Source organism: Barbatula barbatula, assembly GCF_947034865.1.
Source record: "Barbatula barbatula genome assembly, chromosome: 5".
Lineage (NCBI taxonomy): Eukaryota > Metazoa > Chordata > Actinopteri > Cypriniformes > Nemacheilidae > Barbatula > Barbatula barbatula.
Genome location: NC_136769.1, coordinates 24,196,185 through 25,349,617, shown reverse-complemented (window position 1 = coordinate 25,349,617; position 1,153,433 = coordinate 24,196,185). Strand labels below are relative to the sequence as shown.

At 37.1% G+C, this 1,153,433-nt stretch overlaps 1 long non-coding RNA gene across 1 annotated transcript in view; it reads right to left on the bottom strand.

Moving 5' to 3' along the window:
* LOC306893760 overlaps positions 1 to 56,460 on the bottom strand; it is a 90,895-nt gene extending 34,435 nt beyond the window's left edge. Inside the window, exons 1-2 of the long non-coding RNA XR_013786621.1 lie at positions 55,974 to 56,460; positions 4,896 to 5,294 (exon numbers count right to left, since the gene is read on the bottom strand). This is a non-coding gene — a long non-coding RNA (uncharacterized lncRNA). The remainder of the gene's footprint in view (positions 1 to 4,895; positions 5,295 to 55,973) is intronic.
* Positions 56,461 to 1,153,433: the final 1,096,973 nt, after the last annotated feature.

Below are 1,153,433 nucleotides of genomic sequence, written 5' to 3'. Positions count from 1 at the left end.
AGGATGGGAACAAAGACGAGACCGGAGAGAGTGTACGGAAGACTATAACAATAATTGCCTCTCTCCACATTAAACATGAGGTTCTGTCATGATCCTGCCACTAAACCAAGAGAAACATGACATGATGCGGCAGAATCATGACAGCAGATTCACGGACTGAGCTTGTTTATGCAAATGACTAAACTTGTGCACATGGCCGCTCATTTACAATACTTCAAAAAATTCACTAACATTAGAACGAGGTTAAGAAGTTCAAATGTCCGTATAAATACGAATAATCGACGCAAATATTAGTGACTGAGACCCATTATTTTGAAGGGTGGTAAAATCAACCAATGAAACTTAAGTGTATAAGCTATAAGTAAAATTGATAAATTAGTACATTGCTTCTATTCGTTAGCAGTGAAACTGACCACATCAAAAATATGTAAAATAATTGTAATCCAAAAATGTTTTGCACAATTAAGTGCACATGTGTCGATGGCCAGGCAGAAATTAAAGGACTCAAATCATTGTCTTTCGTTGTACTGGTGTGGTGGGGTGCGAAAGTTTACAGGTGTTATTACAGGTGACCACATGTTATTATCATCATCAATGCAAATGTTCACTCATTTTACTGCGATAGCTAGCAAAAGATTTGTGATTGGCAGGCTACTGTGTTGTCTTGTTGACGCCTCAGCCCGGTGTGAAGATGACAAGACAAGGGACAGAGGATCTGTTAAATGGATGTTACAATATCCTAGGTTCTGTGATTGGACCCCATTATAGAAGGTATATTATCAATTATCATAGCATAATATGCATTGCTTTTGTGTTTTCTAGGACAAAGCAAAGAACCTTGGCATCCTATCTTGGGAAAGAGACTCAATGTATGCCACAGAAGGCAGCCGAACTGAGCAAAAAGATCTTGAGAGCAAGTAATTATTAGCTCACTGTTGCTTGCCTTGAGCCTTTTTTAGGATGGAATGGCTATGCCCAATTTTTGTGTCCTATATCTATAAGCTAGGTTAAGGGTGTTTCTTCAGTTAACTTGACCATTTTCTTTGTGTTCTTGTTTGGATTGTGTAATAATGAATCTTTTTACACTTGAAGCAACATATGGCTCTATGAAAGGTGCAATGTTAATGTTGTTATTAATAATAATTTTCTTTATCTTACAGGTGATCGTCAAAGAGCCTTTGTCTCTTGTTGAGGGTGAAGCCTTCATAGACATGATCGACTATGCCTGCCCAGGCTTCAGATGTCCCTCCAGGTGGTGGTTCACAAAGCAGTTGGAGATGGTATATCAACAAACTCTTGAAGAGCTGAAAAAAGACCTAAAGAAGAGGTCCTCAAAAATCACACTCACCACCGATGCCGGGGTAAGTATTGCCACAGAGGCATACCTCGGAGTGACCTTCCACTACATCAACGACAACTGGGAGATGGTCTCATTCATTTTGTATAACAGTAAAATAATTGTATTTATATTATTTTGTGTATAGCAGAATATGTTTTGCTGTGCAAAACTGTTGTTATAAGGAATATTATTATTAATCATTTGTGAGTATTTATTTGAGATCCATTATGTTTTTTATTAAGCGAGCAACAGAAAAATAATCGCTAGATTAATCGCTCTATTAGTCATTAGATTAGTTGACTAATCGTTAAATTAATCGCCGGATTAATTGTTTAATAAATAATTGTTTACCCCAGCCCTAGAAAGTCTTATCATAAATTTGGTAATGTTGAATGAACAAAGTAGGGATTTAGAAGTGTCCATTTTTGGTTTTGTTGCAAATTAATTAATTTGTACTTTTCTCCACTGTTCTTCACCCTGTATACGAATGAGTAGAATGCTGAAAATCCAGATGACACCCCAGGCTGGCGAAGAGTCTGCTTCTACAGAGAAGGTACTACTATTCATGTGCAAAAAGAAAACATGGTAGTTTTAAGACAGCATCTGTTTGCTAATAAAGCTCTGGGCTTTTATGAGCTGTTAAACTGCCGACACATGTAGCTTAGCTAAGAAGTTTTTTTAACAGAGCTTATTTCAGTTTCCAGACAGAAGTTCTCAACTTACTAAAAGTTGGTGACTGTTACAAGAGGAATGCCAGTCTGTCTCTCACAGCACAGGCAGAAAAAAGGGATCAGTGGAAGGCCGGGATGTGGAGGGTGCAAGACATGATCAAACAGAGTACATAGGTATGCCAGGACTACTCTCTTCCCCCATCCCAGTGTAAGAATGAGAGCAGCCTTGTCTTTACAGATAATCCCTGTACATTTTCTTAAAGTGTCTTCATAAAAAGCATGCCAACATGACACCTCCCTTATATCAACAAGCACAGACACACACCTTAAAGCTATGAAACACATTTGTGTGTGAAATAGACCTGCTAACAATTAGAAGCTTTCATATCAGAGCAAAGCAGAAGTGATGTTGGAACATCCTTGTTCTTTAAGTTCTCAGAGAGGATCTCTGCCTATAGTACAAACCTTGAACATAGAATACGGAACTCGCCCCCATATTTAATGCCATTTCTTCAAAGAGATATTGACAATTGTACATTCAAGTTTACAGCAAACGGTATGTATCCTGGAAATGCGCAAAACTACTGAAGGTGTCTGAACGTGAGGGGTCATCCCAGATGAAGTCATCAGGTGAAAGGTCATCACGTGGGTCATTTTATTTAGGGCTAAATCATTATTCTTTCATTTGACTAATAGTTTGATTTTTTTTGCTTTGACAAAAGGGCACTTCGAGGTGCTCAAGCACGTTCCTGCCTGCCAGTTTAGAACATTCATCTGTTGTTTGATATCTGTCACAAAATGAGACAACATTTTACCTAAACAGTTTCAACAACTGAAATATCCTAAATCCCAATTGATAAGCTCTCCCTGTTCATCATTTACTAAGTAACTGAGTCACTGAGTGCAGCTGTGACACTTCAGAAAGGATCTGGCCTCCCTGACTGCTTTCTCCCGAGGTCTAGCTGTGGCTTATACCATGGTCATTAGCCAAGTTAAAGCTTTATTGATGTTTACAGTGTAATTTTAGATCAAATAGGTGAAAATGACCGTTATTTTTTAAGGAAATTTCAAATGTAATCAAACTGACTGGAGCTACTCTTGCTTTAAAGGGTTTTATTGCACACCTTCCAGCCAATCAGAACCCAGTATTCAAACAGACCATGGTATAAAATATACATAACTGTGTATAAAGACCAAACATACTGAAGCGTTATGTTTTTTTGGCCTTAGATTGAGCTATTTCTATCGACATTAGCAGGAAAGAAGCAAAAACATGATGACTAGGGCTGCCCCCTTACAGTCAGCTATTCGTTATTCGATTAGAAGACACTTATTAGAACACAGTCGATTGTCTGTTACTCACAAAGTCACTTAACATATCAGTTCGTTCTAACACAACGTTAACTTGGATAAAAGCAAGGTATTATAAGTTTAAATGTTTATATGTCCAAGAGTATAAGACATAACATGGTGGCAAACATGAGAAATTCAAGCCTACGTTTGCCGGATATGCTAAGCACATGGCTGCATCCCTTCCATAGCTCTGACACAGAGCCGATCCTTCCTATACGCAGACTACACAGGTTGAGTAGGGCCTCTGCACCACTAGGTGCCCCTTTGAGTACCGAATCAAAAACACTATAATGTAAAAAAGACGCTATTTTTATACTTTGCGGATTCAACGTAACAGGAATCATTTGTACATTTCCTTTGTGATACTTGGACTTTATTCGGTCTCGAACATCATGTAGGCAGGTGATGACATGCGCGTGATGAGATGATGTGTCTACATATGGCCATGGCTTTAAAACGGACCTATCCGTCTGTGCGCCACAATGCGAAGCAAATAATCAATGTGGCATGTTTTGTACGTTGAATGGCTGTAGTCTGAATTTAGGGACCGTCTCCAAAGTTACATAGGCTACACATCTTACTAGTTCATAAGCATGCGTCTCGGCTATAATGCACACCAATGCAATCTACTGTATTTCGTTTGCCCATGATAATATATCATTTTTGTGTCATCACATTCAAAGAATTATTGATATTCGTATGCTTAGCTTTACTGAGTAAACTATATTTACCATTCTTATTTTTGACAATCACTATTTGGTTGGTAAAAAAAAACATTTTGACAGCTGTGTTAATTGATTTATTATTTTTCATAGTTTAGATTAGATTAGATTCAACTTTATTGTTATTACACATATACAAGTACAGTGTAACGAAATGTAGTTAAGGTCTAACCAGAAGTGATTGGACAGCTTTTATGATATATATTTAAAACAGAACTTACCGGACATCCAAAACAATGCTGTGTACATGGTCAGTGTATGCCTGCGCATATGAGGGCATTTTTAGCATCCGGTAACTTGCAAAGACCTCATGAAGTGTTTAAAGCAGTCAAAACAGCACCAGGAATTCCTCCGTTTTATACGCAAGCACAAATCTAATAAACACTCACTTGATTGCTGGTGATATATTGATATCACTTCCGTTTTTGGTTCGGTTGAAAGCGGACCGAGACCCATCTTTTCAGCTAAATTGGTCAGCCTCTTTGGTGTGCACCGGGGTTCGGGTGGCAGCGTTTACACTTACCGTACATAAATAAACAGCACTAACAGAGCAATCGCACCAGAATTCGTTTTAAACTAACCCAATATGGCATATGTGAACACCCTTAAAGAATAAACAAATCCACATTCCAAGTGGTGACAGATCCGAACTTAAGCAGGCAGGCAATATTTCAGCCCCCTCCACTATCTGACACAGGGCTAACCAGCATATTCAAACATAAAGACCCTCAACATATTTAAAGATTTCTTTAAGCAGAGATTTGAAGAGGAAGTGACCCTTTGACCCCGGAGGATGGCTACTGTACTCACCTAATAACACAAGACAGCCTTTAGAGGGTAACAGCCACCTTTGGAGACCGGACACGGGAACTTCCATTTCCAGTTGACAAAAAAACACATGGTTTGGATTAAGCTCCATGTTGTAATGGGAGGAGAAGTGCGAGTGGCAGCAAGAACCCTCCAACTGTCATTTCCTACTTCTGAAGAAAGCTTATCCTTCCTCACAAATCCTACTGTTGCATTTCCCCATCTCTCCTCATCTCCTGAGTCTAGCACTCAAGATGATATCCAACCAGCTCGTCATCGGGCTGAAACAGAGAGACCATTGAGCGACTGGACAGGAATCCATCATGCAGCCTTGTCGTCCTCTCAGTTGATCGGGTATTTTTCTTTCTCTAGGAAGCACGGTACAAAGCCAGGGTGGACCCACTGCGGTAGAGAAGAAACAGAAGGGATATGTTACTAACTCTTCAAGGAATCTAATCTGGAAGGGTGAAAAAGAAAGCATTTACCAAACTTTTGAGGTAGGTAAACGACAATCTACTGTGGCGATTCAACACTATTGCAGGCCGTTCATTTTAATAAGCCTGCCCAGAACAACACAATATGGCTCCATATAGCATCCAGATTCTTGAACGTGTTAGATGACACAACAATACAAACATCTATAGACAGTCTCAATTTAGCAATATACTGCTTTCTTTCATCTTAGAAACATTGCCAAAATAACTGCAGTTAATGTATTACAGCAAAATGCAGCAGATAGAGTTCTTATCGGGTCTAGAAATAACATTCAAACCCAATTTTATCATCTTCACACTGGCTGCCCACTAAGTCCATACTAACTATAAAGTTCTTCTAATCACTTATAAAGCCTTGAAGGGTTTAGCTTCTGCTAATCTAACAGAGCTTTCAACCCATTATGCTCTTTAAGATCAGAAAACTCCATTATCACCAACCAAGAGCAAAGATGCACTGCTTGTTACTACTTTAAAGCTAAAAAGTATTCACAAAATGTAGTATTTAATGCTCGAACTCTGATGCTTAATTAACACTGGCTAACCCTTCTGTTATCTATAGCAGGAGTTTAAAGTTATAGCTGCACTCAGTTACATGATGTTTCCATTATTTATTTTTTTACCTGCGGAACTCAACAAAATCAGACCCAAAGGGGTAATATATTCACTAAAAATAAGCTCTCCCTGTGCATCATAAATATTTACTCAGTAACTTTTTCTCATAGTTATTGAGTGCAGCTGTAATGCATCAGAGGACACTGGCCCTCCCAGCTAAGCCTGGTTTCTACCACGTTTTATCTCTCCATTTATCATCATTGGAGTTTTGGTTCCTTGCTGATATTAGTACCTGCTGTGGCACAACTCTGCACTGGGCAGTTACTAAAATGCTTAATAAGATAGCCCACGCCCATTTCTCTATGATGTTCTGATGCACAGATATAGGATTTGCTAAATGGTTGCTATGGTACTGTATTTGGTTGTTATAGAGTGGCTTGGCCGCTGCTAGTGATAACCACCTCCAAGTCTCTATGACACTGTACGCCCTCAAATTTGTCGGCCTGGGATAAGTGACAAAACAGGGTTGGCAAGATAAGACCATAATCATGCTTCAGATATTTTAAAATGTACTTAGAGTATTTATGTCGATTTTGTGTAACATTTCCATCATTTTTATAAAGGTTAAGGTTGAAGGTACCTAAAAATGTCTACTGGTGTAACTGCCAAAGAACGTGAAATATTACATTTTTACCCACCAAGCGGGAATGTAAACATATTCATAAAAATAAATAATTTATTGTAAAATATCACACAAAAAACAAACTGTATTTTAACTATCTCAAATATACATTTGAATGTGTTGGTTGTAAATATATGAATGAATGAAAAATATTGGTTACGTCAACCAGGTACACCACTGATAGCAAGAAATTTAACTACAGTTAAATGGTTAGTTCAGTGTTAGAATAAAAAATATTGTCATGAATTACTAATCCTCAAGTCGTTTCACAACTGTGAGAACTTTGTTCATCTTCAGAACACAAACTAATATAGGTTTGATGAGATCTTCCCACATAGACAGCGAAGCAACATACACCTTAAACTCACATAAAGTTAAGAATAAAGACATTAAAATAGTCCATGTGACCACAGTGGTTCAATCTTCATTTTATGAAGCGAGTAGAATCAGTTTTTGTGCACAATAAAACAAAAACAACAACTTTATTCAACAATTTCCTGACCACTCTTCAACACCCGTCCACAGGAGAACCCAACGCATGCACATAGTCTTATACCATATTAATTATAAAATATCAGAAATGTATTCATTTCTTTTAGCACTGAATGTATGTTCAAATGTAGACACCCATTTAATTCTGCTACATTATTAAATCATGTATGTAGTGAGGAAGGCGGGACGAGAGCCGTGAGGCGGGGCCGGTGGCGTGAGTGATAGTGGCAATCAATTGTGCGCACACCGGTCCTGCATATCTTACGGAGGAGAACGGGAGCTTAAGAGGACGAGCGGCAGGACTGTTGACGAGAGAGGACCGGCTGGGAAGCCCGAGGAGTGAAAGCGAAACTTCTCCTGCAAGACGACGTCAAGCAGCGTATTGAAAGACGATCAGTCATTATACTATTAGTCTGTGTTATTGTTTATTAAGAGCGCAGACCAAGAAAGTTATAAATAAAACGTGAGGTGCTTCCCAGCCTACGCCGACCCCGTCTCCTTTCTTCCTCACCACAACTATGTTTTCTGATATTATAAAAACCTGAAGAAAATAAATGAAATAGAAATACGCATTAAAGCTTAATATTTCAACTAATGTTGATCAACTTGATCTATTATTTTTTATCTCTGACTTTCAAAGCTGTAATAAAAAAATAAAACATTGAACACTTGAAAATAGTTCCAAATAGTAGTTTAGTTGACTTACATTTTTAATTAGCATTATAAACTACTGATATTTGACTAAATTGGCCGCTAACAGAAAGGCTTATGATACAACACACTGTTTGACATACATTTACACGTACATAAGCAAATATGGCCTCCAAATACTCCTTTTGAGAATAATTATGAATTATCAATATATTCCTGGGGTCAGAGGCGTCATGCCCATTCAAACTGATTTTTGAAAAGTCAGTTTTGCATGCAACCTCCAAATGTCGAGTTAGAATCAGTTGCACGATTCTATAGAAAGAAACTGTTTCAGTTATGAGCTGCACCCATGTCCTCTTTTGGAGATTTGATCACATACAAGAGGAGCTTAACATTTATCAATCCGTCGACAGAAGCAATAGCGCTGGCTAATGATGTCATCAGCTTCTGCGTGCAGTCGGGAGCTCGGCTCACCGAAACACCTGCGTCCCTGAAACAAGACTTTCAGACTCATTCTATGCTAGTATGTGCTTTTGTTTAGGCAAAGCATTTGTCACCAGCTTTCGTTTAGACCCCACAATCAAACGGGGTTGAACTGGGTTTAAAAGTGGCCCAGACCGATCCCAGTTTGTCACAAACTACTGTGAGAACAGACTGCTCCAGATGCTTTCAAATGGCTCATGTGATACGTTTGTTTAGTCTCTGTAGTCAAACACACCAATTGGCAATTGGCATACAGGCAGCATCATTTAAAGTGAATAACTTTTATATTACAGTTTAATTTCAGGGTGCAAACTTATTTCATAACTGAAGAAATTTCGTAACGGATAATAAATCTGTATTATACAGCTGTTTAACAAAGGGTAACCATTTTGCTTCATTTTTATTTGCTTTTTCTTTTGTGCTCTATGTTCATTTGTATTCATGTATCAACCAGAAAGTGTTTTAAATTGAATTCTCGCACTGATTTGTGTAATGTTTTGAATACGCTTAAGAGATATTCTCTATAATATTGCTTTAAATGTATGTGTGTTGTGTACACTGTGCCCCCTTAGAAATAAATGGGTGCATGACGCCCCAGCCTGGGGTCATACCATTCGACATGTGTACCTAAGAATACTTGACACACCCTAAAATGTCAAATGATCTCACATTTAAAAAGAGTTTATAACCTTTGCATGCAGAAGTTAGCGTCAGCAGGGGTTCTTCTCTGTGATAACATTTCCTTGTACAAAATTGCTCCTCGAATAGTGGTTATATGTTTGATCAATTTAACTTGACTCAAATTCCAAATGAATTATGATATTTAGAACAAAGGTGTTCCATGTACTTTTATTATACATTATACTAATGTGACATTATGTCGAGCTAGCTTATTTTGGTGAGAAATTCACCTTTTTTGAACAAGTTTTTACAGTTACATCGCATAGACATTTCAGCAATCACGAGTACTCTAGTTAAGAGATTGGATAGTGACAAAGAATGTGTGTGTGTTTGTGCGCATGTTAGTTTGTGTTTGTTTATTTGTTTCTCTCTCTCTCTCTATTAACATATATTAGGGTAGTTAACAAGTTGGAACTCCAGGTTGGTGGAGAGTTCCTTCCTCAAGTGGAGGAGTTTAAGTATCTCGGGGTCTTGTTCACGAGCGAGGGAAGGATGGAACGGGAGATTGACAGACGGATCGGTGCAGCTTCTGCAGTAATGCGGTCGATGTACCGGTCCGTCGTGGTGAAGAAAGAGCTGAGCCGCAAGGCGAAGCTCTCAATTTACCGGTCAATCTACATTCCTACTCTCACCTATGGTCATGAGCTTTGGGTCATGACCGAAAAGGACAAGATCCCGGATACAGGCGGCTGAAATGAGCTTCCTCCGCAGGGTGGCTGGGCGATCCCTTAGAGATAGGGTGAGAAGCTCGGTCACCCTGGAGGAGCTCGGAGTAGAGCCGCTGCTCCTCCACATCGAGAGGGGTCAGCTGAGGTGGCTTGGGCATCTGTTACGGATGCCTACTGGACGCCTTCCCAGGAAGGTGCTCCGGGCCCGTCCGACCGGGAGGAGACCCCGGGGAAGACCTAGGACACGCTGGTGGGACTATGTCTCCCGGCTGGCCTGGGAACGCCTCGGTGTCCCCCCGGAAGAGCTGGAGGAAGTGTCTAGCGTGAGGGATGTCTGGGCATCTCTGCTTAGACTGCTGCCCCCGCGACCCGGCCCCGGATAAGCGGTAGAAAATGGATGGATGGATGGAGGGTAGTTAACAAATAAACCATACAATTGACAGCAACAAATCTGAAAATAAACTGGAGGTGAAGTAATCCTCAGACATTTATTTTACAGAATCTTGTTAAATGACTCAATGGTGATATTCAGTATGAGGTTGGTGGTCAACTTGAAGAGTAGCTATAGCATTCCAAAGTAATTAAAGGTAATTTTGGTCTTATGACATTGAGAAAATCTCTTGTTCCTTGACCTTTATTTATTTATGTAATTCAATTGTTTTCTATTTAGTGAACTCCTCTGTGAGAACATCAGGTTTTACCAGAAATGCCACTTTCACAAAGTTTACAGGGTCTTTCTCAAGGGCACCACAGTGGCATTGAAGACGGAGGGGGCAAATGCTGTTTTTTTACGAATCCAACATATATTGTATGTCACAATCTAGACTCTAAATAGTAGATGATCCAAAATGCTAATAAATGCAAAATTAAACAATATATGTTATATTTAAGGACAGTGGAGAACAGTCAGGAAAGCATTGGATAGAGACAGGGGAGACACTCGAGACGGGAATTGAATTTAGGTGGGCCCACAAGTGCACTGGCATTACTGTATATGTCAGCACACTAACCACAGGGATATTGGCGCCATCACAAACTCACTGTATTGAGGGACAGGCACTACAATGGTTCTGGGACCCGTGCTGTTCTCCATATACATGCTGCCTAGGGATGGGCCGGTATGAGATTTTGATGGTATGATAACCTTGCACAAACCTATCACGGTTTCACAGTATTACTATAACATCTCTTAAATGTGTTATTTTTTCAATAAAAACAACTTTTCCACTGAATATAATAAATTTTATTTTGAAGAAACCTATACACCATTTTGGAACAGTAAACATGTCAGATTAAATAATTTAAATGAATATGTGAGTTCTTCTCAATTAAATTTGTCATCAAAATAATGCTCTGAAATCCATTATTGTTATTTCAGTGTTGATTCGCACACACACATATAGCTGTAAACACACAGTAGGAGAGAAAGAGTGCAAGATTTGCATACACACAAACGGGCTCTTTCTGTACATTACCGGCAGTTTGCGTTTTTAAATTTGGTTATTGTTAACAGATGTAACGTTACACAAATTACGGGAGCCTTAAAAGTAAAAAAGTGAACGGGACATCAGCTAAATTGATTTATTAGACTCGTCCGCACTCTGTGAAGTAACGTGAGGGAGGAAACTAGTTCATGTTCGGCTAGTTGATTAGCCATGCTATGTGTGTAACCTAGGGTGGCCATACGTATGGCTTCTGGCCGGACAGTCCGGATTTTAAACCCCTTGTCCGGCGCAGCCTCAAGCCGGACACTCATTTGTCCTCCTTTTCGGAGTTGTGCTGAATCGGCCTTTAAAAAAGCGCTGTAAAACCTTTATTGGGACGCAGCAGCATAGCGTCTGATGCCATAAGATCTCCGGTCAAACAAATGATTGGCTGAAAGAGCTGTCAAATAAATATCTGATTGATATCATTGGTTAAAAATGTAAACAAGCCTCCACGAATTGAGGTGGAGTCCACGTACTGGCTACGTCACATCATAACGTTAACATGCCGAAACGTCGGACATCATTTAATCCGGAATGGACAAAAGAGCACGAATTCATATCAAAAAAGCATGCTTTCCATGGATTTTGCACACTATATCGCTGTGAAGTGGACGTTAGTTGTAAAGGGAAAGCCGCCATTGACCGACATGCCAGCACTGAAAAACATAAAGGTAACCGACGAGCTGCTGGTACGTCTTCCCTTAGGTCTTATTTTCGAAAGGCAACATCACCTCAGGATGACAAAATCTGCGCAGCAGAGCTTTATAAAGTCTATCATGCAGTCAAGCATCACCAGTCATACAGGAGTGTCTTGAATAAATACAAATACTGTGAACAAACACTTTTTTGCCTCTTCTGTTACACATAGGTCTACATCAAGATATGTTGTTGATCAAATTGTCTGGTAATGAATAGAGTAGGCTATTTCAGAATCATTGTATCATGATACCATAGATATGATAGACAAAATTGTATTGTATTTGCGAGTACACCAGATGCAGTTATTCTTGCCTCACTAAATGCCGCAAAGTGTCCTCCTTTTTGGTGTTATGGAAATGGCCACCCTAGTGTAACCGGTCCAACTTCTATGATGGCATTACAATGCCGAATGGGAGACGGACGCTCTTACGAGGAGGCTAAAGACCGCAGTCTCGTCTCTGTTGGTCGGGGTGTGAGGTTTTACACACTGCACAGCTCTTCACCAGCTGGCCTCCGTTACATTTGCTTGGGGTAGAAAGCAGAATAGTATTTATATTAACAGTGCTAAACACGCAAACTCTCTTAGATGGTTGCAAATGTTTATTTAAAGACAGCATTGCCTTGAATTTAGCGAAGAGTGATTGGTGGCGCTCCCGTAGATGGGCTGTCATATTTGATGTATTGCCTCCCCGAGCAGCCACAAACATTTTTTACAAGTTAGATGTCCTTTCTCCTCCAAGCCGCTGCTGTATGAACTTTTTCGGTACCCAAAAAATTCCCACACGGCAGACTTCGTCTTTTTTGAGGGGGGAAAAAGTTCTTAAGATTCACCTCCTTCGGCCATCCTCCATACACGTGACTCTCTCCCTCTGACTGCGTGTACCAACCAGAGAGGGAGGGGCCATGTGACTGGTTACGTTCGCACACAACCTGAGGGATTCCTGTAACTTACTTTTCGTCTATGACGACGAGAAAAAGCTGCGCATTCCGCAGTGACGGTATAGCGGACATTTTTTGTGGTTTTGAAACCGCGGGAATATTAAACCGCTGTAAACCTTGAAACCGGTTATCGGCCCATGCCTAATGCTGCCCCTCTGAAACATTATTAAAAAACATGGAATTAGCTTCCATTGCTATGCAGATGATACTCAGCTATATATCTCATCAAGACCAGATGATTCCTTTGGCAGAGTGCATTGAAGATATAAAACATTGGATGACCTGTAATTTCCTTCTTTTAAATTCTAATAAAACAGAAATATTACTTATCGGATCAAAGACACGCAAACCAAATATTTCTGATTGTAACATGCAGGTAGAAGGATGTACTGTTACTTCAACTAATACTGTAAAAGATCTAGGCGTTATATTAGACAGCAACCTGTCATTTCAAAATCACATCTCAAATGTCACAAAAACAGCCTTTTTCCACCTAAGAAATGTTGCCAAGTTACGAAATATTCTGTGTGTTGCTGACGCGGAGAAGCTTATTCATGCATTTATGACCTCAAGACTTGACTACTGTAATAATGCACTACTTAGTGTTTGTCCTGCATCATCAATAAACAAACTACAGTTAGTTCAGAACGCAGCTGCCAGAGTTCTAACCAGGTCCAGAAAATACCATCACATAACCCCAATGTTATCAACCCTTCACTGGCTAAATATGCTAAATAAACCATCAGGATGTGCTGACATTAGATATTATTTACTAGGTGTTTTTAAAACAAGTTCAACTATTCATGTTCTGTGTTTTACCTTTTTTTGTGTGTTTTTCGTTTTTCCCCTGTAAAGCTGCTTTGGAACAATGCAAATTGTGAAAAGCGCTAATATAAATAAAATTGAAATGAATTAGGGCTGGGCGATCTTTCAAATTTTTTCGATAAATTCGAGTTTACGTTTTAACACGATTAAATTTTTGTTAAATCGAGACATCAAGATTTAAAAAAAATAGTTTATCATGCACATCCAATTAGATACGTTGGAAATACTTGTCAATACCACTTGATGGCACGCTTGAACGCGTCTCAACCGCTCACTCAGTGAGAAATCAGTAACGTAGAAGTTAACGGCTAACATCATGGAGACGGCTGGCTCTTCGCATCAGGATGATCTTGTATCAAAGAAAGGTAGTAATGTTACTTCAGTGGGGCAGTCGTGGCCTAATGGTTAGAGAGTCGGACTCATGACCAGAAGGTTGCCAGTTCGATCCTCAGGGCCGGCAGGTAACGACTGAGGTGCCCTTGAGCAAGGCACCATACCCCTACTTGCTCCCCGGGCGCTGCAGTGATAGCTGCCCACTGCTCCGGGTGTACGTGTGTTCACCACTTGCTGTACGTGTGTTCACTACTCTCTGGATGGGTTAAATGCAGAGGGCAAATTTCAGGTATGGTTCACCATAACTGACAAATAGGTCACTTTCACTTTCACTTTCACTGATTTGGAAATGGTTTGGATTTGAGAGGGCAGACGTCAAACAAACTTTCGTCAAATGCAAGATATGTCGAAAGTCAGTTGCAACCGGCAGTGGCAGCACAACTAATTTGTTTCAGCATTTGTGACCAGTGTTGCCAACTTAGCGCCTTTGTCGCTATATTTAGCGAGTATTCAGACCCCTCTAGCGACACATTTTCAAAAAAGCGACTAGCGACAAATCTAACGACTTTTTCTGATGTTATTGGAGACTTTTGGAGACTCTGAAGTGAAAGCACATATCGTTCTTATTCTTCACAACGAGCAGCGGGTGCTGCCGTGAGCCGCACGCCCGCACCAAAGCACTCACAGGCGGCTCAGTCCTCGCGAAGCAGCCCCTCCCTCGGCTGCAGTCAGAGCAGGAGATGTTCACTCCTCCGCGTCCAGACTGCAAATGATCGCGCGCATGTGCAGAAAGCCGCCGCCGGCTGATCCTGCCCGGGTTTACAATTCAGCATGAAATATAAAATGTTCTTTGTCTAAACCAGGGGTGTCAAACTCATTTTAGGGTAAGGGCCGGATGGAGAGAAAAGTGACAATGTGCGTGCCGAATCACCTTTTTTAAACCATATTGCACCAAATTACAAATGAATTAGCAAAAAAACTAGAAAGACATACTGTTCTGTAAAAGGTGCATTTAATAAATCCTCAGAACGGTTCAATAACACTCTTATTCCTCTTTGAAAAAACTATTTTGTTTAGGTAAAGGCAATCAAAACCCTTTCCTTTGAATATGAATATTTTTTGTCAGATACTTTTTAAACTAGTAATGAAAAAAATGCAACAGACTCTATTTGTGTACAGAAGGTCACATTAAATATGAACCATACAAGCTATACAATATAATTCACTAATAGGAAAAACTGCCTTAACATATTTAACAATTAGTACAGTAGTACAACTTCACTTTGGATATGAACATTAAATATATACTAGAAATTTCCTTTAACAACAAAAGATCTAGATCGCATCTGCATTATGATTTTAATTCCTGACATCTCTTTTCTTCAACCACATCAAACTCATGATGTCATTTAGCTGTCTGTTTGTGAGTCGAGAGCGCAGGTTGGACTTGTTAATGTTCATTACCGATTCTTGATGAATTCTCCCTCTGAAAACGGCTTTGATCCCGCTGCGATTTCGTTGGCAATCAAATAGCGTTACAGCTTCATCAGTCTCTGTTCTTTTTGTGATCATTGACTGCTTTTTTCCGAGGCTAAAGTTAAATTATTGACTTTTCGAAGTTGTCCAGTGTATTTATCATATTTCTCTGCGTATATCTCATAGTGCCGTTTAATATTGTACTCGTTTTGCACAGCCACGGCTTGTGAGCAGATTAAACATACCGGCCTACCATTGAACTCACAGAAGAAATACGTCTTCTTCCGTCAGTTTTCTTTATTTGGACATTTTAAAATCACTAGTCCTTGCCGCACAACTTAGCCGACTTTGTTTTCGAAATGTAGGCGGCGCTTCAGAATGCGCATGCTTGTTAGGGGTTCCGGCAGAAGCCCAATTAAATGATCAATGATAAAATAAAAAATGTAATAAAACAAAACATAATATGGCAGCGAAAACCTGATTGTATTAATAAACTTTAAATTAATTAAAATAATAATAAACTTTTATTTCATATTTGTATTATTTTTCAAATCTTCCCTCGGGCCGTATTGGACGCCTTATCGGGCCGGATACGGCCCGCGGGGCGTATGTTTGACACCCCTGGTCTAAACTAATTAAATCACCGCAGAGAAATAAATCCTCTCACAACCTCAGTCACTTTACTCTCGTCCACTGTGTGTGTGCCTCTCTGTGACATAAGATCAATTAGCTTGCTAGCTCATCATGTCTCAGTCTAAATTTTGTTAATCTAGATTGTGTAAGCATTTAGTTTTTAAATGTTATGGTTAAAAATTTTCATATTTTACTGTGACTTGTTGTAGGCTCCTAAGTAAACCATAAGGTTAAAAACCAAACATAAGAAAAAAAATGTATGGTTAAAAATGTTCATGTTTTACTATGTCTTGTTGTAGGTTAAAAACCAACCCAAAATTTAAAACAATGTCTCTTTTGTGTCACTTTTGCCGGTCCCAAGCCCGGATAAAGTTGGAAAAATCCTCTCTCCTACAGCGTCCATCACAATTACATGCACAATGCACATGGTCAATTATGCAAAGTATGTGATGACATCATTTGGCGACTTCTAGCGACTTTTAGGACTGCCAATAGCTACTTTCCTTACTGAGGAGTTGGCAACACTGTTTGCGACAGAGACATTAGGCTGAATGGTTCGAATGCACAAAATTAAGAGATGAAAACAACACAGTCAGCCATCCAAAGACGACAGATACACCTCGAAATGCACAACGCCAGGTTTCATTAGCGGCATCATTTTCCAACGCCATTCCATATGATAGAAAGTCACAGCGATGGCAAGAAATAACAAATGCTGTGGCATTTCATATTGCAAAGGACATGGTTCCCATGCACACCGTGGAAAAGCAAGGGTTCATAAATATGCTACACGCCGTTGATCCAAGATACAAGTTACCAAGCCGCAAACATTTTACAGAAGCCGCAATTCCCCGAATGTACACTGAAACACGCGAAAAAGTGTCGGAACAGCTTTATAGCGCATCTTTTTTTTCCACGACGACTGACCTGTGGAGTAGTCGTACTCTTCTGCCATACATGAGCCTCACTTTTTTTAATTAAACTATAATTGCTTTTATTATTCAATCATATATTTTGCAAAGTTGTACTTCTACACCTTCTTGACCACTGTAAAGTACACTGAAAAAACTGTTTTTTTTTTAAATTACTAATAAAGAGAATGTTATTTCAGTACTTTATTGTTGTAGTTATGTTTTAAGTTGACTAGTTAAGCAAAAACGAAAAAATCGAAATCGTGAATCGGTCAAATGTTCAGAAAAAATCTAGATTAGATTTTTTTGCTAAATCGCCCAGCCCTAAATTGATTTGAACAAACAACATGTCTTATTTGAAATTGGTGAGGAATATTGTCAGTAGTTCACAGTACGATTTCCCCCCCTAAACCACATAATTAGAAATAGTACATTTTATAATCTGAAATGGTCTCTCAATTTCTTTTCTGGGGCTGTATATTAAAGTACATATATATTTCTTAACACATTAACAGACAGAGCTTCTATAAAGATTGCAAAAATGATGAATAGACTAAGTGTTATTTCACTCTCTTAAATAAAACAATATTCTTCTGGCTCCGTGTTTGTTTCAAAGTCAGAGACGTCTCTGCTGGGGACTTTGGAGGCTGTGTCCTTTGAAGACAGAGTCCTCGTTTTTAAAGGTCGCAGTTTTCAGATTGGGACACATCTAAGATGGCTGCTATTAAGGTCAAAGGTTATTCACTATGACCATGTTAAAGACATGCATAGAATGGCACCACCTAGTGGACCTAAAAATACACTACACTGAGAACAGCATACCAAAGGACCAGGCTGTATATAATGACCAATGATTTAAATTGCATTAAAAGCAGCAGTATGTGTTTTGCAGATATAGTTGGACAAACATTCTTTCAGTGCAGAACACATAAAAACAGACAATGTGTCGATGTGCATCTCAGAGACTTGCTACACAAAATGAGGCCCTGTCCACGCCATGCACACAACAACGATTGCTGTGTGCATCCACATGCTTGTGAAATGCATTAACATAGTATAAAAAGTACAAACTTGAATTCTTTATGTATATGGCATCTTTCCTCTCAGTGTGTGGTTAATGATGTAAGGAAGCGTGATGTTTGAGGCCACTTTATAAACTACATGATGTATATTAAGGAAAAGAAATAAGACAGCAAGATAAAGCAGCACTGCCTTTAAATTGAGCATTACATTGATGGCAGGTTGTTAGGGACTAGCTTAATAAACTGTTTGAAAATATAACACATATGAACACACATGCATACTTGAGGTCACCATCAGGGCCAAGCTAACCCCATTCCTTGCCTGATCCCTAAACCAGGTTAAACTGGATCCTGGCACAGTATTACTTCTGATCTTCGTCTCTCTGTAAATGCCTTACTAGTCTGAACAAGACAGAACTTGCCCCTACGATGGCTATGGGTGGAGATATTAACTTTATTTTTAAATTCCTTTTCCGAAATATGGCTAATATCCCCCTCTTCTCACTCGCATCAAACCTGCTCTGAAGACATGAAATATTTGTTTTGTGCATTTATACTTATTCTCCAAAGTTCCTAAACCTCACAGCAGAAAAGCCATACCCGTTTCTGACTACTCCAAAAAAAATGTAACCTCGGATTCAGGAAATGGAAAAACACTATTTTTAAATGAAAAGAAGCTCATAGCGTGCACAAAACAGAGTACAGTACAGTACAGTACAGTACATGTACTGTAAATTAGACCTTTGGAAGCCAATCTAGATGTCACTCTGCGAGCAAGCCAACACCGCAACAGTGGCAAGGAACCCAAACTCCAATGCTGAAAAGATTAAGAAAAGATCTTGGGCTCTTTTATATATGGTTGCACCCGGCCCCAATTGAAATCTGATTGGCCACCACAGGTGCCCCTTAACCAAATGTCTTGTGATTGGCTTCTATAACAGCCATTGGTTTCTCGTTTCTGTGGAGTTCAAAAATGAAATGTGCAGCGCGGCCCGCCGCTGAAATAACACCAAACTAACCGGTAGGTAAACTTTCTGTGTGGTTTAATATGTTTGCAAGTTTCTTGTTCAGATCAGATCAGTGTGTTTACCCTGCCAGCCCTGTTCGCGTTGGCCGTTGTTTGTGTGTTTCAGCGTTGAATAAAAGACAAAGTACAATCTGCCAGTCGCTATCAATCAATGAACACTGACAGGGTGGTTTAGGGTGTTATGGGGTTTATTCTGCGACAGTAACCACAGTGTCTCATGATGCTGGTGTGCGTCATCAGCGTCATCACTGTGCTTGTTTGATGTACATTATGTGCACGGCACGGACGTTGTTTACAATGTCATTGCTTATTTGGTTTATATTTTTGTTTTATAGCTGTGCAAGCAAATGTGTGACTGTATTTTAATTTCAACACACTTTTAATGTACAAGCTGTGTTGTAATAAAGCAAGATTTCTGACATAATGTATTCACAATTTGGGTTCAGATTGAGAATAACAGACGTCCAGTGTTTCAATAACAGTGTTTCTTTTAAAGGCAGGGTAAAGAGATGTAAAGATATAGGGAGTAAAATCAAGTGAATCAAGTTGATGCAGAAGCAGCAGAAGAAGGTATCAGGCAGCAAGACAAAAATGTCACTGGAACAGAAGCAGCAAGCAAAGAATCAACAGCCAATGTTTTCAATGGACCAAGCCAATTCCTGCAACTTCAAGTATTGGAAGGGAAACGTGAGGGAATTGTAGGGAGATTTTGTTAGGGAAACGTTGTTTCTTTTGTAGGAAGCAAACTAAAACAGCTGAAATCAGGGTGAACAAACAGTGAACATATTCTGGTGTACAACAAAGAATGATGTTATTTTCCTTTGTCATTGATTCAATATTTAAAATATTTGATAATATTTTCCAGGATCAGTTTTTGGTGATGATTAAAAAGCACCCCAAACCCCACCAGAATACAGAGCTATGTAGTTCTAAGTGTTGTAGTTGAGCCCTGAATGCTCTTCTCCTTGCTTATGTTCAGCACCTAAAAGTAATTCAAAACTGTTGTATACTATTTAACTTCTCTGGTCACTGGCAGCCACCCTCTTCTTAAGCAGTACCCTAGCATGGCCCCCCACTAAAAATGCTCTAGACACGCCCCTGTATATAAACATATATATATATATATATATGTGTGTATACATATATACAGCAGAGCTCGTGTTAAAAGAAAGTTCTCCATCAATGACAGATTTGTTTTACCAGTGACGGAAAAATCTGAAGGCTGTCCGTCAGACTTATAAAGCGATAGCGACTAGCGTCATTTTGGGAAAACCTTAACTTTAAGTAAGTGGAAATATGTCTCTCTGCATCTTTTTTCCGTTCAGTGAGCGGCAGAAGCAGCACATCATAACCAAAAAGCAGCTTAAAGTTACCTGTAAGTGAATGAATGAATGAGAACAAAACAGCGTTTACCAGCCCCTGTCATTGTTACTCACTGGACAAATGATTATAGACATTAGCCTGTAATTATTATTTATGTCTGACAACACAAACAATAAATATGTAAACGACTTCAACCTGGATGAATTGGGTATTCGGTTCAGTAAGTTCAGATAGTAAACACATGTGTCACAAACATGCTATTTAGCACGGAACATCACCTTGCACCATAGTGATGGGTATAAAAAGATTTTGACAGATTTTTGCCTGTCTGTCAATTTTGAACGTCCCAACGAACACAAACATTTTATTGCTTTTACTCTCACATCTGTAAGGTATAAAGTGAAGAAAGGAAACGCGCACACACATATCAGATGCGCGCACTAAATAAATAGAAACACATTTTTTTTTGTTTAAACTCCAAAAAAGCTTTGTCTTTTACGCCTAATAGAGCGTTCACACAAAACACGGTGAATCACACTATTGGCATGTAGTTGGACGCTTGAACATTTAGAGTTTTCTTGCTTCATTCGCTCGTGAAATTTCCCTCTTTCGCGAGTAAAATTTACTACACAAGCGACGCCAGTCTCGTTGTGAAATGGCTGAAATGGATTTTGTTGAAAGAGTAGCTGCGCTTTATGTGCTATAGAAAGCTGAAACACGGTGTAGACTCGTTGGGTGCTGTGTCTGGGTCCATCAGATCCTTCGGAGGTGCAGTCTTCCATTGTTGTTTCGGATTTCTGCCTCAGCTCGCTAGGTCATAATCACGTCACTACTAGAGCAAGCTCCTGATTGGTTAACACGGCGCGAATATTCACCAAAGTTCAAAATGTTAAACTCCTCATTCATGCAAATCACGCCGCAGAATGTCTATCGCGTCTTTGAATTGACCTAACATGTAAATCTTCCGCGCTTTACGTTTCATTCGCGTCTGGTGTGAACGCACAGTAAACCTCTAAACTCTTGCCTGTCTGCTGAGTGAGGCAATGAGCTTACCGCGTCACCTCTCACTGAGTAAAGATCTGTGAATAGACTGCCACTCAACAGTAATAAAAGAGTCAACACACATTAATGAAGTAGGAGACGGCGGAGACGGCAACAGATGCTGGATCATTCTTGTTGAGTACCTACTGTAGCTGTGAAAAAAATTATTTATGGCATTCGTCTTTACATTATTACACATTTTACTCTGATCATACATTTTCCATATAATAACATAATAAATAGAAATGACCAGATTCATCAACAAATGACCAGTGTCCAGGTTATCTGGAGACCAGTATACCACGTCGCTACAACGTTCTCAATGGGATTCATTCACTACGTTATTTAAGGAAGTGGATACAACGTTTCTGGAACTTTAGCAAGAATTCTAAGAAATAAAACGTTGCCAAGACGTCCTTAGAACGTGGTCACCAGGGGCCTTACTAGACCTAAAGCTCTATTAGGGCACAGGCCCCCATTACTTTTTCTATCACCTTTTAGTTTTTGAACCAGCTGTGTGCAATAAGTATGCAACAACATGCACTATACAAATTTTCCTTTATAAACCAATATTCCTACAGTGCAGGGCTGCAACGATTAGTCGACAAAACAATGTTTATTGTCGAGTAGTCGTCTGATTTCACATGATGTATTTTAAGGGCCCGCAATAACCTTGTTTGACATGTGGGGCGCTGTAGTGCCACTACCCTTCAAGAGGCAACGCAATAGAAGAACATGCCGTTGCGCAGCGCTTGCCAATGCTAGCTGAACTAGCTGAGCAGTCTGTGACGATTGCCATGGAGAGATTTTTGCATCTTACACCTATTTCATATAAACACATTGAAAGGCACGTGAGTAATGTAATGTGACAGGAGTGCATTATTACTGTGGGTTACATTTTCCTGCTTTGCACAAACAAATTCTGATGTCCATCTACAGGGGCTATTAATGATCGAGACGAAATAAGATGATCGGTATTATTTAGATCATTCTTTAAGTTTCGTCAGGTTTTCATAGCCTACATCAGTCGCGTGTTGAATTTGCCTGTTGCGATAGGAACTTTTTGTTTGGCAATAAATTGCATCAGAAATGATTGCGAAATTATAAATATTTGATGCCACTGATTAAGTAATGATAATATAATAATGCAAGTACACCCTTTTAAGAACAAATTTAATATTTAATATTAAATACTAATATCTGGACATTTAAACTGGAGTGTAAATATTAAAAATGATAATAATAATTGCCATAATTAACAAGCAGAGCCCTTGATATGGGAACTCTGCAGAGGTCAGCACGTTTGTGTAAAGGTAGTCAACCAGAATGCTCTCTACCGCCGCGTGGAGTGCCGCTGTTGGGGAAGTTAAAAAACATTATGTGAAACTAGTTCGCGAAATTTCCGCCAGGAAGCGCAAAGGGAGAGTTTGCACTTTCAGTTCTTAACCACATGTTGTGAAACTCAATGTGATAAATGAATTATTGACAGGAGGCAACACATTAAAGATTAAAACAAGAGTTATTCACGTTTATAATATAACAAAAAAGCGATATAGTTGTCTTAATGACAAATGGGCAAAACCTAGGATAGTGGAAAGTTTTAAAAAATGTAAACTAATTAGCATTTTATATGTCATAAATATGCCTGACAAGATTGTTTGACATTGAATGACATGAAATGTATGATATTTATTTTTTGCTCAGAAAAACTAAAATGTAATTAAATAGAAAAACAACAATTTAAAGCAGCATTACACTTATTGTTTTATGCTTTAAACCTTTTTCCTCTTTGACCCCAACACAAATCTTTTTACATCCCTTATTAGCCTCCTTCTTAAGCCAAGTAACAACAACAGACACTTTACAATAATTGCCACATTTTTCCACTTATGCAAGCTTACAGGACCCACAGCTAAACAGTAAAAACTTACCAAAATAATATACAGTAGGTTAGCCGAATGCTCACGTGCTGAAACATTACAGCTTTTAAACGAATATTATCGACATCCTTTATCATGAATCGGTAATAAATAAGGTTAATAATTAATAACTGGTTCATCACTCCAATACCTACAAATACCTTCCAACGGCAATTTATTGTTTGATTTTCCATTTCCAGGTGTCATCGTTTTATATCAGATCGACATCATATTTGATTAGTTTCATATTAAGGCCTTTGTGAAGCTACAATGTGAAAATCCTGACTTTTTGTTGAAGGCCATGTCTGTGGCAGCCTTCAAAAGTTTAGTGTCTCGCCATGAAACAACTTAAAGTTGACAATGTTTAATGTGCCACAAACTTAACATGTTTGACAAAAGTCTTGACCTGAAGGCATTTTCAATGTCAATATTTACCTATAGTCATAACACCACCAGCTGGAAGCAGAAGTCTGGCGCATATATTCATTCTGATGGTTGACCAAAAGAGTAGCTCCTTTAATGTGCATTTTTTTTTTATTTCGCGCAAATCTCACTTGTTGTGTAAATAATTCAATATGGGGGACCAGTGGCATTGCTAGCTCCCTTTTAGGGGGGCTAAAGCCCCCCTTAAGTTCTAGCTTAGCCCCCCTTAAATATTGTAAGTACAAGTCTGTACAAGTATTCGAGATCGCTTTATAGTCCCCTTTAAAACTCTTATTATGAAAATGTTATTAAGCGCATTCTTCAGTTCATAGCAGCATAAAGCAGAGTACAAGGTGACATCTGCATCTTTGCCATTATTTGTTATGAATGAAGTTTACATAATATGATGCAGGAGCAATACAAGACCCTTTCTCATCCACTGTAAAACGTTTTGTCTGCGTTCACCCCATTTTTGTTATTCATTTAAAATATATTGTGGATGTAATGCATGAACACGCAGTCATGCACAGTAGTGACAGCGCTCGTACTAATCAGAATGAATGGCAGGGAAAACATATCAAAATCATATCAAGTTATTTCTTTCAGCAATTGATTGTGACATTTATTATATGGATTTGTGACATGTCACTTTGAATTATAAATGTTGCAGATCGATCGATTAATGTGATATTAGTTGAAATAACTTGTCTTTAATCTGCATATTCTTTCTGAATTATTTATTTTAGTAATGTAAACAGTATGTGGTGGTAAGAGAGGGGCTATGTATTATTTATTTATATATATCCTCATTGGAGGCTGAGCCCCCCCTAACATTGAAAACCTAGAATCGCCCCGTGGGGGACAAAGTATGGTTGAATATGACAAGATCGATATCAAAGTACCCGGCTTGAGCCACAAAATATACTAATGTAAATCAAATTATATTATTATAACTTTTTCACATTATAAGCATTTTAAAAACATTCTTATATCTCTTGACCACTAAGGGGCGCTGGCCTATAACTTTACAGGTCTATAAAAAAGTTGATCATGAAGAACCATACCAAGTTTCGCAGAAATTTGCCATTGCGCTCGTAAGATACAGCATTTTACAACAAAATTACAAATGGGCGGACCGAAGAACATAAAGAAACAGATATCTAAGCTTAAAAAGAAGAAGAAAATAATACCTAATGTACTATTGCTCTTTTATGACATATCGCTTATTGATGATGATTTTAGACCAAACTTTTCAAAAGTTATACGTAATAAAGTAAGTAAAGTGGTTTTTAATATCTCTATACCACTAGGGCTGGACTAGGACAAAAAAAGGGCCCTGGCATTTTTACTCAGACCGGCCCACCCCAATGGGTCGGACACAACCAACCAGTAAACCATCCTTGCGGTCCCTGTAGATATGCATATCTACTGTTCCATTCCCCCAAAACCCTACAAAGCTGAGAACTAAGTGCCATGGACCAGTGTACTCACTCTCTCTTGACTGACTCCCTGGTGATAGACCTATACCTACTTGTGGTGTGATTCGCGCAAATTGAGCGTTAGTAAGGGAAGCCAAACAAGCCAATAGTGGGATGAGACAGCGGGGGTATTACAGAGCTCGCGCCGCGCTGACATGTCATCTGCGCGATTCAATTTCCAATCGCCAACCGATGGGCAGTGTGGCACCAACCAATCCGCTGCACTGACCAATTAAAACATATACAATGTTCATTTGGACACTCATTTACATTTTACCCATAAACCTCTGCTATTATTAACATAAATAGTTGAGGTAAAATGGCTAGGCGCAAAACATACTACAATGATAAAATTAATTACCTGAACATGTAAACTGTCCTATATAATTTCCAGGAGGTTGGCGTGCTCCTCACGACTAGGATATTGGAAGTCATTGAAGTTTCTGCTTTGTACAGGTCTTTCCGTAGCCTCTATAGTATAGAGTCTATACATTTGTGCAGTTCTTCAAAGTATCGATGCAAAACACTACCGTTTACTTGTACACTATTAAAGATAATAATAAAAAAATATTAATGCATTTCATCCTGATTTCCTTTGTCTTCTGTAGGGAAAAACTGTTAGACTTGTGTAAATGTAAACAAATGTAAATGTTTTTAAGGAATGAGGGGTTTCTTTATTGTACATTTGAGTGTACGGTTTGCGCTGTTTAAATAACGTGTGTGCTGACGAGGAGTCGGCTGGCTGAGCGATTGAATCGCGCAGATGACATGTCAGCGCGGCACGAGCTCTGTACTACCCGCTGTCTCGTCCCACTTTTTGATTATTAGGCAGGATTATTACGCTGCCTGACAGAAGCCCCTCCATGACGCGAATGAAGCGAGTAAAAGCAAAATATTCAAGCGTCCAACTAGACGCTAATAGCGCGATTTACTGTGTTTGGTGTGAACACTCTATAAGACACTGAATGCATCTGACACGAGAAACTGGGGGGGGTGGAGTCTGTTAAGAGATGATTGGGCCAGCCCAGTGTCAGTATGGAAAATTAACCAATGGGCCGCTGTCCCTGCTTTATGGGCCGGTCGTTGGCCGATTAAAAAAATATAATATTATATTATATCGGCCCCCAAGTGCGTCGGCCCACCGGGCATTTACCCGGTATGCCAGATTACCAGTCCAGCACTGCCTCAGGTCATGACTGCGATGACATGTGCCAAGTTTCGTGTCAATACATGAAAGTTTGGTGAAGATATCGAATCAAATCTGCTTTATTGCTCCCTGGACTCTCTGAAAGTTGCTTTGGATAAAAGCATTTGCTAAATGACTAAATGTAAATTGTCGTGCTCACCATCAAATTCACAGGCTATACAAGAATCAATTAAACAATCGAGAATCTTTTAATAAGTTTAAAAGTCTGTCTCTAGATGCTGCATACCAAATTCGTGGAAATCGGGCAAACAGTCTAGGAAGAATGTAAAACTACTCAATATGAATAACGAATAAGTAATAAATAATGTTTGTACTTGCGTGGGTATAGCAGATCAGGTTCATATCTCCTTAGCTAGGACACATTTATGTGGCCTCTTTGGATATTAATCCCAACTGGTGAAAATCAAATGAAACGTTATGTCTGCATTCCCGGGACATGTGTGCCCCCTGAAAGCGTGTTTTCTGCGGGTCTGTCCATAGGCTCCTGACACAACACGTAAGCCTGTTACTTTGCTATAAAGCTTTAGATCGAGGTAGGCCTGCAATTTGTAGTTGACGGAAAACTTTCAGACAGAAAACGTTGCCAGTCCTTCTGGGTTTTTATTTTGTCATAATTAGTTTATTACTTGGGTTAAATTTTTTGTGCTTTTTATTTATATTATTTTCGATTTTCGCCATTGTCCAAAACGCGACCTCCAAAGGACGCACTTTGAAATGAGACGGAGCATGTATTTTTATTTAATGCCAATTAACAGTTTTTTACGATTGCTATGACAATTTTTCCAATACTTTTAACAATTTCCCCAAACAGTTATCACAACATCTGGCTGTATAAGCTATACAATTAACACATTTCTTGTTGCTTTGACACAAAATGCATACATTTAACACGTTTAAAATGCTTTAACTTCTTTAACACACAGATTTCATCTGTTTTTTATTCCATTGCTAATGATGATGTTTATTTTCGGTTAATGGTTAAATGGGCAGTATGAACATCCCTGGTCTAAACATCTAACAAACTGCACATTTAAGGGGCTTCTCTTTATGGTCTTTAAGACAGCTTTTAGAATGGACTTCAGTACACATGGACAACCATATCCATAGTGTGTAATGGTCTGATTGACTTCAAATGACAGAAGGTATGTGATAAAAAACACATCAATTGGATAAGCCATCAGGTAGGATAATAACTCATTTTTTCTTTTTATAATCTAAGTTTAAAGATGGTAGTGTGCTTAGTACTTGAGCTTAATAAATACGCTTATGTTGAGATGAAATAAGGGTCAGTAAATGAGACTTTTTTCGCATTTAGCTGAGATGATTAGGTCAAAATTAAGTGCCAACTCCAGTTCCAGGGAAACTCCAAAGTTTTTGGTGGGAAATTAATCCAACCACAACACGTAATTCAACACATTGTTTTTTTTGGTTCATGCCCTTCATGTGCACATATCATATTCGGAATCACAAGCACCAGACGAAAGCCATCTTCCATTCACAACGATGACAGAACTGTTCTGAACAGTCCTTTTTGTAATTCAAAGGCGAGGGAGGTGTTCTATGGGAGGTGGGAGTGAGGAAGGTGAAAAAAGGATGTAATTTGCCATTCTCTTTCTTTCCCTTCCAGCACAGAGAACACATGCATACTGTGAGATCTGAGTCACAACGGCCAAACACCTGTGTTGAGCAGATAATATCATTTTAAAATTCACTCATTTTTCAGATATCTACATTTGTGGCCATGAAGAATTTAAATAAATGTGTTGTGCTTCAAGTAATACCCACCAGATGGTGCATGGAACAACATACTTTATCCACAGTCCAGACCAGATTGCTCTTAAACACTATTATTTGCTATTAATTGTATTCAGATGACCGTTAATTATGCTTATCATTATGTTAAGCATATTTAAAAAATAGATAAATTGTCATTTTCAGTGTCTTATAACTTATGTACTGTCAACTGCACTTGCGATTGTGAGAGAATCCACAAGAAAATATAAATGAAAGTAATATAAGACAAATATGAAATATGGTAATATTTACCATAAGGTTGTAAAGCAACAAGTCAATATTTGATGAGTTTTGTAAACTGTAGACCGAGGCTGGGAGGGAATGTACTGCATTCATACACAAGTCTTTTAATTGTTTTGAGTTGATTTTCACTAGATCAGTGGCACAATGGGATGAAGTGAACCAGACATTGTGGGTTTGATTCTCATGTGATACAACTTCAGATGATTGTGTAATATTCTGCCTTTAACAACAGAAATCTCCATAAAATTAAAACAAACCACTGTGTGTGACTGGCATGCTGTGTTAAAAAGACTATAGCTTTGAAGGTTTTCTAATAATTCAATATGTAGCAACTGTTTAACAATGGGAATTTTACAAAGTTTAATAAGTTTCCAAATTAAATCCAAATATGTCAAACATGGCAAAAAGGGGCTTGGCCCCGGTTATCGCTGCTCGCAGCTATATTAATTATTGTTGTTGTTGGTTTATGTTTGAATGGTTTTCTTCTTTCAAATAAAAATGACTTCATGACATTTAATTCATGTCATGCACTTGTATAAGCGTTACAGTAAATTCCATAAATTCCATCATTATCAGTTTATACGTTCATTAATATGTTCATTGACATACCACAACTCTTTACGTCTACGTTCCTGTCTGGCTTTCTATTGTCATATAAAATAGAAAAAGGCTCAAAGTTAAATATAACTACAAATGCAGTTATGAGCAGCAGGCTGTGTAATATGAGATTTGTTTATTTTAGTTTTCACTTAGATTATGACTTTTTTACGAATAGCAGTGTCTGCCAACAAACATAAACCAAAAGCAAAGCACACTTCAGAACACAGAACATAGAAGAGAAGGTGCTTTTGAGCAGTGTATGAATTAGACTGCTATCTTGTACCCTGCAATAAACACTCAATCTTTCTCAATCAAGTGCACTGATTTGAAGAGACATGTCTTCAACAAATGTTCAATTTAAGCAATATTCAGTATTAATACAATTTTATGAGATGATGGTGGAAAAAACGGCCAAACATAGCAGCCAAAAAAGTCCCTCATGTATAGATTTCTAAAAATCGAATCGGCCAGACAAAAACCCATATCGGTCGACCACTAGTCTGGATCCTCTTCCTTTTATTGGCCATTCTCCCGGAAAAGCATGGCCACGCGTCATCCACCGAGCAAAAGGAAAAAAGAGCACGCCAACTGTCTGTTTGCTCACTGCATTTCAGTGATGAATGTTATACAAATTGTGGATAAAACGCTAGATTTGGAGATGCTTTGAAACTGATAGATGGAGGCGTCTCAGGGCTTAAAGGTGCCGGATATGACCCGCACGTGGTAAGTAGGCCTGTAGCGATGCGTCGATGACGTCGACATCAGAATTACGTAGACGTCAAATTTTTGCGTCGACGCTTCGCCACACACACGTGGGAGACCAAAACATTGAACAGACACGGAACAGCAACCTCCTTACATATTATCGGACAAAGCCCCAATGAAAGAAAAAAGTCTAAAAAACAGCTCGCCCTAAATCTTAGAAGGTATGGGAATACTCTCAATTTAGTCTTAAACGTAAAGGTGTCGTTATTTGGGCTCTTTGCCAAATGGAGTTTACATACCACACCAGCACAACGGCAATGTTGGAGCATCTGAAACGGAGGCACCCCATTGTCACTCGCGAAAGAGACAATAACAAGAAATTAATTTAGCCAACGTTATTACTTACATGTTTGTGTAGTGTGTTGATTTGCTTGAGCTCTGCGCACTTCGGTGGTGCTAGCTAACTATCTTAGCTCTCCGTGCAGTTTTTTCGTGCTAGGTAGCTACTGGTATCTAATGTGTTTAGCTATCTAATGTCGGCTTGAATGGAAGCTAGCTTACGGCTGCATCTATAGTAGCTGACGTTAGCTAAAGTGAACGTTAGCTACTAACCTAGCACGAAAAAATTGCACAGAGAACTAAAATGAGTTGGTGGTTACTTGGTTAGCCTAGCACCACCAAAGTGCACAGCTGCTAAACAGGCTGGCCTTTAATTTTGTATTACAGTTAAATTATTTTATTTAGTTTAAAGCAGAATATTTAAACTGTTTAATAAAGTATATTTTTGTATTTATTTGAGATACATTATGGTTTTTATTAATCGAGCAGTAGAAAATAATCGATAGATGAATCGACAAATTTGTCGTTAGACTAGGTGACTAATCGTTAAAATAATCGCCTGATTAATCGTTTAATAAATAATCGTTTGCCCCCAGCCCTAGTGGTAAGTCAAACAAAGTTATAAGTCTTTGTTTTGTTGGCAATCGGCGTGAACGTGCATAATGTAAGCAACACAAAGCGATAATGTGGTGATGTATTGTGGGCTCGTGCTGTAGTTCTGTCCCCCCTGCACGCATCCAGCAGCTCGTCTTTTTCCGGAAATAATCGTGCAGCTGTATCTCTCTTTTTTCATTTTGATAAAACTAAATAGTCTTCGAAGATACGAATAATGCAATACTATTGTATAGGTACTCAAGATTCATCTGATATTTGCAGAAACTGCGTGTGTTACCCCATCTTTAAATAATTTCTTCACAAATTAACGGGTTAAATGTCTGGAGTGTGGTCTACACTTGTGGTGTAGCACAAAGTATAAAACGTCAGTTATCATCTTTAAAAAAAATATAAATGCAGATCATCACATAAATAGATTGGTTAACGACAAATGACATAAATGGATCAATTAGGACCATACAATTTTTAGTTTACCCATTTTTGTATTGTTACGTTGTCTATTTTTTGCTATATAACAGCAATGTATTTGTCCACATAAAAATTATGTAGTATACTTCAGTATTTCATATGCCTATAATAAACTGCAGTAAAATTCTTATAAAATTTCCAGTTTATCAATTTACTAGAATACCACAATTTGCTATAGTACTACAGTATTTTTTCAATCGCCCTGATGCAACTCTGGACATGATGTTAATGTGTTTATGTCCTGTGAGAGACATACAGATCCATGAGCGTCACCCGTGTAGCACGTTAAACTGTTCCAACACATTTACTCATACATGACGAACCGGCAGATGACAGCTTTAAATAGCAGGGTTCTGCACCTGCATCACGGGAATTAGGGCTCTAGATATGGGCTATATGAACTCAATGCAGCCGGCAAACGTGTTTCAAAGCAGTGGCCATCGATTAACAATGACAAACAAGGATAAAAAAGCTGCTTTGTCTAATCAATTGCAAAACTGTAGAGGGGCGAGAGTGATTTGAACGCATACAGAGCTCTCTGCTCTCACAGTGCTTCAATGTCATAGGCCAATGGGTCTGTGCAGCGCTGAATGATGCCGAACACACCTCTTGTTTTAGACGACAGACAAAATCATGATCCTTGCGATTCCGTTGAAAAGTGGATTGAGGACGACTTCAAGATCGATCGCGATTTAAGCTCGTCAGAGTTACTGGTCGCAAACATTGAGCCGACTTTAATCCCAGCATAATGCTTGCATTTCCTCAACAAGAACATGTAATATAATCTTAACATCACAATCACGCCAGTGTTTAGCCTGTTTAGTCTGCATTATTAGCTGCTTTTTCATTCACTCAAATGCGTTCTTCTGTATGGCTGCATAACCATTTTTATTTAAAACACATGATATAATGGCCATGTAAACATTGTAATTTAGTATTTTTATTAGTTTTACATTTTACAACAGAAACAAAAAACTAAACTAAACAAACTTAACATGAATGCTCTGATTCTCGTTTAAATGCGTCATTAACAGCTAGTTACAAAATTTGGCCGCTCTTAATGTTCCTGGGATCCTTTTGATGGATTTGTTGTGTTTTTCAAATCTTACTATGGTCTGTTTCACTTGCATAGAGATCTTCCTGAACCGCATGATGTGGGTTTACAGCAATAGCTTCCAAATGCAAACACATTAAAACATACTAAAGCAACAAATTAAAAAGCTGTAATTCCTAAACCCGTCAGCTATTCTGGATGTGAATGTGCGCTTTGAGAAAAATAGCCATTATATAATTGAATCTTGAATATATTTTGGTACACATCTACAATAACAAAAAATGTGCCTCTGTCCAAATGTTTAAGGATCTAACTGTCCATTTTGCGAATTGCGACCAACCGCTAACTCCACCACTCCCCCCTCCCTTTTGAAACACTACAACGGCTGACAGAACATGCAAGGGGACCTGCGGTGTATGTAGATAGAAATAGCTCTTTCTAAGGTCATAAAAACATAACGCTTTACTGTGTAAGCTCTTTATACACCTCTGAAAGCATAGCTATGTTTGCATTTCTATCAATAGATCATCCCAACAATTACACACTGGACCTTTAATAACTGACCGATGGTGTGAACAGTTAAATAACACATAGCTGCAATTGAGAATGCCTCTAACAAGTACTGAGTCAATATGTGTTTGATTGTCCATGTTGTGTACAAAAACTTTAAAGCACATTTACCACACAAACCATTATAAAAGATCTACACAATTCATGTTGGATACAGATACATTTACTTTAGGCTAACTCAAGAGTCTGCTTACAAGAGGCCGTTTTTAACTGGAAACAGAAAACTTATAACTTATCTATATGTTTTTGTCATGATACCGCCATCATGTCATGTTTATTCTTGGTCTTGCAGCGGAGTCATGGCATAGCTTTAGGTTTTGTGTGAGAAATACATGGCTTTGTTTTGATTCTGACTTGCCTTGTGCTTTCTCGTGTCTCGTCAGTGTTTCCCGCCCTTTTGTCTCGTTAACCTTCCCTGAGTGTTTCAGTACCCACACCTGCCCATTGTTATCTCCTTTGTTAGTTTTCCTATAACATGCCCTAATGTCTATTGTCTTGTGCTCGTGTGTTGTACCTGTATGCTGTACCTGGTCCCTGTTCATGTTTCCTGTCAAGTTCCCTGGTAAAGTTTATGGTCTTGTACCCTGTTTGTTTAGTTCTTAGTTGTTTCTTTTTGCCCCCCTTGTGGGAAGTCTTTGTTTTCAGTTTTGGATTTTAGTTTTGTCAGCGTTTTCCCCATCGAGGGTGTTTTGGTTTGTTCTTGTTATTTATAATTAAAGTATCTGTTAACCCCTTCATCCGTGTCTGCCTGCACTTGGGTTCTCCCCTCACAAATCACGACATGTTTGAGCTGTTTGTTTACATGTGAAGAGTTTGATTCCAAAATGAGACAACTCTGTTTTTTGAATTTCAATGGTTTTATTGTGTTAGTTAGCTATATTTTGTTGTTATTATGGCTTAAATCAAAACAAACCTACTGCAGTTTGTTTGATATTAATTGGACTGCACAATAAAAGAAAACATGATTTTTGAAAACTTTTGTTGAAAACAGAGTTTCTCATGTCCTTTTGGAATCAAACTCTTCATTTGTTTGGGGGACTGAAGTTTTTGAAAACGGCACCACTATTGCAGCAAAACGCAGCTTTGAGAAAACACTGACGTCATGTGCATACATATTACGTGTTCGGTCACAGGAGCATAACCAAAACAATAATGCTGGCCGTCTTGTACTTGTGCTACACAACATACTTATTAACTAATTCACTGTTTTACCATATTAAATGATTGTGCCTAATACATTTGTTTTGTACATTATATTAAAGATATTACAAACAGATTTACTTTGTATAAAGTAAATGGAAATGAAGTGAAAAGTAGTGTGTACATGAGATTTTGAGAGAAAAATGTGCCAATGGCTTAACCATTAACTAACAGTATGGAGAACAAGATCTTTGACCTACAGTACTATAACCACACCTAGTCCCACACAAACAATCTGTAGCGACTTGTCCAAACCAGATAAAGACGGTGCATAATCAAATGCACAACCACTGAAGTTTCAGTTGGCAAAACATGCAGTCTGCTAAGAAATGTTGCCTCTTTTTCCTCGTTCGCATTATTCGTGAATGAATGAAACTGGAGTAAAAAAAGAAATGTATCGCACCAAATTTGGATGATGTTCAAGTATGCAGAGCTCCAAGCCTCTTGTGTGTTTACTTGCAACAATTTCCTGAACTGAACAACATGAGCACATCTCTATATGACAGTTCGGATTGAGTTTAAAACGCAAAACATATATAGCAACAGATTGCATTTATTTTTGCTATATTGAAAAGGGTGCAAATTTGTGTATAAAAAAGTGTATTCTAGACTAAAACACAGAAAACCACACCGGTAGTATGCATTATTTTATTTCTTCAAATCAGATCTATTTTCATTAAGACTGCTTGATTCCAGAGAGCTGTCTAATCATTTGTTGTCATTTCATAATTTTAAATAATACAACCTGTAGAGTATACATACAAGTATAAAGCCGTATTCTAATATGCCATTTCAAAAACAGCCACTGTAGGACATACAAAAACACCAGGTACAAATAAAGCAAAAGTCTGTGTGAACCAGAGGATGGATTTACATCAATACTACTACTGTCACCCAATCACAATCCAGCCCACCTGCATGTAGACCGTGTCACCTGCAGATCTGTCGGCATTTCACATCTAAAACAGATCTGGCAACAGGCCAAATGAAAGTGTAATATTTGCCAAGTTTCAGTCTCCTGATTCCAGGACATGAACAATGTAACCTGGATTTCATCAAAACCGGTTGCCTTCAGACTACTGTTAAGCCAAATAAATGCATGTCTAGAACGTTCAACTGTAAGTTAACGTTGATAAGAGTGGCACCAACATTTCTTAACATTAATAAAATAACCTGGCTAACACAACACCTTGATAAAAGCAAAGCAGATGGTGTTCACGTAGATGTTATCTCTGGCGGTACTGTAAGATCCAGGCGGGTCCTTTGATCTTCAAAGGAATATTTCCAGTACAACAGGCAATAAGAAAACAGTATAATCTAGCACTATTACGATGTTGAAGGTAAGTCTCAGACACTTCCCTATAGTGCTCTTGAGCACACTGGCATTCCAGTGGAGCCACTGCACCATCTAGTGCTCATGGGTGAAGCAGGTTTGAATCTGAAGAATTTTCTGCTGAATGGCCCAGTGGCCGATCTTTCATATGATGCAAAACATTAGGCCTAAATCCCACAATTTGACATACCGTTAGATTCAAAGAAATGTTTTCCAATTGAAAGGTAGGCTAAGCATTACAATGTTCTAAATACAAAGTTACAATGCATTTCATTGTATTCCAAATTGCTTAAACATCATGGCCCGGTTTAAAAGACAAGGCTTAAGGCTATAGTCCCAGACTAAAATTAATGTGTGAACTGTCTTAACTCAATATAACTTGCCCAGAAATATCTTCAAATATATCAGTGACATTGTTTTGATTTAAGATGCACACCAGTAATGTATTCTTGCAAGGCATTTTTATAAAAGCGGCATACACTGCACATCATAATTCAGGCATAGTCCTGGTTTAAGATAAGCAGTGTCTGTGAAACCGGGCCTTAAAGTTACTATTCACTGATGTGACTAATCTTCTGACCAAGATTGCAAAAGTACAAAAGTACTCATACCCCTACATTTTTTGTTATGTTGCTGCGCTGTGTTAAACTACTTTAAGTGTTTTTTTACATGAATCTTCACTCCATATATCAAAATGACAAAACAAAACAAAAATATTTTTGCCAATTCTGAAAATTTAATTGAATTCAGAAGCATTCCAGTTTTGCCTGTTGTAGTGGAGTTCATCTGTGGCAAATTCAATTGAATACATATAACTGTAACGAATGCTTATCAGAGCAAAAACCAAGCCATAAGGCCAAAAGAACTGCCAGTAAAGCTCTGAGACAGGATTTTATCAAGATACAGACCTGGGGAAGACTACAAATATAATTATTATTTATTGAAGGTTCATAGAAGCATGTAACCTATGGAGGGATTATTGGGTCAGATTTTAAACTAAAAGTCTAAAACTAAAAGTCTTAAACCAAAACTAACAGTCTAAATTTAATACAAAGTCCAAGTCGAAAATTAATTTGGTATATAGGATTGTGCATTTGGTATATAGGATGGGGCATTTAATCATTTAGCCATTTAGGATTGAGGATTTGAGGATTTGGGGATTTAGGATTGGGAATTTGAGGATTGGGCATTTAATCATTTAGCCATTTTGGAAGGCAAATTAGAAGGCGTGGCCCAAATACTGGAGGATGGGTTTGAAATGGCTGGTGTGCAGAGGCACCTTATGGACAGCAGAGGGAGGTCCCAGTGCTAAGGAGCACACTGTAATGAAACCAAACAGAGCGAGTGAGTGGCTGGAGCGACGATATGAGGCGCCATATAGGGTTTATATCAAACTGCGCTTATGAATACATATATAAAAGCGTGCATACACACATATACATTGCTCATATATACATGTATAGTATTGGATGTTCAAGCAAACACATATAAAAAACATGTGCGCACTAATGTGAAATCCATTCCAATACATATTATGTAAGTAATGCATACATGTACACTTTTTCTCGCATACATTTACACTCGATGCGTGTAAACAAACCTAAACAACACTTGCACATACATACAAACTCTGCACGCACACATCTATAAAACACTCGCACATACATACAAACTCTGCACACACACACATCTATAAAACACTCGCACATACATACATACAAACTCTGCACACACATCTATAAAACACTCGCACATACATACAAACTCTGCACACACACATCTATAAAACACTCGCACATACATACAAACTCTGCACACACACACATCTATAAAACACTCGCACATACATACAAACTCTGCACACACACATCTATAAAACACTCGCACATACAAACAAACTCTGCACACACACATCTATAAAACACTCGCACATACATACAAACTCTGCACACACACGTCTATAAAACACTCGCACATACATACAAACTCTGCACACACACGTCTATAAAACACTCGCACATACATACAAACTCTGCACACACACATCAATAAAACACTCGCACATACATACAAACTCTGCACACACACATCTATAAAACACTCGCACATACATACAAACTCTGCACACACACATCTATAAAACACTCGCACATACATACAAACTCTGCTCACACACACATCTATAAAACACTCGCACATACATACAAACTCTGCACACACACATCTATAAAACACTCGCACATACATACAAACTCTGCACACACACGTCTATAAAACACTCGCACATACATACAAACTCTGCACACACACATCTATAAAACACTCGCACATACATACAAACTCTGCACACACACGTCTATAAAACACTCGCACATACATATAAAAAACTCTGCACACACACACATCTATAAAACACTCGCACATACATACAAACTCTGCACACACACATCTATAAAACACTCGCACATACATACAAACTCTGCACACACACATCAATAAAACACTCGCACATACATACAAACTCTGCACACACACATCTATAAAACACTCGCACATACATACAAACTCTGCACACACACATCTATAAAACACTCGCACATACATACAAACTCTGCACACACACATCTATAAAACACTCGCACATACATACAAACTCTGCACACACACATCTATAAAACACTCGCACATACATACAAACTCTGCACACACACACATCTATAGAATAAACAAATACATAACAAACTCTGTTCACACACATCTATAAAACACTCGCACATCCATACAAACTCTGCACACACACATCTATAAAACACTCGCACATACATACAAACTCTGAACACACACACATCTATAAAACACTCGCACATACATACAAACTCTGCACGCACACGTCTATAAAACACTCGCACATACATACAAACTCTGCACACACACATCTATAAAACACTCGCACATACATACAAACTCTGCACACACACGTCTATAAAACACTCGCACATACATACAAACTCTGCTCACACACACATCTATAAAACACTCGCACATACATACAAACTCTGCACACACATATCTATAAAACACTCGCACATACATACAAACTCTGCACACACACATCTATAAAACACTCGCACATCCATACAAACTCTGCACACACACATCTATAAAACACTCGCACATACATACAAACTCTGCACACACACGTCTATAAAACACTCGCACATACATACAAACTCTGCACACACACGTCTATAAAACACTCGCACATACATACAAACTCTGCACACACACACATCTATAAAACACTCGCACATACATACAAACTCTGCACACACACATCTATAAAACACTCGCACATACATACAAACTCTGAACACAGACATCTATAAAACACTCGCACATACATACAAACTCTGCACACACACACATCTACAAAACACTCGCACATACATACAAACTCTGAACACAGACATCTATAAAACACTCGCACATACATACAAACTCTGCACACACACACATCTACAAAACACTCGCACATACATACAAACTCTGCACACACACACATCTACAAAACACTCGCACATACATACAAACTCTGCGCACACACATCTATAAAACACTCGCACATCCATACAAACTCTGCGCACACACATCTATAAAACACTCGCACATACATACAAACTCTGCACACACACATCAATAAAACACTCGCACATACATACAAACTCTGCACACACACATCTATAAAACACTCGCACATACATACAAACTCTGCACACACACACATCTACAAAACACTCGCACATACATACAAACTCTGCACACACACACATCTACAAAACACTCGCACATACATACAAACTCTGCACACACACACATCTATAAAACACTCGCACATACATACAAACTCTGCACACACACGTCTATAAAACACTCGCACATACATACAAACTCTGCACACACACATCTATAAAACACTCGCACATACAAACAAACTCTGCACACACACACATCTATAAAACACTCGCACATACATACAAACTCTGCACACACACATCTATAAAACACTCGCACATACATACAAACTCGATGCGCGCAAAACACATCTATAAAACACTCGCACATACATACAAACTCTGCACACACACATCTACAAAGCACTCGCACATACATACAAACTCTGCGCACACACGTCTATAAAACACTCGCACATACATACAAACTCTGCACACACACATCTATAAAACACTCGCACATACATACAAACTTTGCACACACACATCTATAAAACACTTGCACATACATACAAACTCTGCACACACACACATCTATAAAACACTCGCACATACATACAAACTCTGCACACACACATCTATAAAACACTCGCACATACATACAAACTTTGCACACACACACATCTACAAAGCACTCGCACATACATACAAACTCTGCACACACACATCTATAAAACACTCGCACATACATACAAACTCTGCACACACACATCTATAAAACACTCGCACATACATACAAACTCTGCACACACACATCTATAAAACACTCGCACATACATACAAACTCTGCACACACACATCTATAAAACACTCGCACATACATACAAACTCTGCACACACACATCTATAAAACACTCGCACATACATACAAACTTTGCACACACACACATCTACAAAGCACTCGCACATACATACAAACTCTGCACACACACATCTATAAAACACTCGCACATACATACAAACTCTGCACACACACATCTATAAAACACTCGCACATACATACAAACTCTGCACACACACATCTATAAAACACTCGCACATACATACAAACTCCGCACACACACATCTATAAAACACTCGCACATACATACAAACTCTGCACACACACATCAACAAAACACTCGCACATACATACAAACTCTGCTCACACACATCTATAAAACACTCGCACATACATACAAACTTTGCACACACACATCTATAAAACACTTGCACATACATACAAACTCTGCACACACACACATCTATAAAACACTCGCACATACATACAAACTCTGCACACACACGTCTATAAAACACTCGCACATACATACAAACTCTGCACACACACATCTATAAAACACTCGAACATTCATACAAACTCTGCACACACACGTCTATAAAACACTCGCACATACATACAAACTCTGCACACACACATCTATAAAACACTCGCACATACATACAAACTCCGCACACACACATCTATAAAACACTCGCACATACATACAAACTCTGCACACACACGTCTATAAAACACTCGCACATACATACAAACTCTGAACACACACATCTATAAAACACTCGCACATACATACAAACTCTGCTCACACACATCTATAAAACACTCGCACATACATACAAACTCTGCACACACACGTCTATAAAACACACGCACATACATACAAACTCTGCACACACACGTCTATAAAACCCTCGCACATACATACAAACTCTGCACACACACATCTATAAAACACACGCACATACATACAAACTCTGCACACACACGTCTATAAAACCCTCGCACATACATACAAACTCTGCACACACACGTCTATAAAACACTCGCACATACATACAAACTCTGCACACACACGTCTATAAAACACTCGCACATACATACAAACTCTGCACACACACGTCTATAAAACACTCGCACATACATACAAACTCTGCACACACACATCTATAAAACACTCGCACATACATACAAACTCTGCACACACACGTCTATAAAACCCTCGCACATACATACAAACTCTGCACACACACGTCTATAAAACACTCGCACATACATACAAACTCTGCACACACACATCTATAAAACACTCGCACATACATACAAACTCTGCACACACACATCTATAAAACACTCGCACATACATACAAACTCTGCACACACACATCTATAAAACACTCGCACATACATACAAACTCCGCACACACACATCTATAAAACACTCGCACATACATACAAACTCTGCACACACACATCAATAAAACACTCGCACATACATACAAACTCTGCTCACACACATCTATAAAACACTCGCACATACATACAAACTTTGCACACACACATCTATAAAACACTCGCACATACATACAAACTCTGCACACACACACATCTATAAAACACTCGCACATACATACAAACTCTGCACACACACGTCTATAAAACACTCGCACATACATACAAACTCTGCACACACACGTCTAGAAAACACTCGCACATTCATACAAACTCTGCACACACACGTCTATAAAACACTCGCACATACATACAAACTCTGCACACACACATCTATAAAACACTCGCACATACATACAAACTCCGCACACACACATCTATAAAACACTCGCACATTCATACAAACTCCGCACACACACATCTATAAAACACTCGCACATACATACAAACTCCGCACAGACACACATCTATAAAACACTCGCACATACATACAAACTCTGCACACACACGTCTATAAAACACTCGCACATACATACAAACTCTGCACACACACGTCTATAAAACACTCGCACATACATACAAACTCTGCACACACACATCTATAAAACACTCGCACATACATACAAACTCTGCACACACACACATCTATAAAACACTCGCACATACATACAAACTCTGCACACACACACATCTATAAAACACTCGCACATTCATACAAACTCTGCACACACACGTCTATAAAACACTCGCACATACATACAAACTCTGCACACACACGTCTATAAAACACTCGCACATACATACAAACTCTGCACACACACGTCTATAAAACACTCGCACATACATACAAACTCTGAACACACACGTCTATAAAACACTCGCACATACATACAAACTCTGCACACACACGTCTATAAAACACTCGCACATACATACAAACTCTGCACACACACGTCTATAAAACACTCGCACATACATACAAACTCTGCACACACACGTCTATAAAACACTCGCACATACATACAAACTCTGCACACACACGTCTATAAAACACTCGCACATACATACAAACTCTGCACACACACGTCTATAAAACACTCGCACATACATACAAACTCTGCACACACACGTCTATAAAACACTCGCACATACATACAAACTCTGCACACACACGTCTATAAAACACTCGCACATACATACAAACTCTGCACACACACGTCTATAAAACACTCGCACATACATACAAACTCTGCACACACACGTCTATAAAACACTCGCACATACATACAAACTCCGCACACACACGTCTATAAAACACTCGCACATACATACAAACTCTGAACACACACATCTATAAAACACTCGCACATACATACAAACTCTGCTCACACACATCTATAAAACACTCGCACATACATACAAACTCTGCACACACACGTCTATAAAACACTCGCACATACATACAAACTCTGCTCACACACATCTATAAAACACTCGCACATACATACAAACTCTGCACACACACATCTATAAAACACACGCACATACATACAAACTCTGCACACACACGTCTATAAAACCCTCGCACATACATACAAACTCTGCACACACACATCTATAAAACACACGCACATACATACAAACTCTGCACACACACGTCTATAAAACCCTCGCACATACATACAAACTCTGCACACACACGTCTATAAAACACTCGCACATACATACAAACTCTGAACACACACATCTATAAAACACTCGCACATACATACAAACTCTGCACACACACACATCTATAAAACACTCGCACATACATACAAACTCTGCACACACACACATCTATAAAACACTCGCACATACATACAAACTCTGCACACACACATCTATAAAACACTCGCACATACATACAAACTCTGCTCACACACATCTACAAAACACTCGCACATACATACAAACTCTGCACACACACATCTATAAAACACTCGCACATACATACAAACTCTGCACACACACGTCTATAAAACACTCGCACATACATACAAACTCTGCACACACACGTCTATAAAACACTCGCACATACATACAAACTCTGCACACACACATCTATAAAACACTCGCACATACAAACAAACTCTGAACGCACACATCTATAAAACACTCGCACATACATACAAACTCTGCTCACACACATCTATAAAACACTCGCACATACATACAAACTTTGCACACACACATCTATAAAACACTCGCACATACATACAAACTCTGCACACACACACATCTATAAAACACTCGCACATACATACAAACTCTGCACACACACGTCTATAAAACACTCGCACATACATACAAACTCTGCACACACACGTCTATAAAACACTCGCACATTCATACAAACTCTGCACACACACGTCTATAAAACACTCGCACATACATACAAACTCTGCACACACACATCTATAAAACACTCGCACATACATACAAACTCCGCACACACACATCTATAAAACACTCGCACATTCATACAAACTCCGCACACACACATCTATAAAACACTCGCACATACATACAAACTCCGCACAGACACACATCTATAAAACACTCGCACATACATACAAACTCTGCACACACACGTCTATAAAACACTCGCACATACATACAAACTCTGCACACACACGTCTATAAAACACTCGCACATACATACAAACTCTGCACACACACATCTATAAAACACTCGCACATACATACAAACTCTGCACACACACACATCTATAAAACACTCGCACATACATACAAACTCTGCACACACACACATCTATAAAACACTCGCACATTCATACAAACTCTGCACACACACGTCTATAAAACACTCGCACATACATACAAACTCTGCACACACACGTCTATAAAACACTCGCACATACATACAAACTCTGCACACACACGTCTATAAAACACTCGCACATACATACAAACTCTGAACACACACATCTATAAAACACTCGCACATACATACAAACTCTGCACACACACGTCTATAAAACACTCGCACATACATACAAACTCTGCACACACACGTCTATAAAACACTCGCACATACATACAAACTCTGCACACACACGTCTATAAAACACTCGCACATACATACAAACTCTGCACACACACGTCTATAAAACACTCGCACATACATACAAACTCTGCACACACACGTCTATAAAACACTCGCACATACATACAAACTCTGCACACACACGTCTATAAAACACTCGCACATACATACAAACTCTGCACACACACGTCTATAAAACACTCGCACATACATACAAACTCTGCACACACACGTCTATAAAACACTCGCACATACATACAAACTCTGCACACACACGTCTATAAAACACTCGCACATACATACAAACTCCGCACACACACGTCTATAAAACACTCGCACATACATACAAACTCTGAACACACACATCTATAAAACACTCGCACATACATACAAACTCTGCTCACACACATCTATAAAACACTCGCACATACATACAAACTCTGCACACACACGTCTATAAAACACTCGCACATACATACAAACTCTGCTCACACACATCTATAAAACACTCGCACATACATACAAACTCTGCACACACACATCTATAAAACACACGCACATACATACAAACTCTGCACACACACGTCTATAAAACCCTCGCACATACATACAAACTCTGCACACACACATCTATAAAACACACGCACATACATACAAACTCTGCACACACACGTCTATAAAACCCTCGCACATACATACAAACTCTGCACACACACGTCTATAAAACACTCGCACATACATACAAACTCTGAACACACACATCTATAAAACACTCGCACATACATACAAACTCTGCACACACACACATCTATAAAACACTCGCACATACATACAAACTCTGCACACACACACATCTATAAAACACTCGCACATACATACAAACTCTGCACACACACATCTATAAAACACTCGCACATACATACAAACTCTGCTCACACACATCTACAAAACACTCGCACATACATACAAACTCTGCACACACACATCTATAAAACACTCGCACATACATACAAACTCTGCACACACACGTCTATAAAACACTCGCACATACATACAAACTCTGCACACACACGTCTATAAAACACTCGCACATACATACAAACTCTGCACACACACATCTATAAAACACTCGCACATACAAACAAACTCTGAACGCACACATCTATAAAACACTCGCACATACATACAAACTCTGCACACACACATCTATAAAACACTCGCACATACATACAAACTCTGCACACACACATCTATAAAACACTCGCACATACATACAAACTCTGCACACACACATCTATAAAACACTCGCACATACATACAAACTCTGCACACACACACATCTATAAAACACTCGCACATACATACAAACTCTGCACACACACATCAATAAAACACTCGCACATACATACAAACTCTGCACGCACACACATCTATAAAACCCTCGCACATACATACAAACTCTGCACACACACATCTATAAAACACTCGCACATACATACAAACTCTGCACACACACACACACATCTATAAAACACTCGCACATGCATACAAACTCGATGCGCGCAAAACACATCTATAAAACACTCGCACATACATACAAACTCTGCACACACACACATCTATAAAACACTCGCACATACATACAAACTCGATGCGTGCAAAACACATCTATAAAACACTCGCACATACATACAAACTCTGCACACACACACATCTATAAAACACTAGCACATTCATACAAACTCTGCTCACACACATCTATAAAACACTCGCACATACATACAAACTCTGCACACACACACATCTATAAAACACTCGCACATACATACAAACTCTGCACACACACGTCTATAAAACACTAGCACATACATACAAACTCTGCACACACACGTCTATAAAACACTTGCACATACATACAAACTCTGCACACACACATCTATAAAACACTCGCACATACATACAAACTCTGCGCACACACATCTATAAAACACTCGCACATACATACAAACTCTGCACACACACATCTATAAAACACTCGCACATTCATACAAACTCTGCTCACACACATCTATAAAACACTCGCACATACATACAAACTCTGCACACACACGTCTATAAAACCCTCGCACATACATACAAACTCTGCACACACACGTCTATAAAACACTCGCACATACATACAAACTCTGCACACACACGTCTATAAAACACTAGCACATACATACAAACTCTGCACACACACATCTATAAAACACTCGCACATTCATACAAACTCTGCACACACACGTCTATAAAACACTCGCACATACATACAAACTCTGCACACACACACATCTATAAAACACTCGCACATACATACAAACTCTGCACACACACATCTATAAAACACTCGCACATTCATACAAACTCTGCACACACACATCTATAAAACACTCGCACATACATACAAACTCTGCACACACACATCTATAAAACACTCGCACATTCATACAAACTCTGCACACACACATCTATAAAACACTCGCACATACATACAAACTCTGCACACACACATCTATAAAACACTCGCACATTCATACAAACTCTGCACACACACGTCTATAAAACACTCGCACATACATACAAACTCTGCACACACACACACATCTATAAAACACTCGCACATACATACAAACTCTGCACACACACACATCTATAAAACACTCGCACATACATACAAACTCTGCACACACACATCTATAAAACACTCGCACATTCATACAAACTCTGCACACACACATCTATAAAACACTCGCACATACATACAAACTCTGCACACACACATCTATAAAACACTCGCACATTCATACAAACTCTGCACACACCCATCTATAAAACACTCGCACATACATACAAACTCTGCACACACACATCTATAAAACACTCGCACATACAAACAAACTCTGAACGCACACATCTATAAAACACTCGCACATACATACAAACTCTGCACACACACATCTATAAAACACTCGCACATACATACAAACTCTGCACACACACATCTATAAAACACTCGCACATACATACAAACTCTGCACACACACATCTATAAAACACTCGCACATACATACAAACTCTGCACACACACATCAATAAAACACTCGCACATACATACAAACTCTGCACGCACACACATCTATAAAACCCTCGCACATACATACAAACTCTGCACACACACATCTATAAAACACTCGCACATACATACAAACTCTGCACACACACACACATCTATAAAACACTCGCACATGCATACAAACTCGATGCGCGCAAAACACATCTATAAAACACTCGCACATACATACAAACTCTGCACACACACACATCTATAAAACACTCGCACATACATACAAACTCGATGCGTGCAAAACACATCTATAAAACACTCGCACATACATACAAACTCTGCACACACACACATCTATAAAACACTCGCACATTCATACAAACTCTGCTCACACACATCTATAAAACACTCGCACATACATACAAACTCTGCACACACACACATCTATAAAACACTCGCACATACATACAAACTCTGCACACACACGTCTATAAAACACTAGCACATACATACAAACTCTGCACACACACGTCTATAAAACACTCGCACATACATACAAACTCTGCACACACACATCTATAAAACACTCGCACATACATACAAACTCTGCGCACACACATCTATAAAACACTCGCACATACATACAAACTCTGCACACACACATCTATAAAACACTCGCACATTCATACAAACTCTGCTCACACACATCTATAAAACACTCGCACATCCATACAAACTCTGCACACACACGTCTATAAAACACTCGCACATACATACAAACTCTGCACACACACGTCTATAAAACACTCGCACATACATACAAACTCTGCACACACACATCTATAAAACACTCGCACATCCATACAAACTCTGCACACACACACATCTATAAAACACTCGCACATACATACAAACTCTGCACACACACACATCTATAAAACACTCGCACATACATACAAACTCTGCACACACACATCTATAAAACACTCGCACATACATACAAACTCTGCACACACACATCTATAAAACACTCGCACATTCATACAAACTCTGCACACACACATCTATAAAACACTCGCACATACATACAAACTCTGCACACACACATCTATAAAACACTCGCACATACATACAAACTCTGCACACACACATCTATAAAACACTCGCACATACATACAAACTCTGCACACACACATCTATAAAACACTCGCACATACATACAAACTCTGCACACACACACATCTATAAAACACTCGCACATACATACAAACTCTGCACACACACACACATCTATAAAACACTCGCACATACATACAAACTCGATGCGCGCAAAACACATCTATAAAACACTCGCACATACATACAAACTCGATGCGTGCAAAACACATCTATAAAACACTGAAAGCGATAATAGCATAGACGTTCATTAGTCCTTAACTTGCCTGTGCAAGTTGCAATGAAGATGATATAAGCCGATTTCTTCAATAGCGTTTACACTGCCTAACACGTATACAGTGTCCAAATCCTAAATCCCCTAAATCCCCGAATTATCCTCAAACATAAATGGCTAAATGATTAAATGCCCAATAATTAATACCAAATTCCCAATAATATATACCAAATTCATTTTCGACTTCGACTTTTAGTTTCAAATAGGGATGCTCCGAAATGAAAATTCTTGGCCAAAACCGAAAAAGTGCAAACCAAGGCCGAAACCCGAAATACGGAAAAAAATTATGCGAATTATTAGTACCATGGAATTTATAGCTATTACCTTGTACTAACTTTACTAAAATCAAGGCATTGCAATTGCATAAATTAATATTAAAGTTTCAAATAATAAATCAATTACAAATTATGCAAATATTTATTTAGCACATTGCAACAATGCACAGTATAAAATTAAATTCAAACTTAAATGTTTAACTTGACCCTACTCATATTAAATAATAATGTACAGCACTTCTGGGGACTTCAGAAAGATAACTATCTAGCGGTTGAGCTTGTCATCTGCATGACATTTTTGAAAGATTTGAGCTACTGTATTTAAATAGGGCCAGTGCATAATTTTTTTTATCAAAAAATATATATCTAGCAGAAATATGGCTACAATCTTATATATAGAATACATATATATAAGCCTAAGAACAAAGTAGACTTCCTTTTATTTGAGTCATTTTCTTGCAGGATTTCACTGAACATATCAAACAACGAGGATGCATGTCCCTCATCTGGTGCAAAGAGACGAGTCTTTTTTTCTCCGCTATGATCTCCTTCTGCGCTTTGCGCTTCTCCGTCTGCACGCGGGTTCTCCACGTACATCGCAGCCCGGATCGCGATGACCTACCCTTGAAAATTTGTGCCGCATTAACCAATCAGGACCTCCCATGACGCGAATTCAAGAATCTCACGCGCGAATGATGCGAGTAAACACAAAGTGTACAAGCGTCCATTTAAAGCGTTTGGTGTGAACACTCTATAAGAGTATATACGAGATTTACTGAAATACGTGCAGGTCGCGTTTTCTGTTTTGAAAACTGTTTGGTGTTGTTTATTTTAGCATGAAAGCAGAAGATTTGTTTCTTGAACAGCATCCAAAACCACTTGTGGTGATGGAGGTGCAGTGGCCAGAGTGTATAAGGGAAAAATTTAATTCACAATGTGACTTCAAATTGTTTTAACTGAATGAAATGTTGCAATTTTGTAGACGTTTTATACTAAAAGATCAAAAGGAAAAACAATGCAGATTTATTTTTACAGCTTTCTTTGCTCATATATACCAAGGGTGCCAATATTATTGGAGGGCACTGTATATATCGTCGCCTTAGAATTATAAGGTTGAATCTGACATTTTGATCAAAATTGAGTTATTCACATATTCTTATACTGTGACAACTTATTACATCATGCCATGTTTGTTTTTTTAAATGTGTACATTTTGCGACTTAAAAACGATTATATCTACAAAATCAAATTATAATTAGGTTCTATAAGGTTCTATTTGCAAGCCAATTAACATTTTGAATGCACACAAGAGAACCAATCAGGATCAGCTTTCTTTATCATGTGACCGGACTCCTCATTGACAGTGAGAAATATCTGAGGTAACAGTGTCAAACAAAATAATGTTTAAAAGAAACCTCAATGTTGACTCTTGTTTTATTTTAGGTTCAAGTTGAGAAGGTTCTTTTTTATATTTATAGACACAACACTTGCCAGCAGTGCTATCTTTTAGCAATGGGACAGCGCAACCTATCAGTTTCAAACGATCTCCAAATCCAGCATTATAGCCACAGTTTAAATAACATTCATGACTGAAAAACTATTGACTTTCCTCACTATCAAAAGAGTAACAGGTTGCAGCTGCAGGACACAGCACAGCCAATCTTGACATTTACATTTATGCATTTGGCAGATGCTTTTATCCAAAGCGACTTACATTGCATTATCCTGTACATGTTACATAGTTATCTACAATCGCCTGGGATCCAACCCACAACCTTGCATTGTTAACACAATGCTCTTACCACTGAGCTACAGGAAACCACTTATCTTGATCAGCACGTTTTACAGTCTAAAGAAGTAAGAAAGCATGAACTAGCATGATCCACAAAGGAAAATTCTGTCATCATTTACTCACCCTTATGTTATGTCATACCTGTATAAATTATTTTGTTCTGAAGAACACCGAGAAAGATATTTGGAAGACTGTTGCTCAAGGGCACTTCAGTAATGACCAGCTGGCACTGAGATTTGAACCTGCAACCTTCTGATCACAAGCCCAACGCTCTAACCATCAGGCCACAGCAGTTATATTGACACTGTAATATCCTTTTGAAAACAAATAATATTATTATTATCATTATCAACAATATATTAATAAGAATTGAGCCTAATATTGACTAATAGGAAAACGAGCAAACTATTCTCTTAACATTGTTCCACATCTGCAATTTTCAGACTCTGACTATCAATTCACAATCATCATTGTCTATATCGTCAAGACCCTGGCATATAACATTTAGAAAATACATATGTGTGGATAGTATCCCAAAAACAAAAAGCACTAAAAAAAGGGACTTGTAATATTTGAGGTGGTTTTCAATATTTAAAAGGGCCAAACCCTATTTAGCTATAAATTTCTAATCATTCAGTTTATTTTCTGTTTGTGGGGATTTCGGGTTAAATAAATGTATTTGTTAACCCCTTGAGTTCATTAGGCCTCTGATATGTAATGCAGCTTTTACTGTTTTGACACTTACTGTCCACTAGGTGGCATCCCAACCCACATATTGAATTAAGTACTTCTCAATCCACTTAAATTCAGTGTACAGTATTATTTACAAACTCTCTGATAAAGCTTTTAAATCGTTAGTGAATCGTCATTTAAAACATTAAGCAAACAATATTTATCGATGTTTTCCTGTTAATAGAGAAAGGCAACATTCAAAACATTCAAAAGTGTGTACACAACTGTATGAAAGAAATCAAGAAAACAAAACCGGAAAACATGATGGTAGTGGTCAGCTGTGGTCATCAGTGCAGTGCGTCTAATCAAAAACATGCTGGCATTATAGCTAAAAGCCTAAAATGAAAAACCCCTTTTTTTAAAACAAAAACTAACTGTAGAACAACACTTTCCCTGACCTTCCATCTGTTTACACTGAGACACATTCCCACTCAGAGCAGCTCAAATACACACACAAACACACACACCTCTAAACAAAGGTACCATTTTCCTAAGGAAGGGTCAGCACTTTTCTCCATCAGACAGATGCTTGTTCTTGGTCAAAGGCAAATCCCCTCCTTCCAGCATCACCAGACCAGAGACAAGCTGCCCATTGTTTGTTCTCCAATAACAAATGACAAACTGTGGAGTCACACTAAATACACACTGAGAGGCTGTGAATACAGACAAACACTAATATTGGCACCCTTGGTAAATATGAGCAAAGAAGGCTGTTAAAATAAATCTGCATTGTTCCTAGTTATGAACTTTTATTTGAAAACATCTACAACATTTTCATCCAGCATTTCATTCAAGTAAAACAATTTGAAGTGGGGGGGGGCATCGCATTGTGAAAAAAAGTTTTTCTCCAATACACACTGGCCGCAATTATTGCCCAGTCATGACTTCTTGTTTCACAAGAGAATAATACGAGAGTAACACAAATCCCAAACCCCCTTAACCATTCATCACAATGGGTACAACCAAAGAATGTGGTTCTGCAAATAGAAAGTGGATTTAATAGAAAAAATACCCATTTCCAACATCAATGCAATAATGAAGAAGTTGAAATGGACTGGAGATGTCGCTAATCTGCCTGAAAGATAATGCATTTACATTTATGCATTTGGCAGATGCTTTTATCCAATGCGACTTACATTGCATTATCCTGTACATGTTACATAGTTATCTGCAATCCCCTGGAATCCAACACACAACCTTGCGTTGTTAACACAATGCTCTTACCACTGAGCTACAGGAAAGTGGATAATGTGTGTCTATATTGTCTTAATGCACAGCAAAAGGAATATTCTGAGTGGTCAAAGACTTTTAAAAGATCACAGATGAAGAATTGCATACATAAAAACTGCACCTCCATCACCACAAGTTGTTTGGGACGCTGTTCACGAAACAAATCTTCTGCTTTCATGCAAAAATAAACTCCACCATATTAATCTGCCATACTGGAACTTCAACCAGGACTGGGGTCTACGGCCTTATGAAATGAAAGAGTTTTATTTGGCAGCAATTACACAAGATGTGTCCCATGTCCACAGTTAAATATACCACCAGATCTTCATTGTTGTGGACCTACTTTTAGTAGGTTCTGGACATCTTGTTCAGATACATGGCATCATGTATTATATCAAAAACCAACAGATAAAAAAATCTAAACCTAATGGGTCGTGGTTAGATCTGCACATTGGTTCAAAACAAACATCCAAACCAACAAAAAGTTGGTCACTGAACACAAAATCAAGATCATTGGCCATTGCCATCCCAGTTCCCTGACCTGAATGGACTCTCTATGTATTCTCAAACCTCATTAGACTGAAAAGAGAAGACTCAGAGCTGTTTTCCTTATAAACTGAGGTTGCAAAATGTGTTAAATACTAGGGTGCCAATGATTTTGGCCAACATCTATGGGAGAAAAACTTTTTTTACAGTGTGATATTCCCCCTACTTCAAATAGTCTTCCTTCAATGAAATGTTAGAATTTTGTAGGTTAAGCTTTTTAAAAAGGTTTGCGCTCATGGGTGCTCAAATGAAGCATGCACAATGCACATTTTATAATAAGATGCAATACTGCAAAAAAAATAAGACGGACGACCACTGGCCTTTTTTGGGATAATACATGGAAATAATACGTGACACCACATTAAACTCCCTCAATGCACCGCCATACAACCACACACCATGCCTTGTTTTTGGAGTGTTCCAACACTGGATTCTATTGATGTGATGTAATCTGGCAGTTGGGAACCAATAGATTGGGGATGTCCCCATAGACAAATTATTAATAGGCTGGGATAAAGTACATGACAGGGTTATTCTGCAGTGCACATAATTCTCTTTACAAATCCCTGATGGGGACGAGTGTGCGTACATCTATCTACACCCCGGTAAAACATATATGGAGCTTACAACGCCTAGTTTAACTATGCATAATGTCATCTTCATATAATTTCCATATGCATATTTCCATTCACGTGACGGTGCTAGACATATGGAAAATGAGAGCCAATGGACCACTCCACAACTGGATCGCACAGTGTCCATAACAATATCAAAGTGTGCACTGTTGATCATTGTTCTCAATAGAAATGTTTTATGGGTCAGTGACAAAACAGGTTTGGCAAGATAAGAACCTTTTTTAACAGTGTATAAAGTTAATTTGTGTAGATTTTGTGTAATTACAAATATCATTTTTCATAAAAGTTATGACTGAAGGTATACCTGAAAATGTAAAATGGTGTAACTGGCAAAGAATGAGAAATATAAATATTTTATCCACCAAGATGGAATGTTAACATACTCATAAAAATAAAAACCATATTAATACACTAAACTAGATGGTTCTCTTTTATTGCACATCATTTTTCCTGTATATAATTATATTTTTATGAAAAATACTGCTTATGCTTATTGACACAAACAAGTTACACCGTTTGACCATGTTGCTTCTACAGCCAAATACTGTCATATATCTGATATGGTGTTTTATTGGATTTCATCGTTTTTAAACAAGGTGAATTTTTTGGTGTCAAGTATTTACAGTTACGTTTAGAAATTGTAACCCTTTTAAATGTAATGAAATCACAAGGACATATATATGTACATGCCTACATCAATTATTTTACAAGACACCTAAGAAATCTGTATTCTAGAGTCTTCGACCTTTCCAATGATATATAGGCTACTGTAGTTTGTCATGATCCAATTCGAGATTTCATGAATTGAAGCACAGGCAGGTGCCGCGTACACTAGAGGGTAACACTGCTGGATTTAATCTTCACCATAACAGGGCTCTAGCGTGAAATGAAATGTGTGTGAGGAAGTCATTCTTTTAACATTATCTTCTGCAAACTGACTTGAGTTCACAAACTTGCCATCCAGGTCGCCAATTCCCCTCGTCTCCAGAATGTGTGTACGCATGACTGAGTTTACTGACAGGTGCGCACGTTCCCCCCTCGAGTTTAGTTTTTATAGATCACAACCTTTAAAGTGTCCTACGCACGTTTACTGTATACAGTCCCGTTCTGGGCAAACACAATGTTTATAAACGCGAGCCCTGGTGTTCAGTCTGTCGGGGTCAGATAGAAATGCAATCCTGTGCATCTGGGAATGTTTTTGACACTTCAGCCCCTTTTGTAAAGCAAGCATCCCGTTGTCAATGGCCACCAAGAGAGCCGCTTGCTGATAGACATAGGGTCCCTCTCCAGAGGAGAAAGGGGGTCTTGTTTGGAGAGGGTGTGTTTGAGTGGATGGGAAGAAGTAAGTGAATGTCTGTTCCGAATTCTGTTAAGAAAAAGAGCTGCTGGCTTTAAAACACACATTCCCCATATATCTTCAATTGAACATAATAGCAGCACGCAAAAAAAGTATGCTACAGATGAGAGAAGCAGACGTAAAACCACGCTGCACGTCCCATGCCATTAGAAAGCATCCGTATGTGTCAGATGGTGAAGGAGCTCAACCCAGAGTCCAGAGCTCTCATCTGAGCCCTTTCACCACTCAGTGTGAATAAACGTGTATGAAGACCAGCATATACACAATTCAACATTTTTCACACAGCTGCACACAGACACAATATACCCTTCAGCGGTATAAATTCATTCATGATAAATCTATATTTACTGATCAGTTTATGTACACTCAAATATCAGAAAATTATTGTGTCGTGTGGTAGGCTACATAAAGCGAAGTATATATTACCATAACAAAAAGACAACTTCATAATAACTTACAAAGTGATGATGATGATGATGATGATAGCATTCCTGTCAACGTCGTATGAGTGAGTTTATTCCACAGAAGCATCTTCGGTGAGCAATAGTGACAATGTTTCCAAACAGCGTTGAACATTACATCCCACGAAAAGCCAACTCAAGTTTATCCCCATGATTTTTTGAGTAATGTTAAAATCCAAACGTGAAAAGGCTCTTTCGTATCCTTTTAAAGTAGGCTCCTGCATTTGAGTGAGTATCCCAGCACGCCTTGAGGGTGTCGACTCGGCGGACTGAAGACTGAAGAGCTCAGACACATTACAACACAAAGCACTGAAGCCTGGGTAATGTAGTCTCTCGCCGCTCACGTTTACGCAGCACTTTATCCAAACTTGGCAAATACTTTTGCTCCTGGCTGAGTTATGAGCATTGCGTGTGAGCAGTAAGATAACATCTGCTGTCCTCGTTAGGTGAATCGTGGTGTCATGAGCTTCCCTGACGCGCTTTCCGTTAAACACATTAGAAATGAACTAGTAAAATGATGCGTGGATTCGGGATTGGGATCAGTTATAGTACTTACGGTGTAAATTCGATTTTGTGTGACTTAGTAACAGTAGAAACATCACACATTCTAATGAATTGGTATGGTCTATGTATAGCCTTTGCATGGGCTACGAATTTGATTTGATACATTCTATTAATGCAAAACTGGCCAAATGCTTTACGTGAATATGCGTTTATTAAATAACAGTGCAGTTGTGTCTGTAACAAAGAAACCCTTCCCTGATTCAGCACTTGCATTTGTATAAACACCTCTCCTGGCATCTGTCCAGCATGATCCAGGGGTACCTGAGCTGCACGCGATTCACAGAAGAGTTGCGTGACAAGAGCTCTGCAGAGAACACAAAGACATTGTTTTCAGTCAAACCCCCTTTATGGTAACTCAACAGCATTCCTGACTTGCATTCCCGAGTCACTGGTGCTCAGAAGGTTGTTTTTTTAGCAGGAGAGTGAGACACATTTAACAATGCATTAGAAGCAATGCATGGTTTCTTTATTATGCTCTCACTTCACCAAATAATAATGTAATTTTTTTCAGGCAAACCAGACTGCATTGTGATATATTTCCATGGAATGGAAGCAGCAGCCTGGCAGTTGGAGGGAAGAGTCACCAGATGTTCTGAACAAACCAACTTACATCATGAGAGAAGGATCACCACCCCAAAGTGGAAATACTGTTTTAAAAATGTTTTAGATTTTGATTAGAGTTTACAAAGACAATTTATTTGTTATTTTTATTATTTACATTTATTCTTGTTATGTTCACATCTTCACATTTCTGACAACTTCATCATCACTTTCAAAATGCTCCTCCCTACCCTCTCTGCTAAAGTGACATCCTGTCTTCCCTCCAACTTTGCATCTCTAAATGCTGACCCTGCCACCGACACCTTATGCTCTACACTTACATCCTGTCTACATAATCTCTGTCCTATGTCCTCCAGACCAGCTTGTGCCACCCCCTCCTGCCCTTGGCTGTCTGACATCCATGGTGGAACATTCTTCCCAATACAGTCCGGTCGACCACATCTCTCACAACCTTCAAAAAACTACTTAAAACACACCTCTTCGGCGAATACCTGACAGACAAATGGAAAAAAAGAAATCTTAAATTAACCTTCTCTCAACAGGTAGTGGTCTATCTTTTGTTGAAACTAGTAACTTTGTATTGGCACCTATTGTACTATTGCTCTTTGTTTGACATATTGCTCATTGCTCCCCGAACTCTTTGTAAGTCGCTTTGGATAAAAGCGTCTAAATTGACTAAATATAAAATGTAAATGTAAACCTATCCCAGAACAATCTACTGTATAACAAGCAGTCTGGTTTCAAAATAAACCACTCCACTGAGACTACACTGCTATCAGTCACAGAAGCATTGCGGCTAGCCAAGGCGGAATCCAAATCCTCGGTCCTGATTCTGCTAGACCTATCTGCAGTGTTTGACATGGTCAATCACCAGATACTGCTAGCAACCCTGTCATCCTTAGGAATCTCATTCTCCCCTCTCCGCTGGTTCCAATCCAACCTCTCCGGCAGATCATTCAAGGTGTCATGGACGGCCTCGCTGTCCAATGCTCACCACATGATCACTGGGGTCCCTCAGGGAACGGTGCTTGGACCACTGATTTTTTGTATTTACATCCTTAGGACCCATCATACGGGCACACAGCTTCTCGGATCTCTTTTATGCTGACACCCCACGGTGCAACACAATCTTGGCAATTACACTTTCACTCCCTCAGAATCAGCCAGGAACCTCTGAGTCTTATTTGATGAACAGCTGTCCTTCAATGATTACATTGCAGAGACAACGCAATCCTGCCGATATGACTTATTCAACATTAAAAATGTTAGACCCTACCTCACTAAGCATGCGGCACAACTCCTTGTCCAGGCCCTGGTAATCTCAAGGTTGGACTACTGCAATGCTCTCCTTGCTGGTCTTTCTGCAAAAGCTATCAATCTACTTCAGCTGGTTCAAAACGCAGCAGCACGCCTCATGCCCAAGATGGCTCATGTGACACCCCTTTTCATCTCTCTCCACTGGCTACTGGTTGAATCCCGGATCAGATTCAAGTCACTGATGATTGCCTACAGGCAGGCCCGTCGCGACAAGGCAAGCAAACCAAGCAATTGCTTGGGGCCCCGAGCTGGCCTGGGGCCCAAAGACAACAACTGGTTAAGAATAAAATGCAACGACAAACTGAGCGCCCCTTTGACAGTCAATGCAGTAAAGTGCAATGACACTTTTATTGGGATCCCCCTCAAGGGGCCCCTTTCGTGATCTCTGCTGCCGGCAAAAACAAAACCTCCGTCGGCAGTCATGAAGCGGAATTATGCTTCAGGATCCCAAAAAAGAAAGAAGAGAAAGGAAGAGGAGGATAAGAATAAACAAGATAGTGGTAAGTGATAAATTACACTGGATAAAATAGCTCTTCTTGTCTTGGTGTCATTTTGCAGCAGGTAGGCTTGCAAAAATATGTTAGCTAACGTTACCTGTAACCTGCCTGACGGCAAATGCTGCTTGTAACGAACAGTTAGTGCAACTTCGGACGGAATATGGTTACATACTACTGTAATATGTTTTTTAACGGGATAAGGAAGATGCAGATCTGTTCCAGAATCACTGTTTATCGTATTTAATGACATGACATTGCTATAGCTTTGTAATAGGTTTTGATGAAAGTGGCATAACGTTAGCATGCTATACTAACTATTCCACCGTGATGATCTATTTACCAAATGGGGGGGTTAGGAAAACCACACAATAAATGCATTGCCTTTGCAGAAAACAAGGCTCGCAAACAGCAGTTTTAGATAATTTGCACGTTTGTGAGAACTGAAAAATGTTAGTGTGTGTGTGTTTTTAAGTATGTTGGATTTAGTTATTGTGCACTTTTTTAATGTATATTTGATTTTATGGTACAGTGGTGTTTTTTGCAAATGGTCAATTGTTGAAAATGTTAAAATGTTATGCACATTATATGCAACAGCAGTATTTGCACTGTAATTTTATTTTATTTATGCACAGTATATGCAACATGAGTATTTGAACTTTAAACATGTTTTATTTATGCACTGTTTATGCAACAGCAGTTTATGCACTGTAAACCTTTTTTTATTTATATAAAGTGTGGTTGAACTTAAACTTTATGGCTATGCTGTGGTTCCTGTAGGCTTTGCGTGTGTGCGGGCGGGGCGGGGCGGGGGGTTGGGGGGGCCTCCATGTCCATTTTGCTTGGGGCCCCCAAATTCCTTCAAACGGCCCTGCCTACAGGACTATCACTGGATCTGCGCCGGCATACTTTCACACCCTACTAGACTCCTACACCCCATCAAGAACCCCGGATTAAGCAAATGAGCGGCGCCTTGTAATGCCTTCTGTTATGACCTGGAGAAATTTGTGCATTATACTTTATTGTGTTGCCTATGTTTCGCTTTTTCTATTGTTTGTGTGTGAAGACTCGTTACTGCTCCAGATGGGCATGCTTCCACGCCAGGTGCCCTGTGTTTATAAGGACAGCCCCAAACACTCATGAGATGCCATGGGTTCTTTGTGTGCCTCGTGTGCCATTGAGCTCTCGTGCCTTGTTCTTGATGTTTCATCTGGTGTCTGTCATTTGATGTGATTTTGTCATTCTTGTTAATGTGTAGATTTAGACTTCATGTTATTTTTAAGTATACTTGCACCCTGTAAATACCTTTTACATATTTCACCAAGTTTCAGGAGGTAGGGGAGTTAGACGCCATTTTGATTTACATGCCAGTTTTTACTTTGTTTATCCTCAGGGAGTCAGGGAAGATACTCTGTGTTTTGTTTTCTATTGTTTTTCCTCCTAAGCTAGTTAGCACTCTTATGGAAGATGGTTTTGTTTATTATGTTGGCCTTGTTTACCCCTGAAGAGAATCCCATATGGTATCAATAAACTTGATTTACTTACCTTCTTGTTTTACAAGTGTGAATTTCCTTTCCTGTTTCGGCTGACCATTACATCCGAAACACCTTTGCATAAGGGCATTAAATTTCCAGCTCATTCTTTTTCACAACTCCTTCCTGGTGGAACATTCTTCCTAATGCGGTCCGGTCAACCACATCTCTCACAACCTCTCACAATTAAATTTAAATGTTATGTTATTTATTTTCATATATTCTTTGTGGCTAGAGGTGCATAGATTTTCGAAACACAACTTAAATTTACATGTTCACTTCTTTTACGTGGCTTCAAACTAAAATATGCATGATCTTGAAGCGGCACTTGTCTCTGTTTTAGTGTTCAACCATCGCTGGTGCTGATTAAATGTTAATATTTCAAGAATATGTCCTGCTGGTTTCAATGTGAACTTTTCAGTGTGATTTCAGTGTGTATATCAGTAAAGATTTCCAGCATCATTTATCTTCCATGAAATAACTCTCTCTAAAATGCACATTTCAACCACATTGAATTTTAGTTCATTTCTATAAGTTCATTTCAGTAAAAATTTAATTCAGTATGTCCTGGACCTAGCATCAAAACTCCACACTCTGGGGCAGCTGTCCATGGATAATTTGTTATAGGCTCAGGACAAGAATAGCCGGTGTGACGAGCAGGCCAGTGGCAAATCAACGTCGTCATGGCGCCGTAACACCTGCGAATCGTCACCACCTGGTCCCCATCAAGCTAACCCTTTATAAAGAGAGGAAGAAGAGGAAAGTGCGCTTGTTCTCCACCGAGAGTCTTATGATTAACATGTGGCAGTTTCCTCTTTGCAGAGACCAGTGGCTGACGATTCACAGGCACCTCTCAGCGAGCACCACCCCTTCACCACTTCCACGACTGAGGCACAAGCACCCCACTATCTGGAAGGACAGAGAGGAGCTAATTTCCCCATGACGCCACTTACCTGAATCCACTCGTTGTGCTTCAATAAATCACCCTACGGGGCTAAAACTTTGAAGTACTGTGTCTGTCTCATTTTCTGCATGCCACACCGGCTGTACACAACAGGGGAACTGATTTGCTAAAATTTGCACCGGGAGATAAAGTGCATACATTGCTCCCAACTTCGAGTTCCATATTACTCGCGAAGTGGCAAGACTATTTGAGGTCAAAGGGCAAATTGGAGTTCTCAAATATTTGTAATTTATAACCTCAACCTCCTAAAGAAATGGAGCGAGACTGAGTCAGTGGTGCTGGCTACGGTAGTGAGTGGAGAGGAAAGATCTAGGGCCAGAAGGAAATGCCAAAACACGATCTTTCGCTTTGGCCCTGGGGGGAGATCATCTCCCGGCCTCCCAGCTCACTGATGTTGCCAAATTGCAGGCAGAACCTGCGGACGCATTCTCGCCCCACCTGTTTGAACGAATCTCATTCAGCACCATATTGAGACCGAGCCAGGCGTAGTACGATTGCGTAGTACGCAATCTGCCATATCATTTACCCAAGCACAAGAAAAAAGTGGTTCAGAAGGATTTACAGGCGATGCTCAAAATGGGAGTAATAGAAGAATCCAACAGTGACTGGGCGAGCCCAATAGTTTTGGTTTCTGAAATGGCCAGGTTCTGTGTGGATTGTAATGCTGTGCCAAAGTTTCTGATGTGTATCGAATTGCTTGATCGGCTGGGCACGGCTTATTTTTACTCAACACTGGATTTAACAAAAGAGTATTGGCAGATCCCCTTATCACCTGTATCTAAAGAAAAAACACCTTCACAATGGCGTTCAGGTTGCACCAATTCATGACACCTCCGTTTGGTTTGTTCGGGGCGCTGCCCACGTTTCAGCGACTCATGGACTGTGTCCTTCACCCCATGCTACATATGCCGCTGCATCCCTGGATGACATCATTATCTGTAACAGTCATCCTCAATTGGCGAACCAATAGCCTAATAAACCATTTAACACTTTTGACTATTTTGGTTGTTTAAATTGAGCCATGCATCTACACAACGGAGAATCACATTGCAAGCCCACTCTGGCACATTTATTTAATTGATTTTTTGCAGCTATATCCTCTAATAACTTTTTTTTCGCGCCAAACGTGCTTCCTTTTAACCCTTTCCGCCCCACGCGCATGGCTTGTCTTCTGCCATAGACCCACCGCACGAAGAGCAGCAAACACGTGCTTAATTCAACAACACTATTTCAGACACGCAGAGCAGGTACACACAACAGTAAACAAAATACAGCAGATATTAAAGCATTTTTATCCGTCAGTCTGTTAACTGTTTGCTATATGTCTCCAACCTTCAAGATTTGTGACATTTTATTAACCCTGACGTTTTAATCTACATTTAGCATTAGCATTATTGATCAGCATGTAAACATTTCTGGACCTGTAAAAATGTAGGGTAAAGTTTCATAATCAAATTGATTATTAAATAACAACCATCAAATATAATTTGTATTTTCAAAGAATATTCTGTTTCCCTATAGCTGCATTTCAAGTGCGAGAACATTCTTTTTCGATAGGTTGTGAAGCATGTGTGTCAAAAACGCCAAGAATTGGCTTTAAATAACCTCAGAAGATGATGTGGCTAATTACCCTCCCACCTGCGGGTTATAAATATATGTCTTCAGGTTTTTTTGTCTACAAGGATCGCTTTGTGTGTGCATGTGTGTCTTGCATTTGTGCAAAAGATTCACCAAATAATTTAACCAAAGAAGTCTATATAGATATATAAAGTGTCTAAGCAGTAACTTAGCCTTATATAAATATATTAAGATAAGTTAAAAAAAATAAAATAAAATAGGCATGTTTAATTCAGAGCGGAGATGTGTGCCTCCCTGTGAGAGGTTCCTCTCTGAACTGGATAAACACAAGTTTAGCTTTGAGTGCTTGGGGGAGATGTTGTGCCTCACGTTGCACTGTAGGCGTGCCGTTATTTTGCCTTGTTGTACAAGCACTGTCGAGCTTGTGCAGAGGCTGCAGCTTTTGCCAGAGCGGAACTGGAATCCCCTGGTAAGGCCTGGTTTCCCTCTCGGTTTTCTTTTTCTCCACCGGTTGCATACTGTTTTGCATTGTTTGCCTGGCCGGGGGGCTGCAAGAAATTTTGACTTGCATAACCTTATATGTTTTGCTTATAGTCAAGGTTTTCAATGAAAATTGTCAAAAGCGCTATATAAATAAAGCTGACTTGACTTGACTAAGCAACCCGAGACAGACTTTTGCCTGGTTTTCACAAGCAGGGTCACATTTTGTTATGAACAACGTTTTAATTGGGAAATTATTTCAAGATAGAAGTAGTTCTGGTATGAATTGCATGGAAATACTTTTAAGTAAGTAACTCTGTTTTCTGTTTATGACATTTACATTTATTCATTTGGTAGACGCTTTTATCCAAAGCAACTTACAAGTAGTTTTTTTTACAGTGGCACATTACTGCAGAGCAATCACATTACTGCACAGCAACCATGGTGAAGTGTTAATGACAAAGATTTGGACGTAGAATGCATTTTGTGTATTCTCCACTTAAAGGCGTACAGCCGCCTCGTGGCCGGGGCCCTTGCCTGTGTAATGGTCTCTACCACCGCAGGGGGGAGACCACTCAGGGTCTCCTCGTCCCATCCAGAAGCCAGACATGGAGGTCCCAGAGGTCTGGTCTTGGATGCCACAACGTGCCCTTCCCCTGCAACGTCAGAGGAATCGCGCAGGGGGGAGTTGTCGTCAAGAACATTAGCTGGGGGGAAGGCGTACTTCCGCTTGTCCCGCGGCCAGCTGTGCGCTAGGGTATCCATGCCGAGGGGGCCCTCGGTCAGGGAGTACCAAAGCGGGCAATGGGTGGTGTCCAGGGATGCAAACAGGTCCACCTGTGCCTGCCCGAACCGCACCCAAATGAGCTGAACTGCGCGGGGGTGGAATCGCCACTCTCTCCGAGGCGTCGACTGACTGGTTCAGGTCGCCTGGGATGTGTGTGGCACCCAGGGACTTCGTCACCTGTTGACTCCACAGGAGGAGGCGTCGGGCGAGTTGTGTTAACTGCCGTGAGCGAACGCCACCCTGGTAGACCTACACAAGGGGCGCAAGTAGAACAGGTAACAATTCTTGGCAATTGAATGCCAGCGCAGGCGGGGGCCCGTCCACCAACCCGATACTGCGTGCCCGTTGCACACCCCAACCCTGCGAGGAGGCGTCTGTTGACACCATGACTCGCCTCGAGACCTGCCCGAGAGGGACTCCGGCCCGTAAAAAAGGTCATTGAAGAACAGGGGGTTAGGATGCGATGGCAGAGAGGTGTGATGACGATACGCCTGCTGCCTGTGTGCCACGCTCTCCAGGGAACTCGTCTCTGTAGCCAGTGCTGGAGCGGTCTCATGTGCATCAACCCGAGGGGGACCACCATGTGCCCCAGGAGCCTCTGAAATAATTTCAGGGGGACTGCTGGTTGCGGTCTGAGAAGGCTCAAACAGTTCAGCACTGACTCTAGGGTGAGTCGTGCCGTCATGGAGACAGAGTCGAGTTCCATACCGAGAAAAACGGGAGCTCTGCGCCGGGGAGAGCTGGCTCTTCTCTTGGTTGACCCGTAATCCCAATCGGTCGAGGTGCCGGAGCACCAACTCCCTGTGTGTACACAACAGATCTCGCGAGTGTGCCAAGATAGCCAGTCATCGAGATAGTTGAGTACCCGCACACCGCTCTCCCTGAGGGGAGCAAGGGCGGCTTCCACGACCTTCGTAAAGGCCCGTGGAGACAGGGTCAGGCTGAATGGGAGGACCCTGTACTGATATGCCCGTCCCTTGAAAGCGAACTGTAGGAACGGCCGATGACGATGGTGAATCGAGACATGAAAGTATGCGTCCTTCAGGTCGATGGCTATGAACCAATCCTGAGGTCTGCCAGACGTCAAGATGCGTCTCTCCGTGAGTATCCTGAACGGCAGCTTCTGCAGGTGCCTCGAGAATGAGAATAGAGCGCAACCCTCCGCCTTTCTTGGGGACGAAGAATTATGGGCTGTAAAACCAGCTGGACATCTCGGCCGGGGGGACGGGCAATCTCGGCCTGTAGTACAGGAGCATCTCTGCCTCTGCTGAGGTGAAGAGGATGCCCCGAAACCTGGGCGGAGGCCTGGCGAATTAGATCGCATAGCCGAGACGGACCGTATCCTGCAGCCACCGTGATGGCTTGGAAAGTGCTACCCAAGCACCCAAAGACCTGCTTCATGGGGGTGACCCCCACGGGAAAGGGACCAGCTCCGCTGTGTTTCCTGCCTGGCGATGGCGCAGCTCAACGCACCGTCGAGGTGAGAGTGCTGAGGGCTGGCTATGTTTATGGTCCGCGGCACTGCAAGCTCCCGACACCGGGGTGCCGAGAACCCACAAGCCGTGGACGGGAGTCTAGATCGGCCCCCCCAGGTGGCCGGCGTCTGCGGCACAAGTGCACCGCGACGGCACGCGCCACCTGGGGTAAGTCGACGTAGCCCCTAGCTGACCCCCCATCGAGGGAAGAGGAAGTGACAGAGTCAGTCTGACGGAAAACGCACCTAAAAGGGGGCGTTCCCAGTCTCACCGAGCTCCTCATGCACCTCAAGGACAAAAAAAGGCAGGAGCCACCGCGGTCACAGGACGGGAAGCAAACGAGGTGGTGGCAGGCTCTTAAAAGAACACGGCCACCCGTGACTGCAAAGTCTGAATAGCCACCTGCCCGTGCAGTGCGGGCAGGACTTATCCACGACGGCTGCCTCAGCGTGTTGGACCCCCAAACACGCGAGGCAGACATCGTGTCCATCCCCCTCCTCAATGAGTGTGTTGCACCCGTGAGAACAGCGAGACATGCTGCGCTGTAGAAATTTGCTCTTTTAGAGAGAAAAACACCTCCGGAACCGCTGAGACGCCAGGGGAAGTCACTGATGAGGGACAGTCCGCTGCACCACGTCGAGAAATCATCTCTTTTGAATGCAGCACGCCGTCTCCCTTTTATACCCGGATACCCAGGGGGGAGTCCGGCATGCAAATTTCATTCGCAAATTTCACTGGTCTTTTCAAAATAGGTTCTCAATTCAAACCCCATCTGTCGGTTCGACACAACGTCGAGAGACCGACAGAAAGGGAACTTCTAGATCGCTTGCACAATTATACCGGTATTCAGGGACAGGCACTACAATGGTTCAGATCTTACTTGTCAGACAGACCAATTAGTCCATTTAAATGGTGAATTAAGTAAATTATGGATTACCTCAGGGATCGGATTTAGGACCCTTCTTTTCTCCATATAGAAAAGTTAAGAGTCTTTAAAAGCCATTTCTAAAGCATCTGTATCGTTATCTACATGAATGTTAAAAAAATGTTTTTGCCTCTTGTGGTTTTTATACTTTGTTTATAGCCAATCAAATCTTCACTGCATGTGGATCCGCTTCCCTGCCTGGTTAAAACTGTTAACCAAAATTAGCATTTTTCAATTTTATCCTGAAATTACAATATTTAGCCTACCATTTTTTGAGGACTTTCCAATTCCAATGCTGCTGGAGGTGGCTTCACCAACAATTGCTGATCCTTCTGTTGCAAAGGAAGAAGTTACTTATTGACATCCAACTATGGGTACTGGGAGTAATGAGAATACATGCAAGTAAGTGTGAAAAAGTACACACATTTTCATTCCTCTGCACTATTTTTTATTTTATTTTGTATGTAAACAAGCACTAGACGGATGTGTTTGGCCTTACATTTTTTGCAGCGTTTGGCCGTTTTTGTTATTTCCGTATCATGTCATGTCTCAAAAGCACTTCCACAGATCATAGTGTTCTGCGCTGTGCTCAGCTTCGGGCACAGCTTTCTCTGCCCCGGGGGTTTTCTGAATGGTCCATTTGAAGACCACTCTGTTATCGTTTTGGCCTCCACTTTGGGAACACTGTAAGCACTGTTCATCATTGAATACTTTTTTTTACCTAGGTCAGATTTTTTGGGTTTAATTCATTTAAATAAAGTGTATTCTGTTTTATTTTTACTTAATTAAACCAGGCAGGCAAAGGAAAGAATGAACGGGAGAGTGCACTCTCTCTGTGTTCAACGTCATTCTCTGTTGCGAAGAATGATCAGCATGTGATGTGAAGTTGCTGTGGAAGCAGATGGCATTGTATGCTTTTAAACGCTCTCACAGAAGTTTGATATCATATGCCCATCGGTCTGCGCAGCGCCGAATAAAGCAAAACATGCCAGTTTCTGAACTATCCCTCTCCCGCGCACATCATTCAAAAGCAATACAATAAACATTTTCCTGTTTAACCAAAGTATAACGAATGACACATAACTTACGTATGAAATTGGATATGAAAACATAATTTGGATATGAAAAATATGATTCTTAAATTTTGATATATTACATATATTGGTTCTTCAACCGTAACTATATTCTTAACAAGAACAATTTCATCTCTAACTTGTATGCAGTTATCTCCTTCATCTGTGGATAATGTAACTTTTCTATATTGTTCAGCTAAGCTTAGTTAATGGGCTATCAAAATATAGGCCATGTAAAATGCAGTCTTTAAATGGCACTGGCATCTGCAAATTGCAGATATTCAGATATTCTCACTACTTGCTACAATGGTAAATGTGGCTTACGCAAAAGATGCTTAATTTTACCAAAATAATTCTCAAAAGGGAAACCAGACACATTATCCAGAGGTGCAAAAAGTTTCAGCAAGGTTTATTACTTTGTGTACGTTGAACACAATTTCTTTAGAGCCATACAGTTCAAGCCAAAATGCCTTACAAATGAGATAAGCATTATATGAGCCAAGTCAACCATGCCATCATAGATTCCAGGAATGAGAAGCGAACACATGCCAATAGAAAACAACACGAAATTATCATAAAGCTTATGGAAAAAAAATATGGAATGCTGTCCCAGAGCACAATGGGCCCTGTATATAACTAAAATAAACATAGCTCTGAGGCTTTCCAGCCATACTTTTCTCTCAGTGGCCTGGGCTTACGATTAAACTCAACCGGTGTGTGAGCACAGAGCATCATCAGTTTTGTGGAAATTTATTTTATGGCTTGAGTGGACAATCGCGTGGCCAGCGAACGTCCTCTTTTCCGTAAATACAGTAGAACCTTAAAAGTAAATGCATGCATATATCATTTATTGGGAACATTGAGACCATTTTTACTATGGCCCTTAAAGGAGAAGGCATCTGTCCCAAGTGAGATTCATCATCAAGCATTGCATTAAAGTCTACATCAATTCATGGTTTTATATTTGTTTTAGGGTATGTCATCTTGTTTTCCACTAAACTGCTTAGCAGCATTTGTCGCACCCTGAATAATAATGATGTACAGTATATGAACATCAACTGGACTACTAAGCACCGTTCTTGCATCTTTGGGAAGTGGGGTTATGAAATACCCTCAGCATACCCAAAAGTGCCATTAATGCAACACGTGACTCTTAGAAAGTTGTGGCCCCATATCTTGTTGAATGAAACTACATTAATAAAATAGAAATAATAAAAAATGTATACTCTCACTCCCCAATCAGTGCTCTAGTGATGAGTATGAGACGTTATGGTGTGTAGGACACTTGTTAGGGTGTCAGACTCTCATGTCAAAATCAGACTGATCATCGGTACGAACCCTGCTCAGAGCAAATTTGGTTAGGTATGGCTACATGTTTGTGACTCTCCAGGAGAGCTTACGACTGATGTACAGCACAGGCCACTCCTCACCCTCTAACTCCTGGGACAGGACCGCCCAGATACCTTACCTCCACATGCCCAACTGCACACTTCTTACATTTACATTTATGCATTTGGCAGATGCTTTTATCCAAAGTGACTTACACTGCATTATCCTATACATTTATACATAGGTATCTGCAATCCCCTGGGATCGAACCCACAACCTTCTTCAGGTTAGCCATCAGCCCGGCTCCTCTCAGCGAGCCCTGAATTTCCCTCAGATGCTGCATATGCCACTGCCAATAATTACTGTAGATGATATCATCTAAGTAAGCAGCGGCATATGCTGCGTGTGGGCCGAAGTAGGCGGGTAGTAAACTCTGGATCAGCTGAACAGAAGTGTGACAAATTGGTGTAAACCAAACAGCGTGGTGAAAGCTGTTTTTTACATTTACATTTACTCATTTGGCAGACACTTTTACTTCCCCACTGCGCGGACACAGCACGCAGGTGCAGACCCGTACGGTTGACCTGTCACCAGCTCTTCCGTCTCCTCCAGGTACTGACCAGGCCGATCCTGTGTGCGGCCAGAGTTGCCTCCATGGCATGTCCTCTGCCGGCTATCCAGCTTGTCACTTAGTCCCAGAATGGCTTGATGGTGCTCCTGGTGAAGACTGGCGAGTGACTGGATCACCTCCGCAAACAGCGTGGAGTCTGCATGGCGGCGGCTTTCTCCCTACCGGGTCTTTTGGCACCAGTGTAACAAAGGTAAATAAAGAAAGGAAGGAGTGGCTGGAACCGGGAGGCTTTAATGTTGAAAAGAACATACAATACGCCACTGCGCATATTTTCGGCAAACTCAAAATTTCTTAGATGTGAGCTTCCTTGCTTTCCTCTGGATCAACCGAGTTTCCAGCCATCCTCTCTCTCTTTCTTTCGTCTCTTCTAGGTGGCTTTTACAGTCTCCCCACCAATCACTGGAAAGAGACACAGGTCAATCTTTCTGCTCCCGGCCAGGAGTGTAATTTACTATGGTTACTGACTCCGAGTATACTCCGACCACTTTCTCGGGTTTGACACAGAGTTTCCCTCAATTTTAAGGTTTTCACTAAACCTCCTTTCTGAAACGGACCCCTGGGCTGTTACGTTTTGCTTTATTGATGTACTGTCCTTACTTCTTGTCCTTGTTCAAGAATGCCTTGTCCTGTCCAGTTCCTGCATAGTGTCAAGTTTTGTTAATCCACAAGTCCTTGTTTTCAAGTTTTCTTTGTTCAATTACCGTTTTACCCCATCGTGGGCATTTTGTTTGTTTAATAAAGTTTGAGTATTTGTACCTGCTGCCTGCACTTTTTTGTCCTTACTAGCGATTTCCTGACAACGATGAATTTAAAAAAGTTTTTTTGTGGCTGAAAAACTCATGCCTCATCGATGTTTCGATGTTTTTTACAAATCTTTATAAAATACAAAATTGCGCTAAGATCTTAATTGGTGGACAAATCATTTCAAATTCAGAACAGGTAAAATATTTAGGTGTCATATTGGAACCAAATTTAGGCTTTAAAAAGCACATAAAAAAGTTATCAAATACAATCACATTTATGTGGCAGTTCAGATACATTCGAAATTCCCTTAGAGTGCTGTCCTCAGGGGCCTATCTAAATGCAATGATTGTTTCACAGCACGCTCTCCAGTGGTAAAACTATGAAATGTCACGACTACGCCACCCCAGCATTGAATCAGCTGGGGAAATACCCCTACTAGAGCACACAAGTTCGTTCCTCTCTCCAAATCACAAGACCATGAGACGTGAATAGATATAGAAAACTAGAATTCTTTATTTAACAATCATAAATACTTTAGGAGTTAGCGTAACAATGGTGCAGGCCACTGGCTGGGATATGAGCAACAAAGCTCAATCAGTACACAGACATGCAGGATCTCGTGACGGAGCTGGGGTGCACCATTAGCTGGACAGGCTAAGCGGTGGGCCTCAAATTAGCCCGCAATGAGGACACCGTGCCACAACTTCATAAGCACACACACACACACACAGGTGAGATACACTACAAGAAAACCTCTACCACACACTGAAAGGAGAATTTTCGTCACCCGGCCTATGATGGCTAGCCTGCCCGCCTTTGGGTCACCCCGCTGCTAAGAACGAGAAGAACCCCCGATCAGCAGGACTTCCGTTCAAACATCCGGCAAACCATTCATTCCTCCCATTTACAAGCAGAAGAGCAGCAGTCACTCCCAACACGCAATTTTACACGCGTGATCAGATCTCACTTACAAAACCGGAACTTCAGCAGCGATTTAGTGGGAAACCCTTGACGGGTACGCTCTGTAGCTCCCGACAGACACCAGCGGACACTCACGCACCAGCAGTAGAGCGTCAGTCACTCGCAGCACCACGTATAGTGTGTGCGCGATCGGTTCGCTTTTCTACCCTGGAACTCAAGCAGCAAGGTAAAGGGAAAAGCCTCAAGCAGTACGATTCGTACCTCCAGACAGACACCAGCTGTACAGAAAAGTCAGTAAACACCCCCACCATCTAGACGCCAACCCATGCTAATGACAAACAAACACATACCTCGCACCTGAGCAAACGAGCACCGGCAACCAACACCCTGATGACGCAATGATGACGCAATATCCTACCACTCTGGGGATGCCCCTTATATAGTCCAAATATGGCCCGCAACCTAATCATGGGGCGGGGACAAGCTTAAAGGGGCACTTCACCACATAAAGATTCACGATAAGAAAGGCAGACGATTCCATCACTTTCATATTCCTGTAAAATAAAAATTTCTCAGTTGATCTGATAATTCTTACAAAAATCTGCACTGTAGCCTCCTCTGTAACTGCCCTTTGCATCCAATTTCTGATGATTGCTGAACGAGACTCACATGCTAAATTGATACTCTTGTCAATGAGAGCAGCTCAGACGACAGTATTTTTTGTTTTATAGACACAACACTAGCCAGCAGCGCTAGTACCTGTCTTTACATAGACTCTTATAATACAATACAATTTTATTTATATAGCACATTTAAAAACAACTTGCGTTGACCAAAGTGCTTAACAAGGCCAAAAGATATAGAATAGAAGCACATAAGTAACATATTACATACAAATAAAACATCACGATAATTTATAAGCTAACGAAAACAAATGCGTTTTCAAAGAGGATTTAAAAAGTGACAGAGTTTGTGCTGATCTAATGTAAAGGGGTATGTTACGAACGACTCAAGAGTCAAATGCAGGAGAATGGAGACTTTACTAGACCAGCACAGAAAGCCCACACAGTGAATAATTGACCCAGACAGTAATGGTGAATGTCAAAAATAGCAACAGTCAAATAAGGCTCGAGCGCTCGGCCAGGAGAATCAGGGGACTGCACCAAGAGGTGCGTATTCCAGTAGGGGGGAAAATAATCAGAGTTGACTCTAAAAATAAATAATTCCACCCAGCGTGGGCCAAGACAAAATCCTCCTGCTGAATGCAGGTAAACGCAAAGTCCGCCTAGCGTGGTCAAAGGAAAATCCACCTGCTGAAAGAAAGGCAAAGCAAAGTAATTCCACCCAGCGAGGGCCACGGACAAATCCACTTGAGGGCGGCGTATCTACTGGTGTGATTCTGTGTGGCAAACCAGCAGATCCCACAGGCATCAGAAGGTAGCAATGAGGTCCCTTGAGCAGAGATATGGCAGTTGGGAACTCCAGATTTAACAGGGAGCAAGGCAGAGATAGATATCTGGTGTAGATTAACAGCTCTGGAGCCTGGACAAGACAAGATGAGGTGAGGTCAAGAGACATGTACTCACAAGACAAGACTGGAGAGGACAACCTTCAGGTGATTAAACCAAACGGACTGACCCAGACAAGAGGAAACATGAGGAATATAAAGGAAAGTGAGCTGAGAGAAAACAAGGATCAGCTGGAGAAAGAGCGGGAAAATCAGAAAACCCCAGGTGAAGAGTGTAAACTAATAATGGAGCAAACAAGGTAACAAGGTGCGTGAATGGCAGAAAAAAACATCAAGACATAAGTGGAAAAAAAAACCCACAGGCGCTAGACCCGAGACCTGACAGGGTAAACTATTCCAAAGCTTGGGTCCATAGGCTGAAAAAGCACGGTCACCCCTATTTTTCAGTCGAGTTCTGGGGACGGCTAGGGAATTTGAGTCCCCCGATCTCAGTGATCTTGACTGAGATACAGGGTGAAGCAATTCAGATAAGTATTGTGGAGTTTGATTTTGTAGTGACTTAAAAACAAATAGTAAAACTTTAAAATCAATTCTATATTTGACCGGTAACCAATGGAGCGAGATCAGAACTGGTGTGATGTTTTCAAATTTTCGCTTCCCTTTGAGGAGGCGAGCAGCTGCATTTTGGACTAATTGTAGACGGGTGATGCATTTCTGTGAGGCACCAATGTATAGTGAATTACAGTAGTCCAATCTGGATGTTACGAATGCATGCATGGCAATCTCAAAGTGCTTAGCGGACAAGAATGGCTTAACCTTAGCTAAGAGACGGAGGTGAAAGAAACAGGATTTAACCACAGCACTTATTTGCTTATCAAATTTAAGGTTGTAGTCAATCCAGACCCCCAAATTCCGAACACAGGTGGTGCTGTAAGGTAATAACGTTTGGAGGTCAAGATGATGGGTACTACGATCATTTGGGCCAAACAAGATAACTTCCGTCTTTTCCTCATTTAGACTCAAGAAATTACCAGAGAGCCAGAGTTTCAGTTCGTCAAGGCAGTCCATTAGTGGTTTTAAAGCAGAAGTGTCTTTTCGCTTCAGAGGCAAATAAATTTGAGTGTCTTCGGCATACAGATGGAAAGAAACCCCATGTCTAGATAAATGGATCCCAGGGGTAGCAAGTACAAATTAAACAGTTCCGGGCCAAGAATAGAACCCTGCGGGACACCGGACCACAGTTTCATTTTAGATGAACCCTGTTGCCCAATGCGAACAGAGTAGCTTCTATTTGACAAGTAAGAGCGAAACCATTTTAGCACTGTACCCCGAAAACCCAAGCACACTTCAAGACGGGAGATTAAAATATTATGATCAACCAGATCAAAAGCAGAGCTGAGATCTAACAGGACCAAAGCCACAGATCGCCCGGTGTCAGTGGAAAGCATTATATCATTCATGACTCTTAAAAGTGCAGTTTCTGTACTGTGACGTGATTTAAAACCAGACTGAAATTTTTCATGAATCTGACTATCTGTTAAAAAAAGACTGAAGTTGACTCAAAACCACTTTTTCTAGAATTTTTGAGATGAATGGTAAATGAGAAATAGGACGATAGTTACTCAGAACTGACAAATCCAAATTAGATTTTTTAAGTTTAGGCAAAACAGAGGCATGTTTCAGGCTGTTAGGAACAACCCCAGTAAGAAGACATTTGTTGATAATAGACAACAAGTCATGACCGAGAGCACCAAAAACGTGCTTAAAAAATCTAGTAGGAATCACATCCTGAAAGCAGCTAGTAGGTTTCAAGGCTGAAACAATCTTAGTCAGCAAGTCAAGGGAAACAGGCTCAAAAACAGACCATGTAGAAGAGCATAAGGGTATTTCCAATGGCATATAGGTTGACACCGGCATTTGAGATTTAGTCAGTGAGATCTTATCTTTAAAATATATTGCAAAATCTTCACAGAGAGAGTCAGTCATCTCAGGGAGTTGATTAGCAGTAGGATTAAGAGCAGAGTCAATTACTGAAAATAAAACGTTGGGCCTATTACTATGGAGTTGAATTAACTCAGAAAAGTATTGATTTTTAGCAGATTTAGCAGCTCGCTGAAATACAGCAAGCGAGTTCTTTAAGATTTCATAGGAAACATGTAGTCTGTCCTTATTCCACTTGCGTTCAGCCCTTCTGCAAATCAGTCTGAGAGAACGAACATTGTCAGTTAACCATGGTTTAGAAGTATGATTAAGGTGATTTTTCTTTTCCCTGATTGGAGCAACAGTATTTTAAACATTAGAGCAGATAGAATTAAACAAGTTCAAATGTTAATCAGCATCTAAGAGGCCTAATGATGGAACCATGGGTTGATTCTCAATTAAACCAGGATATAGAGCTATAAAATCCTCCTTAGCAGATTCTTTAAAAAATCGAGTTTTCCATGGACAAGTATGAAGTTTGTGTGTGGAAGCATTAAGAGGCAGAGAGAACAGAATCGGAAAATGATCCGACAAGCCAGTATTACTAATGCTAATGTCTGTTACATGTAAACCACGTGATAAAATTAAATCTAGAGTATGACCCTGAATATGAGTGTGACCAGACACCCATTGGTCCAGGTCAAGGGAGGCAATAAGGTTCAGAAACTCTTTAGAGAGTGGCTTAGTATCACAACAAACATGAATGTTGAAGTCACCCAAGATTCAAATTTTATCATATCTCATAACAAGATCCCCCACAAACTCAGCAAATTCCTTTAAAAAATCCTTGTTCAGCAGAGGCGGACGATAGATCAAGGCAAATACCTGAGAGATTATTGATGTAGGTTGCACCAATTGTACTTCAAAAGTACGACAAGTGCTAGTTGTTTGACCGCGGCATGGAAATTATTTTTTAAACAGTGACACTAGTCCCCCTCCACGGCCAGATAGCCGCGGTGAATTAAGGAATAAACAATCCTGCGGGACTAGTTCAGTGAAAGGGCTTAAATCATCCGGCTTAATCCATGTCTCAGTAATAAATAAGATGTCCAAGTCCTGCATCGTGAAATAATTGTTTATTAAAAATGTCTTGTTTGCCACTGACCGGGCGTTGATCAAGGCTACTTTGAGCGGCGGTACTGCTTCCTCCTGCTGTCTTGTTTGAGTTAGTGAGCGAAGATTGCGATGGTTCACTCCACGACGTCGAAAGCTGGGGGAGATGGTGCGCGAAAATACGGACGAGGGGCATCCAGCTACAGGTTGAAGCCACCGATGGGAAGGGAAAGACCATGCAAAGACACCGGCAAGATGGCGCTCGCAGGTTAGCGCAGGACCAACACACATAGGCGAAATGGACCGCGCACAAGACTTTAAACGAGCAGCAATACCACCCCGCTTGCCACGCTTCCTCCAGCGTCGTCGTCTCCATGGAAGATCAGCGGAAAACCAGCGCTGTTGTGCAGGGAGGTGCTGGTACTCAGGTGGGGGAAACCGGCAAAAATCCTCAATGTCACCCTTGATTGAGTCCATAGCCATGCGGATGTTTAAAAGTGTTTGACGATCATAGACAATTGTCATATTACAGTCCGTAGTTAGTAGTGATAAACATAAAAACAGACATAAAATCACAGGATTTAAGAGCGACGAGGGGAGCAGTAGACGGCAAGCCACATACAACGGCGCCATCATAATGCAGTTAATGCCAAATAATCAACAACGTCAAGAGTTTTGATTTACAACAATAAACATTATTATGTTTTTCAGCCATACTCATCTCTAAAAAGTAATTTGATCCGTCCTAACTTCTGTGGATAAAACATTGATACAACAATTACCAGGAGCTTTACTTCACTGCGGCTAGCAGGCTTTCTGTTTACACTGCTAAATATCATATTACCTTCTAGTTGTCTTGTGTGCTAACAGTTTCTCTCTTAAGCGTATATACTAAGATTCATCAAGCAACCTTGGTAAATTGGAATTACTCTTCAAACCCGGTGAGTTATGGCTTCTTCTCTTATTATTGTTACTTGCACCTCATGTCAAATGTTTAGCTTAGCCTTCTCTGTCAGCGGCGAGGGCTTTACATGCGGGAAATAGCTAGGCTGACAGAGAAGATCTCAGAATTAGAGTCCAATCTTTATCTGAGGATAGTATGAATGTAAGGAGCTTAGAAAACACTTTGGATGCGAACAATATTAGCGAGCACAGTTCGGTTCCGGTTGAACAACCCCCGCAGCTGGGAAGCTTTGCGACTGTGAGACGGTGTAGTCGCAGCTCAAAACACCACTCAACCGTTCCGACTACAGTCTCGATCAGGTTTGCCCCGCTCAGTGACGCACCGACTGAGAAACCTGCTGAAAGTGCCCTAGTTATCTGTAATTCTATTGTTCGGAACGTAAACATAGAGGCACCAGCCACCATAGTCAAATGTTTACTGGGAGCCAGAGCGCCTGACATCAAGTCTAATTCAAATGTGCTGGCTAAGGCTAATCGTAAATTTAGTAAGATTGTTATTCACGTCGGCACAAATGATGTTCGACTCCTTCAATCGGAGATCACAAAAGATAATATTAAAGAGGTGTGTGAGCTCGCAAGCACGATGTCAGAGAGTTTTGAGGGCAGACCTGACCTGTTAAAAAGTGATGGTCTCCACCCTTCCTGGGCTGGAGCTTTTCTACTGTCTAGAAATATGGCACATAGTCTTAATGCTAAAACTTGACTCACTGGGGCCCAGGTCAGGGAGCAGACAGAATGGCTTAACCAACGGTCTGCTTGCCGTCTCACGTCGCAGAAAACACTAAATACACAACATGCGTTAATACTTTTTTCCCAAACATCATAAAATAGAGACTGTGTCTGTCCCCCGGATTAGTAAACATAAAATAAAGCGTAAACCTCTCAAAGGTAATTTAATTAACGTTAAACTAACTAAACCTTAACAAAATACAGATAACCAACTATTACAACTCGGATTGCTAAATATTAGATCTCTCTCTAATAAAGCACTTCTTGTTAACGATATGATAACAGATCGTAAAATAGACATGCTCTGTCTGACAGAAGCATGGCTAAAGCCAGGTGATTATATTGCTTTAAATGAGTCTGTCCCCCAAGATTATTAATATAAACACGAGCCTCGCCTAAAAGGCAGAGGGGGAGGTGTTGCTGCACTTTACCGTAACTCTTTTAGCATTTCTCAGAAGTCTAATCCTAAATACAATTCTTTTGAGTCATGGTACTTGATGCATCAATACCTAAAACTAAGGATAAAACATCTTTAAAATGTATTCTGGCTATTGTATATAGACCTCCAGGGCACCACACAGATTTTATTAAAGAATTTGGTGGGTTCTTATCAGAACTAGTACTGGCTGCAGACAGAGTCCTTGTTTTTGGTGACTTTAACATTCATTTAGAGAATGATAGAGAAGCTTTAGGAATGGCTTTTAAAGGCACTCTTAACTCCATGGGCGTTAGTCAACATGTGTCAGGACCCACTCACCTTCGTAATCATACTTTAGATTTAATATTGTCTTAAGGTATAATATAAATATTGTAGAACAATAACTTCGACTACAAAAGGTGCGTTTCTTGATAATTTGCCTGAATTGACGGAGAAATTACGTTTATTTTCTACTATAGATAAGGATGAACTCTCTAAAATCATTAGATCATCTAAATCAACTTCATGCATGTTAGACCCTATACCTAGAAATCTACTGAAAGAGATGCTCCCAGAAATTATAGATCCTCTACTAAGCATTATTAACTCATCTCTGACATTAGGACATATGCCTAAAGCATATAAGGTGGCTGTTATAAGGCCCCTTGTCAAAAAACCCCATCTGGACCCTGAAGAACTAGTTAACTACAGACCTATTTCGAATCTACCTTTCTTATCTAAAGTCCTGGAAAAAGTAGTCTCAACTCAAATGTTCCTTCCTCCAAAGGAATGAGATTAATGAAGATTTCCAGTCTGGATTTAGAGCACGTCACAGTACAGAGACTGCACTGATTAGTGTTACAAATGATCTGCTTATGGCGTCTGACCGAGGTTGTATCTCCTTATTGGTGCTGCTAAATCTTAGTGCTGCATTCGACACCATTGACCACGGCATGCTCCTACATAGACTCGAAAATTATGTTGGTATTAAGGAAATAGCTTTGAAATGGCTTAGATCTTATTTATGCGACCGTTTTCAATATGTAGCAATAAACAATGAGGTATCACGCAAATCGCAAATCCAGTACGGTGTACCACAGGGCTCAGTCTTAGGGTCTATGCTCTTCGCATTACACATGCTTGTGGTGAGGAAGGCGGGACGAGAGCCGTGACGCGGGGCCGGTGGCGTGAGTAAGTGCAAGCAGCTGTGCGCGCTCTGGTCCCGCATCTTATCACGGAGGAGATTGGGAGCTTAAAAGGATGTTCGGCAAGACTGTTGACGAGAGAGGACCGGGCCCGGACATATGTTTAGTTTGTGTATGTTTTATGGCCGGCAGTCTACCGTGAGGTGGCTGCCGGTTACTTCCGTGTTTATTGTTTATTTAATTAAAGTTTTATTGTTGGAATGTTTGCCGGTTCCCGCCTCCTTCCTTCCCTTCTATGGATCTTTATTACATTGGTGCCGAAACCCGGGAGGAAGGAGGGGAATGCTTTCGAAGAGCCCTCGCTGCCGAGGGGCATCGTGGTGCGGGAGCAAGAAGAATCGGCTGGGACGGAGAGCCCGCTGCCGTGCTCCTGGGCCGAGGTGGGATGGCGGCCTTAAGGAGGGAGCAGAGGGGTCGTCGCCGTTGGCCGTGGGCCAGAATCCTGTGTCCAACAACCATGAGGGTGAGGAACATGAAACGGGGGACCCGCTGCTGGCTGCCCTCACGCCATCGCCAACCGCCAGGAGGCGGAGGAGGATCGGGCCGTCCCCCCGACGTCCAGCACTACCGCATTGCACCGCGAGGAAGAGCCTCTCGGCTGGGCTGAGGGCCGAGCGACAGCGTGTCAGGGAACCGGACAATTTTTTTTCTCTTCCTCTCTCCCCTCTCTCGTCCCTGTCGCTCCGGGGGCTCCCGTCTCTGTTCTTTTGTCTCGCCGGTGCATACCCCCAGGGGGGAGTAGGTACAGTCTCGGTGGTGCCCCCCGGCCTGTAAGGGGTGATGGGGGTATGTGGTGAGGAAGGCGGGACGAGAGCCATGACGCGGGGCCGGTGGCGTGAGTGATAAGTGCAAGCAGCTGTGCGCGCACCGGTCCCGCATCTTATCACGGAGGAGATTGGGAGCTTAAAAGGATGTTCGGCAGGACTGTTGACGAGAGAGGACCGGGCCCGGACATATGTTTAGTTTGTGTATGTTTTATGGCCGGCAGTATACAGTGAGGTGGCTGCCGGTTACCTCCGTGTTTATTGTTTATTTAATTAAAGTTTTAGTGTTTGAATGTTCGCCGGTTCCCGCCTCCTTCCTTCCCTTCTAACGAACTTTATTACAATGCTACCTCTAGGAGATATAATAAAGTGACACGGAGTAAGCTTTCACTGTTATGCTGATGATATGCAACTTTATATTTCCTCGAAGCCTCATGAAACACAGCAATTCCATCGAATAGTGGAATGCATAGTCGATATAAAAAAGTGGATGAGTAGCAATTTTTTATTACTGAACTCGGACAAAACTGAAGTGTTACTTATCGGACCGAAAACCGCCCTACGTAACAACCAAGAATACTGCTTAACTATTGATGGATGTTCCATAAAACCCTCATCTTCAGCTAAGAATCTTGGCTTTATATTCGATAGTACTCTGTCATTTGAGAACCAGGTCGCCAACACCTGTAAAATTGCGTTTTTCCATCTTAGAAATATATCTAAACTACGTCATATGCTGTCACCATCAGATGCAGAGACGCTTATACATGCCTTTATGACATCAAGACTAGATTACTGTAATGCACTATTAGGTGGTTGCCCTGCAGGCCTATTACAAAAACTCCAACTGGTCCAAAATGCGGCAGCTCGAGTTCTTACACGTACAAAAAAGTATGTGCATATTAGCCCGGTTCTGTCAACCTTGCACTTGTTACCTATAAAGCATCGCATAAACTTTAAAATCTTGCTTATTACATATAAAGCCTTACATGGTTTAGCTCCTCACTACTTGAGAGAACTTCTAACGTATTATAGTCCATCACGTGCACTACGCTCTCAGGTGTCAGGTCAGTTGGTAATACCTAGAATTTCAAAATCAAGTGCAGGCGGCAGATACTTTTCCTATCTAGCGCCTAAACTTTGGAACAGTCTTCCCTGCACTGTCCGGGAGGCAGACACACTCCGTCAGTTTAAATCTACACTAAAGATGCATCTTTTTAATCTTGCATACACTACACTATCATAATATATATATTTCAAAGATCTAGGCTGCACTAGTTAGATCAACCGGAACCAGGGACACATTTCAATAACAACTGATGCATTTGTTGCATCAAAGAGTGCAGAACAGTACTCTACTCTCAGCCAGTCTTGTTTCATTGTTCCAAGGTTACTAGAGCGGGCAGGATGCAGTCCAAGGCTACCGGAGCGGGCAGGGCGCAATCCATTCCCAGACCTGACAAATGCTGGACGAAGGACGTGGCGACTCTACAAAACTTGAGTCGCTATTAGATTATTAATGATAATTTTAAATCTAACTTTTTTTATTTTGCCTTGTTGTGCAAGCACTGTCGAGCTTGTGCAGAGGCAGCAGTTTTTGCCAGAGGGGAACTGGAATCCCCTGGTTAGGCCTGGTTTCCCTCTGAGGTTTTTTTTCTCCTCCAATGGAGTTTTGGGTTCCTCGCCACCGTTTGCATACTGTTTTGCACTGTTTGCCTGGCCGGGGGGGCTGCTAGAATTTGATAGTCTTATTTAATTAACACTGCATATAGGAATTTATTGTGTGTCTGATATTTGACCTGAGTTTTGACTTGCATAACCTTTTATGTTTTACTTATACTCAATGTTTTCTTGTACAGCTGCTTTGTAACAATGAAAATTGTAAAAAGCGCTATATAAATAAAGCTGACTTGACTTGACTTCTAAAAACCTGCAGCACTCGGACAGGCAAAAGTGAGTACGACTGCTCAGACCCTGACATGGCACTTACCACGTTTTAAATTTAAACAGTGTCAAAAAGAAATAAATAACAACGTTTATCCAGAAATAATTGAAATACATTAGATTTATTTGTTTATTCACTAATATTCATTAAAAACATGAATGACTTAACTGTAAAAGGTATGCCACCTAACGTTATTGCATTCGTTAGTGAAGGTCGAGAGTCACGAGCGGTTTTGGTGTCCAAATGGCGCATAAACTAAGACTTTTGTACTGGCAGTTTGGACATTAATGCCCTAATGCAGGACTTCATCAGCGTCAACCCTGAAAGAGAAAGGCAATGTTTGTAGTTTTGCATGCACGCCAACAGAAAGACAATTATATAGATTTTTTATTTTAAGATTGTGGCTGAAATGTCTACAGTTAGCATTCGGGTTAATTTCGATGTACTTTCACACTGCAGCGTGCAGTTGTGTTTAATCACATGAATGGTTTGCCCATGGTTTATTACAGATTAATGTTAAGATTCCGCTGTGCAGCTTGTACAGCAGATTGTGCTTTGACTATAGACATACATATGACATTTATTTGTTTTGTATGGTGTACCTTGATCGCACCACATCTACATCTCGCTTCACAGGTATTGCGTACCGGCACTTGGTGTTATTACTTGAAAAACATGTGGCCTTTGAATCTAAATCAGTAAATAGGCTCTTTGGCTCACTTTGGTAGATTCCGGTTCGGGGTGTGACGAGATCAGTGCGCAGCACGAGACAGACCACACTGACCGCAAGAAACACAGAGATGCTCAAGAGGGCTCAGCGATCTCAAGTGAAAATGTATTTTGTAAACATGGTCAGAGGGGACCGGTGCAGCACTGACTGTGGAAATTGTAGAATAAAGACAAACTGTTTCGCGTTTTGATTTCATTTTGTTTGTGTCAGTGGGTTCATTTCATTATTTGATCAGCATGCAAATTCAAACGATGCGGATATTTCCCACATTATTAAAAGATTTGTGGGGATTACTGTATATAAATTATGCACAACACCACACTAAAACTCAAATCCAAAATACAGCAACCCTTACTCAAAAAGCATTCCCGTGGCTATGTTTCTTTAAGTCTGTCTGTTTTCACTAAGATTGACTATAGGTTAAAAACTATTTTTTTCCAAATGCAGAGCAATTGAAGATTTAACATGTGGGATGCTGAGGATCAAGCTATATATTTGGCACTGTGGCTATGCGTGACTAGCCGAGATACACCTGTCTCTTTGCTCAGGTAGGGGAGGGTATAAGCACGCAGAGGCCTGCCTTCTGAACAATGACTGCCATTGTGACAAACTGTTCTACTGTAGAAGTAAAACTTGCATAGAACAGGAGAGTCCAACCCAGCCCTTCTCATGCACACGAACACGTTTGGACACACTTACACACCCTGACAGCACACAAGCTTTATTTGTAGTTATTGTCATTCATCTGAGCCTCTGTGGAAAATAAACAAAAAAATTGATGAATGTTGCACAAGTAACCCAGCTACCTTAAATATTTGGTTAATTCAACTTAGTTGAACAATTTTGCATCAAATTGACATAATAACTCATATATTAAGTTGAATTAACTAAAAATTTTAATGCAGCCAGGTAACTGACTTTTTTAGTTTGAAACAACAAATACATTTTTTGTGTGTAAAACAGTTGTTAGCACATGCGAACACTCAGCAGCCTCTGTGATGACCTAAACTTTTATATTAAATAATATTTACAAACTTAAAATAAAAATACTATTTTCTTTTATATATGTATAGTTGACTTCCTGGATAGATGGGTGCGCTATTTTTTGCTATTTTTGAGGCAATTTCTGCCTATTGCGGCATTGTTCGAAGGCAGACTCGTAAAGTGGAAAAAGCACCAGACGTTAGTTTGCCAATTGCCATAGAACTTCAAAAGAAGAAGAAATGCAGAAAACTTAATTTAAAACCGCATTTGGATGAACTTTGTAATAAAATCTAGGGAAAAAAGCGAAAAGCTGATAAACAGGAAGAATACTTTCTAAATTTTTTATGTACATCAATCATACTTTGTATTTGATCATCGAATTGTAAGTATTTAAGACATGTTAGGCCGCCGTGCCTCATTTCATTATGGTTGCTGATGTGCACTGTTGTTTAGACGAGTGATTTTGACTATGGTCAGTCTCAAATTTACCAGAGATTATTGTGCACATTTGCTGTTATTCTGCATAACAGTGAAATTTTATCAGATAAGCGGTAAATTTACTACGGTCAGTTCCATATGTTTAGTTCACTGTACCAGTTTAAAATTAAGATTTATTATATCCATCCATCCATTTTCTACCGCTTATCCGGGGCCGGGTCGCGGGGGCAGCAGTCTAAGCAGAGATGCCCAGACATCCCTCACCCTAGACACTTCCTCCAGCTCTTCCGGGGGGACACCGAGGCGTTAAGGCCCGGAGCACCTTCCGGGGAAGGTGTCCAGTAGGCATCCGTAACAGATGCCCAAGCCACCTCAGCTGACCCCTCTCGATGTGGAGGAGCAGCGGCTCTACTCCGAGCTCCTCCCGGGTGACTGAGCTTCTCACCCTGGATTTATTATAATCATAGTTTATTCGCTGCTGAATCTTTGTTTACTGTCTGCAAGTGTAGTCGGCGCTCTCATGGGGTTTCACTTTTTGAATCTGGTATTATGTATGTTAGACTGTGCTGGTTTTATGATCAGACTGGGAGGCAGTGTCTGTTTTGTGTGTGCAACCCGGTCAATTGTTCCGCTTAAGAATCATAATGCATTTGTGTAATAATGATTTGTATTTGTATTGATAACTCTCTTGCTGTGCTGTTAGGCTTGTTGAGTGTATCGTGTGAGTGTATCGTGGTAAGCGTGATGGTATAATGATGTATGGGCACTTCTATAGAAAAGCACGATGAGGTAAAATTCCTGTGTGTGTAAATAAAAAGTGTGTGTGTTGTGGGGGTTTACTTTAAATAAATATCCCCTTGCATACATTATGATCTAACTTTTATTTTTTGCAATTGCAATTTTTGTGTAACTTGTGTATAAGGCCACATTTTGAAAACCCAGTTCAAAACTTTGCATATAATTTCTTAATACTAACTGGCAATACTGGCACTTTCACTGACCCTTAAGAAATGAGCACACTATATTAAAAGGTAGGAATATGTTAACAATTTCATACTTATTATGTGTTAATTGTTGTTATTAATCTTTTTCAATGATCTTCAGAAGCAACATGTTTACATGGTTTCCAGCAACAAAATGATTTACATTAGTGAAAACTCAGCCTTGACTTTAATGTGAAACCTTTCTTTTTGGGTGATGAAACAACTTTCCAACTTAAATAGCCATTTCTTTATTTATGAAAACAGAAACAACTTCATATTTTAATCAAGATTTGTTTTGGTTATGTTTCCAATCAAGTTATTTTGACCAAATTACCCTGTAATTAAATCTGTGTACTGGTTTGGTGGACTGTGTGACCTCTGCTTTGGAATTAGAGACTACAAGATAATACTACCACTGAAATTCCACTGACATGAAACCCTGGACGTCTTCCTGCAGTAGTGTGCGTGTATAAGTGTGTGTATGGTCTCTTCATAAAAGGTAGTATTGTTATGTTGCGTGCGAAGCTCATGCTGGAGGCTCTGTTTCTCCTCCCACTCCTGTAAACCACAACCATTTCTTCACTCATCTCCTCCCCCTTTCTCAATCTTACAGGTAAACATTTGATGTCTGCACGCAATCCCTGGTGAATCTCCACCCCTTTCTCCCGAGATCATTCTCAGACTTACACACATACGTTTCTTCCCCATTCCTCCGGCATTCCTGTTGTGTCTGACTCAGCAGGTGCTCTCATGAGCTGTCTCAGAGTAATCTCATCTGCTTTATTCGGTCATGATGATTCACATATTTGCTTATATTATCGATGTTGATGTGAAACTTAGGGATTTGTCGTGGGGGGATAGGATTGGTTGGGGGGGCTCAATAGGTATACAGACGTGCTCAAATTTGTCGGTACCATTACAGCTCATTGAAATAATGCTTCTCTCCTCCTAAAGAGTGATGAAATTAAAAGCTTTTGTAGCATGTATAATTGCATGTTTGTCATATAATTAAGCAAAGAAGCTGTGGAAAGAGATTAATTATTGCATATTCTACATATATATTTATATATACCATACAACGATTGGATTCGACCGCAATACTCTGAGCCGAGGTACAAAGCATGGGTCCTATAACGCTAAGTAGGCCGTCGGGATATTTTCCGAACTATGTTTCCCGACTCTGAAATCGCTCGTACATTTGCTTGCGGTGAAGACAGAACTTCATATATTGCCAGATTTGGACTTGGTCTCTTACATAAACAACCTCCTCATTGCAGATGTTAACAGGGAAATGTTTGTTTTAATGTTTGATGAGAGCCTTAATGAAACGTAAAAAAAACAATTAGACTTGCATGTCCGATATTGGGGACAAGATCACGTCCAGTCAATATACCTAGGGTAGCAATTCATGGGACAGCTCAGGATTTGCTTCACCATTTCAAAGTACCAACTACCACTACTCTTTTTCTTAAGTATTCTAGCAAGCAATTCTTTTTTTCTGATATGTAATGTGTGTGTGTGTGTGTTTATATGTATACACTCCAGGTAGGTAGGTAGGTAGCTGTTCTTATTTTTGTTGGATTCAATAACCATAATGCATCATTTATATTGTTGCTAGAACGTTTGTTTGCTGTCTAAGATCAATGTTAATAGAATGATAAATGTTAATCAGTTGAGAAAATACTATAAGAAAATCCCTAACATTGCACATACACATAAATGCAAGGTAATGTTATATCAATTGATACCAATATTGTCATACCAATTTGCCAAACCTTGATCTCATAATTGTAAATACTTTTGTTTTGCAGGAATGTGCACTGCAGCTAGACTTGCAAAAGCTTCTATGTGTTTCTATGGATGGAATCGAATGTCAATTGGAAGTTTTTTAAACAACGCTATAATGAGTTATGGAGCTTTTGCAAGAACTATTCTGAAGTGGCATTCTATGAGTCCTGATCTGAATCCTATGGAACATCTATGGAAAGAGCTGAAACTTGCAGTCTGGAGAAGGCATCCATCAAACCTAAAACCGCTGGAGAAGTTTGCTCAGGAAGAGTGGGCCAAACTACCTGTTAACAGCTGCAGAAATCTCATTGAAAGCTACAGAAAACCTTTGCTTCCAGTGATCGCCTATAGAGGTTGTGCAATTTAATATTAGGTTAGGGGCCCATCATTTTTGTCCATGACATTTTAATTTGTTTTATTATTTATAATATTATGTTGAATATAGAAATCATATTTTGCCTTGATTTTCTTAACACTGAACAAAATTATAAATGCAACACTTTTGTTTTTGCCCCCATTTTTCATGAGCTTAACTCAAAGATCAAATAGTTTTTCTCTTTATACAGAAGGCCTATTTCTCTCAAATATCCCTGACAAATCTGTCTAAATCTGTTTTAGTAAGCACCCCTCCTTTGCCGAGATAATGGATCTACTGCCAAATTCTCTGAAACGCCTTTGTGGATAGCTTATGGTAGAGAACTGAACATTCAATTAACGGGCAACAGCTCTGGTGGACATTTCTGCAGGCAGCATGCAAATTGCATGCTCCCTAAAAACTTGCGAAATCTGTGGCATTGTGCTGTGTGATAAAACTGCACATTTTAGAGTGGCCTTTTATTGGCACACCTGCGCAATAATCATACTGTCTAATCAGCGTCTTGATATGCCACACCTGTGAGGTGGATGGATTATCTCCGCAAAGGAGAACTGCTCACTAACACAGATTTAGACAGATTTGAAACAATGTTTGAGAGAAATAGGCCTTTTGTGTACATTGAACAAAATTATAAACGCACCACTTTTGTCTTTGCCCCCTTTTTTCATGAGTTTAACTCAAAGTTCTAAAATTGTATTGCTTAAATATGGATTAAACAATGGTGGATGTCCATTAATTTAGTCAGTTTCAAGTTATTTCATAGAAAATTGTGCATTCTTCGTTTTTTGTGGAGGGTCACCAACAAATTTGAGCATGTCTGTACACTGTAAAAAAGATTCCACAAAAAAACTGATGAAGTACTGGCAGAAATTTACCAGTACATTTTCCGGTAACACTTTAGTATAGGGGCAATTCTCACTATTAACTAGTTATTTTTTGCATGTGTGGCGGGTGACACGAGGGCAGGAAGGGGGGGTTTCTTAAATAATTATAATTAATAAGATTGTACCATTTACACTCCGACTACGCCTCTGGGAATTTCACCCCAAAGAATTAGAATAAACCACAACAAAAAGGCATACACAGGTTCGTATCACCCAGTAGTGTCAGAGACATGGGTCACTGTACAAAAATAACTTTTATTGACAATTCTTAAAAAAGAACAGTATTAGAAGGATAAGAGGGACCTTGTTCAAATTCAACGAACCCCTACAGGTTTAGGACCAGGTCAAGGCAGGGACGAGAGGCACAGAAGCAGAGAGTCATGGCGTGCTGCCAGCATATGCAGGACCACTGCACTTCACTGTGCACACACACACTCAGGTGTTAATACCAACTACCCAATAAGAATCCTCTGCCCCTGGTGCTCAGGCCCTGCTAACACACACACAAAAGATATACATCAAATGCAGAAAGTCACTTTGATTTTTAGAGCATTAATAATCCTCCCAGCTATCAAAGTAACCAATATAATATAATATAATAAATTAAAAATAAACAGTTGGTTGAGACTAAACTCGAATGTCAACGACAACAAAATATATAAAGAAATCAATAAAGTAAACAAACAAACTCCAGTCAAAATTATTAATCAAACAAACCAGTTAAGCAATTTGGAACAAGATAAAGCAAGTTAAAGAAATTAACTATTCTCGCAAAATAAGTAGAGAACAGATAATTCAACTTTTTGAAACCAAAATCAAATACAAATGAAAGAGCAAATAGGAAGAAATCAAAATAAATTAGAATGAGAAGAGTGAAGATTGCAGTTCAGATGTAGCACCAATCTTTGTAGCTAATCTCAGTTCAACGAAAAATGAAAACAACATAAAAAACCAAAAATAAACAAGAAAAGGGGTCCCAAGCAGCAGTTGACGGTTAATACAGTTGAAGCAGGACCGAAACGAAACAGGACAGCATTGCGGCCGTAAATGAACACAGAGCACCCCAACTGGAATACAGTTATAGCCCCTTACGGACCGATCGTCGAGGAAAATAAAACGTAGCTTTCTCTGGAGGGGGAACTGAGGTTCTCACAACTTCTCCAGTGTCCACATCCAGTGCACGCCAACAATAATAATAGTAATGAGCTTTTGCAGCGGAAGACAAATGCACACTCTGCAAAGCAAAGTGGTGTCTCAGCTGGGGTGCTCGCATCCGGTTTCCAGGAAGCAGTGACGGAGCGCATTAACGACGCAGCGATTCAAAACGTGAAGCCTGATGAGCCATCAAATCGTCCTCGGCTGTCCCTTCGTACTCATCAGGGTCATCCGGAGTTTCTACAACACCAGTAGGCTGATTGACAGATGAAACGTCTTTCTGGACACAAGCCTTCGGCATAGAACGATGTGTCCAAATCTGAAACCGGTGCAATAGCATACACGCCACCTCCCTCCTCCGGGGACCGAATCACCTGATAAGTAACTGAACTCCACAAGTCTTGTATCTTGTGGCGACCCCGCACTGCATGATCTCGTAAGTAAACTAACTGACCCTCTGACAAGGGTAGATCCCGAACATGTTGGTTGTGCTGCCTCTTGCGGCAGTCCGCCACAGCTTTTAGTCGCTCACATGCTCCCTCAAAGGCAACTTGCAACCGCCTACAATGTTTTATTACCCAGCTGTATACGTTTCCGGCAACCGGTTCAGGCACTCTACCAAGCAAAAAGTCTACCGGCAACTGAGGTTCTTGACCAAACATTAAATAGTTTGGAGACTCTCCTGTCACTTGATGGGGGGTGGTGTTATAACAAAAAATGACAAACAAGACACCCAGTCCCTCTTCCTAGAGCCCGGCAATGTTCGCTGCAAATTGTACAAAGTCCGATAAAATCACTCACATTGCCCATTACCGGCCGGGTGATATGGAGTGTTACAAGATTTCCTTTTCTGATAAAGCTCACAAAGCTGCCGAATAAGAGTGGATTCAAAGTTCCGGCCCTGGGGCCTCATTTATAAAACCGTGCGTAGGAACCTTACTAAAAGTGTACTTACGCACAAAAGCCAAAAATGGCGTACGGAAAAAAAAAATCTGATTTATAAAACCGTGCGTACGCGCACCTGCACGCAATTTTCACTTTATAAATCACAGCCTGCCTGATAATTTGCGCACGGAAAAAAAAAAAATTTACCGCCCTTTCTCCGCCCACATTCAACCATATATAGACAATGCAAATTACCTCATTAGCCATGCATATATTAAAGGAGCATGGAAATTTGTGTTTTTTAAAAACAAAATCATGGCAGCAATGGAGAGTAAGGGCAAGAAGCGAAATTTCTCTGAGGCAGAAATAGAAGTTCTTGTGAGTGAGGTGGATGAAAGGAAGGCTATTTTGTTTGGTGGCCACAGCAGTGGAATTACCAATAAAAAAAAATGTTTAGAGTGGCAACACATCACTGCTGCGGTAAACGCAGTTGCTTCGGCAAACAGGACGGTTCCAGAAGTAAAAAAGAAGTGGTCCGATCTTAAGGTGGGAGCAAAGAAACGGCTTGCCTCTCACCGACAGAGTGTGTGTGCGACTGGTGGGGGCAAAGGTGCCCCCGATTTGTCCCCAATGGAGACCCGAATGGCCTCGATTCTCGGCCAAACCAGTGTGTATGGCATTTTGTCTGAAAGGGAGGGAGACACCGATGTGCTGGATACAGGGGAACCAGGTAAAGAACTTTATTGCTTGTGTACTCAATTAAACAAAATAAATTACACAATTGGTTTAGTCCTTATTCTTGCAGAGTCTGCGGGAGCCCAGTGTGACGAAACTCCCAGCGCAGAGTCTGCAGGGGCTATGGAGTTTCCCGAGGTCCCCAGCACAAGTGCGTCCCGACCATATGGCACGGCTGGAAGTGGCCGGGTGCTGACTGAGGCTGTTCTGCAGACACAGAGAGACACCATTAATGCAATTACTGTAATCGCAGATGAGCTTATGCAAATAAGGGCAGTGCTGGGTGACATTGCATCTACATTAAAAGATCTTGTTAAAAAATGAACCTTTGCACTGTTGTTCTTCACAAATGGCGCATTACTTCCTGACGGAGCCTTGCTCCCTGATGATGTCCTTGTTGGGGAGGGGGGTGTGGGTCAGGCTCTTCATGCTGGTGTTGTGGTAGGTCGGGAGGAACAGGGATACCATTCATCAGTGCAATGTTGTGTAAAATAGCGCACACCATGATGATCTGGCATACTTTTTTGGGTTGATATAAAAGTCTACCACCCGAAGCATCAAGGCAACGCCATCTACACTTGAGGAGGCCAATGGCTCTCTCAACTACTGAGCGCGCATGAGCATGGGTATCATTAAAGCGCACTTCTTCTGCGCTCTGAGGGTTTGAGAACGGGGTGAGTAGCCAGCGCCTGAGCGGGTAACCGCTGTCACCTGTAAAGTATAACAGATTATTTGTACAATAGGCTTTAACCGTTATGTAAAAACAATTATATGCATTTACTTACCCAGAAGCCAGCCATCGCGAACGGCACCTGCCGTAAGTCGATTCCCTACACTGCTGTGCGCTAGAATAAAAGAGTCATGTGTAGAACCAGGCCATCGTGCCACAACATTCATTAGAGTCAAGTTGGCGTCACATATAATTTGCACATTTATTGAATGCACATGTTTGCGATTCACATAAATGAATTCATCTACATATGGAGCCCTTATAGCAATATGAGTGCAGTCGATTGCGCCGATTACATTTGGGAAACCGGACATTGCTGCAAATTGCCTTTTGATATTGGCCTGTTCTCCAACAGTGTAAGGAAACTTTATGTATCGATTGGTCATTTGAATAATCCCTTTCAAAACTGCAGGCATTAATGAGCTTAGGGATGGCTGTGAAATCCCAGACCTATGACAAAGTAATAGGAATGGTAAAATCACTAAGGTTTTGCTTAAAAAAAGGTACACTTAGTTACCTGTCGCCTATTTCCCGCTGATATGTCCCGGTTGCCAAAAATCCTAAAACTGAAAGTACTTGGGTTGGTACCGGGATGGCGCGGTTCCGTGTTGTTGGTCTTTGTAATGCTGGGCCAAGTTCAGCACACAGATCCAAGATCATGGCTCTAGGAAATCTAAAGCGGCTTATTAGCCAGTCATCGTTATGGGCTAGGAAATCCTCACGGTCCCTGAATACTCTTTCCCTCCGAAGTCTGCCATTGGCATAGTCTTCCAGCAGTGCCAGTGCATCCATCATACAATATGCACTAAAGTGTTGCTGCAGTAGGAAATTTATGTTTTCAGCGATCAGATTTAATCATTTACACCTTATCACATTAATCACATAATGAGTGATAGGCCTGCATCCATTTAAGAATGGAAGTGAAAAATTAAATTTACGTACTTTCAGCATATAGTTCCTTTTATGTCTTTAAACTAAACATGCATGTATGTATCTTTAGGACCCATAATGTATCTTTCTAACTTATATATCTTTCTTTCTTACTAATCTATCTATCTATCAAACTTTAACCTACTTTAAACATCAAACTACTTTAAACTTCTTCAAACTCTCTTGTCCGGCTTTCTCAAGCCAACTTAAAGGTTTTCTCAACAAACTTTATTTTCTAGTTTGTATTTTTTGTTGTAACCGGGACCTATGAGAAACTATTATTGTAAATATTGAATTATGTCAAACTTATTTTTGCCATTTTGCAAAGGGTTAATTCCCTTTATCCGCAGTCAGTTCCTCAACTCACCATCAGTGTCGCCAAACTGCTTTGTCTTCAAAATGTGCGTACGCATGGGTCAGAGTTTGCGTGGAGGTGCGCATATTTTCACGTCAAGTTTTTCTTTATAAATCCCACCTTTTGCGCAGGAACTGGCGTACGCATGTTTTCAGCCCCGTTTTGTGCGTACGCAAGCTTTATAAATGAGGCCCCTGGTCTGAATGAATTCTGCCCGGAACACCAAATTTGTAGAACCACTCTTCAACCAAAACTTGGGCTACGGTCTCAGCTCTTTGGTCTCGTGTAGGCACCGCCATAGAAAATTTACTAAACACATCAGTCATCACCAATATGTTCTCTGGTCCTAAATGTGAGGGTTCAAGCACAGTAAAGTCAATCGCAAGGACTTAATTATGCCTCAAAGCTAGTAAATGGCCCATAAAAGCCAGTGCTACTGGCAGATTATCTTTGGCGAGCTGACAACGTTGACATTCTTGCCACCAAAGGGTAATATCGACCAACATATTTGGCCAATAGCACCGCTGCCGAATCAACTCACTGGTGCGTTCCACCCCTTGATGCCCATGTTGTTGGTGGAGCTGCATCAAAACCTCTTCCCTCAAAATATCAGGCAACACTAATTGGTAACATTTTTCACCTCCGTCAGGTCGAAAAATTTTCTGATACAACACTCCTTCCTTCGCCTCTAATCGATTCCATTGCTGGAGGAGAGTCAAACATGGTTTAATTAACTGATGCTGCTCCTCAGGTCCTGGACGCTGGCCCTGAACTTTTTTACCGGCCCGATAATGGGATCAGCCTCCTGCATAGATCGCAGGTCAGGGGCAGAATAGCCTGGCAACGCACTCACTGCCCTCACATCTGCCTGTGCTGCACATCCTATGCCAATGGCCTGCTGTAACAACTCAGGGACCACAACACCTGCAGCCAAACCCTCAACCTCGAACACCTGGGTTCTGGCGAGAGAGAACATCTGCGTTACCATTGCTCCTTCCTGACCTATATCTTATCTCAAAATCAAAAGCAGCTAACTCTGCAGCCCAGCGGTGCTCCATAGCTCCAAGCTTCGCTGTAGCTAAATTACTTAAGGGATTATTATCCGTGAGCGCGATACACTTGTACCCTAGAAGATATTCCCTTAATTTTTCAACCATGGCCCACTTGAGCGCTACAAAATCTAGTTTCATTGAGCTGTAATTGGTCATATTACGCTCCGTGTGCCTTAGGCTACGACTGGCATATGCGATGGGTCGGGTTTTCCCTTCAAAGTCTTGGGACAAAACTGCCCCAGCCCCCCATGACTAGCGTCTACTTCTAGAATGAAGCGTGTTGTGAATTATTTATATCACATGTTCATGGTTTGGGTTTGTATATTGTGGGAGCTTTATTATGTAAATATGCACTACGCAACTTCTAGCTTGATACGCGTTTGGCGTAAATGACGCGTTATTGGTTGCATATACAGAGCTGATCGATGTGAAGCATCTTCCACCTGTGCAGGATCTCTATGTGCAGGGAAAAGTTATTGACCAAGTAAGTTTGCTCCATGGTTGGGTCATACTGGATGTTTAAACGGCTAATCTGTTTGTACATTAAGCTTGTGAATTTATTGGTGCTTCGTGAGCTTTATGATGCTTAATTTCTTACGTAAAACGCACGTGGAAGTGACGCTAGCATCGCGGCTAATCCTGCTACCGTTGCTAACATCTAATGTAATATGTTTACAATATATTTTCCACATTTGTTATGTTTCTCATATCTTAATGAGGATGTTGTGTAATGTGCCTCAATTTGTTTATATGCACCTTTTGTTTGCATCCAGTAATCACTGGCTCCATATGGCACGCTAATTGAGTTGTTATCGCTTCACTTGACATGCGCTGTTTTAATGGAATAGTATGCGAATGTTTATGTTAGACATTTAGTTATTTACTTTGTTTATTGTTCATTGCAGAAACTATCTCTAATGCATATCAGCATGTGTATATGCTACATGGTGAAACCCTGTGCATAAATAAAAGATTCAAAGACATTTGATGACTCCGACTCCCTGATCAGAGTGCTGAAGTGGTTGAGAACTTTAAGAAATCGGCATTAGGTGGTCAATCCACAACAAAGGGTTTGGAAAAGTCAGCGTAAGCCAGTACTGGGGCGGATATTAACCTTATTTTTAGGGCCTTAAATGCTGTCTGGAGTGCTCGGTCCAAACAGGAATCAAACTCTGCCCTCGTCGCTTGCTTGATCTACCGTCCTTCTTTTTGACTTGCACAATTGGCGATGCATAAGGGTTACAACTTTCGCAAACTATTCCAGCCTCCAACAACTGATGAATATGAGTTTTCAGAAGGGGGGATCCGTCTGCATCGTTGACGCACTGGGACATCATTCAGTAAAGGAATGTCATGGGACAACCTAAATTGTTCTCATGACCTAAAAATACTGCCTTATATTTCTGCACCAGAGCTCTAACCTAAGCCTGTTCAGAGACTCCATCTGTTATGACAAGGAGGGACTCCCCTGCAAACTATGGGACTGGACAGTGGCAATTACTGGCTTTACTTCAACAACTCCTGTTGGCAAACTGACTACATACACCTCCCTAAGGTTACCCACCACCGTTGTAGGGCGAAGCGTCATGTCCACTGTGCTGACGTTCACTACCGGCACGTAGACAGTCCCTTGAATTACCCTTACCAAAGCAGGTGATTCTAAAAGCCCAGCTGGAAGGCCTGACTCAGGGGGCTCAAATAAAACAGTACTGCCAAAATATTGAGCTGAACAGGTTGCCGCCACTAGCTTAATTGTGCTACCTGGTATGCGACACACCCCACGTTCACGCACCCGTACACACCCAGTTGATCTAAGCACTTTCTAGCACTTACTTGCTGACAATATTGCAGTGCACTCGACACACTTGGTAATTGTGTATCTACAGGTAGGTCAAAGAGGGAGGTGCCGTGTCGCCCGAAAACCTCCTTATAACACGGGCCGAGAATGTTAATCCCCAGTCCCCCAGGGACATCCATGCTCATGCCTCCAGGAGGATCCCGAAGAACCAGGACACCACAACCAACGACAAGCCTGCCACAAATCTCCACATCTATCTCCAAATATCCCATGTACGGGATAGTAAGCCCATTGGCTGCTCGAAGCTGTAGCCACTGACAATTTTGAAGACGATCTTGACCCCATGGTTCAAAGTGTTGTCGAAAGCAACTTTCAGTGATTGCTGTTACCATTGAACCAGTATCCACTAACCAGGACACTAAAACACTCCCCACAAGGGCAACCTCATGTGGACAAGAGGAGATTAACTGGGGAACTGAACTACGTACACCTATCCTACTTGAGTCAATTACTTCAGCACCCAGGTGGTGACTCTACGACCTGGTGGGAACTAGTTGTCCTATGGCCGGGAAGAATGTAGCCGTCCATTCTCAGCTGTAGCGGGACCTGCCACCTAATGGGAGGGATTTGGGAAATTTCGCTGCCCGGTCTTTGACACCGCCTACATATAACTGGACCGGAACGAAGGGAGTGACTACGCACATGTGACGCCAAACTCTGACTGCTGTGGCAACCTCAGTTTTGACAAAGAACACTGTTCATTACTGAAATGCTCTAATTGAGCTGTTAGAATGTCAGAAACAAGCTTTCTGAGCTGAGAACTGCATTTTGTGACAAAGTGAATCAGTGGATGATGAGAATGTCAGTTTTGACAAAGAAAACTGTTCATTACTAAAATGCTCTAATTGAGCTGTTAGAATGTCAGAAACAAGCTTGCTGAGCTGAGAACTGCATTTTGTGACAAAGTGAATCAGTGGATGATGAGAATGTCACTTTTGACAAAGAACACTGATCATTACTAAAATGCTCTAATTGAGCTGTTAGAATGTCAGAAACAAGCTTTCTGAGCAGAAAACTGCATTTTGTGACAAAGTGAATCAGTGGATGATGAGAAACTCAGTTTTGACAAAGAACACTGTTCATTACTAAAATGCTCTAATTGAGCTGTTAGAATGTCAGAAACAAGCTTGCTGAGCTGAGAACTGCATTTTGTGACAAAGTGAATCAGTGGATGATGAGAATGTCAGTTTTGACAAAGAATACTGTTCATTACCGAAATGCTACAATTGAGCTGTTAGAATGTCAGAAACAAGCTTTCTGAGCTGAGAACTGCATTTTGTGACAAAGTGCATCAGTGGATGATGAGAATGTCAGTTTTGACAAAGAACACTGTTCATTACCGAAATGCTCCAATTGAGCTGTTAGAATGTCAGAAACAAGCTTTCTGAGCTGAGAACTGCATTTTGTGACAAAGTGAATCAGTGGATGATGAGAATGTCAGTTTTGACAAAGAACACTGGTCATTACTGAAATGCTCCAATTGAGCTGTTAGAATGTCAGAAACAAGCGTGCTCAGCAGAAAACTGGATTTTGTGACATAGTGCATCAGTGGATGATGAGAAAGTTCAGTTTTGACAAAGTCAAGTCAAGTCAAGTCAGCTTTATTTATATAGCGCTTTTTACAATTTTCATTGTTACAAAGCAGCTGTACAAGAAAAAATGACTATAAGTAAAACATAAAAGGTTATGGAATTCAAAACACAGGTCAAATATCAGACACACAATAAATTACTATATGCAGAGTTAATTAAATAAGACTATCAAATTCTAGCAGCCCCCCCGGCCAGGCAAAACAGTGCAAAACAGTATGCAAACGGTGGCGAGGAACCCAAAACTCCATTGGAGGAGAAAAAAAACCTCGGAGGGAAACCAGGCCTAACCAGGGGATTCCAGTTCCCCTCTGGCAAAAACTGCAGCCTCTGCACAAGCTCAACAGTGCTTGCACAACAAGGCGAAAATAAAAAAAAATTAGATTTAAAATTATCATTAATAATCTAATAGTGGCTGAAGTTTTGTAGGGACGTCACTTCCTTCGTCCAGCATTTGTCAGGTCTAGGAATGGATTGCGCCCTGCCCGCTCCGCTCTTGTAACCTTGGAACAATGAGACAAGACTGGCTGAGAGTAGAGTACTGTTCTGCACTCTTTGATGCAACAAATGCATCAGTTGTTATTGGAAGTGTCCCTGGTTCCGGTTGATCTAACTAGTGCAGCCTAGATCTTTGAAATACATATATTATGATAATCTAGTGTATGCAAGATTAAAAAGATGCGTCTTTAGTCTAGATTTAAACTGACAGAGTGTGTCCGCCTCCCGGACATTGCAGGGAAGACTGTTCCAAAGTTTAGGCGCTAGATAGGAAAAGGATCTGCCGCCTGCACTTGATTTTGAAATTCTAGGTATTACCAACTGACCTGACGCCTGAGAGCGTAGTGCACGTGATGGACTGTAATACGTAAGAAGTTCTCTCAAGTAGTGAGGAGCTAAACCATGCAAGGCTTTATAGGTAATAAGCAAGATTTTAAAATTTATGCGATGCTTTATAGGTAACCAGAACACTGTTCAAAGAACACTGTTCATTACTGAAATGCTCTAACTGAGCTGTTAGAATGTCAGAAACAAGCTTTCTGAGCTGAGAACTGCATTTTGTGACAAAGTGCATCAGTGGATGATGAGAATGTCAGTTTTGTCAAAGAACACTGATCATTGCTAAAATGCTCTTATTGAGCTGTTATAATGTCAGAAACAAGCTTTCTGAGCTGAAAACATCTCGGTTACTTCTGTAACCTCGGTTCCCTGATGGAGGGAACGAGACGTTGTGAGAGACTGACTGGGGTTTGATCTTGAGAACCTACCTTCTCCGAGATAATTAATTATAAAACGCCAATGGGCTTGGCGAATGGCACGCGCACGCCAGTCTCCGCCCCGTGCATACGGGTATAAAGGAAGATGGCGGCGGTCATTCACTCACCCTTTGTACTGAGGAACCTGGAACGTTCACTGCAGTGATTCTGTGCAGCGTTGTGGCATGAAGTCACAACGTCTCGTTCCCTCCATCAGGGAACCGAGGTTACAGACGTAACCGAGACGTTCCCCTTCAGTCGGTCTCTCGACGTTGTGAGAGACTGACTGGGGATCAATCTTAAACGCCACAGCGCTTACACCGACATCACAACCTCTAGCGGAGCGACCCTGACTGGGCTAGCGAGTCACAAGAGTGCTACCGCGAGACGTAATCTTCCAGCCACATAGTATTGGTCATAATGAGAAGCCTCTACTGACGGCCTCACGGACAGTGGCGTACGCCTCTAGTAGCGAGGAGCTGTCCGGAGCCGAACACTGGGGAAACACTGCTCTCCTCTTAGAAGAGTGTGTTACGGAGGCCACATCCTACCTGGAGGGGAGGTTACATGTGGAGATACTAACATGGTCTCCCCGGCGGGGAGAACATCATGCAGAAAGGTGTTAGCCCGAAAAGGGGACAATCCAGGTGGGAGACCACCGGCAGTGAGGTCACAGATTCACCAATCGGGAAATCCTAAGTGAGGAATTCAACACACGGGACGACCCAGAGGGGAGTCACTACGTATGGGGCACTAGTCCTAATACAGGGGTCTGCCTGAGCAGGGAAGACTCTACCTATAATGGACCTGGTTCTAACAGACGGCTCGGCTTAGTCTGTTACCAAGTGCAATGCTTAGTGATGGATGGAATGCCTATACTTCGCCCGAGAGGGGAAAGTAGGGAGGTTAAATAACGCACTAGTCTCACCTGGCCAGGGGAGAAGGCGCTTTCGCAGGTGTACGCCCAGAACAGGAGTCCGTCCTACACGCCGGGGCGTTGAGAACATGGGCTGCTACTGGTTCCACGCGAAGATTGTAAAACCTTGCGAAGGTACTGGGCGCAGCCCAACCCGCAGCACTGCAGATGTCTGCCAGAGAGGCGCCTTGTGCCAGTGCCCACGAGGAGGCCACACTCCGAGTGCACTCCGAGTTCCACTATGTGCACGCTCGCTGGTGAGACGTGCTGTCTTACGGACAGAGTCTAGTTCCAGCCCCAGGTAAGAGGTGCTCTGCGCGGGGGAGAGCTTGCTCTTCTCCTGGTTGACCCGGAGGCCTAGACGGTCTAGGTGCCGAAGCACAAGGTCCCTGTGCGTGCACATCTCGCGAGTGTGCCAAGATAAGCCAGTCGTCGAGATAGTTTAGCACTCGCACGCCTTGCTCCCTGACAGGAGCTAAGGCAGCCTCCACTAGTTTGGAAAAAACCCGTGGAGACAGGGCCAGACCGAATGGCAGGACCCTGTACTGATACGCCCTTCCCTCGAACGCGAACCATAGGAACGGCCGGTGTCGGGGGAGAATAGAGACGTGAAAGTACGCATCCTTCAGGTCGATTGCCACGAACCAATCCTGGTGACGTACCGAGCCCAGGATGCGTTTCTGCATCAGCATTCTGAACGGCAGCCTGTGCAGGTGCTTGTTCAGGCGACGCAGATCCAAAATGGGCCGCAGCCCCCCGCCCTTTTTGGGAACGATGAAGTAAGGGCTGTAAAACCCGGACGACATCGCGGTTATAGGGACGGGTTCGACCGCACCCTTCGCCAGAAGGGCGGCGACCTCCTCCCGAAGCACGGAAGCATTCTCTCCTCGCACCGAGGTGTACAGAATGCCCCGAAACTTGGGGGGGCGCCTGGCGAATTGGATCGAGTAACCGAGACGGACTGTCCTCTCTATCCAGTGTGACGGGCTGGTGCGCTGCCAAGCGCCCAAGAACCGCGACAACGGGACCAGAGGGACAATCTGCTTCACCGTGCCGGGGAAGGCTGTTTCGGTGGCTGACAGTGCGGTCACCTCGCACAGGGGGGACCCCCCGGGAGGCTGACGGCTCTGTATGTTTACCTGCTTCAGGCGGCCTGACGCAACGTCCGGGGGAGATTGCGGTCGGCGGCCCGATCCATCCAAGACACCGTCTGGACGAGAGTGCTGTGGAGGAAAACACAGGGGAAATATCTCTCTTTGTGAGTAAGTGGGTGCCGGGCCCTGAAAAGGGCCCGGACTTGATGTAGACGCGGCAGGCAGCGTCCTTCCCCGATCCAGCGTTGGAAAGGCCGGGATCGGACCCAATGAAACTTCCCCCAGGTTCGTCCCGTCAGGGCCGCTTAGCAGCGCTCTTGGCGGACTGCTGACGGGGGACAGATGCCTTCTTCCGCGGGGCTCGACGTCTCTGGCGGGTCGTCCTATGGGAGGGTCCTGGAACCGGAGGTGCCACCGCGGGAGGGCGGGGCTGTTGGGAAGCAGACTGCGGCCGAGATCGCGGCGCGGCAGGATCTGTTTAATCGCCTCGGTCTGCTTCTGAACCGCGGAGATCTGCTGCGCTATGTCCTCCACGGTATCACCAAACAGCCCGGCTTGCGAGATGGGCGCGTCTAGAAGGCGAGCCTTCTGGGCGTCGCTCATCTGCGCAAGGTTAAGCCACAGATGCCTTTCCTGGACCACCATTGTGGACATCGACCGACCCAGGGCGCCCGCCGTGGCCTTCGTCGCCCGTAGCGCGAGGTCTGTGGCAGTGCGCAACTCACTCATGCGAGTTGGGTCGGGCTTCCCGCCATCCAAATCCTTCTGGACTTTCGCCTGAAAGACCTGGAGGACTGCCATAGCATGGAGAGCAGAAGCGGCTTGTCCAGCAGCACTGTAAGCCTTCGACACGAGTGTCGAAGAGAGTTTACATGCTCTGGACGGGAGTCTAGGTCGACCCCTCCAAGTGGCAGCTGTCTGCGGGCACAAGTGGTCCGCGACCGCACACTCCACCCGGGGAACGTCGACGTAGCCTCTAGCCGCTCCTCCATCCAGGGAAGCCACAGCCGCCGAACCCTCCTGCCTGATACGCGCCGAAAAGGGCGCATTCCAGGACTTGGAGAGCTCTTCATGCACTTCCGGGAAGAACGGCACCGGGGCGGGGCGCGGCTTTTGACCACGCCCCGACCCCAGAAACCATGCATCCAGCCGCGAGTGTTTCGGGGAGGGTGGAGCCACACACTGCAACCCGATGCACGCGGCTGCCCGAGAGAGCATGGCCGACATCTCCGCGTCCGTCTCCTCTGGCACTCGACTGCCTGACGACAGGAGATCAAAGGAGTCTTCCGCATCAGATGCCAGCAGGCAGCTGTCCGATGCAGCGACAGAAATGGAGTCATCATCCCTATACGCAGTCTTTCCACTATGAGACGGCTGTCTGCCGCTCATAGGGGACAAACCAGGTGAGCGTGCAGGGGTATGGATGGTCCGCGAGCATGTAGCTGACGGAGCGACATCCATAGGAATCCCCGAATCACCCCCGCCGCTCGCCAAAGCGATCAACCGCGCCGAAACAGCGCCTGAAGACGCCTGGGAAGCAGACGGGGTGGTGGCAGCGCTCGAAAAGAACGTTGCCAACCGTGACCGCAACACCCTGATTGCCATGTCCGCACACACGGGACATGCCGAATCAGTGAAACCTGCCTCAGCATGCTTGAGACCCAAGCAAGTGACGCAGGAATCATGGCCGTCAGACTCCGGGATGAGTCTGCCGCATCCGAGGACACAGCTACGAGACATATTCGTAGCCGGAGGGACTTACCTCTAAGGGTCTGTAGCCTTCTGCCGAAACGCCCAGGGGAAGTCCACGAAAGGAGAAGTCCGCTGCTCCGCGTCGTAAATCCAGCAGGAAAAAGTTTCTCGAAGTCGAGTGAGGTGCGTTGCATAACAAAGCACACAGGTTCCGAAGAACAAAGGATAAGTGAATGACCGCCGCCATCTTCCTTTATACCCGTATGCGGAGTCTGGCGTGCGCGTGCCATTCGCCAAGCCCATTGGCGTTTTATAATTAATTATCTCGGAGAAGGTAGGTTCTCAAGATCAAACCCCAGTCAGTCTCTCACAACGTCGAGAGACCGACTGAAGGGGAACTGCATTTTGTGACAAGGTACATCAGTGGATGATGAGAATGTCAGTTTTGACAAAGAACACTGTTCATTACTGAAATGCTCCAATTGAGCTGTTAGAATGTCAGAAACAAGCTTGCTGAGCTTTAAACTGCATTTTGTGACAAAGTGCATCAGTGGATGATGAGAATGTCAGTTTTGACAAAGAACACTGTTCATTGCTAAAATGCTCCAATTGAGCTGTTAGAATGTCAGAAACAAGCTTTCTGAGCTGAGAACTGCATTTTGTGACAAAGTGAATCAGTGGATGATGAGAATGTCAGTTTTAACAAAGAACACTGATCATAACTAAAATGCTCCAATTGAGCTGTTAGAATGTCAGAAACAAGCTTGCTGAGCTGAAAACTGCATTTTGTGACAAAGTTCATCAGTGGATGATGAGAATGTCAGTTTTGACAAAGAAAACTGATCATTACTAAAATGCTCTAATTGAGCTGTTAGAATGTCAGAAACAAGCTTGCTGAGCTGAAAACTGCATTTTGTGACAAAGTGCATCAGTGGATGATGAGAATATCAGTTTTGACAAAGAACACTGATAATTACTAAAAAGCTCTAATTGAGCTGTTAGAATGTCAGAAACAAGCTTGCTGAGCTGAAAACTGCATTTTGTGACAAAGTTCATCAGTGGATGATGAGAATGTCAGTTTTGACAAAGAACACTGTTTATTACTAAAATGCTCTAATTGAGCTGTTAGAATGTCAGAAACAAGCTTGCTGAGCTTTAAACTGCATTTTGTGACAAAGTGCATCAGTGGATGATGAGAATGTCAGTTTTGACAAAGAACACTGTTCATTACTGAAATGCTCCAATTGAGCTGTTAGAATGTCAGAAACAAGCTTTCTGAGCTGAAAACTGTATTTTGTGACAAACTGCATCAGTGGATGATGAGAATGTCAGTTTTGACAAAGAACACTGATAATTACTAAAATGCTCTAACTGAGCTGTTAGAATGTCAGAAACAAGCGTTCTGAGCTGAAAACTGCATTTTGTGACAAAGTGAATCAGTGGATGATGAGAATGTCAGTTTTGACAAAGAACACTGATCATTACTAAAATGCTCTAATTGAGCTGTTAGAATGTCAGAAACAAGCTTGTTGAGCTGAGAACTGCATTTTGTGACAAAGTTCATCAGTGGATGATGAGAATATCAGTTTTGACAAAGAACACTGATCATTACTGAAATGCTCTAATTGAGCTGTTAGAATGTCAGAAACAAGCTTGCTGAGCTGAGAACTGCATTTTGTGACAAAGTGAATCAGTGGATGATGAGAATGTCAGTTTTGACAAAGAACACTGTTCATTACTAAAATGCTCTAATTGAGCTGTTAGAATGTCAGAAACAAGCTTTCTGAGCTGAAAACTGCATTTTGTGACAAAGTGAATCAGTGGATGATGAGAATGTCAGTTTTGACAAAGAACACTGTTCATTACTAAAATGCTCTAATTGAGCTGTTAGAATGTCAGAAACAAGCTTTCTAAGCTAAAAACTGCATTTTGTGACAAAGTGCATCAGTGGATGATGATAATATCAGTTTTGACAAAGAACACTGATAATTACTAAAATGCTCTAATTGAGCTGTTAGAATGTCAGAAACAAGCTTGCTGAGCTGAGAACTGCATTTTGTGACAAAGTGAATCAGTGGATGATGAGAATGTCAGTTTTGACAAAGAACACTGTTCATTACTAAAATGCTCTAATTGAGCTGTTAGAATGTCAGAAACAAGCTTTCTGAGCTGAAAACTGCATTTTGTGACAAAGTGAATCAGTGGATGATGAGAATGTCAGTTTTGACAAAGAACACTGTTCATTACTAAAATGCTCTAATTGAGCTGTTAGAATGTCAGAAACAAGCTTTCTAAGCTAAAAACTGCATTTTGTGACAAAGTGCATCAGTGGATGATGATAATATCAGTTTTGACAAAGAACACTGATAATTACTAAAATGCTCTAATTGAGCTGTTAGAATGTCAGAAACAAGCTTTCTGAGCATAAAACTGCATTTTGTGACAAAGTGCATCAGTGGATGATGAGAATATCAGTTTTGACAAAGAACACTGATAATTACTAAAATGCTCCAATTGAGCTGTTAGAATGTCAGAAACAAGCTTTCTGAGCTGAAAACTGCATTTTGTGACAAGGTACATCAGTGGATGATGAGAATGTCAGTTTTGACAAAGAACACTGTTCATTACTGAAATGCTCCAATTGAGCTGTTAGAATGTCAGAAACAAGCTTTCTGAGCAGAAAACTGCATTTTGTGACAAAGTGAATCAGTGGATGATGAGAATATCAGTTTTGACAAAGAACACTGATAATTACTAAAATGCTCTAATTGAGCTGTTAGAATGTCAGAAACAAGCTTTCTGAGCTGAAAACTGCATTTTGTGACAAAGTGCATCAGTGGATGATGAGAATGTCAGTTTTGACAAAGAACACTGTTTATTACTAAAATGCTCTAATTGAGCTGTTAGAATGTCAGAAACAAGCTTGCTGAGCTTTAAACTGCATTTTGTGACAAAGTGCATCAGTGGATGATGAGAATGTCAGTTTTGACAAAGAACACTGTTCATTACTGAAATGCTCCAATTGAGCTGTTAGAATGTCAGAAACAAGCTTTCTGAGCTGAAAACTGCATTTTGTGACAAAGTTAATCAGTGGATGATGACAATGTCAGTTTTAACAAAGAACACTGTTCATTACTAAAATGCTCTAATTGAGCTGTTAGAATGTCAGAAACAAGCTTTCTGAGCTGAAAACTGTATTTTGTGACAAACTGCATCAGTGGATGATGAGAATGTCAGTTTTGACAAAGAACACTGATAATTACTAAAATGCTCTAACTGAGCTGTTAGAATGTCAGAAACAAGCGTTCTGAGCTGAAAACTGCATTTTGTGACAAAGTGAATCAGTGGATGATGAGAATGTCGGTTTTGACAAAGAACACTGATAATTACTAAAATGCTCTAATTGAGCTGTTAGAATGTCAGAAACAAGCTTTCTGAGCATAAAACGGCATTTTGTGACAAAGTGAATCAGTGGATGATGAGAATGTCAGTTTTGACAAAGAACACTGATCATTACTGAAATGCTCTAATTGAGCTGTTAGAATGTCAGAAACAAGCTTGCTGAGCATAAAACTGCATTTTGTGACAAAGTGAATCAGTGGATGATGAGAATGTCAGTTTTGACAGAGAACACTGTTCATTACTAAAATGCTCTAATTGAACTGTTAGAATGTCAGAAACAAGCTTGCTGAGCATAAAACTGCATTTTGTGACAAAGTGAATCAGTGGATGATGAGAATGTCAGTTTTGACAAAGAACACTGTTCATTACTAAAATGCTCTAATTGAGCTGTTAGAATGTCAGAAACAAGCTTTCTAAGCTAAAAACTGCATTTTGTGACAAAGTGCATCAGTGGATGATGATAATATCAGTTTTGACAAAGAACACTGATAATTACTAAAATGCTCTAATTGAGCTGTTAGAATGTCAGAAACAAGCTTTCTGAGCATAAAACTGCATTTTGTGACAAAGTGCATCAGTGGATGATGAGAATATCAGTTTTGACAAAGAACACTGATAATTACTAAAATGCTCCAATTGAGCTGTTAGAATGTCAGACACAAGCTTTCTGAGCTGAAAACTGCATTTTGTGACAAGGTACATCAGTGGATGATGAGAATGTCAGTTTTGACAAAGAACACTGTTCATTACTGAAATGCTCCAATTGAGCTGTTAGAATGTCAGAAACAAGCTTTCTGAGCAGAAAACTGCATTTTGTGACAAAGTGCATCAGTGGATGATGAGAATATCAGTTTTGACAAAGAACACTGATAATTACTAAAATGCTCTAACTGAGCTGTTAGAATGTCAGAAACAAGCTTTCTGAGCTGAAAACTGCATTTTGTGACAAGGTACATCAGTGGATGATGAGAATGTCAGTTTTGACAAAGAACACTGATAATTACAAAAATGCTCTAACTGAGCTGTTAGAATGTCAGAAACAAGCTTTCTGAGCTGAAAACGTCTCGGTTACGTATGTAACCTCCGTTCCCTGATGGAGGGAACGAGACGTTGTGTCGACAGAAAGGGGTTTGACTTGAGAACCTACCTTCTCTGACTGACTTGAACAGGCCAATGAAAATTGGCGAATTAAATTTGCAAGCCGGACTCCGCCCCCGGATATCCGGGTATAAAAGGGAGCCGGCGTGCCGCATTCATTCACCTTTTCTGCTGAGGAGCCTGAGGATCTTGCCCCGACTGCTGCAGCGGGCGGCCAGTGTTGTGGCATGAAGGACACACCATCTCGTTCCCTCCATCAGGGAACGGAGGTTACATACGTAACCGAGACGTTCCCTTTCTGTCGGTCTCTCGACGTTGTGTCGACAGAATGGGGTTCCTCGGAAAACGCCACAGCGCTGTGCCGCGTCAAAATTCCTCGCGAAGCGACGTTGACTGGCCTGGGCGTGTCAAACGTGGGCGCTAGCATGAATTGCAACCTTCCAGTGGAAGGGAAGGGGTCCAGAGCTTTCCTAAAGATGGGAGCCCCTTCCACCGGCTGTCACGGACGGCGGCCTAGTTCTCTTAACAGCGAGAAGCCGCCCGGCACCGTAAGGGCCACTGGGAAGCGTCATTCCCCCCTGAGGGAACGCGCTACGGAGACCACTTCCTACCGCAGGGAGGAGTTTATTGGAGATCCACACACGGTCTCACCAGATAGGGGAGAGCACGTGGGAACATGCAGACACGAGAGGGTGTCGCGAGCAGGTGAAGTACACCTGGGAGAGGTCATGGGCCATCGATTGAGAGCCATTCATGAGAAGACAACAGACGGAACCGCCCTGTGGGGGGGTTATTACGTGTGGAGCACTAGGCCTTGTTTGAGTCACTGCTAGGGCTCAGAAACAGGCCAAGGGGGGCAGGGCTGCTCCGCCGAGCCCGCCGCCGAGGAGTGCTTAGTGATGGCACGCACAGTCAGTGCTGAGCTGCTTGAACTATCAGGCAGCAGCCAGCGGTCCCCTGAAATCAGTTTCAGAGGCTCCTGGGCATGGTGTCCTCGGGGGTGGCCTGTCCCCCTCGGGTTGATGCACATGGGACCGCGACAGCACTGACTACAGAGATGAGTTCCCTGGAGAGCGTGGCGCACTGGCAGTAGGCGTATCGTCATTACGCCTGCTGCCGTCGCATCCTAAACCCCGCGCAGGTCCTGAGGCTGGTCGTCGTAACGACAGACGCCTCCCTACGGGGTGCGGGTGCGGTGTGCAACAGGCGCGCAGTGTCGGGTCGGTGGACGGGCCCCCGCCTGCGTTGGCAGATCACTGCCTGAAGTTGCTAGCTGTCCTGCTTGCACTGACGAGGCTCCGGCATCTCGTGCAGAGCCAGCATACTGGCCCGGACAGCACGACCGGCGTAGCGTACTAAACCCCAGTGTGGCATTCGCTCGCTGCAGTCATCGCAACTCGCCCAAGAACGCCTCCTCCCGTGGAGACAGCTGGTGGCAAAGCCCCTGTATGTCACACGCCCACCGGGTGTCCTGAACCAGACAGCCAAGCGCTCTCTCGTCAGTTGACACCCCGTGGGAAGTGATGACTCCACCCCTGCGGGCTGGCCTGGGTGTGGTTTGGGCGGGCACAGGGGGACCTGTTGCCTCCCTGAACACCACCCAGTACCGCTGGGCATTCCTTGGACGAGGACCCCCTCGACACGGAGGCCCTAGCGCGCAGCCTCCAGTGGAGACAGCAGGTGGAAAAGCCCCGGCATGTCACACGCCCACCGGGTGTCCTGAACCAGACAGCCAAGCGCTCTCTCGTCAGTTGACGCCTCGTGGGAAGTGACGACTCCACCCCTGGTGGAGACAGCAGGTGGCAAGGCCCCTGCATATCACACGCCCACCGGGTGTCCTGAACCAGACAGCCAAGCGCTCTCTCGTCAGTTGACACCTCGTGGGTAGTGACGACTCCACCACTGCGGCCGGCTTGGGTGTGGTTTGGGCGGGCACAGGTGGACCTGTTGCCTCCCTGAACACCACCCAGTGCCGCTGGGCACTCCCTGGTCGAGGCCCCCCCTCGACACGGAGGCCCTAGCGCGCAGCTGGCCGCGGGACAAGCGAACTACGTTTCCCCCAGTGAGCTTCATTGCGCAGGTCCTGTGCAAGGTCTGGGTAGGGAGTATCAAGTGCTGCTAGTTGCGCCTTACGGGCCCAACTACACTTGGTCCTCGGAGCTAATAATCCTGACGACAACTCCCCCTGGCCAAATCCCCTGGCGAAGGGCCTACTCGCAGGGGATGGACACGTTGTGGCATTCGAGCCGGACCTCTGGGTCTGGCTCCTGGATGGGACAAGGAGTTCCTGGATGACCTACCCCCCTCAGTGGTGGAGACTGTCACTCAGGCAAGGGCCATGCCCACAAGGCTGGATGCCTTTAAGTGGCGCCCCTTCTCGTCCTGCAGCTCTTCTCGAGGAGAAGACCCGCGGAATTGCTCGCTCAGGAACGTGCTGTCCTATTGCAGGAGAGGCTGGTGAGTAATCTCCCCTTCCACATTGGAACGTGGGTACCCGCTGTCGCGGTTATCACGTACCAGTTGCTGGTGAGCCTCTGGGGCGGCATGACCTGATTATTAGGTTCCTCTAGGGCGCGAGGGGCTAAGGCCTCGTCCGCGCCCCGTACCCTCTGGGGACCTTAAGGTGGACCTTTGGGTCCCCTTTTTTCGGGCCCTGCCGAGAGCCCCTTCCTTGTTCGGCTCTCCTGCTGGGGCTCGAGTCCATCCAGAGGGTGAGGCACCTGCAAGCATTCCGTGTCCATCGATTGCCAAAATTCAGGCCCGGTGACTCTCACGTGATCCTGAGACCCCGGCCGACTTACGTGCCCAAAGTTCCACCGCCCCCCTTTGGGACTAGGTGGTGAACTTGCAGGCGCTCCCACACCGGGAGAAAGACCCAACCTGTACATGGGGTGTCCAGTAAGCGCATTGCGCCTCTACTCGAACCCCACGGAGGGCTTCAAGGCCCTGAGCAGCTCCTGTCTGTTATGGAGGTCAGCAACGGGAGTGCTGTCTCCGAGGAGAGTTGTCGCGCTGGGTCGCACACGCCGTCACTACGGCGTGCCGATCCTAGCCCGTGCCCATTTGAGTGACTGTACACTCCGCTCGGGGTGTGACCTCCTCATGGGCATCGGCTTAGTGCGCCTCTCTGGCAGACATCTGTAGAGTTGCAGGTTGGGCTACGCTATACCTCGCAGAGGCTTGCAACCTCCGTGGGGAGTCGGCAGCTCGAGTCTTGCCAACAGGTGAGACCAGCAGTCGTGGGGCGTACGCCTGCGCATAGCGCCATTCCCCTTCTTAGGTGGATCAGTGCGCTATGGGGTGCCTCCCTTCTTTCCCCAAGGGTGAAGAATAGGCAGTCCATCCATCCATCAATAGCACTCAGGGCGGCGGGCTCGGCGGAGCAGCCCTGCCGCCTATGGCCGGGTATCAAGCTGAGTTATTACATATAGCTCTAACCGGACCTAGTGCCCCACACGTAGTAACCCCCCACTAGGGTGGTTCCGTCTGAGATGTCGTCATGAGATGGTTCCCCGCGTGGCAACCCATGACCTCCCCCAGGTGGACATCCACCTTGCGGCATTCCGCACATACCTCCCATGAGTTCTCCCCTATTTGGTGAGACCATGTTGGTGTCTCCACTGTATTCCCCCCTAGGGTGGGAAGTGGTCTCCGTAGCGCACGTCCACATTGAGGGAACAGCGCTTACCCAGTGGTCCTACGACTGGATGGCCCTCGCCAATGGGGCCGTCTGAGTTGGCAGAGGGCAGGGGCTACTCATCTTTGCCAAAAGCTCTGGGAGCCCCTGCCTGCCCACTGGAAGGTTACAATTTCGCGAGAGCGCTTACGTCTGACTCGCCTAGGCCAGTCAACGTCGCTTCGCTGGAGATTGTGACGCGGCTAGTGCCGTGGCGTTTTCAATAGGAACCCCATCTGTCGGTTTCGACACAACGTCGAGAGACCGACAGAAAGGGAACGTCTCGGTTACGTATGTAACCTCTGTTCCCTGATTCCCAGCCGTCTGCTGCAGCAGTCACGAGATGCTCTCAGGCTCCTCAGCACAAAAGGTGAATGAATGAGCACGCCGGCTCCCCTTTTATACCCGGATATCCGGGGCGGAGCCCGGCATGCAAATTTCATTCGCCAATTTCATTGGCCTTTTCAAAATAGTCAGAGATGATTGGTTCTCAAGGGCGAACCCCATATGTCGGCTTCGACACAACGTCTTGTTCCCTCCATCAGGGAACAGAGGTTACATACGTAACCGAGACGTTTTGACAAAGAACACTGTTCATTACTGAAATGCTCTAATTGAGCTGTTAGAATGTCAGAAACAAGCTTTCTGAGCTGAAAACTGCATTTTTGTGACAAAGTTCATCAGTGGATGATGAGAAAGTCAGTTTTAACAAAGAACACTGTTCATTACTAAAATGCTCTAATTGAGCTGTTAGAATGTCAGAAACAAGCTTTCTGAGCTGAAAACTGCATTTTGTGACAAAGTGCATCAGTGGATGATGAGAAAGTCAGTTTTGACAAAGAACACTGTTCATTACTGAAATGCTCTAATTGAGCTGTTATATTGTCAGAAACAAGCTTTCTGAGCTGAAATCTGCATTTTGTGACAAAGTGCATTAGAGGAAGATGAGAAAAACTCAGTTTTGACAAAGAACACTGTTCATTACTAAAATGCTCTAATTGAGCTGTTAGAATGTCAGAAACAAGCTTTCTGAGCTGAGAACTGCATTTTGTGACAAAGTGAATCAGTGGATGGATGAGAATGTCAGTTTTGACAAAGAACACTGATCATTACTAAAATGCTCCAATTGAGCTGTTAGAATGTCAGAAACAAGCTTTCTGAGCTGAGAACTGCATTTTGTGACAAAGTGAACACTGTTCATTACTGAAATGCTCTAATTGAGCTGTTAGAATGTCAGAAACAAGCTTTCTGAGCTGAAAACCACATTTTGTGACAAAGTGCATCAGAGGATGATGAGAAACTCAGTTTTGACAAAGAACAATTGTTCTTTACTGAAATGCTCGAATTGAGCTGTTAGAATGTCAGAAACAAGCTTTCTGAGCTGAAAACTGCATTTTGTGACAAAGTGCATCAGAGGATGATGAGAAACTCAGTTTTGCCAAAGAACACTGTTCATTACTGAAATGATCTAATTGAGCTGTTAGAATGTCAGAAACAAGCTTTCTGAGCTGAAAACCACATTTTGTGACAAAGTGAATCAGAGGATGATGAGAAACTCAGTTTTGACAAAGAACACTGTTCTTTACTGAAATGCTCGAATTGAGCTGTTAGAATGTCAGAAACAAGCTTTCTGAGCTGAAAACTGCATTTTGTGACAAAGTGCATCAGAGGATGATGAGAAACTCAGTTTTGCCAAAGAACACTGTTCATTACTGAAATGATCTAATTGAGCTGTTAGAATGTCAGAAACAAGCTTTCTGAGCTGAAAACCACATTTTGTGACAAAGTGCATCAGAGGATGATGAGAAACTCAGTTTTGCCAAAGAACACTGTTCATTACTGAAATGATCTAATTGAGCTGTTAGAATGTCAGAAACAAGCTTTCTGAGCTGAAAACCACATTTTGTGACAAAGTGCATCAGAGGATGATGAGAAACTCAGTTTTGACAAAGAACACTGTTCATTACTAAAATGCTCTAATTGAGCTGTTAGAATGTCAGAAACAAGCTTGCTGAGCTGAAAACTGCATTTTGTGACAAATTGCATCAGAGGATGATGAGAAACTCAGTTTTGCCAAAGAACAGAGTTCATCAATGAAATGCTCTAATTGAGCTGTTATAATGTCAGAAACAAGCTTTCTGAGCTGAAAACCACATTTTGTGACAAAGTGCATCAGAGGATGATGAGAATGTCAGTTTTGACAAAGAACAATTGTTCTTTACTGAAATGCTCGAATTGAGCTGTTAGAATGTCAGAAATAAGCTTTCTGAGCTGAAAACTGCATTTTGTGACAAAGTGCATCAGAGGATGATGAGAAACTCAGTTTTGACAAAGAACACAGTTCATCAATGGAATGATCTAATTGAGCTGTTAGAATGTCAGAAACAAGCTTTCTGAGCTGAAATCTGCATTTTGTGACAAAGTGCATCAGAGGATGATGAGAATGTCAGTTTTGACAAAGAACAATTGTTCTTTACTGAAATGCTCGAATTGAGCTGTTAGAATGTCAGAAACAAGCTTTCTGAGCTGAAAACTGCATTTTGTGACAAAGTGCATCAGAGGATGATGAGAATGTCAGTTTTGACAAAGAACAATTGTTCTTTACTGAAATGCTCTAATTGAGCTGTTAGAATGTCAGAAACAAGCTTTCTGAGCTGAAAACTGCATTTTGTGACAAAGTGCATCAGAAACTTAGTTTTGACAAAGAACAGAGTTTATCAATGAAATGCTCTAATTGAGCTGTTAGAATGTCAGAAACAAGCTTTCTGAGCTGAAAACTGCATTTTGTGACAAAGTGCATCGGAGGATGATGAGAAACTTAGTTTTGACAAAGAACACTGTTCATTACTGAAATTCTCTAATTGAGCTGTTAGAATGTCAGAAACAAGCTTTCTGATCTGAAAACTGCATTTTGTGACAAAGTGCATCGGAGGATGATGAGAAACTCAGTTTTGACAAAGAACACTGTTCATTACTAAAATGCTCCAATTGAGGTGTTAGAATGTCAGAAACAAGCTTTCTGAGCTGAAAACTGCATTTTGTGACAAAGTGCATCAGAGGATGATGAGAATGTCAGTTTTGACAAAGAACACTGATCATTACTAAAATGCTCCTATTGAGCTGTTAGAATGTCAGAAACAAGCTTTCTGAGCTGAGAACTGCATTTTTTGACAAAGTGAATCAGTGGATGATGAGAATGTCAGTTTTGACAAAGAACACTGATCATTACTAAAATGCTCCAATTGAGCTGTTAGAATGTCAGAAACAAGCTTTCTGAGCTGAGAACTGCATTTTGTGACAAAGTTCATCAGTGGATGATGAGAATGTCAGTTTTGACAAAGAACACTGTTCATTACTGAAATGCTCCAATTGAGCTGTTAGAATGTCAGAAACAAGCTTTCTGAGCTGAGAACTGCATTTTGTAACAAAGTGAATCAGTGGATGACGAGAATGTCAATATTGACAAAGAACACTGTTCATTACTAAAATGCTCTAATTGAGCTGTTAGAATGTCAGAAACAAGCTTTCTGAGCTGAGAACTGCATTTTGTGACAAAGTTCATCAGTGGATGATGAGAATGTCAGTTTTGACAAAGAACACTGATCATTACTAAAATGCTCCAATTGAGCTGTTAGAATGTCAGAAACAAGCTTTCTGAGCTGAAAACCACATTTTGTGACAAAGTGAACACTGTTCATTACTGAAATTCTCTAATTGGGCTGTTAGAATGTCAGAAACAAGCTTTCTGAGCTGAAAACTGCATTTTGTGACAAAGTGCATCAGAGGATGATGAGAATGTCAGTTTTGACAAAGAACACTGATCATTACTAAAATGCTCCAATTGAGCTGTTAGAATGTCAGAAACAAGCTTGCTGAGCTGAAAACTGCATTTTGTGACAAAGTGCATCAGAGGATGATGAGAAACTCAGTTTTGCCAAAGAACACTGTTCATTACTAAAATGCTCCAATTGAGCTGTTAGAATGTCAGAAACAAGCTTGCTGAGCTGAAAACTGCATTTTGTGACAAAGTGCATCAGAGGATGATGAGAAACTCAGTTTTGCCAAAGAACACTGTTCATTACTAAAATGCTCTAACTGAGCTGTTAGAATGTCAGAAACAAGTTTTCTGAGCTGAGAACTGCATTTTGTGACAAAAAGCATCAGTGGATGATGAGAATGTCAGTTTTGACAAAGAACACTGATCATTACTAAAATGCTCCAATTGAGCTGTTAGAATGTCAGAAACAAGCTTTCTGAGCTGAAAACTGCATTTTGTGACAAAGTGCATCGGAGGATGATGAGAAACTCAGTTTTGACAAAGAACACTGTTCATTTCTGAAATGCTCTAACTGAGCTGTTAGAATGTCAGAAACAAGCTTTCTGAGCTGAAAACTGCATTTTGTGACAAAGTGCATCGGAGGATGATGAGAAACTCAGTTTTGACAAAGAACACTGTTCATTTCTGAAATGATCTAATTGAGCTGTTAGAATTTCAGAAACAAGCTTTCTGAGCTGAAAACCACATTTTGTGACAAAGTGCATCAGAGGATGATGAGAAACTCAGTTTTGACAAAGAACAATTGTTCTTTACTGAAATGCTCGAATTGAGCTGTTAGAATGTCAGAAACAAGCTTTCTGAGCTGAAAACCACATTTTGTGACAAAGTGCATCAGAGGATGATGAGAAACTCAGTTTTGACAAAGAACAATTGTTCTTTACTGAAATGCTCGAATTGAGCTGTTAGAATGTCAGAAACAAGCTTTCTGAGCTGAAAACCACATTTTGTGACAAAGTGCATCAGAGGATGATGAGAAACTCAGTTTTGACAAAGAACACTGTTCATTACTGAAATGCTCCAATTGAGCTGTTAGAATGTCAGAAACAAGCTTTCTGAGCTGAAAACCACATTTTGTGACAAAGTGCATCAGAGGATGATGAGAATGTCAGTTTTGACAAAGAACAATTGTTCTTTACTGAAATGCTCGAATTGAGCTGTTAGAATGTCAGAAATAAGCTTTCTGAGCTGAAATCTGCATTTTGTGACAAAGTGCATCAGAGGATGATGAGAATGTCAGTTTTGACAAAGAACAATTGTTCTTTACTGAAATGCTCGAATTGAGCTGTTAGAATGTCAGAAACAAGCTTTCTGAGCTGAAAACTGCATTTTGTGACAAAGTGCAGCTTTCTGAGCAGAAAACTGCATTTTGTGACAAAGTGCATCAGAAACTTAATTTTGACAAAGAACAGAGTTTATCAATGAAATGCTCTAATTGAGCTGTTAGAATGTCAGAAACAAGCTTTCTGAGCTGAAAACTGCATTTTGTGACAAAGTGCATCAGTGGATGATGAGAAACTCAGTTTTGACAAAGAACACTGTTCATTACTGAAATGCTCCAATTGAGCTGTTAGAATGTCAGAAACAAGCTTTCTGAGCAGAAAACTGCATTTTGTGACAAAGTTCATCAGTGGATGATGAGAATGTCAGTTTTAACAAAGAACACTGTTCATTACTGAAATTCTCTAATTGAGCTGTTAGAATGTCAGAAACAAGCTTTCTGAGCTGAAAACTGCATTTTGTGACAAAGTGCATCAGAGGATGATGAGAAACTCAGTTTTGACAAAGAACAATTGTTCTTTACTGAAATGCTCTAATTGAGCTGTTAGAATGTCAGAAACAAGCTTTCTGAGCTGAAAACTGCATTTTGTGACAAAGTTCATCAGAGGATGATGAGAAACTCAGTTTTGACAAAGAACACAGTTCATCAATGGAATGCTCTAATTGAGCTGTTAGAATGTCAGGAACAACCTTTCTGAGCTGAAAACTGCATTTTGTGACAAAGTGCATCGGAGGATGATGAGAAACTCGGTTTTGACAAAGAACACTGATCATTACTAAAATGATCAAATTGAGCTGTTAGAATGTCAGAAACAAGCTTTCTGATCTGAAAACTGCATTTTGTGACAAAGTGCATCGGAGGATGATGAGAAACTCAGTTTTGACAAAGAACACTGTTCATTACTGAAATTCTCTAATTGAGCTGTTAGAATGTCAGAAACAAGCTTTCTGAGCTGAGAACTGCATTTTGTGACAAAGTGAATCAGTGGATGGATGAGAATGTCAGTCTTAACAAAGAACACTGATAATTACTAAAATGCTCCAAATGAGCTGTTAGAATGTCAGAAACAAGCTTGCTGAGCTGAAAACTGCATTTTGTGACAAGGTACATCAGTGGATGATGAGAATGTCAGTTTTGACAAAGAACACTGATCATAACTGAAATGCTCCAATTGAGCTGTTAGAATGTCAGAAACAAGCTTTCTGAGCTGAGAACTGCATTTTGTGACAAAGTGAATCAGTGGATGGATGAGAATGTCACTTTTGACAAAGAACACTGATCATTACTAAAATGCTCTAATTGAGCTGTTAGAATGTCAGAAACAAGCTTTCTGAGCTGAAAACTGCATTTTGTGACAAAGTTCATCAGTGGATGATGAGAATGTCAGTTTTGACAAAGAACATTGCTCATTACTGAAATGCTCTAATTGAGCTGTTAGAATGTCAGAAACAAGCTTTCTGAGCTGAAAACTGCATTTTGTGACAAAGTACATCAGTGGATGATGAGAATGTCAGTTTTGACAAAGAACACTGATAATTACTAAAATGCTCTAACTGAGCTGTTAGAATGTCAGAAACAAGCTTTCTGAGCTGAAAACTGCATTTTGTGACAAAGTGAATCAGTGGATGATGAAAATGTCAGTTTTGACAAAGAACACTGATCATTACTAAAATGCTCTAATTGAGCTGTTAGAATGTCAGAAACAAGCTTTCTGAGCAGAAAACTGCATTTTGTGACAAAGTGAATCAGTGGATGATGAGAATGTCAGTTTTGACAAAGAACACTGATCATTACTAAAATGCTCTAATTGAGCTGTTAGAATGTCAGAAACAAGCTTTCTGAGCTGAAAACTGCATTTTGTGACAAAGTGCATCAGTGGATGATGAGAATGTCAGTTTTGATAAAGAACACTGTTTATTACTAAAATGCTCTAATTGAGCTTTTAGAATGTAAGAAACAAGCTTTCTGAGCTCAAAATTGCATTTTGTTACAAAAAGCATCAGTGGATGATGAGAATGTCAGTTTTGACAAAGAACACTGTTCATTACTAAAATGCTCTAATTGAGCTGTTAGAATGTCAGAAACAAGCTTGCTGAGCTGAAAACTACATTTTGTGACAAAGTGAATCAGTGGATGATGAGAATGTCAGTTTTGACAAAGAACACTGATCATTACTAAAATGCTCTAACTGAGCTGTTAGAATGTCAGAAACAAGCTTTCTGAGCTGAAAACTGCATTTTGTGACAAAAGGCATCAGTGGATGATGAGAATGTCAGTTTTGACAAAGAACAATGATCATTACTAAAATGCTCCAATTGAGCTGTTAGAATGTCAGAAACAAGCTTTCTGAGCTGAGAACTGCATTTTGTGACAAAGTGAATCAGTGGATGGATGAGAATGTCACTTTTGACAAAGAACACTGATCATTACTAAAATGCTCCAATTGAGCTGTTAGAATGTCAGAAACAAGCTTTCTGAGCTGAAAACTGCATTTTGTGACAAAGTGAATCAGTGGATGATGAGAATGTCAGTTTTGACAAAGAACACTGTTCATTACTGAAATGCTCTAACTGAGCTGTTAGAATGTCAGAAACAAGCTTTCTGAGCTGAGAACTGCATTTTGTGACAAAGTGAATCAGTGGATGGATGAGAATGTCACTTTTGACAAAGAACACTGATCATTACTAAAATGCTCTAATTGAGCTGTTTGAATGTCAGAAACAAGCTTTCTGAGCAGAAAACTGCATTTTGTGACAAAGTGATTCAGTGTATGATCAGAATGTCACTTTTGACAAAGAACACTGATCATTACTAAAATGCTCTAATTGAGCTGTTAGAATGTCAGAAACAAGCTTTCTGAGCAGAAAACTGCATTTTTTGACAAAATGCATCAGTGGATGATGAGAATGTCAGTTTTGACAAAGAGCACTGTTCATTACTGAAATGCTCCAATTGAGCTGTTAGAATGTCAGAAACAAGCTTTCTGAGCTGAGAACTGCATTTTGTGACAAAGTGAATCAGTGGATGGATGAGAATGTCACTTTTGACAAAGAACACTGATCATTACTAAAATGCTCTAATTGAGCTGTTTGAATGTCAGAAACAAGCTTTCTGAGCAGAAAACTGCATTTTGTGACAAAATGCATCAGTGGATGATGAGAATGTCAGTTTTGACAAAGAACACTGTTCATTACTGAAATGCTCTAACTGAGCTGTTAGAATGTCAGAAACAAGCTTTCAGAGCGGAGAACTGCATTTTGTGACGAAGTGAATCAGTGGATGGATGAGAATGTCACTTTTGACAAAGAACACTGATCATTACTAAAATGCTCTAATTGAGCTGTTTGAATGTCAGAAACAAGCTTTCTGAGCTGAAAACTGCATTTTGTGACAAAGTGCATCAGTGGATGATGAGAATGTCAGTTTTGATAAAGAACACTGTTTATTACTAAAATGCTCTAATTGAGCTTTTAGAATGTAAGAAACAAGCTTTCTGAGCTCAAAATTGCATTTTGTTACAAAAAGCATCAGTGGATGATGAGAATGTCAGTTTTGACAAAGAACACTGATCATTACTAAAATGCTCTAACTGAGCTGTTAGAATGTCAGAAACAAGCTTTCTGAGCTGAAAACTGCATTTTGTGACAAAAGGCATCAGTGGATGATGAGAATGTCAGTTTTGACAAAGAACAATGATCATTACTAAATGCTCCAATTGAGCTGTTAGAATGTCAGAAACAAGCTTGCTGAGCTGAAAACTGCATTTTGTGACAAAGTGAATCAGTGGATGATGAGAATGTCAGTTTTGACAAAGAACACTGATCATTACTGAAATGCTCTAACTGAGCTGTTAGAATGTCAGAAACAAGCTTTCTGAGCTGAAAACTGCATTTTGTGACAAAAGGCATCAGTGGATGATGAGAATGTCAGTTTTGACAAAGAACAATGATCATTACTAAATGCTCCAATTGAGCTGTTAGAATGTCAGAAACAAGCTTTCTGAGCTGAGAAATGCATTTTGTGACAAAGTGAATCAGTGGATGATCAGAATGTCACTTTTGACAAAGAACACTGATCATAACTAAAATGCTCTAATTGAGCTGTTAGAATGTCAGAAACAAGCTTTCTGAGCATAAAACTGCATTTTGTGACAAAGTGCATCAGTGGATGATGAGAATATCAGTTTTGACAAAGAACACTGATAATTACTAAAATGCTCCAATTGAGCTGTTAGAATGTCAGAAACAAGCTTTCTGAGCTGAAAACTGCATTTTGTGACAAGGTACATCAGTGGATGATGAGAATGTCAGTTTTGACAAAGAACACTGTTCATTACTGAAATGCTCTAATTGAGCTGTTAGAATGTCAGAAACAAGCTTTCTGAGCTGAGAACTGCATTTTGTGACAAAGTGAATCAGTGTATGGATGAGAATGTCACTTTTGACAAAGAACACTGATCATTACTAAAATGCTTTAATTGAGCTGTTAGAATGTCAGAAACAAGCTTGCTGAGCTGAACTCTGCATTTTGTGACAAGGTACATCAGTGGATGATGAGAATGTCAGTTTTGACAAAGAACACTGTTCATTACTGAAATGCTCCAATTGAGCTGTTAGAATGTCAGAAACAAGCTTTCTGAGCTGAGAACTGCATTTTGTGACAAAGTGAATCAGTGGATGGATGAGAATGTCACTTTTGACAAAGAACACTGATCATTACTAAAATGCTCTAATTGAGCTGTTAGAATGTCAGAAACAAGCTTTCTGAGCTGAAAACTGCATTTTGTGACAAAGTTCATCAGTGGATGATGAGAATGTCAGTTTTGACAAAGAACATTGCTCATTACTGAAATGCTCTAATTGAGCTGTTAGAATGTCAGAAACAAGCTTTCTGAGCTGAAAACTGCATTTTGTGACGAAGTGCATCAGTGGATGATGAGAATGTCAGTTTTGACAAAGAACACTGATAATTACTAAAATGCTCTAACTGAGCTGTTAGAATGTCAGAAACAAGCTTGCTGAGCTGAAAACTGCATTTTGTGACAAAAAGCATCAGTGGATGATGAGAATGTCAGTTTTGACAAAGAACACTGTTCATTACTAAAATGCTCTAATTGAGCTGTTAGAATGTCAGAAACAAGCTTGCTGAGCTGAAAACTGCATTTTGTGACGAAGTGCATCAGTGGATGATGAGAATGTCAGTTTTGACAAAGAACACTGTTTATTACTAAAATGCTCTAATTGAGCTGTTAGAATGTAAGAAACAAGCTTTCTGAGCTCAAAACTGCATTTTGTGACAAAGTGAATCAGTGGATGATGAGAATGTCAGTTTTGACAAAGAACACCGTTTATTACTAAAATGCTCTAATTGAGCTGTTAGAATGTCAGAAACAAGCTTGCTGAGCTAAAACTGCATTTTGTGACAAAGTGAATCAGTGGATGATGAGAATGTCAGTTTTGACAAAGAACACTGTTCATTACTGAAATGCTCTAATTGAGCTGTTAGAATGTCAGAAACGAGCTTGCTGAGCTGAAAACTGCATTTTGTGACAAAAGGCATCAGTGGATGATGAGAATGTCAGTTTTGACAAAGAACACTGTTCATTACTGAAATGCTCTAACTGAGCTGTTAGAATGTCAGAAACAAGCTTTCTGAGCTGAAAACTGCATTTTGTGACAAAAGGCATCAGTGGATGATTAGAATGTCAGTTTTGACAAAGAACAATGATCATTACTAAAATGCTCCAATTGAGCTGTTAGAATGTCAGAAACAAGCTTTCTGAGCTGAGAACTGCATTTTGTGACAAAGTGAATCAGTGGATGGATGAGAATGTCACTTTTGACAAAGAACACTGATCATTACTAAAATGCTCTAATTGAGCTGTTTGAATGTCAGAAACAAGCTTTCTGAGCAGAAAACTGCATTTTGTGACAAAGTGATTCAGTGGATGATCAGAATGTCACTTTTGACAAAGAACACTGATCATTACTAAAATGCTCTAACTGAGCTGTTAGAATGTCAGAAACAAGCTTTCTGAGCTGAGAACTGCATTTTGTGAAAAAGTGAATCAGTGGATGGATGAGAATGTCACTTTTGACAAAGAACACTGATCATTACTAAAATGCTCTAATTGAGCTGTTAGAATGTCAGAAACAAGCTTTCTGAGCAGAAAACTGCATTTTTTGACAAAATGCATCAGTGGATGATGAGAATGTCAGTTTTGACAAAGAGCACTGTTCATTACTGAAATGCTCTAACTGAGCTGTTAGAATGTCAGAAACAAGCTTTCTGAGCTGAAAACTGCATTTTGTGACAAAATGCATCAGTGGATGATGAGAATGTCAGTTTTAACAAAGAACACTGATCATAACTAAAATGCTCTAATTGAGCTGTTAGAATGTCAGAAACAAGCTTTCTGAGCATAAAACTGCATTTTGTGACAAAGTGCATCAGTGGATGATGAGAATATCAGTTTTGACAAAGAACACTGATAATTACTAAAATGCTCCAATTGAGCTGTTAGAATGTCAGAAACAAGCTTTCTGAGCTGAAAACTGCATTTTGTGACAAGGTACATCAGTGGATGATGAGAATGTCAGTTTTGACAAAGAACACTGTTCATTACTGAAATGCTCCAATTGAGCTGTTAGAATGTCAGAAACAAGCTTTCTGAGCTGAAAACTGCATTTTGTGACAAAGTTCATCAGTGGATGATGAGAATGTCAGTTTTGACAAAGAACATTGCTCATTACTGAAATGCTCTAATTGAGCTGTTAGAATGTCAGAAACAAGCTTTCTGAGCTGAAAACTGCATTTTGTGACAAGGTACATCAGTGGATGATGAGAATGTCAGTTTTGACAAAGAACACTGATAATTACTAAAATGCTCTAACTGAGCTGTTAGAATGTCAGAAACAAGCTTGCTGAGCTGAAAACTGCATTTTGTGACAAAAAGCATCAGTGGATGATAATGTCAGTTTTGACAAAGAACACTGTTCATTACTAAAATGCTCTAACTGAGCTGTTAGAATGTCAGAAACAAGCTTTCTGAGCTGAAAACTGCATTTTGTGACAAAAAGCATCAGTGGATGATGAGAATGTCAGTTTTGACAAAGAACACTGATAATTACTAAAATGCTCTAACTGAGCTGTTAGAATGTCAGAAACAAGCTTTCTGAGCTGAAAACTGCATTTTGTGACAAAGTGCATCAGTGGATGATGAGAATGTCAGTTTTGACAAAGAACACTGTTCATTACTAAAATGCTCTAATTGAGCTGTTAGAATGTCAGAAACAAGCTTTCTGAGCTGAAAACTGCATTTTGTGACAAAAAGCATCAGTGGATGATGAGAATGTCAGTTTTGACAAAGAACACTGTTTATTACTAAAATGCTCTAATTGAGCTGTTAGAATGTCAGAAACAAGCTTGCTGAGCTAAAACTGCATTTTGTGACAAAGTGAATCAGTGGATGATGAGAATGTCAGTTTTGACAAAGAACACTGATCATTACTGAAATGCTCCAATTGAGCAGTTAGAATGTCAGAAACAAGCTTTCTGAGCTGAGAACTGCATTTTGTGACAAAGTGAATCAGTGGATGGATGAGAATGTCACTTTTGACAAAGAACACTGATCATTACTAAAATGCTCCAATTGAGCTGTTTGAATGTCAGAAACAAGCTTTCTGAGCTGAAAACTGCATTTTGTGACAAAGTTCATCAGTGGATGATGAGAATGTCAGTTTTGACAAAGAACATTGCTCATTACTGAAATGCTCTAATTGAGCTGTTAGAATGTCAGAAACAAGCTTTCTGAGCTGAAAACTGCATTTTGTGACAAGGTACATCAGTGGATGATGAGAATGTCAGTTTTGACAAAGAACACTGATAATTACTAAAATGCTCTAACTGAGCTGTTAGAATGTCAGAAACAAGCTTTCTGAGCTGAAAACTGCATTTTGTGACAAAGTGCATCAGTGGATGATGAGAATGTCAGTTTTGACAAAGAACACTGATAATTACTAAAATGCTCTAACTGAGCTGTTAGAATGTCAGAAACAAGCTTGCTGAGCTGAAAACTGCATTTTGTGACAAAAAGCATCAGTGGATGATGAGAATGTCAGTTTTGACAAAGAACACTGTTCATTACTAAAATGCTCTAATTGAGCTGTTAGAATGTCAGAAACAAGCTTTCTGAGCTGAAAACTGCATTTTGTGACAAAGTGCATCAGTGGATGATGAGAATGTCAGTTTTGACAAAGAACACTGTTCATTACTAAAATGCTCTAATTGAGCTGTTAGAATGTCAGAAACAAGCTTTCTGAGCTGAAAACTGCATTTTGTGACAAAAAGCATCAGTGGATGATGAGAATGTCAGTTTTGACAAAGAACACTGTTTATTACTAAAATGCTCTAATTGAGCTGTTAGAATGTCAGAAACAAGCTTGCTGAGCTAAAACTGCATTTTGTGACAAAGTGAATCAGTGGATGATGAGAATGTCAGTTTTGACAAAGAACACTGATCATTACTGAAATGCTCCAATTGAGCTGTTAGAATGTCAGAAACAAGCTTTCTGAGCTGAGAACTGCATTTTGTGACAAAGTGAATCAGTGGATGGATGAGAATGTCACTTTTGACAAAGAACACTGATCATTACTAAAATGCTCTAATTGAGCTGTTAGAATGTCAGAAACAAGCTTTCTGAGCTGAAAACTGCATTTTGTGACAAAGTTCATCAGTGGATGATGAGAATGTCAGTTTTGACAAAGAACACTGATAATTACTAAAATGCTCCAATTGAGCTGTTAGAATGTCAGAAACAAGCTTTCTGAGCTGAAAACTGCATTTTGTGAAAAGTGAATCAGTGGATGGATGAGAATGTCACTTTTGACAAAGAACACTGATCATAACTAAAATGCTCTAATTGAGCTGTTAGAATGTCAGAAACAAGCTTTCTGAGCAGAAAACTGCATTTAGTGACAAAGTGAATCAGTGGATGATGAGAATGTCAGTTTTGACAAAGAACACTGATCATTACTAAAATGCTCTAATTGAGCTGTTAGAATGTCAGAAACAAGCTTTCTGAGCAGAAAACTGCATTTTGTGACAAAGTAATTCAGTGGATGATCAGAATGTCACTTTTGACAAAGAACACTGATCATTACTAAAATGCTCTAATTGAGCTGTTAGAATTTCAGAAACAAGCTTTCTGAGCAGAAAACTGCATTTTTTGACAAAATGCATCAGTGGATGATGAGAATGTCAGTTTTGACAAAGAACACTGATCATTACTGAAATGCTCTAACTGAGCTGTTAGAATGTCAGAAACAAGCTTTCTGAGCTGAAAACTGCATTTTGTGACAAAGTTCATCAGTGGATGATGAGAATGTCAGTTTTAACAAAGAACACTGATCATAACTAAAATGCTCTAATTGAGCTGTTAGAATGTAAGAAACAAGCTTTCTGAGCATAAAACTGCATTTTGTGACAAAGTGCATCAGTGGATGATGAGAATATAAGTTTTGACAAAGAACACTGATAATTACCAAAAATGCTCCAATTGAGCTGTTAGAATGTCAGAAACAAGCTTTCTGAGCTGAGAACTGCATTTTGTGACAAAGTGAATCAGTGGATGGATGAGAATGTCACTTTTGACAAAGAACACTGATCATTACTAAAATGCTCTAATTGAGCTGTTAGAATGTCAGAAACAAGCTTTCTGAGCTGAACTCTGCATTTTGTGACAAGGTACATCAGTGGATGATGAGAATGTCAGTTTTGACAAAGAACACTGTTCATTACTGAAATGCTCCAATTGAGCTGTTAGAATGTCAGAAACAAGCTTTCTGAGCTGAGAACTGCATTTTGTGACAAAGTGAATCAGTGGATGGATGAGAATGTCACTTTTGACAAAGAACACTGATCATTACTAAAATGCTCTAATTGAGCTGTTAGAATGTCAGAAACAAGCTTTCTGAGCTGAACTCTGCATTTTGTGACAAGGTACATCAGTGGATGATGAGAATGTCAGTTTTGACAAAGAACACTGTTCATTACTGAAATGCTCCAATTGAGCTGTTAGAATGTCAGAAACAAGCTTTCTGAGCTGAGAACTGCATTTTGTGACAAAGTAAATCAGTGGATGGATGAGAATGTCACTTTTGACAAAGAACACTGATCATTACTAAAATGCTCTAATTGAGCTGTTAGAATGTCAGAAACAAGCTTTCTGAGCTGAAAACTGCATTTTGTGACAAAGTTCATCAGTGGATGATGAGAATGTCAGTTTTGACAAAGAACATTGTTCATTACTGAAATGCTCTAATTGAGCTGTTAGAATGTTAGAAACAAGCTTTCTGAGCTGAAAACTGCATTTTGTGACAAAGTGCATCAGTGGATGATGAGAATATCAGTTTTGACAAAGAACACTGATAATTACTAAAATGCTCCAATTGAGCTGTTAGAATGTCAGAAACAAGCTTTCTGAGCTGAAAACTGCATTTTGTGACAAGGTACATCAGTGGATGATTAGAATGTCAGTTTTGATAAAGAACACTGTTCATTACTAAAATGCTCCAATTGAGCTGTTAGAATGTCAGAAACAAGCTTGCTGAGCTGAGAACTGCATTTTGTGACAAAGTGAATCAGTGGATGATGAGAATGTCAGTTTTGACAAAGAACACTGATCATTACTAAAATGCTCTAATTGAGCTGTTAGAATGTCAGAAACAAGCTTTCTGAGCTGAAAACTGCATTTTGTGACAAAGTGCATCAGTGGATGATTAGAATGTCAGTTTTGACAAAGAACACTGTTCATTACTAAAATGCTCCAATTGAGCTGTTAGAATGTCAGAAACAAGCTTGCTGAGCTGAGAACTGCATTTTGTGACAAAGTGAATCAGTGGATGATGAGAATGTCAGTTTTGACAAAGAACACTGATCATTACTGAAATGCTCTAATTGAGCTGTTAGAATGTCAGAAACAAGCTTTCTGAGCTGAAAACTGCATTTTGTGACGAAGTGCATCAGTGGATGATTAGAATGTCAGTTTTGACAAAGAACACTGTTCATTACTAAAATGCTCCAATTGAGCTGTTAGAATGTCAGAAACAAGCTTGCTGAGCTGAGAACTGCATTTTGTGACAAAGTGAATCAGTGGATGGATGAGAATGTCACTTTTGACAAAGAACACTGATCATTACTAAAATGCTCTAATTGAGCTGTTAGAATGTCAGAAACAAGCTTTCTGAGCAGAAAACTGCATTTTGTGACAAAGTGAATCAGTGGATGATGAGAATGTCAGTTTTGACAAAGAACACTGATCATTACTAAAATGCTCTAATTGAGCTGTTAGAATGTCAGAAACAAGCTTTCTGAGCAGAAAACTGCATTTTGTGACAAAGTGATTCAGTGGATGATCAGAATGACAGTTTTGACAAAGAACACTGATCATTACTAAAATGCTCTAATTGAGCTGTTAGAATTTCAGAAACAAGCTTTCTGAGCAGAAAACTGCATTTTTTGACAAAATGCATCAGTGGATGATGAGAATGTCAGTTTTGACAAAGAGCACTGTTCATTACTGAAATGCTCTAACTGAGCTGTTAGAATGTCAGAAACAAGCTTTCTGAGCTGAAAACTGCATTTTGTGACAAAATGCATCAGTGGATGATGAGAATGTCAGTTTTAACAAAGAACACTGATCATAACTAAAATGCTCTAATTGAGCTGTTAGAATTTCAGAAACAAGCTTTCTGAGCTGAAAACTGCATTTTGTGACAAGGTACATCAGTGGATAATGAGAATGTCAGTTTTGACAAAGAACACTGTTCATAACTGAAATGCTCCAATTGAGCTGTTAGAATGTCAGAAACAAGCTTTCTGAGCTGAGAACTGCATTTTGTGACAAAGTGAATCAGTGGATGGATGAGAATGTCACTTTTGACAAAGAACACTGATCATTACTAAAATGCTCTAATTGAGCTGTTAGAATGTCAGAAACAAGCTTTCTGAGCTGAAAACTGCATTTTGTGACAAAGTGAATCAGTGGATGATGAGAATGTCAGTTTTGACAAAGAACACTGATCATTACTAAAATGCTCTAATTGAGCTGTTAGAATGTCAGAAACAAGCTTTCTGAGCTGAAAACTGCATTTTGTGACAAAGTTCATCAGTGGATGATGAGAATGTCAGTTTTGACAAAGAACATTGTTCATTACTGAAATGCTCTAATTGAGCTGTTAGAATGTCAGAAACAAGCTTTCTGAGCTGAAAACTGCATTTTGTGACAAAGTGCATCAGTGGATGATGAGAATATCAGTTTTGACAAAGAACACTGATAATTACTAAAATGCTCCAATTGAGCTGTTAGAATGTCAGAAACAAGCTTTCTGAGCTGAGAACTGCATTTTGTGACAAAGTGAATCAGTGGATGATGAGAATATCAGTTTTGACAAAGAACACTGATAATTACTAAAATGCTCCAATTGAGCTGTTAGAATGTCAGAAACAAGCTTTCTGAGCTGAGAACTGCATTTTGTGACAAAGTGAATCAGTGGATGGATGAGAATGTCACTTTTGACAAAGAACACTGATCATTACTAAAATGCTCTAATTGAGTTGTTAGAATGTCAGAAACAAGCTTTCTGAGCAGAAAACTGCATTTTGTGACAAAGTGAATCAGTGGATGATGAGAATGTCAGTTTTGACAAAGAACACTGATAATTACTAAAATGCTCTAACTGAGCTGTTAGAATGTCAGAAACAAGCTTTCTGAGCTGAAAACTGCATTTTGTGACAAAATGCATCAGTGGATGATGAGAATGTCAGTTTTGACAAAGAACACTGTTCATTACTGAAATGCTCTAACTGAGCTGTTAGAATGTCAGAAACAAGCTTGCTGAGCTGAAAACTGCATTTTGTGACAAAAAGCATCAGTGGATGATGAGAATGTCAGTTTTGACAAAGAACACTGTTCATTACTAAAATGCTCTAATTGAGCTGTTAGAATGTCAGAAACAAGCTTTCTGAGCTGAAAACTGCATTTTGTTACAAAAATCATCAGTGGATGATGAGAATGTCAGTTTTGACAAAGAACATTGTTCATTACTAAAATGCTCTAATTGAGCTGTTAGAATGTCAGAAACAAGCTTTCTGAGCTGAGAAATGCATTTTGTGACAAAGTGAATCAGTGGATGATGAGAATGTCAGTTTTGACAAAGAACACTGATCATTACTAAAATGCTCCAATTGAGCTGTTAGAATGTCAGAAACAAGCTTTCTGAGCTGAGAAATGCATTTTGTGACAAAGTGCTTCAGTGGATGATGAGAATGTCAGTTTTGACAAAGAACACTGTTCATTACTAAAATGCTCTAATTGAGCTGTTAGAATGTCAGAAACAAGCTTTCTGAGCTGAGAAATGCATTTTGTGACAAAGTGCTTCAGTGGATGATGAGAATGTCAGTTTTGACAAAGAACACTGTTCATTACTGAAATGCTCTAATTGAGCTGTTAGAATGTTAGAAACAAGCTTTCTGAGCTGAGAACTGCATTTTGTGACATAGTTCATCAGTGGATGATGAGAATGTCGGTTTTGACAAAGAACACTGTTCACTACTGAAATGCTCTAATTGAGCTGTTAGAATGTCAGAAACAAGCTTTCTGAGCTGAGAACTGCATTTTGTGACATAGTTCATCAGTGGATGATGAGAATGTCAGTTTTGACAAAGAACACTGTTCATTACTAAAATGCTCTAATTGAGCTGTTAGAATGTCAGAAACAAGCTTTCTGAGCTGAGAAATGCATTTTGTGACAAAGTGCTTCAGTGGATGATGAGAATGTCAGTTTTGACAAAGAACACTGTTCATTACTAAAATGCTCTAATTGAGCTGTTAGAATGTCAGAAACAAGCTTTCTGAGCTGAGAAATGCATTTTGTGACAAAGTGCTTCAGTGGATGATGAGAATGTCAGTTTTGACAAAGAACACTGTTCATTACTAAAATGCTCTAATTGAGCTGTTAGAATGTCAGAAACAAGCTTTCTGAGCTGAGAAATGCATTTTGTGACAAAGTGCATCAGTGGATGATGAGAATGTCACTTTTGACAAAGAACACTGTTCATTACTAAAATGCTCTAATTGAGCTGTTAGAATGTCAGAAACAAGCTTTCTGAGCTGAGAACTGCATTTTGTGACAAAAAGCATCAGTGGATGATGAGAATGTCAGTTTTGACAAAGAACACTGATCATTACTAAAATGCTCCAATTGAGCTGTTAGAATGTCAGAAACAAGCTTTCTGAGCTGAGAAATGCATTTTGTGACAAAGTGAATTAGTGGATGGATGAGAATGTCACTTTTGACAAAGAACACTGATCATTACTAAAATGCTCCAATTGAGCTGTTAGAATGTCAGAAACAAGCTTTCTGAGCTGAGAAATGCATTTTGTGACAAAGTGCTTCAGTGGATGATGAGAATGTCAGTTTTGACAAAGAACACTGTTCATTACTGAAATGCTCCAATTGAGCTGTTAGAATGTCAGAAACAAGCTTTCTGAGCTAAGAAATGCATTTTGTGACAAAGTGCATCAGTGAATGATGAGAATGTCACTTTTGACAAAGAACACTGTTCATTACTGAAATGCTCTAATTGAGCTGTTAGAATGTCAGAAACAAGCTTTCTGAGCTGAGAACTGCATTTTGTGACATAGTTCATCAGTGGATGATGAGAATGTCAGTTTTGACAAAGAACACTGTTCATTACTGAAATGCTCTAATTGAGCTGTTAGAATGTCAGAAACAAGCTTTCTGAGCTGAGAAATGCATTTTGTGACAAAGTGCATCAGTGGATGATGAGAATGTCACTTTTGACAAAGAACACTGTTCATTACTAAAATGCTCTAATTGAGCTGTTAGAATGTCAGAAACAAGCTTTCTGAGCTGAGAAATGCATTTTGTGACAAAGTGCATCAGTGGATGATGAGAATGTCACTTTTGACAAAGAACACTGTTCATTACTAAAATGCTCTAATTGAGCTGTTAGAATGTCAGAAACAAGCTTTCTGAGCTGAGAACTGCATTTTGTGACAAAAAGCATCAGTGGATGATGAGAATGTCAGTTTTGACAAAGAACACTGATCATTACTAAAATGCTCCAATTGAGCTTTTAGAATGTCAGAAACAAGCTTTCTGAGCTGAGAAATTCATTTTGTGACAAAGTGCTTCAGTGGATGATGAGAATGTCAGTTTTGACAAAGAACACTGTTCATTACTAAAATGCTCTAATTGAGCTGTTAGAATGTCAGAAACAAGCTTTCTGAGCTGAGAACTGCATTTTGTGACAAAGTGCTTCAGTGGATGATGAGAATGTCAGTTTTGACAAAGAACACTGTTCATTACTGAAATGCTCCAATTGAGCTGTTAGAATGTCAGAAACAAGCTTTCTGAGCTGAGAAATGCATTTTGTGACAAAGTGCATCAGTGGATGATGAGAATGTCACTTTTGACAAAGAACACTGTTCATTACTAAAATGCTCTAATTGAGCTGTTAGAATGTCAGAAACAAGCTTTCTGAGCTGAGAACTGCATTTTGTGACAAAAAGCATCAGTGGATGATGAGAATGTCAGTTTTGACAAAGAACACTGATCATTACTAAAATGCTCTAATTGAGCTGTTAGAATGTCAGAAACAAGCTTTCTGAGCTGAGAAATGCATTTTGTGACAAAGTGCTTCAGTGGATGATGAGAATGTCAGTTTTGACAAAGAACACTGTTCATTACTGAAATGCTCCAATTGAGCTGTTAGAATGTCAGAAACAAGCTTTCTGAGCTGAGAAATGCATTTTGTGACAAAGTGCATCAGTGGATGATGAGAATGTCACTTTTGACAAAGAACACTGTTCATTACTGAAATGCTCTAATTGAGCTGTTAGAATGTCAGAAACAAGCTTTCTGAGCTGAGAACTGCATTTTGTGACATAGTTCATCAGTGGATGATGAGAATGTCAGTTTTGACAAAGAACACTGTTCATTACTGAAATGCTCTAATTGAGCTGTTAGAATGTCAGAAACAAGCTTTCTGAGCTGAGAAATGCATTTTGTGACAAAGTGCATCAGTGGATGATGAGAATGTCACTTTTGACAAAGAACACTGTTCATTACTAAAATGCTCTAATTGAGCTGTTAGAATGTCAGAAACAAGCTTTCTGAGCTGAGAACTGCATTTTGTGACAAAAAGCATCAGTGGATGATGAGAATGTCAGTTTTGACAAAGAACACTGATCATTACTAAAATGCTCCAATTGAGCTTTTAGAATGTCAGAAACAAGCTTTCTGAGCTGAGAAATTCATTTTGTGACAAAGTGCTTCAGTGGATGATGAGAATGTCAGTTTTGACAAAGAACACTGTTCATTACTAAAATACTCTAATTGAGCTGTTAGAATGTCAGAAACAAGCTTTCTGAGCTGAGAACTGCATTTTGTGACATAGTTCATCAGTGGATGATGAGAATGTCACTTTTGACAAAGAACACTGTTCATTACTAAAATGCTCTAATTGAGCTGTTAGAATGTCAGAAACAAGCTTTCTGACTGATCATTACTAAAATGCTCCAATTGAGCTGTTAGAATGTCAGAAACAAGCTTTCTGAGCTGAGAAATGCATTTTGTGACAAAGTGCTTCAGTGGATGATGAGAATGTCAGTTTTGACAAAGAACACTGTTCATTACTGAAATGCTCCAATTGAGCTGTTAGAATGTCAGAAACAAGCTTTCTGAGCTGAGAACTGCATTTTGTGACATAGTTCATCAGTGGATGATGAGAATGTCACTTTTGACAAAGAACACTGTTCATTACTAAAATGCTCTAATTGAGCTGTTAGAATGTTAGAAACAAGCTTTCTGAGCTGAGAACTGCATTTTGTGACATAGTTCATCAGTGGATGATGAGAATGTCAGTTTTGACAAAGAACACTGTTCATTACTAAAATGCTCCAATTGAGCTGTTAGAATGTCAGAAACAAGCTTTCTGAGCTGAGAACTGCATTTTGTGACAAAAAGCATCAGTGGATGATGAGAATGTCAGTTTTGACAAAGAACACTGATCATTACTAAAATGCTCCAATTGAGCTGTTAGAATGTCAGAAACAAGCTTTCTGAGCTGAGAAATGCATTTTGTGACAAAGTGCTTCAGTGGATGATGAGAATGTCAGTTTTGACAAAGAACACTGTTCATTACTAAAATGCTCTAATTGAGCTGTTAGAATGTCAGAAACAAGCTTTCTGAGCTGAGAAATGCATTTTGTGACATAGTTCATCAGTGGATGATGAGAATGTCAGTTTTGACAAAGAACACTGTTCATTACTGAAATGCTCTAATTGAGCTGTTAGAATGTCAGAAACAAGCTTTCTGAGCTGAGAAATGCATTTTGTGACAAAGTGCATCAGTGGATGATGAGAATGTCACTTTTGACAAAGAACACTGTTCATTACTAAAATGCTCTAATTGAGCTGTTAGAATGTCAGAAACAAGCTTTCTGAGCTGAGAACTGCATTTTGTGACAAAAAGCATCGGTGGATGATTAGAATGTCAGTTTTGACAAAGAACACTGATCATTACTAAAATGCTCCAATTGAGCTGTTAGAATGTCAGAAACAAGCTTTCTGAGCTGAGAAATGCATTTTGTGACAAAGTGCTTCAGTGGATGATGAGAATGTCAGTTTTGACAAAGAACACTGTTCATTACTAAAATGCTCTAATTGAGCTGTTAGAATGTCAGAAACAAGCTTTCTGAGCTGAGAACTGCATTTTGTGACATAGTTCATCAGTGGATGATGAGAATGTCAGTTTTGACAAAGAAAACTGTTCATTACTAAAATGCTCTAATTGAGCTGTTAGAATGTTAGAAACAAGCTTTCTGAGCTGAGAACTGCATTTTGTGACATAGTTCATCAGTGGATGATGAGAATGTCAGTTTTGACAAAGAACACTGATCATTACTAAAATGCTCCAATTTGAGCTGTTAGAATGTCAGAAACAAGCTTTCTGAGCTGAGAAATGCATTTTGTGACAAAGTGCATCAGTGGATGATGAGAATGTCACTTTTGACAAAGAACACTGTTCATTACTGAAATGCTCTAATTGAACTGTTAGAATGTCAGAAACAAGCTTTCTGAGCTGAGAACTGCATTTTGTGACATAGTTCATCAGTGGATGATGAGAATGTCAGTTCTGACAAAGAACACTGTTCATTACTAAAATGCTCTAATTGAGCTGTTAGAATGTCAGAAACAAGCTTTCTGAGCTGAGAACTGCATTTTGTGACAAAAAGCATCAGTGGATGATGAGAATGTCAGTTTTGACAAAGAACACTGATCATTACTAAAATGCTCCAATTGAGCTGTTAGAATGTCAGAAACAAGCTTTCTGAGCTGAGAAATGCATTTTGTGACAAAGTGCTTCAGTGGATGATGAGAATGTCAGTTTTGACAAAGAACACTGTTCATTACTAAAATGCTCTAATTGAGCTGTTAGAATGTCAGAAACAAGCTTTCTGAGCTGAGAAATGCATTTTGTGACAAAGTGCTTCAGTGGATGATGAGAATGTCAGTTTTGACAAAGAAAACTGTTCATTACTAAAATGCTCTAATTGAGCTGTTAGAATGTTAGAAACAAGCTTTCTGAGCTGAGAACTGCATTTTGTGACATAGTTCATCAGTGGATGATGAGAATGTCGGTTTTGACAAAGAACACTGTTCATTACTGAAATGCTCTAATTGAGCTGTTAGAATGTCAGAAACAAGCTTTCTGAGCTGAGAACTGCATTTTGTGACATAGTTCATCAGTGGATGATGAGAATGTCAGTTTTGACAAAGAACACTGTTCATTACTAAAATGCTCTAATTGAGCTGTTAGAATGTCAGAAACAAGCTTTCTGAGCTGAGAAATGCATTTTGTGACAAAGTGCTTCAGTGGATGATGAGAATGTCAGTTTTGACAAAGAACACTGTTCATTACTAAAATGCTCTAATTGAGCTGTTAGAATGTCAGAAACAAGCTTTCTGAGCTGAGAAATGCATTTTGTGACAAAGTGCATCAGTGGATGATGAGAATGTCACTTTTGACAAAGAACACTGTTCATTACTAAAATGCTCTAATTGAGCTGTTAGAATGTCAGAAACAAGCTTTCTGAGCTGAGAACTGCATTTTGTGACAAAAAGCATCAGTGGATGATGAGAATGTCAGTTTTGACAAAGAACACTGATCATTACTAAAATGCTCCAATTGAGCTGTTAGAATGTCAGAAACAAGCTTTCTGAGCTGAGAAATGCATTTTGTGACAAAGTGAATTAGTGGATGGATGAGAATGTCACTTTTGACAAAGAACACTGATCATTACTAAAATGCTCCAATTGAGCTGTTAGAATGTCAGAAACAAGCTTTCTGAGCTGAGAAATGCATTTTGTGACAAAGTGCTTCAGTGGATGATGAGAATGTCAGTTTTGACAAAGAACACTGTTCATTACTGAAATGCTCCAATTGAGCTGTTAGAATGTCAGAAACAAGCTTTCTGAGCTAAGAAATGCATTTTGTGACAAAGTGCATCAGTGAATGATGAGAATGTCACTTTTGACAAAGAACACTGTTCATTACTGAAATGCTCTAATTGAGCTGTTAGAATGTCAGAAACAAGCTTTCTGAGCTGAGAACTGCATTTTGTGACATAGTTCATCAGTGGATGATGAGAATGTCAGTTTTGACAAAGAACACTGTTCATTACTGAAATGCTCTAATTGAGCTGTTAGAATGTCAGAAACAAGCTTTCTGAGCTGAGAAATGCATTTTGTGACAAAGTGCATCAGTGGATGATGAGAATGTCACTTTTGACAAAGAACACTGTTCATTACTAAAATGCTCTAATTGAGCTGTTAGAATGTCAGAAACAAGCTTTCTGAGCTGAGAACTGCATTTTGTGACAAAAAGCATCAGTGGATGATGAGAATGTCAGTTTTGACAAAGAACACTGATCATTACTAAAATGCTCCAATTGAGCTTTTAGAATGTCAGAAACAAGCTTTCTGAGCTGAGAAATTCATTTTGTGACAAAGTGCTTCAGTGGATGATGAGAATGTCAGTTTTGACAAAGAACACTGTTCATTACTAAAATGCTCTAATTGAGCTGTTAGAATGTCAGAAACAAGCTTTCTGAGCTGAGAACTGCATTTTTTGACAAAGTGCTTAAGTGGATGATGAGAATGTCAGTTTTGACAAAGAACACTGTTCATTACTGAAATGCTCCAATTGAGCTGTTAGAATGTCAGAAACAAGCTTTCTGAGCTGAGAAATGCATTTTGTGACAAAGTGCATCAGTGGATGATGAGAATGTCACTTTTGACAAAGAACACTGTTCATTACTAAAATGCTCTAATTGAGCTGTTAGAATGTCAGAAACAAGCTTTCTGAGCTGAGAACTGCATTTTGTGACAAAAAGCATCAGTGGATGATGAGAATGTCAGTTTTGACAAAGAACACTGATCATTACTAAAATGCTCCAATTGAGCTGTTAGAATGTCAGAAACAAGCTTTCTGAGCTGAGAAATGCATTTTGTGACAAAGTGCTTCAGTGGATGATGAGAATGTCAGTTTTGACAAAGAACACTGTTCATTACTAAAATGCTCTAATTGAGCTGTTAGAATGTCAGAAACAAGCTTTCTGAGCTGAGAAATGCATTTTGTGACAAAGTGCTTCAGTGGATGATGAGAATGTCAGTTTTGACAAAGAACACTGTTCATTACTGAAATGCTCCAATTGAGCTGTTAGAATGTCAGAAACAAGCTTTCTGAGCTGAGAAATGCATTTTGTGACAAAGTGCATCAGTGGATGATGAGAATGTCACTTTTGACAAAGAACACTGTTCATTACTGAAATGCTCTAATTGAGCTGTTAGAATGTCAGAAACAAGCTTTCTGAGCTGAGAACTGCATTTTGTGACATAGTTCATCAGTGGATGATGAGAATGTCAGTTTTGACAAAGAACACTGTTCATTACTGAAATGCTCTAATTGAGCTGTTAGAATGTCAGAAACAAGCTTTCTGAGCTGAGAAATGCATTTTGTGACAAAGTGCATCAGTGGATGATGAGAATGTCACTTTTGACAAAGAACACTGTTCATTACTAAAATGCTCTAATTGAGCTGTTAGAATGTCAGAAACAAGCTTTCTGAGCTGAGAACTGCATTTTGTGACAAAAAGCATCAGTGGATGATGAGAATGTCAGTTTTGACAAAGAACACTGATCATTACTAAAATGCTCCAATTGAGCTTTTAGAATGTCAGAAACAAGCTTTCTGAGCTGAGAAATTCATTTTGTGACAAAGTGCTTCAGTGGATGATGAGAATGTCAGTTTTGACAAAGAACACTGTTCATTACTAAAATGCTCTAATTGAGCTGTTAGAATGTCAGAAACAAGCTTTCTGAGCTGAGAACTGCATTTTGTGACAAAGTGCTTCAGTGGATGATGAGAATGTCAGTTTTGACAAAGAACACTGTTCATTACTGAAATGCTCCAATTGAGCTGTTAGAATGTCAGAAACAAGCTTTCTGAGCTGAGAAATGCATTTTGTGACAAAGTGCATCAGTGGATGATGAGAATGTCACTTTTGACAAAGAACACTGTTCATTACTAAAATGCTCTAATTGAGCTGTTAGAATGTCAGAAACAAGCTTTCTGAGCTGAGAACTGCATTTTGTGACAAAAAGCATCAGTGGATGATGAGAATGTCAGTTTTGACAAAGAACACTGATCATTACTAAAATGCTCCAATTGAGCTGTTAGAATGTCAGAAACAAGCTTTCTGAGCTGAGAAATGCATTTTGTGACAAAGTGCTTCAGTGGATGATGAGAATGTCAGTTTTGACAAAGAACACTGTTCATTACTAAAATGCTCTAATTGAGCTGTTAGAATGTCAGAAACAAGCTTTCTGAGCTGAGAACTGCATTTTGTGACAAAGTGCTTCAGTGGATGATGAGAATGTCAGTTTTGACAAAGAACACTGTTCATTACTTAAATGCTCCAATTGAGCTGTTAGAATGTCAGAAACAAGCTTTCTGAGCTGAGAAATGCATTTTGTGACAAAGTGCATCAGTGGATGATGAGAATGTCACTTTTGACAAAGAACACTGTTCATTACTAAAATGCTCTAATTGAGCTGTTAGAATGTCAGAAACAAGCTTTCTGAGCTGAGAAATGCATTTTGTGACAAAGTGAATTAGTGGATGATGAGAATGTCACTTTTGACAAAGAACACTGATCATTACTAAAATGCTCCAATTGAGCTGTTAGAATGTCAGAAACAAGCTTTCTGAGCTGAGAAATGCATTTTGTGACAAAAAGCATCAGTGGATGATGAGAATGTCAGTTTTGAAAAAGAACACTGATCATTACTAAAATGCTCCAATTGAGCTGTTAGAATGTCAGAAACAAGCTTTCTGAGCTGAGAAATGCATTTTGTGACAAAGTGAATTAGTGGATGGATGAGAATGTCACTTTTGACAAAGAACACTGATCATTACTAAAATGCTCCAATTGAGCTGTTAGAATGTCAGAAACAAGCTTTCTGAGCTGAGAAATGCATTTTGTGACAAAGTGCTTCAGTGGATGATGAGAATGTCAGTTTTGACAAAGAACACTGTTCATTACTGAAATGCTCCAATTGAGCTGTTAGAATGTCAGAAACAAGCTTTCTGAGCTGAGAAATGCATTTTGTGACATAGTTCATCAGTGGATGATGAGAATGTCAGTTTTGACAAAGAACACTGTTCATTACTGAAATGCTCCAATTGAGCTGTTAGAATGTCAGAAACAAGCTTTCTGAGCTGAGAAATGCATTTTGTGACAAAGTGCATCAGTGGATGATGAGAATGTCACTTTTGACAAAGAACACTGTTCATTACTGAAATGCTCTAATTGAGCTGTTAGAATGTCAGAAACAAGCTTTCTGAGCTGAGAACTGCATTTTGTGACATAGTTCATCAGTGGATGATGAGAATGTCAGTTTTGACAAAGAACACTGTTCATTACTGAATTGCTCTAATTGAGCTGTTAGAATGTCAGAAACAAGCTTTCTGAGCTGAGAAATGCATTTTGTGACAAAGTGCATCAGTGGATGATGAGGATGTCACTTTTGACAAAGAACACTGTTCATTACTAAAATGCTCTAATTGAGCTGTTAGAATGTCAGAAACAAGCTTTCTGAGCTGAGAACTGCATTTTGTGACAAAAAGCATCAGTGGATGATGAGAATGTCAGTTTTGACAAAGAACACTGATCATTACTAAAATGCTCCAATTGAGCTTTTAGAATGTCAGAAACAAGCTTTCTGAGCTGAGAAATTCATTTTGTGACAAAGTGCTTCAGTGGATGATGAGAATGTCAGTTTTGACAAAGAACACTGTTCATTACTAAAATGCTCTAATTGAGCTGTTAGAATGTCAGAAACAAGCTTTCTGAGCTGAGAACTGCATTTTGTGACAAAGTGCTTCATTGGATGATGAGAATGTCAGTTTTGACAAAGAACACTGTTCATTACTAAAATGCTCTAATTGAGCTGTTAGAATGTCAGAAACAAGCTTTCTGAGCTGAGAACTGCATTTTGTGACAAAGTGCTTCATTGGATGATGAGAATGTCAGTTTTGACAAAGAACACTGTTCATTACTGAAATGCTCCAATTGAGCTGTTAGAATGTCAGAAACAAGCTTTCTGAGCTGAGAACTGCATTTTGTGACAAAAAGCATCAGTGGATGATGAGAATGTCAGTTTTGACAAAGAACACTGATCATTACTAAAATGCTCCAATTGAGCTGTTAGAATGTCAGAAACAAGCTTTCTGAGCTGAGAAATGCATTTTGTGACAAAGTGCTTCAGTGGATGATGAGAATGTCAGTTTTGACAAAGAACACTGTTCATTACTAAAATGCTCTAATTGAGCTGTTAGAATGTCAGAAACAAGCTTTCTGAGCTGAGAACTGCATTTTGTGACATAGTTCATCAGTGGATGATGAGAATGTCACTTTTGACAAAGAACACTGTTCATTACTAAAATGCTCTAATTGAGCTGTTAGAATGTCAGAAACAAGCTTTCTGAGCTGAGAACTGCATTTTGTGACAAAAAGCATCAGTGGATGATGAGAATGTCAGTTTTGACAAAGAACACTGATCATTACTAAAATGCTCCAATTGAGCTGTTAGAATGTCAGAAACAAGCTTTCTGAGCTGAGAACTGCATTTTGTGACAAAGTGCTTCAGTGGATGATGAGAATGTCACTTTTGACAAAGAACACTGTTCATTACTAAAATGCTCTAATTGAGCTGTTAGAATGTCAGAAACAAGCTTTCTGACTGATCATTACTAAAATGCTCCAATTGAGCTGTTAGAATGTCAGAAACAAGCTTTCTGAGCTGAGAAATGCATTTTGTGACAAAGTGCTTCAGTGGATGATGAGAATGTCAGTTTTGACAAAGAACACTGTTCATAACTGAAATGCTCCAATTGAGCTGTTAGAATGTCAGAAACAAGCTTTCTGAGCTGAGAACTGCATTTTGTGACATAGTTCATCAGTGGATGATGAGAATGTCAGTTTTGACAAAGAACACTGATCATTACTAAAATGCTCCAATTTGAGCTGTTAGAATGTCAGAAACAAGCTTTCTGAGCTGAGAAATGCATTTTGTGACAAAGTGCTTCAGTGGATGATGAGAATGTCAGTTTTGACAAAGAACACTGTTCATTACTAAAATGCTCTAATTGAGCTGTTAGAATGTCAGAAACAAGCTTTCTGAGCTGAGAACTGCATTTTGTGACATAGTTCATCAGTGGATGATGAGAATGTCACTTTTGACAAAGAACACTGTTCATTACTAAAATGCTCTAATTGAGCTGTTAGAATGTCAGAAACAAGCTTTCTGACTGATCATTACTAAAATGCTCCAATTGAGCTGTTAGAATGTCAGAAACAAGCTTTCTGAGCTGAGAAATGCATTTTGTGACAAAGTGCTTCAGTGGATGATGAGAATGTCAGTTTTGACAAAGAACACTGTTCATTACTGAAATGCTCCAATTGAGCTGTTAGAATGTCAGAAACAAGCTTTCTGAGCTGAGAAATGCATTTTGTGACAAAGTGCTTCAGTGGATGATGAGAATGTCAGTTTTGACAAAGAACACTGTTCATTACTAAAATGCTCTAATTGAGCTGTTAGAATGTCAGAAACAAGCTTTCTGAGCTGAGAACTGCATTTTGTGACAAAGTGCTTCAGTGGATGATGAGAATGTCAGTTTTGACAAAGAACACTGTTCATTACTTAAATGCTCCAATTGAGCTGTTAGAATGTCAGAAACAAGCTTTCTGAGCTGAGAAATGCATTTTGTGACAAAGTGCATCAGTGGATGATGAGAATGTCACTTTTGACAAAGAACACTGTTCATTACTAAAATGCTCTAATTGAGCTGTTAGAATGTCAGAAACAAGCTTTCTGAGCTGAGAACTGCATTTTGTGACAAAAAGCATCAGTGGATGATGAGAATGTCAGTTTTGACAAAGAACACTGATCATTACTAAAATGCTCCAATTGAGCTGTTAGAATGTCAGAAACAAGCTTTCTGAGCTGAGAAATGCATTTTGTGACATAGTTCATCAGTGGATGATGAGAATGTCACTTTTGACAAAGAACACTGTTCATTACTAAAATGCTCTAATTGAGCTGTTAGAATGTCAGAAACAAGCTTTCTGACTGATCATTACTAAAATGCTCCAATTGAGCTGTTAGAATGTCAGAAACAAGCTTTCTGAGCTGAGAAATGCATTTTGTGACAAAGTGCTTCAGTGGATGATGAGAATGTCAGTTTTGACAAAGAACACTGTTCATTACTGAAATGCTCCAATTGAGCTGTTAGAATGTCAGAAACAAGCTTTCTGAGCTGAGAAATGCATTTTGTGACAAAGTGCTTCAGTGGATGATGAGAATGTCAGTTTTGACAAAGAACACTGTTCATTACTAAAATGCTCTAATTGAGCTGTTAGAATGTCAGAAACAAGCTTTCTGAGCTGAGAACTGCATTTTGTGACAAAGTGCTTCAGTGGATGATGAGAATGTCAGTTTTGACAAAGAACACTGTTCATTACTTAAATGCTCCAATTGAGCTGTTAGAATGTCAGAAACAAGCTTTCTGAGCTGAGAAATGCATTTTGTGACAAAGTGCATCAGTGGATGATGAGAATGTCACTTTTGACAAAGAACACTGTTCATTACTAAAATGCTCTAATTGAGCTGTTAGAATGTCAGAAACAAGCTTTCTGAGCTGAGAACTGCATTTTGTGACAAAAAGCATCAGTGGATGATGAGAATGTCAGTTTTGACAAAGAACACTGATCATTACTAAAATGCTCCAATTGAGCTGTTAGAATGTCAGAAACAAGCTTTCTGAGCTGAGAAATGCATTTTGTGACAAAGTGAATTAGTGGATGGATGAGAATGTCACTTTTGACAAAGAACACTGATCATTACTAAAATGCTCCAATTGAGCTGTTAGAATGTCAGAAACAAGCTTTCTGAGCTGAGAAATGCATTTTGTGACAAAGTGCTTCAGTGGATGATGAGAATGTCAGTTTTGACAAAGAACACTGTTCATTACTGAAATGCTCCAATTGAGCTGTTAGAATGTCAGAAACAAGCTTTCTGAGCTGAGAAATGCATTTTGTGACAAAGTGCATCAGTGGATGATGAGAATGTCAGTTTTGACAAAGAACACTGTTCATTACTGAAATGCTCTAATTGAGCTGTTAGAATGTCAGAAACAAGCTTTCTGAGCTGAGAAATCCATTTTGTGACAAAGTGCATCAGTGGATGATGAGAATGTCACTTTTGACAAAGAACACTGTTCATTACTAAAATGCTCTAATTGAGCTGTTAGAATGTCAGAAACAAGCTTTCTGAGCTGAGAACTGCATTTTGTGACAAAAAGCATCAGTGGTTGATGAGAATGTCACTTTTGACAAAGAACACTGATCATTACTAAAATGCTCCAATTGAGCTTTTAGAATGTCAGAAACAAGCTTTCTGAGCTGAGAAATGCATTTTGTGACAAAGTGCTTCAGTGGATGATGAGAATGTCAGTTTTGACAAAGAACACTGTTCATTACTAAAATGCTCTAATTGAGCTGTTAGAATGTCAGAAACAAGCTTTCTGAGCTGAGAACTGCATTTTGTGACAAAGTGCTTCAGTGGATGATGAGAATGTCAGTTTTGACAAAGAACACTGTTCATTACTGAAATGCTCCAATTGAGCTGTTAGAATGTCAGAAACAAGCTTTCTGGGCTGAGAAATGCATTTTGTGACAAAGTGCATCAGTGGATGATGAGAATGTCACTTTTGACAAAGAACACTGTTCATTACTAAAATGCTCTAATTGAGCTGTTAGAATGTCAGAAACAAGCTTTCTGAGCTGAGAACTGCATTTTGTGACAAAAAGCATCAGTGGATGATGAGAATGTCAGTTTTGACAAAGAACACTGATCATTACTAAAATGCTCCAATTGAGCTGTTAGAATGTCAGAAACAAGCTTTCTGAGCTGAGAAATGCATTTTGTGACAAAGTGCTTCAGTGGATGATGAGAATGTCAGTTTTGACAAAGAACACTGTTCATTACTAAAATGCTCTAATTGAGCTGTTAGAATGTCAGAAACAAGCTTTCTGAGCTGAGAACTGCATTTTGTGACATAGTTCATCAGTGGATGATGAGAATGTCAGTTTTGACAAAGAAAACTGTTCATTACTAAAATGCTCTAATTGAGCTGTTAGAATGTTAGAAACAAGCTTTCTGAGCTGAGAACTGCATTTTGTGACATAGTTCATCAGTGGATGATGAGAATGTCAGTTTTGACAAAGAACACTGATCATTACTAAAATGCTCCAATTGAGCTGTAAGAATGTCAGAAACAAGCTTTCTGAGCTGAGAACTGCATTTTGTGACATAGTTCATCAGTGGATGATGAGAATGTCAGTTTTGACAAAGAACACTGTTCATTACTGAAATGCTCCAATTGAGCTGTTAGAATGTCAGAAACAAGCTTTCTGAGCTGAGAAATGCATTTTGTGACAAAGTGCATCAGTGGATGATGAGAATGTCACTTTTGACAAAGAACACTGTTCATTACTAAAATGCTCTAATTGAGCTGTTAGAATGTCAGAAACAAGCTTTCTGAGCTGAGAACTGCATTTTGTGACAAAAAGCATCAGTGGATGATGAGAATGTCAGTTTTGACAAAGAACACTGATCATTACTAAAATGCTCCAATTGAGCTGTTAGAATGTCAGAAACAAGCTTTCTGAGCTGAGAAATGCATTTTGTGACAAAGTGCTTCAGTGGATGATGAGAATGTCAGTTTTGACAAAGAACACTGTTCATTACTAAAATGCTCTAATTGAGCTGTTAGAATGTCAGAAACAAGCTTTCTGAGCTGAGAACTGCATTTTGTGACATAGTTCATCAGTGGATGATGAGAATGTCAGTTTTGACAAAGAAAACTGTTCATTACTAAAATGCTCTAATTGAGCTGTTAGAATGTCAGAAACAAGCTTTCTGAGCTGAGAAATGCATTTTGTGACAAAGTGCTTCAGTGGATGATGAGAATGTCAGTTTTGACAAAGAACACTGTTCATTACTAAAATGCTCTAATTGAGCTGTTAGAATGTCAGAAACAAGCTTTCTGAGCTGAGAACTGCATTTTGTGACATAGTTCATCAGTGGATGATGAGAATGTCACTTTTGACAAAGAACACCGTTCATTACTAAAATGCTCTAATTGAGCTGTTAGAATGTCAGAAACAAGCTTTCTGACTGATCATTACTAAAATGCTCCAATTGAGCTGTTAGAATGTCAGAAACAAGCTTTCTGAGCTGAGAAATGCATTTTGTGACAAAGTGCTTCAGTGGATGATGAGAATGTCAGTTTTGACAAAGAACACTGTTCATTACTAAAATGCTCTAATTGAGCTGTTAGAATGTCAGAAACAAGCTTTCTGAGCTGAGAACTGCATTTTGTGACATAGTTCATCAGTGGATGATGAGAATGTCAGTTTTGACAAAGAAAACTGTTCATTACTAAAATGCTCTAATTGAGCTGTTAGAATGTCAGAAACAAGCTTTCTGAGCTGAGAAATGCATTTTGTGACAAAGTGCTTCAGTGGATGATGAGAATGTCAGTTTTGACAAAGAACACTGTTCATTACTAAAATGCTCTAATTGAGCTGTTAGAATGTCAGAAACAAGCTTTCTGAGCTGAGAACTGCATTTTGTGACATAGTTCATCAGTGGATGATGAGAATGTCACTTTTGACAAAGAACACTGTTCATTACTAAAATGCTCTAATTGAGCTGTTAGAATGTCAGAAACAAGCTTTCTGTCTGATCATTACTAAAATGCTCCAATTGAGCTGTTAGAATGTCAGAAACAAGCTTTCTGAGCTGAGAAATGCATTTTGTGACAAAGTGCTTCAGTGGATGATGAGAATGTCAGTTTTGACAAAGAACACTGTTCATTACTGAAATGCTCCAATTGAGCTGTTAGAATGTCAGAAACAAGCTTTCTGAGCTGAGAAATGCATTTTGTGACAAAGTGCATCAGTGGATGATGAGAATGTCACTTTTGACAAAGAACACTGTTCATTACTAAAATGCTCTAATTGAGCTGTTAGAATGTCAGAAACAAGCTTTCTGAGCTGAGAACTGCATTTTGTGACAAAAAGCATCAGTGGATGATGAGAATGTCAGTTTTGACAAAGAACACTGATCATTACTAAAATGCTCCAATTGAGCTGTTAGAATGTCAGAAACAAGCTTTCTGAGCTGAGAAATGCATTTTGTGACAAAGTGCTTCAGTGGATGATGAGAATGTCAGTTTTGACAAAGAACACTGTTCATTACTAAAATGCTCTAATTGAGCTGTTAGAATGTCAGAAACAAGCTTTCTGAGCTGAGAACTGCATTTTGTGACATAGTTCATCAGTGGATGATGAGAATGTCAGTTTTGACAAAGAAAACTGTTCATTACTAAAATGCTCTAATTGAGCTGTTAGAATGTCAGAAACAAGCTTTCTGAGCTGAGAACTGCATTTTGTGACATAGTTCATCAGTGGATGATGAGAATGTCAGTTTTGCCAAAGAACACTGTTCATTACTGAAATGCTCCAATTGAGCTGTTAGAATGTCAGAAACAAGCTTTCTGAGCTGAGAAATGCATTTTGTGACAAAGTGCATCAGTGGATGATGAGAATGTCACTTTTGACAAAGAACACTGTTCATTACTAAAATGCTCTAATTGAGCTGTTAGAATGTCAGAAACAAGCTTTCTGAGCTGAGAACTGCATTTTGTGACAAAAAGCATCAGTGGATGATGAGAATGTCAGTTTTGACAAAGAACACTGATCATTACTAAAATGCTCCAATTGAGCTGTTAGAATGTCAGAAACAAGCTTTCTGAGCTGAGAAATGCATTTTGTGACAAAGTGCTTCAGTGGATGATGAGAATGTCAGTTTTGACAAAGAACACTGTTCATTACTAAAATGCTCTAATTGAGCTGTTAGAATGTCAGAAACAAGCTTTCTGAGCTGAGAACTGCATTTTGTGACAAAGTGCTTCAGTGGATGATGAGAATGTCAGTTTTGACAAAGAACACTGTTCATTACTTAAATGCTCCAATTGAGCTGTTAGAATGTCAGAAACAAGCTTTCTGAGCTGAGAAATGCATTTTGTGACAAAGTGCATCAGTGGATGATGAGAATGTCACTTTTGACAAAGAACACTGTTCATTACTAAAATGCTCTAATTGAGCTGTTAGAATGTCAGAAACAAGCTTTCTGAGCTGAGAACTGCATTTTGTGACAAAAAGCATCAGTGGATGATGAGAATGTCAGTTTTGACAAAGAACACTGATCATTACTAAAATGCTCCAATTGAGCTGTTAGAATGTCAGAAACAAGCTTTCTGAGCTGAGAACTGCATTTTGTGACAAAAAGCATCAGTGGATGATGAGAATGTCAGTTTTGACAAAGAACACTGATCATTACTAAAATGCTCCAATTGAGCTGTTAGAATGTCAGAAACAAGCTTTCTGAGCTGAGAAATGCATTTTGTGACAAAGTGAATTAGTGGATGGATGAGAATGTCACTTTTGACAAAGAACACTGATCATTACTAAAATGCTCCAATTGAGCTGTTAGAATGTCAGAAACAAGCTTTCTGAGCTGAGAAATGCATTTTGTGACAAAGTGCATCAGTGGATGATGAGAATGTCACTTTTGACAAAGAACACTGTTCATTACTAAAATGCTCTAATTGAGCTGTTAGAATGTCAGAAACAAGCTTTCTGAGCTGAGAACTGCATTTTGTGACAAAAAGCATCAGTGGATGATGAGAATGTCAGTTTTGACAAAGAACACTGATCATTACTAAAATGCTCCAATTGAGCTTTTAGAATGTCAGAAACAAGCTTTCTGAGCTGAGAAATTCATTTTGTGACAAAGTGCTTCAGTGGATGATGAGAATGTCAGTTTTGACAAAGAACACTGTTCATTACTAAAATGCTCTAATTGAGCCTTTAGAATGTCAGAAACAAGCTTTCTGAGCTGAGAACTGCATTTTGTGACAAAGTGCTTCAGTGGATGATGAGAATGTCAGTTTTGACAAAGAACACTGTTCATTACTGAAATGCTCCAATTGAGCTGTTAGAATGTCAGAAACAAGCTTTCTGAGCTGAGAAATGCATTTTGTGACAAAGTGCATCAGTGGATGATGAGAATGTCACTTTTGACAAAGAACACTGTTCATTACTAAAATGCTCTAATTGAGCTGTTAGAATGTCAGAAACAAGCTTTCTGAGCTGAGAACTGCATTTTGTGACAAAAAGCATCAGTGGATGATGAGAATGTCAGTTTTGACAAAGAACACTGATCATTACTAAAATGCTCCAATTGAGCTGTTAGAATGTCAGAAACAAGCTTTCTGAGCTGAGAAATGCATTTTGTGACAAAGTGCTTCAGTGGATTATGAGAATGTCAGTTTTGACAAAGAACACTGTTCATTACTAAAATGCTCTAATTGAGCTGTTAGAATGTCAGAAACAAGCTTTCTGAGCTGAGAACTGCATTTTGTGACATAGTTCATCAGTGGATTATGAGAATGTCACTTTTGACAAAGAACACTGTTCATTACTAAAATGCTCTAATTGAGCTGTTAGAATGTCAGAAACAAGCTTTCTGACTGATCATTACTAAAATGCTCCAATTGAGCTGTTAGAATGTCAGAAACAAGCTTTCTGAGCTGAGAAATGCATTTTGTGACAAAGTGCTTCAGTGGATGATGAGAATGTCAGTTTTGACAAAGAACACTGTTCATTACTGAAATGCTCCAATTGAGCTGTTAGAATGTCAGAAACAAGCTTTCTGAGCTGAGAACTGCATTTTGTGACATAGTTCATCAGTGGATGATGAGAATGTCAGTTTTGACAAAGAACACTGATCATTACTAAAATGCTCCAATTTGAGCTGTTAGAATGTCAGAAACAAGCTTTCTGAGCTGAGAAATGCATTTTGTGACAAAGTGCTTCAGTGGATGATGAGAATGTCAGTTTTGACAAAGAACACTGTTCATTACTAAAATGCTCTAATTGAGCTGTTAGAATGTCAGAAACAAGCTTTCTGAGCTGAGAACTGCATTTTGTGACATAGTTCATCAGTGGATGATGAGAATGTCACTTTTGACAAAGAACACTGTTCATTACTAAAATGCTCTAATTGAGCTGTTAGAATGTCAGAAACAAGCTTTCTGACTGATCATTACTAAAATGCTCCAATTGAGCTGTTAGAATGTCAGAAACAAGCTTTCTGAGCTGAGAAATGCATTTTGTGACAAAGTGATTCAGTGGATGATGAGAATGTCAGTTTTGACAAAGAACACTGTTCATTACTGAAATGCTCCAATTGAGCTGTTAGAATGTCAGAAACAAGCTTTCTGAGCTGAGAAATGCATTTTGTGACAAAGTGCTTCAGTGGATGATGAGAATGTCAGTTTTGACAAAGAACACTGTTCATTACTAAAATGCTCTAATTGAGCTGTTAGAATGTCAGAAACAAGCTTTCTGAGCTGAGAACTGCATTTTGTGACAAAGTGCTTCAGTGGATGATGAGAATGTCAGTTTTGACAAAGAACACTGTTCATTACTTAAATGCTCCAATTGAGCTGTTAGAATGTCAGAAACAAGCTTTCTGAGCTGAGAAATGCATTTTGTGACAAAGTGCATCAGTGGATGATGAGAATGTCACTTTTGACAAAGAACACTGTTCATTACTAAAATGCTCTAATTGAGCTGTTAGAATGTCAGAAACAAGCTTTCTGAGCTGAGAACTGCATTTTGTGACAAAAAGCATCAGTGGATGATGAGAATGTCAGTTTTGACAAAGAACACTGATCATTACTAAAATGCTCCAATTTGAGCTGTTAGAATGTCAGAAACAAGCTTTCTGAGCTGAGAAATGCATTTTGTGACAAAGTGCTTCAGTGGATGATGAGAATGTCAGTTTTGACAAAGAACACTGTTCATTACTGAAATGCTCCAATTGAGCTGTTAGAATGTCAGAAACAAGCTTTCTGAGCTGAGAAATGCATTTTGTGACAAAGTGCATCAGTGGATGATGAGAATGTCACTTTTGACAAAGAACACTGTTCATTACTGAAATGCTCTAATTGAGCTGTTAGAATGTCAGAAACAAGCTTTCTGAGCTGAGAACTGCATTTTGTGACATAGTTCATCAGTGGATGATGAGAATGTCAGTTTTGACAAAGAACACTGTTCATTACTGAAATGCTCTAATTGAGCTGTTAGAATGTCAGAAACAAGCTTTCTGAGCTGAGAAATGCATTTTGTGACAAAGTGCATCAGTGGATGATGAGAATGTCACTTTTGACAAAGAACACTGTTCATTACTAAAATGCTCTAATTGAGCTGTTAGAATGTCAGAAACAAGCTTTCTGAGCTGAGAACTGCATTTTGTGACAAAAAGCATCAGTGGATGATGAGAATGTCACTTTTGACAAAGAACACTGATCATTACTAAAATGCTCCAATTGAGCTTTTAGAATGTCAGAAACAAGCTTTCTGAGCTGAGAAATGCATTTTGTGACAAAGTGCTTCAGTGGATGATGAGAATGTCAGTTTTGACAAAGAACACTGTTCATTACTGAAATGCTCCAATTGAGCTGTTAGAATGTCAGAAACAAGCTTTCTGAGCTGAGAACTGCATTTTGTGACAAAGTGCTTCAGTGGATGATGAGAATGTCAGTTTTGACAAAGAACACTGTTCATTACTAAAATGCTCTAATTGAGCTGTTAGAATGTCAGAAACAAGCTTTCTGAGCTGAGAACTGCATTTTGTGACAAAGTGCTTCAGTGGATGATGAGAATGTCAGTTTTGACAAAGAACACTGTTCATTACTAAAATGCTCTAATTGAGCTGTTAGAATGTCAGAAACAAGCTTTCTGAGCTGAGAACTGCATTTTGTGACATAGTTCATCAGTGGATGATGAGAATGTCAGTTTTGACAAAGAAAACTGTTCATTACTAAAATGCTCTAATTGAGCTGTTAGAATGTTAGAAACAAGCTTTCTGAGCTGAGAACTGCATTTTGTGACATAGTTCATCAGTGGATGATGAGAATGTCACTTTTGACAAAGAACACTGTTCATTACTAAAATGCTCTAATTGAGCTGTTAGAATGTCAGAAACAAGCTTTCTGAGCTGAGAACTGCATTTTGTGACATAGTTCATCAGTGGATGATGAGAATGTCAGTTTTGACAAAGAACACTGATCATTACTAAAATGCTCCAATTGAGCTGTTAGAATGTCAGAAACAAGCTTTCTGAGCTGAGAAATGCATTTTGTGACAAAGTGCTTCAGTGGATGATGAGAATGTCAGTTTTGACAAAGAACACTGTTCATTACTGAAATGCTCCAATTGAGCTGTTAGAATGTCAGAAACAAGCTTTCTGAGCTGAGAAATGCATTTTGTGACAAAGTGCATCAGTGGATGATGAGAATGTCACTTTTGACAAAGAACACTGTTCATTACTAAAATGCTCTAATTGAGCTGTTAGAATGTCAGAAACAAGCTTTCTGAGCTGAGAACTGCATTTTGTGACAAAAAGCATCAGTGGATGATGAGAATGTCAGTTTTGACAAAGAACACTGATCATTACTAAAATGCTCCAATTGAGCTGTTAGAATGTCAGAAACAAGCTTTCTGAGCTGAGAAATGCATTTTGTGACAAAGTGCTTCAGTGGATGATGAGAATGTCAGTTTTGACAAAGAACACTGTTCATTACTAAAATGCTCTAATTGAGCTGTTAGAATGTCAGAAACAAGCTTTCTGAGCTGAGAACTGCATTTTGTGACATAGTTCATCAGTGGATGATGAGAATGTCAGTTTTGACAAAGAAAACTGTTCATTACTAAAATGCTCTAATTGAGCTGTTAGAATGTTAGAAACAAGCTTTCTGAGCTGAGAACTGCATTTTGTGACATAGTTCATCAGTTGATGATGAGAATGTCAGTTTTGACAAAGAACACTGATCATTACTAAAATGCTCCAATTGAGCTGTTAGAATGTCAGAAACAAGCTTTCTGAGCTGAGAACTGCATTTTGTGACATAGTTCATCAGTGGATGATGAGAATGTCAGTTTTGACAAAGAACACTGTTCATTACTGAAATGCTCCAATTGAGCTGTTAGAATGTCAGAAACAAGCTTTCTGAGCTGAGAAATGCATTTTGTGACAAAGTGCATCAGTGGATGATGAGAATGTCACTTTTGACAAAGAACACTGTTCATTACTAAAATGCTCTAATTGAGCTGTTAGAATGTCAGAAACAAGCTTTCTGAGCTGAGAACTGCATTTTGTGACAAAAAGCATCAGTGGATGATGAGAATGTCAGTTTTGACAAAGAACACTGTTCATTACTGAAATGCTCTAATTGAGCTGTTAGAATGTCAGAAACAAGCTTTCTGAGCTGAGAAATGCATTTTGTGACAAAGTGCATCAGTGGATGATGAGAATGTCAGTTTTGACAAAGAACACTGTTCATTACTAAAATGCTCTAATTGAGCTGTTAGAATGTCAGAAACAAGCTTTCTGAGCTGAGATCTGCATTTTGTGACAAAAAGCATCAGTGGATGATGAGAATGTCAGTTTTGACAAAGAACACTGATCATTACTAAAATGCTCCAATTGAGCTGTTAGAATGTCAGAAACAAGCTTTCTGAGCTGAGAAATGCATTTTGTGACAAAGTGCTTCAGTGGATGATGAGAATGTCAGTTTTGACAAAGAACACTGTTCATTACTAAAATGCTCTAATTGAGCTGTTAGAATGTCAGAAACAAGCTTTCTGAGCTGAGAACTGCATTTTGTGACATAGTTCATCAGTGGATGATGAGAATGTCAGTTTTGACAAAGAAAACTGTTCATTACTAAAATGCTCTAATTGAGCTGTTAGAATGTTAGAAACAAGCTTTCTGAGCTGAGAACTGCATTTTGTGACATAGTTCATCAGTGGATGATGAGAATGTCAGTTTTGACAAAGAACACTGATCATTACTAAAATGCTCCAATTGAGCTGTAAGAATGTCAGAAACAAGCTTTCTGAGCTGAGAACTGCATTTTGTGACATAGTTCATCAGTGGATGATGAGAATGTCAGTTTTGACAAAGAACACTGTTCATTACTGAAATGCTCCAATTGAGCTGTTAGAATGTCAGAAACAAGCTTTCTGAGCTGAGAAATGCATTTTGTGACAAAGTGCATCAGTGGATGATGAGAATGTCACTTTTGACAAAGAACACTGTTCATTACTAAAATGCTCTAATTGAGCTGTTAGAATGTCAGAAACAAGCTTTCTGAGCTGAGAACTGCATTTTGTGACATAGTTCATCAGTGGATGATGAGAATGTCAGTTTTGACAAAGAAAACTGTTCATTACTAAAATGCTCTAATTGAGCTGTTAGAATGTCAGAAACAAGCTTTCTGAGCTGAGAACTGCATTTTGTGACAAAAAGCATCAGTGGATGATGAGAATGTCAGTTTTGACAAAGAACACTGATCATTACTAAAATGCTCCAATTGAGCTGTTAGAATGTCAGAAACAAGCTTTCTGAGCTGAGAAATGCATTTTGTGACAAAGTGCTTCAGTGGATGATGAGAATGTCAGTTTTGACAAAGAACACTGTTCATTACTAAAATGCTCTAATTGAGCTGTTAGAATGTCAGAAACAAGCTTTCTGAGCTGAGAACTGCATTTTGTGACATAGTTCATCAGTGGATGATGAGAATGTCAGTTTTGACAAAGAAAACTGTTCATTACTAAAATGCTCTAATTGAGCTGTTAGAATGTCAGAAACAAGCTTTCTGAGCTGAGAAATGCATTTTGTGACAAAGTGCTTCAGTGGATGATGAGAATGTCAGTTTTGACAAAGAACACTGTTCATTACTAAAATGCTCTAATTGAGCTGTTAGAATGTCAGAAACAAGCTTTCTGAGCTGAGAACTGCATTTTGTGACATAGTTCATCAGTGGATGATGAGAATGTCACTTTTGACAAAGAACACTGTTCATTACTAAAATGCTCTAATTGAGCTGTTAGAATGTCAGAAACAAGCTTTCTGACTGATCATTACTAAAATGCTCCAATTGAGCTGTTAGAATGTCAGAAACAAGCTTTCTGAGCTGAGAAATGCATTTTGTGACAAAGTGCTTCAGTGGATGATGAGAATGTCAGTTTTGACAAAGAACACTGTTCATTACTGAAATGCTCCAATTGAGCTGTTAGAATGTCAGAAACAAGCTTTCTGAGCTGAGAAATGCATTTTGTGACAAAGTGCATCAGTGGATGATGAGAATGTCACTTTTGACAAAGAACACTGTTCATTACTAAAATGCTCTAATTGAGCTGTTAGAATGTCAGAAACAAGCTTTCTGAGCTGAGAACTGCATTTTGTGACAAAAAGCATCAGTGGATGATGAGAATGTCAGTTTTGACAAAGAACACTGATCATTACTAAAATGCTCCAATTGAGCTGTTAGAATGTCAGAAACAAGCTTTCTGAGCTGAGAAATGCATTTTGTGACAAAGTGCTTCAGTGGATGATGAGAATGTCAGTTTTGACAAAGAACACTGTTCATTACTAAAATGCTCTAATTGAGCTGTTAGAATGTCAGAAACAAGCTTTCTGAGCTGAGAACTGCATTTTGTGACATAGTTCATCAGTGGATGATGAGAATGTCAGTTTTGACAAAGAAAACTGTTCATTACTAAAATGCTCTAATTGAGCTGTTAGAATGTCAGAAACAAGCTTTCTGAGCTGAGAACTGCATTTTGTGACATAGTTCATCAGTGGATGATGAGAATGTCAGTTTTGCCAAAGAACACTGTTCATTACTGAAATGCTCCAATTGAGCTGTTAGAATGTCAGAAACAAGCTTTCTGAGCTGAGAAATGCATTTTGTGACAAAGTGCATCAGTGGATGATGAGAATGTCACTTTTGACAAAGAACACTGTTCATTACTAAAATGCTCTAATTGAGCTGTTAGAATGTCAGAAACAAGCTTTCTGAGCTGAGAACTGCATTTTGTGACAAAAAGCATCAGTGGATGATGAGAATGTCAGTTTTGACAAAGAACACTGATCATTACTAAAATGCTCCAATTGAGCTGTTAGAATGTCAGAAACAAGCTTTCTGAGCTGAGAAATGCATTTTGTGACAAAGTGCTTCAGTGGATGATGAGAATGTCAGTTTTGACAAAGAACACTGTTCATTACTAAAATGCTCTAATTGAGCTGTTAGAATGTCAGAAACAAGCTTTCTGAGCTGAGAACTGCATTTTGTGACAAAGTGCTTCAGTGGATGATGAGAATGTCAGTTTTGACAAAGAACACTGTTCATTACTTAAATGCTCCAATTGAGCTGTTAGAATGTCAGAAACAAGCTTTCTGAGCTGAGAAATGCATTTTGTGACAAAGTGCATCAGTGGATGATGAGAATGTCACTTTTGACAAAGAACACTGTTCATTACTAAAATGCTCTAATTGAGCTGTTAGAATGTCAGAAACAAGCTTTCTGAGCTGAGAACTGCATTTTGTGACAAAAAGCATCAGTGGATGATGAGAATGTCAGTTTTGACAAAGAACACTGATCATTACTAAAATGCTCCAATTGAGCTGTTAGAATGTCAGAAACAAGCTTTCTGAGCTGAGAACTGCATTTTGTGACAAAAAGCATCAGTGGATGATGAGAATGTCAGTTTTGACAAAGAACACTGATCATTACTAAAATGCTCCAATTGAGCTGTTAGAATGTCAGAAACAAGCTTTCTGAGCTGAGAAATGCATTTTGTGACAAAGTGAATTAGTGGATGGATGAGAATGTCACTTTTGACAAAGAACACTGATCATTACTAAAATGCTCCAATTGAGCTGTTAGAATGTCAGAAACAAGCTTTCTGAGCTGAGAAATGCATTTTGTGACAAAGTGCATCAGTGGATGATGAGAATGTCACTTTTGACAAAGAACACTGTTCATTACTAAAATGCTCTAATTGAGCTGTTAGAATGTCAGAAACAAGCTTTCTGAGCTGAGAACTGCATTTTGTGACAAAAAGCATCAGTGGATGATGAGAATGTCAGTTTTGACAAAGAACACTGATCATTACTAAAATGCTCCAATTGAGCTTTTAGAATGTCAGAAACAAGCTTTCTGAGCTGAGAAATTCATTTTGTGACAAAGTGCTTCAGTGGATGATGAGAATGTCAGTTTTGACAAAGAACACTGTTCATTACTAAAATGCTCTAATTGAGCCTTTAGAATGTCAGAAACAAGCTTTCTGAGCTGAGAACTGCATTTTGTGACAAAGTGCTTCAGTGGATGATGAGAATGTCAGTTTTGACAAAGAACACTGTTCATTACTGAAATGCTCCAATTGAGCTGTTAGAATGTCAGAAACAAGCTTTCTGAGCTGAGAAATGCATTTTGTGACAAAGTGCATCAGTGGATGATGAGAATGTCACTTTTGACAAAGAACACTGTTCATTACTAAAATGCTCTAATTGAGCTGTTAGAATGTCAGAAACAAGCTTTCTGAGCTGAGAACTGCATTTTGTGACAAAAAGCATCAGTGGATGATGAGAATGTCAGTTTTGACAAAGAACACTGATCATTACTAAAATGCTCCAATTGAGCTGTTAGAATGTCAGAAACAAGCTTTCTGAGCTGAGAAATGCATTTTGTGACAAAGTGCTTCAGTGGATTATGAGAATGTCAGTTTTGACAAAGAACACTGTTCATTACTAAAATGCTCTAATTGAGCTGTTAGAATGTCAGAAACAAGCTTTCTGAGCTGAGAACTGCATTTTGTGACATAGTTCATCAGTGGATTATGAGAATGTCACTTTTGACAAAGAACACTGTTCATTACTAAAATGCTCTAATTGAGCTGTTAGAATGTCAGAAACAAGCTTTCTGACTGATCATTACTAAAATGCTCCAATTGAGCTGTTAGAATGTCAGAAACAAGCTTTCTGAGCTGAGAAATGCATTTTGTGACAAAGTGCTTCAGTGGATGATGAGAATGTCAGTTTTGACAAAGAACACTGTTCATTACTGAAATGCTCCAATTGAGCTGTTAGAATGTCAGAAACAAGCTTTCTGAGCTGAGAACTGCATTTTGTGACATAGTTCATCAGTGGATGATGAGAATGTCAGTTTTGACAAAGAACACTGATCATTACTAAAATGCTCCAATTTGAGCTGTTAGAATGTCAGAAACAAGCTTTCTGAGCTGAGAAATGCATTTTGTGACAAAGTGCTTCAGTGGATGATGAGAATGTCAGTTTTGACAAAGAACACTGTTCATTACTAAAATGCTCTAATTGAGCTGTTAGAATGTCAGAAACAAGCTTTCTGAGCTGAGAACTGCATTTTGTGACATAGTTCATCAGTGGATGATGAGAATGTCACTTTTGACAAAGAACACTGTTCATTACTAAAATGCTCTAATTGAGCTGTTAGAATGTCAGAAACAAGCTTTCTGACTGATCATTACTAAAATGCTCCAATTGAGCTGTTAGAATGTCAGAAACAAGCTTTCTGAGCTGAGAAATGCATTTTGTGACAAAGTGATTCAGTGGATGATGAGAATGTCAGTTTTGACAAAGAACACTGTTCATTACTGAAATGCTCCAATTGAGCTGTTAGAATGTCAGAAACAAGCTTTCTGAGCTGAGAAATGCATTTTGTGACAAAGTGCTTCAGTGGATGATGAGAATGTCAGTTTTGACAAAGAACACTGTTCATTACTGAAATGCTCTAATTGAGCTGTTAGAATGTCAGAAACAAGCTTTCTGACTGATCATTACTAAAATGCTCTAATTGAGCTGTTAGAATGTCAGAAACAAGCTTTCTGAGCTGAGAACTGCATTTTGTGACAAAGTGCTTCAGTGGATGATGAGAATGTCAGTTTTGACAAAGAACACTGTTCATTACTTAAATGCTCCAATTGAGCTGTTAGAATGTCAGAAACAAGCTTTCTGAGCTGAGAAATGCATTTTGTGACAAAGTGCATCAGTGGATGATGAGAATGTCACTTTTGACAAAGAACACTGTTCATTACTAAAATGCTCTAATTGAGCTGTTAGAATGTCAGAAACAAGCTTTCTGAGCTGAGAACTGCATTTTGTGACAAAAAGCATCAGTGGATGATGAGAATGTCAGTTTTGACAAAGAACACTGATCATTACTAAAATGCTCCAATTTGAGCTGTTAGAATGTCAGAAACAAGCTTTCTGAGCTGAGAAATGCATTTTGTGACAAAGTGCTTCAGTGGATGATGAGAATGTCAGTTTTGACAAAGAACACTGTTCATTACTGAAATGCTCCAATTGAGCTGTTAGAATGTCAGAAACAAGCTTTCTGAGCTGAGAAATGCATTTTGTGACAAAGTGCATCAGTGGATGATGAGAATGTCACTTTTGACAAAGAACACTGTTCATTACTGAAATGCTCTAATTGAGCTGTTAGAATGTCAGAAACAAGCTTTCTGAGCTGAGAACTGCATTTTGTGACATAGTTCATCAGTGGATGATGAGAATGTCAGTTTTGACAAAGAACACTGTTCATTACTGAAATGCTCTAATTGAGCTGTTAGAATGTCAGAAACAAGCTTTCTGAGCTGAGAAATGCATTTTGTGACAAAGTGCATCAGTGGATGATGAGAATGTCACTTTTGACAAAGAACACTGTTCATTACTAAAATGCTCTAATTGAGCTGTTAGAATGTCAGAAACAAGCTTTCTGAGCTGAGAACTGCATTTTGTGACAAAAAGCATCAGTGGATGATGAGAATGTCACTTTTGACAAAGAACACTGATCATTACTAAAATGCTCCAATTGAGCTTTTAGAATGTCAGAAACAAGCTTTCTGAGCTGAGAAATGCATTTTGTGACAAAGTGCTTCAGTGGATGATGAGAATGTCAGTTTTGACAAAGAACACTGTTCATTACTGAAATGCTCCAATTGAGCTGTTAGAATGTCAGAAACAAGCTTTCTGAGCTGAGAACTGCATTTTGTGACAAAGTGCTTCAGTGGATGATGAGAATGTCAGTTTTGACAAAGAACACTGTTCATTACTAAAATGCTCTAATTGAGCTGTTAGAATGTCAGAAACAAGCTTTCTGAGCTGAGAACTGCATTTTGTGACAAAGTGCTTCAGTGGATGATGAGAATGTCAGTTTTGACAAAGAACACTGTTCATTACTAAAATGCTCTAATTGAGCTGTTAGAATGTCAGAAACAAGCTTTCTGAGCTGAGAACTGCATTTTGTGACATAGTTCATCAGTGGATGATGAGAATGTCAGTTTTGACAAAGAAAACTGTTCATTACTAAAATGCTCTAATTGAGCTGTTAGAATGTTAGAAACAAGCTTTCTGAGCTGAGAACTGCATTTTGTGACATAGTTCATCAGTGGATGATGAGAATGTCACTTTTGACAAAGAACACTGTTCATTACTAAAATGCTCTAATTGAGCTGTTAGAATGTCAGAAACAAGCTTTCTGAGCTGAGAACTGCATTTTGTGACATAGTTCATCAGTGGATGATGAGAATGTCAGTTTTGACAAAGAACACTGATCATTACTAAAATGCTCCAATTGAGCTGTTAGAATGTCAGAAACAAGCTTTCTGAGCTGAGAAATGCATTTTGTGACAAAGTGCTTCAGTGGATGATGAGAATGTCAGTTTTGACAAAGAACACTGTTCATTACTGAAATGCTCCAATTGAGCTGTTAGAATGTCAGAAACAAGCTTTCTGAGCTGAGAAATGCATTTTGTGACAAAGTGCATCAGTGGATGATGAGAATGTCACTTTTGACAAAGAACACTGTTCATTACTAAAATGCTCTAATTGAGCTGTTAGAATGTCAGAAACAAGCTTTCTGAGCTGAGAACTGCATTTTGTGACAAAAAGCATCAGTGGATGATGAGAATGTCAGTTTTGACAAAGAACACTGATCATTACTAAAATGCTCCAATTGAGCTGTTAGAATGTCAGAAACAAGCTTTCTGAGCTGAGAAATGCATTTTGTGACAAAGTGCTTCAGTGGATGATGAGAATGTCAGTTTTGACAAAGAACACTGTTCATTACTAAAATGCTCTAATTGAGCTGTTAGAATGTCAGAAACAAGCTTTCTGAGCTGAGAACTGCATTTTGTGACATAGTTCATCAGTGGATGATGAGAATGTCAGTTTTGACAAAGAAAACTGTTCATTACTAAAATGCTCTAATTGAGCTGTTAGAATGTTAGAAACAAGCTTTCTGAGCTGAGAACTGCATTTTGTGACATAGTTCATCAGTTGATGATGAGAATGTCAGTTTTGACAAAGAACACTGTTCATTACTGAAATGCTCCAATTGAGCTGTTAGAATGTCAGAAACAAGCTTTCTGAGCTGAGAAATGCATTTTGTGACAAAGTGCATCAGTGGATGATGAGAATGTCACTTTTGACAAAGAACACTGTTCATTACTAAAATGCTCTAATTGAGCTGTTAGAATGTCAGAAACAAGCTTTCTGAGCTGAGAACTGCATTTTGTGACAAAAAGCATCAGTGGATGATGAGAATGTCAGTTTTGACAAAGAACACTGATCATTACTAAAATGCTCCAATTGAGCTGTTAGAATGTCAGAAACAAGCTTTCTGAGCTGAGAAATGCATTTTGTGACAAAGTGCTTCAGTGGATGATGAGAATGTCAGTTTTGAAAAAGAACACTGTTCATTACTAAAATGCTCTAATTGAGCTGTTAGAATGTCAGAAACAAGCTTTCTGAGCTGAGAACTGCATTTTGTGACATAGTTCATCAGTGGATGATGAGAATGTCAGTTTTGACAAAGAAAACTGTTCATTACTAAAATGCTCTAATTGAGCTGTTAGAATGTCAGAAACAAGCTTTCTGAGCTGAGAAATGCATTTTGTGACAAAGTGCTTCAGTGGATGATGATAATGTCAGTTTTGACAAAGAACACTGTTCATTAATAAAATGCTCTAATTGAGCTGTTAGAATGTCAGAAACAAGCTTTCTGAGCTGAGAACTGCATTTTGTGACATAGTTAATCAGTGGATGATGAGAATGTCACTTTTGACAAAGAACACTGTTCATTACTAAAATTCTCTAATTGAGCTGTTAGAATGTCAGAAACAAGCTTTCTGACTGATCATTACTAAAATGCTCCAATTGAGCTGTTAGAATGTCAGAAACAAGCTTTCTGAGCTGAGAAATGCATTTTGTGACAAAGTGCTTCAGTGGATGATGAGAATGTCAGTTTTGACAAAGAACACTGTTCATTACTGAAATGCTCCAATTGAGCTGTTAGAATGTCAGAAACAAGCTTTCTGAGCTGAGAAATGCATTTTGTGACAAAGTGCATCAGTGGATGATGAGAATGTCACTTTTGACAAAGAACACTGTTCATTACTAAAATGCTCTAATTGAGCTGTTAGAATGTCAGAAACAAGCTTTCTGAGCTGAGAACTGCATTTTGTGACAAAAAGCATCAGTGGATGATGAGAATGTCAGTTTTGACAAAGAACACTGATCATTACTAAAATGCTCCAATTGAGCTGTTAGAATGTCAGAAACAAGCTTTCTGAGCTGAGAAATGCATTTTGTGACAAAGTGCTTCAGTGGATGATGAGAATGTCAGTTTTGACAAAGAACACTGTTCATTACTAAAATGCTCTAATTGAGCTGTTAGAATGTCAGAAACAAGCTTTCTGAGCTGAGAACTGCATTTTGTGACATAGTTCATCAGTGGATGATGAGAATGTCAGTTTTGACAAAGAAAACTGTTCATTACTAAAATGCTCTAATTGAGCTGTTAGAATGTTAGAAACAAGCTTTCTGAGCTGAGAACTGCATTTTGTGACATAGTTCATCAGTGGATGATGAGAATGTCAGTTTTGACAAAGAACACTGATCATTACTAAAATGCTCCAATTGAGCTGTTAGAATGTCAGAAACAAGCTTTCTGAGCTGAGAAATGCATTTTGTGACAAAGTGCTTCAGTGGATGATGAGAATGTCAGTTTTGACAAAGAAAACTGTTCATTACTAAAATGCTCTAATTGAGCTGTTAGAATGTCAGAAACAAGCTTTCTGAGCTGAGAACTGCATTTTGTGACATAGTTCATCAGTGGATGATGAGAATGTCGGTTTTGACAAAGAACACTGTTCATTACTGAAATGCTCTAATTGAGCTGTTAGAATGTCAGAAACAAGCTTTCTGAGCTGAGAACTGCATTTTGTGACATAGTTCATCAGTGGATGATGAGAATGTCAGTTTTGACAAAGAACACTGTTCATTACTGAAATGCTCCAATTGAGCTGTTAGAATGTCAGAAACAAGCTTTCTGAGCTGAGAAATGCATTTTGTGACAAAGTGCATCAGTGGATGATGAGAATGTCACTTTTGACAAAGAACACTGTTCATTACTAAAATGCTCTAATTGAGCTGTTAGAATGTCAGAAACAAGCTTTCTGAGCTGAGAACTGCATTTTGTGACAAAAAGCATCAGTGGATGATGAGAATGTCAGTTTTGACAAAGAACACTGATCATTACTAAAATGCTCCAATTGAGCTGTTAGAATGTCAGAAACAAGCTTTCTGAGCTGAGAAATGCATTTTGTGACAAAGTGCATCAGTGGATGATGAGAATGTCACTTTTGACAAAGAACACTGTTCATTACTAAAATGCTCTAATTGAGCTGTTAGAATGTCAGAAACAAGCTTTCTGAGCTGAGAACTGCATTTTGTGACAAAAAGCATCAGTGGATGATGAGAATGTCAGTTTTGACAAAGAACACTGATCATTACTAAAATGCTCCAATTGAGCTGTTAGAATGTCAGAAACAAGCTTTCTGAGCTGAGAAATGCATTTTGTGACAAAGTGAATTAGTGGATGGATGAGAATGTCACTTTTGACAAAGAACACTGATCATTACTAAAATGCTCCAATTGAGCTGTTAGAATGTCAGAAACAAGCTTTCTGAGCTGAGAAATGCATTTTGTGACAAAGTGCTTCAGTGGATGATGAGAATGTCAGTTTTGACAAAGAACACTGTTCATTACTGAAATGCTCCAATTGAGCTGTTAGAATGTCAGAAACAAGCTTTCTCAGCTGAGAAATGCATTTTGTGACAAAGTGCATCAGTGGATGATGAGAATGTCACTTTTGACAAAGAACACTGTTCATTACTGAAATGCTCTAATTGAGCTGTTAGAATGTCAGAAACAAGCTTTCTGAGCTGAGAACTGCATTTTGTGACATAGTTCATCAGTGGATGATGAGAATGTCAGTTTTGACAAAGAACACTGTTCATTACTGAAATGCTCCAATTGAGCTGTTAGAATGTCAGAAACAAGCTTTCTGAGCTGAGAAATGCATTTTGTGACAAAGTGCATCAGTGGATGATGAGAATGTCACTTTTGACAAAGAACACTGTTCATTACTGAAATGCTCCAATTAAGCTGTTAGAATGTCAGAAACAAGCTTTCTGAGCTGAGAAATGCATTTTGTGACAAAGTGCATCAGTGGATGATGAGAATGTCAGTTTTGACAAAGAACACTGTTCATTACTAAAATGCTCTAATTGAGCTGTTAGAATGTCAGAAACAAGCTTTCTGAGCTGAGAAATGCATTTTGTGACAAAGTGCTTCAGTGGATGATTAGAATGTCAGTTTTGACAAAGAACACTGTTCATTACTGAAATGCTCCAATTAAGCTGTTAGAATGTCAGAAACAAGCTTTCTGAGCTGAGAAATGCATTTTGTGACAAAGTGCTTCAGTGGATGATGAGAATGTCAGTTTTGACAAAGAACACTGTTCATTACTAAAATGCTCCAATTGAGCTGTTAGAATGTCAGAAACAAGCTTTCTGAGCTGAGAAATGCATTTTGTGACAAAGTGCTTCAGTGGATGATTAGAATGTCAGTTTTGACAAAGAACACTGTTCATTACTGAAATGCTCCAATTAAGCTGTTAGAATGTCAGAAACAAGCTTTCTGAGCTGCGAAATGCATTTTGTGACAAAGTGCTTCAGTGGATGATGAGAATGTCAGTTTTGACAAAGAACACTGTTCATTACTAAAATGCTCTAATTGAGCTGTTAGAATGTCAGAAACAAGCTTTCTGAGCTGAGAAATGCATTTTGTGACATAGTTCATCAGTGGATGATGAGAATGTCAGTTTTGACAAAGAAAACTGTTCATTACTGAAATGCTCTAATTGAGCTGTTAGAATGTCAGAAACAAGCTTTCTGAGCTGAGAAATGCATTTTGTGACAAAGTGAATTAGTGGATGGATGAGAATGTCAGTTTTGACAAAGAACACTGTTCATTACTAAAATGCTCTAATTGAGCTGTTAGAATGTCAGAAACAAGCTTTCTGAGCTGAGAACTGCATTTTGTGACATAGTTCATCAGTGGATGATGAGAATGTCACTTTTGACAAAGAACACTGTTCATTACTAAAATTCTCTAATTGAGCTGTTAGAATGTCAGAAACAAGCTTTCTGACTGATCATTACTAAAATGCTCCAATTGAGCTGTTAGAATATCAGAAACAAGCTTTCTGAGCTGAGAAATGCATTTTGTGACAAAGTGCTTCAGTGGATGATGAGAATGTCAGTTTTGACAAAGAACACTGTTCATTACTGAAATGCTCCAATTGAGCTGTTAGAATGTCAGAAACAAGCTTTCTGAGCTGAGAAATGCATTTTGTGACAAAGTGCATCAGTGGATGATGAGAATGTCACTTTTGACAAAGAACACTGTTCATTACTAAAATGCTCTAATTGAGCTGTTAGAATGTCAGAAACAAGCTTTCTGAGCTGAGAACTGCATTTTGTGACAAAAAGCATCAGTGGATGATGAGAATGTCAGTTTTGACAAAGAACACTGATCATTACTAAAATGCTCCAATTGAGCTGTTAGAATGTCAGAAACAAGCTTTCTGAGCTGAGAAATGCATTTTGTGACAAAGTGCTTCAGTGGATGATGAGAATGTCAGTTTTGACAAAGAACACTGTTCATTACTAAAATGCTCTAATTGAGCTGTTAGAATGTCAGAAACAAGCTTTCTGAGCTGAGAACTGCATTTTGTGACATAGTTCATCAGTGGATGATGAGAATGTCAGTTTTGACAAAGAAAACTGTTCATTACTAAAATGCTCTAATTGAGCTGTTAGAATGTTAGAAACAAGCTTTCTGAGCTGAGAACTGCATTTTGTGACATAGTTCATCAGTGGATGATGAGAATGTCAGTTTTGACAAAGAACACTGATCATTACTAAAATGCTCCAATTGAGCTGTTAGAATGTCAGAAACAAGCTTTCTGAGCTGAGAAATGCATTTTGTGACAAAGTGCTTCAGTGGATGATGAGAATGTCAGTTTTGACAAAGAAAACTGTTCATTACTAAAATGCTCTAATTGAGCTGTTAGAATGTCAGAAACAAGCTTTCTGAGCTGAGAACTGCATTTTGTGACATAGTTCATCAGTGGATGATGAGAATGTCGGTTTTGACAAAGAACACTGTTCATTACTGAAATGCTCTAATTGAGCTGTTAGAATGTCAGAAACAAGCTTTCTGAGCTGAGAACTGCATTTTGTGACATAGTTCATCAGTGGATGATGAGAATGTCAGTTTTGACAAAGAACACTGTTCATTACTGAAATGCTCCAATTGAGCTGTTAGAATGTCAGAAACAAGCTTTCTGAGCTGAGAAATGCATTTTGTGACAAAGTGCATCAGTGGATGATGAGAATGTCACTTTTGACAAAGAACACTGTTCATTACTAAAATGCTCTAATTGAGCTGTTAGAATGTCAGAAACAAGCTTTCTGAGCTGAGAACTGCATTTTGTGACAAAAAGCATCAGTGGATGATGAGAATGTCAGTTTTGAAAAAGAACACTGATCATTACTAAAATGCTCCAATTGAGCTGTTAGAATGTCAGAAACAAGCTTTCTGAGCTGAGAAATGCATTTTGTGACAAAGTGCTTCAGTGGATGATGAGAATGTCAGTTTTGACAAAGAAAACTGTTCATTACTAAAATGCTCTAATTGAGCTGTTAGAATGTCAGAAACAAGCTTTCTGAGCTGAGAACTGCATTTTGTGACATAGTTCATCAGTGGATGATGAGAATGTCAGTTTTGACAAAGAACACTGTTCATTACTGAAATGCTCTAATTGAGCTGTTAGAATGTCAGAAACAAGCTTTCTGAGCTGAGAAATGCATTTTGTGACAAAGTGCTTCAGTGGATGATGATAATGTCAGTTTTGACAAAGAACACTGTTCATTAATAAAATGCTCTAATTGAGCTGTTAGAATGTCAGAAACAAGCTTTCTGAGCTGAGAACTGCATTTTGTGACATAGTTCATCAGTGGATGATGAGAATGTCACTTTTGACAAAGAACACTGTTCATTACTAAAATTCTCTAATTGAGCTGTTAGAATGTCAGAAACAAGCTTTCTGACTGATCATTACTAAAATGCTCCAATTGAGCTGTTAGAATGTCAGAAACAAGCTTTCTGAGCTGAGAAATGCATTTTGTGACAAAGTGCTTCAGTGGATGATGAGAATGTCAGTTTTGACAAAGAACACTGTTCATTACTGAAATGCTCCAATTGAGCTGTTAGAATGTCAGAAACAAGCTTTCTGAGCTGAGAAATGCATTTTGTGACAAAGTGCATCAGTGGATGATGAGAATGTCACTTTTGACAAAGAACACTGTTCATTACTAAAATGCTCTAATTGAGCTGTTAGAATGTCAGAAACAAGCTTTCTGAGCTGAGAACTGCATTTTGTGACAAAAAGCATCAGTGGATGATGAGAATGTCAGTTTTGACAAAGAACACTGATCATTACTAAAATGCTCAAATTGAGCTGTTAGAATGTCAGAAACAAGCTTTCTGAGCTGAGAAATGCATTTTGTGACAAAGTGCTTCAGTGGATGATGAGAATGTCAGTTTTGACAAAGAACACTGTTCATTACTAAAATGCTCTAATTGAGCTGTTAGAATGTCAGAAACAAGCTTTCTGAGCTGAGAACTGCATTTTGTGACATAGTTCATCAGTGGATGATGAGAATGTCAGTTTTGACAAAGAAAACTGTTCATTACTAAAATGCTCTAATTGAGCTGTTAGAATGTTAGAAACAAGCTTTCTGAGCTGAGAACTGCATTTTGTGACATAGTTCATCAGTGGATGATGAGAATGTCAGTTTTGACAAAGAACACTGATCATTACTAAAATGCTCCAATTGAGCTGTTAGAATGTCAGAAACAAGCTTTCTGAGCTGAGAAATGCATTTTGTGACAAAGTGCTTCAGTGGATGATGAGAATGTCTGTTTTGACAAAGAAAACTGTTCATTACTAAAATGCTCTAATTGAGCTGTTAGAATGTCAGAAACAAGCTTTCTGAGCTGAGAACTGCATTTTGTGACATAGTTCATCAGTGGATGATGAGAATGTCGGTTTTGACAAAGAACACTGTTCATTACTGAAATGCTCTAATTGAGCTGTTAGAATGTCAGAAACAAGCTTTCTGAGCTGAGAACTGCATTTTGTGACATAGTTCATCAGTGGATGATGAGAATGTCAGTTTTGACAAAGAACACTGTTCATTACTGAAATGCTCCAATTGAGCTGTTAGAATGTCAGAAACAAGCTTTCTGAGCTGAGAAATGCATTTTGTGACAAAGTGCATCAGTGGATGATGAGAATGTCACTTTTGACAAAGAACACTGTTCATTACTAAAATGCTCTAATTGAGCTGTTAGAATGTCAGAAACAAGCTTTCTGAGCTGAGAACTGCATTTTGTGACAAAAAGCATCAGTGGATGATGAGAATGTCAGTTTTGACAAAGAACACTGATCATTACTAAAATGCTCCAATTGAGCTGTTAGAATGTCAGAAACAAGCTTTCTGAGCTGAGAAATGCATTTTGTGACAAAGTGCATCAGTGGATGATGAGAATGTCACTTTTGACAAAGAACACTGTTCATTACTAAAATGCTCTAATTGAGCTGTTAGAATGTCAGAAACAAGCTTTCTGAGCTGAGAAATGCATTTTGTGACAAAGTGCTTCAGTGGATGATGAGAATGTCACTTTTGACAAAGAACACTGTTCATTACTAAAATGCTCTAATTGAGCTGTTAGAATGTCAGAAACAAGCTTTCTGAGCTGAGAAATGCATTTTGTGACAAAGTGCTTCAGTGGATGATTAGAATGTCAGTTTTGACAAAGAACACTGTTCATTACTGAAATGCTCCAATTAAGCTGTTAGAATGTCAGAAACAAGCTTTCTGAGCTGAGAAATGCATTTTGTGACAAAGTGCTTCAGTGGATGATGAGAATGTCAGTTTTGACAAAGAACACTGTTCATTACTAAAATGCTCCAATTGAGCTGTTAGAATGTCAGAAACAAGCTTTCTGAGCTGAGAAATGCATTTTGTGACAAAGTGCTTCAGTGGATGATTAGAATGTCAGTTTTGACAAAGAACACTGTTCATTACTGAAATGCTCCAATTAAGCTGTTAGAATGTCAGAAACAAGCTTTCTGAGCTGAGAAATGCATTTTGTGACAAAGTGCTTCAGTGGATGATGAGAATGTCAGTTTTGACAAAGAACACTGTTCATTACTAAAATGCTCTAATTGAGCTGTTAGAATGTCAGAAACAAGCTTTCTGAGCTGAGAAATGCATTTTGTGACATAGTTCATCAGTGGATGATGAGAATGTCAGTTTTGACAAAGAAAACTGTTCATTACTGAAATGCTCTAATTGAGCTGTTAGAATGTCAGAAACAAGCTTTCTGAGCTGAGAAATGCATTTTGTGACAAAGTGAATTAGTGGATGGATGAGAATGTCAGTTTTGACAAAGAACACTGTTCATTACTAAAATGCTCTAATTGAGCTGTTAGAATGTCAGAAACAAGCTTTCTGAGCTGAGAACTGCATTTTGTGACATAGTTCATCAGTGGATGATGAGAATGTCACTTTTGACAAAGAACACTGTTCATTACTAAAATTCTCTAATTGAGCTGTTAGAATGTCAGAAACAAGCTTTCTGACTGATCATTACTAAAATGCTCCAATTGAGCTGTTAGAATATCAGAAACAAGCTTTCTGAGCTGAGAAATGCATTTTGTGACAAAGTGCTTCAGTGGATGATGAGAATGTCAGTTTTGACAAAGAACACTGTTCATTACTGAAATGCTCCAATTGAGCTGTTAGAATGTCAGAAACAAGCTTTCTGAGCTGAGAAATGCATTTTGTGACAAAGTGCATCAGTGGATGATGAGAATGTCACTTTTGACAAAGAACACTGTTCATTACTAAAATGCTCTAATTGAGCTGTTAGAATGTCAGAAACAAGCTTTCTGAGCTGAGAACTGCATTTTGTGACATAGTTCATCAGTGGATGATGAGAATGTCAGTTTTGACAAAGAACACTGATCATTACTAAAATGCTCCAATTGAGCTGTTAGAATGTCAGAAACAAGCTTTCTGAGCTGAGAAATGCATTTTGTGACAAAGTGCTTCAGTGGATGATGAGAATGTCAGTTTTGACAAAGAAAACTGTTCATTACTAAAATGCTCTAATTGAGCTGTTAGAATGTCAGAAACAAGCTTTCTGAGCTGAGAACTGCATTTTGTGACATAGTTCATCAGTGGATGATGAGAATGTCGGTTTTGACAAAGAACACTGTTCATTACTGAAATGCTCTAATTGAGCTGTTAGAATGTCAGAAACAAGCTTTCTGAGCTGAGAACTGCATTTTGTGACATAGTTCATCAGTGGATGATGAGAATGTCAGTTTTGACAAAGAACACTGTTCATTACTGAAATGCTCCAATTGAGCTGTTAGAATGTCAGAAACAAGCTTTCTGAGCTGAGAAATGCATTTTGTGACAAAGTGCATCAGTGGATGATGAGAATGTCACTTTTGACAAAGAACACTGTTCATTACTAAAATGCTCTAATTGAGCTGTTAGAATGTCAGAAACAAGCTTTCTGAGCTGAGAACTGCATTTTGTGACAAAAAGCATCAGTGGATGATGAGAATGTCAGTTTTGAAAAAGAACACTGATCATTACTAAAATGCTCCAATTGAGCTGTTAGAATGTCAGAAACAAGCTTTCTGAGCTGAGAAATGCATTTTGTGACAAAGTGCTTCAGTGGATGATGAGAATGTCAGTTTTGACAAAGAAAACTGTTCATTACTAAAATGCTCTAATTGAGCTGTTAGAATGTCAGAAACAAGCTTTCTGAGCTGAGAACTGCATTTTGTGACATAGTTCATCAGTGGATGATGAGAATGTCGGTTTTGACAAAGAACACTGTTCATTACTGAAATGCTCTAATTGAGCTGTTAGAATGTCAGAAACAAGCTTTCTGAGCTGAGAACTGCATTTTGTGACATAGTTCATCAGTGGATGATGAGAATGTCAGTTTTGACAAAGAACACTGTTCATTACTGAAATGCTCCAATTGAGCTGTTAGAATGTCAGAAACAAGCTTTCTGAGCTGAGAAATGCATTTTGTGACAAAGTGCATCAGTGGATGATGAGAATGTCACTTTTGACAAAGAACACTGTTCATTACTAAAATGCTCTAATTGAGCTGTTAGAATGTCAGAAACAAGCTTTCTGAGCTGAGAACTGCATTTTGTGACAAAAAGCATCAGTGGATGATGAGAATGTCAGTTTTGACAAAGAACACTGATCATTACTAAAATGCTCCAATTGAGCTGTTAGAATGTCAGAAACAAGCTTTCTGAGCTGAGAAATGCATTTTGTGACAAAGTGCTTCAGTGGATGATGAGAATGTCAGTTTTGACAAAGAACACTGTTCATTACTAAAATGCTCTAATTGAGCTGTTTAGAATGTCAGAAACAAGCTTTCTGAGCTGAGAACTGCATTTTGTGACAAAGTGCTTCAGTGGATGATGAGAATGTCAGTTTTGACAAAGAACACTGTTCATTACTTAAATGCTCCAATTGAGCTGTTAGAATGTCAGAAACAAGCTTTCTGAGCTGAGAAATGCATTTTGTGACAAAGTGCATCAGTGGATGATGAGAATGTCACTTTTGACAAAGAACACTGTTCATTACTAAAATGCTCTAATTGAGCTGTTAGAATGTCAGAAACAAGCTTTCTGAGCTGAGAACTGCATTTTGTGACAAAAAGCATCAGTGGATGATGAGAATGTCAGTTTTGACAAAGAACACTGATCATTACTAAAATGCTCCAATTGAGCTGTTAGAATGTCAGAAACAAGCTTTCTGAGCTGAGAAATGCATTTTGTGACAAAGTGAATTAGTGGATGGATGAGAATGTCACTTTTGACAAAGAACACTGATCATTACTAAAATGCTCCAATTGAGCTGTTAGAATGTCAGAAACAAGCTTTCTGAGCTGAGAAATGCATTTTGTGACAAAGTGCTTCAGTGGATGATGAGAATGTCAGTTTTGACAAAGAACACTGTTCATTACTGAAATGCTCCAATTGAGCTGTTAGAATGTCAGAAACAAGCTTTCTGAGCTGAGAAATGCATTTTGTGACAAAGTGCATCAGTGGATGATGAGAATGTCACTTTTGACAAAGAACACTGTTCATTACTGAAATGCTCTAATTGAGCTGTTAGAATGTCAGAAACAAGCTTTCTGAGCTGAGAACTGCATTTTGTGACATAGTTCATCAGTGGATGATGAGAATGTCAGTTTTGACAAAGAACACTGTTCATTACTGAAATGCTCCAATTGAGCTGTTAGAATGTCAGAAACAAGCTTTCTGAGCTGAGAAATGCATTTTGTGACAAAGTGCATCAGTGGATGATGAGAATGTCACTTTTGACAAAGAACACTGTTCATTACTAAAATGCTCTAATTGAGCTGTTAGAATGTCAGAAACAAGCTTTCTGAGCTGAGAAATGCATTTTGTGACAAAGTGCTTCAGTGGATGATTAGAATGTCAGTTTTGACAAAGAACACTGTTCATTACTGAAATGCTCCAATTAAGCTGTTAGAATGTCAGAAACAAGCTTTCTGAGCTGAGAAATGCATTTTGTGACAAAGTGCTTCAGTGGATGATGAGAATGTCAGTTTTGACAAAGAACACTGTTCATTACTAAAATGCTCTAATTGAGCTGTTAGAATGTCAGAAACAAGCTTTCTGAGCTGAGAAATGCATTTTGTGACATAGTTCATCAGTGGATGATGAGAATGTCAGTTTTGACAAAGAAAACTGTTCATTACTGAAATGCTCTAATTGAGCTGTTAGAATGTCAGAAACAAGCTTTCTGAGCTGAGAAATGCATTTTGTGACAAAGTGAATTAGTGGATGGATGAGAATGTCAGTTTTGACAAAGAACACTGTTCATTACTAAAATGCTCTAATTGAGCTGTTAGAATGTCAGAAACAAGCTTTCTGAGCTGAGAACTGCATTTTGTGACATAGTTCATCAGTGGATGATGAGAATGTCACTTTTGACAAAGAACACTGTTCATTACTAAAATTCTCTAATTGAGCTGTTAGAATGTCAGAAACAAGCTTTCTGACTGATCATTACTAAAATGCTCCAATTGAGCTGTTAGAATATCAGAAACAAGCTTTCTGAGCTGAGAAATGCATTTTGTGACAAAGTGCTTCAGTGGATGATGAGAATGTCAGTTTTGACAAAGAACACTGTTCATTACTGAAATGCTCCAATTGAGCTGTTAGAATGTCAGAAACAAGCTTTCTGAGCTGAGAAATGCATTTTGTGACAAAGTGCATCAGTGGATGATGAGAATGTCACTTTTGACAAAGAACACTGTTCATTACTAAAATGCTCTAATTGAGCTGTTAGAATGTCAGAAACAAGCTTTCTGAGCTGAGAACTGCATTTTGTGACAAAAAGCATCAGTGGATGATGAGAATGTCAGTTTTGACAAAGAACACTGATCATTACTAAAATGCTCCAATTGAGCTGTTAGAATGTCAGAAACAAGCTTTCTGAGCTGAGAAATGCATTTTGTGACAAAGTGCTTCAGTGGATGATGAGAATGTCAGTTTTGACAAAGAACACTGTTCATTACTAAAATGCTCTAATTGAGCTGTTAGAATGTCAGAAACAAGCTTTCTGAGCTGAGAACTGCATTTTGTGACATAGTTCATCAGTGGATGATGAGAATGTCAGTTTTGACAAAGAAAACTGTTCATTACTAAAATGCTCTAATTGAGCTGTTAGAATGTTAGAAACAAGCTTTCTGAGCTGAGAACTGCATTTTGTGACATAGTTCATCAGTGGATGATGAGAATGTCAGTTTTGACAAAGAACACTGATCATTACTAAAATGCTCCAATTGAGCTGTTAGAATGTCAGAAACAAGCTTTCTGAGCTGAGAAATGCATTTTGTGACAAAGTGCTTCAGTGGATGATGAGAATGTCAGTTTTGACAAAGAAAACTGTTCATTACTAAAATGCTCTAATTGAGCTGTTAGAATGTCAGAAACAAGCTTTCTGAGCTGAGAACTGCATTTTGTGACATAGTTCATCAGTGGATGATGAGAATGTCGGTTTTGACAAAGAACACTGTTCATTACTGAAATGCTCTAATTGAGCTGTTAGAATGTCAGAAACAAGCTTTCTGAGCTGAGAACTGCATTTTGTGACATAGTTCATCAGTGGATGATGAGAATGTCAGTTTTGACAAAGAACACTGTTCATTACTGAAATGCTCCAATTGAGCTGTTAGAATGTCAGAAACAAGCTTTCTGAGCTGAGAAATGCATTTTGTGACAAAGTGCATCAGTGGATGATGAGAATGTCACTTTTGACAAAGAAAACTGTTCATTACTAAAATGCTCTAATTGAGCTGTTAGAATGTCAGAAACAAGCTTTCTGAGCTGAGAACTGCATTTTGTGACATAGTTCATCAGTGGATGATGAGAATGTCGGTTTTGACAAAGAACACTGTTCATTACTGAAATGCTCTAATTGAGCTGTTAGAATGTCAGAAACAAGCTTTCTGAGCTGAGAACTGCATTTTGTGACATAGTTCATCAGTGGATGATGAGAATGTCAGTTTTGACAAAGAACACTGTTCATTACTGAAATGCTCCAATTGAGCTGTTAGAATGTCAGAAACAAGCTTTCTGAGCTGAGAAATGCATTTTGTGACAAAGTGCATCAGTGGATGATGAGAATGTCACTTTTGACAAAGAACACTGTTCATTACTAAAATGCTCTAATTGAGCTGTTAGAATGTCAGAAACAAGCTTTCTGAGCTGAGAACTGCATTTTGTGACAAAAAGCATCAGTGGATGATGAGAATGTCAGTTTTGACAAAGAACACTGATCATTACTAAAATGCTCCAATTGAGCTGTTAGAATGTCAGAAACAAGCTTTCTGAGCTGAGAAATGCATTTTGTGACAAAGTGCTTCAGTGGATGATGAGAATGTCAGTTTTGACAAAGAACACTGTTCATTACTAAAATGCTCTAATTGAGCTGTTAGAATGTCAGAAACAAGCTTTCTGAGCTGAGAACTGCATTTTGTGACAAAGTGCTTCAGTGGATGATGAGAATGTCAGTTTTGACAAAGAACACTGTTCATTACTTAAATGCTCCAATTGAGCTGTTAGAATGTCAGAAACAAGCTTTCTGAGCTGAGAAATGCATTTTGTGACAAAGTGCATCAGTGGATGATGAGAATGTCACTTTTGACAAAGAACACTGTTCATTACTAAAATGCTCTAATTGAGCTGTTAGAATGTCAGAAACAAGCTTTCTGAGCTGAGAACTGCATTTTGTGACAAAAAGCATCAGTGGATGATGAGAATGTCAGTTTTGACAAAGAACACTGATCATTACTAAAATGCTCCAATTGAGCTGTTAGAATGTCAGAAACAAGCTTTCTGAGCTGAGAAATGCATTTTGTGACAAAGTGAATTAGTGGATGGATGAGAATGTCACTTTTGACAAAAAACACTGATCATTACTAAAATGCTCCAATTGAGCTGTTAGAATGTCAGAAACAAGCTTTCTGAGCTGAGAAATGCATTTTGTGACAAAGTGCTTCAGTGGATGATGAGAATGTCAGTTTTGACAAAGAACACTGTTCATTACTGAAATGCTCCAATTGAGCTGTTAGAATGTCAGAAACAAGCTTTCTGAGCAGAGAAATGCATTTTGTGACAAAGTGCATCAGTGGATGATGAGAATGTCAGTTTTGACAAAGAACACTGTTCATTACTGAAATGCTCCAATTGAGCTGTTAGAATGTCAGAAACAAGCTTTCTGAGCAGAGAAATGCATTTTGTGACATAGTTCATCAGTGGATGATGAGAATGTCAGTTTTGACAAAGAACACTGTTCATTACTAAAATGCTCTAATTGAGCTGTTAGAATGTCAGAAACAAGCTTTCTGAGCTGAGAACTGCATTTTGTGACATAGTTCATCAGTGGATGATGAGAATGTCAGTTTTGACAAAGAACACTGTTCATTACTGAAATGCTCCAATTGAGCTGTTAGAATGTCAGAAACAAGCTTTCTGAGCTGAGAAATGCATTTTGTGACAAAGTGCATCAGTGGATGATGAGAATGTCACTTTTGACAAAGAACACTGTTCATTACTGAAATGCTCCAATTAAGCTGTTAGAATGTCAGAAACAAGCTTTCTGAGCTGAGAAATGCATTTTGTGACAAAGTGCATCAGTGGATGATGAGAATGTCACTTTTGACAAAGAACACTGTTCATTACTAAAATGCTCTAATTGAGCTGTTAGAATGTCAGAAACAAGCTTTCTGAGCTGAGAACTGCATTTTGTGACAAAAAGCATCAGTGGATGATGAGAATGTCAGTTTTGACAAAGAACACTGATCATTACTAAAATGCTCCAATTGAGCTGTTAGAATGTCAGAAACAAGCTTTCTGAGCTGAGAAATGCATTTTGTGACAAAGTGCTTCAGTGGATGATTAGAATGTCAGTTTTGACAAAGAACACTGTTCATTACTGAAATGCTCCAATTAAGCTGTTAGAATGTCAGAAACAAGCTTTCTGAGCTGAGAAATGCATTTTGTGACAAAGTGCTTCAGTGGATGATGAGAATGTCAGTTTTGACAAAGAACACTGTTCATTACTAAAATGCTCTAATTGAGCTGTTAGAATGTCAGAAACAAGCTTTCTGAGCTGAGAAATGCATTTTGTGACAAAGTAAATTAGTGGATGGATGAGAATGTCAGTTTTGACAAAGAACACTGTTCATTACTAAAATGCTCTAATTGAGCTGTTAGAATGTCAGAAACAAGCTTTCTGAGCTGAGAACTGCATTTTGTGACATAGTTCATCAGTGGATGATGAGAATGTCACTTTTGACAAAGAACACTGTTCATTACTAAAATTCTCTAATTGAGCTGTTAGAATGTCAGAAACAAGCTTTCTGACTGATCATTACTAAAATGCTCCAATTGAGCTGTTAGAATGTCAGAAACAAGCTTTCTGAGCTGAGAAATGCATTTTGTGACAAAGTGCTTCAGTGGATGATGAGAATGTCAGTTTTGACAAAGAACACTGTTCATTACTGAAATGCTCCAATTGAGCTGTTAGAATGTCAGAAACAAGCTTTCTGAGCTGAGAAATGCATTTTGTGACAAAGTGCATCAGTGGATGATGAGAATGTCACTTTTGACAAAGAACACTTTTCATTACTAAAATGCTCTAATTGAGCTGTTAGAATGTCAGAAACAAGCTTTCTGAGCTGAGAACTGCATTTTGTGACAAAAAGCATCAGTGGATGATGAGAATGTCAGTTTTGACAAAGAACACTGATCATTACTAAAATGCTCCAATTGAGCTGTTAGAATGTCAGAAACAAGCTTTCTGAGCTGAGAAATGCATTTTGTGACAAAGTGCTTCAGTGGATGATGAGAATGTCAGTTTTGACAAAGAACACTGTTCATTACTAAAATGCTCTAATTGAGCTGTTAGAATGTCAGAAACAAGCTTTCTGAGCTGAGAACTGCATTTTGTGACAAAGTGCTTCAGTGGATGATGAGAATGTCAGTTTTGACAAAGAAAACTGTTCATTACTAAAATGCTCTAATTGAGCTGTTAGAATGTTAGAAACAAGCTTTCTGAGCTGAGAACTGCATTTTGTGACATAGTTCATCAGTGGATGATGAGAATGTCAGTTTTGACAAAGAACACTGATCATTACAAAAATGCTCCAATTGAGCTGTTAGAATGTCAGAAACAAGCTTTCTGAGCTGAGAAATGCATTTTGTGACAAAGTGCTTCAGTGGATGATGAGAATGTCAGTTTTGACAAAGAAAACTGTTCATTACTAAAATGCTCTAATTGAGCTGTTAGAATGTTAGAAACAAGCTTTCTGAGCTGAGAACTGCATTTTGTGACATAGTTCATCAGTGGATGATGAGAATGTCGGTTTTGACAAAGAACACTGTTCATTACTGAAATGCTCTAATTGAGCTGTTAGAATGTCAGAAACAAGCTTTCTGAGCTGAGAACTGCATTTTGTGACATAGTTCATCAGTGGATGATGAGAATGTCAGTTTTGACAAAGAACACTGTTCATTACTGAAATGCTCCAATTGAGCTGTTAGAATGTCAGAAACAAGCTTTCTGAGCTGAGAAATGCATTTTGTGACAAAGTGCATCAGTGGATGATGAGAATGTCACTTTTGACAAAGAACACTGTTCATTACTAAAATGCTCTAATTGAGCTGTTAGAATGTCAGAAACAAGCTTTCTGAGCTGAGAACTGCATTTTGTGACAAAAAGCATCAGTGGATGATGAGAATGTCAGTTTTGACAAAGAACACTGATCATTACTAAAATGCTCCAATTGAGCTGTTAGAATGTCAGAAACAAGCTTTCTGAGCTGAGAAATGCATTTTGTGACAAAGTGCTTCAGTGGATGATGAGAATGTCAGTTTTGACAAAGAACACTGTTCATTACTAAAATGCTCTAATTGAGCTGTTAGAATGTCAGAAACAAGCTTTCTGAGCTGAGAACTGCATTTTGTGACAAAGTGCTTCAGTGGATGATGAGAATGTCAGTTTTGACAAAGAACACTGTTCATTACTTAAATGCTCCAATTGAGCTGTTAGAATGTCAGAAACAAGCTTTCTGAGCTGAGAACTGCATTTTGTGACAAAGTGCATCAGTGGATGATGAGAATGTCACTTTTGACAAAGAACACTGTTCATTACTAAAATGCTCTAATTGAGCTGTTAGAATGTCAGAAACAAGCTTTCTGAGCTGAGAACTGCATTTTGTGACAAAAAGCATCAGTGGATGATGAGAATGTCAGTTTTGACAAAGAACACTGATCATTACTAAAATGCTCCAATTGAGCTGTTAGAATGTCAGAAACAAGCTTTCTGAGCTGAGAAATGCATTTTGTGACAAAGTGAATTAGTGGATGGATGAGAATGTCACTTTTGACAAAGAACACTGATCATTACTAAAATGCTCCAATTGAGCTGTTAGAATGTCAGAAACAAGCTTTCTGAGCTGAGAAATGCATTTTGTGACAAAGTGCTTCAGTGGATGATGAGAATGTCAGTTTTGACAAAGAACACTGTTCATTACTGAAATGCTCCAATTGAGCTGTTAGAATGTCAGAAACAAGCTTTCTGAGCTGAGAAATGCATTTTGTGACAAAGTGCATCAGTGGATGATGAGAATGTCACTTTTGACAAAGAACACTGTTCATACTAAAATGCTCTAATTGAGCTGTTAGAATGTCAGAAACAAGCTTTCTGAGCTGAGAACTGCATTTTGTGACATAGTTCATCAGTGGATGATGAGAATGTCAGTTTTGACAAAGAACACTGTTCATTACTGAAATGCTCCAATTGAGCTGTTAGAATGTCAGAAACAAGCTTTCTGAGCTGAGAAATGCATTTTGTGACAAAGTGCATCAGTGGATGATGAGAATGTCACTTTTGACAAAGAACACTGTTCATTACTAAAATGCTCTAATTGAGCTGTTAGAATGTCAGAAACAAGCTTTCTGAGCTGAGAACTGCATTTTGTGACAAAAAGCATCAGTGGATGATGAGAATGTCAGTTTTGACAAAGAAAACTGTTCATTACTAAAATGCTCTAATTGAGCTGTTAGAATGTTAGAAACAAGCTTTCTGAGCTGAGAACTGCATTTTGTGACATAGTTCATCAGTGGATGATGAGAATGTCAGTTTTGACAAAGAACACTGTTCATTACTGAAATGCTCCAATTGAGCTGTTAGAATGTCAGAAACAAGCTTTCTGAGCTGAGAAATGCATTTTGTGACAAAGTGCATCAGTGGATGATGAGAATGTCACTTTTGACAAAGAACACTGTTCATTACTAAAATGCTCTAATTGAGCTGTTAGAATGTCAGAAACAAGCTTTCTGAGCTGAGAACTGCATTTTGTGACAAAAAGCATCAGTGGATGATGAGAATGTCAGTTTTGACAAAGAAAACTGTTCATTACTAAAATGCTCTAATTGAGCTGTTAGAATGTTAGAAACAAGCTTTCTGAGCTGAGAACTGCATTTTGTGACATAGTTCATCAGTGGATGATGAGAATGTCAGTTTTGACAAAGAACACTGTTCATTACTGAAATGCTCCAATTGAGCTGTTAGAATGTCAGAAACAAGCTTTCTGAGCTGAGAAATGCATTTTGTGACAAAGTGCATCAGTGGATGATGAGAATGTCACTTTTGACAAAGAACACTGTTCATTACTGAAATGCTCTAATTGAGCTGTTAGAATGTCAGAAACAAGCTTTCTGAGCTGAGAAATGCATTTTGTGACAAAGTGCATCAGTGGATGATGAGAATGTCACTTTTGACAAAGAACACTGTTCATTACTAAAATGCTCTAATTGAGCTGTTAGAATGTCAGAAACAAGCTTTCTGAGCTGAGAACTGCATTTTGTGACAAAAAGCATCAGTGGATGATGAGAATGTCAGTTTTGACAAAGAACACTGATCATTACTAAAATGCTCCAATTGAGCTGTTAGAATGTCAGAAACAAGCTTTCTGAGCTGAGAAATGCATTTTGTGACAAAGTGCTTCAGTGGATGATTAGAATGTCAGTTTTGACAAAGAACACTGTTCATTACTGAAATGCTCCAATTAAGCTGTTAGAATGTCAGAAACAAGCTTTCTGAGCTGAGAAATGCATTTTGTGACAAAGTGCTTCAGTGGATGATGAGAATGTCAGTTTTGACAAAGAACACTGTTCATTACTAAAATGCTCTAATTGAGCTGTTAGAATGTCAGAAACAAGCTTTCTGAGCTGAGAAATGCATTTTGTGACATAGTTCATCAGTGGATGATGAGAATGTCAGTTTTGACAAAGAAAACTGTTCATTACTGAAATGCTCTAATTGAGCTGTTAGAATGTCAGAAACAAGCTTTCTGAGCTGAGAAATGCATTTTGTGACAAAGTAAATTAGTGGATGGATGAGAATGTCAGTTTTGACAAAGAACACTGTTCATTACTAAAATGCTCTAATTGAGCTGTTAGAATGTCAGAAACAAGCTTTCTGAGCTGAGAACTGCATTTTGTGACATAGTTCATCAGTGGATGATGAGAATGTCACTTTTGACAAAGAACACTGTTCATTACTAAAATTCTCTAATTGAGCTGTTAGAATGTCAGAAACAAGCTTTCTGACTGATCATTACTAAAATGCTCCAATTGAGCTGTTAGAATGTCAGAAACAAGCTTTCTGAGCTGAGAAATGCATTTTGTGACAAAGTGCTTCAGTGGATGATGAGAATGTCAGTTTTGACAAAGAACACTGTTCATTACTAAAATGCTCTAATTGAGCTGTTAGAATGTCAGAAACAAGCTTTCTGAGCTGAGAACTGCATTTTGTGACAAAAAGCATCAGTGGATGATGAGAATGTCAGTTTTGACAAAGAACACTGATCATTACTAAAATGCTCCAATTGAGCTGTTAGAATGTCAGAAACAAGCTTTCTGAGCTGAGAAATGCATTTTGTGACAAAGTGAATTAGTGGATGGATGAGAATGTCACTTTTGACAAAAAACACTGATCATTACTAAAATGCTCCAATTGAGCTGTTAGAATGTCAGAAACAAGCTTTCTGAGCTGAGAAATGCATTTTGTGACAAAGTGCTTCAGTGGATGATGAGAATGTCAGTTTTGACAAAGAACACTGTTCATTACTGAAATGCTCCAATTGAGCTGTTAGAATGTCAGAAACAAGCTTTCTGAGCTGAGAAATGCATTTTGTGACAAAGTGCATCAGTGGATGATGAGAATGTCACTTTTGACAAAGAACACTGTTCATTACTGAAATGCTCTAATTGAGCTGTTAGAATGTCAGAAACAAGCTTTCTGAGCTGAGAACTGCATTTTGTGACATAGTTCATCAGTGGATGATGAGAATGTCAGTTTTGACAAAGAACACTGTTCATTACTGAAATGCTCCAATTGAGCTGTTAGAATGTCAGAAACAAGCTTTCTGAGCTGAGAAATGCATTTTGTGACAAAGTGCATCAGTGGATGATGAGAATGTCACTTTTGACAAAGAACACTGTTCATTACTGAAATGCTCCAATTAAGCTGTTAGAATGTCAGAAACAAGCTTTCTGAGCTGAGAAATGCATTTTGTGACAAAGTGCATCAGTGGATGATGAGAATGTCACTTTTGACAAAGAACACTGTTCATTACTAAAATGCTCTAATTGAGCTGTTAGAATGTCAGAAACAAGCTTTCTGAGCTGAGAACTGCATTTTGTGACAAAAAGCATCAGTGGATGATGAGAATGTCAGTTTTGACAAAGAACACTGATCATTACTAAAATGCTCCAATTGAGCTGTTAGAATGTCAGAAACAAGCTTTCTGAGCTGAGAAATGCATTTTGTGACAAAGTGCTTCAGTGGATGATTAGAATGTCAGTTTTGACAAAGAACACTGTTCATTACTGAAATGCTCCAATTAAGCTGTTAGAATGTCAGAAACAAGCTTTCTGAGCTGAGAAATGCATTTTGTGACAAAGTGCTTCAGTGGATGATGAGAATGTCAGTTTTGACAAAGAACACTGTTCATTACTAAAATGCTCTAATTGAGCTGTTAGAATGTCAGAAACAAGCTTTCTGAGCTGAGAAATGCATTTTGTGACATAGTTCATCAGTGGATGATGAGAATGTCAGTTTTGACAAAGAAAACTGTTCATTACTGAAATGCTCTAATTGAGCTGTTAGAATGTCAGAAACAAGCTTTCTGAGCTGAGAAATGCATTTTGTGACAAAGTAAATTAGTGGATGGATGAGAATGTCAGTTTTGACAAAGAACACTGTTCATTACTAAAATGCTCTAATTGAGCTGTTAGAATGTCAGAAACAAGCTTTCTGAGCTGAGAACTGCATTTTGTGACATAGTTCATCAGTGGATGATGAGAATGTCACTTTTGACAAAGAACACTGTTCATTACTAAAATTCTCTAATTGAGCTGTTAGAATGTCAGAAACAAGCTTTCTGACTGATCATTACTAAAATGCTCCAATTGAGCTGTTAGAATGTCAGAAACAAGCTTTCTGAGCTGAGAAATGCATTTTGTGACAAAGTGCTTCAGTGGATGATGAGAATGTCAGTTTTGACAAAGAACACTGTTCATTACTGAAATGCTCCAATTGAGCTGTTAGAATGTCAGAAACAAGCTTTCTGAGCTGAGAAATGCATTTTGTGACAAAGTGCATCAGTGGATGATGAGAATGTCACTTTTGACAAAGAACACTGTTCATTACTGAAATGCTCCAATTGAGCTGTTAGAATGTCAGAAACAAGCTTTCTGAGCTGAGAACTGCATTTTGTGACAAAAAGCATCAGTGGATGATGAGAATGTCAGTTTTGACAAAGAACACTGATCATTACTAAAATGCTCCAATTGAGCTGTTAGAATGTCAGAAACAAGCTTTCTGAGCTGAGAAATGCATTTTGTGACAAAGTGCTTCAGTGGATGATGAGAATGTCAGTTTTGACAAAGAACACTGTTCATTACTAAAATGCTCTAATTGAGCTGTTAGAATGTCAGAAACAAGCTTTCTGAGCTGAGAACTGCATTTTGTGACATAGTTCATCAGTGGATGATGAGAATGTCAGTTTTGACAAAGAAAACTGTTCATTACTAAAATGCTCTAATTGAGCTGTTAGAATGTTAGAAACAAGCTTTCTGAGCTGAGAACTGCATTTTGTGACATAGTTCATCAGTGGATGATGAGAATGTCAGTTTTGACAAAGAACACTGATCATTACTAAAATGCTCCAATTGAGCTGTTAGAATGTCAGAAACAAGCTTTCTGAGCTGAGAAATGCATTTTGTGACAAAGTGCTTCAGTGGATGATGAGAATGTCAGTTTTGACAAAGAAAACTGTTCATTACTAAAATGCTCTAATTGAGCTGTTAGAATGTCAGAAACAAGCTTTCTGAGCTGAGAACTGCATTTTGTGACATAGTTCATCAGTGGATGATGAGAATGTCGGTTTTGACAAAGAACACTGTTCATTACTGAAATGCTCTAATTGAGCTGTTAGAATGTCAGAAACAAGCTTTCTGAGCTGAGAACTGCATTTTGTGACATAGTTCATCAGTGGATGATGAGAATGTCAGTTTTGACAAAGAACACTGTTCATTACTGAAATGCTCCAATTGAGCTGTTAGAATGTCAGAAACAAGCTTTCTGAGCTGAGAAATGCATTTTGTGACAAAGTGCATCAGTGGATGATGAGAATGTCACTTTTGACAAAGAACACTGTTCATTACTAAAATGCTCTAATTGAGCTGTTAGAATGTCAGAAACAAGCTTTCTGAGCTGAGAACTGCATTTTGTGACAAAAAGCATCAGTGGATGATGAGAATGTCAGTTTTGACAAAGAACACTGATCATTACTAAAATGCTCCAATTGAGCTGTTAGAATGTCAGAAACAAGCTTTCTGAGCTGAGAACTGCATTTTGTGACAAAGTGCTTCAGTGGATGATGAGAATGTCAGTTTTGACAAAGAACACTGTTCATTACTAAAATGCTCTAATTGAGCTGTTAGAATGTCAGAAACAAGCTTTCTGAGCTGAGAACTGCATTTTGTGACAAAGTGCTTCAGTGGATGATGAGAATGTCAGTTTTGACAAAGAACACTGTTCATTACTTAAATGCTCCAATTGAGCTGTTAGAATGTCAGAAACAAGCTTTCTGAGCTGAGAACTGCATTTTGTGACAAAGTGCATCAGTGGATGATGAGAATGTCACTTTTGACAAAGAACACTGTTCATTACTAAAATGCTCTAATTGAGCTGTTAGAATGTCAGAAACAAGCTTTCTGAGCTGAGAACTGCATTTTGTGACAAAAAGCATCAGTGGATGATGAGAATGTCAGTTTTGACAAAGAACACTGATCATTACTAAAATGCTCCAATTGAGCTGTTAGAATGTCAGAAACAAGCTTTCTGAGCTGAGAAATGCATTTTGTGACAAAGTGAATTAGTGGATGGATGAGAATGTCACTTTTGACAAAGAACACTGATCATTACTAAAATGCTCCAATTGAGCTGTTAGAATGTCAGAAACAAGCTTTCTGAGCTGAGAAATGCATTTTGTGACAAAGTGCTTCAGTGGATGATGAGAATGTCAGTTTTGACAAAGAACACTGTTCATTACTGAAATGCTCCAATTGAGCTGTTAGAATGTCAGAAACAAGCTTTCTGAGCTGAGAAATGCATTTTGTGACAAAGTGCATCAGTGGATGATGAGAATGTCACTTTTGACAAAGAACACTGTTCATTACTAAAATGCTCTAATTGAGCTGTTAGAATGTCAGAAACAAGCTTTCTGAGCTGAGAACTGCATTTTGTGACATAGTTCATCAGTGGATGATGAGAATGTCAGTTTTGACAAAGAACACTGTTCATTACTGAAATGCTCCAATTGAGCTGTTAGAATGTCAGAAACAAGCTTTCTGAGCTGAGAAATGCATTTTGTGACAAAGTGCATCAGTGGATGATGAGAATGTCACTTTTGACAAAGAACACTGTTCATTACTAAAATGCTCTAATTGAGCTGTTAGAATGTCAGAAACAAGCTTTCTGAGCTGAGAACTGCATTTTGTGACAAAAAGCATCAGTGGATGATGAGAATGTCAGTTTTGACAAAGAAAACTGTTCATTACTAAAATGCTCTAATTGAGCTGTTAGAATGTTAGAAACAAGCTTTCTGAGCTGAGAACTGCATTTTGTGACATAGTTCATCAGTGGATGATGAGAATGTCAGTTTTGACAAAGAACACTGTTCATTACTGAAATGCTCCAATTGAGCTGTTAGAATGTCAGAAACAAGCTTTCTGAGCTGAGAAATGCATTTTGTGACAAAGTGCATCAGTGGATGATGAGAATGTCACTTTTGACAAAGAACACTGTTCATTACTGAAATGCTCCAATTAAGCTGTTAGAATGTCAGAAACAAGCTTTCTGAGCTGAGAAATGCATTTTGTGACAAAGTGCATCAGTGGATGATGAGAATGTCACTTTTGACAAAGAACACTGTTCATTACTAAAATGCTCTAATTGAGCTGTTAGAATGTCAGAAACAAGCTTTCTGAGCTGAGAACTGCATTTTGTGACAAAAAGCATCAGTGGATGATGAGAATGTCAGTTTTGACAAAGAACACTGATCATTACTAAAATGCTCCAATTGAGCTGTTAGAATGTCAGAAACAAGCTTTCTGAGCTGAGAAATGCATTTTGTGACAAAGTGCTTCAGTGGATGATTAGAATGTCAGTTTTGACAAAGAACACTGTTCATTACTGAAATGCTCCAATTAAGCTGTTAGAATGTCAGAAACAAGCTTTCTGAGCTGAGAAATGCATTTTGTGACAAAGTGCTTCAGTGGATGATGAGAATGTCAGTTTTGACAAAGAACACTGTTCATTACTAAAATGCTCTAATTGAGCTGTTAGAATGTCAGAAACAAGCTTTCTGAGCTGAGAAATGCATTTTGTGACATAGTTCATCAGTGGATGATGAGAATGTCAGTTTTGACAAAGAAAACTGTTCATTACTGAAATGCTCTAATTGAGCTGTTAGAATGTCAGAAACAAGCTTTCTGAGCTGAGAAATGCATTTTGTGACAAAGTAAATTAGTGGATGGATGAGAATGTCAGTTTTGACAAAGAACACTGTTCATTACTAAAATGCTCTAATTGAGCTGTTAGAATGTCAGAAACAAGCTTTCTGAGCTGAGAACTGCATTTTGTGACATAGTTCATCAGTGGATAATGAGAATGTCACTTTTGACAAAGAACACTGTTCATTACTAAAATTCTCTAATTGAGCTGTTAGAATGTCAGAAACAAGCTTTCTGACTGATCATTACTAAAATGCTCCAATTGAGCTGTTAGAATGTCAGAAACAAGCTTTCTGAGCTGAGAAATGCATTTTGTGACAAAGTGCTTCAGTGGATGATGAGAATGTCAGTTTTGACAAAGAAAACTGTTCATTACTAAAATGCTCTAATTGAGCTGTTAGAATGTCAGAAACAAGCTTTCTGAGCTGAGAACTGCATTTTGTGACATAGTTCATCAGTGGATGATGAGAATGTCGGTTTTGACAAAGAACACTGTTCATTACTGAAATGCTCTAATTGAGCTGTTAGAATGTCAGAAACAAGCTTTCTGAGCTGAGAACTGCATTTTGTGACATAGTTCATCAGTGGATGATGAGAATGTCAGTTTTGACAAAGAACACTGTTCATTACTGAAATGCTCCAATTGAGCTGTTAGAATGTCAGAAACAAGCTTTCTGAGCTGAGAACTGCATTTTGTGACAAAGTGCATCAGTGGATGATGAGAATGTCACTTTTGACAAAGAACACTGTTCATTACTAAAATGCTCTAATTGAGCTGTTAGAATGTCAGAAACAAGCTTTCTGAGCTGAGAACTGCATTTTGTGACAAAAAGCATCAGTGGATGATGAGAATGTCAGTTTTGACAAAGAAAACTGTTCATTACTAAAATGCTCTAATTGAGCTGTTAGAATGTTAGAAACAAGCTTTCTGAGCTGAGAACTGCATTTTGTGACATAGTTCATCAGTGGATGATGAGAATGTCAGTTTTGACAAAGAACACTGATCATTACTAAAATGCTCCAATTTGAGCTGTTAGAATGTCAGAAACAAGCTTTCTGAGCTGAGAAATGCATTTTGTGACAAAGTGCTTCAGTGGATGATGAGAATGTCAGTTTTGACAAAGAACACTGTTCATTACTAAAATGCTCTAATTGAGCTGTTAGAATGTCAGAAACAAGCTTTCTGAGCTGAGAACTGCATTTTGTGACATAGTTCATCATTGGATGATGAGAATGTCACTTTTGACAAAGAACACTGTTCATTACTAAAATGCTCTAATTGAGCTGTTAGAATGTCAGAAACAAGCTTTCTGAGCTGAGAACTGCATTTTGTGACATAGTTCATCAGTGGATGATGAGAATGTCAGTTTTGACAAAGAAAACTGTTCATTACTAAAATGCTCTAATTGAGCTGTTAGAATGTTAGAAACAAGCTTTCTGAGCTGAGAACTGCATTTTGTGACATAGTTCATCAGTGGATGATGAGAATGTCACTTTTGACAAAGAACACTGTTCATTACTAAAATGCTCTAATTGAGCTGTTAGAATGTCAGAAACAAGCTTTCTGAGCTGAGAACTGCATTTTGTGACAAAAAGCATCAGTGGATGATGAGAATGTCAGTTTTGACAAAGAACACTGATCATTACTAAAATGCTCCAATTGAGCTGTTAGAATGTCAGAAACAAGCTTTCTGAGCTGAGAAATGCATTTTGTGACAAAGTGCTTCAGTGGATGATGAGAATGTCAGTTTTGACAAAGAACACTGTTCATTACTAAAATGCTCTAATTGAGCTGTTAGAATGTCAGAAACAAGCTTTCTGAGCTGAGAAATGCATTTTGTGACATAGTACATCAGTGGATGATGAGAATGTCAGTTTTGACAAAGAAAACTGTTCATTACTAAAATGCTCTAATTGAGCTGTTAGAATGTTAGAAACAAGCTTTCTGAGCTGAGAACTGCATTTTGTGACATAGTTCATCAGTGGATGATGAGAATGTCAGTTTTGACAAAGAACACTGATCATTACTAAAATGCTCCAATTGAGCTGTTAGAATGTCAGAAACAAGCTTTCTGAGCTGAGAAATGCATTTTGTGACAAAGTGCTTCAGTGGATGATGAGAATGTCAGTTTTGACAAAGAACACTGTTCATTACTAAAATGCTCTAATTGAGCTGTTAGAATGTCAGAAACAAGCTTTCTGAGCTGAGAACTGCATTTTGTGACATAGTTCATCAGTGGATGATGAGAATGTCGGTTTTGACAAAGAACACTGTTCATTACTGAAATGCTCTAATTGAGCTGTTAGAATGTCAGAAACAAGCTTTCTGAGCTGAGAAATGCATTTTGTGACAAAGTGAATTAGTGGATGGATGAGAATGTCACTTTTGACAAAGAACACTGATCATTACTAAAATGCTCCAATTGAGCTGTTAGAATGTCAGAAACAAGCTTTCTGAGCTGAGAAATGCATTTTGTGACAAAGTGCTTCAGTGGATGATGAGAATGTCAGTTTTGACAAAGAACACTGTTCATTACTGAAATGCTCCAATTGAGCTGTTAGAATGTCAGAAACAAGCTTTCTGAGCTGAGAAATGCATTTTGTGACAAAGTGCATCAGTGGATGATGAGAATGTCACTTTTGACAAAGAACACTGTTCATTACTGAAATGCTCTAATTGAGCTGTTAGAATGTCAGAAACAAGCTTTCTGAGCTGAGAACTGCATTTTGTGACATAGTTCATCAGTGGATGATGAGAATGTCAGTTTTGACAAAGAACACTGTTCATTACTGAAATGCTCCAATTGAGCTGTTAGAATGTCAGAAACAAGCTTTCTGAGCTGAGAAATGCATTTTGTGACAAAGTGCATCAGTGGATGATGAGAATGTCACTTTTGACAAAGAACTCTGTTCATTACTAAAATGCTCTAATTGAGCTGTTAGAATGTCAGAAACAAGCTTTCTGAGCTGAGAACTGCATTTTGTGACAAAAAGCATCAGTGGATGATGAGAATGTCAGTTTTGACAAAGAAAACTGTTCATTACTAAAATGCTCTAATTGAGCTGTTAGAATGTCAGAAACAAGCTTTCTGAGCTGAGAACTGCATTTTGTGACATAGTTCATCAGTGGATGATGATAATGTCACTTTTGACAAAGAACACTATTCATTACTAAAATGCTCTAATTGAGCTGTTAGAATGTCAGAAACAAGCTTTCTGAGCTGAGAACTGCATTTTGTGACATAGTTCATCAGTGGATGATGAGAATGTCAGTTTTGACAAAGAACACTGATCATTACTAAAATGCTCCAATTGAGCTGTTAGAATGTCAGAAACAAGCTTTCTGAGCTGAGAAATGCATTTTGTGACAAAGTGCTTCAGTGGATGATTAGAATGTCAGTTTTGACAAAGAACACTGTTCATTACTGAAATGCTCCAATTAAGCTGTTAGAATGTCAGAAACAAGCTTTCTGAGCTGAGAAATGCATTTTGTGACAAAGTGCATCAGTGGATGATGAGAATGTCACTTTTGACATAGAACACTGTTCATTACTAAAATGCTCTAATTGAGCTGTTAGAATGTCAGAAACAAGCTTTCTGAGCTGAGAACTGCATTTTGTGACAAAAAGCATCAGTGGATGATGAGAATGTCAGTTTTGACAAAGAACACTGTTCATTACTAAAATGCTCCAATTGAGCTGTTAGAATGTCAGAAACAAGCTTTCTGAGCTGAGAAATGCATTTTGTGACAAAGTGCATCAGTGGATGATGAGAATGTCACTTTTGACAAAGAACACTGTTCATTACTGAAATGCGCTAATTGAGCTGTTAGAATGTCAGAAACAAGCTTTCTGAGCTGAGAACTGCATTTTGTGACAAAAAGCATCAGTGGATGATGAGAATGTCAGTTTTGACAAAGAACACTGATCATTACTAAAATGCTCCAATTGAGCTGTTAGAATGTCAGAAACAAGCTTTCTGAGCTGAGAAATGCATTTTGTGACAAAGTGCTTCAGTGGATGATGAGAATGTCAGTTTTGACAAAGAACACTGTTCATTACTGAAATGCTCCAATTGAGCTGTTAGAATGTCAGAAACAAGCTTTCTGAGCTGAGAAATGCATTTTGTGACAAAGTGCATCAGTGGATGATGAGAATGTCACTTTTGACAAAGAACACTGTTCATTACTGAAATGCGCTAATTGAGCTGTTAGAATGTCAGAAACAAGCTTTCTGAGCTGAGAACTGCATTTTGTGACAAAAAGCATCAGTGGATGATGAGAATGTCAGTTTTGACAAAGAACACTGTTCATTACTAAAATGCTCTAATTGAGCTGTTAGAATGTCAGAAACAAGCTTTCTGAGCTGAGAACTGCATTTTGTGACAAAAAGCATCAGTGGATGATGAGAATGTCAGTTTTGACAAAGAACACTGATCATTACTAAAATGCTCCAATTGAGCTGTTAGAATGTCAGAAACAAGCTTTCTGAGCTGAGAAATGCATTTTGTGACAAAGTGCTTCAGTGGATGATGAGAATGTCAGTTTTGACAAAGAACACTGTTCATTACTAAAATGCTCTAATTGAGCTGTTAGAATGTCAGAAACAAGCTTTCTGAGCTGAGAACTGCATTTTGTGACATAGTTCATCAGTGGATGATGAGAATGTCGGTTTTGACAAAGAACACTGTTCATTACTGAAATGCTCTAATTGAGCTGTTAGAATGTCAGAAACAAGCTTTCTGAGCTGAGAAATGCATTTTGTGACAAAGTGAATTAGTGGATGGATGAGAATGTCACTTTTGACAAAGAACACTGATCATTACTAAAATGCTCCAATTGAGCTGTTAGAATGTCAGAAACAAGCTTTCTGAGCTGAGAAATGCATTTTGTGACAAAGTGCTTCAGTGGATGATGAGAATGTCAGTTTTGACAAAGAACACTGTTCATTACTGAAATGCTCCAATTGAGCTGTTAGAATGTCAGAAACAAGCTTTCTGAGCTGAAAAATGCATTTTGTGACAAAGTGCTTCAGTGGATGATGAGAATGTCAGTTTTGACAAAGAACACTGTTCATTACTAAAATGCTCTAATTGAGCTGTTAGAATGTCAGAAACAAGCTTTCTGAGCTGAGAAATGCATTTTGTGACATAGTTCATCAGTGGATGATGAGAATGTCAGTTTTGACAAAGAAAACTGTTCATTACTAAAATGCTCTAATTGAGCTGTTAGAATGTTAGAAACAAGCTTTCTGAGCTGAGAACTGCATTTTGTGACATAGTTCATCAGTGGATGATGAGAATGTCAGTTTTCACAAAGAACACTGATCATTACTAAAATGCTCCAATTGAGCTGTTAGAATGTCAGAAACAAGCTTTCTGAGCTGAGAAATGCATTTTGTGACAAAGTGCTTCAGTGGATGATGAGAATGTCAGTTTTGACAAAGAACACTGTTCATTACTAAAATGCTCTAATTGAGCTGTTAGAATGTCAGAAACAAGCTTTCTGAGCTGAGAACTGCATTTTGTGACATAGTTCATCAGTGGATGATGAGAATGTCAGTTTTGACAAAGAACACTGTTCATTACTGAAATGCTCCAATTAAGCTGTTAGAATGTCAGAAACAAGCTTTCTGAGCTGAGAACTGCATTTTGTGACAAAAAGCATCAGTGGATGATGAGAATGTCAGTTTTGACAAAGAACACTGATCATTACTAAAATGCTCCAATTGAGCTGTTAGAATGTCAGAAACAAGCTTTCTGAGCTGAGAAATGCATTTTGTGACAAAGTGCTTCAGTGGATGATGAGAATGTCAGTTTTGACAAAGAACACTGTTCATTACTAAAATGCTCTAATTGAGCTGTTAGAATGTCAGAAACAAGCTTTCTGAGCTGAGAACTGCATTTTGTGACATAGTTCATCAGTGGATGATGAGAATGTCAGTTTTGACAAAGAACACTGATCATTACTAAAATGCTCCAATTGAGCTGTTAGAATGTCAGAAACAAGCTTTCTGAGCTGAGAAATGCATTTTGTGACAAAGTGCTTCAGTGGATGATTAGAATGTCAGTTTTGACAAAGAACACTGTTCATTACTGAAATGCTCCAATTAAGCTGTTAGAATGTCAGAAACAAGCTTTCTGAGCTGAGAAATGCATTTTGTGACAAAGTGCATCAGTGGATGATGAGAATGTCACTTTTGACAAAGAACACTGTTCATTACTAAAATGCTCTAATTGAGCTGTTAGAATGTCAGAAACAAGCTTTCTGAGCTGAGAACTGCATTTTGTGACAAAAAGCATCAGTGGATGATGAGAATGTCAGTTTTGACAAAGTACACTGATCATTACTAAAATGCTCCAATTGAGCTGTTAGAATGTCAGAAACAAGCTTTCTGAGCTGAGAAATGCATTTTGTGACAAAGTGCTTCAGTGGATGATGAGAATGTCAGTTTTGACAAAGAACACTGTTCATTACTAAAATGCTCTAATTGAGCTGTTAGAATGTCAGAAACAAGCTTTCTGAGCTGAGAAATGCATTTTGTGACATAGTTCATCAGTGGATGATGAGAATGTCAGTTTTGACAAAGAACACTGATCATTACTAAAATGCTCCAATTGAGCTGTTAGAATGTCAGAAACAAGCTTTCTGAGCTGAGAAATGCATTTTGTGACAAAGTGCTTCAGTGGATGATTAGAATGTCAGTTTTGACAAAGAACACTGTTCATTACTGAAATGCTCCAATTAAGCTGTTAGAATGTCAGAAACAAGCTTTCTGAGCTGAGAAATTTATTTTGTGACAAAGTGCATCAGTGGATGATGAGAATGTCACTTTTGACAAAGAACACTGTTCATTACTAAAATGCTCTAATTGAGCTGTTAGAATGTCAGAAACAAGCTTTCTGAGCTGAGAACTGCATTTTGTGACAAAAAGCATCAGTGGATGATGAGAATGTCAGTTTTGACAAAGAACACTGATCATTACTAAAATGCTCCAATTGAGCTGTTAGAATGTCAGAAACAAGCTTTCTGAGCTGAGAAATGCATTTTGTGACAAAGTGCTTCAGTGGATGATGAGAATGTCAGTTTTGACAAAGAACACTGTTCATTACTAAAATGCTCTAATTGAGCTGTTAGAATGTCAGAAACAAGCTTTCTGAGCTGAGAACTGCATTTTGTGACATAGTTCATCAGTGGATGATGAGAATGTCAGTTTTGACAAAGAACACTGATCATTACTAAAATGCTCCAATTGAGCTGTTAGAATGTCAGAAACAAGCTTTCTGAGCTGAGAAATGCATTTTGTGACAAAGTGCTTCAGTGGATGATTAGAATGTCAGTTTTGACAAAGAACACTGTTCATTACTGAAATGCTCCAATTAAGCTGTTAGAATGTCAGAAACAAGCTTTCTGAGCTGAGAAATGCATTTTGTGACAAAGTGCATCAGTGGATGATGAGAATGTCACTTTTGACAAAGAACACTGTTCATTACTAAAATGCTCTAATTGAGCTGTTAGAATGTCAGAAACAAGCTTTCTGAGCTGAGAACTGCATTTTGTGACAAAAAGCATCAGTGGATGATGAGAATGTCAGTTTTGACAAAGAACACTGATCATTACTAAAATGCTCCAATTGAGCTGTTAGAATGTCAGAAACAAGCTTTCTGAGCTGAGAAATGCATTTTGTGACAAAGTGCTTCAGTGGATGATGAGAATGTCAGTTTTGACAAAGAACACTGTTCATTACTAAAATGCTCTAATTGAGCTGTTAGAATGTCAGAAACAAGCTTTCTGAGCTGAGAAATGCATTTTGTGACATAGTTCATCAGTGGATGATGAGAATGTCAGTTTTGACAAAGAAAACTGTTCATTACTAAAATGCTCTAATTGAGCTGTTAGAATGTTAGAAACAAGCTTTCTGAGCTGAGAACTGCATTTTGTGACAAAGTGCATCAGTGGATGATGAGAATGTCACTTTTGACAAAGAACACTGTTCATTACTAAAATGCTCTAATTGAGCTGTTAGAATGTCAGAAACAAGCTTTCTGAGCTGAGAACTGCATTTTGTGACAAAAAGCATCAGTGGATGATGAGAATGTCAGTTTTGACAAAGAACACTGATCATTACTAAAATGCTCCAATTGAGCTGTTAGAATGTCAGAAACAAGCTTTCTGAGCTGAGAAATGCATTTTGTGACAAAGTGAATTAGTGGATGAATGAGAATGTCACTTTTGACAAAGAACACTGATCATTACTAAAATGCTCCAATTGAGCTGTTAGAATGTCAGAAACAAGCTTTCTGAGCTGAGAAATGCATTTTGTGACAAAGTGCTTCAGTGGATGATGAGAATGTCAGTTTTGACAAAGAACACTGATCATTACTAAAATGCTCCAATTTGAGCTGTTAGAATGTCAGAAACAAGCTTTCTGAGCTGAGAAATGCATTTTGTGACAAAGTGCTTCAGTGGATGATGAGAATGTCAGTTTTGACAAAGAACACTGTTCATTACTAAAATGCTCTAATTGAGCTGTTAGAATGTCAGAAACAAGCTTTCTGAGCTGAGAACTGCATTTTGTGACATAGTTCATCAGTGGATGATGAGAATGTCACTTTTGACAAAGAACACTGATCATTACTAAAATGCTCCAATTGAGCTGTTAGAATGTCAGAAACAAGCTTTCTGAGCTGAGAAATGCATTTTGTGACAAAGTGCTTCAGTGGATGATTAGAATGTCAGTTTTGACAAAGAACACTGTTCATTACTGAAATGCTCCAATTAAGCTGTTAGAATGTCAGAAACAAGCTTTCTGAGCTGAGAAATGCATTTTGTGACAAAGTGCTTCAGTGGATGATGAGAATGTCAGTTTTGACAAAGAACACTGTTCATTACTAAAATGCTCTAATTGAGCTGTTAGAATGTCAGAAACAAGCTTTCTGAGCTGAGAACTGCATTTTGTGACATAGTTCATCAGTGGATGATGAGAATGTCAGTTTTGACAAAGAACACTGATCATTACTAAAATGCTCCAATTGAGCTGTTAGAATGTCAGAAACAAGCTTTCTGAGCTGAGAAATGCATTTTGTGACAAAGTGCTTCAGTGGATGATTAGAATGTCAGTTTTGACAAAGAACACTGTTCATTACTGAAATGCTCCAATTAAGCTGTTAGAATGTCAGAAACAAGCTTTCTGAGCTGAGAACTGCATTTTGTGACATAGTTCATCAGTGGATGATGAGAATGTCACTTTTGACAAAGAACACTGATCATTACTAAAATGCTCCAATTGAGCTGTTAGAATGTCAGAAACAAGCTTTCTGAGCTGAGAAATGCATTTTGTGACAAAGTGCTTCAGTGGATGATGAGAATGTCAGTTTTGACAAAGAACACTGTTCATTACTAAAATGCTCTAATTGAGCTGTTAGAATGTCAGAAACAAGCTTTCTGAGCTGAGAAATGCATTTTGTGACATAGTTCATCAGTGGATGATGAGAATGTCAGTTTTGACAAAGAACACTGATCATTACTAAAATGCTCCAATTGAGCTGTTAGAATGTCAGAAACAAGCTTTCTGAGCTGAGAAATGCATTTTGTGACAAAGTGCTTCAGTGGATGATTAGAATGTCAGTTTTGACAAAGAACACTGTTCATTACTGAAATGCTCCAATTAAGCTGTTAGAATGTCAGAAACAAGCTTTCTGAGCTGAGAACTGCATTTTGTGACATAGTTCATCAGTGGATGATGAGAATGTCACTTTTGACAAAGAACACTGATCATTACTAAAATGCTCCAATTGAGCTGTTAGAATGTCAGAAACAAGCTTTCTGAGCTGAGAAATGCATTTTGTGACAAAGTGCTTCAGTGGATGATTAGAATGTCAGTTTTGACAAAGAACACTGTTCATTACTGAAATGCTCCAATTAAGCTGTTAGAATGTCAGAAACAAGCTTTCTGAGCTGAGAAATGCATTTTGTGACAAAGTGCATCAGTGGATGATGAGAATGTCACTTTTGACAAAGAACACTGTTCATTACTAAAATGCTCTAATTGAGCTGTTAGAATGTCAGAAACAAGCTTTCTGAGCTGAGAAATGCATTTTGTGACAAAGTTCATCAGTGGATGATGAGAATGTCAGTTTTGACAAAGAACACTGATCATTACTAAAATGCTCCAATTGAGCTGTTAGAATGTCAGAAACAAGCTTTCTGAGCTGAGAAATGCATTTTGTGACAAAGTGCTTCAGTGGATGATGAGAATGTCAGTTTTGACAAAGAACACTGTTCATTACTAAAATGCTCTAATTGAGCTGTTAGAATGTCAGAAACAAGCTTTCTGAGCTGAGAAATGCATTTTGTGACAAAGTTCATCAGTGGATGATGAGAATGTCAGTTTTGACAAAGAAAACTGTTCATTACTAAAATGCTCTAATTGAGCTGTTAGAATGTTAGAAACAAGCTTTCTGAGCTGAGAACTGCATTTTGTGACATAGTTTATCAGTGGATGATGAGAATGTCAGTTTTGACAAAGAACACTGATCATTACTAAAATGCTCCAATTGAGCTGTTAGAATGTCAGAAACAAGCTTTCTGAGCTGAGAAATGCATTTTGTGACAAAGTGCTTCAGTGGATGATGAGAATGTCAGTTTTGACAAAGAACACTGTTCATTACTAAAATGCTCTAATTGAGCTGTTAGAATGTCAGAAACAAGCTTTCTGAGCTGAGAACTGCATTTTGTGACATAGTTCATCAGTGGATGATGAGAATGTCAGTTTTGACAAAGAACACTGATCATTACTAAAATGCTCCAATTGAGCTGTTAGAATGTCAGAAACAAGCTTTCTGAGCTGAGAAATGCATTTTGTGACAAAGTGCTTCAGTGGATGATGAGAATGTCAGTTTTGACAAAGAACACTGTTCATTACTGAAATGCTCCAATTGAGCTGTTAGAATGTCAGAAACAAGCTTTCTGAGCTGAGAAATGCATTTTGTGACAAAGTGCTTCAGTGGATGATGAGAATGTCAGTTTTGACAAAGAACACTGTTCATTACTGAAATGCTCCAATTGAGCTGTTAGAATGTCAGAAACAAGCTTTCTGAGCTGAGAAATGCATTTTGTGACAAAAAGCATCAGTGGATGATGAGAATGTCAGTTTTGACAAAGAACACTGATCATTACTAAAATGCTCCAATTGAGCTGTTAGAATGTCAGAAACAAGCTTTCTGAGCTGAGAAATGCATTTTGTGACAAAGTGCTTCAGTGGATGATGAGAATGTCAGTTTTGACAAAGAACACTGTTCATTACTAAAATGCTCTAATTGAGCTGTTAGAATGTCAGAAACAAGCTTTCTGAGCTGAGAACTGCATTTTGTGACAAAGTGCTTCAGTGGATGATGAGAATGTCAGTTTTGACAAAGAACACTGTTCATTACTTAAATGCTCCAATTGAGCTGTTAGAATGTCAGAAACAAGCTTTCTGAGCTGAGAAATGCATTTTGTGACAAAGTGCATCAGTGGATGATGAGAATGTCACTTTTGACAAAGAACACTGTTCATTACTAAAATGCTCTAATTGAGCTGTTAGAATGTCAGAAACAAGCTTTCTGAGCTGAGAACTGCATTTTGTGACAAAAAGCATCAGTGGATGATGAGAATGTCAGTTTTGACAAAGAACACTGTTCATTACTAAAATGCTCTAATTGAGCTGTTAGAATGTCAGAAACAAGCTTTCTGAGCTGAGAACTGCATTTTGTGACATAGTTCATCAGTGGATGATGAGAATGTCACTTTTGACAAAGAACACTGTTCATTACTAAAATGCTCTAATTGAGCTGTTAGAATGTCAGAAACAAGCTTTCTGAGCTGAGAACTGCATTTTGTGACATAGTTCATCAGTGGATGATGAGAATGTCAGTTTTGACAAAGAACACTGATCATTACTAAAATGCTCCAATTTGAGCTGTTAGAATGTCAGAAACAAGCTTTCTGAGCTGAGAAATGCATTTTGTGACAAAGTGCTTCAGTGGATGATGAGAATGTCAGTTTTGACAAAGAACACTGTTCATTACTAAAATGCTCTAATTGAGCTGTTAGAATGTCAGAAACAAGCTTTCTGAGCTGAGAACTGCATTTTGTGACATAGTTCATCAGTGGATGATGAGAATGTCACTTTTGACAAAGAACACTGTTCATTACTAAAATGCTCTAATTGAGCTGTTAGAATGTCAGAAACAAGCTTTCTGAGCTGAGAACTGCATTTTGTGACATAGTTCATCAGTGGATGATGAGAATGTCAGTTTTGACAAAGAACACTGATCATTACTAAAATGCTCCAATTGAGCTGTTAGAATGTCAGAAACAAGCTTTCTGAGCTGAGAAATGCATTTTGTGACAAAGTGCTTCAGTGGATGATTAGAATGTCAGTTTTGACAAAGAACACTGTTCATTACTGAAATGCTCCAATTAAGCTGTTAGAATGTCAGAAACAAGCTTTCTGAGCTGAGAAATGCATTTTGTGACAAAGTGCATCAGTGGATGATGAGAATGTCACTTTTGACAAAGAACACTGTTCATTACTAAAATGCTCTAATTGAGCTGTTAGAATGTCAGAAACAAGCTTTCTGAGCTGAGAACTGCATTTTGTGACAAAAAGCATCAGTGGATGATGAGAATGTCAGTTTTGACAAAGAACACTGATCATTACTAAAATGCTCCAATTGAGCTGTTAGAATGTCAGAAACAAGCTTTCTGAGCTGAGAAATGCATTTTGTGACAAAGTGCTTCAGTGGATGATGAGAATGTCAGTTTTGACAAAGAACACTGTTCATTACTAAAATGCTCTAATTGAGCTGTTAGAATGTCAGAAACAAGCTTTCTGAGCTGAGAACTGCATTTTGTGACAAAAAGCATCAGTGGATGATGAGAATGTCAGTTTTGACAAAGAACACTGATCATTACTAAAATGCTCCAATTGAGCTGTTAGAATGTCAGAAACAAGCTTTCTGAGCTGAGAAATGCATTTTGTGACAAAGTGCTTCAGTGGATGATGAGAATGTCAGTTTTGACAAAGAACACTGTTCATTACTAAAATGCTCTAATTGAGCTGTTAGAATGTCAGAAACAAGCTTTCTGAGCTGAGAAATGCATTTTGTGACATAGTTCATCAGTGGATGATGAGAATGTCAGTTTTGACAAAGAACACTGATCATTACTAAAATGCTCCAATTGAGCTGTTAGAATGTCAGAAACAAGCTTTCTGAGCTGAGAAATGCATTTTGTGACAAAGTGCTTCAGTGGATGATTAGAATGTCAGTTTTGACAAAGAACACTGTTCATTACTGAAATGCTCCAATTAAGCTGTTAGAATGTCAGAAACAAGCTTTCTGAGCTGAGAAATGCATTTTGTGACAAAGTGCATCAGTGGATGATGAGAATGTCACTTTTGACAAAGAACACTGTTCATTACTAAAATGCTCTAATTGAGCTGTTAGAATGTCAGAAACAAGCTTTCTGAGCTGAGAACTGCATTTTGTGACAAAAAGCATCAGTGGATGATGAGAATGTCAGTTTTGACAAAGAACACTGATCATTACTAAAATGCTCCAATTGAGCTGTTAGAATGTCAGAAACAAGCTTTCTGAGCTGAGAAATGCATTTTGTGACAAAGTGCTTCAGTGGATGATGAGAATGTCAGTTTTGACAAAGAACACTGTTCATTACTAAAATGCTCTAATTGAGCTGTTAGAATGTCAGAAACAAGCTTTCTGAGCTGAGAACTGCATTTTGTGACATAGTTCATCAGTGGATGATGAGAATGTCAGTTTTGACAAAGAACACTGATCATTACTAAAATGCTCCAATTGAGCTGTTAGAATGTCAGAAACAAGCTTTCTGAGCTGAGAAATGCATTTTGTGACAAAGTGCTTCAGTGGATGATTAGAATGTCAGTTTTGACAAAGAACACTGTTCATTACTGAAATGCTCCAATTAAGCTGTTAGAATGTCAGAAACAAGCTTTCTGAGCTGAGAACTGCATTTTGTGACAAAGTGCATCAGTGGATGATGAGAATGTCACTTTTGACAAAGAACACTGTTCATTACTAAAATGCTCTAATTGAGCTGTTAGAATGTCAGAAACAAGCTTTCTGAGCTGAGAACTGCATTTTGTGACAAAAAGCATCAGTGGATGATGAGAATGTCAGTTTTGACAAAGAACACTGATCATTACTAAAATGCTCCAATTGAGCTGTTAGAATGTCAGAAACAAGCTTTCTGAGCTGAGAAATGCATTTTGTGACAAAGTGCTTCAGTGGATGATGAGAATGTCAGTTTTGACAAAGAACACTGTTCATTACTAAAATGCTCTAATTGAGCTGTTAGAATGTCAGAAACAAGCTTTCTGAGCTGAGAAATGCATTTTGTGACATAGTTCATCAGTGGATGATGAGAATGTCAGTTTTGACAAAGAACACTGATCATTACTAAAATGCTCTAATTGAGCTGTTAGAATGTCAGAAACAAGCTTTCTGAGCTGAGAAATGCATTTTGTGACATAGTTCATCAGTGGATGATGAGAATGTCAGTTTTGACAAAGAACACTGTTCATTACTAAAATGCTCTAATTGAGCTGTTAGAATGTCAGAAACAAGCTTTCTGAGCTGAGAAATGCATTTTGTGACATAGTTCATCAGTGGATGATGAGAATGTCAGTTTTGACAAAGAACACTGATCATTACTAAAATGCTCCAATTGAGCTGTTAGAATGTCAGAAACAAGCTTTCTGAGCTGAGAAATGCATTTTGTGACAAAGTGCTTCAGTGGATGATTAGAATGTCAGTTTTGACAAAGAACACTGTTCATTACTGAAATGCTCCAATTAAGCTGTTAGAATGTCAGAAACAAGCTTTCTGAGCTGAGAAATGCATTTTGTGACAAAGTGCATCAGTGGATGATGAGAATGTCACTTTTGACAAAGAACACTGTTCATTACTAAAATGCTCTAATTGAGCTGTTAGAATGTCAGAAACAAGCTTTCTGAGCTGAGAACTGCATTTTGTGACAAAAAGCATCAGTGGATGATGAGAATGTCAGTTTTGACAAAGAACACTGATCATTACTAAAATGCTCCAATTGAGCTGTTAGAATGTCAGAAACAAGCTTTCTGAGCTGAGAAATGCATTTTGTGACAAAGTGCTTCAGTGGATGATGAGAATGTCAGTTTTGACAAAGAACACTGTTCATTACTAAAATGCTCTAATTGAGCTGTTAGAATGTCAGAAACAAGCTTTCTGAGCTGAGAACTGCATTTTGTGACATAGTTCATCAGTGGATGATGAGAATGTCAGTTTTGACAAAGAACACTGTTCATTACTAAAATGCTCTAATTGAGCTGTTAGAATGTCAGAAACAAGCTTTCTGAGCTGAGAAATGCATTTTGTGACAAAGTGCTTCAGTGGATGATTAGAATGTCAGTTTTGACAAAGAACACTGTTCATTACTGAAATGCTCCAATTAAGCTGTTAGAATGTCAGAAACAAGCTTTCTGAGCTGAGAAATGCATTTTGTGACAAAGTGCATCAGTGGATGATGAGAATGTCACTTTTGACAAAGAACACTGTTCATTACTAAAATGCTCTAATTGAGCTGTTAGAATGTCAGAAACAAGCTTTCTGAGCTGAGAACTGCATTTTGTGACAAAAAGCATCAGTGGATGATGAGAATGTCAGTTTTGACAAAGAACACTGATCATTACTAAAATGCTCCAATTGAGCTGTTAGAATGTCAGAAACAAGCTTTCTGAGCTGAGAAATGCATTTTGTGACAAAGTGCTTCAGTGGATGATGAGAATGTCAGTTTTGACAAAGAACACTGTTCATTACTAAAATGCTCTAATTGAGCTGTTAGAATGTCAGAAACAAGCTTTCTGAGCTGAGAAATGCATTTTGTGACATAGTTCATCAGTGGATGATGAGAATGTCAGTTTTGACAAAGAAAACTGTTCATTACTAAAATGCTCTAATTGAGCTGTTAGAATGTTAGAAACAAGCTTTCTGAGCTGAGAACTGCATTTTGTGACATAGTTCATCAGTGGATGATGAGAATGTCAGTTTTGACAAAGAACACTGATCATTACTAAAATGCTCCAATTGAGCTGTTAGAATGTCAGAAACAAGCTTTCTGAGCTGAGAAATGCATTTTGTGACAAAGTGCTTCAGTGGATGATGAGAATGTCAGTTTTGACAAAGAACACTGTTCATTAGTAAAATGCTCTAATTGAGCTGTTAGAATGTCAGAAACAAGCTTTCTGAGCTGAGAACTGCATTTTGTGACATAGTTCATCAGTGGATGATGAGAATGTCGGTTTTGACAAAGAACACTGTTCATTACTGAAATGCTCTAATTGAGCTGTTAGAATGTCAGAAACAAGCTTTCTGAGCTGAGAAATGCATTTTGTGACAAAGTGAATTAGTGGATGGATGAGAATGTCACTTTTGACAAAGAACACTGATCATTACTAAAATGCTCCAATTGAGCTGTTAGAATGTCAGAAACAAGCTTTCTGAGCTGAGAAATGCATTTTGTGACAAAGTGCTTCAGTGGATGATGAGAATGTCAGTTTTGACAAAGAACACTGTTCATTACTGAAATGCTCCAATTGAGCTGTTAGAATGTCAGAAACAAGCTTTCTGAGCTGAGAAATGCATTTTGTGACAAAGTGCATCAGTGGATGATGAGAATGTCACTTTTGACAAAGAACACTGTTCATTACTGAAATGCTCTAATTGAGCTGTTAGAATGTCAGAAACAAGCTTTCTGAGCTGAGAACTGCATTTTGTGACATAGTTCATCAGTGGATGATGAGAATGTCAGTTTTGACAAAGAACACTGTTCATTACTTAAATGCTCCAATTAAGCTGTTAGAATGTCAGAAACAAGCTTTCTGAGCTGAGAAATGCATTTTGTGACAAAGTGCATCAGTGGATGATGAGAATGTCACTTTTGACAAAGAACACTGTTCATTACTAAAATGCTCTAATTGAGCTGTTAGAATGTCAGAAACAAGCTTTCTGAGCTGAGAACTGCATTTTGTGACAAAAAGCATCAGTGGATGATGAGAATGTCAGTTTTGACAAAGAACACTGATCATTACTAAAATGCTCCAATTGAGCTGTTAGAATGTCAGAAACAAGCTTTCTGAGCTGAGAAATGCATTTTGTGACAAAGTGAATTAGTGGATGGATGAGAATGTCACTTTTGACAAAGAACACTGATCATTACTAAAATGCTCCAATTGAGCTGTTAGAATGTCAGAAACAAGCTTTCTGAGCTGAGAAATGCATTTTGTGACAAAGTGCTTCAGTGGATGATGAGAATGTCAGTTTTGACAAAGAACACTGTTCATTACTGAAATGCTCCAATTGAGCTGTTAGAATGTCAGAAACAAGCTTTCTGAGCTGAGAAATGCATTTTGTGACAAAGTGCATCAGTGGATGATGAGAATGTCACTTTTGACAAAGAACACTGTTCATTACTGAAATGCTCTAATTGAGCTGTTAGAATGTCAGAAACAAGCTTTCTGAGCTGAGAACTGCATTTTGTGACATAGTTCATCAGTGGATGATGAGAATGTCAGTTTTGACAAAGAACACTGTTCATTACTAAAATGCTCTAATTGAGCTGTTAGAATGTCAGAAACAAGCTTTCTGAGCTGAGAAATGCATTTTGTGACATAGTTCATCAGTGGATGATGAGAATGTCAGTTTTGACAAAGAAAACTGTTCATTACTAAAATGCTCTAATTGAGCTGTTAGAATGTTAGAAACAAGCTTTCTGAGCTGAGAACTGCATTTTGTGACAAAGTGCATCAGTGGATGATGAGAATGTCACTTTTGACAAAGAACACTGTTCATTACTAAAATGCTCTAATTGAGCTGTTAGAATGTCAGAAACAAGCTTTCTGAGCTGAGAACTGCATTTTGTGACAAAAAGCATCAGTGGATGATGAGAATGTCAGTTTTGACAAAGAACACTGATCATTACTAAAATGCTCCAATTGAGCTGTTAGAATGTCAGAAACAAGCTTTCTGAGCTGAGAAATGCATTTTGTGACAAAGTGAATTAGTGGATGAATGAGAATGTCACTTTTGACAAAGAACACTGATCATTACTAAAATGCTCCAATTGAGCTGTTAGAATGTCAGAAACAAGCTTTCTGAGCTGAGAAATGCATTTTGTGACAAAGTGCTTCAGTGGATGATGAGAATGTCAGTTTTGACAAAGAACACTGTTCATTACTGAAATTCTCCAATTGAGCTGTTAGAATGTCAGAAACAAGCTTTCTGAGCTGAGAAATGCATTTTGTGACAAAGTGCATCAGTGGATGATGAGAATGTCACTTTTGACAAAGAACACTGTTCATTACTGAAATGCGCTAATTGAGCTGTTAGAATGTCAGAAACAAGCTTTCTGAGCTGAGAACTGCATTTTGTGACATAGTTCATCAGTGGATGATGAGAATGTCAGTTTTGACAAAGAACACTGTTCATTACTGAAATGCTCCAATTGAGCTGTTAGAATGTCAGAAACAAGCTTTCTGAGCTGAGAAATGCATTTTGTGAAAAAGTGCATCAGTGGATGATGAGAATGTCACTTTTGACAAAGAACACTGTTCATTACTAAAATGCTCTAATTGAGCTGTTAGAATGTCAGAAACAAGCTTTCTGAGCTGAGAACTGCATTTTGTGACAAAAAGCATCAGTGGATGATGAGAATGTCAGTTTTGACAAAGAAAACTGTTCATTTCTAAAATGCTCTAATTGAGCTGTTAGAATGTTAGAAACAAGCTTTCTGAGCTGAGAACTGCATTTTGTGACATAGTTCATCAGTGGATGATGAGAATGTCAGTTTTGACAAAGAACACTGATCATTACTAAAATGCTCCAATTTGAGCTGTTAGAATGTCAGAAACAAGCTTTCTGAGCTGAGAAATGCATTTTGTGACAAAGTGCTTCAGTGGATGATGAGAATGTCAGTTTTGACAAAGAACACTGTTCATTACTAAAATGCTCTAATTGAGCTGTTAGAATGTCAGAAACAAGCTTTCTGAGCTGAGAACTGCATTTTGTGACATAGTTCATCAGTGGATGATGAGAATGTCACTTTTGACAAAGAACACTGATCATTACTAAAATGCTCCAATTGAGCTGTTAGAATGTCAGAAACAAGCTTTCTGAGCTGAGAAATGCATTTTGTGACAAAGTGCTTCAGTGGATGATTAGAATGTCAGTTTTGACAAAGAACACTGTTCATTACTGAAATGCTCCAATTAAGCTGTTAGAATGTCAGAAACAAGCTTTCTGAGCTGAGAAATGCATTTTGTGACAAAGTGCATCAGTGGATGATGAGAATGTCACTTTTGACAAAGAACACTGTTCATTACTAAAATGCTCTAATTGAGCTGTTAGAATGTCAGAAACAAGCTTTCTGAGCTGAGAACTGCATTTTGTGACAAAAAGCATCAGTGGATGATGAGAATGTCAGTTTTGACAAAGAACACTGATCATTACTAAAATGCTCCAATTGAGCTGTTAGAATGTCAGAAACAAGCTTTCTGAGCTGAGAAATGCATTTTGTGACAAAGTGCTTCAGTGGATGATGAGAATGTCAGTTTTGACAAAGAACACTGTTCATTACTAAAATGCTCTAATTGAGCTGTTAGAATGTCAGAAACAAGCTTTCTGAGCTGAGAAATGCATTTTGTGACAAAGTTCATCAGTGGATGATGAGAATGTCAGTTTTGACAAAGAAAACTGTTCATTACTAAAATGCTCTAATTGAGCTGTTAGAATGTTAGAAACAAGCTTTCTGAGCTGAGAACTGCATTTTGTGACATAGTTTATCAGTGGATGATGAGAATGTCAGTTTTGACAAAGAACACTGATCATTACTAAAATGCTCCAATTGAGCTGTTAGAATGTCAGAAACAAGCTTTCTGAGCTGAGAAATGCATTTTGTGACAAAGTGCTTCAGTGGATGATGAGAATGTCAGTTTTGACAAAGAACACTGTTCATTACTGAAATGCTCTAATTGAGCTGTTAGAATGTCAGAAACAAGCTTTCTGAGCTGAGAACTGCATTTTGTGACATAGTTCATCAGTGGATGATGAGAATGTCACTTTTGACAAAGAACACTGTTCATTACTGAAATGCTCCAATTGAGCTGTTAGAATGTCAGAAACAAGCTTTCTGAGCTGAGAAATGCATTTTGTGACAAAGTGCTTCAGTGGATGATGAGAATGTCAGTTTTGACAAAGAACACTGTTCATTACTGAAATGCTCCAATTGAGCTGTTAGAATGTCAGAAACAAGCTTTCTGAGCTGAGAAATGCATTTTGTGACAAAAAGCATCAGTGGATGATGAGAATGTCAGTTTTGACAAAGAACACTGATCATTACTAAAATGCTCCAATTGAGCTGTTAGAATGTCAGAAACAAGCTTTCTGAGCTGAGAAATGCATTTTGTGACAAAGTGCTTCAGTGGATGATGAGAATGTCAGTTTTGACAAAGAACACTGTTCATTACTAAAATGCTCTAATTGAGCTGTTAGAATGTCAGAAACAAGCTTTCTGAGCTGAGAACTGCATTTTGTGACAAAGTGCTTCAGTGGATGATGAGAATGTCAGTTTTGACAAAGAACACTGTTCATTACTTAAATGCTCCAATTGAGCTGTTAGAATGTCAGAAACAAGCTTTCTGAGCTGAGAAATGCATTTTGTGACAAAGTGCATCAGTGGATGATGAGAATGTCACTTTTGACAAAAAACACTTTTCATTACTAAAATGCTCTAATTGAGCTGTTAGAATGTCAGAAACAAGCTTTCTGAGCTGAGAACTGCATTTTGTGACAAAAAGCATCAGTGGATGATGAGAATGTCAGTTTTGACAAAGAACACTGTTCATTACTAAAATGCTCTAATTGAGCTGTTAGAATGTCAGAAACAAGCTTTCTGAGCTGAGAACTGCATTTTGTGACATAGTTCATCAGTGGATGATGAGAATGTCACTTTTGACAAAGAACACTGTTCATTACTAAAATGCTCTAATTGAGCTGTTAGAATGTCAGAAACAAGCTTTCTGAGCTGAGAACTGCATTTTGTGACATAGTTCATCAGTGGATGATGAGAATGTCAGTTTTGACAAAGAACACTGATCATTACTAAAATGCTCCAATTTGAGCTGTTAGAATGTCAGAAACAAGCTTTCTGAGCTGAGAAATGCATTTTGTGACAAAGTGCTTCAGTGGATGATGAGAATGTCAGTTTTGACAAAGAACACTGTTCATTACTAAAATGCTCTAATTGAGCTGTTAGAATGTCAGAAACAAGCTTTCTGAGCTGAGAACTGCATTTTGTGACATAGTTCATCAGTGGATGATGAGAATGTCACTTTTGACAAAGAACACTGTTCATTACTAAAATGCTCTAATTGAGCTGTTAGAATGTCAGAAACAAGCTTTCTGAGCTGAGAACTGCATTTTGTGACATAGTTCATCAGTGGATGATGAGAATGTCAGTTTTGACAAAGAACACTGATCATTACTAAAATGCTCCAATTGAGCTGTTAGAATGTCAGAAACAAGCTTTCTGAGCTGAGAAATGCATTTTGTGACAAAGTGCTTCAGTGGATGATTAGAATGTCAGTTTTGACAAAGAACACTGTTCATTACTGAAATGCTCCAATTAAGCTGTTAGAATGTCAGAAACAAGCTTTCTGAGCTGAGAAATGCATTTTGTGACAAAGTGCATCAGTGGATGATGAGAATGTCACTTTTGACAAAGAACACTGTTCATTACTAAAATGCTCTAATTGAGCTGTTAGAATGTCAGAAACAAGCTTTCTGAGCTGAGAACTGCATTTTGTGACAAAAAGCATCAGTGGATGATGAGAATGTCAGTTTTGACAAAGAACACTGATCATTACTAAAATGCTCCAATTGAGCTGTTAGAATGTCAGAAACAAGCTTTCTGAGCTGAGAAATGCATTTTGTGACAAAGTGCTTCAGTGGATGATGAGAATGTCAGTTTTGACAAAGAACACTGTTCATTACTAAAATGCTCTAATTGAGCTGTTAGAATGTCAGAAACAAGCTTTCTGAGCTGAGAACTGCATTTTGTGACATAGTTCATCAGTGGATGATGAGAATGTCAGTTTTGACAAAGAACACTGATCATTACTAAAATGCTCCAATTTGAGCTGTTAGAATGTCAGAAACAAGCTTTCTGAGCTGAGAAATGCATTTTGTGACAAAGTGCTTCAGTGGATGATGAGAATGTCAGTTTTGACAAAGAACACTGTTCATTACTAAAATGCTCTAATTGAGCTGTTAGAATGTCAGAAACAAGCTTTCTGAGCTGAGAACTGCATTTTGTGACATAGTTCATCAGTGGATGATGAGAATGTCAGTTTTGACAAAGAACACTGATCATTACTAAAATGCTCCAATTGAGCTGTTAGAATGTCAGAAACAAGCTTTCTGAGCTGAGAAATGCATTTTGTGACAAAGTGCATCAGTGGATGATGAGAATGTCACTTTTGACAAAGAACACTGTTCATTACTAAAATGCTCTAATTGAGCTGTTAGAATGTCAGAAACAAGCTTTCTGAGCTGAGAACTGCATTTTGTGACAAAAAGCATCAGTGGATGATGAGAATGTCAGTTTTGACAAAGAACACTGATCATTACTAAAATGCTCCAATTGAGCTGTTAGAATGTCAGAAACAAGCTTTCTGAGCTGAGAAATGCATTTTGTGACAAAGTGCTTCAGTGGATGATGAGAATGTCAGTTTTGACAAAGAACACTGTTCATTACTAAAATGCTCTAATTGAGCTGTTAGAATGTCAGAAACAAGCTTTCTGAGCTGAGAACTGCATTTTGTGACATAGTTCATCAGTGGATGATGAGAATGTCAGTTTTGACAAAGAACACTGATCATTACTAAAATGCTCCAATTGAGCTGTTAGAATGTCAGAAACAAGCTTTCTGAGCTGAGAAATGCATTTTGTGACAAAGTGCTTCAGTGGATGATTAGAATGTCAGTTTTGACAAAGAACACTGTTCATTACTGAAATGCTCCAATTAAGCTGTTAGAATGTCAGAAACAAGCTTTCTGAGCTGAGAACTGCATTTTGTGACAAAGTGCATCAGTGGATGATGAGAATGTCACTTTTGACAAAGAACACTGTTCATTACTAAAATGCTCTAATTGAGCTGTTAGAATGTCAGAAACAAGCTTTCTGAGCTGAGAACTGCATTTTGTGACAAAAAGCATCAGTGGATGATGAGAATGTCAGTTTTGACAAAGAACACTGATCATTACTAAAATGCTCCAATTGAGCTGTTAGAATGTCAGAAACAAGCTTTCTGAGCTGAGAAATGCATTTTGTGACAAAGTGCTTCAGTGGATGATGAGAATGTCAGTTTTGACAAAGAACACTGTTCATTACTAAAATGCTCTAATTGAGCTGTTAGAATGTCAGAAACAAGCTTTCTGAGCTGAGAAATGCATTTTGTGACATAGTTCATCAGTGGATGATGAGAATGTCAGTTTTGACAAAGAACACTGATCATTACTAAAATGCTCCAATTGAGCTGTTAGAATGTCAGAAACAAGCTTTCTGAGCTGAGAAATGCATTTTGTGACAAAGTGCTTCAGTGGATGATTAGAATGTCAGTTTTGACAAAGAACACTGTTCATTACTGAAATGCTCCAATTAAGCTGTTAGAATGTCAAAAACAAGCTTTCTGAGCTGAGAAATGCATTTTGTGACAAAGTGCATCAGTGGATGATGAGAATGTCACTTTTGACAAAGAACACTGTTCATTACTAAAATTCTCTAATTGAGCTGTTAGAATGTCAGAAACAAGCTTTCTGAGCTGAGAACTGCATTTTGTGACAAAAAGCATCAGTGGATGATGAGAATGTCAGTTTTGACAAAGAACACTGATCATTACTAAAATGCTCCAATTGAGCTGTTAGAATGTCAGAAACAAGCTTTCTGAGCTGAGAAATGCATTTTGTGACAAAGTGCTTCAGTGGATGATGAGAATGTCAGTTTTGACAAAGAACACTGTTCATTACTAAAATGCTCTAATTGAGCTGTTAGAATGTCAGAAACAAGCTTTCTGAGCTGAGAACTGCATTTTGTGACATAGTTCATCAGTGGATGATGAGAATGTCAGTTTTGACAAAGAACACTGATCATTACTAAAATGCTCCAATTGAGCTGTTAGAATGTCAGAAACAAGCTTTCTGAGCTGAGAAATGCATTTTGTGACAAAGTGCTTCAGTGGATGATTAGAATGTCAGTTTTGACAAAGAACACTGTTCATTACTGAAATGCTCCAATTAAGCTGTTAGAATGTCAGAAACAAGCTTTCTGAGCTGAGAAATGCATTTTGTGACAAAGTGCATCAGTGGATGATGAGAATGTCACTTTTGACAAAGAACACTGTTCATTACTAAAATGCTCTAATTGAGCTGTTAGAATGTCAGAAACAAGCTTTCTGAGCTGAGAACTGCATTTTGTGACAAAAAGCATCAGTGGATGATGAGAATGTCAGTTTTGACAAAGAACACTGATCATTACTAAAATGCTCCAATTGAGCTGTTAGAATGTCAGAAACAAGCTTTCTGAGCTGAGAAATGCATTTTGTGACAAAGTGCTTCAGTGGATGATGAGAATGTCAGTTTTGACAAAGAACACTGTTCATTACTAAAATGCTCTAATTGAGCTGTTAGAATGTCAGAAACAAGCTTTCTGAGCTGAGAAATGCATTTTGTGACATAGTTCATCAGTGGATGATGAGAATGTCAGTTTTGACAAAGAAAACTGTTCATTACTAAAATGCTCTAATTGAGCTGTTAGAATGTTAGAAACAAGCTTTCTGAGCTGAGAACTGCATTTTGTGACATAGTTCATCAGTGGATGATGAGAATGTCAGTTTTGACAAAGAACACTGATCATTACTAAAATGCTCCAATTGAGCTGTTAGAATGTCAGAAACAAGCTTTCTGAGCTGAGAAATGCATTTTGTGACAAAGTGCTTCAGTGGATGATGAGAATGTCAGTTTTGACAAAGAACACTGTTCATTAGTAAAATGCTCTAATTGAGCTGTTAGAATGTCAGAAACAAGCTTTCTGAGCTGAGAACTGCATTTTGTGACATAGTTCATCAGTGGATGATGAGAATGTCGGTTTTGACAAAGAACACTGTTCATTACTGAAATGCTCTAATTGAGCTGTTAGAATGTCAGAAACAAGCTTTCTGAGCTGAGAAATGCATTTTGTGACAAAGTGAATTAGTGGATGGATGAGAATGTCACTTTTGACAAAGAACACTGATCATTACTAAAATGCTCCAATTGAGCTGTTAGAATGTCAGAAACAAGCTTTCTGAGCTGAGAAATGCATTTTGTGACAAAGTGCTTCAGTGGATGATGAGAATGTCAGTTTTGACAAAGAACACTGTTCATTACTGAAATGCTCCAATTGAGCTGTTAGAATGTCAGAAACAAGCTTTCTGAGCTGAGAAATGCATTTTGTGACAAAGTGCATCAGTGGATGATGAGAATGTCACTTTTGACAAAGAACACTGTTCATTACTGAAATGCTCTAATTGAGCTGTTAGAATGTCAGAAACAAGCTTTCTGAGCTGAGAACTGCATTTTGTGACATAGTTCATCAGTGGATGATGAGAATGTCAGTTTTGACAAAGAACACTGTTCATTACTTAAATGCTCCAATTGAGCTGTTAGAATGTCAGAAACAAGCTTTCTGAGCTGAGAAATGCATTTTGTGACAAAGTGCATCAGTGGATGATGAGAATGTCACTTTTGACAAAGAACACTGTTCATTACTAAAATGCTCTAATTGAGCTGTTAGAATGTCAGAAACAAGCTTTCTGAGCTGAGAACTGCATTTTGTGACAAAAAGCATCAGTGGATGATGAGAATGTCAGTTTTGACAAAGAACACTGATCATTACTAAAATGCTCCAATTGAGCTGTTAGAATGTCAGAAACAAGCTTTCTGAGCTGAGAAATGCATTTTGTGACAAAGTGAATTAGTGGATGGATGAGAATGTCACTTTTGACAAAGAACACTGATCATTACTAAAATGCTCCAATTGAGCTGTTAGAATGTCAGAAACAAGCTTTCTGAGCTGAGAAATGCATTTTGTGACAAAGTGCTTCAGTGGATGATGAGAATGTCAGTTTTGACAAAGAACACTGTTCATTACTGAAATGCTCCAATTGAGCTGTTAGAATGTCAGAAACAAGCTTTCTGAGCTGAGAAATGCATTTTGTGACAAAGTGCATCAGTGGATGATGAGAATGTCACTTTTGACAAAGAACACTGTTCATTACTGAAATGCTCTAATTGAGCTGTTAGAATGTCAGAAACAAGCTTTCTGAGCTGAGAACTGCATTTTGTGACAAAGTGCTTCAGTGGATGATGAGAATGTCAGTTTTGACAAAGAACACTGTTCATTACTGAAATGCTCCAATTGAGCTGTTAGAATGTCAGAAACAAGCTTTCTGAGCTGAGAAATGCATTTTGTGACAAAGTGCATCAGTGGATGATGAGAATGTCACTTTTGACAAAGAACACTGTTCATTACTAAAATGCTCTAATTGAGCTGTTAGAATGTCAGAAACAAGCTTTCTGAGCTGAGAACTGCATTTTGTGACAAAAAGCATCAGTGGATGATGAGAATGTCAGTTTTGACAAAGAAAACTGTTCATTACTAAAATGCTCTAATTGAGCTGTTAGAATGTTAGAAACAAGCTTTCTGAGCTGAGAACTGCATTTTGTGACATAGTTCATCAGTGGATGATGAGAATGTCAGTTTTGACAAAGAACACTGATCATTACTAAAATGCTCCAATTTGAGCTGTTAGAATGTCAGAAACAAGCTTTCTGAGCTGAGAAATGCATTTTGTGACAAAGTGCTTCAGTGGATGATGAGAATGTCAGTTTTGACAAAGAACACTGTTCATTACTAAAATGCTCTAATTGAGCTGTTAGAATGTCAGAAACAAGCTTTCTGAGCTGAGAACTGCATTTTGTGACATAGTTCATCAGTGGATGATGAGAATGTCACTTTTGACAAAGAACACTGTTCATTACTAAAATGCTCTAATTGAGCTGTTAGAATGTCAGAAACAAGCTTTCTGAGCTGAGAACTGCATTTTGTGACATAGTTCATCAGTGGATGATGAGAATGTCAGTTTTGACAAAGAACACTGATCATTACTAAAATGCTACAATTGAGCTGTTAGAATGTCAGAAACAAGCTTTCTGAGCTGAGAAATGCATTTTGTGACAAAGTGCTTCAGTGGATGATTAGAATGTCAGTTTTGACAAAGAACACTGTTCATTACTGAAATGCTCCAATTAAGCTGTTAGAATGTCAGAAACAAGCTTTCTGAGCTGAGAAATGCATTTTGTGACAAAGTGCATCAGTGGATGATGAGAATGTCACTTTTGACAAAGAACACTGTTCATTACTAAAATGCTCTAATTGAGCTGTTAGAATGTCAGAAACAAGCTTTCTGAGCTGAGAACTGCATTTTGTGACAAAAAGCATCAGTGGATGATGAGAATGTCAGTTTTGACAAAGAACACTGATCATTACTAAAATGCTCCAATTTGAGCTGTTAGAATGTCAGAAACAAGCTTTCTGAGCTGAGAAATGCATTTTGTGACAAAGTGCTTCAGTGGATGATGAGAATGTCAGTTTTGACAAAGAACACTGTTCATTACTAAAATGCTCTAATTGAGCTGTTAGAATGTCAGAAACAAGCTTTCTGAGCTGAGAACTGCATTTTGTGACATAGTTCATCAGTGGATGATGAGAATGTCACTTTTGACAAAGAACACTGTTCATTACTAAAATGCTCTAATTGAGCTGTTAGAATGTCAGAAACAAGCTTTCTGAGCTGAGAACTGCATTTTGTGACATAGTTCATCAGTGGATGATGAGAATGTCAGTTTTGACAAAGAACACTGATCATTACTAAAATGCTCCAATTGAGCTGTTAGAATGTCAGAAACAAGCTTTCTGAGCTGAGAACTGCATTTTGTGACAAAGTGCTTCAGTGGATGATTAGAATGTCAGTTTTGACAAAGAACACTGTTCATTACTGAAATGCTCCAATTAAGCTGTTAGAATGTCAGAAACAAGCTTTCTGAGCTGAGAAATGCATTTTGTGACAAAGTGCATCAGTGGATGATGAGAATGTCACTTTTGACAAAGAACACTGTTCATTACTAAAATGCTCTAATTGAGCTGTTAGAATGTCAGAAACAAGCTTTCTGAGCTGAGAACTGCATTTTGTGACAAAAAGCATCAGTGGATGATGAGAATGTCAGTTTTGACAAAGAACACTGATCATTACTAAAATGCTCCAATTGAGCTGTTAGAATGTCAGAAACAAGCTTTCTGAGCTGAGAAATGCATTTTGTGACAAAGTGCTTCAGTGGATGATGAGAATGTCAGTTTTGACAAAGAACACTGTTCATTACTAAAATGCTCTAATTGAGCTGTTAGAATGTCAGAAACAAGCTTTCTGAGCTGAGAAATGCATTTTGTGACATAGTTCATCAGTGGATGATGAGAATGTCAGTTTTGACAAAGAAAACTGTTCATTACTAAAATGCTCTAATTGAGCTGTTAGAATGTTAGAAACAAGCTTTCTGAGCTGAGAACTGCATTTTGTGACATAGTTCATCAGTGGATGATGAGAATGTCAGTTTTGACAAAGAACACTGATCATTACTAAAATGCTCCAATTGAGCTGTTAGAATGTCAGAAACAAGCTTTCTGAGCTGAGAAATGCATTTTGTGACAAAGTGCTTCAGTGGATGATGAGAATGTCAGTTTTGACAAAGAACACTGTTCATTAGTAAAATGCTCTAATTGAGCTGTTAGAATGTCAGAAACAAGCTTTCTGAGCTGAGAACTGCATTTTGTGACATAGTTCATCAGTGGATGATGAGAATGTCGGTTTTGACAAAGTACACTGTTCATTACTGAAATGCTCTAATTGAGCTGTTAGAATGTCAGAAACAAGCTTTCTGAGCTGAGAAATGCATTTTGTGACAAAGTGAATTAGTGGATGGATGAGAATGTCACTTTTGACAAAGAACACTGATCATTACTAAAATGCTCCAATTGAGCTGTTAGAATGTCAGAAACAAGCTTTCTGAGCTGAGAAATGCATTTTGTGACAAAGTGCTTCAGTGGATGATGAGAATGTCAGTTTTGACAAAGAACACTGTTCATTACTGAAATGCTCCAATTGAGCTGTTAGAATGTCAGAAACAAGCTTTCTGAGCTGAGAAATGCATTTTGTGACAAAGTGCATCAGTGGATGATGAGAATGTCACTTTTGACAAAGAACACTGTTCATTACTGAAATGCTCTAATTGAGCTGTTAGAATGTCAGAAACAAGCTTTCTGAGCTGAGAACTGCATTTTGTGACATAGTTCATCAGTGGATGATGAGAATGTCAGTTTTGACAAAGAACACTGTTCATTACTGAAATGCTCCAATTGAGCTGTTAGAATGTCAGAAACAAGCTTTCTGAGCTGAGAAATGCATTTTGTGACAAAGTGCATCAGTGGATGATGAGAATGTCACTTTTGACAAAGAACACTGTTCATTACTAAAATGCTCTAATTGAGCTGTTAGAATGTCAGAAACAAGCTTTCTGAGCTGAGAACTGCATTTTGTGACAAAAAGCATCAGTGGATGATGAGAATGTCAGTTTTGACAAAGAAAACTGTTCATTTCTAAAATGCTCTAATTGAGCTGTTAGAATGTCAGAAACAAGCTTTCTGAGCTGAGAAATGCATTTTGTGACAAAGTGCTTCAGTGGATGATGAGAATGTCAGTTTTGACAAAGAACACTGTTCATTACTAAAATGCTCTAATTGAGCTGTTAGAATGTCAGAAACAAGCTTTCTGAGCTGAGAACTGCATTTTGTGACATAGTTCATCAGTGGATGATGAGAATGTCACTTTTGACAAAGAACACTGTTCATTACTAAAATGCTCTAATTGAGCTGTTAGAATGTCAGAAACAAGCTTTCTGAGCTGAGAACTGCATTTTGTGACATAGTTCATCAGTGGATGATGAGAATGTCAGTTTTGACAAAGAACACTGATCATTACTAAAATGCTCCAATTGAGCTGTTAGAATGTCAGAAACAAGCTTTCTGAGCTGAGAAATGCATTTTGTGACAAAGTGCTTCAGTGGATGATTAGAATGTCAGTTTTGACAAAGAACACTGTTCATTACTGAAATGCTCCAATTAAGCTGTTAGAATGTCAGAAACAAGCTTTCTGAGCTGAGAAATGCATTTTGTGACAAAGTGCATCAGTGGATGATGAGAATGTCACTTTTGACAAAGAACACTGTTCATTACTAAAATGCTCTAATTGAGCTGTTAGAATGTCAGAAACAAGCTTTCTGAGCTGAGAACTGCATTTTGTGACAAAAAGCATCAGTGGATGATGAGAATGTCAGTTTTGACAAAGAACACTGATCATTACTAAAATGCTCCAATTGAGCTGTTAGAATGTCAGAAACAAGCTTTCTGAGCTGAGAAATGCATTTTGTGACAAAGTGCTTCAGTGGATGATGAGAATGTCAGTTTTGACAAAGAACACTGTTCATTACTAAAATGCTCTAATTGAGCTGTTAGAATGTCAGAAACAAGCTTTCTGAGCTGAGAAATGCATTTTGTGACAAAGTGAATTAGTGGATGGATGAGAATGTCACTTTTGACAAAGAACACTGATCATTACTAAAATGCTCCAATTGAGCTGTTAGAATGTCAGAAACAAGCTTTCTGAGCTGAGAAATGCATTTTGTGACAAAGTGCTTCAGTGGATGATGAGAATGTCAGTTTTGACAAAGAACACTGTTCATTACTGAAATGCTCCAATTGAGCTGTTAGAATGTCAGAAACAAGCTTTCTGAGCTGAGAAATGCATTTTGTGACAAAGTGCATCAGTGGATGATGAGAATGTCACTTTTGACAAAGAACACTGTTCATTACTGAAATGCTCTAATTGAGCTGTTAGAATGTCAGAAACAAGCTTTCTGAGCTGAGAACTGCATTTTGTGACATAGTTCATCAGTGGATGATGAGAATGTCAGTTTTGACAAAGAACACTGTTCATTACTTAAATGCTCCAATTGAGCTGTTAGAATGTCAGAAACAAGCTTTCTGAGCTGAGAAATGCATTTTGTGACAAAGTGCATCAGTGGATGATGAGAATGTCACTTTTGACAAAGAACACTGTTCATTACTAAAATGCTCTAATTGAGCTGTTAGAATGTCAGAAACAAGCTTTCTGAGCTGAGAACTGCATTTTGTGACAAAAAGCATCAGTGGATGATGAGAATGTCAGTTTTGACAAAGAACACTGATCATTACTAAAATGCTCCAATTGAGCTGTTAGAATGTCAGAAACAAGCTTTCTGAGCTGAGAAATGCATTTTGTGACAAAGTGAATTAGTGGATGGATGAGAATGTCACTTTTGACAAAGAACACTGATCATTACTAAAATGCTCCAATTGAGCTGTTAGAATGTCAGAAACAAGCTTTCTGAGCTGAGAAATGCATTTTGTGACAAAGTGCTTCAGTGGATGATGAGAATGTCAGTTTTGACAAAGAACACTGTTCATTACTGAAATGCTCCAATTGAGCTGTTAGAATGTCAGAAACAAGCTTTCTGAGCTGAGAAATGCATTTTGTGACAAAGTGCATCAGTGGATGATGAGAATGTCACTTTTGACAAAGAACACTGTTCATTACTGAAATGCTCTAATTGAGCTGTTAGAATGTCAGAAACAAGCTTTCTGAGCTGAGAACTGCATTTTGTGACATAGTTCATCAGTGGATGATGAGAATGTCAGTTTTGACAAAGAACACTGTTCATTACTGAAATGCTCCAATTGAGCTGTTAGAATGTCAGAAACAAGCTTTCTGAGCTGAGAAATGCATTTTGTGACAAAGTGCATCAGTGCATCAGATGATGAGAATGTCACTTTTGACAAAGAACACTGTTCATTACTAAAATGCTCTAATTGAGCTGTTAGAATGTCAGAAACAAGCTTTCTGAGCTGAGAACTGCATTTTGTGACAAAAAGCATCAGTGGATGATGAGAATGTCAGTTTTGACAAAGAAAACTGTTCATTACTAAAATGCTCTAATTGAGCTGTTAGAATGTTAGAAACAAGCTTTCTGAGCTGAGAACTGCATTTTGTGACATAGTTCATCAGTGGATGATGAGAATGTCAGTTTTGACAAAGAACACTGATCATTACTAAAATGCTCCAATTTGAGCTGTTAGAATGTCAGAAACAAGCTTTCTGAGCTGAGAAATGCATTTTGTGACAAAGTGCTTCAGTGGATGATGAGAATGTCAGTTTTGACAAAGAACACTGTTCATTACTAAAATGCTCTAATTGAGCTGTTAGAATGTCAGAAACAAGCTTTCTGAGCTGAGAACTGCATTTTGTGACATAGTTCATCAGTGGATGATGAGAATGTCACTTTTGACAAAGAACACTGTTCATTACTAAAATGCTCTAATTGAGCTGTTAGAATGTCAGAAACAAGCTTTCTGAGCTGAGAACTGCATTTTGTGACATAGTTCATCAGTGGATGATGAGAATGTCAGTTTTGACAAAGAACACTGATCATTACTAAAATGCTACAATTGAGCTGTTAGAATGTCAGAAACAAGCTTTCTGAGCTGAGAAATGCATTTTGTGACAAAGTGCTTCAGTGGATGATTAGAATGTCAGTTTTGACAAAGAACACTGTTCATTACTGAAATGCTCCAATTAAGCTGTTAGAATGTCAGAAACAAGCTTTCTGAGCTGAGAAATGCATTTTGTGACAAAGTGCATCAGTGGATGATGAGAATGTCACTTTTGACAAAGAACACTGTTCATTACTAAAATGCTCTAATTGAGCTGTTAGAATGTCAGAAACAAGCTTTCTGAGCTGAGAACTGCATTTTGTGACAAAAAGCATCAGTGGATGATGAGAATGTCAGTTTTGACAAAGAACACTGATCATTACTAAAATGCTCCAATTTGAGCTGTTAGAATGTCAGAAACAAGCTTTCTGAGCTGAGAAATGCATTTTGTGACAAAGTGCTTCAGTGGATGATGAGAATGTCAGTTTTGACAAAGAACACTGTTCATTACTAAAATGCTCTAATTGAGCTGTTAGAATGTCAGAAACAAGCTTTCTGAGCTGAGAACTGCATTTTGTGACATAGTTCATCAGTGGATGATGAGAATGTCACTTTTGACAAAGAACACTGTTCATTACTAAAATGCTCTAATTGAGCTGTTAGAATGTCAGAAACAAGCTTTCTGAGCTGAGAACTGCATTTTGTGACATAGTTCATCAGTGGATGATGAGAATGTCAGTTTTGACAAAGAACACTGATCATTACTAAAATGCTCCAATTGAGCTGTTAGAATGTCAGAAACAAGCTTTCTGAGCTGAGAACTGCATTTTGTGACAAAGTGCTTCAGTGGATGATTAGAATGTCAGTTTTGACAAAGAACACTGTTCATTACTGAAATGCTCCAATTAAGCTGTTAGAATGTCAGAAACAAGCTTTCTGAGCTGAGAAATGCATTTTGTGACAAAGTGCATCAGTGGATGATGAGAATGTCACTTTTGACAAAGAACACTGTTCATTACTAAAATGCTCTAATTGAGCTGTTAGAATGTCAGAAACAAGCTTTCTGAGCTGAGAACTGCATTTTGTGACAAAAAGCATCAGTGGATGATGAGAATGTCAGTTTTGACAAAGAACACTGATCATTAATAAAATGCTCCAATTGAGCTGTTAGAATGTCAGAAACAAGCTTTCTGAGCTGAGAAATGCATTTTGTGACAAAGTGCTTCAGTGGATGATGAGAATGTCAGTTTTGACAAAGAACACTGTTCATTACTAAAATGCTCTAATTGAGCTGTTAGAATGTCAGAAACAAGCTTTCTGAGCTGAGAAATGCATTTTGTGACATAGTTCATCAGTGGATGATGAGAATGTCAGTTTTGACAAAGAAAACTGTTCATTACTAAAATGCTCTAATTGAGCTGTTAGAATGTTAGAAACAAGCTTTCTGAGCTGAGAACTGCATTTTGTGACATAGTTCATCAGTGGATGATGAGAATGTCAGTTTTGACAAAGAACACTGATCATTACTAAAATGCTCCAATTGAGCTGTTAGAATGTCAGAAACAAGCTTTCTGAGCTGAGAAATGCATTTTGTGACAAAGTGCTTCAGTGGATGATGAGAATGTCAGTTTTGACAAAGAACACTGTTCATTAGTAAAATGCTCTAATTGAGCTGTTAGAATGTCAGAAACAAGCTTTCTGAGCTGAGAACTGCATTTTGTGACATAGTTCATCAGTGGATGATGAGAATGTCGGTTTTGACAAAGAACACTGTTCATTACTGAAATGCTCTAATTGAGCTGTTAGAATGTCAGAAACAAGCTTTCTGAGCTGAGAAATGCATTTTGTGACAAAGTGAATTAGTGGATGGATGAGAATGTCACTTTTGACAAAGAACACTGATCATTACTAAAATGCTCCAATTGAGCTGTTAGAATGTCAGAAACAAGCTTTCTGAGCTGAGAAATGCATTTTGTGACAAAGTGCTTCAGTGGATGATGAGAATGTCAGTTTTGACAAAGAACACTGTTCATTACTGAAATGCTCCAATTGAGCTGTTAGAATGTCAGAAACAAGCTTTCTGAGCTGAGAAATGCATTTTGTGACAAAGTGCATCAGTGGATGATGAGAATGTCACTTTTGACAAAGAACACTGTTCATTACTGAAATGCTCTAATTGAGCTGTTAGAATGTCAGAAACAAGCTTTCTGAGCTGAGAACTGCATTTTGTGACATAGTTCATCAGTGGATGATGAGAATGTCAGTTTTGACAAAGAACACTGTTCATTACTTAAATGCTCCAATTGAGCTGTTAGAATGTCAGAAACAAGCTTTCTGAGCTGAGAAATGCATTTTGTGACAAAGTGCATCAGTGGATGATGAGAATGTCACTTTTGACAAAGAACACTGTTCATTACTAAAATGCTCTAATTGAGCTGTTAGAATGTCAGAAACAAGCTTTCTGAGCTGAGAACTGCATTTTGTGACATAGTTCATCAGTGGATGATGAGAATGTCAGTTTTGACAAAGAACACTGTTCATTACTGAAATGCTCCAATTGAGCTGTTAGAATGTCAGAAACAAGCTTTCTGAGCTGAGAAATGCATTTTGTGACAAAGTGCATCAGTGGATGATGAGAATGTCACTTTTGACAAAGAACACTGTTCATTACTAAAATGCTCCAATTGAGCTGTTAGAATGTCAGAAACAAGCTTTCTGAGCTGAGAACTGCATTTTGTGACAAAAAGCATCAGTGGATGATGAGAATGTCAGTTTTGACAAAGAAAACTGTTCATTTCTAAAATGCTCTAATTGAGCTGTTAGAATGTTAGAAACAAGCTTTCTGAGCTGAGAACTGCATTTTGTGACATAGTTCATCAGTGGATGATGAGAATGTCAGTTTTGACAAAGAACACTGATCATTACTAAAATGCTCCAATTTGAGCTGTTAGAATGTCAGAAACAAGCTTTCTGAGCTGAGAAATGCATTTTGTGACAAAGTGCTTCAGTGGATGATGAGAATGTCAGTTTTGACAAAGAACACTGTTCATTACTAAAATGCTCTAATTGAGCTGTTAGAATGTCAGAAACAAGCTTTCTGAGCTGAGAACTGCATTTTGTGACATAGTTCATCAGTGGATGATGAGAATGTCACTTTTGACAAAGAACACTGTTCATTACTAAAATGCTCTAATTGAGCTGTTAGAATGTCAGAAACAAGCTTTCTGAGCTGAGAACTGCATTTTGTGACATAGTTCATCAGTGGATGATGAGAATGTCAGTTTTGACAAAGAACACTGATCATTACTAAAATGCTCCAATTGAGCTGTTAGAATGTCAGAAACAAGCTTTCTGAGCTGAGAAATGCATTTTGTGACAAAGTGCTTCAGTGGATGATTAGAATGTCAGTTTTGACAAAGAACACTGTTCATTACTGAAATGCTCCAATTAAGCTGTTAGAATGTCAGAAACAAGCTTTCTGAGCTGAGAAATGCATTTTGTGACAAAGTGCATCAGTGGATGATGAGAATGTCACTTTTGACAAAGAACACTGTTCATTACTAAAATGCTCTAATTGAGCTGTTAGAATGTCAGAAACAAGCTTTCTGAGCTGAGAACTGCATTTTGTGACAAAAAGCATCAGTGGATGATGAGAATGTCAGTTTTGACAAAGAACACTGATCATTACTAAAATGCTCCAATTGAGCTGTTAGAATGTCAGAAACAAGCTTTCTGAGCTGAGAAATGCATTTTGTGACAAAGTGCTTCAGTGGATGATGAGAATGTCAGTTTTGACAAAGAACACTGTTCATTACTAAAATGCTCTAATTGAGCTGTTAGAATGTCAGAAACAAGCTTTCTGAGCTGAGAAATGCATTTTGTGACATAGTTCATCAGTGGATGATGAGAATGTCAGTTTTGACAAAGAACACTGATCATTACTAAAATGCTCCAATTGAGCTGTTAGAATGTCAGAAACAAGCTTTCTGAGCTGAGAAATGCATTTTGTGACAAAGTGCTTCAGTGGATGATTAGAATGTCAGTTTTGACAAAGAACACTGTTCATTACTGAAATGCTCCAATTAAGCTGTTAGAATGTCAGAAACAAGCTTTCTGAGCTGAGAAATGCATTTTGTGACAAAGTGCATCAGTGGATGATGAGAATGTCACTTTTGACAAAGAACACTGTTCATTACTAAAATGCTCTAATTGAGCTGTTAGAATGTCAGAAACAAGCTTTCTGAGCTGAGAACTGCATTTTGTGACAAAAAGCATCAGTGGATGATGAGAATGTCAGTTTTGACAAAGAACACTGATCATTACTAAAATGCTCCAATTGAGCTGTTAGAATGTCAGAAACAAGCTTTCTGAGCTGAGAAATGCATTTTGTGACAAAGTGCTTCAGTGGATGATGAGAATGTCAGTTTTGACAAAGAACACTGTTCATTACTAAAATGCTCTAATTGAGCTGTTAGAATGTCAGAAACAAGCTTTCTGAGCTGAGAAATGCATTTTGTGACATAGTTCATCAGTGGATGATGAGAATGTCAGTTTTGACAAAGAACACTGATCATTACTAAAATGCTCCAATTGAGCTGTTAGAATGTCAGAAACAAGCTTTCTGAGCTGAGAAATGCATTTTGTGACAAAGTGCTTCAGTGGATGATTAGAATGTCAGTTTTGACAAAGAACACTGTTCATTACTGAAATGCTCCAATTAAGCTGTTAGAATGTCAGAAACAAGCTTTCTGAGCTGAGAAATGCATTTTGTGACAAAGTGCATCAGTGGATGATGAGAATGTCACTTTTGACAAAGAACACTGTTCATTACTAAAATGCTCTAATTGAGCTGTTAGAATGTCAGAAACAAGCTTTCTGAGCTGAGAACTGCATTTTGTGACAAAAAGCATCAGTGGATGATGAGAATGTCAGTTTTGACAAAGAACACTGATCATTACTAAAATGCTCCAATTGAGCTGTTAGAATGTCAGAAACAAGCTTTCTGAGCTGAGAAATGCATTTTGTGACAAAGTGCTTCAGTGGATGATGAGAATGTCAGTTTTGACAAAGAACACTGTTCATTACTAAAATGCTCTAATTGAGCTGTTAGAATGTCAGAAACAAGGTTTCTGAGCTGAGAAATGCATTTTGTGACATAGTTCATCAGTGGATGATGAGAATGTCAGTTTTGACAAAGAAAACTGTTCATTACTAAAATGCTCTAATTGAGCTGTTAGAATGTTAGAAACAAGCTTTCTGAGCTGAGAACTGCATTTTGTGACAAAAAGCATCAGTGGATGATGAGAATGTCAGTTTTGACAAAGAACACTGATCATTACTAAAATGCTCCAATTGAGCTGTTAGAATGTCAGAAACAAGCTTTCTGAGCTGAGAAATGCATTTTGTGACAAAGTGAATTAGTGGATGAATGAGAATGTCACTTTTGACAAAGAACACTGATCATTACTAAAATGCTCCAATTGAGCTGTTAGAATGTCAGAAACAAGCTTTCTGAGCTGAGAAATGCATTTTGTGACAAAGTGCTTCAGTGGATGATGAGAATGTCAGTTTTGACAAAGAACACTGTTCATTACTGAAATTCTCCAATTGAGCTGTTAGAATGTCAGAAACAAGCTTTCTGAGCTGAGAAATGCATTTTGTGACAAAGTGCATCAGTGGATGATGAGAATGTCACTTTTGACAAAGAACACTGTTCATTACTGAAATGCGCTAATTGAGCTGTTAGAATGTCAGAAACAAGCTTTCTGAGCTGAGAACTGCATTTTGTGACATAGTTCATCAGTGGATGATGAGAATGTCAGTTTTGACAAGAACACTGTTCATTACTGAAATGCTCCAATTGAGCTGTTAGAATGTCAGAAACAAGCTTTCTGAGCTGAGAAATGCATTTTGTGACAAAGTGCATCAGTGGATGATGAGAATGTCACTTTTGACAAAGAACACTGTTCATTACTAAAATGCTCTAATTGAGCTGTTAGAATGTCAGAAACAAGCTTTCTGAGCTGAGAACTGCATTTTGTGACAAAAAGCATCAGTGGATGATGAGAATGTCAGTTTTGACAAAGAAAACTGTTCATTTCTAAAATGCTCTAATTGAGCTGTTAGAATGTTAGAAACAAGCTTTCTGAGCTGAGAACTGCATTTTGTGACATAGTTCATCAGTGGATGATGAGAATGTCAGTTTTGACAAAGAACACTGATCATTACTAAAATGCTCCAATTTGAGCTGTTAGAATGTCAGAAACAAGCTTTCTGAGCTGAGAAATGCATTTTGTGACAAAGTGCTTCAGTGGATGATGAGAATGTCAGTTTTGACAAAGAACACTGTTCATTACTAAAATGCTCTAATTGAGCTGTTAGAATGTCAGAAACAAGCTTTCTGAGCTGAGAACTGCATTTTGTGACATAGTTCATCAGTGGATGATGAGAATGTCACTTTTGACAAAGAACACTGTTCATTACTAAAATGCTCTAATTGAGCTGTTAGAATGTCAGAAACAAGCTTTCTGAGCTGAGAACTGCATTTTGTGACATAGTTCATCAGTGGATGATGAGAATGTCAGTTTTGACAAAGAACACTGATCATTACTAAAATGCTCCAATTGAGCTGTTAGAATGTCAGAAACAAGCTTTCTGAGCTGAGAAATGCATTTTGTGACAAAGTGCTTCAGTGGATGATTAGAATGTCAGTTTTGACAAAGAACACTGTTCATTACTGAAATGCTCCAATTAAGCTGTTAGAATGTCAGAAACAAGCTTTCTGAGCTGAGAAATGCATTTTGTGACAAAGTGCATCAGTGGATGATGAGAATGTCACTTTTGAGAAAAAACACTGTTCATTACTAAAATGCTCTAATTGAGCTGTTAGAATGTCAGAAACAAGCTTTCTGAGCTGAGAACTGCATTTTGTGACAAAAAGCATCAGTGGATGATGAGAATGTCAGTTTTGACAAAGAACACTGATCATTACTAAAATGCTCCAATTGAGCTGTTAGAATGTCAGAAACAAGCTTTCTGAGCTGAGAAATGCATTTTGTGACAAAGTGCTTCAGTGGATGATGAGAATGTCAGTTTTGACAAAGAACACTGTTCATTACTAAAATGCTCTAATTGAGCTGTTAGAATGTCAGAAACAAGCTTTCTGAGCTGAGAAATGCATTTTGTGACATAGTTCATCAGTGGATGATGAGAATGTCAGTTTTGACAAAGAAAACTGTTCATTACTAAAATGCTCTAATTGAGCTGTTAGAATGTTAGAAACAAGCTTTCTGAGCTGAGAACTGCATTTTGTGACATAGTTTATCAGTGGATGATGAGAATGTCAGTTTTGACAAAGAACACTGATCATTACTAAAATGCTCCAATTGAGCTGTTAGAATGTCAGAAACAAGCTTTCTGAGCTGAGAAATGCATTTGGTGACAAAGTGCTTCAGTGGATGATGAGAATGTCAGTTTTGACAAAGAACACTGTTCATTACTAAAATGCTCTAATTGAGCTGTTAGAATGTCAGAAACAAGCTTTCTGAGCTGAGAACTGCATTTTGTGACATAGTTCATCAGTGGATGATGAGAATGTCGGTTTTGACAAAGAACACTGTTCATTACTGAAATGCTCTAATTGAGCTGTTAGAATGTCAGAAACAAGCTTTCTGAGCTGAGAACTGCATTTTGTGACATAGTTCATCAGTGGATGATGAGAATGTCACTTTTGACAAAGAACACTGTTCATTACTGAAATGCTCCAATTGAGCTGTTAGAATGTCAGAAACAAGCTTTCTGAGCTGAGAAATGCATTTTGTGACAAAGTGCTTCAGTGGATGATGAGAATGTCAGTTTTGACAAAGAACACTGTTCATTACTGAAATGCTCCAATTGAGCTGTTAGAATGTCAGAAACAAGCTTTCTGAGCTGAGAAATGCATTTTGTGACAAAAAGCATCAGTGGATGATGAGAATGTCAGTTTTGACAAAGAACACTGATCATTACTAAAATGCTCCAATTGAGCTGTTAGAATGTCAGAAACAAGCTTTCTGAGCTGAGAAATGCATTTTGTGACAAAGTGCTTCAGTGGATGATGAGAATGTCAGTTTTGACAAAGAACACTGTTCATTACTAAAATGCTCTAATTGAGCTGTTAGAATGTCAGAAACAAGCTTTCTGAGCTGAGAACTGCATTTTGTGACAAAGTGCTTCAGTGGATGATGAGAATGTCAGTTTTGACAAAGAACACTGTTCATTACTTAAATGCTCCAATTGAGCTGTTAGAATGTCAGAAACAAGCTTTCTGAGCTGAGAAATGCATTTTGTGACAAAGTGCATCAGTGGATGATGAGAATGTCACTTTTGACAAAGAACACTGTTCATTACTAAAATGCTCTAATTGAGCTGTTAGAATGTCAGAAACAAGCTTTCTGAGCTGAGAACTGCATTTTGTGACAAAAAGCATCAGTGGATGATGAGAATGTCAGTTTTGACAAAGAACACTGTTCATTACTAAAATGCTCTAATTGAGCTGTTAGAATGTCAGAAACAAGCTTTCTGAGCTGAGAACTGCATTTTGTGACATAGTTCATCAGTGGATGATGAGAATGTCACTTTTGACAAAGAACACTGTTCATTACTAAAATGCTCTAATTGAGCTGTTAGAATGTCAGAAACAAGCTTTCTGAGCTGAGAACTGCATTTTGTGACATAGTTCATCAGTGGATGATGAGAATGTCAGTTTTGACAAAGAACACTGATCATTACTAAAATGCTCCAATTTGAGCTGTTAGAATGTCAGAAACAAGCTTTCTGAGCTGAGAAATGCATTTTGTGACAAAAAGCATCAGTGGATGATGAGAATGTCAGTTTTGACAAAGAACACTGATCATTACTAAAATGCTCCAATTTGAGCTGTTAGAATGTCAGAAACAAGCTTTCTGAGCTGAGAAATGCATTTTGTGACAAAGTGCTTCAGTGGATGATGAGAATGTCAGTTTTGACAAAGAACACTGTTCATTACTAAAATGCTCTAATTGAGCTGTTAGAATGTCAGAAACAAGCTTTCTGAGCTGAGAACTGCATTTTGTGACATAGTTCATCAGTGGATGATGAGAATGTCACTTTTGACAAAGAACACTGTTCATTACTAAAATGCTCTAATTGAGCTGTTAGAATGTCAGAAACAAGCTTTCTGAGCTGAGAACTGCATTTTGTGACATAGTTCATCAGTGGATGATGAGAATGTCAGTTTTGACAAAGAACACTGATCATTACTAAAATGCTCCAATTGAGCTGTTAGAATGTCAGAAACAAGCTTTCTGAGCTGAGAAATGCATTTTGTGACAAAGTGCTTCAGTGGATGATTAGAATGTCAGTTTTGACAAAGAACACTGTTCATTACTGAAATGCTCCAATTAAGCTGTTAGAATGTCAGAAACAAGCTTTCTGAGCTGAGAAATGCATTTTGTGACAAAGTGCATCAGTGGATGATGAGAATGTCACTTTTGACAAAGAACACTGATCATTACTAAAATGCTCTAATTGAGCTGTTAGAATGTCAGAAACAAGCTTTCTGAGCTGAGAACTGCATTTTGTGACAAAAAGCATCAGTGGATGATGAGAATGTCAGTTTTGACAAAGAACACTGATCATTACTAAAATGCTCCAATTGAGCTGTTAGAATGTCAGAAACAAGCTTTCTGAGCTGAGAAATGCATTTTGTGACAAAGTGCTTCAGTGGATGATGAGAATGTCAGTTTTGACAAAGAACACTGTTCATTACTAAAATGCTCTAATTGAGCTGTTAGAATGTCAGAAACAAGCTTTCTGAGCTGAGAAATGCATTTTGTGACATAGTTCATCAGTGGATGATGAGAATGTCAGTTTTGACAAAGAACACTGATCATTACTAAAATGCTCCAATTGAGCTGTTAGAATGTCAGAAACAAGCTTTCTGAGCTGAGAAATGCATTTTGTGACAAAGTGCTTCAGTGGATGATTAGAATGTCAGTTTTGACAAAGAACACTGTTCATTACTGAAATGCTCCAATTAAGCTGTTAGAATGTCAGAAACAAGCTTTCTGAGCTGAGAAATGCATTTTGTGACAAAGTGCATCAGTGGATGATGAGAATGTCACTTTTGACAAAGAACACTGTTCATTACTAAAATGCTCTAATTGAGCTGTTAGAATGTCAGAAACAAGCTTTCTGAGCTGAGAACTGCATTTTGTGACAAAAAGCATCAGTGGATGATGAGAATGTCAGTTTTGACAAAGAACACTGATCATTACTAAAATGCTCCAATTGAGCTGTTAGAATGTCAGAAACAAGCTTTCTGAGCTGAGAAATGCATTTTGTGACAAAGTGCTTCAGTGGATGATGAGAATGTCAGTTTTGACAAAGAACACTGTTCATTACTAAAATGCTCTAATTGAGCTGTTAGAATGTCAGAAACAAGCTTTCTGAGCTGAGAACTGCATTTTGTGACATAGTTCATCAGTGGATGATGAGAATGTCAGTTTTGACAAAGAACACTGATCATTACTAAAATGCTCCAATTGAGCTGTTAGAATGTCAGAAACAAGCTTTCTGAGCTGAGAAATGCATTTTGTGACAAAGTGCTTCAGTGGATGATTAGAATGTCAGTTTTGACAAAGAACACTGTTCATTACTGAAATGCTCCAATTAAGCTGTTAGAATGTCAGAAACAAGCTTTCTGAGCTGAGAAATGCATTTTGTGACAAAGTGCATCAGTGGATGATGAGAATGTCACTTTTGACAAAGAACACTGTTCATTACTAAAATGCTCTAATTGAGCTGTTAGAATGTCAGAAACAAGCTTTCTGAGCTGAGAACTGCATTTTGTGACAAAAAGCATCAGTGGATGATGAGAATGTCAGTTTTGACAAAGAACACTGTTCATTACTAAAATGCTCTAATTGAGCTGTTAGAATGTCAGAAACAAGCTTTCTGAGCTGAGAAATGCATTTTGTGACATAGTTCATCAGTGGATGATGAGAATGTCAGTTTTGACAAAGAAAACTGTTCATTACTAAAATGCTCTAATTGAGCTGTTAGAATGTTAGAAACAAGCTTTCTGAGCTGAGAACTGCATTTTGTGACAAAGTGCATCAGTGGATGATGAGAATGTCACTTTTGACAAAGAACACTGTTCATTACTAAAATGCTCTAATTGAGCTGTTAGAATGTCAGAAACAAGCTTTCTGAGCTGAGAACTGCATTTTGTGACAAAAAGCATCAGTGGATGATGAGAATGTCAGTTTTGACAAAGAACACTGATCATTACTAAAATGCTCCAATTGAGCTGTTAGAATGTCAGAAACAAGCTTTCTGAGCTGAGAAATGCATTTTGTGACAAAGTGAATTAGTGGATGAATGAGAATGTCACTTTTGACAAAGAACACTGATCATTACTAAAATGCTCCAATTGAGCTGTTAGAATGTCAGAAACAAGCTTTCTGAGCTGAGAAATGCATTTTGTGACAAAGTACTTCAGTGGATGATGAGAATGTCAGTTTTGACACAGAACACTGTTCATTACTGAAATTCTCCAATTGAGCTGTTAGAATGTCAGAAACAAGCTTTCTGAGCTGAGAAATGCATTTTGTGACAAAGTGCATCAGTGGATGATGAGAATGTCACTTTTGACAAAGAACACTGTTCATTACTGAAATGCGCTAATTGAGCTGTTAGAATGTCAGAAACAAGCTTTCTGAGCTGAGAACTGCATTTTGTGACATAGTTCATCAGTGGATGATGAGAATGTCAGTTTTGACAAAGAACACTGTTCATTACTGAAATGCTCCAATTGAGCTGTTAGAATGTCAGAAACAAGCTTTCTGAGCTGAGAAATGCATTTTGTGACAAAAAGCATCAGTGGATGATGAGAATGTCAGTTTTGACAAAGAACACTGATCATTACTAAAATGCTCCAATTGAGCTGTTAGAATGTCAGAAACAAGCTTTCTGAGCTGAGAAATGCATTTTGTGACAAAGTGCTTCAGTGGATGATGAGAATGTCAGTTTTGACAAAGAACACTGTTCATTACTAAAATGCTCTAATTGAGCTGTTAGAATGTCAGAAACAAGCTTTCTGAGCTGAGAACTGCATTTTGTGACAAAAAGCATCAGTGGATGATGAGAATGTCAGTTTTGACAAAGAACACTGATCATTACTAAAATGCTCCAATTGAGCTGTTAGAATGTCAGAAACAAGCTTTCTGAGCTGAGAAATGCATTTTGTGACAAAGTGCTTCAGTGGATGATGAGAATGTCAGTTTTGACAAAGAACACTGTTCATTACTAAAATGCTCTAATTGAGCTGTTAGAATGTCAGAAACAAGCTTTCTGAGCTGAGAACTGCATTTTGTGACATAGTTCATCAGTGGATGATGAGAATGTCACTTTTGACAAAGAACACTGATCATTACTAAAATGCTCCAATTGAGCTGTTAGAATGTCAGAAACAAGCTTTCTGAGCTGAGAAATGCATTTTGTGACAAAGTGAATTATTGGATGAATGAGAATGTCACCTTTGACAAAGAACACTGATCATTACTAAAATGCTCCAATTGAGCTGTTAGAATGTCAGAAACAAGCTTTCTGAGCTGAGAACTGCATTTTGTGACATAGTTCATCAGTGGATGATGAGAATGTCAGTTTTGACAAAGAACACTGATCATTACTAAAATGCTCCAATTGAGCTGTTAGAATGTCAGAAACAAGCTTTCTGATCTGAGAAATGCATTTTGTGACAAAGTGCTTCAGTGGATGATGAGAATGTCAGTTTTGACAAAGAACACTGTTCATTAGTAAAATGCTTTAATTGAGCTGTTAGAATGTCAGAAACAAGCTTTCTGAGCTGAGAACTGCATTTTGTGACATAGTTCATCAGTGGATGATGAGAATGTCGGTTTTGACAAAGAACACTGTTCATTACTGAAATGCTCTAATTGAGCTGTTAGAATGTCAGAAACAAGCTTTCTGAGCTGAGAAATGCATTTTGTGACAAAGTGAATTAGTGGATGGATGAGAATGTCACTTTTGACAAAGAACACTGATCATTACTAAAATGCTCCAATTGAGCTGTTAGAATGTCAGAAACAAGCTTTCTGAGCTGAGAAATGCATTTTGTGACAAAGTGCTTCAGTGGATGATGAGAATGTCAGTTTTGACAAAGAACACTGTTCATTACTGAAATGCTCCAATTGAGCTGTTAGAATGTCAGAAACAAGCTTTCTGAGCTGAGAAATGCATTTTGTGACAAAGTGCATCAGTGGATGATGAGAATGTCACTTTTGACAAAGAACACTGTTCATTACTGAAATGCTCTAATTGAGCTGTTAGAATGTCAGAAACAAGCTTTCTGAGCTGAGAACTGCATTTTGTGACATAGTTCATCAGTGGATGATGAGAATGTCAGTTTTGACAAAGAACACTGTTCATTACTTAAATGCTCCAATTGAGCTGTTAGAATGTCAGAAACAAGCTTTCTGAGCTGAGAAATGCATTTTGTGACAAAGTGCATCAGTGGATGATGAGAATGTCACTTTTGACAAAGAACACTGTTCATTACTAAAATGCTCTAATTGAGCTGTTAGAATGTCAGAAACAAGCTTTCTGAGCTGAGAACTGCATTTTGTGACAAAAAGCATCAGTGGATGATGAGAATGTCAGTTTTGACAAAGAACACTGATCATTACTAAAATGCTCCAATTGAGCTGTTAGAATGTCAGAAACAAGCTTTCTGAGCTGAGAAATGCATTTTGTGACAAAGTGCATCAGTGGATGATGAGAATGTCACTTTTGACAAAGAACACTGTTCATTACTGAAATGCTCTAATTGAGCTGTTAGAATGTCAGAAACAAGCTTTCTGAGCTGAGAACTGCATTTTGTGACATAGTTCATCAGTGGATGATGAGAATGTCAGTTTTGACAAAGAACACTGTTCATTACTGAAATGCTCCAATTGAGCTGTTAGAATGTCAGAAACAAGCTTTCTGAGCTGAGAAATGCATTTTGTGACAAAGTGCATCAGTGGATGATGAGAATGTCACTTTTGACAAAGAACACTGTTCATTACTAAAATGCTCTAATTGAGCTGTTAGAATGTCAGAAACAAGCTTTCTGAGCTGAGAACTGCATTTTGTGACAAAAAGCATCAGTGGATGATGAGAATGTCAGTTTTGACAAAGAAAACTGTTCATTACTAAAATGCTCTAATTGAGCTGTTAGAATGTTAGAAACAAGCTTTCTGAGCTGAGAACTGCATTTTGTGACATAGTTCATCAGTGGATGATGAGAATGTCAGTTTTGACAAAGAACACTGATCATTACTAAAATGCTCCAATTTGAGCTGTTAGAATGTCAGAAACAAGCTTTCTGAGCTGAGAAATGCATTTTGTGACAAAGTGCTTCAGTGGATGATGAGAATGTCAGTTTTGACAAAGAACACTGTTCATTACTAAAATGCTCTAATTGAGCTGTTAGAATGTCAGAAACAAGCTTTCTGAGCTGAGAACTGCATTTTGTGACATAGTTCATCAGTGGATGATGAGAATGTCACTTTTGACAAAGAACACTGTTCATTACTAAAATGCTCTAATTGAGCTGTTAGAATGTCAGAAACAAGCTTTCTGAGCTGAGAACTGCATTTTGTGACATAGTTCATCAGTGGATGATGAGAATGTCAGTTTTGACAAAGAACACTGATCATTACTAAAATGCTACAATTGAGCTGTTAGAATGTCAGAAACAAGCTTTCTGAGCTGAGAAATGCATTTTGTGACAAAGTGCTTCAGTGGATGATTAGAATGTCAGTTTTGACAAAGAACACTGTTCATTACTGAAATGCTCCAATTAAGCTGTTAGAATGTCAGAAACAAGCTTTCTGAGCTGAGAAATGCATTTTGTGACAAAGTGCTTCAGTGGATGATGAGAATGTCAGTTTTGACAAAGAACACTGTTCATTACTAAAATGCTCTAATTGAGCTGTTAGAATGTCAGAAACAAGCTTTCTGAGCTGAGAACTGCATTTTGTGACATAGTTCATCAGTGGATGATGAGAATGTCACTTTTGACAAAGAACACTGTTCATTACTAAAATGCTCTAATTGAGCTGTTAGAATGTCAGAAACAAGCTTTCTGAGCTGAGAAATGCATTTTGTGACAAAGTGCATCAGTGGATGATGAGAATGTCAGTTTTGACAAAGAACACTGATCATTACTAAAATGCTCCAATTGAGCTGTTAGAATGTCAGAAACAAGCTTTCTGATCTGAGAAATGCATTTTGTGACAAAGTGCTTCAGTGGATGATGAGAATGTCAGTTTTGACAAAGAACACTGTTCATTAGTAAAATGCTTTAATTGAGCTGTTAGAATGTCAGAAACAAGCTTTCTGAGCTGAGAACTGCATTTTGTGACATAGTTCATCAGTGGATGATGAGAATGTCGGTTTTGACAAAGAACACTGTTCATTACTGAAATGCTCTAATTGAGCTGTTAGAATGTCAGAAACAAGCTTTCTGAGCTGAGAAATGCATTTTGTGACAAAGTGAATTAGTGGATGGATGAGAATGTCACTTTTGACAAAGAACACTGATCATTACTAAAATGCTCCAATTGAGCTGTTAGAATGTCAGAAACAAGCTTTCTGAGCTGAGAAATGCATTTTGTGACAAAGTGCTTCAGTGGATGATGAGAATGTCAGTTTTGACAAAGAACACTGTTCATTACTGAAATGCTCCAATTGAGCTGTTAGAATGTCAGAAACAAGCTTTCTGAGCTGAGAAATGCATTTTGTGACAAAGTGCATCAGTGGATGATGAGAATGTCACTTTTGACAAAGAACACTGTTCATTACTGAAATGCTCTAATTGAGCTGTTAGAATGTCAGAAACAAGCTTTCTGAGCTGAGAACTGCATTTTGTGACATAGTTCATCAGTGGATGATGAGAATGTCAGTTTTGACAAAGAACACTGTTCATTACTTAAATGCTCCAATTGAGCTGTTAGAATGTCAGAAACAAGCTTTCTGAGCTGAGAAATGCATTTTGTGACAAAGTGCATCAGTGGATGATGAGAATGTCACTTTTGACAAAGAACACTGTTCATTACTAAAATGCTCTAATTGAGCTGTTAGAATGTCAGAAACAAGCTTTCTGAGCTGAGAACTGCATTTTGTGACAAAAAGCATCAGTGGATGATGAGAATGTCAGTTTTGACAAAGAACACTGATCATTACTAAAATGCTCCAATTGAGCTGTTAGAATGTCAGAAACAAGCTTTCTGAGCTGAGAAATGCATTTTGTGACAAAGTGCATCAGTGGATGATGAGAATGTCACTTTTGACAAAGAACACTGTTCATTACTGAAATGCTCTAATTGAGCTGTTAGAATGTCAGAAACAAGCTTTCTGAGCTGAGAACTGCATTTTGTGACATAGTTCATCAGTGGATGATGAGAATGTCAGTTTTGACAAAGAACACTGTTCATTACTGAAATGCTCCAATTGAGCTGTTAGAATGTCAGAAACAAGCTTTCTGAGCTGAGAAATGCATTTTGTGACAAAGTGCATCAGTGGATGATGAGAATGTCACTTTTGACAAAGAACACTGTTCATTACTAAAATGCTCTAATTGAGCTGTTAGAATGTCAGAAACAAGCTTTCTGAGCTGAGAACTGCATTTTGTGACAAAAAGCATCAGTGGATGATGAGAATGTCAGTTTTGACAAAGAAAACTGTTCATTACTAAAATGCTCTAATTGAGCTGTTAGAATGTTAGAAACAAGCTTTCTGAGCTGAGAACTGCATTTTGTGACATAGTTCATCAGTGGATGATGAGAATGTCAGTTTTGACAAAGAACACTGATCATTACTAAAATGCTCCAATTTGAGCTGTTAGAATGTCAGAAACAAGCTTTCTGAGCTGAGAAATGCATTTTGTGACAAAGTGCTTCAGTGGATGATGAGAATGTCAGTTTTGACAAAGAACACTGTTCATTACTAAAATGCTCTAATTGAGCTGTTAGAATGTCAGAAACAAGCTTTCTGAGCTGAGAACTGCATTTTGTGACATAGTTCATCAGTGGATGATGAGAATGTCACTTTTGACAAAGAACACTGTTCATTACTAAAATGCTCTAATTGAGCTGTTAGAATGTCAGAAACAAGCTTTCTGAGCTGAGAACTGCATTTTGTGACATAGTTCATCAGTGGATGATGAGAATGTCAGTTTTGACAAAGAACACTGATCATTACTAAAATGCTACAATTGAGCTGTTAGAATGTCAGAAACAAGCTTTCTGAGCTGAGAAATGCATTTTGTGACAAAGTGCTTCAGTGGATGATTAGAATGTCAGTTTTGACAAAGAACACTGTTCATTACTGAAATGCTCCAATTAAGCTGTTAGAATGTCAGAAACAAGCTTTCTGAGCTGAGAAATGCATTTTGTGACAAAGTGCTTCAGTGGATGATGAGAATGTCAGTTTTGACAAAGAACACTGTTCATTACTAAAATGCTCTAATTGAGCTGTTAGAATGTCAGAAACAAGCTTTCTGAGCTGAGAACTGCATTTTGTGACATAGTTCATCAGTGGATGATGAGAATGTCACTTTTGACAAAGAACACTGTTCATTACTAAAATGCTCTAATTGAGCTGTTAGAATGTCAGAAACAAGCTTTCTGAGCTGAGAACTGCATTTTGTGACATAGTTCATCAGTGGATGATGAGAATGTCAGTTTTGACAAAGAACACTGATCATTACTAAAATGCTCCAATTGAGCTGTTAGAATGTCAGAAACAAGCTTTCTGAGCTGAGAAATGCATTTTGTGACAAAGTGCTTCAGTGGATGATTAGAATGTCAGTTTTGACAAAGAACACTGTTCATTACTGAAATGCTCCAATTAAGCTGTTAGAATGTCAGAAACAAGCTTTCTGAGCTGAGAAATGCATTTTGTGACAAAGTGCATCAGTGGATGATGAGAATGTCACTTTTGACAAAGAACACTGTTCATAACTAAAATGCTCTAATTGAGCTGTTAGAATGTCAGAAACAAGCTTTCTGAGCTGAGAACTGCATTTTGTGACAAAAAGCATCAGTGGATGATGAGAATGTCAGTTTTGACAAAGAACACTGATCATTACTAAAATGCTCCAATTGAGCTGTTAGAATGTCAGAAACAAGCTTTCTGAGCTGAGAAATGCATTTTGTGACAAAGTGCTTCAGTGGATGATGAGAATGTCAGTTTTGACAAAGAACACTGTTCATTACTAAAATGCTCTAATTGAGCTGTTAGAATGTCAGAAACAAGCTTTCTGAGCTGAGAAATGCATTTTGTGACATAGTTCATCAGTGGATGATGAGAATGTCAGTTTTGACAAAGAAAACTGTTCATTACTAAAATGCTCTAATTGAGCTGTTAGAATGTTAGAAACAAGCTTTCTGAGCTGAGAACTGCATTTTGTGACATAGTTCATCAGTGGATGATGAGAATGTCAGTTTTGACAAAGAACACTGATCATTACTAAAATGCTCCAATTGAGCTGTTAGAATGTCAGAAACAAGCTTTCTGAGCTGAGAAATGCATTTTGTGACAAAGTGCTTCAGTGGATGATGAGAATGTCAGTTTTGACAAAGAACACTGTTCATTACTGAAATGCTCCAATTGAGCTGTTAGAATGTCAGAAACAAGCTTTCTGAGCTGAGAAATGCATTTTGTGACAAAGTGCATCAGTGGATGATGAGAATGTCACTTTTGACAAAGAACACTGTTCATTACTGAAATGCTCTAATTGAGCTGTTAGAATGTCAGAAACAAGCTTTCTGAGCTGAGAACTGCATTTTGTGACATAGTTCATCAGTGGATGATGAGAATGTCAGTTTTGACAAAGAACACTGTTCATTACTTAAATGCTCCAATTGAGCTGTTAGAATGTCAGAAACAAGCTTTCTGAGCTGAGAAATGCATTTTGTGACAAAGTGCATCAGTGGATGATGAGAATGTCACTTTTGACAAAGAACACTGTTCATTACTAAAATGCTCTAATTGAGCTGTTAGAATGTCAGAAACAAGCTTTCTGAGCTGAGAACTGCATTTTGTGACAAAAAGCATCAGTGGATGATGAGAATGTCAGTTTTGACAAAGAACACTGATCATTACTAAAATGCTCCAATTGAGCTGTTAGAATGTCAGAAACAAGCTTTCTGAGCTGAGAAATGCATTTTGTGACAAAGTGAATTAGTGGATGGATGAGAATGTCACTTTTGACAAAGAACACTGATCATTACTAAAATGCTCCAATTGAGCTGTTAGAATGTCAGAAACAAGCTTTCTGAGCTGAGAAATGCATTTTGTGACAAAGTGCTTCAGTGGATGATGAGAATGTCAGTTTTGACAAAGAACACTGTTCATTACTGAAATGCTCCAATTGAGCTGTTAGAATGTCAGAAACAAGCTTTCTGAGCTGAGAAATGCATTTTGTGACAAAGTGCATCAGTGGATGATGAGAATGTCACTTTTGACAAAGAACACTGTTCATTACTGAAATGCTCTAATTGAGCTGTTAGAATGTCAGAAACAAGCTTTCTGAGCTGAGAACTAAATTTTGTGACATAGTTCATCAGTGGATGATGAGAATGTCAGTTTTGACAAAGAAAACTGTTCATTACTAAAATGCTCTAATTGAGCTGTTAGAATGTTAGAAACAAGCTTTCTGAGCTGAGAACTGCATTTTGTGACATAGTTTATCAGTGGATGATGAGAATGTCAGTTTTGACAAAGAACACTGATCATTACTAAAATGCTCCAATTGAGCTGTTAGAATGTCAGAAACAAGCTTTCTGAGCTGAGAAATGCATTTTGTGACAAAGTGCTTCAGTGGATGATGAGAATGTCAGTTTTGACAAAGAACACTGTTCATTACTAAAATGCTCTAATTGAGCTGTTAGAATGTCAGAAACAAGCTTTCTGAGCTGAGAACTGCATTTTGTGACATAGTTCATCAGTGGATGATGAGAATGTCGGTTTTGACAAAGAACACTGTTCATTACTGAAATGCTCTAATTGAGCTGTTAGAATGTCAGAAACAAGCTTTCTGAGCTGAGAACTGCATTTTGTGACATAGTTCATCAGTGGATGATGAGAATGTCAGTTTTGACAAAGAACACTGTTCATTACTGAAATGCTCCAATTGAGCTGTTAGAATGTCAGAAACAAGCTTTCTGAGCTGAGAAATGCATTTTGTGACAAAGTGCTTCAGTGGATGATGAGAATGTCAGTTTTGACAAAGAACACTGTTCATTACTGAAATGCTCCAATTGAGCTGTTAGAATGTCAGAAACAAGCTTTCTGAGCTGAGAAATGCATTTTGTGACAAAAAGCATCAGTGGATGATGAGAATGTCAGTTTTGACAAAGAACACTGATCATTACTAAAATGCTCCAATTGAGCTGTTAGAATGTCAGAAACAAGCTTTCTGAGCTGAGAAATGCATTTTGTGACAAAGTGCTTCAGTGGATGATGAGAATGTCAGTTTTGACAAAGAACACTGTTCATTACTAAAATGCTCTAATTGAGCTGTTAGAATGTCAGAAACAAGCTTTCTGAGCTGAGAACTGCATTTTGTGACGAAGTGCTTCAGTGGATGATGAGAATGTCAGTTTTGACAAAGAACACTGTTCATTACTTAAATGCTCCAATTGAGCTGTTAGAATGTCAGAAACAAGCTTTCTGAGCTGAGAAATGCATTTTGTGACAAAGTGCATCAGTGGATGATGAGAATGTCACTTTTGACAAAGAACACTGTTCATTACTAAAATGCTCTAATTGAGCTGTTAGAATGTCAGAAACAAGCTTTCTGAGCTGAGAACTGCATTTTGTGACAAAAAGCATCAGTGGATGATGAGAATGTCAGTTTTGACAAAGAACACTGTTCATTACTAAAATGCTCTAATTGAGCTGTTAGAATGTCAGAAACAAGCTTTCTGAGCTGAGAACTGCATTTTGTGACAAAAAGCATCAGTGGATGATGAGAATGTCAGTTTTGACAAAGAACACTGATCATTACTAAAATGCTCCAATTGAGCTGTTAGAATGTCAGAAACAAGCTTTCTGAGCTGAGAAATGCATTTTGTGACAAAGTGCTTCAGTGGATGATGAGAATGTCAGTTTTGACAAAGAACACTGTTCATTACTAAAATGCTCTAATTGAGCTGTTAGAATGTCAGAAACAAGCTTTCTGAGCTGAGAACTGCATTTTGTGACAAAGTGCTTCAGTGGATGATGAGAATGTCAGTTTTGACAAAGAACACTGTTCATTACTTAAATGCTCCAATTGAGCTGTTAGAATGTCAGAAACAAGCTTTCTGAGCTGAGAAATGCATTTTGTGACAAAGTGCATCAGTGGATGATGAGAATGTCACTTTTGACAAAGAACACTGTTCATTACTAAAATGCTCTAATTGAGCTGTTAGAATGGCAGAAACAAGCTTTCTGAGCTGAGAACTGCATTTTGTGACAAAAAGCATCAGTGGATGATGAGAATGTCAGTTTTGACAAAGAACACTGATCATTACTAAAATGCTCCAATTGAGCTGTTAGAATGTCAGAAACAAGCTTTCTGAGCTGAGAAATGCATTTTGTGACAAAGTGAATTAGTGGATGGATGAGAATGTCACTTTTGACAAAGAACACTGATCATTACTAAAATGCTCCAATTGAGCTGTTAGAATGTCAGAAACAAGCTTTCTGAGCTGAGAAATGCATTTTGTGACAAAGTGCTTCAGTGGATGATGAGAATGTCAGTTTTGACAAAGAACACTGTTCATTACTGAAATGCTCCAATTGAGCTGTTAGAATGTCAGAAACAAGCTTTCTGAGCTGAGAAATGCATTTTGTGACAAAGTGCATCAGTGGATGATGAGAATGTCACTTTTGACAAAGAACACTGTTCATTACTGAAATGCTCTAATTGAGCTGTTAGAATGTCAGAAACAAGCTTTCTGAGCTGAGAACTGCATTTTGTGACATAGTTCATCAGTGGATGATGAGAATGTCAGTTTTGACAAAGAACACTGTTCATTACTGAAATGCTCCAATTGAGCTGTTAGAATGTCAGAAACAAGCTTTCTGAGCTGAGAAATGCATTTTGTGACAAAGTGCATCAGTGGATGATGAGAATGTCACTTTTGACAAAGAACACTGTTCATTACTAAAATGCTCTAATTGAGCTGTTAGAATGTCAGAAACAAGCTTTCTGAGCTGAGAACTGCATTTTGTGACAAAAAGCATCAGTGGATGATGAGAATGTCAGTTTTGACAAAGAAAACTGTTCATTAACTAAAATGCTCTAATTGAGCTGTTAGAATGTTAGAAACAAGCTTTCTGAGCTGAGAACTGCATTTTGTGACATAGTTCATCAGTGGATGATGAGAATGTCAGTTTTGACAAAGAACACTGATCATTACTAAAATGCTCCAATTTGAGCTGTTAGAATGTCAGAAACAAGCTTTCTGAGCTGAGAACTGCATTTTGTGACATAGTTCATCAGTGGATGATGAGAATGTCAGTTTTGACAAAGAACACTGTTCATTACTAAAATGCTCTAATTGAGCTGTTAGAATGTCAGAAACAAGCTTTCTGAGCTGAGAACTGCATTTTGTGACATAGTTCATCAGTGGATGATGAGAATGTCACTTTTGACAAAGAACACTGTTCATTACTAAAATGCTCTAATTGAGCTGTTAGAATGTCAGAAACAAGCTTTCTGAGCTGAGAACTGCATTTTGTGACATAGTTCATCAGTGGATGATGAGAATGTCAGTTTTGACAAAGAACACTGATCATTACTAAAATGCTCCAATTGAGCTGTTAGAATGTCAGAAACAAGCTTTCTGAGCTGAGAAATGCATTTTGTGACAAAGTGCTTCAGTGGATGATTAGAATGTCAGTTTTGACAAAGAACACTGTTCATTACTGAAATGCTCCAATTAAGCTGTTAGAATGTCAGAAACAAGCTTTCTGAGCTGAGAAATGCATTTTGTGACAAAGTGCATCAGTGGATGATGAGAATGTCACTTTTGACAAAGAACACTGTTCATTACTAAAATGCTCTAATTGAGCTGTTAGAATGTCAGAAACAAGCTTTCTGAGCTGAGAACTGCATTTTGTGACAAAAAGCATCAGTGGATGATGAGAATGTCAGTTTTGACAAAGAACACTGATCATTACTAAAATGCTCCAATTGAGCTGTTAGAATGTCAGAAACAAGCTTTCTGAGCTGAGAAATGCATTTTGTGACAAAGTGCTTCAGTGGATGATGAGAATGTCAGTTTTGACAAAGAACACTGTTCATTACTAAAATGCTCTAATTGAGCTGTTAGAATGTCAGAAACAAGCTTTCTGAGCTGAGAAATGCATTTTGTGACATAGTTAATCAGTGGATGATGAGAATGTCAGTTTTGACAAAGAAAACTGTTCATTACTAAAATGCTCTAATTGAGCTGTTAGAATGTTAGAAACAAGCTTTCTGAGCTGAGAACTGCATTTTGTGACATAGTTCATCAGTGGATGATGAGAATGTCAGTTTTGACAAAGAACACTGATCATTACTAAAATGCTCCAATTGAGCTGTTAGAATGTCAGAAACAAGCTTTCTGAGCTGAGAAATGCATTTTGTGACAAAGTGCTTCAGTGGATGATGAGAATGTCAGTTTTGACAAAGAACACTGTTCATTAGTAAAATGCTCTAATTGAGCTGTTAGAATGTCAGAAACAAGCTTTCTGAGCTGAGAACTGCATTTTGTGACATAGTTCATCAGTGGATGATGAGAATGTCGGTTTTGACAAAGAACACTGTTCATTACTGAAATGCTCTAATTGAGCTGTTAGAATGTCAGAAACAAGCTTTCTGAGCTGAGAAATGCATTTTGTGACAAAGTGAATTAGTGGATGGATGAGAATGTCACTTTTGACAAAGAACACTGATCATTACTAAAATGCTCCAATTGAGCTGTTAGAATGTCAGAAACAAGCTTTCTGAGCTGAGAAATGCATTTTGTGACAAAGTGCTTCAGTGGATGATGAGAATGTCAGTTTTGACAAAGAACACTGTTCATTACTGAAATGCTCCAATTGAGCTGTTAGAATGTCAGAAACAAGCTTTCTGAGCTGAGAAATGCATTTTGTGACAAAGTGCATCAGTGGATGATGAGAATGTCACTTTTGACAAAGAACACTGTTCATTACTGAAATGCTCTAATTGAGCTGTTAGAATGTCAGAAACAAGCTTTCTGAGCTGAGAACTGCATTTTGTGACATAGTTCATCAGTGGATGATGAGAATGTCAGTTTTGACAAAGAACACTGTTCATTACTTAAATGCTCCAATTGAGCTGTTAGAATGTCAGAAACAAGCTTTCTGAGCTGAGAAATGCATTTTGTGACAAAGTGCATCAGTGGATGATGAGAATGTCACTTTTGACAAAGAACACTGTTCATTACTAAAATGCTCTAATTGAGCTGTTAGAATGTCAGAAACAAGCTTTCTGAGCTGAGAACTGCATTTTGTGACAAAAAGCATCAGTGGATGATGAGAATGTCAGTTTTGACAAAGAACACTGATCATTACTAAAATGCTCCAATTGAGCTGTTAGAATGTCAGAAACAAGCTTTCTGAGCTGAGAAATGCATTTTGTGACAAAGTGAATTAGTGGATGGATGAGAATGTCACTTTTGACAAAGAACACTGATCATTACTAAAATGCTCCAATTGAGCTGTTAGAATGTCAGAAACAAGCTTTCTGAGCTGAGAAATGCATTTTGTGACAAAGTGCTTCAGTGGATGATGAGAATGTCAGTTTTGACAAAGAACACTGTTCATTACTGAAATGCTCTAATTGAGCTGTTAGAATGTCAGAAACAAGCTTTCTGAGCTGAGAACTGCATTTTGTGACATAGTTCATCAGTGGATGATGAGAATGTCAGTTTTGACAAAGAACACTGTTCATTACTGAAATGCTCCAATTGAGCTGTTAGAATGTCAGAAACAAGCTTTCTGAGCTGAGAAATGCATTTTGTGACAAAGTGCATCAGTGGATGATGAGAATGTCACTTTTGACAAAGAACACTGTTCATTACTAAAATGCTCTAATTGAGCTGTTAGAATGTCAGAAACAAGCTTTCTGAGCTGAGAACTGCATTTTGTGACAAAAAGCATCAGTGGATGATGAGAATGTCAGTTTTGACAAAGAAAACTGTTCATTACTAAAATGCTCTAATTGAGCTGTTAGAATGTTAGAAACAAGCTTTCTGAGCTGAGAACTGCATTTTGTGACATAGTTCATCAGTGGATGATGAGAATGTCAGTTTTGACAAAGAACACTGATCATTACTAAAATGCTCCAATTTGAGCTGTTAGAATGTCAGAAACAAGCTTTCTGAGCTGAGAAATGCATTTTGTGACAAAGTGCTTCAGTGGATGATGAGAATGTCAGTTTTGACAAAGAACACTGTTCATTACTAAAATGCTCTAATTGAGCTGTTAGAATGTCAGAAACAAGCTTTCTGAGCTGAGAACTGCATTTTGTGACATAGTTCATCAGTGGATGATGAGAATGTCACTTTTGACAAAGAACACTGTTCATTACTAAAATGCTCTAATTGAGCTGTTAGAATGTCAGAAACAAGCTTTCTGAGCTGAGAACTGCATTTTGTGACATAGTTCATCAGTGGATGATGAGAATGTCAGTTTTGACAAAGAACACTGATCATTACTAAAATGCTACAATTGAGCTGTTAGAATGTCAGAAACAAGCTTTCTGAGCTGAGAAATGCATTTTGTGACAAAGTGCTTCAGTGGATGATTAGAATGTCAGTTTTGACAAAGAACACTGTTCATTACTGAAATGCTCCAATTAAGCTGTTAGAATGTCAGAAACAAGCTTTCTGAGCTGAGAAATGCATTTTGTGACAAAGTGCATCAGTGGATGATGAGAATGTCACTTTTGACAAAGAACACTGTTCATTACTAAAATGCTCTAATTGAGCTGTTAGAATGTCAGAAACAAGCTTTCTGAGCTGAGAACTGCATTTTGTGACAAAAAGCATCAGTGGATGATGAGAATGTCAGTTTTGACAAAGAACACTGATCATTACTAAAATGCTCCAATTTGAGCTGTTAGAATGTCAGAAACAAGCTTTCTGAGCTGAGAAATGCATTTTGTGACAAAGTGCTTCAGTGGATGATGAGAATGTCAGTTTTGACAAAGAACACTGTTCATTACTAAAATGCTCTAATTGAGCTGTTAGAATGTCAGAAACAAGCTTTCTGAGCTGAGAACTGCATTTTGTGACATAGTTCATCAGTGGATGATGAGAATGTCACTTTTGACAAAGAACACTGTTCATTACTAAAATGCTCTAATTGAGCTGTTAGAATGTCAGAAACAAGCTTTCTGAGCTGAGAACTGCATTTTGTGACATAGTTCATCAGTGGATGATGAGAATGTCAGTTTTGACAAAGAACACTGATCATTACTAAAATGCTCCAATTGAGCTGTTAGAATGTCAGAAACAAGCTTTCTGAGCTGAGAAATGCATTTTGTGACAAAGTGCTTCAGTGGATGATGAGAATGTCAGTTTTGACAAAGAACACTGTTCATTACTGAAATGCTCCAATTAAGCTGTTAGAATGTCAGAAACAAGCTTTCTGAGCTGAGAAATGCATTTTGTGACAAAGTGCATCAGTGGATGATGAGAATGTCACTTTTGACAAAGAACACTGTTCATTACTAAAATGCTCTAATTGAGCTGTTAGAATGTCAGAAACAAGCTTTCTGAGCTGAGAACTGCATTTTGTGACAAAAAGCATCAGTGGATGATGAGAATGTCAGTTTTGACAAAGAACACTGATCATTACTAAAATGCTCCAATTGAGCTGTTAGAATGTCAGAAACAAGCTTTCTGAGCTGAGAAATGCATTTTGTGACAAAGTGCTTCAGTGGATGATGAGAATGTCAGTTTTGACAAAGAACACTGTTCATTACTAAAATGCTCTAATTGAGCTGTTAGAATGTCAGAAACAAGCTTTCTGAGCTGAGAACTGCATTTTGTGACATAGTTCATCAGTGGATGATGAGAATGTCACTTTTGACAAAGAACACTGTTCATTACTAAAATGCTCTAATTGAGCTGTTAGAATGTCAGAAACAAGCTTTCTGAGCTGAGAACTGCATTTTGTGACATAGTTCATCAGTGGATGATGAGAATGTCAGTTTTGACAAAGAACACTGATCATTACTAAAATGCTCCAATTGAGCTGTTAGAATGTCAGAAACAAGCTTTCTGAGCTGAGAAATGCATTTTGTGACAAAGTGCTTCAGTGGATGATTAGAATGTCAGTTTTGACAAAGAACACTGTTCATTACTGAAATGCTCCAATTAAGCTGTTAGAATGTCAGAAACAAGCTTTCTGAGCTGAGAAATGCATTTTGTGACAAAGTGCATCAGTGGATGATGAGAATGTCACTTTTGACAAAGAACACTGTTCATTACTAAAATGCTCTAATTGAGCTGTTAGAATGTCAGAAACAAGCTTTCTGAGCTGAGAACTGCATTTTGTGACAAAAAGCATCAGTGGATGATGAGAATGTCAGTTTTGACAAAGAACACTGATCATTACTAAAATGCTCCAATTGAGCTGTTAGAATGTCAGAAACAAGCTTTCTGAGCTGAGAAATGCATTTTGTGACAAAGTGCTTCAGTGGATGATGAGAATGTCAGTTTTGACAAAGAACACTGTTCATTACTAAAATGCTCTAATTGAGCTGTTAGAATGTCAGAAACAAGCTTTCTGAGCTGAGAAATGCATTTTGTGACATAGTTCATCAGTGGATGATGAGAATGTCAGTTTTGACAAAGAAAACTGTTCATTACTAAAATGCTCTAATTGAGCTGTTAGAATGTTAGAAACAAGCTTTCTGAGCTGAGAACTGCATTTTGTGACATAGTTCATCAGTGGATGATGAGAATGTCAGTTTTGACAAAGAACACTGATCATTACTAAAATGCTCCAATTGAGCTGTTAGAATGTCAGAAACAAGCTTTCTGAGCTGAGAAATGCATTTTGTGACAAAGTGCTTCAGTGGATGATGAGAATGTCAGTTTTGACAAAGAACACTGTTCATTAGTAAAATGCTCTAATTGAGCTGTTAGAATGTCAGAAACAAGCTTTCTGAGCTGAGAACTGCATTTTGTGACATAGTTCATCAGTGGATGATGAGAATGTCGGTTTTGACAAAGAACACTGTTCATTACTGAAATGCTCTAATTGAGCTGTTAGAATGTCAGAAACAAGCTTTCTGAGCTGAGAAATGCATTTTGTGACAAAGTGAATTAGTGGATGGATGAGAATGTCACTTTTGACAAAGAACACTGATCATTACTAAAATGCTCCAATTGAGCTGTTAGAATGTCAGAAACAAGCTTTCTGAGCTGAGAAATGCATTTTGTGACAAAGTGCTTCAGTGGATGATGAGAATGTCAGTTTTGACAAAGAACACTGTTCATTACTGAAATGCTCCAATTGAGCTGTTAGAATGTCAGAAACAAGCTTTCTGAGCTGAGAAATGCATTTTGTGACAAAGTGCATCAGTGGATGATGAGAATGTCACTTTTGACAAAGAACACTGTTGATTACTGAAATGCTCTAATTGAGCTGTTAGAATGTCAGAAACAAGCTTTCTGAGCTGAGAACTGCATTTTGTGACATAGTTCATCAGTGGATGATGAGAATGTCACTTTTGACAAAGAACACTGTTCATTACTAAAATGCTCTAATTGAGCTGTTAGAATGTCAGAAACAAGCTTTCTGAGCTGAGAACTGCATTTTGTGACAAAAAGCATCAGTGGATGATGAGAATGTCAGTTTTGACAAAGAACACTGATCATTACTAAAATGCTCCAATTGAGCTGTTAGAATGTCAGAAACAAGCTTTCTGAGCTGAGAAATGCATTTTGTGACAAAGTGAATTAGTGGATGGATGAGAATGTCACTTTTGACAAAGAACACTGATCATTACTAAAATGCTCCAATTGAGCTGTTAGAATGTCAGAAACAAGCTTTCTGAGCTGAGAAATGCATTTTGTGACAAAGTGCTTCAGTGGATGATGAGAATGTCAGTTTTGACAAAGAACACTGTTCATTACTGAAATGCTCCAATTGAGCTGTTAGAATGTCAGAAACAAGCTTTCTGAGCTGAGAAATGCATTTTGTGACAAAGTGCATCAGTGGATGATGAGAATGTCACTTTTGACAAAGAACACTGTTCATTACTGAAATGCTCTAATTGAGCTGTTAGAATGTCAGAAACAAGCTTTCTGAGCTGAGAACTGCATTTTGTGACATAGTTCATCAGTGGATGATGAGAATGTCAGTTTTGACAAAGAACACTGTTCATTACTGAAATGCTCCAATTGAGCTGTTAGAATGTCAGAAACAAGCTTTCTGAGCTGAGAAATGCATTTTGTGACAAAGTGCATCAGTGGATGATGAGAATGTCACTTTTGACAAAGAACACTGTTCATTACTAAAATGCTCTAATTGAGCTGTTAGAATGTCAGAAACAAGCTTTCTGAGCTGAGAACTGCTTTTTGTGACAAAAAGCATCAGTGGATGATGAGAATGTCAGTTTTGACAAAGAAAACTGTTCATTACTAAAATGCTCCAATTTGAGCTGTTAGAATGTCAGAAACAAGCTTTCTGAGCTGAGAAATGCATTTTGTGACAAAGTGCTTCAGTGGATGATGAGAATGTCAGTTTTGACAAAGAACACTGTTCATTACTAAAATGCTCTAATTGAGCTGTTAGAATGTCAGAAACAAGCTTTCTGAGCTGAGAACTGCATTTTGTGACATAGTTCATCAGTGGATGATGAGAATGTCACTTTTGACAAAGAACACTGTTCATTACTAAAATGCTCTAATTGAGCTGTTAGAATGTCAGAAACAAGCTTTCTGAGCTGAGAACTGCATTTTGTGACATAGTTCATCAGTGGATGATGAGAATGTCACTTTTGACAAAGAACACTGTTCATTACTAAAATGCTCTAATTGAGCTGTTAGAATGTCAGAAACAAGCTTTCTGAGCTGAGAAATGCATTTTGTGACAAAGTGCTTCAGTGGATGATTAGAATGTCAGTTTTGACAAAGAACACTGTTCATTACTGAAATGCTCCAATTAAGCTGTTAGAATGTCAGAAACAAGCTTTCTGAGCTGAGAAATGCATTTTGTGACAAAGTGCATCAGTGGATGATGAGAATGTCACTTTTGACAAAGAACACTGTTCATTACTAAAATGCTCTAATTGAGCTGTTAGAATGTCAGAAACAAGCTTTCTGAGCTGAGAACTGCATTTTGTGACAAAAAGCATCAGTGGATGATGAGAATGTCAGTTTTGACAAAGAACACTGATCATTACTAAAATGCTCCAATTGAGCTGTTAGAATTTTTAGAAACAAGCTTTCTGAGCTGAGAAATGCATTTTGTGACAAAGTGCTTCAGTGGATGATGAGAATGTCAGTTTTGACAAAGAACACTGTTCATTACTAAAATGCTCTAATTGAGCTGTTAGAATGTCAGAAACAAGCTTTCTGAGCTGAGAAATGCATTTTGTGACATAGTTCATCAGTGGATGATGAGAATGTCAGTTTTGACAAAGAAAACTGTTCATTACTGAAATGCTCTAATTGAGCTGTTAGAATGTTAGAAACAAGCTTTCTGAGCTGAGAACTGCATTTTGTGACATAGTTCATCAGTGGATGATGAGAATGTCAGTTTTGACAAAGAACACTGTTCATTACTAAAATGCTCTAATTGAGCTGTTAGAATGTCAGAAACAAGCTTTCTGAGCTGAGAACTGCATTTTGTGACAAAAAGCATCAGTGGATGATGAGAATGTCAGTTTTGACAAAGAAAACTGTTCATTACTGAAATGCTCTAATTGAGCTGTTAGAATGTCAGAAACAAGCTTTCTGAGCTGAGAACTGCATTTTGTGACAAAAAGCATCAGTGGATGATGAGAATGTCAGTTTTGACAAAGAACACTGATCATTACTAAAATGCTCCAATTGAGCTGTTAGAATGTCAGAAACAAGCTTTCTGAGCTGAGAAATGCATTTTGTGACAAAGTGAATTAGTGGATGGATGAGAATGTCACTTTTGACAAAGAACACTGATCATTACTAAAATGCTCCAATTGAGCTGTTAGAATGTCAGAAACAAGCTTTCTGAGCTGAGAAATGCATTTTGTGACAAAGTGCTTCAGTGGATGATGAGAATGTCAGTTTTGACAAAGAACACTGTTCATTACTGAAATGCTCCAATTGAGCTGTTAGAATGTCAGAAACAAGCTTTCTGAGCTGAGAAATGCATTTTGTGACAAAGTGCATCAGTGGATGATGAGAATGTCACTTTTGACAAAGAACACTGTTCATTACTGAAATGCTCTAATTGAGCTGTTAGAATGTCAGAAACAAGCTTTCTGAGCTGAGAACTGCATTTTGTGACATAGTTCATCAGTGGATGATGAGAATGTCAGTTTTGACAAAGAACACTGTTCATTACTGAAATGCTCCAATTGAGCTGTTAGAATGTCAGAAACAAGCTTTCTGAGCTGAGAAATGCATTTTGTGACAAAGTGCATCAGTGGATGATGAGAATGTCACTTTTGACAAAGAACACTGTTCATTACTAAAATGCTCTAATTGAGCTGTTAGAATGTCAGAAACAAGCTTTCTGAGCTGAGAACTGCTTTTTGTGACAAAAAGCATCAGTGGATGATGAGAATGTCAGTTTTGACAAAGAAAACTGTTCATTACTAAAATGCTCTAATTGAGCTGTTAGAATGTTAGAAACAAGCTTTCTGAGCTGAGAACTGCATTTTGTGACATAGTTCATCAGTGGATGATGAGAATGTCAGTTTTGACAAAGAACACTGATCATTACTAAAATGCTCCAATTTGAGCTGTTAGAATGTCAGAAACAAGCTTTCTGAGCTGAGAAATGCATTTTGTGACAAAGTGCTTCAGTGGATGATGAGAATGTCAGTTTTGACAAAGAACACTGTTCATTACTAAAATGCTCTAATTGAGCTGTTAGAATGTCAGAAACAAGCTTTCTGAGCTGAGAACTGCATTTTGTGACATAGTTCATCAGTGGATGATGAGAATGTCACTTTTGACAAAGAACACTGTTCATTACTAAAATGCTCTAATTGAGCTGTTAGAATGTCAGAAACAAGCTTTCTGAGCTGAGAACTGCATTTTGTGACATAGTTCATCAGTGGATGATGAGAATGTCACTTTTGACAAAGAACACTGTTCATTACTAAAATGCTCTAATTGAGCTGTTAGAATGTCAGAAACAAGCTTTCTGAGCTGAGAAATGCATTTTGTGACAAAGTGCTTCAGTGGATGATTAGAATGTCAGTTTTGAAAAAGAACACTGTTCATTACTGAAATGCTCCAATTAAGCTGTTAGAATGTCAGAAACAAGCTTTCTGAGCTGAGAAATGCATTTTGTGACAAAGTGCATCAGTGGATGATGAGAATGTCACTTTTGACAAAGAACACTGTTCATTACTAAAATGCTCTAATTGAGCTGTTAGAATGTCAGAAACAAGCTTTCTGAGCTGAGAACTGCATTTTGTGACAAAAAGCATCAGTGGATGATGAGAATGTCAGTTTTGACAAAGAACACTGATCATTACTAAAATGCTCCAATTGAGCTGTTAGAATTTTTAGAAACAAGCTTTCTGAGCTGAGAAATGCATTTTGTGACAAAGTGCTTCAGTGGATGATGAGAATGTCAGTTTTGACAAAGAACACTGTTCATTACTAAAATGCTCTAATTGAGCTGTTAGAATGTCAGAAACAAGCTTTCTGAGCTGAGAAATGCATTTTGTGACATAGTTCATCAGTGGATGATGAGAATGTCAGTTTTGACAAAGAAAACTGTTCATTACTGAAATGCTCTAATTGAGCTGTTAGAATGTTAGAAACAAGCTTTCTGAGCTGAGAACTGCATTTTGTGACATAGTTCATCAGTGGATGATGAGAATGTCAGTTTTGACAAAGAACACTGTTCATTACTTAAATGCTCCAATTGAGCTGTTAGAATGTCAGAAACAAGCTTTCTGAGCTGAGAAATGCATTTTGTGACAAAGTGCATCAGTGGATGATGAGAATGTCACTTTTGACAAAGAACACTGTTCATTACTAAAATGCTCTAATTGAGCTGTTAGAATGTCAGAAACAAGCTTTCTGAGCTGAGAACTGCATTTTGTGACAAAAAGCATCAGTGGATGATGAGAATGTCAGTTTTGACAAAGAAAACTGTTCATTACTAAAATGCTCCAATTGAGCTGTTAGAATGTCAGAAACAAGCTTTCTGAGCTGAGAACTGCATTTTGTGACAAAAAGCATCAGTGGATGATGAGAATGTCAGTTTTGACAAAGAACACTGATCATTACTAAAATGCTCCAATTGAGCTGTTAGAATGTCAGAAACAAGCTTTCTGAGCTGAGAAATGCATTTTGTGACAAAAAGCATCAGTGGATGATGAGAATGTCAGTTTTGACAAAGAACACTGATCATTACTAAAATGCTCCAATTGAGCTGTTAGAATGTCAGAAACAAGCTTTCTGAGCTGAGAAATGCATTTTGTGACAAAGTGCTTCAGTATATGATGAGAATGTCAGTTTTGACAAAGAACACTGTTCATTACTAAAATGCTCTAATTGAGCTGTTAGAATGTCAGAAACAAGCTTTCTGAGCTGAGAACTGCATTTTGTGACAAAGTGCTTCAGTGGATGATGAGAATGTCAGTTTTGACAAAGAACACTGTTCATTACTTAAATGCTCCAATTGAGCTGTTAGAATGTCAGAAACAAGCTTTCTGAGCTGAGAAATGCATTTTGTGACAAAGTGCATCAGTGGATGATGAGAATGTCACTTTTGACAAAGAACACTGTTCATTACTAAAATGCTCTAATTGAGCTGTTAGAATGTCAGAAACAAGCTTTCTGAGCTGAGAACTGCATTTTGTGACAAAAAGCATCAGTGGATGATGAGAATGTCAGTTTTGACAAAGAACACTGATCATTACTAAAATGCTACAATTGAGCTGTTAGAATGTCAGAAACAAGCTTTCTGAGCTGAGAAATGCATTTTGTGACAAAGTGAATTAGTGGATGGATGAGAATGTCACTTTTGACAAAGAACACTGATCATTACTAAAATGCTCCAATTGAGCTGTTAGAATGTCAGAAACAAGCTTTCTGAGCTGAGAAATGCATTTTGTGACAAAGTGCTTCAGTGGATGATGAGAATGTCAGTTTTGACAAAGAACACTGTTCATTACTGAAATGCTCCAATTGAGCTGTTAGAATGTCAGAAACAAGCTTTCTGAGCTGAGAACTGCATTTTGTGACATAGTTCATCAGTGGATGATGAGAATGTCAGTTTTGACAAAGAACACTGTTCATTACTGAAATGCTCCAATTGAGCTGTTAGAATGTCAGAAACAAGCTTTCTGAGCTGAGAAATGCATTTTGTGACAAAGTGCATCAGTGGATGATGAGAATGTCACTTTTGACAAAGAACACTGTTCATTACTAAAATGCTCTAATTGAGCTGTTAGAATGTCAGAAACAAGCTTTCTGAGCTGAGAACTGCATTTTGTGACATAGTTCATCAGTGGATGATGAGAATGTCACTTTTGACAAAGAACACTGTTCATTACTAAAATGCTCTAATTGAGCTGTTAGAATGTCAGAAACAAGCTTTCTGAGCTGAGAACTGCATTTTGTGACATAGTTCATCAGTGGATGATGAGAATGTCAGTTTTGACAAAGAACACTGATCATTACTAAAATGCTCCAATTGAGCTGTTAGAATGTCAGAAACAAGCTTTCTGAGCTGAGAAATGCATTTTGTGACAAAGTGCTTCAGTGGATGATTAGAATGTCAGTTTTGACAAAGAACACTGTTCATTACTGAAATGCTCCAATTAAGCTGTTAGAATGTCAGAAACAAGCTTTCTGAGCTGAGAAATGCATTTTGTGACAAAGTGCATCAGTGGATGATGAGAATGTCACTTTTGACAAAGAACACTGTTCATTACTAAAATGCTCTAATTGAGCTGTTAGAATGTCAGAAACAAGCTTTCTGAGCTGAGAACTGCATTTTGTGACAAAAAGCATCAGTGGATGATGAGAATGTCAGTTTTGACAAAGAACACTGATCATTACTAAAATGCTCCAATTGAGCTGTTAGAATGTCAGAAACAAGCTTTCTGAGCTGAGAAATGCATTTTGTGACAAAGTGCTTCAGTGGATGATGAGAATGTCAGTTTTGACAAAGAACACTGTTCATTACTAAAATGCTCTAATTGAGCTGTTAGAATGTCAGAAACAAGCTTTCTGAGCTGAGAAATGCATTTTGTGACATAGTTCATCAGTGGATGATGAGAATGTCAGTTTTGACAAAGAAAACTGTTCATTACTAAAATGCTCTAATTGAGCTGTTAGAATGTTAGAAACAAGCTTTCTGAGCTGAGAACTGCATTTTGTGACATAGTTCATCAGTGGATGATGAGAATGTCAGTTTTGACAAAGAACACTGATCATTACTAAAATGCTCCAATTGAGCTGTTAGAATGTCAGAAACAAGCTTTCTGAGCTGAGAAATGCATTTTGTGACAAAGTGCTTCAGTGGATGATTAGAATGTCAGTTTTGACAAAGAACACTGTTCATTACTGAAATGCTCCAATTAAGCTGTTAGAATGTCAGAAACAAGCTTTCTGAGCTGAGAAATGCATTTTGTGACAAAGTGCATCAGTGGATGATGAGAATGTCACTTTTGACAAAGAACACTGTTCATTACTAAAATGCTCTAATTGAGCTGTTAGAATGTCAGAAACAAGCTTTCTGAGCTGAGAACTGCATTTTGTGACAAAAAGCATCAGTGGATGATGAGAATGTCAGTTTTGACAAAGAACACTGATCATTACTAAAATGCTCCAATTGAGCTGTTAGAATGTCAGAAACAAGCTTTCTGAGCTGAGAAATGCATTTTGTGACAAAGTGCTTCAGTGGATGATGAGAATGTCAGTTTTGACAAAGAACACTGTTCATTACTAAAATGCTCTAATTGAGCTGTTAGAATGTCAGAAACAAGCTTTCTGAGCTGAGAAATGCATTTTGTGACATAGTTCATCAGTGGATGATGAGAATGTCAGTTTTGACAAAGAAAACTGTTCATTACTAAAATGCTCTAATTGAGCTGTTAGAATGTTAGAAACAAGCTTTCTGAGCTGAGAACTGCATTTTGTGACATAGTTCATCAGTGGATGATGAGAATGTCAGTTTTGACAAAGAACACTGATCATTACTAAAATGCTCCAATTGAGCTGTTAGAATGTCAGAAACAAGCTTTCTGAGCTGAGAAATGCATTTTGTGACAAAGTGCTTCAGTGGATGATGAGAATGTCAGTTTTGACAAAGAACACTGTTCATTAGTAAAATGCTCTAATTGAGCTGTTAGAATGTCAGAAACAAGCTTTCTGAGCTGAGAACTGCATTTTGTGACATAGTTCATCAGTGGATGATGAGAATGTCGGTTTTGACAAAGAACACTGTTCATTACTGAAATGCTCTAATTGAGCTGTTAGAATGTCAGAAACAAGCTTTCTGAGCTGAGAAATGCATTTTGTGACAAAGTGAATTAGTGGATGGATGAGAATGTCACTTTTGACAAAGAACACTGATCATTACTAAAATGCTCCAATTGAGCTGTTAGAATGTCAGAAACAAGCTTTCTGAGCTGAGAAATGCATTTTGTGACAAAGTGCTTCAGTGGATGATGAGAATGTCAGTTTTGACAAAGAACACTGTTCATTACTGAAATGCTCCAATTGAGCTGTTAGAATGTCAGAAACAAGCTTTCTGAGCTGAGAAATGCATTTTGTGACAAAGTGCATCAGTGGATGATGAGAATGTCACTTTTGACAAAGAACACTGTTCATTACTGAAATGCTCTAATTGAGCTGTTAGAATGTCAGAAACAAGCTTTCTGAGCTGAGAACTGCATTTTGTGACATAGTTCATCAGTGGATGATGAGAATGTCAGTTTTGACAAAGAACACTGTTCATTACTTAAATGCTCCAATTGAGCTGTTAGAATGTCAGAAACAAGCTTTCTGAGCTGAGAAATGCATTTTGTGACAAAGTGCATCAGTGGATGATGAGAATGTCACTTTTGACAAAGAACACTGTTCATTACTAAAATGCTCTAATTGAGCTGTTAGAATGTCAGAAACAAGCTTTCTGAGCTGAGAACTGCATTTTGTGACAAAAAGCATCAGTGGATGATGAGAATGTCAGTTTTGACAAAGAACACTGATCATTACTAAAATGCTCCAATTGAGCTGTTAGAATGTCAGAAACAAGCTTTCTGAGCTGAGAAATGCATTTTGTGACAAAGTGAATTAGTGGATGGATGAGAATGTCACTTTTGACAAAGAACACTGATCATTACTAAAATGCTCTAATTGAGCTGTTAGAATGTCAGAAACAAGCTTTCTGAGCTGAGAACTGCATTTTGTGACAAAAAGCATCAGTGGATGATGAGAATGTCAGTTTTGACAAAGAAAACTGTTCATTACTAAAATGCTCTAATTGAGCTGTTAGAATGTTAGAAACAAGCTTTCTGAGCTGAGAACTGCATTTTGTGACATAGTTCATCAGTGGATGATGAGAATGTCAGTTTTGACAAAGAACACTGATCATTACTAAAATGCTCCAATTTGAGCTGTTAGAATGTCAGAAACAAGCTTTCTGAGCTGAGAAATGCATTTTGTGACAAAGTGCTTCAGTGGATGATGAGAATGTCAGTTTTGACAAAGAACACTGTTCATTACTAAAATGCTCTAATTGAGCTGTTAGAATGTCAGAAACAAGCTTTCTGAGCTGAGAACTGCATTTTGTGACATAGTTCATCAGTGGATGATGAGAATGTCACTTTTGACAAAGAACACTGTTCATTACTAAAATGCTCTAATTGAGCTGTTAGAATGTCAGAAACAAGCTTTCTGAGCTGAGAACTGCATTTTGTGACATAGTTCATCAGTGGATGATGAGAATGTCAGTTTTGACAAAGAACACTGATCATTACTAAAATGCTACAATTGAGCTGTTAGAATGTCAGAAACAAGCTTTCTGAGCTGAGAAATGCATTTTGTGACAAAGTGCTTCAGTGGATGATTAGAATGTCAGTTTTGACAAAGAACACTGTTCATTACTGAAATGCTCCAATTAAGCTGTTAGAATGTCAGAAACAAGCTTTCTGAGCTGAGAAATGCATTTTGTGACAAAGTGCATCAGTGGATGATGAGAATGTCACTTTTGACAAAGAACACTGTTCATTACTAAAATGCTCTAATTGAGCTGTTAGAATGTCAGAAACAAGCTTTCTGAGCTGAGAACTGCATTTTGTGACAAAAAGCATCAGTGGATGATGAGAATGTCAGTTTTGACAAAGAACACTGATCATTACTAAAATGCTCCAATTTGAGCTGTTAGAATGTCAGAAACAAGCTTTCTGAGCTGAGAAATGCATTTTGTGACAAAGTGCTTCAGTGGATGATGAGAATGTCAGTTTTGACAAAGAACACTGTTCATTACTAAAATGCTCTAATTGAGCTGTTAGAATGTCAGAAACAAGCTTTCTGAGCTGAGAACTGCATTTTGTGACATAGTTCATCAGTGGATGATGAGAATGTCACTTTTGACAAAGAACACTGTTCATTACTAAAATGCTCTAATTGAGCTGTTAGAATGTCAGAAACAAGCTTTCTGAGCTGAGAACTGCATTTTGTGACATAGTTCATCAGTGGATGATGAGAATGTCAGTTTTGACAAAGAACACTGATCATTACTAAAATGCTCCAATTGAGCTGTTAGAATGTCAGAAACAAGCTTTCTGAGCTGAGAAATGCATTTTGTGACAAAGTGCTTCAGTGGATGATTAGAATGTCAGTTTTGACAAAGAACACTGTTCATTACTGAAATGCTCCAATTAAGCTGTTAGAATGTCAGAAACAAGCTTTCTGAGCTGAGAAATGCATTTTGTGACAAAGTGCATCAGTGGATGATGAGAATGTCACTTTTGACAAAGAACACTGTTCATTACTAAAATGCTCTAATTGAGCTGTTAGAATGTCAGAAACAAGCTTTCTGAGCTGAGAACTGCATTTTGTGACAAAAAGCATCAGTGGATGATGAGAATGTCAGTTTTGACAAAGAACACTGATCATTACTAAAATGCTCCAATTGAGCTGTTAGAATGTCAGAAACAAGCTTTCTGAGCTGAGAAATGCATTTTGTGACAAAGTGCTTCAGTGGATGATGAGAATGTCAGTTTTGACAAAGAACACTGTTCATTACTAAAATGCTCTAATTGAGCTGTTAGAATGTCAGAAACAAGCTTTCTGAGCTGAGAAATGCATTTTGTGACATAGTTCATCAGTGGATGATGAGAATGTCAGTTTTGACAAAGAACACTGTTCATTACTAAAATGCTCTAATTGAGCTGTTAGAATGTTAGAAACAAGCTTTCTGAGCTGAGAACTGCATTTTGTGACATAGTTCATCAGTGGATGATGAGAATGTCAGTTTTGACAAAGAACACTGATCATTACTAAAATGCTCCAATTGAGCTGTTAGAATGTCAGAAACAAGCTTTCTGAGCTGAGAAATGCATTTTGTGACAAAGTGCTTCAGTGGATGATGAGAATGTCAGTTTTGACAAAGAACACTGTTCATTAGTAAAATGCTCTAATTGAGCTGTTAGAATGTCAGAAACAAGCTTTCTGAGCTGAGAACTGCATTTTGTGACATAGTTCATCAGTGGATGATGAGAATGTCGGTTTTGACAAAGAACACTGATCATTACTAAAATGCTCCAATTGAGCTGTTAGAATGTCAGAAACAAGATTTCTGAGCTGAGAAATGCATTTTGTGACAAAGTGAATTAGTGGATGGATGAGAATGTCACTTTTGACAAAGAACACTGATCATTACTAAAATGCTCCAATTGAGCTGTTAGAATGTCAGAAACAAGCTTTCTGAGCTGAGAAATGCATTTTGTGACAAAGTGCTTCAGTGGATGATGAGAATGTCAGTTTTGACAAAGAACACTGTTCATTACTGAAATGCTCCAATTGAGCTGTTAGAATGTCAGAAACAAGCTTTCTGAGCTGAGAAATGCATTTTGTGACAAAGTGCATCAGTGGATGATGAGAATGTCACTTTTGACAAAGAACACTGTTCATTACTGAAATGCTCTAATTGAGCTGTTAGAATGTCAGAAACAAGCTTTCTGAGCTGAGAACTGCATTTTGTGACATAGTTCATCAGTGGATGATGAGAATGTCAGTTTTGACAAAGAACACTGTTCATTACTTAAATGCTCCAATTGAGCTGTTAGAATGTCAGAAACAAGCTTTCTGAGCTGAGAAATGCATTTTGTGACAAAGTGCATCAGTGGATGATGAGAATGTCACTTTTGACAAAGAACACTGTTCATTACTAAAATGCTCTAATTGAGCTGTTAGAATGTCAGAAACAAGCTTTCTGAGCTGAGAACTGCATTTTGTGACAAAAAGCATCAGTGGATGATGAGAATGTCAGTTTTGACAAAGAAAACTGTTCATTACTAAAATGCTCTAATTGAGCTGTTAGAATGTTAGAAACAAGCTTTCTGAGCTGAGAACTGCATTTTGTGACATAGTTCATCAGTGGATGATGAGAATGTCAGTTTTGACAAAGAACACTGATCATTACTAAAATGCTCCAATTTGAGCTGTTAGAATGTCAGAAACAAGCTTTCTGAGCTGAGAAATGCATTTTGTGACAAAGTGCTTCAGTGGATGATGAGAATGTCAGTTTTGACAAAGAACACTGTTCATTACTAAAATGCTCTAATTGAGCTGTTAGAATGTCAGAAACAAGCTTTCTGAGCTGAGAACTGCATTTTGTGACATAGTTCATCAGTGGATGATGAGAATGTCACTTTTGACAAAGAACACTGTTCATTACTAAAATGCTCTAATTGAGCTGTTAGAATGTCAGAAACAAGCTTTCTGAGCTGAGAACTGCATTTTGTGACATAGTTCATCAGTGGATGATGAGAATGTCAGTTTTGACAAAGAACACTGATCATTACTAAAATGCTACAATTGAGCTGTTAGAATGTCAGAAACAAGCTTTCTGAGCTGAGAAATGCATTTTGTGACAAAGTGCTTCAGTGGATGATTAGAATGTCAGTTTTGACAAAGAACACTGTTCATCACTGAAATGCTCCAATTAAGCTGTTAGAATGTCAGAAACAAGCTTTCTGAGCTGAGAAATGCATTTTGTGACAAAGTGCATCAGTGGATGATGAGAATGTCACTTTTGACAAAGAACACTGTTCATTACTAAAATGCTCTAATTGAGCTGTTAGAATGTCAGAAACAAGCTTTCTGAGCTGAGAACTGCATTTTGTGACAAAAAGCATCAGTGGATGATGAGAATGTCAGTTTTGACAAAGAACACTGATCATTACTAAAATGCTCCAATTGAGCTGTTAGAATGTCAGAAACAAGCTTTCTGAGCTGAGAAATGCATTTTGTGACAAAGTGCTTCAGTGGATGATGAGAATGTCAGTTTTGACAAAGAACACTGTTCATTACTAAAATGCTCTAATTGAGCTGTTAGAATGTCAGAAACAAGCTTTCTGAGCTGAGAAATGCATTTTGTGACATAGTTCATCAGTGGATGATGAGAATGTCAGTTTTGACAAAGAAAACTGTTCATTACTGAAATGCTCTAATTGAGCTGTTAGAATGTTAGAAACAAGCTTTCTGAGCTGAGAACTGCATTTTGTGACATAGTTCATCAGTGGATGATGAGAATGTCAGTTTTGACAAAGAACACTGTTCATTACTTAAATGCTCCAATTGAGCTGTTAGAATGTCAGAAACAAGCTTTCTGAGCTGAGAAATGCATTTTGTGACAAAGTGCATCAGTGGATGATGAGAATGTCACTTTTGACAAAGAACACTGTTCATTACTAAAATGCTCTAATTGAGCTGTTAGAATGTCAGAAACAAGCTTTCTGAGCTGAGAACTGCATTTTGTGACAAAAAGCATCAGTGGATGATGAGAATGTCAGTTTTGACAAAGAACACTGATCATTACTAAAATGCTCCAATTGAGCTGTTAGAATGTCAGAAACAAGCTTTCTGAGCTGAGAAATATATTTTGTGACAAAGTGAATTAGTGGATGGATGAGAATGTCACTTTTGACAAAGAACACTGATCATTACTAAAATGCTCCAATTGAGCTGTTAGAATGTCAGAAACAAGCTTTCTGAGCTGAGAAATGCATTTTGTGACAAAGTGCTTCAGTGGATGATGAGAATGTCAGTTTTGACAAAGAACACTGTTCATTACTGAAATGCTCCAATTGAGCTGTTAGAATGTCAGAAACAAGCTTTCTGAGCTGAGAAATGCATTTTGTGACAAAGTGCATCAGTGGATGATGAGAATGTCACTTTTGACAAAGAACACTGTTCATTACTGAAATGCTCTAATTGAGCTGTTAGAATGTCAGAAACAAGCTTTCTGAGCTGAGAACTGCATTTTGTGACATAGTTCATCAGTGGATGATGAGAATGTCAGTTTTGACAAAGAACACTGTTCATTACTGAAATGCTCCAATTGAGCTGTTAGAATGTCAGAAACAAGCTTTCTGAGCTGAGAAATGCATTTTGTGACAAAGTGCATCAGTGGATGATGAGAATGTCACTTTTGACAAAGAACACTGTTCATTACTAAAATGCTCTAATTGAGCTGTTAGAATGTCAGAAACAAGCTTTCTGAGCTGAGAACTGCATTTTGTGACAAAAAGCATCAGTGGATGATGAGAATGTCAGTTTTGACAAAGAAAACTGTTCATTACTAAAATGCTCTAATTGAGCTGTTAGAATGTTAGAAACAAGCTTTCTGAGCTGAGAACTGCATTTTGTGACATAGTTCATCAGTGGATGATGAGAATGTCAGTTTTGACAAAGAACACTGATCATTACTAAAATGCTCCAATTTGAGCTGTTAGAATGTCAGAAACAAGCTTTCTGAGCTGAGAAATGCATTTTGTGACAAAGTGCTTCAGTGGATGATGAGAATGTCAGTTTTGACAAAGAACACTGTTCATTACTAAAATGCTCTAATTGAGCTGTTAGAATGTCAGAAACAAGCTTTCTGAGCTGAGAACTGCATTTTGTGACATAGTTCATCAGTGGATGATGAGAATGTCACTTTTGACAAAGAACACTGTTCATTACTAAAATGCTCTAATTGAGCTGTTAGAATGTCAGAAACAAGCTTTCTGAGCTGAGAACTGCATTTTGTGACATAGTTCATCAGTGGATGATGAGAATGTCAGTTTTGACAAAGAACACTGATCATTACTAAAATGCTACAATTGAGCTGTTAGAATGTCAGAAACAAGCTTTCTGAGCTGAGAAATGCATTTTGTGACAAAGTGCTTCAGTGGATGATTAGAATGTCAGTTTTGACAAAGAACACTGTTCATCACTGAAATGCTCCAATTAAGCTGTTAGAATGTCAGAAACAAGCTTTCTGAGCTGAGAAATGCATTTTGTGACAAAGTGCATCAGTGGATGATGAGAATGTCACTTTTGACAAAGAACACTGTTCATTACTAAAATGCTCTAATTGAGCTGTTAGAATGTCAGAAACAAGCTTTCTGAGCTGAGAACTGCATTTTGTGACAAAAAGCATCAGTGGATGATGAGAATGTCAGTTTTGACAAAGAACACTGATCATTACTAAAATGCTCCAATTGAGCTGTTAGAATGTCAGAAACAAGCTTTCTGAGCTGAGAAATGCATTTTGTGACAAAGTGCTTCAGTGGATGATGAGAATGTCAGTTTTGACAAAGAACACTGTTCATTACTAAAATGCTCTAATTGAGCTGTTAGAATGTCAGAAACAAGCTTTCTGAGCTGAGAAATGCATTTTGTGACATAGTTCATCAGTGGATGATGAGAATGTCAGTTTTGACAAAGAAAACTGTTCATTACTGAAATGCTCTAATTGAGCTGTTAGAATGTTAGAAACAAGCTTTCTGAGCTGAGAACTGCATTTTGTGACATAGTTCATCAGTGGATGATGAGAATGTCAGTTTTGACAAAGAACACTGTTCATTACTTAAATGCTCCAATTGAGCTGTTAGAATGTCAGAAACAAGCTTTCTGAGCTGAGAAATGCATTTTGTGACAAAGTGCATCAGTGGATGATGAGAATGTCACTTTTGACAAAGAACACTGTTCATTACTAAAATGCTCTAATTGAGCTGTTAGAATGTCAGAAACAAGCTTTCTGAGCTGAGAACTGCATTTTGTGACAAAAAGCATCAGTGGATGATGAGAATGTCAGTTTTGACAAAGAACACTGATCATTACTAAAATGCTCCAATTGAGCTGTTAGAATGTCAGAAACAAGCTTTCTGAGCTGAGAAATATATTTTGTGACAAAGTGAATTAGTGGATGGATGAGAATGTCACTTTTGACAAAGAACACTGATCATTACTAAAATGCTCCAATTGAGCTGTTAGAATGTCAGAAACAAGCTTTCTGAGCTGAGAAATGCATTTAGTGACAAAGTGCTTCAGTGGATGATGAGAATGTCAGTTTTGACAAAGAACACTGTTCATTACTGAAATGCTCCAATTGAGCTGTTAGAATGTCAGAAACAAGCTTTCTGAGCTGAGAAATGCATTTTGTGACAAAGTGCATCAGTGGATGATGAGAATGTCACTTTTGACAAAGAACACTGTTCATTACTGAAATGCTCTAATTGAGCTGTTAGAATGTCAGAAACAAGCTTTCTGAGCTGAGAACTGCATTTTGTGACATAGTTCATCAGTGGATGATGAGAATGTCAGTTTTGACAAAGAACACTGTTCATTACTGAAATGCTCCAATTGAGCTGTTAGAATGTCAGAAACAAGCTTTCTGAGCTGAGAAATGCATTTTGTGACAAAGTGCATCAGTGGATGATGAGAATGTCACTTTTGACAAAGAACACTGTTCATTACTAAAATGCTCTAATTGAGCTGTTAGAATGTCAGAAACAAGCTTTCTGAGCTGAGAACTGCATTTTGTGACAAAAAGCATCAGTGGATGATGAGAATGTCAGTTTTGACAAAGAAAACTGTTCATTACTAAAATGCTCTAATTGAGCTGTTAGAATGTTAGAAACAAGCTTTCTGAGCTGAGAACTGCATTTTGTGACATAGTTCATCAGTGGATGATGAGAATGTCAGTTTTGACAAAGAACACTGATCATTACTAAAATGCTCCAATTTGAGCTGTTAGAATGTCAGAAACAAGCTTTCTGAGCTGAGAAATGCATTTTGTGACAAAGTGCTTCAGTGGATGATGAGAATGTCAGTTTTGACAAAGAACACTGTTCATTACTAAAATGCTCTAATTGAGCTGTTAGAATGTCAGAAACAAGCTTTCTGAGCTGAGAACTGCATTTTGTGACATAGTTCATCAGTGGATGATGAGAATGTCACTTTTGACAAAGAACACTGTTCATTACTAAAATGCTCTAATTGAGCTGTTAGAATGTCAGAAACAAGCTTTCTGAGCTGAGAACTGCATTTTGTGACATAGTTCATCAGTGGATGATGAGAATGTCAGTTTTGACAAAGAACACTGATCATTACTAAAATGCTACAATTGAGCTGTTAGAATGTCAGAAACAAGCTTTCTGAGCTGAGAAATGCATTTTGTGACAAAGTGCTTCAGTGGATGATTAGAATGTCACTTTTGACAAAGAACACTGTTCATTACTAAAATGCTCTAATTGAGCTGTTAGAATGTCAGAAACAAGCTTTCTGAGCTGAGAACTGCATTTTGTGACAAAAAGCATCAGTGGATGATGAGAATGTCAGTTTTGACAAAGAACACTGATCATTACTAAAATGCTCCAATTGAGCTGTTAGAATGTCAGAAACAAGCTTTCTGAGCTGAGAAATGCATTTTGTGACAAAGTGCTTCAGTGGATGATGAGAATGTCAGTTTTGACAAAGAACACTGTTCATTACTAAAATGCTCTAATTGAGCTGTTAGAATGTCAGAAACAAGCTTTCTGAGCTGAGAAATGCATTTTGTGACATAGTTCATCAGTGGATGATCTGAAGGTCAGTTTTGACAAAGAAAACTGTTCATTACTGAAATGCTCTAATTGAGCTGTTAGAATGTTAGAAACAAGCTTTCTGAGCTGAGAACTGCATTTTGTGACATAGTTCATCAGTGGATGATGAGAATGTCGGTTTTGACAAAGAACAATGTTCATTACTGAAATGCTCCAATTGAGCTGTTAGAATGTCAGAAACAAGCTTTCTGAGCTGAGAAATGCATTTTGTGACAAAAAGCATCAGTGGATGATGAGAATGTCAGTTTTGACAAAGAAAACTGTTCATTACTAAAATGCTCTAATTGAGCTGTTAGAATGTCAGAAACAAGCTTTCTGAGCTGAGAAATGCATTTTGTGACAAAGTGCTTCAGTGGATGATTAGAATGTCAGTTTTGACAAAGAACACTGTTCATTACTGAAATGCTCCAATTAAGCTGTTAGAATGTCAGAAACAAGCTTTCTGAGCTGAGAAATGCATTTTGTGACAAAGTGCATCAGTGGATGATGAGAATGTCACTTTTGACAAAGAACACTGTTCATTACTAAAATGCTCTAATTGAGCTGTTAGAATGTCAGAAACAAGCTTTCTGAGCTGAGAACTGCATTTTGTGACAAAAAGCATCAGTGGATGATGAGAATGTCAGTTTTGACAAAGAACACTGATCATTACTAAAATGCTCCAATTGAGCTGTTAGAATGTCAGAAACAAGCTTTCTGAGCTGAGAAATGCATTTTGTGACAAAGTGCTTCAGTGGATGATGAGAATGTCAGTTTTGACAAAGAACACTGTTCATTACTAAAATGCTCTAATTGAGCTGTTAGAATGTCAGAAACAAGCTTTCTGAGCTGAGAACTGCATTTTGTGACATAGTTCATCAGTGGATGATGAGAATGTCGGTTTTGACAAAGAACACTGTTCATTACTGAAATGCTCTAATTGAGCTGTTAGAATGTCGGAAACAAGCTTTCTGAGCTGAGAAATGCATTTTGTGACAAAGTGCATCAGTGGATGATGAGAATGTCACTTTTGACAAAGAACACTGTTCATTACTAAAATGCTCTAATTGAGCTGTTAGAATGTCAGAAACAAGCTTTCTGAGCTGAGAACTGCATTTTGTGACAAAAAGCATCAGTGGATGATGAGAATGTCAGTTTTGACAAAGAACACTGATCATTACTAAAATGCTCCAATTGAGCTGTTAGAATGTCAGAAACAAGCTTTCTGAGCTGAGAAATGCATTTTGTGACAAAGTGAATTAGTGGATGAATGAGAATGTCACTTTTGACAAAGAACACTGATCATTACTAAAATGCTCCAATTGAGCTGTTAGAATGTCAGAAACAAGCTTTCTGAGCTGAGAAATGCATTTTGTGACAAAGTGCTTCAGTGGATGATGAGAATGTCAGTTTTGACAAAGAACACTGTTCATTACTGAAATGCTCCAATTGAGCTGTTAGAATGTCAGAAACAAGCTTTCTGAGCTGAGAAATGCATTTTGTGACAAAGTGCATCAGTGGATGATGAGAATGTCACTTTTGACAAAGAACACTGTTCATTACTGAAATGCGCTAATTGAGCTGTTAGAATGTCAGAAACAAGCTTTCTGAGCTGAGAACTGCATTTTGTGACATAGTTCATCAGTGGATGATGAGAATGTCAGTTTTGACAAAGAACACTGTTCATTACTGAAATGCTCCAATTGAGCTGTTAGAATGTCAGAAACAAGCTTTCTGAGCTGAGAAATGCATTTTGTGACAAAGTGCATAAGTGGATGATGAGAATGTCACTTTTGACAAAGAACACTGTTCATTACTAAAATGCTCTAATTGAGCTGTTAGAATGTTAGAAACATGCTTTCTGAGCTGAGAACTGCATTTTGTGACAAAGTGCATCAGTGGATGATGAGAATGTCACTTTTGACAAAGAACACTGTTCATTACCAAAATGCTCTAATTGAGCTGTTAGAATGTCAGAAACAAGCTTTCTGAGCTGAGAACTGCATTTTGTGACAAAAAGCATCAGTGGATGATGAGAATGTCAGTTTTGACAAAGAACACTGATCATTACTAAAATGCTCCAATTGAGCTGTTAGAATGTCAGAAACAAGCTTTCTGAGCTGAGAAATGCATTTTGTGACAAAGTGAATTAGTGGATGAATGAGAATGTCACTTTTGACAAAGAACACTGATCATTACTAAAATGCTCCAATTGAGCTGTTAGAATGTCAGAAACAAGCTTTCTGAGCTGAGAAATGCATTTTGTGACAAAGTGCTTCAGTGGATGATGAGAATGTCAGTTTTGACAAAGAACACTGTTCATTACTGAAATGCTCCAATTGAGCTGTTAGAATGTCAGAAACAAGCTTTCTGAGCTGAGAAATGCATTTTGTGACAAAGTGCATCAGTGGATGATGAGAATGTCACTTTTGACAAAGAACACTGTTCATTACTGAAATGCGCTAATTGAGCTGTTAGAATGTCAGAAACAAGCTTTCTGAGCTGAGAAATGCATTTTGTGACAAAGTGCATCAGTGGATGATGAGAATGTCACTTTTGACAAAGAACACTGTTCATTACTAAAATGCTCTAATTGAGCTGTTAGAATGTCAGAAACAAGCTTTCTGAGCTGAGAACTGCATTTTGTGACAAAAAGCATCAGTGGATGATGAGAATGTCAGTTTTGACAAAGAACACTGATCATTACTAAAATGCTCCAATTGAGCTGTTAGAATGTCAGAAACAAGCTTTCTGAGCTGAGAAATGCATTTTGTGACAAAGTGCTTCAGTGGATGATGAGAATGTCAGTTTTGACAAAGAACACTGTTCATTACTAAAATGCTCTAATTGAGCCGTTAGAATGTCAGAAACAAGCTTTCTGAGCTGAGAAATGCATTTTGTGACATAGTTCATCAGTGGATGATGAGAATGTCAGTTTTGACAAAGAAAACTGTTCATTACTAAAATGCTCTAATTGAGCTGTTAGAATGTTAGAAACAAGCTTTCTGAGCTGAGAACTGCATTTTGTGACATAGTTCATCAGTGGATGATGAGAATGTCAGTTTTGAGAAAGAACACTGATCATTACTAAAATGCTCCAATTGAGCTGTTAGAATGTCAGAAACAAGCTTTCTGAGCTGAGAAATGCATTTTGTGACAAAGTGCTTCAGTGGATGATGAGAATGTCAGTTTTGACAAAGAACACTGTTCATTACTAAAATGCTCTAATTGAGCTGTTAGAATGTCAGAAACAAGCTTTCTGAGCTGAGAACTGCATTTTGTGACATAGTTCATCAGTGGATGATGAGAATGTCGGTTTTGACAAAGAACACTGTTCATTACTGAAATGCTCTAATTGAGCTGTTAGAATGTCGGAAACAAGCTTTCTGAGCTGAGAAATGCATTTTGTGACAAAGTGCATCAGTGGATGATGAGAATGTCACTTTTGACAAAGAACACTGTTCATTACTAAAATGCTCTAATTGAGCTGTTAGAATGTCAGAAACAAGCTTTCTGAGCTGAGAACTGCATTTTGTGACAAAAAGCATCAGTGGATGATGAGAATGTCAGTTTTGACAAAGAACACTGATCATTACTAAAATGCTCCAATTGAGCTGTTAGAATGTCAGAAACAAGCTTTCTGAGCTGAGAAATGCATTTTGTGACAAAGTGAATTAGTGGATGAATGAGAATGTCACTTTTGACAAAGAACACTGATCATTACTAAAATGCTCCAATTGAGCTGTTAGAATGTCAGAAACAAGCTTTCTGAGCTGAGAAATGCATTTTGTGACAAAGTGCTTCAGTGGATGATGAGAATGTCAGTTTTGACAAAGAACACTGTTCATTACTGAAATGCTCCAATTGAGCTGTTAGAATGTCAGAAACAAGCTTTCTGAGCTGAGAAATGCATTTTGTGACAAAGTGCATCAGTGGATGATGAGAATGTCACTTTTGACAAAGAACACTGTTCATTACTGAAATGCGCTAATTGAGCTGTTAGAATGTCAGAAACAAGCTTTCTGAGCTGAGAACTGCATTTTGTGACATAGTTCATCAGTGGATGATGAGAATGTCAGTTTTGACAAAGAACACTGTTCATTACTGAAATGCTCCAATTGAGCTGTTAGAATGTCAGAAACAAGCTTTCTGAGCTGAGAAATGCATTTTGTGACAAAGTGCATCAGTGGATGATGAGAATGTCACTTTTGACAAAGAACACTGTTCATTACTAAAATGCTCTAATTGAGCTGTTAGAATGTTAGAAACAAGCTTTCTGAGCTGAGAACTGCATTTTGTGACAAAGTGCATCAGTGGATGATGAGAATGTCACTTTTGACAAAGAACACTGTTCATTACTAAAATGCTCTAATTGAGCTGTTAGAATGTCAGAAACAAGCTTTCTGAGCTGAGAACTGCATTTTGTGACAAAAAGCATCAGTGGATGATGAGAATGTCAGTTTTGACAAAGAACACTGATCATTACTAAAATGCTCCAATTGAGCTGTTAGAATGTCAGAAACAAGCTTTCTGAGCTGAGAAATGCATTTTGTGACAAAGTGAATTATTGGATGAATGAGAATGTCACCTTTGACAAAGAACACTGATCATTACTAAAATGCTCCAATTGAGCTGTTAGAATGTCAGAAACAAGCTTTCTGAGCTGAGAAATGCATTTTGTGACAAAGTGCTTCAGTGGATGATGAGAATGTCAGTTTTGACAAAGAACACTGTTCATTACTGAAATGCTCCAATTGAGCTGTTAGAATGTCAGAAACAAGCTTTCTGAGCTGAGAAATGCATTTTGTGACAAAGTGCATCAGTGGATGATGAGAATGTCACTTTTGACAAAGAACACTGTTCATTACTGAAATGCGCTAATTGAGCTGTTAGAATGTCAGAAACAAGCTTTCTGAGCTGAGAACTGCATTTTGTGACATAGTTCATCAGTGGATGATGAGAATGTCAGTTTTGACAAAGAACACTGTTCATTACTGAAATGCTCCAATTGAGCTGTTAGAATGTCAGAAACAAGCTTTCTGAGCTGAGAAATGCATTTTGTGACAAAGTGCATCAGTGGATGATGAGAATGTCACTTTTGACAAAGAACACTGTTCATTACTAAAATGCTCTAATTGAGCTGTTAGAATGTCAGAAACAAGCTTTCTGAGCTGAGAACTGCATTTTGTGACAAAAAGCATCAGTGGATGATGAGAATGTCACTTTTGACAAAGAACACTGTTCATTACTGAAATGCTCTAATTGAGCTGTTAGAATGTTAGAAACAAGCTTTCTGAGCTGAGAACTGCATTTTGTGACATAGTTCATCAGTGGATGATGAGAATGTCAGTTTTGACAAAGAACACTGATCATTACTAAAATGCTCCAATTTGAGCTGTTAGAATGTCAGAAACAAGCTTTCTGAGCTGAGAAATGCATTTTGTGACAAAGTGCTTCAGTGGATGATGAGAATGTCAGTTTTGACAAAGAACACTGTTCATTACTAAAATGCTCTAATTGAGCTGTTAGAATGTCAGAAACAAGCTTTCTGAGCTGAGAACTGCATTTTGTGACATAGTTCATCAGTGGATGATGAGAATGTCACTTTTGACAAAGAACACTGATCATCACTAAAATGCTCTAATTGAGCTGTTAGAATGTCAGAAACAAGCTTTCTGAGCTGAGAACTGCATTTTGTGACATAGTTCATCAGTGGATGATGAGAATGTCGGTTTTGACAAAGAACACTGTTCATTACTGAAATGCTCTAATTGAGCTGTTAGAATGTCAGAAACAAGCTTTCTGAGCTGAGAACTGCATTTTGTGACATAGTTCATCAGTGGATGATGAGAATGTCAGTTTTGACAAAGAACACTGTTCATTACTGAAATGCTCCAATTGAGCTGTTAGAATGTCAGAAACAAGCTTTCTGAGCTGAGAAATGCATTTTGTGACAAAGTGCTTCAGTGGATGATGAGAATGTCAGTTTTGACAAAGAACACTGTTCATTACTAAAATGCTCTAATTGAGCTGTTAGAATGTCAGAAACAAGCTTTCTGAGCTGAGAACTGCATTTTGTGACATAGTTCATCAGTGGATGATGAGAATGTCACTTTTGACAAAGAACACTGTTCATTACTAAAATGCTCTAATTGAGCTGTTAGAATGTCAGAAACAAGCTTTCTGAGCTGAGAACTGCATTTTGTGACATAGTTCATCAGTGGATGATGAGAATGTCAGTTTTGACAAAGAACACTGATCATTACTAAAATGCTACAATTGAGCTGTTAGAATGTCAGAAACAAGCTTTCTGAGCTGAGAAATGCATTTTGTGACAAAGTGCTTCAGTGGATGATGAGAATGTCAGTTTTGACAAAGAACACTGATCATTACTAAAATGCTCCAATTGAGCTGTTAGAATGTCAGAAACAAGCTTTCTGAGCTGAGAAATGCATTTTGTGACAAAGTGCTTCAGTGGATGATGAGAATGTCACTTTTGACAAAGAACACTGTTCATTACTAAAATGCTCTAATTGAGCTGTTAGAATGTCAGAAACAAGCTTTCTGAGCTGAGAACTGCATTTTGTGACATAGTTCATCAGTGGATGATGAGAATGTCAGTTTTGACAAAGAAAACTGTTCATTACTAAAATGCTCTAATTGAGCTGTTAGAATGTTAGAAACAAGCTTTCTGAGCTGAGAACTGCATTTTGTGACATAGTTCATCAGTGGATGATGAGAATGTCAGTTTTGACAAAGAACACTGATCATTACTAAAATGCTCCAATTTGAGCTGTTAGAATGTCAGAAACAAGCTTTCTGAGCTGAGAAATGCATTTTGTGACAAAGTGCTTCAGTGGATGATGAGAATGTCAGTTTTGACAAAGAACACTGTTCATTACTAAAATGCTCTAATTGAGCTGTTAGAATGTCAGAAACAAGCTTTCTGAGCTGAGAACTGCATTTTGTGACATAGTTCATCAGTGGATGATGAGAATGTCACTTTTGACAAAGAACACTGTTCATTACTAAAATGCTCTAATTGAGCTGTTAGAATGTAAGAAACAAGCTTTCTGACTGATCATTACTAAAATGCTCCAATTGAGCTGTTAGAATGTCAGAAACAAGCTTTCTGAGCTGAGAAATGCATTTTGTGACAAAGTGCTTCAGTGGATGATGAGAATGTCAGTTTTGACAAAGAACACTGTTCATTACTGAAATGCTCCAATTGAGCTGTTAGAATGTCAGAAACAAGCTTTCTGAGCTGAGAAATGCATTTTGTGACAAAGTGCATCAGTGGATGATGAGAATGTCACTTTTGACAAAGAACACTGTTCATTACTAAAATGCTCTAATTGAGCTGTTAGAATGTCAGAAACAAGCTTTCTGAGCTGAGAACTGCATTTTGTGACAAAAAGCATCAGTGGATGATGAGAATGTCAGTTTTGACAAAGAACACTGATCATTACTAAAATGCTCCAATTGAGCTGTTAGAATGTCAGAAACAAGCTTTCTGAGCTGAGAAATGCATTTTGTGACAAAGTGCTTCAGTGGATGATGAGAATGTCAGTTTTGACAAAGAACACTGTTCATTACTAAAATCCTCTAATTGAGCTGTTAGAATGTCAGAAACAAGCTTTCTGAGCTGAGAACTGAATTTTGTGACATAGTTCATCAGTGGATGATGAGAATGTCAGTTTTGACAAAGAAAACTGTTCATTACTAAAATGCTCTAATTGAGCTGTTAGAATGTTAGAAACAAGCTTTCTGAGCTGAGAACTGCCTTTTGTGACATAGTTCATCAGTGGATGATGAGAATGTCAGTTTTGACAAAGAACACTGATCATTACTAAAATGCTCCAATTGAGCTGTTAGAATGTCAGAAACAAGCTTTCTGAGCTGAGAAATGCATTTTGTGACAAAGTGCTTCAGTGGATGATGAGAATGTCAGTTTTGACAAAGAACACTGTTCATTACTAAAATGCTCTAATTGAGCTGTTAGAATGTCAGAAACAAGCTTTCTGAGCTGAGAACTGCATTTTGTGACATAGTTCATCAGTGGATGATGAGAATGTCGGTTTTGACAAAGAACACTGTTCATTACTGAAATGCTCTAATTGAGCTGTTAGAATGTCAGAAACAAGCTTTCTGAGCTGAGAACTGCATTTTGTGACATAGTTCATCAGTGGATGATGAGAATGTCAGTTTTGACAAAGAACACTGTTCATTACTGAAATGCTCCAATTGAGCTGTTAGAATGTCAGAAACAAGCTTTCTGAGCTGAGAAATGCATTTTGTGACAAAGTGCATCAGTGGATGATGAGAATGTCACTTTTGACAAAGAACACTGTTCATTACTAAAATGCTCTAATTGAGCTGTTAGAATGTCAGAAACAAGCTTTCTGAGCTGAGAACTGCATTTTGTGACATAGTTCATCAGTGGATGATGAGAATGTCAGTTTTGACAAAGAACACTGATCATTACTAAAATGCTCCAATTGAGCTGTTAGAATGTCAGAAACAAGCTTTCTGAGCTGAGAAATGCATTTTGTGACAAAGTGCTTCAGTGGATGATGAGAATGTCAGTTTTGACAAAGAACACTGTTCATTTCTAAAATGCTCTAATTGAGCTGTTAGAATGTCAGAAACAAGCTTTCTGAGCTGAGAACTGCATTTTGTGACAAAGTGCTTCAGTGGATGATGAGAATGTCAGTTTTGACGAAGAACACTGTTCATTACTTAAATGCTCCAATTGAGCTGTTAGAATGTCAGAAACAAGCTTTCTGAGCTGAGAAATGCATTTTGTGACAAAGTGCATCAGTGGATGATGAGAATGTCACTTTTGACAAAGAACACTGTTCATTACTAAAATGCTCTAATTGAGCTGTTAGAATGTCAGAAACAAGCTTTCTGAGCTGAGAACTGCATTTTGTGACAAAAAGCATCAGTGGATGATGAGAATGTCAGTTTTGACAAAGAACACTGATCATTACTAAAATGCTCCAATTGAGCTGTTAGAATGTCAGAAACAAGCTTTCTGAGCTGAGAAATGCATTTTGTGACAAAGTGAATTAGTGGATGGATGAGAATGTCACTTTTGACAAAGAACACTGATCATTACTAAAATGCTCCAATTGAGCTGTTAGAATGTCAGAAACAAGCTTTCTGAGCTGAGAAATGCATTTTGTGACAAAGTGCTTCAGTGGATGATGAGAATGTCAGTTTTGACAAAGAACACTGTTCAATACTGAAATGCTCCAATTGAGCTGTTAGAATGTCAGAAACAAGCTTTCTGAGCTGAGAAATGCATTTTGTGACAAAGTGCATCAGTGGATGATGAGAATGTCACTTTTGACAAAGAACACTGTTCATTACTGAAATGCTCTAATTGAGCTGTTAGAATGTCAGAAACAAGCTTTCTGAGCTGAGAACTGCATTTTGTGACATAGTTCATCAGTGGATGATGAGAATGTCAGTTTTGACAAAGAACACTGTTCATTACTGAAATGCTCCAATTGAGCTGTTAGAATGTCAGAAACAAGCTTTCTGAGCTGAGAAATGCATTTTGTGACAAAGTGCATCAGTGGATGATGAGAATGTCACTTTTGACAAAGAACACTGTTCATTACTAAAATGCTCTAATTGAGCTGTTAGAATGTCAGAAACAAGCTTTCTGAGCTGAGAACTGCATTTTGTGACAAAAAGCATCAGTGGATGATGAGAATGTCAGTTTTGACAAAGAAAACTGTTCATTACTAAAATGCTCTAATTGAGCTGTTAGAATGTTAGAAACAAGCTTTCTGAGCTGAGAACTGCATTTTGTGACATAGTTCATCAGTGGATGATGAGAATGTCAGTTTTGACAAAGAACACTGATCATTACTAAAATGCTCCAATTTGAGCTGTTAGAATGTCAGAAACAAGCTTTCTGAGCTGAGAAATGCATTTTGTGACAAAGTGCTTCAGTGGATGATGAGAATGTCAGTTTTGACAAAGAACACTGTTCATTACTAAAATGCTCTAATTGAGCTGTTAGAATGTCAGAAACAAGCTTTCTGAGCTGAGAACTGCATTTTGTGACATAGTTCATCAGTGGATGATGAGAATGTCACTTTTGACAAAGAACACTGATCATCACTAAAATGCTCTAATTGAGCTGTTAGAATGTCAGAAACAAGCTTTCTGAGCTGAGAACTGCATTTTGTGACATAGTTCATCAGTGGATGATGAGAATGTCAGTTTTGACAAAGAACACTGATCATTACTAAAATGCTCCAATTGAGCTGTTAGAATGTCAGAAACAAGCTTTCTGAGCTGAGAAATGCATTTTGTGACAAAGTGCTTCAGTGGATGATTAGAATGTCAGTTTTGACAAAGAACACTGTTCATTACTGAAATGCTCCAATTAAGCTGTTAGAATGTCAGAAACAAGCTTTCTGAGCTGAGAAATGCATTTTGTGACAAAGTGCATCAGTGGATGATGAGAATGTCACTTTTGACAAAGAACACTGTTCATTACTAAAATGCTCTAATTGAGCTGTTAGAATGTCAGAAACAAGCTTTCTGAGCTGAGAACTGCATTTTGTGACAAAAAGCATCAGTGGATGATGAGAATGTCAGTTTTGACAAAGAACACTGATCATTACTAAAATGCTCTAATTGAGCTGTTAGAATGTTAGAAACAAGCTTTCTGAGCTGAGAACTGCATTTTGTGACATAGTTCATCAGTGGATGATGAGAATGTCAGTTTTGACAAAGAACACTGATCATTACTAAAATGCTCCAATTGAGCTGTTAGAATGTCAGAAACAAGCTTTCTGAGCTGAGAAATGCATTTTGTGACAAAGTGCTTCAGTGGATGATGAGAATGTCAGTTTTGACAAAGAACACTGTTCATTACTAAAATGCTCTAATTGAGCTGTTAGAATGTCAGAAACAAGCTTTCTGAGCTGAGAACTGCATTTTGTGACATAGTTCATCAGTGGATGATGAGAATGTCGGTTTTGACAAAGAACACTGTTCATTACTGAAATGCTCTAATTGAGCTGTTAGAATGTCAGAAACAAGCTTTCTGAGCTGAGAACTGCATTTTGTGACATAGTTCATCAGTGGATGATGAGAATGTCAGTTTTGACAAAGAACACTGTTCATTAATGAAATGCTCCAATTGAGCTGTTAGAATGTCAGAAACAAGCTTTCTGAGCTGAGAAATGCATTTTGTGACAAAGTGCTTCAGTGGATGATGAGAATGTCAGTTTTGACAAAGAACACTGTTCATTACTAAAATGCTCTAATTGAGCTGTTAGAATGTCAGAAACAAGCTTTCTGAGCTGAGAACTGCATTTTGTGACAAAGTGCTTCAGTGGATGATGAGAATGTCAGTTTTGACAAAGAACACTGTTCATTACTTAAATGCTCCAATTGAGCTGTTAGAATGTCAGAAACAAGCTTTCTGAGCTGAGAAATGCATTTTGTGACAAAGTGCATCAGTGGATGATGAGAATGTCACTTTTGACAAAGAACACTGTTCATTACTAAAATGCTCTAATTGAGCTGTTAGAATGTCAGAAACAAGCTTTCTGAGCTGAGAACTGCATTTTGTGACAAAAAGCATCAGTGGATGATGAGAATGTCAGTTTTGACAAAGAACACTGATCATTACTAAAATGCTCCAATTGAGCTGTTAGAATGTCAGAAACAAGCTTTCTGAGCTGAGAAATGCATTTTGTGACAAAGTGAATTAGTGGATGGATGAGAATGTCACTTTTGACAAAGAACACTGATCATTACTAAAATGCTCCAATTGAGCTGTTAGAATGTCAGAAACAAGCTTTCTGAGCTGAGAAATGCATTTTGTGACAAAGTGCTTCAGTGGATGATGAGAATGTCAGTTTTGACAAAGAACACTGTTCATTACTGAAATGCTCCAATTGAGCTGTTAGAATGTCAGAAACAAGCTTTCTGAGCTGAGAAATGCATTTTGTGACAAAGTGCATCAGTGGATGATGAGAATGTCACTTTTGACAAAGAACACTGTTCATTACTGAAATGCTCTAATTGAGCTGTTAGAATGTCAGAAACAAGCTTTCTGAGCTGAGAACTGCATTTTGTGACATAGTTCATCAGTGGATGATGAGAATGTCAGTTTTGACAAAGAACACTGTTCATTACTAAAATGCTCTAATTGAGCTGTTAGAATGTCAGAAACAAGCTTTCTGAGCTGAGAACTGCATTTTGTGACAAAAAGCATCAGTGGATGATGAGAATGTCAGTTTTGACAAAGAACACTGATCATTACTAAAATGCTCCAATTGAGCTGTTAGAATGTCAGAAACAAGCTTTCTGAGCTGAGAAATGCATTTTGTGACAAAGTGCTTCAGTGGATGATGAGAATGTCAGTTTTGACAAAGAACACTGTTCATTACTAAAATGCTCTAATTGAGCTGTTAGAATGTCAGAAACAAGCTTTCTGAGCTGAGAACTGCATTTTGTGACAAAAAGCATCAGTGGATGATGAGAATGTCAGTTTTGACAAAGAACACTGTTCATTACTAAAATGCTCTAATTGAGCTGTTAGAATGTCAGAAACAAGCTTTCTGAGCTGAGAAATGCATTTTGTGACAAAGTGCTTCAGTGGATGATGAGAATGTCAGTTTTGACAAAGAAAACTGTTCATTACTAAAATGCTCCAATTGAGCTGTTAGAATGTCAGAAACAAGCTTTCTGAGCTGAGAAATGCATTTTGTGACAAAGTGCTTCAGTGGATGATGAGAATGTCAGTTTTGACAAAGAACACTGTTCATTACTAAAATGCTCTAATTGAGCTGTTAGAATGTCAGAAACAAGCTTTCTGAGCTGAGAACTGCATTTTGTGACATAGTTCATCAGTGGATGATGAGAATGTCGGTTTTGACAAAGAACACTGTTCATTACTGAAATGCTCTAATTGAGCTGTTAGAATGTCAGAAACAAGCTTTCTGAGCTGAGAACTGCATTTTGTGACATAGTTCATCAGTGGATGATGAGAATGTCAGTTTTGACAAAGAACACTGTTCATTACTGAAATGCTCCAATTGAGCTGTTAGAATGTCAGAAACAAGCTTTCTGAGCTGAGAAATGCATTTTGTGACAAAGTGCATCAGTGGATGATGAGAATGTCACTTTTGACAAAGAACACTGTTCATTACTAAAATGCTCTAATTGAGCTGTTAGAATGTCAGAAACAAGCTTTCTGAGCTGAGAACTGCATTTTGTGACAAAAAGCATCAGTGGATGATGAGAATGTCAGTTTTGACAAAGAACACTGATCATTACTAAAATGCTCCAATTGAGCTGTTAGAATGTCAGAAACAAGCTTTCTGAGCTGAGAAATGCATTTTGTGACAAAGTGCTTCAGTGGATGATGAGAATGTCAGTTTTGACAAAGAACACTGTTCATTTCTAAAATGCTCTAATTGAGCTGTTAGAATGTCAGAAACAAGCTTTCTGAGCTGAGAACTGCATTTTGTGACAAAGTGCTTCAGTGGATGATGAGAATGTCAGTTTTGACGAAGAACACTGTTCATTACTTAAATGCTCCAATTGAGCTGTTAGAATGTCAGAAACAAGCTTTCTGAGCTGAGAAATGCATTTTGTGACAAAGTGCATCAGTGGATGATGAGAATGTCACTTTTGACAAAGAACACTGTTCATTACTAAAATGCTCTAATTGAGCTGTTAGAATGTCAGAAACAAGCTTTCTGAGCTGAGAACTGCATTTTGTGACAAAAAGCATCAGTGGATGATGAGAATGTCAGTTTTGACAAAGAACACTGATCATTACTAAAATGCTCCAATTGAGCTGTTAGAATGTCAGAAACAAGCTTTCTGAGCTGAGAAATGCATTTTGTGACAAAGTGAATTAGTGGATGGATGAGAATGTCACTTTTGACAAAGAACACTGATCATTACTAAAATGCTCCAATTGAGCTGTTAGAATGTCAGAAACAAGCTTTCTGAGCTGAGAAATGCATTTTGTGACAAAGTGCTTCAGTGGATGATGAGAATGTCAGTTTTGACAAAGAACACTGTTCATTACTGAAATGCTCCAATTGAGCTGTTAGAATGTCAGAAACAAGCTTTCTGAGCTGAGAAATGCATTTTGTGACAAAGTGCATCAGTGGATGATGAGAATGTCACTTTTGACAAAGAACACTGTTCATTACTGAAATGCTCTAATTGAGCTGTTAGAATGTCAGAAACAAGCTTTCTGAGCTGAGAACTGCATTTTGTGACATAGTTCATCAGTGGATGATGAGAATGTCAGTTTTGACAAAGAACACTGTTCATTACTGAAATGCTCCAATTGAGCTGTTAGAATGTCAGAAACAAGCTTTCTGAGCTGAGAAATGCATTTTGTGACAAAGTGCATCAGTGGATGATGAGAATGTCACTTTTGACAAAGAACACTGTTCATTACTAAAATGCTCTAATTGAGCTGTTAGAATGTCAGAAACAAGCTTTCTGAGCTGAGAACTGCATTTTGTGACAAAAAGCATCAGTGGATGATGAGAATGTCAGTTTTGACAAAGAAAACTGTTCATTACTAAAATGCTCTAATTGAGCTGTTAGAATGTTAGAAACAAGCTTTCTGAGCTGAGAACTGCATTTTGTGACATAGTTCATCAGTGGATGATGAGAATGTCAGTTTTGACAAAGAACACTGATCATTACTAAAATGCTCCAATTTGAGCTGTTAGAATGTCAGAAACAAGCTTTCTGAGCTGAGAAATGCATTTTGTGACAAAGTGCTTCAGTGGATGATGAGAATGTCAGTTTTGACAAAGAACACTGTTCATTACTAAAATGCTCTAATTGAGCTGTTAGAATGTCAGAAACAAGCTTTCTGAGCTGAGAACTGCATTTTGTGACATAGTTCATCAGTGGATGATGAGAATGTCACTTTTGACAAAGAACACTGATCATTACTGAAATGCTCCAATTAAGCTGTTAGAATGTCAGAAACAAGCTTTCTGAGCTGAGAAATGCATTTTGTGACAAAGTGCATCAGTGGATGATGAGAATGTCACTTTTGACAAAGAACACTGTTCATTACTAAAATGCTCTAATTGAGCTGTTAGAATGTCAGAAACAAGCTTTCTGAGCTGAGAACTGCATTTTGTGACAAAAAGCATCAGTGGATGATGAGAATGTCAGTTTTGACAAAGAACACTGATCATTACTAAAATGCTCTAATTGAGCTGTTAGAATGTTAGAAACAAGCTTTCTGAGCTGAGAACTGCATTTTGTGACATAGTTCATCAGTGGATGATGAGAATGTCAGTTTTGACAAAGAACACTGATCATTACTAAAATGCTCCAATTGAGCTGTTAGAATGTCAGAAACAAGCTTTCTGAGCTGAGAAATGCATTTTGTGACAAAGTGCTTCAGTGGATGATGAGAATGTCAGTTTTGACAAAGAACACTGTTCATTACTAAAATGCTCTAATTGAGCTGTTAGAATGTCAGAAACAAGCTTTCTGAGCTGAGAACTGCATTTTGTGACATAGTTCATCAGTGGATGATGAGAATGTCGGTTTTGACAAAGAACACTGTTCATTACTGAAATGCTCTAATTGAGCTGTTAGAATGTCAGAAACAAGCTTTCTGAGCTGAGAACTGCATTTTGTGACATAGTTCATCAGTGGATGATGAGAATGTCAGTTTTGACAAAGAACACTGTTCATTAATGAAATGCTCCAATTGAGCTGTTAGAATGTCAGAAACAAGCTTTCTGAGCTGAGAAATGCATTTTGTGACAAAGTACTTCAGTGGATGATGAGAATGTCAGTTTTGACAAAGAACACTGTTCATTACTAAAATGCTCTAATTGAGCTGTTAGAATGTCAGAAACAAGCTTTCTGAGCTGAGAACTGCATTTTGTGACAAAGTGCTTCAGTGGATGATGAGAATGTCAGTTTTGACAAAGAACACTGTTCATTACTTAAATGCTCCAATTGAGCTGTTAGAATGTCAGAAACAAGCTTTCTGAGCTGAGAAATGCATTTTGTGACAAAGTGCATCAGTGGATGATGAGAATGTCACTTTTGACAAAGAACACTGTTCATTACTAAAATGCTCTAATTGAGCTGTTAGAATGTCAGAAACAAGCTTTCTGAGCTGAGAACTGCATTTTGTGACAAAAAGCATCAGTGGATGATGAGAATGTCAGTTTTGACAAAGAACACTGATCATTACTAAAATGCTCCAATTGAGCTGTTAGAATGTCAGAAACAAGCTTTCTGAGCTGAGAAATGCATTTTGTGACAAAGTGAATTAGTGGATGGATGAGAATGTCACTTTTGACAAAGAACACTGATCATTACTAAAATGCTCCAATTGAGCTGTTAGAATGTCAGAAACAAGCTTTCTGAGCTGAGAAATGCATTTTGTGACAAAGTGCTTCAGTGGATGATGAGAATGTCAGTTTTGACAAAGAACACTGTTCATTACTGAAATGCTCCAATTGAGCTGTTAGAATGTCAGAAACAAGCTTTCTGAGCTGAGAAATGCATTTTGTGACAAAGTGCATCAGTGGATGATGAGAATGTCACTTTTGACAAAGAACACTGTTCATTACTGAAATGCTCTAATTGAGCTGTTAGAATGTCAGAAACAAGCTTTCTGAGCTGAGAACTGCATTTTGTGACATAGTTCATCAGTGGATGATGAGAATGTCAGTTTTGACAAAGAACACTGTTCATTACTAAAATGCTCTAATTGAGCTGTTAGAATGTCAGAAACAAGCTTTCTGAGCTGAGAACTGCATTTTGTGACAAAAAGCATCAGTGGATGATGAGAATGTCAGTTTTGACAAAGAACACTGATCATTACTAAAATGCTCCAATTGAGCTGTTAGAATGTCAGAAACAAGCTTTCTGAGCTGAGAAATGCATTTTGTGACAAAGTGCTTCAGTGGATGATGAGAATGTCAGTTTTGACAAAGAACACTGTTCATTACTAAAATGCTCTAATTGAGCTGTTAGAATGTCAGAAACAAGCTTTCTGAGCTGAGAAATGCATTTTGTGACAAAGTGCTTCAGTGGATGATGAGAATGTCAGTTTTGACAAAGAAAACTGTTCATTACTAAAATGCTCTAATTGAGCTGTTAGAATGTTAGAAACAAGCTTTCTGAGCTGAGAACTGCATTTTGTGACATAGTTCATCAGTGGATGATGAGAATGTCAGTTTTGACAAAGAACACTGATCATTACTAAAATGCTCCAATTGAGCTGTTAGAATGTCAGAAACAAGCTTTCTGAGCTGAGAAATGCATTTTGTGACAAAGTGCTTCAGTGGATGATGAGAATGTCAGTTTTGACAAAGAACACTGTTCATTACTAAAATGCTCTAATTGAGCTGTTAGAATGTCAGAAACAAGCTTTCTGAGCTGAGAACTGCATTTTGTGACATAGTTCATCAGTGGATGATGAGAATGTCGGTTTTGACAAAGAACACTGTTCATTACTGAAATGCTCTAATTGAGCTGTTAGAATGTCAGAAACAAGCTTTCTGAGCTGAGAACTGCATTTTGTGACATAGTTCATCAGTGGATGATGAGAATGTCAGTTTTGACAAAGAACACTGTTCATTACTGAAATGCTCCAATTGAGCTGTTAGAATGTCAGAAACAAGCTTTCTGAGCTGAGAAATGCATTTTGTGACAAAGTGCTTCAGTGGATGATGAGAATGTCAGTTTTGACAAAGAACACTGTTCATTACTGAAATGCTCCAATTGAGCTGTTAGAATGTCAGAAACAAGCTTTCTGAGCTGAGAAATGCATTTTGTGACAAAAAGCATCAGTGGATGATGAGAATGTCAGTTTTGACAAAGAACACTGATCATTACTAAAATGCTCCAATTGAGCTGTTAGAATGTCAGAAACAAGCTTTCTGAGCTGAGAAATGCATTTTGTGACAAAGTGAATTAGTGGATGGATGAGAATGTCACTTTTGACAAAGAACACTGATCATTACTAAAATGCTCCAATTGAGCTGTTAGAATGTCAGAAACAAGCTTTCTGAGCTGAGAAATGCATTTTGTGACAAAGTGCTTCAGTGGATGATGAGAATGTCAGTTTTGACAAAGAACACTGTTCATTACTGAAATGCTCCAATTGAGCTGTTAGAATGTCAGAAACAAGCTTTCTGAGCTGAGAAATGCATTTTGTGACAAAGTGCATCAGTGGATGATGAGAATGTCACTTTTGACAAAGAACACTGTTCATTACTGAAATGCTCTAATTGAGCTGTTAGAATGTCAGAAACAAGCTTTCTGAGCTGAGAACTGCATTTTGTGACATAGTTCATCAGTGGATGATGAGAATGTCAGTTTTGACAAAGAACACTGTTCATTACTGAAATGCTCTAATTGAACTGTTAGAATGTCAGAAACAAGCTTTCTGAGCTGAGAAATGCATTTTGTGACAAAGTGCATCAGTGGATGATGAGAATGTCAGTTTTGACAAAGAACACTGATCATTACTAAAATGCTCCAATTGAGCTGTTAGAATGTCAGAAACAAGCTTTCTGAGCTGAGAAATGCATTTTGTGACAAAGTGAATTAGTGGATGGATGAGAATGTCACTTTTGACAAAGAACACTGATCATTACTAAAATGCTCCAATTGAGCTGTTAGAATGTCAGAAACAAGCTTTCTGAGCTGAGAAATGCATTTTGTGACAAAGTGCTTCAGTGGATGATGAGAATGTCAGTTTTGACAAAGAACACTGTTCATTACTGAAATGCTCCAATTGAGCTGTTAGAATGTCAGAAACAAGCTTTCTGAGCTGAGAAATGCATTTTGTGACAAAGTGCATCAGTGGATGATGAGAATGTCACTTTTGACAAAGAACACTGTTCATTACTGAAATGCTCTAATTGAGCTGTTAGAATGTCAGAAACAAGCTTTCTGAGCTGAGAACTGCATTTTGTGACATAGTTCATCAGTGGATGATGAGAATGTCAGTTTTGACAAAGAACACTGTTCATTACTAAAATGCTCTAATTGAGCTGTTAGAATGTCAGAAACAAGCTTTCTGAGCTGAGAACTGCATTTTGTGACAAAAAGCATCAGTGGATGATGAGAATGTCAGTTTTGACAAAGAACACTGATCATTACTAAAATGCTCCAATTGAGCTGTTAGAATGTCAGAAACAAGCTTTCTGAGCTGAGAACTGCATTTTGTGACATAGTTCATCAGTGGATGATGAGAATGTCAGTTTTGACAAAGAACACTGTTCATTACTGAAATGCTCTAATTGAACTGTTAGAATGTCAGAAACAAGCTTTCTGAGCTGAGAAATGCATTTTGTGACAAAGTGCATCAGTGGATGATGAGAATGTCACTTTTGACAAAGAACACTGTTCATTACTAAAATGCTCTAATTGAGCTGTTAGAATGTCAGAAACAAGCTTTCTGAGCTGAGAACTGCATTTTGTGACAAAAAGCATCAGTGGATGATGAGAATGTCAGTTTTGACAAAGAACACTGATCATTACTAAAATGCTCCAATTGAGCTTTTAGAATGTCAGAAACAAGCTTTCTGAGCTGAGAAATTCATTTTGTGACAAAGTGCTTCAGTGGATGATGAGAATGTCAGTTTTGACAAAGAACACTGTTCATTACTAAAATGCTCTAATTGAGCTGTTAGAATGTCAGAAACAAGCTTTCTGAGCTGAGAACTGCATTTTGTGACAAAGTTCATCAGTGGATGATGAGAATGTCAGTTTTGACAAAGAACACTGTTCATTACTAAAATACTCTAATTGAGCCGTTAGAATGTCAGAAACAAGCTTTCTGAGCTGAGAACTGCATTTTGTGACATAGTTCATCAGTGGATGATGAGAATGTCAGTTTTGACAAAGAAAACTGTTCATTACTAAAATGCTCTAATTGAGCTGTTAGAATGTTAGAAACAAGCTTTCTGAGCTGAGAACTGCATTTTGTGACATAGTTCATCAGTGGATGATGAGAATGTCAGTTTTGACAAAGAACACTGTTCATTACTAAAATGCTCCAATTGAGCTGTTAGAATGTCAGAAACAAGCTTTCTGAGCTGAGAACTGCATTTTGTGACAAAAAGCATCAGTGGATGATGAGAATGTCAGTTTTGACAAAGAACACTGATCATTACTAAAATGCTCCAATTGAGCTGTTAGAATGTCAGAAACAAGCTTTCTGAGCTGAGAAATGCATTTTGTGACAAAGTGCTTCAGTGGATGATGAGAATGTCAGTTTTGACAAAGAACACTGTTCATTACTAAAATGCTCTAATTGAGCTGTTAGAATGTCAGAAACAAGCTTTCTGAGCTGAGAAATGCATTTTGTGACATAGTTCATCAGTGGATGATGAGAATGTCAGTTTTGACAAAGAACACTGTTCATTACTGAAATGCTCTAATTGAGCTGTTAGAATGTCAGAAACAAGCTTTCTGAGCTGAGAAATGCATTTTGTGACAAAGTGCATCAGTGGATGATGAGAATGTCACTTTTGACAAAGAACACTGTTCATTACTAAAATGCTCTAATTGAGCTGTTAGAATGTCAGAAACAAGCTTTCTGAGCTGAGAACTGCATTTTGTGACAAAAAGCATCAGTGGATGATGAGAATGTCAGTTTTGACAAAGAACACTGATCATTACTAAAATGCTCCAATTGAGCTGTTAGAATGTCAGAAACAAGCTTTCTGAGCTGAGAAATGCATTTTGTGACAAAGTGCTTCAGTGGATGATGAGAATGTCAGTTTTGACAAAGAACACTGATCATTACTAAAATGCTCCAATTGAGCTGTTAGAATGTCAGAAACAAGCTTTCTGAGCTGAGAAATGCATTTTGTGACAAAGTGCTTCAGTGGATGATGAGAATGTCAGTTTTGACAAAGAACACTGTTCATTACTAAAATGCTCTAATTGAGCTGTTAGAATGTCAGAAACAAGCTTTCTGAGCTGAGAACTAAATTTTGTGACATAGTTCATCAGTGGATGATGAGAATGTCAGTTTTGACAAAGAAAACTGTTCATTACTAAAATGCTCTAATTGAGCTGTTAGAATGTTAGAAACAAGCTTTCTGAGCTGAGAACTGCATTTTGTGACATAGTTCATCAGTGGATGATGAGAATGTCAGTTTTGACAAAGAACACTGATCATTACTAAAATGCTCCAATTGAGCTGTTAGAATGTCAGAAACAAGCTTTCTGAGCTGAGAAATGCATTTTGTGACAAAGTGCTTCAGTGGATGATTAGAATGTCAGTTTTGACAAAGAACACTGTTCATTACTGAAATGCTCCAATTAAGCTGTTAGAATGTCAGAAACAAGCTTTCTGAGCTGAGAAATGCATTTTGTGACAAAGTGCATCAGTGGATGATGAGAATGTCACTTTTGACAAAGAACACTGTTCATTACTAAAATGCTCTAATTGAGCTGTTAGAATGTCAGAAACAAGCTTTCTGAGCTGAGAACTGCATTTTGTGACAAAAAGCATCAGTGGATGATGAGAATGTCAGTTTTGACAAAGAACACTGATCATTACTAAAATGCTCCAATTGAGCTGTTAGAATGTCAGAAACAAGCTTTCTGAGCTGAGAAATGCATTTTGTGACAAAGTGCTTCAGTGGATGATGAGAATGTCAGTTTTGACAAAGAACACTGTTCATTACTAAAATGCTCTAATTGAGCTGTTAGAATGTCAGAAACAAGCTTTCTGAGCTGAGAAATGCATTTTGTGACATAGTTCATCAGTGGATGATGAGAATGTCAGTTTTGACAAAGAAAACTGTTCATTACTAAAATGCTCTAATTGAGCTGTTAGAATGTTAGAAACAAGCTTTCTGAGCTGAGAACTGCATTTTGTGACATAGTTCATCAGTGGATGATGAGAATGTCAGTTTTGACAAAGAACACTGATCATTACTAAAATGCTCCAATTGAGCTGTTAGAATGTCAGAAACAAGCTTTCTGAGCTGAGAAATGCATTTTGTGACAAAGTGCTTCAGTGGATGATGAGAATGTCAGTTTTGACAAAGAACACTGTTCATTAGTAAAATGCTCTAATTGAGCTGTTAGAATGTCAGAAACAAGCTTTCTGAGCTGAGAACTGCATTTTGTGACATAGTTCATCAGTGGATGATGAGAATGTCGGTTTTGACAAAGAACACTGTTCATTACTGAAATGCTCTAATTGAGCTGTTAGAATGTCAGAAACAAGCTTTCTGAGCTGAGAAATGCATTTTGTGACAAAGTGAATTAGTGGATGGATGAGAATGTCACTTTTGACAAAGAACACTGTTCATTACTAAAATGCTCTAATTGAGCTGTTAGAATGTCAGAAACAAGCTTTCTGAGCTGAGAACTGCATTTTGTGACAAAAAGCATCAGTGGATGATGAGAATGTCAGTTTTGACAAAGAACACTGATCATTACTAAAATGCTCCAATTGAGCTGTTAGAATGTCAGAAACAAGCTTTCTGAGCTGAGAAATGCATTTTGTGACAAAGTGCTTCAGTGGATGATGAGAATGTCAGTTTTGACAAAGAACACTGTTCATTACTAAAATGCTCTAATTGAGCTGTTAGAATGTCAGAAACAAGCTTTCTGAGCTGAGAAATGCATTTTGTGACATAGTTCATCAGTGGATGATGAGAATGTCAGTTTTGACAAAGAAAACTGTTCATTACTAAAATGCTCTAATTGAGCTGTTAGAATGTTAGAAACAAGCTTTCTGAGCTGAGAACTGCATTTTGTGACATAGTTCATCAGTGGATGATGAGAATGTCAGTTTTGACAAAGAACACTGATCATTACTAAAATGCTCCAATTGAGCTGTTAGAATGTCAGAAACAAGCTTTCTGAGCTGAGAAATGCATTTTGTGACAAAGTGCTTCAGTGGATGATGAGAATGTCAGTTTTGACAAAGAACACTGTTCATTAGTAAAATGCTCTAATTGAGCTGTTAGAATGTCAGAAACAAGCTTTCTGAGCTGAGAACTGCATTTTGTGACATAGTTCATCAGTGGATGATGAGAATGTCGGTTTTGACAAAGAACACTGTTCATTACTGAAATGCTCTAATTGAGCTGTTAGAATGTCAGAAACAAGCTTTCTGAGCTGAGAAATGCATTTTGTGACAAAGTGAATTAGTGGATGGATGAGAATGTCACTTTTGACAAAGAACACTGATCATTACTAAAATGCTCCAATTGAGCTGTTAGAATGTCAGAAACAAGCTTTCTGAGCTGAGAAATGCATTTTGTGACAAAGTGCTTCAGTGGATGATGAGAATGTCAGTTTTGACAAAGAACACTGTTCATTACTGAAATGCTCCAATTGAGCTGTTAGAATGTCAGAAACAAGCTTTCTGAGCTGAGAAATGCATTTTGTGACAAAGTGCATCAGTGGATGATGAGAATGTCACTTTTGACAAAGAACACTGTTCATTACTGAAATGCTCTAATTGAGCTGTTAGAATGTCAGAAACAAGCTTTCTGAGCTGAGAACTGCATTTTGTGACATAGTTCATCAGTGGATGATGAGAATGTCAGTTTTGACAAAGAACACTGTTCATTACTTAAATGCTCCAATTGAGCTGTTAGAATGTCAGAAACAAGCTTTCTGAGCTGAGAAATGCATTTTGTGACAAAGTGCATCAGTGGATGATGAGAATGTCACTTTTGACAAAGAACACTGTTCATTACTAAAATGCTCTAATTGAGCTGTTAGAATGTCAGAAACAAGCTTTCTGAGCTGAGAACTGCATTTTGTGACAAAAAGCATCAGTGGATGATGAGAATGTCAGTTTTGACAAAGAAAACTGTTCATTACTAAAATGCTCTAATTGAGCTGTTAGAATGTTAGAAACAAGCTTTCTGAGCTGAGAACTGCATTTTGTGACATAGTTCATCAGTGGATGATGAGAATGTCAGTTTTGACAAAGAACACTGATCATTACTAAAATGCTCCAATTTGAGCTGTTAGAATGTCAGAAACAAGCTTTCTGAGCTGAGAAATGCATTTTGTGACAAAGTGCTTCAGTGGATGATGAGAATGTCAGTTTTGACAAAGAACACTGTTCATTACTAAAATGCTCTAATTGAGCTGTTAGAATGTCAGAAACAAGCTTTCTGAGCTGAGAACTGCATTTTGTGACATAGTTCATCAGTGGATGATGAGAATGTCACTTTTGACAAAGAACACTGTTCATTACTAAAATGCTCTAATTGAGCTGTTAGAATGTCAGAAACAAGCTTTCTGAGCTGAGAACTGCATTTTGTGACATAGTTCATCAGTGGATGATGAGAATGTCAGTTTTGACAAAGAACACTGATCATTACTAAAATGCTACAATTGAGCTGTTAGAATGTCAGAAACAAGCTTTCTGAGCTGAGAAATGCATTTTGTGACAAAGTGCTTCAGTGGATGATTAGAATGTCAGTTTTGACAAAGAACACTGTTCATCACTGAAATGCTCCAATTAAGCTGTTAGAATGTCAGAAACAAGCTTTCTGAGCTGAGAAATGCATTTTGTGACAAAGTGCATCAGTGGATGATGAGAATGTCACTTTTGACAAAGAACACTGTTCATTACTAAAATGCTCTAATTGAGCTGTTAGAATGTCAGAAACAAGCTTTCTGAGCTGAGAACTGCATTTTGTGACAAAAAGCATCAGTGGATGATGAGAATGTCAGTTTTGACAAAGAACACTGATCATTACTAAAATGCTCCAATTGAGCTGTTAGAATGTCAGAAACAAGCTTTCTGAGCTGAGAAATGCATTTTGTGACAAAGTGCTTCAGTGGATGATGAGAATGTCAGTTTTGACAAAGAACACTGTTCATTAGTAAAATGCTCTAATTGAGCTGTTAGAATGTCAGAAACAAGCTTTCTGAGCTGAGAACTGCATTTTGTGACATAGTTCATCAGTGGATGATGAGAATGTCGGTTTTGACAAAGAACACTGTTCATTACTGAAATGCTCTAATTGAGCTGTTAGAATGTCAGAAACAAGCTTTCTGAGCTGAGAAATGCATTTTGTGACAAAGTGAATTAGTGGATGGATGAGAATGTCACTTTTGACAAAGAACACTGATCATTACTAAAATGCTCCAATTGAGCTGTTAGAATGTCAGAAACAAGCTTTCTGAGCTGAGAAATGCATTTTGTGACAAAGTGCTTCAGTGGATGATGAGAATGTCAGTTTTGACAAAGAACACTGTTCATTACTGAAATGCTCCAATTGAGCTGTTAGAATGTCAGAAACAAGCTTTCTGAGCTGAGAAATGCATTTTTTGACAAAGTGCATCAGTGGATGATGAGAATGTCACTTTTGACAAAGAACACTGTTCATTACTGAAATGCTCTAATTGAGCTGTTAGAATGTCAGAAACAAGCTTTCTGAGCTGAGAACTGCATTTTGTGACATAGTTCATCAGTGGATGATGAGAATGTCAGTTTTGACAAAGAACACTGTTCATTACTTAAATGCTCCAATTGAGCTGTTAGAATGTCAGAAACAAGCTTTCTGAGCTGAGAAATGCATTTTGTGACAAAGTGCATCAGTGGATGATGAGAATGTCACTTTTGACAAAGAACACTGTTCATTACTAAAATGCTCTAATTGAGCTGTTAGAATGTCAGAAACAAGCTTTCTGAGCTGAGAACTGCATTTTGTGACAAAAAGCATCAGTGGATGATGAGAATGTCAGTTTTGACAAAGAAAACTGTTCATTACTAAAATGCTCTAATTGAGCTGTTAGAATGTTAGAAACAAGCTTTCTGAGCTGAGAACTGCATTTTGTGACATAGTTCATCAGTGGATGATGAGAATGTCAGTTTTGACAAAGAACACTGATCATTACTAAAATGCTCCAATTTGAGCTGTTAGAATGTCAGAAACAAGCTTTCTGAGCTGAGAAATGCATTTTGTGACAAAGTGCTTCAGTGGATGATGAGAATGTCAGTTTTGACAAAGAACACTGTTCATTACTAAAATGCTCTAATTGAGCTGTTAGAATGTCAGAAACAAGCTTTCTGAGCTGAGAACTGCATTTTGTGACATAGTTCATCAGTGGATGATGAGAATGTCACTTTTGACAAAGAACACTGTTCATTACTAAAATGCTCTAATTGAGCTGTTAGAATGTCAGAAACAAGCTTTCTGAGCTGAGAACTGCATTTTGTGACATAGTTCATCAGTGGATGATGAGAATGTCAGTTTTGACAAAGAACACTGATCATTACTAAAATGCTACAATTGAGCTGTTAGAATGTCAGAAACAAGCTTTCTGAGCTGAGAAATGCATTTTGTGACAAAGTGCTTCAGTGGATGATTAGAATGTCAGTTTTGACAAAGAACACTGTTCATCACTGAAATGCTCCAATTAAGCTGTTAGAATGTCAGAAACAAGCTTTCTGAGCTGAGAAATGCATTTTGTGACAAAGTGCATCAGTGGATGATGAGAATGTCACTTTTGACAAAGAACACTGTTCATTACTAAAATGCTCTAATTGAGCTGTTAGAATGTCAGAAACAAGCTTTCTGAGCTGAGAACTGCATTTTGTGACAAAAAGCATCAGTGGATGATGAGAATGTCAGTTTTGACAAAGAACACTGATCATTACTAAAATGCTCCAATTGAGCTGTTAGAATGTCAGAAACAAGCTTTCTGAGCTGAGAAATGCATTTTGTGACAAAGTGCTTCAGTGGATGATGAGAATGTCAGTTTTGACAAAGAACACTGTTCATTACTAAAATGCTCTAATTGAGCTGTTAGAATGTCAGAAACAAGCTTTCTGAGCTGAGAAATGCATTTTGTGACATAGTTCATCAGTGGATGATGAGAATGTCAGTTTTGACAAAGAAAACTGTTCATTACTGAAATGCTCTAATTGAGCTGTTAGAATGTTAGAAACAAGCTCTCTGAGCTGAGAACTGCATTTTGTGACATAGTTCATCAGTGGATGATGAGAATGTCAGTTTTGACAAAGAACACTGTTCATTACTTAAATGCTCCAATTGAGCTGTTAGAATGTCAGAAACAAGCTTTCTGAGCTGAGAAATGCATTTTGTGACAAAGTGCATCAGTGGATGATGAGAATGTCACTTTTGACAAAGAACACTGTTCATTACTAAAATGCTCTAATTGAGCTGTTAGAATGTCAGAAACAAGCTTTCTGAGCTGAGAACTGCATTTTGTGACAAAAAGCATCAGTGGATGATGAGAATGTCAGTTTTGACAAAGAACACTGATCATTACTAAAATGCTCCAATTGAGCTGTTAGAATGTCAGAAACAAGCTTTCTGAGCTGAGAAATATATTTTGTGACAAAGTGAATTAGTGGATGGATGAGAATGTCACTTTTGACAAAGAACACTGATCATTACTAAAATGCTCCAATTGAGCTGTTAGAATGTCAGAAACAAGCTTTCTGAGCTGAGAAATGCATTTTGTGACAAAGTGCTTCAGTGGATGATGAGAATGTCAGTTTTGACAAAGAACACTGTTCATTACTGAAATGCTCCAATTGAGCTGTTAGAATGTCAGAAACAAGCTTTCTGAGCTGAGAAATGCATTTTGTGACAAAGTGCATCAGTGGATGATGAGAATGTCACTTTTGACAAAGAACACTGTTCATTACTGAAATGCTCTAATTGAGCTGTTAGAATGTCAGAAACAAGCTTTCTGAGCTGAGAACTGCATTTTGTGACATAGTTCATCAGTGGATGATGAGAATGTCAGTTTTGACAAAGAACACTGTTCATTACTGAAATGCTCCAATTGAGCTGTTAGAATGTCAGAAACAAGCTTTCTGAGCTGAGAAATGCATTTTGTGACAAAGTGCATCAGTGGATGATGAGAATGTCAGTTTTGACAAAGAACACTGTTCATTACTGAAATGCTCCAATTGAGCTGTTAGAATGTCAGAAACAAGCTTTCTGAGCTGAGAAATGCATTTTGTGACAAAGTGCATCAGTGGATGATGAGAATGTCACTTTTGACAAAGAACACTGTTCATTACTGAAATGCTCTAATTGAGCTGTTAGAATGTCAGAAACAAGCTTTCTGAGCTGAGAAATGCATTTTGTGACATAGTTCATCAGTGGATGATGAGAATGTCAGTTTTGACAAAGAAAACTGTTCATTACTGAAATGCTCTAATTGAGCTGTTAGAATGTCAGAAACAAGCTTTCTGAGCTGAGAAATGCATTTTGTGACAAAGTAAATTAGTGGATGGATGAGAATGTCAGTTTTGACAAAGAACACTGTTCATTACTAAAATGCTCTAATTGAGCTGTTAGAATGTCAGAAACAAGCTTTCTGAGCTGAGAACTGCATTTTGTGACATAGTTCATCAGTGGATGATGAGAATGTCAGTTTTGACAAAGAACACTGTTCATTACTAAAATGCTCTAATTGAGCTGTTAGAATGTCAGAAACAAGCTTTCTGAGCTGAGAACTGCATTTTGTGACATAGTTCATCAGTGGATGATGAGAATGTCACTTTTGACAAAGAACACTGTTCATTACTAAAATTCTCTAATTGAGCTGTTAGAATGTCAGAAACAAGCTTTCTGACTGATCATTACTAAAATGCTCCAATTGAGCTGTTAGAATGTCAGAAACAAGCTTTCTGAGCTGAGAAATGCATTTTGTGACAAAGTGCTTCAGTGGATGATGAGAATGTCAGTTTTGACAAAGAACACTGTTCATTACTAAAATGCTCTAATTGAGCTGTTAGAATGTCAGAAACAAGCTTTCTGAGCTGAGAACTGCATTTTGTGACAAAAAGCATCAGTGGATGATGAGAATGTCAGTTTTGACAAAGAAAACTGTTCATTACTAAAATGCTCTAATTGAGCTGTTAGAATGTTAGAAACAAGCTTTCTGAGCTGAGAACTGCATTTTGTGACATAGTTCATCAGTGGATGATGAGAATGTCAGTTTTGACAAAGAACACTGATCATTACTAAAATGCTCCAATTTGAGCTGTTAGAATGTCAGAAACAAGCTTTCTGAGCTGAGAAATGCATTTTGTGACAAAGTGCTTCAGTGGATGATGAGAATGTCAGTTTTGACAAAGAACACTGTTCATTACTAAAATGCTCTAATTGAGCTGTTAGAATGTCAGAAACAAGCTTTCTGAGCTGAGAACTGCATTTTGTGACATAGTTCATCAGTGGATGATGAGAATGTCACTTTTGACAAAGAACACTGTTCATTACTAAAATGCTCTAATTGAGCTGTTAGAATGTCAGAAACAAGCTTTCTGAGCTGAGAACTGCATTTTGTGACATAGTTCATCAGTGGATGATGAGAATGTCAGTTTTGACAAAGAACACTGATCATTACTAAAATGCTACAATTGAGCTGTTAGAATGTCAGAAACAAGCTTTCTGAGCTGAGAAATGCATTTTGTGACAAAGTGCTTCAGTGGATGATTAGAATGTCAGTTTTGACAAAGAACACTGTTCATTACTGAAATGCTCCAATTAAGCTGTTAGAATGTCAGAAACAAGCTTTCTGAGCTGAGAAATGCATTTTGTGACAAAGTGCATCAGTGGATGATGAGAATGTCACTTTTGACAAAGAACACTGTTCATTACTAAAATGCTCTAATTGAGCTGTTAGAATGTCAGAAACAAGCTTTCTGAGCTGAGAAATGCATTTTGTGACAAAAAGCATCAGTGGATGATGAGAATGTCAGTTTTGACAAAGAACACTGATCATTACTAAAATGCTCCAATTGAGCTGTTAGAATGTCAGAAACAAGCTTTCTGAGCTGAGAAATGCATTTTGTGACAAAGTGCTTCAGTGGATGATGAGAATGTCAGTTTTGACAAAGAACACTGTTCATTACTAAAATGCTCTAATTGAGCTGTTAGAATGTCAGAAACAAGCTTTCTGAGCTGAGAAATGCATTTTGTGACATAGTTCATCAGTGGATGATGAGAAGGTCAGTTTTGAAAAAGAAAACTGTTCATTACTGAAATGCTCTAATTGAGCTGTTAGAATGTTAGAAACAAGCTTTCTGAGCTGAGAACTGCATTTTGTGACATAGTTCATCAGTGGATGATGAGAATGTCGGTTTTGACAAAGAACACTGTTCATTACTGAAATGCTCCAATTGAGCTGTTAGAATGTCAGAAACAAGCTTTCTGAGCTGAGAAATGCATTTTGTGACAAAAAGCATCAGTGGATGATGAGAATGTCAGTTTTGACAAAGAAAACTGTTCATTACTAAAATGCTCTAATTGAGCTGTTAGAATGTCAGAAACAAGCTTTCTGAGCTGAGAAATGCATTTTGTGACAAAGTGCTTCAGTGGATGATTAGAATGTCAGTTTTGACAAAGAACACTGTTCATTACTGAAATGCTCCAATTAAGCTGTTAGAATGTCAGAAACAAGCTTTCTGAGCTGAGAAATGCATTTTGTGACAAAGTGCATCAGTGGATGATGAGAATGTCACTTTTGACAAAGAACACTGTTCATTACTAAAATGCTCTAATTGAGCTGTTAGAATGTCAGAAACAAGCTTTCTGAGCTGAGAACTGCATTTTGTGACAAAAAGCATCAGTGGATGATGAGAATGTCAGTTTTGACAAAGAACACTGATCATTACTAAAATGCTCCAATTGAGCTGTTAGAATGTCAGAAACAAGCTTTCTGAGCTGAGAAATGCATTTTGTGACAAAGTGCTTCAGTGGATGATGAGAATGTCAGTTTTGACAAAGAACACTGTTCATTACTAAAATGCTCTAATTGAGCTGTTAGAATGTCAGAAACAAGCTTTCTGAGCTGAGAAATGCATTTTGTGACATAGTTCATCAGTGGATGATGAGAATGTCAGTTTTGACAAAGAAAACTGTTCATTACTAAAATGCTCTAATTGAGCTGTTAGAATGTTAGAAACAAGCTTTCTGAGCTGAGAACTGCATTTTGTGACATAGTTCATCAGTGGATGATGAGAATGTCAGTTTTGACAAAGAACACTGATCATTACTAAAATGCTCCAATTGAGCTGTTAGAATGTCAGAAACAAGCTTTCTGAGCTGAGAAATGCATTTTGTGACAAAGTGCTTCAGTGGATGATGAGAATGTCAGTTTTGACAAAGAACACTGTTCATTACTAAAATGCTCTAATTGAGCTGTTAGAATGTCAGAAACAAGCTTTCTGAGCTGAGAACTGCATTTTGTGACATAGTTCATCAGTGGATGATGAGAATGTCGGTTTTGACAAAGAACACTGTTCATTACTGAAATGCTCTAATTGAGCTGTTAGAATGTCGGAAACAAGCTTTCTGAGCTGAGAAATGCATTTTGTGACAAAGTGCATCAGTGGATGATGAGAATGTCACTTTTGACAAAGAACACTGTTCATTACTAAAATGCTCTAATTGAGCTGTTAGAATGTCAGAAACAAGCTTTCTGAGCTGAGAACTGCATTTTGTGACAAAAAGCATCAGTGGATGATGAGAATGTCAGTTTTGACAAAGAACACTGATCATTACTAAAATGCTCCAATTGAGCTGTTAGAATGTCAGAAACAAGCTTTCTGAGCTGAGAAATGCATTTTGTGACAAAGTGCATCAGTGGATGATGAGAATGTCACTTTTGACAAAGAACACTGTTCATTACTGAAATGCGCTAATTGAGCTGTTAGAATGTCAGAAACAAGCTTTCTGAGCTGAGAACTGCATTTTGTGACATAGTTCATCAGTGGATGATGAGAATGTCAGTTTTGACAAAGAACACTGTTCATTACTGAAATGCTCCAATTGAGCTGTTAGAATGTCAGAAACAAGCTTTCTGAGCTGAGAAATGCATTTTGTGACAAAGTGCATCAGTGGATGATGAGAATGTCACTTTTGACAAAGAACACTGTTCATTACTAAAATGCTCTAATTGAGCTGTTAGAATGTTAGAAACAAGCTTTCTGAGCTGAGAACTGCATTTTGTGACAAAGTGCATCAGTGGATGATGAGAATGTCACTTTTGACAAAGAACACTGTTCATTACTAAAATGCTCTAATTGAGCTGTTAGAATGTCAGAAACAAGCTTTCTGAGCTGAGAACTGCATTTTGTGACAAAAAGCATCAGTGGATGATGAGAATGTCAGTTTTGACAAAGAACACTGTTCATTACTAAAATGCTCTAATTGAGCTGTTAGAATGTTAGAAACAAGCTTTCTGAGCTGAGAACTGCATTTTGTGACAAAGTGCATCAGTGGATGATGAGAATGTCACTTTTGACAAAGAACACTGTTCATTACTAAAATGCTCCAATTGAGCTGTTAGAATGTCAGAAACAAGCTTTCTGAGCTGAGAAATGCATTTTGTGACAAAGTGAATTAGTGGATGAATGAGAATGTCACTTTTGACAAAGAACACTGATCATTACTAAAATGCTCCAATTGAGCTGTTAGAATGTCAGAAACAAGCTTTCTGAGCTGAGAAATGCATTTTGTGACAAAGTGCTTCAGTGGATGATGAGAATGTCAGTTTTGACAAAGAACACTGTTCATTACTGAAATGCTCCAATTGAGCTGTTAGAATGTCAGAAACAAGCTTTCTGAGCTGAGAAATGCATTTTGTGACAAAGTGCATCAGTGGATGATGAGAATGTCACTTTTGACAAAGAACACTGTTCATTACTGAAATGCGCTAATTGAGCTGTTAGAATGTCAGAAACAAGCTTTCTGAGCTGAGAACTGCATTTTGTGACATAGTTCATCAGTGGATGATGAGAATGTCAGTTTTGACAAAGAACACTGTTCATTACTGAAATGCTCCAATTGAGCTGTTAGAATGTCAGAAACAAGCTTTCTGAGCTGAGAAATGCATTTTGTGACAAAGTGCATCAGTGGATGATGAGAATGTCACTTTTGACAAAGAACACTGTTCATTACTAAAATGCTCTAATTGAGCTGTTAGAATGTCAGAAACAAGCTTTCTGAGCTGAGAACTGCATTTTGTGACAAAAAGCATCAGTGGATGATGAGAATGTCAGTTTTGACAAAGAACACTGATCATTACTAAAATGCTCCAATTGAGCTGTTAGAATGTCAGAAACAAGCTTTCTGAGCTGAGAAATGCATTTTGTGACAAAGTGCTTCAGTGGATGATGAGAATGTCAGTTTTGACAAAGAACACTGTTCATTACTAAAATGCTCTAATTGAGCTGTTAGAATGTCAGAAACAAGCTTTCTGAGCTGAGAAATGCATTTTGTGACATAGTTCATCAGTGGATGATGAGAATGTCAGTTTTGACAAAGAAAACTGTTCATTACTAAAATGCTCTAATTGAGCTGTTAGAATGTTAGAAACAAGCTTTCTGAGCTGAGAACTGCATTTTGTGACATAGTTCATCAGTGGATGATGAGAATGTCAGTTTTGACAAAGAACACTGATCATTACTAAAATGCTCCAATTGAGCTGTTAGAATGTCAGAAACAAGCTTTCTGAGCTGAGAAATGCATTTTGTGACAAAGTGCTTCAGTGGATGATGAGAATGTCAGTTTTGACAAAGAACACTGTTCATTACTAAAATGCTCTAATTGAGCTGTTAGAATGTCAGAAACAAGCTTTCTGAGCTGAGAACTGCATTTTGTGACATAGTTCATCAGTGGATGATGAGAATGTCGGTTTTGACAAAGAACACTGTTCATTACTGAAATGCTCTAATTGAGCTGTTAGAATGTCGGAAACAAGCTTTCTGAGCTGAGAAATGCATTTTGTGACAAAGTGCATCAGTGGATGATGAGAATGTCACTTTTGACAAAGAACACTGTTCATTACTAAAATGCTCTAATTGAGCTGTTAGAATGTCAGAAACAAGCTTTCTGAGCTGAGAACTGCATTTTGTGACAAAAAGCATCAGTGGATGATGAGAATGTCAGTTTTGACAAAGAACACTGATCATTACTAAAATGCTCCAATTGAGCTGTTAGAATGTCAGAAACAAGCTTTCTGAGCTGAGAAATGCATTTTGTGACAAAGTGAATTAGTGGATGAATGAGAATGTCACTTTTGACAAAGAACACTGATCATTACTAAAATGCTCCAATTGAGCTGTTAGAATGTCAGAAACAAGCTTTCTGAGCTGAGAAATGCATTTTGTGACAAAGTGCTTCAGTGGATGATGAGAATGTCAGTTTTGACAAAGAACACTGTTCATTACTGAAATGCTCCAATTGAGCTGTTAGAATGTCAGAAACAAGCTTTCTGAGCTGAGAAATGCATTTTGTGACAAAGTGCATCAGTGGATGATGAGAATGTCACTTTTGACAAAGAACACTGTTCATTACTGAAATGCGCTAATTGAGCTGTTAGAATGTCAGAAACAAGCTTTCTGAGCTGAGAACTGCATTTTGTGACATAGTTCATCAGTGGATGATGAGAATGTCAGTTTTGACAAAGAACACTGTTCATTACTGAAATGCTCCAATTGAGCTGTTAGAATGTCAGAAACAAGCTTTCTGAGCTGAGAAATGCATTTTGTGACAAAGTGCATCAGTGGATGATGAGAATGTCACTTTTGACAAAGAACACTGTTCATTACTAAAATGCTCTAATTGAGCTGTTAGAATGTTAGAAACAAGCTTTCTGAGCTGAGAACTGCATTTTGTGACAAAGTGCATCAGTGGATGATGAGAATGTCACTTTTGACAAAGAACACTGTTCATTACTAAAATGCTCTAATTGAGCTGTTAGAATGTCAGAAACAAGCTTTCTGAGCTGAGAACTGCATTTTGTGACAAAAAGCATCAGTGGATGATGAGAATGTCAGTTTTGACAAAGAACACTGATCATTACTAAAATGCTCCAATTGAGCTGTTAGAATGTCAGAAACAAGCTTTCTGAGCTGAGAAATGCATTTTGTGACAAAGTGAATTAGTGGATGAATGAGAATGTCACTTTTGACAAAGAACACTGATCATTACTAAAATGCTCCAATTGAGCTGTTAGAATGTCAGAAACAAGCTTTCTGAGCTGAGAAATGCATTTTGTGACAAAGTGCTTCAGTGGATGATGAGAATGTCAGTTTTGACAAAGAACACTGTTCATTACTGAAATGCTCCAATTGAGCTGTTAGAATGTCAGAAACAAGCTTTCTGAGCTGAGAAATGCATTTTGTGACAAAGTGCATCAGTGGATGATGAGAATGTCACTTTTGACAAAGAACACTGTTCATTACTGAAATGCGCTAATTGAGCTGTTAGAATGTCAGAAACAAGCTTTCTGAGCTGAGAACTGCATTTTGTGACATAGTTCATCAGTGGATGATGAGAATGTCAGTTTTGACAAAGAACACTGTTCATTACTGAAATGCTCCAATTGAGCTGTTAGAATGTCAGAAACAAGCTTTCTGAGCTGAGAAATGCATTTTGTGACAAAGTGCATCAGTGGATGATGAGAATGTCACTTTTGACAAAGAACACTGTTCATTACTAAAATGCTCTAATTGAGCTGTTAGAATGTCAGAAACAAGCTTTCTGAGCTGAGAACTGCATTTTGTGACAAAAAGCATCAGTGGATGATGAGAATGTCAGTTTTGACAAAGAAAACTGTTCATTTCTAAAATGCTCTAATTGAGCTGTTAGAATGTTAGAAACAAGCTTTCTGAGCTGAGAACTGCATTTTGTGACATAGTTCATCAGTGGATGATGAGAATGTCAGTTTTGACAAAGAACACTGATCATTACTAAAATGCTCCAATTTGAGCTGTTAGAATGTCAGAAACAAGCTTTCTGAGCTGAGAAATGCATTTTGTGACAAAGTGCTTCAGTGGATGATGAGAATGTCAGTTTTGACAAAGAACACTGTTCATTACTAAAATGCTCTAATTGAGCTGTTAGAATGTCAGAAACAAGCTTTCTGAGCTGAGAACTGCATTTTGTGACATAGTTCATCAGTGGATGATGAGAATGTCACTTTTGACAAAGAACACTGATCATCACTAAAATGCTCTAATTGAGCTGTTAGAATGTCAGAAACAAGCTTTCTGAGCTGAGAACTGCATTTTGTGACATAGTTCATCAGTGGATGATGAGAATGTCGGTTTTGACAAAGAACACTGTTCATTACTGAAATGCTCTAATTGAGCTGTTAGAATGTCAGAAACAAGCTTTCTGAGCTGAGAACTGCATTTTGTGACATAGTTCATCAGTGGATGATGAGAATGTCAGTTTTGACAAAGAACACTGTTCATTACTGAAATGCTCCAATTGAGCTGTTAGAATGTCAGAAACAAGCTTTCTGAGCTGAGAAATGCATTTTGTGACAAAGTGCTTCAGTGGATGATGAGAATGTCAGTTTTGACAAAGAACACTGTTCATTACTGAAATGCTCCAATTGAGCTGTTAGAATGTCAGAAACAAGCTTTCTGAGCTGAGAAATGCATTTTGTGACATAGTTCATCAGTGGATGATGAGAATGTCAGTTTTGACAAAGAAAACTGTTCATTACTAAAATGCTCTAATTGAGCTGTTAGAATGTCAGAAACAAGCTTTCTGAGCTGAGAACTGCATTTTGTGACATAGTTCATCAGTGGATGATGAGAATGTCAGTTTTGACAAAGAACACTGATCATTACTAAAATGCTCCAATTGAGCTGTTAGAATGTCAGAAACAAGCTTTCTGAGCTGAGAAATGCATTTTGTGACAAAGTGCTTCAGTGGATGATGAGAATGTCACTTTTGACAAAGAACACTGTTCATTACTAAAATGCTCTAATTGAGCTGTTAGAATGTCAGAAACAAGCTTTCTGAGCTGAGAACTGCATTTTGTGACATAGTTCATCAGTGGATGATGAGAATGTCAGTTTTGACAAAGAAAACTGTTCATTACTAAAATGCTCTAATTGAGCTGTTAGAATGTTAGAAACAAGCTTTCTGAGCTGAGAACTGCATTTTGTGACATAGTTCATCAGTGGATGATGAGAATGTCAGTTTTGACAAAGAACACTGATCATTACTAAAATGCTCCAATTTGAGCTGTTAGAATGTCAGAAACAAGCTTTCTGAGCTGAGAAATGCATTTTGTGACAAAGTGCTTCAGTGGATGATGAGAATGTCAGTTTTGACAAAGAACACTGTTCATTACTAAAATGCTCTAATTGAGCTGTTAGAATGTCAGAAACAAGCTTTCTGAGCTGAGAACTGCATTTTGTGACAAAGTGCTTCAGTGGATGATGAGAATGTCACTTTTGACAAAGAACACTGTTCATTACTAAAATGCTCTAATTGAGCTGTTAGAATGTCAGAAACAAGCTTTCTGACTGATCATTACTAAAATGCTCCAATTGAGCTGTTAGAATGTCAGAAACAAGCTTTCTGAGCTGAGAAATGCATTTTGTGACAAAGTGCTTCAGTGGATGATGAGAATGTCAGTTTTGACAAAGAACACTGTTCATTACTGAAATGCTCCAATTGAGCTGTTAGAATGTCAGAAACAAGCTTTCTGAGCTGAGAAATGCATTTTGTGACAAAGTGCATCAGTGGATGATGAGAATGTCACTTTTGACAAAGAACACTGTTCATTACTAAAATGCTCTAATTGAGCTGTTAGAATGTCAGAAACAAGCTTTCTGAGCTGAGAACTGCATTTTGTGACAAAAAGCATCAGTGGATGATGAGAATGTCAGTTTTGACAAAGAACACTGATCATTACTAAAATGCTCCAATTGAGCTGTTAGAATGTCAGAAACAAGCTTTCTGAGCTGAGAAATGCATTTTGTGACAAAGTGCTTCAGTGGATGATGAGAATGTCAGTTTTGACAAAGAACACTGTTCATTACTAAAATCCTCTAATTGAGCTGTTAGAATGTCAGAAACAAGCTTTCTGAGCTGAGAACTGAATTTTGTGACATAGTTCATCAGTGGATGATGAGAATGTCAGTTTTGACAAAGAAAACTGTTCATTACTAAAATGCTCTAATTGAGCTGTTAGAATGTTAGAAACAAGCTTTCTGAGCTGAGAACTGCCTTTTGTGACATAGTTCATCAGTGGATGATGAGAATGTCAGTTTTGACAAAGAACACTGATCATTACTAAAATGCTCCAATTGAGCTGTTAGAATGTCAGAAACAAGCTTTCTGAGCTGAGAAATGCATTTTGTGACAAAGTGCTTCAGTGGATGATGAGAATGTCAGTTTTGACAAAGAACACTGTTCATTACTAAAATGCTCTAATTGAGCTGTTAGAATGTCAGAAACAAGCTTTCTGAGCTGAGAACTGCATTTTGTGACATAGTTCATCAGTGGATGATGAGAATGTCGGTTTTGACAAAGAACACTGTTCATTACTGAAATGCTCTAATTGAGCTGTTAGAATGTCAGAAACAAGCTTTCTGAGCTGAGAACTGCATTTTGTGACATAGTTCATCAGTGGATGATGAGAATGTCAGTTTTGACAAAGAACACTGTTCATTACTGAAATGCTCCAATTGAGCTGTTAGAATGTCAGAAACAAGCTTTCTGAGCTGAGAAATGCATTTTGTGACAAAGTGCATCAGTGGATGATGAGAATGTCACTTTTGACAAAGAACACTGTTCATTACTAAAATGCTCTAATTGAGCTGTTAGAATGTCAGAAACAAGCTTTCTGAGCTGAGAACTGCATTTTGTGACAAAAAGCATCAGTGGATGATGAGAATGTCAGTTTTGACAAAGAACACTGATCATTACTAAAATGCTCCAATTGAGCTGTTAGAATGTCAGAAACAAGCTTTCTGAGCTGAGAAATGCATTTTGTGACAAAGTGCTTCAGTGGATGATGAGAATGTCAGTTTTGACAAAGAACACTGTTCATTTCTAAAATGCTATAATTGAGCTGTTAGAATGTCAGAAACAAGCTTTCTGAGCTGAGAACTGCATTTTGTGACAAAGTGCTTCAGTGGATGATGAGAATGTCAGTTTTGACGAAGAACACTGTTCATTACTTAAATGCTCCAATTGAGCTGTTAGAATGTCAGAAACAAGCTTTCTGAGCTGAGAAATGCATTTTGTGACAAAGTGCATCAGTGGATGATGAGAATGTCACTTTTGACAAAGAACACTGTTCATTACTAAAATGCTCTAATTGAGCTGTTAGAATGTCAGAAACAAGCTTTCTGAGCTGAGAACTGCATTTTGTGACAAAAAGCATCAGTGGATGATGAGAATGTCAGTTTTGACAAAGAACACTGATCATTACTAAAATGCTCCAATTGAGCTGTTAGAATGTCAGAAACAAGCTTTCTGAGCTGAGAAATGCATTTTGTGACAAAGTGAATTAGTGGATGGATGAGAATGTCACTTTTGACAAAGAACACTGATCATTACTAAAATGCTCCAATTGAGCTGTTAGAATGTCAGAAACAAGCTTTCTGAGCTGAGAAATGCATTTTGTGACAAAGTGCTTCAGTGGATGATGAGAATGTCAGTTTTGACAAAGAACACTGTTCATTACTGAAATGCTCCAATTGAGCTGTTAGAATGTCAGAAACAAGCTTTCTGAGCTGAGAAATGCATTTTGTGACAAAGTGCATCAGTGGATGATGAGAATGTCACTTTTGACAAAGAACACTGTTCATTACTGAAATGCTCTAATTGAGCTGTTAGAATGTCAGAAACAAGCTTTCTGAGCTGAGAACTGCATTTTGTGACATAGTTCATCAGTGGATGATGAGAATGTCAGTTTTGACAAAGAACACTGTTCATTACTGAAATGCTCCAATTGAGCTGTTAGAATGTCAGAAACAAGCTTTCTGAGCTGAGAAATGCATTTTGTGACAAAGTGCATCAGTGGATGATGAGAATGTCACTTTTGACAAAGAACACTGTTCATTACTAAAATGCTCTAATTGAGCTGTTAGAATGTCAGAAACAAGCTTTCTGAGCTGAGAACTGCATTTTGTGACAAAAAGCATCAGTGGATGATGAGAATGTCAGTTTTGACAAAGAACACTGTTCATTACTAAAATGCTCTAATTGAGCTGTTAGAATGTTAGAAACAAGCTTTCTGAGCTGAGAACTGCATTTTGTGACATAGTTCATCAGTGGATGATGAGAATGTCAGTTTTGACAAAGAACACTGATCATTACTAAAATGCTCCAATTTGAGCTGTTAGAATGTCAGAAACAAGCTTTCTGAGCTGAGAAATGCATTTTGTGACAAAGTGCTTCAGTGGATGATGAGAATGTCAGTTTTGACAAAGAACACTGTTCATTACTAAAATGCTCTAATTGAGCTGTTAGAATGTCAGAAACAAGCTTTCTGAGCTGAGAACTGCATTTTGTGACATAGTTCATCAGTGGATGATGAGAATGTCACTTTTGACAAAGAACACTGATCATCACTAAAATGCTCTAATTGAGCTGTTAGAATGTCAGAAACAAGCTTTCTGAGCTGAGAACTGCATTTTGTGACATAGTTCATCAGTGGATGATGAGAATGTCAGTTTTGACAAAGAACACTGATCATTACTAAAATGCTCCAATTGAGCTGTTAGAATGTCAGAAACAAGCTTTCTGAGCTGAGAAATGCATTTTGTGACAAAGTGCTTCAGTGGATGATTAGAATGTCAGTTTTGACAAAGAACACTGTTCATTACTGAAATGCTCCAATTAAGCTGTTAGAATGTCAGAAACAAGCTTTCTGAGCTGAGAAATGCATTTTGTGACAAAGTGCATCAGTGGATGATGAGAATGTCACTTTTGACAAAGAACACTGTTCATTACTAAAATGCTCTAATTGAGCTGTTAGAATGTCAGAAACAAGCTTTCTGAGCTGAGAACTGCATTTTGTGACAAAAAGCATCAGTGGATGATGAGAATGTCAGTTTTGACAAAGAACACTGATCATTACTAAAATGCTCTAATTGAGCTGTTAGAATGTTAGAAACAAGCTTTCTGAGCTGAGAACTGCATTTTGTGACATAGTTCATCAGTGGATGATGAGAATGTCAGTTTTGACAAAGAACACTGATCATTACTAAAATGCTCCAATTGAGCTGTTAGAATGTCAGAAACAAGCTTTCTGAGCTGAGAACTGCATTTTGTGACAAAGTGCATCAGTGGATGATGAGAATGTCAGTTTTGACAAAGAACACTGTTCATTACTTAAATGCTCCAATTGAGCTGTTAGAATGTCAGAAACAAGCTTTCTGAGCTGAGAAATGCATTTTGTGACAAAGTGCATCAGTGGATGATGAGAATGTCACTTTTGACAAAGAACACTGTTCATTACTAAAATGCTCTAATTGAGCTGTTAGAATGTCAGAAACAAGCTTTCTGAGCTGAGAACTGCATTTTGTGACAAAAAGCATCAGTGGATGATGAGAATGTCAGTTTTGACAAAGAACACTGATCATTACTAAAATGCTCCAATTGAGCTGTTAGAATGTCAGAAACAAGCTTTCTGAGCTGAGAAATGCATTTTGTGACAAAGTGAATTAGTGGATGGATGAGAATGTCACTTTTGACAAAGAACACTGATCATTACTAAAATGCTCCAATTGAGCTGTTAGAATGTCAGAAACAAGCTTTCTGAGCTGAGAAATGCATTTTGTGACAAAGTGCTTCAGTGGATGATGAGAATGTCAGTTTTGACAAAGAACACTGTTCATTACTGAAATGCTCCAATTGAGCTGTTAGAATGTCAGAAACAAGCTTTCTGAGCTGAGAAATGCATTTTGTGACAAAGTGCATCAGTGGATGATGAGAATGTCACTTTTGACAAAGAACACTGTTCATTACTGAAATGCTCTAATTGAGCTGTTAGAATGTCAGAAACAAGCTTTCTGAGCTGAGAACTGCATTTTGTGACATAGTTCATCAGTGGATGATGAGAATGTCAGTTTTGACAAAGAACACTGTTCATTACTGAAATGCTCCAATTGAGCTGTTAGAATGTCAGAAACAAGCTTTCTGAGCTGAGAAATGCATTTTGTGACAAAGTGCTTCAGTGGATGATGAGAATGTCAGTTTTGACAAAGAACACTGTTCATTACTAAAATGCTCTAATTGAGCTGTTAGAATGTCAGAAACAAGCTTTCTGAGCTGAGAACTGCATTTTGTGACAAAGTGCTTCAGTGGATGATGAGAATGTCAGTTTTGACAAAGAACACTCTTCATTACTTAAATGCTCCAATTGAGCTGTTAGAATGTCAGAAACAAGCTTTCTGAGCTGAGAAATGCATTTTGTGACAAAGTGTATCAGTGGATGATGAGAATGTCACTTTTGACAAAGAACACTGTTCATTACTAAAATGCTCAAATTGAGCTGTTAGAATGTCAGAAACAAGCTTTCTGAGCTGAGAACTGCATTTTGTGACAAAAAGCATCAGTGGATGATGAGAATGTCAGTTTTGACAAAGAACACTGATCATTACTAAAATGCTCCAATTGAGCTGTTAGAATGTCAGAAACAAGCTTTCTGAGCTGAGAAATGCATTTTGTGACAAAGTGAATTAGTGGATGGATGAGAATGTCACTTTTGACAAAGAACACTGATCATTACTAAAATGCTCCAATTGAGCTGTTAGAATGTCAGAAACAAGCTTTCTGAGCTGAGAAATGCATTTTGTGACAAAGTGCTTCAGTGGATGATGAGAATGTCAGTTTTGACAAAGAACACTGTTCATTACTGAAATGCTCCAATTGAGCTGTTAGAATGTCAGAAACAAGCTTTCTGAGCTGAGAAATGCATTTTGTGACAAAGTGCATCAGTGGATGATGAGAATGTCACTTTTGACAAAGAACACTGTTCATTACTGAAATGCTCCAATTGAGCTGTTAGAATGTCAGAAACAAGCTTTCTGAGCTGAGAACTGCATTTTGTGACATAGTTCATCAGTGGATGATGAGAATGTCAGTTTTGACAAAGAACACTGTTCATTACTGAAATGCTCTAATTGAGCTGTTAGAATGTCAGAAACAAGCTTTCTGAGCTGAGAACTGCATTTTGTGACATAGTTCATCAGTGGATGATGAGAATGTCAGTTTTGACAAAGAACACTGTTCATTAATGAAATGCTCCAATTGAGCTGTTAGAATGTCAGAAACAAGCTTTCTGAGCTGAGAAATGCATTTTGTGACAAAGTGCTTCAGTGGATGATGAGAATGTCAGTTTTGACAAAGAACACTGTTCATTACTAAAATGCTCTAATTGAGCTGTTAGAATGTCAGAAACAAGCTTTCTGAGCTGAGAACTGCATTTTGTGACAAAGTGCTTCAGTGGATGATGAGAATGTCAGTTTTGACAAAGAACACTGTTCATTACTAAAATGCTCTAATTGAGCTGTTAGAATGTCAGAAACAAGCTTTCTGAGCTGAGAACTGCATTTTGTGACAAAGTGCTTCAGTGGATGATGAGAATGTCAGTTTTGACAAAGAACACTGTTCATTACTAAAATGCTCTAATTGAGCTGTTAGAATGTCAGAAACAAGCTTTCTGAGCTGAGAACTGCATTTTGTGACAAAGTGCTTCAGTGGATGATGAGAATGTCAGTTTTGACAAAGAACACTGTTCATTACTTAAATGCTCCAATTGAGCTGTTAGAATGTCAGAAACAAGCTTTCTGAGCTGAGAAATGCATTTTGTGACAAAGTGCATCAGTGGATGATGAGAATGTCACTTTTGACAAAGAACACTGTTCATTACTAAAATGCTCTAATTGAGCTGTTAGAATGTCAGAAACAAGCTTTCTGAGCTGAGAACTGCATTTTGTGACAAAAAGCATCAGTGGATGATGAGAATGTCAGTTTTGACAAAGAACACTGATCATTACTAAAATGCTCCAATTGAGCTGTTAGAATGTCAGAAACAAGCTTTCTGAGCTGAGAAATGCATTTTGTGACAAAGTGAATTAGTGGATGGATGAGAATGTCACTTTTGACAAAGAACACTGATCATTACTAAAATGCTCCAATTGAGCTGTTAGAATGTCAGAAACAAGCTTTCTGAGCTGAGAAATGCATTTTGTGACAAAGTGCTTCAGTGGATGATGAGAATGTCAGTTTTGACAAAGAACACTGTTCATTACTGAAATGCTCCAATTGAGCTGTTAGAATGTCAGAAACAAGCTTTCTGAGCTGAGAAATGCATTTTGTGACAAAGTGCATCAGTGGATGATGAGAATGTCACTTTTGACAAAGAACACTGTTCATTACTGAAATGCTCTAATTGAGCTGTTAGAATGTCAGAAACAAGCTTTCTGAGCTGAGAAATGCATTTTGTGACAAAGTGCATCAGTGGATGATGAGAATGTCACTTTTGACAAAGAACACTGTTCGTTACTGAAATGCTCTAATTGAGCTGTTAGAATGTCAGAAACAAGCTTTCTGAGCTGAGAAATGCATTTTGTGACAAAGTGCTTCAGTGGATGATGAGAATGTCAGTTTTGACAAAGAACACTGTTCATTACTAAAATGCTCTAATTGAGCTGTTAGAATGTCAGAAACAAGCTTTCTGAGCTGAGAAATGCATTTTGTGACAAAGTGCTTCAGTGGATGATGAGAATGTCAGTTTTGACAAAGAAAACTGTTCATTACTAAAATGCTCTAATTGAGCTGTTAGAATGTTAGAAACAAGCTTTCTGAGCTGAGAACTGCATTTTGTGACATAGTTCATCAGTGGATGATGAGAATGTCAGTTTTGACAAAGAACACTGATCATTACTAAAATGCTCCAATTGAGCTGTTAGAATGTCAGAAACAAGCTTTCTGAGCTGAGAAATGCATTTTGTGACAAAGTGCTTCAGTGGATGATGAGAATGTCAGTTTTGACAAAGAACACTGTTCATTACTAAAATGCTCTAATTGAGCTGTTAGAATGTCAGAAACAAGCTTTCTGAGCTGAGAACTGCATTTTGTGACATAGTTCATCAGTGGATGATGAGAATGTCGGTTTTGACAAAGAACACTGTTCATTACTGAAATGCTCTAATTGAGCTGTTAGAATGTCAGAAACAAGCTTTCTGAGCTGAGAACTGCATTTTGTGACATAGTTCATCAGTGGATGATGAGAATGTCAGTTTTGACAAAGAACACTGTTCATTACTGAAATGCTCCAATTGAGCTGTTAGAATGTCAGAAACAAGCTTTCTGAGCTGAGAAATGCATTTTGTGACAAAGTGCTTCAGTGGATGATGAGAATGTCAGTTTTGACAAAGAACACTGTTCATTACTGAAATGCTCCAATTGAGCTGTTAGAATGTCAGAAACAAGCTTTCTGAGCTGAGAAATGCATTTTGTGACAAAAAGCATCAGTGGATGATGAGAATGTCAGTTTTGACAAAGAACACTGATCATTACTAAAATGCTCCAATTGAGCTGTTAGAATGTCAGAAACAAGCTTTCTGAGCTGAGAAATGCATTTTGTGACAAAGTGCTTGAGTGGATGATGAGAATGTCAGTTTTGACAAAGAACACTGTTCATTACTAAAATGCTCTAATTGAGCTGTTAGAATGTCAGAAACAAGCTTTCTGAGCTGAGAACTGCATTTTGTGACAAAGTGCTTCAGTGGATGATGAGAATGTCAGTTTTGACAAAGAACACTCTTCATTACTTAAATGCTCCAATTGAGCTGTTAGAATGTCAGAAACAAGCTTTCTGAGCTGAGAAATGCATTTTGTGACAAAGTGCATCAGTGGATGATGAGAATGTCACTTTTGACAAAGAACACTGTTCATTACTAAAATGCTCAAATTGAGCTGTTAGAATGTCAGAAACAAGCTTTCTGAGCTGAGAACTGCATTTTGTGACAAAAAGCATCAGTGGATGATGAGAATGTCAGTTTTGACAAAGAACACTGATCATTACTAAAATGCTCCAATTGAGCTGTTAGAATGTCAGAAACAAGCTTTCTGAGCTGAGAAATGCATTTTGTGACAAAGTGAATTAGTGGATGGATGAGAATGTCACTTTTGACAAAGAACACTGATCATTACTAAAATGCTCCAATTGAGCTGTTAGAATGTCAGAAACAAGCTTTCTGAGCTGAGAAATGCATTTTGTGACAAAGTGCTTCAGTGGATGATGAGAATGTCAGTTTTGACAAAGAACACTGTTCATTACTGAAATGCTCCAATTGAGCTGTTAGAATGTCAGAAACAAGCTTTCTGAGCTGAGAAATGCATTTTGTGACAAAGTGCATCAGTGGATGATGAGAATGTCACTTTTGACAAAGAACACTGTTCATTACTAAAATGCTCTAATTGAGCTGTTAGAATGTCAGAAACAAGCTTTCTGAGCTGAGAACTGCATTTTGTGACAAAAAGCATCAGTGGATGATGAGAATGTCAGTTTTGACAAAGAACACTGATCATTACTAAAATGCTCCAATTGAGCTTTTAGAATGTCAGAAACAAGCTTTCTGAGCTGAGAAATTCATTTTGTGACAAAGTGCTTCAGTGGATGATGAGAATGTCAGTTTTGACAAAGAACACTGTTCATTACTAAAATGCTCTAATTGAGCTGTTAGAATGTCAGAAACAAGCTTTCTGAGCTGAGAACTGCATTTTGTGACAAAGTGCTTCAGTGGATGATGAGAATGTCAGTTTTGACAAAGAACACTGTTCATTACTAAAATACTCTAATTGAGCCGTTAGAATGTCAGAAACAAGCTTTCTGAGCTGAGAACTGCATTTTGTGACATAGTTCATCAGCGGATGATGAGAATGTCAGTTTTGACAAAGAAAACTGTTCATTACTAAAATGCTCTAATTGAGCTGTTAGAATGTTAGAAACAAGCTTTCTGAGCTGAGAACTGCATTTTGTGACATAGTTCATCAGTGGATGATGAGAATGTCAGTTTTGACAAAGAACACTGTTCATTACTAAAATGCTCCAATTGAGCTGTTAGAATGTCAGAAACAAGCTTTCTGAGCTGAGAACTGCATTTTGTGACAAAAAGCATCAGTGGATGATGAGAATGTCAGTTTTGACAAAGAACACTGATCATTACTAAAATGCTCCAATTGAGCTGTTAGAATGTCAGAAACAAGCTTTCTGAGCTGAGAAATGCATTTTGTGACAAAGTGCTTCAGTGGATGATGAGAATGTCAGTTTTGACAAAGAACACTGTTCATTACTAAAATGCTCTAATTGAGCTGTTAGAATGTCAGAAACAAGCTTTCTGAGCTGAGAAATGCATTTTGTGACATAGTTCATCAGTGGATGATGAGAATGTCAGTTTTGACAAAGAACACTGTTCATTACTGAAATGCTCTAATTGAGCTGTTAGAATGTCAGAAACAAGCTTTCTGAGCTGAGAAATGCATTTTGTGACAAAGTGCATCAGTGGATGATGAGAATGTCACTTTTGACAAAGAACACTGTTCATTACTAAAATGCTCTAATTGAGCTGTTAGAATGTCAGAAACAAGCTTTCTGAGCTGAGAACTGCATTTTGTGACAAAAAGCATCAGTGGATGATGAGAATGTCAGTTTTGACAAAGAACACTGATCATTACTAAAATGCTCCAATTGAGCTGTTAGAATGTCAGAAACAAGCTTTCTGAGCTGAGAAATGCATTTTGTGACAAAGTGCTTCAGTGGATGATGAGAATGTCAGTTTTGACAAAGAACACTGTTCATTACTAAAATGCTCTAATTGAGCTGTTAGAATGTCAGAAACAAGCTTTCTGAGCTGAGAACTAAATTTTGTGACATAGTTCATCAGTGGATGATGAGAATGTCAGTTTTGACAAAGAAAACTGTTCATTACTAAAATGCTCTAATTGAGCTGTTAGAATGTTAGAAACAAGCTTTCTGAGCTGAGAACTGCATTTTGTGACATAGTTCATCAGTGGATGATGAGAATGTCAGTTTTGACAAAGAACACTGATCATTACTAAAATGCTCCAATTTGAGCTGTTAGAATGTCAGAAACAAGCTTTCTGAGCTGAGAAATGCATTTTGTGACAAAGTGCATCAGTGGATGATGAGAATGTCACTTTTGACAAAGAACACTGTTCATTACTGAAATGCTCTAATTGAACTGTTAGAATGTCAGAAACAAGCTTTCTGAGCTGAGAACTGCATTTTGTGACATAGTTCATCAGTGGATGATGAGAATGTCAGTTTTGACAAAGAACACTGTTCATTACTAAAATGCTCTAATTGAGCTGTTAGAATGTCAGAAACAAGCTTTCTGAGCTGAGAACTGCATTTTGTGACAAAAAGCATCAGTGGATGATGAGAATGTCAGTTTTGACAAAGAACACTGATCATTACTAAAATGCTCCAATTGAGCTGTTAGAATGTCAGAAACAAGCTTTCTGAGCTGAGAAATGCATTTTGTGACAAAGTGCTTCAGTGGATGATGAGAATGTCAGTTTTGACAAAGAACACTGTTCATTACTAAAATGCTCTAATTGAGCTGTTAGAATGTCAGAAACAAGCTTTCTGAGCTGAGAAATGCATTTTGTGACAAAGTGCTTCAGTGGATGATGAGAATGTCAGTTTTGACAAAGAAAACTGTTCATTACTAAAATGCTCTAATTGAGCTGTTAGAATGTTAGAAACAAGCTTTCTGAGCTGAGAACTGCATTTTGTGACATAGTTCATCAGTGGATGATGAGAATGTCGGTTTTGACAAAGAACACTGTTCTTTACTGAAATGCTCTAATTGAGCTGTTAGAATGTCAGAAACAAGCTTTCTGAGCTGAGAACTGCATTTTGTGACATAGTTCATCAGTGGATGATGAGAATGTCAGTTTTGACAAAGAACACTGTTCATTACTGAAATGCTCCAATTGAGCTGTTAGAATGTCAGAAACAAGCTTTCTGAGCTGAGAAATGCATTTTGTGACAAAGTGCTTCAGTGGATGATGAGAATGTCAGTTTTGACAAAGAACACTGTTCATTACTGAAATGCTCCAATTGAGCTGTTAGAATGTCAGAAACAAGCTTTCTGAGCTGAGAAATGCATTTTGTGACAAAAAGCATCAGTGGATGAAGAGAATGTCAGTTTTGACAAAGAACACTGATCATTACTAAAATGCTCCAATTGAGCTGTTAGAATGTCAGAAACAAGCTTTCTGAGCTGAGAAATGCATTTTGTGACAAAGTGCTTCAGTGGATGATGAGAATGTCAGTTTTGACAAAGAACACTGTTCATTACTAAAATGCTCTAATTGAGCTGTTAGAATGTCAGAAACAAGCTTTCTGAGCTGAGAAATGCATTTTGTGACAAAGTGCATCAGTGGATGATGAGAATGTCAGTTTTGACAAAGAACACTGTTCATTACTAAAATGCTCTAATTGAGCTGTTAGAATGTCAGAAACAAGCTTTCTGAGCTGAGAACTGCATTTTGTGACAAAAAGCATCAGTGGATGATGAGAATGTCAGTTTTGACAAAGAACACTGATCATTACTAAAATGCTCCAATTGAGCTGTTAGAATGTCAGAAACAAGCTTTCTGAGCTGAGAAATGCATTTTGTGACAAAGTGAATTAGTGGATGGATGAGAATGTCACTTTTGACAAAGAACACTGATCATTACTAAAATGCTCCAATTGAGCTGTTAGAATGTCAGAAACAAGCTTTCTGAGCTGAGAAATGCATTTTGTGACAAAGTGCTTCAGTGGATGATGAGAATGTCAGTTTTGACAAAGAACACTGTTCATTACTGAAATGCTCCAATTGAGCTGTTAGAATGTCAGAAACAAGCTTTCTGAGCTGAGAAATGCATTTTGTGACAAAGTGCATCAGTGGATGATGAGAATGTCACTTTTGACAAAGAACACTGTTCATTACTGAAATGCTCTAATTGAGCTGTTAGAATGTCAGAAACAAGCTTTCTGAGCTGAGAACTGCATTTTGTGACATAGTTCATCAGTGGATGATGAGAATGTCAGTTTTGACAAAGAACACTGTTCATTACTGAAATGCTCTAATTGAGCTGTTAGAATGTCAGAAACAAGCTTTCTGAGCTGAGAAATGCATTTTGTGACAAAGTGCATCAGTGGATGATGAGAATGTCACTTTTGACAAAGAACACTGTTCATTACTAAAATGCTCTAATTGAGCTGTTAGAATGTCAGAAACAAGCTTTCTGAGCTGAGAACTGCATTTTGTGACAAAAAGCATCAGTGGATGATGAGAATGTCAGTTTTGACAAAGAACACTGATCATTACTAAAATGCTCCAATTGAGCTTTTAGAATGTCAGAAACAAGCTTTCTGAGCTGAGAAATTCATTTTGTGACAAAGTGCTTCAGTGGATGATGAGAATGTCAGTTTTGACAAAGAACACTGTTCATTACTAAAATGCTCTAATTGAGCTGTTAGAATGTCAGAAACAAGCTTTCTGAGCTGAGAACTGCATTTTGTGACAAAGTGCTTCAGTGGATGATGAGAATGTCAGTTTTGACAAAGAACACTGTTCATTACTGAAATGCTCCAATTGAGCTGTTAGAATGTCAGAAACAAGCTTTCTGAGCTGAGAAATGCATTTTGTGACAAAGTGCATCAGTGGATGATGAGAATGTCACTTTTGACAAAGAACACTGTTCATTACTAAAATGCTCTAATTGAGCTGTTAGAATGTCAGAAACAAGCTTTCTGAGCTGAGAACTGCATTTTGTGACAAAAAGCATCAGTGGATGATGAGAATGTCAGTTTTGACAAAGAACACTGATCATTACTAAAATGCTCCAATTGAGCTGTTAGAATGTCAGAAACAAGCTTTCTGAGCTGAGAAATGCATTTTGTGACAAAGTGCTTAAATGGATGATGAGAATGTCAGTTTTGACAAAGAACACTGTTCATTACTAAAATGCTCTAATTGAGCTGTTAGAATGTCAGAAACAAGCTTTCTGAGCTGAGAACTGCATTTTGTGACATAGTTCATCAGTGGATGATGAGAATGTCACTTTTGACAAAGAACACTGTTCATTACTAAAATGCTCTAATTGAGCTGTTAGAATGTCAGAAACAAGCTTTCTGACTGATCATTACTAAAATGCTCCAATTGAGCTGTTAGAATGTCAGAAACAAGCTTTCTGAGCTGAGAAATGCATTTTGTGACAAAGTGCTTCAGTGGATGATGAGAATGTCAGTTTTGACAAAGAACACTGTTCATTACTGAAATGCTCCAATTGAGCTGTTAGAATGTCAGAAACAAGCTTTCTGAGCTGAGAACTGCATTTTGTGACATAGTTCATCAGTGGATGATGAGAATGTCAGTTTTGACAAAGAACACTGATCATTACTAAAATGCTCCAATTTGAGCTGTTAGAATGTCAGAAACAAGCTTTCTGAGCTGAGAAATGCATTTTGTGACAAAGTGCTTCAGTGGATGATGAGAATGTCAGTTTTGACAAAGAACACTGTTCATTACTAAAATGCTCTAATTGAGCTGTTAGAATGTCAGAAACAAGCTTTCTGAGCTGAGAACTGCATTTTGTGACATAGTTCATCAGTGGATGATGAGAATGTCACTTTTGACAAAGAACACTGTTCATTACTAAAATGCTCTAATTGAGCTGTTAGAATGTCAGAAACAAGCTTTCTGACTGATCATTACTAAAATGCTCCAATTGAGCTGTTAGAATGTCAGAAACAAGCTTTCTGAGCTGAGAAATGCATTTTGTGACAAAGTGCTTCAGTGGATGATGAGAATGTCAGTTTTGACAAAGAACACTGTTCATTACTGAAATGCTCCAATTGAGCTGTTAGAATGTCAGAAACAAGCTTTCTGAGCTGAGAAATGCATTTTGTGACAAAGTGCTTCAGTGGATGATGAGAATGTCAGTTTTGACAAAGAACACTGTTCATTACTAAAATGCTCTAATTGAGCTGTTAGAATGTCAGAAACAAGCTTTCTGAGCTGAGAACTGCATTTTGTGACAAAGTGCTTCAGTGGATGATGAGAATGTCAGTTTTGACAAAGAACACTGTTCATTACTTAAATGCTCCAATTGAGCTGTTAGAATGTCAGAAACAAGCTTTCTGAGCTGAGAAATGCATTTTGTGACAAAGTGCATCAGTGGATGATGAGAATGTCACTTTTGACAAAGAACACTGTTCATTACTAAAATGCTCTAATTGAGCTGTTAGAATGTCAGAAACAAGCTTTCTGAGCTGAGAACTAGATTTTGTGACAAAAAGCATCAGTGGATGATGAGAATGTCAGTTTTGACAAAGAACACTGATCATTACTAAAATGCTCCAATTTGAGCTGTTAGAATGTCAGAAACAAGCTTTCTGAGCTGAGAAATGCATTTTGTGACAAAGTGAATTAGTGGATGGATGAGAATGTCACTTTTGACAAAGAACACTGATCATTACTAAAATGCTCCAATTGAGCTGTTAGAATGTCAGAAACAAGCTTTCTGAGCTGAGAAATGCATTTTGTGACAAAGTGCTTCAGTGGATGATGAGAATGTCAGTTTTGACAAAGAACACTGTTCATTACTGAAATGCTCCAATTGAGCTGTTAGAATGTCAGAAACAAGCTTTCTGAGCTGAGAAATGCATTTTGTGACAAAGTGCATCAGTGGATGATGAGAATGTCAGTTTTGACAAAGAACACTGTTCATTACTGAAATGCTCTAATTGAGCTGTTAGAATGTCAGAAACAAGCTTTCTGAGCTGAGAACTGCATTTTGTGACATAGTTCATCAGTGGATGATGAGAATGTCAGTTTTGACAAAGAACACTGTTCATTACTGAAATGCTCTAATTGAGCTGTTAGAATGTCAGAAACAAGCTTTCTGAGCTGAGAAATGCATTTTGTGACAAAGTGCATCAGTGGATGATGAGAATGTCACTTTTGACAAAGAACACTGTTCATTACTAAAATGCTCTAATTGAGCTGTTAGAATGTCAGAAACAAGCTTTCTGAGCTGAGAACTGCATTTTGTGACAAAAAGCATCAGTGGATGATGAGAATGTCACTTTTGACAAAGAACACTGATCATTACTAAAATGCTCCAATTGAGCTTTTAGAATGTCAGAAACAAGCTTTCTGAGCTGAGAAATGCATTTTGTGACAAAGTGCTTCAGTGGATGATGAGAATGTCAGTTTTGACAAAGAACACTGTTCATTACTAAAATGCTCTAATTGAGCTGTTAGAATGTCAGAAACAAGCTTTCTGAGCTGAGAACTGCATTTTGTGACAAAGTGCTTCAGTGGATGATGAGAATGTCAGTTTTGACAAAGAACACTGTTCATTACTAAAATGCTCTAATTGAGCTGTTAGAATGTCAGAAACAAGCTTTCTGAGCTGAGAACTGCATTTTGTGACATAGTTCATCAGTGGATGATGAGAATGTCAGTTTTGACAAAGAAAACTGTTCATTACTAAAATGCTCTAATTGAGCTGTTAGAATGTTAGAAACAAGCTTTCTGAGCTGAGAACTGCATTTTGTGACATAGTTCATCAGTGGATGATGAGAATGTCAGTTTTGACAAAGAACACTGATCATTACTAAAATGCTCCAATTGAGCTGTTAGAATGTCAGAAACAAGCTTTCTGAGCTGAGAACTGCATTTTGTGACATAGTTCATCAGTGGATGATGAGAATGTCAGTTTTGACAAAGAATACTGTTCATTACTGAAATGCTCCAATTGAGCTGTTAGAATGTCAGAAACAAGCTTTCTGAGCTGAGAAATGCATTTTGTGACAAAGTGCATCAGTGGATGATGAGAATGTCACTTTTGACAAAGAACACTGTTCATTACTAAAATGCTCTAATTGAGCTGTTAGAATGTCAGAAACAAGCTTTCTGAGCTGAGAACTGCATTTTGTGACAAAAAGCATCAGTGGATGATGAGAATGTCAGTTTTGACAAAGAACACTGATCATTACTAAAATGCTCCAATTGAGCTGTTAGAATGTCAGAAACAAGCTTTCTGAGCTGAGAAATGCATTTTGTGACAAAGTGCTTCAGTGGATGATGAGAATGTCAGTTTTGACAAAGAACACTGTTCATTACTAAAATGCTCTAATTGAGCTGTTAGAATGTCAGAAACAAGCTTTCTGAGCTGAGAACTGCATTTTGTGACATAGTTCATCAGTGGATGATGAGAATGTCAGTTTTGACAAAGAAAACTGTTCATTACTAAAATGCTCTAATTGAGCTGTTAGAATGTCAGAAACAAGCTTTCTGAGCTGAGAAATGCATTTTGTGACAAAGTGCTTCAGTGGATGATGAGAATGTCAGTTTTGACAAAGAACACTGTTCATTACTAAAATGCTCTAATTGAGCTGTTAGAATGTCAGAAACAAGCTTTCTGAGCTGAGAACTGCATTTTGTGACATAGTTCATCAGTGGATGATGAGAATGTCACTTTTGACAAAGAACACTGTTCATTACTAAAATGCTCTAATTGAGCTGTTAGAATGTCAGAAACAAGCTTTCTGACTGATCATTACTAAAATGCTCCAATTGAGCTGTTAGAATGTCAGAAACAAGCTTTCTGAGCTGAGAAATGCATTTTGTGACAAAGTGCTTCAGTGGATGATGAGAATGTCAGTTTTGAAAAAGAACACTGTTCATTACTGAAATGCTCCAATTGAGCTGTTAGAATGTCAGAAACAAGCTTTCTGAGCTGAGAAATGCATTTTGTGACAAAGTGCATCAGTGGATGATGAGAATGTCACTTTTGACAAAGAACACTGTTCATTACTAAAATGCTCTAATTGAGCTGTTAGAATGTCAGAAACAAGCTTTCTGATCTGAGAACTGCATTTTGTGACAAAAAGCATCAGTGGATGATGAGAATGTCAGTTTTGACAAAGAACACTGATCATTACTAAAATGCTCCAATTGAGCTTTTAGAATGTCAGAAACAAGCTTTCTGAGCTGAGAAATTCATTTTGTGACAAAGTGCTTCAGTGGATGATGAGAATGTCAGTTTTGACAAAGAACACTGTTCATTACTAAAATGCTCTAATTGAGCTGTTAGAATGTCAGAAACAAGCTTTCTGAGCTGAGAACTGCATTTTGTGACAAAGTGCTTCAGTGGATGATGAGAATGTCAGTTTTGACAAAGAACACTGTTCATTACTGAAATGCTCCAATTGAGCTGTTAGAATGTCAGAAACAAGCTTTCTGAGCTGAGAAATGCATTTTGTGACAAAGTGCATCAGTGGATGATGAGAATGTCAGTTTTGACAAAGAACACTGTTCATTACTAAAATGCTCTAATTGAGCTGTTAGAATGTCAGAAACAAGCTTTCTGAGCTGAGAACTGCATTTTGTGACAAAGTGCTTCAGTGGATGATGAGAATGTCAGTTTTGACAAAGAACACTGTTCATTACTGAAATGCTCCAATTGAGCTGTTAGAATGTCAGAAACAAGCTTTCTGAGCTGAGAAATGCATTTTGTGACAAAGTGAATTAGTGGATGGATGAGAATGTCACTTTTGACAAAGAACACTGATCATTACTAAAATGCTCCAATTGAGCTGTTAGAATGTCAGAAACAAGCTTTCTGAGCTGAGAAATGCATTTTGTGACAAAGTGCTTCAGTGGATGATGAGAATGTCAGTTTTGACAAAGAACACTGTTCATTACTGAAATGCTCCAATTGAGCTGTTAGAATGTCAGAAACAAGCTTTCTGAGCTGAGAAATGCATTTTGTGACAAAGTGCATCAGTGGATGATGAGAATGTCACTTTTGACAAAGAACACTGTTCATTACTGAAATGCTCTAATTGAGCTGTTAGAATGTCAGAAACAAGCTTTCTGAGCTGAGAACTGCATTTTGTGACATAGTTCATCAGTGGATGATGAGAATGTCAGTTTTGACAAAGAACACTGTTCATTACTGAAATGCTCTAATTGAGCTGTTAGAATGTCAGAAACAAGCTTTCTGAGCTGAGAAATGCATTTTGTGACAAAGTGCATCAGTGGATGATGAGAATGTCACTTTTGACAAAGAACACTGTTCATTACTAAAATGCTCTAATTGAGCTGTTAGAATGTCAGAAACAAGCTTTCTGAGCTGAGAACTGCATTTTGTGACAAAAAGCATCAGTGGATGATGAGAATGTCACTTTTGACAAAGAACACTGATCATTACTAAAATGCTCCAATTGAGCTTTTAGAATGTCAGAAACAAGCTTTCTGAGCTGAGAAATGCATTTTGTGACAAAGTGCTTCAGTGGATGATGAGAATGTCAGTTTTGACAAAGAACACTGTTCATTACTAAAATGCTCTAATTGAGCTGTTAGAATGTCAGAAACAAGCTTTCTGAGCTGAGAACTGCATTTTGTGACAAAGTGCTTCAGTGGATGATGAGAATGTCAGTTTTGACAAAGAACACTGTTCATTACTGAAATGCTCCAATTGAGCTGTTAGAATGTCAGAAACAAGCTTTCTGGGCTGAGAAATGCATTTTGTGACAAAGTGCATCAGTGGATGATGAGAATGTCACTTTTGACAAAGAACACTGTTCATTACTAAAATGCTCTAATTGAGCTGTTAGAATGTCAGAAACAAGCTTTCTGAGCTGAGAACTGCATTTTGTGACAAAAAGCATCAGTGGATGATGAGAATGTCAGTTTTGACAAAGAACACTGATCATTACTAAAATGCTCCAATTGAGCTGTTAGAATGTCAGAAACAAGCTTTCTGAGCTGAGAAATGCATTTTGTGACAAAGTGCTTCAGTGGATGATGAGAATGTCAGTTTTGACAAAGAACACTGTTCATTACTAAAATGCTCTAATTGAGCTGTTAGAATGTCAGAAACAAGCTTTCTGAGCTGAGAACTGCATTTTGTGACATAGTTCATCAGTGGATGATGAGAATGTCAGTTTTGACAAAGAAAACTGTTCATTACTAAAATGCTCTAATTGAGCTGTTAGAATGTTAGAAACAAGCTTTCTGAGCTGAGAACTGCATTTTGTGACATAGTTCATCAGTGGATGATGAGAATGTCAGTTTTGACAAAGAACACTGATCATTACTAAAATGCTCCAATTGAGCTGTAAGAATGTCAGAAACAAGCTTTCTGAGCTGAGAACTGCGTTTTGTGACATAGTTCATCAGTGGATGATGAGAATGTCAGTTTTGACAAAGAACACTGTTCATTACTGAAATGCTCCAATTGAGCTGTTAGAATGTCAGAAACAAGCTTTCTGAGCTGAGAAATGCATTTTGTGACAAAGTGCATCAGTGGATGATGAGAATGTCACTTTTGACAAAGAACACTGTTCATTACTAAAATGCTCTAATTGAGCTGTTAGAATGTCAGAAACAAGCTTTCTGAGCTGAGAACTGCATTTTGTGACAAAAAGCATCAGTGGATGATGAGAATGTCAGTTTTGACAAAGAACACTGATCATTACTAAAATGCTCCAATTGAGCTGTTAGAATGTCAGAAACAAGCTTTCTGAGCTGAGAAATGCATTTTGTGACAAAGTGCTTCAGTGGATGATGAGAATGTCAGTTTTGACAAAGAACACTGTTCATTACTAAAATGCTCTAATTGAGCTGTTAGAATGTCAGAAACAAGCTTTCTGAGCTGAGAACTGCATTTTGTGACATAGTTCATCAGTGGATGATGAGAATGTCAGTTTTGACAAAGAAAACTGTTCATTACTAAAATGCTCTAATTGAGCTGTTAGAATGTCAGAAACAAGCTTTCTGAGCTGAGAAATGCATTTTGTGACAAAGTGCTTCAGTGGATGATGAGGATGTCAGTTTTGACAAAGAACACTGTTCATTACTAAAATGCTCTAATTGAGCTGTTAGAATGTCAGAAACAAGCTTTCTGAGCTGAGAACTGCATTTTGTGACATAGTTCATCAGTGGATGATGAGAATGTCACTTTTGACAAAGAACACTGTTCATTACTAAAATGCTCTAATTGAGCTGTTAGAATGTCAGAAACAAGCTTTCTGACTGATCATTACTAAAATGCTCCAATTGAGCTGTTAGAATGTCAGAAACAAGCTTTCTGAGCTGAGAAATGCATTTTGTGACAAAGTGCTTCAGTGGATGATGAGAATGTCAGTTTTGACAAAGAACACTGTTCATTACTGAAATGCTCCAATTGAGCTGTTAGAATGTCAGAAACAAGCTTTCTGAGCTGAGAAATGCATTTTGTGACAAAGTGCTTCAGTGGATGATGAGAATGTCAGTTTTGACAAAGAACACTGTTCATTACTAAAATGCTCTAATTGAGCTGTTAGAATGTCAGAAACAAGCTTTCTGAGCTGAGAACTGCATTTTGTGACAAAGTGCTTCAGTGGATGATGAGAATGTCAGTTTTGACAAAGAACACTGTTCATTACTTAAATGCTCCAATTGAGCTGTTAGAATGTCAGAAACAAGCTTTCTGAGCTGAGAAATGCATTTTGTGACAAAGTGCATCAGTGGATGATGAGAATGTCACTTTTGACAAAGAACACTGTTCATTACTAAAATGCTCTAATTGAGCTGTTAGAATGTCAGAAACAAGCTTTCTGAGCTGAGAACTGCATTTTGTGACAAAAAGCATCAGTGGATGATGAGAATGTCAGTTTTGACAAAGAACACTGATCATTACTAAAATGCTCCAATTGAGCTGTTAGAATGTCAGAAACAAGCTTTCTGAGCTGAGAAATGCATTTTGTGACAAAGTGAATTAGTGGATGGATGAGAATGTCACTTTTGACAAAGAACACTGATCATTACTAAAATGCTCCAATTGAGCTGTTAGAATGTCAGAAACAAGCTTTCTGAGCTGAGAAATGCATTTTGTGACAAAGTGCTTCAGTGGATGATGAGAATGTCAGTTTTGACAAAGAACACTGTTCATTACTGAAATGCTCCAATTGAGCTGTTAGAATGTCAGAAACAAGCTTTCTGAGCTGAGAAATGCATTTTGTGACAAAGTGCATCAGTGGATGATGAGAATGTCACTTTTGACAAAGAACACTGTTCATTACTGAAATGCTCTAATTGAGCTGTTAGAATGTCAGAAACAAGCTTTCTGAGCTGAGAACTGCATTTTGTGACATAGTTCATCAGTGGATGATGAGAATGTCAGTTTTGACAAAGAACACTGTTCATTACTGAAATGCTCTAATTGAGCTGTTAGAATGTCAGAAACAAGCTTTCTGAGCTGAGAAATGCATTTTGTGACAAAGTGCATCAGTGGATGATGAGAATGTCACTTTTGACAAAGAACACTGTTCATTACTAAAATGCTCTAATTGAGCTGTTAGAATGTCAGAAACAAGCTTTCTGAGCTGAGAAATGCATTTTGTGACAAAGTGCATCAGTGGATGATGAGAATGTCACTTTTGACAAAGAACACTGATCATTACTAAAATGCTCCAATTGAGCTTTTAGAATGTCAGAAACAAGCTTTCTGAGCTGAGAAATGCATTTTGTGACAAAGTGCTTCAGTGGATGATGAGAATGTCAGTTTTGACAAAGAACACTGTTCATTACTAAAATGCTCTAATTGAGCTGTTAGAATGTCAGAAACAAGCTTTCTGAGCTGAGAACTGCATTTTGTGACAAAGTGCTTCAGTGGATGATGAGAATGTCAGTTTTGACAAAGAACACTGTTCATTACTGAAATGCTCCAATTGAGGTGTTAGAATGTCAGAAACAAGCTTTCTGGGCTGAGAAATGCATTTTGTGACAAAGTGCATCAGTGGATGATGAGAATGTCACTTTTGACAAAGAACACTGTTCATTACTAAAATGCTCTAATTGAGCTGTTAGAATGTCAGAAACAAGCTTTCTGAGCTGAGAACTGCATTTTGTGACAAAAAGCATCAGTGGATGATGAGAATGTCAGTTTTGACAAAGAACACTGATCATTACTAAAATGCTCCAATTGAGCTGTTAGAATGTCAGAAACAAGCTTTCTGAGCTGAGAAATGCATTTTGTGACAAAGTGCTTCAGTGGATGATGAGAATGTCAGTTTTGACAAAGAACACTGTTCATTACTAAAATGCTCTAATTGAGCTGTTAGAATGTCAGAAACAAGCTTTCTGAGCTGAGAACTGCATTTTGTGACATAGTTCATCAGTGGATGATGAGAATGTCAGTTTTGACAAAGAAAACTGTTCATTACTAAAATGCTCTAATTGAGCTGTTAGAATGTTAGAAACAAGCTTTCTGAGCTGAGAACTGCATTTTGTGACATAGTTCATCAGTGGATGATGAGAATGTCAGTTTTGACAAAGAACACTGATCATTACTAAAATGCTCCAATTGAGCTGTAAGAATGTCAGAAACAAGCTTTCTGAGCTGAGAACTGCATTTTGTGACATAGTTCATCAGTGGATGATGAGAATGTCAGTTTTGACAAAGAACACTGTTCATTACTGAAATGCTCCAATTGAGCTGTTAGAATGTCAGAAACAAGCTTTCTGAGCTGAGAAATGCATTTTGTGACAAAGTGCATCAGTGGATGATGAGAATGTCACTTTTGACAAAGAACACTGTTCATTACTAAAATGCTCTAATTGAGCTGTTAGAATGTCAGAAACAAGCTTTCTGAGCTGAGAACTGCATTTTGTGACAAAAAGCATCAGTGGATGATGAGAATGTCAGTTTTGACAAAGAACACTGATCATTACTGAAATGCTCCAATTGAGCTGTTAGAATGTCAGAAACAAGCTTTCTGAGCTGAGAAATGCATTTTGTGACAAAGTGCTTCAGTGGATGATGAGAATGTCAGTTTTGACAAAGAACACTGTTCATTACTAAAATGCTCTAATTGAGCTGTTAGAATGTCAGAAACAAGCTTTCTGAGCTGAGAACTGCATTTTGTGACATAGTTCATCAGTGGATGATGAGAATGTCAGTTTTGACAAAGAAAACTGTTCATTACTAAAATGCTCTAATTGAGCTGTTAGAATGTCAGAAACAAGCTTTCTGAGCTGAGAAATGCATTTTGTGACAAAGTGCTTCAGTGGATGATGAGAATGTCAGTTTTGACAAAGAACACTGTTCATTACTAAAATGCTCTAATTGAGCTGTTAGAATGTCAGAAACAAGCTTTCTGAGCTGAGAACTGCATTTTGTGACATAGTTCATCAGTGGATGATGAGAATGTCACTTTTGACAAAGAACACTGTTCATTACTAAAATGCTCTAATTGAGCTGTTAGAATGTCAGAAACAAGCTTTCTGACTGATCATTACTAAAATGCTCCAATTGAGCTGTTAGAATGTCAGAAACAAGCTTTCTGAGCTGAGAAATGCATTTTGTGACAAAGTGCTTCAGTGGATGATGAGAATGTCAGTTTTGACAAAGAACACTGTTCATTACTGAAATGCTCCAATTGAGCTGTTAGAATGTCAGAAACAAGCTTTCTGAGCTGAGAAATGCATTTTGTGACAAAGTGCATCAGTGGATGATGAGAATGTCACTTTTGACAAAGAACACTGTTCATTACTAAAATGCTCTAATTGAGCTGTTAGAATGTCAGAAACAAGCTTTCTGAGCTGAGAACTGCATTTTGTGACAAAAAGCATCAGTGGATGATGAGAATGTCAGTTTTGACAAAGAACACTGATCATTACTAAAATGCTCCAATTGAGCTGTTAGAATGTCAGAAACAAGCTTTCTGAGCTGAGAAATGCATTTTGTGACAAAGTGCTTCAGTGGATGATGAGAATGTCAGTTTTGACAAAGAACACTGTTCATTACTAAAATGCTCTAATTGAGCTGTTAGAATGTCAGAAACAAGCTTTCTGAGCTGAGAACTGCATTTTGTGACATAGTTCATCAGTGGATGATGAGAATGTCAGTTTTGACAAAGAAAACTGTTCATTACTAAAATGCTCTAATTGAGCTGTTAGAATGTTAGAAACAAGCTTTCTGAGCTGAGAACTGCATTTTGTGACATAGTTCATCAGTGGATGATGAGAATGTCAGTTTTGACAAAGAACACTGATCATTACTAAAATGCTCCAATTGAGCTGTTAGAATGTCAGAAACAAGCTTTCTGAGCTGAGAAATGCATTTTGTGACAAAGTGCTTCAGTGGATGATGAGAATGTCAGTTTTGACAAAGAAAACTGTTCATTACTAAAATGCTCTAATTGAGCTGTTAGAATGTCAGAAACAAGCTTTCTGAGCTGAGAACTGCATTTTGTGACATAGTTCATCAGTGGATGATGAGAATGTCGGTTTTGACAAAGAACACTGTTCATTACTGAAATGCTCTAATTGAGCTGTTAGAATGTCAGAAACAAGCTTTCTGAGCTGAGAACTGCATTTTGTGACATAGTTCATCAGTGGATGATGAGAATGTCAGTTTTGCCAAAGAACACTGTTCATTACTGAAATGCTCCAATTGAGCTGTTAGAATGTCAGAAACAAGCTTTCTGAGCTGAGAAATGCATTTTGTGACAAAGTGCATCAGTGGATGATGAGAATGTCACTTTTGACAAAGAACACTGTTCATTACTAAAATGCTCTAATTGAGCTGTTAGAATGTCAGAAACAAGCTTTCTGAGCTGAGAACTGCATTTTGTGACAAAAAGCATCAGTGGATGATGAGAATGTCAGTTTTGACAAAGAACACTGATCATTACTAAAATGCTCCAATTGAGCTGTTAGAATGTCAGAAACAAGCTTTCTGAGCTGAGAAATGCATTTTGTGACAAAGTGCTTCAGTGGATGATGAGAATGTCAGTTTTGACAAAGAACACTGTTCATTACTAAAATGCTCTAATTGAGCTGTTAGAATGTCAGAAACAAGCTTTCTGAGCTGAGAACTGCATTTTGTGACAAAGTGCTTCAGTGGATGATGAGAATGTCAGTTTTGACAAAGAACACTGTTCATTACTTAAATGCTCCAATTGAGCTGTTAGAATGTCAGAAACAAGCTTTCTGAGCTGAGAAATGCATTTTGTGACAAAGTGCATCAGTGGATGATGAGAATGTCACTTTTGACAAAGAACACTGTTCATTACTAAAATGCTCTAATTGAGCTGTTAGAATGTCAGAAACAAGCTTTCTGAGCTGAGAACTGCATTTTGTGACAAAAAGCATCAGTGGATGATGAGAATGTCAGTTTTGACAAAGAACACTGATCATTACTAAAATGCTCCAATTGAGCTGTTAGAATGTCAGAAACAAGCTTTCTGAGCTGAGAAATGCATTTTGTGACAAAGTGAATTAGTGGATGGATGAGAATGTCACTTTTGACAAAGAACACTGATCATTACTAAAATGCTCCAATTGAGCTGTTAGAATGTCAGAAACAAGCTTTCTGAGCTGAGAAATGCATTTTGTGACAAAGTGCATCAGTGGATGATGAGAATGTCACTTTTGACAAAGAACACTGTTCATTACTGAAATGCTCTAATTGAGCTGTTAGAATGTCAGAAACAAGCTTTCTGAGCTGAGAACTGCATTTTGTGACATAGTTCATCAGTGGATGATGAGAATGTCAGTTTTGACAAAGAACACTGTTCATTACTGAATTGCTCTAATTGAGCTGTTAGAATGTCAGAAACAAGCTTTCTGAGCTGAGAAATGCATTTTGTGACAAAGTGCATCAGTGGATGATGAGAATGTCACTTTTGACAAAGAACACTGTTCATTACTAAAATGCTCTAATTGAGCTGTTAGAATGTCAGAAACAAGCTTTCTGAGCTGAGAACTGCATTTTGTGACAAAGTGCTTCAGTGGATGATGAGAATGTCAGTTTTGACAAAGAACACTGTTCATTACTGAAATGCTCCAATTGAGCTGTTAGAATGTCAGAAACAAGCTTTCTGAGCTGAGAAATGCATTTTGTGACAAAGTGCATCAGTGGATGATGAGAATGTCACTTTTGACAAAGAACACTGTTCATTACTAAAATGCTCTAATTGAGCTGTTAGAATGTCAGAAACAAGCTTTCTGAGCTGAGAACTGCATTTTGTGACAAAAAGCATCAGTGGATGATGAGAATGTCAGTTTTGACAAAGAACACTGATCATTACTAAAATGCTCCAATTGAGCTGTTAGAATGTCAGAAACAAGCTTTCTGAGCTGAGAAATGCATTTTGTGACAAAGTGCTTCAGTGGATGATGAGAATGTCAGTTTTGACAAAGAACACTGTTCATTACTAAAATGCTCTAATTGAGCTGTTAGAATGTCAGAAACAAGCTTTCTGAGCTGAGAACTGCATTTTGTGACATAGTTCATCAGTGGATTATGAGAATGTCACTTTTGACAAAGAACACTGTTCATTACTAAAATGCTCTAATTGAGCTGTTAGAATGTCAGAAACAAGCTTTCTGACTGATCATTACTAAAATGCTCCAATTGAGCTGTTAGAATGTCAGAAACAAGCTTTCTGAGCTGAGAAATGCATTTTGTGACAAAGTGCTTCAGTGGATGATGAGAATGTCAGTTTTGACAAAGAACACTGTTCATTACTGAAATGCTCCAATTGAGCTGTTAGAATGTCAGAAACAAGCTTTCTGAGCTGAGAACTGCATTTTGTGACATAGTTCATCAGTGGATGATGAGAATGTCAGTTTTGACAAAGAACACTGATCATTACTAAAATGCTCCAATTTGAGCTGTTAGAATGTCAGAAACAAGCTTTCTGAGCTGAGAAATGCATTTTGTGACAAAGTGCTTCAGTGGATGATGAGAATGTCAGTTTTGACAAAGAACACTGTTCATTACTAAAATGCTCTAATTGAGCTGTTAGAATGTCAGAAACAAGCTTTCTGAGCTGAGAACTGCATTTTGTGACATAGTTCATCAGTGGATGATGAGAATGTCACTTTTGACAAAGAACACTGTTCATTACTAAAATGCTCTAATTGAGCTGTTAGAATGTCAGAAACAAGCTTTCTGACTGATCATTACTAAAATGCTCCAATTGAGCTGTTAGAATGTCAGAAACAAGCTTTCTGAGCTGAGAAATGCATTTTGTGACAAAGTGCTTCAGTGGATGATGAGAATGTCAGTTTTGACAAAGAACACTGTTCATTACTGAAATGCTCCAATTGAGCTGTTAGAATGTCAGAAACAAGCTTTCTGAGCTGAGAAATGCATTTTGTGACAAAGTGCTTCAGTGGATGATGAGAATGTCAGTTTTGACAAAGAACACTGTTCATTACTAAAATGCTCTAATTGAGCTGTTAGAATGTCAGAAACAAGCTTTCTGAGCTGAGAACTGCATTTTGTGACAAAGTGCTTCAGTGGATGATGAGAATGTCAGTTTTGACAAAGAACACTGTTCATTACTTAAATGCTCCAATTGAGCTGTTAGAATGTCAGAAACAAGCTTTCTGAGCTGAGAAATGCATTTTGTGACAAAGTGCATCAGTGGATGATGAGAATGTCACTTTTGACAAAGAACACTGTTCATTACTAAAATGCTCTAATTGAGCTGTTAGAATGTCAGAAACAAGCTTTCTGAGCTGAGAACTGCATTTTGTGACAAAAAGCATCAGTGGATGATGAGAATGTCAGTTTTGACAAAGAACACTGATCATTACTAAAATGCTCCAATTGAGCTGTTAGAATGTCAGAAACAAGCTTTCTGAGCTGAGAAATGCATTTTGTGACAAAGTGAATTAGTGGATGGATGAGAATGTCACTTTTGACAAAGAACACTGATCATTACTAAAATGCTCCAATTGAGCTGTTAGAATGTCAGAAACAAGCTTTCTGAGCTGAGAAATGCATTTTGTGACAAATTGCTTCAGTGGATGATGAGAATGTCAGTTTTGACAAAGAACACTGTTCATTACTGAAATGCTCCAATTGAGCTGTTAGAATGTCAGAAACAAGCTTTCTGAGCTGAGAAATGCATTTTGTGACAAAGTGCATCAGTGGATGATGAGAATGTCACTTTTGACAAAGAACACTGTTCATTACTGAAATGCTCTAATTGAGCTGTTAGAATGTCAGAAACAAGCTTTCTGAGCTGAGAACTGCATTTTGTGACATAGTTCATCAGTGGATGATGAGAATGTCAGTTTTGACAAAGAACACTGTTCATTACTGAAATGCTCTAATTGAGCTGTTAGAATGTCAGAAACAAGCTTTCTGAGCTGAGAAATGCATTTTGTGACAAAGTGCATCAGTGGATGATGAGAATGTCACTTTTGACAAAGAACACTGATCATTACTAAAATGCTCCAATTGAGCTTTTAGAATGTCAGAAACAAGCTTTCTGAGCTGAGAAATGCATTTTGTGACAAAGTGCTTCAGTGGATGATGAGAATGTCAGTTTTGACAAAGAACACTGTTCATTACTGAAATGCTCCAATTGAGCTGTTAGAATGTCAGAAACAAGCTTTCTGAGCTGAGAACTGCATTTTGTGACAAAGTGCTTCAGTGGATGATGAGAATGTCAGTTTTGACAAAGAACACTGTTCATTACTAAAATGCTCTAATTGAGCTGTTAGAATGTCAGAAACAAGCTTTCTGAGCTGAGAACTGCATTTTGTGACAAAGTGCTTCAGTGGATGATGAGAATGTCAGTTTTGACAAAGAACACTGTTCATTACTAAAATGCTCTAATTGAGCTGTTAGAATGTCAGAAACAAGCTTTCTGAGCTGAGAACTGCATTTTGTGACATAGTTCATCAGTGGATGATGAGAATGTCAGTTTTGACAAAGAAAACTGTTCATTACTAAAATAATCTAATTGAGCTGTTAGAATGTTAGAAACAAGCTTTCTGAGCTGAGAACTGCATTTTGTGACATAGTTCATCAGTGGATGATGAGAATGTCACTTTTGACAAAGAACACTGTTCATTACTAAAATGCTCTAATTGAGCTGTTAGAATGTCAGAAACAAGCTTTCTGAGCTGAGAACTGCATTTTGTGACATAGTTCATCAGTGGATGATGAGAATGTCAGTTTTGACAAAGAACACTGATCATTACTAAAATGCTCCAATTGAGCTGTTAGAATGTCAGAAACAAGCTTTCTGAGCTGAGAAATGCATTTTGTGACAAAGTGCTTCAGTGGATGATGAGAATGTCAGTTTTGACAAAGAACACTGTTCATTACTGAAATGCTCCAATTGAGCTGTTAGAATGTCAGAAACAAGCTTTCTGAGCTGAGAAATGCATTTTGTGACAAAGTGCATCAGTGGATGATGAGAATGTCACTTTTGACAAAGAACACTGTTCGTTACTAAAATGCTCTAATTGAGCTGTTAGAATGTCAGAAACAAGCTTTCTGAGCTGAGAACTGCATTTTGTGACAAAAAGCATCAGTGGATGATGAGAATGTCAGTTTTGACAAAGAACACTGATCATTACTAAAATGCTCCAATTGAGCTGTTAGAATGTCAGAAACAAGCTTTCTGAGCTGAGAAATGCATTTTGTGACAAAGTGCTTCAGTGGATGATGAGAATGTCAGTTTTGACAAAGAACACTGTTCATTACTAAAATGCTCTAATTGAGCTGTTAGAATGTCAGAAACAAGCTTTCTGAGCTGAGAACTGCATTTTGTGACATAGTTCATCAGTGGATGATGAGAATGTCAGTTTTGACAAAGAAAACTGTTCATTACTAAAATGCTCTAATTGAGCTGTTAGAATGTTAGAAACAAGCTTTCTGAGCTGAGAACTGCATTTTGTGACATAGTTCATCAGTTGATGATGAGAATGTCAGTTTTGACAAAGAACACTGATCATTACTAAAATGCTCCAATTGAGCTGTTAGAATGTCAGAAACAAGCTTTCTGAGCTGAGAACTGCATTTTGTGACATAGTTCATCAGTGGATGATGAGAATGTCAGTTTTGACAAAGAACACTGTTCATTACTGAAATGCTCCAATTGAGCTGTTAGAATGTCAGAAACAAGCTTTCTGAGCTGAGAAATGCATTTTGTGACAAAGTGCATCAGTGGATGATGAGAATGTCACTTTTGACAAAGAACACTGTTCATTACTAAAATGCTCTAATTGAGCTGTTAGAATGTCAGAAACAAGCTTTCTGAGCTGAGAACTGCATTTTGTGACAAAAAGCATCAGTGGATGATGAGAATGTCAGTTTTGACAAAGAACACTGATCATTACTAAAATGCTCCAATTGAGCTGTTAGAATGTCAGAAACAAGCTTTCTGAGCTGAGAAATGCATTTTGTGACAAAGTGCTTCAGTGGATGATGAGAATGTCAGTTTTGAAAAAGAACACTGTTCATTACTAAAATGCTCTAATTGAGCTGTTAGAATGTCAGAAACAAGCTTTCTGAGCTGAGAACTGCATTTTGTGACAAAAAGCATCAGTGGATGATGAGAATGTCAGTTTTGACAAAGAAAACTGTTCATTTCTAAAATGCTCTAATTGAGCTGTTAGAATGTCAGAAACAAGCTTTCTGAGCTGAGAAATGCATTTTGTGACAAAGTGCTTCAGTGGATGATGATAATGTCAGTTTTGACAAAGAACACTGTTCATTAATAAAATGCTCTAATTGAGCTGTTAGAATGTCAGAAACAAGCTTTCTGAGCTGAGAACTGCATTTTGTGACATAGTTCATCAGTGGATGATGAGAATGTCACTTTTGACAAAGAACACTGTTCATTACTAAAATTCTCTAATTGAGCTGTTAGAATGTCAGAAACAAGCTTTCTGACTGATCATTACTAAAATGCTCCAATTGAGCTGTTAGAATGTCAGAAACAAGCTTTCTGAGCTGAGAAATGCATTTTGTGACAAAGTGCTTCAGTGGATGATGAGAATGTCAGTTTTGACAAAGAACACTGTTCATTACTGAAATGCTCCAATTGAGCTGTTAGAATGTCAGAAACAAGCTTTCTGAGCTGAGAAATGCATTTTGTGACAAAGTGCATCAGTGGATGATGAGAATGTCACTTTTGACAAAGAACACTGTTCATTACTAAAATGCTCTAATTGAGCTGTTAGAATGTCAGAAACAAGCTTTCTGAGCTGAGAACTGCATTTTGTGACAAAAAGCATCAGTGGATGATGAGAATGTCAGTTTTGACAAAGAACACTGATCATTACTAAAATGCTCCAATTGAGCTGTTAGAATGTCAGAAACAAGCTTTCTGAGCTGAGAAATGCATTTTGTGACAAAGTGCTTCAGTGGATGATGAGAATGTCAGTTTTGACAAAGAACACTGTTCATTACTAAAATGCTCTAATTGAGCTGTTAGAATGTCAGAAACAAGCTTTCTGAGCTGAGAACTGCATTTTGTGACATAGTTCATCAGTGGATGATGAGAATGTCAGTTTTGACAAAGAAAACTGTTCATTACTAAAATGCTCTAATTGAGCTGTTAGAATGTTAGAAACAAGCTTTCTGAGCTGAGAACTGCATTTTGTGACATAGTTCATCAGTGGATGATGAGAATGTCAGTTTTGACAAAGAACACTGATCATTACTAAAATGCTCCAATTGAGCTGTTAGAATGTCAGAAACAAGCTTTCTGAGCTGAGAAATGCATTTTGTGACAAAGTGCTTCAGTGGATGATGAGAATGTCAGTTTTGACAAAGAAAACTGTTCATTACTAAAATGCTCTAATTGAGCTGTTAGAATGTCAGAAACAAGCTTTCTGAGCTGAGAACTGCATTTTGTGACATAGTTCATCAGTGGATGATGAGAATGTCGGTTTTGACAAAGAACACTGTTCATTACTGAAATGCTCTAATTGAGCTGTTAGAATGTCAGAAACAAGCTTTCTGAGCTGAGAACTGCATTTTGTGACAAAGTGCTTCAGTGGATGATGAGAATGTCAGTTTTGACAAAGAACACTGTTCATTACTTAAATGCTCCAATTGAGCTGTTAGAATGTCAGAAACAAGCTTTCTGAGCTGAGAAATGCATTTTGTGACATAGTTCATCAGTGGATGATGAGAATGTCAGTTTTGACAAAGAAAACTGTTCATTACTAAAATGCTCTAATTGAGCTGTTAGAATGTCAGAAACAAGCTTTCTGAGCTGAGAACTGCATTTTGTGACAAAAAGCATCAGTGGATGATGAGAATGTCAGTTTTGACAAAGAACACTGATCATTACTAAAATGCTCCAATTGAGCTGTTAGAATGTCAGAAACAAGCTTTCTGAGCTGAGAAATGCATTTTGTGACAAAGTGCTTCAGTGGATGATGAGAATGTCAGTTTTGACAAAGAACACTGTTCATTACTAAAATGCTCTAATTGAGCTGTTAGAATGTCAGAAACAAGCTTTCTGAGCTGAGAACTGCATTTTGTGACATAGTTCATCAGTGGATGATGAGAATGTCAGTTTTGACAAAGAAAACTGTTCATTACTAAAATGCTCTAATTGAGCTGTTAGAATGTTAGAAACAAGCTTTCTGAGCTGAGAACTGCATTTTGTGACATAGTTCATCAGTGGATGATGAGAATGTCAGTTTTGACAAAGAACACTGATCATTACTAAAATGCTCCAATTGAGCTGTTAGAATGTCAGAAACAAGCTTTCTGAGCTGAGAAATGCATTTTGTGACAAAGTGCTTCAGTGGATGATGAGAATGTCAGTTTTGACAAAGAAAACTGTTCATTACTAAAATGCTCTAATTGAGCTGTTAGAATGTCAGAAACAAGCTTTCTGAGCTGAGAACTGCATTTTGTGACATAGTTCATCAGTGGATGATGAGAATGTCGGTTTTGACAAAGAACACTGTTCATTACTGAAATGCTCTAATTGAGCTGTTAGAATGTCAGAAACAAGCTTTCTGAGCTGAGAACTGCATTTTGTGACAAAGTGCTTCAGTGGATGATGAGAATGTCAGTTTTGACAAAGAACACTGTTCATTACTTAAATGCTCCAATTGAGCTGTTAGAATGTCAGAAACAAGCTTTCTGAGCTGAGAAATGCATTTTGTGACAAAGTGCATCAGTGGATGATGAGAATGTCACTTTTGACAAAGAACACTGTTCATTACTAAAATGCTCTAATTGAGCTGTTAGAATGTCAGAAACAAGCTTTCTGAGCTGAGAACTGCATTTTGTGACAAAAAGCATCAGTGGATGATGAGAATGTCAGTTTTGACAAAGAACACTGATCATTACTAAAATGCTCCAATTGAGCTGTTAGAATGTCAGAAACAAGCTTTCTGAGCTGAGAAATGCATTTTGTGACAAAGTGAATTAGTGGATGGATGAGAATGTCACTTTTGACAAAGAACACTGATCATTACTAAAATGCTCCAATTGAGCTGTTAGAATGTCAGAAACAAGCTTTCTGAGCTGAGAAATGCATTTTGTGACAAAGTGCTTCAGTGGATGATGAGAATGTCAGTTTTGACAAAGAACACTGTTCATTACTGAAATGCTCCAATTGAGCTGTTAGAATGTCAGAAACAAGCTTTCTGAGCTGAGAAATGCATTTTGTGACAAAGTGCATCAGTGGATGATGAGAATGTCACTTTTGACAAAGAACACTGTTCATTACTGAAATGCTCTAATTGAGCTGTTAGAATGTCAGAAACAAGCTTTCTGAGCTGAGAACTGCATTTTGTGACATAGTTCATCAGTGGATGATGAGAATGTCAGTTTTGACAAAGAACACTGTTCATTACTGAAATGCTCCAATTGAGCTGTTAGAATGTCAGAAACAAGCTTTCTGAGCTGAGAAATGCATTTTGTGACAAAGTGCATCAGTGGATGATGAGAATGTCACTTTTGACAAAGAACACTGTTCATTACTGAAATGCTCCAATTAAGCTGTTAGAATGTCAGAAACAAGCTTTCTGAGCTGAGAAATGCATTTTGTGACAAAGTGCATCAGTGGATGATGAGAATGTCACTTTTGACAAAGAACACTGTTCATTACTAAAATGCTCTAATTGAGCTGTTAGAATGTCAGAAACAAGCTTTCTGAGCTGAGAAATGCATTTTGTGACAAAGTGCTTCAGTGGATGATTAGAATGTCAGTTTTGACAAAGAACACTGTTCATTACTGAAATGCTCCAATTAAGCTGTTAGAATGTCAGAAACAAGCTTTCTGAGCTGAGAAATGCATTTTGTGACAAAGTGCTTCAGTGGATGATGAGAATGTCAGTTTTGACAAAGAACACTGTTCATTACTAAAATGCTCCAATTGAGCTGTTAGAATGTCAGAAACAAGCTTTCTGAGCTGAGAAATGCATTTTGTGACAAAGTGCTTCAGTGGATGATGAGAATGTCAGTTTTGACAAAGAACACTGTTCATTACTAAAATGCTCTAATTGAGCTGTTAGAATGTCAGAAACAAGCTTTCTGAGCTGAGAAATGCATTTTGTGACATAGTTCATCAGTGGATGATGAGAATGTCAGTTTTGACAAAGAAAACTGTTCATTACTGAAATGCTCTAATTGAGCTGTTAGAATGTCAGAAACAAGCTTTCTGAGCTGAGAAATGCATTTTGTGACAAAGTGAATTAGTGGATGGATGAGAATGTCAGTTTTGACAAAGAACACTGTTCATTACTAAAATGCTCTAATTGAGCTGTTAGAATGTCAGAAACAAGCTTTCTGAGCTGAGAACTGCATTTTGTGACATAGTTCATCAGTGGATGATGAGAATGTCACTTTTGACAAAGAACACTGTTCATTACTAAAATTCTCTAATTGAGCTGTTAGAATGTCAGAAACAAGCTTTCTGACTGATCATTACTAAAATGTTCCAATTGAGCTGTTAGAATATCAGAAACAAGCTTTCTGAGCTGAGAAATGCATTTTGTGACAAAGTGCTTCAGTGGATGATGAGAATGTCAGTTTTGACAAAGAACACTGTTCATTACTGAAATGCTCCAATTGAGCTGTTAGAATGTCAGAAACAAGCTTTCTGAGCTGAGAAATGCATTTTGTGACAAAGTGCATCAGTGGATGATGAGAATGTCACTTTTGACAAAGAACACTGTTCATTACTAAAATGCTCTAATTGAGCTGTTAGAATGTCAGAAACAAGCTTTCTGAGCTGAGAACTGCATTTTGTGACAAAAAGCATCAGTGGATGATGAGAATGTCAGTTTTGACAAAGAACACTGATCATTACTAAAATGCTCCAATTGAGCTGTTAGAATGTCAGAAACAAGCTTTCTGAGCTGAGAAATGCATTTTGTGACAAAGTGCTTCAGTGGATGATGAGAATGTCAGTTTTGACAAAGAACACTGTTCATTACTAAAATGCTCTAATTGAGCTGTTAGAATGTCAGAAACAAGCTTTCTGAGCTGAGAACTGCATTTTGTGACATAGTTCATCAGTGGATGATGAGAATGTCAGTTTTGACAAAGAAAACTGTTCATTACTAAAATGCTCTAATTGAGCTGTTAGAATGTTAGAAACAAGCTTTCTGAGCTGAGAACTGCATTTTGTGACATAGTTCATCAGTGGATGATGAGAATGTCAGTTTTGACAAAGAACACTGATCATTACTAAAATGCTCCAATTGAGCTGTTAGAATGTCAGAAACAAGCTTTCTGAGCTGAGAAATGCATTTTGTGACAAAGTGCTTCAGTGGATGATGAGAATGTCAGTTTTGACAAAGAAAACTGTTCATTACTAAAATGCTCTAATTGAGCTGTTAGAATGTCAGAAACAAGCTTTCTGAGCTGAGAACTGCATTTTGTGACATAGTTCATCAGTGGATGATGAGAATGTCGGTTTTGACAAAGAACACTGTTCATTACTGAAATGCTCTAATTGAGCTGTTAGAATGTCAGAAACAAGCTTTCTGAGCTGAGAACTGCATTTTGTGACATAGTTCATCAGTGGATGATGAGAATGTCAGTTTTGACAAAGAACACTGTTCATTACTGAAATGCTCCAATTGAGCTGTTAGAATGTCAGAAACAAGCTTTCTGAGCTGAGAAATGCATTTTGTGACAAAGTGCATCAGTGGATGATGAGAATGTCAGTTTTGACAAAGAACACTGTTCATTACTAAAATGCTCTAATTGAGCTGTTAGAATGTCAGAAACAAGCTTTCTGAGCTGAGAACTGCATTTTGTGACAAAAAGCATCAGTGGATGATGAGAATGTCAGTTTTGACAAAGAACACTGATCATTACTAAAATGCTCCAATTGAGCTGTTAGAATGTCAGAAACAAGCTTTCTGAGCTGAGAAATGCATTTTGTGACAAAGTGCTTCAGTGGATGATGAGAATGTCAGTTTTGACAAAGAACACTGTTCATTACTAAAATGCTCTAATTGAGCTGTTAGAATGTCAGAAACAAGCTTTCTGAGCTGAGAACTGCATTTTGTGACAAAGTGCTTCAGTGGATGATGAGAATGTCAGTTTTGACAAAGAACACTGTTCATTACTTAAATGCTCCAATTGAGCTGTTAGAATGTCAGAAACAAGCTTTCTGAGCTGAGAAATGCATTTTGTGACAAAGTGCATCAGTGGATGATGAGAATGTCACTTTTGACAAAGAACACTGTTCATTACTAAAATGCTCTAATTGAGCTGTTAGAATGTCAGAAACAAGCTTTCTGAGCTGAGAACTGCATTTTGTGACAAAAAGCATCAGTGGATGATGAGAATGTCAGTTTTGACAAAGAACACTGATCATTACTAAAATGCTCCAATTGAGCTGTTAGAATGTCAGAAACAAGCTTTCTGAGCTGAGAAATGCATTTTGTGACAAAGTGAATTAGTGGATGGATGAGAATGTCACTTTTGACAAAAAACACTGATCATTACTAAAATGCTCCAATTGAGCTGTTAGAATGTCAGAAACAAGCTTTCTGAGCTGAGAAATGCATTTTGTGACAAAGTGCTTCAGTGGATGATGAGAATGTCAGTTTTGACAAAGAACACTGTTCATTACTGAAATGCTCCAATTGAGCTGTTAGAATGTCAGAAACAAGCTTTCTGAGCTGAGAAATGCATTTTGTGACAAAGTGCATCAGTGGATGATGAGAATGTCACTTTTGACAAAGAACACTGTTCATTACTGAAATGCTCTAATTGAGCTGTTAGAATGTCAGAAACAAGCTTTCTGAGCTGAGAACTGCATTTTGTGACATAGTTCATCAGTGGATGATGAGAATGTCAGTTTTGACAAAGAACACTGTTCATTACTGAAATGCTCCAATTGAGCTGTTAGAATGTCAGAAACAAGCTTTCTGAGCTGAGAAATGCATTTTGTGACAAAGTGCATCAGTGGATGATGAGAATGTCACTTTTGACAAAGAACACTGTTCATTACTGAAATGCTCCAATTAAGCTGTTAGAATGTCAGAAACAAGCTTTCTGAGCTGAGAAATGCATTTTGTGACAAAGTGCATCAGTGGATGATGAGAATGTCAGTTTTGACAAAGAACACTGTTCATTACTGAAATGCTCCAATTGAGCTGTTAGAATGTCAGAAACAAGCTTTCTGAGCTGAGAAATGCATTTTGTGACAAAGTGCATCAGTGGATGATGAGAATGTCACTTTTGACAAAGAACACTGTTCATTACTAAAATGCTCTAATTGAGCTGTTAGAATGTCAGAAACAAGCTTTCTGAGCTGAGAACTGCATTTTGTGACAAAAAGCATCAGTGGATGATGAGAATGTCAGTTTTGACAAAGAACACTGATCATTACTAAAATGCTCCAATTGAGCTGTTAGAATGTCAGAAACAAGCTTTCTGAGCTGAGAAATGCATTTTGTGACAAAGTGCTTCAGTGGATGATTAGAATGTCAGTTTTGACAAAGAACACTGTTCATTACTGAAATGCTCCAATTAAGCTGTTAGAATGTCAGAAACAAGCTTTCTGAGCTGAGAAATGCATTTTGTGACAAAGTGCTTCAGTGGATGATGAGAATGTCAGTTTTGACAAAGAACACTGTTCATTACTAAAATGCTCTAATTGAGCTGTTAGAATGTCAGAAACAAGCTTTCTGAGCTGAGAAATGCATTTTGTGACATAGTTCATCAGTGGATGATGAGAATGTCAGTTTTGACAAAGAAAACTGTTCATTACTGAAATGCTCTAATTGAGCTGTTAGAATGTCAGAAACAAGCTTTCTGAGCTGAGAAATGCATTTTGTGACAAAGTAAATTAGTGGATGGATGAGAATGTCAGTTTTGACAAAGAACACTGTTCATTACTAAAATGCTCTAATTGAGCTGTTAGAATGTCAGAAACAAGCTTTCTGAGCTGAGAACTGCATTTTGTGACATAGTTCATCAGTGGATGATGAGAATGTCACTTTTGACAAAGAACACTGTTCATTACTAAAATTCTCTAATTGAGCTGTTAGAATGTCAGAAACAAGCTTTCTGACTGATCATTACTAAAATGCTCAAATTGAGCTGTTAGAATGTCAGAAACAAGCTTTCTGAGCTGAGAAATGCATTTTGTGACAAAGTGCTTCAGTGGATGATGAGAATGTCAGTTTTGACAAAGAACACTGTTCATTACTGAAATGCTCCAATTGAGCTGTTAGAATGTCAGAAACAAGCTTTCTGAGCTGAGAAATGCATTTTGTGACAAAGTGCATCAGTGGATGATGAGAATGTCACTTTTGACAAAGAACACTGTTCATTACTAAAATGCTCTAATTGAGCTGTTAGAATGTCAGAAACAAGCTTTCTGAGCTGAGAACTGCATTTTGTGACAAAAAGCATCAGTGGATGATGAGAATGTCAGTTTTGACAAAGAACACTGATCATTACTAAAATGCTCCAATTGAGCTGTTAGAATGTCAGAAACAAGCTTTCTGAGCTGAGAAATGCATTTTGTGACAAAGTGCTTCAGTGGATGATGAGAATGTCAGTTTTGACAAAGAACACTGTTCATTACTAAAATGCTCTAATTGAGCTGTTAGAATGTCAGAAACAAGCTTTCTGAGCTGAGAACTGCATTTTGTGACATAGTTCATCAGTGGATGATGAGAATGTCAGTTTTGACAAAGAAAACTGTTCATTACTAAAATGCTCTAATTGAGCTGTTAGAATGTTAGAAACAAGCTTTCTGAGCTGAGAACTGCATTTTGTGACATAGTTCATCAGTGGATGATGAGAATGTCAGTTTTGACAAAGAACACTGATCATTACTAAAATGCTTCAATTGAGCTGTTAGAATGTCAGAAACAAGCTTTCTGAGCTGAGAAATGCATTTTGTGACAAAGTGCTTCAGTGGATGATGAGAATGTCAGTTTTGACAAAGAAAACTGTTCATTACTAAAATGCTCTAATTGAGCTGTTAGAATGTCAGAAACAAGCTTTCTGAGCTGAGAACTGCATTTTGTGACATAGTTCATCAGTGGATGATGAGAATGTCGGTTTTGACAAAGAACACTGTTCATTACTGAAATGCTCTAATTGAGCTGTTAGAATGTCAGAAACAAGCTTTCTGAGCTGAGAACTGCATTTTGTGACATAGTTCATCAGTGGATGATGAGAATGTCAGTTTTGACAAAGAACACTGTTCATTACTGAAATGCTCCAATTGAGCTGTTAGAATGTCAGAAACAAGCTTTCTGAGCTGAGAAATGCATTTTGTGACAAAGTGCATCAGTGGATGATGAGAATGTCACTTTTGACAAAGAACACTGTTCATTACTAAAATGCTCTAATTGAGCTGTTAGAATGTCAGAAACAAGCTTTCTGAGCTGAGAACTGCATTTTGTGACAAAAAGCATCAGTGGATGATGAGAATGTCAGTTTTGACAAAGAACACTGATCATTACTAAAATGCTCCAATTGAGCTGTTAGAATGTCAGAAACAAGCTTTCTGAGCTGAGAAATGCATTTTGTGACAAAGTGCTTCAGTGGATGATGAGAATGTCAGTTTTGACAAAGAACACTGTTCATTACTAAAATGCTCTAATTGAGCTGTTAGAATGTCAGAAACAAGCTTTCTGAGCTGAGAACTGCATTTTGTGACAAAGTGCTTCAGTGGATGATGAGAATGTCAGTTTTGACAAAGAACACTGTTCATTACTTAAATGCTCCAATTGAGCTGTTAGAATGTCAGAAACAAGCTTTCTGAGCTGAGAACTGCATTTTGTGACAAAGTGCATCAGTGGATGATGAGAATGTCACTTTTGACAAAGAACACTGTTCATTACTAAAATGCTCTAATTGAGCTGTTAGAATGTCAGAAACAAGCTTTCTGAGCTGAGAACTGCATTTTGTGACAAAAAGCATCAGTGGATGATGAGAATGTCAGTTTTGACAAAGAACACTGATCATTACTAAAATGCTCCAATTGAGCTGTTAGAATGTCAGAAACAAGCTTTCTGAGCTGAGAAATGCATTTTGTGACAAAGTGAATTAGTGGATGGATGAGAATGTCACTTTTGACAAAGAACACTGATCATTACTAAAATGCTCCAATTGAGCTGTTAGAATGTCAGAAACAAGCTTTCTGAGCTGAGAAATGCATTTTGTGACAAAGTGCTTCAGTGGATGATGAGAATGTCAGTTTTGACAAAGAACACTGTTCATTACTGAAATGCTCCAATTGAGCTGTTAGAATGTCAGAAACAAGCTTTCTGAGCTGAGAAATGCATTTTGTGACAAAGTGCATCAGTGGATGATGAGAATGTCACTTTTGACAAAGAACACTGTTCATTACTAAAATGCTCTAATTGAGCTGTTAGAATGTCAGAAACAAGCTTTCTGAGCTGAGAACTGCATTTTGTGACATAGTTCATCAGTGGATGATGAGAATGTCAGTTTTGACAAAGAACACTGTTCATTACTGAAATGCTCCAATTGAGCTGTTAGAATGTCAGAAACAAGCTTTCTGAGCTGAGAAATGCATTTTGTGACAAAGTGCATCAGTGGATGATGAGAATGTCACTTTTGACAAAGAACACTGTTCATTACTAAAATGCTCTAATTGAGCTGTTAGAATGTCAGAAACAAGCTTTCTGAGCTGAGAACTGCATTTTGTGACAAAAAGCATCAGTGGATGATGAGAATGTCAGTTTTGACAAAGAAAACTGTTCATTACTAAAATGCTCTAATTGAGCTGTTAGAATGTTAGAAACAAGCTTTCTGAGCTGAGAACTGCATTTTGTGACATAGTTCATCAGTGGATGATGAGAATGTCAGTTTTGACAAAGAACACTGTTCATTACTGAAATGCTCCAATTGAGCTGTTAGAATGTCAGAAACAAGCTTTCTGAGCTGAGAAATGCATTTTGTGACAAAGTGCATCAGTGGATGATGAGAATGTCACTTTTGACAAAGAACACTGTTCATTACTAAAATGCTCTAATTGAGCTGTTAGAATGTCAGAAACAAGCTTTCTGAGCTGAGAACTGCATTTTGTGACAAAAAGCATCAGTGGATGATGAGAATGTCAGTTTTGACAAAGAAAACTGTTCATTACTAAAATGCTCTAATTGAGCTGTTAGAATGTTAGAAACAAGCTTTCTGAGCTGAGAACTGCATTTTGTGACATAGTTCATCAGTGGATGATGAGAATGTCAGTTTTGACAAAGAACACTGTTCATTACTGAAATGCTCCAATTGAGCTGTTAGAATGTCAGAAACAAGCTTTCTGAGCTGAGAAATGCATTTTGTGACAAAGTGCATCAGTGGATGATGAGAATGTCACTTTTGACAAAGAACACTGTTCATTACTGAAATGCTCCAATTAAGCTGTTAGAATGTCAGAAACAAGCTTTCTGAGCTGAGAAATGCATTTTGTGACAAAGTGCATCAGTGGATGATGAGAATGTCACTTTTGACAAAGAACACTGTTCATTACTAAAATGCTCTAATTGAGCTGTTAGAATGTCAGAAACAAGCTTTCTGAGCTGAGAACTGCATTTTGTGACAAAAAGCATCAGTGGATGATGAGAATGTCAGTTTTGACAAAGAACACTGATCATTACTAAAATGCTCCAATTGAGCTGTTAGAATGTCAGAAACAAGCTTTCTGAGCTGAGAAATGCATTTTGTGACAAAGTGCTTCAGTGGATGATTAGAATGTCAGTTTTGACAAAGAACACTGTTCATTACTGAAATGCTCCAATTAAGCTGTTAGAATGTCAGAAACAAGCTTTCTGAGCTGAGAAATGCATTTTGTGACAAAGTGCTTCAGTGGATGATGAGAATGTCAGTTTTGACAAAGAACACTGTTCATTACTAAAATGCTCTAATTGAGCTGTTAGAATGTCAGAAACAAGCTTTCTGAGCTGAGAAATGCATTTTGTGACATAGTTCATCAGTGGATGATGAGAATGTCAGTTTTGACAAAGAAAACTGTTCATTACTGAAATGCTCTAATTGAGCTGTTAGAATGTCAGAAACAAGCTTTCTGAGCTGAGAAATGCATTTTGTGACAAAGTAAATTAGTGGATGGATGAGAATGTCAGTTTTGACAAAGAACACTGTTCATTACTAAAATGCTCTAATTGAGCTGTTAGAATGTCAGAAACAAGCTTTCTGAGCTGAGAACTGCATTTTGTGACATAGTTCATCAGTGGATGATGAGAATGTCACTTTTGACAAAGAACACTGTTCATTACTAAAATTCTCTAATTGAGCTGTTAGAATGTCAGAAACAAGCTTTCTGACTGATCATTACTAAAATGCTCCAATTGAGCTGTTAGAATGTCAGAAACAAGCTTTCTGAGCTGAGAAATGCATTTTGTGACAAAGTGCTTCAGTGGATGATGAGAATGTCAGTTTTGACAAAGAACACTGTTCATTACTAAAATGCTCTAATTGAGCTGTTAGAATGTCAGAAACAAGCTTTCTGAGCTGAGAACTGCATTTTGTGACAAAAAGCATCAGTGGATGATGAGAATGTCAGTTTTGACAAAGAACACTGATCATTACTAAAATGCTCCAATTGAGCTGTTAGAATGTCAGAAACAAGCTTTCTGAGCTGAGAAATGCATTTTGTGACAAAGTGAATTAGTGGATGGATGAGAATGTCACTTTTGACAAAAAACACTGATCATTACTAAAATGCTCCAATTGAGCTGTTAGAATGTCAGAAACAAGCTTTCTGAGCTAAGAAATGCATTTTGTGACAAAGTGCTTCAGTGGATGATGAGAATGTCAGTTTTGACAAAGAACACTGTTCATTACTAAAATGCTCTAATTGAGCTGTTAGAATGTCAGAAACAAGCTTTCTGAGCTGAGAACTGCATTTTGTGACATAGTTCATCAGTGGATGATGAGAATGTCACTTTTGACAAAGAACACTGTTCATTACTAAAATTCTCTAATTGAGCTGTTAGAATGTCAGAAACAAGCTTTCTGACTGATCATTACTAAAATGCTCCAATTGAGCTGTTAGAATGTCAGAAACAAGCTTTCTGAGCTGAGAAATGCATTTTGTGACAAAGTGCTTCAGTGGATGATGAGAATGTCAGTTTTGACAAAGAACACTGTTCATTACTGAAATGCTCCAATTGAGCTGTTAGAATGTCAGAAACAAGCTTTCTGAGCTGAGAAATGCATTTTGTGACAAAGTGCATCAGTGGATGATGAGAATGTCACTTTTGACAAAGAACACTGTTCATTACTAAAATGCTCTAATTGAGCTGTTAGAATGTCAGAAACAAGCTTTCTGAGCTGAGAACTGCATTTTGTGACAAAAAGCATCAGTGGATGATGAGAATGTCAGTTTTGACAAAGAACACTGATCATTACTAAAATGCTCCAATTGAGCTGTTAGAATGTCAGAAACAAGCTTTCTGAGCTGAGAAATGCATTTTGTGACAAAGTGCTTCAGTGGATGATGAGAATGTCAGTTTTGACAAAGAAAACTGTTCATTACTAAAATGCTCTAATTGAGCTGTTAGAATGTTAGAAACAAGCTTTCTGAGCTGAGAACTGCATTTTGTGACATAGTTCATCAGTGGATGATGAGAATGTCAGTTTTGACAAAGAACACTGATCATTACTAAAATGCTCCAATTGAGCTGTTAGAATGTCAGAAACAAGCTTTCTGAGCTGAGAAATGCATTTTGTGACAAAGTGCTTCAGTGGATGATGAGAATGTCAGTTTTGACAAAGAAAACTGTTCATTACTAAAATGCTCTAATTGAGCTGTTAGAATGTCAGAAACAAGCTTTCTGAGCTGAGAACTGCATTTTGTGACATAGTTCATCAGTGGATGATGAGAATGTCGGTTTTGACAAAGAACACTGTTCATTACTGAAATGCTCTAATTGAGCTGTTAGAATGTCAGAAACAAGCTTTCTGAGCTGAGAACTGCATTTTGTGACATAGTTCATCAGTGGATGATGAGAATGTCAGTTTTGACAAAGAACACTGTTCATTACTGAAATGCTCCAATTGAGCTGTTAGAATGTCAGAAACAAGCTTTCTGAGCTGAGAAATGCATTTTGTGACAAAGTGCATCAGTGGATGATGAGAATGTCACTTTTGACAAAGAACACTGTTCATTACTAAAATGCTCTAATTGAGCTGTTAGAATGTCAGAAACAAGCTTTCTGAGCTGAGAACTGCATTTTGTGACAAAAAGCATCAGTGGATGATGAGAATGTCAGTTTTGACAAAGAACACTGATCATTACTAAAATGCTCCAATTGAGCTGTTAGAATGTCAGAAACAAGCTTTCTGAGCTGAGAAATGCATTTTGTGACAAAGTGCTTCAGTGGATGAGAATGTCAGTTTTGACAAAGAACACTGTTCATTACTAAAATGCTCTAATTGAGCTGTTAGAATGTCAGAAACAAGCTTTCTGAGCTGAGAACTGCATTTTGTGACAAAGTGCTTCAGTGGATGATGAGAATGTCAGTTTTGACAAAGAACACTGTTCATTACTTAAATGCTCCAATTGAGCTGTTAGAATGTCAGAAACAAGCTTTCTGAGCTGAGAACTGCATTTTGTGACAAAGTGCATCAGTGGATGATGAGAATGTCACTTTTGACAAAGAACACTGTTCATTACTAAAATGCTCTAATTGAGCTGTTAGAATGTCAGAAACAAGCTTTCTGAGCTGAGAAATGCATTTTGTGACAAAGTGCATCAGTGGATGATGAGAATGTCACTTTTGACAAAGAACACTGTTCATTACTGAAATGCTCTAATTGAGCTGTTAGAATGTCAGAAACAAGCTTTCTGAGCTGAGAACTGCATTTTGTGACATAGTTCATCAGTGGATGATGAGAATGTCAGTTTTGACAAAGAACACTGTTCATTACTGAAATGCTCCAATTGAGCTGTTAGAATGTCAGAAACAAGCTTTCTGAGCTGAGAACTGCATTTTGTGACATAGTTCATCAGTGGATGATGAGAATGTCAGTTTTGACAAAGAACACTGTTCATTACTGAAATGCTCTAATTGAGCTGTTAGAATGTCAGAAACAAGCTTTCTGAGCTGAGAACTGCATTTTGTGACATAGTTCATCAGTGGATGATGAGAATGTCAGTTTTGACAAAGAACACTGTTCATTACTGAAATGCTCCAATTGAGCTGTTAGAATGTCAGAAACAAGCTTTCTGAGCTGAGAAATGCATTTTGTGACAAAGTGCATCAGTGGATGATGAGAATGTCACTTTTGACAAAGAACACTGTTCATTACTAAAATGCTCTAATTGAGCTGTTAGAATGTCAGAAACAAGCTTTCTGAGCTGAGAACTGCATTTTGTGACAAAAAGCATCAGTGGATGATGAGAATGTCAGTTTTGACAAAGAACACTGATCATTACTAAAATGCTCCAATTGAGCTGTTAGAATGTCAGAAACAAGCTTTCTGAGCTGAGAAATGCATTTTGTGACAAAGTGCTTCAGTGGATGATGAGAATGTCACTTTTGACAAAGAACACTGTTCATTACTAAAATGCTCTAATTGAGCTGTTAGAATGTCAGAAACAAGCTTTCTGAGCTGAGAACTGCATTTTGTGACATAGTTCATCAGTGGATGATGAGAATGTCAGTTTTGACAAAGAACACTGTTCATTACTGAAATGCTCCAATTGAGCTGTTAGAATGTCAGAAACAAGCTTTCTGAGCTGAGAAATGCATTTTGTGACAAAGTGCATCAGTGGATGATGAGAATGTCACTTTTGACAAAGAACACTGTTCATTACTAAAATGCTCTAATTGAGCTGTTAGAATGTCAGAAACAAGCTTTCTGAGCTGAGAACTGCATTTTGTGACAAAAAGCATCAGTGGATGATGAGAATGTCAGTTTTGACAAAGAAAACTGTTCATTACTAAAATGCTCTAATTGAGCTGTTAGAATGTTAGAAACAAGCTTTCTGAGCTGAGAACTGCATTTTGTGACATAGTTCATCAGTGGATGATGAGAATGTCAGTTTTGACAAAGAACACTGATCATTACTAAAATGCTCCAATTTGAGCTGTTAGAATGTCAGAAACAAGCTTTCTGAGCTGAGAAATGCATTTTGTGACAAAGTGCTTCAGTGGATGATGAGAATGTCAGTTTTGACAAAGAACACTGTTCATTACTAAAATGCTCTAATTGAGCTGTTAGAATGTCAGAAACAAGCTTTCTGAGCTGAGAACTGCATTTTGTGACATAGTTCATCAGTGGATGATGAGAATGTCACTTTTGACAAAGAACACTGTTCATTACTAAAATGCTCTAATTGAGCTGTTAGAATGTCAGAAACAAGCTTTCTGAGCTGAGAACTGCATTTTGTGACATAGTTCATCAGTGGATGATGAGAATGTCAGTTTTGACAAAGAACACTGATCATTACTAAAATGCTACAATTGAGCTGTTAGAATGTCAGAAACAAGCTTTCTGAGCTGAGAAATGCATTTTGTGACAAAGTGCTTCAGTGGATGATTAGAATGTCAGTTTTGACAAAGAACACTGTTCATTACTGAAATGCTCCAATTAAGCTGTTAGAATGTCAGAAACAAGCTTTCTGAGCTGAGAAATGCATTTTGTGACAAAGTGCATCAGTGGATGATGAGAATGTCACTTTTGACAAAGAACACTGTTCATTACTAAAATGCTCTAATTGAGCTGTTAGAATGTCAGAAACAAGCTTTCTGAGCTGAGAACTGCATTTTGTGACAAAAAGCATCAGTGGATGATGAGAATGTCAGTTTTGACAAAGAACACTGATCATTACTAAAATGCTCCAATTGAGCTGTTAGAATGTCAGAAACAAGCTTTCTGAGCTGAGAAATGCATTTTGTGACAAAGTGCTTCAGTGGATGATGAGAATGTCAGTTTTGACAAAGAACACTGTTCATTACTAAAATGCTCTAATTGAGCTGTTAGAATGTCAGAAACAAGCTTTCTGAGCTGAGAAATGCATTTTGTGACATAGTACATCAGTGGATGATGAGAATGTCAGTTTTGACAAAGAAAACTGTTCATTACTAAAATGCTCTAATTGAGCTGTTAGAATGTTAGAAACAAGCTTTCTGAGCTGAGAACTGCATTTTGTGACATAGTTCATCAGTGGATGATGAGAATGTCAGTTTTGACAAAGAACACTGATCATTACTAAAATGCTCTAATTGAGCTGTTAGAATGTCAGAAACAAGCTTTCTGAGCTGAGAACTGCATTTTGTGACATAGTTCATCAGTGGATGATGAGAATGTCGGTTTTGACAAAGAACACTGTTCATTACTGAAATGCTCTAATTGAGCTGTTAGAATGTCAGAAACAAGCTTTCTGAGCTGAGAAATGCATTTTGTGACAAAGTGAATTAGTGGATGGATGAGAATGTCACTTTTGACAAAGAACACTGATCATTACTAAAATGCTCCAATTGAGCTGTTAGAATGTCAGAAACAAGCTTTCTGAGCTGAGAAATGCATTTTGTGACAAAGTGCTTCAGTGGATGATGAGAATGTCAGTTTTGACAAAGAACACTGTTCATTACTGAAATGCTCCAATTGAGCTGTTAGAATGTCAGAAACAAGCTTTCTGAGCTGAGAAATGCATTTTGTGACAAAGTGCATCAGTGGATGATGAGAATGTCAGTTTTGACAAAGAACACTGTTCATTACTGAAATGCTCTAATTGAGCTGTTAGAATGTCAGAAACAAGCTTTCTGAGCTGAGAACTGCATTTTGTGACATAGTTCATCAGTGGATGATGAGAATGTCAGTTTTGACAAAGAACACTGTTCATTACTGAAATGCTCCAATTGAGCTGTTAGAATGTCAGAAACAAGCTTTCTGAGCTGAGAAATGCATTTTGTGACAAAGTGCATCAGTGGATGATGAGAATGTCACTTTTGACAAAGAACACTGTTCATTACTAAAATGCTCTAATTGAGCTGTTAGAATGTCAGAAACAAGCTTTCTGAGCTGAGAACTGCATTTTGTGACAAAAAGCATCAGTGGATGATGAGAATGTCAGTTTTGACAAAGAAAACTGTTCATTACTAAAATGCTCTAATTGAGCTGTTAGAATGTCAGAAACAAGCTTTCTGAGCTGAGAACTGCATTTTGTGACATAGTTCATCAGTGGATGATGATAATGTCACTTTTGACAAAGAACACTATTCATTACTAAAATGCTCTAATTGAGCTGTTAGAATGTCAGAAACAAGCTTTCTGAGCTGAGAACTGCATTTTGTGACATAGTTCATCAGTGGATGATGAGAATGTCAGTTTTGACAAAGAACACTGATCATTACTAAAATGCTCCAATTGAGCTGTTAGAATGTCAGAAACAAGCTTTCTGAGCTGAGAAATGCATTTTGTGACAAAGTGCTTCAGTGGATGATTAGAATGTCAGTTTTGACAAAGAACACTGTTCATTACTGAAATGCTCCAATTAAGCTGTTAGAATGTCAGAAACAAGCTTTCTGAGCTGAGAAATGCATTTTGTGACAAAGTGCATCAGTGGATGATGAGAATGTCACTTTTGACATAGAACACTGTTCATTACTAAAATGCTCTAATTGAGCTGTTAGAATGTCAGAAACAAGCTTTCTGAGCTGAGAACTGCATTTTGTGACAAAAAGCATCAGTGGATGATGAGAATGTCAGTTTTGACAAAGAACACTGTGATCAGTGTTCTTTGTCAAAACTGACATTCTCATCATCCACTGATGCTCCAATTGAGCTGTTAGAATGTCAGAAACAAGCTTTCTGAGCTGAGAAATGCATTTTGTGACAAAGTGCTTCAGTGGATGATGAGAATGTCAGTTTTGACAAAGAACACTGTTCATTACTAAAATGCTCTAATTGAGCTGTTAGAATGTCAGAAACAAGCTTTCTGAGCTGAGAACTGCATTTTGTGACATAGTTCATCAGTGGATGATGAGAATGTCGGTTTTGACAAAGAACACTGTTCATTACTGAAATGCTTTAATTGAGCTGTTAGAATGTCGGAAACAAGCTTTCTGAGCTGAGAAATGCATTTTGTGCCAAAGTGCATCAGTGGATGATGAGAATGTCACTTTTGACAAAGAACACTGTTCATTACTAAAATGCTCTAATTGAGCTGTTAGAATGTCAGAAACAAGCTTTCTGAGCTGAGAACTGCATTTTGTGACAAAAAGCATCAGTGGATGATGAGAATGTCAGTTTTGACAAAGAACACTGATCATTACTAAAATGCTCCAATTGAGCTGTTAGAATGTCAGAAACAAGCTTTCTGAGCTGAGAAATGCATTTTGTGACAAAGTGAATTAGTGGATGAATGAGAATGTCACTTTTGACAAAGAACACTGATCATTACTAAAATGCTCCAATTGAGCTGTTAGAATGTCAGAAACAAGCTTTCTGAGCTGAGAAATGCATTTTGTGACAAAGTGCTTCAGTGGATGATGAGAATGTCAGTTTTGACAAAGAACACTGTTCATTACTGAAATGCTCCAATTGAGCTGTTAGAATGTCAGAAACAAGCTTTCTGAGCTGAGAAATGCATTTTGTGACAAAGTGCATCAGTGGATGATGAGAATGTCACTTTTGACAAAGAACACTGTTCATTACTGAAATGCGCTAATTGAGCTGTTAGAATGTCAGAAACAAGCTTTCTGAGCTGAGAACTGCATTTTGTGACATAGTTCATCAGTGGATGATGAGAATGTCAGTTTTGACAAAGAACACTGTTCATTACTGAAATGCTCCAATTGAGCTGTTAGAATGTCAGAAACAAGCTTTCTGAGCTGAGAAATGCATTTTGTGACAAAGTGCATCAGTGGATGATGAGAATGTCACTTTTGACAAAGAACACTGTTCATTACTAAAATGCTCTAATTGAGCTGTTAGAATGTCAGAAACAAGCTTTCTGAGCTGAGAACTGCATTTTGTGACAAAAAGCATCAGTGGATGATGAGAATGTCAGTTTTGACAAAGAAAACTGTTCATTTCTAAAATGCTCTAATTGAGCTGTTAGAATGTTAGAAACAAGCTTTCTGAGCTGAGAACTGCATTTTGTGACATAGTTCATCAGTGGATGATGAGAATGTCAGTTTTGACAAAGAACACTGATCATTACTAAAATGCTCCAATTTGAGCTGTTAGAATGTCAGAAACAAGCTTTCTGAGCTGAGAAATGCATTTTGTGACAAAGTGCTTCAGTGGATGATGAGAATGTCAGTTTTGACAAAGAACACTGTTCATTACTAAAATGCTCTAATTGAGCTGTTAGAATGTCAGAAACAAGCTTTCTGAGCTGAGAACTGCATTTTGTGACATAGTTCATCAGTGGATGATGAGAATGTCCATCCATCCATCCATCCATTTTCTTCCGCTTATCCGGGACCGGGTCGCGGGGGCAGCAGTCTAAGCAGAGATGCCCAGACATCCCTCACCCTAGACACTTCCTCCAGCTCTTCCGGGGGGACACCGAGGCGTTCCCAGGCCAGCCGGGAGACATAGTCCCACCAGCGTGTCCTAGGTCTTCCCCGGGGTCTCCTCCCGGTCGGACGGGCCCGGAACACCTTCCGAGGAAGGCGTCCAGTAGGCATCCGTAACAGATGCCCAAGCCACCTCAGCTGACCCCTCTCGATGTGGAGGAGCAGCGGCTCTACTCCGAGCTCCTCGCGGGTGACCGAGCTTCTCACCCTATCTCTAAGGGATCGCCCAGCCACCCTGCGGAGGAAGCTCATTTCAGCCGCCTGTATCCGGGATCTTGTCCTTTCGGTCATGACCCAAAGCTCATGACCATAGGTGAGAGTAGGAACGTAGATTGACCGGTAAATTGAGAGCTTCGCCTTGCGGCTCAGCTCTTTCTTCACCACGACGGACCGGTACATCGACCGCATTACTGCAGAAGCTGCACCGATCCGTCTGTCAATCTCCCGTTCCCTCCTCCCCTCACTCGTGAACACGACCCCGAGATACTTAAACTCCTCCACTTGAGGAAGGAACTCTCCACCAACCTGAAGTGGGCAAGCCACCCTTTTCCGACTGAGGACCATGGCCTCGGATTTGGAGGTACTGATTTTCATTCCAGCCGCTTCACACTCTGCTGTAAACCGTCCCAGTGCATGCTGAAGGTCCTGGTTTGAAGGGGCCAACACGACGACATCATCCGCAAATAGCAGAGACGAGATCGTGTGGTCCCCAAACCTGACACCCTCCGGCCCTTGGCTGCGCCTAGAAATTCTGTCCATAAAAATTACGAACAGAACCGGTGACAAAGGGCAGCCCTGCCGGAGTCCGACATGCACTGGGAACAGGTCCGACTTACTGCCGGCAATGCGAACCAAGCTCCTGCTTCGGTCGTACAGGGACCTGACAGCCCTTAGCAAAGGACCACAGACCCCATACTCCCGAAGCACCCTCCACAGGATGCCGCGAGGGACACAGTCGAATGCTTTCTCCAAATCCACAAAACACATGTGGATTGGTTGAGCAAACTCCCATGCACCCTCCAGCACCCTGTAGAGGGTGTAGAGCTGGTCCAGCGTTCCACGGCCTGGACGAAAACCACACTGTTCCTCCTGAATCCGAGGTTCTACTATCGGCCGTATTCTCATCTCCAGTACCCTGGCATAGACTTTCCCGGGAAGGCTGAGAAGTGTGATCCCCCTGTAGTTGGAACACACCCTCCGGTCCCCCTTCTTAAAAAGAGGGACCACCACCCCGGTCTGCCATCCCAGAGGCACTGTCCCCGACCGCCACGCGATGCTGCAGAGGCGTGTCAGCCAAGACAGCCCCACAACATCCAGAGACTTGAGGTACTCAGGGCGAATCTCATCCACCCCCGGTGCCCTGCCACTGAGGAGTTTCTTGACTACCTCAGTGACTTCGGCTTGGGTGATGGACGAGTCCACCTCTGAGCCCTCAGCCTCTGCTTCCTCAATGGAGGACGTGACGGTGGGATTGAGGAGATCCTCGAAGTACTCCTTCCACCGACCGACGACATCCCCAGTTGAGGTCAACAGCCTCCCACCTCCACTGTAAACAGCGTTGGTAGGGCACTGTTTCCCTCTCCTGAGGCGCCGGACGGTTTGCCAGAATCTCTTCGAGGCCAGTCGATAGTCCTTCTCCATGGCCTCACCAAACTCCTCCCAGGCCCGAGTTTTTGCCTCCACAACCACCCGGGCAGCAGTCCGCTTGGCCTGCCGGTACCTGTCAGCTGCCTCAGGAGTCCCACAAGCCAACCAGGCCCGATAAGACTCCTTCTTCAGCTTGACGGTTTCCCTTACTTCCGGTGTCCACCACCGGGTTCGGGGATTCCCGCCTCGACAGGCACCGGAGACCTTACGGCCACAGCTCCGAGTGGCCGCTTCGACAATGGAGGCGGAGAACATGGTCCACTCGGACTCAATGTCTCCAGCCTCCCTCGGGATCTGGTTGAAGCTCTGCCGGAGGTGGGAGTTAAAGATCTCTCTGACAGGAGACTCGGCAAGGCGTTCCCAGCAGACCCTTACGGTACGTTTGGGTCTGCCGAGTCTGTCCAGCTTCCTCTCCTGCCATCGGATCCAACTCACCACCAGGTGGTGATCAGTTGACAGCTCCGCCCCTCTCTTAACCCGAGTGTCCAAAACATATGGTCGCAGGTCAGATGAAACGACCACAAAGTCGATCATCGACCTGCGGCCTAGGGTGTCCTGGTGCCACGTGCACTGATGGACACCCTTATGCTTGAACATGGTGTTCGTTATAGACAAACTGTGACTAGCACAGAAGTCCAATAACTGAACACCGCTCGGGTTCAGATCAGGGGGGCCGTTCCTCCCAATCACGCCCCTCCAGGTGTCACTGTCGTTGCCGACATGGGCGTTGAAGTCCCCCAGTAGGACGACGGAGTCCCCTACTTTTGACAAAGAACACTGTTCATTACTAAAATGCTCTAATTGAGCTGTTAGAATGTCAGAAACAAGCTTTCTGAGCTGAGAACTGCATTTTGTGACATAGTTCATCAGTGGATGATGAGAATGTCAGTTTTGACAAAGAACACTGATCATTACTAAAATGCTCCAATTGAGCTGTTAGAATGTCAGAAACAAGCTTTCTGAGCTGAGAAATGCATTTTGTGACAAAGTGCTTCAGTGGATGATTAGAATGTCAGTTTTGACAAAGAACACTGTTCATTACTGAAATGCTCCAATTAAGCTGTTAGAATGTCAGAAACAAGCTTTCTGAGCTGAGAAATGCATTTTGTGACAAAGTGCAACAGTGGATGATGAGAATGTCACTTTTGACAAAGAACACTGTTCATTACTAAAATGCTCCAATTGAGCTGTTAGAATGTCAGAAACAAGCTTTCTGAGCTGAGAACTGCATTTTGTGACAAAAAGCATCAGTGGATGATGAGAATGTCAGTTTTGACAAAGAACACTGATCATTACTAAAATGCTCCAATTGAGCTGTTAGAATGTCAGAAACAAGCTTTCTGAGCTGAGAAATGCATTTTGTGACAAAGTGCTTCAGTGGATGATGAGAATGTCAGTTTTGACAAAGAACACTGTTCATTACTAAAATGCTCTAATTGAGCTGTTAGAATGTCAGAAACAAGCTTTCTGAGCTGAGAACTGCATTTTGTGACATAGTTCATCAGTGGATGATGAGAATGTCAGTTTTGACAAAGAACACTGATCATTACTAAAATGCTCCAATTGAGCTGTTAGAATGTCAGAAACAAGCTTTCTGAGCTGAGAAATGCATTTTGTGACAAAGTGCTTCAGTGGATGATTAGAATGTCAGTTTTGACAAAGAACACTGTTCATTACTGAAATGCTCCATTTAAGCTGTTAGAATGTCAGAAACAAGCTTTCTGAGCTGAGAAATGCATTTTGTGACAAAGTGCATCAGTGGATGATGAGAATGTCACTTTTGACAAAGAACACTGTTCATTACTAAAATGCTCTAATTGAGCTGTTAGAATGTCAGAAACAAGCTTTCTGAGCTGAGAACTGCATTTTGTGACAAAAAGCATCAGTGGATGATGAGAATGTCAGTTTTGACAAAGAACACTGATCATTACTAAAATGCTCCAATTGAGCTGTTAGAATGTCAGAAACAAGCTTTCTGAGCTGAGAAATGCATTTTGTGACAAAGTGCTTCAGTGGATGATGAGAATGTCAGTTTTGACAAAGAACACTGTTCATTACTAAAATGCTCTAATTGAGCTGTTAGAATGTCAGAAACAAGCTTTCTGAGCTGAGAACTGCATTTTGTGACATAGTTCATCAGTGGATGATGAGAATGTCAGTTTTGACAAAGAACACTGATCATTACTAAAATGCTCCAATTGAGCTGTTAGAATGTCAGAAACAAGCTTTCTGAGCTGAGAAATGCATTTTGTGACAAAGTGCTTCAGTGGATGATTAGAATGTCAGTTTTGACAAAGAACACTGTTCATTACTGAAATGCTCCAATTAAGCTGTTAGAATGTCAGAAACAAGCTTTCTGAGCTGAGAAATGCATTTTGTGACAAAGTGCATCAGTGGATGATGAGAATGTCACTTTTGACAAAGAACACTGTTCATTACTAAAATGCTCTAATTGAGCTGTTAGAATGTCAGAAACAAGCTTTCTGAGCTGAGAACTGCATTTTGTGACAAAAAGCATCAGTGGATGATGAGAATGTCAGTTTTGACAAAGAACACTGATCATTACTAAAATGCTCCAATTGAGCTGTTAGAATGTCAGAAACAAGCTTTCTGAGCTGAGAAATGCATTTTGTGACAAAGTGCTTCAGTGGATGATGAGAATGTCAGTTTTGACAAAGAACACTGTTCATTACTAAAATGCTCTAATTGAGCTGTTAGAATGTCAGAAACAAGCTTTCTGAGCTGAGAAATGCATTTTGTGACATAGTTCATCAGTGGATGATGAGAATGTCAGTTTTGACAAAGAAAACTGTTCATTACTAAAATGCTCTAATTGAGCTGTTAGAATGTTAGAAACAAGCTTTCTGAGCTGAGAACTGCATTTTGTGACAAAGTGCATCAGTGGATGATGAGAATGTCACTTTTGACAAAGAACACTGTTCATTACTAAAATGCTCTAATTGAGCTGTTAGAATGTCAGAAACAAGCTTTCTGAGCTGAGAACTGCATTTTGTGACAAAAAGCATCAGTGGATGATGAGAATGTCAGTTTTGACAAAGAACACTGATCATTACTAAAATGCTCCAATTGAGCTGTTAGAATGTCAGAAACAAGCTTTCTGAGCTGAGAAATGCATTTTGTGACAAAGTGAATTAGTGGATGAATGAGAATGTCACTTTTGACAAAGAACACTGATCATTACTAAAATGCTCCAATTGAGCTGTTAGAATGTCAGAAACAAGCTTTCTGAGCTGAGAAATGCATTTTGTGACAAAGTGCTTCAGTGGATGATGAGAATGTCAGTTTTGACAAAGAACACTGTTCATTACTGAAATTCTCCAATTGAGCTGTTAGAATGTCAGAAACAAGCTTTCTGAGCTGAGAAATGCATTTTGTGACAAAGTGCATCAGTGGATGATGAGAATGTCACTTTTGACAAAGAACACTGTTCATTACTGAAATGCGCTAATTGAGCTGTTAGAATGTCAGAAACAAGCTTTCTGAGCTGAGAACTGCATTTTGTGACAAAGTGCATCAGTGGATGATGAGAATGTCAGTTTTGACAAAGAACACTGTTCATTACTGAAATGCTCCAATTGAGCTGTTAGAATGTCAGAAACAAGCTTTCTGAGCTGAGAAATGCATTTTGTGACAAAGTGCATCAGTGGATGATGAGAATGTCACTTTTGTCAAAGAACACTGTTCATTACTAAAATGCTCTAATTGAGCTGTTAGAATGTCAGAAACAAGCTTTCTGAGCTGAGAACTGCATTTTGTGACAAAAAGCATCAGTGGATGATGAGAATGTCAGTTTTGACAAAGAAAACTGTTCATTTCTAAAATGCTCTAATTGAGCTGTTAGAATGTTAGAAACAAGCTTTCTGAGCTGAGAACTGCATTTTGTGACATAGTTCATCAGTGGATGATGAGAATGTCAGTTTTGACAAAGAACACTGATCATTACTAAAATGCTCCAATTTGAGCTGTTAGAATGTCAGAAACAAGCTTTCTGAGCTGAGAAATGCATTTTGTGACAAAGTGCTTCAGTGGATGATGAGAATGTCAGTTTTGACAAAGAACACTGTTCATTACTAAAATGCTCTAATTGAGCTGTTAGAATGTCAGAAACAAGCTTTCTGAGCTGAGAACTGCATTTTGTGACATAGTTCATCAGTGGATGATGAGAATGTCACTTTTGACAAAGAACACTGTTCATTACTAAAATGCTCTAATTGAGCTGTTAGAATGTCAGAAACAAGCTTTCTGAGCTGAGAACTGCATTTTGTGACATAGTTCATCAGTGGATGATGAGAATGTCAGTTTTGACAAAGAACACTGATCATTACTAAAATGCTCCAATTGAGCTGTTAGAATGTCAGAAACAAGCTTTCTGAGCTGAGAAATGCATTTTGTGACAAAGTGCTTCAGTGGATGATTAGAATGTCAGTTTTGACAAAGAACACTGTTCATTACTGAAATGCTCCAATTAAGCTGTTAGAATGTCAGAAACAAGCTTTCTGAGCTGAGAAATGCATTTTGTGACAAAGTGCATCAGTGGATGATGAGAATGTCACTTTTGACAAAGAACACTGTTCATTACTAAAATGCTCTAATTGAGCTGTTAGAATGTCAGAAACAAGCTTTCTGAGCTGAGAACTGCATTTTGTGACAAAAAGCATCAGTGGATGATGAGAATGTCAGTTTTGACAAAGAACACTGATCATTACTAAAATGCTCCAATTGAGCTGTTAGAATGTCAGAAACAAGCTTTCTGAGCTGAGAAATGCATTTTGTGACAAAGTGCTTCAGTGGATGATGAGAATGTCAGTTTTGACAAAGAACACTGTTCATTACTAAAATGCTCTAATTGAGCTGTTAGAATGTCAGAAACAAGCTTTCTGAGCTGAGAAATGCATTTTGTGACATAGTTCATCAGTGGATGATGAGAATGTCAGTTTTGACAAAGAAAACTGTTCATTACTAAAATGCTCTAATTGAGCTGTTAGAATGTTAGAAACAAGCTTTCTGAGCTGAGAACTGCATTTTGTGACATAGTTTATCAGTGGATGATGAGAATGTCAGTTTTGACAAAGAACACTGATCATTACTAAAATGCTCCAATTGAGCTGTTAGAATGTCAGAAACAAGCTTTCTGAGCTGAGAAATGCATTTTGTGACAAAGTGCTTCAGTGGATGATGAGAATGTCAGTTTTGACAAAGAACACTGTTCATTACTAAAATGCTCTAATTGAGCTGTTAGAATGTCAGAAACAAGCTTTCTGAGCTGAGAACTGCATTTTGTGACATAGTTCATCAGTGGATGATGAGAATGTCGGTTTTGACAAAGAACACTGTTCATTACTGAAATGCTCTAATTGAGCTGTTAGAATGTCAGAAACAAGCTTTCTGAGCTGAGAACTGCATTTTGTGACATAGTTCATCAGTGGATGATGAGAATGTCAGTTTTGACAAAGAACACTGTTCATTACTGAAATGCTCCAATTGAGCTGTTAGAATGTCAGAAACAAGCTTTCTGAGCTGAGAAATGCATTTTGTGACAAAGTGCTTCAGTGGATGATGAGAATGTCAGTTTTGACAAAGAACACTGTTCATTACTGAAATGCTCCAATTGAGCTGTTAGAATGTCAGAAACAAGCTTTCTGAGCTGAGAAATGCATTTTGTGACAAAAAGCATCAGTGGATGATGAGAATGTCAGTTTTGACAAAGAACACTGATCATTACTAAAATGCTCCAATTGAGCTGTTAGAATGTCAGAAACAAGCTTTCTGAGCTGAGAAATGCATTTTGTGACAAAGTGCTTCAGTGGATGATGAGAATGTCAGTTTTGACAAAGAACACTGTTCATTACTAAAATGCTCTAATTGAGCTGTTAGAATGTCAGAAACAAGCTTTCTGAGCTGAGAACTGCATTTTGTGACGAAGTGCTTCAGTGGATGATGAGAATGTCAGTTTTGACAAAGAACACTGTTCATTACTGAAATTCTCCAATTGAGCTGTTAGAATGTCAGAAACAAGCTTTCTGAGCTGAGAAATGCATTTTGTGACAAAGTGCATCAGTGGATGATGAGAATGTCACTTTTGACAAAGAACACTGTTCATTACTGAAATGCGCTAATTGAGCTGTTAGAATGTCAGAAACAAGCTTTCTGAGCTGAGAACTGCATTTTGTGACATAGTTCATCAGTGGATGATGAGAATGTCAGTTTTGACAAAGAACACTGTTCATTACTGAAATGCTCCAATTGAGCTGTTAGAATGTCAGAAACAAGCTTTCTGAGCTGAGAAATGCATTTTGTGACAAAGTGCATCAGTGGATGATGAGAATGTCACTTTTGTCAAAGAACACTGTTCATTACTAAAATGCTCTAATTGAGCTGTTAGAATGTCAGAAACAAGCTTTCTGAGCTGAGAACTGCATTTTGTGACAAAAAGCATCAGTGGATGATGAGAATGTCAGTTTTGACAAAGAAAACTGTTCATTTCTAAAATGCTCTAATTGAGCTGTTAGAATGTTAGAAACAAGCTTTCTGAGCTGAGAACTGCATTTTGTGACATAGTTCATCAGTGGATGATGAGAATGTCAGTTTTGACAAAGAACACTGATCATTACTAAAATGCTCCAATTTGAGCTGTTAGAATGTCAGAAACAAGCTTTCTGAGCTGAGAAATGCATTTTGTGACAAAGTGCTTCAGTGGATGATGAGAATGTCAGTTTTGACAAAGAACACTGTTCATTACTAAAATGCTCTAATTGAGCTGTTAGAATGTCAGAAACAAGCTTTCTGAGCTGAGAACTGCATTTTGTGACATAGTTCATCAGTGGATGATGAGAATGTCACTTTTGACAAAGAACACTGTTCATTACTAAAATGCTCTAATTGAGCTGTTAGAATGTCAGAAACAAGCTTTCTGAGCTGAGAACTGCATTTTGTGACATAGTTCATCAGTGGATGATGAGAATGTCAGTTTTGACAAAGAACACTGATCATTACTAAAATGCTCCAATTGAGCTGTTAGAATGTCAGAAACAAGCTTTCTGAGCTGAGAAATGCATTTTGTGACAAAGTGCTTCAGTGGATGATTAGAATGTCAGTTTTGACAAAGAACACTGTTCATTACTGAAATGCTCCAATTAAGCTGTTAGAATGTCAGAAACAAGCTTTCTGAGCTGAGAAATGCATTTTGTGACAAAGTGCATCAGTGGATGATGAGAATGTCACTTTTGACAAAGAACACTGTTCATTACTAAAATGCTCTAATTGAGCTGTTAGAATGTCAGAAACAAGCTTTCTGAGCTGAGAACTGCATTTTGTGACAAAAAGCATCAGTGGATGATGAGAATGTCAGTTTTGACAAAGAACACTGATCATTACTAAAATGCTCCAATTGAGCTGTTAGAATGTCAGAAACAAGCTTTCTGAGCTGAGAAATGCATTTTGTGACAAAGTGCTTCAGTGGATGATGAGAATGTCAGTTTTGACAAAGAACACTGTTCATTACTAAAATGCTCTAATTGAGCTGTTAGAATGTCAGAAACAAGCTTTCTGAGCTGAGAAATGCATTTTGTGACATAGTTCATCAGTGGATGATGAGAATGTCAGTTTTGACAAAGAAAACTGTTCATTACTAAAATGCTCTAATTGAGCTGTTAGAATGTCAGAAACAAGCTTTCTGAGCTGAGAAATGCATTTTGTGACAAAGTGCTTCAGTGGATGATGAGAATGTCAGTTTTGACAAAGAACACTGTTCATTACTAAAATGCTCTAATTGAGCTGTTAGAATGTCAGAAACAAGCTTTCTGAGCTGAGAACTGCATTTTGTGACATAGTTCATCAGTGGATGATGAGAATGTCGGTTTTGACAAAGAACACTGTTCATTACTGAAATGCTCTAATTGAGCTGTTAGAATGTCAGAAACAAGCTTTCTGAGCTGAGAACTGCATTTTGTGACATAGTTCATCAGTGGATGATGAGAATGTCAGTTTTGACAAAGAACACTGTTCATTACTGAAATGCTCCAATTGAGCTGTTAGAATGTCAGAAACAAGCTTTCTGAGCTGAGAAATGCATTTTGTGACAAAGTGCTTCAGTGGATGATGAGAATGTCAGTTTTGACAAAGAACACTGTTCATTACTGAAATGCTCCAATTGAGCTGTTAGAATGTCAGAAACAAGCTTTCTGAGCTGAGAAATGCATTTTGTGACAAAAAGCATCAGTGGATGATGAGAATGTCAGTTTTGACAAAGAACACTGATCATTACTAAAATGCTCCAATTGAGCTGTTAGAATGTCAGAAACAAGCTTTCTGAGCTGAGAAATGCATTTTGTGACAAAGTGCTTCAGTGGATGATGAGAATGTCAGTTTTGACAAAGAACACTGTTCATTACTAAAATGCTCTAATTGAGCTGTTAGAATGTCAGAAACAAGCTTTCTGAGCTGAGAACTGCATTTTGTGACGAAGTGCTTCAGTGGATGATGAGAATGTCAGTTTTGACAAAGAACACTGTTCATTACTTAAATGCTCCAATTGAGCTGTTAGAATGTCAGAAACAAGCTTTCTGAGCTGAGAAATGCATTTTGTGACAAAGTGCATCAGTGGATGATGAGAATGTCACTTTTGACAAAGAACACTGTTCATTACTAAAATGCTCTAATTGAGCTGTTAGAATGTCAGAAACAAGCTTTCTGAGCTGAGAACTGCATTTTGTGACAAAAAGCATCAGTGGATGATGAGAATGTCAGTTTTGACAAAGAACACTGTTCATTACTAAAATGCTCTAATTGAGCTGTTAGAATGTCAGAAACAAGCTTTCTGAGCTGAGAACTGCATTTTGTGACAAAAAGCATCAGTGGATGATGAGAATGTCAGTTTTGACAAAGAACACTGATCATTACTAAAATGCTCCAATTGAGCTGTTAGAATGTCAGAAACAAGCTTTCTGAGCTGAGAAATGCATTTTGTGACAAAGTGCTTCAGTGGATGATGAGAATGTCAGTTTTGACAAAGAACACTGTTCATTACTAAAATGCTCTAATTGAGCTGTTAGAATGTCAGAAACAAGCTTTCTGAGCTGAGAACTGCATTTTGTGACAAAGTGCTTCAGTGGATGATGAGAATGTCAGTTTTGACAAAGAACACTGTTCATTACTTAAATGCTCCAATTGAGCTGTTAGAATGTCAGAAACAAGCTTTCTGAGCTGAGAAATGCATTTTGTGACAAAGTGCATCAGTGGATGATGAGAATGTCACTTTTGACAAAGAACACTGTTCATTACTAAAATGCTCTAATTGAGCTGTTAGAATGTCAGAAACAAGCTTTCTGAGCTGAGAACTGCATTTTGTGACAAAAAGCATCAGTGGATGATGAGAATGTCAGTTTTGACAAAGAACACTGATCATTACTAAAATGCTCCAATTGAGCTGTTAGAATGTCAGAAACAAGCTTTCTGAGCTGAGAAATGCATTTTGTGACAAAGTGAATTAGTGGATGGATGAGAATGTCACTTTTGACAAAGAACACTGATCATTACTAAAATGCTCCAATTGAGCTGTTAGAATGTCAGAAACAAGCTTTCTGAGCTGAGAAATGCATTTTGTGACAAAGTGCTTCAGTGGATGATGAGAATGTCAGTTTTGACAAAGAACACTGTTCATTACTGAAATGCTCCAATTGAGCTGTTAGAATGTCAGAAACAAGCTTTCTGAGCTGAGAAATGCATTTTGTGACAAAGTGCATCAGTGGATGATGAGAATGTCACTTTTGACAAAGAACACTGTTCATTACTGAAATGCTCTAATTGAGCTGTTAGAATGTCAGAAACAAGCTTTCTGAGCTGAGAACTGCATTTTGTGACATAGTTCATCAGTGGATGATGAGAATGTCAGTTTTGACAAAGAACACTGTTCATTACTGAAATGCTCCAATTGAGCTGTTAGAATGTCAGAAACAAGCTTTCTGAGCTGAGAAATGCATTTTGTGACAAAGTGCATCAGTGGATGATGAGAATGTCACTTTTGACAAAGAACACTGTTCATTACTAAAATGCTCTAATTGAGCTGTTAGAATGTCAGAAACAAGCTTTCTGAGCTGAGAACTGCATTTTGTGACAAAAAGCATCAGTGGATGATGAGAATGTCAGTTTTGACAAAGAAAACTGTTCATTACTAAAATGCTCTAATTGAGCTGTTAGAATGTTAGAAACAAGCTTTCTGAGCTGAGAACTGCATTTTGTGACATAGTTCATCAGTGGATGATGAGAATGTCAGTTTTGACAAAGAACACTGATCATTACTAAAATGCTCCAATTTGAGCTGTTAGAATGTCAGAAACAAGCTTTCTGAGCTGAGAAATGCATTTTGTGACAAAGTGCTTCAGTGGATGATGAGAATGTCAGTTTTGACAAAGAACACTGTTCATTACTAAAATGCTCTAATTGAGCTGTTAGAATGTCAGAAACAAGCTTTCTGAGCTGAGAACTGCATTTTGTGACATAGTTCATCAGTGGATGATGAGAATGTCACTTTTGACAAAGAACACTGTTCATTACTAAAATGCTCTAATTGAGCTGTTAGAATGTCAGAAACAAGCTTTCTGAGCTGAGAACTGCATTTTGTGACATAGTTCATCAGTGGATGATGAGAATGTCAGTTTTGACAAAGAACACTGATCATTACTAAAATGCTCCAATTGAGCTGTTAGAATGTCAGAAACAAGCTTTCTGAGCTGAGAAATGCATTTTGTGACAAAGTGCTTCAGTGGATGATTAGAATGTCAGTTTTGACAAAGAACACTGTTCATTACTGAAATGCTCCAATTAAGCTGTTAGAATGTCAGAAACAAGCTTTCTGAGCTGAGAAATGCATTTTGTGACAAAGTGCATCAGTGGATGATGAGAATGTCACTTTTGACAAAGAACACTGTTCATTACTAAAATGCTCTAATTGAGCTGTTAGAATGTCAGAAACAAGCTTTCTGAGCTGAGAACTGCATTTTGTGACAAAAAGCATCAGTGGATGATGAGAATGTCAGTTTTGACAAAGAACACTGATCATTACTAAAATGCTCCAATTGAGCTGTTAGAATGTCAGAAACAAGCTTTCTGAGCTGAGAAATGCATTTTGTGACAAAGTGCTTCAGTGGATGATGAGAATGTCAGTTTTGACAAAGAACACTGTTCATTACTAAAATGCTCTAATTGAGCTGTTAGAATGTCAGAAACAAGCTTTCTGAGCTGAGAAATGCATTTTGTGACATAGTTCATCAGTGGATGATGAGAATGTCAGTTTTGACAAAGAAAACTGTTCATTACTAAAATGCTCTAATTGAGCTGTTAGAATGTTAGAAACAAGCTTTCTGAGCTGAGAACTGCATTTTGTGACATAGTTCATCAGTGGATGATGAGAATGTCAGTTTTGACAAAGAACACTGATCATTACTAAAATGCTCCAATTGAGCTGTTAGAATGTCAGAAACAAGCTTTCTGAGCTGAGAAATGCATTTTGTGACAAAGTGCTTCAGTGGATGATGAGAATGTCAGTTTTGACAAAGAACACTGTTCATTAGTAAAATGCTCTAATTGAGCTGTTAGAATGTCAGAAACAAGCTTTCTGAGCTGAGAACTGCATTTTGTGACATAGTTCATCAGTGGATGATGAGAATGTCGGTTTTGACAAAGAACACTGTTCATTACTGAAATGCTCTAATTGAGCTGTTAGAATGTCAGAAACAAGCTTTCTGAGCTGAGAAATGCATTTTGTGACAAAGTGAATTAGTGGATGGATGAGAATGTCACTTTTGACAAAGAACACTGATCATTACTAAAATGCTCCAATTGAGCTGTTAGAATGTCAGAAACAAGCTTTCTGAGCTGAGAAATGCATTTTGTTACAAAGTGCTTCAGTGGATGATGAGAATGTCAGTTTTGACAAAGAACACTGTTCATTACTGAAATGCTCCAATTGAGCTGTTAGAATGTCAGAAACAAGCTTTCTGAGCTGAGAACTGCATTTTGTGACATAGTTCATCAGTGGATGATGAGAATGTCAGTTTTGACAAAGAACACTGTTCATTACTTAAATGCTCCAATTGAGCTGTTAGAATGTCAGAAACAAGCTTTCTGAGCTGAGAAATGCATTTTGTGACAAAAAGCATCAGTGGATGATGAGAATGTCAGTTTTGACAAAGAACACTGATCATTACTAAAATGCTCCAATTGAGCTGTTAGAATGTCAGAAACAAGCTTTCTGAGCTGAGAAATGCATTTTGTGACAAAGTGAATTAGTGGATGGATGAGAATGTCACTTTTGACAAAGAACACTGATCATTACTAAAATGCTCCAATTGAGCTGTTAGAATGTCAGAAACAAGCTTTCTGAGCTGAGAAATGCATTTTGTGACAAAGTGCTTCAGTGGATGATGAGAATGTCAGTTTTGACAAAGAACACTGTTCATTACTGAAATGCTCCAATTGAGCTGTTAGAATGTCAGAAACAAGCTTTCTGAGCTGAGAAATGCATTTTGTGACAAAGTGCATCAGTGGATGATGAGAATGTCACTTTTGACAAAGAACACTGTTCATTACTGAAATGCTCTAATTGAGCTGTTAGAATGTCAGAAACAAGCTTTCTGAGCTGAGAACTGCATTTTGTGACATAGTTCATCAGTGGATGATGAGAATGTCAGTTTTGACAAAGAACACTGTTCATTACTGAAATGCTCCAATTGAGCTGTTAGAATGTCAGAAACAAGCTTTCTGAGCTGAGAAATGCATTTTGTGACAAAGTGCATCAGTGGATGATGAGAATGTCACTTTTGACAAAGAACACTGTTCATTACTAAAATGCTCTAATTGAGCTGTTAGAATGTCAGAAACAAGCTTTCTGAGCTGAGAACTGCATTTTGTGACAAAAAGCATCAGTGGATGATGAGAATGTCAGTTTTGACAAAGAAAACTGTTCATTACTAAAATGCTCTAATTGAGCTGTTAGAATGTTAGAAACAAGCTTTCTGAGCTGAGAACTGCATTTTGTGACATAGTTCATCAGTGGATGATGAGAATGTCAGTTTTGACAAAGAACACTGATCATTACTAAAATGCTCCAATTTGAGCTGTTAGAATGTCAGAAACAAGCTTTCTGAGCTGAGAAATGCATTTTGTGACAAAGTGCTTCAGTGGATGATGAGAATGTCAGTTTTGACAAAGAACACTGTTCATTACTAAAATGCTCTAATTGAGCTGTTAGAATGTCAGAAACAAGCTTTCTGAGCTGAGAACTGCATTTTGTGACATAGTTCATCAGTGGATGATGAGAATGTCACTTTTGACAAAGAACACTGTTCATTACTAAAATGCTCTAATTGAGCTGTTAGAATGTCAGAAACAAGCTTTCTGAGCTGAGAACTGCATTTTGTGACATAGTTCATCAGTGGATGATGAGAATGTCAGTTTTGACAAAGAACACTGATCATTACTAAAATGCTCCAATTGAGCTGTTAGAATGTCAGAAACAAGCTTTCTGAGCTGAGAAATGCATTTTGTGACAAAGTGCTTCAGTGGATGATGAGAATGTCAGTTTTGACAAAGAACACTGTTCATTACTGAAATGCTCCAATTGAGCTGTTAGAATGTCAGAAACAAGCTTTCTGAGCTGAGAAATGCATTTTGTGACAAAGTGCATCAGTGGATGATGAGAATGTCACTTTTGACAAAGAACACTGTTCATTACTGAAATGCTCTAATTGAGCTGTTAGAATGTCAGAAACAAGCTTTCTGAGCTGAGAACTGCATTTTGTGACATAGTTCATCAGTGGATGATGAGAATGTCAGTTTTGACAAAGAACACTGTTCATTACTTAAATGCTCCAATTGAGCTGTTAGAATGTCAGAAACAAGCTTTCTGAGCTGAGAAATGCATTTTGTGACAAAAAGCATCAGTGGATGATGAGAATGTCAGTTTTGACAAAGAACACTGATCATTACTAAAATGCTCCAATTGAGCTGTTAGAATGTCAGAAACAAGCTTTCTGAGCTGAGAAATGCATTTTGTGACAAAGTGAATTAGTGGATGGATGAGAATGTCACTTTTGACAAAGAACACTGATCATTACTAAAATGCTCCAATTGAGCTGTTAGAATGTCAGAAACAAGCTTTCTGAGCTGAGAAATGCATTTTGTGACAAAGTGCTTCAGTGGATGATGAGAATGTCAGTTTTGACAAAGAACACTGTTCATTACTGAAATGCTCCAATTGAGCTGTTAGAATGTCAGAAACAAGCTTTCTGAGCTGAGAAATGCATTTTGTGACAAAGTGCATCAGTGGATGATGAGAATGTCACTTTTGACAAAGAACACTGTTCATTACTGAAATGCTCTAATTGAGCTGTTAGAATGTCAGAAACAAGCTTTCTGAGCTGAGAACTGCATTTTGTGACATAGTTCATCAGTGGATGATGAGAATGTCAGTTTTGACAAAGAACACTGTTCATTACTGAAATGCTCCAATTGAGCTGTTAGAATGTCAGAAACAAGCTTTCTGAGCTGAGAAATGCATTTTGTGACAAAGTGCATCAGTGGATGATGAGAATGTCACTTTTGACAAAGAACACTGTTCATTACTAAAATGCTCTAATTGAGCTGTTAGAATGTCAGAAACAAGCTTTCTGAGCTGAGAACTGCATTTTGTGACAAAAAGCATCAGTGGATGATGAGAATGTCAGTTTTGACAAAGAAAACTGTTCATTACTAAAATGCTCTAATTGAGCTGTTAGAATGTTAGAAACAAGCTTTCTGAGCTGAGAACTGCATTTTGTGACATAGTTCATCAGTGGATGATGAGAATGTCAGTTTTGACAAAGAACACTGATCATTACTAAAATGCTCCAATTTGAGCTGTTAGAATGTCAGAAACAAGCTTTCTGAGCTGAGAAATGCATTTTGTGACAAAGTGCTTCAGTGGATGATGAGAATGTCAGTTTTGACAAAGAACACTGTTCATTACTAAAATGCTCTAATTGAGCTGTTAGAATGTCAGAAACAAGCTTTCTGAGCTGAGAACTGCATTTTGTGACATAGTTCATCAGTGGATGATGAGAATGTCACTTTTGACAAAGAACACTGTTCATTACTAAAATGCTCTAATTGAGCTGTTAGAATGTCAGAAACAAGCTTTCTGAGCTGAGAAATGCATTTTGTGACAAAGTGCTTCAGTGGATGATTAGAATGTCAGTTTTGACAAAGAACACTGTTCATTACTGAAATGCTCCAATTAAGCTGTTAGAATGTCAGAAACAAGCTTTCTGAGCTGAGAAATGCATTTTGTGACAAAGTGCATCAGTGGATGATGAGAATGTCACTTTTGACAAAGAACACTGTTCATTACTAAAATGCACTAATTGAGCTGTTAGAATGTCAGAAACAAGCTTTCTGAGCTGAGAACTGCATTTTGTGACAAAAAGCATCAGTGGATGATGAGAATGTCAGTTTTGACAAAGAACACTGATCATTACTAAAATGCTCCAATTTGAGCTGTTTAGAATGTCAGAAACAAGCTTTCTGAGCTGAGAAATGCATTTTGTGACAAAGTGCTTCAGTGGATGATGAGAATGTCAGTTTTGACAAAGAACACTGTTCATTACTAAAATGCTCTAATTGAGCTGTTAGAATGTCAGAAACAAGCTTTCTGAGCTGAGAACTGCATTTTGTGACATAGTTCATCAGTGGATGATGAGAATGTCACTTTTGACAAAGAACACTGTTCATTACTAAAATGCTCTAATTGAGCTGTTAGAATGTCAGAAACAAGCTTTCTGAGCTGAGAAATGCATTTTGTGACAAAGTGCATCAGTGGATGATGAGAATGTCACTTTTGACAAAGAACACTGTTCATTACTAAAATGCTCTAATTGAGCTGTTAGAATGTCAGAAACAAGCTTTCTGAGCTGAGAACTAAATTTTGTGACAAAAAGCATCAGTGGATGATGAGAATGTCAGTTTTGACAAAGAACACTGTTCATTACTAAAATGCTCTAATTGAGCTGTTAGAATGTCAGAAACAAGCTTTCTGAGCTGAGAACTGCATTTTGTGACAAAAAGCATCAGTGGATGATGAGAATGTCAGTTTTGACAAAGAACACTGATCATTACTAAAATGCTCCAATTGAGCTGTTAGAATGTCAGAAACAAGCTTTCTGAGCTGAGAAATGCATTTTGTGACAAAGTGCTTCAGTGGATGATGAGAATGTCAGTTTTGACAAAGAACACTGTTCATTACTAAAATGCTCTAATTGAGCTGTTAGAATGTCAGAAACAAGCTTTCTGAGCTGAGAACTGCATTTTGTGACATAGTTCATCAGTGGATGATGAGAATGTCACTTTTGACAAAGAACACTGTTCATTACTAAAATGCTCTAATTGAGCTGTTAGAATGTCAGAAACAAGCTTTCTGAGCTGAGAACTGCATTTTGTGACATAGTTCATCAGTGGATGATGAGAATGTCAGTTTTGACAAAGAACACTGATCATTACTAAAATGCTACAATTGAGCTGTTAGAATGTCAGAAACAAGCTTTCTGAGCTGAGAAATGCATTTTGTGACAAAGTGCTTCAGTGGATGATTAGAATGTCAGTTTTGACAAAGAACACTGTTCATTACTGAAATGCTCCAATTAAGCTGTTAGAATGTCAGAAACAAGCTTTCTGAGCTGAGAAATGCATTTTGTGACAAAGTGCATCAGTGGATGATGAGAATGTCACTTTTGACAAAGAACACTGTTCATTACTAAAATGCTCTAATTGAGCTGTTAGAATGTCAGAAACAAGCTTTCTGAGCTGAGAACTGCATTTTGTGACATAGTTCATCAGTGGATGATGAGAATGTCAGTTTTGACAAAGAACACTGATCATTACTAAAATGCTACAATTGAGCTGTTAGAATGTCAGAAACAAGCTTTCTGAGCTGAGAAATGCATTTTGTGACAAAGTGCTTCAGTGGATGATGAGAATGTCAGTTTTGACAAAGAACACTGATCATTACTAAAATGCTCCAATTTGAGCTGTTAGAATGTCAGAAACAAGCTTTCTGAGCTGAGAAATGCATTTTGTGACAAAGTGCTTCAGTGGATGATGAGAATGTCAGTTTTGACAAAGAACACTGTTCATTACTAAAATGCTCTAATTGAGCTGTTAGAATGTCAGAAACAAGCTTTCTGAGCTGAGAACTGCATTTTGTGACATAGTTCATCAGTGGATGATGAGAATGTCACTTTTGACAAAGAACACTGTTCATTACTAAAATGCTCTAATTGAGCTGTTAGAATGTCAGAAACAAGCTTTCTGAGCTGAGAACTGCATTTTGTGACATAGTTCATCAGTGGATGATGAGAATGTCAGTTTTGACAAAGAACACTGATCATTACTAAAATGCTCCAATTGAGCTGTTAGAATGTCAGAAACAAGCTTTCTGAGCTGAGAAATGCATTTTGTGACAAAGTGCTTCAGTGGATGATTAGAATGTCAGTTTTGACAAAGAACACTGTTCATTACTGAAATGCTCCAATTAAGCTGTTAGAATGTCAGAAACAAGCTTTCTGAGCTGAGAAATGCATTTTGTGACAAAGTGCATCAGTGGATGATGAGAATGTCACTTTTGACAAAGAACACTGTTCATTACTAAAATGCTCTAATTGAGCTGTTAGAATGTCAGAAACAAGCTTTCTGAGCTGAGAACTGCATTTTGTGACAAAAAGCATCAGTGGATGATGAGAATGTCAGTTTTGACAAAGAACACTGATCATTACTAAAATGCTCCAATTGAGCTGTTAGAATGTCAGAAACAAGCTTTCTGAGCTGAGAAATGCATTTTGTGACAAAGTGCTTCAGTGGATGATGAGAATGTCAGTTTTGACAAAGAACACTGTTCATTACTAAAATGCTCTAATTGAGCTGTTAGAATGTCAGAAACAAGCTTTCTGAGCTGAGAAATGCATTTTGTGACATAGTTCATCAGTGGATGATGAGAATGTCAGTTTTGACAAAGAAAACTGTTCATTACTAAAATGCTCTAATTGAGCTGTTAGAATGTTAGAAACAAGCTTTCTGAGCTGAGAACTGCATTTTGTGACATAGTTCATCAGTGGATGATGAGAATGTCAGTTTTGACAAAGAACACTGATCATTACTAAAATGCTCCAATTGAGCTGTTAGAATGTCAGAAACAAGCTTTCTGAGCTGAGAAATGCATTTTGTGACAAAGTGCTTCAGTGGATGATGAGAATGTCAGTTTTGACAAAGAACACTGTTCATTAGTAAAATGCTCTAATTGAGCTGTTAGAATGTCAGAAACAAGCTTTCTGAGCTGAGAACTGCATTTTGTGACATAGTTCATCAGTGGATGATGAGAATGTCGGTTTTGACAAAGAACACTGTTCATTACTGAAATGCTCTAATTGAGCTGTTAGAATGTCAGAAACAAGCTTTCTGAGCTGAGAAATGCATTTTGTGACAAAGTGAATTAGTGGATGGATGAGAATGTCACTTTTGACAAAGAACACTGATCATTACTAAAATGCTCCAATTGAGCTGTTAGAATGTCAGAAACAAGCTTTCTGAGCTGAGAAATGCATTTTGTGACAAAGTGCTTCAGTGGATGATGAGAATGTCAGTTTTGACAAAGAACACTGTTCATTACTGAAATGCTCCAATTGAGCTGTTAGAATGTCAGAAACAAGCTTTCTGAGCTGAGAAATGCATTTTGTGACAAAGTGCATCAGTGGATGATGAGAATGTCACTTTTGACAAAGAACACTGTTCATTACTGAAATGCTCTAATTGAGCTGTTAGAATGTCAGAAACAAGCTTTCTGAGCTGAGAACTGCATTTTGTGACATAGTTCATCAGTGGATGATGAGAATGTCAGTTTTGACAAAGAACACTGTTCATTACTTAAATGCTCCAATTGAGCTGTTAGAATGTCAGAAACAAGCTTTCTGAGCTGAGAAATGCATTTTGTGACAAAGTGCATCAGTGGATGATGAGAATGTCACTTTTGACAAAGAACACTGTTCATTACTAAAATGCTCTAATTGAGCTGTTAGAATGTCAGAAACAAGCTTTCTGAGCTGAGAACTGCATTTTGTGACATAGTTCATCAGTGGATGATGAGAATGTCAGTTTTGACAAAGAACACTGTTCATTACTGAAATGCTCCAATTGAGCTGTTAGAATGTCAGAAACAAGCTTTCTGAGCTGAGAAATGCATTTTGTGACAAAGTGCATCAGTGGATGATGAGAATGTCACTTTTGACAAAGAACACTGTTCATTACTAAAATGCTCTAATTGAGCTGTTAGAATGTCAGAAACAAGCTTTCTGAGCTGAGAACTGCATTTTGTGACAAAAAGCATCAGTGGATGATGAGAATGTCAGTTTTGACAAAGAAAACTGTTCATTTCTAAAATGCTCTAATTGAGCTGTTAGAATGTTAGAAACAAGCTTTCTGAGCTGAGAACTGCATTTTGTGACATAGTTCATCAGTGGATGATGAGAATGTCAGTTTTGACAAAGAACACTGATCATTACTAAAATGCTCCAATTTGAGCTGTTAGAATGTCAGAAACAAGCTTTCTGAGCTGAGAAATGCATTTTGTGACAAAGTGCTTCAGTGGATGATGAGAATGTCAGTTTTGACAAAGAACACTGTTCATTACTAAAATGCTCTAATTGAGCTGTTAGAATGTCAGAAACAAGCTTTCTGAGCTGAGAACTGCATTTTGTGACATAGTTCATCAGTGGATGATGAGAATGTCACTTTTGACAAAGAACACTGTTCATTACTAAAATGCTCTAATTGAGCTGTTAGAATGTCAGAAACAAGCTTTCTGAGCTGAGAACTGCATTTTGTGACATAGTTCATCAGTGGATGATGAGAATGTCAGTTTTGACAAAGAACACTGATCATTACTAAAATGCTCCAATTGAGCTGTTAGAATGTCAGAAACAAGCTTTCTGAGCTGAGAAATGCATTTTGTGACAAAGTGCTTCAGTGGATGATTAGAATGTCAGTTTTGACAAAGAACACTGTTCATTACTGAAATGCTCCAATTAAGCTGTTAGAATGTCAGAAACAAGCTTTCTGAGCTGAGAAATGCATTTTGTGACAAAGTGCATCAGTGGATGATGAGAATGTCACTTTTGACAAAGAACACTGTTCATTACTAAAATGCTCTAATTGAGCTGTTAGAATGTCAGAAGCAAGCTTTCTGAGCTGAGAACTGCATTTTGTGACAAAAAGCATCAGTGGATGATGAGAATGTCAGTTTTGACAAAGAACACTGATCATTACTAAAATGCTCCAATTGAGCTGTTAGAATGTCAGAAACAAGCTTTCTGAGCTGAGAAATGCATTTTGTGACAAAGTGCTTCAGTGGATGATGAGAATGTCAGTTTTGACAAAGAACACTGTTCATTACTAAAATGCTCTAATTGAGCTGTTAGAATGTCAGAAACAAGCTTTCTGAGCTGAGAACTGCATTTTGTGACATAGTTCATCAGTGGATGATGAGAATGTCAGTTTTGACAAAGAACACTGATCATTACTAAAATGCTCCAATTGAGCTGTTAGAATGTCAGAAACAAGCTTTCTGAGCTGAGAAATGCATTTTGTGACAAAGTGCTTCAGTGGATGATTAGAATGTCAGTTTTGACAAAGAACACTGTTCATTACTGAAATGCTCCAATTAAGCTGTTAGAATGTCAGAAACAAGCTTTCTGAGCTGAGAAATGCATTTTGTGACAAAGTGCATCAGTGGATGATGAGAATGTCACTTTTGACAAAGAACACTGTTCATTACTAAAATGCTCTAATTGAGCTGTTAGAATGTCAGAAACAAGCTTTCTGAGCTGAGAACTGCATTTTGTGACAAAAAGCATCAGTGGATGATGAGAATGTCAGTTTTGACAAAGAACACTGATCATTACTAAAATGCTCCAATTGAGCTGTTAGAATGTCAGAAACAAGCTTTCTGAGCTGAGAAATGCATTTTGTGACAAAGTGCTTCAGTGGATGATGAGAATGTCAGTTTTGACAAAGAACACTGTTCATTACTAAAATGCTCTAATTGAGCTGTTAGAATGTCAGAAACAAGCTTTCTGAGCTGAGAAATGCATTTTGTGACATAGTTCATCAGTGGATGATGAGAATGTCAGTTTTGACAAAGAACACTGATCATTACTAAAATGCTCCAATTGAGCTGTTAGAATGTCAGAAACAAGCTTTCTGAGCTGAGAAATGCATTTTGTGACAAAGTGCTTCAGTGGATGATTAGAATGTCAGTTTTGACAAAGAACACTGTTCATTACTGAAATGCTCCAATTAAGCTGTTAGAATGTCAGAAACAAGCTTTCTGAGCTGAGAAATGCATTTTGTGACAAAGTGCATCAGTGGATGATGAGAATGTCACTTTTGACAAAGAACACTGTTCATTACTAAAATGCTCTAATTGAGCTGTTAGAATGTCAGAAACAAGCTTTCTGAGCTGAGAACTGCATTTTGTGACAAAAAGCATCAGTGGATGATGAGAATGTCAGTTTTGACAAAGAACACTGATCATTACTAAAATGCTCCAATTGAGCTGTTAGAATGTCAGAAACAAGCTTTCTGAGCTGAGAAATGCATTTTGTGACAAAGTGCTTCAGTGGATGATGAGAATGTCAGTTTTGACAAAGAACACTGTTCATTACTAAAATGCTCTAATTGAGCTGTTAGAATGTCAGAAACAAGCTTTCTGAGCTGAGAAATGCATTTTGTGACATAGTTCATCAGTGGATGATGAGAATGTCAGTTTTGACAAAGAACACTGATCATTACTAAAATGCTCCAATTGAGCTGTTAGAATGTCAGAAACAAGCTTTCTGAGCTGAGAAATGCATTTTGTGACAAAGTGCTTCAGTGGATGATTAGAATGTCAGTTTTGACAAAGAACACTGTTCATTACTGAAATGCTCCAATTAAGCTGTTAGAATGTCAGAAACAAGCTTTCTGAGCTGAGAAATGCATTTTGTGACAAAGTGCATCAGTGGATGATGAGAATGTCACTTTTGACAAAGAACACTGTTCATTACTAAAATGCTCTAATTGAGCTGTTAGAATGTCAGAAACAAGCTTTCTGAGCTGAGAACTGCATTTTGTGACAAAAAGCATCAGTGGATGATGAGAATGTCAGTTTTGACAAAGAACACTGATCATTACTAAAATGCTCCAATTGAGCTGTTAGAATGTCAGAAACAAGCTTTCTGAGCTGAGAAATGCATTTTGTGACAAAGTGCTTCAGTGGATGATGAGAATGTCAGTTTTGACAAAGAACACTGTTCATTACTAAAATGCTCTAATTGAGCTGTTAGAATGTCAGAAACAAGCTTTCTGAGCTGAGAAATGCATTTTGTGACATAGTTCATCAGTGGATGATGAGAATGTCAGTTTTGAAAAAAGAAAACTGTTCATTACTAAAATGCTCTAATTGAGCTGTTAGAATGTTAGAAACAAGCTTTCTGAGCTGAGAACTGCATTTTGTGACAAAGTGCATCAGTGGATGATGAGAATGTCACTTTTGACAAAGAACACTGTTCATTACTAAAATGCTCTAATTGAGCTGTTAGAATGTCAGAAACAAGCTTTCTGAGCTGAGAACTGCATTTTGTGACAAAAAGCATCAGTGGATGATGAGAATGTCAGTTTTGACAAAGAACACTGATCATTACTAAAATGCTCCAATTGAGCTGTTAGAATGTCAGAAACAAGCTTTCTGAGCTGAGAAATGAATTTTGTGACAAAGTGAATTAGTGGATGAATGAGAATGTCACTTTTGACAAAGAACACTGATCATTACTAAAATGCTCCAATTGAGCTGTTAGAATGTCAGAAACAAGCTTTCTGAGCTGAGAAATGAATTTTGTGACAAAGTGCTTCAGTGGATGATGAGAATGTCAGTTTTGACAAAGAACACTGTTCATTACTGAAATGCTCCAATTGAGCTGTTAGAATGTCAGAAACAAGCTTTCTGAGCTGAGAAATGCATTTTGTGACAAAGTGCTTCAGTGGATGATGAGAATGTCAGTTTTGACAAAGAACACTGTTCATTACTGAAATTCTCCAATTGAGCTGTTAGAATGTCAGAAACAAGCTTTCTGAGCTGAGAAATGCATTTTGTGACAAAGTGCATCAGTGGATGATGAGAATGTCACTTTTGACAAAGAACACTGTTCATTACTGAAATGCGCTAATTGAGCTGTTAGAATGTCAGAAACAAGCTTTCTGAGCTGAGAACTGCATTTTGTGACATAGTTCATCAGTGGATGATGAGAATGTCAGTTTTGACAAAGAACACTGTTCATTACTGAAATGCTCCAATTGAGCTGTTAGAATGTCAGAAACAAGCTTTCTGAGCTGAGAAATGCATTTTGTGACAAAGTGCATCAGTGGATGATGAGAATGTCACTTTTGACAAAGAACACTGTTCATTACTAAAATGCTCTAATTGAGCTGTTAGAATGTCAGAAACAAGCTTTCTGAGCTGAGAACTGCATTTTGTGACAAAAAGCATCAGTGGATGATGAGAATGTCAGTTTTGACAAAGAAAACTGTTCATTTCTAAAATGCTCTAATTGAGCTGTTAGAATGTTAGAAACAAGCTTTCTGAGCTGAGAACTGCATTTTGTGACATAGTTCATCAGTGGATGATGAGAATGTCAGTTTTGACAAAGAACACTGATCATTACTAAAATGCTCCAATTGAGCTGTTAGAATGTCAGAAACAAGCTTTCTGAGCTGAGAAATGCATTTTGTGACAAAGTGCTTCAGTGGATGATGAGAATGTCAGTTTTGACAAAGAACACTGTTCATTACTAAAATGCTCTAATTGAGCTGTTAGAATGTCAGAAACAAGCTTTCTGAGCTGAGAACTGCATTTTGTGACAAAGTGCTTCAGTGGATGATGAGAATGTCAGTTTTGACAAAGAACACTGTTCATTACTTAAATGCTCCAATTGAGCTGTTAGAATGTCAGAAACAAGCTTTCTGAGCTGAGAAATGCATTTTGTGACAAAGTGCATCAGTGGATGATGAGAATGTCACTTTTGACAAAGAACACTGTTCATTACTAAAATGCTCTAATTGAGCTGTTAGAATGTCAGAAACAAGCTTTCTGAGCTGAGAACTGCATTTTGTGACATAGTTCATCAGTGGATGATGAGAATGTCACTTTTGACAAAGAACACTGTTCATTACTAAAATGCTCTAATTGAGCTGTTAGAATGTCAGAAACAAGCTTTCTGAGCTGAGAACTGCATTTTGTGACATAGTTCATCAGTGGATGATGAGAATGTCAGTTTTGACAAAGAACACTGATCATTACTAAAATGCTCCAATTTGAGCTGTTAGAATGTCAGAAACAAGCTTTCTGAGCTGAGAAATGCATTTTGTGACAAAGTGCTTCAGTGGATGATGAGAATGTCAGTTTTGACAAAGAACACTGTTCATTACTAAAATGCTCTAATTGAGCTGTTAGAATGTCAGAAACAAGCTTTCTGAGCTGAGAACTGCATTTTGTGACAAAGTGCTTCAGTGGATGATGAGAATGTCAGTTTTGACAAAGAACACTGTTCATTACTTAAATGCTCCAATTGAGCTGTTAGAATGTCAGAAACAAGCTTTCTGAGCTGAGAAATGCATTTTGTGACAAAGTGCATCAGTGGATGATGAGAATGTCACTTTTGACAAAGAACACTGTTCATTACTAAAATGCTCTAATTGAGCTGTTAGAATGTCAGAAACAAGCTTTCTGAGCTGAGAACTGCATTTTGTGACAAAAAGCATCAGTGGATGATGAGAATGTCAGTTTTGACAAAGAACACTGTTCATTACTAAAATGCTCTAATTGAGCTGTTAGAATGTCAGAAACAAGCTTTCTGAGCTGAGAACTGCATTTTGTGACATAGTTTATCAGTGGATGATGAGAATGTCACTTTTGACAAAGAACACTGTTCATTACTAAAATGCTCTAATTGAGCTGTTAGAATGTCAGAAACAAGCTTTCTGAGCTGAGAACTGCATTTTGTGACATAGTTCATCAGTGGATGATGAGAATGTCAGTTTTGACAAAGAACACTGATCATTACTAAAATGCTCCAATTTGAGCTGTTAGAATGTCAGAAACAAGCTTTCTGAGCTGAGAAATGCATTTTGTGACAAAGTGCTTCAGTGGATGATGAGAATGTCAGTTTTGACAAAGAACACTGTTCATTACTAAAATGCTCTAATTGAGCTGTTAGAATGTCAGAAACAAGCTTTCTGAGCTGAGAACTGCATTTTGTGACATAGTTCATCAGTGGATGATGAGAATGTCACTTTTGACAAAGAACACTGTTCATTACTAAAATGCTCTAATTGAGCTGTTAGAATGTCAGAAACAAGCTTTCTGAGCTGAGAACTGCATTTTGTGACATAGTTCATCAGTGGATGATGAGAATGTCAGTTTTGACAAAGAACACTGATCATTACTAAAATGCTCCAATTGAGCTGTTAGAATGTCAGAAACAAGCTTTCTGAGCTGAGAAATGCATTTTGTGACAAAGTGCTTCAGTGGATGATTAGAATGTCAGTTTTGACAAAGAACACTGTTCATTACTGAAATGCTCCAATTAAGCTGTTAGAATGTCAGAAACAAGCTTTCTGAGCTGAGAAATGCATTTTGTGACAAAGTGCATCAGTGGATGATGAGAATGTCACTTTTGACAAAGAACACTGTTCATTACTAAAATGCTCTAATTGAGCTGTTAGAATGTCAGAAACAAGCTTTCTGAGCTGAGAACTGCATTTTGTGACAAAAAGCATCAGTGGATGATGAGAATGTCAGTTTTGACAAAGAACACTGATCATTACTAAAATGCTCCAATTGAGCTGTTAGAATGTCAGAAACAAGCTTTCTGAGCTGAGAAATGCATTTTGTGACAAAGTGCTTCAGTGGATGATGAGAATGTCAGTTTTGACAAAGAACACTGTTCATTACTAAAATGCTCTAATTGAGCTGTTAGAATGTCAGAAACAAGCTTTCTGAGCTGAGAACTGCATTTTGTGACATAGTTCATCAGTGGATGATGAGAATGTCAGTTTTGACAAAGAACACTGATCATTACTAAAATGCTCCAATTGAGCTGTTAGAATGTCAGAAACAAGCTTTCTGAGCTGAGAAATGCATTTTGTGACAAAGTGCTTCAGTGGATGATTAGAATGTCAGTTTTGACAAAGAACACTGTTCATTACTGAAATGCTCCAATTAAGCTGTTAGAATGTCAGAAACAAGCTTTCTGAGCTGAGAAATGCATTTTGTGACAAAGTGCATCAGTGGATGATGAGAATGTCACTTTTGACAAAGAACACTGTTCATTACTAAAATGCTCTAATTGAGCTGTTAGAATGTCAGAAACAAGCTTTCTGAGCTGAGAACTGCATTTTGTGACAAAAAGCATCAGTGGATGATGAGAATGTCAGTTTTGACAAAGAACACTGATCATTACTAAAATGCTCCAATTGAGCTGTTAGAATGTCAGAAACAAGCTTTCTGAGCTGAGAAATGCATTTTGTGACAAAGTGCTTCAGTGGATGATGAGAATGTCAGTTTTGACAAAGAACACTGTTCATTACTAAAATGCTCTAATTGAGCTGTTAGAATGTCAGAAACAAGCTTTCTGAGCTGAGAAATGCATTTTGTGACATAGTTCATCAGTGGATGATGAGAATGTCAGTTTTGACAAAGAACACTGATCATTACTAAAATGCTCCAATTGAGCTGTTAGAATGTCAGAAACAAGCTTTCTGAGCTGAGAAATGCATTTTGTGACAAAGTGCTTCAGTGGATGATGAGAATGTCAGTTTTGACAAAGAACACTGTTCATTACTAAAATGCTCTAATTGAGCTGTTAGAATGTCAGAAACAAGCTTTCTGAGCTGAGAACTGCATTTTGTGACAAAAAGCATCAGTGGATGATGAGAATGTCAGTTTTGACAAAGAACACTGATCATTACTAAAATGCTCCAATTGAGCTGTTAGAATGTCAGAAACAAGCTTTCTGAGCTGAGAAATGCATTTTGTGACAAAGTGCTTCAGTGGATGATTAGAATGTCAGTTTTGACAAAGAACACTGATCATTACTAAAATGCTCCAATTGAGCTGTTAGAATGTCAGAAACAAGCTTTCTGAGCTGAGAAATGCATTTTGTGACAAAGTGCTTCAGTGGATGATGAGAATGTCAGTTTTGACAAAGAACACTGTTCATTACTAAAATGCTCTAATTGAGCTGTTAGAATGTCAGAAACAAGCTTTCTGAGCTGAGAACTGCATTTTGTGACATAGTTCATCAGTGGATGATGAGAATGTCAGTTTTGACAAAGAACACTGATCATTACTAAAATGCTCCAATTGAGCTGTTAGAATGTCAGAAACAAGCTTTCTGAGCTGAGAAATGCATTTTGTGACAAAGTGCTTCAGTGGATGATTAGAATGTCAGTTTTGACAAAGAACACTGTTCATTACTGAAATGCTCCAATTAAGCTGTTAGAATGTCAGAAACAAGCTTTCTGAGCTGAGAAATGCATTTTGTGACAAAGTGCATCAGTGGATGATGAGAATGTCACTTTTGACAAAGAACACTGTTCATTACTAAAATGCTCTAATTGAGCTGTTAGAATGTCAGAAACAAGCTTTCTGAGCTGAGAACTGCATTTTGTGAAAAAAAGCATCAGTGGATGATGAGAATGTCAGTTTTGACAAAGAACACTGATCATTACTAAAATGCTCCAATTGAGCTGTTAGAATGTCAGAAACAAGCTTTCTGAGCTGAGAAATGCATTTTGTGACAAAGTGCTTCAGTGGATGATGAGAATGTCAGTTTTGACAAAGAACACTGTTCATTACTAAAATGCTCTAATTGAGCTGTTAGAATGTCAGAAACAAGCTTTCTGAGCTGAGAAATGCATTTTGTGACATAGTTCATCAGTGGATGATGAGAATGTCAGTTTTGACAAAGAAAACTGTTCATTACTAAAATGCTCTAATTGAGCTGTTAGAATGTTAGAAACAAGCTTTCTGAGCTGAGAACTGCATTTTGTGACAAAGTGCATCAGTGGATGATGAGAATGTCACTTTTGACAAAGAACACTGTTCATTACTAAAATGCTCTAATTGAGCTGTTAGAATGTCAGAAACAAGCTTTCTGAGCTGAGAACTGCATTTTGTGACAAAAAGCATCAGTGGATGATGAGAATGTCAGTTTTGACAAAGAACACTGATCATTACTAAAATGCTCCAATTGAGCTGTTAGAATGTCAGAAACAAGCTTTCTGAGCTGAGAAATGCATTTTGTGACAAAGTGAATTAGTGGATGAATGAGAATGTCACTTTTGACAAAGAACACTGATCATTACTAAAATGCTCCAATTGAGCTGTTAGAATGTCAGAAACAAGCTTTCTGAGCTGAGAAATGCATTTTGTGACAAAGTGCTTCAGTGGATGATGAGAATGTCAGTTTTGACAAAGAACACTGTTCATTACTGAAATTCTCCAATTGAGCTGTTAGAATGTCAGAAACAAGCTTTCTGAGCTGAGAAATGCATTTTGTGACAAAGTGCATCAGTGGATGATGAGAATGTCACTTTTGACAAAGAACACTGTTCATTACTGAAATGCGCTAATTGAGCTGTTAGAATGTCAGAAACAAGCTTTCTGAGCTGAGAACTGCATTTTGTGACATAGTTCATCAGTGGATGATGAGAATGTCAGTTTTGACAAAGAACACTGTTCATTACTGAAATGCTCCAATTGAGCTGTTAGAATGTCAGAAACAAGCTTTCTGAGCTGAGAAATGCATTTTGTGACAAAGTGCATCAGTGGATGATGAGAATGTCACTTTTGTCAAAGAACACTGTTCATTACTAAAATGCTCTAATTGAGCTGTTAGAATGTCAGAAACAAGCTTTCTGAGCTGAGAACTGCATTTTGTGACAAAAAGCATCAGTGGATGATGAGAATGTCAGTTTTGACAAAGAAAACTGTTCATTTCTAAAATGCTCTAATTGAGCTGTTAGAATGTTAGAAACAAGCTTTCTGAGCTGAGAACTGCATTTTGTGACATAGTTCATCAGTGGATGATGAGAATGTCAGTTTTGACAAAGAACACTGATCATTACTAAAATGCTCCAATTTGAGCTGTTAGAATGTCAGAAACAAGCTTTCTGAGCTGAGAACTGCATTTTGTGACATAGTTCATCAGTGGATGATGAGAATGTCACTTTTGACAAAGAACACTGTTCATTACTAAAATGCTCTAATTGAGCTGTTAGAATGTCAGAAACAAGCTTTCTGAGCTGAGAACTGCATTTTGTGACATAGTTCATCAGTGGATGATGAGAATGTCAGTTTTGACAAAGAACACTGATCATTACTAAAATGCTCCAATTGAGCTGTTAGAATGTCAGAAACAAGCTTTCTGAGCTGAGAAATGCATTTTGTGACAAAGTGCTTCAGTGGATGATTAGAATGTCAGTTTTGACAAAGAACACTGTTCATTACTGAAATGCTCCAATTAAGCTGTTAGAATGTCAGAAACAAGCTTTCTGAGCTGAGAAATGCATTTTGTGACAAAGTGCATCAGTGGATGATGAGAATGTCACTTTTGACAAAGAACACTGTTCATTACTGAAATGCTCTAATTGAGCTGTTAGAATGTCAGAAACAAGCTTTCTGAGCTGAGAAATGCATTTTGTGACAAAGTGCATCAGTGGATGATGAGAATGTCACTTTTGTCAAAGAACACTGTTCATTACTAAAATGCTCTAATTGAGCTGTTAGAATGTCAGAAACAAGCTTTCTGAGCTGAGAACTGCATTTTGTGACAAAAAGCATCAGTGGATGATGAGAATGTCAGTTTTGACAAAGAAAACTGTTCATTTCTAAAATGCTCTAATTGAGCTGTTAGAATGTTAGAAACAAGCTTTCTGAGCTGAGAACTGCATTTTGTGACATAGTTCATCAGTGGATGATGAGAATGTCAGTTTTGACAAAGAACACTGATCATTACTAAAATGCTCCAATTTGAGCTGTTAGAATGTCAGAAACAAGCTTTCTGAGCTGAGAAATGCATTTTGTGACAAAGTGCTTCAGTGGATGATGAGAATGTCAGTTTTGACAAAGAACACTGTTCATTACTAAAATGCTCTAATTGAGCTGTTAGAATGTCAGAAACAAGCTTTCTGAGCTGAGAACTGCATTTTGTGACATAGTTCATCAGTGGATGATGAGAATGTCACTTTTGACAAAGAACACTGTTCATTACTAAAATGCTCTAATTGAGCTGTTAGAATGTCAGAAACAAGCTTTCTGAGCTGAGAACTGCATTTTGTGACATAGTTCATCAGTGGATGATGAGAATGTCAGTTTTGACAAAGAACACTGATCATTACTAAAATGCTCCAATTGAGCTGTTAGAATGTCAGAAACAAGCTTTCTGAGCTGAGAAATGCATTTTGTGACAAAGTGCTTCAGTGGATGATTAGAATGTCAGTTTTGACAAAGAACACTGTTCATTACTGAAATGCTCCAATTAAGCTGTTAGAATGTCAGAAACAAGCTTTCTGAGCTGAGAAATGCATTTTGTGACAAAGTGCATCAGTGGATGATGAGAATGTCACTTTTGACAAAGAACACTGTTCATTACTAAAATGCTCTAATTGAGCTGTTAGAATGTCAGAAACAAGCTTTCTGAGCTGAGAAATGCATTTTGTGACATAGTTCATCAGTGGATGATGAGAATGTCACTTTTGACAAAGAACACTGTTCATTACTAAAATGCTCTAATTGAGCTGTTAGAATGTCAGAAACAAGCTTTCTGAGCTGAGAACTGCATTTTGTGACATAGTTCATCAGTGGATGATGAGAATGTCAGTTTTGACAAAGAACACTGATCATTACTAAAATGCTCCAATTGAGCTGTTAGAATGTCAGAAACAAGCTTTCTGAGCTGAGAAATGCATTTTGTGACAAAGTGCTTCAGTGGATGATTAGAATGTCAGTTTTGACAAAGAACACTGTTCATTACTGAAATGCTCCAATTAAGCTGTTAGAATGTCAGAAACAAGCTTTCTGAGCTGAGAAATGCATTTTGTGACAAAGTGCTTCAGTGGATGATTAGAATGTCAGTTTTGACAAAGAACACTGTTCATTACTGAAATGCTCCAATTAAGCTGTTAGAATGTCAGAAACAAGCTTTCTGAGCTGAGAAATGCATTTTGTGACAAAGTGCATCAGTGGATGATGAGAATGTCACTTTTGACAAAGAAAACTGTTCATTTCTAAAATGCTCTAATTGAGCTGTTAGAATGTTAGAAACAAGCTTTCTGAGCTGAGAACTGCATTTTGTGACATAGTTCATCAGTGGATGATGAGAATGTCAGTTTTGACAAAGAACACTGATCATTACTAAAATGCTCCAATTTGAGCTGTTAGAATGTCAGAAACAAGCTTTCTGAGCTGAGAAATGCATTTTGTGACAAAGTGCTTCAGTGGATGATGAGAATGTCAGTTTTGACAAAGAACACTGTTCATTACTAAAATGCTCTAATTGAGCTGTTAGAATGTCAGAAACAAGCTTTCTGAGCTGAGAACTGCATTTTGTGACATAGTTCATCAGTGGATGATGAGAATGTCACTTTTGACAAAGAACACTGTTCATTACTAAAATGCTCTAATTGAGCTGTTAGAATGTCAGAAACAAGCTTTCTGAGCTGAGAACTGCATTTTGTGACATAGTTCATCAGTGGATGATGAGAATGTCAGTTTTGACAAAGAACACTGATCATTACTAAAATGCTCCAATTGAGCTGTTAGAATGTCAGAAACAAGCTTTCTGAGCTGAGAAATGCATTTTGTGACAAAGTGCTTCAGTGGATGATTAGAATGTCAGTTTTGACAAAGAACACTGTTCATTACTGAAATGCTCCAATTAAGCTGTTAGAATGTCAGAAACAAGCTTTCTGAGCTGAGAAATGCATTTTGTGACAAAGTGCATCAGTGGATGATGAGAATGTCACTTTTGACAAAGAACACTGTTCATTACTAAAATGCTCTAATTGAGCTGTTAGAATGTCAGAAACAAGCTTTCTGAGCTGAGAACTGCATTTTGTGACAAAAAGCATCAGTGGATGATGAGAATGTCAGTTTTGACAAAGAACACTGATCATTACTAAAATGCTCCAATTGAGCTGTTAGAATGTCAGAAACAAGCTTTCTGAGCTGAGAAATGCATTTTGTGACAAAGTGCTTCAGTGGATGATGAGAATGTCAGTTTTGACAAAGAACACTGTTCATTACTAAAATGCTCTAATTGAGCTGTTAGAATGTCAGAAACAAGCTTTCTGAGCTGAGAAATGCATTTTGTGACATAGTTCATCAGTGGATGATGAGAATGTCAGTTTTGACAAAGAAAACTGTTCATTACTAAAATGCTCTAATTGAGCTGTTAGAATGTCAGAAACAAGCTTTCTGAGCTGAGAAATGCATTTTGTGACAAAATGCTTCAGTGGATGATGAGAATGTCAGTTTTGACAAAGAACACTGTTCATTACTAAAATGCTCTAATTGAGCTGTTAGAATGTCAGAAACAAGCTTTCTGAGCTGAGAACTGCATTTTGTGACATAGTTCATCAGTGGATGATGAGAATGTCAGTTTTGACAAAGAACACTGTTCATTACTGAAATGCTCCAATTGAGCTGTTAGAATGTCAGAAACAAGCTTTCTGAGCTGAGAAATGCATTTTGTGACAAAGTGCTTCAGTGGATGATGAGAATGTCAGTTTTGACAAAGAACACTGTTCATTACTGAAATGCTCCAATTGAGCTGTTAGAATGTCAGAAACAAGCTTTCTGAGCTGAGAAATGCATTTTGTGACAAAAAGCATCAGTGGATGATGAGAATGTCAGTTTTGACAAAGAACACTGATCATTACTAAAATGCTCCAATTGAGCTGTTAGAATGTCAGAAACAAGCTTTCTGAGCTGAGAAATGCATTTTGTGACAAAGTGCTTCAGTGGATGATGAGAATGTCAGTTTTGACAAAGAACACTGTTCATTACTAAAATGCTCTAATTGAGCTGTTAGAATGTCAGAAACAAGCTTTCTGAGCTGAGAACTGCATTTTGTGACGAAGTGCTTCAGTGGATGATGAGAATGTCAGTTTTGACAAAGAACACTGTTCATTACTTAAATGCTCCAATTGAGCTGTTAGAATGTCAGAAACAAGCTTTCTGAGCTGAGAAATGCATTTTGTGACAAAGTGCATCAGTGGATGATGAGAATGTCACTTTTGACAAAGAACACTGTTCATTACTAAAATGCTCTAATTGAGCTGTTAGAATGTCAGAAACAAGCTTTCTGAGCTGAGAACTGCATTTTGTGACAAAAAGCATCAGTGGATGATGAGAATGTCAGTTTTGACAAAGAACACTGTTCATTACTAAAATGCTCTAATTGAGCTGTTAGAATGTCAGAAACAAGCTTTCTGAGCTGAGAACTGCATTTTGTGACAAAAAGCATCAGTGGATGATGAGAATGTCAGTTTTGACAAAGAACACTGATCATTACTAAAATGCTCCAATTGAGCTGTTAGAATGTCAGAAACAAGCTTTCTGAGCTGAGAAATGCATTTTGTGACAAAGTGCTTCAGTGGATGATGAGAATGTCAGTTTTGACAAAGAACACTGTTCATTACTAAAATGCTCTAATTGAGCTGTTAGAATGTCAGAAACAAGCTTTCTGAGCTGAGAACTGCATTTTGTGACAAAGTGCTTCAGTGGATGATGAGAATGTCAGTTTTGACAAAGAACACTGTTCATTACTTAAATGCTCCAATTGAGCTGTTAGAATGTCAGAAACAAGCTTTCTGAGCTGAGAAATGCATTTTGTGACAAAGTGCATCAGTGGATGATGAGAATGTCACTTTTGACAAAGAACACTGTTCATTACTAAAATGCTCTAATTGAGCTGTTAGAATGTCAGAAACAAGCTTTCTGAGCTGAGAACTGCATTTTGTGACAAAAAGCATCAGTGGATGATGAGAATGTCAGTTTTGACAAAGAACACTGATCATTACTAAAATGCTCCAATTGAGCTGTTAGAATGTCAGAAACAAGCTTTCTGAGCTGAGAAATGCATTTTGTGACAAAGTGAATTAGTGGATGGATGAGAATGTCACTTTTGACAAAGAACACTGATCATTACTAAAATGCTCCAATTGAGCTGTTAGAATGTCAGAAACAAGCTTTCTGAGCTGAGAAATGCATTTTGTGACAAAGTGCTTCAGTGGATGATGAGAATGTCAGTTTTGACAAAGAACACTGTTCATTACTGAAATGCTCCAATTGAGCTGTTAGAATGTCAGAAACAAGCTTTCTGAGCTGAGAAATGCATTTTGTGACAAAGTGCATCAGTGGATGATGAGAATGTCACTTTTGACAAAGAACACTGTTCATTACTGAAATGCTCTAATTGAGCTGTTAGAATGTCAGAAACAAGCTTTCTGAGCTGAGAACTGCATTTTGTGACATAGTTCATCAGTGGATGATGAGAATGTCAGTTTTGACAAAGAACACTGTTCATTACTGAAATGCTCCAATTGAGCTGTTAGAATGTCAGAAACAAGCTTTCTGAGCTGAGAAATGCATTTTGTGACAAAGTGCATCAGTGGATGATGAGAATGTCACTTTTGACAAAGAACACTGTTCATTACTAAAATGCTCTAATTGAGCTGTTAGAATGTCAGAAACAAGCTTTCTGAGCTGAGAACTGCATTTTGTGACAAAAAGCATCAGTGGATGATGAGAATGTCAGTTTTGACAAAGAAAACTGTTCATTACTAAAATGCTCTAATTGAGCTGTTAGAATGTTAGAAACAAGCTTTCTGAGCTGAGAACTGCATTTTGTGACATAGTTCATCAGTGGATGATGAGAATGTCAGTTTTGACAAAGAACACTGATCATTACTAAAATGCTCCAATTTGAGCTGTTAGAATGTCAGAAACAAGCTTTCTGAGCTGAGAAATGCATTTTGTGACAAAGTGCTTCAGTGGATGATGAGAATGTCAGTTTTGACAAAGAACACTGTTCATTACTAAAATGCTCTAATTGAGCTGTTAGAATGTCAGAAACAAGCTTTCTGAGCTGAGAACTGCATTTTGTGACATAGTTCATCAGTGGATGATGAGAATGTCACTTTTGACAAAGAACACTGTTCATTACTAAAATGCTCTAATTGAGCTGTTAGAATGTCAGAAACAAGCTTTCTGAGCTGAGAACTGCATTTTGTGACATAGTTCATCAGTGGATGATGAGAATGTCAGTTTTGACAAAGAACACTGATCATTACTAAAATGCTCCAATTGAGCTGTTAGAATGTCAGAAACAAGCTTTCTGAGCTGAGAAATGCATTTTGTGACAAAGTGCTTCAGTGGATGATTAGAATGTCAGTTTTGACAAAGAACACTGTTCATTACTGAAATGCTCCAATTAAGCTGTTAGAATGTCAGAAACAAGCTTTCTGAGCTGAGAAATGCATTTTGTGACAAAGTGCATCAGTGGATGATGAGAATGTCACTTTTGACAAAGAACACTGTTCATTACTAAAATGCTCTAATTGAGCTGTTAGAATGTCAGAAACAAGCTTTCTGAGCTGAGAACTGCATTTTGTGACAAAAAGCATCAGTGGATGATGAGAATGTCAGTTTTGACAAAGAACACTGATCATTACTAAAATGCTCCAATTGAGCTGTTAGAATGTCAGAAACAAGCTTTCTGAGCTGAGAAATGCATTTTGTGACAAAGTGCTTCAGTGGATGATGAGAATGTCAGTTTTGACAAAGAACACTGTTCATTACTAAAATGCTCTAATTGAGCTGTTAGAATGTCAGAAACAAGCTTTCTGAGCTGAGAAATGCATTTTGTGACATAGTTCATCAGTGGATGATGAGAATGTCAGTTTTGACAAAGAAAACTGTTCATTACTAAAATGCTCTAATTGAGCTGTTAGAATGTTAGAAACAAGCTTTCTGAGCTGAGAACTGCATTTTGTGACATAGTTCATCAGTGGATGATGAGAATGTCAGTTTTGACAAAGAACACTGATCATTACTAAAATGCTCCAATTGAGCTGTTAGAATGTCAGAAACAAGCTTTCTGAGCTGAGAAATGCATTTTGTGACAAAGTGCTTCAGTGGATGATGAGAATGTCAGTTTTGACAAAGAACACTGTTCATTAGTAAAATGCTCTAATTGAGCTGTTAGAATGTCAGAAACAAGCTTTCTGAGCTGAGAACTGCATTTTGTGACATAGTTCATCAGTGGATGATGAGAATGTCGGTTTTGACAAAGAACACTGTTCATTACTGAAATGCTCTAATTGAGCTGTTAGAATGTCAGAAACAAGCTTTCTGAGCTGAGAAATGCATTTTGTGACAAAGTGAATTAGTGGATGGATGAGAATGTCACTTTTGACAAAGAACACTGATCATTACTAAAATGCTCCAATTGAGCTGTTAGAATGTCAGAAACAAGCTTTCTGAGCTGAGAAATGCATTTTGTGACAAAGTGCTTCAGTGGATGATGAGAATGTCAGTTTTGACAAAGAACACTGTTCATTACTGAAATGCTCCAATTGAGCTGTTAGAATGTCAGAAACAAGCTTTCTGAGCTGAGAACTGCATTTTGTGACATAGTTCATCAGTGGATGATGAGAATGTCAGTTTTGACAAAGAACACTGTTCATTACTTAAATGCTCCAATTGAGCTGTTAGAATGTCAGAAACAAGCTTTCTGAGCTGAGAAATGCATTTTGTGACAAAAAGCATCAGTGGATGATGAGAATGTCAGTTTTGACAAAGAACACTGATCATTACTAAAATGCTCCAATTGAGCTGTTAGAATGTCAGAAACAAGCTTTCTGAGCTGAGAAATGCATTTTGTGACAAAGTGAATTAGTGGATGGATGAGAATGTCACTTTTGACAAAGAACACTGATCATTACTAAAATGCTCCAATTGAGCTGTTAGAATGTCAGAAACAAGCTTTCTGAGCTGAGAAATGCATTTTGTGACAAAGTGCTTCAGTGGATGATGAGAATGTCAGTTTTGACAAAGAACACTGTTCATTACTGAAATGCTCCAATTGAGCTGTTAGAATGTCAGAAACAAGCTTTCTGAGCTGAGAAATGCATTTTGTGACAAAGTGCATCAGTGGATGATGAGAATGTCACTTTTGACAAAGAACACTGTTCATTACTGAAATGCTCTAATTGAGCTGTTAGAATGTCAGAAACAAGCTTTCTGAGCTGAGAACTGCATTTTGTGACATAGTTCATCAGTGGATGATGAGAATGTCACTTTTGACAAAGAACACTGTTCATTACTGAAATGCTCTAATTGAGCTGTTAGAATGTCAGAAACAAGCTTTCTGAGCTGAGAAATGCATTTTGTGACAAAGTGCATCAGTGGATGATGAGAATGTCAGTTTTGACAAAGAACACTGTTCATTACTGAAATGCTCCAATTGAGCTGTTAGAATGTCAGAAACAAGCTTTCTGAGCTGAGAAATGCATTTTGTGACAAAGTGCATCAGTGGATGATGAGAATGTCACTTTTGACAAAGAACACTGTTCATTACTGAAATGCTCCAATTGAGCTGTTAGAATGTCAGAAACAAGCTTTCTGAGCTGAGAAATGCATTTTGTGACAAAGTGCATCAGTGGATGATGAGAATGTCAGTTTTGACAAAGAACACTGTTCATTACTGAAATGCTCCAATTGAGCTGTTAGAATGTCAGAAACAAGCTTTCTGAGCTGAGAAATGCATTTTGTGACAAAGTGCATCAGTGGATGATGAGAATGTCACTTTTGACAAAGAACACTGTTCATTACTAAAATGCTCTAATTGAGCTGTTAGAATGTCAGAAACAAGCTTTCTGAGCTGAGAACTGCATTTTGTGACAAAAAGCATCAGTGGATGATGAGAATGTCAGTTTTGACAAAGAAAACTGTTCATTACTAAAATGCTCTAATTGAGCTGTTAGAATGTTAGAAACAAGCTTTCTGAGCTGAGAACTGCATTTTGTGACATAGTTCATCAGTGGATGATGAGAATGTCAGTTTTGACAAAGAACACTGATCATTACTAAAATGCTCCAATTTGAGCTGTTAGAATGTCAGAAACAAGCTTTCTGAGCTGAGAAATGCATTTTGTGACAAAGTGCTTCAGTGGATGATGAGAATGTCAGTTTTGACAAAGAACACTGTTCATTACTAAAATGCTCTAATTGAGCTGTTAGAATGTCAGAAACAAGCTTTCTGAGCTGAGAACTGCATTTTGTGACATAGTTCATCAGTGGATGATGAGAATGTCACTTTTGACAAAGAACACTGTTCATTACTAAAATGCTCTAATTGAGCTGTTAGAATGTCAGAAACAAGCTTTCTGAGCTGAGAACTGCATTTTGTGACATAGTTCATCAGTGGATGATGAGAATGTCAGTTTTGACAAAGAACACTGATCATTACTAAAATGCTCCAATTGAGCTGTTAGAATGTCAGAAACAAGCTTTCTGAGCTGAGAAATGCATTTTGTGACAAAGTGCTTCAGTGGATGATGAGAATGTCAGTTTTGACAAAGAACACTGTTCATTACTGAAATGCTCCAATTGAGCTGTTAGAATGTCAGAAACAAGCTTTCTGAGCTGAGAAATGCATTTTGTGACAAAGTGCATCAGTGGATGATGAGAATGTCACTTTTGACAAAGAACACTGTTCATTACTGAAATGCTCTAATTGAGCTGTTAGAATGTCAGAAACAAGCTTTCTGAGCTGAGAACTGCATTTTGTGACATAGTTCATCAGTGGATGATGAGAATGTCAGTTTTGACAAAGAACACTGTTCATTACTTAAATGCTCCAATTGAGCTGTTAGAATGTCAGAAACAAGCTTTCTGAGCTGAGAAATGCATTTTGTGACAAAAAGCATCAGTGGATGATGAGAATGTCAGTTTTGACAAAGAACACTGATCATTACTAAAATGCTCCAATTGAGCTGTTAGAATGTCAGAAACAAGCTTTCTGAGCTGAGAAATGCATTTTGTGACAAAGTGAATTAGTGGATGGATGAGAATGTCACTTTTGACAAAGAACACTGATCATTACTAAAATGCTCCAATTGAGCTGTTAGAATGTCAGAAACAAGCTTTCTGAGCTGAGAAATGCATTTTGTGACAAAGTGCTTCAGTGGATGATGAGAATGTCAGTTTTGACAAAGAACACTGTTCATTACTGAAATGCTCCAATTGAGCTGTTAGAATGTCAGAAACAAGCTTTCTGAGCTGAGAAATGCATTTTGTGACAAAGTGCATCAGTGGATGATGAGAATGTCACTTTTGACAAAGAACACTGTTCATTACTGAAATGCTCTAATTGAGCTGTTAGAATGTCAGAAACAAGCTTTCTGAGCTGAGAACTGCATTTTGTGACATAGTTCATCAGTGGATGATGAGAATGTCAGTTTTGACAAAGAACACTGTTCATTACTGAAATGCTCCAATTGAGCTGTTAGAATGTCAGAAACAAGCTTTCTGAGCTGAGAAATGCATTTTGTGACAAAGTGCATCAGTGGATGATGAGAATGTCACTTTTGACAAAGAACACTGTTCATTACTAAAATGCTCTAATTGAGCTGTTAGAATGTCAGAAACAAGCTTTCTGAGCTGAGAACTGCATTTTGTGACAAAAAGCATCAGTGGATGATGAGAATGTCAGTTTTGACAAAGAAAACTGTTCATTACTAAAATGCTCTAATTGAGCTGTTAGAATGTTAGAAACAAGCTTTCTGAGCTGAGAACTGCATTTTGTGACATAGTTCATCAGTGGATGATGAGAATGTCAGTTTTGACAAAGAACACTGATCATTACTAAAATGCTCCAATTTGAGCTGTTAGAATGTCAGAAACAAGCTTTCTGAGCTGAGAAATGCATTTTGTGACAAAGTGCTTCAGTGGATGATGAGAATGTCAGTTTTGACAAAGAACACTGTTCATTACTAAAATGCTCTAATTGAGCTGTTAGAATGTCAGAAACAAGCTTTCTGAGCTGAGAACTGCATTTTGTGACATAGTTCATCAGTGGATGATGAGAATGTCACTTTTGACAAAGAACACTGTTCATTACTAAAATGCTCTAATTGAGCTGTTAGAATGTCAGAAACAAGCTTTCTGAGCTGAGAACTGCATTTTGTGACATAGTTCATCAGTGGATGATGAGAATGTCAGTTTTGACAAAGAACACTGATCATTACTAAAATGCTACAATTGAGCTGTTAGAATGTCAGAAACAAGCTTTCTGAGCTGAGAAATGCATTTTGTGACAAAGTGCTTCAGTGGATGATTAGAATGTCAGTTTTGACAAAGAACACTGTTCATTACTGAAATGCTCCAATTAAGCTGTTAGAATGTCAGAAACAAGCTTTCTGAGCTGAGAAATGCATTTTGTGACAAAGTGCATCAGTGGATGATGAGAATGTCACTTTTGACAAAGAACACTGTTCATTACTAAAATGCACTAATTGAGCTGTTAGAATGTCAGAAACAAGCTTTCTGAGCTGAGAACTGCATTTTGTGACAAAAAGCATCAGTGGATGATGAGAATGTCAGTTTTGACAAAGAACACTGATCATTACTAAAATGCTCCAATTTGAGCTGTTTAGAATGTCAGAAACAAGCTTTCTGAGCTGAGAAATGCATTTTGTGACAAAGTGCTTCAGTGGATGATGAGAATGTCAGTTTTGACAAAGAACACTGTTCATTACTAAAATGCTCTAATTGAGCTGTTAGAATGTCAGAAACAAGCTTTCTGAGCTGAGAACTGCATTTTGTGACATAGTTCATCAGTGGATGATGAGAATGTCACTTTTGACAAAGAACACTGTTCATTACTAAAATGCTCTAATTGAGCTGTTAGAATGTCAGAAACAAGCTTTCTGAGCTGAGAAATGCATTTTGTGACAAAGTGCATCAGTGGATGATGAGAATGTCACTTTTGACAAAGAACACTGTTCATTACTAAAATGCTCTAATTGAGCTGTTAGAATGTCAGAAACAAGCTTTCTGAGCTGAGAACTAAATTTTGTGACAAAAAGCATCAGTGGATGATGAGAATGTCAGTTTTGACAAAGAACACTGTTCATTACTAAAATGCTCTAATTGAGCTGTTAGAATGTCAGAAACAAGCTTTCTGAGCTGAGAACTGCATTTTGTGACAAAAAGCATCAGTGGATGATGAGAATGTCAGTTTTGACAAAGAACACTGATCATTACTAAAATGCTCCAATTGAGCTGTTAGAATGTCAGAAACAAGCTTTCTGAGCTGAGAAATGCATTTTGTGACAAAGTGCTTCAGTGGATGATGAGAATGTCAGTTTTGACAAAGAACACTGTTCATTACTAAAATGCTCTAATTGAGCTGTTAGAATGTCAGAAACAAGCTTTCTGAGCTGAGAACTGCATTTTGTGACATAGTTCATCAGTGGATGATGAGAATGTCACTTTTGACAAAGAACACTGTTCATTACTAAAATGCTCTAATTGAGCTGTTAGAATGTCAGAAACAAGCTTTCTGAGCTGAGAACTGCATTTTGTGACATAGTTCATCAGTGGATGATGAGAATGTCAGTTTTGACAAAGAACACTGATCATTACTAAAATGCTACAATTGAGCTGTTAGAATGTCAGAAACAAGCTTTCTGAGCTGAGAAATGCATTTTGTGACAAAGTGCTTCAGTGGATGATTAGAATGTCAGTTTTGACAAAGAACACTGTTCATTACTGAAATGCTCCAATTAAGCTGTTAGAATGTCAGAAACAAGCTTTCTGAGCTGAGAAATGCATTTTGTGACAAAGTGCATCAGTGGATGATGAGAATGTCACTTTTGACAAAGAACACTGTTCCTTACTAAAATGCTCTAATTGAGCTGTTAGAATGTCAGAAACAAGCTTTCTGAGCTGAGAACTGCATTTTGTGACAAAAAGCATCAGTGGATGATGAGAATGTCAGTTTTGACAAAGAACACTGATCATTACTAAAATGCTCCAATTTGAGCTGTTAGAATGTCAGAAACAAGCTTTCTGAGCTGAGAAATGCATTTTGTGACAAAGTGCTTCAGTGGATGATGAGAATGTCAGTTTTGACAAAGAATTCTGTTCATTACTAAAATGCTCTAATTGAGCTGTTAGAATGTCAGAAACAAGCTTTCTGAGCTGAGAACTGCATTTTGTGACATAGTTCATCAGTGGATGATGAGAATGTCACTTTTGACAAAGAACACTGTTCATTACTAAAATGCTCTAATTGAGCTGTTAGAATGTCAGAAACAAGCTTTCTGAGCTGAGAACTGCATTTTGTGACATAGTTCATCAGTGGATGATGAGAATGTCAGTTTTGACAAAGAACACTGATCATTACTAAAATGCTCCAATTGAGCTGTTAGAATGTCAGAAACAAGCTTTCTGAGCTGAGAAATGCATTTTGTGACAAAGTGCTTCAGTGGATGATTAGAATGTCAGTTTTGACAAAGAACACTGTTCATTACTGAAATGCTCCAATTAAGCTGTTAGAATGTCAGAAACAAGCTTTCTGAGCTGAGAAATGCATTTTGTGACAAAGTGCATCAGTGGATGATGAGAATGTCACTTTTGACAAAGAACACTGTTCATTACTAAAATGCTCTAATTGAGCTGTTAGAATGTCAGAAACAAGCTTTCTGAGCTGAGAACTGCATTTTGTGACAAAAAGCATCAGTGGATGATGAGAATGTCAGTTTTGACAAAGAACACTGATCATTACTAAAATGCTCCAATTGAGCTGTTAGAATGTCAGAAACAAGCTTTCTGAGCTGAGAAATGCATTTTGTGACAAAGTGCTTCAGTGGATGATGAGAATGTCAGTTTTGACAAAGAACACTGTTCATTACTAAAATGCTCTAATTGAGCTGTTAGAATGTCAGAAACAAGCTTTCTGAGCTGAGAAATGCATTTTGTGACATAGTTCATCAGTGGATGATGAGAATGTCAGTTTTGACAAAGAAAACTGTTCATTACTAAAATGCTCTAATTGAGCTGTTAGAATGTTAGAAACAAGCTTTCTGAGCTGAGAACTGCATTTTGTGACATAGTTCATCAGTGGATGATGAGAATGTCAGTTTTGACAAAGAACACTGATCATTACTAAAATGCTCCAATTGAGCTGTTAGAATGTCAGAAACAAGCTTTCTGAGCTGAGAAATGCATTTTGTGACAAAGTGCTTCAGTGGATGATGAGAATGTCAGTTTTGACAAAGAACACTGTTCATTAGTAAAATGCTCTAATTGAGCTGTTAGAATGTCAGAAACAAGCTTTCTGAGCTGAGAACTGCATTTTGTGACATAGTTCATCAGTGGATGATGAGAATGTCGGTTTTGACAAAGAACACTGTTCATTACTGAAATGCTCTAATTGAGCTGTTAGAATGTCAGAAACAAGCTTTCTGAGCTGAGAAATGCATTTTGTGACAAAGTGAATTAGTGGATGGATGAGAATGTCACTTTTGACAAAGAACACTGATCATTACTAAAATGCTCCAATTGAGCTGTTAGAATGTCAGAAACAAGCTTTCTGAGCTGAGAAATGCATTTTGTGACAAAGTGCTTCAGTGGATGATGAGAATGTCAGTTTTGACAAAGAACACTGTTCATTACTGAAATGCTCCAATTGAGCTGTTAGAATGTCAGAAACAAGCTTTCTGAGCTGAGAAATGCATTTTGTGACAAAGTGCATCAGTGGATGATGAGAATGTCACTTTTGACAAAGAACACTGTTCATTACTGAAATGCTCTAATTGAGCTGTTAGAATGTCAGAAACAAGCTTTCTGAGCTGAGAACTGCATTTTGTGACATAGTTCATCAGTGGATGATGAGAATGTCAGTTTTGACAAAGAACACTGTTCATTACTTAAATGCTCCAATTGAGCTGTTAGAATGTCAGAAACAAGCTTTCTGAGCTGAGAAATGCATTTTGTGACAAAGTGCATCAGTGGATGATGAGAATGTCACTTTTGACAAAGAACACTGTTCATTACTAAAATGCTCTAATTGAGCTGTTAGAATGTCAGAAACAAGCTTTCTGAGCTGAGAACTGCATTTTGTGACATAGTTCATCAGTGGATGATGAGAATGTCAGTTTTGACAAAGAACACTGTTCATTACTGAAATGCTCCAATTGAGCTGTTAGAATGTCAGAAACAAGCTTTCTGAGCTGAGAAATGCATTTTGTGACAAAGTGCATCAGTGGATGATGAGAATGTCACTTTTGACAAAGAACACTGTTCATTACTAAAATGCTCTAATTGAGCTGTTAGAATGTCAGAAACAAGCTTTCTGAGCTGAGAACTGCATTTTGTGACAAAAAGCATCAGTGGATGATGAGAATGTCAGTTTTGACAAAGAAAACTGTTCATTTCTAAAATGCTCTAATTGAGCTGTTAGAATGTTAGAAACAAGCTTTCTGAGCTGAGAACTGCATTTTGTGACATAGTTCATCAGTGGATGATGAGAATGTCAGTTTTGACAAAGAACACTGATCATTACTAAAATGCTCCAATTTGAGCTGTTAGAATGTCAGAAACAAGCTTTCTGAGCTGAGAAATGCATTTTGTGACAAAGTGCTTCAGTGGATGATGAGAATGTCAGTTTTGACAAAGAACACTGTTCATTACTAAAATGCTCTAATTGAGCTGTTAGAATGTCAGAAACAAGCTTTCTGAGCTGAGAACTGCATTTTGTGACATAGTTCATCAGTGGATGATGAGAATGTCACTTTTGACAAAGAACACTGTTCATTACTAAAATGCTCTAATTGAGCTGTTAGAATGTCAGAAACAAGCTTTCTGAGCTGAGAACTGCATTTTGTGACATAGTTCATCAGTGGATGATGAGAATGTCAGTTTTGACAAAGAACACTGATCATTACTAAAATGCTCCAATTGAGCTGTTAGAATGTCAGAAACAAGCTTTCTGAGCTGAGAAATGCATTTTGTGACAAAGTGCTTCAGTGGATGATTAGAATGTCAGTTTTGACAAAGAACACTGTTCATTACTGAAATGCTCCAATTAAGCTGTTAGAATGTCAGAAACAAGCTTTCTGAGCTGAGAAATGCATTTTGTGACAAAGTGCATCAGTGGATGATGAGAATGTCACTTTTGACAAAGAACACTGTTCATTACTAAAATGCTCTAATTGAGCTGTTAGAATGTCAGAAACAAGCTTTCTGAGCTGAGAACTGCATTTTGTGACAAAAAGCATCAGTGGATGATGAGAATGTCAGTTTTGACAAAGAACACTGATCATTACTAAAATGCTCCAATTGAGCTGTTAGAATGTCAGAAACAAGCTTTCTGAGCTGAGAAATGCATTTTGTGACAAAGTGCTTCAGTGGATGATGAGAATGTCAGTTTTGACAAAGAACACTGTTCATTACTAAAATGCTCTAATTGAGCTGTTAGAATGTCAGAAACAAGCTTTCTGAGCTGAGAACTGCATTTTGTGACATAGTTCATCAGTGGATGATGAGAATGTCAGTTTTGACAAAGAACACTGATCATTACTAAAATGCTCCAATTGAGCTGTTAGAATGTCAGAAACAAGCTTTCTGAGCTGAGAAATGCATTTTGTGACAAAGTGCTTCAGTGGATGATTAGAATGTCAGTTTTGACAAAGAACACTGTTCATTACTGAAATGCTCCAATTAAGCTGTTAGAATGTCAGAAACAAGCTTTCTGAGCTGAGAAATGCATTTTGTGACAAAGTGCATCAGTGGATGATGAGAATGTCACTTTTGACAAAGAACACTGTTCATTACTAAAATGCTCTAATTGAGCTGTTAGAATGTCAGAAACAAGCTTTCTGAGCTGAGAACTGCATTTTGTGACAAAAAGCATCAGTGGATGATGAGAATGTCAGTTTTGACAAAGAACACTGATCATTACTAAAATGCTCCAATTGAGCTGTTAGAATGTCAGAAACAAGCTTTCTGAGCTGAGAAATGCATTTTGTGACAAAGTGCTTCAGTGGATGATGAGAATGTCAGTTTTGACAAAGAACACTGTTCATTACTAAAATGCTCTAATTGAGCTGTTAGAATGTCAGAAACAAGCTTTCTGAGCTGAGAAATGCATTTTGTGACATAGTTCATCAGTGGATGATGAGAATGTCAGTTTTGACAAAGAACACTGATCATTACTAAAATGCTCCAATTGAGCTGTTAGAATGTCAGAAACAAGCTTTCTGAGCTGAGAAATGCATTTTGTGACAAAGTGCTTCAGTGGATGATTAGAATGTCAGTTTTGACAAAGAACACTGTTCATTACTGAAATGCTCCAATTAAGCTGTTAGAATGTCAGAAACAAGCTTTCTGAGCTGAGAAATGCATTTTGTGACAAAGTGCATCAGTGGATGATGAGAATGTCACTTTTGACAAAGAACACTGTTCATTACTAAAATGCTCTAATTGAGCTGTTAGAATGTCAGAAACAAGCTTTCTGAGCTGAGAACTGCATTTTGTGACAAAAAGCATCAGTGGATGATGAGAATGTCAGTTTTGACAAAGAACACTGATCATTACTAAAATGCTCCAATTGAGCTGTTAGAATGTCAGAAACAAGCTTTCTGAGCTGAGAAATGCATTTTGTGACAAAGTGCTTCAGTGGATGATGAGAATGTCAGTTTTGACAAAGAACACTGTTCATTACTAAAATGCTCTAATTGAGCTGTTAGAATGTCAGAAACAAGCTTTCTGAGCTGAGAAATGCATTTTGTGACATAGTTCATCAGTGGATGATGAGAATGTCAGTTTTGACAAAGAACACTGATCATTACTAAAATGCTCCAATTGAGCTGTTAGAATGTCAGAAACAAGCTTTCTGAGCTGAGAAATGCATTTTGTGACAAAGTGCTTCAGTGGATGATTAGAATGTCAGTTTTGACAAAGAACACTGTTCATTACTGAAATGCTCCAATTAAGCTGTTAGAATGTCAGAAACAAGCTTTCTGAGCTGAGAAATGCATTTTGTGACAAAGTGCATCAGTGGATGATGAGAATGTCACTTTTGACAAAGAACACTGTTCATTACTAAAATGCTCTAATTGAGCTGTTAGAATGTCAGAAACAAGCTTTCTGAGCTGAGAACTGCATTTTGTGACAAAAAGCATCAGTGGATGATGAGAATGTCAGTTTTGACAAAGAACACTGATCATTACTAAAATGCTCCAATTGAGCTGTTAGAATGTCAGAAACAAGCTTTCTGAGCTGAGAAATGCATTTTGTGACAAAGTGCTTCAGTGGATGATGAGAATGTCAGTTTTGACAAAGAACACTGTTCATTACTAAAATGCTCTAATTGAGCTGTTAGAATGTCAGAAACAAGCTTTCTGAGCTGAGAAATGCATTTTGTGACATAGTTCATCAGTGGATGATGAGAATGTCAGTTTTGACAAAGAAAACTGTTCATTACTAAAATGCTCTAATTGAGCTGTTAGAATGTTAGAAACAAGCTTTCTGAGCTGAGAACTGCATTTTGTGACAAAGTGCATCAGTGGATGATGAGAATGTCACTTTTGACAAAGAACACTGTTCATTACTAAAATGCTCTAATTGAGCTGTTAGAATGTCAGAAACAAGCTTTCTGAGCTGAGAACTGCATTTTGTGACAAAAAGCATCAGTGGATGATGAGAATGTCAGTTTTGACAAAGAACACTGATCATTACTAAAATGCTCCAATTGAGCTGTTAGAATGTCAGAAACAAGCTTTCTGAGCTGAGAAATGAATTTTGTGACAAAGTGAATTAGTGGATGAATGAGAATGTCACTTTTGACAAAGAACACTGATCATTACTAAAATGCTCCAATTGAGCTGTTAGAATGTCAGAAACAAGCTTTCTGAGCTGAGAAATGAATTTTGTGACAAAGTGCTTCAGTGGATGATGAGAATGTCAGTTTTGACAAAGAACACTGTTCATTACTGAAATGCTCCAATTGAGCTGTTAGAATGTCAGAAACAAGCTTTCTGAGCTGAGAAATGCATTTTGTGACAAAGTGCTTCAGTGGATGATGAGAATGTCAGTTTTGACAAAGAACACTGTTCATTACTGAAATTCTCCAATTGAGCTGTTAGAATGTCAGAAACAAGCTTTCTGAGCTGAGAAATGCATTTTGTGACAAAGTGCATCAGTGGATGATGAGAATGTCACTTTTGACAAAGAACACTGTTCATTACTGAAATGCGCTAATTGAGCTGTTAGAATGTCAGAAACAAGCTTTCTGAGCTGAGAACTGCATTTTGTGACATAGTTCATCAGTGGATGATGAGAATGTCAGTTTTGACAAAGAACACTGTTCATTACTGAAATGCTCCAATTGAGCTGTTAGAATGTCAGAAACAAGCTTTCTGAGCTGAGAAATGCATTTTGTGACAAAGTGCATCAGTGGATGATGAGAATGTCACTTTTGACAAAGAACACTGTTCATTACTAAAATGCTCTAATTGAGCTGTTAGAATGTCAGAAACAAGCTTTCTGAGCTGAGAACTGCATTTTGTGACAAAAAGCATCAGTGGATGATGAGAATGTCAGTTTTGACAAAGAAAACTGTTCATTTCTAAAATGCTCTAATTGAGCTGTTAGAATGTTAGAAACAAGCTTTCTGAGCTGAGAACTGCATTTTGTGACATAGTTCATCAGTGGATGATGAGAATGTCAGTTTTGACAAAGAACACTGATCATTACTAAAATGCTCCAATTGAGCTGTTAGAATGTCAGAAACAAGCTTTCTGAGCTGAGAAATGCATTTTGTGACAAAGTGCTTCAGTGGATGATGAGAATGTCAGTTTTGACAAAGAACACTGTTCATTACTAAAATGCTCTAATTGAGCTGTTAGAATGTCAGAAACAAGCTTTCTGAGCTGAGAACTGCATTTTGTGACAAAGTGCTTCAGTGGATGATGAGAATGTCAGTTTTGACAAAGAACACTGTTCATTACTTAAATGCTCCAATTGAGCTGTTAGAATGTCAGAAACAAGCTTTCTGAGCTGAGAAATGCATTTTGTGACAAAGTGCATCAGTGGATGATGAGAATGTCACTTTTGACAAAGAACACTGTTCATTACTAAAATGCTCTAATTGAGCTGTTAGAATGTCAGAAACAAGCTTTCTGAGCTGAGAACTGCATTTTGTGACATAGTTCATCAGTGGATGATGAGAATGTCAGTTTTGACAAAGAACACTGTTCATTACTAAAATGCTCTAATTGAGCTGTTAGAATGTCAGAAACAAGCTTTCTGAGCTGAGAACTGCATTTTGTGACATAGTTCATCAGTGGATGATGAGAATGTCAGTTTTGACAAAGAACACTGATCATTACTAAAATGCTCCAATTTGAGCTGTTAGAATGTCAGAAACAAGCTTTCTGAGCTGAGAAATGCATTTTGTGACAAAGTGCTTCAGTGGATGATGAGAATGTCAGTTTTGACAAAGAACACTGTTCATTACTAAAATGCTCTAATTGAGCTGTTAGAATGTCAGAAACAAGCTTTCTGAGCTGAGAACTGCATTTTGTGACAAAGTGCTTCAGTGGATGATGAGAATGTCAGTTTTGACAAAGAACACTGTTCATTACTTAAATGCTCCAATTGAGCTGTTAGAATGTCAGAAACAAGCTTTCTGAGCTGAGAAATGCATTTTGTGACAAAGTGCATCAGTGGATGATGAGAATGTCACTTTTGACAAAGAACACTGTTCATTACTAAAATGCTCTAATTGAGCTGTTAGAATGTCAGAAACAAGCTTTCTGAGCTGAGAACTGCATTTTGTGACAAAAAGCATCAGTGGATGATGAGAATGTCAGTTTTGACAAAGAACACTGTTCATTACTAAAATGCTCTAATTGAGCTGTTAGAATGTCAGAAACAAGCTTTCTGAGCTGAGAACTGCATTTTGTGACATAGTTTATCAGTGGATGATGAGAATGTCACTTTTGACAAAGAACACTGTTCATTACTAAAATGCTCTAATTGAGCTGTTAGAATGTCAGAAACAAGCTTTCTGAGCTGAGAACTGCATTTTGTGACATAGTTCATCAGTGGATGATGAGAATGTCAGTTTTGACAAAGAACACTGATCATTACTAAAATGCTCCAATTTGAGCTGTTAGAATGTCAGAAACAAGCTTTCTGAGCTGAGAAATGCATTTTGTGACAAAGTGCTTCAGTGGATGATGAGAATGTCAGTTTTGACAAAGAACACTGTTCATTACTAAAATGCTCTAATTGAGCTGTTAGAATGTCAGAAACAAGCTTTCTGAGCTGAGAACTGCATTTTGTGACATAGTTCATCAGTGGATGATGAGAATGTCACTTTTGACAAAGAACACTGTTCATTACTAAAATGCTCTAATTGAGCTGTTAGAATGTCAGAAACAAGCTTTCTGAGCTGAGAACTGCATTTTGTGACATAGTTCATCAGTGGATGATGAGAATGTCAGTTTTGACAAAGAACACTGATCATTACTAAAATGCTCCAATTGAGCTGTTAGAATGTCAGAAACAAGCTTTCTGAGCTGAGAAATGCATTTTGTGACAAAGTGCTTCAGTGGATGATTAGAATGTCAGTTTTGACAAAGAACACTGTTCATTACTGAAATGCTCCAATTAAGCTGTTAGAATGTCAGAAACAAGCTTTCTGAGCTGAGAAATGCATTTTGTGACAAAGTGCATCAGTGGATGATGAGAATGTCACTTTTGACAAAGAACACTGTTCATTACTAAAATGCTCTAATTGAGCTGTTAGAATGTCAGAAACAAGCTTTCTGAGCTGAGAACTGCATTTTGTGACAAAAAGCATCAGTGGATGATGAGAATGTCAGTTTTGACAAAGAACACTGATCATTACTAAAATGCTCCAATTGAGCTGTTAGAATGTCAGAAACAAGCTTTCTGAGCTGAGAAATGCATTTTGTGACAAAGTGCTTCAGTGGATGATGAGAATGTCAGTTTTGACAAAGAACACTGTTCATTACTAAAATGCTCTAATTGAGCTGTTAGAATGTCAGAAACAAGCTTTCTGAGCTGAGAACTGCATTTTGTGACATAGTTCATCAGTGGATGATGAGAATGTCAGTTTTGACAAAGAACACTGATCATTACTAAAATGCTCCAATTGAGCTGTTAGAATGTCAGAAACAAGCTTTCTGAGCTGAGAAATGCATTTTGTGACAAAGTGCTTCAGTGGATGATTAGAATGTCAGTTTTGACAAAGAACACTGTTCATTACTGAAATGCTCCAATTAAGCTGTTAGAATGTCAGAAACAAGCTTTCTGAGCTGAGAAATGCATTTTGTGACAAAGTGCATCAGTGGATGATGAGAATGTCACTTTTGACAAAGAACACTGTTCATTACTAAAATGCTCTAATTGAGCTGTTAGAATGTCAGAAACAAGCTTTCTGAGCTGAGAACTGCATTTTGTGACAAAAAGCATCAGTGGATGATGAGAATGTCAGTTTTGACAAAGAACACTGATCATTACTAAAATGCTCCAATTGAGCTGTTAGAATGTCAGAAACAAGCTTTCTGAGCTGAGAAATGCATTTTGTGACAAAGTGCTTCAGTGGATGATGAGAATGTCAGTTTTGACAAAGAACACTGTTCATTACTAAAATGCTCTAATTGAGCTGTTAGAATGTCAGAAACAAGCTTTCTGAGCTGAGAAATGCATTTTGTGACATAGTTCATCAGTGGATGATGAGAATGTCAGTTTTGACAAAGAACACTGATCATTACTAAAATGCTCCAATTGAGCTGTTAGAATGTCAGAAACAAGCTTTCTGAGCTGAGAAATGCATTTTGTGACAAAGTGCTTCAGTGGATGATGAGAATGTCAGTTTTGACAAAGAACACTGTTCATTACTAAAATGCTCTAATTGAGCTGTTAGAATGTCAGAAACAAGCTTTCTGAGCTGAGAACTGCATTTTGTGACAAAAAGCATCAGTGGATGATGAGAATGTCAGTTTTGACAAAGAACACTGATCATTACTAAAATGCTCCAATTGAGCTGTTAGAATGTCAGAAACAAGCTTTCTGAGCTGAGAAATGCATTTTGTGACAAAGTGCTTCAGTGGATGATTAGAATGTCAGTTTTGACAAAGAACACTGATCATTACTAAAATGCTCCAATTGAGCTGTTAGAATGTCAGAAACAAGCTTTCTGAGCTGAGAAATGCATTTTGTGACAAAGTGCTTCAGTGGATGATGAGAATGTCAGTTTTGACAAAGAACACTGTTCATTACTAAAATGCTCTAATTGAGCTGTTAGAATGTCAGAAACAAGCTTTCTGAGCTGAGAACTGCATTTTGTGACATAGTTCATCAGTGGATGATGAGAATGTCAGTTTTGACAAAGAACACTGATCATTACTAAAATGCTCCAATTGAGCTGTTAGAATGTCAGAAACAAGCTTTCTGAGCTGAGAAATGCATTTTGTGACAAAGTGCTTCAGTGGATGATTAGAATGTCAGTTTTGACAAAGAACACTGTTCATTACTGAAATGCTCCAATTAAGCTGTTAGAATGTCAGAAACAAGCTTTCTGAGCTGAGAAATGCATTTTGTGACAAAGTGCATCAGTGGATGATGAGAATGTCACTTTTGACAAAGAACACTGTTCATTACTAAAATGCTCTAATTGAGCTGTTAGAATGTCAGAAACAAGCTTTCTGAGCTGAGAACTGCATTTTGTGAAAAAAAGCATCAGTGGATGATGAGAATGTCAGTTTTGACAAAGAACACTGATCATTACTAAAATGCTCCAATTGAGCTGTTAGAATGTCAGAAACAAGCTTTCTGAGCTGAGAAATGCATTTTGTGACAAAGTGCTTCAGTGGATGATGAGAATGTCAGTTTTGACAAAGAACACTGTTCATTACTAAAATGCTCTAATTGAGCTGTTAGAATGTCAGAAACAAGCTTTCTGAGCTGAGAAATGCATTTTGTGACATAGTTCATCAGTGGATGATGAGAATGTCAGTTTTGACAAAGAAAACTGTTCATTACTAAAATGCTCTAATTGAGCTGTTAGAATGTTAGAAACAAGCTTTCTGAGCTGAGAACTGCATTTTGTGACAAAGTGCATCAGTGGATGATGAGAATGTCACTTTTGACAAAGAACACTGTTCATTACTAAAATGCTCTAATTGAGCTGTTAGAATGTCAGAAACAAGCTTTCTGAGCTGAGAAAAGCATTTTGTGACAAAGTGCTTCAGTGGATGATTAGAATGTCAGTTTTGACAAAGAACACTGTTCATTACTGAAATGCTCCAATTAAGCTGTTAGAATGTCAGAAACAAGCTTTCTGAGCTGAGAAATGCATTTTGTGACAAAGTGCATCAGTGGATGATGAGAATGTCACTTTTGACAAAGAACACTGTTCATTACTAAAATGCTCTAATTGAGCTGTTAGAATGTCAGAAACAAGCTTTCTGAGCTGAGAACTGCATTTTGTGAAAAAAAGCATCAGTGGATGATGAGAATGTCAGTTTTGACAAAGAACACTGATCATTACTAAAATGCTCCAATTGAGCTGTTAGAATGTCAGAAACAAGCTTTCTGAGCTGAGAAATGCATTTTGTGACAAAGTGCTTCAGTGGATGATGAGAATGTCAGTTTTGACAAAGAACACTGTTCATTACTAAAATGCTCTAATTGAGCTGTTAGAATGTCAGAAACAAGCTTTCTGAGCTGAGAAATGCATTTTGTGACATAGTTCATCAGTGGATGATGAGAATGTCAGTTTTGACAAAGAAAACTGTTCATTACTAAAATGCTCTAATTGAGCTGTTAGAATGTTAGAAACAAGCTTTCTGAGCTGAGAACTGCATTTTGTGACAAAGTGCATCAGTGGATGATGAGAATGTCACTTTTGACAAAGAACACTGTTCATTACTAAAATGCTCTAATTGAGCTGTTAGAATGTCAGAAACAAGCTTTCTGAGCTGAGAACTGCATTTTGTGACAAAAAGCATCAGTGGATGATGAGAATGTCAGTTTTGACAAAGAACACTGATCATTACTAAAATGCTCCAATTGAGCTGTTAGAATGTCAGAAACAAGCTTTCTGAGCTGAGAAATGCATTTTGTGACAAAGTGAATTAGTGGATGAATGAGAATGTCACTTTTGACAAAGAACACTGATCATTACTAAAATGCTCCAATTGAGCTGTTAGAATGTCAGAAACAAGCTTTCTGAGCTGAGAAATGCATTTTGTGACAAAGTGCTTCAGTGGATGATGAGAATGTCAGTTTTGACAAAGAACACTGTTCATTACTGAAATTCTCCAATTGAGCTGTTAGAATGTCAGAAACAAGCTTTCTGAGCTGAGAAATGCATTTTGTGACAAAGTGCATCAGTGGATGATGAGAATGTCACTTTTGACAAAGAACACTGTTCATTACTGAAATGCGCTAATTGAGCTGTTAGAATGTCAGAAACAAGCTTTCTGAGCTGAGAACTGCATTTTGTGACATAGTTCATCAGTGGATGATGAGAATGTCAGTTTTGACAAAGAACACTGTTCATTACTGAAATGCTCCAATTGAGCTGTTAGAATGTCAGAAACAAGCTTTCTGAGCTGAGAAATGCATTTTGTGACAAAGTGCATCAGTGGATGATGAGAATGTCACTTTTGTCAAAGAACACTGTTCATTACTAAAATGCTCTAATTGAGCTGTTAGAATGTCAGAAACAAGCTTTCTGAGCTGAGAACTGCATTTTGTGACAAAAAGCATCAGTGGATGATGAGAATGTCAGTTTTGACAAAGAAAACTGTTCATTTCTAAAATGCTCTAATTGAGCTGTTAGAATGTTAGAAACAAGCTTTCTGAGCTGAGAACTGCATTTTGTGACATAGTTCATCAGTGGATGATGAGAATGTCAGTTTTGACAAAGAACACTGATCATTACTAAAATGCTCCAATTTGAGCTGTTAGAATGTCAGAAACAAGCTTTCTGAGCTGAGAAATGCATTTTGTGACAAAGTGCTTCAGTGGATGATGAGAATGTCAGTTTTGACAAAGAACACTGTTCATTACTAAAATGCTCTAATTGAGCTGTTAGAATGTCAGAAACAAGCTTTCTGAGCTGAGAAATGCATTTTGTGACATAGTTCATCAGTGGATGATGAGAATGTCACTTTTGACAAAGAACACTGTTCATTACTAAAATGCTCTAATTGAGCTGTTAGAATGTCAGAAACAAGCTTTCTGAGCTGAGAACTGCATTTTGTGACATAGTTCATCAGTGGATGATGAGAATGTCAGTTTTGACAAAGAACACTGATCATTACTAAAATGCTCCAATTGAGCTGTTAGAATGTCAGAAACAAGCTTTCTGAGCTGAGAAATGCATTTTGTGACAAAGTGCTTCAGTGGATGATTAGAATGTCAGTTTTGACAAAGAACACTGTTCATTACTGAAATGCTCCAATTAAGCTGTTAGAATGTCAGAAACAAGCTTTCTGAGCTGAGAAATGCATTTTGTGACAAAGTGCATCAGTGGATGATGAGAATGTCACTTTTGACAAAGAACACTGTTCATTACTGAAATGCTCTAATTGAGCTGTTAGAATGTCAGAAACAAGCTTTCTGAGCTGAGAAATGCATTTTGTGACAAAGTGCATCAGTGGATGATGAGAATGTCACTTTTGTCAAAGAACACTGTTCATTACTAAAATGCTCTAATTGAGCTGTTAGAATGTTAGAAACAAGCTTTCTGAGCTGAGAACTGCATTTTGTGACAAAAAGCATCAGTGGATGATGAGAATGTCAGTTTTGACAAAGAAAACTGTTCATTTCTAAAATGCTCTAATTGAGCTGTTAGAATGTTAGAAACAAGCTTTCTGAGCTGAGAACTGCATTTTGTGACATAGTTCATCAGTGGATGATGAGAATGTCAGTTTTGACAAAGAACACTGATCATTACTAAAATGCTCCAATTTGAGCTGTTAGAATGTCAGAAACAAGCTTTCTGAGCTGAGAAATGCATTTTGTGACAAAGTGCTTCAGTGGATGATGAGAATGTCAGTTTTGACAAAGAACACTGTTCATTACTAAAATGCTCTAATTGAGCTGTTAGAATGTCAGAAACAAGCTTTCTGAGCTGAGAACTGCATTTTGTGACATAGTTCATCAGTGGATGATGAGAATGTCACTTTTGACAAAGAACACTGTTCATTACTAAAATGCTCTAATTGAGCTGTTAGAATGTCAGAAACAAGCTTTCTGAGCTGAGAACTGCATTTTGTGACATAGTTCATCAGTGGATGATGAGAATGTCAGTTTTGACAAAGAACACTGATCATTACTAAAATGCTCCAATTGAGCTGTTAGAATGTCAGAAACAAGCTTTCTGAGCTGAGAAATGCATTTTGTGACAAAGTGCTTCAGTGGATGATTAGAATGTCAGTTTTGACAAAGAACACTGTTCATTACTGAAATGCTCCAATTAAGCTGTTAGAATGTCAGAAACAAGCTTTCTGAGCTGAGAAATGCATTTTGTGACAAAGTGCATCAGTGGATGATGAGAATGTCACTTTTGACAAAGAACACTGTTCATTACTAAAATGCTCTAATTGAGCTGTTAGAATGTCAGAAACAAGCTTTCTGAGCTGAGAACTGCATTTTGTGACAAAAAGCATCAGTGGATGATGAGAATGTCAGTTTTGACAAAGAACACTGATCATTACTAAAATGCTCCAATTGAGCTGTTAGAATGTCAGAAACAAGCTTTCTGAGCTGAGAAATGCATTTTGTGACAAAGTGCTTCAGTGGATGATGAGAATGTCAGTTTTGACAAAGAACACTGTTCATTACTAAAATGCTCTAATTGAGCTGTTAGAATGTCAGAAACAAGCTTTCTGAGCTGAGAAATGCATTTTGTGACATAGTTCATCAGTGGATGATGAGAATGTCAGTTTTGACAAAGAAAACTGTTCATTACTAAAATGCTCTAATTGAGCTGTTAGAATGTTAGAAACAAGCTTTCTGAGCTGAGAACTGCATTTTGTGACATAGTTTATCAGTGGATGATGAGAATGTCAGTTTTGACAAAGAACACTGATCATTACTAAAATGCTCCAATTGAGCTGTTAGAATGTCAGAAACAAGCTTTCTGAGCTGAGAAATGCATTTTGTGACAAAGTGCTTCAGTGGATGATGAGAATGTCAGTTTTGACAAAGAACACTGTTCATTACTAAAATGCTCTAATTGAGCTGTTAGAATGTCAGAAACAAGCTTTCTGAGCTGAGAACTGCATTTTGTGACATAGTTCATCAGTGGATGATGAGAATGTCGGTTTTGACAAAGAACACTGTTCATTACTGAAATGCTCTAATTGAGCTGTTAGAATGTCAGAAACAAGCTTTCTGAGCTGAGAACTGCATTTTGTGACATAGTTCATCAGTGGATGATGAGAATGTCAGTTTTGACAAAGAACACTGTTCATTACTGAAATGCTCCAATTGAGCTGTTAGAATGTCAGAAACAAGCTTTCTGAGCTGAGAAATGCATTTTGTGACAAAGTGCTTCAGTGGATGATGAGAATGTCAGTTTTGACAAAGAACACTGTTCATTACTGAAATGCTCCAATTGAGCTGTTAGAATGTCAGAAACAAGCTTTCTGAGCTGAGAAATGCATTTTGTGACAAAAAGCATCAGTGGATGATGAGAATGTCAGTTTTGACAAAGAACACTGATCATTACTAAAATGCTCCAATTGAGCTGTTAGAATGTCAGAAACAAGCTTTCTGAGCTGAGAAATGCATTTTGTGACAAAGTGCTTCAGTGGATGATGAGAATGTCAGTTTTGACAAAGAACACTGTTCATTACTAAAATGCTCTAATTGAGCTGTTAGAATGTCAGAAACAAGCTTTCTGAGCTGAGAACTGCATTTTGTGACGAAGTGCTTCAGTGGATGATGAGAATGTCAGTTTTGACAAAGAACACTGTTCATTACTGAAATTCTCCAATTGAGCTGTTAGAATGTCAGAAACAAGCTTTCTGAGCTGAGAAATGCATTTTGTGACAAAGTGCATCAGTGGATGATGAGAATGTCACTTTTGACAAAGAACACTGTTCATTACTGAAATGCGCTAATTGAGCTGTTAGAATGTCAGAAACAAGCTTTCTGAGCTGAGAACTGCATTTTGTGACATAGTTCATCAGTGGATGATGAGAATGTCAGTTTTGACAAAGAACACTGTTCATTACTGAAATGCTCCAATTGAGCTGTTAGAATGTCAGAAACAAGCTTTCTGAGCTGAGAAATGCATTTTGTGACAAAGTGCATCAGTGGATGATGAGAATGTCACTTTTGTCAAAGAACACTGTTCATTACTAAAATGCTCTAATTGAGCTGTTAGAATGTCAGAAACAAGCTTTCTGAGCTGAGAACTGCATTTTGTGACAAAAAGCATCAGTGGATGATGAGAATGTCAGTTTTGACAAAGAAAACTGTTCATTTCTAAAATGCTCTAATTGAGCTGTTAGAATGTTAGAAACAAGCTTTCTGAGCTGAGAACTGCATTTTGTGACATAGTTCATCAGTGGATGATGAGAATGTCAGTTTTGACAAAGAACACTGATCATTACTAAAATGCTCCAATTTGAGCTGTTAGAATGTCAGAAACAAGCTTTCTGAGCTGAGAAATGCATTTTGTGACAAAGTGCTTCAGTGGATGATGAGAATGTCAGTTTTGACAAAGAACACTGTTCATTACTAAAATGCTCTAATTGAGCTGTTAGAATGTCAGAAAAAAGCTTTCTGAGCTGAGAACTGCATTTTGTGACATAGTTCATCAGTGGATGATGAGAATGTCACTTTTGACAAAGAACACTGTTCATTACTAAAATGCTCTAATTGAGCTGTTAGAATGTCAGAAACAAGCTTTCTGAGCTGAGAACTGCATTTTGTGACATAGTTCATCAGTGGATGATGAGAATGTCAGTTTTGACAAAGAACACTGATCATTACTAAAATGCTCCAATTGAGCTGTTAGAATGTCAGAAACAAGCTTTCTGAGCTGAGAAATGCATTTTGTGACAAAGTGCTTCAGTGGATGATTAGAATGTCAGTTTTGACAAAGAACACTGTTCATTACTGAAATGCTCCAATTAAGCTGTTAGAATGTCAGAAACAAGCTTTCTGAGCTGAGAAATGCATTTTGTGACAAAGTGCATCAGTGGATGATGAGAATGTCACTTTTGACAAAGAACACTGTTCATTACTAAAATGCTCTAATTGAGCTGTTAGAATGTCAGAAACAAGCTTTCTGAGCTGAGAACTGCATTTTGTGACAAAAAGCATCAGTGGATGATGAGAATGTCAGTTTTGACAAAGAACACTGATCATTACTAAAATGCTCCAATTGAGCTGTTAGAATGTCAGAAACAAGCTTTCTGAGCTGAGAAATGCATTTTGTGACAAAGTGCTTCAGTGGATGATGAGAATGTCAGTTTTGACAAAGAACACTGTTCATTACTAAAATGCTCTAATTGAGCTGTTAGAATGTCAGAAACAAGCTTTCTGAGCTGAGAAATGCATTTTGTGACATAGTTCATCAGTGGATGATGAGAATGTCAGTTTTGACAAAGAAAACTGTTCATTACTAAAATGCTCTAATTGAGCTGTTAGAATGTTAGAAACAAGCTTTCTGAGCTGAGAACTGCATTTTGTGACATAGTTTATCAGTGGATGATGAGAATGTCAGTTTTGACAAAGAACACTGATCATTACTAAAATGCTCCAATTGAGCTGTTAGAATGTCAGAAACAAGCTTTCTGAGCTGAGAAATGCATTTTGTGACAAAGTGCTTCAGTGGATGATGAGAATGTCAGTTTTGACAAAGAACACTGTTCATTACTAAAATGCTCTAATTGAGCTGTTAGAATGTCAGAAACAAGCTTTCTGAGCTGAGAACTGCATTTTGTGACATAGTTCATCAGTGGATGATGAGAATGTCGGTTTTGACAAAGAACACTGTTCATTACTGAAATGCTCTAATTGAGCTGTTAGAATGTCAGAAACAAGCTTTCTGAGCTGAGAACTGCATTTTGTGACATAGTTCATCAGTGGATGATGAGAATGTCAGTTTTGACAAAGAACACTGTTCATTACTGAAATGCTCCAATTGAGCTGTTAGAATGTCAGAAACAAGCTTTCTGAGCTGAGAAATGCATTTTGTGACAAAGTGCTTCAGTGGATGATGAGAATGTCAGTTTTGACAAAGAACACTGTTCATTACTGAAATGCTCCAATTGAGCTGTTAGAATGTCAGAAACAAGCTTTCTGAGCTGAGAAATGCATTTTGTGACAAAAAGCATCAGTGGATGATGAGAATGTCAGTTTTGACAAAGAACACTGATCATTACTAAAATGCTCCAATTGAGCTGTTAGAATGTCAGAAACAAGCTTTCTGAGCTGAGAAATGCATTTTGTGACAAAGTGCTTCAGTGGATGATGAGAATGTCAGTTTTGACAAAGAACACTGTTCATTACTAAAATGCTCTAATTGAGCTGTTAGAATGTCAGAAACAAGCTTTCTGAGCTGAGAACTGCATTTTGTGACGAAGTGCTTCAGTGGATGATGAGAATGTCAGTTTTGACAAAGAACACTGTTCATTACTTAAATGCTCCAATTGAGCTGTTAGAATGTCAGAAACAAGCTTTCTGAGCTGAGAAATGCATTTTGTGACAAAGTGCATCAGTGGATGATGAGAATGTCACTTTTGACAAAGAACACTGTTCATTACTAAAATGCTCTAATTGAGCTGTTAGAATGTCAGAAACAAGCTTTCTGAGCTGAGAACTGCATTTTGTGACAAAAAGCATCAGTGGATGATGAGAATGTCAGTTTTGACAAAGAACACTGTTCATTACTAAAATGCTCCAATTGAGCTGTTAGAATGTCAGAAACAAGCTTTCTGAGCTGAGAAATGCATTTTGTGACAAAGTGCTTCAGTGGATGATGAGAATGTCAGTTTTGACAAAGAACACTGTTCATTACTAAAATGCTCTAATTGAGCTGTTAGAATGTCAGAAACAAGCTTTCTGAGCTGAGAACTGCATTTTGTGACAAAGTGCTTCAGTGGATGATGAGAATGTCAGTTTTGACAAAGAACACTGTTCATTACTTAAATGCTCCAATTGAGCTGTTAGAATGTCAGAAACAAGCTTTCTGAGCTGAGAAATGCATTTTGTGACAAAGTGCATCAGTGGATGATGAGAATGTCACTTTTGACAAAGAACACTGTTCATTACTAAAATGCTCTAATTGAGCTGTTAGAATGTCAGAAACAAGCTTTCTGAGCTGAGAACTGCATTTTGTGACAAAAAGCATCAGTGGATGATGAGAATGTCAGTTTTGACAAAGAACACTGATCATTACTAAAATGCTCCAATTGAGCTGTTAGAATGTCAGAAACAAGCTTTCTGAGCTGAGAAATGCATTTTGTGACAAAGTGAATTAGTGGATGGATGAGAATGTCACTTTTGACAAAGAACACTGATCATTACTAAAATGCTCCAATTGAGCTGTTAGAATGTCAGAAACAAGCTTTCTGAGCTGAGAAATGCATTTTGTGACAAAGTGCTTCAGTGGATGATGAGAATGTCAGTTTTGACAAAGAACACTGTTCATTACTGAAATGCTCCAATTGAGCTGTTAGAATGTCAGAAACAAGCTTTCTGAGCTGAGAAATGCATTTTGTGACAAAGTGCATCAGTGGATGATGAGAATGTCACTTTTGACAAAGAACACTGTTCATTACTGAAATGCTCTAATTGAGCTGTTAGAATGTCAGAAACAAGCTTTCTGAGCTGAGAACTGCATTTTGTGACATAGTTCATCAGTGGATGATGAGAATGTCAGTTTTGACAAAGAACACTGTTCATTACTGAAATGCTCCAATTGAGCTGTTAGAATGTCAGAAACAAGCTTTCTGAGCTGAGAAATGCATTTTGTGACAAAGTGCATCAGTGGATGATGAGAATGTCACTTTTGACAAAGAACACTGTTCATTACTAAAATGCTCTAATTGAGCTGTTAGAATGTCAGAAACAAGCTTTCTGAGCTGAGAACTGCATTTTGTGACAAAAAGCATCAGTGGATGATGAGAATGTCAGTTTTGACAAAGAAAACTGTTCATTACTAAAATGCTCTAATTGAGCTGTTAGAATGTTAGAAACAAGCTTTCTGAGCTGAGAACTGCATTTTGTGACATAGTTCATCAGTGGATGATGAGAATGTCAGTTTTGACAAAGAACACTGATCATTACTAAAATGCTCCAATTTGAGCTGTTAGAATGTCAGAAACAAGCTTTCTGAGCTGAGAAATGCATTTTGTGACAAAGTGCTTCAGTGGATGATGAGAATGTCAGTTTTGACAAAGAACACTGTTCATTACTAAAATGCTCTAATTGAGCTGTTAGAATGTCAGAAACAAGCTTTCTGAGCTGAGAACTGCATTTTGTGACATAGTTCATCAGTGGATGATGAGAATGTCACTTTTGACAAAGAACACTGTTCATTACTAAAATGCTCTAATTGAGCTGTTAGAATGTCAGAAACAAGCTTTCTGAGCTGAGAACTGCATTTTGTGACATAGTTCATCAGTGGATGATGAGAATGTCAGTTTTGACAAAGAACACTGATCATTACTAAAATGCTCCAATTGAGCTGTTAGAATGTCAGAAACAAGCTTTCTGAGCTGAGAAATGCATTTTGTGACAAAGTGCTTCAGTGGATGATTAGAATGTCAGTTTTGACAAAGAACACTGTTCATTACTGAAATGCTCCAATTAAGCTGTTAGAATGTCAGAAACAAGCTTTCTGAGCTGAGAAATGCATTTTGTGACAAAGTGCATCAGTGGATGATGAGAATGTCACTTTTGACAAAGAACACTGTTCATTACTAAAATGCTCTAATTGAGCTGTTAGAATGTCAGAAACAAGCTTTCTGAGCTGAGAACTGCATTTTGTGACAAAAAGCATCAGTGGATGATGAGAATGTCAGTTTTGACAAAGAACACTGATCATTACTAAAATGCTCCAATTGAGCTGTTAGAATGTCAGAAACAAGCTTTCTGAGCTGAGAAATGCATTTTGTGACAAAGTGCTTCAGTGGATGATGAGAATGTCAGTTTTGACAAAGAACACTGTTCATTACTAAAATGCTCTAATTGAGCTGTTAGAATGTCAGAAACAAGCTTTCTGAGCTGAGAAATGCATTTTGTGACATAGTTCATCAGTGGATGATGAGAATGTCAGTTTTGACAAAGAAAACTGTTCATTACTAAAATGCTCTAATTGAGCTGTTAGAATGTTAGAAACAAGCTTTCTGAGCTGAGAACTGCATTTTGTGACATAGTTCATCAGTGGATGATGAGAATGTCAGTTTTGACAAAGAACACTGATCATTACTAAAATGCTCCAATTGAGCTGTTAGAATGTCAGAAACAAGCTTTCTGAGCTGAGAAATGCATTTTGTGACAAAGTGCTTCAGTGGATGATGAGAATGTCAGTTTTGACAAAGAACACTGTTCATTAGTAAAATGCTCTAATTGAGCTGTTAGAATGTCAGAAACAAGCTTTCTGAGCTGAGAACTGCATTTTGTGACATAGTTCATCAGTGGATGATGAGAATGTCGGTTTTGACAAAGAACACTGTTCATTACTGAAATGCTCTAATTGAGCTGTTAGAATGTCAGAAACAAGCTTTCTGAGCTGAGAAATGCATTTTGTGACAAAGTGAATTAGTGGATGGATGAGAATGTCACTTTTGACAAAGAACACTGATCATTACTAAAATGCTCCAATTGAGCTGTTAGAATGTCAGAAACAAGCTTTCTGAGCTGAGAAATGCATTTTGTGACAAAGTGCTTCAGTGGATGATGAGAATGTCAGTTTTGACAAAGAACACTGTTCATTACTGAAATGCTCCAATTGAGCTGTTAGAATGTCAGAAACAAGCTTTCTGAGCTGAGAAATGCATTTTGTGACAAAGTGCATCAGTGGATGATGAGAATGTCACTTTTGACAAAGAACACTGTTCATTACTGAAATGCTCTAATTGAGCTGTTAGAATTTCAGAAACAAGCTTTCTGAGCTGAGAACTGCATTTTGTGACATAGTTCATCAGTGGATGATGAGAATGTCAGTTTTGACAAAGAACACTGTTCATTACTTAAATGCTCCAATTGAGCTGTTAGAATGTCAGAAACAAGCTTTCTGAGCTGAGAAATGCATTTTGTGACAAAGTGCATCAGTGGATCATGAGAATGTCACTTTTGACAAAGAACACTGTTCATTACTAAAATGCTCTAATTGAGCTGTTAGAATGTCAGAAACAAGCTTTCTGAGCTGAGAACTGCATTTTGTGACAAAAAGCATCAGTGGATGATGAGAATGTCAGTTTTGACAAAGAACACTGATCATTACTAAAATGCTCCAATTGAGCTGTTAGAATGTCAGAAACAAGCTTTCTGAGCTGAGAAATGCATTTTGTGACAAAGTGAATTAGTGGATGGATGAGAATGTCACTTTTGACAAAGAACACTGATCATTACTAAAATGCTCCAATTGAGCTGTTAGAATGTCAGAAACAAGCTTTCTGAGCTGAGAAATGCATTTTGTGACAAAGTGCTTCAGTGGATGATGAGAATGTCACTTTTGACAAAGAACACTGTTCATTACTGAAATGCTCTAATTGAGCTGTTAGAATGTCAGAAACAAGCTTTCTGAGCTGAGAACTGCATTTTGTGACATAGTTCATCAGTGGATGATGAGAATGTCAGTTTTGACAAAGAACACTGTTCATTACTGAAATGCTCCAATTGAGCTGTTAGAATGTCAGAAACAAGCTTTCTGAGCTGAGAAATGCATTTTGTGACAAAGTGCATCAGTGGATGATGAGAATGTCACTTTTGACAAAGAACACTGTTCATTACTAAAATGCTCTAATTGAGCTGTTAGAATGTCAGAAACAAGCTTTCTGAGCTGAGAACTGCATTTTGTGACAAAAAGCATCAGTGGATGATGAGAATGTCAGTTTTGACAAAGAAAACTGTTCATTACTAAAATGCTCTAATTGAGCTGTTAGAATGTTAGAAACAAGCTTTCTGAGCTGAGAACTGCATTTTGTGACATAGTTCATCAGTGGATGATGAGAATGTCAGTTTTGACAAAGAACACTGATCATTACTAAAATGCTCCAATTTGAGCTGTTAGAATGTCAGAAACAAGCTTTCTGAGCTGAGAAATGCATTTTGTGACAAAGTGCTTCAGTGGATGATGAGAATGTCAGTTTTGACAAAGAACGCTGTTCATTACTAAAATGCTCTAATTGAGCTGTTAGAATGTCAGAAACAAGCTTTCTGAGCTGAGAACTGCATTTTGTGACATAGTTCATCAGTGGATGATGAGAATGTCACTTTTGACAAAGAACACTGTTCATTACTAAAATGCTCTAATTGAGCTGTTAGAATGTCAGAAACAAGCTTTCTGAGCTGAGAACTGCATTTTGTGACATAGTTCATCAGTGGATGATGAGAATGTCAGTTTTGACAAAGAACACTGATCATTACTAAAATGCTACAATTGAGCTGTTAGAATGTCAGAAACAAGCTTTCTGAGCTGAGAAATGCATTTTGTGACAAAGTGCTTCAGTGGATGATTAGAATGTCAGTTTTGACAAAGAACACTGTTCATTACTGAAATGCTCCAATTAAGCTGTTAGAATGTCAGAAACAAGCTTTCTGAGCTGAGAAATGCATTTTGTGACAAAGTGCATCAGTGGATGATGAGAATGTCACTTTTGACAAAGAACACTGTTCATTACTAAAATGCTCTAATTGAGCTGTTAGAATGTCAGAAACAAGCTTTCTGAGCTGAGAACTGCATTTTGTGACAAAAAGCATCAGTGGATGATGAGAATGTCAGTTTTGACAAAGAACACTGATCATTACTAAAATGCTCCAATTTGAGCTGTTAGAATGTCAGAAACAAGCTTTCTGAGCTGAGAAATGCATTTTGTGACAAAGTGCTTCAGTGGATGATGAGAATGTCAGTTTTGACAAAGAACACTGTTCATTACTAAAATGCTCTAATTGAGCTGTTAGAATGTCAGAAACAAGCTTTCTGAGCTGAGAACTGCATTTTGTGACATAGTTCATCAGTGGATGATGAGAATGTCACTTTTGACAAAGAACACTGTTCATTACTAAAATGCTCTAATTGAGCTGTTAGAATGTCAGAAACAAGCTTTCTGAGCTGAGAAATGCATTTTGTGACAAAGTGCATCAGTGGATGATGAGAATGTCACTTTTGACAAAGAACACTGTTCATTACTAAAATGCTCTAATTGAGCTGTTAGAATGTCAGAAACAAGCTTTCTGAGCTGAGAACTGCATTTTGTGACAAAAAGCATCAGTGGATGATGAGAATGTCAGTTTTGACAAAGAACACTGTTCATTACTAAAATGCTCTAATTGAGCTGTTAGAATGTCAGAAACAAGCTTTCTGAGCTGAGAACTGCATTTTGTGACAAAAAGCATCAGTGGATGATGAGAATGTCAGTTTTGACAAAGAACACTGATCATTACTAAAATGCTCCAATTGAGCTGTTAGAATGTCAGAAACAAGCTTTCTGAGCTGAGAAATGCATTTTGTGACAAAGTGCTTCAGTGGATGATGAGAATGTCAGTTTTGACAAAGAACACTGTTCATTACTAAAATGCTCTAATTGAGCTGTTAGAATGTCAGAAACAAGCTTTCTGAGCTGAGAACTGCATTTTGTGACATAGTTCATCAGTGGATGATGAGAATGTCACTTTTGACAAAGAACACTGTTCATTACTAAAATGCTCTAATTGAGCTGTTAGAATGTCAGAAACAAGCTTTCTGAGCTGAGAACTGCATTTTGTGACATAGTTCATCAGTGGATGATGAGAATGTCAGTTTTGACAAAGAACACTGATCATTACTAAAATGCTACAATTGAGCTGTTAGAATGTCAGAAACAAGCTTTCTGAGCTGAGAAATGCATTTTGTGACAAAGTGCTTCAGTGGATGATTAGAATGTCAGTTTTGACAAAGAACACTGTTCATTACTGAAATGCTCCAATTAAGCTGTTAGAATGTCAGAAACAAGCTTTCTGAGCTGAGAAATGCATTTTGTGACAAAGTGCATCAGTGGATGATGAGAATGTCACTTTTGACAAAGAACACTGTTCATTACTAAAATGCTCTAATTGAGCTGTTAGAATGTCAGAAACAAGCTTTCTGAGCTGAGAACTGCATTTTGTGACAAAAAGCATCAGTGGATGATGAGAATGTCAGTTTTGACAAAGAACACTGATCATTACTAAAATGCTCCAATTTGAGCTGTTAGAATGTCAGAAACAAGCTTTCTGAGCTGAGAAATGCATTTTGTGACAAAGTGCTTCAGTGGATGATGAGAATGTCAGTTTTGACAAAGAACACTGTTCATTACTAAAATGCTCTAATTGAGCTGTTAGAATGTCAGAAACAAGCTTTCTGAGCTGAGAACTGCATTTTGTGACATAGTTCATCAGTGGATGATGAGAATGTCACTTTTGACAAAGAACACTGTTCATTACTAAAATGCTCTAATTGAGCTGTTAGAATGTCAGAAACAAGCTTTCTGAGCTGAGAACTGCATTTTGTGACATAGTTCATCAGTGGATGATGAGAATGTCAGTTTTGACAAAGAACACTGATCATTACTAAAATGCTCCAATTGAGCTGTTAGAATGTCAGAAACAAGCTTTCTGAGCTGAGAAATGCATTTTGTGACAAAGTGCTTCAGTGGATGATTAGAATGTCAGTTTTGACAAAGAACACTGTTCATTACTAAAATGCTCTAATTGAGCTGTTAGAATGTCAGAAACAAGCTTTCTGAGCTGAGAACTGCATTTTGTGACAAAAAGCATCAGTGGATGATGAGAATGTCAGTTTTGACAAAGAACACTGATCATTACTAAAATGCTCCAATTGAGCTGTTAGAATGTCAGAAACAAGCTTTCTGAGCTGAGAAATGCATTTTGTGACAAAGTGCTTCAGTGGATGATGAGAATGTCAGTTTTGACAAAGAACACTGTTCATTACTAAAATGCTCTAATTGAGCTGTTAGAATGTCAGAAACAAGCTTTCTGAGCTGAGAAATGCATTTTGTGACATAGTTCATCAGTGGATGATGAGAATGTCAGTTTTGACAAAGAAAACTGTTCATTACTAAAATGCTCTAATTGAGCTGTTAGAATGTTAGAAACAAGCTTTCTGAGCTGAGAACTGCATTTTGTGACATAGTTCATCAGTGGATGATGAGAATGTCAGTTTTGACAAAGAACACTGATCATTACTAAAATGCTCCAATTGAGCTGTTAGAATGTCAGAAACAAGCTTTCTGAGCTGAGAAATGCATTTTGTGACAAAGTGCTTCAGTGGATGATGAGAATGTCAGTTTTGACAAAGAACACGGTTCATTAGTAAAATGCTCTAATTGAGCTGTTAGAATGTCAGAAACAAGCTTTCTGAGCTGAGAACTGCATTTTGTGACATAGTTCATCAGTGGATGATGAGAATGTCACTTTTGACAAAGAACACTGTTCATTACTGAAATGCTCTAATTGAGCTGTTAGAATGTCAGAAACAAGCTTTCTGAGCTGAGAAATGCATTTTGTGACAAAGTGAATTAGTGGATGGATGAGAATGTCACTTTTGACAAAGAACACTGATCATTACTAAAATGCTCCAATTGAGCTGTTAGAATGTCAGAAACAAGCTTTCTGAGCTGAGAAATGCATTTTGTGACAAAGTGCTTCAGTGGATGATGAGAATGTCAGTTTTGACAAAGAACACTGTTCATTACTGAAATGCTCCAATTGAGCTGTTAGAATGTCAGAAACAAGCTTTCTGAGCTGAGAAATGCATTTTGTGACAAAGTGCATCAGTGGATGATGAGAATGTCACTTTTGACAAAGAACACTGTTCATTACTGAAATGCTCTAATTGAGCTGTTAGAATGTCAGAAACAAGCTTTCTGAGCTGAGAACTGCATTTTGTGACATAGTTCATCAGTGGATGATGAGAATGTCAGTTTTGACAAAGAACACTGTTCATTACTTAAATGCTCCAATTGAGCTGTTAGAATGTCAGAAACAAGCTTTCTGAGCTGAGAAATGCATTTTGTGACAAAGTGCATCAGTGGATGATGAGAATGTCACTTTTGACAAAGAACACTGTTCATTACTAAAATGCTCTAATTGAGCTGTTAGAATGTCAGAAACAAGCTTTCTGAGCTGAGAACTGCATTTTGTGACATAGTTCATCAGTGGATGATGAGAATGTCAGTTTTGACAAAGAACACTGTTCATTACTGAAATGCTCCAATTGAGCTGTTAGAATGTCAGAAACAAGCTTTCTGAGCTGAGAAATGCATTTTGTGACAAAGTGCATCAGTGGATGATGAGAATGTCACTTTTGACAAAGAACACTGTTCATTACTAAAATGCTCTAATTGAGCTGTTAGAATGTCAGAAACAAGCTTTCTGAGCTGAGAACTGCATTTTGTGACAAAAAGCATCAGTGGATGATGAGAATGTCAGTTTTGACAAAGAACACTGATCATTACTAAAATGCTCCAATTGAGCTGTTAGAATGTCAGAAACAAGCTTTCTGAGCTGAGAAATGCATTTTGTGACAAAGTGCTTCAGTGGATGATTAGAATGTCAGTTTTGACAAAGAACACTGTTCATTACTGAAATGCTCCAATTAAGCTGTTAGAATGTCAGAAACAAGCTTTCTGAGCTGAGAAATGCATTTTGTGACAAAGTGCATCAGTGGATGATGAGAATGTCACTTTTGACAAAGAACACTGTTCATTACTAAAATGCTCTAATTGAGCTGTTAGAATGTCAGAAACAAGCTTTCTGAGCTGAGAACTGCATTTTGTGACAAAAAGCATCAGTGGATGATGAGAATGTCAGTTTTGACAAAGAACACTGATCATTACTAAAATGCTCCAATTGAGCTGTTAGAATGTCAGAAACAAGCTTTCTGAGCTGAGAAATGCATTTTGTGACAAAGTGCTTCAGTGGATGATGAGAACGTCAGTTTTGACAAAGAACACTGTTCATTACTAAAATGCTCTAATTGAGCTGTTAGAATGTCAGAAACAAGCTTTCTGAGCTGAGAAATGCATTTTGTGACATAGTTCATCAGTGGATGATAAGAATGTCAGTTTTGACAAAGAACACTGATCATTACTAAAATGCTCCAATTGAGCTGTTAGAATGTCAGAAACAAGCTTTCTGAGCTGAGAAATGCATTTTGTGACAAAGTGCTTCAGTGGATGATTAGAATGTCAGTTTTGACAAAGAACACTGTTCATTACTGAAATGCTCCAATTAAGCTGTTAGAATGTCAGAAACAAGCTTTCTGAGCTGAGAAATGCATTTTGTGACAAAGTGCATCAGTGGATGATGAGAATGTCACTTTTGACAAAGAACACTGATCATTACTAAAATGCTCCAATTGAGCTGTTAGAATGTCAGAAACAAGCTTTCTGAGCTGAGAAATGCATTTTGTGACAAAGTGCTTCAGTGGATGATGAGAATGTCAGTTTTGACAAAGAACACTGTTCATTACTAAAATGCTCTAATTGAGCTGTTAGAATGTCAGAAACAAGCTTTCTGAGCTGAGAACTGCATTTTGTGACAAAAAGCATCAGTGGATGATGAGAATGTCAGTTTTGACAAAGAACACTGATCATTACTAAAATGCTCCAATTGAGCTGTTAGAATGTCAGAAACAAGCTTTCTGAGCTGAGAAATGCATTTTGTGACAAAGTGCTTCAGTGGATGATGAGAATGTCAGTTTTGACAAAGAACACTGTTCATTACTAAAATGCTCTAATTGAGCTGTTAGAATGTCAGAAACAAGCTTTCTGAGCTGAGAAATGCATTTTGTGACATAGTTCATCAGTGGATGATGAGAATGTCAGTTTTGACAAAGAAAACTGTTCATTACTAAAATGCTCTAATTGAGCTGTTAGAATGTTAGAAACAAGCTTTCTGAGCTGAGAACTGCATTTTGTGACAAAGTGCATCAGTGGATGATGAGAATGTCACTTTTGACAAAGAACACTGTTCATTACTAAAATGCTCTAATTGAGCTGTTAGAATGTCAGAAACAAGCTTTCTGAGCTGAGAACTGCATTTTGTGACAAAAAGCATCAGTGGATGATGAGAATGTCAGTTTTGACAAAGAACACTGATCATTACTAAAATGCTCCAATTGAGCTGTTAGAATGTCAGAAACAAGCTTTCTGAGCTGAGAAATGCATTTTGTGACAAAGTGAATTAGTGGATGAATGAGAATGTCACTTTTGACAAAGAACACTGATCATTACTAAAATGCTCCAATTGAGCTGTTAGAATGTCAGAAACAAGCTTTCTGAGCTGAGAAATGCATTTTGTGACAAAGTGCTTCAGTGGATGATGAGAATGTCAGTTTTGACAAAGAACACTGTTCATTACTGAAATTCTCCAATTGAGCTGTTAGAATGTCAGAAACAAGCTTTCTGAGCTGAGAAATGCATTTTGTGACAAAGTGCATCAGTGGATGATGAGAATGTCACTTTTGACAAAGAACACTGTTCATTACTGAAATGCGCTAATTGAGCTGTTAGAATGTCAGAAACAAGCTTTCTGAGCTGAGAACTGCATTTTGTGACATAGTTCATCAGTGGATGATGAGAATGTCAGTTTTGACAAAGAACACCGTTCATTACTGAAATGCTCCAATTGAGCTGTTAGAATGTCAGAAACAAGCTTTCTGAGCTGAGAAATGCATTTTGTGACAAAGTGCATCAGTGGATGATGAGAATGTCACTTTTGACAAAGAACACTGTTCATTACTAAAATGCTCTAATTGAGCTGTTAGAATGTCAGAAACAAGCTTTCTGAGCTGAGAACTGCATTTTGTGACAAAAAGCATCAGTGGATGATGAGAATGTCAGTTTTGACAAAGAAAACTGTTCATTTCTAAAATGCTCTAATTGAGCTGTTAGAATGTTAGAAACAAGCTTTCTGAGCTGAGAACTGCATTTTGTGACATAGTTCATCAGTGGATGATGAGAATGTCAGTTTTGACAAAGAACACTGATCATTACTAAAATGCTCCAATTTGAGCTGTTAGAATGTCAGAAACAAGCTTTCTGAGCTGAGAAATGCATTTTGTGACAAAGTGCTTCAGTGGATGATGAGAATGTCAGTTTTGACAAAGAACACTGTTCATTACTAAAATGCTCTAATTGAGCTGTTAGAATGTCAGAAACAAGCTTTCTGAGCTGAGAACTGCATTTTGTGACATAGTTCATCAGTGGATGATGAGAATGTCACTTTTGACAAAGAACACTGTTCATTACTAAAATGCTCTAATTGAGCTGTTAGAATGTCAGAAACAAGCTTTCTGAGCTGAGAACTGCATTTTGTGACATAGTTCATCAGTGGATGATGAGAATGTCAGTTTTGACAAAGAACACTGATCATTACTAAAATGCTCCAATTGAGCTGTTAGAATGTCAGAAACAAGCTTTCTGAGCTGAGAAATGCATTTTGTGACAAAGTGCTTCAGTGGATGATTAGAATGTCAGTTTTGACAAAGAACACTGTTCATTACTGAAATGCTCCAATTAAGCTGTTAGAATGTCAGAAACAAGCTTTCTGAGCTGAGAAATGCATTTTGTGACAAAGTGCATCAGTGGATGATTAGAATGTCAGTTTTGACAAAGAACACTGTTCATTACTGAAATGCTCCAATTAAGCTGTTAGAATGTCAGAAACAAGCTTTCTGAGCTGAGAAATGCATTTTGTGACAAAGTGCATCAGTGGATGATGAGAATGTCACTTTTGACAAAGAACACTGTTCATTACTAAAATGCTCTAATTGAGCTGTTAGAATGTCAGAAACAAGCTTTCTGAGCTGAGAACTGCATTTTGTGACAAAAAGCATCAGTGGATGATGAGAATGTCAGTTTTGACAAAGAACACTGATCATTACTAAAATGCTCCAATTGAGCTGTTAGAATGTCAGAAACAAGCTTTCTGAGCTGAGAAATGCATTTTGTGACAAAGTGCTTCAGTGGATGATGAGAATGTCAGTTTTGACAAAGAACACTGTTCATTACTAAAATGCTCTAATTGAGCTGTTAGAATGTCAGAAACAAGCTTTCTGAGCTGAGAAATGCATTTTGTGACATAGTTCATCAGTGGATGATGAGAATGTCAGTTTTGACAAAGAACACTGATCATTACTAAAATGCTCCAATTGAGCTGTTAGAATGTCAGAAACAAGCTTTCTGAGCTGAGAAATGCATTTTGTGACAAAGTGCTTCAGTGGATGATTAGAATGTCAGTTTTGACAAAGAACACTGTTCATTACTGAAATGCTCCAATTAAGCTGTTAGAATGTCAGAAACAAGCTTTCTGAGCTGAGAAATGCATTTTGTGACAAAGTGCATCAGTGGATGATGAGAATGTCACTTTTGACAAAGAACACTGTTCATTACTAAAATGCTCTAATTGAGCTGTTAGAATGTCAGAAACAAGCTTTCTGAGCTGAGAACTGCATTTTGTGACAAAAAGCATCAGTGGATGATGAGAATGTCAGTTTTGACAAAGAACACTGATCATTACTAAATGCTCCAATTGAGCTGTTAGAATGTCAGAAACAAGCTTTCTGAGCTGAGAAATGCATTTTGTGACAAAGTGCTTCAGTGGATGATGAGAATGTCAGTTTTGACAAAGAACACTGTTCATTACTAAAATGCTCTAATTGAGCTGTTAGAATGTCAGAAACAAGCTTTCTGAGCTGAGAAATGCATTTTGTGACATAGTTCATCAGTGGATGATGAGAATGTCAGTTTTGACAAAGAACACTGATCATTACTAAAATGCTCCAATTGAGCTGTTAGAATGTCAGAAACAAGCTTTCTGAGCTGAGAAATGCATTTTGTGACAAAGTGCTTCAGTGGATGATTAGAATGCCAGTTTTGACAAAGAACACTGTTCATTACTGAAATGCTCCAATTAAGCTGTTAGAATGTCAGAAACAAGCTTTCTGAGCTGAGAAATGCATTTTGTGACAAAGTGCATCAGTGGATGATGAGAATGTCACTTTTGACAAAGAACACTGTTCATTACTAAAATGCTCTAATTGAGCTGTTAGAATGTCAGAAACAAGCTTTCTGAGCTGAGAACTGCATTTTGTGACAAAAAGCATCAGTGGATGATGAGAATGTCAGTTTTGACAAAGAACACTGATCATTACTAAAATGCTCCAATTGAGCTGTTAGAATGTCAGAAACAAGCTTTCTGAGCTGAGAAATGCATTTTGGGACAAAGTGCTTCAGTGGATGATGAGAATGTCAGTTTTGACAAAGAACACTGTTCATTACTAAAATGCTCTAATTGAGCTGTTAGAATGTCAGAAACAAGCTTTCTGAGCTGAGAAATGCATTTTGTGACATAGTTCATCAGTGGATGATGAGAATGTCAGTTTTGACAAAGAAAACTGTTCATTACTAAAATGCTCTAATTGAGCTGTTAGAATGTTAGAAACAAGCTTTCTGAGCTGAGAACTGCATTTTGTTACAAAGTGCATCAGTGGATGATGAGAATGTCACTTTTGACAAAGAACACTGTTCATTACTAAAATGCTCTAATTGAGCTGTTAGAATGTCAGAAACAAGCTTTCTGAGCTGAGAACTGCATTTTGTGACAAAAAGCATCAGTGGATGATGAGAATGTCAGTTTTGACAAAGAACACTGATCATTACTAAAATGCTCCAATTGAGCTGTTAGAATGTCAGAAACAAGCTTTCTGAGCTGAGAAATGCATTTTGTGACAAAGTGAATTAGTGGATGAATGAGAATGTCACTTTTGACAAAGAACACTGATCATTACTAAAATGCTCCAATTGAGCTGTTAGAATGTCAGAAACAAGCTTTCTGAGCTGAGAAATGCATTTTGTGACAAAGTGCTTCAGTGGATGATGAGAATGTCAGTTTTGACAAAGAACACTGTTCATTACTGAAATTCTCCAATTGAGCTGTTAGAATGTCAGAAACAAGCTTTCTGAGCTGAGAAATGCATTTTGTGACAAAGTGCATCAGTGGATGATGAGAATGTCACTTTTGACAAAGAACACTGTTCATTACTGAAATGCGCTAATTGAGCTGTTAGAATGTCAGAAACAAGCTTTCTGAGCTGAGAACTGCATTTTGTGACATAGTTCATCAGTGGATGATGAGAATGTCAGTTTTGACAAAGAACACTGTTCATTACTGAAATGCTCCAATTGAGCTGTTAGAATGTCAGAAACAAGCTTTCTGAGCTGAGAAATGCATTTTGTGACAAAGTGCATCAGTGGATGATGAGAATGTCACTTTTGACAAAGAACACTGTTCATTACTAAAATGCTCTAATTGAGCTGTTAGAATGTCAGAAACAAGCTTTCTGAGCTGAGAACTGCATTTTGTGACAAAAAGCATCAGTGGATGATGAGAATGTCAGTTTTGACAAAGAAAACTGTTCATTTCTAAAATGCTCTAATTGAGCTGTTAGAATGTTAGAAACAAGCTTTCTGAGCTGAGAACTGCATTTTGTGACATAGTTCATCAGTGGATGATGAGAATGTCAGTTTTGACAAAGAACACTGATCATTACTAAAATGCTCCAATTTGAGCTGTTAGAATGTCAGAAACAAGCTTTCTGAGCTGAGAAATGCATTTTGTGACAAAGTGCTTCAGTGGATGATGAGAATGTCAGTTTTGACAAAGAACACTGTTCATTACTAAAATGCTCTAATTGAGCTGTTAGAATGTCAGAAACAAGCTTTCTGAGCTGAGAACTGCATTTTGTGACATAGTTCATCAGTGGATGATGAGAATGTCACTTTTGACAAAGAACACTGTTCATTACTAAAATGCTCTAATTGAGCTGTTAGAATGTCAGAAACAAGCTTTCTGAGCTGAGAACTGCATTTTGTGACATAGTTCATCAGTGGATGATGAGAATGTCAGTTTTGACAAAGAACACTGATCATTACTAAAATGCTCCAATTGAGCTGTTAGAATGTCAGAAACAAGCTTTCTGAGCTGAGAAATGCATTTTGTGACAAAGTGCTTCAGTGGATGATTAGAATGTCAGTTTTGACAAAGAACACTGTTCATTACTGAAATGCTCCAATTAAGCTGTTAGAATGTCAGAAACAAGCTTTCTGAGCTGAGAAATGCATTTTGTGACAAAGTGCATCAGTGGATGATGAGAATGTCACTTTTGACAAAGAACACTGTTCATTACTAAAATGCTCTAATTGAGCTGTTAGAATGTCAGAAACAAGCTTTCTGAGCTGAGAACTGCATTTTGTGACAAAAAGCATCAGTGGATGATGAGAATGTCAGTTTTGACAAAGAACACTGATCATTACTAAAATGCTCCAATTGAGCTGTTAGAATGTCAGAAACAAGCTTTCTGAGCTGAGAAATGCATTTTGTGACAAAGTGCTTCAGTGGATGATGAGAATGTCAGTTTTGACAAAGAACACTGTTCATTACTAAAATGCTCTAATTGAGCTGTTAGAATGTCAGAAACAAGCTTTCTGAGCTGAGAAATGCATTTTGTGACATAGTTCATCAGTGGATGATGAGAATGTCAGTTTTGACAAAGAAAACTGTTCATTACTAAAATGCTCTAATTGAGCTGTTAGAATGTTAGAAACAAGCTTTCTGAGCTGAGAACTGCATTTTGTGACATAGTTTATCAGTGGATGATGAGAATGTCAGTTTTGACAAAGAACACTGATCATTACTAAAATGCTCCAATTGAGCTGTTAGAATGTCAGAAACAAGCTTTCTGAGCTGAGAAATGCATTTTGTGACAAAGTGCTTCAGTGGATGATGAGAATGTCAGTTTTGACAAAGAACACTGTTCATTACTAAAATGCTCTAATTGAGCTGTTAGAATGTCAGAAACAAGCTTTCTGAGCTGAGAACTGCATTTTGTGACATAGTTCATCAGTGGATGATGAGAATGTCGGTTTTGACAAAGAACACTGTTCATTACTGAAATGCTCTAATTGAGCTGTTAGAATGTCAGAAACAAGCTTTCTGAGCTGAGAACTGCATTTGGTGACATAGTTCATCAGTGGATGATGAGAATGTCACTTTTGACAAAGAACACTGTTCATTACTGAAATGCTCCAATTGAGCTGTTAGAATGTCAGAAACAAGCTTTCTTTTTTTTTTTTTTTTTTTTTTGACTTATTTTTTATTAACATTTTTATATTTTGTTTACAAACATGCCCAAGAACCTCCCAAGATGACAGTTATACATACATTTCAAGATATTATAGGTATGTACAAGTAAATAAAGAGAAAATAATACATAACCATAAAATAATGATAAATAAAAAATGGAAAACTAAACAAAAATAAATCAGAATACAAATACACATTGGAAGGCAGAAAAACAAAATCATTAATTTAGCTTTTATTGTTTTTCTGATAGATTGTCAATGAGGTCCCTCCAAAACTGTATCGTCTTCCCAGAGGCACCAAGAATCCTTGCAGTAGTACCTTCCAGACGAGCAATGTCCAAAAGATACGATCTCCATGTGCACATAACCGGTATGGAAGGCTCAAACCATAATTTTAGGATTACTTTTTTAGCTGCAGTAAGGGCAGTGGACAGAATCCTCCTTTGATTAAGAGACAGTGACAACGAAGAATCATCAAGCAGCAGGAAAAGTAATGGTTCTCTCTGGATCTCAATGTCCATCAAGACAGATAGTTCGGTCTGCACCAGTGACCAAAACATTGTAACACAAGGACAATACCAAAACATATGCATATAAGTGCCCATATTAGAACCCTCACATAGGTGGCAAAAAGGATTTTGCTTTCTTTTCATTTTACACAATAGCCATGGAGTCGTATAAGCCTTATGAATGAGTTTAAAATGAATCATTTGGTGAGCTGGATTTTTAGAGCAGGCAAAACAGTTTTTCCAAACATTGTCCCAATCAATTGTCACATTCAGTTCCCTTTCCCAGAAGTTCTCAATCGGCATTTTTATATATTGGTGTACCACCATCTGTTCATTAATCCTACTTACACTTCCTTTAGAGCCCATACTGGAATCTATCCAATTTATCATGGGATGAGGACCCAATTTAGCCGACCAAGGCACCCCATAGGCTTTCAATACCGATCTTAACCTTAGATATAATGAAAAGGAGGACCTTGGAATAGAAAACTCATCTTGTAGGATCTGAAAGGGCTTAAGCCCATCATCATTGTATATATCTTTAAGGGTGAATATGCCGGATTCTGTCCAAGGTGTAAAAATAAATACATTTTTTGCCATACAAAGATTGGTATTATGCCAAATAGGTGTGGATTTGCAATATTTAGCTGAAGCTCCCATAGTCTTTTCTGCTGCTTTCCAAATTTTGATAGATTGCCTAATAATTGGGCCAAATTGTGATAACATTGTTTTAGATAATCCTGTAAAGGGTAAATCCTGTAGACGCAATGGATAAATAATATTATTTTCTATTGCCCGCCAAGGTATAAGTGATTCAGTATCCATCCATGTCCTGAGTGGTCTCATTTGGTATGCTAAATAATAGGATTGGAAATCTGGTAACGATAGTCCACCATGTAATCTAAATCTGTGCATAAATTTCAATCGAATTCTAGGACGTTTATTATTCCATATGAATTTTGTCACTATCGAATTAAGTACTTTAAAATAGTCAGTAGGTGGCGCCAGAGGCAAGGTTGAAAATAAAAAGCCTAGTCTTGGGAGTATATTCATTTTGATTGTAGCAATACGGCCATGAACAGCTAAACAGAGAGGGGCCCAACATTGAAGATCCTTTTTTATGTTATCCAGAAGGGATTGATAATTCCATTTAGCAATGCGAGGTAATGATGGAAAGATTTGAATTCCAAGATAAGTAAACTGGTCAGCAATTGGTATTGAGGTATCAAGAGTCTGAATCTCTGATTTAGCTGTTGTGTTAAGGGGCATAAAGACAGACTTATTCCAATTAATTTTATAGCCGGATAATTTGCCGAAAGTATTGAATAGCTGCAGGCATTCCTTAATTGACTCTTTAATATTTGACACATACAACAAACTATCATCTGCATAGAGTGAAATTTTATGAGAGGTGTTCACACAGGTAATAGGAGATATTAAAGCACATTGTCTGATTGCTTGAGCTAAAGGCTCTAATGATAAATTAAAAAGCAGTGGTGATAATGGGCAACCTTGTCGAGTACCTCTACCAAGATAAAACGGAGCGGAGATATGAAAACCGGTCAGTACTTTAGCTGAACATTCCGAATAAATGGTTTTAACGGCTCGTTGAAAGAAAGGGCCAAAACCGAAATGCTCCAGAACTGACCACAAGAAATTCCACTCAATTCGATCGAAAGCTTTCTCTGCATCCAGAGAGAGGATTGCAGAGGAAGTCGGGTAATTATCTGTTTGTTCAATGACATGAAGCAGTCTACGTATGTTATCTGCTGCGAATCTCCCCAACATAAAACCGGTTTGATCACCCCCAATCAAATCTCTAACGCAGCTGTTTAATCTTAGAGCTAGCACTTTTGCCATCAATTTCGAGTCGGTGGATAGAAGACTTATTGGTCTGTAACTGGAACATTCTAGTGGGTCCTTCTCCTTCTTCAGTATTAAAGTTATTAAAGCCGTGGTTTGGTCCCTATGCAAAGCTCCCTTCTCCAAAGCAAAATTGAATGAATCCAGAATCAAGGGTGCAACTAAATCCCAAATTGTTTTCAATAGTTCTGGGGGAATTCCATCTAATCCCGGAGCCTTATTATTGTTTAAAGAATCTAGAGCGGATTTTAATTCCTCAATTGTCAGAGGGCTGTCTAGTATTTCCCGCTGAGTGTCATTTAGTTGCGGGAGAGTTACTTGTTTAAGGAACAAATTAATATGTGCTGGTGTGGTTCTGGATTCTGAAGTATATAGCTGTTGGTAATATTGTTCAAATACGCTGTTCACCTTTTCAGGTTGGGTGTATACCGAGCCTTCTTGTCTAATAGCTGATATATTGGCCTTAGCTTCGTTCCCTTTCAACCTCCAGGCCAACAATTTTGATGAACGTTCTCCGTGGAAATAATAAGATTGTTTAGTACGGTGTATGATGAATTCAGCTCTATGAGAATAAATAGATTGTAATTCCGCTTTGTAAACTTTTATTTCCTTAGCTCTAGACTCACAAAACTTTACCTTTAATTCCTTCTCTATTATATCAATCTGTTCTTCCAGTTCTGATTTGCGGTTCTCTCTACATTTTTTGATATAGGCAGAAAAGCTTATACATTTACCCCTTATAAAACATTTAGTGGTTTCCCACAGTATTTGAGGATCTGAGGCTGAATCTCTATTTATTTGTAGGAAATTCACCAAGGAGTTACGTAGATCAGTCACAAATGCATCGTTTTGTAGCAGTGAAGTGTTAAATCTCCATCGATTATTTGTGGCTCTCCGTGAAATTGGGGTTAGTGATGTCATCAAAGGAGAATGATCTGATATGACGATAGGGAGAATATTAACTTTCGCTATATGAGGGGTAAGAGATGGGGATGTAAGGAGATAATCGATTCTAGAATAACTTTTGTGACGTGCTGAGAAAAATGTATAATCTTTGATGCCGTCATTTTGTAGCCGCCAGGCATCATTTAAATTAGCCTGAAGCAAAAAGTCTTTAAAACATTGAGAAATGGGTGCATCGTATTTAGAAAAATGGGATCTATCCAATTGAGTATCCAGCACAGTATTAAAGTCCCCTCCAATCACTAATTGACATTCTTCCAAACTCATTACCAGACATAATAATTCCTGAAAAAATGAGGTGTCCCACTCTGTAGGTGCGTATACGGACATAAAGGCATATTTAACATTATTTAGGGTCCCAACTGCATAAGTAATTCGGCCTGCTGAGTCTCCTCCCGAATTTAAAATTTTGAAAGTCGCATTGCGCCTGGAAATGATCAGTACCCCTTTAGTTTTGTTAGCAGCAGAAGAAGAGGAGATCAGTTTAAAATATTTATTTTGAAAGCGATGTACGTCTACTGCTTTTAAATGAGATTCTTGTATTAAAGCGATAGTTATATTTTTGCATCTAAGATAATCTAAACATTTAGTTCGTTTAATAGGGCTATTTAAACCGTTAACGTTCCAAGACATAATGTTTATAGCCATATGCTTTTTAAAAGATTGATTCCAAATCTAAACTGAGAAGGGACGGGAAGACCATAGTATAATCCCCCGGAACAATAAGTGTAGAAATTATAGAAGTTAACATACCTATAATCTAACAAAGTATTGATGCACGTAGAAATAAGTAACTGAAATATACATAACTTACTTGGGCATTCTTGGGCAAAGAACATGATAACAACAACAACAACAAGAAAAATAACAAAAGTAAAATGGGCAGCCAGCAAAGAGTTAGAACAAACTCTTCTATCCACCCTCATAGTCCTTATTCTGGGGTACAAGACCACCGTTGCAGCACGGTTCGTTCTTCCATGCCCGACCCGAACTGGATACGGATGTAAGAGAATCAAATATTCCCGGGGATCTCCATGGGGTTTGCAGGGACGTCCTCGTCCGACTCAGATTCCGGGATTAAGATCGCTGTGGTTTTCAGGGGAACACTTTCAGCGGAATCCAGTTCGGTGATGAATTTCTCGATCTCCTCTGGCGTCTGGAAAAGGGAGGACTTTCCTCCGTGAATGACTTTAACCATCGCAGGGTAGAGGAGGAAGGATGAAATCCCTTTTTGGATTAGTTTCTTTCTCGCCGAAGTCATCTCTCTTCTTTTAGTCGCGGTGTATGTACTGTAGTCCGGGAAAAAAAGCAGCGGTGTTCCTTGATGGAGAATTTGACCAGCCCGACGAGCTCCGTTAAGAATCGCATTTCGATCTGTATAGCGTAGCATCTTGAAGATGATTGTGCGATGGGATGATGTTTTATGTGTTCCGTTGTAGATACGATGAGCTCTCTCAATCTCAAATTCCTTACCAGCAAGAGAAGGGATCCATTTTGGGAGGTGGTTTTGGATGAATCGTATAGGGTCATCTCCTTCCGTGCCTTCTTTTAATCCCACCAAGCGGACGTTTGACTGACGATTTTTGTCCTCCAGTCTTGCCAGCTTCTCTTGTAGAGCACCGACCGCCATCTTAGCCTCACTCGTCTCTTTTTTCGCGTGACGGAGAGCGGTTTGCATATTGTCAAATTTGTTTTTTATTCGACGGACGTCCTCTTCCAAAGTACCGAGTCTGTCAATAATGGGCGCGAGTTCTTCCTTAAGCAACTCTCTGATAAGCCCGAATTGTGTCTTCAACTCCTCGACGACAATGGCGCGGATATCTTCCCCCTGCGCGTCCTGTAGATCCTTAATTCGCTTTTTAACCGGAGAAAACTCCGAAGTTTGACGTTTTGACATGTTTTATAACTTCCCCTTCGATGGTACGATTAAAATTCGATCAAATGTTGTTAATATCCCTGGGAAATTGTTAAATAACGGATGTCGAGTCGGAGAGCAGTCGAACTACACCGCCATACCTTCAGTGGGTCACGTGACCTCCAGAAACAAGCTTTCTGAGCTGAGAAATGCATTTTGTGACAAAGTGCTTCAGTGGATGATGAGAATGTCAGTTTTGACAAAGAACACTGTTCATTACTGAAATGCTCCAATTGAGCTGTTAGAATGTCAGAAACAAGCTTTCTGAGCTGAGAAATGCATTTTGTGACAAAAAGCATCAGTGGATGATGAGAATGTCAGTTTTGACAAAGAACACTGATCATTACTAAAATGCTCCAATTGAGCTGTTAGAATGTCAGAAACAAGCTTTCTGAGCTGAGAAATGCATTTTGTGACAAAGTGCTTCAGTGGATGGATGAGAATGTCAGTTTTGACAAAGAACACTGTTCATTACTAAAATGCTCTAATTGAGCTGTTAGAATGTCAGAAACAAGCTTTCTGAGCTGAGAACTGCATTTTGTGACAAAGTGCTTCAGTGGATGATGAGAATGTCAGTTTTGACAAAGAACACTGTTCATTACTTAAATGCTCCAATTGAGCTGTTAGAATGTCAGAAACAAGCTTTCTGAGCTGAGAAATGCATTTTGTGACAAAGTGCATCAGTGGATGATGAGAATGTCACTTTTGACAAAGAACACTGTTCATTACTAAAATGCTCTAATTGAGCTGTTAGAATGTCAGAAACAAGCTTTCTGAGCTGAGAACTGCATTTTGTGACATAGTTCATCAGTGGATGATGAGAATGTCACTTTTGACAAAGAACACTGTTCATTACTAAAATGCTCTAATTGAGCTGTTAGAATGTCAGAAACAAGCTTTCTGAGCTGAGAACTGCATTTTGTGACATAGTTCATCAGTGGATGATGAGAATGTCAGTTTTGACAAAGAACACTGATCATTACTAAAATGCTCCAATTTGAGCTGTTAGAATGTCAGAAACAAGCTTTCTGAGCTGAGAAATGCATTTTGTGACAAAGTGCTTCAGTGGATGATGAGAATGTCAGTTTTGACAAAGAACACTGTTCATTACTAAAATGCTCTAATTGAGCTGTTAGAATGTCAGAAACAAGCTTTCTGAGCTGAGAACTGCATTTTGTGACATAGTTCATCAGTGGATGATGAGAATGTCACTTTTGACAAAGAACACTGTTCATTACTAAAATGCTCTAATTGAGCTGTTAGAATGTCAGAAACAAGCTTTCTGAGCTGAGAACTGCATTTTGTGACATAGTTCATCAGTGGATGATGAGAATGTCAGTTTTGACAAAGAACACTGATCATTACTAAAATGCTCCAATTGAGCTGTTAGAATGTCAGAAACAAGCTTTCTGAGCTGAGAAATGCATTTTGTGACAAAGTGCTTCAGTGGATGATTAGAATGTCACTTTTGACAAAGAACACTGTTCATTACTAAAATGCTCTAATTGAGCTGTTAGAATGTCAGAAACAAGCTTTCTGAGCTGAGAACTGCATTTTGTGACATAGTTCATCAGTGGATGATGAGAATGTCAGTTTTGACAAAGAACACTGATCATTACTAAAATGCTCCAATTAAGCTGTTAGAATGTCAGAAACAAGCTTTCTGAGCTGAGAAATGCATTTTGTGACAAAGTGCATCAGTGGATGATGAGAATGTCACTTTTGACAAAGAACACTGTTCATTACTAAAATGCTCTAATTGAGCTGTTAGAATGTCAGAAACAAGCTTTCTGAGCTGAGAACTGCATTTTGTGACAAAAAGCATCAGTGGATGATGAGAATGTCAGTTTTGACAAAGAACACTGATCATTACTAAAATGCTCCAATTGAGCTGTTAGAATGTCAGAAACAAGCTTTCTGAGCTGAGAAATGCATTTTGTGACAAAGTGCTTCAGTGGATGATGAGAATGTCAGTTTTGACAAAGAACACTGTTCATTACTAAAATGCTCTAATTGAGCTGTTAGAATGTCAGAAACAAGCTTTCTGAGCTGAGAACTGCATTTTGTGACATAGTTCATCAGTGGATGATGAGAATGTCAGTTTTGACAAAGAACACTGATCATTACTAAAATGCTCCAATTGAGCTGTTAGAATGTCAGAAACAAGCTTTCTGAGCTGAGAAATGCATTTTGTGACAAAGTGCTTCAGTGGATGATTAGAATGTCAGTTTTGACAAAGAACACTGTTCATTACTGAAATGCTCCAATTAAGCTGTTAGAATGTCAGAAACAAGCTTTCTGAGCTGAGAAATGCATTTTGTGACAAAGTGCATCAGTGGATGATGAGAATGTCACTTTTGACAAAGAACACTGTTCATTACTAAAATGCTCTAATTGAGCTGTTAGAATGTCAGAAACAAGCTTTCTGAGCTGAGAACTGCATTTTGTGACAAAAAGCATCAGTGGATGATGAGAATGTCAGTTTTGACAAAGAACACTGATCATTACTAAAATGCTCCAATTGAGCTGTTAGAATGTCAGAAACAAGCTTTCTGAGCTGAGAAATGCATTTTGTGACAAAGTGCTTCAGTGGATGATGAGAATGTCAGTTTTGACAAAGAACACTGTTCATTACTAAAATGCTCTAATTGAGCTGTTAGAATGTCAGAAACAAGCTTTCTGAGCTGAGAAATGCATTTTGTGACATAGTTCATCAGTGGATGATGAGAATGTCAGTTTTGACAAAGAACACTGATCATTACTAAAATGCTCCAATTGAGCTGTTAGAATGTCAGAAACAAGCTTTCTGAGCTGAGAAATGCATTTTGTGACAAAGTGCTTCAGTGGATGATTAGAATGTCAGTTTTGACAAAGAACACTGTTCATTACTGAAATGCTCCAATTAAGCTGTTAGAATGTCAGAAACAAGCTTTCTGAGCTGAGAAATGCATTTTGTGACAAAGTGCATCAGTGGATGATGAGAATGTCACTTTTGACAAAGAACACTGTTCATTACTAAAATGCTCTAATTGAGCTGTTAGAATGTCAGAAACAAGCTTTCTGAGCTGAGAACTGCATTTTGTGACAAAAAGCATCAGTGGATGATGAGAATGTCAGTTTTGACAAAGAACACTGTTCATTACTAAAATGCTCTAATTGAGCTGTTAGAATGTCAGAAACAAGCTTTCTGAGCTGAGAACTGCATTTTGTGACATAGTTCATCAGTGGATGATGAGAATGTCAGTTTTGACAAAGAACACTGATCATTACTAAAATGCTCCAATTGAGCTGTTAGAATGTCAGAAACAAGCTTTCTGAGCTGAGAAATGCATTTTGTGACAAAGTGCTTCAGTGGATGATTAGAATGTCAGTTTTGACAAAGAACACTGTTCATTACTGAAATGCTCCAATTAAGCTGTTAGAATGTCAGAAACAAGCTTTCTGAGCTGAGAAATGCATTTTGTGACAAAGTGCATCAGTGGATGATGAGAATGTCACTTTTGACAAAGAACACTGTTCATTACTAAAATGCTCTAATTGAGCTGTTAGAATGTCAGAAACAAGCTTTCTGAGCTGAGAACTGCATTTTGTGACAAAAAGCATCAGTGGATGATGAGAATGTCAGTTTTGACAAAGAACACTGTTCATTACTAAAATGCTCTAATTGAGCTGTTAGAATGTCAGAAACAAGCTTTCTGAGCTGAGAAATGCATTTTGTGACATAGTTCATCAGTGGATGATGAGAATGTCAGTTTTGACAAAGAAAACTGTTCATTACTAAAATGCTCTAATTGAGCTGTTAGAATGTTAGAAACAAGCTTTCTGAGCTGAGAACTGCATTTTGTGACAAAGTGCATCAGTGGATGATGAGAATGTCACTTTTGACAAAGAACACTGTTCATTACTAAAATGCTCTAATTGAGCTGTTAGAATGTCAGAAACAAGCTTTCTGAGCTGAGAACTGCATTTTGTGACAAAAAGCATCAGTGGATGATGAGAATGTCAGTTTTGACAAAGAACACTGATCATTACTAAAATGCTCCAATTGAGCTGTTAGAATGTCAGAAACAAGCTTTCTGAGCTGAGAAATGCATTTTGTGACAAAGTGCTTCAGTGGATGATGAGAATGTCAGTTTTGACACAGAACACTGTTCATTACTGAAATTCTCCAATTGAGCTGTTAGAATGTCAGAAACAAGCTTTCTGAGCTGAGAAATGCATTTTGTGACAAAGTGCATCAGTGGATGATGAGAATGTCACTTTTGACAAAGAACACTGTTCATTACTGAAATGCGCTAATTGAGCTGTTAGAATGTCAGAAACAAGCTTTCTGAGCTGAGAACTGCATTTTGTGACATAGTTCATCAGTGGATGATGAGAATGTCAGTTTTGACAAAGAACACTGTTCATTACTGAAATGCTCCAATTGAGCTGTTAGAATGTCAGAAACAAGCTTTCTGAGCTGAGAAATGCATTTTGTGACAAAGTGCATCAGTGGATGATGAGAATGTCACTTTTGACAAAGAACACTGTTCATTACTAAAATGCTCTAATTGAGCTGTTAGAATGTCAGAAACAAGCTTTCTGAGCTGAGAACTGCATTTTGTGACAAAAAGCATCAGTGGATGATGAGAATGTCAGTTTTGACAAAGAAAACTGTTCATTTCTAAAATGCTCTAATTGAGCTGTTAGAATGTTAGAAACAAGCTTTCTGAGCTGAGAACTGCATTTTGTGACATAGTTCATCAGTGGATGATGAGAATGTCAGTTTTGACAAAGAACACTGATCATTACTAAAATGCTCCAATTTGAGCTGTTAGAATGTCAGAAACAAGCTTTCTGAGCTGAGAAATGCATTTTGTGACAAAGTGCTTCAGTGGATGATGAGAATGTCAGTTTTGACAAAGAACACTGTTCATTACTAAAATGCTCTAATTGAGCTGTTAGAATGTCAGAAACAAGCTTTCTGAGCTGAGAACTGCATTTTGTGACATAGTTCATCAGTGGATGATGAGAATGTCACTTTTGACAAAGAACACTGTTCATTACTAAAATGCTCTAATTGAGCTGTTAGAATGTCAGAAACAAGCTTTCTGAGCTGAGAACTGCATTTTGTGACATAGTTCATCAGTGGATGATGAGAATGTCAGTTTTGACAAAGAACACTGATCATTACTAAAATGCTCCAATTGAGCTGTTAGAATGTCAGAAACAAGCTTTCTGAGCTGAGAAATGCATTTTGTGACAAAGTGCTTCAGTGGATGATTAGAATGTCAGTTTTGACAAAGAACACTGTTCATTACTGAAATGCTCCAATTAAGCTGTTAGAATGTCAGAAACAAGCTTTCTGAGCTGAGAAATGCATTTTGTGACAAAGTGCATCAGTGGATGATGAGAATGTCACTTTTGACAAAGAACACTGTTCATTACTAAAATGCTCTAATTGAGCTGTTAGAATGTCAGAAACAAGCTTTCTGAGCTGAGAACTGCATTTTGTGACAAAAAGCATCAGTGGATGATGAGAATGTCAGTTTTGACAAAGAACACTGATCATTACTAAAATGCTCCAATTGAGCTGTTAGAATGTCAGAAACAAGCTTTCTGAGCTGAGAACTGCATTTTGTGACAAAGTGCTTCAGTGGATGATGAGAATGTCAGTTTTGACAAAGAACACTGTTCATTACTAAAATGCTCTAATTGAGCTGTTAGAATGTCAGAAACAAGCTTTCTGAGCTGAGAAATGCATTTTGTGACATAGTTCATCAGTGGATGATGAGAATGTCAGTTTTGACAAAGAAAACTGTTCATTACTAAAATGCTCTAATTGAGCTGTTAGAATGTTAGAAACAAGCTTTCTGAGCTGAGAACTGCATTTTGTGACATAGTTTATCAGTGGATGATGAGAATGTCAGTTTTGACAAAGAACACTGATCATTACTAAAATGCTCCAATTGAGCTGTTAGAATGTCAGAAACAAGCTTTCTGAGCTGAGAAATGCATTTTGTGACAAAGTGCTTCAGTGGATGATGAGAATGTCAGTTTTGACAAAGAACACTGTTCATTACTAAAATGCTCTAATTGAGCTGTTAGAATGTCAGAAACAAGCTTTCTGAGCTGAGAACTGCATTTTGTGACATAGTTCATCAGTGGATGATGAGAATGTCGGTTTTGACAAAGAACACTGTTCATTACTGAAATGCTCTAATTGAGCTGTTAGAATGTCAGAAACAAGCTTTCTGAGCTGAGAACTGCATTTTGTGACATAGTTCATCAGTGGATGATGAGAATGTCAGTTTTGACAAAGAACACTGTTCATTACTGAAATGCTCCAATTGAGCTGTTAGAATGTCAGAAACAAGCTTTCTGAGCTGAGAAATGCATTTTGTGACAAAGTGCTTCAGTGGATGATGAGAATGTCAGTTTTGACAAAGAACACTGTTCATTACTGAAATGCTCCAATTGAGCTGTTAGAATGTCAGAAACAAGCTTTCTGAGCTGAGAAATGCATTTTGTGACAAAAAGCATCAGTGGATGATGAGAATGTCAGTTTTGACAAAGAACACTGATCATTACTAAAATGCTCCAATTGAGCTGTTAGAATGTCAGAAACAAGCTTTCTGAGCTGAGAAATGCATTTTGTGACAAAGTGCTTCAGTGGATGATGAGAATGTCAGTTTTGACAAAGAACACTGTTCATTACTAAAATGCTCTAATTGAGCTGTTAGAATGTCAGAAACAAGCTTTCTGAGCTGAGAACTGCATTTTGTGACGAAGTGCTTCAGTGGATGATGAGAATGTCAGTTTTGACAAAGAACACTGTTCATTACTTAAATGCTCCAATTGAGCTGTTAGAATGTCAGAAACAAGCTTTCTGAGCTGAGAAATGCATTTTGTGACAAAGTGCATCAGTGGATGATGAGAATGTCACTTTTGACAAAGAACACTGTTCATTACTAAAATGCTCTAATTGAGCTGTTAGAATGTCAGAAACAAGCTTTCTGAGCTGAGAACTGCATTTTGTGACAAAAAGCATCAGTGGATGATGAGAATGTCAGTTTTGACAAAGAACACTGTTCATTACTAAAATGCTCTAATTGAGCTGTTAGAATGTCAGAAACAAGCTTTCTGAGCTGAGAACTGCATTTTGTGACAAAAAGCATCAGTGGATGATGAGAATGTCAGTTTTGACAAAGAACACTGATCATTACTAAAATGCTCCAATTGAGCTGTTAGAATGTCAGAAACAAGCTTTCTGAGCTGAGAAATGCATTTTGTGACAAAGTGCTTCAGTGGATGATGAGAATGTCAGTTTTGACAAAGAACACTGTTCATTACTAAAATGCTCTAATTGAGCTGTTAGAATGTCAGAAACAAGCTTTCTGAGCTGAGAACTGCATTTTGTGACAAAGTGCTTCAGTGGATGATGAGAATGTCAGTTTTGACAAAGAACACTGTTCATTACTTAAATGCTCCAATTGAGCTGTTAGAATGTCAGAAACAAGCTTTCTGAGCTGAGAAATGCATTTTGTGACAAAGTGCATCAGTGGATGATGAGAATGTCACTTTTGACAAAGAACACTGTTCATTACTAAAATGCTCTAATTGAGCTGTTAGAATGTCAGAAACAAGCTTTCTGAGCTGAGAACTGCATTTTGTGACAAAAAGCATCAGTGGATGATGAGAATGTCAGTTTTGACAAAGAACACTGATCATTACTAAAATGCTCCAATTGAGCTGTTAGAATGTCAGAAACAAGCTTTCTGAGCTGAGAAATGCATTTTGTGACAAAGTGAATTAGTGGATGGATGAGAATGTCACTTTTGACAAAGAACACTGATCATTACTAAAATGCTCCAATTGAGCTGTTAGAATGTCAGAAACAAGCTTTCTGAGCTGAGAAATGCATTTTGTGACAAAGTGCTTCAGTGGATGATGAGAATGTCAGTTTTGACAAAGAACACTGTTCATTACTGAAATGCTCCAATTGAGCTGTTAGAATGTCAGAAACAAGCTTTCTGAGCTGAGAAATGCATTTTGTGACATAGTTCATCAGTGGATGATGAGAATGTCAGTTTTGACAAAGAAAACTGTTCATTACTAAAATGCTCTAATTGAGCTGTTAGAATGTCAGAAACAAGCTTTCTGAGCTGAGAAATGCATTTTGTGACAAAGTGCATCAGTGGATGATGAGAATGTCACTTTTGACAAAGAACACTGTTCATTACTAAAATGCTCTAATTGAGCTGTTAGAATGTCAGAAACAAGCTTTCTGAGCTGAGAACTGCATTTTGTGACAAAAAGCATCAGTGGATGATGAGAATGTCAGTTTTGACAAAGAAAACTGTTCATTACTAAAATGCTCTAATTGAGCTGTTAGAATGTTAGAAACAAGCTTTCTGAGCTGAGAACTGCATTTTGTGACATAGTTCATCAGTGGATGATGAGAATGTCAGTTTTGACAAAGAACACTGATCATTACTAAAATGCTCCAATTTGAGCTGTTAGAATGTCAGAAACAAGCTTTCTGAGCTGAGAAATGCATTTTGTGACAAAGTGCTTCAGTGGATGATGAGAATGTCAGTTTTGACAAAGAACACTGTTCATTACTAAAATGCTCTAATTGAGCTGTTAGAATGTCAGAAACAAGCTTTCTGAGCTGAGAACTGCATTTTGTGACATAGTTCATCAGTGGATGATGAGAATGTCACTTTTGACAAAGAACACTGTTCATTACTAAAATGCTCTAATTGAGCTGTTAGAATGTCAGAAACAAGCTTTCTGAGCTGAGAACTGCATTTTGTGACATAGTTCATCAGTGGATGATGAGAATGTCAGTTTTGACAAAGAACACTGATCATTACTAAAATGCTCCAATTGAGCTGTTAGAATGTCAGAAACAAGCTTTCTGAGCTGAGAAATGCATTTTGTGACAAAGTGCTTCAGTGGATGATTAGAATGTCAGTTTTGACAAAGAACACTGTTCATTACTGAAATGCTCCAATTAAGCTGTTAGAATGTCAGAAACAAGCTTTCTGAGCTGAGAAATGCATTTTGTGACAAAGTGCATCAGTGGATGATGAGAATGTCACTTTTGACAAAGAACACTGTTCATTACTAAAATGCTCTAATTGAGCTGTTAGAATGTCAGAAACAAGCTTTCTGAGCTGAGAACTGCATTTTGTGACAAAAAGCATCAGTGGATGATGAGAATGTCAGTTTTGACAAAGAACACTGATCATTACTAAAATGCTCCAATTGAGCTGTTAGAATGTCAGAAACAAGCTTTCTGAGCTGAGAAATGCATTTTGTGACAAAGTGCTTCAGTGGATGATGAGAATGTCAGTTTTGACAAAGAACACTGTTCATTACTAAAATGCTCTAATTGAGCTGTTAGAATGTCAGAAACAAGCTTTCTGAGCTGAGAAATGCATTTTGTGACATAGTTCATCAGTGGATGATGAGAATGTCAGTTTTGACAAAGAAAACTGTTCATTACTAAAATGCTCTAATTGAGCTGTTAGAATGTTAGAAACAAGCTTTCTGAGCTGAGAACTGCATTTTGTGACATAGTTCATCAGTGGATGATGAGAATGTCAGTTTTGACAAAGAACACTGATCATTACTAAAATGCTCCAATTGAGCTGTTAGAATGTCAGAAACAAGCTTTCTGATCTGAGAAATGCATTTTGTGACAAAGTGCTTCAGTGGATGATGAGAATGTCAGTTTTGACAAAGAACACTGTTCATTAGTAAAATGCTCTAATTGAGCTGTTAGAATGTCAGAAACAAGCTTTCTGAGCTGAGAACTGCATTTTGTGACATAGTTCATCAGTGGATGATGAGAATGTCGGTTTTGACAAAGAACACTGTTCATTACTGAAATGCTCTAATTGAGCTGTTAGAATGTCAGAAACAAGCTTTCTGAGCTGAGAAATGCATTTTGTGACAAAGTGAATTAGTGGATGGATGAGAATGTCACTTTTGACAAAGAACACTGATCATTACTAAAATGCTCCAATTGAGCTGTTAGAATGTCAGAAACAAGCTTTCTGAGCTGAGAAATGCATTTTGTGACAAAGTGCTTCAGTGGATGATGAGAATGTCAGTTTTGACAAAGAACACTGTTCATTACTGAAATGCTCCAATTGAGCTGTTAGAATGTCAGAAACAAGCTTTCTGAGCTGAGAAATGCATTTTGTGACAAAGTGCATCAGTGGATGATGAGAATGTCACTTTTGACAAAGAACACTGTTCATTACTGAAATGCTCTAATTGAGCTGTTAGAATGTCAGAAACAAGCTTTCTGAGCTGAGAACTGCATTTTGTGACATAGTTCATCAGTGGATGATGAGAATGTCAGTTTTGACAAAGAACACTGTTCATTACTTAAATGCTCCAATTGAGCTGTTAGAATGTCAGAAACAAGCTTTCTGAGCTGAGAAATGCATTTTGTGACAAAGTGCATCAGTGGATGATGAGAATGTCACTTTTGACAAAGAACACTGTTCATTACTAAAATGCTCTAATTGAGCTGTTAGAATGTCAGAAACAAGCTTTCTGAGCTGAGAACTGCATTTTGTGACAAAAAGCATCAGTGGATGATGAGAATGTCAGTTTTGACAAAGAACACTGATCATTACTAAAATGCTCCAATTGAGCTGTTAGAATGTCAGAAACAAGCTTTCTGAGCTGAGAAATGCATTTTGTGACAAAGTGAATTAGTGGATGGATGAGAATGTCACTTTTGACAAAGAACACTGATCATTACTAAAATGCTCCAATTGAGCTGTTAGAATGTCAGAAACAAGCTTTCTGAGCTGAGAAATGCATTTTGTGACAAAGTGCTTCAGTGGATGATGAGAATGTCAGTTTTGACAAAGAACACTGTTCATTACTGAAATGCTCCAATTGAGCTGTTAGAATGTCAGAAACAAGCTTTCTGAGCTGAGAAATGCATTTTGTGACAAAGTGCATCAGTGGATGATGAGAATGTCACTTTTGACAAAGAACACTGTTCATTACTGAAATGCTCTAATTGAGCTGTTAGAATGTCAGAAACAAGCTTTCTGAGCTGAGAACTGCATTTTGTGACATAGTTCATCAGTGGATGATGAGAATGTCAGTTTTGACAAAGAACACTGTTCATTACTGAAATGCTCCAATTGAGCTGTTAGAATGTCAGAAACAAGCTTTCTGAGCTGAGAAATGCATTTTGTGACAAAGTGCATCAGTGGATGATGAGAATGTCACTTTTGACAAAGAACACTGTTCATTACTAAAATGCTCTAATTGAGCTGTTAGAATGTCAGAAACAAGCTTTCTGAGCTGAGAACTGCATTTTGTGACAAAAAGCATCAGTGGATGATGAGAATGTCAGTTTTGACAAAGAAAACTGTTCATTACTAAAATGCTCTAATTGAGCTGTTAGAATGTCAGAAACAAGCTTTCTGAGCTGAGAACTGCATTTTGTGACATAGTTCATCAGTGGATGATGAGAATGTCACTTTTGACAAAGAACACTGTTCATTACTAAAATGCTCTAATTGAGCTGTTAGAATGTCAGAAACAAGCTTTCTGAGCTGAGAACTGCATTTTGTGACATAGTTCATCAGTGGATGATGAGAATGTCAGTTTTGACAAAGAACACTGATCATTACTAAAATGCTACAATTGAGCTGTTAGAATGTCAGAAACAAGCTTTCTGAGCTGAGAAATGCATTTTGTGACAAAGTGCTTCAGTGGATGATTAGAATGTCAGTTTTGACAAAGAACACTGTTCATTACTGAAATGCTCCAATTAAGCTGTTAGAATGTCAGAAACAAGCTTTCTGAGCTGAGAAATGCATTTTGTGACAAAGTGCATCAGTGGATGATGAGAATGTCACTTTTGACAAAGAACACTGTTCATTACTAAAATGCTCTAATTGAGCTGTTAGAATGTCAGAAACAAGCTTTCTGAGCTGAGAACTGCATTTTGTGACAAAAAGCATCAGTGGATGATGAGAATGTCAGTTTTGACAAAGAACACTGATCATTACTAAAATGCTCCAATTTGAGCTGTTAGAATGTCAGAAACAAGCTTTCTGAGCTGAGAAATGCATTTTGTGACAAAGTGCTTCAGTGGATGATGAGAATGTCAGTTTTGACAAAGAACACTGTTCATTACTAAAATGCTCTAATTGAGCTGTTAGAATGTCAGAAACAAGCTTTCTGAGCTGAGAACTGCATTTTGTGACATAGTTCATCAGTGGATGATGAGAATGTCACTTTTGACAAAGAACACTGTTCATTACTAAAATGCTCTAATTGAGCTGTTAGAATGTCAGAAACAAGCTTTCTGAGCTGAGAACTGCATTTTGTGACATAGTTCATCAGTGGATGATGAGAATGTCAGTTTTGACAAAGAACACTGATCATTACTAAAATGCTCCAATTGAGCTGTTAGAATGTCAGAAACAAGCTTTCTGAGCTGAGAAATGCATTTTGTGACAAAGTGCTTCAGTGGATGATTAGAATGTCAGTTTTGACAAAGAACACTGATCATTACTAAAATGCTCCAATTGAGCTGTTAGAATGTCAGAAACAAGCTTTCTGAGCTGAGAAATGCATTTTGTGACAAAGTGCTTCAGTGGATGATTAGAATGTCAGTTTTGACAAAGAACACTGTTCATTACTGAAATGCTCCAATTAAGCTGTTAGAATGTCAGAAACAAGCTTTCTGAGCTGAGAAATGCATTTTGTGACAAAGTGCATCAGTGGATGATGAGAATGTCACTTTTGACAAAGAACACTGTTCATTACTAAAATGCTCTAATTGAGCTGTTAGAATGTCAGAAACAAGCTTTCTGAGCTGAGAACTGCATTTTGTGACAAAAAGCATCAGTGGATGATGAGAATGTCAGTTTTGACAAAGAACACTGATCATTACTAAAATGCTCCAATTGAGCTGTTAGAATGTCAGAAACAAGCTTTCTGAGCTGAGAAATGCATTTTGTGACAAAGTGCTTCAGTGGATGATGAGAATGTCAGTTTTGACAAAGAACACTGTTCATTACTAAAATGCTCTAATTGAGCTGTTAGAATGTCAGAAACAAGCTTTCTGAGCTGAGAAATGCATTTTGTGACATAGTTCATCAGTGGATGATGAGAATGTCAGTTTTGACAAAGAAAACTGTTCATTACTAAAATGCTCTAATTGAGCTGTTAGAATGTTAGAAACAAGCTTTCTGAGCTGAGAACTGCATTTTGTGACATAGTTCATCAGTGGATGATGAGAATGTCAGTTTTGACAAAGAACACTGATCATTACTAAAATGCTCCAATTGAGCTGTTAGAATGTCAGAAACAAGCTTTCTGATCTGAGAAATGCATTTTGTGACAAAGTGCTTCAGTGGATGATGATAATGTCAGTTTTGACAAAGAACACTGTTCATTAGTAAAATGCTCTAATTGAGCTGTTAGAATGTCAGAAACAAGCTTTCTGAGCTGAGAACTGCATTTTGTGACATAGTTCATCAGTGGATGATGAGAATGTCGGTTTTGACAAAGAACACTGTTCATTACTGAAATGCTCTAATTGAGCTGTTAGAATGTCAGAAACAAGCTTTCTGAGCTGAGAAATGCATTTTGTGACAAAGTGAATTAGTGGATGGATGAGAATGTCACTTTTGACAAAGAACACTGATCATTACTAAAATGCTCCAATTGAGCTGTTAGAATGTCAGAAACAAGCTTTCTGAGCTGAGAAATGCATTTTGTGACAAAGTGCTTCAGTGGATGATGAGAATGTCAGTTTTGACAAAGAACACTGTTCATTACTAAAATGCTCTAATTGAGCTGTTAGAATGTTAGAAACAAGCTTTCTGAGCTGAGAACTGCATTTTGTGACATAGTTTATCAGTGGATGATGAGAATGTCACTTTTGACAAAGAACACTGTTCATTACTAAAATGCTCTAATTGAGCTGTTAGAATGTCAGAAACAAGCTTTCTGAGCTGAGAACTGCATTTTGTGACATAGTTCATCAGTGGATGATGAGAATGTCAGTTTTGACAAAGAACACTGATCATTACTAAAATGCTCCAATTGAGCTGTTAGAATGTCAGAAACAAGCTTTCTGAGCTGAGAAATGCATTTTGTGACAAAGTGCTTCAGTGGATGATTAGAATGTCAGTTTTGACAAAGAACACTGTTCATTACTGAAATGCTCCAATTAAGCTGTTAGAATGTCAGAAACAAGCTTTCTGAGCTGAGAAATGCATTTTGTGACAAAGTGCATCAGTGGATGATGAGAATGTCACTTTTGACAAAGAACACTGTTCATTACTAAAATGCTCTAATTGAGCTGTTAGAATGTCAGAAACAAGCTTTCTGAGCTGAGAACTGCATTTTGTGACAAAAAGCATCAGTGGATGATGAGAATGTCAGTTTTGACAAAGAACACTGATCATTACTAAAATGCTCCAATTGAGCTGTTAGAATGTCAGAAACAAGCTTTCTGAGCTGAGAAATGCATTTTGTGACAAAGTGCTTCAGTGGATGATGAGAATGTCAGTTTTGACAAAGAACACTGTTCATTACTAAAATGCTCTAATTGAGCTGTTAGAATGTCAGAAACAAGCTTTCTGAGCTGAGAACTGCATTTTGTGACATAGTTCATCAGTGGATGATGAGAATGTCAGTTTTGACAAAGAACACTGATCATTACTAAAATGCTCCAATTGAGCTGTTAGAATGTCAGAAACAAGCTTTCTGAGCTGAGAAATGCATTTTGTGACAAAGTGCTTCAGTGGATGATTAGAATGTCAGTTTTGACAAAGAACACTGTTCATTACTGAAATGCTCCAATTAAGCTGTTAGAATGTCAGAAACAAGCTTTCTGAGCTGAGAAATGCATTTTGTGACAAAGTGCATCAGTGGATGATGAGAATGTCACTTTTGACAAAGAACACTGTTCATTACTAAAATGCTCTAATTGAGCTGTTAGAATGTCAGAAACAAGCTTTCTGAGCTGAGAACTGCATTTTGTGACAAAAAGCATCAGTGGATGATGAGAATGTCAGTTTTGACAAAGAACACTGATCATTACTAAAATGCTCCAATTGAGCTGTTAGAATGTCAGAAACAAGCTTTCTGAGCTGAGAAATGCATTTTGTGACAAAGTGCTTCAGTGGATGATGAGAATGTCAGTTTTGACAAAGAACACTGTTCATTACTAAAATGCTCTAATTGAGCTGTTAGAATGTCAGAAACAAGCTTTCTGAGCTGAGAAATGCATTTTGTGACATAGTTCATCAGTGGATGATGAGAATGTCAGTTTTGACAAAGAACACTGATCATTACTAAAATGCTCCAATTGAGCTGTTAGAATGTCAGAAACAAGCTTTCTGAGCTGAGAAATGCATTTTGTGACAAAGTGCTTCAGTGGATGATTAGAATGTCAGTTTTGACAAAGAACACTGTTCATTACTGAAATGCTCCAATTAAGCTGTTAGAATGTCAGAAACAAGCTTTCTGAGCTGAGAAATGCATTTTGTGACAAAGTGCATCAGTGGATGATGAGAATGTCACTTTTGACAAAGAACACTGTTCATTACTAAAATGCTCTAATTGAGCTGTTAGAATGTCAGAAACAAGCTTTCTGAGCTGAGAACTGCATTTTGTGACAAAAAGCATCAGTGGATGATGAGAATGTCAGTTTTGACAAAGAACACTGATCATTACTAAAATGCTCCAATTGAGCTGTTAGAATGTCAGAAACAAGCTTTCTGAGCTGAGAAATGCATTTTGTGACAAAGTGCTTCAGTGGATGATGAGAATGTCAGTTTTGACAAAGAACACTGTTCATTACTAAAATGCTCTAATTGAGCTGTTAGAATGTCAGAAACAAGCTTTCTGAGCTGAGAACTGCATTTTGTGACATAGTTCATCAGTGGATGATGAGAATGTCAGTTTTGACAAAGAACACTGATCATTACTAAAATGCTCCAATTGAGCTGTTAGAATGTCAGAAACAAGCTTTCTGAGCTGAGAAATGCATTTTGTGACAAAGTGCTTCAGTGGATGATTAGAATGTCAGTTTTGACAAAGAACACTGTTCATTACTGAAATGCTCCAATTAAGCTGTTAGAATGTCAGAAACAAGCTTTCTGAGCTGAGAAATGCATTTTGTGACAAAGTGCATCAGTGGATGATGAGAATGTCACTTTTGACAAAGAACACTGTTCATTACTAAAATGCTCTAATTGAGCTTTTAGAATGTCAGAAACAAGCTTTCTGAGCTGAGAACTGCATTTTGTGACAAAAAGCATCAGTGGATGATGAGAATGTCAGTTTTGACAAAGAACACTGTTCATTACTAAAATGCTCTAATTGAGCTGTTAGAATGTCAGAAACAAGCTTTCTGAGCTGAGAAATGCATTTTGTGACATAGTTCATCAGTGGATGATGAGAATGTCAGTTTTGACAAAGAAAACTGTTCATTACTAAAATGCTCTAATTGAGCTGTTAGAATGTTAGAAACAAGCTTTCTGAGCTGAGAACTGCATTTTGTGACAAAGTGCATCAGTGGATGATGAGAATGTCACTTTTGACAAAGAACACTGTTCATTACTAAAATGCTCTAATTGAGCTGTTAGAATGTCAGAAACAAGCTTTCTGAGCTGAGAACTGCATTTTGTGACAAAAAGCATCAGTGGATGATGAGAATGTCAGTTTTGACAAAGAACACTGATCATTACTAAAATGCTCCAATTGAGCTGTTAGAATGTCAGAAACAAGCTTTCTGAGCTGAGAAATGCATTTTGTGACAAAGTGAATTAGTGGATGAATGAGAATGTCACTTTTGACAAAGAACACTGATCATTACTAAAATGCTCCAATTGAGCTGTTAGAATGTCAGAAACAAGCTTTCTGAGCTGAGAAATGCATTTTGTGACAAAGTGCTTCAGTGGATGATGAGAATGTCAGTTTTGACACAGAACACTGTTCATTACTGAAATTCTCCAATTGAGCTGTTAGAATGTCAGAAACAAGCTTTCTGAGCTGAGAAATGCATTTTGTGACAAAGTGCATCAGTGGATGATGAGAATGTCACTTTTGACAAAGAACACTGTTCATTACTGAAATGCGCTAATTGAGCTGTTAGAATGTCAGAAACAAGCTTTCTGAGCTGAGAACTGCATTTTGTGACATAGTTCATCAGTGGATGATGAGAATGTCAGTTTTGACAAAGAACACTGTTCATTACTGAAATGCTCCAATTGAGCTGTTAGAATGTCAGAAACAAGCTTTCTGAGCTGAGAAATGCATTTTGTGACAAAGTGCATCAGTGGATGATGAGAATGTCACTTTTGACAAAGAACACTGTTCATTACTAAAATGCTCTAATTGAGCTGTTAGAATGTCAGAAACAAGCTTTCTGAGCTGAGAACTGCATTTTGTGACAAAAAGCATCAGTGGATGATGAGAATGTCAGTTTTGACAAAGAAAACTGTTCATTTCTAAAATGCTCTAATTGAGCTGTTAGAATGTTAGAAACAAGCTTTCTGAGCTGAGAACTGCATTTTGTGACATAGTTCATCAGTGGATGATGAGAATGTCAGTTTTGACAAAGAACACTGATCATTACTAAAATGCTCCAATTTGAGCTGTTAGAATGTCAGAAACAAGCTTTCTGAGCTGAGAAATGCATTTTGTGACAAAGTGCTTCAGTGGATGATGAGAATGTCAGTTTTGACAAAGAACACTGTTCATTACTAAAATGCTCTAATTGAGCTGTTAGAATGTCAGAAACAAGCTTTCTGAGCTGAGAACTGCATTTTGTGACATAGTTCATCAGTGGATGATGAGAATGTCACTTTTGACAAAGAACACTGTTCATTACTAAAATGCTCTAATTGAGCTGTTAGAATGTCAGAAACAAGCTTTCTGAGCTGAGAAATGCATTTTGTGACATAGTTCATCAGTGGATGATGAGAATGTCAGTTTTGACAAAGAAAACTGTTCATTACTAAAATGCTCTAATTGAGCTGTTAGAATGTTAGAAACAAGCTTTCTGAGCTGAGAACTGCATTTTGTGACATAGTTTATCAGTGGATGATGAGAATGTCAGTTTTGACAAAGAACACTGATCATTACTAAAATGCTCCAATTGAGCTGTTAGAATGTCAGAAACAAGCTTTCTGAGCTGAGAAATGCATTTTGTGACAAAGTGCTTCAGTGGATGATGAGAATGTCAGTTTTGACAAAGAACACTGTTCATTACTAAAATGCTCTAATTGAGCTGTTAGAATGTCAGAAACAAGCTTTCTGAGCTGAGAACTGCATTTTGTGACATAGTTCATCAGTGGATGATGAGAATGTCGGTTTTGACAAAGAACACTGTTCATTACTGAAATGCTCTAATTGAGCTGTTAGAATGTCAGAAACAAGCTTTCTGAGCTGAGAACTGCATTTTGTGACATAGTTCATCAGTGGATGATGAGAATGTCAGTTTTGACAAAGAACACTGTTCATTACTGAAATGCTCCAATTGAGCTGTTAGAATGTCAGAAACAAGCTTCCTGAGCTGAGAAATGCATTTTGTGACAAAGTGCTTCAGTGGATGATGAGAATGTCAGTTTTGACAAAGAACACTGTTCATTACTGAAATGCTCCAATTGAGCTGTTAGAATGTCAGAAACAAGCTTTCTGAGCTGAGAAATGCATTTTGTGACAAAAAGCATCAGTGGATGATGAGAATGTCAGTTTTGACAAAGAACACTGATCATTACTAAAATGCTCCAATTGAGCTGTTAGAATGTCAGAAACAAGCTTTCTGAGCTGAGAAATGCATTTTGTGACAAAGTGCTTCAGTGGATGATGAGAATGTCAGTTTTGACAAAGAACACTGTTCATTACTAAAATGCTCCAATTGAGCTGTTAGAATGTCAGAAACAAGCTTTCTGAGCTGAGAAATGCATTTTGTGACAAAGTGCATCAGTGGATGATGAGAATGTCACTTTTGACAAAGAACACTGTTCATTACTAAAATGCTCTAATTGAGCTGTTAGAATGTCAGAAACAAGCTTTCTGAGCTGAGAACTGCATTTTGTGACAAAAAGCATCAGTGGATGATGAGAATGTCAGTTTTGACAAAGAACACTGTTCATTACTAAAATGCTCTAATTGAGCTGTTAGAATGTCAGAAACAAGCTTTCTGAGCTGAGAACTGCATTTTGTGACAAAAAGCATCAGTGGATGATGAGAATGTCAGTTTTGACAAAGAACACTGATCATTACTAAAATGCTCCAATTGAGCTGTTAGAATGTCAGAAACAAGCTTTCTGAGCTGAGAAATGCATTTTGTGACAAAGTGCTTCAGTGGATGATGAGAATGTCAGTTTTGACAAAGAACACTGTTCATTACTAAAATGCTCTAATTGAGCTGTTAGAATGTCAGAAACAAGCTTTCTGAGCTGAGAACTGCATTTTGTGACAAAGTGCTTCAGTGGATGATGAGAATGTCAGTTTTGACAAAGAACACTGTTCATTACTTAAATGCTCCAATTGAGCTGTTAGAATGTCAGAAACAAGCTTTCTGAGCTGAGAAATGCATTTTGTGACAAAGTGCATCAGTGGATGATGAGAATGTCACTTTTGACAAAGAACACTGTTCATTACTAAAATGCTCTAATTGAGCTGTTAGAATGTCAGAAACAAGCTTTCTGAGCTGAGAACTGCATTTTGTGACAAAAAGCATCAGTGGATGATGAGAATGTCAGTTTTGACAAAGAACACTGATCATTACTAAAATGCTCCAATTGAGCTGTTAGAATGTCAGAAACAAGCTTTCTGAGCTGAGAAATGCATTTTGTGACAAAGTGAATTAGTGGATGGATGAGAATGTCACTTTTGACAAAGAACACTGATCATTACTAAAATGCTCCAATTGAGCTGTTAGAATGTCAGAAACAAGCTTTCTGAGCTGAGAAATGCATTTTGTGACAAAGTGCTTCAGTGGATGATGAGAATGTCAGTTTTGACAAAGAACACTGTTCATTACTGAAATGCTCCAATTGAGCTGTTAGAATGTCAGAAACAAGCTTTCTGAGCTGAGAAATGCATTTTGTGACAAAGTGCATCAGTGGATGATGAGAATGTCACTTTTGACAAAGAACACTGTTCATTACTGAAATGCTCTAATTGAGCTGTTAGAATGTCAGAAACAAGCTTTCTGAGCTGAGAACTGCATTTTGTGACATAGTTCATCAGTGGATGATGAGAATGTCAGTTTTGACAAAGAACACTGTTCATTACTGAAATGCTCCAATTGAGCTGTTAGAATGTCAGAAACAAGCTTTCTGAGCTGAGAAATGCATTTTGTGACAAAGTGCATCAGTGGATGATGAGAATGTCACTTTTGACAAAGAACACTGTTCATTACTAAAATGCTCTAATTGAGCTGTTAGAATGTCAGAAACAAGCTTTCTGAGCTGAGAACTGCATTTTGTGACAAAAAGCATCAGTGGATGATGAGAATGTCAGTTTTGACAAAGAAAACTGTTCATTACTAAAATGCTCTAATTGAGCTGTTAGAATGTTAGAAACAAGCTTTCTGAGCTGAGAACTGCATTTTGTGACATAGTTCATCAGTGGATGATGAGAATGTCAGTTTTGACAAAGAACACTGATCATTACTAAAATGCTCCAATTTGAGCTGTTAGAATGTCAGAAACAAGCTTTCTGAGCTGAGAAATGCATTTTGTGACAAAGTGCTTCAGTGGATGATGAGAATGTCAGTTTTGACAAAGAACACTGTTCATTACTAAAATGCTCTAATTGAGCTGTTAGAATGTCAGAAACAAGCTTTCTGAGCTGAGAACTGCATTTTGTGACATAGTTCATCAGTGGATGATGAGAATGTCAGTTTTGACAAAGAACACTGATCATTACTAAAATGCTCCAATTGAGCTGTTAGAATGTCAGAAACAAGCTTTCTGAGCTGAGAAATGCATTTTGTGACAAAGTGCTTCAGTGGATGATTAGAATGTCAGTTTTGACAAAGAACACTGTTCATTACTGAAATGCTCCAATTAAGCTGTTAGAATGTCAGAAACAAGCTTTCTGAGCTGAGAAATGCATTTTGTGACAAAGTGCATCAGTGGATGATGAGAATGTCACTTTTGACAAAGAACACTGTTCATTACTAAAATGCTCTAATTGAGCTGTTAGAATGTCAGAAACAAGCTTTCTGAGCTGAGAACTGCATTTTGTGACAAAAAGCATCAGTGGATGATGAGAATGTCAGTTTTGACAAAGAACACTGATCATTACTAAAATGCTCCAATTGAGCTGTTAGAATGTCAGAAACAAGCTTTCTGAGCTGAGAAATGCATTTTGTGACAAAGTGCTTCAGTGGATGATGAGAATGTCAGTTTTGACAAAGAACACTGTTCATTACTAAAATGCTCTAATTGAGCTGTTAGAATGTCAGAAACAAGCTTTCTGAGCTGAGAAATGCATTTTGTGACATAGTTCATCAGTGGATGATGAGAATGTCAGTTTTGACAAAGAAAACTGTTCATTACTAAAATGCTCTAATTGAGCTGTTAGAATGTTAGAAACAAGCTTTCTGAGCTGAGAACTGCATTTTGTGACATAGTTCATCAGTGGATGATGAGAATGTCAGTTTTGACAAAGAACACTGATCATTACTAAAATGCTCCAATTGAGCTGTTAGAATGTCAGAAACAAGCTTTCTGATCTGAGAAATGCATTTTGTGACAAAGTGCTTCAGTGGATGATGAGAATGTCAGTTTTGACAAAGAACACTGTTCATTAGTAAAATGCTCTAATTGAGCTGTTAGAATGTCAGAAACAAGCTTTCTGAGCTGAGAACTGCATTTTGTGACATAGTTCATCAGTGGATGATGAGAATGTCGGTTTTGACAAAGAACACTGTTCATTACTGAAATGCTCTAATTGAGCTGTTAGAATGTCAGAAACAAGCTTTCTGAGCTGAGAAATGCATTTTGTGACAAAGTGAATTAGTGGATGGATGAGAATGTCACTTTTGACAAAGAACACTGATCATTACTAAAATGCTCCAATTGAGCTGTTAGAATGTCAGAAACAAGCTTTCTGAGCTGAGAAATGCATTTTGTGACAAAGTGCTTCAGTGGATGATGAGAATGTCAGTTTTGACAAAGAACACTGTTCATTACTGAAATGCTCCAATTGAGCTGTTAGAATGTCAGAAACAAGCTTTCTGAGCTGAGAAATGCATTTTGTGACAAAGTGCATCAGTGGATGATGAGAATGTCACTTTTGACAAAGAACACTGTTCATTACTGAAATGCTCTAATTGAGCTGTTAGAATGTCAGAAACAAGCTTTCTGAGCTGAGAACTGCATTTTGTGACATAGTTCATCAGTGGATGATGAGAATGTCAGTTTTGACAAAGAACACTGTTCATTACTTAAATGCTCCAATTGAGCTGTTAGAATGTCAGAAACAAGCTTTCTGAGCTGAGAAATGCATTTTGTGACAAAGTGCATCAGTGGATGATGAGAATGTCACTTTTGACAAAGAACACTGTTCATTACTAAAATGCTCTAATTGAGCTGTTAGAATGTCAGAAACAAGCTTTCTGAGCTGAGAACTGCATTTTGTGACAAAAAGCATCAGTGGATGATGAGAATGTCAGTTTTGACAAAGAACACTGATCATTACTAAAATGCTCCAATTGAGCTGTTAGAATGTCAGAAACAAGCTTTCTGAGCTGAGAAATGCATTTTGTGACAAAGTGAATTAGTGGATGGATGAGAATGTCACTTTTGACAAAGAACACTGATCATTACTAAAATGCTCCAATTGAGCTGTTAGAATGTCAGAAACAAGCTTTCTGAGCTGAGAAATGCATTTTGTGACAAAGTGCTTCAGTGGATGATGAGAATGTCAGTTTTGACAAAGAACACTGTTCATTACTGAAATGCTCCAATTGAGCTGTTAGAATGTCAGAAACAAGCTTTCTGAGCTGAGAAATGCATTTTGTGACAAAGTGCATCAGTGGATGATGAGAATGTCACTTTTGACAAAGAACACTGTTCATTACTGAAATGCTCTAATTGAGCTGTTAGAATGTCAGAAACAAGCTTTCTGAGCTGAGAACTGCATTTTGTGACATAGTTCATCAGTGGATGATGAGAATGTCAGTTTTGACAAAGAACACTGTTCATTACTGAAATGCTCCAATTGAGCTGTTAGAATGTCAGAAACAAGCTTTCTGAGCTGAGAAATGCATTTTGTGACAAAGTGCATCAGTGGATGATGAGAATGTCACTTTTGACAAAGAACACTGTTCATTACTAAAATGCTCTAATTGAGCTGTTAGAATGTCAGAAACAAGCTTTCTGAGCTGAGAACTGCATTTTGTGACAAAAAGCATCAGTGGATGATGAGAATGTCAGTTTTGACAAAGAAAACTGTTCATTACTAAAATGCTCTAATTGAGCTGTTAGAATGTCAGAAACAAGCTTTCTGAGCTGAGAACTGCATTTTGTGACATAGTTCATCAGTGGATGATGAGAATGTCACTTTTGACAAAGAACACTGTTCATTACTAAAATGCTCTAATTGAGCTGTTAGAATGTCAGAAACAAGCTTTCTGAGCTGAGAACTGCATTTTGTGACATAGTTCATCAGTGGATGATGAGAATGTCAGTTTTGACAAAGAACACTGATCATTACTAAAATGCTACAATTGAGCTGTTAGAATGTCAGAAACAAGCTTTCTGAGCTGAGAAATGCATTTTGTGACAAAGTGCTTCAGTGGATGATTAGAATGTCAGTTTTGACAAAGAACACTGTTCATTACTGAAATGCTCCAATTAAGCTGTTAGAATGTCAGAAACAAGCTTTCTGAGCTGAGAAATGCATTTTGTGACAAAGTGCATCAGTGGATGATGAGAATGTCACTTTTGACAAAGAACACTGTTCATTACTAAAATGCTCTAATTGAGCTGTTAGAATGTCAGAAACAAGCTTTCTGAGCTGAGAACTGCATTTTGTGACAAAAAGCATCAGTGGATGATGAGAATGTCAGTTTTGACAAAGAACACTGATCATTACTAAAATGCTCCAATTTGAGCTGTTAGAATGTCAGAAACAAGCTTTCTGAGCTGAGAAATGCATTTTGTGACAAAGTGCTTCAGTGGATGATGAGAATGTCAGTTTTGACAAAGAACACTGTTCATTACTAAAATGCTCTAATTGAGCTGTTAGAATGTCAGAAACAAGCTTTCTGAGCTGAGAACTGCATTTTGTGACATAGTTCATCAGTGGATGATGAGAATGTCAGTTTTGACAAAGAACACTGATCATTACTAAAATGCTCCAATTGAGCTGTTAGAATGTCAGAAACAAGCTTTCTGAGCTGAGAAATGCATTTTGTGACAAAGTGCTTCAGTGGATGATTAGAATGTCAGTTTTGACAAAGAACACTGTTCATTACTGAAATGCTCCAATTAAGCTGTTAGAATGTCAGAAACAAGCTTTCTGAGCTGAGAAATGCATTTTGTGACAAAGTGCATCAGTGGATGATGAGAATGTCACTTTTGACAAAGAACACTGTTCATAACTAAAATGCTCTAATTGAGCTGTTAGAATGTCAAAAACAAGCTTTCTGAGCTGAGAAATGCATTTTGTGACAAAGTGCTTCAGTGGATGATGAGAATGTCAGTTTTGACAAAGAACACTGTTCATTACTGAAATGCTCCAATTGAGCTGTTAGAATGTCAGAAACAAGCTTTCTGAGCTGAGAAATGCATTTTGTGACAAAAAGCATCAGTGGATGATGAGAATGTCAGTTTTGACAAAGAACACTGATCATTACTAAAATGCTCCAATTGAGCTGTTAGAATGTCAGAAACAAGCTTTCTGAGCTGAGAAATGCATTTTGTGACAAAGTGCTTCAGTGGATGATGAGAATGTCAGTTTTGACAAAGAACACTGTTCATTACTAAAATGCTCTAATTGAGCTGTTAGAATGTCAGAAACAAGCTTTCTGAGCTGAGAACTGCATTTTGTGACAAAAAGCATCAGTGGATGATGAGAATGTCAGTTTTGACAAAGAACACTGATCATTACTAAAATGCTCCAATTGAGCTGTTAGAATGTCAGAAACAAGCTTTCTGAGCTGAGAAATGCATTTTGTGACAAAGTGCTTCAGTGGATGATGAGAATGTCAGTTTTGACAAAGAACACTGTTCATTACTAAAATGCTCTAATTGAGCTGTTAGAATGTCAGAAACAAGCTTTCTGAGCTGAGAACTGCATTTTGTGACAAAGTGCTTCAGTGGATGATGAGAATGTCAGTTTTGACAAAGAACACTGTTCATTACTTAAATGCTCCAATTGAGCTGTTAGAATGTCAGAAACAAGCTTTCTGAGCTGAGAAATGCATTTTGTGACAAAGTGCATCAGTGGATGATGAGAATGTCACTTTTGACAAAGAACACTGTTCATTACTAAAATGCTCTAATTGAGCTGTTAGAATGTCAGAAACAAGCTTTCTGAGCTGAGAACTGCATTTTGTGACAAAAAGCATCAGTGGATGATGAGAATGTCAGTTTTGACAAAGAACACTGATCATTACTAAAATGCTCCAATTGAGCTGTTAGAATGTCAGAAACAAGCTTTCTGAGCTGAGAAATGCATTTTGTGACAAAGTGCTTCAGTGGATGATGAGAATGTCAGTTTTGACAAAGAACACTGTTCATTACTGAAATGCTCCAATTGAGCTGTTAGAATGTCAGAAACAAGCTTTCTGAGCTGAGAAATGCATTTTGTGACAAAGTGCATCAGTGGATGATGAGAATGTCACTTTTGACAAAGAACACTGTTCATTACTGAAATGCTCTAATTGAGCTGTTAGAATGTCAGAAACAAGCTTTCTGAGCTGAGAACTGCATTTTGTGACATAGTTCATCAGTGGATGATGAGAATGTCAGTTTTGACAAAGAACACTGTTCATTACTGAAATGCTCCAATTGAGCTGTTAGAATGTCAGAAACAAGCTTTCTGAGCTGAGAAATGCATTTTGTGACAAAGTGCATCAGTGGATGATGAGAATGTCACTTTTGACAAAGAACACTGTTCATTACTAAAATGCTCTAATTGAGCTGTTAGAATGTCAGAAACAAGCTTTCTGAGCTGAGAACTGCATTTTGTGACAAAAAGCATCAGTGGATGATGAGAATGTCAGTTTTGACAAAGAAAACTGTTCATTACTAAAATGCTCTAATTGAGCTGTTAGAATGTTAGAAACAAGCTTTCTGAGCTGAGAACTGCATTTTGTGACATAGTTCATCAGTGGATGATGAGAATGTCAGTTTTGACAAAGAACACTGATCATTACTAAAATGCTCCAATTTGAGCTGTTAGAATGTCAGAAACAAGCTTTCTGAGCTGAGAAATGCATTTTGTGACAAAGTGCTTCAGTGGATGATGAGAATGTCAGTTTTGACAAAGAACACTGTTCATTACTAAAATGCTCTAATTGAGCTGTTAGAATGTCAGAAACAAGCTTTCTGAGCTGAGAACTGCATTTTGTGACATAGTTCATCAGTGGATGATGAGAATGTCACTTTTGACAAAGAACACTGTTCATTACTAAAATGCTCTAATTGAGCTGTTAGAATGTCAGAAACAAGCTTTCTGAGCTGAGAACTGCATTTTGTGACATAGTTCATCAGTGGATGATGAGAATGTCAGTTTTGACAAAGAACACTGATCATTACTAAAATGCTCCAATTGAGCTGTTAGAATGTCAGAAACAAGCTTTCTGAGCTGAGAAATGCATTTTGTGACAAAGTGCTTCAGTGGATGATTAGAATGTCAGTTTTGACAAAGAACACTGTTCATTACTGAAATGCTCCAATTAAGCTGTTAGAATGTCAGAAACAAGCTTTCTGAGCTGAGAAATGCATTTTGTGACAAAGTGCATCAGTGGATGATGAGAATGTCACTTTTGACAAAGAACACTGTTCATTACTAAAATGCTCTAATTGAGCTGTTAGAATGTCAGAAACAAGCTTTCTGAGCTGAGAACTGCATTTTGTGACAAAAAGCATCAGTGGATGATGAGAATGTCAGTTTTGACAAAGAACACTGATCATTACTAAAATGCTCCAATTGAGCTGTTAGAATGTCAGAAACAAGCTTTCTGAGCTGAGAAATGCATTTTGTGACAAAGTGCTTCAGTGGATGATGAGAATGTCAGTTTTGACAAAGAACACTGTTCATTACTAAAATGCTCTAATTGAGCTGTTAGAATGTCAGAAACAAGCTTTCTGAGCTGAGAAATGCATTTTGTGACATAGTTCATCAGTGGATGATGAGAATGTCAGTTTTGACAAAGAAAACTGTTCATTACTAAAATGCTCTAATTGAGCTGTTAGAATGTTAGAAACAAGCTTTCTGAGCTGAGAACTGCATTTTGTGACATAGTTCATCAGTGGATGATGAGAATGTCAGTTTTGACAAAGAACACTGATCATTACTAAAATGCTCCAATTGAGCTGTTAGAATGTCAGAAACAAGCTTTCTGATCTGAGAAATGCATTTTGTGACAAAGTGCTTCAGTGGATGATGAGAATGTCAGTTTTGACAAAGAACACTGTTCATTAGTAAAATGCTCTAATTGAGCTGTTAGAATGTCAGAAACAAGCTTTCTGAGCTGAGAACTGCATTTTGTGACATAGTTCATCAGTGGATGATGAGAATGTCGGTTTTGACAAAGAACACTGTTCATTACTGAAATGCTCTAATTGAGCTGTTAGAATGTCAGAAACAAGCTTTCTGAGCTGAGAAATGCATTTTGTGACAAAGTGAATTAGTGGATGGATGAGAATGTCACTTTTGACAAAGAACACTGATCATTACTAAAATGCTCCAATTGAGCTGTTAGAATGTCAGAAACAAGCTTTCTGAGCTGAGAAATGCATTTTGTGACAAAGTGCTTCAGTGGATGATGAGAATGTCAGTTTTGACAAAGAACACTGTTCATTACTGAAATGCTCCAATTGAGCTGTTAGAATGTCAGAAACAAGCTTTCTGAGCTGAGAAATGCATTTTGTGACAATGTGCATCAGTGGATGATGAGAATGTCACTTTTGACAAAGAACACTGTTCATTACTGAAATGCTCTAATTGAGCTGTTAGAATGTCAGAAACAAGCTTTCTGAGCTGAGAACTGCATTTTGTGACATAGTTCATCAGTGGATGATGAGAATGTCAGTTTTGACAAAGAACACTGTTCATTACTTAAATGCTCCAATTGAGCTGTTAGAATGTCAGAAACAAGCTTTCTGAGCTGAGAAATGCATTTTGTGACAAAGTGCATCAGTGGATGATGAGAATGTCACTTTTGACAAAGAACACTGTTCATTACTAAAATGCTCTAATTGAGCTGTTAGAATGTCAGAAACAAGCTTTCTGAGCTGAGAACTGCATTTTGTGACAAAAAGCATCAGTGGATGATGAGAATGTCAGTTTTGACAAAGAACACTGATCATTACTAAAATGATCCAATTGAGCTGTTAGAATGTCAGAAATAAGCTTTCTGAGCTGAGAAATGCATTTTGTGACAAAGTGAATTAGTGGATGGATGAGAATGTCACTTTTGACAAAGAACACTGATCATTACTAAAATGCTCCAATTGAGCTGTTAGAATGTCAGAAACAAGCTTTCTGAGCTGAGAAATGCATTTTGTGACAAAGTGCTTCAGTGGATGATGAGAATGTCAGTTTTGACAAAGAACACTGTTCATTACTGAAATGCTCCAATTGAGCTGTTAGAATGTCAGAAACAAGCTTTCTGAGCTGAGAAATGCATTTTGTGACAAAGTGCATCAGTGGATGATGAGAATGTCACTTTTGACAAAGAACACTGTTCATTACTGAAATGCTCTAATTGAGCTGTTAGAATGTCAGAAACAAGCTTTCTGAGCTGAGAACTGCATTTTGTGACATAGTTCATCAGTGGATGATGAGAATGTCAGTTTTGACAAAGAACACTGTTCATTACTGAAATGCTCCAATTGAGCTGTTAGAATGTCAGAAACAAGCTTTCTGAGCTGAGAAATGCATTTTGTGACAAAGTGCATCAGTGGATGATGAGAATGTCACTTTTGACAAAGAACACTGTTCATTACTAAAATGCTCTAATTGAGCTGTTAGAATGTCAGAAACAAGCTTTCTGAGCTGAGAACTGCATTTTGTGACAAAAAGCATCAGTGGATGATGAGAATGTCAGTTTTGACAAAGAAAACTGTTCATTACTAAAATGCTCTAATTGAGCTGTTAGAATGTTAGAAACAAGCTTTCTGAGCTGAGAACTGCATTTTGTGACATAGTTCATCAGTGGATGATGAGAATGTCAGTTTTGACAAAGAACACTGATCATTACTAAAATGCTCCAATTTGAGCTGTTAGAATGTCAGAAACAAGCTTTCTGAGCTGAGAAATGCATTTTGTGACAAAGTGCTTCAGTGGATGATGAGAATGTCAGTTTTGACAAAGAACACTGTTCATTACTAAAATGCTCTAATTGAGCTGTTAGAATGTCAGAAACAAGCTTTCTGAGCTGAGAACTGCATTTTGTGACATAGTTCATCAGTGGATGATGAGAATGTCACTTTTGACAAAGAACACTGTTCATTACTAAAATGCTCTAATTGAGCTGTTAGAATGTCAGAAACAAGCTTTCTGAGCTGAGAACTGCATTTTGTGACATAGTTCATCAGTGGATGATGAGAATGTCAGTTTTGACAAAGAACACTGATCATTACTAAAATGCTACAATTGAGCTGTTAGAATGTCAGAAACAAGCTTTCTGAGCTGAGAAATGCATTTTGTGACAAAGTGCTTCAGTGGATGATTAGAATGTCAGTTTTGACAAAGAACACTGTTCATTACTGAAATGCTCCAATTAAGCTGTTAGAATGTCAGAAACAAGCTTTCTGAGCTGAGAAATGCATTTTGTGACAAAGTGCATCAGTGGATGATGAGAATGTCACTTTTGACAAAGAACACTGTTCATTACTAAAATGCTCTAATTGAGCTGTTAGAATGTCAGAAACAAGCTTTCTGAGCTGAGAACTGCATTTTGTGACAAAAAAGCATCAGTGGATGATGAGAATGTCAGTTTTGACAAAGAACACTGATCATTACTAAAATGCTCCAATTTGAGCTGTTAGAATGTCAGAAACAAGCTTTCTGAGCTGAGAAATGCATTTTGTGACAAAGTGCTTCAGTGGATGATGAGAATGTCAGTTTTGACAAAGAACACTGTTCATTACTAAAATGCTCTAATTGAGCTGTTAGAATGTCAGAAACAAGCTTTCTGAGCTGAGAACTGCATTTTGTGACATAGTTCATCAGTGGATGATGAGAATGTCACTTTTGACAAAGAACACTGTTCATTACTAAAATGCTCTAATTGAGCTGTTAGAATGTCAGAAACAAGCTTTCTGAGCTGAGAACTGCATTTTGTGACATAGTTCATCAGTGGATGATGAGAATGTCAGTTTTGATAAAGAACACTGATCATTACTAAAATGCTCCAATTGAGCTGTTAGAATGTCAGAAACAAGCTTTCTGAGCTGAGAAATGCATTTTGTGACAAAGTGCTTCAGTGGATGATTAGAATGTCAGTTTTGACAAAGAACACTGTTCATTACTGAAATGCTCCAATTAAGCTGTTAGAATGTCAGAAACAAGCTTTCTGAGCTGAGAAATGCATTTTGTGACAAAGTGCATCAGTGGATGATGAGAATGTCACTTTTGACAAAGAACACTGTTCATAACTAAAATGCTCTAATTGAGCTGTTAGAATGTCAGAAACAAGCTTTCTGAGCTGAGAACTGCATTTTGTGACAAAAAGCATCAGTGGATGATGAGAATGTCAGTTTTGACAAAGAACACTGATCATTACTAAAATGCTCCAATTGAGCTGTTAGAATGTCAGAAACAAGCTTTCTGAGCTGAGAAATGCATTTTGTGACAAAGTGCTTCAGTGGATGATGAGAATGTCAGTTTTGACAAAGAACACTGTTCATTACTAAAATGCTCTAATTGAGCTGTTAGAATGTCAGAAACAAGCTTTCTGAGCTGAGAAATGCATTTTGTGACATAGTTCATCAGTGGATGATGAGAATGTCAGTTTTGACAAAGAAAACTGTTCATTACTAAAATGCTCTAATTGAGCTGTTAGAATGTTAGAAACAAGCTTTCTGAGCTGAGAACTGCATTTTGTGACATAGTTCATCAGTGGATGATGAGAATGTCAGTTTTGACAAAGAACACTGATCATTACTAAAATGCTCCAATTGAGCTGTTAGAATGTCAGAAACAAGCTTTCTGAGCTGAGAAATGCATTTTGTGACAAAGTGCTTCAGTGGATGATGAGAATGTCAGTTTTGACAAAGAACACTGTTCATTAGTAAAATGCTCTAATTGAGCTGTTAGAATGTCAGAAACAAGCTTTCTGAGCTGAGAACTGCATTTTGTGACATAGTTCATCAGTGGATGATGAGAATGTCAGTTTTGACAAAGAACACTGTTCATTACTGAAATGCTCTAATTGAGCTGTTAGAATGTCAGAAACAAGCTTTCTGAGCTGAGAAATGCATTTTGTGACAAAGTGAATTAGTGGATGGATGAGAATGTCACTTTTGACAAAGAACACTGATCATTACTAAAATGCTCCAATTGAGCTGTTAGAATGTCAGAAACAAGCTTTCTGAGCTGAGAAATGCATTTTGTGACAAAGTGCTTCAGTGGATGATGAGAATGTCAGTTTTGACAAAGAACACTGTTCATTACTGAAATGCTCCAATTGAGCTGTTAGAATGTCAGAAACAAGCTTTCTGAGCTGAGAAATGCATTTTGTGACAAAGTGCATCAGTGGATGATGAGAATGTCACTTTTGACAAAGAACACTGTTCATTACTGAAATGCTCTAATTGAGCTGTTAGAATGTCAGAAACAAGCTTTCTGAGCTGAGAACTGCATTTTGTGACATAGTTCATCAGTGGATGATGAGAATGTCAGTTTTGACAAAGAACACTGTTCATTACTTAAATGCTCCAATTGAGCTGTTAGAATGTCAGAAACAAGCTTTCTGAGCTGAGAAATGCATTTTGTGACAAAGTGCATCAGTGGATGATGAGAATGTCACTTTTGACAAAGAACACTGTTCATTACTAAAATGCTCTAATTGAGCTGTTAGAATGTCAGAAACAAGCTTTCTGAGCTGAGAACTGCATTTTGTGACAAAAAGCATCAGTGGATGATGAGAATGTCAGTTTTGACAAAGAACACTGATCATTACTAAAATGCTCCAATTGAGCTGTTAGAATGTCAGAAACAAGCTTTCTGAGCTGAGAAATGCATTTTGTGACAAAGTGAATTAGTGGATGGATGAGAATGTCACTTTTGACAAAGAACACTGATCATTACTAAAATGCTCCAATTGAGCTGTTAGAATGTCAGAAACAAGCTTTCTGAGCTGAGAAATGCATTTTGTGACAAAGTGCTTCAGTGGATGATGAGAATGTCAGTTTTGACAAAGAACACTGTTCATTACTGAAATGCTCCAATTGAGCTGTTAGAATGTCAGAAACAAGCTTTCTGAGCTGAGAAATGCATTTTGTGACAAAGTGCATCAGTGGATGATGAGAATGTCACTTTTGACAAAGAACACTGTTCATTACTGAAATGCTCTAATTGAGCTGTTAGAATGTCAGAAACAAGCTTTCTGAGCTGAGAACTGCATTTTGTGACATAGTTCATCAGTGGATGATGAGAATGTCAGTTTTGACAAAGAAAACTGTTCATTACTAAAATGCTCTAATTGAGCTGTTAGAATGTTAGAAACAAGCTTTCTGAGCTGAGAACTGCATTTTGTGACATAGTTTATCAGTGGATGATGAGAATGTCAGTTTTGACAAAGAACACTGATCATTACTAAAATGCTCCAATTGAGCTGTTAGAATGTCAGAAACAAGCTTTCTGAGCTGAGAAATGCATTTTGTGACAAAGTGCTTCAGTGGATGATGAGAATGTCAGTTTTGACAAAGAACACTGTTCATTACTAAAATGCTCTAATTGAGCTGTTAGAATGTCAGAAACAAGCTTTCTGAGCTGAGAACTGCATTTTGTGACATAGTTCATCAGTGGATGATGAGAATGTCGGTTTTGACAAAGAACACTGTTCATTACTGAAATGCTCTAATTGAGCTGTTAGAATGTCAGAAACAAGCTTTCTGAGCTGAGAACTGCATTTTGTGACATAGTTCATCAGTGGATGATGAGAATGTCAGTTTTGACAAAGAACACTGTTCATTACTGAAATGCTCCAATTGAGCTGTTAGAATGTCAGAAACAAGCTTTCTGAGCTGAGAAATGCATTTTGTGACAAAGTGCTTCAGTGGATGATGAGAATGTCAGTTTTGACAAAGAACACTGTTCATTACTGAAATGCTCCAATTGAGCTGTTAGAATGTCAGAAACAAGCTTTCTGAGCTGAGAAATGCATTTTGTGACAAAAAGCATCAGTGGATGATGAGAATGTCAGTTTTGACAAAGAACACTGATCATTACTAAAATGCTCCAATTGAGCTGTTAGAATGTCAGAAACAAGCTTTCTGAGCTGAGAAATGCATTTTGTGACAAAGTGCTTCAGTGGATGATGAGAATGTCAGTTTTGACAAAGAACACTGTTCATTACTAAAATGCTCTAATTGAGCTGTTAGAATGTCAGAAACAAGCTTTCTGAGCTGAGAACTGCATTTTGTGACGAAGTGCTTCAGTGGATGATGAGAATGTCAGTTTTGACAAAGAACACTGTTCATTACTTAAATGCTCCAATTGAGCTGTTAGAATGTCAGAAACAAGCTTTCTGAGCTGAGAAATGCATTTTGTGACAAAGTGCATCAGTGGATGATGAGAATGTCACTTTTGACAAAGAACACTGTTCATTACTAAAATGCTCTAATTGAGCTGTTAGAATGTCAGAAACAAGCTTTCTGAGCTGAGAACTGCATTTTGTGACAAAAAGCATCAGTGGATGATGAGAATGTCAGTTTTGACAAAGAACACTGTTCATTACTAAAATGCTCTAATTGAGCTGTTAGAATGTCAGAAACAAGCTTTCTGAGCTGAGAACTGCATTTTGTGACAAAAGGCATCAGTGGATGATGAGAATGTCAGTTTTGACAAAGAACACTGATCATTACTAAAATGCTCCAATTGAGCTGTTAGAATGTCAGAAACAAGCTTTCTGAGCTGAGAAATGCATTTTGTGACAAAGTGCTTCAGTGGATGATGAGAATGTCAGTTTTGACAAAGAACACTGTTCATTACTAAAATGCTCTAATTGAGCTGTTAGAATGTCAGAAACAAGCTTTCTGAGCTGAGAACTGCATTTTGTGACAAAGTGCTTCAGTGGATGATGAGAATGTCAGTTTTGACAAAGAACACTGTTCATTACTTAAATGCTCCAATTGAGCTGTTAGAATGTCAGAAACAAGCTTTCTGAGCTGAGAAATGCATTTTGTGACAAAGTGCATCAGTGGATGATGAGAATGTCACTTTTGACAAAGAACACTGTTCATTACTAAAATGCTCTAATTGAGCTGTTAGAATGTCAGAAACAAGCTTTCTGAGCTGAGAACTGCATTTTGTGACAAAAAGCATCAGTGGATGATGAGAATGTCAGTTTTGACAAAGAACACTGATCATTACTAAAATGCTCCAATTGAGCTGTTAGAATGTCAGAAACAAGCTTTCTGAGCTGAGAAATGCATTTTGTGACAAAGTGAATTAGTGGATGGATGAGAATGTCACTTTTGACAAAGAACACTGATCATTACTAAAATGCTCCAATTGAGCTGTTAGAATGTCAGAAACAAGCTTTCTGAGCTGAGAAATGCATTTTGTGACAAAGTGCTTCAGTGGATGATGAGAATGTCAGTTTTGACAAAGAACACTGTTCATTACTGAAATGCTCCAATTGAGCTGTTAGAATGTCAGAAACAAGCTTTCTGAGCTGAGAAATGCATTTTGTGACAAAGTGCATCAGTGGATGATGAGAATGTCACTTTTGACAAAGAACACTGTTCATTACTGAAATGCTCTAATTGAGCTGTTAGAATGTCAGAAACAAGCTTTCTGAGCTGAGAACTGCATTTTGTGACATAGTTCATCAGTGGATGATGAGAATGTCAGTTTTGACAAAGAACACTGTTCATTACTGAAATGCTCCAATTGAGCTGTTAGAATGTCAGAAACAAGCTTTCTGAGCTGAGAAATGCATTTTGTGACAAAGTGCATCAGTGGATGATGAGAATGTCACTTTTGACAAAGAACACTGTTCATTACTAAAATGCTCTAATTGAGCTGTTAGAATGTCAGAAACAAGCTTTCTGAGCTGAGAACTGCATTTTGTGACAAAAAGCATCAGTGGATGATGAGAATGTCAGTTTTGACAAAGAAAACTGTTCATTAACTAAAATGCTCTAATTGAGCTGTTAGAATGTTAGAAACAAGCTTTCTGAGCTGAGAACTGCATTTTGTGACATAGTTCATCAGTGGATGATGAGAATGTCAGTTTTGACAAAGAACACTGATCATTACTAAAATGCTCCAATTTGAGCTGTTAGAATGTCAGAAACAAGCTTTCTGAGCTGAGAAATGCATTTTGTGACAAAGTGCTTCAGTGGATGATGAGAATGTCAGTTTTGACAAAGAACACTGTTCATTACTAAAATGCTCTAATTGAGCTGTTAGAATGTCAGAAACAAGCTTTCTGAGCTGAGAACTGCATTTTGTGACATAGTTCATCAGTGGATGATGAGAATGTCACTTTTGACAAAGAACACTGTTCATTACTAAAATGCTCTAATTGAGCTGTTAGAATGTCAGAAACAAGCTTTCTGAGCTGAGAACTGCATTTTGTGACATAGTTCATCAGTGGATGATGAGAATGTCAGTTTTGACAAAGAACACTGATCATTACTAAAATGCTCCAATTGAGCTGTTAGAATGTCAGAAACAAGCTTTCTGAGCTGAGAAATGCATTTTGTGACAAAGTGCTTCAGTGGATGATTAGAATGTCAGTTTTGACAAAGAACACTGTTCATTACTGAAATGCTCCAATTAAGCTGTTAGAATGTCAGAAACAAGCTTTCTGAGCTGAGAAATGCATTTTGTGACAAAGTGCATCAGTGGATGATGAGAATGTCACTTTTGACAAAGAACACTGTTCATTACTAAAATGCTCTAATTGAGCTGTTAGAATGTCAGAAACAAGCTTTCTGAGCTGAGAACTGCATTTTGTGACAAAAAGCATCAGTGGATGATGAGAATGTCAGTTTTGACAAAGAACACTGATCATTACTAAAATGCTCCAATTGAGCTGTTAGAATGTCAGAAACAAGCTTTCTGAGCTGAGAACTGCATTTTGTGACAAAGTGCTTCAGTGGATGATGAGAATGTCAGTTTTGACAAAGAACACTGTTCATTACTAAAATGCTCTAATTGAGCTGTTAGAATGTCAGAAACAAGCTTTCTGAGCTGAGAAATGCATTTTGTGACATAGTTCATCAGTGGATGATGAGAATGTCAGTTTTGACAAAGAAAACTGTTCATTACTAAAATGCTCTAATTGAGCTGTTAGAATGTTAGAAACAAGCTTTCTGAGCTGAGAACTGCATTTTGTGACATAGTTCATCAGTGGATGATGAGAATGTCAGTTTTGACAAAGAACACTGATCATTACTAAAATGCTCCAATTGAGCTGTTAGAATGTCAGAAACAAGCTTTCTGAGCTGAGAAATGCATTTTGTGAGAAAGTGCTTCAGTGGATGATGAGAATGTCAGTTTTGACAAAGAACACTGTTCATTAGTAAAATGCTCTAATTGAGCTGTTAGAATGTCAGAAACAAGCTTTCTGAGCTGAGAACTGCATTTTGTGACATAGTTCATCAGTGGATGATGAGAATGTCGGTTTTGACAAAGAACACTGTTCATTACTGAAATGCTCTAATTGAGCTGTTAGAATGTCAGAAACAAGCTTTCTGAGCTGAGAAATGCATTTTGTGACAAAGTGAATTAGTGGATGGATGAGAATGTCACTTTTGACAAAGAACACTGATCATTACTAAAATGCTCCAATTGAGCTGTTAGAATGTCAGAAACAAGCTTTCTGAGCTGAGAAATGCATTTTGTGACAAAGTGCTTCAGTGGATGATGAGAATGTCAGTTTTGACAAAGAACACTGTTCATTACTGAAATGCTCCAATTGAGCTGTTAGAATGTCAGAAACAAGCTTTCTGAGCTGAGAAATGCATTTTGTGACAAAGTGCATCAGTGGATGATGAGAATGTCACTTTTGACAAAGAACACTGTTCATTACTGAAATGCTCTAATTGAGCTGTTAGAATGTCAGAAACAAGCTTTCTGAGCTGAGAACTGCATTTTGTGACATAGTTCATCAGTGGATGATGAGAATGTCAGTTTTGACAAAGAACACTGTTCATTACTTAAATGCTCCAATTGAGCTGTTAGAATGTCAGAAACAAGCTTTCTGAGCTGAGAAATGCATTTTGTGACAAAGTGCATCAGTGGATGATGAGAATGTCACTTTTGACAAAGAACACTGTTCATTACTAAAATGCTCTAATTGAGCTGTTAGAATGTCAGAAACAAGCTTTCTGAGCTGAGAACTGCATTTTGTGACAAAAAGCATCAGTGGATGATGAGAATGTCAGTTTTGACAAAGAACACTGATCATTACTAAAATGCTCCAATTGAGCTGTTAGAATGTCAGAAACAAGCTTTCTGAGCTGAGAAATGCATTTTGTGACAAAGTGAATTAGTGGATGGATGAGAATGTCACTTTTGACAAAGAACACTGATCATTACTAAAATGCTCCAATTGAGCTGTTAGAATGTCAGAAACAAGCTTTCTGAGCTGAGAAATGCATTTTGTGACAAAGTGCTTCAGTGGATGATGAGAATGTCAGTTTTGACAAAGAACACTGTTCATTACTGAAATGCTCCAATTGAGCTGTTAGAATGTCAGAAACAAGCTTTCTGAGCTGAGAAATGCATTTTGTGACAAAGTGCATCAGTGGATGATGAGAATGTCACTTTTGACAAAGAACACTGTTCATTACTGAAATGCTCTAATTGAGCTGTTAGAATGTCAGAAACAAGCTTTCTGAGCTGAGAACTGCATTTTGTGACATAGTTCATCAGTGGATGATGAGAATGTCAGTTTTGACAAAGAACACTGTTCATTACTGAAATGCTCCAATTGAGCTGTTAGAATGTCAGAAACAAGCTTTCTGAGCTGAGAAATGCATTTTGTGACAAAGTGCATCAGTGGATGATGAGAATGTCACTTTTGACAAAGAACACTGTTCATTACTAAAATGCTCTAATTGAGCTGTTAGAATGTTAGAAACAAGCTTTCTGAGCTGAGAACTGCATTTTGTGACATAGTTCATCAGTGGATGATGAGAATGTCAGTTTTGACAAAGAACACTGATCATTACTAAAATGCTCCAATTTGAGCTGTTAGAATGTCAGAAACAAGCTTTCTGAGCTGAGAAATGCATTTTGTGACAAAGTACTTCAGTGGATGATGAGAATGTCAGTTTTGACAAAGAACACTGTTCATTACTAAAATGCTCTAATTGAGCTGTTAGAATGTCAGAAACAAGCTTTCTGAGCTGAGAACTGCATTTTGTGACATAGTTCATCAGTGGATGATGAGAATGTCACTTTTGACAAAGAACACTGTTCATTACTAAAATGCTCTAATTGAGCTGTTAGAATGTCAGAAACAAGCTTTCTGAGCTGAGAACTGCATTTTGTGACATAGTTCATCAGTGGATGATGAGAATGTCAGTTTTGACAAAGAACACTGATCATTACTAAAATGCTCTAATTGAGCTGTTAGAATGTCAGAAACAAGCTTTCTGAGCTGAGAACTGCATTTTGTGACATAGTTCATCAGTGGATGATGAGAATGTCACTTTTGACAAAGAACACTGTTCATTACTAAAATGCTCTAATTGAGCTGTTAGAATGTCAGAAACAAGCTTTCTGAGCTGAGAACTGCATTTTGTGACATAGTTCATCAGTGGATGATGAGAATGTCAGTTTTGACAAAGAACACTGATCATTACTAAAATGCTACAATTGAGCTGTTAGAATGTCAGAAACAAGCTTTCTGAGCTGAGAAATGCATTTTGTGACAAAGTGCTTCAGTGGATGATTAGAATGTCAGTTTTGACAAAGAACACTGTTCATTACTGAAATGCTCCAATTAAGCTGTTAGAATGTCAGAAACAAGCTTTCTGAGCTGAGAAATGCATTTTGTGACAAAGTGCATCAGTGGATGATGAGAATGTCACTTTTGACAAAGAACACTGTTCATTACTAAAATGCTCTAATTGAGCTGTTAGAATGTCAGAAACAAGCTTTCTGAGCTGAGAACTGCATTTTGTGACAAAAAAGCATCAGTGGATGATGAGAATGTCAGTTTTGACAAAGAACACTGATCATTACTAAAATGCTCCAATTTGAGCTGTTAGAATGTCAGAAACAAGCTTTCTGAGCTGAGAAATGCATTTTGTGACAAAGTGCTTCAGTGGATGATGAGAATGTCAGTTTTGACAAAGAACACTGTTCATTACTAAAATGCTCTAATTGAGCTGTTAGAATGTCAGAAACAAGCTTTCTGAGCTGAGAACTGCATTTTGTGACATAGTTCATCAGTGGATGATGAGAATGTCACTTTTGACAAAGAACACTGTTCATTACTAAAATGCTCTAATTGAGCTGTTAGAATGTCAGAAACAAGCTTTCTGAGCTGAGAACTGCATTTTGTGACATAGTTCATCAGTGGATGATGAGAATGTCAGTTTTGACAAAGAACACTGATCATTACTAAAATGCTCCAATTGAGCTGTTAGAATGTCAGAAACAAGCTTTCTGAGCTGAGAAATGCATTTTGTGACAAAGTGCTTCAGTGGATGATTAGAATGTCAGTTTTGACAAAGAACACTGTTCATTACTGAAATGCTCCAATTAAGCTGTTAGAATGTCAGAAACAAGCTTTCTGAGCTGAGAAATGCATTTTGTGACAAAGTGCATCAGTGGATGATGAGAATGTCACTTTTGACAAAGAACACTGTTCATAACTAAAATGCTCTAATTGAGCTGTTAGAATGTCAGAAACAAGCTTTCTGAGCTGAGAACTGCATTTTGTGACAAAAAGCATCAGTGGATGATGAGAATGTCAGTTTTGACAAAGAACACTGATCATTACTAAAATGCTCCAATTGAGCTGTTAGAATGTCAGAAACAAGCTTTCTGAGCTGAGAAATGCATTTTGTGACAAAGTGCTTCAGTGGATGATGAGAATGTCAGTTTTGACAAAGAACACTGTTCATTACTAAAATGCTCTAATTGAGCTGTTAGAATGTCAGAAACAAGCTTTCTGAGCTGAGAAATGCATTTTGTGACATAGTTCATCAGTGGATGATGAGAATGTCAGTTTTGACAAAGAAAACTGTTCATTACTAAAATGCTCTAATTGAGCTGTTAGAATGTTAGAAACAAGCTTTCTGAGCTGAGAACTGCATTTTGTGACATAGTTCATCAGTGGATGATGAGAATGTCAGTTTTGACAAAGAACACTGATCATTACTAAAATGCTCCAATTGAGCTGTTAGAATGTCAGAAACAAGCTTTCTGAGCTGAGAAATGCATTTTGTGACAAAGTGCTTCAGTGGATGATGAGAATGTCAGTTTTGACAAAGAACACTGTTCATTAGTAAAATGCTCTAATTGAGCTGTTAGAATGTCAGAAACAAGCTTTCTGAGCTGAGAACTGCATTTTGTGACATAGTTCATCAGTGGATGATGAGAATGTCAGTTTTGACAAAGAACACTGTTCATTACTGAAATGCTCTAATTGAGCTGTTAGAATGTCAGAAACAAGCTTTCTGAGCTGAGAAATGCATTTTGTGACAAAGTGAATTAGTGGATGGATGAGAATGTCACTTTTGACAAAGAACACTGATCATTACTAAAATGCTCCAATTGAGCTGTTAGAATGTCAGAAACAAGCTTTCTGAGCTGAGAAATGCATTTTGTGACAAAGTGCTTCAGTGGATGATGAGAATGTCAGTTTTGACAAAGAACACTGTTCATTACTGAAATGCTCCAATTGAGCTGTTAGAATGTCAGAAACAAGCTTTCTGAGCTGAGAAATGCATTTTGTGACAAAGTGCATCAGTGGATGATGAGAATGTCACTTTTGACAAAGAACACTGTTCATTACTGAAATGCTCTAATTGAGCTGTTAGAATGTCAGAAACAAGCTTTCTGAGCTGAGAACTGCATTTTGTGACATAGTTCATCAGTGGATGATGAGAATGTCAGTTTTGACAAAGAACACTGTTCATTACTTAAATGCTCCAATTGAGCTGTTAGAATGTCAGAAACAAGCTTTCTGAGCTGAGAAATGCATTTTGTGACAAAGTGCATCAGTGGATGATGAGAATGTCACTTTTGACAAAGAACACTGTTCATTACTAAAATGCTCTAATTGAGCTGTTAGAATGTCAGAAACAAGCTTTCTGAGCTGAGAACTGCATTTTGTGACAAAAAGCATCAGTGGATGATGAGAATGTCAGTTTTGACAAAGAACACTGATCATTACTAAAATGCTCCAATTGAGCTGTTAGAATGTCAGAAACAAGCTTTCTGAGCTGAGAAATGCATTTTGTGACAAAGTGAATTAGTGGATGGATGAGAATGTCACTTTTGACAAAGAACACTGATCATTACTAAAATGCTCCAATTGAGCTGTTAGAATGTCAGAAACAAGCTTTCTGAGCTGAGAAATGCATTTTGTGACAAAGTGCTTCAGTGGATGATGAGAATGTCAGTTTTGACAAAGAACACTGTTCATTACTGAAATGCTCCAATTGAGCTGTTAGAATGTCAGAAACAAGCTTTCTGAGCTGAGAAATGCATTTTGTGACAAAGTGCATCAGTGGATGATGAGAATGTCACTTTTGACAAAGAACACTGTTCATTACTGAAATGCTCTAATTGAGCTGTTAGAATGTCAGAAACAAGCTTTCTGAGCTGAGAACTGCATTTTGTGACATAGTTCATCAGTGGATGATGAGAATGTCAGTTTTGACAAAGAAAACTGTTCATTACTAAAATGCTCTAATTGAGCTGTTAGAATGTTAGAAACAAGCTTTCTGAGCTGAGAACTGCATTTTGTGACATAGTTTATCAGTGGATGATGAGAATGTCAGTTTTGACAAAGAACACTGATCATTACTAAAATGCTCCAATTGAGCTGTTAGAATGTCAGAAACAAGCTTTCTGAGCTGAGAACTGCATTTTGTGACATAGTTCATCAGTGGATGATGAGAATGTCAGTTTTGACAAAGAACACTGTTCATTACTGAAATGCTCTAATTGAGCTGTTAGAATGTCAGAAACAAGCTTTCTGAGCTGAGAACTGCATTTTGTGACATAGTTCATCAGTGGATGATGAGAATGTCAGTTTTGACAAAGAACACTGTTCATTACTGAAATGCTCTAATTGAGCTGTTAGAATGTCAGAAACAAGCTTTCTGAGCTGAGAAATGCATTTTGTGACAAAGTGCATCAGTGGATGATGAGAATGTCACTTTTGACAAAGAACACTGTTCATTACTAAAATGCTCTAATTGAGCTGTTAGAATGTCAGAAACAAGCTTTCTGAGCTGAGAACTGCATTTTGTGACAAAAAGCATCAGTGGATGATGAGAATGTCACTTTTGACAAAGAACACTGATCATTACTAAAATGCTCCAATTGAGCTTTTAGAATGTCAGAAACAAGCTTTCTGAGCTGAGAAATGCATTTTGTGACAAAGTGCTTCAGTGGATGATGAGAATGTCAGTTTTGACAAAGAACACTGTTCATTACTGAAATGCTCCAATTGAGCTGTTAGAATGTCAGAAACAAGCTTTCTGAGCTGAGAACTGCATTTTGTGACAAAGTGCTTCAGTGGATGATGAGAATGTCAGTTTTGACAAAGAACACTGTTCATTACTAAAATGCTCTAATTGAGCTGTTAGAATGTCAGAAACAAGCTTTCTGAGCTGAGAACTGCATTTTGTGACAAAGTGCTTCAGTGGATGATGAGAATGTCAGTTTTGACAAAGAACACTGTTCATTACTAAAATGCTCTAATTGAGCTGTTAGAATGTCAGAAACAAGCTTTCTGAGCTGAGAACTGCATTTTGTGACATAGTTCATCAGTGGATGATGAGAATGTCAGTTTTGACAAAGAAAACTGTTCATTACTAAAATGCTCTAATTGAGCTGTTAGAATGTTAGAAACAAGCTTTCTGAGCTGAGAACTGCATTTTGTGACATAGTTCATCAGTGGATGATGAGAATGTCACTTTTGACAAAGAACACTGTTCATTACTAAAATGCTCTAATTGAGCTGTTAGAATGTCAGAAACAAGCTTTCTGAGCTGAGAACTGCATTTTGTGACATAGTTCATCAGTGGATGATGAGAATGTCAGTTTTGACAAAGAACACTGATCATTACTAAAATGCTCCAATTGAGCTGTTAGAATGTCAGAAACAAGCTTTCTGAGCTGAGAAATGCATTTTGTGACAAAGTGCTTCAGTGGATGATGAGAATGTCAGTTTTGACAAAGAACACTGTTCATTACTGAAATGCTCCAATTGAGCTGTTAGAATGTCAGAAACAAGCTTTCTGAGCTGAGAAATGCATTTTGTGACAAAGTGCATCAGTGGATGATGAGAATGTCACTTTTGACAAAGAACACTGTTCATTACTAAAATGCTCTAATTGAGCTGTTAGAATGTCAGAAACAAGCTTTCTGAGCTGAGAACTGCATTTTGTGACAAAAAGCATCAGTGGATGATGAGAATGTCAGTTTTGACAAAGAACACTGATCATTACTAAAATGCTCCAATTGAGCTGTTAGAATGTCAGAAACAAGCTTTCTGAGCTGAGAAATGCATTTTGTGACAAAGTGCTTCAGTGGATGATGAGAATGTCAGTTTTGACAAAGAACACTGTTCATTACTAAAATGCTCTAATTGAGCTGTTAGAATGTCAGAAACAAGCTTTCTGAGCTGAGAACTGCATTTTGTGACATAGTTCATCAGTGGATGATGAGAATGTCAGTTTTGACAAAGAAAACTGTTCATTACTAAAATGCTCTAATTGAGCTGTTAGAATGTTAGAAACAAGCTTTCTGAGCTGAGAACTGCATTTTGTGACATAGTTCATCAGTTGATGATGAGAATGTCAGTTTTGACAAAGAACACTGATCATTACTAAAATGCTCCAATTGAGCTGTTAGAATGTCAGAAACAAGCTTTCTGAGCTGAGAACTGCATTTTGTGACATAGTTCATCAGTGGATGATGAGAATGTCAGTTTTGACAAAGAACACTGTTCATTACTGAAATGCTCCAATTGAGCTGTTAGAATGTCAGAAACAAGCTTTCTGAGCTGAGAAATGCATTTTGTGACAAAGTGCATCAGTGGATGATGAGAATGTCACTTTTGACAAAGAACACTGTTCATTACTAAAATGCTCTAATTGAGCTGTTAGAATGTCAGAAACAAGCTTTCTGAGCTGAGAACTGCATTTTGTGACAAAAAGCATCAGTGGATGATGAGAATGTCAGTTTTGACAAAGAACACTGATCATTACTAAAATGCTCCAATTGAGCTGTTAGAATGTCAGAAACAAGCTTTCTGAGCTGAGAAATGCATTTTGTGACAAAGTGCTTCAGTGGATGATGAGAATGTCAGTTTTGAAAAAGAACACTGTTCATTACTAAAATGCTCTAATTGAGCTGTTAGAATGTCAGAAACAAGCTTTCTGAGCTGAGAACTGCATTTTGTGACATAGTTCATCAGTGGATGATGAGAATGTCAGTTTTGACAAAGAAAACTGTTCATTACTAAAATGCTCTAATTGAGCTGTTAGAATGTCAGAAACAAGCTTTCTGAGCTGAGAAATGCATTTTGTGACAAAGTGCTTCAGTGGATGATGATAATGTCAGTTTTGACAAAGAACACTGTTCATTAATAAAATGCTCTAATTGAGCTGTTAGAATGTCAGAAACAAGCTTTCTGAGCTGAGAACTGCATTTTGTGACATAGTTAATCAGTGGATGATGAGAATGTCACTTTTGACAAAGAACACTGTTCATTACTAAAATTCTCTAATTGAGCTGTTAGAATGTCAGAAACAAGCTTTCTGACTGATCATTACTAAAATGCTCCAATTGAGCTGTTAGAATGTCAGAAACAAGCTTTCTGAGCTGAGAAATGCATTTTGTGACAAAGTGCTTCAGTGGATGATGAGAATGTCAGTTTTGACAAAGAACACTGTTCATTACTGAAATGCTCCAATTGAGCTGTTAGAATGTCAGAAACAAGCTTTCTGAGCTGAGAAATGCATTTTGTGACAAAGTGCATCAGTGGATGATGAGAATGTCACTTTTGACAAAGAACACTGTTCATTACTAAAATGCTCTAATTGAGCTGTTAGAATGTCAGAAACAAGCTTTCTGAGCTGAGAACTGCATTTTGTGACAAAAAGCATCAGTGGATGATGAGAATGTCAGTTTTGACAAAGAACACTGATCATTACTAAAATGCTCCAATTGAGCTGTTAGAATGTCAGAAACAAGCTTTCTGAGCTGAGAAATGCATTTTGTGACAAAGTGCTTCAGTGGATGATGAGAATGTCAGTTTTGACAAAGAACACTGTTCATTACTAAAATGCTCTAATTGAGCTGTTAGAATGTCAGAAACAAGCTTTCTGAGCTGAGAACTGCATTTTGTGACATAGTTCATCAGTGGATGATGAGAATGTCAGTTTTGACAAAGAAAACTGTTCATTACTAAAATGCTCTAATTGAGCTGTTAGAATGTTAGAAACAAGCTTTCTGAGCTGAGAACTGCATTTTGTGACATAGTTCATCAGTGGATGATGAGAATGTCAGTTTTGACAAAGAACACTGATCATTACTAAAATGCTCCAATTGAGCTGTTAGAATGTCAGAAACAAGCTTTCTGAGCTGAGAAATGCATTTTGTGACAAAGTGCTTCAGTGGATGATGAGAATGTCAGTTTTGACAAAGAAAACTGTTCATTACTAAAATGCTCTAATTGAGCTGTTAGAATGTCAGAAACAAGCTTTCTGAGCTGAGAACTGCATTTTGTGACATAGTTCATCAGTGGATGATGAGAATGTCGGTTTTGACAAAGAACACTGTTCATTACTGAAATGCTCTAATTGAGCTGTTAGAATGTCAGAAACAAGCTTTCTGAGCTGAGAACTGCATTTTGTGACATAGTTCATCAGTGGATGATGAGAATGTCAGTTTTGACAAAGAACACTGTTCATTACTGAAATGCTCCAATTGAGCTGTTAGAATGTCAGAAACAAGCTTTCTGAGCTGAGAAATGCATTTTGTGACAAAGTGCATCAGTGGATGATGAGAATGTCACTTTTGACAAAGAACACTGTTCATTACTAAAATGCTCTAATTGAGCTGTTAGAATGTCAGAAACAAGCTTTCTGAGCTGAGAACTGCATTTTGTGACAAAAAGCATCAGTGGATGATGAGAATGTCAGTTTTGACAAAGAACACTGATCATTACTAAAATGCTCCAATTGAGCTGTTAGAATGTCAGAAACAAGCTTTCTGAGCTGAGAAATGCATTTTGTGACAAAGTGCATCAGTGGATGATGAGAATGTCACTTTTGACAAAGAACACTGTTCATTACTAAAATGCTCTAATTGAGCTGTTAGAATGTCAGAAACAAGCTTTCTGAGCTGAGAACTGCATTTTGTGACAAAAAGCATCAGTGGATGATGAGAATGTCAGTTTTGACAAAGAACACTGATCATTACTAAAATGCTCCAATTGAGCTGTTAGAATGTCAGAAACAAGCTTTCTGAGCTGAGAAATGCATTTTGTGACAAAGTGAATTAGTGGATGGATGAGAATGTCACTTTTGACAAAGAACACTGATCATTACTAAAATGCTCCAATTGAGCTGTTAGAATGTCAGAAACAAGCTTTCTGAGCTGAGAAATGCATTTTGTGACAAAGTGCTTCAGTGGATGATGAGAATGTCAGTTTTGACAAAGAACACTGTTCATTACTGAAATGCTCCAATTGAGCTGTTAGAATGTCAGAAACAAGCTTTCTCAGCTGAGAAATGCATTTTGTGACAAAGTGCATCAGTGGATGATGAGAATGTCACTTTTGACAAAGAACACTGTTCATTACTGAAATGCTCTAATTGAGCTGTTAGAATGTCAGAAACAAGCTTTCTGAGCTGAGAACTGCATTTTGTGACATAGTTCATCAGTGGATGATGAGAATGTCAGTTTTGACAAAGAACACTGTTCATTACTGAAATGCTCCAATTGAGCTGTTAGAATGTCAGAAACAAGCTTTCTGAGCTGAGAAATGCATTTTGTGACAAAGTGCATCAGTGGATGATGAGAATGTCACTTTTGACAAAGAACACTGTTCATTACTGAAATGCTCCAATTAAGCTGTTAGAATGTCAGAAACAAGCTTTCTGAGCTGAGAAATGCATTTTGTGACAAAGTGCATCAGTGGATGATGAGAATGTCAGTTTTGACAAAGAACACTGTTCATTACTAAAATGCTCTAATTGAGCTGTTAGAATGTCAGAAACAAGCTTTCTGAGCTGAGAAATGCATTTTGTGACAAAGTGCTTCAGTGGATGATTAGAATGTCAGTTTTGACAAAGAACACTGTTCATTACTGAAATGCTCCAATTAAGCTGTTAGAATGTCAGAAACAAGCTTTCTGAGCTGAGAAATGCATTTTGTGACAAAGTGCTTCAGTGGATGATGAGAATGTCAGTTTTGACAAAGAACACTGTTCATTACTAAAATGCTCCAATTGAGCTGTTAGAATGTCAGAAACAAGCTTTCTGAGCTGAGAAATGCATTTTGTGACAAAGTGCTTCAGTGGATGATTAGAATGTCAGTTTTGACAAAGAACACTGTTCATTACTGAAATGCTCCAATTAAGCTGTTAGAATGTCAGAAACAAGCTTTCTGAGCTGAGAAATGCATTTTGTGACAAAGTGCTTCAGTGGATGATGAGAATGTCAGTTTTGACAAAGAACACTGTTCATTACTAAAATGCTCTAATTGAGCTGTTAGAATGTCAGAAACAAGCTTTCTGAGCTGAGAAATGCATTTTGTGACATAGTTCATCAGTGGATGATGAGAATGTCAGTTTTGACAAAGAAAACTGTTCATTACTGAAATGCTCTAATTGAGCTGTTAGAATGTCAGAAACAAGCTTTCTGAGCTGAGAAATGCATTTTGTGACAAAGTGAATTAGTGGATGGATGAGAATGTCAGTTTTGACAAAGAACACTGTTCATTACTAAAATGCTCTAATTGAGCTGTTAGAATGTCAGAAACAAGCTTTCTGAGCTGAGAACTGCATTTTGTGACATAGTTCATCAGTGGATGATGAGAATGTCACTTTTGACAAAGAACACTGTTCATTACTAAAATTCTCTAATTGAGCTGTTAGAATGTCAGAAACAAGCTTTCTGACTGATCATTACTAAAATGCTCCAATTGAGCTGTTAGAATATCAGAAACAAGCTTTCTGAGCTGAGAAATGCATTTTGTGACAAAGTGCTTCAGTGGATGATGAGAATGTCAGTTTTGACAAAGAACACTGTTCATTACTGAAATGCTCCAATTGAGCTGTTAGAATGTCAGAAACAAGCTTTCTGAGCTGAGAAATGCATTTTGTGACAAAGTGCATCAGTGGATGATGAGAATGTCACTTTTGACAAAGAACACTGTTCATTACTAAAATGCTCTAATTGAGCTGTTAGAATGTCAGAAACAAGCTTTCTGAGCTGAGAACTGCATTTTGTGACAAAAAGCATCAGTGGATGATGAGAATGTCAGTTTTGACAAAGAACACTGATCATTACTAAAATGCTCCAATTGAGCTGTTAGAATGTCAGAAACAAGCTTTCTGAGCTGAGAAATGCATTTTGTGACAAAGTGCTTCAGTGGATGATGAGAATGTCAGTTTTGACAAAGAACACTGTTCATTACTAAAATGCTCTAATTGAGCTGTTAGAATGTCAGAAACAAGCTTTCTGAGCTGAGAACTGCATTTTGTGACATAGTTCATCAGTGGATGATGAGAATGTCAGTTTTGACAAAGAAAACTGTTCATTACTAAAATGCTCTAATTGAGCTGTTAGAATGTTAGAAACAAGCTTTCTGAGCTGAGAACTGCATTTTGTGACATAGTTCATCAGTGGATGATGAGAATGTCAGTTTTGACAAAGAACACTGATCATTACTAAAATGCTCCAATTGAGCTGTTAGAATGTCAGAAACAAGCTTTCTGAGCTGAGAAATGCATTTTGTGACAAAGTGCTTCAGTGGATGATGAGAATGTCAGTTTTGACAAAGAAAACTGTTCATTACTAAAATGCTCTAATTGAGCTGTTAGAATGTCAGAAACAAGCTTTCTGAGCTGAGAACTGCATTTTGTGACATAGTTCATCAGTGGATGATGAGAATGTCGGTTTTGACAAAGAACACTGTTCATTACTGAAATGCTCTAATTGAGCTGTTAGAATGTCAGAAACAAGCTTTCTGAGCTGAGAACTGCATTTTGTGACATAGTTCATCAGTGGATGATGAGAATGTCAGTTTTGACAAAGAACACTGTTCATTACTGAAATGCTCCAATTGAGCTGTTAGAATGTCAGAAACAAGCTTTCTGAGCTGAGAAATGCATTTTGTGACAAAGTGCATCAGTGGATGATGAGAATGTCACTTTTGACAAAGAACACTGTTCATTACTAAAATGCTCTAATTGAGCTGTTAGAATGTCAGAAACAAGCTTTCTGAGCTGAGAACTGCATTTTGTGACAAAAAGCATCAGTGGATGATGAGAATGTCAGTTTTGAAAAAGAACACTGATCATTACTAAAATGCTCCAATTGAGCTGTTAGAATGTCAGAAACAAGCTTTCTGAGCTGAGAAATGCATTTTGTGACAAAGTGCTTCAGTGGATGATGAGAATGTCAGTTTTGACAAAGAAAACTGTTCATTACTAAAATGCTCTAATTGAGCTGTTAGAATGTCAGAAACAAGCTTTCTGAGCTGAGAACTGCATTTTGTGACATAGTTCATCAGTGGATGATGAGAATGTCAGTTTTGACAAAGAACACTGTTCATTACTGAAATGCTCTAATTGAGCTGTTAGAATGTCAGAAACAAGCTTTCTGAGCTGAGAAATGCATTTTGTGACAAAGTGCTTCAGTGGATGATGATAATGTCAGTTTTGACAAAGAACACTGTTCATTAATAAAATGCTCTAATTGAGCTGTTAGAATGTCAGAAACAAGCTTTCTGAGCTGAGAACTGCATTTTGTGACATAGTTCATCAGTGGATGATGAGAATGTCACTTTTGACAAAGAACACTGTTCATTACTAAAATTCTCTAATTGAGCTGTTAGAATGTCAGAAACAAGCTTTCTGACTGATCATTACTAAAATGCTCCAATTGAGCTGTTAGAATGTCAGAAACAAGCTTTCTGAGCTGAGAAATGCATTTTGTGACAAAGTGCTTCAGTGGATGATGAGAATGTCAGTTTTGACAAAGAACACTGTTCATTACTGAAATGCTCCAATTGAGCTGTTAGAATGTCAGAAACAAGCTTTCTGAGCTGAGAAATGCATTTTGTGACAAAGTGCATCAGTGGATGATGAGAATGTCACTTTTGACAAAGAACACTGTTCATTACTAAAATGCTCTAATTGAGCTGTTAGAATGTCAGAAACAAGCTTTCTGAGCTGAGAACTGCATTTTGTGACAAAAAGCATCAGTGGATGATGAGAATGTCAGTTTTGACAAAGAACACTGATCATTACTAAAATGCTCAAATTGAGCTGTTAGAATGTCAGAAACAAGCTTTCTGAGCTGAGAAATGCATTTTGTGACAAAGTGCTTCAGTGGATGATGAGAATGTCAGTTTTGACAAAGAACACTGTTCATTACTAAAATGCTCTAATTGAGCTGTTAGAATGTCAGAAACAAGCTTTCTGAGCTGAGAACTGCATTTTGTGACATAGTTCATCAGTGGATGATGAGAATGTCAGTTTTGACAAAGAAAACTGTTCATTACTAAAATGCTCTAATTGAGCTGTTAGAATGTTAGAAACAAGCTTTCTGAGCTGAGAACTGCATTTTGTGACATAGTTCATCAGTGGATGATGAGAATGTCAGTTTTGACAAAGAACACTGATCATTACTAAAATGCTCCAATTGAGCTGTTAGAATGTCAGAAACAAGCTTTCTGAGCTGAGAAATGCATTTTGTGACAAAGTGCTTCAGTGGATGATGAGAATGTCAGTTTTGACAAAGAAAACTGTTCATTACTAAAATGCTCTAATTGAGCTGTTAGAATGTCAGAAACAAGCTTTCTGAGCTGAGAACTGCATTTTGTGACATAGTTCATCAGTGGATGATGAGAATGTCGGTTTTGACAAAGAACACTGTTCATTACTGAAATGCTCTAATTGAGCTGTTAGAATGTCAGAAACAAGCTTTCTGAGCTGAGAACTGCATTTTGTGACATAGTTCATCAGTGGATGATGAGAATGTCAGTTTTGACAAAGAACACTGTTCATTACTGAAATGCTCCAATTGAGCTGTTAGAATGTCAGAAACAAGCTTTCTGAGCTGAGAAATGCATTTTGTGACAAAGTGCATCAGTGGATGATGAGAATGTCACTTTTGACAAAGAACACTGTTCATTACTAAAATGCTCTAATTGAGCTGTTAGAATGTCAGAAACAAGCTTTCTGAGCTGAGAACTGCATTTTGTGACAAAAAGCATCAGTGGATGATGAGAATGTCAGTTTTGACAAAAAACACTGATCATTACTAAAATGCTCCAATTGAGCTGTTAGAATGTCAGAAACAAGCTTTCTGAGCTGAGAAATGCATTTTGTGACAAAGTGCTTCAGTGGATGATGATAATGTCAGTTTTGACAAAGAACACTGTTCATTAATAAAATGCTCTAATTGAGCTGTTAGAATGTCAGAAACAAGCTTTCTGAGCTGAGAACTGCATTTTGTGACATAGTTCATCAGTGGATGATGAGAATGTCACTTTTGACAAAGAACACTGTTCATTACTAAAATTCTCTAATTGAGCTGTTAGAATGTCAGAAACAAGCTTTCTGACTGATCATTACTAAAATGCTCCAATTGAGCTGTTAGAATGTCAGAAACAAGCTTTCTGAGCTGAGAAATGCATTTTGTGACAAAGTGCTTCAGTGGATGATGAGAATGTCAGTTTTGACAAAGAACACTGTTCATTACTGAAATGCTCCAATTTAGCTGTTAGAATGTCAGAAACAAGCTTTCTGAGCTGAGAAATGCATTTTGTGACAAAGTGCATCAGTGGATGATGAGAATGTCACTTTTGACAAAGAACACTGTTCATTACTAAAATGCTCTAATTGAGCTGTTAGAATGTCAGAAACAAGCTTTCTGAGCTGAGAACTGCATTTTGTGACAAAAAGCATCAGTGGATGATGAGAATGTCAGTTTTGACAAAGAACACTGATCATTACTAAAATGCTCCAATTGAGCTGTTAGAATGTCAGAAACAAGCTTTCTGAGCTGAGAAATGCATTTTGTGACAAAGTGCTTCAGTGGATGATGAGAATGTCAGTTTTGACAAAGAACACTGTTCATTACTAAAATGCTCTAATTGAGCTGTTAGAATGTCAGAAACAAGCTTTCTGAGCTGAGAACTGCATTTTGTGACATAGTTCATCAGTGGATGATGAGAATGTCAGTTTTGACAAAGAAAACTGTTCATTACTAAAATGCTCTAATTGAGCTGTTAGAATGTTAGAAACAAGCTTTCTGAGCTGAGAACTGCATTTTGTGACATAGTTCATCAGTGGATGATGAGAATGTCAGTTTTGACAAAGAACACTGATCATTACTAAAATGCTCCAATTGAGCTGTTAGAATGTCAGAAACAAGCTTTCTGAGCTGAGAAATGCATTTTGTGACAAAGTGCTTCAGTGGATGATGAGAATGTCAGTTTTGACAAAGAAAACTGTTCATTACTAAAATGCTCTAATTGAGCTGTTAGAATGTCAGAAACAAGCTTTCTGAGCTGAGAACTGCATTTTGTGACATAGTTCATCAGTGGATGATGAGAATGTCGGTTTTGACAAAGAACACTGTTCATTACTGAAATGCTCTAATTGAGCTGTTAGAATGTCAGAAACAAGCTTTCTGAGCTGAGAACTGCATTTTGTGACATAGTTCATCAGTGGATGATGAGAATGTCAGTTTTGACAAAGAACACTGTTCATTACTGAAATGCTCCAATTGAGCTGTTAGAATGTCAGAAACAAGCTTTCTGAGCTGAGAAATGCATTTTGTGACAAAGTGCATCAGTGGATGATGAGAATGTCACTTTTGACAAAGAACACTGTTCATTACTAAAATGCTCTAATTGAGCTGTTAGAATGTCAGAAACAAGCTTTCTGAGCTGAGAACTGCATTTTGTGACAAAAAGCATCAGTGGATGATGAGAATGTCAGTTTTGACAAAGAACACTGATCATTACTAAAATGCTCCAATTGAGCTGTTAGAATGTCAGAAACAAGCTTTCTGAGCTGAGAAATGCATTTTGTGACAAAGTGCATCAGTGGATGATGAGAATGTCACTTTTGACAAAGAACACTGTTCATTACTAAAATGCTCTAATTGAGCTGTTAGAATGTCAGAAACAAGCTTTCTGAGCTGAGAAATGCATTTTGTGACAAAGTGCTTCAGTGGATGATGAGAATGTCACTTTTGACAAAGAACACTGTTCATTACTAAAATGCTCTAATTGAGCTGTTAGAATGTCAGAAACAAGCTTTCTGAGCTGAGAAATGCATTTTGTGACAAAGTGCTTCAGTGGATGATTAGAATGTCAGTTTTGACAAAGAACACTGTTCATTACTGAAATGCTCCAATTAAGCTGTTAGAATGTCAGAAACAAGCTTTCTGAGCTGAGAAATGCATTTTGTGACAAAGTGCTTCAGTGGATGATGAGAATGTCAGTTTTGACAAAGAACACTGTTCATTACTAAAATGCTCCAATTGAGCTGTTAGAATGTCAGAAACAAGCTTTCTGAGCTGAGAAATGCATTTTGTGACAAAGTGCTTCAGTGGATGATTAGAATGTCAGTTTTGACAAAGAACACTGTTCATTACTGAAATGCTCCAATTAAGCTGTTAGAATGTCAGAAACAAGCTTTCTGAGCTGAGAAATGCATTTTGTGACAAAGTGCTTCAGTGGATGATGAGAATGTCAGTTTTGACAAAGAACACTGTTCATTACTAAAATGCTCTAATTGAGCTGTTAGAATGTCAGAAACAAGCTTTCTGAGCTGAGAAATGCATTTTGTGACATAGTTCATCAGTGGATGATGAGAATGTCAGTTTTGACAAAGAAAACTGTTCATTACTGAAATGCTCTAATTGAGCTGTTAGAATGTCAGAAACAAGCTTTCTGAGCTGAGAAATGCATTTTGTGACAAAGTGAATTAGTGGATGGATGAGAATGTCAGTTTTGACAAAGAACACTGTTCATTACTAAAATGCTCTAATTGAGCTGTTAGAATGTCAGAAACAAGCTTTCTGAGCTGAGAACTGCATTTTGTGACATAGTTCATCAGTGGATGATGAGAATGTCACTTTTGACAAAGAACACTGTTCATTACTAAAATTCTCTAATTGAGCTGTTAGAATGTCAGAAACAAGCTTTCTGACTGATCATTACTAAAATGCTCCAATTGAGCTGTTAGAATATCAGAAACAAGCTTTCTGAGCTGAGAAATGCATTTTGTGACAAAGTGCTTCAGTGGATGATGAGAATGTCAGTTTTGACAAAGAACACTGTTCATTACTGAAATGCTCCAATTGAGCTGTTAGAATGTCAGAAACAAGCTTTCTGAGCTGAGAAATGCATTTTGTGACAAAGTGCATCAGTGGATGATGAGAATGTCACTTTTGACAAAGAACACTGTTCATTACTAAAATGCTCTAATTGAGCTGTTAGAATGTCAGAAACAAGCTTTCTGAGCTGAGAACTGCATTTTGTGACATAGTTCATCAGTGGATGATGAGAATGTCAGTTTTGACAAAGAACACTGATCATTACTAAAATGCTCCAATTGAGCTGTTAGAATGTCAGAAACAAGCTTTCTGAGCTGAGAAATGCATTTTGTGACAAAGTGCTTCAGTGGATGATGAGAATGTCAGTTTTGACAAAGAAAACTGTTCATTACTAAAATGCTCTAATTGAGCTGTTAGAATGTCAGAAACAAGCTTTCTGAGCTGAGAACTGCATTTTGTGACATAGTTCATCAGTGGATGATGAGAATGTCGGTTTTGACAAAGAACACTGTTCATTACTGAAATGCTCTAATTGAGCTGTTAGAATGTCAGAAACAAGCTTTCTGAGCTGAGAACTGCATTTTGTGACATAGTTCATCAGTGGATGATGAGAATGTCAGTTTTGACAAAGAACACTGTTCATTACTGAAATGCTCCAATTGAGCTGTTAGAATGTCAGAAACAAGCTTTCTGAGCTGAGAAATGCATTTTGTGACAAAGTGCATCAGTGGATGATGAGAATGTCACTTTTGACAAAGAACACTGTTCATTACTAAAATGCTCTAATTGAGCTGTTAGAATGTCAGAAACAAGCTTTCTGAGCTGAGAACTGCATTTTGTGACAAAAAGCATCAGTGGATGATGAGAATGTCAGTTTTGAAAAAGAACACTGATCATTACTAAAATGCTCCAATTGAGCTGTTAGAATGTCAGAAACAAGCTTTCTGAGCTGAGAAATGCATTTTGTGACAAAGTGCTTCAGTGGATGATGAGAATGTCAGTTTTGACAAAGAAAACTGTTCATTACTAAAATGCTCTAATTGAGCTGTTAGAATGTCAGAAACAAGCTTTCTGAGCTGAGAACTGCATTTTGTGACATAGTTCATCAGTGGATGATGAGAATGTCGGTTTTGACAAAGAACACTGTTCATTACTGAAATGCTCTAATTGAGCTGTTAGAATGTCAGAAACAAGCTTTCTGAGCTGAGAACTGCATTTTGTGACATAGTTCATCAGTGGATGATGAGAATGTCAGTTTTGACAAAGAACACTGTTCATTACTGAAATGCTCCAATTGAGCTGTTAGAATGTCAGAAACAAGCTTTCTGAGCTGAGAAATGCATTTTGTGACAAAGTGCATCAGTGGATGATGAGAATGTCACTTTTGACAAAGAACACTGTTCATTACTAAAATGCTCTAATTGAGCTGTTAGAATGTCAGAAACAAGCTTTCTGAGCTGAGAACTGCATTTTGTGACAAAAAGCATCAGTGGATGATGAGAATGTCAGTTTTGACAAAGAACACTGATCATTACTAAAATGCTCCAATTGAGCTGTTAGAATGTCAGAAACAAGCTTTCTGAGCTGAGAAATGCATTTTGTGACAAAGTGCTTCAGTGGATGATGAGAATGTCAGTTTTGACAAAGAACACTGTTCATTACTAAAATGCTCTAATTGAGCTGTTTAGAATGTCAGAAACAAGCTTTCTGAGCTGAGAACTGCATTTTGTGACAAAGTGCTTCAGTGGATGATGAGAATGTCAGTTTTGACAAAGAACACTGTTCATTACTTAAATGCTCCAATTGAGCTGTTAGAATGTCAGAAACAAGCTTTCTGAGCTGAGAAATGCATTTTGTGACAAAGTGCATCAGTGGATGATGAGAATGTCACTTTTGACAAAGAACACTGTTCATTACTAAAATGCTCTAATTGAGCTGTTAGAATGTCAGAAACAAGCTTTCTGAGCTGAGAACTGCATTTTGTGACAAAAAGCATCAGTGGATGATGAGAATGTCAGTTTTGACAAAGAACACTGATCATTACTAAAATGCTCCAATTGAGCTGTTAGAATGTCAGAAACAAGCTTTCTGAGCTGAGAAATGCATTTTGTGACAAAGTGAATTAGTGGATGGATGAGAATGTCACTTTTGACAAAGAACACTGATCATTACTAAAATGCTCCAATTGAGCTGTTAGAATGTCAGAAACAAGCTTTCTGAGCTGAGAAATGCATTTTGTGACAAAGTGCTTCAGTGGATGATGAGAATGTCAGTTTTGACAAAGAACACTGTTCATTACTGAAATGCTCCAATTGAGCTGTTAGAATGTCAGAAACAAGCTTTCTGAGCTGAGAAATGCATTTTGTGACAAAGTGCATCAGTGGATGATGAGAATGTCACTTTTGACAAAGAACACTGTTCATTACTGAAATGCTCTAATTGAGCTGTTAGAATGTCAGAAACAAGCTTTCTGAGCTGAGAACTGCATTTTGTGACATAGTTCATCAGTGGATGATGAGAATGTCAGTTTTGACAAAGAACACTGTTCATTACTGAAATGCTCCAATTGAGCTGTTAGAATGTCAGAAACAAGCTTTCTGAGCTGAGAAATGCATTTTGTGACAAAGTGCATCAGTGGATGATGAGAATGTCACTTTTGACAAAGAACACTGTTCATTACTAAAATGCTCTAATTGAGCTGTTAGAATGTCAGAAACAAGCTTTCTGAGCTGAGAAATGCATTTTGTGACAAAGTGCTTCAGTGGATGATTAGAATGTCAGTTTTGACAAAGAACACTGTTCATTACTGAAATGCTCCAATTAAGCTGTTAGAATGTCAGAAACAAGCTTTCTGAGCTGAGAAATGCATTTTGTGACAAAGTGCTTCAGTGGATGATGAGAATGTCAGTTTTGACAAAGAACACTGTTCATTACTAAAATGCTCCAATTGAGCTGTTAGAATGTCAGAAACAAGCTTTCTGAGCTGAGAAATGCATTTTGTGACAAAGTGCTTCAGTGGATGATTAGAATGTCAGTTTTGACAAAGAACACTGTTCATTACTGAAATGCTCCAATTAAGCTGTTAGAATGTCAGAAACAAGCTTTCTGAGCTGAGAAATGCATTTTGTGACAAAGTGCTTCAGTGGATGATGAGAATGTCAGTTTTGACAAAGAACACTGTTCATTACTAAAATGCTCTAATTGAGCTGTTAGAATGTCAGAAACAAGCTTTCTGAGCTGAGAAATGCATTTTGTGACATAGTTCATCAGTGGATGATGAGAATGTCAGTTTTGACAAAGAAAACTGTTCATTACTGAAATGCTCTAATTGAGCTGTTAGAATGTCAGAAACAAGCTTTCTGAGCTGAGAAATGCATTTTGTGACAAAGTGAATTAGTGGATGGATGAGAATGTCAGTTTTGACAAAGAACACTGTTCATTACTAAAATGCTCTAATTGAGCTGTTAGAATGTCAGAAACAAGCTTTCTGAGCTGAGAACTGCATTTTGTGACATAGTTCATCAGTGGATGATGAGAATGTCACTTTTGACAAAGAACACTGTTCATTACTAAAATTCTCTAATTGAGCTGTTAGAATGTCAGAAACAAGCTTTCTGACTGATCATTACTAAAATGCTCCAATTGAGCTGTTAGAATATCAGAAACAAGCTTTCTGAGCTGAGAAATGCATTTTGTGACAAAGTGCTTCAGTGGATGATGAGAATGTCAGTTTTGACAAAGAACACTGTTCATTACTGAAATGCTCCAATTGAGCTGTTAGAATGTCAGAAACAAGCTTTCTGAGCTGAGAAATGCATTTTGTGACAAAGTGCATCAGTGGATGATGAGAATGTCACTTTTGACAAAGAACACTGTTCATTACTAAAATGCTCTAATTGAGCTGTTAGAATGTCAGAAACAAGCTTTCTGAGCTGAGAACTGCATTTTGTGACAAAAAGCATCAGTGGATGATGAGAATGTCAGTTTTGACAAAGAACACTGATCATTACTAAAATGCTCCAATTGAGCTGTTAGAATGTCAGAAACAAGCTTTCTGAGCTGAGAAATGCATTTTGTGACAAAGTGCTTCAGTGGATGATGAGAATGTCAGTTTTGACAAAGAACACTGTTCATTACTAAAATGCTCTAATTGAGCTGTTAGAATGTCAGAAACAAGCTTTCTGAGCTGAGAACTGCATTTTGTGACATAGTTCATCAGTGGATGATGAGAATGTCAGTTTTGACAAAGAAAACTGTTCATTACTAAAATGCTCTAATTGAGCTGTTAGAATGTTAGAAACAAGCTTTCTGAGCTGAGAACTGCATTTTGTGACATAGTTCATCAGTGGATGATGAGAATGTCAGTTTTGACAAAGAACACTGATCATTACTAAAATGCTCCAATTGAGCTGTTAGAATGTCAGAAACAAGCTTTCTGAGCTGAGAAATGCATTTTGTGACAAAGTGCTTCAGTGGATGATGAGAATGTCAGTTTTGACAAAGAAAACTGTTCATTACTAAAATGCTCTAATTGAGCTGTTAGAATGTCAGAAACAAGCTTTCTGAGCTGAGAACTGCATTTTGTGACATAGTTCATCAGTGGATGATGAGAATGTCGGTTTTGACAAAGAACACTGTTCATTACTGAAATGCTCTAATTGAGCTGTTAGAATGTCAGAAACAAGCTTTCTGAGCTGAGAACTGCATTTTGTGACATAGTTCATCAGTGGATGATGAGAATGTCAGTTTTGACAAAGAACACTGTTCATTACTGAAATGCTCCAATTGAGCTGTTAGAATGTCAGAAACAAGCTTTCTGAGCTGAGAAATGCATTTTGTGACAAAGTGCATCAGTGGATGATGAGAATGTCACTTTTGACAAAGAACACTGTTCATTACTAAAATGCTCTAATTGAGCTGTTAGAATGTCAGAAACAAGCTTTCTGAGCTGAGAACTGCATTTTGTGACAAAAAGCATCAGTGGATGATGAGAATGTCAGTTTTGACAAAGAACACTGATCATTACTAAAATGCTCCAATTGAGCTGTTAGAATGTCAGAAACAAGCTTTCTGAGCTGAGAAATGCATTTTGTGACAAAGTGCTTCAGTGGATGATGAGAATGTCAGTTTTGACAAAGAACACTGTTCATTACTAAAATGCTCTAATTGAGCTGTTAGAATGTCAGAAACAAGCTTTCTGAGCTGAGAACTGCATTTTGTGACAAAGTGCTTCAGTGGATGATGAGAATGTCAGTTTTGACAAAGAACACTGTTCATTACTTAAATGCTCCAATTGAGCTGTTAGAATGTCAGAAACAAGCTTTCTGAGCTGAGAAATGCATTTTGTGACAAAGTGCATCAGTGGATGATGAGAATGTCACTTTTGACAAAGAACACTGTTCATTACTAAAATGCTCTAATTGAGCTGTTAGAATGTCAGAAACAAGCTTTCTGAGCTGAGAACTGCATTTTGTGACAAAAAGCATCAGTGGATGATGAGAATGTCAGTTTTGACAAAGAACACTGATCATTACTAAAATGCTCCAATTGAGCTGTTAGAATGTCAGAAACAAGCTTTCTGAGCTGAGAAATGCATTTTGTGACAAAGTGAATTAGTGGATGGATGAGAATGTCACTTTTGACAAAAAACACTGATCATTACTAAAATGCTCCAATTGAGCTGTTAGAATGTCAGAAACAAGCTTTCTGAGCTGAGAAATGCATTTTGTGACAAAGTGCTTCAGTGGATGATGAGAATGTCAGTTTTGACAAAGAACACTGTTCATTACTGAAATGCTCCAATTGAGCTGTTAGAATGTCAGAAACAAGCTTTCTGAGCAGAGAAATGCATTTTGTGACAAAGTGCATCAGTGGATGATGAGAATGTCACTTTTGACAAAGAACACTGTTCATTACTAAAATGCTCTAATTGAGCTGTTAGAATGTCAGAAACAAGCTTTCTGAGCTGAGAACTGCATTTTGTGACATAGTTCATCAGTGGATGATGAGAATGTCAGTTTTGACAAAGAACACTGTTCATTACTGAAATGCTCCAATTGAGCTGTTAGAATGTCAGAAACAAGCTTTCTGAGCTGAGAAATGCATTTTGTGACAAAGTGCATCAGTGGATGATGAGAATGTCACTTTTGACAAAGAACACTGTTCATTACTGAAATGCTCCAATTAAGCTGTTAGAATGTCAGAAACAAGCTTTCTGAGCTGAGAAATGCATTTTGTGACAAAGTGCATCAGTGGATGATGAGAATGTCACTTTTGACAAAGAACACTGTTCATTACTAAAATGCTCTAATTGAGCTGTTAGAATGTCAGAAACAAGCTTTCTGAGCTGAGAACTGCATTTTGTGACAAAAAGCATCAGTGGATGATGAGAATGTCAGTTTTGACAAAGAACACTGATCATTACTAAAATGCTCCAATTGAGCTGTTAGAATGTCAGAAACAAGCTTTCTGAGCTGAGAAATGCATTTTGTGACAAAGTGCTTCAGTGGATGATTAGAATGTCAGTTTTGACAAAGAACACTGTTCATTACTGAAATGCTCCAATTAAGCTGTTAGAATGTCAGAAACAAGCTTTCTGAGCTGAGAAATGCATTTTGTGACAAAGTGCTTCAGTGGATGATGAGAATGTCAGTTTTGACAAAGAACACTGTTCATTACTAAAATGCTCTAATTGAGCTGTTAGAATGTCAGAAACAAGCTTTCTGAGCTGAGAAATGCATTTTGTGACAAAGTAAATTAGTGGATGGATGAGAATGTCAGTTTTGACAAAGAACACTGTTCATTACTAAAATGCTCTAATTGAGCTGTTAGAATGTCAGAAACAAGCTTTCTGAGCTGAGAACTGCATTTTGTGACATAGTTCATCAGTGGATGATGAGAATGTCACTTTTGACAAAGAACACTGTTCATTACTAAAATTCTCTAATTGAGCTGTTAGAATGTCAGAAACAAGCTTTCTGACTGATCATTACTAAAATGCTCCAATTGAGCTGTTAGAATGTCAGAAACAAGCTTTCTGAGCTGAGAAATGCATTTTGTGACAAAGTGCTTCAGTGGATGATGAGAATGTCAGTTTTGACAAAGAACACTGTTCATTACTGAAATGCTCCAATTGAGCTGTTAGAATGTCAGAAACAAGCTTTCTGAGCTGAGAAATGCATTTTGTGACAAAGTGCATCAGTGGATGATGAGAATGTCACTTTTGACAAAGAACACTGTTCATTACTAAAATGCTCTAATTGAGCTGTTAGAATGTCAGAAACAAGCTTTCTGAGCTGAGAACTGCATTTTGTGACATAGTTCATCAGTGGATGATGAGAATGTCAGTTTTGACAAAGAACACTGTTCATTACTGAAATGCTCCAATTGAGCTGTTAGAATGTCAGAAACAAGCTTTCTGAGCTGAGAAATGCATTTTGTGACAAAGTGCATCAGTGGATGATGAGAATGTCACTTTTGACAAAGAACACTGTTCATTACTAAAATGCTCTAATTGAGCTGTTAGAATGTCAGAAACAAGCTTTCTGAGCTGAGAACTGCATTTTGTGACAAAAAGCATCAGTGGATGATGAGAATGTCAGTTTTGACAAAGAAAACTGTTCATTACTAAAATGCTCTAATTGAGCTGTTAGAATGTTAGAAACAAGCTTTCTGAGCTGAGAACTGCATTTTGTGACATAGTTCATCAGTGGATGATGAGAATGTCAGTTTTGACAAAGAACACTGTTCATTACTGAAATGCTCCAATTGAGCTGTTAGAATGTCAGAAACAAGCTTTCTGAGCTGAGAAATGCATTTTGTGACAAAGTGCATCAGTGGATGATGAGAATGTCACTTTTGACAAAGAACACTGTTCATTACTAAAATGCTCTAATTGAGCTGTTAGAATGTCAGAAACAAGCTTTCTGAGCTGAGAACTGCATTTTGTGACAAAAAGCATCAGTGGATGATGAGAATGTCAGTTTTGACAAAGAAAACTGTTCATTACTAAAATGCTCTAATTGAGCTGTTAGAATGTTAGAAACAAGCTTTCTGAGCTGAGAACTGCATTTTGTGACATAGTTCATCAGTGGATGATGAGAATGTCAGTTTTGACAAAGAACACTGTTCATTACTGAAATGCTCCAATTGAGCTGTTAGAATGTCAGAAACAAGCTTTCTGAGCTGAGAAATGCATTTTGTGACAAAGTGCATCAGTGGATGATGAGAATGTCACTTTTGACAAAGAACACTGTTCATTACTGAAATGCTCTAATTGAGCTGTTAGAATGTCAGAAACAAGCTTTCTGAGCTGAGAAATGCATTTTGTGACAAAGTGCATCAGTGGATGATGAGAATGTCACTTTTGACAAAGAACACTGTTCATTACTAAAATGCTCTAATTGAGCTGTTAGAATGTCAGAAACAAGCTTTCTGAGCTGAGAACTGCATTTTGTGACAAAAAGCATCAGTGGATGATGAGAATGTCAGTTTTGACAAAGAACACTGATCATTACTAAAATGCTCCAATTGAGCTGTTAGAATGTCAGAAACAAGCTTTCTGAGCTGAGAAATGCATTTTGTGACAAAGTGCTTCAGTGGATGATTAGAATGTCAGTTTTGACAAAGAACACTGTTCATTACTGAAATGCTCCAATTAAGCTGTTAGAATGTCAGAAACAAGCTTTCTGAGCTGAGAAATGCATTTTGTGACAAAGTGCTTCAGTGGATGATGAGAATGTCAGTTTTGACAAAGAACACTGTTCATTACTAAAATGCTCTAATTGAGCTGTTAGAATGTCAGAAACAAGCTTTCTGAGCTGAGAAATGCATTTTGTGACATAGTTCATCAGTGGATGATGAGAATGTCAGTTTTGACAAAGAAAACTGTTCATTACTGAAATGCTCTAATTGAGCTGTTAGAATGTCAGAAACAAGCTTTCTGAGCTGAGAAATGCATTTTGTGACAAAGTAAATTAGTGGATGGATGAGAATGTCAGTTTTGACAAAGAACACTGTTCATTACTAAAATGCTCTAATTGAGCTGTTAGAATGTCAGAAACAAGCTTTCTGAGCTGAGAACTGCATTTTGTGACATAGTTCATCAGTGGATGATGAGAATGTCACTTTTGACAAAGAACACTGTTCATTACTAAAATTCTCTAATTGAGCTGTTAGAATGTCAGAAACAAGCTTTCTGACTGATCATTACTAAAATGCTCCAATTGAGCTGTTAGAATGTCAGAAACAAGCTTTCTGAGCTGAGAAATGCATTTTGTGACAAAGTGCTTCAGTGGATGATGAGAATGTCAGTTTTGAAAAAGAACACTGTTCATTACTAAAATGCTCTAATTGAGCTGTTAGAATGTCAGAAACAAGCTTTCTGAGCTGAGAACTGCATTTTGTGACAAAAAGCATCAGTGGATGATGAGAATGTCAGTTTTGACAAAGAACACTGATCATTACTAAAATGCTCCAATTGAGCTGTTAGAATGTCAGAAACAAGCTTTCTGAGCTGAGAAATGCATTTTGTGACAAAGTGAATTAGTGGATGGATGAGAATGTCACTTTTGACAAAAAACACTGATCATTACTAAAATGCTCCAATTGAGCTGTTAGAATGTCAGAAACAAGCTTTCTGAGCTGAGAAATGCATTTTGTGACAAAGTGCTTCAGTGGATGATGAGAATGTCAGTTTTGACAAAGAACACTGTTCATTACTGAAATGCTCCAATTGAGCTGTTAGAATGTCAGAAACAAGCTTTCTGAGCTGAGAAATGCATTTTGTGACAAAGTGCATCAGTGGATGATGAGAATGTCACTTTTGACAAAGAACACTGTTCATTACTGAAATGCTCTAATTGAGCTGTTAGAATGTCAGAAACAAGCTTTCTGAGCTGAGAACTGCATTTTGTGACATAGTTCATCAGTGGATGATGAGAATGTCAGTTTTGACAAAGAACACTGTTCATTACTGAAATGCTCCAATTGAGCTGTTAGAATGTCAGAAACAAGCTTTCTGAGCTGAGAAATGCATTTTGTGACAAAGTGCATCAGTGGATGATGAGAATGTCACTTTTGACAAAGAACACTGTTCATTACTGAAATGCTCCAATTAAGCTGTTAGAATGTCAGAAACAAGCTTTCTGAGCTGAGAAATGCATTTTGTGACAAAGTGCATCAGTGGATGATGAGAATGTCACTTTTGACAAAGAACACTGTTCATTACTAAAATGCTCTAATTGAGCTGTTAGAATGTCAGAAACAAGCTTTCTGAGCTGAGAACTGCATTTTGTGACAAAAAGCATCAGTGGATGATGAGAATGTCAGTTTTGACAAAGAACACTGATCATTACTAAAATGCTCCAATTGAGCTGTTAGAATGTCAGAAACAAGCTTTCTGAGCTGAGAAATGCATTTTGTGACAAAGTGCTTCAGTGGATGATTAGAATGTCAGTTTTGACAAAGAACACTGTTCATTACTGAAATGCTCCAATTAAGCTGTTAGAATGTCAGAAACAAGCTTTCTGAGCTGAGAAATGCATTTTGTGACAAAGTGCTTCAGTGGATGATGAGAATGTCAGTTTTGACAAAGAACACTGTTCATTACTAAAATGCTCTAATTGAGCTGTTAGAATGTCAGAAACAAGCTTTCTGAGCTGAGAAATGCATTTTGTGACATAGTTCATCAGTGGATGATGAGAATGTCAGTTTTGACAAAGAAAACTGTTCATTACTGAAATGCTCTAATTGAGCTGTTAGAATGTCAGAAACAAGCTTTCTGAGCTGAGAAATGCATTTTGTGACAAAGTAAATTAGTGGATGGATGAGAATGTCAGTTTTGACAAAGAACACTGTTCATTACTAAAATGCTCTAATTGAGCTGTTAGAATGTCAGAAACAAGCTTTCTGAGCTGAGAACTGCATTTTGTGACATAGTTCATCAGTGGATGATGAGAATGTCACTTTTGACAAAGAACACTGTTCATTACTAAAATTCTCTAATTGAGCTGTTAGAATGTCAGAAACAAGCTTTCTGACTGATCATTACTAAAATGCTCCAATTGAGCTGTTAGAATGTCAGAAACAAGCTTTCTGAGCTGAGAAATGCATTTTGTGACAAAGTGCTTCAGTGGATGATGAGAATGTCAGTTTTGACAAAGAACACTGTTCATTACTGAAATGCTCCAATTGAGCTGTTAGAATGTCAGAAACAAGCTTTCTGAGCTGAGAAATGCATTTTGTGACAAAGTGCATCAGTGGATGATGAGAATGTCACTTTTGACAAAGAACACTGTTCATTACTGAAATGCTCCAATTGAGCTGTTAGAATGTCAGAAACAAGCTTTCTGAGCTGAGAACTGCATTTTGTGACAAAAAGCATCAGTGGATGATGAGAATGTCAGTTTTGACAAAGAACACTGATCATTACTAAAATGCTCCAATTGAGCTGTTAGAATGTCAGAAACAAGCTTTCTGAGCTGAGAAATGCATTTTGTGACAAAGTGCTTCAGTGGATGATGAGAATGTCAGTTTTGACAAAGAACACTGTTCATTACTAAAATGCTCTAATTGAGCTGTTAGAATGTCAGAAACAAGCTTTCTGAGCTGAGAACTGCATTTTGTGACATAGTTCATCAGTGGATGATGAGAATGTCAGTTTTGACAAAGAAAACTGTTCATTACTAAAATGCTCTAATTGAGCTGTTAGAATGTTAGAAACAAGCTTTCTGAGCTGAGAACTGCATTTTGTGACATAGTTCATCAGTGGATGATGAGAATGTCAGTTTTGACAAAGAACACTGATCATTACTAAAATGCTCCAATTGAGCTGTTAGAATGTCAGAAACAAGCTTTCTGAGCTGAGAAATGCATTTTGTGACAAAGTGCTTCAGTGGATGATGAGAATGTCAGTTTTGACAAAGAAAACTGTTCATTACTAAAATGCTCTAATTGAGCTGTTAGAATGTCAGAAACAAGCTTTCTGAGCTGAGAACTGCATTTTGTGACATAGTTCATCAGTGGATGATGAGAATGTCGGTTTTGACAAAGAACACTGTTCATTACTGAAATGCTCTAATTGAGCTGTTAGAATGTCAGAAACAAGCTTTCTGAGCTGAGAACTGCATTTTGTGACATAGTTCATCAGTGGATGATGAGAATGTCAGTTTTGACAAAGAACACTGTTCATTACTGAAATGCTCCAATTGAGCTGTTAGAATGTCAGAAACAAGCTTTCTGAGCTGAGAAATGCATTTTGTGACAAAGTGCATCAGTGGATGATGAGAATGTCACTTTTGACAAAGAACACTGTTCATTACTAAAATGCTCTAATTGAGCTGTTAGAATGTCAGAAACAAGCTTTCTGAGCTGAGAACTGCATTTTGTGACAAAAAGCATCAGTGGATGATGAGAATGTCAGTTTTGACAAAGAACACTGATCATTACTAAAATGCTCCAATTGAGCTGTTAGAATGTCAGAAACAAGCTTTCTGAGCTGAGAACTGCATTTTGTGACAAAGTGCTTCAGTGGATGATGAGAATGTCAGTTTTGACAAAGAACACTGTTCATTACTAAAATGCTCTAATTGAGCTGTTAGAATGTCAGAAACAAGCTTTCTGAGCTGAGAACTGCATTTTGTGACAAAGTGCTTCAGTGGATGATGAGAATGTCAGTTTTGACAAAGAACACTGTTCATTACTTAAATGCTCCAATTGAGCTGTTAGAATGTCAGAAACAAGCTTTCTGAGCTGAGAACTGCATTTTGTGACAAAGTGCATCAGTGGATGATGAGAATGTCACTTTTGACAAAGAACACTGTTCATTACTAAAATGCTCTAATTGAGCTGTTAGAATGTCAGAAACAAGCTTTCTGAGCTGAGAACTGCATTTTGTGACAAAAAGCATCAGTGGATGATGAGAATGTCAGTTTTGACAAAGAACACTGATCATTACTAAAATGCTCCAATTGAGCTGTTAGAATGTCAGAAACAAGCTTTCTGAGCTGAGAAATGCATTTTGTGACAAAGTGAATTAGTGGATGGATGAGAATGTCACTTTTGACAAAGAACACTGATCATTACTAAAATGCTCCAATTGAGCTGTTAGAATGTCAGAAACAAGCTTTCTGAGCTGAGAAATGCATTTTGTGACAAAGTGCTTCAGTGGATGATGAGAATGTCAGTTTTGACAAAGAACACTGTTCATTACTGAAATGCTCCAATTGAGCTGTTAGAATGTCAGAAACAAGCTTTCTGAGCTGAGAAATGCATTTTGTGACAAAGTGCATCAGTGGATGATGAGAATGTCACTTTTGACAAAGAACACTGTTCATTACTAAAATGCTCTAATTGAGCTGTTAGAATGTCAGAAACAAGCTTTCTGAGCTGAGAACTGCATTTTGTGACATAGTTCATCAGTGGATGATGAGAATGTCAGTTTTGACAAAGAACACTGTTCATTACTGAAATGCTCCAATTGAGCTGTTAGAATGTCAGAAACAAGCTTTCTGAGCTGAGAAATGCATTTTGTGACAAAGTGCATCAGTGGATGATGAGAATGTCACTTTTGACAAAGAACACTGTTCATTACTAAAATGCTCTAATTGAGCTGTTAGAATGTCAGAAACAAGCTTTCTGAGCTGAGAACTGCATTTTGTGACAAAAAGCATCAGTGGATGATGAGAATGTCAGTTTTGACAAAGAAAACTGTTCATTACTAAAATGCTCTAATTGAGCTGTTAGAATGTTAGAAACAAGCTTTCTGAGCTGAGAACTGCATTTTGTGACATAGTTCATCAGTGGATGATGAGAATGTCAGTTTTGACAAAGAACACTGTTCATTACTGAAATGCTCCAATTGAGCTGTTAGAATGTCAGAAACAAGCTTTCTGAGCTGAGAAATGCATTTTGTGACAAAGTGCATCAGTGGATGATGAGAATGTCACTTTTGACAAAGAACACTGTTCATTACTGAAATGCTCCAATTAAGCTGTTAGAATGTCAGAAACAAGCTTTCTGAGCTGAGAAATGCATTTTGTGACAAAGTGCATCAGTGGATGATGAGAATGTCACTTTTGACAAAGAACACTGTTCATTACTAAAATGCTCTAATTGAGCTGTTAGAATGTCAGAAACAAGCTTTCTGAGCTGAGAACTGCATTTTGTGACAAAAAGCATCAGTGGATGATGAGAATGTCAGTTTTGACAAAGAACACTGATCATTACTAAAATGCTCCAATTGAGCTGTTAGAATGTCAGAAACAAGCTTTCTGAGCTGAGAAATGCATTTTGTGACAAAGTGCTTCAGTGGATGATTAGAATGTCAGTTTTGACAAAGAACACTGTTCATTACTGAAATGCTCCAATTAAGCTGTTAGAATGTCAGAAACAAGCTTTCTGAGCTGAGAAATGCATTTTGTGACAAAGTGCTTCAGTGGATGATGAGAATGTCAGTTTTGACAAAGAACACTGTTCATTACTAAAATGCTCTAATTGAGCTGTTAGAATGTCAGAAACAAGCTTTCTGAGCTGAGAAATGCATTTTGTGACATAGTTCATCAGTGGATGATGAGAATGTCAGTTTTGACAAAGAAAACTGTTCATTACTGAAATGCTCTAATTGAGCTGTTAGAATGTCAGAAACAAGCTTTCTGAGCTGAGAAATGCATTTTGTGACAAAGTAAATTAGTGGATGGATGAGAATGTCAGTTTTGACAAAGAACACTGTTCATTACTAAAATGCTCTAATTGAGCTGTTAGAATGTCAGAAACAAGCTTTCTGAGCTGAGAACTGCATTTTGTGACATAGTTCATCAGTGGATAATGAGAATGTCACTTTTGACAAAGAACACTGTTCATTACTAAAATTCTCTAATTGAGCTGTTAGAATGTCAGAAACAAGCTTTCTGACTGATCATTACTAAAATGCTCCAATTGAGCTGTTAGAATGTCAGAAACAAGCTTTCTGAGCTGAGAAATGCATTTTGTGACAAAGTGCTTCAGTGGATGATGAGAATGTCAGTTTTGACAAAGAAAACTGTTCATTACTAAAATGCTCTAATTGAGCTGTTAGAATGTCAGAAACAAGCTTTCTGAGCTGAGAACTGCATTTTGTGACATAGTTCATCAGTGGATGATGAGAATGTCGGTTTTGACAAAGAACACTGTTCATTACTGAAATGCTCTAATTGAGCTGTTAGAATGTCAGAAACAAGCTTTCTGAGCTGAGAACTGCATTTTGTGACATAGTTCATCAGTGGATGATGAGAATGTCAGTTTTGACAAAGAACACTGTTCATTACTGAAATGCTCCAATTGAGCTGTTAGAATGTCAGAAACAAGCTTTCTGAGCTGAGAAATGCATTTTGTGACAAAGTGCATCAGTGGATGATGAGAATGTCACTTTTGACAAAGAACACTGTTCATTACTAAAATGCTCTAATTGAGCTGTTAGAATGTCAGAAACAAGCTTTCTGAGCTGAGAACTGCATTTTGTGACAAAAAGCATCAGTGGATGATGAGAATGTCAGTTTTGACAAAGAACACTGATCATTACTAAAATGCTCCAATTGAGCTGTTAGAATGTCAGAAACAAGCTTTCTGAGCTGAGAAATGCATTTTGTGACAAAGTGCTTCAGTGGATGATGAGAATGTCAGTTTTGACAAAGAACACTGTTCATTACTAAAATGCTCTAATTGAGCTGTTAGAATGTCAGAAACAAGCTTTTTGAGCTGAGAACTGCATTTTGTGACAAAGTGCTTCAGTGGATGATGAGAATGTCAGTTTTGACAAAGAACACTGTTCATTACTTAAATGCTCCAATTGAGCTGTTAGAATGTCAGAAACAAGCTTTCTGAGCTGAGAACTGCATTTTGTGACAAAGTGCATCAGTGGATGATGAGAATGTCACTTTTGACAAAGAACACTGTTCATTACTAAAATGCTCTAATTGAGCTGTTAGAATGTCAGAAACAAGCTTTCTGAGCTGAGAACTGCATTTTGTGACATAGTTCATCAGTGGATGATGAGAATGTCAGTTTTGACAAAGAAAACTGTTCATTACTAAAATGCTCTAATTGAGCTGTTAGAATGTTAGAAACAAGCTTTCTGAGCTGAGAACTGCATTTTGTGACATAGTTCATCAGTGGATGATGAGAATGTCAGTTTTGACAAAGAACACTGATCATTACTAAAATGCTCCAATTGAGCTGTTAGAATGTCAGAAACAAGCTTTCTGAGCTGAGAAATGCATTTTGTGACAAAGTGAATTAGTGGATGGATGAGAATGTCACTTTTGACAAAGAACACTGATCATTACTAAAATGCTCCAATTGAGCTGTTAGAATGTCAGAAACAAGCTTTCTGAGCTGAGAAATGCATTTTGTGACAAAGTGCTTCAGTGGATGATGAGAATGTCAGTTTTGACAAAGAACACTGTTCATTACTGAAATGCTCCAATTGAGCTGTTAGAATGTCAGAAACAAGCTTTCTGAGCTGAGAAATGCATTTTGTGACAAAGTGCATCAGTGGATGATGAGAATGTCACTTTTGACAAAGAACACTGTTCATTACTAAAATGCTCTAATTGAGCTGTTAGAATGTCAGAAACAAGCTTTCTGAGCTGAGAACTGCATTTTGTGACATAGTTCATCAGTGGATGATGAGAATGTCAGTTTTGACAAAGAACACTGTTCATTACTGAAATGCTCCAATTGAGCTGTTAGAATGTCAGAAACAAGCTTTCTGAGCTGAGAAATGCATTTTGTGACAAAGTGCATCAGTGGATGATGAGAATGTCACTTTTGACAAAGAACACTGTTCATTACTAAAATGCTCTAATTGAGCTGTTAGAATGTCAGAAACAAGCTTTCTGAGCTGAGAACTGCATTTTGTGACAAAAAGCATCAGTGGATGATGAGAATGTCAGTTTTGACAAAGAAAACTGTTCATTACTAAAATGCTCTAATTGAGCTGTTAGAATGTTAGAAACAAGCTTTCTGAGCTGAGAACTGCATTTTGTGACATAGTTCATCAGTGGATGATGAGAATGTCAGTTTTGACAAAGAACACTGATCATTACTAAAATGCTCCAATTTGAGCTGTTAGAATGTCAGAAACAAGCTTTCTGAGCTGAGAAATGCATTTTGTGACAAAGTGCTTCAGTGGATGATGAGAATGTCAGTTTTGACAAAGAACACTGTTCATTACTAAAATGCTCTAATTGAGCTGTTAGAATGTCAGAAACAAGCTTTCTGAGCTGAGAACTGCATTTTGTGACATAGTTCATCATTGGATGATGAGAATGTCACTTTTGACAAAGAACACTGTTCATTACTAAAATGCTCTAATTGAGCTGTTAGAATGTTAGAAACAAGCTTTCTGAGCTGAGAACTGCATTTTGTGACATAGTTCATCAGTGGATGATGAGAATGTCACTTTTGACAAAGAACACTGTTCATTACTAAAATGCTCTAATTGAGCTGTTAGAATGTCAGAAACAAGCTTTCTGAGCTGAGAACTGCATTTTGTGACAAAAAGCATCAGTGGATGATGAGAATGTCAGTTTTGACAAAGAACACTGATCATTACTAAAATGCTCCAATTGAGCTGTTAGAATGTCAGAAACAAGCTTTCTGAGCTGAGAAATGCATTTTGTGACAAAGTGCTTCAGTGGATGATGAGAATGTCAGTTTTGACAAAGAACACTGTTCATTACTAAAATGCTCTAATTGAGCTGTTAGAATGTCAGAAACAAGCTTTCTGAGCTGAGAAATGCATTTTGTGACATAGTACATCAGTGGATGATGAGAATGTCAGTTTTGACAAAGAAAACTGTTCATTACTAAAATGCTCTAATTGAGCTGTTAGAATGTTAGAAACAAGCTTTCTGAGCTGAGAACTGCATTTTGTGACATAGTTCATCAGTGGATGATGAGAATGTCAGTTTTGACAAAGAACACTGATCATTACTAAAATGCTCCAATTGAGCTGTTAGAATGTCAGAAACAAGCTTTCTGAGCTGAGAAATGCATTTTGTGACAAAGTGCTTCAGTGGATGATGAGAATGTCAGTTTTGACAAAGAACACTGTTCATTACTAAAATGCTCTAATTGAGCTGTTAGAATGTCAGAAACAAGCTTTCTGAGCTGAGAACTGCATTTTGTGACATAGTTCATCAGTGGATGATGAGAATGTCGGTTTTGACAAAGAACACTGTTCATTACTGAAATGCTCTAATTGAGCTGTTAGAATGTCAGAAACAAGCTTTCTGAGCTGAGAAATGCATTTTGTGACAAAGTGAATTAGTGGATGGATGAGAATGTCACTTTTGACAAAGAACACTGATCATTACTAAAATGCTCCAATTGAGCTGTTAGAATGTCAGAAACAAGCTTTCTGAGCTGAGAAATGCATTTTGTGACAAAGTGCTTCAGTGGATGATGAGAATGTCAGTTTTGACAAAGAACACTGTTCATTACTGAAATGCTCCAATTGAGCTGTTAGAATGTCAGAAACAAGCTTTCTGAGCTGAGAAATGCATTTTGTGACAAAGTGCATCAGTGGATGATGAGAATGTCACTTTTGACAAAGAACACTGTTCATTACTGAAATGCTCTAATTGAGCTGTTAGAATGTCAGAAACAAGCTTTCTGAGCTGAGAACTGCATTTTGTGACATAGTTCATCAGTGGATGATGAGAATGTCAGTTTTGACAAAGAACACTGTTCATTACTGAAATGCTCCAATTGAGCTGTTAGAATGTCAGAAACAAGCTTTCTGAGCTGAGAAATGCATTTTGTGACAAAGTGCATCAGTGGATGATGAGAATGTCACTTTTGACAAAGAACTCTGTTCATTACTAAAATGCTCTAATTGAGCTGTTAGAATGTCAGAAACAAGCTTTCTGAGCTGAGAACTGCATTTTGTGACAAAAAGCATCAGTGGATGATGAGAATGTCAGTTTTGACAAAGAAAACTGTTCATTACTAAAATGCTCTAATTGAGCTGTTAGAATGTCAGAAACAAGCTTTCTGAGCTGAGAACTGCATTTTGTGACATAGTTCATCAGTGGATGATGATAATGTCACTTTTGACAAAGAACACTATTCATTACTAAAATGCTCTAATTGAGCTGTTAGAATGTCAGAAACAAGCTTTCTGAGCTGAGAACTGCATTTTGTGACATAGTTCATCAGTGGATGATGAGAATGTCAGTTTTGACAAAGAACACTGATCATTACTAAAATGCTCCAATTGAGCTGTTAGAATGTCAGAAACAAGCTTTCTGAGCTGAGAAATGCATTTTGTGACAAAGTGCTTCAGTGGATGATTAGAATGTCAGTTTTGACAAAGAACACTGTTCATTACTGAAATGCTCCAATTAAGCTGTTAGAATGTCAGAAACAAGCTTTCTGAGCTGAGAAATGCATTTTGTGACAAAGTGCATCAGTGGATGATGAGAATGTCACTTTTGACATAGAACACTGTTCATTACTAAAATGCTCTAATTGAGCTGTTAGAATGTCAGAAACAAGCTTTCTGAGCTGAGAACTGCATTTTGTGACAAAAAGCATCAGTGGATGATGAGAATGTCAGTTTTGACAAAGAACACTGTTCATTACTAAAATGCTCCAATTGAGCTGTTAGAATGTCAGAAACAAGCTTTCTGAGCTGAGAAATGCATTTTGTGACAAAGTGCATCAGTGGATGATGAGAATGTCACTTTTGACAAAGAACACTGTTCATTACTGAAATGCGCTAATTGAGCTGTTAGAATGTCAGAAACAAGCTTTCTGAGCTGAGAACTGCATTTTGTGACAAAAAGCATCAGTGGATGATGAGAATGTCAGTTTTGACAAAGAACACTGATCATTACTAAAATGCTCCAATTGAGCTGTTAGAATGTCAGAAACAAGCTTTCTGAGCTGAGAAATGCATTTTGTGACAAAGTGCTTCAGTGGATGATGAGAATGTCAGTTTTGACAAAGAACACTGTTCATTACTGAAATGCTCCAATTGAGCTGTTAGAATGTCAGAAACAAGCTTTCTGAGCTGAGAAATGCATTTTGTGACAAAGTGCATCAGTGGATGATGAGAATGTCACTTTTGACAAAGAACACTGTTCATTACTGAAATGCGCTAATTGAGCTGTTAGAATGTCAGAAACAAGCTTTCTGAGCTGAGAACTGCATTTTGTGACAAAAAGCATCAGTGGATGATGAGAATGTCAGTTTTGACAAAGAACACTGTTCATTACTAAAATGCTCTAATTGAGCTGTTAGAATGTCAGAAACAAGCTTTCTGAGCTGAGAACTGCATTTTGTGACAAAAAGCATCAGTGGATGATGAGAATGTCAGTTTTGACAAAGAACACTGATCATTACTAAAATGCTCCAATTGAGCTGTTAGAATGTCAGAAACAAGCTTTCTGAGCTGAGAAATGCATTTTGTGACAAAGTGCTTCAGTGGATGATGAGAATGTCAGTTTTGACAAAGAACACTGTTCATTACTAAAATGCTCTAATTGAGCTGTTAGAATGTCAGAAACAAGCTTTCTGAGCTGAGAACTGCATTTTGTGACATAGTTCATCAGTGGATGATGAGAATGTCGGTTTTGACAAAGAACACTGTTCATTACTGAAATGCTCTAATTGAGCTGTTAGAATGTCAGAAACAAGCTTTCTGAGCTGAGAAATGCATTTTGTGACAAAGTGAATTAGTGGATGGATGAGAATGTCACTTTTGACAAAGAACACTGATCATTACTAAAATGCTCCAATTGAGCTGTTAGAATGTCAGAAACAAGCTTTCTGAGCTGAGAAATGCATTTTGTGACAAAGTGCTTCAGTGGATGATGAGAATGTCAGTTTTGACAAAGAACACTGTTCATTACTGAAATGCTCCAATTGAGCTGTTAGAATGTCAGAAACAAGCTTTCTGAGCTGAAAAATGCATTTTGTGACAAAGTGCTTCAGTGGATGATGAGAATGTCAGTTTTGACAAAGAACACTGTTCATTACTAAAATGCTCTAATTGAGCTGTTAGAATGTCAGAAACAAGCTTTCTGAGCTGAGAAATGCATTTTGTGACATAGTTCATCAGTGGATGATGAGAATGTCAGTTTTGACAAAGAAAACTGTTCATTACTAAAATGCTCTAATTGAGCTGTTAGAATGTTAGAAACAAGCTTTCTGAGCTGAGAACTGCATTTTGTGACATAGTTCATCAGTGGATGATGAGAATGTCAGTTTTGACAAAGAACACTGATCATTACTAAAATGCTCCAATTGAGCTGTTAGAATGTCAGAAACAAGCTTTCTGAGCTGAGAAATGCATTTTGTGACAAAGTGCTTCAGTGGATGATGAGAATGTCAGTTTTGACAAAGAACACTGTTCATTACTAAAATGCTCTAATTGAGCTGTTAGAATGTCAGAAACAAGCTTTCTGAGCTGAGAACTGCATTTTGTGACATAGTTCATCAGTGGATGATGAGAATGTCAGTTTTGACAAAGAACACTGTTCATTACTGAAATGCTCCAATTAAGCTGTTAGAATGTCAGAAACAAGCTTTCTGAGCTGAGAAATGCATTTTGTGACAAAGTGCAACAGTGGATGATGAGAATGTCACTTTTGACAAAGAACACTGTTCATTACTAAAATGCTCTAATTGAGCTGTTAGAATGTCAGAAACAAGCTTTCTGAGCTGAGAACTGCATTTTGTGACAAAAAGCATCAGTGGATGATGAGAATGTCAGTTTTGACAAAGAACACTGATCATTACTAAAATGCTCCAATTGAGCTGTTAGAATGTCAGAAACAAGCTTTCTGAGCTGAGAAATGCATTTTGTGACAAAGTGCTTCAGTGGATGATGAGAATGTCAGTTTTGACAAAGAACACTGTTCATTACTAAAATGCTCTAATTGAGCTGTTAGAATGTCAGAAACAAGCTTTCTGAGCTGAGAACTGCATTTTGTGACATAGTTCATCAGTGGATGATGAGAATGTCAGTTTTGACAAAGAACACTGATCATTACTAAAATGCTCCAATTGAGCTGTTAGAATGTCAGAAACAAGCTTTCTGAGCTGAGAAATGCATTTTGTGACAAAGTGCTTCAGTGGATGATTAGAATGTCAGTTTTGACAAAGAACACTGTTCATTACTGAAATGCTCCAATTAAGCTGTTAGAATGTCAGAAACAAGCTTTCTGAGCTGAGAAATGCATTTTGTGACAAAGTGCATCAGTGGATGATGAGAATGTCACTTTTGACAAAGAACACTGTTCATTACTAAAATGCTCTAATTGAGCTGTTAGAATGTCAGAAACAAGCTTTCTGAGCTGAGAACTGCATTTTGTGACAAAAAGCATCAGTGGATGATGAGAATGTCAGTTTTGACAAAGTACACTGATCATTACTAAAATGCTCCAATTGAGCTGTTAGAATGTCAGAAACAAGCTTTCTGAGCTGAGAAATGCATTTTGTGACAAAGTGCTTCAGTGGATGATGAGAATGTCAGTTTTGACAAAGAACACTGTTCATTACTAAAATGCTCTAATTGAGCTGTTAGAATGTCAGAAACAAGCTTTCTGAGCTGAGAAATGCATTTTGTGACATAGTTCATCAGTGGATGATGAGAATGTCAGTTTTGACAAAGAACACTGATCATTACTAAAATGCTCCAATTGAGCTGTTAGAATGTCAGAAACAAGCTTTCTGAGCTGAGAAATGCATTTTGTGACAAAGTGCTTCAGTGGATGATTAGAATGTCAGTTTTGACAAAGAACACTGTTCATTACTGAAATGCTCCAATTAAGCTGTTAGAATGTCAGAAACAAGCTTTCTGAGCTGAGAAATTTATTTTGTGACAAAGTGCATCAGTGGATGATGAGAATGTCACTTTTGACAAAGAACACTGTTCATTACTAAAATGCTCTAATTGAGCTGTTAGAATGTCAGAAACAAGCTTTCTGAGCTGAGAACTGCATTTTGTGACAAAAAGCATCAGTGGATGATGAGAATGTCAGTTTTGACAAAGAACACTGATCATTACTAAAATGCTCCAATTGAGCTGTTAGAATGTCAGAAACAAGCTTTCTGAGCTGAGAAATGCATTTTGTGACAAAGTGCTTCAGTGGATGATGAGAATGTCAGTTTTGACAAAGAACACTGTTCATTACTAAAATGCTCTAATTGAGCTGTTAGAATGTCAGAAACAAGCTTTCTGAGCTGAGAACTGCATTTTGTGACATAGTTCATCAGTGGATGATGAGAATGTCAGTTTTGACAAAGAACACTGATCATTACTAAAATGCTCCAATTGAGCTGTTAGAATGTCAGAAACAAGCTTTCTGAGCTGAGAAATGCATTTTGTGACAAAGTGCTTCAGTGGATGATTAGAATGTCAGTTTTGACAAAGAACACTGTTCATTACTGAAATGCTCCAATTAAGCTGTTAGAATGTCAGAAACAAGCTTTCTGAGCTGAGAAATGCATTTTGTGACAAAGTGCATCAGTGGATGATGAGAATGTCACTTTTGACAAAGAACACTGTTCATTACTAAAATGCTCTAATTGAGCTGTTAGAATGTCAGAAACAAGCTTTCTGAGCTGAGAACTGCATTTTGTGACAAAAAGCATCAGTGGATGATGAGAATGTCAGTTTTGACAAAGAACACTGATCATTACTAAAATGCTCCAATTGAGCTGTTAGAATGTCAGAAACAAGCTTTCTGAGCTGAGAAATGCATTTTGTGACAAAGTGCTTCAGTGGATGATGAGAATGTCAGTTTTGACAAAGAACACTGTTCATTACTAAAATGCTCTAATTGAGCTGTTAGAATGTCAGAAACAAGCTTTCTGAGCTGAGAAATGCATTTTGTGACATAGTTCATCAGTGGATGATGAGAATGTCAGTTTTGACAAAGAAAACTGTTCATTACTAAAATGCTCTAATTGAGCTGTTAGAATGTTAGAAACAAGCTTTCTGAGCTGAGAACTGCATTTTGTGACAAAGTGCATCAGTGGATGATGAGAATGTCACTTTTGACAAAGAACACTGTTCATTACTAAAATGCTCTAATTGAGCTGTTAGAATGTCAGAAACAAGCTTTCTGAGCTGAGAACTGCATTTTGTGACAAAAAGCATCAGTGGATGATGAGAATGTCAGTTTTGACAAAGAACACTGATCATTACTAAAATGCTCCAATTGAGCTGTTAGAATGTCAGAAACAAGCTTTCTGAGCTGAGAAATGCATTTTGTGACAAAGTGAATTAGTGGATGAATGAGAATGTCACTTTTGACAAAGAACACTGATCATTACTAAAATGCTCCAATTGAGCTGTTAGAATGTCAGAAACAAGCTTTCTGAGCTGAGAAATGCATTTTGTGACAAAGTGCTTCAGTGGATGATGAGAATGTCAGTTTTGACAAAGAACACTGTTCATTACTGAAATTCTCCAATTGAGCTGTTAGAATGTCAGAAACAAGCTTTCTGAGCTGAGAAATGCATTTTGTGACAAAGTGCATCAGTGGATGATGAGAATGTCACTTTTGACAAAGAACACTGTTCATTACTGAAATGCGCTAATTGAGCTGTTAGAATGTCAGAAACAAGCTTTCTGAGCTGAGAATTGCATTTTGTGACATAGTTCATCAGTGGATGATGAGAATGTCAGTTTTGACAAAGAACACTGTTCATTACTGAAATGCTCCAATTGAGCTGTTAGAATGTCAGAAACAAGCTTTCTGAGCTGAGAAATGCATTTTGTGAAAAAGTGCATCAGTGGATGATGAGAATGTCACTTTTGACAAAGAACACTGTTCATTACTAAAATGCTCTAATTGAGCTGTTAGAATGTCAGAAACAAGCTTTCTGAGCTGAGAACTGCATTTTGTGACAAAAAGCATCAGTGGATGATGAGAATGTCAGTTTTGACAAAGAAAACTGTTCATTTCTAAAATGCTCTAATTGAGCTGTTAGAATGTTAGAAACAAGCTTTCTGAGCTGAGAACTGCATTTTGTGACATAGTTCATCAGTGGATGATGAGAATGTCAGTTTTGACAAAGAACACTGATCATTACTAAAATGCTCCAATTTGAGCTGTTAGAATGTCAGAAACAAGCTTTCTGAGCTGAGAAATGCATTTTGTGACAAAGTGCTTCAGTGGATGATGAGAATGTCAGTTTTGACAAAGAACACTGTTCATTACTAAAATGCTCTAATTGAGCTGTTAGAATGTCAGAAACAAGCTTTCTGAGCTGAGAACTGCATTTTGTGACATAGTTCATCAGTGGATGATGAGAATGTCACTTTTGACAAAGAACACTGATCATTACTAAAATGCTCCAATTGAGCTGTTAGAATGTCAGAAACAAGCTTTCTGAGCTGAGAAATGCATTTTGTGACAAAGTGCTTCAGTGGATGATTAGAATGTCAGTTTTGACAAAGAACACTGTTCATTACTGAAATGCTCCAATTAAGCTGTTAGAATGTCAGAAACAAGCTTTCTGAGCTGAGAAATGCATTTTGTGACAAAGTGCATCAGTGGATGATGAGAATGTCACTTTTGACAAAGAACACTGTTCATTACTAAAATGCTCTAATTGAGCTGTTAGAATGTCAGAAACAAGCTTTCTGAGCTGAGAACTGCATTTTGTGACAAAAAGCATCAGTGGATGATGAGAATGTCAGTTTTGACAAAGAACACTGATCATTACTAAAATGCTCCAATTGAGCTGTTAGAATGTCAGAAACAAGCTTTCTGAGCTGAGAAATGCATTTTGTGACAAAGTGCTTCAGTGGATGATGAGAATGTCAGTTTTGACAAAGAACACTGTTCATTACTAAAATGCTCTAATTGAGCTGTTAGAATGTCAGAAACAAGCTTTCTGAGCTGAGAAATGCATTTTGTGACAAAGTTCATCAGTGGATGATGAGAATGTCAGTTTTGACAAAGAAAACTGTTCATTACTAAAATGCTCTAATTGAGCTGTTAGAATGTTAGAAACAAGCTTTCTGAGCTGAGAACTGCATTTTGTGACATAGTTTATCAGTGGATGATGAGAATGTCAGTTTTGACAAAGAACACTGATCATTACTAAAATGCTCCAATTGAGCTGTTAGAATGTCAGAAACAAGCTTTCTGAGCTGAGAAATGCATTTTGTGACAAAGTGCTTCAGTGGATGATGAGAATGTCAGTTTTGACAAAGAACACTGTTCATTACTAAAATGCTCTAATTGAGCTGTTAGAATGTCAGAAACAAGCTTTCTGAGCTGAGAACTGCATTTTGTGACATAGTTCATCAGTGGATGATGAGAATGTCGGTTTTGACAAAGAACACTGTTCATTACTGAAATGCTCTAATTGAGCTGTTAGAATGTCAGAAACAAGCTTTCTGAGCTGAGAACTGCATTTTGTGACATAGTTCATCAGTGGATGATGAGAATGTCACTTTTGACAAAGAACACTGTTCATTACTGAAATGCTCCAATTGAGCTGTTAGAATGTCAGAAACAAGCTTTCTGAGCTGAGAAATGCATTTTGTGACAAAGTGCTTCAGTGGATGATGAGAATGTCAGTTTTGACAAAGAACACTGTTCATTACTGAAATGCTCCAATTGAGCTGTTAGAATGTCAGAAACAAGCTTTCTGAGCTGAGAAATGCATTTTGTGACAAAAAGCATCAGTGGATGATGAGAATGTCAGTTTTGACAAAGAACACTGATCATTACTAAAATGCTCCAATTGAGCTGTTAGAATGTCAGAAACAAGCTTTCTGAGCTGAGAAATGCATTTTGTGACAAAGTGCTTCAGTGGATGATGAGAATGTCAGTTTTGACAAAGAACACTGTTCATTACTAAAATGCTCTAATTGAGCTGTTAGAATGTCAGAAACAAGCTTTCTGAGCTGAGAACTGCATTTTGTGACAAAGTGCTTCAGTGGATGATGAGAATGTCAGTTTTGACAAAGAACACTGTTCATTACTTAAATGCTCCAATTGAGCTGTTAGAATGTCAGAAACAAGCTTTCTGAGCTGAGAAATGCATTTTGTGACAAAGTGCATCAGTGGATGATGAGAATGTCACTTTTGACAAAGAACACTGTTCATTACTAAAATGCTCTAATTGAGCTGTTAGAATGTCAGAAACAAGCTTTCTGAGCTGAGAACTGCATTTTGTGACAAAAAGCATCAGTGGATGATGAGAATGTCAGTTTTGACAAAGAACACTGTTCATTACTAAAATGCTCTAATTGAGCTGTTAGAATGTCAGAAACAAGCTTTCTGAGCTGAGAACTGCATTTTGTGACATAGTTCATCAGTGGATGATGAGAATGTCACTTTTGACAAAGAACACTGTTCATTACTAAAATGCTCTAATTGAGCTGTTAGAATGTCAGAAACAAGCTTTCTGAGCTGAGAACTGCATTTTGTGACATAGTTCATCAGTGGATGATGAGAATGTCAGTTTTGACAAAGAACACTGATCATTACTAAAATGCTCCAATTTGAGCTGTTAGAATGTCAGAAACAAGCTTTCTGAGCTGAGAAATGCATTTTGTGACAAAGTGCTTCAGTGGATGATGAGAATGTCAGTTTTGACAAAGAACACTGTTCATTACTAAAATGCTCTAATTGAGCTGTTAGAATGTCAGAAACAAGCTTTCTGAGCTGAGAACTGCATTTTGTGACATAGTTCATCAGTGGATGATGAGAATGTCACTTTTGACAAAGAACACTGTTCATTACTAAAATGCTCTAATTGAGCTGTTAGAATGTCAGAAACAAGCTTTCTGAGCTGAGAACTGCATTTTGTGACATAGTTCATCAGTGGATGATGAGAATGTCAGTTTTGACAAAGAACACTGATCATTACTAAAATGCTCCAATTGAGCTGTTAGAATGTCAGAAACAAGCTTTCTGAGCTGAGAAATGCATTTTGTGACAAAGTGCTTCAGTGGATGATTAGAATGTCAGTTTTGACAAAGAACACTGTTCATTACTGAAATGCTCCAATTAAGCTGTTAGAATGTCAGAAACAAGCTTTCTGAGCTGAGAAATGCATTTTGTGACAAAGTGCATCAGTGGATGATGAGAATGTCACTTTTGACAAAGAACACTGTTCATTACTAAAATGCTCTAATTGAGCTGTTAGAATGTCAGAAACAAGCTTTCTGAGCTGAGAACTGCATTTTGTGACAAAAAGCATCAGTGGATGATGAGAATGTCAGTTTTGACAAAGAACACTGATCATTACTAAAATGCTCCAATTGAGCTGTTAGAATGTCAGAAACAAGCTTTCTGAGCTGAGAAATGCATTTTGTGACAAAGTGCTTCAGTGGATGATGAGAATGTCAGTTTTGACAAAGAACACTGTTCATTACTAAAATGCTCTAATTGAGCTGTTAGAATGTCAGAAACAAGCTTTCTGAGCTGAGAACTGCATTTTGTGACATAGTTCATCAGTGGATGATGAGAATGTCAGTTTTGACAAAGAACACTGATCATTACTAAAATGCTCCAATTGAGCTGTTAGAATGTCAGAAACAAGCTTTCTGAGCTGAGAAATGCATTTTGTGACAAAGTGCTTCAGTGGATGATTAGAATGTCAGTTTTGACAAAGAACACTGTTCATTACTGAAATGCTCCAATTAAGCTGTTAGAATGTCAGAAACAAGCTTTCTGAGCTGAGAACTGCATTTTGTGACAAAGTGCATCAGTGGATGATGAGAATGTCACTTTTGACAAAGAACACTGTTCATTACTAAAATGCTCTAATTGAGCTGTTAGAATGTCAGAAACAAGCTTTCTGAGCTGAGAACTGCATTTTGTGACAAAAAGCATCAGTGGATGATGAGAATGTCAGTTTTGACAAAGAACACTGATCATTACTAAAATGCTCCAATTGAGCTGTTAGAATGTCAGAAACAAGCTTTCTGAGCTGAGAAATGCATTTTGTGACAAAGTGCTTCAGTGGATGATGAGAATGTCAGTTTTGACAAAGAACACTGTTCATTACTAAAATGCTCTAATTGAGCTGTTAGAATGTCAGAAACAAGCTTTCTGAGCTGAGAAATGCATTTTGTGACATAGTTCATCAGTGGATGATGAGAATGTCAGTTTTGACAAAGAACACTGATCATTACTAAAATGCTCCAATTGAGCTGTTAGAATGTCAGAAACAAGCTTTCTGAGCTGAGAAATGCATTTTGTGACAAAGTGCTTCAGTGGATGATTAGAATGTCAGTTTTGACAAAGAACACTGTTCATTACTGAAATGCTCCAATTAAGCTGTTAGAATGTCAGAAACAAGCTTTCTGAGCTGAGAAATGCATTTTGTGACAAAGTGCATCAGTGGATGATGAGAATGTCACTTTTGACAAAGAACACTGTTCATTACTAAAATGCTCTAATTGAGCTGTTAGAATGTCAGAAACAAGCTTTCTGAGCTGAGAACTGCATTTTGTGACAAAAAGCATCAGTGGATGATGAGAATGTCAGTTTTGACAAAGAACACTGATCATTACTAAAATGCTCCAATTGAGCTGTTAGAATGTCAGAAACAAGCTTTCTGAGCTGAGAAATGCATTTTGTGACAAAGTGCTTCAGTGGATGATGAGAATGTCAGTTTTGACAAAGAACACTGTTCATTACTAAAATGCTCTAATTGAGCTGTTAGAATGTCAGAAACAAGCTTTCTGAGCTGAGAACTGCATTTTGTGACATAGTTCATCAGTGGATGATGAGAATGTCAGTTTTGACAAAGAACACTGATCATTACTAAAATGCTCCAATTGAGCTGTTAGAATGTCAGAAACAAGCTTTCTGAGCTGAGAAATGCATTTTGTGACAAAGTGCTTCAGTGGATGATTAGAATGTCAGTTTTGACAAAGAACACTGTTCATTACTGAAATGCTCCAATTAAGCTGTTAGAATGTCAGAAACAAGCTTTCTGAGCTGAGAACTGCATTTTGTGACAAAGTGCATCAGTGGATGATGAGAATGTCACTTTTGACAAAGAACACTGTTCATTACTAAAATGCTCTAATTGAGCTGTTAGAATGTCAGAAACAAGCTTTCTGAGCTGAGAACTGCATTTTGTGACAAAAAGCATCAGTGGATGATGAGAATGTCAGTTTTGACAAAGAACACTGATCATTACTAAAATGCTCCAATTGAGCTGTTAGAATGTCAGAAACAAGCTTTCTGAGCTGAGAAATGCATTTTGTGACAAAGTGCTTCAGTGGATGATGAGAATGTCAGTTTTGACAAAGAACACTGTTCATTACTAAAATGCTCTAATTGAGCTGTTAGAATGTCAGAAACAAGCTTTCTGAGCTGAGAAATGCATTTTGTGACATAGTTCATCAGTGGATGATGAGAATGTCAGTTTTGACAAAGAACACTGATCATTACTAAAATGCTCCAATTGAGCTGTTAGAATGTCAGAAACAAGCTTTCTGAGCTGAGAAATGCATTTTGTGACAAAGTGCTTCAGTGGATGATTAGAATGTCAGTTTTGACAAAGAACACTGTTCATTACTGAAATGCTCCAATTAAGCTGTTAGAATGTCAGAAACAAGCTTTCTGAGCTGAGAAATGCATTTTGTGACAAAGTGCATCAGTGGATGATGAGAATGTCACTTTTGACAAAGAACACTGTTCATTACTAAAATGCTCTAATTGAGCTGTTAGAATGTCAGAAACAAGCTTTCTGAGCTGAGAACTGCATTTTGTGACAAAAAGCATCAGTGGATGATGAGAATGTCAGTTTTGACAAAGAACACTGATCATTACTAAAATGCTCCAATTGAGCTGTTAGAATGTCAGAAACAAGCTTTCTGAGCTGAGAAATGCATTTTGTGACAAAGTGCTTCAGTGGATGATGAGAATGTCAGTTTTGACAAAGAACACTGTTCATTACTAAAATGCTCTAATTGAGCTGTTAGAATGTCAGAAACAAGCTTTCTGAGCTGAGAACTGCATTTTGTGACATAGTTCATCAGTGGATGATGAGAATGTCAGTTTTGACAAAGAACACTGTTCATTACTAAAATGCTCTAATTGAGCTGTTAGAATGTCAGAAACAAGCTTTCTGAGCTGAGAAATGCATTTTGTGACAAAGTGCTTCAGTGGATGATTAGAATGTCAGTTTTGACAAAGAACACTGTTCATTACTGAAATGCTCCAATTAAGCTGTTAGAATGTCAGAAACAAGCTTTCTGAGCTGAGAAATGCATTTTGTGACAAAGTGCATCAGTGGATGATGAGAATGTCACTTTTGACAAAGAACACTGTTCATTACTAAAATGCTCTAATTGAGCTGTTAGAATGTCAGAAACAAGCTTTCTGAGCTGAGAACTGCATTTTGTGACAAAAAGCATCAGTGGATGATGAGAATGTCAGTTTTGACAAAGAACACTGATCATTACTAAAATGCTCCAATTGAGCTGTTAGAATGTCAGAAACAAGCTTTCTGAGCTGAGAAATGCATTTTGTGACAAAGTGCTTCAGTGGATGATGAGAATGTCAGTTTTGACAAAGAACACTGTTCATTACTAAAATGCTCTAATTGAGCTGTTAGAATGTCAGAAACAAGCTTTCTGAGCTGAGAAATGCATTTTGTGACATAGTTCATCAGTGGATGATGAGAATGTCAGTTTTGACAAAGAAAACTGTTCATTACTAAAATGCTCTAATTGAGCTGTTAGAATGTTAGAAACAAGCTTTCTGAGCTGAGAACTGCATTTTGTGACATAGTTCATCAGTGGATGATGAGAATGTCAGTTTTGACAAAGAACACTGATCATTACTAAAATGCTCCAATTGAGCTGTTAGAATGTCAGAAACAAGCTTTCTGAGCTGAGAAATGCATTTTGTGACAAAGTGCTTCAGTGGATGATGAGAATGTCAGTTTTGACAAAGAACACTGTTCATTAGTAAAATGCTCTAATTGAGCTGTTAGAATGTCAGAAACAAGCTTTCTGAGCTGAGAACTGCATTTTGTGACATAGTTCATCAGTGGATGATGAGAATGTCGGTTTTGACAAAGAACACTGTTCATTACTGAAATGCTCTAATTGAGCTGTTAGAATGTCAGAAACAAGCTTTCTGAGCTGAGAAATGCATTTTGTGACAAAGTGAATTAGTGGATGGATGAGAATGTCACTTTTGACAAAGAACACTGATCATTACTAAAATGCTCCAATTGAGCTGTTAGAATGTCAGAAACAAGCTTTCTGAGCTGAGAAATGCATTTTGTGACAAAGTGCTTCAGTGGATGATGAGAATGTCAGTTTTGACAAAGAACACTGTTCATTACTGAAATGCTCCAATTGAGCTGTTAGAATGTCAGAAACAAGCTTTCTGAGCTGAGAAATGCATTTTGTGACAAAGTGCATCAGTGGATGATGAGAATGTCACTTTTGACAAAGAACACTGATCATTACTAAAATGCTCCAATTGAGCTGTTAGAATGTCAGAAACAAGCTTTCTGAGCTGAGAAATGCATTTTGTGACAAAGTGCTTCAGTGGATGATGAGAATGTCAGTTTTGACAAAGAACACTGTTCATTACTGAAATGCTCCAATTGAGCTGTTAGAATGTCAGAAACAAGCTTTCTGAGCTGAGAAATGCATTTTGTGACAAAGTGCATCAGTGGATGATGAGAATGTCACTTTTGACAAAGAACACTGTTCATTACTGAAATGCTCTAATTGAGCTGTTAGAATGTCAGAAACAAGCTTTCTGAGCTGAGAACTGCATTTTGTGACATAGTTCATCAGTGGATGATGAGAATGTCAGTTTTGACAAAGAACACTGTTCATTACTTAAATGCTCCAATTAAGCTGTTAGAATGTCAGAAACAAGCTTTCTGAGCTGAGAAATGCATTTTGTGACAAAGTGCATCAGTGGATGATGAGAATGTCACTTTTGACAAAGAACACTGTTCATTACTAAAATGCTCTAATTGAGCTGTTAGAATGTCAGAAACAAGCTTTCTGAGCTGAGAACTGCATTTTGTGACAAAAAGCATCAGTGGATGATGAGAATGTCAGTTTTGACAAAGAACACTGATCATTACTAAAATGCTCCAATTGAGCTGTTAGAATGTCAGAAACAAGCTTTCTGAGCTGAGAAATGCATTTTGTGACAAAGTGAATTAGTGGATGGATGAGAATGTCACTTTTGACAAAGAACACTGATCATTACTAAAATGCTCCAATTGAGCTGTTAGAATGTCAGAAACAAGCTTTCTGAGCTGAGAAATGCATTTTGTGACAAAGTGCTTCAGTGGATGATGAGAATGTCAGTTTTGACAAAGAACACTGTTCATTACTGAAATGCTCCAATTGAGCTGTTAGAATGTCAGAAACAAGCTTTCTGAGCTGAGAAATGCATTTTGTGACAAAGTGCATCAGTGGATGATGAGAATGTCACTTTTGACAAAGAACACTGTTCATTACTGAAATGCTCTAATTGAGCTGTTAGAATGTCAGAAACAAGCTTTCTGAGCTGAGAACTGCATTTTGTGACATAGTTCATCAGTGGATGATGAGAATGTCAGTTTTGACAAAGAACACTGTTCATTACTAAAATGCTCTAATTGAGCTGTTAGAATGTCAGAAACAAGCTTTCTGAGCTGAGAAATGCATTTTGTGACATAGTTCATCAGTGGATGATGAGAATGTCAGTTTTGACAAAGAAAACTGTTCATTACTAAAATGCTCTAATTGAGCTGTTAGAATGTTAGAAACAAGCTTTCTGAGCTGAGAACTGCATTTTGTGACAAAGTGCATCAGTGGATGATGAGAATGTCACTTTTGACAAAGAACACTGTTCATTACTAAAATGCTCTAATTGAGCTGTTAGAATGTCAGAAACAAGCTTTCTGAGCTGAGAACTGCATTTTGTGACAAAAAGCATCAGTGGATGATGAGAATGTCAGTTTTGACAAAGAACACTGATCATTACTAAAATGCTCCAATTGAGCTGTTAGAATGTCAGAAACAAGCTTTCTGAGCTGAGAAATGCATTTTGTGACAAAGTGAATTAGTGGATGAATGAGAATGTCACTTTTGACAAAGAACACTGATCATTACTAAAATGCTCCAATTGAGCTGTTAGAATGTCAGAAACAAGCTTTCTGAGCTGAGAAATGCATTTTGTGACAAAGTGCTTCAGTGGATGATGAGAATGTCAGTTTTGACAAAGAACACTGTTCATTACTGAAATTCTCCAATTGAGCTGTTAGAATGTCAGAAACAAGCTTTCTGAGCTGAGAAATGCATTTTGTGACAAAGTGCATCAGTGGATGATGAGAATGTCACTTTTGACAAAGAACACTGTTCATTACTGAAATGCGCTAATTGAGCTGTTAGAATGTCAGAAACAAGCTTTCTGAGCTGAGAACTGCATTTTGTGACATAGTTCATCAGTGGATGATGAGAATGTCAGTTTTGACAAAGAACACTGTTCATTACTGAAATGCTCCAATTGAGCTGTTAGAATGTCAGAAACAAGCTTTCTGAGCTGAGAAATGCATTTTGTGAAAAAGTGCATCAGTGGATGATGAGAATGTCACTTTTGACAAAGAACACTGTTCATTACTAAAATGCTCTAATTGAGCTGTTAGAATGTCAGAAACAAGCTTTCTGAGCTGAGAACTGCATTTTGTGACAAAAAGCATCAGTGGATGATGAGAATGTCAGTTTTGACAAAGAAAACTGTTCATTTCTAAAATGCTCTAATTGAGCTGTTAGAATGTTAGAAACAAGCTTTCTGAGCTGAGAACTGCATTTTGTGACATAGTTCATCAGTGGATGATGAGAATGTCAGTTTTGACAAAGAACACTGATCATTACTAAAATGCTCCAATTTGAGCTGTTAGAATGTCAGAAACAAGCTTTCTGAGCTGAGAAATGCATTTTGTGACAAAGTGCTTCAGTGGATGATGAGAATGTCAGTTTTGACAAAGAACACTGTTCATTACTAAAATGCTCTAATTGAGCTGTTAGAATGTCAGAAACAAGCTTTCTGAGCTGAGAACTGCATTTTGTGACATAGTTCATCAGTGGATGATGAGAATGTCACTTTTGACAAAGAACACTGATCATTACTAAAATGCTCCAATTGAGCTGTTAGAATGTCAGAAACAAGCTTTCTGAGCTGAGAAATGCATTTTGTGACAAAGTGCTTCAGTGGATGATTAGAATGTCAGTTTTGACAAAGAACACTGTTCATTACTGAAATGCTCCAATTAAGCTGTTAGAATGTCAGAAACAAGCTTTCTGAGCTGAGAAATGCATTTTGTGACAAAGTGCATCAGTGGATGATGAGAATGTCACTTTTGACAAAGAACACTGTTCATTACTAAAATGCTCTAATTGAGCTGTTAGAATGTCAGAAACAAGCTTTCTGAGCTGAGAACTGCATTTTGTGACAAAAAGCATCAGTGGATGATGAGAATGTCAGTTTTGACAAAGAACACTGATCATTACTAAAATGCTCCAATTGAGCTGTTAGAATGTCAGAAACAAGCTTTCTGAGCTGAGAAATGCATTTTGTGACAAAGTGCTTCAGTGGATGATGAGAATGTCAGTTTTGACAAAGAACACTGTTCATTACTAAAATGCTCTAATTGAGCTGTTAGAATGTCAGAAACAAGCTTTCTGAGCTGAGAAATGCATTTTGTGACAAAGTTCATCAGTGGATGATGAGAATGTCAGTTTTGACAAAGAAAACTGTTCATTACTAAAATGCTCTAATTGAGCTGTTAGAATGTTAGAAACAAGCTTTCTGAGCTGAGAACTGCATTTTGTGACATAGTTTATCAGTGGATGATGAGAATGTCAGTTTTGACAAAGAACACTGATCATTACTAAAATGCTCCAATTGAGCTGTTAGAATGTCAGAAACAAGCTTTCTGAGCTGAGAAATGCATTTTGTGACAAAGTGCTTCAGTGGATGATGAGAATGTCAGTTTTGACAAAGAACACTGTTCATTACTAAAATGCTCTAATTGAGCTGTTAGAATGTCAGAAACAAGCTTTCTGAGCTGAGAACTGCATTTTGTGACATAGTTCATCAGTGGATGATGAGAATGTCGGTTTTGACAAAGAACACTGTTCATTACTGAAATGCTCTAATTGAGCTGTTAGAATGTCAGAAACAAGCTTTCTGAGCTGAGAACTGCATTTTGTGACATAGTTCATCAGTGGATGATGAGAATGTCACTTTTGACAAAGAACACTGTTCATTACTGAAATGCTCCAATTGAGCTGTTAGAATGTCAGAAACAAGCTTTCTGAGCTGAGAAATGCATTTTGTGACAAAGTGCTTCAGTGGATGATGAGAATGTCAGTTTTGACAAAGAACACTGTTCATTACTGAAATGCTCCAATTGAGCTGTTAGAATGTCAGAAACAAGCTTTCTGAGCTGAGAAATGCATTTTGTGACAAAAAGCATCAGTGGATGATGAGAATGTCAGTTTTGACAAAGAACACTGATCATTACTAAAATGCTCCAATTGAGCTGTTAGAATGTCAGAAACAAGCTTTCTGAGCTGAGAAATGCATTTTGTGACAAAGTGCTTCAGTGGATGATGAGAATGTCAGTTTTGACAAAGAACACTGTTCATTACTAAAATGCTCTAATTGAGCTGTTAGAATGTCAGAAACAAGCTTTCTGAGCTGAGAACTGCATTTTGTGACAAAGTGCTTCAGTGGATGATGAGAATGTCAGTTTTGACAAAGAACACTGTTCATTACTTAAATGCTCCAATTGAGCTGTTAGAATGTCAGAAACAAGCTTTCTGAGCTGAGAAATGCATTTTGTGACAAAGTGCATCAGTGGATGATGAGAATGTCACTTTTGACAAAAAACACTTTTCATTACTAAAATGCTCTAATTGAGCTGTTAGAATGTCAGAAACAAGCTTTCTGAGCTGAGAACTGCATTTTGTGACAAAAAGCATCAGTGGATGATGAGAATGTCAGTTTTGACAAAGAACACTGTTCATTACTAAAATGCTCTAATTGAGCTGTTAGAATGTCAGAAACAAGCTTTCTGAGCTGAGAACTGCATTTTGTGACATAGTTCATCAGTGGATGATGAGAATGTCACTTTTGACAAAGAACACTGTTCATTACTAAAATGCTCTAATTGAGCTGTTAGAATGTCAGAAACAAGCTTTCTGAGCTGAGAACTGCATTTTGTGACATAGTTCATCAGTGGATGATGAGAATGTCAGTTTTGACAAAGAACACTGATCATTACTAAAATGCTCCAATTTGAGCTGTTAGAATGTCAGAAACAAGCTTTCTGAGCTGAGAAATGCATTTTGTGACAAAGTGCTTCAGTGGATGATGAGAATGTCAGTTTTGACAAAGAACACTGTTCATTACTAAAATGCTCTAATTGAGCTGTTAGAATGTCAGAAACAAGCTTTCTGAGCTGAGAACTGCATTTTGTGACATAGTTCATCAGTGGATGATGAGAATGTCACTTTTGACAAAGAACACTGTTCATTACTAAAATGCTCTAATTGAGCTGTTAGAATGTCAGAAACAAGCTTTCTGAGCTGAGAACTGCATTTTGTGACATAGTTCATCAGTGGATGATGAGAATGTCAGTTTTGACAAAGAACACTGATCATTACTAAAATGCTCCAATTGAGCTGTTAGAATGTCAGAAACAAGCTTTCTGAGCTGAGAAATGCATTTTGTGACAAAGTGCTTCAGTGGATGATTAGAATGTCAGTTTTGACAAAGAACACTGTTCATTACTGAAATGCTCCAATTAAGCTGTTAGAATGTCAGAAACAAGCTTTCTGAGCTGAGAAATGCATTTTGTGACAAAGTGCATCAGTGGATGATGAGAATGTCACTTTTGACAAAGAACACTGTTCATTACTAAAATGCTCTAATTGAGCTGTTAGAATGTCAGAAACAAGCTTTCTGAGCTGAGAACTGCATTTTGTGACAAAAAGCATCAGTGGATGATGAGAATGTCAGTTTTGACAAAGAACACTGATCATTACTAAAATGCTCCAATTGAGCTGTTAGAATGTCAGAAACAAGCTTTCTGAGCTGAGAAATGCATTTTGTGACAAAGTGCTTCAGTGGATGATGAGAATGTCAGTTTTGACAAAGAACACTGTTCATTACTAAAATGCTCTAATTGAGCTGTTAGAATGTCAGAAACAAGCTTTCTGAGCTGAGAACTGCATTTTGTGACATAGTTCATCAGTGGATGATGAGAATGTCAGTTTTGACAAAGAACACTGATCATTACTAAAATGCTCCAATTTGAGCTGTTAGAATGTCAGAAACAAGCTTTCTGAGCTGAGAAATGCATTTTGTGACAAAGTGCTTCAGTGGATGATGAGAATGTCAGTTTTGACAAAGAACACTGTTCATTACTAAAATGCTCTAATTGAGCTGTTAGAATGTCAGAAACAAGCTTTCTGAGCTGAGAACTGCATTTTGTGACATAGTTCATCAGTGGATGATGAGAATGTCACTTTTGACAAAGAACACTGTTCATTACTAAAATGCTCTAATTGAGCTGTTAGAATGTCAGAAACAAGCTTTCTGAGCTGAGAACTGCATTTTGTGACATAGTTCATCAGTGGATGATGAGAATGTCAGTTTTGACAAAGAACACTGATCATTACTAAAATGCTCCAATTGAGCTGTTAGAATGTCAGAAACAAGCTTTCTGAGCTGAGAAATGCATTTTGTGACAAAGTGCTTCAGTGGATGATGAGAATGTCAGTTTTGACAAAGAACACTGTTCATTACTAAAATGCTCTAATTGAGCTGTTAGAATGTCAGAAACAAGCTTTCTGAGCTGAGAACTGCATTTTGTGACATAGTTCATCAGTGGATGATGAGAATGTCAGTTTTGACAAAGAACACTGATCATTACTAAAATGCTCCAATTGAGCTGTTAGAATGTCAGAAACAAGCTTTCTGAGCTGAGAAATGCATTTTGTGACAAAGTGCTTCAGTGGATGATTAGAATGTCAGTTTTGACAAAGAACACTGTTCATTACTGAAATGCTCCAATTAAGCTGTTAGAATGTCAGAAACAAGCTTTCTGAGCTGAGAACTGCATTTTGTGACAAAGTGCATCAGTGGATGATGAGAATGTCACTTTTGACAAAGAACACTGTTCATTACTAAAATGCTCTAATTGAGCTGTTAGAATGTCAGAAACAAGCTTTCTGAGCTGAGAACTGCATTTTGTGACAAAAAGCATCAGTGGATGATGAGAATGTCAGTTTTGACAAAGAACACTGATCATTACTAAAATGCTCCAATTGAGCTGTTAGAATGTCAGAAACAAGCTTTCTGAGCTGAGAAATGCATTTTGTGACAAAGTGCTTCAGTGGATGATGAGAATGTCAGTTTTGACAAAGAACACTGTTCATTACTAAAATGCTCTAATTGAGCTGTTAGAATGTCAGAAACAAGCTTTCTGAGCTGAGAAATGCATTTTGTGACATAGTTCATCAGTGGATGATGAGAATGTCAGTTTTGACAAAGAACACTGATCATTACTAAAATGCTCCAATTGAGCTGTTAGAATGTCAGAAACAAGCTTTCTGAGCTGAGAAATGCATTTTGTGACAAAGTGCTTCAGTGGATGATTAGAATGTCAGTTTTGACAAAGAACACTGTTCATTACTGAAATGCTCCAATTAAGCTGTTAGAATGTCAAAAACAAGCTTTCTGAGCTGAGAAATGCATTTTGTGACAAAGTGCATCAGTGGATGATGAGAATGTCACTTTTGACAAAGAACACTGTTCATTACTAAAATGCTCTAATTGAGCTGTTAGAATGTCAGAAACAAGCTTTCTGAGCTGAGAACTGCATTTTGTGACAAAAAGCATCAGTGGATGATGAGAATGTCAGTTTTGACAAAGAACACTGATCATTACTAAAATGCTCCAATTGAGCTGTTAGAATGTCAGAAACAAGCTTTCTGAGCTGAGAAATGCATTTTGTGACAAAGTGCTTCAGTGGATGATGAGAATGTCAGTTTTGACAAAGAACACTGTTCATTACTAAAATGCTCTAATTGAGCTGTTAGAATGTCAGAAACAAGCTTTCTGAGCTGAGAACTGCATTTTGTGACATAGTTCATCAGTGGATGATGAGAATGTCAGTTTTGACAAAGAACACTGATCATTACTAAAATGCTCCAATTGAGCTGTTAGAATGTCAGAAACAAGCTTTCTGAGCTGAGAAATGCATTTTGTGACAAAGTGCTTCAGTGGATGATTAGAATGTCAGTTTTGACAAAGAACACTGTTCATTACTGAAATGCTCCAATTAAGCTGTTAGAATGTCAGAAACAAGCTTTCTGAGCTGAGAAATGCATTTTGTGACAAAGTGCATCAGTGGATGATGAGAATGTCACTTTTGACAAAGAACACTGTTCATTACTAAAATGCTCTAATTGAGCTGTTAGAATGTCAGAAACAAGCTTTCTGAGCTGAGAACTGCATTTTGTGACAAAAAGCATCAGTGGATGATGAGAATGTCAGTTTTGACAAAGAACACTGATCATTACTAAAATGCTCCAATTGAGCTGTTAGAATGTCAGAAACAAGCTTTCTGAGCTGAGAAATGCATTTTGTGACAAAGTGCTTCAGTGGATGATGAGAATGTCAGTTTTGACAAAGAACACTGTTCATTACTAAAATGCTCTAATTGAGCTGTTAGAATGTCAGAAACAAGCTTTCTGAGCTGAGAAATGCATTTTGTGACATAGTTCATCAGTGGATGATGAGAATGTCAGTTTTGACAAAGAAAACTGTTCATTACTAAAATGCTCTAATTGAGCTGTTAGAATGTTAGAAACAAGCTTTCTGAGCTGAGAACTGCATTTTGTGACATAGTTCATCAGTGGATGATGAGAATGTCAGTTTTGACAAAGAACACTGATCATTACTAAAATGCTCCAATTGAGCTGTTAGAATGTCAGAAACAAGCTTTCTGAGCTGAGAAATGCATTTTGTGACAAAGTGCTTCAGTGGATGATGAGAATGTCAGTTTTGACAAAGAACACTGTTCATTAGTAAAATGCTCTAATTGAGCTGTTAGAATGTCAGAAACAAGCTTTCTGAGCTGAGAACTGCATTTTGTGACATAGTTCATCAGTGGATGATGAGAATGTCGGTTTTGACAAAGAACACTGTTCATTACTGAAATGCTCTAATTGAGCTGTTAGAATGTCAGAAACAAGCTTTCTGAGCTGAGAAATGCATTTTGTGACAAAGTGAATTAGTGGATGGATGAGAATGTCACTTTTGACAAAGAACACTGATCATTACTAAAATGCTCCAATTGAGCTGTTAGAATGTCAGAAACAAGCTTTCTGAGCTGAGAAATGCATTTTGTGACAAAGTGCTTCAGTGGATGATGAGAATGTCAGTTTTGACAAAGAACACTGTTCATTACTGAAATGCTCCAATTGAGCTGTTAGAATGTCAGAAACAAGCTTTCTGAGCTGAGAAATGCATTTTGTGACAAAGTGCATCAGTGGATGATGAGAATGTCACTTTTGACAAAGAACACTGTTCATTACTGAAATGCTCTAATTGAGCTGTTAGAATGTCAGAAACAAGCTTTCTGAGCTGAGAACTGCATTTTGTGACATAGTTCATCAGTGGATGATGAGAATGTCAGTTTTGACAAAGAACACTGTTCATTACTTAAATGCTCCAATTGAGCTGTTAGAATGTCAGAAACAAGCTTTCTGAGCTGAGAAATGCATTTTGTGACAAAGTGCATCAGTGGATGATGAGAATGTCACTTTTGACAAAGAACACTGTTCATTACTAAAATGCTCTAATTGAGCTGTTAGAATGTCAGAAACAAGCTTTCTGAGCTGAGAACTGCATTTTGTGACAAAAAGCATCAGTGGATGATGAGAATGTCAGTTTTGACAAAGAACACTGATCATTACTAAAATGCTCCAATTGAGCTGTTAGAATGTCAGAAACAAGCTTTCTGAGCTGAGAAATGCATTTTGTGACAAAGTGAATTAGTGGATGGATGAGAATGTCACTTTTGACAAAGAACACTGATCATTACTAAAATGCTCCAATTGAGCTGTTAGAATGTCAGAAACAAGCTTTCTGAGCTGAGAAATGCATTTTGTGACAAAGTGCTTCAGTGGATGATGAGAATGTCAGTTTTGACAAAGAACACTGTTCATTACTGAAATGCTCCAATTGAGCTGTTAGAATGTCAGAAACAAGCTTTCTGAGCTGAGAAATGCATTTTGTGACAAAGTGCATCAGTGGATGATGAGAATGTCACTTTTGACAAAGAACACTGTTCATTACTGAAATGCTCTAATTGAGCTGTTAGAATGTCAGAAACAAGCTTTCTGAGCTGAGAACTGCATTTTGTGACATAGTTCATCAGTGGATGATGAGAATGTCAGTTTTGACAAAGAACACTGTTCATTACTGAAATGCTCCAATTGAGCTGTTAGAATGTCAGAAACAAGCTTTCTGAGCTGAGAAATGCATTTTGTGACAAAGTGCATCAGTGGATGATGAGAATGTCACTTTTGACAAAGAACACTGTTCATTACTAAAATGCTCTAATTGAGCTGTTAGAATGTCAGAAACAAGCTTTCTGAGCTGAGAACTGCATTTTGTGACAAAAAGCATCAGTGGATGATGAGAATGTCAGTTTTGACAAAGAAAACTGTTCATTACTAAAATGCTCTAATTGAGCTGTTAGAATGTTAGAAACAAGCTTTCTGAGCTGAGAACTGCATTTTGTGACATAGTTCATCAGTGGATGATGAGAATGTCAGTTTTGACAAAGAACACTGATCATTACTAAAATGCTCCAATTTGAGCTGTTAGAATGTCAGAAACAAGCTTTCTGAGCTGAGAAATGCATTTTGTGACAAAGTGCTTCAGTGGATGATGAGAATGTCAGTTTTGACAAAGAACACTGTTCATTACTAAAATGCTCTAATTGAGCTGTTAGAATGTCAGAAACAAGCTTTCTGAGCTGAGAACTGCATTTTGTGACATAGTTCATCAGTGGATGATGAGAATGTCACTTTTGACAAAGAACACTGTTCATTACTAAAATGCTCTAATTGAGCTGTTAGAATGTCAGAAACAAGCTTTCTGAGCTGAGAACTGCATTTTGTGACATAGTTCATCAGTGGATGATGAGAATGTCAGTTTTGACAAAGAACACTGATCATTACTAAAATGCTACAATTGAGCTGTTAGAATGTCAGAAACAAGCTTTCTGAGCTGAGAAATGCATTTTGTGACAAAGTGCTTCAGTGGATGATTAGAATGTCAGTTTTGACAAAGAACACTGTTCATTACTGAAATGCTCCAATTAAGCTGTTAGAATGTCAGAAACAAGCTTTCTGAGCTGAGAAATGCATTTTGTGACAAAGTGCATCAGTGGATGATGAGAATGTCACTTTTGACAAAGAACACTGTTCATTACTAAAATGCTCTAATTGAGCTGTTAGAATGTCAGAAACAAGCTTTCTGAGCTGAGAACTGCATTTTGTGACAAAAAGCATCAGTGGATGATGAGAATGTCAGTTTTGACAAAGAACACTGATCATTACTAAAATGCTCCAATTTGAGCTGTTAGAATGTCAGAAACAAGCTTTCTGAGCTGAGAAATGCATTTTGTGACAAAGTGCTTCAGTGGATGATGAGAATGTCAGTTTTGACAAAGAACACTGTTCATTACTAAAATGCTCTAATTGAGCTGTTAGAATGTCAGAAACAAGCTTTCTGAGCTGAGAACTGCATTTTGTGACATAGTTCATCAGTGGATGATGAGAATGTCACTTTTGACAAAGAACACTGTTCATTACTAAAATGCTCTAATTGAGCTGTTAGAATGTCAGAAACAAGCTTTCTGAGCTGAGAACTGCATTTTGTGACATAGTTCATCAGTGGATGATGAGAATGTCAGTTTTGACAAAGAACACTGATCATTACTAAAATGCTCCAATTGAGCTGTTAGAATGTCAGAAACAAGCTTTCTGAGCTGAGAACTGCATTTTGTGACAAAGTGCTTCAGTGGATGATTAGAATGTCAGTTTTGACAAAGAACACTGTTCATTACTGAAATGCTCCAATTAAGCTGTTAGAATGTCAGAAACAAGCTTTCTGAGCTGAGAAATGCATTTTGTGACAAAGTGCATCAGTGGATGATGAGAATGTCACTTTTGACAAAGAACACTGTTCATTACTAAAATGCTCTAATTGAGCTGTTAGAATGTCAGAAACAAGCTTTCTGAGCTGAGAACTGCATTTTGTGACAAAAAGCATCAGTGGATGATGAGAATGTCAGTTTTGACAAAGAACACTGATCATTACTAAAATGCTCCAATTGAGCTGTTAGAATGTCAGAAACAAGCTTTCTGAGCTGAGAAATGCATTTTGTGACAAAGTGCTTCAGTGGATGATGAGAATGTCAGTTTTGACAAAGAACACTGTTCATTACTAAAATGCTCTAATTGAGCTGTTAGAATGTCAGAAACAAGCTTTCTGAGCTGAGAAATGCATTTTGTGACATAGTTCATCAGTGGATGATGAGAATGTCAGTTTTGACAAAGAAAACTGTTCATTACTAAAATGCTCTAATTGAGCTGTTAGAATGTTAGAAACAAGCTTTCTGAGCTGAGAACTGCATTTTGTGACATAGTTCATCAGTGGATGATGAGAATGTCAGTTTTGACAAAGAACACTGATCATTACTAAAATGCTCCAATTGAGCTGTTAGAATGTCAGAAACAAGCTTTCTGAGCTGAGAAATGCATTTTGTGACAAAGTGCTTCAGTGGATGATGAGAATGTCAGTTTTGACAAAGAACACTGTTCATTAGTAAAATGCTCTAATTGAGCTGTTAGAATGTCAGAAACAAGCTTTCTGAGCTGAGAACTGCATTTTGTGACATAGTTCATCAGTGGATGATGAGAATGTCGGTTTTGACAAAGAACACTGTTCATTACTGAAATGCTCTAATTGAGCTGTTAGAATGTCAGAAACAAGCTTTCTGAGCTGAGAAATGCATTTTGTGACAAAGTGAATTAGTGGATGGATGAGAATGTCACTTTTGACAAAGAACACTGATCATTACTAAAATGCTCCAATTGAGCTGTTAGAATGTCAGAAACAAGCTTTCTGAGCTGAGAAATGCATTTTGTGACAAAGTGCTTCAGTGGATGATGAGAATGTCAGTTTTGACAAAGAACACTGTTCATTACTGAAATGCTCCAATTGAGCTGTTAGAATGTCAGAAACAAGCTTTCTGAGCTGAGAAATGCATTTTGTGACAAAGTGCATCAGTGGATGATGAGAATGTCACTTTTGACAAAGAACACTGTTCATTACTGAAATGCTCTAATTGAGCTGTTAGAATGTCAGAAACAAGCTTTCTGAGCTGAGAACTGCATTTTGTGACAAAGTTCATCAGTGGATGATGAGAATGTCAGTTTTGACAAAGAACACTGTTCATTACTTAAATGCTCCAATTGAGCTGTTAGAATGTCAGAAACAAGCTTTCTGAGCTGAGAAATGCATTTTGTGACAAAGTGCATCAGTGGATGATGAGAATGTCACTTTTGACAAAGAACACTGTTCATTACTAAAATGCTCTAATTGAGCTGTTAGAATGTCAGAAACAAGCTTTCTGAGCTGAGAACTGCATTTTGTGACATAGTTCATCAGTGGATGATGAGAATGTCAGTTTTGACAAAGAACACTGTTCATTACTGAAATGCTCCAATTGAGCTGTTAGAATGTCAGAAACAAGCTTTCTGAGCTGAGAAATGCATTTTGTGACAAAGTGCATCAGTGGATGATGAGAATGTCACTTTTGACAAAGAACACTGTTCATTACTAAAATGCTCTAATTGAGCTGTTAGAATGTCAGAAACAAGCTTTCTGAGCTGAGAACTGCATTTTGTGACAAAAAGCATCAGTGGATGATGAGAATGTCAGTTTTGACAAAGAAAACTGTTCATTTCTAAAATGCTCTAATTGAGCTGTTAGAATGTTAGAAACAAGCTTTCTGAGCTGAGAACTGCATTTTGTGACATAGTTCATCAGTGGATGATGAGAATGTCAGTTTTGACAAAGAACACTGATCATTACTAAAATGCTCCAATTTGAGCTGTTAGAATGTCAGAAACAAGCTTTCTGAGCTGAGAAATGCATTTTGTGACAAAGTGCTTCAGTGGATGATGAGAATGTCAGTTTTGACAAAGAACACTGTTCATTACTAAAATGCTCTAATTGAGCTGTTAGAATGTCAGAAACAAGCTTTCTGAGCTGAGAACTGCATTTTGTGACATAGTTCATCAGTGGATGATGAGAATGTCACTTTTGACAAAGAACACTGTTCATTACTAAAATGCTCTAATTGAGCTGTTAGAATGTCAGAAACAAGCTTTCTGAGCTGAGAACTGCATTTTGTGACATAGTTCATCAGTGGATGATGAGAATGTCAGTTTTGACAAAGAACACTGATCATTACTAAAATGCTCCAATTGAGCTGTTAGAATGTCAGAAACAAGCTTTCTGAGCTGAGAAATGCATTTTGTGACAAAGTGCTTCAGTGGATGATTAGAATGTCAGTTTTGACAAAGAACACTGTTCATTACTGAAATGCTCCAATTAAGCTGTTAGAATGTCAGAAACAAGCTTTCTGAGCTGAGAAATGCATTTTGTGACAAAGTGCATCAGTGGATGATGAGAATGTCACTTTTGACAAAGAACACTGTTCATTACTAAAATGCTCTAATTGAGCTGTTAGAATGTCAGAAACAAGCTTTCTGAGCTGAGAACTGCATTTTGTGACAAAAAGCATCAGTGGATGATGAGAATGTCAGTTTTGACAAAGAACACTGATCATTACTAAAATGCTCCAATTGAGCTGTTAGAATGTCAGAAACAAGCTTTCTGAGCTGAGAAATGCATTTTGTGACAAAGTGCTTCAGTGGATGATGAGAATGTCAGTTTTGACAAAGAACACTGTTCATTACTAAAATGCTCTAATTGAGCTGTTAGAATGTCAGAAACAAGCTTTCTGAGCTGAGAAATGCATTTTGTGACAAAGTGAATTAGTGGATGGATGAGAATGTCACTTTTGACAAAGAACACTGATCATTACTAAAATGCTCCAATTGAGCTGTTAGAATGTCAGAAACAAGCTTTCTGAGCTGAGAAATGCATTTTGTGACAAAGTGCTTCAGTGGATGATGAGAATGTCAGTTTTGACAAAGAACACTGTTCATTACTGAAATGCTCCAATTGAGCTGTTAGAATGTCAGAAACAAGCTTTCTGAGCTGAGAAATGCATTTTGTGACAAAGTGCATCAGTGGATGATGAGAATGTCACTTTTGACAAAGAACACTGTTCATTACTGAAATGCTCTAATTGAGCTGTTAGAATGTCAGAAACAAGCTTTCTGAGCTGAGAACTGCATTTTGTGACATAGTTCATCAGTGGATGATGAGAATGTCAGTTTTGACAAAGAACACTGTTCATTACTTAAATGCTCCAATTGAGCTGTTAGAATGTCAGAAACAAGCTTTCTGAGCTGAGAAATGCATTTTGTGACAAAGTGCATCAGTGGATGATGAGAATGTCACTTTTGACAAAGAACACTGTTCATTACTAAAATGCTCTAATTGAGCTGTTAGAATGTCAGAAACAAGCTTTCTGAGCTGAGAACTGCATTTTGTGACAAAAAGCATCAGTGGATGATGAGAATGTCAGTTTTGACAAAGAACACTGATCATTACTAAAATGCTCCAATTGAGCTGTTAGAATGTCAGAAACAAGCTTTCTGAGCTGAGAAATGCATTTTGTGACAAAGTGAATTAGTGGATGGATGAGAATGTCACTTTTGACAAAGAACACTGATCATTACTAAAATGCTCCAATTGAGCTGTTAGAATGTCAGAAACAAGCTTTCTGAGCTGAGAAATGCATTTTGTGACAAAGTGCTTCAGTGGATGATGAGAATGTCAGTTTTGACAAAGAACACTGTTCATTACTGAAATGCTCCAATTGAGCTGTTAGAATGTCAGAAACAAGCTTTCTGAGCTGAGAAATGCATTTTGTGACAAAGTGCATCAGTGGATGATGAGAATGTCACTTTTGACAAAGAACACTGTTCATTACTGAAATGCTCTAATTGAGCTGTTAGAATGTCAGAAACAAGCTTTCTGAGCTGAGAACTGCATTTTGTGACATAGTTCATCAGTGGATGATGAGAATGTCAGTTTTGACAAAGAACACTGTTCATCACTGAAATGCTCCAATTGAGCTGTTAGAATGTCAGAAACAAGCTTTCTGAGCTGAGAAATGCATTTTGTGACAAAGTGCATCAGTGCATCAGATGATGAGAATGTCACTTTTGACAAAGAACACTGTTCATTACTAAAATGCTCTAATTGAGCTGTTAGAATGTCAGAAACAAGCTTTCTGAGCTGAGAACTGCATTTTGTGACAAAAAGCATCAGTGGATGATGAGAATGTCAGTTTTGACAAAGAAAACTGTTCATTACTAAAATGCTCTAATTGAGCTGTTAGAATGTTAGAAACAAGCTTTCTGAGCTGAGAACTGCATTTTGTGACATAGTTCATCAGTGGATGATGAGAATGTCAGTTTTGACAAAGAACACTGATCATTACTAAAATGCTCCAATTTGAGCTGTTAGAATGTCAGAAACAAGCTTTCTGAGCTGAGAAATGCATTTTGTGACAAAGTGCTTCAGTGGATGATGAGAATGTCAGTTTTGACAAAGAACACTGTTCATTACTAAAATGCTCTAATTGAGCTGTTAGAATGTCAGAAACAAGCTTTCTGAGCTGAGAACTGCATTTTGTGACATAGTTCATCAGTGGATGATGAGAATGTCACTTTTGACAAAGAACACTGTTCATTACTAAAATGCTCTAATTGAGCTGTTAGAATGTCAGAAACAAGCTTTCTGAGCTGAGAACTGCATTTTGTGACATAGTTCATCAGTGGATGATGAGAATGTCAGTTTTGACAAAGAACACTGATCATTACTAAAATGCTACAATTGAGCTGTTAGAATGTCAGAAACAAGCTTTCTGAGCTGAGAAATGCATTTTGTGACAAAGTGCTTCAGTGGATGATTAGAATGTCAGTTTTGACAAAGAACACTGTTCATTACTGAAATGCTCCAATTAAGCTGTTAGAATGTCAGAAACAAGCTTTCTGAGCTGAGAAATGCATTTTGTGACAAAGTGCATCAGTGGATGATGAGAATGTCACTTTTGACAAAGAACACTGTTCATTACTAAAATGCTCTAATTGAGCTGTTAGAATGTCAGAAACAAGCTTTCTGAGCTGAGAACTGCATTTTGTGACAAAAAGCATCAGTGGATGATGAGAATGTCAGTTTTGACAAAGAACACTGATCATTACTAAAATGCTCCAATTTGAGCTGTTAGAATGTCAGAAACAAGCTTTCTGAGCTGAGAAATGCATTTTGTGACAAAGTGCTTCAGTGGATGATGAGAATGTCAGTTTTGACAAAGAACACTGTTCATTACTAAAATGCTCTAATTGAGCTGTTAGAATGTCAGAAACAAGCTTTCTGAGCTGAGAACTGCATTTTGTGACATAGTTCATCAGTGGATGATGAGAATGTCACTTTTGACAAAGAACACTGTTCATTACTAAAATGCTCTAATTGAGCTGTTAGAATGTCAGAAACAAGCTTTCTGAGCTGAGAACTGCATTTTGTGACATAGTTCATCAGTGGATGATGAGAATGTCAGTTTTGACAAAGAACACTGATCATTACTAAAATGCTCCAATTGAGCTGTTAGAATGTCAGAAACAAGCTTTCTGAGCTGAGAACTGCATTTTGTGACAAAGTGCTTCAGTGGATGATTAGAATGTCAGTTTTGACAAAGAACACTGTTCATTACTGAAATGCTCCAATTAAGCTGTTAGAATGTCAGAAACAAGCTTTCTGAGCTGAGAAATGCATTTTGTGACAAAGTGCATCAGTGGATGATGAGAATGTCACTTTTGACAAAGAACACTGTTCATTACTAAAATGCTCTAATTGAGCTGTTAGAATGTCAGAAACAAGCTTTCTGAGCTGAGAACTGCATTTTGTGACAAAAAGCATCAGTGGATGATGAGAATGTCAGTTTTGACAAAGAACACTGATCATTAATAAAATGCTCCAATTGAGCTGTTAGAATGTCAGAAACAAGCTTTCTGAGCTGAGAAATGCATTTTGTGACAAAGTGCTTCAGTGGATGATGAGAATGTCAGTTTTGACAAAGAACACTGTTCATTACTAAAATGCTCTAATTGAGCTGTTAGAATGTCAGAAACAAGCTTTCTGAGCTGAGAAATGCATTTTGTGACATAGTTCATCAGTGGATGATGAGAATGTCAGTTTTGACAAAGAAAACTGTTCATTACTAAAATGCTCTAATTGAGCTGTTAGAATGTCAGAAACAAGCTTTCTGAGCTGAGAAATGCATTTTGTGACAAAGTGCTTCAGTGGATGATGAGAATGTCAGTTTTGACAAAGAACACTGTTCATTAGTAAAATGCTCTAATTGAGCTGTTAGAATGTCAGAAACAAGCTTTCTGAGCTGAGAACTGCATTTTGTGACATAGTTCATCAGTGGATGATGAGAATGTCGGTTTTGACAAAGAACACTGTTCATTACTGAAATGCTCTAATTGAGCTGTTAGAATGTCAGAAACAAGCTTTCTGAGCTGAGAAATGCATTTTGTGACAAAGTGAATTAGTGGATGGATGAGAATGTCACTTTTGACAAAGAACACTGATCATTACTAAAATGCTCCAATTGAGCTGTTAGAATGTCAGAAACAAGCTTTCTGAGCTGAGAAATGCATTTTGTGACAAAGTGCTTCAGTGGATGATGAGAATGTCAGTTTTGACAAAGAACACTGTTCATTACTGAAATGCTCCAATTGAGCTGTTAGAATGTCAGAAACAAGCTTTCTGAGCTGAGAAATGCATTTTGTGACAAAGTGCATCAGTGGATGATGAGAATGTCACTTTTGACAAAGAACACTGTTCATTACTGAAATGCTCTAATTGAGCTGTTAGAATGTCAGAAACAAGCTTTCTGAGCTGAGAACTGCATTTTGTGACATAGTTCATCAGTGGATGATGAGAATGTCAGTTTTGACAAAGAACACTGTTCATTACTTAAATGCTCCAATTGAGCTGTTAGAATGTCAGAAACAAGCTTTCTGAGCTGAGAAATGCATTTTGTGACAAAGTGCATCAGTGGATGATGAGAATGTCACTTTTGACAAAGAACACTGTTCATTACTAAAATGCTCTAATTGAGCTGTTAGAATGTCAGAAACAAGCTTTCTGAGCTGAGAACTGCATTTTGTGACATAGTTCATCAGTGGATGATGAGAATGTCAGTTTTGACAAAGAACACTGTTCATTACTGAAATGCTCCAATTGAGCTGTTAGAATGTCAGAAACAAGCTTTCTGAGCTGAGAAATGCATTTTGTGACAAAGTGCATCAGTGGATGATGAGAATGTCACTTTTGACAAAGAACACTGTTCATTACTAAAATGCTCCAATTGAGCTGTTAGAATGTCAGAAACAAGCTTTCTGAGCTGAGAACTGCATTTTGTGACAAAAAGCATCAGTGGATGATGAGAATGTCAGTTTTGACAAAGAAAACTGTTCATTTCTAAAATGCTCTAATTGAGCTGTTAGAATGTTAGAAACAAGCTTTCTGAGCTGAGAACTGCATTTTGTGACATAGTTCATCAGTGGATGATGAGAATGTCAGTTTTGACAAAGAACACTGATCATTACTAAAATGCTCCAATTTGAGCTGTTAGAATGTCAGAAACAAGCTTTCTGAGCTGAGAAATGCATTTTGTGACAAAGTGCTTCAGTGGATGATGAGAATGTCAGTTTTGACAAAGAACACTGTTCATTACTAAAATGCTCTAATTGAGCTGTTAGAATGTCAGAAACAAGCTTTCTGAGCTGAGAACTGCATTTTGTGACATAGTTCATCAGTGGATGATGAGAATGTCACTTTTGACAAAGAACACTGTTCATTACTAAAATGCTCTAATTGAGCTGTTAGAATGTCAGAAACAAGCTTTCTGAGCTGAGAACTGCATTTTGTGACATAGTTCATCAGTGGATGATGAGAATGTCAGTTTTGACAAAGAACACTGATCATTACTAAAATGCTCCAATTGAGCTGTTAGAATGTCAGAAACAAGCTTTCTGAGCTGAGAAATGCATTTTGTGACAAAGTGCTTCAGTGGATGATTAGAATGTCAGTTTTGACAAAGAACACTGTTCATTACTGAAATGCTCCAATTAAGCTGTTAGAATGTCAGAAACAAGCTTTCTGAGCTGAGAAATTTATTTTGTGACAAAGTGCATCAGTGGATGATGAGAATGTCACTTTTGACAAAGAACACTGTTCATTACTAAAATGCTCTAATTGAGCTGTTAGAATGTCAGAAACAAGCTTTCTGAGCTGAGAACTGCATTTTGTGACAAAAAGCATCAGTGGATGATGAGAATGTCAGTTTTGACAAAGAACACTGATCATTACTAAAATGCTCCAATTGAGCTGTTAGAATGTCAGAAACAAGCTTTCTGAGCTGAGAAATGCATTTTGTGACAAAGTGCTTCAGTGGATGATGAGAATGTCAGTTTTGACAAAGAACACTGTTCATTACTAAAATGCTCCAATTAAGCTGTTAGAATGTCAGAAACAAGCTTTCTGAGCTGAGAAATGCATTTTGTGACAAAGTGCATCAGTGGATGATGAGAATGTCACTTTTGACAAAGAACACTGTTCATTACTAAAATGCTCTAATTGAGCTGTTAGAATGTCAGAAACAAGCTTTCTGAGCTGAGAACTGCATTTTGTGACAAAAAGCATCAGTGGATGATGAGAATGTCAGTTTTGACAAAGAACACTGATCATTACTAAAATGCTCCAATTGAGCTGTTAGAATGTCAGAAACAAGCTTTCTGAGCTGAGAAATGCATTTTGTGACAAAGTGCTTCAGTGGATGATGAGAATGTCAGTTTTGACAAAGAACACTGTTCATTACTAAAATGCTCTAATTGAGCTGTTAGAATGTCAGAAACAAGGTTTCTGAGCTGAGAAATGCATTTTGTGACATAGTTCATCAGTGGATGATGAGAATGTCAGTTTTGACAAAGAAAACTGTTCATTACTAAAATGCTCTAATTGAGCTGTTAGAATGTTAGAAACAAGCTTTCTGAGCTGAGAACTGCATTTTGTGACAAAGTGCATCAGTGGATGATGAGAATGTCACTTTTGACAAAGAACACTGTTCATTACTAAAATGCTCTAATTGAGCTGTTAGAATGTCAGAAACAAGCTTTCTGAGCTGAGAACTGCATTTTGTGACAAAAAGCATCAGTGGATGATGAGAATGTCAGTTTTGACAAAGAACACTGATCATTACTAAAATGCTCCAATTGAGCTGTTAGAATGTCAGAAACAAGCTTTCTGAGCTGAGAAATGCATTTTGTGACAAAGTGAATTAGTGGATGAATGAGAATGTCACTTTTGACAAAGAACACTGATCATTACTAAAATGCTCCAATTGAGCTGTTAGAATGTCAGAAACAAGCTTTCTGAGCTGAGAAATGCATTTTGTGACAAAGTGCTTCAGTGGATGATGAGAATGTCAGTTTTGACAAAGAACACTGTTCATTACTGAAATTCTCCAATTGAGCTGTTAGAATGTCAGAAACAAGCTTTCTGAGCTGAGAAATGCATTTTGTGACAAAGTGCATCAGTGGATGATGAGAATGTCACTTTTGACAAAGAACACTGTTCATTACTGAAATGCGCTAATTGAGCTGTTAGAATGTCAGAAACAAGCTTTCTGAGCTGAGAACTGCATTTTGTGACATAGTTCATCAGTGGATGATGAGAATGTCAGTTTTGACAAGAACACTGTTCATTACTGAAATGCTCCAATTGAGCTGTTAGAATGTCAGAAACAAGCTTTCTGAGCTGAGAAATGCATTTTGTGACAAAGTGCATCAGTGGATGATGAGAATGTCACTTTTGACAAAGAACACTGTTCATTACTAAAATGCTCTAATTGAGCTGTTAGAATGTCAGAAACAAGCTTTCTGAGCTGAGAACTGCATTTTGTGACAAAAAGCATCAGTGGATGATGAGAATGTCAGTTTTGACAAAGAAAACTGTTCATTTCTAAAATGCTCTAATTGAGCTGTTAGAATGTTAGAAACAAGCTTTCTGAGCTGAGAACTGCATTTTGTGACATAGTTCATCAGTGGATGATGAGAATGTCAGTTTTGACAAAGAACACTGATCATTACTAAAATGCTCCAATTTGAGCTGTTAGAATGTCAGAAACAAGCTTTCTGAGCTGAGAAATGCATTTTGTGACAAAGTGCTTCAGTGGATGATGAGAATGTCAGTTTTGACAAAGAACACTGTTCATTACTAAAATGCTCTAATTGAGCTGTTAGAATGTCAGAAACAAGCTTTCTGAGCTGAGAACTGCATTTTGTGACATAGTTCATCAGTGGATGATGAGAATGTCACTTTTGACAAAGAACACTGTTCATTACTAAAATGCTCTAATTGAGCTGTTAGAATGTCAGAAACAAGCTTTCTGAGCTGAGAACTGCATTTTGTGACAAAGTTCATCAGTGGATGATGAGAATGTCAGTTTTGACAAAGAACACTGATCATTACTAAAATGCTCCAATTGAGCTGTTAGAATGTCAGAAACAAGCTTTCTGAGCTGAGAAATGCATTTTGTGACAAAGTGCTTCAGTGGATGATTAGAATGTCAGTTTTGACAAAGAACACTGTTCATTACTGAAATGCTCCAATTAAGCTGTTAGAATGTCAGAAACAAGCTTTCTGAGCTGAGAAATGCATTTTGTGACAAAGTGCATCAGTGGATGATGAGAATGTCACTTTTGAGAAAAAACACTGTTCATTACTAAAATGCTCTAATTGAGCTGTTAGAATGTCAGAAACAAGCTTTCTGAGCTGAGAACTGCATTTTGTGACAAAAAGCATCAGTGGATGATGAGAATGTCAGTTTTGACAAAGAACACTGATCATTACTAAAATGCTCCAATTGAGCTGTTAGAATGTCAGAAACAAGCTTTCTGAGCTGAGAAATGCATTTTGTGACAAAGTGCTTCAGTGGATGATGAGAATGTCAGTTTTGACAAAGAACACTGTTCATTACTAAAATGCTCTAATTGAGCTGTTAGAATGTCAGAAACAAGCTTTCTGAGCTGAGAAATGCATTTTGTGACATAGTTCATCAGTGGATGATGAGAATGTCAGTTTTGACAAAGAAAACTGTTCATTACTAAAATGCTCTAATTGAGCTGTTAGAATGTTAGAAACAAGCTTTCTGAGCTGAGAACTGCATTTTGTGACATAGTTTATCAGTGGATGATGAGAATGTCAGTTTTGACAAAGAACACTGATCATTACTAAAATGCTCCAATTGAGCTGTTAGAATGTCAGAAACAAGCTTTCTGAGCTGAGAAATGCATTTGGTGACAAAGTGCTTCAGTGGATGATGAGAATGTCAGTTTTGACAAAGAACACTGTTCATTACTAAAATGCTCTAATTGAGCTGTTAGAATGTCAGAAACAAGCTTTCTGAGCTGAGAACTGCATTTTGTGACATAGTTCATCAGTGGATGATGAGAATGTCGGTTTTGACAAAGAACACTGTTCATTACTGAAATGCTCTAATTGAGCTGTTAGAATGTCAGAAACAAGCTTTCTGAGCTGAGAACTGCATTTTGTGACATAGTTCATCAGTGGATGATGAGAATGTCACTTTTGACAAAGAACACTGTTCATTACTGAAATGCTCCAATTGAGCTGTTAGAATGTCAGAAACAAGCTTTCTGAGCTGAGAAATGCATTTTGTGACAAAGTGCTTCAGTGGATGATGAGAATGTCAGTTTTGACAAAGAACACTGTTCATTACTGAAATGCTCCAATTGAGCTGTTAGAATGTCAGAAACAAGCTTTCTGAGCTGAGAAATGCATTTTGTGACAAAAAGCATCAGTGGATGATGAGAATGTCAGTTTTGACAAAGAACACTGATCATTACTAAAATGCTCCAATTGAGCTGTTAGAATGTCAGAAACAAGCTTTCTGAGCTGAGAAATGCATTTTGTGACAAAGTGCTTCAGTGGATGATGAGAATGTCAGTTTTGACAAAGAACACTGTTCATTACTAAAATGCTCTAATTGAGCTGTTAGAATGTCAGAAACAAGCTTTCTGAGCTGAGAACTGCATTTTGTGACAAAGTGCTTCAGTGGATGATGAGAATGTCAGTTTTGACAAAGAACACTGTTCATTACTTAAATGCTCCAATTGAGCTGTTAGAATGTCAGAAACAAGCTTTCTGAGCTGAGAAATGCATTTTGTGACAAAGTGCATCAGTGGATGATGAGAATGTCACTTTTGACAAAGAACACTGTTCATTACTAAAATGCTCTAATTGAGCTGTTAGAATGTCAGAAACAAGCTTTCTGAGCTGAGAACTGCATTTTGTGACAAAAAGCATCAGTGGATGATGAGAATGTCAGTTTTGACAAAGAACACTGTTCATTACTAAAATGCTCTAATTGAGCTGTTAGAATGTCAGAATCAAGCTTTCTGAGCTGAGAACTGCATTTTGTGACATAGTTCATCAGTGGATGATGAGAATGTCACTTTTGACAAAGAACACTGTTCATTACTAAAATGCTCTAATTGAGCTGTTAGAATGTCAGAAACAAGCTTTCTGAGCTGAGAACTGCATTTTGTGACATAGTTCATCAGTGGATGATGAGAATGTCAGTTTTGACAAAGAACACTGATCATTACTAAAATGCTCCAATTTGAGCTGTTAGAATGTCAGAAACAAGCTTTCTGAGCTGAGAAATGCATTTTGTGACAAAGTGCTTCAGTGGATGATGAGAATGTCAGTTTTGACAAAGAACACTGTTCATTACTAAAATGCTCTAATTGAGCTGTTAGAATGTCAGAAACAAGCTTTCTGAGCTGAGAACTGCATTTTGTGACATAGTTCATCAGTGGATGATGAGAATGTCACTTTTGACAAAGAACACTGTTCATTACTAAAATGCTCTAATTGAGCTGTTAGAATGTCAGAAACAAGCTTTCTGAGCTGAGAACTGCATTTTGTGACATAGTTCATCAGTGGATGATGAGAATGTCAGTTTTGACAAAGAACACTGATCATTACTAAAATGCTCCAATTGAGCTGTTAGAATGTCAGAAACAAGCTTTCTGAGCTGAGAAATGCATTTTGTGACAAAGTGCTTCAGTGGATGATTAGAATGTCAGTTTTGACAAAGAACACTGTTCATTACTGAAATGCTCCAATTAAGCTGTTAGAATGTCAGAAACAAGCTTTCTGAGCTGAGAAATGCATTTTGTGACAAAGTGCATCAGTGGATGATGAGAATGTCACTTTTGACAAAGAACACTGATCATTACTAAAATGCTCTAATTGAGCTGTTAGAATGTCAGAAACAAGCTTTCTGAGCTGAGAACTGCATTTTGTGACAAAAAGCATCAGTGGATGATGAGAATGTCAGTTTTGACAAAGAACACTGATCATTACTAAAATGCTCCAATTGAGCTGTTAGAATGTCAGAAACAAGCTTTCTGAGCTGAGAAATGCATTTTGTGACAAAGTGCTTCAGTGGATGATGAGAATGTCAGTTTTGACAAAGAACACTGTTCATTACTAAAATGCTCTAATTGAGCTGTTAGAATGTCAGAAACAAGCTTTCTGAGCTGAGAAATGCATTTTGTGACATAGTTCATCAGTGGATGATGAGAATGTCAGTTTTGACAAAGAACACTGATCATTACTAAAATGCTCCAATTGAGCTGTTAGAATGTCAGAAACAAGCTTTCTGAGCTGAGAAATGCATTTTGTGACAAAGTGCTTCAGTGGATGATTAGAATGTCAGTTTTGACAAAGAACACTGTTCATTACTGAAATGCTCCAATTAAGCTGTTAGAATGTCAGAAACAAGCTTTCTGAGCTGAGAAATGCATTTTGTGACAAAGTGCATCAGTGGATGATGAGAATGTCACTTTTGACAAAGAACACTGTTCATTACTAAAATGCTCTAATTGAGCTGTTAGAATGTCAGAAACAAGCTTTCTGAGCTGAGAACTGCATTTTGTGACAAAAAGCATCAGTGGATGATGAGAATGTCAGTTTTGACAAAGAACACTGATCATTACTAAAATGCTCCAATTGAGCTGTTAGAATGTCAGAAACAAGCTTTCTGAGCTGAGAAATGCATTTTGTGACAAAGTGCTTCAGTGGATGATGAGAATGTCAGTTTTGACAAAGAACACTGTTCATTACTAAAATGCTCTAATTGAGCTGTTAGAATGTCAGAAACAAGCTTTCTGAGCTGAGAACTGCATTTTGTGACATAGTTCATCAGTGGATGATGAGAATGTCAGTTTTGACAAAGAACACTGATCATTACTAAAATGCTCCAATTGAGCTGTTAGAATGTCAGAAACAAGCTTTCTGAGCTGAGAAATGCATTTTGTGACAAAGTGCTTCAGTGGATGATTAGAATGTCAGTTTTGACAAAGAACACTGTTCATTACTGAAATGCTCCAATTAAGCTGTTAGAATGTCAGAAACAAGCTTTCTGAGCTGAGAAATGCATTTTGTGACAAAGTGCATCAGTGGATGATGAGAATGTCACTTTTGACAAAGAACACTGTTCATTACTAAAATGCTCTAATTGAGCTGTTAGAATGTCAGAAACAAGCTTTCTGAGCTGAGAACTGCATTTTGTGACAAAAAGCATCAGTGGATGATGAGAATGTCAGTTTTGACAAAGAACACTGTTCATTACTAAAATGCTCTAATTGAGCTGTTAGAATGTCAGAAACAAGCTTTCTGAGCTGAGAAATGCATTTTGTGACATAGTTCATCAGTGGATGATGAGAATGTCAGTTTTGACAAAGAAAACTGTTCATTACTAAAATGCTCTAATTGAGCTGTTAGAATGTTAGAAACAAGCTTTCTGAGCTGAGAACTGCATTTTGTGACAAAGTGCATCAGTGGATGATGAGAATGTCACTTTTGACAAAGAACACTGTTCATTACTAAAATGCTCTAATTGAGCTGTTAGAATGTCAGAAACAAGCTTTCTGAGCTGAGAACTGCATTTTGTGACAAAAAGCATCAGTGGATGATGAGAATGTCAGTTTTGACAAAGAACACTGATCATTACTAAAATGCTCCAATTGAGCTGTTAGAATGTCAGAAACAAGCTTTCTGAGCTGAGAAATGCATTTTGTGACAAAGTGAATTAGTGGATGAATGAGAATGTCACTTTTGACAAAGAACACTGATCATTACTAAAATGCTCCAATTGAGCTGTTAGAATGTCAGAAACAAGCTTTCTGAGCTGAGAAATGCATTTTGTGACAAAGTACTTCAGTGGATGATGAGAATGTCAGTTTTGACACAGAACACTGTTCATTACTGAAATTCTCCAATTGAGCTGTTAGAATGTCAGAAACAAGCTTTCTGAGCTGAGAAATGCATTTTGTGACAAAGTGCATCAGTGGATGATGAGAATGTCACTTTTGACAAAGAACACTGTTCATTACTGAAATGCGCTAATTGAGCTGTTAGAATGTCAGAAACAAGCTTTCTGAGCTGAGAACTGCATTTTGTGACATAGTTCATCAGTGGATGATGAGAATGTCAGTTTTGACAAAGAACACTGTTCATTACTGAAATGCTCCAATTGAGCTGTTAGAATGTCAGAAACAAGCTTTCTGAGCTGAGAAATGCATTTTGTGACAAAAAGCATCAGTGGATGATGAGAATGTCAGTTTTGACAAAGAACACTGATCATTACTAAAATGCTCCAATTGAGCTGTTAGAATGTCAGAAACAAGCTTTCTGAGCTGAGAAATGCATTTTGTGACAAAGTGCTTCAGTGGATGATGAGAATGTCAGTTTTGACAAAGAACACTGTTCATTACTAAAATGCTCTAATTGAGCTGTTAGAATGTCAGAAACAAGCTTTCTGAGCTGAGAACTGCATTTTGTGACAAAAAGCATCAGTGGATGATGAGAATGTCAGTTTTGACAAAGAACACTGATCATTACTAAAATGCTCCAATTGAGCTGTTAGAATGTCAGAAACAAGCTTTCTGAGCTGAGAAATGCATTTTGTGACAAAGTGCTTCAGTGGATGATGAGAATGTCAGTTTTGACAAAGAACACTGTTCATTACTAAAATGCTCTAATTGAGCTGTTAGAATGTCAGAAACAAGCTTTCTGAGCTGAGAACTGCATTTTGTGACATAGTTCATCAGTGGATGATGAGAATGTCACTTTTGACAAAGAACACTGATCATTACTAAAATGCTCCAATTGAGCTGTTAGAATGTCAGAAACAAGCTTTCTGAGCTGAGAAATGCATTTTGTGACAAAGTGAATTATTGGATGAATGAGAATGTCACCTTTGACAAAGAACACTGATCATTACTAAAATGCTCCAATTGAGCTGTTAGAATGTCAGAAACAAGCTTTCTGAGCTGAGAACTGCATTTTGTGACATAGTTCATCAGTGGATGATGAGAATGTCAGTTTTGACAAAGAACACTGATCATTACTAAAATGCTCCAATTGAGCTGTTAGAATGTCAGAAACAAGCTTTCTGATCTGAGAAATGCATTTTGTGACAAAGTGCTTCAGTGGATGATGAGAATGTCAGTTTTGACAAAGAACACTGTTCATTAGTAAAATGCTTTAATTGAGCTGTTAGAATGTCAGAAACAAGCTTTCTGAGCTGAGAACTGCATTTTGTGACATAGTTCATCAGTGGATGATGAGAATGTCGGTTTTGACAAAGAACACTGTTCATTACTGAAATGCTCTAATTGAGCTGTTAGAATGTCAGAAACAAGCTTTCTGAGCTGAGAAATGCATTTTGTGACAAAGTGAATTAGTGGATGGATGAGAATGTCACTTTTGACAAAGAACACTGATCATTACTAAAATGCTCCAATTGAGCTGTTAGAATGTCAGAAACAAGCTTTCTGAGCTGAGAAATGCATTTTGTGACAAAGTGCTTCAGTGGATGATGAGAATGTCAGTTTTGACAAAGAACACTGTTCATTACTGAAATGCTCCAATTGAGCTGTTAGAATGTCAGAAACAAGCTTTCTGAGCTGAGAAATGCATTTTGTGACAAAGTGCATCAGTGGATGATGAGAATGTCACTTTTGACAAAGAACACTGTTCATTACTGAAATGCTCTAATTGAGCTGTTAGAATGTCAGAAACAAGCTTTCTGAGCTGAGAACTGCATTTTGTGACATAGTTCATCAGTGGATGATGAGAATGTCAGTTTTGACAAAGAACACTGTTCATTACTTAAATGCTCCAATTGAGCTGTTAGAATGTCAGAAACAAGCTTTCTGAGCTGAGAAATGCATTTTGTGACAAAGTGCATCAGTGGATGATGAGAATGTCACTTTTGACAAAGAACACTGTTCATTACTAAAATGCTCTAATTGAGCTGTTAGAATGTCAGAAACAAGCTTTCTGAGCTGAGAACTGCATTTTGTGACAAAAAGCATCAGTGGATGATGAGAATGTCAGTTTTGACAAAGAACACTGATCATTACTAAAATGCTCCAATTGAGCTGTTAGAATGTCAGAAACAAGCTTTCTGAGCTGAGAAATGCATTTTGTGACAAAGTGCATCAGTGGATGATGAGAATGTCACTTTTGACAAAGAACACTGTTCATTACTGAAATGCTCTAATTGAGCTGTTAGAATGTCAGAAACAAGCTTTCTGAGCTGAGAACTGCATTTTGTGACATAGTTCATCAGTGGATGATGAGAATGTCAGTTTTGACAAAGAACACTGTTCATTACTGAAATGCTCCAATTGAGCTGTTAGAATGTCAGAAACAAGCTTTCTGAGCTGAGAAATGCATTTTGTGACAAAGTGCATCAGTGGATGATGAGAATGTCACTTTTGACAAAGAACACTGTTCATTACTAAAATGCTCTAATTGAGCTGTTAGAATGTCAGAAACAAGCTTTCTGAGCTGAGAACTGCATTTTGTGACAAAAAGCATCAGTGGATGATGAGAATGTCAGTTTTGACAAAGAAAACTGTTCATTACTAAAATGCTCTAATTGAGCTGTTAGAATGTTAGAAACAAGCTTTCTGAGCTGAGAACTGCATTTTGTGACATAGTTCATCAGTGGATGATGAGAATGTCAGTTTTGACAAAGAACACTGATCATTACTAAAATGCTCCAATTTGAGCTGTTAGAATGTCAGAAACAAGCTTTCTGAGCTGAGAAATGCATTTTGTGACAAAGTGCTTCAGTGGATGATGAGAATGTCAGTTTTGACAAAGAACACTGTTCATTACTAAAATGCTCTAATTGAGCTGTTAGAATGTCAGAAACAAGCTTTCTGAGCTGAGAACTGCATTTTGTGACATAGTTCATCAGTGGATGATGAGAATGTCACTTTTGACAAAGAACACTGTTCATTACTAAAATGCTCTAATTGAGCTGTTAGAATGTCAGAAACAAGCTTTCTGAGCTGAGAACTGCATTTTGTGACATAGTTCATCAGTGGATGATGAGAATGTCAGTTTTGACAAAGAACACTGATCATTACTAAAATGCTACAATTGAGCTGTTAGAATGTCAGAAACAAGCTTTCTGAGCTGAGAAATGCATTTTGTGACAAAGTGCTTCAGTGGATGATTAGAATGTCAGTTTTGACAAAGAACACTGTTCATTACTGAAATGCTCCAATTAAGCTGTTAGAATGTCAGAAACAAGCTTTCTGAGCTGAGAAATGCATTTTGTGACAAAGTGCTTCAGTGGATGATGAGAATGTCAGTTTTGACAAAGAACACTGTTCATTACTAAAATGCTCTAATTGAGCTGTTAGAATGTCAGAAACAAGCTTTCTGAGCTGAGAACTGCATTTTGTGACATAGTTCATCAGTGGATGATGAGAATGTCACTTTTGACAAAGAACACTGTTCATTACTAAAATGCTCTAATTGAGCTGTTAGAATGTCAGAAACAAGCTTTCTGAGCTGAGAAATGCATTTTGTGACAAAGTGCATCAGTGGATGATGAGAATGTCAGTTTTGACAAAGAACACTGATCATTACTAAAATGCTCCAATTGAGCTGTTAGAATGTCAGAAACAAGCTTTCTGATCTGAGAAATGCATTTTGTGACAAAGTGCTTCAGTGGATGATGAGAATGTCAGTTTTGACAAAGAACACTGTTCATTAGTAAAATGCTTTAATTGAGCTGTTAGAATGTCAGAAACAAGCTTTCTGAGCTGAGAACTGCATTTTGTGACATAGTTCATCAGTGGATGATGAGAATGTCGGTTTTGACAAAGAACACTGTTCATTACTGAAATGCTCTAATTGAGCTGTTAGAATGTCAGAAACAAGCTTTCTGAGCTGAGAAATGCATTTTGTGACAAAGTGAATTAGTGGATGGATGAGAATGTCACTTTTGACAAAGAACACTGATCATTACTAAAATGCTCCAATTGAGCTGTTAGAATGTCAGAAACAAGCTTTCTGAGCTGAGAAATGCATTTTGTGACAAAGTGCTTCAGTGGATGATGAGAATGTCAGTTTTGACAAAGAACACTGTTCATTACTGAAATGCTCCAATTGAGCTGTTAGAATGTCAGAAACAAGCTTTCTGAGCTGAGAAATGCATTTTGTGACAAAGTGCATCAGTGGATGATGAGAATGTCACTTTTGACAAAGAACACTGTTCATTACTGAAATGCTCTAATTGAGCTGTTAGAATGTCAGAAACAAGCTTTCTGAGCTGAGAACTGCATTTTGTGACATAGTTCATCAGTGGATGATGAGAATGTCAGTTTTGACAAAGAACACTGTTCATTACTTAAATGCTCCAATTGAGCTGTTAGAATGTCAGAAACAAGCTTTCTGAGCTGAGAAATGCATTTTGTGACAAAGTGCATCAGTGGATGATGAGAATGTCACTTTTGACAAAGAACACTGTTCATTACTAAAATGCTCTAATTGAGCTGTTAGAATGTCAGAAACAAGCTTTCTGAGCTGAGAACTGCATTTTGTGACAAAAAGCATCAGTGGATGATGAGAATGTCAGTTTTGACAAAGAACACTGATCATTACTAAAATGCTCCAATTGAGCTGTTAGAATGTCAGAAACAAGCTTTCTGAGCTGAGAAATGCATTTTGTGACAAAGTGCATCAGTGGATGATGAGAATGTCACTTTTGACAAAGAACACTGTTCATTACTGAAATGCTCTAATTGAGCTGTTAGAATGTCAGAAACAAGCTTTCTGAGCTGAGAACTGCATTTTGTGACATAGTTCATCAGTGGATGATGAGAATGTCAGTTTTGACAAAGAACACTGTTCATTACTGAAATGCTCCAATTGAGCTGTTAGAATGTCAGAAACAAGCTTTCTGAGCTGAGAAATGCATTTTGTGACAAAGTGCATCAGTGGATGATGAGAATGTCACTTTTGACAAAGAACACTGTTCATTACTAAAATGCTCTAATTGAGCTGTTAGAATGTCAGAAACAAGCTTTCTGAGCTGAGAACTGCATTTTGTGACAAAAAGCATCAGTGGATGATGAGAATGTCAGTTTTGACAAAGAAAACTGTTCATTACTAAAATGCTCTAATTGAGCTGTTAGAATGTTAGAAACAAGCTTTCTGAGCTGAGAACTGCATTTTGTGACATAGTTCATCAGTGGATGATGAGAATGTCAGTTTTGACAAAGAACACTGATCATTACTAAAATGCTCCAATTTGAGCTGTTAGAATGTCAGAAACAAGCTTTCTGAGCTGAGAAATGCATTTTGTGACAAAGTGCTTCAGTGGATGATGAGAATGTCAGTTTTGACAAAGAACACTGTTCATTACTAAAATGCTCTAATTGAGCTGTTAGAATGTCAGAAACAAGCTTTCTGAGCTGAGAACTGCATTTTGTGACATAGTTCATCAGTGGATGATGAGAATGTCACTTTTGACAAAGAACACTGTTCATTACTAAAATGCTCTAATTGAGCTGTTAGAATGTCAGAAACAAGCTTTCTGAGCTGAGAACTGCATTTTGTGACATAGTTCATCAGTGGATGATGAGAATGTCAGTTTTGACAAAGAACACTGATCATTACTAAAATGCTACAATTGAGCTGTTAGAATGTCAGAAACAAGCTTTCTGAGCTGAGAAATGCATTTTGTGACAAAGTGCTTCAGTGGATGATTAGAATGTCAGTTTTGACAAAGAACACTGTTCATTACTGAAATGCTCCAATTAAGCTGTTAGAATGTCAGAAACAAGCTTTCTGAGCTGAGAAATGCATTTTGTGACAAAGTGCTTCAGTGGATGATGAGAATGTCAGTTTTGACAAAGAACACTGTTCATTACTAAAATGCTCTAATTGAGCTGTTAGAATGTCAGAAACAAGCTTTCTGAGCTGAGAACTGCATTTTGTGACATAGTTCATCAGTGGATGATGAGAATGTCACTTTTGACAAAGAACACTGTTCATTACTAAAATGCTCTAATTGAGCTGTTAGAATGTCAGAAACAAGCTTTCTGAGCTGAGAACTGCATTTTGTGACATAGTTCATCAGTGGATGATGAGAATGTCAGTTTTGACAAAGAACACTGATCATTACTAAAATGCTCCAATTGAGCTGTTAGAATGTCAGAAACAAGCTTTCTGAGCTGAGAAATGCATTTTGTGACAAAGTGCTTCAGTGGATGATTAGAATGTCAGTTTTGACAAAGAACACTGTTCATTACTGAAATGCTCCAATTAAGCTGTTAGAATGTCAGAAACAAGCTTTCTGAGCTGAGAAATGCATTTTGTGACAAAGTGCATCAGTGGATGATGAGAATGTCACTTTTGACAAAGAACACTGTTCATAACTAAAATGCTCTAATTGAGCTGTTAGAATGTCAGAAACAAGCTTTCTGAGCTGAGAACTGCATTTTGTGACAAAAAGCATCAGTGGATGATGAGAATGTCAGTTTTGACAAAGAACACTGATCATTACTAAAATGCTCCAATTGAGCTGTTAGAATGTCAGAAACAAGCTTTCTGAGCTGAGAAATGCATTTTGTGACAAAGTGCTTCAGTGGATGATGAGAATGTCAGTTTTGACAAAGAACACTGTTCATTACTAAAATGCTCTAATTGAGCTGTTAGAATGTCAGAAACAAGCTTTCTGAGCTGAGAAATGCATTTTGTGACATAGTTCATCAGTGGATGATGAGAATGTCAGTTTTGACAAAGAAAACTGTTCATTACTAAAATGCTCTAATTGAGCTGTTAGAATGTTAGAAACAAGCTTTCTGAGCTGAGAACTGCATTTTGTGACATAGTTCATCAGTGGATGATGAGAATGTCAGTTTTGACAAAGAACACTGATCATTACTAAAATGCTCCAATTGAGCTGTTAGAATGTCAGAAACAAGCTTTCTGAGCTGAGAAATGCATTTTGTGACAAAGTGCTTCAGTGGATGATGAGAATGTCAGTTTTGACAAAGAACACTGTTCATTACTGAAATGCTCCAATTGAGCTGTTAGAATGTCAGAAACAAGCTTTCTGAGCTGAGAAATGCATTTTGTGACAAAGTGCATCAGTGGATGATGAGAATGTCACTTTTGACAAAGAACACTGTTCATTACTGAAATGCTCTAATTGAGCTGTTAGAATGTCAGAAACAAGCTTTCTGAGCTGAGAACTGCATTTTGTGACATAGTTCATCAGTGGATGATGAGAATGTCAGTTTTGACAAAGAACACTGTTCATTACTTAAATGCTCCAATTGAGCTGTTAGAATGTCAGAAACAAGCTTTCTGAGCTGAGAAATGCATTTTGTGACAAAGTGCATCAGTGGATGATGAGAATGTCACTTTTGACAAAGAACACTGTTCATTACTAAAATGCTCTAATTGAGCTGTTAGAATGTCAGAAACAAGCTTTCTGAGCTGAGAACTGCATTTTGTGACAAAAAGCATCAGTGGATGATGAGAATGTCAGTTTTGACAAAGAACACTGATCATTACTAAAATGCTCCAATTGAGCTGTTAGAATGTCAGAAACAAGCTTTCTGAGCTGAGAAATGCATTTTGTGACAAAGTGAATTAGTGGATGGATGAGAATGTCACTTTTGACAAAGAACACTGATCATTACTAAAATGCTCCAATTGAGCTGTTAGAATGTCAGAAACAAGCTTTCTGAGCTGAGAAATGCATTTTGTGACAAAGTGCTTCAGTGGATGATGAGAATGTCAGTTTTGACAAAGAACACTGTTCATTACTGAAATGCTCCAATTGAGCTGTTAGAATGTCAGAAACAAGCTTTCTGAGCTGAGAAATGCATTTTGTGACAAAGTGCATCAGTGGATGATGAGAATGTCACTTTTGACAAAGAACACTGTTCATTACTGAAATGCTCTAATTGAGCTGTTAGAATGTCAGAAACAAGCTTTCTGAGCTGAGAACTAAATTTTGTGACATAGTTCATCAGTGGATGATGAGAATGTCAGTTTTGAAAAAGAAAACTGTTCATTACTAAAATGCTCTAATTGAGCTGTTAGAATGTTAGAAACAAGCTTTCTGAGCTGAGAACTGCATTTTGTGACATAGTTTATCAGTGGATGATGAGAATGTCAGTTTTGACAAAGAACACTGATCATTACTAAAATGCTCCAATTGAGCTGTTAGAATGTCAGAAACAAGCTTTCTGAGCTGAGAAATGCATTTTGTGACAAAGTGCTTCAGTGGATGATGAGAATGTCAGTTTTGACAAAGAACACTGTTCATTACTAAAATGCTCTAATTGAGCTGTTAGAATGTCAGAAACAAGCTTTCTGAGCTGAGAACTGCATTTTGTGACATAGTTCATCAGTGGATGATGAGAATGTCGGTTTTGACAAAGAACACTGTTCATTACTGAAATGCTCTAATTGAGCTGTTAGAATGTCAGAAACAAGCTTTCTGAGCTGAGAACTGCATTTTGTGACATAGTTCATCAGTGGATGATGAGAATGTCAGTTTTGACAAAGAACACTGTTCATTACTGAAATGCTCCAATTGAGCTGTTAGAATGTCAGAAACAAGCTTTCTGAGCTGAGAAATGCATTTTGTGACAAAGTGCTTCAGTGGATGATGAGAATGTCAGTTTTGACAAAGAACACTGTTCATTACTGAAATGCTCCAATTGAGCTGTTAGAATGTCAGAAACAAGCTTTCTGAGCTGAGAAATGCATTTTGTGACAAAAAGCATCAGTGGATGATGAGAATGTCAGTTTTGACAAAGAACACTGATCATTACTAAAATGCTCCAATTGAGCTGTTAGAATGTCAGAAACAAGCTTTCTGAGCTGAGAAATGCATTTTGTGACAAAGTGCTTCAGTGGATGATGAGAATGTCAGTTTTGACAAAGAACACTGTTCATTACTAAAATGCTCTAATTGAGCTGTTAGAATGTCAGAAACAAGCTTTCTGAGCTGAGAACTGCATTTTGTGACGAAGTGCTTCAGTGGATGATGAGAATGTCAGTTTTGACAAAGAACACTGTTCATTACTTAAATGCTCCAATTGAGCTGTTAGAATGTCAGAAACAAGCTTTCTGAGCTGAGAAATGCATTTTGTGACAAAGTGCATCAGTGGATGATGAGAATGTCACTTTTGACAAAGAACACTGTTCATTACTAAAATGCTCTAATTGAGCTGTTAGAATGTCAGAAACAAGCTTTCTGAGCTGAGAACTGCATTTTGTGACAAAAAGCATCAGTGGATGATGAGAATGTCAGTTTTGACAAAGAACACTGTTCATTACTAAAATGCTCTAATTGAGCTGTTAGAATGTCAGAAACAAGCTTTCTGAGCTGAGAACTGCATTTTGTGACAAAAAGCATCAGTGGATGATGAGAATGTCAGTTTTGACAAAGAACACTGATCATTACTAAAATGCTCCAATTGAGCTGTTAGAATGTCAGAAACAAGCTTTCTGAGCTGAGAAATGCATTTTGTGACAAAGTGCTTCAGTGGATGATGAGAATGTCAGTTTTGACAAAGAACACTGTTCATTACTAAAATGCTCTAATTGAGCTGTTAGAATGTCAGAAACAAGCTTTCTGAGCTGAGAACTGCATTTTGTGACAAAGTGCTTCAGTGGATGATGAGAATGTCAGTTTTGACAAAGAACACTGTTCATTACTTAAATGCTCCAATTGAGCTGTTAGAATGTCAGAAACAAGCTTTCTGAGCTGAGAAATGCATTTTGTGACAAAGTGCATCAGTGGATGATGAGAATGTCACTTTTGACAAAGAACACTGTTCATTACTAAAATGCTCTAATTGAGCTGTTAGAATGGCAGAAACAAGCTTTCTGAGCTGAGAACTGCATTTTGTGACAAAAAGCATCAGTGGATGATGAGAATGTCAGTTTTGACAAAGAACACTGATCATTACTAAAATGCTCCAATTGAGCTGTTAGAATGTCAGAAACAAGCTTTCTGAGCTGAGAAATGCATTTTGTGACAAAGTGAATTAGTGGATGGATGAGAATGTCACTTTTGACAAAGAACACTGATCATTACTAAAATGCTCCAATTGAGCTGTTAGAATGTCAGAAACAAGCTTTCTGAGCTGAGAAATGCATTTTGTGACAAAGTGCTTCAGTGGATGATGAGAATGTCAGTTTTGACAAAGAACACTGTTCATTACTGAAATGCTCCAATTGAGCTGTTAGAATGTCAGAAACAAGCTTTCTGAGCTGAGAAATGCATTTTGTGACAAAGTGCATCAGTGGATGATGAGAATGTCACTTTTGACAAAGAACACTGTTCATTACTGAAATGCTCTAATTGAGCTGTTAGAATGTCAGAAACAAGCTTTCTGAGCTGAGAACTGCATTTTGTGACATAGTTCATCAGTGGATGATGAGAATGTCAGTTTTGACAAAGAACACTGTTCATTACTGAAATGCTCCAATTGAGCTGTTAGAATGTCAGAAACAAGCTTTCTGAGCTGAGAAATGCATTTTGTGACAAAGTGCATCAGTGGATGATGAGAATGTCACTTTTGACAAAGAACACTGTTCATTACTAAAATGCTCTAATTGAGCTGTTAGAATGTCAGAAACAAGCTTTCTGAGCTGAGAACTGCATTTTGTGACAAAAAGCATCAGTGGATGATGAGAATGTCAGTTTTGACAAAGAAAACTGTTCATTAACTAAAATGCTCTAATTGAGCTGTTAGAATGTTAGAAACAAGCTTTCTGAGCTGAGAACTGCATTTTGTGACATAGTTCATCAGTGGATGATGAGAATGTCAGTTTTGACAAAGAACACTGATCATTACTAAAATGCTCCAATTTGAGCTGTTAGAATGTCAGAAACAAGCTTTCTGAGCTGAGAACTGCATTTTGTGACATAGTTCATCAGTGGATGATGAGAATGTCAGTTTTGACAAAGAACACTGTTCATTACTAAAATGCTCTAATTGAGCTGTTAGAATGTCAGAAACAAGCTTTCTGAGCTGAGAACTGCATTTTGTGACATAGTTCATCAGTGGATGATGAGAATGTCACTTTTGACAAAGAACACTGTTCATTACTAAAATGCTCTAATTGAGCTGTTAGAATGTCAGAAACAAGCTTTCTGAGCTGAGAACTGCATTTTGTGACATAGTTCATCAGTGGATGATGAGAATGTCAGTTTTGACAAAGAACACTGATCATTACTAAAATGCTCCAATTGAGCTGTTAGAATGTCAGAAACAAGCTTTCTGAGCTGAGAAATGCATTTTGTGACAAAGTGCTTCAGTGGATGATTAGAATGTCAGTTTTGACAAAGAACACTGTTCATTACTGAAATGCTCCAATTAAGCTGTTAGAATGTCAGAAACAAGCTTTCTGAGCTGAGAAATGCATTTTGTGACAAAGTGCATCAGTGGATGATGAGAATGTCACTTTTGACAAAGAACACTGTTCATTACTAAAATGCTCTAATTGAGCTGTTAGAATGTCAGAAACAAGCTTTCTGAGCTGAGAACTGCATTTTGTGACAAAAAGCATCAGTGGATGATGAGAATGTCAGTTTTGACAAAGAACACTGATCATTACTAAAATGTTCCAATTGAGCTGTTAGAATGTCAGAAACAAGCTTTCTGAGCTGAGAAATGCATTTTGTGACAAAGTGCTTCAGTGGATGATGAGAATGTCAGTTTTGACAAAGAACACTGTTCATTACTAAAATGCTCTAATTGAGCTGTTAGAATGTCAGAAACAAGCTTTCTGAGCTGAGAAATGCATTTTGTGACATAGTTCATCAGTGGATGATGAGAATGTCAGTTTTGACAAAGAAAACTGTTCATTACTAAAATGCTCTAATTGAGCTGTTAGAATGTTAGAAACAAGCTTTCTGAGCTGAGAACTGCATTTTGTGACATAGTTCATCAGTGGATGATGAGAATGTCAGTTTTGACAAAGAACACTGATCATTACTAAAATGCTCCAATTGAGCTGTTAGAATGTCAGAAACAAGCTTTCTGAGCTGAGAAATGCATTTTGTGACAAAGTGCTTCAGTGGATGATGAGAATGTCAGTTTTGACAAAGAACACTGTTCATTAGTAAAATGCTCTAATTGAGCTGTTAGAATGTCAGAAACAAGCTTTCTGAGCTGAGAACTGCATTTTGTGACATAGTTCATCAGTGGATGATGAGAATGTCGGTTTTGACAAAGAACACTGTTCATTACTGAAATGCTCTAATTGAGCTGTTAGAATGTCAGAAACAAGCTTTCTGAGCTGAGAAATGCATTTTGTGACAAAGTGAATTAGTGGATGGATGAGAATGTCACTTTTGACAAAGAACACTGATCATTACTAAAATGCTCCAATTGAGCTGTTAGAATGTCAGAAACAAGCTTTCTGAGCTGAGAAATGCATTTTGTGACAAAGTGCTTCAGTGGATGATGAGAATGTCAGTTTTGACAAAGAACACTGTTCATTACTGAAATGCTCCAATTGAGCTGTTAGAATGTCAGAAACAAGCTTTCTGAGCTGAGAAATGCATTTTGTGACAAAGTGCATCAGTGGATGATGAGAATGTCACTTTTGACAAAGAACACTGTTCATTACTGAAATGCTCTAATTGAGCTGTTAGAATGTCAGAAACAAGCTTTCTGAGCTGAGAACTGCATTTTGTGACATAGTTCATCAGTGGATGATGAGAATGTCAGTTTTGACAAAGAACACTGTTCATTACTTAAATGCTCCAATTGAGCTGTTAGAATGTCAGAAACAAGCTTTCTGAGCTGAGAAATGCATTTTGTGACAAAGTGCATCAGTGGATGATGAGAATGTCACTTTTGACAAAGAACACTGTTCATTACTAAAATGCTCTAATTGAGCTGTTAGAATGTCAGAAACAAGCTTTCTGAGCTGAGAACTGCATTTTGTGACAAAAAGCATCAGTGGATGATGAGAATGTCAGTTTTGACAAAGAACACTGATCATTACTAAAATGCTCCAATTGAGCTGTTAGAATGTCAGAAACAAGCTTTCTGAGCTGAGAAATGCATTTTGTGACAAAGTGAATTAGTGGATGGATGAGAATGTCACTTTTGACAAAGAACACTGATCATTACTAAAATGCTCCAATTGAGCTGTTAGAATGTCAGAAACAAGCTTTCTGAGCTGAGAAATGCATTTTGTGACAAAGTGCTTCAGTGGATGATGAGAATGTCAGTTTTGACAAAGAACACTGTTCATTACTGAAATGCTCTAATTGAGCTGTTAGAATGTCAGAAACAAGCTTTCTGAGCTGAGAACTGCATTTTGTGACATAGTTCATCAGTGGATGATGAGAATGTCAGTTTTGACAAAGAACACTGTTCATTACTGAAATGCTCCAATTGAGCTGTTAGAATGTCAGAAACAAGCTTTCTGAGCTGAGAAATGCATTTTGTGACAAAGTGCATCAGTGGATGATGAGAATGTCACTTTTGACAAAGAACACTGTTCATTACTAAAATGCTCTAATTGAGCTGTTAGAATGTCAGAAACAAGCTTTCTGAGCTGAGAACTGCATTTTGTGACAAAAAGCATCAGTGGATGATGAGAATGTCAGTTTTGACAAAGAAAACTGTTCATTACTAAAATGCTCTAATTGAGCTGTTAGAATGTTAGAAACAAGCTTTCTGAGCTGAGAACTGCATTTTGTGACATAGTTCATCAGTGGATGATGAGAATGTCAGTTTTGACAAAGAACACTGATCATTACTAAAATGCTCCAATTTGAGCTGTTAGAATGTCAGAAACAAGCTTTCTGAGCTGAGAAATGCATTTTGTGACAAAGTGCTTCAGTGGATGATGAGAATGTCAGTTTTGACAAAGAACACTGTTCATTACTAAAATGCTCTAATTGAGCTGTTAGAATGTCAGAAACAAGCTTTCTGAGCTGAGAACTGCATTTTGTGACATAGTTCATCAGTGGATGATGAGAATGTCACTTTTGACAAAGAACACTGTTCATTACTAAAATGCTCTAATTGAGCTGTTAGAATGTCAGAAACAAGCTTTCTGAGCTGAGAACTGCATTTTGTGACATAGTTCATCAGTGGATGATGAGAATGTCAGTTTTGACAAAGAACACTGATCATTACTAAAATGCTACAATTGAGCTGTTAGAATGTCAGAAACAAGCTTTCTGAGCTGAGAAATGCATTTTGTGACAAAGTGCTTCAGTGGATGATTAGAATGTCAGTTTTGACAAAGAACACTGTTCATTACTGAAATGCTCCAATTAAGCTGTTAGAATGTCAGAAACAAGCTTTCTGAGCTGAGAAATGCATTTTGTGACAAAGTGCATCAGTGGATGATGAGAATGTCACTTTTGACAAAGAACACTGTTCATTACTAAAATGCTCTAATTGAGCTGTTAGAATGTCAGAAACAAGCTTTCTGAGCTGAGAACTGCATTTTGTGACAAAAAGCATCAGTGGATGATGAGAATGTCAGTTTTGACAAAGAACACTGATCATTACTAAAATGCTCCAATTTGAGCTGTTAGAATGTCAGAAACAAGCTTTCTGAGCTGAGAAATGCATTTTGTGACAAAGTGCTTCAGTGGATGATGAGAATGTCAGTTTTGACAAAGAACACTGTTCATTACTAAAATGCTCTAATTGAGCTGTTAGAATGTCAGAAACAAGCTTTCTGAGCTGAGAACTGCATTTTGTGACATAGTTCATCAGTGGATGATGAGAATGTCACTTTTGACAAAGAACACTGTTCATTACTAAAATGCTCTAATTGAGCTGTTAGAATGTCAGAAACAAGCTTTCTGAGCTGAGAACTGCATTTTGTGACATAGTTCATCAGTGGATGATGAGAATGTCAGTTTTGACAAAGAACACTGATCATTACTAAAATGCTCCAATTGAGCTGTTAGAATGTCAGAAACAAGCTTTCTGAGCTGAGAAATGCATTTTGTGACAAAGTGCTTCAGTGGATGATTAGAATGTCAGTTTTGACAAAGAACACTGTTCATTACTGAAATGCTCCAATTAAGCTGTTAGAATGTCAGAAACAAGCTTTCTGAGCTGAGAAATGCATTTTGTGACAAAGTGCATCAGTGGATGATGAGAATGTCACTTTTGACAAAGAACACTGTTCATTACTAAAATGCTCTAATTGAGCTGTTAGAATGTCAGAAACAAGCTTTCTGAGCTGAGAACTGCATTTTGTGACAAAAAGCATCAGTGGATGATGAGAATGTCAGTTTTGACAAAGAACACTGATCATTACTAAAATGCTCCAATTGAGCTGTTAGAATGTCAGAAACAAGCTTTCTGAGCTGAGAAATGCATTTTGTGACAAAGTGCTTCAGTGGATGATGAGAATGTCAGTTTTGACAAAGAACACTGTTCATTACTAAAATGCTCTAATTGAGCTGTTAGAATGTCAGAAACAAGCTTTCTGAGCTGAGAACTGCATTTTGTGACAAAAAGCATCAGTGGAGGATGAGAATGTCAGTTTTGACAAAGAACACTGATCATTACTAAAATGCTCCAATTTGAGCTGTTAGAATGTCAGAAACAAGCTTTCTGAGCTGAGAAATGCATTTTGTGACAAAGTGCTTCAGTGGATGATGAGAATGTCAGTTTTGACAAAGAACACTGTTCATTACTAAAATGCTCTAATTGAGCTGTTAGAATGTCAGAAACAAGCTTTCTGAGCTGAGAACTGCATTTTGTGACATAGTTCATCAGTGGATGATGAGAATGTCACTTTTGACAAAGAACACTGTTCATTACTAAAATGCTCTAATTGAGCTGTTAGAATGTCAGAAACAAGCTTTCTGAGCTGAGAACTGCATTTTGTGACATAGTTCATCAGTGGATGATGAGAATGTCAGTTTTGACAAAGAACACTGATCATTACTAAAATGCTCCAATTGAGCTGTTAGAATGTCAGAAACAAGCTTTCTGAGCTGAGAAATGCATTTTGTGACAAAGTGCTTCAGTGGATGATTAGAATGTCAGTTTTGACAAAGAACACTGTTCATTACTGAAATGCTCCAATTAAGCTGTTAGAATGTCAGAAACAAGCTTTCTGAGCTGAGAAATGCATTTTGTGACAAAGTGCATCAGTGGATGATGAGAATGTCACTTTTGACAAAGAACACTGTTCATTACTAAAATGCTCTAATTGAGCTGTTAGAATGTCAGAAACAAGCTTTCTGAGCTGAGAACTGCATTTTGTGACAAAAAGCATCAGTGGATGATGAGAATGTCAGTTTTGACAAAGAACACTGATCATTACTAAAATGCTCCAATTGAGCTGTTAGAATGTCAGAAACAAGCTTTCTGAGCTGAGAAATGCATTTTGTGACAAAGTGCTTCAGTGGATGATGAGAATGTCAGTTTTGACAAAGAACACTGTTCATTACTAAAATGCTCTAATTGAGCTGTTAGAATGTCAGAAACAAGCTTTCTGAGCTGAGAAATGCATTTTGTGACATAGTTCATCAGTGGATGATGAGAATGTCAGTTTTGACAAAGAAAACTGTTCATTACTAAAATGCTCTAATTGAGCTGTTAGAATGTTAGAAACAAGCTTTCTGAGCTGAGAACTGCATTTTGTGACATAGTTCATCAGTGGATGATGAGAATGTCAGTTTTGACAAAGAACACTGATCATTACTAAAATGCTCCAATTGAGCTGTTAGAATGTCAGAAACAAGCTTTCTGAGCTGAGAAATGCATTTTGTGACAAAGTGCTTCAGTGGATGATGAGAATGTCAGTTTTGACAAAGAACACTGTTCATTAGTAAAATGCTCTAATTGAGCTGTTAGAATGTCAGAAACAAGCTTTCTGAGCTGAGAACTGCATTTTGTGACATAGTTCATCAGTGGATGATGAGAATGTCGGTTTTGACAAAGAACACTGTTCATTACTGAAATGCTCTAATTGAGCTGTTAGAATGTCAGAAACAAGCTTTCTGAGCTGAGAAATGCATTTTGTGACAAAGTGAATTAGTGGATGGATGAGAATGTCACTTTTGACAAAGAACACTGATCATTACTAAAATGCTCCAATTGAGCTGTTAGAATGTCAGAAACAAGCTTTCTGAGCTGAGAAATGCATTTTGTGACAAAGTGCTTCAGTGGATGATGAGAATGTCAGTTTTGACAAAGAACACTGTTCATTACTGAAATGCTCCAATTGAGCTGTTAGAGTGTCAGAAACAAGCTTTCTGAGCTGAGAAATGCATTTTGTGACAAAGTGCATCAGTGGATGATGAGAATGTCACTTTTGACAAAGAACACTGTTGATTACTGAAATGCTCTAATTGAGCTGTTAGAATGTCAGAAACAAGCTTTCTGAGCTGAGAACTGCATTTTGTGACATAGTTCATCAGTGGATGATGAGAATGTCAGTTTTGACAAAGAACACTGTTCATTACTTAAATGCTCCAATTGAGCTGTTAGAATGTCAGAAACAAGCTTTCTGAGCTGAGAAATGCATTTTGTGACAAAGTGCATCAGTGGATGATGAGAATGTCACTTTTGACAAAGAACACTGTTCATTACTAAAATGCTCTAATTGAGCTGTTAGAATGTCAGAAACAAGCTTTCTGAGCTGAGAACTGCATTTTGTGACAAAAAGCATCAGTGGATGATGAGAATGTCAGTTTTGACAAAGAACACTGATCATTACTAAAATGCTCCAATTGAGCTGTTAGAATGTCAGAAACAAGCTTTCTGAGCTGAGAAATGCATTTTGTGACAAAGTGAATTAGTGGATGGATGAGAATGTCACTTTTGACAAAGAACACTGATCATTACTAAAATGCTCCAATTGAGCTGTTAGAATGTCAGAAACAAGCTTTCTGAGCTGAGAAATGCATTTTGTGACAAAGTGCTTCAGTGGATGATGAGAATGTCAGTTTTGACAAAGAACACTGTTCATTACTGAAATGCTCCAATTGAGCTGTTAGAATGTCAGAAACAAGCTTTCTGAGCTGAGAAATGCATTTTGTGACAAAGTGCATCAGTGGATGATGAGAATGTCACTTTTGACAAAGAACACTGTTCATTACTGAAATGCTCTAATTGAGCTGTTAGAATGTCAGAAACAAGCTTTCTGAGCTGAGAACTGCATTTTGTGACATAGTTCATCAGTGGATGATGAGAATGTCAGTTTTGACAAAGAACACTGTTCATTACTGAAATGCTCCAATTGAGCTGTTAGAATGTCAGAAACAAGCTTTCTGAGCTGAGAAATGCATTTTGTGACAAAGTGCATCAGTGGATGATGAGAATGTCACTTTTGACAAAGAACACTGTTCATTACTAAAATGCTCTAATTGAGCTGTTAGAATGTCAGAAACAAGCTTTCTGAGCTGAGAACTGCTTTTTGTGACAAAAAGCATCAGTGGATGATGAGAATGTCAGTTTTGACAAAGAAAACTGTTCATTACTAAAATGCTCTAATTGAGCTGTTAGAATGTTAGAAACAAGCTTTCTGAGCTGAGAACTGCATTTTGTGACAAAAAGCATCAGTGGATGATGAGAATGTCAGTTTTGACAAAGAACACTGTTCATTACTAAAATGCTCTAATTGAGCTGTTAGAATGTCAGAAACAAGCTTTCTGAGCTGAGAACTGCATTTTGTGACATAGTTCATCAGTGGATGATGAGAATGTCACTTTTGACAAAGAACACTGTTCATTACTAAAATGCTCTAATTGAGCTGTTAGAATGTCAGAAACAAGCTTTCTGAGCTGAGAACTGCATTTTGTGACATAGTTCATCAGTGGATGATGAGAATGTCACTTTTGACAAAGAACACTGTTCATTACTAAAATGCTCTAATTGAGCTGTTAGAATGTCAGAAACAAGCTTTCTGAGCTGAGAAATGCATTTTGTGACAAAGTGCTTCAGTGGATGATTAGAATGTCAGTTTTGACAAAGAACACTGTTCATTACTGAAATGCTCCAATTAAGCTGTTAGAATGTCAGAAACAAGCTTTCTGAGCTGAGAAATGCATTTTGTGACAAAGTGCATCAGTGGATGATGAGAATGTCACTTTTGACAAAGAACACTGTTCATTACTAAAATGCTCTAATTGAGCTGTTAGAATGTCAGAAACAAGCTTTCTGAGCTGAGAACTGCATTTTGTGACAAAAAGCATCAGTGGATGATGAGAATGTCAGTTTTGACAAAGAACACTGATCATTACTAAAATGCTCCAATTGAGCTGTTAGAATTTTTAGAAACAAGCTTTCTGAGCTGAGAAATGCATTTTGTGACAAAGTGCTTCAGTGGATGATGAGAATGTCAGTTTTGACAAAGAACACTGTTCATTACTAAAATGCTCTAATTGAGCTGTTAGAATGTCAGAAACAAGCTTTCTGAGCTGAGAAATGCATTTTGTGACATAGTTCATCAGTGGATGATGAGAATGTCAGTTTTGACAAAGAAAACTGTTCATTACTGAAATGCTCTAATTGAGCTGTTAGAATGTTAGAAACAAGCTTTCTGAGCTGAGAACTGCATTTTGTGACATAGTTCATCAGTGGATGATGAGAATGTCAGTTTTGACAAAGAACACTGTTCATTACTAAAATGCTCTAATTGAGCTGTTAGAATGTCAGAAACAAGCTTTCTGAGCTGAGAACTGCATTTTGTGACAAAAAGCATCAGTGGATGATGAGAATGTCAGTTTTGACAAAGAACACTGATCATTACTAAAATGCTCCAATTGAGCTGTTAGAATGTCAGAAACAAGCTTTCTGAGCTGAGAAATGCATTTTGTGACAAAGTGAATTAGTGGATGGATGAGAATGTCACTTTTGACAAAGAACACTGATCATTACTAAAATGCTCCAATTGAGCTGTTAGAATGTCAGAAACAAGCTTTCTGAGCTGAGAAATGCATTTTGTGACAAAGTGCTTCAGTGGATGATGAGAATGTCAGTTTTGACAAAGAACACTGTTCATTACTGAAATGCTCCAATTGAGCTGTTAGAATGTCAGAAACAAGCTTTCTGAGCTGAGAAATGCATTTTGTGACAAAGTGCATCAGTGGATGATGAGAATGTCACTTTTGACAAAGAACACTGTTCATTACTGAAATGCTCTAATTGAGCTGTTAGAATGTCAGAAACAAGCTTTCTGAGCTGAGAACTGCATTTTGTGACATAGTTCATCAGTGGATGATGAGAATGTCAGTTTTGACAAAGAACACTGTTCATTACTGAAATGCTCCAATTGAGCTGTTAGAATGTCAGAAACAAGCTTTCTGAGCTGAGAAATGCATTTTGTGACAAAGTGCATCAGTGGATGATGAGAATGTCACTTTTGACAAAGAACACTGTTCATTACTAAAATGCTCTAATTGAGCTGTTAGAATGTCAGAAACAAGCTTTCTGAGCTGAGAACTGCTTTTTGTGACAAAAAGCATCAGTGGATGATGAGAATGTCAGTTTTGACAAAGAAAACTGTTCATTACTAAAATGCTCTAATTGAGCTGTTAGAATGTTAGAAACAAGCTTTCTGAGCTGAGAACTGCATTTTGTGACATAGTTCATCAGTGGATGATGAGAATGTCAGTTTTGACAAAGAACACTGATCATTACTAAAATGCTCCAATTTGAGCTGTTAGAATGTCAGAAACAAGCTTTCTGAGCTGAGAAATGCATTTTGTGACAAAGTGCTTCAGTGGATGATGAGAATGTCAGTTTTGACAAAGAACACTGTTCATTACTAAAATGCTCTAATTGAGCTGTTAGAATGTCAGAAACAAGCTTTCTGAGCTGAGAACTGCATTTTGTGACATAGTTCATCAGTGGATGATGAGAATGTCACTTTTGACAAAGAACACTGTTCATTACTAAAATGCTCTAATTGAGCTGTTAGAATGTCAGAAACAAGCTTTCTGAGCTGAGAACTGCATTTTGTGACATAGTTCATCAGTGGATGATGAGAATGTCACTTTTGACAAAGAACACTGTTCATTACTAAAATGCTCTAATTGAGCTGTTAGAATGTCAGAAACAAGCTTTCTGAGCTGAGAAATGCATTTTGTGACAAAGTGCTTCAGTGGATGATTAGAATGTCAGTTTTGAAAAAGAACACTGTTCATTACTGAAATGCTCCAATTAAGCTGTTAGAATGTCAGAAACAAGCTTTCTGAGCTGAGAAATGCATTTTGTGACAAAGTGCATCAGTGGATGATGAGAATGTCACTTTTGACAAAGAACACTGTTCATTACTAAAATGCTCTAATTGAGCTGTTAGAATGTCAGAAACAAGCTTTCTGAGCTGAGAACTGCATTTTGTGACAAAAAGCATCAGTGGATGATGAGAATGTCAGTTTTGACAAAGAACACTGATCATTACTAAAATGCTCCAATTGAGCTGTTAGAATTTTTAGAAACAAGCTTTCTGAGCTGAGAAATGCATTTTGTGACAAAGTGCTTCAGTGGATGATGAGAATGTCAGTTTTGACAAAGAACACTGTTCATTACTAAAATGCTCTAATTGAGCTGTTAGAATGTCAGAAACAAGCTTTCTGAGCTGAGAAATGCATTTTGTGACATAGTTCATCAGTGGATGATGAGAATGTCAGTTTTGACAAAGAAAACTGTTCATTACTGAAATGCTCTAATTGAGCTGTTAGAATGTTAGAAACAAGCTTTCTGAGCTGAGAACTGCATTTTGTGACATAGTTCATCAGTGGATGATGAGAATGTCAGTTTTGACAAAGAACACTGTTCATTACTTAAATGCTCCAATTGAGCTGTTAGAATGTCAGAAACAAGCTTTCTGAGCTGAGAAATGCATTTTGTGACAAAGTGCATCAGTGGATGATGAGAATGTCACTTTTGACAAAGAACACTGTTCATTACTAAAATGCTCTAATTGAGCTGTTAGAATGTCAGAAACAAGCTTTCTGAGCTGAGAACTGCATTTTGTGACAAAAAGCATCAGTGGATGATGAGAATGTCAGTTTTGACAAAGAAAACTGTTCATTACTAAAATGCTCCAATTGAGCTGTTAGAATGTCAGAAACAAGCTTTCTGAGCTGAGAACTGCATTTTGTGACAAAAAGCATCAGTGGATGATGAGAATGTCAGTTTTGACAAAGAACACTGATCATTACTAAAATGCTCCAATTGAGCTGTTAGAATGTCAGAAACAAGCTTTCTGAGCTGAGAAATGCATTTTGTGACAAAAAGCATCAGTGGATGATGAGAATGTCAGTTTTGACAAAGAACACTGATCATTACTAAAATGCTCCAATTGAGCTGTTAGAATGTCAGAAACAAGCTTTCTGAGCTGAGAAATGCATTTTGTGACAAAGTGCTTCAGTATATGATGAGAATGTCAGTTTTGACAAAGAACACTGTTCATTACTAAAATGCTCTAATTGAGCTGTTAGAATGTCAGAAACAAGCTTTCTGAGCTGAGAACTGCATTTTGTGACAAAGTGCTTCAGTGGATGATGAGAATGTCAGTTTTGACAAAGAACACTGTTCATTACTTAAATGCTCCAATTGAGCTGTTAGAATGTCAGAAACAAGCTTTCTGAGCTGAGAAATGCATTTTGTGACAAAGTGCATCAGTGGATGATGAGAATGTCACTTTTGACAAAGAACACTGTTCATTACTAAAATGCTCTAATTGAGCTGTTAGAATGTCAGAAACAAGCTTTCTGAGCTGAGAACTGCATTTTGTGACAAAAAGCATCAGTGGATGATGAGAATGTCAGTTTTGACAAAGAACACTGATCATTACTAAAATGCTACAATTGAGCTGTTAGAATGTCAGAAACAAGCTTTCTGAGCTGAGAAATGCATTTTGTGACAAAGTGAATTAGTGGATGGATGAGAATGTCACTTTTGACAAAGAACACTGATCATTACTAAAATGCTCCAATTGAGCTGTTAGAATGTCAGAAACAAGCTTTCTGAGCTGAGAAATGCATTTTGTGACAAAGTGCTTCAGTGGATGATGAGAATGTCAGTTTTGACAAAGAACACTGTTCATTACTGAAATGCTCCAATTGAGCTGTTAGAATGTCAGAAACAAGCTTTCTGAGCTGAGAACTGCATTTTGTGACATAGTTCATCAGTGGATGATGAGAATGTCAGTTTTGACAAAGAACACTGTTCATTACTGAAATGCTCCAATTGAGCTGTTAGAATGTCAGAAACAAGCTTTCTGAGCTGAGAAATGCATTTTGTGACAAAGTGCATCAGTGGATGATGAGAATGTCACTTTTGACAAAGAACACTGTTCATTACTAAAATGCTCTAATTGAGCTGTTAGAATGTCAGAAACAAGCTTTCTGAGCTGAGAACTGCATTTTGTGACAAAAAGCATCAGTGGATGATGAGAATGTCAGTTTTGACAAAGAAAACTGTTCATTACTAAAATGCTCTAATTGAGCTGTTAGAATGTTAGAAACAAGCTTTCTGAGCTGAGAACTGCATTTTGTGACATAGTTCATCAGTGGATGATGAGAATGTCAGTTTTGACAAAGAACACTGATCATTACTAAAATGCTCCAATTTGAGCTGTTAGAATGTCAGAAACAAGCTTTCTGAGCTGAGAAATGCATTTTGTGACAAAGTGCTTCAGTGGATGATGAGAATGTCAGTTTTGACAAAGAACACTGTTCATTACTAAAATGCTCTAATTGAGCTGTTAGAATGTCAGAAACAAGCTTTCTGAGCTGAGAACTGCATTTTGTGACATAGTTCATCAGTGGATGATGAGAATGTCACTTTTGACAAAGAACACTGTTCATTACTAAAATGCTCTAATTGAGCTGTTAGAATGTCAGAAACAAGCTTTCTGAGCTGAGAACTGCATTTTGTGACATAGTTCATCAGTGGATGATGAGAATGTCAGTTTTGACAAAGAACACTGATCATTACTAAAATGCTCCAATTGAGCTGTTAGAATGTCAGAAACAAGCTTTCTGAGCTGAGAAATGCATTTTGTGACAAAGTGCTTCAGTGGATGATTAGAATGTCAGTTTTGACAAAGAACACTGTTCATTACTGAAATGCTCCAATTAAGCTGTTAGAATGTCAGAAACAAGCTTTCTGAGCTGAGAAATGCATTTTGTGACAAAGTGCATCAGTGGATGATGAGAATGTCACTTTTGACAAAGAACACTGTTCATTACTAAAATGCTCTAATTGAGCTGTTAGAATGTCAGAAACAAGCTTTCTGAGCTGAGAACTGCATTTTGTGACAAAAAGCATCAGTGGATGATGAGAATGTCAGTTTTGACAAAGAACACTGATCATTACTAAAATGCTCCAATTGAGCTGTTAGAATGTCAGAAACAAGCTTTCTGAGCTGAGAAATGCATTTTGTGACAAAGTGCTTCAGTGGATGATGAGAATGTCAGTTTTGACAAAGAACACTGTTCATTACTAAAATGCTCTAATTGAGCTGTTAGAATGTCAGAAACAAGCTTTCTGAGCTGAGAAATGCATTTTGTGACATAGTTCATCAGTGGATGATGAGAATGTCAGTTTTGACAAAGAAAACTGTTCATTACTAAAATGCTCTAATTGAGCTGTTAGAATGTTAGAAACAAGCTTTCTGAGCTGAGAACTGCATTTTGTGACATAGTTCATCAGTGGATGATGAGAATGTCAGTTTTGACAAAGAACACTGATCATTACTAAAATGCTCCAATTGAGCTGTTAGAATGTCAGAAACAAGCTTTCTGAGCTGAGAAATGCATTTTGTGACAAAGTGCTTCAGTGGATGATTAGAATGTCAGTTTTGACAAAGAACACTGTTCATTACTGAAATGCTCCAATTAAGCTGTTAGAATGTCAGAAACAAGCTTTCTGAGCTGAGAAATGCATTTTGTGACAAAGTGCATCAGTGGATGATGAGAATGTCACTTTTGACAAAGAACACTGTTCATTACTAAAATGCTCTAATTGAGCTGTTAGAATGTCAGAAACAAGCTTTCTGAGCTGAGAACTGCATTTTGTGACAAAAAGCATCAGTGGATGATGAGAATGTCAGTTTTGACAAAGAACACTGATCATTACTAAAATGCTCCAATTGAGCTGTTAGAATGTCAGAAACAAGCTTTCTGAGCTGAGAAATGCATTTTGTGACAAAGTGCTTCAGTGGATGATGAGAATGTCAGTTTTGACAAAGAACACTGTTCATTACTAAAATGCTCTAATTGAGCTGTTAGAATGTCAGAAACAAGCTTTCTGAGCTGAGAAATGCATTTTGTGACATAGTTCATCAGTGGATGATGAGAATGTCAGTTTTGACAAAGAAAACTGTTCATTACTAAAATGCTCTAATTGAGCTGTTAGAATGTTAGAAACAAGCTTTCTGAGCTGAGAACTGCATTTTGTGACATAGTTCATCAGTGGATGATGAGAATGTCAGTTTTGACAAAGAACACTGATCATTACTAAAATGCTCCAATTGAGCTGTTAGAATGTCAGAAACAAGCTTTCTGAGCTGAGAAATGCATTTTGTGACAAAGTGCTTCAGTGGATGATGAGAATGTCAGTTTTGACAAAGAACACTGTTCATTAGTAAAATGCTCTAATTGAGCTGTTAGAATGTCAGAAACAAGCTTTCTGAGCTGAGAACTGCATTTTGTGACATAGTTCATCAGTGGATGATGAGAATGTCGGTTTTGACAAAGAACACTGTTCATTACTGAAATGCTCTAATTGAGCTGTTAGAATGTCAGAAACAAGCTTTCTGAGCTGAGAAATGCATTTTGTGACAAAGTGAATTAGTGGATGGATGAGAATGTCACTTTTGACAAAGAACACTGATCATTACTAAAATGCTCCAATTGAGCTGTTAGAATGTCAGAAACAAGCTTTCTGAGCTGAGAAATGCATTTTGTGACAAAGTGCTTCAGTGGATGATGAGAATGTCAGTTTTGACAAAGAACACTGTTCATTACTGAAATGCTCCAATTGAGCTGTTAGAATGTCAGAAACAAGCTTTCTGAGCTGAGAAATGCATTTTGTGACAAAGTGCATCAGTGGATGATGAGAATGTCACTTTTGACAAAGAACACTGTTCATTACTGAAATGCTCTAATTGAGCTGTTAGAATGTCAGAAACAAGCTTTCTGAGCTGAGAACTGCATTTTGTGACATAGTTCATCAGTGGATGATGAGAATGTCAGTTTTGACAAAGAACACTGTTCATTACTTAAATGCTCCAATTGAGCTGTTAGAATGTCAGAAACAAGCTTTCTGAGCTGAGAAATGCATTTTGTGACAAAGTGCATCAGTGGATGATGAGAATGTCACTTTTGACAAAGAACACTGTTCATTACTAAAATGCTCTAATTGAGCTGTTAGAATGTCAGAAACAAGCTTTCTGAGCTGAGAACTGCATTTTGTGACAAAAAGCATCAGTGGATGATGAGAATGTCAGTTTTGACAAAGAACACTGATCATTACTAAAATGCTCCAATTGAGCTGTTAGAATGTCAGAAACAAGCTTTCTGAGCTGAGAAATGCATTTTGTGACAAAGTGAATTAGTGGATGGATGAGAATGTCACTTTTGACAAAGAACACTGATCATTACTAAAATGCTCTAATTGAGCTGTTAGAATGTCAGAAACAAGCTTTCTGAGCTGAGAACTGCATTTTGTGACAAAAAGCATCAGTGGATGATGAGAATGTCAGTTTTGACAAAGAAAACTGTTCATTACTAAAATGCTCTAATTGAGCTGTTAGAATGTTAGAAACAAGCTTTCTGAGCTGAGAACTGCATTTTGTGACATAGTTCATCAGTGGATGATGAGAATGTCAGTTTTGACAAAGAACACTGATCATTACTAAAATGCTCCAATTTGAGCTGTTAGAATGTCAGAAACAAGCTTTCTGAGCTGAGAAATGCATTTTGTGACAAAGTGCTTCAGTGGATGATGAGAATGTCAGTTTTGACAAAGAACACTGTTCATTACTAAAATGCTCTAATTGAGCTGTTAGAATGTCAGAAACAAGCTTTCTGAGCTGAGAACTGCATTTTGTGACATAGTTCATCAGTGGATGATGAGAATGTCACTTTTGACAAAGAACACTGTTCATTACTAAAATGCTCTAATTGAGCTGTTAGAATGTCAGAAACAAGCTTTCTGAGCTGAGAACTGCATTTTGTGACATAGTTCATCAGTGGATGATGAGAATGTCAGTTTTGACAAAGAACACTGATCATTACTAAAATGCTACAATTGAGCTGTTAGAATGTCAGAAACAAGCTTTCTGAGCTGAGAAATGCATTTTGTGACAAAGTGCTTCAGTGGATGATTAGAATGTCAGTTTTGACAAAGAACACTGTTCATTACTGAAATGCTCCAATTAAGCTGTTAGAATGTCAGAAACAAGCTTTCTGAGCTGAGAAATGCATTTTGTGACAAAGTGCATCAGTGGATGATGAGAATGTCACTTTTGACAAAGAACACTGTTCATTACTAAAATGCTCTAATTGAGCTGTTAGAATGTCAGAAACAAGCTTTCTGAGCTGAGAACTGCATTTTGTGACAAAAAGCATCAGTGGATGATGAGAATGTCAGTTTTGACAAAGAACACTGATCATTACTAAAATGCTCCAATTTGAGCTGTTAGAATGTCAGAAACAAGCTTTCTGAGCTGAGAAATGCATTTTGTGACAAAGTGCTTCAGTGGATGATGAGAATGTCAGTTTTGACAAAGAACACTGTTCATTACTAAAATGCTCTAATTGAGCTGTTAGAATGTCAGAAACAAGCTTTCTGAGCTGAGAACTGCATTTTGTGACATAGTTCATCAGTGGATGATGAGAATGTCACTTTTGACAAAGAACACTGTTCATTACTAAAATGCTCTAATTGAGCTGTTAGAATGTCAGAAACAAGCTTTCTGAGCTGAGAACTGCATTTTGTGACATAGTTCATCAGTGGATGATGAGAATGTCAGTTTTGACAAAGAACACTGATCATTACTAAAATGCTCCAATTGAGCTGTTAGAATGTCAGAAACAAGCTTTCTGAGCTGAGAAATGCATTTTGTGACAAAGTGCTTCAGTGGATGATTAGAATGTCAGTTTTGACAAAGAACACTGTTCATTACTGAAATGCTCCAATTAAGCTGTTAGAATGTCAGAAACAAGCTTTCTGAGCTGAGAAATGCATTTTGTGACAAAGTGCATCAGTGGATGATGAGAATGTCACTTTTGACAAAGAACACTGTTCATTACTAAAATGCTCTAATTGAGCTGTTAGAATGTCAGAAACAAGCTTTCTGAGCTGAGAACTGCATTTTGTGACAAAAAGCATCAGTGGATGATGAGAATGTCAGTTTTGACAAAGAACACTGATCATTACTAAAATGCTCCAATTGAGCTGTTAGAATGTCAGAAACAAGCTTTCTGAGCTGAGAAATGCATTTTGTGACAAAGTGCTTCAGTGGATGATGAGAATGTCAGTTTTGACAAAGAACACTGTTCATTACTAAAATGCTCTAATTGAGCTGTTAGAATGTCAGAAACAAGCTTTCTGAGCTGAGAAATGCATTTTGTGACATAGTTCATCAGTGGATGATGAGAATGTCAGTTTTGACAAAGAACACTGTTCATTACTAAAATGCTCTAATTGAGCTGTTAGAATGTTAGAAACAAGCTTTCTGAGCTGAGAACTGCATTTTGTGACATAGTTCATCAGTGGATGATGAGAATGTCAGTTTTGACAAAGAACACTGATCATTACTAAAATGCTCCAATTGAGCTGTTAGAATGTCAGAAACAAGCTTTCTGAGCTGAGAAATGCATTTTGTGACAAAGTGCTTCAGTGGATGATGAGAATGTCAGTTTTGACAAAGAACACTGTTCATTAGTAAAATGCTCTAATTGAGCTGTTAGAATGTCAGAAACAAGCTTTCTGAGCTGAGAACTGCATTTTGTGACATAGTTCATCAGTGGATGATGAGAATGTCGGTTTTGACAAAGAACACTGTTCATTACTGAAATGCTCTAATTGAGCTGTTAGAATGTCAGAAACAAGATTTCTGAGCTGAGAAATGCATTTTGTGACAAAGTGAATTAGTGGATGGATGAGAATGTCACTTTTGACAAAGAACACTGATCATTACTAAAATGCTCCAATTGAGCTGTTAGAATGTCAGAAACAAGCTTTCTGAGCTGAGAAATGCATTTTGTGACAAAGTGCTTCAGTGGATGATGAGAATGTCAGTTTTGACAAAGAACACTGTTCATTACTGAAATGCTCCAATTGAGCTGTTAGAATGTCAGAAACAAGCTTTCTGAGCTGAGAAATGCATTTTGTGACAAAGTGCATCAGTGGATGATGAGAATGTCACTTTTGACAAAGAACACTGTTCATTACTGAAATGCTCTAATTGAGCTGTTAGAATGTCAGAAACAAGCTTTCTGAGCTGAGAACTGCATTTTGTGACATAGTTCATCAGTGGATGATGAGAATGTCAGTTTTGACAAAGAACACTGTTCATTACTTAAATGCTCCAATTGAGCTGTTAGAATGTCAGAAACAAGCTTTCTGAGCTGAGAAATGCATTTTGTGACAAAGTGCATCAGTGGATGATGAGAATGTCACTTTTGACAAAGAACACTGTTCATTACTAAAATGCTCTAATTGAGCTGTTAGAATGTCAGAAACAAGCTTTCTGAGCTGAGAACTGCATTTTGTGACAAAAAGCATCAGTGGATGATGAGAATGTCAGTTTTGACAAAGAAAACTGTTCATTACTAAAATGCTCTAATTGAGCTGTTAGAATGTTAGAAACAAGCTTTCTGAGCTGAGAACTGCATTTTGTGACATAGTTCATCAGTGGATGATGAGAATGTCAGTTTTGACAAAGAACACTGATCATTACTAAAATGCTCCAATTTGAGCTGTTAGAATGTCAGAAACAAGCTTTCTGAGCTGAGAAATGCATTTTGTGACAAAGTGCTTCAGTGGATGATGAGAATGTCAGTTTTGACAAAGAACACTGTTCATTACTAAAATGCTCTAATTGAGCTGTTAGAATGTCAGAAACAAGCTTTCTGAGCTGAGAACTGCATTTTGTGACATAGTTCATCAGTGGATGATGAGAATGTCACTTTTGACAAAGAACACTGTTCATTACTAAAATGCTCTAATTGAGCTGTTAGAATGTCAGAAACAAGCTTTCTGAGCTGAGAACTGCATTTTGTGACATAGTTCATCAGTGGATGATGAGAATGTCAGTTTTGACAAAGAACACTGATCATTACTAAAATGCTACAATTGAGCTGTTAGAATGTCAGAAACAAGCTTTCTGAGCTGAGAAATGCATTTTGTGACAAAGTGCTTCAGTGGATGATTAGAATGTCAGTTTTGACAAAGAACACTGTTCATCACTGAAATGCTCCAATTAAGCTGTTAGAATGTCAGAAACAAGCTTTCTGAGCTGAGAAATGCATTTTGTGACAAAGTGCATCAGTGGATGATGAGAATGTCACTTTTGACAAAGAACACTGTTCATTACTAAAATGCTCTAATTGAGCTGTTAGAATGTCAGAAACAAGCTTTCTGAGCTGAGAACTGCATTTTGTGACAAAAAGCATCAGTGGATGATGAGAATGTCAGTTTTGACAAAGAACACTGATCATTACTAAAATGCTCCAATTGAGCTGTTAGAATGTCAGAAACAAGCTTTCTGAGCTGAGAAATGCATTTTGTGACAAAGTGCTTCAGTGGATGATGAGAATGTCAGTTTTGACAAAGAACACTGTTCATTACTAAAATGCTCTAATTGAGCTGTTAGAATGTCAGAAACAAGCTTTCTGAGCTGAGAAATGCATTTTGTGACATAGTTCATCAGTGGATGATGAGAATGTCAGTTTTGACAAAGAAAACTGTTCATTACTGAAATGCTCTAATTGAGCTGTTAGAATGTTAGAAACAAGCTTTCTGAGCTGAGAACTGCATTTTGTGACATAGTTCATCAGTGGATGATGAGAATGTCAGTTTTGACAAAGAACACTGTTCATTACTTAAATGCTCCAATTGAGCTGTTAGAATGTCAGAAACAAGCTTTCTGAGCTGAGAAATGCATTTTGTGACAAAGTGCATCAGTGGATGATGAGAATGTCACTTTTGACAAAGAACACTGTTCATTACTAAAATGCTCTAATTGAGCTGTTAGAATGTCAGAAACAAGCTTTCTGAGCTGAGAACTGCATTTTGTGACAAAAAGCATCAGTGGATGATGAGAATGTCAGTTTTGACAAAGAACACTGATCATTACTAAAATGCTCCAATTGAGCTGTTAGAATGTCAGAAACAAGCTTTCTGAGCTGAGAAATATATTTTGTGACAAAGTGAATTAGTGGATGGATGAGAATGTCACTTTTGACAAAGAACACTGATCATTACTAAAATGCTCCAATTGAGCTGTTAGAATGTCAGAAACAAGCTTTCTGAGCTGAGAAATGCATTTTGTGACAAAGTGCTTCAGTGGATGATGAGAATGTCAGTTTTGACAAAGAACACTGTTCATTACTGAAATGCTCCAATTGAGCTGTTAGAATGTCAGAAACAAGCTTTCTGAGCTGAGAAATGCATTTTGTGACAAAGTGCATCAGTGGATGATGAGAATGTCACTTTTGACAAAGAACACTGTTCATTACTGAAATGCTCTAATTGAGCTGTTAGAATGTCAGAAACAAGCTTTCTGAGCTGAGAACTGCATTTTGTGACATAGTTCATCAGTGGATGATGAGAATGTCAGTTTTGACAAAGAACACTGTTCATTACTGAAATGCTCCAATTGAGCTGTTAGAATGTCAGAAACAAGCTTTCTGAGCTGAGAAATGCATTTTGTGACAAAGTGCATCAGTGGATGATGAGAATGTCACTTTTGACAAAGAACACTGTTCATTACTAAAATGCTCTAATTGAGCTGTTAGAATGTCAGAAACAAGCTTTCTGAGCTGAGAACTGCATTTTGTGACAAAAAGCATCAGTGGATGATGAGAATGTCAGTTTTGACAAAGAAAACTGTTCATTACTAAAATGCTCTAATTGAGCTGTTAGAATGTTAGAAACAAGCTTTCTGAGCTGAGAACTGCATTTTGTGACATAGTTCATCAGTGGATGATGAGAATGTCAGTTTTGACAAAGAACACTGATCATTACTAAAATGCTCCAATTTGAGCTGTTAGAATGTCAGAAACAAGCTTTCTGAGCTGAGAAATGCATTTTGTGACAAAGTGCTTCAGTGGATGATGAGAATGTCAGTTTTGACAAAGAACACTGTTCATTACTAAAATGCTCTAATTGAGCTGTTAGAATGTCAGAAACAAGCTTTCTGAGCTGAGAACTGCATTTTGTGACATAGTTCATCAGTGGATGATGAGAATGTCACTTTTGACAAAGAACACTGTTCATTACTAAAATGCTCTAATTGAGCTGTTAGAATGTCAGAAACAAGCTTTCTGAGCTGAGAACTGCATTTTGTGACATAGTTCATCAGTGGATGATGAGAATGTCAGTTTTGACAAAGAACACTGATCATTACTAAAATGCTACAATTGAGCTGTTAGAATGTCAGAAACAAGCTTTCTGAGCTGAGAAATGCATTTTGTGACAAAGTGCTTCAGTGGATGATTAGAATGTCAGTTTTGACAAAGAACACTGTTCATCACTGAAATGCTCCAATTAAGCTGTTAGAATGTCAGAAACAAGCTTTCTGAGCTGAGAAATGCATTTTGTGACAAAGTGCATCAGTGGATGATGAGAATGTCACTTTTGACAAAGAACACTGTTCATTACTAAAATGCTCTAATTGAGCTGTTAGAATGTCAGAAACAAGCTTTCTGAGCTGAGAACTGCATTTTGTGACAAAAAGCATCAGTGGATGATGAGAATGTCAGTTTTGACAAAGAACACTGATCATTACTAAAATGCTCCAATTGAGCTGTTAGAATGTCAGAAACAAGCTTTCTGAGCTGAGAAATGCATTTTGTGACAAAGTGCTTCAGTGGATGATGAGAATGTCAGTTTTGACAAAGAACACTGTTCATTACTAAAATGCTCTAATTGAGCTGTTAGAATGTCAGAAACAAGCTTTCTGAGCTGAGAAATGCATTTTGTGACATAGTTCATCAGTGGATGATGAGAATGTCAGTTTTGACAAAGAAAACTGTTCATTACTGAAATGCTCTAATTGAGCTGTTAGAATGTTAGAAACAAGCTTTCTGAGCTGAGAACTGCATTTTGTGACATAGTTCATCAGTGGATGATGAGAATGTCAGTTTTGACAAAGAACACTGTTCATTACTTAAATGCTCCAATTGAGCTGTTAGAATGTCAGAAACAAGCTTTCTGAGCTGAGAAATGCATTTTGTGACAAAGTGCATCAGTGGATGATGAGAATGTCACTTTTGACAAAGAACACTGTTCATTACTAAAATGCTCTAATTGAGCTGTTAGAATGTCAGAAACAAGCTTTCTGAGCTGAGAACTGCATTTTGTGACAAAAAGCATCAGTGGATGATGAGAATGTCAGTTTTGACAAAGAACACTGATCATTACTAAAATGCTCCAATTGAGCTGTTAGAATGTCAGAAACAAGCTTTCTGAGCTGAGAAATATATTTTGTGACAAAGTGAATTAGTGGATGGATGAGAATGTCACTTTTGACAAAGAACACTGATCATTACTAAAATGCTCCAATTGAGCTGTTAGAATGTCAGAAACAAGCTTTCTGAGCTGAGAAATGCATTTAGTGACAAAGTGCTTCAGTGGATGATGAGAATGTCAGTTTTGACAAAGAACACTGTTCATTACTGAAATGCTCCAATTGAGCTGTTAGAATGTCAGAAACAAGCTTTCTGAGCTGAGAAATGCATTTTGTGACAAAGTGCATCAGTGGATGATGAGAATGTCACTTTTGACAAAGAACACTGTTCATTACTGAAATGCTCTAATTGAGCTGTTAGAATGTCAGAAACAAGCTTTCTGAGCTGAGAACTGCATTTTGTGACATAGTTCATCAGTGGATGATGAGAATGTCAGTTTTGACAAAGAACACTGTTCATTACTGAAATGCTCCAATTGAGCTGTTAGAATGTCAGAAACAAGCTTTCTGAGCTGAGAAATGCATTTTGTGACAAAGTGCATCAGTGGATGATGAGAATGTCACTTTTGACAAAGAACACTGTTCATTACTAAAATGCTCTAATTGAGCTGTTAGAATGTCAGAAACAAGCTTTCTGAGCTGAGAACTGCATTTTGTGACAAAAAGCATCAGTGGATGATGAGAATGTCAGTTTTGACAAAGAAAACTGTTCATTACTAAAATGCTCTAATTGAGCTGTTAGAATGTTAGAAACAAGCTTTCTGAGCTGAGAACTGCATTTTGTGACATAGTTCATCAGTGGATGATGAGAATGTCAGTTTTGACAAAGAACACTGATCATTACTAAAATGCTCCAATTTGAGCTGTTAGAATGTCAGAAACAAGCTTTCTGAGCTGAGAAATGCATTTTGTGACAAAGTGCTTCAGTGGATGATGAGAATGTCAGTTTTGACAAAGAACACTGTTCATTACTAAAATGCTCTAATTGAGCTGTTAGAATGTCAGAAACAAGCTTTCTGAGCTGAGAACTGCATTTTGTGACATAGTTCATCAGTGGATGATGAGAATGTCACTTTTGACAAAGAACACTGTTCATTACTAAAATGCTCTAATTGAGCTGTTAGAATGTCAGAAACAAGCTTTCTGAGCTGAGAACTGCATTTTGTGACATAGTTCATCAGTGGATGATGAGAATGTCAGTTTTGACAAAGAACACTGATCATTACTAAAATGCTACAATTGAGCTGTTAGAATGTCAGAAACAAGCTTTCTGAGCTGAGAAATGCATTTTGTGACAAAGTGCTTCAGTGGATGATTAGAATGTCAGTTTTGACAAAGAACACTGTTCATTACTGAAATGCTCCAATTAAGCTGTTAGAATGTCAGAAACAAGCTTTCTGAGCTGAGAAATGCATTTTGTGACAAAGTGCATCAGTGGATGATGAGAATGTCACTTTTGACAAAGAACACTGTTCATTACTAAAATGCTCTAATTGAGCTGTTAGAATGTCAGAAACAAGCTTTCTGAGCTGAGAACTGCATTTTGTGACAAAAAGCATCAGTGGATGATGAGAATGTCAGTTTTGACAAAGAACACTGATCATTACTAAAATGCTCCAATTGAGCTGTTAGAATGTCAGAAACAAGCTTTCTGAGCTGAGAAATGCATTTTGTGACAAAGTGCTTCAGTGGATGATGAGAATGTCAGTTTTGACAAAGAACACTGTTCATTACTAAAATGCTCTAATTGAGCTGTTAGAATGTCAGAAACAAGCTTTCTGAGCTGAGAAATGCATTTTGTGACATAGTTCATCAGTGGATGATCTGAAGGTCAGTTTTGACAAAGAAAACTGTTCATTACTGAAATGCTCTAATTGAGCTGTTAGAATGTTAGAAACAAGCTTTCTGAGCTGAGAACTGCATTTTGTGACAAAAAGCATCAGTGGATGATGAGAATGTCAGTTTTGACAAAGAAAACTGTTCATTACTAAAATGCTCTAATTGAGCTGTTAGAATGTCAGAAACAAGCTTTCTGAGCTGAGAAATGCATTTTGTGACAAAGTGCTTCAGTGGATGATTAGAATGTCAGTTTTGACAAAGAACACTGTTCATTACTGAAATGCTCCAATTAAGCTGTTAGAATGTCAGAAACAAGCTTTCTGAGCTGAGAAATGCATTTTGTGACAAAGTGCATCAGTGGATGATGAGAATGTCACTTTTGACAAAGAACACTGTTCATTACTAAAATGCTCTAATTGAGCTGTTAGAATGTCAGAAACAAGCTTTCTGAGCTGAGAACTGCATTTTGTGACAAAAAGCATCAGTGGATGATGAGAATGTCAGTTTTGACAAAGAACACTGATCATTACTAAAATGCTCCAATTGAGCTGTTAGAATGTCAGAAACAAGCTTTCTGAGCTGAGAAATGCATTTTGTGACAAAGTGCTTCAGTGGATGATGAGAATGTCAGTTTTGACAAAGAACACTGTTCATTACTAAAATGCTCTAATTGAGCTGTTAGAATGTCAGAAACAAGCTTTCTGAGCTGAGAAATGCATTTTGTGACATAGTTCATCAGTGGATGATGAGAATGTCAGTTTTGACAAAGAAAACTGTTCATTACTAAAATGCTCTAATTGAGCTGTTAGAATGTTAGAAACAAGCTTTCTGAGCTGAGAACTGCATTTTGTGACATAGTTCATCAGTGGATGATGAGAATGTCAGTTTTGACAAAGAACACTGATCATTACTAAAATGCTCCAATTGAGCTGTTAGAATGTCAGAAACAAGCTTTCTGAGCTGAGAAATGCATTTTGTGACAAAGTGCTTCAGTGGATGATGAGAATGTCAGTTTTGACAAAGAACACTGTTCATTACTAAAATGCTCTAATTGAGCTGTTAGAATGTCAGAAACAAGCTTTCTGAGCTGAGAACTGCATTTTGTGACATAGTTCATCAGTGGATGATGAGAATGTCGGTTTTGACAAAGAACACTGTTCATTACTGAAATGCTCTAATTGAGCTGTTAGAATGTCGGAAACAAGCTTTCTGAGCTGAGAAATGCATTTTGTGACAAAGTGAATTATTGGATGAATGAGAATGTCACCTTTGACAAAGAACACTGATCATTACTAAAATGCTCCAATTGAGCTGTTAGAATGTCAGAAACAAGCTTTCTGAGCTGAGAAATGCATTTTGTGACAAAGTGCTTCAGTGGATGATGAGAATGTCAGTTTTGACAAAGAACACTGTTCATTACTGAAATGCTCCAATTGAGCTGTTAGAATGTCAGAAACAAGCTTTCTGAGCTGAGAAATGCATTTTGTGACAAAGTGCATCAGTGGATGATGAGAATGTCACTTTTGACAAAGAACACTGTTCATTACTGAAATGCGCTAATTGAGCTGTTAGAATGTCAGAAACAAGCTTTCTGAGCTGAGAACTGCATTTTGTGACATAGTTCATCAGTGGATGATGAGAATGTCAGTTTTGACAAAGAACACTGTTCATTACTGAAATGCTCCAATTGAGCTGTTAGAATGTCAGAAACAAGCTTTCTGAGCTGAGAAATGCATTTTGTGACAAAGTGCATCAGTGGATGATGAGAATGTCACTTTTGACAAAGAACACTGTTCATTACTAAAATGCTCTAATTGAGCTGTTAGAATGTCAGAAACAAGCTTTCTGAGCTGAGAACTGCATTTTGTGACAAAAAGCATCAGTGGATGATGAGAATGTCACTTTTGACAAAGAACACTGTTCATTACTGAAATGCTCTAATTGAGCTGTTAGAATGTTAGAAACAAGCTTTCTGAGCTGAGAACTGCATTTTGTGACATAGTTCATCAGTGGATGATGAGAATGTCAGTTTTGACAAAGAACACTGATCATTACTAAAATGCTCCAATTTGAGCTGTTAGAATGTCAGAAACAAGCTTTCTGAGCTGAGAAATGCATTTTGTGACAAAGTGCTTCAGTGGATGATGAGAATGTCAGTTTTGACAAAGAACACTGTTCATTACTAAAATGCTCTAATTGAGCTGTTAGAATGTCAGAAACAAGCTTTCTGAGCTGAGAACTGCATTTTGTGACATAGTTCATCAGTGGATGATGAGAATGTCACTTTTGACAAAGAACACTGATCATCACTAAAATGCTCTAATTGAGCTGTTAGAATGTCAGAAACAAGCTTTCTGAGCTGAGAACTGCATTTTGTGACATAGTTCATCAGTGGATGATGAGAATGTCGGTTTTGACAAAGAACACTGTTCATTACTGAAATGCTCTAATTGAGCTGTTAGAATGTCAGAAACAAGCTTTCTGAGCTGAGAACTGCATTTTGTGACATAGTTCATCAGTGGATGATGAGAATGTCAGTTTTGACAAAGAACACTGTTCATTACTGAAATGCTCCAATTGAGCTGTTAGAATGTCAGAAACAAGCTTTCTGAGCTGAGAAATGCATTTTGTGACAAAGTGCTTCAGTGGATGATGAGAATGTCAGTTTTGACAAAGAACACTGTTCATTACTAAAATGCTCTAATTGAGCTGTTAGAATGTCAGAAACAAGCTTTCTGAGCTGAGAACTGCATTTTGTGACATAGTTCATCAGTGGATGATGAGAATGTCACTTTTGACAAAGAACACTGTTCATTACTAAAATGCTCTAATTGAGCTGTTAGAATGTCAGAAACAAGCTTTCTGAGCTGAGAACTGCATTTTGTGACATAGTTCATCAGTGGATGATGAGAATGTCAGTTTTGACAAAGAACACTGATCATTACTAAAATGCTACAATTGAGCTGTTAGAATGTCAGAAACAAGCTTTCTGAGCTGAGAAATGCATTTTGTGACAAAGTGCTTCAGTGGATGATGAGAATGTCAGTTTTGACAAAGAACACTGATCATTACTAAAATGCTCCAATTGAGCTGTTAGAATGTCAGAAACAAGCTTTCTGAGCTGAGAAATGCATTTTGTGACAAAGTGCTTCAGTGGATGATGAGAATGTCACTTTTGACAAAGAACACTGTTCATTACTAAAATGCTCTAATTGAGCTGTTAGAATGTCAGAAACAAGCTTTCTGAGCTGAGAACTGCATTTTGTGACATAGTTCATCAGTGGATGATGAGAATGTCAGTTTTGACAAAGAAAACTGTTCATTACTAAAATGCTCTAATTGAGCTGTTAGAATGTTAGAAACAAGCTTTCTGAGCTGAGAACTGCATTTTGTGACATAGTTCATCAGTGGATGATGAGAATGTCAGTTTTGACAAAGAACACTGATCATTACTAAAATGCTCCAATTTGAGCTGTTAGAATGTCAGAAACAAGCTTTCTGAGCTGAGAAATGCATTTTGTGACAAAGTGCTTCAGTGGATGATGAGAATGTCAGTTTTGACAAAGAACACTGTTCATTACTAAAATGCTCTAATTGAGCTGTTAGAATGTCAGAAACAAGCTTTCTGAGCTGAGAACTGCATTTTGTGACATAGTTCATCAGTGGATGATGAGAATGTCACTTTTGACAAAGAACACTGTTCATTACTAAAATGCTCTAATTGAGCTGTTAGAATGTAAGAAACAAGCTTTCTGACTGATCATTACTAAAATGCTCCAATTGAGCTGTTAGAATGTCAGAAACAAGCTTTCTGAGCTGAGAAATGCATTTTGTGACAAAGTGCTTCAGTGGATGATGAGAATGTCAGTTTTGACAAAGAACACTGTTCATTACTGAAATGCTCCAATTGAGCTGTTAGAATGTCAGAAACAAGCTTTCTGAGCTGAGAAATGCATTTTGTGACAAAGTGCATCAGTGGATGATGAGAATGTCACTTTTGACAAAGAACACTGTTCATTACTAAAATGCTCTAATTGAGCTGTTAGAATGTCAGAAACAAGCTTTCTGAGCTGAGAACTGCATTTTGTGACAAAAAGCATCAGTGGATGATGAGAATGTCAGTTTTGACAAAGAACACTGATCATTACTAAAATGCTCCAATTGAGCTGTTAGAATGTCAGAAACAAGCTTTCTGAGCTGAGAAATGCATTTTGTGACAAAGTGCTTCAGTGGATGATGAGAATGTCAGTTTTGACAAAGAACACTGTTCATTACTAAAATCCTCTAATTGAGCTGTTAGAATGTCAGAAACAAGCTTTCTGAGCTGAGAACTGAATTTTGTGACATAGTTCATCAGTGGATGATGAGAATGTCAGTTTTGACAAAGAAAACTGTTCATTACTAAAATGCTCTAATTGAGCTGTTAGAATGTTAGAAACAAGCTTTCTGAGCTGAGAACTGCCTTTTGTGACATAGTTCATCAGTGGATGATGAGAATGTCAGTTTTGACAAAGAACACTGATCATTACTAAAATGCTCCAATTGAGCTGTTAGAATGTCAGAAACAAGCTTTCTGAGCTGAGAAATGCATTTTGTGACAAAGTGCTTCAGTGGATGATGAGAATGTCAGTTTTGACAAAGAACACTGTTCATTACTAAAATGCTCTAATTGAGCTGTTAGAATGTCAGAAACAAGCTTTCTGAGCTGAGAACTGCATTTTGTGACATAGTTCATCAGTGGATGATGAGAATGTCGGTTTTGACAAAGAACACTGTTCATTACTGAAATGCTCTAATTGAGCTGTTAGAATGTCAGAAACAAGCTTTCTGAGCTGAGAACTGCATTTTGTGACATAGTTCATCAGTGGATGATGAGAATGTCAGTTTTGACAAAGAACACTGTTCATTACTGAAATGCTCCAATTGAGCTGTTAGAATGTCAGAAACAAGCTTTCTGAGCTGAGAAATGCATTTTGTGACAAAGTGCATCAGTGGATGATGAGAATGTCACTTTTGACAAAGAACACTGTTCATTACTAAAATGCTCTAATTGAGCTGTTAGAATGTCAGAAACAAGCTTTCTGAGCTGAGAACTGCATTTTGTGACAAAAAGCATCAGTGGATGATGAGAATGTCAGTTTTGACAAAGAACACTGATCATTACTAAAATGCTCCAATTGAGCTGTTAGAATGTCAGAAACAAGCTTTCTGAGCTGAGAAATGCATTTTGTGACAAAGTGCTTCAGTGGATGATGAGAATGTCAGTTTTGACAAAGAACACTGTTCATTTCTAAAATGCTCTAATTGAGCTGTTAGAATGTCAGAAACAAGCTTTCTGAGCTGAGAACTGCATTTTGTGACAAAGTGCTTCAGTGGATGATGAGAATGTCAGTTTTGACGAAGAACACTGTTCATTACTTAAATGCTCCAATTGAGCTGTTAGAATGTCAGAAACAAGCTTTCTGAGCTGAGAAATGCATTTTGTGACAAAGTGCATCAGTGGATGATGAGAATGTCACTTTTGACAAAGAACACTGTTCATTACTAAAATGCTCTAATTGAGCTGTTAGAATGTCAGAAACAAGCTTTCTGAGCTGAGAACTGCATTTTGTGACAAAAAGCATCAGTGGATGATGAGAATGTCAGTTTTGACAAAGAACACTGATCATTACTAAAATGCTCCAATTGAGCTGTTAGAATGTCAGAAACAAGCTTTCTGAGCTGAGAAATGCATTTTGTGACAAAGTGAATTAGTGGATGGATGAGAATGTCACTTTTGACAAAGAACACTGATCATTACTAAAATGCTCCAATTGAGCTGTTAGAATGTCAGAAACAAGCTTTCTGAGCTGAGAAATGCATTTTGTGACAAAGTGCTTCAGTGGATGATGAGAATGTCAGTTTTGACAAAGAACACTGTTCAATACTGAAATGCTCCAATTGAGCTGTTAGAATGTCAGAAACAAGCTTTCTGAGCTGAGAAATGCATTTTGTGACAAAGTGCATCAGTGGATGATGAGAATGTCACTTTTGACAAAGAACACTGTTCATTACTGAAATGCTCTAATTGAGCTGTTAGAATGTCAGAAACAAGCTTTCTGAGCTGAGAACTGCATTTTGTGACATAGTTCATCAGTGGATGATGAGAATGTCAGTTTTGACAAAGAACACTGTTCATTACTGAAATGCTCCAATTGAGCTGTTAGAATGTCAGAAACAAGCTTTCTGAGCTGAGAAATGCATTTTGTGACAAAGTGCATCAGTGGATGATGAGAATGTCACTTTTGACAAAGAACACTGTTCATTACTAAAATGCTCTAATTGAGCTGTTAGAATGTCAGAAACAAGCTTTCTGAGCTGAGAACTGCATTTTGTGACAAAAAGCATCAGTGGATGATGAGAATGTCAGTTTTGACAAAGAAAACTGTTCATTACTAAAATGCTCTAATTGAGCTGTTAGAATGTTAGAAACAAGCTTTCTGAGCTGAGAACTGCATTTTGTGACATAGTTCATCAGTGGATGATGAGAATGTCAGTTTTGACAAAGAACACTGATCATTACTAAAATGCTCCAATTTGAGCTGTTAGAATGTCAGAAACAAGCTTTCTGAGCTGAGAAATGCATTTTGTGACAAAGTGCTTCAGTGGATGATGAGAATGTCAGTTTTGACAAAGAACACTGTTCATTACTAAAATGCTCTAATTGAGCTGTTAGAATGTCAGAAACAAGCTTTCTGAGCTGAGAACTGCATTTTGTGACATAGTTCATCAGTGGATGATGAGAATGTCACTTTTGACAAAGAACACTGATCATCACTAAAATGCTCTAATTGAGCTGTTAGAATGTCAGAAACAAGCTTTCTGAGCTGAGAACTGCATTTTGTGACATAGTTCATCAGTGGATGATGAGAATGTCAGTTTTGACAAAGAACACTGATCATTACTAAAATGCTCCAATTGAGCTGTTAGAATGTCAGAAACAAGCTTTCTGAGCTGAGAAATGCATTTTGTGACAAAGTGCTTCAGTGGATGATTAGAATGTCAGTTTTGACAAAGAACACTGTTCATTACTGAAATGCTCCAATTAAGCTGTTAGAATGTCAGAAACAAGCTTTCTGAGCTGAGAAATGCATTTTGTGACAAAGTGCATCAGTGGATGATGAGAATGTCACTTTTGACAAAGAACACTGTTCATTACTAAAATGCTCTAATTGAGCTGTTAGAATGTCAGAAACAAGCTTTCTGAGCTGAGAACTGCATTTTGTGACAAAAAGCATCAGTGGATGATGAGAATGTCAGTTTTGACAAAGAACACTGATCATTACTAAAATGCTCTAATTGAGCTGTTAGAATGTTAGAAACAAGCTTTCTGAGCTGAGAACTGCATTTTGTGACATAGTTCATCAGTGGATGATGAGAATGTCAGTTTTGACAAAGAACACTGATCATTACTAAAATGCTCCAATTGAGCTGTTAGAATGTCAGAAACAAGCTTTCTGAGCTGAGAAATGCATTTTGTGACAAAGTGCTTCAGTGGATGATGAGAATGTCAGTTTTGACAAAGAACACTGTTCATTACTAAAATGCTCTAATTGAGCTGTTAGAATGTCAGAAACAAGCTTTCTGAGCTGAGAACTGCATTTTGTGACATAGTTCATCAGTGGATGATGAGAATGTCGGTTTTGACAAAGAACACTGTTCATTACTGAAATGCTCTAATTGAGCTGTTAGAATGTCAGAAACAAGCTTTCTGAGCTGAGAACTGCATTTTGTGACATAGTTCATCAGTGGATGATGAGAATGTCAGTTTTGACAAAGAACACTGTTCATTAATGAAATGCTCCAATTGAGCTGTTAGAATGTCAGAAACAAGCTTTCTGAGCTGAGAAATGCATTTTGTGACAAAGTGCTTCAGTGGATGATGAGAATGTCAGTTTTGACAAAGAACACTGTTCATTACTAAAATGCTCTAATTGAGCTGTTAGAATGTCAGAAACAAGCTTTCTGAGCTGAGAACTGCATTTTGTGACAAAGTGCTTCAGTGGATGATGAGAATGTCAGTTTTGACAAAGAACACTGTTCATTACTTAAATGCTCCAATTGAGCTGTTAGAATGTCAGAAACAAGCTTTCTGAGCTGAGAAATGCATTTTGTGACAAAGTGCATCAGTGGATGATGAGAATGTCACTTTTGACAAAGAACACTGTTCATTACTAAAATGCTCTAATTGAGCTGTTAGAATGTCAGAAACAAGCTTTCTGAGCTGAGAACTGCATTTTGTGACAAAAAGCATCAGTGGATGATGAGAATGTCAGTTTTGACAAAGAACACTGATCATTACTAAAATGCTCCAATTGAGCTGTTAGAATGTCAGAAACAAGCTTTCTGAGCTGAGAAATGCATTTTGTGACAAAGTGAATTAGTGGATGGATGAGAATGTCACTTTTGACAAAGAACACTGATCATTACTAAAATGCTCCAATTGAGCTGTTAGAATGTCAGAAACAAGCTTTCTGAGCTGAGAAATGCATTTTGTGACAAAGTGCTTCAGTGGATGATGAGAATGTCAGTTTTGACAAAGAACACTGTTCATTACTGAAATGCTCCAATTGAGCTGTTAGAATGTCAGAAACAAGCTTTCTGAGCTGAGAAATGCATTTTGTGACAAAGTGCATCAGTGGATGATGAGAATGTCACTTTTGACAAAGAACACTGTTCATTACTGAAATGCTCTAATTGAGCTGTTAGAATGTCAGAAACAAGCTTTCTGAGCTGAGAACTGCATTTTGTGACATAGTTCATCAGTGGATGATGAGAATGTCAGTTTTGACAAAGAACACTGTTCATTACTAAAATGCTCTAATTGAGCTGTTAGAATGTCAGAAACAAGCTTTCTGAGCTGAGAACTGCATTTTGTGACAAAAAGCATCAGTGGATGATGAGAATGTCAGTTTTGACAAAGAACACTGATCATTACTAAAATGCTCCAATTGAGCTGTTAGAATGTCAGAAACAAGCTTTCTGAGCTGAGAAATGCATTTTGTGACAAAGTGCTTCAGTGGATGATGAGAATGTCAGTTTTGACAAAGAACACTGTTCATTACTAAAATGCTCTAATTGAGCTGTTAGAATGTCAGAAACAAGCTTTCTGAGCTGAGAACTGCATTTTGTGACAAAAAGCATCAGTGGATGATGAGAATGTCAGTTTTGACAAAGAACACTGTTCATTACTAAAATGCTCTAATTGAGCTGTTAGAATGTCAGAAACAAGCTTTCTGAGCTGAGAAATGCATTTTGTGACAAAGTGCTTCAGTGGATGATGAGAATGTCAGTTTTGACAAAGAAAACTGTTCATTACTAAAATGCTCCAATTGAGCTGTTAGAATGTCAGAAACAAGCTTTCTGAGCTGAGAAATGCATTTTGTGACAAAGTGCTTCAGTGGATGATGAGAATGTCAGTTTTGACAAAGAACACTGTTCATTACTAAAATGCTCTAATTGAGCTGTTAGAATGTCAGAAACAAGCTTTCTGAGCTGAGAACTGCATTTTGTGACATAGTTCATCAGTGGATGATGAGAATGTCGGTTTTGACAAAGAACACTGTTCATTACTGAAATGCTCTAATTGAGCTGTTAGAATGTCAGAAACAAGCTTTCTGAGCTGAGAACTGCATTTTGTGACATAGTTCATCAGTGGATGATGAGAATGTCAGTTTTGACAAAGAACACTGTTCATTACTGAAATGCTCCAATTGAGCTGTTAGAATGTCAGAAACAAGCTTTCTGAGCTGAGAAATGCATTTTGTGACAAAGTGCATCAGTGGATGATGAGAATGTCACTTTTGACAAAGAACACTGTTCATTACTAAAATGCTCTAATTGAGCTGTTAGAATGTCAGAAACAAGCTTTCTGAGCTGAGAACTGCATTTTGTGACAAAAAGCATCAGTGGATGATGAGAATGTCAGTTTTGACAAAGAACACTGATCATTACTAAAATGCTCCAATTGAGCTGTTAGAATGTCAGAAACAAGCTTTCTGAGCTGAGAAATGCATTTTGTGACAAAGTGCTTCAGTGGATGATGAGAATGTCAGTTTTGACAAAGAACACTGTTCATTTCTAAAATGCTCTAATTGAGCTGTTAGAATGTCAGAAACAAGCTTTCTGAGCTGAGAACTGCATTTTGTGACAAAGTGCTTCAGTGGATGATGAGAATGTCAGTTTTGACGAAGAACACTGTTCATTACTTAAATGCTCCAATTGAGCTGTTAGAATGTCAGAAACAAGCTTTCTGAGCTGAGAAATGCATTTTGTGACAAAGTGCATCAGTGGATGATGAGAATGTCACTTTTGACAAAGAACACTGTTCATTACTAAAATGCTCTAATTGAGCTGTTAGAATGTCAGAAACAAGCTTTCTGAGCTGAGAACTGCATTTTGTGACAAAAAGCATCAGTGGATGATGAGAATGTCAGTTTTGACAAAGAACACTGATCATTACTAAAATGCTCCAATTGAGCTGTTAGAATGTCAGAAACAAGCTTTCTGAGCTGAGAAATGCATTTTGTGACAAAGTGAATTAGTGGATGGATGAGAATGTCACTTTTGACAAAGAACACTGATCATTACTAAAATGCTCCAATTGAGCTGTTAGAATGTCAGAAACAAGCTTTCTGAGCTGAGAAATGCATTTTGTGACAAAGTGCTTCAGTGGATGATGAGAATGTCAGTTTTGACAAAGAACACTGTTCATTACTGAAATGCTCCAATTGAGCTGTTAGAATGTCAGAAACAAGCTTTCTGAGCTGAGAAATGCATTTTGTGACAAAGTGCATCAGTGGATGATGAGAATGTCACTTTTGACAAAGAACACTGTTCATTACTGAAATGCTCTAATTGAGCTGTTAGAATGTCAGAAACAAGCTTTCTGAGCTGAGAACTGCATTTTGTGACATAGTTCATCAGTGGATGATGAGAATGTCAGTTTTGACAAAGAACACTGTTCATTACTGAAATGCTCCAATTGAGCTGTTAGAATGTCAGAAACAAGCTTTCTGAGCTGAGAAATGCATTTTGTGACAAAGTGCATCAGTGGATGATGAGAATGTCACTTTTGACAAAGAACACTGTTCATTACTAAAATGCTCTAATTGAGCTGTTAGAATGTCAGAAACAAGCTTTCTGAGCTGAGAACTGCATTTTGTGACAAAAAGCATCAGTGGATGATGAGAATGTCAGTTTTGACAAAGAAAACTGTTCATTACTAAAATGCTCTAATTGAGCTGTTAGAATGTTAGAAACAAGCTTTCTGAGCTGAGAACTGCATTTTGTGACATAGTTCATCAGTGGATGATGAGAATGTCAGTTTTGACAAAGAACACTGATCATTACTAAAATGCTCCAATTTGAGCTGTTAGAATGTCAGAAACAAGCTTTCTGAGCTGAGAAATGCATTTTGTGACAAAGTGCTTCAGTGGATGATGAGAATGTCAGTTTTGACAAAGAACACTGTTCATTACTAAAATGCTCTAATTGAGCTGTTAGAATGTCAGAAACAAGCTTTCTGAGCTGAGAACTGCATTTTGTGACATAGTTCATCAGTGGATGATGAGAATGTCACTTTTGACAAAGAACACTGATCATCACTAAAATGCTCTAATTGAGCTGTTAGAATGTCAGAAACAAGCTTTCTGAGCTGAGAACTGCATTTTGTGACATAGTTCATCAGTGGATGATGAGAATGTCAGTTTTGACAAAGAACACTGATCATTACTAAAATGCTCCAATTGAGCTGTTAGAATGTCAGAAACAAGCTTTCTGAGCTGAGAAATGCATTTTGTGACAAAGTGCTTCAGTGGATGATTAGAATGTCAGTTTTGACAAAGAACACTGTTCATTACTGAAATGCTCCAATTAAGCTGTTAGAATGTCAGAAACAAGCTTTCTGAGCTGAGAAATGCATTTTGTGACAAAGTGCATCAGTGGATGATGAGAATGTCACTTTTGACAAAGAACACTGTTCATTACTAAAATGCTCTAATTGAGCTGTTAGAATGTCAGAAACAAGCTTTCTGAGCTGAGAACTGCATTTTGTGACAAAAAGCATCAGTGGATGATGAGAATGTCAGTTTTGACAAAGAACACTGATCATTACTAAAATGCTCTAATTGAGCTGTTAGAATGTTAGAAACAAGCTTTCTGAGCTGAGAACTGCATTTTGTGACATAGTTCATCAGTGGATGATGAGAATGTCAGTTTTGACAAAGAACACTGATCATTACTAAAATGCTCCAATTGAGCTGTTAGAATGTCAGAAACAAGCTTTCTGAGCTGAGAAATGCATTTTGTGACAAAGTGCTTCAGTGGATGATGAGAATGTCAGTTTTGACAAAGAACACTGTTCATTACTAAAATGCTCTAATTGAGCTGTTAGAATGTCAGAAACAAGCTTTCTGAGCTGAGAACTGCATTTTGTGACATAGTTCATCAGTGGATGATGAGAATGTCGGTTTTGACAAAGAACACTGTTCATTACTGAAATGCTCTAATTGAGCTGTTAGAATGTCAGAAACAAGCTTTCTGAGCTGAGAACTGCATTTTGTGACATAGTTCATCAGTGGATGATGAGAATGTCAGTTTTGACAAAGAACACTGTTCATTAATGAAATGCTCCAATTGAGCTGTTAGAATGTCAGAAACAAGCTTTCTGAGCTGAGAAATGCATTTTGTGACAAAGTACTTCAGTGGATGATGAGAATGTCAGTTTTGACAAAGAACACTGTTCATTACTAAAATGCTCTAATTGAGCTGTTAGAATGTCAGAAACAAGCTTTCTGAGCTGAGAACTGCATTTTGTGACAAAGTGCTTCAGTGGATGATGAGAATGTCAGTTTTGACAAAGAACACTGTTCATTACTTAAATGCTCCAATTGAGCTGTTAGAATGTCAGAAACAAGCTTTCTGAGCTGAGAAATGCATTTTGTGACAAAGTGCATCAGTGGATGATGAGAATGTCACTTTTGACAAAGAACACTGTTCATTACTAAAATGCTCTAATTGAGCTGTTAGAATGTCAGAAACAAGCTTTCTGAGCTGAGAACTGCATTTTGTGACAAAAAGCATCAGTGGATGATGAGAATGTCAGTTTTGACAAAGAACACTGATCATTACTAAAATGCTCCAATTGAGCTGTTAGAATGTCAGAAACAAGCTTTCTGAGCTGAGAAATGCATTTTGTGACAAAGTGAATTAGTGGATGGATGAGAATGTCACTTTTGACAAAGAACACTGATCATTACTAAAATGCTCCAATTGAGCTGTTAGAATGTCAGAAACAAGCTTTCTGAGCTGAGAAATGCATTTTGTGACAAAGTGCTTCAGTGGATGATGAGAATGTCAGTTTTGACAAAGAACACTGTTCATTACTGAAATGCTCCAATTGAGCTGTTAGAATGTCAGAAACAAGCTTTCTGAGCTGAGAAATGCATTTTGTGACAAAGTGCATCAGTGGATGATGAGAATGTCACTTTTGACAAAGAACACTGTTCATTACTGAAATGCTCTAATTGAGCTGTTAGAATGTCAGAAACAAGCTTTCTGAGCTGAGAACTGCATTTTGTGACATAGTTCATCAGTGGATGATGAGAATGTCAGTTTTGACAAAGAACACTGTTCATTACTAAAATGCTCTAATTGAGCTGTTAGAATGTCAGAAACAAGCTTTCTGAGCTGAGAACTGCATTTTGTGACAAAAAGCATCAGTGGATGATGAGAATGTCAGTTTTGACAAAGAACACTGATCATTACTAAAATGCTCCAATTGAGCTGTTAGAATGTCAGAAACAAGCTTTCTGAGCTGAGAAATGCATTTTGTGACAAAGTGCTTCAGTGGATGATGAGAATGTCAGTTTTGACAAAGAACACTGTTCATTACTAAAATGCTCTAATTGAGCTGTTAGAATGTCAGAAACAAGCTTTCTGAGCTGAGAAATGCATTTTGTGACAAAGTGCTTCAGTGGATGATGAGAATGTCAGTTTTGACAAAGAAAACTGTTCATTACTAAAATGCTCTAATTGAGCTGTTAGAATGTTAGAAACAAGCTTTCTGAGCTGAGAACTGCATTTTGTGACATAGTTCATCAGTGGATGATGAGAATGTCAGTTTTGACAAAGAACACTGATCATTACTAAAATGCTCCAATTGAGCTGTTAGAATGTCAGAAACAAGCTTTCTGAGCTGAGAAATGCATTTTGTGACAAAGTGCTTCAGTGGATGATGAGAATGTCAGTTTTGACAAAGAACACTGTTCATTACTAAAATGCTCTAATTGAGCTGTTAGAATGTCAGAAACAAGCTTTCTGAGCTGAGAACTGCATTTTGTGACATAGTTCATCAGTGGATGATGAGAATGTCGGTTTTGACAAAGAACACTGTTCATTACTGAAATGCTCTAATTGAGCTGTTAGAATGTCAGAAACAAGCTTTCTGAGCTGAGAACTGCATTTTGTGACATAGTTCATCAGTGGATGATGAGAATGTCAGTTTTGACAAAGAACACTGTTCATTACTGAAATGCTCCAATTGAGCTGTTAGAATGTCAGAAACAAGCTTTCTGAGCTGAGAAATGCATTTTGTGACAAAGTGCTTCAGTGGATGATGAGAATGTCAGTTTTGACAAAGAACACTGTTCATTACTGAAATGCTCCAATTGAGCTGTTAGAATGTCAGAAACAAGCTTTCTGAGCTGAGAAATGCATTTTGTGACAAAAAGCATCAGTGGATGATGAGAATGTCAGTTTTGACAAAGAACACTGATCATTACTAAAATGCTCCAATTGAGCTGTTAGAATGTCAGAAACAAGCTTTCTGAGCTGAGAAATGCATTTTGTGACAAAGTGAATTAGTGGATGGATGAGAATGTCACTTTTGACAAAGAACACTGATCATTACTAAAATGCTCCAATTGAGCTGTTAGAATGTCAGAAACAAGCTTTCTGAGCTGAGAAATGCATTTTGTGACAAAGTGCTTCAGTGGATGATGAGAATGTCAGTTTTGACAAAGAACACTGTTCATTACTGAAATGCTCCAATTGAGCTGTTAGAATGTCAGAAACAAGCTTTCTGAGCTGAGAAATGCATTTTGTGACAAAGTGCATCAGTGGATGATGAGAATGTCACTTTTGACAAAGAACACTGTTCATTACTGAAATGCTCTAATTGAGCTGTTAGAATGTCAGAAACAAGCTTTCTGAGCTGAGAACTGCATTTTGTGACATAGTTCATCAGTGGATGATGAGAATGTCAGTTTTGACAAAGAACACTGTTCATTACTGAAATGCTCTAATTGAACTGTTAGAATGTCAGAAACAAGCTTTCTGAGCTGAGAAATGCATTTTGTGACAAAGTGCATCAGTGGATGATGAGAATGTCAGTTTTGACAAAGAACACTGATCATTACTAAAATGCTCCAATTGAGCTGTTAGAATGTCAGAAACAAGCTTTCTGAGCTGAGAAATGCATTTTGTGACAAAGTGAATTAGTGGATGGATGAGAATGTCACTTTTGACAAAGAACACTGATCATTACTAAAATGCTCCAATTGAGCTGTTAGAATGTCAGAAACAAGCTTTCTGAGCTGAGAAATGCATTTTGTGACAAAGTGCTTCAGTGGATGATGAGAATGTCAGTTTTGACAAAGAACACTGTTCATTACTGAAATGCTCCAATTGAGCTGTTAGAATGTCAGAAACAAGCTTTCTGAGCTGAGAAATGCATTTTGTGACAAAGTGCATCAGTGGATGATGAGAATGTCACTTTTGACAAAGAACACTGTTCATTACTGAAATGCTCTAATTGAGCTGTTAGAATGTCAGAAACAAGCTTTCTGAGCTGAGAACTGCATTTTGTGACATAGTTCATCAGTGGATGATGAGAATGTCAGTTTTGACAAAGAACACTGTTCATTACTAAAATGCTCTAATTGAGCTGTTAGAATGTCAGAAACAAGCTTTCTGAGCTGAGAACTGCATTTTGTGACAAAAAGCATCAGTGGATGATGAGAATGTCAGTTTTGACAAAGAACACGGATCATTACTAAAATGCTCCAATTGAGCTGTTAGAATGTCAGAAACAAGCTTTCTGAGCTGAGAACTGCATTTTGTGACATAGTTCATCAGTGGATGATGAGAATGTCAGTTTTGACAAAGAACACTGTTCATTACTGAAATGCTCTAATTGAACTGTTAGAATGTCAGAAACAAGCTTTCTGAGCTGAGAAATGCATTTTGTGACAAAGTGCATCAGTGGATGATGAGAATGTCACTTTTGACAAAGAACACTGTTCATTACTAAAATGCTCTAATTGAGCTGTTAGAATGTCAGAAACAAGCTTTCTGAGCTGAGAACTGCATTTTGTGACAAAAAGCATCAGTGGATGATGAGAATGTCAGTTTTGACAAAGAACACTGATCATTACTAAAATGCTCCAATTGAGCTTTTAGAATGTCAGAAACAAGCTTTCTGAGCTGAGAAATTCATTTTGTGACAAAGTGCTTCAGTGGATGATGAGAATGTCAGTTTTGACAAAGAACACTGTTCATTACTAAAATGCTCTAATTGAGCTGTTAGAATGTCAGAAACAAGCTTTCTGAGCTGAGAACTGCATTTTGTGACAAAGTTCATCAGTGGATGATGAGAATGTCAGTTTTGACAAAGAACACTGTTCATTACTAAAATACTCTAATTGAGCCGTTAGAATGTCAGAAACAAGCTTTCTGAGCTGAGAACTGCATTTTGTGACATAGTTCATCAGTGGATGATGAGAATGTCAGTTTTGACAAAGAAAACTGTTCATTACTAAAATGCTCTAATTGAGCTGTTAGAATGTTAGAAACAAGCTTTCTGAGCTGAGAACTGCATTTTGTGACATAGTTCATCAGTGGATGATGAGAATGTCAGTTTTGACAAAGAACACTGTTCATTACTAAAATGCTCCAATTGAGCTGTTAGAATGTCAGAAACAAGCTTTCTGAGCTGAGAACTGCATTTTGTGACAAAAAGCATCAGTGGATGATGAGAATGTCAGTTTTGACAAAGAACACTGATCATTACTAAAATGCTCCAATTGAGCTGTTAGAATGTCAGAAACAAGCTTTCTGAGCTGAGAAATGCATTTTGTGACAAAGTGCTTCAGTGGATGATGAGAATGTCAGTTTTGACAAAGAACACTGTTCATTACTAAAATGCTCTAATTGAGCTGTTAGAATGTCAGAAACAAGCTTTCTGAGCTGAGAAATGCATTTTGTGACATAGTTCATCAGTGGATGATGAGAATGTCAGTTTTGACAAAGAACACTGTTCATTACTGAAATGCTCTAATTGAGCTGTTAGAATGTCAGAAACAAGCTTTCTGAGCTGAGAAATGCATTTTGTGACAAAGTGCATCAGTGGATGATGAGAATGTCACTTTTGACAAAGAACACTGTTCATTACTAAAATGCTCTAATTGAGCTGTTAGAATGTCAGAAACAAGCTTTCTGAGCTGAGAACTGCATTTTGTGACAAAAAGCATCAGTGGATGATGAGAATGTCAGTTTTGACAAAGAACACTGATCATTACTAAAATGCTCTAATTGAGCTGTTAGAATGTCAGAAACAAGCTTTCTGAGCTGAGAAATGCATTTTGTGACATAGTTCATCAGTGGATGATGAGAATGTCAGTTTTGACAAAGAACACTGTTCATTACTGAAATGCTCTAATTGAGCTGTTAGAATGTCAGAAACAAGCTTTCTGAGCTGAGAAATGCATTTTGTGACAAAGTGCATCAGTGGATGATGAGAATGTCACTTTTGACAAAGAACACTGTTCATTACTAAAATGCTCTAATTGAGCTGTTAGAATGTCAGAAACAAGCTTTCTGAGCTGAGAACTGCATTTTGTGACAAAAAGCATCAGTGGATGATGAGAATGTCAGTTTTGACAAAGAACACTGATCATTACTAAAATGCTCCAATTGAGCTGTTAGAATGTCAGAAACAAGCTTTCTGAGCTGAGAAATGCATTTTGTGACAAAGTGCTTCAGTGGATGATGAGAATGTCAGTTTTGACAAAGAACACTGATCATTACTAAAATGCTCCAATTGAGCTGTTAGAATGTCAGAAACAAGCTTTCTGAGCTGAGAAATGCATTTTGTGACAAAGTGCTTCAGTGGATGATGAGAATGTCAGTTTTGACAAAGAACACTGTTCATTACTAAAATGCTCTAATTGAGCTGTTAGAATGTCAGAAACAAGCTTTCTGAGCTGAGAACTAAATTTTGTGACATAGTTCATCAGTGGATGATGAGAATGTCAGTTTTGACAAAGAAAACTGTTCATTACTAAAATGCTCTAATTGAGCTGTTAGAATGTTAGAAACAAGCTTTCTGAGCTGAGAACTGCATTTTGTGACATAGTTCATCAGTGGATGATGAGAATGTCAGTTTTGACAAAGAACACTGATCATTACTAAAATGCTCCAATTGAGCTGTTAGAATGTCAGAAACAAGCTTTCTGAGCTGAGAAATGCATTTTGTGACAAAGTGCTTCAGTGGATGATTAGAATGTCAGTTTTGACAAAGAACACTGTTCATTACTGAAATGCTCCAATTAAGCTGTTAGAATGTCAGAAACAAGCTTTCTGAGCTGAGAAATGCATTTTGTGACAAAGTGCATCAGTGGATGATGAGAATGTCACTTTTGACAAAGAACACTGTTCATTACTAAAATGCTCTAATTGAGCTGTTAGAATGTCAGAAACAAGCTTTCTGAGCTGAGAACTGCATTTTGTGACAAAAAGCATCAGTGGATGATGAGAATGTCAGTTTTGACAAAGAACACTGATCATTACTAAAATGCTCCAATTGAGCTGTTAGAATGTCAGAAACAAGCTTTCTGAGCTGAGAAATGCATTTTGTGACAAAGTGCTTCAGTGGATGATGAGAATGTCAGTTTTGACAAAGAACACTGTTCATTACTAAAATGCTCTAATTGAGCTGTTAGAATGTCAGAAACAAGCTTTCTGAGCTGAGAAATGCATTTTGTGACATAGTTCATCAGTGGATGATGAGAATGTCAGTTTTGACAAAGAAAACTGTTCATTACTAAAATGCTCTAATTGAGCTGTTAGAATGTTAGAAACAAGCTTTCTGAGCTGAGAACTGCATTTTGTGACATAGTTCATCAGTGGATGATGAGAATGTCAGTTTTGACAAAGAACACTGATCATTACTAAAATGCTCCAATTGAGCTGTTAGAATGTCAGAAACAAGCTTTCTGAGCTGAGAAATGCATTTTGTGACAAAGTGCTTCAGTGGATGATGAGAATGTCAGTTTTGACAAAGAACACTGTTCATTAGTAAAATGCTCTAATTGAGCTGTTAGAATGTCAGAAACAAGCTTTCTGAGCTGAGAACTGCATTTTGTGACATAGTTCATCAGTGGATGATGAGAATGTCGGTTTTGACAAAGAACACTGTTCATTACTGAAATGCTCTAATTGAGCTGTTAGAATGTCAGAAACAAGCTTTCTGAGCTGAGAAATGCATTTTGTGACAAAGTGAATTAGTGGATGGATGAGAATGTCACTTTTGACAAAGAACACTGTTCATTACTAAAATGCTCTAATTGAGCTGTTAGAATGTCAGAAACAAGCTTTCTGAGCTGAGAACTGCATTTTGTGACAAAAAGCATCAGTGGATGATGAGAATGTCAGTTTTGACAAAGAACACTGATCATTACTAAAATGCTCCAATTGAGCTGTTAGAATGTCAGAAACAAGCTTTCTGAGCTGAGAAATGCATTTTGTGACAAAGTGCTTCAGTGGATGATGAGAATGTCAGTTTTGACAAAGAACACTGTTCATTACTAAAATGCTCTAATTGAGCTGTTAGAATGTCAGAAACAAGCTTTCTGAGCTGAGAAATGCATTTTGTGACATAGTTCATCAGTGGATGATGAGAATGTCAGTTTTGACAAAGAAAACTGTTCATTACTAAAATGCTCTAATTGAGCTGTTAGAATGTTAGAAACAAGCTTTCTGAGCTGAGAACTGCATTTTGTGACATAGTTCATCAGTGGATGATGAGAATGTCAGTTTTGACAAAGAACACTGATCATTACTAAAATGCTCCAATTGAGCTGTTAGAATGTCAGAAACAAGCTTTCTGAGCTGAGAAATGCATTTTGTGACAAAGTGCTTCAGTGGATGATGAGAATGTCAGTTTTGACAAAGAACACTGTTCATTAGTAAAATGCTCTAATTGAGCTGTTAGAATGTCAGAAACAAGCTTTCTGAGCTGAGAACTGCATTTTGTGACATAGTTCATCAGTGGATGATGAGAATGTCGGTTTTGACAAAGAACACTGTTCATTACTGAAATGCTCTAATTGAGCTGTTAGAATGTCAGAAACAAGCTTTCTGAGCTGAGAAATGCATTTTGTGACAAAGTGAATTAGTGGATGGATGAGAATGTCACTTTTGACAAAGAACACTGATCATTACTAAAATGCTCCAATTGAGCTGTTAGAATGTCAGAAACAAGCTTTCTGAGCTGAGAAATGCATTTTGTGACAAAGTGCTTCAGTGGATGATGAGAATGTCAGTTTTGACAAAGAACACTGTTCATTACTGAAATGCTCCAATTGAGCTGTTAGAATGTCAGAAACAAGCTTTCTGAGCTGAGAAATGCATTTTGTGACAAAGTGCATCAGTGGATGATGAGAATGTCACTTTTGACAAAGAACACTGTTCATTACTGAAATGCTCTAATTGAGCTGTTAGAATGTCAGAAACAAGCTTTCTGAGCTGAGAACTGCATTTTGTGACATAGTTCATCAGTGGATGATGAGAATGTCAGTTTTGACAAAGAACACTGTTCATTACTTAAATGCTCCAATTGAGCTGTTAGAATGTCAGAAACAAGCTTTCTGAGCTGAGAAATGCATTTTGTGACAAAGTGCATCAGTGGATGATGAGAATGTCACTTTTGACAAAGAACACTGTTCATTACTAAAATGCTCTAATTGAGCTGTTAGAATGTCAGAAACAAGCTTTCTGAGCTGAGAACTGCATTTTGTGACAAAAAGCATCAGTGGATGATGAGAATGTCAGTTTTGACAAAGAAAACTGTTCATTACTAAAATGCTCTAATTGAGCTGTTAGAATGTTAGAAACAAGCTTTCTGAGCTGAGAACTGCATTTTGTGACATAGTTCATCAGTGGATGATGAGAATGTCAGTTTTGACAAAGAACACTGATCATTACTAAAATGCTCCAATTTGAGCTGTTAGAATGTCAGAAACAAGCTTTCTGAGCTGAGAAATGCATTTTGTGACAAAGTGCTTCAGTGGATGATGAGAATGTCAGTTTTGACAAAGAACACTGTTCATTACTAAAATGCTCTAATTGAGCTGTTAGAATGTCAGAAACAAGCTTTCTGAGCTGAGAACTGCATTTTGTGACATAGTTCATCAGTGGATGATGAGAATGTCACTTTTGACAAAGAACACTGTTCATTACTAAAATGCTCTAATTGAGCTGTTAGAATGTCAGAAACAAGCTTTCTGAGCTGAGAACTGCATTTTGTGACATAGTTCATCAGTGGATGATGAGAATGTCAGTTTTGACAAAGAACACTGATCATTACTAAAATGCTACAATTGAGCTGTTAGAATGTCAGAAACAAGCTTTCTGAGCTGAGAAATGCATTTTGTGACAAAGTGCTTCAGTGGATGATTAGAATGTCAGTTTTGACAAAGAACACTGTTCATCACTGAAATGCTCCAATTAAGCTGTTAGAATGTCAGAAACAAGCTTTCTGAGCTGAGAAATGCATTTTGTGACAAAGTGCATCAGTGGATGATGAGAATGTCACTTTTGACAAAGAACACTGTTCATTACTAAAATGCTCTAATTGAGCTGTTAGAATGTCAGAAACAAGCTTTCTGAGCTGAGAACTGCATTTTGTGACAAAAAGCATCAGTGGATGATGAGAATGTCAGTTTTGACAAAGAACACTGATCATTACTAAAATGCTCCAATTGAGCTGTTAGAATGTCAGAAACAAGCTTTCTGAGCTGAGAAATGCATTTTGTGACAAAGTGCTTCAGTGGATGATGAGAATGTCAGTTTTGACAAAGAACACTGTTCATTAGTAAAATGCTCTAATTGAGCTGTTAGAATGTCAGAAACAAGCTTTCTGAGCTGAGAACTGCATTTTGTGACATAGTTCATCAGTGGATGATGAGAATGTCGGTTTTGACAAAGAACACTGTTCATTACTGAAATGCTCTAATTGAGCTGTTAGAATGTCAGAAACAAGCTTTCTGAGCTGAGAAATGCATTTTGTGACAAAGTGAATTAGTGGATGGATGAGAATGTCACTTTTGACAAAGAACACTGATCATTACTAAAATGCTCCAATTGAGCTGTTAGAATGTCAGAAACAAGCTTTCTGAGCTGAGAAATGCATTTTGTGACAAAGTGCTTCAGTGGATGATGAGAATGTCAGTTTTGACAAAGAACACTGTTCATTACTGAAATGCTCCAATTGAGCTGTTAGAATGTCAGAAACAAGCTTTCTGAGCTGAGAAATGCATTTTGTGACAAAGTGCATCAGTGGATGATGAGAATGTCACTTTTGACAAAGAACACTGTTCATTACTGAAATGCTCTAATTGAGCTGTTAGAATGTCAGAAACAAGCTTTCTGAGCTGAGAACTGCATTTTGTGACATAGTTCATCAGTGGATGATGAGAATGTCAGTTTTGACAAAGAACACTGTTCATTACTTAAATGCTCCAATTGAGCTGTTAGAATGTCAGAAACAAGCTTTCTGAGCTGAGAAATGCATTTTGTGACAAAGTGCATCAGTGGATGATGAGAATGTCACTTTTGACAAAGAACACTGTTCATTACTAAAATGCTCTAATTGAGCTGTTAGAATGTCAGAAACAAGCTTTCTGAGCTGAGAACTGCATTTTGTGACAAAAAGCATCAGTGGATGATGAGAATGTCAGTTTTGACAAAGAAAACTGTTCATTACTAAAATGCTCTAATTGAGCTGTTAGAATGTTAGAAACAAGCTTTCTGAGCTGAGAACTGCATTTTGTGACATAGTTCATCAGTGGATGATGAGAATGTCAGTTTTGACAAAGAACACTGATCATTACTAAAATGCTCCAATTTGAGCTGTTAGAATGTCAGAAACAAGCTTTCTGAGCTGAGAAATGCATTTTGTGACAAAGTGCTTCAGTGGATGATGAGAATGTCAGTTTTGACAAAGAACACTGTTCATTACTAAAATGCTCTAATTGAGCTGTTAGAATGTCAGAAACAAGCTTTCTGAGCTGAGAACTGCATTTTGTGACATAGTTCATCAGTGGATGATGAGAATGTCACTTTTGACAAAGAACACTGTTCATTACTAAAATGCTCTAATTGAGCTGTTAGAATGTCAGAAACAAGCTTTCTGAGCTGAGAACTGCATTTTGTGACATAGTTCATCAGTGGATGATGAGAATGTCAGTTTTGACAAAGAACACTGATCATTACTAAAATGCTACAATTGAGCTGTTAGAATGTCAGAAACAAGCTTTCTGAGCTGAGAAATGCATTTTGTGACAAAGTGCTTCAGTGGATGATTAGAATGTCAGTTTTGACAAAGAACACTGTTCATCACTGAAATGCTCCAATTAAGCTGTTAGAATGTCAGAAACAAGCTTTCTGAGCTGAGAAATGCATTTTGTGACAAAGTGCATCAGTGGATGATGAGAATGTCACTTTTGACAAAGAACACTGTTCATTACTAAAATGCTCTAATTGAGCTGTTAGAATGTCAGAAACAAGCTTTCTGAGCTGAGAACTGCATTTTGTGACAAAAAGCATCAGTGGATGATGAGAATGTCAGTTTTGACAAAGAACACTGATCATTACTAAAATGCTCCAATTGAGCTGTTAGAATGTCAGAAACAAGCTTTCTGAGCTGAGAAATGCATTTTGTGACAAAGTGCTTCAGTGGATGATGAGAATGTCAGTTTTGACAAAGAACACTGTTCATTACTAAAATGCTCTAATTGAGCTGTTAGAATGTCAGAAACAAGCTTTCTGAGCTGAGAAATGCATTTTGTGACATAGTTCATCAGTGGATGATGAGAATGTCAGTTTTGACAAAGAAAACTGTTCATTACTGAAATGCTCTAATTGAGCTGTTAGAATGTTAGAAACAAGCTCTCTGAGCTGAGAACTGCATTTTGTGACATAGTTCATCAGTGGATGATGAGAATGTCAGTTTTGACAAAGAACACTGTTCATTACTTAAATGCTCCAATTGAGCTGTTAGAATGTCAGAAACAAGCTTTCTGAGCTGAGAAATGCATTTTGTGACAAAGTGCATCAGTGGATGATGAGAATGTCACTTTTGACAAAGAACACTGTTCATTACTAAAATGCTCTAATTGAGCTGTTAGAATGTCAGAAACAAGCTTTCTGAGCTGAGAACTGCATTTTGTGACAAAAAGCATCAGTGGATGATGAGAATGTCAGTTTTGACAAAGAACACTGATCATTACTAAAATGCTCCAATTGAGCTGTTAGAATGTCAGAAACAAGCTTTCTGAGCTGAGAAATATATTTTGTGACAAAGTGAATTAGTGGATGGATGAGAATGTCACTTTTGACAAAGAACACTGATCATTACTAAAATGCTCCAATTGAGCTGTTAGAATGTCAGAAACAAGCTTTCTGAGCTGAGAAATGCATTTTGTGACAAAGTGCTTCAGTGGATGATGAGAATGTCAGTTTTGACAAAGAACACTGTTCATTACTGAAATGCTCCAATTGAGCTGTTAGAATGTCAGAAACAAGCTTTCTGAGCTGAGAAATGCATTTTGTGACAAAGTGCATCAGTGGATGATGAGAATGTCACTTTTGACAAAGAACACTGTTCATTACTGAAATGCTCTAATTGAGCTGTTAGAATGTCAGAAACAAGCTTTCTGAGCTGAGAACTGCATTTTGTGACATAGTTCATCAGTGGATGATGAGAATGTCAGTTTTGACAAAGAACACTGTTCATTACTAAAATGCTCTAATTGAGCTGTTAGAATGTCAGAAACAAGCTTTCTGAGCTGAGAACTGCATTTTGTGACAAAAAGCATCAGTGGATGATGAGAATGTCAGTTTTGACAAAGAAAACTGTTCATTACTAAAATGCTCTAATTGAGCTGTTAGAATGTTAGAAACAAGCTTTCTGAGCTGAGAACTGCATTTTGTGACATAGTTCATCAGTGGATGATGAGAATGTCAGTTTTGACAAAGAACACTGATCATTACTAAAATGCTCCAATTTGAGCTGTTAGAATGTCAGAAACAAGCTTTCTGAGCTGAGAAATGCATTTTGTGACAAAGTGCTTCAGTGGATGATGAGAATGTCAGTTTTGACAAAGAACACTGTTCATTACTAAAATGCTCTAATTGAGCTGTTAGAATGTCAGAAACAAGCTTTCTGAGCTGAGAACTGCATTTTGTGACATAGTTCATCAGTGGATGATGAGAATGTCACTTTTGACAAAGAACACTGTTCATTACTAAAATGCTCTAATTGAGCTGTTAGAATGTCAGAAACAAGCTTTCTGAGCTGAGAACTGCATTTTGTGACATAGTTCATCAGTGGATGATGAGAATGTCAGTTTTGACAAAGAACACTGATCATTACTAAAATGCTACAATTGAGCTGTTAGAATGTCAGAAACAAGCTTTCTGAGCTGAGAAATGCATTTTGTGACAAAGTGCTTCAGTGGATGATTAGAATGTCAGTTTTGACAAAGAACACTGTTCATTACTGAAATGCTCCAATTAAGCTGTTAGAATGTCAGAAACAAGCTTTCTGAGCTGAGAAATGCATTTTGTGACAAAGTGCATCAGTGGATGATGAGAATGTCAGTTTTGACAAAGAACACTGTTCATTACTAAAATGCTCTAATTGAGCTGTTAGAATGTCAGAAACAAGCTTTCTGAGCTGAGAACTGCATTTTGTGACATAGTTCATCAGTGGATGATGAGAATGTCACTTTTGACAAAGAACACTGATCATCACTAAAATGCTCTAATTGAGCTGTTAGAATGTCAGAAACAAGCTTTCTGAGCTGAGAACTGCATTTTGTGACATAGTTCATCAGTGGATGATGAGAAGGTCAGTTTTGACAAAGAAACTGTTCATTACTGAAATGCTCTAATTGAGCTGTTAGAATGTTAGAAACAAGCTTTCTGAGCTGAGAACTGCATTTTGTGACATAGTTCATCAGTGGATGATGAGAATGTCGGTTTTGACAAAGAACACTGTTCATTACTGAAATGCTCCAATTGAGCTGTTAGAATGTCAGAAACAAGCTTTCTGAGCTGAGAAATGCATTTTGTGACAAAAAGCATCAGTGGATGATGAGAATGTCAGTTTTGACAAAGAAAACTGTTCATTACTAAAATGCTCTAATTGAGCTGTTAGAATGTCAGAAACAAGCTTTCTGAGCTGAGAAATGCATTTTGTGACAAAGTGCTTCAGTGGATGATTAGAATGTCAGTTTTGACAAAGAACACTGTTCATTACTGAAATGCTCCAATTAAGCTGTTAGAATGTCAGAAACAAGCTTTCTGAGCTGAGAAATGCATTTTGTGACAAAGTGCATCAGTGGATGATGAGAATGTCACTTTTGACAAAGAACACTGTTCATTACTAAAATGCTCTAATTGAGCTGTTAGAATGTCAGAAACAAGCTTTCTGAGCTGAGAACTGCATTTTGTGACAAAAAGCATCAGTGGATGATGAGAATGTCAGTTTTGACAAAGAACACTTATCATTACTAAAATGCTCCAATTGAGCTGTTAGAATGTCAGAAACAAGCTTTCTGAGCTGAGAAATGCATTTTGTGACAAAGTGCTTCAGTGGATGATGAGAATGTCAGTTTTGACAAAGAACACTGTTCATTACTAAAATGCTCTAATTGAGCTGTTAGAATGTCAGAAACAAGCTTTCTGAGCTGAGAAATGCATTTTGTGACATAGTTCATCAGTGGATGATGAGAATGTCAGTTTTGACAAAGAAAACTGTTCATTACTAAAATGCTCTAATTGAGCTGTTAGAATGTTAGAAACAAGCTTTCTGAGCTGAGAACTGCATTTTGTGACATAGTTCATCAGTGGATGATGAGAATGTCAGTTTTGACAAAGAACACTGATCATTACTAAAATGCTCCAATTGAGCTGTTAGAATGTCAGAAACAAGCTTTCTGAGCTGAGAAATGCATTTTGTGACAAAGTGCTTCAGTGGATGATGAGAATGTCAGTTTTGACAAAGAACACTGTTCATTACTAAAATGCTCTAATTGAGCTGTTAGAATGTCAGAAACAAGCTTTCTGAGCTGAGAACTGCATTTTGTGACATAGTTCATCAGTGGATGATGAGAATGTCGGTTTTGACAAAGAACACTGTTCATTACTGAAATGCTCTAATTGAGCTGTTAGAATGTCGGAAACAAGCTTTCTGAGCTGAGAAATGCATTTTGTGACAAAGTGCATCAGTGGATGATGAGAATGTCACTTTTGACAAAGAACACTGTTCATTACTAAAATGCTCTAATTGAGCTGTTAGAATGTCAGAAACAAGCTTTCTGAGCTGAGAACTGCATTTTGTGACAAAAAGCATCAGTGGATGATGAGAATGTCAGTTTTGACAAAGAACACTGATCATTACTAAAATGCTCCAATTGAGCTGTTAGAATGTCAGAAACAAGCTTTCTGAGCTGAGAAATGCATTTTGTGACAAAGTGCATCAGTGGATGATGAGAATGTCACTTTTGACAAAGAACACTGTTCATTACTGAAATGCGCTAATTGAGCTGTTAGAATGTCAGAAACAAGCTTTCTGAGCTGAGAACTGCATTTTGTGACATAGTTCATCAGTGGATGATGAGAATGTCAGTTTTGACAAAGAACACTGTTCATTACTGAAATGCTCCAATTGAGCTGTTAGAATGTCAGAAACAAGCTTTCTGAGCTGAGAAATGCATTTTGTGACAAAGTGCATCAGTGGATGATGAGAATGTCACTTTTGACAAAGAACACTGTTCATTACTAAAATGCTCTAATTGAGCTGTTAGAATGTTAGAAACAAGCTTTCTGAGCTGAGAACTGCATTTTGTGACAAAGTGCATCAGTGGATGATGAGAATGTCACTTTTGACAAAGAACACTGTTCATTACTAAAATGCTCTAATTGAGCTGTTAGAATGTCAGAAACAAGCTTTCTGAGCTGAGAACTGCATTTTGTGACAAAAAGCATCAGTGGATGATGAGAATGTCAGTTTTGACAAAGAACACTGATCATTACTAAAATGCTCCAATTGAGCTGTTAGAATGTCAGAAACAAGCTTTCTGAGCTGAGAAATGCATTTTGTGACAAAGTGAATTAGTGGATGAATGAGAATGTCACTTTTGACAAAGAACACTGATCATTACTAAAATGCTCCAATTGAGCTGTTAGAATGTCAGAAACAAGCTTTCTGAGCTGAGAAATGCATTTTGTGACAAAGTGCTTCAGTGGATGATGAGAATGTCAGTTTTGACAAAGAACACTGTTCATTACTGAAATGCTCCAATTGAGCTGTTAGAATGTCAGAAACAAGCTTTCTGAGCTGAGAAATGCATTTTGTGACAAAGTGCATCAGTGGATGATGAGAATGTCACTTTTGACAAAGAACACTGTTCATTACTGAAATGCGCTAATTGAGCTGTTAGAATGTCAGAAACAAGCTTTCTGAGCTGAGAACTGCATTTTGTGACATAGTTCATCAGTGGATGATGAGAATGTCAGTTTTGACAAAGAACACTGTTCATTACTGAAATGCTCCAATTGAGCTGTTAGAATGTCAGAAACAAGCTTTCTGAGCTGAGAAATGCATTTTGTGACAAAGTGCATCAGTGGATGATGAGAATGTCACTTTTGACAAAGAACACTGTTCATTACTAAAATGCTCTAATTGAGCTGTTAGAATGTCAGAAACAAGCTTTCTGAGCTGAGAACTGCATTTTGTGACAAAAAGCATCAGTGGATGATGAGAATGTCAGTTTTGACAAAGAACACTGATCATTACTAAAATGCTCCAATTGAGCTGTTAGAATGTCAGAAACAAGCTTTCTGAGCTGAGAAATGCATTTTGTGACAAAGTGCTTCAGTGGATGATGAGAATGTCAGTTTTGACAAAGAACACTGTTCATTACTAAAATGCTCTAATTGAGCTGTTAGAATGTCAGAAACAAGCTTTCTGAGCTGAGAAATGCATTTTGTGACATAGTTCATCAGTGGATGATGAGAATGTCAGTTTTGACAAAGAACACTGATCATTACTAAAATGCTCCAATTGAGCTGTTAGAATGTCAGAAACAAGCTTTCTGAGCTGAGAAATGCATTTTGTGACAAAGTGCTTCAGTGGATGATGAGAATGTCAGTTTTGACAAAGAAAACTGTTCATTACTAAAATGCTCTAATTGAGCTGTTAGAATGTTAGAAACAAGCTTTCTGAGCTGAGAACTGCATTTTGTGACATAGTTCATCAGTGGATGATGAGAATGTCAGTTTTGACAAAGAACACTGATCATTACTAAAATGCTCCAATTGAGCTGTTAGAATGTCAGAAACAAGCTTTCTGAGCTGAGAAATGCATTTTGTGACAAAGTGCTTCAGTGGATGATGAGAATGTCAGTTTTGACAAAGAACACTGTTCATTACTAAAATGCTCTAATTGAGCTGTTAGAATGTCAGAAACAAGCTTTCTGAGCTGAGAACTGCATTTTGTGACATAGTTCATCAGTGGATGATGAGAATGTCGGTTTTGACAAAGAACACTGTTCATTACTGAAATGCTCTAATTGAGCTGTTAGAATGTCGGAAACAAGCTTTCTGAGCTGAGAAATGCATTTTGTGACAAAGTGCATCAGTGGATGATGAGAATGTCACTTTTGACAAAGAACACTGTTCATTACTAAAATGCTCTAATTGAGCTGTTAGAATGTCAGAAACAAGCTTTCTGAGCTGAGAACTGCATTTTGTGACAAAAAGCATCAGTGGATGATGAGAATGTCAGTTTTGACAAAGAACACTGATCATTACTAAAATGCTCCAATTGAGCTGTTAGAATGTCAGAAACAAGCTTTCTGAGCTGAGAAATGCATTTTGTGACAAAGTGCTTCAGTGGATGATGAGAATGTCAGTTTTGACAAAGAACACTGTTCATTACTGAAATGCTCCAATTGAGCTGTTAGAATGTCAGAAACAAGCTTTCTGAGCTGAGAAATGCATTTTGTGACAAAGTGCATCAGTGGATGATGAGAATGTCACTTTTGACAAAGAACACTGTTCATTACTGAAATGCGCTAATTGAGCTGTTAGAATGTCAGAAACAAGCTTTCTGAGCTGAGAACTGCATTTTGTGACATAGTTCATCAGTGGATGATGAGAATGTCAGTTTTGACAAAGAACACTGTTCATTACTGAAATGCTCCAATTGAGCTGTTAGAATGTCAGAAACAAGCTTTCTGAGCTGAGAAATGCATTTTGTGACAAAGTGCATCAGTGGATGATGAGAATGTCACTTTTGACAAAGAACACTGTTCATTACTAAAATGCTCTAATTGAGCTGTTAGAATGTTAGAAACAAGCTTTCTGAGCTGAGAACTGCATTTTGTGACAAAGTGCATCAGTGGATGATGAGAATGTCACTTTTGACAAAGAACACTGTTCATTACTAAAATGCTCTAATTGAGCTGTTAGAATGTCAGAAACAAGCTTTCTGAGCTGAGAACTGCATTTTGTGACAAAAAGCATCAGTGGATGATGAGAATGTCAGTTTTGACAAAGAACACTGATCATTACTAAAATGCTCCAATTGAGCTGTTAGAATGTCAGAAACAAGCTTTCTGAGCTGAGAAATGCATTTTGTGACAAAGTGAATTAGTGGATGAATGAGAATGTCACTTTTGACAAAGAACACTGATCATTACTAAAATGCTCCAATTGAGCTGTTAGAATGTCAGAAACAAGCTTTCTGAGCTGAGAAATGCATTTTGTGACAAAGTGCTTCAGTGGATGATGAGAATGTCAGTTTTGACAAAGAACACTGTTCATTACTGAAATGCTCCAATTGAGCTGTTAGAATGTCAGAAACAAGCTTTCTGAGCTGAGAAATGCATTTTGTGACAAAGTGCATCAGTGGATGATGAGAATGTCACTTTTGACAAAGAACACTGTTCATTACTGAAATGCGCTAATTGAGCTGTTAGAATGTCAGAAACAAGCTTTCTGAGCTGAGAACTGCATTTTGTGACATAGTTCATCAGTGGATGATGAGAATGTCAGTTTTGACAAAGAACACTGTTCATTACTGAAATGCTCCAATTGAGCTGTTAGAATGTCAGAAACAAGCTTTCTGAGCTGAGAAATGCATTTTGTGACAAAGTGCATCAGTGGATGATGAGAATGTCACTTTTGACAAAGAACACTGTTCATTACTAAAATGCTCTAATTGAGCTGTTAGAATGTCAGAAACAAGCTTTCTGAGCTGAGAACTGCATTTTGTGACAAAAAGCATCAGTGGATGATGAGAATGTCAGTTTTGACAAAGAAAACTGTTCATTTCTAAAATGCTCTAATTGAGCTGTTAGAATGTTAGAAACAAGCTTTCTGAGCTGAGAACTGCATTTTGTGACATAGTTCATCAGTGGATGATGAGAATGTCAGTTTTGACAAAGAACACTGATCATTACTAAAATGCTCCAATTTGAGCTGTTAGAATGTCAGAAACAAGCTTTCTGAGCTGAGAAATGCATTTTGTGACAAAGTGCTTCAGTGGATGATGAGAATGTCAGTTTTGACAAAGAACACTGTTCATTACTAAAATGCTCTAATTGAGCTGTTAGAATGTCAGAAACAAGCTTTCTGAGCTGAGAACTGCATTTTGTGACATAGTTCATCAGTGGATGATGAGAATGTCACTTTTGACAAAGAACACTGATCATCACTAAAATGCTCTAATTGAGCTGTTAGAATGTCAGAAACAAGCTTTCTGAGCTGAGAACTGCATTTTGTGACATAGTTCATCAGTGGATGATGAGAATGTCGGTTTTGACAAAGAACACTGTTCATTACTGAAATGCTCTAATTGAGCTGTTAGAATGTCAGAAACAAGCTTTCTGAGCTGAGAACTGCATTTTGTGACATAGTCCATCAGTGGATGATGAGAATGTCAGTTTTGACAAAGAACACTGTTCATTACTGAAATGCTCCAATTGAGCTGTTAGAATGTCAGAAACAAGCTTTCTGAGCTGAGAAATGCATTTTGTGACAAAGTGCTTCAGTGGATGATGAGAATGTCAGTTTTGACAAAGAACACTGTTCATTACTGAAATGCTCCAATTGAGCTGTTAGAATGTCAGAAACAAGCTTTCTGAGCTGAGAAATGCATTTTGTGACATAGTTCATCAGTGGATGATGAGAATGTCAGTTTTGACAAAGAAAACTGTTCATTACTAAAATGCTCTAATTGAGCTGTTAGAATGTCAGAAACAAGCTTTCTGAGCTGAGAACTGCATTTTGTGACATAGTTCATCAGTGGATGATGAGAATGTCAGTTTTGACAAAGAACACTGATCATTACTAAAATGCTCCAATTGAGCTGTTAGAATGTCAGAAACAAGCTTTCTGAGCTGAGAAATGCATTTTGTGACAAAGTGCTTCAGTGGATGATGAGAATGTCACTTTTGACAAAGAACACTGTTCATTACTAAAATGCTCTAATTGAGCTGTTAGAATGTCAGAAACAAGCTTTCTGAGCTGAGAACTGCATTTTGTGACATAGTTCATCAGTGGATGATGAGAATGTCAGTTTTGACAAAGAAAACTGTTCATTACTAAAATGCTCTAATTGAGCTGTTAGAATGTTAGAAACAAGCTTTCTGAGCTGAGAACTGCATTTTGTGACATAGTTCATCAGTGGATGATGAGAATGTCAGTTTTGACAAAGAACACTGATCATTACTAAAATGCTCCAATTTGAGCTGTTAGAATGTCAGAAACAAGCTTTCTGAGCTGAGAAATGCATTTTGTGACAAAGTGCTTCAGTGGATGATGAGAATGTCAGTTTTGACAAAGAACACTGTTCATTACTAAAATGCTCTAATTGAGCTGTTAGAATGTCAGAAACAAGCTTTCTGAGCTGAGAACTGCATTTTGTGACATAGTTCATCAGTGGATGATGAGAATGTCACTTTTGACAAAGAACACTGTTCATTACTAAAATGCTCTAATTGAGCTGTTAGAATGTCAGAAACAAGCTTTCTGACTGATCATTACTAAAATGCTCCAATTGAGCTGTTAGAATGTCAGAAACAAGCTTTCTGAGCTGAGAAATGCATTTTGTGACAAAGTGCTTCAGTGGATGATGAGAATGTCAGTTTTGACAAAGAACACTGTTCATTACTGAAATGCTCCAATTGAGCTGTTAGAATGTCAGAAACAAGCTTTCTGAGCTGAGAAATGCATTTTGTGACAAAGTGCATCAGTGGATGATGAGAATGTCACTTTTGACAAAGAACACTGTTCATTACTAAAATGCTCTAATTGAGCTGTTAGAATGTCAGAAACAAGCTTTCTGAGCTGAGAACTGCATTTTGTGACAAAAAGCATCAGTGGATGATGAGAATGTCAGTTTTGACAAAGAACACTGATCATTACTAAAATGCTCCAATTGAGCTGTTAGAATGTCAGAAACAAGCTTTCTGAGCTGAGAAATGCATTTTGTGACAAAGTGCTTCAGTGGATGATGAGAATGTCAGTTTTGACAAAGAACACTGTTCATTACTAAAATCCTCTAATTGAGCTGTTAGAATGTCAGAAACAAGCTTTCTGAGCTGAGAACTGAATTTTGTGACATAGTTCATCAGTGGATGATGAGAATGTCAGTTTTGACAAAGAAAACTGTTCATTACTAAAATGCTCTAATTGAGCTGTTAGAATGTTAGAAACAAGCTTTCTGAGCTGAGAACTGCCTTTTGTGACATAGTTCATCAGTGGATGATGAGAATGTCAGTTTTGACAAAGAACACTGATCATTACTAAAATGCTCCAATTGAGCTGTTAGAATGTCAGAAACAAGCTTTCTGAGCTGAGAAATGCATTTTGTGACAAAGTGCTTCAGTGGATGATGAGAATGTCAGTTTTGACAAAGAACACTGTTCATTACTAAAATGCTCTAATTGAGCTGTTAGAATGTCAGAAACAAGCTTTCTGAGCTGAGAACTGCATTTTGTGACATAGTTCATCAGTGGATGATGAGAATGTCGGTTTTGACAAAGAACACTGTTCATTACTGAAATGCTCTAATTGAGCTGTTAGAATGTCAGAAACAAGCTTTCTGAGCTGAGAACTGCATTTTGTGACATAGTTCATCAGTGGATGATGAGAATGTCAGTTTTGACAAAGAACACTGTTCATTACTGAAATGCTCCAATTGAGCTGTTAGAATGTCAGAAACAAGCTTTCTGAGCTGAGAAATGCATTTTGTGACAAAGTGCATCAGTGGATGATGAGAATGTCACTTTTGACAAAGAACACTGTTCATTACTAAAATGCTCTAATTGAGCTGTTAGAATGTCAGAAACAAGCTTTCTGAGCTGAGAACTGCATTTTGTGACAAAAAGCATCAGTGGATGATGAGAATGTCAGTTTTGACAAAGAACACTGATCATTACTAAAATGCTCCAATTGAGCTGTTAGAATGTCAGAAACAAGCTTTCTGAGCTGAGAAATGCATTTTGTGACAAAGTGCTTCAGTGGATGATGAGAATGTCAGTTTTGACAAAGAACACTGTTCATTTCTAAAATGCTATAATTGAGCTGTTAGAATGTCAGAAACAAGCTTTCTGAGCTGAGAACTGCATTTTGTGACAAAGTGCTTCAGTGGATGATGAGAATGTCAGTTTTGACGAAGAACACTGTTCATTACTTAAATGCTCCAATTGAGCTGTTAGAATGTCAGAAACAAGCTTTCTGAGCTGAGAAATGCATTTTGTGACAAAGTGCATCAGTGGATGATGAGAATGTCACTTTTGACAAAGAACACTGTTCATTACTAAAATGCTCTAATTGAGCTGTTAGAATGTCAGAAACAAGCTTTCTGAGCTGAGAACTGCATTTTGTGACAAAAAGCATCAGTGGATGATGAGAATGTCAGTTTTGACAAAGAACACTGATCATTACTAAAATGCTCCAATTGAGCTGTTAGAATGTCAGAAACAAGCTTTCTGAGCTGAGAAATGCATTTTGTGACAAAGTGAATTAGTGGATGGATGAGAATGTCACTTTTGACAAAGAACACTGATCATTACTAAAATGCTCCAATTGAGCTGTTAGAATGTCAGAAACAAGCTTTCTGAGCTGAGAAATGCATTTTGTGACAAAGTGCTTCAGTGGATGATGAGAATGTCAGTTTTGACAAAGAACACTGTTCATTACTGAAATGCTCCAATTGAGCTGTTAGAATGTCAGAAACAAGCTTTCTGAGCTGAGAAATGCATTTTGTGACAAAGTGCATCAGTGGATGATGAGAATGTCACTTTTGACAAAGAACACTGTTCATTACTGAAATGCTCTAATTGAGCTGTTAGAATGTCAGAAACAAGCTTTCTGAGCTGAGAACTGCATTTTGTGACATAGTTCATCAGTGGATGATGAGAATGTCAGTTTTGACAAAGAACACTGTTCATTACTGAAATGCTCCAATTGAGCTGTTAGAATGTCAGAAACAAGCTTTCTGAGCTGAGAAATGCATTTTGTGACAAAGTGCATCAGTGGATGATGAGAATGTCACTTTTGACAAAGAACACTGTTCATTACTAAAATGCTCTAATTGAGCTGTTAGAATGTCAGAAACAAGCTTTCTGAGCTGAGAACTGCATTTTGTGACAAAAAGCATCAGTGGATGATGAGAATGTCAGTTTTGACAAAGAACACTGTTCATTACTAAAATGCTCTAATTGAGCTGTTAGAATGTTAGAAACAAGCTTTCTGAGCTGAGAACTGCATTTTGTGACATAGTTCATCAGTGGATGATGAGAATGTCAGTTTTGACAAAGAACACTGATCATTACTAAAATGCTCCAATTTGAGCTGTTAGAATGTCAGAAACAAGCTTTCTGAGCTGAGAAATGCATTTTGTGACAAAGTGCTTCAGTGGATGATGAGAATGTCAGTTTTGACAAAGAACACTGTTCATTACTAAAATGCTCTAATTGAGCTGTTAGAATGTCAGAAACAAGCTTTCTGAGCTGAGAACTGCATTTTGTGACATAGTTCATCAGTGGATGATGAGAATGTCACTTTTGACAAAGAACACTGATCATCACTAAAATGCTCTAATTGAGCTGTTAGAATGTCAGAAACAAGCTTTCTGAGCTGAGAACTGCATTTTGTGACATAGTTCATCAGTGGATGATGAGAATGTCAGTTTTGACAAAGAACACTGATCATTACTAAAATGCTCCAATTGAGCTGTTAGAATGTCAGAAACAAGCTTTCTGAGCTGAGAAATGCATTTTGTGACAAAGTGCTTCAGTGGATGATTAGAATGTCAGTTTTGACAAAGAACACTGTTCATTACTGAAATGCTCCAATTAAGCTGTTAGAATGTCAGAAACAAGCTTTCTGAGCTGAGAAATGCATTTTGTGACAAAGTGCATCAGTGGATGATGAGAATGTCACTTTTGACAAAGAACACTGTTCATTACTAAAATGCTCTAATTGAGCTGTTAGAATGTCAGAAACAAGCTTTCTGAGCTGAGAACTGCATTTTGTGACAAAAAGCATCAGTGGATGATGAGAATGTCAGTTTTGACAAAGAACACTGATCATTACTAAAATGCTCTAATTGAGCTGTTAGAATGTTAGAAACAAGCTTTCTGAGCTGAGAACTGCATTTTGTGACATAGTTCATCAGTGGATGATGAGAATGTCAGTTTTGACAAAGAACACTGATCATTACTAAAATGCTCCAATTGAGCTGTTAGAATGTCAGAAACAAGCTTTCTGAGCTGAGAAATGCATTTTGTGACAAAGTGCTTCAGTGGATGATGAGAATGTCAGTTTTGACAAAGAACACTGTTCATTACTAAAATGCTCTAATTGAGCTGTTAGAATGTCAGAAACAAGCTTTCTGAGCTGAGAACTGCATTTTGTGACATAGTTCATCAGTGGATGATGAGAATGTCGGTTTTGACAAAGAACACTGTTCATTACTGAAATGCTCTAATTGAGCTGTTAGAATGTCAGAAACAAGCTTTCTGAGCTGAGAACTGCATTTTGTGACATAGTTCATCAGTGGATGATGAGAATGTCAGTTTTGACAAAGAACACTGTTCATTAATGAAATGCTCCAATTGAGCTGTTAGAATGTCAGAAACAAGCTTTCTGAGCTGAGAAATGCATTTTGTGACAAAGTGCTTCAGTGGATGATGAGAATGTCAGTTTTGACAAAGAACACTGTTCATTACTAAAATGCTCTAATTGAGCTGTTAGAATGTCAGAAACAAGCTTTCTGAGCTGAGAACTGCATTTTGTGACAAAGTGCTTCAGTGGATGATGAGAATGTCAGTTTTGACAAAGAACACTGTTCATTACTTAAATGCTCCAATTGAGCTGTTAGAATGTCAGAAACAAGCTTTCTGAGCTGAGAAATGCATTTTGTGACAAAGTGCATCAGTGGATGATGAGAATGTCACTTTTGACAAAGAACACTGTTCATTACTAAAATGCTCTAATTGAGCTGTTAGAATGTCAGAAACAAGCTTTCTGAGCTGAGAACTGCATTTTGTGACAAAAAGCATCAGTGGATGATGAGAATGTCAGTTTTGACAAAGAACACTGATCATTACTAAAATGCTCCAATTGAGCTGTTAGAATGTCAGAAACAAGCTTTCTGAGCTGAGAAATGCATTTTGTGACAAAGTGAATTAGTGGATGGATGAGAATGTCACTTTTGACAAAGAACACTGATCATTACTAAAATGCTCCAATTGAGCTGTTAGAATGTCAGAAACAAGCTTTCTGAGCTGAGAAATGCATTTTGTGACAAAGTGCTTCAGTGGATGATGAGAATGTCAGTTTTGACAAAGAACACTGTTCATTACTGAAATGCTCCAATTGAGCTGTTAGAATGTCAGAAACAAGCTTTCTGAGCTGAGAAATGCATTTTGTGACAAAGTGCATCAGTGGATGATGAGAATGTCACTTTTGACAAAGAACACTGTTCATTACTGAAATGCTCTAATTGAGCTGTTAGAATGTCAGAAACAAGCTTTCTGAGCTGAGAACTGCATTTTGTGACATAGTTCATCAGTGGATGATGAGAATGTCAGTTTTGACAAAGAACACTGTTCATTACTGAAATGCTCCAATTGAGCTGTTAGAATGTCAGAAACAAGCTTTCTGAGCTGAGAAATGCATTTTGTGACAAAGTGCTTCAGTGGATGATGAGAATGTCAGTTTTGACAAAGAACACTGTTCATTACTAAAATGCTCTAATTGAGCTGTTAGAATGTCAGAAACAAGCTTTCTGAGCTGAGAACTGCATTTTGTGACAAAGTGCTTCAGTGGATGATGAGAATGTCAGTTTTGACAAAGAACACTCTTCATTACTTAAATGCTCCAATTGAGCTGTTAGAATGTCAGAAACAAGCTTTCTGAGCTGAGAAATGCATTTTGTGACAAAGTGCATCAGTGGATGATGAGAATGTCACTTTTGACAAAGAACACTGTTCATTACTAAAATGCTCAAATTGAGCTGTTAGAATGTCAGAAACAAGCTTTCTGAGCTGAGAACTGCATTTTGTGACAAAAAGCATCAGTGGATGATGAGAATGTCAGTTTTGACAAAGAACACTGATCATTACTAAAATGCTCCAATTGAGCTGTTAGAATGTCAGAAACAAGCTTTCTGAGCTGAGAAATGCATTTTGTGACAAAGTGAATTAGTGGATGGATGAGAATGTCACTTTTGACAAAGAACACTGATCATTACTAAAATGCTCCAATTGAGCTGTTAGAATGTCAGAAACAAGCTTTCTGAGCTGAGAAATGCATTTTGTGACAAAGTGCTTCAGTGGATGATGAGAATGTCAGTTTTGACAAAGAACACTGTTCATTACTGAAATGCTCCAATTGAGCTGTTAGAATGTCAGAAACAAGCTTTCTGAGCTGAGAAATGCATTTTGTGACAAAGTGCATCAGTGGATGATGAGAATGTCACTTTTGACAAAGAACACTGTTCATTACTGAAATGCTCCAATTGAGCTGTTAGAATGTCAGAAACAAGCTTTCTGAGCTGAGAACTGCATTTTGTGACATAGTTCATCAGTGGATGATGAGAATGTCAGTTTTGACAAAGAACACTGTTCATTACTGAAATGCTCTAATTGAGCTGTTAGAATGTCAGAAACAAGCTTTCTGAGCTGAGAACTGCATTTTGTGACATAGTTCATCAGTGGATGATGAGAATGTCAGTTTTGACAAAGAACACTGTTCATTAATGAAATGCTCCAATTGAGCTGTTAGAATGTCAGAAACAAGCTTTCTGAGCTGAGAAATGCATTTTGTGACAAAGTGCTTCAGTGGATGATGAGAATGTCAGTTTTGACAAAGAACACTGTTCATTACTAAAATGCTCTAATTGAGCTGTTAGAATGTCAGAAACAAGCTTTCTGAGCTGAGAACTGCATTTTGTGACAAAGTGCTTCAGTGGATGATGAGAATGTCAGTTTTGACAAAGAACACTGTTCATTACTAAAATGCTCTAATTGAGCTGTTAGAATGTCAGAAACAAGCTTTCTGAGCTGAGAACTGCATTTTGTGACAAAGTGCTTCAGTGGATGATGAGAATGTCAGTTTTGACAAAGAACACTGTTCATTACTAAAATGCTCTAATTGAGCTGTTAGAATGTCAGAAACAAGCTTTCTGAGCTGAGAACTGCATTTTGTGACAAAGTGCTTCAGTGGATGATGAGAATGTCAGTTTTGACAAAGAACACTGTTCATTACTTAAATGCTCCAATTGAGCTGTTAGAATGTCAGAAACAAGCTTTCTGAGCTGAGAAATGCATTTTGTGACAAAGTGCATCAGTGGATGATGAGAATGTCACTTTTGACAAAGAACACTGTTCATTACTAAAATGCTCTAATTGAGCTGTTAGAATGTCAGAAACAAGCTTTCTGAGCTGAGAACTGCATTTTGTGACAAAAAGCATCAGTGGATGATGAGAATGTCAGTTTTGACAAAGAACACTGATCATTACTAAAATGCTCCAATTGAGCTGTTAGAATGTCAGAAACAAGCTTTCTGAGCTGAGAAATGCATTTTGTGACAAAGTGAATTAGTGGATGGATGAGAATGTCACTTTTGACAAAGAACACTGATCATTACTAAAATGCTCCAATTGAGCTGTTAGAATGTCAGAAACAAGCTTTCTGAGCTGAGAAATGCATTTTGTGACAAAGTGCTTCAGTGGATGATGAGAATGTCAGTTTTGACAAAGAACACTGTTCATTACTGAAATGCTCCAATTGAGCTGTTAGAATGTCAGAAACAAGCTTTCTGAGCTGAGAAATGCATTTTGTGACAAAGTGCATCAGTGGATGATGAGAATGTCACTTTTGACAAAGAACACTGTTCATTACTGAAATGCTCTAATTGAGCTGTTAGAATGTCAGAAACAAGCTTTCTGAGCTGAGAAATGCATTTTGTGACAAAGTGCATCAGTGGATGATGAGAATGTCACTTTTGACAAAGAACACTGTTCATTACTGAAATGCTCTAATTGAGCTGTTAGAATGTCAGAAACAAGCTTTCTGAGCTGAGAAATGCATTTTGTGACAAAGTGCTTCAGTGGATGATGAGAATGTCAGTTTTGACAAAGAACACTGTTCATTACTAAAATGCTCTAATTGAGCTGTTAGAATGTCAGAAACAAGCTTTCTGAGCTGAGAAATGCATTTTGTGACAAAGTGCTTCAGTGGATGATGAGAATGTCAGTTTTGACAAAGAAAACTGTTCATTACTAAAATGCTCTAATTGAGCTGTTAGAATGTTAGAAACAAGCTTTCTGAGCTGAGAACTGCATTTTGTGACATAGTTCATCAGTGGATGATGAGAATGTCAGTTTTGACAAAGAACACTGATCATTACTAAAATGCTCCAATTGAGCTGTTAGAATGTCAGAAACAAGCTTTCTGAGCTGAGAAATGCATTTTGTGACAAAGTGCTTCAGTGGATGATGAGAATGTCAGTTTTGACAAAGAACACTGTTCATTACTAAAATGCTCTAATTGAGCTGTTAGAATGTCAGAAACAAGCTTTCTGAGCTGAGAACTGCATTTTGTGACATAGTTCATCAGTGGATGATGAGAATGTCGGTTTTGACAAAGAACACTGTTCATTACTGAAATGCTCTAATTGAGCTGTTAGAATGTCAGAAACAAGCTTTCTGAGCTGAGAACTGCATTTTGTGACATAGTTCATCAGTGGATGATGAGAATGTCAGTTTTGACAAAGAACACTGTTCATTACTGAAATGCTCCAATTGAGCTGTTAGAATGTCAGAAACAAGCTTTCTGAGCTGAGAAATGCATTTTGTGACAAAGTGCTTCAGTGGATGATGAGAATGTCAGTTTTGACAAAGAACACTGTTCATTACTGAAATGCTCCAATTGAGCTGTTAGAATGTCAGAAACAAGCTTTCTGAGCTGAGAAATGCATTTTGTGACAAAAAGCATCAGTGGATGATGAGAATGTCAGTTTTGACAAAGAACACTGATCATTACTAAAATGCTCCAATTGAGCTGTTAGAATGTCAGAAACAAGCTTTCTGAGCTGAGAAATGCATTTTGTGACAAAGTGCTTGAGTGGATGATGAGAATGTCAGTTTTGACAAAGAACACTGTTCATTACTAAAATGCTCTAATTGAGCTGTTAGAATGTCAGAAACAAGCTTTCTGAGCTGAGAACTGCATTTTGTGACAAAGTGCTTCAGTGGATGATGAGAATGTCAGTTTTGACAAAGAACACTCTTCATTACTTAAATGCTCCAATTGAGCTGTTAGAATGTCAGAAACAAGCTTTCTGAGCTGAGAAATGCATTTTGTGACAAAGTGCATCAGTGGATGATGAGAATGTCACTTTTGACAAAGAACACTGTTCATTACTAAAATGCTCAAATTGAGCTGTTAGAATGTCAGAAACAAGCTTTCTGAGCTGAGAACTGCATTTTGTGACAAAAAGCATCAGTGGATGATGAGAATGTCAGTTTTGACAAAGAACACTGATCATTACTAAAATGCTCCAATTGAGCTGTTAGAATGTCAGAAACAAGCTTTCTGAGCTGAGAAATGCATTTTGTGACAAAGTGAATTAGTGGATGGATGAGAATGTCACTTTTGACAAAGAACACTGATCATTACTAAAATGCTCCAATTGAGCTGTTAGAATGTCAGAAACAAGCTTTCTGAGCTGAGAAATGCATTTTGTGACAAAGTGCTTCAGTGGATGATGAGAATGTCAGTTTTGACAAAGAACACTGTTCATTACTGAAATGCTCCAATTGAGCTGTTAGAATGTCAGAAACAAGCTTTCTGAGCTGAGAAATGCATTTTGTGACAAAGTGCATCAGTGGATGATGAGAATGTCACTTTTGACAAAGAACACTGTTCATTACTAAAATGCTCTAATTGAGCTGTTAGAATGTCAGAAACAAGCTTTCTGAGCTGAGAACTGCATTTTGTGACAAAAAGCATCAGTGGATGATGAGAATGTCAGTTTTGACAAAGAACACTGATCATTACTAAAATGCTCCAATTGAGCTTTTAGAATGTCAGAAACAAGCTTTCTGAGCTGAGAAATTCATTTTGTGACAAAGTGCTTCAGTGGATGATGAGAATGTCAGTTTTGACAAAGAACACTGTTCATTACTAAAATGCTCTAATTGAGCTGTTAGAATGTCAGAAACAAGCTTTCTGAGCTGAGAACTGCATTTTGTGACAAAGTGCTTCAGTGGATGATGAGAATGTCAGTTTTGACAAAGAACACTGTTCATTACTAAAATACTCTAATTGAGCCGTTTGAATGTCAGAAACAAGCTTTCTGAGCTGAGAACTGCATTTTGTGACATAGTTCATCAGCGGATGATGAGAATGTCAGTTTTGACAAAGAAAACTGTTCATTACTAAAATGCTCTAATTGAGCTGTTAGAATGTTAGAAACAAGCTTTCTGAGCTGAGAACTGCATTTTGTGACATAGTTCATCAGTGGATGATGAGAATGTCAGTTTTGACAAAGAACACTGTTCATTACTAAAATGCTCCAATTGAGCTGTTAGAATGTCAGAAACAAGCTTTCTGAGCTGAGAACTGCATTTTGTGACAAAAAGCATCAGTGGATGATGAGAATGTCAGTTTTGACAAAGAACACTGATCATTACTAAAATGCTCCAATTGAGCTGTTAGAATGTCAGAAACAAGCTTTCTGAGCTGAGAAATGCATTTTGTGACAAAGTGCTTCAGTGGATGATGAGAATGTCAGTTTTGACAAAGAACACTGTTCATTACTAAAATGCTCTAATTGAGCTGTTAGAATGTCAGAAACAAGCTTTCTGAGCTGAGAAATGCATTTTGTGACATAGTTCATCAGTGGATGATGAGAATGTCAGTTTTGACAAAGAACACTGTTCATTACTGAAATGCTCTAATTGAGCTGTTAGAATGTCAGAAACAAGCTTTCTGAGCTGAGAAATGCATTTTGTGACAAAGTGCATCAGTGGATGATGAGAATGTCACTTTTGACAAAGAACACTGTTCATTACTAAAATGCTCTAATTGAGCTGTTAGAATGTCAGAAACAAGCTTTCTGAGCTGAGAACTGCATTTTGTGACAAAAAGCATCAGTGGATGATGAGAATGTCAGTTTTGACAAAGAACACTGATCATTACTAAAATGCTCCAATTGAGCTGTTAGAATGTCAGAAACAAGCTTTCTGAGCTGAGAAATGCATTTTGTGACAAAGTGCTTCAGTGGATGATGAGAATGTCAGTTTTGACAAAGAACACTGTTCATTACTAAAATGCTCTAATTGAGCTGTTAGAATGTCAGAAACAAGCTTTCTGAGCTGAGAACTAAATTTTGTGACATAGTTCATCAGTGGATGATGAGAATGTCAGTTTTGACAAAGAAAACTGTTCATTACTAAAATGCTCTAATTGAGCTGTTAGAATGTTAGAAACAAGCTTTCTGAGCTGAGAACTGCATTTTGTGACATAGTTCATCAGTGGATGATGAGAATGTCAGTTTTGACAAAGAACACTGATCATTACTAAAATGCTCCAATTTGAGCTGTTAGAATGTCAGAAACAAGCTTTCTGAGCTGAGAAATGCATTTTGTGACAAAGTGCATCAGTGGATGATGAGAATGTCACTTTTGACAAAGAACACTGTTCATTACTGAAATGCTCTAATTGAACTGTTAGAATGTCAGAAACAAGCTTTCTGAGCTGAGAACTGCATTTTGTGACATAGTTCATCAGTGGATGATGAGAATGTCAGTTTTGACAAAGAACACTGTTCATTACTAAAATGCTCTAATTGAGCTGTTAGAATGTCAGAAACAAGCTTTCTGAGCTGAGAACTGCATTTTGTGACAAAAAGCATCAGTGGATGATGAGAATGTCAGTTTTGACAAAGAACACTGATCATTACTAAAATGCTCCAATTGAGCTGTTAGAATGTCAGAAACAAGCTTTCTGAGCTGAGAAATGCATTTTGTGACAAAGTGCTTCAGTGGATGATGAGAATGTCAGTTTTGACAAAGAACACTGTTCATTACTAAAATGCTCTAATTGAGCTGTTAGAATGTCAGAAACAAGCTTTCTGAGCTGAGAAATGCATTTTGTGACAAAGTGCTTCAGTGGATGATGAGAATGTCAGTTTTGACAAAGAAAACTGTTCATTACTAAAATGCTCTAATTGAGCTGTTAGAATGTTAGAAACAAGCTTTCTGAGCTGAGAACTGCATTTTGTGACATAGTTCATCAGTGGATGATGAGAATGTCGGTTTTGACAAAGAACACTGTTCTTTACTGAAATGCTCTAATTGAGCTGTTAGAATGTCAGAAACAAGCTTTCTGAGCTGAGAACTGCATTTTGTGACATAGTTCATCAGTGGATGATGAGAATGTCAGTTTTGACAAAGAACACTGTTCATTACTGAAATGCTCCAATTGAGCTGTTAGAATGTCAGAAACAAGCTTTCTGAGCTGAGAAATGCATTTTGTGACAAAGTGCTTCAGTGGATGATGAGAATGTCAGTTTTGACAAAGAACACTGTTCATTACTGAAATGCTCCAATTGAGCTGTTAGAATGTCAGAAACAAGCTTTCTGAGCTGAGAAATGCATTTTGTGACAAAAAGCATCAGTGGATGAAGAGAATGTCAGTTTTGACAAAGAACACTGATCATTACTAAAATGCTCCAATTGAGCTGTTAGAATGTCAGAAACAAGCTTTCTGAGCTGAGAAATGCATTTTGTGACAAAGTGCTTCAGTGGATGATGAGAATGTCAGTTTTGACAAAGAACACTGTTCATTACTAAAATGCTCTAATTGAGCTGTTAGAATGTCAGAAACAAGCTTTCTGAGCTGAGAAATGCATTTTGTGACAAAGTGCATCAGTGGATGATGAGAATGTCAGTTTTGACAAAGAACACTGTTCATTACTAAAATGCTCTAATTGAGCTGTTAGAATGTCAGAAACAAGCTTTCTGAGCTGAGAACTGCATTTTGTGACAAAAAGCATCAGTGGATGATGAGAATGTCAGTTTTGACAAAGAACACTGATCATTACTAAAATGCTCCAATTGAGCTGTTAGAATGTCAGAAACAAGCTTTCTGAGCTGAGAAATGCATTTTGTGACAAAGTGAATTAGTGGATGGATGAGAATGTCACTTTTGACAAAGAACACTGATCATTACTAAAATGCTCCAATTGAGCTGTTAGAATGTCAGAAACAAGCTTTCTGAGCTGAGAAATGCATTTTGTGACAAAGTGCTTCAGTGGATGATGAGAATGTCAGTTTTGACAAAGAACACTGTTCATTACTGAAATGCTCCAATTGAGCTGTTAGAATGTCAGAAACAAGCTTTCTGAGCTGAGAAATGCATTTTGTGACAAAGTGCATCAGTGGATGATGAGAATGTCACTTTTGACAAAGAACACTGTTCATTACTGAAATGCTCTAATTGAGCTGTTAGAATGTCAGAAACAAGCTTTCTGAGCTGAGAACTGCATTTTGTGACATAGTTCATCAGTGGATGATGAGAATGTCAGTTTTGACAAAGAACACTGTTCATTACTGAAATGCTCTAATTGAGCTGTTAGAATGTCAGAAACAAGCTTTCTGAGCTGAGAAATGCATTTTGTGACAAAGTGCATCAGTGGATGATGAGAATGTCACTTTTGACAAAGAACACTGTTCATTACTAAAATGCTCTAATTGAGCTGTTAGAATGTCAGAAACAAGCTTTCTGAGCTGAGAACTGCATTTTGTGACAAAAAGCATCAGTGGATGATGAGAATGTCAGTTTTGACAAAGAACACTGATCATTACTAAAATGCTCCAATTGAGCTTTTAGAATGTCAGAAACAAGCTTTCTGAGCTGAGAAATTCATTTTGTGACAAAGTGCTTCAGTGGATGATGAGAATGTCAGTTTTGACAAAGAACACTGTTCATTACTAAAATGCTCTAATTGAGCTGTTAGAATGTCAGAAACAAGCTTTCTGAGCTGAGAACTGCATTTTGTGACAAAGTGCTTCAGTGGATGATGAGAATGTCAGTTTTGACAAAGAACACTGTTCATTACTGAAATGCTCCAATTGAGCTGTTAGAATGTCAGAAACAAGCTTTCTGAGCTGAGAAATGCATTTTGTGACAAAGTGCATCAGTGGATGATGAGAATGTCACTTTTGACAAAGAACACTGTTCATTACTAAAATGCTCTAATTGAGCTGTTAGAATGTCAGAAACAAGCTTTCTGAGCTGAGAACTGCATTTTGTGACAAAAAGCATCAGTGGATGATGAGAATGTCAGTTTTGACAAAGAACACTGATCATTACTAAAATGCTCCAATTGAGCTGTTAGAATGTCAGAAACAAGCTTTCTGAGCTGAGAAATGCATTTTGTGACAAAGTGCTTAAATGGATGATGAGAATGTCAGTTTTGACAAAGAACACTGTTCATTACTAAAATGCTCTAATTGAGCTGTTAGAATGTCAGAAACAAGCTTTCTGAGCTGAGAACTGCATTTTGTGACATAGTTCATCAGTGGATGATGAGAATGTCACTTTTGACAAAGAACACTGTTCATTACTAAAATGCTCTAATTGAGCTGTTAGAATGTCAGAAACAAGCTTTCTGACTGATCATTACTAAAATGCTCCAATTGAGCTGTTAGAATGTCAGAAACAAGCTTTCTGAGATGAGAAATGCATTTTGTGACAAAGTGCTTCAGTGGATGATGAGAATGTCAGTTTTGACAAAGAACACTGTTCATTACTGAAATGCTCCAATTGAGCTGTTAGAATGTCAGAAACAAGCTTTCTGAGCTGAGAACTGCATTTTGTGACATAGTTCATCAGTGGATGATGAGAATGTCAGTTTTGACAAAGAACACTGATCATTACTAAAATGCTCCAATTTGAGCTGTTAGAATGTCAGAAACAAGCTTTCTGAGCTGAGAAATGCATTTTGTGACAAAGTGCTTCAGTGGATGATGAGAATGTCAGTTTTGACAAAGAACACTGTTCATTACTAAAATGCTCTAATTGAGCTGTTAGAATGTCAGAAACAAGCTTTCTGAGCTGAGAACTGCATTTTGTGACATAGTTCATCAGTGGATGATGAGAATGTCACTTTTGACAAAGAACACTGTTCATTACTAAAATGCTCTAATTGAGCTGTTAGAATGTCAGAAACAAGCTTTCTGACTGATCATTACTAAAATGCTCCAATTGAGCTGTTAGAATGTCAGAAACAAGCTTTCTGAGCTGAGAAATGCATTTTGTGACAAAGTGCTTCAGTGGATGATGAGAATGTCAGTTTTGACAAAGAACACTGTTCATTACTGAAATGCTCCAATTGAGCTGTTAGAATGTCAGAAACAAGCTTTCTGAGCTGAGAAATGCATTTTGTGACAAAGTGCTTCAGTGGATGATGAGAATGTCAGTTTTGACAAAGAACACTGTTCATTACTAAAATGCTCTAATTGAGCTGTTAGAATGTCAGAAACAAGCTTTCTGAGCTGAGAACTGCATTTTGTGACAAAGTGCTTCAGTGGATGATGAGAATGTCAGTTTTGACAAAGAACACTGTTCATTACTTAAATGCTCCAATTGAGCTGTTAGAATGTCAGAAACAAGCTTTCTGAGCTGAGAAATGCATTTTGTGACAAAGTGCATCAGTGGATGATGAGAATGTCACTTTTGACAAAGAACACTGTTCATTACTAAAATGCTCTAATTGAGCTGTTAGAATGTCAGAAACAAGCTTTCTGAGCTGAGAACTAGATTTTGTGACAAAAAGCATCAGTGGATGATGAGAATGTCAGTTTTGACAAAGAACACTGATCATTACTAAAATGCTCCAATTTGAGCTGTTAGAATGTCAGAAACAAGCTTTCTGAGCTGAGAAATGCATTTTGTGACAAAGTGAATTAGTGGATGGATGAGAATGTCACTTTTGACAAAGAACACTGATCATTACTAAAATGCTCCAATTGAGCTGTTAGAATGTCAGAAACAAGCTTTCTGAGCTGAGAAATGCATTTTGTGACAAAGTGCTTCAGTGGATGATGAGAATGTCAGTTTTGACAAAGAACACTGTTCATTACTGAAATGCTCCAATTGAGCTGTTAGAATGTCAGAAACAAGCTTTCTGAGCTGAGAAATGCATTTTGTGACAAAGTGCATCAGTGGATGATGAGAATGTCAGTTTTGACAAAGAACACTGTTCATTACTGAAATGCTCTAATTGAGCTGTTAGAATGTCAGAAACAAGCTTTCTGAGCTGAGAACTGCATTTTGTGACATAGTTCATCAGTGGATGATGAGAATGTCAGTTTTGACAAAGAACACTGTTCATTACTGAAATGCTCTAATTGAGCTGTTAGAATGTCAGAAACAAGCTTTCTGAGCTGAGAAATGCATTTTGTGACAAAGTGCATCAGTGGATGATGAGAATGTCACTTTTGACAAAGAACACTGTTCATTACTAAAATGCTCTAATTGAGCTGTTAGAATGTCAGAAACAAGCTTTCTGAGCTGAGAACTGCATTTTGTGACAAAAAGCATCAGTGGATGATGAGAATGTCACTTTTGACAAAGAACACTGATCATTACTAAAATGCTCCAATTGAGCTTTTAGAATGTCAGAAACAAGCTTTCTGAGCTGAGAAATGCATTTTGTGACAAAGTGCTTCAGTGGATGATGAGAATGTCAGTTTTGACAAAGAACACTGTTCATTACTAAAATGCTCTAATTGAGCTGTTAGAATGTCAGAAACAAGCTTTCTGAGCTGAGAACTGCATTTTGTGACAAAGTGCTTCAGTGGATGATGAGAATGTCAGTTTTGACAAAGAACACTGTTCATTACTAAAATGCTCTAATTGAGCTGTTAGAATGTCAGAAACAAGCTTTCTGAGCTGAGAACTGCATTTTGTGACATAGTTCATCAGTGGATGATGAGAATGTCAGTTTTGACAAAGAAAACTGTTCATTACTAAAATGCTCTAATTGAGCTGTTAGAATGTTAGAAACAAGCTTTCTGAGCTGAGAACTGCATTTTGTGACATAGTTCATCAGTGGATGATGAGAATGTCAGTTTTGACAAAGAACACTGATCATTACTAAAATGCTCCAATTGAGCTGTTAGAATGTCAGAAACAAGCTTTCTGAGCTGAGAACTGCATTTTGTGACATAGTTCATCAGTGGATGATGAGAATGTCAGTTTTGACAAAGAATACTGTTCATTACTGAAATGCTCCAATTGAGCTGTTAGAATGTCAGAAACAAGCTTTCTGAGCTGAGAAATGCATTTTGTGACAAAGTGCATCAGTGGATGATGAGAATGTCACTTTTGACAAAGAACACTGTTCATTACTAAAATGCTCTAATTGAGCTGTTAGAATGTCAGAAACAAGCTTTCTGAGCTGAGAACTGCATTTTGTGACAAAAAGCATCAGTGGATGATGAGAATGTCAGTTTTGACAAAGAACACTGATCATTACTAAAATGCTCCAATTGAGCTGTTAGAATGTCAGAAACAAGCTTTCTGAGCTGAGAAATGCATTTTGTGACAAAGTGCTTCAGTGGATGATGAGAATGTCAGTTTTGACAAAGAACACTGTTCATTACTAAAATGCTCTAATTGAGCTGTTAGAATGTCAGAAACAAGCTTTCTGAGCTGAGAACTGCATTTTGTGACATAGTTCATCAGTGGATGATGAGAATGTCAGTTTTGACAAAGAAAACTGTTCATTACTAAAATGCTCTAATTGAGCTGTTAGAATGTCAGAAACAAGCTTTCTGAGCTGAGAAATGCATTTTGTGACAAAGTGCTTCAGTGGATGATGAGAATGTCAGTTTTGACAAAGAACACTGTTCATTACTAAAATGCTCTAATTGAGCTGTTAGAATGTCAGAAACAAGCTTTCTGAGCTGAGAACTGCATTTTGTGACATAGTTCATCAGTGGATGATGAGAATGTCACTTTTGACAAAGAACACTGTTCATTACTAAAATGCTCTAATTGAGCTGTTAGAATGTCAGAAACAAGCTTTCTGACTGATCATTACTAAAATGCTCCAATTGAGCTGTTAGAATGTCAGAAACAAGCTTTCTGAGCTGAGAAATGCATTTTGTGACAAAGTGCTTCAGTGGATGATGAGAATGTCAGTTTTGAAAAAGAACACTGTTCATTACTGAAATGCTCCAATTGAGCTGTTAGAATGTCAGAAACAAGCTTTCTGAGCTGAGAAATGCATTTTGTGACAAAGTGCATCAGTGGATGATGAGAATGTCACTTTTGACAAAGAACACTGTTCATTACTAAAATGCTCTAATTGAGCTGTTAGAATGTCAGAAACAAGCTTTCTGATCTGAGAACTGCATTTTGTGACAAAAAGCATCAGTGGATGATGAGAATGTCAGTTTTGACAAAGAACACTGATCATTACTAAAATGCTCCAATTGAGCTTTTAGAATGTCAGAAACAAGCTTTCTGAGCTGAGAAATTCATTTTGTGACAAAGTGCTTCAGTGGATGATGAGAATGTCAGTTTTGACAAAGAACACTGTTCATTACTAAAATGCTCTAATTGAGCTGTTAGAATGTCAGAAACAAGCTTTCTGAGCTGAGAACTGCATTTTGTGACAAAGTGCTTCAGTGGATGATGAGAATGTCAGTTTTGACAAAGAACACTGTTCATTACTGAAATGCTCCAATTGAGCTGTTAGAATGTCAGAAACAAGCTTTCTGAGCTGAGAAATGCATTTTGTGACAAAGTGCATCAGTGGATGATGAGAATGTCAGTTTTGACAAAGAACACTGTTCATTACTAAAATGCTCTAATTGAGCTGTTAGAATGTCAGAAACAAGCTTTCTGAGCTGAGAACTGCATTTTGTGACAAAGTGCTTCAGTGGATGATGAGAATGTCAGTTTTGACAAAGAACACTGTTCATTACTGAAATGCTCCAATTGAGCTGTTAGAATGTCAGAAACAAGCTTTCTGAGCTGAGAAATGCATTTTGTGACAAAGTGAATTAGTGGATGGATGAGAATGTCACTTTTGACAAAGAACACTGATCATTACTAAAATGCTCCAATTGAGCTGTTAGAATGTCAGAAACAAGCTTTCTGAGCTGAGAAATGCATTTTGTGACAAAGTGCTTCAGTGGATGATGAGAATGTCAGTTTTGACAAAGAACACTGTTCATTACTGAAATGCTCCAATTGAGCTGTTAGAATGTCAGAAACAAGCTTTCTGAGCTGAGAAATGCATTTTGTGACAAAGTGCATCAGTGGATGATGAGAATGTCACTTTTGACAAAGAACACTGTTCATTACTGAAATGCTCTAATTGAGCTGTTAGAATGTCAGAAACAAGCTTTCTGAGCTGAGAACTGCATTTTGTGACATAGTTCATCAGTGGATGATGAGAATGTCAGTTTTGACAAAGAACACTGTTCATTACTGAAATGCTCTAATTGAGCTGTTAGAATGTCAGAAACAAGCTTTCTGAGCTGAGAAATGCATTTTGTGACAAAGTGCATCAGTGGATGATGAGAATGTCACTTTTGACAAAGAACACTGTTCATTACTAAAATGCTCTAATTGAGCTGTTAGAATGTCAGAAACAAGCTTTCTGAGCTGAGAACTGCATTTTGTGACAAAAAGCATCAGTGGATGATGAGAATGTCACTTTTGACAAAGAACACTGATCATTACTAAAATGCTCCAATTGAGCTTTTAGAATGTCAGAAACAAGCTTTCTGAGCTGAGAAATTCATTTTGTGACAAAGTGCTTCAGTGGATGATGAGAATGTCAGTTTTGACAAAGAACACTGTTCATTACTAAAATGCTCTAATTGAGCTGTTAGAATGTCAGAAACAAGCTTTCTGAGCTGAGAACTGCATTTTGTGACAAAGTGCTTCAGTGGATGATGAGAATGTCAGTTTTGACAAAGAACACTGTTCATTACTGAAATGCTCCAATTGAGCTGTTAGAATGTCAGAAACAAGCTTTCTGGGCTGAGAAATGCATTTTGTGACAAAGTGCATCAGTGGATGATGAGAATGTCACTTTTGACAAAGAACACTGTTCATTACTAAAATGCTCTAATTGAGCTGTTAGAATGTCAGAAACAAGCTTTCTGAGCTGAGAACTGCATTTTGTGACAAAAAGCATCAGTGGATGATGAGAATGTCAGTTTTGACAAAGAACACTGATCATTACTAAAATGCTCCAATTGAGCTGTTAGAATGTCAGAAACAAGCTTTCTGAGCTGAGAAATGCATTTTGTGACAAAGTGCTTCAGTGGATGATGAGAATGTCAGTTTTGACAAAGAACACTGTTCATTACTAAAATGCTCTAATTGAGCTGTTAGAATGTCAGAAACAAGCTTTCTGAGCTGAGAACTGCATTTTGTGACATAGTTCATCAGTGGATGATGAGAATGTCAGTTTTGACAAAGAAAACTGTTCATTACTAAAATGCTCTAATTGAGCTGTTAGAATGTTAGAAACAAGCTTTCTGAGCTGAGAACTGCATTTTGTGACATAGTTCATCAGTGGATGATGAGAATGTCAGTTTTGACAAAGAACACTGATCATTACTAAAATGCTCCAATTGAGCTGTAAGAATGTCAGAAACAAGCTTTCTGAGCTGAGAACTGCGTTTTGTGACATAGTTCATCAGTGGATGATGAGAATGTCAGTTTTGACAAAGAACACTGTTCATTACTGAAATGCTCCAATTGAGCTGTTAGAATGTCAGAAACAAGCTTTCTGAGCTGAGAAATGCATTTTGTGACAAAGTGCATCAGTGGATGATGAGAATGTCACTTTTGACAAAGAACACTGTTCATTACTAAAATGCTCTAATTGAGCTGTTAGAATGTCAGAAACAAGCTTTCTGAGCTGAGAACTGCATTTTGTGACAAAAAGCATCAGTGGATGATGAGAATGTCAGTTTTGACAAAGAACACTGATCATTACTAAAATGCTCCAATTGAGCTGTTAGAATGTCAGAAACAAGCTTTCTGAGCTGAGAAATGCATTTTGTGACAAAGTGCTTCAGTGGATGATGAGAATGTCAGTTTTGACAAAGAACACTGTTCATTACTAAAATGCTCTAATTGAGCTGTTAGAATGTCAGAAACAAGCTTTCTGAGCTGAGAACTGCATTTTGTGACATAGTTCATCAGTGGATGATGAGAATGTCAGTTTTGACAAAGAAAACTGTTCATTACTAAAATGCTCTAATTGAGCTGTTAGAATGTCAGAAACAAGCTTTCTGAGCTGAGAAATGCATTTTGTGACAAAGTGCTTCAGTGGATGATGAGGATGTCAGTTTTGACAAAGAACACTGTTCATTACTAAAATGCTCTAATTGAGCTGTTAGAATGTCAGAAACAAGCTTTCTGAGCTGAGAACTGCATTTTGTGACATAGTTCATCAGTGGATGATGAGAATGTCACTTTTGACAAAGAACACTGTTCATTACTAAAATGCTCTAATTGAGCTGTTAGAATGTCAGAAACAAGCTTTCTGACTGATCATTACTAAAATGCTCCAATTGAGCTGTTAGAATGTCAGAAACAAGCTTTCTGAGCTGAGAAATGCATTTTGTGACAAAGTGCTTCAGTGGATGATGAGAATGTCAGTTTTGACAAAGAACACTGTTCATTACTGAAATGCTCCAATTGAGCTGTTAGAATGTCAGAAACAAGCTTTCTGAGCTGAGAAATGCATTTTGTGACAAAGTGCTTCAGTGGATGATGAGAATGTCAGTTTTGACAAAGAACACTGTTCATTACTAAAATGCTCTAATTGAGCTGTTAGAATGTCAGAAACAAGCTTTCTGAGCTGAGAACTGCATTTTGTGACAAAGTGCTTCAGTGGATGATGAGAATGTCAGTTTTGACAAAGAACACTGTTCATTACTTAAATGCTCCAATTGAGCTGTTAGAATGTCAGAAACAAGCTTTCTGAGCTGAGAAATGCATTTTGTGACAAAGTGCATCAGTGGATGATGAGAATGTCACTTTTGACAAAGAACACTGTTCATTACTAAAATGCTCTAATTGAGCTGTTAGAATGTCAGAAACAAGCTTTCTGAGCTGAGAACTGCATTTTGTGACAAAAAGCATCAGTGGATGATGAGAATGTCAGTTTTGACAAAGAACACTGATCATTACTAAAATGCTCCAATTGAGCTGTTAGAATGTCAGAAACAAGCTTTCTGAGCTGAGAAATGCATTTTGTGACAAAGTGAATTAGTGGATGGATGAGAATGTCACTTTTGACAAAGAACACTGATCATTACTAAAATGCTCCAATTGAGCTGTTAGAATGTCAGAAACAAGCTTTCTGAGCTGAGAAATGCATTTTGTGACATAGTTCATCAGTGGATGATGAGAATGTCAGTTTTGACAAAGAACACTGATCATTACTAAAATGCTCCAATTGAGCTGTTAGAATGTCAGAAACAAGCTTTCTGAGCTGAGAAATGCATTTTGTGACAAAGTGCTTCAGTGGATGATGAGAATGTCAGTTTTGACAAAGAACACTGTTCATTACTGAAATGCTCCAATTGAGCTGTTAGAATGTCAGAAACAAGCTTTCTGAGCTGAGAAATGCATTTTGTGACAAAGTGCATCAGTGGATGATGAGAATGTCACTTTTGACAAAGAACACTGTTCATTACTGAAATGCTCTAATTGAGCTGTTAGAATGTCAGAAACAAGCTTTCTGAGCTGAGAACTGCATTTTGTGACATAGTTCATCAGTGGATGATGAGAATGTCAGTTTTGACAAAGAACACTGTTCATTACTGAAATGCTCTAATTGAGCTGTTAGAATGTCAGAAACAAGCTTTCTGAGCTGAGAAATGCATTTTGTGACAAAGTGCATCAGTGGATGATGAGAATGTCACTTTTGACAAAGAACACTGTTCATTACTAAAATGCTCTAATTGAGCTGTTAGAATGTCAGAAACAAGCTTTCTGAGCTGAGAAATGCATTTTGTGACAAAGTGCATCAGTGGATGATGAGAATGTCACTTTTGACAAAGAACACTGATCATTACTAAAATGCTCCAATTGAGCTTTTAGAATGTCAGAAACAAGCTTTCTGAGCTGAGAAATGCATTTTGTGACAAAGTGCTTCAGTGGATGATGAGAATGTCAGTTTTGACAAAGAACACTGTTCATTACTAAAATGCTCTAATTGAGCTGTTAGAATGTCAGAAACAAGCTTTCTGAGCTGAGAACTGCATTTTGTGACAAAGTGCTTCAGTGGATGATGAGAATGTCAGTTTTGACAAAGAACACTGTTCATTACTGAAATGCTCCAATTGAGCTGTTAGAATGTCAGAAACAAGCTTTCTGGGCTGAGAAATGCATTTTGTGACAAAGTGCATCAGTGGATGATGAGAATGTCACTTTTGACAAAGAACACTGTTCATTACTAAAATGCTCTAATTGAGCTGTTAGAATGTCAGAAACAAGCTTTCTGAGCTGAGAACTGCATTTTGTGACAAAAAGCATCAGTGGATGATGAGAATGTCAGTTTTGACAAAGAACACTGATCATTACTAAAATGCTCCAATTGAGCTGTTAGAATGTCAGAAACAAGCTTTCTGAGCTGAGAAATGCATTTTGTGACAAAGTGCTTCAGTGGATGATGAGAATGTCAGTTTTGACAAAGAACACTGTTCATTACTAAAATGCTCTAATTGAGCTGTTAGAATGTCAGAAACAAGCTTTCTGAGCTGAGAACTGCATTTTGTGACATAGTTCATCAGTGGATGATGAGAATGTCAGTTTTGACAAAGAAAACTGTTCATTACTAAAATGCTCTAATTGAGCTGTTAGAATGTTAGAAACAAGCTTTCTGAGCTGAGAACTGCATTTTGTGACATAGTTCATCAGTGGATGATGAGAATGTCAGTTTTGACAAAGAACACTGATCATTACTAAAATGCTCCAATTGAGCTGTAAGAATGTCAGAAACAAGCTTTCTGAGCTGAGAACTGCATTTTGTGACATAGTTCATCAGTGGATGATGAGAATGTCAGTTTTGACAAAGAACACTGTTCATTACTGAAATGCTCCAATTGAGCTGTTAGAATGTCAGAAACAAGCTTTCTGAGCTGAGAAATGCATTTTGTGACAAAGTGCATCAGTGGATGATGAGAATGTCACTTTTGACAAAGAACACTGTTCATTACTAAAATGCTCTAATTGAGCTGTTAGAATGTCAGAAACAAGCTTTCTGAGCTGAGAACTGCATTTTGTGACAAAAAGCATCAGTGGATGATGAGAATGTCAGTTTTGACAAAGAACACTGATCATTACTGAAATGCTCCAATTGAGCTGTTAGAATGTCAGAAACAAGCTTTCTGAGCTGAGAAATGCATTTTGTGACAAAGTGCTTCAGTGGATGATGAGAATGTCAGTTTTGACAAAGAACACTGTTCATTACTAAAATGCTCTAATTGAGCTGTTAGAATGTCAGAAACAAGCTTTCTGAGCTGAGAACTGCATTTTGTGACATAGTTCATCAGTGGATGATGAGAATGTCAGTTTTGACAAAGAAAACTGTTCATTACTAAAATGCTCTAATTGAGCTGTTAGAATGTCAGAAACAAGCTTTCTGAGCTGAGAAATGCATTTTGTGACAAAGTGCTTCAGTGGATGATGAGAATGTCAGTTTTGACAAAGAACACTGTTCATTACTAAAATGCTCTAATTGAGCTGTTAGAATGTCAGAAACAAGCTTTCTGAGCTGAGAACTGCATTTTGTGACATAGTTCATCAGTGGATGATGAGAATGTCACTTTTGACAAAGAACACTGTTCATTACTAAAATGCTCTAATTGAGCTGTTAGAATGTCAGAAACAAGCTTTCTGACTGATCATTACTAAAATGCTCCAATTGAGCTGTTAGAATGTCAGAAACAAGCTTTCTGAGCTGAGAAATGCATTTTGTGACAAAGTGCTTCAGTGGATGATGAGAATGTCAGTTTTGACAAAGAACACTGTTCATTACTGAAATGCTCCAATTGAGCTGTTAGAATGTCAGAAACAAGCTTTCTGAGCTGAGAAATGCATTTTGTGACAAAGTGCATCAGTGGATGATGAGAATGTCACTTTTGACAAAGAACACTGTTCATTACTAAAATGCTCTAATTGAGCTGTTAGAATGTCAGAAACAAGCTTTCTGAGCTGAGAACTGCATTTTGTGACAAAAAGCATCAGTGGATGATGAGAATGTCAGTTTTGACAAAGAACACTGATCATTACTAAAATGCTCCAATTGAGCTGTTAGAATGTCAGAAACAAGCTTTCTGAGCTGAGAAATGCATTTTGTGACAAAGTGCTTCAGTGGATGATGAGAATGTCAGTTTTGACAAAGAACACTGTTCATTACTAAAATGCTCTAATTGAGCTGTTAGAATGTCAGAAACAAGCTTTCTGAGCTGAGAACTGCATTTTGTGACATAGTTCATCAGTGGATGATGAGAATGTCAGTTTTGACAAAGAAAACTGTTCATTACTAAAATGCTCTAATTGAGCTGTTAGAATGTTAGAAACAAGCTTTCTGAGCTGAGAACTGCATTTTGTGACATAGTTCATCAGTGGATGATGAGAATGTCAGTTTTGACAAAGAACACTGATCATTACTAAAATGCTCCAATTGAGCTGTTAGAATGTCAGAAACAAGCTTTCTGAGCTGAGAAATGCATTTTGTGACAAAGTGCTTCAGTGGATGATGAGAATGTCAGTTTTGACAAAGAAAACTGTTCATTACTAAAATGCTCTAATTGAGCTGTTAGAATGTCAGAAACAAGCTTTCTGAGCTGAGAACTGCATTTTGTGACATAGTTCATCAGTGGATGATGAGAATGTCGGTTTTGACAAAGAACACTGTTCATTACTGAAATGCTCTAATTGAGCTGTTAGAATGTCAGAAACAAGCTTTCTGAGCTGAGAACTGCATTTTGTGACATAGTTCATCAGTGGATGATGAGAATGTCAGTTTTGCCAAAGAACACTGTTCATTACTGAAATGCTCCAATTGAGCTGTTAGAATGTCAGAAACAAGCTTTCTGAGCTGAGAAATGCATTTTGTGACAAAGTGCATCAGTGGATGATGAGAATGTCACTTTTGACAAAGAACACTGTTCATTACTAAAATGCTCTAATTGAGCTGTTAGAATGTCAGAAACAAGCTTTCTGAGCTGAGAACTGCATTTTGTGACAAAAAGCATCAGTGGATGATGAGAATGTCAGTTTTGACAAAGAACACTGATCATTACTAAAATGCTCCAATTGAGCTGTTAGAATGTCAGAAACAAGCTTTCTGAGCTGAGAAATGCATTTTGTGACAAAGTGCTTCAGTGGATGATGAGAATGTCAGTTTTGACAAAGAACACTGTTCATTACTAAAATGCTCTAATTGAGCTGTTAGAATGTCAGAAACAAGCTTTCTGAGCTGAGAACTGCATTTTGTGACAAAGTGCTTCAGTGGATGATGAGAATGTCAGTTTTGACAAAGAACACTGTTCATTACTTAAATGCTCCAATTGAGCTGTTAGAATGTCAGAAACAAGCTTTCTGAGCTGAGAAATGCATTTTGTGACAAAGTGCATCAGTGGATGATGAGAATGTCACTTTTGACAAAGAACACTGTTCATTACTAAAATGCTCTAATTGAGCTGTTAGAATGTCAGAAACAAGCTTTCTGAGCTGAGAACTGCATTTTGTGACAAAAAGCATCAGTGGATGATGAGAATGTCAGTTTTGACAAAGAACACTGATCATTACTAAAATGCTCCAATTGAGCTGTTAGAATGTCAGAAACAAGCTTTCTGAGCTGAGAAATGCATTTTGTGACAAAGTGAATTAGTGGATGGATGAGAATGTCACTTTTGACAAAGAACACTGATCATTACTGAAATGCTCCAATTGAGCTGTTAGAATGTCAGAAACAAGCTTTCTGAGCTGAGAAATGCATTTTGTGACAAAGTGCATCAGTGGATGATGAGAATGTCACTTTTGACAAAGAACACTGTTCATTACTGAAATGCTCTAATTGAGCTGTTAGAATGTCAGAAACAAGCTTTCTGAGCTGAGAACTGCATTTTGTGACATAGTTCATCAGTGGATGATGAGAATGTCAGTTTTGACAAAGAACACTGTTCATTACTGAATTGCTCTAATTGAGCTGTTAGAATGTCAGAAACAAGCTTTCTGAGCTGAGAAATGCATTTTGTGACAAAGTGCATCAGTGGATGATGAGAATGTCACTTTTGACAAAGAACACTGTTCATTACTAAAATGCTCTAATTGAGCTGTTAGAATGTCAGAAACAAGCTTTCTGAGCTGAGAACTGCATTTTGTGACAAAGTGCTTCAGTGGATGATGAGAATGTCAGTTTTGACAAAGAACACTGTTCATTACTGAAATGCTCCAATTGAGCTGTTAGAATGTCAGAAACAAGCTTTCTGAGCTGAGAAATGCATTTTGTGACAAAGTGCATCAGTGGATGATGAGAATGTCACTTTTGACAAAGAACACTGTTCATTACTAAAATGCTCTAATTGAGCTGTTAGAATGTCAGAAACAAGCTTTCTGAGCTGAGAACTGCATTTTGTGACAAAAAGCATCAGTGGATGATGAGAATGTCAGTTTTGACAAAGAACACTGATCATTACTAAAATGCTCCAATTGAGCTGTTAGAATGTCAGAAACAAGCTTTCTGAGCTGAGAAATGCATTTTGTGACAAAGTGCTTCAGTGGATGATGAGAATGTCAGTTTTGACAAAGAACACTGTTCATTACTAAAATGCTCTAATTGAGCTGTTAGAATGTCAGAAACAAGCTTTCTGAGCTGAGAACTGCATTTTGTGACATAGTTCATCAGTGGATTATGAGAATGTCACTTTTGACAAAGAACACTGTTCATTACTAAAATGCTCTAATTGAGCTGTTAGAATGTCAGAAACAAGCTTTCTGACTGATCATTACTAAAATGCTCCAATTGAGCTGTTAGAATGTCAGAAACAAGCTTTCTGAGCTGAGAAATGCATTTTGTGACAAAGTGCTTCAGTGGATGATGAGAATGTCAGTTTTGACAAAGAACACTGTTCATTACTGAAATGCTCCAATTGAGCTGTTAGAATGTCAGAAACAAGCTTTCTGAGCTGAGAACTGCATTTTGTGACATAGTTCATCAGTGGATGATGAGAATGTCAGTTTTGACAAAGAACACTGATCATTACTAAAATGCTCCAATTTGAGCTGTTAGAATGTCAGAAACAAGCTTTCTGAGCTGAGAAATGCATTTTGTGACAAAGTGCTTCAGTGGATGATGAGAATGTCAGTTTTGACAAAGAACACTGTTCATTACTAAAATGCTCTAATTGAGCTGTTAGAATGTCAGAAACAAGCTTTCTGAGCTGAGAACTGCATTTTGTGACATAGTTCATCAGTGGATGATGAGAATGTCACTTTTGACAAAGAACACTGTTCATTACTAAAATGCTCTAATTGAGCTGTTAGAATGTCAGAAACAAGCTTTCTGACTGATCATTACTAAAATGCTCCAATTGAGCTGTTAGAATGTCAGAAACAAGCTTTCTGAGCTGAGAAATGCATTTTGTGACAAAGTGCTTCAGTGGATGATGAGAATGTCAGTTTTGACAAAGAACACTGTTCATTACTGAAATGCTCCAATTGAGCTGTTAGAATGTCAGAAACAAGCTTTCTGAGCTGAGAAATGCATTTTGTGACAAAGTGCTTCAGTGGATGATGAGAATGTCAGTTTTGACAAAGAACACTGTTCATTACTAAAATGCTCTAATTGAGCTGTTAGAATGTCAGAAACAAGCTTTCTGAGCTGAGAACTGCATTTTGTGACAAAGTGCTTCAGTGGATGATGAGAATGTCAGTTTTGACAAAGAACACTGTTCATTACTTAAATGCTCCAATTGAGCTGTTAGAATGTCAGAAACAAGCTTTCTGAGCTGAGAAATGCATTTTGTGACAAAGTGCATCAGTGGATGATGAGAATGTCACTTTTGACAAAGAACACTGTTCATTACTAAAATGCTCTAATTGAGCTGTTAGAATGTCAGAAACAAGCTTTCTGAGCTGAGAACTGCATTTTGTGACAAAAAGCATCAGTGGATGATGAGAATGTCAGTTTTGACAAAGAACACTGATCATTACTAAAATGCTCCAATTGAGCTGTTAGAATGTCAGAAACAAGCTTTCTGAGCTGAGAAATGCATTTTGTGACAAAGTGAATTAGTGGATGGATGAGAATGTCACTTTTGACAAAGAACACTGATCATTACTAAAATGCTCCAATTGAGCTGTTAGAATGTCAGAAACAAGCTTTCTGAGCTGAGAAATGCATTTTGTGACAAATTGCTTCAGTGGATGATGAGAATGTCAGTTTTGACAAAGAACACTGTTCATTACTGAAATGCTCCAATTGAGCTGTTAGAATGTCAGAAACAAGCTTTCTGAGCTGAGAAATGCATTTTGTGACAAAGTGCATCAGTGGATGATGAGAATGTCACTTTTGACAAAGAACACTGTTCATTACTGAAATGCTCTAATTGAGCTGTTAGAATGTCAGAAACAAGCTTTCTGAGCTGAGAACTGCATTTTGTGACATAGTTCATCAGTGGATGATGAGAATGTCAGTTTTGACAAAGAACACTGTTCATTACTGAAATGCTCTAATTGAGCTGTTAGAATGTCAGAAACAAGCTTTCTGAGCTGAGAAATGCATTTTGTGACAAAGTGCATCAGTGGATGATGAGAATGTCACTTTTGACAAAGAACACTGATCATTACTAAAATGCTCCAATTGAGCTTTTAGAATGTCAGAAACAAGCTTTCTGAGCTGAGAAATGCATTTTGTGACAAAGTGCTTCAGTGGATGATGAGAATGTCAGTTTTGACAAAGAACACTGTTCATTACTGAAATGCTCCAATTGAGCTGTTAGAATGTCAGAAACAAGCTTTCTGAGCTGAGAACTGCATTTTGTGACAAAGTGCTTCAGTGGATGATGAGAATGTCAGTTTTGACAAAGAACACTGTTCATTACTAAAATGCTCTAATTGAGCTGTTAGAATGTCAGAAACAAGCTTTCTGAGCTGAGAACTGCATTTTGTGACAAAGTGCTTCAGTGGATGATGAGAATGTCAGTTTTGACAAAGAACACTGTTCATTACTAAAATGCTCTAATTGAGCTGTTAGAATGTCAGAAACAAGCTTTCTGAGCTGAGAACTGCATTTTGTGACATAGTTCATCAGTGGATGATGAGAATGTCAGTTTTGACAAAGAAAACTGTTCATTACTAAAATAATCTAATTGAGCTGTTAGAATGTTAGAAACAAGCTTTCTGAGCTGAGAACTGCATTTTGTGACATAGTTCATCAGTGGATGATGAGAATGTCACTTTTGACAAAGAACACTGTTCATTACTGAAATGCTCTAATTGAGCTGTTAGAATGTCAGAAACAAGCTTTCTGAGCTGAGAACTGCATTTTGTGACATAGTTCATCAGTGGATGATGAGAATGTCAGTTTTGACAAAGAACACTGATCATTACTAAAATGCTCCAATTGAGCTGTTAGAATGTCAGAAACAAGCTTTCTGAGCTGAGAAATGCATTTTGTGACAAAGTGCTTCAGTGGATGATGAGAATGTCAGTTTTGACAAAGAACACTGTTCATTACTGAAATGCTCCAATTGAGCTGTTAGAATGTCAGAAACAAGCTTTCTGAGCTGAGAAATGCATTTTGTGACAAAGTGCATCAGTGGATGATGAGAATGTCACTTTTGACAAAGAACACTGTTCGTTACTAAAATGCTCTAATTGAGCTGTTAGAATGTCAGAAACAAGCTTTCTGAGCTGAGAACTGCATTTTGTGACATAGTTCATCAGTGGATGATGAGAATGTCAGTTTTGACAAAGAAAACTGTTCATTACTAAAATGCTCTAATTGAGCTGTTAGAATGTTAGAAACAAGCTTTCTGAGCTGAGAACTGCATTTTGTGACATAGTTCATCAGTTGATGATGAGAATGTCAGTTTTGACAAAGAACACTGATCATTACTAAAATGCTCCAATTGAGCTGTTAGAATGTCAGAAACAAGCTTTCTGAGCTGAGAACTGCATTTTGTGACATAGTTCATCAGTGGATGATGAGAATGTCAGTTTTGACAAAGAACACTGTTCATTACTGAAATGCTCCAATTGAGCTGTTAGAATGTCAGAAACAAGCTTTCTGAGCTGAGAAATGCATTTTGTGACAAAGTGCATCAGTGGATGATGAGAATGTCACTTTTGACAAAGAACACTGTTCATTACTAAAATGCTCTAATTGAGCTGTTAGAATGTCAGAAACAAGCTTTCTGAGCTGAGAACTGCATTTTGTGACAAAAAGCATCAGTGGATGATGAGAATGTCAGTTTTGACAAAGAACACTGATCATTACTAAAATGCTCCAATTGAGCTGTTAGAATGTCAGAAACAAGCTTTCTGAGCTGAGAAATGCATTTTGTGACAAAGTGCTTCAGTGGATGATGAGAATGTCAGTTTTGAAAAAGAACACTGTTCATTACTAAAATGCTCTAATTGAGCTGTTAGAATGTCAGAAACAAGCTTTCTGAGCTGAGAACTGCATTTTGTGACAAAAAGCATCAGTGGATGATGAGAATGTCAGTTTTGACAAAGAAAACTGTTCATTTCTAAAATGCTCTAATTGAGCTGTTAGAATGTCAGAAACAAGCTTTCTGAGCTGAGAAATGCATTTTGTGACAAAGTGCTTCAGTGGATGATGATAATGTCAGTTTTGACAAAGAACACTGTTCATTAATAAAATGCTCTAATTGAGCTGTTAGAATGTCAGAAACAAGCTTTCTGAGCTGAGAACTGCATTTTGTGACATAGTTCATCAGTGGATGATGAGAATGTCACTTTTGACAAAGAACACTGTTCATTACTAAAATTCTCTAATTGAGCTGTTAGAATGTCAGAAACAAGCTTTCTGACTGATCATTACTAAAATGCTCCAATTGAGCTGTTAGAATGTCAGAAACAAGCTTTCTGAGCTGAGAAATGCATTTTGTGACAAAGTGCTTCAGTGGATGATGAGAATGTCAGTTTTGACAAAGAACACTGTTCATTACTGAAATGCTCCAATTGAGCTGTTAGAATGTCAGAAACAAGCTTTCTGAGCTGAGAAATGCATTTTGTGACAAAGTGCATCAGTGGATGATGAGAATGTCACTTTTGACAAAGAACACTGTTCATTACTAAAATGCTCTAATTGAGCTGTTAGAATGTCAGAAACAAGCTTTCTGAGCTGAGAACTGCATTTTGTGACAAAAAGCATCAGTGGATGATGAGAATGTCAGTTTTGACAAAGAACACTGATCATTACTAAAATGCTCCAATTGAGCTGTTAGAATGTCAGAAACAAGCTTTCTGAGCTGAGAAATGCATTTTGTGACAAAGTGCTTCAGTGGATGATGAGAATGTCAGTTTTGACAAAGAACACTGTTCATTACTAAAATGCTCTAATTGAGCTGTTAGAATGTCAGAAACAAGCTTTCTGAGCTGAGAACTGCATTTTGTGACATAGTTCATCAGTGGATGATGAGAATGTCAGTTTTGACAAAGAAAACTGTTCATTACTAAAATGCTCTAATTGAGCTGTTAGAATGTTAGAAACAAGCTTTCTGAGCTGAGAACTGCATTTTGTGACATAGTTCATCAGTGGATGATGAGAATGTCAGTTTTGACAAAGAACACTGATCATTACTAAAATGCTCCAATTGAGCTGTTAGAATGTCAGAAACAAGCTTTCTGAGCTGAGAAATGCATTTTGTGACAAAGTGCTTCAGTGGATGATGAGAATGTCAGTTTTGACAAAGAAAACTGTTCATTACTAAAATGCTCTAATTGAGCTGTTAGAATGTCAGAAACAAGCTTTCTGAGCTGAGAACTGCATTTTGTGACATAGTTCATCAGTGGATGATGAGAATGTCGGTTTTGACAAAGAACACTGTTCATTACTGAAATGCTCTAATTGAGCTGTTAGAATGTCAGAAACAAGCTTTCTGAGCTGAGAACTGCATTTTGTGACAAAGTGCTTCAGTGGATGATGAGAATGTCAGTTTTGACAAAGAACACTGTTCATTACTTAAATGCTCCAATTGAGCTGTTAGAATGTCAGAAACAAGCTTTCTGAGCTGAGAAATGCATTTTGTGACAAAGTGCATCAGTGGATGATGAGAATGTCACTTTTGACAAAGAACACTGTTCATTACTAAAATGCTCTAATTGAGCTGTTAGAATGTCAGAAACAAGCTTTCTGAGCTGAGAACTGCATTTTGTGACAAAAAGCATCAGTGGATGATGAGAATGTCAGTTTTGACAAAGAACACTGATCATTACTAAAATGCTCCAATTGAGCTGTTAGAATGTCAGAAACAAGCTTTCTGAGCTGAGAAATGCATTTTGTGACAAAGTGCTTCAGTGGATGATGAGAATGTCAGTTTTGACAAAGAACACTGTTCATTACTGAAATGCTCCAATTGAGCTGTTAGAATGTCAGAAACAAGCTTTCTGAGCTGAGAAATGCATTTTGTGACAAAGTGCATCAGTGGATGATGAGAATGTCACTTTTGACAAAGAACACTGTTCATTACTGAAATGCTCTAATTGAGCTGTTAGAATGTCAGAAACAAGCTTTCTGAGCTGAGAACTGCATTTTGTGACATAGTTCATCAGTGGATGATGAGAATGTCAGTTTTGACAAAGAACACTGTTCATTACTGAAATGCTCCAATTGAGCTGTTAGAATGTCAGAAACAAGCTTTCTGAGCTGAGAAATGCATTTTGTGACAAAGTGCATCAGTGGATGATGAGAATGTCACTTTTGACAAAGAACACTGTTCATTACTGAAATGCTCCAATTAAGCTGTTAGAATGTCAGAAACAAGCTTTCTGAGCTGAGAAATGCATTTTGTGACAAAGTGCATCAGTGGATGATGAGAATGTCACTTTTGACAAAGAACACTGTTCATTACTAAAATGCTCTAATTGAGCTGTTAGAATGTCAGAAACAAGCTTTCTGAGCTGAGAAATGCATTTTGTGACAAAGTGCTTCAGTGGATGATTAGAATGTCAGTTTTGACAAAGAACACTGTTCATTACTGAAATGCTCCAATTAAGCTGTTAGAATGTCAGAAACAAGCTTTCTGAGCTGAGAAATGCATTTTGTGACAAAGTGCTTCAGTGGATGATGAGAATGTCAGTTTTGACAAAGAACACTGTTCATTACTAAAATGCTCCAATTGAGCTGTTAGAATGTCAGAAACAAGCTTTCTGAGCTGAGAAATGCATTTTGTGACAAAGTGCTTCAGTGGATGATTAGAATGTCAGTTTTGACAAAGAACACTGTTCATTACTGAAATGCTCCAATTAAGCTGTTAGAATGTCAGAAACAAGCTTTCTGAGCTGAGAAATGCATTTTGTGACAAAGTGCTTCAGTGGATGATGAGAATGTCAGTTTTGACAAAGAACACTGTTCATTACTAAAATGCTCTAATTGAGCTGTTAGAATGTCAGAAACAAGCTTTCTGAGCTGAGAAATGCATTTTGTGACATAGTTCATCAGTGGATGATGAGAATGTCAGTTTTGACAAAGAAAACTGTTCATTACTGAAATGCTCTAATTGAGCTGTTAGAATGTCAGAAACAAGCTTTCTGAGCTGAGAAATGCATTTTGTGACAAAGTGAATTAGTGGATGGATGAGAATGTCAGTTTTGACAAAGAACACTGTTCATTACTAAAATGCTCTAATTGAGCTGTTAGAATGTCAGAAACAAGCTTTCTGAGCTGAGAACTGCATTTTGTGACATAGTTCATCAGTGGATGATGAGAATGTCACTTTTGACAAAGAACACTGTTCATTACTAAAATTCTCTAATTGAGCTGTTAGAATGTCAGAAACAAGCTTTCTGACTGATCATTACTAAAATGTTCCAATTGAGCTGTTAGAATATCAGAAACAAGCTTTCTGAGCTGAGAAATGCATTTTGTGACAAAGTGCTTCAGTGGATGATGAGAATGTCAGTTTTGACAAAGAACACTGTTCATTACTGAAATGCTCCAATTGAGCTGTTAGAATGTCAGAAACAAGCTTTCTGAGCTGAGAAATGCATTTTGTGACAAAGTGCATCAGTGGATGATGAGAATGTCACTTTTGACAAAGAACACTGTTCATTACTAAAATGCTCTAATTGAGCTGTTAGAATGTCAGAAACAAGCTTTCTGAGCTGAGAACTGCATTTTGTGACAAAAAGCATCAGTGGATGATGAGAATGTCAGTTTTGACAAAGAACACTGATCATTACTAAAATGCTCCAATTGAGCTGTTAGAATGTCAGAAACAAGCTTTCTGAGCTGAGAAATGCATTTTGTGACAAAGTGCTTCAGTGGATGATGAGAATGTCAGTTTTGACAAAGAACACTGTTCATTACTAAAATGCTCTAATTGAGCTGTTAGAATGTCAGAAACAAGCTTTCTGAGCTGAGAACTGCATTTTGTGACATAGTTCATCAGTGGATGATGAGAATGTCAGTTTTGACAAAGAAAACTGTTCATTACTAAAATGCTCTAATTGAGCTGTTAGAATGTTAGAAACAAGCTTTCTGAGCTGAGAACTGCATTTTGTGACATAGTTCATCAGTGGATGATGAGAATGTCAGTTTTGACAAAGAACACTGATCATTACTAAAATGCTCCAATTGAGCTGTTAGAATGTCAGAAACAAGCTTTCTGAGCTGAGAAATGCATTTTGTGACAAAGTGCTTCAGTGGATGATGAGAATGTCAGTTTTGACAAAGAAAACTGTTCATTACTAAAATGCTCTAATTGAGCTGTTAGAATGTCAGAAACAAGCTTTCTGAGCTGAGAACTGCATTTTGTGACATAGTTCATCAGTGGATGATGAGAATGTCGGTTTTGACAAAGAACACTGTTCATTACTGAAATGCTCTAATTGAGCTGTTAGAATGTCAGAAACAAGCTTTCTGAGCTGAGAACTGCATTTTGTGACATAGTTCATCAGTGGATGATGAGAATGTCAGTTTTGACAAAGAACACTGTTCATTACTGAAATGCTCCAATTGAGCTGTTAGAATGTCAGAAACAAGCTTTCTGAGCTGAGAAATGCATTTTGTGACAAAGTGCATCAGTGGATGATGAGAATGTCAGTTTTGACAAAGAACACTGTTCATTACTAAAATGCTCTAATTGAGCTGTTAGAATGTCAGAAACAAGCTTTCTGAGCTGAGAACTGCATTTTGTGACAAAAAGCATCAGTGGATGATGAGAATGTCAGTTTTGACAAAGAACACTGATCATTACTAAAATGCTCCAATTGAGCTGTTAGAATGTCAGAAACAAGCTTTCTGAGCTGAGAAATGCATTTTGTGACAAAGTGCTTCAGTGGATGATGAGAATGTCAGTTTTGACAAAGAACACTGTTCATTACTAAAATGCTCTAATTGAGCTGTTAGAATGTCAGAAACAAGCTTTCTGAGCTGAGAACTGCATTTTGTGACAAAGTGCTTCAGTGGATGATGAGAATGTCAGTTTTGACAAAGAACACTGTTCATTACTTAAATGCTCCAATTGAGCTGTTAGAATGTCAGAAACAAGCTTTCTGAGCTGAGAAATGCATTTTGTGACAAAGTGCATCAGTGGATGATGAGAATGTCACTTTTGACAAAGAACACTGTTCATTACTAAAATGCTCTAATTGAGCTGTTAGAATGTCAGAAACAAGCTTTCTGAGCTGAGAACTGCATTTTGTGACAAAAAGCATCAGTGGATGATGAGAATGTCAGTTTTGACAAAGAACACTGATCATTACTAAAATGCTCCAATTGAGCTGTTAGAATGTCAGATACAAGCTTTCTGAGCTGAGAAATGCATTTTGTGACAAAGTGAATTAGTGGATGGATGAGAATGTCACTTTTGACAAAAAACACTGATCATTACTAAAATGCTCCAATTGAGCTGTTAGAATGTCAGAAACAAGCTTTCTGAGCTGAGAAATGCATTTTGTGACAAAGTGCTTCAGTGGATGATGAGAATGTCAGTTTTGACAAAGAACACTGTTCATTACTGAAATGCTCCAATTGAGCTGTTAGAATGTCAGAAACAAGCTTTCTGAGCTGAGAAATGCATTTTGTGACAAAGTGCATCAGTGGATGATGAGAATGTCACTTTTGACAAAGAACACTGTTCATTACTGAAATGCTCTAATTGAGCTGTTAGAATGTCAGAAACAAGCTTTCTGAGCTGAGAACTGCATTTTGTGACATAGTTCATCAGTGGATGATGAGAATGTCAGTTTTGACAAAGAACACTGTTCATTACTGAAATGCTCCAATTGAGCTGTTAGAATGTCAGAAACAAGCTTTCTGAGCTGAGAAATGCATTTTGTGACAAAGTGCATCAGTGGATGATGAGAATGTCACTTTTGACAAAGAACACTGTTCATTACTGAAATGCTCCAATTAAGCTGTTAGAATGTCAGAAACAAGCTTTCTGAGCTGAGAAATGCATTTTGTGACAAAGTGCATCAGTGGATGATGAGAATGTCACTTTTGACAAAGAACACTGTTCATTACTAAAATGCTCTAATTGAGCTGTTAGAATGTCAGAAACAAGCTTTCTGAGCTGAGAACTGCATTTTGTGACAAAAAGCATCAGTGGATGATGAGAATGTCAGTTTTGACAAAGAACACTGATCATTACTAAAATGCTCCAATTGAGCTGTTAGAATGTCAGAAACAAGCTTTCTGAGCTGAGAAATGCATTTTGTGACAAAGTGCTTCAGTGGATGATTAGAATGTCAGTTTTGACAAAGAACACTGTTCATTACTGAAATGCTCCAATTAAGCTGTTAGAATGTCAGAAACAAGCTTTCTGAGCTGAGAAATGCATTTTGTGACAAAGTGCTTCAGTGGATGATGAGAATGTCAGTTTTGACAAAGAACACTGTTCATTACTAAAATGCTCTAATTGAGCTGTTAGAATGTCAGAAACAAGCTTTCTGAGCTGAGAAATGCATTTTGTGACATAGTTCATCAGTGGATGATGAGAATGTCAGTTTTGACAAAGAAAACTGTTCATTACTGAAATGCTCTAATTGAGCTGTTAGAATGTCAGAAACAAGCTTTCTGAGCTGAGAAATGCATTTTGTGACAAAGTAAATTAGTGGATGGATGAGAATGTCAGTTTTGACAAAGAACACTGTTCATTACTAAAATGCTCTAATTGAGCTGTTAGAATGTCAGAAACAAGCTTTCTGAGCTGAGAACTGCATTTTGTGACATAGTTCATCAGTGGATGATGAGAATGTCACTTTTGACAAAGAACACTGTTCATTACTAAAATTCTCTAATTGAGCTGTTAGAATGTCAGAAACAAGCTTTCTGACTGATCATTACTAAAATGCTCAAATTGAGCTGTTAGAATGTCAGAAACAAGCTTTCTGAGCTGAGAAATGCATTTTGTGACAAAGTGCTTCAGTGGATGATGAGAATGTCAGTTTTGACAAAGAACACTGTTCATTACTGAAATGCTCCAATTGAGCTGTTAGAATGTCAGAAACAAGCTTTCTGAGCTGAGAAATGCATTTTGTGACAAAGTGCATCAGTGGATGATGAGAATGTCACTTTTGACAAAGAACACTGTTCATTACTAAAATGCTCTAATTGAGCTGTTAGAATGTCAGAAACAAGCTTTCTGAGCTGAGAACTGCATTTTGTGACAAAAAGCATCAGTGGATGATGAGAATGTCAGTTTTGACAAAGAACACTGATCATTACTAAAATGCTCCAATTGAGCTGTTAGAATGTCAGAAACAAGCTTTCTGAGCTGAGAAATGCATTTTGTGACAAAGTGCTTCAGTGGATGATGAGAATGTCAGTTTTGACAAAGAACACTGTTCATTACTAAAATGCTCTAATTGAGCTGTTAGAATGTCAGAAACAAGCTTTCTGAGCTGAGAACTGCATTTTGTGACATAGTTCATCAGTGGATGATGAGAATGTCAGTTTTGACAAAGAAAACTGTTCATTACTAAAATGCTCTAATTGAGCTGTTAGAATGTTAGAAACAAGCTTTCTGAGCTGAGAACTGCATTTTGTGACATAGTTCATCAGTGGATGATGAGAATGTCAGTTTTGACAAAGAACACTGATCATTACTAAAATGCTTCAATTGAGCTGTTAGAATGTCAGAAACAAGCTTTCTGAGCTGAGAAATGCATTTTGTGACAAAGTGCTTCAGTGGATGATGAGAATGTCAGTTTTGACAAAGAAAACTGTTCATTACTAAAATGCTCTAATTGAGCTGTTAGAATGTCAGAAACAAGCTTTCTGAGCTGAGAACTGCATTTTGTGACATAGTTCATCAGTGGATGATGAGAATGTCGGTTTTGACAAAGAACACTGTTCATTACTGAAATGCTCTAATTGAGCTGTTAGAATGTCAGAAACAAGCTTTCTGAGCTGAGAACTGCATTTTGTGACATAGTTCATCAGTGGATGATGAGAATGTCAGTTTTGACAAAGAACACTGTTCATTACTGAAATGCTCCAATTGAGCTGTTAGAATGTCAGAAACAAGCTTTCTGAGCTGAGAAATGCATTTTGTGACAAAGTGCATCAGTGGATGATGAGAATGTCACTTTTGACAAAGAACACTGTTCATTACTAAAATGCTCTAATTGAGCTGTTAGAATGTCAGAAACAAGCTTTCTGAGCTGAGAACTGCATTTTGTGACAAAAAGCATCAGTGGATGATGAGAATGTCAGTTTTGACAAAGAACACTGATCATTACTAAAATGCTCCAATTGAGCTGTTAGAATGTCAGAAACAAGCTTTCTGAGCTGAGAAATGCATTTTGTGACAAAGTGCTTCAGTGGATGATGAGAATGTCAGTTTTGACAAAGAACACTGTTCATTACTAAAATGCTCTAATTGAGCTGTTAGAATGTCAGAAACAAGCTTTCTGAGCTGAGAACTGCATTTTGTGACAAAGTGCTTCAGTGGATGATGAGAATGTCAGTTTTGACAAAGAACACTGTTCATTACTTAAATGCTCCAATTGAGCTGTTAGAATGTCAGAAACAAGCTTTCTGAGCTGAGAACTGCATTTTGTGACAAAGTGCATCAGTGGATGATGAGAATGTCACTTTTGACAAAGAACACTGTTCATTACTAAAATGCTCTAATTGAGCTGTTAGAATGTCAGAAACAAGCTTTCTGAGCTGAGAACTGCATTTTGTGACAAAAAGCATCAGTGGATGATGAGAATGTCAGTTTTGACAAAGAACACTGATCATTACTAAAATGCTCCAATTGAGCTGTTAGAATGTCAGAAACAAGCTTTCTGAGCTGAGAAATGCATTTTGTGACAAAGTGAATTAGTGGATGGATGAGAATGTCACTTTTGACAAAGAACACTGATCATTACTAAAATGCTCCAATTGAGCTGTTAGAATGTCAGAAACAAGCTTTCTGAGCTGAGAAATGCATTTTGTGACAAAGTGCTTCAGTGGATGATGAGAATGTCAGTTTTGACAAAGAACACTGTTCATTACTGAAATGCTCCAATTGAGCTGTTAGAATGTCAGAAACAAGCTTTCTGAGCTGAGAAATGCATTTTGTGACAAAGTGCATCAGTGGATGATGAGAATGTCACTTTTGACAAAGAACACTGTTCATTACTAAAATGCTCTAATTGAGCTGTTAGAATGTCAGAAACAAGCTTTCTGAGCTGAGAACTGCATTTTGTGACATAGTTCATCAGTGGATGATGAGAATGTCAGTTTTGACAAAGAACACTGTTCATTACTGAAATGCTCCAATTGAGCTGTTAGAATGTCAGAAACAAGCTTTCTGAGCTGAGAAATGCATTTTGTGACAAAGTGCATCAGTGGATGATGAGAATGTCACTTTTGACAAAGAACACTGTTCATTACTAAAATGCTCTAATTGAGCTGTTAGAATGTCAGAAACAAGCTTTCTGAGCTGAGAACTGCATTTTGTGACAAAAAGCATCAGTGGATGATGAGAATGTCAGTTTTGACAAAGAAAACTGTTCATTACTAAAATGCTCTAATTGAGCTGTTAGAATGTTAGAAACAAGCTTTCTGAGCTGAGAACTGCATTTTGTGACATAGTTCATCAGTGGATGATGAGAATGTCAGTTTTGACAAAGAACACTGTTCATTACTGAAATGCTCCAATTGAGCTGTTAGAATGTCAGAAACAAGCTTTCTGAGCTGAGAAATGCATTTTGTGACAAAGTGCATCAGTGGATGATGAGAATGTCACTTTTGACAAAGAACACTGTTCATTACTAAAATGCTCTAATTGAGCTGTTAGAATGTCAGAAACAAGCTTTCTGAGCTGAGAACTGCATTTTGTGACAAAAAGCATCAGTGGATGATGAGAATGTCAGTTTTGACAAAGAAAACTGTTCATTACTAAAATGCTCTAATTGAGCTGTTAGAATGTTAGAAACAAGCTTTCTGAGCTGAGAACTGCATTTTGTGACATAGTTCATCAGTGGATGATGAGAATGTCAGTTTTGACAAAGAACACTGTTCATTACTGAAATGCTCCAATTGAGCTGTTAGAATGTCAGAAACAAGCTTTCTGAGCTGAGAAATGCATTTTGTGACAAAGTGCATCAGTGGATGATGAGAATGTCACTTTTGACAAAGAACACTGTTCATTACTGAAATGCTCCAATTAAGCTGTTAGAATGTCAGAAACAAGCTTTCTGAGCTGAGAAATGCATTTTGTGACAAAGTGCATCAGTGGATGATGAGAATGTCACTTTTGACAAAGAACACTGTTCATTACTAAAATGCTCTAATTGAGCTGTTAGAATGTCAGAAACAAGCTTTCTGAGCTGAGAACTGCATTTTGTGACAAAAAGCATCAGTGGATGATGAGAATGTCAGTTTTGACAAAGAACACTGATCATTACTAAAATGCTCCAATTGAGCTGTTAGAATGTCAGAAACAAGCTTTCTGAGCTGAGAAATGCATTTTGTGACAAAGTGCTTCAGTGGATGATTAGAATGTCAGTTTTGACAAAGAACACTGTTCATTACTGAAATGCTCCAATTAAGCTGTTAGAATGTCAGAAACAAGCTTTCTGAGCTGAGAAATGCATTTTGTGACAAAGTGCTTCAGTGGATGATGAGAATGTCAGTTTTGACAAAGAACACTGTTCATTACTAAAATGCTCTAATTGAGCTGTTAGAATGTCAGAAACAAGCTTTCTGAGCTGAGAAATGCATTTTGTGACATAGTTCATCAGTGGATGATGAGAATGTCAGTTTTGACAAAGAAAACTGTTCATTACTGAAATGCTCTAATTGAGCTGTTAGAATGTCAGAAACAAGCTTTCTGAGCTGAGAAATGCATTTTGTGACAAAGTAAATTAGTGGATGGATGAGAATGTCAGTTTTGACAAAGAACACTGTTCATTACTAAAATGCTCTAATTGAGCTGTTAGAATGTCAGAAACAAGCTTTCTGAGCTGAGAACTGCATTTTGTGACATAGTTCATCAGTGGATGATGAGAATGTCACTTTTGACAAAGAACACTGTTCATTACTAAAATTCTCTAATTGAGCTGTTAGAATGTCAGAAACAAGCTTTCTGACTGATCATTACTAAAATGCTCCAATTGAGCTGTTAGAATGTCAGAAACAAGCTTTCTGAGCTGAGAAATGCATTTTGTGACAAAGTGCTTCAGTGGATGATGAGAATGTCAGTTTTGACAAAGAACACTGTTCATTACTAAAATGCTCTAATTGAGCTGTTAGAATGTCAGAAACAAGCTTTCTGAGCTGAGAACTGCATTTTGTGACAAAAAGCATCAGTGGATGATGAGAATGTCAGTTTTGACAAAGAACACTGATCATTACTAAAATGCTCCAATTGAGCTGTTAGAATGTCAGAAACAAGCTTTCTGAGCTGAGAAATGCATTTTGTGACAAAGTGAATTAGTGGATGGATGAGAATGTCACTTTTGACAAAAAACACTGATCATTACTAAAATGCTCCAATTGAGCTGTTAGAATGTCAGAAACAAGCTTTCTGAGCTAAGAAATGCATTTTGTGACAAAGTGCTTCAGTGGATGATGAGAATGTCAGTTTTGACAAAGAACACTGTTCATTACTAAAATGCTCTAATTGAGCTGTTAGAATGTCAGAAACAAGCTTTCTGAGCTGAGAACTGCATTTTGTGACATAGTTCATCAGTGGATGATGAGAATGTCACTTTTGACAAAGAACACTGTTCATTACTAAAATTCTCTAATTGACCTGTTAGAATGTCAGAAACAAGCTTTCTGACTGATCATTACTAAAATGCTCCAATTGAGCTGTTAGAATGTCAGAAACAAGCTTTCTGAGCTGAGAAATGCATTTTGTGACAAAGTGCTTCAGTGGATGATGAGAATGTCAGTTTTGACAAAGAACACTGTTCATTACTGAAATGCTCCAATTGAGCTGTTAGAATGTCAGAAACAAGCTTTCTGAGCTGAGAAATGCATTTTGTGACAAAGTTCATCAGTGGATGATGAGAATGTCACTTTTGACAAAGAACACTGTTCATTACTAAAATGCTCTAATTGAGCTGTTAGAATGTCAGAAACAAGCTTTCTGAGCTGAGAACTGCATTTTGTGACAAAAAGCATCAGTGGATGATGAGAATGTCAGTTTTGACAAAGAACACTGATCATTACTAAAATGCTCCAATTGAGCTGTTAGAATGTCAGAAACAAGCTTTCTGAGCTGAGAAATGCATTTTGTGACAAAGTGCTTCAGTGGATGATGAGAATGTCAGTTTTGACAAAGAACACTGTTCATTACTAAAATGCTCTAATTGAGCTGTTAGAATGTCAGAAACAAGCTTTCTGAGCTGAGAACTGCATTTTGTGACATAGTTCATCAGTGGATGATGAGAATGTCAGTTTTGACAAAGAAAACTGTTCATTACTAAAATGCTCTAATTGAGCTGTTAGAATGTTAGAAACAAGCTTTCTGAGCTGAGAACTGCATTTTGTGACATAGTTCATCAGTGGATGATGAGAATGTCAGTTTTGACAAAGAACACTGATCATTACTAAAATGCTCCAATTGAGCTGTTAGAATGTCAGAAACAAGCTTTCTGAGCTGAGAAATGCATTTTGTGACAAAGTGCTTCAGTGGATGATGAGAATGTCAGTTTTGACAAAGAAAACTGTTCATTACTAAAATGCTCTAATTGAGCTGTTAGAATGTCAGAAACAAGCTTTCTGAGCTGAGAACTGCATTTTGTGACATAGTTCATCAGTGGATGATGAGAATGTCGGTTTTGACAAAGAACACTGTTCATTACTGAAATGCTCTAATTGAGCTGTTAGAATGTCAGAAACAAGCTTTCTGAGCTGAGAACTGCATTTTGTGACATAGTTCATCAGTGGATGATGAGAATGTCAGTTTTGACAAAGAACACTGTTCATTACTGAAATGCTCCAATTGAGCTGTTAGAATGTCAGAAACAAGCTTTCTGAGCTGAGAAATGCATTTTGTGACAAAGTGCATCAGTGGATGATGAGAATGTCACTTTTGACAAAGAACACTGTTCATTACTAAAATGCTCTAATTGAGCTGTTAGAATGTCAGAAACAAGCTTTCTGAGCTGAGAACTGCATTTTGTGACAAAAAGCATCAGTGGATGATGAGAATGTCAGTTTTGACAAAGAACACTGATCATTACTAAAATGCTCCAATTGAGCTGTTAGAATGTCAGAAACAAGCTTTCTGAGCTGAGAAATGCATTTTGTGACAAAGTGCTTCAGTGGATGATGAGAATGTCAGTTTTGACAAAGAACACTGTTCATTACTAAAATGCTCTAATTGAGCTGTTAGAATGTCAGAAACAAGCTTTCTGAGCTGAGAACTGCATTTTGTGACAAAGTGCTTCAGTGGATGATGAGAATGTCAGTTTTGACAAAGAACACTGTTCATTACTTAAATGCTCCAATTGAGCTGTTAGAATGTCAGAAACAAGCTTTCTGAGCTGAGAACTGCATTTTGTGACAAAGTGCATCAGTGGATGATGAGAATGTCACTTTTGACAAAGAACACTGTTCATTACTAAAATGCTCTAATTGAGCTGTTAGAATGTCAGAAACAAGCTTTCTGAGCTGAGAACTGCATTTTGTGACATAGTTCATCAGTGGATGATGAGAATGTCAGTTTTGACAAAGAAAACTGTTCATTACTAAAATGCTCTAATTGAGCTGTTAGAATGTTAGAAACAAGCTTTCTGAGCTGAGAACTGCATTTTGTGACATAGTTCATCAGTGGATGATGAGAATGTCAGTTTTGACAAAGAACACTGATCATTACTAAAATGCTCCAATTGAGCTGTTAGAATGTCAGAAACAAGCTTTCTGAGCTGAGAAATGCATTTTGTGACAAAGTGAATTAGTGGATGGATGAGAATGTCACTTTTGACAAAGAACACTGATCATTACTAAAATGCTCCAATTGAGCTGTTAGAATGTCAGAAACAAGCTTTCTGAGCTGAGAAATGCATTTTGTGACAAAGTGCTTCAGTGGATGATGAGAATGTCAGTTTTAAAAAAAGAACACTGTTCATTACTGAAATGCTCCAATTGAGCTGTTAGAATGTCAGAAACAAGCTTTCTGAGCTGAGAAATGCATTTTGTGACAAAGTGCATCAGTGGATGATGAGAATGTCACTTTTGACAAAGAACACTGTTCATTACTAAAATGCTCTAATTGAGCTGTTAGAATGTCAGAAACAAGCTTTCTGAGCTGAGAACTGCATTTTGTGACAAAAAGCATCAGTGGATGATGAGAATGTCAGTTTTGACAAAGAAAACTGTTCATTACTAAAATGCTCTAATTGAGCTGTTAGAATGTTAGAAACAAGCTTTCTGAGCTGAGAACTGCATTTTGTGACATAGTTCATCAGTGGATGATGAGAATGTCAGTTTTGACAAAGAACACTGATCATTACTAAAATGCTCCAATTTGAGCTGTTAGAATGTCAGAAACAAGCTTTCTGAGCTGAGAAATGCATTTTGTGACAAAGTGCTTCAGTGGATGATGAGAATGTCAGTTTTGACAAAGAACACTGTTCATTACTAAAATGCTCTAATTGAGCTGTTAGAATGTCAGAAACAAGCTTTCTGAGCTGAGAACTGCATTTTGTGACATAGTTCATCAGTGGATGATGAGAATGTCACTTTTGACAAAGAACACTGTTCATTACTAAAATGCTCTAATTGAGCTGTTAGAATGTCAGAAACAAGCTTTCTGAGCTGAGAACTGCATTTTGTGACATAGTTCATCAGTGGATGATGAGAATGTCAGTTTTGACAAAGAACACTGATCATTACTAAAATGCTACAATTGAGCTGTTAGAATGTCAGAAACAAGCTTTCTGAGCTGAGAAATGCATTTTGTGACAAAGTGCTTCAGTGGATGATTAGAATGTCAGTTTTGACAAAGAACACTGTTCATTACTGAAATGCTCCAATTAAGCTGTTAGAATGTCAGAAACAAGCTTTCTGAGCTGAGAAATGCATTTTGTGACAAAGTGCATCAGTGGATGATGAGAATGTCACTTTTGACAAAGAACACTGTTCATTACTAAAATGCTCTAATTGAGCTGTTAGAATGTCAGAAACAAGCTTTCTGAGCTGAGAACTGCATTTTGTGACAAAAAGCATCAGTGGATGATGAGAATGTCAGTTTTGACAAAGAACACTGATCATTACTAAAATGCTCCAATTGAGCTGTTAGAATGTCAGAAACAAGCTTTCTGAGCTGAGAAATGCATTTTGTGACAAAGTGCTTCAGTGGATGATGAGAATGTCAGTTTTGACAAAGAACACTGTTCATTACTAAAATGCTCTAATTGAGCTGTTAGAATGTCAGAAACAAGCTTTCTGAGCTGAGAAATGCATTTTGTGACATAGTACATCAGTGGATGATGAGAATGTCAGTTTTGACAAAGAAAACTGTTCATTACTAAAATTCTCTAATTGAGCTGTTAGAATGTTAGAAACAAGCTTTCTGAGCTGAGAACTGCATTTTGTGACATAGTTCATCAGTGGATGATGAGAATGTCAGTTTTGACAAAGAACACTGATCATTACTAAAATGCTCCAATTGAGCTGTTAGAATGTCAGAAACAAGCTTTCTGAGCTGAGAAATGCATTTTGTGACAAAGTGCTTCAGTGGATGATGAGAATGTCAGTTTTGACAAAGAACACTGTTCATTACTAAAATGCTCTAATTGAGCTGTTAGAATGTCAGAAACAAGCTTTCTGAGCTGAGAACTGCATTTTGTGACATAGTTCATCAGTGGATGATGAGAATGTCGGTTTTGACAAAGAACACTGTTCATTACTGAAATGCTCTAATTGAGCTGTTAGAATGTCAGAAACAAGCTTTCTGAGCTGAGAAATGCATTTTGTGACAAAGTGCTTCAGTGGATGATGAGAATGTCAGTTTTGACAAAGAACACTGTTCATTACTAAAATGCTCTAATTGAGCTGTTAGAATGTCAGAAACAAGCTTTCTGAGCTGAGAACTGCATTTTGTGACGAAGTGCTTCAGTGGATGATGAGAATGTCAGTTTTGACAAAGAACACTGTTCATTACTGAAATTCTCCAATTGAGCTGTTAGAATGTCAGAAACAAGCTTTCTGAGCTGAGAAATGCATTTTGTGACAAAGTGCATCAGTGGATGATGAGAATGTCACTTTTGACAAAGAACACTGTTCATTACTGAAATGCGCTAATTGAGCTGTTAGAATGTCAGAAACAAGCTTTCTGAGCTGAGAACTGCATTTTGTGACATAGTTCATCAGTGGATGATGAGAATGTCAGTTTTGACAAAGAACACTGTTCATTACTGAAATGCTCCAATTGAGCTGTTAGAATGTCAGAAACAAGCTTTCTGAGCTGAGAAATGCATTTTGTGACAAAGTGCATCAGTGGATGATGAGAATGTCACTTTTGTCAAAGAACACTGTTCATTACTAAAATGCTCTAATTGAGCTGTTAGAATGTCAGAAACAAGCTTTCTGAGCTGAGAACTGCATTTTGTGACAAAAAGCATCAGTGGATGATGAGAATGTCAGTTTTGACAAAGAAAACTGTTCATTTCTAAAATGCTCTAATTGAGCTGTTAGAATGTTAGAAACAAGCTTTCTGAGCTGAGAACTGCATTTTGTGACATAGTTCATCAGTGGATGATGAGAATGTCAGTTTTGACAAAGAACACTGATCATTACTAAAATGCTCCAATTTGAGCTGTTAGAATGTCAGAAACAAGCTTTCTGAGCTGAGAAATGCATTTTGTGACAAAGTGCTTCAGTGGATGATGAGAATGTCAGTTTTGACAAAGAACACTGTTCATTACTAAAATGCTCTAATTGAGCTGTTAGAATGTCAGAAACAAGCTTTCTGAGCTGAGAACTGCATTTTGTGACATAGTTCATCAGTGGATGATGAGAATGTCACTTTTGACAAAGAACACTGTTCATTACTAAAATGCTCTAATTGAGCTGTTAGAATGTCAGAAACAAGCTTTCTGAGCTGAGAACTGCATTTTGTGACATAGTTCATCAGTGGATGATGAGAATGTCAGTTTTGACAAAGAACACTGATCATTACTAAAATGCTCCAATTGAGCTGTTAGAATGTCAGAAACAAGCTTTCTGAGCTGAGAAATGCATTTTGTGACAAAGTGCTTCAGTGGATGATTAGAATGTCAGTTTTGACAAAGAACACTGTTCATTACTGAAATGCTCCAATTAAGCTGTTAGAATGTCAGAAACAAGCTTTCTGAGCTGAGAAATGCATTTTGTGACAAAGTGCATCAGTGGATGATGAGAATGTCACTTTTGACAAAGAACACTGTTCATTACTAAAATGCTCTAATTGAGCTGTTAGAATGTCAGAAACAAGCTTTCTGAGCTGAGAACTGCATTTTGTGACAAAAAGCATCAGTGGATGATGAGAATGTCAGTTTTGACAAAGAACACTGATCATTACTAAAATGCTCCAATTGAGCTGTTAGAATGTCAGAAACAAGCTTTCTGAGCTGAGAAATGCATTTTGTGACAAAGTGCTTCAGTGGATGATGAGAATGTCAGTTTTGACAAAGAACACTGTTCATTACTAAAATGCTCTAATTGAGCTGTTAGAATGTCAGAAACAAGCTTTCTGAGCTGAGAAATGCATTTTGTGACATAGTTCATCAGTGGATGATGAGAATGTCAGTTTTGACAAAGAAAACTGTTCATTACTAAAATGCTCTAATTGAGCTGTTAGAATGTCAGAAACAAGCTTTCTGAGCTGAGAAATGCATTTTGTGACAAAGTGCTTCAGTGGATGATGAGAATGTCAGTTTTGACAAAGAACACTGTTCATTACTAAAATGCTCTAATTGAGCTGTTAGAATGTCAGAAACAAGCTTTCTGAGCTGAGAACTGCATTTTGTGACATAGTTCATCAGTGGATGATGAGAATGTCGGTTTTGACAAAGAACACTGTTCATTACTGAAATGCTCTAATTGAGCTGTTAGAATGTCAGAAACAAGCTTTCTGAGCTGAGAACTGCATTTTGTGACATAGTTCATCAGTGGATGATGAGAATGTCAGTTTTGACAAAGAACACTGTTCATTACTGAAATGCTCCAATTGAGCTGTTAGAATGTCAGAAACAAGCTTTCTGAGCTGAGAAATGCATTTTGTGACAAAGTGCTTCAGTGGATGATGAGAATGTCAGTTTTGACAAAGAACACTGTTCATTACTGAAATGCTCCAATTGAGCTGTTAGAATGTCAGAAACAAGCTTTCTGAGCTGAGAAATGCATTTTGTGACAAAAAGCATCAGTGGATGATGAGAATGTCAGTTTTGACAAAGAACACTGATCATTACTAAAATGCTCCAATTGAGCTGTTAGAATGTCAGAAACAAGCTTTCTGAGCTGAGAAATGCATTTTGTGACAAAGTGCTTCAGTGGATGATGAGAATGTCAGTTTTGACAAAGAACACTGTTCATTACTAAAATGCTCTAATTGAGCTGTTAGAATGTCAGAAACAAGCTTTCTGAGCTGAGAACTGCATTTTGTGACGAAGTGCTTCAGTGGATGATGAGAATGTCAGTTTTGACAAAGAACACTGTTCATTACTTAAATGCTCCAATTGAGCTGTTAGAATGTCAGAAACAAGCTTTCTGAGCTGAGAAATGCATTTTGTGACAAAGTGCATCAGTGGATGATGAGAATGTCACTTTTGACAAAGAACACTGTTCATTACTAAAATGCTCTAATTGAGCTGTTAGAATGTCAGAAACAAGCTTTCTGAGCTGAGAACTGCATTTTGTGACAAAAAGCATCAGTGGATGATGAGAATGTCAGTTTTGACAAAGAACACTGTTCATTACTAAAATGCTCTAATTGAGCTGTTAGAATGTCAGAAACAAGCTTTCTGAGCTGAGAACTGCATTTTGTGACAAAAAGCATCAGTGGATGATGAGAATGTCAGTTTTGACAAAGAACACTGATCATTACTAAAATGCTCCAATTGAGCTGTTAGAATGTCAGAAACAAGCTTTCTGAGCTGAGAAATGCATTTTGTGACAAAGTGCTTCAGTGGATGATGAGAATGTCAGTTTTGACAAAGAACACTGTTCATTACTAAAATGCTCTAATTGAGCTGTTAGAATGTCAGAAACAAGCTTTCTGAGCTGAGAACTGCATTTTGTGACAAAGTGCTTCAGTGGATGATGAGAATGTCAGTTTTGACAAAGAACACTGTTCATTACTTAAATGCTCCAATTGAGCTGTTAGAATGTCAGAAACAAGCTTTCTGAGCTGAGAAATGCATTTTGTGACAAAGTGCATCAGTGGATGATGAGAATGTCACTTTTGACAAAGAACACTGTTCATTACTAAAATGCTCTAATTGAGCTGTTAGAATGTCAGAAACAAGCTTTCTGAGCTGAGAACTGCATTTTGTGACAAAAAGCATCAGTGGATGATGAGAATGTCAGTTTTGACAAAGAACACTGATCATTACTAAAATGCTCCAATTGAGCTGTTAGAATGTCAGAAACAAGCTTTCTGAGCTGAGAAATGCATTTTGTGACAAAGTGAATTAGTGGATGGATGAGAATGTCACTTTTGACAAAGAACACTGATCATTACTAAAATGCTCCAATTGAGCTGTTAGAATGTCAGAAACAAGCTTTCTGAGCTGAGAAATGCATTTTGTGACAAAGTGCTTCAGTGGATGATGAGAATGTCAGTTTTGACAAAGAACACTGTTCATTACTGAAATGCTCCAATTGAGCTGTTAGAATGTCAGAAACAAGCTTTCTGAGCTGAGAAATGCATTTTGTGACAAAGTGCATCAGTGGATGATGAGAATGTCACTTTTGACAAAGAACACTGTTCATTACTGAAATGCTCTAATTGAGCTGTTAGAATGTCAGAAACAAGCTTTCTGAGCTGAGAACTGCATTTTGTGACATAGTTCATCAGTGGATGATGAGAATGTCAGTTTTGACAAAGAACACTGTTCATTACTGAAATGCTCCAATTGAGCTGTTAGAATGTCAGAAACAAGCTTTCTGAGCTGAGAAATGCATTTTGTGACAAAGTGCATCAGTGGATGATGAGAATGTCACTTTTGACAAAGAACACTGTTCATTACTAAAATGCTCTAATTGAGCTGTTAGAATGTCAGAAACAAGCTTTCTGAGCTGAGAACTGCATTTTGTGACAAAAAGCATCAGTGGATGATGAGAATGTCAGTTTTGACAAAGAAAACTGTTCATTACTAAAATGCTCTAATTGAGCTGTTAGAATGTTAGAAACAAGCTTTCTGAGCTGAGAACTGCATTTTGTGACATAGTTCATCAGTGGATGATGAGAATGTCAGTTTTGACAAAGAACACTGATCATTACTAAAATGCTCCAATTTGAGCTGTTAGAATGTCAGAAACAAGCTTTCTGAGCTGAGAAATGCATTTTGTGACAAAGTGCTTCAGTGGATGATGAGAATGTCAGTTTTGACAAAGAACACTGTTCATTACTAAAATGCTCTAATTGAGCTGTTAGAATGTCAGAAACAAGCTTTCTGAGCTGAGAACTGCATTTTGTGACATAGTTCATCAGTGGATGATGAGAATGTCACTTTTGACAAAGAACACTGTTCATTACTAAAATGCTCTAATTGAGCTGTTAGAATGTCAGAAACAAGCTTTCTGAGCTGAGAACTGCATTTTGTGACATAGTTCATCAGTGGATGATGAGAATGTCAGTTTTGACAAAGAACACTGATCATTACTAAAATGCTCCAATTGAGCTGTTAGAATGTCAGAAACAAGCTTTCTGAGCTGAGAAATGCATTTTGTGACAAAGTGCTTCAGTGGATGATTAGAATGTCAGTTTTGACAAAGAACACTGTTCATTACTGAAATGCTCCAATTAAGCTGTTAGAATGTCAGAAACAAGCTTTCTGAGCTGAGAAATGCATTTTGTGACAAAGTGCATCAGTGGATGATGAGAATGTCACTTTTGACAAAGAACACTGTTCATTACTAAAATGCTCTAATTGAGCTGTTAGAATGTCAGAAACAAGCTTTCTGAGCTGAGAACTGCATTTTGTGACAAAAAGCATCAGTGGATGATGAGAATGTCAGTTTTGACAAAGAACACTGATCATTACTAAAATGCTCCAATTGAGCTGTTAGAATGTCAGAAACAAGCTTTCTGAGCTGAGAAATGCATTTTGTGACAAAGTGCTTCAGTGGATGATGAGAATGTCAGTTTTGACAAAGAACACTGTTCATTACTAAAATGCTCTAATTGAGCTGTTAGAATGTCAGAAACAAGCTTTCTGAGCTGAGAAATGCATTTTGTGACATAGTTCATCAGTGGATGATGAGAATGTCAGTTTTGACAAAGAAAACTGTTCATTACTAAAATGCTCTAATTGAGCTGTTAGAATGTTAGAAACAAGCTTTCTGAGCTGAGAACTGCATTTTGTGACATAGTTCATCAGTGGATGATGAGAATGTCAGTTTTGACAAAGAACACTGATCATTACTAAAATGCTCCAATTGAGCTGTTAGAATGTCAGAAACAAGCTTTCTGAGCTGAGAAATGCATTTTGTGACAAAGTGCTTCAGTGGATGATGAGAATGTCAGTTTTGACAAAGAACACTGTTCATTAGTAAAATGCTCTAATTGAGCTGTTAGAATGTCAGAAACAAGCTTTCTGAGCTGAGAACTGCATTTTGTGACATAGTTCATCAGTGGATGATGAGAATGTCGGTTTTGACAAAGAACACTGTTCATTACTGAAATGCTCTAATTGAGCTGTTAGAATGTCAGAAACAAGCTTTCTGAGCTGAGAAATGCATTTTGTGACAAAGTGAATTAGTGGATGGATGAGAATGTCACTTTTGACAAAGAACACTGATCATTACTAAAATGCTCCAATTGAGCTGTTAGAATGTCAGAAACAAGCTTTCTGAGCTGAGAAATGCATTTTGTTACAAAGTGCTTCAGTGGATGATGAGAATGTCAGTTTTGACAAAGAACACTGTTCATTACTGAAATGCTCCAATTGAGCTGTTAGAATGTCAGAAACAAGCTTTCTGAGCTGAGAACTGCATTTTGTGACATAGTTCATCAGTGGATGATGAGAATGTCAGTTTTGACAAAGAACACTGTTCATTACTTAAATGCTCCAATTGAGCTGTTAGAATGTCAGAAACAAGCTTTCTGAGCTGAGAAATGCATTTTGTGACAAAAAGCATCAGTGGATGATGAGAATGTCAGTTTTGACAAAGAACACTGATCATTACTAAAATGCTCCAATTGAGCTGTTAGAATGTCAGAAACAAGCTTTCTGAGCTGAGAAATGCATTTTGTGACAAAGTGAATTAGTGGATGGATGAGAATGTCACTTTTGACAAAGAACACTGATCATTACTAAAATGCTCCAATTGAGCTGTTAGAATGTCAGAAACAAGCTTTCTGAGCTGAGAAATGCATTTTGTGACAAAGTGCTTCAGTGGATGATGAGAATGTCAGTTTTGACAAAGAACACTGTTCATTACTGAAATGCTCCAATTGAGCTGTTAGAATGTCAGAAACAAGCTTTCTGAGCTGAGAAATGCATTTTGTGACAAAGTGCATCAGTGGATGATGAGAATGTCACTTTTGACAAAGAACACTGTTCATTACTGAAATGCTCTAATTGAGCTGTTAGAATGTCAGAAACAAGCTTTCTGAGCTGAGAACTGCATTTTGTGACATAGTTCATCAGTGGATGATGAGAATGTCAGTTTTGACAAAGAACACTGTTCATTACTGAAATGCTCCAATTGAGCTGTTAGAATGTCAGAAACAAGCTTTCTGAGCTGAGAAATGCATTTTGTGACAAAGTGCATCAGTGGATGATGAGAATGTCACTTTTGACAAAGAACACTGTTCATTACTAAAATGCTCTAATTGAGCTGTTAGAATGTCAGAAACAAGCTTTCTGAGCTGAGAACTGCATTTTGTGACAAAAAGCATCAGTGGATGATGAGAATGTCAGTTTTGACAAAGAAAACTGTTCATTACTAAAATGCTCTAATTGAGCTGTTAGAATGTTAGAAACAAGCTTTCTGAGCTGAGAACTGCATTTTGTGACATAGTTCATCAGTGGATGATGAGAATGTCAGTTTTGACAAAGAACACTGATCATTACTAAAATGCTCCAATTTGAGCTGTTAGAATGTCAGAAACAAGCTTTCTGAGCTGAGAAATGCATTTTGTGACAAAGTGCTTCAGTGGATGATGAGAATGTCAGTTTTGACAAAGAACACTGTTCATTACTAAAATGCTCTAATTGAGCTGTTAGAATGTCAGAAACAAGCTTTCTGAGCTGAGAACTGCATTTTGTGACATAGTTCATCAGTGGATGATGAGAATGTCACTTTTGACAAAGAACACTGTTCATTACTAAAATGCTCTAATTGAGCTGTTAGAATGTCAGAAACAAGCTTTCTGAGCTGAGAACTGCATTTTGTGACATAGTTCATCAGTGGATGATGAGAATGTCAGTTTTGACAAAGAACACTGATCATTACTAAAATGCTCCAATTGAGCTGTTAGAATGTCAGAAACAAGCTTTCTGAGCTGAGAAATGCATTTTGTGACAAAGTGCTTCAGTGGATGATGAGAATGTCAGTTTTGACAAAGAACACTGTTCATTACTGAAATGCTCCAATTGAGCTGTTAGAATGTCAGAAACAAGCTTTCTGAGCTGAGAAATGCATTTTGTGACAAAGTGCATCAGTGGATGATGAGAATGTCACTTTTGACAAAGAACACTGTTCATTACTGAAATGCTCTAATTGAGCTGTTAGAATGTCAGAAACAAGCTTTCTGAGCTGAGAACTGCATTTTGTGACATAGTTCATCAGTGGATGATGAGAATGTCAGTTTTGACAAAGAACACTGTTCATTACTTAAATGCTCCAATTGAGCTGTTAGAATGTCAGAAACAAGCTTTCTGAGCTGAGAAATGCATTTTGTGACAAAAAGCATCAGTGGATGATGAGAATGTCAGTTTTGACAAAGAACACTGATCATTACTAAAATGCTCCAATTGAGCTGTTAGAATGTCAGAAACAAGCTTTCTGAGCTGAGAAATGCATTTTGTGACAAAGTGAATTAGTGGATGGATGAGAATGTCACTTTTGACAAAGAACACTGATCATTACTAAAATGCTCCAATTGAGCTGTTAGAATGTCAGAAACAAGCTTTCTGAGCTGAGAAATGCATTTTGTGACAAAGTGCTTCAGTGGATGATGAGAATGTCAGTTTTGACAAAGAACACTGTTCATTACTGAAATGCTCCAATTGAGCTGTTAGAATGTCAGAAACAAGCTTTCTGAGCTGAGAAATGCATTTTGTGACAAAGTGCATCAGTGGATGATGAGAATGTCACTTTTGACAAAGAACACTGTTCATTACTGAAATGCTCTAATTGAGCTGTTAGAATGTCAGAAACAAGCTTTCTGAGCTGAGAACTGCATTTTGTGACATAGTTCATCAGTGGATGATGAGAATGTCAGTTTTGACAAAGAACACTGTTCATTACTGAAATGCTCCAATTGAGCTGTTAGAATGTCAGAAACAAGCTTTCTGAGCTGAGAAATGCATTTTGTGACAAAGTGCATCAGTGGATGATGAGAATGTCACTTTTGACAAAGAACACTGTTCATTACTAAAATGCTCTAATTGAGCTGTTAGAATGTCAGAAACAAGCTTTCTGAGCTGAGAACTGCATTTTGTGACAAAAAGCATCAGTGGATGATGAGAATGTCAGTTTTGACAAAGAAAACTGTTCATTACTAAAATGCTCTAATTGAGCTGTTAGAATGTTAGAAACAAGCTTTCTGAGCTGAGAACTGCATTTTGTGACATAGTTCATCAGTGGATGATGAGAATGTCAGTTTTGACAAAGAACACTGATCATTACTAAAATGCTCCAATTTGAGCTGTTAGAATGTCAGAAACAAGCTTTCTGAGCTGAGAAATGCATTTTGTGACAAAGTGCTTCAGTGGATGATGAGAATGTCAGTTTTGACAAAGAACACTGTTCATTACTAAAATGCTCTAATTGAGCTGTTAGAATGTCAGAAACAAGCTTTCTGAGCTGAGAACTGCATTTTGTGACATAGTTCATCAGTGGATGATGAGAATGTCACTTTTGACAAAGAACACTGTTCATTACTAAAATGCTCTAATTGAGCTGTTAGAATGTCAGAAACAAGCTTTCTGAGCTGAGAAATGCATTTTGTGACAAAGTGCTTCAGTGGATGATTAGAACGTCAGTTTTGACAAAGAACACTGTTCATTACTGAAATGCTCCAATTAAGCTGTTAGAATGTCAGAAACAAGCTTTCTGAGCTGAGAAATGCATTTTGTGACAAAGTGCATCAGTGGATGATGAGAATGTCACTTTTGACAAAGAACACTGTTCATTACTAAAATGCACTAATTGAGCTGTTAGAATGTCAGAAACAAGCTTTCTGAGCTGAGAACTGCATTTTGTGACAAAAAGCATCAGTGGATGATGAGAATGTCAGTTTTGACAAAGAACACTGATCATTACTAAAATGCTCCAATTTGAGCTGTTTAGAATGTCAGAAACAAGCTTTCTGAGCTGAGAAATGCATTTTGTGACAAAGTGCTTCAGTGGATGATGAGAATGTCAGTTTTGACAAAGAACACTGTTCATTACTAAAATGCTCTAATTGAGCTGTTAGAATGTCAGAAACAAGCTTTCTGAGCTGAGAACTGCATTTTGTGACATAGTTCATCAGTGGATGATGAGAATGTCACTTTTGACAAAGAACACTGTTCATTACTAAAATGCTCTAATTGAGCTGTTAGAATGTCAGAAACAAGCTTTCTGAGCTGAGAAATGCATTTTGTGACAAAGTGCATCAGTGGATGATGAGAATGTCACTTTTGACAAAGAACACTGTTCATTACTAAAATGCTCTAATTGAGCTGTTAGAATGTCAGAAACAAGCTTTCTGAGCTGAGAACTAAATTTTGTGACAAAAAGCATCAGTGGATGATGAGAATGTCAGTTTTGACAAAGAACACTGTTCATTACTAAAATGCTCTAATTGAGCTGTTAGAATGTCAGAAACAAGCTTTCTGAGCTGAGAACTGCATTTTGTGACAAAAAGCATCAGTGGATGATGAGAATGTCAGTTTTGACAAAGAACACTGATCATTACTAAAATGCTCCAATTGAGCTGTTAGAATGTCAGAAACAAGCTTTCTGAGCTGAGAAATGCATTTTGTGACAAAGTGCTTCAGTGGATGATGAGAATGTCAGTTTTGACAAAGAACACTGTTCATTACTAAAATGCTCTAATTGAGCTGTTAGAATGTCAGAAACAAGCTTTCTGAGCTGAGAACTGCATTTTGTGACATAGTTCATCAGTGGATGATGAGAATGTCACTTTTGACAAAGAACACTGTTCATTACTAAAATGCTCTAATTGAGCTGTTAGAATGTCAGAAACAAGCTTTCTGAGCTGAGAACTGCATTTTGTGACATAGTTCATCAGTGGATGATGAGAATGTCAGTTTTGACAAAGAACACTGATCATTACTAAAATGCTACAATTGAGCTGTTAGAATGTCAGAAACAAGCTTTCTGAGCTGAGAAATGCATTTTGTGACAAAGTGCTTCAGTGGATGATTAGAATGTCAGTTTTGACAAAGAACACTGTTCATTACTGAAATGCTCCAATTAAGCTGTTAGAATGTCAGAAACAAGCTTTCTGAGCTGAGAAATGCATTTTGTGACAAAGTGCATCAGTGGATGATGAGAATGTCACTTTTGACAAAGAACACTGTTCATTACTAAAATGCTCTAATTGAGCTGTTAGAATGTCAGAAACAAGCTTTCTGAGCTGAGAACTGCATTTTGTGACAAAAAGCATCAGTGGATGATGAGAATGTCAGTTTTGACAAAGAACACTGATCATTACTAAAATGCTCCAATTTGAGCTGTTAGAATGTCAGAAACAAGCTTTCTGAGCTGAGAAATGCATTTTGTGACAAAGTGCTTCAGTGGATGATGAGAATGTCAGTTTTGACAAAGAACACTGTTCATTACTAAAATGCTCTAATTGAGCTGTTAGAATGTCAGAAACAAGCTTTCTGAGCTGAGAACTGCATTTTGTGACATAGTTCATCAGTGGATGATGAGAATGTCACTTTTGACAAAGAACACTGTTCATTACTAAAATGCTCTAATTGAGCTGTTAGAATGTCAGAAACAAGCTTTCTGAGCTGAGAACTGCATTTTGTGACATAGTTCATCAGTGGATGATGAGAATGTCAGTTTTGACAAAGAACACTGATCATTACTAAAATGCTCCAATTGAGCTGTTAGAATGTCAGAAACAAGCTTTCTGAGCTGAGAAATGCATTTTGTGACAAAGTGCTTCAGTGGATGATTAGAATGTCAGTTTTGACAAAGAACACTGTTCATTACTGAAATGCTCCAATTAAGCTGTTAGAATGTCAGAAACAAGCTTTCTGAGCTGAGAAATGCATTTTGTGACAAAGTGCATCAGTGGATGATGAGAATGTCACTTTTGACAAAGAACACTGTTCATTACTAAAATGCTCTAATTGAGCTGTTAGAATGTCAGAAACAAGCTTTCTGAGCTGAGAACTGCATTTTGTGACAAAAAGCATCAGTGGATGATGAGAATGTCAGTTTTGACAAAGAACACTGATCATTACTAAAATGCTCCAATTGAGCTGTTAGAATGTCAGAAACAAGCTTTCTGAGCTGAGAAATGCATTTTGTGACAAAGTGCTTCAGTGGATGATGAGAATGTCAGTTTTGACAAAGAACACTGTTCATTACTAAAATGCTCTAATTGAGCTGTTAGAATGTCAGAAACAAGCTTTCTGAGCTGAGAAATGCATTTTGTGACATAGTTCATCAGTGGATGATGAGAATGTCAGTTTTGACAAAGAAAACTGTTCATTACTAAAATGCTCTAATTGAGCTGTTAGAATGTTAGAAACAAGCTTTCTGAGCTGAGAACTGCATTTTGTGACATAGTTCATCAGTGGATGATGAGAATGTCAGTTTTGACAAAGAACACTGATCATTACTAAAATGCTCCAATTGAGCTGTTAGAATGTCAGAAACAAGCTTTCTGAGCTGAGAAATGCATTTTGTGACAAAGTGCTTCAGTGGATGATGAGAATGTCAGTTTTGACAAAGAACACTGTTCATTAGTAAAATGCTCTAATTGAGCTGTTAGAATGTCAGAAACAAGCTTTCTGAGCTGAGAACTGCATTTTGTGACATAGTTCATCAGTGGATGATGAGAATGTCGGTTTTGACAAAGAACACTGTTCATTACTGAAATGCTCTAATTGAGCTGTTAGAATGTCAGAAACAAGCTTTCTGAGCTGAGAAATGCATTTTGTGACAAAGTGAATTAGTGGATGGATGAGAATGTCACTTTTGACAAAGAACACTGATCATTACTAAAATGCTCCAATTGAGCTGTTAGAATGTCAGAAACAAGCTTTCTGAGCTGAGAAATGCATTTTGTGACAAAGTGCTTCAGTGGATGATGAGAATGTCAGTTTTGACAAAGAACACTGTTCATTACTGAAATGCTCCAATTGAGCTGTTAGAATGTCAGAAACAAGCTTTCTGAGCTGAGAAATGCATTTTGTGACAAAGTGCATCAGTGGATGATGAGAATGTCACTTTTGACAAAGAACACTGTTCATTACTGAAATGCTCTAATTGAGCTGTTAGAATGTCAGAAACAAGCTTTCTGAGCTGAGAACTGCATTTTGTGACATAGTTCATCAGTGGATGATGAGAATGTCAGTTTTGACAAAGAACACTGTTCATTACTTAAATGCTCCAATTGAGCTGTTAGAATGTCAGAAACAAGCTTTCTGAGCTGAGAAATGCATTTTGTGACAAAGTGCATCAGTGGATGATGAGAATGTCACTTTTGACAAAGAACACTGTTCATTACTAAAATGCTCTAATTGAGCTGTTAGAATGTCAGAAACAAGCTTTCTGAGCTGAGAACTGCATTTTGTGACATAGTTCATCAGTGGATGATGAGAATGTCAGTTTTGACAAAGAACACTGTTCATTACTGAAATGCTCCAATTGAGCTGTTAGAATGTCAGAAACAAGCTTTCTGAGCTGAGAAATGCATTTTGTGACAAAGTGCATCAGTGGATGATGAGAATGTCACTTTTGACAAAGAACACTGTTCATTACTAAAATGCTCTAATTGAGCTGTTAGAATGTCAGAAACAAGCTTTCTGAGCTGAGAACTGCATTTTGTGACAAAAAGCATCAGTGGATGATGAGAATGTCAGTTTTGACAAAGAAAACTGTTCATTTCTAAAATGCTCTAATTGAGCTGTTAGAATGTTAGAAACAAGCTTTCTGAGCTGAGAACTGCATTTTGTGACATAGTTCATCAGTGGATGATGAGAATGTCAGTTTTGACAAAGAACACTGATCATTACTAAAATGCTCCAATTTGAGCTGTTAGAATGTCAGAAACAAGCTTTCTGAGCTGAGAAATGCATTTTGTGACAAAGTGCTTCAGTGGATGATGAGAATGTCAGTTTTGACAAAGAACACTGTTCATTACTAAAATGCTCTAATTGAGCTGTTAGAATGTCAGAAACAAGCTTTCTGAGCTGAGAACTGCATTTTGTGACATAGTTCATCAGTGGATGATGAGAATGTCACTTTTGACAAAGAACACTGTTCATTACTAAAATGCTCTAATTGAGCTGTTAGAATGTCAGAAACAAGCTTTCTGAGCTGAGAACTGCATTTTGTGACATAGTTCATCAGTGGATGATGAGAATGTCAGTTTTGACAAAGAACACTGATCATTACTAAAATGCTCCAATTGAGCTGTTAGAATGTCAGAAACAAGCTTTCTGAGCTGAGAAATGCATTTTGTGACAAAGTGCTTCAGTGGATGATTAGAATGTCAGTTTTGACAAAGAACACTGTTCATTACTGAAATGCTCCAATTAAGCTGTTAGAATGTCAGAAACAAGCTTTCTGAGCTGAGAAATGCATTTTGTGACAAAGTGCATCAGTGGATGATGAGAATGTCACTTTTGACAAAGAACACTGTTCATTACTAAAATGCTCTAATTGAGCTGTTAGAATGTCAGAAACAAGCTTTCTGAGCTGAGAACTGCATTTTGTGACAAAAAGCATCAGTGGATGATGAGAATGTCAGTTTTGACAAAGAACACTGATCATTACTAAAATGCTCCAATTGAGCTGTTAGAATGTCAGAAACAAGCTTTCTGAGCTGAGAAATGCATTTTGTGACAAAGTGCTTCAGTGGATGATGAGAATGTCAGTTTTGACAAAGAACACTGTTCATTACTAAAATGCTCTAATTGAGCTGTTAGAATGTCAGAAACAAGCTTTCTGAGCTGAGAACTGCATTTTGTGACATAGTTCATCAGTGGATGATGAGAATGTCAGTTTTGACAAAGAACACTGATCATTACTAAAATGCTCCAATTGAGCTGTTAGAATGTCAGAAACAAGCTTTCTGAGCTGAGAAATGCATTTTGTGACAAAGTGCTTCAGTGGATGATTAGAATGTCAGTTTTGACAAAGAACACTGTTCATTACTGAAATGCTCCAATTAAGCTGTTAGAATGTCAGAAACAAGCTTTCTGAGCTGAGAAATGCATTTTGTGACAAAGTGCATCAGTGGATGATGAGAATGTCACTTTTGACAAAGAACACTGTTCATTACTAAAATGCTCTAATTGAGCTGTTAGAATGTCAGAAACAAGCTTTCTGAGCTGAGAACTGCATTTTGTGACAAAAAGCATCAGTGGATGATGAGAATGTCAGTTTTGACAAAGAACACTGATCATTACTAAAATGCTCCAATTGAGCTGTTAGAATGTCAGAAACAAGCTTTCTGAGCTGAGAAATGCATTTTGTGACAAAGTGCTTCAGTGGATGATGAGAATGTCAGTTTTGACAAAGAACACTGTTCATTACTAAAATGCTCTAATTGAGCTGTTAGAATGTCAGAAACAAGCTTTCTGAGCTGAGAAATGCATTTTGTGACATAGTTCATCAGTGGATGATGAGAATGTCAGTTTTGACAAAGAACACTGATCATTACTAAAATGCTCCAATTGAGCTGTTAGAATGTCAGAAACAAGCTTTCTGAGCTGAGAAATGCATTTTGTGACAAAGTGCTTCAGTGGATGATTAGAATGTCAGTTTTGACAAAGAACACTGTTCATTACTGAAATGCTCCAATTAAGCTGTTAGAATGTCAGAAACAAGCTTTCTGAGCTGAGAAATGCATTTTGTGACAAAGTGCATCAGTGGATGATGAGAATGTCACTTTTGACAAAGAACACTGTTCATTACTAAAATGCTCTAATTGAGCTGTTAGAATGTCAGAAACAAGCTTTCTGAGCTGAGAACTGCATTTTGTGACAAAAAGCATCAGTGGATGATGAGAATGTCAGTTTTGACAAAGAACACTGATCATTACTAAAATGCTCCAATTGAGCTGTTAGAATGTCAGAAACAAGCTTTCTGAGCTGAGAAATGCATTTTGTGACAAAGTGCTTCAGTGGATGATGAGAATGTCAGTTTTGACAAAGAACACTGTTCATTACTAAAATGCTCTAATTGAGCTGTTAGAATGTCAGAAACAAGCTTTCTGAGCTGAGAAATGCATTTTGTGACATAGTTCATCAGTGGATGATGAGAATGTCAGTTTTGACAAAGAACACTGATCATTACTAAAATGCTCCAATTGAGCTGTTAGAATGTCAGAAACAAGCTTTCTGAGCTGAGAAATGCATTTTGTGACAAAGTGCTTCAGTGGATGATTAGAATGTCAGTTTTGACAAAGAACACTGTTCATTACTGAAATGCTCCAATTAAGCTGTTAGAATGTCAGAAACAAGCTTTCTGAGCTGAGAAATGCATTTTGTGACAAAGTGCATCAGTGGATGATGAGAATGTCACTTTTGACAAAGAACACTGTTCATTACTAAAATGCTCTAATTGAGCTGTTAGAATGTCAGAAACAAGCTTTCTGAGCTGAGAACTGCATTTTGTGACAAAAAGCATCAGTGGATGATGAGAATGTCAGTTTTGACAAAGAACACTGATCATTACTAAAATGCTCCAATTGAGCTGTTAGAATGTCAGAAACAAGCTTTCTGAGCTGAGAAATGCATTTTGTGACAAAGTGCTTCAGTGGATGATGAGAATGTCAGTTTTGACAAAGAACACTGTTCATTACTAAAATGCTCTAATTGAGCTGTTAGAATGTCAGAAACAAGCTTTCTGAGCTGAGAAATGCATTTTGTGACATAGTTCATCAGTGGATGATGAGAATGTCAGTTTTGACAAAGAAAACTGTTCATTACTAAAATGCTCTAATTGAGCTGTTAGAATGTTAGAAACAAGCTTTCTGAGCTGAGAACTGCATTTTGTGACAAAGTGCATCAGTGGATGATGAGAATGTCACTTTTGACAAAGAACACTGTTCATTACTAAAATGCTCTAATTGAGCTGTTAGAATGTCAGAAACAAGCTTTCTGAGCTGAGAACTGCATTTTGTGACAAAAAGCATCAGTGGATGATGAGAATGTCAGTTTTGACAAAGAACACTGATCATTACTAAAATGCTCCAATTGAGCTGTTAGAATGTCAGAAACAAGCTTTCTGAGCTGAGAAATGAATTTTGTGACAAAGTGAATTAGTGGATGAATGAGAATGTCACTTTTGACAAAGAACACTGATCATTACTAAAATGCTCCAATTGAGCTGTTAGAATGTCAGAAACAAGCTTTCTGAGCTGAGAAATGAATTTTGTGACAAAGTGCTTCAGTGGATGATGAGAATGTCAGTTTTGACAAAGAACACTGTTCATTACTGAAATGCTCCAATTGAGCTGTTAGAATGTCAGAAACAAGCTTTCTGAGCTGAGAAATGCATTTTGTGACAAAGTGCTTCAGTGGATGATGAGAATGTCAGTTTTGACAAAGAACACTGTTCATTACTGAAATTCTCCAATTGAGCTGTTAGAATGTCAGAAACAAGCTTTCTGAGCTGAGAAATGCATTTTGTGACAAAGTGCATCAGTGGATGATGAGAATGTCACTTTTGACAAAGAACACTGTTCATTACTGAAATGCGCTAATTGAGCTGTTAGAATGTCAGAAACAAGCTTTCTGAGCTGAGAACTGCATTTTGTGACATAGTTCATCAGTGGATGATGAGAATGTCAGTTTTGACAAAGAACACTGTTCATTACTGAAATGCTCCAATTGAGCTGTTAGAATGTCAGAAACAAGCTTTCTGAGCTGAGAAATGCATTTTGTGACAAAGTGCATCAGTGGATGATGAGAATGTCACTTTTGACAAAGAACACTGTTCATTACTAAAATGCTCTAATTGAGCTGTTAGAATGTCAGAAACAAGCTTTCTGAGCTGAGAACTGCATTTTGTGACAAAAAGCATCAGTGGATGATGAGAATGTCAGTTTTGACAAAGAAAACTGTTCATTTCTAAAATGCTCTAATTGAGCTGTTAGAATGTTAGAAACAAGCTTTCTGAGCTGAGAACTGCATTTTGTGACATAGTTCATCAGTGGATGATGAGAATGTCAGTTTTGACAAAGAACACTGATCATTACTAAAATGCTCCAATTGAGCTGTTAGAATGTCAGAAACAAGCTTTCTGAGCTGAGAAATGCATTTTGTGACAAAGTGCTTCAGTGGATGATGAGAATGTCAGTTTTGACAAAGAACACTGTTCATTACTAAAATGCTCTAATTGAGCTGTTAGAATGTCAGAAACAAGCTTTCTGAGCTGAGAACTGCATTTTGTGACAAAGTGCTTCAGTGGATGATGAGAATGTCAGTTTTGACAAAGAACACTGTTCATTACTTAAATGCTCCAATTGAGCTGTTAGAATGTCAGAAACAAGCTTTCTGAGCTGAGAAATGCATTTTGTGACAAAGTGCATCAGTGGATGATGAGAATGTCACTTTTGACAAAGAACACTGTTCATTACTAAAATGCTCTAATTGAGCTGTTAGAATGTCAGAAACAAGCTTTCTGAGCTGAGAACTGCATTTTGTGACATAGTTCATCAGTGGATGATGAGAATGTCACTTTTGACAAAGAACACTGTTCATTACTAAAATGCTCTAATTGAGCTGTTAGAATGTCAGAAACAAGCTTTCTGAGCTGAGAACTGCATTTTGTGACATAGTTCATCAGTGGATGATGAGAACGTCAGTTTTGACAAAGAACACTGATCATTACTAAAATGCTCCAATTTGAGCTGTTAGAATGTCAGAAACAAGCTTTCTGAGCTGAGAAATGCATTTTGTGACAAAGTGCTTCAGTGGATGATGAGAATGTCAGTTTTGACAAAGAACACTGTTCATTACTAAAATGCTCTAATTGAGCTGTTAGAATGTCAGAAACAAGCTTTCTGAGCTGAGAACTGCATTTTGTGACAAAGTGCTTCAGTGGATGATGAGAATGTCAGTTTTGACAAAGAACACTGTTCATTACTTAAATGCTCCAATTGAGCTGTTAGAATGTCAGAAACAAGCTTTCTGAGCTGAGAAATGCATTTTGTGACAAAGTGCATCAGTGGATGATGAGAATGTCACTTTTGACAAAGAACACTGTTCATTACTAAAATGCTCTAATTGAGCTGTTAGAATGTCAGAAACAAGCTTTCTGAGCTGAGAACTGCATTTTGTGACAAAAAGCATCAGTGGATGATGAGAATGTCAGTTTTGACAAAGAACACTGTTCATTACTAAAATGCTCTAATTGAGCTGTTAGAATGTCAGAAACAAGCTTTCTGAGCTGAGAACTGCATTTTGTGACATAGTTTATCAGTGGATGATGAGAATGTCACTTTTGACAAAGAACACTGTTCATTACTAAAATGCTCTAATTGAGCTGTTAGAATGTCAGAAACAAGCTTTCTGAGCTGAGAACTGCATTTTGTGACATAGTTCATCAGTGGATGATGAGAATGTCAGTTTTGACAAAGAACACTGATCATTACTAAAATGCTCCAATTTGAGCTGTTAGAATGTCAGAAACAAGCTTTCTGAGCTGAGAAATGCATTTTGTGACAAAGTGCTTCAGTGGATGATGAGAATGTCAGTTTTGACAAAGAACACTGTTCATTACTAAAATGCTCTAATTGAGCTGTTAGAATGTCAGAAACAAGCTTTCTGAGCTGAGAACTGCATTTTGTGACATAGTTCATCAGTGGATGATGAGAATGTCACTTTTGACAAAGAACACTGTTCATTACTAAAATGCTCTAATTGAGCTGTTAGAATGTCAGAAACAAGCTTTCTGAGCTGAGAACTGCATTTTGTGACATAGTTCATCAGTGGATGATGAGAATGTCAGTTTTGACAAAGAACACTGATCATTACTAAAATGCTCCAATTGAGCTGTTAGAATGTCAGAAACAAGCTTTCTGAGCTGAGAAATGCATTTTGTGACAAAGTGCTTCAGTGGATGATTAGAATGTCAGTTTTGACAAAGAACACTGTTCATTACTGAAATGCTCCAATTAAGCTGTTAGAATGTCAGAAACAAGCTTTCTGAGCTGAGAAATGCATTTTGTGACAAAGTGCATCAGTGGATGATGAGAATGTCACTTTTGACAAAGAACACTGTTCATTACTAAAATGCTCTAATTGAGCTGTTAGAATGTCAGAAACAAGCTTTCTGAGCTGAGAACTGCATTTTGTGACAAAAAGCATCAGTGGATGATGAGAATGTCAGTTTTGACAAAGAACACTGATCATTACTAAAATGCTCCAATTGAGCTGTTAGAATGTCAGAAACAAGCTTTCTGAGCTGAGAAATGCATTTTGTGACAAAGTGCTTCAGTGGATGATGAGAATGTCAGTTTTGACAAAGAACACTGTTCATTACTAAAATGCTCTAATTGAGCTGTTAGAATGTCAGAAACAAGCTTTCTGAGCTGAGAAATGCATTTTGTGACAAAGTGCTTCAGTGGATGATTAGAATGTCAGTTTTGACAAAGAACACTGTTCATTACTGAAATGCTCCAATTAAGCTGTTAGAATGTCAGAAACAAGCTTTCTGAGCTGAGAAATGCATTTTGTGACAAAGTGCATCAGTGGATGATGAGAATGTCACTTTTGACAAAGAACACTGTTCATTACTAAAATGCTCTAATTGAGCTGTTAGAATGTCAGAAACAAGCTTTCTGAGCTGAGAACTGCATTTTGTGACAAAAAGCATCAGTGGATGATGAGAATGTCAGTTTTGACAAAGAACACTGATCATTACTAAAATGCTCCAATTGAGCTGTTAGAATGTCAGAAACAAGCTTTCTGAGCTGAGAAATGCATTTTGTGACAAAGTGCTTCAGTGGATGATGAGAATGTCAGTTTTGACAAAGAACACTGTTCATTACTAAAATGCTCTAATTGAGCTGTTAGAATGTCAGAAACAAGCTTTCTGAGCTGAGAAATGCATTTTGTGACATAGTTCATCAGTGGATGATGAGAATGTCAGTTTTGACAAAGAACACTGATCATTACTAAAATGCTCCAATTGAGCTGTTAGAATGTCAGAAACAAGCTTTCTGAGCTGAGAAATGCATTTTGTGACAAAGTGCTTCAGTGGATGATGAGAATGTCAGTTTTGACAAAGAACACTGTTCATTACTAAAATGCTCTAATTGAGCTGTTAGAATGTCAGAAACAAGCTTTCTGAGCTGAGAACTGCATTTTGTGACAAAAAGCATCAGTGGATGATGAGAATGTCAGTTTTGACAAAGAACACTGATCATTACTAAAATGCTCCAATTGAGCTGTTAGAATGTCAGAAACAAGCTTTCTGAGCTGAGAAATGCATTTTGTGACAAAGTGCTTCAGTGGATGATTAGAATGTCAGTTTTGACAAAGAACACTGATCATTACTAAAATGCTCCAATTGAGCTGTTAGAATGTCAGAAACAAGCTTTCTGAAATGAGAAATGCATTTTGTGACAAAGTGCTTCAGTGGATGATGAGAATGTCAGTTTTGACAAAGAACACTGTTCATTACTAAAATGCTCTAATTGAGCTGTTAGAATGTCAGAAACAAGCTTTCTGAGCTGAGAACTGCATTTTGTGACATAGTTCATCAGTGGATGATGAGAATGTCAGTTTTGACAAAGAACACTGATCATTACTAAAATGCTCCAATTGAGCTGTTAGAATGTCAGAAACAAGCTTTCTGAGCTGAGAAATGCATTTTGTGACAAAGTGCTTCAGTGGATGATTAGAATGTCAGTTTTGACAAAGAACACTGTTCATTACTGAAATGCTCCAATTAAGCTGTTAGAATGTCAGAAACAAGCTTTCTGAGCTGAGAAATGCATTTTGTGACAAAGTGCATCAGTGGATGATGAGAATGTCACTTTTGACAAAGAACACTGTTCATTACTAAAATGCTCTAATTGAGCTGTTAGAATGTCAGAAACAAGCTTTCTGAGCTGAGAACTGCATTTTGTGAAAAAAAGCATCAGTGGATGATGAGAATGTCAGTTTTGACAAAGAACACTGATCATTACTAAAATGCTCCAATTGAGCTGTTAGAATGTCAGAAACAAGCTTTCTGAGCTGAGAAATGCATTTTGTGACAAAGTGCTTCAGTGGATGATGAGAATGTCAGTTTTGACAAAGAACACTGTTCATTACTAAAATGCTCTAATTGAGCTGTTAGAATGTCAGAAACAAGCTTTCTGAGCTGAGAAATGCATTTTGTGACATAGTTCATCAGTGGATGATGAGAATGTCAGTTTTGACAAAGAAAACTGTTCATTACTAAAATGCTCTAATTGAGCTGTTAGAATGTTAGAAACAAGCTTTCTGAGCTGAGAACTGCATTTTGTGACAAAGTGCATCAGTGGATGATGAGAATGTCACTTTTGACAAAGAACACTGTTCATTACTAAAATGCTCTAATTGAGCTGTTAGAATGTCAGAAACAAGCTTTCTGAGCTGAGAACTGCATTTTGTGACAAAAAGCATCAGTGGATGATGAGAATGTCAGTTTTGACAAAGAACACTGATCATTACTAAAATGCTCCAATTGAGCTGTTAGAATGTCAGAAACAAGCTTTCTGAGCTGAGAAATGCATTTTGTGACAAAGTGAATTAGTGGATGAATGAGAATGTCACTTTTGACAAAGAACACTGATCATTACTAAAATGCTCCAATTGAGCTGTTAGAATGTCAGAAACAAGCTTTCTGAGCTGAGAAATGCATTTTGTGACAAAGTGCTTCAGTGGATGATGAGAATGTCAGTTTTGACAAAGAACACTGTTCATTACTGAAATTCTCCAATTGAGCTGTTAGAATGTCAGAAACAAGCTTTCTGAGCTGAGAAATGCATTTTGTGACAAAGTGCATCAGTGGATGATGAGAATGTCACTTTTGACAAAGAACACTGTTCATTACTGAAATGCGCTAATTGAGCTGTTAGAATGTCAGAAACAAGCTTTCTGAGCTGAGAACTGCATTTTGTGACATAGTTCATCAGTGGATGATGAGAATGTCAGTTTTGACAAAGAACACTGTTCATTACTGAAATGCTCCAATTGAGCTGTTAGAATGTCAGAAACAAGCTTTCTGAGCTGAGAAATGCATTTTGTGACAAAGTGCATCAGTGGATGATGAGAATGTCACTTTTGTCAAAGAACACTGTTCATTACTAAAATGCTCTAATTGAGCTGTTAGAATGTCAGAAACAAGCTTTCTGAGCTGAGAACTGCATTTTGTGACAAAAAGCATCAGTGGATGATGAGAATGTCAGTTTTGACAAAGAAAACTGTTCATTTCTAAAATGCTCTAATTGAGCTGTTAGAATGTTAGAAACAAGCTTTCTGAGCTGAGAACTGCATTTTGTGACATAGTTCATCAGTGGATGATGAGAATGTCAGTTTTGACAAAGAACACTGATCATTACTAAAATGCTCCAATTTGAGCTGTTAGAATGTCAGAAACAAGCTTTCTGAGCTGAGAAATGCATTTTGTGACAAAGTGCTTCAGTGGATGATGAGAATGTCAGTTTTGACAAAGAACACTGTTCATTACTAAAATGCTCTAATTGAGCTGTTAGAATGTCAGAAACAAGCTTTCTGAGCTGAGAACTGCATTTTGTGACATAGTTCATCAGTGGATGATGAGAATGTCACTTTTGACAAAGAACACTGTTCATTACTAAAATGCTCTAATTGAGCTGTTAGAATGTCAGAAACAAGCTTTCTGAGCTGAGAACTGCATTTTGTGACATAGTTCATCAGTGGATGATGAGAATGTCAGTTTTGACAAAGAACACTGATCATTACTAAAATGCTCCAATTGAGCTGTTAAAATGTCAGAAACAAGCTTTCTGAGCTGAGAAATGCATTTTGTGACAAAGTGCTTCAGTGGATGATTAGAATGTCAGTTTTGACAAAGAACACTGTTCATTACTGAAATGCTCCAATTAAGCTGTTAGAATGTCAGAAACAAGCTTTCTGAGCTGAGAAATGCATTTTGTGACAAAGTGCATCAGTGGATGATGAGAATGTCACTTTTGACAAAGAACACTGTTCATTACTGAAATGCTCTAATTGAGCTGTTAGAATGTCAGAAACAAGCTTTCTGAGCTGAGAAATGCATTTTGTGACAAAGTGCATCAGTGGATGATGAGAATGTCACTTTTGTCAAAGAACACTGTTCATTACTAAAATGCTCTAATTGAGCTGTTAGAATGTCAGAAACAAGCTTTCTGAGCTGAGAACTGCATTTTGTGACAAAAAGCATCAGTGGATGATGAGAATGTCAGTTTTGACAAAGAAAACTGTTCATTTCTAAAATGCTCTAATTGAGCTGTTAGAATGTTAGAAACAAGCTTTCTGAGCTGAGAACTGCATTTTGTGACATAGTTCATCAGTGGATGATGAGAATGTCAGTTTTGACAAAGAACACTGATCATTACTAAAATGCTCCAATTTGAGCTGTTAGAATGTCAGAAACAAGCTTTCTGAGCTGAGAAATGCATTTTGTGACAAAGTGCTTCAGTGGATGATGAGAATGTCAGTTTTGACAAAGAACACTGTTCATTACTAAAATGCTCTAATTGAGCTGTTAGAATGTCAGAAACAAGCTTTCTGAGCTGAGAACTGCATTTTGTGACATAGTTCATCAGTGGATGATGAGAATGTCACTTTTGACAAAGAACACTGTTCATTACTAAAATGCTCTAATTGAGCTGTTAGAATGTCAGAAACAAGCTTTCTGAGCTGAGAACTGCATTTTGTGACATAGTTCATCAGTGGATGATGAGAATGTCAGTTTTGACAAAGAACACTGATCATTACTAAAATGCTCCAATTGAGCTGTTAGAATGTCAGAAACAAGCTTTCTGAGCTGAGAAATGCATTTTGTGACAAAGTGCTTCAGTGGATGATTAGAATGTCAGTTTTGACAAAGAACACTGTTCATTACTGAAATGCTCCAATTAAGCTGTTAGAATGTCAGAAACAAGCTTTCTGAGCTGAGAAATGCATTTTGTGACAAAGTGCATCAGTGGATGATGAGAATGTCACTTTTGACAAAGAACACTGTTCATTACTAAAATGCTCTAATTGAGCTGTTAGAATGTCAGAAACAAGCTTTCTGAGCTGAGAACTGCATTTTGTGACAAAAAGCATCAGTGGATGATGAGAATGTCAGTTTTGACAAAGAACACTGATCATTACTAAAATGCTCCAATTGAGCTGTTAGAATGTCAGAAACAAGCTTTCTGAGCTGAGAAATGCATTTTGTGACAAAGTGCTTCAGTGGATGATGAGAATGTCAGTTTTGACAAAGAACACTGTTCATTACTAAAATGCTCTAATTGAGCTGTTAGAATGTCAGAAACAAGCTTTCTGAGCTGAGAAATGCATTTTGTGACATAGTTCATCAGTGGATGATGAGAATGTCAGTTTTGACAAAGAAAACTGTTCATTACTAAAATGCTCTAATTGAGCTGTTAGAATGTTAGAAACAAGCTTTCTGAGCTGAGAACTGCATTTTGTGACATAGTTTATCAGTGGATGATGAGAATGTTAGTTTTGACAAAGAACACTGATCATTACTAAAATGCTCCAATTGAGCTGTTAGAATGTCAGAAACAAGCTTTCTGAGCTGAGAAATGCATTTTGTGACAAAGTGCTTCAGTGGATGATGAGAATGTCAGTTTTGACAAAGAACACTGTTCATTACTAAAATGCTCTAATTGAGCTGTTAGAATGTCAGAAACAAGCTTTCTGAGCTGAGAACTGCATTTTGTGACATAGTTCATCAGTGGATGATGAGAATGTCGGTTTTGACAAAGAACACTGTTCATTACTGAAATGCTCTAATTGAGCTGTTAGAATGTCAGAAACAAGCTTTCTGAGCTGAGAACTGCATTTTGTGACATAGTTCATCAGTGGATGATGAGAATGTCAGTTTTGACAAAGAACACTGTTCATTACTGAAATGCTCCAATTGAGCTGTTAGAATGTCAGAAACAAGCTTTCTGAGCTGAGAAATGCATTTTGTGACAAAGTGCTTCAGTGGATGATGAGAATGTCAGTTTTGACAAAGAACACTGTTCATTACTGAAATGCTCCAATTGAGCTGTTAGAATGTCAGAAACAAGCTTTCTGAGCTGAGAAATGCATTTTGTGACAAAAAGCATCAGTGGATGATGAGAATGTCAGTTTTGACAAAGAACACTGATCATTACTAAAATGCTCCAATTGAGCTGTTAGAATGTCAGAAACAAGCTTTCTGAGCTGAGAAATGCATTTTGTGACAAAGTGCTTCAGTGGATGATGAGAATGTCAGTTTTGACAAAGAACACTGTTCATTACTAAAATGCTCTAATTGAGCTGTTAGAATGTCAGAAACAAGCTTTCTGAGCTGAGAACTGCATTTTGTGACGAAGTGCTTCAGTGGATGATGAGAATGTCAGTTTTGACAAAGAACACTGTTCATTACTGAAATTCTCCAATTGAGCTGTTAGAATGTCAGAAACAAGCTTTCTGAGCTGAGAAATGCATTTTGTGACAAAGTGCATCAGTGGATGATGAGAATGTCACTTTTGACAAAGAACACTGTTCATTACTGAAATGCGCTAATTGAGCTGTTAGAATGTCAGAAACAAGCTTTCTGAGCTGAGAACTGCATTTTGTGACATAGTTCATCAGTGGATGATGAGAATGTCAGTTTTGACAAAGAACACTGTTCATTACTGAAATGCTCCAATTGAGCTGTTAGAATGTCAGAAACAAGCTTTCTGAGCTGAGAAATGCATTTTGTGACAAAGTGCATCAGTGGATGATGAGAATGTCACTTTTGTCAAAGAACACTGTTCATTACTAAAATGCTCTAATTGAGCTGTTAGAATGTCAGAAACAAGCTTTCTGAGCTGAGAACTGCATTTTGTGACAAAAAGCATCAGTGGATGATGAGAATGTCAGTTTTGACAAAGAAAACTGTTCATTTCTAAAATGCTCTAATTGAGCTGTTAGAATGTTAGAAACAAGCTTTCTGAGCTGAGAACTGCATTTTGTGACATAGTTCATCAGTGGATGATGAGAATGTCAGTTTTGACAAAGAACACTGATCATTACTAAAATGCTCCAATTTGAGCTGTTAGAATGTCAGAAACAAGCTTTCTGAGCTGAGAAATGCATTTTGTGACAAAGTGCTTCAGTGGATGATGAGAATGTCAGTTTTGACAAAGAACACTGTTCATTACTAAAATGCTCTAATTGAGCTGTTAGAATGTCAGAAACAAGCTTTCTGAGCTGAGAACTGCATTTTGTGACATAGTTCATCAGTGGATGATGAGAATGTCACTTTTGACAAAGAACACTGTTCATTACTAAAATGCTCTAATTGAGCTGTTAGAATGTCAGAAACAAGCTTTCTGAGCTGAGAACTGCATTTTGTGACATAGTTCATCAGTGGATGATGAGAATGTCAGTTTTGACAAAGAACACTGATCATTACTAAAATGCTCCAATTGAGCTGTTAGAATGTCAGAAACAAGCTTTCTGAGCTGAGAAATGCATTTTGTGACAAAGTGCTTCAGTGGATGATTAGAATGTCAGTTTTGACAAAGAACACTGTTCATTACTGAAATGCTCCAATTAAGCTGTTAGAATGTCAGAAACAAGCTTTCTGAGCTGAGAAATGCATTTTGTGACAAAGTGCATCAGTGGATGATGAGAATGTCACTTTTGACAAAGAACACTGTTCATTACTAAAATGCTCTAATTGAGCTGTTAGAATGTCAGAAACAAGCTTTCTGAGCTGAGAACTGCATTTTGTGACAAAAAGCATCAGTGGATGATGAGAATGTCAGTTTTGACAAAGAACACTGATCATTACTAAAATGCTCCAATTGAGCTGTTAGAATGTCAGAAACAAGCTTTCTGAGCTGAGAAATGCATTTTGTGACAAAGTGCTTCAGTGGATGATGAGAATGTCAGTTTTGACAAAGAACACTGTTCATTACTAAAATGCTCTAATTGAGCTGTTAGAATGTCAGAAACAAGCTTTCTGAGCTGAGAAATGCATTTTGTGACATAGTTCATCAGTGGATGATGAGAATGTCAGTTTTGACAAAGAAAACTGTTCATTACTAAAATGCTCTAATTGAGCTGTTAGAATGTCAGAAACAAGCTTTCTGAGCTGAGAAATGCATTTTGTGACAAAATGCTTCAGTGGATGATGAGAATGTCAGTTTTGACAAAGAACACTGTTCATTACTAAAATGCTCTAATTGAGCTGTTAGAATGTCAGAAACAAGCTTTCTGAGCTGAGAACTGCATTTTGTGACATAGTTCATCAGTGGATGATGAGAATGTCGGTTTTGACAAAGAACACTGTTCATTACTGAAATGCTCTAATTGAGCTGTTAGAATGTCAGAAACAAGCTTTCTGAGCTGAGAACTGCATTTTGTGACATAGTTCATCAGTGGATGATGAGAATGTCAGTTTTGACAAAGAACACTGTTCATTACTGAAATGCTCCAATTGAGCTGTTAGAATGTCAGAAACAAGCTTTCTGAGCTGAGAAATGCATTTTGTGACAAAGTGCTTCAGTGGATGATGAGAATGTCAGTTTTGACAAAGAACACTGTTCATTACTGAAATGCTCCAATTGAGCTGTTAGAATGTCAGAAACAAGCTTTCTGAGCTGAGAAATGCATTTTGTGACAAAAAGCATCAGTGGATGATGAGAATGTCAGTTTTGACAAAGAACACTGATCATTACTAAAATGCTCCAATTGAGCTGTTAGAATGTCAGAAACAAGCTTTCTGAGCTGAGAAATGCATTTTGTGACAAAGTGAATTAGTGGATGGATGAGAATGTCACTTTTGACAAAGAACACTGATCATTACTAAAATGCTCCAATTGAGCTGTTAGAATGTCAGAAACAAGCTTTCTGAGCTGAGAAATGCATTTTGTGACAAAGTGCTTCAGTGGATGATGAGAATGTCAGTTTTGACAAAGAACACTGTTCATTACTGAAATGCTCCAATTGAGCTGTTAGAATGTCAGAAACAAGCTTTCTGAGCTGAGAAATGCATTTTGTGACAAAGTGCATCAGTGGATGATGAGAATGTCACTTTTGACAAAGAACACTGTTCATTACTGAAATGCTCTAATTGAGCTGTTAGAATGTCAGAAACAAGCTTTCTGAGCTGAGAACTGCATTTTGTGACATAGTTCATCAGTGGATGATGAGAATGTCAGTTTTGACAAAGAACACTGTTCATTACTGAAATGCTCCAATTGAGCTGTTAGAATGTCAGAAACAAGCTTTCTGAGCTGAGAAATGCATTTTGTGACAAAGTGCATCAGTGGATGATGAGAATGTCACTTTTGACAAAGAACACTGTTCATTACTAAAATGCTCTAATTGAGCTGTTAGAATGTCAGAAACAAGCTTTCTGAGCTGAGAACTGCATTTTGTGACAAAAAGCATCAGTGGATGATGAGAATGTCAGTTTTGACAAAGAAAACTGTTCATTACTAAAATGCTCTAATTGAGCTGTTAGAATGTTAGAAACAAGCTTTCTGAGCTGAGAACTGCATTTTGTGACATAGTTCATCAGTGGATGATGAGAATGTCAGTTTTGACAAAGAACACTGATCATTACTAAAATGCTCCAATTTGAGCTGTTAGAATGTCAGAAACAAGCTTTCTGAGCTGAGAAATGCATTTTGTGACAAAGTGCTTCAGTGGATGATGAGAATGTCAGTTTTGACAAAGAACACTGTTCATTACTAAAATGCTCTAATTGAGCTGTTAGAATGTCAGAAACAAGCTTTCTGAGCTGAGAACTGCATTTTGTGACATAGTTCATCAGTGGATGATGAGAATGTCAGTTTTGACAAAGAACACTGTTCATTACTTAAATGCTCCAATTGAGCTGTTAGAATGTCAGAAACAAGCTTTCTGAGCTGAGAAATGCATTTTGTGACAAAGTGCATCAGTGGATGATGAGAATGTCACTTTTGACAAAGAACACTGTTCATTACTAAAATGCTCTAATTGAGCTGTTAGAATGTCAGAAACAAGCTTTCTGAGCTGAGAACTGCATTTTGTGACAAAAAGCATCAGTGGATGATGAGAATGTCAGTTTTGACAAAGAACACTGTTCATTACTAAAATGCTCTAATTGAGCTGTTAGAATGTCAGAAACAAGCTTTCTGAGCTGAGAACTGCATTTTGTGACAAAAAGCATCAGTGGATGATGAGAATGTCAGTTTTGACAAAGAACACTGATCATTACTAAAATGCTCCAATTGAGCTGTTAGAATGTCAGAAACAAGCTTTCTGAGCTGAGAAATGCATTTTGTGACAAAGTGCTTCAGTGGATGATGAGAATGTCAGTTTTGACAAAGAACACTGTTCATTACTAAAATGCTCTAATTGAGCTGTTAGAATGTCAGAAACAAGCTTTCTGAGCTGAGAACTGCATTTTGTGACAAAGTGCTTCAGTGGATGATGAGAATGTCAGTTTTGACAAAGAACACTGTTCATTACTTAAATGCTCCAATTGAGCTGTTAGAATGTCAGAAACAAGCTTTCTGAGCTGAGAAATGCATTTTGTGACAAAGTGCATCAGTGGATGATGAGAATGTCACTTTTGACAAAGAACACTGTTCATTACTAAAATGCTCTAATTGAGCTGTTAGAATGTCAGAAACAAGCTTTCTGAGCTGAGAACTGCATTTTGTGACAAAAAGCATCAGTGGATGATGAGAATGTCAGTTTTGACAAAGAACACTGATCATTACTAAAATGCTCCAATTGAGCTGTTAGAATGTCAGAAACAAGCTTTCTGAGCTGAGAAATGCATTTTGTGACAAAGTGAATTAGTGGATGGATGAGAATGTCACTTTTGACAAAGAACACTGATCATTACTAAAATGCTCCAATTGAGCTGTTAGAATGTCAGAAACAAGCTTTCTGAGCTGAGAAATGCATTTTGTGACAAAGTGCTTCAGTGGATGATGAGAATGTCAGTTTTGACAAAGAACACTGTTCATTACTGAAATGCTCCAATTGAGCTGTTAGAATGTCAGAAACAAGCTTTCTGAGCTGAGAAATGCATTTTGTGACAAAGTGCATCAGTGGATGATGAGAATGTCACTTTTGACAAAGAACACTGTTCATTACTGAAATGCTCTAATTGAGCTGTTAGAATGTCAGAAACAAGCTTTCTGAGCTGAGAACTGCATTTTGTGACATAGTTCATCAGTGGATGATGAGAATGTCAGTTTTGACAAAGAACACTGTTCATTACTGAAATGCTCCAATTGAGCTGTTAGAATGTCAGAAACAAGCTTTCTGAGCTGAGAAATGCATTTTGTGACAAAGTGCATCAGTGGATGATGAGAATGTCACTTTTGACAAAGAACACTGTTCATTACTAAAATGCTCTAATTGAGCTGTTAGAATGTCAGAAACAAGCTTTCTGAGCTGAGAACTGCATTTTGTGACAAAAAGCATCAGTGGATGATGAGAATGTCAGTTTTGACAAAGAAAACTGTTCATTACTAAAATGCTCTAATTGAGCTGTTAGAATGTTAGAAACAAGCTTTCTGAGCTGAGAACTGCATTTTGTGACATAGTTCATCAGTGGATGATGAGAATGTCAGTTTTGACAAAGAACACTGATCATTACTAAAATGCTCCAATTTGAGCTGTTAGAATGTCAGAAACAAGCTTTCTGAGCTGAGAAATGCATTTTGTGACAAAGTGCTTCAGTGGATGATGAGAATGTCAGTTTTGACAAAGAACACTGTTCATTACTAAAATGCTCTAATTGAGCTGTTAGAATGTCAGAAACAAGCTTTCTGAGCTGAGAACTGCATTTTGTGACATAGTTCATCAGTGGATGATGAGAATGTCACTTTTGACAAAGAACACTGTTCATTACTAAAATGCTCTAATTGAGCTGTTAGAATGTCAGAAACAAGCTTTCTGAGCTGAGAACTGCATTTTGTGACATAGTTCATCAGTGGATGATGAGAATGTCAGTTTTGACAAAGAACACTGATCATTACTAAAATGCTCCAATTGAGCTGTTAGAATGTCAGAAACAAGCTTTCTGAGCTGAGAAATGCATTTTGTGACAAAGTGCTTCAGTGGATGATTAGAATGTCAGTTTTGACAAAGAACACTGTTCATTACTGAAATGCTCCAATTAAGCTGTTAGAATGTCAGAAACAAGCTTTCTGAGCTGAGAAATGCATTTTGTGACAAAGTGCATCAGTGGATGATGAGAATGTCACTTTTGACAAAGAACACTGTTCATTACTAAAATGCTCTAATTGAGCTGTTAGAATGTCAGAAACAAGCTTTCTGAGCTGAGAACTGCATTTTGTGACAAAAAGCATCAGTGGATGATGAGAATGTCAGTTTTGACAAAGAACACTGATCATTACTAAAATGCTCCAATTGAGCTGTTAGAATGTCAGAAACAAGCTTTCTGAGCTGAGAAATGCATTTTGTGACAAAGTGCTTCAGTGGATGATGAGAATGTCAGTTTTGACAAAGAACACTGTTCATTACTAAAATGCTCTAATTGAGCTGTTAGAATGTCAGAAACAAGCTTTCTGAGCTGAGAAATGCATTTTGTGACATAGTTCATCAGTGGATGATGAGAATGTCAGTTTTGACAAAGAAAACTGTTCATTACTAAAATGCTCTAATTGAGCTGTTAGAATGTTAGAAACAAGCTTTCTGAGCTGAGAACTGCATTTTGTGACATAGTTCATCAGTGGATGATGAGAATGTCAGTTTTGACAAAGAACACTGATCATTACTAAAATGCTCCAATTGAGCTGTTAGAATGTCAGAAACAAGCTTTCTGAGCTGAGAAATGCATTTTGTGACAAAGTGCTTCAGTGGATGATGAGAATGTCAGTTTTGACAAAGAACACTGTTCATTAGTAAAATGCTCTAATTGAGCTGTTAGAATGTCAGAAACAAGCTTTCTGAGCTGAGAACTGCATTTTGTGACATAGTTCATCAGTGGATGATGAGAATGTCGGTTTTGACAAAGAACACTGTTCATTACTGAAATGCTCTAATTGAGCTGTTAGAATGTCAGAAACAAGCTTTCTGAGCTGAGAAATGCATTTTGTGACAAAGTGAATTAGTGGATGGATGAGAATGTCACTTTTGACAAAGAACACTGATCATTACTAAAATGCTCCAATTGAGCTGTTAGAATGTCAGAAACAAGCTTTCTGAGCTGAGAAATGCATTTTGTGACAAAGTGCTTCAGTGGATGATGAGAATGTCAGTTTTGACAAAGAACACTGTTCATTACTGAAATGCTCCAATTGAGCTGTTAGAATGTCAGAAACAAGCTTTCTGAGCTGAGAACTGCATTTTGTGACATAGTTCATCAGTGGATGATGAGAATGTCAGTTTTGACAAAGAACACTGTTCATTACTTAAATGCTCCAATTGAGCTGTTAGAATGTCAGAAACAAGCTTTCTGAGCTGAGAAATGCATTTTGTGACAAAAAGCATCAGTGGATGATGAGAATGTCAGTTTTGACAAAGAACACTGATCATTACTAAAATGCTCCAATTGAGCTGTTAGAATGTCAGAAACAAGCTTTCTGAGCTGAGAAATGCATTTTGTGACAAAGTGAATTAGTGGATGGATGAGAATGTCACTTTTGACAAAGAACACTGATCATTACTAAAATGCTCCAATTGAGCTGTTAGAATGTCAGAAACAAGCTTTCTGAGCTGAGAAATGCATTTTGTGACAAAGTGCTTCAGTGGATGATGAGAATGTCAGTTTTGACAAAGAACACTGTTCATTACTGAAATGCTCCAATTGAGCTGTTAGAATGTCAGAAACAAGCTTTCTGAGCTGAGAAATGCATTTTGTGACAAAGTGCATCAGTGGATGATGAGAATGTCACTTTTGACAAAGAACACTGTTCATTACTGAAATGCTCTAATTGAGCTGTTAGAATGTCAGAAACAAGCTTTCTGAGCTGAGAACTGCATTTTGTGACATAGTTCATCAGTGGATGATGAGAATGTCACTTTTGACAAAGAACACTGTTCATTACTGAAATGCTCTAATTGAGCTGTTAGAATGTCAGAAACAAGCTTTCTGAGCTGAGAAATGCATTTTGTGACAAAGTGCATCAGTGGATGATGAGAATGTCAGTTTTGACAAAGAACACTGTTCATTACTGAAATGCTCCAATTGAGCTGTTAGAATGTCAGAAACAAGCTTTCTGAGCTGAGAAATGCATTTTGTGACAAAGTGCATCAGTGGATGATGAGAATGTCACTTTTGACAAAGAACACTGTTCATTACTGAAATGCTCCAATTGAGCTGTTAGAATGTCAGAAACAAGCTTTCTGAGCTGAGAAATGCATTTTGTGACAAAGTGCATCAGTGGATGATGAGAATGTCAGTTTTGACAAAGAACACTGTTCATTACTGAAATGCTCCAATTGAGCTGTTAGAATGTCAGAAACAAGCTTTCTGAGCTGAGAAATGCATTTTGTGACAAAGTGCATCAGTGGATGATGAGAATGTCACTTTTGACAAAGAACACTGTTCATTACTAAAATGCTCTAATTGAGCTGTTAGAATGTCAGAAACAAGCTTTCTGAGCTGAGAACTGCATTTTGTGACAAAAAGCATCAGTGGATGATGAGAATGTCAGTTTTGACAAAGAAAACTGTTCATTACTAAAATGCTCTAATTGAGCTGTTAGAATGTTAGAAACAAGCTTTCTGAGCTGAGAACTGCATTTTGTGACATAGTTCATCAGTGGATGATGAGAATGTCAGTTTTGACAAAGAACACTGATCATTACTAAAATGCTCCAATTTGAGCTGTTAGAATGTCAGAAACAAGCTTTCTGAGCTGAGAAATGCATTTTGTGACAAAGTGCTTCAGTGGATGATGAGAATGTCAGTTTTGACAAAGAACACTGTTCATTACTAAAATGCTCTAATTGAGCTGTTAGAATGTCAGAAACAAGCTTTCTGAGCTGAGAACTGCATTTTGTGACATAGTTCATCAGTGGATGATGAGAATGTCACTTTTGACAAAGAACACTGTTCATTACTAAAATGCTCTAATTGAGCTGTTAGAATGTCAGAAACAAGCTTTCTGAGCTGAGAACTGCATTTTGTGACATAGTTCATCAGTGGATGATGAGAATGTCAGTTTTGACAAAGAACACTGATCATTACTAAAATGCTCCAATTGAGCTGTTAGAATGTCAGAAACAAGCTTTCTGAGCTGAGAAATGCATTTTGTGACAAAGTGCTTCAGTGGATGATGAGAATGTCAGTTTTGACAAAGAACACTGTTCATTACTGAAATGCTCCAATTGAGCTGTTAGAATGTCAGAAACAAGCTTTCTGAGCTGAGAAATGCATTTTGTGACAAAGTGCATCAGTGGATGATGAGAATGTCACTTTTGACAAAGAACACTGTTCATTACTGAAATGCTCTAATTGAGCTGTTAGAATGTCAGAAACAAGCTTTCTGAGCTGAGAACTGCATTTTGTGACATAGTTCATCAGTGGATGATGAGAATGTCAGTTTTGACAAAGAACACTGTTCATTACTTAAATGCTCCAATTGAGCTGTTAGAATGTCAGAAACAAGCTTTCTGAGCTGAGAAATGCATTTTGTGACAAAAAGCATCAGTGGATGATGAGAATGTCAGTTTTGACAAAGAACACTGATCATTACTAAAATGCTCCAATTGAGCTGTTAGAATGTCAGAAACAAGCTTTCTGAGCTGAGAAATGCATTTTGTGACAAAGTGAATTAGTGGATGGATGAGAATGTCACTTTTGACAAAGAACACTGATCATTACTAAAATGCTCCAATTGAGCTGTTAGAATGTCAGAAACAAGCTTTCTGAGCTGAGAAATGCATTTTGTGACAAAGTGCTTCAGTGGATGATGAGAATGTCAGTTTTGACAAAGAACACTGTTCATTACTGAAATGCTCCAATTGAGCTGTTAGAATGTCAGAAACAAGCTTTCTGAGCTGAGAAATGCATTTTGTGACAAAGTGCATCAGTGGATGATGAGAATGTCACTTTTGACAAAGAACACTGTTCATTACTGAAATGCTCTAATTGAGCTGTTAGAATGTCAGAAACAAGCTTTCTGAGCTGAGAACTGCATTTTGTGACATAGTTCATCAGTGGATGATGAGAATGTCAGTTTTGACAAAGAACACTGTTCATTACTGAAATGCTCCAATTGAGCTGTTAGAATGTCAGAAACAAGCTTTCTGAGCTGAGAAATGCATTTTGTGACAAAGTGCATCAGTGGATGATGAGAATGTCACTTTTGACAAAGAACACTGTTCATTACTAAAATGCTCTAATTGAGCTGTTAGAATGTCAGAAACAAGCTTTCTGAGCTGAGAACTGCATTTTGTGACAAAAAGCATCAGTGGATGATGAGAATGTCAGTTTTGACAAAGAAAACTGTTCATTACTAAAATGCTCTAATTGAGCTGTTAGAATGTTAGAAACAAGCTTTCTGAGCTGAGAACTGCATTTTGTGACATAGTTCATCAGTGGATGATGAGAATGTCAGTTTTGACAAAGAACACTGATCATTACTAAAATGCTCCAATTTGAGCTGTTAGAATGTCAGAAACAAGCTTTCTGAGCTGAGAAATGCATTTTGTGACAAAGTGCTTCAGTGGATGATGAGAATGTCAGTTTTGACAAAGAACACTGTTCATTACTAAAATGCTCTAATTGAGCTGTTAGAATGTCAGAAACAAGCTTTCTGAGCTGAGAACTGCATTTTGTGACATAGTTCATCAGTGGATGATGAGAATGTCACTTTTGACAAAGAACACTGTTCATTACTAAAATGCTCTAATTGAGCTGTTAGAATGTCAGAAACAAGCTTTCTGAGCTGAGAACTGCATTTTGTGACATAGTTCATCAGTGGATGATGAGAATGTCAGTTTTGACAAAGAACACTGATCATTACTAAAATGCTACAATTGAGCTGTTAGAATGTCAGAAACAAGCTTTCTGAGCTGAGAAATGCATTTTGTGACAAAGTGCTTCAGTGGATGATTAGAATGTCAGTTTTGACAAAGAACACTGTTCATTACTGAAATGCTCCAATTAAGCTGTTAGAATGTCAGAAACAAGCTTTCTGAGCTGAGAAATGCATTTTGTGACAAAGTGCATCAGTGGATGATGAGAATGTCACTTTTGACAAAGAACACTGTTCATTACTAAAATGCACTAATTGAGCTGTTAGAATGTCAGAAACAAGCTTTCTGAGCTGAGAACTGCATTTTGTGACAAAAAGCATCAGTGGATGATGAGAATGTCAGTTTTGACAAAGAACACTGATCATTACTAAAATGCTCCAATTTGAGCTGTTTAGAATGTCAGAAACAAGCTTTCTGAGCTGAGAAATGCATTTTGTGACAAAGTGCTTCAGTGGATGATGAGAATGTCAGTTTTGACAAAGAACACTGTTCATTACTAAAATGCTCTAATTGAGCTGTTAGAATGTCAGAAACAAGCTTTCTGAGCTGAGAACTGCATTTTGTGACATAGTTCATCAGTGGATGATGAGAATGTCACTTTTGACAAAGAACACTGTTCATTACTAAAATGCTCTAATTGAGCTGTTAGAATGTCAGAAACAAGCTTTCTGAGCTGAGAAATGCATTTTGTGACAAAGTGCATCAGTGGATGATGAGAATGTCACTTTTGACAAAGAACACTGTTCATTACTAAAATGCTCTAATTGAGCTGTTAGAATGTCAGAAACAAGCTTTCTGAGCTGAGAACTAAATTTTGTGACAAAAAGCATCAGTGGATGATGAGAATGTCAGTTTTGACAAAGAACACTGTTCATTACTAAAATGCTCTAATTGAGCTGTTAGAATGTCAGAAACAAGCTTTCTGAGCTGAGAACTGCATTTTGTGACAAAAAGCATCAGTGGATGATGAGAATGTCAGTTTTGACAAAGAACACTGATCATTACTAAAATGCTCCAATTGAGCTGTTAGAATGTCAGAAACAAGCTTTCTGAGCTGAGAAATGCATTTTGTGACAAAGTGCTTCAGTGGATGATGAGAATGTCAGTTTTGACAAAGAACACTGTTCATTACTAAAATGCTCTAATTGAGCTGTTAGAATGTCAGAAACAAGCTTTCTGAGCTGAGAACTGCATTTTGTGACATAGTTCATCAGTGGATGATGAGAATGTCACTTTTGACAAAGAACACTGTTCATTACTAAAATGCTCTAATTGAGCTGTTAGAATGTCAGAAACAAGCTTTCTGAGCTGAGAACTGCATTTTGTGACATAGTTCATCAGTGGATGATGAGAATGTCAGTTTTGACAAAGAACACTGATCATTACTAAAATGCTACAATTGAGCTGTTAGAATGTCAGAAACAAGCTTTCTGAGCTGAGAAATGCATTTTGTGACAAAGTGCTTCAGTGGATGATTAGAATGTCAGTTTTGACAAAGAACACTGTTCATTACTGAAATGCTCCAATTAAGCTGTTAGAATGTCAGAAACAAGCTTTCTGAGCTGAGAAATGCATTTTGTGACAAAGTGCATCAGTGGATGATGAGAATGTCACTTTTGACAAAGAACACTGTTCCTTACTAAAATGCTCTAATTGAGCTGTTAGAATGTCAGAAACAAGCTTTCTGAGCTGAGAACTGCATTTTGTGACAAAAAGCATCAGTGGATGATGAGAATGTCAGTTTTGACAAAGAACACTGATCATTACTAAAATGCTCCAATTTGAGCTGTTAGAATGTCAGAAACAAGCTTTCTGAGCTGAGAAATGCATTTTGTGACAAAGTGCTTCAGTGGATGATGAGAATGTCAGTTTTGACAAAGAATTCTGTTCATTACTAAAATGCTCTAATTGAGCTGTTAGAATGTCAGAAACAAGCTTTCTGAGCTGAGAACTGCATTTTGTGACATAGTTCATCAGTGGATGATGAGAATGTCACTTTTGACAAAGAACACTGTTCATTACTAAAATGCTCTAATTGAGCTGTTAGAATGTCAGAAACAAGCTTTCTGAGCTGAGAACTGCATTTTGTGACATAGTTCATCAGTGGATGATGAGAATGTCAGTTTTGACAAAGAACACTGATCATTACTAAAATGCTCCAATTGAGCTGTTAGAATGTCAGAAACAAGCTTTCTGAGCTGAGAAATGCATTTTGTGACAAAGTGCTTCAGTGGATGATTAGAATGTCAGTTTTGACAAAGAACACTGTTCATTACTGAAATGCTCCAATTAAGCTGTTAGAATGTCAGAAACAAGCTTTCTGAGCTGAGAAATGCATTTTGTGACAAAGTGCATCAGTGGATGATGAGAATGTCACTTTTGACAAAGAACACTGTTCATTACTAAAATGCTCTAATTGAGCTGTTAGAATGTCAGAAACAAGCTTTCTGAGCTGAGAACTGCATTTTGTGACAAAAAGCATCAGTGGATGATGAGAATGTCAGTTTTGACAAAGAACACTGATCATTACTAAAATGCTCCAATTGAGCTGTTAGAATGTCAGAAACAAGCTTTCTGAGCTGAGAAATGCATTTTGTGACAAAGTGCTTCAGTGGATGATGAGAATGTCAGTTTTGACAAAGAACACTGTTCATTACTAAAATGCTCTAATTGAGCTGTTAGAATGTCAGAAACAAGCTTTCTGAGCTGAGAAATGCATTTTGTGACATAGTTCATCAGTGGATGATGAGAATGTCAGTTTTGACAAAGAAAACTGTTCATTACTAAAATGCTCCAATTGAGCTGTTAGAATGTTCGAAACAAGCTTTCTGAGCTGAGAACTGCATTTTGTGACATAGTTCATCAGTGGATGATGAGAATGTCAGTTTTGACAAAGAACACTGATCATTACTAAAATGCTCCAATTGAGCTGTTAGAATGTCAGAAACAAGCTTTCTGAGCTGAGAAATGCATTTTGTGACAAAGTGCTTCAGTGGATGATGAGAATGTCAGTTTTGACAAAGAACACTGTTCATTAGTAAAATGCTCTAATTGAGCTGTTAGAATGTCAGAAACAAGCTTTCTGAGCTGAGAACTGCATTTTGTGACATAGTTCATCAGTGGATGATGAGAATGTCAGTTTTGACAAAGAACACTGATCATTACTAAAATGCTCCAATTGAGCTGTTAGAATGTCAGAAACAAGCTTTCTGAGCTGAGAAATGCATTTTGTGACAAAGTGCTTCAGTGGATGATGAGAATGTCAGTTTTGACAAAGAACACTGTTCATTACTAAAATGCTCTAATTGAGCTGTTAGAATGTCAGAAACAAGCTTTCTGAGCTGAGAACTGCATTTTGTGACATAGTTCATCAGTGGATGATGAGAATGTCACTTTTGACAAAGAACACTGTTCATTACTAAAATGCTCTAATTGAGCTGTTAGAATGTCAGAAACAAGCTTTCTGAGCTGAGAACTGCATTTTGTGACATAGTTCATCAGTGGATGATGAGAATGTCAGTTTTGACAAAGAACACTGATCATTACTAAAATGCTACAATTGAGCTGTTAGAATGTCAGAAACAAGCTTTCTGAGCTGAGAAATGCATTTTGTGACAAAGTGCTTCAGTGGATGATTAGAATGTCAGTTTTGACAAAGAACACTGTTCATTACTGAAATGCTCCAATTAAGCTGTTAGAATGTCAGAAACAAGCTTTCTGAGCTGAGAAATGCATTTTGTGACAAAGTGCATCAGTGGATGATGAGAATGTCACTTTTGACAAAGAACACTGTTCCTTACTAAAATGCTCTAATTGAGCTGTTAGAATGTCAGAAACAAGCTTTCTGAGCTGAGAACTGCATTTTGTGACAAAAAGCATCAGTGGATGATGAGAATGTCAGTTTTGACAAAGAACACTGATCATTACTAAAATGCTCCAATTTGAGCTGTTAGAATGTCAGAAACAAGCTTTCTGAGCTGAGAAATGCATTTTGTGACAAAGTGCTTCAGTGGATGATGAGAATGTCAGTTTTGACAAAGAATTCTGTTCATTACTAAAATGCTCTAATTGAGCTGTTAGAATGTCAGAAACAAGCTTTCTGAGCTGAGAACTGCATTTTGTGACATAGTTCATCAGTGGATGATGAGAATGTCACTTTTGACAAAGAACACTGTTCATTACTAAAATGCTCTAATTGAGCTGTTAGAATGTCAGAAACAAGCTTTCTGAGCTGAGAACTGCATTTTGTGACATAGTTCATCAGTGGATGATGAGAATGTCAGTTTTGACAAAGAACACTGATCATTACTAAAATGCTCCAATTGAGCTGTTAGAATGTCAGAAACAAGCTTTCTGAGCTGAGAAATGCATTTTGTGACAAAGTGCTTCAGTGGATGATTAGAATGTCAGTTTTGACAAAGAACACTGTTCATTACTGAAATGCTCCAATTAAGCTGTTAGAATGTCAGAAACAAGCTTTCTGAGCTGAGAAATGCATTTTGTGACAAAGTGCATCAGTGGATGATGAGAATGTCACTTTTGACAAAGAACACTGTTCATTACTAAAATGCTCTAATTGAGCTGTTAGAATGTCAGAAACAAGCTTTCTGAGCTGAGAACTGCATTTTGTGACAAAAAGCATCAGTGGATGATGAGAATGTCAGTTTTGACAAAGAACACTGATCATTACTAAAATGCTCCAATTGAGCTGTTAGAATGTCAGAAACAAGCTTTCTGAGCTGAGAAATGCATTTTGTGACAAAGTGCTTCAGTGGATGATGAGAATGTCAGTTTTGACAAAGAACACTGTTCATTACTAAAATGCTCTAATTGAGCTGTTAGAATGTCAGAAACAAGCTTTCTGAGCTGAGAAATGCATTTTGTGACATAGTTCATCAGTGGATGATGAGAATGTCAGTTTTGACAAAGAAAACTGTTCATTACTAAAATGCTCTAATTGAGCTGTTAGAATGTTAGAAACAAGCTTTCTGAGCTGAGAACTGCATTTTGTGACATAGTTCATCAGTGGATGATGAGAATGTCAGTTTTGACAAAGAACACTGATCATTACTAAAATGCTCCAATTGAGCTGTTAGAATGTCAGAAACAAGCTTTCTGAGCTGAGAAATGCATTTTGTGACAAAGTGCTTCAGTGGATGATGAGAATGTCAGTTTTGACAAAGAACACTGTTCATTAGTAAAATGCTCTAATTGAGCTGTTAGAATGTCAGAAACAAGCTTTCTGAGCTGAGAACTGCATTTTGTGACATAGTTCATCAGTGGATGATGAGAATGTCGGTTTTGACAAAGAACACTGTTCATTACTGAAATGCTCTAATTGAGCTGTTAGAATGTCAGAAACAAGCTTTCTGAGCTGAGAAATGCATTTTGTGACAAAGTGAATTAGTGGATGGATGAGAATGTCACTTTTGACAAAGAACACTGATCATTACTAAAATGCTCCAATTGAGCTGTTAGAATGTCAGAAACAAGCTTTCTGAGCTGAGAAATGCATTTTGTGACAAAGTGCTTCAGTGGATGATGAGAATGTCAGTTTTGACAAAGAACACTGTTCATTACTGAAATGCTCCAATTGAGCTGTTAGAATGTCAGAAACAAGCTTTCTGAGCTGAGAAATGCATTTTGTGACAAAGTGCATCAGTGGATGATGAGAATGTCACTTTTGACAAAGAACACTGTTCATTACTGAAATGCTCTAATTGAGCTGTTAGAATGTCAGAAACAAGCTTTCTGAGCTGAGAACTGCATTTTGTGACATAGTTCATCAGTGGATGATGAGAATGTCAGTTTTGACAAAGAACACTGTTCATTACTTAAATGCTCCAATTGAGCTGTTAGAATGTCAGAAACAAGCTTTCTGAGCTGAGAAATGCATTTTGTGACAAAGTGCATCAGTGGATGATGAGAATGTCACTTTTGACAAAGAACACTGTTCATTACTAAAATGCTCTAATTGAGCTGTTAGAATGTCAGAAACAAGCTTTCTGAGCTGAGAACTGCATTTTGTGACATAGTTCATCAGTGGATGATGAGAATGTCAGTTTTGACAAAGAACACTGTTCATTACTGAAATGCTCCAATTGAGCTGTTAGAATGTCAGAAACAAGCTTTCTGAGCTGAGAAATGCATTTTGTGACAAAGTGCATCAGTGGATGATGAGAATGTCACTTTTGACAAAGAACACTGTTCATTACTAAAATGCTCTAATTGAGCTGTTAGAATGTCAGAAACAAGCTTTCTGAGCTGAGAACTGCATTTTGTGACAAAAAGCATCAGTGGATGATGAGAATGTCAGTTTTGACAAAGAAAACTGTTCATTTCTAAAATGCTCTAATTGAGCTGTTAGAATGTTAGAAACAAGCTTTCTGAGCTGAGAACTGCATTTTGTGACATAGTTCATCAGTGGATGATGAGAATGTCAGTTTTGACAAAGAACACTGATCATTACTAAAATGCTCCAATTTGAGCTGTTAGAATGTCAGAAACAAGCTTTCTGAGCTGAGAAATGCATTTTGTGACAAAGTGCTTCAGTGGATGATGAGAATGTCAGTTTTGACAAAGAACACTGTTCATTACTAAAATGCTCTAATTGAGCTGTTAGAATGTCAGAAACAAGCTTTCTGAGCTGAGAACTGCATTTTGTGACATAGTTCATCAGTGGATGATGAGAATGTCACTTTTGACAAAGAACACTGTTCATTACTAAAATGCTCTAATTGAGCTGTTAGAATGTCAGAAACAAGCTTTCTGAGCTGAGAACTGCATTTTGTGACATAGTTCATCAGTGGATGATGAGAATGTCAGTTTTGACAAAGAACACTGATCATTACTAAAATGCTCCAATTGAGCTGTTAGAATGTCAGAAACAAGCTTTCTGAGCTGAGAAATGCATTTTGTGACAAAGTGCTTCAGTGGATGATTAGAATGTCAGTTTTGACAAAGAACACTGTTCATTACTGAAATGCTCCAATTAAGCTGTTAGAATGTCAGAAACAAGCTTTCTGAGCTGAGAAATGCATTTTGTGACAAAGTGCATCAGTGGATGATGAGAATGTCACTTTTGACAAAGAACACTGTTCATTACTAAAATGCTCTAATTGAGCTGTTAGAATGTCAGAAACAAGCTTTCTGAGCTGAGAACTGCATTTTGTGACAAAAAGCATCAGTGGATGATGAGAATGTCAGTTTTGACAAAGAACACTGATCATTACTAAAATGCTCCAATTGAGCTGTTAGAATGTCAGAAACAAGCTTTCTGAGCTGAGAAATGCATTTTGTGACAAAGTGCTTCAGTGGATGATGAGAATGTCAGTTTTGACAAAGAACACTGTTCATTACTAAAATGCTCTAATTGAGCTGTTAGAATGTCAGAAACAAGCTTTCTGAGCTGAGAACTGCATTTTGTGACATAGTTCATCAGTGGATGATGAGAATGTCAGTTTTGACAAAGAACACTGATCATTACTAAAATGCTCCAATTGAGCTGTTAGAATGTCAGAAACAAGCTTTCTGAGCTGAGAAATGCATTTTGTGACAAAGTGCTTCAGTGGATGATTAGAATGTCAGTTTTGACAAAGAACACTGTTCATTACTGAAATGCTCCAATTAAGCTGTTAGAATGTCAGAAACAAGCTTTCTGAGCTGAGAAATGCATTTTGTGACAAAGTGCATCAGTGGATGATGAGAATGTCACTTTTGACAAAGAACACTGTTCATTACTAAAATGCTCTAATTGAGCTGTTAGAATGTCAGAAACAAGCTTTCTGAGCTGAGAACTGCATTTTGTGACAAAAAGCATCAGTGGATGATGAGAATGTCAGTTTTGACAAAGAACACTGATCATTACTAAAATGCTCCAATTGAGCTGTTAGAATGTCAGAAACAAGCTTTCTGAGCTGAGAAATGCATTTTGTGACAAAGTGCTTCAGTGGATGATGAGAATGTCAGTTTTGACAAAGAACACTGTTCATTACTAAAATGCTCTAATTGAGCTGTTAGAATGTCAGAAACAAGCTTTCTGAGCTGAGAAATGCATTTTGTGACATAGTTCATCAGTGGATGATGAGAATGTCAGTTTTGACAAAGAACACTGATCATTACTAAAATGCTCCAATTGAGCTGTTAGAATGTCAGAAACAAGCCTTCTGAGCTGAGAAATGCATTTTGTGACAAAGTGCTTCAGTGGATGATTAGAATGTCAGTTTTGACAAAGAACACTGTTCATTACTGAAATGCTCCAATTAAGCTGTTAGAATGTCAGAAACAAGCTTTCTGAGCTGAGAAATGCATTTTGTGACAAAGTGCATCAGTGGATGATGAGAATGTCACTTTTGACAAAGAACACTGTTCATTACTAAAATGCTCTAATTGAGCTGTTAGAATGTCAGAAACAAGCTTTCTGAGCTGAGAACTGCATTTTGTGACAAAAAGCATCAGTGGATGATGAGAATGTCAGTTTTGACAAAGAACACTGATCATTACTAAAATGCTCCAATTGAGCTGTTAGAATGTCAGAAACAAGCTTTCTGAGCTGAGAAATGCATTTTGTGACAAAGTGCTTCAGTGGATGATGAGAATGTCAGTTTTGACAAAGAACACTGTTCATTACTAAAATGCTCTAATTGAGCTGTTAGAATGTCAGAAACAAGCTTTCTGAGCTGAGAAATGCATTTTGTGACATAGTTCATCAGTGGATGATGAGAATGTCAGTTTTGACAAAGAACACTGATCATTACTAAAATGCTCCAATTGAGCTGTTAGAATGTCAGAAACAAGCTTTCTGAGCTGAGAAATGCATTTTGTGACAAAGTGCTTCAGTGGATGATTAGAATGTCAGTTTTGACAAAGAACACTGTTCATTACTGAAATGCTCCAATTAAGCTGTTAGAATGTCAGAAACAAGCTTTCTGAGCTGAGAAATGCATTTTGTGACAAAGTGCATCAGTGGATGATGAGAATGTCACTTTTGACAAAGAACACTGTTCATTACTAAAATGCTCTAATTGAGCTGTTAGAATGTCAGAAACAAGCTTTCTGAGCTGAGAACTGCATTTTGTGACAAAAAGCATCAGTGGATGATGAGAATGTCAGTTTTGACAAAGAACACTGATCATTACTAAAATGCTCCAATTGAGCTGTTAGAATGTCAGAAACAAGCTTTCTGAGCTGAGAAATGCATTTTGTGACAAAGTGCTTCAGTGGATGATGAGAATGTCAGTTTTGACAAAGAACACTGTTCATTACTAAAATGCTCTAATTGAGCTGTTAGAATGTCAGAAACAAGCTTTCTGAGCTGAGAAATGCATTTTGTGACATAGTTCATCAGTGGATGATGAGAATGTCAGTTTTGACAAAGAAAACTGTTCATTACTAAAATGCTCTAATTGAGCTGTTAGAATGTTAGAAACAAGCTTTCTGAGCTGAGAACTGCATTTTGTGACAAAGTGCATCAGTGGATGATGAGAATGTCACTTTTGACAAAGAACACTGTTCATTACTAAAATGCTCTAATTGAGCTGTTAGAATGTCAGAAACAAGCTTTCTGAGCTGAGAACTGCATTTTGTGACAAAAAGCATCAGTGGATGATGAGAATGTCAGTTTTGACAAAGAACACTGATCATTACTAAAATGCTCCAATTGAGCTGTTAGAATGTCAGAAACAAGCTTTCTGAGCTGAGAAATGAATTTTGTGACAAAGTGAATTAGTGGATGAATGAGAATGTCACTTTTGACAAAGAACACTGATCATTACTAAAATGCTCCAATTGAGCTGTTAGAATGTCAGAAACAAGCTTTCTGAGCTGAGAAATGAATTTTGTGACAAAGTGCTTCAGTGGATGATGAGAATGTCAGTTTTGACAAAGAACACTGTTCATTACTGAAATGCTCCAATTGAGCTGTTAGAATGTCAGAAACAAGCTTTCTGAGCTGAGAAATGCATTTTGTGACAAAGTGCTTCAGTGGATGATGAGAATGTCAGTTTTGACAAAGAACACTGTTCATTACTGAAATTCTCCAATTGAGCTGTTAGAATGTCAGAAACAAGCTTTCTGAGCTGAGAAATGCATTTTGTGACAAAGTGCATCAGTGGATGATGAGAATGTCACTTTTGACAAAGAACACTGTTCATTACTGAAATGCGCTAATTGAGCTGTTAGAATGTCAGAAACAAGCTTTCTGAGCTGAGAACTGCATTTTGTGACATAGTTCATCAGTGGATGATGAGAATGTCAGTTTTGACAAAGAACACTGTTCATTACTGAAATGCTCCAATTGAGCTGTTAGAATGTCAGAAACAAGCTTTCTGAGCTGAGAAATGCATTTTGTGACAAAGTGCATCAGTGGATGATGAGAATGTCACTTTTGACAAAGAACACTGTTCATTACTAAAATGCTCTAATTGAGCTGTTAGAATGTCAGAAACAAGCTTTCTGAGCTGAGAACTGCATTTTGTGACAAAAAGCATCAGTGGATGATGAGAATGTCAGTTTTGACAAAGAAAACTGTTCATTTCTAAAATGCTCTAATTGAGCTGTTAGAATGTTAGAAACAAGCTTTCTGAGCTGAGAACTGCATTTTGTGACATAGTTCATCAGTGGATGATGAGAATGTCAGTTTTGACAAAGAACACTGATCATTACTAAAATGCTCCAATTGAGCTGTTAGAATGTCAGAAACAAGCTTTCTGAGCTGAGAAATGCATTTTGTGACAAAGTGCTTCAGTGGATGATGAGAATGTCAGTTTTGACAAAGAACACTGTTCATTACTAAAATGCTCTAATTGAGCTGTTAGAATGTCAGAAACAAGCTTTCTGAGCTGAGAACTGCATTTTGTGACAAAGTGCTTCAGTGGATGATGAGAATGTCAGTTTTGACAAAGAACACTGTTCATTACTTAAATGCTCCAATTGAGCTGTTAGAATGTCAGAAACAAGCTTTCTGAGCTGAGAAATGCATTTTGTGACAAAGTGCATCAGTGGATGATGAGAATGTCACTTTTGACAAAGAACACTGTTCATTACTAAAATGCTCTAATTGAGCTGTTAGAATGTCAGAAACAAGCTTTCTGAGCTGAGAACTGCATTTTGTGACATAGTTCATCAGTGGATGATGAGAATGTCAGTTTTGACAAAGAACACTGTTCATTACTAAAATGCTCTAATTGAGCTGTTAGAATGTCAGAAACAAGCTTTCTGAGCTGAGAACTGCATTTTGTGACATAGTTCATCAGTGGATGATGAGAATGTCAGTTTTGACAAAGAACACTGATCATTACTAAAATGCTCCAATTTGAGCTGTTAGAATGTCAGAAACAAGCTTTCTGAGCTGAGAAATGCATTTTGTGACAAAGTGCTTCAGTGGATGATGAGAATGTCAGTTTTGACAAAGAACACTGTTCATTACTAAAATGCTCTAATTGAGCTGTTAGAATGTCAGAAACAAGCTTTCTGAGCTGAGAACTGCATTTTGTGACAAAGTGCTTCAGTGGATGATGAGAATGTCAGTTTTGACAAAGAACACTGTTCATTACTTAAATGCTCCAATTGAGCTGTTAGAATGTCAGAAACAAGCTTTCTGAGCTGAGAAATGCATTTTGTGACAAAGTGCATCAGTGGATGATGAGAATGTCACTTTTGACAAAGAACACTGTTCATTACTAAAATGCTCTAATTGAGCTGTTAGAATGTCAGAAACAAGCTTTCTGAGCTGAGAACTGCATTTTGTGACAAAAAGCATCAGTGGATGATGAGAATGTCAGTTTTGACAAAGAACACTGTTCATTACTAAAATGCTCTAATTGAGCTGTTAGAATGTCAGAAACAAGCTTTCTGAGCTGAGAACTGCATTTTGTGACATAGTTTATCAGTGGATGATGAGAATGTCACTTTTGACAAAGAACACTGTTCATTACTAAAATGCTCTAATTGAGCTGTTAGAATGTCAGAAACAAGCTTTCTGAGCTGAGAACTGCATTTTGTGACATAGTTCATCAGTGGATGATGAGAATGTCAGTTTTGACAAAGAACACTGATCATTACTAAAATGCTCCAATTTGAGCTGTTAGAATGTCAGAAACAAGCTTTCTGAGCTGAGAAATGCATTTTGTGACAAAGTGCTTCAGTGGATGATGAGAATGTCAGTTTTGACAAAGAACACTGTTCATTACTAAAATGCTCTAATTGAGCTGTTAGAATGTCAGAAACAAGCTTTCTGAGCTGAGAACTGCATTTTGTGACATAGTTCATCAGTGGATGATGAGAATGTCACTTTTGACAAAGAACACTGTTCATTACTAAAATGCTCTAATTGAGCTGTTAGAATGTCAGAAACAAGCTTTCTGAGCTGAGAACTGCATTTTGTGACATAGTTCATCAGTGGATGATGAGAATGTCAGTTTTGACAAAGAACACTGATCATTACTAAAATGCTCCAATTGAGCTGTTAGAATGTCAGAAACAAGCTTTCTGAGCTGAGAAATGCATTTTGTGACAAAGTGCTTCAGTGGATGATTAGAATGTCAGTTTTGACAAAGAACACTGTTCATTACTGAAATGCTCCAATTAAGCTGTTAGAATGTCAGAAACAAGCTTTCTGAGCTGAGAAATGCATTTTGTGACAAAGTGCATCAGTGGATGATGAGAATGTCACTTTTGACAAAGAACACTGTTCATTACTAAAATGCTCTAATTGAGCTGTTAGAATGTCAGAAACAAGCTTTCTGAGCTGAGAACTGCATTTTGTGACAAAAAGCATCAGTGGATGATGAGAATGTCAGTTTTGACAAAGAACACTGATCATTACTAAAATGCTCCAATTGAGCTGTTAGAATGTCAGAAACAAGCTTTCTGAGCTGAGAAATGCATTTTGTGACAAAGTGCTTCAGTGGATGATGAGAATGTCAGTTTTGACAAAGAACACTGTTCATTACTAAAATGCTCTAATTGAGCTGTTAGAATGTCAGAAACAAGCTTTCTGAGCTGAGAAATGCATTTTGTGACATAGTTCATCAGTGGATGATGAGAATGTCAGTTTTGACAAAGAACACTGATCATTACTAAAATGCTCCAATTGAGCTGTTAGAATGTCAGAAACAAGCTTTCTGAGCTGAGAAATGCATTTTGTGACAAAGTGCTTCAGTGGATGATGAGAATGTCAGTTTTGACAAAGAACACTGTTCATTACTAAAATGCTCTAATTGAGCTGTTAGAATGTCAGAAACAAGCTTTCTGAGCTGAGAACTGCATTTTGTGACAAAAAGCATCAGTGGATGATGAGAATGTCAGTTTTGACAAAGAACACTGATCATTACTAAAATGCTCCAATTGAGCTGTTAGAATGTCAGAAACAAGCTTTCTGAGCTGAGAAATGCATTTTGTGACAAAGTGCTTCAGTGGATGATTAGAATGTCAGTTTTGACAAAGAACACTGATCATTACTAAAATGCTCCAATTGAGCTGTTAGAATGTCAGAAACAAGCTTTCTGAGCTGAGAAATGCATTTTGTGACAAAGTGCTTCAGTGGATGATGAGAATGTCAGTTTTGACAAAGAACACTGTTCATTACTAAAATGCTCTAATTGAGCTGTTAGAATGTCAGAAACAAGCTTTCTGAGCTGAGAACTGCATTTTGTGACATAGTTCATCAGTGGATGATGAGAATGTCAGTTTTGACAAAGAACACTGATCATTACTAAAATGCTCCAATTGAGCTGTTAGAATGTCAGAAACAAGCTTTCTGAGCTGAGAAATGCATTTTGTGACAAAGTGCTTCAGTGGATGATTAGAATGTCAGTTTTGACAAAGAACACTGTTCATTACTGAAATGCTCCAATTAAGCTGTTAGAATGTCAGAAACAAGCTTTCTGAGCTGAGAAATGCATTTTGTGACAAAGTGCATCAGTGGATGATGAGAATGTCACTTTTGACAAAGAACACTGTTCATTACTAAAATGCTCTAATTGAGCTGTTAGAATGTCAGAAACAAGCTTTCTGAGCTGAGAACTGCATTTTGTGAAAAAAAGCATCAGTGGATGATGAGAATGTCAGTTTTGACAAAGAACACTGATCATTACTAAAATGCTCCAATTGAGCTGTTAGAATGTCAGAAACAAGCTTTCTGAGCTGAGAAATGCATTTTGTGACAAAGTGCTTCAGTGGATGATGAGAATGTCAGTTTTGACAAAGAACACTGTTCATTACTAAAATGCTCTAATTGAGCTGTTAGAATGTCAGAAACAAGCTTTCTGAGCTGAGAAATGCATTTTGTGACATAGTTCATCAGTGGATGATGAGAATGTCAGTTTTGACAAAGAAAACTGTTCATTACTAAAATGCTCTAATTGAGCTGTTAGAATGTTAGAAACAAGCTTTCTGAGCTGAGAACTGCATTTTGTGACAAAGTGCATCAGTGGATGATGAGAATGTCACTTTTGACAAAGAACACTGTTCATTACTAAAATGCTCTAATTGAGCTGTTAGAATGTCAGAAACAAGCTTTCTGAGCTGAGAAAAGCATTTTGTGACAAAGTGCTTCAGTGGATGATTAGAATGTCAGTTTTGACAAAGAACACTGTTCATTACTGAAATGCTCCAATTAAGCTGTTAGAATGTCAGAAACAAGCTTTCTGAGCTGAGAAATGCATTTTGTGACAAAGTGCATCAGTGGATGATGAGAATGTCACTTTTGACAAAGAACACTGTTCATTACTAAAATGCTCTAATTGAGCTGTTAGAATGTCAGAAACAAGCTTTCTGAGCTGAGAACTGCATTTTGTGAAAAAAAGCATCAGTGGATGATGAGAATGTCAGTTTTGACAAAGAACACTGATCATTACTAAAATGCTCCAATTGAGCTGTTAGAATGTCAGAAACAAGCTTTCTGAGCTGAGAAATGCATTTTGTGACAAAGTGCTTCAGTGGATGATGAGAATGTCAGTTTTGACAAAGAACACTGTTCATTACTAAAATGCTCTAATTGAGCTGTTAGAATGTCAGAAACAAGCTTTCTGAGCTGAGAAATGCATTTTGTGACATAGTTCATCAGTGGATGATGAGAATGTCAGTTTTGACAAAGAAAACTGTTCATTACTAAAATGCTCTAATTGAGCTGTTAGAATGTTAGAAACAAGCTTTCTGAGCTGAGAACTGCATTTTGTGACAAAGTGCATCAGTGGATGATGAGAATGTCACTTTTGACAAAGAACACTGTTCATTACTAAAATGCTCTAATTGAGCTGTTAGAATGTCAGAAACAAGCTTTCTGAGCTGAGAACTGCATTTTGTGACAAAAAGCATCAGTGGATGATGAGAATGTCAGTTTTGACAAAGAACACTGATCATTACTAAAATGCTCCAATTGAGCTGTTAGAATGTCAGAAACAAGCTTTCTGAGCTGAGAAATGCATTTTGTGACAAAGTGAATTAGTGGATGAATGAGAATGTCACTTTTGACAAAGAACACTGATCATTACTAAAATGCTCCAATTGAGCTGTTAGAATGTCAGAAACAAGCTTTCTGAGCTGAGAAATGCATTTTGTGACAAAGTGCTTCAGTGGATGATGAGAATGTCAGTTTTGACAAAGAACACTGTTCATTACTGAAATGCGCTAATTGAGCTGTTAGAATGTCAGAAACAAGCTTTCTGAGCTGAGAACTGCATTTTGTGACATAGTTCATCAGTGGATGATGAGAATGTCAGTTTTGACAAAGAACACTGTTCATTACTGAAATGCTCCAATTGAGCTGTTAGAATGTCAGAAACAAGCTTTCTGAGCTGAGAAATGCATTTTGTGACAAAGTGCATCAGTGGATGATGAGAATGTCACTTTTGTCAAAGAACACTGTTCATTACTAAAATGCTCTAATTGAGCTGTTAGAATGTCAGAAACAAGCTTTCTGAGCTGAGAACTGCATTTTGTGACAAAAAGCATCAGTGGATGATGAGAATGTCAGTTTTGACAAAGAAAACTGTTCATTTCTAAAATGCTCTAATTGAGCTGTTAGAATGTTAGAAACAAGCTTTCTGAGCTGAGAACTGCATTTTGTGACATAGTTCATCAGTGGATGATGAGAATGTCAGTTTTGACAAAGAACACTGATCATTACTAAAATGCTCCAATTTGAGCTGTTAGAATGTCAGAAACAAGCTTTCTGAGCTGAGAAATGCATTTTGTGACAAAGTGCTTCAGTGGATGATGAGAATGTCAGTTTTGACAAAGAACACTGTTCATTACTAAAATGCTCTAATTGAGCTGTTAGAATGTCAGAAACAAGCTTTCTGAGCTGAGAAATGCATTTTGTGACATAGTTCATCAGTGGATGATGAGAATGTCACTTTTGACAAAGAACACTGTTCATTACTAAAATGCTCTAATTGAGCTGTTAGAATGTCAGAAACAAGCTTTCTGAGCTGAGAACTGCATTTTGTGACATAGTTCATCAGTGGATGATGAGAATGTCAGTTTTGACAAAGAACACTGATCATTACTAAAATGCTCCAATTGAGCTGTTAGAATGTCAGAAACAAGCTTTCTGAGCTGAGAAATGCATTTTGTGACAAAGTGCTTCAGTGGATGATTAGAATGTCAGTTTTGACAAAGAACACTGTTCATTACTGAAATGCTCCAATTAAGCTGTTAGAATGTCAGAAACAAGCTTTCTGAGCTGAGAAATGCATTTTGTGACAAAGTGCATCAGTGGATGATGAGAATGTCACTTTTGACAAAGAACACTGTTCATTACTGAAATGCTCTAATTGAGCTGTTAGAATGTCAGAAACAAGCTTTCTGAGCTGAGAAATGCATTTTGTGACAAAGTGCATCAGTGGATGATGAGAATGTCACTTTTGTCAAAGAACACTGTTCATTACTAAAATGCTCTAATTGAGCTGTTAGAATGTTAGAAACAAGCTTTCTGAGCTGAGAACTGCATTTTGTGACAAAAAGCATCAGTGGATGATGAGAATGTCAGTTTTGACAAAGAAAACTGTTCATTTCTAAAATGCTCTAATTGAGCTGTTAGAATGTTAGAAACAAGCTTTCTGAGCTGAGAACTGCATTTTGTGACATAGTTCATCAGTGGATGATGAGAATGTCAGTTTTGACAAAGAACACTGATCATTACTAAAATGCTCCAATTTGAGCTGTTAGAATGTCAGAAACAAGCTTTCTGAGCTGAGAAATGCATTTTGTGACAAAGTGCTTCAGTGGATGATGAGAATGTCAGTTTTGACAAAGAACACTGTTCATTACTAAAATGCTCTAATTGAGCTGTTAGAATGTCAGAAACAAGCTTTCTGAGCTGAGAACTGCATTTTGTGACATAGTTCATCAGTGGATGATGAGAATGTCACTTTTGACAAAGAACACTGTTCATTACTAAAATGCTCTAATTGAGCTGTTAGAATGTCAGAAACAAGCTTTCTGAGCTGAGAACTGCATTTTGTGACATAGTTCATCAGTGGATGATGAGAATGTCAGTTTTGACAAAGAACACTGATCATTACTAAAATGCTCCAATTGAGCTGTTAGAATGTCAGAAACAAGCTTTCTGAGCTGAGAAATGCATTTTGTGACAAAGTGCTTCAGTGGATGATTAGAATGTCAGTTTTGACAAAGAACACTGTTCATTACTGAAATGCTCCAATTAAGCTGTTAGAATGTCAGAAACAAGCTTTCTGAGCTGAGAAATGCATTTTGTGACAAAGTGCATCAGTGGATGATGAGAATGTCACTTTTGACAAAGAACACTGTTCATTACTAAAATGCTCTAATTGAGCTGTTAGAATGTCAGAAACAAGCTTTCTGAGCTGAGAACTGCATTTTGTGACAAAAAGCATCAGTGGATGATGAGAATGTCAGTTTTGACAAAGAACACTGATCATTACTAAAATGCTCCAATTGAGCTGTTAGAATGTCAGAAACAAGCTTTCTGAGCTGAGAAATGCATTTTGTGACAAAGTGCTTCAGTGGATGATGAGAATGTCAGTTTTGACAAAGAACACTGTTCATTACTAAAATGCTCTAATTGAGCTGTTAGAATGTCAGAAACAAGCTTTCTGAGCTGAGAAATGCATTTTGTGACATAGTTCATCAGTGGATGATGAGAATGTCAGTTTTGACAAAGAAAACTGTTCATTACTAAAATGCTCTAATTGAGCTGTTAGAATGTTAGAAACAAGCTTTCTGAGCTGAGAACTGCATTTTGTGACATAGTTTATCAGTGGATGATGAGAATGTCAGTTTTGACAAAGAACACTGATCATTACTAAAATGCTCCAATTGAGCTGTTAGAATGTCAGAAACAAGCTTTCTGAGCTGAGAAATGCATTTTGTGACAAAGTGCTTCAGTGGATGATGAGAATGTCAGTTTTGACAAAGAACACTGTTCATTACTAAAATGCTCTAATTGAGCTGTTAGAATGTCAGAAACAAGCTTTCTGAGCTGAGAACTGCATTTTGTGACATAGTTCATCAGTGGATGATGAGAATGTCGGTTTTGACAAAGAACACTGTTCATTACTGAAATGCTCTAATTGAGCTGTTAGAATGTCAGAAACAAGCTTTCTGAGCTGAGAACTGCATTTTGTGACATAGTTCATCAGTGGATGATGAGAATGTCAGTTTTGACAAAGAACACTGTTCATTACTGAAATGCTCCAATTGAGCTGTTAGAATGTCAGAAACAAGCTTTCTGAGCTGAGAAATGCATTTTGTGACAAAGTGCTTCAGTGGATGATGAGAATGTCAGTTTTGACAAAGAACACTGTTCATTACTGAAATGCTCCAATTGAGCTGTTAGAATGTCAGAAACAAGCTTTCTGAGCTGAGAAATGCATTTTGTGACAAAAAGCATCAGTGGATGATGAGAATGTCAGTTTTGACAAAGAACACTGATCATTACTAAAATGCTCCAATTGAGCTGTTAGAATGTCAGAAACAAGCTTTCTGAGCTGAGAAATGCATTTTGTGACAAAGTGCTTCAGTGGATGATGAGAATGTCAGTTTTGACAAAGAACACTGTTCATTACTAAAATGCTCTAATTGAGCTGTTAGAATGTCAGAAACAAGCTTTCTGAGCTGAGAACTGCATTTTGTGACGAAGTGCTTCAGTGGATGATGAGAATGTCAGTTTTGACAAAGAACACTGTTCATTACTGAAATTCTCCAATTGAGCTGTTAGAATGTCAGAAACAAGCTTTCTGAGCTGAGAAATGCATTTTGTGACAAAGTGCATCAGTGGATGATGAGAATGTCACTTTTGACAAAGAACACTGTTCATTACTGAAATGCGCTAATTGAGCTGTTAGAATGTCAGAAACAAGCTTTCTGAGCTGAGAACTGCATTTTGTGACATAGTTCATCAGTGGATGATGAGAATGTCAGTTTTGACAAAGAACACTGTTCATTACTGAAATGCTCCAATTGAGCTGTTAGAATGTCAGAAACAAGCTTTCTGAGCTGAGAAATGCATTTTGTGACAAAGTGCATCAGTGGATGATGAGAATGTCACTTTTGTCAAAGAACACTGTTCATTACTAAAATGCTCTAATTGAGCTGTTAGAATGTCAGAAACAAGCTTTCTGAGCTGAGAACTGCATTTTGTGACAAAAAGCATCAGTGGATGATGAGAATGTCAGTTTTGACAAAGAAAACTGTTCATTTCTAAAATGCTCTAATTGAGCTGTTAGAATGTTAGAAACAAGCTTTCTGAGCTGAGAACTGCATTTTGTGACATAGTTCATCAGTGGATGATGAGAATGTCAGTTTTGACAAAGAACACTGATCATTACTAAAATGCTCCAATTTGAGCTGTTAGAATGTCAGAAACAAGCTTTCTGAGCTGAGAAATGCATTTTGTGACAAAGTGCTTCAGTGGATGATGAGAATGTCAGTTTTGACAAAGAACACTGTTCATTACTAAAATGCTCTAATTGAGCTGTTAGAATGTCAGAAAAAAGCTTTCTGAGCTGAGAACTGCATTTTGTGACATAGTTCATCAGTGGATGATGAGAATGTCACTTTTGACAAAGAACACTGTTCATTACTAAAATGCTCTAATTGAGCTGTTAGAATGTCAGAAACAAGCTTTCTGAGCTGAGAACTGCATTTTGTGACATAGTTCATCAGTGGATGATGAGAATGTCAGTTTTGACAAAGAACACTGATCATTACTAAAATGCTCCAATTGAGCTGTTAGAATGTCAGAAACAAGCTTTCTGAGCTGAGAAATGCATTTTGTGACAAAGTGCTTCAGTGGATGATTAGAATGTCAGTTTTGACAAAGAACACTGTTCATTACTGAAATGCTCCAATTAAGCTGTTAGAATGTCAGAAACAAGCTTTCTGAGCTGAGAAATGCATTTTGTGACAAAGTGCATCAGTGGATGATGAGAATGTCACTTTTGACAAAGAACACTGTTCATTACTAAAATGCTCTAATTGAGCTGTTAGAATGTCAGAAACAAGCTTTCTGAGCTGAGAACTGCATTTTGTGACAAAAAGCATCAGTGGATGATGAGAATGTCAGTTTTGACAAAGAACACTGATCATTACTAAAATGCTCCAATTGAGCTGTTAGAATGTCAGAAACAAGCTTTCTGAGCTGAGAAATGCATTTTGTGACAAAGTGCTTCAGTGGATGATGAGAATGTCAGTTTTGACAAAGAACACTGTTCATTACTAAAATGCTCTAATTGAGCTGTTAGAATGTCAGAAACAAGCTTTCTGAGCTGAGAAATGCATTTTGTGACATAGTTCATCAGTGGATGATGAGAATGTCAGTTTTGACAAAGAAAACTGTTCATTACTAAAATGCTCTAATTGAGCTGTTAGAATGTTAGAAACAAGCTTTCTGAGCTGAGAACTGCATTTTGTGACATAGTTTATCAGTGGATGATGAGAATGTCAGTTTTGACAAAGAACACTGATCATTACTAAAATGCTCCAATTGAGCTGTTAGAATGTCAGAAACAAGCTTTCTGAGCTGAGAAATGCATTTTGTGACAAAGTGCTTCAGTGGATGATGAGAATGTCAGTTTTGACAAAGAACACTGTTCATTACTAAAATGCTCTAATTGAGCTGTTAGAATGTCAGAAACAAGCTTTCTGAGCTGAGAACTGCATTTTGTGACATAGTTCATCAGTGGATGATGAGAATGTCGGTTTTGACAAAGAACACTGTTCATTACTGAAATGCTCTAATTGAGCTGTTAGAATGTCAGAAACAAGCTTTCTGAGCTGAGAACTGCATTTTGTGACATAGTTCATCAGTGGATGATGAGAATGTCAGTTTTGACAAAGAACACTGTTCATTACTGAAATGCTCCAATTGAGCTGTTAGAATGTCAGAAACAAGCTTTCTGAGCTGAGAAATGCATTTTGTGACAAAGTGCTTCAGTGGATGATGAGAATGTCAGTTTTGACAAAGAACACTGTTCATTACTGAAATGCTCCAATTGAGCTGTTAGAATGTCAGAAACAAGCTTTCTGAGCTGAGAAATGCATTTTGTGACAAAAAGCATCAGTGGATGATGAGAATGTCAGTTTTGACAAAGAACACTGATCATTACTAAAATGCTCCAATTGAGCTGTTAGAATGTCAGAAACAAGCTTTCTGAGCTGAGAAATGCATTTTGTGACAAAGTGCTTCAGTGGATGATGAGAATGTCAGTTTTGACAAAGAACACTGTTCATTACTAAAATGCTCTAATTGAGCTGTTAGAATGTCAGAAACAAGCTTTCTGAGCTGAGAACTGCATTTTGTGACGAAGTGCTTCAGTGGATGATGAGAATGTCAGTTTTGACAAAGAACACTGTTCATTACTTAAATGCTCCAATTGAGCTGTTAGAATGTCAGAAACAAGCTTTCTGAGCTGAGAAATGCATTTTGTGACAAAGTGCATCAGTGGATGATGAGAATGTCACTTTTGACAAAGAACACTGTTCATTACTAAAATGCTCTAATTGAGCTGTTAGAATGTCAGAAACAAGCTTTCTGAGCTGAGAACTGCATTTTGTGACAAAAAGCATCAGTGGATGATGAGAATGTCAGTTTTGACAAAGAACACTGTTCATTACTAAAATGCTCTAATTGAGCTGTTAGAATGTCAGAAACAAGCTTTCTGAGCTGAGAACTGCATTTTGTGACAAAAAGCATCAGTGGATGATGAGAATGTCAGTTTTGACAAAGAACACTGATCATTACTAAAATGCTCCAATTGAGCTGTTAGAATGTCAGAAACAAGCTTTCTGAGCTGAGAAATGCATTTTGTGACAAAGTGCTTCAGTGGATGATGAGAATGTCAGTTTTGACAAAGAACACTGTTCATTACTAAAATGCTCTAATTGAGCTGTTAGAATGTCAGAAACAAGCTTTCTGAGCTGAGAACTGCATTTTGTGACAAAGTGCTTCAGTGGATGATGAGAATGTCAGTTTTGACAAAGAACACTGTTCATTACTTAAATGCTCCAATTGAGCTGTTAGAATGTCAGAAACAAGCTTTCTGAGCTGAGAAATGCATTTTGTGACAAAGTGCATCAGTGGATGATGAGAATGTCACTTTTGACAAAGAACACTGTTCATTACTAAAATGCTCTAATTGAGCTGTTAGAATGTCAGAAACAAGCTTTCTGAGCTGAGAACTGCATTTTGTGACAAAAAGCATCAGTGGATGATGAGAATGTCAGTTTTGACAAAGAACACTGATCATTACTAAAATGCTCCAATTGAGCTGTTAGAATGTCAGAAACAAGCTTTCTGAGCTGAGAAATGCATTTTGTGACAAAGTGAATTAGTGGATGGATGAGAATGTCACTTTTGACAAAGAACACTGATCATTACTAAAATGCTCCAATTGAGCTGTTAGAATGTCAGAAACAAGCTTTCTGAGCTGAGAAATGCATTTTGTGACAAAGTGCTTCAGTGGATGATGAGAATGTCAGTTTTGACAAAGAACACTGTTCATTACTGAAATGCTCCAATTGAGCTGTTAGAATGTCAGAAACAAGCTTTCTGAGCTGAGAAATGCATTTTGTGACAAAGTGCATCAGTGGATGATGAGAATGTCACTTTTGACAAAGAACACTGTTCATTACTAAAATGCTCTAATTGAGCTGTTAGAATGTCAGAAACAAGCTTTCTGAGCTGAGAACTGCATTTTGTGACATAGTTCATCAGTGGATGATGAGAATGTCACTTTTGACAAAGAACACTGTTCATTACTAAAATGCTCTAATTGAGCTGTTAGAATGTCAGAAACAAGCTTTCTGAGCTGAGAACTGCATTTTGTGACATAGTTCATCAGTGGATGATGAGAATGTCACTTTTGACAAAGAACACTGATCATTACTAAAATGCTACAATTGAGCTGTTAGAATGTCAGAAACAAGCTTTCTGAGCTGAGAAATGCATTTTGTGACAAAGTGCTTCAGTGGATGATTAGAATGTCAGTTTTGACAAAGAACACTGTTCATTACTGAAATGCTCCAATTAAGCTGTTAGAATGTCAGAAACAAGCTTTCTGAGCTGAGAAATGCATTTTGTGACAAAGTGCATCAGTGGATGATGAGAATGTCACTTTTGACAAAGAACACTGTTCATTACTAAAATGCTCTAATTGAGCTGTTAGAATGTCAGAAACAAGCTTTCTGAGCTGAGAACTGCATTTTGTGACAAAAAGCATCAGTGGATGATGAGAATGTCAGTTTTGACAAAGAACACTGATCATTACTAAAATGCTCCAATTTGAGCTGTTAGAATGTCAGAAACAAGCTTTCTGAGCTGAGAAATGCATTTTGTGACAAAGTGCTTCAGTGGATGATGAGAATGTCAGTTTTGACAAAGAACACTGTTCATTACTAAAATGCTCTAATTGAGCTGTTAGAATGTCAGAAACAAGCTTTCTGAGCTGAGAACTGCATTTTGTGACATAGTTCATCAGTGGATGATGAGAATGTCACTTTTGACAAAGAACACTGTTCATTACTAAAATGCTCTAATTGAGCTGTTAGAATGTCAGAAACAAGCTTTCTGAGCTGAGAAATGCATTTTGTGACAAAGTGCATCAGTGGATGATGAGAATGTCACTTTTGACAAAGAACACTGTTCATTACTAAAATGCTCTAATTGAGCTGTTAGAATGTCAGAAACAAGCTTTCTGAGCTGAGAACTGCATTTTGTGACAAAAAGCATCAGTGGATGATGAGAATGTCAGTTTTGACAAAGAACACTGTTCATTACTAAAATGCTCTAATTGAGCTGTTAGAATGTCAGAAACAAGCTTTCTGAGCTGAGAACTGCATTTTGTGACAAAAAGCATCAGTGGATGATGAGAATGTCAGTTTTGACAAAGAACACTGATCATTACTAAAATGCTCCAATTGAGCTGTTAGAATGTCAGAAACAAGCTTTCTGAGCTGAGAAATGCATTTTGTGACAAAGTGCTTCAGTGGATGATGAGAATGTCAGTTTTGACAAAGAACACTGTTCATTACTAAAATGCTCTAATTGAGCTGTTAGAATGTCAGAAACAAGCTTTCTGAGCTGAGAACTGCATTTTGTGACATAGTTCATCAGTGGATGATGAGAATGTCACTTTTGACAAAGAACACTGTTCATTACTAAAATGCTCTAATTGAGCTGTTAGAATGTCAGAAACAAGCTTTCTGAGCTGAGAACTGCATTTTGTGACATAGTTCATCAGTGGATGATGAGAATGTCAGTTTTGACAAAGAACACTGATCATTACTAAAATGCTACAATTGAGCTGTTAGAATGTCAGAAACAAGCTTTCTGAGCTGAGAAATGCATTTTGTGACAAAGTGCTTCAGTGGATGATTAGAATGTCAGTTTTGACAAAGAACACTGTTCATTACTGAAATTCTCCAATTAAGCTGTTAGAATGTCAGAAACAAGCTTTCTGAGCTGAGAAATGCATTTTGTGACAAAGTGCATCAGTGGATGATGAGAATGTCACTTTTGACAAAGAACACTGTTCATTACTAAAATGCTCTAATTGAGCTGTTAGAATGTCAGAAACAAGCTTTCTGAGCTGAGAACTGCATTTTGTGACAAAAAGCATCAGTGGATGATGAGAATGTCAGTTTTGACAAAGAACACTGATCATTACTAAAATGCTCCAATTTGAGCTGTTAGAATGTCAGAAACAAGCTTTCTGAGCTGAGAAATGCATTTTGTGACAAAGTGCTTCAGTGGATGATGAGAATGTCAGTTTTGACAAAGAACACTGTTCATTACTAAAATGCTCTAATTGAGCTGTTAGAATGTCAGAAACAAGCTTTCTGAGCTGAGAACTGCATTTTGTGACATAGTTCATCAGTGGATGATGAGAATGTCACTTTTGACAAAGAACACTGTTCATTACTAAAATGCTCTAATTGAGCTGTTAGAATGTCAGAAACAAGCTTTCTGAGCTGAGAACTGCATTTTGTGACATAGTTCATCAGTGGATGATGAGAATGTCAGTTTTGACAAAGAACACTGATCATTACTAAAATGCTCCAATTGAGCTGTTAGAATGTCAGAAACAAGCTTTCTGAGCTGAGAAATGCATTTTGTGACAAAGTGCTTCAGTGGATGATTAGAATGTCAGTTTTGACAAAGAACACTGTTCATTACTAAAATGCTCTAATTGAGCTGTTAGAATGTCAGAAACAAGCTTTCTGAGCTGAGAACTGCATTTTGTGACAAAAAGCATCAGTGGATGATGAGAATGTCAGTTTTGACAAAGAACACTGATCATTACTAAAATGCTCCAATTGAGCTGTTAGAATGTCAGAAACAAGCTTTCTGAGCTGAGAAATGCATTTTGTGACAAAGTGCTTCAGTGGATGATGAGAATGTCAGTTTTGACAAAGAACACTGTTCATTACTAAAATGCTCTAATTGAGCTGTTAGAATGTCAGAAACAAGCTTTCTGAGCTGAGAAATGCATTTTGTGACATAGTTCATCAGTGGATGATGAGAATGTCAGTTTTGACAAAGAAAACTGTTCATTACTAAAATGCTCTAATTGAGCTGTTAGAATGTTAGAAACAAGCTTTCTGAGCTGAGAACTGCATTTTGTGACATAGTTCATCAGTGGATGATGAGAATGTCAGTTTTGACAAAGAACACTGATCGTTACTAAAATGCTCCAATTGAGCTGTTAGAATGTCAGAAACAAGCTTTCTGAGCTGAGAAATGCATTTTGTGACAAAGTGCTTCAGTGGATGATGAGAATGTCAGTTTTGACAAAGAACACGGTTCATTAGTAAAATGCTCTAATTGAGCTGTTAGAATGTCAGAAACAAGCTTTCTGAGCTGAGAACTGCATTTTGTGACATAGTTCATCAGTGGATGATGAGAATGTCACTTTTGACAAAGAACACTGTTCATTACTGAAATGCTCTAATTGAGCTGTTAGAATGTCAGAAACAAGCTTTCTGAGCTGAGAAATGCATTTTGTGACAAAGTGAATTAGTGGATGGATGAGAATGTCACTTTTGACAAAGAACACTGATCATTACTAAAATGCTCCAATTGAGCTGTTAGAATGTCAGAAACAAGCTTTCTGAGCTGAGAAATGCATTTTGTGACAAAGTGCTTCAGTGGATGATGAGAATGTCAGTTTTGACAAAGAACACTGTTCATTACTGAAATGCTCCAATTGAGCTGTTAGAATGTCAGAAACAAGCTTTCTGAGCTGAGAAATGCATTTTGTGACAAAGTGCATCAGTGGATGATGAGAATGTCACTTTTGACAAAGAACACTGTTCATTACTGAAATGCTCTAATTGAGCTGTTAGAATGTCAGAAACAAGCTTTCTGAGCTGAGAACTGCATTTTGTGACATAGTTCATCAGTGGATGATGAGAATGTCAGTTTTGACAAAGAACACTGTTCATTACTTAAATGCTCCAATTGAGCTGTTAGAATGTCAGAAACAAGCTTTCTGAGCTGAGAAATGCATTTTGTGACAAAGTGCATCAGTGGATGATGAGAATGTCACTTTTGACAAAGAACACTGTTCATTACTAAAATGCTCTAATTGAGCTGTTAGAATGTCAGAAACAAGCTTTCTGAGCTGAGAACTGCATTTTGTGACATAGTTCATCAGTGGATGATGAGAATGTCAGTTTTGACAAAGAACACTGTTCATTACTGAAATGCTCCAATTGAGCTGTTAGAATGTCAGAAACAAGCTTTCTGAGCTGAGAAATGCATTTTGTGACAAAGTGCATCAGTGGATGATGAGAATGTCACTTTTGACAAAGAACACTGTTCATTACTAAAATGCTCTAATTGAGCTGTTAGAATGTCAGAAACAAGCTTTCTGAGCTGAGAACTGCATTTTGTGACAAAAAGCATCAGTGGATGATGAGAATGTCAGTTTTGACAAAGAACACTGATCATTACTAAAATGCTCCAATTGAGCTGTTAGAATGTCAGAAACAAGCTTTCTGAGCTGAGAAATGCATTTTGTGACAAAGTGCTTCAGTGGATGATTAGAATGTCAGTTTTGACAAAGAACACTGTTCATTACTGAAATGCTCCAATTAAGCTGTTAGAATGTCAGAAACAAGCTTTCTGAGCTGAGAAATGCATTTTGTGACAAAGTGCATCAGTGGATGATGAGAATGTCACTTTTGACAAAGAACACTGTTCATTACTAAAATGCTCTAATTGAGCTGTTAGAATGTCAGAAACAAGCTTTCTGAGCTGAGAACTGCATTTTGTGACAAAAAGCATCAGTGGATGATGAGAATGTCAGTTTTGACAAAGAACACTGATCATTACTAAAATGCTCCAATTGAGCTGTTAGAATGTCAGAAACAAGCTTTCTGAGCTGAGAAATGCATTTTGTGACAAAGTGCTTCAGTGGATGATGAGAATGTCAGTTTTGACAAAGAACACTGTTCATTACTAAAATGCTCTAATTGAGCTGTTAGAATGTCAGAAACAAGCTTTCTGAGCTGAGAAATGCATTTTGTGACATAGTTCATCAGTGGATGATGAGAATGTCAGTTTTGACAAAGAACACTGATCATTACTAAAATGCTCCAATTGAGCTGTTAGAATGTCAGAAACAAGCTTTCTGAGCTGAGAAATGCATTTTGTGACAAAGTGCTTCAGTGGATGATTAGAATGTCAGTTTTGACAAAGAACACTGTTCATTACTGAAATGCTCCAATTAAGCTGTTAGAATGTCAGAAACAAGCTTTCTGAGCTGAGAAATGCATTTTGTGACAAAGTGCATCAGTGGATGATGAGAATGTCACTTTTGACAAAGAACACTGATCATTACTAAAATGCTCCAATTGAGCTGTTAGAATGTCAGAAACAAGCTTTCTGAGCTGAGAAATGCATTTTGTGACAAAGTGCTTCAGTGGATGATGAGAATGTCAGTTTTGACAAAGAACACTGTTCATTACTAAAATGCTCTAATTGAGCTGTTAGAATGTCAGAAACAAGCTTTCTGAGCTGAGAACTGCATTTTGTGACAAAAAGCATCAGTGGATGATGAGAATGTCAGTTTTGACAAAGAACACTGATCATTACTAAAATGCTCCAATTGAGCTGTTAGAATGTCAGAAACAAGCTTTCTGAGCTGAGAAATGCATTTTGTGACAAAGTGCTTCAGTGGATGATGAGAATGTCAGTTTTGACAAAGAACACTGTTCATTACTAAAATGCTCTAATTGAGCTGTTAGAATGTCAGAAACAAGCTTTCTGAGCTGAGAAATGCATTTTGTGACATAGTTCATCAGTGGATGATGAGAATGTCAGTTTTGACAAAGAAAACTGTTCATTACTAAAATGCTCTAATTGAGCTGTTAGAATGTTAGAAACAAGCTTTCTGAGCTGAGAACTGCATTTTGTGACAAAGTGCATCAGTGGATGATGAGAATGTCACTTTTGACAAAGAACACTGTTCATTACTAAAATGCTCTAATTGAGCTGTTAGAATGTCAGAAACAAGCTTTCTGAGCTGAGAACTGCATTTTGTGACAAAAAGCATCAGTGGATGATGAGAATGTCAGTTTTGACAAAGAACACTGATCATTACTAAAATGCTCCAATTGAGCTGTTAGAATGTCAGAAACAAGCTTTCTGAGCTGAGAAATGCATTTTGTGACAAAGTGAATTAGTGGATGAATGAGAATGTCACTTTTGACAAAGAACACTGATCATTACTAAAATGCTCCAATTGAGCTGTTAGAATGTCAGAAACAAGCTTTCTGAGCTGAGAAATGCATTTTGTGACAAAGTGCTTCAGTGGATGATGAGAATGTCAGTTTTGACAAAGAACACTGTTCATTACTGAAATTCTCCAATTGAGCTGTTAGAATGTCAGAAACAAGCTTTCTGAGCTGAGAAATGCATTTTGTGACAAAGTGCATCAGTGGATGATGAGAATGTCACTTTTGACAAAGAACACTGTTCATTACTGAAATGCGCTAATTGAGCTGTTAGAATGTCAGAAACAAGCTTTCTGAGCTGAGAACTGCATTTTGTGACATAGTTCATCAGTGGATGATGAGAATGTCAGTTTTGACAAAGAACACTGTTCATTACTGAAATGCTCCAATTGAGCTGTTAGAATGTCAGAAACAAGCTTTCTGAGCTGAGAAATGCATTTTGTGACAAAGTGCATCAGTGGATGATGAGAATGTCACTTTTGACAAAGAACACTGTTCATTACTAAAATGCTCTAATTGAGCTGTTAGAATGTCAGAAACAAGCTTTCTGAGCTGAGAACTGCATTTTGTGACAAAAAGCATCAGTGGATGATGAGAATGTCAGTTTTGACAAAGAAAACTGTTCATTTCTAAAATGCTCTAATTGAGCTGTTAGAATGTTAGAAACAAGCTTTCTGAGCTGAGAACTGCATTTTGTGACATAGTTCATCAGTGGATGATGAGAATGTCAGTTTTGACAAAGAACACTGATCATTACTAAAATGCTCCAATTTGAGCTGTTAGAATGTCAGAAACAAGCTTTCTGAGCTGAGAAATGCATTTTGTGACAAAGTGCTTCAGTGGATGATGAGAATGTCAGTTTTGACAAAGAACACTGTTCATTACTAAAATGCTCTAATTGAGCTGTTAGAATGTCAGAAACAAGCTTTCTGAGCTGAGAACTGCATTTTGTGACATAGTTCATCAGTGGATGATGAGAATGTCACTTTTGACAAAGAACACTGTTCATTACTAAAATGCTCTAATTGAGCTGTTAGAATGTCAGAAACAAGCTTTCTGAGCTGAGAACTGCATTTTGTGACATAGTTCATCAGTGGATGATGAGAATGTCAGTTTTGACAAAGAACACTGATCATTACTAAAATGCTCCAATTGAGCTGTTAGAATGTCAGAAACAAGCTTTCTGAGCTGAGAAATGCATTTTGTGACAAAGTGCTTCAGTGGATGATTAGAATGTCAGTTTTGACAAAGAACACTGTTCATTACTGAAATGCTCCAATTAAGCTGTTAGAATGTCAGAAACAAGCTTTCTGAGCTGAGAAATGCATTTTGTGACAAAGTGCATCAGTGGATGATTAGAATGTCAGTTTTGACAAAGAACACTGTTCATTACTGAAATGCTCCAATTAAGCTGTTAGAATGTCAGAAACAAGCTTTCTGAGCTGAGAAATGCATTTTGTGACAAAGTGCATCAGTGGATGATGAGAATGTCACTTTTGACAAAGAACACTGTTCATTACTAAAATGCTCTAATTGAGCTGTTAGAATGTCAGAAACAAGCTTTCTGAGCTGAGAACTGCATTTTGTGACAAAAAGCATCAGTGGATGATGAGAATGTCAGTTTTGACAAAGAACACTGATCATTACTAAAATGCTCCAATTGAGCTGTTAGAATGTCAGAAACAAGCTTTCTGAGCTGAGAAATGCATTTTGTGACAAAGTGCTTCAGTGGATGATGAGAATGTCAGTTTTGACAAAGAACACTGTTCATTACTAAAATGCTCTAATTGAGCTGTTAGAATGTCAGAAACAAGCTTTCTGAGCTGAGAAATGCATTTTGTGACATAGTTCATCAGTGGATGATGAGAATGTCAGTTTTGACAAAGAACACTGATCATTACTAAAATGCTCCAATTGAGCTGTTAGAATGTCAGAAACAAGCTTTCTGAGCTGAGAAATGCATTTTGTGACAAAGTGCTTCAGTGGATGATTAGAATGTCAGTTTTGACAAAGAACACTGTTCATTACTGAAATGCTCCAATTAAGCTGTTAGAATGTCAGAAACAAGCTTTCTGAGCTGAGAAATGCATTTTGTGACAAAGTGCATCAGTGGATGATGAGAATGTCACTTTTGACAAAGAACACTGTTCATTACTAAAATGCTCTAATTGAGCTGTTAGAATGTCAGAAACAAGCTTTCTGAGCTGAGAACTGCATTTTGTGACAAAAAGCATCAGTGGATGATGAGAATGTCAGTTTTGACAAAGAACACTGATCATTACTAAATGCTCCAATTGAGCTGTTAGAATGTCAGAAACAAGCTTTCTGAGCTGAGAAATGCATTTTGTGACAAAGTGCTTCAGTGGATGATGAGAATGTCAGTTTTGACAAAGAACACTGTTCATTACTAAAATGCTCTAATTGAGCTGTTAGAATGTCAGAAACAAGCTTTCTGAGCTGAGAAATGCATTTTGTGACATAGTTCATCAGTGGATGATGAGAATGTCAGTTTTGACAAAGAACACTGATCATTACTAAAATGCTCCAATTGAGCTGTTAGAATGTCAGAAACAAGCTTTCTGAGCTGAGAAATGCATTTTGTGACAAAGTGCTTCAGTGGATGATTAGAATGCCAGTTTTGACAAAGAACACTGTTCATTACTGAAATGCTCCAATTAAGCTGTTAGAATGTCAGAAACAAGCTTTCTGAGCTGAGAAATGCATTTTGTGACAAAGTGCATCAGTGGATGATGAGAATGTCACTTTTGACAAAGAACACTGTTCATTACTAAAATGCTCTAATTGAGCTGTTAGAATGTCAGAAACAAGCTTTCTGAGCTGAGAACTGCATTTTGTGACAAAAAGCATCAGTGGATGATGAGAATGTCAGTTTTGACAAAGAACACTGATCATTACTAAAATGCTCCAATTGAGCTGTTAGAATGTCAGAAACAAGCTTTCTGAGCTGAGAAATGCATTTTGTGACAAAGTGCTTCAGTGGATGATGAGAATGTCAGTTTTGACAAAGAACACTGTTCATTACTAAAATGCTCTAATTGAGCTGTTAGAATGTCAGAAACAAGCTTTCTGAGCTGAGAAATGCATTTTGTGACATAGTTCATCAGTGGATGATGAGAATGTCAGTTTTGACAAAGAAAACTGTTCATTACTAAAATGCTCTAATTGAGCTGTTAGAATGTTAGAAACAAGCTTTCTGAGCTGAGAACTGCATTTTGTTACAAAGTGCATCAGTGGATGATGAGAATGTCACTTTTGACAAAGAACACTGTTCATTACTAAAATGCTCTAATTGAGCTGTTAGAATGTCAGAAACAAGCTTTCTGAGCTGAGAACTGCATTTTGTGACAAAAAGCATCAGTGGATGATGAGAATGTCAGTTTTGACAAAGAACACTGATCATTACTAAAATGCTCCAATTGAGCTGTTAGAATGTCAGAAACAAGCTTTCTGAGCTGAGAAATGCATTTTGTGACAAAGTGAATTAGTGGATGAATGAGAATGTCACTTTTGACAAAGAACACTGATCATTACTAAAATGCTCCAATTGAGCTGTTAGAATGTCAGAAACAAGCTTTCTGAGCTGAGAAATGCATTTTGTGACAAAGTGCTTCAGTGGATGATGAGAATGTCAGTTTTGACAAAGAACACTGTTCATTACTGAAATTCTCCAATTGAGCTGTTAGAATGTCAGAAACAAGCTTTCTGAGCTGAGAAATGCATTTTGTGACAAAGTGCATCAGTGGATGATGAGAATGTCACTTTTGACAAAGAACACTGTTCATTACTGAAATGCGCTAATTGAGCTGTTAGAATGTCAGAAACAAGCTTTCTGAGCTGAGAACTGCATTTTGTGACATAGTTCATCAGTGGATGATGAGAATGTCAGTTTTGACAAAGAACACTGTTCATTACTGAAATGCTCCAATTGAGCTGTTAGAATGTCAGAAACAAGCTTTCTGAGCTGAGAAATGCATTTTGTGACAAAGTGCATCAGTGGATGATGAGAATGTCACTTTTGACAAAGAACACTGTTCATTACTAAAATGCTCTAATTGAGCTGTTAGAATGTCAGAAACAAGCTTTCTGAGCTGAGAACTGCATTTTGTGACAAAAAGCATCAGTGGATGATGAGAATGTCAGTTTTGACAAAGAAAACTGTTCATTTCTAAAATGCTCTAATTGAGCTGTTAGAATGTTAGAAACAAGCTTTCTGAGCTGAGAACTGCATTTTGTGACATAGTTCATCAGTGGATGATGAGAATGTCAGTTTTGACAAAGAACACTGATCATTACTAAAATGCTCCAATTTGAGCTGTTAGAATGTCAGAAACAAGCTTTCTGAGCTGAGAAATGCATTTTGTGACAAAGTGCTTCAGTGGATGATGAGAATGTCAGTTTTGACAAAGAACACTGTTCATTACTAAAATGCTCTAATTGAGCTGTTAGAATGTCAGAAACAAGCTTTCTGAGCTGAGAACTGCATTTTGTGACATAGTTCATCAGTGGATGATGAGAATGTCACTTTTGACAAAGAACACTGTTCATTACTAAAATGCTCTAATTGAGCTGTTAGAATGTCAGAAACAAGCTTTCTGAGCTGAGAACTGCATTTTGTGACATAGTTCATCAGTGGATGATGAGAATGTCAGTTTTGACAAAGAACACTGATCATTACTAAAATGCTCCAATTGAGCTGTTAGAATGTCAGAAACAAGCTTTCTGAGCTGAGAAATGCATTTTGTGACAAAGTGCTTCAGTGGATGATTAGAATGTCAGTTTTGACAAAGAACACTGTTCATTACTGAAATGCTCCAATTAAGCTGTTAGAATGTCAGAAACAAGCTTTCTGAGCTGAGAAATGCATTTTGTGACAAAGTGCATCAGTGGATGATGAGAATGTCACTTTTGACAAAGAACACTGTTCATTACTAAAATGCTCTAATTGAGCTGTTAGAATGTCAGAAACAAGCTTTCTGAGCTGAGAACTGCATTTTGTGACAAAAAGCATCAGTGGATGATGAGAATGTCAGTTTTGACAAAGAACACTGATCATTACTAAAATGCTCCAATTGAGCTGTTAGAATGTCAGAAACAAGCTTTCTGAGCTGAGAAATGCATTTTGTGACAAAGTGCTTCAGTGGATGATGAGAATGTCAGTTTTGACAAAGAACACTGTTCATTACTAAAATGCTCTAATTGAGCTGTTAGAATGTCAGAAACAAGCTTTCTGAGCTGAGAAATGCATTTTGTGACATAGTTCATCAGTGGATGATGAGAATGTCAGTTTTGACAAAGAAAACTGTTCATTACTAAAATGCTCTAATTGAGCTGTTAGAATGTTAGAAACAAGCTTTCTGAGCTGAGAACTGCATTTTGTGACATAGTTTATCAGTGGATGATGAGAATGTCAGTTTTGACAAAGAACACTGATCATTACTAAAATGCTCCAATTGAGCTGTTAGAATGTCAGAAACAAGCTTTCTGAGCTGAGAAATGCATTTTGTGACAAAGTGCTTCAGTGGATGATGAGAATGTCAGTTTTGACAAAGAACACTGTTCATTACTAAAATGCTCTAATTGAGCTGTTAGAATGTCAGAAACAAGCTTTCTGAGCTGAGAACTGCATTTTGTGACATAGTTCATCAGTGGATGATGAGAATGTCGGTTTTGACAAAGAACACTGTTCATTACTGAAATGCTCTAATTGAGCTGTTAGAATGTCAGAAACAAGCTTTCTGAGCTGAGAACTGCATTTGGTGACATAGTTCATCAGTGGATGATGAGAATGTCACTTTTGACAAAGAACACTGTTCATTACTGAAATGCTCCAATTGAGCTGTTAGAATGTCAGAAACAAGCTTTCTGAGCTGAGAAATGCATTTTGTGACAAAGTGCTTCAGTGGATGATGAGAATGTCAGTTTTGACAAAGAACACTGTTCATTACTGAAATGCTCCAATTGAGCTGTTAGAATGTCAGAAACAAGCTTTCTGAGCTGAGAAATGCATTTTGTGACAAAAAGCATCAGTGGATGATGAGAATGTCAGTTTTGACAAAGAACACTGATCATTACTAAAATGCTCCAATTGAGCTGTTAGAATGTCAGAAACAAGCTTTCTGAGCTGAGAAATGCATTTTGTGACAAAGTGCTTCAGTGGATGGATGAGAATGTCAGTTTTGACAAAGAACACTGTTCATTACTAAAATGCTCTAATTGAGCTGTTAGAATGTCAGAAACAAGCTTTCTGAGCTGAGAACTGCATTTTGTGACAAAGTGCTTCAGTGGATGATGAGAATGTCAGTTTTGACAAAGAACACTGTTCATTACTTAAATGCTCCAATTGAGCTGTTAGAATGTCAGAAACAAGCTTTCTGAGCTGAGAAATGCATTTTGTGACAAAGTGCATCAGTGGATGATGAGAATGTCACTTTTGACAAAGAACACTGTTCATTACTAAAATGCTCTAATTGAGCTGTTAGAATGTCAGAAACAAGCTTTCTGAGCTGAGAACTGCATTTTGTGACATAGTTCATCAGTGGATGATGAGAATGTCACTTTTGACAAAGAACACTGTTCATTACTAAAATGCTCTAATTGAGCTGTTAGAATGTCAGAAACAAGCTTTCTGAGCTGAGAACTGCATTTTGTGACATAGTTCATCAGTGGATGATGAGAATGTCAGTTTTGACAAAGAACACTGATCATTACTAAAATGCTCCAATTTGAGCTGTTAGAATGTCAGAAACAAGCTTTCTGAGCTGAGAAATGCATTTTGTGACAAAGTGCTTCAGTGGATGATGAGAATGTCAGTTTTGACAAAGAACACTGTTCATTACTAAAATGCTCTAATTGAGCTGTTAGAATGTCAGAAACAAGCTTTCTGAGCTGAGAACTGCATTTTGTGACATAGTTCATCAGTGGATGATGAGAATGTCACTTTTGACAAAGAACACTGTTCATTACTAAAATGCTCTAATTGAGCTGTTAGAATGTCAGAAACAAGCTTTCTGAGCTGAGAACTGCATTTTGTGACATAGTTCATCAGTGGATGATGAGAATGTCAGTTTTGACAAAGAACACTGATCATTACTAAAATGCTCCAATTGAGCTGTTAGAATGTCAGAAACAAGCTTTCTGAGCTGAGAAATGCATTTTGTGACAAAGTGCTTCAGTGGATGATTAGAATGTCACTTTTGACAAAGAACACTGTTCATTACTAAAATGCTCTAATTGACCTGTTAGAATGTCAGAAACAAGCTTTCTGAGCTGAGAACTGCATTTTGTGACATAGTTCATCAGTGGATGATGAGAATGTCAGTTTTGACAAAGAACACTGATCATTACTAAAATGCTCCAATTAAGCTGTTAGAATGTCAGAAACAAGCTTTCTGAGCTGAGAAATGCATTTTGTGACAAAGTGCATCAGTGGATGATGAGAATGTCACTTTTGACAAAGAACACTGTTCATTACTAAAATGCTCTAATTGAGCTGTTAGAATGTCAGAAACAAGCTTTCTGAGCTGAGAACTGCATTTTGTGACAAAAAGTATCAGTGGATGATGAGAATGTCAGTTTTGACAAAGAACACTGATCATTACTAAAATGCTCCAATTGAGCTGTTAGAATGTCAGAAACAAGCTTTCTGAGCTGAGAAATGCATTTTGTGACAAAGTGCTTCAGTGGATGATGAGAATGTCAGTTTTGACAAAGAACACTGTTCATTACTAAAATGCTCTAATTGAGCTGTTAGAATGTCAGAAACAAGCTTTCTGAGCTGAGAACTGCATTTTGTGACATAGTTCATCAGTGGATGATGAGAATGTCAGTTTTGACAAAGAACACTGATCATTACTAAAATGCTCCAATTGAGCTGTTAGAATGTCAGAAACAAGCTTTCTGAGCTGAGAAATGCATTTTGTGACAAAGTGCTTCAGTGGATGATTAGAATGTCAGTTTTGACAAAGAACACTGTTCATTACTGAAATGCTCCAATTAAGCTGTTAGAATGTCAGAAACAAGCTTTCTGAGCTGAGAAATGCATTTTGTGACAAAGTGCATCAGTGGATGATGAGAATGTCACTTTTGACAAAGAACACTGTTCATTACTAAAATGCTCTAATTGAGCTGTTAGAATGTCAGAAACAAGCTTTCTGAGCTGAGAACTGCATTTTGTGACAAAAAGCATCAGTGGATGATGAGAATGTCAGTTTTGACAAAGAACACTGATCATTACTAAAATGCTCCAATTGAGCTGTTAGAATGTCAGAAACAAGCTTTCTGAGCTGAGAAATGCATTTTGTGACAAAGTGCTTCAGTGGATGATGAGAATGTCAGTTTTGACAAAGAACACTGTTCATTACTAAAATGCTCTAATTGAGCTGTTAGAATGTCAGAAACAAGCTTTCTGAGCTGAGAACTGCATTTTGTGACATAGTTCATCAGTGGATGATGAGAATGTCAGTTTTGACAAAGAACACTGATCATTACTAAAATGCTCCAATTGAGCTGTTAGAATGTCAGAAACAAGCTTTCTGAGCTGAGAAATGCATTTTGTGACAAAGTGCTTCAGTGGATGATTAGAATGTCAGTTTTGACAAAGAACACTGTTCATTACTGAAATGCTCCAATTAAGCTGTTAGAATGTCAGAAACAAGCTTTCTGAGCTGAGAAATGCATTTTGTGACAAAGTGCATCAGTGGATGATGAGAATGTCACTTTTGACAAAGAACACTGTTCATTACTAAAATGCTCTAATTGAGCTGTTAGAATGTCAGAAACAAGCTTTCTGAGCTGAGAACTGCATTTTGTGACAAAAAGCATCAGTGGATGATGAGAATGTCAGTTTTGACAAAGAACACTGTTCATTACTAAAATGCTCTAATTGAGCTGTTAGAATGTCAGAAACAAGCTTTCTGAGCTGAGAAATGCATTTTGTGACATAGTTCATCAGTGGATGATGAGAATGTCAGTTTTGACAAAGAAAACTGTTCATTACTAAAATGCTCTAATTGAGCTGTTAGAATGTTAGAAACAAGCTTTCTGAGCTGAGAACTGCATTTTGTGACAAAGTGCATCAGTGGATGATGAGAATGTCACTTTTGACAAAGAACACTGTTCATTACTAAAATGCTCTAATTGAGCTGTTAGAATGTCAGAAACAAGCTTTCTGAGCTGAGAACTGCATTTTGTGACAAAAAGCATCAGTGGATGATGAGAATGTCAGTTTTGACAAAGAACACTGATCATTACTAAAATGCTCCAATTGAGCTGTTAGAATGTCAGAAACAAGCTTTCTGAGCTGAGAAATGCATTTTGTGACAAAGTGAATTAGTGGATGAATGAGAATGTCACTTTTGACAAAGAACACTGATCATTACTAAAATGCTCCAATTGAGCTGTTAGAATGTCAGAAACAAGCTTTCTGAGCTGAGAAATGCATTTTGTGACAAAGTGCTTCAGTGGATGATGAGAATGTCAGTTTTGACACAGAACACTGTTCATTACTGAAATTCTCCAATTGAGCTGTTAGAATGTCAGAAACAAGCTTTCTGAGCTGAGAAATGCATTTTGTGACAAAGTGCATCAGTGGATGATGAGAATGTCACTTTTGACAAAGAACACTGTTCATTACTGAAATGCGCTAATTGAGCTGTTAGAATGTCAGAAACAAGCTTTCTGAGCTGAGAACTGCATTTTGTGACATAGTTCATCAGTGGATGATGAGAATGTCAGTTTTGACAAAGAACACTGTTCATTACTGAAATGCTCCAATTGAGCTGTTAGAATGTCAGAAACAAGCTTTCTGAGCTGAGAAATGCATTTTGTGACAAAGTGCATCAGTGGATGATGAGAATGTCACTTTTGACAAAGAACACTGTTCATTACTAAAATGCTCTAATTGAGCTGTTAGAATGTCAGAAACAAGCTTTCTGAGCTGAGAACTGCATTTTGTGACAAAAAGCATCAGTGGATGATGAGAATGTCAGTTTTGACAAAGAAAACTGTTCATTTCTAAAATGCTCTAATTGAGCTGTTAGAATGTTAGAAACAAGCTTTCTGAGCTGAGAACTGCATTTTGTGACATAGTTCATCAGTGGATGATGAGAATGTCAGTTTTGACAAAGAACACTGATCATTACTAAAATGCTCCAATTTGAGCTGTTAGAATGTCAGAAACAAGCTTTCTGAGCTGAGAAATGCATTTTGTGACAAAGTGCTTCAGTGGATGATGAGAATGTCAGTTTTGACAAAGAACACTGTTCATTACTAAAATGCTCTAATTGAGCTGTTAGAATGTCAGAAACAAGCTTTCTGAGCTGAGAACTGCATTTTGTGACATAGTTCATCAGTGGATGATGAGAATGTCACTTTTGACAAAGAACACTGTTCATTACTAAAATGCTCTAATTGAGCTGTTAGAATGTCAGAAACAAGCTTTCTGAGCTGAGAACTGCATTTTGTGACATAGTTCATCAGTGGATGATGAGAATGTCAGTTTTGACAAAGAACACTGATCATTACTAAAATGCTCCAATTGAGCTGTTAGAATGTCAGAAACAAGCTTTCTGAGCTGAGAAATGCATTTTGTGACAAAGTGCTTCAGTGGATGATTAGAATGTCAGTTTTGACAAAGAACACTGTTCATTACTGAAATGCTCCAATTAAGCTGTTAGAATGTCAGAAACAAGCTTTCTGAGCTGAGAAATGCATTTTGTGACAAAGTGCATCAGTGGATGATGAGAATGTCACTTTTGACAAAGAACACTGTTCATTACTAAAATGCTCTAATTGAGCTGTTAGAATGTCAGAAACAAGCTTTCTGAGCTGAGAACTGCATTTTGTGACAAAAAGCATCAGTGGATGATGAGAATGTCAGTTTTGACAAAGAACACTGATCATTACTAAAATGCTCCAATTGAGCTGTTAGAATGTCAGAAACAAGCTTTCTGAGCTGAGAACTGCATTTTGTGACAAAGTGCTTCAGTGGATGATGAGAATGTCAGTTTTGACAAAGAACACTGTTCATTACTAAAATGCTCTAATTGAGCTGTTAGAATGTCAGAAACAAGCTTTCTGAGCTGAGAAATGCATTTTGTGACATAGTTCATCAGTGGATGATGAGAATGTCAGTTTTGACAAAGAAAACTGTTCATTACTAAAATGCTCTAATTGAGCTGTTAGAATGTTAGAAACAAGCTTTCTGAGCTGAGAACTGCATTTTGTGACATAGTTTATCAGTGGATGATGAGAATGTCAGTTTTGACAAAGAACACTGATCATTACTAAAATGCTCCAATTGAGCTGTTAGAATGTCAGAAACAAGCTTTCTGAGCTGAGAAATGCATTTTGTGACAAAGTGCTTCAGTGGATGATGAGAATGTCAGTTTTGACAAAGAACACTGTTCATTACTAAAATGCTCTAATTGAGCTGTTAGAATGTCAGAAACAAGCTTTCTGAGCTGAGAACTGCATTTTGTGACATAGTTCATCAGTGGATGATGAGAATGTCGGTTTTGACAAAGAACACTGTTCATTACTGAAATGCTCTAATTGAGCTGTTAGAATGTCAGAAACAAGCTTTCTGAGCTGAGAACTGCATTTTGTGACATAGTTCATCAGTGGATGATGAGAATGTCAGTTTTGACAAAGAACACTGTTCATTACTGAAATGCTCCAATTGAGCTGTTAGAATGTCAGAAACAAGCTTTCTGAGCTGAGAAATGCATTTTGTGACAAAGTGCTTCAGTGGATGATGAGAATGTCAGTTTTGACAAAGAACACTGTTCATTACTGAAATGCTCCAATTGAGCTGTTAGAATGTCAGAAACAAGCTTTCTGAGCTGAGAAATGCATTTTGTGACAAAAAGCATCAGTGGATGATGAGAATGTCAGTTTTGACAAAGAACACTGATCATTACTAAAATGCTCCAATTGAGCTGTTAGAATGTCAGAAACAAGCTTTCTGAGCTGAGAAATGCATTTTGTGACAAAGTGCTTCAGTGGATGATGAGAATGTCAGTTTTGACAAAGAACACTGTTCATTACTAAAATGCTCTAATTGAGCTGTTAGAATGTCAGAAACAAGCTTTCTGAGCTGAGAACTGCATTTTGTGACGAAGTGCTTCAGTGGATGATGAGAATGTCAGTTTTGACAAAGAACACTGTTCATTACTTAAATGCTCCAATTGAGCTGTTAGAATGTCAGAAACAAGCTTTCTGAGCTGAGAAATGCATTTTGTGACAAAGTGCATCAGTGGATGATGAGAATGTCACTTTTGACAAAGAACACTGTTCATTACTAAAATGCTCTAATTGAGCTGTTAGAATGTCAGAAACAAGCTTTCTGAGCTGAGAACTGCATTTTGTGACAAAAAGCATCAGTGGATGATGAGAATGTCAGTTTTGACAAAGAACACTGTTCATTACTAAAATGCTCTAATTGAGCTGTTAGAATGTCAGAAACAAGCTTTCTGAGCTGAGAACTGCATTTTGTGACAAAAAGCATCAGTGGATGATGAGAATGTCAGTTTTGACAAAGAACACTGATCATTACTAAAATGCTCCAATTGAGCTGTTAGAATGTCAGAAACAAGCTTTCTGAGCTGAGAAATGCATTTTGTGACAAAGTGCTTCAGTGGATGATGAGAATGTCAGTTTTGACAAAGAACACTGTTCATTACTAAAATGCTCTAATTGAGCTGTTAGAATGTCAGAAACAAGCTTTCTGAGCTGAGAACTGCATTTTGTGACAAAGTGCTTCAGTGGATGATGAGAATGTCAGTTTTGACAAAGAACACTGTTCATTACTTAAATGCTCCAATTGAGCTGTTAGAATGTCAGAAACAAGCTTTCTGAGCTGAGAAATGCATTTTGTGACAAAGTGCATCAGTGGATGATGAGAATGTCACTTTTGACAAAGAACACTGTTCATTACTAAAATGCTCTAATTGAGCTGTTAGAATGTCAGAAACAAGCTTTCTGAGCTGAGAACTGCATTTTGTGACAAAAAGCATCAGTGGATGATGAGAATGTCAGTTTTGACAAAGAACACTGATCATTACTAAAATGCTCCAATTGAGCTGTTAGAATGTCAGAAACAAGCTTTCTGAGCTGAGAAATGCATTTTGTGACAAAGTGAATTAGTGGATGGATGAGAATGTCACTTTTGACAAAGAACACTGATCATTACTAAAATGCTCCAATTGAGCTGTTAGAATGTCAGAAACAAGCTTTCTGAGCTGAGAAATGCATTTTGTGACAAAGTGCTTCAGTGGATGATGAGAATGTCAGTTTTGACAAAGAACACTGTTCATTACTGAAATGCTCCAATTGAGCTGTTAGAATGTCAGAAACAAGCTTTCTGAGCTGAGAAATGCATTTTGTGACATAGTTCATCAGTGGATGATGAGAATGTCAGTTTTGACAAAGAAAACTGTTCATTACTAAAATGCTCTAATTGAGCTGTTAGAATGTCAGAAACAAGCTTTCTGAGCTGAGAAATGCATTTTGTGACAAAGTGCATCAGTGGATGATGAGAATGTCACTTTTGACAAAGAACACTGTTCATTACTAAAATGCTCTAATTGAGCTGTTAGAATGTCAGAAACAAGCTTTCTGAGCTGAGAACTGCATTTTGTGACAAAAAGCATCAGTGGATGATGAGAATGTCAGTTTTGACAAAGAAAACTGTTCATTACTAAAATGCTCTAATTGAGCTGTTAGAATGTTAGAAACAAGCTTTCTGAGCTGAGAACTGCATTTTGTGACATAGTTCATCAGTGGATGATGAGAATGTCAGTTTTGACAAAGAACACTGATCATTACTAAAATGCTCCAATTTGAGCTGTTAGAATGTCAGAAACAAGCTTTCTGAGCTGAGAAATGCATTTTGTGACAAAGTGCTTCAGTGGATGATGAGAATGTCAGTTTTGACAAAGAACACTGTTCATTACTAAAATGCTCTAATTGAGCTGTTAGAATGTCAGAAACAAGCTTTCTGAGCTGAGAACTGCATTTTGTGACATAGTTCATCAGTGGATGATGAGAATGTCACTTTTGACAAAGAACACTGTTCATTACTAAAATGCTCTAATTGAGCTGTTAGAATGTCAGAAACAAGCTTTCTGAGCTGAGAACTGCATTTTGTGACATAGTTCATCAGTGGATGATGAGAATGTCAGTTTTGACAAAGAACACTGATCATTACTAAAATGCTCCAATTGAGCTGTTAGAATGTCAGAAACAAGCTTTCTGAGCTGAGAAATGCATTTTGTGACAAAGTGCTTCAGTGGATGATTAGAATGTCAGTTTTGACAAAGAACACTGTTCATTACTGAAATGCTCCAATTAAGCTGTTAGAATGTCAGAAACAAGCTTTCTGAGCTGAGAAATGCATTTTGTGACAAAGTGCATCAGTGGATGATGAGAATGTCACTTTTGACAAAGAACACTGTTCATTACTAAAATGCTCTAATTGAGCTGTTAGAATGTCAGAAACAAGCTTTCTGAGCTGAGAACTGCATTTTGTGACAAAAAGCATCAGTGGATGATGAGAATGTCAGTTTTGACAAAGAACACTGATCATTACTAAAATGCTCCAATTGAGCTGTTAGAATGTCAGAAACAAGCTTTCTGAGCTGAGAAATGCATTTTGTGACAAAGTGCTTCAGTGGATGATGAGAATGTCAGTTTTGACAAAGAACACTGTTCATTACTAAAATGCTCTAATTGAGCTGTTAGAATGTCAGAAACAAGCTTTCTGAGCTGAGAAATGCATTTTGTGACATAGTTCATCAGTGGATGATGAGAATGTCAGTTTTGACAAAGAAAACTGTTCATTACTAAAATGCTCTAATTGAGCTGTTAGAATGTTAGAAACAAGCTTTCTGAGCTGAGAACTGCATTTTGTGACATAGTTCATCAGTGGATGATGAGAATGTCAGTTTTGACAAAGAACACTGATCATTACTAAAATGCTCCAATTGAGCTGTTAGAATGTCAGAAACAAGCTTTCTGATCTGAGAAATGCATTTTGTGACAAAGTGCTTCAGTGGATGATGAGAATGTCAGTTTTGACAAAGAACACTGTTCATTAGTAAAATGCTCTAATTGAGCTGTTAGAATGTCAGAAACAAGCTTTCTGAGCTGAGAACTGCATTTTGTGACATAGTTCATCAGTGGATGATGAGAATGTCGGTTTTGACAAAGAACACTGTTCATTACTGAAATGCTCTAATTGAGCTGTTAGAATGTCAGAAACAAGCTTTCTGAGCTGAGAAATGCATTTTGTGACAAAGTGAATTAGTGGATGGATGAGAATGTCACTTTTGACAAAGAACACTGATCATTACTAAAATGCTCCAATTGAGCTGTTAGAATGTCAGAAACAAGCTTTCTGAGCTGAGAAATGCATTTTGTGACAAAGTGCTTCAGTGGATGATGAGAATGTCAGTTTTGACAAAGAACACTGTTCATTACTGAAATGCTCCAATTGAGCTGTTAGAATGTCAGAAACAAGCTTTCTGAGCTGAGAAATGCATTTTGTGACAAAGTGCATCAGTGGATGATGAGAATGTCACTTTTGACAAAGAACACTGTTCATTACTGAAATGCTCTAATTGAGCTGTTAGAATGTCAGAAACAAGCTTTCTGAGCTGAGAACTGCATTTTGTGACATAGTTCATCAGTGGATGATGAGAATGTCAGTTTTGACAAAGAACACTGTTCATTACTTAAATGCTCCAATTGAGCTGTTAGAATGTCAGAAACAAGCTTTCTGAGCTGAGAAATGCATTTTGTGACAAAGTGCATCAGTGGATGATGAGAATGTCACTTTTGACAAAGAACACTGTTCATTACTAAAATGCTCTAATTGAGCTGTTAGAATGTCAGAAACAAGCTTTCTGAGCTGAGAACTGCATTTTGTGACAAAAAGCATCAGTGGATGATGAGAATGTCAGTTTTGACAAAGAACACTGATCATTACTAAAATGCTCCAATTGAGCTGTTAGAATGTCAGAAACAAGCTTTCTGAGCTGAGAAATGCATTTTGTGACAAAGTGAATTAGTGGATGGATGAGAATGTCACTTTTGACAAAGAACACTGATCATTACTAAAATGCTCCAATTGAGCTGTTAGAATGTCAGAAACAAGCTTTCTGAGCTGAGAAATGCATTTTGTGACAAAGTGCTTCAGTGGATGATGAGAATGTCAGTTTTGACAAAGAACACTGTTCATTACTGAAATGCTCCAATTGAGCTGTTAGAATGTCAGAAACAAGCTTTCTGAGCTGAGAAATGCATTTTGTGACAAAGTGCATCAGTGGATGATGAGAATGTCACTTTTGACAAAGAACACTGTTCATTACTGAAATGCTCTAATTGAGCTGTTAGAATGTCAGAAACAAGCTTTCTGAGCTGAGAACTGCATTTTGTGACATAGTTCATCAGTGGATGATGAGAATGTCAGTTTTGACAAAGAACACTGTTCATTACTGAAATGCTCCAATTGAGCTGTTAGAATGTCAGAAACAAGCTTTCTGAGCTGAGAAATGCATTTTGTGACAAAGTGCATCAGTGGATGATGAGAATGTCACTTTTGACAAAGAACACTGTTCATTACTAAAATGCTCTAATTGAGCTGTTAGAATGTCAGAAACAAGCTTTCTGAGCTGAGAACTGCATTTTGTGACAAAAAGCATCAGTGGATGATGAGAATGTCAGTTTTGACAAAGAAAACTGTTCATTACTAAAATGCTCTAATTGAGCTGTTAGAATGTCAGAAACAAGCTTTCTGAGCTGAGAACTGCATTTTGTGACATAGTTCATCAGTGGATGATGAGAATGTCACTTTTGACAAAGAACACTGTTCATTACTAAAATGCTCTAATTGAGCTGTTAGAATGTCAGAAACAAGCTTTCTGAGCTGAGAACTGCATTTTGTGACATAGTTCATCAGTGGATGATGAGAATGTCAGTTTTGACAAAGAACACTGATCATTACTAAAATGCTACAATTGAGCTGTTAGAATGTCAGAAACAAGCTTTCTGAGCTGAGAAATGCATTTTGTGACAAAGTGCTTCAGTGGATGATTAGAATGTCAGTTTTGACAAAGAACACTGTTCATTACTGAAATGCTCCAATTAAGCTGTTAGAATGTCAGAAACAAGCTTTCTGAGCTGAGAAATGCATTTTGTGACAAAGTGCATCAGTGGATGATGAGAATGTCACTTTTGACAAAGAACACTGTTCATTACTAAAATGCTCTAATTGAGCTGTTAGAATGTCAGAAACAAGCTTTCTGAGCTGAGAACTGCATTTTGTGACAAAAAGCATCAGTGGATGATGAGAATGTCAGTTTTGACAAAGAACACTGATCATTACTAAAATGCTCCAATTTGAGCTGTTAGAATGTCAGAAACAAGCTTTCTGAGCTGAGAAATGCATTTTGTGACAAAGTGCTTCAGTGGATGATGAGAATGTCAGTTTTGACAAAGAACACTGTTCATTACTAAAATGCTCTAATTGAGCTGTTAGAATGTCAGAAACAAGCTTTCTGAGCTGAGAACTGCATTTTGTGACATAGTTCATCAGTGGATGATGAGAATGTCACTTTTGACAAAGAACACTGTTCATTACTAAAATGCTCTAATTGAGCTGTTAGAATGTCAGAAACAAGCTTTCTGAGCTGAGAACTGCATTTTGTGACATAGTTCATCAGTGGATGATGAGAATGTCAGTTTTGACAAAGAACACTGATCATTACTAAAATGCTCCAATTGAGCTGTTAGAATGTCAGAAACAAGCTTTCTGAGCTGAGAAATGCATTTTGTGACAAAGTGCTTCAGTGGATGATTAGAATGTCAGTTTTGACAAAGAACACTGATCATTACTAAAATGCTCCAATTGAGCTGTTAGAATGTCAGAAACAAGCTTTCTGAGCTGAGAAATGCATTTTGTGACAAAGTGCTTCAGTGGATGATTAGAATGTCAGTTTTGACAAAGAACACTGTTCATTACTGAAATGCTCCAATTAAGCTGTTAGAATGTCAGAAACAAGCTTTCTGAGCTGAGAAATGCATTTTGTGACAAAGTGCATCAGTGGATGATGAGAATGTCACTTTTGACAAAGAACACTGTTCATTACTAAAATGCTCTAATTGAGCTGTTAGAATGTCAGAAACAAGCTTTCTGAGCTGAGAACTGCATTTTGTGACAAAAAGCATCAGTGGATGATGAGAATGTCAGTTTTGACAAAGAACACTGATCATTACTAAAATGCTCCAATTGAGCTGTTAGAATGTCAGAAACAAGCTTTCTGAGCTGAGAAATGCATTTTGTGACAAAGTGCTTCAGTGGATGATGAGAATGTCAGTTTTGACAAAGAACACTGTTCATTACTAAAATGCTCTAATTGAGCTGTTAGAATGTCAGAAACAAGCTTTCTGAGCTGAGAAATGCATTTTGTGACATAGTTCATCAGTGGATGATGAGAATGTCAGTTTTGACAAAGAAAACTGTTCATTACTAAAATGCTCTAATTGAGCTGTTAGAATGTTAGAAACAAGCTTTCTGAGCTGAGAACTGCATTTTGTGACATAGTTCATCAGTGGATGATGAGAATGTCAGTTTTGACAAAGAACACTGATCATTACTAAAATGCTCCAATTGAGCTGTTAGAATGTCAGAAACAAGCTTTCTGATCTGAGAAATGCATTTTGTGACAAAGTGCTTCAGTGGATGATGAGAATGTCAGTTTTGACAAAGAACACTGTTCATTAGTAAAATGCTCTAATTGAGCTGTTAGAATGTCAGAAACAAGCTTTCTGAGCTGAGAACTGCATTTTGTGACATAGTTCATCAGTGGATGATGAGAATGTCGGTTTTGACAAAGAACACTGTTCATTACTGAAATGCTCTAATTGAGCTGTTAGAATGTCAGAAACAAGCTTTCTGAGCTGAGAAATGCATTTTGTGACAAAGTGAATTAGTGGATGGATGAGAATGTCACTTTTGACAAAGAACACTGATCATTACTAAAATGCTCCAATTGAGCTGTTAGAATGTCAGAAACAAGCTTTCTGAGCTGAGAAATGCATTTTGTGACAAAGTGCTTCAGTGGATGATGAGAATGTCAGTTTTGACAAAGAACACTGTTCATTACTAAAATGCTCTAATTGAGCTGTTAGAATGTTAGAAACAAGCTTTCTGAGCTGAGAACTGCATTTTGTGACATAGTTTATCAGTGGATGATGAGAATGTCACTTTTGACAAAGAACACTGTTCATTACTAAAATGCTCTAATTGAGCTGTTAGAATGTCAGAAACAAGCTTTCTGAGCTGAGAACTGCATTTTGTGACATAGTTCATCAGTGGATGATGAGAATGTCAGTTTTGACAAAGAACACTGATCATTACTAAAATGCTCCAATTGAGCTGTTAGAATGTCAGAAACAAGCTTTCTGAGCTGAGAAATGCATTTTGTGACAAAGTGCTTCAGTGGATGATTAGAATGTCAGTTTTGACAAAGAACACTGTTCATTACTGAAATGCTCCAATTAAGCTGTTAGAATGTCAGAAACAAGCTTTCTGAGCTGAGAAATGCATTTTGTGACAAAGTGCATCAGTGGATGATGAGAATGTCACTTTTGACAAAGAACACTGTTCATTACTAAAATGCTCTAATTGAGCTGTTAGAATGTCAGAAACAAGCTTTCTGAGCTGAGAACTGCATTTTGTGACAAAAAGCATCAGTGGATGATGAGAATGTCAGTTTTGACAAAGAACACTGATCATTACTAAAATGCTCCAATTGAGCTGTTAGAATGTCAGAAACAAGCTTTCTGAGCTGAGAAATGCATTTTGTGACAAAGTGCTTCAGTGGATGATGAGAATGTCAGTTTTGACAAAGAACACTGTTCATTACTAAAATGCTCTAATTGAGCTGTTAGAATGTCAGAAACAAGCTTTCTGAGCTGAGAACTGCATTTTGTGACATAGTTCATCAGTGGATGATGAGAATGTCAGTTTTGACAAAGAACACTGATCATTACTAAAATGCTCCAATTGAGCTGTTAGAATGTCAGAAACAAGCTTTCTGAGCTGAGAAATGCATTTTGTGACAAAGTGCTTCAGTGGATGATTAGAATGTCAGTTTTGACAAAGAACACTGTTCATTACTGAAATGCTCCAATTAAGCTGTTAGAATGTCAGAAACAAGCTTTCTGAGCTGAGAAATGCATTTTGTGACAAAGTGCATCAGTGGATGATGAGAATGTCACTTTTGACAAAGAACACTGTTCATTACTAAAATGCTCTAATTGAGCTGTTAGAATGTCAGAAACAAGCTTTCTGAGCTGAGAACTGCATTTTGTGACAAAAAGCATCAGTGGATGATGAGAATGTCAGTTTTGACAAAGAACACTGATCATTACTAAAATGCTCCAATTGAGCTGTTAGAATGTCAGAAACAAGCTTTCTGAGCTGAGAAATGCATTTTGTGACAAAGTGCTTCAGTGGATGATGAGAATGTCAGTTTTGACAAAGAACACTGTTCATTACTAAAATGCTCTAATTGAGCTGTTAGAATGTCAGAAACAAGCTTTCTGAGCTGAGAAATGCATTTTGTGACATAGTTCATCAGTGGATGATGAGAATGTCAGTTTTGACAAAGAACACTGATCATTACTAAAATGCTCCAATTGAGCTGTTAGAATGTCAGAAACAAGCTTTCTGAGCTGAGAAATGCATTTTGTGACAAAGTGCTTCAGTGGATGATTAGAATGTCAGTTTTGACAAAGAACACTGTTCATTACTGAAATGCTCCAATTAAGCTGTTAGAATGTCAGAAACAAGCTTTCTGAGCTGAGAAATGCATTTTGTGACAAAGTGCATCAGTGGATGATGAGAATGTCACTTTTGACAAAGAACACTGTTCATTACTAAAATGCTCTAATTGAGCTGTTAGAATGTCAGAAACAAGCTTTCTGAGCTGAGAACTGCATTTTGTGACAAAAAGCATCAGTGGATGATGAGAATGTCAGTTTTGACAAAGAACACTGATCATTACTAAAATGCTCCAATTGAGCTGTTAGAATGTCAGAAACAAGCTTTCTGAGCTGAGAAATGCATTTTGTGACAAAGTGCTTCAGTGGATGATGAGAATGTCAGTTTTGACAAAGAACACTGTTCATTACTAAAATGCTCTAATTGAGCTGTTAGAATGTCAGAAACAAGCTTTCTGAGCTGAGAACTGCATTTTGTGACATAGTTCATCAGTGGATGATGAGAATGTCAGTTTTGACAAAGAACACTGATCATTACTAAAATGCTCCAATTGAGCTGTTAGAATGTCAGAAACAAGCTTTCTGAGCTGAGAAATGCATTTTGTGACAAAGTGCTTCAGTGGATGATTAGAATGTCAGTTTTGACAAAGAACACTGTTCATTACTGAAATGCTCCAATTAAGCTGTTAGAATGTCAGAAACAAGCTTTCTGAGCTGAGAAATGCATTTTGTGACAAAGTGCATCAGTGGATGATGAGAATGTCACTTTTGACAAAGAACACTGTTCATTACTAAAATGCTCTAATTGAGCTTTTAGAATGTCAGAAACAAGCTTTCTGAGCTGAGAACTGCATTTTGTGACAAAAAGCATCAGTGGATGATGAGAATGTCAGTTTTGACAAAGAACACTGTTCATTACTAAAATGCTCTAATTGAGCTGTTAGAATGTCAGAAACAAGCTTTCTGAGCTGAGAAATGCATTTTGTGACATAGTTCATCAGTGGATGATGAGAATGTCAGTTTTGACAAAGAAAACTGTTCATTACTAAAATGCTCTAATTGAGCTGTTAGAATGTTAGAAACAAGCTTTCTGAGCTGAGAACTGCATTTTGTGACAAAGTGCATCAGTGGATGATGAGAATGTCACTTTTGACAAAGAACACTGTTCATTACTAAAATGCTCTAATTGAGCTGTTAGAATGTCAGAAACAAGCTTTCTGAGCTGAGAACTGCATTTTGTGACAAAAAGCATCAGTGGATGATGAGAATGTCAGTTTTGACAAAGAACACTGATCATTACTAAAATGCTCCAATTGAGCTGTTAGAATGTCAGAAACAAGCTTTCTGAGCTGAGAAATGCATTTTGTGACAAAGTGAATTAGTGGATGAATGAGAATGTCACTTTTGACAAAGAACACTGATCATTACTAAAATGCTCCAATTGAGCTGTTAGAATGTCAGAAACAAGCTTTCTGAGCTGAGAAATGCATTTTGTGACAAAGTGCTTCAGTGGATGATGAGAATGTCAGTTTTGACACAGAACACTGTTCATTACTGAAATTCTCCAATTGAGCTGTTAGAATGTCAGAAACAAGCTTTCTGAGCTGAGAAATGCATTTTGTGACAAAGTGCATCAGTGGATGATGAGAATGTCACTTTTGACAAAGAACACTGTTCATTACTGAAATGCGCTAATTGAGCTGTTAGAATGTCAGAAACAAGCTTTCTGAGCTGAGAACTGCATTTTGTGACATAGTTCATCAGTGGATGATGAGAATGTCAGTTTTGACAAAGAACACTGTTCATTACTGAAATGCTCCAATTGAGCTGTTAGAATGTCAGAAACAAGCTTTCTGAGCTGAGAAATGCATTTTGTGACAAAGTGCATCAGTGGATGATGAGAATGTCACTTTTGACAAAGAACACTGTTCATTACTAAAATGCTCTAATTGAGCTGTTAGAATGTCAGAAACAAGCTTTCTGAGCTGAGAACTGCATTTTGTGACAAAAAGCATCAGTGGATGATGAGAATGTCAGTTTTGACAAAGAAAACTGTTCATTTCTAAAATGCTCTAATTGAGCTGTTAGAATGTTAGAAACAAGCTTTCTGAGCTGAGAACTGCATTTTGTGACATAGTTCATCAGTGGATGATGAGAATGTCAGTTTTGACAAAGAACACTGATCATTACTAAAATGCTCCAATTTGAGCTGTTAGAATGTCAGAAACAAGCTTTCTGAGCTGAGAAATGCATTTTGTGACAAAGTGCTTCAGTGGATGATGAGAATGTCAGTTTTGACAAAGAACACTGTTCATTACTAAAATGCTCTAATTGAGCTGTTAGAATGTCAGAAACAAGCTTTCTGAGCTGAGAACTGCATTTTGTGACATAGTTCATCAGTGGATGATGAGAATGTCACTTTTGACAAAGAACACTGTTCATTACTAAAATGCTCTAATTGAGCTGTTAGAATGTCAGAAACAAGCTTTCTGAGCTGAGAAATGCATTTTGTGACATAGTTCATCAGTGGATGATGAGAATGTCAGTTTTGACAAAGAAAACTGTTCATTACTAAAATGCTCTAATTGAGCTGTTAGAATGTTAGAAACAAGCTTTCTGAGCTGAGAACTGCATTTTGTGACATAGTTTATCAGTGGATGATGAGAATGTCAGTTTTGACAAAGAACACTGATCATTACTAAAATGCTCCAATTGAGCTGTTAGAATGTCAGAAACAAGCTTTCTGAGCTGAGAAATGCATTTTGTGACAAAGTGCTTCAGTGGATGATGAGAATGTCAGTTTTGACAAAGAACACTGTTCATTACTAAAATGCTCTAATTGAGCTGTTAGAATGTCAGAAACAAGCTTTCTGAGCTGAGAACTGCATTTTGTGACATAGTTCATCAGTGGATGATGAGAATGTCGGTTTTGACAAAGAACACTGTTCATTACTGAAATGCTCTAATTGAGCTGTTAGAATGTCAGAAACAAGCTTTCTGAGCTGAGAACTGCATTTTGTGACATAGTTCATCAGTGGATGATGAGAATGTCAGTTTTGACAAAGAACACTGTTCATTACTGAAATGCTCCAATTGAGCTGTTAGAATGTCAGAAACAAGCTTCCTGAGCTGAGAAATGCATTTTGTGACAAAGTGCTTCAGTGGATGATGAGAATGTCAGTTTTGACAAAGAACACTGTTCATTACTGAAATGCTCCAATTGAGCTGTTAGAATGTCAGAAACAAGCTTTCTGAGCTGAGAAATGCATTTTGTGACAAAAAGCATCAGTGGATGATGAGAATGTCAGTTTTGACAAAGAACACTGATCATTACTAAAATGCTCCAATTGAGCTGTTAGAATGTCAGAAACAAGCTTTCTGAGCTGAGAAATGCATTTTGTGACAAAGTGCTTCAGTGGATGATGAGAATGTCAGTTTTGACAAAGAACACTGTTCATTACTAAAATGCTCTAATTGAGCTGTTAGAATGTCAGAAACAAGCTTTCTGAGCTGAGAACTGCATTTTGTGACGAAGTGCTTCAGTGGATGATGAGAATGTCAGTTTTGACAAAGAACACTGTTCATTACTTAAATGCTCCAATTGAGCTGTTAGAATGTCAGAAACAAGCTTTCTGAGCTGAGAAATGCATTTTGTGACAAAGTGCATCAGTGGATGATGAGAATGTCACTTTTGACAAAGAACACTGTTCATTACTAAAATGCTCTAATTGAGCTGTTAGAATGTCAGAAACAAGCTTTCTGAGCTGAGAACTGCATTTTGTGACAAAAAGCATCAGTGGATGATGAGAATGTCAGTTTTGACAAAGAACACTGTTCATTACTAAAATGCTCTAATTGAGCTGTTAGAATGTCAGAAACAAGCTTTCTGAGCTGAGAACTGCATTTTGTGACAAAAAGCATCAGTGGATGATGAGAATGTCAGTTTTGACAAAGAACACTGATCATTACTAAAATGCTCCAATTGAGCTGTTAGAATGTCAGAAACAAGCTTTCTGAGCTGAGAAATGCATTTTGTGACAAAGTGCTTCAGTGGATGATGAGAATGTCAGTTTTGACAAAGAACACTGTTCATTACTAAAATGCTCTAATTGAGCTGTTAGAATGTCAGAAACAAGCTTTCTGAGCTGAGAACTGCATTTTGTGACAAAGTGCTTCAGTGGATGATGAGAATGTCAGTTTTGACAAAGAACACTGTTCATTACTTAAATGCTCCAATTGAGCTGTTAGAATGTCAGAAACAAGCTTTCTGAGCTGAGAAATGCATTTTGTGACAAAGTGCATCAGTGGATGATGAGAATGTCACTTTTGACAAAGAACACTGTTCATTACTAAAATGCTCTAATTGAGCTGTTAGAATGTCAGAAACAAGCTTTCTGAGCTGAGAACTGCATTTTGTGACAAAAAGCATCAGTGGATGATGAGAATGTCAGTTTTGACAAAGAACACTGATCATTACTAAAATGCTCCAATTGAGCTGTTAGAATGTCAGAAACAAGCTTTCTGAGCTGAGAAATGCATTTTGTGACAAAGTGAATTAGTGGATGGATGAGAATGTCACTTTTGACAAAGAACACTGATCATTACTAAAATGCTCCAATTGAGCTGTTAGAATGTCAGAAACAAGCTTTCTGAGCTGAGAAATGTATTTTGTGACAAAGTGCTTCAGTGGATGATGAGAATGTCAGTTTTGACAAAGAACACTGTTCATTACTGAAATGCTCCAATTGAGCTGTTAGAATGTCAGAAACAAGCTTTCTGAGCTGAGAAATGCATTTTGTGACAAAGTGCATCAGTGGATGATGAGAATGTCACTTTTGACAAAGAACACTGTTCATTACTGAAATGCTCTAATTGAGCTGTTAGAATGTCAGAAACAAGCTTTCTGAGCTGAGAACTGCATTTTGTGACATAGTTCATCAGTGGATGATGAGAATGTCAGTTTTGACAAAGAACACTGTTCATTACTGAAATGCTCCAATTGAGCTGTTAGAATGTCAGAAACAAGCTTTCTGAGCTGAGAAATGCATTTTGTGACAAAGTGCATCAGTGGATGATGAGAATGTCACTTTTGACAAAGAACACTGTTCATTACTAAAATGCTCTAATTGAGCTGTTAGAATGTCAGAAACAAGCTTTCTGAGCTGAGAACTGCATTTTGTGACAAAAAGCATCAGTGGATGATGAGAATGTCAGTTTTGACAAAGAAAACTGTTCATTACTAAAATGCTCTAATTGAGCTGTTAGAATGTTAGAAACAAGCTTTCTGAGCTGAGAACTGCATTTTGTGACATAGTTCATCAGTGGATGATGAGAATGTCAGTTTTGACAAAGAACACTGATCATTACTAAAATGCTCCAATTTGAGCTGTTAGAATGTCAGAAACAAGCTTTCTGAGCTGAGAAATGCATTTTGTGACAAAGTGCTTCAGTGGATGATGAGAATGTCAGTTTTGACAAAGAACACTGTTCATTACTAAAATGCTCTAATTGAGCTGTTAGAATGTCAGAAACAAGCTTTCTGAGCTGAGAACTGCATTTTGTGACATAGTTCATCAGTGGATGATGAGAATGTCAGTTTTGACAAAGAACACTGATCATTACTAAAATGCTCCAATTGAGCTGTTAGAATGTCAGAAACAAGCTTTCTGAGCTGAGAAATGCATTTTGTGACAAAGTGCTTCAGTGGATGATTAGAATGTCAGTTTTGACAAAGAACACTGTTCATTACTGAAATGCTCCAATTAAGCTGTTAGAATGTCAGAAACAAGCTTTCTGAGCTGAGAAATGCATTTTGTGACAAAGTGCATCAGTGGATGATGAGAATGTCACTTTTGACAAAGAACACTGTTCATTACTAAAATGCTCTAATTGAGCTGTTAGAATGTCAGAAACAAGCTTTCTGAGCTGAGAACTGCATTTTGTGACAAAAAGCATCAGTGGATGATGAGAATGTCAGTTTTGACAAAGAACACTGATCATTACTAAAATGCTCCAATTGAGCTGTTAGAATGTCAGAAACAAGCTTTCTGAGCTGAGAAATGCATTTTGTGACAAAGTGCTTCAGTGGATGATGAGAATGTCAGTTTTGACAAAGAACACTGTTCATTACTAAAATGCTCTAATTGAGCTGTTAGAATGTCAGAAACAAGCTTTCTGAGCTGAGAAATGCATTTTGTGACATAGTTCATCAGTGGATGATGAGAATGTCAGTTTTGACAAAGAAAACTGTTCATTACTAAAATGCTCTAATTGAGCTGTTAGAATGTTAGAAACAAGCTTTCTGAGCTGAGAACTGCATTTTGTGACATAGTTCATCAGTGGATGATGAGAATGTCAGTTTTGACAAAGAACACTGATCATTACTAAAATGCTCCAATTGAGCTGTTAGAATGTCAGAAACAAGCTTTCTGATCTGAGAAATGCATTTTGTGACAAAGTGCTTCAGTGGATGATGAGAATGTCAGTTTTGACAAAGAACACTGTTCATTAGTAAAATGCTCTAATTGAGCTGTTAGAATGTCAGAAACAAGCTTTCTGAGCTGAGAACTGCATTTTGTGACATAGTTCATCAGTGGATGATGAGAATGTCGGTTTTGACAAAGAACACTGTTCATTACTGAAATGCTCTAATTGAGCTGTTAGAATGTCAGAAACAAGCTTTCTGAGCTGAGAAATGCATTTTGTGACAAAGTGAATTAGTGGATGGATGAGAATGTCACTTTTGACAAAGAACACTGATCATTACTAAAATGCTCCAATTGAGCTGTTAGAATGTCAGAAACAAGCTTTCTGAGCTGAGAAATGCATTTTGTGACAAAGTGCTTCAGTGGATGATGAGAATGTCAGTTTTGACAAAGAACACTGTTCATTACTGAAATGCTCCAATTGAGCTGTTAGAATGTCAGAAACAAGCTTTCTGAGCTGAGAAATGCATTTTGTGACAAAGTGCATCAGTGGATGATGAGAATGTCACTTTTGACAAAGAACACTGTTCATTACTGAAATGCTCTAATTGAGCTGTTAGAATGTCAGAAACAAGCTTTCTGAGCTGAGAACTGCATTTTGTGACATAGTTCATCAGTGGATGATGAGAATGTCAGTTTTGACAAAGAACACTGTTCATTACTTAAATGCTCCAATTGAGCTGTTAGAATGTCAGAAACAAGCTTTCTGAGCTGAGAAATGCATTTTGTGACAAAGTGCATCAGTGGATGATGAGAATGTCACTTTTGACAAAGAACACTGTTCATTACTAAAATGCTCTAATTGAGCTGTTAGAATGTCAGAAACAAGCTTTCTGAGCTGAGAACTGCATTTTGTGACAAAAAGCATCAGTGGATGATGAGAATGTCAGTTTTGACAAAGAACACTGATCATTACTAAAATGCTCCAATTGAGCTGTTAGAATGTCAGAAACAAGCTTTCTGAGCTGAGAAATGCATTTTGTGACAAAGTGAATTAGTGGATGGATGAGAATGTCACTTTTGACAAAGAACACTGATCATTACTAAAATGCTCCAATTGAGCTGTTAGAATGTCAGAAACAAGCTTTCTGAGCTGAGAAATGCATTTTGTGACAAAGTGCTTCAGTGGATGATGAGAATGTCAGTTTTGACAAAGAACACTGTTCATTACTGAAATGCTCCAATTGAGCTGTTAGAATGTCAGAAACAAGCTTTCTGAGCTGAGAAATGCATTTTGTGACAAAGTGCATCAGTGGATGATGAGAATGTCACTTTTGACAAAGAACACTGTTCATTACTGAAATGCTCTAATTGAGCTGTTAGAATGTCAGAAACAAGCTTTCTGAGCTGAGAACTGCATTTTGTGACATAGTTCATCAGTGGATGATGAGAATGTCAGTTTTGACAAAGAACACTGTTCATTACTGAAATGCTCCAATTGAGCTGTTAGAATGTCAGAAACAAGCTTTCTGAGCTGAGAAATGCATTTTGTGACAAAGTGCATCAGTGGATGATGAGAATGTCACTTTTGACAAAGAACACTGTTCATTACTAAAATGCTCTAATTGAGCTGTTAGAATGTCAGAAACAAGCTTTCTGAGCTGAGAACTGCATTTTGTGACAAAAAGCATCAGTGGATGATGAGAATGTCAGTTTTGACAAAGAAAACTGTTCATTACTAAAATGCTCTAATTGAGCTGTTAGAATGTCAGAAACAAGCTTTCTGAGCTGAGAACTGCATTTTGTGACATAGTTCATCAGTGGATGATGAGAATGTCACTTTTGACAAAGAACACTGTTCATTACTAAAATGCTCTAATTGAGCTGTTAGAATGTCAGAAACAAGCTTTCTGAGCTGAGAACTGCATTTTGTGACATAGTTCATCAGTGGATGATGAGAATGTCAGTTTTGACAAAGAACACTGATCATTACTAAAATGCTACAATTGAGCTGTTAGAATGTCAGAAACAAGCTTTCTGAGCTGAGAAATGCATTTTGTGACAAAGTGCTTCAGTGGATGATTAGAATGTCAGTTTTGACAAAGAACACTGTTCATTACTGAAATGCTCCAATTAAGCTGTTAGAATGTCAGAAACAAGCTTTCTGAGCTGAGAAATGCATTTTGTGACAAAGTGCATCAGTGGATGATGAGAATGTCACTTTTGACAAAGAACACTGTTCATTACTAAAATGCTCTAATTGAGCTGTTAGAATGTCAGAAACAAGCTTTCTGAGCTGAGAACTGCATTTTGTGACAAAAAGCATCAGTGGATGATGAGAATGTCAGTTTTGACAAAGAACACTGATCATTACTAAAATGCTCCAATTTGAGCTGTTAGAATGTCAGAAACAAGCTTTCTGAGCTGAGAAATGCATTTTGTGACAAAGTGCTTCAGTGGATGATGAGAATGTCAGTTTTGACAAAGAACACTGTTCATTACTAAAATGCTCTAATTGAGCTGTTAGAATGTCAGAAACAAGCTTTCTGAGCTGAGAACTGCATTTTGTGACATAGTTCATCAGTGGATGATGAGAATGTCACTTTTGACAAAGAACACTGTTCATTACTAAAATGCTCTAATTGAGCTGTTAGAATGTCAGAAACAAGCTTTCTGAGCTGAGAACTGCATTTTGTGACATAGTTCATCAGTGGATGATGAGAATGTCAGTTTTGACAAAGAAAACTGATCATTACTAAAATGCTCCAATTGAGCTGTTAGAATGTCAGAAACAAGCTTTCTGAGCTGAGAAATGCATTTTGTGACAAAGTGCTTCAGTGGATGATTAGAATGTCAGTTTTGACAAAGAACACTGTTCATTACTGAAATGCTCCAATTAAGCTGTTAGAATGTCAGAAACAAGCTTTCTGAGCTGAGAAATGCATTTTGTGACAAAGTGCATCAGTGGATGATGAGAATGTCACTTTTGACAAAGAACACTGTTCATAACTAAAATGCTCTAATTGAGCTGTTAGAATGTCAAAAACAAGCTTTCTGAGCTGAGAAATGCATTTTGTGACAAAGTGCTTCAGTGGATGATGAGAATGTCAGTTTTGACAAAGAACACTGTTCATTACTGAAATGCTCCAATTGAGCTGTTAGAATGTCAGAAACAAGCTTTCTGAGCTGAGAAATGCATTTTGTGACAAAAAGCATCAGTGGATGATGAGAATGTCAGTTTTGACAAAGAACACTGATCATTACTAAAATGCTCCAATTGAGCTGTTAGAATGTCAGAAACAAGCTTTCTGAGCTGAGAAATGCATTTTGTGACAAAGTGCTTCAGTGGATGATGAGAATGTCAGTTTTGACAAAGAACACTGTTCATTACTAAAATGCTCTAATTGAGCTGTTAGAATGTCAGAAACAAGCTTTCTGAGCTGAGAACTGCATTTTGTGACAAAAAGCATCAGTGGATGATGAGAATGTCAGTTTTGACAAAGAACACTGATCATTACTAAAATGCTCCAATTGAGCTGTTAGAATGTCAGAAACAAGCTTTCTGAGCTGAGAAATGCATTTTGTGACAAAGTGCTTCAGTGGATGATGAGAATGTCAGTTTTGACAAAGAACACTGTTCATTACTAAAATGCTCTAATTGAGCTGTTAGAATGTCAGAAACAAGCTTTCTGAGCTGAGAACTGCATTTTGTGACAAAGTGCTTCAGTGGATGATGAGAATGTCAGTTTTGACAAAGAACACTGTTCATTACTTAAATGCTCCAATTGAGCTGTTAGAATGTCAGAAACAAGCTTTCTGAGCTGAGAAATGCATTTTGTGACAAAGTGCATCAGTGGATGATGAGAATGTCACTTTTGACAAAGAACACTGTTCATTACTAAAATGCTCTAATTGAGCTGTTAGAATGTCAGAAACAAGCTTTCTGAGCTGAGAACTGCATTTTGTGACAAAAAGCATCAGTGGATGATGAGAATGTCAGTTTTGACAAAGAACACTGATCATTACTAAAATGCTCCAATTGAGCTGTTAGAATGTCAGAAACAAGCTTTCTGAGCTGAGAAATGCATTTTGTGACAAAGTGCTTCAGTGGATGATGAGAATGTCAGTTTTGACAAAGAACACTGTTCATTACTGAAATGCTCCAATTGAGCTGTTAGAATGTCAGAAACAAGCTTTCTGAGCTGAGAAATGCATTTTGTGACAAAGTGCATCAGTGGATGATGAGAATGTCACTTTTGACAAAGAACACTGTTCATTACTGAAATGCTCTAATTGAGCTGTTAGAATGTCAGAAACAAGCTTTCTGAGCTGAGAACTGCATTTTGTGACATAGTTCATCAGTGGATGATGAGAATGTCAGTTTTGACAAAGAACACTGTTCATTACTGAAATGCTCCAATTGAGCTGTTAGAATGTCAGAAACAAGCTTTCTGAGCTGAGAAATGCATTTTGTGACAAAGTGCATCAGTGGATGATGAGAATGTCACTTTTGACAAAGAACACTGTTCATTACTAAAATGCTCTAATTGAGCTGTTAGAATGTCAGAAACAAGCTTTCTGAGCTGAGAACTGCATTTTGTGACAAAAAGCATCAGTGGATGATGAGAATGTCAGTTTTGACAAAGAAAACTGTTCATTACTAAAATGCTCTAATTGAGCTGTTAGAATGTTAGAAACAAGCTTTCTGAGCTGAGAACTGCATTTTGTGACATAGTTCATCAGTGGATGATGAGAATGTCAGTTTTGACAAAGAACACTGATCATTACTAAAATGCTCCAATTTGAGCTGTTAGAATGTCAGAAACAAGCTTTCTGAGCTGAGAAATGCATTTTGTGACAAAGTGCTTCAGTGGATGATGAGAATGTCAGTTTTGACAAAGAACACTGTTCATTACTAAAATGCTCTAATTGAGCTGTTAGAATGTCAGAAACAAGCTTTCTGAGCTGAGAACTGCATTTTGTGACATAGTTCATCAGTGGATGATGAGAATGTCACTTTTGACAAAGAACACTGTTCATTACTAAAATGCTCTAATTGAGCTGTTAGAATGTCAGAAACAAGCTTTCTGAGCTGAGAACTGCATTTTGTGACATAGTTCATCAGTGGATGATGAGAATGTCAGTTTTGACAAAGAACACTGATCATTACTAAAATGCTCCAATTGAGCTGTTAGAATGTCAGAAACAAGCTTTCTGAGCTGAGAAATGCATTTTGTGACAAAGTGCTTCAGTGGATGATTAGAATGTCAGTTTTGACAAAGAACACTGTTCATTACTGAAATGCTCCAATTAAGCTGTTAGAATGTCAGAAACAAGCTTTCTGAGCTGAGAAATGCATTTTGTGACAAAGTGCATCAGTGGATGATGAGAATGTCACTTTTGACAAAGAACACTGTTCATTACTAAAATGCTCTAATTGAGCTGTTAGAATGTCAGAAACAAGCTTTCTGAGCTGAGAACTGCATTTTGTGACAAAAAGCATCAGTGGATGATGAGAATGTCAGTTTTGACAAAGAACACTGATCATTACTAAAATGCTCCAATTGAGCTGTTAGAATGTCAGAAACAAGCTTTCTGAGCTGAGAAATGCATTTTGTGACAAAGTGCTTCAGTGGATGATGAGAATGTCAGTTTTGACAAAGAACACTGTTCATTACTAAAATGCTCTAATTGAGCTGTTAGAATGTCAGAAACAAGCTTTCTGAGCTGAGAAATGCATTTTGTGACATAGTTCATCAGTGGATGATGAGAATGTCAGTTTTGACAAAGAAAACTGTTCATTACTAAAATGCTCTAATTGAGCTGTTAGAATGTTAGAAACAAGCTTTCTGAGCTGAGAACTGCATTTTGTGACATAGTTCATCAGTGGATGATGAGAATGTCAGTTTTGACAAAGAACACTGATCATTACTAAAATGCTCCAATTGAGCTGTTAGAATGTCAGAAACAAGCTTTCTGATCTGAGAAATGCATTTTGTGACAAAGTGCTTCAGTGGATGATGAGAATGTCAGTTTTGACAAAGAACACTGTTCATTAGTAAAATGCTCTAATTGAGCTGTTAGAATGTCAGAAACAAGCTTTCTGAGCTGAGAACTGCATTTTGTGACATAGTTCATCAGTGGATGATGAGAATGTCGGTTTTGACAAAGAACACTGTTCATTACTGAAATGCTCTAATTGAGCTGTTAGAATGTCAGAAACAAGCTTTCTGAGCTGAGAAATGCATTTTGTGACAAAGTGAATTAGTGGATGGATGAGAATGTCACTTTTGACAAAGAACACTGATCATTACTAAAATGCTCCAATTGAGCTGTTAGAATGTCAGAAACAAGCTTTCTGAGCTGAGAAATGCATTTTGTGACAAAGTGCTTCAGTGGATGATGAGAATGTCAGTTTTGACAAAGAACACTGTTCATTACTGAAATGCTCCAATTGAGCTGTTAGAATGTCAGAAACAAGCTTTCTGAGCTGAGAAATGCATTTTGTGACAATGTGCATCAGTGGATGATGAGAATGTCACTTTTGACAAAGAACACTGTTCATTACTGAAATGCTCTAATTGAGCTGTTAGAATGTCAGAAACAAGCTTTCTGAGCTGAGAACTGCATTTTGTGACATAGTTCATCAGTGGATGATGAGAATGTCAGTTTTGACAAAGAACACTGTTCATTACTTAAATGCTCCAATTGAGCTGTTAGAATGTCAGAAACAAGCTTTCTGAGCTGAGAAATGCATTTTGTGACAAAGTGCATCAGTGGATGATGAGAATGTCACTTTTGACAAAGAACACTGTTCATTACTAAAATGCTCTAATTGAGCTGTTAGAATGTCAGAAACAAGCTTTCTGAGCTGAGAACTGCATTTTGTGACAAAAAGCATCAGTGGATGATGAGAATGTCAGTTTTGACAAAGAACACTGATCATTACTAAAATGATCCAATTGAGCTGTTAGAATGTCAGAAATAAGCTTTCTGAGCTGAGAAATGCATTTTGTGACAAAGTGAATTAGTGGATGGATGAGAATGTCACTTTTGACAAAGAACACTGATCATTACTAAAATGCTCCAATTGAGCTGTTAGAATGTCAGAAACAAGCTTTCTGAGCTGAGAAATGCATTTTGTGACAAAGTGCTTCAGTGGATGATGAGAATGTCAGTTTTGACAAAGAACACTGTTCATTACTGAAATGCTCCAATTGAGCTGTTAGAATGTCAGAAACAAGCTTTCTGAGCTGAGAAATGCATTTTGTGACAAAGTGCATCAGTGGATGATGAGAATGTCACTTTTGACAAAGAACACTGTTCATTACTGAAATGCTCTAATTGAGCTGTTAGAATGTCAGAAACAAGCTTTCTGAGCTGAGAACTGCATTTTGTGACATAGTTCATCAGTGGATGATGAGAATGTCAGTTTTGACAAAGAACACTGTTCATTACTGAAATGCTCCAATTGAGCTGTTAGAATGTCAGAAACAAGCTTTCTGAGCTGAGAAATGCATTTTGTGACAAAGTGCATCAGTGGATGATGAGAATGTCACTTTTGACAAAGAACACTGTTCATTACTAAAATGCTCTAATTGAGCTGTTAGAATGTCAGAAACAAGCTTTCTGAGCTGAGAACTGCATTTTGTGACAAAAAGCATCAGTGGATGATGAGAATGTCAGTTTTGACAAAGAAAACTGTTCATTACTAAAATGCTCTAATTGAGCTGTTAGAATGTTAGAAACAAGCTTTCTGAGCTGAGAACTGCATTTTGTGACATAGTTCATCAGTGGATGATGAGAATGTCAGTTTTGACAAAGAACACTGATCATTACTAAAATGCTCCAATTTGAGCTGTTAGAATGTCAGAAACAAGCTTTCTGAGCTGAGAAATGCATTTTGTGACAAAGTGCTTCAGTGGATGATGAGAATGTCAGTTTTGACAAAGAACACTGTTCATTACTAAAATGCTCTAATTGAGCTGTTAGAATGTCAGAAACAAGCTTTCTGAGCTGAGAACTGCATTTTGTGACATAGTTCATCAGTGGATGATGAGAATGTCACTTTTGACAAAGAACACTGTTCATTACTAAAATGCTCTAATTGAGCTGTTAGAATGTCAGAAACAAGCTTTCTGAGCTGAGAACTGCATTTTGTGACATAGTTCATCAGTGGATGATGAGAATGTCAGTTTTGACAAAGAACACTGATCATTACTAAAATGCTACAATTGAGCTGTTAGAATGTCAGAAACAAGCTTTCTGAGCTGAGAAATGCATTTTGTGACAAAGTGCTTCAGTGGATGATTAGAATGTCAGTTTTGACAAAGAACACTGTTCATTACTGAAATGCTCCAATTAAGCTGTTAGAATGTCAGAAACAAGCTTTCTGAGCTGAGAAATGCATTTTGTGACAAAGTGCATCAGTGGATGATGAGAATGTCACTTTTGACAAAGAACACTGTTCATTACTAAAATGCTCTAATTGAGCTGTTAGAATGTCAGAAACAAGCTTTCTGAGCTGAGAACTGCATTTTGTGACAAAAAAGCATCAGTGGATGATGAGAATGTCAGTTTTGACAAAGAACACTGATCATTACTAAAATGCTCCAATTTGAGCTGTTAGAATGTCAGAAACAAGCTTTCTGAGCTGAGAAATGCATTTTGTGACAAAGTGCTTCAGTGGATGATGAGAATGTCAGTTTTGACAAAGAACACTGTTCATTACTAAAATGCTCTAATTGAGCTGTTAGAATGTCAGAAACAAGCTTTCTGAGCTGAGAACTGCATTTTGTGACATAGTTCATCAGTGGATGATGAGAATGTCACTTTTGACAAAGAACACTGTTCATTACTAAAATGCTCTAATTGAGCTGTTAGAATGTCAGAAACAAGCTTTCTGAGCTGAGAACTGCATTTTGTGACATAGTTCATCAGTGGATGATGAGAATGTCAGTTTTGACAAAGAACACTGATCATTACTAAAATGCTCCAATTGAGCTGTTAGAATGTCAGAAACAAGCTTTCTGAGCTGAGAAATGCATTTTGTGACAAAGTGCTTCAGTGAATGATTAGAATGTCAGTTTTGACAAAGAACACTGTTCATTACTGAAATGCTCCAATTAAGCTGTTAGAATGTCAGAAACAAGCTTTCTGAGCTGAGAAATGCATTTTGTGACAAAGTGCATCAGTGGATGATGAGAATGTCACTTTTGACAAAGAACACTGTTCATAACTAAAATGCTCTAATTGAGCTGTTAGAATGTCAGAAACAAGCTTTCTGAGCTGAGAACTGCATTTTGTGACAAAAAGCATCAGTGGATGATGAGAATGTCAGTTTTGACAAAGAACACTGATCATTACTAAAATGCTCCAATTGAGCTGTTAGAATGTCAGAAACAAGCTTTCTGAGCTGAGAAATGCATTTTGTGACAAAGTGCTTCAGTGGATGATGAGAATGTCAGTTTTGACAAAGAACACTGTTCATTACTAAAATGCTCTAATTGAGCTGTTAGAATGTCAGAAACAAGCTTTCTGAGCTGAGAAATGCATTTTGTGACATAGTTCATCAGTGGATGATGAGAATGTCAGTTTTGACAAAGAAAACTGTTCATTACTAAAATGCTCTAATTGAGCTGTTAGAATGTTAGAAACAAGCTTTCTGAGCTGAGAACTGCATTTTGTGACATAGTTCATCAGTGGATGATGAGAATGTCACTTTTGACAAAGAACACTGATCATTACTAAAATGCTCCAATTGAGCTGTTAGAATGTCAGAAACAAGCTTTCTGAGCTGAGAAATGCATTTTGTGACAAAGTGCTTCAGTGGATGATGAGAATGTCAGTTTTGACAAAGAACACTGTTCATTAGTAAAATGCTCTAATTGAGCTGTTAGAATGTCAGAAACAAGCTTTCTGAGCTGAGAACTGCATTTTGTGACATAGTTCATCAGTGGATGATGAGAATGTCAGTTTTGACAAAGAACACTGTTCATTACTGAAATGCTCTAATTGAGCTGTTAGAATGTCAGAAACAAGCTTTCTGAGCTGAGAAATGCATTTTGTGACAAAGTGAATTAGTGGATGGATGAGAATGTCACTTTTGACAAAGAACACTGATCATTACTAAAATGCTCCAATTGAGCTGTTAGAATGTCAGAAACAAGCTTTCTGAGCTGAGAAATGCATTTTGTGACAAAGTGCTTCAGTGGATGATGAGAATGTCAGTTTTGACAAAGAACACTGTTCATTACTGAAATGCTCCAATTGAGCTGTTAGAATGTCAGAAACAAGCTTTCTGAGCTGAGAAATGCATTTTGTGACAAAGTGCATCAGTGGATGATGAGAATGTCACTTTTGACAAAGAACACTGTTCATTACTGAAATGCTCTAATTGAGCTGTTAGAATGTCAGAAACAAGCTTTCTGAGCTGAGAACTGCATTTTGTGACATAGTTCATCAGTGGATGATGAGAATGTCAGTTTTGACAAAGAACACTGTTCATTACTTAAATGCTCCAATTGAGCTGTTAGAATGTCAGAAACAAGCTTTCTGAGCTGAGAAATGCATTTTGTGACAAAGTGCATCAGTGGATGATGAGAATGTCACTTTTGACAAAGAACACTGTTCATTACTAAAATGCTCTAATTGAGCTGTTAGAATGTCAGAAACAAGCTTTCTGAGCTGAGAACTGCATTTTGTGACAAAAAGCATCAGTGGATGATGAGAATGTCAGTTTTGACAAAGAACACTGATCATTACTAAAATGCTCCAATTGAGCTGTTAGAATGTCAGAAACAAGCTTTCTGAGCTGAGAAATGCATTTTGTGACAAAGTGAATTAGTGGATGGATGAGAATGTCACTTTTGACAAAGAACACTGATCATTACTAAAATGCTCCAATTGAGCTGTTAGAATGTCAGAAACAAGCTTTCTGAGCTGAGAAATGCATTTTGTGACAAAGTGCTTCAGTGGATGATGAGAATGTCAGTTTTGACAAAGAACACTGTTCATTACTGAAATGCTCCAATTGAGCTGTTAGAATGTCAGAAACAAGCTTTCTGAGCTGAGAAATGCATTTTGTGACAAAGTGCATCAGTGGATGATGAGAATGTCACTTTTGACAAAGAACACTGTTCATTACTGAAATGCTCTAATTGAGCTGTTAGAATGTCAGAAACAAGCTTTCTGAGCTGAGAACTGCATTTTGTGACATAGTTCATCAGTGGATGATGAGAATGTCAGTTTTGACAAAGAAAACTGTTCATTACTAAAATGCTCTAATTGAGCTGTTAGAATGTTAGAAACAAGCTTTCTGAGCTGAGAACTGCATTTTGTGACATAGTTTATCAGTGGATGATGAGAATGTCAGTTTTGACAAAGAACACTGATCATTACTAAAATGCTCCAATTGAGCTGTTAGAATGTCAGAAACAAGCTTTCTGAGCTGAGAAATGCATTTTGTGACAAAGTGCTTCAGTGGATGATGAGAATGTCAGTTTTGACAAAGAACACTGTTCATTACTAAAATGCTCTAATTGAGCTGTTAGAATGTCAGAAACAAGCTTTCTGAGCTGAGAACTGCATTTTGTGACATAGTTCATCAGTGGATGATGAGAATGTCGGTTTTGACAAAGAACACTGTTCATTACTGAAATGCTCTAATTGAGCTGTTAGAATGTCAGAAACAAGCTTTCTGAGCTGAGAACTGCATTTTGTGACATAGTTCATCAGTGGATGATGAGAATGTCAGTTTTGACAAAGAACACTGTTCATTACTGAAATGCTCCAATTGAGCTGTTAGAATGTCAGAAACAAGCTTTCTGAGCTGAGAAATGCATTTTGTGACAAAGTGCTTCAGTGGATGATGAGAATGTCAGTTTTGACAAAGAACACTGTTCATTACTGAAATGCTCCAATTGAGCTGTTAGAATGTCAGAAACAAGCTTTCTGAGCTGAGAAATGCATTTTGTGACAAAAAGCATCAGTGGATGATGAGAATGTCAGTTTTGACAAAGAACACTGATCATTACTAAAATGCTCCAATTGAGCTGTTAGAATGTCAGAAACAAGCTTTCTGAGCTGAGAAATGCATTTTGTGACAAAGTGCTTCAGTGGATGATGAGAATGTCAGTTTTGACAAAGAACACTGTTCATTACTAAAATGCTCTAATTGAGCTGTTAGAATGTCAGAAACAAGCTTTCTGAGCTGAGAACTGCATTTTGTGACGAAGTGCTTCAGTGGATGATGAGAATGTCAGTTTTGACAAAGAACACTGTTCATTACTTAAATGCTCCAATTGAGCTGTTAGAATGTCAGAAACAAGCTTTCTGAGCTGAGAAATGCATTTTGTGACAAAGTGCATCAGTGGATGATGAGAATGTCACTTTTGACAAAGAACACTGTTCATTACTAAAATGCTCTAATTGAGCTGTTAGAATGTCAGAAACAAGCTTTCTGAGCTGAGAACTGCATTTTGTGACAAAAAGCATCAGTGGATGATGAGAATGTCAGTTTTGACAAAGAACACTGTTCATTACTAAAATGCTCTAATTGAGCTGTTAGAATGTCAGAAACAAGCTTTCTGAGCTGAGAACTGCATTTTGTGACAAAAAGCATCAGTGGATGATGAGAATGTCAGTTTTGACAAAGAACACTGATCATTACTAAAATGCTCCAATTGAGCTGTTAGAATGTCAGAAACAAGCTTTCTGAGCTGAGAAATGCATTTTGTGACAAAGTGCTTCAGTGGATGATGAGAATGTCAGTTTTGACAAAGAACACTGTTCATTACTAAAATGCTCTAATTGAGCTGTTAGAATGTCAGAAACAAGCTTTCTGAGCTGAGAACTGCATTTTGTGACAAAGTGCTTCAGTGGATGATGAGAATGTCAGTTTTGACAAAGAACACTGTTCATTACTTAAATGCTCCAATTGAGCTGTTAGAATGTCAGAAACAAGCTTTCTGAGCTGAGAAATGCATTTTGTGACAAAGTGCATCAGTGGATGATGAGAATGTCACTTTTGACAAAGAACACTGTTCATTACTAAAATGCTCTAATTGAGCTGTTAGAATGTCAGAAACAAGCTTTCTGAGCTGAGAACTGCATTTTGTGACAAAAAGCATCAGTGGATGATGAGAATGTCAGTTTTGACAAAGAACACTGATCATTACTAAAATGCTCCAATTGAGCTGTTAGAATGTCAGAAACAAGCTTTCTGAGCTGAGAAATGCATTTTGTGACAAAGTGAATTAGTGGATGGATGAGAATGTCACTTTTGACAAAGAACACTGATCATTACTAAAATGCTCCAATTGAGCTGTTAGAATGTCAGAAACAAGCTTTCTGAGCTGAGAAATGCATTTTGTGACAAAGTGCTTCAGTGGATGATGAGAATGTCAGTTTTGACAAAGAACACTGTTCATTACTGAAATGCTCCAATTGAGCTGTTAGAATGTCAGAAACAAGCTTTCTGAGCTGAGAAATGCATTTTGTGACAAAGTGCATCAGTGGATGATGAGAATGTCACTTTTGACAAAGAACACTGTTCATTACTGAAATGCTCTAATTGAGCTGTTAGAATGTCAGAAACAAGCTTTCTGAGCTGAGAACTGCATTTTGTGACATAGTTCATCAGTGGATGATGAGAATGTCAGTTTTGACAAAGAACACTGTTCATTACTGAAATGCTCCAATTGAGCTGTTAGAATGTCAGAAACAAGCTTTCTGAGCTGAGAAATGCATTTTGTGACAAAGTGCATCAGTGGATGATGAGAATGTCACTTTTGACAAAGAACACTGTTCATTACTAAAATGCTCTAATTGAGCTGTTAGAATGTCAGAAACAAGCTTTCTGAGCTGAGAACTGCATTTTGTGACAAAAAGCATCAGTGGATGATGAGAATGTCAGTTTTGACAAAGAAAACTGTTCATTAACTAAAATGCTCTAATTGAGCTGTTAGAATGTTAGAAACAAGCTTTCTGAGCTGAGAACTGCATTTTGTGACATAGTTCATCAGTGGATGATGAGAATGTCAGTTTTGACAAAGAACACTGATCATTACTAAAATGCTCCAATTTGAGCTGTTAGAATGTCAGAAACAAGCTTTCTGAGCTGAGAAATGCATTTTGTGACAAAGTGCTTCAGTGGATGATGAGAATGTCAGTTTTGACAAAGAACACTGTTCATTACTAAAATGCTCTAATTGAGCTGTTAGAATGTCAGAAACAAGCTTTCTGAGCTGAGAACTGCATTTTGTGACATAGTTCATCAGTGGATGATGAGAATGTCACTTTTGACAAAGAACACTGTTCATTACTAAAATGCTCTAATTGAGCTGTTAGAATGTCAGAAACAAGCTTTCTGAGCTGAGAACTGCATTTTGTGACATAGTTCATCAGTGGATGATGAGAATGTCAGTTTTGACAAAGAACACTGATCATTACTAAAATGCTCCAATTGAGCTGTTAGAATGTCAGAAACAAGCTTTCTGAGCTGAGAAATGCATTTTGTGACAAAGTGCTTCAGTGGATGATTAGAATGTCAGTTTTGACAAAGAACACTGTTCATTACTGAAATGCTCCAATTAAGCTGTTAGAATGTCAGAAACAAGCTTTCTGAGCTGAGAAATGCATTTTGTGACAAAGTGCATCAGTGGATGATGAGAATGTCACTTTTGACAAAGAACACTGTTCATTACTAAAATGCTCTAATTGAGCTGTTAGAATGTCAGAAACAAGCTTTCTGAGCTGAGAACTGCATTTTGTGACAAAAAGCATCAGTGGATGATGAGAATGTCAGTTTTGACAAAGAACACTGATCATTACTAAAATGCTCCAATTGAGCTGTTAGAATGTCAGAAACAAGCTTTCTGAGCTGAGAACTGCATTTTGTGACAAAGTGCTTCAGTGGATGATGAGAATGTCAGTTTTGACAAAGAACACTGTTCATTACTAAAATGCTCTAATTGAGCTGTTAGAATGTCAGAAACAAGCTTTCTGAGCTGAGAAATGCATTTTGTGACATAGTTCATCAGTGGATGATGAGAATGTCAGTTTTGACAAAGAAAACTGTTCATTACTAAAATGCTCTAATTGAGCTGTTAGAATGTTAGAAACAAGCTTTCTGAGCTGAGAACTGCATTTTGTGACATAGTTCATCAGTGGATGATGAGAATGTCAGTTTTGACAAAGAACACTGATCATTACTAAAATGCTCCAATTGAGCTGTTAGAATGTCAGAAACAAGCTTTCTGAGCTGAGAAATGCATTTTGTGACAAAGTGCTTCAGTGGATGATGAGAATGTCAGTTTTGACAAAGAACACTGTTCATTAGTAAAATGCTCTAATTGAGCTGTTAGAATGTCAGAAACAAGCTTTCTGAGCTGAGAACTGCATTTTGTGACATAGTTCATCAGTGGATGATGAGAATGTCGGTTTTGACAAAGAACACTGTTCATTACTGAAATGCTCTAATTGAGCTGTTAGAATGTCAGAAACAAGCTTTCTGAGCTGAGAAATGCATTTTGTGACAAAGTGAATTAGTGGATGGATGAGAATGTCACTTTTGACAAAGAACACTGATCATTACTAAAATGCTCCAATTGAGCTGTTAGAATGTCAGAAACAAGCTTTCTGAGCTGAGAAATGCATTTTGTGACAAAGTGCTTCAGTGGATGATGAGAATGTCAGTTTTGACAAAGAACACTGTTCATTACTGAAATGCTCCAATTGAGCTGTTAGAATGTCAGAAACAAGCTTTCTGAGCTGAGAAATGCATTTTGTGACAAAGTGCATCAGTGGATGATGAGAATGTCACTTTTGACAAAGAACACTGTTCATTACTGAAATGCTCTAATTGAGCTGTTAGAATGTCAGAAACAAGCTTTCTGAGCTGAGAACTGCATTTTGTGACATAGTTCATCAGTGGATGATGAGAATGTCAGTTTTGACAAAGAACACTGTTCATTACTTAAATGCTCCAATTGAGCTGTTAGAATGTCAGAAACAAGCTTTCTGAGCTGAGAAATGCATTTTGTGACAAAGTGCATCAGTGGATGATGAGAATGTCACTTTTGACAAAGAACACTGTTCATTACTAAAATGCTCTAATTGAGCTGTTAGAATGTCAGAAACAAGCTTTCTGAGCTGAGAACTGCATTTTGTGACAAAAAGCATCAGTGGATGATGAGAATGTCAGTTTTGACAAAGAACACTGATCATTACTAAAATGCTCCAATTGAGCTGTTAGAATGTCAGAAACAAGCTTTCTGAGCTGAGAAATGCATTTTGTGACAAAGTGAATTAGTGGATGGATGAGAATGTCACTTTTGACAAAGAACACTGATCATTACTAAAATGCTCCAATTGAGCTGTTAGAATGTCAGAAACAAGCTTTCTGAGCTGAGAAATGCATTTTGTGACAAAGTGCTTCAGTGGATGATGAGAATGTCAGTTTTGACAAAGAACACTGTTCATTACTGAAATGCTCCAATTGAGCTGTTAGAATGTCAGAAACAAGCTTTCTGAGCTGAGAAATGCATTTTGTGACAAAGTGCATCAGTGGATGATGAGAATGTCACTTTTGACAAAGAACACTGTTCATTACTGAAATGCTCTAATTGAGCTGTTAGAATGTCAGAAACAAGCTTTCTGAGCTGAGAACTGCATTTTGTGACATAGTTCATCAGTGGATGATGAGAATGTCAGTTTTGACAAAGAACACTGTTCATTACTGAAATGCTCCAATTGAGCTGTTAGAATGTCAGAAACAAGCTTTCTGAGCTGAGAAATGCATTTTGTGACAAAGTGCATCAGTGGATGATGAGAATGTCACTTTTGACAAAGAACACTGTTCATTACTAAAATGCTCTAATTGAGCTGTTAGAATGTTAGAAACAAGCTTTCTGAGCTGAGAACTGCATTTTGTGACATAGTTCATCAGTGGATGATGAGAATGTCAGTTTTGACAAAGAACACTGATCATTACTAAAATGCTCCAATTTGAGCTGTTAGAATGTCAGAAACAAGCTTTCTGAGCTGAGAAATGCATTTTGTGACAAAGTACTTCAGTGGATGATGAGAATGTCAGTTTTGACAAAGAACACTGTTCATTACTAAAATGCTCTAATTGAGCTGTTAGAATGTCAGAAACAAGCTTTCTGAGCTGAGAACTGCATTTTGTGACATAGTTCATCAGTGGATGATGAGAATGTCACTTTTGACAAAGAACACTGTTCATTACTAAAATGCTCTAATTGAGCTGTTAGAATGTCAGAAACAAGCTTTCTGAGCTGAGAACTGCATTTTGTGACATAGTTCATCAGTGGATGATGAGAATGTCAGTTTTGACAAAGAACACTGATCATTACTAAAATGCTCTAATTGAGCTGTTAGAATGTCAGAAACAAGCTTTCTGAGCTGAGAACTGCATTTTGTGACATAGTTCATCAGTGGATGATGAGAATGTCACTTTTGACAAAGAACACTGTTCATTACTAAAATGCTCTAATTGAGCTGTTAGAATGTCAGAAACAAGCTTTCTGAGCTGAGAACTGCATTTTGTGACATAGTTCATCAGTGGATGATGAGAATGTCAGTTTTGACAAAGAACACTGATCATTACTAAAATGCTACAATTGAGCTGTTAGAATGTCAGAAACAAGCTTTCTGAGCTGAGAAATGCATTTTGTGACAAAGTGCTTCAGTGGATGATTAGAATGTCAGTTTTGACAAAGAACACTGTTCATTACTGAAATGCTCCAATTAAGCTGTTAGAATGTCAGAAACAAGCTTTCTGAGCTGAGAAATGCATTTTGTGACAAAGTGCATCAGTGGATGATGAGAATGTCACTTTTGACAAAGAACACTGTTCATTACTAAAATGCTCTAATTGAGCTGTTAGAATGTCAGAAACAAGCTTTCTGAGCTGAGAACTGCATTTTGTGACAAAAAAGCATCAGTGGATGATGAGAATGTCAGTTTTGACAAAGAACACTGATCATTACTAAAATGCTCCAATTTGAGCTGTTAGAATGTCAGAAACAAGCTTTCTGAGCTGAGAAATGCATTTTGTGACAAAGTGCTTCAGTGGATGATGAGAATGTCAGTTTTGACAAAGAACACTGTTCATTACTAAAATGCTCTAATTGAGCTGTTAGAATGTCAGAAACAAGCTTTCTGAGCTGAGAACTGCATTTTGTGACATAGTTCATCAGTGGATGATGAGAATGTCACTTTTGACAAAGAACACTGTTCATTACTAAAATGCTCTAATTGAGCTGTTAGAATGTCAGAAACAAGCTTTCTGAGCTGAGAACTGCATTTTGTGACATAGTTCATCAGTGGATGATGAGAATGTCAGTTTTGACAAAGAACACTGATCATTACTAAAATGCTCCAATTGAGCTGTTAGAATGTCAGAAACAAGCTTTCTGAGCTGAGAAATGCATTTTGTGACAAAGTGCTTCAGTGGATGATTAGAATGTCAGTTTTGACAAAGAACACTGTTCATTACTGAAATGCTCCAATTAAGCTGTTAGAATGTCAGAAACAAGCTTTCTGAGCTGAGAAATGCATTTTGTGACAAAGTGCATCAGTGGATGATGAGAATGTCACTTTTGACAAAGAACACTGTTCATAACTAAAATGCTCTAATTGAGCTGTTAGAATGTCAGAAACAAGCTTTCTGAGCTGAGAACTGCATTTTGTGACAAAAAGCATCAGTGGATGATGAGAATGTCAGTTTTGACAAAGAACACTGATCATTACTAAAATGCTCCAATTGAGCTGTTAGAATGTCAGAAACAAGCTTTCTGAGCTGAGAAATGCATTTTGTGACAAAGTGCTTCAGTGGATGATGAGAATGTCAGTTTTGACAAAGAACACTGTTCATTACTAAAATGCTCTAATTGAGCTGTTAGAATGTCAGAAACAAGCTTTCTGAGCTGAGAAATGCATTTTGTGACATAGTTCATCAGTGGATGATGAGAATGTCAGTTTTGACAAAGAAAACTGTTCATTACTAAAATGCTCTAATTGAGCTGTTAGAATGTTAGAAACAAGCTTTCTGAGCTGAGAACTGCATTTTGTGACATAGTTCATCAGTGGATGATGAGAATGTCAGTTTTGACAAAGAACACTGATCATTACTAAAATGCTCCAATTGAGCTGTTAGAATGTCAGAAACAAGCTTTCTGAGCTGAGAAATGCATTTTGTGACAAAGTGCTTCAGTGGATGATGAGAATGTCAGTTTTGACAAAGAACACTGTTCATTAGTAAAATGCTCTAATTGAGCTGTTAGAATGTCAGAAACAAGCTTTCTGAGCTGAGAACTGCATTTTGTGACATAGTTCATCAGTGGATGATGAGAATGTCAGTTTTGACAAAGAACACTGTTCATTACTGAAATGCTCTAATTGAGCTGTTAGAATGTCAGAAACAAGCTTTCTGAGCTGAGAAATGCATTTTGTGACAAAGTGAATTAGTGGATGGATGAGAATGTCACTTTTGACAAAGAACACTGATCATTACTAAAATGCTCCAATTGAGCTGTTAGAATGTCAGAAACAAGCTTTCTGAGCTGAGAAATGCATTTTGTGACAAAGTGCTTCAGTGGATGATGAGAATGTCAGTTTTGACAAAGAACACTGTTCATTACTGAAATGCTCCAATTGAGCTGTTAGAATGTCAGAAACAAGCTTTCTGAGCTGAGAAATGCATTTTGTGACAAAGTGCATCAGTGGATGATGAGAATGTCACTTTTGACAAAGAACACTGTTCATTACTGAAATGCTCTAATTGAGCTGTTAGAATGTCAGAAACAAGCTTTCTGAGCTGAGAACTGCATTTTGTGACATAGTTCATCAGTGGATGATGAGAATGTCAGTTTTGACAAAGAACACTGTTCATTACTTAAATGCTCCAATTGAGCTGTTAGAATGTCAGAAACAAGCTTTCTGAGCTGAGAAATGCATTTTGTGACAAAGTGCATCAGTGGATGATGAGAATGTCACTTTTGACAAAGAACACTGTTCATTACTAAAATGCTCTAATTGAGCTGTTAGAATGTCAGAAACAAGCTTTCTGAGCTGAGAACTGCATTTTGTGACAAAAAGCATCAGTGGATGATGAGAATGTCAGTTTTGACAAAGAACACTGATCATTACTAAAATGCTCCAATTGAGCTGTTAGAATGTCAGAAACAAGCTTTCTGAGCTGAGAAATGCATTTTGTGACAAAGTGAATTAGTGGATGGATGAGAATGTCACTTTTGACAAAGAACACTGATCATTACTAAAATGCTCCAATTGAGCTGTTAGAATGTCAGAAACAAGCTTTCTGAGCTGAGAAATGCATTTTGTGACAAAGTGCTTCAGTGGATGATGAGAATGTCAGTTTTGACAAAGAACACTGTTCATTACTGAAATGCTCCAATTGAGCTGTTAGAATGTCAGAAACAAGCTTTCTGAGCTGAGAAATGCATTTTGTGACAAAGTGCATCAGTGGATGATGAGAATGTCACTTTTGACAAAGAACACTGTTCATTACTGAAATGCTCTAATTGAGCTGTTAGAATGTCAGAAACAAGCTTTCTGAGCTGAGAACTGCATTTTGTGACATAGTTCATCAGTGGATGATGAGAATGTCAGTTTTGACAAAGAAAACTGTTCATTACTAAAATGCTCTAATTGAGCTGTTAGAATGTTAGAAACAAGCTTTCTGAGCTGAGAACTGCATTTTGTGACATAGTTTATCAGTGGATGATGAGAATGTCAGTTTTGACAAAGAACACTGATCATTACTAAAATGCTCCAATTGAGCTGTTAGAATGTCAGAAACAAGCTTTCTGAGCTGAGAAATGCATTTTGTGACAAAGTGCTTCAGTGGATGATGAGAATGTCAGTTTTGACAAAGAACACTGTTCATTACTAAAATGCTCTAATTGAGCTGTTAGAATGTCAGAAACAAGCTTTCTGAGCTGAGAACTGCATTTTGTGACATAGTTCATCAGTGGATGATGAGAATGTCGGTTTTGACAAAGAACACTGTTCATTACTGAAATGCTCTAATTGAGCTGTTAGAATGTCAGAAACAAGCTTTCTGAGCTGAGAACTGCATTTTGTGACATAGTTCATCAGTGGATGATGAGAATGTCAGTTTTGACAAAGAACACTGTTCATTACTGAAATGCTCCAATTGAGCTGTTAGAATGTCAGAAACAAGCTTTCTGAGCTGAGAAATGCATTTTGTGACAAAGTGCTTCAGTGGATGATGAGAATGTCAGTTTTGACAAAGAACACTGTTCATTACTGAAATGCTCCAATTGAGCTGTTAGAATGTCAGAAACAAGCTTTCTGAGCTGAGAAATGCATTTTGTGACAAAAAGCATCAGTGGATGATGAGAATGTCAGTTTTGACAAAGAACACTGATCATTACTAAAATGCTCCAATTGAGCTGTTAGAATGTCAGAAACAAGCTTTCTGAGCTGAGAAATGCATTTTGTGACAAAGTGCTTCAGTGGATGATGAGAATGTCAGTTTTGACAAAGAACACTGTTCATTACTAAAATGCTCTAATTGAGCTGTTAGAATGTCAGAAACAAGCTTTCTGAGCTGAGAACTGCATTTTGTGACGAAGTGCTTCAGTGGATGATGAGAATGTCAGTTTTGACAAAGAACACTGTTCATTACTTAAATGCTCCAATTGAGCTGTTAGAATGTCAGAAACAAGCTTTCTGAGCTGAGAAATGCATTTTGTGACAAAGTGCATCAGTGGATGATGAGAATGTCACTTTTGACAAAGAACACTGTTCATTACTAAAATGCTCTAATTGAGCTGTTAGAATGTCAGAAACAAGCTTTCTGAGCTGAGAACTGCATTTTGTGACAAAAAGCATCAGTGGATGATGAGAATGTCAGTTTTGACAAAGAACACTGTTCATTACTAAAATGCTCTAATTGAGCTGTTAGAATGTCAGAAACAAGCTTTCTGAGCTGAGAACTGCATTTTGTGACAAAAAGCATCAGTGGATGATGAGAATGTCAGTTTTGACAAAGAACACTGATCATTACTAAAATGCTCCAATTGAGCTGTTAGAATGTCAGAAACAAGCTTTCTGAGCTGAGAAATGCATTTTGTGACAAAGTGCTTCAGTGGATGATGAGAATGTCAGTTTTGACAAAGAACACTGTTCATTACTAAAATGCTCTAATTGAGCTGTTAGAATGTCAGAAACAAGCTTTCTGAGCTGAGAACTGCATTTTGTGACAAAGTGCTTCAGTGGATGATGAGAATGTCAGTTTTGACAAAGAACACTGTTCATTACTTAAATGCTCCAATTGAGCTGTTAGAATGTCAGAAACAAGCTTTCTGAGCTGAGAAATGCATTTTGTGACAAAGTGCATCAGTGGATGATGAGAATGTCACTTTTGACAAAGAACACTGTTCATTACTAAAATGCTCTAATTGAGCTGTTAGAATGTCAGAAACAAGCTTTCTGAGCTGAGAACTGCATTTTGTGACAAAAAGCATCAGTGGATGATGAGAATGTCAGTTTTGACAAAGAACACTGATCATTACTAAAATGCTCCAATTGAGCTGTTAGAATGTCAGAAACAAGCTTTCTGAGCTGAGAAATGCATTTTGTGACAAAGTGAATTAGTGGATGGATGAGAATGTCACTTTTGACAAAGAACACTGATCATTACTAAAATGCTCCAATTGAGCTGTTAGAATGTCAGAAACAAGCTTTCTGAGCTGAGAAATGCATTTTGTGACAAAGTGCTTCAGTGGATGATGAGAATGTCAGTTTTGACAAAGAACACTGTTCATTACTGAAATGCTCCAATTGAGCTGTTAGAATGTCAGAAACAAGCTTTCTGAGCTGAGAAATGCATTTTGTGACAAAGTGCATCAGTGGATGATGAGAATGTCACTTTTGACAAAGAACACTGTTCATTACTGAAATGCTCTAATTGAGCTGTTAGAATGTCAGAAACAAGCTTTCTGAGCTGAGAACTGCATTTTGTGACATAGTTCATCAGTGGATGATGAGAATGTCAGTTTTGACAAAGAACACTGTTCATTACTGAAATGCTCCAATTGAGCTGTTAGAATGTCAGAAACAAGCTTTCTGAGCTGAGAAATGCATTTTGTGACAAAGTGCATCAGTGGATGATGAGAATGTCACTTTTGACAAAGAACACTGTTCATTACTAAAATGCTCTAATTGAGCTGTTAGAATGTCAGAAACAAGCTTTCTGAGCTGAGAACTGCATTTTGTGACAAAAAGCATCAGTGGATGATGAGAATGTCAGTTTTGACAAAGAAAACTGTTCATTAACTAAAATGCTCTAATTGAGCTGTTAGAATGTTAGAAACAAGCTTTCTGAGCTGAGAACTGCATTTTGTGACATAGTTCATCAGTGGATGATGAGAATGTCAGTTTTGACAAAGAACACTGATCATTACTAAAATGCTCCAATTTGAGCTGTTAGAATGTCAGAAACAAGCTTTCTGAGCTGAGAAATGCATTTTGTGACAAAGTGCTTCAGTGGATGATGAGAATGTCAGTTTTGACAAAGAACACTGTTCATTACTAAAATGCTCTAATTGAGCTGTTAGAATGTCAGAAACAAGCTTTCTGAGCTGAGAACTGCATTTTGTGACATAGTTCATCAGTGGATGATGAGAATGTCACTTTTGACAAAGAACACTGTTCATTACTAAAATGCTCTAATTGAGCTGTTAGAATGTCAGAAACAAGCTTTCTGAGCTGAGAACTGCATTTTGTGACATAGTTCATCAGTGGATGATGAGAATGTCAGTTTTGACAAAGAACACTGATCATTACTAAAATGCTCCAATTGAGCTGTTAGAATGTCAGAAACAAGCTTTCTGAGCTGAGAAATGCATTTTGTGACAAAGTGCTTCAGTGGATGATTAGAATGTCAGTTTTGACAAAGAACACTGTTCATTACTGAAATGCTCCAATTAAGCTGTTAGAATGTCAGAAACAAGCTTTCTGAGCTGAGAAATGCATTTTGTGACAAAGTGCATCAGTGGATGATGAGAATGTCACTTTTGACAAAGAACACTGTTCATTACTAAAATGCTCTAATTGAGCTGTTAGAATGTCAGAAACAAGCTTTCTGAGCTGAGAACTGCATTTTGTGACAAAAAGCATCAGTGGATGATGAGAATGTCAGTTTTGACAAAGAACACTGATCATTACTAAAATGCTCCAATTGAGCTGTTAGAATGTCAGAAACAAGCTTTCTGAGCTGAGAAATGCATTTTGTGACAAAGTGCTTCAGTGGATGATGAGAATGTCAGTTTTGACAAAGAACACTGTTCATTACTAAAATGCTCTAATTGAGCTGTTAGAATGTCAGAAACAAGCTTTCTGAGCTGAGAAATGCATTTTGTGACATAGTTCATCAGTGGATGATGAGAATGTCAGTTTTGACAAAGAAAACTGTTCATTACTAAAATGCTCTAATTGAGCTGTTAGAATGTTAGAAACAAGCTTTCTGAGCTGAGAACTGCATTTTGTGACATAGTTCATCAGTGGATGATGAGAATGTCAGTTTTGACAAAGAACACTGATCATTACTAAAATGCTCCAATTGAGCTGTTAGAATGTCAGAAACAAGCTTTCTGAGCTGAGAAATGCATTTTGTGACAAAGTGCTTCAGTGGATGATGAGAATGTCAGTTTTGACAAAGAACACTGTTCATTAGTAAAATGCTCTAATTGAGCTGTTAGAATGTCAGAAACAAGCTTTCTGAGCTGAGAACTGCATTTTGTGACATAGTTCATCAGTGGATGATGAGAATGTCGGTTTTGACAAAGAACACTGTTCATTACTGAAATGCTCTAATTGAGCTGTTAGAATGTCAGAAACAAGCTTTCTGAGCTGAGAAATGCATTTTGTGACAAAGTGAATTAGTGGATGGATGAGAATGTCACTTTTGACAAAGAACACTGATCATTACTAAAATGCTCCAATTGAGCTGTTAGAATGTCAGAAACAAGCTTTCTGAGCTGAGAAATGCATTTTGTGACAAAGTGCTTCAGTGGATGATGAGAATGTCAGTTTTGACAAAGAACACTGTTCATTACTGAAATGCTCCAATTGAGCTGTTAGAATGTCAGAAACAAGCTTTCTGAGCTGAGAAATGCATTTTGTGACAAAGTGCATCAGTGGATGATGAGAATGTCACTTTTGACAAAGAACACTGTTCATTACTGAAATGCTCTAATTGAGCTGTTAGAATGTCAGAAACAAGCTTTCTGAGCTGAGAACTGCATTTTGTGACATAGTTCATCAGTGGATGATGAGAATGTCAGTTTTGACAAAGAACACTGTTCATTACTTAAATGCTCCAATTGAGCTGTTAGAATGTCAGAAACAAGCTTTCTGAGCTGAGAAATGCATTTTGTGACAAAGTGCATCAGTGGATGATGAGAATGTCACTTTTGACAAAGAACACTGTTCATTACTAAAATGCTCTAATTGAGCTGTTAGAATGTCAGAAACAAGCTTTCTGAGCTGAGAACTGCATTTTGTGACATAGTTCATCAGTGGATGATGAGAATGTCAGTTTTGACAAAGAACACTGTTCATTACTGAAATGCTCCAATTGAGCTGTTAGAATGTCAGAAACAAGCTTTCTGAGCTGAGAAATGCATTTTGTGACAAAGTGCATCAGTGGATGATGAGAATGTCACTTTTGACAAAGAACACTGTTCATTACTAAAATGCTCTAATTGAGCTGTTAGAATGTCAGAAACAAGCTTTCTGAGCTGAGAACTGCATTTTGTGACAAAAAGCATCAGTGGATGATGAGAATGTCAGTTTTGACAAAGAAAACTGTTCATTTCTAAAATGCTCTAATTGAGCTGTTAGAATGTTAGAAACAAGCTTTCTGAGCTGAGAACTGCATTTTGTGACATAGTTCATCAGTGGATGATGAGAATGTCAGTTTTGACAAAGAACACTGATCATTACTAAAATGCTCCAATTTGAGCTGTTAGAATGTCAGAAACAAGCTTTCTGAGCTGAGAAATGCATTTTGTGACAAAGTGCTTCAGTGGATGATGAGAATGTCAGTTTTGACAAAGAACACTGTTCATTACTAAAATGCTCTAATTGAGCTGTTAGAATGTCAGAAACAAGCTTTCTGAGCTGAGAACTGCATTTTGTGACATAGTTCATCAGTGGATGATGAGAATGTCACTTTTGACAAAGAACACTGTTCATTACTAAAATGCTCTAATTGAGCTGTTAGAATGTCAGAAACAAGCTTTCTGAGCTGAGAACTGCATTTTGTGACATAGTTCATCAGTGGATGATGAGAATGTCAGTTTTGACAAAGAACACTGATCATTACTAAAATGCTCCAATTGAGCTGTTAGAATGTCAGAAACAAGCTTTCTGAGCTGAGAAATGCATTTTGTGACAAAGTGCTTCAGTGGATGATTAGAATGTCAGTTTTGACAAAGAACACTGTTCATTACTGAAATGCTCCAATTAAGCTGTTAGAATGTCAGAAACAAGCTTTCTGAGCTGAGAAATGCATTTTGTGACAAAGTGCATCAGTGGATGATGAGAATGTCACTTTTGACAAAGAACACTGTTCATTACTAAAATGCTCTAATTGAGCTGTTAGAATGTCAGAAACAAGCTTTCTGAGCTGAGAACTGCATTTTGTGACAAAAAGCATCAGTGGATGATGAGAATGTCAGTTTTGACAAAGAACACTGATCATTACTAAAATGCTCCAATTGAGCTGTTAGAATGTCAGAAACAAGCTTTCTGAGCTGAGAAATGCATTTTGTGACAAAGTGCTTCAGTGGATGATGAGAATGTCAGTTTTGACAAAGAACACTGTTCATTACTAAAATGCTCTAATTGAGCTGTTAGAATGTCAGAAACAAGCTTTCTGAGCTGAGAACTGCATTTTGTGACATAGTTCATCAGTGGATGATGAGAATGTCAGTTTTGACAAAGAACACTGATCATTACTAAAATGCTCCAATTGAGCTGTTAGAATGTCAGAAACAAGCTTTCTGAGCTGAGAAATGCATTTTGTGACAAAGTGCATCAGTGGATGATGAGAATGTCACTTTTGACAAAGAACACTGTTCATTACTAAAATGCTCTAATTGAGCTGTTAGAATGTCAGAAACAAGCTTTCTGAGCTGAGAACTGCATTTTGTGACAAAAAGCATCAGTGGATGATGAGAATGTCAGTTTTGACAAAGAACACTGATCATTACTAAAATGCTCCAATTGAGCTGTTAGAATGTCAGAAACAAGCTTTCTGAGCTGAGAAATGCATTTTGTGACAAAGTGCTTCAGTGGATGATGAGAATGTCAGTTTTGACAAAGAACACTGTTCATTACTAAAATGCTCTAATTGAGCTGTTAGAATGTCAGAAACAAGCTTTCTGAGCTGAGAAATGCATTTTGTGACATAGTTCATCAGTGGATGATGAGAATGTCAGTTTTGACAAAGAACACTGATCATTACTAAAATGCTCCAATTGAGCTGTTAGAATGTCAGAAACAAGCTTTCTGAGCTGAGAAATGCATTTTGTGACAAAGTGCTTCAGTGGATGATTAGAATGTCAGTTTTGACAAAGAACACTGTTCATTACTGAAATGCTCCAATTAAGCTGTTAGAATGTCAGAAACAAGCTTTCTGAGCTGAGAAATGCATTTTGTGACAAAGTGCATCAGTGGATGATGAGAATGTCACTTTTGACAAAGAACACTGTTCATTACTAAAATGCTCTAATTGAGCTGTTAGAATGTCAGAAACAAGCTTTCTGAGCTGAGAACTGCATTTTGTGACAAAAAGCATCAGTGGATGATGAGAATGTCAGTTTTGACAAAGAACACTGATCATTACTAAAATGCTCCAATTGAGCTGTTAGAATGTCAGAAACAAGCTTTCTGAGCTGAGAAATGCATTTTGTGACAAAGTGCTTCAGTGGATGATGAGAATGTCAGTTTTGACAAAGAACACTGTTCATTACTAAAATGCTCTAATTGAGCTGTTAGAATGTCAGAAACAAGCTTTCTGAGCTGAGAAATGCATTTTGTGACATAGTTCATCAGTGGATGATGAGAATGTCAGTTTTGACAAAGAACACTGATCATTACTAAAATGCTCCAATTGAGCTGTTAGAATGTCAGAAACAAGCTTTCTGAGCTGAGAAATGCATTTTGTGACAAAGTGCTTCAGTGGATGATTAGAATGTCAGTTTTGACAAAGAACACTGTTCATTACTGAAATGCTCCAATTAAGCTGTTAGAATGTCAGAAACAAGCTTTCTGAGCTGAGAAATGCATTTTGTGACAAAGTGCATCAGTGGATGATGAGAATGTCACTTTTGACAAAGAACACTGTTCATTACTAAAATGCTCTAATTGAGCTGTTAGAATGTCAGAAACAAGCTTTCTGAGCTGAGAACTGCATTTTGTGACAAAAAGCATCAGTGGATGATGAGAATGTCAGTTTTGACAAAGAACACTGATCATTACTAAAATGCTCCAATTGAGCTGTTAGAATGTCAGAAACAAGCTTTCTGAGCTGAGAAATGCATTTTGTGACAAAGTGCTTCAGTGGATGATGAGAATGTCAGTTTTGACAAAGAACACTGTTCATTACTAAAATGCTCTAATTGAGCTGTTAGAATGTCAGAAACAAGCTTTCTGAGCTGAGAAATGCATTTTGTGACATAGTTCATCAGTGGATGATGAGAATGTCAGTTTTGACAAAGAAAACTGTTCATTACTAAAATGCTCTAATTGAGCTGTTAGAATGTTAGAAACAAGCTTTCTGAGCTGAGAACTGCATTTTGTGACAAAGTGCATCAGTGGATGATGAGAATGTCACTTTTGACAAAGAACACTGTTCATTACTAAAATGCTCTAATTGAGCTGTTAGAATGTCAGAAACAAGCTTTCTGAGCTGAGAACTGCATTTTGTGACAAAAAGCATCAGTGGATGATGAGAATGTCAGTTTTGACAAAGAACACTGATCATTACTAAAATGCTCCAATTGAGCTGTTAGAATGTCAGAAACAAGCTTTCTGAGCTGAGAAATGCATTTTGTGACATAGTTCATCAGTGGATGATGAGAATGTCAGTTTTGACAAAGAAAACTGTTCATTACTAAAATGCTCTAATTGAGCTGTTAGAATGTTAGAAACAAGCTTTCTGAGCTGAGAACTGCATTTTGTGACAAAGTGCATCAGTGGATGATGAGAATGTCACTTTTGACAAAGAACACTGTTCATTACTAAAATGCTCTAATTGAGCTGTTAGAATGTCAGAAACAAGCTTTCTGAGCTGAGAACTGCATTTTGTGACAAAAAGCATCAGTGGATGATGAGAATGTCAGTTTTGACAAAGAACACTGATCATTACTAAAATGCTCCAATTGAGCTGTTAGAATGTCAGAAACAAGCTTTCTGAGCTGAGAAATGCATTTTGTGACAAAGTGCTTCAGTGGATGATGAGAATGTCAGTTTTGACAAAGAACACTGTTCATTACTAAAATGCTCTAATTGAGCTGTTAGAATGTCAGAAACAAGCTTTCTGAGCTGAGAAATGCATTTTGTGACATAGTTCATCAGTGGATGATGAGAATGTCAGTTTTGACAAAGAAAACTGTTCATTACTAAAATGCTCTAATTGAGCTGTTAGAATGTTAGAAACAAGCTTTCTGAGCTGAGAACTGCATTTTGTGACAAAGTGCATCAGTGGATGATGAGAATGTCACTTTTGACAAAGAACACTGTTCATTACTAAAATGCTCTAATTGAGCTGTTAGAATGTCAGAAACAAGCTTTCTGAGCTGAGAACTGCATTTTGTGACAAAAAGCATCAGTGGATGATGAGAATGTCAGTTTTGACAAAGAACACTGATCATTACTAAAATGCTCCAATTGAGCTGTTAGAATGTCAGAAACAAGCTTTCTGAGCTGAGAAATGAATTTTGTGACAAAGTGAATTAGTGGATGAATGAGAATGTCACTTTTGACAAAGAACACTGATCATTACTAAAATGCTCCAATTGAGCTGTTAGAATGTCAGAAACAAGCTTTCTGAGCTGAGAAATGAATTTTGTGACAAAGTGCTTCAGTGGATGATGAGAATGTCAGTTTTGACAAAGAACACTGTTCATTACTGAAATGCTCCAATTGAGCTGTTAGAATGTCAGAAACAAGCTTTCTGAGCTGAGAAATGCATTTTGTGACAAAGTGCTTCAGTGGATGATGAGAATGTCAGTTTTGACAAAGAACACTGTTCATTACTGAAATTCTCCAATTGAGCTGTTAGAATGTCAGAAACAAGCTTTCTGAGCTGAGAAATGCATTTTGTGACAAAGTGCATCAGTGGATGATGAGAATGTCACTTTTGACAAAGAACACTGTTCATTACTGAAATGCGCTAATTGAGCTGTTAGAATGTCAGAAACAAGCTTTCTGAGCTGAGAACTGCATTTTGTGACATAGTTCATCAGTGGATGATGAGAATGTCAGTTTTGACAAAGAACACTGTTCATTACTGAAATGCTCCAATTGAGCTGTTAGAATGTCAGAAACAAGCTTTCTGAGCTGAGAAATGCATTTTGTGACAAAGTGCATCAGTGGATGATGAGAATGTCACTTTTGACAAAGAACACTGTTCATTACTAAAATGCTCTAATTGAGCTGTTAGAATGTCAGAAACAAGCTTTCTGAGCTGAGAACTGCATTTTGTGACAAAAAGCATCAGTGGATGATGAGAATGTCAGTTTTGACAAAGAAAACTGTTCATTTCTAAAATGCTCTAATTGAGCTGTTAGAATGTTAGAAACAAGCTTTCTGAGCTGAGAACTGCATTTTGTGACATAGTTCATCAGTGGATGATGAGAATGTCAGTTTTGACAAAGAACACTGATCATTACTAAAATGCTCCAATTGAGCTGTTAGAATGTCAGAAACAAGCTTTCTGAGCTGAGAAATGCATTTTGTGACAAAGTGCTTCAGTGGATGATGAGAATGTCAGTTTTGACAAAGAACACTGTTCATTACTAAAATGCTCTAATTGAGCTGTTAGAATGTCAGAAACAAGCTTTCTGAGCTGAGAACTGCATTTTGTGACAAAGTGCTTCAGTGGATGATGAGAATGTCAGTTTTGACAAAGAACACTGTTCATTACTTAAATGCTCCAATTGAGCTGTTAGAATGTCAGAAACAAGCTTTCTGAGCTGAGAAATGCATTTTGTGACAAAGTGCATCAGTGGATGATGAGAATGTCACTTTTGACAAAGAACACTGTTCATTACTAAAATGCTCTAATTGAGCTGTTAGAATGTCAGAAACAAGCTTTCTGAGCTGAGAACTGCATTTTGTGACATAGTTCATCAGTGGATGATGAGAATGTCAGTTTTGACAAAGAACACTGTTCATTACTAAAATGCTCTAATTGAGCTGTTAGAATGTCAGAAACAAGCTTTCTGAGCTGAGAACTGCATTTTGTGACATAGTTCATCAGTGGATGATGAGAATGTCAGTTTTGACAAAGAACACTGATCATTACTAAAATGCTCCAATTTGAGCTGTTAGAATGTCAGAAACAAGCTTTCTGAGCTGAGAAATGCATTTTGTGACAAAGTGCTTCAGTGGATGATGAGAATGTCAGTTTTGACAAAGAACACTGTTCATTACTAAAATGCTCTAAATGAGCTGTTAGAATGTCAGAAACAAGCTTTCTGAGCTGAGAACTGCATTTTGTGACAAAGTGCTTCAGTGGATGATGAGAATGTCAGTTTTGACAAAGAACACTGTTCATTACTTAAATGCTCCAATTGAGCTGTTAGAATGTCAGAAACAAGCTTTCTGAGCTGAGAAATGCATTTTGTGACAAAGTGCATCAGTGGATGATGAGAATGTCACTTTTGACAAAGAACACTGTTCATTACTAAAATGCTCTAATTGAGCTGTTAGAATGTCAGAAACAAGCTTTCTGAGCTGAGAACTGCATTTTGTGACAAAAAGCATCAGTGGATGATGAGAATGTCAGTTTTGACAAAGAACACTGTTCATTACTAAAATGCTCTAATTGAGCTGTTAGAATGTCAGAAACAAGCTTTCTGAGCTGAGAACTGCATTTTGTGACATAGTTTATCAGTGGATGATGAGAATGTCACTTTTGACAAAGAACACTGTTCATTACTAAAATGCTCTAATTGAGCTGTTAGAATGTCAGAAACAAGCTTTCTGAGCTGAGAACTGCATTTTGTGACATAGTTCATCAGTGGATGATGAGAATGTCAGTTTTGACAAAGAACACTGATCATTACTAAAATGCTCCAATTTGAGCTGTTAGAATGTCAGAAACAAGCTTTCTGAGCTGAGAAATGCATTTTGTGACAAAGTGCTTCAGTGGATGATGAGAATGTCAGTTTTGACAAAGAACACTGTTCATTACTAAAATGCTCTAATTGAGCTGTTAGAATGTCAGAAACAAGCTTTCTGAGCTGAGAACTGCATTTTGTGACATAGTTCATCAGTGGATGATGAGAATGTCACTTTTGACAAAGAACACTGTTCATTACTAAAATGCTCTAATTGAGCTGTTAGAATGTCAGAAACAAGCTTTCTGAGCTGAGAACTGCATTTTGTGACAAAGTGCATCAGTGGATGATGAGAATGTCACTTTTGACAAAGAACACTGTTCATTACTAAAATGCTCTAATTGAGCTGTTAGAATGTCAGAAACAAGCTTTCTGAGCTGAGAACTGCATTTTGTGACAAAAAGCATCAGTGGATGATGAGAATGTCAGTTTTGACAAAGAACACTGATCATTACTAAAATGCTCCAATTGAGCTGTTAGAATGTCAGAAACAAGCTTTCTGAGCTGAGAAATGCATTTTGTGACAAAGTGCTTCAGTGGATGATGAGAATGTCAGTTTTGACAAAGAACACTGTTCATTACTAAAATGCTCTAATTGAGCTGTTAGAATGTCAGAAACAAGCTTTCTGAGCTGAGAACTGCATTTTGTGACATAGTTCATCAGTGGATGATGAGAATGTCAGTTTTGACAAAGAACACTGATCATTACTAAAATGCTCCAATTGAGCTGTTAGAATGTCAGAAACAAGCTTTCTGAGCTGAGAAATGCATTTTGTGACAAAGTGCTTCAGTGGATGATTAGAATGTCAGTTTTGACAAAGAACACTGTTCATTACTGAAATGCTCCAATTAAGCTGTTAGAATGTCAGAAACAAGCTTTCTGAGCTGAGAAATGCATTTTGTGACAAAGTGCATCAGTGGATGATGAGAATGTCACTTTTGACAAAGAACACTGTTCATTACTAAAATGCTCTAATTGAGCTGTTAGAATGTCAGAAACAAGCTTTCTGAGCTGAGAACTGCATTTTGTGACAAAAAGCATCAGTGGATGATGAGAATGTCAGTTTTGACAAAGAACACTGATCATTACTAAAATGCTCCAATTGAGCTGTTAGAATGTCAGAAACAAGCTTTCTGAGCTGAGAAATGCATTTTGTGACAAAGTGCTTCAGTGGATGATGAGAATGTCAGTTTTGACAAAGAACACTGTTCATTACTAAAATGCTCTAATTGAGCTGTTAGAATGTCAGAAACAAGCTTTCTGAGCTGAGAAATGCATTTTGTGACATAGTTCATCAGTGGATGATGAGAATGTCAGTTTTGACAAAGAACACTGATCATTACTAAAATGCTCCAATTGAGCTGTTAGAATGTCAGAAACAAGCTTTCTGAGCTGAGAAATGCATTTTGTGACAAAGTGCTTCAGTGGATGATGAGAATGTCAGTTTTGACAAAGAACACTGTTCATTACTAAAATGCTCTAATTGAGCTGTTAGAATGTCAGAAACAAGCTTTCTGAGCTGAGAACTGCATTTTGTGACAAAAAGCATCAGTGGATGATGAGAATGTCAGTTTTGACAAAGAACACTGATCATTACTAAAATGCTCCAATTGAGCTGTTAGAATGTCAGAAACAAGCTTTCTGAGCTGAGAAATGCATTTTGTGACAAAGTGCTTCAGTGGATGATTAGAATGTCAGTTTTGACAAAGAACACTGATCATTACTAAAATGCTCCAATTGAGCTGTTAGAATGTCAGAAACAAGCTTTCTGAGCTGAGAAATGCATTTTGTGACAAAGTGCTTCAGTGGATGATGAGAATGTCAGTTTTGACAAAGAACACTGTTCATTACTAAAATGCTCTAATTGAGCTGTTAGAATGTCAGAAACAAGCTTTCTGAGCTGAGAACTGCATTTTGTGACATAGTTCATCAGTGGATGATGAGAATGTCAGTTTTGACAAAGAACACTGATCATTACTAAAATGCTCCAATTGAGCTGTTAGAATGTCAGAAACAAGCTTTCTGAGCTGAGAAATGCATTTTGTGACAAAGTGCTTCAGTGGATGATTAGAATGTCAGTTTTGACAAAGAACACTGTTCATTACTGAAATGCTCCAATTAAGCTGTTAGAATGTCAGAAACAAGCTTTCTGAGCTGAGAAATGCATTTTGTGACAAAGTGCATCAGTGGATGATGAGAATGTCACTTTTGACAAAGAACACTGTTCATTACTAAAATGCTCTAATTGAGCTGTTAGAATGTCAGAAACAAGCTTTCTGAGCTGAGAACTGCATTTTGTGAAAAAAAGCATCAGTGGATGATGAGAATGTCAGTTTTGACAAAGAACACTGATCATTACTAAAATGCTCCAATTGAGCTGTTAGAATGTCAGAAACAAGCTTTCTGAGCTGAGAAATGCATTTTGTGACAAAGTGCTTCAGTGGATGATGAGAATGTCAGTTTTGACAAAGAACACTGTTCATTACTAAAATGCTCTAATTGAGCTGTTAGAATGTCAGAAACAAGCTTTCTGAGCTGAGAAATGCATTTTGTGACATAGTTCATCAGTGGATGATGAGAATGTCAGTTTTGACAAAGAAAACTGTTCATTACTAAAATGCTCTAATTGAGCTGTTAGAATGTTAGAAACAAGCTTTCTGAGCTGAGAACTGCATTTTGTGACAAAGTGCATCAGTGGATGATGAGAATGTCACTTTTGACAAAGAACACTGTTCATTACTAAAATGCTCTAATTGAGCTGTTAGAATGTCAGAAACAAGCTTTCTGAGCTGAGAAAAGCATTTTGTGACAAAGTGCTTCAGTGGATGATTAGAATGTCAGTTTTGACAAAGAACACTGTTCATTACTGAAATGCTCCAATTAAGCTGTTAGAATGTCAGAAACAAGCTTTCTGAGCTGAGAAATGCATTTTGTGACAAAGTGCATCAGTGGATGATGAGAATGTCACTTTTGACAAAGAACACTGTTCATTACTAAAATGCTCTAATTGAGCTGTTAGAATGTCAGAAACAAGCTTTCTGAGCTGAGAACTGCATTTTGTGAAAAAAAGCATCAGTGGATGATGAGAATGTCAGTTTTGACAAAGAACACTGATCATTACTAAAATGCTCCAATTGAGCTGTTAGAATGTCAGAAACAAGCTTTCTGAGCTGAGAAATGCATTTTGTGACAAAGTGCTTCAGTGGATGATGAGAATGTCAGTTTTGACAAAGAACACTGTTCATTACTAAAATGCTCTAATTGAGCTGTTAGAATGTCAGAAACAAGCTTTCTGAGCTGAGAAATGCATTTTGTGACATAGTTCATCAGTGGATGATGAGAATGTCAGTTTTGACAAAGAAAACTGTTCATTACTAAAATGCTCTAATTGAGCTGTTAGAATGTTAGAAACAAGCTTTCTGAGCTGAGAACTGCATTTTGTGACAAAGTGCATCAGTGGATGATGAGAATGTCACTTTTGACAAAGAACACTGTTCATTACTAAAATGCTCTAATTGAGCTGTTAGAATGTCAGAAACAAGCTTTCTGAGCTGAGAACTGCATTTTGTGACAAAAAGCATCAGTGGATGATGAGAATGTCAGTTTTGACAAAGAACACTGTTCATTACTGAAATTCTCCAATTGAGCTGTTAGAATGTCAGAAACAAGCTTTCTGAGCTGAGAAATGCATTTTGTGACAAAGTGCATCAGTGGATGATGAGAATGTCACTTTTGACAAAGAACACTGTTCATTACTGAAATGCGCTAATTGAGCTGTTAGAATGTCAGAAACAAGCTTTCTGAGCTGAGAACTGCATTTTGTGACATAGTTCATCAGTGGATGATGAGAATGTCAGTTTTGACAAAGAACACTGTTCATTACTGAAATGCTCCAATTGAGCTGTTAGAATGTCAGAAACAAGCTTTCTGAGCTGAGAAATGCATTTTGTGACAAAGTGCATCAGTGGATGATGAGAATGTCACTTTTGACAAAGAACACTGTTCATTACTAAAATGCTCTAATTGAGCTGTTAGAATGTCAGAAACAAGCTTTCTGAGCTGAGAACTGCATTTTGTGACAAAAAGCATCAGTGGATGATGAGAATGTCAGTTTTGACAAAGAAAACTGTTCATTTCTAAAATGCTCTAATTGAGCTGTTAGAATGTTAGAAACAAGCTTTCTGAGCTGAGAACTGCATTTTGTGACATAGTTCATCAGTGGATGATGAGAATGTCAGTTTTGACAAAGAACACTGATCATTACTAAAATGCTCCAATTGAGCTGTTAGAATGTCAGAAACAAGCTTTCTGAGCTGAGAAATGCATTTTGTGACAAAGTGCTTCAGTGGATGATGAGAATGTCAGTTTTGACAAAGAACACTGTTCATTACTAAAATGCTCTAATTGAGCTGTTAGAATGTCAGAAACAAGCTTTCTGAGCTGAGAACTGCATTTTGTGACAAAGTGCTTCAGTGGATGATGAGAATGTCAGTTTTGACAAAGAACACTGTTCATTACTTAAATGCTCCAATTGAGCTGTTAGAATGTCAGAAACAAGCTTTCTGAGCTGAGAAATGCATTTTGTGACAAAGTGCATCAGTGGATGATGAGAATGTCACTTTTGACAAAGAACACTGTTCATTACTAAAATGCTCTAATTGAGCTGTTAGAATGTCAGAAACAAGCTTTCTGAGCTGAGAACTGCATTTTGTGACATAGTTCATCAGTGGATGATGAGAATGTCAGTTTTGACAAAGAACACTGTTCATTACTAAAATGCTCTAATTGAGCTGTTAGAATGTCAGAAACAAGCTTTCTGAGCTGAGAACTGCATTTTGTGACATAGTTCATCAGTGGATGATGAGAATGTCAGTTTTGACAAAGAACACTGATCATTACTAAAATGCTCCAATTTGAGCTGTTAGAATGTCAGAAACAAGCTTTCTGAGCTGAGAAATGCATTTTGTGACAAAGTGCTTCAGTGGATGATGAGAATGTCAGTTTTGACAAAGAACACTGTTCATTACTAAAATGCTCTAATTGAGCTGTTAGAATGTCAGAAACAAGCTTTCTGAGCTGAGAACTGCATTTTGTGACAAAGTGCTTCAGTGGATGATGAGAATGTCAGTTTTGACAAAGAACACTGTTCATTACTTAAATGCTCCAATTGAGCTGTTAGAATGTCAGAAACAAGCTTTCTGAGCTGAGAAATGCATTTTGTGACAAAGTGCATCAGTGGATGATGAGAATGTCACTTTTGACAAAGAACACTGTTCATTACTAAAATGCTCTAATTGAGCTGTTAGAATGTCAGAAACAAGCTTTCTGAGCTGAGAACTGCATTTTGTGACATAGTTTATCAGTGGATGATGAGAATGTCACTTTTGACAAAGAACACTGTTCATTACTAAAATGCTCTAATTGAGCTGTTAGAATGTCAGAAACAAGCTTTCTGAGCTGAGAACTGCATTTTGTGACATAGTTCATCAGTGGATGATGAGAATGTCACTTTTGACAAAGAACACTGTTCATTACTAAAATGCTCTAATTGAGCTGTTAGAATGTCAGAAACAAGCTTTCTGAGCTGAGAACTGCATTTTGTGACAAAGTGCATCAGTGGATGATGAGAATGTCACTTTTGACAAAGAACACTGTTCATTACTAAAATGCTCTAATTGAGCTGTTAGAATGTCAGAAACAAGCTTTCTGAGCTGAGAACTGCATTTTGTGACAAAAAGCATCAGTGGATGATGAGAATGTCAGTTTTGACAAAGAACACTGATCATTACTAAAATGCTCCAATTGAGCTGTTAGAATGTCAGAAACAAGCTTTCTGAGCTGAGAAATGCATTTTGTGACAAAGTGCTTCAGTGGATGATGAGAATGTCAGTTTTGACAAAGAACACTGTTCATTACTAAAATGCTCTAATTGAGCTGTTAGAATGTCAGAAACAAGCTTTCTGAGCTGAGAACTGCATTTTGTGACATAGTTCATCAGTGGATGATGAGAATGTCAGTTTTGACAAAGAACACTGATCATTACTAAAATGCTCCAATTGAGCTGTTAGAATGTCAGAAACAAGCTTTCTGAGCTGAGAAATGCATTTTGTGACAAAGTGCTTCAGTGGATGATTAGAATGTCAGTTTTGACAAAGAACACTGTTCATTACTGAAATGCTCCAATTAAGCTGTTAGAATGTCAGAAACAAGCTTTCTGAGCTGAGAAATGCATTTTGTGACAAAGTGCATCAGTGGATGATGAGAATGTCACTTTTGACAAAGAACACTGTTCATTACTAAAATGCTCTAATTGAGCTGTTAGAATGTCAGAAACAAGCTTTCTGAGCTGAGAACTGCATTTTGTGACAAAAAGCATCAGTGGATGATGAGAATGTCAGTTTTGACAAAGAACACTGATCATTACTAAAATGCTCCAATTGAGCTGTTAGAATGTCAGAAACAAGCTTTCTGAGCTGAGAAATGCATTTTGTGACAAAGTGCTTCAGTGGATGATGAGAATGTCAGTTTTGACAAAGAACACTGTTCATTACTAAAATGCTCTAATTGAGCTGTTAGAATGTCAGAAACAAGCTTTCTGAGCTGAGAAATGCATTTTGTGACATAGTTCATCAGTGGATGATGAGAATGTCAGTTTTGACAAAGAACACTGATCATTACTAAAATGCTCCAATTGAGCTGTTAGAATGTCAGAAACAAGCTTTCTGAGCTGAGAAATGCATTTTGTGACAAAGTGCTTCAGTGGATGATGAGAATGTCAGTTTTGACAAAGAACACTGTTCATTACTAAAATGCTCTAATTGAGCTGTTAGAATGTCAGAAACAAGCTTTCTGAGCTGAGAACTGCATTTTGTGACAAAAAGCATCAGTGGATGATGAGAATGTCAGTTTTGACAAAGAACACTGATCATTACTAAAATGCTCCAATTGAGCTGTTAGAATGTCAGAAACAAGCTTTCTGAGCTGAGAAATGCATTTTGTGACAAAGTGCTTCAGTGGATGATTAGAATGTCAGTTTTGACAAAGAACACTGATCATTACTAAAATGCTCCAATTGAGCTGTTAGAATGTCAGAAACAAGCTTTCTGAGCTGAGAAATGCATTTTGTGACAAAGTGCTTCAGTGGATGATGAGAATGTCAGTTTTGACAAAGAACACTGTTCATTACTAAAATGCTCTAATTGAGCTGTTAGAATGTCAGAAACAAGCTTTCTGAGCTGAGAACTGCATTTTGTGACATAGTTCATCAGTGGATGATGAGAATGTCAGTTTTGACAAAGAACACTGATCATTACTAAAATGCTCCAATTGAGCTGTTAGAATGTCAGAAACAAGCTTTCTGAGCTGAGAAATGCATTTTGTGACAAAGTGCTTCAGTGGATGATGAGAATGTCAGTTTTGACAAAGAACACTGATCATTACTAAAATGCTCCAATTGAGCTGTTAGAATGTCAGAAACAAGCTTTCTGAGCTGAGAAATGCATTTTGTGACAAAGTGCTTCAGTGGATGATTAGAATGTCAGTTTTGACAAAGAACACTGTTCATTACTAAAATGCTCTAATTGAGCTGTTAGAATGTCAGAAACAAGCTTTCTGAGCTGAGAACTGCATTTTGTGAAAAAAAGCATCAGTGGATGATGAGAATGTCAGTTTTGACAAAGAACACTGATCATTACTAAAATGCTCCAATTGAGCTGTTAGAATGTCAGAAACAAGCTTTCTGAGCTGAGAAATGCATTTTGTGACAAAGTGCTTCAGTGGATGATGAGAATGTCAGTTTTGACAAAGAACACTGTTCATTACTAAAATGCTCTAATTGAGCTGTTAGAATGTCAGAAACAAGCTTTCTGAGCTGAAAAATGCATTTTGTGACATAGTTCATCAGTGGATGATGAGAATGTCAGTTTTGACAAAGAAAACTGTTCATTACTAAAATGCTCTAATTGAGCTGTTAGAATGTTAGAAACAAGCTTTCTGAGCTGAGAACTGCATTTTGTGACAAAGTGCATCAGTGGATGATGAGAATGTCAGTTTTGACAAAGAACACTGTTCATTACTAAAATGCTCTAATTGAGCTGTTAGAATGTCAGAAACAAGCTTTCTGAGCTGAGAAAAGCATTTTGTGACAAAGTGCTTCAGTGGATGATTAGAATGTCAGTTTTGACAAAGAACACTGTTCATTACTGAAATGCTCCAATTAAGCTGTTAGAATGTCAGAAACAAGCTTTCTGAGCTGAGAAATGCATTTTGTGACAAAGTGCATCAGTGGATGATGAGAATGTCACTTTTGACAAAGAACACTGTTCATTACTAAAATGCTCTAATTGAGCTGTTAGAATGTCAGAAACAAGCTTTCTGAGCTGAGAACTGCATTTTGTGAAAAAAAGCATCAGTGGATGATGAGAATGTCAGTTTTGACAAAGAACACTGATCATTACTAAAATGCTCCAATTGAGCTGTTAGAATGTCAGAAACAAGCTTTCTGAGCTGAGAAATGCATTTTGTGACAAAGTGCTTCAGTGGATGATGAGAATGTCAGTTTTGACAAAGAACACTGTTCATTACTAAAATGCTCTAATTGAGCTGTTAGAATGTCAGAAACAAGCTTTCTGAGCTGAGAAATGCATTTTGTGACATAGTTCATCAGTGGATGATGAGAATGTCAGTTTTGACAAAGAAAACTGTTCATTACTAAAATGCTCTAATTGAGCTGTTAGAATGTTAGAAACAAGCTTTCTGAGCTGAGAACTGCATTTTGTGACAAAGTGCATCAGTGGATGATGAGAATGTCACTTTTGACAAAGAACACTGTTCATTACTAAAATGCTCTAATTGAGCTGTTAGAATGTCAGAAACAAGCTTTCTGAGCTGAGAACTGCATTTTGTGACAAAAAGCATCAGTGGATGATGAGAATGTCAGTTTTGACAAAGAACACTGATCATTACTAAAATGCTCCAATTGAGCTGTTAGAATGTCAGAAACAAGCTTTCTGAGCTGAGAAATGCATTTTGTGACAAAGTGAATTAGTGGATGAATGAGAATGTCACTTTTGACAAAGAACACTGATCATTACTAAAATGCTCCAATTGAGCTGTTAGAATGTCAGAAACAAGCTTTCTGAGCTGAGAAATGCATTTTGTGACAAAGTGCTTCAGTGGATGATGAGAATGTCAGTTTTGACAAAGAACACTGTTCATTACTGAAATTCTCCAATTGAGCTGTTAGAATGTCAGAAACAAGCTTTCTGAGCTGAGAAATGCATTTTGTGACAAAGTGCATCAGTGGATGATGAGAATGTCACTTTTGACAAAGAACACTGTTCATTACTGAAATGCGCTAATTGAGCTGTTAGAATGTCAGAAACAAGCTTTCTGAGCTGAGAACTGCATTTTGTGACATAGTTCATCAGTGGATGATGAGAATGTCAGTTTTGACAAAGAACACTGTTCATTACTGAAATGCTCCAATTGAGCTGTTAGAATGTCAGAAACAAGCTTTCTGAGCTGAGAAATGCATTTTGTGACAAAGTGCATCAGTGGATGATGAGAATGTCACTTTTGTCAAAGAACACTGTTCATTACTAAAATGCTCTAATTGAGCTGTTAGAATGTCAGAAACAAGCTTTCTGAGCTGAGAACTGCATTTTGTGACAAAAAGCATCAGTGGATGATGAGAATGTCAGTTTTGACAAAGAAAACTGTTCATTTCTAAAATGCTCTAATTGAGCTGTTAGAATGTTAGAAACAAGCTTTCTGAGCTGAGAACTGCATTTTGTGACATAGTTCATCAGTGGATGATGAGAATGTCAGTTTTGACAAAGAACACTGATCATTACTAAAATGCTCCAATTTGAGCTGTTAGAATGTCAGAAACAAGCTTTCTGAGCTGAGAAATGCATTTTGTGACAAAGTGCTTCAGTGGATGATGAGAATGTCAGTTTTGACAAAGAACACTGTTCATTACTAAAATGCTCTAATTGAGCTGTTAGAATGTCAGAAACAAGCTTTCTGAGCTGAGAAATGCATTTTGTGACATAGTTCATCAGTGGATGATGAGAATGTCACTTTTGACAAAGAACACTGTTCATTACTAAAATGCTCTAATTGAGCTGTTAGAATGTCAGAAACAAGCTTTCTGAGCTGAGAACTGCATTTTGTGACATAGTTCATCAGTGGATGATGAGAATGTCAGTTTTGACAAAGAACACTGATCATTACTAAAATGCTCCAATTGAGCTGTTAGAATGTCAGAAACAAGCTTTCTGAGCTGAGAAATGCATTTTGTGACAAAGTGCTTCAGTGGATGATTAGAATGTCAGTTTTGACAAAGAACACTGTTCATTACTGAAATGCTCCAATTAAGCTGTTAGAATGTCAGAAACAAGCTTTCTGAGCTGAGAAATGCATTTTGTGACAAAGTGCATCAGTGGATGATGAGAATGTCACTTTTGACAAAGAACACTGTTCATTACTGAAATGCTCTAATTGAGCTGTTAGAATGTCAGAAACAAGCTTTCTGAGCTGAGAAATGCATTTTGTGACAAAGTGCATCAGTGGATGATGAGAATGTCACTTTTGTCAAAGAACACTGTTCATTACTAAAATGCTCTAATTGAGCTGTTAGAATGTCAGAAACAAGCTTTCTGAGCTGAGAACTGCATTTTGTGACAAAAAGCATCAGTGGATGATGAGAATGTCAGTTTTGACAAAGAAAACTGTTCATTTCTAAAATGCTCTAATTGAGCTGTTAGAATGTTAGAAACAAGCTTTCTGAGCTGAGAACTGCATTTTGTGACATAGTTCATCAGTGGATGATGAGAATGTCAGTTTTGACAAAGAACACTGATCATTACTAAAATGCTCCAATTTGAGCTGTTAGAATGTCAGAAACAAGCTTTCTGAGCTGAGAAATGCATTTTGTGACAAAGTGCTTCAGTGGATGATGAGAATGTCAGTTTTGACAAAGAACACTGTTCATTACTAAAATGCTCTAATTGAGCTGTTAGAATGTCAGAAACAAGCTTTCTGAGCTGAGAACTGCATTTTGTGACATAGTTCATCAGTGGATGATGAGAATGTCACTTTTGACAAAGAACACTGTTCATTACTAAAATGCTCTAATTGAGCTGTTAGAATGTCAGAAACAAGCTTTCTGAGCTGAGAACTGCATTTTGTGACATAGTTCATCAGTGGATGATGAGAATGTCAGTTTTGACAAAGAACACTGATCATTACTAAAATGCTCCAATTGAGCTGTTAGAATGTCAGAAACAAGCTTTCTGAGCTGAGAAATGCATTTTGTGACAAAGTGCTTCAGTGGATGATTAGAATGTCAGTTTTGACAAAGAACACTGTTCATTACTGAAATGCTCCAATTAAGCTGTTAGAATGTCAGAAACAAGCTTTCTGAGCTGAGAAATGCATTTTGTGACAAAGTGCATCAGTGGATGATGAGAATGTCACTTTTGACAAAGAACACTGTTCATTACTAAAATGCTCTAATTGAGCTGTTAGAATGTCAGAAACAAGCTTTCTGAGCTGAGAACTGCATTTTGTGACAAAAAGCATCAGTGGATGATGAGAATGTCAGTTTTGACAAAGAACACTGATCATTACTAAAATGCTCCAATTGAGCTGTTAGAATGTCAGAAACAAGCTTTCTGAGCTGAGAAATGCATTTTGTGACAAAGTGCTTCAGTGGATGATGAGAATGTCAGTTTTGACAAAGAACACTGTTCATTACTAAAATGCTCTAATTGAGCTGTTAGAATGTCAGAAACAAGCTTTCTGAGCTGAGAAATGCATTTTGTGACATAGTTCATCAGTGGATGATGAGAATGTCAGTTTTGACAAAGAAAACTGTTCATTACTAAAATGCTCTAATTGAGCTGTTAGAATGTTAGAAACAAGCTTTCTGAGCTGAGAACTGCATTTTGTGACATAGTTTATCAGTGGATGATGAGAATGTCAGTTTTGACAAAGAACACTGATCATTACTAAAATGCTCCAATTGAGCTGTTAGAATGTCAGAAACAAGCTTTCTGAGCTGAGAAATGCATTTTGTGACAAAGTGCTTCAGTGGATGATGAGAATGTCAGTTTTGACAAAGAACACTGTTCATTACTAAAATGCTCTAATTGAGCTGTTAGAATGTCAGAAACAAGCTTTCTGAGCTGAGAACTGCATTTTGTGACATAGTTCATCAGTGGATGATGAGAATGTCGGTTTTGACAAAGAACACTGTTCATTACTGAAATGCTCTAATTGAGCTGTTAGAATGTCAGAAACAAGCTTTCTGAGCTGAGAACTGCATTTTGTGACATAGTTCATCAGTGGATGATGAGAATGTCAGTTTTGACAAAGAACACTGTTCATTACTGAAATGCTCCAATTGAGCTGTTAGAATGTCAGAAACAAGCTTTCTGAGCTGAGAAATGCATTTTGTGACAAAGTGCTTCAGTGGATGATGAGAATGTCAGTTTTGACAAAGAACACTGTTCATTACTGAAATGCTCCAATTGAGCTGTTAGAATGTCAGAAACAAGCTTTCTGAGCTGAGAAATGCATTTTGTGACAAAAAGCATCAGTGGATGATGAGAATGTCAGTTTTGACAAAGAACACTGATCATTACTAAAATGCTCCAATTGAGCTGTTAGAATGTCAGAAACAAGCTTTCTGAGCTGAGAAATGCATTTTGTGACAAAGTGCTTCAGTGGATGATGAGAATGTCAGTTTTGACAAAGAACACTGTTCATTACTAAAATGCTCTAATTGAGCTGTTAGAATGTCAGAAACAAGCTTTCTGAGCTGAGAACTGCATTTTGTGACGAAGTGCTTCAGTGGATGATGAGAATGTCAGTTTTGACAAAGAACACTGTTCATTACTGAAATTCTCCAATTGAGCTGTTAGAATGTCAGAAACAAGCTTTCTGAGCTGAGAAATGCATTTTGTGACAAAGTGCATCAGTGGATGATGAGAATGTCACTTTTGACAAAGAACACTGTTCATTACTGAAATGCGCTAATTGAGCTGTTAGAATGTCAGAAACAAGCTTTCTGAGCTGAGAACTGCATTTTGTGACATAGTTCATCAGTGGATGATGAGAATGTCAGTTTTGACAAAGAACACTGTTCATTACTGAAATGCTCCAATTGAGCTGTTAGAATGTCAGAAACAAGCTTTCTGAGCTGAGAAATGCATTTTGTGACAAAGTGCATCAGTGGATGATGAGAATGTCACTTTTGTCAAAGAACACTGTTCATTACTAAAATGCTCTAATTGAGCTGTTAGAATGTCAGAAACAAGCTTTCTGAGCTGAGAACTGCATTTTGTGACAAAAAGCATCAGTGGATGATGAGAATGTCACTTTTGACAAAGAACACTGTTCATTACTAAAATGCTCTAATTGAGCTGTTAGAATGTCAGAAACAAGCTTTCTGAGCTGAGAACTGCATTTTGTGACATAGTTCATCAGTGGATGATGAGAATGTCAGTTTTGACAAAGAACACTGATCATTACTAAAATGCTCCAATTGAGCTGTTAGAATGTCAGAAACAAGCTTTCTGAGCTGAGAAATGCATTTTGTGACAAAGTGCTTCAGTGGATGATTAGAATGTCAGTTTTGACAAAGAACACTGTTCATTACTGAAATGCTCCAATTAAGCTGTTAGAATGTCAGAAACAAGCTTTCTGAGCTGAGAAATGCATTTTGTGACAAAGTGCATCAGTGGATGATGAGAATGTCACTTTTGACAAAGAACACTGTTCATTACTAAAATGCTCTAATTGAGCTGTTAGAATGTCAGAAACAAGCTTTCTGAGCTGAGAACTGCATTTTGTGACAAAAAGCATCAGTGGATGATGAGAATGTCAGTTTTGACAAAGAACACTGATCATTACTAAAATGCTCCAATTGAGCTGTTAGAATGTCAGAAACAAGCTTTCTGAGCTGAGAAATGCATTTTGTGACAAAGTGCTTCAGTGGATGATGAGAATGTCAGTTTTGACAAAGAACACTGTTCATTACTAAAATGCTCTAATTGAGCTGTTAGAATGTCAGAAACAAGCTTTCTGAGCTGAGAAATGCATTTTGTGACATAGTTCATCAGTGGATGATGAGAATGTCAGTTTTGACAAAGAAAACTGTTCATTACTAAAATGCTCTAATTGAGCTGTTAGAATGTTAGAAACAAGCTTTCTGAGCTGAGAACTGCATTTTGTGACATAGTTTATCAGTGGATGATGAGAATGTCAGTTTTGACAAAGAACACTGATCATTACTAAAATGCTCCAATTGAGCTGTTAGAATGTCAGAAACAAGCTTTCTGAGCTGAGAAATGCATTTTGTGACAAAGTGCTTCAGTGGATGATGAGAATGTCAGTTTTGACAAAGAACACTGTTCATTACTAAAATGCTCTAATTGAGCTGTTAGAATGTCAGAAACAAGCTTTCTGAGCTGAGAACTGCATTTTGTGACATAGTTCATCAGTGGATGATGAGAATGTCGGTTTTGACAAAGAACACTGTTCATTACTGAAATGCTCTAATTGAGCTGTTAGAATGTCAGAAACAAGCTTTCTGAGCTGAGAACTGCATTTTGTGACATAGTTCATCAGTGGATGATGAGAATGTCAGTTTTGACAAAGAACACTGTTCATTACTGAAATGCTCCAATTGAGCTGTTAGAATGTCAGAAACAAGCTTTCTGAGCTGAGAAATGCATTTTGTGACAAAGTGCTTCAGTGGATGATGAGAATGTCAGTTTTGACAAAGAACACTGTTCATTACTGAAATGCTCCAATTGAGCTGTTAGAATGTCAGAAACAAGCTTTCTGAGCTGAGAAATGCATTTTGTGACAAAAAGCATCAGTGGATGATGAGAATGTCAGTTTTGACAAAGAACACTGATCATTACTAAAATGCTCCAATTGAGCTGTTAGAATGTCAGAAACAAGCTTTCTGAGCTGAGAAATGCATTTTGTGACAAAGTGCTTCAGTGGATGATGAGAATGTCAGTTTTGACAAAGAACACTGTTCATTACTAAAATGCTCTAATTGAGCTGTTAGAATGTCAGAAACAAGCTTTCTGAGCTGAGAACTGCATTTTGTGACGAAGTGCTTCAGTGGATGATGAGAATGTCAGTTTTGACAAAGAACACTGTTCATTACTTAAATGCTCCAATTGAGCTGTTAGAATGTCAGAAACAAGCTTTCTGAGCTGAGAAATGCATTTTGTGACAAAGTGCATCAGTGGATGATGAGAATGTCACTTTTGACAAAGAACACTGTTCATTACTAAAATGCTCTAATTGAGCTGTTAGAATGTCAGAAACAAGCTTTCTGAGCTGAGAACTGCATTTTGTGACAAAAAGCATCAGTGGATGATGAGAATGTCAGTTTTGACAAAGAACACTGTTCATTACTAAAATGCTCTAATTGAGCTGTTAGAATGTCAGAAACAAGCTTTCTGAGCTGAGAACTGCATTTTGTGACAAAAAGCATCAGTGGATGATGAGAATGTCAGTTTTGACAAAGAACACTGATCATTACTAAAATGCTCCAATTGAGCTGTTAGAATGTCAGAAACAAGCTTTCTGAGCTGAGAAATGCATTTTGTGACAAAGTGCTTCAGTGGATGATGAGAATGTCAGTTTTGACAAAGAACACTGTTCATTACTAAAATGCTCTAATTGAGCTGTTAGAATGTCAGAAACAAGCTTTCTGAGCTGAGAACTGCATTTTGTGACAAAGTGCTTCAGTGGATGATGAGAATGTCAGTTTTGACAAAGAACACTGTTCATTACTTAAATGCTCCAATTGAGCTGTTAGAATGTCAGAAACAAGCTTTCTGAGCTGAGAAATGCATTTTGTGACAAAGTGCATCAGTGGATGATGAGAATGTCACTTTTGACAAAGAACACTGTTCATTACTAAAATGCTCTAATTGAGCTGTTAGAATGTCAGAAACAAGCTTTCTGAGCTGAGAACTGCATTTTGTGACAAAAAGCATCAGTGGATGATGAGAATGTCAGTTTTGACAAAGAACACTGATCATTACTAAAATGCTCCAATTGAGCTGTTAGAATGTCAGAAACAAGCTTTCTGAGCTGAGAAATGCATTTTGTGACAAAGTGAATTAGTGGATGGATGAGAATGTCACTTTTGACAAAGAACACTGATCATTACTAAAATGCTCCAATTGAGCTGTTAGAATGTCAGAAACAAGCTTTCTGAGCTGAGAAATGCATTTTGTGACAAAGTGCTTCAGTGGATGATGAGAATGTCAGTTTTGACAAAGAACACTGTTCATTACTGAAATGCTCCAATTGAGCTGTTAGAATGTCAGAAACAAGCTTTCTGAGCTGAGAAATGCATTTTGTGACAAAGTGCATCAGTGGATGATGAGAATGTCACTTTTGACAAAGAACACTGTTCATTACTGAAATGCTCTAATTGAGCTGTTAGAATGTCAGAAACAAGCTTTCTGAGCTGAGAACTGCATTTTGTGACATAGTTCATCAGTGGATGATGAGAATGTCAGTTTTGACAAAGAACACTGTTCATTACTGAAATGCTCCAATTGAGCTGTTAGAATGTCAGAAACAAGCTTTCTGAGCTGAGAAATGCATTTTGTGACAAAGTGCATCAGTGGATGATGAGAATGTCACTTTTGACAAAGAACACTGTTCATTACTAAAATGCTCTAATTGAGCTGTTAGAATGTCAGAAACAAGCTTTCTGAGCTGAGAACTGCATTTTGTGACAAAAAGCATCAGTGGATGATGAGAATGTCAGTTTTGACAAAGAAAACTGTTCATTACTAAAATGCTCTAATTGAGCTGTTAGAATGTTAGAAACAAGCTTTCTGAGCTGAGAACTGCATTTTGTGACATAGTTCATCAGTGGATGATGAGAATGTCAGTTTTGACAAAGAACACTGATCTTTACTAAAATGCTCCAATTTGAGCTGTTAGAATGTCAGAAACAAGCTTTCTGAGCTGAGAAATGCATTTTGTGACAAAGTGCTTCAGTGGATGATGAGAATGTCAGTTTTGACAAAGAACACTGTTCATTACTAAAATGCTCTAATTGAGCTGTTAGAATGTCAGAAACAAGCTTTCTGAGCTGAGAACTGCATTTTGTGACATAGTTCATCAGTGGATGATGAGAATGTCACTTTTGACAAAGAACACTGTTCATTACTAAAATGCTCTAATTGAGCTGTTAGAATGTCAGAAACAAGCTTTCTGAGCTGAGAACTGCATTTTGTGACATAGTTCATCAGTGGATGATGAGAATGTCAGTTTTGACAAAGAACACTGATCATTACTAAAATGCTCCAATTGAGCTGTTAGAATGTCAGAAACAAGCTTTCTGAGCTGAGAAATGCATTTTGTGACAAAGTGCTTCAGTGGATGATTAGAATGTCAGTTTTGACAAAGAACACTGTTCATTACTGAAATGCTCCAATTAAGCTGTTAGAATGTCAGAAACAAGCTTTCTGAGCTGAGAAATGCATTTTGTGACAAAGTGCATCAGTGGATGATGAGAATGTCACTTTTGACAAAGAACACTGTTCATTACTAAAATGCTCTAATTGAGCTGTTAGAATGTCAGAAACAAGCTTTCTGAGCTGAGAACTGCATTTTGTGACAAAAAGCATCAGTGGATGATGAGAATGTCAGTTTTGACAAAGAACACTGATCATTACTAAAATGCTCCAATTGAGCTGTTAGAATGTCAGAAACAAGCTTTCTGAGCTGAGAAATGCATTTTGTGACAAAGTGCTTCAGTGGATGATGAGAATGTCAGTTTTGACAAAGAACACTGTTCATTACTAAAATGCTCTAATTGAGCTGTTAGAATGTCAGAAACAAGCTTTCTGAGCTGAGAAATGCATTTTGTGACATAGTTCATCAGTGGATGATGAGAATGTCAGTTTTGACAAAGAAAACTGTTCATTACTAAAATGCTCTAATTGAGCTGTTAGAATGTTAGAAACAAGCTTTCTGAGCTGAGAACTGCATTTTGTGACATAGTTCATCAGTGGATGATGAGAATGTCAGTTTTGACAAAGAACACTGATCATTACTAAAATGCTCCAATTGAGCTGTTAGAATGTCAGAAACAAGCTTTCTGAGCTGAGAAATGCATTTTGTGACAAAGTGCTTCAGTGGATGATGAGAATGTCAGTTTTGACAAAGAACACTGTTCATTAGTAAAATGCTCTAATTGAGCTGTTAGAATGTCAGAAACAAGCTTTCTGAGCTGAGAACTGCATTTTGTGACATAGTTCATCAGTGGATGATGAGAATGTCGGTTTTGACAAAGAACACTGTTCATTACTGAAATGCTCTAATTGAGCTGTTAGAATGTCAGAAACAAGCTTTCTGAGCTGAGAAATGCATTTTGTGACAAAGTGAATTAGTGGATGGATGAGAATGTCACTTTTGACAAAGAACACTGATCATTACTAAAATGCTCCAATTGAGCTGTTAGAATGTCAGAAACAAGCTTTCTGAGCTGAGAAATGCATTTTGTGACAAAGTGCTTCAGTGGATGATGAGAATGTCAGTTTTGACAAAGAACACTGTTCATTACTGAAATGCTCCAATTGAGCTGTTAGAATGTCAGAAACAAGCTTTCTGAGCTGAGAAATGCATTTTGTGACAAAGTGCATCAGTGGATGATGAGAATGTCACTTTTGACAAAGAACACTGTTCATTACTGAAATGCTCTAATTGAGCTGTTAGAATGTCAGAAACAAGCTTTCTGAGCTGAGAACTGCATTTTGTGACATAGTTCATCAGTGGATGATGAGAATGTCAGTTTTGACAAAGAACACTGTTCATTACTTAAATGCTCCAATTGAGCTGTTAGAATGTCAGAAACAAGCTTTCTGAGCTGAGAAATGCATTTTGTGACAAAGTGCATCAGTGGATCATGAGAATGTCACTTTTGACAAAGAACACTGTTCATTACTAAAATGCTCTAATTGAGCTGTTAGAATGTCAGAAACAAGCTTTCTGAGCTGAGAACTGCATTTTGTGACAAAAAGCATCAGTGGATGATGAGAATGTCAGTTTTGACAAAGAACACTGATCATTACTAAAATGCTCCAATTGAGCTGTTAGAATGTCAGAAACAAGCTTTCTGAGCTGAGAAATGCATTTTGTGACAAAGTGAATTAGTGGATGGATGAGAATGTCACTTTTGACAAAGAACACTGATCATTACTAAAATGCTCCAATTGAGCTGTTAGAATGTCAGAAACAAGCTTTCTGAGCTGAGAAATGCATTTTGTGACAAAGTGCTTCAGTGGATGATGAGAATGTCACTTTTGACAAAGAACACTGTTCATTACTGAAATGCTCTAATTGAGCTGTTAGAATGTCAGAAACAAGCTTTCTGAGCTGAGAACTGCATTTTGTGACATAGTTCATCAGTGGATGATGAGAATGTCAGTTTTGACAAAGAACACTGTTCATTACTGAAATGCTCCAATTGAGCTGTTAGAATGTCAGAAACAAGCTTTCTGAGCTGAGAAATGCATTTTGTGACAAAGTGCATCAGTGGATGATGAGAATGTCACTTTTGACAAAGAACACTGTTCATTACTAAAATGCTCTAATTGAGCTGTTAGAATGTCAGAAACAAGCTTTCTGAGCTGAGAACTGCATTTTGTGACAAAAAGCATCAGTGGATGATGAGAATGTCAGTTTTGACAAAGAAAACTGTTCATTACTAAAATGCTCTAATTGAGCTGTTAGAATGTTAGAAACAAGCTTTCTGAGCTGAGAACTGCATTTTGTGACATAGTTCATCAGTGGATGATGAGAATGTCAGTTTTGACAAAGAACACTGATCATTACTAAAATGCTCCAATTTGAGCTGTTAGAATGTCAGAAACAAGCTTTCTGAGCTGAGAAATGCATTTTGTGACAAAGTGCTTCAGTGGATGATGAGAATGTCAGTTTTGACAAAGAACACTGTTCATTACTAAAATGCTCTAATTGAGCTGTTAGAATGTCAGAAACAAGCTTTCTGAGCTGAGAACTGCATTTTGTGACATAGTTCATCAGTGGATGATGAGAATGTCACTTTTGACAAAGAACACTGTTCATTACTAAAATGCTCTAATTGAGCTGTTAGAATGTCAGAAACAAGCTTTCTGAGCTGAGAACTGCATTTTGTGACATAGTTCATCAGTGGATGATGAGAATGTCAGTTTTGACAAAGAACACTGTTCATTACTGAAATGCTCCAATTAAGCTGTTAGAATGTCAGAAACAAGCTTTCTGAGCTGAGAAATGCATTTTGTGACAAAGTGCTTCAGTGGATGATTAGAATGTCAGTTTTGACAAAGAACACTGTTCATTACTGAAATGCTCCAATTAAGCTGTTAGAATGTCAGAAACAAGCTTTCTGAGCTGAGAAATGCATTTTGTGACAAAGTGCTTCAGTGGATGATGAGAATGTCAGTTTTGACAAAGAACACTGATCATTACTAAAATGCTCCAATTTGAGCTGTTAGAATGTCAGAAACAAGCTTTCTGAGCTGAGAAATGCATTTTGTGACAAAGTGCTTCAGTGGATGATGAGAATGTCAGTTTTGACAAAGAACACTGTTCATTACTAAAATGCTCTAATTGAGCTGTTAGAATGTCAGAAACAAGCTTTCTGAGCTGAGAACTGCATTTTGTGACATAGTTCATCAGTGGATGATGAGAATGTCACTTTTGACAAAGAACACTGTTCATTACTAAAATGCTCTAATTGAGCTGTTAGAATGTCAGAAACAAGCTTTCTGAGCTGAGAACTGCATTTTGTGACATAGTTCATCAGTGGATGATGAGAATGTCAGTTTTGACAAAGAACACTGTTCATTACTGAAATGCTCCAATTAAGCTGTTAGAATGTCAGAAACAAGCTTTCTGAGCTGAGAAATGCATTTTGTGACAAAGTGCTTCAGTGGATGATTAGAATGTCAGTTTTGACAAAGAACACTGTTCATTACTGAAATGCTCCAATTAAGCTGTTAGAATGTCAGAAACAAGCTTTCTGAGCTGAGAAATGCATTTTGTGACAAAGTGCATCAGTGGATGATGAGAATGTCACTTTTGACAAAGAACACTGTTCATTACTAAAATGCTCTAATTGAGCTGTTAGAATGTCAGAAACAAGCTTTCTGAGCTGAGAACTGCATTTTGTGACAAAAAGCATCAGTGGATGATGAGAATGTCAGTTTTGACAAAGAACACTGATCATTACTAAAATGCTCCAATTTGAGCTGTTAGAATGTCAGAAACAAGCTTTCTGAGCTGAGAAATGCATTTTGTGACAAAGTGCTTCAGTGGATGATGAGAATGTCAGTTTTGACAAAGAACACTGTTCATTACTAAAATGCTCTAATTGAGCTGTTAGAATGTCAGAAACAAGCTTTCTGAGCTGAGAACTGCATTTTGTGACATAGTTCATCAGTGGATGATGAGAATGTCACTTTTGACAAAGAACACTGTTCATTACTAAAATGCTCTAATTGAGCTGTTAGAATGTCAGAAACAAGCTTTCTGAGCTGAGAAATGCATTTTGTGACAAAGTGCATCAGTGGATGATGAGAATGTCACTTTTGACAAAGAACACTGTTCATTACTAAAATGCTCTAATTGAGCTGTTAGAATGTCAGAAACAAGCTTTCTGAGCTGAGAACTGCATTTTGTGACAAAAAGCATCAGTGGATGATGAGAATGTCAGTTTTGACAAAGAACACTGTTCATTACTAAAATGCTCTAATTGAGCTGTTAGAATGTCAGAAACAAGCTTTCTGAGCTGAGAACTGCATTTTGTGACAAAAAGCATCAGTGGATGATGAGAATGTCAGTTTTGACAAAGAACACTGATCATTACTAAAATGCTCCAATTGAGCTGTTAGAATGTCAGAAACAAGCTTTCTGAGCTGAGAAATGCATTTTGTGACAAAGTGCTTCAGTGGATGATGAGAATGTCAGTTTTGACAAAGAACACTGTTCATTACTAAAATGCTCTAATTGAGCTGTTAGAATGTCAGAAACAAGCTTTCTGAGCTGAGAACTGCATTTTGTGACATAGTTCATCAGTGGATGATGAGAATGTCACTTTTGACAAAGAACACTGTTCATTACTAAAATGCTCTAATTGAGCTGTTAGAATGTCAGAAACAAGCTTTCTGAGCTGAGAACTGCATTTTGTGACATAGTTCATCAGTGGATGATGAGAATGTCAGTTTTGACAAAGAACACTGATCATTACTAAAATGCTACAATTGAGCTGTTAGAATGTCAGAAACAAGCTTTCTGAGCTGAGAAATGCATTTTGTGACAAAGTGCTTCAGTGGATGATTAGAATGTCAGTTTTGACAAAGAACACTGTTCATTACTGAAATGCTCCAATTAAGCTGTTAGAATGTCAGAAACAAGCTTTCTGAGCTGAGAAATGCATTTTGTGACAAAGTGCATCAGTGGATGATGAGAATGTCACTTTTGACAAAGAACACTGTTCATTACTAAAATGCTCTAATTGAGCTGTTAGAATGTCAGAAACAAGCTTTCTGAGCTGAGAACTGCATTTTGTGACAAAAAGCATCAGTGGATGATGAGAATGTCAGTTTTGACAAAGAACACTGATCATTACTAAAATGCTCCAATTTGAGCTGTTAGAATGTCAGAAACAAGCTTTCTGAGCTGAGAAATGCATTTTGTGACAAAGTGCTTCAGTGGATGATGAGAATGTCAGTTTTGACAAAGAACACTGTTCATTACTAAAATGCTCTAATTGAGCTGTTAGAATGTCAGAAACAAGCTTTCTGAGCTGAGAACTGCATTTTGTGACATAGTTCATCAGTGGATGATGAGAATGTCACTTTTGACAAAGAACACTGTTCATTACTAAAATGCTCTAATTGAGCTGTTAGAATGTCAGAAACAAGCTTTCTGAGCTGAGAACTGCATTTTGTGACATAGTTCATCAGTGGATGATGAGAATGTCAGTTTTGACAAAGAACACTGATCATTACTAAAATGCTCCAATTGAGCTGTTAGAATGTCAGAAACAAGCTTTCTGAGCTGAGAAATGCATTTTGTGACAAAGTGCTTCAGTGGATGATTAGAATGTCAGTTTTGACAAAGAACACTGTTCATTACTAAAATGCTCTAATTGAGCTGTTAGAATGTCAGAAACAAGCTTTCTGAGCTGAGAACTGCATTTTGTGACAAAAAGCATCAGTGGATGATGAGAATGTCAGTTTTGACAAAGAACACTGATCATTACTAAAATGCTCCAATTGAGCTGTTAGAATGTCAGAAACAAGCTTTCTGAGCTGAGAAATGCATTTTGTGACAAAGTGCTTCAGTGGATGATGAGAATGTCAGTTTTGACAAAGAACACTGTTCATTACTAAAATGCTCTAATTGAGCTGTTAGAATGTCAGAAACAAGCTTTCTGAGCTGAGAAATGCATTTTGTGACATAGTTCATCAGTGGATGATGAGAATGTCAGTTTTGACAAAGAAAACTGTTCATTACTAAAATGCTCTAATTGAGCTGTTAGAATGTTAGAAACAAGCTTTCTGAGCTGAGAACTGCATTTTGTGACATAGTTCATCAGTGGATGATGAGAATGTCAGTTTTGACAAAGAACACTGATCATTACTAAAATGCTCCAATTGAGCTGTTAGAATGTCAGAAACAAGCTTTCTGAGCTGAGAAATGCATTTTGTGACAAAGTGCTTCAGTGGATGATGAGAATGTCAGTTTTGACAAAGAACACGGTTCATTAGTAAAATGCTCTAATTGAGCTGTTAGAATGTCAGAAACAAGCTTTCTGAGCTGAGAACTGCATTTTGTGACATAGTTCATCAGTGGATGATGAGAATGTCACTTTTGACAAAGAACACTGTTCATTACTGAAATGCTCTAATTGAGCTGTTAGAATGTCAGAAACAAGCTTTCTGAGCTGAGAAATGCATTTTGTGACAAAGTGAATTAGTGGATGGATGAGAATGTCACTTTTGACAAAGAACACTGATCATTACTAAAATGCTCCAATTGAGCTGTTAGAATGTCAGAAACAAGCTTTCTGAGCTGAGAAATGCATTTTGTGACAAAGTGCTTCAGTGGATGATGAGAATGTCAGTTTTGACAAAGAACACTGTTCATTACTGAAATGCTCCAATTGAGCTGTTAGAATGTCAGAAACAAGCTTTCTGAGCTGAGAAATGCATTTTGTGACAAAGTGCATCAGTGGATGATGAGAATGTCACTTTTGACAAAGAACACTGTTCATTACTGAAATGCTCTAATTGAGCTGTTAGAATGTCAGAAACAAGCTTTCTGAGCTGAGAACTGCATTTTGTGACATAGTTCATCAGTGGATGATGAGAATGTCAGTTTTGACAAAGAACACTGTTCATTACTTAAATGCTCCAATTGAGCTGTTAGAATGTCAGAAACAAGCTTTCTGAGCTGAGAAATGCATTTTGTGACAAAGTGCATCAGTGGATGATGAGAATGTCACTTTTGACAAAGAACACTGTTCATTACTAAAATGCTCTAATTGAGCTGTTAGAATGTCAGAAACAAGCTTTCTGAGCTGAGAACTGCATTTTGTGACATAGTTCATCAGTGGATGATGAGAATGTCAGTTTTGACAAAGAACACTGTTCATTACTGAAATGCTCCAATTGAGCTGTTAGAATGTCAGAAACAAGCTTTCTGAGCTGAGAAATGCATTTTGTGACAAAGTGCATCAGTGGATGATGAGAATGTCACTTTTGACAAAGAACACTGTTCATTACTAAAATGCTCTAATTGAGCTGTTAGAATGTCAGAAACAAGCTTTCTGAGCTGAGAACTGCATTTTGTGACAAAAAGCATCAGTGGATGATGAGAATGTCAGTTTTGACAAAGAACACTGATCATTACTAAAATGCTCCAATTGAGCTGTTAGAATGTCAGAAACAAGCTTTCTGAGCTGAGAAATGCATTTTGTGACAAAGTGCTTCAGTGGATGATTAGAATGTCAGTTTTGACAAAGAACACTGTTCATTACTGAAATGCTCCAATTAAGCTGTTAGAATGTCAGAAACAAGCTTTCTGAGCTGAGAAATGCATTTTGTGACAAAGTGCATCAGTGGATGATGAGAATGTCACTTTTGACAAAGAACACTGTTCATTACTAAAATGCTCTAATTGAGCTGTTAGAATGTCAGAAACAAGCTTTCTGAGCTGAGAACTGCATTTTGTGACAAAAAGCATCAGTGGATGATGAGAATGTCAGTTTTGACAAAGAACACTGATCATTACTAAAATGCTCCAATTGAGCTGTTAGAATGTCAGAAACAAGCTTTCTGAGCTGAGAAATGCATTTTGTGACAAAGTGCTTCAGTGGATGATGAGAATGTCAGTTTTGACAAAGAACACTGTTCATTACTAAAATGCTCTAATTGAGCTGTTAGAATGTCAGAAACGTCTCAGGTTACGACTGTAACCGTAGTTCCCTGAGACAGGGAACGAGACACTGCGTCAATGTTGACACTTTGGGGAACGCCAGCAGCGTGACGCATCTGAATACGTTGTGTGAAACTAATCTCGCGACTTATCGTCGCGCCGCGATTTATCGTCGCGCCGCGATGACGTCACTATGACGTCACGAGTGACGCGCGGCACCGGAAGGTATAAATAGGAAGCGGACGCAATGCAAATCAGCTTCTGCAAAAATTATTGAAGCAAATGCTCCAGGCACAGGGAGTTATGGCACAACGACGCAGTGTCTCGTTCCCTGTCTCAGGGAACTACGGTTACAGTCGTAACCTGAGACGTTCCCTTTCGAGGGAACTCTACACTGCGTCAATGTTGACACTTTGGGGAACGAAATGCCCACTACGCCATAATGCATTGTGTCTGTCCAAGTGTGAAGGTGTCCACGCACATCTCAGGACAAAAGTGCCTGGGTTCCAGGTAAAGAAAAGAGGTCCAGTTTGTAGTACCATATAAACATCCCGCATAGACGCCCGACAGAAGGGCCCGCGAGGAAGCCATACTCCGAGTTGAATGTGCCCTTACTAGCAGAGGTGAAGGTATTCCACGCACCTCGTAAGCTAAAGAAATTGCCTCTACCATCCATTTACAAATGGGCTGCTTAGAGGTTGGTTGACCTCTGTTACGAGGTCCAAAACAGACCAACAGTCGGTTAGAATTTCGTCATAAAGAAGACCTGCACATATTCTTCTAACGCCCAGACAGGGCATGACAATTATTACCTTCGGTTATCCGCTATCTCGTGAGGTGGAGGATGAAAAGCCTGGAGCTAACTCCAAACAAGATTGAGAAGCTGATAAAGCTTGAAGGTCGCCTACCCTCCAAAGAGAGGTAATGACTACCAGACAGGCTAGCTTGAGGGATAAATGAATGTCCCAGCTAGACTCAATGGCCTTAAAAGGCATCTGGGAAAGCCCTTCTAGAATCACAGTCTAGAGCAGGAACTTTCACCTGAGATGAAGGCCTCATCCTCATGGTTCCATGCAGGAACCGAACAGCTAAGGGATGTCTCCCCAGAGAACCCTCGGGTATAGGGGGTGACAGGCCGAGATAGCTGCCACATACACTTTAATGTATGTCGGACTCTTTCTAGAAGTCCTGGGAGCAGAGCGATCGGAGGGAAAGCTTACAGATGCCGTTGTGGCAATGTCTGTACCAGGGCGTCCAGTCCCAACGGAGCTGGGCGTGTAAATGAAGACCACAGAGGACAATGAAACGTCTCTTGGGACGCAAACAGGTCGATGGAGTCTCCTCTCCCCCGGGCCTCAGCCCCTGCCTTGACAGCGTGTCTGCTCCCACATTCTGGACTCCAGGGATGTACACTGCCCTGAGCGATGTAAACTTCTCCTGGGCCCATAGGAGAACCTAGTGCGCCAGTCTGCAGAGAGGGCGTAGTCTCAGGCCCCCTTGAAGATTTATGTAAGAGAACTATCGTATTCTGTTGATAAGAACATGATGGCCTCTAAGGACTGGAAGGAAGTACCTCAGTACTTGTAGTACAGCTAATCTCCAGGCAATATTTGTGCAGTTGGTGATGCTGCACTCCAATTTCAACCCTTGATTGAGAAACCAAGGATTCTTCCATATAACCAGGAAACGAAGGCATCTGCGCGTTAACCTGATCATACAGAACGGGTTACCTCTCGAGGAAAACCTTTTGCCTTTTAGCCACCACTGTAAAGATCTCATGTGCAGGAGGCCAAAGGAATCACGTTGGACGCTGCTGCCATTAGACCAAAAAATTCACAGAAATGCTTGACAGTGTAAGCATGACCTTACTTGATCCTGGACACTGCTGTCAGGATCTATTCGACACGTGCAGGGGACAATCGTGCCTGCATCGTGACCGAATCCTATACTACCTCTATTGAGGAGTTTAGTTGCTCTTTTTGGCATTGAGCCGTAACCCCCCACGCTTCCTATGGTCGAGAACGAGATCTCAATGTCGAATCGCCATATTGTGAAACTGAACTAATATTAACCAGTTGTCTATGTAATTTAGTATATGGATCCCTTGAAGTCTCAATGGAGCAAGGGCTGAATCCATGCATTTTGTGAAGGTGCGTGAGGAAAGAACAAGGCCGTATGGAAGAACTCGATATAGGTAAGCTTTGCCCCCGAAAGCAAACCTGAGAAACTTCCGATATTGAGGAAGGATAAGAGTGTGGAAGTATGCAAATTTCAGCACTATTGTGGTTAACCAGTCTTCTGATCTGATTCCGGCCACAATAATAGGGACAGTGAGTATCTTGAGCTTGTATCTCTTCAGATTTGTTGAGATTTCTCAGATATAAAAATGGGCCTCAGCCCTTCATCCTTCTTCCGACTGTGAAGTACCGGCTGTTTAAAGCCGATCTGACTCTCATGGGGGGGGAACATATTCTATGGCCCCTTTCACCAAGAGAGACAACTCTTACCCTTCTACTACCCCATTAGAATTTGTAAAGCTTTCTCCACTCGTGGAGAAAGGTATGCTAAGGGGTCAACCTTTCGACATTGATGTCGGTTGTGTGAAGCCCGATGCCCTGAAGCGGCTGACCGGCAGGGGATGGTCGGACTGTTGATTTTATTTGCAGATTCACTAGGTCTACAGCATCTTCGGGTAGACTCTGATGATTCCATGTAATAGAAACGGACGTGCCCCGAAACGTCTTGGACGGCGGGGTTAACGTAAAGATTTTCTGAGGACTTCTTGGAAGGATCGAACTTTTCAGTCCTCCAAGAGGAGCCGCCCTCGGATGTCCTGAAAACACATCAGGACCTCTTTGCAGCAGCCTTCCGGTTTGAGACGATGACTGTTCTCAGATCCGGCTTCGCCTGCCTAGCAGGTTTAGGAGGTTGCTGCCTCGACCCCCAAGCTCTCTGAGGGGGGGTTCGAGTAGCTACACTCTGCTTCTGCTGCTGCCTATATGAGGAGCTTGTAGATGGCTGGGGCTGTCCTTGGACTGCAGACCCCTGGGGATAAGAGCGGAGAGGTAAATATTTATGAAACGCAGCAGCCTGGCGTTTTGTCTCCTGGAAACGGTCAACAACTGTCTCGACCGCACCACCAAAGAGGCCTTCCGAGGAGAGAGGTGCATCAAGCAGCACAGTTTTATCTCTCTCCTTAATGCCTGACAGATTTACCCACAGGTGTCTCTCTGTGGCTACCAGTGCTGACATGGAGCGCCCAACAGCTTGGGCTGTCTCCTTAGTGGCCCGAAGAGTAAGATCTGCTGCTGTTCTCAACTCGTTGAGCAGACTTGGATCTATTACCTCGCCCTCTTTAATATCCCCCAGCAAGTCGGCCTGGTATGCCTGCAATAGACCCATGGTGTGTAGGCATGATCCAGCCCGACCTGAAGCCATATATGCCTTGCCTACCAAATTAGATGTCACTCTACATGGTTTGGAGGGCAATGTCGGGGATTTCAAAGATGATGCCGAATCTGGTGAAAGATACACGGCCAACGTATCTTCTACCCTTGGCATCATGCCATACCCCTTATCTCTAGCCCCTAACACATTCGAAAAATTCGTGGATGTGGAAGAAATGCGAGAAGAGTATGGTTTTTTCCACGATTTGGACACCTCTGAGTGTAAATCGGGGAAAAAAGGCAACCCCCGACGCTGAGGTTGTATCCGTTTTTCCAAGAATCTTTCATCCAATTTACTGACAGACAAAACTTCTTGTTGCTCTGTGGGCCAGTCAATGCCAAGTCTGGCTACCGCCCGGCCAACAACCTCTAACAGCTCCTCATACCCAGGGGAAAGGGGAATTTCATTGGGCTCATCTATGTCCCGTGCATGAAAACCAACACTCTCTAACTCCTCAGAGCTAGAGCAGTGCGTTGGGCTTCTGGATGGGGCGGGAGAAGCCGCCATGCGGGCTCCCGTATCCCTTCCAGAGGCAATGGAACTGGTGGGTTGAGAAAAGGCCGAAGCCGTCTCAACACCCTCATAAACATCCATCTGCGAGCCCCACGAACGGAGACGCCGCGCTGCCTCGGCAGTAGCGGGTCCCGATCCGTGAGGCTGGCGAATTTTGCCTGACTATTCAAACAAAGCAGCACGAGAGTTGAGTGTTTTTAGTGATAGCCACAAACAATGTTCACAGGGATCCCCTTAAGAGCTGCCTTAGCATGCTCAAATCCCAAACACTCAACACAGAGTTCATGTGTATCCCCACCCGTAATAAAACGAGGACAAGGGGAAACACATGGCTTAAAGGTCTTTTGTCTACTCATTTCTAATAAAGTTTTCAATAAACAATCTAGACAACGTCGTAAACAAACAGACAATAAACTTCACACACACAGAGCGCTTTGCTGAAATGGCAGAAGCTGATTTGCATTGCGTCCGCTTCCTATTTATACCTTCCGGTGCCGCGCGTCACTCGTGACGTCATAGTGACGTCATCGCGGCGCGACGATAAATCGCGGCGCGACGATAAGTCGCGAGATTAGTTTCACACAACGTATTCAGATGCGTCACGCTGCTGGCGTTCCCCAAAGTGTCAACATTGACGCAGTGTAGAGTTCCCTCGAAAGGGAACAAGCTTTCTGAGCTGAGAAATGCATTTTGTGACATAGTTCATCAGTGGATGATGAGAATGTCAGTTTTGACAAAGAACACTGATCATTACTAAAATGCTCCAATTGAGCTGTTAGAATGTCAGAAACAAGCTTTCTGAGCTGAGAAATGCATTTTGTGACAAAGTGCTTCAGTGGATGATTAGAATGTCAGTTTTGACAAAGAACACTGTTCATTACTGAAATGCTCCAATTAAGCTGTTAGAATGTCAGAAACAAGCTTTCTGAGCTGAGAAATGCATTTTGTGACAAAGTGCATCAGTGGATGATGAGAATGTCACTTTTGACAAAGAACACTGTTCATTACTAAAATGCTCTAATTGAGCTGTTAGAATGTCAGAAACAAGCTTTCTGAGCTGAGAACTGCATTTTGTGACAAAAAGCATCAGTGGATGATGAGAATGTCAGTTTTGACAAAGAACACTGATCATTACTAAATGCTCCAATTGAGCTGTTAGAATGTCAGAAACAAGCTTTCTGAGCTGAGAAATGCATTTTGTGACAAAGTGCTTCAGTGGATGATGAGAATGTCAGTTTTGACAAAGAACACTGTTCATTACTAAAATGCTCTAATTGAGCTGTTAGAATGTCAGAAACAAGCTTTCTGAGCTGAGAAATGCATTTTGTGACATAGTTCATCAGTGGATGATGAGAATGTCAGTTTTGACAAAGAACACTGATCATTACTAAAATGCTCCAATTGAGCTGTTAGAATGTCAGAAACAAGCTTTCTGAGCTGAGAAATGCATTTTGTGACAAAGTGCATCAGTGGATGATGAGAATGTCACTTTTGACAAAGAACACTGTTCATTACTAAAATGCTCTAATTGAGCTGTTAGAATGTCAGAAACAAGCTTTCTGAGCTGAGAACTGCATTTTGTGACAAAAAGCATCAGTGGATGATGAGAATGTCAGTTTTGACAAAGAACACTGATCATTACTAAAATGCTCCAATTGAGCTGTTAGAATGTCAGAAACAAGCTTTCTGAGCTGAGAAATGCATTTTGTGACAAAGTGAATTAGTGGATGAATGAGAATGTCACTTTTGACAAAGAACACTGATCATTACTAAAATGCTCCAATTGAGCTGTTAGAATGTCAGAAACAAGCTTTCTGAGCTGAGAAATGCATTTTGTGACAAAGTGCTTCAGTGGATGATGAGAATGTCAGTTTTGACAAAGAACACTGTTCATTACTGAAATTCTCCAATTGAGCTGTTAGAATGTCAGAAACAAGCTTTCTGAGCTGAGAAATGCATTTTGTGACAAAGTGCATCAGTGGATGATGAGAATGTCACTTTTGACAAAGAACACTGTTCATTACTGAAATGCGCTAATTGAGCTGTTAGAATGTCAGAAACAAGCTTTCTGAGCTGAGAACTGCATTTTGTGACATAGTTCATCAGTGGATGATGAGAATGTCAGTTTTGACAAAGAACACTGTTCATTACTGAAATGCTCCAATTGAGCTGTTAGAATGTCAGAAACAAGCTTTCTGAGCTGAGAAATGCATTTTGTGACAAAGTGCATCAGTGGATGATGAGAATGTCACTTTTGACAAAGAACACTGTTCATTACTAAAATGCTCTAATTGAGCTGTTAGAATGTCAGAAACAAGCTTTCTGAGCTGAGAACTGCATTTTGTGACAAAAAGCATCAGTGGATGATGAGAATGTCAGTTTTGACAAAGAAAACTGTTCATTTCTAAAATGCTCTAATTGAGCTGTTAGAATGTTAGAAACAAGCTTTCTGAGCTGAGAACTGCATTTTGTGACATAGTTCATCAGTGGATGATGAGAATGTCAGTTTTGTCAAAGAACACTGATCATTACTAAAATGCTCCAATTTGAGCTGTTAGAATGTCAGAAACAAGCTTTCTGAGCTGAGAAATGCATTTTGTGACAAAGTGCTTCAGTGGATGATGAGAATGTCAGTTTTGACAAAGAACACTGTTCATTACTAAAATGCTCTAATTGAGCTGTTAGAATGTCAGAAACAAGCTTTCTGAGCTGAGAACTGCATTTTGTGACATAGTTCATCAGTGGATGATGAGAATGTCACTTTTGACAAAGAACACTGTTCATTACTAAAATGCTCTAATTGAGCTGTTAGAATGTCAGAAACAAGCTTTCTGAGCTGAGAACTGCATTTTGTGACATAGTTCATCAGTGGATGATGAGAATGTCAGTTTTGACAAAGAACACTGATCATTACTAAAATGCTCCAATTGAGCTGTTAGAATGTCAGAAACAAGCTTTCTGAGCTGAGAAATGCATTTTGTGACAAAGTGCTTCAGTGGATGATTAGAATGTCAGTTTTGACAAAGAACACTGTTCATTACTGAAATGCTCCAATTAAGCTGTTAGAATGTCAGAAACAAGCTTTCTGAGCTGAGAAATGCATTTTGTGACAAAGTGCATCAGTGGATGATGAGAATGTCACTTTTGACAAAGAACACTGTTCATTACTAAAATGCTCTAATTGAGCTGTTAGAATGTCAGAAACAAGCTTTCTGAGCTGAGAACTGCATTTTGTGACAAAAAGCATCAGTGGATGATGAGAATGTCAGTTTTGACAAAGAACACTGATCATTACTAAAATGCTCCAATTGAGCTGTTAGAATGTCAGAAACAAGCTTTCTGAGCTGAGAAATGCATTTTGTGACAAAGTGCTTCAGTGGATGATGAGAATGTCAGTTTTGACAAAGAACACTGTTCATTACTAAAATGCTCTAATTGAGCTGTTAGAATGTCAGAAACAAGCTTTCTGAGCTGAGAAATGCATTTTGTGACATAGTTCATCAGTGGATGATGAGAATGTCAGTTTTGACAAAGAAAACTGTTCATTACTAAAATGCTCTAATTGAGCTGTTAGAATGTTAGAAACAAGCTTTCTGAGCTGAGAACTGCATTTTGTGACATAGTTTATCAGTGGATGATGAGAATGTCAGTTTTGACAAAGAACACTGATCATTACTAAAATGCTCCAATTAAGCTGTTAGAATGTCAGAAACAAGCTTTCTGAGCTGAGAAATGCATTTTGTGACAAAGTGCATCAGTGGATGATGAGAATGTCACTTTTGACAAAGAACACTGTTCATTACTAAAATGCTCTAATTGAGCTGTTAGAATGTCAGAAACAAGCTTTCTGAGCTGAGAAATGCATTTTGTGACAAAGTGCTTCAGTGGATGATGAGAATGTCAGTTTTGACAAAGAACACTGTTCATTACTAAAATGCTCTAATTGAGCTGTTAGAATGTCAGAAACAAGCTTTCTGAGCTGAGAAATGCATTTTGTGACATAGTTCATCAGTGGATGATGAGAATGTCAGTTTTGACAAAGAACACTGATCATTACTAAAATGCTCCAATTGAGCTGTTAGAATGTCAGAAACAAGCTTTCTGAGCTGAGAAATGCATTTTGTGACAAAGTGCTTCAGTGGATGATTAGAATGTCAGTTTTGACAAAGAACACTGTTCATTACTGAAATGCTCCAATTAAGCTGTTAGAATGTCAGAAACAAGCTTTCTGAGCTGAGAAATGCATTTTGTGACAAAGTGCTTCAGTGGATGATTAGAATGTCAGTTTTGACAAAGAACACTGTTCATTACTGAAATGCTCCAATTAAGCTGTTAGAATGTCAGAAACAAGCTTTCTGAGCTGAGAAATGCATTTTGTGACAAAGTGCATCAGTGGATGATGAGAATGTCACTTTTGACAAAGAACACTGTTCATTACTAAAATGCTCTAATTGAGCTGTTAGAATGTCAGAAACAAGCTTTCTGAGCTGAGAACTGCATTTTGTGACAAAAAGCATCAGTGGATGATGAGAATGTCAGTTTTGACAAAGAACACTGATCATTACTAAATGCTCCAATTGAGCTGTTAGAATGTCAGAAACAAGCTTTCTGAGCTGAGAAATGCATTTTGTGACAAAGTGCTTCAGTGGATGATGAGAATGTCAGTTTTGACAAAGAACACTGTTCATTACTAAAATGCTCTAATTGAGCTGTTAGAATGTCAGAAACAAGCTTTCTGAGCTGAGAAATGCATTTTGTGACATAGTTCATCAGTGGATGATGAGAATGTCAGTTTTGACAAAGAACACTGATCATTACTAAAATGCTCCAATTGAGCTGTTAGAATGTCAGAAACAAGCTTTCTGAGCTGAGAAATGCATTTTGTGACAAAGTGCTTCAGTGGATGATTAGAATGTCAGTTTTGACAAAGAACACTGTTCATTACTGAAATGCTCCAATTAAGCTGTTAGAATGTCAGAAACAAGCTTTCTGAGCTGAGAAATGCATTTTGTGACAAAGTGCATCAGTGGATGATGAGAATGTCACTTTTGACAAAGAACACTGTTCATTACTAAAATGCTCTAATTGAGCTGTTAGAATGTCAGAAACAAGCTTTCTGAGCTGAGAACTGCATTTTGTGACAAAAAGCATCAGTGGATGATGAGAATGTCAGTTTTGACAAAGAACACTGATCATTACTAAAATGCTCCAATTGAGCTGTTAGAATGTCAGAAACAAGCTTTCTGAGCTGAGAAATGCATTTTGTGACAAAGTGCTTCAGTGGATGATGAGAATGTCAGTTTTGACAAAGAACACTGTTCATTACTAAAATGCTCTAATTGAGCTGTTAGAATGTCAGAAACAAGCTTTCTGAGCTGAGAAATGCATTTTGTGACATAGTTCATCAGTGGATGATGAGAATGTCAGTTTTGACAAAGAAAACTGTTCATTACTAAAATGCTCTAATTGAGCTGTTAGAATGTTAGAAACAAGCTTTCTGAGCTGAGAACTGCATTTTGTGACAAAGTGCATCAGTGGATGATGAGAATGTCACTTTTGACAAAGAACACTGTTCATTACTAAAATGCTCTAATTGAGCTGTTAGAATGTCAGAAACAAGCTTTCTGAGCTGAGAACTGCATTTTGTGACAAAAAGCATCAGTGGATGATGAGAATGTCAGTTTTGACAAAGAACACTGATCATTACTAAAATGCTCCAATTGAGCTGTTAGAATGTCAGAAACAAGCTTTCTGAGCTGAGAAATGCATTTTGTGACAAAGTGAATTAGTGGATGAATGAGAATGTCACTTTTGACAAAGAACACTGATCATTACTAAAATGCTCCAATTGAGCTGTTAGAATGTCAGAAACAAGCTTTCTGAGCTGAGAAATGCATTTTGTGACAAAGTGCTTCAGTGGATGATGAGAATGTCAGTTTTGACAAAGAACACTGTTCATTACTGAAATTCTCCAATTGAGCTGTTAGAATGTCAGAAACAAGCTTTCTGAGCTGAGAAATGCATTTTGTGACAAAGTGCATCAGTGGATGATGAGAATGTCACTTTTGACAAAGAACACTGTTCATTACTGAAATGCGCTAATTGAGCTGTTAGAATGTCAGAAACAAGCTTTCTGAGCTGAGAACTGCATTTTGTGACATAGTTCATCAGTGGATGATGAGAATGTCAGTTTTGACAAAGAACACTGTTCATTACTGAAATGCTCCAATTGAGCTGTTAGAATGTCAGAAACAAGCTTTCTGAGCTGAGAAATGCATTTTGTGACAAAGTGCATCAGTGGATGATGAGAATGTCACTTTTGACAAAGAACACTGTTCATTACTAAAATGCTCTAATTGAGCTGTTAGAATGTCAGAAACAAGCTTTCTGAGCTGAGAACTGCATTTTGTGACAAAAAGCATCAGTGGATGATGAGAATGTCAGTTTTGACAAAGAAAACTGTTCATTTCTAAAATGCTCTAATTGAGCTGTTAGAATGTTAGAAACAAGCTTTCTGAGCTGAGAACTGCATTTTGTGACATAGTTCATCAGTGGATGATGAGAATGTCAGTTTTGTCAAAGAACACTGATCATTACTAAAATGCTCCAATTTGAGCTGTTAGAATGTCAGAAACAAGCTTTCTGAGCTGAGAAATGCATTTTGTGACAAAGTGCTTCAGTGGATGATGAGAATGTCAGTTTTGACAAAGAACACTGTTCATTACTAAAATGCTCTAATTGAGCTGTTAGAATGTCAGAAACAAGCTTTCTGAGCTGAGAACTGCATTTTGTGACATAGTTCATCAGTGGATGATGAGAATGTCACTTTTGACAAAGAACACTGTTCATTACTAAAATGCTCTAATTGAGCTGTTAGAATGTCAGAAACAAGCTTTCTGAGCTGAGAACTGCATTTTGTGACATAGTTCATCAGTGGATGATGAGAATGTCAGTTTTGACAAAGAACACTGATCATTACTAAAATGCTCCAATTGAGCTGTTAGAATGTCAGAAACAAGCTTTCTGAGCTGAGAAATGCATTTTGTGACAAAGTGCTTCAGTGGATGATTAGAATGTCAGTTTTGACAAAGAACACTGTTCATTACTGAAATGCTCCAATTAAGCTGTTAGAATGTCAGAAACAAGCTTTCTGAGCTGAGAAATGCATTTTGTGACAAAGTGCATCAGTGGATGATGAGAATGTCACTTTTGACAAAGAACACTGTTCATTACTAAAATGCTCTAATTGAGCTGTTAGAATGTCAGAAACAAGCTTTCTGAGCTGAGAACTGCATTTTGTGACAAAAAGCATCAGTGGATGATGAGAATGTCAGTTTTGACAAAGAACACTGATCATTACTAAAATGCTCCAATTGAGCTGTTAGAATGTCAGAAACAAGCTTTCTGAGCTGAGAAATGCATTTTGTGACAAAGTGCTTCAGTGGATGATGAGAATGTCAGTTTTGACAAAGAACACTGTTCATTACTAAAATGCTCTAATTGAGCTGTTAGAATGTCAGAAACAAGCTTTCTGAGCTGAGAAATGCATTTTGTGACATAGTTCATCAGTGGATGATGAGAATGTCAGTTTTGACAAAGAAAACTGTTCATTACTAAAATGCTCTAATTGAGCTGTTAGAATGTTAGAAACAAGCTTTCTGAGCTGAGAACTGCATTTTGTGACATAGTTTATCAGTGGATGATGAGAATGTCAGTTTTGACAAAGAACACTGATCATTACTAAAATGCTCCAATTAAGCTGTTAGAATGTCAGAAACAAGCTTTCTGAGCTGAGAAATGCATTTTGTGACAAAGTGCATCAGTGGATGATGAGAATGTCACTTTTGACAAAGAACACTGTTCATTACTAAAATGCTCTAATTGAGCTGTTAGAATGTCAGAAACAAGCTTTCTGAGCTGAGAAATGCATTTTGTGACAAAGTGCTTCAGTGGATGATGAGAATGTCAGTTTTGACAAAGAACACTGTTCATTACTAAAATGCTCTAATTGAGCTGTTAGAATGTCAGAAACAAGCTTTCTGAGCTGAGAAATGCATTTTGTGACATAGTTCATCAGTGGATGATGAGAATGTCAGTTTTGACAAAGAACACTGATCATTACTAAAATGCTCCAATTGAGCTGTTAGAATGTCAGAAACAAGCTTTCTGAGCTGAGAAATGCATTTTGTGACAAAGTGCTTCAGTGGATGATTAGAATGTCAGTTTTGACAAAGAACACTGTTCATTACTGAAATGCTCCAATTAAGCTGTTAGAATGTCAGAAACAAGCTTTCTGAGCTGAGAAATGCATTTTGTGACAAAGTGCTTCAGTGGATGATTAGAATGTCAGTTTTGACAAAGAACACTGTTCATTACTGAAATGCTCCAATTAAGCTGTTAGAATGTCAGAAACAAGCTTTCTGAGCTGAGAAATGCATTTTGTGACAAAGTGCATCAGTGGATGATGAGAATGTCACTTTTGACAAAGAACACTGTTCATTACTAAAATGCTCTAATTGAGCTGTTAGAATGTCAGAAACAAGCTTTCTGAGCTGAGAACTGCATTTTGTGACAAAAAGCATCAGTGGATGATGAGAATGTCAGTTTTGACAAAGAACACTGATCATTACTAAATGCTCCAATTGAGCTGTTAGAATGTCAGAAACAAGCTTTCTGAGCTGAGAAATGCATTTTGTGACAAAGTGCTTCAGTGGATGATGAGAATGTCAGTTTTGACAAAGAACACTGTTCATTACTAAAATGCTCTAATTGAGCTGTTAGAATGTCAGAAACAAACTTTCTGAGCTGAGAAATGCATTTTGTGACATAGTTCATCAGTGGATGATGAGAATGTCAGTTTTGACAAAGAACACTGATCATTACTAAAATGCTCCAATTGAGCTGTTAGAATGTCAGAAACAAGCTTTCTGAGCTGAGAAATGCATTTTGTGACAAAGTGCTTCAGTGGATGATTAGAATGTCAGTTTTGACAAAGAACACTGTTCATTACTGAAATGCTCCAATTAAGCTGTTAGAATGTCAGAAACAAGCTTTCTGAGCTGAGAAATGCATTTTGTGACAAAGTGCATCAGTGGATGATGAGAATGTCACTTTTGACAAAGAACACTGTTCATTACTAAAATGCTCTAATTGAGCTGTTAGAATGTCAGAAACAAGCTTTCTGAGCTGAGAACTGCATTTTGTGACAAAAAGCATCAGTGGATGATGAGAATGTCAGTTTTGACAAAGAACACTGATCATTACTAAAATGCTCCAATTGAGCTGTTAGAATGTCAGAAACAAGCTTTCTGAGCTGAGAAATGCATTTTGTGACAAAGTGCTTCAGTGGATGATGAGAATGTCAGTTTTGACAAAGAACACTGTTCATTACTAAAATGCTCTAATTGAGCTGTTAGAATGTCAGAAACAAGCTTTCTGAGCTGAGAAATGCATTTTGTGACATAGTTCATCAGTGGATGATGAGAATGTCAGTTTTGACAAAGAAAACTGTTCATTACTAAAATGCTCTAATTGAGCTGTTAGAATGTTAGAAACAAGCTTTCTGAGCTGAGAACTGCATTTTGTGACAAAGTGCATCAGTGGATGATGAGAATGTCACTTTTGACAAAGAACACTGTTCATTACTAAAATGCTCTAATTGAGCTGTTAGAATGTCAGAAACAAGCTTTCTGAGCTGAGAACTGCATTTTGTGACAAAAAGCATCAGTGGATGATGAGAATGTCAGTTTTGACAAAGAACACTGATCATTACTAAAATGCTCCAATTGAGCTGTTAGAATGTCAGAAACAAGCTTTCTGAGCTGAGAAATGCATTTTGTGACAAAGTGAATTAGTGGATGAATGAGAATGTCACTTTTGACAAAGAACACTGATCATTACTAAAATGCTCCAATTGAGCTGTTAGAATGTCAGAAACAAGCTTTCTGAGCTGAGAAATGCATTTTGTGACAAAGTGCTTCAGTGGATGATGAGAATGTCAGTTTTGACAAAGAACACTGTTCATTACTGAAATTCTCCAATTGAGCTGTTAGAATGTCAGAAACAAGCTTTCTGAGCTGAGAAATGCATTTTGTGACAAAGTGCATCAGTGGATGATGAGAATGTCACTTTTGACAAAGAACACTGTTCATTACTGAAATGCGCTAATTGAGCTGTTAGAATGTCAGAAACAAGCTTTCTGAGCTGAGAACTGCATTTTGTGACATAGTTCATCAGTGGATGATGAGAATGTCAGTTTTGACAAAGAACACTGTTCATTACTGAAATGCTCCAATTGAGCTGTTAGAATGTCAGAAACAAGCTTTCTGAGCTGAGAAATGCATTTTGTGACAAAGTGCATCAGTGGATGATGAGAATGTCACTTTTGACAAAGAACACTGTTCATTACTAAAATGCTCTAATTGAGCTGTTAGAATGTCAGAAACAAGCTTTCTGAGCTGAGAACTGCATTTTGTGACAAAAAGCATCAGTGGATGATGAGAATGTCAGTTTTGACAAAGAAAACTGTTCATTTCTAAAATGCTCTAATTGAGCTGTTAGAATGTTAGAAACAAGCTTTCTGAGCTGAGAACTGCATTTTGTGACATAGTTCATCAGTGGATGATGAGAATGTCAGTTTTGTCAAAGAACACTGATCATTACTAAAATGCTCCAATTTGAGCTGTTAGAATGTCAGAAACAAGCTTTCTGAGCTGAGAAATGCATTTTGTGACAAAGTGCTTCAGTGGATGATGAGAATGTCAGTTTTGACAAAGAACACTGTTCATTACTAAAATGCTCTAATTGAGCTGTTAGAATGTCAGAAACAAGCTTTCTGAGCTGAGAACTGCATTTTGTGACATAGTTCATCAGTGGATGATGAGAATGTCACTTTTGACAAAGAACACTGTTCATTACTAAAATGCTCTAATTGAGCTGTTAGAATGTCAGAAACAAGCTTTCTGAGCTGAGAACTGCATTTTGTGACATAGTTCATCAGTGGATGATGAGAATGTCAGTTTTGACAAAGAACACTGATCATTACTAAAATGCTCCAATTGAGCTGTTAGAATGTCAGAAACAAGCTTTCTGAGCTGAGAAATGCATTTTGTGACAAAGTGCTTCAGTGGATGATTAGAATGTCAGTTTTGACAAAGAACACTGTTCATTACTGAAATGCTCCAATTAAGCTGTTAGAATGTCAGAAACAAGCTTTCTGAGCTGAGAAATGCATTTTGTGACAAAGTGCATCAGTGGATGATGAGAATGTCACTTTTGACAAAGAACACTGTTCATTACTAAAATGCTCTAATTGAGCTGTTAGAATGTCAGAAACAAGCTTTCTGAGCTGAGAACTGCATTTTGTGACAAAAAGCATCAGTGGATGATGAGAATGTCAGTTTTGACAAAGAACACTGATCATTACTAAAATGCTCCAATTGAGCTGTTAGAATGTCAGAAACAAGCTTTCTGAGCTGAGAAATGCATTTTGTGACAAAGTGCTTCAGTGGATGATGAGAATGTCAGTTTTGACAAAGAACACTGTTCATTACTAAAATGCTCTAATTGAGCTGTTAGAATGTCAGAAACAAGCTTTCTGAGCTGAGAAATGCATTTTGTGACATAGTTCATCAGTGGATGATGAGAATGTCAGTTTTGACAAAGAAAACTGTTCATTACTAAAATGCTCTAATTGAGCTGTTAGAATGTTAGAAACAAGCTTTCTGAGCTGAGAACTGCATTTTGTGACATAGTTTATCAGTGGATGATGAGAATGTCAGTTTTGACAAAGAACACTGATCATTACTAAAATGCTCCAATTGAGCTGTTAGAATGTCAGAAACAAGCTTTCTGAGCTGAGAAATGCATTTTGTGACAAAGTGCTTCAGTGGATGATGAGAATGTCAGTTTTGACAAAGAACACTGTTCATTACTAAAATGCTCTAATTGAGCTGTTAGAATGTCAGAAACAAGCTTTCTGAGCTGAGAACTGCATTTTGTGACATAGTTCATCAGTGGATGATGAGAATGTCGGTTTTGACAAAGAACACTGTTCATTACTGAAATGCTCTAATTGAGCTGTTAGAATGTCAGAAACAAGCTTTCTGAGCTGAGAACTGCATTTTGTGACATAGTTCATCAGTGGATGATGAGAATGTCACTTTTGACAAAGAACACTGTTCATTACTGAAATGCTCCAATTGAGCTGTTAGAATGTCAGAAACAAGCTTTCTGAGCTGAGAAATGCATTTTGTGACAAAGTGCTTCAGTGGATGATGAGAATGTCAGTTTTGACAAAGAACACTGTTCATTACTGAAATGCTCCAATTGAGCTGTTAGAATGTCAGAAACAAGCTTTCTGAGCTGAGAAATGCATTTTGTGACAAAAAGCATCAGTGGATGATGAGAATGTCAGTTTTGACAAAGAACACTGATCATTACTAAAATGCTCCAATTGAGCTGTTAGAATGTCAGAAACAAGCTTTCTGAGCTGAGAAATGCATTTTGTGACAAAGTGCTTCAGTGGATGGATGAGAATGTCAGTTTTGACAAAGAACACTGTTCATTACTAAAATGCTCTAATTGAGCTGTTAGAATGTCAGAAACAAGCTTTCTGAGCTGAGAACTGCATTTTGTGACAAAGTGCTTCAGTGGATGATGAGAATGTCAGTTTTGACAAAGAACACTGTTCATTACTTAAATGCTCCAATTGAGCTGTTAGAATGTCAGAAACAAGCTTTCTGAGCTGAGAAATGCATTTTGTGACAAAGTGCATCAGTGGATGATGAGAATGTCACTTTTGACAAAGAACACTGTTCATTACTAAAATGCTCTAATTGAGCTGTTAGAATGTCAGAAACAAGCTTTCTGAGCTGAGAACTGCATTTTGTGACATAGTTCATCAGTGGATGATGAGAATGTCACTTTTGACAAAGAACACTGTTCATTACTAAAATGCTCTAATTGAGCTGTTAGAATGTCAGAAACAAGCTTTCTGAGCTGAGAACTGCATTTTGTGACATAGTTCATCAGTGGATGATGAGAATGTCAGTTTTGACAAAGAACACTGATCATTACTAAAATGCTCCAATTTGAGCTGTTAGAATGTCAGAAACAAGCTTTCTGAGCTGAGAAATGCATTTTGTGACAAAGTGCTTCAGTGGATGATGAGAATGTCAGTTTTGACAAAGAACACTGTTCATTACTAAAATGCTCTAATTGAGCTGTTAGAATGTCAGAAACAAGCTTTCTGAGCTGAGAACTGCATTTTGTGACATAGTTCATCAGTGGATGATGAGAATGTCACTTTTGACAAAGAACACTGTTCATTACTAAAATGCTCTAATTGAGCTGTTAGAATGTCAGAAACAAGCTTTCTGAGCTGAGAACTGCATTTTGTGACATAGTTCATCAGTGGATGATGAGAATGTCAGTTTTGACAAAGAACACTGATCATTACTAAAATGCTCCAATTGAGCTGTTAGAATGTCAGAAACAAGCTTTCTGAGCTGAGAAATGCATTTTGTGACAAAGTGCTTCAGTGGATGATTAGAATGTCACTTTTGACAAAGAACACTGTTCATTACTAAAATGCTCTAATTGAGCTGTTAGAATGTCAGAAACAAGCTTTCTGAGCTGAGAACTGCATTTTGTGACATAGTTCATCAGTGGATGATGAGAATGTCAGTTTTGACAAAGAACACTGATCATTACTAAAATGCTCCAATTAAGCTGTTAGAATGTCAGAAACAAGCTTTCTGAGCTGAGAAATGCATTTTGTGACAAAGTGCATCAGTGGATGATGAGAATGTCACTTTTGACAAAGAACACTGTTCATTACTAAAATGCTCTAATTGAGCTGTTAGAATGTCAGAAACAAGCTTTCTGAGCTGAGAACTGCATTTTGTGACAAAAAGCATCAGTGGATGATGAGAATGTCAGTTTTGACAAAGAACACTGATCATTACTAAAATGCTCCAATTGAGCTGTTAGAATGTCAGAAACAAGCTTTCTGAGCTGAGAAATGCATTTTGTGACAAAGTGCTTCAGTGGATGATGAGAATGTCAGTTTTGACAAAGAACACTGTTCATTACTAAAATGCTCTAATTGAGCTGTTAGAATGTCAGAAACAAGCTTTCTGAGCTGAGAACTGCATTTTGTGACATAGTTCATCAGTGGATGATGAGAATGTCAGTTTTGACAAAGAACACTGATCATTACTAAAATGCTCCAATTGAGCTGTTAGAATGTCAGAAACAAGCTTTCTGAGCTGAGAAATGCATTTTGTGACAAAGTGCTTCAGTGGATGATTAGAATGTCAGTTTTGACAAAGAACACTGTTCATTACTGAAATGCTCCAATTAAGCTGTTAGAATGTCAGAAACAAGCTTTCTGAGCTGAGAAATGCATTTTGTGACAAAGTGCATCAGTGGATGATGAGAATGTCACTTTTGACAAAGAACACTGTTCATTACTAAAATGCTCTAATTGAGCTGTTAGAATGTCAGAAACAAGCTTTCTGAGCTGAGAACTGCATTTTGTGACAAAAAGCATCAGTGGATGATGAGAATGTCAGTTTTGACAAAGAACACTGATCATTACTAAAATGCTCCAATTGAGCTGTTAGAATGTCAGAAACAAGCTTTCTGAGCTGAGAAATGCATTTTGTGACAAAGTGCTTCAGTGGATGATGAGAATGTCAGTTTTGACAAAGAACACTGTTCATTACTAAAATGCTCTAATTGAGCTGCTGGAATGTCAGAAACAAGCTTTCTGAGCTGAGAAATGCATTTTGTGACATAGTTCATCAGTGGATGATGAGAATGTCAGTTTTGACAAAGAACACTGATCATTACTAAAATGCTCCAATTGAGCTGTTAGAATGTCAGAAACAAGCTTTCTGAGCTGAGAAATGCATTTTGTGACAAAGTGCTTCAGTGGATGATTAGAATGTCAGTTTTGACAAAGAACACTGTTCATTACTGAAATGCTCCAATTAAGCTGTTAGAATGTCAGAAACAAGCTTTCTGAGCTGAGAAATGCATTTTGTGACAAAGTGCATCAGTGGATGATGAGAATGTCACTTTTGACAAAGAACACTGTTCATTACTAAAATGCTCTAATTGAGCTGTTAGAATGTCAGAAACAAGCTTTCTGAGCTGAGAACTGCATTTTGTGACAAAAAGCATCAGTGGATGATGAGAATGTCAGTTTTGACAAAGAACACTGATCATTACTAAAATGCTCCAATTGAGCTGTTAGAATGTCAGAAACAAGCTTTCTGAGCTGAGAAATGCATTTTGTGACAAAGTGCTTCAGTGGATGATGAGAATGTCAGTTTTGACAAAGAACACTGTTCATTACTAAAATGCTCTAATTGAGCTGTTAGAATGTCAGAAACAAGCTTTCTGAGCTGAGAACTGCATTTTGTGACATAGTTCATCAGTGGATGATGAGAATGTCAGTTTTGACAAAGAACACTGATCATTACTAAAATGCTCCAATTGAGCTGTTAGAATGTCAGAAACAAGCTTTCTGAGCTGAGAAATGCATTTTGTGACAAAGTGCTTCAGTGGATGATTAGAATGTCAGTTTTGACAAAGAACACTGTTCATTACTGAAATGCTCCAATTAAGCTGTTAGAATGTCAGAAACAAGCTTTCTGAGCTGAGAAATGCATTTTGTGACAAAGTGCATCAGTGGATGATGAGAATGTCACTTTTGACAAAGAACACTGTTCATTACTAAAATGCTCTAATTGAGCTGTTAGAATGTCAGAAACAAGCTTTCTGAGCTGAGAACTGCATTTTGTGACAAAAAGCATCAGTGGATGATGAGAATGTCAGTTTTGACAAAGAACACTGTTCATTACTAAAATGCTCTAATTGAGCTGTTAGAATGTCAGAAACAAGCTTTCTGAGCTGAGAAATGCATTTTGTGACATAGTTCATCAGTGGATGATGAGAATGTCAGTTTTGACAAAGAAAACTGTTCATTACTAAAATGCTCTAATTGAGCTGTTAGAATGTTAGAAACAAGCTTTCTGAGCTGAGAACTGCATTTTGTGACAAAGTGCATCAGTGGATGATGAGAATGTCACTTTTGACAAAGAACACTGTTCATTACTAAAATGCTCTAATTGAGCTGTTAGAATGTCAGAAACAAGCTTTCTGAGCTGAGAACTGCATTTTGTGACAAAAAGCATCAGTGGATGATGAGAATGTCAGTTTTGACAAAGAACACTGATCATTACTAAAATGCTCCAATTGAGCTGTTAGAATGTCAGAAACAAGCTTTCTGAGCTGAGAAATGCATTTTGTGACAAAGTGAATTAGTGGATGAATGAGAATGTCACTTTTGACAAAGAACACTGATCATTACTAAAATGCTCCAATTGAGCTGTTAGAATGTCAGAAACAAGCTTTCTGAGCTGAGAAATGCATTTTGTGACAAAGTGCTTCAGTGGATGATGAGAATGTCAGTTTTGACACAGAACACTGTTCATTACTGAAATTCTCCAATTGAGCTGTTAGAATGTCAGAAACAAGCTTTCTGAGCTGAGAAATGCATTTTGTGACAAAGTGCATCAGTGGATGATGAGAATGTCACTTTTGACAAAGAACACTGTTCATTACTGAAATGCGCTAATTGAGCTGTTAGAATGTCAGAAACAAGCTTTCTGAGCTGAGAACTGCATTTTGTGACATAGTTCATCAGTGGATGATGAGAATGTCAGTTTTGACAAAGAACACTGTTCATTACTGAAATGCTCCAATTGAGCTGTTAGAATGTCAGAAACAAGCTTTCTGAGCTGAGAAATGCATTTTGTGACAAAGTGCATCAGTGGATGATGAGAATGTCACTTTTGACAAAGAACACTGTTCATTACTAAAATGCTCTAATTGAGCTGTTAGAATGTCAGAAACAAGCTTTCTGAGCTGAGAACTGCATTTTGTGACAAAAAGCATCAGTGGATGATGAGAATGTCAGTTTTGACAAAGAAAACTGTTCATTTCTAAAATGCTCTAATTGAGCTGTTAGAATGTTAGAAACAAGCTTTCTGAGCTGAGAACTGCATTTTGTGACATAGTTCATCAGTGGATGATGAGAATGTCAGTTTTGACAAAGAACACTGATCATTACTAAAATGCTCCAATTTGAGCTGTTAGAATGTCAGAAACAAGCTTTCTGAGCTGAGAAATGCATTTTGTGACAAAGTGCTTCAGTGGATGATGAGAATGTCAGTTTTGACAAAGAACACTGTTCATTACTAAAATGCTCTAATTGAGCTGTTAGAATGTCAGAAACAAGCTTTCTGAGCTGAGAACTGCATTTTGTGACATAGTTCATCAGTGGATGATGAGAATGTCACTTTTGACAAAGAACACTGTTCATTACTAAAATGCTCTAATTGAGCTGTTAGAATGTCAGAAACAAGCTTTCTGAGCTGAGAACTGCATTTTGTGACATAGTTCATCAGTGGATGATGAGAATGTCAGTTTTGACAAAGAACACTGATCATTACTAAAATGCTCCAATTGAGCTGTTAGAATGTCAGAAACAAGCTTTCTGAGCTGAGAAATGCATTTTGTGACAAAGTGCTTCAGTGGATGATTAGAATGTCAGTTTTGACAAAGAACACTGTTCATTACTGAAATGCTCCAATTAAGCTGTTAGAATGTCAGAAACAAGCTTTCTGAGCTGAGAAATGCATTTTGTGACAAAGTGCATCAGTGGATGATGAGAATGTAACTTTTGACAAAGAACACTGTTCATTACTAAAATGCTCTAATTGAGCTGTTAGAATGTCAGAAACAAGCTTTCTGAGCTGAGAACTGCATTTTGTGACAAAAAGCATCAGTGGATGATGAGAATGTCAGTTTTGACAAAGAACACTGATCATTACTAAAATGCTCCAATTGAGCTGTTAGAATGTCAGAAACAAGCTTTCTGAGCTGAGAACTGCATTTTGTGACAAAGTGCTTCAGTGGATGATGAGAATGTCAGTTTTGACAAAGAACACTGTTCATTACTAAAATGCTCTAATTGAGCTGTTAGAATGTCAGAAACAAGCTTTCTGAGCTGAGAAATGCATTTTGTGACATAGTTCATCAGTGGATGATGAGAATGTCAGTTTTGACAAAGAAAACTGTTCATTACTAAAATGCTCTAATTGAGCTGTTAGAATGTTAGAAACAAGCTTTCTGAGCTGAGAACTGCATTTTGTGACATAGTTTATCAGTGGATGATGAGAATGTCAGTTTTGACAAAGAACACTGATCATTACTAAAATGCTCCAATTGAGCTGTTAGAATGTCAGAAACAAGCTTTCTGAGCTGAGAAATGCATTTTGTGACAAAGTGCTTCAGTGGATGATGAGAATGTCAGTTTTGACAAAGAACACTGTTCATTACTAAAATGCTCTAATTGAGCTGTTAGAATGTCAGAAACAAGCTTTCTGAGCTGAGAACTGCATTTTGTGACATAGTTCATCAGTGGATGATGAGAATGTCGGTTTTGACAAAGAACACTGTTCATTACTGAAATGCTCTAATTGAGCTGTTAGAATGTCAGAAACAAGCTTTCTGAGCTGAGAACTGCATTTTGTGACATAGTTCATCAGTGGATGATGAGAATGTCAGTTTTGACAAAGAACACTGTTCATTACTGAAATGCTCCAATTGAGCTGTTAGAATGTCAGAAACAAGCTTTCTGAGCTGAGAAATGCATTTTGTGACAAAGTGCTTCAGTGGATGATGAGAATGTCAGTTTTGACAAAGAACACTGTTCATTACTGAAATGCTCCAATTGAGCTGTTAGAATGTCAGAAACAAGCTTTCTGAGCTGAGAAATGCATTTTGTGACAAAAAGCATCAGTGGATGATGAGAATGTCAGTTTTGACAAAGAACACTGATCATTACTAAAATGCTCCAATTGAGCTGTTAGAATGTCAGAAACAAGCTTTCTGAGCTGAGAAATGCATTTTGTGACAAAGTGCTTCAGTGGATGATGAGAATGTCAGTTTTGACAAAGAACACTGTTCATTACTAAAATGCTCTAATTGAGCTGTTAGAATGTCAGAAACAAGCTTTCTGAGCTGAGAACTGCATTTTGTGACGAAGTGCTTCAGTGGATGATGAGAATGTCAGTTTTGACAAAGAACACTGTTCATTACTTAAATGCTCCAATTGAGCTGTTAGAATGTCAGAAACAAGCTTTCTGAGCTGAGAAATGCATTTTGTGACAAAGTGCATCAGTGGATGATGAGAATGTCACTTTTGACAAAGAACACTGTTCATTACTAAAATGCTCTAATTGAGCTGTTAGAATGTCAGAAACAAGCTTTCTGAGCTGAGAACTGCATTTTGTGACAAAAAGCATCAGTGGATGATGAGAATGTCAGTTTTGACAAAGAACACTGTTCATTACTAAAATGCTCTAATTGAGCTGTTAGAATGTCAGAAACAAGCTTTCTGAGCTGAGAACTGCATTTTGTGACAAAAAGCATCAGTGGATGATGAGAATGTCAGTTTTGACAAAGAACACTGATCATTACTAAAATGCTCCAATTGAGCTGTTAGAATGTCAGAAACAAGCTTTCTGAGCTGAGAAATGCATTTTGTGACAAAGTGCTTCAGTGGATGATGAGAATGTCAGTTTTGACAAAGAACACTGTTCATTACTAAAATGCTCTAATTGAGCTGTTAGAATGTCAGAAACAAGCTTTCTGAGCTGAGAACTGCATTTTGTGACAAAGTGCTTCAGTGGATGATGAGAATGTCAGTTTTGACAAAGAACACTGTTCATTACTTAAATGCTCCAATTGAGCTGTTAGAATGTCAGAAACAAGCTTTCTGAGCTGAGAAATGCATTTTGTGACAAAGTGCATCAGTGGATGATGAGAATGTCACTTTTGACAAAGAACACTGTTCATTACTAAAATGCTCTAATTGAGCTGTTAGAATGTCAGAAACAAGCTTTCTGAGCTGAGAACTGCATTTTGTGACAAAAAGCATCAGTGGATGATGAGAATGTCAGTTTTGACAAAGAACACTGATCATTACTAAAATGCTCCAATTGAGCTGTTAGAATGTCAGAAACAAGCTTTCTGAGCTGAGAAATGCATTTTGTGACAAAGTGAATTAGTGGATGGATGAGAATGTCACTTTTGACAAAGAACACTGATCATTACTAAAATGCTCCAATTGAGCTGTTAGAATGTCAGAAACAAGCTTTCTGAGCTGAGAAATGCATTTTGTGACAAAGTGCTTCAGTGGATGATGAGAATGTCAGTTTTGACAAAGAACACTGTTCATTACTGAAATGCTCCAATTGAGCTGTTAGAATGTCAGAAACAAGCTTTCTGAGCTGAGAAATGCATTTTGTGACAAAGTGCATCAGTGGATGATGAGAATGTCACTTTTGACAAAGAACACTGTTCATTACTGAAATGCTCTAATTGAGCTGTTAGAATGTCAGAAACAAGCTTTCTGAGCTGAGAAATGCATTTTGTGACATAGTTCATCAGTGGATGATGAGAATGTCAGTTTTGACAAAGAAAACTGTTCATTACTAAAATGCTCTAATTGAGCTGTTAGAATGTCAGAAACAAGCTTTCTGAGCTGAGAAATGCATTTTGTGACAAAGTGCATCAGTGGATGATGAGAATGTCACTTTTGACAAAGAACACTGTTCATTACTAAAATGCTCTAATTGAGCTGTTAGAATGTCAGAAACAAGCTTTCTGAGCTGAGAACTGCATTTTGTGACAAAAAGCATCAGTGGATGATGAGAATGTCAGTTTTGACAAAGAAAACTGTTCATTACTAAAATGCTCTAATTGAGCTGTTAGAATGTTAGAAACAAGCTTTCTGAGCTGAGAACTGCATTTTGTGACATAGTTCATCAGTGGATGATGAGAATGTCAGTTTTGACAAAGAACACTGATCATTACTAAAATGCTCCAATTTGAGCTGTTAGAATGTCAGAAACAAGCTTTCTGAGCTGAGAAATGCATTTTGTGACAAAGTGCTTCAGTGGATGATGAGAATGTCAGTTTTGACAAAGAACACTGTTCATTACTAAAATGCTCTAATTGAGCTGTTAGAATGTCAGAAACAAGCTTTCTGAGCTGAGAACTGCATTTTGTGACATAGTTCATCAGTGGATGATGAGAATGTCAGTTTTGACAAAGAACACTGATCATTACTAAAATGCTCCAATTGAGCTGTTAGAATGTCAGAAACAAGCTTTCTGAGCTGAGAAATGCATTTTGTGACAAAGTGCTTCAGTGGATGATTAGAATGTCAGTTTTGACAAAGAACACTGTTCATTACTGAAATGCTCCAATTAAGCTGTTAGAATGTCAGAAACAAGCTTTCTGAGCTGAGAAATGCATTTTGTGACAAAGTGCATCAGTGGATGATTAGAATGTCAGTTTTGACAAAGAACACTGTTCATTACTGAAATGCTCCAATTAAGCTGTTAGAATGTCAGAAACAAGCTTTCTGAGCTGAGAAATGCATTTTGTGACAAAGTGCATCAGTGGATGATGAGAATGTCACTTTTGACAAAGAACACTGTTCATTACTAAAATGCTCTAATTGAGCTGTTAGAATGTCAGAAACAAGCTTTCTGAGCTGAGAACTGCATTTTGTGACAAAAAGCATCAGTGGATGATGAGAATGTCAGTTTTGACAAAGAACACTGATCATTACTAAAATGCTCCAATTGAGCTGTTAGAATGTCAGAAACAAGCTTTCTGAGCTGAGAAATGCATTTTGTGACAAAGTGCTTCAGTGGATGATGAGAATGTCAGTTTTGACAAAGAACACTGTTCATTACTAAAATGCTCTAATTGAGCTGTTAGAATGTCAGAAACAAGCTTTCTGAGCTGAGAAATGCATTTTGTGACATAGTTCATCAGTGGATGATGAGAATGTCAGTTTTGACAAAGAACACTGATCATTACTAAAATGCTCCAATTGAGCTGTTAGAATGTCAGAAACAAGCTTTCTGAGCTGAGAAATGCATTTTGTGACAAAGTGCTTCAGTGGATGATTAGAATGTCAGTTTTGACAAAGAACACTGTTCATTACTGAAATGCTCCAATTAAGCTGTTAGAATGTCAGAAACAAGCTTTCTGAGCTGAGAAATGCATTTTGTGACAAAGTGCATCAGTGGATGATGAGAATGTCACTTTTGACAAAGAACACTGTTCATTACTAAAATGCTCTAATTGAGCTGTTAGAATGTCAGAAACAAGCTTTCTGAGCTGAGAACTGCATTTTGTGACAAAAAGCATCAGTGGATGATGAGAATGTCAGTTTTGACAAAGAACACTGATCATTACTAAATGCTCCAATTGAGCTGTTAGAATGTCAGAAACAAGCTTTCTGAGCTGAGAAATGCATTTTGTGACAAAGTGCTTCAGTGGATGATGAGAATGTCAGTTTTGACAAAGAACACTGTTCATTACTAAAATGCTCTAATTGAGCTGTTAGAATGTCAGAAACAAGCTTTCTGAGCTGAGAAATGCATTTTGTGACATAGTTCATCAGTGGATGATGAGAATGTCAGTTTTGACAAAGAACACTGATCATTACTAAAATGCTCCAATTGAGCTGTTAGAATGTCAGAAACAAGCTTTCTGAGCTGAGAAATGCATTTTGTGACAAAGTGCTTCAGTGGATGATTAGAATGTCAGTTTTGACAAAGAACACTGTTCATTACTGAAATGCTCCAATTAAGCTGTTAGAATGTCAGAAACAAGCTTTCTGAGCTGAGAAATGCATTTTGTGACAAAGTGCATCAGTGGATGATGAGAATGTCACTTTTGACAAAGAACACTGTTCATTACTAAAATGCTCTAATTGAGCTGTTAGAATGTCAGAAACAAGCTTTCTGAGCTGAGAACTGCATTTTGTGACAAAAAGCATCAGTGGATGATGAGAATGTCAGTTTTGACAAAGAACACTGATCATTACTAAAATGCTCCAATTGAGCTGTTAGAATGTCAGAAACAAGCTTTCTGAGCTGAGAAATGCATTTTGTGACAAAGTGCTTCAGTGGATGATGAGAATGTCAGTTTTGACAAAGAACACTGTTCATTACTAAAATGCTCTAATTGAGCTGTTAGAATGTCAGAAACAAGCTTTCTGAGCTGAGAAATGCATTTTGTGACATAGTTCATCAGTGGATGATGAGAATGTCAGTTTTGACAAAGAAAACTGTTCATTACTAAAATGCTCTAATTGAGCTGTTAGAATGTTAGAAACAAGCTTTCTGAGCTGAGAACTGCATTTTGTGACAAAGTGCATCAGTGGATGATGAGAATGTCACTTTTGACAAAGAACACTGTTCATTACTAAAATGCTCTAATTGAGCTGTTAGAATGTCAGAAACAAGCTTTCTGAGCTGAGAACTGCATTTTGTGACAAAAAGCATCAGTGGATGATGAGAATGTCAGTTTTGACAAAGAACACTGATCATTACTAAAATGCTCCAATTGAGCTGTTAGAATGTCAGAAACAAGCTTTCTGAGCTGAGAAATGCATTTTGTGACAAAGTGAATTAGTGGATGAATGAGAATGTCACTTTTGACAAAGAACACTGATCATTACTAAAATGCTCCAATTGAGCTGTTAGAATGTCAGAAACAAGCTTTCTGAGCTGAGAAATGCATTTTGTGACAAAGTGCTTCAGTGGATGATGAGAATGTCAGTTTTGACAAAGAACACTGTTCATTACTGAAATTCTCCAATTGAGCTGTTAGAATGTCAGAAACAAGCTTTCTGAGCTGAGAAATGCATTTTGTGACAAAGTGCATCAGTGGATGATGAGAATGTCACTTTTGACAAAGAACACTGTTCATTACTGAAATGCGCTAATTGAGCTGTTAGAATGTCAGAAACAAGCTTTCTGAGCTGAGAACTGCATTTTGTGACATAGTTCATCAGTGGATGATGAGAATGTCAGTTTTGACAAAGAACACTGTTCATTACTGAAATGCTCCAATTGAGCTGTTAGAATGTCAGAAACAAGCTTTCTGAGCTGAGAAATGCATTTTGTGACAAAGTGCATCAGTGGATGATGAGAATGTCACTTTTGACAAAGAACACTGTTCATTACTAAAATGCTCTAATTGAGCTGTTAGAATGTCAGAAACAAGCTTTCTGAGCTGAGAACTGCATTTTGTGACAAAAAGCATCAGTGGATGATGAGAATGTCAGTTTTGACAAAGAAAACTGTTCATTTCTAAAATGCTCTAATTGAGCTGTTAGAATGTTAGAAACAAGCTTTCTGAGCTGAGAACTGCATTTTGTGACATAGTTCATCAGTGGATGATGAGAATGTCAGTTTTGTCAAAGAACACTGATCATTACTAAAATGCTCCAATTTGAGCTGTTAGAATGTCAGAAACAAGCTTTCTGAGCTGAGAAATGCATTTTGTGACAAAGTGCTTCAGTGGATGATGAGAATGTCAGTTTTGACAAAGAACACTGTTCATTACTAAAATGCTCTAATTGAGCTGTTAGAATGTCAGAAACAAGCTTTCTGAGCTGAGAACTGCATTTTGTGACATAGTTCATCAGTGGATGATGAGAATGTCACTTTTGACAAAGAACACTGTTCATTACTAAAATGCTCTAATTGAGCTGTTAGAATGTCAGAAACAAGCTTTCTGAGCTGAGAACTGCATTTTGTGACATAGTTCATCAGTGGATGATGAGAATGTCAGTTTTGACAAAGAACACTGATCATTACTAAAATGCTCCAATTGAGCTGTTAGAATGTCAGAAACAAGCTTTCTGAGCTGAGAAATGCATTTTGTGACAAAGTGCTTCAGTGGATGATTAGAATGTCAGTTTTGACAAAGAACACTGTTCATTACTGAAATGCTCCAATTAAGCTGTTAGAATGTCAGAAACAAGCTTTCTGAGCTGAGAAATGCATTTTGTGACAAAGTGCATCAGTGGATGATGAGAATGTCACTTTTGACAAAGAACACTGTTCATTACTAAAATGCTCTAATTGAGCTGTTAGAATGTCAGAAACAAGCTTTCTGAGCTGAGAACTGCATTTTGTGACAAAAAGCATCAGTGGATGATGAGAATGTCAGTTTTGACAAAGAACACTGATCATTACTAAAATGCTCCAATTGAGCTGTTAGAATGTCAGAAACAAGCTTTCTGAGCTGAGAAATGCATTTTGTGACAAAGTGCTTCAGTGGATGATGAGAATGTCAGTTTTGACAAAGAACACTGTTCATTACTAAAATGCTCTAATTGAGCTGTTAGAATGTCAGAAACAAGCTTTCTGAGCTGAGAAATGCATTTTGTGACATAGTTCATCAGTGGATGATGAGAATGTCAGTTTTGACAAAGAAAACTGTTCATTACTAAAATGCTCTAATTGAGCTGTTAGAATGTTAGAAACAAGCTTTCTGAGCTGAGAACTGCATTTTGTGACATAGTTTATCAGTGGATGATGAGAATGTCAGTTTTGACAAAGAACACTGATCATTACTAAAATGCTCCAATTGAGCTGTTAGAATGTCAGAAACAAGCTTTCTGAGCTGAGAAATGCATTTTGTGACAAAGTGCTTCAGTGGATGATGAGAATGTCAGTTTTGACAAAGAACACTGTTCATTACTAAAATGCTCTAATTGAGCTGTTAGAATGTCAGAAACAAGCTTTCTGAGCTGAGAACTGCATTTTGTGACATAGTTCATCAGTGGATGATGAGAATGTCGGTTTTGACAAAGAACACTGTTCATTACTGAAATGCTCTAATTGAGCTGTTAGAATGTCAGAAACAAGCTTTCTGAGCTGAGAACTGCATTTTGTGACATAGTTCATCAGTGGATGATGAGAATGTCACTTTTGACAAAGAACACTGTTCATTACTGAAATGCTCCAATTGAGCTGTTAGAATGTCAGAAACAAGCTTTCTGAGCTGAGAAATGCATTTTGTGACAAAGTGCTTCAGTGGATGATGAGAATGTCAGTTTTGACAAAGAACACTGTTCATTACTGAAATGCTCCAATTGAGCTGTTAGAATGTCAGAAACAAGCTTTCTGAGCTGAGAAATGCATTTTGTGACAAAAAGCATCAGTGGATGATGAGAATGTCAGTTTTGACAAAGAACACTGATCATTACTAAAATGCTCCAATTGAGCTGTTAGAATGTCAGAAACAAGCTTTCTGAGCTGAGAAATGCATTTTGTGACAAAGTGCTTCAGTGGATGGATGAGAATGTCAGTTTTGACAAAGAACACTGTTCATTACTAAAATGCTCTAATTGAGCTGTTAGAATGTCAGAAACAAGCTTTCTGAGCTGAGAACTGCATTTTGTGACAAAGTGCTTCAGTGGATGATGAGAATGTCAGTTTTGACAAAGAACACTGTTCATTACTTAAATGCTCCAATTGAGCTGTTAGAATGTCAGAAACAAGCTTTCTGAGCTGAGAAATGCATTTTGTGACAAAGTGCATCAGTGGATGATGAGAATGTCACTTTTGACAAAGAACACTGTTCATTACTAAAATGCTCTAATTGAGCTGTTAGAATGTCAGAAACAAGCTTTCTGAGCTGAGAACTGCATTTTGTGACATAGTTCATCAGTGGATGATGAGAATGTCACTTTTGACAAAGAACACTGTTCATTACTAAAATGCTCTAATTGAGCTGTTAGAATGTCAGAAACAAGCTTTCTGAGCTGAGAACTGCATTTTGTGACATAGTTCATCAGTGGATGATGAGAATGTCAGTTTTGACAAAGAACACTGATCATTACTAAAATGCTCCAATTTGAGCTGTTAGAATGTCAGAAACAAGCTTTCTGAGCTGAGAAATGCATTTTGTGACAAAGTGCTTCAGTGGATGATGAGAATGTCAGTTTTGACAAAGAACACTGTTCATTACTAAAATGCTCTAATTGAGCTGTTAGAATGTCAGAAACAAGCTTTCTGAGCTGAGAACTGCATTTTGTGACATAGTTCATCAGTGGATGATGAGAATGTCACTTTTGACAAAGAACACTGTTCATTACTAAAATGCTCTAATTGAGCTGTTAGAATGTCAGAAACAAGCTTTCTGAGCTGAGAACTGCATTTTGTGACATAGTTCATCAGTGGATGATGAGAATGTCAGTTTTGACAAAGAACACTGATCATTACTAAAATGCTCCAATTGAGCTGTTAGAATGTCAGAAACAAGCTTTCTGAGCTGAGAAATGCATTTTGTGACAAAGTGCTTCAGTGGATGATTAGAATGTCACTTTTGACAAAGAACACTGTTCATTACTAAAATGCTCTAATTGAGCTGTTAGAATGTCAGAAACAAGCTTTCTGAGCTGAGAACTGCATTTTGTGACATAGTTCATCAGTGGATGATGAGAATGTCAGTTTTGACAAAGAACACTGATCATTACTAAAATGCTCCAATTAAGCTGTTAGAATGTCAGAAACAAGCTTTCTGAGCTGAGAAATGCATTTTGTGACAAAGTGCATCAGTGGATGATGAGAATGTCACTTTTGACAAAGAACACTGTTCATTACTAAAATGCTCTAATTGAGCTGTTAGAATGTCAGAAACAAGCTTTCTGAGCTGAGAACTGCATTTTGTGACAAAAAGCATCAGTGGATGATGAGAATGTCAGTTTTGACAAAGAACACTGATCATTACTAAAATGCTCCAATTGAGCTGTTAGAATGTCAGAAACAAGCTTTCTGAGCTGAGAAATGCATTTTGTGACAAAGTGCTTCAGTGGATGATGAGAATGTCAGTTTTGACAAAGAACACTGTTCATTACTAAAATGCTCTAATTGAGCTGTTAGAATGTCAGAAACAAGCTTTCTGAGCTGAGAACTGCATTTTGTGACATAGTTCATCAGTGGATGATGAGAATGTCAGTTTTGACAAAGAACACTGATCATTACTAAAATGCTCCAATTGAGCTGTTAGAATGTCAGAAACAAGCTTTCTGAGCTGAGAAATGCATTTTGTGACAAAGTGCTTCAGTGGATGATTAGAATGTCAGTTTTGACAAAGAACACTGTTCATTACTGAAATGCTCCAATTAAGCTGTTAGAATGTCAGAAACAAGCTTTCTGAGCTGAGAAATGCATTTTGTGACAAAGTGCATCAGTGGATGATGAGAATGTCACTTTTGACAAAGAACACTGTTCATTACTAAAATGCTCTAATTGAGCTGTTAGAATGTCAGAAACAAGCTTTCTGAGCTGAGAACTGCATTTTGTGACAAAAAGCATCAGTGGATGATGAGAATGTCAGTTTTGACAAAGAACACTGATCATTACTAAAATGCTCCAATTGAGCTGTTAGAATGTCAGAAACAAGCTTTCTGAGCTGAGAAATGCATTTTGTGACAAAGTGCTTCAGTGGATGATGAGAATGTCAGTTTTGACAAAGAACACTGTTCATTACTAAAATGCTCTAATTGAGCTGTTAGAATGTCAGAAACAAGCTTTCTGAGCTGAGAAATGCATTTTGTGACATAGTTCATCAGTGGATGATGAGAATGTCAGTTTTGACAAAGAACACTGATCATTACTAAAATGCTCCAATTGAGCTGTTAGAATGTCAGAAACAAGCTTTCTGAGCTGAGAAATGCATTTTGTGACAAAGTGCTTCAGTGGATGATTAGAATGTCAGTTTTGACAAAGAACACTGTTCATTACTGAAATGCTCCAATTAAGCTGTTAGAATGTCAGAAACAAGCTTTCTGAGCTGAGAAATGCATTTTGTGACAAAGTGCATCAGTGGATGATGAGAATGTCACTTTTGACAAAGAACACTGTTCATTACTAAAATGCTCTAATTGAGCTGTTAGAATGTCAGAAACAAGCTTTCTGAGCTGAGAACTGCATTTTGTGACAAAAAGCATCAGTGGATGATGAGAATGTCAGTTTTGACAAAGAACACTGATCATTACTAAAATGCTCCAATTGAGCTGTTAGAATGTCAGAAACAAGCTTTCTGAGCTGAGAAATGCATTTTGTGACAAAGTGCTTCAGTGGATGATGAGAATGTCAGTTTTGACAAAGAACACTGTTCATTACTAAAATGCTCTAATTGAGCTGTTAGAATGTCAGAAACAAGCTTTCTGAGCTGAGAACTGCATTTTGTGACATAGTTCATCAGTGGATGATGAGAATGTCAGTTTTGACAAAGAACACTGATCATTACTAAAATGCTCCAATTGAGCTGTTAGAATGTCAGAAACAAGCTTTCTGAGCTGAGAAATGCATTTTGTGACAAAGTGCTTCAGTGGATGATTAGAATGTCAGTTTTGACAAAGAACACTGTTCATTACTGAAATGCTCCAATTAAGCTGTTAGAATGTCAGAAACAAGCTTTCTGAGCTGAGAAATGCATTTTGTGACAAAGTGCATCAGTGGATGATGAGAATGTCACTTTTGACAAAGAACACTGTTCATTACTAAAATGCTCTAATTGAGCTGTTAGAATGTCAGAAACAAGCTTTCTGAGCTGAGAACTGCATTTTGTGACAAAAAGCATCAGTGGATGATGAGAATGTCAGTTTTGACAAAGAACACTGTTCATTACTAAAATGCTCTAATTGAGCTGTTAGAATGTCAGAAACAAGCTTTCTGAGCTGAGAAATGCATTTTGTGACATAGTTCATCAGTGGATGATGAGAATGTCAGTTTTGACAAAGAAAACTGTTCATTACTAAAATGCTCTAATTGAGCTGTTAGAATGTTAGAAACAAGCTTTCTGAGCTGAGAACTGCATTTTGTGACAAAGTGCATCAGTGGATGATGAGAATGTCACTTTTGACAAAGAACACTGTTCATTACTAAAATGCTCTAATTGAGCTGTTAGAATGTCAGAAACAAGCTTTCTGAGCTGAGAACTGCATTTTGTGACAAAAAGCATCAGTGGATGATGAGAATGTCAGTTTTGACAAAGAACACTGATCATTACTAAAATGCTCCAATTGAGCTGTTAGAATGTCAGAAACAAGCTTTCTGAGCTGAGAAATGCATTTTGTGACAAAGTGAATTAGTGGATGAATGAGAATGTCACTTTTGACAAAGAACACTGATCATTACTAAAATGCTCCAATTGAGCTGTTAGAATGTCAGAAACAAGCTTTCTGAGCTGAGAAATGCATTTTGTGACAAAGTGCTTCAGTGGATGATGAGAATGTCAGTTTTGACACAGAACACTGTTCATTACTGAAATTCTCCAATTGAGCTGTTAGAATGTCAGAAACAAGCTTTCTGAGCTGAGAAATGCATTTTGTGACAAAGTGCATCAGTGGATGATGAGAATGTCACTTTTGACAAAGAACACTGTTCATTACTGAAATGCGCTAATTGAGCTGTTAGAATGTCAGAAACAAGCTTTCTGAGCTGAGAACTGCATTTTGTGACATAGTTCATCAGTGGATGATGAGAATGTCAGTTTTGACAAAGAACACTGTTCATTACTGAAATGCTCCAATTGAGCTGTTAGAATGTCAGAAACAAGCTTTCTGAGCTGAGAAATGCATTTTGTGACAAAGTGCATCAGTGGATGATGAGAATGTCACTTTTGACAAAGAACACTGTTCATTACTAAAATGCTCTAATTGAGCTGTTAGAATGTCAGAAACAAGCTTTCTGAGCTGAGAACTGCATTTTGTGACAAAAAGCATCAGTGGATGATGAGAATGTCAGTTTTGACAAAGAAAACTGTTCATTTCTAAAATGCTCTAATTGAGCTGTTAGAATGTTAGAAACAAGCTTTCTGAGCTGAGAACTGCATTTTGTGACATAGTTCATCAGTGGATGATGAGAATGTCAGTTTTGACAAAGAACACTGATCATTACTAAAATGCTCCAATTTGAGCTGTTAGAATGTCAGAAACAAGCTTTCTGAGCTGAGAAATGCATTTTGTGACAAAGTGCTTCAGTGGATGATGAGAATGTCAGTTTTGACAAAGAACACTGTTCATTACTAAAATGCTCTAATTGAGCTGTTAGAATGTCAGAAACAAGCTTTCTGAGCTGAGAACTGCATTTTGTGACATAGTTCATCAGTGGATGATGAGAATGTCACTTTTGACAAAGAACACTGTTCATTACTAAAATGCTCTAATTGAGCTGTTAGAATGTCAGAAACAAGCTTTCTGAGCTGAGAACTGCATTTTGTGACATAGTTCATCAGTGGATGATGAGAATGTCAGTTTTGACAAAGAACACTGATCATTACTAAAATGCTCCAATTGAGCTGTTAGAATGTCAGAAACAAGCTTTCTGAGCTGAGAAATGCATTTTGTGACAAAGTGCTTCAGTGGATGATTAGAATGTCAGTTTTGACAAAGAACACTGTTCATTACTGAAATGCTCCAATTAAGCTGTTAGAATGTCAGAAACAAGCTTTCTGAGCTGAGAAATGCATTTTGTGACAAAGTGCATCAGTGGATGATGAGAATGTCACTTTTGACAAAGAACACTGTTCATTACTAAAATGCTCTAATTGAGCTGTTAGAATGTCAGAAACAAGCTTTCTGAGCTGAGAACTGCATTTTGTGACAAAAAGCATCAGTGGATGATGAGAATGTCAGTTTTGACAAAGAACACTGATCATTACTAAAATGCTCCAATTGAGCTGTTAGAATGTCAGAAACAAGCTTTCTGAGCTGAGAACTGCATTTTGTGACAAAGTGCTTCAGTGGATGATGAGAATGTCAGTTTTGACAAAGAACACTGTTCATTACTAAAATGCTCTAATTGAGCTGTTAGAATGTCAGAAACAAGCTTTCTGAGCTGAGAAATGCATTTTGTGACATAGTTCATCAGTGGATGATGAGAATGTCAGTTTTGACAAAGAAAACTGTTCATTACTAAAATGCTCTAATTGAGCTGTTAGAATGTTAGAAACAAGCTTTCTGAGCTGAGAACTGCATTTTGTGACATAGTTTATCAGTGGATGATGAGAATGTCAGTTTTGACAAAGAACACTGATCATTACTAAAATGCTCCAATTGAGCTGTTAGAATGTCAGAAACAAGCTTTCTGAGCTGAGAAATGCATTTTGTGACAAAGTGCTTCAGTGGATGATGAGAATGTCAGTTTTGACAAAGAACACTGTTCATTACTAAAATGCTCTAATTGAGCTGTTAGAATGTCAGAAACAAGCTTTCTGAGCTGAGAACTGCATTTTGTGACATAGTTCATCAGTGGATGATGAGAATGTCGGTTTTGACAAAGAACACTGTTCATTACTGAAATGCTCTAATTGAGCTGTTAGAATGTCAGAAACAAGCTTTCTGAGCTGAGAACTGCATTTTGTGACATAGTTCATCAGTGGATGATGAGAATGTCAGTTTTGACAAAGAACACTGTTCATTACTGAAATGCTCCAATTGAGCTGTTAGAATGTCAGAAACAAGCTTTCTGAGCTGAGAAATGCATTTTGTGACAAAGTGCTTCAGTGGATGATGAGAATGTCAGTTTTGACAAAGAACACTGTTCATTACTGAAATGCTCCAATTGAGCTGTTAGAATGTCAGAAACAAGCTTTCTGAGCTGAGAAATGCATTTTGTGACAAAAAGCATCAGTGGATGATGAGAATGTCAGTTTTGACAAAGAACACTGATCATTACTAAAATGCTCCAATTGAGCTGTTAGAATGTCAGAAACAAGCTTTCTGAGCTGAGAAATGCATTTTGTGACAAAGTGCTTCAGTGGATGATGAGAATGTCAGTTTTGACAAAGAACACTGTTCATTACTAAAATGCTCTAATTGAGCTGTTAGAATGTCAGAAACAAGCTTTCTGAGCTGAGAACTGCATTTTGTGACGAAGTGCTTCAGTGGATGATGAGAATGTCAGTTTTGACAAAGAACACTGTTCATTACTTAAATGCTCCAATTGAGCTGTTAGAATGTCAGAAACAAGCTTTCTGAGCTGAGAAATGCATTTTGTGACAAAGTGCATCAGTGGATGATGAGAATGTCACTTTTGACAAAGAACACTGTTCATTACTAAAATGCTCTAATTGAGCTGTTAGAATGTCAGAAACAAGCTTTCTGAGCTGAGAACTGCATTTTTGTGACAAAAAGCATCAGTGGATGATGAGAATGTCAGTTTTGACAAAGAACACTGTTCATTACTAAAATGCTCTAATTGAGCTGTTAGAATGTCAGAAACAAGCTTTCTGAGCTGAGAACTGCATTTTGTGACAAAAAGCATCAGTGGATGATGAGAATGTCAGTTTTGACAAAGAACACTGATCATTACTAAAATGCTCCAATTGAGCTGTTAGAATGTCAGAAACAAGCTTTCTGAGCTGAGAAATGCATTTTGTGACAAAGTGCTTCAGTGGATGATGAGAATGTCAGTTTTGACAAAGAACACTGTTCATTACTAAAATGCTCTAATTGAGCTGTTAGAATGTCAGAAACAAGCTTTCTGAGCTGAGAACTGCATTTTGTGACAAAGTGCTTCAGTGGATGATGAGAATGTCAGTTTTGACAAAGAACACTGTTCATTACTTAAATGCTCCAATTGAGCTGTTAGAATGTCAGAAACAAGCTTTCTGAGCTGAGAAATGCATTTTGTGACAAAGTGCATCAGTGGATGATGAGAATGTCACTTTTGACAAAGAACACTGTTCATTACTAAAATGCTCTAATTGAGCTGTTAGAATGTCAGAAACAAGCTTTCTGAGCTGAGAACTGCATTTTGTGACAAAAAGCATCAGTGGATGATGAGAATGTCAGTTTTGACAAAGAACACTGATCATTACTAAAATGCTCCAATTGAGCTGTTAGAATGTCAGAAACAAGCTTTCTGAGCTGAGAAATGCATTTTGTGACAAAGTGAATTAGTGGATGGATGAGAATGTCACTTTTGACAAAGAACACTGATCATTACTAAAATGCTCCAATTGAGCTGTTAGAATGTCAGAAACAAGCTTTCTGAGCTGAGAAATGCATTTTGTGACAAAGTGCTTCAGTGGATGATGAGAATGTCAGTTTTGACAAAGAACACTGTTCATTACTGAAATGCTCCAATTGAGCTGTTAGAATGTCAGAAACAAGCTTTCTGAGCTGAGAAATGCATTTTGTGACAAAGTGCATCAGTGGATGATGAGAATGTCACTTTTGACAAAGAACACTGTTCATTACTGAAATGCTCTAATTGAGCTGTTAGAATGTCAGAAACAAGCTTTCTGAGCTGAGAAATGCATTTTGTGACATAGTTCATCAGTGGATGATGAGAATGTCAGTTTTGACAAAGAAAACTGTTCATTACTAAAATGCTCTAATTGAGCTGTTAGAATGTCAGAAACAAGCTTTCTGAGCTGAGAAATGCATTTTGTGACAAAGTGCATCAGTGGATGATGAGAATGTCACTTTTGACAAAGAACACTGTTCATTACTAAAATGCTCTAATTGAGCTGTTAGAATGTCAGAAACAAGCTTTCTGAGCTGAGAACTGCATTTTGTGACAAAAAGCATCAGTGGATGATGAGAATGTCAGTTTTGACAAAGAAAACTGTTCATTACTAAAATGCTCTAATTGAGCTGTTAGAATGTTAGAAACAAGCTTTCTGAGCTGAGAACTGCATTTTGTGACATAGTTCATCAGTGGATGATGAGAATGTCAGTTTTGACAAAGAACACTGATCATTACTAAAATGCTCCAATTTGAGCTGTTAGAATGTCAGAAACAAGCTTTCTGAGCTGAGAAATGCATTTTGTGACAAAGTGCTTCAGTGGATGATGAGAATGTCAGTTTTGACAAAGAACACTGTTCATTACTAAAATGCTCTAATTGAGCTGTTAGAATGTCAGAAACAAGCTTTCTGAGCTGAGAACTGCATTTTGTGACATAGTTCATCAGTGGATGATGAGAATGTCACTTTTGACAAAGAACACTGTTCATTACTAAAATGCTCTAATTGAGCTGTTAGAATGTCAGAAACAAGCTTTCTGAGCTGAGAACTGCATTTTGTGACATAGTTCATCAGTGGATGATGAGAATGTCAGTTTTGACAAAGAACACTGATCATTACTAAAATGCTCCAATTGAGCTGTTAGAATGTCAGAAACAAGCTTTCTGAGCTGAGAAATGCATTTTGTGACAAAGTGCTTCAGTGGATGATTAGAATGTCAGTTTTGACAAAGAACACTGTTCATTACTGAAATGCTCCAATTAAGCTGTTAGAATGTCAGAAACAAGCTTTCTGAGCTGAGAAATGCATTTTGTGACAAAGTGCATCAGTGGATGATGAGAATGTCACTTTTGACAAAGAACACTGTTCATTACTAAAATGCTCTAATTGAGCTGTTAGAATGTCAGAAACAAGCTTTCTGAGCTGAGAACTGCATTTTGTGACAAAAAGCATCAGTGGATGATGAGAATGTCAGTTTTGACAAAGAACACTGATCATTACTAAAATGCTCCAATTGAGCTGTTAGAATGTCAGAAACAAGCTTTCTGAGCTGAGAAATGCATTTTGTGACAAAGTGCTTCAGTGGATGATGAGAATGTCAGTTTTGACAAAGAACACTGTTCATTACTAAAATGCTCTAATTGAGCTGTTAGAATGTCAGAAACAAGCTTTCTGAGCTGAGAAATGCATTTTGTGACATAGTTCATCAGTGGATGATGAGAATGTCAGTTTTGACAAAGAAAACTGTTCATTACTAAAATGCTCTAATTGAGCTGTTAGAATGTTAGAAACAAGCTTTCTGAGCTGAGAACTGCATTTTGTGACATAGTTCATCAGTGGATGATGAGAATGTCAGTTTTGACAAAGAACACTGATCATTACTAAAATGCTCCAATTGAGCTGTTAGAATGTCAGAAACAAGCTTTCTGATCTGAGAAATGCATTTTGTGACAAAGTGCTTCAGTGGATGATGAGAATGTCAGTTTTGACAAAGAACACTGTTCATTAGTAAAATGCTCTAATTGAGCTGTTAGAATGTCAGAAACAAGCTTTCTGAGCTGAGAACTGCATTTTGTGACATAGTTCATCAGTGGATGATGAGAATGTCGGTTTTGACAAAGAACACTGTTCATTACTGAAATGCTCTAATTGAGCTGTTAGAATGTCAGAAACAAGCTTTCTGAGCTGAGAAATGCATTTTGTGACAAAGTGAATTAGTGGATGGATGAGAATGTCACTTTTGACAAAGAACACTGATCATTACTAAAATGCTCCAATTGAGCTGTTAGAATGTCAGAAACAAGCTTTCTGAGCTGAGAAATGCATTTTGTGACAAAGTGCTTCAGTGGATGATGAGAATGTCAGTTTTGACAAAGAACACTGTTCATTACTGAAATGCTCCAATTGAGCTGTTAGAATGTCAGAAACAAGCTTTCTGAGCTGAGAAATGCATTTTGTGACAAAGTGCATCAGTGGATGATGAGAATGTCACTTTTGACAAAGAACACTGTTCATTACTGAAATGCTCTAATTGAGCTGTTAGAATGTCAGAAACAAGCTTTCTGAGCTGAGAACTGCATTTTGTGACATAGTTCATCAGTGGATGATGAGAATGTCAGTTTTGACAAAGAACACTGTTCATTACTTAAATGCTCCAATTGAGCTGTTAGAATGTCAGAAACAAGCTTTCTGAGCTGAGAAATGCATTTTGTGACAAAGTGCATCAGTGGATGATGAGAATGTCACTTTTGACAAAGAACACTGTTCATTACTAAAATGCTCTAATTGAGCTGTTAGAATGTCAGAAACAAGCTTTCTGAGCTGAGAACTGCATTTTGTGACAAAAAGCATCAGTGGATGATGAGAATGTCAGTTTTGACAAAGAACACTGATCATTACTAAAATGCTCCAATTGAGCTGTTAGAATGTCAGAAACAAGCTTTCTGAGCTGAGAAATGCATTTTGTGACAAAGTGAATTAGTGGATGGATGAGAATGTCACTTTTGACAAAGAACACTGATCATTACTAAAATGCTCCAATTGAGCTGTTAGAATGTCAGAAACAAGCTTTCTGAGCTGAGAAATGCATTTTGTGACAAAGTGCTTCAGTGGATGATGAGAATGTCAGTTTTGACAAAGAACACTGTTCATTACTGAAATGCTCCAATTGAGCTGTTAGAATGTCAGAAACAAGCTTTCTGAGCTGAGAAATGCATTTTGTGACAAAGTGCATCAGTGGATGATGAGAATGTCACTTTTGACAAAGAACACTGTTCATTACTGAAATGCTCTAATTGAGCTGTTAGAATGTCAGAAACAAGCTTTCTGAGCTGAGAACTGCATTTTGTGACATAGTTCATCAGTGGATGATGAGAATGTCAGTTTTGACAAAGAACACTGTTCATTACTGAAATGCTCCAATTGAGCTGTTAGAATGTCAGAAACAAGCTTTCTGAGCTGAGAAATGCATTTTGTGACAAAGTGCATCAGTGGATGATGAGAATGTCACTTTTGACAAAGAACACTGTTCATTACTAAAATGCTCTAATTGAGCTGTTAGAATGTCAGAAACAAGCTTTCTGAGCTGAGAACTGCATTTTGTGACAAAAAGCATCAGTGGATGATGAGAATGTCAGTTTTGACAAAGAAAACTGTTCATTACTAAAATGCTCTAATTGAGCTGTTAGAATGTCAGAAACAAGCTTTCTGAGCTGAGAACTGCATTTTGTGACATAGTTCATCAGTGGATGATGAGAATGTCACTTTTGACAAAGAACACTGTTCATTACTAAAATGCTCTAATTGAGCTGTTAGAATGTCAGAAACAAGCTTTCTGAGCTGAGAACTGCATTTTGTGACATAGTTCATCAGTGGATGATGAGAATGTCAGTTTTGACAAAGAACACTGATCATTACTAAAATGCAACAATTGAGCTGTTAGAATGTCAGAAACAAGCTTTCTGAGCTGAGAAATGCATTTTGTGACAAAGTGCTTCAGTGGATGATTAGAATGTCAGTTTTGACAAAGAACACTGTTCATTACTGAAATGCTCCAATTAAGCTGTTAGAATGTCAGAAACAAGCTTTCTGAGCTGAGAAATGCATTTTGTGACAAAGTGCATCAGTGGATGATGAGAATGTCACTTTTGACAAAGAACACTGTTCATTACTAAAATGCTCTAATTGAGCTGTTAGAATGTCAGAAACAAGCTTTCTGAGCTGAGAACTGCATTTTGTGACAAAAAGCATCAGTGGATGATGAGAATGTCAGTTTTGACAAAGAACACTGATCATTACTAAAATGCTCCAATTTGAGCTGTTAGAATGTCAGAAACAAGCTTTCTGAGCTGAGAAATGCATTTTGTGACAAAGTGCTTCAGTGGATGATGAGAATGTCAGTTTTGACAAAGAACACTGTTCATTACTAAAATGCTCTAATTGAGCTGTTAGAATGTCAGAAACAAGCTTTCTGAGCTGAGAACTGCATTTTGTGACATAGTTCATCAGTGGATGATGAGAATGTCACTTTTGACAAAGAACACTGTTCATTACTAAAATGCTCTAATTGAGCTGTTAGAATGTCAGAAACAAGCTTTCTGAGCTGAGAACTGCATTTTGTGACATAGTTCATCAGTGGATGATGAGAATGTCAGTTTTGACAAAGAACACTGATCATTACTAAAATGCTCCAATTGAGCTGTTAGAATGTCAGAAACAAGCTTTCTGAGCTGAGAAATGCATTTTGTGACAAAGTGCTTCAGTGGATGATTAGAATGTCAGTTTTGACAAAGAACACTGTTCATTACTGAAATGCTCCAATTAAGCTGTTAGAATGTCAGAAACAAGCTTTCTGAGCTGAGAAATGCATTTTGTGACAAAGTGCATCAGTGGATGATGAGAATGTCACTTTTGACAAAGAACACTGTTCATAACTAAAATGCTCTAATTGAGCTGTTAGAATGTCAGAAACAAGCTTTCTGAGCTGAGAAATGCATTTTGTGACAAAGTGCTTCAGTGGATGATGAGAATGTCAGTTTTGACAAAGAACACTGTTCATTACTGAAATGCTCCAATTGAGCTGTTAGAATGTCAGAAACAAGCTTTCTGAGCTGAGAAATGCATTTTGTGACAAAAAGCATCAGTGGATGATGAGAATGTCAGTTTTGACAAAGAACACTGATCATTACTAAAATGCTCCAATTGAGCTGTTAGAATGTCAGAAACAAGCTTTCTGAGCTGAGAAATGCATTTTGTGACAAAGTGCTTCAGTGGATGATGAGAATGTCAGTTTTGACAAAGAACACTGTTCATTACTAAAATGCTCTAATTGAGCTGTTAGAATGTCAGAAACAAGCTTTCTGAGCTGAGAACTGCATTTTGTGACAAAAAGCATCAGTGGATGATGAGAATGTCAGTTTTGACAAAGAACACTGATCATTACTAAAATGCTCCAATTGAGCTGTTAGAATGTCAGAAACAAGCTTTCTGAGCTGAGAAATGCATTTTGTGACAAAGTGCTTCAGTGGATGATGAGAATGTCAGTTTTGACAAAGAACACTGTTCATTACTAAAATGCTCTAATTGAGCTGTTAGAATGTCAGAAACAAGCTTTCTGAGCTGAGAACTGCATTTTGTGACAAAGTGCTTCAGTGGATGATGAGAATGTCAGTTTTGACAAAGAACACTGTTCATTACTTAAATGCTCCAATTGAGCTGTTAGAATGTCAGAAACAAGCTTTCTGAGCTGAGAAATGCATTTTGTGACAAAGTGCATCAGTGGATGATGAGAATGTCACTTTTGACAAAGAACACTGTTCATTACTAAAATGCTCTAATTGAGCTGTTAGAATGTCAGAAACAAGCTTTCTGAGCTGAGAACTGCATTTTGTGACAAAAAGCATCAGTGGATGATGAGAATGTCAGTTTTGACAAAGAACACTGATCATTACTAAAATGCTCCAATTGAGCTGTTAGAATGTCAGAAACAAGCTTTCTGAGCTGAGAAATGCATTTTGTGACAAAGTGCTTCAGTGGATGATGAGAATGTCAGTTTTGACAAAGAACACTGTTCATTACTGAAATGCTCCAATTGAGCTGTTAGAATGTCAGAAACAAGCTTTCTGAGCTGAGAAATGCATTTTGTGACAAAGTGCATCAGTGGATGATGAGAATGTCACTTTTGACAAAGAACACTGTTCATTACTGAAATGCTCTAATTGAGCTGTTAGAATGTCAGAAACAAGCTTTCTGAGCTGAGAACTGCATTTTGTGACATAGTTCATCAGTGGATGATGAGAATGTCAGTTTTGACAAAGAACACTGTTCATTACTGAAATGCTCCAATTGAGCTGTTAGAATGTCAGAAACAAGCTTTCTGAGCTGAGAAATGCATTTTGTGACAAAGTGCATCAGTGGATGATGAGAATGTCACTTTTGACAAAGAACACTGTTCATTACTAAAATGCTCTAATTGAGCTGTTAGAATGTCAGAAACAAGCTTTCTGAGCTGAGAACTGCATTTTGTGACAAAAAGCATCAGTGGATGATGAGAATGTCAGTTTTGACAAAGAAAACTGTTCATTACTAAAATGCTCTAATTGAGCTGTTAGAATGTTAGAAACAAGCTTTCTGAGCTGAGAACTGCATTTTGTGACATAGTTCATCAGTGGATGATGAGAATGTCAGTTTTGACAAAGAACACTGATCATTACTAAAATGCTCCAATTTGAGCTGTTAGAATGTCAGAAACAAGCTTTCTGAGCTGAGAAATGCATTTTGTGACAAAGTGCTTCAGTGGATGATGAGAATGTCAGTTTTGACAAAGAACACTGTTCATTACTAAAATGCTCTAATTGAGCTGTTAGAATGTCAGAAACAAGCTTTCTGAGCTGAGAACTGCATTTTGTGACATAGTTCATCAGTGGATGATGAGAATGTCACTTTTGACAAAGAACACTGTTCATTACTAAAATGCTCTAATTGAGCTGTTAGAATGTCAGAAACAAGCTTTCTGAGCTGAGAACTGCATTTTGTGACATAGTTCATCAGTGGATGATGAGAATGTCAGTTTTGACAAAGAACACTGATCATTACTAAAATGCTCCAATTGAGCTGTTAGAATGTCAGAAACAAGCTTTCTGAGCTGAGAAATGCATTTTGTGACAAAGTGCTTCAGTGGATGATTAGAATGTCAGTTTTGACAAAGAACACTGTTCATTACTGAAATGCTCCAATTAAGCTGTTAGAATGTCAGAAACAAGCTTTCTGAGCTGAGAAATGCATTTTGTGACAAAGTGCATCAGTGGATGATGAGAATGTCACTTTTGACAAAGAACACTGTTCATTACTAAAATGCTCTAATTGAGCTGTTAGAATGTCAGAAACAAGCTTTCTGAGCTGAGAACTGCATTTTGTGACAAAAAGCATCAGTGGATGATGAGAATGTCAGTTTTGACAAAGAACACTGATCATTACTAAAATGCTCCAATTGAGCTGTTAGAATGTCAGAAACAAGCTTTCTGAGCTGAGAAATGCATTTTGTGACAAAGTGCTTCAGTGGATGATGAGAATGTCAGTTTTGACAAAGAACACTGTTCATTACTAAAATGCTCTAATTGAGCTGTTAGAATGTCAGAAACAAGCTTTCTGAGCTGAGAAATGCATTTTGTGACATAGTTCATCAGTGGATGATGAGAATGTCAGTTTTGACAAAGAAAACTGTTCATTACTAAAATGCTCTAATTGAGCTGTTAGAATGTTAGAAACAAGCTTTCTGAGCTGAGAACTGCATTTTGTGACATAGTTCATCAGTGGATGATGAGAATGTCAGTTTTGACAAAGAACACTGATCATTACTAAAATGCTCCAATTTGAGCTGTTAGAATGTCAGAAACAAGCTTTCTGAGCTGAGAAATGCATTTTGTGACAAAGTGCTTCAGTGGATGATGAGAATGTCAGTTTTGACAAAGAACACTGTTCATTACTAAAATGCTCTAATTGAGCTGTTAGAATGTCAGAAACAAGCTTTCTGAGCTGAGAACTGCATTTTGTGACATAGTTCATCAGTGGATGATGAGAATGTCACTTTTGACAAAGAACACTGTTCATTACTAAAATGCTCTAATTGAGCTGTTAGAATGTCAGAAACAAGCTTTCTGAGCTGAGAACTGCATTTTGTGACATAGTTCATCAGTGGATGATGAGAATGTCAGTTTTGACAAAGAACACTGATCATTACTAAAATGCTCCAATTGAGCTGTTAGAATGTCAGAAACAAGCTTTCTGAGCTGAGAAATGCATTTTGTGACAAAGTGCTTCAGTGGATGATTAGAATGTCAGTTTTGACAAAGAACACTGTTCATTACTGAAATGCTCCAATTAAGCTGTTAGAATGTCAGAAACAAGCTTTCTGAGCTGAGAAATGCATTTTGTGACAAAGTGCATCAGTGGATGATGAGAATGTCACTTTTGACAAAGAACACTGTTCATAACTAAAATGCTCTAATTGAGCTGTTAGAATGTCAGAAACAAGCTTTCTGAGCTGAGAAATGCATTTTGTGACAAAGTGCTTCAGTGGATGATGAGAATGTCAGTTTTGACAAAGAACACTGTTCATTACTGAAATGCTCCAATTGAGCTGTTAGAATGTCAGAAACAAGCTTTCTGAGCTGAGAAATGCATTTTGTGACAAAAAGCATCAGTGGATGATGAGAATGTCAGTTTTGACAAAGAACACTGATCATTACTAAAATGCTCCAATTGAGCTGTTAGAATGTCAGAAACAAGCTTTCTGAGCTGAGAAATGCATTTTGTGACAAAGTGCTTCAGTGGATGATGAGAATGTCAGTTTTGACAAAGAACACTGTTCATTACTAAAATGCTCTAATTGAGCTGTTAGAATGTCAGAAACAAGCTTTCTGAGCTGAGAACTGCATTTTGTGACAAAAAGCATCAGTGGATGATGAGAATGTCAGTTTTGACAAAGAACACTGATCATTACTAAAATGCTCCAATTGAGCTGTTAGAATGTCAGAAACAAGCTTTCTGAGCTGAGAAATGCATTTTGTGACAAAGTGCTTCAGTGGATGATGAGAATGTCAGTTTTGACAAAGAACACTGTTCATTACTAAAATGCTCTAATTGAGCTGTTAGAATGTCAGAAACAAGCTTTCTGAGCTGAGAACTGCATTTTGTGACAAAGTGCTTCAGTGGATGATGAGAATGTCAGTTTTGACAAAGAACACTGTTCATTACTTAAATGCTCCAATTGAGCTGTTAGAATGTCAGAAACAAGCTTTCTGAGCTGAGAAATGCATTTTGTGACAAAGTGCATCAGTGGATGATGAGAATGTCACTTTTGACAAAGAACACTGTTCATTACTAAAATGCTCTAATTGAGCTGTTAGAATGTCAGAAACAAGCTTTCTGAGCTGAGAACTGCATTTTGTGACAAAAAGCATCAGTGGATGATGAGAATGTCAGTTTTGACAAAGAACACTGATCATTACTAAAATGCTCCAATTGAGCTGTTAGAATGTCAGAAACAAGCTTTCTGAGCTGAGAAATGCATTTTGTGACAAAGTGCTTCAGTGGATGATGAGAATGTCAGTTTTGACAAAGAACACTGTTCATTACTGAAATGCTCCAATTGAGCTGTTAGAATGTCAGAAACAAGCTTTCTGAGCTGAGAAATGCATTTTGTGACAAAGTGCATCAGTGGATGATGAGAATGTCACTTTTGACAAAGAACACTGTTCATTACTGAAATGCTCTAATTGAGCTGTTAGAATGTCAGAAACAAGCTTTCTGAGCTGAGAACTGCATTTTGTGACATAGTTCATCAGTGGATGATGAGAATGTCAGTTTTGACAAAGAACACTGTTCATTACTGAAATGCTCCAATTGAGCTGTTAGAATGTCAGAAACAAGCTTTCTGAGCTGAGAAATGCATTTTGTGACAAAGTGCATCAGTGGATGATGAGAATGTCACTTTTGACAAAGAACACTGTTCATTACTAAAATGCTCTAATTGAGCTGTTAGAATGTCAGAAACAAGCTTTCTGAGCTGAGAACTGCATTTTGTGACAAAAAGCATCAGTGGATGATGAGAATGTCAGTTTTGACAAAGAAAACTGTTCATTACTAAAATGCTCTAATTGAGCTGTTAGAATGTTAGAAACAAGCTTTCTGAGCTGAGAACTGCATTTTGTGACATAGTTCATCAGTGGATGATGAGAATGTCAGTTTTGACAAAGAACACTGATCATTACTAAAATGCTCCAATTTGAGCTGTTAGAATGTCAGAAACAAGCTTTCTGAGCTGAGAAATGCATTTTGTGACAAAGTGCTTCAGTGGATGATGAGAATGTCAGTTTTGACAAAGAACACTGTTCATTACTAAAATGCTCTAATTGAGCTGTTAGAATGTCAGAAACAAGCTTTCTGAGCTGAGAACTGCATTTTGTGACATAGTTCATCAGTGGATGATGAGAATGTCACTTTTGACAAAGAACACTGTTCATTACTAAAATGCTCTAATTGAGCTGTTAGAATGTCAGAAACAAGCTTTCTGAGCTGAGAACTGCATTTTGTGACATAGTTCATCAGTGGATGATGAGAATGTCAGTTTTGACAAAGAACACTGATCATTACTAAAATGCTCCAATTGAGCTGTTAGAATGTCAGAAACAAGCTTTCTGAGCTGAGAAATGCATTTTGTGACAAAGTGCTTCAGTGGATGATTAGAATGTCAGTTTTGACAAAGAACACTGTTCATTACTGAAATGCTCCAATTAAGCTGTTAGAATGTCAGAAACAAGCTTTCTGAGCTGAGAAATGCATTTTGTGACAAAGTGCATCAGTGGATGATGAGAATGTCACTTTTGACAAAGAACACTGTTCATTACTAAAATGCTCTAATTGAGCTGTTTGAATGTCAGAAACAAGCTTTCTGAGCTGAGAACTGCATTTTGTGACAAAAAGCATCAGTGGATGATGAGAATGTCAGTTTTGACAAAGAACACTGATCATTACTAAAATGCTCCAATTGAGCTGTTAGAATGTCAGAAACAAGCTTTCTGAGCTGAGAAATGCATTTTGTGACAAAGTGCTTCAGTGGATGATGAGAATGTCAGTTTTGACAAAGAACACTGTTCATTACTAAAATGCTCTAATTGAGCTGTTAGAATGTCAGAAACAAGCTTTCTGAGCTGAGAAATGCATTTTGTGACATAGTTCATCAGTGGATGATGAGAATGTCAGTTTTGACAAAGAAAACTGTTCATTACTAAAATGCTCTAATTGAGCTGTTAGAATGTTAGAAACAAGCTTTCTGAGCTGAGAACTGCATTTTGTGACATAGTTCATCAGTGGATGATGAGAATGTCAGTTTTGACAAAGAACACTGATCATTACTAAAATGCTCCAATTGAGCTGTTAGAATGTCAGAAACAAGCTTTCTGATCTGAGAAATGCATTTTGTGACAAAGTGCTTCAGTGGATGATGAGAATGTCAGTTTTGACAAAGAACACTGTTCATTAGTAAAATGCTCTAATTGAGCTGTTAGAATGTCAGAAACAAGCTTTCTGAGCTGAGAACTGCATTTTGTGACATAGTTCATCAGTGGATGATGAGAATGTCGGTTTTGACAAAGAACACTGTTCATTACTGAAATGCTCTAATTGAGCTGTTAGAATGTCAGAAACAAGCTTTCTGAGCTGAGAAATGCATTTTGTGACAAAGTGAATTAGTGGATGGATGAGAATGTCACTTTTGACAAAGAACACTGATCATTACTAAAATGCTCCAATTGAGCTGTTAGAATGTCAGAAACAAGCTTTCTGAGCTGAGAAATGCATTTTGTGACAAAGTGCTTCAGTGGATGATGAGAATGTCAGTTTTGACAAAGAACACTGTTCATTACTAAAATGCTCTAATTGAGCTGTTAGAATGTTAGAAACAAGCTTTCTGAGCTGAGAACTGCATTTTGTGACATAGTTTATCAGTGGATGATGAGAATGTCACTTTTGACAAAGAACACTGTTCATTACTAAAATGCTCTAATTGAGCTGTTAGAATGTCAGAAACAAGCTTTCTGAGCTGAGAACTGCATTTTGTGACATAGTTCATCAGTGGATGATGAGAATGTCAGTTTTGACAAAGAACACTGATCATTACTAAAATGCTCCAATTGAGCTGTTAGAATGTCAGAAACAAGCTTTCTGAGCTGAGAAATGCATTTTGTGACAAAGTGCTTCAGTGGATGATTAGAATGTCAGTTTTGACAAAGAACACTGTTCATTACTGAAATGCTCCAATTAAGCTGTTAGAATGTCAGAAACAAGCTTTCTGAGCTGAGAAATGCATTTTGTGACAAAGTGCATCAGTGGATGATGAGAATGTCACTTTTGACAAAGAACACTGTTCATTACTAAAATGCTCTAATTGAGCTGTTAGAATGTCAGAAACAAGCTTTCTGAGCTGAGAACTGCATTTTGTGACAAAAAGCATCAGTGGATGATGAGAATGTCAGTTTTGACAAAGAACACTGATCATTACTAAAATGCTCCAATTGAGCTGTTAGAATGTCAGAAACAAGCTTTCTGAGCTGAGAAATGCATTTTGTGACAAAGTGCTTCAGTGGATGATGAGAATGTCAGTTTTGACAAAGAACACTGTTCATTACTAAAATGCTCTAATTGAGCTGTTAGAATGTCAGAAACAAGCTTTCTGAGCTGAGAACTGCATTTTGTGACATAGTTCATCAGTGGATGATGAGAATGTCAGTTTTGACAAAGAACACTGATCATTACTAAAATGCTCCAATTGAGCTGTTAGAATGTCAGAAACAAGCTTTCTGAGCTGAGAAATGCATTTTGTGACAAAGTGCTTCAGTGGATGATTAGAATGTCAGTTTTGACAAAGAACACTGTTCATTACTGAAATGCTCCAATTAAGCTGTTAGAATGTCAGAAACAAGCTTTCTGAGCTGAGAAATGCATTTTGTGACAAAGTGCATCAGTGGATGATGAGAATGTCACTTTTGACAAAGAACACTGTTCATTACTAAAATGCTCTAATTGAGCTGTTAGAATGTCAGAAACAAGCTTTCTGAGCTGAGAACTGCATTTTGTGACAAAAAGCATCAGTGGATGATGAGAATGTCAGTTTTGACAAAGAACACTGATCATTACTAAAATGCTCCAATTGAGCTGTTAGAATGTCAGAAACAAGCTTTCTGAGCTGAGAAATGCATTTTGTGACAAAGTGCTTCAGTGGATGATGAGAATGTCAGTTTTGACAAAGAACACTGTTCATTACTAAAATGCTCTAATTGAGCTGTTAGAATGTCAGAAACAAGCTTTCTGAGCTGAGAAATGCATTTTGTGACATAGTTCATCAGTGGATGATGAGAATGTCAGTTTTGACAAAGAACACTGATCATTACTAAAATGCTCCAATTGAGCTGTTAGAATGTCAGAAACAAGCTTTCTGAGCTGAGAAATGCATTTTGTGACAAAGTGCTTCAGTGGATGATTAGAATGTCAGTTTTGACAAAGAACACTGTTCATTACTGAAATGCTCCAATTAAGCTGTTAGAATGTCAGAAACAAGCTTTCTGAGCTGAGAAATGCATTTTGTGACAAAGTGCATCAGTGGATGATGAGAATGTCACTTTTGACAAAGAACACTGTTCATTACTAAAATGCTCTAATTGAGCTGTTAGAATGTCAGAAACAAGCTTTCTGAGCTGAGAACTGCATTTTGTGACAAAAAGCATCAGTGGATGATGAGAATGTCAGTTTTGACAAAGAACACTGATCATTACTAAAATGCTCCAATTGAGCTGTTAGAATGTCAGAAACAAGCTTTCTGAGCTGAGAAATGCATTTTGTGACAAAGTGCTTCAGTGGATGATGAGAATGTCAGTTTTGACAAAGAACACTGTTCATTACTAAAATGCTCTAATTGAGCTGTTAGAATGTCAGAAACAAGCTTTCTGAGCTGAGAACTGCATTTTGTGACATAGTTCATCAGTGGATGATGAGAATGTCAGTTTTGACAAAGAACACTGATCATTACTAAAATGCTCCAATTGAGCTGTTAGAATGTCAGAAACAAGCTTTCTGAGCTGAGAAATGCATTTTGTGACAAAGTGCTTCAGTGGATGATTAGAATGTCAGTTTTGACAAAGAACACTGTTCATTACTGAAATGCTCCAATTAAGCTGTTAGAATGTCAGAAACAAGCTTTCTGAGCTGAGAAATGCATTTTGTGACAAAGTGCATCAGTGGATGATGAGAATGTCACTTTTGACAAAGAACACTGTTCATTACTAAAATGCTCTAATTGAGCTTTTAGAATGTCAGAAACAAGCTTTCTGAGCTGAGAACTGCATTTTGTGACAAAAAGCATCAGTGGATGATGAGAATGTCAGTTTTGACAAAGAACACTGTTCATTACTAAAATGCTCTAATTGAGCTGTTAGAATGTCAGAAACAAGCTTTCTGAGCTGAGAAATGCATTTTGTGACATAGTTCATCAGTGGATGATGAGAATGTCAGTTTTGACAAAGAAAACTGTTCATTACTAAAATGCTCTAATTGAGCTGTTAGAATGTTAGAAACAAGCTTTCTGAGCTGAGAACTGCATTTTGTGACAAAGTGCATCAGTGGATGATGAGAATGTCACTTTTGACAAAGAACACTGTTCATTACTAAAATGCTCTAATTGAGCTGTTAGAATGTCAGAAACAAGCTTTCTGAGCTGAGAACTGCATTTTGTGACAAAAAGCATCAGTGGATGATGAGAATGTCAGTTTTGACAAAGAACACTGATCATTACTAAAATGCTCCAATTGAGCTGTTAGAATGTCAGAAACAAGCTTTCTGAGCTGAGAAATGCATTTTGTGACAAAGTGAATTAGTGGATGAATGAGAATGTCACTTTTGACAAAGAACACTGATCATTACTAAAATGCTCCAATTGAGCTGTTAGAATGTCAGAAACAAGCTTTCTGAGCTGAGAAATGCATTTTGTGACAAAGTGCTTCAGTGGATGATGAGAATGTCAGTTTTGACACAGAACACTGTTCATTACTGAAATTCTCCAATTGAGCTGTTAGAATGTCAGAAACAAGCTTTCTGAGCTGAGAAATGCATTTTGTGACAAAGTGCATCAGTGGATGATGAGAATGTCACTTTTGACAAAGAACACTGTTCATTACTGAAATGCGCTAATTGAGCTGTTAGAATGTCAGAAACAAGCTTTCTGAGCTGAGAACTGCATTTTGTGACATAGTTCATCAGTGGATGATGAGAATGTCAGTTTTGACAAAGAACACTGTTCATTACTGAAATGCTCCAATTGAGCTGTTAGAATGTCAGAAACAAGCTTTCTGAGCTGAGAAATGCATTTTGTGACAAAGTGCATCAGTGGATGATGAGAATGTCACTTTTGACAAAGAACACTGTTCATTACTAAAATGCTCTAATTGAGCTGTTAGAATGTCAGAAACAAGCTTTCTGAGCTGAGAACTGCATTTTGTGACAAAAAGCATCAGTGGATGATGAGAATGTCAGTTTTGACAAAGAAAACTGTTCATTTCTAAAATGCTCTAATTGAGCTGTTAGAATGTTAGAAACAAGCTTTCTGAGCTGAGAACTGCATTTTGTGACATAGTTCATCAGTGGATGATGAGAATGTCAGTTTTGACAAAGAACACTGATCATTACTAAAATGCTCCAATTTGAGCTGTTAGAATGTCAGAAACAAGCTTTCTGAGCTGAGAAATGCATTTTGTGACAAAGTGCTTCAGTGGATGATGAGAATGTCAGTTTTGACAAAGAACACTGTTCATTACTAAAATGCTCTAATTGAGCTGTTAGAATGTCAGAAACAAGCTTTCTGAGCTGAGAACTGCATTTTGTGACATAGTTCATCAGTGGATGATGAGAATGTCACTTTTGACAAAGAACACTGTTCATTACTAAAATGCTCTAATTGAGCTGTTAGAATGTCAGAAACAAGCTTTCTGAGCTGAGAACTGCATTTTGTGACATAGTTCATCAGTGGATGATGAGAATGTCAGTTTTGACAAAGAACACTGATCATTACTAAAATGCTCCAATTGAGCTGTTAGAATGTCAGAAACAAGCTTTCTGAGCTGAGAAATGCATTTTGTGACAAAGTGCTTCAGTGGATGATTAGAATGTCAGTTTTGACAAAGAACACTGTTCATTACTGAAATGCTCCAATTAAGCTGTTAGAATGTCAGAAACAAGCTTTCTGAGCTGAGAAATGCATTTTGTGACAAAGTGCATCAGTGGATGATGAGAATGTCACTTTTGACAAAGAACACTGTTCATTACTAAAATGCTCTAATTGAGCTGTTAGAATGTCAGAAACAAGCTTTCTGAGCTGAGAACTGCATTTTGTGACAAAAAGCATCAGTGGATGATGAGAATGTCAGTTTTGACAAAGAACACTGATCATTACTAAAATGCTCCAATTGAGCTGTTAGAATGTCAGAAACAAGCTTTCTGAGCTGAGAAATGCATTTTGTGACAAAGTGCTTCAGTGGATGATGAGAATGTCAGTTTTGACAAAGAACACTGTTCATTACTAAAATGCTCTAATTGAGCTGTTAGAATGTCAGAAACAAGCTTTCTGAGCTGAGAAATGCATTTTGTGACATAGTTCATCAGTGGATGATGAGAATGTCAGTTTTGACAAAGAAAACTGTTCATTACTAAAATGCTCTAATTGAGCTGTTAGAATGTTAGAAACAAGCTTTCTGAGCTGAGAACTGCATTTTGTGACATAGTTTATCAGTGGATGATGAGAATGTCAGTTTTGACAAAGAACACTGATCATTACTAAAATGCTCCAATTGAGCTGTTAGAATGTCAGAAACAAGCTTTCTGAGCTGAGAAATGCATTTTGTGACAAAGTGCTTCAGTGGATGATGAGAATGTCAGTTTTGACAAAGAACACTGTTCATTACTAAAATGCTCTAATTGAGCTGTTAGAATGTCAGAAACAAGCTTTCTGAGCTGAGAACTGCATTTTGTGACATAGTTCATCAGTGGATGATGAGAATGTCGGTTTTGACAAAGAACACTGTTCATTACTGAAATGCTCTAATTGAGCTGTTAGAATGTCAGAAACAAGCTTTCTGAGCTGAGAACTGCATTTTGTGACATAGTTCATCAGTGGATGATGAGAATGTCAGTTTTGACAAAGAACACTGTTCATTACTGAAATGCTCCAATTGAGCTGTTAGAATGTCAGAAACAAGCTTTCTGAGCTGAGAAATGCATTTTGTGACAAAGTGCTTCAGTGGATGATGAGAATGTCAGTTTTGACAAAGAACACTGTTCATTACTGAAATGCTCCAATTGAGCTGTTAGAATGTCAGAAACAAGCTTTCTGAGCTGAGAAATGCATTTTTTGACAAAAAGCATCAGTGGATGATGAGAATGTCAGTTTTGACAAAGAACACTGATCATTACTAAAATGCTCCAATTGAGCTGTTAGAATGTCAGAAACAAGCTTTCTGAGCTGAGAAATGCATTTTGTGACAAAGTGCTTCAGTGGATGATGAGAATGTCAGTTTTGACAAAGAACACTGTTCATTACTAAAATGCTCTAATTGAGCTGTTAGAATGTCAGAAACAAGCTTTCTGAGCTGAGAACTGCATTTTGTGACGAAGTGCTTCAGTGGATGATGAGAATGTCAGTTTTGACAAAGAACACTGTTCATTACTTAAATGCTCCAATTGAGCTGTTAGAATGTCAGAAACAAGCTTTCTGAGCTGAGAAATGCATTTTGTGACAAAGTGCATCAGTGGATGATGAGAATGTCACTTTTGACAAAGAACACTGTTCATTACTAAAATGCTCTAATTGAGCTGTTAGAATGTCAGAAACAAGCTTTCTGAGCTGAGAACTGCATTTTGTGACAAAAAGCATCAGTGGATGATGAGAATGTCAGTTTTGACAAAGAACACTGTTCATTACTAAAATGCTCTAATTGAGCTGTTAGAATGTCAGAAACAAGCTTTCTGAGCTGAGAACTGCATTTTGTGACAAAAAGCATCAGTGGATGATGAGAATGTCAGTTTTGACAAAGAACACTGATCATTACTAAAATGCTCCAATTGAGCTGTTAGAATGTCAGAAACAAGCTTTCTGAGCTGAGAAATGCATTTTGTGACAAAGTGCTTCAGTGGATGATGAGAATGTCAGTTTTGACAAAGAACACTGTTCATTACTAAAATGCTCTAATTGAGCTGTTAGAATGTCAGAAACAAGCTTTCTGAGCTGAGAACTGCATTTTGTGACAAAGTGCTTCAGTGGATGATGAGAATGTCAGTTTTGACAAAGAACACTGTTCATTACTTAAATGCTCCAATTGAGCTGTTAGAATGTCAGAAACAAGCTTTCTGAGCAGAGAAATGCATTTTGTGACAAAGTGCATCAGTGGATGATGAGAATGTCACTTTTGACAAAGAACACTGTTCATTACTAAAATGCTCTAATTGAGCTGTTAGAATGTCAGAAACAAGCTTTCTGAGCTGAGAACTGCATTTTGTGACAAAAAGCATCAGTGGATGATGAGAATGTCAGTTTTGACAAAGAACACTGATCATTACTAAAATGCTCCAATTGAGCTGTTAGAATGTCAGAAACAAGCTTTCTGAGCTGAGAAATGCATTTTGTGACAAAGTGAATTAGTGGATGGATGAGAATGTCACTTTTGACAAAGAACACTGATCATTACTAAAATGCTCCAATTGAGCTGTTAGAATGTCAGAAACAAGCTTTCTGAGCTGAGAAATGCATTTTGTGACAAAGTGCTTCAGTGGATGATGAGAATGTCAGTTTTGACAAAGAACACTGTTCATTACTGAAATGCTCCAATTGAGCTGTTAGAATGTCAGAAACAAGCTTTCTGAGCTGAGAAATGCATTTTGTGACAAAGTGCATCAGTGGATGATGAGAATGTCACTTTTGACAAAGAACACTGTTCATTACTGAAATGCTCTAATTGAGCTGTTAGAATGTCAGAAACAAGCTTTCTGAGCTGAGAACTGCATTTTGTGACATAGTTCATCAGTGGATGATGAGAATGTCAGTTTTGACAAAGAACACTGTTCATTACTGAAATGCTCCAATTGAGCTGTTAGAATGTCAGAAACAAGCTTTCTGAGCTGAGAAATGCATTTTGTGACAAAGTGCATCAGTGGATGATGAGAATGTCACTTTTGACAAAGAACACTGTTCATTACTAAAATGCTCTAATTGAGCTGTTAGAATGTCAGAAACAAGCTTTCTGAGCTGAGAACTGCATTTTGTGACAAAAAGCATCAGTGGATGATGAGAATGTCAGTTTTGACAAAGAAAACTGTTCATTACTAAAATGCTCTAATTGAGCTGTTAGAATGTTAGAAACAAGCTTTCTGAGCTGAGAACTGCATTTTGTGACATAGTTCATCAGTGGATGATGAGAATGTCAGTTTTGACAAAGAACACTGATCATTACTAAAATGCTCCAATTTGAGCTGTTAGAATGTCAGAAACAAGCTTTCTGAGCTGAGAAATGCATTTTGTGACAAAGTGCTTCAGTGGATGATGAGAATGTCAGTTTTGACAAAGAACACTGTTCATTACTAAAATGCTCTAATTGAGCTGTTAGAATGTCAGAAACAAGCTTTCTGAGCTGAGAACTGCATTTTGTGACATAGTTCATCAGTGGATGATGAGAATGTCAGTTTTGACAAAGAACACTGATCATTACTAAAATGCTCCAATTGAGCTGTTAGAATGTCAGAAACAAGCTTTCTGAGCTGAGAAATGCATTTTGTGACAAAGTGCTTCAGTGGATGATTAGAATGTCAGTTTTGACAAAGAACACTGTTCATTACTAAAATGCTCTAATTGAGCTGTTAGAATGTCAGAAACAAGCTGTCTGAGCTGAGAACTGCATTTTGTGACATAGTTCATCAGTGGATGATGAGAATGTCAGTTTTGACAAAGAACACTGATCATTACTAAAATGCTCCAATTGAGCTGTTAGAATGTCAGAAACAAGCTTTCTGAGCTGAGAAATGCATTTTGTGACAAAGTGCTTCAGTGGATGATTAGAATGTCAGTTTTGACAAAGAACACTGTTCATTACTGAAATGCTCCAATTAAGCTGTTAGAATGTCAGAAACAAGCTTTCTGAGCTGAGAAATGCATTTTGTGACAAAGTGCATCAGTGGATGATGAGAATGTCACTTTTGACAAAGAACACTGTTCATTACTAAAATGCTCTAATTGAGCTGTTAGAATGTCAGAAACAAGCTTTCTGAGCTGAGAACTGCATTTTGTGACAAAAAGCATCAGTGGATGATGAGAATGTCAGTTTTGACAAAGAACACTGATCATTACTAAAATGCTCCAATTGAGCTGTTAGAATGTCAGAAACAAGCTTTCTGAGCTGAGAAATGCATTTTGTGACAAAGTGCTTCAGTGGATGATGAGAATGTCAGTTTTGACAAAGAACACTGTTCATTACTAAAATGCTCTAATTGAGCTGTTAGAATGTCAGAAACAAGCTTTCTGAGCTGAGAACTGCATTTTGTGACATAGTTCATCAGTGGATGATGAGAATGTCAGTTTTGACAAAGAACACTGATCATTACTAAAATGCTCCAATTGAGCTGTTAGAATGTCAGAAACAAGCTTTCTGAGCTGAGAAATGCATTTTGTGACAAAGTGCTTCAGTGGATGATTAGAATGTCAGTTTTGACAAAGAACACTGTTCATTACTGAAATGCTCCAATTAAGCTGTTAGAATGTCAGAAACAAGCTTTCTGAGCTGAGAAATGCATTTTGTGACAAAGTGCATCAGTGGATGATGAGAATGTCACTTTTGACAAAGAACACTGTTCATTACTAAAATGCTCTAATTGAGCTGTTAGAATGTCAGAAACAAGCTTTCTGAGCTGAGAACTGCATTTTGTGACAAAAAGCATCAGTGGATGATGAGAATGTCAGTTTTGACAAAGAACACTGATCATTACTAAAATGCTCCAATTGAGCTGTTAGAATGTCAGAAACAAGCTTTCTGAGCTGAGAAATGCATTTTGTGACAAAGTGCTTCAGTGGATGATGAGAATGTCAGTTTTGACAAAGAACACTGTTCATTACTAAAATGCTCTAATTGAGCTGTTAGAATGTCAGAAACAAGCTTTCTGAGCTGAGAAATGCATTTTGTGACATAGTTCATCAGTGGATGATGAGAATGTCAGTTTTGACAAAGAACACTGATCATTACTAAAATGCTCCAATTGAGCTGTTAGAATGTCAGAAACAAGCTTTCTGAGCTGAGAAATGCATTTTGTGACAAAGTGCTTCAGTGGATGATTAGAATGTCAGTTTTGACAAAGAACACTGTTCATTACTGAAATGCTCCAATTAAGCTGTTAGAATGTCAGAAACAAGCTTTCTGAGCTGAGAAATGCATTTTGTGACAAAGTGCATCAGTGGATGATGAGAATGTCACTTTTGACAAAGAACACTGTTCATTACTAAAATGCTCTAATTGAGCTGTTAGAATGTCAGAAACAAGCTTTCTGAGCTGAGAACTGCATTTTGTGACAAAAAGCATCAGTGGATGATGAGAATGTCAGTTTTGACAAAGAACACTGATCATTACTAAAATGCTCCAATTGAGCTGTTAGAATGTCAGAAACAAGCTTTCTGAGCTGAGAAATGCATTTTGTGACAAAGTGCTTCAGTGGATGATGAGAATGTCAGTTTTGACAAAGAACACTGTTCATTACTAAAATGCTCTAATTGAGCTGTTAGAATGTCAGAAACAAGCTTTCTGAGCTGAGAACTGCATTTTGTGACATAGTTCATCAGTGGATGATGAGAATGTCAGTTTTGACAAAGAACACTGATCATTACTAAAATGCTCCAATTGAGCTGTTAGAATGTCAGAAACAAGCTTTCTGAGCTGAGAAATGCATTTTGTGACAAAGTGCTTCAGTGGATGATTAGAATGTCAGTTTTGACAAAGAACACTGTTCATTACTGAAATGCTCCAATTAAGCTGTTAGAATGTCAGAAACAAGCTTTCTGAGCTGAGAAATGCATTTTGTGACAAAGTGCATCAGTGGATGATGAGAATGTCACTTTTGACAAAGAACACTGTTCATTACTAAAATGCTCTAATTGAGCTTTTAGAATGTCAGAAACAAGCTTTCTGAGCTGAGAACTGCATTTTGTGACAAAAAGCATCAGTGGATGATGAGAATGTCAGTTTTGACAAAGAACACTGTTCATTACTAAAATGCTCTAATTGAGCTGTTAGAATGTCAGAAACAAGCTTTCTGAGCTGAGAAATGCATTTTGTGACATAGTTCATCAGTGGATGATGAGAATGTCAGTTTTGACAAAGAAAACTGTTCATTACTAAAATGCTCTAATTGAGCTGTTAGAATGTTAGAAACAAGCTTTCTGAGCTGAGAACTGCATTTTGTGACAAAGTGCATCAGTGGATGATGAGAATGTCACTTTTGACAAAGAACACTGTTCATTACTAAAATGCTCTAATTGAGCTGTTAGAATGTCAGAAACAAGCTTTCTGAGCTGAGAACTGCATTTTGTGACAAAAAGCATCAGTGGATGATGAGAATGTCAGTTTTGACAAAGAACACTGATCATTACTAAAATGCTCCAATTGAGCTGTTAGAATGTCAGAAACAAGCTTTCTGAGCTGAGAAATGCATTTTGTGACAAAGTGAATTAGTGGATGAATGAGAATGTCACTTTTGACAAAGAACACTGATCATTACTAAAATGCTCCAATTGAGCTGTTAGAATGTCAGAAACAAGCTTTCTGAGCTGAGAAATGCATTTTGTGACAAAGTGCTTCAGTGGATGATGAGAATGTCAGTTTTGACACAGAACACTGTTCATTACTGAAATTCTCCAATTGAGCTGTTAGAATGTCAGAAACAAGCTTTCTGAGCTGAGAAATGCATTTTGTGACAAAGTGCATCAGTGGATGATGAGAATGTCACTTTTGACAAAGAACACTGTTCATTACTGAAATGCGCTAATTGAGCTGTTAGAATGTCAGAAACAAGCTTTCTGAGCTGAGAACTGCATTTTGTGACATAGTTCATCAGTGGATGATGAGAATGTCAGTTTTGACAAAGAACACTGTTCATTACTGAAATGCTCCAATTGAGCTGTTAGAATGTCAGAAACAAGCTTTCTGAGCTGAGAAATGCATTTTGTGACAAAGTGCATCAGTGGATGATGAGAATGTCACTTTTGACAAAGAACACTGTTCATTACTAAAATGCTCTAATTGAGCTGTTAGAATGTCAGAAACAAGCTTTCTGAGCTGAGAACTGCATTTTGTGACAAAAAGCATCAGTGGATGATGAGAATGTCAGTTTTGACAAAGAAAACTGTTCATTTCTAAAATGCTCTAATTGAGCTGTTAGAATGTTAGAAACAAGCTTTCTGAGCTGAGAACTGCATTTTGTGACATAGTTCATCAGTGGATGATGAGAATGTCAGTTTTGACAAAGAACACTGATCATTACTAAAATGCTCCAATTTGAGCTGTTAGAATGTCAGAAACAAGCTTTCTGAGCTGAGAAATGCATTTTGTGACAAAGTGCTTCAGTGGATGATGAGAATGTCAGTTTTGACAAAGAACACTGTTCATTACTAAAATGCTCTAATTGAGCTGTTAGAATGTCAGAAACAAGCTTTCTGAGCTGAGAACTGCATTTTGTGACATAGTTCATCAGTGGATGATGAGAATGTCACTTTTGACAAAGAACACTGTTCATTACTAAAATGCTCTAATTGAGCTGTTAGAATGTCAGAAACAAGCTTTCTGAGCTGAGAACTGCATTTTGTGACATAGTTCATCAGTGGATGATGAGAATGTCAGTTTTGACAAAGAACACTGATCATTACTAAAATGCTCCAATTGAGCTGTTAGAATGTCAGAAACAAGCTTTCTGAGCTGAGAAATGCATTTTGTGACAAAGTGCTTCAGTGGATGATTAGAATGTCAGTTTTGACAAAGAACACTGTTCATTACTGAAATGCTCCAATTAAGCTGTTAGAATGTCAGAAACAAGCTTTCTGAGCTGAGAAATGCATTTTGTGACAAAGTGCATCAGTGGATGATGAGAATGTCACTTTTGACAAAGAACACTGTTCATTACTAAAATGCTCTAATTGAGCTGTTAGAATGTCAGAAACAAGCTTTCTGAGCTGAGAACTGCATTTTGTGACAAAAAGCATCAGTGGATGATGAGAATGTCAGTTTTGACAAAGAACACTGATCATTACTAAAATGCTCCAATTGAGCTGTTAGAATGTCAGAAACAAGCTTTCTGAGCTGAGAAATGCATTTTGTGACAAAGTGCTTCAGTGGATGATGAGAATGTCAGTTTTGACAAAGAACACTGTTCATTACTAAAATGCTCTAATTGAGCTGTTAGAATGTCAGAAACAAGCTTTCTGAGCTGAGAAATGCATTTTGTGACATAGTTCATCAGTGGATGATGAGAATGTCAGTTTTGACAAAGAAAACTGTTCATTACTAAAATGCTCTAATTGAGCTGTTAGAATGTTAGAAACAAGCTTTCTGAGCTGAGAACTGCATTTTGTGACATAGTTTATCAGTGGATGATGAGAATGTCAGTTTTGACAAAGAACACTGATCATTACTAAAATGCTCCAATTGAGCTGTTAGAATGTCAGAAACAAGCTTTCTGAGCTGAGAAATGCATTTTGTGACAAAGTGCTTCAGTGGATGATGAGAATGTCAGTTTTGACAAAGAACACTGTTCATTACTAAAATGCTCTAATTGAGCTGTTAGAATGTCAGAAACAAGCTTTCTGAGCTGAGAACTGCATTTTGTGACATAGTTCATCAGTGGATGATGAGAATGTCGGTTTTGACAAAGAACACTGTTCATTACTGAAATGCTCTAATTGAGCTGTTAGAATGTCAGAAACAAGCTTTCTGAGCTGAGAACTGCATTTTGTGACATAGTTCATCAGTGGATGATGAGAATGTCAGTTTTGACAAAGAACACTGTTCATTACTGAAATGCTCCAATTGAGCTGTTAGAATGTCAGAAACAAGCTTTCTGAGCTGAGAAATGCATTTTGTGACAAAGTGCTTCAGTGGATGATGAGAATGTCAGTTTTGACAAAGAACACTGTTCATTACTGAAATGCTCCAATTGAGCTGTTAGAATGTCAGAAACAAGCTTTCTGAGCTGAGAAATGCATTTTTTGACAAAAAGCATCAGTGGATGATGAGAATGTCAGTTTTGACAAAGAACACTGATCATTACTAAAATGCTCCAATTGAGCTGTTAGAATGTCAGAAACAAGCTTTCTGAGCTGAGAAATGCATTTTGTGACAAAGTGCTTCAGTGGATGATGAGAATGTCAGTTTTGACAAAGAACACTGTTCATTACTAAAATGCTCTAATTGAGCTGTTAGAATGTCAGAAACAAGCTTTCTGAGCTGAGAACTGCATTTTGTGACGAAGTGCTTCAGTGGATGATGAGAATGTCAGTTTTGACAAAGAACACTGTTCATTACTTAAATGCTCCAATTGAGCTGTTAGAATGTCAGAAACAAGCTTTCTGAGCTGAGAAATGCATTTTGTGACAAAGTGCATCAGTGGATGATGAGAATGTCACTTTTGACAAAGAACACTGTTCATTACTAAAATGCTCTAATTGAGCTGTTAGAATGTCAGAAACAAGCTTTCTGAGCTGAGAACTGCATTTTGTGACAAAAAGCATCAGTGGATGATGAGAATGTCAGTTTTGACAAAGAACACTGTTCATTACTAAAATGCTCTAATTGAGCTGTTAGAATGTCAGAAACAAGCTTTCTGAGCTGAGAACTGCATTTTGTGACAAAAAGCATCAGTGGATGATGAGAATGTCAGTTTTGACAAAGAACACTGATCATTACTAAAATGCTCCAATTGAGCTGTTAGAATGTCAGAAACAAGCTTTCTGAGCTGAGAAATGCATTTTGTGACAAAGTGCTTCAGTGGATGATGAGAATGTCAGTTTTGACAAAGAACACTGTTCATTACTAAAATGCTCTAATTGAGCTGTTAGAATGTCAGAAACAAGCTTTCTGAGCTGAGAACTGCATTTTGTGACAAAGTGCTTCAGTGGATGATGAGAATGTCAGTTTTGACAAAGAACACTGTTCATTACTTAAATGCTCCAATTGAGCTGTTAGAATGTCAGAAACAAGCTTTCTGAGCAGAGAAATGCATTTTGTGACAAAGTGCATCAGTGGATGATGAGAATGTCACTTTTGACAAAGAACACTGTTCATTACTAAAATGCTCTAATTGAGCTGTTAGAATGTCAGAAACAAGCTTTCTGAGCTGAGAACTGCATTTTGTGACAAAAAGCATCAGTGGATGATGAGAATGTCAGTTTTGACAAAGAACACTGATCATTACTAAAATGCTCCAATTGAGCTGTTAGAATGTCAGAAACAAGCTTTCTGAGCTGAGAAATGCATTTTGTGACAAAGTGAATTAGTGGATGGATGAGAATGTCACTTTTGACAAAGAACACTGATCATTACTAAAATGCTCCAATTGAGCTGTTAGAATGTCAGAAACAAGCTTTCTGAGCTGAGAAATGCATTTTGTGACAAAGTGCTTCAGTGGATGATGAGAATGTCAGTTTTGACAAAGAACACTGTTCATTACTGAAATGCTCCAATTGAGCTGTTAGAATGTCAGAAACAAGCTTTCTGAGCTGAGAAATGCATTTTGTGACAAAGTGCATCAGTGGATGATGAGAATGTCACTTTTGACAAAGAACACTGTTCATTACTGAAATGCTCTAATTGAGCTGTTAGAATGTCAGAAACAAGCTTTCTGAGCTGAGAACTGCATTTTGTGACATAGTTCATCAGTGGATGATGAGAATGTCAGTTTTGACAAAGAACACTGTTCATTACTGAAATGCTCCAATTGAGCTGTTAGAATGTCAGAAACAAGCTTTCTGAGCTGAGAAATGCATTTTGTGACAAAGTGCATCAGTGGATGATGAGAATGTCACTTTTGACAAAGAACACTGTTCATTACTAAAATGCTCTAATTGAGCTGTTAGAATGTCAGAAACAAGCTTTCTGAGCTGAGAACTGCATTTTGTGACAAAAAGCATCAGTGGATGATGAGAATGTCAGTTTTGACAAAGAAAACTGTTCATTACTAAAATGCTCTAATTGAGCTGTTAGAATGTTAGAAACAAGCTTTCTGAGCTGAGAACTGCATTTTGTGACATAGTTCATCAGTGGATGATGAGAATGTCAGTTTTGACAAAGAACACTGATCATTACTAAAATGCTCCAATTTGAGCTGTTAGAATGTCAGAAACAAGCTTTCTGAGCTGAGAAATGCATTTTGTGACAAAGTGCTTCAGTGGATGATGAGAATGTCAGTTTTGACAAAGAACACTGTTCATTACTAAAATGCTCTAATTGAGCTGTTAGAATGTCAGAAACAAGCTTTCTGAGCTGAGAACTGCATTTTGTGACATAGTTCATCAGTGGATGATGAGAATGTCAGTTTTGACAAAGAACACTGATCATTACTAAAATGCTCCAATTGAGCTGTTAGAATGTCAGAAACAAGCTTTCTGAGCTGAGAAATGCATTTTGTGACAAAGTGCTTCAGTGGATGATTAGAATGTCAGTTTTGACAAAGAACACTGTTCATTACTAAAATGCTCTAATTGAGCTGTTAGAATGTCAGAAACAAGCTGTCTGAGCTGAGAACTGCATTTTGTGACATAGTTCATCAGTGGATGATGAGAATGTCAGTTTTGACAAAGAACACTGATCATTACTAAAATGCTCCAATTGAGCTGTTAGAATGTCAGAAACAAGCTTTCTGAGCTGAGAAATGCATTTTGTGACAAAGTGCTTCAGTGGATGATTAGAATGTCAGTTTTGACAAAGAACACTGTTCATTACTGAAATGCTCCAATTAAGCTGTTAGAATGTCAGAAACAAGCTTTCTGAGCTGAGAAATGCATTTTGTGACAAAGTGCATCAGTGGATGATGAGAATGTCACTTTTGACAAAGAACACTGTTCATTACTAAAATGCTCTAATTGAGCTGTTAGAATGTCAGAAACAAGCTTTCTGAGCTGAGAACTGCATTTTGTGACAAAAAGCATCAGTGGATGATGAGAATGTCAGTTTTGACAAAGAACACTGATCATTACTAAAATGCTCCAATTGAGCTGTTAGAATGTCAGAAACAAGCTTTCTGAGCTGAGAAATGCATTTTGTGACAAAGTGCTTCAGTGGATGATGAGAATGTCAGTTTTGACAAAGAACACTGTTCATTACTAAAATGCTCTAATTGAGCTGTTAGAATGTCAGAAACAAGCTTTCTGAGCTGAGAAATGCATTTTGTGACATAGTTCATCAGTGGATGATGAGAATGTCAGTTTTGACAAAGAAAACTGTTCATTACTAAAATGCTCTAATTGAGCTGTTAGAATGTTAGAAACAAGCTTTCTGAGCTGAGAACTGCATTTTGTGACATAGTTCATCAGTGGATGATGAGAATGTCAGTTTTGACAAAGAACACTGATCATTACTAAAATGCTCCAATTGAGCTGTTAGAATGTCAGAAACAAGCTTTCTGATCTGAGAAATGCATTTTGTGACAAAGTGCTTCAGTGGATGATGAGAATGTCAGTTTTGACAAAGAACACTGTTCATTAGTAAAATGCTTTAATTGAGCTGTTAGAATGTCAGAAACAAGCTTTCTGAGCTGAGAACTGCATTTTGTGACATAGTTCATCAGTGGATGATGAGAATGTCGGTTTTGACAAAGAACACTGTTCATTACTGAAATGCTCTAATTGAGCTGTTAGAATGTCAGAAACAAGCTTTCTGAGCTGAGAAATGCATTTTGTGACAAAGTGAATTAGTGGATGGATGAGAATGTCACTTTTGACAAAGAACACTGATCATTACTAAAATGCTCCAATTGAGCTGTTAGAATGTCAGAAACAAGCTTTCTGAGCTGAGAAATGCATTTTGTGACAAAGTGCTTCAGTGGATGATGAGAATGTCAGTTTTGACAAAGAACACTGTTCATTACTGAAATGCTCCAATTGAGCTGTTAGAATGTCAGAAACAAGCTTTCTGAGCTGAGAAATGCATTTTGTGACAAAGTGCATCAGTGGATGATGAGAATGTCACTTTTGACAAAGAACACTGTTCATTACTGAAATGCTCTAATTGAGCTGTTAGAATGTCAGAAACAAGCTTTCTGAGCTGAGAACTGCATTTTGTGACATAGTTCATCAGTGGATGATGAGAATGTCAGTTTTGACAAAGAACACTGTTCATTACTTAAATGCTCCAATTGAGCTGTTAGAATGTCAGAAACAAGCTTTCTGAGCTGAGAAATGCATTTTGTGACAAAGTGCATCAGTGGATGATGAGAATGTCACTTTTGACAAAGAACACTGTTCATTACTAAAATGCTCTAATTGAGCTGTTAGAATGTCAGAAACAAGCTTTCTGAGCTGAGAACTGCATTTTGTGACAAAAAGCATCAGTGGATGATGAGAATGTCAGTTTTGACAAAGAACACTGATCATTACTAAAATGCTCCAATTGAGCTGTTAGAATGTCAGAAACAAGCTTTCTGAGCTGAGAAATGCATTTTGTGACAAAGTGAATTAGTGGATGGATGAGAATGTCACTTTTGACAAAGAACACTGATCATTACTAAAATGCTCCAATTGAGCTGTTAGAATGTCAGAAACAAGCTTTCTGAGCTGAGAAATGCATTTTGTGACAAAGTGCTTCAGTGGATGATGAGAATGTCAGTTTTGACAAAGAACACTGTTCATTACTGAAATGCTCCAATTGAGCTGTTAGAATGTCAGAAACAAGCTTTCTGAGCTGAGAAATGCATTTTGTGACAAAGTGCATCAGTGGATGATGAGAATGTCACTTTTGACAAAGAACACTGTTCATTACTGAAATGCTCTAATTGAGCTGTTAGAATGTCAGAAACAAGCTTTCTGAGCTGAGAACTGCATTTTGTGACATAGTTCATCAGTGGATGATGAGAATGTCAGTTTTGACAAAGAACACTGTTCATTACTGAAATGCTCCAATTGAGCTGTTAGAATGTCAGAAACAAGCTTTCTGAGCTGAGAAATGCATTTTGTGACAAAGTGCATCAGTGGATGATGAGAATGTCACTTTTGACAAAGAACACTGTTCATTACTAAAATGCTCTAATTGAGCTGTTAGAATGTCAGAAACAAGCTTTCTGAGCTGAGAACTGCATTTTGTGACAAAAAGCATCAGTGGATGATGAGAATGTCAGTTTTGACAAAGAAAACTGTTCATTACTAAAATGCTCTAATTGAGCTGTTAGAATGTCAGAAACAAGCTTTCTGAGCTGAGAACTGCATTTTGTGACATAGTTCATCAGTGGATGATGAGAATGTCACTTTTGACAAAGAACACTGTTCATTACTAAAATGCTCTAATTGAGCTGTTAGAATGTCAGAAACAAGCTTTCTGAGCTGAGAACTGCATTTTGTGACATAGTTCATCAGTGGATGATGAGAATGTCAGTTTTGACAAAGAACACTGATCATTACTAAAATGCTACAATTGAGCTGTTAGAATGTCAGAAACAAGCTTTCTGAGCTGAGAAATGCATTTTGTGACAAAGTGCTTCAGTGGATGATTAGAATGTCAGTTTTGACAAAGAACACTGTTCATTACTGAAATGCTCCAATTAAGCTGTTAGAATGTCAGAAACAAGCTTTCTGAGCTGAGAAATGCATTTTGTGACAAAGTGCATCAGTGGATGATGAGAATGTCACTTTTGACAAAGAACACTGTTCATTACTAAAATGCTCTAATTGAGCTGTTAGAATGTCAGAAACAAGCTTTCTGAGCTGAGAACTGCATTTTGTGACAAAAAGCATCAGTGGATGATGAGAATGTCAGTTTTGACAAAGAACACTGATCATTACTAAAATGCTCCAATTTGAGCTGTTAGAATGTCAGAAACAAGCTTTCTGAGCTGAGAAATGCATTTTGTGACAAAGTGCTTCAGTGGATGATGAGAATGTCAGTTTTGACAAAGAACACTGTTCATTACTAAAATGCTCTAATTGAGCTGTTAGAATGTCAGAAACAAGCTTTCTGAGCTGAGAACTGCATTTTGTGACATAGTTCATCAGTGGATGATGAGAATGTCACTTTTGACAAAGAACACTGTTCATTACTAAAATGCTCTAATTGAGCTGTTAGAATGTCAGAAACAAGCTTTCTGAGCTGAGAACTGCATTTTGTGACATAGTTCATCAGTGGATGATGAGAATGTCAGTTTTGACAAAGAACACTGATCATTACTAAAATGCTCCAATTGAGCTGTTAGAATGTCAGAAACAAGCTTTCTGAGCTGAGAAATGCATTTTGTGACAAAGTGCTTCAGTGGATGATTAGAATGTCAGTTTTGACAAAGAACACTGTTCATTACTGAAATGCTCCAATTAAGCTGTTAGAATGTCAGAAACAAGCTTTCTGAGCTGAGAAATGCATTTTGTGACAAAGTGCATCAGTGGATGATGAGAATGTCACTTTTGACAAAGAACACTGTTCATAACTAAAATGCTCTAATTGAGCTGTTAGAATGTCAGAAACAAGCTTTCTGAGCTGAGAAATGCATTTTGTGACAAAGTGCTTCAGTGGATGATGAGAATGTCAGTTTTGACAAAGAACACTGTTCATTACTGAAATGCTCCAATTGAGCTGTTAGAATGTCAGAAACAAGCTTTCTGAGCTGAGAAATGCATTTTGTGACAAAAAGCATCAGTGGATGATGAGAATGTCAGTTTTGACAAAGAACACTGATCATTACTAAAATGCTCCAATTGAGCTGTTAGAATGTCAGAAACAAGCTTTCTGAGCTGAGAAATGCATTTTGTGACAAAGTGCTTCAGTGGATGATGAGAATGTCAGTTTTGACAAAGAACACTGTTCATTACTAAAATGCTCTAATTGAGCTGTTAGAATGTCAGAAACAAGCTTTCTGAGCTGAGAACTGCATTTTGTGACAAAAAGCATCAGTGGATGATGAGAATGTCAGTTTTGACAAAGAACACTGATCATTACTAAAATGCTCCAATTGAGCTGTTAGAATGTCAGAAACAAGCTTTCTGAGCTGAGAAATGCATTTTGTGACAAAGTGCTTCAGTGGATGATGAGAATGTCAGTTTTGACAAAGAACACTGTTCATTACTAAAATGCTCTAATTGAGCTGTTAGAATGTCAGAAACAAGCTTTCTGAGCTGAGAACTGCATTTTGTGACAAAGTGCTTCAGTGGATGATGAGAATGTCAGTTTTGACAAAGAACACTGTTCATTACTTAAATGCTCCAATTGAGCTGTTAGAATGTCAGAAACAAGCTTTCTGAGCTGAGAAATGCATTTTGTGACAAAGTGCATCAGTGGATGATGAGAATGTCACTTTTGACAAAGAACACTGTTCATTACTAAAATGCTCTAATTGAGCTGTTAGAATGTCAGAAACAAGCTTTCTGAGCTGAGAACTGCATTTTGTGACAAAAAGCATCAGTGGATGATGAGAATGTCAGTTTTGACAAAGAACACTGATCATTACTAAAATGCTCCAATTGAGCTGTTAGAATGTCAGAAACAAGCTTTCTGAGCTGAGAAATGCATTTTGTGACAAAGTGCTTCAGTGGATGATGAGAATGTCAGTTTTGACAAAGAACACTGTTCATTACTGAAATGCTCCAATTGAGCTGTTAGAATGTCAGAAACAAGCTTTCTGAGCTGAGAAATGCATTTTGTGACAAAGTGCATCAGTGGATGATGAGAATGTCACTTTTGACAAAGAACACTGTTCATTACTGAAATGCTCTAATTGAGCTGTTAGAATGTCAGAAACAAGCTTTCTGAGCTGAGAACTGCATTTTGTGACATAGTTCATCAGTGGATGATGAGAATGTCAGTTTTGACAAAGAACACTGTTCATTACTGAAATGCTCCAATTGAGCTGTTAGAATGTCAGAAACAAGCTTTCTGAGCTGAGAAATGCATTTTGTGACAAAGTGCATCAGTGGATGATGAGAATGTCACTTTTGACAAAGAACACTGTTCATTACTAAAATGCTCTAATTGAGCTGTTAGAATGTCAGAAACAAGCTTTCTGAGCTGAGAACTGCATTTTGTGACAAAAAGCATCAGTGGATGATGAGAATGTCAGTTTTGACAAAGAAAACTGTTCATTACTAAAATGCTCTAATTGAGCTGTTAGAATGTTAGAAACAAGCTTTCTGAGCTGAGAACTGCATTTTGTGACATAGTTCATCAGTGGATGATGAGAATGTCAGTTTTGACAAAGAACACTGATCATTACTAAAATGCTCCAATTTGAGCTGTTAGAATGTCAGAAACAAGCTTTCTGAGCTGAGAAATGCATTTTGTGACAAAGTGCTTCAGTGGATGATGAGAATGTCAGTTTTGACAAAGAACACTGTTCATTACTAAAATGCTCTAATTGAGCTGTTAGAATGTCAGAAACAAGCTTTCTGAGCTGAGAACTGCATTTTGTGACATAGTTCATCAGTGGATGATGAGAATGTCACTTTTGACAAAGAACACTGTTCATTACTAAAATGCTCTAATTGAGCTGTTAGAATGTCAGAAACAAGCTTTCTGAGCTGAGAACTGCATTTTGTGACATAGTTCATCAGTGGATGATGAGAATGTCAGTTTTGACAAAGAACACTGATCATTACTAAAATGCTCCAATTGAGCTGTTAGAATGTCAGAAACAAGCTTTCTGAGCTGAGAAATGCATTTTGTGACAAAGTGCTTCAGTGGATGATTAGAATGTCAGTTTTGACAAAGAACACTGTTCATTACTGAAATGCTCCAATTAAGCTGTTAGAATGTCAGAAACAAGCTTTCTGAGCTGAGAAATGCATTTTGTGACAAAGTGCATCAGTGGATGATGAGAATGTCACTTTTGACAAAGAACACTGTTCATTACTAAAATGCTCTAATTGAGCTGTTAGAATGTCAGAAACAAGCTTTCTGAGCTGAGAACTGCATTTTGTGACAAAAAGCATCAGTGGATGATGAGAATGTCAGTTTTGACAAAGAACACTGATCATTACTAAAATGCTCCAATTGAGCTGTTAGAATGTCAGAAACAAGCTTTCTGAGCTGAGAAATGCATTTTGTGACAAAGTGCTTCAGTGGATGATGAGAATGTCAGTTTTGACAAAGAACACTGTTCATTACTAAAATGCTCTAATTGAGCTGTTAGAATGTCAGAAACAAGCTTTCTGAGCTGAGAAATGCATTTTGTGACATAGTTCATCAGTGGATGATGAGAATGTCAGTTTTGACAAAGAAAACTGTTCATTACTAAAATGCTCTAATTGAGCTGTTAGAATGTTAGAAACAAGCTTTCTGAGCTGAGAACTGCATTTTGTGACATAGTTCATCAGTGGATGATGAGAATGTCAGTTTTGACAAAGAACACTGATCATTACTAAAATGCTCCAATTGAGCTGTTAGAATGTCAGAAACAAGCTTTCTGATCTGAGAAATGCATTTTGTGACAAAGTGCTTCAGTGGATGATGAGAATGTCAGTTTTGACAAAGAACACTGTTCATTAGTAAAATGCTCTAATTGAGCTGTTAGAATGTCAGAAACAAGCTTTCTGAGCTGAGAACTGCATTTTGTGACATAGTTCATCAGTGGATGATGAGAATGTCGGTTTTGACAAAGAACACTGTTCATTACTGAAATGCTCTAATTGAGCTGTTAGAATGTCAGAAACAAGCTTTCTGAGCTGAGAAATGCATTTTGTGACAAAGTGAATTAGTGGATGGATGAGAATGTCACTTTTGACAAAGAACACTGATCATTACTAAAATGCTCCAATTGAGCTGTTAGAATGTCAGAAACAAGCTTTCTGAGCTGAGAAATGCATTTTGTGACAAAGTGCTTCAGTGGATGATGAGAATGTCAGTTTTGACAAAGAACACTGTTCATTACTGAAATGCTCCAATTGAGCTGTTAGAATGTCAGAAACAAGCTTTCTGAGCTGAGAAATGCATTTTGTGACAATGTGCATCAGTGGATGATGAGAATGTCACTTTTGACAAAGAACACTGTTCATTACTGAAATGCTCTAATTGAGCTGTTAGAATGTCAGAAACAAGCTTTCTGAGCTGAGAACTGCATTTTGTGACATAGTTCATCAGTGGATGATGAGAATGTCAGTTTTGACAAAGAACACTGTTCATTACTTAAATGCTCCAATTGAGCTGTTAGAATGTCAGAAACAAGCTTTCTGAGCTGAGAAATGCATTTTGTGACAAAGTGCATCAGTGGATGATGAGAATGTCACTTTTGACAAAGAACACTGTTCATTACTAAAATGCTCTAATTGAGCTGTTAGAATGTCAGAAACAAGCTTTCTGAGCTGAGAACTGCATTTTGTGACAAAAAGCATCAGTGGATGATGAGAATGTCAGTTTTGACAAAGAACACTGATCATTACTAAAATGATCCAATTGAGCTGTTAGAATGTCAGAAATAAGCTTTCTGAGCTGAGAAATGCATTTTGTGACAAAGTGAATTAGTGGATGGATGAGAATGTCACTTTTGACAAAGAACACTGATCATTACTAAAATGCTCCAATTGAGCTGTTAGAATGTCAGAAACAAGCTTTCTGAGCTGAGAAATGCATTTTGTGACAAAGTGCTTCAGTGGATGATGAGAATGTCAGTTTTGACAAAGAACACTGTTCATTACTGAAATGCTCCAATTGAGCTGTTAGAATGTCAGAAACAAGCTTTCTGAGCTGAGAAATGCATTTTGTGACAAAGTGCATCAGTGGATGATGAGAATGTCACTTTTGACAAAGAACACTGTTCATTACTGAAATGCTCTAATTGAGCTGTTAGAATGTCAGAAACAAGCTTTCTGAGCTGAGAACTGCATTTTGTGACATAGTTCATCAGTGGATGATGAGAATGTCAGTTTTGACAAAGAACACTGTTCATTACTGAAATGCTCCAATTGAGCTGTTAGAATGTCAGAAACAAGCTTTCTGAGCTGAGAAATGCATTTTGTGACAAAGTGCATCAGTGGATGATGAGAATGTCACTTTTGACAAAGAACACTGTTCATTACTAAAATGCTCTAATTGAGCTGTTAGAATGTCAGAAACAAGCTTTCTGAGCTGAGAACTGCATTTTGTGACAAAAAGCATCAGTGGATGATGAGAATGTCAGTTTTGACAAAGAAAACTGTTCATTACTAAAATGCTCTAATTGAGCTGTTAGAATGTTAGAAACAAGCTTTCTGAGCTGAGAACTGCATTTTGTGACATAGTTCATCAGTGGATGATGAGAATGTCAGTTTTGACAAAGAACACTGATCATTACTAAAATGCTCCAATTTGAGCTGTTAGAATGTCAGAAACAAGCTTTCTGAGCTGAGAAATGCATTTTGTGACAAAGTGCTTCAGTGGATGATGAGAATGTCAGTTTTGACAAAGAACACTGTTCATTACTAAAATGCTCTAATTGAGCTGTTAGAATGTCAGAAACAAGCTTTCTGAGCTGAGAACTGCATTTTGTGACATAGTTCATCAGTGGATGATGAGAATGTCACTTTTGACAAAGAACACTGTTCATTACTAAAATGCTCTAATTGAGCTGTTAGAATGTCAGAAACAAGCTTTCTGAGCTGAGAACTGCATTTTGTGACATAGTTCATCAGTGGATGATGAGAATGTCAGTTTTGACAAAGAACACTGATCATTACTAAAATGCTACAATTGAGCTGTTAGAATGTCAGAAACAAGCTTTCTGAGCTGAGAAATGCATTTTGTGACAAAGTGCTTCAGTGGATGATTAGAATGTCAGTTTTGACAAAGAACACTGTTCATTACTGAAATGCTCCAATTAAGCTGTTAGAATGTCAGAAACAAGCTTTCTGAGCTGAGAAATGCATTTTGTGACAAAGTGCATCAGTGGATGATGAGAATGTCACTTTTGACAAAGAACACTGTTCATTACTAAAATGCTCTAATTGAGCTGTTAGAATGTCAGAAACAAGCTTTCTGAGCTGAGAACTGCATTTTGTGACAAAAAAGCATCAGTGGATGATGAGAATGTCAGTTTTGACAAAGAACACTGATCATTACTAAAATGCTCCAATTTGAGCTGTTAGAATGTCAGAAACAAGCTTTCTGAGCTGAGAAATGCATTTTGTGACAAAGTGCTTCAGTGGATGATGAGAATGTCAGTTTTGACAAAGAACACTGTTCATTACTAAAATGCTCTAATTGAGCTGTTAGAATGTCAGAAACAAGCTTTCTGAGCTGAGAACTGCATTTTGTGACATAGTTCATCAGTGGATGATGAGAATGTCACTTTTGACAAAGAACACTGTTCATTACTAAAATGCTCTAATTGAGCTGTTAGAATGTCAGAAACAAGCTTTCTGAGCTGAGAACTGCATTTTGTGACATAGTTCATCAGTGGATGATGAGAATGTCAGTTTTGACAAAGAACACTGATCATTACTAAAATGCTCCAATTGAGCTGTTAGAATGTCAGAAACAAGCTTTCTGAGCTGAGAAATGCATTTTGTGACAAAGTGCTTCAGTGGATGATTAGAATGTCAGTTTTGACAAAGAACACTGTTCATTACTGAAATGCTCCAATTAAGCTGTTAGAATGTCAGAAACAAGCTTTCTGAGCTGAGAAATGCATTTTGTGACAAAGTGCATCAGTGGATGATGAGAATGTCACTTTTGACAAAGAACACTGTTCATTACTAAAATGCTCTAATTGAGCTGTTAGAATGTCAGAAACAAGCTTTCTGAGCTGAGAACTGCATTTTGTGACAAAAAGCATCAGTGGATGATGAGAATGTCAGTTTTGACAAAGAACACTGATCATTACTAAAATGCTCCAATTGAGCTGTTAGAATGTCAGAAACAAGCTTTCTGAGCTGAGAAATGCATTTTGTGACAAAGTGCTTCAGTGGATGATGAGAATGTCAGTTTTGACAAAGAACACTGTTCATTACTAAAATGCTCTAATTGAGCTGTTAGAATGTCAGAAACAAGCTTTCTGAGCTGAGAAATGCATTTTGTGACATAGTTCATCAGTGGATGATGAGAATGTCAGTTTTGACAAAGAAAACTGTTCATTACTAAAATGCTCTAATTGAGCTGTTAGAATGTTAGAAACAAGCTTTCTGAGCTGAGAACTGCATTTTGTGACATAGTTCATCAGTGGATGATGAGAATGTCAGTTTTGACAAAGAACACTGATCATTACTAAAATGCTCCAATTGAGCTGTTAGAATGTCAGAAACAAGCTTTCTGAGCTGAGAAATGCATTTTGTGACAAAGTGCTTCAGTGGATGATGAGAATGTCAGTTTTGACAAAGAACACTGTTCATTAGTAAAATGCTCTAATTGAGCTGTTAGAATGTCAGAAACAAGCTTTCTGAGCTGAGAACTGCATTTTGTGACATAGTTCATCAGTGGATGATGAGAATGTCAGTTTTGACAAAGAACACTGTTCATTACTGAAATGCTCTAATTGAGCTGTTAGAATGTCAGAAACAAGCTTTCTGAGCTGAGAAATGCATTTTGTGACAAAGTGAATTAGTGGATGGATGAGAATGTCACTTTTGACAAAGAACACTGATCATTACTAAAATGCTCCAATTGAGCTGTTAGAATGTCAGAAACAAGCTTTCTGAGCTGAGAAATGCATTTTGTGACAAAGTGCTTCAGTGGATGATGAGAATGTCAGTTTTGACAAAGAACACTGTTCATTACTGAAATGCTCCAATTGAGCTGTTAGAATGTCAGAAACAAGCTTTCTGAGCTGAGAAATGCATTTTGTGACAAAGTGCATCAGTGGATGATGAGAATGTCACTTTTGACAAAGAACACTGTTCATTACTGAAATGCTCTAATTGAGCTGTTAGAATGTCAGAAACAAGCTTTCTGAGCTGAGAACTGCATTTTGTGACATAGTTCATCAGTGGATGATGAGAATGTCAGTTTTGACAAAGAACACTGTTCATTACTTAAATGCTCCAATTGAGCTGTTAGAATGTCAGAAACAAGCTTTCTGAGCTGAGAAATGCATTTTGTTACAAAGTGCATCAGTGGATGATGAGAATGTCACTTTTGACAAAGAACACTGTTCATTACTAAAATGCTCTAATTGAGCTGTTAGAATGTCAGAAACAAGCTTTCTGAGCTGAGAACTGCATTTTGTGACAAAAAGCATCAGTGGATGATGAGAATGTCAGTTTTGACAAAGAACACTGATCATTACTAAAATGCTCCAATTGAGCTGTTAGAATGTCAGAAACAAGCTTTCTGAGCTGAGAAATGCATTTTGTGACAAAGTGAATTAGTGGATGGATGAGAATGTCACTTTTGACAAAGAACACTGATCATTACTAAAATGCTCCAATTGAGCTGTTAGAATGTCAGAAACAAGCTTTCTGAGCTGAGAAATGCATTTTGTGACAAAGTGCTTCAGTGGATGATGAGAATGTCAGTTTTGACAAAGAACACTGTTCATTACTGAAATGCTCCAATTGAGCTGTTAGAATGTCAGAAACAAGCTTTCTGAGCTGAGAAATGCATTTTGTGACAAAGTGCATCAGTGGATGATGAGAATGTCACTTTTGACAAAGAACACTGTTCATTACTAAAATGCTCTAATTGAGCTGTTAGAATGTCAGAAACAAGCTTTCTGAGCTGAGAAATGCATTTTGTGACAAAGTGCATCAGTGGATGATGAGAATGTCACTTTTGACAAAGAACACTGTTCATTACTGAAATGCTCTAATTGAGCTGTTAGAATGTCAGAAACAAGCTTTCTGAGCTGAGAACTGCATTTTGTGACATAGTTCATCAGTGGATGATGAGAATGTCAGTTTTGACAAAGAAAACTGTTCATTACTAAAATGCTCTAATTGAGCTGTTAGAATGTTAGAAACAAGCTTTCTGAGCTGAGAACTGCATTTTGTGACATAGTTTATCAGTGGATGATGAGAATGTCAGTTTTGACAAAGAACACTGATCATTACTAAAATGCTCCAATTGAGCTGTTAGAATGTCAGAAACAAGCTTTCTGAGCTGAGAAATGCATTTTGTGACAAAGTGCTTCAGTGGATGATGAGAATGTCAGTTTTGACAAAGAACACTGTTCATTACTAAAATGCTCTAATTGAGCTGTTAGAATGTCAGAAACAAGCTTTCTGAGCTGAGAACTGCATTTTGTGACATAGTTCATCAGTGGATGATGAGAATGTCGGTTTTGACAAAGAACACTGTTCATTACTGAAATGCTCTAATTGAGCTGTTAGAATGTCAGAAACAAGCTTTCTGAGCTGAGAACTGCATTTTGTGACATAGTTCATCAGTGGATGATGAGAATGTCAGTTTTGACAAAGAACACTGTTCATTACTGAAATGCTCCAATTGAGCTGTTAGAATGTCAGAAACAAGCTTTCTGAGCTGAGAAATGCATTTTGTGACAAAGTGCTTCAGTGGATGATGAGAATGTCAGTTTTGACAAAGAACACTGTTCATTACTGAAATGCTCCAATTGAGCTGTTAGAATGTCAGAAACAAGCTTTCTGAGCTGAGAAATGCATTTTGTGACAAAAAGCATCAGTGGATGATGAGAATGTCAGTTTTGACAAAGAACACTGATCATTACTAAAATGCTCCAATTGAGCTGTTAGAATGTCAGAAACAAGCTTTCTGAGCTGAGAACTGCATTTTGTGACAAAGTGCTTCAGTGGATGATGAGAATGTCAGTTTTGACAAAGAACACTGTTCATTACTAAAATGCTCTAATTGAGCTGTTAGAATGTCAGAAACAAGCTTTCTGAGCTGAGAACTGCATTTTGTGACGAAGTGCTTCAGTGGATGATGAGAATGTCAGTTTTGACAAAGAACACTGTTCATTACTTAAATGCTCCAATTGAGCTGTTAGAATGTCAGAAACAAGCTTTCTGAGCTGAGAAATGCATTTTGTGACAAAGTGCATCAGTGGATGATGAGAATGTCACTTTTGACAAAGAACACTGTTCATTACTAAAATGCTCTAATTGAGCTGTTAGAATGTCAGAAACAAGCTTTCTGAGCTGAGAACTGCATTTTGTGACAAAAAGCATCAGTGGATGATGAGAATGTCAGTTTTGACAAAGAACACTGTTCATTACTAAAATGCTCTAATTGAGCTGTTAGAATGTCAGAAACAAGCTTTCTGAGCTGAGAACTGCATTTTGTGACAAAAAGCATCAGTGGATGATGAGAATGTCAGTTTTGACAAAGAACACTGATCATTACTAAAATGCTCCAATTGAGCTGTTAGAATGTCAGAAACAAGCTTTCTGAGCTGAGAAATGCATTTTGTGACAAAGTGCTTCAGTGGATGATGAGAATGTCAGTTTTGACAAAGAACACTGTTCATTACTAAAATGCTCTAATTGAGCTGTTAGAATGTCAGAAACAAGCTTTCTGAGCTGAGAACTGCATTTTGTGACAAAGTGCTTCAGTGGATGATGAGAATGTCAGTTTTGACAAAGAACACTGTTCATTACTTAAATGCTCCAATTGAGCTGTTAGAATGTCAGAAACAAGCTTTCTGAGCTGAGAAATGCATTTTGTGACAAAGTGCATCAGTGGATGATGAGAATGTCACTTTTGACAAAGAACACTGTTCATTACTAAAATGCTCTAATTGAGCTGTTAGAATGTCAGAAACAAGCTTTCTGAGCTGAGAACTGCATTTTGTGACAAAAAGCATCAGTGGATGATGAGAATGTCAGTTTTGACAAAGAACACTGATCATTACTAAAATGCTCCAATTGAGCTGTTAGAATGTCAGAAACAAGCTTTCTGAGCTGAGAAATGCATTTTGTGACAAAGTGAATTAGTGGATGGATGAGAATGTCACTTTTGACAAAGAACACTGATCATTACTAAAAGGCTCCAATTGAGCTGTTAGAATGTCAGAAACAAGCTTTCTGAGCTGAGAAATGCATTTTGTGACAAAGTGCTTCAGTGGATGATGAGAATGTCAGTTTTGACAAAGAACACTGTTCATTACTGAAATGCTCCAATTGAGCTGTTAGAATGTCAGAAACAAGCTTTCTGAGCTGAGAACTGCATTTTGTGACAAAAAGCATCAGTGGATGATGAGAATGTCAGTTTTGACAAAGAACACTGATCATTACTAAAATGCTCCAATTGAGCTGTTAGAATGTCAGAAACAAGCTTTCTGAGCTGAGAAATGCATTTTGTGACAAAGTGCTTCAGTGGATGATGAGAATGTCAGTTTTGACAAAGAACACTGTTCATTACTAAAATGCTCTAATTGAGCTGTTAGAATGTCAGAAACAAGCTTTCTGAGCTGAGAAATGCATTTTGTGACATAGTTCATCAGTGGATGATGAGAATGTCAGTTTTGACAAAGAAAACTGTTCATTACTAAAATGCTCTAATTGAGCTGTTAGAATGTCAGAAACAAGCTTTCTGAGCTGAGAAATGCATTTTGTGACAAAGTGCTTCAGTGGATGATGAGAATGTCAGTTTTGACAAAGAACACTGTTCATTACTAAAATGCTCTAATTGAGCTGTTAGAATGTCAGAAACAAGCTTTCTGAGCTGAGAACTGCATTTTGTGACATAGTTCATCAGTGGATGATGAGAATGTCGGTTTTGACAAAGAACACTGTTCATTACTGAAATGCTCTAATTGAGCTGTTAGAATGTCAGAAACAAGCTTTCTGAGCTGAGAACTGCATTTTGTGACATAGTTCATCAGTGGATGATGAGAATGTCAGTTTTGACAAAGAACACTGTTCATTACTGAAATGCTCCAATTGAGCTGTTAGAATGTCAGAAACAAGCTTTCTGAGCTGAGAAATGCATTTTGTGACAAAGTGCTTCAGTGGATGATGAGAATGTCAGTTTTGACAAAGAACACTGTTCATTACTGAAATGCTCCAATTGAGCTGTTAGAATGTCAGAAACAAGCTTTCTGAGCTGAGAAATGCATTTTGTGACATAGTTCATCAGTGGATGATGAGAATGTCAGTTTTGACAAAGAACACTGATCATTACTAAAATGCTCCAATTGAGCTGTTAGAATGTCAGAAACAAGCTTTCTGAGCTGAGAAATGCATTTTGTGACAAAGTGCTTCAGTGGATGATGAGAATGTCAGTTTTGACAAAGAACACTGTTCATTACTAAAATGCTCTAATTGAGCTGTTAGAATGTCAGAAACAAGCTTTCTGAGCTGAGAACTGCATTTTGTGACGAAGTGCTTCAGTGGATGATGAGAATGTCAGTTTTGACAAAGAACACTGTTCATTACTTAAATGCTCCAATTGAGCTGTTAGAATGTCAGAAACAAGCTTTCTGAGCTGAGAAATGCATTTTGTGACAAAGTGCATCAGTGGATGATGAGAATGTCACTTTTGACAAAGAACACTGTTCATTACTAAAATGCTCTAATTGAGCTGTTAGAATGTCAGAAACAAGCTTTCTGAGCTGAGAACTGCATTTTGTGACAAAAAGCATCAGTGGATGATGAGAATGTCAGTTTTGACAAAGAACACTGTTCATTACTAAAATGCTCTAATTGAGCTGTTAGAATGTCAGAAACAAGCTTTCTGAGCTGAGAACTGCATTTTGTGACAAAAAGCATCAGTGGATGATGAGAATGTCAGTTTTGACAAAGAACACTGATCATTACTAAAATGCTCCAATTGAGCTGTTAGAATGTCAGAAACAAGCTTTCTGAGCTGAGAAATGCATTTTGTGACAAAGTGCTTCAGTGGATGATGAGAATGTCAGTTTTGACAAAGAACACTGTTCATTACTAAAATGCTCTAATTGAGCTGTTAGAATGTCAGAAACAAGCTTTCTGAGCTGAGAACTGCATTTTGTGACAAAGTGCTTCAGTGGATGATGAGAATGTCAGTTTTGACAAAGAACACTGTTCATTACTCAAATGCTCCAATTGAGCTGTTAGAATGTCAGAAACAAGCTTTCTGAGCTGAGAAATGCATTTTGTGACAAAGTGCATCAGTGGATGATGAGAATGTCACTTTTGACAAAGAACACTGTTCATTACTAAAATGCTCTAATTGAGCTGTTAGAATGTCAGAAACAAGCTTTCTGAGCTGAGAACTGCATTTTGTGACAAAAAGCATCAGTGGATGATGAGAATGTCAGTTTTGACAAAGAACACTGATCATTACTAAAATGCTCCAATTGAGCTGTTAGAATGTCAGAAACAAGCTTTCTGAGCTGAGAAATGCATTTTGTGACAAAGTGAATTAGTGGATGGATGAGAATGTCACTTTTGACAAAGAACACTGATCATTACTAAAATGCTCCAATTGAGCTGTTAGAATGTCAGAAACAAGCTTTCTGAGCTGAGAAATGCATTTTGTGACAAAGTGCTTCAGTGGATGATGAGAATGTCAGTTTTGACAAAGAACACTGTTCATTACTGAAATGCTCCAATTGAGCTGTTAGAATGTCAGAAACAAGCTTTCTGAGCTGAGAAATGCATTTTGTGACAAAGTGCATCAGTGGATGATGAGAATGTCACTTTTGACAAAGAACACTGTTCATTACTGAAATGCTCTAATTGAGCTGTTAGAATGTCAGAAACAAGCTTTCTGAGCTGAGAACTGCATTTTGTGACATAGTTCATCAGTGGATGATGAGAATGTCAGTTTTGACAAAGAACACTGTTCATTACTGAAATGCTCCAATTGAGCTGTTAGAATGTCAGAAACAAGCTTTCTGAGCTGAGAAATGCATTTTGTGACAAAGTGCATCAGTGGATGATGAGAATGTCACTTTTGACAAAGAACACTGTTCATTACTAAAATGCTCTAATTGAGCTGTTAGAATGTCAGAAACAAGCTTTCTGAGCTGAGAACTGCATTTTGTGACAAAAAGCATCAGTGGATGATGAGAATGTCAGTTTTGACAAAGAAAACTGTTCATTACTAAAATGCTCTAATTGAGCTGTTAGAATGTTAGAAACAAGCTTTCTGAGCTGAGAACTGCATTTTGTGACATAGTTCATCAGTGGATGATGAGAATGTCAGTTTTGACAAAGAACACTGATCATTACTAAAATGCTCCAATTTGAGCTGTTAGAATGTCAGAAACAAGCTTTCTGAGCTGAGAAATGCATTTTGTGACAAAGTGCTTCAGTGGATGATGAGAATGTCAGTTTTGACAAAGAACACTGTTCATTACTAAAATGCTCTAATTGAGCTGTTAGAATGTCAGAAACAAGCTTTCTGAGCTGAGAACTGCATTTTGTGACATAGTTCATCAGTGGATGATGAGAATGTCACTTTTGACAAAGAACACTGTTCATTACTAAAATGCTCTAATTGAGCTGTTAGAATGTCAGAAACAAGCTTTCTGAGCTGAGAACTGCATTTTGTGACATAGTTCATCAGTGGATGATGAGAATGTCAGTTTTGACAAAGAACACTGATCATTACTAAAATGCTCCAATTGAGCTGTTAGAATGTCAGAAACAAGCTTTCTGAGCTGAGAAATGCATTTTGTGACAAAGTGCTTCAGTGGATGATTAGAATGTCAGTTTTGACAAAGAACACTGTTCATTACTGAAATGCTCCAATTAAGCTGTTAGAATGTCAGAAACAAGCTTTCTGAGCTGAGAACTGCATTTTGTGACAAAAAGCATCAGTGGATGATGAGAATGTCAGTTTTGACAAAGAACACTGATCATTACTAAAATGCTCCAATTGAGCTGTTAGAATGTCAGAAACAAGCTTTCTGAGCTGAGAAATGCATTTTGTGACAAAGTGCTTCAGTGGATGATGAGAATGTCAGTTTTGACAAAGAACACTGTTCATTACTGAAATGCTCCAATTGAGCTGTTAGAATGTCAGAAACAAGCTTTCTGAGCTGAGAAATGCATTTTGTGACAAAGTGCATCAGTGGATGATGAGAATGTCACTTTTGACAAAGAACACTGTTCATTACTAAAATGCTCTAATTGAGCTGTTAGAATGTCAGAAACAAGCTTTCTGAGCTGAGAACTGCATTTTGTGACAAAAAGCATCAGTGGATGATGAGAATGTCAGTTTTGACAAAGAAAACTGTTCATTACTAAAATGCTCTAATTGAGCTGTTAGAATGTTAGAAACAAGCTTTCTGAGCTGAGAACTGCATTTTGTGACATAGTTCATCAGTGGATGATGAGAATGTCAGTTTTGACAAAGAACACTGATCATTACTAAAATGCTCCAATTTGAGCTGTTAGAATGTCAGAAACAAGCTTTCTGAGCTGAGAAATGCATTTTGTGACAAAGTGCTTCAGTGGATGATGAGAATGTCAGTTTTGACAAAGAACACTGTTCATTACTAAAATGCTCTAATTGAGCTGTTAGAATGTCAGAAACAAGCTTTCTGAGCTGAGAACTGCATTTTGTGACATAGTTCATCAGTGGATGATGAGAATGTCAGTTTTGACAAAGAACACTGTTCATTACTAAAATGCTCTAATTGAGCTGTTAGAATGTCAGAAACAAGCTTTCTGAGCTGAGAACTGCATTTTGTGACATAGTTCATCAGTGGATGATGAGAATGTCAGTTTTGACAAAGAACACTGATCATTACTAAAATGCTCCAATTGAGCTGTTAGAATGTCAGAAACAAGCTTTCTGAGCTGAGAAATGCATTTTGTGACAAAGTGCTTCAGTGGATGATTAGAATGTCAGTTTTGACAAAGAACACTGTTCATTACTGAAATGCTCCAATTAAGCTGTTAGAATGTCAGAAACAAGCTTTCTGAGCTGAGAAATGCATTTTGTGACAAAGTGCATCAGTGGATGATGAGAATGTCACTTTTGACAAAGAACACTGTTCATTACTAAAATGCTCTAATTGAGCTGTTAGAATGTCAGAAACAAGCTTTCTGAGCTGAGAACTGCATTTTGTGACAAAAAGCATCAGTGGATGATGAGAATGTCAGTTTTGACAAAGAACACTGATCATTACTAAAATGCTCCAATTGAGCTGTTAGAATGTCAGAAACAAGCTTTCTGAGCTGAGAAATGCATTTTGTGACAAAGTGCTTCAGTGGATGATGAGAATGTCAGTTTTGACAAAGAACACTGTTCATTACTAAAATGCTCTAATTGAGCTGTTAGAATGTCAGAAACAAGCTTTCTGAGCTGAGAAATGCATTTTGTGACATAGTTCATCAGTGGATGATGAGAATGTCAGTTTTGACAAAGAAAACTGTTCATTACTAAAATGCTCTAATTGAGCTGTTAGAATGTTAGAAACAAGCTTTCTGAGCTGAGAACTGCATTTTGTGACATAGTTCATCAGTGGATGATGAGAATGTCAGTTTTGACAAAGAACACTGATCATTACTAAAATGCTCCAATTGAGCTGTTAGAATGTCAGAAACAAGCTTTCTGAGCTGAGAAATGCATTTTGTGACAAAGTGCTTCAGTGGATGATGAGAATGTCAGTTTTGACAAAGAACACTGTTCATTAGTAAAATGCTCTAATTGAGCTGTTAGAATGTCAGAAACAAGCTTTCTGAGCTGAGAACTGCATTTTGTGACAAAAAGCATCAGTGGATGATGAGAATGTCAGTTTTGACAAAGAACACTGATCATTACTAAAATGCTCCAATTGAGCTGTTAGAATGTCAGAAACAAGCTTTCTGAGCTGAGAAATGCATTTTGTGACAAAGTGCTTCAGTGGATGATGAGAATGTCAGTTTTGACAAAGAACACTGTTCATTACTGAAATGCTCCAATTGAGCTGTTAGAATGTCAGAAACAAGCTTTCTGAGCTGAGAAATGCATTTTGTGACAAAGTGCATCAGTGGATGATGAGAATGTCACTTTTGACAAAGAACACTGTTCATTACTAAAATGCTCTAATTGAGCTGTTAGAATGTCAGAAACAAGCTTTCTGAGCTGAGAACTGCATTTTGTGACAAAAAGCATCAGTGGATGATGAGAATGTCAGTTTTGACAAAGAAAACTGTTCATTACTAAAATGCTCTAATTGAGCTGTTAGAATGTTAGAAACAAGCTTTCTGAGCTGAGAACTGCATTTTGTGACATAGTTCATCAGTGGATGATGAGAATGTCAGTTTTGACAAAGAACACTGATCATTACTAAAATGCTCCAATTTGAGCTGTTAGAATGTCAGAAACAAGCTTTCTGAGCTGAGAAATGCATTTTGTGACAAAGTGCTTCAGTGGATGATGAGAATGTCAGTTTTGACAAAGAACACTGTTCATTACTAAAATGCTCTAATTGAGCTGTTAGAATGTCAGAAACAAGCTTTCTGAGCTGAGAACTGCATTTTGTGACATAGTTCATCAGTGGATGATGAGAATGTCAGTTTTGACAAAGAACACTGTTCATTACTAAAATGCTCTAATTGAGCTGTTAGAATGTCAGAAACAAGCTTTCTGAGCTGAGAACTGCATTTTGTGACATAGTTCATCAGTGGATGATGAGAATGTCAGTTTTGACAAAGAACACTGATCATTACTAAAATGCTCCAATTGAGCTGTTAGAATGTCAGAAACAAGCTTTCTGAGCTGAGAAATGCATTTTGTGACAAAGTGCTTCAGTGGATGATTAGAATGTCAGTTTTGACAAAGAACACTGTTCATTACTGAAATGCTCCAATTAAGCTGTTAGAATGTCAGAAACAAGCTTTCTGAGCTGAGAAATGCATTTTGTGACAAAGTGCATCAGTGGATGATGAGAATGTCACTTTTGACAAAGAACACTGTTCATTACTAAAATGCTCTAATTGAGCTGTTAGAATGTCAGAAACAAGCTTTCTGAGCTGAGAACTGCATTTTGTGACAAAAAGCATCAGTGGATGATGAGAATGTCAGTTTTGACAAAGAACACTGATCATTACTAAAATGCTCCAATTGAGCTGTTAGAATGTCAGAAACAAGCTTTCTGAGCTGAGAAATGCATTTTGTGACAAAGTGCTTCAGTGGATGATGAGAATGTCAGTTTTGACAAAGAACACTGTTCATTACTAAAATGCTCTAATTGAGCTGTTAGAATGTCAGAAACAAGCTTTCTGAGCTGAGAAATGCATTTTGTGACATAGTTCATCAGTGGATGATGAGAATGTCAGTTTTGACAAAGAAAACTGTTCATTACTAAAATGCTCTAATTGAGCTGTTAGAATGTTAGAAACAAGCTTTCTGAGCTGAGAACTGCATTTTGTGACATAGTTCATCAGTGGATGATGAGAATGTCAGTTTTGACAAAGAACACTGATCATTACTAAAATGCTCCAATTGAGCTGTTAGAATGTCAGAAACAAGCTTTCTGAGCTGAGAAATGCATTTTGTGACAAAGTGCTTCAGTGGATGATGAGAATGTCAGTTTTGACAAAGAACACTGTTCATTACTAAAATGCTCTAATTGAGCTGTTAGAATGTCAGAAACAAGCTTTCTGAGCTGAGAACTGCATTTTGTGACATAGTTCATCAGTGGATGATGAGAATGTCAGTTTTGACAAAGAACACTGATCATTACTAAAATGCTCCAATTGAGCTGTTAGAATGTCAGAAACAAGCTTTCTGAGCTGAGAAATGCATTTTGTGACAAAGTGCTTCAGTGGATGATGAGAATGTCAGTTTTGACAAAGAACACTGTTCATTACTGAAATGCTCCAATTGAGCTGTTAGAATGTCAGAAACAAGCTTTCTGAGCTGAGAAATGCATTTTGTGACAAAGTGCATCAGTGGATGATGAGAATGTCACTTTTGACAAAGAACACTGTTCATTACTGAAATGCTCTAATTGAGCTGTTAGAATGTCAGAAACAAGCTTTCTGAGCTGAGAACTGCATTTTGTGACATAGTTCATCAGTGGATGATGAGAATGTCAGTTTTGACAAAGAACACTGTTCATTACTTAAATGCTCCAATTGAGCTGTTAGAATGTCAGAAACAAGCTTTCTGAGCTGAGAAATGCATTTTGTGACAAAAAGCATCAGTGGATGATGAGAATGTCAGTTTTGACAAAGAACACTGATCATTACTAAAATGCTCCAATTGAGCTGTTAGAATGTCAGAAACAAGCTTTCTGAGCTGAGAAATGCATTTTGTGACAAAGTGAATTAGTGGATGGATGAGAATGTCACTTTTGACAAAGAACACTGATCATTACTAAAATGCTCCAATTGAGCTGTTAGAATGTCAGAAACAAGCTTTCTGAGCTGAGAAATGCATTTTGTGACAAAGTGCTTCAGTGGATGATGAGAATGTCAGTTTTGACAAAGAACACTGTTCATTACTGAAATGCTCCAATTGAGCTGTTAGAATGTCAGAAACAAGCTTTCTGAGCTGAGAAATGCATTTTGTGACAAAGTGCATCAGTGGATGATGAGAATGTCACTTTTGACAAAGAACACTGTTCATTACTGAAATGCTCTAATTGAGCTGTTAGAATGTCAGAAACAAGCTTTCTGAGCTGAGAACTGCATTTTGTGACATAGTTCATCAGTGGATGATGAGAATGTCAGTTTTGACAAACAACACTGTTCATTACTGAAATGCTCCAATTGAGCTGTTAGAATGTCAGAAACAAGCTTTCTGAGCTGAGAAATGCATTTTGTGACAAAGTGCATCAGTGGATGATGAGAATGTCACTTTTGACAAAGAACACTGTTCATTACTAAAATGCTCTAATTGAGCTGTTAGAATGTCAGAAACAAGCTTTCTGAGCTGAGAACTGCATTTTGTGACAAAAAGCATCAGTGGATGATGAGAATGTCAGTTTTGACAAAGAAAACTGTTCATTACTAAAATGCTCTAATTGAGCTGTTAGAATGTTAGAAACAAGCTTTCTGAGCTGAGAACTGCATTTTGTGACATAGTTCATCAGTGGATGATGAGAATGTCAGTTTTGACAAAGAACACTGATCATTACTAAAATGCTCCAATTTGAGCTGTTAGAATGTCAGAAACAAGCTTTCTGAGCTGAGAAATGCATTTTGTGACAAAGTGCTTCAGTGGATGATGAGAATGTCAGTTTTGACAAAGAACACTGTTCATTACTAAAATGCTCTAATTGAGCTGTTAGAATGTCAGAAACAAGCTTTCTGAGCTGAGAACTGCATTTTGTGACATAGTTCATCAGTGGATGATGAGAATGTCACTTTTGACAAAGAACACTGTTCATTACTAAAATGCTCTAATTGAGCTGTTAGAATGTCAGAAACAAGCTTTCTGAGCTGAGAAATGCATTTTGTGACAAAGTGCTTCAGTGGATGATTAGAATGTCAGTTTTGACAAAGAACACTGTTCATTACTGAAATGCTCCAATTAAGCTGTTAGAATGTCAGAAACAAGCTTTCTGAGCTGAGAAATGCATTTTGTGACAAAGTGCATCAGTGGATGATGAGAATGTCACTTTTGACAAAGAACACTGTTCATTACTAAAATGCACTAATTGAGCTGTTAGAATGTCAGAAACAAGCTTTCTGAGCTGAGAACTGCATTTTGTGACAAAAAGCATCAGTGGATGATGAGAATGTCAGTTTTGACAAAGAACACTGATCATTACTAAAATGCTCCAATTTGAGCTGTTTAGAATGTCAGAAACAAGCTTTCTGAGCTGAGAAATGCATTTTGTGACAAAGTGCTTCAGTGGATGATGAGAATGTCAGTTTTGACAAAGAACACTGTTCATTACTAAAATGCTCTAATTGAGCTGTTAGAATGTCAGAAACAAGCTTTCTGAGCTGAGAACTGCATTTTGTGACATAGTTCATCAGTGGATGATGAGAATGTCACTTTTGACAAAGAACACTGTTCATTACTAAAATGCTCTAATTGAGCTGTTAGAATGTCAGAAACAAGCTTTCTGAGCTGAGAAATGCATTTTGTGACAAAGTGCATCAGTGGATGATGAGAATGTCACTTTTGACAAAGAACACTGTTCATTACTAAAATGCTCTAATTGAGCTGTTAGAATGTCAGAAACAAGCTTTCTGAGCTGAGAACTAAATTTTGTGACAAAAAGCATCAGTGGATGATGAGAATGTCAGTTTTGACAAAGAACACTGTTCATTACTAAAATGCTCTAATTGAGCTGTTAGAATGTCAGAAACAAGCTTTCTGAGCTGAGAACCAAATTTTGTGACAAAAAGCATCAGTGGATGATGAGAATGTCAGTTTTGACAAAGAACACTGTTCATTACTAAAATGCTCCAATTGAGCTGTTAGAATGTCAGAAACAAGCTTTCTGAGCTGAGAAATGCATTTTGTGACAAAGTGCTTCAGTGGATGATGAGAATGTCAGTTTTGACAAAGAACACTGTTCATTACTAAAATGCTCTAATTGAGCTGTTAGAATGTCAGAAACAAGCTTTCTGAGCTGAGAACTGCATTTTGTGACATAGTTCATCAGTGGATGATGAGAATGTCACTTTTGACAAAGAACACTGTTCATTACTAAAATGCTCTAATTGAGCTGTTAGAATGTCAGAAACAAGCTTTCTGAGCTGAGAACTGCATTTTGTGACATAGTTCATCAGTGGATGATGAGAATGTCAGTTTTGACAAAGAACACTGATCATTACTAAAATGCTACAATTGAGCTGTTAGAATGTCAGAAACAAGCTTTCTGAGCTGAGAAATGCATTTTGTGACAAAGTGCTTCAGTGGATGATTAGAATGTCAGTTTTGACAAAGAACACTGTTCATTACTGAAATGCTCCAATTAAGCTGTTAGAATGTCAGAAACAAGCTTTCTGAGCTGAGAAATGCATTTTGTGACAAAGTGCATCAGTGGATGATGAGAATGTCACTTTTGACAAAGAACACTGTTCATTACTAAAATGCTCTAATTGAGCTGTTAGAATGTCAGAAACAAGCTTTCTGAGCTGAGAACTGCATTTTGTGACAAAAAGCATCAGTGGATGATGAGAATGTCAGTTTTGACAAAGAACACTGATCATTACTAAAATGCTCCAATTTGAGCTGTTAGAATGTCAGAAACAAGCTTTCTGAGCTGAGAAATGCATTTTGTGACAAAGTGCTTCAGTGGATGATGAGAATGTCAGTTTTGACAAAGAACACTGTTCATTACTAAAATGCTCTAATTGAGCTGTTAGAATGTCAGAAACAAGCTTTCTGAGCTGAGAACTGCATTTTGTGACATAGTTCATCAGTGGATGATGAGAATGTCACTTTTGACAAAGAACACTGTTCATTACTAAAATGCTCTAATTGAGCTGTTAGAATGTCAGAAACAAGCTTTCTGAGCTGAGAACTGCATTTTGTGACATAGTTCATCAGTGGATGATGAGAATGTCAGTTTTGACAAAGAACACTGATCATTACTAAAATGCTCCAATTGAGCTGTTAGAATGTCAGAAACAAGCTTTCTGAGCTGAGAAATGCATTTTGTGACAAAGTGCTTCAGTGGATGATTAGAATGTCAGTTTTGACAAAGAACACTGTTCATTACTGAAATGCTCCAATTAAGCTGTTAGAATGTCAGAAACAAGCTTTCTGAGCTGAGAAATGCATTTTGTGACAAAGTGCATCAGTGGATGATGAGAATGTCACTTTTGACAAAGAACACTGTTCATTACTAAAATGCTCTAATTGAGCTGTTAGAATGTCAGAAACAAGCTTTCTGAGCTGAGAACTGCATTTTGTGACAAAAAGCATCAGTGGATGATGAGAATGTCAGTTTTGACAAAGAACACTGATCATTACTAAAATGCTCCAATTGAGCTGTTAGAATGTCAGAAACAAGCTTTCTGAGCTGAGAAATGCATTTTGTGACAAAGTGCTTCAGTGGATGATGAGAATGTCAGTTTTGACAAAGAACACTGTTCATTACTAAAATGCTCTAATTGAGCTGTTAGAATGTCAGAAACAAGCTTTCTGAGCTGAGAAATGCATTTTGTGACATAGTTCATCAGTGGATGATGAGAATGTCAGTTTTGACAAAGAAAACTGTTCATTACTAAAATGCTCTAATTGAGCTGTTAGAATGTTAGAAACAAGCTTTCTGAGCTGAGAACTGCATTTTGTGACATAGTTCATCAGTGGATGATGAGAATGTCAGTTTTGACAAAGAACACTGATCATTACTAAAATGCTCCAATTGAGCTGTTAGAATGTCAGAAACAAGCTTTCTGAGCTGAGAAATGCATTTTGTGACAAAGTGCTTCAGTGGATGATGAGAATGTCAGTTTTGACAAAGAACACTGTTCATTAGTAAAATGCTCTAATTGAGCTGTTAGAATGTCAGAAACAAGCTTTCTGAGCTGAGAACTGCATTTTGTGACATAGTTCATCAGTGGATGATGAGAATGTCGGTTTTGACAAAGAACACTGTTCATTACTGAAATGCTCTAATTGAGCTGTTAGAATGTCAGAAACAAGCTTTCTGAGCTGAGAAATGCATTTTGTGACAAAGTGAATTAGTGGATGGATGAGAATGTCACTTTTGACAAAGAACACTGATCATTACTAAAATGCTCCAATTGAGCTGTTAGAATGTCAGAAACAAGCTTTCTGAGCTGAGAAATGCATTTTGTGACAAAGTGCTTCAGTGGATGATGAGAATGTCAGTTTTGACAAAGAACACTGTTCATTACTGAAATGCTCCAATTGAGCTGTTAGAATGTCAGAAACAAGCTTTCTGAGCTGAGAAATGCATTTTGTGACAAAGTGCATCAGTGGATGATGAGAATGTCACTTTTGACAAAGAACACTGTTCATTACTGAAATGCTCTAATTGAGCTGTTAGAATGTCAGAAACAAGCTTTCTGAGCTGAGAACTGCATTTTGTGACATAGTTCATCAGTGGATGATGAGAATGTCAGTTTTGACAAAGAACACTGTTCATTACTTAAATGCTCCAATTGAGCTGTTAGAATGTCAGAAACAAGCTTTCTGAGCTGAGAAATGCATTTTGTGACAAAGTGCATCAGTGGATGATGAGAATGTCACTTTTGACAAAGAACACTGTTCATTACTAAAATGCTCTAATTGAGCTGTTAGAATGTCAGAAACAAGCTTTCTGAGCTGAGAACTGCATTTTGTGACATAGTTCATCAGTGGATGATGAGAATGTCAGTTTTGACAAAGAACACTGTTCATTACTGAAATGCTCCAATTGAGCTGTTAGAATGTCAGAAACAAGCTTTCTGAGCTGAGAAATGCATTTTGTGACTAGGGGCATCAGTGGATGATGAGAATGTCACTTTTGACAAAGAACACTGTTCATTACTAAAATGCTCTAATTGAGCTGTTAGAATGTCAGAAACAAGCTTTCTGAGCTGAGAACTGCATTTTGTGACAAAAAGCATCAGTGGATGATGAGAATGTCAGTTTTGACAAAGAAAACTGTTCATTTCTAAAATGCTCTAATTGAGCTGTTAGAATGTTAGAAACAAGCTTTCTGAGCTGAGAACTGCATTTTGTGACATAGTTCATCAGTGGATGATGAGAATGTCAGTTTTGACAAAGAACACTGATCATTACTAAAATGCTCCAATTTGAGCTGTTAGAATGTCAGAAACAAGCTTTCTGAGCTGAGAAATGCATTTTGTGACAAAGTGCTTCAGTGGATGATGAGAATGTCAGTTTTGACAAAGAACACTGTTCATTACTAAAATGCTCTAATTGAGCTGTTAGAATGTCAGAAACAAGCTTTCTGAGCTGAGAACTGCATTTTGTGACATAGTTCATCAGTGGATGATGAGAATGTCACTTTTGACAAAGAACACTGTTCATTACTAAAATGCTCTAATTGAGCTGTTAGAATGTCAGAAACAAGCTTTCTGAGCTGAGAACTGCATTTTGTGACATAGTTCATCAGTGGATGATGAGAATGTCAGTTTTGACAAAGAACACTGATCATTACTAAAATGCTCCAATTGAGCTGTTAGAATGTCAGAAACAAGCTTTCTGAGCTGAGAAATGCATTTTGTGACAAAGTGCTTCAGTGGATGATTAGAATGTCAGTTTTGACAAAGAACACTGTTCATTACTGAAATGCTCCAATTAAGCTGTTAGAATGTCAGAAACAAGCTTTCTGAGCTGAGAAATGCATTTTGTGACAAAGTGCATCAGTGGATGATGAGAATGTCACTTTTGACAAAGAACACTGTTCATTACTAAAATGCTCTAATTGAGCTGTTAGAATGTCAGAAACAAGCTTTCTGAGCTGAGAACTGCATTTTGTGACAAAAAGCATCAGTGGATGATGAGAATGTCAGTTTTGACAAAGAACACTGATCATTACTAAAATGCTCCAATTGAGCTGTTAGAATGTCAGAAACAAGCTTTCTGAGCTGAGAAATGCATTTTGTGACAAAGTGCTTCAGTGGATGATGAGAATGTCAGTTTTGACAAAGAACACTGTTCATTACTAAAATGCTCTAATTGAGCTGTTAGAATGTCAGAAACAAGCTTTCTGAGCTGAGAACTGCATTTTGTGACATAGTTCATCAGTGGATGATGAGAATGTCAGTTTTGACAAAGAACACTGATCATTACTAAAATGCTCCAATTGAGCTGTTAGAATGTCAGAAACAAGCTTTCTGAGCTGAGAAATGCATTTTGTGACAAAGTGCTTCAGTGGATGATTAGAATGTCAGTTTTGACAAAGAACACTGTTCATTACTGAAATGCTCCAATTAAGCTGTTAGAATGTCAGAAACAAGCTTTCTGAGCTGAGAAATGCATTTTGTGACAAAGTGCATCAGTGGATGATGAGAATGTCACTTTTGACAAAGAACACTGTTCATTACTAAAATGCTCTAATTGAGCTGTTAGAATGTCAGAAACAAGCTTTCTGAGCTGAGAACTGCATTTTGTGACAAAAAGCATCAGTGGATGATGAGAATGTCAGTTTTGACAAAGAACACTGATCATTACTAAAATGCTCCAATTGAGCTGTTAGAATGTCAGAAACAAGCTTTCTGAGCTGAGAAATGCATTTTGTGACAAAGTGCTTCAGTGGATGATGAGAATGTCAGTTTTGACAAAGAACACTGTTCATTACTAAAATGCTCTAATTGAGCTGTTAGAATGTCAGAAACAAGCTTTCTGAGCTGAGAAATGCATTTTGTGACATAGTTCATCAGTGGATGATGAGAATGTCAGTTTTGACAAAGAACACTGATCATTACTAAAATGCTCCAATTGAGCTGTTAGAATGTCAGAAACAAGCTTTCTGAGCTGAGAAATGCATTTTGTGACAAAGTGCTTCAGTGGATGATTAGAATGTCAGTTTTGACAAAGAACACTGTTCATTACTGAAATGCTCCAATTAAGCTGTTAGAATGTCAGAAACAAGCTTTCTGAGCTGAGAAATGCATTTTGTGACAAAGTGCATCAGTGGATGATGAGAATGTCACTTTTGACAAAGAACACTGTTCATTACTAAAATGCTCTAATTGAGCTGTTAGAATGTCAGAAACAAGCTTTCTGAGCTGAGAACTGCATTTTGTGACAAAAAGCATCAGTGGATGATGAGAATGTCAGTTTTGACAAAGAACACTGATCATTACTAAAATGCTCCAATTGAGCTGTTAGAATGTCAGAAACAAGCTTTCTGAGCTGAGAAATGCATTTTGTGACAAAGTGCTTCAGTGGATGATGAGAATGTCAGTTTTGACAAAGAACACTGTTCATTACTAAAATGCTCTAATTGAGCTGTTAGAATGTCAGAAACAAGCTTTCTGAGCTGAGAAATGCATTTTGTGACATAGTTCATCAGTGGATGATGAGAATGTCAGTTTTGACAAAGAACACTGATCATTACTAAAATGCTCCAATTGAGCTGTTAGAATGTCAGAAACAAGCTTTCTGAGCTGAGAAATGCATTTTGTGACAAAGTGCTTCAGTGGATGATTAGAATGTCAGTTTTGACAAAGAACACTGTTCATTACTGAAATGCTCCAATTAAGCTGTTAGAATGTCAGAAACAAGCTTTCTGAGCTGAGAAATGCATTTTGTGACAAAGTGCATCAGTGGATGATGAGAATGTCACTTTTGACAAAGAACACTGTTCATTACTAAAATGCTCTAATTGAGCTGTTAGAATGTCAGAAACAAGCTTTCTGAGCTGAGAACTGCATTTTGTGACAAAAAGCATCAGTGGATGATGAGAATGTCAGTTTTGACAAAGAACACTGATCATTACTAAAATGCTCCAATTGAGCTGTTAGAATGTCAGAAACAAGCTTTCTGAGCTGAGAAATGCATTTTGTGACAAAGTGCTTCAGTGGATGATGAGAATGTCAGTTTTGACAAAGAACACTGTTCATTACTAAAATGCTCTAATTGAGCTGTTAGAATGTCAGAAACAAGCTTTCTGAGCTGAGAAATGCATTTTGTGACATAGTTCATCAGTGGATGATGAGAATGTCAGTTTTGACAAAGAAAACTGTTCATTACTAAAATGCTCTAATTGAGCTGTTAGAATGTTAGAAACAAGCTTTCTGAGCTGAGAACTGCATTTTGTGACAAAGTGCATCAGTGGATGATGAGAATGTCACTTTTGACAAAGAACACTGTTCATTACTAAAATGCTCTAATTGAGCTGTTAGAATGTCAGAAACAAGCTTTCTGAGCTGAGAACTGCATTTTGTGACAAAAAGCATCAGTGGATGATGAGAATGTCAGTTTTGACAAAGAACACTGATCATTACTAAAATGCTCCAATTGAGCTGTTAGAATGTCAGAAACAAGCTTTCTGAGCTGAGAAATGAATTTTGTGACAAAGTGAATTAGTGGATGAATGAGAATGTCACTTTTGACAAAGAACACTGATCATTACTAAAATGCTCCAATTGAGCTGTTAGAATGTCAGAAACAAGCTTTCTGAGCTGAGAAATGAATTTTGTGACAAAGTGCTTCAGTGGATGATGAGAATGTCAGTTTTGACAAAGAACACTGTTCATTACTGAAATGCTCCAATTGAGCTGTTAGAATGTCAGAAACAAGCTTTCTGAGCTGAGAAATGCATTTTGTGACAAAGTGCTTCAGTGGATGATGAGAATGTCAGTTTTGACAAAGAACACTGTTCATTACTGAAATTCTCCAATTGAGCTGTTAGAATGTCAGAAACAAGCTTTCTGAGCTGAGAAATGCATTTTGTGACAAAGTGCATCAGTGGATGATGAGAATGTCACTTTTGACAAAGAACACTGTTCATTACTGAAATGCGCTAATTGAGCTGTTAGAATGTCAGAAACAAGCTTTCTGAGCTGAGAACTGCATTTTGTGACATAGTTCATCAGTGGATGATGAGAATGTCAGTTTTGACAAAGAACACTGTTCATTACTGAAATGCTCCAATTGAGCTGTTAGAATGTCAGAAACAAGCTTTCTGAGCTGAGAAATGCATTTTGTGACAAAGTGCATCAGTGGATGATGAGAATGTCACTTTTGACAAAGAACACTGTTCATTACTAAAATGCTCTAATTGAGCTGTTAGAATGTCAGAAACAAGCTTTCTGAGCTGAGAACTGCATTTTGTGACAAAAAGCATCAGTGGATGATGAGAATGTCAGTTTTGACAAAGAAAACTGTTCATTTCTAAAATGCTCTAATTGAGCTGTTAGAATGTTAGAAACAAGCTTTCTGAGCTGAGAACTGCATTTTGTGACATAGTTCATCAGTGGATGATGAGAATGTCAGTTTTGACAAAGAACACTGATCATTACTAAAATGCTCCAATTGAGCTGTTAGAATGTCAGAAACAAGCTTTCTGAGCTGAGAAATGCATTTTGTGACAAAGTGCTTCAGTGGATGATGAGAATGTCAGTTTTGACAAAGAACACTGTTCATTACTAAAATGCTCTAATTGAGCTGTTAGAATGTCAGAAACAAGCTTTCTGAGCTGAGAACTGCATTTTGTGACAAAGTGCTTCAGTGGATGATGAGAATGTCAGTTTTGACAAAGAACACTGTTCATTACTTAAATGCTCCAATTGAGCTGTTAGAATGTCAGAAACAAGCTTTCTGAGCTGAGAAATGCATTTTGTGACAAAGTGCATCAGTGGATGATGAGAATGTCACTTTTGACAAAGAACACTGTTCATTACTAAAATGCTCTAATTGAGCTGTTAGAATGTCAGAAACAAGCTTTCTGAGCTGAGAACTGCATTTTGTGACATAGTTCATCAGTGGATGATGAGAATGTCACTTTTGACAAAGAACACTGTTCATTACTAAAATGCTCTAATTGAGCTGTTAGAATGTCAGAAACAAGCTTTCTGAGCTGAGAACTGCATTTTGTGACATAGTTCATCAGTGGATGATGAGAATGTCAGTTTTGACAAAGAACACTGATCATTACTAAAATGCTCCAATTTGAGCTGTTAGAATGTCAGAAACAAGCTTTCTGAGCTGAGAAATGCATTTTGTGACAAAGTGCTTCAGTGGATGATGAGAATGTCAGTTTTGACAAAGAACACTGTTCATTACTAAAATGCTCTAATTGAGCTGTTAGAATGTCAGAAACAAGCTTTCTGAGCTGAGAACTGCATTTTGTGACAAAGTGCTTCAGTGGATGATGAGAATGTCAGTTTTGACAAAGAACACTGTTCATTACTTAAATGCTCCAATTGAGCTGTTAGAATGTCAGAAACAAGCTTTCTGAGCTGAGAAATGCATTTTGTGACAAAGTGCATCAGTGGATGATGAGAATGTCACTTTTGACAAAGAACACTGTTCATTACTAAAATGCTCTAATTGAGCTGTTAGAATGTCAGAAACAAGCTTTCTGAGCTGAGAACTGCATTTTGTGACAAAAAGCATCAGTGGATGATGAGAATGTCAGTTTTGACAAAGAACACTGTTCATTACTAAAATGCTCTAATTGAGCTGTTAGAATGTCAGAAACAAGCTTTCTGAGCTGAGAACTGCATTTTGTAACATAGTTTATCAGTGGATGATGAGAATGTCACTTTTGACAAAGAACACTGTTCATTACTAAAATGCTCTAATTGAGCTGTTAGAATGTCAGAAACAAGCTTTCTGAGCTGAGAACTGCATTTTGTGACATAGTTCATCAGTGGATGATGAGAATGTCAGTTTTGACAAAGAACACTGATCATTACTAAAATGCTCCAATTTGAGCTGTTAGAATGTCAGAAACAAGCTTTCTGAGCTGAGAAATGCATTTTGTGACAAAGTGCTTCAGTGGATGATGAGAATGTCAGTTTTGACAAAGAACACTGTTCATTACTAAAATGCTCTAATTGAGCTGTTAGAATGTCAGAAACAAGCTTTCTGAGCTGAGAACTGCATTTTGTGACATAGTTCATCAGTGGATGATGAGAATGTCACTTTTGACAAAGAACACTGTTCATTACTAAAATGCTCTAATTGAGCTGTTAGAATGTCAGAAACAAGCTTTCTGAGCTGAGAACTGCATTTTGTGACATAGTTCATCAGTGGATGATGAGAATGTCAGTTTTGACAAAGAACACTGATCATTACTAAAATGCTCCAATTGAGCTGTTAGAATGTCAGAAACAAGCTTTCTGAGCTGAGAAATGCATTTTGTGACAAAGTGCTTCAGTGGATGATTAGAATGTCAGTTTTGACAAAGAACACTGTTCATTACTGAAATGCTCCAATTAAGCTGTTAGAATGTCAGAAACAAGCTTTCTGAGCTGAGAAATGCATTTTGTGACAAAGTGCATCAGTGGATGATGAGAATGTCACTTTTGACAAAGAACACTGTTCATTACTAAAATGCTCTAATTGAGCTGTTAGAATGTCAGAAACAAGCTTTCTGAGCTGAGAACTGCATTTTGTGACAAAAAGCATCAGTGGATGATGAGAATGTCAGTTTTGACAAAGAACACTGATCATTACTAAAATGCTCCAATTGAGCTGTTAGAATGTCAGAAACAAGCTTTCTGAGCTGAGAAATGCATTTTGTGACAAAGTGCTTCAGTGGATGATGAGAATGTCAGTTTTGACAAAGAACACTGTTCATTACTAAAATGCTCTAATTGAGCTGTTAGAATGTCAGAAACAAGCTTTCTGAGCTGAGAACTGCATTTTGTGACATAGTTCATCAGTGGATGATGAGAATGTCAGTTTTGACAAAGAACACTGATCATTACTAAAATGCTCCAATTGAGCTGTTAGAATGTCAGAAACAAGCTTTCTGAGCTGAGAAATGCATTTTGTGACAAAGTGCTTCAGTGGATGATTAGAATGTCAGTTTTGACAAAGAACACTGTTCATTACTGAAATGCTCCAATTAAGCTGTTAGAATGTCAGAAACAAGCTTTCTGAGCTGAGAACTGCATTTTGTGACATAGTTCATCAGTGGATGATGAGAATGTCACTTTTGACAAAGAACACTGATCATTACTAAAATGCTCCAATTGAGCTGTTAGAATGTCAGAAACAAGCTTTCTGAGCTGAGAAATGCATTTTGTGACAAAGTGCTTCAGTGGATGATGAGAATGTCAGTTTTGACAAAGAACACTGTTCATTACTAAAATGCTCTAATTGAGCTGTTAGAATGTCAGAAACAAGCTTTCTGAGCTGAGAACTGCATTTTGTGACATAGTTCATCAGTGGATGATGAGAATGTCACTTTTGACAAAGAACACTGTTCATTACTAAAATGCTCTAATTGAGCTGTTAGAATGTCAGAAACAAGCTTTCTGAGCTGAGAACTGCATTTTGTGACATAGTTCATCAGTGGATGATGAGAATGTCAGTTTTGACAAAGAACACTGATCATTACTAAAATGCTCCAATTGAGCTGTTAGAATGTCAGAAACAAGCTTTCTGAGCTGAGAAATGCATTTTGTGACAAAGTGCTTCAGTGGATGATTAGAATGTCAGTTTTGACAAAGAACACTGTTCATTACTGAAATGCTCCAATTAAGCTGTTAGAATGTCAGAAACAAGCTTTCTGAGCTGAGAAATGCATTTTGTGACAAAGTGCATCAGTGGATGATGAGAATGTCACTTTTGACAAAGAACACTGTTCATTACTAAAATGCTCTAATTGAGCTGTTAGAATGTCAGAAACAAGCTTTCTGAGCTGAGAACTGCATTTTGTGACAAAAAGCATCAGTGGATGATGAGAATGTCAGTTTTGACAAAGAACACTGATCATTACTAAAATGCTCCAATTGAGCTGTTAGAATGTCAGAAACAAGCTTTCTGAGCTGAGAAATGCATTTTGTGACAAAGTGCTTCAGTGGATGATGAGAATGTCAGTTTTGACAAAGAACACTGTTCATTACTAAAATGCTCTAATTGAGCTGTTAGAATGTCAGAAACAAGCTTTCTGAGCTGAGAACTGCATTTTGTGACATAGTTCATCAGTGGATGATGAGAATGTCAGTTTTGACAAAGAACACTGATCATTACTAAAATGCTCCAATTGAGCTGTTAGAATGTCAGAAACAAGCTTTCTGAGCTGAGAAATGCATTTTGTGACAAAGTGCTTCAGTGGATGATTAGAATGTCAGTTTTGACAAAGAACACTGTTCATTACTGAAATGCTCCAATTAAGCTGTTAGAATGTCAGAAACAAGCTTTCTGAGCTGAGAAATGCATTTTGTGACAAAGTGCATCAGTGGATGATGAGAATGTCACTTTTGACAAAGAACACTGTTCATTACTAAAATGCTCTAATTGAGCTGTTAGAATGTCAGAAACAAGCTTTCTGAGCTGAGAACTGCATTTTGTGACAAAAAGCATCAGTGGATGATGAGAATGTCAGTTTTGACAAAGAACACTGATCATTACTAAAATGCTCCAATTGAGCTGTTAGAATGTCAGAAACAAGCTTTCTGAGCTGAGAAATGCATTTTGTGACAAAGTGCTTCAGTGGATGATGAGAATGTCAGTTTTGACAAAGAACACTGTTCATTACTAAAATGCTCTAATTGAGCTGTTAGAATGTCAGAAACAAGCTTTCTGAGCTGAGAAATGCATTTTGTGACATAGTTCATCAGTGGATGATGAGAATGTCAGTTTTGACAAAGAACACTGATCATTACTAAAATGCTCCAATTGAGCTGTTAGAATGTCAGAAACAAGCTTTCTGAGCTGAGAAATGCATTTTGTGACAAAGTGCTTCAGTGGATGATGAGAATGTCAGTTTTGACAAAGAACACTGTTCATTACTAAAATGCTCTAATTGAGCTGTTAGAATGTCAGAAACAAGCTTTCTGAGCTGAGAACTGCATTTTGTGACAAAAAGCATCAGTGGATGATGAGAATGTCAGTTTTGACAAAGAACACTGATCATTACTAAAATGCTCCAATTGAGCTGTTAGAATGTCAGAAACAAGCTTTCTGAGCTGAGAAATGCATTTTGTGACAAAGTGCTTCAGTGGATGATTAGAATGTCAGTTTTGACAAAGAACACTGATCATTACTAAAATGCTCCAATTGAGCTGTTAGAATGTCAGAAACAAGCTTTCTGAGCTGAGAAATGCATTTTGTGACAAAGTGCTTCAGTGGATGATGAGAATGTCAGTTTTGACAAAGAACACTGTTCATTACTAAAATGCTCTAATTGAGCTGTTAGAATGTCAGAAACAAGCTTTCTGAGCTGAGAACTGCATTTTGTGACATAGTTCATCAGTGGATGATGAGAATGTCAGTTTTGACAAAGAACACTGATCATTACTAAAATGCTCCAATTGAGCTGTTAGAATGTCAGAAACAAGCTTTCTGAGCTGAGAAATGCATTTTGTGACAAAGTGCTTCAGTGGATGATTAGAATGTCAGTTTTGACAAAGAACACTGTTCATTACTGAAATGCTCCAATTAAGCTGTTAGAATGTCAGAAACAAGCTTTCTGAGCTGAGAAATGCATTTTGTGACAAAGTGCATCAGTGGATGATGAGAATGTCACTTTTGACAAAGAACACTGTTCATTACTAAAATGCTCTAATTGAGCTGTTAGAATGTCAGAAACAAGCTTTCTGAGCTGAGAACTGCATTTTGTGAAAAAAAGCATCAGTGGATGATGAGAATGTCAGTTTTGACAAAGAACACTGATCATTACTAAAATGCTCCAATTGAGCTGTTAGAATGTCAGAAACAAGCTTTCTGAGCTGAGAAATGCATTTTGTGACAAAGTGCTTCAGTGGATGATGAGAATGTCAGTTTTGACAAAGAACACTGTTCATTACTAAAATGCTCTAATTGAGCTGTTAGAATGTCAGAAACAAGCTTTCTGAGCTGAGAAATGCATTTTGTGACATAGTTCATCAGTGGATGATGAGAATGTCAGTTTTGACAAAGAAAACTGTTCATTACTAAAATGCTCTAATTGAGCTGTTAGAATGTTAGAAACAAGCTTTCTGAGCTGAGAACTGCATTTTGTGACAAAGTGCATCAGTGGATGATGAGAATGTCACTTTTGACAAAGAACACTGTTCATTACTAAAATGCTCTAATTGAGCTGTTAGAATGTCAGAAACAAGCTTTCTGAGCTGAGAACTGCATTTTGTGACAAAAAGCATCAGTGGATGATGAGAATGTCAGTTTTGACAAAGAACACTGATCATTACTAAAATGCTCCAATTGAGCTGTTAGAATGTCAGAAACAAGCTTTCTGAGCTGAGAAATGCATTTTGTGACAAAGTGAATTAGTGGATGAATGAGAATGTCACTTTTGACAAAGAACACTGATCATTACTAAAATGCTCCAATTGAGCTGTTAGAATGTCAGAAACAAGCTTTCTGAGCTGAGAAATGCATTTTGTGACAAAGTGCTTCAGTGGATGATGAGAATGTCAGTTTTGACAAAGAACACTGTTCATTACTGAAATTCTCCAATTGAGCTGTTAGAATGTCAGAAACAAGCTTTCTGAGCTGAGAAATGCATTTTGTGACAAAGTGCATCAGTGGATGATGAGAATGTCACTTTTGACAAAGAACACTGTTCATTACTGAAATGCGCTAATTGAGCTGTTAGAATGTCAGAAACAAGCTTTCTGAGCTGAGAACTGCATTTTGTGACATAGTTCATCAGTGGATGATGAGAATGTCAGTTTTGACAAAGAACACTGTTCATTACTGAAATGCTCCAATTGAGCTGTTAGAATGTCAGAAACAAGCTTTCTGAGCTGAGAAATGCATTTTGTGACAAAGTGCATCAGTGGATGATGAGAATGTCACTTTTGTCAAAGAACACTGTTCATTACTAAAATGCTCTAATTGAGCTGTTAGAATGTCAGAAACAAGCTTTCTGAGCTGAGAACTGCATTTTGTGACAAAAAGCATCAGTGGATGATGAGAATGTCAGTTTTGACAAAGAAAACTGTTCATTTCTAAAATGCTCTAATTGAGCTGTTAGAATGTTAGAAACAAGCTTTCTGAGCTGAGAACTGCATTTTGTGACATAGTTCATCAGTGGATGATGAGAATGTCAGTTTTGACAAAGAACACTGATCATTACTAAAATGCTCCAATTTGAGCTGTTAGAATGTCAGAAACAAGCTTTCTGAGCTGAGAAATGCATTTTGTGACAAAGTGCTTCAGTGGATGATGAGAATGTCAGTTTTGACAAAGAACACTGTTCATTACTAAAATGCTCTAATTGAGCTGTTAGAATGTCAGAAACAAGCTTTCTGAGCTGAGAACTGCATTTTGTGACATAGTTCATCAGTGGATGATGAGAATGTCACTTTTGACAAAGAACACTGTTCATTACTAAAATGCTCTAATTGAGCTGTTAGAATGTCAGAAACAAGCTTTCTGAGCTGAGAACTGCATTTTGTGACATAGTTCATCAGTGGATGATGAGAATGTCAGTTTTGACAAAGAACACTGATCATTACTAAAATGCTCCAATTGAGCTGTTAGAATGTCAGAAACAAGCTTTCTGAGCTGAGAAATGCATTTTGTGACAAAGTGCTTCAGTGGATGATTAGAATGTCAGTTTTGACAAAGAACACTGTTCATTACTGAAATGCTCCAATTAAGCTGTTAGAATGTCAGAAACAAGCTTTCTGAGCTGAGAAATGCATTTTGTGACAAAGTGCATCAGTGGATGATGAGAATGTCACTTTTGACAAAGAACACTGTTCATTACTGAAATGCTCTAATTGAGCTGTTAGAATGTCAGAAACAAGCTTTCTGAGCTGAGAAATGCATTTTGTGACAAAGTGCATCAGTGGATGATGAGAATGTCACTTTTGTCAAAGAACACTGTTCATTACTAAAATGCTCTAATTGAGCTGTTAGAATGTCAGAAACAAGCTTTCTGAGCTGAGAACTGCATTTTGTGACAAAAAGCATCAGTGGATGATGAGAATGTCAGTTTTGACAAAGAAAACTGTTCATTTCTAAAATGCTCTAATTGAGCTGTTAGAATGTTAGAAACAAGCTTTCTGAGCTGAGAACTGCATTTTGTGACATAGTTCATCAGTGGATGATGAGAATGTCAGTTTTGACAAAGAACACTGATCATTACTAAAATGCTCCAATTTGAGCTGTTAGAATGTCAGAAACAAGCTTTCTGAGCTGAGAAATGCATTTTGTGACAAAGTGCTTCAGTGGATGATGAGAATGTCAGTTTTGACAAAGAACACTGTTCATTACTAAAATGCTCTAATTGAGCTGTTAGAATGTCAGAAACAAGCTTTCTGAGCTGAGAACTGCATTTTGTGACATAGTTCATCAGTGGATGATGAGAATGTCACTTTTGACAAAGAACACTGTTCATTACTAAAATGCTCTAATTGAGCTGTTAGAATGTCAGAAACAAGCTTTCTGAGCTGAGAACTGCATTTTGTGACATAGTTCATCAGTGGATGATGAGAATGTCAGTTTTGACAAAGAACACTGATCATTACTAAAATGCTCCAATTGAGCTGTTAGAATGTCAGAAACAAGCTTTCTGAGCTGAGAAATGCATTTTGTGACAAAGTGCTTCAGTGGATGATTAGAATGTCAGTTTTGACAAAGAACACTGTTCATTACTGAAATGCTCCAATTAAGCTGTTAGAATGTCAGAAACAAGCTTTCTGAGCTGAGAAATGCATTTTGTGACAAAGTGCATCAGTGGATGATGAGAATGTCACTTTTGACAAAGAACACTGTTCATTACTAAAATGCTCTAATTGAGCTGTTAGAATGTCAGAAACAAGCTTTCTGAGCTGAGAACTGCATTTTGTGACATAGTTCATCAGTGGATGATGAGAATGTCAGTTTTGACAAAGAACACTGTTCATTACTAAAATGCTCTAATTGAGCTGTTAGAATGTCAGAAACAAGCTTTCTGAGCTGAGAAATGCATTTTGTGACATAGTTCATCAGTGGATGATGAGAATGTCAGTTTTGACAAAGAAAACTGTTCATTACTAAAATGCTCTAATTGAGCTGTTAGAATGTTAGAAACAAGCTTTCTGAGCTGAGAACTGCATTTTGTGACATAGTTTATCAGTGGATGATGAGAATGTTAGTTTTGACAAAGAACACTGATCATTACTAAAATGCTCCAATTGAGCTGTTAGAATGTCAGAAACAAGCTTTCTGAGCTGAGAAATGCATTTTGTGACAAAGTGCTTCAGTGGATGATGAGAATGTCAGTTTTGACAAAGAACACTGTTCATTACTAAAATGCTCTAATTGAGCTGTTAGAATGTCAGAAACAAGCTTTCTGAGCTGAGAACTGCATTTTGTGACATAGTTCATCAGTGGATGATGAGAATGTCGGTTTTGACAAAGAACACTGTTCATTACTGAAATGCTCTAATTGAGCTGTTAGAATGTCAGAAACAAGCTTTCTGAGCTGAGAACTGCATTTTGTGACATAGTTCATCAGTGGATGATGAGAATGTCAGTTTTGACAAAGAACACTGTTCATTACTGAAATGCTCCAATTGAGCTGTTAGAATGTCAGAAACAAGCTTTCTGAGCTGAGAAATGCATTTTGTGACAAAGTGCTTCAGTGGATGATGAGAATGTCAGTTTTGACAAAGAACACTGTTCATTACTGAAATGCTCCAATTGAGCTGTTAGAATGTCAGAAACAAGCTTTCTGAGCTGAGAAATGCATTTTGTGACAAAAAGCATCAGTGGATGATGAGAATGTCAGTTTTGACAAAGAACACTGATCATTACTAAAATGCTCCAATTGAGCTGTTAGAATGTCAGAAACAAGCTTTCTGAGCTGAGAAATGCATTTTGTGACAAAGTGCTTCAGTGGATGATGAGAATGTCAGTTTTGACAAAGAACACTGTTCATTACTAAAATGCTCTAATTGAGCTGTTAGAATGTCAGAAACAAGCTTTCTGAGCTGAGAACTGCATTTTGTGACGAAGTGCTTCAGTGGATGATGAGAATGTCAGTTTTGACAAAGAACACTGTTCATTACTGAAATTCTCCAATTGAGCTGTTAGAATGTCAGAAACAAGCTTTCTGAGCTGAGAAATGCATTTTGTGACAAAGTGCATCAGTGGATGATGAGAATGTCACTTTTGACAAAGAACACTGTTCATTACTGAAATGCGCTAATTGAGCTGTTAGAATGTCAGAAACAAGCTTTCTGAGCTGAGAACTGCATTTTGTGACATAGTTCATCAGTGGATGATGAGAATGTCAGTTTTGACAAAGAACACTGTTCATTACTGAAATGCTCCAATTGAGCTGTTAGAATGTCAGAAACAAGCTTTCTGAGCTGAGAAATGCATTTTGTGACAAAGTGCATCAGTGGATGATGAGAATGTCACTTTTGTCAAAGAACACTGTTCATTACTAAAATGCTCTAATTGAGCTGTTAGAATGTCAGAAACAAGCTTTCTGAGCTGAGAACTGCATTTTGTGACAAAAAGCATCAGTGGATGATGAGAATGTCAGTTTTGACAAAGAAAACTGTTCATTTCTAAAATGCTCTAATTGAGCTGTTAGAATGTTAGAAACAAGCTTTCTGAGCTGAGAACTGCATTTTGTGACATAGTTCATCAGTGGATGATGAGAATGTCAGTTTTGACAAAGAACACTGATCATTACTAAAATGCTCCAATTTGAGCTGTTAGAATGTCAGAAACAAGCTTTCTGAGCTGAGAAATGCATTTTGTGACAAAGTGCTTCAGTGGATGATGAGAATGTCAGTTTTGACAAAGAACACTGTTCATTACTAAAATGCTCTAATTGAGCTGTTAGAATGTCAGAAACAAGCTTTCTGAGCTGAGAACTGCATTTTGTGACATAGTTCATCAGTGGATGATGAGAATGTCACTTTTGACAAAGAACACTGTTCATTACTAAAATGCTCTAATTGAGCTGTTAGAATGTCAGAAACAAGCTTTCTGAGCTGAGAACTGCATTTTGTGACATAGTTCATCAGTGGATGATGAGAATGTCAGTTTTGACAAAGAACACTGATCATTACTAAAATGCTCCAATTGAGCTGTTAGAATGTCAGAAACAAGCTTTCTGAGCTGAGAAATGCATTTTGTGACAAAGTGCTTCAGTGGATGATTAGAATGTCAGTTTTGACAAAGAACACTGTTCATTACTGAAATGCTCCAATTAAGCTGTTAGAATGTCAGAAACAAGCTTTCTGAGCTGAGAAATGCATTTTGTGACAAAGTGCATCAGTGGATGATGAGAATGTCACTTTTGACAAAGAACACTGTTCATTACTAAAATGCTCTAATTGAGCTGTTAGAATGTCAGAAACAAGCTTTCTGAGCTGAGAACTGCATTTTGTGACAAAAAGCATCAGTGGATGATGAGAATGTCAGTTTTGACAAAGAACACTGATCATTACTAAAATGCTCCAATTGAGCTGTTAGAATGTCAGAAACAAGCTTTCTGAGCTGAGAAATGCATTTTGTGACAAAGTGCTTCAGTGGATGATGAGAATGTCAGTTTTGACAAAGAACACTGTTCATTACTAAAATGCTCTAATTGAGCTGTTAGAATGTCAGAAACAAGCTTTCTGAGCTGAGAAATGCATTTTGTGACATAGTTCATCAGTGGATGATGAGAATGTCAGTTTTGACAAAGAAAACTGTTCATTACTAAAATGCTCTAATTGAGCTGTTAGAATGTCAGAAACAAGCTTTCTGAGCTGAGAAATGCATTTTGTGACAAAGTGCTTCAGTGGATGATGAGAATGTCAGTTTTGACAAAGAACACTGTTCATTACTAAAATGCTCTAATTGAGCTGTTAGAATGTCAGAAACAAGCTTTCTGAGCTGAGAACTGCATTTTGTGACATAGTTCATCAGTGGATGATGAGAATGTCGGTTTTGACAAAGAACACTGTTCATTACTGAAATGCTCTAATTGAGCTGTTAGAATGTCAGAAACAAGCTTTCTGAGCTGAGAACTGCATTTTGTGACATAGTTCATCAGTGGATGATGAGAATGTCAGTTTTGACAAAGAACACTGTTCATTACTGAAATGCTCCAATTGAGCTGTTAGAATGTCAGAAACAAGCTTTCTGAGCTGAGAAATGCATTTTGTGACAAAGTGCTTCAGTGGATGATGAGAATGTCAGTTTTGACAAAGAACACTGTTCATTACTGAAATGCTCCAATTGAGCTGTTAGAATGTCAGAAACAAGCTTTCTGAGCTGAGAAATGCATTTTGTGACAAAAAGCATCAGTGGATGATGAGAATGTCAGTTTTGACAAAGAACACTGATCATTACTAAAATGCTCCAATTGAGCTGTTAGAATGTCAGAAACAAGCTTTCTGAGCTGAGAAATGCATTTTGTGACAAAGTGCTTCAGTGGATGATGAGAATGTCAGTTTTGACAAAGAACACTGTTCATTACTAAAATGCTCTAATTGAGCTGTTAGAATGTCAGAAACAAGCTTTCTGAGCTGAGAACTGCATTTTGTGACGAAGTGCTTCAGTGGATGATGAGAATGTCAGTTTTGACAAAGAACACTGTTCATTACTTAAATGCTCCAATTGAGCTGTTAGAATGTCAGAAACAAGCTTTCTGAGCTGAGAAATGCATTTTGTGACAAAGTGCATCAGTGGATGATGAGAATGTCACTTTTGACAAAGAACACTGTTCATTACTAAAATGCTCTAATTGAGCTGTTAGAATGTCAGAAACAAGCTTTCTGAGCTGAGAACTGCATTTTGTGACAAAAAGCATCAGTGGATGATGAGAATGTCAGTTTTGACAAAGAACACTGTTCATTACTAAAATGCTCTAATTGAGCTGTTAGAATGTCAGAAACAAGCTTTCTGAGCTGAGAACTGCATTTTGTGACAAAAAGCATCAGTGGATGATGAGAATGTCAGTTTTGACAAAGAACACTGATCATTACTAAAATGCTCCAATTGAGCTGTTAGAATGTCAGAAACAAGCTTTCTGAGCTGAGAAATGCATTTTGTGACAAAGTGCTTCAGTGGATGATGAGAATGTCAGTTTTGACAAAGAACACTGTTCATTACTAAAATGCTCTAATTGAGCTGTTAGAATGTCAGAAACAAGCTTTCTGAGCTGAGAACTGCATTTTGTGACAAAGTGCTTCAGTGGATGATGAGAATGTCAGTTTTGACAAAGAACACTGTTCATTACTTAAATGCTCCAATTGAGCTGTTAGAATGTCAGAAACAAGCTTTCTGAGCTGAGAAATGCATTTTGTGACAAAGTGCTTCAGTGGATGATGAGAATGTCAGTTTTGACAAAGAACACTGTTCATTACTAAAATGCTCTAATTGAGCTGTTAGAATGTCAGAAACAAGCTTTCTGAGCTGAGAACTGCATTTTGTGACATAGTTCATCAGTGGATGATGAGAATGTCAGTTTTGACAAAGAACACTGATCATTACTAAAATGCTCCAATTGAGCTGTTAGAATGTCAGAAACAAGCTTTCTGAGCTGAGAAATGCATTTTGTGACAAAGTGCTTCAGTGGATGATTAGAATGTCAGTTTTGACAAAGAACACTGTTCATTACTGAAATGCTCCAATTAAGCTGTTAGAATGTCAGAAACAAGCTTTCTGAGCTGAGAAATGCATTTTGTGACAAAGTGCATCAGTGGATGATGAGAATGTCACTTTTGACAAAGAACACTGTTCATTACTAAAATGCTCTAATTGAGCTGTTAGAATGTCAGAAACAAGCTTTCTGAGCTGAGAACTGCATTTTGTGACAAAAAGCATCAGTGGATGATGAGAATGTCAGTTTTGACAAAGAACACTGATCATTACTAAAATGCTCCAATTGAGCTGTTAGAATGTCAGAAACAAGCTTTCTGAGCTGAGAAATGCATTTTGTGACAAAGTGCTTCAGTGGATGATGAGAATGTCAGTTTTGACAAAGAACACTGTTCATTACTAAAATGCTCTAATTGAGCTCTTAGAATGTCAGAAACAAGCTTTCTGAGCTGAGAAATGCATTTTGTGACATAGTTCATCAGTGGATGATGAGAATGTCAGTTTTGACAAAGAACCCTGATCATTACTAAAATGCTCCAATTGAGCTGTTAGAATGTCAGAAACAAGCTTTCTGAGCTGAGAAATGCATTTTGTGACAAAGTGCTTCAGTGGATGATTAGAATGTCAGTTTTGACAAAGAACACTGTTCATTACTGAAATGCTCCAATTAAGCTGTTAGAATGTCAGAAACAAGCTTTCTGAGCTGAGAAATGCATTTTGTGACAAAGTGCATCAGTGGATGATGAGAATGTCACTTTTGACAAAGAACACTGTTCATTACTAAAATGCTCTAATTGAGCTGTTAGAATGTCAGAAACAAGCTTTCTGAGCTGAGAACTGCATTTTGTGACAAAAAGCATCAGTGGATGATGAGAATGTCAGTTTTGACAAAGAACACTGATCATTACTAAAATGCTCCAATTGAGCTGTTAGAATGTCAGAAACAAGCTTTCTGAGCTGAGAAATGCATTTTGTGACAAAGTGCTTCAGTGGATGATGAGAATGTCAGTTTTGACAAAGAACACTGTTCATTACTAAAATGCTCTAATTGAGCTGTTAGAATGTCAGAAACAAGCTTTCTGAGCTGAGAAATGCATTTTGTGACATAGTTCATCAGTGGATGATGAGAATGTCAGTTTTGACAAAGAACACTGATCATTACTAAAATGCTCCAATTGAGCTGTTAGAATGTCAGAAACAAGCTTTCTGAGCTGAGAAATGCATTTTGTGACAAAGTGCTTCAGTGGATGATTAGAATGTCAGTTTTGACAAAGAACACTGTTCATTACTGAAATGCTCCAATTAAGCTGTTAGAATGTCAGAAACAAGCTTTCTGAGCTGAGAAATGCATTTTGTGACAAAGTGCATCAGTGGATGATGAGAATGTCACTTTTGACAAAGAACACTGTTCATTACTAAAATGCTCTAATTGAGCTGTTAGAATGTCAGAAACAAGCTTTCTGAGCTGAGAACTGCATTTTGTGACAAAAAGCATCAGTGGATGATGAGAATGTCAGTTTTGACAAAGAACACTGATCATTACTAAAATGCTCCAATTGAGCTGTTAGAATGTCAGAAACAAGCTTTCTGAGCTGAGAAATGCATTTTGTGACAAAGTGCTTCAGTGGATGATGAGAATGTCAGTTTTGACAAAGAACACTGTTCATTACTAAAATGCTCTAATTGAGCTGTTAGAATGTCAGAAACAAGCTTTCTGAGCTGAGAAATGCATTTTGTGACATAGTTCATCAGTGGATGATGAGAATGTCAGTTTTGACAAAGAAAACTGTTCATTACTAAAATGCTCTAATTGAGCTGTTAGAATGTTAGAAACAAGCTTTCTGAGCTGAGAACTGCATTTTGTGACAAAGTGCATCAGTGGATGATGAGAATGTCACTTTTGACAAAGAACACTGTTCATTACTAAAATGCTCTAATTGAGCTGTTAGAATGTCAGAAACAAGCTTTCTGAGCTGAGAACTGCATTTTGTGACAAAAAGCATCAGTGGATGATGAGAATGTCAGTTTTGACAAAGAACACTGATCATTACTAAAATGCTCCAATTGAGCTGTTAGAATGTCAGAAACAAGCTTTCTGAGCTGAGAAATGAATTTTGTGACAAAGTGAATTAGTGGATGAATGAGAATGTCACTTTTGACAAAGAACACTGATCATTACTAAAATGCTCCAATTGAGCTGTTAGAATGTCAGAAACAAGCTTTCTGAGCTGAGAAATGAATTTTGTGACAAAGTGCTTCAGTGGATGATGAGAATGTCAGTTTTGACAAAGAACACTGTTCATTACTGAAATGCTCCAATTGAGCTGTTAGAATGTCAGAAACAAGCTTTCTGAGCTGAGAAATGCATTTTGTGACAAAGTGCTTCAGTGGATGATGAGAATGTCAGTTTTGACAAAGAACACTGTTCATTACTGAAATTCTCCAATTGAGCTGTTAGAATGTCAGAAACAAGCTTTCTGAGCTGAGAAATGCATTTTGTGACAAAGTGCATCAGTGGATGATGAGAATGTCACTTTTGACAAAGAACACTGTTCATTACTGAAATGCGCTAATTGAGCTGTTAGAATGTCAGAAACAAGCTTTCTGAGCTGAGAACTGCATTTTGTGACATAGTTCATCAGTGGATGATGAGAATGTCAGTTTTGACAAAGAACACTGTTCATTACTGAAATGCTCCAATTGAGCTGTTAGAATGTCAGAAACAAGCTTTCTGAGCTGAGAAATGCATTTTGTGACAAAGTGCATCAGTGGATGATGAGAATGTCACTTTTGACAAAGAACACTGTTCATTACTAAAATGCTCTAATTGAGCTGTTAGAATGTCAGAAACAAGCTTTCTGAGCTGAGAACTGCATTTTGTGACAAAAAGCATCAGTGGATGATGAGAATGTCAGTTTTGACAAAGAAAACTGTTCATTTCTAAAATGCTCTAATTGAGCTGTTAGAATGTTAGAAACAAGCTTTCTGAGCTGAGAACTGCATTTTGTGACATAGTTCATCAGTGGATGATGAGAATGTCAGTTTTGACAAAGAACACTGATCATTACTAAAATGCTCCAATTGAGCTGTTAGAATGTCAGAAACAAGCTTTCTGAGCTGAGAAATGCATTTTGTGACAAAGTGCTTCAGTGGATGATGAGAATGTCAGTTTTGACAAAGAACACTGTTCATTACTAAAATGCTCTAATTGAGCTGTTAGAATGTCAGAAACAAGCTTTCTGAGCTGAGAACTGCATTTTGTGAGAAAATGCTTCAGTGGATGATGAGAATGTCAGTTTTGACAAAGAACACTGTTCATTACTTAAATGCTCCAATTGAGCTGTTAGAATGTCAGAAACAAGCTTTCTGAGCTGAGAAATGCATTTTGTGACAAAGTGCATCAGTGGATGATGAGAATGTCACTTTTGACAAAGAACACTGTTCATTACTAAAATGCTCTAATTGAGCTGTTAGAATGTCAGAAACAAGCTTTCTGAGCTGAGAACTGCATTTTGTGACATAGTTCATCAGTGGATGATGAGAATGTCAGTTTTGACAAAGAACACTGTTCATTACTAAAATGCTCTAATTGAGCTGTTAGAATGTCAGAAACAAGCTTTCTGAGCTGAGAACTGCATTTTGTGACATAGTTCATCAGTGGATGATGAGAATGTCAGTTTTGACAAAGAACACTGATCATTACTAAAATGCTCCAATTTGAGCTGTTAGAATGTCAGAAACAAGCTTTCTGAGCTGAGAAATGCATTTTGTGACAAAGTGCTTCAGTGGATGATGAGAATGTCAGTTTTGACAAAGAACACTGTTCATTACTAAAATGCTCTAATTGAGCTGTTAGAATGTCAGAAACAAGCTTTCTGAGCTGAGAACTGCATTTTGTGACAAAGTGCTTCAGTGGATGATGAGAATGTCAGTTTTGACAAAGAACACTGTTCATTACTTAAATGCTCCAATTGAGCTGTTAGAATGTCAGAAACAAGCTTTCTGAGCTGAGAAATGCATTTTGTGACAAAGTGCATCAGTGGATGATGAGAATGTCACTTTTGACAAAGAACACTGTTCATTACTAAAATGCTCTAATTGAGCTGTTAGAATGTCAGAAACAAGCTTTCTGAGCTGAGAACTGCATTTTGTGACAAAAAGCATCAGTGGATGATGAGAATGTCAGTTTTGACAAAGAACACTGTTCATTACTAAAATGCTCTAATTGAGCTGTTAGAATGTCAGAAACAAGCTTTCTGAGCTGAGAACTGCATTTTGTGACATAGTTTATCAGTGGATGATGAGAATGTCACTTTTGACAAAGAACACTGTTCATTACTAAAATGCTCTAATTGAGCTGTTAGAATGTCAGAAACAAGCTTTCTGAGCTGAGAACTGCATTTTGTGACATAGTTCATCAGTGGATGATGAGAATGTCAGTTTTGACAAAGAACACTGATCATTACTAAAATGCTCCAATTTGAGCTGTTAGAATGTCAGAAACAAGCTTTCTGAGCTGAGAAATGCATTTTGTGACAAAGTGCTTCAGTGGATGATGAGAATGTCAGTTTTGACAAAGAACACTGTTCATTACTAAAATGCTCTAATTGAGCTGTTAGAATGTCAGAAACAAGCTTTCTGAGCTGAGAACTGCATTTTGTGACATAGTTCATCAGTGGATGATGAGAATGTCACTTTTGACAAAGAACACTGTTCATTACTAAAATGCTCTAATTGAGCTGTTAGAATGTCAGAAACAAGCTTTCTGAGCTGAGAACTGCATTTTGTGACATAGTTCATCAGTGGATGATGAGAATGTCAGTTTTGACAAAGAACACTGATCATTACTAAAATGCTCCAATTGAGCTGTTAGAATGTCAGAAACAAGCTTTCTGAGCTGAGAAATGCATTTTGTGACAAAGTGCTTCAGTGGATGATTAGAATGTCAGTTTTGACAAAGAACACTGTTCATTACTGAAATGCTCCAATTAAGCTGTTAGAATGTCAGAAACAAGCTTTCTGAGCTGAGAAATGCATTTTGTGACAAAGTGCATCAGTGGATGATGAGAATGTCACTTTTGACAAAGAACACTGTTCATTACTAAAATGCTCTAATTGAGCTGTTAGAATGTCAGAAACAAGCTTTCTGAGCTGAGAACTGCATTTTGTGACAAAAAGCATCAGTGGATGATGAGAATGTCAGTTTTGACAAAGAACACTGATCATTACTAAAATGCTCCAATTGAGCTGTTAGAATGTCAGAAACAAGCTTTCTGAGCTGAGAAATGCATTTTGTGACAAAGTGCTTCAGTGGATGATGAGAATGTCAGTTTTGACAAAGAACACTGTTCATTACTAAAATGCTCTAATTGAGCTGTTAGAATGTCAGAAACAAGCTTTCTGAGCTGAGAACTGCATTTTGTGACATAGTTCATCAGTGGATGATGAGAATGTCAGTTTTGACAAAGAACACTGATCATTACTAAAATGCTCCAATTGAGCTGTTAGAATGTCAGAAACAAGCTTTCTGAGCTGAGAAATGCATTTTGTGACAAAGTGCTTCAGTGGATGATTAGAATGTCAGTTTTGACAAAGAACACTGTTCATTACTGAAATGCTCCAATTAAGCTGTTAGAATGTCAGAAACAAGCTTTCTGAGCTGAGAAATGCATTTTGTGACAAAGTGCATCAGTGGATGATGAGAATGTCACTTTTGACAAAGAACACTGTTCATTACTAAAATGCTCTAATTGAGCTGTTAGAATGTCAGAAACAAGCTTTCTGAGCTGAGAACTGCATTTTGTGACAAAAAGCATCAGTGGATGATGAGAATGTCAGTTTTGACAAAGAACACTGATCATTACTAAAATGCTCCAATTGAGCTGTTAGAATGTCAGAAACAAGCTTTCTGAGCTGAGAAATGCATTTTGTGACAAAGTGCTTCAGTGGATGATGAGAATGTCAGTTTTGACAAAGAACACTGTTCATTACTAAAATGCTCTAATTGAGCTGTTAGAATGTCAGAAACAAGCTTTCTGAGCTGAGAAATGCATTTTGTGACATAGTTCATCAGTGGATGATGAGAATGTCAGTTTTGACAAAGAACACTGATCATTACTAAAATGCTCCAATTGAGCTGTTAGAATGTCAGAAACAAGCTTTCTGAGCTGAGAAATGCATTTTGTGACAAAGTGCTTCAGTGGATGATGAGAATGTCAGTTTTGACAAAGAACACTGTTCATTACTAAAATGCTCTAATTGAGCTGTTAGAATGTCAGAAACAAGCTTTCTGAGCTGAGAACTGCATTTTGTGACAAAAAGCATCAGTGGATGATGAGAATGTCAGTTTTGACAAAGAACACTGATCATTACTAAAATGCTCCAATTGAGCTGTTAGAATGTCAGAAACAAGCTTTCTGAGCTGAGAAATGCATTTTGTGACAAAGTGCTTCAGTGGATGATTAGAATGTCAGTTTTGACAAAGAACACTGATCATTACTAAAATGCTCCAATTGAGCTGTTAGAATGTCAGAAACAAGCTTTCTGAGCTGAGAAATGCATTTTGTGACAAAGTGCTTCAGTGGATGATGAGAATGTCAGTTTTGACAAAGAACACTGTTCATTACTAAAATGCTCTAATTGAGCTGTTAGAATGTCAGAAACAAGCTTTCTGAGCTGAGAACTGCATTTTGTGACATAGTTCATCAGTGGATGATGAGAATGTCAGTTTTGACAAAGAACACTGATCATTACTAAAATGCTCCAATTGAGCTGTTAGAATGTCAGAAACAAGCTTTCTGAGCTGAGAAATGCATTTTGTGACAAAGTGCTTCAGTGGATGATTAGAATGTCAGTTTTGACAAAGAACACTGTTCATTACTGAAATGCTCCAATTAAGCTGTTAGAATGTCAGAAACAAGCTTTCTGAGCTGAGAAATGCATTTTGTGACAAAGTGCATCAGTGGATGATGAGAATGTCACTTTTGACAAAGAACACTGTTCATTACTAAAATGCTCTAATTGAGCTGTTAGAATGTCAGAAACAAGCTTTCTGAGCTGAGAACTGCATTTTGTGAAAAAAAGCATCAGTGGATGATGAGAATGTCAGTTTTGACAAAGAACACTGATCATTACTAAAATGCTCCAATTGAGCTGTTAGAATGTCAGAAACAAGCTTTCTGAGCTGAGAAATGCATTTTGTGACAAAGTGCTTCAGTGGATGATGAGAATGTCAGTTTTGACAAAGAACACTGTTCATTACTAAAATGCTCTAATTGAGCTGTTAGAATGTCAGAAACAAGCTTTCTGAGCTGAGAAATGCATTTTGTGACATAGTTCATCAGTGGATGATGAGAATGTCAGTTTTGACAAAGAAAACTGTTCATTACTAAAATGCTCTAATTGAGCTGTTAGAATGTTAGAAACAAGCTTTCTGAGCTGAGAACTGCATTTTGTGACAAAGTGCATCAGTGGATGATGAGAATGTCACTTTTGACAAAGAACACTGTTCATTACTAAAATGCTCTAATTGAGCTGTTAGAATGTCAGAAACAAGCTTTCTGAGCTGAGAAAAGCATTTTGTGACAAAGTGCTTCAGTGGATGATTAGAATGTCAGTTTTGACAAAGAACACTGTTCATTACTGAAATGCTCCAATTAAGCTGTTAGAATGTCAGAAACAAGCTTTCTGAGCTGAGAAATGCATTTTGTGACAAAGTGCATCAGTGGATGATGAGAATGTCACTTTTGACAAAGAACACTGTTCATTACTAAAATGCTCTAATTGAGCTGTTAGAATGTCAGAAACAAGCTTTCTGAGCTGAGAACTGCATTTTGTGAAAAAAAGCATCAGTGGATGATGAGAATGTCAGTTTTGACAAAGAACACTGATCATTACTAAAATGCTCCAATTGAGCTGTTAGAATGTCAGAAACAAGCTTTCTGAGCTGAGAAATGCATTTTGTGACAAAGTGCTTCAGTGGATGATGAGAATGTCAGTTTTGACAAAGAACACTGTTCATTACTAAAATGCTCTAATTGAGCTGTTAGAATGTCAGAAACAAGCTTTCTGAGCTGAGAAATGCATTTTGTGACATAGTTCATCAGTGGATGATGAGAATGTCAGTTTTGACAAAGAAAACTGTTCATTACTAAAATGCTCTAATTGAGCTGTTAGAATGTTAGAAACAAGCTTTCTGAGCTGAGAACTGCATTTTGTGACAAAGTGCATCAGTGGATGATGAGAATGTCACTTTTGACAAAGAACACTGTTCATTACTAAAATGCTCTAATTGAGCTGTTAGAATGTCAGAAACAAGCTTTCTGAGCTGAGAACTGCATTTTGTGACAAAAAGCATCAGTGGATGATGAGAATGTCAGTTTTGACAAAGAACACTGATCATTACTAAAATGCTCCAATTGAGCTGTTAGAATGTCAGAAACAAGCTTTCTGAGCTGAGAAATGCATTTTGTGACAAAGTGAATTAGTGGATGAATGAGAATGTCACTTTTGACAAAGAACACTGATCATTACTAAAATGCTCCAATTGAGCTGTTAGAATGTCAGAAACAAGCTTTCTGAGCTGAGAAATGCATTTTGTGACAAAGTGCTTCAGTGGATGATGAGAATGTCAGTTTTGACAAAGAACACTGTTCATTACTGAAATTCTCCAATTGAGCTGTTAGAATGTCAGAAACAAGCTTTCTGAGCTGAGAAATGCATTTTGTGACAAAGTGCATCAGTGGATGATGAGAATGTCACTTTTGACAAAGAACACTGTTCATTACTGAAATGCGCTAATTGAGCTGTTAGAATGTCAGAAACAAGCTTTCTGAGCTGAGAACTGCATTTTGTGACATAGTTCATCAGTGGATGATGAGAATGTCACTTTTGTCAAAGAACACTGTTCATTACTAAAATGCTCTAATTGAGCTGTTAGAATGTCAGAAACAAGCTTTCTGAGCTGAGAACTGCATTTTGTGACAAAAAGCATCAGTGGATGATGAGAATGTCAGTTTTGACAAAGAAAACTGTTCATTTCTAAAATGCTCTAATTGAGCTGTTAGAATGTTAGAAACAAGCTTTCTGAGCTGAGAACTGCATTTTGTGACATAGTTCATCAGTGGATGATGAGAATGTCAGTTTTGACAAAGAACACTGATCATTACTAAAATGCTCCAATTTGAGCTGTTAGAATGTCAGAAACAAGCTTTCTGAGCTGAGAAATGCATTTTGTGACAAAGTGCTTCAGTGGATGATGAGAATGTCAGTTTTGACAAAGAACACTGTTCATTACTAAAATGCTCTAATTGAGCTGTTAGAATGTCAGAAACAAGCTTTCTGAGCTGAGAAATGCATTTTGTGACATAGTTCATCAGTGGATGATGAGAATGTCACTTTTGACAAAGAACACTGTTCATTACTGAAATGCTCTAATTGAGCTGTTAGAATGTCAGAAACAAGCTTTCTGAGCTGAGAAATGCATTTTGTGACATAGTTCATCAGTGGATGATGAGAATGTCACTTTTGACAAAGAACACTGTTCATTACTGAAATGCTCCAATTGAGCTGTTAGAATGTCAGAAACAAGCTTTCTGAGCTGAGAAATGCATTTTGTGACAAAGTGCATCAGTGGATGATGAGAATGTCACTTTTGTCAAAGAACACTGTTCATTACTAAAATGCTCTAATTGAGCTGTTAGAATGTCAGAAACAAGCTTTCTGAGCTGAGAACTGCATTTTGTGACAAAAAGCATCAGTGGATGATGAGAATGTCAGTTTTGACAAAGAAAACTGTTCATTTCTAAAATGCTCTAATTGAGCTGTTAGAATGTTAGAAACAAGCTTTCTGAGCTGAGAACTGCATTTTGTGACATAGTTCATCAGTGGATGATGAGAATGTCAGTTTTGACAAAGAACACTGATCATTACTAAAATGCTCCAATTTGAGCTGTTAGAATGTCAGAAACAAGCTTTCTGAGCTGAGCAATGCATTTTGTGACAAAGTGCTTCAGTGGATGATGAGAATGTCAGTTTTGACAAAGAACACTGTTCATTACTAAAATGCTCTAATTGAGCTGTTAGAATGTCAGAAACAAGCTTTCTGAGCTGAGAAATGCATTTTGTGACATAGTTCATCAGTGGATGATGAGAATGTCACTTTTGACAAAGAACACTGTTCATTACTAAAATGCTCTAATTGAGCTGTTAGAATGTCAGAAACAAGCTTTCTGAGCTGAGAACTGCATTTTGTGACATAGTTCATCAGTGGATGATGAGAATGTCAGTTTTGACAAAGAACACTGATCATTACTAAAATGCTCCAATTGAGCTGTTAGAATGTCAGAAACAAGCTTTCTGAGCTGAGAAATGCATTTTGTGACAAAGTGCTTCAGTGGATGATTAGAATGTCAGTTTTGACAAAGAACACTGTTCATTACTGAAATGCTCCAATTAAGCTGTTAGAATGTCAGAAACAAGCTTTCTGAGCTGAGAAATGCATTTTGTGACAAAGTGCATCAGTGGATGATGAGAATGTCACTTTTGACAAAGAACACTGTTCATTACTGAAATGCTCTAATTGAGCTGTTAGAATGTCAGAAACAAGCTTTCTGAGCTGAGAAATGCATTTTGTGACAAAGTGCATCAGTGGATGATGAGAATGTCACTTTTGTCAAAGAACACTGTTCATTACTAAAATGCTCTAATTGAGCTGTTAGAATGTCAGAAACAAGCTTTCTGAGCTGAGAACTGCATTTTGTGACAAAAAGCATCAGTGGATGATGAGAATGTCAGTTTTGACAAAGAAAACTGTTCATTTCTAAAATGCTCTAATTGAGCTGTTAGAATGTTAGAAACAAGCTTTCTGAGCTGAGAACTGCATTTTGTGACATAGTTCATCAGTGGATGATGAGAATGTCAGTTTTGACAAAGAACACTGATCATTACTAAAATGCTCCAATTTGAGCTGTTAGAATGTCAGAAACAAGCTTTCTGAGCTGAGAAATGCATTTTGTGACAAAGTGCTTCAGTGGATGATGAGAATGTCAGTTTTGACAAAGAACACTGTTCATTACTAAAATGCTCTAATTGAGCTGTTAGAATGTCAGAAACAAGCTTTCTGAGCTGAGAACTGCATTTTGTGACATAGTTCATCAGTGGATGATGAGAATGTCACTTTTGACAAAGAACACTGTTCATTACTAAAATGCTCTAATTGAGCTGTTAGAATGTCAGAAACAAGCTTTCTGAGCTGAGAACTGCATTTTGTGACATAGTTCATCAGTGGATGATGAGAATGTCAGTTTTGACAAAGAACACTGATCATTACTAAAATGCTCCAATTGAGCTGTTAGAATGTCAGAAACAAGCTTTCTGAGCTGAGAAATGCATTTTGTGACAAAGTGCTTCAGTGGATGATTAGAATGTCAGTTTTGACAAAGAACACTGTTCATTACTGAAATGCTCCAATTAAGCTGTTAGAATGTCAGAAACAAGCTTTCTGAGCTGAGAAATGCATTTTGTGACAAAGTGCATCAGTGGATGATGAGAATGTCACTTTTGACAAAGAACACTGTTCATTACTAAAATGCTCTAATTGAGCTGTTAGAATGTCAGAAACAAGCTTTCTGAGCTGAGAACTGCATTTTGTGACAAAAAGCATCAGTGGATGATGAGAATGTCAGTTTTGACAAAGAACACTGATCATTACTAAAATGCTCCAATTGAGCTGTTAGAATGTCAGAAACAAGCTTTCTGAGCTGAGAAATGCATTTTGTGACAAAGTGCTTCAGTGGATGATGAGAATGTCAGTTTTGACAAAGAACACTGTTCATTACTAAAATGCTCTAATTGAGCTGTTAGAATGTCAGAAACAAGCTTTCTGAGCTGAGAAATGCATTTTGTGACATAGTTCATCAGTGGATGATGAGAATGTCAGTTTTGACAAAGAAAACTGTTCATTACTAAAATGCTCTAATTGAGCTGTTAGAATGTTAGAAACAAGCTTTCTGAGCTGAGAACTGCATTTTGTGACATAGTTTATCAGTGGATGATGAGAATGTCAGTTTTGACAAAGAACACTGATCATTACTAAAATGCTCCAATTGAGCTGTTAGAATGTCAGAAACAAGCTTTCTGAGCTGAGAAATGCATTTTGTGACAAAGTGCTTCAGTGGATGATGAGAATGTCAGTTTTGACAAAGAACACTGTTCATTACTAAAATGCTCTAATTGAGCTGTTAGAATGTCAGAAACAAGCTTTCTGAGCTGAGAACTGCATTTTGTGACATAGTTCATCAGTGGATGATGAGAATGTCGGTTTTGACAAAGAACACTGTTCATTACTGAAATGCTCTAATTGAGCTGTTAGAATGTCAGAAACAAGCTTTCTGAGCTGAGAACTGCATTTTGTGACATAGTTCATCAGTGGATGATGAGAATGTCAGTTTTGACAAAGAACACTGTTCATTACTGAAATGCTCCAATTGAGCTGTTAGAATGTCAGAAACAAGCTTTCTGAGCTGAGAAATGCATTTTGTGACAAAGTGCTTCAGTGGATGATGAGAATGTCAGTTTTGACAAAGAACACTGTTCATTACTGAAATGCTCCAATTGAGCTGTTAGAATGTCAGAAACAAGCTTTCTGAGCTGAGAAATGCATTTTGTGACAAAAAGCATCAGTGGATGATGAGAATGTCAGTTTTGACAAAGAACACTGATCATTACTAAAATGCTCCAATTGAGCTGTTAGAATGTCAGAAACAAGCTTTCTGAGCTGAGAAATGCATTTTGTGACAAAGTGCTTCAGTGGATGATGAGAATGTCAGTTTTGACAAAGAACACTGTTCATTACTAAAATGCTCTAATTGAGCTGTTAGAATGTCAGAAACAAGCTTTCTGAGCTGAGAACTGCATTTTGTGACGAAGTGCTTCAGTGGATGATGAGAATGTCAGTTTTGACAAAGAACACTGTTCATTACTGAAATTCTCCAATTGAGCTGTTAGAATGTCAGAAACAAGCTTTCTGAGCTGAGAAATGCATTTTGTGACAAAGTGCATCAGTGGATGATGAGAATGTCACTTTTGACAAAGAACACTGTTCATTACTGAAATGCGCTAATTGAGCTGTTAGAATGTCAGAAACAAGCTTTCTGAGCTGAGAACTGCATTTTGTGACATAGTTCATCAGTGGATGATGAGAATGTCAGTTTTGACAAAGAACACTGTTCATTACTGAAATGCTCCAATTGAGCTGTTAGAATGTCAGAAACAAGCTTTCTGAGCTGAGAAATGCATTTTGTGACAAAGTGCATCAGTGGATGATGAGAATGTCACTTTTGTCAAAGAACACTGTTCATTACTAAAATGCTCTAATTGAGCTGTTAGAATGTCAGAAACAAGCTTTCTGAGCTGAGAACTGCATTTTGTGACAAAAAGCATCAGTGGATGATGAGAATGTCAGTTTTGACAAAGAAAACTGTTCATTTCTAAAATGCTCTAATTGAGCTGTTAGAATGTTAGAAACAAGCTTTCTGAGCTGAGAACTGCATTTTGTGACATAGTTCATCAGTGGATGATGAGAATGTCAGTTTTGACAAAGAACACTGATCATTACTAAAATGCTCCAATTTGAGCTGTTAGAATGTCAGAAACAAGCTTTCTGAGCTGAGAAATGCATTTTGTGACAAAGTGCTTCAGTGGATGATGAGAATGTCAGTTTTGACAAAGAACACTGTTCATTACTAAAATGCTCTAATTGAGCTGTTAGAATGTCAGAAACAAGCTTTCTGAGCTGAGAACTGCATTTTGTGACATAGTTCATCAGTGGATGATGAGAATGTCACTTTTGACAAAGAACACTGTTCATTACTAAAATGCTCTAATTGAGCTGTTAGAATGTCAGAAACAAGCTTTCTGAGCTGAGAACTGCATTTTGTGACATAGTTCATCAGTGGATGATGAGAATGTCAGTTTTGACAAAGAACACTGATCATTACTAAAATGCTCCAATTGAGCTGTTAGAATGTCAGAAACAAGCTTTCTGAGCTGAGAAATGCATTTTGTGACAAAGTGCTTCAGTGGATGATTAGAATGTCAGTTTTGACAAAGAACACTGTTCATTACTGAAATGCTCCAATTAAGCTGTTAGAATGTCAGAAACAAGCTTTCTGAGCTGAGAAATGCATTTTGTGACAAAGTGCATCAGTGGATGATGAGAATGTCACTTTTGACAAAGAACACTGTTCATTACTAAAATGCTCTAATTGAGCTGTTAGAATGTCAGAAACAAGCTTTCTGAGCTGAGAACTGCATTTTGTGACAAAAAGCATCAGTGGATGATGAGAATGTCAGTTTTGACAAAGAACACTGATCATTACTAAAATGCTCCAATTGAGCTGTTAGAATGTCAGAAACAAGCTTTCTGAGCTGAGAAATGCATTTTGTGACAAAGTGCTTCAGTGGATGATGAGAATGTCAGTTTTGACAAAGAACACTGTTCATTACTAAAATGCTCTAATTGAGCTGTTAGAATGTCAGAAACAAGCTTTCTGAGCTGAGAAATGCATTTTGTGACATAGTTCATCAGTGGATGATGAGAATGTCAGTTTTGACAAAGAAAACTGTTCATTACTAAAATGCTCTAATTGAGCTGTTAGAATGTTAGAAACAAGCTTTCTGAGCTGAGAACTGCATTTTGTGACATAGTTTATCAGTGGATGATGAGAATGTCAGTTTTGACAAAGAACACTGATCATTACTAAAATGCTCCAATTGAGCTGTTAGAATGTCAGAAACAAGCTTTCTGAGCTGAGAAATGCATTTTGTGACAAAGTGCTTCAGTGGATGATGAGAATGTCAGTTTTGACAAAGAACACTGTTCATTACTAAAATGCTCTAATTGAGCTGTTAGAATGTCAGAAACAAGCTTTCTGAGCTGAGAACTGCATTTTGTGACATAGTTCATCAGTGGATGATGAGAATGTCGGTTTTGACAAAGAACACTGTTCATTACTGAAATGCTCTAATTGAGCTGTTAGAATGTCAGAAACAAGCTTTCTGAGCTGAGAACTGCATTTTGTGACATAGTTCATCAGTGGATGATGAGAATGTCAGTTTTGACAAAGAACACTGTTCATTACTGAAATGCTCCAATTGAGCTGTTAGAATGTCAGAAACAAGCTTTCTGAGCTGAGAAATGCATTTTGTGACAAAGTGCTTCAGTGGATGATGAGAATGTCAGTTTTGACAAAGAACACTGTTCATTACTGAAATGCTCCAATTGAGCTGTTAGAATGTCAGAAACAAGCTTTCTGAGCTGAGAAATGCATTTTGTGACAAAAAGCATCAGTGGATGATGAGAATGTCAGTTTTGACAAAGAACACTGATCATTACTAAAATGCTCCAATTGAGCTGTTAGAATGTCAGAAACAAGCTTTCTGAGCTGAGAAATGCATTTTGTGACAAAGTGCTTCAGTGGATGATGAGAATGTCAGTTTTGACAAAGAACACTGTTCATTACTAAAATGCTCTAATTGAGCTGTTAGAATGTCAGAAACAAGCTTTCTGAGCTGAGAACTGCATTTTGTGACGAAGTGCTTCAGTGGATGATGAGAATGTCAGTTTTGACAAAGAACACTGTTCATTACTTAAATGCTCCAATTGAGCTGTTAGAATGTCAGAAACAAGCTTTCTGAGCTGAGAAATGCATTTTGTGACAAAGTGCATCAGTGGATGATGAGAATGTCACTTTTGACAAAGAACACTGTTCATTACTAAAATGCTCTAATTGAGCTGTTAGAATGTCAGAAACAAGCTTTCTGAGCTGAGAACTGCATTTTGTGACAAAAAGCATCAGTGGATGATGAGAATGTCAGTTTTGACAAAGAACACTGTTCATTACTAAAATGCTCTAATTGAGCTGTTAGAATGTCAGAAACAAGCTTTCTGAGCTGAGAACTGCATTTTGTGACAAAAAGCATCAGTGGATGATGAGAATGTCAGTTTTGACAAAGAACACTGATCATTACTAAAATGCTCCAATTGAGCTGTTAGAATGTCAGAAACAAGCTTTCTGAGCTGAGAAATGCATTTTGTGACAAAGTGCTTCAGTGGATGATGAGAATGTCAGTTTTGACAAAGAACACTGTTCATTACTAAAATGCTCTAATTGAGCTGTTAGAATGTCAGAAACAAGCTTTCTGAGCTGAGAACTGCATTTTGTGACAAAGTGCTTCAGTGGATGATGAGAATGTCAGTTTTGACAAAGAACACTGTTCATTACTTAAATGCTCCAATTGAGCTGTTAGAATGTCAGAAACAAGCTTTCTGAGCTGAGAAATGCATTTTGTGACAAAGTGCATCAGTGGATGATGAGAATGTCACTTTTGACAAAGAACACTGTTCATTACTAAAATGCTCTAATTGAGCTGTTAGAATGTCAGAAACAAGCTTTCTGAGCTGAGAACTGCATTTTGTGACAAAAAGCATCAGTGGATGATGAGAATGTCAGTTTTGACAAAGAACACTGATCATTACTAAAATGCTCCAATTGAGCTGTTAGAATGTCAGAAACAAGCTTTCTGAGCTGAGAAATGCATTTTGTGACAAAGTGAATTAGTGGATGGATGAGAATGTCACTTTTGACAAAGAACACTGATCATTACTAAAATGCTCCAATTGAGCTGTTAGAATGTCAGAAACAAGCTTTCTGAGCTGAGAAATGCATTTTGTGACAAAGTGCTTCAGTGGATGATGAGAATGTCAGTTTTGACAAAGAACACTGTTCATTACTGAAATGCTCCAATTGAGCTGTTAGAATGTCAGAAACAAGCTTTCTGAGCTGAGAAATGCATTTTGTGACAAAGTGCATCAGTGGATGATGAGAATGTCACTTTTGACAAAGAACACTGTTCATTACTGAAATGCTCTAATTGAGCTGTTAGAATGTCAGAAACAAGCTTTCTGAGCTGAGAACTGCATTTTGTGACATAGTTCATCAGTGGATGATGAGAATGTCAGTTTTGACAAAGAACACTGTTCATTACTGAAATGCTCCAATTGAGCTGTTAGAATGTCAGAAACAAGCTTTCTGAGCTGAGAAATGCATTTTGTGACAAAGTGCATCAGTGGATGATGAGAATGTCACTTTTGACAAAGAACACTGTTCATTACTAAAATGCTCTAATTGAGCTGTTAGAATGTCAGAAACAAGCTTTCTGAGCTGAGAACTGCATTTTGTGACAAAAAGCATCAGTGGATGATGAGAATGTCAGTTTTGACAAAGAAAACTGTTCATTACTAAAATGCTCTAATTGAGCTGTTAGAATGTTAGAAACAAGCTTTCTGAGCTGAGAACTGCATTTTGTGACATAGTTCATCAGTGGATGATGAGAATGTCAGTTTTGACAAAGAACACTGATCATTACTAAAATGCTCCAATTTGAGCTGTTAGAATGTCAGAAACAAGCTTTCTGAGCTGAGAAATGCATTTTGTGACAAAGTGCTTCAGTGGATGATGAGAATGTCAGTTTTGACAAAGAACACTGTTCATTACTAAAATGCTCTAATTGAGCTGTTAGAATGTCAGAAACAAGCTTTCTGAGCTGAGAACTGCATTTTGTGACATAGTTCATCAGTGGATGATGAGAATGTCACTTTTGACAAAGAACACTGTTCATTACTAAAATGCTCTAATTGAGCTGTTAGAATGTCAGAAACAAGCTTTCTGAGCTGAGAACTGCATTTTGTGACATAGTTCATCAGTGGATGATGAGAATGTCAGTTTTGACAAAGAACACTGATCATTACTAAAATGCTCCAATTGAGCTGTTAGAATGTCAGAAACAAGCTTTCTGAGCTGAGAAATGCATTTTGTGACAAAGTGCTTCAGTGGATGATTAGAATGTCAGTTTTGACAAAGAACACTGTTCATTACTGAAATGCTCCAATTAAGCTGTTAGAATGTCAGAAACAAGCTTTCTGAGCTGAGAAATGCATTTTGTGACAAAGTGCATCAGTGGATGATGAGAATGTCACTTTTGACAAAGAACACTGTTCATTACTAAAATGCTCTAATTGAGCTGTTAGAATGTCAGAAACAAGCTTTCTGAGCTGAGAACTGCATTTTGTGACAAAAAGCATCAGTGGATGATGAGAATGTCAGTTTTGACAAAGAACACTGATCATTACTAAAATGCTCCAATTGAGCTGTTAGAATGTCAGAAACAAGCTTTCTGAGCTGAGAAATGCATTTTGTGACAAAGTGCTTCAGTGGATGATGAGAATGTCAGTTTTGACAAAGAACACTGTTCATTACTAAAATGCTCTAATTGAGCTGTTAGAATGTCAGAAACAAGCTTTCTGAGCTGAGAAATGCATTTTGTGACATAGTTCATCAGTGGATGATGAGAATGTCAGTTTTGACAAAGAAAACTGTTCATTACTAAAATGCTCTAATTGAGCTGTTAGAATGTTAGAAACAAGCTTTCTGAGCTGAGAACTGCATTTTGTGACATAGTTCATCAGTGGATGATGAGAATGTCAGTTTTGACAAAGAACACTGATCATTACTAAAATGCTCCAATTGAGCTGTTAGAATGTCAGAAACAAGCTTTCTGAGCTGAGAAATGCATTTTGTGACAAAGTGCTTCAGTGGATGATGAGAATGTCAGTTTTGACAAAGAACACTGTTCATTAGTAAAATGCTCTAATTGAGCTGTTAGAATGTCAGAAACAAGCTTTCTGAGCTGAGAACTGCATTTTGTGACATAGTTCATCAGTGGATGATGAGAATGTCGGTTTTGACAAAGAACACTGTTCATTACTGAAATGCTCTAATTGAGCTGTTAGAATGTCAGAAACAAGCTTTCTGAGCTGAGAAATGCATTTTGTGACAAAGTGAATTAGTGGATGGATGAGAATGTCACTTTTGACAAAGAACACTGATCATTACTAAAATGCTCCAATTGAGCTGTTAGAATGTCAGAAACAAGCTTTCTGAGCTGAGAAATGCATTTTGTGACAAAGTGCTTCAGTGGATGATGAGAATGTCAGTTTTGACAAAGAACACTGTTCATTACTGAAATGCTCCAATTGAGCTGTTAGAATGTCAGAAACAAGCTTTCTGAGCTGAGAAATGCATTTTGTGACAAAGTGCATCAGTGGATGATGAGAATGTCACTTTTGACAAAGAACACTGTTCATTACTGAAATGCTCTAATTGAGCTGTTAGAATGTCAGAAACAAGCTTTCTGAGCTGAGAACTGCATTTTGTGACATAGTTCATCAGTGGATGATGAGAATGTCAGTTTTGACAAAGAACACTGTTCATTACTTAAATGCTCCAATTGAGCTGTTAGAATGTCAGAAACAAGCTTTCTGAGCTGAGAAATGCATTTTGTGACAAAGTGCATCAGTGGATCATGAGAATGTCACTTTTGACAAAGAACACTGTTCATTACTAAAATGCTCTAATTGAGCTGTTAGAATGTCAGAAACAAGCTTTCTGAGCTGAGAACTGCATTTTGTGACAAAAAGCATCAGTGGATGATGAGAATGTCAGTTTTGACAAAGAACACTGATCATTACTAAAATGCTCCAATTGAGCTGTTAGAATGTCAGAAACAAGCTTTCTGAGCTGAGAAATGCATTTTGTGACAAAGTGAATTAGTGGATGGATGAGAATGTCACTTTTGACAAAGAACACTGATCATTACTAAAATGCTCCAATTGAGCTGTTAGAATGTCAGAAACAAGCTTTCTGAGCTGAGAAATGCATTTTGTGACAAAGTGCTTCAGTGGATGATGAGAATGTCACTTTTGACAAAGAACACTGTTCATTACTGAAATGCTCTAATTGAGCTGTTAGAATGTCAGAAACAAGCTTTCTGAGCTGAGAACTGCATTTTGTGACATAGTTCATCAGTGGATGATGAGAATGTCAGTTTTGACAAAGAACACTGTTCATTACTGAAATGCTCCAATTGAGCTGTTAGAATGTCAGAAACAAGCTTTCTGAGCTGAGAAATGCATTTTGTGACAAAGTGCATCAGTGGATGATGAGAATGTCACTTTTGACAAAGAACACTGTTCATTACTAAAATGCTCTAATTGAGCTGTTAGAATGTCAGAAACAAGCTTTCTGAGCTGAGAACTGCATTTTGTGACAAAAAGCATCAGTGGATGATGAGAATGTCAGTTTTGACAAAGAAAACTGTTCATTACTAAAATGCTCTAATTGAGCTGTTAGAATGTTAGAAACAAGCTTTCTGAGCTGAGAACTGCATTTTGTGACATAGTTCATCAGTGGATGATGAGAATGTCAGTTTTGACAAAGAACACTGATCATTACTAAAATGCTCCAATTTGAGCTGTTAGAATGTCAGAAACAAGCTTTCTGAGCTGAGAAATGCATTTTGTGACAAAGTGCTTCAGTGGATGATGAGAATGTCAGTTTTGACAAAGAACACTGTTCATTACTAAAATGCTCTAATTGAGCTGTTAGAATGTCAGAAACAAGCTTTCTGAGCTGAGAACTGCATTTTGTGACATAGTTCATCAGTGGATGATGAGAATGTCACTTTTGACAAAGAACACTGTTCATTACTAAAATGCTCTAATTGAGCTGTTAGAATGTCAGAAACAAGCTTTCTGAGCTGAGAACTGCATTTTGTGACATAGTTCATCAGTGGATGATGAGAATGTCAGTTTTGACAAAGAACACTGATCATTACTAAAATGCTACAATTGAGCTGTTAGAATGTCAGAAACAAGCTTTCTGAGCTGAGAAATGCATTTTGTGACAAAGTGCTTCAGTGGATGATTAGAATGTCAGTTTTGACAAAGAACACTGTTCATTACTGAAATGCTCCAATTAAGCTGTTAGAATGTCAGAAACAAGCTTTCTGAGCTGAGAAATGCATTTTGTGACAAAGTGCATCAGTGGATGATGAGAATGTCACTTTTGACAAAGAACACTGTTCATTACTAAAATGCTCTAATTGAGCTGTTAGAATGTCAGAAACAAGCTTTCTGAGCTGAGAACTGCATTTTGTGACAAAAAGCATCAGTGGATGATGAGAATGTCAGTTTTGACAAAGAACACTGATCATTACTAAAATGCTCCAATTTGAGCTGTTAGAATGTCAGAAACAAGCTTTCTGAGCTGAGAAATGCATTTTGTGACAAAGTGCTTCAGTGGATGATGAGAATGTCAGTTTTGACAAAGAACACTGTTCATTACTAAAATGCTCTAATTGAGCTGTTAGAATGTCAGAAACAAGCTTTCTGAGCTGAGAACTGCATTTTGTGACATAGTTCATCAGTGGATGATGAGAATGTCACTTTTGACAAAGAACACTGTTCATTACTAAAATGCTCTAATTGAGCTGTTAGAATGTCAGAAACAAGCTTTCTGAGCTGAGAAATGCATTTTGTGACAAAGTGCATCAGTGGATGATGAGAATGTCACTTTTGACAAAGAACACTGTTCATTACTAAAATGCTCTAATTGAGCTGTTAGAATGTCAGAAACAAGCTTTCTGAGCTGAGAACTGCATTTTGTGACAAAAAGCATCAGTGGATGATGAGAATGTCAGTTTTGACAAAGAACACTGTTCATTACTAAAATGCTCTAATTGAGCTGTTAGAATGTCAGAAACAAGCTTTCTGAGCTGAGAACTGCATTTTGTGACAAAAAGCATCAGTGGATGATGAGAATGTCAGTTTTGACAAAGAACACTGATCATTACTAAAATGCTCCAATTGAGCTGTTAGAATGTCAGAAACAAGCTTTCTGAGCTGAGAAATGCATTTTGTGACAAAGTGCTTCAGTGGATGATGAGAATGTCAGTTTTGACAAAGAACACTGTTCATTACTAAAATGCTCTAATTGAGCTGTTAGAATGTCAGAAACAAGCTTTCTGAGCTGAGAACTGCATTTTGTGACATAGTTCATCAGTGGATGATGAGAATGTCACTTTTGACAAAGAACACTGTTCATTACTAAAATGCTCTAATTGAGCTGTTAGAATGTCAGAAACAAGCTTTCTGAGCTGAGAACTGCATTTTGTGACATAGTTCATCAGTGGATGATGAGAATGTCAGTTTTGACAAAGAACACTGATCATTACTAAAATGCTACAATTGAGCTGTTAGAATGTCAGAAACAAGCTTTCTGAGCTGAGAAATGCATTTTGTGACAAAGTGCTTCAGTGGATGATTAGAATGTCAGTTTTGACAAAGAACACTGTTCATTACTGAAATGCTCCAATTAAGCTGTTAGAATGTCAGAAACAAGCTTTCTGAGCTGAGAAATGCATTTTGTGACAAAGTGCATCAGTGGATGATGAGAATGTCACTTTTGACAAAGAACACTGTTCATTACTAAAATGCTCTAATTGAGCTGTTAGAATGTCAGAAACAAGCTTTCTGAGCTGAGAACTGCATTTTGTGACAAAAAGCATCAGTGGATGATGAGAATGTCAGTTTTGACAAAGAACACTGATCATTACTAAAATGCTCCAATTTGAGCTGTTAGAATGTCAGAAACAAGCTTTCTGAGCTGAGAAATGCATTTTGTGACAAAGTGCTTCAGTGGATGATGAGAATGTCAGTTTTGACAAAGAACACTGTTCATTACTAAAATGCTCTAATTGAGCTGTTAGAATGTCAGAAACAAGCTTTCTGAGCTGAGAACTGCATTTTGTGACATAGTTCATCAGTGGATGATGAGAATGTCACTTTTGACAAAGAACACTGTTCATTACTAAAATGCTCTAATTGAGCTGTTAGAATGTCAGAAACAAGCTTTCTGAGCTGAGAACTGCATTTTGTGACATAGTTCATCAGTGGATGATGAGAATGTCAGTTTTGACAAAGAACACTGATCATTACTAAAATGCTCCAATTGAGCTGTTAGAATGTCAGAAACAAGCTTTCTGAGCTGAGAAATGCATTTTGTGACAAAGTGCTTCAGTGGATGATTAGAATGTCAGTTTTGACAAAGAACACTGTTCATTACTAAAATGCTCTAATTGAGCTGTTAGAATGTCAGAAACAAGCTTTCTGAGCTGAGAACTGCATTTTGTGACAAAAAGCATCAGTGGATGATGAGAATGTCAGTTTTGACAAAGAACACTGATCATTACTAAAATGCTCCAATTGAGCTGTTAGAATGTCAGAAACAAGCTTTCTGAGCTGAGAAATGCATTTTGTGACAAAGTGCTTCAGTGGATGATGAGAATGTCAGTTTTGACAAAGAACACTGTTCATTACTAAAATGCTCTAATTGAGCTGTTAGAATGTCAGAAACAAGCTTTCTGAGCTGAGAAATGCATTTTGTGACATAGTTCATCAGTGGATGATGAGAATGTCAGTTTTGACAAAGAAAACTGTTCATTACTAAAATGCTCTAATTGAGCTGTTAGAATGTTAGAAACAAGCTTTCTGAGCTGAGAACTGCATTTTGTGACATAGTTCATCAGTGGATGATGAGAATGTCAGTTTTGACAAAGAACACTGATCATTACTAAAATGCTCCAATTGAGCTGTTAGAATGTCAGAAACAAGCTTTCTGAGCTGAGAAATGCATTTTGTGACAAAGTGCTTCAGTGGATGATGAGAATGTCAGTTTTGACAAAGAACACGGTTCATTAGTAAAATGCTCTAATTGAGCTGTTAGAATGTCAGAAACAAGCTTTCTGAGCTGAGAACTGCATTTTGTGACATAGTTCATCAGTGGATGATGAGAATGTCACTTTTGACAAAGAACACTGTTCATTACTGAAATGCTCTAATTGAGCTGTTAGAATGTCAGAAACAAGCTTTCTGAGCTGAGAAATGCATTTTGTGACAAAGTGAATTAGTGGATGGATGAGAATGTCACTTTTGACAAAGAACACTGATCATTACTAAAATGCTCCAATTGAGCTGTTAGAATGTCAGAAACAAGCTTTCTGAGCTGAGAAATGCATTTTGTGACAAAGTGCTTCAGTGGATGATGAGAATGTCAGTTTTGACAAAGAACACTGTTCATTACTGAAATGCTCCAATTGAGCTGTTAGAATGTCAGAAACAAGCTTTCTGAGCTGAGAAATGCATTTTGTGACAAAGTGCATCAGTGGATGATGAGAATGTCACTTTTGACAAAGAACACTGTTCATTACTGAAATGCTCTAATTGAGCTGTTAGAATGTCAGAAACAAGCTTTCTGAGCTGAGAACTGCATTTTGTGACATAGTTCATCAGTGGATGATGAGAATGTCAGTTTTGACAAAGAACACTGTTCATTACTTAAATGCTCCAATTGAGCTGTTAGAATGTCAGAAACAAGCTTTCTGAGCTGAGAAATGCATTTTGTGACAAAGTGCATCAGTGGATGATGAGAATGTCACTTTTGACAAAGAACACTGTTCATTACTAAAATGCTCTAATTGAGCTGTTAGAATGTCAGAAACAAGCTTTCTGAGCTGAGAACTGCATTTTGTGACATAGTTCATCAGTGGATGATGAGAATGTCAGTTTTGACAAAGAACACTGTTCATTACTGAAATGCTCCAATTGAGCTGTTAGAATGTCAGAAACAAGCTTTCTGAGCTGAGAAATGCATTTTGTGACAAAGTGCATCAGTGGATGATGAGAATGTCACTTTTGACAAAGAACACTGTTCATTACTAAAATGCTCTAATTGAGCTGTTAGAATGTCAGAAACAAGCTTTCTGAGCTGAGAACTGCATTTTGTGACAAAAAGCATCAGTGGATGATGAGAATGTCAGTTTTGACAAAGAACACTGATCATTACTAAAATGCTCCAATTGAGCTGTTAGAATGTCAGAAACAAGCTTTCTGAGCTGAGAAATGCATTTTGTGACAAAGTGCTTCAGTGGATGATTAGAATGTCAGTTTTGACAAAGAACACTGTTCATTACTGAAATGCTCCAATTAAGCTGTTAGAATGTCAGAAACAAGCTTTCTGAGCTGAGAAATGCATTTTGTGACAAAGTGCATCAGTGGATGATGAGAATGTCACTTTTGACAAAGAACACTGTTCATTACTAAAATGCTCTAATTGAGCTGTTAGAATGTCAGAAACAAGCTTTCTGAGCTGAGAACTGCATTTTGTGACAAAAAGCATCAGTGGATGATGAGAATGTCAGTTTTGACAAAGAACACTGATCATTACTAAAATGCTCCAATTGAGCTGTTAGAATGTCAGAAACAAGCTTTCTGAGCTGAGAAATGCATTTTGTGACAAAGTGCTTCAGTGGATGATGAGAATGTCAGTTTTGACAAAGAACACTGTTCATTACTAAAATGCTCTAATTGAGCTGTTAGAATGTCAGAAACAAGCTTTCTGAGCTGAGAAATGCATTTTGTGACATAGTTCATCAGTGGATGATGAGAATGTCAGTTTTGACAAAGAACACTGATCATTACTAAAATGCTCCAATTGAGCTGTTAGAATGTCAGAAACAAGCTTTCTGAGCTGAGAAATGCATTTTGTGACAAAGTGCTTCAGTGGATGATTAGAATGTCAGTTTTGACAAAGAACACTGTTCATTACTGAAATGCTCCAATTAAGCTGTTAGAATGTCAGAAACAAGCTTTCTGAGCTGAGAAATGCATTTTGTGACAAAGTGCATCAGTGGATGATGAGAATGTCACTTTTGACAAAGAACACTGATCATTACTAAAATGCTCCAATTGAGCTGTTAGAATGTCAGAAACAAGCTTTCTGAGCTGAGAAATGCATTTTGTGACAAAGTGCTTCAGTGGATGATGAGAATGTCAGTTTTGACAAAGAACACTGTTCATTACTAAAATGCTCTAATTGAGCTGTTAGAATGTCAGAAACAAGCTTTCTGAGCTGAGAACTGCATTTTGTGACAAAAAGCATCAGTGGATGATGAGAATGTCAGTTTTGACAAAGAACACTGATCATTACTAAAATGCTCCAATTGAGCTGTTAGAATGTCAGAAACAAGCTTTCTGAGCTGAGAAATGCATTTTGTGACAAAGTGCTTCAGTGGATGATGAGAATGTCAGTTTTGACAAAGAACACTGTTCATTACTAAAATGCTCTAATTGAGCTGTTAGAATGTCAGAAACAAGCTTTCTGAGCTGAGAAATGCATTTTGTGACATAGTTCATCAGTGGATGATGAGAATGTCAGTTTTGACAAAGAAAACTGTTCATTACTAAAATGCTCTAATTGAGCTGTTAGAATGTTAGAAACAAGCTTTCTGAGCTGAGAACTGCATTTTGTGACAAAGTGCATCAGTGGATGATGAGAATGTCACTTTTGACAAAGAACACTGTTCATTACTAAAATGCTCTAATTGAGCTGTTAGAATGTCAGAAACAAGCTTTCTGAGCTGAGAACTGCATTTTGTGACAAAAAGCATCAGTGGATGATGAGAATGTCAGTTTTGACAAAGAACACTGATCATTACTAAAATGCTCCAATTGAGCTGTTAGAATGTCAGAAACAAGCTTTCTGAGCTGAGAAATGCATTTTGTGACAAAGTGAATTAGTGGATGAATGAGAATGTCACTTTTGACAAAGAACACTGATCATTACTAAAATGCTCCAATTGAGCTGTTAGAATGTCAGAAACAAGCTTTCTGAGCTGAGAAATGCATTTTGTGACAAAGTGCATCAGTGGATGATGAGAATGTCACTTTTGACAAAGAACACTGTTCATTACTGAAATGCGCTAATTGAGCTGTTAGAATGTCAGAAACAAGCTTTCTGAGCTGAGAACTGCATTTTGTGACATAGTTCATCAGTGGATGATGAGAATGTCAGTTTTGACAAAGAACACTGTTCATTACTGAAATGCTCCAATTGAGCTGTTAGAATGTCAGAAACAAGCTTTCTGAGCTGAGAAATGCATTTTGTGACAAAGTGCATCAGTGGATGATGAGAATGTCACTTTTGACAAAGAACACTGTTCATTACTAAAATGCTCTAATTGAGCTGTTAGAATGTCAGAAACAAGCTTTCTGAGCTGAGAACTGCATTTTGTGACAAAAAGCATCAGTGGATGATGAGAATGTCAGTTTTGACAAAGAAAACTGTTCATTTCTAAAATGCTCTAATTGAGCTGTTAGAATGTTAGAAACAAGCTTTCTGAGCTGAGAACTGCATTTTGTGACATAGTTCATCAGTGGATGATGAGAATGTCAGTTTTGACAAAGAACACTGATCATTACTAAAATGCTCCAATTTGAGCTGTTAGAATGTCAGAAACAAGCTTTCTGAGCTGAGAAATGCATTTTGTGACAAAGTGCTTCAGTGGATGATGAGAATGTCAGTTTTGACAAAGAACACTGTTCATTACTAAAATGCTCTAATTGAGCTGTTAGAATGTCAGAAACAAGCTTTCTGAGCTGAGAACTGCATTTTGTGACATAGTTCATCAGTGGATGATGAGAATGTCACTTTTGACAAAGAACACTGTTCATTACTAAAATGCTCTAATTGAGCTGTTAGAATGTCAGAAACAAGCTTTCTGAGCTGAGAACTGCATTTTGTGACATAGTTCATCAGTGGATGATGAGAATGTCAGTTTTGACAAAGAACACTGATCATTACTAAAATGCTCCAATTGAGCTGTTAGAATGTCAGAAACAAGCTTTCTGAGCTGAGAAATGCATTTTGTGACAAAGTGCTTCAGTGGATGATTAGAATGTCAGTTTTGACAAAGAACACTGTTCATTACTGAAATGCTCCAATTAAGCTGTTAGAATGTCAGAAACAAGCTTTCTGAGCTGAGAAATGCATTTTGTGACAAAGTGCATCAGTGGATGATTAGAATGTCAGTTTTGACAAAGAACACTGTTCATTACTGAAATGCTCCAATTAAGCTGTTAGAATGTCAGAAACAAGCTTTCTGAGCTGAGAAATGCATTTTGTGACAAAGTGCATCAGTGGATGATGAGAATGTCACTTTTGACAAAGAACACTGTTCATTACTAAAATGCTCTAATTGAGCTGTTAGAATGTCAGAAACAAGCTTTCTGAGCTGAGAACTGCATTTTGTGACAAAAAGCATCAGTGGATGATGAGAATGTCAGTTTTGACAAAGAACACTGATCATTACTAAAATGCTCCAATTGAGCTGTTAGAATGTCAGAAACAAGCTTTCTGAGCTGAGAAATGCATTTTGTGACAAAGTGCTTCAGTGGATGATGAGAATGTCAGTTTTGACAAAGAACACTGTTCATTACTAAAATGCTCTAATTGAGCTGTTAGAATGTCAGAAACAAGCTTTCTGAGCTGAGAAATGCATTTTGTGACATAGTTCATCAGTGGATGATGAGAATGTCAGTTTTGACAAAGAACACTGATCATTACTAAAATGCTCCAATTGAGCTGTTAGAATGTCAGAAACAAGCTTTCTGAGCTGAGAAATGCATTTTGTGACAAAGTGCTTCAGTGGATGATTAGAATGTCAGTTTTGACAAAGAACACTGTTCATTACTGAAATGCTCCAATTAAGCTGTTAGAATGTCAGAAACAAGCTTTCTGAGCTGAGAAATGCATTTTGTGACAAAGTGCATCAGTGGATGATGAGAATGTCACTTTTGACAAAGAACACTGTTCATTACTAAAATGCTCTAATTGAGCTGTTAGAATGTCAGAAACAAGCTTTCTGAGCTGAGAACTGCATTTTGTGACAAAAAGCATCAGTGGATGATGAGAATGTCAGTTTTGACAAAGAACACTGATCATTACTAAATGCTCCAATTGAGCTGTTAGAATGTCAGAAACAAGCTTTCTGAGCTGAGAAATGCATTTTGTGACAAAGTGCTTCAGTGGATGATGAGAATGTCAGTTTTGACAAAGAACACTGTTCATTACTAAAATGCTCTAATTGAGCTGTTAGAATGTCAGAAACAAGCTTTCTGAGCTGAGAAATGCATTTTGTGACATAGTTCATCAGTGGATGATGAGAATGTCAGTTTTGACAAAGAACACTGATCATTACTAAAATGCTCCAATTGAGCTGTTAGAATGTCAGAAACAAGCTTTCTGAGCTGAGAAATGCATTTTGTGACAAAGTGCTTCAGTGGATGATTAGAATGTCAGTTTTGACAAAGAACACTGTTCATTACTGAAATGCTCCAATTAAGCTGTTAGAATGTCAGAAACAAGCTTTCTGAGCTGAGAAATGCATTTTGTGACAAAGTGCATCAGTGGATGATGAGAATGTCACTTTTGACAAAGAACACTGTTCATTACTAAAATGCTCTAATTGAGCTGTTAGAATGTCAGAAACAAGCTTTCTGAGCTGAGAACTGCATTTTGTGACAAAAAGCATCAGTGGATGATGAGAATGTCAGTTTTGACAAAGAACACTGATCATTACTAAAATGCTCCAATTGAGCTGTTAGAATGTCAGAAACAAGCTTTCTGAGCTGAGAAATGCATTTTGTGACAAAGTGCTTCAGTGGATGATGAGAATGTCAGTTTTGACAAAGAACACTGTTCATTACTAAAATGCTCTAATTGAGCTGTTAGAATGTCAGAAACAAGCTTTCTGAGCTGAGAAATGCATTTTGTGACATAGTTCATCAGTGGATGATGAGAATGTCAGTTTTGACAAAGAAAACTGTTCATTACTAAAATGCTCTAATTGAGCTGTTAGAATGTTAGAAACAAGCTTTCTGAGCTGAGAACTGCATTTTGTGACAAAGTGCATCAGTGGATGATGAGAATGTCACTTTTGACAAAGAACACTGTTCATTACTAAAATGCTCTAATTGAGCTGTTAGAATGTCAGAAACAAGCTTTCTGAGCTGAGAACTGCATTTTGTGACAAAAAGCATCAGTGGATGATGAGAATGTCAGTTTTGACAAAGAACACTGATCATTACTAAAATGCTCCAATTGAGCTGTTAGAATGTCAGAAACAAGCTTTCTGAGCTGAGAAATGCATTTTGTGACAAAGTGAATTAGTGGATGAATGAGAATGTCACTTTTGACAAAGAACACTGATCATTACTAAAATGCTCCAATTGAGCTGTTAGAATGTCAGAAACAAGCTTTCTGAGCTGAGAAATGCATTTTGTGACAAAGTGCTTCAGTGGATGATGAGAATGTCAGTTTTGACAAAGAACACTGTTCATTACTGAAATTCTCCAATTGAGCTGTTAGAATGTCAGAAACAAGCTTTCTGAGCTGAGAAATGCATTTTGTGACAAAGTGCATCAGTGGATGATGAGAATGTCACTTTTGACAAAGAACACTGTTCATTACTGAAATGCGCTAATTGAGCTGTTAGAATGTCAGAAACAAGCTTTCTGAGCTGAGAACTGCATTTTGTGACATAGTTCATCAGTGGATGATGAGAATGTCAGTTTTGACAAAGAACACTGTTCATTACTGAAATGCTCCAATTGAGCTGTTAGAATGTCAGAAACAAGCTTTCTGAGCTGAGAAATGCATTTTGTGACAAAGTGCATCAGTGGATGATGAGAATGTCACTTTTGACAAAGAACACTGTTCATTACTAAAATGCTCTAATTGAGCTGTTAGAATGTCAGAAACAAGCTTTCTGAGCTGAGAACTGCATTTTGTGACAAAAAGCATCAGTGGATGATGAGAATGTCAGTTTTGACAAAGAAAACTGTTCATTTCTAAAATGCTCTAATTGAGCTGTTAGAATGTTAGAAACAAGCTTTCTGAGCTGAGAACTGCATTTTGTGACATAGTTCATCAGTGGATGATGAGAATGTCAGTTTTGACAAAGAACACTGATCATTACTAAAATGCTCCAATTTGAGCTGTTAGAATGTCAGAAACAAGCTTTCTGAGCTGAGAAATGCATTTTGTGACAAAGTGCTTCAGTGGATGATGAGAATGTCAGTTTTGACAAAGAACACTGTTCATTACTAAAATGCTCTAATTGAGCTGTTAGAATGTCAGAAACAAGCTTTCTGAGCTGAGAACTGCATTTTGTGACATAGTTCATCAGTGGATGATGAGAATGTCACTTTTGACAAAGAACACTGTTCATTACTAAAATGCTCTAATTGAGCTGTTAGAATGTCAGAAACAAGCTTTCTGAGCTGAGAACTGCATTTTGTGACATAGTTCATCAGTGGATGATGAGAATGTCAGTTTTGACAAAGAACACTGATCATTACTAAAATGCTCCAATTGAGCTGTTAGAATGTCAGAAACAAGCTTTCTGAGCTGAGAAATGCATTTTGTGACAAAGTGCTTCAGTGGATGATTAGAATGTCAGTTTTGACAAAGAACACTGTTCATTACTGAAATGCTCCAATTAAGCTGTTAGAATGTCAGAAACAAGCTTTCTGAGCTGAGAAATGCATTTTGTGACAAAGTGCATCAGTGGATGATGAGAATGTCACTTTTGACAAAGAACACTGTTCATTACTAAAATGCTCTAATTGAGCTGTTAGAATGTCAGAAACAAGCTTTCTGAGCTGAGAACTGCATTTTGTGACAAAAAGCATCAGTGGATGATGAGAATGTCAGTTTTGACAAAGAACACTGATCATTACTAAAATGCTCCAATTGAGCTGTTAGAATGTCAGAAACAAGCTTTCTGAGCTGAGAAATGCATTTTGTGACAAAGTGCTTCAGTGGATGATGAGAATGTCAGTTTTGACAAAGAACACTGTTCATTACTAAAATGCTCTAATTGAGCTGTTAGAATGTCAGAAACAAGCTTTCTGAGCTGAGAAATGCATTTTGTGACATAGTTCATCAGTGGATGATGAGAATGTCAGTTTTGACAAAGAAAACTGTTCATTACTAAAATGCTCTAATTGAGCTGTTAGAATGTTAGAAACAAGCTTTCTGAGCTGAGAACTGCATTTTGTGACATAGTTTATCAGTGGATGATGAGAATGTCAGTTTTGACAAAGAACACTGATCATTACTAAAATGCTCCAATTGAGCTGTTAGAATGTCAGAAACAAGCTTTCTGAGCTGAGAAATGCATTTTGTGACAAAGTGCTTCAGTGGATGATGAGAATGTCAGTTTTGACAAAGAACACTGTTCATTACTAAAATGCTCTAATTGAGCTGTTAGAATGTCAGAAACAAGCTTTCTGAGCTGAGAACTGCATTTTGTGACATAGTTCATCAGTGGATGATGAGAATGTCGGTTTTGACAAAGAACACTGTTCATTACTGAAATGCTCTAATTGAGCTGTTAGAATGTCAGAAACAAGCTTTCTGAGCTGAGAACTGCATTTTGTGACATAGTTCATCAGTGGATGATGAGAATGTCACTTTTGACAAAGAACACTGTTCATTACTGAAATGCTCCAATTGAGCTGTTAGAATGTCAGAAACAAGCTTTCTGAGCTGAGAAATGCATTTTGTGACAAAGTGCTTCAGTGGATGATGAGAATGTCAGTTTTGACAAAGAACACTGTTCATTACTGAAATGCTCCAATTGAGCTGTTAGAATGTCAGAAACAAGCTTTCTGAGCTGAGAAATGCATTTTGTGACAAAGTGCTTCAGTGGATGGATGAGAATGTCAGTTTTGACAAAGAACACTGTTCATTACTAAAATGCTCTAATTGAGCTGTTAGAATGTCAGAAACAAGCTTTCTGAGCTGAGAACTGCATTTTGTGACAAAGTGCTTCAGTGGATGATGAGAATGTCAGTTTTGACAAAGAACACTGTTCATTACTTAAATGCTCCAATTGAGCTGTTAGAATGTCAGAAACAAGCTTTCTGAGCTGAGAAATGCATTTTGTGACAAAGTGCATCAGTGGATGATGAGAATGTCACTTTTGACAAAGAACACTGTTCATTACTAAAATGCTCTAATTGAGCTGTTAGAATGTCAGAAACAAGCTTTCTGAGCTGAGAACTGCATTTTGTGACATAGTTCATCAGTGGATGATGAGAATGTCACTTTTGACAAAGAACACTGTTCATTACTAAAATGCTCTAATTGAGCTGTTAGAATGTCAGAAACAAGCTTTCTGAGCTGAGAACTGCATTTTGTGACATAGTTCATCAGTGGATGATGAGAATGTCAGTTTTGACAAAGAACACTGATCATTACTAAAATGCTCCAATTTGAGCTGTTAGAATGTCAGAAACAAGCTTTCTGAGCTGAGAAATGCATTTTGTGACAAAGTGCTTCAGTGGATGATGAGAATGTCAGTTTTGACAAAGAACACTGTTCATTACTAAAATGCTCTAATTGAGCTGTTAGAATGTCAGAAACAAGCTTTCTGAGCTGAGAACTGCATTTTGTGACATAGTTCATCAGTGGATGATGAGAATGTCACTTTTGACAAAGAACACTGTTCATTACTAAAATGCTCTAATTGAGCTGTTAGAATGTCAGAAACAAGCTTTCTGAGCTGAGAACTGCATTTTGTGACATAGTTCATCAGTGGATGATGAGAATGTCAGTTTTGACAAAGAACACTGATCATTACTAAAATGCTCCAATTGAGCTGTTAGAATGTCAGAAACAAGCTTTCTGAGCTGAGAAATGCATTTTGTGACAAAGTGCTTCAGTGGATGATGAGAATGTCAGTTTTGACAAAGAACACTGTTCATTACTAAAATGCTCTAATTGAGCTGTTAGAATGTCAGAAACAAGCTTTCTGAGCTGAGAAATGCATTTTGTGACATAGTTCATCAGTGGATGATGAGAATGTCAGTTTTGACAAAGAACACTGATCATTACTAAAATGCTCCAATTGAGCTGTTAGAATGTCAGAAACAAGCTTTCTGAGCTGAGAAATGCATTTTGTGACAAAGTGCTTCAGTGGATGATTAGAATGTCAGTTTTGACAAAGAACACTGTTCATTACTGAAATGCTCCAATTAAGCTGTTAGAATGTCAGAAACAAGCTTTCTGAGCTGAGAAATGCATTTTGTGACAAAGTGCATCAGTGGATGATGAGAATGTCACTTTTGACAAAGAACACTGTTCATTACTAAAATGCTCTAATTGAGCTGTTAGAATGTCAGAAACAAGCTTTCTGAGCTGAGAACTGCATTTTGTGACAAAAAGCATCAGTGGATGATGAGAATGTCAGTTTTGACAAAGAACACTGATCATTACTAAAATGCTCCAATTGAGCTGTTAGAATGTCAGAAACAAGCTTTCTGAGCTGAGAAATGCATTTTGTGACAAAGTGCTTCAGTGGATGATGAGAATGTCAGTTTTGACAAAGAACACTGTTCATTACTAAAATGCTCTAATTGAGCTGTTAGAATGTCAGAAACAAGCTTTCTGAGCTGAGAACTGCATTTTGTGACATAGTTCATCAGTGGATGATGAGAATGTCAGTTTTGACAAAGAACACTGATCATTACTAAAATGCTCCAATTGAGCTGTTAGAATGTCAGAAACAAGCTTTCTGAGCTGAGAAATGCATTTTGTGACAAAGTGCTTCAGTGGATGATTAGAATGTCAGTTTTGACAAAGAACACTGTTCATTACTGAAATGCTCCAATTAAGCTGTTAGAATGTCAGAAACAAGCTTTCTGAGCTGAGAAATGCATTTTGTGACAAAGTGCATCAGTGGATGATGAGAATGTCACTTTTGACAAAGAACACTGTTCATTACTAAAATGCTCTAATTGAGCTGTTAGAATGTCAGAAACAAGCTTTCTGAGCTGAGAACTGCATTTTGTGACAAAAAGCATCAGTGGATGATGAGAATGTCAGTTTTGACAAAGAACACTGTTCATTACTAAAATGCTCTAATTGAGCTGTTAGAATGTCAGAAACAAGCTTTCTGAGCTGAGAAATGCATTTTGTGACATAGTTCATCAGTGGATGATGAGAATGTCAGTTTTGACAAAGAAAACTGTTCATTACTAAAATGCTCTAATTGAGCTGTTAGAATGTTAGAAACAAGCTTTCTGAGCTGAGAACTGCATTTTGTGACAAAGTGCATCAGTGGATGATGAGAATGTCAGTTTTGACAAAGAACACTGTTCATTACTAAAATGCTCTAATTGAGCTGTTAGAATGTCAGAAACAAGCTTTCTGAGCTGAGAACTGCATTTTGTGACAAAAAGCATCAGTGGATGATGAGAATGTCAGTTTTGACAAAGAACACTGATCATTACTAAAATGCTCCAATTGAGCTGTTAGAATGTCAGAAACAAGCTTTCTGAGCTGAGAAATGCATTTTGTGACAAAGTGAATTAGTGGATGAATGAGAATGTCACTTTTGACAAAGAACACTGATCATTACTAAAATGCTCCAATTGAGCTGTTAGAATGTCAGAAACAAGCTTTCTGAGCTGAGAAATGCATTTTGTGACAAAGTGCTTCAGTGGATGATGAGAATGTCAGTTTTGACACAGAACACTGTTCATTACTGAAATTCTCCAATTGAGCTGTTAGAATGTCAGAAACAAGCTTTCTGAGCTGAGAAATGCATTTTGTGACAAAGTGCATCAGTGGATGATGAGAATGTCACTTTTGACAAAGAACACTGTTCATTACTGAAATGCGCTAATTGAGCTGTTAGAATGTCAGAAACAAGCTTTCTGAGCTGAGAACTGCATTTTGTGACATAGTTCATCAGTGGATGATGAGAATGTCAGTTTTGACAAAGAACACTGTTCATTACTGAAATGCTCCAATTGAGCTGTTAGAATGTCAGAAACAAGCTTTCTGAGCTGAGAAATGCATTTTGTGACAAAGTGCATCAGTGGATGATGAGAATGTCACTTTTGACAAAGAACACTGTTCATTACTAAAATGCTCTAATTGAGCTGTTAGAATGTCAGAAACAAGCTTTCTGAGCTGAGAACTGCATTTTGTGACAAAAAGCATCAGTGGATGATGAGAATGTCAGTTTTGACAAAGAAAACTGTTCATTTCTAAAATGCTCTAATTGAGCTGTTAGAATGTTAGAAACAAGCTTTCTGAGCTGAGAACTGCATTTTGTGACATAGTTCATCAGTGGATGATGAGAATGTCAGTTTTGACAAAGAACACTGATCATTACTAAAATGCTCCAATTTGAGCTGTTAGAATGTCAGAAACAAGCTTTCTGAGCTGAGAAATGCATTTTGTGACAAAGTGCTTCAGTGGATGATGAGAATGTCAGTTTTGACAAAGAACACTGTTCATTACTAAAATGCTCTAATTGAGCTGTTAGAATGTCAGAAACAAGCTTTCTGAGCTGAGAACTGCATTTTGTGACATAGTTCATCAGTGGATGATGAGAATGTCACTTTTGACAAAGAACACTGTTCATTACTAAAATGCTCTAATTGAGCTGTTAGAATGTCAGAAACAAGCTTTCTGAGCTGAGAACTGCATTTTGTGACATAGTTCATCAGTGGATGATGAGAATGTCAGTTTTGACAAAGAACACTGATCATTACTAAAATGCTCCAATTGAGCTGTTAGAATGTCAGAAACAAGCTTTCTGAGCTGAGAAATGCATTTTGTGACAAAGTGCTTCAGTGGATGATTAGAATGTCAGTTTTGACAAAGAACACTGTTCATTACTGAAATGCTCCAATTAAGCTGTTAGAATGTCAGAAACAAGCTTTCTGAGCTGAGAAATGCATTTTGTGACAAAGTGCATCAGTGGATGATGAGAATGTCACTTTTGACAAAGAACACTGTTCATTACTAAAATGCTCTAATTGAGCTGTTAGAATGTCAGAAACAAGCTTTCTGAGCTGAGAACTGCATTTTGTGACAAAAAGCATCAGTGGATGATGAGAATGTCAGTTTTGACAAAGAACACTGATCATTACTAAAATGCTCCAATTGAGCTGTTAGAATGTCAGAAACAAGCTTTCTGAGCTGAGAACTGCATTTTGTGACAAAGTGCTTCAGTGGATGATGAGAATGTCAGTTTTGACAAAGAACACTGTTCATTACTAAAATGCTCTAATTGAGCTGTTAGAATGTCAGAAACAAGCTTTCTGAGCTGAGAAATGCATTTTGTGACATAGTTCATCAGTGGATGATGAGAATGTCAGTTTTGACAAAGAAAACTGTTCATTACTAAAATGCTCTAATTGAGCTGTTAGAATGTTAGAAACAAGCTTTCTGAGCTGAGAACTGCATTTTGTGACATAGTTTATCAGTGGATGATGAGAATGTCAGTTTTGACAAAGAACACTGATCATTACTAAAATGCTCCAATTGAGCTGTTAGAATGTCAGAAACAAGCTTTCTGAGCTGAGAAATGCATTTTGTGACAAAGTGCTTCAGTGGATGATGAGAATGTCAGTTTTGACAAAGAACACTGATCATTACTAAAATGCTCCAATTGAGCTGTTAGAATGTCAGAAACAAGCTTTCTGAGCTGAGAAATGCATTTTGTGACAAAGTGCTTCAGTGGATGATTAGAATGTCAGTTTTGACAAAGAACACTGTTCATTACTGAAATGCTCCAATTAAGCTGTTAGAATGTCAGAAACAAGCTTTCTGAGCTGAGAAATGCATTTTGTGACAAAGTGCATCAGTGGATGATGAGAATGTCACTTTTGACAAAGAACACTGTTCATTACTAAAATGCTCTAATTGAGCTGTTAGAATGTCAGAAACAAGCTTTCTGAGCTGAGAACTGCATTTTGTGACAAAAAGCATCAGTGGATGATGAGAATGTCAGTTTTGACAAAGAACACTGTTCATTACTAAAATGCTCTAATTGAGCTGTTAGAATGTCAGAAACAAGCTTTCTGAGCTGAGAAATGCATTTTGTGACATAGTTCATCAGTGGATGATGAGAATGTCAGTTTTGACAAAGAAAACTGTTCATTACTAAAATGCTCTAATTGAGCTGTTAGAATGTTAGAAACAAGCTTTCTGAGCTGAGAACTGCATTTTGTGACAAAGTGCATCAGTGGATGATGAGAATGTCACTTTTGACAAAGAACACTGTTCATTACTAAAATGCTCTAATTGAGCTGTTAGAATGTCAGAAACAAGCTTTCTGAGCTGAGAACTGCATTTTGTGACAAAAAGCATCAGTGGATGATGAGAATGTCAGTTTTGACAAAGAACACTGATCATTACTAAAATGCTCCAATTGAGCTGTTAGAATGTCAGAAACAAGCTTTCTGAGCTGAGAAATGCATTTTGTGACAAAGTGAATTAGTGGATGAATGAGAATGTCACTTTTGACAAAGAACACTGATCATTACTAAAATGCTCCAATTGAGCTGTTAGAATGTCAGAAACAAGCTTTCTGAGCTGAGAAATGCATTTTGTGACAAAGTGCTTCAGTGGATGATGAGAATGTCAGTTTTGACACAGAACACTGTTCATTACTGAAATTCTCCAATTGAGCTGTTAGAATGTCAGAAACAAGCTTTCTGAGCTGAGAAATGCATTTTGTGACAAAGTGCATCAGTGGATGATGAGAATGTCACTTTTGACAAAGAACACTGTTCATTACTGAAATGCGCTAATTGAGCTGTTAGAATGTCAGAAACAAGCTTTCTGAGCTGAGAACTGCATTTTGTGACATAGTTCATCAGTGGATGATGAGAATGTCAGTTTTGACAAAGAACACTGTTCATTACTGAAATGCTCCAATTGAGCTGTTAGAATGTCAGAAACAAGCTTTCTGAGCTGAGAAATGCATTTTGTGACAAAGTGCATCAGTGGATGATGAGAATGTCACTTTTGACAAAGAACACTGTTCATTACTAAAATGCTCTAATTGAGCTGTTAGAATGTCAGAAACAAGCTTTCTGAGCTGAGAACTGCATTTTGTGACAAAAAGCATCAGTGGATGATGAGAATGTCAGTTTTGACAAAGAAAACTGTTCATTTCTAAAATGCTCTAATTGAGCTGTTAGAATGTTAGAAACAAGCTTTCTGAGCTGAGAACTGCATTTTGTGACATAGTTCATCAGTGGATGATGAGAATGTCAGTTTTGACAAAGAACACTGATCATTACTAAAATGCTCCAATTTGAGCTGTTAGAATGTCAGAAACAAGCTTTCTGAGCTGAGAAATGCATTTTGTGACAAAGTGCTTCAGTGGATGATGAGAATGTCAGTTTTGACAAAGAACACTGTTCATTACTAAAATGCTCTAATTGAGCTGTTAGAATGTCAGAAACAAGCTTTCTGAGCTGAGAACTGCATTTTGTGACATAGTTCATCAGTGGATGATGAGAATGTCACTTTTGACAAAGAACACTGTTCATTACTAAAATGCTCTAATTGAGCTGTTAGAATGTCAGAAACAAGCTTTCTGAGCTGAGAACTGCATTTTGTGACATAGTTCATCAGTGGATGATGAGAATGTCAGTTTTGACAAAGAACACTGATCATTACTAAAATGCTCCAATTGAGCTGTTAGAATGTCAGAAACAAGCTTTCTGAGCTGAGAAATGCATTTTGTGACAAAGTGCTTCAGTGGATGATTAGAATGTCAGTTTTGACAAAGAACACTGTTCATTACTGAAATGCTCCAATTAAGCTGTTAGAATGTCAGAAACAAGCTTTCTGAGCTGAGAAATGCATTTTGTGACAAAGTGCATCAGTGGATGATGAGAATGTCACTTTTGACAAAGAACACTGTTCATTACTAAAATGCTCTAATTGAGCTGTTAGAATGTCAGAAACAAGCTTTCTGAGCTGAGAACTGCATTTTGTGACAAAAAGCATCAGTGGATGATGAGAATGTCAGTTTTGACAAAGAACACTGATCATTACTAAAATGCTCCAATTGAGCTGTTAGAATGTCAGAAACAAGCTTTCTGAGCTGAGAACTGCATTTTGTGACAAAGTGCTTCAGTGGATGATGAGAATGTCAGTTTTGACAAAGAACACTGTTCATTACTAAAATGCTCTAATTGAGCTGTTAGAATGTCAGAAACAAGCTTTCTGAGCTGAGAAATGCATTTTGTGACATAGTTCATCAGTGGATGATGAGAATGTCAGTTTTGACAAAGAAAACTGTTCATTACTAAAATGCTCTAATTGAGCTGTTAGAATGTTAGAAACAAGCTTTCTGAGCTGAGAACTGCATTTTGTGACATAGTTTATCAGTGGATGATGAGAATGTCAGTTTTGACAAAGAACACTGATCATTACTAAAATGCTCCAATTGAGCTGTTAGAATGTCAGAAACAAGCTTTCTGAGCTGAGAAATGCATTTTGTGACAAAGTGCTTCAGTGGATGATGAGAATGTCAGTTTTGACAAAGAACACTGTTCATTACTAAAATGCTCTAATTGAGCTGTTAGAATGTCAGAAACAAGCTTTCTGAGCTGAGAACTGCATTTTGTGACATAGTTCATCAGTGGATGATGAGAATGTCGGTTTTGACAAAGAACACTGTTCATTACTGAAATGCTCTAATTGAGCTGTTAGAATGTCAGAAACAAGCTTTCTGAGCTGAGAACTGCATTTTGTGACATAGTTCATCAGTGGATGATGAGAATGTCAGTTTTGACAAAGAACACTGTTCATTACTGAAATGCTCCAATTGAGCTGTTAGAATGTCAGAAACAAGCTTTCTGAGCTGAGAATTGCATTTTGTGACAAAGTGCTTCAGTGGATGATGAGAATGTCAGTTTTGACAAAGAACACTGTTCATTACTGAAATGCTCCAATTGAGCTGTTAGAATGTCAGAAACAAGCTTTCTGAGCTGAGAAATGCATTTTGTGACAAAAAGCATCAGTGGATGATGAGAATGTCAGTTTTGACAAAGAACACTGATCATTACTAAAATGCTCCAATTGAGCTGTTAGAATGTCAGAAACAAGCTTTCTGAGCTGAGAAATGCATTTTGTGACAAAGTGCTTCAGTGGATGATGAGAATGTCAGTTTTGACAAAGAACACTGTTCATTACTAAAATGCTCTAATTGAGCTGTTAGAATGTCAGAAACAAGCTTTCTGAGCTGAGAACTGCATTTTGTGACGAAGTGCTTCAGTGGATGATGAGAATGTCAGTTTTGACAAAGAACACTGTTCATTACTTAAATGCTCCAATTGAGCTGTTAGAATGTCAGAAACAAGCTTTCTGAGCTGAGAAATGCATTTTGTGACAAAGTGCATCAGTGGATGATGAGAATGTCACTTTTGACAAAGAACACTGTTCATTACTAAAATGCTCTAATTGAGCTGTTAGAATGTCAGAAACAAGCTTTCTGAGCTGAGAACTGCATTTTGTGACAAAAAGCATCAGTGGATGATGAGAATGTCAGTTTTGACAAAGAACACTGTTCATTACTAAAATGCTCTAATTGAGCTGTTAGAATGTCAGAAACAAGCTTTCTGAGCTGAGAACTGCATTTTGTGACAAAAAGCATCAGTGGATGATGAGAATGTCAGTTTTGACAAAGAACACTGATCATTACTAAAATGCTCCAATTGAGCTGTTAGAATGTCAGAAACAAGCTTTCTGAGCTGAGAAATGCATTTTGTGACAAAGTGCTTCAGTGGATGATGAGAATGTCAGTTTTGACAAAGAACACTGTTCATTACTAAAATGCTCTAATTGAGCTGTTAGAATGTCAGAAACAAGCTTTCTGAGCTGAGAACTGCATTTTGTGACAAAGTGCTTCAGTGGATGATGAGAATGTCAGTTTTGACAAAGAACACTGTTCATTACTTAAATGCTCCAATTGAGCTGTTAGAATGTCAGAAACAAGCTTTCTGAGCTGAGAAATGCATTTTGTGACAAAGTGCATCAGTGGATGATGAGAATGTCACTTTTGACAAAGAACACTGTTCATTACTAAAATGCTCTAATTGAGCTGTTAGAATGTCAGAAACAAGCTTTCTGAGCTGAGAACTGCATTTTGTGACAAAAAGCATCAGTGGATGATGAGAATGTCAGTTTTGACAAAGAACACTGATCATTACTAAAATGCTCCAATTGAGCTGTTAGAATGTCAGAAACAAGCTTTCTGAGCTGAGAAATGCATTTTGTGACAAAGTGAATTAGTGGATGGATGAGAATGTCACTTTTGACAAAGAACACTGATCATTACTAAAATGCTCCAATTGAGCTGTTAGAATGTCAGAAACAAGCTTTCTGAGCTGAGAAATGCATTTTGTGACAAAGTGCTTCAGTGGATGATGAGAATGTCAGTTTTGACAAAGAACACTGTTCATTACTGAAATGCTCCAATTGAGCTGTTAGAATGTCAGAAACAAGCTTTCTGAGCTGAGAAATGCATTTTGTGACAAAGTGCATCAGTGGATGATGAGAATGTCACTTTTGACAAAGAACACTGTTCATTACTGAAATGCTCTAATTGAGCTGTTAGAATGTCAGAAACAAGCTTTCTGAGCTGAGAAATGCATTTTGTGACAAAGTGCATCAGTGGATGATGAGAATGTCACTTTTGACAAAGAACACTGATCATTACTAAAATGCTCCAATTGAGCTGTTAGAATGTCAGAAACAAGCTTTCTGAGCTGAGAAATGCATTTTGTGACAAAGTGCTTCAGTGGATGATGAGAATGTCAGTTTTGACAAAGAACACTGTTCATTACTGAAATGCTCCAATTGAGCTGTTAGAATGTCAGAAACAAGCTTTCTGAGCTGAGAAATGCATTTTGTGACAAAGTGCATCAGTGGATGATGAGAATGTCACTTTTGACAAAGAAAACTGTTCATTACTAAAATGCTCTAATTGAGCTGTTAGAATGTCAGAAACAAGCTTTCTGAGCTGAGAAATGCATTTTGTGACAAAGTGCATCAGTGGATGATGAGAATGTCACTTTTGACAAAGAACACTGTTCATTACTAAAATGCTCTAATTGAGCTGTTAGAATGTCAGAAACAAGCTTTCTGAGCTGAGAACTGCATTTTGTGACAAAAAGCATCAGTGGATGATGAGAATGTCAGTTTTGACAAAGAAAACTGTTCATTACTAAAATGCTCTAATTGAGCTGTTAGAATGTTAGAAACAAGCTTTCTGAGCTGAGAACTGCATTTTGTGACATAGTTCATCAGTGGATGATGAGAATGTCAGTTTTGACAAAGAACACTGATCATTACTAAAATGCTCCAATTTGAGCTGTTAGAATGTCAGAAACAAGCTTTCTGAGCTGAGAAATGCATTTTGTGACAAAGTGCTTCAGTGGATGATGAGAATGTCAGTTTTGACAAAGAACACTGTTCATTACTAAAATGCTCTAATTGAGCTGTTAGAATGTCAGAAACAAGCTTTCTGAGCTGAGAACTGCATTTTGTGACATAGTTCATCAGTGGATGATGAGAATGTCACTTTTGACAAAGAACACTGTTCATTACTAAAATGCTCTAATTGAGCTGTTAGAATGTCAGAAACAAGCTTTCTGAGCTGAGAACTGCATTTTGTGACATAGTTCATCAGTGGATGATGAGAATGTCAGTTTTGACAAAGAACACTGATCATTACTAAAATGCTCCAATTGAGCTGTTAGAATGTCAGAAACAAGCTTTCTGAGCTGAGAAATGCATTTTGTGACAAAGTGCTTCAGTGGATGATTAGAATGTCAGTTTTGACAAAGAACACTGTTCATTACTGAAATGCTCCAATTAAGCTGTTAGAATGTCAGAAACAAGCTTTCTGAGCTGAGAAATGCATTTTGTGACAAAGTGCATCAGTGGATGATGAGAATGTCACTTTTGACAAAGAACACTGTTCATTACTAAAATGCTCTAATTGAGCTGTTAGAATGTCAGAAACAAGCTTTCTGAGCTGAGAACTGCATTTTGTGACAAAAAGCATCAGTGGATGATGAGAATGTCAGTTTTGACAAAGAACACTGATCATTACTAAAATGCTCCAATTGAGCTGTTAGAATGTCAGAAACAAGCTTTCTGAGCTGAGAAATGCATTTTGTGACAAAGTGCTTCAGTGGATGATGAGAATGTCAGTTTTGACAAAGAACACTGTTCATTACTAAAATGCTCTAATTGAGCTGTTAGAATGTCAGAAACAAGCTTTCTGAGCTGAGAAATGCATTTTGTGACATAGTTCATCAGTGGATGATGAGAATGTCAGTTTTGACAAAGAAAACTGTTCATTACTAAAATGCTCTAATTGAGCTGTTAGAATGTTAGAAACAAGCTTTCTGAGCTGAGAACTGCATTTTGTGACATAGTTCATCAGTGGATGATGAGAATGTCAGTTTTGACAAAGAACACTGATCATTACTAAAATGCTCCAATTGAGCTGTTAGAATGTCAGAAACAAGCTTTCTGATCTGAGAAATGCATTTTGTGACAAAGTGCTTCAGTGGATGATGAGAATGTCAGTTTTGACAAAGAACACTGTTCATTAGTAAAATGCTCTAATTGAGCTGTTAGAATGTCAGAAACAAGCTTTCTGAGCTGAGAACTGCATTTTGTGACAAAGTTCATCAGTGGATGATGAGAATGTCGGTTTTGACAAAGAACACTGTTCATTACTGAAATGCTCTAATTGAGCTGTTAGAATGTCAGAAACAAGCTTTCTGAGCTGAGAAATGCATTTTGTGACAAAGTGAATTAGTGGATGGATGAGAATGTCACTTTTGACAAAGAACACTGATCATTACTAAAATGCTCCAATTGAGCTGTTAGAATGTCAGAAACAAGCTTTCTGAGCTGAGAAATGCATTTTGTGACAAAGTGCTTCAGTGGATGATGAGAATGTCAGTTTTGACAAAGAACACTGTTCATTACTGAAATGCTCCAATTGAGCTGTTAGAATGTCAGAAACAAGCTTTCTGAGCTGAGAAATGCATTTTGTGACAAAGTGCATCAGTGGATGATGAGAATGTCACTTTTGACAAAGAACACTGTTCATTACTGAAATGCTCTAATTGAGCTGTTAGAATGTCAGAAACAAGCTTTCTGAGCTGAGAACTGCATTTTGTGACATAGTTCATCAGTGGATGATGAGAATGTCAGTTTTGACAAAGAACACTGTTCATTACTTAAATGCTCCAATTGAGCTGTTAGAATGTCAGAAACAAGCTTTCTGAGCTGAGAAATGCATTTTGTGACAAAGTGCATCAGTGGATGATGAGAATGTCACTTTTGACAAAGAACACTGTTCATTACTAAAATGCTCTAATTGAGCTGTTAGAATGTCAGAAACAAGCTTTCTGAGCTGAGAACTGCATTTTGTGACAAAAAGCATCAGTGGATGATGAGAATGTCAGTTTTGACAAAGAACACTGATCATTACTAAAATGCTCCAATTGAGCTGTTAGAATGTCAGAAACAAGCTTTCTGAGCTGAGAAATGCATTTTGTGACAAAGTGAATTAGTGGATGGATGAGAATGTCACTTTTGACAAAGAACACTGATCATTACTAAAATGCTCCAATTGAGCTGTTAGAATGTCAGAAACAAGCTTTCTGAGCTGAGAAATGCATTTTGTGACAAAGTGCTTCAGTGGATGATGAGAATGTCAGTTTTGACAAAGAACACTGTTCATTACTGAAATGCTCCAATTGAACTGTTAGAATGTCAGAAACAAGCTTTCTGAGCTGAGAAATGCATTTTGTGACAAAGTGCATCAGTGGATGATGAGAATGTCACTTTTGACAAAGAACACTGTTCATTACTGAAATGCTCTAATTGAGCTGTTAGAATGTCAGAAACAAGCTTTCTGAGCTGAGAACTGCATTTTGTGACATAGTTCATCAGTGGATGATGAGAATGTCAGTTTTGACAAAGAACACTGTTCATTACTGAAATGCTCCAATTGAGCTGTTAGAATGTCAGAAACAAGCTTTCTGAGCTGAGAAATGCATTTTGTGACAAAGTGCATCAGTGGATGATGAGAATGTCACTTTTGACAAAGAACACTGTTCATTACTAAAATGCTCTAATTGAGCTGTTAGAATGTCAGAAACAAGCTTTCTGAGCTGAGAACTGCATTTTGTGACAAAAAGCATCAGTGGATGATGAGAATGTCAGTTTTGACAAAGAAAACTGTTCATTACTAAAATGCTCTAATTGAGCTGTTAGAATGTCAGAAACAAGCTTTCTGAGCTGAGAACTGCATTTTGTGACATAGTTCATCAGTGGATGATGAGAATGTCACTTTTGACAAAGAACACTGTTCATTACTAAAATGCTCTAATTGAGCTGTTAGAATGTCAGAAACAAGCTTTCTGAGCTGAGAACTGCATTTTGTGACATAGTTCATCAGTGGATGATGAGAATGTCAGTTTTGACAAAGAACACTGATCATTACTAAAATGCTACAATTGAGCTGTTAGAATGTCAGAAACAAGCTTTCTGAGCTGAGAAATGCATTTTGTGACAAAGTGCTTCAGTGGATGATTAGAATGTCAGTTTTGACAAAGAACACTGTTCATTACTGAAATGCTCCAATTAAGCTGTTAGAATGTCAGAAACAAGCTTTCTGAGCTGAGAAATGCATTTTGTGACAAAGTGCATCAGTGGATGATGAGAATGTCACTTTTGACAAAGAACACTGTTCATTACTAAAATGCTCTAATTGAGCTGTTAGAATGTCAGAAACAAGCTTTCTGAGCTGAGAACTGCATTTTGTGACAAAAAGCATCAGTGGATGATGAGAATGTCAGTTTTGACAAAGAACACTGATCATTACTAAAATGCTCCAATTTGAGCTGTTAGAATGTCAGAAACAAGCTTTCTGAGCTGAGAAATGCATTTTGTGACAAAGTGCTTCAGTGGATGATGAGAATGTCAGTTTTGACAAAGAACACTGTTCATTACTAAAATGCTCTAATTGAGCTGTTAGAATGTCAGAAACAAGCTTTCTGAGCTGAGAACTGCATTTTGTGACATAGTTCATCAGTGGATGATGAGAATGTCACTTTTGACAAAGAACACTGTTCATTACTAAAATGCTCTAATTGAGCTGTTAGAATGTCAGAAACAAGCTTTCTGAGCTGAGAACTGCATTTTGTGACATAGTTCATCAGTGGATGATGAGAATGTCAGTTTTGACAAAGAACACTGATCATTACTAAAATGCTCCAATTGAGCTGTTAGAATGTCAGAAACAAGCTTTCTGAGCTGAGAAATGCATTTTGTGACAAAGTGCTTCAGTGGATGATTAGAATGTCAGTTTTGACAAAGAACACTGTTCATTACTGAAATGCTCCAATTAAGCTGTTAGAATGTCAGAAACAAGCTTTCTGAGCTGAGAAATGCATTTTGTGACAAAGTGCATCAGTGGATGATGAGAATGTCACTTTTGACAAAGAACACTGTTCATAACTAAAATGCTCTAATTGAGCTGTTAGAATGTCAGAAACAAGCTTTCTGAGCTGAGAAATGCATTTTGTGACAAAGTGCTTCAGTGGATGATGAGAATGTCAGTTTTGACAAAGAACACTGTTCATTACTGAAATGCTCCAATTGAGCTGTTAGAATGTCAGAAACAAGCTTTCTGAGCTGAGAAATGCATTTTGTGACAAAAAGCATCAGTGGATGATGAGAATGTCAGTTTTGACAAAGAACACTGATCATTACTAAAATGCTCCAATTGAGCTGTTAGAATGTCAGAAACAAGCTTTCTGAGCTGAGAAATGCATTTTGTGACAAAGTGCTTCAGTGGATGATGAGAATGTCAGTTTTGACAAAGAACACTGTTCATTACTAAAATGCTCTAATTGAGCTGTTAGAATGTCAGAAACAAGCTTTCTGAGCTGAGAACTGCATTTTGTGACAAAAAGCATCAGTGGATGATGAGAATGTCAGTTTTGACAAAGAACACTGATCATTACTAAAATGCTCCAATTGAGCTGTTAGAATGTCAGAAACAAGCTTTCTGAGCTGAGAAATGCATTTTGTGACAAAGTGCTTCAGTGGATGATGAGAATGTCAGTTTTGACAAAGAACACTGTTCATTACTAAAATGCTCTAATTGAGCTGTTAGAATGTCAGAAACAAGCTTTCTGAGCTGAGAACTGCATTTTGTGACAAAGTGCTTCAGTGGATGATGAGAATGTCAGTTTTGACAAAGAACACTGTTCATTACTTAAATGCTCCAATTGAGCTGTTAGAATGTCAGAAACAAGCTTTCTGAGCTGAGAAATGCATTTTGTGACAAAGTGCATCAGTGGATGATGAGAATGTCACTTTTGACAAAGAACACTGTTCATTACTAAAATGCTCTAATTGAGCTGTTAGAATGTCAGAAACAAGCTTTCTGAGCTGAGAACTGCATTTTGTGACAAAAAGCATCAGTGGATGATGAGAATGTCAGTTTTGACAAAGAACACTGATCATTACTAAAATGCTCCAATTGAGCTGTTAGAATGTCAGAAACAAGCTTTCTGAGCTGAGAAATGCATTTTGTGACAAAGTGCTTCAGTGGATGATGAGAATGTCAGTTTTGACAAAGAACACTGTTCATTACTGAAATGCTCCAATTGAGCTGTTAGAATGTCAGAAACAAGCTTTCTGAGCTGAGAAATGCATTTTGTGACAAAGTGCATCAGTGGATGATGAGAATGTCACTTTTGACAAAGAACACTGTTCATTACTGAAATGCTCTAATTGAGCTGTTAGAATGTCAGAAACAAGCTTTCTGAGCTGAGAACTGCATTTTGTGACATAGTTCATCAGTGGATGATGAGAATGTCAGTTTTGACAAAGAACACTGTTCATTACTGAAATGCTCCAATTGAGCTGTTAGAATGTCAGAAACAAGCTTTCTGAGCTGAGAAATGCATTTTGTGACAAAGTGCATCAGTGGATGATGAGAATGTCACTTTTGACAAAGAACACTGTTCATTACTAAAATGCTCTAATTGAGCTGTTAGAATGTCAGAAACAAGCTTTCTGAGCTGAGAACTGCATTTTGTGACAAAAAGCATCAGTGGATGATGAGAATGTCAGTTTTGACAAAGAAAACTGTTCATTACTAAAATGCTCTAATTGAGCTGTTAGAATGTTAGAAACAAGCTTTCTGAGCTGAGAACTGCATTTTGTGACATAGTTCATCAGTGGATGATGAGAATGTCAGTTTTGACAAAGAACACTGATCATTACTAAAATGCTCCAATTTGAGCTGTTAGAATGTCAGAAACAAGCTTTCTGAGCTGAGAAATGCATTTTGTGACAAAGTGCTTCAGTGGATGATGAGAATGTCAGTTTTGACAAAGAACACTGTTCATTACTAAAATGCTCTAATTGAGCTGTTAGAATGTCAGAAACAAGCTTTCTGAGCTGAGAACTGCATTTTGTGACATAGTTCATCAGTGGATGATGAGAATGTCACTTTTGACAAAGAACACTGTTCATTACTAAAATGCTCTAATTGAGCTGTTAGAATGTCAGAAACAAGCTTTCTGAGCTGAGAACTGCATTTTGTGACATAGTTCATCAGTGGATGATGAGAATGTCAGTTTTGACAAAGAACACTGATCATTACTAAAATGCTCCAATTGAGCTGTTAGAATGTCAGAAACAAGCTTTCTGAGCTGAGAAATGCATTTTGTGACAAAGTGCTTCAGTGGATGATTAGAATGTCAGTTTTGACAAAGAACACTGTTCATTACTGAAATGCTCCAATTAAGCTGTTAGAATGTCAGAAACAAGCTTTCTGAGCTGAGAAATGCATTTTGTGACAAAGTGCATCAGTGGATGATGAGAATGTCACTTTTGACAAAGAACACTGTTCATTACTAAAATGCTCTAATTGAGCTGTTAGAATGTCAGAAACAAGCTTTCTGAGCTGAGAACTGCATTTTGTGACAAAAAGCATCAGTGGATGATGAGAATGTCAGTTTTGACAAAGAACACTGATCATTACTAAAATGCTCCAATTGAGCTGTTAGAATGTCAGAAACAAGCTTTCTGAGCTGAGAAATGCATTTTGTGACAAAGTGCTTCAGTGGATGATGAGAATGTCAGTTTTGACAAAGAACACTGTTCATTACTAAAATGCTCTAATTGAGCTGTTAGAATGTCAGAAACAAGCTTTCTGAGCTGAGAAATGCATTTTGTGACATAGTTCATCAGTGGATGATGAGAATGTCAGTTTTGACAAAGAAAACTGTTCATTACTAAAATGCTCTAATTGAGCTGTTAGAATGTTAGAAACAAGCTTTCTGAGCTGAGAACTGCATTTTGTGACATAGTTCATCAGTGGATGATGAGAATGTCAGTTTTGACAAAGAACACTGATCATTACTAAAATGCTCCAATTGAGCTGTTAGAATGTCAGAAACAAGCTTTCTGATCTGAGAAATGCATTTTGTGACAAAGTGCTTCAGTGGATGATGAGAATGTCAGTTTTGACAAAGAACACTGTTCATTAGTAAAATGCTCTAATTGAGCTGTTAGAATGTCAGAAACAAGCTTTCTGAGCTGAGAACTGCATTTTGTGACATAGTTCATCAGTGGATGATGAGAATGTCGGTTTTGACAAAGAACACTGTTCATTACTGAAATGCTCTAATTGAGCTGTTAGAATGTCAGAAACAAGCTTTCTGAGCTGAGAAATGCATTTTGTGACAAAGTGAATTAGTGGATGGATGAGAATGTCACTTTTGACAAAGAACACTGATCATTACTAAAATGCTCCAATTGAGCTGTTAGAATGTCAGAAACAAGCTTTCTGAGCTGAGAAATGCATTTTGTGACAAAGTGCTTCAGTGGATGATGAGAATGTCAGTTTTGACAAAGAACACTGTTCATTACTAAAATGCTCTAATTGAGCTGTTAGAATGTTAGAAACAAGCTTTCTGAGCTGAGAACTGCATTTTGTGACATAGTTTATCAGTGGATGATGAGAATGTCACTTTTGACAAAGAACACTGTTCATTACTAAAATGCTCTAATTGAGCTGTTAGAATGTCAGAAACAAGCTTTCTGAGCTGAGAAATGCATTTTGTGACAAAGTGCTTCAGTGGATGATTAGAATGTCAGTTTTGACAAAGAACACTGTTCATTACTGAAATGCTCCAATTAAGCTGTTAGAATGTCAGAAACAAGCTTTCTGAGCTGAGAAATGCATTTTGTGACAAAGTGCATCAGTGGATGATGAGAATGTCACTTTTGACAAAGAACACTGTTCATTACTAAAATGCTCTAATTGAGCTGTTAGAATGTCAGAAACAAGCTTTCTGAGCTGAGAACTGCATTTTGTGACAAAAAGCATCAGTGGATGATGAGAATGTCAGTTTTGACAAAGAACACTGATCATTACTAAAATGCTCCAATTGAGCTGTTAGAATGTCAGAAACAAGCTTTCTGAGCTGAGAAATGCATTTTGTGACAAAGTGCTTCAGTGGATGATGAGAATGTCAGTTTTGACAAAGAACACTGTTCATTACTAAAATGCTCTAATTGAGCTGTTAGAATGTCAGAAACAAGCTTTCTGAGCTGAGAACTGCATTTTGTGACATAGTTCATCAGTGGATGATGAGAATGTCAGTTTTGACAAAGAACACTGATCATTACTAAAATGCTCCAATTGAGCTGTTAGAATGTCAGAAACAAGCTTTCTGAGCTGAGAAATGCATTTTGTGACAAAGTGCTTCAGTGGATGATTAGAATGTCAGTTTTGACAAAGAACACTGTTCATTACTGAAATGCTCCAATTAAGCTGTTAGAATGTCAGAAACAAGCTTTCTGAGCTGAGAAATGCATTTTGTGACAAAGTGCATCAGTGGATGATGAGAATGTCACTTTTGACAAAGAACACTGTTCATTACTAAAATGCTCTAATTGAGCTGTTAGAATGTCAGAAACAAGCTTTCTGAGCTGAGAACTGCATTTTGTGACAAAAAGCATCAGTGGATGATGAGAATGTCAGTTTTGACAAAGAACACTGATCATTACTAAAATGCTCCAATTGAGCTGTTAGAATGTCAGAAACAAGCTTTCTGAGCTGAGAAATGCATTTTGTGACAAAGTGCTTCAGTGGATGATGAGAATGTCAGTTTTGACAAAGAACACTGTTCATTACTAAAATGCTCTAATTGAGCTGTTAGAATGTCAGAAACAAGCTTTCTGAGCTGAGAAATGCATTTTGTGACATAGTTCATCAGTGGATGATGAGAATGTCAGTTTTGACAAAGAACACTGATCATTACTAAAATGCTCCAATTGAGCTGTTAGAATGTCAGAAACAAGCTTTCTGAGCTGAGAAATGCATTTTGTGACAAAGTGCTTCAGTGGATGATTAGAATGTCAGTTTTGACAAAGAACACTGTTCATTACTGAAATGCTCCAATTAAGCTGTTAGAATGTCAGAAACAAGCTTTCTGAGCTGAGAAATGCATTTTGTGACAAAGTGCATCAGTGGATGATGAGAATGTCACTTTTGACAAAGAACACTGTTCATTACTAAAATGCTCTAATTGAGCTGTTAGAATGTCAGAAACAAGCTTTCTGAGCTGAGAACTGCATTTTGTGACAAAAAGCATCAGTGGATGATGAGAATGTCAGTTTTGACAAAGAACACTGATCATTACTAAAATGCTCCAATTGAGCTGTTAGAATGTCAGAAACAAGCTTTCTGAGCTGAGAAATGCATTTTGTGACAAAGTGCTTCAGTGGATGATGAGAATGTCAGTTTTGACAAAGAACACTGTTCATTACTAAAATGCTCTAATTGAGCTGTTAGAATGTCAGAAACAAGCTTTCTGAGCTGAGAACTGCATTTTGTGACATAGTTCATCAGTGGATGATGAGAATGTCAGTTTTGACAAAGAACACTGATCATTACTAAAATGCTCCAATTGAGCTGTTAGAATGTCAGAAACAAGCTTTCTGAGCTGAGAAATGCATTTTGTGACAAAGTGCTTCAGTGGATGATTAGAATGTCAGTTTTGACAAAGAACACTGTTCATTACTGAAATGCTCCAATTAAGCTGTTAGAATGTCAGAAACAAGCTTTCTGAGCTGAGAAATGCATTTTGTGACAAAGTGCATCAGTGGATGATGAGAATGTCACTTTTGACAAAGAACACTGTTCATTACTAAAATGCTCTAATTGAGCTTTTAGAATGTCAGAAACAAGCTTTCTGAGCTGAGAACTGCATTTTGTGACAAAAAGCATCAGTGGATGATGAGAATGTCAGTTTTGACAAAGAACACTGTTCATTACTAAAATGCTCTAATTGAGCTGTTAGAATGTCAGAAACAAGCTTTCTGAGCTGAGAAATGCATTTTGTGACATAGTTCATCAGTGGATGATGAGAATGTCAGTTTTGACAAAGAAAACTGTTCATTACTAAAATGCTCTAATTGAGCTGTTAGAATGTTAGAAACAAGCTTTCTGAGCTGAGAACTGCATTTTGTGACAAAGTGCATCAGTGGATGATGAGAATGTCACTTTTGACAAAGAACACTGTTCATTACTAAAATGCTCTAATTGAGCTGTTAGAATGTCAGAAACAAGCTTTCTGAGCTGAGAACTGCATTTTGTGACAAAAAGCATCAGTGGATGATGAGAATGTCAGTTTTGACAAAGAACACTGATCATTACTAAAATGCTCCAATTGAGCTGTTAGAATGTCAGAAACAAGCTTTCTGAGCTGAGAAATGCATTTTGTGACAAAGTGAATTAGTGGATGAATGAGAATGTCACTTTTGACAAAGAACACTGATCATTACTAAAATGCTCCAATTGAGCTGTTAGAATGTCAGAAACAAGCTTTCTGAGCTGAGAAATGCATTTTGTGACAAAGTGCTTCAGTGGATGATGAGAATGTCAGTTTTGACACAGAACACCCTTCATTACTGAAATTCTCCAATTGAGCTGTTAGAATGTCAGAAACAAGCTTTCTGAGCTGAGAAATGCATTTTGTGACAAAGTGCATCAGTGGATGATGAGAATGTCACTTTTGACAAAGAACACTGATCATTACTAAAATGCTCCAATTGAGCTGTTAGAATGTCAGAAACAAGCTTTCTGATCTGAGAAATGCATTTTGTGACAAAGTGCTTCAGTGGATGATGAGAATGTCAGTTTTGACAAAGAACACTGTTCATTAGTAAAATGCTCTAATTGAGCTGTTAGAATGTCAGAAACAAGCTTTCTGAGCTGAGAACTGCATTTTGTGACAAAGTTCATCAGTGGATGATGAGAATGTCGGTTTTGACAAAGAACACTGTTCATTACTGAAATGCTCTAATTGAGCTGTTAGAATGTCAGAAACAAGCTTTCTGAGCTGAGAAATGCATTTTGTGACAAAGTGAATTAGTGGATGGATGAGAATGTCACTTTTGACAAAGAACACTGATCATTACTAAAATGCTCCAATTGAGCTGTTAGAATGTCAGAAACAAGCTTTCTGAGCTGAGAAATGCATTTTGTGACAAAGTGCTTCAGTGGATGATGAGAATGTCAGTTTTGACAAAGAACACTGTTCATTACTGAAATGCTCCAATTGAGCTGTTAGAATGTCAGAAACAAGCTTTCTGAGCTGAGAAATGCATTTTGTGACAAAGTGCATCAGTGGATGATGAGAATGTCACTTTTGACAAAGAACACTGTTCATTACTGAAATGCTCTAATTGAGCTGTTAGAATGTCAGAAACAAGCTTTCTGAGCTGAGAACTGCATTTTGTGACATAGTTCATCAGTGGATGATGAGAATGTCAGTTTTGACAAAGAACACTGTTCATTACTTAAATGCTCCAATTGAGCTGTTAGAATGTCAGAAACAAGCTTTCTGAGCTGAGAAATGCATTTTGTGACAAAGTGCATCAGTGGATGATGAGAATGTCACTTTTGACAAAGAACACTGTTCATTACTAAAATGCTCTAATTGAGCTGTTAGAATGTCAGAAACAAGCTTTCTGAGCTGAGAACTGCATTTTGTGACAAAAAGCATCAGTGGATGATGAGAATGTCAGTTTTGACAAAGAACACTGATCATTACTAAAATGCTCCAATTGAGCTGTTAGAATGTCAGAAACAAGCTTTCTGAGCTGAGAAATGCATTTTGTGACAAAGTGAATTAGTGGATGGATGAGAATGTCACTTTTGACAAAGAACACTGATCATTACTAAAATGCTCCAATTGAGCTGTTAGAATGTCAGAAACAAGCTTTCTGAGCTGAGAAATGCATTTTGTGACAAAGTGCTTCAGTGGATGATGAGAATGTCAGTTTTGACAAAGAACACTGTTCATTACTGAAATGCTCCAATTGAACTGTTAGAATGTCAGAAACAAGCTTTCTGAGCTGAGAAATGCATTTTGTGACAAAGTGCATCAGTGGATGATGAGAATGTCACTTTTGACAAAGAACACTGTTCATTACTGAAATGCTCTAATTGAGCTGTTAGAATGTCAGAAACAAGCTTTCTGAGCTGAGAACTGCATTTTGTGACATAGTTCATCAGTGGATGATGAGAATGTCAGTTTTGACAAAGAACACTGTTCATTACTGAAATGCTCCAATTGAGCTGTTAGAATGTCAGAAACAAGCTTTCTGAGCTGAGAAATGCATTTTGTGACAAAGTGCATCAGTGGATGATGAGAATGTCACTTTTGACAAAGAACACTGTTCATTACTAAAATGCTCTAATTGAGCTGTTAGAATGTCAGAAACAAGCTTTCTGAGCTGAGAACTGCATTTTGTGACAAAAAGCATCAGTGGATGATGAGAATGTCAGTTTTGACAAAGAAAACTGTTCATTACTAAAATGCTCTAATTGAGCTGTTAGAATGTCAGAAACAAGCTTTCTGAGCTGAGAACTGCATTTTGTGACATAGTTCATCAGTGGATGATGAGAATGTCACTTTTGACAAAGAACACTGTTCATTACTAAAATGCTCTAATTGAGCTGTTAGAATGTCAGAAACAAGCTTTCTGAGCTGAGAACTGCATTTTGTGACATAGTTCATCAGTGGATGATGAGAATGTCAGTTTTGACAAAGAACACTGATCATTACTAAAATGCTACAATTGAGCTGTTAGAATGTCAGAAACAAGCTTTCTGAGCTGGAAAATGCATTTTGTGACAAAGTGCTTCAGTGGATGATTAGAATGTCAGTTTTGACAAAGAACACTGTTCATTACTGAAATGCTCCAATTAAGCTGTTAGAATGTCAGAAACAAGCTTTCTGAGCTGAGAAATGCATTTTGTGACAAAGTGCATCAGTGGATGATGAGAATGTCACTTTTGACAAAGAACACTGTTCATTACTAAAATGCTCTAATTGAGCTGTTAGAATGTCAGAAACAAGCTTTCTGAGCTGAGAACTGCATTTTGTGACAAAAAGCATCAGTGGATGATGAGAATGTCAGTTTTGACAAAGAACACTGATCATTACTAAAATGCTCCAATTTGAGCTGTTAGAATGTCAGAAACAAGCTTTCTGAGCTGAGAAATGCATTTTGTGACAAAGTGCTTCAGTGGATGATGAGAATGTCAGTTTTGACAAAGAACACTGTTCATTACTAAAATGCTCTAATTGAGCTGTTAGAATGTCAGAAACAAGCTTTCTGAGCTGAGAACTGCATTTTGTGACATAGTTCATCAGTGGATGATGAGAATGTCACTTTTGACAAAGAACACTGTTCATTACTAAAATGCTCTAATTGAGCTGTTAGAATGTCAGAAACAAGCTTTCTGAGCTGAGAACTGCATTTTGTGACATAGTTCATCAGTGGATGATGAGAATGTCAGTTTTGACAAAGAACACTGATCATTACTAAAATGCTCCAATTGAGCTGTTAGAATGTCAGAAACAAGCTTTCTGAGCTGAGAAATGCATTTTGTGACAAAGTGCTTCAGTGGATGATTAGAATGTCAGTTTTGACAAAGAACACTGTTCATTACTGAAATGCTCCAATTAAGCTGTTAGAATGTCAGAAACAAGCTTTCTGAGCTGAGAAATGCATTTTGTGACAAAGTGCATCAGTGGATGATGAGAATGTCACTTTTGACAAAGAACACTGTTCATAACTAAAATGCTCTAATTGAGCTGTTAGAATGTCAGAAACAAGCTTTCTGAGCTGAGAAATGCATTTTGTGACAAAGTGCTTCAGTGGATGATGAGAATGTCAGTTTTGACAAAGAACACTGTTCATTACTGAAATGCTCCAATTGAGCTGTTAGAATGTCAGAAACAAGCTTTCTGAGCTGAGAAATGCATTTTGTGACAAAAAGCATCAGTGGATGATGAGAATGTCAGTTTTGACAAAGAACACTGATCATTACTAAAATGCTCCAATTGAGCTGTTAGAATGTCAGAAACAAGCTTTCTGAGCTGAGAAATGCATTTTGTGACAAAGTGCTTCAGTGGATGATGAGAATGTCAGTTTTGACAAAGAACACTGTTCATTACTAAAATGCTCTAATTGAGCTGTTAGAATGTCAGAAACAAGCTTTCTGAGCTGAGAACTGCATTTTGTGACAAAAAGCATCAGTGGATGATGAGAATGTCAGTTTTGACAAAGAACACTGATCATTACTAAAATGCTCCAATTGAGCTGTTAGAATGTCAGAAACAAGCTTTCTGAGCTGAGAAATGCATTTTGTGACAAAGTGCTTCAGTGGATGATGAGAATGTCAGTTTTGACAAAGAACACTGTTCATTACTAAAATGCTCTAATTGAGCTGTTAGAATGTCAGAAACAAGCTTTCTGAGCTGAGAACTGCATTTTGTGACAAAGTGCTTCAGTGGATGATGAGAATGTCAGTTTTGACAAAGAACACTGTTCATTACTTAAATGCTCCAATTGAGCTGTTAGAATGTCAGAAACAAGCTTTCTGAGCTGAGAAATGCATTTTGTGACAAAGTGCATCAGTGGATGATGAGAATGTCACTTTTGACAAAGAACACTGTTCATTACTAAAATGCTCTAATTGAGCTGTTAGAATGTCAGAAACAAGCTTTCTGAGCTGAGAACTGCATTTTGTGACAAAAAGCATCAGTGGATGATGAGAATGTCAGTTTTGACAAAGAACACTGATCATTACTAAAATGCTCCAATTGAGCTGTTAGAATGTCAGAAACAAGCTTTCTGAGCTGAGAAATGCATTTTGTGACAAAGTGCTTCAGTGGATGATGAGAATGTCAGTTTTGACAAAGAACACTGTTCATTACTGAAATGCTCCAATTGAGCTGTTAGAATGTCAGAAACAAGCTTTCTGAGCTGAGAAATGCATTTTGTGACAAAGTGCATCAGTGGATGATGAGAATGTCACTTTTGACAAAGAACACTGTTCATTACTGAAATGCTCTAATTGAGCTGTTAGAATGTCAGAAACAAGCTTTCTGAGCTGAGAACTGCATTTTGTGACATAGTTCATCAGTGGATGATGAGAATGTCAGTTTTGACAAAGAACACTGTTCATTACTGAAATGCTCCAATTGAGCTGTTAGAATGTCAGAAACAAGCTTTCTGAGCTGAGAAATGCATTTTGTGACAAAGTGCATCAGTGGATGATGAGAATGTCACTTTTGACAAAGAACACTGTTCATTACTAAAATGCTCTAATTGAGCTGTTAGAATGTCAGAAACAAGCTTTCTGAGCTGAGAACTGCATTTTGTGACAAAAAGCATCAGTGGATGATGAGAATGTCAGTTTTGACAAAGAAAACTGTTCATTACTAAAATGCTCTAATTGAGCTGTTAGAATGTTAGAAACAAGCTTTCTGAGCTGAGAACTGCATTTTGTGACATAGTTCATCAGTGGATGATGAGAATGTCAGTTTTGACAAAGAACACTGATCATTACTAAAATGCTCCAATTTGAGCTGTTAGAATGTCAGAAACAAGCTTTCTGAGCTGAGAAATGCATTTTGTGACAAAGTGCTTCAGTGGATGATGAGAATGTCAGTTTTGACAAAGAACACTGTTCATTACTAAAATGCTCTAATTGAGCTGTTAGAATGTCAGAAACAAGCTTTCTGAGCTGAGAACTGCATTTTGTGACATAGTTCATCAGTGGATGATGAGAATGTCACTTTTGACAAAGAACACTGTTCATTACTAAAATGCTCTAATTGAGCTGTTAGAATGTCAGAAACAAGCTTTCTGAGCTGAGAACTGCATTTTGTGACATAGTTCATCAGTGGATGATGAGAATGTCAGTTTTGACAAAGAACACTGATCATTACTAAAATGCTCCAATTGAGCTGTTAGAATGTCAGAAACAAGCTTTCTGAGCTGAGAAATGCATTTTGTGACAAAGTGCTTCAGTGGATGATTAGAATGTCAGTTTTGACAAAGAACACTGTTCATTACTGAAATGCTCCAATTAAGCTGTTAGAATGTCAGAAACAAGCTTTCTGAGCTGAGAAATGCATTTTGTGACAAAGTGCATCAGTGGATGATGAGAATGTCACTTTTGACAAAGAACACTGTTCATTACTAAAATGCTCTAATTGAGCTGTTAGAATGTCAGAAACAAGCTTTCTGAGCTGAGAACTGCATTTTGTGACAAAAAGCATCAGTGGATGATGAGAATGTCAGTTTTGACAAAGAACACTGATCATTACTAAAATGCTCCAATTGAGCTGTTAGAATGTCAGAAACAAGCTTTCTGAGCTGAGAAATGCATTTTGTGACAAAGTGCTTCAGTGGATGATGAGAATGTCAGTTTTGACAAAGAACACTGTTCATTACTAAAATGCTCTAATTGAGCTGTTAGAATGTCAGAAACAAGCTTTCTGAGCTGAGAAATGCATTTTGTGACATAGTTCATCAGTGGATGATGAGAATGTCAGTTTTGACAAAGAAAACTGTTCATTACTAAAATGCTCTAATTGAGCTGTTAGAATGTTAGAAACAAGCTTTCTGAGCTGAGAACTGCATTTTGTGACATAGTTCATCAGTGGATGATGAGAATGTCAGTTTTGACAAAGAACACTGATCATTACTAAAATGCTCCAATTGAGCTGTTAGAATGTCAGAAACAAGCTTTCTGATCTGAGAAATGCATTTTGTGACAAAGTGCTTCAGTGGATGATGAGAATGTCAGTTTTGACAAAGAACACTGTTCATTAGTAAAATGCTCTAATTGAGCTGTTAGAATGTCAGAAACAAGCTTTCTGAGCTGAGAACTGCATTTTGTGACATAGTTCATCAGTGGATGATGAGAATGTCGGTTTTGACAAAGAACACTGTTCATTACTGAAATGCTCTAATTGAGCTGTTAGAATGTCAGAAACAAGCTTTCTGAGCTGAGAAATGCATTTTGTGACAAAGTGAATTAGTGGATGGATGAGAATGTCACTTTTGACAAAGAACACTGATCATTACTAAAATGCTCCAATTGAGCTGTTAGAATGTCAGAAACAAGCTTTCTGAGCTGAGAAATGCATTTTGTGACAAAGTGCTTCAGTGGATGATGAGAATGTCAGTTTTGACAAAGAACACTGTTCATTACTAAAATGCTCTAATTGAGCTGTTAGAATGTTAGAAACAAGCTTTCTGAGCTGAGAACTGCATTTTGTGACATAGTTTATCAGTGGATGATGAGAATGTCACTTTTGACAAAGAACACTGTTCATTACTAAAATGCTCTAATTGAGCTGTTAGAATGTCAGAAACAAGCTTTCTGAGCTGAGAAATGCATTTTGTGACAAAGTGCTTCAGTGGATGATTAGAATGTCAGTTTTGACAAAGAACACTGTTCATTACTGAAATGCTCCAATTAAGCTGTTAGAATGTCAGAAACAAGCTTTCTGAGCTGAGAAATGCATTTTGTGACAAAGTGCATCAGTGGATGATGAGAATGTCACTTTTGACAAAGAACACTGTTCATTACTAAAATGCTCTAATTGAGCTGTTAGAATGTCAGAAACAAGCTTTCTGAGCTGAGAACTGCATTTTGTGACAAAAAGCATCAGTGGATGATGAGAATGTCAGTTTTGACAAAGAACACTGATCATTACTAAAATGCTCCAATTGAGCTGTTAGAATGTCAGAAACAAGCTTTCTGAGCTGAGAAATGCATTTTGTGACAAAGTGCTTCAGTGGATGATGAGAATGTCAGTTTTGACAAAGAACACTGTTCATTACTAAAATGCTCTAATTGAGCTGTTAGAATGTCAGAAACAAGCTTTCTGAGCTGAGAACTGCATTTTGTGACATAGTTCATCAGTGGATGATGAGAATGTCAGTTTTGACAAAGAACACTGATCATTACTAAAATGCTCCAATTGAGCTGTTAGAATGTCAGAAACAAGCTTTCTGAGCTGAGAAATGCATTTTGTGACAAAGTGCTTCAGTGGATGATTAGAATGTCAGTTTTGACAAAGAACACTGTTCATTACTGAAATGCTCCAATTAAGCTGTTAGAATGTCAGAAACAAGCTTTCTGAGCTGAGAAATGCATTTTGTGACAAAGTGCATCAGTGGATGATGAGAATGTCACTTTTGACAAAGAACACTGTTCATTACTAAAATGCTCTAATTGAGCTGTTAGAATGTCAGAAACAAGCTTTCTGAGCTGAGAACTGCATTTTGTGACAAAAAGCATCAGTGGATGATGAGAATGTCAGTTTTGACAAAGAACACTGATCATTACTAAAATGCTCCAATTGAGCTGTTAGAATGTCAGAAACAAGCTTTCTGAGCTGAGAAATGCATTTTGTGACAAAGTGCTTCAGTGGATGATGAGAATGTCAGTTTTGACAAAGAACACTGTTCATTACTAAAATGCTCTAATTGAGCTGTTAGAATGTCAGAAACAAGCTTTCTGAGCTGAGAAATGCATTTTGTGACATAGTTCATCAGTGGATGATGAGAATGTCAGTTTTGACAAAGAACACTGATCATTACTAAAATGCTCCAATTGAGCTGTTAGAATGTCAGAAACAAGCTTTCTGAGCTGAGAAATGCATTTTGTGACAAAGTGCTTCAGTGGATGATTAGAATGTCAGTTTTGACAAAGAACACTGTTCATTACTGAAATGCTCCAATTAAGCTGTTAGAATGTCAGAAACAAGCTTTCTGAGCTGAGAAATGCATTTTGTGACAAAGTGCATCAGTGGATGATGAGAATGTCACTTTTGACAAAGAACACTGTTCATTACTAAAATGCTCTAATTGAGCTGTTAGAATGTCAGAAACAAGCTTTCTGAGCTGAGAACTGCATTTTGTGACAAAAAGCATCAGTGGATGATGAGAATGTCAGTTTTGACAAAGAACACTGATCATTACTAAAATGCTCCAATTGAGCTGTTAGAATGTCAGAAACAAGCTTTCTGAGCTGAGAAATGCATTTTGTGACAAAGTGCTTCAGTGGATGATGAGAATGTCAGTTTTGACAAAGAACACTGTTCATTACTAAAATGCTCTAATTGAGCTGTTAGAATGTCAGAAACAAGCTTTCTGAGCTGAGAACTGCATTTTGTGACATAGTTCATCAGTGGATGATGAGAATGTCAGTTTTGACAAAGAACACTGATCATTACTAAAATGCTCCAATTGAGCTGTTAGAATGTCAGAAACAAGCTTTCTGAGCTGAGAAATGCATTTTGTGACAAAGTGCTTCAGTGGATGATTAGAATGTCAGTTTTGACAAAGAACACTGTTCATTACTGAAATGCTCCAATTAAGCTGTTAGAATGTCAGAAACAAGCTTTCTGAGCTGAGAAATGCATTTTGTGACAAAGTGCATCAGTGGATGATGAGAATGTCACTTTTGACAAAGAACACTGTTCATTACTAAAATGCTCTAATTGAGCTTTTAGAATGTCAGAAACAAGCTTTCTGAGCTGAGAACTGCATTTTGTGACAAAAAGCATCAGTGGATGATGAGAATGTCAGTTTTGACAAAGAACACTGTTCATTACTAAAATGCTCTAATTGAGCTGTTAGAATGTCAGAAACAAGCTTTCTGAGCTGAGAAATGCATTTTGTGACATAGTTCATCAGTGGATGATGAGAATGTCAGTTTTGACAAAGAAAACTGTTCATTACTAAAATGCTCTAATTGAGCTGTTAGAATGTTAGAAACAAGCTTTCTGAGCTGAGAACTGCATTTTGTGACAAAGTGCATCAGTGGATGATGAGAATGTCACTTTTGACAAAGAACACTGTTCATTACTAAAATGCTCTAATTGAGCTGTTAGAATGTCAGAAACAAGCTTTCTGAGCTGAGAACTGCATTTTGTGACAAAAAGCATCAGTGGATGATGAGAATGTCAGTTTTGACAAAGAACACTGATCATTACTAAAATGCTCCAATTGAGCTGTTAGAATGTCAGAAACAAGCTTTCTGAGCTGAGAAATGCATTTTGTGACAAAGTGAATTAGTGGATGAATGAGAATGTCACTTTTGACAAAGAACACTGATCATTACTAAAATGCTCCAATTGAGCTGTTAGAATGTCAGAAACAAGCTTTCTGAGCTGAGAAATGCATTTTGTGACAAAGTGCTTCAGTGGATGATGAGAATGTCAGTTTTGACACAGAACACTGTTCATTACTGAAATTCTCCAATTGAGCTGTTAGAATGTCAGAAACAAGCTTTCTGAGCTGAGAAATGCATTTTGTGACAAAGTGCATCAGTGGATGATGAGAATGTCACTTTTGACAAAGAACACTGTTCATTACTAAAATGCTCTAATTGAGCTGTTAGAATGTCAGAAACAAGCTTTCTGAGCTGAGAACTGCATTTTGTGACAAAAAGCATCAGTGGATGATGAGAATGTCAGTTTTGACAAAGAACACTGATCATTACTAAAATGCTCCAATTGAGCTGTTAGAATGTCAGAAACAAGCTTTCTGAGCTGAGAACTGCATTTTGTGACATAGTTCATCAGTGGATGATGAGAATGTCAGTTTTGACAAAGAACACTGTTCATTACTGAAATGCTCCAATTGAGCTGTTAGAATGTCAGAAACAAGCTTTCTGAGCTGAGAAATGCATTTTGTGACAAAGTGCATCAGTGGATGATGAGAATGTCACTTTTGACAAAGAACACTGTTCATTACTAAAATGCTCTAATTGAGCTGTTAGAATGTCAGAAACAAGCTTTCTGAGCTGAGAACTGCATTTTGTGACAAAAAGCATCAGTGGATGATGAGAATGTCAGTTTTGACAAAGAAAACTGTTCATTTCTAAAATGCTCTAATTGAGCTGTTAGAATGTTAGAAACAAGCTTTCTGAGCTGAGAACTGCATTTTGTGACATAGTTCATCAGTGGATGATGAGAATGTCAGTTTTGACAAAGAACACTGATCATTACTAAAATGCTCCAATTTGAGCTGTTAGAATGTCAGAAACAAGCTTTCTGAGCTGAGAAATGCATTTTGTGACAAAGTGCTTCAGTGGATGATGAGAATGTCAGTTTTGACAAAGAACACTGTTCATTACTAAAATGCTCTAATTGAGCTGTTAGAATGTCAGAAACAAGCTTTCTGAGCTGAGAACTGCATTTTGTGACATAGTTCATCAGTGGATGATGAGAATGTCACTTTTGACAAAGAACACTGTTCATTACTAAAATGCTCTAATTGAGCTGTTAGAATGTCAGAAACAAGCTTTCTGAGCTGAGAACTGCATTTTGTGACATAGTTCATCAGTGGATGATGAGAATGTCAGTTTTGACAAAGAACACTGATCATTACTAAAATGCTCCAATTGAGCTGTTAGAATGTCAGAAACAAGCTTTCTGAGCTGAGAAATGCATTTTGTGACAAAGTGCTTCAGTGGATGATTAGAATGTCAGTTTTGACAAAGAACACTGTTCATTACTGAAATGCTCCAATTAAGCTGTTAGAATGTCAGAAACAAGCTTTCTGAGCTGAGAAATGCATTTTGTGACAAAGTGCATCAGTGGATGATGAGAATGTCACTTTTGACAAAGAACACTGTTCATTACTAAAATGCTCTAATTGAGCTGTTAGAATGTCAGAAACAAGCTTTCTGAGCTGAGAACTGCATTTTGTGACAAAAAGCATCAGTGGATGATGAGAATGTCAGTTTTGACAAAGAACACTGATCATTACTAAAATGCTCCAATTGAGCTGTTAGAATGTCAGAAACAAGCTTTCTGAGCTGAGAAATGCATTTTGTGACAAAGTGCTTCAGTGGATGATGAGAATGTCAGTTTTGACAAAGAACACTGTTCATTACTAAAATGCTCTAATTGAGCTGTTAGAATGTCAGAAACAAGCTTTCTGAGCTGAGAAATGCATTTTGTGACATAGTTCATCAGTGGATGATGAGAATGTCAGTTTTGACAAAGAAAACTGTTCATTACTAAAATGCTCTAATTGAGCTGTTAGAATGTTAGAAACAAGCTTTCTGAGCTGAGAAATGCATTTTGTGACAAAGTGCTTCAGTGGATGATGAGAATGTCAGTTTTGACAAAGAACACTGTTCATTACTAAAATGCTCTAATTGAGCTGTTAGAATGTCAGAAACAAGCTTTCTGAGCTGAGAACTGCATTTTGTGACATAGTTCATCAGTGGATGATGAGAATGTCGGTTTTGACAAAGAACACTGTTCATTACTGAAATGCTCTAATTGAGCTGTTAGAATGTCAGAAACAAGCTTTCTGAGCTGAGAACTGCATTTTGTGACATAGTTCATCAGTGGATGATGAGAATGTCAGTTTTGACAAAGAACACTGTTCATTACTGAAATGCTCCAATTGAGCTGTTAGAATGTCAGAAACAAGCTTTCTGAGCTGAGAAATGCATTTTGTGACAAAGTGCTTCAGTGGATGATGAGAATGTCAGTTTTGACAAAGAACACTGTTCATTACTGAAATGCTCCAATTGAGCTGTTAGAATGTCAGAAACAAGCTTTCTGAGCTGAGAAATGCATTTTGTGACAAAAAGCATCAGTGGATGATGAGAATGTCAGTTTTGACAAAGAACACTGATCATTACTAAAATGCTCCAATTGAGCTGTTAGAATGTCAGAAACAAGCTTTCTGAGCTGAGAAATGCATTTTGTGACAAAGTGCTTCAGTGGATGATGAGAATGTCAGTTTTGACAAAGAACACTGTTCATTACTAAAATGCTCTAATTGAGCTGTTAGAATGTCAGAAACAAGCTTTCTGAGCTGAGAACTGCATTTTGTGACGAAGTGCTTCAGTGGATGATGAGAATGTCAGTTTTGACAAAGAACACTGTTCATTACTTAAATGCTCCAATTGAGCTGTTAGAATGTCAGAAACAAGCTTTCTGAGCTGAGAAATGCATTTTGTGACAAAGTGCATCAGTGGATGATGAGAATGTCACTTTTGACAAAGAACACTGTTCATTACTAAAATGCTCTAATTGAGCTGTTAGAATGTCAGAAACAAGCTTTCTGAGCTGAGAACTGCATTTTGTGACAAAAAGCATCAGTGGATGATGAGAATGTCAGTTTTGACAAAGAACACTGTTCATTACTAAAATGCTCTAATTGAGCTGTTAGAATGTCAGAAACAAGCTTTCTGAGCTGAGAACTGCATTTTGTGACAAAAAGCATCAGTGGATGATGAGAATGTCAGTTTTGACAAAGAACACTGATCATTACTAAAATGCTCCAATTGAGCTGTTAGAATGTCAGAAACAAGCTTTCTGAGCTGAGAAATGCATTTTGTGACAAAGTGCTTCAGTGGATGATGAGAATGTCAGTTTTGACAAAGAACACTGTTCATTACTAAAATGCTCTAATTGAGCTGTTAGAATGTCAGAAACAAGCTTTCTGAGCTGAGAACTGCATTTTGTGACAAAGTGCTTCAGTGGATGATGAGAATGTCAGTTTTGACAAAGAACACTGTTCATTACTTAAATGCTCCAATTGAGCTGTTAGAATGTCAGAAACAAGCTTTCTGAGCTGAGAAATGCATTTTGTGACAAAGTGCATCAGTGGATGATGAGAATGTCACTTTTGACAAAGAACACTGTTCATTACTAAAATGCTCTAATTGAGCTGTTAGAATGTCAGAAACAAGCTTTCTGAGCTGAGAACTGCATTTTGTGACAAAAAGCATCAGTGGATGATGAGAATGTCAGTTTTGACAAAGAACACTGATCATTACTAAAATGCTCCAATTGAGCTGTTAGAATGTCAGAAACAAGCTTTCTGAGCTGAGAAATGCATTTTGTGACAAAGTGAATTAGTGGATGGATGAGAATGTCACTTTTGACAAAGAACACTGATCATTACTAAAATGCTCCAATTGAGCTGTTAGAATGTCAGAAACAAGCTTTCTGAGCTGAGAAATGCATTTTGTGACAAAGTGCTTCAGTGGATGATGAGAATGTCAGTTTTGACAAAGAACACTGTTCATTACTGAAATGCTCCAATTGAGCTGTTAGAATGTCAGAAACAAGCTTTCTGAGCTGAGAAATGCATTTTGTGACAAAGTGCATCAGTGGATGATGAGAATGTCACTTTTGACAAAGAACACTGTTCATTACTGAAATGCTCTAATTGAGCTGTTAGAATGTCAGAAACAAGCTTTCTGAGCTGAGAACTGCATTTTGTGACATAGTTCATCAGTGGATGATGAGAATGTCAGTTTTGACAAAGAACACTGTTCATTACTGAAATGCTCCAATTGAGCTGTTAGAATGTCAGAAACAAGCTTTCTGAGCTGAGAAATGCATTTTGTGACAAAGTGCATCAGTGGATGATGAGAATGTCACTTTTGACAAAGAACACTGTTCATTACTAAAATGCTCTAATTGAGCTGTTAGAATGTCAGAAACAAGCTTTCTGAGCTGAGAACTGCATTTTGTGACAAAAAGCATCAGTGGATGATGAGAATGTCAGTTTTGACAAAGAAAACTGTTCATTACTAAAATGCTCTAATTGAGCTGTTAGAATGTTAGAAACAAGCTTTCTGAGCTGAGAACTGCATTTTGTGACATAGTTCATCAGTGGATGATGAGAATGTCAGTTTTGACAAAGAACACTGATCATTACTAAAATGCTCCAATTTGAGCTGTTAGAATGTCAGAAACAAGCTTTCTGAGCTGAGAAATGCATTTTGTGACAAAGTGCTTCAGTGGATGATGAGAATGTCAGTTTTGACAAAGAACACTGTTCATTACTAAAATGCTCTAATTGAGCTGTTAGAATGTCAGAAACAAGCTTTCTGAGCTGAGAACTGCATTTTGTGACATAGTTCATCAGTGGATGATGAGAATGTCAGTTTTGACAAAGAACACTGATCATTACTAAAATGCTCCAATTGAGCTGTTAGAATGTCAGAAACAAGCTTTCTGAGCTGAGAACTGCATTTTGTGACAAAGTGCTTCAGTGGATGATTAGAATGTCAGTTTTGACAAAGAACACTGTTCATTACTAAAATGCTCTAATTGAGCTGTTAGAATGTCAGAAACAAGCTTTCTGAGCTGAGAAATGCATTTTGTGACATAGTTCATCAGTGGATGATGAGAATGTCACTTTTGACAAAGAACACTGTTCATTACTAAAATGCTCTAATTGAGCTGTTAGAATGTCAGAAACAAGCTTTCTGAGCTGAGAACTGCATTTTGTGACATAGTTCATCAGTGGATGATGAGAATGTCAGTTTTGACAAAGAACACTGATCATTACTAAAATGCTCCAATTGAGCTGTTAGAATGTCAGAAACAAGCTTTCTGAGCTGAGAAATGCATTTTGTGACAAAGTGCTTCAGTGGATGATTAGAATGTCAGTTTTGACAAAGAACACTGTTCATTACTGAAATGCTCCAATTAAGCTGTTAGAATGTCAGAAACAAGCTTTCTGAGCTGAGAAATGCATTTTGTGACAAAGTGCATCAGTGGATGATGAGAATGTCACTTTTGACAAAGAACACTGTTCATAACTAAAATGCTCTAATTGAGCTGTTAGAATGTCAGAAACAAGCTTTCTGAGCTGAGAACTGCATTTTGTGACAAAAAGCATCAGTGGATGATGAGAATGTCAGTTTTGACAAAGAACACTGATCATTACTAAAATGCTCCAATTGAGCTGTTAGAATGTCAGAAACAAGCTTTCTGAGCTGAGAAATGCATTTTGTGACAAAGTGCTTCAGTGGATGATGAGAATGTCAGTTTTGACAAAGAACACTGTTCATTACTAAAATGCTCTAATTGAGCTGTTAGAATGTCAGAAACAAGCTTTCTGAGCTGAGAAATGCATTTTGTGACATAGTTCATCAGTGGATGATGAGAATGTCAGTTTTGACAAAGAAAACTGTTCATTACTAAAATGCTCTAATTGAGCTGTTAGAATGTTAGAAACAAGCTTTCTGAGCTGAGAACTGCATTTTGTGACATAGTTCATCAGTGGATGATGAGAATGTCAGTTTTGACAAAGAACACTGATCATTACTAAAATGCTCCAATTGAGCTGTTAGAATGTCAGAAACAAGCTTTCTGAGCTGAGAAATGCATTTTGTGACAAAGTGCTTCAGTGGATGATGAGAATGTCAGTTTTGACAAAGAACACTGTTCATTAGTAAAATGCTCTAATTGAGCTGTTAGAATGTCAGAAACAAGCTTTCTGAGCTGAGAACTGCATTTTGTGACATAGTTCATCAGTGGATGATGAGAATGTCAGTTTTGACAAAGAACACTGTTCATTACTGAAATGCTCTAATTGAGCTGTTAGAATGTCAGAAACAAGCTTTCTGAGCTGAGAAATGCATTTTGTGACAAAGTGAATTAGTGGATGGATGAGAATGTCACTTTTGACAAAGAACACTGATCATTACTAAAATGCTCCAATTGAGCTGTTAGAATGTCAGAAACAAGCTTTCTGAGCTGAGAAATGCATTTTGTGACAAAGTGCTTCAGTGGATGATGAGAATGTCAGTTTTGACAAAGAACACTGTTCATTACTGAAATGCTCCAATTGAGCTGTTAGAATGTCAGAAACAAGCTTTCTGAGCTGAGAAATGCATTTTGTGACAAAGTGCATCAGTGGATGATGAGAATGTCACTTTTGACAAAGAACACTGTTCATTACTGAAATGCTCTAATTGAGCTGTTAGAATGTCAGAAACAAGCTTTCTGAGCTGAGAACTGCATTTTGTGACATAGTTCATCAGTGGATGATGAGAATGTCAGTTTTGACAAAGAACACTGTTCATTACTTAAATGCTCCAATTGAGCTGTTAGAATGTCAGAAACAAGCTTTCTGAGCTGAGAAATGCATTTTGTGACAAAGTGCATCAGTGGATGATGAGAATGTCACTTTTGACAAAGAACACTGTTCATTACTAAAATGCTCTAATTGAGCTGTTAGAATGTCAGAAACAAGCTTTCTGAGCTGAGAACTGCATTTTGTGACAAAAAGCATCAGTGGATGATGAGAATGTCAGTTTTGACAAAGAACACTGATCATTACTAAAATGCTCCAATTGAGCTGTTAGAATGTCAGAAACAAGCTTTCTGAGCTGAGAAATGCATTTTGTGACAAAGTGAATTAGTGGATGGATGAGAATGTCACTTTTGACAAAGAACACTGATCATTACTAAAATGCTCCAATTGAGCTGTTAGAATGTCAGAAACAAGCTTTCTGAGCTGAGAAATGCATTTTGTGACAAAGTGCTTCAGTGGATGATGAGAATGTCAGTTTTGACAAAGAACACTGTTCATTACTGAAATGCTCCAATTGAGCTGTTAGAATGTCAGAAACAAGCTTTCTGAGCTGAGAAATGCATTTTGTGACAAAGTGCATCAGTGGATGATGAGAATGTCACTTTTGACAAAGAACACTGTTCATTACTGAAATGCTCTAATTGAGCTGTTAGAATGTCAGAAACAAGCTTTCTGAGCTGAGAACTGCATTTTGTGACATAGTTCATCAGTGGATGATGAGAATGTCAGTTTTGACAAAGAAAACTGTTCATTACTAAAATGCTCTAATTGAGCTGTTAGAATGTTAGAAACAAGCTTTCTGAGCTGAGAACTGCATTTTGTGACATAGTTTATCAGTGGATGATGAGAATGTCAGTTTTGACAAAGAACACTGATCATTACTAAAATGCTCCAATTGAGCTGTTAGAATGTCAGAAACAAGCTTTCTGAGCTGAGAAATGCATTTTGTGACAAAGTGCTTCAGTGGATGATGAGAATGTCAGTTTTGACAAAGAACACTGTTCATTACTAAAATGCTCTAATTGAGCTGTTAGAATGTCAGAAACAAGCTTTCTGAGCTGAGAACTGCATTTTGTGACATAGTTCATCAGTGGATGATGAGAATGTCGGTTTTGACAAAGAACACTGTTCATTACTGAAATGCTCTAATTGAGCTGTTAGAATGTCAGAAACAAGCTTTCTGAGCTGAGAACTGCATTTTGTGACATAGTTCATCAGTGGATGATGAGAATGTCAGTTTTGACAAAGAACACTGTTCATTACTGAAATGCTCCAATTGAGCTGTTAGAATGTCAGAAACAAGCTTTCTGAGCTGAGAAATGCATTTTGTGACAAAGTGCTTCAGTGGATGATGAGAATGTCAGTTTTGACAAAGAACACTGTTCATTACTGAAATGCTCCAATTGAGCTGTTAGAATGTCAGAAACAAGCTTTCTGAGCTGAGAAATGCATTTTGTGACAAAAAGCATCAGTGGATGATGAGAATGTCAGTTTTGACAAAGAACACTGATCATTACTAAAATGCTCCAATTGAGCTGTTAGAATGTCAGAAACAAGCTTTCTGAGCTGAGAAATGCATTTTGTGACAAAGTGCTTCAGTGGATGATGAGAATGTCAGTTTTGACAAAGAACACTGTTCATTACTAAAATGCTCTAATTGAGCTGTTAGAATGTCAGAAACAAGCTTTCTGAGCTGAGAACTGCATTTTGTGACGAAGTGCTTCAGTGGATGATGAGAATGTCAGTTTTGACAAAGAACACTGTTCATTACTTAAATGCTCCAATTGAGCTGTTAGAATGTCAGAAACAAGCTTTCTGAGCTGAGAAATGCATTTTGTGACAAAGTGCATCAGTGGATGATGAGAATGTCACTTTTGACAAAGAACACTGTTCATTACTAAAATGCTCTAATTGAGCTGTTAGAATGTCAGAAACAAGCTTTCTGAGCTGAGAACTGCATTTTGTGACAAAAAGCATCAGTGGATGATGAGAATGTCAGTTTTGACAAAGAACACTGTTCATTACTAAAATGCTCTAATTGAGCTGTTAGAATGTCAGAAACAAGCTTTCTGAGCTGAGAACTGCATTTTGTGACAAAAAGCATCAGTGGATGATGAGAATGTCAGTTTTGACAAAGAACACTGATCATTACTAAAATGCTCCAATTGAGCTGTTAGAATGTCAGAAACAAGCTTTCTGAGCTGAGAAATGCATTTTGTGACAAAGTGCTTCAGTGGATGATGAGAATGTCAGTTTTGACAAAGAACACTGTTCATTACTAAAATGCTCTAATTGAGCTGTTAGAATGTCAGAAACAAGCTTTCTGAGCTGAGAACTGCATTTTGTGACAAAGTGCTTCAGTGGATGATGAGAATGTCAGTTTTGACAAAGAACACTGTTCATTACTTAAATGCTCCAATTGAGCTGTTAGAATGTCAGAAACAAGCTTTCTGAGCTGAGAAATGCATTTTGTGACAAAGTGCATCAGTGGATGATGAGAATGTCACTTTTGACAAAGAACACTGTTCATTACTAAAATGCTCTAATTGAGCTGTTAGAATGTCAGAAACAAGCTTTCTGAGCTGAGAACTGCATTTTGTGACAAAAAGCATCAGTGGATGATGAGAATGTCAGTTTTGACAAAGAACACTGATCATTACTAAAATGCTCCAATTGAGCTGTTAGAATGTCAGAAACAAGCTTTCTGAGCTGAGAAATGCATTTTGTGACAAAGTGAATTAGTGGATGGATGAGAATGTCACTTTTGACAAAGAACACTGATCATTACTAAAATGCTCCAATTGAGCTGTTAGAATGTCAGAAACAAGCTTTCTGAGCTGAGAAATGCATTTTGTGACAAAGTGCTTCAGTGGATGATGAGAATGTCAGTTTTGACAAAGAACACTGTTCATTACTGAAATGCTCCAATTGAGCTGTTAGAATGTCAGAAACAAGCTTTCTGAGCTGAGAAATGCATTTTGTGACAAAGTGCATCAGTGGATGATGAGAATGTCACTTTTGACAAAGAACACTGTTCATTACTGAAATGCTCTAATTGAGCTGTTAGAATGTCAGAAACAAGCTTTCTGAGCTGAGAACTGCATTTTGTGACATAGTTCATCAGTGGATGATGAGAATGTCAGTTTTGACAAAGAACACTGTTCATTACTGAAATGCTCCAATTGAGCTGTTAGAATGTCAGAAACAAGCTTTCTGAGCTGAGAACTGCATTTTGTGACAAAGTGCTTCAGTGGATGATGAGAATGTCAGTTTTGACAAAGAACACTGTTCATTACTTAAATGCTCCAATTGAGCTGTTAGAATGTCAGAAACAAGCTTTCTGAGCTGAGAAATGCATTTTGTGACAAAGTGCATCAGTGGATGATGAGAATGTCACTTTTGACAAAGAACACTGTTCATTACTAAAATGCTCTAATTGAGCTGTTAGAATGTCAGAAACAAGCTTTCTGAGCTGAGAACTGCATTTTGTGACAAAAAGCATCAGTGGATGATGAGAATGTCAGTTTTGACAAAGAACACTGATCATTACTAAAATGCTCCAATTGAGCTGTTAGAATGTCAGAAACAAGCTTTCTGAGCTGAGAAATGCATTTTGTGACAAAGTGAATTAGTGGATGGATGAGAATGTCACTTTTGACAAAGAACACTGATCATTACTAAAAGGCTCCAATTGAGCTGTTAGAATGTCAGAAACAAGCTTTCTGAGCTGAGAAATGCATTTTGTGACAAAGTGCTTCAGTGGATGATGAGAATGTCAGTTTTGACAAAGAACACTGTTCATTACTGAAATGCTCCAATTGAGCTGTTAGAATGTCAGAAACAAGCTTTCTGAGCTGAGAAATGCATTTTGTGACAAAGTGCATCAGTGGATGATGAGAATGTCACTTTTGACAAAGAACACTGTTCATTACTAAAATGCTCTAATTGAGCTGTTAGAATGTCAGAAACAAGCTTTCTGAGCTGAGAACTGCATTTTGTGACAAAAAGCATCAGTGGATGATGAGAATGTCAGTTTTGACAAAGAAAACTGTTCATTAACTAAAATGCTCTAATTGAGCTGTTAGAATGTTAGAAACAAGCTTTCTGAGCTGAGAACTGCATTTTGTGACATAGTTCATCAGTGGATGATGAGAATGTCAGTTTTGACAAAGAACACTGATCATTACTAAAATGCTCCAATTTGAGCTGTTAGAATGTCAGAAACAAGCTTTCTGAGCTGAGAAATGCATTTTGTGACAAAGTGCTTCAGTGGATGATGAGAATGTCAGTTTTGACAAAGAACACTGTTCATTACTAAAATGCTCTAATTGAGCTGTTAGAATGTCAGAAACAAGCTTTCTGAGCTGAGAACTGCATTTTGTGACATAGTTCATCAGTGGATGATGAGAATGTCACTTTTGACAAAGAACACTGTTCATTACTAAAATGCTCTAATTGAGCTGTTAGAATGTCAGAAACAAGCTTTCTGAGCTGAGAACTGCATTTTGTGACATAGTTCATCAGTGGATGATGAGAATGTCAGTTTTGACAAAGAACACTGATCATTACTAAAATGCTCCAATTGAGCTGTTAGAATGTCAGAAACAAGCTTTCTGAGCTGAGAAATGCATTTTGTGACAAAGTGCTTCAGTGGATGATTAGAATGTCAGTTTTGACAAAGAACACTGTTCATTACTGAAATGCTCCAATTAAGCTGTTAGAATGTCAGAAACAAGCTTTCTGAGCTGAGAAATGCATTTTGTGACAAAGTGCATCAGTGGATGATGAGAATGTCACTTTTGACAAAGAACACTGTTCATTACTAAAATGCTCTAATTGAGCTGTTAGAATGTCAGAAACAAGCTTTCTGAGCTGAGAACTGCATTTTGTGACAAAAAGCATCAGTGGATGATGAGAATGTCAGTTTTGACAAAGAACACTGATCATTACTAAAATGCTCCAATTGAGCTGTTAGAATGTCAGAAACAAGCTTTCTGAGCTGAGAACTGCATTTTGTGACAAAGTGCTTCAGTGGATGATGAGAATGTCAGTTTTGACAAAGAACACTGTTCATTACTAAAATGCTCTAATTGAGCTGTTAGAATGTCAGAAACAAGCTTTCTGAGCTGAGAAATGCATTTTGTGACATAGTTCATCAGTGGATGATGAGAATGTCAGTTTTGACAAAGAAAACTGTTCATTACTAAAATGCTCTAATTGAGCTGTTAGAATGTTAGAAACAAGCTTTCTGAGCTGAGAACTGCATTTTGTGACATAGTTCATCAGTGGATGATGAGAATGTCAGTTTTGACAAAGAACACTGATCATTACTAAAATGCTCCAATTGAGCTGTTAGAATGTCAGAAACAAGCTTTCTGAGCTGAGAAATGCATTTTGTGACAAAGTGCTTCAGTGGATGATGAGAATGTCAGTTTTGACAAAGAACACTGTTCATTAGTAAAATGCTCTAATTGAGCTGTTAGAATGTCAGAAACAAGCTTTCTGAGCTGAGAACTGCATTTTGTGACATAGTTCATCAGTGGATGATGAGAATGTCGGTTTTGACAAAGAACACTGTTCATTACTGAAATGCTCTAATTGAGCTGTTAGAATGTCAGAAACAAGCTTTCTGAGCTGAGAAATGCATTTTGTGACAAAGTGAATTAGTGGATGGATGAGAATGTCACTTTTGACAAAGAACACTGATCATTACTAAAATGCTCCAATTGAGCTGTTAGAATGTCAGAAACAAGCTTTCTGAGCTGAGAAATGCATTTTGTGACAAAGTGCTTCAGTGGATGATGAGAATGTCAGTTTTGACAAAGAACACTGTTCATTACTGAAATGCTCCAATTGAGCTGTTAGAATGTCAGAAACAAGCTTTCTGAGCTGAGAAATGCATTTTGTGACAAAGTGCATCAGTGGATGATGAGAATGTCACTTTTGACAAAGAACACTGTTCATTACTGAAATGCTCTAATTGAGCTGTTAGAATGTCAGAAACAAGCTTTCTGAGCTGAGAACTGCATTTTGTGACATAGTTCATCAGTGGATGATGAGAATGTCAGTTTTGACAAAGAACACTGTTCATTACTTAAATGCTCCAATTGAGCTGTTAGAATGTCAGAAACAAGCTTTCTGAGCTGAGAAATGCATTTTGTGACAAAGTGCATCAGTGGATGATGAGAATGTCACTTTTGACAAAGAACACTGTTCATTACTAAAATGCTCTAATTGAGCTGTTAGAATGTCAGAAACAAGCTTTCTGAGCTGAGAACTGCATTTTGTGACAAAAAGCATCAGTGGATGATGAGAATGTCAGTTTTGACAAAGAACACTGATCATTACTAAAATGCTCCAATTGAGCTGTTAGAATGTCAGAAACAAGCTTTCTGAGCTGAGAAATGCATTTTGTGACAAAGTGAATTAGTGGATGGATGAGAATGTCACTTTTGACAAAGAACACTGATCATTACTAAAATGCTCCAATTGAGCTGTTAGAATGTCAGAAACAAGCTTTCTGAGCTGAGAAATGCATTTTGTGACAAAGTGCTTCAGTGGATGATGAGAATGTCAGTTTTGACAAAGAACACTGTTCATTACTGAAATGCTCCAATTGAGCTGTTAGAATGTCAGAAACAAGCTTTCTGAGCTGAGAAATGCATTTTGTGACAAAGTGCATCAGTGGATGATGAGAATGTCACTTTTGACAAAGAACACTGTTCATTACTGAAATGCTCTAATTGAGCTGTTAGAATGTCAGAAACAAGCTTTCTGAGCTGAGAACTGCATTTTGTGACATAGTTCATCAGTGGATGATGAGAATGTCAGTTTTGACAAAGAACACTGTTCATTACTGAAATGCTCCAATTGAGCTGTTAGAATGTCAGAAACAAGCTTTCTGAGCTGAGAAATGCATTTTGTGACAAAGTGCATCAGTGGATGATGAGAATGTCACTTTTGACAAAGAACACTGTTCATTACTAAAATGCTCTAATTGAGCTGTTAGAATGTTAGAAACAAGCTTTCTGAGCTGAGAACTGCATTTTGTGACATAGTTCATCAGTGGATGATGAGAATGTCAGTTTTGACAAAGAACACTGATCATTACTAAAATGCTCCAATTTGAGCTGTTAGAATGTCAGAAACAAGCTTTCTGAGCTGAGAAATGCATTTTGTGACAAAGTACTTCAGTGGATGATGAGAATGTCAGTTTTGACAAAGAACACTGTTCATTACTAAAATGCTCTAATTGAGCTGTTAGAATGTCAGAAACAAGCTTTCTGAGCTGAGAACTGCATTTTGTGACATAGTTCATCAGTGGATGATGAGAATGTCACTTTTGACAAAGAACACTGTTCATTACTAAAATGCTCTAATTGAGCTGTTAGAATGTCAGAAACAAGCTTTCTGAGCTGAGAACTGCATTTTGTGACATAGTTCATCAGTGGATGATGAGAATGTCAGTTTTGACAAAGAACACTGATCATTACTAAAATGCTCTAATTGAGCTGTTAGAATGTCAGAAACAAGCTTTCTGAGCTGAGAACTGCATTTTGTGACATAGTTCATCAGTGGATGATGAGAATGTCACTTTTGACAAAGAACACTGTTCATTACTAAAATGCTCTAATTGAGCTGTTAGAATGTCAGAAACAAGCTTTCTGAGCTGAGAACTGCATTTTGTGACATAGTTCATCAGTGGATGATGAGAATGTCAGTTTTGACAAAGAACACTGATCATTACTAAAATGCTACAATTGAGCTGTTAGAATGTCAGAAACAAGCTTTCTGAGCTGAGAAATGCATTTTGTGACAAAGTGCTTCAGTGGATGATTAGAATGTCAGTTTTGACAAAGAACACTGTTCATTACTGAAATGCTCCAATTAAGCTGTTAGAATGTCAGAAACAAGCTTTCTGAGCTGAGAAATGCATTTTGTGACAAAGTGCATCAGTGGATGATGAGAATGTCACTTTTGACAAAGAACACTGTTCATTACTAAAATGCTCTAATTGAGCTGTTAGAATGTCAGAAACAAGCTTTCTGAGCTGAGAACTGCATTTTGTGACAAAAAAGCATCAGTGGATGATGAGAATGTCAGTTTTGACAAAGAACACTGATCATTACTAAAATGCTCCAATTTGAGCTGTTAGAATGTCAGAAACAAGCTTTCTGAGCTGAGAAATGCATTTTGTGACAAAGTGCTTCAGTGGATGATGAGAATGTCAGTTTTGACAAAGAACACTGTTCATTACTAAAATGCTCTAATTGAGCTGTTAGAATGTCAGAAACAAGCTTTCTGAGCTGAGAACTGCATTTTGTGACATAGTTCATCAGTGGATGATGAGAATGTCACTTTTGACAAAGAACACTGTTCATTACTAAAATGCTCTAATTGAGCTGTTAGAATGTCAGAAACAAGCTTTCTGAGCTGAGAACTGCATTTTGTGACATAGTTCATCAGTGGATGATGAGAATGTCAGTTTTGACAAAGAACACTGATCATTACTAAAATGCTCCAATTGAGCTGTTAGAATGTCAGAAACAAGCTTTCTGAGCTGAGAAATGCATTTTGTGACAAAGTGCTTCAGTGGATGATTAGAATGTCAGTTTTGACAAAGAACACTGTTCATTACTGAAATGCTCCAATTAAGCTGTTAGAATGTCAGAAACAAGCTTTCTGAGCTGAGAAATGCATTTTGTGACAAAGTGCATCAGTGGATGATGAGAATGTCACTTTTGACAAAGAACACTGTTCATAACTAAAATGCTCTAATTGAGCTGTTAGAATGTCAGAAACAAGCTTTCTGAGCTGAGAACTGCATTTTGTGACAAAAAGCATCAGTGGATGATGAGAATGTCAGTTTTGACAAAGAACACTGATCATTACTAAAATGCTCCAATTGAGCTGTTAGAATGTCAGAAACAAGCTTTCTGAGCTGAGAAATGCATTTTGTGACAAAGTGCTTCAGTGGATGATGAGAATGTCAGTTTTGACAAAGAACACTGTTCATTACTAAAATGCTCTAATTGAGCTGTTAGAATGTCAGAAACAAGCTTTCTGAGCTGAGAAATGCATTTTGTGACATAGTTCATCAGTGGATGATGAGAATGTCAGTTTTGACAAAGAAAACTGTTCATTACTAAAATGCTCTAATTGAGCTGTTAGAATGTTAGAAACAAGCTTTCTGAGCTGAGAACTGCATTTTGTGACATAGTTCATCAGTGGATGATGAGAATGTCAGTTTTGACAAAGAACACTGATCATTACTAAAATGCTCCAATTGAGCTGTTAGAATGTCAGAAACAAGCTTTCTGAGCTGAGAAATGCATTTTGTGACAAAGTGCTTCAGTGGATGATGAGAATGTCAGTTTTGACAAAGAACACTGTTCATTAGTAAAATGCTCTAATTGAGCTGTTAGAATGTCAGAAACAAGCTTTCTGAGCTGAGAACTGCATTTTGTGACATAGTTCATCAGTGGATGATGAGAATGTCAGTTTTGACAAAGAACACTGTTCATTACTGAAATGCTCTAATTGAGCTGTTAGAATGTCAGAAACAAGCTTTCTGAGCTGAGAAATGCATTTTGTGACAAAGTGAATTAGTGGATGGATGAGAATGTCACTTTTGACAAAGAACACTGATCATTACTAAAATGCTCCAATTGAGCTGTTAGAATGTCAGAAACAAGCTTTCTGAGCTGAGAAATGCATTTTGTGACAAAGTGCTTCAGTGGATGATGAGAATGTCAGTTTTGACAAAGAACACTGTTCATTACTGAAATGCTCCAATTGAGCTGTTAGAATGTCAGAAACAAGCTTTCTGAGCTGAGAAATGCATTTTGTGACAAAGTGCATCAGTGGATGATGAGAATGTCACTTTTGACAAAGAACACTGTTCATTACTGAAATGCTCTAATTGAGCTGTTAGAATGTCAGAAACAAGCTTTCTGAGCTGAGAACTGCATTTTGTGACATAGTTCATCAGTGGATGATGAGAATGTCAGTTTTGACAAAGAACACTGTTCATTACTTAAATGCTCCAATTGAGCTGTTAGAATGTCAGAAACAAGCTTTCTGAGCTGAGAAATGCATTTTGTGACAAAGTGCATCAGTGGATGATGAGAATGTCACTTTTGACAAAGAACACTGTTCATTACTAAAATGCTCTAATTGAGCTGTTAGAATGTCAGAAACAAGCTTTCTGAGCTGAGAACTGCATTTTGTGACAAAAAGCATCAGTGGATGATGAGAATGTCAGTTTTGACAAAGAACACTGATCATTACTAAAATGCTCCAATTGAGCTGTTAGAATGTCAGAAACAAGCTTTCTGAGCTGAGAAATGCATTTTGTGACAAAGTGAATTAGTGGATGGATGAGAATGTCACTTTTGACAAAGAACACTGATCATTACTAAAATGCTCCAATTGAGCTGTTAGAATGTCAGAAACAAGCTTTCTGAGCTGAGAAATGCATTTTGTGACAAAGTGCTTCAGTGGATGATGAGAATGTCAGTTTTGACAAAGAACACTGTTCATTACTGAAATGCTCCAATTGAGCTGTTAGAATGTCAGAAACAAGCTTTCTGAGCTGAGAAATGCATTTTGTGACAAAGTGCATCAGTGGATGATGAGAATGTCACTTTTGACAAAGAACACTGTTCATTACTGAAATGCTCTAATTGAGCTGTTAGAATGTCAGAAACAAGCTTTCTGAGCTGAGAACTGCATTTTGTGACATAGTTCATCAGTGGATGATGAGAATGTCAGTTTTGACAAAGAAAACTGTTCATTACTAAAATGCTCTAATTGAGCTGTTAGAATGTTAGAAACAAGCTTTCTGAGCTGAGAACTGCATTTTGTGACATAGTTTATCAGTGGATGATGAGAATGTCAGTTTTGACAAAGAACACTGATCATTACTAAAATGCTCCAATTGAGCTGTTAGAATGTCAGAAACAAGCTTTCTGAGCTGAGAAATGCATTTTGTGACAAAGTGCTTCAGTGGATGATGAGAATGTCAGTTTTGACAAAGAACACTGTTCATTACTAAAATGCTCTAATTGAGCTGTTAGAATGTCAGAAACAAGCTTTCTGAGCTGAGAACTGCATTTTGTGACATAGTTCATCAGTGGATGATGAGAATGTCGGTTTTGACAAAGAACACTGTTCATTACTGAAATGCTCTAATTGAGCGGTTAGAATGTCAGAAACAAGCTTTCTGAGCTGAGAACTGCATTTTGTGACATAGTTCATCAGTGGATGATGAGAATGTCAGTTTTGACAAAGAACACTGTTCATTACTGAAATGCTCCAATTGAGCTGTTAGAATGTCAGAAACAAGCTTTCTGAGCTGAGAAATGCATTTTGTGACAAAGTGCTTCAGTGGATGATGAGAATGTCAGTTTTGACAAAGAACACTGTTCATTACTGAAATGCTCCAATTGAGCTGTTAGAATGTCAGAAACAAGCTTTCTGAGCTGAGAAATGCATTTTGTGACAAAAAGCATCAGTGGATGATGAGAATGTCAGTTTTGACAAAGAACACTGATCATTACTAAAATGCTCCAATTGAGCTGTTAGAATGTCAGAAACAAGCTTTCTGAGCTGAGAAATGCATTTTGTGACAAAGTGCTTCAGTGGATGATGAGAATGTCAGTTTTGACAAAGAACACTGTTCATTACTAAAATGCTCTAATTGAGCTGTTAGAATGTCAGAAACAAGCTTTCTGAGCTGAGAACTGCATTTTGTGACGAAGTGCTTCAGTGGATGATGAGAATGTCAGTTTTGACAAAGAACACTGTTCATTACTTAAATGCTCCAATTGAGCTGTTAGAATGTCAGAAACAAGCTTTCTGAGCTGAGAAATGCATTTTGTGACAAAGTGCATCAGTGGATGATGAGAATGTCACTTTTGACAAAGAACACTGTTCATTACTAAAATGCTCTAATTGAGCTGTTAGAATGTCAGAAACAAGCTTTCTGAGCTGAGAACTGCATTTTGTGACAAAAAGCATCAGTGGATGATGAGAATGTCAGTTTTGACAAAGAACACTGTTCATTACTAAAATGCTCTAATTGAGCTGTTAGAATGTCAGAAACAAGCTTTCTGAGCTGAGAACTGCATTTTGTGACAAAAAGCATCAGTGGATGATGAGAATGTCAGTTTTGACAAAGAACACTGATCATTACTAAAATGCTCCAATTGAGCTGTTAGAATGTCAGAAACAAGCTTTCTGAGCTGAGAAATGCATTTTGTGACAAAGTGCTTCAGTGGATGATGAGAATGTCAGTTTTGACAAAGAACACTGTTCATTACTAAAATGCTCTAATTGAGCTGTTAGAATGTCAGAAACAAGCTTTCTGAGCTGAGAACTGCATTTTGTGACAAAGTGCTTCAGTGGATGATGAGAATGTCAGTTTTGACAAAGAACACTGTTCATTACTTAAATGCTCCAATTGAGCTGTTAGAATGTCAGAAACAAGCTTTCTGAGCTGAGAAATGCATTTTGTGACAAAGTGCATCAGTGGATGATGAGAATGTCACTTTTGACAAAGAACACTGTTCATTACTAAAATGCTCTAATTGAGCTGTTAGAATGTCAGAAACAAGCTTTCTGAGCTGAGAACTGCATTTTGTGACAAAAAGCATCAGTGGATGATGAGAATGTCAGTTTTGACAAAGAACACTGATCATTACTAAAATGCTCCAATTGAGCTGTTAGAATGTCAGAAACAAGCTTTCTGAGCTGAGAAATGCATTTTGTGACAAAGTGAATTAGTGGATGGATGAGAATGTCACTTTTGACAAAGAACACTGATCATTACTAAAATGCTCCAATTGAGCTGTTAGAATGTCAGAAACAAGCTTTCTGAGCTGAGAAATGCATTTTGTGACAAAGTGCTTCAGTGGATGATGAGAATGTCAGTTTTGACAAAGAACACTGTTCATTACTGAAATGCTCCAATTGAGCTGTTAGAATGTCAGAAACAAGCTTTCTGAGCTGAGAAATGCATTTTGTGACAAAGTGCATCAGTGGATGATGAGAATGTCACTTTTGACAAAGAACACTGTTCATTACTGAAATGCTCTAATTGAGCTGTTAGAATGTCAGAAACAAGCTTTCTGAGCTGAGAACTGCATTTTGTGACATAGTTCATCAGTGGATGATGAGAATGTCAGTTTTGACAAAGAACACTGTTCATTACTGAAATGCTCCAATTGAGCTGTTAGAATGTCAGAAACAAGCTTTCTGAGCTGAGAAATGCATTTTGTGACAAAGTGCATCAGTGGATGATGAGAATGTCACTTTTGACAAAGAACACTGTTCATTACTAAAATGCTCTAATTGAGCTGTTAGAATGTCAGAAACAAGCTTTCTGAGCTGAGAACTGCATTTTGTGACAAAAAGCATCAGTGGATGATGAGAATGTCAGTTTTGACAAAGAAAACTGTTCATTAACTAAAATGCTCTAATTGAGCTGTTAGAATGTTAGAAACAAGCTTTCTGAGCTGAGAACTGCATTTTGTGACATAGTTCATCAGTGGATGATGAGAATGTCAGTTTTGACAAAGAACACTGATCATTACTAAAATGCTCCAATTTGAGCTGTTAGAATGTCAGAAACAAGCTTTCTGAGCTGAGAAATGCATTTTGTGACAAAGTGCTTCAGTGGATGATGAGAATGTCAGTTTTGACAAAGAACACTGTTCATTACTAAAATGCTCTAATTGAGCTGTTAGAATGTCAGAAACAAGCTTTCTGAGCTGAGAACTGCATTTTGTGACATAGTTCATCAGTGGATGATGAGAATGTCACTTTTGACAAAGAACACTGTTCATTACTAAAATGCTCTAATTGAGCTGTTAGAATGTCAGAAACAAGCTTTCTGAGCTGAGAACTGCATTTTGTGACATAGTTCATCAGTGGATGATGAGAATGTCAGTTTTGACAAAGAACACTGATCATTACTAAAATGCTCCAATTGAGCTGTTAGAATGTCAGAAACAAGCTTTCTGAGCTGAGAAATGCATTTTGTGACAAAGTGCTTCAGTGGATGATTAGAATGTCAGTTTTGACAAAGAACACTGTTCATTACTGAAATGCTCCAATTAAGCTGTTAGAATGTCAGAAACAAGCTTTCTGAGCTGAGAAATGCATTTTGTGACAAAGTGCATCAGTGGATGATGAGAATGTCACTTTTGACAAAGAACACTGTTCATTACTAAAATGCTCTAATTGAGCTGTTAGAATGTCAGAAACAAGCTTTCTGAGCTGAGAACTGCATTTTGTGACAAAAAGCATCAGTGGATGATGAGAATGTCAGTTTTGACAAAGAACACTGATCATTACTAAAATGCTCCAATTGAGCTGTTAGAATGTCAGAAACAAGCTTTCTGAGCTGAGAAATGCATTTTGTGACAAAGTGCTTCAGTGGATGATGAGAATGTCAGTTTTGACAAAGAACACTGTTCATTACTAAAATGCTCTAATTGAGCTGTTAGAATGTCAGAAACAAGCTTTCTGAGCTGAGAAATGCATTTTGTGACATAGTTCATCAGTGGATGATGAGAATGTCAGTTTTGACAAAGAAAACTGTTCATTACTAAAATGCTCTAATTGAGCTGTTAGAATGTTAGAAACAAGCTTTCTGAGCTGAGAACTGCATTTTGTGACATAGTTCATCAGTGGATGATGAGAATGTCAGTTTTGACAAAGAACACTGATCATTACTAAAATGCTCCAATTGAGCTGTTAGAATGTCAGAAACAAGCTTTCTGAGCTGAGAAATGCATTTTGTGACAAAGTGCTTCAGTGGATGATGAGAATGTCAGTTTTGACAAAGAACACTGTTCATTAGTAAAATGCTCTAATTGAGCTGTTAGAATGTCAGAAACAAGCTTTCTGAGCTGAGAACTGCATTTTGTGACATAGTTCATCAGTGGATGATGAGAATGTCGGTTTTGACAAAGAACACTGTTCATTACTGAAATGCTCTAATTGAGCTGTTAGAATGTCAGAAACAAGCTTTCTGAGCTGAGAAATGCATTTTGTGACAAAGTGAATTAGTGGATGGATGAGAATGTCACTTTTGACAAAGAACACTGATCATTACTAAAATGCTCCAATTGAGCTGTTAGAATGTCAGAAACAAGCTTTCTGAGCTGAGAAATGCATTTTGTGACAAAGTGCTTCAGTGGATGATGAGAATGTCAGTTTTGACAAAGAACACTGTTCATTACTGAAATGCTCCAATTGAGCTGTTAGAATGTCAGAAACAAGCTTTCTGAGCTGAGAAATGCATTTTGTGACAAAGTGCATCAGTGGATGATGAGAATGTCACTTTTGACAAAGAACACTGTTCATTACTGAAATGCTCTAATTGAGCTGTTAGAATGTCAGAAACAAGCTTTCTGAGCTGAGAACTGCATTTTGTGACATAGTTCATCAGTGGATGATGAGAATGTCAGTTTTGACAAAGAACACTGTTCATTACTTAAATGCTCCAATTGAGCTGTTAGAATGTCAGAAACAAGCTTTCTGAGCTGAGAAATGCATTTTGTGACAAAGTGCATCAGTGGATGATGAGAATGTCACTTTTGACAAAGAACACTGTTCATTACTAAAATGCTCTAATTGAGCTGTTAGAATGTCAGAAACAAGCTTTCTGAGCTGAGAACTGCATTTTGTGACAAAAAGCATCAGTGGATGATGAGAATGTCAGTTTTGACAAAGAACACTGATCATTACTAAAATGCTCCAATTGAGCTGTTAGAATGTCAGAAACAAGCTTTCTGAGCTGAGAAATGCATTTTGTGACAAAGTGAATTAGTGGATGGATGAGAATGTCAGTTTTGACAAAGAACACTGATCATTACTAAAATGCTCCAATTGAGCTGTTAGAATGTCAGAAACAAGCTTTCTGAGCTGAGAAATGCATTTTGTGACAAAGTGCTTCAGTGGATGATGAGAATGTCAGTTTTGACAAAGAACACTGTTAATTACTGAAATGCTCCAATTGAGCTGTTAGAATGTCAGAAACAAGCTTTCTGAGCTGAGAAATGCATTTTGTGACAAAGTGCATCAGTGGATGATGAGAATGTCACTTTTGACAAAGAACACTGTTCATTACTGAAATGCTCTAATTGAGCTGTTAGAATGTCAGAAACAAGCTTTCTGAGCTGAGAACTGCATTTTGTGACATAGTTCATCAGTGGATGATGAGAATGTCAGTTTTGACAAAGAACACTGTTCATTACTGAAATGCTCCAATTGAGCTGTTAGAATGTCAGAAACAAGCTTTCTGAGCTGAGAAATGCATTTTGTGACAAAGTGCATCAGTGGATGATGAGAATGTCACTTTTGACAAAGAACACTGTTCATTACTAAAATGCTCTAATTGAGCTGTTAGAATGTTAGAAACAAGCTTTCTGAGCTGAGAACTGCATTTTGTGACATAGTTCATCAGTGGATGATGAGAATGTCAGTTTTGACAAAGAACACTGATCATTACTAAAATGCTCCAATTTGAGCTGTTAGAATGTCAGAAACAAGCTTTCTGAGCTGAGAAATGCATTTTGTGACAAAGTACTTCAGTGGATGATGAGAATGTCAGTTTTGACAAAGAACACTGTTCATTACTAAAATGCTCTAATTGAGCTGTTAGAATGTCAGAAACAAGCTTTCTGAGCTGAGAACTGCATTTTGTGACATAGTTCATCAGTGGATGATGAGAATGTCACTTTTGACAAAGAACACTGTTCATTACTAAAATGCTCTAATTGAGCTGTTAGAATGTCAGAAACAAGCTTTCTGAGCTGAGAACTGCATTTTGTGACATAGTTCATCAGTGGATGATGAGAATGTCAGTTTTGACAAAGAACACTGATCATTACTAAAATGCTACAATTGAGCTGTTAGAATGTCAGAAACAAGCTTTCTGAGCTGAGAAATGCATTTTGTGACAAAGTGCTTCAGTGGATGATTAGAATGTCAGTTTTGACAAAGAACACTGTTCATTACTGAAATGCTCCAATTAAGCTGTTAGAATGTCAGAAACAAGCTTTCTGAGCTGAGAAATGCATTTTGTGACAAAGTGCATCAGTGGATGATGAGAATGTCACTTTTGACAAAGAACACTGTTCATTACTAAAATGCTCTAATTGAGCTGTTAGAATGTCAGAAACAAGCTTTCTGAGCTGAGAACTGCATTTTGTGACAAAAAGCATCAGTGGATGATGAGAATGTCAGTTTTGACAAAGAACACTGATCATTACTAAAATGCTCCAATTTGAGCTGTTAGAATGTCAGAAACAAGCTTTCTGAGCTGAGAAATGCATTTTGTGACAAAGTGCTTCAGTGGATGATGAGAATGTCAGTTTTGACAAAGAACACTGTTCATTACTAAAATGCTCTAATTGAGCTGTTAGAATGTCAGAAACAAGCTTTCTGAGCTGAGAACTGCATTTTGTGACATAGTTCATCAGTGGATGATGAGAATGTCACTTTTGACAAAGAACACTGTTCATTACTAAAATGCTCTAATTGAGCTGTTAGAATGTCAGAAACAAGCTTTCTGAGCTGAGAACTGCATTTTGTGACATAGTTCATCAGTGGATGATGAGAATGTCAGTTTTGACAAAGAACACTGATCATTACTAAAATGCTCCAATTGAGCTGTTAGAATGTCAGAAACAAGCTTTCTGAGCTGAGAAATGCATTTTGTGACAAAGTGCTTCAGTGGATGATTAGAATGTCAGTTTTGACAAAGAACACTGTTCATTACTGAAATGCTCCAATTAAGCTGTTAGAATGTCAGAAACAAGCTTTCTGAGCTGAGAAATGCATTTTGTGACAAAGTGCATCAGTGGATGATGAGAATGTCACTTTTGACAAAGAACACTGTTCATTACTAAAATGCTCTAATTGAGCTGTTAGAATGTCAGAAACAAGCTTTCTGAGCTGAGAACTGCATTTTGTGACAAAAAGCATCAGTGGATGATGAGAATGTCAGTTTTGACAAAGAACACTGATCATTACTAAAATGCTCCAATTGAGCTGTTAGAATGTCAGAAACAAGCTTTCTGAGCTGAGAAATGCATTTTGTGACAAAGTGCTTCAGTGGATGATGAGAATGTCAGTTTTGACAAAGAACACTGATCATTACTAAAATGCTCCAATTGAGCTGTTAGAATGTCAGAAACAAGCTTTCTGAGCTGAGAAATGCATTTTGTGACAAAGTGCTTCAGTGGATGATGAGAATGTCAGTTTTGACAAAGAACACTGTTCATTAGTAAAATGCTCTAATTGAGCTGTTAGAATGTCAGAAACAAGCTTTCTGAGCTGAGAACTGCATTTTGTGACATAGTTCATCAGTGGATGATGAGAATGTCAGTTTTGACAAAGAACACTGTTCATTACTGAAATGCTCTAATTGAGCTGTTAGAATGTCAGAAACAAGCTTTCTGAGCTGAGAAATGCATTTTGTGACAAAGTGAATTAGTGGATGGATGAGAATGTCACTTTTGACAAAGAACACTGATCATTACTAAAATGCTCCAATTGAGCTGTTAGAATGTCAGAAACAAGCTTTCTGAGCTGAGAAATGCATTTTGTGACAAAGTGCTTCAGTGGATGATGAGAATGTCAGTTTTGACAAAGAACACTGTTCATTACTGAAATGCTCCAATTGAGCTGTTAGAATGTCAGAAACAAGCTTTCTGAGCTGAGAAATGCATTTTGTGACAAAGTGCATCAGTGGATGATGAGAATGTCACTTTTGACAAAGAACACTGTTCATTACTGAAATGCTCTAATTGAGCTGTTAGAATGTCAGAAACAAGCTTTCTGAGCTGAGAACTGCATTTTGTGACATAGTTCATCAGTGGATGATGAGAATGTCAGTTTTGACAAAGAACACTGTTCATTACTTAAATGCTCCAATTGAGCTGTTAGAATGTCAGAAACAAGCTTTCTGAGCTGAGAAATGCATTTTGTGACAAAGTGCATCAGTGGATGATGAGAATGTCACTTTTGACAAAGAACACTGTTCATTACTAAAATGCTCTAATTGAGCTGTTAGAATGTCAGAAACAAGCTTTCTGAGCTGAGAACTGCATTTTGTGACAAAAAGCATCAGTGGATGATGAGAATGTCAGTTTTGACAAAGAACACTGATCATTACTAAAATGCTCCAATTGAGCTGTTAGAATGTCAGAAACAAGCTTTCTGAGCTGAGAAATGCATTTTGTGACAAAGTGAATTAGTGGATGGATGAGAATGTCACTTTTGACAAAGAACACTGATCATTACTAAAATGCTCCAATTGAGCTGTTAGAATGTCAGAAACAAGCTTTCTGAGCTGAGAAATGCATTTTGTGACAAAGTGCTTCAGTGGATGATGAGAATGTCAGTTTTGACAAAGAACACTGTTCATTACTGAAATGCTCCAATTGAGCTGTTAGAATGTCAGAAACAAGCTTTCTGAGCTGAGAAATGCATTTTGTGACAAAGTGCATCAGTGGATGATGAGAATGTCACTTTTGACAAAGAACACTGTTCATTACTGAAATGCTCTAATTGAGCTGTTAGAATGTCAGAAACAAGCTTTCTGAGCTGAGAACTGCATTTTGTGACATAGTTCATCAGTGGATGATGAGAATGTCAGTTTTGACAAAGAACACTGTTCATTACTGAAATGCTCCAATTGAGCTGTTAGAATGTCAGAAACAAGCTTTCTGAGCTGAGAAATGCATTTTGTGACAAAGTGCATCAGTGGATGATGAGAATGTCACTTTTGACAAAGAACACTGTTCATTACTAAAATGCTCTAATTGAGCTGTTAGAATGTCAGAAACAAGCTTTCTGAGCTGAGAACTGCATTTTGTGACAAAAAGCATCAGTGGATGATGAGAATGTCAGTTTTGACAAAGAAAACTGTTCATTACTAAAATGCTCTAATTGAGCTGTTAGAATGTTAGAAACAAGCTTTCTGAGCTGAGAACTGCATTTTGTGACATAGTTCATCAGTGGATGATGAGAATGTCAGTTTTGACAAAGAACACTGATCATTACTAAAATGCTCCAATTTGAGCTGTTAGAATGTCAGAAACAAGCTTTCTGAGCTGAGAAATGCATTTTGTGACAAAGTGCTTCAGTGGATGATGAGAATGTCAGTTTTGACAAAGAACACTGATCATTACTAAAATGCTCCAATTGAGCTGTTAGAATGTCAGAAACAAGCTTTCTGAGCTGAGAAATGCATTTTGTGACAAAGTGCTTCAGTGGATGATTAGAATGTCAGTTTTGACAAAGAACACTGTTCATTACTGAAATGCTCCAATTAAGCTGTTAGAATGTCAGAAACAAGCTTTCTGAGCTGAGAAATGCATTTTGTGACAAAGTGCATCAGTGGATGATGAGAATGTCACTTTTGACAAAGAACACTGTTCATTACTAAAATGCTCTAATTGAGCTGTTAGAATGTCAGAAACAAGCTTTCTGAGCTGAGAACTGCATTTTGTGACAAAAAGCATCAGTGGATGATGAGAATGTCAGTTTTGACAAAGAACACTGATCATTACTAAAATGCTCCAATTGAGCTGTTAGAATGTCAGAAACAAGCTTTCTGAGCTGAGAAATGCATTTTGTGACAAAGTGCTTCAGTGGATGATGAGAATGTCAGTTTTGACAAAGAACACTGTTCATTACTAAAATGCTCTAATTGAGCTGTTAGAATGTCAGAAACAAGCTTTCTGAGCTGAGAAATGCATTTTGTGACATAGTTCATCAGTGGATGATGAGAATGTCAGTTTTGACAAAGAAAACTGTTCATTACTAAAATGCTCTAATTGAGCTGTTAGAATGTTAGAAACAAGCTTTCTGAGCTGAGAACTGCATTTTGTGACATAGTTCATCAGTGGATGATGAGAATGTCAGTTTTGACAAAGAACACTGATCATTACTAAAATGCTCCAATTGAGCTGTTAGAATGTCAGAAACAAGCTTTCTGAGCTGAGAAATGCATTTTGTGACAAAGTGCTTCAGTGGATGATGAGAATGTCAGTTTTGACAAAGAACACTGTTCATTAGTAAAATGCTCTAATTGAGCTGTTAGAATGTCAGAAACAAGCTTTCTGAGCTGAGAACTGCATTTTGTGACATAGTTCATCAGTGGATGATGAGAATGTCGGTTTTGACAAAGAACACTGTTCATTACTGAAATGCTCTAATTGAGCTGTTAGAATGTCAGAAACAAGCTTTCTGAGCTGAGAAATGCATTTTGTGACAAAGTGAATTAGTGGATGGATGAGAATGTCACTTTTGACAAAGAACACTGATCATTACTAAAATGCTCCAATTGAGCTGTTAGAATGTCAGAAACAAGCTTTCTGAGCTGAGAAATGCATTTTGTGACAAAGTGCTTCAGTGGATGATGAGAATGTCAGTTTTGACAAAGAACACTGTTCATTACTGAAATGCTCCAATTGAGCTGTTAGAATGTCAGAAACAAGCTTTCTGAGCTGAGAAATGCATTTTGTGACAAAGTGCATCAGTGGATGATGAGAATGTCACTTTTGACAAAGAACACTGTTCATTACTGAAATGCTCTAATTGAGCTGTTAGAATGTCAGAAACAAGCTTTCTGAGCTGAGAACTGCATTTTGTGACATAGTTCATCAGTGGATGATGAGAATGTCAGTTTTGACAAAGAACACTGTTCATTACTTAAATGCTCCAATTGAGCTGTTAGAATGTCAGAAACAAGCTTTCTGAGCTGAGAAATGCATTTTGTGACAAAGTGCATCAGTGGATGATGAGAATGTCACTTTTGACAAAGAACACTGTTCATTACTAAAATGCTCTAATTGAGCTGTTAGAATGTCAGAAACAAGCTTTCTGAGCTGAGAACTGCATTTTGTGACAAAAAGCATCAGTGGATGATGAGAATGTCAGTTTTGACAAAGAACACTGATCATTACTAAAATGCTCCAATTGAGCTGTTAGAATGTCAGAAACAAGCTTTCTGAGCTGAGAAATGCATTTTGTGACAAAGTGAATTAGTGGATGGATGAGAATGTCACTTTTGACAAAGAACACTGATCATTACTAAAATGCTCTAATTGAGCTGTTAGAATGTCAGAAACAAGCTTTCTGAGCTGAGAACTGCATTTTGTGACAAAAAGCATCAGTGGATGATGAGAATGTCAGTTTTGACAAAGAAAACTGTTCATTACTAAAATGCTCTAATTGAGCTGTTAGAATGTTAGAAACAAGCTTTCTGAGCTGAGAACTGCATTTTGTGACATAGTTCATCAGTGGATGATGAGAATGTCAGTTTTGACAAAGAACACTGATCATTACTAAAATGCTCCAATTTGAGCTGTTAGAATGTCAGAAACAAGCTTTCTGAGCTGAGAAATGCATTTTGTGACAAAGTGCTTCAGTGGATGATGAGAATGTCAGTTTTGACAAAGAACACTGTTCATTACTAAAATGCTCTAATTGAGCTGTTAGAATGTCAGAAACAAGCTTTCTGAGCTGAGAACTGCATTTTGTGACATAGTTCATCAGTGGATGATGAGAATGTCACTTTTGACAAAGAACACTGTTCATTACTAAAATGCTCTAATTGAGCTGTTAGAATGTCAGAAACAAGCTTTCTGAGCTGAGAACTGCATTTTGTGACATAGTTCATCAGTGGATGATGAGAATGTCAGTTTTGACAAAGAACACTGATCATTACTAAAATGCTACAATTGAGCTGTTAGAATGTCAGAAACAAGCTTTCTGAGCTGAGAAATGCATTTTGTGACAAAGTGCTTCAGTGGATGATTAGAATGTCAGTTTTGACAAAGAACACTGTTCATTACTGAAATGCTCCAATTAAGCTGTTAGAATGTCAGAAACAAGCTTTCTGAGCTGAGAAATGCATTTTGTGACAAAGTGCATCAGTGGATGATGAGAATGTCACTTTTGACAAAGAACACTGTTCATTACTAAAATGCTCTAATTGAGCTGTTAGAATGTCAGAAACAAGCTTTCTGAGCTGAGAACTGCATTTTGTGACAAAAAGCATCAGTGGATGATGAGAATGTCAGTTTTGACAAAGAACACTGATCATTACTAAAATGCTCCAATTTGAGCTGTTAGAATGTCAGAAACAAGCTTTCTGAGCTGAGAAATGCATTTTGTGACAAAGTGCTTCAGTGGATGATGAGAATGTCAGTTTTGACAAAGAACACTGTTCATTACTAAAATGCTCTAATTGAGCTGTTAGAATGTCAGAAACAAGCTTTCTGAGCTGAGAACTGCATTTTGTGACATAGTTCATCAGTGGATGATGAGAATGTCACTTTTGACAAAGAACACTGTTCATTACTAAAATGCTCTAATTGAGCTGTTAGAATGTCAGAAACAAGCTTTCTGAGCTGAGAACTGCATTTTGTGACATAGTTCATAAGTGGATGATGAGAATGTCAGTTTTGACAAAGAACACTGATCATTACTAAAATGCTCCAATTGAGCTGTTAGAATGTCAGAAACAAGCTTTCTGAGCTGAGAAATGCATTTTGTGACAAAGTGCTTCAGTGGATGATTAGAATGTCAGTTTTGACAAAGAACACTGTTCATTACTGAAATGCTCCAATTAAGCTGTTAGAATGTCAGAAACAAGCTTTCTGAGCTGAGAAATGCATTTTGTGACAAAGTGCATCAGTGGATGATGAGAATGTCACTTTTGACAAAGAACACTGTTCATTACTAAAATGCTCTAATTGAGCTGTTAGAATGTCAGAAACAAGCTTTCTGAGCTGAGAACTGCATTTTGTGACAAAAAGCATCAGTGGATGATGAGAATGTCAGTTTTGACAAAGAACACTGATCATTACTAAAATGCTCCAATTGAGCTGTTAGAATGTCAGAAACAAGCTTTCTGAGCTGAGAAATGCATTTTGTGACAAAGTGCTTCAGTGGATGATGAGAATGTCAGTTTTGACAAAGAACACTGTTCATTACTAAAATGCTCTAATTGAGCTGTTAGAATGTCAGAAACAAGCTTTCTGAGCTGAGAAATGCATTTTGTGACATAGTTCATCAGTGGATGATGAGAATGTCAGTTTTGACAAAGAAAACTGTTCATTACTAAAATGCTCTAATTGAGCTGTTAGAATGTTAGAAACAAGCTTTCTGAGCTGAGAACTGCATTTTGTGACATAGTTCATCAGTGGATGATGAGAATGTCAGTTTTGACAAAGAACACTGATCATTACTAAAATGCTCCAATTGAGCTGTTAGAATGTCAGAAACAAGCTTTCTGAGCTGAGAAATGCATTTTGTGACAAAGTGCTTCAGTGGATGATGAGAATGTCAGTTTTGACAAAGAACACTGTTCATTAGTAAAATGCTCTAATTGAGCTGTTAGAATGTCAGAAACAAGCTTTCTGAGCTGAGAACTGCATTTTGTGACATAGTTCATCAGTGGATGATGAGAATGTCGGTTTTGACAAAGAACACTGTTCATTACTGAAATGCTCTAATTGAGCTGTTAGAATGTCAGAAACAAGCTTTCTGAGCTGAGAAATGCATTTTGTGACAAAGTGAATTAGTGGATGGATGAGAATGTCACTTTTGACAAAGAACACTGATCATTACTAAAATGCTCCAATTGAGCTGTTAGAATGTCAGAAACAAGCTTTCTGAGCTGAGAAATGCATTTTGTGACAAAGTGCTTCAGTGGATGATGAGAATGTCAGTTTTGACAAAGAACACTGTTCATTACTGAAATGCTCCAATTGAGCTGTTAGAATGTCAGAAACAAGCTTTCTGAGCTGAGAAATGCATTTTGTGACAAAGTGCATCAGTGGATGATGAGAATGTCACTTTTGACAAAGAACACTGTTCATTACTGAAATGCTCTAATTGAGCTGTTAGAATGTCAGAAACAAGCTTTCTGAGCTGAGAACTGCATTTTGTGACATAGTTCATCAGTGGATGATGAGAATGTCAGTTTTGACAAAGAACACTGTTCATTACTGAAATGCTCCAATTGAGCTGTTAGAATGTCAGAAACAAGCTTTCTGAGCTGAGAACTGCATTTTGTGACATAGTTCATCAGTGGATGATGAGAATGTCAGTTTTGACAAAGAACACTGTTCATTACTTAAATGCTCCAATTGAGCTGTTAGAATGTCAGAAACAAGCTTTCTGAGCTGAGAAATGCATTTTGTGACAAAGTGCATCAGTGGATGATGAGAATGTCACTTTTGACAAAGAACACTGTTCATTACTAAAATGCTCTAATTGAGCTGTTAGAATGTCAGAAACAAGCTTTCTGAGCTGAGAACTGCATTTTGTGACAAAAAGCATCAGTGGATGATGAGAATGTCAGTTTTGACAAAGAAAACTGTTCATTACTAAAATGCTCTAATTGAGCTGTTAGAATGTTAGAAACAAGCTTTCTGAGCTGAGAACTGCATTTTGTGACATAGTTCATCAGTGGATGATGAGAATGTCAGTTTTGACAAAGAACACTGATCATTACTAAAATGCTCCAATTTGAGCTGTTAGAATGTCAGAAACAAGCTTTCTGAGCTGAGAAATGCATTTTGTGACAAAGTGCTTCAGTGGATGATGAGAATGTCCGTTTTGACAAAGAACACTGTTCATTACTAAAATGCTCTAATTGAGCTGTTAGAATGTCAGAAACAAGCTTTCTGAGCTGAGAACTGCATTTTGTGACATAGTTCATCAGTGGATGATGAGAATGTCACTTTTGACAAAGAACACTGTTCATTACTAAAATGCTCTAATTGAGCTGTTAGAATGTCAGAAACAAGCTTTCTGAGCTGAGAACTGCATTTTGTGACAAAGTGCTTCAGTGGATGATTAGAATGTCAGTTTTGACAAAGAACACTGTTCATCACTGAAATGCTCCAATTAAGCTGTTAGAATGTCAGAAACAAGCTTTCTGAGCTGAGAAATGCATTTTGTGACAAAGTGCATCAGTGGATGATGAGAATGTCACTTTTGACAAAGAACACTGTTCATTACTTAAATGCTCCAATTGAGCTGTTAGAATGTCAGAAACAAGCTTTCTGAGCTGAGAAATGCATTTTGTGACAAAGTGCATCAGTGGATGATGAGAATGTCACTTTTGACAAAGAACACTGTTTATTACTAAAATGCTCTAATTGAGCTGTTAGAATGTCAGAAACAAGCTTTCTGTGCTGAGAACTGCATTTTGTGACAAAAAGCATCAGTGGATGATGAGAATGTCAGTTTTGACAAAGAACACTGTTCATTACTAAAATGCTCTAATTGAGCTGTTAGAATGTCAGAAACAAGCTTTCTGAGCTGAGAAATGCATTTTGTGACATAGTTCATCAGTGGATGATGAGAATGTCAGTTTTGACAAAGAAAACTGTTCATTACTGAAATGCTCTAATTGAGCTGTTAGAATGTTAGAAACAAGCTTTCTGAGCTGAGAACTGCATTTTGTGACATAGTTCATCAGTGGATGATGAGAATGTCAGTTTTGACAAAGAACACTGTTCATTACTTAAATGCTCCAATTGAGCTGTTAGAATGTCAGAAACAAGCTTTCTGAGCTGAGAAATGCATTTTGTGACAAAGTGCATCAGTGGATGATGAGAATGTCACTTTTGACAAAGAACACTGTTCATTACTAAAATGCTCTAATTGAGCTGTTAGAATGTCAGAAACAAGCTTTCTGAGCTGAGAACTGCATTTTGTGACAAAAAGCATCAGTGGATGATGAGAATGTCAGTTTTGACAAAGAACACTGATCATTACTAAAATGCTCCAATTGAGCTGTTAGAATGTCAGAAACAAGCTTTCTGAGCTGAGAAATGCATTTTGTGACAAAGTGAATTAGTGGATGGATGAGAATGTCACTTTTGACAAAGAACACTGATCATTACTAAAATGCTCCAATTGAGCTGTTAGAATGTCAGAAACAAGCTTTCTGAGCTGAGAAATGCATTTTGTGACAAAGTGCTTCAGTGGATGATGAGAATGTCAGTTTTGACAAAGAACACTGTTCATTACTGAAATGCTCCAATTGAGCTGTTAGAATGTCAGAAACAAGCTTTCTGAGCTGAGAAATGCATTTTGTGACAAAGTGCATCAGTGGATGATGAGAATGTCACTTTTGACAAAGAACACTGTTCATTACTGAAATGCTCTAATTGAGCTGTTAGAATGTCAGAAACAAGCTTTCTGAGCTGAGAACTGCATTTTGTGACATAGTTCATCAGTGGATGATGAGAATGTCAGTTTTGACAAAGAACACTGTTCATTACTGAAATGCTCCAATTGAGCTGTTAGAATGTCAGAAACAAGCTTTCTGAGCTGAGAAATGCATTTTGTGACAAAGTGCATCAGTGGATGATGAGAATGTCACTTTTGACAAAGAACACTGTTCATTACTAAAATGCTCTAATTGAGCTGTTAGAATGTCAGAAACAAGCTTTCTGAGCTGAGAACTGCATTTTGTGACAAAAAGCATCAGTGGATGATGAGAATGTCAGTTTTGACAAAGAAAACTGTTCATTACTAAAATGCTCTAATTGAGCTGTTAGAATGTTAGAAACAAGCTTTCTGAGCTGAGAACTGCATTTTGTGACATAGTTCATCAGTGGATGATGAGAATGTCAGTTTTGACAAAGAACACTGATCATTACTAAAATGCTCCAATTTGAGCTGTTAGAATGTCAGAAACAAGCTTTCTGAGCTGAGAAATGCATTTTGTGACAAAGTGCTTCAGTGGATGATGAGAATGTCAGTTTTGACAAAGAACACTGTTCATTACTAAAATGCTCTAATTGAGCTGTTAGAATGTCAGAAACAAGCTTTCTGAGCTGAGAACTGCATTTTGTGACATAGTTCATCAGTGGATGATGAGAATGTCACTTTTGACAAAGAACACTGTTCATTACTAAAATGCTCTAATTGAGCTGTTAGAATGTCAGAAACAAGCTTTCTGAGCTGAGAACTGCATTTTGTGACATAGTTCATCAGTGGATGATGAGAATGTCAGTTTTGACAAAGAACACTGATCATTACTAAAATGCTACAATTGAGCTGTTAGAATGTCAGAAACAAGCTTTCTGAGCTGAGAAATGCATTTTGTGACAAAGTGCTTCAGTGGATGATGAGAATGTCAGTTTTGACAAAGAACACTGTTCATTACTGAAATGCTCCAATTAAGCTGTTAGAATGTCAGAAACAAGCTTTCTGAGCTGAGAAATGCATTTTGTGACAAAGTGCATCAGTGGATGATGAGAATGTCACTTTTGACAAAGAACACTGTTCATTACTAAAATGCTCTAATTGAGCTGTTAGAATGTCAGAAACAAGCTTTCTGAGCTGAGAACTGCATTTTGTGACAAAAAGCATCAGTGGATGATGAGAATGTCAGTTTTGACAAAGAACACTGATCATTACTAAAATGCTCCAATTGAGCTGTTAGAATGTCAGAAACAAGCTTTCTGAGCTGAGAAATGCATTTTGTGACAAAGTGCTTCAGTGGATGATGAGAATGTCAGTTTTGACAAAGAACACTGTTCATTACTAAAATGCTCTAATTGAGCTGTTAGAATGTCAGAAACAAGCTTTCTGAGCTGAGAAATGCATTTTGTGACAAAAAGCATCAGTGGATGATGAGAATGTCAGTTTTGACAAAGAAAACTGTTCATTACTAAAATGCTCTAATTGAGCTGTTAGAATGTCAGAAACAAGCTTTCTGAGCTGAGAAATGCATTTTGTGACAAAGTGCTTCAGTGGATGATTAGAATGTCAGTTTTGACAAAGAACACTGTTCATTACTGAAATGCTCCAATTAAGCTGTTAGAATGTCAGAAACAAGCTTTCTGAGCTGAGAAATGCATTTTGTGACAAAGTGCATCAGTGGATGATGAGAATGTCACTTTTGACAAAGAACACTGTTCATTACTAAAATGCTCTAATTGAGCTGTTAGAATGTCAGAAACAAGCTTTCTGAGCTGAGAACTGCATTTTGTGACAAAAAGCATCAGTGGATGATGAGAATGTCAGTTTTGACAAAGAACACTGATCATTACTAAAATGCTCCAATTGAGCTGTTAGAATGTCAGAAACAAGCTTTCTGAGCTGAGAAATGCATTTTGTGACAAAGTGCTTCAGTGGATGATGAGAATGTCAGTTTTGACAAAGAACACTGTTCATTACTAAAATGCTCTAATTGAGCTGTTAGAATGTCAGAAACAAGCTTTCTGAGCTGAGAAATGCATTTTGTGACATAGTTCATCAGTGGATGATGAGAATGTCAGTTTTGACAAAGAAAACTGTTCATTACTAAAATGCTCTAATTGAGCTGTTAGAATGTTAGAAACAAGCTTTCTGAGCTGAGAACTGCATTTTGTGACATAGTTCATCAGTGGATGATGAGAATGTCAGTTTTGACAAAGAACACTGATCATTACTAAAATGCTCCAATTGAGCTGTTAGAATGTCAGAAACAAGCTTTCTGAGCTGAGAAATGCATTTTGTGACAAAGTGCTTCAGTGGATGATGAGAATGTCAGTTTTGACAAAGAACACTGTTCATTACTAAAATGCTCTAATTGAGCTGTTAGAATGTCAGAAACAAGCTTTCTGAGCTGAGAACTGCATTTTGTGACATAGTTCATCAGTGGATGATGAGAATGTCGGTTTTGACAAAGAACACTGTTCATTACTGAAATGCTCTAATTGAGCTGTTAGAATGTCGGAAACAAGCTTTCTGAGCTGAGAAATGCATTTTGTGACAAAGTGCATCAGTGGATGATGAGAATGTCACTTTTGACAAAGAACACTGTTCATTACTAAAATGCTCTAATTGAGCTGTTAGAATGTCAGAAACAAGCTTTCTGAGCTGAGAACTGCATTTTGTGACAAAAAGCATCAGTGGATGATGAGAATGTCAGTTTTGACAAAGAACACTGATCATTACTAAAATGCTCCAATTGAGCTGTTAGAATGTCAGAAACAAGCTTTCTGAGCTGAGAAATGCATTTTGTGACAAAGTGAATTAGTGGATGAATGAGAATGTCACTTTTGACAAAGAACACTGATCATTACTAAAATGCTCCAATTGAGCTGTTAGAATGTCAGAAACAAGCTTTCTGAGCTGAGAAATGCATTTTGTGACAAAGTGCTTCAGTGGATGATGAGAATGTCAGTTTTGACAAAGAACACTGTTCATTACTGAAATGCTCCAATTGAGCTGTTAGAATGTCAGAAACAAGCTTTCTGAGCTGAGAAATGCATTTTGTGACAAAGTGCATCAGTGGATGATGAGAATGTCACTTTTGACAAAGAACACTGTTCATTACTAAAATGCTCTAATTGAGCTGTTAGAATGTTAGAAACAAGCTTTCTGAGCTGAGAACTGCATTTTGTGACAAAGTGCATCAGTGGATGATGAGAATGTCACTTTTGACAAAGAACACTGTTCATTACTAAAATGCTCTAATTGAGCTGTTAGAATGTCAGAAACAAGCTTTCTGAGCTGAGAACTGCATTTTGTGACAAAAAGCATCAGTGGATGATGAGAATGTCAGTTTTGACAAAGAACACTGATCATTACTAAAATGCTCCAATTGAGCTGTTAGAATGTCAGAAACAAGCTTTCTGAGCTGAGAAATGCATTTTGTGACAAAGTGAATTAGTGGATGAATGAGAATGTCACTTTTGACAAAGAACACTGATCATTACTAAAATGCTCCAATTGAGCTGTTAGAATGTCAGAAACAAGCTTTCTGAGCTGAGAAATGCATTTTGTGACAAAGTGCTTCAGTGGATGATGAGAATGTCAGTTTTGACAAAGAACACTGTTCATTACTGAAATGCTCCAATTGAGCTGTTAGAATGTCAAAAACAAGCTTTCTGAGCTGAGAAATGCATTTTGTGACAAAGTGCATCAGTGGATGATGAGAATGTCACTTTTGACAAAGAACACTGTTCATTACTGAAATGCGCTAATTGAGCTGTTAGAATGTCAGAAACAAGCTTTCTGAGCTGAGAACTGCATTTTGTGACATAGTTCATCAGTGGATGATGAGAATGTCAGTTTTGACAAAGAACACTGTTCATTACTGAAATGCTCCAATTGAGCTGTTAGAATGTCAGAAACAAGCTTTCTGAGCTGAGAAATGCATTTTGTGACAAAGTGCATCAGTGGATGATGAGAATGTCACTTTTGACAAAGAACACTGTTCATTACTAAAATGCTCTAATTGAGCTGTTAGAATGTCAGAAACAAGCTTTCTGAGCTGAGAACTGCATTTTGTGACAAAAAGCATCAGTGGATGATGAGAATGTCAGTTTTGACAAAGAACACTGATCATTACTAAAATGCTCCAATTGAGCTGTTAGAATGTCAGAAACAAGCTTTCTGAGCTGAGAAATGCATTTTGTGACAAAGTGCTTCAGTGGATGATGAGAATGTCAGTTTTGACAAAGAACACTGTTCATTACTAAAATGCTCTAATTGAGCTGTTAGAATGTCAGAAACAAGCTTTCTGAGCTGAGAAATGCATTTTGTGACATAGTTCATCAGTGGATGATGAGAATGTCAGTTTTGACAAAGAAAACTGTTCATTACTAAAATGCTCTAATTGAGCTGTTAGAATGTTAGAAACAAGCTTTCTGAGCTGAGAACTGCATTTTGTGACATAGTTCATCAGTGGATGATGAGAATGTCAGTTTTGACAAAGAACACTGATCATTACTAAAATGCTCCAATTGAGCTGTTAGAATGTCAGAAACAAGCTTTCTGAGCTGAGAAATGCATTTTGTGACAAAGTGCTTCAGTGGATGATGAGAATGTCAGTTTTGACAAAGAACACTGTTCATTACTAAAATGCTCTAATTGAGCTGTTAGAATGTCAGAAACAAGCTTTCTGAGCTGAGAACTGCATTTTGTGACATAGTTCATCAGTGGATGATGAGAATGTCGGTTTTGACAAAGAACACTGTTCATTACTGAAATGCTCTAATTGAGCTGTTAGAATGTCGGAAACAAGCTTTCTGAGCTGAGAAATGCATTTTGTGACAAAGTGCATCAGTGGATGATGAGAATGTCACTTTTGACAAAGAACACTGTTCATTACTAAAATGCTCTAATTGAGCTGTTAGAATGTCAGAAACAAGCTTTCTGAGCTGAGAACTGCATTTTGTGACAAAAAGCATCAGTGGATGATGAGAATGTCAGTTTTGACAAAGAACACTGATCATTACTAAAATGCTCCAATTGAGCTGTTAGAATGTCAGAAACAAGCTTTCTGAGCTGAGAAATGCATTTTGTGACAAAGTGAATTAGTGGATGAATGAGAATGTCACTTTTGACAAAGAACACTGATCATTACTAAAATGCTCCAATTGAGCTGTTAGAATGTCAGAAACAAGCTTTCTGAGCTGAGAAATGCATTTTGTGACAAAGTGCTTCAGTGGATGATGAGAATGTCAGTTTTGACAAAGAACACTGTTCATTACTGAAATGCTCCAATTGAGCTGTTAGAATGTCAGAAACAAGCTTTCTGAGCTGAGAAATGCATTTTGTGACAAAGTGCATCAGTGGATGATGAGAATGTCACTTTTGACAAAGAACACTGTTCATTACTGAAATGCGCTAATTGAGCTGTTAGAATGTCAGAAACAAGCTTTCTGAGCTGAGAAATGCATTTTGTGACAAAGTGAATTAGTGGATGAATGAGAATGTCACTTTTGACAAAGAACACTGATCATTACTAAAATGCTCCAATTGAGCTGTTAGAATGTCAGAAACAAGCTTTCTGAGCTGAGAAATGCATTTTGTGACAAAGTGCTTCAGTGGATGATGAGAATGTCAGTTTTGACAAAGAACACTGTTCATTACTGAAATGCTCCAATTGAGCTGTTAGAATGTCAGAAACAAGCTTTCTGAGCTGAGAAATGCATTTTGTGACAAAGTGCATCAGTGGATGATGAGAATGTCACTTTTGACAAAGAACACTGTTCATTACTGAAATGCGCTAATTGAGCTGTTAGAATGTCAGAAACAAGCTTTCTGAGCTGAGAAATGCATTTTGTGACAAAAAGCATCAGTGGATGATGAGAATGTCAGTTTTGACAAAGAACACTGATCATTACTAAAATGCTCCAATTGAGCTGTTAGAATGTCAGAAACAAGCTTTCTGAGCTGAGAAATGCATTTTGTGACAAAGTGCTTCAGTGGATGATGAGAATGTCAGTTTTGACAAAGAACACTGTTCATTACTAAAATGCTCTAATTGAGCTGTTAGAATGTCAGAAACAAGCTTTCTGAGCTGAGAAATGCATTTTGTGACAAAGTGCATCAGTGGATGATGAGAATGTCACTTTTGACAAAGAACACTGTTCATTACTGAAATGCGCTAATTGAGCTGTTAGAATGTCAGAAACAAGCTTTCTGAGCTGAGAACTGCATTTTGTGACATAGTTCATCAGTGGATGATGAGAATGTCAGTTTTGACAAAGAACACTGTTCATTACTGAAATGCTCCAATTGAGCTGTTAGAATGTCAGAAACAAGCTTTCTGAGCTGAGAAATGCATTTTGTGACAAAGTGCATCAGTGGATGATGAGAATGTCACTTTTGACAAAGAACACTGTTCATTACTAAAATGCTCTAATTGAGCTGTTAGAATGTCAGAAACAAGCTTTCTGAGCTGAGAACTGCATTTTGTGACAAAAAGCATCAGTGGATGATGAGAATGTCAGTTTTGACAAAGAAAACTGTTCATTTCTAAAATGCTCTAATTGAGCTGTTAGAATGTTAGAAACAAGCTTTCTGAGCTGAGAACTGCATTTTGTGACATAGTTCATCAGTGGATGATGAGAATGTCAGTTTTGACAAAGAACACTGATCATTACTAAAATGCTCCAATTTGAGCTGTTAGAATGTCAGAAACAAGCTTTCTGAGCTGAGAAATGCATTTTGTGACAAAGTGCTTCAGTGGATGATGAGAATGTCAGTTTTGACAAAGAACACTGTTCATTACTAAAATGCTCTAATTGAGCTGTTAGAATGTCAGAAACAAGCTTTCTGAGCTGAGAACTGCATTTTGTGACATAGTTCATCAGTGGATGATGAGAATGTCGGTTTTGACAAAGAACACTGATCATCACTAAAATGCTCTAATTGAGCTGTTAGAATGTCAGAAACAAGCTTTCTGAGCTGAGAACTGCATTTTGTGACATAGTTCATCAGTGGATGATGAGAATGTCGGTTTTGACAAAGAACACTGTTCATTACTGAAATGCTCTAATTGAGCTGTTAGAATGTCAGAAACAAGCTTTCTGAGCTGAGAACTGCATTTTGTGACATAGTTCATCAGTGGATGATGAGAATGTCAGTTTTGACAAAGAACACTGTTCATTACTGAAATGCTCCAATTGAGCTGTTAGAATGTCAGAAACAAGCTTTCTGAGCTGAGAAATGCATTTTGTGACAAAGTGCTTCAGTGGATGATGAGAATGTCAGTTTTGACAAAGAACACTGTTCATTACTGAAATGCTCCAATTGAGCTGTTAGAATGTCAGAAACAAGCTTTCTGAGCTGAGAAATGCATTTTGTGACATAGTTCATCAGTGGATGATGAGAATGTCAGTTTTGACAAAGAAAACTGTTCATTACTAAAATGCTCTAATTGAGCTGTTAGAATGTCAGAAACAAGCTTTCTGAGCTGAGAACTGCATTTTGTGACATAGTTCATCAGTGGATGATGAGAATGTCAGTTTTGACAAAGAACACTGATCATTACTAAAATGCTCCAATTGAGCTGTTAGAATGTCAGAAACAAGCTTTCTGAGCTGAGAAATGCATTTTGTGACAAAGTGCTTCAGTGGATGATGAGAATGTCACTTTTGACAAAGAACACTGTTCATTACTAAAATGCTCTAATTGAGCTGTTAGAATGTCAGAAACAAGCTTTCTGAGCTGAGAACTGCATTTTGTGACATAGTTCATCAGTGGATGATGAGAATGTCAGTTTTGACAAAGAAAACTGTTCATTACTAAAATGCTCTAATTGAGCTGTTAGAATGTTAGAAACAAGCTTTCTGAGCTGAGAACTGCATTTTGTGACATAGTTCATCAGTGGATGATGAGAATGTCAGTTTTGACAAAGAACACTGATCATTACTAAAATGCTCCAATTTGAGCTGTTAGAATGTCAGAAACAAGCTTTCTGAGCTGAGAAATGCATTTTGTGACAAAGTGCTTCAGTGGATGATGAGAATGTCAGTTTTGACAAAGAACACTGTTCATTACTAAAATGCTCTAATTGAGCTGTTAGAATGTCAGAAACAAGCTTTCTGAGCTGAGAACTGCATTTTGTGACATAGTTCATCAGTGGATGATGAGAATGTCACTTTTGACAAAGAACACTGTTCATTACTAAAATGCTCTAATTGAGCTGTTAGAATGTCAGAAACAAGCTTTCTGACTGATCATTACTAAAATGCTCCAATTGAGCTGTTAGAATGTCAGAAACAAGCTTTCTGAGCTGAGAAATGCATTTTGTGACAAAGTGCTTCAGTGGATGATGAGAATGTCAGTTTTGACAAAGAACACTGTTCATTACTGAAATGCTCCAATTGAGCTGTTAGAATGTCAGAAACAAGCTTTCTGAGCTGAGAAATGCATTTTGTGACAAAGTGCATCAGTGGATGATGAGAATGTCACTTTTGACAAAGAACACTGTTCATTACTAAAATGCTCTAATTGAGCTGTTAGAATGTCAGAAACAAGCTTTCTGAGCTGAGAACTGCATTTTGTGACAAAAAGCATCAGTGGATGATGAGAATGTCAGTTTTGACAAAGAACACTGATCATTACTAAAATGCTCCAATTGAGCTGTTAGAATGTCAGAAACAAGCTTTCTGAGCTGAGAAATGCATTTTGTGACAAAGTGCTTCAGTGGATGATGAGAATGTCAGTTTTGACAAAGAACACTGTTCATTACTAAAATCCTCTAATTGAGCTGTTAGAATGTCAGAAACAAGCTTTCTGAGCTGAGAACTGAATTTTGTGACATAGTTCATCAGTGGATGATGAGAATGTCAGTTTTGACAAAGAAAACTGTTCATTACTAAAATGCTCTAATTGAGCTGTTAGAATGTTAGAAACAAGCTTTCTGAGCTGAGAACTGCCTTTTGTGACATAGTTCATCAGTGGATGATGAGAATGTCAGTTTTGACAAAGAACACTGATCATTACTAAAATGCTCCAATTGAGCTGTTAGAATGTCAGAAACAAGCTTTCTGAGCTGAGAAATGCATTTTGTGACAAAGTGCTTCAGTGGATGATGAGAATGTCAGTTTTGACAAAGAACACTGTTCATTACTAAAATGCTCTAATTGAGCTGTTAGAATGTCAGAAACAAGCTTTCTGAGCTGAGAACTGCATTTTGTGACATAGTTCATCAGTGGATGATGAGAATGTCGGTTTTGACAAAGAACACTGTTCATTACTGAAATGCTCTAATTGAGCTGTTAGAATGTCAGAAACAAGCTTTCTGAGCTGAGAACTGCATTTTGTGACATAGTTCATCAGTGGATGATGAGAATGTCAGTTTTGACAAAGAACACTGTTCATTACTGAAATGCTCCAATTGAGCTGTTAGAATGTCAGAAACAAGCTTTCTGAGCTGAGAAATGCATTTTGTGACAAAGTGCATCAGTGGATGATGAGAATGTCACTTTTGACAAAGAACACTGTTCATTACTAAAATGCTCTAATTGAGCTGTTAGAATGTCAGAAACAAGCTTTCTGAGCTGAGAACTGCATTTTGTGACAAAAAGCATCAGTGGATGATGAGAATGTCAGTTTTGACAAAGAACACTGATCATTACTAAAATGCTCCAATTGAGCTGTTAGAATGTCAGAAACAAGCTTTCTGAGCTGAGAAATGCATTTTGTGACAAAGTGCTTCAGTGGATGATGAGAATGTCAGTTTTGACAAAGAACACTGTTCATTTCTAAAATGCTCTAATTGAGCTGTTAGAATGTCAGAAACAAGCTTTCTGAGCTGAGAACTGCATTTTGTGACAAAGTGCTTCAGTGGATGATGAGAATGTCAGTTTTGACGAAGAACACTGTTCATTACTTAAATGCTCCAATTGAGCTGTTAGAATGTCAGAAACAAGCTTTCTGAGCTGAGAAATGCATTTTGTGACAAAGTGCATCAGTGGATGATGAGAATGTCACTTTTGACAAAGAACACTGTTCATTACTAAAATGCTCTAATTGAGCTGTTAGAATGTCAGAAACAAGCTTTCTGAGCTGAGAACTGCATTTTGTGACAAAAAGCATCAGTGGATGATGAGAATGTCAGTTTTGACAAAGAACACTGATCATTACTAAAATGCTCCAATTGAGCTGTTAGAATGTCAGAAACAAGCTTTCTGAGCTGAGAAATGCATTTTGTGACAAAGTGAATTAGTGGATGGATGAGAATGTCACTTTTGACAAAGAACACTGATCATTACTAAAATGCTCCAATTGAGCTGTTAGAATGTCAGAAACAAGCTTTCTGAGCTGAGAAATGCATTTTGTGACAAAGTGCTTCAGTGGATGATGAGAATGTCAGTTTTGACAAAGAACACTGTTCATTACTGAAATGCTCCAATTGAGCTGTTAGAATGTCAGAAACAAGCTTTCTGAGCTGAGAAATGCATTTTGTGACAAAGTGCATCAGTGGATGATGAGAATGTCACTTTTGACAAAGAACACTGTTCATTACTGAAATGCTCTAATTGAGCTGTTAGAATGTCAGAAACAAGCTTTCTGAGCTGAGAACTGCATTTTGTGACATAGTTCATCAGTGGATGATGAGAATGTCAGTTTTGACAAAGAACACTGTTCATTACTGAAATGCTCCAATTGAGCTGTTAGAATGTCAGAAACAAGCTTTCTGAGCTGAGAAATGCATTTTGTGACAAAGTGCATCAGTGGATGATGAGAATGTCACTTTTGACAAAGAACACTGTTCATTACTAAAATGCTCTAATTGAGCTGTTAGAATGTCAGAAACAAGCTTTCTGAGCTGAGAACTGCATTTTGTGACAAAAAGCATCAGTGGATGATGAGAATGTCAGTTTTGACAAAGAAAACTGTTCATTACTAAAATGCTCTAATTGAGCTGTTAGAATGTTAGAAACAAGCTTTCTGAGCTGAGAACTGCATTTTGTGACATAGTTCATCAGTGGATGATGAGAATGTCAGTTTTGACAAAGAACACTGTTCATTACTAAAATGCTCTAATTGAGCTGTTAGAATGTCAGAAACAAGCTTTCTGAGCTGAGAACTGCATTTTGTGACATAGTTCATCAGTGGATGATGAGAATGTCACTTTTGACAAAGAACACTGATCATCACTAAAATGCTCTAATTGAGCTGTTAGAATGTCAGAAACAAGCTTTCTGAGCTGAGAACTGCATTTTGTGACATAGTTCATCAGTGGATGATGAGAATGTCAGTTTTGACAAAGAACACTGATCATTACTAAAATGCTCCAATTGAGCTGTTAGAATGTCAGAAACAAGCTTTCTGAGCTGAGAAATGCATTTTGTGACAAAGTGCTTCAGTGGATGATTAGAATGTCAGTTTTGACAAAGAACACTGTTCATTACTGAAATGCTCCAATTAAGCTGTTAGAATGTCAGAAACAAGCTTTCTGAGCTGAGAAATGCATTTTGTGACAAAGTGCATCAGTGGATGATGAGAATGTCACTTTTGACAAAGAACACTGTTCATTACTAAAATGCTCTAATTGAGCTGTTAGAATGTCAGAAACAAGCTTTCTGAGCTGAGAACTGCATTTTGTGACAAAAAGCATCAGTGGATGATGAGAATGTCAGTTTTGACAAAGAACACTGATCATTACTAAAATGCTCTAATTGAGCTGTTAGAATGTTAGAAACAAGCTTTCTGAGCTGAGAACTGCATTTTGTGACATAGTTCATCAGTGGATGATGAGAATGTCAGTTTTGACAAAGAACACTGATCATTACTAAAATGCTCCAATTGAGCTGTTAGAATGTCAGAAACAAGCTTTCTGAGCTGAGAAATGCATTTTGTGACAAAGTGCTTCAGTGGATGATGAGAATGTCAGTTTTGACAAAGAACACTGTTCATTACTAAAATGCTCTAATTGAGCTGTTAGAATGTCAGAAACAAGCTTTCTGAGCTGAGAACTGCATTTTGTGACATAGTTCATCAGTGGATGATGAGAATGTCGGTTTTGACAAAGAACACTGTTCATTACTGAAATGCTCTAATTGAGCTGTTAGAATGTCAGAAACAAGCTTTCTGAGCTGAGAACTGCATTTTGTGACATAGTTCATCAGTGGATGATGAGAATGTCAGTTTTGACAAAGAACACTGTTCATTAATGAAATGCTCCAATTGAGCTGTTAGAATGTCAGAAACAAGCTTTCTGAGCTGAGAAATGCATTTTGTGACAAAGTGCTTCAGTGGATGATGAGAATGTCAGTTTTGACAAAGAACACTGTTCATTACTAAAATGCTCTAATTGAGCTGTTAGAATGTCAGAAACAAGCTTTCTGAGCTGAGAACTGCATTTTGTGACAAAGTGCTTCAGTGGATGATGAGAATGTCAGTTTTGACAAAGAACACTGTTCATTACTTAAATGCTCCAATTGAGCTGTTAGAATGTCAGAAACAAGCTTTCTGAGCTGAGAACTGCATTTTGTGACAAAAAGCATCAGTGGATGATGAGAATGTCAGTTTTGACAAAGAACACTGATCATTACTAAAATGCTCCAATTGAGCTGTTAGAATGTCAGAAACAAGCTTTCTGAGCTGAGAAATGCATTTTGTGACAAAGTGCTTCAGTGGATGATGAGAATGTCAGTTTTGACAAAGAACACTGTTCATTACTAAAATGCTCTAATTGAGCTGTTAGAATGTCAGAAACAAGCTTTCTGAGCTGAGAAATGCATTTTGTGACAAAGTGCTTCAGTGGATGATGAGAATGTCAGTTTTGACAAAGAACACTGTTCATTACTAAAATGCTCTAATTGAGCTGTTAGAATGTCAGAAACAAGCTTTCTGAGCTGAGAACTGCATTTTGTGACATAGTTCATCAGTGGATGATGAGAATGTCGGTTTTGACAAAGAACACTGTTCATTACTGAAATGCTCTAATTGAGCTGTTAGAATGTCAGAAACAAGCTTTCTGAGCTGAGAACTGCATTTTGTGACATAGTTCATCAGTGGATGATGAGAATGTCAGTTTTGACAAAGAACACTGTTCATTACTGAAATGCTCCAATTGAGCTGTTAGAATGTCAGAAACAAGCTTTCTGAGCTGAGAAATGCATTTTGTGACAAAGTGCTTCAGTGGATGATGAGAATGTCAGTTTTGACAAAGAACACTGTTCATTACTGAAATGCTCCAATTGAGCTGCTAGAATGTCAGAAACAAGCTTTCTGAGCTGAGAAATGCATTTTGTGACAAAAAGCATCAGTGGATGATGAGAATGTCAGTTTTGACAAAGAACACTGATCATTACTAAAATGCTCCAATTGAGCTGTTAGAATGTCAGAAACAAGCTTTCTGAGCTGAGAAATGCATTTTGTGACAAAGTGCTTCAGTGGATGATGAGAATGTCAGTTTTGACAAAGAACACTGTTCATTACTAAAATGCTCTAATTGAGCTGTTAGAATGTCAGAAACAAGCTTTCTGAGCTGAGAACTGCATTTTGTGACAAAGTGCTTCAGTGGATGATGAGAATGTCAGTTTTGACAAAGAACACTGTTCATTACTTAAATGCTCCAATTGAGCTGTTAGAATGTCAGAAACAAGCTTTCTGAGCTGAGAAATGCATTTTGTGACAAAGTGCATCAGTGGATGATGAGAATGTCACTTTTGACAAAGAACACTGTTCATTACTAAAATGCTCAAATTGAGCTGTTAGAATGTCAGAAACAAGCTTTCTGAGCTGAGAACTGCATTTTGTGACAAAAAGCATCAGTGGATGATGAGAATGTCAGTTTTGACAAAGAACACTGATCATTACTAAAATGCTCCAATTGAGCTGTTAGAATGTCAGAAACAAGCTTTCTGAGCTGAGAAATGCATTTTGTGACAAAGTGAATTAGTGGATGGATGAGAATGTCACTTTTGACAAAGAACACTGATCATTACTAAAATGCTCCAATTGAGCTGTTAGAATGTCAGAAACAAGCTTTCTGAGCTGAGAAATGCATTTTGTGACAAAGTGCTTCAGTGGATGATGAGAATGTCAGTTTTGACAAAGAACACTGTTCATTACTGAAATGCTCTAATTGAGCTGTTAGAATGTCAGAAACAAGCTTTCTGAGCTGAGAAATGCATTTTGTGACAAAGTGCTTTAGTGGATGATGAGAATGTCAGTTTTGACAAAGAACACTGTTCATTACTGAAATGCTCCAATTGAGCTGTTAGAATGTCAGAAACAAGCTTTCTGAGCTGAGAAATGCATTTTGTGACAAAGTGCATCAGTGGATGATGAGAATGTCACTTTTGACAAAGAACACTGTTCATTACTGAAATGCTCTAATTGAGCTGTTAGAATGTCAGAAACAAGCTTTCTGAGCTGAGAACTGCATTTTGTGACATAGTTCATCAGTGGATGATGAGAATGTCAGTTTTGACAAAGAACACTGTTCATTACTGAAATGCTCTAATTGAGCTGTTAGAATGTCAGAAACAAGCTTTCTGAGCTGAGAAATGCATTTTGTGACAAAGTGCATCAGTGGATGATGAGAATGTCACTTTTGACAAAGAACACTGTTCATTACTAAAATGCTCTAATTGAGCTGTTAGAATGTCAGAAACAAGCTTTCTGAGCTGAGAACTGCATTTTGTGACAAAAAGCATCAGTGGATGATGAGAATGTCAGTTTTGACAAAGAACACTGATCATTACTAAAATGCTCCAATTGAGCTTTTAGAATGTCAGAAACAAGCTTTCTGAGCTGAGAAATTCATTTTGTGACAAAGTGCTTCAGTGGATGATGAGAATGTCAGTTTTGACAAAGAACACTGTTCATTACTAAAATGCTCTAATTGAGCTGTTAGAATGTCAGAAACAAGCTTTCTGAGCTGAGAACTGCATTTTGTGACAAAGTGCTTCAGTGGATGATGAGAATGTCAGTTTTGACAAAGAACACTGTTCATTACTAAAATACTCTAATTGAGCTGTTAGAATGTCAGAAACAAGCTTTCTGAGCTGAGAACTGCATTTTGTGACAAAAAGCATCAGTGGATGATGAGAATGTCAGTTTTGACAAAGAACACTGATCATTACTAAAATGCTCCAATTGAGCTTTTAGAATGTCAGAAACAAGCTTTCTGAGCTGAGAAATTCATTTTGTGACAAAGTGCTTCAGTGGATGATGAGAATGTCAGTTTTGACAAAGAACACTGTTCATTACTAAAATGCTCTAATTGAGCTGTTAGAATGTCAGAAACAAGCTTTCTGAGCTGAGAACTGCATTTTGTGACAAAGTGCTTCAGTGGATGATGAGAATGTCAGTTTTGACAAAGAACACTGATCATTACTAAAATGCTCCAATTGAGCTGTTAGAATGTCAGAAACAAGCTTTCTGAGCTGAGAAATGCATTTTGTGACAAAGTGAATTAGTGGATGAATGAGAATGTCACTTTTGACAAAGAACACTGATCATTACTAAAATGCTCCAATTGAGCTGTTAGAATGTCAGAAACAAGCTTTCTGAGCTGAGAAATGCATTTTGTGACAAAGTGCTTCAGTGGATGATGAGAAAGTCAGTTTTGACAAAGAACACTGTTCATTACTGAAATGCTCCAATTGAGCTGTTAGAATGTCAGAAACAAGCTTTCTGAGCTGAGAAATGCATTTTGTGACAAAGTGCATCAGTGGATGATGAGAATGTCACTTTTGACAAAGAACACTGTTCATTACTGAAATGCGCTAATTGAGCTGTTAGAATGTCAGAAACAAGCTTTCTGAGCTGAGAACTGCATTTTGTGACATAGTTCATCAGTGGATGATGAGAATGTCAGTTTTGACAAAGAACACTGTTCATTACTGAAATGCTCCAATTGAGCTGTTAGAATGTCAGAAACAAGCTTTCTGAGCTGAGAAATGCATTTTGTGACAAAGTGCATCAGTGGATGATGAGAATGTCACTTTTGACAAAGAACACTGTTCATTACTAAAATGCTCTAATTGAGCTGTTAGAATGTCAGAAACAAGCTTTCTGAGCTGAGAACTGCATTTTGTGACAAAAAGCATCAGTGGATGATGAGAATGTCAGTTTTGACAAAGAACACTGATCATTACTAAAATGCTCCAATTGAGCTGTTAGAATGTCAGAAACAAGCTTTCTGAGCTGAGAAATGCATTTTGTGACAAAGTGAATTAGTGGATGGATGAGAATGTCACTTTTGACAAAGAACACTGATCATTACTAAAATGCTCCAATTGAGCTGTTAGAATGTCAGAAACAAGCTTTCTGAGCTGAGAAATGCATTTTGTGACAAAGTGCTTCAGTGGATGATGAGAATGTCAGTTTTGACAAAGAACACTGTTCATTACTGAAATGCTCCAATTGAGCTGTTAGAATGTCAGAAACAAGCTTTCTGAGCTGAGAAATGCATTTTGTGACAAAGTGCTTCAGTGGATGATGAGAATGTCAGTTTTGACAAAGAACACTGTTCATTACTAAAATGCTCTAATTGAGCTGTTAGAATGTCAGAAACAAGCTTTCTGAGCTGAGAACTGCATTTTGTGACAAAGTGCTTCAGTGGATGATGAGAATGTCAGTTTTGACAAAGAACACTGTTCATTACTTAAATGCTCCAATTGAGCTGTTAGAATGTCAGAAACAAGCTTTCTGAGCTGAGAAATGCATTTTGTGACAAAGTGCATCAGTGGATGATGAGAATGTCACTTTTGACAAAGAACACTGTTCATTACTAAAATGCTCAAATTGAGCTGTTAGAATGTCAGAAACAAGCTTTCTGAGCTGAGAACTGCATTTTGTGACAAAAAGCATCAGTGGATGATGAGAATGTCAGTTTTGACAAAGAACACTGATCATTACTAAAATGCTCCAATTGAGCTGTTAGAATGTCAGAAACAAGCTTTCTGAGCTGAGAAATGCATTTTGTGACAAAGTGAATTAGTGGATGGATGAGAATGTCACTTTTGACAAAGAACACTGATCATTACTAAAATGCTCCAATTGAGCTGTTAGAATGTCAGAAACAAGCTTTCTGAGCTGAGAAATGCATTTTGTGACAAAGTGCTTCAGTGGATGATGAGAATGTCAGTTTTGACAAAGAACACTGTTCATTACTGAAATGCTCTAATTGAGCTGTTAGAATGTCAGAAACAAGCTTTCTGAGCTGAGAAATGCATTTTGTGACAAAGTGCTTCAGTGGATGATGAGAATGTCAGTTTTGACAAAGAACACTGTTCATTACTGAAATGCTCCAATTGAGCTGTTAGAATGTCAGAAACAAGCTTTCTGAGCTGAGAAATGCATTTTGTGACAAAGTGCATCAGTGGATGATGAGAATGTCACTTTTGACAAAGAACACTGTTCATTACTGAAATGCTCTAATTGAGCTGTTAGAATGTCAGAAACAAGCTTTCTGAGCTGAGAACTGCATTTTGTGACATAGTTCATCAGTGGATGATGAGAATGTCAGTTTTGACAAAGAACACTGTTCATTACTGAAATGCTCTAATTGAGCTGTTAGAATGTCAGAAACAAGCTTTCTGAGCTGAGAAATGCATTTTGTGACAAAGTGCATCAGTGGATGATGAGAATGTCACTTTTGACAAAGAACACTGTTCATTACTAAAATGCTCTAATTGAGCTGTTAGAATGTCAGAAACAAGCTTTCTGAGCTGAGAACTGCATTTTGTGACAAAAAGCATCAGTGGATGATGAGAATGTCAGTTTTGACAAAGAACACTGATCATTACTAAAATGCTCCAATTGAGCTTTTAGAATGTCAGAAACAAGCTTTCTGAGCTGAGAAATTCATTTTGTGACAAAGTGCTTCAGTGGATGATGAGAATGTCAGTTTTGACAAAGAACACTGTTCATTACTAAAATGCTCTAATTGAGCTGTTAGAATGTCAGAAACAAGCTTTCTGAGCTGAGAACTGCATTTTGTGACAAAGTGCTTCAGTGGATGATGAGAATGTCAGTTTTGACAAAGAACACTGTTCATTACTAAAATACTCTAATTGAGCTGTTAGAATGTCAGAAACAAGCTTTCTGAGCTGAGAACTGCATTTTGTGACAAAAAGCATCAGTGGATGATGAGAATGTCAGTTTTGACAAAGAACACTGATCATTACTAAAATGCTCCAATTGAGCTTTTAGAATGTCAGAAACAAGCTTTCTGAGCTGAGAAATTCATTTTGTGACAAAGTGCTTCAGTGGATGATGAGAATGTCAGTTTTGACAAAGAACACTGTTCATTACTAAAATGCTCTAATTGAGCTGTTAGAATGTCAGAAACAAGCTTTCTGAGCTGAGAACTGCATTTTGTGACAAAGTGCTTCAGTGGATGATGAGAATGTCAGTTTTGACAAAGAACACTGATCATTACTAAAATGCTCCAATTGAGCTGTTAGAATGTCAGAAACAAGCTTTCTGAGCTGAGAAATGCATTTTGTGACAAAGTGAATTAGTGGATGAATGAGAATGTCACTTTTGACAAAGAACACTGATCATTACTAAAATGCTCCAATTGAGCTGTTAGAATGTCAGAAACAAGCTTTCTGAGCTGAGAAATGCATTTTGTGACAAAGTGCTTCAGTGGATGATGAGAAAGTCAGTTTTGACAAAGAACACTGTTCATTACTGAAATGCTCCAATTGAGCTGTTAGAATGTCAGAAACAAGCTTTCTGAGCTGAGAAATGCATTTTGTGACAAAGTGCATCAGTGGATGATGAGAATGTCACTTTTGACAAAGAACACTGTTCATTACTGAAATGCGCTAATTGAGCTGTTAGAATGTCAGAAACAAGCTTTCTGAGCTGAGAACTGCATTTTGTGACATAGTTCATCAGTGGATGATGAGAATGTCAGTTTTGACAAAGAACACTGTTCATTACTGAAATGCTCCAATTGAGCTGTTAGAATGTCAGAAACAAGCTTTCTGAGCTGAGAACTGCATTTTGTGACAAAAAGCATCAGTGGATGATGAGAATGTCAGTTTTGACAAAGAACACTGATCATTACTAAAATGCTCCAATTGAGCTGTTAGAATGTCAGAAACAAGCTTTCTGAGCTGAGAAATGCATTTTGTGACAAAGTGCATCAGTGGATGATGAGAATGTCACTTTTGACAAAGAACACTGTTCATTACTGAAATGCGCTAATTGAGCTGTTAGAATGTCAGAAACAAGCTTTCTGAGCTGAGAACTGCATTTTGTGACATAGTTCATCAGTGGATGATGAGAATGTCAGTTTTGACAAAGAACACTGTTCATTACTAAAATGCTCTAATTGAGCTGTTAGAATGTCAGAAACAAGCTTTCTGAGCTGAGAACTGCATTTTGTGACAAAAAGCATCAGTGGATGATGAGAATGTCAGTTTTGACAAAGAACACTGATCATTACTAAAATGCTCCAATTGAGCTGTTAGAATGTCAGAAACAAGCTTTCTGAGCTGAGAAATGCATTTTGTGACAGGGTGAATTAGTGGATGGATGAGAATGTCACTTTTGACAAAGAACACTGATCATTACTAAAATGCTCCAATTGAGCTGTTAGAATGTCAGAAACAAGCTTTCTGAGCTGAGAAATGCATTTTGTGACAAAGTGCTTCAGTGGATGATGAGAATGTCAGTTTTGACAAAGAACACTGTTCATTACTGAAATGCTCCAATTGAGCTGTTAGAATGTCAGAAACAAGCTTTCTGAGCTGAGAAATGCATTTTGTGACAAAGTGCATCAGTGGATGATGAGAATGTCACTTTTGACAAAGAACACTGTTCATTACTGAAATGCTCTAATTGAGCTGTTAGAATGTCAGAAACAAGCTTTCTGAGCTGAGAACTGCATTTTGTGACAAAGTGCTTCAGTGGATGATGAGAATGTCAGTTTTGACAAAGAACACTGTTCATTACTAAAATACTCTAATTGAGCTGTTAGAATGTCAAAAAACAAGCTTTCTGAGCTGAGAACTGCATTTTGTGACAAAAAGCATCAGTGGATGATGAGAATGTCAGTTTTGACAAAGAACACTGATCATTACTAAAATGCTCCAATTGAGCTTTTAGAATGTCAGAAACAAGCTTTCTGAGCTGAGAAATTCATTTTGTGACAAAGTGCTTCAGTGGATGATGAGAATGTCAGTTTTGACAAAGAACACTGTTCATTACTAAAATGCTCTAATTGAGCTGTTAGAATGTCAGAAACAAGCTTTCTGAGCTGAGAACTGCATTTTGTGACAAAGTGCTTCAGTGGATGATGAGAATGTCAGTTTTGACAAAGAACACTGTTCATTACTAAAATACTCTAATTGAGCTGTTAGAATGTCAGAAACAAGCTTTCTGAGCTGAGAACTGCATTTTGTGACAAAAAGCATCAGTGGATGATGAGAATGTCAGTTTTGACAAAGAACACTGATCATTACTAAAATGCTCCAATTGAGCTTTTAGAATGTCAGAAACAAGCTTTCTGAGCTGAGAAATTCATTTTGTGACAAAGTGCTTCAGTGGATGATGAGAATGTCAGTTTTGACAAAGAACACTGTTCATTACTAAAATGCTCTAATTGAGCTGTTAGAATGTCAGAAACAAGCTTTCTGAGCTGAGAACTGCATTTTGTGACAAAGTGCTTCAGTGGATGATGAGAATGTCAGTTTTGACAAAGAACACTGATCATTACTAAAATGCTCCAATTGAGCTGTTAGAATGTCAGAAACAAGCTTTCTGAGCTGAGAAATGCATTTTGTGACAAAGTGCATCAGTGGATGATGAGAATGTCACTTTTGACAAAGAACACTGTTCATTACTGAAATGCTCTAATTGAGCTGTTAGAATGTCAGAAACAAGCTTTCTGAGCTGAGAACTGCATTTTGTGACATAGTTCATCAGTGGATGATGAGAATGTCAGTTTTGACAAAGAACACTGTTCATTACTGAAATGCTCCAATTGAGCTGTTAGAATGTCAGAAACAAGCTTTCTGAGCTGAGAAATGCATTTTGTGACAAAGTGCATCAGTGGATGATGAGAATGTCACTTTTGACAAAGAACACTGTTCATTACTAAAATGCTCTAATTGAGCTGTTAGAATGTCAGAAACAAGCTTTCTGAGCTGAGAACTGCATTTTGTGACAAAAAGCATCAGTGGATGATGAGAATGTCAGTTTTGACAAAGAAAACTGTTCATTACTAAAATGCTCTAATTGAGCTGTTAGAATGTTAGAAACAAGCTTTCTGAGCTGAGAACTGCATTTTGTGACATAGTTCATCAGTGGATGATGAGAATGTCAGTTTTGACAAAGAACACTGATCATTACTAAAATGCTCCAATTTGAGCTGTTAGAATGTCAGAAACAAGCTTTCTGAGCTGAGAAATGCATTTTGTGACAAAGTGCTTCAGTGGATGATGAGAATGTCAGTTTTGACAAAGAACACTGATCATTACTAAAATGCTCCAATTGAGCTGTTAGAATGTCAGAAACAAGCTTTCTGAGCTGAGAAATGCATTTTGTGACAAAGTGCTTCAGTGGATGATTAGAATGTCAGTTTTGACAAAGAACACTGTTCATTACTGAAATGCTCCAATTAAGCTGTTAGAATGTCAGAAACAAGCTTTCTGAGCTGAGAAATGCATTTTGTGACAAAGTGCATCAGTGGATGATGAGAATGTCACTTTTGACAAAGAACACTGTTCATTACTAAAATGCTCTAATTGAGCTGTTAGAATGTCAGAAACAAGCTTTCTGAGCTGAGAACTGCATTTTGTGACAAAAAGCATCAGTGGATGATGAGAATGTCAGTTTTGACAAAGAACACTGATCATTACTAAAATGCTCCAATTGAGCTGTTAGAATGTCAGAAACAAGCTTTCTGAGCTGAGAAATGCATTTTGTGACAAAGTGCTTCAGTGGATGATGAGAATGTCAGTTTTGACAAAGAACACTGTTCATTACTAAAATGCTCTAATTGAGCTGTTAGAATGTCAGAAACAAGCTTTCTGAGCTGAGAAATGCATTTTGTGACATAGTTCATCAGTGGATGATGAGAATGTCAGTTTTGACAAAGAAAACTGTTCATTACTAAAATGCTCTAATTGAGCTGTTAGAATGTTAGAAACAAGCTTTCTGAGCTGAGAACTGCATTTTGTGACATAGTTCATCAGTGGATGATGAGAATGTCAGTTTTGACAAAGAACACTGATCATTACTAAAATGCTCCAATTGAGCTGTTAGAATGTCAGAAACAAGCTTTCTGAGCTGAGAAATGCATTTTGTGACAAAGTGCTTCAGTGGATGATGAGAATGTCAGTTTTGACAAAGAACACTGTTCATTAGTAAAATGCTCTAATTGAGCTGTTAGAATGTCAGAAACAAGCTTTCTGAGCTGAGAACTGCATTTTGTGACATAGTTCATCAGTGGATGATGAGAATGTCGGTTTTGACAAAGAACACTGTTCATTACTGAAATGCTCTAATTGAGCTGTTAGAATGTCAGAAACAAGCTTTCTGAGCTGAGAAATGCATTTTGTGACAAAGTGAATTAGTGGATGGATGAGAATGTCACTTTTGACAAAGAACACTGATCATTACTAAAATGCTCCAATTGAGCTGTTAGAATGTCAGAAACAAGCTTTCTGAGCTGAGAAATGCATTTTGTGACAAAGTGCTTCAGTGGATGATGAGAATGTCAGTTTTGACAAAGAACACTGTTCATTACTGAAATGCTCCAATTGAGCTGTTAGAATGTCAGAAACAAGCTTTCTGAGCTGAGAAATGCATTTTGTGACAAAGTGCATCAGTGGATGATGAGAATGTCACTTTTGACAAAGAACACTGTTCATTACTGAAATGCTCTAATTGAGCTGTTAGAATGTCAGAAACAAGCTTTCTGAGCTGAGAACTGCATTTTGTGACATAGTTCATCAGTGGATGATGAGAATGTCAGTTTTGACAAAGAACACTGTTCATTACTTAAATGCTCCAATTGAGCTGTTAGAATGTCAGAAACAAGCTTTCTGAGCTGAGAAATGCATTTTGTGACAAAGTGCATCAGTGGATGATGAGAATGTCACTTTTGACAAAGAACACTGTTCATTACTAAAATGCTCTAATTGAGCTGTTAGAATGTCAGAAACAAGCTTTCTGAGCTGAGAACTGCATTTTGTGACAAAAAGCATCAGTGGATGATGAGAATGTCAGTTTTGACAAAGAACACTGATCATTACTAAAATGCTCCAATTGAGCTGTTAGAATGTCAGAAACAAGCTTTCTGAGCTGAGAAATGCATTTTGTGACAAAGTGCATCAGTGGATGATGAGAATGTCACTTTTGACAAAGAACACTGTTCATTACTAAAATGCTCTAATTGAGCTGTTAGAATGTCAGAAACAAGCTTTCTGAGCTGAGAACTGCATTTTGTGACAAAAAGCATCAGTGGATGATGAGAATGTCAGTTTTGACAAAGAACACTGATCATTACTAAAATGCTCTAATTGAGCTGTTAGAATGTCAGAAACAAGCTTTCTGAGCTGAGAACTGCATTTTGTGACATAGTTCATCAGTGGATGATGAGAATGTCAGTTTTGACAAAGAACACTGTTCATTACTAAAATGCTCCAATTGAGCTGTTAGAATGTCAGAAACAAGCTTTCTGAGCTGAGAAATGCATTTTGTGACAAAGTGCATCAGTGGATGATGAGAATGTCACTTTTGACAAAGAACACTGTTCATTACTGAAATGCTCTAATTGAGCTGTTAGAATGTCAGAAACAAGCTTTCTGAGCTGAGAACTGCATTTTGTGACATAGTTCATCAGTGGATGATGAGAATGTCAGTTTTGACAAAGAACACTGTTCATTACTGAAATGCTCCAATTGAGCTGTTAGAATGTCAGAAACAAGCTTTCTGAGCTGAGAAATGCATTTTGTGACAAAGTGCATCAGTGGATGATGAGAATGTCACTTTTGACAAAGAACACTGTTCATTACTAAAATGCTCTAATTGAGCTGTTAGAATGTCAGAAACAAGCTTTCTGAGCTGAGAACTGCATTTTGTGACAAAAAGCATCAGTGGATGATGAGAATGTCAGTTTTGACAAAGAAAACTGTTCATTACTAAAATGCTCTAATTGAGCTGTTAGAATGTTAGAAACAAGCTTTCTGAGCTGAGAACTGCATTTTGTGACATAGTTCATCAGTGGATGATGAGAATGTCAGTTTTGACAAAGAACACTGTTCATTACTAAAATGCTCTAATTGAGCTGTTAGAATGTCAGAAACAAGCTTTCTGAGCTGAGAACTGCATTTTGTGACATAGTTCATCAGTGGATGATGAGAATGTCACTTTTGACAAAGAACACTGATCATCACTAAAATGCTCTAATTGAGCTGTTAGAATGTCAGAAACAAGCTTTCTGAGCTGAGAACTGCATTTTGTGACATAGTTCATCAGTGGATGATGAGAATGTCAGTTTTGACAAAGAACACTGATCATTACTAAAATGCTCCAATTGAGCTGTTAGAATGTCAGAAACAAGCTTTCTGAGCTGAGAAATGCATTTTGTGACAAAGTGCTTCAGTGGATGATTAGAATGTCAGTTTTGACAAAGAACACTGTTCATTACTGAAATGCTCCAATTAAGCTGTTAGAATGTCAGAAACAAGCTTTCTGAGCTGAGAAATGCATTTTGTGACAAAGTGCATCAGTGGATGATGAGAATGTCACTTTTGACAAAGAACACTGTTCATTACTAAAATGCTCTAATTGAGCTGTTAGAATGTCAGAAACAAGCTTTCTGAGCTGAGAACTGCATTTTGTGACAAAAAGCATCAGTGGATGATGAGAATGTCAGTTTTGACAAAGAACACTGATCATTACTAAAATGCTCTAATTGAGCTGTTAGAATGTTAGAAACAAGCTTTCTGAGCTGAGAACTGCATTTTGTGACATAGTTCATCAGTGGATGATGAGAATGTCAGTTTTGACAAAGAACACTGATCATTACTAAAATGCTCCAATTGAGCTGTTAGAATGTCAGAAACAAGCTTTCTGAGCTGAGAAATGCATTTTGTGACAAAGTGCTTCAGTGGATGATGAGAATGTCAGTTTTGACAAAGAACACTGTTCATTACTAAAATGCTCTAATTGAGCTGTTAGAATGTCAGAAACAAGCTTTCTGAGCTGAGAACTGCATTTTGTGACATAGTTCATCAGTGGATGATGAGAATGTCGGTTTTGACAAAGAACACTGTTCATTACTGAAATGCTCTAATTGAGCTGTTAGAATGTCAGAAACAAGCTTTCTGAGCTGAGAACTGCATTTTGTGACATAGTTCATCAGTGGATGATGAGAATGTCAGTTTTGACAAAGAACACTGTTCATTAATGAAATGCTCCAATTGAGCTGTTAGAATGTCAGAAACAAGCTTTCTGAGCTGAGAAATGCATTTTGTGACAAAGTGCTTCAGTGGATGATGAGAATGTCAGTTTTGACAAAGAACACTGTTCATTACTAAAATGCTCTAATTGAGCTGTTAGAATGTCAGAAACAAGCTTTCTGAGCTGAGAACTGCATTTTGTGACAAAGTGCTTCAGTGGATGATGAGAATGTCAGTTTTGACAAAGAACACTGTTCATTACTTAAATGCTCCAATTGAGCTGTTAGAATGTCAGAAACAAGCTTTCTGAGCTGAGAACTGCATTTTGTGACAAAAAGCATCAGTGGATGATGAGAATGTCAGTTTTGACAAAGAACACTGATCATTACTAAAATGCTCCAATTGAGCTGTTAGAATGTCAGAAACAAGCTTTCTGAGCTGAGAAATGCATTTTGTGACAAAGTGCTTCAGTGGATGATGAGAATGTCAGTTTTGACAAAGAACACTGTTCATTACTAAAATGCTCTAATTGAGCTGTTAGAATGTCAGAAACAAGCTTTCTGAGCTGAGAAATGCATTTTGTGACAAAGTGCTTCAGTGGATGATGAGAATGTCAGTTTTGACAAAGAACACTGTTCATTACTAAAATGCTCTAATTGAGCTGTTAGAATGTCAGAAACAAGCTTTCTGAGCTGAGAACTGCATTTTGTGACATAGTTCATCAGTGGATGATGAGAATGTCGGTTTTGACAAAGAACACTGTTCATTACTGAAATGCTCTAATTGAGCTGTTAGAATGTCAGAAACAAGCTTTCTGAGCTGAGAACTGCATTTTGTGACATAGTTCATCAGTGGATGATGAGAATGTCAGTTTTGACAAAGAACACTGTTCATTACTGAAATGCTCCAATTGAGCTGTTAGAATGTCAGAAACAAGCTTTCTGAGCTGAGAAATGCATTTTGTGACAAAGTGCTTCAGTGGATGATGAGAATGTCAGTTTTGACAAAGAACACTGTTCATTACTGAAATGCTCCAATTGAGCTGCTAGAATGTCAGAAACAAGCTTTCTGAGCTGAGAAATGCATTTTGTGACAAAAAGCATCAGTGGATGATGAGAATGTCAGTTTTGACAAAGAACACTGATCATTACTAAAATGCTCCAATTGAGCTGTTAGAATGTCAGAAACAAGCTTTCTGAGCTGAGAAATGCATTTTGTGACAAAGTGCTTCAGTGGATGATGAGAATGTCAGTTTTGACAAAGAACACTGTTCATTACTAAAATGCTCTAATTGAGCTGTTAGAATGTCAGAAACAAGCTTTCTGAGCTGAGAACTGCATTTTGTGACAAAGTGCTTCAGTGGATGATGAGAATGTCAGTTTTGACAAAGAACACTGTTCATTACTTAAATGCTCCAATTGAGCTGTTAGAATGTCAGAAACAAGCTTTCTGAGCTGAGAAATGCATTTTGTGACAAAGTGCATCAGTGGATGATGAGAATGTCACTTTTGACAAAGAACACTGTTCATTACTAAAATGCTCAAATTGAGCTGTTAGAATGTCAGAAACAAGCTTTCTGAGCTGAGAACTGCATTTTGTGACAAAAAGCATCAGTGGATGATGAGAATGTCAGTTTTGACAAAGAACACTGATCATTACTAAAATGCTCCAATTGAGCTGTTAGAATGTCAGAAACAAGCTTTCTGAGCTGAGAAATGCATTTTGTGACAAAGTGAATTAGTGGATGGATGAGAATGTCACTTTTGACAAAGAACACTGATCATTACTAAAATGCTCCAATTGAGCTGTTAGAATGTCAGAAACAAGCTTTCTGAGCTGAGAAATGCATTTTGTGACAAAGTGCTTCAGTGGATGATGAGAATGTCAGTTTTGACAAAGAACACTGTTCATTACTGAAATGCTCTAATTGAGCTGTTAGAATGTCAGAAACAAGCTTTCTGAGCTGAGAAATGCATTTTGTGACAAAGTGCTTTAGTGGATGATGAGAATGTCAGTTTTGACAAAGAACACTGTTCATTACTGAAATGCTCCAATTGAGCTGTTAGAATGTCAGAAACAAGCTTTCTGAGCTGAGAAATGCATTTTGTGACAAAGTGCATCAGTGGATGATGAGAATGTCACTTTTGACAAAGAACACTGTTCATTACTGAAATGCTCTAATTGAGCTGTTAGAATGTCAGAAACAAGCTTTCTGAGCTGAGAACTGCATTTTGTGACATAGTTCATCAGTGGATGATGAGAATGTCAGTTTTGACAAAGAACACTGTTCATTACTGAAATGCTCTAATTGAGCTGTTAGAATGTCAGAAACAAGCTTTCTGAGCTGAGAAATGCATTTTGTGACAAAGTGCATCAGTGGATGATGAGAATGTCACTTTTGACAAAGAACACTGTTCATTACTAAAATGCTCTAATTGAGCTGTTAGAATGTCAGAAACAAGCTTTCTGAGCTGAGAACTGCATTTTGTGACAAAAAGCATCAGTGGATGATGAGAATGTCAGTTTTGACAAAGAACACTGATCATTACTAAAATGCTCCAATTGAGCTTTTAGAATGTCAGAAACAAGCTTTCTGAGCTGAGAAATTCATTTTGTGACAAAGTGCTTCAGTGGATGATGAGAATGTCAGTTTTGACAAAGAACACTGTTCATTACTAAAATGCTCTAATTGAGCTGTTAGAATGTCAGAAACAAGCTTTCTGAGCTGAGAACTGCATTTTGTGACAAAGTGCTTCAGTGGATGATGAGAATGTCAGTTTTGACAAAGAACACTGTTCATTACTAAAATACTCTAATTGAGCTGTTAGAATGTCAGAAACAAGCTTTCTGAGCTGAGAACTGCATTTTGTGACAAAAAGCATCAGTGGATGATGAGAATGTCAGTTTTGACAAAGAACACTGATCATTACTAAAATGCTCCAATTGAGCTTTTAGAATGTCAGAAACAAGCTTTCTGAGCTGAGAAATTCATTTTGTGACAAAGTGCTTCAGTGGATGATGAGAATGTCAGTTTTGACAAAGAACACTGTTCATTACTAAAATGCTCTAATTGAGCTGTTAGAATGTCAGAAACAAGCTTTCTGAGCTGAGAACTGCATTTTGTGACAAAGTGCTTCAGTGGATGATGAGAATGTCAGTTTTGACAAAGAACACTGATCATTACTAAAATGCTCCAATTGAGCTGTTAGAATGTCAGAAACAAGCTTTCTGAGCTGAGAAATGCATTTTGTGACAAAGTGAATTAGTGGATGAATGAGAATGTCACTTTTGACAAAGAACACTGATCATTACTAAAATGCTCCAATTGAGCTGTTAGAATGTCAGAAACAAGCTTTCTGAGCTGAGAAATGCATTTTGTGACAAAGTGCTTCAGTGGATGATGAGAAAGTCAGTTTTGACAAAGAACACTGTTCATTACTGAAATGCTCCAATTGAGCTGTTAGAATGTCAGAAACAAGCTTTCTGAGCTGAGAAATGCATTTTGTGACAAAGTGCATCAGTGGATGATGAGAATGTCACTTTTGACAAAGAACACTGTTCATTACTGAAATGCGCTAATTGAGCTGTTAGAATGTCAGAAACAAGCTTTCTGAGCTGAGAACTGCATTTTGTGACATAGTTCATCAGTGGATGATGAGAATGTCAGTTTTGACAAAGAACACTGTTCATTACTGAAATGCTCCAATTGAGCTGTTAGAATGTCAGAAACAAGCTTTCTGAGCTGAGAAATGCATTTTGTGACAAAGTGCATCAGTGGATGATGAGAATGTCACTTTTGACAAAGAACACTGTTCATTACTAAAATGCTCTAATTGAGCTGTTAGAATGTCAGAAACAAGCTTTCTGAGCTGAGAACTGCATTTTGTGACAAAAAGCATCAGTGGATGATGAGAATGTCAGTTTTGACAAAGAACACTGATCATTACTAAAATGCTCCAATTGAGCTGTTAGAATGTCAGAAACAAGCTTTCTGAGCTGAGAAATGCATTTTGTGACAAAGTGAATTAGTGGATGGATGAGAATGTCACTTTTGACAAAGAACACTGATCATTACTAAAATGCTCCAATTGAGCTGTTAGAATGTCAGAAACAAGCTTTCTGAGCTGAGAAATGCATTTTGTGACAAAGTGCTTCAGTGGATGATGAGAATGTCAGTTTTGACAAAGAACACTGTTCATTACTGAAATGCTCCAATTGAGCTGTTAGAATGTCAGAAACAAGCTTTCTGAGCTGAGAAATGCATTTTGTGACAAAGTGCTTCAGTGGATGATGAGAATGTCAGTTTTGACAAAGAACACTGTTCATTACTAAAATGCTCTAATTGAGCTGTTAGAATGTCAGAAACAAGCTTTCTGAGCTGAGAACTGCATTTTGTGACAAAGTGCTTCAGTGGATGATGAGAATGTCAGTTTTGACAAAGAACACTGTTCATTACTTAAATGCTCCAATTGAGCTGTTAGAATGTCAGAAACAAGCTTTCTGAGCTGAGAAATGCATTTTGTGACAAAGTGCATCAGTGGATGATGAGAATGTCACTTTTGACAAAGAACACTGTTCATTACTAAAATGCTCAAATTGAGCTGTTAGAATGTCAGAAACAAGCTTTCTGAGCTGAGAACTGCATTTTGTGACAAAAAGCATCAGTGGATGATGAGAATGTCAGTTTTGACAAAGAACACTGATCATTACTAAAATGCTCCAATTGAGCTGTTAGAATGTCAGAAACAAGCTTTCTGAGCTGAGAAATGCATTTTGTGACAAAGTGAATTAGTGGATGGATGAGAATGTCACTTTTGACAAAGAACACTGATCATTACTAAAATGCTCCAATTGAGCTGTTAGAATGTCAGAAACAAGCTTTCTGAGCTGAGAAATGCATTTTGTGACAAAGTGCTTCAGTGGATGATGAGAATGTCAGTTTTGACAAAGAACACTGTTCATTACTGAAATGCTCTAATTGAGCTGTTAGAATGTCAGAAACAAGCTTTCTGAGCTGAGAAATGCATTTTGTGACAAAGTGCTTCAGTGGATGATGAGAATGTCAGTTTTGACAAAGAACACTGTTCATTACTGAAATGCTCCAATTGAGCTGTTAGAATGTCAGAAACAAGCTTTCTGAGCTGAGAAATGCATTTTGTGACAAAGTGCATCAGTGGATGATGAGAATGTCACTTTTGACAAAGAACACTGTTCATTACTGAAATGCTCTAATTGAGCTGTTAGAATGTCAGAAACAAGCTTTCTGAGCTGAGAACTGCATTTTGTGACATAGTTCATCAGTGGATGATGAGAATGTCAGTTTTGACAAAGAACACTGTTCATTACTGAAATGCTCTAATTGAGCTGTTAGAATGTCAGAAACAAGCTTTCTGAGCTGAGAAATGCATTTTGTGACAAAGTGCATCAGTGGATGATGAGAATGTCACTTTTGACAAAGAACACTGTTCATTACTAAAATGCTCTAATTGAGCTGTTAGAATGTCAGAAACAAGCTTTCTGAGCTGAGAACTGCATTTTGTGACAAAAAGCATCAGTGGATGATGAGAATGTCAGTTTTGACAAAGAACACTGATCATTACTAAAATGCTCCAATTGAGCTTTTAGAATGTCAGAAACAAGCTTTCTGAGCTGAGAAATTCATTTTGTGACAAAGTGCTTCAGTGGATGATGAGAATGTCAGTTTTGACAAAGAACACTGTTCATTACTAAAATGCTCTAATTGAGCTGTTAGAATGTCAGAAACAAGCTTTCTGAGCTGAGAACTGCATTTTGTGACAAAGTGCTTCAGTGGATGATGAGAATGTCAGTTTTGACAAAGAACACTGTTCATTACTAAAATACTCTAATTGAGCTGTTAGAATGTCAGAAACAAGCTTTCTGAGCTGAGAACTGCATTTTGTGACAAAAAGCATCAGTGGATGATGAGAATGTCAGTTTTGACAAAGAACACTGATCATTACTAAAATGCTCCAATTGAGCTTTTAGAATGTCAGAAACAAGCTTTCTGAGCTGAGAAATTCATTTTGTGACAAAGTGCTTCAGTGGATGATGAGAATGTCAGTTTTGACAAAGAACACTGTTCATTACTAAAATGCTCTAATTGAGCTGTTAGAATGTCAGAAACAAGCTTTCTGAGCTGAGAACTGCATTTTGTGACAAAGTGCTTCAGTGGATGATGAGAATGTCAGTTTTGACAAAGAACACTGATCATTACTAAAATGCTCCAATTGAGCTGTTAGAATGTCAGAAACAAGCTTTCTGAGCTGAGAAATGCATTTTGTGACAAAGTGAATTAGTGGATGAATGAGAATGTCACTTTTGACAAAGAACACTGATCATTACTAAAATGCTCCAATTGAGCTGTTAGAATGTCAGAAACAAGCTTTCTGAGCTGAGAAATGCATTTTGTGACAAAGTGCTTCAGTGGATGATGAGAAAGTCAGTTTTGACAAAGAACACTGTTCATTACTGAAATGCTCCAATTGAGCTGTTAGAATGTCAGAAACAAGCTTTCTGAGCTGAGAAATGCATTTTGTGACAAAGTGCATCAGTGGATGATGAGAATGTCACTTTTGACAAAGAACACTGTTCATTACTGAAATGCGCTAATTGAGCTGTTAGAATGTCAGAAACAAGCTTTCTGAGCTGAGAACTGCATTTTGTGACATAGTTCATCAGTGGATGATGAGAATGTCAGTTTTGACAAAGAACACTGTTCATTACTGAAATGCTCCAATTGAGCTGTTAGAATGTCAGAAACAAGCTTTCTGAGCTGAGAACTGCATTTTGTGACAAAAAGCATCAGTGGATGATGAGAATGTCAGTTTTGACAAAGAACACTGATCATTACTAAAATGCTCCAATTGAGCTGTTAGAATGTCAGAAACAAGCTTTCTGAGCTGAGAAATGCATTTTGTGACAAAGTGCATCAGTGGATGATGAGAATGTCACTTTTGACAAAGAACACTGTTCATTACTGAAATGCGCTAATTGAGCTGTTAGAATGTCAGAAACAAGCTTTCTGAGCTGAGAACTGCATTTTGTGACATAGTTCATCAGTGGATGATGAGAATGTCAGTTTTGACAAAGAACACTGTTCATTACTAAAATGCTCTAATTGAGCTGTTAGAATGTCAGAAACAAGCTTTCTGAGCTGAGAACTGCATTTTGTGACAAAAAGCATCAGTGGATGATGAGAATGTCAGTTTTGACAAAGAACACTGATCATTACTAAAATGCTCCAATTGAGCTGTTAGAATGTCAGAAACAAGCTTTCTGAGCTGAGAAATGCATTTTGTGACAGGGTGAATTAGTGGATGGATGAGAATGTCACTTTTGACAAAGAACACTGATCATTACTAAAATGCTCCAATTGAGCTGTTAGAATGTCAGAAACAAGCTTTCTGAGCTGAGAAATGCATTTTGTGACAAAGTGCTTCAGTGGATGATGAGAATGTCAGTTTTGACAAAGAACACTGTTCATTACTGAAATGCTCCAATTGAGCTGTTAGAATGTCAGAAACAAGCTTTCTGAGCTGAGAAATGCATTTTGTGACAAAGTGCATCAGTGGATGATGAGAATGTCACTTTTGACAAAGAACACTGTTCATTACTGAAATGCTCTAATTGAGCTGTTAGAATGTCAGAAACAAGCTTTCTGAGCTGAGAACTGCATTTTGTGACAAAGTGCTTCAGTGGATGATGAGAATGTCAGTTTTGACAAAGAACACTGTTCATTACTAAAATACTCTAATTGAGCTGTTAGAATGTCAAAAAACAAGCTTTCTGAGCTGAGAACTGCATTTTGTGACAAAAAGCATCAGTGGATGATGAGAATGTCAGTTTTGACAAAGAACACTGATCATTACTAAAATGCTCCAATTGAGCTTTTAGAATGTCAGAAACAAGCTTTCTGAGCTGAGAAATTCATTTTGTGACAAAGTGCTTCAGTGGATGATGAGAATGTCAGTTTTGACAAAGAACACTGTTCATTACTAAAATGCTCTAATTGAGCTGTTAGAATGTCAGAAACAAGCTTTCTGAGCTGAGAACTGCATTTTGTGACAAAGTGCTTCAGTGGATGATGAGAATGTCAGTTTTGACAAAGAACACTGTTCATTACTAAAATACTCTAATTGAGCTGTTAGAATGTCAGAAACAAGCTTTCTGAGCTGAGAACTGCATTTTGTGACAAAAAGCATCAGTGGATGATGAGAATGTCAGTTTTGACAAAGAACACTGATCATTACTAAAATGCTCCAATTGAGCTTTTAGAATGTCAGAAACAAGCTTTCTGAGCTGAGAAATTCATTTTGTGACAAAGTGCTTCAGTGGATGATGAGAATGTCAGTTTTGACAAAGAACACTGTTCATTACTAAAATGCTCTAATTGAGCTGTTAGAATGTCAGAAACAAGCTTTCTGAGCTGAGAACTGCATTTTGTGACAAAGTGCTTCAGTGGATGATGAGAATGTCAGTTTTGACAAAGAACACTGATCATTACTAAAATGCTCCAATTGAGCTGTTAGAATGTCAGAAACAAGCTTTCTGAGCTGAGAAATGCATTTTGTGACAAAGTGCATCAGTGGATGATGAGAATGTCACTTTTGACAAAGAACACTGTTCATTACTGAAATGCTCTAATTGAGCTGTTAGAATGTCAGAAACAAGCTTTCTGAGCTGAGAACTGCATTTTGTGACATAGTTCATCAGTGGATGATGAGAATGTCAGTTTTGACAAAGAACACTGTTCATTACTGAAATGCTCCAATTGAGCTGTTAGAATGTCAGAAACAAGCTTTCTGAGCTGAGAAATGCATTTTGTGACAAAGTGCATCAGTGGATGATGAGAATGTCACTTTTGACAAAGAACACTGTTCATTACTAAAATGCTCTAATTGAGCTGTTAGAATGTCAGAAACAAGCTTTCTGAGCTGAGAACTGCATTTTGTGACAAAAAGCATCAGTGGATGATGAGAATGTCAGTTTTGACAAAGAAAACTGTTCATTACTAAAATGCTCTAATTGAGCTGTTAGAATGTTAGAAACAAGCTTTCTGAGCTGAGAACTGCATTTTGTGACATAGTTCATCAGTGGATGATGAGAATGTCAGTTTTGACAAAGAACACTGATCATTACTAAAATGCTCCAATTTGAGCTGTTAGAATGTCAGAAACAAGCTTTCTGAGCTGAGAAATGCATTTTGTGACAAAGTGCTTCAGTGGATGATGAGAATGTCAGTTTTGACAAAGAACACTGATCATTACTAAAATGCTCCAATTGAGCTGTTAGAATGTCAGAAACAAGCTTTCTGAGCTGAGAAATGCATTTTGTGACAAAGTGCTTCAGTGGATGATTAGAATGTCAGTTTTGACAAAGAACACTGTTCATTACTGAAATGCTCCAATTAAGCTGTTAGAATGTCAGAAACAAGCTTTCTGAGCTGAGAAATGCATTTTGTGACAAAGTGCATCAGTGGATGATGAGAATGTCACTTTTGACAAAGAACACTGTTCATTACTAAAATGCTCTAATTGAGCTGTTAGAATGTCAGAAACAAGCTTTCTGAGCTGAGAACTGCATTTTGTGACAAAAAGCATCAGTGGATGATGAGAATGTCAGTTTTGACAAAGAACACTGATCATTACTAAAATGCTCCAATTGAGCTGTTAGAATGTCAGAAACAAGCTTTCTGAGCTGAGAAATGCATTTTGTGACAAAGTGCTTCAGTGGATGATGAGAATGTCAGTTTTGACAAAGAACACTGTTCATTACTAAAATGCTCTAATTGAGCTGTTAGAATGTCAGAAACAAGCTTTCTGAGCTGAGAAATGCATTTTGTGACATAGTTCATCAGTGGATGATGAGAATGTCAGTTTTGACAAAGAAAACTGTTCATTACTAAAATGCTCTAATTGAGCTGTTAGAATGTTAGAAACAAGCTTTCTGAGCTGAGAACTGCATTTTGTGACATAGTTCATCAGTGGATGATGAGAATGTCAGTTTTGACAAAGAACACTGATCATTACTAAAATGCTCCAATTGAGCTGTTAGAATGTCAGAAACAAGCTTTCTGAGCTGAGAAATGCATTTTGTGACAAAGTGCTTCAGTGGATGATGAGAATGTCAGTTTTGACAAAGAACACTGTTCATTAGTAAAATGCTCTAATTGAGCTGTTAGAATGTCAGAAACAAGCTTTCTGAGCTGAGAACTGCATTTTGTGACATAGTTCATCAGTGGATGATGAGAATGTCGGTTTTGACAAAGAACACTGTTCATTACTGAAATGCTCTAATTGAGCTGTTAGAATGTCAGAAACAAGCTTTCTGAGCTGAGAAATGCATTTTGTGACAAAGTGAATTAGTGGATGGATGAGAATGTCACTTTTGACAAAGAACACTGATCATTACTAAAATGCTCCAATTGAGCTGTTAGAATGTCAGAAACAAGCTTTCTGAGCTGAGAAATGCATTTTGTGACAAAGTGCTTCAGTGGATGATGAGAATGTCAGTTTTGACAAAGAACACTGTTCATTACTGAAATGCTCCAATTGAGCTGTTAGAATGTCAGAAACAAGCTTTCTGAGCTGAGAAATGCATTTTGTGACAAAGTGCATCAGTGGATGATGAGAATGTCACTTTTGACAAAGAACACTGTTCATTACTGAAATGCTCTAATTGAGCTGTTAGAATGTCAGAAACAAGCTTTCTGAGCTGAGAACTGCATTTTGTGACATAGTTCATCAGTGGATGATGAGAATGTCAGTTTTGACAAAGAACACTGTTCATTACTTAAATGCTCCAATTGAGCTGTTAGAATGTCAGAAACAAGCTTTCTGAGCTGAGAAATGCATTTTGTGACAAAGTGCATCAGTGGATGATGAGAATGTCACTTTTGACAAAGAACACTGTTCATTACTAAAATGCTCTAATTGAGCTGTTAGAATGTCAGAAACAAGCTTTCTGAGCTGAGAACTGCATTTTGTGACAAAAAGCATCAGTGGATGATGAGAATGTCAGTTTTGACAAAGAACACTGATCATTACTAAAATGCTCCAATTGAGCTGTTAGAATGTCAGAAACAAGCTTTCTGAGCTGAGAAATGCATTTTGTGACAAAGTGAATTAGTGGATGGATGAGAATGTCACTTTTGACAAAGAACACTGATCATTACTAAAATGCTCTAATTGAGCTGTTAGAATGTCAGAAACAAGCTTTCTGAGCTGAGAACTGCATTTTGTGACAAAAAGCATCAGTGGATGATGAGAATGTCAGTTTTGACAAAGAAAACTGTTCATTACTAAAATGCTCTAATTGAGCTGTTAGAATGTTAGAAACAAGCTTTCTGAGCTGAGAACTGCATTTTGTGACATAGTTCATCAGTGGATGATGAGAATGTCAGTTTTGACAAAGAACACTGATCATTACTAAAATGCTCCAATTTGAGCTGTTAGAATGTCAGAAACAAGCTTTCTGAGCTGAGAAATGCATTTTGTGACAAAGTGCTTCAGTGGATGATGAGAATGTCAGTTTTGACAAAGAACACTGTTCATTACTAAAATGCTCTAATTGAGCTGTTAGAATGTCAGAAACAAGCTTTCTGAGCTGAGAACTGCATTTTGTGACATAGTTCATCAGTGGATGATGAGAATGTCACTTTTGACAAAGAACACTGTTCATTACTAAAATGCTCTAATTGAGCTGTTAGAATGTCAGAAACAAGCTTTCTGAGCTGAGAACTGCATTTTGTGACATAGTTCATCAGTGGATGATGAGAATGTCAGTTTTGACAAAGAACACTGATCATTACTAAAATGCTACAATTGAGCTGTTAGAATGTCAGAAACAAGCTTTCTGAGCTGAGAAATGCATTTTGTGACAAAGTGCTTCAGTGGATGATTAGAATGTCAGTTTTGACAAAGAACACTGTTCATTACTGAAATGCTCCAATTAAGCTGTTAGAATGTCAGAAACAAGCTTTCTGAGCTGAGAAATGCATTTTGTGACAAAGTGCATCAGTGGATGATGAGAATGTCACTTTTGACAAAGAACACTGTTCATTACTAAAATGCTCTAATTGAGCTGTTAGAATGTCAGAAACAAGCTTTCTGAGCTGAGAACTGCATTTTGTGACAAAAAGCATCAGTGGATGATGAGAATGTCAGTTTTGACAAAGAACACTGATCATTACTAAAATGCTCCAATTTGAGCTGTTAGAATGTCAGAAACAAGCTTTCTGAGCTGAGAAATGCATTTTGTGACAAAGTGCTTCAGTGGATGATGAGAATGTCAGTTTTGACAAAGAACACTGTTCATTACTAAAATGCTCTAATTGAGCTGTTAGAATGTCAGAAACAAGCTTTCTGAGCTGAGAACTGCATTTTGTGACATAGTTCATCAGTGGATGATGAGAATGTCACTTTTGACAAAGAACACTGTTCATTACTAAAATGCTCTAATTGAGCTGTTAGAATGTCAGAAACAAGCTTTCTGAGCTGAGAACTGCATTTTGTGACATAGTTCATAAGTGGATGATGAGAATGTCAGTTTTGACAAAGAACACTGATCATTACTAAAATGCTCCAATTGAGCTGTTAGAATGTCAGAAACAAGCTTTCTGAGCTGAGAAATGCATTTTGTGACAAAGTGCTTCAGTGGATGATTAGAATGTCAGTTTTGACAAAGAACACTGTTCATTACTGAAATGCTCCAATTAAGCTGTTAGAATGTCAGAAACAAGCTTTCTGAGCTGAGAAATGCATTTTGTGACAAAGTGCATCAGTGGATGATGAGAATGTCACTTTTGACAAAGAACACTGTTCATTACTAAAATGCTCTAATTGAGCTGTTAGAATGTCAGAAACAAGCTTTCTGAGCTGAGAACTGCATTTTGTGACAAAAAGCATCAGTGGATGATGAGAATGTCAGTTTTGACAAAGAACACTGATCATTACTAAAATGCTCCAATTGAGCTGTTAGAATGTCAGAAACAAGCTTTCTGAGCTGAGAAATGCATTTTGTGACAAAGTGCTTCAGTGGATGATGAGAATGTCAGTTTTGACAAAGAACACTGTTCATTACTAAAATGCTCTAATTGAGCTGTTAGAATGTCAGAAACAAGCTTTCTGAGCTGAGAAATGCATTTTGTGACATAGTTCATCAGTGGATGATGAGAATGTCAGTTTTGACAAAGAAAACTGTTCATTACTAAAATGCTCTAATTGAGCTGTTAGAATGTTAGAAACAAGCTTTCTGAGCTGAGAACTGCATTTTGTGACATAGTTCATCAGTGGATGATGAGAATGTCAGTTTTGACAAAGAACACTGATCATTACTAAAATGCTCCAATTGAGCTGTTAGAATGTCAGAAACAAGCTTTCTGAGCTGAGAAATGCATTTTGTGACAAAGTGCTTCAGTGGATGATGAGAATGTCAGTTTTGACAAAGAACACTGTTCATTAGTAAAATGCTCTAATTGAGCTGTTAGAATGTCAGAAACAAGCTTTCTGAGCTGAGAACTGCATTTTGTGACATAGTTCATCAGTGGATGATGAGAATGTCGGTTTTGACAAAGAACACTGTTCATTACTGAAATGCTCTAATTGAGCTGTTAGAATGTCAGAAACAAGCTTTCTGAGCTGAGAAATGCATTTTGTGACAAAGTGAATTAGTGGATGGATGAGAATGTCACTTTTGACAAAGAACACTGATCATTACTAAAATGCTCCAATTGAGCTGTTAGAATGTCAGAAACAAGCTTTCTGAGCTGAGAAATGCATTTTGTGACAAAGTGCTTCAGTGGATGATGAGAATGTCAGTTTTGACAAAGAACACTGTTCATTACTGAAATGCTCCAATTGAGCTGTTAGAATGTCAGAAACAAGCTTTCTGAGCTGAGAAATGCATTTTGTGACAAAGTGCATCAGTGGATGATGAGAATGTCACTTTTGACAAAGAACACTGTTCATTACTGAAATGCTCTAATTGAGCTGTTAGAATGTCAGAAACAAGCTTTCTGAGCTGAGAACTGCATTTTGTGACATAGTTCATCAGTGGATGATGAGAATGTCAGTTTTGACAAAGAACACTGTTCATTACTGAAATGCTCCAATTGAGCTGTTAGAATGTCAGAAACAAGCTTTCTGAGCTGAGAACTGCATTTTGTGACATAGTTCATCAGTGGATGATGAGAATGTCAGTTTTGACAAAGAACACTGTTCATTACTTAAATGCTCCAATTGAGCTGTTAGAATGTCAGAAACAAGCTTTCTGAGCTGAGAAATGCATTTTGTGACAAAGTGCATCAGTGGATGATGAGAATGTCACTTTTGACAAAGAACACTGTTCATTACTAAAATGCTCTAATTGAGCTGTTAGAATGTCAGAAACAAGCTTTCTGAGCTGAGAACTGCATTTTGTGACAAAAAGCATCAGTGGATGATGAGAATGTCAGTTTTGACAAAGAAAACTGTTCATTACTAAAATGCTCTAATTGAGCTGTTAGAATGTTAGAAACAAGCTTTCTGAGCTGAGAACTGCATTTTGTGACATAGTTCATCAGTGGATGATGAGAATGTCAGTTTTGACAAAGAACACTGATCATTACTAAAATGCTCCAATTTGAGCTGTTAGAATGTCAGAAACAAGCTTTCTGAGCTGAGAAATGCATTTTGTGACAAAGTGCTTCAGTGGATGATGAGAATGTCCGTTTTGACAAAGAACACTGTTCATTACTAAAATGCTCTAATTGAGCTGTTAGAATGTCAGAAACAAGCTTTCTGAGCTGAGAACTGCATTTTGTGACATAGTTCATCAGTGGATGATGAGAATGTCACTTTTGACAAAGAACACTGTTCATTACTAAAATGCTCTAATTGAGCTGTTAGAATGTCAGAAACAAGCTTTCTGAGCTGAGAACTGCATTTTGTGACAAAGTGCTTCAGTGGATGATTAGAATGTCAGTTTTGACAAAGAACACTGTTCATCACTGAAATGCTCCAATTAAGCTGTTAGAATGTCAGAAACAAGCTTTCTGAGCTGAGAAATGCATTTTGTGACAAAGTGCATCAGTGGATGATGAGAATGTCACTTTTGACAAAGAACACTGTTCATTACTTAAATGCTCCAATTGAGCTGTTAGAATGTCAGAAACAAGCTTTCTGAGCTGAGAAATGCATTTTGTGACAAAGTGCATCAGTGGATGATGAGAATGTCACTTTTGACAAAGAACACTGTTTATTACTAAAATGCTCTAATTGAGCTGTTAGAATGTCAGAAACAAGCTTTCTGTGCTGAGAACTGCATTTTGTGACAAAAAGCATCAGTGGATGATGAGAATGTCAGTTTTGACAAAGAACACTGTTCATTACTAAAATGCTCTAATTGAGCTGTTAGAATGTCAGAAACAAGCTTTCTGAGCTGAGAAATGCATTTTGTGACATAGTTCATCAGTGGATGATGAGAATGTCAGTTTTGACAAAGAAAACTGTTCATTACTGAAATGCTCTAATTGAGCTGTTAGAATGTTAGAAACAAGCTTTCTGAGCTGAGAACTGCATTTTGTGACATAGTTCATCAGTGGATGATGAGAATGTCAGTTTTGACAAAGAACACTGTTCATTACTTAAATGCTCCAATTGAGCTGTTAGAATGTCAGAAACAAGCTTTCTGAGCTGAGAAATGCATTTTGTGACAAAGTGCATCAGTGGATGATGAGAATGTCACTTTTGACAAAGAACACTGTTCATTACTAAAATGCTCTAATTGAGCTGTTAGAATGTCAGAAACAAGCTTTCTGAGCTGAGAACTGCATTTTGTGACAAAAAGCATCAGTGGATGATGAGAATGTCAGTTTTGACAAAGAACACTGATCATTACTAAAATGCTCCAATTGAGCTGTTAGAATGTCAGAAACAAGCTTTCTGAGCTGAGAAATGCATTTTGTGACAAAGTGAATTAGTGGATGGATGAGAATGTCACTTTTGACAAAGAACACTGATCATTACTAAAATGCTCCAATTGAGCTGTTAGAATGTCAGAAACAAGCTTTCTGAGCTGAGAAATGCATTTTGTGACAAAGTGCTTCAGTGGATGATGAGAATGTCAGTTTTGACAAAGAACACTGTTCATTACTGAAATGCTCCAATTGAGCTGTTAGAATGTCAGAAACAAGCTTTCTGAGCTGAGAAATGCATTTTGTGACAAAGTGCATCAGTGGATGATGAGAATGTCACTTTTGACAAAGAACACTGTTCATTACTGAAATGCTCTAATTGAGCTGTTAGAATGTCAGAAACAAGCTTTCTGAGCTGAGAACTGCATTTTGTGACATAGTTCATCAGTGGATGATGAGAATGTCAGTTTTGACAAAGAACACTGTTCATTACTGAAATGCTCCAATTGAGCTGTTAGAATGTCAGAAACAAGCTTTCTGAGCTGAGAAATGCATTTTGTGACAAAGTGCATCAGTGGATGATGAGAATGTCACTTTTGACAAAGAACACTGTTCATTACTAAAATGCTCTAATTGAGCTGTTAGAATGTCAGAAACAAGCTTTCTGAGCTGAGAACTGCATTTTGTGACAAAAAGCATCAGTGGATGATGAGAATGTCAGTTTTGACAAAGAAAACTGTTCATTACTAAAATGCTCTAATTGAGCTGTTAGAATGTTAGAAACAAGCTTTCTGAGCTGAGAACTGCATTTTGTGACATAGTTCATCAGTGGATGATGAGAATGTCAGTTTTGACAAAGAACACTGATCATTACTAAAATGCTCCAATTTGAGCTGTTAGAATGTCAGAAACAAGCTTTCTGAGCTGAGAAATGCATTTTGTGACAAAGTGCTTCAGTGGATGATGAGAATGTCAGTTTTGACAAAGAACACTGTTCATTACTAAAATGCTCTAATTGAGCTGTTAGAATGTCAGAAACAAGCTTTCTGAGCTGAGAACTGCATTTTGTGACATAGTTCATCAGTGGATGATGAGAATGTCACTTTTGACAAAGAACACTGTTCATTACTAAAATGCTCTAATTGAGCTGTTAGAATGTCAGAAACAAGCTTTCTGAGCTGAGAACTGCATTTTGTGACATAGTTCATCAGTGGATGATGAGAATGTCAGTTTTGACAAAGAACACTGATCATTACTAAAATGCTACAATTGAGCTGTTAGAATGTCAGAAACAAGCTTTCTGAGCTGAGAAATGCATTTTGTGACAAAGTGCTTCAGTGGATGATGAGAATGTCAGTTTTGACAAAGAACACTGTTCATTACTGAAATGCTCCAATTAAGCTGTTAGAATGTCAGAAACAAGCTTTCTGAGCTGAGAAATGCATTTTGTGACAAAGTGCATCAGTGGATGATGAGAATGTCACTTTTGACAAAGAACACTGTTCATTACTAAAATGCTCTAATTGAGCTGTTAGAATGTCAGAAACAAGCTTTCTGAGCTGAGAACTGCATTTTGTGACAAAAAGCATCAGTGGATGATGAGAATGTCAGTTTTGACAAAGAACACTGATCATTACTAAAATGCTCCAATTGAGCTGTTAGAATGTCAGAAACAAGCTTTCTGAGCTGAGAAATGCATTTTGTGACAAAGTGCTTCAGTGGATGATGAGAATGTCAGTTTTGACAAAGAACACTGTTCATTACTAAAATGCTCTAATTGAGCTGTTAGAATGTCAGAAACAAGCTTTCTGAGCTGAGAAATGCATTTTGTGACAAAAAGCATCAGTGGATGATGAGAATGTCAGTTTTGACAAAGAAAACTGTTCATTACTAAAATGCTCTAATTGAGCTGTTAGAATGTCAGAAACAAGCTTTCTGAGCTGAGAAATGCATTTTGTGACAAAGTGCTTCAGTGGATGATTAGAATGTCAGTTTTGACAAAGAACACTGTTCATTACTGAAATGCTCCAATTAAGCTGTTAGAATGTCAGAAACAAGCTTTCTGAGCTGAGAAATGCATTTTGTGACAAAGTGCATCAGTGGATGATGAGAATGTCACTTTTGACAAAGAACACTGTTCATTACTAAAATGCTCTAATTGAGCTGTTAGAATGTCAGAAACAAGCTTTCTGAGCTGAGAACTGCATTTTGTGACAAAAAGCATCAGTGGATGATGAGAATGTCAGTTTTGACAAAGAACACTGATCATTACTAAAATGCTCCAATTGAGCTGTTAGAATGTCAGAAACAAGCTTTCTGAGCTGAGAAATGCATTTTGTGACAAAGTGCTTCAGTGGATGATGAGAATGTCAGTTTTGACAAAGAACACTGTTCATTACTAAAATGCTCTAATTGAGCTGTTAGAATGTCAGAAACAAGCTTTCTGAGCTGAGAAATGCATTTTGTGACATAGTTCATCAGTGGATGATGAGAATGTCAGTTTTGACAAAGAAAACTGTTCATTACTAAAATGCTCTAATTGAGCTGTTAGAATGTTAGAAACAAGCTTTCTGAGCTGAGAACTGCATTTTGTGACATAGTTCATCAGTGGATGATGAGAATGTCAGTTTTGACAAAGAACACTGATCATTACTAAAATGCTCCAATTGAGCTGTTAGAATGTCAGAAACAAGCTTTCTGAGCTGAGAAATGCATTTTGTGACAAAGTGCTTCAGTGGATGATGAGAATGTCAGTTTTGACAAAGAACACTGTTCATTACTAAAATGCTCTAATTGAGCTGTTAGAATGTCAGAAACAAGCTTTCTGAGCTGAGAACTGCATTTTGTGACATAGTTCATCAGTGGATGATGAGAATGTCGGTTTTGACAAAGAACACTGTTCATTACTGAAATGCTCTAATTGAGCTGTTAGAATGTCGGAAACAAGCTTTCTGAGCTGAGAAATGCATTTTGTGACAAAGTGCATCAGTGGATGATGAGAATGTCACTTTTGACAAAGAACACTGTTCATTACTAAAATGCTCTAATTGAGCTGTTAGAATGTCAGAAACAAGCTTTCTGAGCTGAGAACTGCATTTTGTGACAAAAAGCATCAGTGGATGATGAGAATGTCAGTTTTGACAAAGAACACTGATCATTACTAAAATGCTCCAATTGAGCTGTTAGAATGTCAGAAACAAGCTTTCTGAGCTGAGAAATGCATTTTGTGACAAAGTGAATTAGTGGATGAATGAGAATGTCACTTTTGACAAAGAACACTGATCATTACTAAAATGCTCCAATTGAGCTGTTAGAATGTCAGAAACAAGCTTTCTGAGCTGAGAAATGCATTTTGTGACAAAGTGCTTCAGTGGATGATGAGAATGTCAGTTTTGACAAAGAACACTGTTCATTACTGAAATGCTCCAATTGAGCTGTTAGAATGTCAGAAACAAGCTTTCTGAGCTGAGAAATGCATTTTGTGACAAAGTGCATCAGTGGATGATGAGAATGTCACTTTTGACAAAGAACACTGTTCATTACTAAAATGCTCTAATTGAGCTGTTAGAATGTTAGAAACAAGCTTTCTGAGCTGAGAACTGCATTTTGTGACAAAGTGCATCAGTGGATGATGAGAATGTCACTTTTGACAAAGAACACTGTTCATTACTAAAATGCTCTAATTGAGCTGTTAGAATGTCAGAAACAAGCTTTCTGAGCTGAGAACTGCATTTTGTGACAAAAAGCATCAGTGGATGATGAGAATGTCAGTTTTGACAAAGAACACTGATCATTACTAAAATGCTCCAATTGAGCTGTTAGAATGTCAGAAACAAGCTTTCTGAGCTGAGAAATGCATTTTGTGACAAAGTGAATTAGTGGATGAATGAGAATGTCACTTTTGACAAAGAACACTGATCATTACTAAAATGCTCCAATTGAGCTGTTAGAATGTCAGAAACAAGCTTTCTGAGCTGAGAAATGCATTTTGTGACAAAGTGCTTCAGTGGATGATGAGAATGTCAGTTTTGACAAAGAACACTGTTCATTACTGAAATGCTCCAATTGAGCTGTTAGAATGTCAAAAACAAGCTTTCTGAGCTGAGAAATGCATTTTGTGACAAAGTGCATCAGTGGATGATGAGAATGTCACTTTTGACAAAGAACACTGTTCATTACTGAAATGCGCTAATTGAGCTGTTAGAATGTCAGAAACAAGCTTTCTGAGCTGAGAACTGCATTTTGTGACATAGTTCATCAGTGGATGATGAGAATGTCAGTTTTGACAAAGAACACTGTTCATTACTGAAATGCTCCAATTGAGCTGTTAGAATGTCAGAAACAAGCTTTCTGAGCTGAGAAATGCATTTTGTGACAAAGTGCATCAGTGGATGATGAGAATGTCACTTTTGACAAAGAACACTGTTCATTACTAAAATGCTCTAATTGAGCTGTTAGAATGTCAGAAACAAGCTTTCTGAGCTGAGAACTGCATTTTGTGACAAAAAGCATCAGTGGATGATGAGAATGTCAGTTTTGACAAAGAACACTGATCATTACTAAAATGCTCCAATTGAGCTGTTAGAATGTCAGAAACAAGCTTTCTGAGCTGAGAAATGCATTTTGTGACAAAGTGCTTCAGTGGATGATGAGAATGTCAGTTTTGACAAAGAACACTGTTCATTACTAAAATGCTCTAATTGAGCTGTTAGAATGTCAGAAACAAGCTTTCTGAGCTGAGAAATGCATTTTGTGACATAGTTCATCAGTGGATGATGAGAATGTCAGTTTTGACAAAGAAAACTGTTCATTACTAAAATGCTCTAATTGAGCTGTTAGAATGTTAGAAACAAGCTTTCTGAGCTGAGAACTGCATTTTGTGACATAGTTCATCAGTGGATGATGAGAATGTCAGTTTTGACAAAGAACACTGATCATTACTAAAATGCTCCAATTGAGCTGTTAGAATGTCAGAAACAAGCTTTCTGAGCTGAGAAATGCATTTTGTGACAAAGTGCTTCAGTGGATGATGAGAATGTCAGTTTTGACAAAGAACACTGTTCATTACTAAAATGCTCTAATTGAGCTGTTAGAATGTCAGAAACAAGCTTTCTGAGCTGAGAACTGCATTTTGTGACATAGTTCATCAGTGGATGATGAGAATGTCGGTTTTGACAAAGAACACTGTTCATTACTGAAATGCTCTAATTGAGCTGTTAGAATGTCGGAAACAAGCTTTCTGAGCTGAGAAATGCATTTTGTGACAAAGTGCATCAGTGGATGATGAGAATGTCACTTTTGACAAAGAACACTGTTCATTACTAAAATGCTCTAATTGAGCTGTTAGAATGTCAGAAACAAGCTTTCTGAGCTGAGAACTGCATTTTGTGACAAAAAGCATCAGTGGATGATGAGAATGTCAGTTTTGACAAAGAACACTGATCATTACTAAAATGCTCCAATTGAGCTGTTAGAATGTCAGAAACAAGCTTTCTGAGCTGAGAAATGCATTTTGTGACAAAGTGAATTAGTGGATGAATGAGAATGTCACTTTTGACAAAGAACACTGATCATTACTAAAATGCTCCAATTGAGCTGTTAGAATGTCAGAAACAAGCTTTCTGAGCTGAGAAATGCATTTTGTGACAAAGTGCTTCAGTGGATGATGAGAATGTCAGTTTTGACAAAGAACACTGTTCATTACTGAAATGCTCCAATTGAGCTGTTAGAATGTCAGAAACAAGCTTTCTGAGCTGAGAAATGCATTTTGTGACAAAGTGCATCAGTGGATGATGAGAATGTCACTTTTGACAAAGAACACTGTTCATTACTGAAATGCGCTAATTGAGCTGTTAGAATGTCAGAAACAAGCTTTCTGAGCTGAGAAATGCATTTTGTGACAAAGTGAATTAGTGGATGAATGAGAATGTCACTTTTGACAAAGAACACTGATCATTACTAAAATGCTCCAATTGAGCTGTTAGAATGTCAGAAACAAGCTTTCTGAGCTGAGAAATGCATTTTGTGACAAAGTGCTTCAGTGGATGATGAGAATGTCAGTTTTGACAAAGAACACTGTTCATTACTGAAATGCTCCAATTGAGCTGTTAGAATGTCAGAAACAAGCTTTCTGAGCTGAGAAATGCATTTTGTGACAAAGTGCATCAGTGGATGATGAGAATGTCACTTTTGACAAAGAACACTGTTCATTACTGAAATGCGCTAATTGAGCTGTTAGAATGTCAGAAACAAGCTTTCTGAGCTGAGAAATGCATTTTGTGACAAAAAGCATCAGTGGATGATGAGAATGTCAGTTTTGACAAAGAACACTGATCATTACTAAAATGCTCCAATTGAGCTGTTAGAATGTCAGAAACAAGCTTTCTGAGCTGAGAAATGCATTTTGTGACAAAGTGCTTCAGTGGATGATGAGAATGTCAGTTTTGACAAAGAACACTGTTCATTACTAAAATGCTCTAATTGAGCTGTTAGAATGTCAGAAACAAGCTTTCTGAGCTGAGAAATGCATTTTGTGACAAAGTGCATCAGTGGATGATGAGAATGTCACTTTTGACAAAGAACACTGTTCATTACTGAAATGCGCTAATTGAGCTGTTAGAATGTCAGAAACAAGCTTTCTGAGCTGAGAACTGCATTTTGTGACATAGTTCATCAGTGGATGATGAGAATGTCAGTTTTGACAAAGAACACTGTTCATTACTGAAATGCTCCAATTGAGCTGTTAGAATGTCAGAAACAAGCTTTCTGAGCTGAGAAATGCATTTTGTGACAAAGTGCATCAGTGGATGATGAGAATGTCACTTTTGACAAAGAACACTGTTCATTACTAAAATGCTCTAATTGAGCTGTTAGAATGTCAGAAACAAGCTTTCTGAGCTGAGAACTGCATTTTGTGACAAAAAGCATCAGTGGATGATGAGAATGTCAGTTTTGACAAAGAAAACTGTTCATTTCTAAAATGCTCTAATTGAGCTGTTAGAATGTTAGAAACAAGCTTTCTGAGCTGAGAACTGCATTTTGTGACATAGTTCATCAGTGGATGATGAGAATGTCAGTTTTGACAAAGAACACTGATCATTACTAAAATGCTCCAATTTGAGCTGTTAGAATGTCAGAAACAAGCTTTCTGAGCTGAGAAATGCATTTTGTGACAAAGTGCTTCAGTGGATGATGAGAATGTCAGTTTTGACAAAGAACACTGTTCATTACTAAAATGCTCTAATTGAGCTGTTAGAATGTCAGAAACAAGCTTTCTGAGCTGAGAACTGCATTTTGTGACATAGTTCATCAGTGGATGATGAGAATGTCGGTTTTGACAAAGAACACTGATCATCACTAAAATGCTCTAATTGAGCTGTTAGAATGTCAGAAACAAGCTTTCTGAGCTGAGAACTGCATTTTGTGACATAGTTCATCAGTGGATGATGAGAATGTCGGTTTTGACAAAGAACACTGTTCATTACTGAAATGCTCTAATTGAGCTGTTAGAATGTCAGAAACAAGCTTTCTGAGCTGAGAACTGCATTTTGTGACATAGTTCATCAGTGGATGATGAGAATGTCAGTTTTGACAAAGAACACTGTTCATTACTGAAATGCTCCAATTGAGCTGTTAGAATGTCAGAAACAAGCTTTCTGAGCTGAGAAATGCATTTTGTGACAAAGTGCTTCAGTGGATGATGAGAATGTCAGTTTTGACAAAGAACACTGTTCATTACTGAAATGCTCCAATTGAGCTGTTAGAATGTCAGAAACAAGCTTTCTGAGCTGAGAAATGCATTTTGTGACATAGTTCATCAGTGGATGATGAGAATGTCAGTTTTGACAAAGAAAACTGTTCATTACTAAAATGCTCTAATTGAGCTGTTAGAATGTCAGAAACAAGCTTTCTGAGCTGAGAACTGCATTTTGTGACATAGTTCATCAGTGGATGATGAGAATGTCAGTTTTGACAAAGAACACTGATCATTACTAAAATGCTCCAATTGAGCTGTTAGAATGTCAGAAACAAGCTTTCTGAGCTGAGAAATGCATTTTGTGACAAAGTGCTTCAGTGGATGATGAGAATGTCACTTTTGACAAAGAACACTGTTCATTACTAAAATGCTCTAATTGAGCTGTTAGAATGTCAGAAACAAGCTTTCTGAGCTGAGAACTGCATTTTGTGACATAGTTCATCAGTGGATGATGAGAATGTCAGTTTTGACAAAGAAAACTGTTCATTACTAAAATGCTCTAATTGAGCTGTTAGAATGTTAGAAACAAGCTTTCTGAGCTGAGAACTGCATTTTGTGACATAGTTCATCAGTGGATGATGAGAATGTCAGTTTTGACAAAGAACACTGATCATTACTAAAATGCTCCAATTTGAGCTGTTAGAATGTCAGAAACAAGCTTTCTGAGCTGAGAAATGCATTTTGTGACAAAGTGCTTCAGTGGATGATGAGAATGTCAGTTTTGACAAAGAACACTGTTCATTACTAAAATGCTCTAATTGAGCTGTTAGAATGTCAGAAACAAGCTTTCTGAGCTGAGAACTGCATTTTGTGACATAGTTCATCAGTGGATGATGAGAATGTCACTTTTGACAAAGAACACTGTTCATTACTAAAATGCTCTAATTGAGCTGTTAGAATGTCAGAAACAAGCTTTCTGACTGATCATTACTAAAATGCTCCAATTGAGCTGTTAGAATGTCAGAAACAAGCTTTCTGAGCTGAGAAATGCATTTTGTGACAAAGTGCTTCAGTGGATGATGAGAATGTCAGTTTTGACAAAGAACACTGTTCATTACTGAAATGCTCCAATTGAGCTGTTAGAATGTCAGAAACAAGCTTTCTGAGCTGAGAAATGCATTTTGTGACAAAGTGCATCAGTGGATGATGAGAATGTCACTTTTGACAAAGAACACTGTTCATTACTAAAATGCTCTAATTGAGCTGTTAGAATGTCAGAAACAAGCTTTCTGAGCTGAGAACTGCATTTTGTGACAAAAAGCATCAGTGGATGATGAGAATGTCAGTTTTGACAAAGAACACTGATCATTACTAAAATGCTCCAATTGAGCTGTTAGAATGTCAGAAACAAGCTTTCTGAGCTGAGAAATGCATTTTGTGACAAAGTGCTTCAGTGGATGATGAGAATGTCAGTTTTGACAAAGAACACTGTTCATTACTAAAATCCTCTAATTGAGCTGTTAGAATGTCAGAAACAAGCTTTCTGAGCTGAGAACTGAATTTTGTGACATAGTTCATCAGTGGATGATGAGAATGTCAGTTTTGACAAAGAAAACTGTTCATTACTAAAATGCTCTAATTGAGCTGTTAGAATGTTAGAAACAAGCTTTCTGAGCTGAGAACTGCCTTTTGTGACATAGTTCATCAGTGGATGATGAGAATGTCAGTTTTGACAAAGAACACTGATCATTACTAAAATGCTCCAATTGAGCTGTTAGAATGTCAGAAACAAGCTTTCTGAGCTGAGAAATGCATTTTGTGACAAAGTGCTTCAGTGGATGATGAGAATGTCAGTTTTGACAAAGAACACTGTTCATTACTAAAATGCTCTAATTGAGCTGTTAGAATGTCAGAAACAAGCTTTCTGAGCTGAGAACTGCATTTTGTGACATAGTTCATCAGTGGATGATGAGAATGTCGGTTTTGACAAAGAACACTGTTCATTACTGAAATGCTCTAATTGAGCTGTTAGAATGTCAGAAACAAGCTTTCTGAGCTGAGAACTGCATTTTGTGACATAGTTCATCAGTGGATGATGAGAATGTCAGTTTTGACAAAGAACACTGTTCATTACTGAAATGCTCCAATTGAGCTGTTAGAATGTCAGAAACAAGCTTTCTGAGCTGAGAAATGCATTTTGTGACAAAGTGCATCAGTGGATGATGAGAATGTCACTTTTGACAAAGAACACTGTTCATTACTAAAATGCTCTAATTGAGCTGTTAGAATGTCAGAAACAAGCTTTCTGAGCTGAGAACTGCATTTTGTGACAAAAAGCATCAGTGGATGATGAGAATGTCAGTTTTGACAAAGAACACTGATCATTACTAAAATGCTCCAATTGAGCTGTTAGAATGTCAGAAACAAGCTTTCTGAGCTGAGAAATGCATTTTGTGACAAAGTGCTTCAGTGGATGATGAGAATGTCAGTTTTGACAAAGAACACTGTTCATTTCTAAAATGCTCTAATTGAGCTGTTAGAATGTCAGAAACAAGCTTTCTGAGCTGAGAACTGCATTTTGTGACAAAGTGCTTCAGTGGATGATGAGAATGTCAGTTTTGACGAAGAACACTGTTCATTACTTAAATGCTCCAATTGAGCTGTTAGAATGTCAGAAACAAGCTTTCTGAGCTGAGAAATGCATTTTGTGACAAAGTGCATCAGTGGATGATGAGAATGTCACTTTTGACAAAGAACACTGTTCATTACTAAAATGCTCTAATTGAGCTGTTAGAATGTCAGAAACAAGCTTTCTGAGCTGAGAACTGCATTTTGTGACAAAAAGCATCAGTGGATGATGAGAATGTCAGTTTTGACAAAGAACACTGATCATTACTAAAATGCTCCAATTGAGCTGTTAGAATGTCAGAAACAAGCTTTCTGAGCTGAGAAATGCATTTTGTGACAAAGTGAATTAGTGGATGGATGAGAATGTCACTTTTGACAAAGAACACTGATCATTACTAAAATGCTCCAATTGAGCTGTTAGAATGTCAGAAACAAGCTTTCTGAGCTGAGAAATGCATTTTGTGACAAAGTGCTTCAGTGGATGATGAGAATGTCAGTTTTGACAAAGAACACTGTTCATTACTGAAATGCTCCAATTGAGCTGTTAGAATGTCAGAAACAAGCTTTCTGAGCTGAGAAATGCATTTTGTGACAAAGTGCATCAGTGGATGATGAGAATGTCACTTTTGACAAAGAACACTGTTCATTACTGAAATGCTCTAATTGAGCTGTTAGAATGTCAGAAACAAGCTTTCTGAGCTGAGAACTGCATTTTGTGACATAGTTCATCAGTGGATGATGAGAATGTCAGTTTTGACAAAGAACACTGTTCATTACTGAAATGCTCCAATTGAGCTGTTAGAATGTCAGAAACAAGCTTTCTGAGCTGAGAAATGCATTTTGTGACAAAGTGCATCAGTGGATGATGAGAATGTCACTTTTGACAAAGAACACTGTTCATTACTAAAATGCTCTAATTGAGCTGTTAGAATGTCAGAAACAAGCTTTCTGAGCTGAGAACTGCATTTTGTGACAAAAAGCATCAGTGGATGATGAGAATGTCAGTTTTGACAAAGAAAACTGTTCATTACTAAAATGCTCTAATTGAGCTGTTAGAATGTTAGAAACAAGCTTTCTGAGCTGAGAACTGCATTTTGTGACATAGTTCATCAGTGGATGATGAGAATGTCAGTTTTGACAAAGAACACTGTTCATTACTAAAATGCTCTAATTGAGCTGTTAGAATGTCAGAAACAAGCTTTCTGAGCTGAGAACTGCATTTTGTGACATAGTTCATCAGTGGATGATGAGAATGTCACTTTTGACAAAGAACACTGATCATCACTAAAATGCTCTAATTGAGCTGTTAGAATGTCAGAAACAAGCTTTCTGAGCTGAGAACTGCATTTTGTGACATAGTTCATCAGTGGATGATGAGAATGTCAGTTTTGACAAAGAACACTGATCATTACTAAAATGCTCCAATTGAGCTGTTAGAATGTCAGAAACAAGCTTTCTGAGCTGAGAAATGCATTTTGTGACAAAGTGCTTCAGTGGATGATTAGAATGTCAGTTTTGACAAAGAACACTGTTCATTACTGAAATGCTCCAATTAAGCTGTTAGAATGTCAGAAACAAGCTTTCTGAGCTGAGAAATGCATTTTGTGACAAAGTGCATCAGTGGATGATGAGAATGTCACTTTTGACAAAGAACACTGTTCATTACTAAAATGCTCTAATTGAGCTGTTAGAATGTCAGAAACAAGCTTTCTGAGCTGAGAACTGCATTTTGTGACAAAAAGCATCAGTGGATGATGAGAATGTCAGTTTTGACAAAGAACACTGATCATTACTAAAATGCTCTAATTGAGCTGTTAGAATGTTAGAAACAAGCTTTCTGAGCTGAGAACTGCATTTTGTGACATAGTTCATCAGTGGATGATGAGAATGTCAGTTTTGACAAAGAACACTGATCATTACTAAAATGCTCCAATTGAGCTGTTAGAATGTCAGAAACAAGCTTTCTGAGCTGAGAAATGCATTTTGTGACAAAGTGCTTCAGTGGATGATGAGAATGTCAGTTTTGACAAAGAACACTGTTCATTACTAAAATGCTCTAATTGAGCTGTTAGAATGTCAGAAACAAGCTTTCTGAGCTGAGAACTGCATTTTGTGACATAGTTCATCAGTGGATGATGAGAATGTCGGTTTTGACAAAGAACACTGTTCATTACTGAAATGCTCTAATTGAGCTGTTAGAATGTCAGAAACAAGCTTTCTGAGCTGAGAACTGCATTTTGTGACATAGTTCATCAGTGGATGATGAGAATGTCAGTTTTGACAAAGAACACTGTTCATTAATGAAATGCTCCAATTGAGCTGTTAGAATGTCAGAAACAAGCTTTCTGAGCTGAGAAATGCATTTTGTGACAAAGTGCTTCAGTGGATGATGAGAATGTCAGTTTTGACAAAGAACACTGTTCATTACTAAAATGCTCTAATTGAGCTGTTAGAATGTCAGAAACAAGCTTTCTGAGCTGAGAACTGCATTTTGTGACAAAGTGCTTCAGTGGATGATGAGAATGTCAGTTTTGACAAAGAACACTGTTCATTACTTAAATGCTCCAATTGAGCTGTTAGAATGTCAGAAACAAGCTTTCTGAGCTGAGAACTGCATTTTGTGACAAAAAGCATCAGTGGATGATGAGAATGTCAGTTTTGACAAAGAACACTGATCATTACTAAAATGCTCCAATTGAGCTGTTAGAATGTCAGAAACAAGCTTTCTGAGCTGAGAAATGCATTTTGTGACAAAGTGCTTCAGTGGATGATGAGAATGTCAGTTTTGACAAAGAACACTGTTCATTACTAAAATGCTCTAATTGAGCTGTTAGAATGTCAGAAACAAGCTTTCTGAGCTGAGAAATGCATTTTGTGACAAAGTGCTTCAGTGGATGATGAGAATGTCAGTTTTGACAAAGAACACTGTTCATTACTAAAATGCTCTAATTGAGCTGTTAGAATGTCAGAAACAAGCTTTCTGAGCTGAGAACTGCATTTTGTGACATAGTTCATCAGTGGATGATGAGAATGTCGGTTTTGACAAAGAACACTGTTCATTACTGAAATGCTCTAATTGAGCTGTTAGAATGTCAGAAACAAGCTTTCTGAGCTGAGAACTGCATTTTGTGACATAGTTCATCAGTGGATGATGAGAATGTCAGTTTTGACAAAGAACACTGTTCATTACTGAAATGCTCCAATTGAGCTGTTAGAATGTCAGAAACAAGCTTTCTGAGCTGAGAAATGCATTTTGTGACAAAGTGCTTCAGTGGATGATGAGAATGTCAGTTTTGACAAAGAACACTGTTCATTACTGAAATGCTCCAATTGAGCTGCTAGAATGTCAGAAACAAGCTTTCTGAGCTGAGAAATGCATTTTGTGACAAAAAGCATCAGTGGATGATGAGAATGTCAGTTTTGACAAAGAACACTGATCATTACTAAAATGCTCCAATTGAGCTGTTAGAATGTCAGAAACAAGCTTTCTGAGCTGAGAAATGCATTTTGTGACAAAGTGCTTCAGTGGATGATGAGAATGTCAGTTTTGACAAAGAACACTGTTCATTACTAAAATGCTCTAATTGAGCTGTTAGAATGTCAGAAACAAGCTTTCTGAGCTGAGAACTGCATTTTGTGACAAAGTGCTTCAGTGGATGATGAGAATGTCAGTTTTGACAAAGAACACTGTTCATTACTTAAATGCTCCAATTGAGCTGTTAGAATGTCAGAAACAAGCTTTCTGAGCTGAGAAATGCATTTTGTGACAAAGTGCATCAGTGGATGATGAGAATGTCACTTTTGACAAAGAACACTGTTCATTACTAAAATGCTCAAATTGAGCTGTTAGAATGTCAGAAACAAGCTTTCTGAGCTGAGAACTGCATTTTGTGACAAAAAGCATCAGTGGATGATGAGAATGTCAGTTTTGACAAAGAACACTGATCATTACTAAAATGCTCCAATTGAGCTGTTAGAATGTCAGAAACAAGCTTTCTGAGCTGAGAAATGCATTTTGTGACAAAGTGAATTAGTGGATGGATGAGAATGTCACTTTTGACAAAGAACACTGATCATTACTAAAATGCTCCAATTGAGCTGTTAGAATGTCAGAAACAAGCTTTCTGAGCTGAGAAATGCATTTTGTGACAAAGTGCTTCAGTGGATGATGAGAATGTCAGTTTTGACAAAGAACACTGTTCATTACTGAAATGCTCTAATTGAGCTGTTAGAATGTCAGAAACAAGCTTTCTGAGCTGAGAAATGCATTTTGTGACAAAGTGCTTTAGTGGATGATGAGAATGTCAGTTTTGACAAAGAACACTGTTCATTACTGAAATGCTCCAATTGAGCTGTTAGAATGTCAGAAACAAGCTTTCTGAGCTGAGAAATGCATTTTGTGACAAAGTGCATCAGTGGATGATGAGAATGTCACTTTTGACAAAGAACACTGTTCATTACTGAAATGCTCTAATTGAGCTGTTAGAATGTCAGAAACAAGCTTTCTGAGCTGAGAACTGCATTTTGTGACATAGTTCATCAGTGGATGATGAGAATGTCAGTTTTGACAAAGAACACTGTTCATTACTGAAATGCTCTAATTGAGCTGTTAGAATGTCAGAAACAAGCTTTCTGAGCTGAGAAATGCATTTTGTGACAAAGTGCATCAGTGGATGATGAGAATGTCACTTTTGACAAAGAACACTGTTCATTACTAAAATGCTCTAATTGAGCTGTTAGAATGTCAGAAACAAGCTTTCTGAGCTGAGAACTGCATTTTGTGACAAAAAGCATCAGTGGATGATGAGAATGTCAGTTTTGACAAAGAACACTGATCATTACTAAAATGCTCCAATTGAGCTTTTAGAATGTCAGAAACAAGCTTTCTGAGCTGAGAAATTCATTTTGTGACAAAGTGCTTCAGTGGATGATGAGAATGTCAGTTTTGACAAAGAACACTGTTCATTACTAAAATGCTCTAATTGAGCTGTTAGAATGTCAGAAACAAGCTTTCTGAGCTGAGAACTGCATTTTGTGACAAAGTGCTTCAGTGGATGATGAGAATGTCAGTTTTGACAAAGAACACTGTTCATTACTAAAATACTCTAATTGAGCTGTTAGAATGTCAGAAACAAGCTTTCTGAGCTGAGAACTGCATTTTGTGACAAAAAGCATCAGTGGATGATGAGAATGTCAGTTTTGACAAAGAACACTGATCATTACTAAAATGCTCCAATTGAGCTTTTAGAATGTCAGAAACAAGCTTTCTGAGCTGAGAAATTCATTTTGTGACAAAGTGCTTCAGTGGATGATGAGAATGTCAGTTTTGACAAAGAACACTGTTCATTACTAAAATGCTCTAATTGAGCTGTTAGAATGTCAGAAACAAGCTTTCTGAGCTGAGAACTGCATTTTGTGACAAAGTGCTTCAGTGGATGATGAGAATGTCAGTTTTGACAAAGAACACTGATCATTACTAAAATGCTCCAATTGAGCTGTTAGAATGTCAGAAACAAGCTTTCTGAGCTGAGAAATGCATTTTGTGACAAAGTGAATTAGTGGATGAATGAGAATGTCACTTTTGACAAAGAACACTGATCATTACTAAAATGCTCCAATTGAGCTGTTAGAATGTCAGAAACAAGCTTTCTGAGCTGAGAAATGCATTTTGTGACAAAGTGCTTCAGTGGATGATGAGAAAGTCAGTTTTGACAAAGAACACTGTTCATTACTGAAATGCTCCAATTGAGCTGTTAGAATGTCAGAAACAAGCTTTCTGAGCTGAGAAATGCATTTTGTGACAAAGTGCATCAGTGGATGATGAGAATGTCACTTTTGACAAAGAACACTGTTCATTACTGAAATGCGCTAATTGAGCTGTTAGAATGTCAGAAACAAGCTTTCTGAGCTGAGAACTGCATTTTGTGACATAGTTCATCAGTGGATGATGAGAATGTCAGTTTTGACAAAGAACACTGTTCATTACTGAAATGCTCCAATTGAGCTGTTAGAATGTCAGAAACAAGCTTTCTGAGCTGAGAAATGCATTTTGTGACAAAGTGCATCAGTGGATGATGAGAATGTCACTTTTGACAAAGAACACTGTTCATTACTAAAATGCTCTAATTGAGCTGTTAGAATGTCAGAAACAAGCTTTCTGAGCTGAGAACTGCATTTTGTGACAAAAAGCATCAGTGGATGATGAGAATGTCAGTTTTGACAAAGAACACTGATCATTACTAAAATGCTCCAATTGAGCTGTTAGAATGTCAGAAACAAGCTTTCTGAGCTGAGAAATGCATTTTGTGACAAAGTGAATTAGTGGATGGATGAGAATGTCACTTTTGACAAAGAACACTGATCATTACTAAAATGCTCCAATTGAGCTGTTAGAATGTCAGAAACAAGCTTTCTGAGCTGAGAAATGCATTTTGTGACAAAGTGCTTCAGTGGATGATGAGAATGTCAGTTTTGACAAAGAACACTGTTCATTACTGAAATGCTCCAATTGAGCTGTTAGAATGTCAGAAACAAGCTTTCTGAGCTGAGAAATGCATTTTGTGACAAAGTGCTTCAGTGGATGATGAGAATGTCAGTTTTGACAAAGAACACTGTTCATTACTAAAATGCTCTAATTGAGCTGTTAGAATGTCAGAAACAAGCTTTCTGAGCTGAGAACTGCATTTTGTGACAAAGTGCTTCAGTGGATGATGAGAATGTCAGTTTTGACAAAGAACACTGTTCATTACTTAAATGCTCCAATTGAGCTGTTAGAATGTCAGAAACAAGCTTTCTGAGCTGAGAAATGCATTTTGTGACAAAGTGCATCAGTGGATGATGAGAATGTCACTTTTGACAAAGAACACTGTTCATTACTAAAATGCTCAAATTGAGCTGTTAGAATGTCAGAAACAAGCTTTCTGAGCTGAGAACTGCATTTTGTGACAAAAAGCATCAGTGGATGATGAGAATGTCAGTTTTGACAAAGAACACTGATCATTACTAAAATGCTCCAATTGAGCTGTTAGAATGTCAGAAACAAGCTTTCTGAGCTGAGAAATGCATTTTGTGACAAAGTGAATTAGTGGATGGATGAGAATGTCACTTTTGACAAAGAACACTGATCATTACTAAAATGCTCCAATTGAGCTGTTAGAATGTCAGAAACAAGCTTTCTGAGCTGAGAAATGCATTTTGTGACAAAGTGCTTCAGTGGATGATGAGAATGTCAGTTTTGACAAAGAACACTGTTCATTACTGAAATGCTCTAATTGAGCTGTTAGAATGTCAGAAACAAGCTTTCTGAGCTGAGAAATGCATTTTGTGACAAAGTGCTTCAGTGGATGATGAGAATGTCAGTTTTGACAAAGAACACTGTTCATTACTGAAATGCTCCAATTGAGCTGTTAGAATGTCAGAAACAAGCTTTCTGAGCTGAGAAATGCATTTTGTGACAAAGTGCATCAGTGGATGATGAGAATGTCACTTTTGACAAAGAACACTGTTCATTACTGAAATGCTCTAATTGAGCTGTTAGAATGTCAGAAACAAGCTTTCTGAGCTGAGAACTGCATTTTGTGACATAGTTCATCAGTGGATGATGAGAATGTCAGTTTTGACAAAGAACACTGTTCATTACTGAAATGCTCTAATTGAGCTGTTAGAATGTCAGAAACAAGCTTTCTGAGCTGAGAAATGCATTTTGTGACAAAGTGCATCAGTGGATGATGAGAATGTCACTTTTGACAAAGAACACTGTTCATTACTAAAATGCTCTAATTGAGCTGTTAGAATGTCAGAAACAAGCTTTCTGAGCTGAGAACTGCATTTTGTGACAAAAAGCATCAGTGGATGATGAGAATGTCAGTTTTGACAAAGAACACTGATCATTACTAAAATGCTCCAATTGAGCTTTTAGAATGTCAGAAACAAGCTTTCTGAGCTGAGAAATTCATTTTGTGACAAAGTGCTTCAGTGGATGATGAGAATGTCAGTTTTGACAAAGAACACTGTTCATTACTAAAATGCTCTAATTGAGCTGTTAGAATGTCAGAAACAAGCTTTCTGAGCTGAGAACTGCATTTTGTGACAAAGTGCTTCAGTGGATGATGAGAATGTCAGTTTTGACAAAGAACACTGTTCATTACTAAAATACTCTAATTGAGCTGTTAGAATGTCAGAAACAAGCTTTCTGAGCTGAGAACTGCATTTTGTGACAAAAAGCATCAGTGGATGATGAGAATGTCAGTTTTGACAAAGAACACTGATCATTACTAAAATGCTCCAATTGAGCTTTTAGAATGTCAGAAACAAGCTTTCTGAGCTGAGAAATTCATTTTGTGACAAAGTGCTTCAGTGGATGATGAGAATGTCAGTTTTGACAAAGAACACTGTTCATTACTAAAATGCTCTAATTGAGCTGTTAGAATGTCAGAAACAAGCTTTCTGAGCTGAGAACTGCATTTTGTGACAAAGTGCTTCAGTGGATGATGAGAATGTCAGTTTTGACAAAGAACACTGATCATTACTAAAATGCTCCAATTGAGCTGTTAGAATGTCAGAAACAAGCTTTCTGAGCTGAGAAATGCATTTTGTGACAAAGTGAATTAGTGGATGAATGAGAATGTCACTTTTGACAAAGAACACTGATCATTACTAAAATGCTCCAATTGAGCTGTTAGAATGTCAGAAACAAGCTTTCTGAGCTGAGAAATGCATTTTGTGACAAAGTGCTTCAGTGGATGATGAGAAAGTCAGTTTTGACAAAGAACACTGTTCATTACTGAAATGCTCCAATTGAGCTGTTAGAATGTCAGAAACAAGCTTTCTGAGCTGAGAAATGCATTTTGTGACAAAGTGCATCAGTGGATGATGAGAATGTCACTTTTGACAAAGAACACTGTTCATTACTGAAATGCGCTAATTGAGCTGTTAGAATGTCAGAAACAAGCTTTCTGAGCTGAGAACTGCATTTTGTGACATAGTTCATCAGTGGATGATGAGAATGTCAGTTTTGACAAAGAACACTGTTCATTACTGAAATGCTCCAATTGAGCTGTTAGAATGTCAGAAACAAGCTTTCTGAGCTGAGAACTGCATTTTGTGACAAAAAGCATCAGTGGATGATGAGAATGTCAGTTTTGACAAAGAACACTGATCATTACTAAAATGCTCCAATTGAGCTGTTAGAATGTCAGAAACAAGCTTTCTGAGCTGAGAAATGCATTTTGTGACAAAGTGCATCAGTGGATGATGAGAATGTCACTTTTGACAAAGAACACTGTTCATTACTGAAATGCGCTAATTGAGCTGTTAGAATGTCAGAAACAAGCTTTCTGAGCTGAGAACTGCATTTTGTGACATAGTTCATCAGTGGATGATGAGAATGTCAGTTTTGACAAAGAACACTGTTCATTACTAAAATGCTCTAATTGAGCTGTTAGAATGTCAGAAACAAGCTTTCTGAGCTGAGAACTGCATTTTGTGACAAAAAGCATCAGTGGATGATGAGAATGTCAGTTTTGACAAAGAACACTGATCATTACTAAAATGCTCCAATTGAGCTGTTAGAATGTCAGAAACAAGCTTTCTGAGCTGAGAAATGCATTTTGTGACAGGGTGAATTAGTGGATGGATGAGAATGTCACTTTTGACAAAGAACACTGATCATTACTAAAATGCTCCAATTGAGCTGTTAGAATGTCAGAAACAAGCTTTCTGAGCTGAGAAATGCATTTTGTGACAAAGTGCTTCAGTGGATGATGAGAATGTCAGTTTTGACAAAGAACACTGTTCATTACTGAAATGCTCCAATTGAGCTGTTAGAATGTCAGAAACAAGCTTTCTGAGCTGAGAAATGCATTTTGTGACAAAGTGCATCAGTGGATGATGAGAATGTCACTTTTGACAAAGAACACTGTTCATTACTGAAATGCTCTAATTGAGCTGTTAGAATGTCAGAAACAAGCTTTCTGAGCTGAGAACTGCATTTTGTGACAAAGTGCTTCAGTGGATGATGAGAATGTCAGTTTTGACAAAGAACACTGTTCATTACTAAAATACTCTAATTGAGCTGTTAGAATGTCAAAAAACAAGCTTTCTGAGCTGAGAACTGCATTTTGTGACAAAAAGCATCAGTGGATGATGAGAATGTCAGTTTTGACAAAGAACACTGATCATTACTAAAATGCTCCAATTGAGCTTTTAGAATGTCAGAAACAAGCTTTCTGAGCTGAGAAATTCATTTTGTGACAAAGTGCTTCAGTGGATGATGAGAATGTCAGTTTTGACAAAGAACACTGTTCATTACTAAAATGCTCTAATTGAGCTGTTAGAATGTCAGAAACAAGCTTTCTGAGCTGAGAACTGCATTTTGTGACAAAGTGCTTCAGTGGATGATGAGAATGTCAGTTTTGACAAAGAACACTGTTCATTACTAAAATACTCTAATTGAGCTGTTAGAATGTCAGAAACAAGCTTTCTGAGCTGAGAACTGCATTTTGTGACAAAAAGCATCAGTGGATGATGAGAATGTCAGTTTTGACAAAGAACACTGATCATTACTAAAATGCTCCAATTGAGCTTTTAGAATGTCAGAAACAAGCTTTCTGAGCTGAGAAATTCATTTTGTGACAAAGTGCTTCAGTGGATGATGAGAATGTCAGTTTTGACAAAGAACACTGTTCATTACTAAAATGCTCTAATTGAGCTGTTAGAATGTCAGAAACAAGCTTTCTGAGCTGAGAACTGCATTTTGTGACAAAGTGCTTCAGTGGATGATGAGAATGTCAGTTTTGACAAAGAACACTGATCATTACTAAAATGCTCCAATTGAGCTGTTAGAATGTCAGAAACAAGCTTTCTGAGCTGAGAAATGCATTTTGTGACAAAGTGAATTAGTGGATGAATGAGAATGTCACTTTTGACAAAGAACACTGATCATTACTAAAATGCTCCAATTGAGCTGTTAGAATGTCAGAAACAAGCTTTCTGAGCTGAGAAATGCATTTTGTGACAAAGTGCTTCAGTGGATGATGAGAAAGTCAGTTTTGACAAAGAACACTGTTCATTACTGAAATGCTCCAATTGAGCTGTTAGAATGTCAGAAACAAGCTTTCTGAGCTGAGAAATGCATTTTGTGACAAAGTGCATCAGTGGATGATGAGAATGTCACTTTTGACAAAGAACACTGTTCATTACTGAAATGCGCTAATTGAGCTGTTAGAATGTCAGAAACAAGCTTTCTGAGCTGAGAACTGCATTTTGTGACATAGTTCATCAGTGGATGATGAGAATGTCAGTTTTGACAAAGAACACTGTTCATTACTGAAATGCTCCAATTGAGCTGTTAGAATGTCAGAAACAAGCTTTCTGAGCTGAGAAATGCATTTTGTGACAAAGTGCATCAGTGGATGATGAGAATGTCACTTTTGACAAAGAACACTGTTCATTACTAAAATGCTCTAATTGAGCTGTTAGAATGTCAGAAACAAGCTTTCTGAGCTGAGAACTGCATTTTGTGACAAAAAGCATCAGTGGATGATGAGAATGTCAGTTTTGACAAAGAACACTGATCATTACTAAAATGCTCCAATTGAGCTGTTAGAATGTCAGAAACAAGCTTTCTGAGCTGAGAAATGCATTTTGTGACAAAGTGAATTAGTGGATGGATGAGAATGTCACTTTTGACAAAGAACACTGATCATTACTAAAATGCTCCAATTGAGCTGTTAGAATGTCAGAAACAAGCTTTCTGAGCTGAGAAATGCATTTTGTGACAAAGTGCTTCAGTGGATGATGAGAATGTCAGTTTTGACAAAGAACACTGTTCATTACTGAAATGCTCCAATTGAGCTGTTAGAATGTCAGAAACAAGCTTTCTGAGCTGAGAAATGCATTTTGTGACAAAGTGCATCAGTGGATGATGAGAATGTCACTTTTGACAAAGAACACTGTTCATTACTGAAATGCTCTAATTGAGCTGTTAGAATGTCAGAAACAAGCTTTCTGAGCTGAGAACTGCATTTTGTGACAAAGTGCTTCAGTGGATGATGAGAATGTCAGTTTTGACAAAGAACACTGTTCATTACTAAAATACTCTAATTGAGCTGTTAGAATGTCAGAAACAAGCTTTCTGAGCTGAGAACTGCATTTTGTGACAAAAAGCATCAGTGGATGATGAGAATGTCAGTTTTGACAAAGAACACTGATCATTACTAAAATGCTCCAATTGAGCTTTTAGAATGTCAGAAACAAGCTTTCTGAGCTGAGAAATTCATTTTGTGACAAAGTGCTTCAGTGGATGATGAGAATGTCAGTTTTGACAAAGAACACTGTTCATTACTAAAATGCTCTAATTGAGCTGTTAGAATGTCAGAAACAAGCTTTCTGAGCTGAGAACTGCATTTTGTGACAAAGTGCTTCAGTGGATGATGAGAATGTCAGTTTTGACAAAGAACACTGATCATTACTAAAATGCTCCAATTGAGCTGTTAGAATGTCAGAAACAAGCTTTCTGAGCTGAGAAATGCATTTTGTGACAAAGTGAATTAGTGGATGAATGAGAATGTCACTTTTGACAAAGAACACTGATCATTACTAAAATGCTCCAATTGAGCTGTTAGAATGTCAGAAACAAGCTTTCTGAGCTGAGAAATGCATTTTGTGACAAAGTGCTTCAGTGGATGATGAGAAAGTCAGTTTTGACAAAGAACACTGTTCATTACTGAAATGCTCCAATTGAGCTGTTAGAATGTCAGAAACAAGCTTTCTGAGCTGAGAAATGCATTTTGTGACAAAGTGCATCAGTGGATGATGAGAATGTCACTTTTGACAAAGAACACTGTTCATTACTGAAATGCGCTAATTGAGCTGTTAGAATGTCAGAAACAAGCTTTCTGAGCTGAGAACTGCATTTTGTGACATAGTTCATCAGTCGATGATGAGAATGTCAGTTTTGACAAAGAACACTGTTCATTACTGAAATGCTCCAATTGAGCTGTTAGAATGTCAGAAACAAGCTTTCTGAGCTGAGAAATGCATTTTGTGACAAAGTGCATCAGTGGATGATGAGAATGTCACTTTTGACAAAGAACACTGTTCATTACTAAAATGCTCTAATTGAGCTGTTAGAATGTCAGAAACAAGCTTTCTGAGCTGAGAACTGCATTTTGTGACAAAAAGCATCAGTGGATGATGAGAATGTCAGTTTTGACAAAGAACACTGATCATTACTAAAATGCTCCAATTGAGCTGTTAGAATGTCAGAAACAAGCTTTCTGAGCTGAGAAATGCATTTTGTGACAAAGTGCATCAGTGGATGATGAGAATGTCACTTTTGACAAAGAACACTGTTCATTACTGAAATGCTCTAATTGAGCTGTTAGAATGTCAGAAACAAGCTTTCTGAGCTGAGAACTGCATTTTGTGACATAGTTCATCAGTGGATGATGAGAATGTCAGTTTTGACAAAGAACACTGTTCATTACTAAAATGCTCTAATTGAGCTGTTAGAATGTCAGAAACAAGCTTTCTGAGCTGAGAACTGCATTTTGTGACAAAAAGCATCAGTGGATGATGAGAATGTCAGTTTTGACAAAGAACACTGATCATTACTAAAATGCTCCAATTGAGCTGTTAGAATGTCAGAAACAAGCTTTCTGAGCTGAGAAATGCATTTTGTGACAAAGTGCTTCAGTGGATGATGAGAATGTCAGTTTTGACAAAGAACACTGTTCATTACTAAAATGCTCTAATTGAGCTGTTAGAATGTCAGAAACAAGCTTTCTGAGCTGAGAACTGCATTTTGTGACATAGTTCATCAGTGGATGATGAGAATGTCGGTTTTGACAAAGAACACTGTTCATTACTGAAATGCTCTAATTGAGCTGTTAGAATGTCAGAAACAAGCTTTCTGAGCTGAGAACTGCATTTTGTGACATAGTTCATCAGTGGATGATGAGAATGTCACTTTTGACAAAGAACACTGTTCATTACTAAAATGCTCAAATTGAGCTGTTAGAATGTCAGAAACAAGCTTTCTGAGCTGAGAACTGCATTTTGTGACAAAAAGCATCAGTGGATGATGAGAATGTCAGTTTTGACAAAGAACACTGATCATTACTAAAATGCTCCAATTGAGCTGTTAGAATGTCAGAAACAAGCTTTCTGAGCTGAGAAATGCATTTTGTGACAAAGTGAATTAGTGGATGGATGAGAATGTCAGTTTTGACAAAGAACACTGATCATTACTAAAATGCTCCAATTGAGCTGTTAGAATGTCAGAAACAAGCTTTCTGAGCTGAGAAATGCATTTTGTGACAAAGTGCTTCAGTGGATGATGAGAATGTCAGTTTTGACAAAGAACACTGTTCATTACTGAAATGCTCTAATTGAGCTGTTAGAATGTCAGAAACAAGCTTTCTGAGCTGAGAAATGCATTTTGTGACAAAGTGCTTCAGTGGATGATGAGAATGTCAGTTTTGACAAAGAACACTGTTCATTACTGAAATGCTCCAATTGAGCTGTTAGAATGTCAGAAACAAGCTTTCTGAGCTGAGAAATGCATTTTGTGACAAAGTGCATCAGTGGATGATGAGAATGTCACTTTTGACAAAGAACACTGTTCATTACTGAAATGCTCTAATTGAGCTGTTAGAATGTCAGAAACAAGCTTTCTGAGCTGAGAACTGCATTTTGTGACATAGTTCATCAGTGGATGATGAGAATGTCAGTTTTGACAAAGAACACTGTTCATTACTGAAATGCTCTAATTGAGCTGTTAGAATGTCAGAAACAAGCTTTCTGAGCTGAGAAATGCATTTTGTGACAAAGTGCATCAGTGGATGATGAGAATGTCACTTTTGACAAAGAACACTGTTCATTACTAAAATGCTCTAATTGAGCTGTTAGAATGTCAGAAACAAGCTTTCTGAGCTGAGAACTGCATTTTGTGACAAAAAGCATCAGTGGATGATGAGAATGTCAGTTTTGACAAAGAACACTGATCATTACTAAAATGCTCCAATTGAGCTTTTAGAATGTCAGAAACAAGCTTTCTGAGCTGAGAAATTCATTTTGTGACAAAGTGCTTCAGTGGATGATGAGAATGTCAGTTTTGACAAAGAACACTGTTCATTACTAAAATGCTCTAATTGAGCTGTTAGAATGTCAGAAACAAGCTTTCTGAGCTGAGAACTGCATTTTGTGACAAAGTGCTTCAGTGGATGATGAGAATGTCAGTTTTGACAAAGAACACTGTTCATTACTAAAATACTCTAATTGAGCCGTTAGAATGTCAGAAACAAGCTTTCTGAGCTGAGAACTGCATTTTGTGACATAGTTCATCAGTGGATGATGAGAATGTCAGTTTTGACAAAGAAAACTGTTCATTACTAAAATGCTCTAATTGAGCTGTTAGAATGTTAGAAACAAGCTTTCTGAGCTGAGAACTGCATTTTGTGACATAGTTCATCAGTGGATGATGAGAATGTCAGTTTTGACAAAGAACACTGTTCATTACTAAAATGCTCCAATTGAGCTGTTAGAATGTCAGAAACAAGCTTTCTGAGCTGAGAACTGCATTTTGTGACAAAAAGCATCAGTGGATGATGAGAATGTCAGTTTTGACAAAGAACACTGATCATTACTAAAATGCTCCAATTGAGCTGTTAGAATGTCAGAAACAAGCTTTCTGAGCTGAGAAATGCATTTTGTGACAAAGTGCTTCAGTGGATGATGAGAATGTCAGTTTTGACAAAGAACACTGTTCATTACTAAAATGCTCTAATTGAGCTGTTAGAATGTCAGAAACAAGCTTTCTGAGCTGAGAAATGCATTTTGTGACATAGTTCATCAGTGGATGATGAGAATGTCAGTTTTGACAAAGAACACTGTTCATTACTGAAATGCTCTAATTGAGCTGTTAGAATGTCAGAAACAAGCTTTCTGAGCTGAGAAATGCATTTTGTGACAAAGTGCATCAGTGGATGATGAGAATGTCACTTTTGACAAAGAACACTGTTCATTACTAAAATGCTCTAATTGAGCTGTTAGAATGTCAGAAACAAGCTTTCTGAGCTGAGAACTGCATTTTGTGACAAAAAGCATCAGTGGATGATGAGAATGTCAGTTTTGACAAAGAACACTGATCATTACTAAAATGCTCCAATTGAGCTGTTAGAATGTCAGAAACAAGCTTTCTGAGCTGAGAAATGCATTTTGTGACAAAGTGCTTCAGTGGATGATGAGAATGTCAGTTTTGACAAAGAACACTGTTCATTACTAAAATGCTCTAATTGAGCTGTTAGAATGTCAGAAACAAGCTTTCTGAGCTGAGAACTAAATTTTGTGACATAGTTCATCAGTGGATGATGAGAATGTCAGTTTTGACAAAGAAAACTGTTCATTACTAAAATGCTCTAATTGAGCTGTTAGAATGTTAGAAACAAGCTTTCTGAGCTGAGAACTGCATTTTGTGACATAGTTCATCAGTGGATGATGAGAATGTCAGTTTTGACAAAGAAAACTGTTCATTACTAAAATGCTCTAATTGAGCTGTTAGAATGTTAGAAACAAGCTTTCTGAGCTGAGAACTGCATTTTGTGACATAGTTCATCAGTGGATGATGAGAATGTCAGTTTTGACAAAGAACACTGATCATTACTAAAATGCTCCAATTTGAGCTGTTAGAATGTCAGAAACAAGCTTTCTGAGCTGAGAACTGCATTTTGTGACATAGTTCATCAGTCGATGATGAGAATGTCAGTTTTGACAAAGAACACTGTTCATTACTGAAATGCTCCAATTGAGCTGTTAGAATGTCAGAAACAAGCTTTCTGAGCTGAGAAATGCATTTTGTGACAAAGTGCATCAGTGGATGATGAGAATGTCACTTTTGACAAAGAACACTGTTCATTACTAAAATGCTCTAATTGAGCTGTTAGAATGTCAGAAACAAGCTTTCTGAGCTGAGAACTGCATTTTGTGACAAAAAGCATCAGTGGATGATGAGAATGTCAGTTTTGACAAAGAACACTGATCATTACTAAAATGCTCCAATTGAGCTGTTAGAATGTCAGAAACAAGCTTTCTGAGCTGAGAAATGCATTTTGTGACAAAGTGAATTAGTGGATGGATGAGAATGTCACTTTTGACAAAGAACACTGATCATTACTAAAATGCTCCAATTGAGCTGTTAGAATGTCAGAAACAAGCTTTCTGAGCTGAGAAATGCATTTTGTGACAAAGTGCTTCAGTGGATGATGAGAATGTCAGTTTTGACAAAGAACACTGTTCATTACTGAAATGCTCCAATTGAGCTGTTAGAATGTCAGAAACAAGCTTTCTGAGCTGAGAAATGCATTTTGTGACAAAGTGCATCAGTGGATGATGAGAATGTCACTTTTGACAAAGAACACTGTTCATTACTGAAATGCTCTAATTGAGCTGTTAGAATGTCAGAAACAAGCTTTCTGAGCTGAGAACTGCATTTTGTGACATAGTTCATCAGTGGATGATGAGAATGTCAGTTTTGACAAAGAACACTGTTCATTACTAAAATGCTCTAATTGAGCTGTTAGAATGTCAGAAACAAGCTTTCTGAGCTGAGAACTGCATTTTGTGACAAAAAGCATCAGTGGATGATGAGAATGTCAGTTTTGACAAAGAACACTGATCATTACTAAAATGCTCCAATTGAGCTGTTAGAATGTCAGAAACAAGCTTTCTGAGCTGAGAAATGCATTTTGTGACAAAGTGCTTCAGTGGATGATGAGAATGTCAGTTTTGACAAAGAACACTGTTCATTACTAAAATGCTCTAATTGAGCTGTTAGAATGTCAGAAACAAGCTTTCTGAGCTGAGAACTGCATTTTGTGACATAGTTCATCAGTGGATGATGAGAATGTCGGTTTTGACAAAGAACACTGTTCATTACTGAAATGCTCTAATTGAGCTGTTAGAATGTCAGAAACAAGCTTTCTGAGCTGAGAACTGCATTTTGTGACATAGTTCATCAGTGGATGATGAGAATGTCACTTTTGACAAAGAACACTGTTCATTACTAAAATGCTCAAATTGAGCTGTTAGAATGTCAGAAACAAGCTTTCTGAGCTGAGAACTGCATTTTGTGACAAAAAGCATCAGTGGATGATGAGAATGTCAGTTTTGACAAAGAACACTGATCATTACTAAAATGCTCCAATTGAGCTGTTAGAATGTCAGAAACAAGCTTTCTGAGCTGAGAAATGCATTTTGTGACAAAGTGAATTAGTGGATGGATGAGAATGTCAGTTTTGACAAAGAACACTGATCATTACTAAAATGCTCCAATTGAGCTGTTAGAATGTCAGAAACAAGCTTTCTGAGCTGAGAAATGCATTTTGTGACAAAGTGCTTCAGTGGATGATGAGAATGTCAGTTTTGACAAAGAACACTGTTCATTACTGAAATGCTCTAATTGAGCTGTTAGAATGTCAGAAACAAGCTTTCTGAGCTGAGAAATGCATTTTGTGACAAAGTGCTTCAGTGGATGATGAGAATGTCAGTTTTGACAAAGAACACTGTTCATTACTGAAATGCTCCAATTGAGCTGTTAGAATGTCAGAAACAAGCTTTCTGAGCTGAGAAATGCATTTTGTGACAAAGTGCATCAGTGGATGATGAGAATGTCACTTTTGACAAAGAACACTGTTCATTACTGAAATGCTCTAATTGAGCTGTTAGAATGTCAGAAACAAGCTTTCTGAGCTGAGAACTGCATTTTGTGACATAGTTCATCAGTGGATGATGAGAATGTCAGTTTTGACAAAGAACACTGTTCATTACTGAAATGCTCTAATTGAGCTGTTAGAATGTCAGAAACAAGCTTTCTGAGCTGAGAAATGCATTTTGTGACAAAGTGCATCAGTGGATGATGAGAATGTCACTTTTGACAAAGAACACTGTTCATTACTAAAATGCTCTAATTGAGCTGTTAGAATGTCAGAAACAAGCTTTCTGAGCTGAGAACTGCATTTTGTGACAAAAAGCATCAGTGGATGATGAGAATGTCAGTTTTGACAAAGAACACTGATCATTACTAAAATGCTCCAATTGAGCTTTTAGAATGTCAGAAACAAGCTTTCTGAGCTGAGAAATTCATTTTGTGACAAAGTGCTTCAGTGGATGATGAGAATGTCAGTTTTGACAAAGAACACTGTTCATTACTAAAATGCTCTAATTGAGCTGTTAGAATGTCAGAAACAAGCTTTCTGAGCTGAGAACTGCATTTTGTGACAAAGTGCTTCAGTGGATGATGAGAATGTCAGTTTTGACAAAGAACACTGTTCATTACTAAAATACTCTAATTGAGCCGTTAGAATGTCAGAAACAAGCTTTCTGAGCTGAGAACTGCATTTTGTGACATAGTTCATCAGTGGATGATGAGAATGTCAGTTTTGACAAAGAAAACTGTTCATTACTAAAATGCTCTAATTGAGCTGTTAGAATGTTAGAAACAAGCTTTCTGAGCTGAGAACTGCATTTTGTGACATAGTTCATCAGTGGATGATGAGAATGTCAGTTTTGACAAAGAACACTGTTCATTACTAAAATGCTCCAATTGAGCTGTTAGAATGTCAGAAACAAGCTTTCTGAGCTGAGAACTGCATTTTGTGACAAAAAGCATCAGTGGATGATGAGAATGTCAGTTTTGACAAAGAACACTGATCATTACTAAAATGCTCCAATTGAGCTGTTAGAATGTCAGAAACAAGCTTTCTGAGCTGAGAAATGCATTTTGTGACAAAGTGCTTCAGTGGATGATGAGAATGTCAGTTTTGACAAAGAACACTGTTCATTACTAAAATGCTCTAATTGAGCTGTTAGAATGTCAGAAACAAGCTTTCTGAGCTGAGAAATGCATTTTGTGACATAGTTCATCAGTGGATGATGAGAATGTCAGTTTTGACAAAGAACACTGTTCATTACTGAAATGCTCTAATTGAGCTGTTAGAATGTCAGAAACAAGCTTTCTGAGCTGAGAAATGCATTTTGTGACAAAGTGCATCAGTGGATGATGAGAATGTCACTTTTGACAAAGAACACTGTTCATTACTAAAATGCTCTAATTGAGCTGTTAGAATGTCAGAAACAAGCTTTCTGAGCTGAGAACTGCATTTTGTGACAAAAAGCATCAGTGGATGATGAGAATGTCAGTTTTGACAAAGAACACTGATCATTACTAAAATGCTCCAATTGAGCTGTTAGAATGTCAGAAACAAGCTTTCTGAGCTGAGAAATGCATTTTGTGACAAAGTGCTTCAGTGGATGATGAGAATGTCAGTTTTGACAAAGAACACTGTTCATTACTAAAATGCTCTAATTGAGCTGTTAGAATGTCAGAAACAAGCTTTCTGAGCTGAGAACTAAATTTTGTGACATAGTTCATCAGTGGATGATGAGAATGTCAGTTTTGACAAAGAAAACTGTTCATTACTAAAATGCTCTAATTGAGCTGTTAGAATGTTAGAAACAAGCTTTCTGAGCTGAGAACTGCATTTTGTGACATAGTTCATCAGTGGATGATGAGAATGTCAGTTTTGACAAAGAACACTGATCATTACTAAAATGCTCCAATTTGAGCTGTTAGAATGTCAGAAACAAGCTTTCTGAGCTGAGAAATGCATTTTGTGACAAAGTGCATCAGTGGATGATGAGAATGTCACTTTTGACAAAGAACACTGTTCATTACTGAAATGCTCTAATTGAACTGTTAGAATGTCAGAAACAAGCTTTCTGAGCTGAGAACTGCATTTTGTGACATAGTTCATCAGTGGATGATGAGAATGTCAGTTTTGACAAAGAACACTGTTCATTACTAAAATGCTCTAATTGAGCTGTTAGAATGTCAGAAACAAGCTTTCTGAGCTGAGAACTGCATTTTGTGACAAAAAGCATCAGTGGATGATGAGAATGTCAGTTTTGACAAAGAACACTGATCATTACTAAAATGCTCCAATTGAGCTGTTAGAATGTCAGAAACAAGCTTTCTGAGCTGAGAAATGCATTTTGTGACAAAGTGCTTCAGTGGATGATGAGAATGTCAGTTTTGACAAAGAACACTGTTCATTACTAAAATGCTCTAATTGAGCTGTTAGAATGTCAGAAACAAGCTTTCTGAGCTGAGAAATGCATTTTGTGACAAAGTGCTTCAGTGGATGATGAGAATGTCAGTTTTGACAAAGAAAACTGTTCATTACTAAAATGCTCTAATTGAGCTGTTAGAATGTTAGAAACAAGCTTTCTGAGCTGAGAACTGCATTTTGTGACATAGTTCATCAGTGGATGATGAGAATGTCGGTTTTGACAAAGAACACTGTTCATTACTGAAATGCTCTAATTGAGCTGTTAGAATGTCAGAAACAAGCTTTCTGAGCTGAGAACTGCATTTTGTGACATAGTTCATCAGTGGATGATGAGAATGTCAGTTTTGACAAAGAACACTGTTCATTACTGAAATGCTCCAATTGAGCTGTTAGAATGTCAGAAACAAGCTTTCTGAGCTGAGAAATGCATTTTGTGACAAAGTGCTTCAGTGGATGATGAGAATGTCAGTTTTGACAAAGAACACTGTTCATTACTGAAATGCTCCAATTGAGCTGTTAGAATGTCAGAAACAAGCTTTCTGAGCTGAGAAATGCATTTTGTGACAAAAAGCATCAGTGGATGAAGAGAATGTCAGTTTTGACAAAGAACACTGATCATTACTAAAATGCTCCAATTGAGCTGTTAGAATGTCAGAAACAAGCTTTCTGAGCTGAGAAATGCATTTTGTGACAAAGTGCTTCAGTGGATGATGAGAATGTCAGTTTTGACAAAGAACACTGTTCATTACTAAAATGCTCTAATTGAGCTGTTAGAATGTCAGAAACAAGCTTTCTGAGCTGAGAAATGCATTTTGTGACAAAGTGCATCAGTGGATGATGAGAATGTCAGTTTTGACAAAGAACACTGTTCATTACTAAAATGCTCTAATTGAGCTGTTAGAATGTCAGAAACAAGCTTTCTGAGCTGAGAACTGCATTTTGTGACAAAAAGCATCAGTGGATGATGAGAATGTCAGTTTTGACAAAGAACACTGATCATTACTAAAATGCTCCAATTGAGCTGTTAGAATGTCAGAAACAAGCTTTCTGAGCTGAGAAATGCATTTTGTGACAAAGTGAATTAGTGGATGGATGAGAATGTCACTTTTGACAAAGAACACTGATCATTACTAAAATGCTCCAATTGAGCTGTTAGAATGTCAGAAACAAGCTTTCTGAGCTGAGAAATGCATTTTGTGACAAAGTGCTTCAGTGGATGATGAGAATGTCAGTTTTGACAAAGAACACTGTTCATTACTGAAATGCTCCAATTGAGCTGTTAGAATGTCAGAAACAAGCTTTCTGAGCTGAGAAATGCATTTTGTGACAAAGTGCATCAGTGGATGATGAGAATGTCACTTTTGACAAAGAACACTGTTCATTACTGAAATGCTCTAATTGAGCTGTTAGAATGTCAGAAACAAGCTTTCTGAGCTGAGAACTGCATTTTGTGACATAGTTCATCAGTGGATGATGAGAATGTCAGTTTTGACAAAGAACACTGTTCATTACTGAAATGCTCTAATTGAGCTGTTAGAATGTCAGAAACAAGCTTTCTGAGCTGAGAAATGCATTTTGTGACAAAGTGCATCAGTGGATGATGAGAATGTCACTTTTGACAAAGAACACTGTTCATTACTAAAATGCTCTAATTGAGCTGTTAGAATGTCAGAAACAAGCTTTCTGAGCTGAGAACTGCATTTTGTGACAAAAAGCATCAGTGGATGATGAGAATGTCAGTTTTGACAAAGAACACTGATCATTACTAAAATGCTCCAATTGAGCTTTTAGAATGTCAGAAACAAGCTTTCTGAGCTGAGAAATTCATTTTGTGACAAAGTGCTTCAGTGGATGATGAGAATGTCAGTTTTGACAAAGAACACTGTTCATTACTAAAATGCTCTAATTGAGCTGTTAGAATGTCAGAAACAAGCTTTCTGAGCTGAGAACTGCATTTTGTGACAAAGTGCTTCAGTGGATGATGAGAATGTCAGTTTTGACAAAGAACACTGTTCATTACTGAAATGCTCCAATTGAGCTGTTAGAATGTCAGAAACAAGCTTTCTGAGCTGAGAAATGCATTTTGTGACAAAGTGCATCAGTGGATGATGAGAATGTCACTTTTGACAAAGAACACTGTTCATTACTAAAATGCTCTAATTGAGCTGTTAGAATGTCAGAAACAAGCTTTCTGAGCTGAGAACTGCATTTTGTGACAAAAAGCATCAGTGGATGATGAGAATGTCAGTTTTGACAAAGAACACTGATCATTACTAAAATGCTCCAATTGAGCTGTTAGAATGTCAGAAACAAGCTTTCTGAGCTGAGAAATGCATTTTGTGACAAAGTGCTTAAATGGATGATGAGAATGTCAGTTTTGACAAAGAACACTTGTTCATTACTAAAATGCTCTAATTGAGCTGTTAGAATGTCAGAAACAAGCTTTCTGAGCTGAGAACTGCATTTTGTGACATAGTTCATCAGTGGATGATGAGAATGTCACTTTTGACAAAGAACACTTTTCATTACTAAAATGCTCTAATTGAGCTGTTAGAATGTCAGAAACAAGCTTTCTGACTGATCATTACTAAAATGCTCCAATTGAGCTGTTAGAATGTCAGAAACAAGCTTTCTGAGCTGAGAAATGCATTTTGTGACAAAGTGCTTCAGTGGATGATGAGAATGTCAGTTTTGACAAAGAACACTGTTCATTACTGAAATGCTCCAATTGAGCTGTTAGAATGTCAGAAACAAGCTTTCTGAGCTGAGAACTGCATTTTGTGACATAGTTCATCAGTGGATGATGAGAATGTCAGTTTTGACAAAGAACACTGATCATTACTAAAATGCTCCAATTTGAGCTGTTAGAATGTCAGAAACAAGCTTTCTGAGCTGAGAAATGCATTTTGTGACAAAGTGCTTCAGTGGATGATGAGAATGTCAGTTTTGACAAAGAACACTGTTCATTACTAAAATGCTCTAATTGAGCTGTTAGAATGTCAGAAACAAGCTTTCTGAGCTGAGAACTGCATTTTGTGACATAGTTCATCAGTGGATGATGAGAATGTCACTTTTGACAAAGAACACTGTTCATTACTAAAATGCTCTAATTGAGCTGTTAGAATGTCAGAAACAAGCTTTCTGACTGATCATTACTAAAATGCTCCAATTGAGCTGTTAGAATGTCAGAAACAAGCTTTCTGAGCTGAGAAATGCATTTTGTGACAAAGTGCTTCAGTGGATGATGAGAATGTCAGTTTTGACAAAGAACACTGTTCATTACTGAAATGCTCCAATTGAGCTGTTAGAATGTCAGAAACAAGCTTTCTGAGCTGAGAAATGCATTTTGTGACAAAGTGCTTCAGTGGATGATGAGAATGTCAGTTTTGACAAAGAACACTGTTCATTACTAAAATGCTCTAATTGAGCTGTTAGAATGTCAGAAACAAGCTTTCTGAGCTGAGAACTGCATTTTGTGACAAAGTGCTTCAGTGGATGATGAGAATGTCAGTTTTGACAAAGAACACTGTTCATTACTTAAATGCTCCAATTGAGCTGTTAGAATGTCAGAAACAAGCTTTCTGAGCTGAGAAATGCATTTTGTGACAAAGTGCATCAGTGGATGATGAGAATGTCACTTTTGACAAAGAACACTGTTCATTACTAAAATGCTCTAATTGAGCTGTTAGAATGTCAGAGACAAGCTTTCTGAGCTGAGAACTAGATTTTGTGACAAAAAGCATCAGTGGATGATGAGAATGTCAGTTTTGACAAAGAACACTGATCATTACTAAAATGCTCCAATTTGAGCTGTTAGAATGTCAGAAACAAGCTTTCTGAGCTGAGAAATGCATTTTGTGACAAAGTGAATTAGTGGATGGATGAGAATGTCACTTTTGACAAAGAACACTGATCATTACTAAAATGCTCCAATTGAGCTGTTAGAATGTCAGAAACAAGCTTTCTGAGCTGAGAAATGCATTTTGTGACAAAGTGCTTCAGTGGATGATGAGAATGTCAGTTTTGACAAAGAACACTGTTCATTACTGAAATGCTCCAATTGAGCTGTTAGAATGTCAGAAACAAGCTTTCTGAGCTGAGAAATGCATTTTGTGACAAAGTGCATCAGTGGATGATGAGAATGTCACTTTTGACAAAGAACACTGTTCATTACTGAAATGCTCTAATTGAGCTGTTAGAATGTCAGAAACAAGCTTTCTGAGCTGAGAACTGCATTTTGTGACATAGTTCATCAGTGGATGATGAGAATGTCAGTTTTGACAAAGAACACTGTTCATTACTGAAATGCTCTAATTGAGCTGTTAGAATGTCAGAAACAAGCTTTCTGAGCTGAGAAATGCATTTTGTGACAAAGTGCATCAGTGGATGATGAGAATGTCACTTTTGACAAAGAACACTGTTCATTACTAAAATGCTCTAATTGAGCTGTTAGAATGTCAGAAACAAGCTTTCTGAGCTGAGAACTGCATTTTGTGACAAAAAGCATCAGTGGATGATGAGAATGTCACTTTTGACAAAGAACACTGATCATTACTAAAATGCTCCAATTGAGCTTTTAGAATGTCAGAAACAAGCTTTCTGAGCTGAGAAATGCATTTTGTGACTAAGTGCTTCAGTGGATGATGAGAATGTCAGTTTTGACAAAGAACACTGTTCATTACTAAAATGCTCTAATTGAGCTGTTAGAATGTCAGAAACAAGCTTTCTGAGCTGAGAACTGCATTTTGTGACAAAGTGCTTCAGTGGATGATGAGAATGTCAGTTTTGACAAAGAACACTGTTCATTACTAAAATGCTCTAATTGAGCTGTTAGAATGTCAGAAACAAGCTTTCTGAGCTGAGAACTGCATTTTGTGACATAGTTCATCAGTGGATGATGAGAATGTCAGTTTTGACAAAGAAAACTGTTCATTACTAAAATGCTCTAATTGAGCTGTTAGAATGTTAGAAACAAGCTTTCTGAGCTGAGAACTGCATTTTGTGACATAGTTCATCAGTGGATGATGAGAATGTCAGTTTTGACAAAGAACACTGATCATTACTAAAATGCTCCAATTGAGCTGTTAGAATGTCAGAAACAAGCTTTTTGAGCTGAGAACTGCATTTTGTGACATAGTTCATCAGTGGATGATGAGAATGTCAGTTTTGACAAAGAATACTGTTCATTACTGAAATGCTCCAATTGAGCTGTTAGAATGTCAGAAACAAGCTTTCTGAGCTGAGAAATGCATTTTGTGACAAAGTGCATCAGTGGATGATGAGAATGTCACTTTTGACAAAGAACACTGTTCATTACTAAAATGCTCTAATTGAGCTGTTAGAATGTCAGAAACAAGCTTTCTGAGCTGAGAACTGCATTTTGTGACAAAAAGCATCAGTGGATGATGAGAATGTCAGTTTTGACAAAGAACACTGATCATTACTAAAATGCTCCAATTGAGCTGTTAGAATGTCAGAAACAAGCTTTCTGAGCTGAGAAATGCATTTTGTGACAAAGTGCTTCAGTGGATGATGAGAATGTCAGTTTTGACAAAGAACACTGTTCATTACTAAAATGCTCTAATTGAGCTGTTAGAATGTCAGAAACAAGCTTTCTGAGCTGAGAACTGCATTTTGTGACATAGTTCATCAGTGGATGATGAGAATGTCAGTTTTGACAAAGAAAACTGTTCATTACTAAAATGCTCTAATTGAGCTGTTAGAATGTCAGAAACAAGCTTTCTGAGCTGAGAAATGCATTTTGTGACAAAGTGCTTCAGTGGATGATGAGAATGTCAGTTTTGACAAAGAACACTGTTCATTACTAAAATGCTCTAATTGAGCTGTTAGAATGTCAGAAACAAGCTTTCTGAGCTGAGAACTGCATTTTGTGACATAGTTCATCAGTGGATGATGAGAATGTCACTTTTGACAAAGAACACTGTTCATTACTAAAATGCTCTAATTGAGCTGTTAGAATGTCAGAAACAAGCTTTCTGACTGATCATTACTAAAATGCTCCAATTGAGCTGTTAGAATGTCAGAAACAAGCTTTCTGAGCTGAGAAATGCATTTTGTGACAAAGTGCTTCAGTGGATGATGAGAATGTCAGTTTTGACAAAGAACACTGTTCATTACTGAAATGCTCCAATTGAGCTGTTAGAATGTCAGAAACAAGCTTTCTGAGCTGAGAAATGCATTTTGTGACAAAGTGCATCAGTGGATGATGAGAATGTCACTTTTGACAAAGAACACTGTTCATTACTAAAATGCTCTAATTGAGCTGTTAGAATGTCAGAAACAAGCTTTCTGATCTGAGAACTGCATTTTGTGACAAAAAGCATCAGTGGATGATGAGAATGTCAGTTTTGACAAAGAACACTGATCATTACTAAAATGCTCCAATTGAGCTTTTAGAATGTCAGAAACAAGCTTTCTGAGCTGAGAAATTCATTTTGTGACAAAGTGCTTCAGTGGATGATGAGAATGTCAGTTTTGACAAAGAACACTGTTCATTACTAAAATGCTCTAATTGAGCTGTTAGAATGTCAGAAACAAGCTTTCTGAGCTGAGAACTGCATTTTGTGACAAAGTGCTTCAGTGGATGATGAGAATGTCAGTTTTGACAAAGAACACTGTTCATTACTGAAATGCTCCAATTGAGCTGTTAGAATGTCAGAAACAAGCTTTCTGAGCTGAGAAATGCATTTTGTGACAAAGTGCATCAGTGGATGATGAGAATGTCACTTTTGACAAAGAACACTGTTCATTACTAAAATGCTCTAATTGAGCTGTTAGAATGTCAGAAACAAGCTTTCTGAGCTGAGAACTGCATTTTGTGACAAAAAGCATCAGTGGATGATGAGAATGTCAGTTTTGACAAAGAACACTGATCATTACTAAAATGCTCCAATTGAGCTGTTAGAATGTCAGAAACAAGCTTTCTGAGCTGAGAAATGCATTTTGTGACAAAGTGCTTCAGTGGATGATGAGAATGTCAGTTTTGACAAAGAACACTGTTCATTACTAAAATGCTCTAATTGAGCTGTTAGAATGTCAGAAACAAGCTTTCTGAGCTGAGAACTGCATTTTGTGACAAAGTGCTTCAGTGGATGATGAGAATGTCAGTTTTGACAAAGAACACTGTTCATTACTTAAATGCTCCAATTGAGCTGTTAGAATGTCAGAAACAAGCTTTCTGAGCTGAGAAATGCATTTTGTGACAAAGTGCATCAGTGGATGATGAGAATGTCACTTTTGACAAAGAACACTGTTCATTACTAAAATGCTCTAATTGAGCTGTTAGAATGTCAGAAACAAGCTTTCTGAGCTGAGAACTGCATTTTGTGACAAAAAGCATCAGTGGATGATGAGAATGTCAGTTTTGAAAAAGAACACTGATCATTACTAAAATGCTCCAATTGAGCTGTTAGAATGTCAGAAACAAGCTTTCTGAGCTGAGAAATGCATTTTGTGACAAAGTGAATTAGTGGATGGATGAGAATGTCACTTTTGACAAAGAACACTGATCATTACTAAAATGTTCCAATTGAGCTGTTAGAATGTCAGAAACAAGCTTTCTGAGCTGAGAAATGCATTTTGTGACATAGTTCATCAGTGGATGATGAGAATGTCAGTTTTGACAAAGAACACTGTTCATTACTGAAATGCTCCAATTGAGCTGTTAGAATGTCAGAAACAAGCTTTCTGAGCTGAGAACTGCATTTTGTGACAAAGTGCATCAGTGGATGATGAGAATGTCACTTTTGACAAAGAACACTGTTCATTACTGAAATGCTCTAATTGAGCTGTTAGAATGTCAGAAACAAGCTTTCTGAGCTGAGAACTGCATTTTGTGACATAGTTCATCAGTGGATGATGAGAATGTCAGTTTTGACAAAGAACACTGTTCATTACTGAATTGCTCTAATTGAGCTGTTAGAATGTCAGAAACAAGCTTTCTGAGCTGAGAAATGCATTTTGTGACAAAGTGCATCAGTGGATGATGAGAATGTCACTTTTGACAAAGAACACTGTTCATTACTAAAATGCTCTAATTGAGCTGTTAGAATGTCAGAAACAAGCTTTCTGAGCTGAGAACTGCATTTTGTGACAAAAAGCATCAGTGGATGATGAGAATGTCAGTTTTGACAAAGAACACTGATCATTACTAAAATGCTCCAATTGAGCTTTTAGAATGTCAGAAACAAGCTTTCTGAGCTGAGAAATTCATTTTGTGACAAAGTGTATCAGTGGATGATGAGAATGTCAGTTTTGACAAAGAACACTGTTCATTACTAAAATGCTCTAATTGAGCTGTTAGAATGTCAGAAACAAGCTTTCTGAGCTGAGAACTGCATTTTGTGACAAAGTGCTTCAGTGGATGATGAGAATGTCAGTTTTGACAAAGAACACTGTTCATTACTTAAATGCTCCAATTGAGCTGTTAGAATGTCAGAAACAAGCTTTCTGAGCTGAGAAATGCATTTTGTGACAAAGTGCATCAGTGGATGATGAGAATGTCACTTTTGACAAAGAACACTGTTCATTACTAAAATGCTCTAATTGAGCTGTTAGAATGTCAGAAACAAGCTTTCTGAGCTGAGAACTGCATTTTGTGACAAAAAGCATCAGTGGATGATGAGAATGTCAGTTTTGACAAAGAACACTGATCATTACTAAAATGCTCCAATTGAGCTGTTAGAATGTCAGAAACAAGCTTTCTGAGCTGAGAAATGCATTTTGTGACAAAGTGCTTCAGTGGATGATGAGAATGTCAGTTTTGACAAAGAACACTGTTCATTACTAAAATGCTCTAATTGAGCTGTTAGAATGTCAGAAACAAGCTTTCTGAGCTGAGAACTGCATTTTGTGACATAGTTCATCAGTGGATGATGAGAATGTCACTTTTGACAAAGAACACTGTTCATTACTAAAATGCTCTAATTGAGCTGTTAGAATGTCAGAAACAAGCTTTCTGAGCTGAGAAATGCATTTTGTGACAAAGTGCTTCAGTGGATGATGAGAATGTCAGTTTTGACAAAGAACACTGTTCATTACTGAAATGCTCCAATTGAGCTGTTAGAATGTCAGAAACAAGCTTTCTGAGCTGAGAACTGCATTTTGTGACATAGTTCATCAGTGGATGATGAGAATGTCAGTTTTGACAAAGAACACTGATCATTACTAAAATGCTCCAATTTGAGCTGTTAGAATGTCAGAAACAAGCTTTCTGAGCTGAGAAATGCATTTTGTGACAAAGTGCTTCAGTGGATGATGAGAATGTCAGTTTTGACAAAGAACACTGTTCATTACTAAAATGCTCTAATTGAGCTGTTAGAATGTCAGAAACAAGCTTTCTGAGCTGAGAACTGCATTTTGTGACATAGTTCATCAGTGGATGATGAGAATGTCACTTTTGACAAAGAACACTGTTCATTACTAAAATGCTCTAATTGAGCTGTTAGAATGTCAGAAACAAGCTTTCTGACTGATCATTACTAAAATGCTCCAATTGAGCTGTTAGAATGTCAGAAACAAGCTTTCTGAGCTGAGAAATGCATTTTGTGACAAAGTGCTTCAGTGGATGATGAGAATGTCAGTTTTGACAAAGAACACTGTTCATTACTGAAATGCTCCAATTGAGCTGTTAGAATGTCAGAAACAAGCTTTCTGAGCTGAGAAATGCATTTTGTGACAAAGTGCTTCAGTGGATGATGAGAATGTCAGTTTTGACAAAGAACACTGTTCATTACTAAAATGCTCTAATTGAGCTGTTAGAATGTCAGAAACAAGCTTTCTGAGCTGAGAACTGCATTTTGTGACAAAGTGCTTCAGTGGATGATGAGAATGTCAGTTTTGACAAAGAACACTGTTCATTACTTAAATGCTCCAATTGAGCTGTTAGAATGTCAGAAACAAGCTTTCTGAGCTGAGAAATGCATTTTGTGACAAAGTGCATCAGTGGATGATGAGAATGTCACTTTTGACAAAGAACACTGTTCATTACTAAAATGCTCTAATTGAGCTGTTAGAATGTCAGAAACAAGCTTTCTGAGCTGAGAACTGCATTTTGTGACAAAAAGCATCAGTGGATGATGAGAATGTCAGTTTTGACAAAGAACACTGATCATTACTAAAATGCTCCAATTGAGCTGTTAGAATGTCAGAAACAAGCTTTCTGAGCTGAGAAATGCATTTTGTGACATAGTTCATCAGTGGATGATGAGAATGTCACTTTTGACAAAGAACACTGTTCATTACTAAAATGCTCTAATTGAGCTGTTAGAATGTCAGAAACAAGCTTTCTGACTGATCATTACTAAAATGCTCCAATTGAGCTGTTAGAATGTCAGAAACAAGCTTTCTGAGCTGAGAAATGCATTTTGTGACAAAGTGCTTCAGTGGATGATGAGAATGTCAGTTTTGACAAAGAACACTGTTCATTACTAAAATGCTCTAATTGAGCTGTTAGAATGTCAGAAACAAGCTTTCTGAGCTGAGAACTGCATTTTGTGACAAAAAGCATCAGTGGATGATGAGAATGTCAGTTTTGACAAAGAAAACTGTTCATTTCTAAAATGCTCTAATTGAGCTGTTAGAATGTTAGAAACAAGCTTTCTGAGCTGAGAACTGCATTTTGTGACATAGTTCATCAGTGGATGATGAGAATGTCAGTTTTGACAAAGAACACTGATCATTACTAAAATGCTCCAATTTGAGCTGTTAGAATGTCAGAAACAAGCTTTCTGAGCTGAGAAATGCATTTTGTGACAAAGTGCTTCAGTGGATGATGAGAATGTCAGTTTTGACAAAGAACACTGTTCATTACTAAAATGCTCTAATTGAGCTGTTAGAATGTTAGAAACAACCTTTCTGAGCTGAGAACTGCATTTTGTGACATAGTTTATCAGTGGATGATGAGAATGTCAGTTTTGACAAAGAACACTGATCATTACTAAAATGCTCCAATTGAGCTGTTAGAATGTCAGAAACAAGCTTTCTGAGCTGAGAAATGCATTTTGTGACAAAGTGCTTCAGTGGATGATGAGAATGTCAGTTTTGACAAAGAACACTGTTCATTACTAAAATGCTCTAATTGAGCTGTTAGAATGTCAGAAACAAGCTTTCTGAGCTGAGAACTGCATTTTGTGACATAGTTCATCAGTGGATGATGAGAATGTCGGTTTTGACAAAGAACACTGTTCATTACTGAAATGCTCTAATTGAGCTGTTAGAATGTCAGAAACAAGCTTTCTGAGCTGAGAACTGCATTTTGTGACATAGTTCATCAGTGGATGATGAGAATGTCAGTTTTGACAAAGAACACTGTTCATTACTGAAATGCTCCAATTGAGCTGTTAGAATGTCAGAAACAAGCTTTCTGAGCTGAGAAATGCATTTTGTGACAAAGTGCTTCAGTGGATGATGAGAATGTCAGTTTTGACAAAGAACACTGTTCATTACTGAAATGCTCCAATTGAGCTGTTAGAATGTCAGAAACAAGCTTTCTGAGCTGAGAAATGCATTTTGTGACAAAAAGCATCAGTGGATGATGAGAATGTCAGTTTTGACAAAGAACACTGATCATTACTAAAATGCTCCAATTGAGCTGTTAGAATGTCAGAAACAAGCTTTCTGAGCTGAGAAATGCATTTTGTGACAAAGTGCTTCAGTGGATGATGAGAATGTCAGTTTTGACAAAGAACACTGTTCATTACTAAAATGCTCTAATTGAGCTGTTAGAATGTCAGAAACAAGCTTTCTGAGCTGAGAACTGCATTTTGTGACAAAGTGCTTCAGTGGATGATGAGAATGTCAGTTTTGACAAAGAACACTGTTCATTACTGAAATGCTCCAATTGAGCTGTTAGAATGTCAGAAACAAGCTTTCTGAGCTGAGAAATGCATTTTGTGACAAAGTGCTTCAGTGGATGATGAGAATGTCAGTTTTGACAAAGAACACTGTTCATTACTGAAATGCTCCAATTGAGCTGTTAGAATGTCAGAAACAAGCTTTCTGAGCTGAGATATGCATTTTGTGACATAGTTCATCAGTGGATGATGAGAATGTCAGTTTTGACAAAGAAAACTGTTCATTACTAAAATGCTCTAATTGAGCTGTTAGAATTATAGAAACAAGCTTTCTGAGCTGAGATATGCATTTTGTGACATAGTTCATCAGTGGATGATGAGAATGTCACTTTTGACAAAGAACACTGTTCATTACTAAAATGCTCCAATTGAGCTGTTAGAATGTCAGAAACAAGCTTTCTGAGCTGAGAACTGCATTTTGTGAGCTGTTAGAATGTCAGAAACAAGCTTTCTGAGCTGAGAACTGCATTTTGTGACAAAAAGCATCAGTGGATGATGAGAATGTCAGTTTTGACAAAGAACACTGATCATTACTAAAATGCTCCAATTGAGCTGTTAGAATGTCAGAAACAAGCTTTCTGAGCTGAGAAATGCATTTTGTGACAAAGTGCTTCAGTGGATGATGAGAATGTCAGTTTTGACAAAGAAAACTGTTCATTACTAAAATGCTCTAATTGAGCTGTTAGAATGTTAGAAACAAGCTTTCTGAGCTGAGAACTGCATTTTGTGACATAGTTCATCAGTGGATGATGAGAATGTCAGTTTTGACAAAGAACACTGATCATTACTAAAATGCTCCAATTGAGCTGTTAGAATGTCAGAAACAAGCTTTCTGAGCTGAGAAATGCATTTTGTGACAAAGTGCTTCAGTGGATGATGAGAATGTCAGTGTTGACAAAGAACACTGTTCATTACTAAAATGCTCTAATTGAGCTGTTAGAATATCAGAAACAAGCTTTCTGAGCTGAGAACTGCATTTTGTGACATAGTTCATCAGTGGATGATGAGAATGTCACTTTTGACAAAGAACACTGTTCATTACTAAAATGCTCTAATTGAGCTGTTAGAATGTCAGAAACAAGCTTTCTGAGCTGAGAACTGCATTTTGTGACAAAGTTCATCAGTGGATGATGAGAATGTCAGTTTTGACAAAGAACACTGATCATTACTAAAATGCTCCAATTGAGCTGTTAGAATGTCAGAAACAAGCTTTCTGAGCTGAGAAATGCATTTTGTGACAAAGTGCTTCAGTGGATGATGAGAATGTCAGTTTTGACAAAGAACACTGTTCATTACTGAAATGCTCCAATTGAGCTGTTAGAATGTCAGAAACAAGCTTTCTGAGCTGAGAAATGCATTTTGTGACAAAGTGCATCAGTGGATGATGAGAATGTCACTTTTGACAAAGAACACTGTTCATTACTAAAATGCTCTAATTGAGCTGTTAGAATGTCAGAAACAAGCTTTCTGAGCTGAGAACTGCATTTTGTGACAAAAAGCATCAGTGGATGATGAGAATGTCAGTTTTGACAAAGAACACTGATCATTACTAAAATGCTCCAATTGAGCTGTTAGAATGTCAGAAACAAGCTTTCTGAGCTGAGAAATGCATTTTGTGACAAAGTGCTTCAGTGGATGATGAGAATGTCAGTTTTGACAAAGAACACTGTTCATTACTAAAATGCTCTAATTGAGCTGTTAGAATGTCAGAAACAAGCTTTCTGAGCTGAGAACTGCATTTGTGACATAGTTCATCAGTGGATGATGAGAATGTCAGTTTTGACAAAGAACACTGTTCATTACTAAAATGCTCTAATTGAGCTGTTAGAATGTCAGAAACAAGCTTTCTGAGCTGAGAACTGCATTTTGTGACATAGTTCATCAGTGGATGATGAGAATGTCAGTTTTGACAAAGAAAACTGTTCATTACTAAAATGCTCTAATTGAGCTGTTAGAATGTTAGAAACAAGCTTTCTGAGCTGAGAACTGCATTTTGTGACATAGTTCATCAGTGGATGATGAGAATGTCACTTTTGACAAAGAACACTGTTCATTACTAAAATGCTCTAATTGAGCTGTTAGAATGTCAGAAACAAGCTTTCTGACTGATCATTACTAAAATGCTCTAATTGAGCTGTTAGAATGTCAGAAACAAGCTTTCTGAGCTGAGAACTGCATTTTGTGACAAAGTGCTTCAGTGGATGATGAGAATGTCAGTTTTGACAAAGAACACTGTTCATTACTGAAATGCTCCAATTGAGCTGTTAGAATGTCAGAAACAAGCTTTCTGAGCTGAGAAATGCATTTTGTGACAAAGTGCTTCAGTGGATGATGAGAATGTCAGTTTTGACAAAGAACACTGTTCATTACTAAAATGCTCTAATTGAGCTGTTAGAATGTCAGAAACAAGCTTTCTGAGCTGAGAACTGCATTTTGTGACATAGTTCATCAGTGGATGATGAGAATGTCAGTTTTGACAAAGAACACTGTTCATTACTAAAATGCTCTAATTGAGCTGTTAGAATGTCAGAAACAAGCTTTCTGAGCTGAGAACTGCATTTTGTGACATAGTTCATCAGTGGATGATGAGAATGTCAGTTTTGACAAAGAAAACTGTTCATTACTAAAATGCTCTAATTGAGCTGTTAGAATGTTAGAAACAAGCTTTCTGAGCTGAGAACTGCATTTTGTGACATAGTTCATCAGTGGATGATGAGAATGTCACTTTTGACAAAGAACACTGTTCATTACTAAAATGCTCTAATTGAGCTGTTAGAATGTCAGAAACAAGCTTTCTGACTGATCATTACTAAAATGCTCCAATTGAGCTGTTAGAATGTCAGAAACAAGCTTTCTGAGCTGAGAAATGCATTTTGTGACAAAGTGCTTCAGTGGATGATGAGAATGTCAGTTTTGACAAAGAACACTGTTCATTACTAAAATGCTCCAATTGAGCTGTTAGAATGTCAGAAACAAGCTTTCTGAGCTGAGAAATGCATTTTGTGACAAAGTGCTTCAGTGGATGATGAGAAAGTCAGTTTTGACAAAGAACACTGTTCAATACTAAAATGCTCTAATTGAGCTGTTAGAATGTCAGAAACAAGCTTTCTGAGCTGAGAACTGCATTTTGTGACATAGTTCATCAGTGGATGATGAGAATGTCAGTTTTGACAAAGAAAACTGTTCATTACTAAAATGCTCTAATTGAGCTGTTAGAATGTTAGAAACAAGCTTTCTGAGCTGAGAACTGCATTTTGTGACATAGTTCATCAGTGGATGATGAGAATGTCAGTTTTGACAAAGAACACTGATCATTACTAAAATGCTCCAATTGAGCTGTTAGAATGTCAGAAACAAGCTTTCTGAGCTGAGAAATGCATTTTGTGACAAAGTGCTTCAGTGGATGATGAGAATGTCAGTTTTGACAAAGAAAACTGTTCATTACTAAAATGCTCTAATTGAGCTGTTAGAATGTCAGAAACAAGCTTTCTGAGCTGAGAACTGCATTTTGTGACATAGTTCATCAGTGGATGATGAGAATGTCGGTTTTGACAAAGAACACTGTTCATTACTGAAATGCTCTAATTGAGCTGTTAGAATGTCAGAAACAAGCTTTCTGAGCTGAGAACTGCATTTTGTGACATAGTTCATCAGTGGATGATGAGAATGTCAGTTTTGACAAAGAACACTGTTCATTACTGAAATGCTCCAATTGAGCTGTTAGAATGTCAGAAACAAGCTTTCTGAGCTGAGAAATGCATTTTGTGACAAAGTGCATCAGTGGATGATGAGAATGTCACTTTTGACAAAGAACACTGTTCATTACTAAAATGCTCTAATTGAGCTGTTAGAATGTCAGAAACAAGCTTTCTGAGCTGAGAACTGCATTTTGTGACAAAAAGCATCAGTGGATGATGAGAATGTCAGTTTTGACAAAGAACACTGATCATTACTAAAATGCTCCAATTGAGCTGTTAGAATGTCAGAAACAAGCTTTCTGAGCTGAGAAATGCATTTTGTGACAAAGTGCTTCAGTGGATGATGAGAATGTCAGTTTTGACAAAGAACACTGTTCATTACTAAAATGCTCTAATTGAGCTGTTAGAATGTCAGAAACAAGCTTTCTGAGCTGAGAACTGCATTTTGTGACAAAGTGCTTCAGTGGATGATGAGAATGTCAGTTTTGACAAAGAACACTGTTCATTACTTAAATGCTCCAATTGAGCTGTTAGAATGTCAGAAACAAGCTTTCTGAGCTGAGAACTGCATTTTGTGACAAAAAGCATCAGTGGATGATGAGAATGTCAGTTTTGACAAAGAACACTGATCATTACTAAAATGCTCCAATTGAGCTGTTAGAATGTCAGAAACAAGCTTTCTGAGCTGAGAAATGCATTTTGTGACAAAGTGAATTAGTGGATGGATGAGAATGTCACTTTTGACAAAGAACACTGATCATTACTAAAATGCTCCAATTGAGCTGTTAGAATGTCAGAAACAAGCTTTCTGAGCTGAGAAATGCATTTTGTGACAAAGTGCTTCAGTGGATGATGAGAATGTCAGTTTTGACAAAGAACACTGTTCATTACTGAAATGCTCCAATTGAGCTGTTAGAATGTCAGAAACAAGCTTTCTGAGCTGAGAAATGCATTTTGTGACAAAGTGCATCAGTGGATGATGAGAATGTCACTTTTGACAAAGAACACTGTTCATTACTGAAATGCTCTAATTGAGCTGTTAGAATGTCAGAAACAAGCTTTCTGAGCTGAGAACTGCATTTTGTGACATAGTTCATCAGTGGATGATGAGAATGTCAGTTTTGACAAAGAACACTGTTCATTACTGAAATGCTCCAATTGAGCTGTTAGAATGTCAGAAACAAGCTTTCTGAGCTGAGAAATGCATTTTGTGACAAAGTGCATCAGTGGATGATGAGAATGTCAATTTTGACAAAGAACACTGTTCATTACTAAAATGCTCTAATTGAGCTGTTAGAATGTCAGAAACAAGCTTTCTGAGCTGAGAACTGCATTTTGTGACAAAAAGCATCAGTGGATGATGAGAATGTCAGTTTTGACAAAGAAAACTGTTCATTACTAAAATGCTCTAATTGAGCTGTTAGAATGTTAGAAACAAGCTTTCTGAGCTGAGAACTGCATTTTGTGACATAGTTCATCAGTGGATGATGAGAATGTCAGTTTTGACAAAGAACACTGTTCATTACTAAAATGCTCTAATTGAGCTGTTAGAATGTCAGAAACAAGCTTTCTGAGCTGAGAACTGCATTTTGTGACATAGTTCATCAGTGGATGATGAGAATGTCAGTTTTGACAAAGAACACTGATCATTACTAAAATGCTACAATTGAGCTGTTAGAATGTCAGAAACAAGCTTTCTGAGCTGAGAAATGCATTTTGTGACAAAGTGCTTCAGTGGATGATTAGAATGTCAGTTTTGACAAAGAACACTGTTCATTACTGAAATGCTCCAATTAAGCTGTTAGAATGTCAGAAACAAGCTTTCTGAGCTGAGAAATGCATTTTGTGACAAAGTGCTTCAGTGGATGATGAGAATGTCAATTTTGACAAAGAACACTGTTCATTACTAAAATGCTCTAATTGAGCTGTTAGAATGTCAGAAACAAGCTTTCTGAGCTGAGAAATGCATTTTGTGACATAGTTCATCAGTGGATGATGAGAATGTCAGTTTTGACAAAGAAAACTGTTCATTACTAAAATGTTCTAATTGAGCTGTTAGAATGTTAGAAACAAGCTTTCTGAGCTGAGAACTGCATTTTGTGACATAGTTCATCAGTGGATGATGAGAATGTCAGTTTTGACAAAGAACACTGATCATTACTAAAATGCTCCAATTGAGCTGTTAGAATGTCAGAAACAAGCTTTCTGAGCTGAGAAATGCATTTTGTGACAAAGTGCTTCAGTGGATGATGAGAATGTCAGTTTTGACAAAGAACACTGTTCATTACTAAAATGCTCTAATTGAGCTGTTAGAATGTCAGAAACAAGCTTTCTGAGCTGAGAACTGCATTTTGTGACATAGTTCATCAGTGGATGATGAGAATGTCGGTTTTGACAAAGAACACTGTTCATTACTGAAATGCTCTAATTGAGCTGTTAGAATGTCAGAAACAAGCTTTCTGAGCTGAGAAATGCATTTTGTGACAAAGTGAATTAGTGGATGGATGAGAATGTCACTTTTGACAAAGAACACTGATCATTACTAAAATGCTCTAATTGAGCTGTTAGAATGTCAGAAACAAGCTTTCTGAGCTGAGAACTGCATTTTGTGACAAAAAGCATCAGTGGATGATGAGAATGTCAGTTTTGACAAAGAACACTGATCATTACTAAAATGCTCCAATTGAGCTGTTAGAATGTCAGAAACAAGCTTTCTGAGCTGAGAAATGCATTTTGTGACAAAGTGCTTCAGTGGATGATGAGAATGTCAGTTTTGACAAAGAACACTGTTCATTACTGAAATGCTCCAATTGAGCTGTTAGAATGTCAGAAACAAGCTTTCTGAGCTGAGAAATGCATTTTGTGACAAAGTGCATCAGTGGATGATGAGAATGTCACTTTTGACAAAGAACACTGTTCATTACTGAAATGCGCTAATTGAGCTGTTAGAATGTCAGAAACAAGCTTTCTGAGCTGAGAACTGCATTTTGTGACATAGTTCATCAGTGGATGATGAGAATGTCAGTTTTGACAAAGAACACTGTTCATTACTGAAATGCTCCAATTGAGCTGTTAGAATGTCAGAAACAAGCTTTCTGAGCTGAGAAATGCATTTTGTGACAAAGTGCATCAGTGGATGATGAGAATGTCACTTTTGACAAAGAACACTGTTCATTACTAAAATGCTCTAATTGAGCTGTTAGAATGTCAGAAACAAGCTTTCTGAGCTGAGAACTGCATTTTGTGACAAAAAGCATCAGTGGATGATGAGAATGTCAGTTTTGACAAAGAAAACTGTTCATTTCTAAAATGCTCTAATTGAGCTGTTAGAATGTTAGAAACAAGCTTTCTGAGCTGAGAACTGCATTTTGTGACAAAGTTCATCAGTGGATGATGAGAATGTCAGTTTTGACAAAGAACACTGATCATTACTAAAATGCTCCAATTTGAGCTGTTAGAATGTCAGAAACAAGCTTTCTGAGCTGAGAAATGCATTTTGTGACAAAGTGCTTCAGTGGATGATGAGAATGTCAGTTTTGACAAAGAACACTGATCATTACTAAAATGCTCCAATTGAGCTGTTAGAATGTCAGAAACAAGCTTTCTGAGCTGAGAAATGCATTTTGTGACAAAGTGCTTCAGTGGATGATGAGAATGTCAGTTTTGACAAAGAACACTGTTCATTACTGAAATGCTCCAATTGAGCTGTTAGAATGTCAGAAACAAGCTTTCTGAGCTGAGAAATGCATTTTGTGACAAAGTGCTTCAGTGGATGATGAGAATGTCAGTTTTGACAAAGAACACTGTTCATTACTGAAATGCTCCAATTGAGCTGTTAGAATGTCAGAAACAAGCTTTCTGAGCTGAGAAATGCATTTTGTGACAAAGTGCATCAGTGGATGATGAGAATGTCAGTTTTGACAAAGAAAACTGTTCATTTCTAAAATGCTCTAATTGAGCTGTTAGAATGTTAGAAACAAGCTTTCTGAGCTGAGAACTGCATTTTGTGACATAGTTCATCAGTGGATGATGAGAATGTCAGTTTTGACAAAGAACACTGATCATTACTAAAATGCTCCAATTTGAGCTGTTAGAATGTCAGAAACAAGCTTTCTGAGCTGAGAAATGCATTTTGTGACAAAGTGCTTCAGTGGATGATGAGAATGTCAGTTTTGACAAAGAACACTGATCATTACTAAAATGCTCCAATTGAGCTGTTAGAATGTCAGAAACAAGCTTTCTGAGCTGAGAAATGCATTTTGTGACAAAGTGAATTAGTGGATGGATGAGAATGTCACTTTTGACAAAGAACACTGATCATTACTAAAATGCTCCAATTGAGCTGTTAGAATGTCAGAAACAAGCTTTCTGAGCTGAGAAATGCATTTTGTGACAAAGTGCTTCAGTGGATGATGAGAATGTCAGTTTTGACAAAGAACACTGTTCATTACTGAAATGCTCCAATTGAGCTGTTAGAATGTCAGAAACAAGCTTTCTGAGCTGAGAAATGCATTTTGTGACAAAGTGCATCAGTGGATGATGAGAATGTCACTTTTGACAAAGAACACTGTTCATTACTGAAATGCTCTAATTGAGCTGTTAGAATGTCAGAAACAAGCTTTCTGAGCTGAGAACTGCATTTTGTGACAAAGTGCATCAGTGGATGATGAGAATGTCACTTTTGACAAAGAACACTGTTCATTACTAAAATGCTCTAATTGAGCTGTTAGAATGTCAGAAACAAGCTTTCTGAGCTGAGAAATGCATTTTGTGACAAAGTGCATCAGTGGATGATGAGAATGTCACTTTTGACAAAGAACACTGTTCATTACTAAAATGCTCTAATTGAGCTGTTAGAATGTCAGAAACAAGCTTTCTGAGCTGAGAAATGCATTTTGTGACAAAGTGCTTCAGTGGATGATGAGAATGTCAGTTTTGACAAAGAACACTGTTCATTACTAAAATGCTCTAATTGAGCTGTTAGAATGTCAGAAACAAGCTTTCTGAGCTGAGAACTGCATTTTGTGACATAGTTCATCAGTGGATGATGAGAATGTCAGTTTTGACAAAGAACACTGTTCATTACTAAAATGCTCTAATTGAGCTGTTAGAATGTCAGAAACAAGCTTTCTGAGCTGAGAACTGCATTTTGTGACATAGTTCATCAGTGGATGATGAGAATGTCAGTTTTGACAAAGAAAACTGTTCATTACTAAAATGCTCTAATTGAGCTGTTAGAATGTTAGAAACAAGCTTTCTGAGCTGAGAACTGCATTTTGTGACATAGTTCATCAGTGGATGATGAGAATGTCACTTTTGACAAAGAACACTGTTCATTACTAAAATGCTCTAATTGAGCTGTTAGAATGTCAGAAACAAGCTTTCTGACTGATCATTACTAAAATGCTCCAATTGAGCTGTTAGAATGTCAGAAACAAGCTTTCTGAGCTGAGAAATGCATTTTGTGACAAAGTGCTTCAGTGGATGATGAGAATGTCAGTTTTGACAAAGAACACTGTTCATTACTAAAATGCTCCAATTGAGCTGTTAGAATGTCAGAAACAAGCTTTCTGAGCTGAGAACTGCATTTTGTGACATAGTTCATCAGTGGATGATGAGAATGTCAGTTTTGACAAAGAAAACTGTTCATTACTAAAATGCTCTAATTGAGCTGTTAGAATGTTAGAAACAAGCTTTCTGAGCTGAGAACTGCATTTTGTGACATAGTTCATCAGTGGATGATGAGAATGTCAGTTTTGACAAAGAACACTGATCATTACTAAAATGCTCCAATTGAGCTGTTAGAATGTCAGAAACAAGCTTTCTGAGCTGAGAAATGCATTTTGTGACAAAGTGCTTCAGTGGATGATGAGAATGTCAGTTTTGACAAAGAAAACTGTTCATTACTAAAATGCTCTAATTGAGCTGTTAGAATGTCAGAAACAAGCTTTCTGAGCTGAGAACTGCATTTTGTGACATAGTTCATCAGTGGATGATGAGAATGTCGGTTTTGACAAAGAACACTGTTCATTACTGAAATGCTCTAATTGAGCTGTTAGAATGTCAGAAACAAGCTTTCTGAGCTGAGAACTGCATTTTGTGACATAGTTCATCAGTGGATGATGAGAATGTCAGTTTTGACAAAGAACACTGTTCATTACTGAAATGCTCCAATTGAGCTGTTAGAATGTCAGAAACAAGCTTTCTGAGCTGAGAAATGCATTTTGTGACAAAGTGCATCAGTGGATGATGAGAATGTCACTTTTGACAAAGAACACTGTTCATTACTAAAATGCTCTAATTGAGCTGTTAGAATGTCAGAAACAAGCTTTCTGAGCTGAGAACTGCATTTTGTGACAAAAAGCATCAGTGGATGATGAGAATGTCAGTTTTGACAAAGAACACTGATCATTACTAAAATGCTCCAATTGAGCTGTTAGAATGTCAGAAACAAGCTTTCTGAGCTGAGAAATGCATTTTGTGACAAAGTGCTTCAGTGGATGATGAGAATGTCAGTTTTGACAAAGAACACTGTTCATTACTAAAATGCTCTAATTGAGCTGTTAGAATGTCAGAAACAAGCTTTCTGAGCTGAGAACTGCATTTTGTGACAAAGTGCTTCAGTGGATGATGAGAATGTCAGTTTTGACAAAGAACACTGTTCATTACTTAAATGCTCCAATTGAGCTGTTAGAATGTCAGAAACAAGCTTTCTGAGCTGAGAACTGCATTTTGTGACAAAAAGCATCAGTGGATGATGAGAATGTCAGTTTTGACAAAGAACACTGATCATTACTAAAATGCTCCAATTGAGCTGTTAGAATGTCAGAAACAAGCTTTCTGAGCTGAGAAATGCATTTTGTGACAAAGTGAATTAGTGGATGGATGAGAATGTCACTTTTGACAAAGAACACTGATCATTACTAAAATGCTCCAATTGAGCTGTTAGAATGTCAGAAACAAGCTTTCTGAGCTGAGAAATGCATTTTGTGACAAAGTGCTTCAGTGGATGATGAGAATGTCAGTTTTGACAAAGAACACTGTTCATTACTGAAATGCTCCAATTGAGCTGTTAGAATGTCAGAAACAAGCTTTCTGAGCTGAGAAATGCATTTTGTGACAAAGTGCATCAGTGGATGATGAGAATGTCACTTTTGACAAAGAACACTGTTCATTACTGAAATGCTCTAATTGAGCTGTTAGAATGTCAGAAACAAGCTTTCTGAGCTGAGAACTGCATTTTGTGACATAGTTCATCAGTGGATGATGAGAATGTCAGTTTTGACAAAGAACACTGTTCATTACTGAAATGCTCCAATTGAGCTGTTAGAATGTCAGAAACAAGCTTTCTGAGCTGAGAAATGCATTTTGTGACAAAGTGCATCAGTGGATGATGAGAATGTCAATTTTGACAAAGAACACTGTTCATTACTAAAATGCTCTAATTGAGCTGTTAGAATGTCAGAAACAAGCTTTCTGAGCTGAGAACTGCATTTTGTGACAAAAAGCATCAGTGGATGATGAGAATGTCAGTTTTGACAAAGAAAACTGTTCATTACTAAAATGCTCTAATTGAGCTGTTAGAATGTTAGAAACAAGCTTTCTGAGCTGAGAACTGCATTTTGTGACATAGTTCATCAGTGGATGATGAGAATGTCAGTTTTGACAAAGAACACTGTTCATTACTAAAATGCTACAATTGAGCTGTTAGAATGTCAGAAACAAGCTTTCTGAGCTGAGAAATGCATTTTGTGACAAAGTGCTTCAGTGGATGATTAGAATGTCAGTTTTGACAAAGAACACTGTTCATTACTGAAATGCTCCAATTAAGCTGTTAGAATGTCAGAAACAAGCTTTCTGAGCTGAGAAATGCATTTTGTGACAAAGTGCTTCAGTGGATGATGAGAATGTCAATTTTGACAAAGAACACTGTTCATTACTAAAATGCTCTAATTGAGCTGTTAGAATGTCAGAAACAAGCTTTCTGAGCTGAGAAATGCATTTTGTGACATAGTTCATCAGTGGATGATGAGAATGTCAGTTTTGACAAAGAAAACTGTTCATTACTAAAATGTTCTAATTGAGCTGTTAGAATGTCAGAAACAAGCTTTCTGAGCTGAGAACTGCATTTTGTGACATAGTTCATCAGTGGATGATGAGAATGTCGGTTTTGACAAAGAACACTGTTCATTACTGAAATGCTCTAATTGAGCTGTTAGAATGTCAGAAACAAGCTTTCTGAGCTGAGAACTGCATTTTGTGACATAGTTCATCAGTGGATGATGAGAATGTCAGTTTTGACAAAGAACACTGTTCATTACTGAAATGCTCCAATTGAGCTGTTAGAATGTCAGAAACAAGCTTTCTGAGCTGAGAAATGCATTTTGTGACAAAGTGCATCAGTGGATGATGAGAATGTCACTTTTGACAAAGAACACTGTTCATTACTAAAATGCTCTAATTGAGCTGTTAGAATGTCAGAAACAAGCTTTCTGAGCTGAGAACTGCATTTTGTGACAAAAAGCATCAGTGGATGATGAGAATGTCAGTTTTGACAAAGAACACTGATCATTACTAAAATGCTCCAATTGAGCTGTTAGAATGTCAGAAACAAGCTTTCTGAGCTGAGAAATGCATTTTGTGACAAAGTGCTTCAGTGGATGATGAGAATGTCAGTTTTGACAAAGAACACTGTTCATTACTAAAATGCTCTAATTGAGCTGTTAGAATGTCAGAAACAAGCTTTCTGAGCTGAGAACTGCATTTTGTGACATAGTTCATCAGTGGATGATGAGAATGTCGGTTTTGACAAAGAACACTGTTCATTACTGAAATGCTCTAATTGAGCTGTTAGAATGTCGGAAACAAGCTTTCTGAGCTGAGAAATCTATTTTGTGACAAAGTGCATCAGTGGATGATGAGAATGTCACTTTTGACAAAGAACACTGTTCATTACTAAAATGCTCTAATTGAGCTGTTAGAATGTCAGAAACAAGCTTTCTGAGCTGAGAACTGCATTTTGTGACAAAAAGCATCAGTGGATGATGAGAATGTCAGTTTTGACAAAGAACACTGATCATTACTAAAATGCTCCAATTGAGCTGTTAGAATGTCAGAAACAAGCTTTCTGAGCTGAGAAATGCATTTTGTGACAAAGTGCTTCAGTGGATGATGAGAATGTCAGTTTTGACAAAGAACACTGTTCATTACTGAAATGCTCCAATTGAGCTGTTAGAATGTCAGAAACAAGCTTTCTGAGCTGAGAAATGCATTTTGTGACAAAGTGCATCAGTGGATGATGAGAATGTCACTTTTGACAAAGAACACTGTTCATTACTGAAATGCGCTAATTGAGCTGTTAGAATGTCAGAAACAAGCTTTCTGAGCTGAGAACTGCATTTTGTGACATAGTTCATCAGTGGATGATGAGAATGTCAGTTTTGACAAAGAACACTGTTCATTACTGAAATGCTCCAATTGAGCTGTTAGAATGTCAGAAACAAGCTTTCTGAGCTGAGAAATGCATTTTGTGACAAAGTGCATCAGTGGATGATGAGAATGTCACTTTTGACAAAGAACACTGTTCATTACTAAAATGCTCTAATTGAGCTGTTAGAATGTCAGAAACAAGCTTTCTGAGCTGAGAACTGCATTTTGTGACAAAAAGCATCAGTGGATGATGAGAATGTCAGTTTTGACAAAGAAAACTGTTCATTTCTAAAATGCTCTAATTGAGCTGTTAGAATGTTAGAAACAAGCTTTCTGAGCTGAGAACTGCATTTTGTGACAAAGTTCATCAGTGGATGATGAGAATGTCAGTTTTGACAAAGAACACTGATCATTACTAAAATGCTCCAATTTGAGCTGTTAGAATGTCAAAAACAAGCTTTCTGAGCTGAGAAATGCATTTTGTGACAAAGTGCTTCAGTGGATGATGAGAATGTCAGTTTTGACAAAGAACACTGATCATTACTAAAATGCTCCAATTGAGCTGTTAGAATGTCAGAAACAAGCTTTCTGAGCTGAGAAATGCATTTTGTGACAAAGTGCTTCAGTGGATGATGAGAATGTCAGTTTTGACAAAGAACACTGTTCATTACTGAAATGCTCCAATTGAGCTGTTAGAATGTCAGAAACAAGCTTTCTGAGCTGAGAAATGCATTTTGTGACAAAGTGCTTCAGTGGATGATGAGAATGTCAGTTTTGACAAAGAACACTGTTCATTACTGAAATGCTCCAATTGAGCTGTTAGAATGTCAGAAACAAGCTTTCTGAGCTGAGAAATGCATTTTGTGACAAAGTGCATCAGTGGATGATGAGAATGTCAGTTTTGACAAAGAAAACTGTTCATTTCTAAAATGCTCTAATTGAGCTGTTAGAATGTTAGAAACAAGCTTTCTGAGCTGAGAACTGCATTTTGTGACATAGTTAATCAGTGGATGATGAGAATGTCAGTTTTGACAAAGAACACTGATCATTACTAAAATGCTCCAATTTGAGCTGTTAGAATGTCAGAAACAAGCTTTCTGAGCTGAGAAATGCATTTTGTGACAAAGTGCTTCAGTGGATGATGAGAATGTCAGTTTTGACAAAGAACACTGATCATTACTAAAATGCTCCAATTGAGCTGTTAGAATGTCAGAAACAAGCTTTCTGAGCTGAGAAATGCATTTTGTGACAAAGTGAATTAGTGGATGGATGAGAATGTCACTTTTGACAAAGAACACTGATCATTACTAAAATGCTCCAATTGAGCTGTTAGAATGTCAGAAACAAGCTTTCTGAGCTGAGAAATGCATTTTGTGACAAAGTGCTTCAGTGGATGATGAGAATGTCAGTTTTGACAAAGAACACTGTTCATTACTGAAATGCTCCAATTGAGCTGTTAGAATGTCAGAAACAAGCTTTCTGAGCTGAGAAATGCATTTTGTGACAAAGTGCATCAGTGGATGATGAGAATGTCACTTTTGACAAAGAACACTGTTCATTACTGAAATGCTCTAATTGAGCTGTTAGAATGTCAGAAACAAGCTTTCTGAGCTGAGAACTGCATTTTGTGACATAGTTCATCAGTGGATGATGAGAATGTCAGTTTTGACAAAGAACACTGTTCATTACTGAAATGCTCCAATTGAGCTGTTAGAATGTCAGAAACAAGCTTTCTGAGCTGAGAAATGCATTTTGTGACAAAGTGCATCAGTGGATGATGAGAATGTCACTTTTGACAAAGAACACTGTTCATTACTAAAATGCTCTAATTGAGCTGTTAGAATGTCAGAAACAAGCTTTCTGAGCTGAGAACTGCATTTTGTGACAAAAAGCATCAGTGGATGATGAGAATGTCAGTTTTGACAAAGAAAACTGTTCATTACTAAAATGCTCTAATTGAGCTGTTAGAATGTTAGAAACAAGCTTTCTGAGCTGAGAACTGCATTTTGTGACATAGTTCATCAGTGGATGATGAGAATGTCAGTTTTGACAAAGAACACTGATCATTACTAAAATGCTCCAATTGAGCTGTTAGAATGTCAGAAACAAGCTTTCTGAGCTGAGAAATGCATTTTGTGAGAAAGTGCTTCAGTGGATGATTAGAATGTCAGTTTTGACAAAGAACACTGTTCATTACTGAAATGCTCCAATTAAGCTGTTAGAATGTCAGAAACAAGCTTTCTGAGCTGAGAAATGCATTTTGTGACAAAGTGCATCAGTGGATGATGAGAATGTCACTTTTGACAAAGAACACTGTTCATTACTAAAATGCTCTAATTGAGCTGTTAGAATGTCAGAAACAAGCTTTCTGAGCTGAGAACTGCATTTTGTGACAAAAAGCATCAGTGGATGATGAGAATGTCAGTTTTGACAAAGAACACTGATCATTACTAAAATGCTCCAATTGAGCTGTTAGAATGTCAGAAACAAGCTTTCTGAGCTGAGAACTGCATTTTGTGACAAAAAGCATCAGTGGATGATGAGAATGTCAGTTTTGACAAAGAACACTGATCATTACTAAAATGCTCTAATTGAGCTGTTAGAATGTTAGAAACAAGCTTTCTGAGCTGAGAACTGCATTTTGTGACATAGTTCATCAGTGGATGATGAGAATGTCAGTTTTGACAAAGAACACTGATCATTACTAAAATGCTCCAATTGAGCTGTTAGAATGTCAGAAACAAGCTTTCTGAGCTGAGAAATGCATTTTGTGACAAAGTGCTTCAGTGGATGATGAGAATGTCAGTTTTGACAAAGAACACTGTTCATTACTAAAATGCTCTAATTGAGCTGTTAGAATGTCAGAAACAAGCTTTCTGAGCTGAGAACTGCATTTTGTGACATAGTTCATCAGTGGATGATGAGAATGTCGGTTTTGACAAAGAACACTGTTCATTACTGAAATGCTCTAATTGAGCTGTTAGAATGTCAGAAACAAGCTTTCTGAGCTGAGAACTGCATTTTGTGACATAGTTCATCAGTGGATGATGAGAATGTCAGTTTTGACAAAGAACACTGTTCATTACTGAAATGCTCCAATTGAGCTGTTAGAATGTCAGAAACAAGCTTTCTGAGCTGAGAAATGCATTTTGTGACAAAGTGCTTCAGTGGATGATGAGAATGTCAGTTTTGACAAAGAACACTGTTCATTACTGAAATGCTCCAATTGAGCTGTTAGAATGTCAGAAACAAGCTTTCTGAGCTGAGAAATGCATTTTGTGACAAAAAGCATCAGTGGATGATGAGAATGTCAGTTTTGACAAAGAACACTGATCATTACTAAAATACTCCAATTGAGCTTTTAGAATGTCAGAAACAAGCTTTCTGAGCTGAGAAATGCATTTTGTGACAAAGTGCTTCAGTGGATGATGAGAATGTCAGTTTTGACAAAGAACACTGTTCATTACTAAAATGCTCTAATTGAGCTGTTAGAATGTCAGAAACAAGCTTTCTGAGCTGAGAACTGCATTTTGTGACAAAGTGCTTCAGTGGATGATGAGAATGTCAGTTTTGACAAAGAACACTGTTCATTACTTAAATGCTCCAATTGAGCTGTTAGAATGTCAGAAACAAGCTTTCTGAGCTGAGAAATGCATTTTGTGACAAAGTGCATCAGTGGATGATGAGAATGTCACTTTTGACAAAGAACACTGTTCATTACTAAAATGCTCTAATTGAGCTGTTAGAATGTCAGAAACAAGCTTTCTGAGCTGAGAACTGCATTTTGTGACAAAAAGCATCAGTGGATGATGAGAATGTCAGTTTTGACAAAGAACACTGATCATTACTAAAATGCTCCAATTGAGCTGTTAGAATGTCAGAAACAAGCTTTCTGAGCTGAGAAATGCATTTTGTGACAAAGTGAATTAGTGGATGGATGAGAATGTCACTTTTGACAAAGAACACTGATCATTACTAAAATGCTCCAATTGAGCTGTTAGAATGTCAGAAACAAGCTTTCTGAGCTGAGAAATGCATTTTGTGACAAAGTGCTTCAGTGGATGATGAGAATGTCAGTTTTGACAAAGAACACTGTTCATTACTGAAATGCTCCAATTGAGCTGTTAGAATGTCAGAAACAAGCTTTCTGAGCTGAGAAATGCATTTTGTGACAAAGTGCATCAGTGGATGATGAGAATGTCACTTTTGACAAAGAACACTGTTCATTAATGAAATGCTCTAATTGAGCTGTTAGAATGTCAGAAACAAGCTTTCTGAGCTGAGAACTGCATTTTGTGACATAGTTCATCAGTGGATGATGAGAATGTCAGTTTTGACAAAGAACACTGTTCATTACTAAAATGCTCTAATTGAGCTGTTAGAATGTCAGAAACAAGCTTTCTGAGCTGAGAACTGCATTTTGTGACAAAAAGCATCAGTGGATGATGAGAATGTCAGTTTTGACAAAGAACACTGATCATTACTAAAATGCTCCAATTGAGCTGTTAGAATGTCAGAAACAAGCTTTCTGAGCTGAGAAATGCATTTTGTGACAAAGTGCTTCAGTGGATGATGAGAATGTCAGTTTTGACAAAGAACACTGTTCATTACTAAAATGCTCTAATTGAGCTGTTAGAATGTCAGAAACAAGCTTTCTGAGCTGAGAAATGCATTTTGTGACAAAGTGCTTCAGTGGATGATGAGAATGTCAGTTTTGACAAAGAAAACTGTTCATTACTAAAATGCTCTAATTGAGCTGTTAGAATGTTAGTAACAAGCTTTCTGAGCTGAGAACTGCATTTTGTGACAAAGTGCATCAGTGGATGATGAGAATGTCACTTTTGACAAAGAACACTGATCATTACTAAAATGCTCCAATTGAGCTGTTAGAATGTCAGAAACAAGCTTTCTGAGCTGAGAACTGCATTTTGTGACAAAAAGCATCAGTGGATGATGAGAATGTCAGTTTTGACAAAGAACACTGATCATTACTAAAATGCTCTAATTGAGCTGTTAGAATGTTAGAAACAAGCTTTCTGAGCTGAGAACTGCATTTTGTGACATAGTTCATCAGTGGATGATGAGAATGTCAGTTTTGACAAAGAACACTGATCATTACTAAAATGCTCTAATTGAGCTGTTAGAATGTTAGAAACAAGCTTTCTGAGCTGAGAACTGCATTTTGTGACATAGTTCATCAGTGGATGATGAGAATGTCAGTTTTGACAAAGAACACTGATCATTACTAAAATGCTCCAATTGAGCTGTTAGAATGTCAGAAACAAGCTTTCTGAGCTGAGAAATGCATTTTGTGACAAAGTGCTTCAGTGGATGATGAGAATGTCAGTTTTGACAAAGAACACTGTTCATTACTAAAATGCTCTAATTGAGCTGTTAGAATGTCAGAAACAAGCTTTCTGAGCTGAGAACTGCATTTTGTGACATAGTTCATCAGTGGATGATGAGAATGTCGGTTTTGACAAAGAACACTGTTCATTACTGAAATGCTCTAATTGAGCTGTTAGAATGTCAGAAACAAGCTTTCTGAGCTGAGAACTGCATTTTGTGACATAGTTCATCAGTGGATGATGAGAATGTCAGTTTTGACAAAGAACACTGTTCATTACTGAAATGCTCCAATTGAGCTGTTAGAATGTCAGAAACAAGCTTTCTGAGCTGAGAAATGCATTTTGTGACAAAGTGCTTCAGTGGATGATGAGAATGTCAGTTTTGACAAAGAACACTGTTCATTACTGAAATGCTCCAATTGAGCTGTTAGAATGTCAGAAACAAGCTTTCTGAGCTGAGAAATGCATTTTGTGACAAAAAGCATCAGTGGATGATGAGAATGTCAGTTTTGACAAAGAACACTGATCATTACTAAAATACTCCAATTGAGCTTTTAGAATGTCAGAAACAAGCTTTCTGAGCTGAGAAATGCATTTTGTGACAAAGTGCTTCAGTGGATGATGAGAATGTCAGTTTTGACAAAGAACACTGTTCATTACTAAAATGCTCTAATTGAGCTGTTAGAATGTCAGAAACAAGCTTTCTGAGCTGAGAACTGCATTTTGTGACAAAGTGCTTCAGTGGATGATGAGAATGTCAGTTTTGACAAAGAACACTGTTCATTACTTAAATGCTCCAATTGAGCTGTTAGAATGTCAGAAACAAGCTTTCTGAGCTGAGAAATGCATTTTGTGACAAAGTGCATCAGTGGATGATGAGAATGTCACTTTTGACAAAGAACACTGTTCATTACTAAAATGCTCTAATTGAGCTGTTAGAATGTCAGAAACAAGCTTTCTGAGCTGAGAACTGCATTTTGTGACAAAAAGCATCAGTGGATGATGAGAATGTCAGTTTTGACAAAGAACACTGATCATTACTAAAATGCTCCAATTGAGCTGTTAGAATGTCAGAAACAAGCTTTCTGAGCTGAGAAATGCATTTTGTGACAAAGTGAATTAGTGGATGGATGAGAATGTCACTTTTGACAAAGAACACTGATCATTACTAAAATGCTCCAATTGAGCTGTTAGAATGTCAGAAACAAGCTTTCTGAGCTGAGAAATGCATTTTGTGACAAAGTGCTTCAGTGGATGATGAGAATGTCAGTTTTGACAAAGAACACTGTTCATTACTGAAATGCTCCAATTGAGCTGTTAGAATGTCAGAAACAAGCTTTCTGAGCTGAGAAATGCATTTTGTGACAAAGTGCATCAGTGGATGATGAGAATGTCACTTTTGACAAAGAACACTGTTCATTAATGAAATGCTCTAATTGAGCTGTTAGAATGTCAGAAACAAGCTTTCTGAGCTGAGAACTGCATTTTGTGACATAGTTCATCAGTGGATGATGAGAATGTCAGTTTTGACAAAGAACACTGTTCATTACTAAAATGCTCTAATTGAGCTGTTAGAATGTCAGAAACAAGCTTTCTGAGCTGAGAACTGCATTTTGTGACAAAAAGCATCAGTGGATGATGAGAATGTCAGTTTTGACAAAGAACACTGATCATTACTAAAATGCTCCAATTGAGCTGTTAGAATGTCAGAAACAAGCTTTCTGAGCTGAGAAATGCATTTTGTGACAAAGTGCTTCAGTGGATGATGAGAATGTCAGTTTTGACAAAGAACACTGTTCATTACTAAAATGCTCTAATTGAGCTGTTAGAATGTCAGAAACAAGCTTTCTGAGCTGAGAAATGCATTTTGTGACAAAGTGCTTCAGTGGATGATGAGAATGTCAGTTTTGACAAAGAAAACTGTTCATTACTAAAATGCTCTAATTGAGCTGTTAGAATGTTAGTAACAAGCTTTCTGAGCTGAGAACTGCATTTTGTGACATAGTTCATCAGTGGATGATGAGAATGTCAGTTTTGACAAAGAACACTGATCATTACTAAAATGCTCCAATTGAGCTGTTAGAATGTCAGAAACAAGCTTTCTGAGCTGAGAAATGCATTTTGTGACAAAGTGCTTCAGTGGATGATGAGAATGTCAGTTTTGACAAAGAACACTGTTCATTACTAAAATGCTCTAATTGAGCTGTTAGAATGTCAGAAACAAGCTTTCTGAGCTGAGAACTGCATTTTGTGACATAGTTCATCAGTGGATGATGAGAATGTCGGTTTTGACAAAGAACACTGTTCATTACTGAAATGCTCTAATTGAGCTGTTAGAATGTCAGAAACAAGCTTTCTGAGCTGAGAACTGCATTTTGTGACATAGTTCATCAGTGGATGATGAGAATGTCAGTTTTGACAAAGAACACTGTTCATTACTGAAATGCTCCAATTGAGCTGTTAGAATGTCAGAAACAAGCTTTCTGAGCTGAGAAATGCATTTTGTGACAAAGTGCTTCAGTGGATGATGAGAATGTCAGTTTTGACAAAGAACACTGTTCATTACTGAAATGCTCCAATTGAGCTGTTAGAATGTCAGAAACAAGCTTTCTGAGCTGAGAAATGCATTTTGTGACAAAAAGCATCAGTGGATGATGAGAATGTCAGTTTTGACAAAGAACACTGATCATTACTAAAATGCTCCAATTGAGCTGTTAGAATGTCAGAAACAAGCTTTCTGAGCTGAGAAATGCATTTTGTGACAAAGTGCTTCAGTGGATGATGAGAATGTCAGTTTTGACAAAGAACACTGTTCATTACTAAAATGCTCTAATTGAGCTGTTAGAATGTCAGAAACAAGCTTTCTGAGCTGAGAAATGCATTTTGTGACAAAGTGCTTCAGTGGATGATGAGAATGTCAGTTTTGACAAAGAAAACTGTTCATTACTAAAATGCTCTAATTGAGCTGTTAGAATGTTAGAAACAAGCTTTCTGAGCTGAGAACTGCATTTTGTGACAAAGTGCTTCAGTGGATGATGAGAATGTCAGTTTTGACAAAGAACACTGTTCATTACTTAAATGCTCCAATTGAGCTGTTAGAATGTCAGAAACAAGCTTTCTGAGCTGAGAAATGCATTTTGTGACAAAGTGCATCAGTGGATGATGAGAATGTCACTTTTGACAAAGAACACTGTTCATTACTAAAATGCTCAAATTGAGCTGTTAGAATGTCAGAAACAAGCTTTCTGAGCTGAGAACTGCATTTTGTGACAAAAAGCATCAGTGGATGATGAGAATGTCAGTTTTGACAAAGAACACTGATCATTACTAAAATGCTCCAATTGAGCTGTTAGAATGTCAGAAACAAGCTTTCTGAGCTGAGAAATGCATTTTGTGACAAAGTGAATTAGTGGATGGATGAGAATGTCACTTTTGACAAAGAACACTGATCATTACTAAAATGCTCCAATTGAGCTGTTAGAATGTCAGAAACAAGCTTTCTGAGCTGAGAAATGCATTTTGTGACAAAGTGATTCAGTGGATGATGAGAATGTCAGTTTTGACAAAGAACACTGTTCATTACTGAAATGCTCCAATTGAGCTGTTAGAATGTCAGAAACAAGCTTTCTGAGCTGAGAAATGCATTTTGTGACAAAGTGCATCAGTGGATGATGAGAATGTCACTTTTGACAAAGAACACTGTTCATTACTGAAATGCTCTAATTGAGCTGTTAGAATGTCAGAAACAAGCTTTCTGAGCTGAGAAATGCATTTTGTGACAAAGTGCTTCAGTGGATGATGAGAATGTCAGTTTTGACAAAGAACACTGTTCATTACTAAAATGCTCCAATTGAGCTGTTAGAATGTCAGAAACAAGCTTTCTGAGCTGAGAACTGCATTTTGTGACAAAAAGCATCAGTGGATGATGAGAATGTCAGTTTTGACAAAGAACACTGATCATTACTAAAATGCTCCAATTGAGCTGTTAGAATGTCAGAAACAAGCTTTCTGAGCTGAGAAATGCATTTTGTGACAAAGTGCTTCAGTGGATGATGAGAATGTCAGTTTTGACAAAGAACACTGTTCATTACTAAAATGCTCTAATTGAGCTGTTAGAATGTCAGAAACAAGCTTTCTGAGCTGAGAACTGCATTTTGTGACATAGTTCATCAGTGGATGATGAGAATGTCGGTTTTGACAAAGAACACTGTTCATTACTGAAATGCTCTAATTGAGCTGTTAGAATGTCAGAAACAAGCTTTCTGAGCTGAGAACTGCATTTTGTGACATAGTTCATCAGTGGATGATGAGAATGTCAGTTTTGACAAAGAACACTGATCATTACTAAAATGCTCCAATTTGAGCTGTTAGAATGTCAGAAACAAGCTTTCTGAGCTGAGAAATGCATTTTGTGACAAAGTGCTTCAGTGGATGATGAGAATGTCAGTTTTGACAAAGAACACTGTTCATTACTAAAATGCTCTAATTGAGCTGTTAGAATGTCAGAAACAAGCTTTCTGAGCTGAGAACTGCATTTTGTGACATAGTTCATCAGTGGATGATGAGAATGTCACTTTTGACAAAGAACACTGTTCATTACTAAAATGCTCTAATTGAGCTGTTAGAATGTCAGAAACAAGCTTTCTGAGCTGAGAACTGCATTTTGTGACATAGTTCATCAGTGGATGATGAGAATGTCAGTTTTTTCAAAGAACACTGATCATTACTAAAATGCTACAATTGAGCTGTTAGAATGTCAGAAACAAGCTTTCTGAGCTGAGAAATGCATTTTGTGACAAAGTGCTTCAGTGGATGATTAGAATGTCAGTTTTGACAAAGAACACTGTTCATTAGTGAAATGCTCCAATTAAGCTGTTAGAATGTCAGAAACAAGCTTTCTGAGCTGAGAAATGCATTTTGTGACAAAGTGCATCAGTGGATGATGAGAATGTCACTTTTGACAAAGAACACTGTTCATTACTAAAATGCTCTAATTGAGCTGTTAGAATGTCAGAAACAAGCTTTCTGAGCTGAGAACTGCATTTTGTGACAAAAAGCATCAGTGGATGATGAGAATGTCAGTTTTGACAAAGAACACTGATCATTACTAAAATGCTCCAATTGAGCTGTTAGAATGTCAGAAACAAGCTTTCTGAGCTGAGAAATGCATTTTGTGACAAAGTGCTTCAGTGGATGATGAGAATGTCAGTTTTGACAAAGAACACTGTTCATTACTAAAATGCTCTAATTGAGCTGTTAGAATGTCAGAAACAAGCTTTCTGAGCTGAGAAATGCATTTTGTGACATAGTTCATCAGTGGATGATGAGAATGTCAGTTTTGACAAAGAAAACTGTTCATTACTAAAATGCTCTAATTGAGCTGTTAGAATGTTAGAAACAAGCTTTCTGAGCTGAGAACTGCATTTTGTGACATAGTTCATCAGTGGATGATGAGAATGTCAGTTTTGACAAAGAACACTGATCATTACTAAAATGCTCCAATTGAGCTGTTAGAATGTCAGAAACAAGCTTTCTGAGCTGAGAAATGCATTTTGTGACAAAGTGCTTCAGTGGATGATGAGAATGTCAGTTTTGACAAAGAACACTGTTCATTACTAAAATGCTCTAATTGAGCTGTTAGAATGTCAGAAACAAGCTTTCTGAGCTGAGAACTGCATTTTGTGACATAGTTCATCAGTGGATGATGAGAATGTCGGTTTTGACAAAGAACACTGTTCATTACTGAAATGCTCTAATTGAGCTGTTAGAATGTCAGAAACAAGCTTTCTGAGCTGAGAAATGCATTTTGTGACAAAGTGAATTAGTGGATGGATGAGAATGTCACTTTTGACAAAGAACACTGATCATTACTAAAATGCTCCAATTGAGCTGTTAGAATGTCAGAAACAAGCTTTCTGAGCTGAGAAATGCATTTTGTGACAAAGTGCTTCAGTGGATGATTAGAATGTCAGTTTTGACAAAGAACACTGTTCATTACTGAAATGCTCCAATTAAGCTGTTAGAATGTCAGAAACAAGCTTTCTGAGCTGAGAAATGCATTTTGTGACAAAAAGCATCAGTGGATGATGAGAATGTCAGTTTTGACAAAGAACACTGTTCATTACTAAAATGCTCTAATTGAGCTGTTAGAATGTCAGAAACAAGCTTTCTGAGCTGAGAAATGCATTTTGTGACATAGTTCATCAGTGGATGATGAGAATGTCAGTTTTGACAAAGAAAACTGTTCATTACTAAAATGCTCTAATTGAGCTGTTAGAATGTTAGAAACAAGCTTTCTGAGCTGAGAACTGCATTTTGTGACATAGTTCATCAGTGGATGATGAGAATGTCAGTTTTGACAAAGAACACTGATCATTACTAAAATGCTCCAATTGAGCTGTTAGAATGTCAGAAACAAGCTTTCTGAGCTGAGAAATGCATTTTGTGACAAAGTGCTTCAGTGGATGATGAGAATGTCAGTTTTGACAAAGAACACTGTTCATTACTAAAATGCTCTAATTGAGCTGTTAGAATGTCAGAAACAAGCTTTCTGAGCTGAGAACTGCATTTTGTGACATAGTTCATCAGTGGATGATGAGAATGTCGGTTTTGACAAAGAACACTGTTCATTACTAAAATGCTCTAATTGAGCTGTTAGAATGTCAGAAACAAGCTTTCTGAGCTGAGAACTGCATTTTGTGACAAAGTGCTTCAGTGGATGATGAGAATGTCAGTTTTGACAAAGAACACTGTTCATTACTTAAATGCTCCAATTGAGCTGTTAGAATGTCAGAAACAAGCTTTCTGAGCTGAGAAATGCATTTTGTGACAAAGTGCATCAGTGGATGATGAGAATGTCACTTTTGACAAAGAACACTGTTCATTACTAAAATGCTCTAATTGAGCTGTTAGAATGTCAGAAACAAGCTTTCTGAGCTGAGAACTGCATTTTGTGACAAAAAGCATCAGTGGATGATGAGAATGTCAGTTTTGACAAAGAACACTGATCATTACTAAAATGCTCCAATTGAGCTGTTAGAATGTCAGAAACAAGCTTTCTGAGCTGAGAAATGCATTTTGTGACAAAGTGAATTAGTGGATGGATGAGAATGTCACTTTTGACAAAGAACACTGATCATTACTAAAATGCTCCAATTGAGCTGTTAGAATGTCAGAAACAAGCTTTCTGAGCTGAGAAATGCATTTTGTGACAAAGTGCTTCAGTGGATGATGAGAATGTCAGTTTTGACAAAGAACACTGTTCATTACTGAAATGCTCCAATTGAGCTGTTAGAATGTCAGAAACAAGCTTTCTGAGCTGAGAAATGCATTTTGTGACAAAGTGCATCAGTGGATGATGAGAATGTCACTTTTGACAAAGAACACTGTTCATTAATGAAATGCTCTAATTGAGCTGTTAGAATGTCAGAAACAAGCTTTCTGAGCTGAGAACTGCATTTTGTGACATAGTTCATCAGTGGATGATGAGAATGTCAGTTTTGACAAAGAACACTGTTCATTACTAAAATGCTCTAATTGAGCTGTTAGAATGTCAGAAACAAGCTTTCTGAGCTGAGAACTGCATTTTGTGACAAAAAGCATCAGTGGATGATGAGAATGTCAGTTTTGACAAAGAACACTGATCATTACTAAAATGCTCCAATTGAGCTGTTAGAATGTCAGAAACAAGCTTTCTGAGCTGAGAAATGCATTTTGTGACAAAGTGCTTCAGTGGATGATGAGAATGTCAGTTTTGACAAAGAACACTGTTCATTACTAAAATGCTCTAATTGAGCTGTTAGAATGTCAGAAACAAGCTTTCTGAGCTGAGAAATGCATTTTGTGACAAAGTGCTTCAGTGGATGATGAGAATGTCAGTTTTGACAAAGAAAACTGTTCATTACTAAAATGCTCTAATTGAGCTGTTAGAATGTTAGTAACAAGCTTTCTGAGCTGAGAACTGCATTTTGTGACAAAGTGCATCAGTGGATGATGAGAATGTCACTTTTGACAAAGAACACTGATCATTACTAAAATGCTCCAATTGAGCTGTTAGAATGTCAGAAACAAGCTTTCTGAGCTGAGAACTGCATTTTGTGACAAAAAGCATCAGTGGATGATGAGAATGTCAGTTTTGACAAAGAACACTGATCATTACTAAAATGCTCTAATTGAGCTGTTAGAATGTTAGAAACAAGCTTTCTGAGCTGAGAACTGCATTTTGTGACATAGTTCATCAGTGGATGATGAGAATGTCAGTTTTGACAAAGAACACTGATCATTACTAAAATGCTCTAATTGAGCTGTTAGAATGTTAGAAACAAGCTTTCTGAGCTGAGAACTGCATTTTGTGACATAGTTCATCAGTGGATGATGAGAATGTCAGTTTTGACAAAGAACACTGATCATTACTAAAATGCTCCAATTGAGCTGTTAGAATGTCAGAAACAAGCTTTCTGAGCTGAGAAATGCATTTTGTGACAAAGTGCTTCAGTGGATGATGAGAATGTCAGTTTTGACAAAGAACACTGTTCATTACTAAAATGCTCTAATTGAGCTGTTAGAATGTCAGAAACAAGCTTTCTGAGCTGAGAACTGCATTTTGTGACATAGTTCATCAGTGGATGATGAGAATGTCGGTTTTGACAAAGAACACTGTTCATTACTGAAATGCTCTAATTGAGCTGTTAGAATGTCAGAAACAAGCTTTCTGAGCTGAGAACTGCATTTTGTGACATAGTTCATCAGTGGATGATGAGAATGTCAGTTTTGACAAAGAACACTGTTCATTACTGAAATGCTCCAATTGAGCTGTTAGAATGTCAGAAACAAGCTTTCTGAGCTGAGAAATGCATTTTGTGACAAAGTGCTTCAGTGGATGATGAGAATGTCAGTTTTGACAAAGAACACTGTTCATTACTGAAATGCTCCAATTGAGCTGTTAGAATGTCAGAAACAAGCTTTCTGAGCTGAGAAATGCATTTTGTGACAAAAAGCATCAGTGGATGATGAGAATGTCAGTTTTGACAAAGAACACTGATCATTACTAAAATACTCCAATTGAGCTTTTAGAATGTCAGAAACAAGCTTTCTGAGCTGAGAAATGCATTTTGTGACAAAGTGCTTCAGTGGATGATGAGAATGTCAGTTTTGACAAAGAACACTGTTCATTACTAAAATGCTCTAATTGAGCTGTTAGAATGTCAGAAACAAGCTTTCTGAGCTGAGAACTGCATTTTGTGACAAAGTGCTTCAGTGGATGATGAGAATGTCAGTTTTGACAAAGAACACTGTTCATTACTTAAATGCTCCAATTGAGCTGTTAGAATGTCAGAAACAAGCTTTCTGAGCTGAGAAATGCATTTTGTGACAAAGTGCATCAGTGGATGATGAGAATGTCACTTTTGACAAAGAACACTGTTCATTACTAAAATGCTCTAATTGAGCTGTTAGAATGTCAGAAACAAGCTTTCTGAGCTGAGAACTGCATTTTGTGACAAAAAGCATCAGTGGATGATGAGAATGTCAGTTTTGACAAAGAACACTGATCATTACTAAAATGCTCCAATTGAGCTGTTAGAATGTCAGAAACAAGCTTTCTGAGCTGAGAAATGCATTTTGTGACAAAGTGAATTAGTGGATGGATGAGAATGTCACTTTTGACAAAGAACACTGATCATTACTAAAATGCTCCAATTGAGCTGTTAGAATGTCAGAAACAAGCTTTCTGAGCTGAGAAATGCATTTTGTGACAAAGTGCTTCAGTGGATGATGAGAATGTCAGTTTTGACAAAGAACACTGTTCATTACTGAAATGCTCCAATTGAGCTGTTAGAATGTCAGAAACAAGCTTTCTGAGCTGAGAAATGCATTTTGTGACAAAGTGCATCAGTGGATGATGAGAATGTCACTTTTGACAAAGAACACTGTTCATTAATGAAATGCTCTAATTGAGCTGTTAGAATGTCAGAAACAAGCTTTCTGAGCTGAGAACTGCATTTTGTGACATAGTTCATCAGTGGATGATGAGAATGTCAGTTTTGACAAAGAACACTGTTCATTACTAAAATGCTCTAATTGAGCTGTTAGAATGTCAGAAACAAGCTTTCTGAGCTGAGAACTGCATTTTGTGACAAAAAGCATCAGTGGATGATGAGAATGTCAGTTTTGACAAAGAACACTGATCATTACTAAAATGCTCCAATTGAGCTGTTAGAATGTCAGAAACAAGCTTTCTGAGCTGAGAAATGCATTTTGTGACAAAGTGCTTCAGTGGATGATGAGAATGTCAGTTTTGACAAAGAACACTGTTCATTACTAAAATGCTCTAATTGAGCTGTTAGAATGTCAGAAACAAGCTTTCTGAGCTGAGAAATGCATTTTGTGACAAAGTGCTTCAGTGGATGATGAGAATGTCAGTTTTGACAAAGAACACTGTTCATTACTGAAATGCTCCAATTGAGCTGTTAGAATGTCAGAAACAAGCTTTCTGAGCTGAGAAATGCATTTTGTGACAAAGTGCATCAGTGGATGATGAGAATGTCACTTTTGACAAAGAACACTGTTCATTAATGAAATGCTCTAATTGAGCTGTTAGAATGTCAGAAACAAGCTTTCTGAGCTGAGAACTGCATTTTGTGACATAGTTCATCAGTGGATGATGAGAATGTCAGTTTTGACAAAGAACACTGTTCATTACTAAAATGCTCTAATTGAGCTGTTAGAATGTCAGAAACAAGCTTTCTGAGCTGAGAACTGCATTTTGTGACAAAAAGCATCAGTGGATGATGAGAATGTCAGTTTTGACAAAGAACACTGATCATTACTAAAATGCTCCAATTGAGCTGTTAGAATGTCAGAAACAAGCTTTCTGAGCTGAGAAATGCATTTTGTGACAAAGTGCTTCAGTGGATGATGAGAATGTCAGTTTTGACAAAGAACACTGTTCATTACTAAAATGCTCTAATTGAGCTGTTAGAATGTCAGAAACAAGCTTTCTGAGCTGAGAAATGCATTTTGTGACAAAGTGCTTCAGTGGATGATGAGAATGTCAGTTTTGACAAAGAAAACTGTTCATTACTAAAATGCTCTAATTGAGCTGTTAGAATGTTAGTAACAAGCTTTCTGAGCTGAGAACTGCATTTTGTGACATAGTTCATCAGTGGATGATGAGAATGTCAGTTTTGACAAAGAACACTGATCATTACTAAAATGCTCCAATTGAGCTGTTAGAATGTCAGAAACAAGCTTTCTGAGCTGAGAAATGCATTTTGTGACAAAGTGCTTCAGTGGATGATGAGAATGTCAGTTTTGACAAAGAACACTGTTCATTACTAAAATGCTCTAATTGAGCTGTTAGAATGTCAGAAACAAGCTTTCTGAGCTGAGAACTGCATTTTGTGACATAGTTCATCAGTGGATGATGAGAATGTCGGTTTTGACAAAGAACACTGTTCATTACTGAAATGCTCTAATTGAGCTGTTAGAATGTCAGAAACAAGCTTTCTGAGCTGAGAACTGCATTTTGTGACATAGTTCATCAGTGGATGATGAGAATGTCAGTTTTGACAAAGAACACTGTTCATTACTGAAATGCTCCAATTGAGCTGTTAGAATGTCAGAAACAAGCTTTCTGAGCTGAGAAATGCATTTTGTGACAAAGTGCTTCAGTGGATGATGAGAATGTCAGTTTTGACAAAGAACACTGTTCATTACTGAAATGCTCCAATTGAGCTGTTAGAATGTCAGAAACAAGCTTTCTGAGCTGAGAAATGCATTTTGTGACAAAAAGCATCAGTGGATGATGAGAATGTCAGTTTTGACAAAGAACACTGATCATTACTAAAATGCTCCAATTGAGCTGTTAGAATGTCAGAAACAAGCTTTCTGAGCTGAGAAATGCATTTTGTGACAAAGTGCTTCAGTGGATGATGAGAATGTCAGTTTTGACAAAGAACACTGTTCATTACTAAAATGCTCTAATTGAGCTGTTAGAATGTCAGAAACAAGCTTTCTGAGCTGAGAAATGCATTTTGTGACAAAGTGCTTCAGTGGATGATGAGAATGTCAGTTTTGACAAAGAAAACTGTTCATTACTAAAATGCTCTAATTGAGCTGTTAGAATGTTAGAAACAAGCTTTCTGAGCTGAGAACTGCATTTTGTGACAAAGTGCTTCAGTGGATGATGAGAATGTCAGTTTTGACAAAGAACACTGTTCATTACTTAAATGCTCCAATTGAGCTGTTAGAATGTCAGAAACAAGCTTTCTGAGCTGAGAAATGCATTTTGTGACAAAGTGCATCAGTGGATGATGAGAATGTCACTTTTGACAAAGAACACTGTTCATTACTAAAATGCTCAAATTGAGCTGTTAGAATGTCAGAAACAAGCTTTCTGAGCTGAGAACTGCATTTTGTGACAAAAAGCATCAGTGGATGATGAGAATGTCAGTTTTGACAAAGAACACTGATCATTACTAAAATGCTCCAATTGAGCTGTTAGAATGTCAGAAACAAGCTTTCTGAGCTGAGAAATGCATTTTGTGACAAAGTGAATTAGTGGATGGATGAGAATGTCACTTTTGACAAAGAACACTGATCATTACTAAAATGCTCCAATTGAGCTGTTAGAATGTCAGAAACAAGCTTTCTGAGCTGAGAAATGCATTTTGTGACAAAGTGATTCAGTGGATGATGAGAATGTCAGTTTTGACAAAGAACACTGTTCATTACTGAAATGCTCCAATTGAGCTGTTAGAATGTCAGAAACAAGCTTTCTGAGCTGAGAAATGCATTTTGTGACAAAGTGCATCAGTGGATGATGAGAATGTCACTTTTGACAAAGAACACTGTTCATTACTGAAATGCTCTAATTGAGCTGTTAGAATGTCAGAAACAAGCTTTCTGAGCTGAGAAATGCATTTTGTGACAAAGTGCTTCAGTGGATGATGAGAATGTCAGTTTTGACAAAGAACACTGTTCATTACTAAAATGCTCCAATTGAGCTGTTAGAATGTCAGAAACAAGCTTTCTGAGCTGAGAACTGCATTTTGTGACAAAAAGCATCAGTGGATGATGAGAATGTCAGTTTTGACAAAGAACACTGATCATTACTAAAATGCTCCAATTGAGCTGTTAGAATGTCAGAAACAAGCTTTCTGAGCTGAGAAATGCATTTTGTGACAAAGTGCTTCAGTGGATGATGAGAATGTCAGTTTTGACAAAGAACACTGTTCATTACTAAAATGCTCTAATTGAGCTGTTAGAATGTCAGAAACAAGCTTTCTGAGCTGAGAACTGCATTTTGTGACATAGTTCATCAGTGGATGATGAGAATGTCGGTTTTGACAAAGAACACTGTTCATTACTGAAATGCTCTAATTGAGCTGTTAGAATGTCAGAAACAAGCTTTCTGAGCTGAGAACTGCATTTTGTGACATAGTTCATCAGTGGATGATGAGAATGTCAGTTTTGACAAAGAACACTGATCATTACTAAAATGCTCCAATTTGAGCTGTTAGAATGTCAGAAACAAGCTTTCTGAGCTGAGAAATGCATTTTGTGACAAAGTGCTTCAGTGGATGATGAGAATGTCAGTTTTGACAAAGAACACTGTTCATTACTAAAATGCTCTAATTGAGCTGTTAGAATGTCAGAAACAAGCTTTCTGAGCTGAGAACTGCATTTTGTGACATAGTTCATCAGTGGATGATGAGAATGTCACTTTTGACAAAGAACACTGTTCATTACTAAAATGCTCTAATTGAGCTGTTAGAATGTCAGAAACAAGCTTTCTGAGCTGAGAACTGCATTTTGTGACATAGTTCATCAGTGGATGATGAGAATGTCAGTTTTTTCAAAGAACACTGATCATTACTAAAATGCTACAATTGAGCTGTTAGAATGTCAGAAACAAGCTTTCTGAGCTGAGAAATGCATTTTGTGACAAAGTGCTTCAGTGGATGATTAGAATGTCAGTTTTGACAAAGAACACTGTTCATTAGTGAAATGCTCCAATTAAGCTGTTAGAATGTCAGAAACAAGCTTTCTGAGCTGAGAAATGCATTTTGTGACAAAGTGCATCAGTGGATGATGAGAATGTCACTTTTGACAAAGAACACTGTTCATTACTAAAATGCTCTAATTGAGCTGTTAGAATGTCAGAAACAAGCTTTCTGAGCTGAGAACTGCATTTTGTGACAAAAAGCATCAGTGGATGATGAGAATGTCAGTTTTGACAAAGAACACTGATCATTACTAAAATGCTCCAATTGAGCTGTTAGAATGTCAGAAACAAGCTTTCTGAGCTGAGAAATGCATTTTGTGACAAAGTGCTTCAGTGGATGATGAGAATGTCAGTTTTGACAAAGAACACTGTTCATTACTAAAATGCTCTAATTGAGCTGTTAGAATGTCAGAAACAAGCTTTCTGAGCTGAGAAATGCATTTTGTGACATAGTTCATCAGTGGATGATGAGAATGTCAGTTTTGACAAAGAAAACTGTTCATTACTAAAATGCTCTAATTGAGCTGTTAGAATGTTAGAAACAAGCTTTCTGAGCTGAGAACTGCATTTTGTGACATAGTTCATCAGTGGATGATGAGAATGTCAGTTTTGACAAAGAACACTGATCATTACTAAAATGCTCCAATTGAGCTGTTAGAATGTCAGAAACAAGCTTTCTGAGCTGAGAAATGCATTTTGTGACAAAGTGCTTCAGTGGATGATGAGAATGTCAGTTTTGACAAAGAACACTGTTCATTACTAAAATGCTCTAATTGAGCTGTTAGAATGTCAGAAACAAGCTTTCTGAGCTGAGAACTGCATTTTGTGACATAGTTCATCAGTGGATGATGAGAATGTCGGTTTTGACAAAGAACACTGTTCATTACTGAAATGCTCTAATTGAGCTGTTAGAATGTCAGAAACAAGCTTTCTGAGCTGAGAAATGCATTTTGTGACAAAGTGAATTAGTGGATGGATGAGAATGTCACTTTTGACAAAGAACACTGATCATTACTAAAATGCTCCAATTGAGCTGTTAGAATGTCAGAAACAAGCTTTCTGAGCTGAGAAATGCATTTTGTGACAAAGTGCTTCAGTGGATGATTAGAATGTCAGTTTTGACAAAGAACACTGTTCATTACTGAAATGCTCCAATTAAGCTGTTAGAATGTCAGAAACAAGCTTTCTGAGCTGAGAAATGCATTTTGTGACAAAAAGCATCAGTGGATGATGAGAATGTCAGTTTTGACAAAGAACACTGATCATTACTAAAATGCTCCAATTGAGCTGTTAGAATGTCAGAAACAAGCTTTCTGAGCTGAGAAATGCATTTTGTGACAAAGTGCTTCAGTGGATGATGAGAATGTCAGTTTTGACAAAGAACACTGTTCATTACTAAAATGCTCTAATTGAGCTGTTAGAATGTCAGAAACAAGCTTTCTGAGCTGAGAAATGCATTTTGTGACATAGTTCATCAGTGGATGATGAGAATGTCAGTTTTGACAAAGAAAACTGTTCATTACTAAAATGCTCTAATTGAGCTGTTAGAATGTTAGAAACAAGCTTTCTGAGCTGAGAACTGCATTTTGTGACATAGTTCATCAGTGGATGATGAGAATGTCAGTTTTGACAAAGAACACTGATCATTACTAAAATGCTCCAATTGAGCTGTTAGAATGTCAGAAACAAGCTTTCTGAGCTGAGAAATGCATTTTGTGACAAAGTGCTTCAGTGGATGATGAGAATGTCAGTTTTGACAAAGAACACTGTTCATTACTAAAATGCTCTAATTGAGCTGTTAGAATGTCAGAAACAAGCTTTCTGAGCTGAGAACTGCATTTTGTGACATAGTTCATCAGTGGATGATGAGAATGTCAGTTTTGACAAAGAACACTGATCATTACTAAAATGCTCTAATTGAGCTGTTAGAATGTCAGAAACAAGCTTTCTGAGATGAAAACTGCATTTTGTGACAAAGTGAATCAGTGGATGATGAGAATGTCACTTTTGACAAAGAACACTGATCATTACTGAAATGCTCCAATTGAGCTGTTAGAATGTCAGAAACAAGCTTTCTGAGCTGAGAAATGCATTTTGTGACAAAGTGCTTCAGTGGATGATGAGAATGTCAGTTTTGACAAAGAACACTGTTCATTACTAAAATGCTCTAATTGAGCTGTTAGAATGTCAGAAACAAGCTTTCTGAGCTGAGAACTGCATTTTGTGACATAGTTCATCAGTGGATGATGAGAATGTCACTTTTGACAAAGAACACTGTTCATTACTAAAATGCTCTAATTGAGCTGTTAGAATGTCAGAAACAAGCTTTCTGAGCTGAGAACTGCATTTTGTGACAAAAAGCATCAGTGGATGATGAGAATGTCAGTTTTGACAAAGAACACTGTTCATTACTGAAATGCTCCAATTGAGCTGTTAGAATGTCAGAAACAAGCTTTCTGAGCTGAGAAATGCATTTTGTGACAAAGTGCATCAGTGGATGATGAGAATGTCACTTTTGACAAAGAACACTGTTCATTACTGAAATGCTCTAATTGAGCTGTTAGAATGTCAGAAACAAGCTTTCTGAGCTGAGAACTGCATTTTGTGACAAAAAGCATCAGTGGATGATGAGAATGTCAGTTTTGACAAAGAAAACTGTTCATTACTAAAATGCTCTAATTGAGCTGTTAGAATGTTAGAAACAAGCTTTCTGAGCTGAGAACTGCATTTTGTGACATAGTTCATCAGTGGATGATGAGAATGTCAGTTTTGACAAAGAACACTGATCATTACTAAAATGCTCCAATTTGAGCTGTTAGAATGTCAGAAACAAGCTTTCTGAGCTGAGAAATGCATTTTGTGACAAAGTGCTTCAGTGGATGATGAGAATGTCAGTTTTGACAAAGAACACTGTTCATTACTAAAATGCTCTAATTGAGCTGTTAGAATGTCAGAAACAAGCTTTCTGAGCTGAGAACTGCATTTTGTGACATAGTTCATCAGTGGATGATGAGAATGTCAGTTTTTTCAAAGAACACTGATCATTACTAAAATGCTACAATTGAGCTGTTAGAATGTCAGAAACAAGCTTTCTGAGCTGAGAAATGCATTTTGTGACAAAGTGCTTCAGTGGATGATTAGAATGTCAGTTTTGACAAAGAACACTGTTCATTAGTGAAATGCTCCAATTAAGCTGTTAGAATGTCAGAAACAAGCTTTCTGAGCTGAGAAATGCATTTTGTGACAAAGTGCATCAGTGGATGATGAGAATGTCACTTTTGACAAAGAACACTGTTCATTACTAAAATGCTCTAATTGAGCTGTTAGAATGTCAGAAACAAGCTTTCTGAGCTGAGAACTGCATTTTGTGACAAAAAGCATCAGTGGATGATGAGAATGTCAGTTTTGACAAAGAACACTGTTCATTACTAAAATGCTCCAATTGAGCTGTTAGAATGTCAGAAACAAGCTTTCTGAGCTGAGAAATGCATTTTGTGACAAAGTGCTTCAGTGGATGATGAGAATGTCAGTTTTGACAAAGAACACTGTTCATTACTAAAATGCTCTAATTGAGCTGTTAGAATGTCAGAAACAAGCTTTCTGAGCTGAGAAATGCATTTTGTGACATAGTTCATCAGTGGATGATGAGAATGTCAGTTTTGACAAAGAAAACTGTTCATTACTAAAATGCTCTAATTGAGCTGTTAGAATGTTAGAAACAAGCTTTCTGAGCTGAGAACTGCATTTTGTGACATAGTTCATCAGTGGATGATGAGAATGTCAGTTTTGACAAAGAACACTGATCATTACTAAAATGCTCCAATTGAGCTGTTAGAATGTCAGAAACAAGCTTTCTGAGCTGAGAAATGCATTTTGTGACAAAGTGCTTCAGTGGATGATGAGAATGTCAGTTTTGACAAAGAACACTGTTCATTACTAAAATGCTCTAATTGAGCTGTTAGAATGTCAGAAACAAGCTTTCTGAGCTGAGAACTGCATTTTGTGACATAATTCATCAGTGGATGATGAGAATGTCGGTTTTGACAAAGAACACTGTTCATTACTGAAATGCTCTAATTGAGCTGTTAGAATGTCAGAAACAAGCTTTCTGAGCTGAGAAATGCATTTTGTGACAAAGTGAATTAGTGGATGGATGAGAATGTCACTTTTGACAAAGAACACTGATCATTACTAAAATGCTCCAATTGAGCTGTTAGAATGTCAGAAACAAGCTTTCTGAGCTGAGAAATGCATTTTGTGACAAAGTGCTTCAGTGGATGATTAGAATGTCAGTTTTGACAAAGAACACTGTTCATTACTGAAATGCTCCAATTAAGCTGTTAGAATGTCAGAAACAAGCTTTCTGAGCTGAGAAATGCATTTTGTGACAAAGTGCATCAGTGGATGATGAGAATGTCACTTTTGACAAAGAACACTGTTCATTACTAAAATGCTCTAATTGAGCTGTTAGAATGTCAGAAACAAGCTTTCTGAGCAGAGAACTGCATTTTGTGACAAAAAGCATCAGTGGATGATGAGAATGTCAGTTTTGACAAAGAACACTGATCATTACTAAAATGCTCCAATTGAGCTGTTAGAATGTCAGAAACAAGCTTTCTGAGCTGAGAAATGCATTTTGTGACAAAGTGCTTCAGTGGATGATGAGAATGTCAGTTTTGACAAAGAACACTGTTCATTACTAAAATGCTCTAATTGAGCTGTTAGAATGTCAGAAACAAGCTTTCTGAGCTGAGAAATGCATTTTGTGACATAGTTCATCAGTGGATGATGAGAATGTCAGTTTTGACAAAGAAAACTGTTCATTACTAAAATGCTCTAATTGAGCTGTTAGAATGTTAGAAACAAGCTTTCTGAGCTGAGAACTGCATTTTGTGACATAGTTCATCAGTGGATGATGAGAATGTCAGTTTTGACAAAGAACACTGATCATTACTAAAATGCTCCAATTGAGCTGTTAGAATGTCAGAAACAAGCTTTCTGAGCTGAGAAATGCATTTTGTGACAAAGTGCTTCAGTGGATGATGAGAATGTCAGTTTTGACAAAGAACACTGTTCATTACTAAAATGCTCTAATTGAGCTGTTAGAATGTCAGAAACAAGCTTTCTGAGCTGAGAACTGCATTTTGTGACATAGTTCATCAGTGGATGATGAGAATGTCGGTTTTGACAAAGAACACTGTTCATTACTGAAATGCTCTAATTGAGCTGTTAGAATGTCGGAAACAAGCTTTCTGAGCTGAGAAATGCATTTTGTGACAAAGTGCATCAGTGGATGATGAGAATGTCACTTTTGACAAAGAACACTGTTCATTACTAAAATGCTCTAATTGAGCTGTTAGAATGTCAGAAACAAGCTTTCTGAGCTGAGAACTGCATTTTGTGACAAAAAGCATCAGTGGATGATGAGAATGTCAGTTTTGACAAAGAACACTGATCATTACTAAAATGCTCCAATTGAGCTGTTAGAATGTCAGAAACAAGCTTTCTGAGCTGAGAAATGCATTTTGTGACAAAGTGAATTAGTGGATGAATGAGAATGTCACTTTTGACAAAGAACACTGATCATTACTAAAATGCTCCAATTGAGCTGTTAGAATGTCAGAAACAAGCTTTCTGAGCTGAGAAATGCATTTTGTGACAAAGTGCTTCAGTGGATGATGAGAATGTCAGTTTTGACAAAGAACACTGATCATTACTGAAATGCTCTAATTGAGCTGTTAGAATGTCAATAACAAGCTTTCTGAGCTGAGAACTGCATTTTGTGACAAAAAGCATCAGTGGATGATGAGAATGTCAGTTTTGACAAAGAACACTGATCATTACTAAAATGCTCCAATTGAGCTGTTAGAATGTCAGAAACAAGCTTTCTGAGCTGAGAAATGCATTTTGTGACAAAGTGCTTCAGTGGATGATGAGAATGTCAGTTTTGACAAAGAACACTGTTCATTACTAAAATGCTCTAATTGAGCTGTTAGAATGTCAGAAACAAGCTTTCTGAGCTGAGAAATGCATTTTGTGACATAGTTCATCAGTGGATGATGAGAATGTCAGTTTTGACAAAGAAAACTGTTCATTACTAAAATGCTCTAATTGAGCTGTTAGAATGTTAGAAACAAGCTTTCTGAGCTGAGAACTGCATTTTGTGACAAAGTGCATCAGTGGATGATGAGAATGTCACTTTTGACAAAGAACACTGTTCATTACTAAAATGCTCTAATTGAGCTGTTAGAATGTCAGAAACAAGCTTTCTGAGCTGAGAACTGCATTTTGTGACAAAAAGCATCAGTGGATGATGAGAATGTCAGTTTTGACAAAGAACACTGATCATTACTAAAATGCTCCAATTGAGCTGTTAGAATGTCAGAAACAAGCTTTCTGAGCTGAGAAATGCATTTTGTGACAAAGTGAATTAGTGGATGAATGAGAATGTCACTTTTGACAAAGAACACTGATCATTACTAAAATGCTCCAATTGAGCTGTTAGAATGTCAGAAACAAGCTTTCTGAGCTGAGAAATGCATTTTGTGACAAAGTGCTTCAGTGGATGATGAGAATGTCAGTTTTGACAAAGAACACTGTTCATTACTGAAATGCTCCAATTGAGCTGTTAGAATGTCAGAAACAAGCTTTCTGAGCTGAGAAATGCATTTTGTGACAAAGTGCATCAGTGGATGATGAGAATGTCACTTTTGACAAAGAACACTGTTCATTACTGAAATGCTCCAATTGAGCTGTTAGAATGTCAGAAACAAGCTTTCTGAGCTGAAAACTGCATTTTGTGACAAAGTGAATCAGTGGATGGATGAGAATGTCACTTTTGACAAAGAACACTGTTCATTACTAAAATGCTCTAATTGAGCTGTTAGAATGTCAGAAACAAGCTTTCTGAGCTGAGAACTGCATTTTGTGACATAGTTCATCAGTGGATGAAGAGAATGTCAGTTTTGACAAAGAACACTGATCATTACTAAAATGCTAAAATTTAGCTGTTAGAATGTCAGAAACAAGCTTTCTGAGCTGAGAAATGCATTTTGTGACAAAGTGCTTCAGTGTATGATGAGAATGTCAGTTTTGACAAAGAACACTGTTCATTACTAAAATGCTCTAATTGAGCTGTTAGAATGTCAGAAACAAGCTTTCTGAGCTGAGAACTGCATTTTGTGACAAAGTGCTTCAGTGGATGATGAGAATGTCAGTTTTGACAAAGAACACTGTTCATTACTTAAATGCTCCAATTGAGCTGTTAGAATGTCAGAAACAAGCTTTCTGAGCTGAGAAATGCATTTTGTGACAAAGTGCATCAGTGGATGATGAGAATGTCACTTTTGACAAAGAACACTGTTCATTACTAAAATGCTCTAATTGAGCTGTTAGAATGTCAGAAACAAGCTTTCTGAGCTGAGAACTGCATTTTGTGACAAAAAGCATCAGTGGATGATGAGAATGTCAGTTTTGACAAAGAACACTGTTCATTACTAAAATGCTCTAATTGAGCTGTTAGAATGTCAGAAACAAGCTTTCTGAGTTGAGAACTGCATTTTGTGACAAAAAGCATCAGTGGATGATGAGAATGTCAGTTTTGACAAAGAACACTGATCATTACTAAAATGCTCCAATTGAGCTGTTAGAATGTCAGAAACAAGCTTTCTGAGCTGAGAAATGCATTTTGTGACAAAGTGCTTCAGTGGATGATGAGAATGTCAGTTTTGACAAAGAACACTGTTCATTACTAAAATGCTCTAATTGAGCTGTTAGAATGTCAGAAACAAGCTTTCTGAGCTGAGAAATGCATTTTGTGACATAGTTCATCAGTGGATGATGAGAATGTCAGTTTTGACAAAGAAAACTGTTCATTACTAAAATGCTCTAATTGAGCTGTTAGAATGTCAGAAACAAGATTTCTGAGCTGAGAAATGCATTTTGTGACATAGTTCATCAGTGGATGATGAGAATGTCAGTTTTGACAAAGAACACTGATCATTACTAAAATGCTCCAATTGAGCTGTTAGAATGTCAGAAACAAGCTTTCTGAGCTGAGAAATGCATTTTGTGACAAAGTGCTTCAGTGGATGATGAGAATGTCAGTTTTGACAAAGAACACTGTTCATTACTAAAATGCTCTAATTGAGCTGTTAGAATGTCAGAAACAAGCTTTCTGAGCT